This window comes from Nomascus leucogenys, chromosome 8 (assembly GCF_006542625.1).
Source record: "Nomascus leucogenys isolate Asia chromosome 8, Asia_NLE_v1, whole genome shotgun sequence".
Lineage (NCBI taxonomy): Eukaryota > Metazoa > Chordata > Mammalia > Primates > Hylobatidae > Nomascus > Nomascus leucogenys.
The window spans coordinates 33,584,142-34,737,574 of record NC_044388.1 but is presented as its reverse complement, the minus strand read 5'-3'; the positions used below and the strand labels follow the sequence as shown (position 1 = coordinate 34,737,574).

The window sequence follows — 1,153,433 nt, the reverse complement described above, 5'->3', positions numbered from 1 at the left end:
ATAAAATGATATGATAGTGTAGTTTTATTTTCATTTTTTAAAACATTTACAAGGGTAATCTTTTTTTGTGTATTACTTCCCAATTACATTTCTTCTTGTGTGTATTGTTTGTGCCTGCTGGGGTCTATTGGGGTACTGATTTTTACAAATTAATTTGAATGAGCTCTTCCCAAGTTAGGTCAATAGAAATATTTTTCTAATCTATTAATTTAATTTTTAGTTTTATTACTTCTTTTTGTGTAAAAGGTGAATTTTTTATCTTAATGGGCTTTCCAATTGTTTTCATTGTCTTACTAAGAAAAACCCTTTAATCAACCCTGTGCTATCTTGTACTTGTTTTTTGTTTTCATTTGTGACTTGAACTTGGTAGAATATTGCCTGATTTCTGAGAACATTTTGATATTCAAGTTTAGTTCTGGTTCAAAATGGTTCTGGTTCCTCCAAACACAGTCAACCAACAACAAAAAATTCAAAAATAAGCTTTGGCTCATTTTATTATTCAGAATATGCAATTAATAGTTCCATTTCTGCATAGAAGTATGGTTCATTCCTATTTTTTGTTAAAGTCCTTGAACAGCTTTAGTATCTTTCATATGTGCTCCATATGTATTCTCTAGTAGGGGGAAAAAGCCTTTGAAGGCAGGGCTTATGTACTCAATTTACTTGGTGTGGTGCCCTCTCCTCAGTCGGAGTAATTTTTAGCTTGTGTGTCTTCCTGGCTGTGTTGCCTGGGATGCCCTTTACCCTGGTTACCATCTGGATCAAGGCCTGTCATGAGCAACCATTGGTGTAAGGCTTATATTCTGACCAGTTGGTTTGTGGCTTGCCTGCCTCCCTCCCACATAGCAGCTGTGAGGTTGGACAGGAACTCTGTCGTCATTTGGTGGGCTTGCATATGGCTCTCCTCTGCTCTCTCTTCTGGGTTAAGGCCAAGACCCTGCCATTCACAGGAGAGGCTGTGGTTAATTTGCAAGTGCGATCCAGAACGGGAGGCTGAGAAACGCTGTCCTATGGTGCATTGGCTCACCATAGCTCTGTAATAAGTGGTGTTTGATCATTTATTTACAATCTGGAGATTCTTTTATGGCTTAGCCTGGAGGCTGCCTTAGAATGGAAGCCATCCTCATGGGGTTAACAGGAATTCTGGACAGACATAGAGTTATAATTAAGCATTAATCAGGCTGCACTTTGACCCACTTCCTTGTAACCAAAAGTCACTAGATACTGACTGTTTGCATCCCCATTTTTCCTATAGATAGGATCGCTGATGTTAGCATCATAAGACTTTGGTTTAAGAATTGATTAAGATGTTTTTCAGTTCTTGAATTCCAGGGAGACAACTGATGCCAATCAATTTGAAGACCCCAACAGGGGAAAGAATGGAATCAGCATGAGAATACAGTTTCTTCTTTTCTCTGTCTCGACTTCACCATGCACTCTGACCAATCAATGATCTCCATGCTTCAGCCCACTCCAGACCCCTTACAAACCCTAGCCCAAAACTCCTCAGGGAGATGAATTTGAGGTTCCCTGCCATATCCTCATTTGGTGGTCCTGTGAGTAAACCTTTTCCTCTGCTGTCCCAGTGTCTCAACGTATTGACTTGCTGCAGACATTGGGCAACAGACCTCTTATCGTAACAGAACCCAACAGTACAAGGACAGAGCAAGGCAGAAGGAGCTGTAGCTCAGACTGAGAACAGGTTCCGCAGATAGTTCAGCAGTTCAGGTTAAAGTGTCCAGAGACTGTACCCAGCAAGGGCCCAGCCCAGGCTGGAGGTAGTGCCTAACACCTCGTGGGTGAAGACAAAGTCTCTGGGTTCTTTGGTGTAAAATTACGTCTTTGACAGATAAGTTACTGAGTTGTGGTTCTTGGCTCTGGGAAATGAGGACAAGGGACATCTAGATGAAGGATGATTCAAGGTACTGTAATCGTCTGACGGGGTTGATCTTCTCATGGAGTATCTTAATGGTGTTCTCTGTATTTCCTGAATTTGCATGTTGGCCTGTCTTGCTAGGTTGGGGAAGTTCTCCTGGATAATATCCTGAAGTGTGTTTTCCATCTTATTTCCACTTTTGCCGTCTCCTTCTACTCCAATCAATCATAGGTTCGGTCTTTTTATTAAGTCCCATATTTCTTGGAGGCTTTGTTTATTCCTTTTCATTCTTTTTTCTCTATTCTTGTCTGCATGTCTTAGTTCAGTAAGGTGGTCTTCAAACTCTGATATCCTTCTGCTTGGTTGATTTGGCTGTCGATACTTGTGTATGCAAGTTCTTGCGCTGTGTTTTTCAGCTCCATCAGGTCATTTATGTTCCTCTCTAAACTGGCTATTGTAGTTAGCAATTCCTCTAATCTTTTATCAAGGTTGGTAGCTTCTTTGCATTGGGTTAGAACATGCTCCTTTAGCTCATAGTAGTTTTTTTATTACCCATCTTCTGAAGCCTACTTCTGTCAGTTCATCCGTCTGATCCTCTGTCCAGTCCTACACTCCTGATGGAGAGACATTGTGATCATTTGGAGGAGAAGAGGCACTCTAGCCTTTTGGGTTTTCAGCATTTTTTCATTGATTCTTTCTCATCTTCGTGAGTTGGTCTAGTTTCGGTCTTTGAGGCTGCTGACCTTTAGATGGGGTTTTTGTGGGGGCTTTGTTGTTGTTGATGCTGTTGTTGTCGCTTTCTGATTGTTTTTCTTTCAATAGTCAGGTCCCTCTTCTGTAGGGCTGCTGCGGTTTGCTGGGGCTTTACTTCAGGCCCTATTCATCCGTTTCGCTCCCATGCCTTGAGATGTCATTTAAGGAGGCACCTCCCTTGGCTGTGGGGAGGGGCTTCCCCTTCCCTGCGTGGCTCTCAGGTGGGCCGCCACACCACACTGTTCTTCCTTCTGGGTCGTGCCCCCCTTCTAGTCAGTTTTGATGAGAGAACCTGGATACCTTGGTTGCTGGTGAATGATTCACACACTTATTATGGTTTTTTTGATGAGAACCCTCTAATCGCTGCTGCTTCTTGTCGGCCATCTTGGTCCCGCCCCCTAGAGTATTTTTTTTGTAGTAGCAGGAACAGAATGAGATGGGGTCTTGCCCTGCTTCTCTGCCATGGCGTCTGTCTTGCTCATCTGCTCAGTAGAACGTTTTTGTTTTTGTTTTTGTTTTTCAGTAGAGACTCTGACTCACTCCTGGGGAAGCATTTCAGCTCTGGGCTTCCTAGAGGAGGCTTCAAGACCTGCTCTTTCTCCTAGACTGGATTTTTATGTACCTTCTATTACTCCCACAATATTCTGCATAATTTTTTCTTTCTTTCTTTTTGTTTTTAGACAGAGTCCTGCTATGTCACTCATGCTGGGGTGCAGGGACACAGTCTCGGCTCACTGCAACCTCTGCCTCCCAGGCTCAAGCCATCCTCCCACCTCAGCCTCTTGAGTAGCTGGGACCACAGATGTGTGCCACCATGCCTGGCTAATGTTTTTGTATTTTTGATAGAGATGAGGTTTCACTATGTTGTTCAGGTTGGTCTCAAACTCCCGAGCACAAGTGATCCACCTGCCTCTGCCTTCCAAAGTGATGGGATTACAGGCGTGAGCCACTGTGCCCACCCCTTTGCAGATTTCTAACATCATTCTTAATGCAGTTTTTATCATCATCATGATCATCATCATGATCCAGTTTTCAAAGCAGTGTTTATATACTATTTCTAACATACAAGAAAAGCAGAAAAATAATATATCATATACCAACGTACTTGCCATTTAGATTTTCCAAATGTCAATATTCTTTTTATTAGGTTTTATAAAGGAATAAAACATTACAAACACAGCTGATGTCCCACCTTTCCATCACATTCTGCTCCCTCTGTCTTTGGGCAGAAGTAAGCTAATAATAATTCAGGATGTTAATCTCTGGAGTGTGTGTTCTTGGAGTGCAGCACTATATCTTATTCATCTGGAATTTTTAGCTAATAGCAGTGCCTGACCCTAGAACAGATAAATAAATATTCAAACAATTAAAGAATAAATGAATGAAAGGGATTTTTTTATAATAATAATAAAAATTTTTATCCTTTGCCATATCTAACAGGAGCTCTGTAAATGTTTGATGAGTTTGGGAATTAATAAAAAAGTTTTAGTCTCTTACTGAGAATAATTTGCCCTTAGCTCTTAAAAAAACTCATGTTTTGGCATCTTTAGACTTTGTGTACAGTGTAATTTTTAGGCTTCATATGCAAAATATGCAATGTAGAAACATGATCTACCTTAAGAAACTTACAATGCATGTAGAATTAATTTCAGACACAAGAAAGAAAAGATGTGTGATTGCATGAGATGTGTTAAGAAAGAAGTCAACTAAATTAATGTCACTAGAAACTCTTCACGTTTGATTTGAGTGGAAAATATTCTAGACCACCAGTTCACAGAAGCTCTTGTCAAGAAATGCCAGCCCCAATAACCTGATGCACATGGAGGTAACACACACACACACACACACACACACACACACACACACCCTCTGTTCGTTTGTGTCTCTTCTTCACTATGCAGGCCCATGAAATCCCCTGGGGACTGTGAAGAAACAGGATGGCTAGTGTGCAAAACACCAGTCCCCAACAATTTTGGTACCAGGGACTCGTTTCATGGAAGACAGTTTTTCCATGGACCTAGGCAGGGGGTGGGGGTGTGGGGATGGATTGGGGATGATTCAAGCGCATTACATTTATTGTGCACTTTATTTCTATTATTATTACATTGTAATATATGATGAAATAATTATACAACTCACCATAATGTAGAATCAGTGGAAGCCCTGAGCTTGTTTTCCTGCAACTAGACGGTCCCATCTGAGGGTGATGAGAGATAGTGATAGATTATCAGGCATTAGCCAGGCACGGTGGCTCACGCTTGTAATCCCAGCACTTTGGGAGGCCAAGGCGGGCAGATCACGAGGTCAGGAGATCGAGACCACGGTGAAACCCTGACTCTATAAAAAGTTAGCCAGGCGTGGTGGCGGGCGCCTGTAGTCCCAGCTACTTGGAGAGGCTGAGGCAGGAGAATGGCGTGAACCCGGGAGGCGGAGCTTGCAGTGAGCCAAGATTGCGCCACTGCACTCCAGCCTGGGCGACAGAGCAAGACTCCGTCTCAAAAAAAAAAAAAAAAAAAAAAAAAAGATTATCAGGCATTATATTCTCATAAGGAGTGCACAATCTAGATCCCTCACATACACAGTTCACAATAGGGTTTGTGCTCCTATGAGAATTTAATGCAACCATTGATCTGACAGGAGGTAGAGCTCAGGTGATAAAGCAAGTGGTGGGAGCAGCTGTAAATACAGATGAAGTTTTGCTCCCTTTCCTGCCATTCATCTCTTGCTGTGCTGCCTAGTTCCTAACAGGCCACAGACTGGTACTAGTTTGTGGCCTGGGGGTTGCAGACCCCTGGTGTAGAAGAACTAGAATTTTAGCTCTTGTTATAGGAAGCTTCTCATGGTAAGTTAATACAACCAACCACACAGCAGGCACATTTTTTTTTTCCCCCTGTGGGACACTAGCAATCTCTTCCATGTTTCCATGTCTTCTTAACCACCTGTTTCCTTGTTGGAAGGATATTGATGTTTCCACACAGATTTGGAGTAAAAAGCTTGGTTTTATTCATTTTCCCCTCTGAATTAGGGAAGCTTTTCAAAATGAACATACTGAACAGCAAATTATCATCCCATTAAGCGCTTAAAATTATAGGCAGCTGAGCCAAACCTGCTACCAGCCCCCGCCACCCCTTCCCTGGATACAGTCTAACAAGCCAGCTACAAATTCCAGATGATCAATTTGCTTAGCTGTGATGGTAATTTAGAAACCCTGTGTTTTGCTTCAAAGTCATTGAGAGGCAATCTCGAATGATAGGCTGTGCTTCATGCACTCTTTGGCAAGAAATTTACTTGGGCTGTCGTGTGTTTCTTGGTTGGGTGTCCAGCAGTTCTGGGCATCAGAAAGGAGCCCTGCACCATTGGTTACTGCTGCACCATGGAATGACTTTCTGGTTCTCCTGCTGCTTGCACCACCACCACATTTTCCCTAGATATAGTTTCTCCATATGAACTGTAATTGTTTTCCAGTACTTTTTTCACAACTCAAGTGGCCATGACAAGTAGGGTGTGTGCTCATATCTGTTAACTCCTTAATTTAATTAATCCTTTCAATGTTTACTGAGCACCTTCTATGTTTTGGGCATTGTGCTGAGTGCTGAAGATTAAAAGTTGAGTCAGAAATAGTCACTGCCCGAATGGAGCCCACAGTCTAGCAAGAAAGAGAGACATACAATGAAAGGATGGCAATGCACTGGACTATCCTGGAAACAGAGACCAGGTGCCACCATGAGATCTGTATTGATCAAGTACATTCTAAAGAACATAAGGCACTTTTCCAAGAGTCATATTTCTTCTATCCTCCCCAATTGGTGGGGCTGCGTAATTGTTGTCTGCAAAGGTTAAATGAAAGCCCATTGATATAGTTTCGCTGTGTCCCCACCCAAATCTCATCTTGAATTGTAGTCCCCACAATTCCCACGTGCCATGGGAGGTAGTAGGAGCACATGCCACGCGCTAGTGGGAGGTAATTGAATCATGGGAGCAGGTCTTTCCTATGCTGTTCTCATGATGGTGAGTAAGTCTCATGAGATCTGATGGTTTTATAAAGTGGAGTTCCCCTGCACAAGCTGTCTCTTGCCTGCTGCCATGTAAGACATGCCTTTTGCCTTCTAGCATGATTGTGAGACCTTCCCAGCCACATGGAACTATGATTCCATTAAACCTTTTATTCTTTATAAATTACCCAGTCTCAGGTATGTCTTTATCAGCAGCGTGAGAATGGACTAATACAGCCATTCATGATAGAATGAGTCTCCAGAAATTCCAGTTTCCCAGTACTCTCTGTATGCTCCCCTACATAGTAGACTCCAAATGAATTGGATTCACTCACCATCCCCTAAAGACACATTGCCCTGCCTTTCTTCTGTTCATGCTCTTGTCTCTGCCTGGAATGCCTCCTTCCTGTTGCTGTGTTTAGAAATGTTGGCAGTACTTCAAGGCCAGGCCCACTTTGCTCCAAGTTCCTGGAGTACTTGGTGCTATTTAGAGTAAGGAGCATAGAGCACGTGGCCTTGCCTGAGTGCTTTAAGTTCAGCTGAGTCCCCACTGTGGACTGTGAACATCACAGGGGCTCGCAGTCCCTTGGAGAACATAAAGTGCCCCCATACAATTTTCAGTAACCACTTATTTACTGAATAGGAACATTTCGATACCAAGGATAGAAAACTCAGCTTTGATTTTCCTGGCTGAGCTGTTACCAGGAAATTCCCTAGACTCACACTTTGAATCTCATCACCCCTAAAGTGAGGAGTATTTACAAGCCTAGTGACAGAGTTTCATTATCTGGAGACAAAACCTGGAGGGAGATAAAAAAGCTTTGTTTCTATGTTCTGTTTTCTTAGGGTAGAAACATTCCAGATAATTTTATGCCAGGCCAGAAAAGAAAGCTTTGTATTAAAGATGGAAGACCTGCCTCCAAACAGAGGTGTTGACTCTGATCTAATGTCACAGGCATTGCTGTGGAAATTGTTTTGTTACTAGCTTTGTGCAGCCGTGGTGGGAGGGTCATTCTATCAGCCCAAGGGTGTTCTAGTCCCACAGCTTGTCAGGAGAGGCTGGTGCGTGGAAACAGAATCCTTCATCCTACAAATCACAGATGTGATCTTGACGGTCATGTTGGTTGGAGTCTTGAGATGCAGGTCCTCAATACCTGTTAACCTCACCGGGATATGGTAACCTTTGTCTTCTTTGTCATTTTCATAGTTAACATGGTAACAATGTTTGATAAATAACAATGAGGAGTTAATTCCATTGTGGCATTGAAAGGGAATACACATGGTTTTTAGCTTAAGAGTCCTACAACTTAACAGGAAAAGACAAGAAAAGTGCACATTCCAAAGGCACGAAGACAAAGAACAGACACCCCTAATTCCATATGGTTTGGATGCTCTGCACTTTGCTCCTGGCTATGCCAGGTGGTCACTCAGGTTGGTGGGGTCTCGGCGCCTGGGACACCCACCAAGAACCATTTCTGTCTGGTCCTATGACGGTGTTAGATTCTGCAGATAGTCTTGGTTCTGAGAATACCAAAGGGATCAAAACACAGTAAGTAGTCCAAGCCAGTATTGTTGATACCAAGAAATCACTTGGTTAATTGTATTGGCATTTATAGGACATATCGAAGAGTTGGAGGTAATGTAAGTGACGCGGATATCAGGGTGTTGGCAAGTATGATGGGTGGGGATGCTGACTATGTTAGGTTGGAAGATCTCATAGCCTGATTTTAGGATGATGGTCCTGGTTCATGTGGAAGACATATGAAAGGTTAGAACAAAAGTCTACTGAGGGCCAGGCGCAGTAGCTCATGCCTATAATCCCAGCACTTTGGGAGGCCGAGGTGCGTGGACCACGTGAGGTCAGGATTTCCAGACCAGCCTGGCCAACATGGTGAAACCTGTCTCTACTAAAAATACAAAAATTGGCCAGGCGTGGTGGCTGGCGCCTGTAATCCCAGCTACTCAGGAGGCTGAGGCAGGAGAATCACTTGAGCTTGGGAGGTGGAGGTTGCAGTGAGCCGAGATCATGCCATTGCACTCCACCCTGGGCAAAAGAGCCAAACTCCATCTCAAAAAAAAAAAAAAAAAAAAGTCCTCTAATGTGAGGCTCAAAGCATGAGGTCCGGGATTCTAGGCAAGGAGGTTAGGAGTCAACCTCTGGGTTGATGGCTAGAGAGATTCTTCTCAGGTTTCACTGAGGCAGTGAACTTCAGCAGGGTTTTGGAAGAGAAAGGAGCACTTCTTTATTGAGAGGATGAGTGTATGTGAAACAAGGGAAGATGGTGAGCGATTTCTATCTGCTAACTGAGCAGACTGGTCCAGGATGCTACTCTGTCCTTCTGGGGAAAATCTGAAACATTGCCCTTGGTGTCTTACAAACCCTGGAGAAGTCAATGTGTGGGGTGGCACTGTCAACCTAAGAAATGGGCACTTGCCTCTCATTTTAAAACCACCATCAGGATTATTTATTTGGCTTCCTTGGCAGTCAGAGAGAGTTGGCAGCCTACTCCCTTAGCATGGCAGAGTCATGAGGCAGTCTTGAAAATCTGTTGCATTTTAAAAATTGTATTGGAAATTCTGAGATATTTTAATGAGTTTAGAATCAATCCACCTCAGAAAAAGAGGATGCAAGTTTGAAAACCATGCCAGTGTAGCTTTTTAATAGCTAATTATGCTATAGGCAGGGAAATGGTCAGGCAGTGACTCTTAGAATGAATAATGACATTAGATGAAATACAAAACAAATCCATACAGGTTTTATTGGATTGGAAGTAAGAGACAGAGAGAGGCTGAAAATTTACCCAAATCTGATTAGGGAAATAAAACCTCAGACAGAAAAATGATGGATGGTGTGAGCTGTTTAACTTGAGTCCCTTAGAGAGGTAACGTCCTCAGAGAATGTACCACAGAGTTTCAGAGCTGAAGGGAGTTCAGGCATTTAATCCAGATGCTCATTTTTACAGATGAGAAAACTGAGGCTTAAGGGAACAAACAATGTGACCAAGGTCTTACCAGCTGATAAGGGATAGAGTTTAATTTTTTGTTTGTTTGTTTGTTTTTGAGACAGGGTCTCACTCTGTTACCCAGGCTGGAGTGCAGTGGTGCCATCTCAGCTCACTACAACCTCTGCCTTCTGGTTTCAAGTGATTATTATGCCTCAGCCTCCCGAGCAGCTGGGATTACAGGTGCCTGCCACCACACCCGGCTAATTTTTGTATTTTTAGTGGAGACAGCATTTCACCATGTTGGTCAGGCTGTTCTCAAACTCCTGACCTCAAATGATCCACCCACCTCAGCCTCCCAAAGTGCTGGGATTACAGATGTGAGCCACCATGGTTGGCCAGAGTTTAAATTTGAATCCAGATCTTTTTTTTTGAGACAGGCGCTCACTCTGAGGCTCAGGCTGGAGTACAGTGGCATGATCATTGCTTACTGCAGCCTTGACCTCCTAGGCTCAAGTGATCCTCCCACCTTAGCCTTCCAAGTAGCTGGGAGAATAGGCATGCACCACCATGCCTGGTTAATGTTTTTTATCTTTTATTTTTTTGAAGAGAGAGGGTCTCACTATGTTGCCCAGGCTGATCTTGGACTCCTAGGCTCGAGCGATCCTCCCACCTTGGTCTCCCAAGGTGCTGGGATTACAGGTGTGAGCTGCTGCTCCCGGCTGAATCTAGATCTTCTGACTATCGAAAAGTTTGAGGCCATTTGATGAATCACAGTGCTCAGCCCATTGAGAGACCTACCGGCGAAATGTGCTCAATAAATATTTATCAGGGTCCATGAATCAGTTTTCTTTGTCATCCAAGCCCCTGTGTCACCTGTCAGGCACTTGGGGATCCCAGCAGCCGAGTAGCTAATATCATGCAATGTACCATCTTGTGTCTTTTAGTCTTTTCAGTGGACAGCAGGATACTGGTCTGGATCCTGGTTCCCTTGGTTCTCAGATGAGGCTCTCAATGTCAAGGTTGACTCATTTGACTCTGTTCCAAATGCGTCTCCCTTGCAGACCCCTTAGTGCACCCGAAATGCTGTCAGCTCAGCTCCACCGATCAGCGTCATCACTTTCCCACAGCCACAAGCCAGAGAGCCTGCAGAAATGTTTGTCTTCCTGTGCCCTTTATTTTGAACATGGAATCAGTCCTAAATTCAGGCTCGTCTTAAACTGTGCATTCAGCATTGTCTTTACTGTTTTTCAGGCCACAGTCATAGACCAGGAATTCATTGTTTTCCCAGCTACCTCTTTTGCATTCTTTTTTCTCTGCTATGGATCTGACCAGAGCATAGTTTTTCATTAGGTCTGAATGTGAGTTTCCACTCCCTTTTGGATCAAGTCTAAGATTTCATTGTGCACCTTTTCTTATCTTTTCATCTTTTATATTGTATTTCAATATCTTTCCACCTCAAAGAGTAATAATCTATGGAGGCATCTTGGACACCCAGGGAGTAAAATGTGGTGTGTTTATATACAAACTGGTCCTCCCACAGTGACTGGCAGATTTCTTGTCTAGTTCAAGAGACAATCATGTATCTTTCCTGACATTCCTTAAAAGGGACCTTTAGAAAATGACAAGCAGTTAACCTTCCATTTATGGTACTTTATCATCTTTGTTTTGATAAAAATGACTTATTTTTAAAAGGTTCAAAGTAGCATTCTATTTTCCATGCAGTCTGTTTTTGTGGTTGAAGATGGTTTTAGATTTTTGAAAGCTTTTAAGTCCTCATAAAGGTATGTTGGAATGTAATATGGCCATAGTTTTCCCGAGATGCCACTCCTTTAATCATAATGATCAAACAAGAATTCTGAGGTTTTGGCTTCTGGTTGAAGATCAAGGAACGGATGAAGATCTGTTAGAAGTTGGGCACATAGAAGGTGGTCAGTGACTGGTGGTGAGGAAACCCACAATACTGTGTATGACATGCTCAGGGCAGATCTGGGATGCCACAAAGCCCTGACCTGAATTTTGCTTTTCCCTCTCAAATCTCCCAAATGCTTTCTCATTATTTAATTCTGACAATATTGATTAAGGATTAACTGAATTTCAGGTGCTATATTAGGCGCTAGGGATTCAAACTTGAATAACATCCTATTTATACTGCAAGCACAAATCAATTCCAGATGTATTTCAGCTTTAATTATAAAAGGTAAATGAATAAAACTTTTAGAATATAGGTGACCATTTTATGAACTTGGAATAGGCAAATATTTTTTATTTTAAAAAAGCAGGACCTGGCTGGGCATGGTGGCTCACCCTTGTAATCCCAGATTTTTGGGAGGCTGAGGTGGACAGATCACTTGAAGACAGGAGTTTGAGACCAGCCTGGCCAACTGAGCGAAACCCTGTCTCTAATAAAAACACAAAAAATTAGCCAGGTGTGATGTCATGCACCTGTAATCCCAGCTACTTGGGAGGCTGAGGCAGGAGAAATGCTTGAACCCAGGAGGCAGAGGTTGCAGTGAGCTGAGATCGCCCACTGCACTCTAGCCTGGATGACAGAGTGAGACTCGACTCAAAAAAAAAAAAAAAAAAAAAAAAAAGAATTGAACGATTAAAAAAAAAAGTGGGACCTAAAAAGGAATGGATAAAGGAAAACAATTTGACTATATTAAGTTTAAATTTTGTGTTTATCAAAAGATATCATAGAGAGTGAAGATATAGGTGAAGAAGACAGGAACAGATCTGCCATACATATGAATCCTTTCCACAAAGCACTTATGTTCAGAACATATAAAGAAGTCTTTTTTTTTTTTTTTTTTTTTTTTTTTTTTGAGACGGAGTCTCACTCTGTCACCCAGGCTGGAGTGCAGTGGCGCGATCTCGGCTCACTGCAAGCTCCGCCTCCCGGGTTCACGCCATTCTCCTGCCTCAGCCTCTCCGAGTAGCTGGGACTACAGGCGCCCGCCACCACGCCCGGCTAATTTTTTGTATTTTTAGTAGAGACGGGGTTTCACCTGGTCTTGATCTCCTGACCTCGTGATCCACCCGCCTCGGCCTCCCAAAGTGCTGGGATTACAAGCGTGAGCCACCGCGCCCGGCCAAGAAGTCTTACAAATCAATAAGAAAAAGAAACACAATAGAAAAATGGGCAAAATACTTGAATAGGCACTTCTCAAAAGCCAATAACTTATCTGCGTGGCCAATAAATGTGAAAATTTGCTAAACTTAGTACTCAGGGAAATACCAGTTAAAACCACAGTGAAATGCTAGTACCAATACACCAGAAGAACTAAAAGGAAACAGACCAAAAATACCAAAGGTTGGTGAGGATGCAGAGCAACTAGTTCTCTCATACAGTGTTCATGAGTATACATTTGTAATTTGGAAACCACTTTGGAAAACTGTTTGGCCTTATCTACTAAAGTGGAAAAAATGCTGAATTCTGACCCATAAATGTCAGTCCTAGGCAGATATACATGCCCAAGAAAAAGTGTACATATGATCCATTGCAATGGGTTGAATGGAGAGTAACTAGGGAGAAAAGAAATAGAGACACAAAGTATGCATTATTCTTTTGAGACATCTGGCTGTCCAGGGTGGGAGAGATGGGGATGCAAGAGGGAAACTCTAGACTGAAGGAGAGCTTCTGTAAGAGAGATATGCTCAAAAGATAAAGGTTCAAAATATAGGAGAGGCCAGGTGTGGTGGCTCACACCTGTAATCCCAGAACTTTGGGAGGCCGAGGCTGGCAGATCACTTGAGCTCAGGAGTTCAAGACCAGCCTGGGTAACATGGTGAAACCCCATCTCTACTAAAAATACAAAAATTAGCTGGGCATGGTGGTGCATACCTGTAATCCCAGCTACTTGGGAGGCTGAGGCAGGAGGAAGCTTTGAGCCTGGGAAGTTGCAATGAGCCAAGATCGTGTCATTGCACTCCAGCCTGAGCAACGGGAGTGAAATCCTGTTTCAAAAAAAAAAAAAAAAAAAAAAAAGGAGAGAATAGAATTGACTTATGGGATAAATTCCCAGATGAGAAGAGATTCTAAGTTAAAAAACAAAGGTGTTTGAGTGAATTGATGGAAGAACATGACACCTGGCAGATTAGGAAGAAATGAGAATTAATATAGATATGCAAACGTTGTATGTGTGGAGGGAATTTTCTGTGGATAGCATCTATTTTGGTGAAGTAAGATGTGAGATGATTTGCAAAGTGAAATAGACAAATATTACCTTAGGGACTGAAAAAAGTGGTGATGTTTTGGAATAGCCACTATGTGAGAATGGGAGAGATAAGTGATCTAGGAAGGTAAGACAGTTGAGTGTCCTACAGGATACAGTTGTGGTGGGAGAGCCTGTGGTTGCAGTGGCACCAACTTAGGCTCTGACATGCTTTCCTTTAGGAAACATGCCAAGAACATGCTGAAGCACTGCACTGCCAACTGTGGGGGATCCACAGAAGGTGGAAAGTTGTGTTGGTCCAAGATTAAGGGTTTGTAGTGAGGGTGCTACAGAAGGTCGGGGGGAGTTCATGTGAGTTGAGTATTTTGGGAAAAGAAAGAGATGCTTTTAGAAATTGGGTTGGATAGGAAAGGATCCAGCGAACAGGCAACCTACAGAGTGAGAGAAAATTTTTGCAATTTATCCATTTGACAAAGGCCTAATATCCAGGTCTACAAGGAACTTAAAACAAATTTACAAGAAAAAAAAACCATTGAAAAGTGGGCAAAAGGACATGAACAGACACTTCTCAAAAGAAGACATTAATGCAGCCAACAAACACACAAAAAAATAAAAGCTCAACATCACTGATCATTAGAGAAATGCAAATCAAAACCACAATGAGATACCATCTCATACCAGTCAGAATGGCGATTATTGAAAAGCAAAGAAAAAACAGATGCTGGTGAAGTTGCAGAGAAATAGGAACGCTTTTACACTGTTGGTGGGAATGTAAATTAGTTCAATCATTGTGGAAGATGGTGGGGCAATTCCTCAAAGACCTAGAACCAGAAATACCATTTGACCTAGCAATCCCACTACTGGGTATATACCCAAAGTAATATAAATCATTCTGTTACAAAGATACATGTATATGTATGTTCATTGCAGCACTATTCACAATAGCAAAGACATGAAATCAGCCCAAATGCCCATCAGTGATAGACTGAATAAAGAAAATGAGGTAAAATTCCACATTGGAAAAAATTCCACATTGGAAAAAAAATTCCACATACACCATGGAATACTATGCAGCCATAAAAGGAACACAATCATGTCCTTTACAGGGACATAGATGGAGATGGAAGCTATTATCCTCAGCAAACTAACACAGGAACAGAAAACCAAACACCACATGTTCTCATTTATAAGCGGGAACTGAACAATGAGAACACATGGACACAGGGAGGGGAAAAACACACACTAGGGCCTGTTGGGGGATTGGGGTCGGCAGGGAGGACATTAGGAAGAATAGCTAATGCAAGCTGGGCCTAATACCTAGGTGATGGGTTGATAGGTGCAGCAAACCACCATGGCACACATTTACCTATGTAACAAACCTGCACATCCTGCACATGTACCCTGGAACTTAAAATGAAAATAAAAATAAATAATAAAAAAAGATTCATAGTAATGCAAAAGACGATGAATAAATGGCAAAGAGACCAGCTGAAAAACTGAAGGTCTGATGGGATGTCATGACAAGAAAGTAGACTGGACCTGAGGGAATGAGCTGGCCAGAAGGAATAGGGGCTTCAGCCAGAAGCGGGCATTTTGGCCTTTGCTTTCACATGATGATAAGGTCCAGGGTATGGCTGTGAGAATGGGTGAGAGTGGTGATTCTCCTTGAGCTCAAGAGGTTAAGGAGCTTTGCAGCCACTGTTGGCCGGGTCATCTTTTGGACTCGGAGGCTGGCAGGATGATGACGGGAGCAGGAGAGGAGAGAAAGACCAGGAGAAAGAGACTGAACTTCTCAGTTGAGTTAGGGGCAGTGACCAGGTGCTCGGTGACAAGAGTGCAAGGAAAATCAAAGGTGACAGGACTGGGATGCAGGAGTTTCAGAGGAAAAAGTGTTTTCACCTGCAGGTACCAGGGGCGAGGGCTTGAAGAGCTATAGGGAAGAGGAGTGATGTACAGCCTAATGCCGGATCATGTGGAATGAAGGGGTTCAGAAGAAAGGAGAGTTTCTGAACTTAAGAGGGTCCTTATCCCCAGGATTTCTCCAAGGCTAGTCCATAATCATGCTGACATTCAGCACAAGAAGAAGGCATGTGACTTCTGAGAACAGGTGGCTCCTGTGCAGTTCACACAGCAGTAGGCAAGTAAGAAAGTATTCCAGAGAAGAATCACACTTGGGGTAAAATCCTGGAACATCACCACTTTTTTCAGTCCCCAGCCTAATCTTTGTCCATTTCACTTTGCAAATCAACTCACATCTTACTTCGCCAAAATAGATGCTATTTTCCACATATAGAATATATGCATATCTGCATTAATTCTCATTTCTTCCTAAATCTGCCAGGGTGACATGTTCTTCCATCGATTCAGTCAGACATCTCTGGTTTTTTTTTGTTGTTGTTGTTTGTTTGTTTTTGATGGAGTCTCACTGTGTCACACAAGCTGGAGTGCAATGGTGTAATCTTGGCTCACTGCAACCTCCACCTCCCAGGTTCAAGGGATTATCCTGCCTCAGCCTCCCGAATAGTTGGGATTACAGGTGCCTGCCACCAGGCTTGGCTGATTTTTATATTTTTAGTAGAGACGGGGCTTCAATGTGTTGGCCAGGCTGGCCTTGAACTCCTGACCTCAAGCGATCCTCCTGCCTTGTCCTCCCAAAGTGGTGGGATTACAAGCATGAGCCACTGTGCCCGGCCCGTCTCTGTTTTTTAACTTAGAATCTCTTCTCATCTTGTGCTGCTGTGCTGTACTGCAGTGCTTAGCACCGACCATTCTCCCAAAGGTCTTCTCCTTCTTATTCTAATGAAATGTACTGTATGTACAGTACAGTAATGTAATGTATGTACAGGGCGCACATCCATGTGTGTGTGTGCATCTGTGTATATGTATATACCATGTGCATATACATGTATTTGCACACATGTATTGGTATTATATATGAATGTACATATACACACATATATGATCTCATTGAGTTTCTTAACATCACCTAAGTCAACCAAGTATTGCACCCACTTTAGAGGTATGGAAAATGAGGCTTAACTAGGTGTCTTGTATGAGAGTGGAGTGGGTGATGGGGCTAGGGTTTGAACCTGGGCCTTCTGGTTCATCCAGGCTAAGTCACTAAAAAACATTAAATGCATGTATGTTGCTTCAGTGGGTTATATTTTATGTGAAACAGGCCCTTGATTGTTTTGACCATGCACTGCAATATATGTTAAAGTAGTCCTAAAATGAAAAGAACAAACCAACACAAAACCAAATCCACTGGCCCATATCTTTTTCTCTTTCTGGTATCTCTGGGTATCTGCACTTGACTGGGAAGAAGCGAGAGAAATCAGTTTTCCCTCTGATCAGCAATAATTTATTGACCTGAAGATGCAGTGAACTGGTGTGAACACTTAATCCATACTATGCATCATTACACATTAATAAGGCCACTTTGCCACTTTCTGACATGCAAAAGTGGCTCAATTTGAATGAATTACGGTGATTTTAAAAGCAAAGGTTCTGCAGGGTGGCCTCTTTTGAACGTATCCTACATAAATGGCTTCGGTTTTAAGGGAAATAAAATCCACTTTGAGAACCTGGAGTAGTATGGTCGTTCAGTTCTGAATATATTATGAAATGGTTTACAAGCTGATGGAGCAGGGATACCTGGAGCTGTGTTCACTTACATTCCAATTCAATCCCTTTCCTGAATCTGCTGGAGATTTTATTACCACTTAGAAACCCTGACATTCTGCAAATTGCATGGTGAACCCTTAATGATTTCTCAGACAAGAGTGAGGTAATCTTCACAGTAATTTTAAATATTTCAGAGGTCAAGGGGGGCATTTACGGTTTCCTTTATCATGGAGCAAAATGACTTTTTCAGTCAATCATTTAAGCCACGAGTTATGTACACTATGCATATTATCACATAGGAATCTGCTCTTTGTGCTCCTTTTTGTAGGTGCTTTGGGTATTTGTCAGGAAGACAGGAAAGTCAGACCAGATGGCCTGAGTTATTATTGGAAACAGATCTACTGATTCATGTGTGCTTTTCTTCTTTTTTCCTTCCTCCACCCTGTCTTCAGTTCTATCAGCGAAAACAGTAATTGGCTATCTGGAAAAAAAAAAAGGAGGAAATTGATTCTCTTGGAATGGCTGACTGAGTAAATGAAAAGGTGCTTCTCCTTTTTGAGATGACCAGATGTGTGCTTTGTTCTAGGTTCATATTGAATGTATTAGCCTTTGTGCATATTGTGATGGGGTGCTGATACTGAGAAGGGAAATTTGAATGCACTTTGGTGACTTAGAATTTCCATGTTAAGTGTCTCCAAGGGGGAGGCTTAGAGAGATTAGGTGTCTTCTTTTTTCCTTTTTTTGGAAAACCTCTTTATGAATAGAAAGTGTTCATTAGGTCATTTTGTAAAATTTCGGAAAGCAAAAGTAAGGTACATGTGTACCTTACTCATCCAGTGCCTCCATGTGATAAGATGCTTTTGGATAATAATGATATTGATAGAACAATCATTTGTAGCACTGTTTGAGCACTAATATGATTCTGAGAGGGGCTTGGATTTTTCAGATTATTGTCAAGACAAGAAAGTGGCATTGCTCCATGAGGCAGAATTCCATTGTCCACCTATACCAGATGGTGGCTGAATTTGTAGCTTTAGGAGTTGCTCTCAGAATCCCATCTCCATACACTTCCAATATCTTTATTTACAATAGTCATAAGGGGAGTGTCAGAGCAAGGCCAGCAAAGTTGGGGACCTGAGCTTGCCTGCAGGTACAAAAGCTACTACCTTAGGGTACTTCTTGCCAAGGTTTTTTGGCCAGAGCCAGGAAGGAGGAGTGTGGTGGGATGGCTTCTTAATACCATCTAAACATTTCCTAAATACTTTCTCTGCCTGGAAACATTCAAGAAATCAAACCCCCATTTCCCTGGGGTCTGAATATAATTTGAATAAGAGAGGAGAGGGAATTGAGGTAGGGTAGTTGGGGGAGGACAATATTGTAGAAAAATACCTCTGCAATTGTTTTATCTCTGTCTATCTTAACAGAAAGCTGACCTGTGAGGGCTTGTTTAGGGTCCTCTCCGATTTGGATCCCATCTCCCCTCCCCAGCCGCAGTTCTTTTTGAACTTTGAGCCATCTTATGTGTATACAAGCTACAGTGTCATCTTGAGTCAATGGTGGCAAACCAAGCTTCCCTGCCTTCGATCAGAAGACACTTCCTATTTGAACAACTCTGCAGGATCTCACGCTATTTTCCTCCCTGGGTGGTACCATTTGCTATAATGGGGGCAGGCACACAATGGATCTCGGCCACTCTCAGTAGAATCGGCCAACTCCCATATTAGAATGAGGTTTTATCTCCCTGGAGAATCTGCCTATGTTGGGGCAGCCATATGTGTGTTTTTGAATCGAGGAGGCCTGAGCCACTCATTCACATTTGTTTAATCCAAATGCAGGCCTCTCTGAGTAGGCGGTGGCTGCGGGGGAGATATTTGCATTTCTGACCTGCTGCATGCCTTTGCTGAATGAAATTCATATAATTACTACACACCATGACTTCCTCTAGAGTTGTATCCGTTCTGGTTGGCTTTTTTTCTTCCTCCACTTCATCATCATCCAATTAATTAACAGTTGCCATGGTGACTGTTGCCATGGCAGCATACAATTCTCCCAAAGGGCTTCTCATTCATATTCTAATGAAATACATGCACATGGCTGGGTGGCTGGAAAAAGTGGTCAGGAGAATTCAAGAAGAATGGAGGAAGAAATAAAAGGGGGTTGCTTTGTTCTTTTGCCCTGCCCTATCTAGCGTTGTCTTTAGCCTACTTTATCTTGGGAAGAGGATGCTTTTCTTTATTGTTTTTCTTATAGAAATGCCTGGCTGTTCTCAGGGTGCATCATATTTTTAGTAAAGTAGTCTTTTTATGCCTTAGGGCCATGCTCTTCTCTCATTTTTTTCATCCTTCATAAGGTGAGGGGCACATTGATTTTCCTCTGCTGTTTAGTCTGACAGGCCTGCTGGTGAGATTTCTAATGGATTCTCTGTAGGCCAAGTAAAGGAACCAAAGCTTTGTCATTTACAACAATTGGCAGCTTCCACCTCTCAAAGGAAGATCATATCTGTCACCTGTCCACATGTGACTTCCCAGGAAGCAATGGTTCTAATAAAATTCTTAACTACCCTTGCAAATCTGTTCATGGATTGTGTTTTAGAACCGAACCGGGTGTCCGCTCGCTGGGTGCAGCAAGGCCAAACACTGACATCGGGATTGCAGCAAGAAAAAGTGAGGCATTTAGTTGCCAGGTGCCAAGCAAGGAGGACCAGGCAGCTAATGCCTAAGTCCTGACCTCCATGATAGCTTGCAGATAAGGGATTTTAAAGGCAGGGCTAAATTTCAGAAAAGCAGAAGTTACAGGCAAAGTCATAAATCAATACACGGAGGTTGTATATTGGTTTTGGCCTAAAAGGGCGGGATACCTTGAGCAGGAGAGCTTATAGATTGTAAGTAGATTTCAAAGATTCTGATTTGATTAAGGAAGAGAAGATTTGTTTAAAAATTTGGGGTCAGCAGAAAAGAATGTTAGCTTTGGCTTCTGGGTGTGACTTTCTCCAGGCCCCTCAGGAAGAAATTTTGAACCAAGAACTGTGGTCAAAGTTTACCTTTTAGTTCCCCATCATCTGAGGTCTACTTGACAGCAGATCTCTTTGGTGGGGGTCCGGGTTTCTGAAAAACAATTCAGGGACGTATATTAAGATGTTATCTTTAGTTTCTACAGGGAATCAAACCTCCCATGATTATAGCTGCCTTGGGTATTGTTTTAAGCTACTATTACCTTCTTGCTTATCAAGTTGCTTATTTATTTCTCAAGGCCAGCTAGGTGCCTGGAATTTCCCTTGAAGGAACCCAAGATTTTATTTTCATGCTTGGAGGCCCAGCAGGCCCCTAAGAGGGGGTACTGGTTTTGTCTCAATTACTTATGTATGTGAGACAGCCAAGTGGAAAGGGGTCCCCGGGAAAACTCTAGCCGGCCTGCGCACTGCGGTGGAGTCACAGAAGCTTGCACCATTTGCAGTGGGGCGGAGCTTGGCCCTCCTCTTCCTGGGTGAAACCTGGAATTTAATCTGTGAGGCAGGAAGCACACTATCAGTACGCTGGCTTTGTGGAGAGTCCCTGTTTTCCCTTTTTTTTTCCTCCCTTTTGTCCAATAAGTACCATTTTTATCACCCTTCAAAGTATCTGTGAGCCTAATATTTCATGGCCATGTGACAAGGACCTCGTCCTTAGCTGAACTAAGGGAAAAGTCCTACAAAACTTGTTTAATGTCTTGCCATACTCATTCGCTTTCTCATTTCCTCTAGAAAGAATGAAAAATTTCCAGGAATCTTCTTCCATCCACATATCCCTGGCATGTTGACCTGACTAAGGTGACCTTAGCCCAGGACCACTGTTGGATTGGAATGCCTTCATTTTGGCCCGCCTCCCTCCTCAGACTGTCTGCTGCAGTTCCGTTCTGGTCTGCTTCCCTCTGCTTCTCTTCCTGCCTACAGGCCCTACCCCTGTGCAGGCATCTTCCACAAAGCTGACAGAAGATGACGATTCAACATGAGATTTGGGTGGGAACAAACATCCAAACTATATCAGCTTCTTTCCAAAAGAAATGCAATTGTCTTAAATGCCCTCCTTAGATACCTCATCAAATAACCAGGGAAGATCAACCACCAAAAAAGAGAAGAGACTGGGAGTTGTCCTGTCCACGGGCAGAATTTTTATCTATTCTTCTGAGGGTGACTTGAAGAGATTGTTTGGGGGACTTTATTTGCATCATAACACAACTTTTGTTCCTGTGTAGCTCTGCCCTTCCTCTGCTGGCTGCCTCTTGCCTCTTGGACCTATGCATCTCTCCCCTGTGAAGAGAGTTGTAAGCATCAACCATCTGGCCCCTCTCTGAGTTCATATTTTCTATGACTGTCTATTTTTTCTCCTATTAATCTGCCTTTTGTCATTTGATTTTCAGTGAACCTTCAGAGGGCAAAAGGAAAGTTTTCTCCCTCAGCCCCTATGTAGATAATCCAGGGGCTCCATTTTGGGAAATACTGGCCCAAAGGGAAGCCCAAATTCTTAGCGTGTTATGCAAAGTCCACTACAGTCTGATTCCAATCTGTTTTTGCCTTTTTAACTTCTAGTAATGATTCCTCCTCAGATTTTTCACCTCAGTGCCTGCCTTGTGTTCTAATTGTACCAAATTTTTCATTATTCCTCTCACCATACTGCACACAACTCAAACTCCAAGCCTTTGCTCAAACTCTTCTTTTGTCTGAATGATCCCGCTCTCTCTGATCCTGGTCAGACTTCTCCTCAGTTCAATGCCACCTCCTTCCTGAAGCCTCCCAATCTTTCTCAGGTAGAACCATTCCTTCCCTGTGTCCCATAGCACTTTTAAGGCCAGTGCTTGTCCTTACCACATTTGATTTTAATTCTCTCTTTTAGGATCTGTATTCCTTGCCCTTTGAAGATTCAGGGCTGGGGAAAGAAAAGTAGCAATTATTTAGCACCTACTAAGTATTGTTTATGGTGCCAATGAACTATTCTCCTCATCATAAACTTCTTTTTTATTAACAATAACAACAATGACAACAAAATAACTGAAATGAGTCCTTCATTCCAGGTAGTGTACCAAGAAATTTATATGCATATTCTCAATATTCATGGCATTATAAAACTGCCATTATGATCTATCTTTCCTTACAGAAAATGAAGGAGCTTAATGTACTCAAAGTTGATACTTAGTAAATGGTGCAGTTGGAATTTATCCAAAATTGTCTGACTCTAGAGCCTGCTTGGATGATCCTGCCTCTCATTGTTACTGAATTTTAAGGTGGAGAAACTTGCTTGAGGGTACCCAGGAACAGAGAGCCAGGGCTGCTGGATTCCCAGGCCTGGGGGAAGATACTCTTCAAACTTGGAACCTGCAACTCCTCATGTAATTCCTGACATATGGTTCATTGAATTGAAGTAGACCTGTTGAGTACTAACATGACTCTCATTTTGACTCAGAGAAGTGACTCATCCAAGGTAATGTAGTTAGTAAGAGTCTTAGTTGAGACTCCAACACAGATGTTTTTACGATCAAGTGAAATTCTCACCTTGTCAAATATGCCTCCTCAATGCTATGGACAATTGGATGTGTATTTGGGATTCTGGCCACCATTTACAACATTGTTTCAAGGGAAAAAATATATCCTGAGGTCGTTTTCAAGACTGTTAGAGTCAATTCTTAGAACTTGGGCTAAGTCAGAGACTGTAAAATAGGCATGCCACAGCTCTGTTCTCACCAGCAGTAGCATTTGTATCCAGATCCATGTAGGTATCTGCAAAATATTTATGGTCTTAGAATGGAGTTTCAGTTATGTTTGGTACTTTGTCCAAAAGACAGTATTTGGAAGTGGATTCTATAGCACCAGGCAGCTGATGAAGGAAGGAGATGTTTTCTCACCTAATTTTCACAAATGGTTTCTGGAATCTCACCTTCAAACCCCTTGACAAACACAGTTCTGCCTGCACTCTCAGAGGATATGAAAAAAAAAATCATGCAATTAACCCCATATGTTCAGCTTTGGAGACCACCTGGGTAACAGCTCCTAGCCAGAGCTTAGTATGCCAGGCACTCTCTGATGAGGGGTCTGACCATTTTCTTTTCCTAGGAATTGAATAAGTCGGTGATCCATCTGTCTATCAAGTGTCTGAAGTCAGCAGAACCTCTGATAGTTAGTGCCCAAGCCTTCTTTTTACCCTCTGTCCCATTGCAAAGCAACTAACCCCATCCTGGGATAGCTGTGAGCTGTGGCTGCAGCTTTGCTGTGTCTGGTCTTTTGGGGGATAAATGGCTGGTGGCTCTGTCCCAGGGTGAAGCTTGTGCTGGGGTTGGGTGGGGTGTCACAGGGTGCTGAAGAGAGAGAAGCCCCCTGTGTGTATAGTGGAGTTCCATTGATTTCCACCTCGTCCATCACTCCAGTGCGCCTGCCACCAGCTGCAACATGAAAGTGTGCCCTGCTGAGGTGCGAGGGGACGGTGTTGTGAAAAATTCATCTCTTGGATGATTCACTGGACCCCTGCTTGCTGATCCACTCCTGCGCTCCTCACCCCACACGTTTATCGGCAGGAATATCAAGGTATCAGGTTTTAAAGAGGTGGAAGTCAGAGAGCAAAATTATTAACCTCCACGTCAATTCTAATTAATGCAGCAAGCCACCTGGATATTTAGTGACTGGAAATGAAATCAATTTGAGTTTTCAAATTTAATTTACATACAGCTGGTATGATAAATCAGTAACACATTGCTAGGTAATTCACTTCTCTGTAGTTCAGGGGAAGGATTTCTGTCCTCACTACTATCTGGGTATTTTACAAATCCTGACATTAATCCAGAGCTTTGGCCTTCCAAAGAAGGGCATGCTGGTTGTAACAGCTTTGAAAAATTTAACTTCTGCTGCAGCTTGGCCATGAAGAGAAAATGTCATTTCTATATATTTTTTTAAATTGCCATTTTAGTTTAATTTATTATTTCCCATCCCCATCCCCATCCCCATCCCACCCCTACCACCAGTGAAAAGAAAAAGCTAAATTTCTAGTTTGGTTTGACTGAATGTCTGACCTGATCATTTAAACAGGGCCTTTGAGGGATGCTCAGTCTTTTTAGGAAAAAATGGTTTCAGTCTTAGATTACCTCCACCCTGTGAGTGCTTCTTTTCCTAAAATGGCATCTAGAGTATGGAGACAACTGGTTTGGAAGGGAGTGAGGGCTGTGGCTTCTGGACTTCATGTGGAGGGGAGGAGTGTCCTCTCGTGTGGGGACTGTGGCTTCAGGTCCATGTCTCTTTGTACTGGTTCCTGCCCCAAGACCGTGGCTGGTGTCACTTAGGCCTGGTCAGGTGCTTCTCCTCTGGCTGACCTCCAGACCCTATGGCCACTGCCCATCCCAGCAGGCCCCTGGCTCTCACCATCAGTGCCCAGCAGTCAGAAGGTGGCTTGGCAAAGTGAAACCTCAGAGCCTCCCTCTGTCCCTCCTGCTGCCTTGCCAACTCAATGTGGCCTGGCTCTAGGCTGGTGTAAGGCAGTCAGAGAGAGTTCTTTTTGCAGAAGTCCATGCAGGGAGCAGAGGCTGTGCCTCCTCCTACTCTCTTGGGTTCACTTATTCCATGCCAAACACAGAGAGGGGACATGGGGACATGCCTCGAAGAGCCTTGCTCTCCTCTCTTTAGCTCTTCCACCATCCTTCAGGCTGGAAAAGGACGGGTCTTTCTTTTACCCTCCTGTGTAATAGTGTCCTTCTTCTACAGGAGTGGCAAACATTCTGGCCTTCCTGCCCTGGTGGAGGGTGCATATATTCTAAGTGGCAGTGGTATTTTTATGCATTAGTGTCATCTAGCCTTGGTCCTTAATGATTTAAAGCAGGGTGGGGGTGTCTTGAGGGAGTGAAGGTAGAATTGGGAAAACCTGTTTTCAGGACAATACCCTGGCTTCAAGGTGAATGCTTTGCTGTTTAATCCAGTTTCTGAATGCAGTAAATTGAAAATTACTCTTGCTGTTCTTTCTGCATTCTTTCAGTAAAAATCCTCCTTTTCTAACAGATGGGAGTTTCTGGGTGCCTTTGGCAATCTGGGGTGATGGCAACATACTCAGAAATCCAGAAGAAAAACACACGAACAATTTTCTGTACAATTTTACTTTCATTAAATCAATAATATGTGAGACTTTACCACACGTTCTCTTTCCAGACACACCTGGCTGTAGTTCATAGGATGTGATCCCTTAGTCAAAAACTTTTTTTTTTTTTTTTTTTTTTTTTTTTAAGACAAAGTTTGACTCCTGTTGCCCAGGCTGGTGTGCAATGGTGCAATCTCAGCTCGCTGCAACCTCTGCTTCCTGGGTTCAAGCGATTCTCTTGCCTCAAGTAGCTGGGATTACAGGCATGCGCCACCATGCCCGGCTAATTTTTGTATTTTTAGTAGAGATGGGGTTTCACCATGTTGGCCAGGCTGGATGGTCTAGAACTCCTGACCTCGGGTGATCCACCCACCTCGGCCTCCCAAAGTGCTGTGATTACAGGCATGAGCCACTGGGCCTGGCCTAGTCAACTTTTAAGAAGTGACAGTAGCAACTTGCACGTGTGCATGTGCATTTGTGTGTGTGTGTGTGTCTGAGGGAGAGAGAGAAAGAGAGGGAATGGAGTGTGTTAGATTATGGAGTGAGTATAGTGTGGATAAGGATATCAAAGGTGTGAAAAATTTGGGATTAAACCTGTAGATAGAACCCCAAAATTAAAATGTTTAAAGGCCACAAATAAGTGAGTGCAACTAATATAGCCCCAACTTACTACAGGATTTCTGAGGGACCACAGAACAAAGAAGTGATTATAATTAGACATTTTTAACCTCCTGAAGGAGGTGATTTTGCAATTAGACTTGCAGGCAAGGTTATTTGTACCTATACAAATCAAAAGGAACAGGAGCAGATGGATTAGCTGACAGGAGCTGAGGCTGGCTGTGAAGGAAATAGGGTTGGCGAGATAGGAGGGGACCACTGTGAGTAATGGGCATGGTTTTGTGGGAATGGTTTTTGCTTAGAAATCAAGAGATGCTCTAAGCTGTTACTGGTGAGCTATGTGACCTGGTAAGCCCCCTGGCCTCCGGTTCCTCATTAGTTAGAAGAGGGACGAGGAGGTCTCTCAGGCCCCTTCTAGTTGCAGCCAACTCTGATTCAATGGCAAGAGGAATCCTGGTCTAGGTTTTGAGAGTGGAGGGGTGTGGTGAAAATGACGTGGACATGGGATTCTTCCAGCCACGGTATAGTATAAATTGGAGCTCAGGAGAGCAGAGGCACAGGCATGAAGTGATGTAGGGATAATGTCCTGGGGGTGAATAGTGGCCTCCAAAATGATATGTATAAGTCCTAATCCTCAGAATCTATGAATGGTACCTTAAATGGCAAAAAGGGACTTTGTGGATGTGATTAAGTTAAAGGTTCTGAAATGAAGAGCTTGTCCCGGATTATCTGGGTTGGCCCTAAGTGCCATCACAAGTATCCCTCTAAAAGAGAGACAGAAGGAGTTTTGAGACAGACAAGGGGGAGACAGTGTGGTCGCAGAGATTGGAGTGAGGTGGCCACAAGCTAAGGGATGCTTGGAGCCCCCAGAAGCTGGAAGAGGCAAGGAAGGATCCCCTACTAGCGCCTCCCAAGGGAGTGTGACCCTGCTGATACCTTGATTTTGAACTTTCCATCCCCAGAACTGTGAGGAAATAAATTTCTGTTATCTGAAGTGCCTGGTTTGTGGTAATTTGTTACAGCAGTCAGAAGAAATTAATACAATTGTAGCTGAAATAGGGAAAGAAAGTGAAGGTTTATGAGATACTGGTCTTTCTCTCAGTTACCTTCTTAGGGAGTGACTGTGGGAGAGAAGGAAAGCAATTAAAAATGGCTGTAACGTGAGCCATGAGACTGTGGTGCTCCTAAGAATGCATATTGTTGACAGGGATTGCTTTGTAGACATATTCTCGTTTCATCACCTATGTGGAACATCTTTTTGTCTCCAATTTTAAAAGTAAATAATGTGTCTCAAAGTCACACACCCACGGAGGAAAACAGTCATAGAATTAAAAAGCTTAGGATGAAAAACTTCAGTTCCCTCCCCTCCCCTTCCAGCCTCCAGTTTCACTTCAGAGACAGTTGCTTTCATCCCTGGGGCTTGTTTTTCTTGGCATTTACCTTCATCTATGGTGACTTCTTGATTTATCAATCTTAGACCTTGTCTATTAATTTCCTCTTCCGACCATTATGGATTTCCTTCTCTTCTGACCTCTCTTCTGTTGGCTTCCCCTCCCTCCAGCCTTCAGTATAGTTTAGGTGATGGAATGTTACCTTGGATGTTTGGATCAAGTCACCACGATGTAGTAGCCTTTCAAAGGAAGTGACTGAACACTGGATAGTTGATTCTGATGCCCATAAAAAGTATGGAATAAAAAGGACAGGAAGTTGAGAGTGTGAAGATGATATGGTTTGTCTGTGTCCCCACCCAAATCCCATGTTGAATTGTGATCTTCAGTGTTGGAGGAGGGGCCTGGTGAGAGGTGATTTGATCATGGAGGTGAATTTCCCTCTTGCTGTTCTCATGATAGTGAGTTCTCATGAGATCTGGTTGTTTAAAGTATGTAGCACCTCCCCCTTCACTCTCTCTCTCCTGTCACCATGTGAATATATGCCTGCTTCCCCTTCACCTTCTGCCATAATTATAAGTTTCCTAAGGCCTTCCCAGCCATGCCTGTGGGCAGCCTGCAGAATTGTGAGTTGATTAAACCTCTTTTCTTCATAAATTACCCAGTCTCAGGTAGTTCTTTATAGCTGTGTGAGAATGGACTAATACAGAGAACATCTTGTGAGATTTTCTTCAGGGAAAGCTGTGCTGAGTCCCTGTCAGGGCTGTCTACCCCTCACCTCAAGCCTGTGAGGTTTCTGCCAGGATTACAAGGAAGGCATACCCTGCGATGAGGACCTGTTGTGACTTCCCCAGGATATTGGAAGGGTGAGAAACAGGCTCACTGCTTTGGTGGTAGAGGCAGGAGGCCTGCTTCTGTTTGGGAGGGGCCTGCACCCTTGGAGTCTGCCAGGAACAAAGACAAGCAGTGTCATCTCCCCAGTTATGGGAGCAGCTGTCTGAAGGGCCCAGTAGGGAGGTCTCGGAAGAACATGAAAACACCATTGAGAAAGAGGAGGAACCTTCAGAAAACCATCCCATCAAGAGTGAACTTTCTGCATTTTTTTCCCCTGTCCCTTTTCCCATTTGCAAAGAGGAGGAGGTGAGCGAAAGGAGTGGCTGAACACACCTCCCACCTGAGTGTAAAGTGGCCATCGTCAACTGGCCGTACCTGAGGAAAGAGAGAATATTCAGCTCTAAATTAGTTTTGGAGACTTGATTGTTACTAATACATAGGAATGGGCATTCTAATGATTAAATCGAGGCTCTGTCTCCTGACATAATGATTCTAGGACTAAAGCGGGAATATCTTGGGACCTACCAGGGTTTTAATCTAGCCAAAAGGTGAACATTTCCTCATTGAATACATTTTTCAAACTTAAAAAAAATCAAAACTTTTATTTCGAGATAATCATAGATTTCCATGCAATTGTAAGAAATCATATAGGGAGACCCTGTGTGTGTTTCCCCAAGAGTAATATCTTGCAAAATGATGGCATGTTATCACAACCAGGATGTCAACATCAATACAGTCAAGATGCAGAACACTCCATTAACACAAGGGTCCCTCCTGCTGACCTTTTTAACCATAGCCCCCCACCTCCCTCCTTAACCATTGGCAACCACTAATCTGCTCTCCATTTCTATAATGTTGCCGTCTTAATAATTCTATATAAATGGAAGTATGTGTATGGTATATAATTTTGGAGGATTAACCTTTTCCTTTCTACTCAGTCTAATTCTGGAGATTCATCCAAGTTGTTTTGTGTATTAATAGTTTTTTGTTTGTTTGTTTGTTTGAGACAGGGTCTCCTTTTGTCACCCAGTGGCGTGCAGTGACATGATCGTGGCTGACTGCAGCCTTGATCTCCTGGGCTCAAGCAATCCTCCAACCTCAGCCTCCGGGTAGTTGGACTTACAGGCACATACCACCGTGCCTGCTAAATTTTGATTTTTTTGTAGGTCAGGGCTTCTTATGTTGCCCAGGCTGGTCTTGAACTCCTGGGCTCAAGCAGTCCTCCTGCCTTGGCTTGCCAAAGTGCTGGGATTACAGGCATGAGCCATAGTAGCTGGTCCATTTTCTTTTTTATTATTCAGTAGTATTCCATGGTGTGGATAAGCCAGTTTGTTTAACCATTCACCCATTTAAGGACTGGGCTATTTCCTTTTTTTTTTTTTTCTTTTTTTTTTTGCTATTATGAGTAAAGTAGCTGTGAATGTTTGTGTTCATGTTTTTGTGTGAGCTCATCTACATTTCTCTGGGAATAAATGCCCAGGGGGCGTGTAATGGCTAAGAGGTATAATAGTTGTAAGTTTATTTTTTTAAGATGCTGCCAAGCTTTTCCTAGAGTGGCTGTACCATTTTCCACTTGCATCAACAATATACGAGTGATCCAGTTTCTCTATGAATGTATTTTAAAGGCATCATCACAGATAAAAATAAAGTTACAGATGACATCCCCTAGGTGGTACCACTCTGGCCTCTGTAAATAGCAAGTTTGATCTGCCTGACCCATTCAAAAGTGGCAGGGTCTGCAGAGCTGGGAGCAGGCCTGGCCTGGTCTCTGGGCAGTGGTGCAGTACCGGGAACTGGCCAGAGAGGCACCCTAAGGCTTGACAACCGCTTACTGAGAGGCCTTTTAGTTAGCCCTGTTCAGGGCTCTTCCACATTGATTGGTCAGGGCTATGGCAGCGTCCTTGGATTGGAGCTACTTTTCCCGTTACGGAAACAACAATCTTTTTCATCAGAGCACAGTAGTTACTATTAAAAGCTGCAGTCGCATGGCAGGCTGGAAGTGGCGATTTAGAGAAACTTTTGTCTTCCCACTTCCCAGAGTGGTGCCAGATGGAGGGGTTTTGCTGAGACTGGAGAGGGAAGAGTGGGGCTAGGATCAAAGCCAGAAAGGGGAATGCTTCCTAAAGAAAGCCTCATGCAGAGGCCAGTGTAACTCCTCAATTGCAGAGAGGGCTGTGGTGCCTTCTCTCAGAGCTCAGAGGCTACTAAAAGCTCAGCTCTGAGTCTGAAAGGCTTATATGATCTGGCTCTGGAGCTAGATGCCTCCAGAAATCCCAGCTCGATCACTTACTGCCTGTGTAGCGACAGTCAAGTTATTTTAACCTCCTTAAGTCTCACACGTCTCATCCATAATATAAGGTTATGAATAGCACCTCTTGGGTTTATTATGAGGACTATATGGGACAATATTTATATAAAGTCCATAGGACAGTCATTTCAACTTGACTGCACATTGGAATTACCCAGAGATCTTTAAGGAACACTGATGACTGGGTCCCATTGCCAGATTCTGGGATCATTACAACTGGCCTGGCGTGTGAGTTCTAAAAACTCCTTAAGTGGGCCAGGCACGGTGGTTCACGCCTGTAATCCCAGCACTTTGGGAAGCTGAGGCGGGTGGATCACCTGAAGCTGGGAGTTTGAGACCAGCCTGACCAACATGGAGAAACCCCGTCTCTACTAAAAATACAAAAATTAGCTGGGCGTGGTGGAGCATGCCTGTAATCCTAGCTACGCGGGAAGCTGAGAAAGGAAAATTGCTTGAACTCGGGAGGCAGAGGTTGTGGTGAGCCGAGATCATGCCATTGCACTTTAGCCTGGGCAACAAGAGCAAAACTCTGTCTAAATAAACAAATAAATAATTAAATAAAAACTTCTTAAGTGATGTACTATATTTAATTGCCCCCACTGTAATCTCCCCCACCAAGTTCATGTCCTTTCTGGATCTTCAGAATGTGGTTTTATTTGGAAATAGATTCATCGTGGGTGTAGTTAGTTAAGATGAGGTCATATTGGAATAGGGTGGGCCCTTAATCCAATAGGACCAGTGTCCCTATTAGGAGAGGAGAAGAGACACAAAATAGACAGGTACAGAGACAAAACAATGTGAAGAGACACAAGGAGAGAATGCTGTGCAACAGAGGAGGCAGAGATTGGAATGATGCATCTATAAGCCAAGGAATGCCAAAAATTACCAACAACTCCCAGGAGCTAGGAGAGAGGCAGGGAATGAACTTTCCTGCAGAGCCTTTCAGAAGGACACCTTGATTTTAGACTTCAGGCCTCCAGAGCTGTGAGAAAATACATTTCTCTTGTTCTTAGCCACCTAGTTCATGGTATTTTGTGACAGCAGCCCTAGAAAGCTAATGTGGATTGTCATAATATACAGCCAATGTTGTCAGTCACAGCCATAGATGGTGGAATATGGCAGAACATGGCTCAGAGAGAATCAGTTATTTTCATTATCTCAAAGCAGATAGCCTTAGCCATATTCAAGTGTCTACTGAGCCTCAGAAAAGCATTTTGGATAGTAGTTGCTGCTGTTTGAGAGGAAAGAGTCCTAAGGGGCCCTGTTCTCTGAGGATGGGCCACCCTAGTCAATCACGGGGAAGCAGTAGGTGTGACCACTGTCACGGGACTCCAGCCCATTCATAATAGTCTGAAAAAGCAGGGGCTCCATGTCAGTCTGGGTCTCAGAAGTTTGGGAAATGCTGCATTCCATATTCCCTCTGTATTAGTCCGTTCTCATGCTGCTATGAAGAAATATCCAAGACTGGGTAATTCATAAAAGAAAGAGGTTTAATTGACTCACAGTTCTGCATGGCTAGGAAGGCCTCAGGAAACTTCCAGTCATGGTGGAAGGCACCTCTTCACAGGGTGGCAGGGAAGACAATGAGTGCCAAGCAAAGGGGGAAGCCCCTTATAAAACCGTCAGATCTCATGAAAACTCACTCACTATCATGAGAACAGCATGGGGAAAACTGCCACCATGATTCAGTTATCTCTACCTGGTCCTGCCCTTGATACATGGGGATTATTACAATTCAAGGTGAGATTTGGGTGGGGTCACAGAGCCAAACCAGATCACCCTCCTTTGAAGAAAGACAACGTACATTAGCATGTTCAAGGTTCTCCTGGAGTAAAGAAACCCCTTTGATTTTACTTATACCAGAATTTCCCAAGCCAGTCTGATTATGTCAAGCTCAACTTTTTCCATAACATGTATTATCCCAGCAGAACCAGTGCTCTAGAACCTGACTTAGGAAATCCTGACTAAAGTCACACCACCACAGGTGGGTACACACCTATCCAGAGGGAAAACTTAAAGGAAAAGGCTGGGCGCAGTGGGTCACACCTGTAATCCCAGCACTTTGGGAGGCCATGGCGGGTGGATCACTTGAGGTCAAGAGTTCAAGACCAGCCCGGCCAACATGGCGAAATCCTGTCTCTACTAAAGAATACAAAAATTAGCCGGGTGTGGTAGCATGCACCTGTAATCCCAGCTACTCAGGAGGCTGGGGCAGGAGAATTGCTTGAACCCAGGAGACGGAGGTTGCAGTGAGCTGAGATCGTGCAACTGCACTCCAGCCTGAGCAACAAGAGATAGACGCTATCTAAAAAACAACAAAAATAACAACAACAAAAAACCAAAAAACAAAAAAACAAAACCTTAAAGGAAAGTGATTCCCTTGTTTTGTCATCAGGAGGAGCTTAGCATGGGCAGCACTGAGAGATGTGGAAACTCAAAGATGTTTTCCAGTTCAAGAGCACAGGAGCAGGTTGCACATGGAAGTTGGCTACATACACTGCATAGATTCTCTAGAATAAAAAAAAATCTTCCCGGACATGAAAGTGTTCTGGGTCAAGTTTTAGAGCAGGGATGCCAGCATCCATTCCGTTTGTCACCCTTGAATGCACTGGACAAATGCAAGCTTGGTGGTGAAGGGTGGTTTTTAAAGAGCAGCATTGTTTGGTCTTCAGAAGTTTGAGGGAAGATGTAACAGCTGCTGGAGGGTGTAGGGGGTCATAACAGCTGTTCTTCCTCTTCATGGAGAATGGAATGAGAGAAAATGAAGCAGAGAAGTCTTATGAGCTGTGAGAGAACGTTTCCCAATAATTCACAAAACTTTAGAGTGATAGAGTCAGAACTCAAAGCCAAGTCTCAGATTCTGAATCCTGTGTTTTTTTCCCCACTGTGGGATGCTGCGTAGAGGGTGAATCTGAGTTTATAGACTCAGTTATGCAAAGAATGAAACTGTCTTTCTCTATAATGTAACAACTGTTTCAGAACTCCATTGTGACAGAGTGGCAGAAACATAATTTTAGTCAATTACTTTTGGGGTTGCTATTACCTTTGGGATGGTACCCAGTTCCAGGGGCTTACATGGGGACCATATGAGAGGGAGTGGGCAGCGCTGTGGTCCGTGATGTCTTGCCTCTGCAGGTGTCCTCCGGAGTATCCACTTCTTGTCTGGTTCTTGGCCATCTGTTCATGAAGACTGTCTCTGTCTCTGTCACCACAGCTACTTTAGTTCTGGTGGCTCTACTTGCGAGCCAGGTTAAGGCATGGAGGTCTCTGACAGGCTGTCTGTGCTCTTGTTGGTCTAGGTAACCTACATAGTCATTTTCTCTCTGGCATCTGGCTGCCTCCCTGAGACTCAGCACAAGTCAGGGTAAAGGGCTTTGCTTTCTTTTTCCTCTGAGGCATCAGCTTTTTGAAAAACAAACGAGGAAGATCGTTTACTTCCTTGTGTTCCATTCAATCATATCATCTCCTCTTCAAATGAAACAGAAGAGCCAGGGGAGGAGGATGATGAGAAAAAACCACAAGACCCTCAGAACTTCTGAACTACTGAAAAGAAAAAAAAAAACCGTCACCTAATGTAATACTTCAGTAGTAGTATTATTCCAGAACCTTCTCCCATTGCAGTGGGCCCTGGAGGAAGGGTGTAGTCTTTTCTTCCCCTGACTCATGTAGATGGATAAGTTCTGGGGCTCTGGGGCTCTACAGTATATATGTATTGGGGCTGGCCTGTTGCCTAATATCTTGACCTCCAGCTCTTAGTGTGAGAGAACCAGCCCAAGCTAGGAAGATCAGTGTTCCAGGTTTGCCTGAGTCTATGAGGTTTCACAGGACGTGTGACTTTCATTGCTAAAATTGGTACAGCCCAAGGCAAACTGGATGGATTGGTCACTCGGTGAAGATCCTTTGATTGTTTTCCTCTGGGGCTAACTTTCTGAGCCTCTGTGTAGACGCACCCCCAAACTTCTCCAGTCCTGCATATGTCTTCTCTTTGCTGGGTTAAAGGACTAGGGACTCATGCATGAATCAAGAGCCTGCTAACAGTCAGGCATTTTATTTTCCAGATGAATCTCCAAGGATTATTCACCTTGGAGGGTGAGTATCATGGTTCTGGAGCCTGTCTGCTGAGAGCCTTGGAGGTGTCCACTTTATCATGGCTCGATCTGACCAGCTTGCTATCAGCATCTCATTTGCTTTTTCTCAGATAATTATTAATTTCTGCATCTTATACTCATGCTAGTGGATGCCTTTTCAATTAACCACTGACGATGGGAAAGAGACAGATTTCTGTATCCGTGAATTAACTGTCAGTACTGGCAGGTAGCGGGGAACTTGTGAAGAGTACAGTGTGAGTGTGTGTGTGCGCTCACAAGCAAGTGCACAATTGGATAGGTGGGTGGTGAGTGTAGGAAAGAGAGAAAGGAAGGTGGGAGTGCAGCAGAGAAGACCATCTGTTCTTTGCAGCCAATTTTAACTCTTTCCCCCCTTCTCCTAGTCTTTCTCTACTTCCCTGGTTATCATTATCTGAAGACAAACTTTCAGTGCTAGATATTTTTGATTTACTGAGCTATAAGAAATGAAAGGTGACTTCTGTTCCCAGTCCTTCACTCTTCAAGATACCCAGCCAACAGCTGGAACAGTAGAAGCACCACCATTGAAGGAAATCTGGATTCTGTTTCATCTTTACACTTACTTCCTACGCTCCATTCCCATTGATTTGCTCCCTAGCTTTGAGAAAATCAGTTAACCTCTCTGGTCATCTCTTGCTTTCTAATAAAATGAAAGTGAAGGCTTAGAGTCCTTAGAGTCCTAGATATAGTGACATATTTTCAAAATGTGATATTGGTGATGATGACTGTGGAATCTTTTTATTATACCATTTCTCTGCTCAAAGGCCTAAAACATGGGCTAAGAAAGCCCCACAGCCTATAGAATAAAATCTAAACTTCTAAATATGCCAGTCCTTGACCTCCACAATCTGGATTCCAAAAGCTTGAGCTGTTAATCATCTGTTGCTTCATTTGGCCCTCTAGCATATATTAAAGTGTACTTTAGTTACTTTTCATAAGTATCTGTCTAATTTTTAAATTTATTTAAAAGTTCCTTGACAAGCAGACTGCTTTTTACCCTTTAAAAAAATCTCCAACACCTCACAGCTGTTTTGCACCTAGTAAGTGCCCAATAAATTTTATTCAATTCAATTAATAAATTAATAAATTGAAACGTTTTTGGGTGGCATATACAGATCCTTTTAAAAACACAAGCTGCTTATGAATCTTTAAATTTACCCTGTACTTATTCCCAACTGTAAAAGGAACAATCAATATTTAATCAGTATGATTTTGGCTGTGAGTTTTTCATAGATGCCCTTGATCAGAATGAGAAAGTTCCTCCTACTCTCAGTTTGCTGACAGTTTTTATTAGGAATGAATATTGGATTTTGTCAAGTGCCTTTTCTGGACTGATTGGGATAATCATATAATTTCCTCCTTATTCTGTTAATGTAGTGAATTAACTACATTGATTTTCGATTGTTGAACCAGTCTTGCATTTCTGGGATTGTATTTTGTCATTTTTCTATTATCCTTAGATATATACATTTCTATGGATAATGAATGGGATTAGTCTGTAAATTTTCTTTTCTGTAATATCCTTTTCAGGTTTTGGGATTAGGCTTATCCTAGCTTCATACAATGAATTGGAAAGGATAGCTTTAGATTTATTTGAAAGTCGCAAGGATGTAACAGAGAATGCCCATATACTCTTGTACCCAGTTTCCTCTATTGCAAAGAACTTACTTTCCTATGATACCTTTGTCACAACTAATGAATCAATATATGTACTTTATTTATTTATTTATTTATTTATTTATTTATTTTTGAGATGGAGTTTCACTCTTGTTGCCCAGGCTGGAGTGCAGTGGCGCGATCTCAGCTCACAGCAACCTCTGCCTCCAAGGTTCAAGAAATTCTCCTGCCTCAGCCTCCCAAGTAGCTGGGATTATAGGCATATGCCACCATGCCCAGCTAATTTTGTATTTTTGGTTCTTCATGTTGGTCAGGCTGGTCTCGAACTCCTGACCTCAGGTGATCCACCTGCCTTGGCCTCCCAAAGTGCTGGGTTTACAGGCATGAGCCGCTGCGCCCGGCTGTGTATGTTATTATTTTTAACAAATGTCCATACTTTATTCACATTTGCTAGTATATAAGAAAGCAATAGACTTTTGCATATTAACTTTGTATCTTGCAACTTTGCTGTAATCACTTACTAGTTCTATGAGTTTTTTTGGTTTGGAGATTTTCTACGTAGATGATCATGTCATCTGTGAACAAAGATGGTTTTATTTCTTACTTCGCAATATACCTTTTATTTATTTTCCTAGTCTTCTTGTATTAGCTAGGATTTTCTTTTCTCTTTTTTTTTTTTGTAGGGGATAGACTCTTGATCTGTCACCCAGGCTGGAGTGCAGTGGCATGATCATAGCTCACTGTAACCTCAGCATCCTGGGTTCAGGCGATCCTCTTGCCTCAGCCTCCTAAGTAGCTAAGACTGCAGGCATGCACCACCATGCCTGGCTAATTTTTAAAATTTTTTGTGGAGATGGGGTCTTGCTATGTTGCCCAGGCTGGTCTTGAAGTCCTGGCCTCAAGCAATCCTCCTGCTTCAGCCTCCCAAAGTGCCGGGATTACAGGTGTGAGCCACTGCACCCAGTCTTTATTTTGATATTGACTAGGTGAGAGCGGACATTCTTGCCTTGTTCTTGATCTTAGAAAAGCATCTATTTCTCACCACTAAGTATGATGTTATTTGTAGTTTTCTTATGGATGTTCTTCATCAAGTTGAGGGAGTTTTTATTTATTTCTAGTTTGTTGAGAGTTGTTATGATGAATCGCAGTCGGATAGTGTCAAATGCTTTTTCTGCATCTATTTATATGATTATGTGATTATTGTTCTTCAGACTAATGATGTGAAAGATCACATCAATTGACTTTTGAATGAGGATCCAGCTTTGCATACCTGAAATAAATCCCACTTGGTCATTGTATATAATTATTTTTATACACTGTTGGATTCAATATGCTAAAATTTTGTTGAGGATTTTTGCATTTATGCTCATAAGAGATATTGGTTTATAGTTTTTCTTTCTTGTAATGTCTTCAGTTTTGGTATTAGGGGTAGTACTAACCTCATAGAATGAATTAGCAAGTATTTCCTCTGCTTCTGTGTTCTGGAGGTGATTGTAGAGAATTGGTATAATTTCTTCCTTAAATGTTTGATAAAATTCACTAGAGAACTCATCTGGGTCTGGTAATTTCTGTTTTGAAGGGATATTAGTTATTAATTCTACTTTTTAACAGATATGTGCCTATTCAGATTACCTACTTATCATTGTGTGAGTTTTGGTAGATTTGGCTTTCAAGGTTCACCTCACTGAAGTTACTAAATATGTCAGCATGGAGTTGTTAAAAATATTTATTATCTTTCTTAATGTCCAGGAGATCTGTAGTGAAGGCTCCTCTTTCAACTTTGAAATTAGTTATTTGTGCCTGCTCTTTTTTTTTCTTAGTAAACCTGGCTAGAAGTTTATCAATATAATTGATATATTCAAGGAAACTGCTATGGTTTGGTTGATTTTCTCTAATGACTTCTTGTTTTCAATTTCATAGATTTCTGCTCTAATTTTTATTTTTTCTTGCTTACTTTGAATTTAATAGGCTCTTTTTTTCTAGTTTCTTTTTTGCATTTATAATCTTTATTATTTTATGAAGCACATTTACTTGCTTTTCCAGTTTCATAAGGTGGAAGCTTAGATGATTGATTTTAGATATTTTAGGTATTTCTTTTTTAATATATGCATTTGATGCTATAAATTTCTCTAAGCCATGCTTTCACTGCATTTGCCCTAATTTTGATAAGTTGTATTTTCATTTTTATTTACTTCAAGCTATTTTCAAATTTATTTTGAGACTTTCCTTTGGTGCATGTGTTATTTGGAAGTATTTTGTTTCATTACCAAGTGCTTTGGGATTTTCAAAAGTTTGTGGTCTGAGGACATTCTTTGCATAATTTTTATTCTTTTAAATTTGTGAAGGTGTGTTTTATGGCTCAGAATGTGGTTTTCCTTGATGACTGTTCTTTGTGAGCTTGAGAAGAATGTGTATTCTGTTGTTAGATGAAGTTTTCTGTAGGTGTCAATTATATTTAATTGATTGATGATGCTACTGAGTTCAGTTATGTCCTTACTGATTTTCTGCCTGTTGAATCTGTCAATCTCCAATAATGGAGTGTTGAAGTCCAACTAGAATAATGGTTTCGTCTATTTCTCCTTGCAGTTCTATTGGTTTTTGCCTCACACATTTTGATTCTCTGTTCTCAGGTGCATGCATTGAATATTGTTATGTTTTCTTGGATAATTGACCCTTTTATCATTAATATAATGGCTCTCTTTATCTCTGATTATTTCCCTTGCTCTGAATTCTTCTCTATCTGAAATTAATTTAGTAAGTACTCCATCCTTCTTTTGAATAGTATTAGCACGCTATGCCTTTCTCCATTTCTTTACCTTTGACCTATCTCTGTCTTTACATTTAAAGTGGGTTTCTCATAGACCACATAAATATTTGGGTCTTGTTTTGTGTTTCACTCTGGCAACTTCTGTCTTTTAATTGTTGTATCCAGATCATTGACATTTAAAGTGATTATTGATATAGTTTGATTAATATATATCATATTTGTTGTTGTTTTCTAGTTATTTCTCTTGTACTTTTTGTTAAATCGTCTCCTTTTCTGTCTTCCCTCATTTTTATTAAACATTTCATATGATTCTATTTCTCTTCTCTTCAAATTATACTTAAAAAAACGTTTTTTAGTGAATGCTCGAGTTTGCAATATACACTTACAATTATCAAAGTCCTCTTTCATATAACAATGCCATGTCAAGTGTAGTGCAAATACCTCATAACACAGCATTCTCAAATCCTCCTTTTCATCTCACGTAACATTGCTGTCATTCATTTCACTTATCTATAAGCTATCATCACTGAATATATTTGTTGCTATTATTATTTTCAATGAATTTTATCTGCTAGATCAACTAACAATAACAAAGGAAAAGATTTTGTCTTACCTTTATTTTATTCTCTTCCACTTTTCCATTCTTTATGTAGATTTAAATTTATGACTGTATTAATTTTCTTCTCTCTGTAGAATTTTTTTAAACATTTCATGCAAAGCAGGTTTACCGGTGACAAATTTTCTGAATTTTTTTGTCTGGGAAAGTCATTATTTCTCTTTCACTTTTGAAGGATAATTTTACTGGACATAGAATTTTAGGTTGATGTTTTTTTTTTTTCTTACACTTCACATGTTTTACCCTACTGTCTTCCTGCTTGCAAGGTTTCTGAAGAGGAGTCTTGCTTTCCCTTTGCTCCTCTATAGGCAAGGTGTCCACCTCCTCCTCAGCTCCTTTCAAGATTTTCTCTTTGTCTTTATTTTAAATATGAAAAAAATTTAGGTGTAGATTTTTTTTTTTTTTGGATTTATACTACTTGTTCTCTGAGTTTGTGGGTCTGTGGTTGGGTATCTATCATTAATTTTAAGAAATTCTTGGTCATTATTGCTTCAAGTATTTCTTCTATTTCTTTCTTTTTTTCCCCCTGGCATTTAAAATATGCATATATTACATCTCTTGTAATTGTCTCACAATTCTTGGATATTTTGTATTTTGTCCTGTTCTTTTCAGTTTTTAAATTTTTGCATTTCAGTTTTGGAAGTTTCTACTGACATTTCTTCAGGCTCACTGTTTCTTTCCTTGGTTGTGTCCAGTCTATTGATGAGCCTCGCAAAGGCCTTCTTCATTTCTTTTAAAGTGTCTTTGATTGCTAGCATTTTCTTTTGATTCTTTCTTAGATTTTCAATTTCTGTGCTTATATTATTCATTCATGCTTGCATGTTGTCCACTTTTTCCGTTAGAACCCTTAGAATATTAATCATAGTAGTTTTAAATTCACAATCATAATTCTAACATCTCCTATTGTATCTGAGTCTGGATCTTGATGTTTGCATTTTCTCTTCATTCTATGTTTCTTGCTTTTTGTATGTCCTGTAATTTTTTCTTGATAGCCAGACCTGATATATTGGGTAAAATGAACTGAAGCAAATAGGCTTTTATGTGAGTTTTTATGTTTTTCTGGCTAGAAGTTAGGCTGTATTTACTGTCTGCCACAGCTGTAGGTGTCAGAGGCTAAAGTTCTTGTTTTTGCTCTCCGTTTGTCTTTGTTTGCCCTGGAAACTTTTTAAATAAGGTCTGAGTTGTGCAGTTATTTTAGTTATATTCTCCCGTTATTATACAGGAGCCCTATTGATGTTGTGCTAAGGAGTCAGGAGGGAGGAAGCATTCCATATTCCTATGATTAGGTTTTAATTTTTTAGTGAGCATGTGCCCCTGAGCTGTGACCTTCACAGGTGCTTCTCAGTTTTGTGGCCCTTCCTTTAGGTGAGGCAGGAAGGCTAAAGTGGGCTAGAGTTGGGTATTTCTCTTCTACCTCATGAAAGTCTAGAGCTGCCTGAAGTTGGGTATTTTTTTCCCCCTCATTGGTTGGTTAGGTTCCAGGAGAACTTCTGTTGGCTAGGCTCTGGTAAAATAATTTTTGTCGAGGGCAGGGCTTATTAAGAATAACCGAGTGCCCTGAGCATATTTCAATAAAAGGGGCTACTTTCCCCCCACCCTCTGCCAAAAACATGAGGGGATTGAATTTTTCTCTTAATATTAATTGTGAGATCCTAGTAGGGCTCCAGGAGATAAAATGCACAAAAGTGCAGTGACCCCCACTAAGACTGTCTGCACCTACCTCCCAGAGTTTTTAACGCTCAGATTTGTCCACACTGAGCCTCCAGCAATTTGTCAATCACATTTTAGAATTTCTTTCTTCACTACTGGTTCCCATGGAGACTCCTGTTTCCTGGCTTCTGCTTCATTGAGTTCTGATTCTATGTATCTACCTGTCTGTCTTTTCAATTTTGCGGGGGAATCAGTGACTTCAATTTCCTGGTGGATATGGAAAGAGTTGATTTACCGTTTGGTCAGACTTTTTCTTGTGTGAGAATGGGAGTGATAGCTTCTGAGCTCCTTACATGCTGGACAAGACTTCAAACAGCAATCTTTTAAAACAAAATTTTGCCCAGAGTTTCTAATTGTTTTTGGTACAATGATTAGTTGATTCAAGGTATTACATCATTACCAGTAACAAATTGCTTTCAGTATTATTTTTTAATGATAGAATTTCATCATAATGTTCCATTAGTTATTTTATTCAGTGTCTTGTTATTGAACATTCTGGTTGGCTCCATTTTTACTGCTATAAATACTGCTTAATATCTTTATATGTAATGTTTAATTTAAAAAATCATTTCTTAGGATAAATTCCTCAAAGAAGAATTGCTAGGCCAAATAATGGACATATTTTAAGGCTTCTGGAATGTTGCAAATGAGGCAGAGCATGGACCCCTCCTAGGGATCTGTTGGACAACCCCCACAAACATGGAAATAAAGGAAAATCTTGAGTTCCTGAAAGGGAAATTACAGCTAGCCCTGAGAAGTAAAGGAACAACTTGATAAGCAAGAAGGTAATAGTAGCTTAAAGCAATAGCCAAGGAAGTTAGAGTCGCAAGATGTTTGGTTTTCTATGGAAACTAAAGATAACATCTTAACATATATCCCTGAATTGTTTTTTAAAAAACCCAGACCCCCATCAAATGGGTTTGCTGGCACATAGACCATAGATAAGGGGGAACCAGGAGTGAACTCTGACTGCCCACTATTCTTTGTCTAAATTTGTTCATAAGGGGCCTGGAGGAGGTCACGCCCAAGAGCCAGAGCTAACATTTTTTTATTTTTTTTATTTTTATAGACAGAGTCTCACTCTGTTGCCCAGGCTGGAGTGCAGTGGTGTGATCTTGGCTCACTGCAACCTCCATCTCCCAGATTCAAGTGATTCCTGTGCCTCAGCCACTGGAGTAGCAAGGATTACAGGCACACAACACCATGCTTGGCTAATTTTTTTTGTGTTAATATTTTGTAGTAGAGATGGGGTTTCAGCATGTTAGCCAGGTTGGTCTCAAACTCCTGTCCTCAAGTGATCTGCCCGCTTCAGCCTCCCAAAGTGCTGGGATTACAGGCGTGAGTTGCTGCGCCCAGCTGAGCTAACATTCTTTTTTGCTGATCTCAAATTTGTAGACAAAGCTTTGCTTCCTTAACCAGTTGCAAATCAGAAAATCTTTAAATTCACCTATGACCTGTAAGCCCCCACTTCAAGATGTCCCAGCTTTTTAGATCAAACCAATGTATAGCCTCCATGAGTTGATTTATGATTTATAACTTCCACCTTTAAAAACCCTTACCTAGAAGCCATGGGGACTCAGGTGTTAAGCATGAGCTACCTGATTCTCCTTGCTGGTACCCTGCAATAAATGCCTCACTTTCTCTCACTGCAATCCCAATATCAGTGCTGCTTGCTTTGCTGCACTGGGTGGGTGGACCCAAATTCAGTTTGGTAACACTAATTCTCTTCCCAAAAGCTTATACCAACTTACATTCCCAAAAGCAGTAAATGAAAATGCCTACTTTCCCATACTTTGGCCAATAGTAGATATTATTTTTTTTATATTTGATAGTTAAGAAAATACCATATCATATGTGCATTCCTTGATTACTATTGAGGGTAAATATATGTATCTATATTTAGTGTGTGTGTGACTTTTCCTTTTTTTAAGATCATTTGTTGAAATGTACGCTTTGCTTGTTTCTTCACTAAGTTGGTCAATTGAAATTATTTTAACTAAAAATTCAAATCTAATTAATTGGGTTTTATCTGAAGACTTCTTACTTAGGCTAGGGAGAAAAAGATATGCAACAATGCAGTTTGGATGCAGACCTGTAGGCTGCTTCGCCTGGTGGGTAGTTAATTAATCTCTGCTGGATCTCATGCAGTTTGGCTTTGGAAACTCATGCTCCATGAAGAGTAGTGATGGAATATAAAATTTTGGCTGAAGTGTTGCTTCTCCTGAGCCAAATAATCAGGCTATGAAGTTCCTTCAAGTTCTCTGCATCCTTCCTGTGATAAGATTAACACTTTAGATCTTCTGCTAAGGAAGAATCTGGAATATTCACTTCCAAACAACCCCTTTTGTTGTGTCAGCCTGAGGCCCATCGCTTGCCCTTTTCAACAAAGCGTTTAAATATTTTAATGAATTCCAGGGTGGTTAACTTTGTAAGACTGTGGCAAGAAACCTACCTGTGGGGTGAGCATGGTTTTGGGGATAGTCCTGGCAACATAAGGATTGTTACCCCTCAGATTTATTTTCTGTGCACTACAAGGAACAAGTTCACCTGGCTCAGTCAATCTTAGATGTCGACACTGATAAATGACAGTGAGAAATGTCTCATCCTCAAAGATGAATTTAAAAGATGCTTCTTCTGGAAAATGCACTGAAGCTTGCTGCCTTGTTTGAGTGACTGTGAACGAGGAAGGACTCATCACTCCCTCTAGGGTAGAAGGAGGTATAATCCTGAGAAACAAGCAAACAGGAAGAAGTTACGGATTAAAGGTTCTACGGGCAGGGAAAGCTTAAGAACAAAAAATATGAGTGATGCCAGCATATGCATGGGGATCTCCAGAGAAATCTTCCTTTTTGGTTGAACTTCCCACATTGGTACAAATATGTAACTCAAGAGTTGTGATCAATGTAGGGAGACTTTGTGCGCCCACATGTTCTTCAGATCAGTCCTCCCTCCCAACTTTCCCTTCTGCACCCCAGGCCCCATGCCCACATGATTCCCCCAAAAACCTTTCTGTGGAGTTCCTGGGTCAGGCCTCATTGTCAGGGAGAAGCCTGTGACCCACCCTAGGTTTCAAAGTTCTTCTTACCCCAATAGGTTACTGAGAGCTCTTAAGATCAGTTCCCATTTCAGGTTAATAAACGTAATCTCAGACTCCCAGGAGGTCAAAGGCAAGCCAGTTGAGGTGGCCTGAATTAACAGTATTCTAAGGTGGATATAAATCATTGTGGCATCATGATTCATTTGACATTTTAGGGCTGAGTCAATTCTCTTTGGCTTTGCCCTGAAGCTACTATGACAGAGAGGGAGGCTGCTGGTTGATCAGTCATTTGCCTTCAAAGATGGTAAAGGATGTGCAGGGAACTCTAGACTTGATGAGTTATAAATGAAGGTGAAGACATGATACCTTCCCCTGAGTAGTTTATAATCCACTGGATGAGTAGGACAAAGATAAATAATAACAGCAAAAATAAAACCAACAACAGTATTAGCTAACCTTTACTGTATGTATACTTGCTATGAAGCAGTCATTTTATTTAGGTGTCTTTTCTTTATTATGGTAGATGCCTTGCCATAGATTAAACTGTGGGTCCCACTTCTTTAGTGAAAGAGATGCCAAAGAGTCACCTTTGTCACCCAAAGTTCTGGGCCTGAGACAGAAGGCAGAGAAAGAACACACACAGAGTCTGGTCTACAGGTTGCCAGTGTTCAAAGCATCCTTACCCCATGGGCCTAGCAGTCTGTGGTCTGAAGCAGTGCTGCCCAATAGAAATAGAATGCACAGAACTAGAACATGAGCTGCAAATATAAGCCAAGTATATGCTTTAAAATATTCTTGTAGCCACAGCAAGTAAAGGAAAAATAAGCAGGTACAATTAATTTTAATAACATATTTTATTTAACCCATATATCTAAAATATTATTTCAACATGTAATCAATATAAAAATTATTTATGAGATATTTTACATTCCTTTCTTTCAGCTAAGACTAAATCTGGTGTATATTTTACACTTATAGCACAATCCAATTTGGACTGGCACCATTTTATTTTTTTATTTTTTTCTTTCCTAAGTTCTGCCTTGGGATCTAAAGGACTGGTACCATTTTAAGTGCTCGAGAGCCACATGTGACCACTGGCTACCAAATTGGACGGCAGACCTAGAAAGTGTTTGTGCCTATTCATTTGCATATCTATGCATATTCATTTGACACCCATTTCACAGATGTTTATTGGGCAACTACTCTGCCAACTACTGTTCTAGGTATTTGAATACATTGGTTCAATCCCGGAATTTATATTTTACTGGGGGAGAAAGAGAGATAAAAATCATAAACAAATAAGATATCAAAGAGTGATAATGATACAAAGAGAATAAAGCAGGGTAAGAGGAAGTCAGTGATGGGATGGGAGGGCTGCTATTCCAGATGGAGTGGTCATAGTGGGCTTCTTGGAAGAGGTGACATTTGGGGTGAGATCTGAATATCATGAAGAAGTGTGTCATGCAGCAATGGAGGGCAATACACTCTAAGCTGATGGGAGAGTATATGTATATATACTATAGTATATATATATGTGTATATATGTACATTTATACACATGCATACATCCAGGGGATGGAGATGAGCTCAGAATTTCAAGGACAAGAACAAAGACCAGTGAGGTGGGAGAGGAGAAAAGGGCAGGGTAAGGTCTTCTAGGCCACAATACAGAGCTTGGATTTTATTCTAAGAGCCTCCGGTGGACAGGCAAAGATTTATTTATTTATTTATCTGTTTATTTTTGTGCAATGGCCTGATCTCAGCTCACCACAATCTCTGCCTCCCAGGTTCAAGCGATTCTCCTGCCTCAGCCTCCCGAGTAGCTGGGATTACAGGCATGTGCCATCAGGCAAAGATTTTAAGCAGGCAAAGACATGACTTGATGGGTCAGTTTTCCCAAAACTGGGAGAATGGTCAGGAGGTGACTGCTGCAGTGCAAAGAGGTTCCTTGCAGGGACAGGGCAGCAGAGGTGGAAGTGGTGAGAATCTGCTAGTTCTGCTGGGACAACAGAGCCAGGACTGTAAATGGGCTGTGGGGGAGAGGGAAGAGTCAGGGACGGCTCCAGTGCTGGGAACTGAGCATCTGGATGAAGGAAGCCATCACTGGAGACAGGGAAGAAAGTGTATCCTGGTTTTAGGGGGAACATCAGAAGTGGGAGTGATCAGGGTGAGAATTGCTGAGAAAGACACCAACCAGGGCTTAAATGAAAGAGAATAGAAACCAGCACAGATGTTCAGGCCAGGACTTGTTTTTGGCCAGGCCTCTCCCAGGTAGAGTTGCCACATGAAATACAGGATGCTCAGTTACATTTGAATGTCAGATAAACAATGAATCATTTTTTAGTATATATCCCATGCAATATTTGGGGCATACTTCACACTAAAAATTACTTATCTGAAATTTAGATGTAACTAGGCATCCTGTATTTCTACTTGCTAAATCTGGCAACTCTACTCCCAGGCCTGTTTTGCTAAATGCTTTGGAGTCTGGGGTGTGGTGAGAGTAGGCACCCTTTGTACTGGGGCATATCTGTGCACCATGAGCTGAGGACAGTGGGAGAGACCAATCCTGTGTGTCTCTTTTGTATAGAACTTACAGTTTAAAAAGTGCTTTTATTTTCACCACCTCTTTTGATACTTCTGTGGGCAGACATCACTCTACTTTTTAAATTTCAATGCAAAAGTCAAAGGGGTCAAATGAGTTGCTCAAGATCATGTAACTAGCAAGGTACAGAGCCAGGACTAGCACACTGGAAACTGTATGTACTCAATGTTCATGATACAATTTCTCTTTCCTATCAGAACCTTAGCTTAGTGAGCTCTAATCATGAACTACTTACAGCTCAAAAGGAGAAAAGTGAGAAGTCTAAGCCAATCTCATAGGGTATTGCTCTGGTGACTGTTACTGGTCGAGGTAGACTCGTGACCTAAATCAGCTCAGTCAGACTGAAAGGAAGGACATAGCCCATCATCAGTGGAGACATTTCCCTGTTGTACTCTCCATCCAGACCTAAGTGAGGACATATGTAAAACTCATTTGGACTGGTAACTATCACAATCAATCAAGAAACCAGCCTAGGGTGAAGTTGACTCTGAGGAAAGCTCAGCAGAGAAATGAAAAGAATTTGGGTCCATGATAATCTTTTTTTTTTTTTTTTTTTGAGACAGAGTCTCGCTCTGTCACCCAGGCTGGAGTGCAGTGGCATGATCTTGGCTCGCTGCAACCTCCGCCTCCTGGGTTAAAGTGATTTGCCTGCCTCAGCCTCCTGCCTGAGTAGCTTGGATTATAGGTGTACATGGCACCATCATGCATGGCTAAATTTTTGCATTTTTAGTGAAGATGGGGTTTCACCATGTTGGCCAGGCTGGTCTTGAACTCCTGACCTTAGGTGATCAGCCCGCCACCTCTGCCTCCCAAAGTGCTGGGATTACAGGCGTGAGCCTCTGTGCCTAGCCCATGATAATATCTTAAAATTTTTATTTTATTTTATTTTTTAAAGACAGAGTCTCACTGTGTTACCTAGGCTAGAATGTAGTGGGGCAGTCATAGCTCACTGCAGCCTTGAACTCCTGGGCTCAAATGATCCTTTTGCCTCAGCCTCCCAAGTAGCTAGGACTACAGACACATACCACCACGCCCAGTTAATTATTATTTTTTATTTTTTGTAGAGACAGGGTCTTGCCATATTGCCCAGGCTGGTCTTGAACCCCTGACCTCAAGTGAGGCTCCTGCTTTGGCCTCCCAAGGAACTGGGGTTACAGGCATGGGTCACTGCGCCCGGCTTCCACGATGGCATCTTGAGCAGCTGATTTTTACCTGGCTTGCTGCCACTCACTTCTGAGCTCCCGGTTGTATGAGCTAATACATTGCTTAGTGGTTAAGCCATTTTGACCCAGAATTTTCTGTTCTTTGCCACCCAAATCATCTTGACTGCTGCAATGAACACCCAGCTCTCTTGCCTCCAGGGTTTTCCCCATTATAGTCCATGGCCACTATACCCAGAGACAAAGCCTGAGGTTTTGCCACAGAGCTATTCAGAACAGGTTTTAAATACCAGCACCCTTTAAAGAAGAGTTTTTGAAGTAGGAGGAGACAGTGGCAATATGTGGGCTGATGAGCCTTTGTAGCTGCTCATAGGCAAGAGCCAGGAGTGGCAGGAGGGTGACGTTCATGTGATTGCAGAGCCTCCTGCTTAGGAGTTGAAATTGACTTGAGGCCACCAGGGAACCCAGAGAAAAGACGTGATAGGATAGAAAAAAGGTGCAGGAAATGATCCTGGCTCATATATTTCAGGAAGAGCAAACTTGTTTTATCCTTTCAGATGTGTATGAATGAAGCTTTTGAAAAGCAAATAGAGAGTGGGTGTTCTTGAGATCATTCTTTTTTTTTTTTTTTGTGAGACAGAGTCTCACTCTGTCACCCAGGCTGGAGAGCAGTGGTGTGATCATAGCTCACTGTGGCCTCAACCTCCTGGGCTCAAGCCATCCTCCTGCCTCAGCCTCCCAACTATCTAGGACTATAGGCACATGCCACCACGCCCAGCTAATTACTGTTTTTTTGTTTTTTGTGGAAATGGAGTCTTGCTGTGTTGCTCAGGCCAGTTTCGAACTCTTGGCCTCAAGTGACCCTCCCACCTCCGTCTCCCAGAGTGTTGGAATTGCAGGTATGAGCCACCTTACCCAACCTTGAGATCATTACTTAATAGTTGGTGTTTGCTCAAGTGATTGCCTGGAAGGAATCAGTCCTCTCTCAATTTGCAGTGAGCTATGCTCTGCGGCTCTCCCCGTTTGTGCAGAGGAACGGTTTGATTATGTCAAACATCCATGCAGACCCTTCGTCTCCTTCAGGGGCCCTTGAACTTTTGCTCAGCCTACAATTTGGGCTGATCTCTCTCAGAAAAGCCAATGGTTTTTGTTTGTTGGATTTCACTTGGTGATGGGGAAGGCAAGGCAGATGAGGCTGAGGTCTAAGGCCTTGACCCTATTCCTTTCTAAAGCTACTGTGGTCCTGATGTCATGGTATGGGATGTATGGTTTATCATTATAAGCAACAGAGCTGGATTTCAAGGCTCTCATATTGATTTTCTGGGGCTGCTGTAACAAATTACCATAGTGGCTTAAAATGGCAGAAAACATTCTCTCGCAGTCCTGGAGGCCAGAAGTGTGAAATCAAGGTGTTGGCAGGGCTGTGCTCCCTCTGGAGGATCTGGGAGATTCTGTCTGTCTTGCCTCTTAAAGCTTCTGGTGGCTCCAGGTGTCCCTTGATTTATGGCCACATCACTCCAGTCTCTGCCTCCTTCTTCACACAGCCTTTTCTTTTGTCTGCATAATCTCCCTCTGCCTTACTCTTATAAGGACCTCATCATTGGATTTAGGGCCCACCTGCATAACCCAGGATGCTGTCACCATGAGATCCTTAATTTAATTACATCTGCAAAGACACGTCTTCCAAAAAAAGCCACATTCACAGGTTCTGAGATAGGGATGTATGTATTTTGGGAGACCACTATTTACTCACTACACAGCTCTCTTTTGCAATTATCAAGTTATGCCATTGAAACTCTTTGAGTCTCACTGCTGTCATCTACATTTTCATGGGTATGTAGCAACTGACTTTCTCATTTCACAGCTTGTGGAGATCCACACCTTCCCCCAAGTGGCTGAAGAGGCATGGGAGGGTTGGGAGGGCTGGAGCTGGGGAGCGGTCACTCTTATTTGGGTAGGCATGTGGGGAGGCAAGAGGCATGGGGGAAGGGAGAATGTGCTGTGTACTCTGCCCCACTGAGGGAAGTGGAACCATAGAAGAAGTAGCTGAAGCAGGAACTGTGGGTGGATGTGAGCAGCCCCCACATAGACACACACTACATGTGCTTGCCTGGCTCCTTGACTGGGAGCACCAGCCCTGTTCATTTCAAAGCAGATGAAAAATCAAGAAAAACTGATGAGGCAGGGAGGAGGGCAAGAAGGAGGATGAGAAAGGGAAAACAAGAAATAAAATACTGTTAGGTTCTGTCTTAGTCCATTTGTGTTGCTATAAAGGAATACCTAAGGCTGGGTAATTTATAAAGAAAAGAGGTTTATTTGGTTCACAGTTCTGCAGGCTGTATAGGAAGCATGGTGCTGGCATCTGTATCTGGTTAAGGCTTCAGGCTGCCTCCACTCATGGTGGAGGGTGGAGGGAGCTGGCATATGCAGAGATCACATAGAGAGAGAGGAAGCAAGAGAGAGAAGAGGGTGGGGAGGGGCCAGGCTCTTTTTAACAACCAGCTCTCACCGGAACTAACTGAGCGAGAACTCACTTATGACCATAGGACAGCACCAAGCTATTCATGAGGAATCTGCCTCTGAGACCCAAACACCTCCCCATCAGGCCTTACTTCCAACATTGGGGATCAGATTTCACTATGAGGTTTGGAGGCATCAAATACTCAAACCATAGCAAGTCTTTCTCTGGTTATGTGTGAAGATAAAACAGAAAACCTTTGTTCTTCTTTAGAATTGTTTTTTTTAAAACTCACAAAAAGAAAAAGAGGAGCCAGGACCCTGAGACCTGCAGTGGTCTGAGAGGAGAGTGTCCTGGGACACTCAGATGTCCTGGGCAGGAGGAGCCTCAGCAAGGAGTCCTTGGATAGGATGCTCTGCAGTTAAAAGTGCAGAAGGATTGCACCAGGGACAAAGTCCAGGGGAGACCAAATTCTGGGTTCTTCTGAGATTTCCCTTCTGGTGTGGTTTGGCTGTGTTTCCACCCAAATTTCATCTTGAATTGTACTTCCCATAATCCCCATGTATCATGGGAGGGACCTGGTGGGAGGTAATTGAACCATGGGGGCAGTTACCTTCATGCTGTTCTCGTGATAGTGAGTGAGTTCTCACAAGATCTGATGGTTTTATAAAGGGCTTTTCCCCCTTTTGCTTGGCACTTCTTCCTGCCATCAAAGGATATGTTTGCTTCCCTTTCTGCCATGGTTGTAAGTTTCCTGAGGCCTCCCGAGCCATGTGGAACTGTGAGTCAATTAAACCTCTTTCCTTTATAAATCATCCAGTCTTGGGCAGTGCTTTATAGCAGCGTGAGAACAGACTAATACACCTTCCTTCAGTGGGGCAGAGCACGCAGCACATTCTCCCTTTCCCCCAAGCTTCTTGCCTCCCCCCATGCCTATGCAAATAACAGTGACCACTCCCTCACCCTGGTCCATTTGAATTCCAAGAAAGAAGGGAAAGCACTGTTGATGAATTGTTCACCCTGTGTGAGGACATGTGATCTTGCCTTGTGGTGACCCCAGAAAAGGATTATTTAAATAGATGAGGAAACTTCGGCTCAGAGAAATCCAGTGATTTGCCTGAGGTCACACAGAGAAATTGATCTGCTCCAGGATTGAAACTCTAGTCTGTCTGGCTTCAAAGTTTCTGTTCTGTCTACTCTCACTGGCTGCCCTTGAGGCTTCAAAGGAAGTAGCCTCCAACTGGTGCTTACATACGGCAATTCTTTACTTCTAGTCTCAACTTTTGTTATTTCTCATTTAAAAAGCAAGTGGTGATCATTTGTGTTTCATATAAGTATGTTATTTAATTGTACTCCTGTATTTCATTGCAAAAGGGTGACTGGTGCACTGTGTGTGCTCACATTCATATTATGACAAGTGTGTAAAATCACTGTGGGTGGCTCCCCAGACATGGTGCCTTTGGGGTTATGTAGCTTGATGGAAGAGCACGCCTTGAAGATTCAACTCCATTACACATTTGCAAATCTCGTAACTAGGGAAACTCTAGCCTCGTTTTCTGTCTCTTCAAAATTTTGTCATTGAGGGTAGGGTGAAGATCAAAACACACAATTTTACATCAAGGATGAATAGTAGCACTGTAGAAACACTGCTGCCAAATAGAGATGTCAAGAATGATTTTCTTCAAACCCACTTTTCCACACCAGTGACGTGTTTCAAGGAAGTGAGTTATCTACCTGAGGGAAGGACAAAAATGTCTTTTCCTTCAGGCCCAGGAAGATCAGATGGCTGAGTCACACCGACAGTCTGTCAAAGTGCAAGGCCTGAAGTAGTTTCACATTTTAATCTTCTCGTTGGAATTTCAAAGGTTTAGTTCTTTCAGAACCTCAGCCTCCCTGCTCTTTAAGTTTGTATCAGAGCAAAGGGAGGAGTTCTGCAATTAGGCGCAAGTAACACATCTGAAATTTGAATGGATAGGTGCTGATTCCAGCATCCGAAATGTCTGAGATGAGAACAAAGTAAGCCAATGAGGAGAGATCCCCCGGGGATGAGGTTTTGCCCCTGCCATTAACATTTACCGAACTGGAGAAGAAAAATAGCAATAGCAGCAGTAATGGTGACAGATTCCATGTTTGTTTAGGTGCCAGGCTGTGGCATATCCTGTATCTGAGTCACCTCAGTCCTTCCCTAAAATTCAACATTCAGGTGATATGGGACCTGAAGGGGTTAGGAGCAGCCCCCGAAGACAGACTGCTGGGCTCAAACCCAAGCTTGGAAGAAGAAGGTACGTAGGGTCACGTATGTGAAGCACTTACAGGGCGTCTGGTACATTCTAAGTCCTGTACAAGTATTGGTGCTTATTATCCTCACTTCCTGTTTCTGAGGCTGGTGGAGCCTTAATGACCTCTCCAGGCTGAGAACTGACAGGAACTTTCCCACAGGGTTCCATCTCTCCACCCACAGCTTCTCCTGGCCACGGGCAATTCTTCATTTTGAGGAAGTGACCAGAGAAGGAAGGTTCTGGGAAAACGACTTGATTTTTATTCAGTGGTCTCGGAGGAGAACATTTATTCTGCCTACTAAATATGACACGATTCTGAGCTAGTCTCTCCCAGGCCCTCAGGCTTTTCTGGCCTGAACAGCCCTTGCAGTTGCCCAGCAAGAGTTGAGCTGCCCACCTGAGCTCAGGCCCTTCTCTGGCTCACAGAAGCCAAAGTCTCTTAATTAATTCACTGATTCTCCCTGAGTCTCTTCAGGAACTCTATGATGTTTAACTACATTATCAATAAGCTCCCTTGTAGCTCTAAAATGCCATAATTCTAGTGCCAATTAATATTTGGATGAACTCTGGGACTCCATATGAATCACCAGCATTTTACTTCTGCTGGGACTCTGTCAAGCTCAGCAAAGTACTTGTCTCTGAGGTTCCTGCCTTATTGGTTAAGTGTGGGTGAGGCCTGGGGCTTGTGTGTTTGTCTGGTGGGGGCACCATTCTGATGAGTCCAGAACAGAGGGATCCGTCTCTAGTGGATGCTGTTAATGGTCACAGACTTAACTTTTAACACTGCAGAGAAAGTGTTACAAACAGAACAGGGAGAGAGTGTGGACAGATTAGAAAGAACCCCGTCCAATTGATTCATGAATCACTCAGAGAGTTGTGGGCAGTCAGGCCATTTCCTATTTTAAGCATGAATTAATTTACACTTCTGACTAGTAATGAGAATGTTGGAGGCAAAAAAAGCCATAGCCTTTTACATCTGGATGTGAACTCAACTAAAAACAAACATGGTCTTATTGAAGAACCCCAGGATTTTTTGGATTGCATTTTGTTTAAGGGTAAGTAAAGATGAAACAGTCCTGGATGTTTGTGTAGCAGTGACAGTGACCTAGAGGCAGACATCAATGTGGTCACGGACTCCCTGCGACATCATGAAGGAAGTCTCTAGAAGAAATGTTATCCAGAACTTGCCCTGTTCCTTTGAAATGCATACCTACTAAGACACAGGGTTAACCATGGGCTGTTGCTTTGTCAGATGTTATTTCCAAACTCTATGCCAAAATCCTTCTTGATAAATTTGATAGGACAAAATGTTATGGTTATTTATATGTTGTCTTGGCTTTTTTTTTTTTTTTTTCATTCCCAGCTAATTTTTAAATTATTTTTTAAGAGATAAGGTCTTGCTATGCTGCCAAGGCTGGTCTCAAACTCCTGGCCTCAAATAATCCTCCTGTCTCAGCCTCCTGAGTAGCTGATATTATAGGCATTATAGGCATGAGGCACTGTACCTAGCAAGTTTCTGCTTCTCAAAATGAGCAGATCCTGCAACTGGGATCTTTGTTATGTGAGTTTGGACAAGGAGTTATGTGAGTTTGTAGGATGCAATTGAAAAAAAGGGTGAGATAGGCCCAGAGGAGGATTTTTGGAGCTGAAACACTGGAATCTTGAGGATGAGAGCTGCAAGATGAAACGAGAGACCCCTTGGTGAAAGGCTGGGGAGAAATCAATATTACATGAAGATTCAGAGCGTTCACTGTGGTATATGTGATGAAAAAAAAATTTTCTCTAACTTCCTTATGAAATTTTCAGCACTCTAAGTTGGACTATTGTTTAGATGGGAATAGATTCTTTCCAGAAAGTGGGAAGCTTTGCTGAGCCTTGCATTAAGGCAGGCAGAGAAAGCCAATGTGGGAATTATGGGTAGATCCCTGTGGGTCACAATTGCTATAAACCTGGCAGATCTTCTTCAGTGTGCATGCACACACACACACATATACACACACACACACAGCTACATACTACAGGGTGTAGTCCGTGTGCATTTGGGATACTAACCTCAGTTAATGCATACACACAATTGCATGGGCCCCTACGGTCATGTGTTTGCTGTGCTCACTTTGCTCTCTGGCTTTGTCCCACACTGTTTACCTTTATTGTGCTCTCTTCCCTGTTTCCTCTCTTATTATTTATCTGGAAGTTCACAGTGCATTTTAGAACCTGTCTCTAATCTTATTTGGATGGAGCTTGTATAACTAAATTGCATACTATTCAATTTCAATCATATTCAGCAGGTGCAAGAACCAATGTCATCGCGGACGATTACCCTGTCAACATGGTTACCCAGACTGCTAAAATCACTTTCCTTTCAGCTTTATTGTAATTGGGAAAAGAGGGGGATTAAAAATACACATTAGCCAAAGGACTGTGATAATGACTATGTCCTCATGTCCTGGCTGCATGATGCTGGACGCCCCTTTATGTCTATGTTCTGCTGTCATAAGGGGTGTTCCCCATGGTGGAACTTAAGCATCCTGAGGCCAGAGCCTCCCTAATTTCCTTTAATTGGAACTCAGGCACCTTGATCAGAGAAAAGCTATTTTTTGCCCAGCCCTGCTGAACTAGATTCCATCTCAGATTATATTAAGGAAACTGCCTTTATCTGTGGTTGCTAAGGAATAGCTTTTCCTCTCCAATTAATTGTTTTTCCTTCAAGAAGCCCCAACCTACACAACACTTGGTAGTAATTTAAAATGAGCCAAATAGCTGCAGTTTCTATTAGAGGCATAAAGGAACCCGCTAAGAGTTATTAGGGGTCACCAGGGCCTGTCTTTTAACTAAACACCGAATTGCTATTTTAGAACAAAGGAGGCTTCTCTTTGGAAAACACTGATCTACTGCTTGATTTTTCCAATTATAGGCTGAACTCCCCCCTGCCCACAAGCCTGCTAGTCAGACTTTCATTAATCTTGCTATCTTACGCTCAGGGCTCCTGGCTGAATGCAGGCATCACAGAGAGAGGAGGGCATGCTTTCAGTGGAAGTCCGCTTCCCACCCTGATCTATGAGTCAAGAATTAGATTGCGCTGCTCACCTGCTGTGGAACAAAATGCGTTAAGCACCTGCCCCTCCAGATCCGGCATGTGTGTGTGCACACGCGTGCATGCGTGCGCGTCGCGTTCCCAGACCTGGATGGGCAGGTCTGTGGCAGGAAGCTGGGTTGCAGAAGCAGTGTGGAGCAGGTAACCCGGGCTGCAAATGCTGCTCTCACGCTGGCTGTCAGTGGGTTGTTCCTGCCCTACTTCTCCCAGGAATGCTGGATTCCACACCTATGGCTGTCATCATCTTGTGTGGTTCTGGGGATCAGAGTGGGGCTAGTTTTGGTACAAATCTAATTCACAAAATTCTAGCGTCACTAAAAGAGCTTGGTAAATGTGAGCTGGGCTTTAGGAAGTGGCATGTTGGTAGACATGCATCTGTTTTTGGTAGGGCACATTGCCTGGTACTTATTCAATGATCAGGCACTAAGGAAACCTTTTCTGATCTCTCCATTTTGTGTAGGCTCCTCCTGTCCTGTCCGTTCTCTTAGCAAGCTCTGCTTCCCTTGTTCACAGCATCCCCATCACAATGGTGGTCACTGGACCCCTGTGGTCTGGGTAAGTTTTCAGGAGCAAAGGTCAGATCTCAATCATCTCCACATCCCCTGGCTCTCAGGAAGGAGTTACCCAAGCTTTGCTGGATGTTTGGTGAAGACGGGGAGAGAACAAAAGATGTCAAAACTAATTTTCCAGTTAAGCTATTGAGACAAGTTTATTCAAATATTTACGTCTTTCTGATGTTTCATTTCTCCCATAAATAACCTAGTTCTTTCTTCACGGACTCTAGGACTTTCTTCTCCTCCTTCTTTGTCCAGAACCCTGGAAGGAGCCCTGGGGTCCCCTACCCTGTCCCCTCCAAAGCTCACTCTTGCTCCCAGGGCTCTGGGCACTCACAGGGAAAGTCCAGCTTCCATAGATGGGGCATCAGGACCCTGGTGGGAGGGAGGGACTGGGAGATGTGCTACAGTATCTCAAACTGGAAATGGGGTTCCAACTGGAGGGAGCTCTTCCGTGGAGCTACCTACAAATGGTGCCTAGCAGGTTGCATGACTAAGTTATATATATATTTTTAACTGAGTCAGTTTTGAGTCAGTTTTGATTCAAAACACATATTTTTTAATCAATTCTTTTCTCCTATATCGTATAAGAAACGGTGGCATTTGCCAAAGAATTAAAACATAGGAAACACCTCGAGAGTGCTTCAACTTGCAAAAAATACTAGATCCTTCCAGTTATTTTCCAAAGACCAGCTAAGCTGGAGTTTTACAAAAATAAAAATAAAAATAAGAGCTTTTCTTTACAGTATCCTGAACATTATAGTGGCACATTATATTGACTAACTTCAGCTGACGCAAGGAAAGAAAGAAAAAAAGAAGTGGTGATGGGTGACTCATCGGCTCTCAGCAGAGCAATTACGCAGGGCACAAAGCGTGCGAGAACAGCCCTGCCACCGAGGAGGGACTGAAAGGATGGAAACAAAGAACAGGGCACTTCAGTGCAGAGGGTTTGTGTCTATGTGGCCAAATGGCCCTGCGTAGGACACTAATCGTGAAAGCTCGGCTGATGCAAACCTGAGTCCTTTGCAGTTTCTTTTTTTTAGAAGTGATTTCAGTGATAGAGCAGCTCCTATTTTAACAGTGTCCTCGGTGCAGCCAAGCTCTAAGATTTTGAAATCCTGATAAGTAGGAACTAGAAAAATGGTTTAAAAGCTGCTAGCCATTTTTGTGAATGCATCAATTTACTTTTGGGGGAGACATCATTGTGTTCTAAAAGCCTCTGCATGGGCTCTTGGATTAAACCTGTGTGGAGGCAGGTAGCCCGGGTCTGAGGGTCGAACTGGGAGGCAATTTAACTGGGAGGCAGATGTCTTAGACTGAGACATGGTGATCTGCTGGGTAATGTTTATTCTGGGATAGGGTTGAGGGAGATCTGGGTCTCTGAGTGTGGCTTTTTGGTAGGGGATGAAGGGAGAGGAAGCATAGGTCACCCTCTGTCTTTGGGGCACTATAGCAGACTGGAAACTGAGCAGGAAGGCTGGTCTGACCCCCTCGCATTGCAGTTGTATTCCAAGTGTCTATGTTATATTTCTCTCCTGCTAGCCTCAATACCATCGGTCAAGTCTTGTCCAAAATTTCAAAATCTGGTCTCAGCAATTGCTGCAGGGAGTTAAGGGAAGGGTCTTGGTCTATTTACAAGACAGTGAAGGGAGGAGCTTAGCTGCTGTAGAATGAGGTGACCTGCAGCAGAAGGCTGGTGTCCCAGGGCCGAGAGGAGGTGGCATCTGAAGCTGGGCAGCCCACCTTGGGGACCAGCCACACCAAGACTTATTGGCAGGCTGTCTGAGAACTCTTGCTGGGGATGGAGGGTGTTCCAGAAACATGTGGGAAGGGAAGCCTGAGTGGATTTTGGGAGCCAGTGAAGTGTGTGGTATCCACAGCTCAATTGACCATAACAGTCCCAAGGATTCTGGGGCCCAAGATTGGTTAACTAAGACCATCACAGTCACAGAGCGAGGTAACTCCATTCTTTTCTCAGCTTTTAAACTTGCTCTGAGTCTGCTAGCCATGGGCTTTGCATCAGGATTTGGTCTGGTCGTCTTGATGTATTGAAGCATTTCTCCTACGTCTATTCAAACCAGTGACTGACAGAATAGAGTGTGACCATTGCACGGCATGGCAATTCTTTAGCTCGGTGGCACATGATGTATTCTGTGCCTCCTACTCCTAAGAAGCTCCGCACGGGCTTAGCATTACAACATGACTGTTTCGGTCCCTGAGTCATCCTGGAGAGCAAAGTTCCTAACCATGGAGACTCATTCCCAGCCATTGCCTCTGCCAAAATCACCACATCAGAGTGGGAAGGTGGATCGTTACAGATGCTATATAACCACCTAATGTAAAATCATCCTGTGAAAAACAGCACATGTATATTGAACTACTTCAGGGTGGGATTTGGGCCAAGCAACCTAAAAAGCATGCTCTCGCTTAGTCCTTACGAAACTCCTATTGGATTGAGACTGTGTTATCATGGAAAAACAATGAGGCTAAGGAGATTTGGGTACTTTGCTCAAGATCACACAGGTCGTAGGTGGCAGAGCTGGGACTCAAGCCTGGGGCTGCTGAATGCTGGACTTGAGAATGATGGGAGGTCCTTGTGTCTTACCAGTGGCAAGTGGGAAGGGCGTAGCATTGGCTCAGCATCTGGGAAGTCAGCAGAGGATGTTAGAAATCACACAGCCGCCCTGGAAGCTGGAGAGGCAGCCAACGGCAGCAGCACCATTAGAAAGACTACAAAAGAAGAGACACCGAACTTGCTAAAATACAGGTCTGAGTCAGCCACTGCATTTCTGCCATGTTCAGATAGAATTACAGTCTGATCCACACCTCACAGGCACAGGATGTGACAAAGTTGGAACATGACACAAGTTCACAAATTTCACTGTTTTTGGCTGGTGGCTTCCTATCAATAGGCCCCTCACCTTTTTCAAATCCAACAGCTCAGGGTCTCCATGTCCCCACTGTGGATCCCAGGAGTCTCTTTTCCATTCTACCTTGGCCTCTGCCCCATTTGTCAGTAGAAGGTACTTATCTGCAGCCCATCTCAGGAATGAGGTGCACCCCCAAGGGACTTGGTGAGGAGGAGGGATTCAGAAGTTCAGGACCACTATCCAGGTCCTTAGAGTGAGGGAGAGAGGAACATTCCAGGATGAGCACATCATTCTCCATCCAAGGCCAAGGCCCCCTGTCATGTACTGGCAAGTTCAGTGACCTGAGACTGAAGCATCTCAGGTCATTGCTTTGTATTTTCTCAGAAAGGGGTAGAAGATGAATATTATATATCTACAATATGGGAAGGTAAAAATGACTCTGCAACATGTTGTTTGTTAAAAAATATTAATGTTTAGCGCCCAAATACTTACTACAGGAGTCCCAGAGAAGAAAGTGACAGAGAAGTGTGACATAAGTGTAAGCAACAAAAGCGTTAGCTTCTTAGCATTCTGTTGGGTTATGAGACACTAGATTTTTTAGGGTTCTCAGGGACTGGAAAAATGAAGTATAAAAACCAGACCCAGAATGGAAATTACTCATATTGATTACATGTACACACTTGTGTGCACACGCATATGCACACGTGTACATCTCAATTTAATTCTTGGGGAGTATATTGATAATGAATGATACCTATAACTGTAACTGCAATGTTTGGGACTCATGGGCTGATTTAATTTTACCCATCATCATTGGTCCTGTAGAGTCCTCCTGGGATGTTCTCTCAAAAGCCACAGGAACTGGAGGGTTGAAAAGTTCTTACCTTCAGAGACCAGGGCCCTATAGGGTCTGACAGGAAGTCAGTTTTAAAAGTCTGTGGTTTCAGAGATGTCTAGTGACGTTCATATTTACCTTGCAGGGCTGCAGTGGCACCTGCTATATGAGGCTGAGAGGAGAGGCTGCTCAGACACAGGGAACCTAGTTGAAATCTACCCACACATGCTATTAAAACACAAGCCATCCACACAAAGAACAAAAACCAACCAAGAGCTACGGTGTCAGTAGAAAAGTTAACTGATCAGTACGTTGATCAATTCAAAGTAGCAGGAGATTCACACATCCCAAAGTGGCTTGATCAAAAGGATCAACGAGTGATTCTTGTTTCCTCACCTGCTTTTGAAAATATTTTAAATTTTTTAAATGTATTTTCAGCCTACATCGTGCTTCGATCCTCTCCTGTTTTCGTGGTTGTCGTTGGCCCTAACCAGCTTTGTGTCACTCTCAGCTTGTCCTGGACCTCATGGTTGACAGGTTTTATTTTGTTTTGTTTTGTTTTTTTAGGTCTATTCTCATTTCAGAAAGAAAATTGCCTTCTTTGATTAGCTTCACCCCCACATTCACTAGGAAACCTTTTTGGCCTTTTGGGCAATCAGTACTGTCCTCTCAGAAGTCTACCTTATGGGGAGTTTTCATTATTTAGCTCTGAGTCTCCCTCAATCTCTCCTGGACTGTGGGCTCCTCAAGGGCAAGGCTAAGTTTCACCTTTGAATCTCCAGCATGCAGCACTTGATCTGGAACATTAGAGCCTTTTAGGAAACATTCCTGGAAAAAATAATGGGTAATAATGAATAATGAATATCTCTGCCTCTGTTAAAATTATACAACACTAACAGGCTTTTGAAAGGGTTCTATTTTGGGCCGGGTGTGATGGCTCACACCTGTAATCCCAGCACTTTTAGAGGCCAAGGTGGGAAGATTGCTTCAGTCCAGGAGTTCAAGACCAGCCTTGGCAACATAGTGAGACCCTGACTCTACAAAATAAAAAATTGTAAAAATGTAAAAAAATTTTTTAAAAGAAAGTGCTATATTTCTTTTATTCTGTACCTGCTACATTCTATCTGTCTAAAGACACCACAAATATTTAGCAGGTATGTTCTGCTACAGAGTCATTTCCAGAATCAGCCTTAGGCCTTGTTCAGTTAGAATGGATGTGACCTTCCTCTGAGACAGAAACAACTGAATTTATTTCAACTGGTGTGGGAGTAGGAAGAGGAGAATGAATCTATGCAGTGTAAACCAATGAATTAAAATAAAAGATGGATTTACACCTACTCTTACGGCCCTTTAGAAGACAGTTTCAATGCTGATTCAAGTTGCTTTTGGCATCAACTAAAAAGCACTGAAATTGACCTTTGTAAGCTTGAGTTGTCACTTTGTTCTTTGTCAGCAGCATCCTCTGGAACATCCTTCGATTATAGATTCACTTTACAGACCTAGGTTTAATGAACCACCTGAGATAACTGGTCTGAAACCAAATCTTTAGACTCCTTCCTTAAATTTTACTTAGTGGGAAACAAAACCCAAGACAAAAAAAGAATAAACACTTAGGGATTCTCAGTGAGAGAAAAACATCGAGTCAGAATTTACAATGACAGAGGTTAGAAATACCTCACATCCAAACTGTCAGGATCTAGCTAACGAGTTTAGAAATAATCCCTGCTTCGTGCTTCACTTTTTCGTATTCACAGAGGAGGGAAAGGAGACATAGATGTACCCGGATGGTTTATGTTTGTTTTCAACCTCTGCCTTCTCACACCCTACATGGAGACTCTGCACTTTTTGAGCTGCATATTTGCAGATCTCATCCCTTCACGTGGGCAGAGCTAGAAGCAGTATGCAACCCCTCAGGTTGATGTCTGGAGGAAGCTATGGGTGGCTGCCCCTATCCTCCTATTGGATTCCCGCCCTGGTTCCTGGCATCTCAGTCTTGGCTTAATTGTGGAGTCAGGCTGGGCGCGGTGGCTTACGCCTGTAATCCCAGCACTTTGGGAGGCTAAGGCAGGTGCATCACCTGAGGTCAGGAGTTCAAGACCAGCCTGACCAACGTGGAGAAACCCCATCTCTACTAAAAACACAAAAAATTAGCCGGGCATGGTGGTGCATGCCTGTAATCCCAGCTACTCAGGAGGCTGAGGCGGGAGAATCACTTGAACCCGGGAGATGGAGGTTTCAGTGAGCCAAGATCGTGCCATTGCACTCCAGCCTGTGCAACAAGAGCGAAACTCTGTCTCAAAAAAAAAAAAAAAAATTGTGGAGTCAAGTGTAATGCACTTGCCAAGACCTTGCCATTCTGCTCATCCTAGAGGTCTAGACCTGACTCTGTACCTCTTTCCACTGCTTGGGGTCCTGCCTCAAAAGGGATGGACCCCCGTCTTGGTACCCAGAACTTGCTGTCAATTTGGCGCAAGATCTTTTTCTTTTTTTTTTTTTCTTGAGGAGGGACAGAGTCTTGCTCTGTCACCCAGGCTACAGTGTAGTGGTGCTATCTTGGCTTACTGCAACCTCCACTTCCCAGTTTCAAGCAGTTCTCATGCCTCAGCCTCGCAGGTAGCTGGGATTACAGGTGTGAGCCACCACGCCTGGCTAATTTTGGTAGTTTTAGTAGAGACGGTTTCACCATGTTGGCCAGGCTGGTCTCAAACTCCTTACCTCAAGTGATCTGCCCACCCTGGCCTCCCAAAGTGCTGGGATTATAGGTGTGAGCCACCACACCCAACCAATTTGGCAGCAAGTTCTGTGTACCAAGCTTAGACACCAAGCTCTGGGTACCCAAGAAGAGATTTTGGGTAGTAGCACTGCCCAGAATCTCCAATCACAGGGAGAATTTCTATTTGCCTGGATGATATCCAAGTTGTCCCATTACCTTGAACGTTGTAACTAGGTTTGAGGGGGAGGGTCACCCTTCTCAGGGGTCAGCCACAACTTTGGGTCAGACCCTTATGCAAGCCCACACAGTTGTGTTTCTTCTGGGTCTGTTATCCCAGTGGGTCCTGAAGTCATGTCAGTGTGTGCCATAATAATTGCTCTCAGAGTTGGGAAAAACCAGCGATTAAGTGAGATATTTTGATTATGTACTTATCTCAGTGAGCTATACCCTTTACATCTCATTTTTCTTGTCAGTATGGAGAACTTTTGTTGTTGTTGTTGTTAATTGTTTTGCTCAAGATGTTGCAAAGAAGGGCAAAGGAATCTGCTGTTCTGCTCTCAAATTGCCTGGAACATGAAATTAAAGTCAAGTTTGCTGGCCTTTTCTTGGTAAAGTTTAATTCTTGTGCTTTTGTCACGGCCCCAAACAAAGGATTCATCTGAAACAAAGAATGGCTGGAAGTCCAGGACGCAGGAGGGGAGTGGGGGATGGAGGTCAAACGTGTTGCCAATACTAGACTTAATTTGCCCCACAGGAGAGCCGTGGCTGTGGGTGATGTGGGTTGGATGATTTTTTAAAAGGAAGAAAACAATTGGAGCCACATAATTTGGTAGATTGAATTGTGTTTTGTTTGTTTTGTGTACAAAATGAGATTGTGGGGGAAACAGAGACATTATCCATGAAGAATGCTCAGGCAATTTCTGCTGCTTCCTTCCATCAATTACCTTCTGTGAACTCGGAGTGGAATTGAATTCCATTGAGTTACAGCCCATGCACTGCCAGTCTCTATAGGGATAACTCTCCAGAGTAATTTCATAACCTGCACTGACAAAGATATAATTCATACTGTGCTGCCTTTTATAGGGGCCTTAAAAAAATCATGTACCATTTCACAGTTGTGGTTGTATTTTTTTAAAGTTTGACCAAAAAAAAAAAAAGGAAACATACTTATTTTCTTCTTACTAAATCATAAAACCAATAGACTTAAGGGGAAAAGGCAAAATCAGGCATCCTAATCTTGCAGAAAAAAATCTTGAACCATAGATATCATAGTTTTCTCATCTGGAAAATGGCAGGACTGAACTCAATCATTTCCAAGTTCCATTTCCACATCCGGAAAGTCTCAGAATCTCTGGCTCTAGGTTTTCTTTTTTCCTATAATTGTGACTGCTGAAGGAAAATAAAGTTCCTCCAGAGGCTTTTCTTTAGATGAGAATTCCTCCATTGAGGATGGCTTCCATTGTGCCTGGCTGGCTGACTTCCTCTGTGTGGCTGGCGGGAGAGATGGAGGTGAGGTTGAAAGAAAGGTACCATTGAAGGAAGGCTTGGGCTTAGCAAAGGACTCCCCTGGCAGCAGGCAGGAGGCAAGAAGGTCAAGAGTCAGAGAAGAGCTAACAGGTTTATGTGACTGACAGCTGAGGCCAGATTGCGGGCGTCAGTGAGATCAAACAACGGGAAAACATCCCCAAAGAATAGAGAGGTGGAAGGGTCAGCCTAGCTGTCAGAAACCAGATCCTATGGGCAAGGAGGCCGACAGGGCAGGCCGGACCCAGACACTGAACTGCCTGGAAATAATGTTGATAAGGGAGGCAGCATGCTGGTCGGCCTTGGCTGCCTCAAGTCTGCATGACACAACCAATGGCTAACCAGGAGGTTGTGCATGAAATTGGCTACTCGCTTAGTTTACAACTGGCCATGATTTCTCAGTAATCAGCTGGCAGACTTGGGAATTCTTGTGCAGTTAGATAATTAAATGTAACACACAAATTATTTTCAGAGGTCATAATACGTTATGGATTATAAAGGTAATAAAGGAAATTGAGATAGTGTTATTTTACTTAATATTTACCAATTTGTTTTCTAAAGAAATAGTATTTCTTTAGTATTCTGGGGTCAATTTTTTTTTGCAGCCTGCAGAGCTTATCAACGTTCTTTACCCGAAGCCCTCCAGGAACACACCTGTATTTAAAGTAGTTGGATTTATTACTTTTTTCAGCAAGGGATAACATATACCATGGAAACCATGGGGCATCTCAATAAGAGGGTGTGATAGAAGACCTGTCACGGCATTTGGGCTTGTGTTGGGTGTCAGGTGATTTGAGAGAGAGTTTGGAGAAGTGAGGCTTTGCTCTGGATTGGATGCTGTCAGGAAGTGATTGGGTATCTCCACAAACCTTATCTGGAAAGAGAGTATACTAATAGAGGCTAAACCTGTGATTGATAAAGCAGCCCTGTTCACTCACTTCAGTGAGAATTGGGGTGGTAGGTGTGTTTGGTATGTTTCAGCTTGGACAATTTCATGCTTTGTTTGTGTTTTGCCATGATTACCAAGGGATCTTGTCTTGATCCAATGTTGTTATGCAATGGACAATATCTGAAGTTGGTTTCCTGTGAAATTGTGTTCAGCAAGAGAACACCAAGGTGTAGCTGATAGCACCAGGCTGGGTCCTGGATGTCAAGGGTGCATTTTTCTTTTTCAAGTGAAAAACTTTTTGCAGATCTTAAGCGTTTTTGTGGGTCTCTGGAAAGTTTCTAGGCTATAGGAATTGAGCTCTTCATGCCTATGGAATAAAACAACTTTGTCTCCAGCACAGGCTCTAAGAAGGCCCTTCCTGTTGAAGCCATCCGTCACTCATGCCTCCCGTCACCCTTTGCGCGGGTGAGGAAGATACGGATCCAGTGGGGAGAAGTGGGAGGCCCAGGGATGCCCTGCTTTGGCTCACCCAGAAGCAGGCAGAAAGAAGTAAGAGTTGGTGGTATTTTGCGTGCAGAGGGAGAGGTGTGGGCCTGGTACATCCGGTACCAGTAGGAGGTAGTTTAATGAAAGCTAGGATACAGCTAAGCTCTTTATAACACCAGGACAAACTTTTTCCTGTGTAACTCTCTTTTATTTTTAAAGAGTGCAAAGTGCACCACAAAGCAAGGCAAGAACAGCATTAAAAGCCTCATCTCCAGTTCTCAGATTTCATTTATTTTACCCCCACTTAAGAATTCCTAGAAACTTTATTGTGCACACTTTTTCTTATTTTTCCCCTCTCCTTTGCTGTTTATTTGGAAACTTTTTAAGCCTCCAGAATGGTTGAAAGAATGAACCCAGCATACCCTTCACCCAGATTTCATCAAATGCTAACGTTTTGCTACCTTCTGTCTCTGTCAAATCATTTGAAGTAAATTTTAGACATCGTATTTTGCCCCTAAATACTTCAGCACGTAATCTCCCAAGAGCACAATTATATTTTCCTACATAATCACAATACTATGTATGTAGGTGTGTGTGTGTGTGTGTGTGTGTATATACAGTACAAAGACATTTCTTCTGAGCCACTTGAAAATAAGTTGTCAACATGATGCCCTAGGCTGGACATAGTAGCTCACACTTGTAATCCTAGCACTTCGGGAGGCCGCGGCGGGTGGATTGCCTGAAGTCAGGAGTTGGAGACCAGTCTGGGCAACATGGTGAAACTCCAAAAAACTAGCCGGGCATGGTGGTGTGCGCCTGTAGTCCCAGCTACTCAGGAGGCTGAGGCAGGGGAATTGCTTGAACCTGGGAGGTGGAGGTTACAATGAACCAAGATCACGCCACTGCACTCCAGCCTGGGCGACAGAGCGAGATTCTGTCTTAAAAACAAACAAACAAAAAACATGATGTCCTATACTTCTGGATATTTTAGTGTGAATTTCCTACAGATAAGTGTCCACTACAGAACGACAATTCAATCATCAAGATCAGGAAATTAACAGTGATGTATTGCTACCATCTGATACTCAGATTTCCTTCAAATTTTGCTAGTTGTCCCAAGTATGTGCTTATAGTAAAATGACCTAGTCTGGAACTACCTTTACATTCCGTTTTCATATATTTTCAGTTTCTTTCAATGTGCAACAGTTCCTTATGCTTTCCTTCACTTTCATAACTTTGACACATTGAAGATTACAGGCAGGTAATTTCATAGAATGTCCATCAATGGGATTGTCTGCTGTTCCCTCACAATGAGATTTGGGTTATGTCTTTGGCGGTAACATCACAGAGGTGATGTAGGACTTGTCTCATTGGATGCTGTGAGATGGGGCATCATTTCAATTTATTTCATTACTGATGACATTTACTTTGATCATTTGATTAGATGAATGTTTGCCAGGCTTCTCAAATTAGGTGTACTATTTTCTTCTTTGTAATATTTCTCTCTATATAAATATTTGTGGGGAGATACGAGATACTTTGAGGCCATTTAAATATCCTATTCTTTATCAAAATTTCCATTTCTTCACTTCTTTATTTGTTCATTTTTATCAGTATGAACTTATGGATTCTTATTTTATTCAATAGGATATAATCCATTGCTATTCTCACTTATTTGATGCACAAATTGCCCAATATGTGGCCAGTGGAAGCCCCTTAAAGCTGGTTTCTGGACCTTTTTGAAGTGTCCCAATCATTCTTTCAGCCCTTCTTGTCGCTCTGGCAGAGCAAGCTGTCCATGTGCTACGTTACCTGCCCCAGCCCTGGAATCAGCCATTTTTTCCCAGAGCCCTTGCTGCTTTTTGGCAAATAATGGCATTTAGAAATCACAATCTGGGTGCTCTGTGTGCTAAATGCTCTTGGTAAGTCCGTGCTTCTAGGCCCTCTCAGTGGGCAGAGCTGGGAATACAACTATGCATGTATAATATATAAAAATACACATATTCATATTATTGTATTTCTATATCTACATGTATATATGTGTGTATGTATATATGTGTATATATAGTGTGTGTATGTATACACAAATATATACATACACATATGTATTTACATCATACATATACATTTAATACATAAATATATGTACATATATTTATATATAAATACATATATGTATGTATATATATGTGCATATGTATATACACACATATCTACACACACACACACACACACACACATATTTAAAAAACAAATTCACACAGTTATCTCACTCAACCCAAAACCATGATTCTTTCTTGTTTTCTCCTTTACCATAATTGTAAGTCTCTTTACTGACCATGAGAAACTTGCTCTAATTAAAAAACAAAAATTTCCTATTTTATGCAGCCCCATTGTAACTAATCTGCTACACTGCTATTGCCATTTGCCCCTTTTGGGATGCCCTCTTCACCCAGATTAGGCTCTGGCACCTCGTGTTGAGCTGCTCTACCACTGGGATGCCTCTTCCCTTTGCTTGGGGACCATGCAGAAGCCATGATGTGCCCGTTCCCATGTGAATGACCTCACCCTGCCCAGACCTTCTTCCTGCACTGGGCTGTCCCTAGCCTCAGACGCCCTTCTCACCTTGCTTGGGTGCAGATACCTTGTGCCAGAATATCCTCCCCACCTTCCTTAGGCTCCTGCATCGAGTCTTACCCACACCTCTTGGATGCCTTCCTCATTCTGCTTGGCTTCTGAACCCTGCACCAGGCTTCCCTCGCAAAAATGCCTTCCTCCTCATACTCAGACTCCAGCACCTCCTGCCTGACTCCTTGTTCACTCTGATTAGGCTCCAACACCCTGCTCTGTGCCGCCCTCCCACTGGTAATCTCTCCTTACCCTTTTTGGTCTTCTACACCCTGTCCTGGGATACTCCCTTCACCCTACTTGGGGTCTGCCCATGCTGGGCAGCTGGAGGTATAATCTCTTGATAGTTTCTTCCTGCACAGACAGTCAATCCACCGAGACCACAGCACTGTAGTAAAGAGTTTAGTTGACATGAGGTTGGCCACGCAGGACACAGAATTATTACTCAGATCAGTCTCCCAAAGGCTTGGAGATGAGGGTATTTATGGAAATTTGGTGGGCAGGGGCCTAGGGAATGAGTGCTGCTGACTGATTGAGGATGAAATCGTAGGGTGTGGAAACTGGTCCTTGTAGGCTGAGTCCACCTCTGGGTGGGGCCACAGAACCTGTTGAATCAGGAGTCAGGAGACTGGGTCGGGTCAGTTGGAAAAAAACCTCAAAAAACCAATCTTAGGTTCCACAGTAGTGCTGTTATCTATAGGAGCAATTGGGAAAGTCACAGATCTTGTGACCTCTGGCCACATAATAACTGAGTAGTAAGGGATTATAGAAATCATGCTTATATTTTAGCAGAACTCAAGCCAGTCCCCATAATCCTAATCTTGTGGCCTTTCATTCATCTTACAAAGGCAGGTTTAGCCCCCAAACAAGGAGGGAGCAGTTTTAAGGAGGGACTATTATTATCCTTGCTTCAAAGTTAAACTATAAACTAAATTCTTCCCATGTTTAGCTTGACCTATGGTGAAGAATGACCAAAGAGAGCCAGCCTGTGAGGCTAGAGGCAGGATGGAGTCAGCCATGCAAGACTTCTCTCACTGTCATAACCTTTGCAAAGGCAGCTTCAGAGGGAGTAGCAGGGAGACACACTATGGCACAGCATATTAATGGGCCAAAGTCAATGCGATTAAAAAAAAATCAGTGACTGGATACTGTCCAACACACTAATGGTGCAGCCCAGAATTTGTAGTGAAAACTGAACAGGACAGCAGTAATGGGGCGCAGTGACACTCTGCGTCTTCTGATATGATGCCATGGGAAGTGCCCAGCATCACCTGGTGATACTCCTGCCAAAAAAGCGCTAACCCAGACTGAATCATGAGGAAACAATCAGAAAAACCCAGATTATGGACTTTATACCTGACTACTGGTTTCTACTTTTAAAAAAATGTTAAGGTCGTGAATGACAAAGGCAGGGAAGGGGACTCTCCTAGTCTAAAGGAGGCTGAAGAGCTATGACCACCAACTCAATGTGGGGTTCTTGATTGGATCTTAGATTGGAAAAACAAAAACAAAACAGCTAAGCAAGACATTTTGAGGATAATTGGGGAATTTCAAATATGCATGGAATATTTAGGTAATATTATGGTATTGTAAGCTATAATTGCTTTCTTGGTGTGAAAATTGTATTGCGTTATGTTTTCTCATTTCCTTCTTGAACAGCTCAGTCCAAAAGCCACTGGGTGGGGCCTGGGAGGTTAGCATCCTCAGATAGGGGAGCCATGTGACTCAGAGTGAGGTGGTGGGCCCTGAGCTAAGTGAAGAGGATACATGTGTAGTGGGACAGCCCAGCCCGGCACAGGGGATGATGTGGGGAAGAGGGCAGGTAGGCCTGGGTTATCAGGGCCTGAGAAGAGTGAGGATAATGTCTATGTGGGGGACAAGCTGACATGGGGTGTGCTCTTCCAGGTTTGAGAAGTAAGGGTCATTGCCTGGCCCTGGGGTGTTGGGGAGCCCGGTTGTGCCTTCTTGGCTGGAGTGGGAGAGGGTGGCTAAACTGCATTCCATTGAAAGTCAAAAGACCTTCCAAATCTGGCCCCCATCTCCCTCTACTGTAACATGGCTCTCTCTCCTCTTTTCAGCCAACTCCTGCCCAATTTACACCTCGTGTTCTTGAACAACTTACTGGCTGCCTAGATTAGGGATCATCCAACTATAGCCTAGATTGCAGTGTTGTCCCCTGGTTTTGTAAATAAAGTTTTATTGGAACATAGCCATGCCTATTGTTAATTGTCTATGGCTGTTTCTGCATTGCAACAGCAGAATTGAGCAGTTGCAACAGAGATGAAGTGGTCGGCAAAGCCTGAAGTATTTATTTATTGGCCCTTCATAGAAAAAGTTTATGCGCCCCTGGCATAGATTAAAGATTACACCTTCTTAATCTGTGCTGTTCTCATTGTAGCCTGTCGCCTATTGTAACAATGCATCTGCCCTCATTACAGTATAGGCTCCATGAGGCAGTGGACACCAGTGTTGCAGCCCTGGTGCCCAGAAATGCCCCTGACGTATGGTAGGTACTCAAAAAATATTTGTTTAATGAATGGGACTTCTGCCTTATGCCCACTAGGGGATTTTGGAGAGCAAATCATGACAGTGACCTCTGGAAGGCATTCCAAGGAGGCCACTAAGCACAGGGGTCAGGGGTATGTCACCTCCTCATGTTGAGGCCTTGGGAAGCTAGCTGTTCCCTTGGTTTTACTTAAATCCGCTTTTCAGAAATGAGTCATTAATCATCTGCTGCTCAGTCAGCTATTAAGAGTAGAAGATTTTTTTTAAAACTATAAGATAAGAATAATTCCAGATCATAGAATTATTCCAGCACTTTTCACAATAGCAAAGACCTGAAACCAACCCAAATGCCCATCAATGATAGACTGGATAAAGAAAATGTGGTACATATATACCATGGAATACTATGCAGCCATAAAAATGAATATCATGTCCTTTGCAGGGACATGGATGGAGCTGGAAGCCACCATCCTCAGCAAACTAACACAGGAACAGAAAGCCAAACACCGCATGTTCTCACTCATAAGTGGGAGCTGAATAATAAGAACACATGGACACAGGGAGGGGAACAACACACAGGGGAACAGGGCCTGTTGAGGGGGTGGGGAGAAGGAGAGCATCAGGACAAATAGCTAATGTGTGCAGGGCTTAATACCTAGGTGATGGGTTGATAGGTGCAGCAAACCACCATGGCACACGTTTACCTGTGTAACAAACCTGCATGTTCTGTACACGTATTCCAGAACCTAAAACAAAATTAAATAAAAAAAAAGAATTAGAATTGGAAGGAAACAAAGTTCATCTAAAACAACCTCTTAGTTTATCAACTAAGAAATTGAAACTTGGAATAGCAGAAAGCAATTATGTGCTGGTAAATGTATAGCAATTAGCTCTTCAGGAAAAACATACATTTTATTGATTTAAAGGCTATATAGCACACAACTTAACAAATCAAAATAAAATATATAATACACTTTATTTGAAATTCCTTACAGCTATTGATTTTCATACAACACTTTTGTTGATTTTTACCAAATTCCTGTGTTCATACCTAACTTCTGGTTGCAAATGATGAACTAGTAGAGTTCCAACGTGAGAATATTTTTGTTTACATTAGGAGTAAATGAAAGTGAAACAAGCAAGACCTCTATGGGACCTTGTTCATTAATGATGCAAGTGACTTATTGGCTATATCAGATAATAGTTTTTAAATACTAGAAGAATGCTTTGTCATTTTTTGGTGCTGTTCATGATGTAATCGTTATAGATCTTTTTGTACAAGCTTTTAAGTTTTATCTGCAGTATTAATATTTTTTTCCATCTTATCTTGATTTATGGTTTTTGCTGATTTCCATGGTCTAAATATACTCACTTTGGCTGACTTCAAGTCACCAGTATGACTTGCAAACATTTCATTAGAAAGGGATGCCTGGTAGTTAGATGCCTAAATACACTATATAAGTGTTTCCATCATCCAGACTCTATGGATGTAAATAGCTCCAAGAGTGTAGGCAGTGGTAAGATGTAATAAAATAATTTAATTATAATAAAATAATAAAATAAGTGGGAGTACCAAGTTTTGAGCACTTACTAACTTTGTTTGAATATAACTAATTTAATTGCTAGTTTATATGATTCAATTTTTCAAAATGGCTATGTTTAACATCCAGCTCATGACATTCCTGGAAATTTAACAACAGGCTCTTACAAGCCAAGTCAAGCCCACCACTGGTACAAAGTTAACCAACCATCAAATCATGGGAAATAGCCGAGGCAGAGTGCCTAGAGGGGAGTTATTTCATGGGAGGTTTCAGTACAAAGTGATCCCAGGGCAAATTGAGAAAACAGACAAAGGGAGCAGGGAGGAAACACCCAAGAGTTAGGAGTTGCAGGATCCATCCAGTTCCCCACTTTGTGCCCAGGGACAGTGACCTCATTGTTTCCTGTAAGGGCTGCATTAGTGTGTGCTTGAATTAGGCTGCAGTTCCTTGAAGTCTTGCTAGCATCTTAGTGCATAAATAAATATCACAGCCCCCTAAATATGTAATATTATAGAAGGGCGAAGAGGTTCCTTTGATGAAATTTTGTTCTTCAGAGGCTTATGGACTGGAGAGTGAAAACACATATGTATTAGCCATGTGCTTTTAATGCTCTGGCATCTGCTGACCCTGGAGAAACTGCCCCTGCTTGCTGGTCAATTCCTAGAGGTAGTGAAGGACTGGCCTGTGGCGTGCATTTCATATGCAAACCAGCCAACCCAAAGCCCACACCCCACTACCTCCTCTACAGGGCTTTCACACTTAGGGCAAGGATTCCCTTGCTCTAATCACCCAGGACCAGGTAACAGGCAACCAGGGACAGTTCCTATTCCCTAGAACGTTCTAAAGTTTTTCAAACTAGCCAATTCTAAGCCTGCTTGCCTTGCCTTTCCCATTCCTTCCAATGGAAGCCACAATAAAGGGTCTTGCCTGCATTTTCCTCATCATTCCTTCTGCCTCCTGACTGACCCTGGTGCGTGTCCAGTGGAAACCCCCACTCTTGGCACTTTATACTGCCCCAGTCTTGGGAACTGTGAGTAACAAACTCTCATCAATGGCATTGTCTTCTCATCTGTTGGCCTCACCATACCTGAATAATAACAAAACCTAAATTTTAAAACAACATACCCTCCATCAAACTCATGAAGGAAATGATATGAAAAATAAATACATCTATAAACAGATATTCATTTAAATCGGGTATTTCAGCAATTTCAGAAAACTGTCCTAACTGGTTGCTATACAACAATTTTGTTTTTAGTTTTGTTTTGTTTTAAATGAGAATATTCATCAACTTTGACAAGCATGCATGCAAATAAATGAACATTTATATCTTGCCTGACTCACTTGTTGATGGGACTGTTGAGCTCACATACTACTGTGGTGGGCTGACTCCTGTGACACTTTCTCTGAAACAGGTATCATCTGTCATGGTGTTATTTCATTAATAAGCAATGAAACACATAAATATCTCTCTTGTTTGACATAGTACCATCACCGACCTACATTTATCACTCTGTGAAACTTATACCAAGATTGGAAATTCAGATAAAAGGGGAATATAGAAAAGCAGACATATAGAAGAGAGATTTTACAATGAATTTAGCTAAGCAATTGCTAAAATTCTATGTATAGCCTGTAGTTCCTTGTCTAAGCCAGCCTGGGATAAGCCCAAGATTACAATAATCACCAGCAAACAGGCTTTCTTTGACTTTGCTCACTCCTATTCTACCTGAAAGATTCCCTCAAGGTCCTACTCCATTTTTCTGGCATTTCATGAGGCTTGGAGGACCTAGTTACCCATGGCATCTGCCATCTTCTCTGTCTTTGCTCTGCTTGGAGATTTCTCCTGCATCTGCTGTGAACTGCAAGGGTCCTGCCTCTGGGGATCCTGACACCTGAGGATTTCATCTCATGTCAATGTTAAAGTTGCTGCAAAAGTTGTTGGCAATAGTGATGCTGTTCCCTTGTACTCTTGAAGTCTGAGAGAGATGGTAGCATGAGAAAGATTTCACTTTGCTCATCCTCTTTTACTGTAGTTCCCTTCTCTTGAGGGCTGCCCAGGAAGACAATCTATGGGACAGACACTGGGAATGCTGGATCATCTTTTCCTTCTGAGGCTGCTCCACTGTCCTTGAGTCAAACTCTGGGGTCAAACTCTCTTCCCTTGGATGAGTTGTTTCCAAGAGCTCCTTTTTAGGTAATGTGGAAGTAAATGAAGATCAATCAAATGAAAACAAGCACAGACTATTTATTTAGAGCTTATTATATCAAGAGAATCAACCATCATCATTTGCTTTTGACAGAGACTCAAAGGCAGACCAAGGAGTGGGAAATCATTTATAGTGGATAAAGGGCAAGGCTTCAGGTGTGCCCTGATTGGAGGCTGTTAGCATGGAAAAGCTGTGGACAGGCCATCTAATAGTGTGACAATCTATGTAATTGGTTAAGGGAGCATACTGGGCTCTCTGGTTGGTCCTGAGTTGGAAGTGGGGACAATTAGGGAAGCTGTCAGATATAAACCAAGTCTTGGCTGTTTGGGGCCAGTTGTTACAGGGATTATTGTCTAGCTTCCTGGGATGGTTTCTAGAGATAGTGGTCTAATCTCTTACAATCTGACTTATAGATAGCAAGCTGTCTTCCTGGGCTGGTTATTGTAGATAATGGATTAGGTTTCTGGAATAGTTGCTGTAGACTGTGGGTTAGGGTTCTATTTTGATATATAGTCTGGCTGTTGTCTATTTGTATATTCAGTTTCTCAGCAAATTGACAGCCAGTGAATCTATCATTCACTCTCCCTCTGCCTCCATATTAGTCAGGGCTCTCCAAGAAACAGAACCAATAGGAAATTGGTTCTGTTATATGTGTAGAAAGATATTTATTATAAGGAATTGGATCACATGATTATGGAGGCTGGCAAGTCCAAATTCTGCTGGTTGCAGATATAGGAGAGCCAACGTTCCAGTTCCAGTCTGAAGGCAGTCTACTGTAGAACCAAGAAGAACCCATATTGCAGATGGAGTCTGAAGGCAGTCTGCTGGAAAATTCCCTCTTGCTTGGGGAGACTAGTGTTTTTGTTCTATTCAGGCATTCAACTGATTGGATGAGGCCCACCCACAACTGCTTTACTCAAAGTCCACCAATTTAGATGGGAATCTCATCTAAAATACCCTCACAGATACACAGTAATGTTTGACCTGACATCTGGGCATCACATGGCCCAGCCAACTTGATCTGTAAAATTAACTATCACATCCCCAAACCCTCTCTCATGAATCTTAAGGTGAGCCAGTGACTTTTACTTCCTCTCAAGCTGGACCCTTGCTCCATGGTTACACATCAAGGTGGTAGAAAGTCTCTCTTCTCCTTAGCATCTCTAGGAGCTAATGCAGAGCCATCTCTGTATTTATGGCAGGACTTGTGAGTAGAAATGCCTTCTGGAGCACCCTAATTCCAATTGGATGTGAGAAGAGGAAAACTCATTCAGGCATACAGAAGGACAAAGCTCCCAAATTGAAGGGGCTGTGGCATTCCACATGCCACCCCTTGAAAAGAGTTTTAGTATAGTCTTCCAAACCACTCTATTGCCTCATTTCATCTCTCCAGGAGGGTCTGAGCCCATCTTGACAGTAGTGAGGTAGGTGTTTGGAAACCTATCAGGATCCCTCAGATACCTTCGATAGGGGAGTCTCCCAGCACCCCGAGGGATCAAAGTGGTGAGCAAAATTGCACAGTTCTTTTCTATCCTGCTTCACTGGAACTGACAAGCTAAAGACTGAGCATCTTCAAGCAGACAGGCCCCTAAGGTTGCAGGGTAGCATATTATCTACAACAGGATCATCTCATTTTAAATTCATTCTTTGACTCTCTTACCAGGTCTTTTTATTTTTCTTGTCAGTAAAGCCCATAAAATGTAGAGTCTTATCAAAGTATTCAAAGCAGATTTAAAATGTAATTACTCTTTGCTCTCTGCTAGTACAACCCAGCCTGAATCATCTCATCTGATTTAAGAAAGAATCTTGTTGAGTTGAAAAATGAAACTCTCCCAGTTTTGTCCTCCTCCCTTCATCCCTTTTTTCATTTTTCCTTCCCTTTTCTATTTATTCACTCTGAGCTCTCTATCCAAAAGGCATTTGTTAAGCACTATGCCAATAATTGGTGGTATAAAGATGAATGAGAACCATCCTTGCTTTTGAGATGATCACTGTCTAGTGGGGGAGGTAGAAATAAAAACAAATCTTTATGAAGCATCATAGTAAAAATGGATTCAAACTAAATAGTTCTGGGGAAATTGAGGCAGGGAGCTCAAGAAAGGTCACATTCTGCAGACTCTTGAAAAATGAGTTGGAGTCTTCTAAGCACACACAGGGCTCTAGATGGGGAAAGTGTCCAGGGAATGAGACAACGTGAGGATGATAAGAATAGGACTTCAAGGTGAATCCAAGACAATGTCTGCCTGGGTCCATGCTGTTGGACTCCTTTATTGCATCCATTTCCTGCACAATCAAGCACGAATTTTTATTCTCTTTTTCTGTATTCTCAGAAATCCACCCCCACTGCCTTCCATTGCTTGGCCAACACTTGGGCTGATGTCTTTGTCCTCTGAAGCATCTTTCCGATACACGGCAGCCTCTCTCCTTGGGCATGGCTGACCTTGGCCTCATCCAGCTCTCCATCCTAGCTCGGGGCTGAGGGCCATGAGCAATTCTCTGATGAATTCATATGACCCAGAAAGAGCTGCAGCAGGAGCCAGCTCCGTGTCTGAGGTTTAAGTGAAATATCGAGCTGTGATTCACCATTACTCAGAACCTTGTCAGTTCATAAATTTAAAGCAACTCCATTTCCTCTGCTTTTGAACAATCCAAACTGGATGGTGGATATACATTGGAACAATCAGGTAGGATAGCAAGCTTAGACCTGGGCAGGTTTGTTTCCCATTAGGCTGATAAAGGAAAGCTTATGCTTTTGTGTACCTATGTAAAATAGGCATGCTGACGTCCTTTGGGTGAAGTAGGAGTGAAAATGTGGCTGCACTGCCAATAATATGGGAGGAGGATGAAAATAACAGATGTAAATTGTGATTATGGCCAACAGAAATAGGAAACTGCAGCTAGGTCATCTGCCTGTTACCCAGGACTGGCCTATTAGCTGTCATTAGCCCTTCTCCAGGAAACAATTTGCATCCTTTGAAATCCTTTTAAAATTGGATTTCTGCCCGCAGCCCCATCATGCTGCTTTTTCTCATGGATTAAAGAGAAAGTGGCCTGTGAACTAGTTCTCTTTGTGGGCAGAGAGTGCTATGGCCTGGGTGACAATGGGCAGGGTCACTCGTCCTAGCAACAGTATGGCAATGGGCTCATATTATCACAGGGTTGAAGAGACTTCAAGAGGGCATCCTGTCCTGTATCCCCCACAGCAGATTTCACCATCCCTCAAAGCTGTAGACTTTCTACCAGAACTGGACAATCTCCCAAAGAAGTCCTTTCCAGGGACCAGGTAATCTTCAAGTGCAGAATTTCTTTGTATGATTCCTTTGGTTGTTTTCAGTCTTGAAGATGGCTCTGAGGCATATATAATTGGACATTCTGAGGATTAAGCTTCAAGACCTGAGCCTTCTAGCCAAGGAGTATTAACCATTTGAGGCAGGTCACCATGCTGGGTGTCCCTGTCCTAAAGCCCCTGGCTTCTGTCTGCTCCCAGTCTCCTATGGGTCACTCCGAATCTACTTCCTTCTGCTCAGATTGTGTGAATTTATTTATTTATTTATTTATTTTAGAGACAGGGTCTTACTCTGTCACCCAGGTTAGAGTGCAGTGGTGCAATCATAGCTCACTGCAGCCTTGAATTCCTGGGCTCAAGTGATCCTCCTTCCTCAGCCTCCTGAATAGCTGGGGCTACAGGTGTGCACCACCTTGCCCAGCTAATTCTTATTTTTATTTTTTGTGGGGACAGGGGTCTTGCTTTATTTCCTAGGCTGGTCTCAAGCTTTTGGCCTCAAGTGATCTTCCTACCTTGGCCTCTCAAAGTGTGGGATTACAAGTGTGAGCCACCAAGCCCAGCTTGAATTTTGATTTTTCCTTTTTCAAGAGTAGTCTGGTCCACTGCAAGAAACATGAGATCTGAGGCCAGAATGCCTGAGTCAGGGCCCAGGCCAGCTTCCCTAACATCTCTGAGCTCCAGGTTCTCTCTCCTTTCTTCCCTTCGTTATGGAGTTATTATGAACCTATAAAAACCATGTTATAAGGAATGCTGAGAACTTTTACAAATGGACCATGAAAGACATTTAAAGAGCTTTACTTGACCTTCTGCAGTAAGGATTAAAACTCAAGAAGGTGTCTCTTTTCTTCAACTCTGTCTGACATAAGAATCTCTAGATGCCTTCATTTAAACATTTCAGACAAAATCTTTATGATGACTTACCACCTTCCCCTTCTGCCACTCCATTTCTGTTCAGCTTTTAAGGTCGACTCCCTCAAATAAGGCCTGCCTTTCATGTTGAACCTGCAGAAATCTTTCTCCTTCCTGATCGACACTACTAGAATGCCATCGTCCTTAACACATATTTTAGGATCTGATTGTTTCTGCTTGTGTTACTCAATAGTTGTCTCAGATTTTTAGTTTTCTCTCCTCTCTCAGAGAGTGCAGCACCAGAGTTCACCTTTACAAAAGCACTTATGCTGTGATGGGGAACTTTCATATTTGGGCTCTATTTCCTCACTAGCATACAGGTGCCTTGAGGTAAGGCATGGAGGGGTCATATTCATGTGTTTCTGGTGCCTGGTACACAGTAGGTGCCAACAAATATTTGTTGAAATGAACTTGTAAACTTCATTTTGATCTTGCAAATTACTTTACAACCCTGAAGACAGATGTGAGAACGATTTCATTGCAAGATATCCTGTTGCCTTTGCATTATGTAAACGAGCTGGGGTGGGCAGTTTGGATGAAAATCCAAGAACTAGCATAGTCATAGAAAACACAGCCCCAAATGCCATATATTTTGCTAGCATCCAGATTAAGAGTCAGCCAGCTGGGAGTGCAGGAATGCATTACCCAGGAAGACAATCTGTATACAGACCAAACCTCTTAGTCTTGGATGACAATTCCCCATTCCAGAGGACAAGACCAAACCTCTAGGATGACAGAGCAAAATAACAGGTGCCAGATACCTGAGCCCCACCGAGACATCATGGAGCAGAGCCATTAAACCCACCTTCAGCTTTTGTGTGTGAGACAATCGTCAAGCATTGTGGTCTTGGGTCTATTTCAGCAGCCAGACTTATTTTTAACCTAATGCAGGGGCCATGGAGATGATTTAGGCTTATCTGTTGCTTTAAAGATGAAGAACTGAGATCCTAAGTGGCCAGCCTCTTTTCACAGTGTGGTGGCGGGGTACCCGAGACTAAAAGTCCAGATCCAGGGTCCAATCATAGCTGTGAGCAGCTCACACTCAGGTGTGAACCACACGGTTGCTCCACCAGTGAGGACAGGGAAAGAATGGGCTCTAAGATTTTGCAAAGTACTTTACAACCCCAAAGACAGATGTGAGAATGATTTCATTGCATGATATCCTGTTGCCTTTGCATTGTGTAAATGAGCTGGGGCAGGCAGTTTGGATGGAAATTCGGGAACTCGTATAGCCATAGAAAACGCAGCCCCAAATGCTATGTATTTTGATAGCGTCCAGATTAAGAGCCAGCCAGCTGGGAGTGCAGAAATGCATTACCCAGGAAGACAATCTGTATACAGGCCAGTCATTCTTAGAGAGAAGGGAAATAGATCACACGTCTTCTCCTAAGAGGAAAATAGGATTTTGAATGGCATTTAAGTTTGGGAGGCGATTTAGCACAGAGGCCACATGGGCCAGAGGTTTTGCTATTAGAGAGAGGGTGGTGGAGAGGGTAAGAGAGGAGGAATCTACTTAGGATGAGGTCTGAGCACCCGGGTGTGGCCAGGCCCACCAGTAGCTCCATCCTACAAAGACTCTTCTCCTGCTATTTCCTTGTTATACGATTATGCCAGAGGTGAGTGTTTTCACCAGAGTATGTTTCTATGGAGGATCTTGTAATTAGGCTGTTTTGTAAATTACAGATTCTGTATACAAACTAGAGAGATGTCCATCACAAAATTATGTAATGATAGCAGGCTACGTGCTAATAAGACTGAAAATACTTGAGGTGAGCCAACCAGGTGGGCAGAAAAAAGGCAGTGTGGTCTGTGGGAGAAGCTGTGACATCTGAATCAGTTTGAGGACTCAGCTGAGATCTCATGACCTCTCTGTGCCTAGAACCTTCTCTGTGGCTCTTGTCTTGCCCTGACACTGTTTGTTGTGCCTGCTGTGCACCTGAAACAGAGGGGCTTCCACAACAGGGAAAATCTGGGATTTGCTTTGACCATATAAAAAGCTCCTAGAACAGCAAAGAATCTAATCACTCACCAATTCAAATTCCACTTCCTTCTTCTTTTTTTTTTTTTTTTAACATGGAAAAATCTCAGGCTTAGAGAAGTAATATATTCAATTCCCAAAGCAGGTCAGTAGAAAATCAAGAAAGTCAAGGGCTCCTGATGCCAAAGGTGGTTTTCACATAACCCTAAATACAAATAAAGACTTGGCCATCACCAACACAGTTTAGGGTTTAATTCTCTTTAAAAGAAGCAAACATATATGGTGATCTAAATTGGGACTGAAACAAAGGGGGTAGAATTCACTTACACACCTGGAGAATACTCCCTTAAGGGTTATGATAATACACTGGCTGGATGTAAACCTTGTAGAATTGAAGCCAGGTTGTCTTAGGCTATGGTCCTGAGCAATGTGATGTAGTGAAAAGCAGCTATACAAGAGTATATGTCAAAGGTTAGTAGCTTTGCTTTATTGGGATGATGAACTATGTGGGCTGGGGTGAGCATGCTGTCTCTCTCTCTGCCTCTGTCTCTCTCTCTGTCTCTGTCTCTGTCTCTCACACACACACACACACTCACTGTGTCTTGACTCATTAATAAACTATGGCAGTTCCTCTATGTGTAGGCCAATGGCTTTGGAAATGAGAATATAGTAGTCTAAAGAGGAAGGCAGATGTCTATATGGGAGGCTGAATATTAGTTAAAAAAAGGGGGGGGGATTTCAGTCTTAGAAACCCAGGGATCGAAAGGTTCTCGGGAAGCCACTCATGCTGAACTAGGGATTAAGCCTGGTTAGAAACAGGTAAATGGTGTAGGGGCTAAGATAGGGTGTACTAAAGAGAACAGGAGGCTCAGTTATCTGGAAAAGAAATTTTGAATCAGTCAAGGAAGGCTTACTCTGGGCATTGGTTAGATATGGGGACTAGGATGGAAGAATAAACACTGTCATCTCATTAGGATTTTCCCCCACAGCTGGTTGAGATGGGACTGTCTCCCTCTTTGGAGACACGTACTTGGTAACCTGTGTATACTGTGTGTCCTCAGTCTGTACACATACACTTATAATAAAATGGGCTGATTATACCCAGGTGACATCTAGAATTCTGCTGCTGCCACAGTGGATATTTTAAACACGCATTTTTTATTGTGGTAAAATAAACATAACATAAAATTTACCACTTTAAGCTGTCTTAAGTGCACAATTCAGTGGCATTAAGTACATTCACAATGTTGTACAACCCTTACCACTATCTTTCTCTAAAATTTTTTCATCATCTCAAATAGAAACTCTGTCCCCAGTAAAAACACTCTATTCTCCCCTCCCCCAGACCCTAGTACCCTTTAATCTACTTCTTGTCTCTATGAATTTGCCTATCCTGGATATTTCATGTAAGTGGAATCATATAATATTTTCCCCCTTGTGTCTGGCTTCTCTCACTCAACATAATGTCTTCAGGGTTCACCCATGTTACAGCATGTATCAGAATTCCATTCCTTTTTATGGCTGAATAAAGTCCTCTGTATGTACATGCAACATTTTATTTATCTATTTATCTGTGGAAGGACACAGGTTGTTTCCACCTATTGCGAATGGTGCTGCTATGAACCTTGGCATACAAGTATTCGTTTGAGGTCCTGCTTTTAATTCTTTGGGTTATATACCTATAAGTGGAATGTTGGATCATATGGTAAATCTATGTTTAACTTTTTCAGGAATCATCAAAGTGTTTCTCACAGTGGCTGTGCCATTTTACATTCCCACCATCAGTGTACAAGGGTATGGCAGCTTATTTTTATGACTTATGTAGGTATCAGACAGGATTTGGTGGGGAACACAGAAGCCACTATATGTTCTGCGTATAAAGGGTTTAAAAGTCAAGCAGGAGCTTACACACAAGTTAGAAGATTTAGGAGAGTGCAGGTGAGAGAAGCTGCTGCCAGAATTTGGGGAATTGTCCCTGAAAATCAAAGGAGTTACCCTGAAATCTCAGCCTGCAGCCCCAAAGCAGCTGGTTTTCAAAAGCTTGCCTAGAATTCTTGAGATTCCCGAGGAGCCCCCAACACCAACCGTCTCAGCCTGCAATGATGAAGGGCTTGCCAGGGAAGCCACAGGGAATCTCTCATCTGTCCACACATCCAGCTGCAACCATCTCTGAAGACTGATGACTTCCACTTCCTTTCAACCTTCCAAATATCACACGAGTTCCTCTCATTAAACAAAAACAAACACATACAGAAGGGGGTCTTGGGAAGCACAGTTCCCATTCTTAGAAGGGAGAGGTAGTGGTGCCTGCTGACAACAGCACACATTTTACTCTTCTTTATTCTAGAAGGCATTCCAGGGATCTTATAATGATGCATCAAATTTGACCAACAGAAATTTGACAGCATACGTTATACTCTTCTTTATTCCGGAAAGCATTCCAGACAGCTTATTATGATGCAAAACATTTGACCCACATAAATTCAAAGTCAAGCAAACGAAAGCAAAAAGGCAGAAAGGAAGAGTGAAAATGGACTCAGAAATAGGGCTAAGCATGTCTGCCACACTCGTCTACCTGCTTACCATGGGTGAACCTCATGGTGAGCTGTTGACCACAGGATTCACCACAGAATTCACCCTCCAGAAGACAAAAACTGCTGTGGAGATTGGAAAATTTATCTTAAAATATTAAGGTCAGACAAGAACCTCTGTCAAGGAACAGGAAGTCATGCCCTGAGGAGATAAGTAGAGGCTGTAGCCATGGGTGGCTTTGGGGTAGCAGCTGTCGGCTGTGCCTAGAAGGACATCATGAAAGTTGTAAGTGCTGCTAATTGACGTCCCCCAATTCATATGCGGAAGTCCTGGCCCCTAGTACCTCAGGATGTGCTTGGTTTTGGAGCTGGGGTCTTTAAAGAGGTAATTCAGTTAAAATGAGGTTGTTATTATGGGCCGCAATCCAATATGACTGTTGTTTTTATAAGAAGAGCTGATTAGGACACAGACATGTAGAGGAAAGACCGTGGGAAGATTCAGGGAGAAGGTGGCCATCTTCCAACCAAGGAGAGAGGCGCCCGAAGAGCCCAGCCCTGCTGACACCTCGATCTTGGACTTCCCGGCCTTCAGAACTGTGAGGAAATAAATTTCTGTTGTTTAAGCCACCCAGCCTGTAGTACTATGTCATGGCAGCCCTAGCAAACTAATGCACCCCCACATCTAAAATTGACATCATTTATGGAGATGGGGTTGAGCCCAGATTTCTCTTGGGGGGACATTGTCTTTGGTTTCTAATTTGACAAATGTTTACTGAGTGTAGAACTATGCAGGCCTCTGCAAGGCTCACAAGGAATACAAACAGGAGAAAAGCCAGGTCCCAGCCCTCAGGGAGCTTATAGCCATCTCAGATATTCTCCAGAGAGTAGCAAGCTTGGGCATAAAGGAAGTGCTATAGGAGCCAAAGTGAGGAAGAGACTTACGGCACTGAGAGGGACAGGGAAGGCTGCAGAGGAGTGGCAAGCATCTGACTTGGGTCTTGAAGGAGAATGAAAAGAAGGCCTTTCTTGTGTGAGTGTGTGTGTGCATGTGTGTGGAGTGTGATGTGAGTGGTGTGTGGTGTGTGTGTATCATCTGTGTATGGTGTGTGTGTGGGGATGTGGTATGTAGTATGTGTGTTGTGTGTGTGTAGGATGTGTGGTGTATATGGTACATGTGTGTTGTGTATAATGTGTGTGTGGTGTGTGTATGGTGTGTTTTGTGTGTGTGGTGTGTGGTGTATATGTGGTATGTGATTGGTGTGTATGTGGTGTGTTTTGTGTTTGTGGTGTGTTGTGTGTATGCTTTGTGTGTAGTGTGCACGTGGTGTGTTTGTGTGGTATGTGTGGTATATATGTTGTGTGTGGTGTGGTATGTGGTGCATGTGTAATGTGTGGTGTTTGTGGTATGGTGTATGTTGTATGTGTAGTGTGCATATGTGGTATGTGGTGTGTATGGTGTGTGTGGTTGTGTGTTGTGTGGTATGTATGTAATGTGTATGTGGTGTGTGTGTGGTATGTGGTGTGGAGTGTGTAAGTGGTGTTGAGGTGTGTGTGGTGTGCTGTGTGTATGTGTATGATGTGGGTGTGTGGTGTGTTGTGTGGTTGCTGTGGGTGATATGTGTTGTGTTTGTGGTGTGTGTGTGTGGTGTGGTGTGTGTGTATGTGGTGTATGTGTGTGATGTGGGTGTGTGTTGTGTGTGGTATGTGTGTGGTGTGTGGTGCGGTGTGTGTGTAGTTGTGATGTAGGTGTTGGTGTGTGGTTGTGTGTGATGTAGGTGTGTGGTGTGTGGTACAATTAGTGTATGTAGTATATGTGTGTGTTGTGTGTGGTGTGGTGTCTGTATGTGTAGTGTGTGATGTGGGTGTGTAGTGTGTTTGTTGTGTGGGTGGTGTGGGTAGTATGTGTTGTGTGTGCATGGTGTGCGGTATATGTGGTGTGTGTCATGTGTGGTGTGTTGTGGGGTATGTGTATGTGGTATATATGTGTGATGTGGGTGTGTGTGTGTTGTGTGGGTGGTGTGGAGGTATGCGTTGTGTGTGCATGGTGTGTGTGCAGTGTGTGTGTTTGTGTGGTGTGGGTGTGTGGAGTGTGTAAGTGTAGTGAGGTGGGAGGATTTCCAGGCCTTATTCTCTGTGGTTGCACTCCCAGAGCAAACTGGCAAGACCTGAGGCTGCAACCCTGGCACTGCAGGAGAGAGCGGAGCACAGCCCGGGTGTGGATGGAGGGCTGCCCAACCCAGATCAGCTCGGCATGCCATGCTCTGATGAGCGCTTTCAGCCCTGGCATTTACAGTGCCGAGTTTCTCAGGAGTTACCAACAGCCTTTGGACATGCACAGCCCCTTGCCCACCATCCTGGCGTGGTACGAGGAGAAGAACAGAGCCCGGTGAAAGAGGGGGAGGGCAGAGAGGGCACAGGGTGAAAGAGGGACCACTACGGGCCCCACAGGGGCTGGGGTAGCTGCTCACGGCCCTGCACCCAGGACGAGTCAAAAGATGTTGGTTTAGGCCATCATTGCTGGTCAGGCAGACTAGCCTTGGCTCTGATGACATTTTAGGGACCTCATGCTCATTTTGTGATGGTGCATAGGTGTCCCTGCCTGATGGAACCCTCCAGTACCACAGGCATGTGTGAGAGTTGTCAGATGGGGCAGCAGGCTGATGGATGGCCATACCAGCTGCTCACACAGCGGTAGTGCTGACTTCCTGCCCCTGAGGTAGGCCAGAATTCAATGAGGCTTGGAGAGAAAATCTGCCAGAATGGCTTCCCTTGCCCTTTTATGGGATGATGAGGCCAGGTAAGATTCAGCCATCTCTCCAGGTGTCTGGGGAAGGGTCTCCTTGGTTTCTTGATTTTAGTAGAAATAGCTGCTGTGTTTCTTTGGGCACAAAGACACGATGACCAGCCTTTGGCTGGGCTGACAAAGGATTTTGTGTGTGCGTGTGCACACATGTTGTGGGGTAGTGAGTGTCTGTGTGGGGTTAAACCTCTTAATTTCTAGAGGATCCCACTCCAAACAGATGCTGCAGGCAGGTAGTGTGGAGGGTTTGGCTGGAGCGTAAATGCTCTGGCTGGGTGAGAGTGAGTTGAAGATCAGAAATATGTACTTGTTTCAAGTTTAATTTGAAAATGCGGTCTTGCTTTGGGTGACAGGATGATGTCCTCTATGTCTTGAAACAGGGGCGGTAGAGGAGACAGAGAAACTGGCAGGAGAAATTTCCAAAATATTTAGTCATTTCCCTGCTTCTGGAAGCCTCCCTCTGCTCCTCAGTGACTGTTGGAATTCCACTTGGCCTCTCTTGCCAAGACCAAGTGATGAACAGAGGCGTCTGGTTGGGAGTTTATGGGCAAAGCTGGGATAGTCAGATGCACAAGCATGGTGACTGAGAGCTGCTTTGAGCATTTCAAGAGGCTGTTGGGGAATTTGAGCCCCAGCACACAGTTGTGTGGGCCCTGAGCTGGGGCTGGCCCCCGGACCAGGCTAGCCACTTTGCTTGCAGATCAGACCAAGGCAGTGAGTGGGCACAGGGATCTGGAGGACAGGTGTCCAGCCCTCCTGTCAGTCTCCTTGCTCCTGAACAGGGCCTCTTGGAAGTTCCCACCTCCCTGCATCTCACCACAGGGATGGGCACCAATTCACCCCATGACTAGATGACTCGTGAACCAACACCATTTTAGAAACTAGTGAAAGAGACAGCTGAAGACACAATGGATTTAGGTGTTGACTATAGTGCCTTTGGGGGGAAAAGAAACCACAGATAAGTTCAAATGTATCCCCAAGTATTGTTTTGTTTGTTTGTTTTTGAGATGGACTCTTGCTGTCACCCAGGCTGGAGTGCAGGGACACGATCTCGGCTCACTGCAACCTCCACCTCGTGGGTTCAAGCGATTCTCCTGCCTCAGCCTCTCAAGTAGCTGGGACTACAGGCATGTGCCACCATGCCTGGCTGATTTTTGTATTTTTAGTAGAGATGGAGTTTCATCATGTTGGCCAGGCTGGTCTTAAACTCTGACCTCAGGTGATCCACCCGCTTTGGCCTCCCAAAGCGCTGGGATTACAGGCATGAGCCACTGCACCTGACCATTTACAGGGAATAAAAGCATCTCAAGCCCTAGGAAAAGCAGCAGTTAAGGAGTGACAGGTGCAGCAGTGACCCAGGGGTGATTGTCACCATGAGCTGCAGGACGGCTGGAGAGTCTGGCCTCAGGAGGAGGCCTGGCTTGTTACCCACCTCCACCCCCACACCTGTGCAGCTTTGGGCAGGTTTCTCCAACTCTCCAGATTAAACTGAGAAAGGAAATGAGACCTTTCCCTCTTGAAGACAAAGGGCTGGGTAGCGTCTCTGACGCACCTCCCAGCTCTCAGGAATTTGTGTCGGTGAATTATACTCACTTTCCTTCTGAGCAACTGACTCTTGTTTCACTCCAGTTTGGCTCCTGAGGGATGGGGATTATTCAGAACCATGAGAGGTGCCATGCTTTCCTTATGGAAAATGGAAACAAATTTGTTTCAGTCTGTTTGGACTGCTATAACAGAATGCCACAAACTGGGTACCTTATAAACAGCAGAAATGGATTTCTCACAGCTCTGGAGGCTGGGAAGTCCAAGACTGAGGCAGATTCAGTGTCTGGGGAAAGCCCACTTTTTGGTTCATGGATGGCACCTTTTTTCTGTGTCCTCCACATAGTAGAAGGGCAAGAGCTCTCTTTCAGCCTTCTTTTATAAGGGCACTAATCCTATTCATGAGGGCTCCATCCATGACTTGATCATTCCCCTGAAAGACTCCACCTCCCAGTGTCATCACATTGGGGATTAGGCTTTTAATCTATGCATTTTGGCGGGATGCAAATATTCAGACTATAGCAGAATCTAAGGGTATGCCACATGACCAGGCAGGGGGGAGGAGAGAGGAGGGGGTGAGGAGAATGTAGGTGATAGGTGAGAATGAGAAGGTAGAAGAGAGGAAAGAAAGAAGAGGGGAAGAGGAGGGGGAGGAGGAAAGAGAGAGGAAACATCCAGCATCCCTAACAGGGTTTGTCTGGATTGAGTAGTTTGATTGATGGAGTCCTGGGCTGATCAGTGTTGGCATCTTATTCAATCTCTACCATTTGCTGATTTGTCTCTAATCAGAGAAAACTATTTGCAGATATGCACTATAGATCCCAAGGAGACACCAAGGAGAAAGCTCAGATGACTCTATATAAATTTATTTCTAGCACCAGAGAAGCAGCTCAAAGTGTGTCTCTGCATAGTCCTGAATCAGTGGCATGATCTTAATGTAATACTAGTGATAGCTTCTATTTAATTACACACACATAATGCATCATATTCCCTGTAGCCCCTTAGCTAGCATTACCTCATTTAATCCTCACAACAACCATATGAGGTAGGTATACTTATTGTCTCCATTTTAGATCTGGTTTGTGTGAGTAACATATCCAAAGTCACTTAGCCAATAAGTAGCAACACCTGGATACACGTTTGTCTAACTCCAGAGCCCAAACTATTATTTATAACACACTATGGGCTCCCTAAGCAAGGATCGTTGTCTCCCCAAGGCCAAGCCCAGGCCTGACATAGCGTAAATGCTCATTGAATGAATGAATGAATTATGTAAGGGCAATGAGGTCAACGATTGGAAGGCTGGTAAGAAAATTTATATCCTGTCCCAAGAATCAAATTGCTTCAATAGATTTCCAAGGCAAGCCCTGAAAACAGAGGGGGTTTGTTTTTCAGCAATGTCCATGCATAAATGCAATTTTTTATTTTTAGTTTTGCAACCTCAAAGGGCCCAGAGTTTCCCTTGTGAATGAGCTCAGCATCCTCACATTTCCAAGAGGAATCAATGCTGCAATTTCTTGGACCATGGTGGCTCTCTTCCCAGCACACCCTTGCTGTGACCTGCACCCCTATGTTGTCCTCAAAGACACACTAAGAAAACACATTTCAGAAGGAAGGACATAATGGAGCCCAGGATCCAGTTCTGCGTTTGGCGTGGCCCCAAAGATACTGTGTGCAGAGTCAGAAATATGCTTCCCAGTTGGACTCCATGGGATACTGTTTCAAAAGAGCTATCATTCTTGTCTGTTTACCACATATCTTGTTGTAATAGGCTCTTCTTTTCCAGAATTTTTTATTTTCCCTGGCATTTTGTGTTTTGGCAATTGCCTACAAGAATAGTTCTATAACATAAATCAACAATGAAAACCAAATTACCCCTGCCCACATCCTTTCATTCCTTTTTCATCTCTAATGATATTTTCTGTATGATGACTAACCCAGACTGACGTAATATATCAATTGATCTTGACCATGTACATTAGAAAATGCGTTCTGCAGGCCCCAGCAGGCCATCTTCCATGTGCGCCACGTAGCTTTAGAAAACCTATTAGTGCAACAGAAATATCTAAAGCCCAGCCTTTTTGCTAAGAATATTAGAACCGGTGCTAATTACTTTATTAATCATAAAGTGAAACAGCAGTGCTATGTCACCACAGCCGTAAAATAAGTGGTTTTATGGCAAAAGTAGTTAAAGAGAAAGGACAGATTGGATTTATAATACTCAGCTGGTTAAAAAAAGAAATTATGCATACCAGCAATTTTCTTTCTTTGGTTAAATATTCATTAAATGTGTACCACTAAAAACCATTTGTAACTAATTCCCTAGTGGGTCCATGCCCTAAGAGAATTTATTTTAAAATACAAATTAAGGCTTAAATTTGCCTTTTTATTAAAAATAGGTATAATGAGTCAACATACCTCCTGAGAGAAAGGAGAGTTGCAGACATGCTGATGAGAGGAATCTTGTCGCCAAAACCTGGAGGCCATGCTGGTGTTGGGGACTTAGACTATGCTGCAGGTGCCTGTCACCATTAAGGGCGGAAGAATTCAGAGGCTTTGGTCCAGGTTAAAGCCCAGAGGCGGCCACTGTCTGAAGACAGGGACACCACAGTGACCATCATTGAGGGCAATGTTTACACTTTGATTGTTAGGTTAGATATTTTGTTTTCTTTAAAGTCAGTATTGTCTCTGAGTAAATAAAAATAATCTCGAGTTTCTGCAAGTATGCTTGGCTTTCACACACCTTGCAATTTAAAAAAAACTAGGATTCATCAACATTTCACTTTCTGTTACTGATTAAAGCCACTTGTGTGTGTGTATGTGTATGTGTGCACATGTGTGCATGTGATCAGATGGAAGAGAGAGCATTAATGTTTGTTGAGTGCTAATACATTTCAGACACTTTATACATTAATCTATTAATGGCTATCTCATTTAATATTCAAAACAGGTGTGTTATAGGTGGCCTATCTCCTGTTTACAGAAAACCAAGGTGCAATAATCTCTCTCTGAAGGTAACTCTGTTAGTGGCAGATATGGAATCCTGACTCAAGACTGCCAGATCCCAAAATCCATGCTCTTTATCCTGTACCAATTAAAATGCAAGACAAAATTACTAAATGCTGAGTGCAGGCCGATTTCAGAAAGCAAAATGATGAAGTAGATAATAATGTCTCCATTTTAGCAGTGGACACTAAAAAGAGGGTAAGTTGTCAGGGTCACATAGTTAGTGAGTGAATTCCAACCCAAATCTGTTTATGGGAATCTAGGACCCCTTGTCTATGGTCTCAGTATCCTCTTCCATCAGATAATTTCCAGCCCTAGGAAGTTTCTTCTTGTATTAAATATCTCCGGGCTCAAAGTTAAATTCGTTTTCTTTTGCTTTGCCTTTTATTTATTTATTTATTTATTTGAGACAAAAATCTCTGTTGCCCAGGCTGGAGTGCAGTGGCACGATCTCAGCTCACTGAAACCCCCACCTTCTGGGTTCAAGTGATTCCCCTACCTCAGTCTCCCAAGTAGCTGGGATTACAGGCATGTGCCATCATACCCAACTAATTTTTGTATTTTTAGTAAAGACAGGGTTTACACCATACTGGCCATGCCGGTCTTGAACTCCTGACCTCAGATGATCCACCCACCTCAGCCTCCCAAAGTGCTGGGATTACAGGCGTGGCGGCCACGCTCAGCCTGCTTTGCCTTTTGTGATCAACAGAAAAAATATCACCATCCTTCAGGTAATCCTATCCACATAGTGTGAACTCTTCAAATTATCCTTCAATGGGTTAAACAATCCCAAATTACTAAGTTTTCTCTTGGTGAAGACAGTATTCCTAGTTACTTCTGACCACATAGAATCAATACAAAGAAACCAGACCAAAGAAACTGCCTCTTAAAATAGAACATGCCATCTTTTTATGTCACAGCTGGGACTAGTATTGTTTCAAACGAACAGAGTGTGGAATTGAGGACTCAAGTTAGGTGAAGCTCTGCCATGGAGTGGGCACCTATCAGATGTTGGCTCTTTCCTCTCTCCTTGATGGGCCCACTGGCCCAGGATATGAGGCCTGAGAGATTCCTATAGGAGGAGAGGATGAATATTTTGACAAGCAGGTAACTTTAGGAAGATGTGGGTAGCAGATCTTAGGGATTGGTGTTCTAGAACAGTGGTCCCCAGCCTTTTTGGCACTAGGGACCCATTTCGTGGAAGACGATTTTTCCACAGATGGGAGCAGGGATGGTTTTGGGATGAAACTATTCCACCTCGGGTCATAAGGCATTAGTTGGATTCTCACAAGGAGTGCTCAACCTAGATCCCTCGCATGCACAGTTCACAATAGGGTTCATGCTCCTATGAGAATCTAAAGCTGATGCTGATCTGACAGGAGGTGGAGCTCAGGTGGTAATGCTCACTCGCCTGCTGCTCACCTCCTGCTCTGTGACCCGGTTCCTAACAGACCATGGGCCAGCATGGTTCCATGGCCCAGAGGATGGGGACACCTGTTCTAGAGCAAAACTCCAATTGGAAAGTAAGGCAAAGAGACCAAGACAGGAATGTAGCAATAACTCTGGAGTACAATGTAGGGCAGAAATTAAAGTACACATTGAAGCAAGGATTACTTTCTTGTTCCATGCATTACCGAGTCATTTGGATCCTTAATGTCCTGTATGGATGTGATAGGTCCCAGGGCCTGGGTTAAGCTTGAGGCAGGACCAGCTGCATAATTTGTGGGGTGTAGTGCAAAATGAAATTGCAGGCTCCTTATTCAAAAGCTAGACAAAAGTGCTGTTAAAGGTTCCAAAATATTACACTTTTTCTTTTCTTTCTGGTTTCTTTCTCTATTATGCTTTTAAAAATTTTGCTATTTGATATTGCACTCCCTCAGGCATGGGGATATTTGCAAGGGCCAGTATGGACTCTCACAAGTGCCTGGAGACCCATATTTGTGACTTTGCAGTGTTACCCACTAGCTTCCAGGACAGGACATTCTCTGTCAGCCCCCAGATTGGTGTTCTGTGCCCAGCCAGGTCATGGGAGTCAGCCCTAACTCACAGAAGACTGGAGACTCTCAAGGGATCGCAACCTCAACACTGAGAAGTGGTTGGGACGTGGGTTGGGTAGGCAGAGGCTCACACCTGCCTGGGTGTGTACTGAACAGCTGTGGTACTGCCAGCTGGAGATGAGGACAGCTGCCAGCCAGGGATGGGGACAGCGACCACCATGCCCTGCCCTGAGACACCCCTGAACCTTCCCGCATCCTTGTCTGTGCACAGGTTCTCACTGGAGGCAGAGAGTGATGAGAGAATGACAGCTTGCACCCCGCCCCATCCCCAGCCTAAGTGATCTCACTGATGCCCCTGGCAGTGGGCAGGATCCATTGCGGGGTGGGGTAGGAGAGGCGGGGCAAGGGCAGGGCACCAGGACCAGGAGGCAGTGAAGAACCCTTCCCAGGGAACAGGGAGATTGTGGTGGTGGGGCCTGAGTGTGAAACAAGGCTCCCATATCCTAGTGCATTCTTCACTTTCCCGTCGAAAATAGGAATTCAAAGATAAAATTAAGAATTTCAGGATGGTGATCTTAGGAGCATCCCTCGCCAAGCTGGGAGCTCTGGACACCTGCACTGATTTGTGACCTCAGCCAGCCTTGATTTGAGGCGCAGCCTCAGTGGCTCTGGCATAGATATTGGAAAACCACTGGGCTGGAACACCAGGCAGGTCACAGGGGTTTGCATTTGTAACTCAACATTTCTATTGATACGTGCCTTTTACAAGTGCTCCACGGCCTTTTAATAACTTGGTGTGTTATCTTGCCCAGAGTTTTCGTTCACTATTAATACTGATTCTGTCACTGTTGAGGTATCTGACTCTGGACAGACTCTGCTCCTTGGCTTCCTCTTCTCTTTTAGTTCTTATTATTTGTGATTCTGCAAACTTAGTTTTAAAGCCTCATAGTGGATATTAAGACAAACGACATCACACAGGGTAGTTCACCCTGTCCATTGATCTGTCTGGCTTCTGTGTTTAAACAAAAGGGGCTGGCAGTCTTGCCAAATCCCTCACTCACCCTATGTTGTATTTTAGATCATGTTTTAAGAAAGGGAGGCCCCTGTGTCCAGTTATTTATTAACTGGGGAGGAAAAAAATGGCTTTGCCTCACTTCTTGTTAGGTAGCAATCCACGTATCTTTCCAGTAAGCAGCATGACACTTCAGGGGGCTCTGGAAGACATTTGACACTCTGGCGTCAGAGAGCCAAGGGCCTGGGAGGTGTGGCCAGCAGTGTGTGTATCCAGGAAGCAGCAGAGGAACACAGCATCTAACAGTTCTGTCACTCCTGGCTGTGTGACTGCAGGCTAGTCACTTTCTGTCTCTGGGCTTCAGTTTTTCCATCTTAAAATAAAGAGATTGGACTAGGTCATCTCCAGGGTTTCATCTAGCTCCAAAATCTAAGATTTTATGACTGTGAATCAACAACTTCCATCTTCTCAGGGGCCTCCAGTCAAGTCATTCTGGAGATCACAGTCTTTCATAATCTCTGAAGCTTCATTTATCAAAAGAACTTGGAGCGGGCCTGGCATGGTGGCTCACGCCTATAATCCCAGCACTTTGGAAGGGTGAGGTGGGTGGATCACCTGAGGTCAGGAGTTCGAGCCCAGCCTGGCCACCATGGTGAAACCCCATCTCTACTACAAATACAAAAAATCAGCTGGGTGTGGTGGTGGGCGCCTGTAATCCCAGCTATTTGGGAGGCTGAGGCAGGAGAGTCACTTGAACGCTGGGAGGTGGAGGTTGCAGTGAACCGAGATGGTGCCATTGCACTCCAGCCTGGAAAACAAGAGCAAAACTCCGTCTCAAAACAAACAACAAAACAGCTTACAGCACAGTTCCCAGCCTGTTAGAAAGAGGAGAGGCATTGAGGTACACGTCAGGCTCCATCATAAATGCATGTGAATGGGAAATGGACCCAGTGACTCAGAGCTTGCCAAAGACCCCAGCCCATAAGCAGTCTTCCGACGAGACTGGCATTGCTATCCTTGCCCCTTCAGGCAAGGGTGTTCTGCAGCTCATTGCTAAGTTCATTATTGGAACAATACAAAGAAGCCAGCAGTTAATTATACACTGAAGAAGCTCCTTCACATCAGCCTCTACTCAGCTCTCTTTTTCATGCCCTCTGAAAAGACGTAATCATCTATTATAGTCATCACCAGCTTTGTTACTTTGTGTGCCTCTAATTGGCACTTTTCTTTTAGACAGTGAGGTATAGTGGAAAATATGCTCATCAAAGAGATAGCAGCCTGATGTTGTGGTTCTGGGCCTATTAATACTCCATTGTGTAACCCTGAGTGAGTTCCCTTCACCTTTTTGGGTCTTGGCCGTCCAATCAAAAGGAGGGGGTTGGAGCAGATCTAGCTAAGCTTTGCTTCTGCCAGACATTCCGCTACTGTCTCCCCAGATGTGCCCAGTAGCATGCCAGTTATCATGGGAGACATGGAAAAGTAAACATGTGCTCTAGTTTTGGCCCTCAGAAGGTACTCAGCATTGGGGACAAGGTGGAAACAGAGAAGTGTATCATTGTGCAACTCTTCAAGGGCTACAGGAGTTTCCAGCAGGAAAATTTAATTTGCTAGCTGGAACAAGAGGGAAGAGGCCATCCTGGGTCCACTGGAGAGTCTCATGTTGGGAACAAGGGTGGTAATGCTGAAAGGAAGGGAGAAGTCAGACTAACAATAAAGGCAAACAGGTTTGGACTTCATCAGCCATAAGGCATCAGTGTCAACATTTGACTAGTGGAGTTACAGCATGAGATAGACTCCTTAGAAAATGTGTCAGTTAGGAATGCATTTGGCTGCACCAACCACTGTGGTCTAAACACACCTGGGCAGATTTTTTTCTTGTCTATAACAAGACATCAGGAGGTGGCAGGTACTGGTGTTGGCTTAGCAGTCAGGGTTACTGTGACATTAGAATGCAGACATTCTGATGCCAGGGTTATTTCTGCAATTTCCTTAGCCTTTTACTCATGGTTGCAAGACAGCTGCTATGGTGCCTGCTCACATCTCTATGTAAGCCAAAAAGAGAAAAGATAGAAAAAAAAAAAAAAAAAGAGTGACTGCAGGGAGGGTTTGCAGCAGTTAAATCATTCCTTTTAAATCACAAAAAACTTTCAAAGAAGCCCCCAATCCCAGAACCCCTAAAACAAAACTAAATTTCTGATTTTGTCTTAAGGGCGATAGCTTGGCTACATGGCTGTCTTTGATGCAGCCTCTTACAGAAGTCATTCCCAAGCCTGCTTTTCCTCACAGCGTCCTGTTACACATCGTGCATTGATTTTTTAAAAAAATTTTTTGTGTGCTAGTTAACTGTGAGCATCTTAAGAAACTTCCCACCTTTGTGTCTGGAGCATTAGATGCCATGCTGGGTTCACAGTGATCCTTCATTCACGACTGTGGTTGTGAATGCAGTGAAGACAGCTCGGATGGGGAACTGCCTGCCTCTATCACTTCTCTTAAATAACCAAACATCTGATGTGTTGGCCAGAATGTGTGTTAATATTCTGGCCCTATTCCAGCATATTTCATAGCAGCCATTAAAGAATATATTCTTAGGTTTGCACTTATAAAACTTTATTGGCTTAATCCATTTGTTATCATACATTTGAAGTTGAAGTCTTGAAGTGTAGCTGCACCTACCCATTGGTACAAACCACAGCATGCAAGTTGGTGAGCTTCTGGCAACAGTTTTTGTTTGTTCGTTTGTTTGTTTTTTGAGATGGAGTCTCACTCTATCGCCCAGGCTGATACAATCAAGGTGAAACTGTAACTTTCGCCTCCTGAGTTCAAATGATTCTTATGCCTCAGCCTCCAGAGTAGCTGGGACTATAGGCATACACCAACAAGCTCAGCTAATTTTTGTATTTTTGTAGAGATGGAGTTTCACCATGCTGGCGAGGCTGGTCTCAAATTCCTGACCTCAGGTGATCTGCCCACCTCAGCCTCCTAAAATGCTGGCATTACAGACATGAGCCACCGTGCCTGGTGACTGGTGACAGATTTAATTACTTTACCAGCTCTGAACAACCTCTATCCATGGTAGATAACTATAGTGGTTTTTGCTCTTTCCTGAATGACTATTTAAAAAAATTTCTTAGTTTGATCACATAATTTGCCTTGCTTCATCCATAATTCTACTTCATCTCAATTGAGCTTATTTTATTAAAGGGTAGGAAGTCCTCTGAATTTCTATTTCTGGACAGGTTTCTGTGGGAGTCTTTTTAATGTTTTTCCTGCTGCCTTTTCTCCTTTATCTTTACAAGTTCCTGTTCTATAAAAACCGGTCATTTTTACTGACCATTACTGCAGGCTGAATTTTTCCCTATAAACCCTAATTTTGTAATCTGGGAGCAATATACATTGCTAATGTGATTTTTATTCCCGTCTCTCCTTCTGAGTCTGGAAGAGTAGCCTTTCTTTTGTAGATTTATGGTGAGGTCTTGTACTCAGCACTCTCACGTGGCAGATGAGTTTTCTGACTATAATGGACCATTTTACAGCCTTATGGTTTGCCTATTTCTCAATGAATTTAATATTTTCTCCAATTTGTGAGCTAAATGTTAACTCCTGGCTTTTTTTTTTATTGATCCAGTACTATTATAAAATGCATGTTTCTTTATGTCTGGAGCCTATGACTGCAATTACTGCGTGTGAAGATTATGTACAGATTCTAATATGCATATTAATCTCACTATGCTATGGAACTGGTCCTTGAAGAGTTGTGCCTCATGAAGGGACACTGTAACTTCATATGCTTTCTAAATGGATGGCCCCAAAACAGCAATGTCTCCCCTACACATACCCTCCCCTACTGGTGGCTGTCTTCACGGTAGAAGGGAAGACAGCAAACATCCTACAGTTGTAGATTTTGGAAGTGGAGCATGAAAAAAATAAAACTGACCCTTTGAGATACAGTTGTTTACAGAACAGGTTTTTGTGGTCCAAACCATGCCTCTGGATGCCCTGGGAGCGGCAGTAAATGGAAGCCTCCGGCTGGAGGGAGAAGCGTAGCTCCCCAGCTACTCACATATTCGTATATTCTCTCTCGCTTGAGGCTGAATATATTTCTACCTAGCAAGGAAGCTGTGCTGACACACAGCCCCAGCACAGAATTCCACATTCCTTTGTGTTCAGGGAACAATGATTTAGGTTAGCTGGGATTAACCCACAGTTGAACCTCCGCGAGATGGGTTCCGAGTCTCTCAATGAATTCAGGAGTCACTGACAGCTTCGTGAATGGGATACGTTGCCTGATGCATGAGCTGAGTTGTCACAGGCAGGGCGGGGAAGGGCAGACTGGAAAATCCCCATGCCTGGCTGCCTCCCGATGTGTTCCCCAAGATTGCGCTCTGGGGGTTTCTGTGAAGGGGAGCCCTCCCATTGCCAGCCTGCTCAGACCACACAGGCACGCACAGCCCTGCCTCATGGAAGCATCTGACAATTTTTAAAAAGTCCTTTCTGCAGAGAGTCCAGAGCCTGCATGTTTTAACCCCCAAGTGGTAGCAGGCTTGTTTTGATAGTTGGAGCCAGACGTTCATATCTGTATAAAATAATATTCACTGGACGATGAGGAATATGCATGAAATCATCAAAATGAGCAGTAAAGGCAGATTTTGATAGCCTCCATCTAGAATTGTTAAGCCTTTCTTTTTTTTTTTTCTTTTGAAAAGGGGATAGAAGGAAGAGTTGCGCATCTGATATAATCAGTCCTTTTTGGAGAAATGTGTGAATGGGCTACTGTCAGTTCAAACAGGTGTCATTTAGTGTCCATCCATCTTATTTCTCTCACTAACATGTCAGTCTCCCTTGTCTTCCACTCACATCATTCAAGGTGAAAAACACTGAATAGGTTCTTGTTGTTCTTTGTATTTTTTTCATTGTTCTAGGGCTGTGCTGATACCGACACATCAAGTCTATGACTTGGAGGAAAAAGGAGGTAAGGAGGAGAGAACCAACATGCACTGAGCACCTGTGATGTGCTAGGCTTCATACCCATCATCTTATTTAATCTGCCCACATTTAAGATGTGGTGATGTCATCCCCACTTCCTGACTGAAGACACCACATTTGAGACAGCTCCAGAAAGGGTTCCCACATCTTGCAGAGGTTAGAGACAGAGGTTAGAGTCTGCCTCAACACACCCCTGAAAACCCCATGTGGCCTAAAATGCAAAGCATTTAATGTAGTATTCATAGTGATCTATTTCATTTGTATATGCTGACTTACATATGTCAATTGCTGTATCTTAGACAATGACATTTTATTTCTGTAGTTTATAAGCCTCATCCTTCAAATACTGAAAAAGAAAAAAAGAAATGCTCAAACAAGCTTTGAAAGTGTATTCATGGTCTTTAGCTTTCTAGATCTTTCTGTGACTTCTAGCACACTCCATTTCTTAATGTGGCAGGGAGCTTCCACAGTTGGGTGGAAACAGGGTCACCACAGGCCCTATTGATTTCAGGTCACACAAACCTGTCCCTACTTCCTCAGAGGATAGGCTTAAGAACAAAACACTTCCCTGGGTTTACCTAGATGGTGGCATTCAGGGAAGGGGAGAGGGGATGGCAGTAGAATGCCCAGGCTCTTTTGGGACAAAACTACCATGCTAGAGAGGATGGATAAGGTGGCACATGTGCTCATCTTCAAGTTCCCTCCCCAAACTTATGACTGTCTCAGATGCTTGGGCTCTATCTGCCTCTCTATCTGGTGCATGTGCCCATTCACTTGGGCTTACCCCTACCCACTCTCCAGCGCATAAGTAGATTATCTCTAGATCAAATGACATCCTTGACTCTCAGCTGCCATCAGTTGATGCAATCGGCGATTAATTAGGCATCAACAGTCTGGTGAATGACAACAGTGGGTTAACATTTAGAATGGACCTTTCTCCTGTCCTGTTTTGGTCCTTAATTGCCTGTTTTGGTTCATCTTAGCAAGCACCAAGCCGAGGCTGGGCATGGTGGCTCAGGCCTGTAATTTCAGCACTTTGGGAGGCTGAGGCAGGTAGATCACCTGAGGTCAGGGGTTTGAGACCAGCCTGGCCAACATGGTGAAACCCCGTCTCTACTAAAATACAAAAATTAGCCGGGCATGGTGGCACGTGCCTGTAATCCCAGCTACTTGGGAGGCTGAGGCAGGAGAATCGCTTGAACCTGGGAGGCGGAGGCTGCAGTGAGCTGATATCATGCCACTGCACTCCAGCCTGGGCAACAGGGTGAGAATGTCTCAAAACAAACAAACAGCAATTAAAAAAAAAAAGCACCAACCCCAGACGAAGTTGTAACACATCTAGCTTCATCCATACACACGTGTAAGTATTCTCAATGGAGTACAGTGGATGGGAACACCCATAGGACAGCTCTGGGTGCAGCTAAGTTTGACTGCCAGAGAAGTGTGGGGTAAATACTATTAAGATGAGCTTGATGCTGCTTGATGGAGCTGAGTGAGTGGTGCCATATGGCAAGGCTGTCATTACGAATAGCAGCAGCTGGGCTAGGAATAAAAAGGTGTCTCTGTGTGCAGCAGCACGGGGAGAGGAATTCGAAAGACATCACAAGTCCTCTGGGGAAAAGAAACAGAAATGGAGTCAAAATGTGGCTGGCCCTTTTCTTTCTCACCCTTGGCCCTGCTGGGAGCAGAAACAGAGTCCTTGAGGTGAAAACACAGCTGGCTTTGTCTTTCCCTTACGATTGTGGCCACACTGCTCTTCCAAAAACAGGTATAGACTCCAACACCTGTGGTTTGCACGTCAGCTTTGGTGACATAGATTGGAGGGCAGGTTGCCATGAGGAGGTCCTCAGGCTGTAATATGGTCGATGAATCGGGAAGGTCTGAACACGTGGCTATGAAGGAAGGCAGGGGAGCAGAGGGGAGGCTGCAATGCAAGTGTTGAAGTGCTGGATATCTCTGAGTTTCGGAGAACAGGGGCTTGAGGTGGGCTTATCTCTAAAAGAGAAGTCAAAGCTCAGAGAAAATCATACTGTGGGCTCTTCCATGCTCCTTGCAATATTGCAACCTAGCTGGCATCTGGATAAAATATGCCGCCTTCTGCAGAAGGAGTAGCTGAAGCAAAGCTGTCATAAAAAGCCACATGTAGCCAGGGCAAATGTGTGTAGAGGGAGGAGGTGGGGATTTTCCTGCCTGAGTGCCGGCTCCGGGCCCACCTGCATTGCCTTGGCAACGGTGATGGGGGAGGAATTTATAGGCTTATTCCTACGTGAGTACCTTAGGTCTTTTTAAATTCCTGCTGGCTTCTCTAGCCACCCACCGCTTCTGTGAATCACTGCATGGGGCTCTGGGAGATGCTCTGTCACAGTCTGAGGCTTGACACAGCTCAGGGGATGCGGAGAGGTTCCGAGAGACTGGGGGAGCAGCTTTTCAACATTTTGCTTTGGTCTCTGGAATGTCAGTTCCAGGGGCTAGATGGAAAAAGCAACTTTGAAGTGTGATTGCTCAAATCCGCTTCATTCACCCAAAATGTGAAGGGCCTTCTAAACAACTCAGTGAGGTGTAAAGCAATGAGAAGGTCGGAGTTTCCGCTCTGAACTGTTTATCGGTGCCACCTTGGGTGAGCTGCAGGTCAGATTCCTATCCCTAGTCTGGTCTCCTCTTTAAACATGAGCACTGGACGACCTGGCCACAGTGGGCCTATACACTCCAGCATTTTGTGCACCCTGATTGGACTTCTCTTTGATTAACCACAGCTGGTTTAAGAGCACAGCACCTGTCCCGATTACCGTCGCCAAGAACTTACGAAACCAAGCCAAGCTAGTTGCCTTGTCAGCAGCAGCCAATAGGAGTCGAGAGTCAGGGCTCAAAAACCGAATTTGGTGCCAAAAATCTGAATACACTGAACCAAGTGCTCACCTCCCAGATTGCATTAAAAAAAAAAAGCCCAACACCTCCAGTGCCTGTCCTAAATGCAGGTGACGCTTGTGTCATCCCCACTAGAATGAACCTGGGGACAGGCAAAGCTGGGTCTGAATGTTCACTGCTGCATCTCAGGGCCTAGCATGGAGTGTGGCAGAGAGGAGGTGGTCTCTGAGGATCTGGGCTCTACGAAGCTCCGTCATGAGGTTGTCACATGGAGAGGCATGGAGTCTGTTGTCACTGGCCCATTTTAAAGATGGTAACATTTCACAGTTAGTAAGAATAGCTCATGTTTATTGACCTCTAAGTTGTGTATAGCATCATCATAGGTGCATAATTTTAAAAAAGATTTTTCTTCTATCAAAGTTACACATGCACATAATTTTAAAAATCGATAGTAAAAACACCAGTCCCCACTCTCCTCACATTTTCTGTTCCCCAGAGGCAGCCATTTTTAACTCTGTTAGTGCATTTTTTTTGGCATTAACCTTCATATCTTTATGTAATATGCTTGTCTTGCTATTAGGATTTCTTGCTCTGTAAAGTGAGGATCTAGTTCCCTTTTACTTCTTTGCCACTAAGACACAGACATACACACACACAACACACTCCTCACAAACTCCACAAATGTACCCCATGAACACACCCCCCAGCACACAACATGAAAACACACACAGCCCCCACACACACCCCAAACACACTACACACACACCAAACATACATACACACCCACACACTTTCTGGACCTCCCATTATTGCAATATGGTTATACTGTAATTTTGGATACAATAGTCATTGTTTGCATTTTACGGATGTGTAGACATTCTATACAACTGACATGTAGTAAACTATGATTACTTTCTTTTGCTGCATAATTTCTCTATTTCTCTTCAGTTAATTATTACCTTGGGTTTTTCATCTGTGCTTGTGTGTTTGCACTTCCTACTCTCTGATTTATCACTAAGTTCACTTCAGACTCTCCTCCAGTTGCAAATCTCTCAATATTTTTCAAGCAATTAGGTATTCCGGTAAATTTCACCATTAAAAAGTATTCAATCTCCTTTCTTGGTTTCATTTTGTAAGGTGGGGAATAAGAACAATTTTAGCTTTTATCTAAGCGTCCCACGAGGACAAATCAATTTGTAAGGTCCCCAGACCTGTAATTCTGAATGAGAGTTGGTCTACTTTCACATATTATTCTGTTTAATGTTGAAATTTTTTTTGTCCACATGCCTCTAACACCTACTAGAACTTTCTACTGTAAGACCTAGCTGCAAAAACACTTGTCTTACAAGCTATAAGTATAAAAGCATATGTATGCTGCCCACTTCATCCTCCTACCAGCCCACATATACTGTGTCTTTTCGGTCTAGATAAGTCGGAACTAAATTGAAAATTCAAATCTGGCTGGGCATAGTGGCTCATGCCTGGAATCCTAGCATTTTGGGAGGCCAAGGTGGGAAGATCACTTGAGCCCAGGAGGTTGAGACCAGACTGGGGAACATAGTAAGGCTCCTGTCTCAATAAAAATAAAATAATTTTTTAAAAGAAAATAAAGTCTTTAATATACATATCACATTTGAGGTACTTGCTACCACTGTCAAGGACTGACATTCTGGCATGGAGTTTGAGTCTAGAATGTAAAATGGCTTGTGCTCTACCTTAAATGCTATCTAAAATGTATAAGATCACCCTTGGAACCACAGGATTTAGTACCTTTCCCACAATCCTCTCAAAGGTAAGGATTAAATGCACTTTGGATTAGGATATCAGGAGGCAGAGCAGCATTCTGGGTGAGACTTAACCCAATGGCATCCTAAAGGCTAGAACCCTGGCCAGAGAGAATACAAGAAGGAATACAAGAAAACTGTATTCCTTCAAATACAGGTTTTGACAGCCTCCAGTCAAAGGCTGTCTGTCTTTGACATTCAGGTCCTTCTCTTTATTCTCAAACCAGCCAGGCCGATAGGGGGCCAGATATGTACTTCTTACTTTCAAATTAGCCAGATCATTGTCTCACTAAGACAAGCAATTTAGATTTCAAGACTGGATTCTGGCTTTACTTTCACCCTACCCCAATTTTTCCCTCCCTCTTTCCTTTCCTTCTTCCTTTCTCTTTCCCCATTTCCGCCTCCTCTGCTTCCTCTGCCTCCCCTCCCGCCCTCCCTTCCCTCCTTCCCTCCTTCTCTCCTTCCCTCCTTTCCTCCTTTTTTTTCTTCTTCTTCCTCTCCTCCTCCTCCTCCTCCTCCTCCTCCTCCTCCTCCTCCTTTCTCTCTTTCACCTACGAAGGCATGGATGTGAGAGTAAAATCATACTCTTGGGCTAAAATCTGTGGTTGGTTGGCTGTATGACCTTGAGAAGTCTACACAGGCTTGCTATGCATTTCTTCATCTATAATATAGGGCTAATAAGACATTGTCAACTATGAGAATTCAACAAAGTTATGCATGATAAGTACCTGGTACAGGGCATGCTATATACTAATTGCAGAATAAATGGCTTCATAATAATATCTTAAAACATTCACCTCCAAATTCAATGCTGCTTAAAAGCAATATCCCCATTCTAGGAAATTTTGACAGTGTTTACCATATGACTCCGTCTTTCAGCTCTTTAGAATATTTGAATAGAACAAAATGTTGGTTTGGTTCAGAGAATATATTTTGGTCCAGTTTTATTCTGGCTTAATTGTTTTAATAAATCTATAGATTTTGCTTGGGTTCATATTATGCAAATGTAAAATTGGGGCTGGGTTTGAGGCTTTTTATTCTGGTGCTTTAGATATTAAAATCTTGGATTCAAAGGCTGTCATGGGACTCCTACCCTTCTACTGAAGCCCAGAAAAGAACACCCAGGGACTTGTGAAATAACAGACCTCTCGCTGCTGGAACAAGATACTGCCCAGGTTTAAGTGGCATAGAAAGGATTTGATGAGTCTGTTACCTAATCGCACAATGTCATACAATGTCATAGTTATCTGGAACAAACAGTTCATGCGCCCACTGGCAAAGAGCCTCTTAATGTGGCTTCTCTTTGGCAGAATTGCATCTAGTGCTCACCTGTCAGTGGGAATGGCTGCGGTAGCTGACAGGAAAGGTGATGGAAAGGAAGCGTTTCAGGACTTTTATCTACAGCAGCACATCCCAGGTTAGCCTCTCAGCTGCTGTGCGTCATCAGAGGTCCTGGGTCTGGGTGCTCTGCGGGCTTTTATCTCAATGAAGCGCTTGAGGCTGTTCAGGGTGCTTGACGAGAGAGAGGTGAATGGTTGCCAAGGCAACCTTCTTTGGATTCATTCACAGAATGGAAGTTGGAGTATGTAAGAAAGCCCCAGAAATAATGGTCACAGTGGAACTACCCACATCTAGCCAGTTCAGGAAATCTGGGCACTTAAAAGGAGAAAATAAGATGAGAATATACACAACCAGGCTTACCTGGTATCTGCATTTTTCTTCTGTGGGTTTGATTTGAAGACATTGTTTGGCTCAGAGAATAATGTCCCACTTCACTCCATGATGTCACAAATGGCTGCTGTTGTTATGACTGTTTGCAGAAAACACTTTGTGTAAGTCTCTTTTCTGAGTAAAATCCTAAAGATGTGATAGCTGGCTTTCCCCAGAATATTTTAATGGCCTCTGCTGGGTGCAGTACCCAGTGTGTTCTGTGCCTGCATTTTAGTTACTTATTCATTCAGCCATTTATTCAACAAATACTGGCTGAGTATCTACTATGTGCCAAACTTTGTGCCCACATGAAGCTTATGTTGAACAAATATTTGTTGTTGAATATGGTGCTGGTATCATGTGCTGTGAACACAGGCAGGAAGGATGCCTGGGTACTTGGGGAGCCCTAGAGAATGCATGTCAGGGAGGCAGCTTCCCAGGCACCTTCATTCTGATAGCCCATCAGAAATGAAGCCCTGTTATTCTTCCATGAAACATCTCACGCCAGCCATTCTCTCAATCCGGGACTTCTGTCCTGGGCAGAGTTGTTACCAATTTATAGGCAGATTGTTGAAAGAGGTTCCGAATGGTTCTTCCTGACTCCCATCACTAACCCATCTAATTCATCCTCTGCTGTCCTGACCAACACATTTTCCTTAGACACAATTTCCCTGAGAACCATCTTGATGGACCATCAAGGCTCATTATCTGTCTGACTCCAATGAACACCTCTGGTTTTATTCCTTACTTCAGCTTCCATTTCTGATATGTTCATTTATTCACTGTGCCTAGGATGGACCTCCCAGTTCTTTATCATGTAGTCCAGCCTGCTTGGGATGCCCTCTGTTCCCCTCCTGACCCCCAAATCACTGGCCCTGTGCCACTACCCCCACTCCCACCCATTGCTCAAGGCTCAGCTGAACCTCATGTATATGGCCAAGATTGCTGGTTATTCTCTAATATTCATTCTTCTTCCACGGTGATAGAATTTTAGCTGGGAATATGATTGGCCAGAACAAAGACCACAAGTCCCAGTTTCTGTAGTAACAAAACAAGATCATTCATGAGCAAGTTTGTGCAACTTCTGGATCGTATTCTTAAAGGGAGGAGCATCCTCTTTCCTTGCCCCTTTCTGGGATGGGAATGTGGACAGGGTGTGGACTCACTGAACTATGTGGATGCACATCTGTACGCTAGGAAGGCAGAGAACCACAGGAAGGGATGGAGTCTCCAACAGCACCGAGCTGCCCTAGAAGGTCCACACTGTATCATCCCTAGGTGCTTACACTTAGACACGTGGGACTAATCACTTCTGATGTGTTTAAGCTTTTTAGAATTTGGGTTTCTGCTACAGCAGCAGAATTTCACATCTCCTCCAGGAAGCCTTCCTGGCTCTTCCCTTCTTGAAACTCTCTACCATGACCATAAAGTCTGGTGTGTATTCATTTTCACTTTATTGCTTCCTTATTCATCTTAAAATCTTTTCACTTTATTGCTTCCTAATTCATCTTCTCTTACCAGCTAGGCTTTAGGAGATGGACCAAAAATTATACCATGTAATTTATAAGTGCCAATAAATACACTTTGGTGATGATCTGACAGGAGGGGTAGCTCAGTCTGTAATGTGAGCAATGGGAAGCAACTGTAAATACAGATGAAGCTTTGCTTGCTTGCCCTCTGCTCTAACTCCTGCTGTGCAGCCTGGTTCCTAACAGGTCATGGACCCATAACGGTCTATGGCCTGGGGGCTGGGGACCCGTCTTGTGGAGCACCCTACATAGCTACACAGATATGTGCAGGGACAGAGAGTGGGTTTACAGAGAACACACACGTGTGCATGTTTATCTACCATTTATTAAGTATCTTAATCATATCTCCTCCACAGAGAGGCAAACATCCCCCTATTCAAGGGTAAAAGAAGCATTCATCTTTGAAGCCCCACTAGAGCAGTTATCTCTAGTGAACTAGGGTTTTTAATGGCCTTTCACAGTAATTACAAATTTAATTAACCTCTCTGCTTTGATCAGTCAGGGCTGTTTCTCATTACCTTCCCCAATGCCTGTTTCTGAGTCAAGAGCTATTCCTGGGGCCTTCCCTTTCCAGCTATAAAGTACTGTTTAGGTTTAATTTAGTCTGGCACAGCTGTAAAGAAAGCAACTCTCCTGCTCAACAGCCTCCAATGACTCCCCGTTGACCACTGAATTAAGTACAAACTCCTTAGCCCGGCATTTGGGCCTTCCACAGTCTGGCCCCAGACCCCCTTCTAATCTCATCCCAACTCTTCCTGCACTTGCACTTTATAGCTCGTGTTTCTCAGCAGGCCCTTGTTTTCCTGACTTGGGGTCTTACTTCTGCAGCTCCTTCTGCCCAGTCACTTGGCCACCCACATCCTACACCTGCCCCTTGTTGAACTCTCATCCTCCAGGAAGCCTTCCCTGCTAGCTCCCTCTCCAGTTGAATCCAGACCCCCACCCCCTGCCAATCACCTGGGATCATATTCCTCCCTGTTCTGATTTTTCACAGAAATTTACACCTTCTCATAATCCTGTTCTGAATGATAGTTATTGTGCATTCATCTTGTTCTCTCTCATTAGATTGTAGATTTTAACAGAAGGAAATATCTTATCCATCTTTGTACTCATCAGCACTTAAAACATCACCTTAACAACACAACCATAACCATTCCAGAGGTCCTATTTTGGTCCAAGCACTTTGCTAGACACTTTAAATAAACTTATCTTCACCAGGCCAGATTAGGAAGTGGAATCTCAGACAGGTCAAGTGACTTTCTCAAGTTTGCAGCCAGGAAGCACCTATTGGGTTGTGTTGGGGGAAGGGCTGGGGACGGTGACATTGTGCTTGGCAAGAACAGATTTCTGTTGCTACTACTGACCACACTTTTCAGAATGTGGGCCAACATTTCCAGGGAGAATGATGATAAATTTGCTTCTGAACCTCTGGCAGGGTATAAGCACTGATCTTCAGTAATAAACCATGGCCTGTGATGTTTGTATCAGGTCTTCTGCTTTGATGATGGCTTGCCAGGCAGTCCTCTATCACCCTGGAGTTGGAACTTTCTCAGCTACTAAAGTGTCCCAGAGTATTTGAGCTCTGTCCCTATCATTGGTCATTTCCCAGATTCTCCAGCAGCTCATGAAGCTTCTTTAGCAGTTAATGCTGGAAGTTTGAGACCTCTCTCTGGAGCTCCCTTTAACCTCTGAGATGAGGTCTTCATCCTCTACTCTGGGTAGGAGAGAAGATGCTTACCATCCTGAGTGAGTCACACCTGGAAATGGCCAGGAACCAAAACTGCCTGGAGGCAAAGGAGATGTGAAAGGGATCCCAGCAGAGCAGAAGGCAGACTTCACACCTCTTCTTCTTCTTCCCTGCTGCTTCCTGTGGGAGCAGCTGCGCATTCTCCAGATTCTGTTTCCTGATGCTTGCCATCCTGGTCCAGCATCCCATGGTTATGACTGCCTAAAACTTACCGGAAATGGGGAGGAAGAGGGCTGGGCTCAGCTCAGGGCTACTTGCTCAGGGAGTGTCTATGTGAAAGCTAGTGTGTGGGGGGAGCTAATGAAGGGAACTGTGGCACACACAGTCCAGGTGGGGTGCCCCAGTGGGCAGAGGAAGGTCGGGGATTGTGTTGGGGCATGGAGGTGTGGAAGCAGGGAATGATGCATCAAGCTTGCTTGACTGACAGTCACATTCGCTTGCTCCATACCACCTTCCTTTACTAGGTAAAAATGTGCTTTTTTGGCACGGAGGGAAATAGAAAAAATGAGATGGCTATTTGGGGGTGTCCTATGTTTCCCCACTCTTATGCCCCAACTTTATCATTTACACTCCCCACCCACCTCTGTTAACAGGAGTGGATCACAATGGGCTTTGGTGCTGCAAAGTGACCTCATGTAAGCCTCTGGGATCTCTGCATTTTTGTTCTCGTTTTTGTAAAACTTCTATTTTAAATTCAGGGGTACATGTGCAATGTATTGTATATTTCAAAATAGAAGAGAGGACTTGAAATGTTCCCACATAGAAGTGGTAAATACTGATGGACACGCAGATACCCTGACTTGATCGTGACACATTCTATGCATGATTGATACATAATACTTTTACACATTGATGGGGTACATGTGATACTTTGTACCTCATAAATATGTAAAAGTATTATGTATTGATCAAAAAAGTAAGAAACATAAAAAATTTCTAAAAATACACCATGATTCATGTCATGATCCTCCTATTATTGACTGATGAGATTTTTTTCTAAATTTGTGTTATTATGAATAACATTGTAAGAAACTTTTTCATAGGTAATTTCTTGCCTCCAACAATGATTTCTTCTTTGGGAAGGATTCCTAGAAGGGAAATTAGTGGACCAATGATGTAAAGGTATAAAGATGTAAAGGCATTTGATTGCTTTCCCAAGAGGATGAATCTCTACATATCTCCACCCACAGTCTATGAGATTACCCGTGACAGACAAAGAGAATTACTGCCATCATGAATATTATAATTCTTTAAAACATTTGCCAATTTGAAAGGAGGTGGAATACATCTCTATAACATTAATTCCTGATCCTTTGATTACAAACAAGAGCATCTATATTTCTTTTTCTAACCATTGATTTTTTATGAAATGTCATTTCTATATTGTTTTTATTAAAGAAAAATGTAATATTTTATTAAATAATTTAGGAATTATTTATAAATTTTTATGTTGAGATTTTTAATTTCTTCCTTTATCCCTTTGTTCATTTATGAATAATCAGCAGGTGCCTACCATGTGCCAAACACTGCTCTGACTAGACCCTGGGAATACTGCTGTGAATAAAATAAAGTCCCTGTCCTGTAGTGGGGTGGTGGGAAGAGAATGGATAAATGATGATTGGTGCTAAATAGAAAAGTAAATCAAAGAAGGGGCTACTGAGTACTGGGAAATGCAGTTTACAGTCAGATGGTTAGATAACTTTTCACTGAGATGACTTCCTTAAAGAAAGGGAAATCACAGGGAAATTAACAAATAAGCCATGCAGGAATTTGGAGGAAGTGTTTTATGCAGGAGAAACAGCAAGTGCAAAGTCCCAAGGCAGAAACACATCTGGCATGTTAGAGGAGGAACAACGAGGATGGTGTATTTGGAGCAGAGTAAGAAGGGAAAAAAGTAGTTGAAGATGAAGTCAGAGAGGTAAATGAAGCCAGAATATGAGGATTCTTTTGAATCACTCTGAAAACTTTGACTTTCTACTCAGAATGAGCTGAAAGACATTGGAAGTGTATTAGTCAACTATTATTGCCTAATGCTGCATAACAAGCAATCCCAATTTTCAATGGTTTACAAGAACCAACTTTATTTTTCACTTATGGTTCTGTGGGTCAATTGTGGAGGCTCTGCTTCAAGCTGAAGATTGGATTCCTGATGGCTTCAACTGCCTCTACATTCTGAGATGGAAGCTGCCAGAGCATGCTCTGCTAATGGCAGATAGCAGAAAGACAAGAGGGAAAGCCGCCAACCAGCAAGCATGCTGAAAACCTCTGCTCACATCTGTTGGTCTAAGCAAGTCCTTTGACCAAGCCCAATATCCATGGGGCAAAGATGTAATACAATCTACCACAGAAGGTAGAGGAGTAGAGAAGTGAACTGATTTTTATGTTTAAAAAATTACTTCTAGACCCACAGACCATCACTAGTCTAAACCATGTTTAGTTGATAGTCTTTTTCAGATTCAATATCCCACATTCTTCTTAAATATTTTAAAAATTGTTAATGAGGTAGAAATAGCGTAAGTCTTATCACAATTAATATCCTCTCCCACTACTCCCTATGTATAAAAGCAGAACCCTGGAAGCAGGAAGAGAGAATCATTGCAAGCACAAGTTTTCACCTAGCAGGAAGTGCTGTGCTGTGGAGATAAATAATGCTTTCCCACTAAAAACTACATTAAAAAATTAGGGATCCCAGCATCCCACTTGGATGTTTATGCAGTAGGTTTGCTGATTTGCCCCTTCTGCCCATTTGGGGAGTAGAAAAGTATAACAATTGGCATTATGTTTGGCTGAAAGTAACAAAATCTCAACTATAAAGGGCTTAAACAAATAAAGTATCCATTTGTCTCAGGCAAAACATATCTAAATAGGCAGTCCAGAGTTCACAGTGTCATCCATATCCCAGCCTCTTTCTCTCTTTGCACTCTGCTATCCTTGGCTTGTGGCTTTCCTCCTCAGAGTCACAAGATGGACATTACAACCACATTCTAGGCAAGATGAACAGAGAAAGGGCAACAGGCTAAAGGGGGTCTACCAGTTCAGTCTGTGGCCTTTAAAAACATTCCCCAAATCCCTTCCCTATAGCCCTATTAAAGCAAGCGGGAAGGGCTTATGAGTAGCTCTTGGGTAGCCAATCCAAAGTGTTTTCAACATAACAGAGGATAAGTGGAGAGAGATGATAGAACAGAGGGGCCATGCATGAAACCACCAGCACTCCTACTATTGGGCATGGCAAAGATCATCAAATCCCTGGGGATCGATTGGCACCAGAGCTAGTGATCTGGCTTGAAACTTCTTGCCTAGTGAAGGGCATAGGGCTGGGCTTGCTACCTGTGCCATAGTCAGGAATGATCCAGTTTCATTTCCTTTTTTAAAACCAATTTAATTTAAAAAAATTTTAATGGACTTTAATTTTTAGAGAAGTTTTAGATCCATAGCAGAATTGAGCAGAAAATACAGAGTTCTGTTCTGTTATCTTGACCGCACACACGCAGAGCCTCCTCCACTATTGACATTCTGCACCAGAGTGGGACATTTGTTACAATTGATGACCCTACATTGACATGTCATTCTTACCCAAAATCCATAGTTTACATTACGGCTCACTCTCATTGTTACACTGACAAAGACTCCTGATCCTTGACGAAGCTGTAGTTATGCTCCTCCAAGTCCTCTTCTTGACTAGGCCTCGACCTGGGCCTCTGGCCTGTCCTTGCTGGGCTTGCATCACTCAGTAAGAATCTTGTGGCTGGGCGCAGTGGCTCAAGCCTGTAATCCCAGCATTTTGGGAGGCCGAGGTGGGAGGATTGCCTGAGCTCAGGAGTTTGCAACCACCCTGGGCCATATGGTGAAACCCCGTCTCTACTAAAATACAAAAAAATCAGCCAGGTGTGGTGGTGCATGCCTGTAATCCCAGCTATCCGGAGGCTGAGGAAGGATAGTCGCTTGAACCTGGGAGGCAGAGGTTGCAGTGAGCTGAGATCACATCACGGCACCCCCACCTGGGTGACAGAGGGAGATTCTGTCTTAAAAAAAAAAAAAAAAAAGGAATCTTGCTAGGTCAGTTTAGTGAGAATCCCTGTACCTTTGAAATCTGATCCCCTGGATGTATGATCAAATTCTACTTCCCCTACTCTTGATATCTGGTCACCCTGGCTTGTCTTTAGCAAGAACCCTAAGTTGGTTTAACAAGAATCCCTCTGCTCTTGATTTCTCCTCTTAGGAATTTTCCACCCACTGATTCCCTCATTCTATTCATGGGCTATGAGTCCTCAGCTGTCTTTGTTGTATTGGAATTGAGCCTGAATTCTCTCGCCTGTTGTAGTGAGTCTCAACACCTATCATAATAGTCCTGAATAAAATCTTCATTATTGTTTTAACAAGTGTCAGAACAATTTCTTCTTTAACAATATACTCTATGGATTTGGACTATATAAAATGTCATATAGCCACCGTTATAGTATCATACAGGGTAGTTTCACTGCCCTAAAATTCCTCTATGCTCTGCTTATTCATCCCTCCCTCCCCACTAACCTCTGGCAACCACTGACTATAATAAAGACATCTCAGATACTCGCAGATTTCCTGATCTCGGGTGTTCTATGGGAGTTATGGAGGCCTGTGACCACACTTTGACCTAAGAAGCTTGTGGGAGGGTGGAGTTTTCCTTGCCCAAGAGTGATGCTGGCAGTAGAGGGTAATGGTGCCCATGGGAGCTGTGATCTCAGGAAGATTGGGGGCTGCAGAGACAATGGTGGGAGACCAGGATGGGGAGGACTAGAGCCTCCTGAGCTCTGATGTCATATAGCTGGGAAGCTCAGAGAGCTGGGGGACACTTGGGGTGGGTGAGGGTCTCAGAGAAATATCTAGTAAGAGCTGACCCAGTTTATGAAAAGTTAATCAATTGCACCAAAGCCATTTTCTGAGCAATCCTATCTTTCCTTACCATCTTTCAAATTTATTAAATTCTTACATACATCAAGACTTACTTCTAGCTTGTCTATTCTCTTCAGTTGAACTGTAAGTTTCAGTGCCAGACCCATGCTGTTTTACATATTATAACTTTATAATATATTTAATGCCTGATGAGGCTAATGCTAGTATCTCCTCATTACTTTTATTTTGCCAAAATATTTGTCAATATACTTACTCATTTATTATTTTCAGCTGAACTTTAGATTGGCTTTGTTACATTTCAAAAGAATATCTCAATATCTTAGTTGTGATTGGGGAAGAACTGGCATCTTCCTTTGTACAAACCCCTGGACTATATGAATGAAATGAAGATGAGTAATCTGCCAGGAAGATTTGGAGATCAAATCCTAGACTTCTAACTCTTGCAAGTCTATGTGACAAGGAAGGTAAACAAATGGAAAACTTTAGTAGGAATATTTTTCTCCTCACTGTTTTTCTTACATATCACTGATCTCTAAGACTGCATGCCCTGCCTTTTCTTGATGCTTCCCGCACAGCTGTTTTCTTTTTCCTCACCACCAGCCCCTGAGGACACACAGTGGAGGAATGAGAGAAGCTTACATAAAAATAACTCTTGTTAATTAAAAAATATCACTGAGTTCCATTAGGCAAGTGAGGGATGTCACACTTAATTTGTCATAGTTTGCAGTACTAGGTCCCCCAGACTGATACCTTTCTTTGAAAGAAGAAGCTTGTCATCAAGCTGGTGGGTCTCTTAGATCTGTTGTGATTGTGATTCCAGATGTCAAGTCTCATCCTATTGTTGGTGGAAGTCTGGGAGACAGCCCTGCCTTCTAGCTGCTCTGGCTGTTGTTCTGTTATGGAAAATGGAAGCTGTGCTCCTGTGTTGGAAGACGGGAATTATCGCTGGCGCATCTGTCAGCATCCAGCTCTTTGATGGGGATTTTGCACCTTTCACATTTGCATTGTTTCACATTGTGCATTTTGTAGGTCACTCCCCTGCAAGGCAGAGGGAAAAGGCCACTATTGGAGTACTTTATTTTTTTGAAGATTTACACTTTTTGCTTTTATTACAAAGTATTGTGAAATCTTCTGCTCCATCAGTCATGACAGTAGGAAATTTAAGTCTATCACTTCAGTAATATTTTGGCTCTCAGTTTAGGGTTAATCTTTCCCTAGGGACTGCATTGAGATAAGTTAGACCGAGTGAAAGGTAAAGACTAACACTTTGAACTGATGTCATTTCCATTGTGAAAAACTAATTGCTAAGAGCGAGTTCACAGGCAGCAGTTTTGAGAGACAGAAAAGTCATCCAGACAGGAAGATTGGGAACTTTCTCAATGACTTTGTCTTCCTCATTTATTACACTCAGTTTGTCAACAATCTTGTTAATTATGCATTTTAAAGGCGATTTTTTGGCAAGCTCTAGGACACATTCAAAATATTACATACAAGTGTATGTTATCATAAATAATCCTAAAGTAAGCATACATGTAACTACCACCATCTGGACATTTCACATCAGGTTATAAAACGCTTTCATCATCTGGACGACTTCTTGCTTCCCCCCTCACCCCTCTCTCTCAGCTATTTCCCCTCCTCCAGCCCCTAAGGACTAGTGTCTTTTATTTCCCCAGACTTACTCAAAGCCTGGACTTGGTTTTATGCTTTGCTCTTTATTACACAGAGCTGAACAAGGACGGCAGCTGGGGTGACATTTCATTTATCCGGAGATGCAAGGGTGCTGAAGCTTGACATCCTTATTTGCCATCATGAAAAGCATTTGAAAGGGGGAAAGAAGAAAATTGATTGCAGAAAACCTTAGATTGATGAGCATGAGTAAGGGCTGCAGGGGGCACTGGGAAATTCAGGTGCTGTCTCTTTTCTATGAATTCTGCCTTTCCTCCCTGAGCTTGAAGACTCTTCAGTAAATAGAACACATCCGCTTTACATATCAAGTGACAGAAAAACAATTTCCCATGACGTGAGGACCTCTAGTCTATAGTTTACTTATTGTGGTAAAATATATATAACATTTACCATCTTAAACACTTTTAAGTGTACAATTCAATGACATTGAGTACATTTACATTTTTGTGCAAACATCATAGTCATCCATCTCCAGAACTTTTAATCATCCCAAACAGAAACTCTGCACCTATTGAACATTAACCCCCATTCCTTCCTCCCTCCAGCCCCTGGTAACCTCTATTCTACCCTCTGTCTATATGGATTTGCCCGTTCTAGGTACCTCATGTAAGCAGATTCATATAATATTTGTCCTTTTATGTCTGGCTTATTTCACTTAGCATAATGTTTATGGTTCATTCATGTTGTAGCATGTGTAGGAACTTTATTCCTTTTTAGGCTTGAATAATATTCCATTCTATGTATATACCATATTCTGTTTATCCAGTCATCTGTTGGTGGATATCTGAGTTGTTTCCACATCTTGGCTATGGTGAATAATACTGCTGTGAATATTGGTGTCTGTTTGATTCTCTCTCTTCAGTTCTTTTGGATATATACCTACAAGTGAAATTGCTGGATCATATAGTAATTCTGTTTAATTTTTTGAGGAACTACCAAAGTGTTTTCACAGTGACTGCACCATTTTACCTTCCCATCAGAAATGTACAAAGCTTCCAATGTCTTTACATCCTTACCAACATTTTTTTTTAATTTTTTGTTTTTTGATAATGGCAATCCTAAGAAGTGTGAAATCGTATGTTGTTGTGGTTTTGATTTGCATGTCTCTAGTGGCTAGTGACATTGCACATCTTTTGGTACTTATTAGCCATTTGTATATCTTCTTTGGAGAAATATCTATTCAGAGCCTTTGACCAGGTTTGAATTGGGCTGCTCATTTTTTTTAAATTATAGGACCTCTTTATATGTTCTAGATATTAATTCCTTACCAGATAAAGTGATTTGCAAATACTTTCTCCCATTCTTTGGGTTGCCTTTTCACTCTCTTGCAAGGGTCCTTTAGGGCACAAAGTTTTCAATTTCGGTGAAGTTCAGTTTATCTATTTTTTCTTTTATTGCTTGTGCTTTTGGTGTCATATCCAAGAAATAATTGACAAATGCAATGTTATAAAGCTCTTGCTGTATGTTTTCTTCTAGGAGCTTTATAGTTTTATCTATTTATTCCATTTTGAGTTGATTTTTACATATAGTATAGGGTAAGGTAAGATAAGGTAAGGGCCCAGTTGGTTCTTTAGCATGTAGATATCCAGTTTTCTCAGCACCATTCACTGAAGATAGTGTCCATTCCCCATTGATGGTCTTGGCACCGTTACTGAAAATCAATCGACATTATATGTAAGGGTTTTCATTCTACTGACCACAAGTTAGTTCAGAGAAATTGGTCTCAGATAGTGCTAAAAAAAAGTTATTACTGAACCACAGCAACAAGTACATTTTCTTGGGTAAATACTATTTTTTTTTCAGTCTACATAATACTTTGAATTAGAATATCTTGAACATGCTTTTATCCATTTGTTATTGATATTTACTTGTTGATGATCCTGTCATTTTTCTAAATATGTGAGTTTCAGTCCTTTCTCATCCTGCAAGGTGAACAGTGATTTCTTCACTAAATAGTCCTGAAATTCTCAGAGGATAACTTAGGGGGTGATAGGGCTTTTGGAATGCTATGACCTTGGTCTGTGGAGGAGGCACCTAGGAGTTGGCACCAAATGACTGCTGGAAGTGTAATTTATATGATATTGGCATTATTGTGACTCTATATGCCTTTTTTCCTTGAGACATCTTTCGGGCATTTGAAAGCCCATGTTTACTGCATCCTAATGTTTTCAAATTTTTTCTTAAATGCTGTCCTATGTGGTTCTCATAAGCTCTCTGTGAAGTAACCCAGTTAGATATATATTTTATTAGTTAAAGACCTGAGACTCACAGAAGTTCAGTGCCATGTCCAAAACTCATAGCCAGGAAGTGGAGGACCTGGGACACGCGTCCTAGCTCCTGACCCTGAAGCTTTCCTTTTACAGTGCACTCCAGAATACAGCACCTGCTATGCTGACTTACATCATTTCTAGAAATGGGTTATTGGCAGATGAGACACCGTCTTCTCCCTCCTTATCATGGAAGGGTGAGTATTAGGCAGAATGATAAAGGTGAACTCTACAGAGACTAAGTGCAATTTTTCTTGGTACATTCCCATTGTAAGTAGCAAGTTAAGAACTACCAGAAAAAAATATAGCCATGGAGAAGGAAAAGCTTTGCTCTGAAAGACCTTCTCCCCACAGTGAGAATTCTGGTTTCACATGGAAATGGCAGGCAGTAGCATGGCCATTCTCATAAATCATGTCACGTGGTGAAGGCAGAAGCCTCCTCATTTAGAACAGTGCTTTAATTTCCCAGATGAACAAACCAAGGACCAGGGAAGGAAGTGATTTCCTCGTGGTCAAGCTGCTGAATAAAGACAGATCAGGCACTGGCACCCTGCCCTCCTACTTTCAGCTAACAAAACTTGCTAGGGAGCATTCCTGTTTCACAGCTACCTTCTCTAGCATCCTCATTTTTGCACATGTGCTGTTATTTTTTTAGATATCAGGATGAAGCCTCAATCATCTTGAATAAAAAATACAAACATAGACTTGTTCACCAAATTGTCCTGCAATTTTTTTCATAAAAGGAAACAATTTGAATCTTGGATGGAGTAAACTGAGTGCAAAAAGAAGGAAAAACTACTTCAGACAACAGGTCACTGTATTAGGCCATTCCTGCATCGCTGTACACCTGAGACTGGGTCATTTATTAAAAAAGAAGAGGTTTAATTGGCTCATGGTTCTGCAGGCTTTATTGGAAGTATGATGCCAGTGTCTGTTCAGCTTCTAGTGAAGCCTCAGGGAGTTTTTAATCATGGTGGAAGGCAAAGCAGGAACAGGTACATCACATAACAAAAGCAAGAACAAGCGAGAGAGAGTTGGAAGGGAGATGTCACACACCTTTAAACAACCAGATCTCACAATAACCCACCAAAAGAAAGACAGCACCAAGCCATGAGGGATCTGCGCCCATGATCCAAACACTTCCCACCAAGCCCCAGCTCCAGCACTGGGGATTATAATTCAACATGAGATTTGGGCAGGAACAAATATCTAAACTATATCAGCCATCTAATATGCTATATATATATATGAATATTAAAACAGGAAGAAATCTAAGAAAACGTAATTTATTGATTGCCTAATTGATACAATTATTGTTATCATTCATTGGACACATTCTTATTGCATATTAGTATGTGCTAGGCACAGTGATTAGTACTGTGAATATAATGATAAGCAAAAATGAACATGGTTCCATCTTCATGAAGCATATAGTCAGTGGCAAAGATAGGCATCAAACAGATAAACACATAAATACATGTAACATTAATGCTTTAATATGTTTTATGATGAAGAAGTATGTGGTGCTGTGAGGGAATTTAACAGAAGAGAGGTCCCTGGATTTGTGATTCAGTCCTTCCTGTAGTCAGATGGAACTTGAAATAGCCAAGGAGCTGAAAGAAGACCAGTGCAGTTGGAATTCAGAGAACAGTGGGAGAGCATGACGTGAATAGAGGATGTAGGATGGGTAGGAGCTGCAGGGCGCAGGATATTTTATGGAGGATAAGTATTTGATCTTTCTCCAAAGAGCACTGAGAAACCATTAAATGACTTGGATGGGGGACAGAGAAGATGTGGTGGGAGCCGTTATCATATTAATCCTTTGAAAATATTTTTTTTTTTGACTGCAGGATAATAGGCTGGAAGATGGCAAGAACAGGTGCAGGGAGCTCTGTTAAGTGCTTGTTGAAGTAGCCTAGGCAGGACACAACTGTGGTTTGACTTTGTGATATGGGAATATGGAAGAAGAGAAATGGGTATATTTGAGAGGTATTTAGAGGTTAAGTGGACTGGATTTGGTAATGCATAAAATCTGGAAGGGGAGGGAGAGGAAAGCACCAAGAATGGCTCCAGGTCTCTTAAACTGCACTATTGAATTGACGGCAGTGCCATTCATTGGGATAGACATTGGAAGGGGAGTGGCTGTAATGTAGGGAGAGAATGCTTGGGCTTAGACTGCAAATTTGAGGCATCTGTAAGTAGATGGACATACAGTACAGGACTGGAACCCAGAAGGTGGTGTTAGCTGGAGATATAAATTTGGAATGTGGGAATGAGTGGCTACTGAAGCCATGAACATGGATAAGATGGACAGAAAGTACAGAGAGAGAAGATAAGAGGGACCAGTATGGAGTCTTTGGTATTATGAGTCTTGATGGCCTAAACTGAGAGGATGAGTAGGTGAAGGACACAGAGAAGGGGCAGCCAGAGAGTAGAAACCATGAGGTGATGGTGACCAAGGGAAGAAGATTGTGTTGAAGAAGAAAGCAGTGGTCTTCTAAGTCAAATCCTGCTTAGAGATTCTGTAAGGTGAGGACTAGAAAAGGTACATTGGACTTAATGGTGTGAAGATCATTGAAGAGGCTTAGCTACATCAGTGGATAGCTGCGAGGGGAAGTTTACTGGGAGTTAGATGAGGAATGAACAGGAGGAGAGCAAATGGCATTAGAGTGGTACCTATGGTCTTCCTTTGTGCATCAGCTCATGAAACGTGCCCCAGGCTGTGTGCAAGAATGGGTCCCAGAAAAACCTGCGATTTGCAGTATGACCATTGCTAAATCACCTAACCCTTCCCTGCCTCAGTTTCCTTAATCAATTCTATGGACTATAACCAGGGCTCATGAGGGATAGAAGAGCTTTGGAAATCCAAGCTTAAATTATTCCTTAAATTCACTAAGCTCCAAATGCCAATTATTTTTAAAACTATTTTCCTGTTAAAGATGTGTCCTCTCTCACACCTCAGGAAGATTTTTGGTTTATTTTTGTTTGTATTAGAAGGGATATTACCCTTTTCCAAATCTGGTCAACAATAGAAAGTCCTTATCTATGTTCTCTTGTGATCTTGGTTTAGGAGACAATATCAAATCTCCTATGTATGTATTGGCTAGTAACGTATTTATTTACCCTTAAGACCTATATTGTTTGTATAATCCTAAGGCTGATGTGAAAGAGGAGAAAAACCTGTTTTTTGTTTGTTTTCTAAATGATCACTAGGTACACTAGAGAGGATTATCCTTCAACAAATATGCCACAGAGTTGAAGGAGGTGATCAGGAGTCCCTTAGAGTCTTAGAAGCTCTCACAATGTGACTGATTCCATATGTTTAATGGTAAAGATGATAAGTCCTTTAGATTTCTCTATTAACTTAATTTCCCAGACTGCCACAATGGTGAGTAATTGAATATTAACAGATGAAAATGGAAGCTGTGGACACATGCCAGTTGTCTCATACCAATGGCTCCCTAATGTGAAAAGCCCTGCTGATACCCAAAACCTTACTATGGCCTTTCTTGGAGGAGCAGGTGTGTTGGAAAATAAAGTTATCATTGGCTAGTTAATTGATATTTGTTTTTTGTTCTCTTGAAGTATTTATAGGCCCCAAATCAGTGGTATGGTAGACTGAGAGTCTTGTGAGAAGTACAGGCAGGGGATATGAGTGAAGATTTGTTGTCTTAGAGAAATGGCTGGAGATTGGGCCAGGCTTGGACCCTTAAAATCTCCTGTTCTATCCTCCATATTCTTTTGCTGTTTATGTATCTGAGAGTGAAGGACTTCAGGGTCTTAAGATACAACAGAGTGATAAGATGGAATCAGCCTGGATCCCTGAGTCACCACTTGGTGGTGAGCCTCCAGGAGGAACTTTCCCATTAGACTGCTGCCTGAGCAAGAAATAGACCTTTGTGGTGTCAAGCCATGAAAATTTTTGAGTTGTTTGACATAGCAGGTGGTTTACCCTGAGTAACACATCACAGATCTATAATACAATGTGAGCAGTGCTATAAGCAAAGCCTATATAAAGTGTTATAAGAAGAGAAAAAGGCCTGATTAATTCTACCTGGGAAAGTTAGAGAAGGATAGAAAGATGAGATGATATTTAAGCTTGATAAACAGAGAAGAGTTTGCCAAATGAGACAGGTGGGGAGACAATTTAAACAAGTGGTCTAGTGTGGGCAAAGTCCATGGTGCATGGAAATATATTCTGAGTAAGAGTGAGTGACAAAGTTCCTTTATGGGACCTTTGTAGGTGGCAATTGGAGAAGATGCTGAGGCCAGAGCAGGCACTAAGGGCTGTACCTCTTCAGTGTTATCCAGAAGACAGCGAGGAACTGTCAAGATTTCCAAGAGAAAAACACATGTTAGAAGGATCCTCTGGCGTCTGTGTGTGGTATGGATGAAGAAAGTTGCATATGGAGGCTGGAAGTACATTTAGAAAGTTGCTTCAGAGCTCACACCTGTGATCCCAGCACTTTGGGAGGCCGAGGTGAGCAGATCACTTGAGGTGAGGAGTTTGAGGCCAACCTGGCCAATATGGTGAAACCCTGCCTGTACTAAAAATATAAAAGTTAATTGGCTGTGGTGGCTGGTGCCTGTAATCCCAGCTACTTGGGAGGCTGAGGCAGGAGAGTCACTTGAATCTGGTGGGTGGAGGTTGCAGTGAGCTGAGATCACACCACTGCACTCTGGCCTGAGCAACAGGGTGAGAGAAAAACAGAAGAAAGTTGCTTCAGAAATCTAGCAGGAACTTACAAGACAATATACATGTAGCACACAAAACACAGGGCCGAACACTAAGAAATATTAGGGCCATTTTGTTTCTTTTCCCTGAATGAGGGAAAATGACTGTGGGAATGAAGAGAAAGTGAGTGGATAAAGGAGACTTTTGGAAGCTATAAATCCTTGATGAACAAGTATTGAATAAATGATGCAGTATCTTTTGGGGATGCTGAGTGGTCTGACTGTTAAACACCCCATGGTGGGGATGAGGGTTACTAAATAACTGTGTCCCATGTCCTCTTCTCTCACCAGAAGCTCCTAAAAATCCAGATATCCAACAAGAGACCAATAGGATACACTGACATTTTATGAATGGGGCCAGGACAAACCTGAGTGTGGAGCCTCGTGGGCTGAGTTTCCCCAGGATTCAGAGCCCTGAAGTTGAGTTATCTACTGGTCAGCTGGATCAGGTAATCAGCACTTGTGGGTTGGTGGTGGCAGGGAGTGGGGGTCAGGCAAGAGGGATTGCATCTCTGGAAGCCTTTTGTGCTGTCCTGTGAAGGGCCCCTTTAGGGAGGGTAGGTGATACGGACAAAGTGAATGAGGAACAGAGGGCCATATATTCTCAGTTATGCAGAGGGCAGCCAGCTCAGCTGCAGGAGGAGATTGCCCACTTGTTCATCATATCCAGATTCTTGCCGTTAGGTCTCCCCTCCTACGTGAGGCATGGATTGGTGGTGAAGTAGGTTGGTGATGAGCACTAAATTGGAAAGAGTAAAGGTATAGTTGCCTAAAGTATGGACCTTTTCAGGCAATTATAGGAGAGTGGAAAGTAATGATGAAATTGATGGAAATTTGGTGCAACGGGGGAAGAGGGATCCTCTGACAGAGACCCTGTCATCGTCAGTTTAGGCAGGGAGGGGACACTGAGATGTCAAGATGTCATCACATCTATTCCTGGAAATGCAGGGCAGCACTTCCAGCCATACCCGAGGGGAAGCTGTCTGCTCTTTCTGAAAATATCTTGAGATTTCGTTAACACATTGTCCCTTTTAATATACACCACTGTCTTACCACCCTAGGGAACGTTTTTTATCTCTCTCTCTCTCTTTTTTTCTTTTTTTTTCGTGTGTATGTGTGTGTATGTGTGTCTAATCTAATTCCTTACAGCTGCAATATATTCTGTATTCTGTTTTTCCTTGCAGTTCAGCTGCTATAAAGAGACAGTGCCCGGCCACCCATACAGCATTCCTTTGTGGCAGACAATGGACTGGTGAAATGCAACATAGACGGTCTGAGGACCCTGTGCAATGGAAACTCCAATTGAAATTGTACACAGTCACTAACATTCTACCTATTCAAGGGGGCTGAAGACAGGGTCTAAGAAAAAGCTCTGAAGCCAGAGTACTGTTGCAGCCTCAGCCTCATTTTCCAACAGGTACACTAGAGTTATAAATACACGCATCAGCCACAGGGATGGCACAGGTAGACAGGAGCTGCGTGGGTTTGGGCCAGCTCCCGGGCTCATCTTTGGCAGTATGGAGTGCTGGCATGTTGTACTTGTTTCATGAGAATCTGGGTCCACACTTCTATTCTGCATGCCTGGTTTCTCCAAGGGACAGTGACCTCTACCAAGAAAACAGCTAGTGGGGCTGTTTACATGGAACAATGGGGCTTGGTGTTGGTCTGGATCTGGTTAACTGGGGGAAAGGAAGGGAGTCGCTATGACTTTATCCTACTTTGCTTTGCAGAAGTCTTTCATATAATCAGAGGGCTAGAAAAGAAACAGAAATACATATGCCGGCTGCTACATTTTACAGAAGAGGAAATGGAGGCACCCAGAGATAAAGCCACTTATACAAAATCATGGTGAGATAAGGGTTCTCAAAGATTGGTTGTGTGTAAGAGAAACCCAGTTGAACAAGGTGAGGGTCAAGGCAAGCCCAAGACCTCAGGGCAAGAAGTGCCAAAAGGAATGGAACCAGGAGGTTAAAACCTTTGGAAACTAAGGTTTCTTATTCTCCTTCTCTCTCTTTTCCATATGGTCTCTCATATTTGTTTCTCTGCTCATCTCTTTCCATCTCGTTTTTCTCAATAGCCCAACCTCTTCATGAGCCAACTCTGTTCCCCGTGTGCTCTCCTAGATGGTGCCCCAGCAGAGATAAATGGTGGCCCTAGGCTGGAGCACCCCTGACCACGTTCCAGTGACAGCTCTGGGGAAGTGTAGATCTGACTGGCCCATCCTGGTTCAGGGCTTCCTCTCCACCTCTGCTTCCCAAACCCCTGACCCTCCCACAGGGACTACAGAGCAGGGGTTCTGAGAAGGACAGGGAAATTGGCTACCCTGTCTACTAAGTGACAGAACTGGAACGAGCTCTTGGACTCCTTTTCCTGTGCTTTTCCATTACACTGGGCTGTGTCCACATGAACACTCAGAAGTCAAGTACAAACTGAAATGGGAATTTGGAACGGGGTTTAGGACGAGAGAGAATTATCTGTTTCTTACATCTAAAACCTCATGCTTTGTTCTGGGCCTTCCATCTGCCTCTCTTTTGTTTGGTTTCTCAGACTCTTTAGATGGATGAGGGTGGCCTGTTTATTGACTTCACCTGAGCTTCCAATGGCTAGCTTGGCCTTATTCTAGAAACCTGGCTTCGCTAAAATAAATGATAATGAAAAGAGTTTTTCGGCAATTCAGCAATCCTCTCAAATCGACTGTAGACTTTAGAGCTGGAATTGAAAAGACACATTTGGTCGGACCTTCCCCACCTTCATTTTACAGATGGGGAAACTGAGGCTCTGTGATATCAAAAGGACTAACGCAAGTGATCCTACAATCCAGTGGCAGACATGAGGCTAATAAAGACTCTGTTGCTAATCTGCTGCTGCCTGAAACAGCTGCGTACAACAGCTCCTTCCTCGGGCCTGGAAACCAGATGTGAGGACATTCGGGAAATGATAATCCACTTGAAAAGCCTACCAGTGGCCAGGCCTTCTTTGCATATTTCCGAAGAGCCCAGAGAATCACTGCCTTCCTCAAGGACAGACAACATAGTCTGCCTAGCCCACAGAGCTGCCAGGAGAAGCCAGGTGTCAGAGGCTTTGGTCCCTGGCGTGGTTCCTCTACTCCAGAGAGGAGCTGAAGGCAATTCTCACAGTGCCCCTGTAGCAGCAGAGAAATCTTTCTCCAGCCCTCGTGTACATCCTTGGGACAGAAACACATAGCCATTCTCCCTGCTCACAGCCAGGCCCTGCCAGCAAAGAGTAGCATTTACAGCTCCTTTGTGACACACAAATCCAAACATGCAGTGATTTCATTTTTCTAACAACAGCATTTCTAGTCTTCCCACAGCACTAATCAGTTGCCACTAGAGCATCTCTTGCTTCCAAACATTTCCCTTTTTCTTTGCTTCTGGGAAAGCCCACAGTTCAGGAGTTTCATCCACATGGATGGCAATCCCATTCTTTGGCTTCTCTGGGGTAGATCAGATTTAAAAAAAAAAACAAAAGCAAAAAAATCAAGCTTCCTTACCTATACTTATCTCTTCACAAATTCCTGTATCATGTTTGATTTATTTATCAGCCATGAGTGGATCCCACATTGCAGGACCCTAGGCAGTAATGAATCACCAGAGGGAAGAGATACCCTTTGCAGGCCACTCATGACTTTTCTGTGCAGCTAGTGGCCTTGGGGCAGAGTCATTTGCCTCTCAGCAGGGCAGGTGTCTCACTTGTAAAAGCTGAAGAATAGAAATGGTGGGGCCATAGTGATAGTCATCAGTTGGTCTACTGTGCAGTTTCAGGGTGAGGGTGGCAGCCACATTAACTACGAAGTCAATGGCCTCTGGAATTGTGTAACACACCTGCATACCCATGAAAAATGGCCCACTTGGTACCAGAACTCTAAACGCGAAGTTTTCCCAAGAGTTTGCACTGTGGCCAAGGAAACCCAGGAGCCTGACTGGCCTGGCTGGTGGAATAATCATCAAGAACCAGGGCTATGTGTCAGAGACTTAGAGTTTGAATCGCAGCTCTGCCACTTCCCAGCAGCGAGGCCATGAACAAGTTAAATTTAGTAAGTGTTCAATAAATCTTTGCTAATTCATCATTATTATTCCTACTGCTGTAGTGATTCTGTCTTAATCAGTGGCTGGCCCACCTGTGTGGTTCTGGTTCTCCCTCTGGCTGAATTGCACACTTCTGCACTTGGTCTTAGCCAAGAGGCCAAGAAGCAACTACCATTGCACACTTCTGGCCCTGAGGTGCATCTCTAGATTTTAGGGCCATTTCCAACTCACCTTGTCCTTTGTTATCTGACACAGGAAATCTGAATTCCGCCTCCTAAGCCTCATCACCCACCTTTTCTATAGCTGCCTAATGTCTTTTCATGGAAAAGTGTTTTGGCAGCAATTTGAATGATGAACTAGCCATTGAGTATTCATGAATAGATGAAGCAAATCCAAAATATCTTGCAATGAACACATTCATTGCAGCAATTGACCAAGGTGTCTGAGTCTTAAAACTAATCCAAGGTCTCCTGGAGATATTTTTTGCTTGTCTTTTGGTGAGATTTGCAGACAGGGCCTACTCCAAATATTTCTGAGTCTGTTGTTCAGTGCTATTTTGAGTTCTTTCACATGTGGAATTTATTCCTATACTTAGCTCTTACCCAGCACCCTGGGGTACTTGAAAATGTTTTCAATTGACCAACTGTAGTGTATTAACAAATCCTTGCATGTGCTTTGCAAAGCACTTAAATCCAGCTGACTTCCTATCTCAGCCTCCTTTTCCAGCATAATCTCCAGCCCAAGCTGTGCTGACCACACCTTTTGCAAAACTTTGACCAAAGAATGTGCCCAGCTGAGGATTGCCAGATCCCACAGACAGCAACAGGTCCCTATTATTGAGTGATCCACAGAAATAAAATGCCGTTGATGCCAGAAAGTGGGCTCTCAGAAAAATTTCAACTGGAGAAAGACAACAGAAATGTACACAATTAGGAGCATTGCCCAGTGTCTGGGCAATGTAGAATTTTTTACCCAAAGCTCTATCCTTCTGTGCAGATAAGGGATATCTCTTGTCAAACAACACAATGGCAATGTTCTGACTTCCTTATGCTTAAGCATGAAAAAAAACCTGGAGCTCATACCTCCACTCACTTTTCTTTTCTAATTGATCAAACTAAGCATTCTGACTCAGCATTGTCCTGTGTCTAGGAAAAGAGAAACAGTTACCCACCCGGGAAACAGGGAAAGAGTGGTGCCTTGTAGTAACGCTCTTTATATAACAAGAATGCAATCTGAAACTCCTAAGCCCTAGAAGATTTAGCCCAAATTAAGGACCTTGTTAGCAGCTGATTCCCAAGCTCTTCCTCTCCTTTTATTTCTTTTGTCGACTTGCAGCAAGCCACACAAAAGGAACTTCTTTCTTCTTCTGCCCACAGATTCCTTTCTCAAAAGCCATTCTAAGAAATAATCCAATTCTGTCTCAAATATAAGGGCTTTCATTCTCAGTCCATTATTCTGTTTATCTTGGGAATTTCTTTCCAGTTTTAGGTTTTTGTTTTTTTTTTTTTCTACCCAAAGTTAAGCACATGGCTTGCACTGTGAGGAAGATTGTACTAGTGGTAGGAAATAGACCACCATCTTGGTATTGTGATCAAGCCACATGGGTTCTGGGCCCCGTGCTTTGTAAGCATACTTGGCAGAGGAAAATATATTTATACTAAGAGGCAAATTATCCATAGTCAAAATGACTGATCATTGTTTAACTTAAATGTGAAAGATAATGGAGAGAGGAATGCAGCATTTGCAAGGAACTGAAAGACTGAATAATGTATTAGCAGGTGAGGTGTGGGCCTGTGAGTATGAACATATACCCATGGTGTGTCTGTGTGTGGGGTTTATGTAAAACATAGAAAGACGTATCTACTTCTGCAAAAATAAATCAAGAAAATATGCTGTCTACTGCTACACTAGCATCACTACAGCACCACTATTAGCTGCTTTAACAAACAACCCAGGCAAGCTCAGTTTTTCTTAATTCCTTTAAAAATGTTTTATATATTTGAAATACCATATAATGGTATTTTGCCAACAAATCATAGAATCAAATGGCAAAATTTTTAAACACAGATAAAAAATTAAAACCATGATGCAACACATACACTATAAAAGCTCTACCTCTGACTACTTCACAATTTAAGGTGGTGGTTTGTTATGCAAATAAAACCTATTTTGAATTTGCCCTATGAAAAATGACACAGAGGTCAATAGTAAACTTTTTGGTGCTTCAAATGGGCTCAAATACATCTTGTTAGAATGGAGAATATCTTAGCATGGCTGATAACACAAAAGCAAATGATCCAGTAGTGTAGAGAAGGAAAATTGAGAGAGATTTTAAATTTGCTCATTCTGGTCTAGGGGAGGAATATTTGCCTGCTAATTTGCTCAAGGGTGACATTCAGGGAGCAAATTTTTCATCTTCGTGTTTCCGTCTTAGGGAATTATTCTGGAGACTTCATATGCCTCCACCTCCACATTGAATTGGACATCATATCCTGCAGAATTCACCTCTGAGGAGCTCTGGGACTCTCTCCTTTCCCCTTTGACTGCCATTGCCTTAAAACCGGCCGGTGGCATCTGCTTCTTAGGTTGCTATATTCTGTGCCTCTAACATCGTTCTCAACCCATTCTCCCTGCTCCAGCCAAAGAGAGCCTTCTGGAATAGATAGCTACATGGCTTTTAACTGTTTAAAAACCTTCAGTGGGTTCTGGTTCTGGTCAAAATGCATGAAGCACATACCACTTCGTCTCTCCCACTGAATGCAGTGAAAATCCCTGGAGAAAATGCAGGGAGCAGCTACCAGCAGACACAGAAAAGTAAAACAATAACAGACAGATTGGGGAAGAACTCCAAGTACTGCAGAATGGGTAGCAGATGTAGTTGCAGGAAGAAAGAGCACAACAGAACAGAGAAATTAAAGCCCTGGATTTCTAGCCTGTGTACCCGGAAGGGGACCACTTGCAAGCTGGAAAGTGTCAGGGAGATGCCAGAGAAGAGGGAGCTCAAGGAAGGGATCCTAGAAAGATGTAGATGAACTCCCGGGCTGCACATACCCCTGACTACTTAGTAAAAATCTCTGCTAAGGTGCCGGAACACCTGTGCATGTGGCTCCCACCTCAGGGGTGGCCTGCAAATGATTAAGCAGTTTCCAGAGCCCCTGGTGTTGGTGCCAGATGAACCAGGGTTCAAATGTCTGTTCTGTGGGTCATCCTCCTCACCAGCTGTGTAACTTGGAGAGCCAACACCCTCATCACCCTCTCTAGGCACAAAAACAATTAACAAGAATTTGGGGGCTGAGTGAGTAGTGACAGAAGAGATTAGAAAAGTGTTCTATGAAAGGCGCCTGCTTTGGTTGGGATATGGTTTGTTTCCCCCACCAAATCTCATGTTGGATTTGATCCCTAGTGTGGCTGTGTTGGAAGGTGGGACCTAATGGGAGATGTTTGTGTCATGGGGGTGGATCCCTCATGGGTGAGTTGATGTCCCCCATTGGGGGTGAGTGGGTTCCAGGGGTTTTTAGAGGAAGTGGCTGGCACATTCCCTGGGGCTGGAGGACAAAGGAAGGGAGCAGAGGGAGGCTGAGACCCTGGCTTGCCCACAGGACACCTAAATGTTCAGGACACAACTGGGCTGGCTGGGAATGGGGATGAATGACCCGCGATGGCAGCAGCAGTACTCTATGGGTTCTTCCTGCACAGGCATGCACTCTGATCAGGGACACATGATGGCAGAACATACAGAGGGCCATATGGAGTTTTGTGTTCTCTTTCCAATTTCTGCATGTATCCTCAGTCTTAACAGTAGAGTCTCTGTTTCCTTAGATGGCATTCTAACTGCCCTTAGACAGCCCCACCTGAGTCATCCTTCACATCTATGCACCCAACAACCCACCTTCCCCTTTTTCCAAAGAGGCCCATTAAAGGTTAGTGAAAGTCCAAGAACAGCATTTCTTCCCATGTAGTGTGGCAGGAGATTCTTCTTTACATTCATGCACCCTCTTTCTCTCTTTCCTGTAAAACTTCATAAAAGCCTACCCCTCTGGCCCCTCATTTTCCTTCCTTTTTGACTTTCCCATCTTGAGTGTCTCTGCCAGTGCCATCTGGCTGCCTCAGGTTCTGTTGTCTTTCTTGTTCACTCTGGACCCTGCTCTCCTGTTCACCTCATTCCAACATGTGCTTCTAATTTTTTAATCATTGTTAAGTTGATGATTGTGCCATGTATCCCCTGAACAAAGATGACAGCATTGATGAGCACAGCTTATTGTTGAAGTCAACACATGTCTATTTTTAATGATAGAAACTAATGAATTTGCAGAATTGTGTTTTTTGTGCACAGGATGTTTCATTGTAAGTGGCTCAAAAATAGTGAATAAGTTTCAGTTTCATAGTCAGCTGTATACTTGTGGCGTCAGTAGGTCCTGGTGGTTGGAAGGACATAGAATGTGGAAGATGAAGTCATGTTTCTTCTCCCATTGGAAGGGACTCACCTCTGCTCCCATTTTCACTGGCTTCCTGCCCACAGCTCCGGCCCCAGCCCTCTGCTCTGCTCTTAGGAATGGTTTCTTCAAGTTCCCTTTATGCCAAGCTAATCCCAGGGCCCTCGGGCACTGACCCCACATAGTCCCAATGCCAGGAGAGCACAAATCTCTGCTAAGTTACCAGAACACCTGTGCACATGGCTCCCACCTCAGGGGCATCCTGCGAATGACTAAGCAGCTTCCAGAGCCCCTGGCATTGGTGTCAGATGAACCACAGTTCAAATCTCTGTTCTGTGGCTCATCCTCCTCAGCAGCTGTGTAACCTGGAGAGCCATCACCCTCATCACACTCTCTGGGCTCAGTTTCTTCATCTGTTAAATGGGGATAATCTGGGCTCACTTTCTTCATCTGTTGAATGGGGATAATCTGCGCAAACCATCCACCACAGAGCTTTGTGCATTACTGATGGATAGAAAGGTTTTAAAATTTTTTGTCTTTGCTTCCAGCTGTAACCATGGCCCCTACTCCTGCCCAGCTAACCCAATCCTGGCAGTGCAGCCAGAGCCACTCACATTCCTTTCCCTCTCCTCTCAGGCGGGAGTGGGTTGGCAGTTAAGACTGTACAGTTCATTAGCAGGCAATTGGACAGGTGACACTGCCTGCTGGGAAAATAAACAGCTCAAGAGAAAGCAAATGTCTGGGCTTAGCACCAGGGTGAGGCAGCTGAGTGGGGCCTGTGGGCATCCGGGGAGGGAGGGGATCTTCAGTTTCAATATAACAAAAAACCAAGGGGTGCAGTTAACATCACCACCGTCTGGCAGCTTCCTCAACACTGAGACCAAGGAAAGTTTCATGGGGATGAGGCCAGACCACAAGGTATTTCTCAACCTTCTAGATAGTGCACGGTTTGGTTGGGGAGGGGACTTTAGAGATGAAGTGTAGGTAGGTAGGCATAAAAAGTGAGCATAGATCACAGAAAGTGAATTTAAGAGATGGATGTTGCAGGACCTTCTTTGCTTGTGGCTTTTTGACTGCCCACTCACTCTCCTTCCTCTCAAGCAAAAGTCACTGAACTCCACCCCTTGAAACCCCTGAAGGCCCAGGGGTGATGTGAGGAGTGAGCCAGGGTGCAGCTCTACCCACTGTGATATGGGTGGGCTGGGTTCAGCTGGGAGCCCCTCTCCTCTAGTGCTGAGACCCTGGCTCCCACTCCCTCTCTTTGCCCCAGGTCCCATCTTCCTGGGGCCACATGGATGGCCCCATGTATCTGACCACCTGCTCTGCGGCTGCCTGCTGTGGAGTGGCCCACAGAAGCCCCTCTTCCATTTCGCAAGACAAACGGAGGAACAGATGGATGGGGCCGGCTGAGAGCCCAGAGCACAGCTGTCCCAGCTGCCTGCTCTCGTGCACTTTGCACCACCTGACATTGGCCTCTGTGAGCATTTGGCAGGGTGAGTGGTGGGGGAGTGGCAAGAGGACCCTGCAGTAACAGTAATCAGACTACAAGTCTCGTCAACTGTCTCTCCTCCTTTCAGTTGAAGAAATGGACTTCCCTGTCTGCTGAAGCAGGAAATAGGGGTGCAAGAAACAGGACAAGGAATGGGATAAGGAAAAATCTCGAACAGGAAGCCTAGTGCCCAGCCCGGCAATGGCGTGGGTGTTTATTTTTCTCACCACAATCCTATCAGGAATTTCCCAGGTTATGTGGATATGTTGATCCTGCACACAATACTCAAGGCCCCCAGAGTTCCTCATCTTCAACTTTTCCTTAAAGGGGCAGTCACCTGGAACAGGGGAGTGTTCAGATGAAACATTTGCTCTGCCCAACACTCCATCCCCTGAAATCCTCCCAAAGTCTGGGCTTCTTGCTGGTCATGGTCTCCTTGGTCTACGAGTGCTTTCTTAAGCTCCATTGCCCTGGGGTAGCAGGCAAGGAATCTGAGTCAAAGGAAGGGAAACTGAGCATCAGTGTCAGGCTTTGCTCCCAACAGCAAAATCTTGGCATTTCAGCCTCAGGCACATGCATCTCTCCTTTCTCCTTGGAGATGTCTCCGTGGTGTTCTCTGTCTCTCATGGGCCCCAGCAGCAGTTCTCCTGGAGGTTTCTGTGGGTCACCAGAAGGCATCACTTCCTGCAACCCCTTTTTCTGCCATGGGGGTGTAGGTGGGTTGGTCCCACTCCCCTGGCTCTCCTGGCTGGGGGTGGTCTTCCTGTTGCTTTCTGTTGGCGAGGTTGTAGCTGCCTTTGTGGCTTCTTCAATAGACGCAGTGCTGAGTGGAGGAGGGAGAAATGCCTTCTCCTTCCCTGATTACGCTCCAGCTCTAAGCCATAGAACTTAATGCCCATGGAGGAAGTGCTCTTTCCTCAGGGCTCTTTCTGTCCACTTTCCCCAGTCTTCCTCTCCTCCTGCCTTCCCTCTGCTGAGGTTTGTGGCAGAACGTCTGGGTGGATGGCCCAACGAGGACGTGGCTGACACCAGGTTCTGCTCCCTCTTCATTGCTCCTTCCTCAGACCCACAGCCAGTGCCCTAGGACCGAGCTTACACTCACTGACTCTTGGTGCCTGCAAGTGAAGTGTCCTCCTATTTCATCCCTTGCCCCAGGGCTTGAGGGACAGCAGTAGCTTACCAGCCTCGGTGGTTCTTTAGACTGGAAATAAAACCACGGCTGACCTATCCCTGTGGACCAAGTTCTCAGTCAAACTACAGAAAAACTCTTGAGTACATATGAAGTAAAAAACTACAGAGAAGACGATGAGTAGATTCTTCTTGTTTGGGGAGGTTTCCTGACTCCTTTAGAACTTGGAAAATGCTCCCTTTATGAGTAAAAGAAAAATAATCACCAAATTTAGGGTTATGTTGTTGTATAGCTTTATCATTATCTCTGCTTCTATTATGTGATGAAGAGGGATGGAGACCCAGAAGGTTAAACAGAATAAGACTCTCTTTTAATTAGCTTATCAACTGATAGGACATACAGCCATCAAAACGTACATGAGCCACATTTTCAAGAGGTGGGGACAGCTGGCCTGAAATCCCAGAGTCATCCTTGGAAGACTTGGATGCCAGAAGTATTTGGGTGAGATGGAAAGAGCATTCTAATTAGGTCAGGGGAAAAATTAAGGTTAAAGAGGTTTAACTAAGTGCAAGGGTTGTTAAGTGTCTTCATCATTTTCTGTTTGAATAACAGACTACCATAGACTACGTAATTTCTGAAGAAAAGAAATTAATTTTTTACAGTTCTGGAGGCTGAAGTCCAAGGTCAAAGAGCCACATCTAGTGAGGGCCTTCTTGCTGGTGGGGACTCTGCAGAATCCTGAAGCATTGCAGGGCATCACATGGTGGGGGAGCTTGAGCACACCAAACTGGCTTTTACTAGAGACCCACTCTCATAATAACTAACCCACTCCTGTGATAACCCATTAATTAACTCACTAATCCATTAGTCAATTAATAGATTAATCCATTGATGAGGGAAGAGCCTTCATGACCAAATCACCTCTTAAAGGCCCTACTTCTTAATACTATTATAATTGGGATTAAATTTCAACATGAGTTTCAGAGGGGACAAACATTTAAGCCATAGCAATAAGAAAGCTATACAATTGTTCCTGTGTGCTTCTTTCTCCTTCTTTCTTTCTTTCTTTCTTTTTCTTTCTTTCTTTCTTTCCTTCCTTCCTTCCTTCCTTCCTTCCTTCCTTCCTTCCTTCCTTCCTTCCTTCCTTCTCTTTTGAGATGGAGTTTTGCTCTGTCACCAGGCTGGAGTGCAGTGGCGCAATCTCAGCTCACTGCAACCTCCACCTGCCGGGTTCAAGTGATTCTCCTGCCTCAGCCTCCTGAGTAGCTGGGATTATAAGCGTGTGCCACCATGCCCAGCAATTTTTTTGTATTTTTAGTAGAGACGGGGTTTCACCATGTTGGTCAGGCTGGTCTCAAACTCCTGACCTCATGATCCACCCCCCTCGGCCTCCTGAAGTGTTGGGATTACAAGCTTGAGCCACTGAGCCCGGCCTGTGCATATTTCTTTAAACCTTATTCTACTTGTATTGTTTCAATATATTCTTCGGTGAAACTATTAATCCCACTATTTTTAAGATCTCATGTTTAAATATCTCAATTTTGTTTGTAAAAGGATAATAGGATAGAAAAGCATGTGATTATTTTCTACTCTTAACCATACCAAAACGATTAGGAAAGCCACACAGACATCAGCAAGGCATTGTTGCTTGTATAATGCTGGCATGTCCCAAATGCAGGCAAAGTTCTGTAGAAGGCATTACCAGTTGCTAACAGATTCTGGCTATATGACTCATCTCCAGTGAACAGGATCAGTGTTGTCTGATTTTGCACTATCAGAGTGGTGGGTAAATTAACATGATTTTCCTCTCCTGCTTGTCAATATGTCCAAATAATTAATATCTTATGAGAACAAAATGAATCCAATGATAGCTAGCATTTATCAAATACTCATTATGTACCTGGAACTGTTAGTCATTTTCATAAAGTAGATCATTTAATTCTTCACAAACCCTGTGAAGTAGGCATTATGGTCTCCATTTCGCTGAAGAGGAAAATGAGATGAAGAAAATGCTAAATCACTGCTCAAGGTCACAGAGCAGGTGAGTAGTGGGGTTGGGATTCTGTATCACATCTGGCCAGATTCCAGAACCTGGGCAGAATAACTCCTTGAAGTGAGGGAGAAATTTTAGGTTGTGCCTAAATCAAAAGGTGTCCTTTGCCTGCCAGAGTTTCTAATAGCCTCTTCTTTAATCAATGTACAATTTTTCACCTTTTGATAAAGTAATAATTTTCACCCCCTGCGAATTTAAAAGTATATTGAATCAGATTAGAACCATTTCTGTCACAGGAATATCCACTAAAAGGTTTGGTTGTTTCCCCAAGAATTTAGTGTTCCTGTAAGAAGTGTTTTTCCTGATATTATCAAAGTGTATGTCTTATTTTTGCATTGCCTTGACTTCTTTAAGTCAAGATTTTGTAGTGTGGGAGATTGATGGATTGACTGTTATAAACAAACTTGCGTATGTGAAAATGTATGTACATTCACTTTTGTGAGGAACAAAACATTTCTTAGGGTTGTCAGATTATTTCAACCAAAAGCTGAATGCTTTTTATTTAAAAAAATTTCAGCCACAAAATATGTACATTATATAGGAAATGTATTGGTTACAATATATCTTATATTTTACACCAATTTTGTAGCTTTTGTCAATTTTACTATTTAAAAAATTTATTTGCTTCTGTGATGGTGAATTTTATGTGCCAACTTGGCTAGACCATGGCTTCAAGCTTTTGGTTAAATACTAGTCTAGATATTGCTGTAAAGGTACTTTTTAGACATGATGAACGTTTGAATCAGTAGACTTTGAGAAGGCAGATTATTTTTCATTACATGAGTGGGCCTCATCCGGTCAATTAAAGATTTTAAGAAGTAAAAGACTGAGGTACCCCAAGGATGAAGAGATTCTGATCCAGTCTGCCTTCAGACTTGAGGTGCAACACCAACTCTTTCCTGGGTCTTCAGCCTGGCTGTTTGTTCTGTAGACTTTGGACTTGCCAGCCCCTATAACTATGTGAGCCAATTCCTTAAATCCCTCTCTCTCTCTCTCTCTCTCTCTCTCTCTCTCTCTATATATATATATATATATATATATATATATATATATATAGACACATACCACACACATTCTGTTGGTTCTATGAGTATTATTCCTTGCAGTATGCATACCATGTTGGGTCCAATAGTCCATATATTATTGATGACACTGAAAGTTATTTTCACACTGGTAGTTGCCAAAGGAAATGAAGAAAATTCAAATCATTTCAGCAAATTTGGAGTAGCACATTCTTTGTGAAAAATGTATTTTCACTTTTCAAGAAATGTGTTCCCTCAAAAATCAGGCATAATATTTAAGGGAAAATTTGCAAGGAGCCCTGTTCTCCATGGTGACAACATGCAGAGTAGAACTACTTCATCGAAACAAGATTTCTAGTGATTAGCTAAAACCCAAAGCTCCAAATCACAGTGAAGTGGATTTTTAAAAGGAAACCCTGTCTCCCAGTGTTTGAGGACTATGTATATATACAGGGTCTCAGAGTCAATGTGTTGAGTATATGAACTCTTAAATAGTCCTTCCACAATAGAAAGAGAAAGAAGTAGTGATGGAGCATCTGCAGGTGAGAGGATTCTAGGATGGGGATTCCAGGAGGGGAAGGGGAAGGGCCCAGAGTTGGTGATGTGGTATGGGTGTGTGGTCTATCAGGGCTTCCATCAGAGCTCAGGCTGTCTATCCCTTTGGAGCAAGATTACTGTTAAGCCCTATACCACCAACTTGGAGCATAAACATCATTCCAAAGTAGCATCTCAAAGCAAAACAATGAGAGGTCTAGACCTCACAGATTAGCAGGAGACACATCTTACTCCACCCCATCCTTCGAACTTCCTCCAATGGCATATTCTACAATTTTTGGGTTGTATGCCATGTCAAAAGATTAGTTCTAATTATTCTCATTTCTTGGTTGGTGCCAGAACTCTGTTTCACCTTTGAAGGTGCTGCTGCCCTGCTCCTGGAGGCAATATGGCTTGTTTTGCCCTCTCCCTCTGGCAGCCATCCTGACTGGTTTCAGTGCTGCCTGCAGATTTATAATGTCCTGTGTAATGCTCGGTCAAGGGGAGCCTCGTGAGGGTGTGGATTTGCAGCATTACAACTCTTTGGGGTTGCAGTTCTTCTTTTCTTTCACTCACTCAGCCATTTCCTTAGGGTGCAAGTCTGTTTCCATGATGGATCACCACTGGGGACAGAATCAGCTGCTGAGGGGGCCTTAAATCCTGGAACCACCATTCCCTCTTAATGCTTGGCCCTTATTGTTCACAGGTACTGTCTCTTTCTCCATATGGTGAATTATTTATTTTTCAGAAACACATTGATGTGTAGTCAACAACCAGAAAATCTTGGTGACATATAATCCTGATGTTTATTTATTGCTCATAAGTCTACAAGCCAACTGTGGTTTGATTGATCTAGGCGTGGCACAGTGGGGCCTGGGTGCAGGTTGCTTTTAGGTCTGCTCCACATGTCTCTCATCCCTTTGGAGTTGGCAAACCACCTGGAGCACAGTCTTCTCATGCAGAAGTGCAGGTGGGAGAACACGTTCCAGCTTTTGCTAACATTGCGTCAACACTGCAAATCACATGGCCAAGCCCAAGAGCAATGGCAAGGGGAAGCATCTTACGAAATTTCACCTGAGAGGCAGTGAGGAGTGAATCTCCAAAATTCAAACCAGCACACCATCTAAGCAACTTCACACAGCCTTTCCCTAATTTCTACCTTGCTGACAGTTACCCTACTATGTCTAACAGCCTTAGTAATTTCGAATCCTAAAAGAAAGAGTTTGGGTTCTCAGACTTCTTCTCGCACGTGTCCACTCTGCTCCCCCAAACAACTGTCTAATCACTTCTCAGCATATTCTAAGCTGCTTATACCAACGCCCCTGTGGGTTAGAAGCTATGAATCACCAACTCCCTACCAAGCTGAAGCTCAGGACTGGTTCAGGCAAAATGTAATAAAGGAATATAGCTCAAAAGAAGTACTATATTGAGTCTCAGCTCTTCATTCCTTTTTATTTGTGCACAGACAAAATATCCATGTCATTTTGCTACTTTGCTGTTCACTTACTCAAATATCTTTGCTTGTTTGCCATTAATTAATATGGAGTTTATTAATGATAGAGAAATAAAAATTATGGCAACCTAAGCATGTTCATTATCTGAATATTTGCCAGCCATTATGTATAGAGAGCTGACCAATGTAAAAGATTGTTTTTAAATTGCATAATATTATTTTCTTTAATTGTCCGTGATCAAGTTAGAAATTAATAAATGCATATTTATTCCCTGTGGTCAACCAAGAATCTCTCATTGGTTTAATTTAAATTTGGAAAGGTTGAATAGAGTAGGACATTACCTAGATGCATGACTACAGCAATTCATTTGGTTTCGTTAAGTTTGAAGGCTGATATTTGCTAGCAAATAATTACACCATTTATACAAGTCTTTTTTCCCCTCATGGCAAGTTTGATAAGTGATCAGCCAGTAGGTTAATCATGTGTGATATATTTTCAATTTTAATCCCTTATCATTTGGAGAGAGTCTCCCTCATCATTGTGGATGGTTCTACTGAGAAAGGCTGAGGAGGATTGGATGGTAGGAAGTGGGGATTTGGGGGCAGTTCCACCTTAGTTCTCTCCTAACTGACAAAATAAACTTCAACGAGAGCTCAGGCTTTTACTCCCAGACAGGGGAGCGTGTGATGCAGTGTTCAAATCATAGCTCTGGTGTCAGAGACTGGGATGTTTGTCTTCACGACACCAATTTTTATTTCTGTGTTTTAAATGAGTTACACAACCTGGCCAGTCCTTGATTTTGCCTCGTAATATATTTGAAATAATGTCATATATTTGAAAGAATTTTAGAAAAGTAAGGTACTACACAAATATTTATTTTGTCATTCTCCATATTGTTAACATCCACAGGAAGTTTTCCTTCAATTACAGTTTTCAAAGCAACAAATGCATTTACCTCTCTTTTGTTTCTTTTGTATTTAATGGTAATGTTACAATGGGAAACTTAGGAAATTTGTAGTGGTTTGTTAATATCAAAGCTTTTTTATTTTTCAACACTCCCTGCCTGTTTGTGTTAAAGATATTTTGGTCATGATTGACTTTTACTTTAGTCTTGGATTATATAGTTTCATTTCTTTGATAATAGGAACATAAACAATTTCATGTATTAATGGAAGAGTACTGTGGGTTAGCCCTAACTTCACTTTTTCCATCTTGGCTTCTCCAGCTCCCACAATGGGTGGCCCATTTTCAGGCTCAAGTTCTCAGCCCTCTCTTGCCTTCAGCTACTGGAGCAGGGGCTGGCTCCAGTGCCAAATTCCCCTAGGTTTATCTGACCCGAACAAAGCTCTGATGCTGAAGGCTGGCTTGACAGTTGCACCTTCCACTCCCCCTCAGCAATACTTTACTCAAACTGGCCTTTTCTTGTGCCTTGGTTTTCAAACCAAAGCATGTGATTCGGTTTCTGCTTTGGTCTGAGAGCTAAGTGAAGAGCTCCTCTCAGCGCTCTTCCCTGGGGCCTGAAGCCCTGCCCTTGGGCCGGTCTAGGTCACCTGTGAGTCAACCTGCTAAGAAGTATTGTGTCTACGTTTCCACACTATTAAGGGTGTTATTATTTTAAGAGGTGGTACTGGGTTTTCTCTTAGGGAGAGAAATGTCTTTATTGAGGAAAATTCCTTGATAAATCACTTGAAGCAGAAGGCAGAAGGTGACAGAGGGAGACGAAAATGTCACCAGGATCTCAAGACACTTGAAATAAAGTAGGCAAACCAGTCTGTACAGGGAACAGGTGCAGGGGGAGGGAGAAGAAAGGAGCCCTGCCAAGAAGAGGTATATGTGGATGAGGAGCCCCACAGGCAAGTGGTTTTGTGTTCTTTCTGTACAGTGTGTGAGGTCCCTTCTCAAGTCAACAACATTTACTACATGGGTAACTGCCTTGTGTGAGTGCTTTTTTTTAAAACAAAAATCAAGAAAGGACTGAGTTACACAAAAGGAGACAACACTGCTTGTATTCTTTAGGAGAAAACAGAGAGGTTTCCTCTCAGATGACCGACTGGAACTAGGAAATGGAAGAAAGTGTAACAAAGGGAATATTTTCATGGAGGTGGACAGAATTAGGGGGAACAAATGCAGGAAGACAAAGTACTTGGAGCCAGCAATGGGGAGCTGTTTCCCTGGTGGGTGTGAAGGGGAAAGGGGAGGGAACAGTTCCTAAAACCAGAAAGTGGTTGCTGGAGCTGTCGGCTGGCAGCCATTGAGAGAGGGCTCCTAGGGGTGGAAGGAGGATGGCTGCCTTGACCTCATCCTCTCTCCCTCTCTGATCTCCTGCTAGTCCTTCTCATTGGTCAAACCCAAAGGGACACCAAAAGGCAAGCGGGCTTGTGCCTGTTAACCACCTAGGACACGCACCAGGGTGGGGAAGGATGGGACACAGATCTGGGGGGCCAATAAAAAAATAGTACGCCATGGAGGGAAGGACCCTAGGCAGTGGTTACCTGAAAGCATGATCTTCCTAGGAATGCTCTAAAATACTTGAGATGGCTTTGATGGTCCACAGAATAGTGTTCAAACAAACGTGTTTAGTTTTTGTGGGGTTGGAGCATCCCATGTGCGATGGAGTTATGAAAGTGTTACCATCTCAATTGCCCATCTATTGGCTTTGCTTAATAAAACCCACAATTTCCTCTGGAAACACTTGGTTCTGGGAGTTCTTTTGAGCTGTAGCTGAGTTTTATCTGCCCCTTGGTAGCCATGCCTTGTTGGATCTTCATGGTCAGTTGGGCCCATTTCCTGGTACTGGGCCTTGTATGGTGGTATACCCAGTGCCCTGTCTTGGCTGTTAGCCTCTGCACCTTGTTATGACTGAAGAGTCAAATGTTCCAGACAAGTCCTAAGGTACGACCTTCTGGGTCTCATAAATTTTCAACATTCTTGGCCATCCATGGAGCAGACAGGCACTCATCATCCATTTAGAGGCCTCAGGATTCCTGTTTAGTTCTATAGCCTGTATTTCTTTCCTGAATAAATATGCCTGCACCTGTTCCATCCATATCAATGAGAGGTACAGGTAAAATATCTATCTCGCTGGGCACAGTGGTCCATGTATATAATCCCAGCTACTCAAGTGGCTGAGGCTGAAAGATTGCTTGAGCCCAGGAGCTTGAATCCATTCTAGGCAACATAATTAAGTTTCCATATCTAAATAAATAAATAAATAAATACCTTTCTGACATCAACCTTTTCAGGCAAGTGAATATTTTGAAGTTGACTTTGTTAATTTCAGAGTTGCCCTTGATATTTTCAAAGAACTCAGATGTTCTCATTGCATAGCTGGTTTGCTCTGCAGGAAACCTAAGAGGAGATGCTTTTCTATTATCATGAGAAATGTGTTATTTTGAATGGGAATTTAATCGTCGGCCCAAATTTGCTCATTGGGGTTCATTATTGAAGTTGCACATTTTCTCCTCTGCATACAAAAATCCCGTTCTAATCTTTTTTTGCTTCTGTCTGAGCAAACTGAATGCTGTTTAATTCACCTTGGCCTTGTTGAGCAGAACCACAATGGTATTTTGCTTGAAGCTGTGTGTTCTGGCATCAGCTTACATAAGCAGAAAAACCTGCATTTCAAAGACAGCACAAACACAAATGCATGCACCTGCTTCCAATGGAGAGGCTGTGAAAGAACTATCTGGGTGACAGGGGGAAAGTCAGCTGTAAAATGTGTGTATTGGTGAAGGCAGAGTAAGAGCTAGTTTGCAGGTTTGTGGTGGGACCTAACTGGTCCCGTATATGTGCATGGCACATTGTAAGTGGATATTATGTGGTGGCTGCACAACCTTTATTTGTATATTATTCTATAAATATATGGTGCACCTTAGCCATTTTTGCTCAATGAGCATCTTTAGAGCAAGTAAGCGAATAAATGCATCAACAATTCTTCCCCCAAGATTAACATAGAATGAAGTCTGATTTCAACGAGGAAAGAAAAATGCATAGTTGAGGAAAATCCATATGGATTTCTGGGACCCATGAGTCTAAATAAAATAATGCATATGAAAATGCATAAAATAATACCAGCAACCAAACACGTACAAGGCAATCAGTTCATTTGCTTCCTATTATTACATCCCAGGAGACAAAAGGTGATTCACTTAAATTTGGGAGAAGTTCAGATGGCCAGAAAACTAAATTTTCCCAGGTTCAAGGCCTATGTTTCCTAAAGAGAAATTATTTTAAAAAATGGGAATATACTGTGGGCCTGTAGGATCTTAAGACATCTGTCCCCACCCTGGAGGGAAAATGGAGTGCTTACTATGTGTTAGGCAGTGTAAATGTTATCTCATGTATACAGCAGCCCTCTGAGATGGATGTTACAATGCCTACTTTACATCAGTCACAGAGCTGGGTCTGTTAAACTACTAAGCCCAAGGTCTCTGCAGGCCACCATGCTGCCTCCAAGACATGCGTGGGCCCCCACGTGTGTGCTGGGAGAGATGGGGTTGGCTCTCATCAGATGGATCCTTTTATAGTTGACATCACTACAGATCAATGTAGACACAGTCTTCCTCTTTTAGTGACTTAGAACAGCATGCTGCCTGTTATCTCTGTAATTAGTCCCTGCCACTCAACGAAAAGATGGTTCTGGGTAGTGAGGAAGCCCAAGGTTGGGAGGTTACCTGGTTCTAGCAGCTGTTAGGAGAGCAGCACAGATCACAGTAAATGGCTTGGCATATTCTTTTAGAAACTCCTAAACCCTCTTGATCTCTGCCAAAGGCATTTTCGTATACACACGCACCCATGCGTGCACACGCAAACAGGCACACGCACACACTGCTCCTGTGTCTGGCTGCTATCTGTCTCGAATGCTCCTGCCTCCTGTTTAAAATGAGTCTGGGTTTATCTCTGCTGTTCATCTGGGCCTGAAGCAGATCATTCACATAGTACTTTTTCCCCTTGATATGGAGAAGGAGAGGGTTAGCAGTCTGTGAGCTGGCTGAGAAGAATTTGGATCATTCAGGAATTCGGTGATGGAATTTTTTGATAGGTCTGTGCAGAGAGAATAGATGTCTTCAGAAGGTAACTGATAGCATTACAGTGTGAGAACTGAGCAATTAATTTTCTTCCCACCTGGATTCCCAGCCTATATGCTCTCCTCCAGCTAATCTAGAAATTTTTCCTTCAGCAAGCACTAATCCATTACTATGTTTATAAGGCTTCAGTCCCCCTTGTGAATCCCAAAGCCTCCCTGGCACAGAATACAGGAGCTAATCTTAAAGTCCCTTAGCAAAAATCGGTTTAATTTCTATATCCTATCAATGAACTATCTGAAGAAGAAATTAGGAAAACAATTCCTTTTACAATAGCACCAAAAAAATACTTAGGAGTAAATTTAACCAAGGAGTTGAAAGATCTGTATATTGAAAATGATAAAACATTGATGAAAGAAATTGAAGACATAAATAAGTGGAAAGATATCCTGGGTTCATAGACTGCAATAATTAATATTGTCAAAATGTCCACACTACCCAAAGCAATTTACAGATTTAATGCAATCCCTTTTAAAATTCCAATGACATTTCTCACAGAACAACAACAAAACTTCTTAAAATTAGTATGGAACCACAAAAGACTGAATAGCCAAAGACATTCTGAGCTAAAAGAACAAAGCTGGAGGAACCACATTACCTGATCTTAAAATATATTACAAAGTTACAGTAATCAAAACAGCATGATACTGATATGCACAGACACATAGGCCTATGTAACAAAATAGAGAGCCCAGAAATAAACTCATGCATTTATGGCCAATTGATTTTTGACAAAGATGCCAGGAACACACAATGGGGAAAGGATAGTCTCTTCAGTAAATGCTGTTGGGTCAACTGAATATCCACATGCAGAAGAACAAAATTGGACTTTCATATCATAGCATATACAACAACGAACTCAAAATTGATGGAAAACATAAACATAAGACCTGAAACTGTAAAACTACAAGAAGAAAACAGGGGAAATGGTCCACGACATTGATCTGTGCATTGACTCCTTGGCTATGACTCGAAAAACACAGGCAACATAAGTAAAAATAGACACATGGGATTGCATCGAACTAAAAAGCTTCTATACAGCAAAGAAAATAGAATGAAGAGACGACCCGTAAATTGGGAGAAATATTTGTAAACCATTCATAGATAAGGAGCAGCTACCCAAAACATGTGAGAAACTCAATAGCAAGAAAATAAATAACCTGATTAAAAAATGAGCCAAGGACCTGAGCAGACATTCCTCAGATGAAGACATACAAATAGCCAACAGACATATAAAAAATGCTTAGTATCACAAATCATCAGGCAAAGGCAAGTTAATGCCACAACGAGATGTCACCTTACACCTGTTAGAGTGGCTATTTTCAAAAATATGAAAAATAACAAACGTTGGTGAGGGTGTGGAGAAAAGAGAACCTTTGTAAACTGCTGGTGAGAACGTAGATTAGTACAGCTAGTATGGAAAAGAGTATGGAGGTTCCTCAAAAAACTAAAAATAGAACTGTTATATGATCCAACAATCCCAATTCTAGGTGTATATCCAAAGGAACTGAAATTAGTGTGTTGAAGAAATATTTGCCCTCTCAGGCTCGTTGTGGCACTATTCACAAGAACTAAGATATGAAATCAACCTAAGTGTCCATCTGCAGATGAATGGATAAAGAAAGTATGGTATATATTCAAAATGGAACAACTATTCAGCCTTAACAAAGAAGGAACTTCTATCATTTGTGAGAACCTGGACGAACATGGAAGGCATTATGCTAAGAGAGTAGACAATCTCTTCATTCTAAATTCTGTAAGTCTGTAAATAGAGCTTAGGACCGAATTTCTGGTTGGCACCCATGGTGGTACCTGAACTCCCTCAGAACTTTTCACAAAAACCACCATTTACCCAGGTCCACCTCCTGCTGTGTTTGTGCAATTGCTCTTTGGGCCCAAGGGCAGGGTCTAACATGTATTCCTATTAAATATCTTCTTGTTACATTCATCTTTTCACTTCAACCTGTCAAGAGGAGTTTAAAACATGATTCTGTCATCAAAATAGTAGCTATAATTTGCTCATAGATTGGATGAGCTTGCCTTTTCTGTTTTTGTCAATGTCAGCAATTCTTAACCTTTTTCTTCCCTAGCAACTGAGGGATACTCTTCCTTCAATAACACTGGCTGATTACTCAAGGCATTGGGGTGAGAGGATCGAGAGGCAAGACTACCTAAATATTAGGTTGCAAGGCATGCATAAAGTGAAGCTCATCCCCTTCCTCCCCAGATTCGTGCTCATAGTTTTCTGATTAGCTTCTTAGAATAGCTGATTCATGCTATACTAATAATTATGTTGAAAATACAGTGGTACATTATGAATCACTTCACTCCAGGTTGGCCTCCACCTGATCATTTGAAAAATGATCTACTCACCATTTGAAAAATGTGTGTGTGTGTGTGCGTGTATGGTGTATATATATATATATATACACATACTCTCTCTCTCTATATATATAGAGAGAGTATGTGTATATATATATGTATGTGTATATATATATATATGTCTCTATTTGTGTATGTATAATCATTCATAATTAATCTTCTTGGCTAGTAGGTTATCATGAGACAACTTGTTAAATGCCTTGTTAAGATCTACATACACACCCGGCTCCTGATCCAAAGTTCTTTCATGTACAAGTCGAAATTCAGAGCATTTGAAATTCAGTGCTTTTGAAATTTAGAATTCAAATACAGAGGATATTCAGACTTGGAAAGAGGCTAGACCTTAACATAGCACTCTGTCACAGCACTGCACCGAGCTCTCTCACAACCAAAGCAGCATGTGTAGGCAATTTTGTAACTTCAACATCATGGCACAGATTTTCATACTGGAGGTATTTTACCTTAGATACACATTTCCTCAAGTCTTTTTCTGGCTTGGTTTATTACCTCTATTTCTTTTAGTCAATTATATGTTAGCCTTTTTCACTTCCTCTGAAAAGTCAATAAAAAACGTAATTAGAGAAAAGTTCGGGTAGAAAAGGCTGTCATCCATTTCATTGTCTGGGTTGCTCAAGAAATGTTTATTTGTGGACCGGGAATTTCTTATTTGCATTGGCCCTGCCTTTGTGTATATATCGACTGCTGAGCTGGTGAGCCTGGAGGCCTGGAAATGAAGGCCCATGGCAGACTTGGAACAGGTGTCCTTAACTGCCCCAAATTAACCCTTTCAGGTAGTGGGTTTCTTCTCTGCTCTCACCAGGGCAGGCAGCAGTATTTATCAGATGCCCACATGAAAAACAGGTATTAGATGATGATTCAATATTTTAAAATATTTCACATATGCTTTTGGAAAAACAACAACAACAAAAAACCCAAAAAGGAAGTTTGTTAATCAGATAAATATTTCTGTATTATCTACGGCATTTAAAAAAACTACATTTAAAACAGGCTGGGCCCAAACCCTGGAAGGAAGTTGCAAAGCTGTGGATGATGTGTTCAGTTGTATAAAATGCCCTTGAGAAACTTAAAATCTAGTCAAGAAAATCATATTTTTAAAAAAAATGTGTTTTCTGTTTATAAAGATAACTTATGTTTGTTGTGAGAAATTTGGAAAATATATAAAAATGTAAGAAAGAAAATTCAAATCACCCATATCCCACCACCAATAATCACCATTAACATTTGGTGTAGCTTTTAAAAGAAATGTGTATGTGTTTAAATTTATTTTTGCAAAGCTGAGATTATATTATACACATTTAAATGTGCCTTTTCACCTACTATAGTTGTAACATTTCCCAAAGTCACTAAATATTATTTAAATCTATCTTATGGATAGGAAGTATTCCATCATTTGGATGCACAATAATTAATTTAACAAACCTTTTTTAGGAATTATGTTGATTGAAACCATTGGCTATTACAAATAATACTGAAGTATATATCTTTGTAAATACATTTTTATGTACATCAATAAGTATTTCTCCAGGAGAATTTCCTAGATGTTGATTTAATGGTCTGAAAAATATAAATGTAATATAGGGTTTTAAAAAATAGTTGGATGCAGTGGCTCATGCCTATAATTCCAGCACTTTGGGAGGTGGAGTTGGGAAAATTGCTTGAGGCCAGGAGTTCCAGGCTTCAGAGGGCTATGACGGTGCCACTGCACTCCAGCCTGTGCAACAGAGTGAGACACCATCTCAAAAAATAATAATAGTAATAATAATAATAATGAAAATACACATGGCCAAATTCTGTTCAAAATGCTGTAGGAATTTACACACACACCAACGATGAATGAGGACACCCACTTGCTTTAACCTTGGACATTTTCATTTGACAATTTGGTAGCTAAAAATAATATCTCATTTTAATTTTTGTCTTTTTGCTTCCTAGAGAAGTTGAACTATTTTCTTGTTTATGGATCATCTCTATTTCTTCTTTTGTAAATTGTGTTTTCATGTGTTTAGCCCCGTGTTCTTCTGGAGTTTCATAGTTTTCTTAACAATTCTAAAAGGTCTGTATATACTAATACCATAGTCCTTTGTGTGTCATGTGTATTGCAAATATTTTACCTGATTTGTCTATATCTTTAAAATTTTTTAAGCTTACAGATGTTTTTAAATTTTTATGTAATCAGTACTATCAAGTTTTTTCTATGGGATTCCTCTCCCCTTTTATGTTAGCAATAACTTTGCCACAGCAAGATTAGCTGTTTGAATTTACATTTATATCTTGTTCTGTTATTGTTTCTCATTCTCTCTCAAACATCTAACTCTTTAGTCTATTTGCAATTTAGAGTATGATACATAGAGTAAAATTTGGCTTTGTCTTCATTCCAAGTGATTCACCCAGTTTGCCGTCATCATTCTTAATTTTTCCTCCAGCCAGTTTGAAATAGCATCTTAATCACATGTTAAATTATTGCATAGACTTAGGCATGTGTTTTTGTTTTTCTTTTCTGTTCCACTCATTTGCCAGTTTGCTAAAATCATTCTGTTTTATTTTTTGCAGCCAAATAACGTGTTCTAATATCTGACCTTAGGAGCCCATTCTCTCACAATTCTTGTCTTTCAGAATTTCTTGTTTGGTCTTCTGTATGATATTCTAAATACACTTTTAAATCATTTTGTTAAAATATCCACCCCCCTTTTTTGAGACAACATTTTGCTCTGCTGCCCAGGCTGGGGTGCAGTGGTGCAATCATGGGTCACTTGTAGCCTCGACCTCCCAAGTTCAAGCAATTCTCCTGCCTCAGCCTCCCTAGTAGCTTGGACCACAGGTGCATGCCACCATGGCTGGCTAATATTTTTTTGTATTTTTTGTAGAGACAGGGTTTTGCCATGTTGCCCAGGCTAATCTCAAACTCCTGGGCTCAAGTGATCTACCATCCTTTGCCTCCCAAAGTGCCAGGATGACAGGTATGAGCTACTGCACCCAGACAAAATACCTCATTTGTAATGGCATTGAAACATCATTAATTACATTTTAAATTAACTTGGAAAAAATTGATCTCTTTAAAACTTTGAGAGCCTTCCAGAAGAAACGGACAGACAGAAGACATACATCTATTTTCATTTGTGATGTTCTCTTCACTGGGGCATTGCTGATGGTAAAGCACTAGAAAAGTTAGAGGCCGCAGCAATTCAGATAACAGAAAGGGAATTCAAAGAACATGAAATTGCAACAAATCCCTGGAGGATGGACAAGAAGAGGCAGCTGCAGCCTGCACTTTGTGTCAGGGATGGCCCAGAGAACCCCTAGACTAGGAGAAGGCAGATGTCTCAGAGGGTGGAGTAACAGTGGGGCTGAAAACAGGGCATTCATTGAAATTCTGTATGTGGAACAGATAACTCCTCTGTCCTTTCCAAAAGCCCACAGGGAGAAGAGCCCAAGGCCAGACATTCATGCCCAGGAAAAATGGGAGGTTCCTTCTTATATAATTGCATCAATTGTCTAGGAAAACCAGTGTGGTCATATGGGTTCTAGAAACATCTTTTTAAAATTTCAGTTCTGTTTTCCTGCAGTGAATCTTTTCCACAGGTTATCATCTTGATGTCTCCTTTGAGGGTTATATTCTACTTCTTAGTTGCAGAATCCTTTCCTTGGCTAAATATGTTTGGTTTTCCCCATGAACAGGGTGGGTGAATTCCCTCCATCAGCTTACTCTTGGAATTCCCCTCTCATATCTTCCTTATAAGAGATGGTTGATATAAATTTATATGATTATCAACTCTTACTTTTTCTAGTAAGAGTTTCTGTTAATGTCTCCTCCAAGGCTGCTCTCTGACTAATGTGGGGGAAGGTGGGAAGCAGTTTTTCTTCAGATTGGCTCTGTTGTCTACCAAATGTCTGGTACAGATGCCAATAACACAGTCCCTATGGTTCTGTCATGTAGATAACATCTATGCCTAGATTACAGTCCTGATTTTGTCATATTTTGGGGGGGCATAGAAAGCAGACTGTGAGACATGTGGGTTTATCTCTTCTTACCTGGCAGTGTGAGTGAGATCATCACTTTTTTATTTTTGGATATATGCAAATTATGTGAGAATTTCTGCCTGAGTGGGAAAGGTCACCATGAGTTGGAATGGTCACAGAAAATCGCAGAATAAATTACATCTGAGTGAGGACTTGAAGGATCAATGGGATTCAAATTGAGAGGGTAGATTTTGGAGGAGGTTCCAGTCTTGGGCACAAGCACAGAGATACAATGCACAAGGTGTATTTGTAATGAAGAGACGCACCTTGCTCATATGGAGTATTCATGGTAGATTTGTTTTGAAAGATAGGTAGGGACCAGATAGTCATGGGTCCTGGGCACCAAAAAAAGTGAGTTTATGTTCTGTAAGTCATAACAAGCAGGCCAGGCATGGTGGCTCATGCCTATAATCCCAGCACTTTGGGAGGCTGAGGTGGGTGGATCACCTGAGGTCGGGAGTTCAAGACCAGCCTGGCCAACACGGTGAAAACCCATCTCTACTAAAAATACAAAAATTAGCTGGGCGTGGTGGCACACACCTGTAGTCCTAGCTACTCAGGAGGCTGAGGCAGAAGAATTGCTTGAATCTTGGAGGCGGAGGTTGCAGTGAGCAGATATCGTGCCACTGCATTCGAGCCTGGGCAACAGAGTGAGACTCTGTCTCAAAAAAAAAAAATTATAACAAGCAGAAATTTCATATGCTGAAAGATGCGTTCCACAAGGATTGAGGCAACCCCCAAAAAGAAGAATCTGTCTTCCCAGTGCTGAGGACAGTCAGCTCAGGGCACCAGGGAGGCACCCACCTATCAAAGAGCTGGTCCCTGCACATTATGGTCTCCATGGTCAACTCCATCAGTAATCATCTAAGCCAGTGCCACAAACACAGAGAGCAAGGCAAAGAAAAGCAAAGACCTTTTAGACAAAAGTCACAACACTAAAGAGTATACAATGGATGAAGGAGACTGCTGTGCCCTGGCACTCAAGAGCTCGATCACTGGTTTGGAGAAGCGGATATGGCTTAAAGAGCATCCTGTGTCATGTTAGAAGAAGGAGCAGGAAGAAGGGCAGATGCAAACATAGATATCTGCTCCAGAGGAGGAAGGAGAGGAAGCCATGGAAGAAAATGTGGCTGTGCCCAGGCATGTGATCCAATATCACAAGATTTCTAAGATTCCACAGCTAGTTTTGAAGCCAGGAACAATTTCTCAAGGAAGTGATGCAGCAACCTGGTATCATGAGTCAATCAGGCCCACTTTAGCCCTCAGGCCTTGGCTCATGTTCAGTGTAAGTGGAAACATGAGAGCCTCGTACTACGATTTCAGTTTGCCTTTTTTTAGTTTATTGAGTCCAACGTAAAAGCTGAAATCACAAAGTAAAAATAATAGTCCCATTCAAAAGGATCATTTTCTTGTTTTCCTATACTAGAAAACCGACCTTTAGTATGTGCCCAGTTGAAACAAGGGCTTTTTCTTTTTTCTTTTTATTTATTTATTTATTGAGGTGGAGTTTCGCTCTTGTTGCCCAGGCTGGAGTGCAATGGCGCAATCTCAGCTCACCACAATCTCTGCCTCCCGGGTTCAAGCGATTCTCCTGTCTCAACCTCCCGAGTAACTGGGATTAGGCACATGCGCCACCACACCCGGCTAATTTTGCATTTTTGTTAGAGACGGGGTTTCTCCATGTTGGTCAGGCTGGTCTCGAACTCCCGACCTCAGGTGATCCACCCGCCTCGGCCTCCCAAAGTGCTGGGATTACAGGCATGAGCCACTGCACCCAGCCATTCTTTTTTTTTAAAAAAAAGAAGAAAGATTGGTGTTCTTCATATCTTATACATAATATACACTTATCATGGAAAAAACAGTTGAATAAAAATTATATTATTTTCATCATACCCAAATATTAGCCTATTGTTATATTCTTTAATCTTTATACATATATACACATGTACGTTTATACATATAAACACTGTAAAAATAGGATTCTACTGCCCATTCTGTTTGGTAACCTTAAGCAGTGTAAATTCAAAGATGCCAAGATTTTATCTCTTTTTTTGCAACAATAATAAAAACAAACAATGTAACTTTCTAAAAACCCTTTTCTGCAGAGATAATCATAGCTATTTGTTAAACTATATCAGTAACTGGGGGGTGAGAAAGGTGAGTGAATACTAGTCCTTTGTAGGGAGTGGGCTTTACATTTCACCTTCGCTGACTTGCCCAGCCTTACAGAAAGCCATGCAAGTGTTTCATAGGTCCACAGCTGTGAGTTGGAAACCATTTGTCATCAGAACCGAGGAAGAAGAATGAGGTGAACAGGGTGGGCCTAATACAGGTACTGTAGGAATTATCCATTCCCAGAGGGGGGAGGGCAACAAACTCGTTTTCAGCTTTGGATACAGTCATGCATTGCCTCAGAGAAATGCATCATTGGATGATGTTGTGCAAACATCATGGAGTGCACTTACACAAACCTAGATGGTATGGCCTACGACACACGTAGGCTCTATGGTATAGCTTATTGCTCCTAGACTACAAACCCATACAGCCTGTGACTGTACTGAATACTGTAGGCAATTGTAACACAATGGTAAGCATTTGTGAAGCTAAACATAGAAAAAATACAGTAAAAATACCACATTATAATCTTATGGAACCACCATCATATCTGCAGTCTGTTATTGACCAAAATGTCATTATGCAGCACATGACCATCTTTAAAGAACAAATGAGTCACTTAGGAAAGAACACATGAATCTTTTTTCGTAATTACTCCTCATCACGGGTTCATTTTCTAATTCACTAGCTGTACTTTGAGCATATTCATTCAACAAATGGCAGACACGATGCGCTGGGTGCTGTTCTGGGTGCTGGTGACAGTGCAACAAAGCAGAAAAACTCCCACCCTCTTGGAGCTTACCTTCTAGTAGGGGGAGGCAAAGAAAAAATGAATATGTGGTATGTCAGATGGTAAGGAGAATAATGGGGAAAATAAAGTAGGGAAGGGGATTGGGGCTGTCTGTGATAAGGGGTGAGATTTTAAACACTGGAGGTCAGAAAAGGCCTCACTGAGAATGTGAGCTTGAGCAAAGACCCAAAGGAAGTGAGGGAGTGGGTCGTGTGGCTGACTGGCCAACGACATTGCAGGCCGTGAATAGCAAGTGCAGAAGGCCCAAGTCAGGGCATGCTCGGAGTATCCAAGGGATGTAAGGGAGCATCCAGCTCAGAAAGGCTGCCAGTGTGTTAGTACCCGAGATAGAAGAGAGAGAATCAGAGAAGATGAGACCAGCCGAGAACAGGGGAGCCAGTCTTGGTAGGGTCTTGTAAGCTCCTGAGTGATTTGGGAAAACACTGAAAAGATTTTGGACAAGAGGGCGCCATGATCTGAGTTAGGGTCACTCTGGGAGCTGTTTTCAGACTGCAGTGCCTGTAAACATAGATGGAAGGACCCCAGGAATAGGGACGTCAAGGCTGGAGAAGGCAATCAGAATCAGGGAGAGGAGCCACTGGGGAAGCTGAATCTCCAGGGACAAGAGCAGGACCCACGGAGTCCAGTCTCCTTTACCCACGCGGTAATTCTCCTGCACCACCAGCCTTGGAGGATGGGGTTTGGACTCTTGGCAGCTGCGCATAATGTGGGCTCTCAGCAAGGCTTGTGGATAAATGGAAGAAGAAAGAGAGAACAAAAAGGATCCTGCTGATGGAGGCTGTTGGTCAAGACAGCGTTGGGCAGGCCCAGGAGGGAGACAGGTTGCAAACACAAGCTCCCTGTGCAGGGGGGAGAACAGCCTGCAGAGCTCCCATGTAGGGGAGAGCAGAGCCCTTGACCCCACAGGGGCCCAGGTGCCTGTTCTGATCATCTCCCCATTATGCGTGCTTCATTCTGTCATCCGGACCCCTGGGGACATCCGTCCTCTTGGCTGCTCATTATGGTTTTACTTCTCTTTAATTCAGCTTCAGAGCTGTAAGGAGAGACATGGTATAATTAATGAGCTGAGCTTTTAGTTTTTGTCCCAGCTGCCAAGGCTACCTAGGTAAAGATGCTTTTGCAGTTTTTTTCTATTGTTAAATATTGGTTTACTCTTCAAATTTTCCCCCACTTTCCAGTATCTATAGACTGTACTTATGTATGTCCTTTAGGGTTTGCCATCTGTCGAAAAGCAAGTACAGATGAGGAAGGAGAGGAAGCAAAGATCAGCTAGGGCTCACTGTGGTTGGAAAATATGCCAGCTGTGATTCAATTCTAAATTTACTACAGATTCATTGCAGAATCCAAATCACCTTTCCATAAAATGGAGAAATAATATCTTCTAATCTAACACAGAGAGATCCCGTAAACACCCAGAGAGCAGTCGCTGCCTCCCTGTTATGAAGGCTTATGTTTTCTACACTGGTGGTCATCTATCTCCAAGGGCTTCTGGCTGTCCAAGAAATGATGATGGAGCCAAAAACGCTTTCCACTAGAGTCCCCACTATGATGGTCACAACATTTACTTACTGGTTAAGACTGCAACTTCCAGATTGCAACTGACTGCTGGTCTGTGGCATGATTTATATATATTTTTGTTATTGTTGAGATGGAGTCTTACTCTGTCACCTAGGCTGGAGTGCAGTGGTGCGATCTTGGCTCACTGCAACCTCCACCTCCCAGATTCAAGTGATTCTCCTGCCTCAGCCTCCCAAGTAGCTGGGATTTCAGGCACCTGCCACTAGGCTCAGCTAACTTTTTGTATTTTTAGTAGAGATGGGGCTTCACCATGTTGTCCAGGCTGGTCTCCAACTCGTGACCTCAGGTGATCCACCCACCTCGGCCTCCCAAAGTGCTGGGATTACAGGCATGAGCCACTGTGCCTGGATGATGATTAGTATTTTTATGTGTTCTTGAACAGATCTGTATTAATTTGCAATGGCTGGCACAACCAAATTCCACAGACTGGGTGGCTTCAACAAAAGAAAATGTATTTACTCACAGTTCCAGTGGCTGGAAGTCCAAGATCAAGGAGTCTGCAGGACTGGTTTCTGCTGAGGACTCTCTCCTTGTCTTGCAGATGGCTGGCTGCCTTCTCAGTGTGTCCTTGAAAGGTCTTTATTCTGCATGCAACCATGTCTGTGACCAAATCTCCTCTTTTTATAAGAACACCAGTCATATTAAATTAGGGCCCACTCTAAAGAGCTTATTTTAACTTAACTCTTTAAAGACTGATATGGTTTGGTTTTGTGTCATCTCCCAAATCTCATATCGAATTGTAATTCCCAGTGTTGGAGGTGGGGCCTGGTGGGAGGTGATTGGATCATGGGGGTGGTTTCTAATGGTTTAGCACCATCCTCCTAGTGCTATCTTGTGATAGAATTCTCATGAGATATGATTGTTTGAAAGTATATAGCACCTCCCCTCTTTTCTCTCTCTCTCTCTCTCTCTCTCTCCCTCTCTCTCTCTGTTTCTCTTTCTCCTGCTCTGCCATGGGAAGATATGCCTAGTTCCCCTTTGCCTTCCACCGTGACTGTACATTTCCTGAGGCCCCCCTAGCCATGCTTTCTGTACAGCCTGCTGAACTGTGAGTCAATTAAATCTCTTTGTTTCGTAAGTACCTAGTCTCAGATGGTTCTTTATAGCAATGTGAGAACAGACTAATACAAAGACCTTATCTCCAAATACAACTATATTCTGAGGTACTGGAGGTTAGGACTTCAACATTGTGTTGGGAGGACACAACTCAGCCCATGATGAGATCTAATTGTTTATTTGACAAGCACCTGCTGAGTACTTGCTATGAGCTAGGCAGTTAGCCTAGCTGGTCAGGGCACAGTCAAAACTATACTGATTATGTTAATGAGCCAGTTGGCATAACCCTCCCCAAGGACAGACAAGAGAGTGTAGCAGAAGTGGGGTAATGCTTCCATCATTCTTGCTGAAGCAGCCCCAAGCACTTGTGGTAGGTGCACCAGGAGATCATCTTCAGGAATAAGAAAGACATGCTCAGGTTGGGAGACTGCTGTTAGACACAGTGGACAAACCCAGGACTATGGTGTCCAGAGATGAAGGCTTCCTCTTTGAGCCACTGTAGGGGGCACATTCCACTGGTGTTGGACTCAGAATAGACTTGGGGAATATGGGCTTATAGGTCTTAAAGTGAAAGGGCCATATGAATACTTTGAAGATGCTAAGTGATGACATGATTCAGTGCTTGGAATGACTCAGCCATGGCCATATGACTAGCAGCTTTTGACCAAGTGTTATGGGATGGTGAATGCGGGCAGGGGGATCAATGCCTGACAGTTGAGGGTAAAAGAAAAGACAGCCCAGATATTCAGTGGTGGATGAGAGGAATACCTAACTCCAAAGCAGAAGCCCATGAACACATTGAAACAACACTGGACACAGTCATGGGCTTTATTTCTATATGCCTTAAACCTTTCATATTTATTATGTGATCTTATCCTCCCAACAAACTTGTTGAGTAAGTAGGGCAGGTATTATTAATCCTATAAATTAAATGAGGCAATAAGGCCCAAGTCAGTCAAATGAGTGGCTAAGACCACACACTACATTAAATCAAAAGCTGTTTCCTGTCTCCCATTCCTGAGTTCATTCACCTTTCAGCACTGAGACTGGTTGTGGGATTTGTCAGTAGTGATTTTTAAAAAAGCTCATGCAGTCCTTTTTGGCTTTGTGAGAGATGATGTTTTGGCTGGGTCTGAGCCTTGCCCAGCTGCTTGTCGTATGTCAAGAGTCATAATGCAGGAGTGACCCAAAGGCACCCCTTGTCCTTGAATATGCTGAGTGGTCATTAACTAGAATGGTTTTTGAAGGGAGACTTATGCTTGAGTCATGGCAAGGCAAGAGGAAGCCTTCTTCCCTCCCTCCCTTCCTTTCTTGTCTAGAGCTTAAAGGCAATGTCAAGCAGCCTACTGTCCATTCTATTTCCCCTGGGCCACCCCCTTGGCCTTCCTTGGCTCCTAGACTCAAAGTCTCTCTGAAGCAAAAGATGCACCAGCATTTCCAATCTAACTCCAAAGTCCTGAGGCTACTTCCTCTGGGAATCCCTTCTTGAGCCCCCAGACCTGAGGCAGGGGTCTATCCCTTCTGCTCCACAAACCCTAGCACTGTCATAGCACCAGAAGCTGTGACTGGCAATTGCCCATTGGTCTTTCTGGGTTCCCTATGAGATTGTGCTTCTCATGGACAGAGGCCAGTCCTTTTGGACCACAAATTTATTCCCAGGGTGACTACAGTGACCCAGGATACTCCCTTGAAGGAATGGAAAGAGGAAACAAAAGAGTGAGATTTTACAAGATCTTCACTCCTGCCTCCCCCAAATTCCACTGCAGCTGTAGGTTGTCAGAAGAAAGAAGTAAGGAAGTGTTGATCATTCTTTGCTGAAGCTGGTCTATGGTGGTTCCATTATGGCTACAATTCCCAAGAAACTTGGACAGAAATGGTGGGTGGAGAGAGGCAAATAAGGGCCACCACAAAGATCACTTTCTTGGAAGGAAAGGCAGGTGGAAACCAGAGGGATCCTTTCTCTGACCTTGGAGGATAAGTGGGGAAATGGAATTCCAGTGGAATGGTGGTAACAGCTATTGATCTTGACAGAGGCTAAAAGGGTTGGGTCATGTCTGCCATGGCTCATCTTGGCAGTTGCACTCAGATGTGGCCTGCGCTATTCAGAATCTGAGTTTGGACTCTGAACCCTTATAAAAAGACTGGATAAACTAAATATAAACATGCAGAATGCAAATTCTAAGAAATAAAAAAAATATGATCATCTTTATTAAAACCCCAAGGCAAATAGTATTTAAAGAGGACACTGATATACATAGGACTGCTGTCACTTCCTCACTCTAAAATAGAGCCTGTTCCAGCCCATCTCACAAATGACTATTATGTAGAATAAGCTGTAAAATATGACCATAAAGCACTTTGTAGACATAAAATGCTACATGACAAATCCTTACTACTACTTCCTATCATTTAATGTCTGAAAATAAATGTCTACCAATTATAATAATTTTATGTGACTTTGATGGCTGCTGGCTCTTACCAAACATGGAAGTAGAAACTGGGCTATCTGTGGAAGGCACAGAGTGCCTTGTAGGTAAAACTGCCTTGCTGTAATACATTTGTTTGAGTCCTTCATATTGAAAAAAAAATTATTTGCCTGTCTGAAAGATTCTGAAGGTAGATAAAATGCTTTACTTGCCATTTCCCTCCCAGATCATATCACACAGTAGGTAATTATTATAATATGTTCATTGAATGAATTAAAGATTGCATGAACTAATGATTCAAGATAAACTAAGGGTACAAGCTTCTAGGTAGAGTGGGAGCCATCAAACACTTTCCCTAACCCGGACACACACATTGCTTTATGACTGGAGTAGGATCATTGGCATTGTCAGGGAACTGGCCCAAGTTATTTCTATATCATGCATTTCCTCAGAGGTTAGGACTGTCAGGTTTAAATCTTTTCCCCTCATGCACTATAAAAACTGTTTTTATTTTGCATTCATGATTCAGTTAGCCATTTTCTTGGAAAGTGTTAGCACTATTTCATTGTCCAGATTAGGATCCTCTTCACTTCGTTCCCCACCCCCAAAACAAAAACCACTGCAGTTCATACTCTGGACATTAAACTCCTCATCTCTAAAGAGTAGGGGCTGGTCCAAATGCTTCCTTTCAACTTAAGACTCCATGATTTTGTGAGGACACCTCAGTTTAGTGCCTGCCAATGGAATAGATTCATTTTAAAAAGAAAACAGGTTAGGGAAGGAGCTGCTGGGCAGCTTCAGCCATTTACTACTGTGCTTGACAATACAATTCACCTTGTACTTCTTCCTGAATCACAGCCTCCAATATGCTGCGTGCCCCTGACAGCTGGGGCACCATTTGCTGAGTTGAGGCAAGATACGCATTTTGCAACCACTCTATCTCACCCACGCAGGAAACCATTTACCTTCTGGCTGACCTAGCAACCAAATCATAAGCTCAGCAGAGAAGCTGTGGGTGATGTGGAAGCTTAGAGGGGGAAAGAATAAGATTGCTTTATGCAGGGTTATTGTTCAGATTTATTTATGGCCCCTAAGTTAGACCCCCTCCACATGCTGTTGGCTGAGAATAAGAAGGCTGCTATTTAGCAGTAGGATGATTTAAAAAAAAAAATCCTTGAAATGATTACATATTCCCAAAATTCAACTTGTAACTGTTTGACAAAACCAGAAGACTGTTCCACAATTCCTGTATGTGTGGTCATTAACTACAATGGTCTGAGGCATGGGGCAGGGTGTGGACACACCACACACTCCTACTGAGATTACAGTCAGGAGCTAGGCATTGCTCTTCATTTTGAGTTTAAAATAAAAAAGAAGACAAGACTGACAAATGAAATATTAATATGGAGCACCCGCCAACAGGTTCATAAAAATTAAGTACTCCTTTTGCCTCTTGCCTCCTCGCATGGTTTCTCTTTTTGGAATCGAACCAGCTCTCCTTGTCATTATCCAATCGATATGGCCAATGGCAATCCTGGGCACTTGGAAATGACATTCATGTGCTGTCCAGCAGCTGCCATCCATCTCTTGCTTTTCCTTAATTTCTGCTGACATACATGTTTGCTCCCACAAAAGGCTTAGATTTGTAGGATAAGAGCATTGGGATTGTGTCCATTTGGCCTAAATTTGGGGATGTGGTGACATTTTAATGAGATTTGCTCATTGTAAATCTTAATTGATAGGACTAAAGCAAAACCTGAGTCACTAAACATTGATTGGCTCCATCTGTGTTGGGAAATACAGGTACAGAGTGGAGCATTCAAAGACTGCAACTCTCTAATGTGCGTGTTTATTGGAAAACAGTGTGGAGAAAAGAATAGTTATAATAGTAAGCTATAACAGTAAGTAGCCAAGAAAGTAAGGTGTTGACAGAGGAGGAGGTAGGTGAAGGAGATACTAGGTTTCCCCACTTTATCACTTTTCTCCTTCTCCATGCAGAGCAAGAGACATCATTGTGGCTTGGTTCCTTAGATGTACTTCTGTATGCTGTCCTACATTGCAGACATCCAAATGTCTTCAGCTGATTAAAATCAATAGGTAAGTTTGGGGCCAGGGGCAGTGGCTTATGCCTCTAATCTCAGCATTTTGGGAGGGAGATGCCGGAGGGTCACTTTAGGCCAGGACTTTGAGACCAGCTTGGGCAACACAGTGAAACTCCATCTCTGTGGAAAAAAAAAAACAAAAAAAAAAAAAAAAACTAGCTTGGCATGGTGGTGTGTGCCTGTGGTGCTAGCTACTTGGGAGGCTGAGGTGGGATGATCACTTGAGCCCAGGAGGTTGAAGCTGCAGTGTACCATGATCGCACCACTGCACTCCAGCCTGGGTGACAGAGCAAGACCTCATCTCTAAAAAAAAAAAATTTAAAAATTTAAAGAAACAGGTAAGTTTGAGGTGTCAGGTTGTTAGCATTGCAAATGGCGCAGTAGTTAACAAAGTGACTTGTGAGCTGCAGAGTCCAGCATGAGGCCCTTCTTGTGACATTTGGTCACCCCCAGGCTCTCCCAGTAGGATGTGCTGAAGCCCCTCTCCACCCTGTCCCTGCCCTCCCAGACAATGAGAGTGCTGTTGGGCCATATGCAAGAATCTTTGAATGGTAAGATCTCACATCATGTGCTGTCCTGGGCACCAAGGGGGGGCCTTGGTGGTGTGTCTGTCAGATCGGAGTCTTCCTTCAGCTATTTGACGGGGTTTCTCCTCCAATTCCAACTTCACACTCTATTCATTTCCCCACTGGGCTTGAAGGTTTGTTTTGCACCCTGGGCAATTAGATGAGGACTGACAACCAGCCTGATCCCGCCCTGCCTGCCCCATTTTCCTGGGAGAGCACAGTCCCTGAGATGACCAAGACTCAGGGCATTTAGCTCCACTTTGATACTATTTCTACTTCATCCTGTGCCTCTAATGACAAAACAGTCAAGTAGACAGAGTCCTACTTGATCCAACCTCATGAGAAAAAGACTTCATTGTGCTTCAAATGTCTTCAGGACACATGTGTCAACTATCTGAGGTCCTTGGAAGAGAGTCTAAATTCAGGCATGGGATATATCATGGTGATCAAGTTAATCTGCCTAATTTCTCTTCTCCACATGTCAGCAGATAATAACAGGATATAAGTAAGGAAGACACTTGAAGGTTTTTAAGAGGACAGCGTGTGTTTCAGACATGGCCTCTCAGCTGTGGCAGGGGAGAGGTGTTAGGTGGAGGATAAAGGACAAGGCTTGGGAAGGTACAGATGGAGACAGAGGGTCCTGAAACACACAATGTGAAGCCAGGCTGTTCCATTGCCCTTTTTACCCCTTCCCTGCTGGGGCATAGCTTCACAGGACAGGGCTTCCCATTTCCTGCTACAGTGCAATTCTGACACCAACTACCAGAGTTGGTGCAGACTTTCCTGGTTGAAAGCACAGGCCCCCAAAAGACTCCCTACCCTTCAGACCCCAGCCACAAGCCCTGGGGTTTCCAGGCCACCCACACATGATTGAAATACAGGCCACATGATTGATCTCATCTGCAGCCGTCCCCACTCCCCCAACCCCTCTAAGCATCTGATTGGCGTTTCTGGCCTGGAAAATCCCTATCCTGAAACTGTCAAGGGCATAGCCACCTCACCTCACCAGCATAAACTCAGGCCTGGCCTTAGGGGCCCACCATGAGTACCAAAGACACTCCTATCGCTCAGAACATTGCAAGGGTTTAGAAATTCCCACCCAGGAGCCTAGTCAAAGACCAGCCACATTCTTTATTGTAGAACGTCTGCCTTTCTCCTCTCTGCAAAGCCAGATGGGCTGTGAAGCAATCAGCCTCAACCAGCGGCTCTCATCCCTCACCAGTTACAAATGGGCTTCCTTTTGCAAAACTGGAGTTGAGACTTAAAAACAGAGGCCAAGTCACATTTTGTTTTGCAAACTTGCTTTACCATGGGATTTCTTTTAGCTCAAACTCCCCAGGGCATTTAAAATCTAATAATAACTTCACTGCATTCGTGTGATTGCCGAGAGACCGTTCTGCACATGGAGAGCACGGTTCCAGTCCCGGCTTATGGTTTCTTGGCAGGGGGACCTTGTGGGGGCCGCCTTAGGGTGTGTGGCCCTGGGAAAATATTTTTACAGGGTCTCATCTCTACACAGAAATTTGAGTTACCTTAAAATCATGGTGTCAGCACCATTCTAGTGCCTCACACAATCTCATGAAAGGATGCTCTGCCGGCCGGCAGGCATGATCTGCTTGATGGGACACCCTCTTGGGTCTGGGCCCAACAGAGGACACTGGGGCAACCCCATAGGTGCAGGTCTTTAAGCTTCTTGGGTAGCTGGTCACCCCAGTGAAGTGGGGTAAATAGAGTATTGGAGGCACATGAAGACCAAGGCCCCCAGGGGTCCCACTGCCCCTCAGGGATGGGAGGGCCTAAGGCATGGAGCAGAGCAGCCCCACCCCCACAAGTCCCTTGAGTTTGCTAGGGTCTCAGGATGTTTCTGGATGTTGGACCAATTCCTTAATCTCTGTGTGTCTCTTCCCTCATCTGTAGAATGGAGGTTATAATAGCAATGACTCCTTGGGGTTAATGGAAGTATAGAACCAAAGTAGAGCCTGGCATAAAATAAGTGCTTTTTTAAGGTATTAATTCTGTTTTATTGTTTTTGTTTGTTTGTTTTGTTTTAGTCTTGCTCTGTCACCAGGCTGGAGTGCAGTGGCACCATCTCGGCTCACTGCAACCTCCGCCTCCCGGGTTCAAGTGATTCCTCTGCCTCAGCCTCCTGAGTAGCTGGGACTACAGGTGCACGTCACCATGTTTTAAGGGTTTTTTAAAAAATTAAATGTTAACCTTTAATCCACCCAACTCTTTAAATAACTTCCTATTTGAATTCACATTTCACTGATGAGGAAATTGGGATTTTTAGAAAATTAATTTGTCCAAGGTCACACATATATTTGGTAAGTGTCTGAGTCAGAGTTTGAGCCCAGTTAAGTCTGACTCTACTGCCTGATTATTTTACTGTATGCTCCACTATCCCTCAATTGCTCAAAAGTCAAATTTATGTTATCTTTAAAAAAATCATGGCTAATTCATACAAAGGCACGTTTGTGTGGCCTGATATCAGCACGGGTGCATTCTTTCTGGAGTGCAAGCTGCAGATAACTTTGGCTGCTAGAGGACCTTCTAGAAGCAGGAGCTGTGTGACAGAGTGGAGCCTATAACGCCAGCTTGCCAGCTTATTAGCAAGCATGTAAACACCAAGAAGGTGACACTACAATTATTTCTCAACCCAGCACCCAGTGCCACAACCTGCCTTCCTTTAGGGACTAACAGAACTTCATTCAACCTTCCCTGCAGGCTCCACCAAGCACTGGAGGTTCCTCTGTTCCTGCAATCCCCTGGGGGATATTTGAACATCCTATTCTTCAGCCTTGGCTTTGGGAGGGTGGCATTTACAAAGGAGCTCCCAGCCAAGCTTAGGTATGGGGAGGAATCACTTAGCAGCCTGCCTATGAACAGAGTTGAAAAGGGAATAGATAATTCCAGGAGCAGCCTGAAGGCAGTTTCAGCAGAAGAAGGGCACATTAAGATATAGAATAGAACAACAATTAGAAGTTAGAGGAATCCACAAAAGTGAAAGAAGTCATTGAAGTTGGGAAGAACCTATTAGGCTTGGGCCCTTGGGCACAGCTAAGAATATCTGTGCCAGGTACAAATTCCAAGCCTCATACTTAGAGATTTGGAGCAGAAAAGCTAAGAGGAAAGGCAGGGAAAAGAAGTCACTCCTACAGCAAGCAGAAGCAAGTTACCCAACCGGAGAACCTCCCTGTTAGAACTATTCCAGCTATACCAATGTCAAGGACATCACCAGTGAGTTCAGAAATTTAGTAGCCATGGAAATTTGGCTCTAGAAAACTTAGGTTCTAGATCAGTGAAGCCGGAAGCACCTCAGTTATGATTCTGACATAGGTAGGAAGGGATGACAAAGACATATTTTTGTGACTTTGTGGGTCTGTGCAGAGCAAAACAGTTTCAAATGATTCTACAAAGCAAAATGATTTCTCTTCTGAAAACTGAATGTGAGAAAAACCACCAAAATCCACCTATTCAAACCTTCAGGTGATTGAGCCACATCAGGATAAGTATAATTTGGCATTTTTATATTTGATTCGGAGGTGGTCATAAAGACCTTTTCAAAGAGGTAGGAAATGAGGCCGGTGAGAGCAACTGTGAATGGGAAATGTCAGGACACCAGAGATAGTGCAAATGAAACAGAATTGAGCCAAGAGCTGCAGCAGGTAATTTCAAAAGGCTAAGATCATCCAATCTCCCTCCGTGGGGGTGTGAGATTTTCAGCAACCAGAGACTTTGCAGCTCACACTTCCTGGGGAATTAGTCAAGGTCATATGGGCTGACTGGAGGTAAAAAGGAGGCTGATCACTAAATCTCCTTGCTGATGAGGAGCTGGATCTGAGAATGCAATCCAGCTATGAGTTCTGGAAGGTTTCCATGACTCTCTCCACTCAAAATTGGGTGCTGGCTATGGTGTCACTGACATTTGTCTTCATGGTTCTTTGCCCTTTCTCTTTCAGCTCCTAACAGGACCCACTTCTACCCCCAAACACTGGGCTCTGTCACCATGCAAGGCCTCCATTCATGGAGCTGACTGAGAAGGCAAATAATTTATGCTCAAGGTTTGTTCATTTGAAGTATTGCTTTCCTATCCCCAGAACTATCTTTGTTGCTGCTGTTGTTTTTGTTAATAATAGTAATTAGATACAAAAGACAATGAATGTATCAGGAGGGGATGTGACGGAGCCTTCCCTCTTCCTTCAACCCCTACTGAGTTCTAGTGGTAATCACTCTGGGTTTAAAGCCAGGAAGCTCAACTTCTAGCCTCTGCCACTTAGGACACTGTGTGATCTTCAACAAGTCATGACACCTCTCAGGGGGCTCATTTTTCTCATCTAGAATGAGGAGGAAAGGATGATTTCTAAAAATCTGCTTCAAAAATCTTCTAAATTCTATGAGCTCCGTGTGAGTGAAAGCCAGGCCTGTTAGCATGTCTTGGGTCTAACTCCACAGAACAGCCCAGGGGGCGTGCAGTGCCTTTGCCAATGTCTATTATGTCTACAACTCATTCTCCCTGAGAGTGAGACAGGAAAGCCAATGGGAAACGTTACACAGCCCACCACGCTGGCCTGGATTGCATGAGACTGTGGCCAGAAGCGAGGATTTCAGACATCATGGTCATTGATGTGAGCAAACTTTTGCCTTCTCTACTCATTGAGATGAAGGCAACAGGAAAAGAATGGCCATGCACCCTGGGAGGCCGCCCAGCTCCACATGGGCCCAGTGGAATATTTGCCGGCCTATTTGGAAGTTAGAGAGAAAAGATTATGAAAGTAAACACTATTTAAAAATTTCTCTTTCTTTCTTTCTTTTTTTTTTGAGACAGAGTCTCGCTCTGTCACCCAGGCTGGAATACAGTGGCACGATCTCTGCTCACTGCAAGCTCCGCCTCCTGGGTTCACACCATTCTCCTACCTCAGCCTCCCGAATAGCTGGGACTACAGGCACCCACCACCACGCCCAGCTAATGTTTTGTATTTTTAGTAGAGACGGGTTTCACCGTGTTAGCCAAGATGGTCTTGATCTCCTGACCTCGTCATCTGCCCACCTCAGCCTCCCAAAGTGCTGGGATTACAGGCGTGAACCACCATGCCCAGCCTAAAAATTTTTCTTTCAAACAAAGCCTAGTCCTCTCCCCAGCACTTATTTTTTTATTATTTTTGAACAGCTCTAGTGACCACAGATTCCATACCAGGAGTCATTTTGCTGAAGAAGTACTTTTCTTGGTCCATGTTAGGCTTTTCATAACAGTCAATGATGAAAAGTCTTGACAGCTGCAGTTTGCATTGTAGGTGGGGACAGGTGAGTTGACATGGAATTGTTTGTGCTTCTTTTGTGCAAACATTGAATAACAGTTACCTTCAGTTGAACTTTACCAGGTCAAGTAATTCCACTTTAATAAAACCTAACTCAGGCTTCCTATTAAAACAGAGGTGAAGAACCAGGGGCACCTTGAGCTAAGGAGGACAGAGGCCCAAAGTTGGTTTTACTGGCACCCAAGAAACCATCATTCTTCGTTTCTTGAGCTCAAAGCACTTGTTTTTGCCTACGAATTAATTACTAGGAGGTGATTTGAACCCGTGGTCATGCCTACTAGGTATAAGGCTTCTGAGAGAAGACAGATTCAGTAATCACTGCCTGGCATTTCCAGTTGAAAAGGGTCCACCCCAAAATTAGTTATGGGATGCCTCTCAAGGCGTCCATGAGAGATCCAGGCAGCATCTCCGAGGAGAATGTTCAATCTAATCTCAGGACAGGGGAATGGCCTTATTTTGTGATATTGTGCTTTGTCCCCGTGACAGGTCATGTCTTTTTCTCTGCTGATTTATTTCTGCTCTGGGTGAAATCCTCCCGTATGTGGCCCTTCCGGGAGGACCTTCCTGTTTGGCACACACAGCCAATGAGCTGTGAAGCACTTGCAGAGCTCAAAATAGAAAGTCTGCAAGCACACTGCTCCCCAGGGCCTAGTCTGTGCCTGCTTGCTCAGATGCTAGGGGAGTGGGGCTAGGAGGAACGGCTTCTCCGAGAAGGCCAGGCACCTCTCAGGGGTGGGCCTCAGTGCAGAGGGAATATGATTGCTAAGTCACCACCCTCACAGTTTTAGAAATCATTTCAGATCTCTGCCAATTGCAACATTATCACTAAGCCCTGGATTCCTGCCCCAACCTAATATCAAGAAAAAGTTGATTGCTTTCTAAGATTAAACGAGCTAAACACATAAATTTTAGGATTTCTGAGGGTATGAAAGGTACTTGGCTATTATCAACATCAGAGAGAGCTATTAAGAGGAAAGAAGGGGAAGAGCTTTGAACAAACAAAAGCCTTTCTCCTGCTCTGCTAATCCACCTTGAGATATGATGACTCATGTCGGGTTGCCTTGGTAACCATGACGTCAGAAGAGGGAGTGTGTGTGTATGTGTGTGTTGGTGGGGAATCCTTTCACACGTCCATCCTGTGCCTCACCCTGTGAGTGCCATGAGCTGACCCTGCACGCACAGACATTGCCCTTTTGCACCTGGAATCATTTTGCTGTTGCAGGGTCTGACCACGGGCTGCTTGTCATTGATCATTTTCTTGGGGTGAGCAGTTTTGATGGACAGAGTGTCTGTCAGTAGCCCAAGGGCACCCAGAGTATGATCAGAGGCTCTGCTAGCCTCCTTCTCCATCCCCTCCCCAGCTTTCCTGATGGGGTCTGTGGTTTGTCTTCATCAAACGAAGACTGCTGCAGCCCCAGGGTGGTTTTAGTTTTTGGGAAGTCTGGTCTGTCCTCCCAGGCTGTAAGTCTGGCCCTGTGTAATGACAACCAGGTGGGCACATTGAATCAGAATTAGAAAAGGCATCACCAGCTGGGGAAGGGGGTGTAGACTGTGTGGGTCCCTAGCTTGCCTTTTTTATCTCTAAGTCCAAAGAGAAACTCCTCTAATCCCTGGTTTGCTCTGGAATGCCAGCTGCAGAGAAACAGCCACAACAGTCACTTGTAAAGAGAGGCCCTTTCTTTGAAGCAGAATTTGCAGCCATGGCTAAACATTCAGGTGAAATCACATTACAGCAAATCCTTTCAGGCCGAAGTGGCTCAGCAGAGCTATTCTATATCCTGGGAAGACTTGGGGATTCAGTGAACCCTCTGTGATGAATGATCCTGTGCAGTGACCATTTTATGTGGTTCTAGTCCAGTAACTGTTACCCATACTGTGAAAAGGTCTGTAAAATGAGATCTGTCTGAGAATAACTTGTATCCAAGAAGCAGTGGTGTTATTAAGAGGCAACATGGGGGCCGGGCACGGTGGCTCACACCTGTAATCCCAGCACTTTGGAAGGCCGAGGCGGGCAGATCACAAGGTCAGGAGATCCAGACCATCCTGGCTAACACGGTGAAACCCCGTCTCTACTAAAAATACAAAAAATTAGCCAGGCGTGGTGGCGGGCGCCTGTAGTCCCAGCTATTCGGGAGGCTGAGGCAGGAGAATGGCGGGAACCCAGGAAGCGGAGCTTGCAGTGAGCCGAGATCGCGCCACTGCACTTCAGCCTGGGTGACAGAGTGAGACTCCATCTCAAAAAAAAAAAAAAGAAGCAACATGGAGCAGTTAAAAAATTGACCAGTTACAAGTAATGTGACCTTAGACAAGTCTCTTTAGTTCTGTGACCTCAGTTTATTTTTAGTAAGTTTATTTATTTTTAATGATGAGGCTAGTAGCACTTTTCAGGGTCTTGGTGAGAATTCAGGGAGCGTGTGGGGAAGTGCTTCATGGTCTGGGATGGAACATTCCAACAGAGGCTATTACCATTGCTTCAGATGAGATTTGAATCCCAGCCAATACAAGTACATCAAAATGCTGGACGTTGACATTGTCTTGTCATGAGAATTGTAATGTCTTCCATTATTCCATGAATACTATCAGCAGAAAATCTGGAATTTTTCTAGCTTTATTGAGGTATGACTGACAAATAAAAATTGTATGTGTCTAACATGTACAGTGTAATGATTATATATATGTATAGTAGAATTCTTACCAAAATCAAGTTAATTAGCATTAATCTCACAGTTACCCTTTAATTTCTTTTTTGCAGTGAGAACACTTAAGATCTACTCTCTTAGCAAATTTTAAGCATACAATGCATTATTATTAACTATAGTCATCATACTGTACATTAGATCTCCAGAACGTATTCATCTCATAACTGAAAGTTTGTACCTGTTGATCAACATCTCCTCATTTCTCCCACTTAAAATTTGTAATTTTATTTTATTTATTTAGTTTTTTTGAGATGGACTCTTGCTCTGTCGCCCAGGTTGGAGTGCAGTGGCGTGATCTCAGCTCACTGCAATCTCTGCTTCCCTGGTTCAAGCAATTCCCCTGCCTTGGCCTCCCAAGTAGCTGGGAGTACAGGCATGCACAACCATGCCCGGCTAATTTTTGTATTGTTTTAGTAGAGATGGGGTTTCACCATATTGGTCAGGCTGGCCTCAAACTCCTGACCTCAGGTGATCCACCTGCCTCGGCCTCTCAAAGTGCTGGGATAAAAAGACAGGTGTGAGCCACCATGCCTGGCCCAAAATGTGGAATTTTAAATAAGAATCTCATACATTATACTTAAGGTATGTGCTTTCTAGATCCCTTGCTGTCGTGCAACCAGGAGCATGAAGTCATAAATGGGGCGGGGTTGGGGGAGGGAGAGGGAGGGAGGCACTCCCTGACACTTCCTGCAAGCTGTTGTTACTAAGGCAGCAGAGTAGAAAGATGAAGTGCAAGGACCTGGAAATCAGACACACCTGGGTTCCTGGTGAGCTTCAGTGCTTCCTGATCTCTGATATCAGGCAAGTCACTTAACCTCTTTAATCTTCAGTTTCGTCTTTTGTAAATGAGCCATAATAATGACTCATGAGTTTCCTGTGACATTTAAATAAACCAATGTATGTAAATGCTTAATCCACTGACTGGTACACAGTAAGTGCTCAAAAATGTTGGTTATTAATAATTCCCATAATCAATTGATGTTTCCTTATCATTGAATGTTTCTTTTAAATATGGAACTTAGAAAAAATCACTCAGCTCTGAGTTCATTTTGCTGGAGGTTGAAAACATTAGAAGACACCCATATCTGTCACCATTTCCACTGATGACTTCAAAGTTGCAGCGCTTAGCACACATGTCATAATGCAAAAGCACCTGGCACAGTACCCAGCATGGGACATAGTGAGTGTTTTGGAAACTTACAAGAATGGGATGAGAACATGTAAGCATCTGCAATGCCAGGCTCAGGAATTTGGAATGAATTTGATAACCAACGTGGTGCCATCAATGGTTACTGAGCCATAGAGGTGCAAGATCATATCCAGGCTTTAGGAAGACAACTCTGAGAAGAGGATGCAGAATGAGTTGAGGGGGAAGATGTCTGGATGCTGGGAGATTATGGCTGTGCTGCCAGAGATAAGTTTATGGCAGTATAAGAACAGAGAGAACAGGATACACTGAGAAGCATGGCAAATGTAGGACCTACAGGAAAAACTTGGAGCTCGGGGTCAGGGTAGAGAAAGGAGTGATGGTGAGTGGAAGGTTTCTAGGTCAGGCAGGGTGAAGATGGGCAGTCAAGGAAGGACTGTCGGGATGGGGAGGCCCCCGTTCATCTGCACTGTTGGGTTTGAGGAGGGGCTGGTGAAGGGGCATGAATGTAGAAATACAGTTTAGAGCAAAGAAGAGAGGGCGGGGCTTGAGCTAAAGTAGAGGGGTCTTCTGCCTAAGGATTACTGCTGAGGCCATGGGATTCTCTGCCCATATCCAGGCTAGGAGGGAGGAGCAACCTCAGGGGAAGAGTGGTCAGAGAGACCACTTTCTGTGAAAAGGGGAGAGTGGAGTATCACGGACATCAAAGGGATAGAGCATTAAGACTTGTCCAACCAGACTTGGTGCAAGAGTCAAGGGAGGCTCCAGAGTCAAGGAGGCTGGATTTGTAATGAGGATGCCCTTCAGAACCCTAAGCCATCCCCTTTAAAGAAATGGAAGGAATGAAATCATGTCCTTTGCAGCAACATGGATGAAGCTAGGGCCATAATCCTAAGCAAATCAATGCAGGAACAGAAAACCGAACACCACATGTTCTCACTTATAAGTGGGAGTAAGCATTGAGTATACATGGACATAACTGTGGGAATAATAGACGGGACCATCAGAGGGTGAAGGGAGAGGAAAGTGGGTTACAAAACTACCTCACGGGTACTGTGCTCACTACCAGGGTGATGGGATCCGTACTCCAAACTACAGCATCACACAATATTCCAGGGTAACAAATCTGCACATCTACACACTGAATCTAAAATAAAAGTTGAAATGTAAAAACAAAACAAACAAAAAACAGCAATTAATGGGATCGCAAAAATATAAGAAAACACAAGATAGATGGGGTAGTGAATACAGTAGCACAGTTTTACACGTGTGAAATGCTTAGGATATGCATGAATATGATAATAAATATGGTACTTTTTTTTTTAATACAAGGATGTGCAGTTAAGTAGTCGGGGAGGGGGCTGAGTCCAGAAGTGAGTCAGCTGCCCAGATATAACCAAGCATACCTTGGCTATAGATACCAACTGCTTTAGTTTTGAGCCTTGCCAAGAATGATACCCTCCCTTCTGGAAGCTGCGTGTAAAGGCTAATGTTTCAGGAGAGGAGCAGGAGTCGGGAGACTTGGTGGGAGCCAGCTGTGCGACCTGGGGCAGGTTTCCTTTTCCTTTCAGGTCCTTATCTCTAAAATGAAGTGATTGATCCAGGTTATCTCCAGAGTGTCACAATACACTCAGTTTTTCTCCTTGTGGTAGGAGAAATAAACAAAATGTAGTTAATTTTGATAAAAAAGATATCAAAGACAAAACCCCATCAAGTCTCAATTGTTTTCCTCTCTGGTTTCCCACCCATGTCCAAGTCAATGTCCTCTCCTGCTTCAGTGTCTGGTCTTGGCTAGGACGTCACGATGCTTTGCTTCCAAATCTAGAAGACAGAGGAGAGGGGAAAAGAGAAAAGATAATATGTCACTTTTCTTGCCTGCCAGTGATTATATTTGGAGGGAAGGTGAGGGGCAGATGATAAATCTTATTGGATCCTCATCTCACAATAATTCTGTGGAACATATATTTCATGCGGGGATGATTTTCCATATTTTGTGGTAGATAGAACTGAAACCAGAGAGGTTCAGTAGCCTCCTGAAACTCATGCAGATAACTAATTAAACATTTACTGGATACCTCCTATGCTTGACTTCAGGGAAACAAAGATGAATAAGGCACTAGCTGTGTGATCTGAAGCAAATGACTTAACATTTCTGGCTTTAGTGTTATCCCTATAAAAAAGAGGGGACTCCATTCTATGATTTGCTAGGTCCTTACGTTTCACACATTATGGATTGATCTCTGCATCCTCCTGTTCTATCACAGGAAAAGGCTGAAGCCTTTGCCTGGGCTCTAACTGGGTCTAGGTTGTGTGAACCTCTAGATGCAGCTATCTGGGGCAAGAGGTGAGGTGCTGGTTGCCTTCCAGGCAGATGTAGTTAGAGAGTTGGCTGCAGAAAATGATTTTGCTCTGTGTCTCCAAGATCATGGGCAGGTGGGAGCCCAAAGAGAGGCTATCAGGGTTCACATCAGATTGTTAGTTGACGGGAGTTATTATTTTTAAGCCAGCACCACCTTAAGCACTGCCTTGCTTGCTTGCTGTCTGGGACATTCTTTAGCGTTTTTTTCAGCCCGCAGCTCCCATGGGCAATACAGGTCACTCTTCAGTCCGTTCCCCTGATCTGTCCTTGCTATTTCAATCCCTGTACTTGTAGAGGATCAGTAGCAGAGGAGAAACCAGACTAAAGAAAGATAAAATTATCAATGTCAATATGAACATACCTATTTGTATGCAAGTTCATGAACACACTTCGCTGTGAGCCCACGAGAATGTTCAGCATAATCACCTGCCAGGGTTGTGGTGGGGTGAGGAGCAGGGCTGACTGTCTGGCTCTCACTTTCTTTTCTTTTTGATATGGTTTGGATCTCTGTCCCCACCAAATCTCATATCGAACTGTAATCGCCAGTGTTGGAGGTGGCGCCTGGTGGGAGGTGATTAGATCATGGGGGTGGAGTTCTCATGAATGGGTTCGCACCATCCCATTGTTCTCATGATGGTCAGTGACTGAGTTATTGTGAGATCTGGTCTTTTAAAAATGTGTAGCACCTCCCCACTCTCTCCCTCCTGCTTCAACCATGTGAAGTGCTGGCTCTTCACTGTAAGTTTCCTGAGGCCTCCCCAGAAACAGATGCTGCCATGCTTCCTGTACAGCCTGCAGAATCATGAGCCAATTAAACCTCGTTTCTTTATAAATTACTCAGTCTCAGGTATTTCTTTACAGCAATGTGAAAATGGACTAATACACTTTTATTTTATTTTTTTAAAATTTTATTTGGAGACAGGGTCTTGCTGTCACCGAGACTGGAGTACAGTGGTGTGATCATAGCTCAATGCAGCTGGGCCCAAGGGATCCTCCTGCCTCAGCCTCCTGCGTAGCTGGGACTACAGGCTCATGCCACCACACCTGTTTATTTTTTTTTGTTTTGGAGACAGGATCTTGCTGTGTTGCCCAGGCTGGTCTTGAACTCCTGCCTCAGCCTCCCAAAGTGTTGGGATTACATGTGTGAGCCACCACCTCTGGCCAGCTCTCACTTTCTAGGTGGCATTGTGGGTGAAGTATTAACCTCTGTGCTTTGGTTTTCTTGCTGTAGAGATAATAATAGTACCTACCTGAAAGAGTAGTTTTGAAGACATAGTGTCCTAATTCATGTGAGGTGCTTAGAGCAGTGCCTGGCACACAGTAAAAACTTAAACTATGAACTGCTCATCGGTTCTTATTATCTATAGGCCATTAGTTCACAGGCTCACACAATGTCTCTTCACAGCTCTTTGAGGATCCACAATTCTAATCGTAATTCAGCCTTTCTTCTTAGAGTAACTTCAGATCCTGACATTAATTTCCTCAGACATTTAAGAAATCACAAGGTAATGGGTTGTTATTATCTCATTTTTTTTTCAAAGTGAAAGCAAGTTTATTAAGAAAGTAAAGGAATAAAAGAATGACTACTCCATAGACAGAGAAGCCTATTATCTCATTTTATCAATGAAAAGATTTGAATAAAAAATTAAGTATCAGCTTGTGCCCAGTCTCCTTGGGCATCCATAACAGATATGGTAGAAGTATCTAGAATCTTGCCTGGCCTGGCTCATCTTACTGTCAGTCCTGCCAGCTGTAAGGGTGCACAGTATTCTCATCATGCTGGAAGGATCCTGTCCTACCCCTGGACACACGGCTGGCCTTTTCAACCAAAGCACCATCCCCAGAGACTCCAGTCCTAGAGTCCTCATGGCACCCACATCCTGAGGGACCCTTACCCTCAATCCCCAAGTTGAAAGTTTGCTAGGTTACAGCTGACCCTCAGGAGGCCTAGAGCAAAGGAAGGGAACATGTCCTTCCTCTCTGTGGCCAGGGAGGGTCCCTGCACATCCAACCAGCCAAAGTGCTGCTGTCCTTGGAAGGCTGGGGTGGGAGTGGTGAGAGGGGTTTGTTAGGACCTGTATTATTTTTTCCTTCAATCAAAATAAATGTTCATTATAAGGAAATAACTTTAGATTATTCAGTAAACAAAAATAAACCAAATATAACCTATATATCCTATAATATAAAATATTCACCTATAACTTTATTTATTTCTCATAAATACCCAAAGGAGTAGAGTAGCACCAATGGAAATATGCTATACAAATAGATTTCAGCATTTGGTAAAGTAGAAATTTTTAGTGGCATAAAATCTGGAAGAACCGATGGGCTGCCGTTAGAGGAAATAAGGTCCCAGTTCCTGGGGAGGCTTCACAACATGCAGGGTAACCATTTCACATGGAAAGGGGTTCCATTTTAATGGCCATCCAAGAATTAAAATAAGAATTTTGCAGTAATAAAATAGGCTCCTTCCAAAATAGCACTGAATACTCTCTCTCTCTGGTGTGTTCAATCAAAATAGCTGTCATAATTTGTTTTAATTGCCCAAACACCTGGTTCATGATAAAACTCCTTGGGAATCTTTAAGATGAAGGAAGGGTCTGTGTTAGCTGGGAGTGAATCCTGTGTGAGCAGATCACATCAAAAGGTCATGCTCAAGTATGTCGTATGTTCCAAGCACAGCTCTGGATGCTCAGGGAAATAAAGTGTCATAAGACAGGGGTCCCCATCCCCTGGGCCATGGACCAAGACTAAGCCACGCAGGAGGTGAACGGCAGGCAAGCCAGGAAAGCTTCATCTGTATTTTCGGCTCCTCCCTATCACTTGCATTACTGCTTGAGCTCTGTCTCCTGTCAGATCAGCAGTGGCATTAGATTCTCATAGGAGCATGAACCCTATTGTGAATTGCGCATGTGAGGGATCTGGGGTGTGCGCTTCTCATGAGAATCTAAGGCCTGATGATCGGTCACTGTCTCCCATCACCCCAAGAGGGGACCAGCTAGTTTCAGGAAAACAAGCTCAGAGTTCTCATTGATTCTACATGATGGTGAGTTGCATAATTATTTCATTATGTATTACAATGTAATAATAATAGAAATACAGTGCACAATAAATGTAATGGACTTGAATCACCCTGAAACCATCCCCCTGGGCTTGAATCACCCCGAAACCATCCCCCCGCCCACCAGTCCATAGAAAAGTTGTCTTCCATGAAACTGGTCCCTGGTGCCAAAAAGGTTGGGGACCACTGGTATAAGACACAACCAGCACCCCAAGGGAGCTTATAGCTATTTGGGATATAGGGAATTGAGAGGTCAAACCCATTCTCCTTGTCTCTAATATGGTAACACTGAAAAATTACCTGCCCAGGTCGCAGGGAGTTAGAGGAAGAGCTGGGAGGAGAATCTGGAATTGAACATGAGGAGACAGAAAAGGGAGTCCCAGGGAGCACAGGGGGTGCTGGGAGTGAAAACTGACACTGGTGGCTCTGGTTCATAGAAAGAGATGCTCTCTGGATCATTTAAGGCCAGGAGTTCGAAACCAGCCTGGCCAACATGGCAAAACCCCGTCTCTACTAAAAATACAAAAATTAGCCTGGCTTGGTAGTGGGCACCTGTAGTCCCAGCTATTCAGGAGGCTGAGGCAGGAAAATGTCTTGAACCCAGGAAGCAGAGGTTGCAGTGAGCCAAGATTGTGCAACTGCATTCTACTCCAGCCTAGGCAAGAGAGTGAGACTCTTTCTTAAAAAAAAAAAAAAAAAGAGACGTCTTCTACACCCTCTACTACTCCTGGTTCTAGTTCTAACTTTGAGTGGAAAACATCTGACGTTCACTGTCTTTCCTGCTGGCACCAAGACCTTGGCTCTTTTGGGCAGTGGCAGACATGGGATTTCTCTCTCTCCTCCCACACTCCCACCCTCCCTTCTAGAAAGCTGAGGCCCCAAGGAGGGAGGGCCTCTGCCTGCAGCCTGGCTGGTACCCCAGTCCTTGCCTTTTCTGTGCTGGAGCTGCACAAGGCCATTTCGTGTCCCATTTAGCAAGTGTGGAGAACTCTTTGATTTCGTAGATGATAGCACAAGTCATCCTGTCTCCGATGGTGGGTGAAATACCATCTGATTCAGAGCTTCTTTCGTGACTTCCTCCAGAACCAACTGCCTCATTTGTGTCTCCAAAAATAAAAATAGCAAGGGTTAGATCCTATGCCTCTCCTATTCCCTGGGGATGCTGTGATTGAGTGATGACTTTACCAGCAAAATATCGAGGCTGTCGGTCTGTTCCCTTTTGATCAGAATCTAGAAAAAGCAAGTGGAGCAAGTGATGTTATTCTCTGAACTTCGCTGCAGTCCTCCCCAGGGGTTAAGGGCTCAGGACCCTGTTTGGCCCAGCGTTTTCAGCTTGTTCATTTCATGTTGAGCTTTGCTTTCTACAAATCAGCGTGTGGACAAGATCAGTCTTTTAGCAAAGGAGTAGTTAAGGCAGTGCTATGGGGGAAGTTTCAGGTGGGACTACAGTGCCTGGATTTCACCCTCAAAGATCCCTTCCATTGGCTACTTCTCACTAAGATCCTTTCAAAAGATTCTTTAAAAAGAATACAAAGCTTTGGAAAGAGCCACACAAATGTAAACTAAGGTGTGGCAAGGTTATGTTACTTTAGGTCAGAGGTATGGGTGTCAGGAGGCTCAGGGAGCCATTAGCTCCTAGAGACATTAGTTCTGAGACAAGAAGCTTCCAGAGTCTAGGAACTCAGTGGATAACAGCAAAGACACCAACCCCAGGACAGGACAGTGCCTGTAACCCTGCTGTTATTGCCCATTTGCTCCAGGACACCATCCTCCCTCACCGAGGCTTAGTATTAGGGTTAGAATGGGTGCTCATGATAGAGCATGTATTAAAAATCAGTTCCCATCGAGGCTCAGTGGCTCACACCTGTAATCCCAGCACTTTGGGAGGCTGAGGTGGGCAGATCATTTGAGATCAGGAATTTGAGATCAGCCTGGCCAACATGGTGAAAACCTATCTCCACTAACAACAAAAAAAATTAGCTGGGTGTGGTGGTGCCTGCCTGTAATCCTGGCTACTTAGGAGGCTGAGGCAGGAGAATCACTTGAACCCGGGAGGCGGAGGTTGTAGTGAGCCGAGATTGTGCCACTGCACTCCAGCCTGAACGACAGAGCGAGACTCTGTTTCAAAAAAAAAAAAAAGAAAGTTCCCTTCTTTTCCATTAAAAAGAACTCATCTATGTGTCCAAGTATAGACCCCAGATCACATTTGAAGATAAAATATCAGGGATCTCCCAGACCCCTGACAATGTGGAAAGGAACCAGATTACATACAGGGGCAGTGTGAGTCTCCTTCTTAAGCTCCCCTCCCACCCCCAGAGCAGCAGCCACCTGCCTTTGGAAGCAGTGGATCATGGCTGGTACTCCCAGCTTGGAACCCTCTCTGAAAGCACAGCTTGGCTTCCATCATTCTTATGATCCCTTTTAATCACAAACAGCAGCCTTCCAGAGCAATAAGCTCAGCCCCTTCCATTGTTCCCACAGCCACAGCCACAGGCATGCCTGTGCCCTCTTGTTGGTTCTTGCCATGGACAATCCTAGGGACAAAAAAAGTAGTGTTTCATGGCAACCTTGAGATGACATGTACCTAGAGGTAAGTCTACAGACAGGGTCAGTATTAGGTATAAATTGCAGTGAGACTTGTCTATGGCACCCTCCATTGGTACCTTTCTGCCTTTTACACCTTTCCTGTCCTTTCTCTCCTGCACTTAGTGCTTTGATACACATAGGCCTGGGATGGCAAATACATTCCATTTTCAGTACCAACTGTGATTAATCAGTAGGTATCACTGTACTGAGAAAGAAAAAACAGTGGTATGTGAATTCTGGAATCAATTGCTAATGTCTGCCGTGGAGACATTATTTGCATCTTCTCATTCATCCATGACCCTTAGAAGGCAAGACTGTGTGTTATTCAACTTCAGATCTCTAATTATTAGTGCCCAATTATGTATTATATTTGAACAGTATCTGTAACAACTGTGGAATCTTTTATGTCTAACTTGCTTGTTTTCAGCTCTGCCCAAATTTCAGCTGTCACAGAATGAGTGATCCTCGTAGTATAATGGAAATGTATCATCTAAGTTTCCCCATGGCCTGAACGTCCATACAAAATGAGAGCCAGTCTAGAGAAAAACGGAGGACATGAGGAGTTCTTAAAAATTGAGGAAAGGTGGAAGGAAAAGTAAGGATGAAGGTGAAGATGAAGGAATATGTCAGAGATGCTAGCACTGGCATCCCCAACCACACAGTACCATGTCCTGCTAAAGAACTCTATAGAACATACATGTAAGTGCTATGCTGCAGCAGACTTAAACGAACTTGTAAGAGCTGCTTGTTAAATTTTCCAGAATTTTGTGGGTCAGTTGACATCATGTTTGTAGACTGAAATTAGCTATGATGACAGTATTTATACCATAGGAATTGGCAAAGGCTAAAACATTTACTAGTACCACATTGCATATATGCCCGCAAACTCTGGGTGTAGATAGGAATGAAATCATTAGTACCAGTCGATAGCATCCAAAATAGGCTAAGCTGTCTTCCGTTTTGAGTCTTGGTGGGGAAGAAGGACTAGCACTCTGGCTACTCTTCATGCCCCGTGGGAATCAGTGGTTGCTGTTCTTTTCAGTGTTCTGGGATTTGATTGGCCCTCTGATAAGATTTGGATGTTTTGTCCCCTCCAAATCTTACATTGAAATGTGACTTCCAATGTTGGCGATGGTCTTACTGGGAAGTCATGGAGGTGGATCCCTCATGAATGGCTTGGTGCCCTGTCCTCATCGTAGTGAATGAGTTCTCACTCTATGAGTTCACTAGAGAGCTGTTGTTTAAAAAAAGCCAGGCACCTCCCTCCTCTCCCTCTTGCTCCTACTCTTGCTATGTGACTGCTGGCTCCTGCTATGCCATGATTGGAAGCGTCCTGAGGCCCTCCCCAGAAGCAGATACTGACACTATGCTTCCTATACATCCTGCAGAACTGTGAGCCAAATAAACCTCTTTTCTGTATAATTACCCAGTCTGAGGTATTCCTTGATAGCAACACAAGCACAACACAAGCAACACAAGCCTCTCTTATCAGAGGCTCACCTTGACATCAGAGTGGAAGAGTGGTGGCATGTCAAACATGGACAGTGGGAAGGGCAGCTGCATAGATGGGGCTCTTGGTGATTACACAATACTGTAAATTAGTTATCACGTTGCATTCCTGCAATGGCAATTTGAAGAGAAAACGACACAAGAACTCCTAGGTCATGTCATTGACTGAGGAATGCTTTTTCACTCCATTGAAAGGAGCCCTGGAGGACAGGTCCAAGCCTACACGGGCAGGGTCCTTTCGGGAAAGCTCACCTGAGGTCGCTGGGAAGAAAGGAGTTTCTCATTGAGGCTCAGAGAATTTCTTAATGTAACTCTTTCCTTCTCTGACTAACAAGGGTGTAGATGGCAGTCTTCTTGGGGAATCCATCTGACAAAAAGAGGCTTCAGGATTGCAAAATTTCAGCTACAGTCTCTCCTCAGAGCAGGATTCCATCTTTCCCATGGCTGGGGCCCTTGACACATGTCACTGTGCACTGCTCTTCTCGCTGGGGTAAGGAGGAGTGGGGAGTGCTGGTGGAGAGGGTGGGAAGGTCCTGGAAAAATGGCTGATTTGGAGGCCATTCCTTCATTATACAATGCTCGGGGCAATCTAGAGACCCCTCCTTTGCTAGATAGCGAATTTGGAGCCATGGCTGAGTGGGACCACAGAAGGATTGTCCTGCCTATTGACATTGTCATTGATTCAGAGCAGTAGGAATGTGTTCGGTGAAGACAGGAACAGGGCAAACTAGAGAAGCACAATAGATAAAATGAATGCAAGAAGGACCAGTCTCGAGAGAGGGGAGAGAATGATAGAAAGATAACCCTTGAATAACCTCTGCTCACTTCCTGAAGTGTTTTCTGAGCTTTAGTGATATTCAGTGCTCTCTCATAATTTCCGCCACCTCTCCTTCCTTTCCATGTACTTTACTATTTATTTAATATTGTCTTTAAAATCGCTCACTTAAAGAAAAACCTACTCAGCCTCATGTTAAAAATAGAACTCTTAAAATCATGGGTTTGATAGGTGAGTTTTAGTTTCTCTAACACATATGACTATAAAGGCATAACTGTTAAAATGGAAAACTGTTTATGCATCCATCCCCAAAGTCATGGCGGGTCCCTGTGCTGCACCTGGATGGGAGGAATGGTCTCCGTGGACACAGACAGATGTTACTTAGAACAAAACTGCAGAAAGCACCTGAATTTGTCTGTCTGTAATTCATCAACGCCTCCCCATCTCCTGCCCAACTCACATGTCAATTTAACAGTAGTGGCTGTAGTTGCTGTGGCATTCATTCATTGAAGCTCTCATTTGGCATCAGACAGATTTTTTTTTCCCTTTTGAAAGGCCTCAAGCACGTGAACAAGGGTGAGAGGTGCTTGCTTTCTGTCCAATCAGGTGTTGAGTTGTGGTGGTTTGTTTCATTGTCAAGAATGGAGTCGTTGCCTGTCTAATGTACTACAAGGTGTTCCACTTAAAACAGGGTCTCTGGAGGGAATTATTCTAGAATAAGCTATTTCCCTTCATCTAAAATGGAGGAAGAAAAATACCAAGAAGAAATCCATATTTTTATGTCATTCTTCCTGTGTCTGCTCTGTCCTGTCTCCTCCTTTTCATGCCACTTCTCTTGTCTTTTCCTAATTTTCTTAATCCTTTTCTCGCTCTGTCTGTTGTCTCTTTATCATAACCCAAAACTATGAATCTAGGCCAGGTGCGGTGACTCACACCTGTAATCCCAGCATTCTGGGAGGCCGAGGTGAGCGGATCACGAAGTCAGGAGATTGAGGCCATCCTGGCCAACATGGTGAAACCCCGTCTCTACTAAAAATACAAAAATTAGCTGGATGTGGTGGTGCATGCCTGTAATCCCAGCTACTCGGGAGGCTGAGGCAGGAGAATCGCTTGAACCGGGGAGTCGGAGGTTGCAGTGAGCCGAGATCGCACCACTGCACTCCAGCCTGGCGACAGAGCGAGACTCCTTCTCAAAAAAAAAAAGAAAAAAAAAGAAAAGAAAAAAAAGGATCTAACTTATTTTTGTTTATAACAGGGTGCATTTTCTTGGTAGACACTTAAGCCTGATGTGCACTTTCTTGGTGGCATAAATCACTTCTGGAAGGGGACCGTAGGGCAGGTCTCCCAAACATGAAAGTTACCCATCAGCTTTTAATGGTGGTCTTGGCTGTCTGATTGAATTATACTTCCACTAGGGGGCGCTCTTCCCTTTAAATGTCAAAAACTCTTATCTTCACTGGAAGTCTGCAACAGGAACAATGGAAATGTTGATTTCCTTTCGGAAATAGTTGCTACTGAGCACAGCTCTGGAAGGAGATTATTAAGGATATGCCCGTTGCAAAGAAAATACTTGGTTGTAGCAGCAAATTCACCTACTATTGAAGACATAATGTCAATGAACAGTGGTGGCTGTGGTTGCTGTGGGATTCCTGATGTAGTGACTTCTAGGAGATCCCTTCCTACTCCACGTGCCAGCTAGCAAATTTCTCTCTCTAAATTCAACCTGGAGTCAAGGGATCCTTCTCAATAATTTCACAAACTTTTGGGCCTGTAATCTTTCTAGGTTGAATTCTAGGTTTGATTTGGTGACTTTAAATCTTGTGAGATCTCAGCCATTTCCAAGTCCTAACCCTTCACTGCACAAATAAGGAAACAGGCACAAAGAGGTAGAACAGTGTGTCTAGACCATACAGCACAAAGGGGCAGCTCTTCTGCTGCCGTGTTTCAAATTACTTCAGTCCTTAGATGTCTGTGTCTTCATTATGAATACCTTCTTCCAGCTTTCCACAGTGTCTTTTGTCGATAAGATTTATTTAAAGTCTTTTCAGACTTGACAGGGTTCACTGTAGCTCTGACCTTGTAATATTTTACTATAGACATTAGGTTATGGTAGTTTTTATATACTCGGGGCTGCTGCAGTTTTTTCAAATAATTCACACATATTGAATTCTAAGTGAATGACGTTCATTGGGCCCTTAACACATGAACCATTTTGTCCAGGAGATAATAAAAGAGAACAAAAGAGCACTGACTTTCTCAGCACCCACGGACTGATTTTTGAGTTCTGGCCACATCTTAAAGAACAAGTTACTTTGGACAAAATTACTTAATCTTCTTTGGGCTTTCATCTTCTTTTCTGAACAGAGACTTTCTGTGCATTCTTTTGTTTATTCCTTGAAACAGCCCTCAGAGGTCAATATAATTCTCATTGTCCCCATTTTACAGAAAAGGAAACTGAGGCCCAGAGAGGGCAAGTGAATTTCCCAAGATTGTCCAGATGATACCAAGCTGAGCTGGAAAGTGAGCCTGGATCTCTCTGGTTCTGAAAGCTTTGCTCGAAAGCACAGGATGACACCTCCATTCAATCAATAGGCACTGAGACCCTTCCATGGACTCAGCAGGTCCTGCTCTCCCTGAAGCTTGACACTCTCATTTCAAATCACAGCGAGAACCCAAAAAGGAATCAGTGCAAGGAAAATAATGTGATATTTGAGAGGCAGCATGGGTTATTGGGGACAGGGTTCATGTCCCTTCTCTCCCACACACGTGGCATGATGCTAAGCAGGTCACCTCACCTCTCCAGGGTTGAGATGAACGCCAGCCCTGGGGTGCTCAGTGCTGCAGTCTAGGGTGGCGTGGACTGGAATCAGAATCGTTTCTCCTCTGCTCTGGGTGCTGACACACGATCTCTGGCTCTCACTCCCCACCCCCTAATCTTGCCCATCTGAGTTTCAGGTTATTTTTTCCTTCCTCCTGCTCTTCAATTTCGTTATTGAGGAAGCTCTTTCCTGCTGCCTCTGTCCCTGCTGGAGCTGTTTGATCCAGTAGAGCCAGTCAAAGCCAAGGGGACCCTGACTTGAATCTTGCTTTCTGACATGCTGGCTGTGGCTTGCTTGGGACCTGAATAAGAGCTTGCTTACTCCCGGTGTTCGCCACAGCAGAACCATGGGTGCAGAAATGTAATTCTCAACCAGCCCAGTTTAATCAGCGAAAGACAATAGAGCTTGCAGGCGGTGTCATGCTGAGTATCTGAACACACCATGGCTGCTGTCGCCCTTTTCATTAAAATGATTGAAAATGTATTTCTAAACAGAAGTGAGGGTCCCTGTCTAAATCAAACCGCTGTATTGGGCTTATTGTCCCGATCTGAAGTGCTTCAGCTTCTAGTGCACAGTTGCTTCCCAATAGAAGTTCATTATTACAACGATAATAACAACTATATAGATACACAGAAAAGAAGTTCCCATTTCATGAGGAAAAAAGAAGCTCATTCAAACCAAGAGAGAATGAAAATTGCTCTTGTTCAGCAGCTCTACAATTCCTGCTTTCCCTTTCTGCTGGAAAGGAAGTTGAATTTAAAAGCTTATCTTGGTTTGATTTTCTTTTTCCCTAAACCAAAATAGAATAGCTATTTAGCTTGAAAATTTGTAAGAGCTCAAGTCAATTGGTTAACCAAACACACACACACACACACACACACACACACACACACACACACACACACACATACTTACATGCACATCTTAATATCCTCATTATATAAAATCTCAATCACCAAAAATGACCCCCAAAATTATAAGACTCCAATATATGATTGAGCAAAGGACATAAACAGATAATTCATAAGGAGGAAAGACACATGATAAAAAATATGAAAAAATTTTCAACACACAGATAATAAAAGAAATTCATATGATAACAAGATATTGTAGGTGCTAATCAAAGTATCAAAGATTTTAAAAATTATAGCAAAAGAGGTCCTTGCTTTTGTGTAATGAGTTCCCAGAAAATATGTGAAATTCACTTATCCTTTTCCAAATCAACATTACTGTATGTGAAAGGAACAATACAACCAAGCACACAGATCCCAGCCTCTGCTGGGAAAATCCTGTGTAAATCCACCGTCTTTTGTTTCTTAAGTTCTTCCTTGGTAAAAAGTTGTTTGGCTCATGCCTGTAATCTCAGCACTTTGGGAGGCAGAGGTGGGCAGATCACCTGAAGTCAGGAGCTCGAGACCAGCCTGGCCAACATGGTGAAACCCCATCTTTACTAAAAATACAAAAATTAGTTGGGCGTGGCGGCGAATGCTTGTGATCCCAGCTACTCGGGAGGCTGAAGCAGGAGAATCACTTGAACCCGGGAGGCAGAGGTTGCAGTGAGCCGAGATCGTGCTACTGCACTCCAGCCTGGGCAGAAGAGTGAGACTCCATCTCAAAAAAAAAAGTTGTTTGTGTTCAGACTCTGAAATTTCACAATTCTCTCCAGGTACTGTTTTTCTTTGCCCAAAGCCTTTAAGTCTTCACTGATGGATATGTAGACACCTAATAAGTATTCGACCTGAAAGTGTCCTTCAAAGCATAGAATTCGGATGGTCATTTTACAAATGAAGAGAGTGAGGTTCACACATTCTGAAGGTGGGAGTCAAGCTTTTTACCATAAAAGTTTTTCCTTGGGGTAATGGTCAATATCCACCAAAATCCAGGTGGCACATGCTTGATACCCTTCTGAAAAGACTTAGTCTGCTTCACGACTGGTTTTAGCAGGGTAGAGCCAGGGACTCAGAACACAATGAGCTGCTCAGGTGAAAGAAGATCATACTAGGATTTCTGCTTTCTAATGCACCATCCTTTTTAAATTTTCATTTTTCTTACTGTTATAATGTATAGGTTAGTAGAGCATTTTACTTCTTGGGGATACATAATTAAAGTTGTTTTGCTAGTAGGATAGTGTTATCAAAAATTTGCAGGCAGCTGGAATAGTGAGGGATGTGAATGTGTCTGGTCTAGTGCTATTCAGGAAGCAGGGCCTTCAGAGTGAAGGGAGGAAGGAAGGTTGGCTATGGTCAGAGGAGATGACCCGCAGAGCTCCTAATAGAGGGCAAGAGTCACCTCCTCACCCCACAGGCTGCATTGAGACTAAGGCAACTGGAAAGTTCAACTGAATCACAAGGACGTGCTGACATGCTGGGGAAAAGCCGAAATTTTTTAAAGGTCATCTTGCCAGAAAAGTGACTGCTGCTCAGGTCCTGTCCTGGCACCCTGGGCCCAGGATCCCAGGACTCAGCTCATGGGGAGCAGGGGGCTGTGGCATGCCAAATCAAAGGTCTCATGGAGATGGTTCCAATTGGGAATCAATGGCAGAGATGCCAAGACAAGCTAAGGGTCATGGCAATCTGAGGATCCAAGCCACCTAGCACAGACACAGGCACAGGCAAGTGAACTAGAGACCTTAGCAGGCTTGTCAGAGGGGAAGTGGGAGGCAGCAGGGGCCCAGAAGCAAACTCCCTATGTCAGATAGAGGTGTGTGTGGTGAAAATGAAGGGGGAACCAGAACCCCTTACGGGAAATGTCCAGTGGAACTCCATGAAGTCCCTCGAGTTGTCTTTGCACCACTGAGCCAGGTATTAGAGGACCCACAGCGCACTTCTGAGCCTCGTTTCTGTCTCTCTTACCTACCACAAACTCTGGACAATCAGCTCGCACATTTGTTCCTTTATTCCCAAGGAGAACATGAGGAAAAGACGTAGATATCACCCAAATGTATAATTTACCAGGTAAGAAAAGCCTGATGGTTTTCTAATTATTTCTGGGTGTCCCAGCAGCCTCTGCCAGGGGTGCAGGTGTAAGTAATCTCAAGTGTCTTTGCTCTGGCCTCCTTGTGGGAGTCCAGTACCCCAACCCCATCTTGGGAGATGCCGCTGTTCCAACCTCAGGATCTCCTAATGGAGTCAAGAGGTAAGGCTGATTTGAATTCACCCTTCTTCTCCTTAAAGCTAGTGCAACTCACAGAAAATTGAGAGCCAAATGGGAAACAAACTGTCAGTTTTCCTAACGGGTAGGCAGGTGTGTCTTAACCCCCAAGGCTTTCTGGGGGAGCCAGAGAGGAGAAAGTGACTTAGACCTGAGGGCGAAGGAGATCCACCTGCTTCTCTAATTGTAGACCTTGAGACTGCCTGTCACGTGGACTGTAGCGTACTGAGCACAGGGGTGGTGCCGGGCAGGTACAGCTCCCAGCACTCTGCTGTGGACATCCTAACTCACTGGAAGTTGACTCAGTCACAAACTATCTAAGTCTATAGCTGAAGCTCTAGCACCTGTTCTAGAACAGGAGAATCCGAAGGAGGAGATGAACTGAATTTAGCACTGATTTTCTTTAAAAATATTTATAGAAACTATAACATTTCTGAGTTATCTAGAAATGTTATTTTTGTTTAGTTTGGCTTTCTTTTTTTGCTTTCATCTCAAAATTAAACATTTTGAGATAATTGTAGATTCACATGCACTTGTAAGAAATAATACACAGAGATCCCTCTATCTTTCACCCAGTTCCTCCAGCTTGGTAGTATCTTGCCAAACCATTGTACTATTTCATACCAGGACATTGACATTCATACCATCAAGATACAGACAATTTCCTTGGCTACAAGAGTCTTCCACATCCACTTCCCTCCTGCACCCACCCCTTCCTTAATCCTTGGCAACCACTGTTCTCCATATCTATAATTTTGTCTTTGCAGGAATGTTATATAAATGGGATTATACAGTATGTAACCTTTTGGGATTGCACTGTTTTTTATTTGCAGCATAATCCTCTGAAAGTTGTTGCATGTATCAATAGCTTTTTAATTTTTATTGCTGAATGGTATTCCAGGGTATGGCGTACTACAGTTTGTTTAACCATCCACCTGTTGAAGGATATCTGGGCTGCTTCCAGTGTGGGCAATTGCAAGATGCTATGGACATTGATATACAGGTATTTTTGACAACAGAAGATTTTACTTTATTTCTTTGAGATGAATCCCCAGAAGAGCATTTGCTGGGTCTTATGATAAACGCATATTGAATTTGTTTTTTCTTTTGAGATGGAGTCTCACTCTGTCACCCAGGCTGGAGTGCAGTGGCGCGATCTTGGCTCACTGGAATCTTGGCCTCCAGGGTTCAAGCGATTCTCCTGCCTCAGTCTCCTGAGTAGTTGGGATTATAGGCACCAGCCACCACGCCCGGCTAATTTCTTGTATTTTTAGTAGAGTTGGGTTTTCACCATGTTGGCCAGGCTGGTCTCAAACTCCTGACCTCAGGTGATCTGCCTGCTTTGGTCTCCCAGTGTTGGGATTACAGGCATGAGCCGCCATGCCCGGCCAGTTTGGTTTTTTTAAAGGTTGAGTTTTGAGAGTTCTTTATGTATATTCTAGATACTAGTTCTTTGTCAAATATGTGATTTGAAAATGTTTTCTCTCAGTCTATAGCTTGACTTTTCATCCTCTTCACAGTGTCTTTCACAGAGCAAAAATTTTTAATGGTGATGAAGTCCAATTTATGAAGATTTTCTTTTAAGGATCACACCTTTGGTATCAACTCTATGAACATTTTGTCTAGCCCTAGATCCCCAGGATTTTTTACTATGTTTTCTTGTAAATGTTTTAGTCTTACATTTTACATTTAAGTCTCTTTATATTTTGAGTTAATTTTTTAAAAATTAGGTGTGAGAATTAGGTTGAGCTGGGTTTTTTTTGTTCGCTTGTTTGTTTGTTTTGTTTTGTTTTGTTTTGTTTTTTGCCTGTGAATGTCCAATTGCTCCAGCACAATTTGCTGGAAAGGCTATTTTTCTTCCATTGAATTGTTTTCGTAACTTCATTGAGAATCACTTGGGCATACTTGTGTGGGTCTATTTTTGGGTTCGTTCCTCTGTTCTATTGATCGTTGTGTCTATTCTTCCACCAGCATCAAACAGTCCCAATTACTGTAGCTATATAATAAGTTGAAAATCAGGTAGACTGATTCCTCTCATTTTGTTCTTCCCTTTCAAAATGGTTTCAGCTATTCTAGTTCATTTGCCTGTCCATATAAATTTTAGAGTAGTCTTGTCTATATCTACAAAGAAATCTTGCTAGGATTTTAATAGGAATTTCATTAAACCTGTGTATCAATTTGGCTGAATTAACCCTTTGCTGTGCTGAGTCTTATGACATGGTATGTCTCTCCACTTATTTAGATCTTTGATTTCTTGCAATATTTTGTGTTTTCAGCATACAAGTCCTGCTTATATATTAGATTTGCATCTATATTAGTTTGTGACGGCTTCTGTAACAAAATACTACAAACCGAATAGCTTAAACAACAGAAATTTACTTTCTCACATTTCCAGATGCTAGAAATCTGAAATCAAGATGTCAGCAGGGTTGGTTCCTTCCTAGAGCTGTGAGGGAGAATCTGTTCCAGGGCCCTCTCCTTGGCTTGTAGATGGCTGTCTTCTCCCCATGTCTCCTCACATCACCTTCCCTCTGTGCGTGTCTGTCTCCATGTCCAAATTTCTCCATTTTATAATGGTGTTGTCATATTGGATTAGAGCCTACCCTAATAACCATATTTTAACTTTACCCCGGTAAAGAGTCTATCTCTAAATAAGACCTTATTTTGAGGTACGAGGTTTAAGATTCCAGCATATCTTTTTGGGATGAGAGGGGCAAAGCATAATTCAACCTGTAGCAATACCTAAGTGATTTGTTTATTTATTTAAAGAACAATTTTGAGTGGTATTGAATTTTCAATCATGGCATCCATATATTGAATATGAAAGATACTCAGCAATATTAGTCATCAGGGAAATGCAAATTAAAATCATGATATGATATAACACCTCGTATTTAGCTAATGTTTTTTAAAATGATAATAGCGATTGTTGGTGAGAATGTGGAGCAACTGGATTGCTCACATATTGCTGAAAAGAATTTAAAATCTTACAACCACTTTGAAACAGATTGGAAGTTTCTTATACATTTTAACACATACACTTACTACACGACCCAGCAATTCCATTCTTAGATATTTACCTAAGAGAAGTAAAGACATGTGTTCACATGCAAAGACCTTTAAACATATATCCACAGCAACTTTGTTAATAATAGCCAAGGACTGGAAACAACTCAAATATCCATCTTCTAATGAATGGATTAACAAACTGTGGTCTGTCCATACGATGGAATCCTATTCAACAGTAAAGAGTGGTGAACTACTGATGCATGAAACAAATGGATGAAAATCAAAATTATTATGTTAAGTGAAAGAAGCCAGACACAACTGCCTATATGACTATGATTCAATGTATATGACATCCTAGAAAAGGCAAAACTAGGGAGAGAAATGTTCAGTGCTTGCCAGGGATTCAGGGTAGAGACAGGGCATCAGCTACAAAGGTCCATGCATGAACATTTTGGGAGTGATGCATATGTTCTATATCTTGACTGTAGTGGTGGTTGCATAGCTATATGCATTTGTGAAGACTCATCTAATATAGTAAGTACCCTTTAAACAGGTGAATGTTTTTGTAGGCATATTTTAAAAGCATTTAAAAAAATCACATCAGAAAATTTTGTTAAACATGATGGATTGAATAGATGGGTTATCTTTGCTTCGTTCTGAAATCCTGTGGAAATGATGAGGGATGGGAGAACATTTTGGATGACTGAAAGTGGATGGACCACTGGTAACTTAGCAAAGTAGAGAAAGCTAATGTTTAATTGCCAGTCAATAAGAATGTCTATAAAAACCAAGATGATATTCTCATTAGAACCCAAGAGAGCCTAAGGACTAGAGGTGCTGGTGAGCTTTGAAGGGCAAGACAAGAGGTGGGGTGGATATGAAGATGACGAACTTGGAATTAGATTTCCAGATTCCCTCACTCACCTGCATACTCAGGTAGCATCTCCTCCCCCAACCTAGCAGGCAATAGAGATTTATCTTCCTGAGCAACGGATCCAGACAGACTATGGACTTTGGGTTATCAGAGACAGTTGAGTAGGGAAAAGAGGGAAGAAGCAAAACAAAGGGTGAGCTAAAAGTCTCTCTACTGAATGGTGAGACACTCAGCTCCAACCTCCTGGCTCAAGTGATCCTCCCACCTCAGCCTCCCAAGTAGCTAGGACCACAGGCACACACTACCACTATCCACATCCTTTAATCAGTTGCCAGATTTTAGCAGCCAGGTCTATATTTATACCAGGCAGCAGATTAGGTATTTCTTTTCTGGGCCAACAGAAAGAAAGTACACAGAGATACTGACATGTCTACATCCCCCTAAGAAATGAGTAGGGATGCCCTACAGTAAGGCCTGCTAGTCAGCAAGCCCCACCCACTTGGTGTTTTTATGCCTTATTCCAATTACAAATGAATTGCTAGGAATAAACCAGACATCGGAGGAAATCGCCTATGTGAAAGAAGGAGACCAAATTATTTTAACCAGAAAAACAGGACTTAGAATAAATAGTGGTAATTTTAAAAGACAAAAAAAAAAAAAAAAAAAAGAAAAGCAGAGTAGAAAGGAATTTTTAAAGACTCTAAAATATTATCAGAGACATGAAAGAAAATGTCACACTCATTAAACAAGAAAATATGATTTAAAAGATCATTTCTTTTTATATTAAAAATGACAGCAGGCCAGGCACAGTGGCTCACATCTGTAATTCCAGCACTTCGGGAGGCCGAGGCAGGCGGATCACAAGGCCAAGAGATCGAGACCATCTTTGGCCAACATGGTGACACTCTGTCTCTACTAAAAATACAAAAAAAAAAAAATTAGCTGGGCGTGGTGGTGCGTGCCTATAGTCCCAGCTACTGGGGAGGCTGCGGCAGGAGAATCGCTTGAACCCTAGAGGCGGAGGTTGCAGTGAGCTGAGATCATGGCACTGCACTCCAGCCTGGCGACAGAGTGTGACAGACAATTCAAGATTTCGCTTTTAGGGTTTCACCAGAATTTAAGGTTACTAAGAGTTAAAAATTATAATATATGTCATTCTTTATACAAAGTGTACAAAAGTGATGCGTTTTTAATTTAAAAATTATAAGAAAGGCAAAATAAATAAAACAATAACACTGACACAACTCAGAAAACTAGGAAAGGAGATGGACTTCCTGAACACATTCAAGGGAATCTACAAAGCCCTACAATTAACATTATGCTTCATAATGGAAGAATGAATGCTTTACTTCTAAGATCAAGAATAAGGCAAAGTCCTTTCAACTTCTTACAGGAAATCCTAGCCAGTTGAAATAAGCCACAAATAAGAGATTAAAGGTGTAAAGATTGTAAAGAACGAAGTAAATCCGTCTTTATTTGCAATTCAAGAATTAATATATAAAATGAAAAAATTTAAAACACTGTAAGTGTACTACTTAGAAATACAGTTAGAAATTCAAAAAGAAAAAAGTAAGACATTAAATGATTCAGGAGTAGGGAGTAGCGGCATAATAAACTGCTTTTTGCTTTATAAGCTTTGTAGTGGCTTTTGATTTAAAAAAAAAACAAAACTCCATTTTACTTTGATAAAAACGTAAATTAAAGAGAAAAAGTCCTCAGCAGGCATTTAATATATTATTGAACTCCAACTATTTCTTCAAAGACAGTTTCTTTATTTAATAAAGGCTTTCCCTTGACTACTCCCTGAGTAAATTAAAATGTTGATGAAGTTTTGCTGTCTTTGAAAACAAAACTTGAGAAATTCAGAAGTACTTAAAAATGCAAGCACATTTTCATTTATTAATAGACTGTAATCAAGGCTTGGAATAAAAATAAAAATGTAAATTTTTGGCATAATTAATGAGTTTTAAAATTGTTTTTCCCATGGCAAGAATTAATAGTTTTTGGCTGTTAGCCCCAAGGGCAAGCTACTGTGCTAACACAAAGGGTTTGTCAATAAATAGTTCCTATGTACATGCAGACATATCTTTTTATGGTTCTTTGCGTAAATATCTATATATGTGCATAGGTTTATGTCCTTTGCCTAAATATTTAGCAAAAGATGGTTTTATAGGTATTTTTAGTTTTGTGGTTTGTTTTAAAAACTTTAACCAGAAAAATTCTACATTGGCTTTAGATTTATGTGACTTACCTTCACTTTTAGTATCAGTTATACATGTTATATAGGCGGGCATAGTTCAAGCATCTTTCTGAGTATGGGCATTCAGTTCATTCAATCTCAGGCCAAAAGAAAAATCAAGGAAAGGGAAGGAATAGCATGTTTTAATTGGGGACCCAATACCCCTTAGGTCTGCTCCCTTACTTCTTTTGACTTGCCGCAGTGCTTATATGAAGAATAAATATATTGCTGCACTTAGTGGACGTAGTCCATGGTCTGTGCATTCTTCTTTGTATTTTCATACATTAAACGGTTGCCCCCAAATTAACTTATAATTAACATTTTATATAAAGTCAATAGATGGCAGTTACTCAATAAAACCAAGCAAAGCTGCTCATTAATGGGGACAGAATCATCCCTTCAAGGGAGTGCATGTAAAACTCATGAACTGCTTCTCAAGGGAAAGAGGCAGAAATGCTGTCATGCAGAGTAGATCTCTTTTGGAAGGGCAACACCCTCTGCAGAGTCTTAACTATTGTCCAGGGGGACCATTGTGAGTGGAAGACCTATAACGTTAAGTTCAGCAAGTGACACTGAGGCAGAACTTTGAAAGGCTAAACAGGATGTCCCCTTTGACCTATCTAATAATGGAGCTTTTCAGTTTAAATGTCTTCTCCTCAGAGGCCAGTCAATTGTAGTCTGTTATTATCCTGGATTCCAGTACTGTGTTTGCTTCTTTCCCAGCATTCATCACAATCTGCTATTATTGTATTTCCTTTCTCTGGGTTTGTCTCTCTGGCTAGAATATAAGTTCCCCGAGGGCAGAGCATTGTTGATCTTTCCCATCACTCCATGTGCAGTGCCTGGTTCAGAGCCTGCCACATACCTGGCTTGGCCTCATCCAGAATATGTGATTTATAAACTATGGCTCAAAATTTATGTTTAAAATTTATTATTATTGTTGTTGTTGTTTTATGTTCAGGATGTAGCCCTATTCTTTTGTTTTTTTGTTTGTTTGAGATAGAGTCTCACTCTGTTGCCCAGGCTGGAGTGCAATGGTGCAATCTCGGCTCACTGCAACCTCTGCCTCCTGGGTTCAAGCAGTCCTCCTAACTCAGCCTCCTTGAGTGGCTGGGACTACAGGTGGGCACCACCACACCTGGCTAATTTTTGTATCTTTAGGAGAGACTGAGGTTTTGCCATATTGGCCAGGCTGGTCTCGAACTCCTGACCTCAGGTGATCCACCTGCCTTGGCCTCCCAAAGTGTGGGGATTAGAGGCATGAGCCACCGTGCCTGGCCTAGACCTATTCTTTAGAGGAAACTGCCAGTGATAGTTTCACAAAGAAGCCAATTGTCTATAAAAATGCAGTGCACACTGCCTGGCAGGGAATGGATGCCCAGTTATCACTTGCTTGTTTAGTAATCTCCTCTAGTATAATCCAACAAGTACCCTCTGAACCTGAAATGATTTGTCTTTAAACACAGAAATCAAAAGTTATGATGGGCAGATACACACAACATGTGATTCATTTTCTTAGCCATTGCTTCATTTATGTACTTATTCGTTCATTTATTGATTCATATATTCATGTTATTTATTTCTTCATTTTACATTTACCAAATATTTACAAGTGCTTAGTGCTATGCTGAAGTTCAGACAGAAGTTTCTCAAGAAGAGAAAGATTTGATGGAAATCAGCGTGATTGATTAGAATAGTTCAATAGTCCCAAAAAAACTTTTTGGAGATACTTGCTCTCTAAATTATCTTTTCCATAAGTTAGAATTTTAAAGCACTGGATTTCCTTAAAATAAAACTAGCTTTAAAAGAAATACTTTGTTAGCTATCAAGATTTTTCAGGCTTACAGCATATTATTGATTCCACCTGGCCCGCCTCTCCAATCCTCCAATGAAAAATGAAGAGTGCCCTGGTTTGGAGCAGATTGAGGACTTGGGTGCCTTAAATGCACCCTGACTGGCTAAGAGTCAGTAACACACTCTGCTGAAATGTTATTTTAAAATCTATGCCCTAATATAAGATAGGGATCTAACTGGAAGAAGGTGATGCCAATCAGTAAACCACTATGACATTTGCAGAAACCTGGGGCATCCACAAATGATGGGAGAGTACTATCATACGTAAGCTTCAAGGTGCAACTAACAGCTGAAAATACCCACTTAGAGGGAGACTATTCACTCTGTAAGAAGAAAAAAATGAATGATCTCTCCAACTGGGAGAAGCCAGGGAGATGCACATTCAGCCTGAGAGAGGCCTGAAGCCTGAAAGCCACAGACATCCATGCTGCCTCCTGAGACCACATAATTAGAAGATCCATGAAAGTAGGAGGAAGAGAAAAAAGACTGGAAGTGGGAGCCAATGCTCCTTCTCGAATCTAGAGTTCCATTCTTAAGCTGTTGAACTCAGAAGAACTTGAGTTGGAGGAGATGGTCTAGAGCCGTGAAGGAAATTAAGAGCTTTGAGTTCTGAATGAAGCTGAAGATAGCTATGTACAAGCCTAGAGTGGGTCGGATAAGAAATTGGGGGTTTTTGTCTTTGAGACTGTGAAGAGAAAGTGTAGAAAAGATCAAGAATCTTTATAAGAATGATAATTACTAAAGAATAGTATATTAAAATATTTATTTAAAACCATGCACCCATTATTTAAAAGCATGAAACGATATTGCATGCATTATGCAGACATTTCTATACCCAAAGGAATATAAATCGTTCTGCCATAAAGACACATGCACGTATATGTTCATCACAGCACTACTCACAATACCAAAGTTATGGAATCAGCCTAAATGCCCATCAGTGGTAGACTGGATAAAGAAAATGTGGTACATATACACTATGGAATATTATGCAGCCATAACAAAGAATGAGATCATGTCCTTTGCGGCAACATGGATAAAGGTGGAGACCATTATCCCAAGCAAACTAACGCAAGGACAGAAAACCAAATACTGCATGTTGTCACTTGTAAGTAGGAGCTAAACATTGAAAACACATAAACACGTGGACACAAAGAAGGGAACCACAGTCATCAGGGCATACTTGAGAGTGGAGAATGGGAGGAGAGAGAGGACTGAAAAACTATCTTTTGTGTACTATGCTTATTACCTGAGTGATAAAATAATCTGTACACCAAACCCCCGTGACATGCAATTTACCTACATAACAAACCTGCATATGTACCCTTGAACCTAAAATAAAAGTTAAAAAACATAAAAGAATGCACTACAAGATTGGACACTCTTCAAATGAATTTCAATTCAATGCAGACATAGGCACACAGAGAACCTACAATAGCTCACCTACAATGGCTAATCTGACAGACATTTTTCCTGCCCTCATAGACTTTTGAGTTCACTGGGAGAAGGATATTAATCTGTGAAGAGGAGGGCAAATCTCATCAATGAAATATGTCAGGTAAAGAACTGCACCAGCCATTAGATTTTCTGTGCTGCCATAAGCTACTGGTGCCTTTAGGTGGGCTATGTTCTTGTGAACTTGTCCTGATCCCCACCAGGAGATCAAAACCTAGCAGGTTGTTTGTACCTCATGGGAAATCATTGGAATAATCTTTGGGAGGCCGTTCACATATCTCTCATTTTTTCTTTGCTCCACATCCTAGCCCCACCAACCTCTTTTTTTTGTTTTTTCATTGAAATAAATTATTTTAAAATTATTTTAAATTTAATACATTTTAAATTGTTTCTAGGGGCCGGGTGCAGTGGCCCATGCCTGTAATCCCAGCACTTTGGGAGGTGGAGGTGGGTGGATCACCTGAGGTCAGGAGTTCAAGACCAGCCTGGTCAACATGGTGAAACCCTGTCTCGACTAAAAATACAAAAATCATCCGGGGGTGGTGGCGCATGCCTGTAATCCCAGCTATTAGGGAGGCTGAGGCAGGCAAATCGCTTGAACCCGGGAGGCAGAGGTTGCAGTGAGCCGAGATTGTGCCAATATGCTCCAGTCTGGGCAACAGAGGGAGACTCTGTCTCAAAAAAAAGAAAAAAAAAATGTTTCCTGGGACTTCCGTTTGTGAGAAAATAAAGTAAACATACATTTCCTTATTCTTCCCACCAAGTGCAACTATAAAGCCTGGACCTTGTATATAAACATACAAACATAAGAAGACTAAAAGGTATAGAGAAGAAGGCAGACCAGCTAAGAACTTGAGACCCTAGGTATGCTAAGGTGGTAGGTTCTCAGTTTGCTTTTGGTTTTGTTGTTGTTATTTATTTGTTTGCCTCACATATCCCAAACTTGGAGCTAAAGACACCATCAATTCAGAAACAATAATAGGTGCCAGTGCACATCAACTAATAAGTGGATAAAGAAAATGTGGTATATGTACACCGTGAAGTACTACTCAGCCATAAAACGGAATGAAATAATGGCCTTTGCAGCAACTTGGATGGAGCTAGAGGCCATTATTCTAAGTGAAGTAACTCAGGAATGGAAACCCAAAAATTACATTTTCTCGCTTACAAGTAGGAGCTAAGCCATGAGGATGCAAAGGCATAAGAATGTTGTAATGGGCTTTGGGGACTCAGGGAGAAAAGTGGGAGGGGGTTGGGGGATAAAAGACTACACATTGGATACTGTGTACACTGCTCAGGTGATGGGTGCCCCCATATCTCAGAAATCACCACTGAAGAACTTATCCATGTAACCAAAAATGACCTTCACCCCCAAAACTATTGAAATAAAAATGAATAAATAAAAATAAAAGAGGCCTGAGAGAGCTGCCTTGCCCTTTTGCCATGTGAGGACACATACAAGTCACCATCTATGAGGAATGGGTCCTCACCAGACACTGAATCTGCTAGGGCCTTGATCTTGGACTTCTCAGCCTCCAGAACTGTAAGCAATACATTTCTGTTCCTTATAAATTACCCATTTTAAGGTATTTTGTTATAGCAGCCTGAACAAACTAAGACAATTGGAGAATCTCAAATGTCAGATTCTTTCGGTCTCTTTTTATGGGCTTAGTCAGCTTCCTTAGAGAAACCCTTACAACTTGGTATGGTTTGGGTCTGTGTCCCTGCCCAAATCTTATGTCGAATTGTAATCCCCAATGTCAGAGGAGGGGCCTGGTGCAAGGTGATTTGATCATGGGAGTAGATTTCACCCTTGCTTTTCTTATGATAGTGACTAAGTTCTCATGAGATCTGGTTATTTAAAAGTGTATAGCACCTCCCCCCTCTCTCTCTTCCTCCTTCTTCAGCCATATGAAGTGTCGGCTTTCCCTTCACCTTCCACAATGAGTGAAGCTAAACCAATGCTGCTATGCTTCCTTTACGCCTGCAGAACTGTGAGCCAATTGAACATCTTTTCTTTATAAACTACCCAGCATCAGTATTTCTTTATAGCAATGCAAGAACAGGTTAACACACAGCCTTGTCCCTGGAGGTTAAGAGTCTTGGCAGGGGCTGTCAATTTTTGTGTTTAAGCTTTGATTAATCTCCCTATTTTATTAAGTTACCCATGCCTTCACCTGTAGCTGATAACCCTATTTCATAGGCTTCTTGTGATTTACCTCTTGACAGAATAAATAGCTGGTCTTCTGCCAGAGATAGAGGACTTTTATTCACCTTTAAAGAATGAGAAATGATCTAAAGGTCTAAGTGCCATATAAGTCCATTCTCACACTGCTATAAAGAACTACCTGAGACTGGGTAATTTATGAAGAAAAGAAGTTTAATTGACTCATAGTTCCACAGGTTGTATAGGAAGCATGCCTGGGGAGACCTCAGGAAACTTAAAATCATGGTGGGAGGTGAAGGGGAAGCAAGAACATCTTCACATGGCCAGTGAGAGAGGGAGAGAGAGAGAGAGAGAGCAAAGAGGGAAGTACTACACACTTTCAAACAACCAGACCTCATGAGAACTCACTCGCTATTACAAGAACAGCAAGGGGAAAGTCTGCCCCCATGATTCAATCACTTCCTACCAGGCTCCTCCTCCAACACATGGGGATTATGATTCAACATGAGATTTGGTTTTAGAAATAGAGCCAATCTATATCATTTTGCCTCTGCCGCCCCCAAATCTCACATCCTTTTCACATTTCAAAACAAAATCATACCTTCCCAACAGTTCCCCAAAGTCTTAACTCATTCCAGCATTAACTCAAAAGTCCAAGTCTAAAGTCTTACCAGAGACAAGGCAAGTCCCTTCCATCTATGAGTCTGCAAAATCAAAGACAAATTAGTTATTGCCAACATAAAAGGGGGGTACAGGTATTGGGTAAATGCTCTGGTTCCAAAAGGAAGAAATTGGCCAAAACAAAGGGACTACAGCCGTATGCAAGTCCAAAATCCAGCAGGGCAGTCATTAAACCTTAAAGCTCCAAAACCTCCTTTGACTCCATGTCTCACATCTGGGCCATGCTGATGCAAAGACTGAACCCTCAAGGCTTTAGGCAGCTCTTCCCTTGTGGCTTTGCAGGGTACATCCCCCGTGGCTGCTTTCATTAGCTGACATTGAGTGCCTGCAACTTTTCCAGGTGCATGGTGCAAGGTGTTGGGTGGATCTACAATTCTGGGGTCTGAAGGACAGTGGCCCTCTTCTCAGAGCTCCAGTAGGCACTGCCCTAGTGGGGACTCTGTGTGGGGGCTCCAGCCCCACATTTTCCCTCTGCACATTTTCCCTCTGTGCTGCATTAGTAGAGGTTCTCCATGAGGGCTCTGCTCCTGCAGCAGACTTCTGCCTGGATATCAGGCATTTGTATACATCCTCTGAAATCTAGGTGGAGGCTCCCAAACCTCAACTATCACACTCTGTGCACCCGTAGGCTTAACACCACATGGAAACTGCCAAGGCTTGGGTCTTGCACCCTCTGAAGCAATGGCCTGAGCTGTACCTTGGCCCCTTTTAGCCACTGCTGGAGCTAGAGTGGCAGGGATGTAGCATGCCATGTTCTGAAGCTGCGCAGAACTGCGAGGCCCTAGGCCTAGACCATGATACCATTTTTTTTTCCTTCTAGGTCTCCAGGTCTATGATGGGAGGGGCTGCTGCAAAGGTTTCTGAAATGCCCTTGAGGCATTTTCACCATTGTCTGGGCTATTAATATTTGGTCCCTCTTTACTTATGCAAATTTCTGCAGCTGGCTTGAGCTTGAACTCTTCCCCAGAAAATGGATTTTTCTTTTCTACCACATGGTCAGGCTGCAAATTTTCCAAACTTTTATGTTCTTCTTCTCTTTTAAACGTAAGTTCCAGTTTTAGATTATCTCTTTGCTTATGCAGATGAGCACAGGCTTATAGAAGCAGCCAGATCACACCTTGAACACTTTGCTGCTTAGAAATTTCTTTTGCCAGGTACCCTAAATCATCTTTCTCAAGTTCAAAGTTCAATAGATCCCTAAAGCAGGGGCACAATGCTGCCAGTCTCTTTGCTAAAGCAAAGCAAGTGATTTTTACTCCAGTTCCCAATAAGTTTCTCATCTCCATCTGAGACCACCATAGCCTGGACTTCACCGTCCATATCACTATCAGCATTTTGGTCACAACAATTTGGCCAGTCTTTCTTTCCCTCATCTTCCTGTCTCCTTCTGAGTCCTCCAAACTGTTTCAACCTCTGCCCATTACCCAGTTCCACATTTTCAGGTATCTTTAAAGCAATGCCCCACTTCTCTGGTGCCAATTTTCTGTATCAGTCCATTCTCACACTGCTCTAAAGAACTACCTGAGGCTGGATAATTTATGAAGAAAGGAGGTTTAATAGACTCACAGTTCAGCAGACTGTACAGGAAGCATGGCTGGGGATGCCTCAGGAAACTTAAAATCATAGCAGAAGGTGAAGGGCAAGCAAGGAAATTTTCACATGGCCAGTGAGACAGAGAGAGACAGAGAGTGAAAGGGGAAGTGCTACACACTTTCAAACAACCAGTTCTCATGAGAACTCACTATCATGAGAACAGCAAGGGGGAAGTCTGCCCCCATGATTGAATCACCTCCCCCCAGGCTCCTTCTCCAATAGGTGGGGATTACATTTTGACATGAGATTTGGGTGGGGACACAGAACCAATCTATATCAGTGCTTCTTAAAGATAATTTTGAATTAATTCTTCTATTATTTAGCCCCATTGTCACCCCAACTATCACTGCCAATTCTTGAGCCTTTTCGGGTAAAGTTTCAGTGTCTTTAGTGAAAATTCAGTGTAAATTAAGTTGCTTCTCAGCTTTTCCCATCATCTGCTTAGGTTCAGGTTGTTTTTTTGTTTGCTTGTTTTTGTTTGTTTCGTTTTGTTTCTTGGTTTCCTGAGCTACTAGCTCTTATACTTTTTTTTCTGTGCTTATAGGCTTATTATGTTTTAAATATATTTTTAACTGCTGCTTTAATGGGACTTTGACAGGAAGTGGATGTAATAGAACATATAATTTTTAAAACTACAATTATATGTTGTTATAACTAAAATTCAACAACTGGATAAAAGTCCATGTAAGTGAAAACACCCCAAAATAATAGTAGCTTGTCTAGTGCCTATTATGCTGTAGGCACTGTGCTAAAAAATTTAGTATTCAGTTAGCTTATTTGACTCTCAAAATAGTCCTGTGAGCGAGGTACTGAAGTAGTCAGATTGTCATTAGCATGACTTTGGCATCATAACTAAAGGACCAGTTGAAGGTATGGGAGATATGTAGCATCTGACCTAAGGAGTTGTGCCCTGTCAGATAAGACAGATAAAATAAAATTTAAATAATAAAAATCAAAGCAGGATTCAAAGAGACAGTAAAGACATTAGTGAAAGAAATTGTACTCAAACAGTGTAGATAAGTGTAGATGAAATAATTAGGTAATAGTGTACCTTGCCTCAGAAGACATCAGTAAAACCAGCTTCACTTGAATAGTAATGACTTTCAATCCTCTATTACTGCAACAACACAAAAATGAATCCATGTATCTATCAGTGGGTGGAGAGAACTTTCCTAGGTGTACAAAGCCCCCAGGTTTCTTTTCCTGGTCTTGAATCTGTAGTCATTACGTTTCTTTTACTTGCTTCATTTCTGTTGGGACAATTGCTACAATTCACTGGGAACATGAAGCTGAGAGTCTTTTAACTCCAGGAAGGTTTAAAATTGAGGTTAGAGGAGATAAAATAAATGAAATCCACAGTATTATTACCTTCATGTTAGGTTTAAGAAAATTGAAATAATCTTTGTGTGTTTATTGTTTAAGATAATTTAAAATGTATTATATTTATAAACTTCACTCATTAAATTTATAATAATTGAGTTTGTGGAAACTCAATTCTTTCAATTTTGGCTAAAAGGTAGACATTTGAAGAGCCTATAAAGGAGATTGAATATACTAAATTTATATAGAGTTTAGGTACCAATTATTTGAATAAGTTTTAGCTGTTCAACTTGAGTTGATCAAACATTAATCAAAGGCCATATTGAAAGTGATTGTTGAAATTTGCTATATTTAGATATAGAATTGTAATAATTTTAAATTAAATTCGAGGACTAAAGAAGACTAAGGTTTTGAATATATATCTTAAATAAATTAAATGTTAAGTTAAAATCTCATGTAGCAAAAGTAGTCTTTTCTGAACTTGGGAAGTTGACTTTATATGAAAAACAAACAAACAACAACAACAACAACAACAAAAACAAAAACCAAATCCTCACTTTGACCCAGAGAAGAATATCCAGACACAGAGAAGTTAATAGACACTTTAACCAATGAAATTATATCACATCTAAATATACTTCTTGGACATACATACTTTAAAAAATACCTCTTGGGATGGGAACAATTTAGTGTATCAGTAGAATTTGGTAAATCTCAATTGTGAAAAGAACCGTACAAGCAGTCCCAGGGTGACTTTGTGTTTTTCTTAAATTGAACTTTAGATGCTCTTTAGGGGTGACATTTAACCAAGGGTAGTTATTATTGGAAATTAGCTTATTATTGAAATTAGAAGCAACATCTGTAAAGTGTAAGGATAGCACTTGGGGGAACATGGCTCAACTAAAAATTCAGTGCAGGTTAATGCAAGTGGGGACAGAAGGACAATTAGAATATTTATTAATTGTTTCTATTTATGCTACTATCCCCAAACCTTAATATTTAAGTAAAAGCCTCCTCTTTGATTATAGCAGCAATAAATGGAAGTGTGTTTGCAATTCCCAACTAGGTTTAAATTTATGAGTCTTGAATCTTACACCAGGGAGCCTGAGTCAACAGCCCTGTTTATGAATTAAAAACACTTAGGAGAGAGCCTGGTTAGGAAAAGAAAATGGGCTTCCAGTTCCTGCAGATCTAGGTTCCAGAACGGCCTTTTTTTTTTTTTTTTTTTCTTAAAGCTGTGTGACCCTGAGTGAGATATGAAATTCTCTGGCACTCAGGATTTGTGAAATGAGGATAATGGTGTCTATCCCTTAGAATCACAAGGCTGGAGATGATCCACTAAATCATCTAACCCAGGGCCTGGAAGGGACACTGAAAATGATAGCTATTGTTAGGTTGGTGTAAAAGTAGTTGCCGTTTTTGCTATTGTCTTCAAGAATTGGGACCTCAGCTAAGGTAATTAGACAACCAGAAGAAAATACAAAACTAAAACAATGCATTTATTGTATAATTTTCTTTCCAGTATTGGATACTTGTTTGTTGCAAAATGCCTTATTAATGTGGAAAATAACTGTCTTTTATTTGAGATGCATATTTGGCGGGAAGGTCACTTACCAAGAAATTAAATAAAATGGAAAAACTTCAGATTGGCATTTTGCATAATGGGAGTCAGATTCTGACAGACACAGGAAAAGATTTTCTCCCATGATAATTTCTTTAGTGCAAAATGTTTTTATTTGAATAACATCCTTGATAAAAATTCCTGAAGGCTTTATCTCTGTCTCAGATGGGTGACCAGGCTTTTGTTGTTGTTGTTGTTGTTGCTGAGAGTAATTGGTTTTGGGTTTCTTTGTTTTCTTTTGTTTTGGTTTGGTCTTTCTTTGAGGATATCTGTCCACTCTTGCATTTCAGCCCTTACAGCCAGGTTATCGTTGAAAAGTAAGGCAGGTCCCCCAGGTCCTCACTTAAAATCATAGATAGGCTCTTGGAAACTGTGACTTTAAGTGAAATGACATATGCTGACACCAATTTTCCCATGGACTGATAGAAACATGAGTGAAGTTCCTATGGTATATTTCTGGTCACAAAAACATCACCAAAATTCTAAATAAAGATGAAAACACTGCTAATATTAAACATTTAAATAAATGTGAGCTATACATACGTTTCAGAAAGATTAACAAAACAAGTAAAATCACTACTTACTCCAATATTCTATTTTACTGTCGTGAGTGGCTGGAGCCTCTTGCAGGAGCTTAGGATGCAAGGCAGGAACCACCCCTGGCCAGGATGCCTTTCCATCTTAATCATACCCATCCACACTCACTCATACTGGGACTGAACAAGCACACCAATTCACCTAATGTGCACAGCTTTGGGATGAGGGAGCAGGCCACAGTACGAAGAGAAAACCCGTGCAGACATGGGGAGAATGCACAAACTCCACAGAGACGTTGGCCCCAGCTGGAAATTCATTCATGTTTTCTCATCAGTGTTACAAATAAACAACATTGAGCAAACGACTTTATTCAAGGATCTGCTGTAATGTCTTGGCTTTATGGTATTACTTTGAAAGGTTTTGCAATAGTGCAACATGTGGATAATATCATTGAGAAGTATAATTATAAGGGAAATGCCTTACTGTGTTGCTGCAGAGGCTAACAAGTCATGTTAGGGCAGGAAAGAAGCAGAGACATGTGTGTAAGCATGTGGCACTTCTCTTGATCTCACTGTTAGCTCACCAGTTATTTCCTCTGCCTACCCCACCCTTCCTTGACTTTAGGATGGGCATGATATTATTTCTCCAGCAACCTCTAAAGACAAAATAACTAAAGAGAGTTAATTGATTAATGAGACAATATTTTCTTAAAAGCCTTTGAAATCTTTAAATAAATGATACTATTAGGTTGGTGCAAAAGCAATTGCAGTTTTGGCCATTACTTTCAATGGCAAAGACTGGAATTATTTTTGCACCAATCTAATATATAGCTGTCTATACACTATGGTGTGTGTGTGTATTTATAGTATTGTTATCATTGATTAGTGAAAAAGCAATCTACCAGACCCACTAACTTTCAAAAGGAACAAATATACATGTGGGTGAGGGTGTAGGATCCAATAAGTCCGTGAGTGTAGACCTGCATTCATTCCATTGTAACTGACCACATGCTATGTTTCAGACACTTTCCTTCATTCATTCAATTGTAACTGACCACATGCTGTTTCAGACACATTTCTTCATTTATTCCATTGTAAATGACCACATGCTACATTTCAGACATGTTCCTTCATTCATTCAAGTGTAACTGACCACATGCTATGTTTCAGACACTTCGCTAACCATTTTGGTTATAAAAACAATAAGACACAAGTACTAGCCTTGGTTCCTGGAGGAATTTACAATCTAGGGGAGAAAACAGGTACGTAACTAAAGCAGTTGTATACAATGTGGCGTATGCAATGATGAAAGTGGTGTGGAACAGTTGCCAGGAGGATTTGACACCTGAACTGAGTAATAAAGAATCAATAGAGGTTGACTGAGCAGAGAGGGGTGAAGAGGGCATTCAGGCCCAACAAGAACAAAGAGAGGCACAGAGTAAGGAAAGGCATGGTATAGATGCAGGAAGCATCAAGCAATCTGTGTCACTGGAGAGTAGGGCAGAAAGCCAGGAGTGGTCAAAAATGGGGATGGTGGTATTGTCTCCCCTTTTAAGAAATATGAATTTTATCTTGGAAATACAGGGAGTTTTTTTTTTGTATGAAGATGCCTATTATAGCATTCTTTGTAACAACAAAATATGAAGAATAATCTGCCTATTGGTAAGAAATAGCTAATCCATGTAACATTCAGAATATTAAATATCAGGCAACCATGGAAAAACAAAGTACCTTCATAAGGAAGGAAATGAAAAGCTCTCTAAGAATACATTGTTAAGTGGGAACAAAAATGAAAGAGCAATGCTATGGTTTGAATATGTCTCCAAAATGCTTATGTGTTGGAAACAGTCCTCAGTGCAACAGTGTTGGGAGGTAGGGCCTAAAAAGAGATGATTGTTTCATGAGGGCAGAGCCGTCACAATTTGATTGATGTCATTATCACCACAGCAGGTTAGTTATGTTTGGAGTGGGTTGTAATAAAATGGGTGCAGCCTCTGGTGCTTTTCTCTTGTGCTCTCTCACCATGTTATGCCTTCTGCAAGGGGTGATCCTCACCAGGTGCTGCTGCCATGCTCTTGAAATTGCCAGCCTCTAGGACTGTAAAAAATAAGTTTATTTTCTTTAGTAGTTTTTTTTTTTTCTTGAGACTATAACAGTGTATGGTATTCTATTATACCAACAGGAAGTGAACTAGGACAACCAACTTGTATGATATGATCTTACTTGTGTAGGAAAACAACAACATAGGGTTCTTTCTCTCTACTTTGTTTATCTCTGTTTCTCTGTGCATGTCAACTTTATTCTTTCTTCCTTTTATGCTGACTGGCTGCCTCAGCTTCTCCACTCATCAGGGTAAGAAGTCTGGCCACCAAGCTTATGAAATTTTGTGTCTGACATCTCCATCCATGGAGAGAAGTCAACTGGATTCTTTAAGCTCAAGTTCCAACACCACAGGAAAGAACTCTCAATATAAACCAAGTAACTGTGGCCCAAAAAGAGACCAGAGAAGAAAATGACAGCTTCTAGGGGACACTTTATGGAGTTTAAAAAGGTCCAATTCTTAGAAGGAAGGAAAAGGGAGGAGGTGTTGGATAGAAAGGGGGCAAAATGACAGAGGCTTCTTTTTATTGCTGTATATGCCCTTGTATTATTTGACTTTCTATGGACAGCATGTATTATTGTGTAATATTTTTAATGGAAAAATTAAGGACAAAAAGAGCTACTGTTGGCTCTGTATTTCAAGTGCATCATTCTCAAGTCTATATAGAGAAAGCATTTGGAGAAAACAAAAGTAGTAGAAGGCGGACAAATGAAGCATTTTCCTCCAGCCTAAGAGAGCGATGAAGGAGGCTGACATTACCACCACACTGGCAAAGATAGAGAGGAAGGGGAATTCTGAGAAACACTCAGAGGTAAAACTGACAGATCATGGAGCTTGATGTAGACAGGAGGTAAGAGAGAGAGAAGCCAAGGATGACACCAAAGTGACACCAAGGTTCTGGCTGGGATGGTTGTGTCAGTGATGATGGAGAAAGGAGAAGGAAATGTACATGTTTATTTTTTGGACATATTGAGGTTGAGACATCTGTGACTTCTGAGCAGAGTGTAAGCTGGTGTCCCAGATGCCAATTTAAGGGCGAGGCCTGAGTTAGAGAATAACATATGTTTAATGGAATCGGAGCATGCTCATGTACCCAAACTGAATGTTCATGACTCCCAGAAACACTCAGGCACTTGGCTGCTGGAAAGGGAAGTCATCTTCCTTTTTATTTCATACATAGGTAGGCTTGACTAGGAGAAGGGTAAAACCCTAATACTCCTTCCTTTTGGTTATTACAGTTAGTACCTAAAACTAATCCTCTCAGGGCCATCCTAGGTCCAAGAGCTGGTTTGAGTGTGAAGGAGCCCCAAGCTGGAACGCTGTCATTGTGCTGCCAAGGATCATGCATGGTAAGCCCTCACATAGGCACTAGTCCAGGCTTTGTGGCCAGAGTCCAACCCAGGGAGGCCTGAGCCCTTGAATTCCTCTTCTCTCCGTGGAACACAGCACATTAGGAACTGAATGAGTACTTACCTTTCCTAGAACCACCCCTGGAAACAACTATCTGGGGTCATGTTTCCTGGAAATAGACTCTAAGACAGATTTCTGCGCAGGAATTTTATTAGGGCATTGTTGCATAATAATAAAGACTTTTTCTGGTTTTTGTTCAGGGTTCCTGACATAGAGCTTCAAAAACATGCAGTTTCCTGAGTGATAGAAGTGTCTTTGTTTAGCTAATGAGATGACTCAAGACGGACACCTAATAGCTTTAGAATGGGAGCCTTATAGCTTCAAGGATGAGGGCTGGTCATCAGAAAGGCTAACCACCTGATTAATGATTGGGATTTTGCACTAGCCCAACCTTCAGGGAGAAGAAGGGGACTACAAATTGAGTTTAATCATGTGCTCAACCAATCATGCCTACATAACGAAACTCCCACCAAAAACTCTGGGCTCAAAGCTCTCAGTGGAGCTTTTGGTTGTTGATTATACGTCCATGTGCTTGGAGGATGGGGCACCCTGATTTCATGCAAAGAGGGCACAGGAGCTCTGTGTTCCCTCTCATACCTCGCTCAATGCATCTCTTCATTTGATTGGTCCTCCCTGTGTATCCTTTATGATAAAACTGTAGTAATAAGTACAGTGAGTCTCTGAGTTCTGTGAGTCATCCTAGTATACTGTATATCAAGCCTGAGGGGGGTTGCAGGAACCTGCAAATTTGTAACGAGTTGGCTAGAAGTGCAGGTGGTGTGAAGACTTGCAGCTGGCATCTGAGGGGAGTCTTTGGAGGACTTTGCCTTTAACTTGTTGGGGTCTGAGCTGACTCCAGGTGGTTAATGCCAGAATTAAATTGTATATCATCCAGTTGGTGTTAGGGAGTTGGAGTCTTAAGAGAGTAGCCATACTCTATGCCATACTTGTAAGAGAATGAGAGAAGCAGCATTGGGCATAGAGGGAAGTTGAATTGCAGTGCTATAGCAAGAGGGACCTCAGCTGATCCCATAAGGAGCTTTGAAACTTGAATGGTCCTTTAGAGACATCCTGAAGTGAGGCAAGAGGATTGGCCTTTTGTACTCCCACATTGACTCCCCAGAGAGAGGACATAACTTTGGCAGAAGACGTTTCCTTGGGAAGAACTCAGCTATAAGTCATTAGCATTCCATATTCCTGGCAGCTGGGGAAATAAGTGACTTGACCCTGAAGGAGGTTTTGGGGAGGTACACTACAGCATCCACTACAGTGGCCTATGTAGTGTATATGCAGCATCATATATAAGCGTCCTACGTATGGTGAATTCATGCTTGGATTATTAAGCATCTAGGCACATACAGCTGATTCCCAAGGTCTGAAATAAGCCAGCAGTTAAACTTGCTCTCCTTATTAAAGGAGAAATTCTCTCCAGAAACCAATGTGTATGATTGTTGCAATTTTTTTTTTCATTTACAAGCCAGCCACAATTGTGTGTCATTAAGACTCATCAAGCTGTTATGGTTGGGGCGCAGGAGAAGGTTGTAATAGCAGATAGAAGTATGTGCAGGGACTTTATATAAGGTGGGACTTTTCAAAATGAAGTCTAGAGGTAAAATGCATTGCCATTTTCAGTTTCCATCCTCATTATTTTATACATAGATCATATCTTTCTGTTCCAATCTCATTTATTTTCCACAGTGTTTAAATTCTAAGTGATTGTTTTATTTTATCCACTCTGATAATCTTTGTCTTATAACTGGAGCATTTATTTGTTTCCACCTATTGATCTACTTAGATTTATATCTATGTTTGATATAATATTCTTCCTGCTTGTTATGTTTTATTTTTCATCCTTTCTTATTTGATTCTCTTTTCATCATACTCCTTTCCACCCCCACCCCCCTAGTTGGGAAGATATATACTCTGGTTCTGTCCTTACAGAACTCTAATTTTGCTGACTCTAGGGGTCCACTCTTGGACCCTTAGCCTGTGTTTTAATTTAATTTTTCTTTCTGTGGACCTTAGCCATACAAAATTGGATTAAACCATAATCTTTGGTTCATGGCATACTCTCAATATTGCTCTGTTCATTACCCTCTTAGTTGGTTTTAATAATCTAATAAGCCCCTGCAAACTCATTTCCTAAGACGCACACCAGGATCTTGACAATAATTCCATTTAAGCCCATTAGTTTTCCCCATCCCATCTTCCTGCCTCCCCCACCCAGGTACCATCATCCTGAATCCCAGGTTTATCATTCCAAAGCTTTTCTTTTTATGTAGTTGTAGTGCTTCTATTTATATTCCTAAGATACATATATGTATAAAATTCCAGTTGCTTTTAGCTGCATATGATGTCATTCTGCATATAACCTTTTGAGACAACTTTCCAATTGGCTGCATATGATCATTTTTTTAACTGCTGCATAGTATATCTGCATAAACCACAGTTTAGTAATCTGTTCTCCTATTGATAGCATTTGGAATTATTTCCATGTTTTTGCTAAATCATACTGTTACGAACATTGTTTATATATGTCTCCTGTACATGTGCAAGAATTTGTCTTCAGTACAAACCTAGGATGAATTGTTGGACTATAAACAGGTTAACATTCAACTTAGAAGACAGTGCCAGCTCACCTTCCAGTTTATAGACCCATAAGCACCATAAAAGAAAGCCTCTGGATTCACATACCTTCCAACACTTGGTATTGTTCATTTTCTAATTTTCGATGGTTGAATGGGGAGAAAATGTAATCTCACTGTGGTCTTGAGTTTCATTTCCCTGATCTCTAATGATGTTGAATAGCTTCTTATATCTTTATTGGCTACAATTCTTCTGAGAAATGTATTTATATCTCTTGTTTACATTTCATTCCTTCCTATATCTTAGATCTTCCAATTATGATCACTTTCTGTCTGAAGTTCCTCTTTTAGTATTTCCTTTAAGTTCCTCTTTTAGTATTTCCTTTAGAGAGATACTGCTGGTAGCAAACTGTTTCCACTATGTTTTTAGAAATGTCTTCATTTTGCACTCATCCTTAAAAGATAATTCTACCACGTATACAATTCTAGGTTGGCAGTTACTGTCTTTTAGTGCATTGAAGATATTATTCCATTGTTTACTGACTTCATTTATTGCAGTTAACAAGTTTGCTGTTAGTTTAATTATTGCTCCTTCAAGAACAATAAATTTTATCTCATTTGATATTTTTTATTCACCTTAGCTCTTGTGCACTTTTACTATGACATTTCTAAGTGTGATTGGTTTTATTTTATTTTTCGTTTTTATCTAACTTGCTTGGGAAGTCTTTGGAATTCTTGATTCTGTAGTTTGTTCTCTTGCATTCGTCCTGGAAATGCATGAAAATTTACCACCACCTCTTCAAATATGGTCTTGACCTTCATTCTCTCTCTTCTTCTGGAATTCTGATCATATATAGGTGAAGCTCTTCCATTCTGTCCTTCATACCCTCTTTCTATCCTTCACTCTTCCATATATTTTTACATCTTTTTGTCTTTCTGGCCTGCATTCTGGATAATTTTCTTCTGCTCTGTCTTCCAGTTTGGTAATTTTCTCTTCAGCTGAATCTAATCTGCTCTTAATTCTATCCATTAAACTTTCTATTTCAATTATTACATTTTCATGTCTAAGAGTTCTATTTGGTTAATTTTTAAGGCTTCTTGGCTAGTATTTGTAGTTTTTGTTCCCTGCAGATATGTATAAGCTTGTCTTTTACTTTCTAAATATACCAAGCATAATTTTTCTATATAGTGTCTAATAATTAAAACATCTAAAGACCTTGATAGTCTATTAGTGTAATTAGTTATACGTATAATTTCTTGACTCCTGGTATACATGGTAATCTTTCTCTTTGAAATGCTCATTTTCCTTGGAAAATTATAAGAATTATTTGACGCCTAAGATGAAGGTGAATTTTTTCAGAAACAAAATAGGTAAAGTTAATATTTGAAAATCAATAGCTTTTATATAAACAAACAAAGCAGTGTGAAGATAGGGCTATCAGATTGCCAATAGGTTAAAATGGGAGTCATTTATGATAGTAGCAAGAACCAAAAAAGGAAAAAATACTTAAGGGGTAAACTTAATAAGAATTATGTAGGCACTATAGGAAGAAACATTTTTAAATGCTTTTGAGAGAAAATAAAGAAGACTTGAACAACAAAAACACGTATGTGTTGAGTAGGAAGATTTAGTGTCATAGAGGTAACACCCAAAGTCAGTAGGGAAGAGATGGATTATTTAATACACGGTGTTGAGACAACTAGATAGGCAGCTGGGGAAAAAAATAAGTTGACTACATGCCTCACACTTTGGACTAAAATAAATTCTATATAAATGAAAGACTTAAAGTAACAAATTAAATCATAAAATACTGTAAAATACTAATTGATTTTTTTCCTCAGAGTGGAGAAGTTATTATAAAAATGATATGAAAACCTGACATTGGTGAATTTGAGTACATAAAAACAAAGAGTTTTCTGCCTGGAAAGATTATTTTAAATAAAGTAGGAAGACAAATGATTAAGTGACAAAAAATATTTGTAACTCATATGAGTCAGAGGAATAACTTCTTGCATATAGAAAAGCTCCTATATATCAATATAGGAGCTATATTAAAATGAAAATGAACAGAAAGATTTAAATACATAGTTCTCAGAAAAGGAAATACAGATGACACCTGAACATAAGAATGAGTGATCAGTTTCATTCATAATAAAAGACAATAAAAATAAAACCATACTGAAAAAACACTTTTACCTTATTAGGTGGAAAAATTTTAAAAATTGGAAGAGTTAATAAGGGCAGAATAAATAGGCAAACCGTGGACTGCTGGTAGGAGTGCAAATTAGTACATCTTTGAGTGGCAGTTCAGCAATATCAATCAAAATATAAACAACCTCACTTTTTGATCTAGAGATTCTGACACTAGGAATTTATCCCATAGATAAACTCACACATATATGAAATTATGTATATACAATTTTATTCATTGTACCCTTGTTAATTATGGAAAAATATTGGAAGGAATCTAAGCGCCCATCAATAGGGAACTCTTTAAATACATGACAGTACATGCATGCAACAGAATACTTGCTGCTAGAAAAAAGTAAAGAATAAGAAAAATATGCCGGGCTTGGTGGCTTAAGCCTGTAATCCCAGCACTTTGGGAGGCCGAGGTGGGAGGATCACCTGAGGTCAGGAGTTCAAGACAAGCCTGGCAAACACAGTGAAACCCCATCTCTACTAAAAATACAAAATTAGCCAGGCATGGTGATGCAAGCCTGTAATCCCAGCTATTCAGGAGGCTGAGGCAAGAGAATTGCATGAATCTGGGAGGCAGAGGTTGCAGTGAGCCAAGACTGCGCCATTGCACTCCAGCTTGGATGACAGAGCAATACTCGATCTCAAAAAAAAAGAAAAAAAAAAGAAAAAATTATGTATTGATGTATAAAAATGTTTAAGATTATTACATAAGAAAAACAAGATGCAGAGTAGGATGTAGAGTGTGAATACATTTGTGTCAAAAACTGGAAACAGAATATGTATGCATATTTGCTTATATGTACACATATTTCTGGAAGAAGAAATATGGAATGTCTCTGGAAGAAAACAAGAAACTGATGTTGGAGGGAACCTGCATATGTGAGGGACAGAGTTATGGAGGGGAGATTTGTTACTCTCTCTTTTTTGAACATATTAAATTTTGACCATGACTATGTGACTATTTTACTTCTAAAAATATGTCAACTTAAAACAAAAATCCTTCCTATGGCTTTGAGAGAGTTAAAAATATTTCCTAAGGTGACAGAAAAGATTTCTGGCCACCATTACTGTGTTGTGATTTTTCAAGTGGGAGAAGGTAGGGTACAATGTGGCCTATCTCAAAATCTAAAATTAAACATCAGCTGATTGAAATCCAATTCGGAGAAATGTTCTGATATTTCTATGGCTACCATCTGTTGGCATGGGCCTCCAAGCGTAGGAGAAAACTAACCCTTCAGGAAGCTTTTAGAGAGAGAGTTCCTGTAGTGGGGATGGTAACAAGTTGAGCAGGTAGGACAAGGGAGAGAATATTTTGTGGAGAATCTTGGTTTCCCAAGCTGACTCAGTCCTTGACTGTGGTGATACCATATTGCCAATTTGGTTTCTTACTTGCCTTGCCATAGAATGTTGCTTAAAAGCCTCTCAAGTATATTAGGAGAGCATTAACTCATCAAAGAGAATCTTCATAGGAAGAAAGTTTAGAGGGTAAGATGAAGTCCTGTCTTAAGTTTTCCTATTGTGGTAGCTAGCTTTCAAACAATGGCCCCCACAAACTGCACTTCCCAGTATTCGCACCTCACTGCAGTTCCTCCCACATGGGATCTGAGCTGAGCCTGTGACTCACTCGAAACTATAGAACTTGGCAGAAGTGATGATGTGCTGGGCCTTAACGATGCCTGGTAGCTTCCTTCCTTGCATTTTTGGAGCTAAGCTGTCAAGCAAGATGTTTGGCTATCCTGCTGGAGAGACCACATAAACAGACCACCTGGAGAGGCCTTGTGGAAAGGAGAAGCCCTGAAGCTATGTGGAGAGTGAGAGAGAGAACCAACCAGCTCCAGCTGCCATCTGCCTGAAACTGCATGAGAGACCTTGAGAGAGACCAGAAGAACCGCCCAGCTCAACAGTCCACCCACAGAACATGAAAAAACATCAAATTAAAGCCCCTAAGGTTTGAGGTGGTTGTCATGACATGATAGAGAGTAAAACACCCACTTTTTTTTTTTTTTTTTTTTTTTGAGAGAGAGAGTCTCACTCTGTTGCCAGGCTGGAGTGCAGTGGCATGATCTCTGCTCACTGCAACCTCCACCTCCTGGGTTCAAGCTATTCTCCTGCCTCAGCTTCCCAGATAGCTGGGACTACAGGTGCCCGCCACCACACCCAGCTAATTTTTGTATTTTTAGTAGAGATGAGGTTTCACCATGTTGGCCAGGATGGTCTCAATCTCTTTACTTCATGGTCCACCTGCCTCGGCCTCCCAAAGTGCTGGGATTACAGGCGTGAGCCACCGCGCCTGGCTGTAAAACACCCACTTTTACAGAAGCATAACCAGAAATGAGAAAGCACTCTTTCTGATGTAGGCATTTGCTGATAGGGTCACAGAAGCCTTCAGAAGCCCCCTTCTATCTGTCCTGCAACTTGCCCGACCAACCCTAAACACAGGGCAGGCTAGCAAACAGCTTGGGAAGAAAAAACGCAGACAAATCTGATATGATTTTTAAAGGGAAGGCAAATGAAATGCCAAGTAGGAAATTGAATCTACATGTCAAAAAAAGAAAGTAATGAGGAAAACAAAAAAGCCCTGTGATTGGGAGAACAGATTGAGGGAGAAGGTTGAATTGTGGCTCATCTCTGTCAGTTACTGGCTGTATGACCTTAGGAAAGTGATTTAATGTCTCTGAACTTTAGTTTTCCCTTTGGTAAAATGAGGCCAGTGTACATACCTGCAAGGTTTACTGTCAGGGCTGAATGCGATAATATATATATGTAAGTTGTAAGCAAGGACCCTAGTATATAGTAGAAAATTATTATAAAAACAATAACCACTGTTTTATACTTGAGTGGAAACAGCAAGTCATTGAAAGGTATGCATGGTATAGTACCATTTATGTAAAAGCAGTAAATGCATATAACAACATCATTAATTTTAATTTTTTAGGCATACATAAGTACGTACTAAAAGTATGAAAGCATTCGTGGGAACGTTACATGCTGACCAGTTATTGATGGAGTGGAAAGGAGAATGGTATATTATTAATAACTGCACCTGTGGTTCTACAGTGTTTTATTTCTGAAAATAAAACAACAAAAAATGATATTTGCAGTGAACAAGACAAAATGTTAACATCTGTTACATATGGATATGTGGGTGTCATACAGTATTCTGTACTTTTATTTGTTTGAAGTATCTTACAATCTAAAAACTTAAAAAGTAAAATAATTTTGCAATCATCTTGAATGGCTGCACAATATCCCATTTTACATGTATTTATGTGTGCATATAACTATATATTGCATAGGATTTATATTATACTTTATTTGATATATTTTCTGTATTTCCTATCTGCTGTCTGCATAGTACATAGATCATTTTATAGTAGAAGAAATAGAAGCTCAGAATGGTTCAGCGTCTTACCCCAAATTTCAGCTAACATAGCCTCTCTACTATTGTAGTGCTGTAAAAATTGCTCTCCCATGAGGGGTAGATAAGAGACTGTTACTGAAAGGAGGAGAGTCCATGAGGGCAGGAGCCTGACCTTGGAGTCCAGAGGCCTGAGTTCCTCTCCCACCTTTGCCAAACACCAGCTGTGTGATGGTAGGGAGGCTACTTGATCTCTCTGAGCTTCCATTTCCTAATCTGCCCTCTAGGTGTTCTTATATCTGCTCTCTATGTCTGTTAACATTTTGAAGATTAAATGAGATCATGTAAGTAATATGCCTGACACTTCTTATACACTCATAATTGACAACTTATGTGTACTTTCTAAGGTAAGACACTTTGTGTGCAAATAACACAGTAATAATAATGCAAAAGAGACATATCACCTCCAAGATTCTGTCTTGAGAAGATGTCTAAACCCTTGAAGGGTAAGAGAATTGGCCCTGAGGTAGGCCAACCACCCCCTACATGGTTGTATACATTCATTTATTTTCTTCTTCAGAGCTAACCTCACCTCTAAACTCAGACACGCTTATCCAGCTGTCTATCTGACATCTCAGTTTATATGTCTCACAGCCATCTAACATCAGTATGAGTTCCTGATTTTCCCTGTATACCAATTTTCAAAGCCGGTGTTTCTGCACATCTTCCCCACCTTGGAAAATGGCACCAGCTGGTTAGAAGCCCAGAAGTCATTCTTAATTTTTTCTTTCCTTTAAGCTCACATCTAACCCAAAGCAGACTTTGTCAATTCTATTTCCAAAATATATCTCACATCCATCCACTTCACTCCATCTTTATCCAGACCATTATTATTGCTTGTTAGACAACTGGTACAGCATGTACATGGTTTACCCATTTCCAACTTGGCTCCGCTGCCATCAAGAGTCTCTGTTAAATATAAATTGAATCAGAGCATTCATTTGCTTCGAACTCTTCAGTGGCTCCCCATTTCCTTTAGAATGAACTCCAAGGTCCTGTATGATCTTCTTCCGGCCTGTCAATTCAACCACATGTTATGACACCCTCTCTAAGTTCCAGGCACACTCTCTTCTGTTTCCTTTCATCCTTTAAACTGGCCAAGTCTTCCTTCTACCCAAGGCCTTGTGCATGATATTCATGCTGCCTGGAATTCTCTTGCGCATCATCTGGCTCTTTAACAGTGAGCTTGTTTCAACTCAAAGCTACCTTTGAGAGAGGCCTTCCCAGCCTCTCCAACTAAAGCAGTACCTCCCAACTTTTCCTCTCCCAACTCTGTTCTCTCAGCACACAATCTCAGCTACTTGGCTGTTGCCTTCACAGCATGTATCATAATTTGCAACTTTAAAAATTACTTGTCTATTTGTACATTGTTTGTCTTCCTTACTAGAATAACATTTGATAGTGGTAAAGATTATTTTCACCTAGTTCACATTTATAGCTTCAGGATCAAGCTAAGTAGTGGATGCTCAGTAAATACTGAATTAATGAAAAAAATGAGGATTTAAAAAAATGTTCGAATTGTACTTGTGAATCACAAGCTTGGAGTCAATGTTTTTCCAACCCTGTGAGCTTCAGTTGTTGAACTGTGTGATTTCGTGAGAGTGGCTCATCTGTCCCGGACATGTGGGATGGTGGAATTGACTTCTATAGATGTGCTCCTAGTCATTCGTGTACTTGTTAGAATTTTCCTACCTCCCAACTCTTTTTAAATACATGTGGGCAGCTTGCTTTATAAAAGAATATTCTATTATGAATTTTTTTTCTAAATGGGATGACTCATTCCCTAATTTCTTTTGGACTAGTTTAAAGACAGATGTATTGCATAATTTTTATTAGAAAAACTTTAAATTTAGTTTAACTTCGAATATTTGGAGATTCCCCCAGGGGTTGAGACTTGATGCCTTGGGCGATATATTTTTGCCTTGTTTAGCAGGGCCCAACAGGGCTTGGCAGGGCTTTACCATCCAGTTCCAAGCACACATGACTATCCTAGTCGAAGAATAACATTAGGTTCTCCCCTGGAGATGTATCTCTCTGATACCTGGAATGCCACAAAAGGCAGAAAGGCCATAGCACAAATGAAAAATAAGTATTTGTGATAATATAAGAAGTGCTACTGATCACTCATGGTTCAGAGCCATGACTCACTCTGGACCCTCTGAAGGAATCCACTAACTCACCCTTGCACCCCCTGCACCCCTGCTAGCTCTCAAATGAAATGCCAGGGACATATGATAGCAGCATCTGAGGCTAACCCTTCATGATGCCACCTCCCACTGCCCTAATGATGCTCAGCCTCATCTCCCTCTCCAAACTCTTGACGCCTACTGGACTCTGACGCCTGACTCTGGTTTCCACCAGGTTTCATGCAGGACCTGGTTCTCCAGTTAGCATTTTGGGCTTTGCCCTCCTAAGCAGCTTCTACCTTTGCTCATTCCAAGTCCTGGCATCCCCCACTGATAGAGATAAATAGTGACCACTCCAGCTTGTACTATCCATTCCACTCTTCCACACTCTGGAAGCCCAACTAGGACTTCAATAAAACAGCCTCCCCCATTCTATAGAGAGTGGGGAACTAGAGAAGATTTATCAGAATCTTTCTTAATATGGGGAAAAGATAAAAAGGGCATGCAATTTTTAAGTGCTTCAGGACTGACCAGAAAAGAAAGGAAAGCATACCTTAGTGTTGGTGGGAAAAACTTCTTATTTAACTATAACTATGCATGTCTCAGACTCATCAAATTTTCCTCCAGCTACTGAAGGGCCTTTCTATCCCAGCAGGAGAGAGGAATGGCAACATCAATGCCACCAAAAGCCAAACAGCAAGGCACAGCCAAATCATCATTTCAGTCATTCAACAGGCATTTATTGAATAACAACATGGTGCCAGGCACTGTGTTGGTTTCAACCATGTTAGAACACAGTCTCTGCCCTTAAAGAGCTCAAAATCTGGAGAAGGTCAACTGCAACAAAGCAAGCAATGGCATTACAATGATAGCTATTAAGAGAGAGATTTCTACGAAGAGTTATTGGAACATGAAAAGAGGAGTTGTTCACTTTGCCTGGAGTAGGGCAGTGGGGATCAGGGAGGACTTCAGAGAGCAAATGACACCTGAGCTGGATCTGAAAGAATGAGCAGGAGTCTTTCAGGAAGACGAAAGCTGAGCAAATAGCCTTACTGAGGCATGGAAGCCGGAAGGTACCAGTGGGCTTATGGGAAAGTGAGTGGTTCAGTGTTGCGCTAGCCACCAGGAAAGGAGGTTGTAGAAATAGAAGAAGCTAAAGGATATGGCTAGACCACAAAAGCACAGGCAACAAAACCAAAACAAAATAAGGACTATGTTAAAATAAAAGGCTTCTGCACAGCAAATGAAACAATCAACAGAATGGAATCTGCAGAATGTGAGAAAATGCTGGCAAACTATTCATCTGACAAGGGACTAATATCCAGAATATATAAGGAATTCAAACAACTCAACAGGTAAAAAAAAATCCCATTAAAAAGTGGGCAAAAGACATGAATAGATAGTTCTCAAAAGAAGACATACAAATGGCCAATAGGTATATGAAAACATGCTCAGCTGGGCGTGGTGGCTCACGCCTGTAATCCCAGCACTTTGGGAGGCCGAGGCAGGCAGATCACAAGGTCAGGAGATCGAGACCATCTTGGCTAACACGGTGAAAGCCCGTTTCTACTAAAAATGCAAAAAATTTACCGGGCGCGGTGGTGGGCACCTGTAGTCCTAGCTACTCAGGAGGCTGAGGCAGGAGAATGGTGTGAACCCAGGAGGTGGAGCTTGCAGTGAGCTGAGATCGTGCCACTGCACTCCAGCCTGGGCGACAGAGCGAGACTCCATCTCAAAAAAAAAAAGAAAAGAAAAAAGAAAAGAAAAGAAAAAATGCTCAACATCACTAATCACCAGGAAAATGAAATCAAAACTACAATGACATATCGTCTTATCCCAGTTAGAAGGGCTGCTAATAAAAAGACAGAAAATAACAGATGCTGGCAAGGATGTAGAGAAAACTTTTATACACTATTAATGGGAATGTAAATTAGTATAGCCATCATGGAAAAAAGTATGGCGACTTCTCAAAATACTTCAAATAGAACCACAATTTGATCCTGCAATCCACTAGAGTATTTAGCCAAAGGAAAATAAATCATGGATACCTGTACTTCCATGTTCATTGCAGCATTATTCTCAGTAGCCAAGATATGGATTCAACCTGAGTGTCCTTCAGTGGATGAAAAGATAAGGAAAATGTGGTACATACACACAATGGAATACTATTCAACCATGAAAAAGAATGAAATCCTGTCATTTGCAACAACATTAATGGAAATTGAGGAAATTATGTTAAGTGAAATAAGCCAGACACAGAGAGACAAATTTTGTGTGTTCTCACTCATATATGAGGGAGCTAAAAAAGTTGATCTCATTGAAGTGGAGAGTGAAATGGTAGATACTTGACACTGGGAATAGTGTGTGGATGGGTGGGAATGAAGATAAAATGGTTAATGGGTGCATACAGTTATATAAAAGGAAAAAGTTCTAATGTTCAATACCAGAGTAGGGTGACTACAGTTAACAACAATGTATTGTATATTTCAGATAGCTAGAAGAGTGGATTTTTAGTGGCCCCAACACATGCAAAAAAAGATAAATTCTCAAGGTGATGGACATCCCAAATACCATGACTTGGAGACTGCAAACACTATGCATCTAACAAAATAACATATGTACCCTCATAAATGTGTACACATCTTTGTATCAATAAAAAATGATAAACAAACAACAAAAAAGAAGTAGCTGAAGGACAGGCTACTACCAGAATATGAGATATTTAAGGAGTTGGGACTTCATTATGGGCACTGGGGAGACTAGGCTTAAGGACTTTAAGCAGGACAGTGACATGACCAGATGTGGATTTTAGAAAAGTCACTCGGCCAGCAGTATGGGGAGAAGGTCAGGTGGTTGGGGGCAGGGTGGAAGCGACAGAAGGAGAAGCTGACACTAAAGGCAGAAGGAAGAGCTTGGAGGCTGTTGTCTTGGCTTTGTTGAGTAACTGTAAGAACCTAAACCAAGGGATGATATTGAAAGGGATAAAGGAGTCAGAGCACAGACACAATCTGAAAGTAGAAGTGGAAGGGTGTGGTGATGGCTTCACACAGAGCAAACAGCAGATGGAAGAGCAGGGGATGACGTCATCCCATCTGTCCTTTGTAAATTGTTTTGTATCTCTTAGGACACCTAGATATGCATCATTGTTTGAGTTTTTTTCTTTTTTTGGAAGCAATCTCAAACTTACAGATAAATTACAAATACAGAACAAGGAACTTTTTTCCCCAAACCACTTATGAGTAAGTTGTCAACATGATTTCTCATCAACCCTGAGTGCTAGTATTTCCTACAAACAAGGATATTCTCCTACATAACCACAATATAACCACCAAAGTCTAGAGATTAACATTGATACATTACCACCATCTAATCCTCAGACTTCATTCAAGGTTTTCCAATTTTCCCATGATGTCATTTATAGTGAAAAGATACAGTAGTCCAGGATCACACATTGCAGTTAATTATCATGTCTCCTGAATCTTCTTCAGTCTGGAAGAATTCCTTGGACTTTCCTTCATGACCTTGACACTTCTGGAGATTTCAGATCAGTTATTTTGCAGAATGTTCTTTGACGAGCTCTCACTGTTGGAGAGGGTTATTTCTTTGTGGTTAGATTCATGTGATGCATCTTTAAGTAGGATATCCCAGCAGTGATGCTGTGATCTTCTCAGTGCACACTATTTGATGGCACATCATTTCAATTTACCCCATTATGGATGCCATTCATTAGGATAAATTGATTAGGGTGATGTCTGCCAGGCTTCTCCAGTGTAGTCTTACTCTTTTTCTCTTTATAATTCTTAAATATTTTGTAGTGGGGACATTTGAGACAATGTAACTACCCATTTCTCATCAAACCAGTAATTGTGGATTCATATCTTTCTGGACTCATGGTTTCTTCTTTTAGTCAATAGGTTATAATTTGCTACTGCCATTATTCATGGTCAAATTTCCTCAAATATGGTCAGTGTGGAGTTTCTTCAAGCTGGTGCCAGTATTGTCATCATTCTTAGAACACACCCTTATTTTCTGGTACAGCAGGGCACATGTTGCTCTCTCTCTGCCCCACCTATGGAATCATCTATTTATCCAAGGAGCACTGAATTCCTTTAATGAAACATGGTATTTGGCCATCAACATGGGGTGTTAAGTGTTCTCAGTGCTACTGGGGGGTTGCTGATACTAGGATCTCTCAGTGAACAGAGCTGGAGAACACACACACACCCTTACGTTTACATCTATATTTGTTTCTACGTCTATCTAAAAAAACTCTAATTTAACACTACCGGATCTATTCTAATTTTCTCTCTTTCCATGTTGGTAATTCCCTTCTTCAACAGTGAAGGCCTGGCTCCCATTGTCTTTAATATATTTATTTGACCCATCTCCCTCTATGTAGCCAATTTCCTGTGGTTGGGACCACAGCCAACCTACATTGTACGTGGGTTTCCTCCTCACCTTTCTCAGGCTCTTTCGGACACTCTGATCCAGACCACCCCACCCCTAGGAGAGTCTCCTGGTGGGGGACTCTATTACTTTGCATGAGGCTACCTTCTCACATGGCTGTCCTGTTGACACCCCATTGACTCCAGGGAAGGAAATGGAAGGCTGAGACAGGAGAAGACAAAGGAAAGAGAGAGGAAAGGATGGCGGTGGAGAGAAGAGAAAGAGAAAAGACATTCTTGCTTGGATCCCTAGAGCAATCCTGTCTGATGGTTGAAGCTGGTATTATTCTCCTTGTCCAGGTGAGAAAATTGGTGTTGAAGGGTTAATGTCTTACCTGGAGCCTCACATGCAGAAGAGTGTAGAGGTGAGGACCACTCCTTGGTCTTTTGAGTCTAAGTCCAATTCTCTGACCTCAACACCATATTACCTATGTCCTGAAGGTCTCCCAGGGATATGTAGATATTCCAAGAAATGAAAATTACTATTTGAGTTAAAGTGTGTCTGCAAGAAATGTAGTTGTAACAGTAAAAATGTGTTTTGGCTGCCGATATGGTTTGGCTGTGTCCCCACCCAAATCTCATCTTGAATTATAGCTCCCATAATCTCCACATATCATGGGAAGGACCCAGTGAGAGGTAATAGAATCATGGGGGCAGGCTTTTTCCATGCTGTTCTCATGATAGTGAATAAGTTTCACGAGACCTGATGGTTCTATAAAGGGCAGTTCCCCTACACATACTGTCTTGCCTGCTGCCATGCAAGAGGCCTTTCCTACTCCTTTGCCTTCCACCATGATTGTGAGGCCTCCCCAGACACGTGGAACTGTGAGTCCATTAAACCTCTTTTTCTTTATAAATTACCCAGTTTCGAGTATGTCTTTATTAGCAGTGTAAGAACCCACTAATGCAGCTTCTGATTCACAGATGTTCCCAATAGTCCCTGGAAGGCCCCTGAAAAAAAAAAAAAAAAGCACTATCTGTGTATCCTTGGGCGGTCAGCAGGGTGTAGACTCCCTTTCTCCAGCTCTTCCTTACTCTCTCCTTCAGAGAAAGCAGGTTGAGCTCATCCTCTTTCCTCCCAGCAGAGGATCTTTCCTTAACATTTACCCCAGTTGGGACAACCTTTCTAGGTCTTTTCTGGAATATTCTGAGTTTGATCTCTGGGGACATAGAATGGCATTACTCAAAGGATGGTGGCAGCAGAAGCATCTCCTGGGAACTTGTTAAAAATGCAAATTTTTTAGCTCAATGACCAAGGCAACTGAAGCAGCATCCTTTGGGATGGAGCCCAGATCCTTCAGGTGATTCAAGTGCTCACATGTTCTAGAGCTCTGGGCTGGGCTCAGAGATTCTGCATTTCTACCAAGCTTACAGTTGATGCTGATGCATAAGTCTGAGATCTACCAAATCAGAACCTGCATTTTAACTACATCTAACAGTATTCAAATGTCCACTAAAGCACTGCTGTAAAATTCTCTCTTTTTAGTTGCATACACAACCCTTGAGGCAAGTCAGAGACAAAATGCCTTCTGAGTTGTATTGCTTATTGACTGAAGTGAAATTAATAGGTATCTAAAGTAAATATCTTTTCTAAGTCGGTCCAATGTCATAAATTACTTTGGGATTAAAACTTTTTAAATATCATACCCAATTGGGACCTTTGCATATGCTATTATCTCAACCTGGAATGATTTTTCTCTCCCTTCTTTTCCTAGATTTCCAAAAGACCTTGGCTCAGGTGTCACTTTTTCAGAAAACTATTTACTGACTGTTGACTTGGCCAAATCCCTGTGCTGTGTTTCCTAGCATGGTGAGTTGCATTTTCACATGAATTCATGTCTACTTTCTCTTGTTTTATAAGCTGCATGAGGCAGGTACCATGTCCCATTTTTAAAAACTTTTATTTGGTTAACTACTTAGCACAATGCCTGGAAAACAGTAGACTACTGATGAGCATCTGTTGAATGCAGGAGTGTGGTAGGCATCTTCTAAGATAGCCCCTAGTGATCCCTTTCTCCTGGTATTCATGCCCTTGTATAAATCCCCTCATCTTGAATGTGGGTTGAATATTGTGATGCCCATCTAATGAATACAGTATGACAAAAGTAATGAACTATGCTTTCAAGGCTAGGTTACAAAAAGTCTGTGCCTTCATTGTGCGTGCCTTCTCTTTCTCCCTTATTCAGCATTCTGAAGGAAGCCAGCTTCCATGTTGTGAACTTCCCTATAGAGAGGCCCACATCACAAGGAACTAATTGCTCTGGTCAATAGCCAGTGAGGAAATGAGGCTGGCTAGCAATCATGTGAGTGAGCTTAAAAGGAGATCCTCCTTCAGTTGAGCCTTCAGATGAGACTCCAGCCTTGGCCAATACCTTCATTGCAGTCTTGGGAAAGACCCTGAGCTGTCTTTAGTGAGGGTCTTTTTGCTAATAGAGGTTGTCTGCAGAGTCCCAAGACCCAGCTACATTGTACCCAGATTCCTGACCCAAAGATAATAAATGTTTGTTGTTGGAAGCCACTATGTTTTAAGGATATTTTGTTACACAGAAATAGACAACTAATGAAAAGTAAATGCTATGGTTTGAATGTGTCCTCCAAAGCTTATGTACTGGAAACTTAATTACCAATGCAGCAGTGTTGAGAGATGAGAATTTCAAGAGGTGATTAGGCCATGAATGGATTAATGTTGTTATCATGGAAGTGGATTATGCAGCATTTCCCACCTGTGGCCCACTGGCCACATGCAGCCCAACACGAATTCATAGACTTTCTAAAAACATGAGTTTTTTTGTGATCTATTTTTTTTAGCTCACCAGCTGTCATTAGTGTTAGTGTATTTTTTGTGTGGCCCAAAACAATTCTTCTTCTAATATGACTCAAGGAAGCCAAAAGATTGGACACCCCTGGTTAGTTATTGAAGGAGTGGGCTCCTAACAAAAGGATGAGTTCCCCAGTTTCCTAACTCTGTCTCATGTGCTTATTTGCCTTTCTGTCATGAGATGACCTTTGCCAGATTTGGCACCATGCTTTTGGATTTCGCGGTCTTTAGAACTGGAAGCCAAATAAATCTCTGTTCTTTACGAATTACTCACACTGTGGGATTCTGTTATAGCACAAGAAAATGGGCTAAAACAGTAAATTAATGAATATTATAGGTGTGATGGTTCATCAGTCCTGGCTTTAACCCCTCAACTAAAGATAGTATGTTATCCTTGCCTTGCAAACGAGCATATGGATGATCAGAGAGACTAAGTAATTTTCCTTGGTTATAGCTAGCAAGCGACAGGAGCAGGATTTAAACTCATATTTTTCACTTTCCACATTCATTAGTCTCTTAGTCCATTTTCTATTGATTAACACAGAATGCCTGAAACTGGATAATTTATAAAGAAAAGAATTTATTTCTTACAGTTACGGAGACAGAAAAGTCCAAGGTGCTAGGGGCCACTTGAGTGAGGGCCTTCTTGCTGGTAGGACTCTCTGCAGAGTCCCAAGGTAGCACAGGGCATCACATGGTGAGGGGCTGAGCATGCTAGCTCAGGTCTCTCTTCCTTTTCTTATAACGCTACCAGTCCCACTTCTATGATAATCTATTAATCCATTAACCTCATAAATGGATTAACCCATTCATGATGGCAGAGCCCTCATGACCCAGTCACCTCTTAAATGCCCCACCTCTCAATACTATCACATTAGGAATTAAATTTCAACCTGAATTTTGGAGTGTACAAATATTCAAACCATACCAGTTATCAAGGCTAAAGAGGGGAAGAAGACTTTCCAGTTCTTTACCTTAGGCAATGTAAATCATATCCAACTTTTCCAAGTACTTTTAGTTCAACCTTTTTATAATTCATTCACAAAGATGCTACAAATGGAATTTTGATCTTTTCCCAATTCTCACCACCACCAGCTTAGGATCTATTCTCCAGATTTCTCCAGTCTCATCTTGGGCTGGGTCATCGTCATTTCTCAGACCCACCACCCATGACTCACTCCAGAGGATGCAGTCCTTTGGGGAGTGGCATAAAATGTGGGAGAATGGGAGAAGGAATGAGTCATGTACCACACATTTGATTTTATTGCTTGTTTGATTAACTTTCTCTGAAGACCAGCAGAGTCACAGGCTTGGAAAATTAGCCAGAAAAAAGAAACAGTGAAAAAAAAAAAAAAAAAAGTAAGGCAGGACTCAAGTAATGATGCCTTTGAAATTCCACAGTAGAACTTGTAATTACAGAGAGTGAGGATTTCAAAGTCAGTCTCTCGACCATGTACAAATGCATACGCAGAGGCTTCTTTTCTCTCTCTGTCAATAACAGAGGGGACCCTCAGGGTGGAGGAAAAAAGGGATCTGCTGATAGGAAGCAGCTGCCACCTAGTGTGACAATTTTGTGACATCTCATGTTTATCTTTGAAATTCATGCCAAAAATGCCCATTATATTACATGATGAATCGATTTTGGTTTAATTTTAAAATTATGCCTTCTCCAGATTTTCAAGGAAATCTGTGTTCAAAGAAATTTCCTGGCCGGGTGAGTGGCTCACATCTGTAATCCCAGCACTTTGGGAGGCTGAGGGGGGTGTGGATTACCTGAGGTCAGGAGTTCGAGACCAGCCTGGCCAACACGGTGAAACCTTGTCTCTGCTAAAAATACAAAACTTTGCTAGGTGTAGTGGCATGAGCCTGTAATCCCAGCTACTGGGAAGGCTGAGGCAGGAGAATTGCTTGAAACCAGGAGCAGGTTGCAGTGAGCTGAGATGGCAGCATTGCACTCCAGCCTGGGCAACAAAAGCAAAACTCAGTCTCAAAAAAAAAAAAGAAAAGAAAAGAAAGAAAAGAATTCCCATATTCTGTGGCTTTATATGCACCTTCACCTTCAATACTTCACTGCACCCATACTCTGTATACAATTGTATGGGAAGAATTAAGAAGATTAGTTTTCTATAGCTTCCAAAGTCAGAAAGAATGACTTTGCCAATAGAAACAGCCTTTCAGGGATGCCCTGAACAAATTATAAACAAAACCCATTAAACTGTGTCTACCTATTAAATTACCTAAAATAGAAAATCAGTTGCCAAGCTTCTGATAAAATTCCAGATTTATGAAGCATAGCAATCGTCCCTGAAAGAGTTTTTTTGTTGTTGTTGTTTTTTCCTCTCTCTGCTTATCCTGCTTCTGCAGATAGCTCTACTATTTAATACCCTCTTGGCACTTGGTCTATTTTCCTCCCTTGATTGCCCTGAATGTACTGTCATACTCTTTTCTGGTCACTGTCCCTTTTACTACAGGTAAATCAATTGTACCCAGCAGTCGGACAGATGCAGCATGAAAGAAGAAAGTTACAATTGCTTTATCTGATGCTGTCACTCATGCCTGATGTTGAGAGGCATTTTTAAAAGTCTAACGGCTCCGACACATCTAGGAAACAGATGGGAAACAAATGAAGCATTGACGGATTTGCAAATTCCAGTTCTCTGATATTTGTCTGTCCAGGAGTGGGTGGGACAGAGAAATGTAAGGGAATAATGAGGATACGGGTGGGAAAGGCTTGTAATTTTTCCCATTCTTCTTTGGATATGGACTGAAGGAAGGATGTGGGGAGGAGGCATTTATCTTTTGCTTGTACTCTGACCTTTTCCAAAGTTGCTGCATTCCTTGGGATATAAAACTGTAATCAAGAGTCTCTAATGGATAACTGCAATTATGCATTGAGTCATTCAACAAATACACATTAATACTGACTAAATTAAGCTTGAATGGAACTTCAGGGCAAAAGAACAGAGAAAATAAAATACCACTAGAGAAGGGATCTGTGCTCTTTCCTGGACTTAAATCTCCCACAGCCAGCACGTTTGACAATTAAACTAGTCAAGCAAATTAGCACAGGCCCAGAGGATGAAATCAAGGTGGGGGCAGGTAAGGTTCACATAATAAACACTCTCCTTCGACCCTGGATCTAGGGGCAATACTTCAGGAAGAATTTTTTTATTACTATCATTTATTCATTCCTGTATTCACCAAGTAGTTATCGAATACCTCCGTGTGCCAGGCTCCTTCATAGGCTCTGGGAACACAGAGACAAATGGGGTGCAGCTTTTGCCTTCGAGGACACCTGATAATGGAGGAGCATGCCTGTTGTACTGCTCCATGCACTTCTTTTTTTAAATTTTTAAAATTTTACTTTATGTCCCCGGATACATGTGCAGAACTTGCAGGTTTGTTACATGGTATATGTGTGCCATGGTGGTTTGCTGCACCTTTTAACCTGTCACCTAGGTTCTCTCCCTTCACCTCCCACCCCCCAACAGGCCCCAGTGTGTTTTTGTTCTTCTCCCTGTGTCCATGTGTTCTCATTGTTCAAGCCCCACTTATGAGTGAGAACATGTGGTGTTTGGTTTTCTGTTCCTGTATTAGTTTGCTGAGGATGATGGCTTCCAGCTCCATCCATGTCCCTGCAAAGGACATGATCTTGTCCCTTTTTATGGCTGCATAGTATGCCCCCTGCACTTCTAATAAAGATGGCGCTGGGAAGCAGAGCCCAGCTCACCTCATTCCAGAATGCCCCAACTTCTGCCAAAGAGGAGGTTTCCTCCATTCACCTGTCCATTTGGAACACAATGAAAATACAGAATATGCAGAATATGCAGAAAATACAGAATATACAGAAATAGACGTATATGAATATACGTCTATTTAAGAAAAATTCACATGGCCTCAAACTACTTTAGCTTTCCTAGGAAGTAGAGAAGACCCCCTCAAAAAAAAAGATTGGCAAACTGAGCCTGCTATTGGGGAAGGAAATTCATGACCAGGAAGGTCAGGAAATGTATTCATTAAGTGGCTCTAACACCTCAAATCCAAATGCAGAGAAACCTGACATACACGCTCCAAAATAAGCATCTCTAAGGTACAGTCAGTGGTCAATTTTTCAATATTTATTTAATATCTTGCTATATTTATGGCATGGTGAAATAGATGCTGTATTCCTTCTCTGAAAATTTTCAATTGAGGTGGGGACATGAATAAATGTATTAACCCATTTATGCCGGAGGTTGCAATTTTTGTTTTCTGAAAAATCAGACCTCGGTGATGACTTTGAGCAGTAGGATATAAATAACTCCCACAAGCTTAGCGTTTTAATAATGGAACACTAGGCATAAATAGCTTAAAACAGCATAGAGAAGTCATGTAAACTATATACCAGTCATGTAGATATAGTGCATATGGAGACACAGGGGTCCTGGGAAGGGCAAACCATGGTACAGGCAAGCCAGGGAAGAGTTCCTAGGAGAAATGAGCTTGGAACTGGATGTTAGAAGGTCATCACCGTGTGGGGGGACAAGTCTGCAGCCAAACTTCCCTGGGGCTTTTTTTACTCATCAAAAAATGAGTACAATGCACACAGATTACATGAATTTTGTAAGGATAAAATGTGACAACGTTAATATGGCATCCATGCACATAGGAGGCACTAATGAATATCACATTCCCTTCCCCGTTCTATTTTATGCTTTCCATGCTTGGTATTATTTAATGATAGAAATGCTGATGAAAATAAGGAATAGTACACCTCTCACACTTTCTATATTGAGCATGCATTACTCTTAACACAGAAAAAATAAAGCACAAGATTAAAATAGTGTTTTATTTGTAGAGTTTTGGTCTGAAAGAAGTAACAGGTTCTCAGCAGTCACTTCAGAGCAGAAAATCAAATGAGGGCTTCCCAGCCACACAGAAATGTTATTTTAATCTGATGTTCAGTGCCCTTCGGTTGCTAGTTAGACCCACTTAGACTGAAATAGATGCCAGAAATGCAATGCTATGTTCACCACCCAGTCACTTTCCAAACACATGGTAAGGATTCAGGTCACTGTCCCCCATCGACAAAAGAGCTTGAGCATCACTGTCATTGCTTCATGCAGTCACAGCCCCGCTGGGAGGGACAGCCGTGACCTGGGCAGGTCTTGCCGGTATCGGTGGTCAGAGACCAGGGACAGAGGATGCACTGCCTGGAGTTGTCTTCTCCCAAGCAGCGTGCATGGCTGCCTTGCAAGCACAGGCTTGCCCCATCCGAAAGCACCGTCTTTGCTTAGGCTCAGAGAGGAAAAATTTGCCAGCTGTGAGTGAAAAACATTCAGACCTCGAAATCTTTCTGCAGCCCATACTGGGTCACGCTTGCAATGCCCAATACAATTCTTGGCTAAGAAACGCTTGTAATTCAGAGATAAACCTACCACTGCAGGTCGTATCACGGTGAGGAAAAATGTGCTTTCCAGAGAAATATCACTTATCCCAGACTTTTTAATTCCTCTGAAAAAAATAGGGGTTTACGAAATGGTGGCTCAGCTATGAGTTCCATCGCCGGTTACTAAGGCTTATGTTCTGTTATGGGCTCAATTTTCCTCCCTAAAAATGACGTTGAAGTCCTAACCCCCAGCACTTCAGTATGATTACATTCTGGTCACATCTCTTCAGAAACAGGGTCTTCTTAGAGGTAATCAATCTAAAATGAGGTGACTAGGGTGGACCTTAATCTAAAATGACCAGTGTCCTTTTAAAGAGGGGAATTTTGGACACAGAGGCAGACATGCACAGGAGGAGGCAACATGAAGCAGCACAGGAAGAAGACAGCCATCCACAAGCCAAGGAACGCTTTGGCCAGTGGTGCCCAACCTTTTCGGTACCAGGGACCAGTTTCACGGAAGACAATTTTTCCACGACTGTGGGTAGGGGAGGAGGAGTGAATAGTTTCAGGATGATTCAAGTGCATTACATTTATTGTGCACTTTATTTCTATTATTACTACATTGTAATATGTAATGAAATAATTATATAACTCATCATAATGTAGAATCAGTGGGAGCCCTGAGCTTGTTTTCCTGCAACTAGACAGTCCCATCTGGGGGTGATGAGAGAAAGTGACAGATCATCAGGCCTTAGATTCTCATAAGGAGCCTGCAACCTAGATCCCTAGAATGCGCAATTCACAATAAAGTTGGCACTCCTGAGAGAACTGAATGCTGCCACTGATCTGACAGGAGGAAGAGCGGTGATGCGAGCGACGGAGAGTGGCTGTAAATACGGATGAAGCTTTGCTTGCTCGCCCACTGCTGTGTGGCCTGGTACTGGTCTGTGGCCCAGGGTTTGGGGACCCCTGCTTTAGGCTACCAGAAGCCAGGAGTAAGGCCTGAAAAAGATGCTTCCCCAGTGCCTTCAGAGGAAGAATGGCCTTGCGAACACCTTGATTTCAGACTTCTGGCTTCTGTAACTGTGAGACAATACATTTTTTTTTTTTTTTGAGATGGAGTCTCACTCTATCACCAATGCTGGATGGAGTACAGTGGCATGATCTCGGCTCACTGCAAGCTCTGCCTCCCGGGTTCATGCCATTCTCCTGCCTCAGCCTCCCGAGTAGCTGGGACTAGGCGCCGGCCACCACGCCCGGCTAATTTTGTGTGTGTGTGTATTTTTAGTAGAGATGGGGTTTCACCATGTTAGCCAGGATGGTCTCGATCTCCTGACCTTGTGATCCGCCCACCTCGGCCTCCCAAAGTGCTGGGATTACAGGGGTGAACCACCGCACCTGGCCACATTTCTGCTGTTCTAAGCCACCCAGTTCATGGTACTTTGTTATGGCATCCCTAGGAAATGAACATGTATGCAGTAGAGCATTTTCCCACTAAAAGATAAAGACATCCAAGTGCCACCTAGACAATTACAGGGTTGCAAGAATCCTGGACAGGGGAAACAAACCAAAGAAATCGCTCGTTGGAAATAGGTGTGACCAGATTTGGTGCTCTTCCCCTAAATGTGGGTGGGGGCACTTTGTTCTGTCTTCACCTTCATGTACCTTCTGTTTTCTGTTTTAACAAATAAATCTCAATTGCTTAGGGTACTCAGTTCCATGATGTGTTTGTTTTTCTGCAACTCAGCTCACCCTCTCCTCCTCAGAGAGGCAGACCTAAAGTTCCTGAGAACAGGGCACCCTGTCAGAGACTTGTGGAAGAGGGACCAGGTCTCTGGGCTTCTCTGCTTTCTGCTGGATTTTGCTGTTTTCTCTAGGGCTCTGTTTAACGGTGCTGTGCGGGAGAGTGATTTCTGCACTATCTTTCTGGAATTGGGAGGGGCACAGAAGCAGGAAAAGTGAATTCCAGGAAAGTTGTTGCATGTTGGAAGCTGTGTTGTGGTGAAGCGACAAGTTGCTTGCTATCTGAATGGGGATGGGATCCTTTGTGAAGGCAGCATGAATCACCAACAGGTAGGATTAGATGGATAGTGGTTGTATTTGGAATTCTAGCCACACCCTTGGGACTGCAGCCCTGTGAAGCCTGAGGGTGTGACGAAAGTCAAGAAAAATCTGCATTGCAACTCCTCGAAGAGAAGAATGTGACATGTTGGTAAGTACAGTCAATAGCTCTGTCATTTTTTAAAAAGTATGTTCTTAAAATGATTTTTAATAAGAGTAACATTGAACCACACTAGAGAAAACAGGACAACGAAAACAAAATAGAAACAAAATCATTCAGAAATCTAGAACCCTAATACAACTTCTCAAGTATAAAAAAAGGAATCATTAAATTGAATCTTTTCATACAGTTGAATTTTATGCATTTAAATGGAAATTATAAAGATTTTCCATTTAGTTGTGATGAATTTCTGATAACATAATACATATTTATAATTTTTAAGCTGTACAACTTAAACACATAAAATTTTTAACTGTCAACTATAAAGCTGGGGGGACACTTCATGTAAATATTTACTAAAAATGTTTTCCTAAAGAATCAGAATATTAGATTCTGTGTACTGTGTGACATGGGAAAGTATGCTCAGAAGGAAATATACCAAAATACAGTGGGCGAATTTTGCTTTCTTCTTGATAGTGTTTTAAAATTTTTAGAAATGTTTTGCAATGTCTTGAAAGTGACCTTCTACCCGGAATTTGATTACTGTTCAGTTTTATTTCCTTCTTATTTTTCTGAGTATTTACTTTTTCAATTCAGCTGAAACTTTTCAAGAATGCCATGACCTCTCTCTCCTTTTAAAAAAAAAAGTTTCAAACAGACAATGTTAAAACTAGAAGAGGTTTTGGAAATCAGCTACTTAATCTATTATGATATGGAAACTGTAAACTAAAACTTTTCATATCCACTCCCCAAGGTTACATCAAGAGTGGCAGGGCTGGGACACCAGAGTTTCCGGAATGGCTCCCCCAGGGCTCCAGCTGCAACAAACTCGCTGTGCCAATGTGCATGTAGTTCCTGATTCTAATCAAGTAAGTATCATAACCGAGTTCACCCAAAGTAGAGTGTACTGCACAGAAACTTAATAATGGCTGAGAAAGACATATTCATGAGATTAGCAATTATTACCATACTCGGTCAAATCCATTTTTATTTTCTGTTTTCTCATTTTGTTAGTCCTCTGGGATCTACACACAGGTACCAATTTTTTGCCTATCCCTGGCACCGCGCACTGCTTAATCATCCTCCCCACACTGACTTTGTTGACCATGCTCGATTGTGAACACCAATAGTTCTCCAGGGGTGGCTCAGATACCCACGGGGGTCCCTGAGATCCTTTAAGGGGTCTGCGAGATCAAAACAATTTTCGTAATACCAAGATATTGTGTGCCTTTTTTATTCTCATTCTCTCATCAGTTTACAGTGTCGTTTTCCAGAGGCAGCTGCATAAATCACAGGGGACTGAATACAGGAGAAGATGTAAGAATCCAGTCAGCTTCTATCAAACCAGACATAAAAGACATTTGCAGATATGTAAAACAATGCCACTCTTCGCATTGCATTTTTTAAAAATATTATTTCCCAGAAAATATATCATCTATGTTAATATGGATTGGGGTTTGTTATTTTAAGTAAAGTATTACATAAATATTTTTAATGTCTCAGTTTTAATTTCTAATGAAGTCAATATCAATAGATGTAATCTATATAAACCAAAGCTCTCTGGGGTCTTCAAGGATGTAAAGGAGTCCTGAGATCAAAAGGGATGAAAGCCTCTGCCCTACCCTGGCCACCTAAGGGGCTGAAGCCCCCCAGCAGCAGTGCTCCTGGCTCTTGCTGCTGCCCCAGGGCTGAGGGTTTTGGAGCACTGGCGCCCTGCAGAACGGAGAGACTGGACGGAGTTTTCTGGATCATGAGGTTGGAACTGCTAGCAGAAGATCACAGCATAACTTTGTTCTGGGTTATAGGAAGAAATACATAAGTAGAAAAATATTTTTAAAATATATAAATATGTACAAAATATATGATATATAAATATACATTATATAAAATATCTATTTTATAGATATTTTATAACACGTATAATATAAAATATATTTTATATCATGTAAAATATAAAATATATATTTTATTTATTTATATATCATATATACTGTAAAAATATATATTTTATATTATACATGATATAAAAATATAGAATATATTTTTATATATTTACATATCATATATACTATAAAAATATATTATATATTTAAATATATATAATATAAAATATATATTTATATAAGTATATATAATATAAAATATATATTTATATAAGTATATAAATAAAATACATTATATATTATATAAATATATATAATATAAAATATATTATGTAAATATATAATATAAAATATATATTTTTAAATCACATAATATATAATATACTTTAATATATGTCATATATTTTATAAGATTATATAAGGTATATAATACATTAAAATAGAGAAAATATACATCAATATGTTATATGTAATTATTTCCTATAAATTACTATGTGTATTATTTATTAATATATTTCCTATATTTTAATATTTAATATATGATACATATTATATATGATATATTAAATTATATATGACATAGGTATATTGCATATAATTTATATCACATATAATATATGTATATTATATATAAATATATTTCCTATATTTAATCTACCATATATGATAAATTTAATATTTAATATATAGAAACATATTTAATAATATTTAATATTTAATATCTATTAATATACATTAATATTAATAGATATTAATACTTAATATCTATTAATATAATTCATAATTTAATATATAATATTTAATATAGCAATATTAAATATATATATTTAATATTTAATATTTAATATATTAATATTCAATACAAAAATTAATATAACATTAATATTCAATACAAAAATTAATATAACATATTAATATTTAATATAAAAATTAATATAACATATTAATATTTAATATAACACATCAATATTTAATATAACACATCAATATTTAATATAAAAATATTAATATTTAATATAAAAATATTAATACAACATATTAATATTTAATATTAAATATTAATATTTATATAAAATATTAATATAATAATATTACGTATTATGTATGATAGTTCACATATTACAGATATGTAATATCTGTATGGTAGATATTATAGATTAAATATTACATGTTACATATGATAGATTACATATTACAGATGTAATTATTAAATATGTGGTAGATTAAATGTAGGAAAAACCTAGGAAGAAATATATAAGTAGGGAAACATTGAGGGAGTGAGAAGGTATTTGAGAGCCTTAGGGAAGAAGAATGGAAGGGGAAAACTGAAGAGAAAAAAAGCTAGAATAAAATTAGGCTGTGTTTTGCCCTTTATTCTGTTTTCAGGCCTAAAATAGACTAAATAGACGATCACTGGTTTAACTTTAGCACTGATATCTGATGCAGTATGACTTTGGGGTATAGAAAAAGGCTTCACAACCCATGGAAATATCTTCCCAAAGCATGTAATTCTTTAATCTAGGACAGAGCATGTCATCAGACAATTAGAGATAAACAACTATAACAAAAATAATTTCTATGGAGAGTTTACGTGTTGCAGAGGAGTTATGATCACAAGCTTGGCTGCACATGAGAATCACCAGGGAGCTTGTAAAGATCTAGAAGCCCAGGCCCCGGAGGCAGAACCAGGCATGAGTATGTCTTAAATCTCGCCAGATGATTCCAATGTGTGGCCAAGATTTAGAACCACAAAACAAGGAGACAGGACTCAAGATCGGAAGTCACACCTGGAAACAGCCAGGGACCATTATTGCCTGGAGACAAAGGAGATGTGAAAGGGATCCCAGCAGAGCAGAAGGCAGAATTCACACCTTGCCTTCTTCCCTGATGCTTCCCGTGGGAGCAGCTGGGCGTTCTCCAGATTCTGTTTCCTCCCAGCTGAGCCTTTACTTAGCAAGCCCACAGAGGGCACAGCCCCAGACGATAAAAGGAGAGAGAACTTCACGGTTTCCTTCCCAGCTCTTCAAATCAACAATTTTGGTCACAGATCAGACTGCTAAGTCTTTACACATCTGAAAGTTAGACTTTGACGTGCTTGTTTTTCTTCCCCTGTCTGACTCACAGAATGAGTCATAAGGAACCTTGTTAATCTCCCCTGGACTCAGGAAAGCAAGGGCACAGGGAGAGGGCTTCCTTTCTTGGCAAGGGTTGGGTTGAGGCTGGATTCAGAGCTGCCTCCACCCTGGCACTGTAAGCTGCCTCCATAACTTATTTTTTATTTTTGTGAAGACAGTGTCTTATTCTATCACCCAGGCTGGAGCTGGAGTGCAGTGGCATGATCTCAGCTCACTGCAAACTCCACCTCCCAGGTTCAAGTGGTCTTCACACCTCAGCCTCCCAAGTAGCAGAGACTACAGGTGCACGCCACCAAACCCCAGTAATTTATGTATTTTTTTTTTTTTTTTGTAGAGACAGGGTTTCATCATGTTACCCAGGCTGGTCTCAAACTCTTGAGCTCCAGGGATCCCCCCTGCCTTGGCCTCCCAAAGTTCCAGGATTACAGGCGTGAGCCACTGCGCCTGGCCAACATAACTTATCCTTAAACCTCTGCCTCACTCTCTGGCAGAAATGATGGCAGTGGATCTGTGGACACAAGACACCAGGGATCTGTGGCCGGGGCTATCCACTGATTTCTCTCTGGCATCTCTCTCTCCCAAGGGATCTGAGAACACTCAAAACTCTTAGGCTCCAGCAAGCTTTTGGCTGAAGGATCATGCCCGCTGGACCAGTATGATCCAATGAGCTAAGGGTCTTAGCACATAATTCTGGAGCAGGGATGCATCTTGAAGTCTTACAGAGAAACGCGTCCTTTAGGCTGTTTCCCTAGGCAGAGCGACAGTGCAACGTCTGACAGTTATATTTATTTCTGCCCCCTGCATTTAAAGGAGAGAATGTGAAATTTCTGCTTGCCTCTCTTAGCGCAGCTATCAGAGGTTGCTTATGTCCTAATGACCTCCTCCAGGGACAGGTGAAGAATGGAGTCCAGAGGGGCCAGGTGACAAAGTCAAGGTCTCCAGCACCCCTTGCCATATGCCCAGGCCTGACCAAGGGAAGGAGGAATTCACAAACCATCCACTCATTTTTTCCGTAACCATGTACTGGACACGAAGACTCAGGATGGGATGTGCTTTTGTTCCAAGGAGCTCAGAGCCTATGGAGGAGCAAAACCTTCACGGTGCAGGGCAGAGAGGGCAAAGCTAGGGATGCCCCCAGGTGCTGTGGGCACAAAAAGGAGGCAGTTAACGTGATGCTGGGGAAGACTAAGCTCATAGACTGTGAGTCAAATGAAATAGCTTCAGGGAAAGTCAAATAGTTAAAAATGTCAATGATCTTGACCCTCTCAACCCAAAAAGAGGAAAATCAGGGCAAATATCTAAATGAGCGGTCCGTCACCGTTTAACATTAAAGCTAAAAGTGGGTGTCCCCAAGGGGCTGAGGCAATTCTAATGCCTTTTCTCGTGCCCGTCCCTCCTGGCAGCAGGGTGCCCACCATGGGAAGGCTGGACTCCTCCTCTCTGGGACTGGCTGCCGCTGCTTCTTTCCTGGGGCGGTTCTGTCTCCTCAGTCCAATCAGGAGTGCCCATCCCGGCCAGCTCTATCCATTGGCTCCAAGGCCACTTAGCTCTCTGACAATCACTCAGAAACAAGACTACATTGTGGAAGTCAGTGTGGCGATTCCTCAGGGATCTAGAACTAGAAATACCATTTGACCCAGCCATCCCATTACTGGGTATATACCCAAAGGACTATAAATCATGCTGCTATAAAGACACATGCACACGTATGTTTATTGCGGCACTATTCACAATAGCAAAGACTTGGAACCAACCCAAATGTCCAACAACGATAGACTGGATTAAGAAAATGTGGCACGTATACACCATGGAATACTATGCAGCCATAAAAAATGAGGAGTTCATGCCCTTTGTAGGGACGTGGATGAAACTGGAAACCATCATTCTCAGCAAACTATTGCAAGGACGAAAAACCAAACACCGCATGTTCTCACTCATAGGTGGGAAATGAACAATGAGAAAATGTGGACACAGGAAGGGGAACATCACACACCGGGTACTGTTGTGGGGTGGGGGGAGGGGGGAGGGATAGCATTAGGAGATACACCTAATGTAAATGATGAGTTAATGGGTGCAGCACATCAACATGGCACATGTATACATATGTAACATAACTGCACGTAGTGCACACGTACCCTAAAACTTAAAGTGTAATAATAATAAAATTAAAAAAAAAAGACTACGTCTTTTTTCCCTTTTTGCTTAGCACTGAAGGAAGAGATCTTTGTGCATCCAATAAGTGCGTAGTAAGAAGACACTATGCACCAGGTACTGTGTCTTGCTGTTGGAGATACAAGGGTGAATTAGACATGGCTCCTCTTGAGCTTAAAGGCAGGCACACCTGCTACAGACCGCAGCACAATGACAGAAATGCTCTGAGGATACAGAGTGGGGAGCAACTGACTCAGTCCTGAGAGAACCAGGGAAGGCTTCCTGGAAGAAGTGATTTACACCCCTGGGCTGAGAGAACAATAGAAGCTGGCCAAGTGGAAAGGGGATAAGGGGCAACACTGGGCGGAGGGAATAGTGTGTGCAGAAGACATTGCATGCATGTTTGAAGAACATCTTGTTTGCAGAAACTGCGTACAGCATGTGAAATAGCAAGAATTTTGATGTACTCTGAAATGAAGTGAGTTAGCCTTTGGGTGTATTGTAAAGGGCCTTGAAGGAGATGTCATTGAGTTTTATTTCATTCTATTTTAGAATATTTCTATTTTACATCCAAGGAGTTCATGCCCATAGTTTAAAAAGGTACTTTCCCTGCCCTTCCCACCTGACTAGCAACCAGGGCTCCCACCTGGATGAAAGGCAGCTGCTTCAACTCTTCCCTGCCTCCCTATGGCATTCTCACATTGCTGTTCTTGACTTTTCACTTTTAGATAGTGCTACAGTCTGAGTGGTTATGTTCCCCTAAAATTCATATGCCAGAACCCTAATCCTTAAGAGATGGTATTAGGAGGTGGGGCCTTTGAGAGATGGTTAGATCATGGGTTTGGAGCCCTCACGAGTGGGATTAGCACCTTTAAAGAAAGAATCTTTGGGAGGCCAAGGTGGGCAGGTCATTTGAGGTCAGGAGTTTGAGGCCAGCCTGGCCAACGTGGTGAAACCCCATCTCTACTAAAAAAATATAAAAATTAGCTGGATGTGGTGGCACATGCCTGTAATCCCAGCTACTCGGGAGGCTGAGGTAGGAGAATTGCTTGAACCTGGGAGGTGGAGGCTGCAGTGAGCCGAGATCGCACCATCCCACACCAGCCTGGGCAACAGAATGAGACTCTGTCTCAAAAAAAGAAAAAAAAAAAACCCAAGAGAGACCCCTCACTTCTACCACGTAAGGTCACAGCAAGAAGGCACCATCTACAAATCAGACAACAAATCTGCCAGTGCTTTGATCTTGCACTCCCCAGCCCTCAGAACTGGGAGAAGGAGATTTCTGTTGCCTATAAGCCACACTGTGTACAGGATTTTGCTACAGCAGCCCAAGTGAACTAAGACAGATAGTATCTGTTAACTCTATCCTATAGAAATTGAGGATTTCACTTCCTCATATACCTCCATACTGCCCTGGCACAGACATACACACGGACACACACATGCACACACACACGTGCACACATATATGGACACACACATTCACGCGCTCTCATTTTCCCTAATGATGTGATGAACTAGGGCTGTATCAGCATCTAGAGGTTGCCTTACTATGCCTGTGTGACCATATAAACATGCTCAGCTGATTTATATAACATTTGTTTTCTTACTCAACTGTTTTTATTTGTCCTAGAGTTAATAATTATCTATATCCTTTTCTTGTTCACTTTCTTATGTACTTATCACAATTGTGTCCTAAAACTCTGCCAGAAGTAGAAGTCTCCTTTCGAGGCATTCAAACATATCTACTATCAGTTTTTTTTTTTCCTTGGAGACATCCTTCTAGAACCCCAGCCTCGCTGCTGGCCTTGTTGCTTTCTAGACTTGCTGCTTCCTTTTTGTCAATCTCAGGATGAGAACATGTTTGGGGGCCATTATTCTGCCTACCATGATGAAATTCATTCTGCTTTCAGCTAGACTGAAATGTTCAAATCAACCAACAACATTTTTCTCCCAGTTCTCCCTCTCTTTGCCAACCAGTAACTCTTTGGATATGTAGCTACAAGAATGCAGCCTTGTTTTCTGGGTCAGAAAGCACTTCCTCTCTATTTTTAGGAGTCAGAAATTCATGTTCTCATTTTACAGACAGAAAAATAGAGGCCCAGAGAATATGAATATTTTGCTGAAAATCCTAGAGAGCAAAATTCAGTCTCATTTCCAAGACTGATCTTTGTCTTCCACATGTGGCATCCACGACGTTTTCCAGTTGTTCCTGGATAACGTGATAGGCAAGTTACTACATCAGCATAAAGCATTTCCACATGATTCCTTGTAGAAGTGCCACCAAAGCATGTTTCCAGTGCAGATGGTTATTCTTCATTTACCACTTTTACTTTCACAATTTACTTTGTAAAATGGGCATTTTACTCCTAAATAAGAGAGAATCACGTGGTCCTATTACTTTTATAGCCATAAATATTGGAAGGCTGCAACAAAATTTCCATGACTTCCACCCACCTCCTCCCTGCCCAGCTTTAGGCTGTGTCAGTGACAGCCATGACATCTCAGAACAGAGCCTGTAGGGGCTGGGTCAGAGCCATTTATGGAACAATGCTCTTCCCTCTGTTTTCAGCAAGCTAGTTGTAAACACATTTCAGACCTCTTGTTTTCTCTTAATTCTTCTGCAGTTCACGTTTGAGATGGCAAGATGATATTGCTTTTGACAACAATCAAAGCTTCTCCGCTCATGGTCAGGCCCCAGCTTTGACAAACTAGAAATGCCACCCATGTGGGCTCCACAGCTTCCTTACGAGGTACAGAATAAAACATAAGCATCGATGATCTCAAAGCCTATGTGTTGACAAGTAAAAGCACCAGGGGTGAGGGAGGTAGAAAGCTTGGCATGAAACTGCTTGGAAGAGAAGACAGAGGTAACTGGGGGCATAATGGATACCAAAGAGGCAAGAAATTGAAGTTGCTGTGCTATATCTCTGTATGGAATGTTCAGCCATATGTAGAGCTTTGAGCATGGAAACATCCAATAAATAGCTGTAAAGTAGATAGGAACACCTACTGCGCTGGGCTGTGTGTGTGTGTGTGTGTGTGTGTATGTATGTATGCATGTATGTGTGTATGTGTATGTCTGTGTGCGTGTGTATGTGTGTATGTGTGTATGTGTATGTATATGTATGTGTGTATGTGTGTATATGTGTTGTATTGTTTGTGTGTGTATGTGTTATGTGTATTTTTTGTGTGTGTATGTGTATGTATGTGTATGTATGTATGTGTGTATATATATGTGTGTGTGTATGGGTGTGTATGTATGTGTGTGTATATGTGTGTATGTGTATGTATGTGTGTGTATGTGTATGTATGTGTATGTATATGTGTGTATGTCTATGTATTTGTGTATGTGTGTATGGGTGTGTGTTCATGTGTGTATGTGTGTGTGCATGTACGTGCATGCACGTGCATGTGCGTGTTCTACTCAGCCTAACTCTAGGATACAAAGCAACAACATCAGATGGGGGCGTGTGAGACTCTGAGTCCAGGCTCTGGTGGGTGCTCCGAGTAAAGGCTACTGTGATGATGTTTGTACATGTCGCATCAGGAGCAGTTGCTGTGGTCAGTATATTATCTTCTTCTTCTTTTTTTTTTTTTTGAGACGGAGTCTCGCTCTGTCACCCAGGCTGGAGTGCAGTGGCACAATCTTGGCTCACCGCAAGCTCCATCTCCCGGGTTCACGCCATTCTCCTGCCTCAGCCTCCCAAGTAGCTGGGACTGCAGGCCTCTGCCACCACGCCCAGCTAATTTTTTGTATTTTTAGTAGAGGCGGGGTTTCACCATGTTAGCCACAATGGTCTTGATCTCCTGATCTCGTGACCTGCCCGCCTTGGCCAGCACATTATCTTCTTAACCAAACTCTGAAGGATCAAAAATAGCCAAAAGAGTTTACTGCAGGGAACTGTACTTACTAAATGATGCACTTCCAAGCATGGGGAAAGTGGATCTCTTAGAAAAGATGGATCATCATCACTTAATGCTTTGCCTGACTTTCTCATCCTTCTAAACATCAAGTTCTTAAGGAAATATTCTTCCCTGCCCTGGACAAAGTCAGATCCCCCATTGTAATTAGAGAAGTAAGTATAATTAGTTATTGAATGCTGCCTCCCTCCTCTCACCCCTTTATGACTCTTGCATTAATATTATATTTATTTGTCAAATGAACGAGTGGTCACTTCACATCTAAACATCTCTATAATGCTCAATAGCAAAAATCCAATGCAGAGAGTAAAATTTCCTTTTATTCTTAGGCCAGATTTCTTCCTTTGTATCTCTGTTTCTACATCCGAAAGGCCAGATGACGAGAGCAAGTGAGAGGCTATACACTTGACAGGGCAGCTGAGAAGTTTCTGGACACATAGGGGCACTTAATGTATGTGACGACATTTGGTGGCCATGATGACTAAGCCTGTCTTTAGGGCTCATTGAGATAGTTATAGATTTCTATTTAGAGTAAATTTCGCCATAATGACAGCAGCAGTCATCACGGTAATAGCTAACTCTAAGAGGCAGCAGCTTTCATCAGAGGACTGAGTGGTTCCCATTTAGCCTGCTATTCCTGCTGCCCTCAGACTGCCCAGGGAGATCCTAACACACCTTCCAGCACATTCCTGTCCTGCCTTCTATTGGAACTCTCCCTGACTTCTCCAGCAGACATTGTCATACCTTACTTGAACTGCCATAGCCCCTAAGTGCTCAACAACACGATCAAGAATTCATCCATGTATCCAACAGATATGCGTTGTTCAGCACGTGAAAGGTGACAGGCACTGGGCTGAGTACTTGCAAATATTCCAGAATCTGTCTTTCCCTGTGATTTCATGGAAGCAAGTCATTTTGCCCTTCAGGTTCATGGAGGGGGTGAGGATGGAAGGGAGGGCTGAATCTTATGCACTTTAACCTCCAATGCACTCAGAAGAATGTTCAATAACAGAGTTATCAGATAATGCTACCTCCATTCCATGACCCCTCAATTCAGCACATAGAAAGTGGGGCTGATTAAACCAAATTTAAAGGGAATTGGTATTAAATAAACCAAGGCAGGGAGCAATGACAAGGATGAGAGACTAGGCAGGAAATAATAGACAGAAATAGGCAGGGCTAAGACTGGAAAATACTCTTTGGGGTCCACACAGCACTTTTCCCAAAAACACCTCAAAGGGAAAGCTTTGGCTGCGGCTTTTGTGTGACAACACTCAGTGATGTGGTGACGTGCAAAGGAGGATGCACTCCAGAGAAAGCACCATGGATAGGAAGACAAAGGAAAAAGGGTAACTGTGAGGGAATAAGGAAGGAAGGTGCCACACATCCAGAGCGAGACTGTAGAACGCAGATGGGGCTAAGGCACCAGGAGCGCCTGTCACAACGCTGCCCCTTCTAAGGGGTTGTTTCACATGGGTCACCTTGCTCTGTGCCACTTAATCAATTCCCAGCTGTTTGACTGGGAAGGGCAAGGCTGGAAGGCTGCTGAGTGGCCTGAGTGGCCTAAGTGACTTCTGCCCAAGAGGGACACTCATCCCAGATGCTGATAGGCCAAACTAATCAGACAGTCTCTGTGGGCTGACCTATACTCCAGTCACACTGAGGAACAATTAACAGATGACACCTTCACCGCCTGCAAAAGGAGAGACGTGCAGTAGTACTCAACGCCGCGGCGACTTTCTAGCAGCAATCAGCAGCAGCTCCTGGGTAGATAAAGGAACTCGAAGTTGCTAGAAATGCATTGTATTTTCGATGAACGTTCAGCTTTCCATAAGGCCTGCTGAAATTGATCCTGTTCTCTCTCACTTCTCCATGTGAGAATGTATCTATTTCCTGCATCCCAGAAACAATCCCAATGAACACAGACAGGTCCAAACTGGGACTGATCTTCCAGACAGAGCAACCTATCACCTCCGCTCAGGCTTCCGGCTCAAGAGTCCTCAGAGGGCAACCAACTTACCCCACAAAGATGACACCATGATAACAGCGAGAATTTTAGTTCTTCCTGCTGTTAGGCAGTTGAATTTATCATTTTTGTGCAGAGAGGACAGAGCATTTGAGGTTGACCCCTGAAAATATCATTGAATCTATCAGTTTTAGAGCCTTTCCTGGTTCCTATTCCACTTAAAATATGTTTTCTCTCAACCAGTGAAACCCTCTCTCTAGCACAAGCCAGGAAGCACAGTGACCAGAGCAGAGGAACAGAAAGGCCACGATGTACAAGACAGATGGATTCCCAAGATTTGCAGGGGGTAGAGGAGGATGGGAGAGTTTTGTTTTGTTTTTGTTTTTGTTTTTTGAGATTTGCAGGCAGCAGAATCCTCTTTAAATTTCAAGGAATTAACAATTTAAAAGGCAGATATCTGGAGCTATAGGAGTACAATTAATGAGGACTCAGTCTTCAAAGTCCAAAGTGAGAGCAGATGGAGAAACAGTTCTCAGCATTTGGTGTTCTGCGAGCCCTCATGGGAGGAAGAACTTGTTCCAGCATAAAGAGACGTAAGAACAAGTATTAGGAGGAAAGGAGACAGCATTGATAAGCCAAGATAAAGACATCTAAATAGGGCTGGGATGGAGACTCATGCCCGTAATCCTAGTGCTTTGGGAAGCCAAGGCAGGAAGATCACTTGAGGCCGGGAGTTTGAGACTGATCTGGGCAACATAGTGAGACCCTGTCTGTATAAAAAATAAAAACAAATATAATTAACCAGGAATGATGGTATGTGCCTACAGTCCCAGCTACTTGGGAGGCCAAGGTGGGAGGATCACTTGAGCCCAGAAGGGTCCAAGCCTGCAGGGAGCTATGATTACATCACTGCACTCCAGCCTGGGTGACAGAGTGAGACCCTGTCTCTTAAAAAGAAAAAAATAATAAATCTAAATAGGACACACACAAAATTGGCCAGATTTACTGTAGTCCTGAAGAGCTAAGAGTTTGCCACATTCTTAGTAAGGAGGAAATGGAGGTTAGTGTTAGGATCCTGTAAGAGTCATCTGTAACTTGCTGCGTGTGCAGTTATAACCGTATAGCAAATTGTATGGCATCTCCACTTCCTTCTCTAATCCCCTTCTTGTCATTATCAGGAAGTCCCAACTAAATCATTTTAGTCCCCACTACAGTGACTTCATTTTCAAGCTACAATGACTTCATTTTCAACAGAATCCACCGATATGTTGATGTGGAAGTAGGGCCCCAGAATTATGTAATAACTTACTCTCTAGTTTGGTTTATCACTGAAATAATCATAGTTTCGTATGATTTTCCTCCATCATAGACAATAATCCTGTTGGTGGAACATCATGCCTTGCCCTCTGGTTTCAAGGAGGTGGACGAGGCAGGCAGTGGCTGGAAAGATACTGTCCAGGGAGGGTCTAAAAGTGGCACACATGCTATTTGGTCCCCTCCTTGCCCAGAGCAGGCATTGCTCATCCACTAGGCACTTCTTCCTGCCAAGGCACCTCTTCCTGCCAAGTCACTGTCTCACGATCCCTTTCAACACAGTCATGAGGAAGCCATGATACATCAACTGGCATTGGCAAATAAGATCAAACCTATTTGCCTATCCAGTCTTATCCCACTTTGTTGTTTTCCGTAAGTAGTTAGAAAAAAACATGTCCAGAGAAAAATACCAGAACTTATTCTGAGTATGTTCTTCAGAGTAAACGTTTAGAATCTTAATGATGTTTAGACACTCAGGAATGAGTGAACCGGTTGCACTGATAGAATCAAAACAATACTGCAAATATTAGTCATGTTGCCTATTATGAAATATATCTCTGTGTGTGTATAGATAGGAAAAATAAATCTAAAGTCTGAGTTAAAGAGCCCTGCCAGGTACGGTTAAATGCTCTCTAACCTATGAAGAATTCAATTCCATTTGGCACCTCCAGATCTGGTATCCAGAAGGAAGACCAGAGAAGCAGCCCCTGATGCAATTTGCAAGATGTGTTCCTGCCTAGGGGTGCCACACGTTACACAGCAGCTATGAGTCACAAGCCTTCAAGGAAAGGAGATGGTGCTGGCAGGCTGGTGCGGAGGCCTCCCCCAGGGAGTCATGAGTTGGCAACCCCAGCAAAGGGGAAGCTGGCATGAAGCTCCTGTGTGAGGAGATGTCCCAGGGTAGGAAGGGAAAGGCCTTTGAGTACAGGCCAGAAGTACAGGACTAAAGTGCAGCAACATCTTGCCACATTCCTCCACTACCTTGGCAAACCAGAATGGTAACTCCGACATGAATCTGAGCTCCCACTGCCATCGTCAAAGTCTTTAAGAAAACAAAGACAGAAAAGCATTCAAGAAACTCTCAAGAATAACTTAAAACCCTGATAGTCACGCCAAGGGGCGTCATGAAATTTTGAAGCTGAAACTGTCCCATTGATCATTCTTCCCTTGGGGACCACCACCCTGTTCTCACTGTTCTCCTGCCTCTTTTCAGCAGAAGAATGAGCTGGGGTGACCAGAGGTAGTGAAACCAGCACGTGGTCCTGATCTTCCAAGTTCATTCTTCCTGTCTCCAGCTCTGGAAATGTTTTGTCTTGTTTGTTTTTCAAGAGAGTAAGAGAAGACAGAATTTCGTGTTAAAGTATCTCTCTTCCTTAACACCTGAAACACGTACGGCTGTTTGATTGCCAAAGCGTGACAACCATTTTGCCTCTGTTCTCAGCCAGTCTCCTCTTTGTACAGATGAGGAAATTAAAGCCCAGGGAAGTCAAGAAGTTTGGCAAAATTAGACCACAGAGCTGGGATGAGCACCCAAGAGACCTGAGCCCTGGTCTTAGGGTTTTTCCTCTATTCCACGCTGCCTTTCCCTAGACAATAGCCTTGAAAATCTAAGAGCAGAGGACTCCACAGCTCAAGAGACTTACGACCGTGTTGCCGGGTCATTGAGTTGTCATCAACTTGAGAAATATCCTTTGTGCGTTGGTCATTCCAGGCAATGCCCTTTTAGAATTTCAGTTGACGTCCACCCTGAATCACGAAGGTCCGACAGCCTGGTGGCAGATTCTGCCGGAGTTTATGAAGAAACAAATGGGACAATGTGGAGAAAATGAATAACACGCTGACACTTCTGCTTCCTTGAGTGAGGCATTAGGCTTGAATTATTATAACAGGAAATGCTTAACTACTATGGAAAGAAAAGGTGTGATTACTCATGTCAACATTAAAAATGCTGTTTTTCATGAAGGGATTAATCACATTAATCAGCAGCCATGACACTTGCTGTGCCTGATACAAAATACTTTCCTCTTCCCCATGAATTTTCCTCCCCAAGCAGTAGGATTTCTTATATATAACCATGTGGTCCCTTCCAGTAATTAAAAACAGAAATTAAAAATATTCTTCTCTAGAGAGTGCATAAGTCTATTCCAGGTTGAGGAGGTCTCCTCACCAGGAGAGGATGAATGGAGGTGAGAGAGGGGGGTGAACACTTTAAGCATGAGTGTCTCTAAGTTTCAGGCTCCAAATGCCTCACGTGTCTCACCCTAGCCCTGTTCTAGCTCTTCAGCTCCTGTTTGACTCCCAAGTATCATGGCTGTGGGGGATACAGGAGGAATCAGAGATGGCATGACAGAAGGGGACATTCCCGACAGTGGGCGTAGTGGAGACCAAACTCTCAAATAGCTAGGGCCCTGCTGCCTTGGCTATTGGCTGTTAGGGGTGTAGGAATTTCTGCTGGTCTGAAACAGAGAAGCCAAACCCTAAGGAAATGCTCAGGCCAGGCTGTGTGTGCCTTTAGCAGAAGTCGGAAGTGTGAGATCTCGATGGAGGCCGTGACAAAACGAGGGGCAAAACAGGGCTGGTTGGGAAAACACCCAGTGCTCTGAAGGTTAGTCCAGAGTGAGAAGCAAAACCTGAATCCCTGAGGCAGGACTTCAGGCACTAGGAACTGAGCTGTGCAAGTCAGAGGAGGCTGGTCAGACAGACTAACTCCCTGTTAAGCCAGGTGAGCTACAGACATAGGGCTTCTTGAGTCCTCCTTAGCAAGGCAGGGCTGAGTGTGGGAGTGGATGCAGAAGGTGGTGAGCCGGCAGATCAGGGCACTCCGTATTCCTCCTACCCACTTTCTTCCCCACCAGTTGGTTTCCTTGCATTGCTTTGAAACAAGATGCTGTCTTGTGCCTGCCTCCATCAAAGACTGAAACCTTTGTTTAATGTTAGAAAATACCATGTTTAAAGGAGTCTCTGTTAGAGCAGCTGTACTATAGAATCAAGGAATGAATTTTGGGTAGGAAGACATAGAACCACATTCTTGTCCAAGAATTTTTGACCTGGTATTCGTGAAATGACCTTCAGTGTGTTTACAAGTCTCCCAAACAAATCTGCAAAATTGTGTGGGTTTGCTTTAAATTCATGGAGAGAAGAATTCATTTAACTATGAATTGCTGTCATGCAGAACTATGCCCTCAAAAGTATTCATGCTTCTCATTTATAGATGAGGACTTGGCACACAGAGATGGCAGGACTTGGATCTCCTCATCAGTAAGGCTTTTGTCTTACATCAATGTATCTCCAACATATATTAGTCAATCAAGGAACATATGTAGAGTGAATGGATGATGAGCAAATGGATGGATGATCGATGAATGAATGAATGAAGTCTTCCTGCTCTCAGTCCACTCATACTCTCACTGCATCCCCAACACGCCCCACTGACTGCTCCAACTCCAGCTTCACATGGGGATGGTGAATGCCAAGCAGGGCAACTTTGGGATCAGGGTCAGATGCAGTGGTGCAGAAGAGGTGGGGCCTCAGGGCACAGAGGGCTCCACTGCACAAAAGCCCCACCTGGTACATTCTTCCCTTGGGGACCATCGCCCTGTCCCCACTGTTCCACCACCTCTTCTCAGGAGAAGAGTGAGCTGGGGTGACCTGCGCTAGTGAAACCGGCCCTTGGTCCTGATCTCCCAAGCTCATCTGTCCTGCCTCCAGCTCTGGAAATGTTTTGTCTTGTGTATTTTTCAAGAGAGTGAAAGAAGACACAGTTTCATGTTCGAGGTGAGCATTTATCTTCTAGAACACCTGAAACATGGCTGTTTGATTGCCGAGTTAGACAACCATTTTGCATCTGGCATCTGGACCTCCATGTCTCCACTTTCTACCTTGCGGAGCGGTGAGGGTGGGTAACAGTGACAGCAGTGACAAGCTGCTTTAATGTGATCATTGGCTGATTAACCAATGAAGTCTTCCTCTTTTCCTCCTTCCTTCCTCTTTCTTTCTTCCCTTCCTCCCTCTTTCTTTTCCTTTTTTCATTTCTTTCCTCCTTCCTTACTTCTTTCCTTCATTTCTTTCCTCCTTCCTTACTTCTTTCCTTCATTTCTTTCTTCCTTTCCTCTCACTCTTTCTTCCTAACTATGGGCCACTGGACCAGGTGCTAGAGATACCATTGAGTAAGATATAATCTCTGTAAGAGATTGTATCTCTGGGCCACGGGCAGGGTATAGAGGATTGTATCTCTGGACCACGGCAGGGTATAGAGGTCCCCCCAGGAAGGAGTCATCTATGCAAGCCAGAAGGTCAGGAAAGATCTCACAGGCCAAGATAAAGTGACGATTGAGATGAGGCTTAGAAGACTGTTGCCAGGCAAACTCATGACTAAGGGCAGCGTGGGCAAAGAGGAGAAGCATAGCCTCTGGGAAGTATAAGTAACTTAGTGTGATAGGCATGAGCCCAGTGTATGTCTGCTATTAAAAAAAAGGCGGGGGGAGGGGTCAAGAAAACACATCAAGAGTTGATGCTAGAGCAGTGAAATGATCCATATTATTAATCCTCACAATATTCAGTACTTATGACCCATGTGGGTAATAATCTGAACTAACTAAGTAAACCACTAACTGGGAGTCTAGAAAAACTTCCAGTTTCATGCTTGAGAGGCAGGGTAAATGGTTTTCATTGAAGATAAGGTGTTTCTATTTCCAAAGACCTTCTGATATAGCCCATTGCTCCATGAAACCCCTCTCACTGTCAGTGCAGTCATCTTCACAAGGAAAATAGAAGGGGTTTGAGTTAATGTTTGTTAAGCTTTTAGAACAGAGCCTATTACAGAGTGTCATGGATGTGTTTATTAAGTAAATAAGAATGAATATTCGTTGAATACCATGTGCCATGTGTGATCTTAGGTACTTATTTCATTTCCAACAACCCTGAAAGTTAGATCCAAATTCTTATTTTATTTTTACAGAAACTGAGGTTCTCAGAGATTCAGTAACTTGCCTGAAGTTACTAATAAGTGGTCAAGCTGCAGTTTAAACCTAAACCCATCGAAGTACATGTCGCTTCCAGCTGGGACACCCACCCCGCTTCGGGATGGCTGGAATCCTAAGTCCTTCTGTGTCATATCTGAGTGTCGACGGAAGCAGCAGATGCCTATCCTCATGGTGAGAACATTTTCAGACACAGGGTTGGTGACCAGTCCCCGAAAGTCAGTGCAGTGGTCCTGTGTGGGGTGCAGTGTAGGGTAGGGCTCAGCAGGCAAGGTCTTCAAGCCTCAAGCTCTGGATCTCTGATTATTACGGAATTGGATGGGAACATGATTCTAACATAACCCAAGTGCCGAAAGAGAGCAAATACTCAAATGGGAAAACACTGATGAATGAAGGTGGAGCTTACCCAAGTTCAAATAACTTAACATTTGCAGGATTCTCATAGGATCTTCACCCTATGCCTTTTTCCCCCCAGAAATTTCAAGAAAGGACCATTATTAGTGATGGAAGAAGAAGGCACCTTGATACTACTTTCTAACATTCCAGGTTGAGATAATAGCTTGCAAGAGCAGGGTAAGGTGATGCTCTTTTAGCTCTCTTTCGCTTCTCTTGTCTTTCTAACATCCTTCAAGAAAAACCCCTGGATGTTCTGATATATTTAAGAAGAAATAAGAGATAGGAAGATAAATCAGAAGTCCCAAACCCTAGAGTTCTAAGGCCTGCCCTTTCACTAACTAACTATATGACTGGTGGCAACTCATGCTCCATGCCTCAGTTTACCCATATTTAAAATAAAAGATTTGGGCTGGATCATTTTTGGTAAATGCTCAAACTTTAAAATATTATAAGCCAATAATGGAACAAAACTAAGTTTCTTCTGATAAATATGCTTCTTTCTCCTGGGCTCCTTCTTCTGTCCTGTGAAAACTGCCCTGACCACCTCCTTTCACAAGAGTATTTCCTGTGCTGTGGTGAATCCTCTTTCTTCTTTTCCAAGGCCACATGCTTCTGCCCACGCTAACTTCCCAAGCACTTTCAGGCACCAGTTCATTTTCTTCATATCACCTACCACAACTTGTCATGATATATCTATAGATTTGTTTGTTTTATAAAGATTGTTTCTCCTATGAGATTGCAAGTTCCATGAGAACAGCTACTATGCCTGCTTTGTTTACCAATGTGTATTCATTGTCCCAGCATTGTGTGGGGAACATAAAAGGCTCTTGGTTAATGCCTGCTGAATAAATGAATCTGCCATCTTCTCTTTTTTGATCATTATCATAGGTATCATTTGTTAAGGGCTTACTAGGGATCAGACATTGAGCTGATGCTTTGCATGTTTTACCTCATGAACGCATCACAACAACCTCACCTGGCAGGTTCCATCTGTTTTGCAGATGAAGTCACTGAGGATCCAAGAGGTCATGGAGAGAATGCACTGTAGAACCTGGATCCAAACCACAGCTGACTCACTCAGAGTCTAAGTACTGAGCCCTTGCAATGTACCACCTTGGGTCTTCAGTGACTCTGAGCATTAGGCCAGACATGTAGTAGGTTCTCAGGGTGTGTGTACTGAATTGAGTCTCTGTGTGATGGAGCTAACAGATGGTAAATGGAGGTCAGTATTTATGACCCATGGGGCTGATAATCTGAAGCTTCAATGCCTGAGGTGGATTCTGAAATCTGGAGCAAGGATTGGTAGAGTAGAAAATCTCTTTCTAACAATGAGATTCATTCTTGTGTGTGTGGAGAGTTTAACAGAGCTCCTTTCTTCCACCGTATGAGGGTGTGACTTCAAATTTTTCTTGAAATGCACATTTTTAATTAGAAGATTGTATGTGGGTTGCCAAGCTTCTGAGAACTAAAAGGACACTTGTGCCTTGGGGACACTTACAGAGACTGGTCCCTTGGTAAGTGCATAATAAAAAATACACAGAGAGCAACTGAAATTAAACCAATAGGGAACCCATTGCACTTGATTTCGAATACCTAAAGACTTGGCAGCTACAGAATAAAGAGAAAGAACAGAAACAAAAGTCAATGCCAGTTTGCTTAATTTGGGGTTCTTTTTCCTGAGAGTATCTTTCTGAGAATCTAGAGTTGGCAGAAATGTTGGAGACTGTCAAGCCTAAGACTCCCTTCTGCAGATGGGAGACTGAAGCCCGAAGAAGTTGTGGCAAGGTCAAAGCAAGATCAAACCAAGTGAGCTATGGGTCAGAAAGAAGAGAAGTCATCACTGTGTGCTACAGCAGGGCCCTAGGAGAAATTTACTGGTGGTGAGGAAGATGGGGATTGGTGGGGAGTGCAGAATTGGGGGTGGGGCGGACAGCTCTCTAGCAATGTGGCTTCTGCTCTGTTCAAAGCAAAATTAGAAATTGTTCAAACAGAAAATAAGTATGTCAAGAAAATCACATGTCAAGGAATATAGAGTCACTTATTAGTGTTTGTCTCCAGGATATAACCTAATGGACTGTAGGAGAAATTCCAGATTCTCTTGGGCTCCTTTGCTGCCTCAAGCTCTCTTATACTTGAATCCCCCACCCTTAGACACATTGCTGTCCCTTAAACTTGAGAGTAGCGCCAATAAATCTCCAAATAGCCTGGACTGAACTGCAATCAGAGTAATATTAATGCACTTAAAGAAAGAATGGGCCATTGAAAAGGTGAGGGGTAGTATCTTAGAATATATAATTCAAAGAGGAGAATAGCCTGGTACCTTCAGCACTGCCCAGGTGAAAGTAATATAGTATGTGAAGGACGCTAGTAGAGCTAATCACCAGAGGTATAGGGTAGGATGTAGAAGTATTTCACAGGGAATTTTAATAAAATGTTTCTCCAAGATGGATCTGATTCCATGGCTGCAAATAATCTTCATAAACTTCAATGACCAGGCCAGGTGTGGTGGCTTACACTGGTAATCCCAGTATTTTGGGAGGCCAAAGTGGGAGGATCACTTGAGGCAAGGAGTTGAAGACCAGCCTCGGCAACACAGAGAGATCTCATCTCTACAAAAATTTTTTTTTAATTAGCCAGGTGTGGGGGTACGTGCCCATAGTCCTAGCTACTAAAGAGACTGAGGCAGGAGGACCCCCTCAAGCCCAGAAGTGAGCTACAGTGAGTTATGATCGTGCCACTGCACTCCAGCCTGAGTGACAGAGCAAGACCTTGTCACTAAAACATTTAAAAAACAAAACACAACAAAACTTCAAAAATTGATGACCTGGTGTGTGTTATTTTTTAAATCTTGATTTTAAAGCTTGATTCTGGGATTGGAGTATGAGCATGTACACAGGACTGCTGAGAGCTGATTTGAGCACAGTGAAGAAATAAGACTTGGAGCCCCATCAAAGGCAGACAGCTAGAAATCTTCAAAGGGGATTTATGCTCAAGTCCAAGTCTCCTTTCCACTCTGGAAGCTCCAGGAGCTTGTCCTTAGCTTCCAATTCCTGTGTAGCTCATCAGCACTGGATGGACATGAGTGGTCCAGTCACTGGGGAAAGAGATCATTCTTGCTATAAATACATGGATGGTGTGGCTTTGGTGTCCACCCCTGTGAAGTAAGTTGTTGAAACGACGTCTTAGGAAGTCTATGAACCTGTGATTGGTTTGGCTGTGTCCCCACCCAAACCTCATCTTGAATTCCCACGTGTGGTGGGAGGGACTCAGTGGGAGGTAACTGAATCGTGGGGAGAAGTCTTTCCTGTGCCGTTTTCATGACAGTGAATAAGTCTCACAAGATCCGATAGATTTAAAAAGAATTCCCCTGCACAAGCTCTCTCTTGTTGCCTGCTGCCATCCATATAAGATGTGACTTGCTCTTCCTTGCCTCCACCATGATTGTGAGGCTTTCTCAGTCACGTGGAACTGTAAGTCCAGTTAAACCTCTTTCTTTTGTAAATTGCCCAGTCTCGGGTATGTCAGCAGCTTGAAAACAACGGACTAATATAACCCAGTAGGGGAGGATCTGATCCCAAAGCCTGATCATGCTCTGAGGCAACAAGCCTGACTTTGGAGACACCTTAGCAGGCCGCCATTCTTCACCAGGTGGCCCCCTTCTCCATTCCCCAAGCACTGTCCTCTCAGTGCTGCCCCTGCTGGCAGGCGTCTCTCACTCTGCAGTGCTGGGGTCCATGGCAGGCCATGACAGCAGGGCTTACCTGCCCTTGCCACTCGTTTTCACCTGGCTGTGGTTAAACCTCTTTACCTCTCTACGTCCCTGAGTTTCTGTCGTTTCACATACACAGGAAAAATGCTGCCTCAGAAACTTTCTCACAGCCCATATGAGAGCATGTGTAGGAAAAGGTTTTAAAAGCATCCATCGTTTTACAGATGTGATAGGCTGATAACAACTCCATCAACACACATTTCTAAAGATGCTCCATGTACACTCATCAGTGTAATGCAGATCCCATGAAGATCCCCCTCTCCAGCCATTTGCCTTGAAACAGACACCTTGGACACCTGTCCAAGACAGGTGGCCAGATGGCAAGAGATCTGAGGGTGACCTTATTTTGTCCACCTTAGTGTTTTATTACAAAAAAAGAAAAGTCTTGATTTACTTCCATTAACAAACCAAGTCTTATCTTCTAAATGTAAGTCCATTTCTTCCTTGTTCTTTTTGGAATACTGAAAATGACCATGAAGAATCTAATTCACAAAACATCATGCACTTGAAGACGATCCTAATGGTACCTTTTAGTTTGCTCATCGGTAGACAAATTAAAATTATCTCGATTCCTATATATCATTCCCTACATTTTACTGTGTCCCATGTCTCATTGTTTTTACTTCATTAGCTAAATGTTCAAAGCATTAGAAACCATTTTTACCTTTCTTTCTCCCTTCCTTCCTTCCTTCCTTCCTTCCTTCCTTCCTTCCTTCCTTCCTTCCTTTATTTTCTTTCTTTCTTCTTTTCTTCCTTTCTTTTTCTTTTTTTGAGGACAGGGTCTCACCGTGTTGCCCAGACTGGTTTAGAACTCCACATCTCAAGTCATCCCTCCACCTCTATCTCCCAAGTAGTTGGGATTACAGGTGTGAGCCACCATGCCCATGTCTGGGCCAATTTTTCTTTAATACTAAACAGCACAATTTGGGAATCTCTGTTTTCTTACAACTCATCTACTACCAGACCATTTAACAGCTGTTCTGAACTAAAGGTGAGTATATTCACTTGCCTAGAACTTCTGCTTAAAATTTATTTATAATGAAGTTGTCCTAATAATAGTGTAGCTGTCCCAGTTGTCATAGTAGTAGGGTATTTATAACATGACTAAATGAATCCCAAATATGGCTAAGATTCTGGAGGAGGAAAGGAAGAACACTGAACTCTCTCATCCTTCCCACTGACTTCTTTAGAAGGTTCTGATGATTAATCTCCATGCTGGATACCGTGTGGCCCCAGCCTCTAAGAGCCTTTGGTCTATGTCCTTAAGGCAGATGCACATACAGTGAAATAGTGTTCACAATAAAGCTGGTGCTGCAGAGGACAAAACATGCTTATGTGATAAATCTTGGCAGGAAAGCAACACAATTCCTATTCATAAAACATTTTTCTCAGTCCACTCTCTGTGCCATTCTGAAAAAATCTGGAAATCACACCAGCATTCTTTATTTTTAGCCCATCCAAAATTTCACTCACTTTAGGAGTGTGGGCAAGGAGCTATCTTTAGAATCATCAACCAAATGCATTGGAATTACAGATTATTAGGGCCTGGGTAACTCTCTGCATGATTTGTTTTTTTCTTAGCCTGGGAACCCCAATATAGAAAATTCAGCTGGAATGGGGACCCAAAGAGAAGTCAAGTGAGTGAGTCACTTGACTTCTCTGGGACCCAAAGTCTTGTCGAGTTGGTTTCTCCCATTGTCTGCTGCTCAGACACTGTCATGTAATCTTAGGTTTTTAAGGAGCAACTGGACAACCACAGATTCTGGACAACCAGGGATCCAGGCCAACCCTATCATTTTGCAGATGAAGCAACAGAAGCCCACGGGGACGAAGTGACCAGCTCAGAACCTCCAGCAGTCACTGGCCAGGCCAGGAAAAGAATTCAGGTCTCCTGACTTCCAAATAAGTGTCCTTTCCATGACATATGCATGAGATAGGGTTACAAAGGAAACTACTTTTTTTCTTATCCCATTAGCCAGAAAAGCTCATCTGAGAAACAGGTGACTGATGGGAAAGTTTGCCTACTGGAGGCATGAGGAAATCAAGTGACTTCATCGTAATTAGACAGTAGTTCTTTTCTTTGACTGAGAAGAGAATGAAAAGTGCAAGGAGAAACAAGACAAAGAACGATTGCCTAGAAGTTACTCCATTATGGTTTGCTGCAGTGTGCTATCCGCAAAGATACTTGCCTGCCACTCCTTGCCCGTGTGACTTCCAGTGAGTCACTTGACTTCTCTGGGCCTTGGAAGCTCTTGTGCTCTCTGAGAGCACAGCAGAGGCCCTGTTCTGGCCATTGGACATCATGATGATCTGTTGTCCTCCCCAGGTGGACACACCCCAGATCAGCACCTTCTTTTCTTCCTTGTCTCAGTACTTCTTATAGAGCCAGGATATCCTTAATGTTTTGTGGGGTTTTTTTGGGGGGCGGGCGGGGCGGGTGGGGAGGGTAGGTATTTTGTGCATTGAACAATTGTCTTCCCAACTGGATATTATGGAATAATAATAATACATGGGAGTAGCACTGTGGACAGTACAGAGACAGAGGCATCTGTTCTTTCAGGGGAGCCGTGGAGAAAATGGTAGTGTTCACCAGGGAATACTATGCAGCCATAAAAAGGGAATGAGATTATGTCCTTGGCAGGGACATGGATAAAGCTGGAAGCTGTTATCCTCAGCAAACTAACACAGGAACAGAAAGCTAAACACTGCATGTTCCTGCTTGTAAGTGGGAGCTGAATGAAGAGAATACATGGACACAGGGAGGGCCAAAACACACACTGGGGCCTATTGAGGGGTGGGAGGGAGAGCATCAGGAAGAATAGCTAATAGATGCTGGGCTTGATACCTAGGTGATGGGTTGATCTGTGCAGCAAACCACCGTGGCACACATTTACCTATGTAACAAACCTGCACATCCTGCACATGTACCCAGGAACTTAAAAGTTGAGGATAAAAAAGAAAATTTTGCTGTTCATTCCCTTAATAATATAATAATTTGGCTGCAATGGTAGGTGGCAACGCTTCTATTTCTAGTAGAACAGTCCTGCACTGTGGTGGGGCTTTTCTCTTGGCTCTGCTATATCTGGCTTCTCTTTCTCCTGGCTACGTAGACTCTTACACTGGTTCTCTGGGTCTTTAGAGGTTCCATAAGCTAAGTGATATATTTTCATAAACTGCTTTTTACTTAAACTACCTGAAGTGGATTCAGATGTCTGTAATTAAAAACCGGATGATACAAGTGGCTTAACAGCACAAGGTCTTCTTTTTCTCACAAACCATAAAGTCTGGAGGCAGACAGTTGTGGGATGGTGCAGCTATCGGGTCCGTGGTAGCATCACTTTGCCAGGCCTCTTCCAGCTTTCTGTAAAGCATTTGTCCTCATGGTTGCAAAGGTGGTTGTTCCACCTTCAGTATCACGTCTGCATTTCAAGCAGGAAGAAGAAAGTGGCGTGGGGAAAAAGTATAGATCTGTTTGCTTTTGCTGGGTAACAAACAACCCCCCAAACCTGGTGGCTTAAAACAACAACCATTGTGTCAGATGAGGGGTTCTTCAGTTCTGCTTAGTTCAGCTGGTCTCTGTGGGTCTCACTCACACATCTGCAGACATCTGGTGGGTTGGCTGTACGTTGGATGATCTGGTATGAATCATTCATGTGTCTGGTTATTGACATGCTGTTGGCCAGAGAGACAGGAGTTCCCAGGCCACATGTCCCTTATCATATAGCAGGCCAGCCCTGGTGTCTTTACGTGGCAGTTTCAGGTTTCCAAGAACAGCAAGAGAAGGGAGTCTCCATCATGCAATCTGTTTTTGTTTGCATCTTGTTTGCTATTGTACCATTGGCCAAAGCAATTCACAAGACCAAGCCTAGAGTCAAAGGGTGAAAAAATAAACTGCTTTTCGATGAGAGAAGTTGCAAAGTCAATTCCAAAAGTATGACAAGGGGAAGAACTTGTGGCCATTCTTGCAATCTAACACAGAGAGGCACCAAATCAGGAGAGCAAAACTTTCCCGGAAATCCCTGCCAGACCTCTCACTATTTCTCATTGATCAGAACTGCAGTTGGGCCTATGATCACCCTCGTCAGCAAGAGTGGCTGTGAATGCAGTGTTTATTGTTTGTTTGTTTGTTTGTCTTTAAAATCTGGACTGTTTCTCCTTTTGGAACAAAGTTGTAGTTCTGTGAGTAATCGGGGTGAGAGAATGGGAACTGGAATGAATTTTTTTTTTTTTTTGAGAGGGAGTTTCAGGTTTCACTCTTGTTGCCCAGACTGGAGTGCAATGGCGCAATCTCAGCTCACTGCAGCCTCCACCTCCCGGGTTCAAACAATTCTCCTGCCTCAGCCTCCTGAGTACCTGAGATTACAGGCTTCTGCCACCACATCTGACTAATTTTTTGTATTTTTAGTAGAGACGAGGCTTCACTATGTTGGCCAGGCTGGTCTCGAACTCCTGACCTCAGGTGATCCACATGCCTCAGCCTCCCAAAGTGCTGGGATTACAGGAGTGAGCCACCGTGCGTGACCGGGAACTGGAATGAATATTAGCAATGTCTGCCATGCGTAACATAAGGAGATATAGTGGAGCCACCTCTGTGCAACTGCACTCTCATTCTGTTTTCTACAGAAGATAGGGTGGGGGACTGATGCCACAGTCTCCACCATTCAATGGCAAAGGCTTTGTAACTGTGCAACCCTCTTTTGAGCTTTTCATGATTGGTTCACCAGACTGACTCAGACATCATAGTGGGTCAAGTTTAGTGTCTCTGTCCCCTTAACACACAAAACACGTGTCTCACTATTACCTCCTCCTCCCCTAAATAACACCCACCACACACACAGCACGAATGCTAGACCGTGGTGGAAGAATGAGCCGCCATTGCTGTGCAGTCCTTTTTGTGGCACAAGCCTTGGGGCTGATCATGGTTAGTCCAGCATGTCATTGCCAATCCTGCTGTTTCATAGTCATGAGACACAAAGCACAGACAACTAACAGCACACTGGCTCAGGCGCTCCTTATGATCTAGAGAATCTGTGTGCTTTTGTACAGGAGTCCAGCCTCTTTCTTTGTGTACCCTTTTGAAAAACTGAAATGTTCTTGAAGTCTGGAGACAAACTTCTGGGTGAACTGCATCTGAACTTTTAAAATTGTCTTTTTTTCCCCTCTTGGTTAAATCTCAGTGGAGCCAGAGACGATCATCATTTTCATGAACACAAACTAAAGGTTTTTGTTGCCTGTTGAGCAAAGTAGCTGCTTCCTATTGCAAAAGAGCTGATTCCTATTCACGTTGCGTTGGCGTTTTCATTAAAATTTCCATTATCCTCTTCCTTACAATGCAGTTATAGATGGAAATTGTCCTGACTGTGTTTCTCAAGCAAAATCGCTCCTGATTCAAAATATAAGAATGGAATAGAAGGGGGAGAGCCATACTTCTCCAAATATAAATCATCTCGATAAGGAAAAGATATTTTTTTGGTCCTGGTGTTCATAACCATTTTACATCAGTATTGTTAGCTTCATCAGCCACACAGGAAAATAATGGATTAAAATAGAGTCATGGTGGTGGACATAGAGGTGGTAGTCCCTAAAGATGCTCTGATAATAATGGCAACCTGTTTGTTAAGGTTCTTCTCTAAGCCAGACTCCACCCCAGAGCCCATAACTTATCCATACAGCCTGGGGAAACTCCATACACTACCAACTGGCCTTTGATTGGTCTCATCGGGAAAGTGGGAGGACAGCCCTGTCACAGCATGGTGGTGCCAGTTCTGGCTCTGCCACGTTTTAGGTGACCTTGGCCAAGGAATTTACGCTCTCTGAGCCTCAGTTTTCACACTTGGAAACCAAAGCTAATCCATTGCTAATGATGCCTTCCCTATCCTCCTTCTTCAGAAGAGTAGCAATGGAGTGAATGCATTTGAAAGTGCTTTGTTGACTAGAAAGCTCTATCCCAACAAAGAAAGGTGGATTGCCAAAGGTCGTAGGAAAAAAAAAAGGTGGGTGAATCAGCCATCTCCAGTACAACCAAGTCAAGTCATTCTCCTCAGAGGAGGGTGCCAAGCCTGTGCTCCCAGCCTCTACTGGGGAAGCATTAAGCCCTGTCTGAGTCCATTTTGTTGCATTGCTATAAAGGATTCACTGAGGCTGGATAATTTATAAAGAAAATACATTTATTGGGCTCATGGTTCTGCAGGCTGTACAAGAAGCATGGTACTAGCATCTGCCTCTAGTGAGGCCCTCAGGCTGCTTCCATTCATGGCAGAAGGTGAAGTGGGAGCAGGGATCAAATGATGACAGAGGAAAAGGAAGTGGTGCCAGGCCCTTTACAACAGTGAGTTCTCAAGGGAATGAACAGAGCGAGAACTCACTCATTAAAGAGAGGAGGGGACCAAGCCATTCACGAGGGCTCCATCCCCACGAGCCAAACACCTCCCACCAGGCCCCACCTCCAATACGGGGGATCACATTTCAACATGAGATTTGGAGAAGACAAACATACAAACCACATCAAAGCCCTTTGCTTTATGCAATGGTGGCTACCATCGCCACCATTTTTTAGTGCTGACTGAGCCAAGCAAAGTCAATCATGCATTATTTCATATAATCCTTGAAACAAAACTGCTGTGATTATATAGGTAAAGATATTGAGGCTCAGAAAAGTTACATAATAGAGCATCACATATCACAGCACTAGTAAGTAGGGAGCCTGGGTTTCCAGTGCATGCGTGTCTGACCCCGAAGACTATGTTCTTAACCATCATCAGTTACTTTTACGGGGGAAGAATAAGAAACTCAACCCCTTGAAAGGTAAATATCTGTGGAGAAGGAAACTCAGAATTGCCGAGAGTCCAACTCAGCCTGACCCAACAAACTAACCTCCTCTCTATCTCTCTTTGGAAACAAAGTCTTTAAGGTTTTTTTTTCCTTTCAAAATCACCTTCAATTAAGTTCTATTTTTGCAAACATTCATTGAGTGCTTGTTAGGTATTAGGCATACAAACATTCTGCGTGTGTATGTGTATAAATCTATTTAATCCTTATGACAATCTATGAGGAAAATACTTTTTTTAAATTTTACTTTAAGTTCTGGGATACATGTACAGAAGGTGCAGGTTTGTTACACAGGTATACATGTGCCATAGTGGTTTGCTGCACCTATCAACCCATCATCTAGGTTTTAAGCCCTGCATGTATTAGGTATTTGTCCTAATGCTCTCTCTCCCCTTGCCCCTGACCCCCCAATAGGTCCCAGTGTGTGATGTTCCCCTTCCTGTGTCCATTTGTTCTCATTGTTCAACTCCCTCTTATGAGTGAGACCATGCGGAGATACTATTATCGTTGCCATTCTAAGGATGATAAAACTGAGGCTGAGGAAGTGTATGACACTTGTCTCAGGTGACAAGGCTATTAAGTGACAGAGACAGATTCCAACCCAGGCAGTCTGATTTCTGAGCCTGTGCTGCTACATTCTATGCACAGTAAAAATGTTTGAAAGAATACACACCAAATTACTAACAGTTATCTCTGCAGATCTGGATTTGGATGGGAAATGCAGAAATGAAGGCTTTTACTTTATTTTTGTCTTTACTTAAATACTCTGGACTTTTTTTTTTTTCTTTGAGACAGGGTCTTACTCTGTCATCCAGGCTGGAGTGCAGTGGCGTGATCATAGCTCACTGCGGCCTCAACCTCCCTGGCTTAGATCCTCCCACCTCAGTCTCCTCAGTAGCTGGGACTGTAGACACGTACCACCATGCCCAGCTAATTTATTTTTGTATTTTTTGTAGACACTAGGTTTCATCATGTTGTCCAGGCTGGTGTCTAACTCCTGCACTCCAGCGATCTGCCCACCTCAGACTCCCAAAGTGCTGGGAATACAGGTGTGAACCACCGTACCTGGCCACTCTGGTCATTTTTACAATGTGCAAATATTATTTGTATAATTAAAAAGTACATGTATATTTAAATATCTTTTGCAATCTAATTTATAGATGAATTTAAAATTATCTATAGTGATGGGACTGAGATTTTCTAGGGGATTCCAGAAATGTAGAAAAGATGTCAAGGGTGACATGGTTGTGATGAAGCTGGACTCAGAACTTATCAGATACGTCTAGCGCCTCCAGGGCCAAGGCTTTCCTCCCCCAGCCTTGATCCGGGTGCGCGGCCAGCAGACAAGCAGAGCAGGGGGCTCTATGGCTGCATTATGTGGATTTATATCCACTGTGAACCAGAGGGCAAATGGGAAAATGTAAATTTTGGCAGCTGCTTTTGTGGGTACTGACCTCGAGGGACTCATTCAGCTCCAGACCTCACCCTGGGAGTGATTTCCCACATCCGCTGTAATTTATTGACAAGAGTTGTTTCTCTTCCTGATACTGAAGGAATTGCCCAGCACAGTTTTGAACAAAGCACCACATGGGTCAAAGCGACGCATTGAATCATCATTTCCTCACACCACCAGCCCTGCCCAGGGTCATGTTTTTCCCTCCATCCTTTCTCATTTTCGAAGACACTGGCAGCACAAATCATCTGCAGTCATTTTCCATTGTCCTTCTGCCAGACTGAAAGGCAAATCCCCATCTCCCAGTCTTGATCCAGCCTGGCAGCTGCGACTTCGGGGCATTATTCCTTGCTGCCTCGTCGCAGGCAAATCTTTTTAGGATAAGAATTTCCCATATTACATGATCTTAACTTAGAAATATGGAGATTTCAAATTGTCCTGTCCCAGATGTCATAAAATTAAACAGACTCTACCTTTCCATGTTTTGGACAGACTAACGAAACCACAGTATGTGTGTGTGTGCGCGCATATATATATATATATATATATATTATTTTTTTTTTTTTTTTTTTTTTTTGAGTCAGAGTCTTGCTCTGTCGCCCAGGCCAGAGTGCAGTGGCGGGATCTCTGCTCACTGCAAGCTCTGCCTCCTGGGTTCACACCATTCTCCTGCCTTAGCCTCCCAAGTAGCTGGGACTACAGTCACCCACCACCACGCCCAGCTAATTTTTTTGTATTTTTTAGCAGAGAAGGGGTTTCACCATGTTGGTGATAATGGTCTCGATCTCCTGACCTCATGATCCGCCCGCTTCGGCCTCCCAAAATGCTGGGATTACAGGCATGAGCCACCACGCTTGGCCCAGACTTTCTTGTTCATTGGCCATCAATAATAATGTAAGTCCCGTTTACTGCTGCTGGTTTCACATAGCTCAAATCCATACAAGAAAATGCTCTTTCTTCTGAGTCACATTTAAATTTTATTCATATTGAACTTTAAGACTTCTCCTTTCTTTGGACAAGATCTATGCTAAATCAATCTGTAGAGCTAATGGTTCTTTTCCCTAATTCTATCAAGTGCTCACTTTAAAATGAATTTGTTGAGCATCACATTGTAACTGAGCTTGTGAAGGTTTAAACGCTCCTCGTAACAAGATCTACTGGTTCGCTAACTGCAAAAACAAACAGAAAAAAAGAGTAAGAGAAAATGGAAAAGTCTCCATTTGATCTCGTATATTGAATTTACTTCCCATCTTCTAACAATGGAATGATATTCAATCTCCACTAGAACAGCACTTTGACATCTACGACTTGGAGGATGTGTAATGCTAGGAAAATAGCCTTATAGGGCCGTAGGGACTGCTGATGTATCTGCGATCCTATAAAGCTGCTTGTGGGCAATGCATAGCAGAGTCAGGGTTCAGTTTTATATAAGCTGGTGAAAATAAATAGCATATGCTGTTACTTGGGACTTTTTATCCTCAGATCTCCATGGATCTGGAATACTAAGACTATGCAAAGTTTCCGTTTCGTCTCATGGTTGTCTATTTACAACACAGCCTGTGGCTGGGAAGAAGCGCCTGCACACTGGCGCTCCTTGTGGTCAGCTGCTGTTGTAATGGGACGCCCCAGGGAGCTGGCTTCCCCATGCACCAGAGGAAGGTTTGAAATAAAGGGAGCGACGCCTCTACTCACCCTGCACCAGAGCCTGAGCTCTCACTTGCTTGTACTCACCAGGAGTGACTGAAGATCAGACCCTCTGGCTTCCCAAGATGGAACCCAGTACTTGACTCCAAGCATCACAGGGACCTTTGTATGAAAATGGAAGTGGTGACTACCTGGTGACCTCCCTACCTGCCACCTCCCCTCCCCAGAATGTGTCCGATCATGCATCCCAAGCTTGAATTATCTTCAAGGAGTCTTTCACTCTAACAAATCAGTCTTAAAATTGAAATATGCCGGTAGAGGCAGCTCCTCATCTTTCCATCGCATTAAGATGCAAATGACTGACATCAAATACTTTCCTGACAGCTGGTTTTGCTGGGGCACACTCTGGGCTGTGTGAGGGAAGGAAAACACAGAAATGGAAGCGGAGGTCTTGGTTTTAAACTTGAATCTTCTTCTCTTTGTTCAGAAATTCTTTGGGCTGTGAGGGCAGTGCTGGGAGAACGAGGAGTCCACCGGTTACATGTTCTTCCCTCTGTCGAGTGCTTTGCTTAGGCTCTCAATTTTATAGCCTCCATTTCAATCTCTGCTGTCGTTTGCCTTCCCAGAGAGGTCACTTGTGAATGACCAGATCTAATGTGCACAACCTGACATGTTTTCCCCTTGGATGGCATCTTCCTCCCTCACTGTTTTCTTTCTTCCTCTGGGATATCACTTGTTTGGGTGATTTATGGTAGAAATTTTTCCTTTGTTTATACAGAGGATGCCACGACTTCTCGGGAAGTGAGTTAGGCCCCTGTCATCCCTGTTCTAACAGTGTAGGGCCGGAAATAAATGAGGGAGGGTGACTCCCCCACCTGCTGTTCCAAACAGGGAAGAGGGCTCTGTGGTCTTCTCTAAGCTGAACCTGTGGTTGCACTTCTCAAGTGCAGGAAAGCTCAGTGAAGTGGACACCAGCTTTCTGCCAGTTTGTTCTGAGAACGGTGGTTTCATAACCGATTGTGTGAAGCTGAAGAAATCAGCCTCTGCTGGGGCTGGCACCAGAAGCATCGGTTCCCCAGAGCTTCATGTATTTCCCCCTACTTTGTGCCATTCTCTCTCTCCTTCTGGAGCATTTCTTCCTCCCCCTTCTCACATACGCATTGCCCTACCTTCTCTTGTCAAATCATGCTCACAGAATATGACCTTAAATATGCTCTTGGTAAATTATAAATCATTGGAAAGAGCTTTGGCTCTCCCCTTTCCCAGGGTATTACAGTTTAACAAGGATCAAAGGCTTAAATTAAAAGAATTAGTCTCTCATTGGAGGTTCTAAGCCACCAACATAGGAGAATAATATTAAAGGAGAGGTACCATCAGGCCTCCCAATATCCTTGAAATTATATACTTACAAGGTGACTTGAAAAGGTAGAATTGAAGTCGTGGATGATTCTTCATCATGCCCTGTCTCTGCTGTGATGTTTCTAATATAGAACCACTTATATCCCTCAGTCTTCTCAAGAATTCCTTTAATCCAATCTCCAAGATAGTGTCTGAGGCCCTACTGGGACATTCCTGATTTGTGTTCAATCAATAGTTGAAAAATCAGAAAATTCACTGTCTTCCTAGGCAAGGCAACTCATTGACAGACATTCCCAAATATTAGTAAGTTCTCCTGTTCCATTTACCCACTGGTCTTCAGCTCATTCTTAAAGCCTTGTGGGTTACATCTACTCTCTCTTGCATATGATAGTCTTCCAAAGAGCTGAAGACAATGGTCACATCCTCAGTGCCTGGTTTATTCTTCTGCAAACTGAGAGTTACTCCAGTTACTCCAGTGAATTGAGCAAAAAATCCACAGGAGGGATATACCCCTGTGGATGTGATGGCTTTAAAATGTGGCCATAAATTAGATGTATCCTGAGATAGTGATATGGTTAGGCTCTGTGTACAAATCTCATGCTGAATTATGATCTTCAGTGTTGGAGCAGGGGCCTGGTGGGAGGTGATTGGATCATGGGGGCAGATTTCCCCCTTGCTGTTCTCCTGATAGTGAGTGAGTTCTCACGAGATCTAGTTGTTTAAAGTGTGTAGCACTTCCCCCTTCTCGCTCTCTCTCTCCTGCTCTGCCATGGTAGGAAATGCTTGCTTCCCCTTTGCCTTCTGCCATGACTGTAAGTTTCCTGAGGCCTCCCAGCCATGCTTCCTGTACAGCCTGCAGAACTATGAGTCAATTAAGTCTCTTTTCTCCATAAATTACCCAGTCTTAGGTAGTTCTTTATAGCAGTGTGAGAATGGACTAATATAGATAGACTCTATTGTTTTCCCCCTTTGAAGCTGAATGGCTTGTGACTGCTTTGGCCAACAGAATATGGTGAAGTGAAGCCATATATATGTCACCTTCTTTGCTAGAGCACTTGCTCTCAGAGCTGCAAGCTGACATATGAGAAATCCAACTATCCTGGACTGCCATTCTGTAAGGAAGCCCAAGCCACAGAAAGAGGCTCCAGTAGGCAGTACCAGCTGAACCCAGTCTTCGGTCATCCCAGTCAAGGCACTTGACATGTGAGTAAGGAAGTCCCCAGATGATTCCAGCCCTTAGATATCTGAGTCACCTCCAGCCATTTTAGTCCTACCATATGAAACTCCAGATATTATAAAGACAAATCATCCCTGTTGTGCCTTGCCCAAATTCCTGAGTCACAGAATCCATGAATGTAACAAAATGATTGTCATTTTACACCATTAAGTTTGGGGTTGGTTTATTACACAGCAAGAGATTACTGGAACAGAGATCAACCACTAAATCACCTTGGCCATGACCACTTCCGCCCAAGAGTGACATTAACACTGAATTCCCTTATTCCTTCAACTTGGTTATTAAATTTATTAGTCTTACATTTAAATGACTACTTCCTCCAGAGTACCAAAGAAAGGCAGAGATGTCATAAACTGCAGGAAGTAATCACAGGAACAGATAATGTATCAAAAACAGTGCCAAGAGAATTCAAGTCTCTAAATGTTGTGTCTTACTCCTTGCTGCTTTATGTTACACTCCTGATGCAAAGTCTTCATTTGAGCTCATTTATTTGGATTATAAAGACTTCCAAATCCTCAGTCCATCATCCAGTATTAATTATGCAACTTTTTTTTTTTTTGAAATGGAGTCTCACTCTGTCACCCAGGCTAGAGTGCAGTGGTGTGATCTTGGCTCACTGAAACTTCCGCCTCCTGGGTTCAAGCAATTCTCCTGCCTCAGCCTCCTGAGTAGTTGGGATTACAGGTGCAAGCCACCATGTCCAGCTCATTTTTATATTTTTAGTAGAGACAGGGTTTCACCATGTTGGTCAGGCTGGTCTCAAACTCCTAACCTCATGATCCACTCTCCTTGGCCCCCCAAAGTGCTGGGATTACAGGCATGAGCCACCACACTTGGCCTTTTTAAACTTCTAATTGCATATATTTTAATGCTGAATTTACTCCCCTGCCATAAGTTTTTGTTTCTTCAATTTCTTCTGGGATATCTTTTTCTTCTTGGCAACTTCCTCTTCTGGTTTAGGAACCATCTGTTCCTTTTCAGTAAGGATCATCTCAATGTGGCAGGGAGAGCTCATGTGTGGGTTAATCCGACCCTGAGCTCGGTGGGTCCAATGGCACATCTTAAGTGCTTTGTTCACTAGGATATGCTCAATGACCAGAGAATCTACTTTTAAACCCTTAAGTTCAGCATTACTATCTGCATTTTTAAGAATGTGCAGCAAAAATTCAGCACTTTTTTGGGCCACCGACCTTGTGTCCAGCCCCACTGCTTGGCCTAGGCACATCTGCCAACTCCACCATTATAACGTCGAAATGGTACGCACCGTTTCTGTAAAGTGACATTTTTCAGATAGTTCTTGGCTTTTCTTATATGCATACCCTTGATGGCCTGGGCAGTTTCACGAGTGTTCTTAAAGAGAACATGAGGATTTGAACCTCTTGATTTACATGATTTTGTGGGGTTGTCAGGGTCAAGTGAATAGTGAACCATTTTCACAGATTGCCTCAGGCTGCTTAGGGAAACAGATAATTATGCCATCTTTAGCCTTGCATCTTCAGACAGAGAGAATCCAACTTGGATGCAAAACCTGGGTACGTCCTTCAGTCTTCTGTGCTCTCAAACACAAGTGATGATAATATCTGCCTTGCAAGACTGTGGTAAGGATGAGAAATCAAGTAAGAAAACTGCACCAGGTGTTCATTACTGCTCTCTGCAACTTTAATCAACAAATCCCCAAACAACAGTCAGTCTTCTTCCAAGTTGTTGAAACAAGCACTGGATGGGTCAGGGCACAGGACAGGCCCATTACTGGTGACCACCCCTGAGCCAGTTATCAACTCATCAAATTTAATAACTGAACTGCCTTCAAATGTAAGCTACACAGAAGCAGAGATCTTAGTCTGTTTTGTTTACTGAAATCTCACATACCTAAACCAGTGCTTGGCACTCAGTAAGTACTCAATAAAGATTTGTTAAGTTAACGAGTGTGATTCTGTGAGTGGCTCTGTCCTCACCCACATGTTCTGGAGCCCGCATCATATACCTGAGAAATCCATGCTGTCCGTGCCATGCTGTCTTCTGGCCCAAAGCTGGTCCTGCCTCCCTCGGCCTCTCAGCTCCCAGAGGTATAGAGTGCAGACGGCCACACCAGCAGGAAACTGACAACTCCCTCTACTCTACCCATTTTCCACTTCCTAATTACCAAGATGTTTAAACTATAACATGAATAGCCACATTAAGGCCATTTGTTGTATGTAAAGCAGGGGCATAGCACATTGATAATTAAGGCCTCCCTCTGTGACAACCTACATGCTGGAGGTGTAATTACGTGTAAATACCCCTTCGTTTGGTAGCCTTTATTACTGGGCTTAAACATACATTCAGCTAGTTATTAGTGAAATTCTATGGGGTCCTAATGAACTGTTGTTTTAATAAATGCAGTAGGAGTTTTCCAGCCTGTATTATGTTTTCTCTGCTGATCCAGGGCAGTGATTCCGTGGCGTAATTTTTTTGGTGTCTGCATATTCTCCATTTTCATTATGGAAAACTCAAATCTTGGACACTCTTTGGACTGGAAAAACAGCCTCTTGACATTCTTTTCTGGTTCATATTGGCCATAGTAGAGATTTTTCCTTCTTTGAAGACTTGCTGATCGGAGGGTCTCTACTCCATGCAAAAATATGAAAACCCCACAGATTTCAGTTCTCTTCACATTTGGTTTCAAGGAAGCAAGAACTTACAATCAAGCCAACAACATGCATTTATTATGGCCTTGCTGTCCATAGCCCTGAACTAGGACTATATTGAAATAGTATGTTTTTGAGTTGGACTAGCATTATATACAAGCCTGTTTAAACATGTAGATCTCCATCTTATTCAAATGAGACAGAAAATCAAAGATGGTGGTAGAATGGGGTGTTTAATCCCTTCATGCCTTATTCTGGCTTCTGATGGTGTATAAAAGAGTGAGTCCCAGAAAGGAGTAGAGACCTCCCCAGTCCTCTTCTGAGACTGGCTTTACTTGCTTTCTCTTCCCAGATCCTAAAGCAGCAGCTCCAGAGTTCCCTGTAGGAGGGACTTCACAGTGGCTGTCAGGAGGCTGAAGTGCTTCAAGCTGCTGTTGCACAGCTAGTACATGGGGTGTACTTGACTCATCTGTTTGGGATGAATTGGGGCAGAGAATCAAAAGAGAATATGAAGGAATCAAAGGGGCTAAGACCACCTCTTAGAACAGCTACTTCAGATCTCCTGCTGGCTAAGGGGTAATGGGTCAAGTCACCCATCCTCAGGGACCTCTATTCTCAGTGTGTTGCACTCAGTGGGGCTCAATCTGCATGGAGGGAAGAAACGACAGCTCCTATGGGTAAAGAGGTACCATTTCTCCTGTCCACCATGCAGCAATTTCAGAGATGTGGGTGCAAATGACCTCTGTGCTTCCCAAAACTCTGTTGCTTTGAGAGCCATAGGGGAGAAAAGGTGATTTTAGACACAATATACCATGCTATTGGCCAAAAGGAAGGCCAGGAGAGATGTGATTTAGAGAATTGTGTCCAACAGGCACTGGAGCAGAGAAATACCTTAGTTCTGGAACCACAAGATGAAAAAGATGCACAGAGGAACTCATGGCCTCCAGGAAATGCCCATCAGACATTTCTCCAAGGCTAAACCCCAAGTTTAATGTGTTTGTTGAATAAGTGGATATTCCTGAATATTGTACACGTTTAGCCAAACCTCCAGGAGGCTGAGAAGTCCTCTAATGGCTGCCTCATGAAACTCAGAGTAGTGGCCTGGCAAGATGGAGTTGGGGGCTGCTTGCTGGCCCTGGGATTGGTCCCTTTCCACCAGCTCACCTTCCATCATCCCTCTCCAAGGCTATTTTCCAAACTCTTAATTCCTTTAAATGTTTCCACTGCACTCCACCTCTGCAAGAAGCCCTCCTTAATCACTGTATTTGCTATGCCTCTGGCTTTCCCTATATTTGTATCTTTTCTTCCTAGAGACAAACTGTGCACTGATTCTAAGAGGAATTTTCTTGAGAGTGAATGATGTGCTCAGAAATTAATCACTTGCAAGGAGTGGGGTTGAAGGGACGCCTTAATATATGGCAGGCTCTATACTAGGAACTTTATACAAATCATTCCCTTTGAGCCTCCCAACAATCCTACCTAATAACTAGTGTCTTTTAGACATATCAGAAAATCAAGGATCCTAAAAATAACTTCTGTCATACAGATAACAAAAGTTTGTTGCATGTCTTATATGTGCCAGGCAAACTGCTAGGTCCTAGAGAGGTGACTTTGAAGAAGACGGATATAGACTCAATCTCCAAAGTGTAGGCACGAGCAGGGATATAGACAAGTAAAATAGTCCATTCTACAGGAAATAAGAGTATGTGGTCAGGAGAGAGATCTATGGTAAAGGGACACATGAAGGAGCCTCTAATTCACTAGAGAAAGGGATTGCTAAACTGAGAAAGAGGGCAGGAGTTCCAGGGACACCAAAGACAAAGAGTGGAAAAGTCAAAAGAGGGGAAAGGAAAGAAAGTGCTTTCCAGGCAAAAGAAGCCTCATGTGCAAAGATCTGCAGGCTTGAAGGCAATGAAAAGACAAGGTGGCTCAGCTATACCTGCTTCCAGAAAAGTCCAAAATTAGCTCACGAGGATACAAAAGCTGGGACAAGAAGGCACAAATCAAAGAGATGAACTTAAGACAAAATAAGAACAGAGATGGAGGTTTCAAATGGAGCCAGGAATGAGACTTCAAAACTGCGTACCATCATGGTATGTATGCTTGTTAGCAGAGATCCACCAATTTGACTCTGAGCTTTCTAGAAACCAATCCTGGGGGGAAAAGCTGGTGGTTTCTCCAGATGAAACTTCCTTAGGAAAATAGCAACCGTTGGTCCAGAGAGGCCTACAGGACCTTACTAAGTAGGCTGGGATACTCTCCCCTGGGAAAGTGTCCTGACGGCGTCCACATGATGGGATATCCTGGCTGTCATCCCAAAGCAACTTTCATAACAACAGTTGAACTAGGGGCCCTGAAACATTATGCAGGGGTCTCACTCTGGATCCACAAAGGTCGATTCCAGAGAAGACCTTAAAACAGCAAAAGAACAGAAGAATAATTTACCCTTCAAATAAGTGTCCCTAGGATGGCCTCTTTCTGCCAAGTTTAGAGCACATTAGTTAGAAGTAAGTTACAAACTATTTCCTTACAAATACTTGGAATTCAGCTCTTCTATGCTGCCAGTTCACTGTAGACCTTAACATACTATCAAGCTGACAGTAGAGTATGCCTCAGTGAAAAAGCATCTCCTTTCTCTCCTCTCCCTCTCCTCTCTTCCTTCAAGACCTACCCCAATGCCATCCTCTCTACAGAAGCTTTGTACTTTTCCAAAACCAGAATTACTTCTCCATGCTTCAATCTCTCAGCATGTGTTACCCTTTTAAAGACACGTAGCACATTCAGTTTGGTGCCATGCATCTGCAGATCTTACCTCCCCTAACGTGCCCATCACAATGCCATTCTCATAATCAAACTCAGTAAAACTTGATCCAATGAAAGCAACATTCTCCAAATACAACAGTGAAAAGTCCTCATTCTTCAAATCACTACTTTTTTTTTTGGAGGGGGGTCACTCTGTCATCCAGGCTGGAGTTCACTGGTGCAATCACGGCTACTGTAACCTCAAACTCCTGGGTTCAAGTGATCCTCCTGCCTCAGCCTCCCAAAATGCTGGGATGACAGGCATGAGCCACTGCACCCAGCCAATCACTACCCTTTTAGCAAGCATGTGGATTCATTCATTCATTCATTCAGAAGACGTACTCAGTGGTCTGTGATTTTTTTGTGTGCAATGGTTTGTCTGGCATGTTGAGCTTCCTTAGTCTGCGTGAGACCTTTTGTGACCTCCCCATCTACAATGGGAGGTCATGGGTAAGGGTCATATCCTTTGAGGAAATGTAAGAGCAGATGGGATGAGGAACTGGAAAAAAATGTAATGCAGGAAACAGCCTTGACCTCTGACCCTGACACACAGACTGAGTGGATTAGAGATCCTTATAGGCAACTGGGCCTGATGTTGTCATAAAATACAAAGGCTAACATTCATTGGACCCTTGATAGGTAATAGAAATTGTGCTAAGCTTCTTAAAACATTTTAGTAGTCATGAATTATATCATTCCACTGTGACAATAACTTTGCATTATTGTGAGAATTTACAAATATAGGGCACTAAGTAGTTAGTAAAATACTAGAGGTATCAGCGTTAGTAATTTTCAGAACAAGAATTTGACCTCAAATGCATTTGATTTCAAAGCCCAGTTGGGAGACTCAAGATATGTCACTTAACTCCTTAGTCACATAAGCCTTGGTTTCGTCATCTAAAAAGACAGGCAAAAAATAGTATTTGAAGGATTCTTTTGAAGACAAAATGAAGAAATACACATAAAGCATTTAGTACAGTACAAGGCAAAAAGTAGGTACACAATGAAATTTTGTTATTGATATTAGGAAGCTCTGCTGTCTGATTTCAAAAAGGAAATTTGTATGCATTAAAAGTGAGCTGTTTTAGCAAAAAATGGATCCAGATTCACCAATACTTTAGAGGGTATATTAGTTTGCTAGGGCTGTCATAACAAAGTACCACAGACTCAGTGGCTTAAACAAAAGACATTTATTGTCTCACAATTCTGGAGGCTAGAAGTCCAAGATCAAGGGGTTGGCAGGGCTGGTTTCTTCAGAGGCCTCTCTCCTTGGCTTGTAGACAGCCACCTTCTCCTTGTGTCTTCACGTGACCTTCCCTTTGTGCTGTGTCTGTGTCCAAATTTCCTCTTATAAAAACATCAGTCGTACTGGACTGCAATCTACCTAATAACCTCATTTAACTTGATTGCCTCTTAAAAGACCTTATCTCAAAATACCGTTACATTCTAAGGTACTAGAAGTTAGGATTAAACATACAAATTTTAAGGGGATGCAACTCCCATCAGACATTTCTCCAGTGCTGAACCCCAAGTTCAGTGTGTTCGTCGAATAACTGGGTATTCCAGTTTAGGGGGGATGCAACTCATTCCGTAACAGAGGGTCCCAATCAAACCTTTCTAGAAATATTTTAGTGCTTTAAATTTATTTTTTGGTAGAAGGCATGTTAGAGCATCCTCACTTGGCTTTAAGAGGAAAGCCCATTTTAGAGCCTTCAGTAGACAAATTATTCAAATTATTGCTTATTTAATAATGACATTAGTCAATAGGAACTACGATGGCTTTGGTGCGTTTATTTTTATTTTGGAATCTCTGAAGTTCCACACTTCCCTAGGGCTGCAGGCTATTCACTTTATGCACATCACGACTGAAAAGCATCTTGGCCAGGATCCTTCTTTCCCAAAGTCTAGGACTAGGATGGAGAAAAGTATAAGCAACAGAGCGAGGCTCAATGGAGGTGGGTATATTTTTTCTTCAGGACACTTCCTCCTTTTAATTTTGGAAATAAGAGCAAGGTCACAGGTACACTGGTAGACACATTGTAGGTGTATTAAATTACAAACTATGCCGGGGCTGGGTTCAGTGGTCATGCCTGTAATCCCAGCACTTTGAGAGACCAAGGCAGGTGGATCACCCGAGGTCAGGAGTTCAAGGCCAGTCTGGCCAACACAGTGAAACCCTGTCTCTATTAAAAATACAAAAAGAGAAAAAAAAAGCCAGGTGTTGTGGTGTATGCCTGTAATCCCAGGTACTCAGGAGGCTGAGGCAGGAGAATCATTTGAACCTGGGAGGAAGAGGTTGCAGTGAGCCTAGATTTCACCACTGCACTCCAGCCTGGGAGACAGAGCAAGTCTCCATCTCAAAAAAATAAAATAAAATAAATTACAAACTATGCTCCTGTAACAAAGCACAATGGTAAAATAGATTCTTTTTCTAGGTTTGAGTGACTACATTGATGACCCCAATTAATGGCACCCTGTATCTGTCCCCTTGCCTTGTAAATATAGTTTTACCCACTCTGAACAGGTCAGTTTGTGACTTGTTCTATTCAGTATAACATGGCAGAAGTGGTAGAATTCCTATTGCAAGCCCAGGAATTCCTGTTTCAAGTTCAAGGGCCCTTAGAGACAGACCACTTGGGCCACTTCTGGTTCTATCAATTTCTAATTTCATGGCCTTAGGCAAGTGTGTAACCTCTCTGAATCTTAGTTTCTTCTTTGCCAGGAAAATGGGCGATAATAATTCCAATCCCAAAATTATTGTGAAAATTAAATAAAATAATACTGGTAAAGTTTCTTGTAGGTAGTAGGGACACAAATAAGGATTGTGTCTCTCAGCCTGGGTAACAGAGCAAGACCCTGTCTCTCTCTATATATTGTTTTTAATTAGCTGGACATGGTGGTGCACACCTGTCATCCCCAGCTGCTCAGGGGTCTGAGGCAGGAAGATCTTTTCAGCCCAGGAGTTTGAGGCTGTAGTGAGCTATGATTGCACCACTGCACTCCGGCCTGGGCAAGAGAGCAAGATCCTGTCTCTAAAAAAAAAGAGCTGTCTCCTCCTTCTTTGTTCCTCAGTTGCCACGGACTTTGGTTGTCCCGTGAATGCTATTTCTAAGGAGAAGTGTGGCACAGCTGAGATGAATTAATTAGCTAAGTGGCTTGCCCTCAGGTGTGCAGTGCAGAGGACCGCCACCCCCTTGGAGATGAGATACTACCACTGCCATGGTTATGTACCCAGGCTACCATCTTGACATTTGCTGCCTGTCTCTCTTCCAAGGGTGGAGGCTCCCCCATGATACACATTTAGGTTTGCCCTGGGAAGCTCCTTGTTGCTTAAACTATCCAATCTTCTGACCCCCAACACCCTGGACCAGAACCTCCCTATGAAATGCCATGAGGCCTGCAGATTCCACGGATCCTGGGCTGAAGTCATGTGGGAAGGGCAACCCCTCAAGCCCCAATGTGCATGAATGATTTTCATGGGAGGAGATGAAACTTTCAAGAAAGTGTTTCTCGCATAAATGTCCGGAGCCCAGAAAGAGGAAGAAAGGGAATATGTGGTCCCTGGTCCTCTTTCCAGCCCTACAGACAAGGTATGGGGACTCATTTCTGGTTTGAACACATGTATATACATACACACATATAGGTAATAATTATTTGCAAACTCCTATCATCCCAAGCTACTTCTGTGGTCTTCCTGATCTTAGTTCATAAATCACTGCTTACCCAGCCTCCCAAGCTAGATTTTTCACTCATACTTGACTCCCCTCTCCCCTTACCTACCACATTAACTCAGTCATCAACCCTATCATTTCTACCCAGAAATGGCTCTCCCTTCCGATTTCTGTCTCCTTCACCCTATTCCTATCTCACACCATCCTCATAACTAATGCTGAGAGGTGACAGCATGCTGGCAGCCCTCGCAGCCCTCGCTCCCTCTTGGTGCCTCCTCTGCCTGGGTGCCCACTCTGGTGGCACTTTAGGAGCTCTTCAGCCTGCCGCTGCACTGTGGAAGCCCCTTTCTGGGCTGGCCAAGGCCGAAGCCAGCTCCCTTAGCTTGCGGGGAGGTGTGGAGGGAGAGGCACAGGCAGGAACTGGGGCTGCATTCGGCGCTTGCAGGCCAGTGGGAGTTCTGGGTGGGTGTGGGCTCCGTGAGCCCCACACTCAGAGAGGCCAGCCGGCCCTGCCAGCCCCAGGCAGTGAGGGGCTTAGCACCTGGGCCATCAGCTGCTGTGCTCGATTTCTTGCCGGGCCTTAGCTGCCTCCCCGAGGGGCAAGGCTTGGGACCTGCAGCCCACCATGCCTGATCCTCCCCTGCAACCCCCACCCCCAGCAGGAGCCTCCCCCAGAAGCACCACCACCTGCTCCACTGCGCCCAGTCCCATTGACCACCCAAGGGCTGAGGAGTTGTGGGCGCATGGCACGGGACTGGCAGGCAGCTCCACCTGCGGCCTGGTGGGGGATCCACTGGGTGAAGCCAGCTGGGCTTCTGAGTCTGGTGGGGACTTGGAGAATATTGATGTCTAGCTAAGGGATTGTAAATACACCAATCAGCACTCTGTATCTAGCTCAAGGTTTGTAAACACACCAATCAGCACCCTGTGTCTAGTTCAGGGTTTGTGAATGCACCAATCAACACTCTGTATCTAGCTACTCTGGTGGGGACTTGGAGAACTTTTGTGTCAACACTCTGTATCTAGCTAATCTAGTGGGGATGTGGAGAACTGTTGTGTCTAGCTCAGGGATTGTAAACACACCAGTCAGCACCCTGTCAAAATGGACCAATCAGCTCTCTGTAAAATGGAACAATCGGCTCTCTGTAAAATGGACCAATCAGCAGGATGTGGGTGGGGCCAGATGAGAGAATAAAAGCAGGCTGCCGGAGCCAGCAGTGGCAACCCGCTCGGGTCCCCTTCCACACTGTGGAAGCTTTGTTCTTTCGCTGTTTGCAATAAATCTTGCTACTGCTCACTTTTTGGGTCCACACTGCCTTTATGAGCTGTAACACTCACTGCAAAGGTCTTCAGCTTCACTCCTGAAGCCAGCAAGACCACGAATCCCCCAGGAGGAACGAACAACTCCAGACGCGCCAACTTAAGAGCTGTAACACTCACCGCAAAGGTCTGCAGCTTCACTCCTGAGCCAGCGAGACCATGCACCCTCCAAAAGGAAAAAACTCTGAACACATCCCAACATCAGAAGGAACAAACTCCGGACATGCTGGCTTTAAGAACTGTAACACTCACTGTGAGAGTCCGCGGCTTCATTCTTGAAGTCAGTGAGACCAAGAACCCACCAATTCCGGTACTATGCTATTATCTTTTTTTCTTTATAAAATATATGTAGTGCATTTAAGCTCCTAAAAATAAATGAAAAAAAAGATCAAGAACTAAATAGAAAAATGGGCAGATAATTTTTTTTAAATCATAAGATGGATAGTAAACTTAAGCGACACACAATTTTGCTTCATAAAGTAATTGAAAGTAAAATCTCATTGAGGGTCGGGTGCAGTGGCTCCTACCTGTAATCCCAGCACTTTGGGAGGCTGAGGCGGGTGGATCACCTGAAGTCACGAGTTCAAAGGCAGCCTGGTCAACATGGTGAAACCTCATCTCTACTAAAAATACAAAAGTGAGCCGGGTGTGGTGGCACACGCCTGTAATCCCAGCTACTCAGGAGGCTGAGACAGGAGAATCGCTTGAATTGGGGAGGCGGAGGTTGCAGTGAGCTGAGATGGCGCCATGACACTCCAGCCTGGGTGACGAAGTGAGACTCCGCCTCAAAAAAATAAATAAATAAAAAGTAAAACTTCACTGAAATAGCATTTGTCACCCAAACACTGGCAAAAATCCGAAGTTTTCTAGCCCACTGTGTGAGCAACGATGTTGACTGAGAAAGACGCGCCTTCAGACACTAGCGGTAGGAGTAGAAATTGCAACCTCCGTGGAGGGCAGTTTGGCATGATTTAGCAAATTACAAATGCTGCCTCTGCCCCAGCAGTTCCACTTCTGGGAATGTCCCCTATGGATATGAGTGAAATGACACAAACGTTTATGCAGCATTTGTATAATGGAAATAACTCAAATGCCTACCATTACGGATCTTTTAAAAATAAATGACAGCAAATACAATCAATGGAACACTATGCAGCTGTTAAAAAAATAGGGAAGCATTCTATAAAGTTATAAAAACAACCTCAAAAATATGTTCCTATGTCACAAAAAAATCAGGGTGTGATTATCATGTTAGCACCCCCATATCTCTGCTTCTGTATGCACTGACCATCCCGAAAAAGTAAGTAAGGAATGGGTGATGCATATCACCTCTGGAGATGGCTGGGGGTCAGGGACAGGAGGGAAATTACACCTTCAGCACCCTTTTGTGCCTTTTGCATTTTGAATCATATATATGAATCAACAATGGAAAAAACTTAAAACGCGATTATGGTGTTTCTCTGTTAAGCACATGCATATGTGTGTGCTGTCTCTCTCCCTGTCTCTCTCTCGCGCACACACACACACACACACACACACTTTTGTTGGATACCCCACAGCCTTCCAGATACAAGACAAATTATTTAGAGTGCCTCACCAGGCCCTTCCCTGTACAACCCCAGCTGATCTCCCAGCCAATCTCTCCATTTCCCAACCTCTCTCCCTCCACCCTGAACTTCTCACCCTCTTTCCAACCCAGACAGAGGGAGTGTGATGAGGTGCCATGAAAAAAATGAAGGTGTTGAATCAGAAAAACTTAGTTATTTCTTCATAACTGACAGGCTCTGTGACCTTAACCACTCTGAACTTCAGTTTCTTCATCTATCAAATGGGAAGAATGACGTCCACTTTCCTGAGGTTCTTGGAAACGTGAAACGAGATAACCCTTGTGAAGCATTTGGTGCATACGGCGCATTCAGTCAATGCTCCCTCCCTTCCACCTCCCTTTCCTATTAAGAATTTGTGCCTCTGTATCTTTGCTCAATACTCTCCACCTGCCTGGAATCCCTTTCTCCCACTCCTCTTGGCAAACTCCCACTCAGACTGTTTTTTTTTTTTTTTTTGAGATGGCGTCTCACTCTGTCACCCAGGCTGGAGTGCAGTGGTGTGATCTCGGCTCACTGCAAACTCGGCCTCCCGGGTTCACGCCATTCTCCTGCCTCAGCCTCCCGAGTAGCTGTGACTACAGGCGCCTGCCACCACGCCTGGCTAATTTTTTGTATTTTTAGTAGAGATGGGGTTTCACTGTGTTAGCCAGGATGGTCTCGATCTCCTGACCTCATGATCCTCCCGCCTCGGCCTCCCAAAGTGCTGGGATTACAGGCGTGAGCCACTGTGCCTGGCCTCAGACTTTTAAGGTGAAATTCAAATGTCATCACTGGTCCCTTTCTCTGCACTGTATCTCTTTTCTTATAGGATGTATCAAGCTAGATGTCATTTTCTGCTTCCATTTCTGTCTCTACCACCAGATGGGAAGCTCCACAAAAGCAAAAACTATTTTGTCTTTTTTTTTTTCACCCCCAGAGCTTCGCAGAGCATCTAAGGTTGAAGAGCTGGTTCAAGTTCAGAAAACCACTAAAACAGAGAGTCCTGTAAGGGACTTCCTGCTTTCTTACCCATGCTCGCCTGGCCCATTACTTTTGGCTGTTAAACACTCTCATGGCATCTTGCTCCCTTGTATGTTTTTCTACAAAAGGGAAATGGACTTTTAAACAGAAGGAAAGATTCACAAGATGAACACTTTCTTCATGACTACCCACCAGCTACCCATGCTGCAGAGAAAAGTTGCAGGTGGTAGAGTAATGGGAAGGTGAACATTTCTTTAGTGCATTTAACACCTGCTTGAAAAGCAAGAAGCCCTTGCCCAAGCTATTTCTTCATATCAAACCCTCATATAGCGTGATCGCATTTGTTAGCCATATGGCATTTTGTAGTTTACTGTGGGGTTTAACCTAAGCTCTTCTCAATTGATGAGAAAGCAAATGAAAGCAGAATTCTGAAGCCAAGAGGGGTCTAAAGTCAAGTTACCAGCATAGGGTTAAAGAATTCTTGGCCAAAGAGTGCAAGTGGTGTCAGAACATCTGACTCTTTGTCAAAATATGTGTCCAAATTCATGGCCCATTTCATCCCAAGGCAATCTGCATAGATGAGTTCCTGCTTTCCTGAAATTCTTGTAGGAAGCTAACATATCATCCTGTAATAAATGCAATGAGAGGAGTGCTTATGGGAGCCTGACCCAGACTTGAGGGATCAAAGAGACTATGGCAGCTGAGATCTGAGGGCCTAGCAGGGTTGACCTAGGAGCGTGGACAGATGTGTGTGTGTGTGTGTGTGTGTGTAAGTGTGTGTGTGTTAGTGTTGGCAGGAGATAAGAATGGGCCTGACCATAAAGGGCCTTGGGAACCATGTCAGTTTATCCATTCAACAAATATTTATTGTGCTTTCATAATGCACTGTGATTGAAATATAACAAAGGCTGGGTGCAGGGGCCTTGGATCGGCCTGACTTAATCACATGAGTCCTTTAATTCTGGGTCAAGAAGCCAGAGACAGAAGTTACCCATGAAAGGGATTTGATGCAAGGGAGAGTCTGCACGGCTGGCTTTGAAGATGAGTGACCTAGAAACAGCATGTAGGAGTTGAGAACGGTCCCCCAGTGGCAGCCAGCAAGGAAACAAGCACCTCCGTCCTATACCCGTGAGGAATTCAACTCTGTCAATAACTTCCTTGAGCTTGGAATAGAACTCCAAGCTTCAGATAAGAACACAGTCTGGGCTACATGCTGATTTTGGTCTTGTGATATCCTGAGCAGAGAATCCAGGCACACCATGTCCATATTTCTCACCTATAGAACTATGAGCTAATAAATGGGTGTTGTGGGAAGCTGCTAGGTTTGTGATAAATTGTTATACAGCAATCAAAAGCCTATGTATGACATTTCACCACAAATTCAGATTTGACCAATATTTGGACATGTCCTCATAGGTTAGGGATGTTCATATGTGCCAAATTTTTAAATTTTCCCTTTAATCCTTCATGAACAATGGTACTCTTAGTTGACATCACCAGCATACCCCTTCTCCACCATGAAGCGGTTGTGCTCTTTAGATGGTATTCTCAAAATCCCCAGCTGAAATCCATTAGCAATTCCATCCCACCTGCTATGGTGGTTGGTATAGAGAATGTGTGACTGAGGCCTAAGATGAACAGTGCCTGGTATCCGGGCCAAGCCAAAAAGTTGGTTTAGGCGTGAGTACATGATGTAAGTCAGTCCAGTCAGGATGATGTAAAATAATTTTGGCCAGTGATTGCGGGAAGAGAAGTTCTCTATGCAATATGCCTCTGGGAGGCCTGGAATAGCTGCCACCATCTTTCTTCCAGGAGAAAAGCAAAAGAAGAAGGGCAGAAACCAGAGACTCAGAGAGAAATGCATCTGGAACCCTGATCAAACCATGCTTGAAGCTTATGCCACTTACAAAATTTTTAGTAGCCATGAGCTAATCATTTCCTTCAGTATTTAAACCATTTTGAATTGGGTTTTCAGTTATTTGCAAATAAAGCCATCCTAATTGATACATTATTATTTTTATTAGATAGATGAGAAACTGAAACTTAGGAATTATTTGCTGGAAGTTGCAAAGCCAGCAAGTGGCAGAGTTGAGATTTAAAATCTAATCCTTTAGCCACAAGTTTATTGCTTGTTCTATTACACAAGTTGCTGCACCTAATTTACCTTTGTCCCTTCCTACTAGTAGATATGCTTTGCTCCCCCAGGAAAAGAAAATTACTCTAGCCTTAGGGATCCCCGCTTCTAGTCACTGCTAGAAAGGGACTCCTGACTTTACAATCTACATGTTTTCACACCTCAACTTCTGGCACCATGCTATTTTCCCAACCACAATAATTTTACCAGAAAGGGGCCCCAATCCAGACCCCCAGTGAGGTTCCTTGGATCTTGCACAAGAAAGAATTTGGGGCTAGTCCATAAGATGAAAGCAAGTTTATTAGGAAACTAAGGGAGTAAAGAATGGGTACTCCATAGGCAGAGCAGCCCCAAGGGCTGCTAACTGGCTGTTTTTATGGGTATTTCTTGATCACATGCAAAACAAGGGGTGGATTATTCACGAGTTTTCTGGGAAAGGGGCCGGCAATTCCTGGAACTGAGGGTTCCTCCCCTTTTAGACCATATAGGGTAACTTCCGGATGTTTCCATGGCCTTTGTAAAGTGTCATGGCACTGGTGAAAGTGTCTTGTAACATGCTAATGCATTATAATTAGTGTATAATGAGCAGTGAGGATGACCAGAGATAATTTTTCATTGCTATCTTGGTTTTGTCTGGCTTCTTTACCTCATCCTGTTTTATCAGTAGGGTCTTTATGACCTGTATCTTGTGATCTCCGATCTCATCTTGTGACTAAGAATATCTGACTTCCTGAGAATGCAGCCTAGTAGGCCTTAGCCTTATTTTACCCAGTCCCTATTCAAGATGGAGTTCCTCTGGTTCGAACGCCTCTGACAATGTCAGCATATCTCTAAAGAGAACTTTCTGTTTTTACTCACTGCTTTTTCTCCAAAGGGTCATAACACTAAGTGCTGTGGGAATAGCACAGATCTTTCCAGTTAGGGGGAGAATGGGGGCTCAGGCCAGCACAGCAAGTGAGGAAGAGCTCCCCAAACACCAGGGAGCCAGTCTCTGGAGAAAGCTTCAGGAGGTGGACAGTGGGTAAACAAAAGAGAAAACAGAGATAAATGAGAAGGCGCCCCCCTCTTTAGCAAGAAAATATCCCATTTGTCAATGTCCAGACACCCCCACCTCCTACAGGGCTGGCATCTGAAACAAAATTAAGTAACCAAATACAAGTTCCTTCCTGTCAGTAGAAGGTAATATTATTAGCAAATTAGCAAACACATCCATCAGTGGTAAAAGAAAATCAATGGGTTTTGGAGTTTTACAAGAACAGGAGAAAGGCTAGAACTAATAGCAGAAAGGTAATACATCCCTTAGAGAGCCTGACATTTCTTCCATGGAGATTTTGGTCCCAGCCAGCTTCACACCCCCACTCCCATTTCCTTACCCAGAAAAGAGGGGACCTCGCCCTCTTTCCAGACACTGCAATGGTTTCCCTCTGCTCCCTGCTTTCAGGAGCTAAGCTTCAGAGTTATTTCTTTGCTTGCACAATGGTTGGCCAAAGCCACGAGCCCCCCGGCCCTGAAGGAAGTCTGTTGGAGACATCTCCTTTGAAGTCAGGGAGCAAGGGTCGACCTGGTGATTTTTTCTTCTGGCATTCCCCCTCCATGGCAATGAATGGATATGCAGTCAAGAAAGAGCCTTCAGATGGCTAAGCCGGCAGGAGGGGATTGTACAGTTCCCTGCTTTTGGAAAAGTATGTAGGATAAGAACAGTGACAGCAGAGACCGAACAAGGAATGGCTCCACCCTACCCCTGAGCTGTGAAGCAGCTGGTGGACCTGGGAAAGCGGCTTGATCTCCCCTCCCTTCTTCTCCTCTCCTCTCCCCTCCCCTCCCATGTCTTTTTCTTTCGTCTTCCCTTCCCTTGCCTTTCCCTCCCTTCCCTTCCCCTTTCCCTTCCCCTTCCCCTTCCCTCCTTCCCTCTCCTTCCTTCCTTCCTTTCTTCCTTCCCTCTCTCTCTCTGTCTTTCTCTTTCTCTTTCTTTCCTTCCTTCCTTCCTTTCTTTAAATCTGGTAAAAGCTACAAACACTATCCTCAAAAAAAAAAAAAAAAAAAAAAACACATTTTCTGAGGATTCACACACACAATGGGGGCTCAAGTACCCTTTGCTTTAAGAAAATTCACCATGCCCTGGAGTCAGACCTACCTGGCACCCTTCTGCACTGAAGTGCAGCTGAGGGCATGAACCTGGCACTTTCCATGAGGGCAGCAGAGGTTGCTTTGAACTAACCAAGGGGGGCTTAAATCATGGGATGGAGCACAGCCTCCTTCCGACATCTGGAATTCTAATGAGCTCAGATCAGGCCGGCAGACCCAGAGAGCATGCTTTAGGGCCTACAGAAAAGTTTTTTTATAAGCATCTTTGTTCATTGTCCAAGCATTCAGTAGGCACTCAATAAAGATGTTTAAGAATTAGCTTATTTTGTTGAAGAGCAGATTCCTTTAGCAATGGACATTGCTAAATGCCTTCGCCTCTAGGGATTTGGGCAATGTACTAAAACCCCCTCCCTCGTTCTACTCAATCATCTTATTTTTGCCTCATGTAAAGCCCGGCTTAACTTTCAGGGGAACACATGACTATCAGAGGCTGAATGGCCCCCTCCACTTCCGGGGGTGCTGGCATAGGTAGAGTACAGCCAGGCATGCACACATCTCCAGCTGGATTCACTTGTCTTCCTGGAATCCCATTAGGTCTCAGGGGACAAGTAGAGAGCCTGATACCACTTGCCCTGATCCAACCCCGATCCACCATGTGAGGAGAGAAGGCAAAGACTCACAAGACCCCATTTTCCCCCACCTTCAGTACAAGCATTCCCTGAGTAATATCCCACATTGCCAAAGTCAGCCCTCTCTTCCACTTCCCTGCTGTGTTCCAGACACTGACTGCCCCTTTTCTTGGAGCCGTGAACTGTTTCTATAACAGGAGCACCCAGAAGGAGGCTGTTCTTGGTTGCCCTTTAATTAACCTCCTCTCTGCTCAGAACAGGCTTTTCCCTCCCCTGTTACCCAACTCAATGCCCCTTCCAGGAGTTTCTCTTCCTTATGGGGATTAGGAGAGTGTGTGGGGAGCCCATTTTCTAATGGTGTCCTTGGGCATCCAGGAGTAGGGAGAACATCTAAGGGACAGGTGCAGAAAGAGCTCAAGCACCTTCCCCACTTCTGTCCCTTGTACAGGATGGGCCCCTCATCCCTGGTTCAAGATGTGTCCTCCAGGGTGCAGTGTGAATGACTCATTTCCTGAGTCTCAGTCAAGAGAGCTCTTTTCCCTGCCTCCTTGACAGGCTGGGAACTCTGGGGGATTTTCAGTTTCTTCCCTGGTATAGGTATTGCCACAGCAAGAATTGCACCTGTTCCAACAGGAAGTACTATTTATGATGATACAAAGCTTAGAGAGATTCAAGAAAATCAGAGTCTGAAAATAACTCTAGAAGATTCCTCCCTCAATGTCTGCATTTGACAGATAAGAACACTGAGGTCCAGGGGAGTGAGGAAGGAAAATGCATTTGCTCCATTTGACATCATCATCCACCTGACATTCAAGAGCTTTTCAACTCTAGGTTAAGTTGCTGCATCTAGGTCTTTCCATTTTAAATTACAATATTTTCTATTTTTGTAGAGACATGGTCTCACTATGTTGCCAAGACTGGTCTCGAACTCCTGGGCTCAAGCAATACACCTGCCTCGGCCTCCCAAAGTGCTGGGATTAACTGGCTTGAGCCACCACACCCAGCCAGTAGCTCTTTCCATTTTAGAATGTCCATACGGAGCAAGTTTGCTGGAATGACTGAGGGCATAGATAGTGTGTCCAGAGTTGTTTCCTTCCAATGGGTTCGTGGTCTCGCTGACTTCAGGAATGAAGCCACAGACCTTCAGGGTGAGTGTCACAGCTCTTAAAGGTGGTGCGGGCCCAAAAAGTGAGCAGCAGCAAGATTTATTGTGAAGAGCAAAAGAACAAAGCTTCCACAGCGTGGAAGGGGACCCAAGCAGGTTGCTGCTGCTGGCTGGGTGTGGCCAGCTTTTATTCCCTTATTTGTCTCTGCCCATGTCCTGCTGATTAGTACATTTTACAGAGTGCTGATTGGTCCATTTTACAAACCTCTAGCTAGACACAGAGCGCTGATTGGCGCATTTTACAAACCTCTAGCTAGCTACAAAGTGCTGATTGGTGCGTTTTACAATCCTCTTGTAAGACAGAAAAGTTCTCCAAGTCCCCACTGGACCCAGGAAGTCCAACTGGCTTCACCTCTCAATAGAACAGTGCAAAAAGTTACCCAGCACAGACAGAAGCCAGGCTCAGAAGGAAGTGAGACTTCTGTCTCCCTATCACAGATAAAATGTGGTAGACAAAAGCTGATGACAACTGGGGCAGTGTTAACAAGGACAGCCAGTTAAGCTAATTCCTCTTCCACGTGCTGCATCTCCAGTGGAGTTTGCCAATCCTGGGCAGTTGCTGTGGAGGTAGATACTTTTCAAATGGAAAGGATAACTCTTAACATGTGAGTAGGAAATGAATAAGCAGGGAAACTGATCTATTCCAACAAGGACGATGCAGCTGGCTGTGGCCTTTGGGCCTTTTAAAATCTCTAGATAAATAAAACTAGATACATAAAAAAAACTGGTACATAAAAATGTACCAGTTGAGTATTAAAAACAAGCTTTAAAAAAATTCGTATGATTTAGCTAATAGAACAGTGCAATCAAGAACACAGACGGCTCCGAGCAGCAGTCTCTTCTTTCAAAGATGGCGGCCGCCAACACCACAACCACCCAATCAGGAAGCACTGCACATTTCTCTTTGCTCCGCACAGACAGTTCATCTTTTTCTTCTCACGCCACCCACAAATGTTTGCCTGGCTTCAGAATTTTCAAATAATTTCTCATTTTGGTCCACAGGTTCCCTGGTGAAGTCTCTAGTCCAATATAAATCACCAGAAGTACAAGGGAAGTTGGATCTCACTGTTCGTCTGTGCCGTCAGGACTCAGTTTGGGGGTAGTCAAGGCTTCTCCACAGGAGGATGTGGGCACTGGGATTCGGTGGGGGCAGTCCGCAGCCTCCATTCTTCTCTAGTTTGGGAGAGAAGCTTCCTTCTGGCCCTGGCCCTGCATGAGGCAGCCACATGCCTACCCTGGTGGTGACTGTCTACTCTTCTGACAGATTTTCTTTCTCATTCTCTTGATGAGGCAACCCTAGGGTTTTTATTAATAGTGACTCTTACAAATGAGGGGCTTCAAATGTAATCTGGAGGAGAAAATGTGGTTTAGAGACAGTGTGAGGAGAGCTGTAGGGTACCCCAATGCCAGTCACTGCATTCAGCAAATATCAGCATTGATTTAATGCCTGCCCTGTACCTGGTACTATGTCCACAAGTACATGAGTAGGACAAAGTCCCTGTTTTCTAAGAGCTTGAAAGCTACTGGAGAAGACAGAGAGGCAAGCATGTATTTTTAGCATATGATAATGGTTATAAAAAAGGATGAACAGAACTTGATAGGGACCCAGAGTAAAGACCTCTTGTCTGTTCTGTGTGAGAGGGAGTTTCTGAAGGGGTGACAATTGCCCCCAGAAGGAAAAGATGACCAAGAGATCAACAGGGAGAGGAGATGAGAATGTGGATACAGCAAGGTGTTGGGGGCTTTCCGAGCCCGGGAAACAGCACACAGAAACCAACAGGAGCCCCACCTGGCATGCCAACAAGTGTGAGCCCTGAATCTTCTCACCTTCAGGTTTTCCTCTAGACAGCAGTTCCTCCTCCAGGCTGCCCTGTCTGATTATCCCCACCCAAACTTTCAGGGATCCCTTCCTAATCACAGTCCCCCTTTCCTGCCTTTTTGCTGATTTGCATTTTCCACTTAGTGTAAGCTCCATGAAGCGAAATCAATGTTGGTTTTGTTCACAGTTTTAGCTCAAGGCACATTGGTATGTAGGAAGTGGTATGTAATAATCTCTCGAGAAATAATTTCTGTAGGATTAAGTCAAAATTTCTACCAAAATTGTATTGCATACATTTTCTGTATGTTGCATATTGCGGTGTTTTCTTGTGAACATATGTATATAAGCAGGAAAAAAATCTACAATGTGCTCAAGGAGTTAGTTAATTTTAACTAACATTGTTAGGAGTCAGTAATTGCAAATGAAATTATCCAGCATTTGCAATTTCCATTATGTGAGATCTAGTTGGAAAAACAGGAGGCCTTGAGACTCAAGGTCTATCTCTGTCACTAAGAAGTTCTGTGACCTTGGATAAGGTACCTCACTTCTCTGGGACTAATTTTCCTCCTCTGCAAAATAAGGGGATTTCGGAATTGTGTTTAACACTTATTCTCATCCGTATCTATGACTCTTATTTCCAGAAGCCTGAAGCAAAACCTGCCTCCAGAATTTAATGCAGCTGAAATTATGTTCAACCACTAACACTCTTGAAATCTTCTCTTTGAAACACCTCCTGAAACATAAGCTTTCTTTTTGCTTTTCAAATAAAAGCTTCCTATTGAGCCCGATTCTCTATGAGAACACAGGACTCTGGCTCAAGGAATGACAACGACGTGGCGTGGGTGAGGATGTGGAGAGAACAGAGCTGGTAGAGCTTACTTACTTAATTAGCTGAGAACAGAGGGACATCTGTGACTGTGTTCTTCTGTTCCCGGGACCTTTAGGAACCACAAAAGCATGGCACATGCTGAGTTGGAGGATGTAACCTACCAGCAAGCTCTGCACTGAAAGCATGTTCTCTTAATCTCACTGTTGTTCAAGGAGTTCAGGTATATTTAAAATAAAACAAACAAACAAAAACAAAACAGTTTTATATAACCACACAGAATCTCCTCCAACTTACTGGGGAAATCGTAGTTGTGTGTTCTAAAACTATAGAAATGACTTCTTTAGCTATAGAGCCTACTGATATTTTAAATTAGAACCAGATTCAACAGATTAAAATTACTAGCTGAATGGAAGGCATTGGCCTTCCAGTGAAACGAAGGTGCCAGCTACATTCAGGGTTTTTGAAACTGTGAGATTCAAATGGGGAGTCTCCTGAGTATGGGGATGAAGGTTAGAATTGTCACCATCACGACTTGAAACTAACAGGAATCCAGGAAAAACTGGATATTTCCTGTCTTCCACCCCCTAAAAAATTACACACAAAAGACAGATGTAAATGTGTTGCTCATGAGGCTAGATCCTTTCCTAACATTAGTCAAGGATTTAGAATACCTCTCCAAAAGGAAGACCTTCGTTTAGAGAACAAAATGAAAGATGTTATAATCTTGGAAACTGAAGATTGATGTTATAATCTTCAGTTATAAACTGAAGAAAGATGTTATAATCTTAGAAACTGATACTACTTCTCATATCTGTTATGAGAAGTAGTATCACCACAGAAGTTTTAATAACTTGGCTGGGCGCAGTGGCTCATGCCTGTAATCCCAGCACTTTGGGAGGCCAAGGTGGGCAGATCACGAGGTCAGGAGATCGAGACCACCCTGGCTAACACGGTGAAACCCCGTCTCTACTAAAAATACAAAAAAAAAAATCGAGGATGGTGGGGGGCTCCTGTAGTCCCAGCTACTTGGGAGGCTGAGGCAGGAGAATGACATGAACCCGGGAGGCGGAGCTTGCAGTGAGCTGAGATCGCGCCACTGCACTCCAGCCTGGGTGACAGAGACAGATTCTGTCTCAAAAAAAAAAAAAAAAACCAAAAAACAAAAAACAAAACAACAACAATAACAACAAAAACTGGCCAGGAATACTGGAGATGGAGAAAGAAATTATCAGAATGTGTTGGTGTCTCCAGTGCTGATGAGAGCAGAGCATCTGCCCCTTCTGGACTGCATTTCCTCTAGGAAGAATGGGTATATCAAGCAATCAGAGCGTGAAGGCCTAATATCTTTATTAAACTCTATACCCACTAGGCAGCTTTCTTACATTGATTTGGCTTCTTAAGTACATTTCCATATGAAAAGAGAATGTGCAAACCTGCCAACAAGAGCCTTTCAGGACCTCCTTTGGAGATCTAGTTTTCAATAAAAATTGATGATTTGCTGTTTTTGTTTCTGTAACTGGTTATATGGAGAAGGCCTGGAAATTATCGCCAGGCCAACGCAACATTACAATGTTTTCCAGAGCTTATATACCTTCTAAGCTATATGTCTACGTGTAAGTGTGCATTCATCTAAAGACATAAGTGATTAACTTCTTTTAATCTATAACTAAGGTCTGAGTCCTATAGACCTTCCTCTGGAGCCTCAGTAAATTTACTTAATCTAAATAGGTCCAGGCGCTGAGGTGATTACCCTTATCTTGTCTCCTGCTAAACCACGGACGTTTGAGGAGTTTCTTGTTTGTGGAACTTGTTTGTGGAAGCCTGGGGAGTTTCTTCAGACCCCCCACAAAACTTGTTGAATCCTAAATGGATCCTGTTAAGAATTCCTTCATTATTTTGTCATGCTTTAAGGCACAGGAAAGGCCTAGGCAAAACTCTTGATGGGCTTTTGTTATATCCCAGCCTTTGTATGAGGGCACTGGCTTTTAATATTTAACATAACCACACAGTACTGAAATCATTGTTAGTGAGACCTGGCCTGCCACACCTGAAGAAACTGACAATAGTTTCTGAACCTTGCAGCAATGCCACTAGGAAGCAGGCATCCTGGGAAGCTGACATTGAAGCTGACATTGACATATTTCCTTACTTCAATTTCAAGCTTTCTGTGCCCATGGGATGAACTAGTTTTGGCAGGATGCGCATCCCAATGTGTTCCCTCTGAAAGATTTTCTAGAACATTATCCAAAGGAATGATTGAAAATAAACAAATACTTATGGACAGGGAAGACAATACACATGATGCCCTTTTGAGTTATAGATTTGGTAACTTGCAATGAGGGGATCAAGCCAAAACAATTAATGGAAAGCACTCAATGGATATTTATTGGAAAGCACCCAATGGATATTTATTGCTCACGCCTGTAATCCCAGCACTTTGGGAGGCCAAGGCAGGCGGGTCATGAGGTCAGGAGATTGAGACCAGCCTGGCTAATATGGTGAAACCCCATCTCTACTAAAAATACAAAAAATTGGCCAGGCGTGGTGGCACTCACCTGCAGTCCCAGCCACTCCAGAGGCTGAGGCAGGAAAATCGCTTGAACCCAGGAGGCTGAGGTTGCAGTGAGCCAAGATCGCGCTACTGCGCTCCAGCCTGGGCGACAGAGCGAGACTCCATCTCAAAAAAAAAAATTTATTTATGCAGTGTCTACCATGTGTGAGGTACTGTGAGGGTTGTGAAAGGAAAATAAATCTTGGGGCCCCCAAATCACTAAGCTAAAGGGAAAAGCCAAGCTGGGAACTGCTTAGGGCAAACCTACCTCTTGTTTTATTCAAAGTCACCCTCTGCTCACTGAGATAGAGGCATATCTGATTGCCTTTCTTGGAAATGCTAATCAGAAACTCAGAAGAATACAACTGTTTGTGTCTCACCTGTGACCTGGAAGCTCCCTCTGGCTTTGAGTCTTCCTGCCTTTGCTTCAAGTTGTCCCGCCTTTCCAGGCCAAACTAGTGTACTTCTTACATATATTGATTGATATCTCATGTCTCCCTAAAATGTGTAAAACTAAGCTCTGCTCTGACCTCCTTGGGCACATGTCCTCAGGACTTCCTGTAACTGTGTCACGGGCACATCCTCAACCTTGGCAAAATAAACTCTCTAAATTAACTGAGACCTATCTCAAATTTTGAGCATTCACAAGGATATGGAGCTAAAACAAACACAGGTTTCCTTCCAGGAACTTTCAGGCTAGAAAAGGAGAGAAGATAATTTGTGTAATAGAAAGCAGACACTGATATGCACTATAAAAGATAGGATTGAGTCTGAGTGCGGTGGCTCATACCTATAATCCCAGCACTTTGGGAGGCAGAGGCCAGTGGATCATGAGGTCAGGAGTTTGAGACCAGCCTGGCCAACATGGTGAAACCCCATCTCTACTAAAAATACAAAAATTAGCCAGGCATGGTGGCAGGCACCTGTAATCCCAGCTACTTGGGAGGCTGAGGCAGGAGAATCACCTGAACCCGGGAGGCGGAATTTGCAGTGAGCAGAGATCACACCACTGCCCTCTAGCCTGGGCAACCAAGTGAGACTCCGTCTCAAAAAAAAAAAAAACAAACAAAAACAAAAAAACGAAAACAAAGATATAATTGAAATGCTAACAGTTCAGAAAAGAAAATATTATTTATTTTAACAAACATTATGTATCCAGTATGGTTCTAAGCACTTATTATGTATCTATGTATTAGCTCACTTAATTCTCCTAACAACCTATGAGATAAGTACTATTATTGTCCTCATTTTACAGATGGGGAAACTAAGGCACAGATACAGTAAGAAACATAGCCAAAGTCCCATGGCTAGGAGGTGGCGGAGCTGGGATGTGAATCGCACTGGTCTGGTTTCAGAATCCTTGCTCTCTGCTACTACCCGCTGTCTTGCAACTGGCAGCTGGAGGGACCCAAGGAAGCTTTCAGGAAGGTAGGAATATTTACACAGAACCTTGAAGAGGGTGGGTGGCATTTGGATATGCAGACATGGAAGGAAGTACATTCCGGGCAAAGTAAACAGCGTGAAGGAAGGCAGGGAGTCTAGCGTGCTTGGAATTATTGTTTCCTAGTAAGCCAACAATAGTCCTAAAGCCTTAGCGCAAGTTCAAGTTCAGAAAGAATAACTTGTCAAAATAAAGAGTCTGAATACAAGGTCAAGCATGAGGGTCAAACAATGGATGAGAATCTAGCCTTTTGAACTTCAATTTCCACAATTTCCATTAATTCTCTCTATCCCAATCTTTAGCTGAGTAATTGACTCAGAAAGAAGGCATGACTTTGATAGGAGCAAACTATATTAGAGCCATTCAAATCATATCCTGACATGGCATGGAGCCAAAGGCAGGGCTAACCATTGCCCCAGAACCTTAGAGTTTGGTATTTCCTGATCTATGGGGAGGGGTAAACAGACCCCATTTATTTTTATATATCCTACAACAGAGGAGAAGGCAATACTAGGCAACCAGGGTCATGTTCTCTTTCTTAAGAAAAAGTCAACCGTATTTCAAAAGTAAGGCCTCTTCCAGTATTACAAGGTCATCTCATGAGGCTTTAAAATCAGCTGAATCACAATGGTTGCACTCTTCATGAGCAATGAGATTACTTACTGAGTATTAGCACTGAGTACTGAGATTGAAGAAACAGTTAAAGGAAAATGCATATTATTACCTTTAACTGAATGCTGGGTTGCTTCATTTCTACCTCCTGAATTGGGATCACAATTAAAAACAAGGAAGACTGAATAACAGGTACATGATCCCTCAAAAGTGGACTCGGGACAAATGAGTAAGAATGCTAAGCTTCTGGACCCAGACCATTCCCTTCCAGGGCAATGTGTGTATGGTTGTAGCTTCTTCTTCTTTCTTTTTTTATTTTTTATTTTTTTGGAGATGGAGTCTCGCTCTGTCGCCCAGGCTGGAGTGCAGTGGCACGATCTCAGCTCACCGCAACCTCTGCCTCCCGGGTTCAAGCAATCCTTCTGCCAGAGCCTCACAAGTAGCTGGAACTATAGGCGCATACGACCACGCCCAGCTAATTTTTGTATTTTTAGTAAAGACAGGGTTTTGCCATGTTGGCCAGGCTGGTCTCAAACTTCTGACCTCGAGTGATCCACCCGCCTCTGCCTCCCAAAGTGCTGGGATTACAGGTGTGAGCCACTGCGCCCAGCCTGCTGTAGCTTCCTTTGACGCATGCACCAGCCTCCGGCTCATGGCTCCAGATTCTTGCAGAAGACACGGAAGGTGCATGAGGATGATGATGCCAGTAGATCACATTTGACTGAATGTGGTCCAGATGTCAGGCCCTCAGGTTTGCCATCCCCATCCCTACAGGCTGCCTGATGTGAGGAGAAGCCTGTGAGCTTTGGCTCCAAATAGACCTTGGTGCAAATCCCAGTTCTGCCACATACTTGCTGTGCAGCCTACAGGAGGTGACTGATTGACTTTGCTTGGGTGAATCTAAATTTTCTCACATGGCAAGTGGGGATTAGAACATTTTATTTAAGAGGTGATTTGAAAAAATCAAATGAGGCAATCTGATACATAACAGATGTTCAAACTCTTCACTCCCTTGCCTTTCTTCTCTGACTTGATAAAGTCACCACATCCTTAGAGCACCATGCATTCAGGGCGTACAACATTATAATCACTTCTCATGTCATTCAACAAGAGGCAAAACCTTGAAAATTGAAGACTCAATCCTTGCAAAGTAGAAAAGAAGCAGAGCTAAGCCCTAAAAGTAGAAGTGAAATTGGAGGGCGCATGGGAAATACCAGTAAGAGAAAGCCACCAATATATAGTTGTTAGCATCTTACTCATTATTTTCTGCATCTATTCACATAGATGTATTTACATAATTGAGATTAAATTATGCATAAATATTACCACTTGAAATTTTCAGTTAATTTATCATCAATAATTTTTCATGATGTTAATTATTATAATATGTATTCAAATGGAAAATAACTGCTTTTCCTCCCAAAGTGCTGGGATTACAGGCATGAGCCACTGCATCCAGCCTGCTATAGCTTACAACAGTGCATTTAAAAATAAAAACATGTATAATAAATTTAAGTAAAAATCATGCCATCAATTCATACTTGACAAAGGTGATAGTCCAAATGAGAAAATAGAAAATGTTTTCACTTAATGATGTTAGAGCAATTGGTTATTGATTTGGGAATTTTTTTCCATTAAATTTTTATTTCACACCATAAACACAAAGAAATAATAGATGTATTGTAGTGCTAAATATGAAAAGCAAAACTATAACAACCATTAGAAGAACACGTAGAGACACATTTTCCTGATCTTGAGAAAGAGGAGGTTTTAAATATGTAAGAAAATATCAATAATCAAAGTATTTGTTGTTAAAAATCTTGTAAACCATTAATTAAAAGATAAACAAGCAAAGAAGAAAATGGACGAAGCTTATGAACATGAATTTTCCAGAAGAAATATCTTAAAAGCATGGGTAAAAGTGATCAACTTTGTTAGTGATCACAGAAATGCAGATTAAAACAACATAAAGAGAAACTCCTTGAGCTCAGGAGTTTGAGACCAGCCTCATCGGTATAAAATTTTTTTTTAATTTAAAAAAATTGTAACCAAAAAAACCCATAAAGATATAGTCCTTCCCTGTCAAACCGGCAAAACATTAGAAAATTTGTGATAATGATTCTATGCTGACAAGAGGGTAGAGAAATGGCTTTCTCACCTAAGATGAGGGGAGAGGTAAGTTAGTGTCACCTTTGTGAAAGACAGTTCGGCAGAAACTATCAATACTTAAAATGAATGCATTATTTTACCTGGCAATTCCACTTCAAAACATGTATTCAGAGAATACACACAACATTTACAAAGGGAACCAAACAAGGTGTTCACTGGTGCACCATGGCTTGCAATTGCAGAAGACTGGATGCTAAGTGCACATAAAACAAACCAGAATGCATCTATATTTGGTAATACATGCATATTAATGATGACCCTGCAGCAGCTAAAAAGGACAGGGGGCCGGGCGCGGTGGCTCACGCCTGTAATCCTAGCACTTTGGGAGACCAAGATGGGTGGATCACAAGGTCAGGAGTTCCAGACCAGCCTGGCCAACATGGTGAAACCCCATCTCTACTAAAAATACAAAAATTAGCTGGGCGTGGTGGCAGGTGCCTGTAAATCCCAGCTACTTGGGAGGCTGAGGCAGTAGAATCGTTTGAACTTCGGAAGCGGAGGTTGCTGTGAGCCAAGATCGCGCCATTGCACTCCAGCCTGGGTGACAGGGTGAGACTCCGTCTCAAAAAAAAAAAGGACAGGAAAGTCATATGTACTGGCACAGAAAGGACTTCAGTATTGCTGAATGAAAAAAGAAAATTGCAGAATAATATACATGGACTAGTCTTACTTAATTTAAAGAATACATACAACTAAAATTGTGTCAGTCTAGATGTGTCTTAAAAGTCTGGAAGGACACAAACAAAACTGAAAACGATAGTTATGTCTGGGGAGCAAGATAGGATTTGGTGGGGTGGGCAGAAGAGAGAAATAAAAAGAACTTCTGTGTTTTAATCCATGCGGTTTATTCCATACTGCTGGGAGTTTAAAGATTGAGAATCTATTCAGGCTGAGTGAGGTGGCTCACACCTGTAACCCCAGATCTTTGGGAGGCCAAGGCAGATGAATCACTTGAGGCCAGGAGTTCGAGATCAGCCTGGCCAACATGGCGAAACCCCATTTATACCAAAAAATACAAAAATTAGCCGAGCGCGGTGGCTCACACCTGCAGTTCCAGCTATTCAGGAGGCTGAGGCACGAGAATTGCTTGAACCCAGGAGGTAGAGTGCCAAGATTGTGCCACTGTACTCCAGCTTAGGCAAGAGAGCGAGATCATCTAAAAAAAAAAACAAAAAAGAATAAGGAGAATACATTCCTATATTATTTTTGTATTTATGGATATATAGACAGAGAGCCAGGATTGAGGGGTGAGGGAGACAGAGAATTCCAACACATAGAGCCAACCAATGCCAGCCTTTGGGTGAATTATCTTTTCAGACATCCCTCTATATCATGTATATATAGAGAAATTGAGATACATAATGTGCAGAAGTGGAATTTCTTCATAATTTATGCAACAAATACTCATGATGTTCAAGGTTCTGGTGTGCAACAGTAAACTTACGTTCCCTGACTTTAGGTTAGTGAGGATGAAAGATAATAAAAAACAAAAAATATATATAATTCAAGTGGATGTAAGTGTTGTGAAGAAAATACACCAGTGATCATAATAGAAATGCAACCTATTCTTGTCTTGTCATTATATTCTAATCTTTTTATGGCCTTTTGTTCTGATATTGGTACCTAAAAGTTTAAATCCTAATGTATTAAAAAAAAGTTTTTTTAATTAAAAAAGTTTAATATCACCATAATTTCAGAACTTTATATCATGCTTATCATACCATCCCATAGGATGGGAATCTTTCCATTTCAGTAAATGTAGATCCACAGTAATATTTTTAAGGGCTGTGCATTCCATTGTCTAGATGAACCGCAATTCATTGAAACAACTGTCTGATGATGAATGCTGAAGTTGATTTTACGACTGTATCTTTGTGCACTTATTATTTTCTCAGAAGATTTCTAAAAGTGGAATTTCTGGATGTTTCAGTGGTGATTATTTGTGTCTAAAGACATTAATTTTGCATTTAAAAAAATCTGGCAACCGTATGGAATTCAGTATTTCCAATAATTTTATTTTCTTGAGCATTTCAATGATGTGATCAGATCCCTTACAAATAATGCGTTTCCTTCCTTTTTAAAATGTTGAAATTATATTTCTTCACTCTTTTGTCTAATATATATATTAGACAAAATATATATGTATTTATATTAGACTATATATTTATATTAGACAAAATATATATTTATATTAGACAAAATGTGTATATTTATATATTTATGTTAGACAAAATATACATTTATATTAGACAAATATATATATTTATATTAGACTATATATATATTTATATTAGACAGACTGGAGTCTCACTCTGTCACCCAGGCTGGAGTGCAGTGGCACGATTTTGGCTCACTGCAACCTCCGCCTCCCAGGTTCAAGCGATTCTCCTGCCTCAGCCTCCCGAGTAGCTGGGATTACAGGTTCATGCCACCATGCCGAGCTAATTGTTGTATTTTTAGTAGAGACAGGGTTTCACCATGTTGCCCAGGCTGATCTTGAACTGCTGACCTCAGGTGATCTGCCTGCTTCAGCCTCCCAAAGTGCTGGGATTACAGGCATGAGCCACTGCACCCGGCCTTGTGTAAATATATTGACTAGCACTTTCAGAGCAATGTTTAAGAAAGTAGGGGTGCCTGGGACATTGTTTTACTCCCAGTTTGGGAGGGCACGTGCCTCATGCTTTACCAGTCCTGTGCCTTGATTTCTCGTGGCCGCACTGAACATACAGGGTGTGAGGGCAGATACAATGCTGTGTCGCTGTGCACATGATACTGAAGAGCCTCCTTCCATGCAGTAAATCACCCTTTGGGTGGGGAGGGGAGCTGTTCTAAATGCCTCAAACTTCAGCAGAGAACTGGGATTTTTCAGTCTCAGAACTAGAGCCCCATATCCAATGTGGTCCAGGTAGTTTCTTTTTGCCTTTTGAGGAAGCGCTGGGAATGCAACTTAAGGTGTATGTAGACGCTGCCTCTCTTGGAGCCTGAAATGCCACAATTTAAGCTCTAAGCCTTTTTGTTCTCTGAGTGTCCTCTAGAAAAGATAACATCTTCAGCCCTTTTGGTTTTCAGGGATTCTCTGCCAGTAGCCCTGGGGGGTGAGAGGAGGTCAGCAAAGGGACTTGCCGGGTGTCGGAATAGGAAGAGGATTGCTATAAGGAGCCCAATCCAAACCTCACTCATTTCACAATTTTACCAGAGGCTCCTCTTGCTCTCCTCAGGGCCCTAGAACATTATCAAACCTTGGTGAAGAAAGCTCACACCTTTGATTGTCTGCTGGGTAACTTGATGAAAGAGGGCAGTCCTTGGTGCCAGAAAAGTCTGGCCAATTTGTCACAGGTGTGAGCCTGGAGGTCTTCAGCTCTATAGTGGAGATCGTAAAATCCATTTCACAAGAAAGGCATGAACACAGTTCAATAACACACAGAAGACTCCTAACCTAGTGCTAGAGAAATGTTTATTGACTTGTCCTCCCCTTGTTGTATCCTCATTTTGTGGCCGTGGAGATTCTTGGGTGAATCAGGGCTACCGTGGTCCTGTGTATATGTGTAATTTGCTCCCTTGGAGGTCCCAGAATTTCATACTGCGTCGGAGTAGGCTGGAAACAGCAGAAGGTAATTCCTATAATAATAAAGGAGTACTAGGAAACACCTGCTGTTTTTGGCCTCTTTCGTTGTTACCTAATGCAACAGAGACTGTGAACAGGACACTGTGGGCAAATCAAGTCAGTGAGGCAGTGGGAGGACGCTGAATCCCACCTTCATGTTCCCTCTTAATTTACCATGCTACCCAGAAGGTTTCTGGGGCAGATTCTCTCTCTTTACCCTATTGACATCAGAGATGAAGGGCCGAATGGAAAAAATATGCATATTGTGAGTCAAGCAATTGCTGTGTCAGGCCTTGGCCATGGCTTGTTTATGATGATGGCACTCAAATGTCCTAGGAAAGAACACAGTTGCTGCCCTCCAGGTGATAACATGGGGTCTAGAACAGGGTAGTAAACATTACTCCCATCTTCTAAGGAACTTTTTCTTATGACGGAAGCTATTATTAACTCAAAGACTGAGGTCACTCAAACAGGAGAATCAATCACTAGCAGTACTGAATCAAATGGTAGGGATGGCCATCCCATTTTGGGTTCTAATAATAGAATTGTAACCCCATGAGGGAGAATGTTCCCTTTGGTGATCTCCTTGTACTGTGGCTGATGCAGCAGAGAAAGGGCTGGAACGAGGTCAGAAGGATGGCCTCAGTGCAGAGGCTGTCATGAGTCCTGACCAGGAGAGGAGACCTCCATCTAGTAACTGGAGTGCAAAGGAGCAGAGATGGTGAGGTTGCAAAGAAGAGCATCGTGCTGTGCTCTCAGAAGGAGCCATGAGCCACTCCAGGAGCCCAGATATCCCAGGAGGCGACAACTTGTAGGCTCAGGGTCTGGTGTTTCAGCTCACAGGAGAAGAGCCAAAGACATCATCACTGAACATCCCTCGAGGTCAATCACACTCAAGAAACGCCTGCCTTACACTCCTTCCAGGAAAAGACAATTTAAGCTTCCCAATGGCATCCATAAATTCTCAGTTTCAGAACTTCCCAGTGAAATGAGCCCCCTTGGAAGTCACTGTTACTGTTTGTTCTTCCCTGAGTTAAATGTCGGGGCTGGGCTATGTTTGTAGGGACACAAAACTTCAAATTTTGCTTTCATACCAGAAATCATGAACACAAGGAAAGTAAAATCCCCAACCGGCCAAGATATCCTGTGACACTGGGACACATTTTCCTAATTTGGTTTCTTCAGTAGTTGATTTCCAGAGTAGAAATCTGTGGGGTTAGTAGGTGCCCCGTCCACCAAGTAACAAAAATGGTGGTGAAAGGAGACCAAGCATATAAATCACAGCGTTCTAAACGTGTCTCGAGGCAGAGGGACCCTGCCACTTGCTGTCCTTATCTCTATTCCTGCGGCAAAGCCTCCCTTAACAGATACCAGGGAATGGCTGTTCTAACACATGGAGAAAATTGATCACTTTGGAGCACTAGGTAGGTGTTCCATCGGGAAAGATAACTTTTCCTTTTTACAGAAAGCAGCCACCTCTATTCTATGCCTGGAGTGAGAGCTGCCCTCAGGGTGGATTGTAAAAACAAGGCTGGAATGGAAGGAAAAACTTACTCCTTTTGAAATAATAAATAGAACACAGAATAAGCTAGCCATCCTCCACATGCAAACCATTTTCCCCTATAGTTTAGCCAAAAGGCCTTTCTTGCATTTGATCACTTTTCTGCTTCGTCTGAAGGGCAGGCCCCGCGAAGGCCCCCATGAGCACTTCTGAAAAACAGGGAAAGCCAATCTAGCCACAGTGAGTGTGGAGGTTTCTGATTAGGCCAAGTTCTTTCTGCTGCAAATTCCGAATTACAAACCAGAGAAGTTAGCCTTGGTCTCCGCTTTTAACTGGAACTGGGGTGAAGCAGATTCTGGAGCTGCAGGCAATCAGAAGGCCAGAGAAGGAGGCCAGCCAGCCCACAAAGAGAGAGGGAGAGGGCAAGTGGGCAGCAGGAGGCAGATCTGACCAGAAGACCACACCAGTCCTAGTCAACATCCCAGGGGTTTCCAGTCCCTGGTTCTAGGTCATTCTTTGACCTGGATTCTGGGAGCCTCCCCGAACTCTTATAACAAATTGGCCCTGTTTAGTGCTGAAGTGAATTTGAACTGGGCTTCCATTGTTTACCACCAAGAGGGTTTTTGCTAAGACAGACGCCAAGGTCGTTCTTTACCTGGGCCGCTCGCCCACACCTGCATCTACAGCGCTGACCTCATCGCCCTTGTTCTTGGTGCTGACCACATCCCCCGGCGACTTCCACCTTACAGTGGTTGGGGTTCCTCGTATCTGAGTCACTTCTGAGTCTCTGTGACCCGGGAAGGCCTTCTGGCCTCTCTCTTGCCATGAGATTACAGGTGGCTCATGGCCATGCAAGGACGGTGGGAATACTTAAGACCTCAGGATCCTTGAAATGCATCTTGCCTGGACAGGATTGTTGTATAAAGGAACCCAGCACTTACTCAGCTATCCATGGAAGCTGTTCTTTCACTAACATGTGTTTGGGACCCTCTGCCACTGGGGCCCTTTCTCAGCACTTCAGGCCAACTAAACAAAAGCCTCCCTGTAGGAGGGAAGTCTCGTGACTGGAGAAGTAGGTGGAGGGTCCCGTACCTTCTGGCAGAATCGGGCAATTTACAGGGGTGATTGGGCTGAAAGAGAAGGAGTCTTGGAATGAGGAGTCCTGGATTTCAGAGCTGGCTTCATCATTTGCTAGAAGTATGGCTGTGATCCAGCCATCAAACTCACTGAGCTTTAGTTTCTAGATCTGTGAATGAAGGGTAGACATGATCTCCCCTCTCCCACATTGTTGAGAGGGTTCAAGGACACAATTTTTAAAAGTGCTTTGTAAGCCACAAACCCCTACTCAAATAGTGTCGCTATTAAGTAATATGGTATCAAAATGTTTTCACGCTGCACTCAGATGTGCAATATCAATGTAACCTCTTATTTTTCATATCTGACCTAGTCTTCCCAGGTGTCCCCCACCCCTCTGGGAAAGAAGACCAACAGTGGCCACAGCATTGATTGCAACTGGTTAGGTGAGACTCTAAATGCTTTATATATTTATTTCTCCTGCACAGCAACCTACAAAGTAGGTGCCAATACCATCTCCAATATAAAGAGCAGAAAGGAAACTCAAACATGGGAGCGAGAAACGTGTGAGTCTCTCCCTGCTCCTGTGGTTTCTTTTCAGTTTAAGATTCTTTTTCACAAAAACACTCAGAGTTCTGCCCCGCTCCGTCCTCCTCTCCCAGATGGCCTCTGGGTAGTAGTGGGAGAGCTTGCTGTGCCCTTGTGGTTGCAGAGGTGGCCTCCCCTCATCATGTGCCCCTGAGCCCCTCTCTGTTCTGGGGGGCACTGTAGGGCATGGTACTCACTGTCTGGCAGACTCCGCAGATCTTAGGCAGAAGTTTCGCCCAGCACTCCTAAGGCTGACTCAGCCCCCGCTGGCTCTAACTGATGCTGAATGTCTGCCTGTGACTGTCCAAGAGCACTACTGCCCTCCAGCCCCAAAGGTCCTCCTTGAAGCTTCTACTGCGGCAACACCCAGCGTTAGCTCACCCAACCAGTCCCCTCTGGTCATCCAGCTCTCCACACACAGGGACTCCTGCAATCCTTCGAAACCACCTGGGGGAACTCTGCACAAAGGCATATCCCATCCATTTTACTCTGATGGAGTCACCCCAGAACTATATATTGAGCCCCTAGTATGTCCCAGGCACTGTTCTGGATGCTCACGATCAGGGAACAAAACTAAGATCCCTGCCTTGATGAAGCTGATGTTCCAACAGTTCCATGACAATTGAAGGAGGCACCCTTTGAGGTGGTCTCCCCACCTCAGAGTCCCAACAAGGAGTGCACCAAAAGCCTCCCTCTCAACCTGGCACCTCTCCTCTCCTGGAGAAGGAATTCTGGGTATACTGATATTAGACCCACAGTCGTTCCCACATTGCAGAGAGCCAGAAGGTGTTGGCATTTCATCTTATCAGCCTCTTTGGCAAGGACTGCCTCTGCCCCAAATCCACCCTCTTCCAGACTGTCTGTTCTCTCCACTGCTCTTTGATAGAGGCACAGCAGGGCTTGGTTCCTAACATGCTCAAGGGAAATATTTGAGATTTGGAAAAATTTCCTCTCTGCACAAAGCCTGACTTTCAGGATGATTGTCCTGATAGACAAAGAAAGTCAACTTTGAGACTCAAAGTCAAGTGAGACAGTGGGAACTCTTTGCTCCAGAGGTCCTGTCCTGTACTTCCCTGGGTACGTTCAGTCTCAGAGCCCAGTGTTGAAAGTTGAATGTTGACGGAGAACAAAATATGTCAGGGGGAAGTGAAAATGTCAAGGCTACATCAGTCACCTCATCAACTAGCCAAGACAGGAACAAATCAAGTAATAGAGTCTCCTATTCCAACATCTGTGCTGAAGGTGCATTACTTTGTACTGTGTTCCCTGCAGCTTTCACTATTGCTTTTTATAACAATGACATCCAGTGAATCAATCTCTTGTTGAATGAACAAATTGTCTATTAGAGAACATACTCCATGTTATTCCTGTCAAGGAATAGAATCTGGGGGCCGTAGACTATACTCAATACACACACACACACACACACACACACACACCACACACACACTATATCTATCTATCTATCTATCTATATATATATATTCTGCTTTATACCAAGCATTGAGGAATATACACAAAGACAGTTCTTGCCCTTGAGAAGGAAGAGAAAATGAGCACAAATGAAACAATTACTGATCTATGAATTCAGTGAAGAGAGAGAGGTGTGTGGGGCAGGATTATCTGAGAATCTTCCTGGAAGGGTTAGAGATTGAGATCAGCAAAGGAAAGAGGTAGACGGCAGGAGAACCAGGAAGCTTGAGCAGGAAGTCAAGAGCGAGCCTTCTCAGGGCTGGGAGAGAGGCAAGGATGACCAGGATGGAGAGAACAGAGCAGCGGAAAATGAAACCAGACAGGGGAAGGGATAACTTATAGAAGACCTTAAAGACCAGATTGAGGAGTTTGGATTTGAAATGGGTTTTCTTAGGCTAGGCTAGGCTGTGGTAATAAAGAGACCCAAATATTTTCAAACACAATGCAGGTTAATTTCTTGCTGATGTAGCTCAAAGTCCAATCTCATCGGTGGGTTGCTTTCTTCCTCTCAGTAGTTCAGGGACCCCGGTGCCTTCATTGCCAAAGCTGTCATCTTAGACAAGTTAAGCTTTGGGACCAAAAGGGTCCACTCGGTTTCTCTGAGAAACTGGCAGATCCTATTTTTCAGAGTCATCTGCAGCAATGTCTCTCATCCCACCCGGTCTCCTTGCAAGGCGGCTTTGACTCCCCCATGGGGAGGCTGGGCCTATGTTCCCTCCCTCTGAACCTGGCTGTCACAGAAAGAACACTCTCATGACCATCAAGGCCAAGTCATAAAAGGTGCTACTGCTTCTGCCTGGGTGCCTTCTATAATTGTCATCATCACTGACCTGACACAGAGAAGTCCAACGTCCAAAGGTCCAAGAAAGGTGGAGGCGAGACAGGGACTAGGACTCGGCCACGCTGTGCCGAGTCAGGATGCAGGGCTGGTTGTGGCTGATTCCCATGCCCCACAGCTCAGCCCTTTTCCCCACTGGCACTTTGATCCACCTCCAGTCACCTGACCTAAGTCCCTGTGGGGCGCAATGCTAAACAGGTGACATGCACCCAGAGGCAAAATGGGAAATGGACCATCTCCCTGGGACAAGGCAGCTGGTATAGCTACTGTTGGGTGACAGTCGCCCTGCAGGAAGGAGGGCTTGGTCCTGGGGCTAGGTCCTCCCACCTCCACTTTCACTTCCATGCCTCCTACTGGCTTCAGAGCATGAAGGGTCCTCTGACCCTGGAATCTTACCTCGAGCACCTCTGCCAAGGAAAGGGGAGAGAAGTTGCCTTTCCATTGTAGGCCAACTTTTATGTCTTACTAGAGTGCTGGGGCATTTTGATCCAGGGAGGCAGAAGGAGGCACAAGAGGAGACAGACAGACAGACAAAGGGAGGCGGAGACTGCTGAGAGCTCAGGAGATGAGTCTGACTCAGCAGGGCCTGCAGTTTGCCAGCTCTGTGCTCTGCACCAAGGGTTAAAAGGTGCCCTGTCCTCAGGATACTTGAAGTCTAGTGGGGATTTGGACACCGACAGAAGCAAAGTCATGTACTAAGGAAGCTGAGCTTGGTAAAGGAAGCAGAAGTAAAGAGCTGGGCCCCACAAAATCTGAGCTCCAGAGAGGCTGCAAAGAGAAGGCTGAGTTCTGAAGGCTCTGTCCAGTGCCTTTCACCACTAGGCCTTTGTAGTTTTAACATAGCATTTATGTCTTTAAGTCCTCTCTATGTGTCAGGCATGGTTTTATGCCCTTAACTTGTTTGACTTCATTTAATCATCAACAAATCTAGGTGGTTGATACTCTTACCTGTTGGTTTATTTATTTATTTTTGAGACAGGGTTGCTTGTCCCAGGCTAGAGTGCAGCAGTGTCATCATAGCTCACTGCCGTCTTGAATTCCTGGGCTCAAGTCATCCTCCCACATCAGCCTCTCAAGCAACTGGGACTACAGGTGTGTACCATCATGGCCAGCTAATTTTGTACCGCCTGTAGAGATGGGATTTTGCTATGTTACCCAGGCTGGTCTCAAACCCCAGGGCTCAAGTGATCCTCCTGCCTCAGCCTCCCAAAGTCCTGGGATTAAAGGCATGAGTCACCATGCCCAGCCAGTGGTTGAAACTCTTATTGTGGGCCATTCTGCAGATGAGAAGACTGAGTCATCAGGAGGCAGGGCTTGCCAAGCTCACTGTGCTGGGGAAACACAGCCAGGATGTGAGCTCAGGCTCCTGGGGTCCCTGCTGGTCACTGTCACCCAGTGGCCCTTCTGAAGAATGTCACAGGAGAGCAAAGCTGAGAGGGCCTCATGAACCCATCCACACCTGTCTCCCATACTGACTTGCACCTTTGGTCCCAGAGGTGCTTATGAAAGACAGATGCTCAGATCCCTCCTTAGAGAGTCAGATTCAGGAGGTCTGATGTGAATCCCAGACAGCTGGAATTTTACTGATGGCCCAGATAATTTTCATGGTCAGATACCGACCTAATTCCACCCAATTTCCCACTAAATTTTATAAGCGAGGAAAGCAATGCAGAAGAGTTACAGGAAGGCCCAGTGTTACATGCCCAGGTCATGGCCCAGGGCCAAGCCAGCCCCAGAGGTGGGACCCTGGTTCTCTTAGCCTTCCCCGACACCTGTCACCCTGGCTGCTCCTCCAGGGAACCCTCTCTCGGGAGAAGCTTGAGCAAATGTTGATCTTCCCAGAACAGGGGTCTACAGAGTCCAGAGGTGTTGTCAGCAGTCACAGGTGTCCTGTGATTCGAGGGATTCTAAGGGACGCTTCTCCACTGCCCAGCTCCTCCACAGCTCTGAAGTTCCCATCATTAGATGTGCTCCTTTGGACATCCTAGAAAAAGCCACTAAAATGCAAATGGCTTACCGGAAACAGTGGGATGCTAATAGCTGTTAGAATTTTGGTTCATCCATAGATCCAAACTTTGAAGCATTGAGACAAAAGATAGCTGTGCTTTGATAGAGAAAATAGATAAGAAGAAAAGGGTGTGAAATCTGAGTGTCACAACAAAGGCAGAAGCAGATGGAAACTAGGTTTCTGGAGTAGGGGAGGTGGGGACCAACTTTGTTTCTCCTGCTTTTACCTTGTCCTAGTTGGAATCATCTCTCCTCATCCCAGCTACAAAGCCAGAGAGGATTTACAGTCAAAGCGTCTACACCAGCGGTCCCTCTTACTGACACTGATCAGACAGGGAGGTAGAACTGACGGAAAACACAGCACGGCGTCAGAAGCACAGCTTGGGAGCTTATTAGCAGCAAAGTGCTGTTCTCTGGGGCGTTTTCTGGTGTTCCAGAAATACATCCCCTTGGATGGAGATACTACCGGGCCATCTAATGTGAAATTTTCTACTGGAGTGGTTAACGCTGGAGATTTCCTTGAAAAACATTGCCACTGAGAGAGGCTGGCTTCAAGTTTCATATATATGTATATGTATCTGTGTGTGTGTGTGTGTATGTGTGTGTCTGTGTGTGTATATATATTTTTATATAAAAATACATATGTATTTATATATAAATAAATTTATAATGTAATATCTAAAATTTATATGTAAATAAGTATATATATATGTATTTTTTTCAAAGTCAGGGTCTTGCCTATCACCTAAGCTGAAGTGCAGTGGTGTGATCACAGCTCACTGCAGCCTCAAACTTCTGGGCTCAAGCCACCCTTCTGCCTTAGTCTCCTGAGTAGCCAGGACTACAGCCCGGCTAATTATTTTATTTTTTGTAGAGATGGGATATAACCCTGTTATCCAGGCTGATTTTGGACTCCTAGCCTCAAGTAATCATCCCACCTCAGCCTCCCAAAGTGTTGGAATTACAGGCATGAGCCACTGCACCAGGCTGATGTATTTTTCCGGTGCAGAACTTGGGGGCAATTCCAAACAACCACACCTGCCTCCCACATGGGTAATAGTGACCCGTCGCTATGACACGCCCACTGCAGGCCTGTGTTTATTTCTTCTGTTCTGTAGAATAGGGCCTTCTCACCCACAGTCACCAGACACTAATTTTCCAAACTCACAGCCTCCCACCTTCTGGAAGGAATGACAGAAACCCAGCCATGAGACAATAATTGTTTTTATTAAAAATCACTAGAGTGGCCAATTCTGAAAAAGGCATCACGCTACATCTCAAGAAGAAATTTCTTTCTTCCTCAATGGTAAATCAGCCAAGCTATTCAAAGGATGGTAGATTACATCATCCCCACACATGCTCCAAAGATTTGAGGTGATCCACCTTCCCCAACCCCCTTGCTGGAATAATAAGGTGTCAAAGATGGAGAAGACTGGAGAGGTGATGTTACCCAGAGGACACAAAGCTAAGATGCTCATAGGAGGCAGATAGCTAAAGTAATGAGGGACTCAAGCCAGGTGGGGACTACTGTGACTCAGAGTTCACATCCCACCCTAGGGAGTAACATTCAAAAAGTTCAAGACACCAGTCTGTCTGTCTTCAAATCCCATGCCTCTTCCCTTAAGCCAAGTGTATTAATTTCCTACAGCTGCTATAATAAATCACCACAAATTTGGTGGCTTAAAGCAATAGTAATTTATTTTCTTTCAGTTCTGGAGGTCAGAAGTCCAAAAATCAAGGTGTCAGCAGGGCCATGCCTCCTCTGAAGGCTCTGTGGGACAATCCCGCCTTGCCTCTTCCCACTGCTGGTGACTACAGGCATTCCGTTTACATCTGCATGTTTATGGATGTGTCACTCCAATTCCTGCCTCCACCTTCCCATCACCTTCTCCTCTGCATGTCTCTCTTTTCCTCCTCTTTCATCTCTTATAAATTTGGATGTCATTGGATTTAAGACCCACTCAGATAATCCAGGATGATTTCATCTGGATACCCTCAATTTTCTGGAGATGGAGGGGGTCTCTTGCTATGTTGCCTAGGCCGGTCTCGAACCCCTGGCCTCAAGAAATCCTCCCCCTTCAGCTTCCAGAGTAGCTTGGATTACAGGCGTGCTGCCACAATAAGATCACATTCACAGATTCTAGGGGTTAGGATATCTATGGGGGTGGGGGGCCACCATTCAACCCACTACTCCAGAGAACAAATGAGCCATGCTGGGACCTGCAGGTGAATCTCAGCAAGGCAACTTCCCTTTGTCTGACTTCTAAGAGCCATTTGCATCCACATTTGTTCTTCACTGTTGTTAGCAGAGGCGGTCCTTCCAGCTTCTGCGTGACACCAGTGGTGGGTGTGTGCTGATCAAGAACCCAGGCTATGAGCTGCAGCCGTTGTGATTAGTAGTTTTTTATTGTAGCTCTCATCATCTTTTCTTCTTATGGAGAAGAACTTCTTTCTACTTTTTAGTTCACTCTCCTTGTCCCCCTGTGCTTTCAGGGCCATCTCCTCATTCTGGAAGTTTCCCTAATCCCGCTTTTTTTTTTTTTTTTTTTTTTTTGAGATGGGGTCTTTCTCTATCACCCAGGCTGTAGTGCGGATGTGTGATCTCGGCTCACTGCAACCTCCATCTCCCAGGCTCAAGTGATCCTCCCGAGTAGTTAGGACTGTAGGTGGCTACCACCATGCCTGGCCAATTTTTGTGTTCTTTGTAGAGTCAGGGTTTCACCATGTTGCCCAGGCTAGTCTTGAACTCCTGGGCTCAAGCTATTCTCCTGCCTCGGCCTCTCAAAGTGCTGAGATTACAGGTGTGAGCCACCGCGCCCGGCCCCTGGCCCAGCCCCTAATTCCTCTCTTGTGGTTCCTTAGCAATTGCCTCCCTTGGGGTTCCCTGACTCAGTGGTTCTTAAACTTTAGTGTCCATCAGACTCACTGGAGGACTTATTCAAGTACCGCTTGTTGGGCTTCACCACCTGAGTTTCTGATTCAGTAGGTTTGTGAGTGGAGTTAAGAGTTGACATCCACATCCTGGGTGCTGCTGCTGCCACTAGTCTAGAAACCACAGTGAGAACCACTGCTCTTGCTTGGCCCTTCCTCCTGCTCCTCTAGTGGTGTTCATTTCTGACTGGGACCCCATTACCACATCCGCCTCCCATCTGCCACCCTCTGCACCCCGTGGTTGCTTACTCAATCCCATCTGCTGGCATCATCTGCAAACAGCTGGGGCTACAACTGATTTAGTTTCTCTCCTACACCTTTAGACTCCCACCTAACCATTTCAGACCTCTGAGGCCCATCCAAAAGCCTTTCCTCCAATTCTCGACCTTCTTTCTTTATTAAGTCAAAGTTGTGGAAACCCAAGGAACTTCCAACTTACTTGGAAGCCCTCAGAAAACAGGAAAATCTGGTCCCAAGCAGGGGAAATGGCAGCCGTGCTGAGAAGCCTGACTTTACATATTCTCAATGGAGTAATAAAGTGGGTAGTCTGGTTCTGGCTCCAGCCTGGCCGGAGACGATTACAGAGAAAACATCCACCCTCATCTCCACCCACCCATCTGCCCATGCTTCTCTGTCCTCACCAGACCCATGTGCCCTGGAGTACAACCACTCTTCTCTAGGGTGAACCCTCAGATGCCAGCAGACCGTCTTCCCAGGACATTGAGTAACTCTTGGTGAAGCATTTCCAGCATTCACGCACTCCCCGGCAGCCTGCAAGACATTTTCTTTAAGGAATTTCAACACACATAACTAGCGCTTTGTTCTGATGTGAATGAGGGTTTGTCTGGGTGCCAGTGTTTCACCATACAGGAGATTAGCAAACATGAGCTGAAGCCTCTTAGCAGACACATTTCAGCCTTGATGATCTTTCTTCATACTATGCACAAATGTCAAACCACTCTAGAAAAAAGAATGAGAGACAATGTCAGTCCCATTTGAAGATCTAATTAATCTGGACAATCTGCTGTTACAAACCCTTTTAATGTCAAGTATCTGCTCTCAGTTTCGCTAAAGATGGTCTGAGCTAAGCATCGCCAGCTACTGTCGTCAGAGTTCTGCTAATAGTATGTCAACACTCAAAAGCTTCTCATACTTTCTTCTTATGCCCTCATAAATTTCAGTTTTTTTAAAAAAATAAGAGGTCGAGCACTAATGGTGATAGTTCACATGTAGCTGTTATGTCCCAAGTGAATGGTGGACTTCTCCACAAATGGCCCAGGGACCTAAGTGGAAGGGAAGGTCTAACTTGGTGCTGGAATTAGATACAAGGGACGGCTGCGGTTGGGTTGGCAGGTCTCTTGTTAAGGCATGATGGTCCCTTATCTCAATTCCTTGCTCTGTGGTTTTTGAAAGTTTTAGGAAGAGGTCTGTATGAGTTTTCTAGAGCTGACATAACAAAGAACCACAGACAGCGTGGCTTAGGCGACAGAAATTTATTTCTTCACAGTTCTGGAAGGTAGAAGTCTGAGATGAAGGTGCAGGCAAGGTTGGTTTCTTCTGAGGCTTCTCTCCTTGGCTTGCAGATGGCCACCTTCATCTCCCAGTATCTTCACATGGCCTTCCCTCTGTGTCTGGTTCTGGGTCTAAATTTTATCTTCTTCTAAGGATGTCAGTCATATTGGATTAAGGTCTACCCATATGACCTCATTTAACCTTAGTTACCTTCCTAAAGATCCTATCTGCAAATGCAATTACATTCTGAGGTACTGGGGGTTAGGACTTCAACATATAAATTAGGGGAAGAGACACAATTCTGCCTGTACCACTATGATCACTCATTTAAAATAATACTACACATGCAAAGGGTTTCATTATTTCTAAGATGCGTGTTATTCCCCAGTCTAACATCTGGGAAGTCAGGCTCTATCTAACAATCTATGATGTGGTCTTCATCAGTGGTATGTAAAGCAGTGATGCACCTTACAAGGGGTGGCATCTTGGATTTAATAAATTATGGTAGTCCTTGCAATACCCCACTGAATTAGGTACTATTTTTATCATCTTTTTACATGTTAGAAAACTGAAGTATATTAGGAGAAGCACCTTGCCCAAGGACACCATCCGGTAAGCAACGGAGGTGGGTTTCAGGCCCACTCAGCTCACCACTGTGCGCTGGGTTCACGGTGTTGATCTGATGCTAAGTGAGTTAGTGTCTACAAGGCACTTAGAACAATGCCCAGAACAGAGTGTGTGTGCAACAAATGTCAGCAATTATTATTCCTTCTTTAGAGAAATCTAAATGGCATGGCTTTACCTTATCATCACAGCACAATGAGCGTGTGCTCCTGAGAGCAGTGCCCCCTCCACAGTCATGTGTCACCCTGATGCCTTCTTTCTTCATGAGCGAAAATATTTGGTCTAACAAAATATAATGGAAGTTTATTTATTTGTTCCTTCCACTGGAATGTGTGTTTTCCAATTATCTTCCATACACAAGCTTTGATGAGTTTTGAAGGATTAAAGACAATGAAAAAGAAAGGTCCCTGTTTTTGAGGGACTTAGTATCAAGTAGGGGAAGAAGGCAGGTAGCAAGTCAGTACATGTCAAGGCAATGACAATTGCCATGTAGGTGGTAAAAGAGAGACATTTTAGGAGTGGAGAGGATGGACTTTACTTCTGGCTGGGTGACCAGGTAAATGGCGTCTAAGAAGTGAAAGCATTATTTCAAAAGGTTAAGAATGGGTCAGGAAGGTAGTTGTGCTAAACAATAACAGGGAAAAAAGCCCAGAAGTGACCAGGTCCTATGGGAAGAGCTAGCTCAGTTTGAAAAAGGCAATGTGCAGGGGAATCATGGAAGATGCATCCAGTAAGGCAGTGGTATGGAGTGAATGTTTGTATCCCCAAAAATTCCTGAGTGGAGGCCCTCACATGATGGTATTTGGAGGTGGGACATTTGGGAGGTGAGTAGATTTAGCTGAGACTATGAGATAGGTCCCCATGGTGGGATGAATGCCTTTGTAAGATGAGGAAGAGAGACCAGAGCTCTCACTGCCATATGAGAGTAAGAAGGCAGCCATCTGCAAGCCAGGAAGAGAGCCCTCACTGGGAACCAAATCTGCCAGCACCTTGATTTTTGCCTTGCATCCTCCAGAACTGTGAGAAGTAAATGCGTGTTATCTAAGCCACCTAGTCTGTGATATTTTGTTAAGGTAGCCTGAGCTGACTCAGGGAGTTTAAGGCCAGATTGTTGGGGGCCTTGAATACTGCAGAAATTAATTTAAACTAAGGAGAAAGCAAATTAAGTTCTTGAAGCTTGAAAGTTTTTGAGGCAGGAGCAATGACTTCTTCAAAATTATGAAGGATGAAATTCAGTCAGAGACAGTATGGGTAGGGATGGCTTGTGGAGAAAGGAGATTACAAGCCAGGAGGCCAAGGAGGAACTCACTGCAATGATCTAGGATATGCAACCAACTCGTTCCGGTTTGCCTAGGGTCTTTCTAGTTTTAGCATGGAAAGTCCTGCTTCTCTCAGTCCTAGGCAACCAGGATGGTTGGAGTCCCCATACACAGGAGGGAAGGATGCCCTAAACCCAGCTTCAGGAAATGGAGGGGAGGAGCCCCATAAAAGTGAGAGACACTGTGAAGGAACAGCCCATCCCCATGGGAGCTAGTTAGATGGAGGCAGGACAAAGGACAAGGGGAGTTAAGAATATGTCAGAGGTTTGGGGCCTGGCTATTCAGAAAAAGTAAGGGGGATGTCAGGGAAGGAAGCTGGGTGTGGGGAACCAGATGAAGAATCTCATTTTTTACTCCATGAATTTAGGTGGTCTAGAGCCAACCAGTTGGGCTGTGAGTGTATGGATGTGAGGATAGTCAGAGCTTCTGAGGACAGACTTCATAGCCATCCCCTGGAATGAATGGACCAAGGGAAGCCTGGCACGGGGACAGCAGAGGAAGAGCCCACTCCTCAAAGGAAAGATGGTCCATGGCCTAGACAACAGTACTCTTTACCACAGGAAAGAGTCACCAGGGGAATATGTATAAATGCAGATCTCTAGGTCATACTCCATTCCAAATCAGGATTTAAGGCTCAGGACTCTACACTTAAAAAAAAAAAATAGAGACAATGTCTCACTGTGTCACCCAGGCTAGAGTGCAGTGGCACAATCATAACTCTCTGCAGCCTTGAACTCCTAGGCTCAAGTGATCCTCTCATCTCAGCCTCTCTAGTCACTGAGATTACAGGCATGAACCACTGCACCCAGCACAGGATCGTACATTTTTAACACATTCTCCAAGTGATTCTTTTTCAGATAGTCCAAAGACTCCAATTTGAGAAAAGGTGGCGCATGGGCATGGGGTTCAGAGAGCATACAGTGTCTGTGCCAAGTCACCACCAGTGGGGTGTCCTCTCCCACTTCCCCAATTCCTTTGGTGGACATATTGCATGCATCTTGGCTGCTGTGCTGTTTGTAAGCTCTGGCTGGCGGTGCCACCTCCTTCTCTCCTTGGCTGCCCTGTTCCCACAGGCCTCCTAGGTCTGGGTGTGCCCAGCACCCTACTTCCTGTCCCTGGTGTTTAGGGCTAAGAATAGCAGTTTGCTTCCATGAACAACTCCCTTCCCCTCTTCTATCTGACCCCTAATTTTCCAAAATGCTTTTCCATGCCCTCCAAAGACTGCTCCTTGTGTGTTCTGGATTGTATCCAGAGGGTCACTGTAACCTAAGCTCAAGAATTCTGTGGGTTCATCTAGCCAGGTCACCTGTTTGAGTGAATCACTTCCATCAGTCACCACCGTCAAACAGAAAGGCACTGCTGAGAAAGAGCCACAATCAAACAAAGGTAAATCATATCTCTGTAGTTCTCCAGGGTGCCTGTGCTCAGACCACCAGAACAGGTTCAGTTACCAGCTGAGAGCCACAGCCTGGAACAGACCATAAACAACCTGTGTGGAGGAAGGAGCAAACTGGCTCCACTCTGTCACCTCTTCACCAGCCCAAGAAATTCAACCAAAGCTGTAGTGCACTTCTGGAACACTCTCGTAGTATCCATGTATTCTACATCAGAACAGGGCAGGGAGGGAGATCAGAGCCATCACTGCTTGCCCCAGGCTACTGACAGAGCAACAAACCCATAGTACAATGCTCAGCATACTACTCAGTATACACTAATAATCTCATAAATGCCTGGAAGTATTACGAGGCCCAAGAACAACAGTGTTTGTTACTTCCAATGAACACAAGGTAAGGAAGCTAAGCTGTGCTCTTTTCACTTAACTTGAGGTTGAATGTATTCAATTTCACTTAAAAGAATCACAGAAATGGCCGGGTGCAGTGGCTCACGCCTGTAATTCCAGCACTTTGGGAGGCCGAGGCAGGCAGATCACGAGGTCAGGAGATCGAGACCATCCTGGCTAATATGGTGAAACCCGTCTCTACTAAAAATACAAAAAATTAGCTGGGCATGGTGGCAGGTGCCTGTAGTCCCAGCTACTTGGGAGGCTGAGGCAGGAGAATGGCGTGAACCCAGGAGGCAGAGCTTGCAGTGAGCCGAGATTGCACCACTGAACTCCAGCCTGGGCGACAGGGCAAGACTCCATCTCAACAACAACAACAAAAAAAAATCACAGAAACTTTCCTATTAACAAACACCAACATTCATGCTCTTATGTACAAAGCATCATACTTAGTGACTTCATGTTACTGTGTGCCACCAACAGATGACCTGGGTGACCATGTTCAGTTATTTCATTTCCTGCCGTTTGCTCCAGTCTCTATGACTTAATTTTCTTATTGTGTTCATTTGACAAAGATACATTGAGCACACACTGCATGCCAGGCATTTGGGATACATCAATAAGGAACACAAACAAAATTCCTGCCCTGGGGGAGTCATAATCTATCTAGGCAGAGTGAGGGTGAGAGTGGGGAGACAGGTGATGAACAACTGACATGATAAATAACTAAATTAAAAAGTATGTTAAAATGAGGTAGGGGCTGTGGAAATAAAATAGAACAAGTAAGGAGGATGGGGTAAGCAGGGCAATAGCATGCAACTCTAAATAATGGTGTCAAGTAGGCTTCATGGGAAGGCAACGTGTGAGTAAAGACTTAGGTTTTCTGGTCTGAGCAAGTGGAAAGATAGGGTTGCTGCCAACTGAAGGAGCCTGAAGCAAAGCTGGCTTGGAGGAAGAGGTCAAGAGCTCAAGTGTGGGACATGTTCCACCAAGTTCTAAGTAGAGGTGTCAAGAAAGTAGTTGGGTTTTTTTAGTTTGGGGTCCCTGAGCAAGGACTAAGATATACTTTGATTTCAGGAGGCTTTGGCATATAAATGGAGTTTAAAGCTTTGGTACTTACTGAGATTGCCAAGGGAGGGAGTGTGGAAAGAAAAAGAAGGAGGAACAAGAAGTGGGCAGGAGAAGCCAGCAGAGAGGACCAAGACGGCATGAGCATGAGCCACGTAGGAGGAAAGGCAAGGGCACAAGTCCCTGGAAACCAACCCAGGAGCTTGTTTCCTGGAGGAAGAAGTGACCAACTGACTGAATGCTGTTGATAAGTCAACTAGAGGAGGAGGAGCATTGGCCATGATCAGAGTCGATAATGTGGCCTCACCAGCAGCCCCTAGTGATGAGTGAGGGATGTGAAAGCCTGTTTAGAGAGAATGAAAGAGGGACAGGAAAAATTGAACACAGTTAAGTTCAAACAGTTCTTTCAAGGAATTCTCTTAGCAAAACACAGGGAAATAGCTGGTGAGGGAAGTGGGGTTAAAATAAGACTTTTGTTTTTTTTTTTAAGAGGGAGAATAATGCAAAAGGGGGAGGTGAACAGTTGTAGAACAATAACTTTGGGAAAGCAAAAGGGGGAAAAGATCTAGTTGAAAAACTAAGAGATTAACTTAAGATAGGGACACAGAGAGTCCTTCTGCAGCAGGTGGGAAGGCAGAGGTGTGGGCGCAGATGGGGGTGGGAGGCGATGGGGCCATGCCATCTCCAGACGTTCTCTCTCAACTGCTTATGTTTCTTAGGAAGGAAGAAGCAAGTCATTGGCTAAGACTGAGGCCAGATAGCAAGGGTTTGAGGGGGGAAGATAAATTGTGAGCTAATTGTTTGGGATTGTGGGAGAGGAATTGGGAACATGCTGTGTTCTGTTTTCTGACAGCATTAAAGACCTAACTGAGGACTGTAGTTGTGACTTCAAGGTGAGCCCAGTGAGTGAGGCAGAGGGCTTTCCTCCAGCCATGTTCAGCTCCTCAGCTGCACATGCCTAATCAGGGCTGTGATTCTGGCCAAAGGAGCTAAGGGATTTTGCAAAGGAGTGATCATAACAATTAGCCATGGGGTGTAAGCTGGGTAAGGAGGGGAAAGAAGGCCCAAAGGGATGCGGAATAATGAACAAATGGTAGGATAGAGGGAATGGGAGCTTCCAGTGGGGTCATTAACTCTTGGAGTCAGGCTCTTGGAGAGACCAAGCTGGACAGACAGGAAGTGGTGGCCTGAGACTGGGATGCACAACCCTGAAATATAGGGGAGGTGCAGTTACTGAGGACTGATCTGGAATAGGACACGAGAGGGAGCAAGGGAAGGAGCAGAGGACAAATCATCAGAGGAGAGGTCAAGATACGGAGAGTCCTGGGCGTTGGAAAGATCATCTATGAGAATTCCAAAATCACCAAACATTAAAAGGAGAGGAAAAGTGGAGAGACCAACAGCAAATCAGGAGCTAAAATCTCCAAGAAATCAGAGAGGGACCCCCTTCATCCATGGCAGCAAGAGTGAAGAGTATTGATAGTGTGATATAATCTGATGGGGGATTCAAAGCCGGTGCTGTTTGAGGGGGAGAGTGGGGAAACGTCTTTAGGAAGCAGTGAGGTTCGGTGAGAACACTTAGCTCTCCTCCAGGCAGGCCCAGGGGTACAAAGGCTATAGGAGAGAAGCAGCCTCACCCTGAGGGACTGCAGGGTAAGCATTGTCCTGGGGAGAGATTTGGAGGGAAGAGAAGAGATTAAAGATGTATGGGATTTTGTTCATAATGGAACAGGAATTACAGAGGCACAGAAGAAGGGGTTCAGGAGATAGGAATGGGAAAGAGGACAGAATTGTGGGGATGCAGAACCATAGAGGGATTAGAAGGTATGAGAGGAGGGTGACCTGCCAGGCTGGCACTCCCATGATAACTGAAATATACAGAGGGCATAATGAGATTAGTCCTGCTGAACTCAAAACAAATATTGGTGTTAATACTGTAAGTATGGAAAGGTAGAGAGAAGCAGGTACCTCAGGCCTCCTCTTGAGCCCCCAGAATGAAGGGATAGATGGCCAAGGGTGGAAAGGTCGTAATTCCTGAGCTCAGGGACTATTCTTCATGCCTGTAAGTGACTCGGAGATCCAGCTATCCTCCTTGAATCTTGTATATGAGGTTACAGACATTTAGGAAAATCCAGAGTGCCCTCTGCCTCACCAAGACCAAGTCTCCCCTTGACCTCGGTCAATGAACGGTAGAAATTTTATTGGTTTTTTAAGGTATTTTGTAAATATTGTTAACTTCCTCATATCTAATATAATAAAAAAAATGAGAATATCCTAATAACAAGAGAAAGAACTCTTATGGAAACAGACATAAAAATTAAAGAGAAAATTCAGAGTGGTGAAAAAGGCCAAGTATCGCTTGTTTGGAGAAACTTTGAACTTGCAAACAACTTAATTTAAGAAGAACCTTAATGACCAAACCTGTTTATGAGTAAAGGAGCTTCATAAATTCACTAGCCAATATTCAGAACATCATGTGTTCCAGATAATAATACATTGCTATATTGCAGATAACTGATCTATAATTCACATCACTGTTACTCTTTTGAATCATTTTCTGATGTTAATGCAATCTAGAGGAAGAGAAGAAACCCGTTTGGAAGATGAAGCTCTGACCTCAAGGTACTTACTGTCAGACTCACAGAACGATGGATGTAAAAACAGGGTCAAGGGAAATCATCTAGTCCCAGTGGCCCTTTTCTTCCATTTCAGAGGCGATCCTACCACTCAATACTTGGGAGATCTCGGTTTACACTTGCACTGAAATTTCCTTTTTCATGTATCTGTTTCTTTACTTTGAACCTGCTCACAAGCTTCTGGAGAGGAGGCTGTCCTGTGTATAATTCATGATGCACAAACACTTCATGGTCAATTGTATTGATTCTATCCCAATCCACAAACTCCAAGGGACTGCCTGAGTTTTCCTACACTACTGCTTTACCTATAGTATTACTTTCTTTTACCTAAGAGCTATGTACAGAGAGCCTTTCTCTTGCGACTCTGCATTGGTGTTGACATAGACAGCATTTTTGCCAGTTTGACTCCAAGGTCCTGGAGCTTAGCTCTTCTGGCCATTTCAAAGGAGATCCTTACTGAACATGAGTAGCCTGAAACACCAGCAGGAGGAAGGTAGGTGAGAGCCCTGGGCAAGCCTCTGAAAGTTTGGAAAGTTGGTATGTCCTGAGGGGGGTTGGAGGTTCACGCTCTAATAGGATTCTCCTTTGCCCTTGACACTGTGCCTCTTATTCATGGTAAGGAGGTGTTCAGACCTCTGCCACCTGGCTTGGAGTGTCTAGGCAAGTATCATGGAGGCAGAGACATTTAAGAGATGAACAGAACTTTCTTAAGCAAACAATAAGGGTGGCTGTCACTCAAACAAGTGAATAACAGAACATAAAGGATCTGTGCATGGGACAGAGGACAGGGGATAAGCACAAGGGACAGAGAATAATTCTGAAGGCACGAAGGGTCCCTGGCAAGCACAGAAGGAAAGATGGATGTCCACTGTTCTTTGACTTCTGAAGTCTCCCTCACCCTTCATGCCCTGCCCAAAGAGAACTCCTGCACATAAGGTATGCCTCGCTCATCTCTCTGCTCCCAGTCTCTCAGGTTATTCCTCCTGGTGCACAGATCATATTCTGCCTTCATTGTACCAATGCATCGCTCGCAATTTTTGTCCTCCTTCTTTAGATGACAGGGATTACATCCCCTGGGTTCAGTATGCAGCCCTCTGTAAGCTCTGCTCCTAGCTAAGGCCGTTTTCTACTTTTTAGAATGATAAATGTGTGTGTGTGTGTGTGTGTCTGTGCTACTGTAGACTGCAAACTCCTCAAGCACAGATACTTTATCCTTTGTATTGAATGACAACCTTCCTTCATTGTTTGCTTAAGAAAATCCTATTTGTCCCTTTTTTTTTTTTTTGAGACAGAATCTTGCTGTGTCACCCAGGTTGGAAAGCAGTGGCATGATCTCTGCTCACTGAAACTTCCGCCTCCTGGATTCAAGTGATTCTCCTGCCTCAGCATCCTGAGTAGCTGGGATTACAGGCTTGCAACACTGTGCTTGGCTAATTTTTGTATTTTTAGTACAGATGGGGTTTCACTATATTAGCCAGGCTTGTCTTGAACTCCTGACCTTAGGTTATCTGTCTGCCTCAGCCTCCCAAAGTGCTGGGATTACAGGCATGAGCCGCCGCACCCGGCCCCTATTTATCTCTTAAATGTCACTGCCTCTGTAATACCTGCCCAAATACTCTGTGTCCCCAAGCCCTCTGGTTCACATATCTCATAAACAGACTGATTATACATTAAAGGTGCTCTAATTTCATTAGTTACAAATCTATTATTGTCTTTTACTGAAAGGGCGAGACTTTGATATTACTCATCTTTACATCTCTAGCTCTTTGCCTAGTGTCTGGAACATATTAGGGCAAAAAAAAAAAAAAATCCTTGTTGACCTGAACTGGAGAGATTTCATGGGCAGAAGCCCATGTAAATAGGGTAAAAATTACATCATATGACTTTAGGATGCTGAAAGATCTTTCCTTCCCCCAGCAAGTTTTTTCTTAACCTCTGATCAGGGCAGGAAATTGTACCAGAAGGCCTCTGCCTCTTTAGTCTTGGGCTTTAATTACATTGCAGAGTGGCTGTCCTAGGAAGAGGTTCAATTTAAAGCCTCACTATCCGTGGAGGGTCATGACTCCGAGCTTCCCAAGGTTGTGGGGTAACACACACTGGGCCCACTACGCATCTTTTCATGGTATCAGTGCCGTTATCATGGTTCCCTAGAAGCAGCCCTGGCCATGGACAGCAAGGGGAACAGGAGCGTAGACAACTCAGACACAGAAAATCTTTGGAGGAAGGAAATGGGCTACAAAGGAGATAGAGAGGAGAACCCTTGGTTGGAAAAAATTGATTTACAACTCATTTTACACCATCATCACTACCACCCTTTCACCCACTCTGTTGTTTAAGTCCATTGCCCTATCACTTAAAAAATTCAAGGACTTCTCACCTTGCAGTGCATTTAACATACATTTAGAGGAGCAACTTAAGGCTCTCCAATGCCAACTCTCCTTACACAATTTGTAGATAAGAATCAGAAACTGGTCTCACCCTTGACAGAGTAATGCCGATTGCTTTGGGCAGGACAAGAGTAGGCTGACGCACCAGTGCCAAAGTGAAGCCAACCTAGGAAGAGGATAGGAGGAAAATGAAATTCCATGCTGCTCATGTAGAGGCAAGAGCCATGGGTGCTCCATGAGGCTGATTCGCCATTCAAATGGTAATGACAAAAACCATTCAAAAGGCAGTAACTTCTCCTTGAGTAGGTTAATTTTATTGTTAGAGATCATGGGCTGATAACCTGACCATAGGTGAAGATGCGGGATTTTCCTTGATATCTTTGTCTGCGCTGAGAATCGAGCACTGCAAATAAAACATGGGAATAGGTGCTTTCCCATTTTTTATGTGTTTTCCAGTAAAAGTTTATTTTTTTAATTATTCTTTTAAAAAAATTATTTTAGGGACAGAATTGCCCTATTGCCCAGGCTGGTATGCAATTGTGTGATTATAACTCACTGCAGCCTCCAACTCCTAGGCTCATGTGATCCTCCCATCTCAGCCTTCCAAGTAGCTGGGACTGCAGGCGTGCACCACAATTACTGGCTAATTTTATAAAGTTTTGTAGGGACGAGGTCTCACTTTGTTGCCCAGACTGGTCTTGAGCTCCTGGCCTCAAGGGATCCTACCACCTTGGCCTACCAAACTGCTGGGATTAAAGGCGTGAATCACCACATATGTGGTCTAAAATTCCATTACAAATGAATGCCTTTCAATTAGCTTTACAAAAGAAAAAAGAAAAAAAAATCCACAAGTATTGATAGGACATTTTCTCCTCTTTTCTCCTTTTCTTTACCAAGTCCCCAACCTCAGCCATTCCCTAATTCCGATGACAAATTTAATTGGCTCAGTGGAAAGAACAAAGAGGATTGCAGGTGCTGGGGATATAATCGACACAATTACTTGGTCAGCTCTTTTCAAATATTACTTATTGAAGCCTCTCTATGTGTCTAGTACACTCAGGTGCTGAAGGAGTTACAAGAAATGCAAGTGCTATGACATCTGACCTCAAAGGTTTGCATACTCTTTGGTGATTTGAGGCTTCCATACAGAAAATATTGCAATAGCTGGTAAGTTTCAGTAGCCCTTCCCCCTGGCCCGGCCTTTCTAAGAAAGTTTCAGGAAAAAGGATCTGGCATATTGAGTGTTGGCTATTCACATTATTGAACCTAGTTAGAACCCTGGCATGGTAAATTTTGTGCAGTCATGTAAGTACCAAGATTCATCCTTTTTTTTTTTTTTTTGAGACAAGAGTCTTGCTCTGTCACCCAGGCTGGAGTGCAGTGGCACCATCTCGGCTCACTGCAACCTCAACCTCCTGGGACCAAGCAATTCTCCTGCCTCAGCCTCCCGAGTAGCTAGAAGTACAGGCGTGCACCACCACGCCCAGCTAATTTTTGTATTTTTAGTACAGACGTTTTACCATGTTGTCCAGGATGGTCTCAATCTCTTGACCTCGTGATCCACCCACCTCGGCCTTCCAAAGTGCTGGGATTACAGGTGTGAACCACCTCACCCAGCCCAAGCTTCCCCCTTTCAACAGTGCACAGTGTTTACCCCTTTGCCTATATCCAATACCTCCCTCATTCTGCCAGATGACTTCCTGGACACTGCTCCTGCAGTTCACTAAATCAGTCATCTCTGCTCTAGGACAGAAGCCACTGCTCTGCTCTTTTCCCCAGAGTCTCATCCTCAGTTGTAGCCTAGACCTCCCTCTCCTCTACAAGTTCTTCTTGACTTATAACTCTTCTGGCCTCTGTGTTTTACAGGTTGTGTCCTCGAGTCTGTGTCCTTTAAACTGTGTGGTCAATCCTGTGTGCTTGTACCTGCATCCTGTAGGCTGTGTCCCCAAGTCTCTGTCCTCTAGGCTGTGTCCTCTAGACTGTTGTTTCTCTTTAAACCAAACATCCCTCATCTTGCTTCCCCGCCCCCACCATAAACTTTCTACCACTTCAATATAAACTGTAATTTTCTTCCCTCTCAACATCATTTTCATTAGTAGGCTAGGGAGCAGATTTAGGGGAAGCGGTTTCAGTTTGAAACATTGATTTGGGGTGCCTATGCAGTATTAATCTGGAGATGCCTCATATGCAATTGAATGTGTGGATCTGAAACTCACAAATAAAGTCAGTGCCAAGGGCATAAGATTGGAGAGTTGTCAACATGTAGAAATTTCTCTTTTTTTTTTTTTTTTTTTTAATGCACAACAAAAACTCTGGAATGGATGGAGATTGCTCAGTGACTAAAAGAAGAAGAGAAGTCTGAGAGTGGTAGTACCTAAAAAATACAATTAGAAGATATGTAGTCAGGCCGGGCGTGGTGGCTTACTCTTGTAATCCCAGCACTCTGGGAAGCGAAGGCTGGTGGATCACTTGAGGTCAGGAGTTTGAGACCAGCCTGGGCAACATGGCAGAACCCTTTCTCTACTAAAAATATAAAAATTAGCCGGGCGTGGTGGCACACACCAGTTGTCCCAGATACAAGGGAGGCTGAAGCACAAGAATCACTTAAGGCTAGGCACGGTGGCTCACACCTGTAATCCCAGCACTTTGGGAGGCTGAAGCGGGTGGATCACAAGGTCAGGATATTGAGACCATCCTGGCTAACATGGTGAAACCCCATCTCTACTAAAAATACAAAAAATTAGCCGGGCGTGGTGACAGGTGCCTGTAGTCCCAGCTACTCAGGAGGCTGAGGCAGGAGAATGGCATGAACCCAGGAGGCGGAGCTTGCAGTGAGCCAAGATCACACCACTGCACTCCAGCCTGGGCGACAGAGCAAGACTCCATCTCAAAAAAAAAAAAAAAAGAATCGCTTAAACTCGGGAGCAGAGGTTGGAGTGAGCCAAAATCACACCACTGCACTCCAGACTGGGAGACAGAGTGAGACCCTGTCTCAAAAATATAAATAAAATAAAATATATGTAATCAGAGGAGAAACCAGAAGGACCAAGAGAAATAAGAGAAAAATGAGATGGATGTGGAGTCACGGAAGCAATGGGAGGAGAGAGAAGGAAGTAATGGGAGGAGAGAGATAAGGATGATTATGCCATTGACTTTGGGCACTACATTGTGGGTCTGAAATTCATGACCCAAGAAGTTTCAGAGAAAAGAGGAATCGAGAATCTAAGTATTGAACAGATAGACTGAGAAGTAAGAGAAAGGTGAGACATTGGTTACAGACCCTTTGATATGGTTTGGCTGTGTCCCCACCCAAATCTCACCTTAAATTGTAATAATCCCCACATGTCAAGGGCAAGGCCAGGTGGAGATAACAGAGTCATGGGGGCAGTTTCCCCTATACTGTTCTCATCGTAGTGAATAAATTTCACGAGGTCTTACAGTTTTATAAATGGGAGTTCCCCTGCACAAGCTCTCTTACCTGCTGCCATGTAAGAAGTGACTTTGCTTTTCATTCACCTTCTGCCATGATTGTGAGGCCTCCCCAGCCATGTGATACGGTGAGTCAATTAAACCTCTTTCTTTTATAAATTACCCAGTCTCAGGTTTGCTTATTACTAGTGTGAGAACAGACGAATATATTCTTCTTCTGAAAAACTTTAACTGGAGGGAAGGAGTCATGTGGTAGCCTAGAGGGCAATGTGGGATCAAGGGGGTTTTCCCCCAGTTTTTTTATGGGTCTTTATTGTTGCTACTGCCTTAAGATGGGTTCAACTTGAGCATATTAACAATCTAGGACCAAGAAGCCTATAGACATGGCAAGGTTGAGAATTCCAAAGAGGATAATTGATGGAGCAAGAAACCAAAAGAGATGAGAATTAGGAATTTAGAAGGAGTTTTCAGTCTTAAACTTATTTCCTTGGCTCTAGAGGAAAAGCAACCAAGGGTAATTTGACATGTGGAAGCGTGGCCTGAAGGTCTCAGTGTCTTTCCTGAAGAAGGAGGAAAAGTCATTATCTTCTGAGAATGAGGGGGAAAGGACTGAGAGGTGAGTTGGGAAAAAGTGGTGATGATTTTAAAAAGCAGATAAATGGGAGAAATGGTTGATTGAAGACAAGAACAGAATTGTTGGTTCATCATTCAAGACCCAGCTGACAGATTATGCCACCTGTAATAGTCTGTTCACGTATTGCTATAAAGAACTTCCTAAGACTGAATAATTTATAAAGAAAGGAGGTTTAATTGACTCATAGTTCCTCAGGCTGTATAGGAAGCATGGCAGAGGGAGGCCTGAAGAAACTTACAGCTATGGCAAAAGGTAAAGAAAAAGCAGGCACATCTTACATGGCTGGAAAAGAAAAAAGAGGGTGAAGGGAGAAGTGCTACACACTTTTAAACAACCAGATCTCATGAGCACTCACTCACTATCACAAGAACAGCAAGGGGGATATTCCCTGCCATGATCCATTCACCTCCCACCTGGCCCCTCTTCCAACACTGGGGATTACAATTCAACATAAAATTTGGATGAGGACATAGATCCAAACTGTATAATCACTCAATTATGCACCTGTATGCACGGTGTCTTGAGTTTCTGTAGCTGTACTCAGCAACTTCTACACTCTACACTAGTTAAGGGTGGAGAAATAAAATCATAAAATTGATGGTTATTTTGGGGGTTTGTTTATTGGGCCATTGAGCAGAATTTGCGCTCCCTGTAATACATGCTGAACAAGCCTGTGATATGGATTAGTCTTTCCTACCTACCATGCTTCTGCCAACAAGATCCTGTATGGACTTACTGAATGTCTTATTCGCCATCACTGTATCATACAACATTCCCTCTCTCAAAGGAACTTATAGTGAAAGAAGTAAGGCCATGTGCTCATCCTCACAGAATTCATGGGTCTTACCATGTGCCCTTCATCCAGAAACAGATGGTCTCATAAGGGAAGAAATGGCCGCCTAAGGCCCAGTTACAGTATGAGCTGGGAGATAACACCTGACAAGGTTATAGAATGTGGTATATGCAAATCAGCAACAAATAAATCACCGTTTCTAAAGCTGCAGCATCACCATTTATTTGTTGGCTGTGGTATACGCTGTATTAATCCTGTATTAGTTCATTCTCACATCATATGCCAATCACATGCTGATTTGCATATACCACAGACAACAAATAAATGGTGACTCTGCAACTTTAGATGTCATAGTTCTCCAGGGGACACCAAAATGTTCCCATTGAACTAGAAGTTGAGACAGCCATGTAGCTAGTTTGAGCACTTCATGCCATTGAAATAATAAGCAAAGAAAATAAGGGAGATGATTGGTCTTGATGATCAAGATGAAAAAAGATTGTTGTTACACAATGAAGGCAGGGAAAAATAGGCCCAGAATGCAGGGGAACCTATGTCCTTAAATAGACATATCTATGGTGACAGTTAATAAAGTCTGTAGGAATCCTACACAGACAAGACTGTCAAGGTCCAGACTACTCACAAATAACTGTTTAGAGCACCCTACTAAGTAAAGAACCTTGACTGATTGAGGCATTGGCTGAGGGCAAAGGTATTAGCAGTAGAGGGATAAAACTATAAATAGAACTATAACCTTGGTTGGGAATTTACAGAAACAGACTGTAATAGATTCTCACATTTTCTTTCATTCACTCTCTCTCCTCTATTTATCCATCTATCTGCCTATCATCTACCTATCTATCATCTATCTGTCTGTCTGTCTGTCTATCTATCTATCTATCTATCATCTATCTGGTAACCTCTTTTATCCCTTTCTCTTTCTTTTACTGCTCTGATTGTGATGGCTATCTTTCTAATTTATTCCCTAGGTTAGAGGACAATAAAATTGGATTGTAAATGAACTACAGAAGGCATAACTATTACTCAGAGATGGAGGTTCTCATCAATAAGACCTTTGGAGAGGATAAATATGTGTATTACAGTTATTAATAGTTAATATTAAGCCCTATGAATTTGACATTTTTAGGTCAAAAAGTCAAATATCACCAATGTCATAAGCTTTAAACTAATATCTTAAGTTAGGCAATGTGATGGTTAATTTTGTGTGTCAATTTGACTGGGCCATTTTATGCATCAAATTGACTAGACCCAGACATTTGGTTGAATATTATTCTGAGTGTGTTTGTATGGGTGTTTCTGGATGAGATTAACATTTGAATTGGTAGACTGAGTATAGCAGAGACGGCCCTTCCTACTGTGAGTGGGTCATCCAGTCCATTAAAGGTCTGAATAGAACAAAAAGGCTGACCACCCATAAGCAACAGGGAATTCCTCTTGCCTGGTTGTCCTTGAAATGGGACATTGATATTTTTTCCTGCCTTTAGACTGAAACTGAAGCTTCAGCCCTTTCTAGATCTTAAGACTGCCAGCATTTAGATTGGAACCAAACCATTGCAGGCTGCAGATCTTGCAATTTGTCAGCCTCCATGATCCCGTGAGCCAATTCCCTATAATCAGTATATATTATTGTTTCTCTTTCTCTGGAGGATCCTGAATAGTACAGGCAGAAACATCTGTTATTGTTTGGAAACTTAAGTATAAGGAAAGATGTGTATGAACGTTGAATACCAAAATGGCAGACTGTCACATTACTGGGGTTTAGCTTGCTCAATACCCATTCCAACCCTCTCTGGTCCTGTGAATGCTAAATTTCTCAGACTACCTAGTAATGATGATTCTGTATATAGCTTGGGATCTACCATTCTATTGTACTTGTATTGGTCTTCAGTTGTGAGTTGACTTATGTGAGAAGAAAGACAGAGTGCAAGGCATCCATTTTCTGATGTGGATCAGGGTAGAGAGGTGTGCTTCTGGAGCCGGTAGCTACAGTGATGGCTTTCTGACTTCTTTCCCTGATCTGGTGACTCCCAATCACACCAAAGGCAATGAGATTCTGGAACCAACTACTGCCTCTTTGTGCTGAGGAAGCAGCTCCCTTGGCAGTGCAGTTCTGCAGTGTGGGTTCTGGGAGTTGTTCCTGAAAGTTCGGCCTAGACTAAATCATGCTTGCCAGGCCTCTCAGTGATTCTATGAGCTATACACACCTTTTAATAAATCTCTCAGCACTTAAACCAGCTAGAGTAGATTCTACTGCTTGCATCTAAGAATGTTATCCGATATACAGGCCATTTGCAACTCAGCGCTGAGTTCTCACCCAGCTCTCCTCAACTCTTCCCATCCACGATGCATATGACTCGGACATGCAGCAGGAGAGCACCCACCATTCTCCCCTTGCCTGCTCTTGTCCTCATCCCTTCTCCCTACATGGCACCTTAATGTTTGACAAGGTTAGGGAATGAACAGTACTCTGGTCAATGTAATGATTCTGCTTAGTGATCTTCAGAATGTGCCCCATTGGAAACCTAAGCAAACATAGACAGGTTGCAAAGGTTTCCTTCTGAACTCTTTTACATCAAATGCTATAAATTGCCTGGTATTTTTTAGCCTTTGCTAAAAAACTATTTACCATGTTGAGATTCTGCCTAAGAGTTTCTTTGAGAAAGAGAGTTCTACCACTGAAACATTTTTAAATCACTGTTCCAGTTACCAATTGCTGTGCTAAAAATGACAGACACATTGAAAAATACTATGAAGAAATGGCCCGGAAGCCAGGGCAGCAGGCTCATGACTTTCTAGGCAGATGAATCGCAATTACTTATAGGCATGATTCTTTCCATGGAAATTGATTATCTGCAATAAGTCCCACACTGATAGGTGTGGGGCACAGAGGTAAATCATATATAGTTTCCAATTTAGGAGCTTTCAGCCTAGGACTTGGTATTTAATAGAACGCTCTATTAAACTTGTTTTGAAATGCTTAATAAAAGTGCTCTGTTCTCTCTGAAACCCAGTGAAAAGAGCTCCAGATGAGGAGCCAGATGCCCTGAAACTCTCTCCGTCTCTTCATGCCTCAGTTTCTCATTGGTGATATGGAGCTAATAATTCACTAAGCTACTGTGAGAGGCAAATGAAATACTGGATGTAAATTCATCCTGTAAACGTTCCCATGCTCCACAAAGGTAAGGCGTTCTGATGATCATGACCTGAATCTTTCCTTAAAGACTTCAGGGTCAGGGATCTCAGAGGGCCTGGCTTATTCCAAGGTCCTCCTGAGCTCAGGAGTTGGCCGGCTGTGGGACGATGGGAATAGCAGAGGCTTCAAGGTAACCTTTAACTTTCATTCTACCATTTACTAGCTGTGTGGCCTCAAGCAGGTGACCTCCCCTCTCTGAGCCTCAATTTCCTCATCATTAAAGTGGGGCCATAGTTCCTCAGCAGGAGGCTCTTGTGCAGATAAAGTGAAATGGTGCATGCAAAATGCCTCATTCAGTGCCTGGCATACAGCCACTGTTGAGAACTGAGACTTGCCCACGTCTTCAACTTCCCTCCCCTGCCATCTCCAAGGCTCTGCCATGCTGCTCAGTCCAATCCAGCCTTCCAAACAGGCATCTGCTGTCCTGGGGCAACAAAGAAAGAAAAGGTTCTAGGCTTTGTCATTTACTTTCAGCATAGCTTCTATTTAAGACAGATGTACCACCACATCGAGAATCTTCCAGAGTAAGCAAGTGGTCCAAAAACTGTCCCATTTATCCGATTTATTCAACGGATATTTATTGATTTCCTTTATCAATTTCCCTCTGTGACCTTCACATGGGGCATTCCTGGAGGAGAAAACCTCTGAGAAAGAACAAGTCGCTATTATTTCTCTGGCAAGAGCTACAGAGAGAGAAAAACACACTGCGCATGATACGGCTGTCAGACGACAATTGTTTCCAGGGCCAAGTAGTAAGGAACCAAAGGGCATCTCAAGCCTCTGCTGGTGGCATTGGCAGCCGCCTGGGAAGCCGAAACATCTTGCCAACACAGCCCTGACATAAGCAGAAAGCCGGCTTGGCCCACCAGATCATGCTGAAGTTCTCCATGTGCCAGAAACATGGGGCATTGAATGAAATCCAGGCTGTGCACCTGGGTGACAGAAGGTGACAATACTGAAGGCAATGAGCACTGTCCCCAGGGCCCTAGCATTCTCCCTAACACATGCATTTAAAAGGTCTGGAGATGAGTGAGTGAGGCCAGCTGTGGGCTCTAGGAAACCCTATGCAATTACCTGGAGAGAGAGAGAAGTGCTTAGCATGAAGGAAGGGCACTGGCAGCCCTTGGCTTTGGCACTGGAAGTGAACGCATATCAGGCAGCTGTCCATCCTGGGAACATATCCTGTCGCTACTGACTAGGTCTTGCCCACTTCCTGTGGCTGACCCGCCAGCTCTCCAAGCCACCAGTAAAGGCTACGTATGTGGTGGCAGACATCCACCCAAGGACTCTGCAGGCTTCACAGCTGACTTCTTGGTGAGTAACGACTTCGGGGTGTCAGGTAGACAACCTACAAGTTCAGCGACTCCACTGGAAATGATGCCATGATGCTTGAGCATCCTGCAAAAAAAGGATGAGAATCAGAAGACATTCAAGGCATCCTTCTGAATTTCTGTGAAGTTCAGACCCATTATCTCTTCTCTTGACACTAATGGCTTTCATAACCCAAGACCAAATATGCTAAAGATGGTTAAAATGAGTAATCCATGGTCACAGTGATCGCCTTAATTTTAGTTCTGTTTACTTAGAACCAAGTTAAAACTCTCTCTTAGACACATTGGGACCATTGAGTCATTGGGTATTTCTCAGCACAATTCTAGATTAACCTCTTTCTTTTTTTTTTTTTTTTTTTTTTTTTTTTTTTTGAGATGGAGTCTCACTCTGTCACCCAGGCTGGAGTGTGGTGGCCTGATCTCGGCTCACTGCAACCTGTGCCTCCTGGGTTCACTCCATTCTCCTGCCTCAGCCTCCCGAGTAGCTGGGACCACAGGCACCTGCCACCATGCCCGGCTAATTTTTTGTATTTTTAGTAGAGACAGGGTTTCACCGTGTAGCCAGGATGGTCTCGATCTCCTGACCTCGTGATCCGCCCACCTTAGCCTCCCAAAGTGCTGGGATTACAGGCGTGAGCCACCGTGCCTGGCCTTAGATTAACCTTTTTATACAGAAATCCCACATGATCATTACATAGCACAGGAAGGCGAGAAGAAATATCCTTGAATGTGGGGAATGGAGTTAAGGGATAGAATTGCAGAATAGGGTATCTGTTGGTATAGACAAAATCCTAACACACAGTAAATTGTTTTCTTCTCCCTTTTTCCCTTGAGTCTCAAACAATAATATTTCAAAATCCAACAGGCAGTGGAGTTCCAGACACCCAGTGCTATACTGGGAAATCTGCATTGAACAGGAAGTACCCACATACCTGTGCAGAGTCTACCCCACTACCTGGAAATTCATTTTCTGCAATAGGGCACTTATTCAGAAGCATAATCAGCTGGTGAGTATGAATGAGGTCAGAAACTCATCATCCCTCTTGTTTGTGTAAAATCCTCCCCACCAAGTATTTTTCAGTGCCCTCTGGCATGTCTTTCATGTTTGTGAATAATTTTGGGCTTGTTGTTCTCCCATGGAGCTCTGCTGGGTGTCTTCCGGATCTCCACTGTGGAGAGGCTGCTGTCTAGGGCCTCCACTGCTGTCAAGGGCCTGTATTCCTGAGTCCCTAAATTTGTGCCTGAAGGCTGTGTTTCCCCAGCCCTCACTGAACTAGAGCCAGGCTGGTGCCCTGCAGAAATGCGGAAATGGTGAGGACACTGCCCCTTTAGGAAGGGGTTGAGCTGGACAGCACTCCATTGCCACCATCTCTTTCCTCTGTCCCCAGGTGTCTTAGCACCTCAGGCATCCTACTCAAGGGTCCCCTTCTGGGTCCTCCTCCCATGCAAAGCAACTCACCTAGGGACACTTGGGGGCCCCACGTGCCTGTTACCCATTCTCAGATTAAACTCAGCCAGGACCACGCTGCTCTAAGAAACCCAAAAGCACCCAAGAACTCACAACATTTAGAAAAGACTCACAGGAGATGAGACTTGAATAGGATTTCAAAGCAAAGGAGAGAAATAGAAAAGAGGATGAGAAGATGGCACAGGAACTCAAGGATGTGTCATATCTGCTTTGTCATTGAGAAGAAAAAGGAAGAGATGACAAAAGAACCCGGCAGTTCCTAGGAGCCCAGCCCCGGGCAGGCTCTTTCTCCATGTGTTATTTCATTTAATCCTGAAAACAACGTTATTAATTCCTATCATTGGTGCCTTACAGATGAGAAAACCAGAGCTTTGACTGAGGAATTCATAGCCTTTCTTAACACCATGAATTATACTTTGGGAAATGGTACTCCAGAGAAGTTCTTCTCAACCAAAGAGTCAGGATCCGGGGGAATAGGGGGCTAAGCATGGACTGGAGGAATGAAGACACTTGGCTTCCAACTTTTTGTATGTCAGTCTCCTTGGTCCACACCACAGAGCTCCTTTGGGCATCATTACATCTGCAAGATGTAATCATTACATCTTCGCAGGCCAAGCAAGGTACAAAGTGCCAAAATCTTAAAAGAGGGGGCATTGGATAGAAAATATTGGACAACCTCTTTTCCTAAGAGAAGAAGATCTTTAGAAGAAAATAAAGCTATTAATACCTCTGTCTCTAAATACAACCATTTTTATACCTGCCCTGGAGCTGGTTCCCAGAAGAGGATACCCATTCCATGGCTTTCTTTGAATTGGCATTTCTAACTTCAAACTAGAGGAATTAGTCAAAGTTCTTTAACACCCTAAGCCACCCATAGGAATGGAACTCACCAATATAGGGGACATGCAAGCAGGTTTCTGGGTTCTTTAGTTATTGATGCAGACACTGTATTTACTGAGTGTCCTCTGTGGGACAGCATCTTTCCAGGTGCTGGGCTAGGGATGGAAGCAAGAGGCAAAGATAAATAACTCAGGGTCCCTACCTTCAAGTGAATCTCTCTCAGTGTCTCTCTCTTTCCTCAAAACAGCTTTGTTTGGTCCCCACAAAACACGAGACATCCCCTGATATGGTGACATCATCAGGGCATCTTCCCTTATTAGAAACATTCTGACCTATTTATACCCTCAAAGTTTTTCAAACTCACCGGCAGTTCCACTCCTATACGCAAGTTTTAAAAACTGGTACACCAATGGGTTAAAACAATGCCACTGATGAAACAAGGAAATATTCAACCGGGCTTTGCAAATTCCAAAAACAGTTTTCTCTGTATACAAATAAACCCGGAAGCATGGATTGGAACAAAGATGACTCTGTAACACAATCCTCTCTGTGCAAATAAGAATGTGTGAGTGGGGTGATGTGCTCTTTGACCAGAACTCCTGCCCAGGGGAGTTGGGTCATGCCTTGGCCTTTGACCACAGTTTTCTGGGAGGTCAGCAGCATCCCAACACTTTGGGAGCAGAATGAGCTAAACTATGGAGACTCAAAATCGAGGTTGTTTTCTTGTTTGGCAGAAAGTAAAGAGCACCAGACCAGGGTTCAAATAACACCGATCCGAATATTTCAATTTGAATCACCACTCTGCAACTTACTGGCCACGAGTTCCCAGGCAACTCACATAAGCCCTTGGATCTTCAGTTTTTCTATCCAAGTGGAGGAAGGGGGTAACAATGCCAGCTCTGATGACCTCAAAGAAATATTGTGAGATTCTAAAGACATAATTTGCTTGAAACCATGCTGTAAACTGCCTAATGCACCCCAAATATAAGAGAGTCCCATCATTATTACTATAATAGTCTCTACAGTGGTATATTTAGAAAATTCAAGTAGTTCCAACTGTGGCTCTATTTGTCTCCTACCATTTCTCTTTCACAGGAATAAAAAGTAGCTACCAGGACTGGGTGCAGTGGCTCACGCTTATAATCCAAGCACTATGGAAGGCCAAGGTGGGTGGATCGCTTGAGCCCAGGAGTTTGAGACCAGCCTGGACAACATGGCAAAACCTCGTCTCTACAAAAATACAAAAAAAATTAGCTGTGAGTGGTGGTGTATGCCTATAGTCCCAAATAATTGGTAGACCGAAGTGGGGAGGATCATCTGAGCCCCCAAATGTTCGAGGCTGGTGAGCCAAGGCTGTGGTGAGCCATGACTGCACCACTGCACTCCAGCCCAGGTGATAGAGTGAGACCCTGTCTCAAAACAAAACAAAACAAAAACAAAAACAAAAAACAAACAAAAGTAGCTACCTGCTAAATAGAAGACCAGCCCAACAAACAGACAGGCAATGATTTGTGAATTCTGTTGAGTTCAGCCATTCTGCTTCCATCTAGCGTCAACTGAAGAATGTCACATACATGCTTGTTACTATCAGGTGTCCTGCTGAAAGAGCAATCTGGACATGATTTTCATTCTTGCCAAAAATCTGACTTCTCTTCTTGTACTACAGGCAGAGGAATTTGCCAGCCGGAGGCCCTTGAGGCCGAGGAAGGAAGCCCAAGATTTATTCCATCCCAGCACTACTATGTTGATGTGAGTGACAGCCCTTACAGGAAGCTGCAGCAAAGCCTCTACTACCGTCCCTTCTGCCTTGTCCTGGGCTCATGATTCCCACTCCCTGGGGCAAAGCCGACTGCTGCTATGAGAACAGGTCCTTTTGGTTTCACAGAGGACTTTCAGCAACTATGCCCTTCCTATTTTATGATTAATAATTCACCCTTAGTTCCCCCAAAGCAGATAGGAGCTCAATCATAAAATACTCACCCTATCACCATACTAATGGTTTTCTGTTGGCCAAAGAGAACGTGTCAATTCCTCAGCTAGGTATACAGCCTCACAATTTGCTCCCAATCTGGCCTTTCAGCCCACACCAATTACATCTATCTCTCTATTAATATATTGTTCTACCTACCCACCTAGCTTCCTACCTATCTACTCTATCTACCTTTTCATCCATAAGATATATAAATAATTATATGAGAAGGAATTATTCCAAGTTCCAGAGGGACACACTGATGTAATTGTACCTGAAACAATACATATTTATGTGAGTTGCACCTAAACAATATATATGTATAATTAATTTGTGCATTGATTGTCTCTAATAGCCAAACTACACTTATTCAGATATAAAGCATAGTTATTCAGAGATTACACAAACACTCTCAGTGTGGGCAGGAGAAGCTTTTGTAAGCTTTATTTAACTTATTTTAGAGTGACTATTTCTTGTTTAGAAAAGTTGGATTTGAGCTGCCTTTTTAGATTACTCTGACTTGCAAAGATCTCCACTTGCCTCGTAATCCCTCAGTACTCATCTGCTGTTCACACACAGTTTTGTGTTATCTCTCAGGAGGTTGAGTGTCCTCTTTCTGTCTTTGTCTTAATTCCTGGTGCATTTGCATCCACATTCAAATGGTCAGATAGCTACAGAACACCCCCAGGAGGTGCCCAGCTTATTTAGATTCTCCTGCCACCACCATACTGTGCTTGTGGATCCACTCCCACCACCTTTGTGAATTCACATTCTCATACGTTCAATCTAAGATGCATGCTCAAATGCCTACTGACCAAAATTTGCTTTACATCATGCCTTCAGTGGGTAGCCTCCATAGTTTACACTCATCTGAAAGCTGAGATTGAAACACCATCATCTTCTGCTCTAGTTCATAGCTCCTTGTAGATGTCCCAGCAAGCCTTGACTTGGCTTATATTTGGGGGCTACTTGACTTTGTCTTTGGTCCATTTGTGACTTCCATCTAGATTGCTGCACTTTATCACTTTTCTTATCAAAGTCCAACCCCCCTTCAAAATCCAACGTAAATCCCACTTCCTCTGACCCTACTTCCTCTGAGAAGCTTTCTCCATCTATTCACAGCCAGATCTGACATAGTGGAAGCAACCATAGCACTTTCATCCTCTGTCCTGGTGTGCCACTTACTATACTAGCAACTATTTTGTTGCTATTTTTTTCTCTGATAATAGTGCCTGGAAGGCAAGGGCTGTCTGCCCCTACATGACACTTTGCTCCTGGTGAGTGAAATCTGCTCTTTCTAGGTTGTATACTAGGTACTAGGCTGTATATTTCTATTTTCCTGGTGAAGCTGGTGAGAGAATTCCTACCTCCAAGCCCCTTCCTCTCCGCCACAGAAGATGTGTTCAAGCAGAGGAGATCTGCCAAAACCACAATTTTCATTAAGTGAAAGAACACATATCCTCCAAGCCCCTTCCTCTCCACCACAGAAGATGTGTTCAAGCAAAGGAGATCTGCCAAAACCACAATTTTCATTAAGTGAAAGAACACATATTATTCATCCATACAACAAAAGGAAGGGGGGCAAGATGGCGAAGTGATTAACAACACAAGCTCTTGAGTCAAACGTGCTTTAGTCTGAAGCCTGCTTTTCCACATTTATATAACTGCAGACCAATTATTCAGCCTCCCAAAAATCTGCATTTCTTCATCTGTAAAATAAGGATAAGAGTAAATCATGAGGTAATGGTAAAGGTTAAATAAGATAGGCTTAGAAAAACAGGGGTTGGCACCGAGTACATTCTAAATGAATGACAACTGAATTCAGTAATAAATACTTATCGGAGTGCTCACAGATGCCAAGCCCTGCAGGTCTTGTGCAGGAGAGACAGCTTAGAATGAAAGACAAAGAGGAAGTGAAGATCTTTAAAGGCATGTCTGGGAAACCAGAAAATTATACAATTAAAGTCTTCTAACTGTTAACCCCTTTAAGTCCCAGGGATACAAGATTCCAGCGAAGATACTTACAAGTGTCATTATTGCTCGTTTTCTACACTGGCACAAAACAATGAAAGGAAAAGAATAGTCTTCCGTGTGTGTAACTTCTTTTTTTAAGGTTAAAATCTATACTTGGAGGCATAGGTTTTGTGTCCACCTAGCTTTCCCCACTTTCGAATGAGAGCCTCTCACACATGTAAATTGCCACTTGTCTGGTATCAACTTGGTCAAGAGTGTCGTACCAGGCTATCTCTATTCTGAGGCTTTCTATTCAAGGAAGCTTAGAGTTATAGAAAGTTGGCCAGAACCTGGGGGTAGAGGAGTCCTTAGAGACCATCTGCCCTACCCTTCCTTTGCACGAGGACTCTGAGTAGATTAAGCAGCTTCCGTCACCGGCAGTATTTTATGTAATATGCTCCAACAGACATGCAGCAATCATACAAATATGAACTCCCGTGAGTGATAATACTTAGAACATTCTGGTGTTGCCTCCAAGTTCATGGGCACCTGCATGGAGACAGCAGTGGAGGTCATGCACGACCTTGCCTTAGGACCAAGAAATACTCCATAATCATATCTGGTGTCCAAATATCTAGGAAAGAATGTGACCTAAACTTAGCACATCATGTGTTCTTCAGCCCTAGAGCCTACCCCATCTCGCCATCGATTTAGCCTTTAAAGGGCACACCTTGAGGAAACAATGATCTCAGTCATTGCCCTTCAGCAATGCGAACTCTGTACTGTGTATCTAAAACAGCTGGAGCCAGGTGCGTCAGAAAAGTGACGCCCAAAGCCACAGTGATCACAGCATGATTACGAAAACCACAACCTGTAGCATTAGCTCAAAGAAGCAAGCTGAGTGCTTCCTCGAAGAAAAGTCTTTTGATGAGCCTAATGAGTCATATGAAATCAGGAAGTTATTCTTCCATTTATACTTTCCAAACTGGCTTAACTGTCTTTATTAACTGTTGTTAGCACATGAAAAATGTGATCGATTGACTTTTAGCAGAATGATGAATTAAACTTACCTTTTCTCATTGTTTCTCAATATAATACTGGTGTTGTTACCCTCTTTTAAATGTCTGATCAGCATCTACAGATATTCAACCCCTTAAGTGGGGATTAGAAAAGTCAATACACACATAATTAATCCTAAACAACTGACGTCCATCATTGGTGGACATTGGTCAATGAACTGTTGTCATAATTAATGTTAAATGTATAAGAAAGAACAATTTGACTTTATATTGTTCATGTTAAGACAGCTAGACAGAAAAAAATATATAAAATCTTCCAGAAAAATCTTGAAATAGATACATTTTAGAGTTTCATATGCCTTAGCATTCTACTTGTTTAAGATACTCATAGGGAGTTGTGAAAATGTGTCATATTTTGTTCTGATTAGTTTCAGGTTTTATAAATTTCTGCCTATCAAATAAACTGAATTTATCAAGACGTAATTAACCTATTTTCACATTTTAAACATTTAAGACATATATAACTGTAATCAAAGCTTCAGATCAGCATGATAATCAATGTTATCAAACTGAATTAATTTAACTCTAATCAAAAGCAAAAATACTATGACATTCTGGTTAATTCGTGCAGTTTTATTTTGGTAAATGTGCAATGTCTGTTGAACTTCTTGAAAAAATGAAAATTATTAAAAAATCTCTCTTGCTTCCTTTAAAGACCTTCTACAGGCTCAGGTACCCCAGGGGATGAACCACTGAGTTAGTGTTTCATAGAGGGCTCAGTAGTAGAATTCACATAGCCTCGAATTGGAGAAGGAGATCTGTCTTTTACTTCTGTCTTTGTCCCCCAAAAGCTGTGTTTGTGACCAAGACACAAGTCCAATGCTTACCTTTCCAATGTTTCAATTTCCCCATCTGAAAGTAGGAAAAACTATGAGATGATTTAAGAAAAAGAAAAGAAAAGAAAGGAAGAAAGGAAAAAGAAAGAAAGAATGAGAAAAGAAAGAAGGAAAGAAAGAAAGAGAAAGAAAGAAAGAAAGAAAGAAAAAGAAAAGAAAAAGAAAAAGAAAGAAAGAAAGAGAAAGAAAGAAGGACAGAGAAGGAAGGAAGGAAGGAAGGAAGGAAGGAAGGAAAGGAGGGAGGGAGGGAAGGAGGGAGGGAAGGAGGGTGGGAGGAAAAATTTTGTACCTCAGGGCTTAACAACAATTCTACAGGAAGAAAACAATTTGAGTGTTCTGAGTTCAGAGAACACCTTAGGATATTGCTCGTTCACATATTCTTCTGAGCACCAGATAAATTCAAACTGTTTGAGAATTTAAAGAATTCCAAAAATTCAACTAGACTAGATTAGTTTCACATCAAGCTATTTGAATTCAGTAATCTTCAGAAAAAAAAGATTACAATTCCAGAGGGAGAAATTGTTTTGAATTCTGGACCAGGGAACAAAGCCAAAAGTTTTGACTTGAGCCCTAAAGAGTTTCCAATTGTATTTCAATTGGAAATAAAAATGTGCTTAATTGTGTCCACATCTACTTCTTTTGTAGTTTATATCATAGCTGTTTGGGGTGACTTTCCTTAGGAAACAGAGCTTGTGCCTTGACAGCTAATGAAAGGGATGCTTTAAAAAGTGTACTCACATAGACAATAGTCCCCTCTGACTTAAAGTCCCTCTCTGAGTTGAATCCCAAGCTACACATGTTCATCCTTATGCAAATAAACCAAATATCCAAACCAGGTGCACAAAAGAGGAAATTCCAACACATAAATAAAAAGCTTATTTACTCACAGAATTGCAACAGTCTCAGTATTAACTGCTCTAACCTCATGAAGAATCAGGTGCTGAGGGAATCAGGTGCTGAGGGAATCAGGTGCTGGGGACTCATGACTCATGAATTTCAGCCTGAGGAGACCATGGTGATCCTAACAAGATTAGATGCCCCAAGAGACCACAATTCTGACCTTTGTCTACACAGTCCATTGGCCGACCATCTTCTCTAGAAGAATCCATCTTGCAAAGAAGTGCTCTTTGTTTCTCTGATGTTCTCGTTGGAATCAAAAGAAAAGAAAACCTATAGACATGGTCTGTACCATGCTGCCATGGGTGACCCCCTGGTTTGCAGCCAATTGATAATCCAAAACAGTTGAGATGATGAATGTTTTAGAACACTGGTTTAAAGAAAGGCTCTTATTTTGGCCAACATGAGGCTGAAAAAAACCTAGCCAATGCCATTTTGAGACCAAATGGAAGAGCAGCAGGAACTCTGTCTGACTTAGTATGTTCCATGACACAATCTTTCATTACCTCCCACTTTGCTTACATGTTATTTATGCTCCCTGAAATAATTTTTAGAGGTGAATATACTAACCATGACTATTGTCATTTGTACCACAGAACCTTGAAAAAGCTCAGAAATTGGTGGTACCAGGTTACTTTGGAAGCAGGGTTAATGGTAAATAGAGTTGTTTAAAAGGTTATTGACAAGCTGTTGGGAGTTCACCTCTAATAGAATAAACTCCCACTGGACCACTCTGCCTCAAATAATAATAATAAACTTTGAACAACTTTTTAAAAAAAATCTGAAAGCACTGCAGAGTGAACAAAAGCAGGTAGATTCTGGAGGGGAGTTGGCATTTGGAATAAGGGAATGGCACAAGGTAGCAGAGTAAGTTTCCCTTTTCTTCCTATTTCTTGGACCTAGGGAAGATGGTGAGGTGGCACTGCTAAAACTCCAATAGAAAATCTGCGGTCTTTCTGGTCTGAAGAACCAGAGAAAAGAGTTCAGGGCCACTATAGCCACAACCACAGGGGAAATAAAGAGGCAATATTGGAAAGGAGGGGCCAAAGAAGGGGAGCCATAAATTGAGTGTGTAAACTCTGAGTGACTCCCTAGCTACACATGCACAGGGCAAACTGCACACAGATCAGCTAAATATGCAGGAACTACAAGGAGATCTGAGCTACCACCAAAAATCAGAGTTTTTAGCTTGAATCCAACCAAAGCAATTGCCTATTAAAATAAATAAATTCAATAACAACTCTCTCCCAGATTATCCACAACATAACATTCACAACATCCAGAATACAATCCAAAATTATTCCATATATGAAGTAACAGGAAAATGCAACTCATTCTCAAGTGAAAAGATAATTAACAGAAATTGACCTTGAGATGACCCAGATGTTTGAAGTAGCAAACAAGGATTTTATGGAAGCTATTATAACTGTGTGCAATGATGCAAAAGATGACATTCTTATAATGAATGAAAAGATAGGGAATCTTAGCAAAGATACAGAAACATAAGAAAAATTCTAGAACTGAGCCGTATAATATCTGAAATAAAATATTTACTAGGTAGAAGAGTAGGAAGGAAATAACAAAGGAAAGTGTCAGTAAACAAGAAAACAAATCAATAGAAATTATGCAATTTAAAGCATAGAAAGGCGATTAGAACAATAGATCCTTTCCCTTACTCAACTTAACCAGATGACTTTCCCTCCTCCACCCCAGCAGAACACTAAAGGCTTAACATTCTCTAAAGGAGGTAAAATAGAGTCTCTGAACTTAGTGACCAAGGATAGTTGAAGATGGTAGTACAATAATAAAAACAAAAAAATTAAGTAGAAATTGATATAGTAAATAGAGAAAACACTCACTCCCATGCTTGCTCTTTTTCTCAAAATGCTAGCAGTAGGCTTATGCCCTCCAAGCAAGATATTAAAATATTCTACTTTGAGGAATCTTACCAACCCAGGAGAAAAGACCCAATGATATTGACAGCCAAGGTTATATTCTCCAGCAAAGTAATCCAACCATTTCTTATCTAGGAGAATATATGCCTGGATGATTGCTTTCCAGGAACAAGATGGAGAAAGAAAACTGGGACTTGCATCATTCAGTGTGCAAACTTCCATAAAATACTTCCGCTTGTTAGCCCTAAACCTCTGTTCCCCTCTGTGCTGTCCCATCTGTGAATATTTATCCCCACCAAGTAGATGAATTGGATATTTAAGGAGCAAGAGTCAGAAGAAGGCTAACTTCTATCTACATTCTCATTAGTAATTTTGCATTTTGTACCAAAAGCATACATTATTGATTCAAAAAATAAAGCATTAATTTCCAGTGCTCAGTAAAGGGAATGACAGATAAATTTGAGGAAATAGCCCACAAAGGCCAGAAAATACAAAGAGAAGAAAAGTTGAAGAATAAACATGAGAAATGTAAAGAATCAATTCAAGAAATCTGACAACTAATAGTAGTTCTGAGAAAAGAATAAAGAAAACAAAGAGAGGAAATTGTCAGAGAAATAATAGAAAACTTGTCAGAACAAAATAATATGAGTCTCTGGATTGAAAGTAACCACAAAGTGCTCAGCATAATAAATGAATAAACAATGATCCAAACTGAAGTATGCCAGCCATTTAAAAAAGGAGATACTAAAAGCACTTAGAACAAAACAATCACATGCAAAAGAAATGAAATTGGAAATATATCAGAATGCTCTACAGCAACACAGGGAGCCAGGAGACACTGAACCAATGCTAACTTCAACATTCTGAGGGAAGTTATGGATGTACCTGGAATTCCATTATCAGCTAAATTGTCAATCAAGTATGAATAAAGATATGTTCAAATACACAAGAAGTCTGGAATTTTTCCTCTAATGTACCTTTTCTTAATAAGCTTCTAGAGGATGTGCCCCAGAAAAATAAGGGAGTAAAATAAGATGAGGATGCAGGACATAGAACAGGTGCAAGGAAAATCCAGGAGGAAACTGGGGAGTAGGACTATGGTAGTAGTAAGTAGAGACTGGACTAGAAGGATAAATGGCTCAGGAGCAGATGTCTTCGAAGCACAGTGGGATTGATCAATTATCAAGAATATTTGACCATTTGAAGGTAAAATGGAAGGTGTTGGATAGACCTCAGCAATCGTGGGTGTGGTGGAGAATTAAATAAATTTAAGTAAATTTTTAAAAAATAATTATTATCTCCAATAAAAACAAAAATTTCCAAAGCAAAATGTAATTATAGTACACCACTTGGTTCAGAAGTGAACAATACATATATAACCATAACAAAGTAAATGCCAAATCTGATTTAACCATAAATTTGATGGAACCTCATTGCACTGGTAGAATCAGAGAAATGGGATAGGAAATTCCCAAAAGCTCAACTCGACTGCTATGATACATATAGATACATAATGTCTAAAACTGATAAATCAAGAAATAACCATTTATACTTATTATTTAGAACCCAGGAACTAAAAACCAGAATAACCAGCTAAAAGGATGGATTGGAAGTAACTGCCTCTGGACAGCAAGATCACAGATTGGTTGTGAACATGGAGACTGTTATTATTCATTATTACTCTTTAAATACAATTTGACTTTTAACCAGGTTATGTATAACTTTGATAAATATAAAAGTAGTTTAAAATAAATAAGTACAATAAAGTAAAGGCTGAATTATTCTAAAGAATGATTCTGAGAGGGGTAATAATCATGATGGCTAATACTTAAGTCATGTTCACTATCTGCCCAAGCTTTCCTTAGCATTTAATATATATCAAATCATTTAATCCTCATAACATTATATGAGGTCTCCATTTTGCAGACAATGAAACTGAGGCAGAGTAAAGTTAAGTAACTCATCCAAGATTCATGCAACTTTTAAATGGTCTAGTCAGGAATTGGACTGAGACAGAAGGTTCCAGAATCTGGGCAATTTACTACCCATTGCCCTTTTAGGAAAAAATGTCTTCTAACTCGCCTCTCCTTTCCTTCTATGTGCTATTTAGGTTCAGTGATTCTAGTTCACACAAAATATACTAAAGTAAACAATGTTTTAAAACATTCAAAAATACTTTCTTTGCAAGACTTTTTTTAAACAAACGCTTTTATTACTATAAGTTGTATAAATTGTAAAATGATGATTACCCATTGTATAAGATTGATTTTAAAAATCAGAAAAATATAAAAAACAGATTACCCTCTTCCTCAAAGGCTCAAATCCAGTGCGTCTCTGGAATTGGGCAGAGAGATGTGAAGACTACTCAAAGACCCTGGATTTTTACTCAAAGACCCTGTATTGAAACTCTTAAAGTTTGAAACTATTTAAAACTCGAAGCATTTCCATCAGAACAAGGTCTCAATTTCATATCATCATCCTTTCCATGTCTGAAAGTATCATTTCCCTAAGTATGGGCAGTAGAACGATCATACTAATCATTTTGCAGGAAGAGTAAGTACTACTATCATGACTGTCTCAATTATTATAATTATTATGGTCTCTAAACTACCTGATCAGGTAACCCCAGGCAAGCTGGTGGTGATACCCCAAGGGATAAGTTTGGAAATAGATGCCCAGGGCCCTTAGGTTGGCACATGCTAGATTAGTTTGTCAGAAACCATGACGTTTTTTCAGAATCCATGTATATGACAAGGTTCTCTTTGTCTCTTAGGTCCTCTGCCAATACTTCAGTCTCAGTTCTGAGCCTAAATTCTGAGAAGACTCTTGAATTACTGTAGTTGGATTCTTTCACTGTATTCTGTGTGGCAAGAAGCTTCAGACAAAAACACTCTGGCTGGGCGCAGTGGCTCACGCCTGTAATCCCAGCACTGTGGGAGGCAGGCAGATCGCTTGAGGTCAGGAGTCGGAGACCAGCCTGGCCAACATGGTGAAACTCTGTCTCTACCAAAAATACAAAATTTAGCTGGGCGTGGTGACTCATGCCTGTAGTACTAGCTACTCAGGAGGCTGAGGCACGAGAATTGCTTGAACCCAGGAGGCAGAGGCTGCAGTGAACTGAGATTGCACCACTGCATTCCAGCTTGGGAGACAGAGCGAGACTCCATCTCAAAAGAGAAAAGAAAAGAAAAGACCCTAATGCTTATTTATTGAACACTGTGCTCACACACAAATCCATTTACTGCTTACAATAGGCATTCAGGATAGTCGTATTATCCTTATTTTAGAGTCTTCTTATAGACTGAGGTTTAGAGAGGTAAAGTCACTTGCCTAAAATTACACAGTGGGATCCCGATCTGGTTGCATGAATTTCAGCTAGTAGTGTGATTCAAATCCAGTTGTATTAACAGGTTTCTCCATTATCCAGATCATTCTTGATTTCCCTTGTCTGCAAGAATAAAGCTACAATATACTTAGATGATTCAGACCCATGGAATATTTTTTAAAGGTCAGATGTCTTTTCTTCACAAGCAGGTGCAAGAGCCTTAATGAGAAATCATTACCTTTAAGAATGGTTTGAGATATATTTAGAAGAAGAGAAATGTCTTTCACCAAAATCACATATACTAAAAGGTCAGTCTAACATTATAAGCATTGTCTTGGGGGATTTTTGGAGAAGAGGGAAAATACGGTATTTAAATCATTTAAGTGACCTCTTAAGTTTCCCTTATTTTTAACATAATTCCTTAGTAAGCTGACGGCACTTCCAGCTTTGAAGGGTTTTTGCATATATTTGATGTTCTGCTACTCCCCCTTCTTTTGAGAGAAATATTGGTTATGTTCCAAAGAGCTCTGGAAACATTTTACAGGTCTATGCATCTCTGGGGGAAAATGGCTTCTTACATAAAATATTGTTTTAAGCATTTGAAGCTGGCTTTGTTAATCTTCCATTTCTTAAAAATTGGGACATCACAGTGACATTTAAGAGAGCAGTTTTCTATAATTTGCATGGCTAAATTTGGTTTCTATATTGTCAAATATGCAAGTGTATTGTTGGGAATAATAGTTAACAATAGTTTCCAAGCAAGTCGGAAATAGAGCCACTATCATTTAAAGGCTGAAGCCAAAATGCAACTGCCTCTCCAGCAAGATAATGAATTAATAAGGGAGATCTCTTTCAAACCAACAAACACCATCATTCAGAGATATCTAGGTGCCCACTACCTTGAACATCAGGTTTCTAACCCATAACAATGTGATCACTAAGAATAGCCCCATTACCACCTCTTCAGCAAGGGCATGAGTTAAACAGCTGGCTCTTGAATCTGTGCTCTGCTGGAAATGGTGACTACAATAAGAATAAGGCCCTGGGTTTATAGAGCTTTCCTGAGAACAAGAACAAGCTGTTGGATTATGGAACGGAGTGACTTTAAGACTCTGAGATTCTAAGGCACCTGCAATAGCTCCTTTAATGCACTCCCAAGAAAACTCTTCCCAGATTCCCCAGCATGGATTTTGCACTGGAAAGTCTCCATCTGTCCTGCCAGAACCACCCTCTGTCCATTTCCTTTCTGCACTGTGCTCCAGCCAGGAAGCTGACCTCTAAGGACTGCAACCACACAACTCCAGTGACCTCTGGCTTCCAGGGCACCAGGTGCGTGATCAGAGGGCATTGAGAGAGTGAGGATGGAATATTGATACCTCTGATGCGGCAATAGCAGTGCTTCTGTACCTACAGCTCACCACACCTCAGCTACCGCTCCCTACCCCTTGTCCCTCGGTGCCAGTGGCTTCCTGCTGCTGCTGATCCTGAGGCTTCTGCATCCCTTATTGCTTTTCTCTAAACCGGCCCCATCTTTGTCAATGGCCCCTCCTTGGAACTCTTGATCACCCCTTTTGAGTGTGTCATTGGTTTCCTATGGGACTCCAGTTGATAACATAGTCCTCATTCTCCTCCCTTGCAGCAAACTGATGCTGGCTCCTGCATATGGAGATTGCAGCTTTTGGGGAAGACAGAGGTTGGTAAGATGTTAACTATCCAGGATGCCTAAGACATAGTCCCAGCCCAGCTATTAGCTCTTTGTGTGAACTTGAGAAAGACATCAAAACCTCAGTGTCTGGCTTTTACAGATCAGATTCCCAACTACACGTGTGGGAATCTAATCCTCTTCCTGCCAGTCAAGCCCTTTGCAGAATCACGCTGCCCTCACAGCCACTACACACAATTTCTACTTAATGCTTCACTTCTCCGGCAACATAATACAGTCTTCGCCAGTAGATGCTGCTTATTTTGTCTCTACCAACATGCAGAGCACAATTCTTAGGCCACAGTAACTTCTCGGTCCTTGTTAACTTGGGAATAACTCAATAGACATAAATTTATATCGGCAGTAAAATACACATATCCATGTATTTTGTAACCATTTGCCTTCATGTTCTACTATAGACTGCTATTGTTTTTTTCCTAAGGCTTTTGGAAATAAATAAAATGTAATATATAGCACATCCTGATATGCAGATAAATGTGTGTGTATCTGTATCTATCTATCTATCTACTTATCTATCTGTCTATCAATTGTTAATATTATCTAGGGGCAGGGGACAGAGAGTAGGGCCATGAAATAGAAAGGATGGGCTCTAAAACAATATAGCTCTGGGTTTCAACTCCAGCTCATGCCACTTACTGAGTCACCTTGGGCAAGTTGCTTAGGCTCTCAGATCCTATTTCCTCTTCTGTAAAAATGGTGATAATCTCATCTGTGTAGCAGGTTATTGTTGAGGATTAAATTCCTTGTTTTATATAAAGTATCTGACCCATAGAGGTGCTTAATAAGAGTTCATTTCCTTCTTCCCAGAATTATGGCTTATTAACAATGGAGATCCTGAAATTCCATGTAAGTCTTGTTTCTTTTTCCAAGAGTCCCTTGTTTTGAGTCAAACAGCCCTGAACCAGAAGCTCTGACACCAGAAGCTTTGCAGATTGACAAAATAAACTTTCGACTGCTGAGAACTTCAAATTAATCTTATCAAAGTCCCTTGAGGTCCAATGATTAATTGTCAGAAATTTAAGTGATTAATAAGACTTAGGAGTAGTAAAGATGTATGTTTATTACCTAGTTCCTGGATTCTTAAGAAACAAAAGCAGACTCAGCTGGGCACAGTGGCTCATGTCTGTAATCCCAGCACTTTGGGAGGCTGAGATGAGGAGATCTCTTGACACTAGGAAAACCGCCTGGGAAACATGGTGAAACCCTGTCTCTACAAAAATTAGCCAGACATGGTGGCACAGCCCTGTAGTCCCAGCTACTTGGGAAGCTGAAGTAGGAGGGTTGCTTAAGCCCAGGAATTTGAGACTGCAGAGAGCTATGATCATACCACTGCACTCTAGCATGGGCAACAGAGTGAGACCCTGTCTCGGGAAAAAAAAAAAAAAAAGAGAAGAGAAGAAAAGAAAAGAAAGAAACTAAAGGAGCCTCTAGGAAGGAACCATGAGGGTGTGATCAGCTTAATGTTAGATGTCTTCAACCCAGCTCATCAATCTGCTCACCTTTACAAGCTAATAAGAAAATGTAGAGGCCAGAGGAAACTTTATTTATTTATTTATAGACAGGATCTCACTTTGTCGCTCAGCCTGGAGTACAGGGGCACGATCAGGGCTCACTGCAGCCTCAACATCCTGGGTTCAGGAGATCTCCCTGCCTCAGCCTCTTGAGTAGCTAGGACTACAGACATACACCACCTAATTTTTGTATTTTTTTGTGGAGATGGGGTTTTGTCATGTTGTCCAGGCTGGTCTTGAACTCATGGGCTCAAGTGATCCTCCCACCTTAGCCTCTCAAAGTACTGGGATTACAGGCATGAGCCATCACACCTGGCCTAAGAGGAAACTTTTGAAGGTGATGGTTATTTTCATTATTTCAATTATGGTGATGGTTCATGGGTGTGTATATATTCCAGTTTATTATTATATATCAATTGGACCTCAATAAAGCTGTTTTTAATAGTCATACGAGAAAAATAAATTTTAAAAAAGGAAAAAATTCACTGGCCTATGCATTATGTTTTGTATATTTTACTGTATATGTTATAGCTCAATAAAATACAAATAAATATAGTAACATGTCAAGCAGTGAATATAATATGCTACCTTGTGTGTAAGAAATAGAGGGCATAAGAATACAGATTTGTGTGTGTTGGTATCTGCATAAGAGTTTTATTTCTAAAAATAAATAAGGATCAAATGACAATTATCACTTTTGGTCCAGGGAGAAGAAGATAAGGATGGAGGCAGGACTGAAGCTTCTCAATGCATACCTCGCCATAACATCCTGCTCCTTGTACCCTGTGAAAACAAAAAGTAAATAAAGAATTTTAAAAGGAAGATGAGTAACCAAGTGACTGGAGTGGGAGGTTGGGGGATTCGTACAGAAAAAAGAAAAGGTCAGATGGGCATTTTCTAAAATCAGAAATACTTTGAAAGCACAAACAAGAAAAGCCCACATCGGAAGGTTCTGTGATGCTGAGTGACAGTGCCATCAGGATTTGAGGGCATGGAGTAGACATGACCTGCGATCTGCTTGCCACATGATCTATCTACTGCCCAGGAGTAGAAATATTTTGTTATACTCGTAACAGATTTGCCAGGTATATTTAAAATTAAACAAACCCAAAGCACCGTATTATGTACTTCAGTTATGAAACCAAATCTACCAACCAGGACATATGTATTAAGTGACCTCTACATGTTAAACATACCTGCAGCAGCACTGCCAGGGACCCAAAGAAGGGGACGTGGAATACGAGGCTCATTCCCCTGGGGAGATCAGGTTGGCTCAGGTGAAATGGCAGGGGACAGTTCTTGACAGTTGTCAGCTGCAGAATGAGGAGGTGCAAGTTCAAAGGGGCCAGCCAGAGAAGGCTTCAGTGACTCAATTTCTAGATATTAATTTTTTGGTCTGCACTGTTAGGCCCCACAATGGAAGGAAAAAAAAAATGGGTTCAGCTTCTCATCAACCAGAAAGGGATCCCACACAGCCCACACATTGCTCGGCTTTTCCCCTTGCCCATCTTTGAGTCAGTGCTGGGTAGGCCCTTCTAAGAGCCTTTCCTCCTTGGTTCCCCTCCCTCATCTCTCTTCTAGGCCCCTCTGCATAGGTCCTGGCTTTATCCTGCCTCAGCTGCCTGGGCTCCGCTATGAATTAGTTTCCTAGGACTGTTGTAAGGAAGTATCACTAACCAGGTGGCTTAAAACAACAGATATCTATTCTCCCATCCTTCTGGAGGCTGGACATGCAGAATCAAGGTGTCTGCAGGGCCACACTCCCTCCAAACCTCTAGGGGAAGACCTCTCCTTATCTCTTCCAGCTTCCGGTGGACAGGGCATCCTTGGCTTGTGGCAGCATCACTCCAATGTCTGCCCTGTCACAAGTGTTCTCTATGTGTGGCTGTATCTCTTCTCTTCCTACAAGTGTAACCGCCCAGTGGGTTCCCCTTGCCTGCTGCCTAGACAGAACCGATTTATCAAGACAGGGAAATTGCAATGGAGAAAGAGTAATTCACACAGAGCCAGCTGTGCGAGAGACCAGAGTTTTATTATTACTCAAATCAGTCTCCCCAAGCATTCGGGGATACGAGTTTTTAAAGATAATTTGGCAGCTAGGGTCTTGGGAAGTGGGGAGGCTGATTGGTCAAGTTGGAGATGGAATCATAGGGGGTCGAAGTTAGGTTTTCCTAATGTCTTGTGTTCCTGGGTGCAATGGCAGAGCTGGTTGGGCAGAACTGGTTGGGTCTGGGTGGTGTCAGCTGCTCCATCAAGTGCAAGGTCTGCAAAAATCTCAAGCACTGATCTGAGATTTTACAATAGTGATGTTACCTATTGTGGGATCTGGCCAGCAGCCCACAATGCAACAGGGCTCTCTCTTTGTTCCCAGGCAGATCGGCAGGTTGAGAAATGATAGACACACACAAGATAGTGAAAGCTGGGTCCAGGGGGGTCACCGCCTTCTGGTCCTGTGGTGCCAACAATGCACTGGATATACCAGCATTTATTAAGTTTAGTGAGGGCGGGGGTAAGTTAGTGAGGGATTTAGGGTTATTTGATTATGAGGTGAGATGGTCACATGGGGATGAAGTAATTCTTTAACATAACATTTGTATGTAGAAATACAGTACATTTGCATGTAGAAGTACAATATACAGAGATAAGAATTTACAATATAGTGTGTGCGTCAGTAATTTCTAACAGAGCCTTAAAACCGAAACACAATCTTTCCATAACCTATGATTAGCAAGATATTAATCAGCAGTAACAATTGCCATAAAAGCTGGTTACAAACAATCCATGGAAACAGGACGTGAAGCTAGACAACCGGTTAGACCAGAAATTCTCAGAAGGGAGTATGCCTTAACCCTAAAGAGGCCTAGAAGAGCCGTGGCAAGATGAGGGCGTTTATAGCCCTATCTTATCCATATGGACAGGCGCCCCCACCCCATGCGTCCGTTTGTAGGCTCTCCACAAGGGTCGCATTCCATCCCCAGAGCTATGAAAATCTGCTTTTCTGGGATAGGAATCTTGGTGATGTGAAACCTCCCTGACTGCACGTCCATTCATAGGCTCTCTGCAGGGGGAAGCACATCACGCGCTGTTAGCTTGTTCTGGCAGTCCCACCTGGCATTGTCTTTACACAATCCTGCATGCAATTTTGTGTTTATAATAACCAGGAGCAGTTCATCTTTTACTCCATAGCAACAGTTTCAGGGGGTCTCCCTACAGTTACCCCCAGGAGCAATTTGGGGAGTTTCAGACTCTTGAAGACAGTGGCTAATTTCTAATCTTATAGCTAATTTGTTAGTCCTGCAAAAGCAGATTGGACCCCAGACAAGAAGGGGGTCTTTTTGGGAAAGGGCTATTATCAATTTTGTTTCAGAGTCAAACAATGAACTGAATTCCTTCCCAAAGTTAGTTTGGCCTATGCTCAGGAAAGAACAAGGACAGCTTAAGGGTCAGAGAAGCAAGATAGAGTCAGTTAGGGCTGATTTTTTTCACTGTCATAATTTCCTCAGTTATAATTTTGCAAAGGCAGTTTCATTAGGGCACTAGTTATACTGGATTAAGCGTCCACCCTATTCCAGTATCTCCTCTTAACTTCCATCTTAATTACTTCAGCAAAGACCGTACTTCCAAATAAGGCCACATTCATAGGTGCCAGGCATTACCACTTCAATATGTCTTTTTGGGGGACACAATTCAACTCACAACACCCTGGATACCTATATTCTACTGAGAGGGATCCCCACCACACATCAGGTCTATTCTGTCATTTAAATAGAATCCCAAGGCAAAACTTCCCAAGGGCGATTCTGTTAAAAGCCTCCCTCCCTGCTGTGGGGTGGGATGGAGATGAAAAAAGGGGTAAAGAGGATGGAAAACCCACTTCCTTCCATGTTGGGGAGGATAAGTACAGGCAGGGGAGAAGGGCAGAGAAGCCAGCCCTGCCAAAGTGCATGTTCTGCGTTGATGCCACCTGCTCACCTGCTGGTTAAATCTCCTCTAAAGTGATGCTGACTTTAAGCCTGTAATGGAAAGGAGGGTAGATCCTGCTCTACCACTGCCTCTGAGAAGTCATTTAACCTTTCTGATCTCTGGTTTCCTTGCCTGTAAAATGAAGGGGTTTAACTCTATTACTTGGGGAGTGGTGAGGGGGTTAGCTTGAAAATGTCCCCAGTTTCATGGTGACATTTGGGGGTTTGCTGCTCTCACGGACTCTGGGTTAACCAGAGGCAACCGACTGAGGATGTGGCAGACGTCCCAGGCAGGGGTCTCTGGATGGAGATGCTGCCTCACAGCAGCCCCTGGCCCCTCTGCTGCCAGCACTCAACAGTGCCTGGGCTGGTAGACCAGAAGGCTGAATTGGCGGCACGGAGAGGGTGGCTTCAAAAGGCTGTGGAAGCTGGTTACACAGAACACAGCCCTGGCTCCCTTGGCTCCTTGGCTCTGGGAGGGAGTCAGAGCTCCAGTTAGGGAGTTATGTGGGTTCCTGCAATTCTCATTTTTCTACCAGTCACTTTCCTTGCCTGCTGGCACCTCCCTTCAGAGCAGAGCAAGGGACATTGAAAATGACCAGTTAGGGTGGGGCACGGTGGCTCATGCCTGTAATCCCAGCACTTTGGGAGGCCAAGGGGAGGCAAATTACTTGAGGTCAGGAGTTTGAGACCAGCCTGGCCAACATAGTGAAACCCCATTCCTACTAAAAATACAAAAAGTTAGCCAGGCCTTGTGGTGAGTGCATGTAATCCCAGCTACTCAGGAGGCTGAGGCAGGAGAATTGCTTGAATCAAGGAGGCAGAAGTGACAGTGAGCTGAGATGAAACAACTGTCTTCCAGCCTGGGAGATAGAGTAAGACTCTGAAAAAAAAAACGGAAAGAAAGAAAGAAGGAAGGAAGGAAGGAAGGAAGGAAGGGAAAGAAGAAAGAAAGAAAGAAAGAAGAAAGAAAGAAAGAGAAAAAGAAAGAAAGAAGAAAGAAAGGAAGAAAGAAAGAAAAAGAAAGAAAGAAAGAAAGAAAGAAAGAAAGAAAGAAAGAAAGAAAGAAAGAAAGAAAGAAAGAAAGAAAGAAAAGCAGGCAAGAGAGATTTCCTACCTATTACCATTTGATTAGAAGGACTTTCACAAGGCCTTAGATTTCCTAAACTTGACCTCTCCGCATCCCCACCTGCTTGGGTGATGTTTCCCATTCAGTCCCACTGCCCTCTCCTTCTGGAGGGCCCCTCTGCATTTTCCCAAGGCTCTCCTGCACCACTGGGCACTGGGTTCATTCCCCCAGCCAGACATTAATCCACCCAGTCAATAAGCAGTTTTTAAGAATCTCCAGTGTGAGTAAGATGCTCTCACTGCACCTAGGAAGGCTTGCAGGACAGTAAGGATAATTACAGTCCAAGCAGCTTTTATTCTGCCTGGGCTTTCCTAAAAAGGGCACCAGGAGGACAGTGGAGCAGAGGGTGAGGGGACGCAACAAACATTGTGACTCCCAGACTCGAATTTCAACCCAGGCTCCTTAAAGCCTGAAGTCCCTTGGCTTGGGGAGATGGAACATTTTGCATAGAGAGTTCCTATGGTTGGTAGATGTGCATCATATTCCTTGGACCATGTCTTTGAATTGGTATCCTCCATGGTACCAAATACTGAGCCACTGCACAAATGTGTTTCCATCATATCTCTGCCTAGTAAGTGGCCCTCCCTGCCCAAGGGAACGTTTTTCTCTGGCAAACAGTCATGGCTTCCCTACCTCTCCATGCCTCCCACTCTCAGCACCCACGATGGATCAGTCATGTGAATTGTGAGCCTCTCCAATAGTCCTCGCTGACATCCATTGCTTATGCGATCACTAGCGTTTCATTCTGATTACAAAATTTTTTCCGCATTGCAACACAAGCCCCTGCACAAGATTGATCTCTTCCCTTTGCTGTTACCATTTCTCATGTCTTGTTTTTATTAACACATTGGTTTCATCCTAGCAGCTTTATTTCAAGTGAGTCCAAGCTGACTTCCTCTTTTAACTTAATTCAATCTCCAGGGAAACTGGCCTCCGATTGCATTTGAAGAGCTCTGATCCCATGCTGATGCCCTTTAAGCACAGAGACTACACTTTCTTCATATTTTTCCCTCAGCGACATCCAACCCAAATCCACTTATCCTGTGTGCTGCTCCCGTGTCCTGGGTTCAGTTCTTTGAGATAAGCTCCTTGGAAATTGTTTCTCTCTGCCTGAAGACCTGTGAAGACCTATGAACTGATGAGACCTGGATAGAAGAGTGAGTGACTACTCCAGAGGCTGAGGCAGGAGAATTGCTTGAACCCAGGAGGCGGAGGTTGCAGTGAGCAGAGATAGTGCCACTGCACTCCAGCCTGGGTGACAGAGCGAGACTCTGTCTCAAAAAAAAAAAAAAAGTGAGTGACAAGGTCATCGGATGCATGGGGTCCTAGGTCCTATGACTCATTACTTACATGACATTTCATAGAACTACTAATCAGCCCCTGTGTTTCTATTCTGCACTCCAAAACCTAGTGGCTTAAAACAACAATCATTTACATATCTCACAAGGGTGCAATTGGCACAAAGCTTGCAGGAAAGCTCATCTCTGCTTCACACAGTCTCACCTGGGGTGGTTCGACTAGGAATTGGAGGATTAGTTCTAAGATGCCGTATTGTTGCACCTGGAAAGTTGGTGCTAGTGGTGGGATGGGAGCTCAGCCAGTGCCCCCAACCCATGAAGGTACTGGAAAATAATGTGTAAAAACAGCTTCAAGAGTATAACCTGGTGTCTGGGGCTCTAAGGCCCAAATTAGATGAGTCCTGTTTCTGAGCTCAGACTCAAAAATACTTATCACTTGAGGCAAAATACTCTTGCTCCTCTGCCTGTTTCTCAGGGCTCCATAGTCGGCAATCTCCAGCACACAAAACTCATCTGACCTGGCTCTCCAGAAGCACACCCTCTCCCCCACCTGCTTGCTCTCCCTAGCATGTCTTGCACCTTCTTCTAGATTTACACTTGTTCTGTTTGATGCACAGGAATTGGCTTCTCCACCTGTCTCCAATTTATTCAAATTCTTGAAGGACTGACTCACGTATCAATGTATCCAGCAAACCTCTGCTGAGTAGTTACTGTGTGGCAGGCCTATGCCAAGCACTTTAATATAGGATACAACAGGAAAAGGCCTGGTCTCTGATTCAAGGAGCTTGTGCTCTGGTGAGGACACACACACACACACACACACACACACACACACACAATTTATAATACCCCCAGATAATTGCCATAACAGAGATGTGCATTGAGTGAACCCAAGAGAAGCTGTCCAGGCTACTCAGATAAGTCAAGAAAGACTTACTTCAAAGGTGGAGGTAGCATTTGCATTCTCAGATGTCTTTTATTAGCAACAGAAACATCTCTGCATACATAGCCCAACACCTCCTTCCCAAACTTCTCTTCTCTAAAAATTTGCTCTTTCCTTGGAAAAACAACTTCAAGAGGGTCTCCCAGCTTTTAAGTGTTTTCTAAAGTACAGTGCTACTTAACAGGGGATCCACAGATCAGCAGCATTTGCAGTGTTTTGATAGAAATGCAGCTATATGAGCCCTGCTCCAGACTCACTGAGTCAGTATCTAGAGGAGACAGGCAGAAATCTGTGTTTGAACAAGCTCTTCTGGCCAGGCGCGGTGGCTCCCACCTGTAATCCCAGCTCTTTGGGAGGCCGAGGCAGGCGGATCATTTGAGGTTAGGAGTTCAAAACCAGCCTGACCAACATGGTGAAACCCTGACTCTACTAAAAATACAAAAAATTAGCTGGACGTGGTGGCGCACACCTGTAATACCAGCTCTCGGAGGCTGAGGCTGAATTGCTTGAACTCAGGAGGCCAGGGTTGCAATGAGCCAAGATCGTTCTACTGCACTCCAGCCTGGGTGACAGAGTAAGACTTCGTTCCAATTAAAAAAAAAAAAAAGCAAAAACAACAACAACAACAAAACAAGCTTTCCTAGCTCTCTTGGGCACACTCACGTTTGAGGAGCGGTCCTAGGAGACTTGCTCCTGGTCTGCTAATCTCTCTCTGCCTTTCCTTCCAGCTCTGCTCCACAGTGCTAGCCCTCAGCAAGTTAGCCTGCCTCCTGGACCCTAGCTAATTAAATAACTCAGCCCCACTCTCCTCCCCTCCACTCGCTTCCGACGTCCAGGTCTCCTCTTCAAACAGCACCATCAAGCATTCATCAGTCATTTCCTCTGAACATTGCTCCCATCACAGTTTCTTCTGCCTCAGTTGGACAAGCTGCACGTGTTTCTCTTTTCTTCCCATAGAACGTGCCAGACTCATTGCCTACCATCTCTTCAATAACTGACTGGTTGAAATCTAGAGAAGAAAACATGACTTTTGGAGCGAATCTGCTACAATTTGGTCTCAGTACTTCAGCGATTTAAGGCATTGCCACAACGAGGTTTTTTCTATTGATGCTTCAGGTTCATCTGCTATACCAACAATCTTACCAATTTTCTTTAAAACTCTTCTTTTTTCTTATTAAGTCTGAATCTGAGACAAGATCTAAAATATTCCTGGTTTTAATTAATTCCTTTTTGTGTGTGTCTGTGATTGGGAGTTTTGTTTGTTTTCCCAAGGGATATGTATTGGGATATGTATGACTATGTAGAACCCATATATTAAAAATCCAATATTATATTATGTAATATATTGCATATTACCTTTATATAATTTATTCATTATTTATTTATCTATGTAATATATTTATGGTCTGATTCACATATTTGTCTCATTTGGGATTTCTATTATATTAAATTATACATTAGAAATATAATATATATTATATTAGAAATTCAAAATGAGACTAATAATGGCCCTCGTATTTAACCACATGGCAATGTGGTAGTGGGCTGCTAGCTTTGGAAATATCCAGATTGTTCAACTGCCATGGGCTCCTGGGGTTGAAGTCATCATCTTGGCAAATTAGCACTAAGTTTGCTTCTCAACCTCAGAAGCTCAGAAACTAGGTTTTTTTGGCACAGATATGGTGACTTCTCCTCTCCTAGCCAAAATCTCAGGGATGGACCATGACACTGATGAATCAAACCAGAAAGTCAATTTATTGGCTCACAATGAGCAATTACTCTCTCCGGAAATGCAAAACTCTGGTCCACATATAATCGATGCATTCTTTTTCCATCTATAGTCCTATGACATGGGAAGCCAAACCATTCTCTGAGTCTAATTTATAAATTTTACAACAGGAAATCACCAACACAGGAACTAGAATACTTAAGGTCTGTACGACTAAGACTTCTTTTCCCGGAAGGAAGTTTCCACGGGAGCAACATCATAATCTAAGGGTTGCTGTTATGAGTTGAATTGTGTCCCGCAAAAGGTCTCTTTAAGTTCTAACCCACAAGACTTTGTGAATGTGACCTGAGTTGGAAGTCAGGGTCTTGCAGATGTAATTAATTGAACCCACGAGGCGGAGGTTGCAGTGAGCTGAGATCGTGCCACTGCACTCCAGCCTGGGCGACATGGCAAGTCTTCGTCTCAAAAAAAAAAAAAAAAAGAAAGAAAGAAAGAAAGAAAAGAAAAGAAAAGGAGAAGAGACAGAGACACACAGGGAAAAGACAGCCATGTGACCACAGACACAGGAATAGGAGCGAGGCATCTACAAGTCAAGGAGTGCCACAGGTTGCCAGCAAACACCAGAAGCTACGATCTCCCTTTCAAGTTTCCGAGAGAGCCGGGCTTGCAGGCATTTGATTGCAGACTTTTGGCTTCCAAAACCGTGCAAGAATACATTTCTGTTGTTTTAAGTCACCCAGTTTGTGGTACTTTGTTATAACATTCCCAGAAAACTAAAACAGCTGCTTTTTCTTTTTCTTTTTTTTTTTTTTTTTGAGACAGAGTCTCGCTCTGTTGCCCAGGCTGGAGTGCAGTGGCCCAATCTCCGCTCACTGCAAGCTCTGCCTCCCGGGTTCATGCCATTCTCCTGCCTCAGCCTCCCAGGTAGCTGGGACTACAGGCGCCCAACACCACGCCTGGCTAATTTTTTGTATTTTTAGTAGAGACGGGGTTTCACCGTGTTAGCCAGGATGGTCTCAATCTCCTGACCTCATGATCTGCCCGCCTTGGGCTCCCAAAGTGCTGGGATTACAGGTATGAGCCACCATGCCCAGCCAAACAGCTGCTTTTTCAATATGGAATCTGAATGAAGGGAATTAGGCAGAATCCCATGTTTAAGGGAATCGAGCTCTGAAAGCCAGCTCACCTTTCTCATTACAGAGAGGACTTTTCAACTGAGACTGAAATATTCAAAGTCTATTAGGTAAGACCCAATCTTATGGAAGGTACTCATGAGATTAAGTAGTACTTATGGGGTCAAATTTCATGCTTAATAGAAATCCCACACATTAAGGCACATGCCCTCATTTCCAAGTAGCAAATGAGACTGGCTGGGCCTAGTACAATCCTTAAGAATAAGCAAGGACTCTCGAGAATAACTTACTCCATGGCGTTCCTCCCTCCCCTTTTCTTTCTGGAAATAAGGCCCATATTTGGACAATGCCTTGTAGCTGGCAAATATCTTAGAAAAAATCTTCCTGAGCTTCATGTCACAGCTTTTATGCAGTGGCTTCTGATGCTTCCTTTAGGGGTCAACAGACTATGAATCAAATAAATAGACTTCTCTTTTTTTTTTTCCTCTTTCAAAAGACAGGCTCTTGCTCTGTCACCAAGGCTGGAGTTCAGTGGTGCAATCTTAGCTCACTGCAGCCTTGAACTGCTGAGCTCAAGGAATCTTCCCACCTTAGCCTCCAGAGTACCTGGGGCTACAGGCACACACCATCATGACTGGGTAATTTTTTTGTTTGTTTTTTGAAGAGACGGGATCTCACTATATTGACCAGGCTGGCCTTGAGTTCCTGATCTCAAATGATCCTCCCACCTCAGCCTCCCAAATTGATGGGATTACAGGCATGTGACACCACACTGGGCCCTCTTTATATCTTTTAAGATGACTCTGCATATCTCTGCTCTGATTGTAAGTTAATCTTACGTTTAACTCTCGGCAACCTTGTTCCCCAATTTGGACAGGAAAACCACGGCCGTTCCCAAGTACTGATAACACATATGCCACTACTACATGGCCTAAAGTATGAGGGAAGAATACCAGAAAAAGCCATGAAGACGCTATTTTAAAAGTTGTTGTGTATTATGGAAATACTGTCCTTTTTTCAGGTGTTAATGGTATGGTGGTTTGTAAAATGTCCTTATTCTTAGGAGATGCAAGTTGAAGTATTTCGGGATAAAAGATCATGATGTATGCGACTTACTTTTAAATGATCCAGCCAAACATGTACACACACACACACACACACACACACCACACAGCTACATATACAGAGATAAAGCAAACCTGGCAAAATGTTATCAGCTGTTCAATCTAGGCACAGGACATATGGGCATTCATTCATTGCAGTACTCCATCAACTTTATGTATGTCTAAAACTTTTAAAAATAAAACATTAGAGGAAAAAAGCTGTGTCCTTTAGGGTACTGTAGGGTAGAAGCAGGATGGAGAGAATCTTCCTTTTCCCCAGCAAGACTTCCTCTTGAAAAACAACAACAATAACAACAACAAAAAAAAAAAACAGCGGAGAAATCTATATGCAACTGCTTCAGACTGAGATGTTAAGTAGAAATCCATCTTTGTTTTAGATAGGGAGTCTGTAGAAATTATTTATGGCATTAAGGCATTTTTGCTTCCTCTGGCTGGGGCAAGGAGATAGGGAGGAGCAAGGGACAAGGGTTAGGGAGTGTATAAGTCCTGAGTTCATCATTTTCTTTCATAACTTTGCCCAGCGAACTTAGGAGCAACCAACCAACTTCATTACGTTCCTTGGTTCTCCACATATAGTCCAAGGTATTATGTATAGAGTCACTAAACTCCTTACCTCTCACGAGGGGTGAATCAGGAGTATCAAATGCATTTATTTTGCATATCTCTCTGAAGAGTTCACACCAATGACTATTAGTGTTCTCTGTGCTATTAGCAGTAGAGTCCTTAGCATTTTGGGGTCTACTCATATTAAGCAGCCAACTCCAGAAACCCCAAAACCAACTAAAGAACTCCATCCTTAATATTCTGTTCCTCTAGAACCACTCCTGGTACCGAAATCTATATTAGTCAGGGTTCTCTAGAAGGACAGAATTAATAGGATAGATAGATAGATATAAAGGGGAGTTTTTTAAGTACTATTAGCTTAGAGGATCACAGAGTCCCACCATAGGCCATCTGCAAGTGAGGAGCAAGGAAGCCAGTCCAAGTTCCAAAGCTGAAGAACTTGTCTGATGTTCAAGGGCAGGAAGCATCCAGCACGTGAGAAAGATGTAGGCTGGGAGGCTAAGCCGATCTAGCTTTTTCATGTTTTTCTGCCTGCTTTATATCCTGGCCACACTGGCAGCTGATTAGATGGTGCCCACCCAGATTAAGGGTGGGTCTGCCTTCCTCAGCCCACTGACTCAAATGTTACTCTCCTTTCGCAACACCCTCAGAGACACACCCAGGATCAATACTTGCATCCTTCAATTCAATCAAATTGACAGTATTAACCATCACAGGCAGCAAGAGATTCCGGGCCAGGAGGTGAGCTCCAGGGCAGGGCAGGAGCAGGCAAGGGTGGAGGCAGAGACGATCAGTAGTGAGAATGTTCACTGTTCTCCAGGGAATGGGAAGGGGGCTCCTGTACTCACCCTGCTGCAGAGAGGCTGACCTAAGGGCACCTCTGCAGCACAGATTAGGAGCTGCCAAAAGGCCAGAGTTAACCTGCAAGAGGACCCAAGCAATGACTTCTAGAGTAAGACAATGGGTAACTGGCCCCTCCCTAAGGGATCCTTAAAAATACGGGGAGGTGAGAAGACTGGATTTGCTGAAGGGCCACAGGAGTGGAGGCTCAAGCCGTTACTGTGGACAGAGAAAGCTTGGGGATATGTGGATTATGTATGCAGAAGGGACACATTTTTGCTACCCAGTGTACCCTAACACCAGATGGTATTAACAGGAAGGACTTTATTTTGCCAAGTGCTTGGTGGGCTTGTGAAAGTCAACTGGGGACAGAGGCTGACACCTCCAGGATGTTGGCCTGTACAGTAAGGCCTCAAAGGAAAGTGAAACCTTTGCATTGAAGCAGGGAAAGAACTGTAGCACCCAGGAGCCAATCCAGGTTAGAATTAGTGAGAACCAGAGGGGCCAGGCATGGGATGGCTCATGCCTGTAATCTCAGCATTTTGGGAGGCCAAAGCAGGTGAATTACTTGAGGTCAGGAGTTTAAGACCAGCCTAGCCAACGTGGTGAAATCCCATTTGTACTAAAACTACAAAAATTACGGGTATGATGGCACATGCCTGTAATCCTAGCTACTTGGGAGGCTGAGGCAGGAGAATGGCTTGAACCTGAGAGGTAGAGGTTGCAGTGAGTCAAAATTGTGCCACTGCATTCCAGACTGGGTGACAGAGCAAATTTTCTTCTCAAAAAAAAAAAATAGTGAGGACCAGAGATAGTGGATGGCAGAAGTCTCAGGGCTCCATGAGGGGACCCCATCCCACTAACACCCCAAACCTAGTAAGTTCTGCTTAAATTCAGGATGTTTGGCATGAGCAAGTCCCTAATGAAAACAAAAAGTGGCTTTCAGCACCCCAACACCCATGTTGCCCCACTGAACTGAGGTCTGTGCCTCCAGGGCAGTGAAGCCAAACATTCAAACTGAGGTTTTGCAGTGAGAGAAAGGAGGGTGTTTATTTGCAGGGCACCCAGCAAGGAGAATCAGGCAGCTCACCTGACCTTCCCAGTGGCTTGCAAGCAAGGGTTTCTAAAGGCAGGCAGGCAGAGGTTACACACAAAGTCATAAGTCAATACATGGAGGCTACATATTGGTTTGACCTTAACACACAGGATATCTTGAAGCAGGGGCTTACAGGTCACGGGGTGGGGGATTCAACAATTTTCTGATTTGCAGTTGGTTAAGAAAGGGAAGCTCTATTTAAAAATTGAGAGTCAGCATTAAAGAACGTTAGGTCTGGCCCATGGGCGTGACTTCCTTCAGGTCCTTCAAGAAAAAATTCAGAACAAGAACTAGCAGTCAGAGTTCAGTCCTCAGTTTCCCCTTTTCTGAGGTCTGCGTGCCAGCAGATCCATTTGGTAGAGGTCTGGGTTTCTGAAAAATAACTCAGGGACATATGTTAAGATGTATCTTCAGTTTCTATAGGGAACCAAACATATCATGGCTCTAATTTTATTGCTATTGTTTTATGGTAAGATTACCTTTTTACTTATGAAGATGCTCATTAATTTCTCAGGGATAGCTAGGTGCCTGCAGTTTTCCTTAAAGGAACTCAAGATTTTTATTTCCACACTGTGGAGGAGGGGTGGCGTGGCAAGCCCCTAAGAGGGACTCCTCCTCCATCTCACCCAGGCTAAGCAGAGAAAGAACATTCAGACAGACCAGCAGCCCAGGGGAATCGGCCTCACATCTGCTGACATACACAGATGTATACGGCATTTTCAAGTCTGATGAGAAATGGTTTGGATATATGTCATTCCCTAGCACAGGCACCAATATCTTCCCAAGTAGTTTCCTTCCACTTTTACTAGTGCCTTCTCCCTGCCATCCCCTCCAGGGTTCCTGCCGTTTCATGCCAATAATTTAATTACTCTCTTTGCAGAGGCTCAGTTCTACAGACAGCCTAATTTGAGGTTTGCCTTACTCTTAAATATATATATCGTTTCAATGGATTTATGAAAGGGAGAAAAGAGTGCAGAACCAATTAAGCCATCAAAGACAAGCTCATCCAAGCTCCCAAGGACAAAAAAAAAAAAAAAAAAAAAATGAAGGACCCAGCCAAGGACCTCCTCAACACCAGGCTTTCTGGTCAAACAGCCTGCACTCCTGGGCGGATTTTCCTGGTGTTTTCAGCAGAAGGAACAGCTGTCCCGGGATTTGCTGATATTCCCAGGGAGCTGGAACTGAATCGTTGGCCAAACTGCAGATGATTCGTTTAAGGCTGGGAAGGAGAGACTGATAGGGCTTTCGGAGATAAATGAACTCCACGTGGGTACACCATCGAGCCGTATCCTCAAGGGTTAACAGTTTAAAGATTATTGGGGTTTCTGGCTACACGCTAAGAGTCCTGCTTCCTAATGTAAGCTCCCCTCCCCCACATTCTTTAAACACATTACTTCCTCAAGCACTTCCTCTGGCTTAGGGGCGGGGTTGGGGGGAGAAGGATGCAAATTTATCTAATCTCTTAAAAAAATCTCTGGTATTTGTGCAGTGAGTTTCAGGATGAAGAGAAGAGAGAGACCTGAGGCTGTTTCCGCCCACTCGTCCCAGCTCAGCCACCAGAGAACGCCGCGTGGTTTGTTGCTTGGACCCTCCCAGAGCCTCTTCCAGATGCTGTTGAAAAAAAAAGAAAAGAAAAGCTGGGCAGCCAGTGTCACAGCCCAGATGCCATCTCGGTCTATCCGCGGAAATGCAAGCACGCAGCGCCAAGCCCAACCTAGTAGGTGCCAGGCCCTGGGTGCAGGCTTCAGTTTCACGCCACATCCTCTCTTTTCAGTCTCTGAGTGACTTGACTCAGCCAGGGAGAGGAGATACCTACACATCCGCATGAAGGCGCGTGGGAGGAAGCTGAGAAATGACGGATGGCTCAGGGCCTACTGCAGCCGCACGTAGACTAGCTCTTTCTTTACCGGCAAAACCCCCTACTTGTCTGCAGTGGGAAAGGAGTCCGTTCAGGGCAAGCTCTGCTCGCTGAACTATGGATGTGGATGGTAACTAGGCGTCTGGAGGTCATTACACACCATATTCGGATGGTGGAAATTATTGCTTATTTCAGGACACTAAAATGGTACATTTTTATGTATTGAAGTTATTAAGAATGAACTGGCTGGGCCAGGTGTTGTGGCGCACTCCTGTAATCCCAAGACTTAAGGAGGCAGAGGCAGAGGCGGGAGGATCATTTGAGGCCATCATCTGGCCTTGACTGGGCAACATAGTGAGATACAGACTCCACCGCCACCACCACCCCTACAAAAAACTTAACAATTAGCTGGGCTTGTGGGTATGTGACTTAGTCCCAGCTACTCAGGAGGCTGAGGTGGGAGGATCACTGGAGTCCAGGAGCTCCAGGCTGCAGTGAGCTATGTGATTACACCGCTGCACTCTAGGCTGGGCAACGGAGGGAGACTCAAAAAAAAAAAAAAAAAAAAAAGAACAAATGGCTGGCTGGCTCACTGTAAGGAATTTTGGAATTTTATCTAGTTAAAACAGGATCTTCCCTCCCACTTCCTCACCCGCCTGGCTGTGCCTGCCCCAGGCCCACCCTGAATGGTAGCTTACCCAGGTGTGGCCGCCCTGTGGTCAGCTCGGGAGGCACCTCCGGGTGGGAAGGTGACTAGTTGTCTCACAGTAAATTTACACTGGGCCTCAGTAGATAGTCTTTGGGCCCCTGTATCAGCATCCCCAGAGATCTGTGCGAATGCGGATTCCTGGCCCTATGGCACTCTAAGCTGGACTCTGGGAGTGGCAGCTCAGAAGCTTTAGTATAAGCAAGCTCCCCGGCTGTTTCTTGTTGCAGATTAGGGTTTGAAAACCACTCCTCTTTCACCACATTGGAAACTCACTAAATGCTTGCCTAGTGAGTAAATAAATATAATAGCATCTAACTCCTGCAAAGGTATTAACCAGTCTCTCTAACAAGGGTGGACATTTTTGTAAAGGAACTCTTGAAGTTTCCAAAACTTAAGTTTAAAATGGCAGCTCCTTGGGTATGTGGGGAGAGCTGTCAGAGTGGGAACCCTGTCCATATCCCCCCAGATATTCACGTACACCCACTACTCATAGACTCCCAATCCCATGGCGGAGAACACGAATTTGTTGGTGTTATTCTCTCACTGCCTACCAAGCTGCCCAGCAGGCACGTTACAGACTTTATCTCCATATTCACATCAACGTGCAAAGTACAAGTCCCAATTTCCAGACAGGGAAACTGGGGGTCAGAAAGATTAAATAATTTGCCTTCTTATATTGCTACGAAGGGCCAAGGTGCAGATTCAAATCCATTCAAGTCCCAAAGCTTCCATGATATTACCACACTCACCAAAATCTATTTCGTAAGTTCAAAATGGCATCAGAGGTTCATAATCAGGACAGGCAAGGCCCTGCAGGTTTATCTTGAACAACTTTCCCACTTTACAGAGGTAATGCAGTATGAACCTGAGGCTAGCTTATATGTTTTGTCTGAGCTGCTTAGTTTTGTTTAAGAAACTTGAATTATTCAACATTGAAAATCCTTGAGATTTTACATTAAAACTCAGACTTTTTCTTTCTTATAAAAGCAGATTTTTGTAACCCTGAGCCCTGTTCCTGATTCTGTTCATGGTTAACCGTATAGGTTTTGAAATCCACAGACGTGGGTTTGAGTCCTGGCTCTAGGCCTTATTGGCTATGTGACCTTGAGTAAGTCACTTAACCTCTCCGGGCCTCTTTTCCTCAACTGTAAAGTAGACATAGCAATAGTATCCACTTTATACGCTGGCTGTGAACATGGGATGAGATGACATGTGTTCAGTGCTTAGCACTGTTGCTTAATAAATCTTAATCAGTATAAGCTTAGATTGCGCAGGCCTTGACAATGGCGATACACCTAGTCTATGACAGAGCCAAGACTCACACCCCGATTCCAGACTCCAATCTCCAAACTGCTTCCACTGATCATCCCCCAACCACCCTCATGCCCCTCACCACTCCCCATGAAGTACCTAGGTAATCTTGCAAGCCATGAAGAAACCTGAGTCTTCCAAATGTCTTTGATGGCACTAGCTGGATACATCATTTCGCCTCAAGAGACAAAGTGTCTTTGTGTAAAGAACACTCAACTGAGTTAGAGATTCTATTCTCAACTGGCATACTAACCCTACGCAAGTCATGTGTCCTCACCAGCCCTCAGTTTCCTCACCTGTAAGACAAGTAATGCCTATATCATGGGCTGAACTGTGTTACCCCAAAATTCGTATGTCAATGTCCCAACCTCTGAAATTTCAGGATGTAAGTATATTTGTGGATAAAGTTTTTAAAGAGATGATTGAGTTAAAATGAGGCCATTCGGGTAGGACTCTAATCCAATATGACTGGAATACATTCAAATCCATTCAAGTCCCAAAGCTTGCATGATCTTGCTACACCCACCAAAATCTATTTCATAAGTTCAGAATGGAAGAGGAAGAGACACCAGGTACACACACGCACAGGGGACGACCAGGTGAAGAGGGAGGAAGAGGGTGACCATCTGCAAGTCAAGGAGAGAGGCCTCCAAGGAAACCAAATCACCCGGCACCTTGATCTTGGACTTCCAGCCTCCAGAGCTGTGAGAAGATAAATTGCCACTCAGTCTGTGGTATTTTGCTGCCCTAGCAAATGAATACAATCTGTTTTACGGAAGAATCATTGAAGAGCCTTCTACATAGTAGGTATCTAGTTAGTTCTTGTCCTTACACAAGCTGTGCCCTTACACAAGCTGTGCAGAGGGCGTGGGATCCGCCTGATGGGGACTTTTTCATGCTGAGGCTCCTTCACTGAGGGAGTCTGCCAAGCACCCTGGAACGCACATGCTGTCTGGCAAGAACGCCCTCTGCCTTGGACAAGACTGGAAAGATAATGACAGATTTGTCAACTCTCCTTCAAGCCACCACCTTCCTGTTAGCACTTGTCATTACAACAAACCCTTTCTTCATTTCAACATCTTTCTTAATGTGCCTCAATCTTTAAATACCAACTCAATCTCCAAATACCAGCTCAATCTCTAAAGAGCAACTCAATCTCCATGACATCTTTTAAAAGTTCTTAATGAAATCCAGGAAGCTACTTGGACTCACAGATAAAATTTATCTCAATGTAGGATGAGTTATTCATCGGACACAGTCATTCTAGTTTTCACACCCCATGGGTGCTGATTTTGCTCATTCTAGGAGCCCTGCCTTTCATATCTGACTGCCCTGACCTGCCATTGTCCTTGCATCTGTGGTCTCTTGTGATTCATAGGATCACCATCTGATCTTCTGAAGTTTACTTGAACCTCCTAGTCCACGAAAGAAAAAAAGACTATTCATATTTTTGGTTGGCACCACTATGACTACCTGTATCTCTCATGTCGTTTAAAGCAGATATTCACTCAGCTCTAAAATATTACACAATACTCTTCAAAACGGAAAGACACATCCATTACACAGAACTGCTGTGTTGGCTAGTGGCTGCTGAGCACTTGAAATGTGGCCAGTCTGAATGAAGACACACTATAGGCCAGGCGTGGTGGCTCACGCCTGTAATCTCAGCACTTTGGGAGGCTGAAAGGGGCGGATCACAAGGTCAGGAGATCGAGACCATGGTTAACCTGGTGAAACCTCATCTCTACTAAAAAATACAAAAAATTAGCCGGGCGTGGTGGTGGTCACCTGTAGTCCCAGCTACTTGGGAGGCTGAGGCAGGAGAATGGCATGAACCCAGGAGGCAGAGCTTGCAGTGAGCCGAGATTGCACCACTGCACTCCAGCCTGGGTGACAGAGCGAGACTCCGTCTCAAAAAAAAAAAAAAAAAAAAAAAAAAAAAAAGATGCACTGTACATGTAAAATAGACAACAAATATCAGACTTGGTATGAAAAATAAGAAAGTAAAATGTTTCATTAGTAATGTTTTAGGCCGGGCATGGTGGCTCACGCCTGTAATCCTAGCACTTTGAGAGGCCGAGGTGGGAGGATTGCTTGAGCCCAGGAGTTTGAGAACAGCCTGGGAAAAACGGCAAAACCCCATCTCTACAAAAAAATAAAAAATTAGCTGGGTATGGTGGCATGTACCTGTGGTCCCAACTACTTGGGAGGCTGAGGAGGGAGGATCACTTGAGCCCAAGCAATAGAGGCTGCAGTGAGTCATGATTGTGCCACTGCACTCCAGCCTGGGCAACACAGTGAAATCCTGTCAAATAATAATAATGTTTTATATTGATTATACCTTAAAATGATAATGTTTTGGATATATTGGGTTAAATAATGTATATTCAAATTAACTTCACTTCTTTCTTTTTTGTTTTGTTTTCAACGCATCCATCACCACCCATGCTGTATATTAGATCTCCAGAACTTGTTCCTCTTACCGAGTTTGTACCCTTTGACTAATATCTCCCCATTTCACAGAGAGCACTGTTCTACTCACTGCTTCTGTGAGTTCAACTTTTTTAGGTTCTGCAAAGTGAGATCAGATGGTATTTGCATTTCTGGGTCTGGTTTATTCTTTTTACTCTTTTAATGTGAATTCTAGAACGTTTGAAATTATGTATGTGGCTCACATTCTGTTTCTATTACCGAGCTGTTAAAGAAGGGAAATTGAGGCACAGGAATATTGTCAAATGACTAGCTCTGGGTTTCATGAGACTCAGAACTAAATGAATGACTGATAGCCTGGGAAAACCTCACCCACTAAAGGAATATGGCCAAATGAAATAGGAATGGCACCACTGGATGTGATTCCTTTGAAATATCTCTCCAGCCCTGAGATCATTTATCACTTAGTATCTCCTGAGAAGGAAGCAGGTGCAGATGAAATCAGCCCAGAAGATCAACAGAAAGCCGTATGGCATATGAGTCTTGAAGGGTAATGAATGAGCTAAGAATTTTCCATCTCTGATATCTAGAGCAGTCATAAGACAGTTCTTTACTCCCACTACCACATCAGAACATATATGACTAAAAAAAATAGTGAAACTCTTATGACAAATATTTTCACTCTGTTATCTCTTCTTTATCAACAGCAGTTGGGGTGGTTGATAGCCACTCAACAAATCTCCAAATGATGTCATCTAAGGTCCTGAAATGATCATTATCTTGTGTAGGGACTCACCTGGATATGTGCATTGCATCTAAGCAAAAATATGAGGAAAAGATAGGGCGCCTCAACTGATTTTGCCTCAGCCCATACAGAGAGAAAACACCAGCATCCAGTGTGCCAAATGTCACTGAGTTTGGGGGCCAAGCTCCCAACAGAGAGGTCCTTTTCTCAGCCAGATCTTGTCTGTGCCCTCAAACTCTCAACCTAATCAGAGCCATTCAGGGAAGACCCCTGCTCACCTGTCACAGCCTCAATGCCTTCCTTATCTGGAGGTCACCACTGCAGCATCCTCCGCAAGACAGGCAGAAACATTGATGTAAGAAGAAAACAAAAACAAGCCTGGGAACAGCCTGAAGAGCTATCGGTTAAGTTTATAGGAAACTTATTAGGTTTTTTCCAGAGCTTGTTTATTCTTGCCCTCATAGACGACTATAACGAAGTAATTTATTAGTTTCAGTAGAAAGGAGTGGGGGAGAAAAAAGGAAGAAAATACCGAGACTGACTCTGAAACGATGTCAAAGCAGCAAGAAAGAGAAAGATGATGAAAAATAAATTCATGAATTCAAAAAGCATCACAGTTTATAGCTGGTTGATGTAGTTCTATAAGTTTCAATACAGTGTTTGTTTTGTTTCTTTTGTTTTGTTTTTGTTTTTCTTTTTGTTTTTTTGAGATGGAGTCTCTCTGTGTCATCCAGGCTGGAGTGTGGAGTGCAGTGGCGCTATCTCGGCTCACTGCAACCTCCGCCTCCCAGGTTTAAGCAATTCTCCTGCCTCAGCCTCTGGAGTAGCTGGGATTACAGGCACCTGCCACCACGCCCAGCTAATTTTTTTTTATTTTTTCACTCCCCCCCCCCCCCCCCCCCCCCCCCACGCCCAGCTAATTTTTATAGTTTTAGTAGAGACAGGGTTTCACCATGTTGGCTAGGCTGGTCTCGAACTCCTGACCTCAGGTGATCTGCCCACCTCAGCCTCCCAAAGTGCTGGGAGCCACGGTGCCAGGCCCACAATACAGTGTTTTGAACACCAAAATAAAATAGTAGTTATAATCATTGATTATGCTTAAAACTTGATCTTCATATTAATGACCCAAAGCATTCATAGAGATTTGTATTTTGTTCCCTGTTTTCTGCTTTAAAAGGCACAAAGATATATGATGCTTAGAAATAGTTTGGTCACATTTCCTTAAATGTTTAATCCCTTGCAGAGAGGAGCTTGTATATTTTCTGTTCCTCCAACAATACCCCATAAAAGAGGCTTTGTTAGAGAAAGCATGCTTATGGTGGTCACAGAACATATGTCTCAGTAATCCCCGGACAGAAGTCAGTTGTCCCATCCTTAAGAGCCCTAATGTGCCTCCTGCACTCTGCACACCATTTGTGCAGTGGCCGCGTGGGCCAGCATCCTGGCAGAGGCGCCACTAAGGGCCTGGCTGGCTCGGCTTCCTGAGTCAGCACACTCTCCTCTCCACGGAGCAGATGGGCCAACCCTCCGGGAAAGGAAGCTCTTCTAAGATCCTCCTGTCTTCATTCTTCCCAAATGGGCTTTGCTATAAAAAGCAAATTAAACAGCCATTGTTCCTTTTCTCCATGAGGCTGGCATGCTAACATCCTGCCTAATACCAAAGGCTCCCGGATGTTTGTTGCTGGCCTGGGGGTGCCTGCCACTGCTTACAGCAATAAGAACAAAACATGCCTTCCACTTGGGAACAGAATCTCTCTAAAGTTCCAGGCCTTTCTTTTTCATCATGTCCCTCCCCACTTTTTTTAACGTTATGACATATAGTACACAGCAGAAAAGGGCTTTCTTGTTAGCTCCAGCATTCTTCTCCGTGCCTAGAGAAGTACTCCCACGGCCTTACAAATAGGCTTAGGCGTCTAATCACAAGAGATCCTGAAGGCCTGGCCCTTAAATCTTCCCTGCTACGTGATGTTTCTCAGTGCAACACTTAACTGCATTGTGTTCTGGAGTCCTTCTGAAATACCAAGAAGTCACCCTCCTCCCAACCTAAAGAAGAACACATAAAATACTTTCTAAAAAGACAAACAGCCAAGGGTAAAATAATAAAGCCATACCGAGCCCCTACAAGGCAAGGCCCTGAGGGGGAAAAAAGAGAAGTAAAACATACCATATGTCTTCAAGCAGCTTTTGGTCTCTGCAGAGAGAAGAAAAACTGGGAAAAAGAGAGAGAAGAGAGAGAGGGAAATTGAAAGAGAGAAAGAGAGAGAGGAGAGGCCACCTGTATTTACCATTTATTACATTGTAATGTAATTGCTGGTGTAATTTTCTCTCTCCTCTTGCTATACACTCCAGGATCTATAATTTAGGCTTCTATTTTATATGTAAACTTTATTTCAAATTCGATTTTTACCGAAATCTGAAAGCCAAGCCATCCTGAAGTGGCTCATGGGGCTATTTCTCCTAGGAGAGTATTTCTGCAGCTTCTTTGTGGACCATGCAAAGGTAATTCAGCAGTGGCTGAAATTCTATTCCATAAGCTGAGATCCCTCTTTTCACACTTGCGTATGGTCCTATGGGTGCCATTAACCACAGAGCTGTCTCTCTCACTGATGGAATTAATAACTTACTGGCCAGGCACAGTGGTTCACGCCTGTAATCCCAGCACTCTGGGAGGCAGGCAGATCACTTGAGGTCAAGAGTTTCGAGACCAGCCTGGCCAAAATGATGAAACCTCGTCTCTACTAGAAAAAAAAAAAAAAAATTATCCGTGAGTGGTGGCATGCGTCTGTAATCCCAGCTACTCAGCAGGCTGAGGCAGGAGAATCACTTGAACTTGGGAGGTGGAGGTTGCAGTGAGCCGAGATCACGCCACTGCACTCCAGCCTGGATGAGAGAGAGACTGTCTCCAAAAAAAAAAGGGGGGGAGGAATTAATAACTTACCACAAACTACTCAAACATTCAATTCATTACTCTTCAATAACCCTAAGACAGGAATTCAACAATGCAAATAAACCTCAGGAGAGTTCCAGATACAAGGTACCAGAGACAGGCAGTTCTAGGAAAGTGAGTCCCAGGAGGAAAATATGTCAGAACAGTAGGCTTTTAGCCAAAAGGATTTTCAAAACTAATTACTCTTCCATCTTTTACAGAGAAGACTAGATATTTTAAATACTAGTTTTTGAAAGCCAAGCGTATTCCTGGGACATTTCACAGTTACTTATTCACTAAACCACTGCTAAACTTGGGGGTCTTTGAGGTTTCCAACCTCAGGTCTCACATGAAGCTTTTCAAAATGAAACCTTGGTATGTGTTTACTGAACAGCTTCTCTCTACATGGTCAGGCAGACTTGTTCTCAGAAAAGGAGAGACATTTCTGGTAAATAAATGACCCAAACAGGAAGTAAGCCCATGACAAGTGCGCAGAATGTGCTGGAAGGTGTGCAAAGATGAGGAAGGTCCTTGGGGACATAGCTCATGCTTTTCCCAGCAGAGCTCCTCAGCATCGTGGTCTTCTCCCCCTCACCCCCCTGCAAGGAGAGTCCCGGCAGGAAGGTGCCAACCAGGACCTCTGTGACCAGTAGGAGCTCATTTCCTGGCCCATGGCTTCTACCTGATGCTGTGATATTGACCAAGCTAACATTGTAGGAGATGCAAATTATATGTTTCCTATGACTGCTGCCACAAATCACCACAAACCTGGTGGTTTTTTTGTTTGTTTGTTTGAGACAGAGTCTCACTCTGTCGCCCAGGCTGGAGTGCAGTGACGCAATCTTGGCTCACTGCAACCCCTGCCTGCCAGGTTCAAGCGATCCGCCTGCCTCAGCTTGGGATTATAGGCAAGTGCCCCATGCCCAGCTAATTTTTTGTATTTTTTTAAGTACAGACAGGGTTTCACCATGTTGGCTAGGGTGGTCTCAAACTCCCGACCTCAAGAGATCCGCCCACTTAGGTCTCCCAAAGTGCTGGGAGTACAGGCATGAGCCACCGTGGTTGGCCCAAACTTAGTGGCTTAAACAATACAACTTACTATCTTTCAATTCTGGAAATTGGAAGTCAGAAATGGGTCTCTCTGGGCTAAAATCGAGGCATCAGCAGGACTGTGTTCCTTCTGGAGGCTCTAGGGAAGAATCGGTCTCCGTGTCTACAAGAACACCCTCAAACTGCGCCTTCCTCTATTTTCAAAGCCAACAAGGCCAGTTGGGTCCTCCTCGCATTGAGTACCTCTCTGACCTATGCTTCTGCCTCCATCTTTTAAGGCCCTTTGTGTTAACATAAGATAAATCAGGATAATTGTTGTTAAAGTCAGCTGATAAGCAACTTTAATTCCATCTGCAATTTTAATTCTCCTTTTGCCATGCAGTATAACACTCACAGATTCTGAGGATTAGGATGTAGACATCTTTGGCGGCCAGTGGGGAGGGAGGTGAGAGGGCACACTTTATTCTTCCTACCACACAATCAAACCAACATAAATAGGATGTAAGATGGGGAAGCCTGCCCCCTAGATTAACACAATGAAAATGTGAAAACACCAGGCAATGCAAGCTAGGTGCAAGCTTTAAAGTGAAAAAACACAAGACAGTCATGGGCAGGGGCCAGAACACCCCCATGTGTCAGGGGAGATCATAATGAAATCAAAGAAGGATGAAGCCCTCCCAGAGATTTTTGATCTGTGAGAACTAATAGGAACCTCGAGAAGTCATAGCGCTACCTTTATTGAGTGCTCCTACACTTTTGTGGTCGAACGTTTTGGTGCAATATGTGAAGATATTAAAAGACGCAAACCAACACAAAGCAAGCTGTCAACCATTGCAGCACTTCACATTGCCTTTAAAAGCACCCAGCCGGGCATGGTGGCTCATGCCTGTAATCCCAGCACTTTGGGAGGCTGAGGTGGGCAGATCATGAGGTCAGGAGTTCGAGACCAGCCTGACCAACATGGTGAAACACCATCTCTACTAAAAATACAAAAATTAGCTGGGTGTGGTGGCACACACCTGTAATCCCAGCTACTCAGGAGGCTGGGGCAGGAAAGTCACTTGAACCTGGGAGGCGGCGGTTGCAGTGAGCCGAGATTGCACCACTGCACCCCAGCCTGGGTGACAGAGCAGGACTCCATCTCAAAAAAAAAAAAAAAAAAGAAAAAAAAAAAGGCCGGTGTGGTGGCTCACGCCGGTAATCCCAGCACTTTGGGAGGCTGAAGCGGGCAGATCACGAGGTCAGGAGATCAAGACCATCCTGGCTAACACAGTGAAACCCCATCTCTACTAAAAATACAAAAAATTAGCCAGGCATGGTGGTGGGCGCCTGTAGTCCCAGCTACTCGGGAGGCTGAGGCAGGAGAATGGCGTGAACCTGGGAGGCGGAGCCCACAGTGAGCTGAGATCGTGCCACTGCACTCCTGCCTGGGCGACAAAGCGAGACTTCATCTCAAAAGAAAAAAGAAAAGCACCAATGATTTTCACACTATGTACTCAATTCCCACCCCTATCACTTTCAACTCTGAGTCAGGATTGAAAAGAATTGTTTACAGTCCTGATAGTTCAAGAGAAAAAGTTCTCACATGTCCCAGTAAACACATGATTTTTTTCCCCAAGAGTTTGCTCAAAGCAAATTGTTTCCCTGTTAGCCTAAGTGTTGAACTGGATTTGAAAATCTGGCAAATATCTAGTGCCCATTTAGACTCACAGTACAGAGGGGACCTCTTCGAGAAGGGCTTGAGGATCACCCGTGTATCTTTGCACACTGTTTGAGACCCATGGACTTCTTAAGAGCCAACTCAAATCTTCTTTCCTCTCATCTTCCCAGCAACACTTTTTGGCAGATAAGGAAAATTGAAGTTCCAGCAGACCTGAGATAGAACCTAGGTATGTGCTACCAACCCATAAGTCAGAGTTTTTCTGCTGTGTTTGCTGTCACTCATGTAATCATCCCTGGTTGCTCTGTTCTTCCTATTGCATTAATTATGGAGAAGATGGATTTCCTGGCTGTTATATTACAAACCATATATATATATATATGTTATCCAGATACGCAGTGGGTGTCAGTAAATATCCCTTTCTATCTCTTCTCTGAATTTTCCCAAATTCAAAACTTCATTATTTTTAGTTTTCCTATGAAATATTACATCCATTAATCTCTGTGTCTCTGTTTCTCTCTGTTGACCTCTCTGTACTTCTGTCTTCAACTCTGTCTCTGTCACTCATCTCTTCCTCCATCACTCTGTCCCTCTTTCTCTCTTGCCATCTCTCACTGTCTCTTCCCTTGCTTTAGAAATTCACTTCATGGTGTCAGATCCATTTTTGTAGACAAGAAGAGACAAGTGCTATTCCGAAGTAGATTTTGGGGTACTTCCTTATCCTAAGCCACCTCATTCATTTTGTCCCACCACTGTTGGGCCAAACAGTCTCAGGTTTAATGCACTTCACTTTCTTAATATGACTTACAGCTCTGTTCTTAGTCTCAGTCCAAACCATTGGTCAGGTACTCATCCATTCAAGCTCCCCAGATTAATCTGCTCTGCTGATTTCTGCCTTTTCCTTCTTCTTTGTTCATTTTACCCGCACTTTTAATGTTCCATCCAAAGTGTTCTCATAGGAAGGTTTTTTACCCAGACACCTACCCACTCCACTCCTACCCTTCCCCGTCTGGTAAACTCCTCTCATCTTCTAGAATTTCCATCTGTCCTGCAAAATTGTCACAACTACTGTGTTTAACAAACACGCACTCCACTGTAGGGCGCAGGGATATTTGCATAATACCAGGTAGCAGCTTTTTTGAATAAAATTCAGAGAAATGGTCCAATATTATAATTCATGAATGTAAATTCATTCGGGAATGGCAATGTGTTTAATCAATGCAGGCTCCTCCCTTCTTCCTCAGAGAGGGATTTTGCCGTGTCGAAGAAAAAAGAACAAGTCTAATCAAGATATTCAATTCACTTCGTTGCAGAGGTTTATAACTCTTCTGCGGGAGTTTTTGCAAGGAAGAGATTTGTTCAAAGGCATCCATGCTAGAGAAAGCCCCAAGGTTCAGAACAGCAATTAAAATTAAAATCAGCCAGAGTGGAGGTGAGGCAAGAAGAGCAGAGAACTGATTGTTTTCCCTGATGAGGTGGACAGCTGAGGCAGGACAGGATTTCGTGAAGATCAGAGGGTAGGGGAGGCAGTGCCTGGCTGGTCTAGAAATCTAAGGTTTCTTTACATAGGGAGGGGAGGGAGAAGATACAGCCTTGCCCCAGTGCTTGCTTTGGTTAAACTGGGATGTTTTACCCCACTGTCTGGACACGAGAAGTAGCTACTGTCCAGAAGGGTAAAATTATCTTGTTCCCACCTTTAAATGCTTAGGAAAAATATCAAATGGGAAAATTGACCCAGGAAAAAAAATTGTTGATGCCTTGAAACAGAACCCAGTAAAAGTGAGAACTTTTTCCTTTCTTTTTTTCCTTCCTTCCTCTCTCCCTCCCTCCTGCTACCTCCTTCCTCCCTCCTATCCATCCCTCCCTCCCTTCCCTCCTTCCTTCTTCCTTCCTTCTTTCCTTCTTTCCTTCCTTCCTTCTTTCCTTCTTTCCTTCCTTCCCTCCTTTCTCTCTCTCTCGCTGTCTTTCTTTTTGAAAAAGGGTCTTTCACTCTCACTTAGGCGTGATCATGGCTCACTGCAGCCTAAACCTCCTGGGCTCTCAAGTAATCCTCCTGCCTCAGCCTCCTGAGTAGCTAAGACTGTAAGTACACACCACTATACCTGGCTAATTTATTTTAAATTTTTTGTAGAGACAGGGACTTACTATGTTGCCCAAACTGATCTCAAACTCCTGGGCTCAAGCAATCCTCCCCCTTCAGCCTCATGAGTAACTGGGACGACAGGCACAAGCCACTGCACCTGGCTAGAGGCAGGACCCTCATTCAATACTTGGTGACCAGGTCCCTGAAAAGAATGCCCCAAAGCGTTCCAGACTACGTAGAAATTCTAGGAGCTTTCTTATAACCAAAAGAGGAAAAACTATCATTTGTCAGCAGTTATTGTGTGCCAGACATGATTTATTGCTCCAAAAGTATTGCAATCCTGCAAGAAAAATATTTTTAGGCCCATTTTACAGTTGTGGGAACTAAGGTTGTACCAACTAAGAAGTTGATAGAGCCAGGACTTAAAAGCAGCTCAGCTTAATTCCAAAGCAGATGTTCTTTCATCCTTTGAGGGAAGGAGAGATATGTACATCCCTCAGTACACTGTAATTTAATAGACTTCCTATAGGAATCCACTAGTTCCTACCTTTAGGAAATTGGTCTGAATGCAAGTCCCAGTTCAAATGCTTTTCTCCATCATTCCTGTGAACACTTGTATTATTGAATCATTATTCGTGATGGTATTTCAAAATTATGACTATTTAGAATGAAAACTTCACCTGTCAGCACACAAGAAAGGATTCTTCAAGAGAAAGATACTACATGGATGATTTCTGATAGGCCTTTTGTAAATCACCTGTATCAATGATCCCAGTTGCACGTCAGAATCACCTGGTGATATTTTAAAACTAAATGCCCAACCTTAGGCCTGGAGCTTCTGTTCTGTAGGTTTGGATCCAGGATGAGCAATCTTTCCTTTTAAAAAGTTGCTATGTTTGTGTTGATCTGCAGCCGGGGCTGATACCCACAATCACAGGGCAAAAACGGATTACAGATTTCTTCTCTGTTCTGTCACTTGCAAATGCAATCACAATGCAATCAAAGAGAGGCACAAATCCCTGATCCAGAAACTCTTCCAGAGCAACACAAAGCAATCACAGAATCGTTTTTTAAAAATGCAGGCCAAAGCTAAGCATAAACTAGGGCAGGAAAACCACCAGATGTGAATATATTAAGCTTTATTTTAAGGGATCTCAATTGGAAATTGTTTAAACAGGAGCATGAGTGCAGTGAGGTGGCAGATGGTGAGTGGCCCGGCGGAGAAAGGCAGCCTTCTCTCGCAATCCTACCTTAATCCAGTCCCACCTCTCTGGTCACCACTATGGGAGGTGCTGAACGGTTTCTTTGGCACAACTGCTCTCTGGCTAAACCGGAACCATTCCCATTTTAATCCAAACTTGATCCTTTCAAATAGACAAAGTCTCAAATGTCACCATTTTCAGAACTGTAACTGTAACAGTAATATCCCAAAATGTATTATGCATTTGTCCTATGTGCAGAAGCTTATCATCATCCCCATCATCAGCAGTCTCCATAAAAGTCTGGAGTTTTATTTATTTTTATTTATTTGTGGGGAGGGGATGGTCTGTACAATTTTTATTGGAAAACCACATGCAGAGAAGTACCCAGGCGTAAGGACTAACTTGATGAATTTTCACAAAGTGAACACAGCTAGGATGGAACTAGTACCTATATCAAGAAACAGAATATGAGTGTGGGCTGTTTTTGGACTTAATACAAATGGAATCATATATGTACTCTTTGGATCTGGCTTCTTTCAATATTATTCTTTCAAATATTAGGTTTGTAAGATTCATCTGTGCTGTGTGTAGTTCCTTCCTATTCTTTGTCTAGGGTTCCAAAGTATAGTATAACACGATTTATCCATTCTACTTCTTTAAAACTTTTTTTTTAATTTTTAACTTTTATATATTTAGAGGGAAAAGTGCAAGACGTCTTACATGCATCTATTGCACTATGGTGAGGTCTGGGCTTTTAGGGTGCCCATCACCCGAATAGTGAACATGGTACCCTATAGGTAATTTTTCAGCCCTCACTGCCCTCCCATCCTCCCACCATCTGTGGTCTCCATTGTCTATTATTCCACTCTGTATGTCCATGAGTAACCATTGTTTAGCTCAGCTCCCACTTGTAAGTGAGAACATGCAGTACTTGAAAGGCCAGAGCTTTAAAACCAAATGCACAGAGAGAAGAATGAAAGTGTTTCCCAGGGGCCTTAGAATGTCAGGAAGAACTGTCCACCGTGCACGCTGTCTTCATGGATGGTAGTCTGAGGACAGTATGCCAGCGCCAGGATCTCCTACAAGAGCTGCATCCGCCTTCTACAAAGTCCAACTTCTGGGATTCACCAGGTTGGTTCAGAAGAGCTTTTGTTTCTTGTTTTTGTTTTGAGAGAGGGAGTCTCACTCTGTTGCCAGGGCTGGACTGCAGTGGTGTGATCTCGGCTCCCGGGTTCAAGCGATTCTCCTGCCTCAGCTTCCCAAGTAGCTGGGACTACAGGTGTGCACCACCACACCCAGTTCATTTTTGTATTTTTAGTAGAGATGGGGTTTCATGCTATGTTGGCCAGGCTGGTCTCGAACTCCTGACCTCAGGTGATCCACCTGCCCTGGCCTCCCAAAGTGCTGGGATTACAGGCATGAGCCACTGCGCCCAGCCCAGAAGAGCTTTGGATATCTTCCAATAGTGTTGTTTTAAGAGTTTGGCAGACACATTTCAGGGTCATAGAGAGACATCACAATAGCCTCTAGTAAGCAGAATAGGGGTGTCAGCACAGAGGGTCATGTAACCTGAAAAGATGAGGCTCTGGAAGGAAGCAGGCTGTGCATTCCCTGACAGCTCTTTCCTTGAGGGGATGAAGCAGAAAGGTGAAGGAAACATCCCGGGGAAAGTAAGACTTAATGAGCCGTTCTGTGAAGGGCGGGGAAGAAGAAGCCTGACAATACTGAGGCTGGGAGAGAGGACGGCCTATGAGAAGCGAGGTCCATTCCAGGCAGCAGAAGTTCAGTGTGACCAAAATGCAGAATGATAGAGTGGGAAGCCCCGGGGGTTAGAGATGAGGCTGTGAGACAGGCCCTGCAAAGCATGGTGGGAAGTTTAGGCTTCACTCGAGATGCCATGGGGTACAGCTGCAGGGTAAAGCCGGTGAGTGATAAGAACAAATATGCAATCCAGAAGATTATGCAAGCCAAGAAATGGACTAAAAGAGTGAGTCACCAGTAAGAGGAGATGAGCTAGGAGGCCAGACAGGAGATAGTGGTAGCCAGGGTGAGAATAAGAGAACAAAGTGAATAGAAGAAACAACGGATCTCACAATGCTCAGAGGCACTGTCCGCAAGACCCGAGGTTTCATTTGTTTGATGAGGCAGGAAAGGTGAAAGACAAAGAGAGAAGAGAGAGTAAGCACTTCAAGATGATTCCAGCGCTGTTTATTGGGAGCAGAGAGATACCGGGACCATTTTGGACTTCTGAGTTTGGGTTCCTGGGACATCCGAGCAGAGGTGTCAAGTAGGCAAGTGACTAGCAAGCCTGGAGCTCATTCAGGACACTTCCCTTCTCCCCATCAAGTTAATTTTGCTCTTCTGTAACCTCTTTATATTTCCCTCTTGGTGACATATAACCATCACCAGAAAATTCTCTAGGGAAAGCTAATGCCATAGGCAAGTACCCAGTGGTATGCTGGTAAATGTTGACAATTGCTTATTCCCATCCCACCGTCCCTCAAAAAGCCCTGATTTGTAGCACTTGCCAGTTTCCGTGGTGTCAGTATTCTCCATATGGCCAGGTTTGAGACACAAATGTGACATCACTGCATGTGGAATTGGGAAGAGATGTGTAGAACCAGTGTTCACAAGCCTGAGTGAACCAGTTCCACAAACCAAGGCACACACCCATCAAACCTAAAATAAATAACTCCCTAAGGCAGAGTGCAAGACACACTGGCCCATCAGGCCAACCCAAGTGACCTCTGCTCTCGAAGACCTGTGTCCTACAAAAGTCCTAGAAAAAAACAATTCTGTGGGTGCCTGGGAATATCATAGACCTTAACTGAAACTGAGTTGAATCCTAGTTTGATCCCTGTCCTCTAAAGCAAGGATCAGCACTTTACAACCTCAAAGTCAAATTTGGCCAGCAGCCTGACTTTAAAGTCGGCCTGCTAAGAATAAGTTTTACATTTTTTAACTAATTTTTTTTTTAGAGACAGAGATCTCACTGTGTCACCCAGGCTAGAGTGCAGTGGGGCGATAATAACTCACTGCCACCTCAAACTTGTAGGCTCAAGCAATCCTCCCACCTCAGCCTCTCAAGTAACTGGGACATATAGGTGTATGCCACCATGCCTGCTATTTTTTATTTTTATTTTTTATTAAGAGACGAGATCGTGCTATATGGCCCAGACTGGTCTTGGACTCCTGGCCTCAGCTGATCCTCCTGCCTCGGCTTCCCAAAGTGCTGGGATTACAGGCATGAGCCACTGTGCCCAGAGAGTTTTTACATTTTAAAATGGTGACATTTTTAAATAGTTTTGTAAGTACCTATATATTATCCTTGATTTTGCCTGTTAGCACACAACCCCCAAAGCCTAAAATATTTACCACCTGGCCCTTTAAGAAAAAGTGTGGACTCCTGTTTTAAAGAGCCCTGAAGACAAAGCCAGATCTGCTTCCTAATACCTCCTGGGCACCACCAAAGCAAGTATTTTTTTTTTCCTCTCCTCTCCCAGGCCATCTCCGAGCTCCTCAGATTGGGAAAACACACATCGAAATCAGGAGGCCAGATTGAATTAGCCTCTCCACTCTCAGGCTCCTTCGCCACTTGCTCCATCCAGGGCTCATCCTGGGTCTCTCTGTCTGCCCCCTCCCCTGCTGGACTTTGCTGAAGCCAAACCACAGGGTGTGAGTCAGGCTTTCCCAGGGCTGACCTATGCAACCTGGAAGTGCAGGGCTTAGCTGCCCATGGGACAAACCTTGACTTACAGGACACGAAAGATACAAGGGAGCTAGCAAATAAATCGCCTCTCCACTCTTCCCTCCAGTGGATGGTTCTGAAGCATGATATTCCTGTGTAACCTGTCCAGATTCATCCCATGGAGTCAAGCACCTAGCTGTGTGCCTTGTGAAATAGCAGCCGGTTCAAAAAGCCACCTTCTCTGCCTCCTTTCTCTTCCCCTTCATTCTGGCTTCCCTGGAATTGTACCTCTTAATAAAGTTTTAACACTTAAGCTGAGCATTAGGCTCTTTTTTCTAGGAGGCCTGGCTAAGAAACCAGATGGTAAGGTATTATTTCTGAGAATCCGTCCCTTTCCTAAAGCAACAACAAACTAGGTCACCATGCCATACCCCTTGAATAACTTCAGATGGCATAAGGCTTTAAAAAAAAAAAAGGCATGAAAAGAGCTTTTTAGAAGACTACAGAAAACCAAAGTGTTATGTGGTGCCCTTTTTAAAGCCTTAGGATATATCCATTAGAAAAGAAGGCCCTGAAAAAAGTATGAAAAATAATAGTGGCAACTAAAAGAAAGCCACCAGAGGCAATGAGCCCAGGAAAGCAAGACTAATTCAGTGAAATTTCTCAGTGGAGGCCAAAAGACTCATGACTCAGGATATTTGGGCTGCAATCTGACCACAAAGGTGAGGGCCAAATAAATCCATTGGAATGGATCTTACTCCTTTATTGACTAGGGAACTTGAGGAAGAAGCTTGATCTGGGACAGAAATGAAAGGAAAATAGAAATCAACTGTAGAAATGTAGTGGGTTGGCCAGGCGCGGTGGCTATAATCCCAGAACTTTGGGAGACTGAGGTGAGCAGATTACCTGAGGTCGGGAGTTAGAGACCAGCCTGACCAACATGGTGAAACTCCACCTCTACTAAAAATACAAGATTAGCTGGGCATGGTGGTGCATGCCTGTAATCCCAGCTACTTGGGAGGCTGAGGCAGGAGAATCACTTGAACCTGGGAGGCGGAGGTTGCAGTGAGCCGAGATCACACCATTGCACTCTAGCCTGGGCAACAAGAGTGAAACTCCATCCCCCCACCAAAAAAAAAAAAAAAGAAAAAAGAAAGAAATGTAGTAGGTTAAGGTGAGTTGAGTGAATTTTAGGTAATGTGACAGTGCCCCAATGTATCTGTAACTTATCCACTGATACGATTTGGATCTGCATCCCTGCCCAAATCTCATGTTGAATTGTAATCCCCAGTGTTGGAGGTGAGGCCTGGTGGGAGGTGATTGGCTCTTGAGGGTGGTTTCTCATGAATGGTTTAACACCATCCCTTGGTGCTGTTCTCATGATAGTGAGTGTGGCTTGGGACCCTGTGTCCCAGGCCATAGCCCTTGTGTTACTGAAATGCCTGTAGTTCAATCTAGGTCCTATTGCTCACTGCACAGAAAGACAATCACTGAGACAGCCATTATTGCCAAGAAAGAAGGCTTTAATCAGTTGCTGCAGCCAAGGAGATGAGAGGTCCGTCTCAAATCCATCTCCCTGACCAACTAAAATCAGGGATTTATATAGCAGGGAAGAAATGTAACTATATGCAAGAAAACAGGAATCAGGGAAGGATAAGGAAGAGGAGCTGGTCAACAGGAAGCAGGTGGTTGGTTAGACAGTCATGATGGGTGAGGGATCCAGCATCTCATTGTGCAGATGCAGTGATCTGGTGAGTTTCAGTTCCTTGATACTCTCTAGGAGAGTATTGATTGGTTTCCTGAGAAAGGAACTCAGATAAGACAGATAAGATAGTGAGGGAATTCTCATGAAATCTGGTGGTTTAAAAGTGTGTAGCACCTCCCTGCTCCCTCTCTTCCTCCTGCTCAGCCATGTGAAGTGCCAGCTTCCCCTTCAACTTCTGCCATGATTGTAAGTTTCCTGAGACCTCCCCAGAAGCCAAGCAGATACCAGAGTCATGCTTTCTGTACAGCCTATGGAACTGTGAGCCAATTAAACCTCTTTTCTTTATGAATTACCCAGTCTCAAGTATTCTTTAGAGCAGTGTGAGAACTGACGAATACATCTACACATCTGCTGTTTTGTCCCACAAGTCTTCTACAGGAATCTGTGCTCTGCTTCAGAGACTCTGCCCAAGGAGAATTCCATCCTTTGGAGGATCTTAGTAGATCTCCAGCAATAGATTCTTAGAGATGAAAGGGGGCTCTGAGTCCATTTTGCACATCCTTTCCCGTACCTTTTAACTTTTACCATTAAACTCCATCAAGCATGAATTGTTTTCCTCAGCCCTAGATGAAGGTGTTAACACTCAATTTGTGCTGCAAGTTCAAGAGTATCTCTAAACTAAGTGCATTAGCAGCAATGTGTCAGCACCCAAACACAGATTCTGGCATAGAGAACACATAATAAATATGGTTCAAGAAATTAGGCCGGGTGTGGTGGCCCCCACCTGTAATCCCAGCACTTCAGGAGGCCCTGAAGTGGGAGGATTGCTTGAGCCCAGGAGTTTGAGACCAGCCTGGGCAACATGGCAAGACTCTACCTCTACAAAAAAATTAGCTGGGTGTGGTGGTGCACACCTGTGGTCCTGGCTACTTGGGAGGCTGAGGCGGGAGGAGGTGAGGGCTGCAGTGAGCTATCATTGCACCACTGCACTCCAGCCTGGATGACACAGCGAGACCACTGTCTCTAAAAAAACAAAATTATTGAACACATGGCCAGTCCTTGAATGCCTATTTGTCCTTTTCTTAGGGCAGAAAGCATAAATCAATTTCACTGGGCTTTCCAGAGAATCAGATGATGTCCTCCATCAAGAAAAGAGTGACAAGCAGGCCTACATATTCCCCTTACCATAGCACATGGCTTAAATTCTGCCATTTGGACTAAGAAGTTGAAAAATGTGGAGGTAAGAGACTCTTCCACTGCCTCCTTGCCTAGATAACTATTTGATGTGTCTCAAGGATTAAGTGAAATAAGGTTTGCAAAGCTTTTAGCACAATGCCTGGCACATAATAAGGGAGAAAGAAATGTTTGTTAATGTGGTGGATTTTACTATCGTCGTTGCTGCTGTGGTTGTTACTTGCATGTTGTGTATTCAGGTGGAAGAGTTAAATTAGCAATCCCATCTCAGCCTTTTCATGAGTTCCATCTAAATAACAAGCTTTATAGTAATCCTTTATCCAGACCTGTACAGGCTTTCCTGAGATGATTTCCAAACACAATCACACAATTTAAGCTTTAAAAAAGGGGAGGTATTAGGAGTGCTTTCTGTTCAACAAAAGCATTTAGGATTTTACAGGGGAAAAAAAAACACAAAAATATAAATACAAAACTTCCTTGAGACCAGCACATGGCAGAAATTTCCCAGAGGGCAGTAAACATTTGTCCAGGAATGACATGCACACCTAAAATTCAGGACAGAAAGACACTCCCCTGAATCCCTTCCTCTTGCAGGGTTCAGGGGTTATGGAAGTTTGCCTCTATTCTCAAAGACATTCTGACCTCCCCATGTCTAGCCTGTCTTCACCCAAGTTGCTCCCAGTTTCAAAGAATATTCTAAAAGCACACACAGAGAGAGTAGGTAGGATGCTGACACTTTGATCTTATTCACACAGGGTAGCAGTGTGCTGGCAAAGTTTATGGCATTTGAAAACCAGGGTAAAGTTTTGCATTTCCCTGATGGCTGCCAATATCCGGGCACAGAGTCACTGCTTTGCAAGCTGCATCCTTACCAATAAATACTCCCCATATTACCTGATACTAGAACTATCAGTTGATGTATTAAATAGAAATTTAGGCTCAGCCAGCAGAGTTCTACCACAACTTCATTAAGGCAGAATACACAGCTGTATTGTAAATTGTTAAAACTTTCTATTTTCCCAATGCCTCAACATCCCCACAAACTAGCTGTGAACACCCCACCCAGGTGACCAGGTACATTAGGGTGACAAAGCTGGTCCTGGCCCCACGTTCCTCTTCTCACCCTCACATAACTATGACCCAGTGACATTCAAAAGCATCAATGAAATCACTCATTTCTTATGGGGTACTCTTCCAACCCTATGAGTCCTCACTCTCTCTCTTTCTCCCTCTCTCCTCCCCACCTGCTTGGTTGAGCCACTCTTTGGAGCTCCTTCCCTATGGCCCCTCCTTCTCTAGGTGCTGAGAGTATAATAAATCCTTTAACTTCCTATGCCTCCACATGCAACTTCCACAGTCGTGTTGGAGTCACCCTTAAAGGCCCCACAAGTAGGACTGGGCATGGTGGCTCACGCCTGTAATCCCAACACTTTGGGAGGCTGAGGCAAGAGGATCACTTGAGGCCAGGAGTTCAAGACCAGCTGGACAGCAAAGTGAAACCCTCTCTCTATAAAAAAAATTCAAAATTAGCTGAACATGGTGGCACATGCATGTTGTCACAGCTACTCAGGAGGCTGAGATGGGAGAATTGCTTGAGCCCAGGAGGTAGAGGCTGGAGAGAACCATGATTGTGCCACTGCACTACAGCCTGGGCAACAGAGGAGAGACCCTGTCTCAAAACAAACAAACAAACACACACAAAAACATGAGGAGGACTTGCTATCCATTTACAACACAACAGGTATTCTTGGGTGCCTCCTTTGAAGGGAACAATAGGGATTCTCCTCTCCAAGTTTATTCTTCCATGACTATCCTGCTGAGCTTACAAACCAGAAACAAATAGACACCTGCCTGCTCAGCCCTGAAAAAAAGAATCCTTTTCCTCTTGCCATTTATTCTTTCTAGCACACACACATTTATGCAGATTAACAGCATCCCCACTGGCCCCATGGCCTCCACTGGGATTCACAGAGCATAATGCTATCTTAATATAGATTTTACACTCTGCTATTGCCTTTTAGAGTCAAATGAACACCCCTCTGGGACACTGAAGGCTGAACACAGAACAAAGATGAAGAGGAAGGGGTGGCTGGGAATTTTCCATCACCCCAGGCCCCTGGGACCATGTGCCCCAGGCCACAGCCCTTGTGTTACTGAAATGCCTGCAGTTCAATCTAGGTCCTATTGCTCACTGCACAGAAAGACAATCACTGAGACAGCCATTATTGCAAAGGAAGAAGGCTTTAATCAGGTGCTGCAGCAAAGGATATGAGAGGTCAGTCTCAAATCCATCTCCCTGACCAACTAAAATCTGGGATTTATATAGCAGGGAAGAAATGTAATCATATGCAAGAAAACAGGAATTAGGGAAGGATAAGGAAGAGGAGCTGGTCAACAAGAAGCAGGTGGTTGGTTAAACAGTCATGATGGGTGAGGGGTCCAGCATCTCATTGTCCAGATGCAGTGATCTGGTGAGTTTCAGTTCCTCGATACTCTCTGGGAGAACTGATGGTTGGTTTCCTGAGAAAGGAACTCAGATAAGACAAATGTAACTTTATCAAGTTTTAAAAATGGGAGAGTCAATTTCTATGTTTATTCAAAAGAAACCATAAACATCAGCTCTATGGGACAATTGAACCTATTTCACCTGGGCCTTCATCTCAGGACCCAGGGAAATCTGCCCAGAAGAAGCAGGGAGAAGGTTATCACCCTGTGGCCCTCAACCATTAGGAATGGTATGGATTGAGGACAGAGAGGACAAGGATGATGCATGGGGGACCCTGCAGCCATGAGGGGTAGCCATGTAGACTTGTAGGACATTGCAGTAGACCCACCCCGTGCAGAGCTGGGGAGGGGCAGACATCCAGGAGTGAGACATCCAGTGTGGATTCTAGAGAGCCCCCCTCCCAGAGAGTTGATGGTGCATCCTCTTGGTGATCTGACCCCAAAGTGGGAGGAGGGTGCTATCCCCTGGGAATGTTCCCTCTTCTCAGTAGCACTGGGAGTTGAGAAGGAAGGAGAATGAGCCACATGCACATAGACTTCACATGTTGCTGAAATCACTCTCTCCAGGAATCTCCATAAGAAATGGGCCTCGGAACCCAAAGAACTTAAAACAGAACACCATTGGACCTACAACACCATTACTGTGTATCTACTCAAAGGAATATAAATCATTCTGCCAAAAAGACACATGCACCTGTATGTTCATCGCCATGCTATTTGCAATAACAAAGACATGGAATCAACCTAGGTGCACATCAACAGTGGACTGAATAAAGAAAATGTGATACATATACACCATGGAATATTGCACAGCCACAAAAAAGAATGAAGTTGTGTCCTTGGCAGCAACATGGATGCAGCTAGAGGCCATTATCCTAAGTATATTAATTCACCATTTCCTTTGAACTTGTGAGACTGTAAAGTAACAGAAAGCCAAATACCACATATTCTCATTTATAAGTGGGAGCTAAACATTGAGTACACATGGATAGAAAGATGGGAACAACAGACACTGGGGACTACTAGTTGGGGATGGGTGGGAAGTGGGGCAAGGGTCTGAAAACTACCTATTAGGTACTAGGCTCAGTACCTGGGTGATGGGATCAATCATACTCCAAACCTAGCTGAATCTAAAATAAAACTCAAGAAAAAAGGAGAGTCAAATGAACCGGAGACTTCTCTCATACCTCTGACTTTGTAGTGTTGTTTCTTCCCCTCTTGTCTCCTTTTTCTGAGATGAAAGAATAGCCTTACTCAGCTGCTAATCACCTGCTCAGAGGCACTGACAGTCACTAGGAAAGGGTGGCAGGGCTCTAAGAGGGCAGAGGCCATGCACATGTGGCATGCAGCCCTGCAAGGAGCTGGGGGAAGCATCCCCAGAGGAGAGAAGTTGCTCACCATCCTTTAGCAGACTTCCTACACTCAGCTGCCTTTGCGTGAAGGTAAAATCCTAAGCACCTTCTTCATAAAGCTGTTAAGAAACACAGATTTCTTCTGGGCTTCCACAGCCAATGTCACCTTTCCTCCCCTGCACCTGGAGACTGCCCTTTGGGCATCTGCAATGAATGAGCTTCTGTGGTGCTGCAGAAAGAGCTCAGCAGTCAGAAGGCCTGGTTTTAAGAGAGGTAGACTGGATATCTCAAGAAACTTTCTAGACCAGTGACAATTCTAACACAGAGTGAGTGAAGAAGAGTGCTTTAGATTTTGCCCGGGACCCAGAGTGGGAGAAGGTTGCCTTCCTTGGGACTGGAGCTCAACTAAGACAGCTAGTTAGACCAGACTCACACCTGGATGAGATCAAAACATGGGGAGACTAGAAATGGAGAGAAACAGCGACACTATGATTTTTAGTCATATTCAGGAATGTAAGTCGATACTAAGGAAGCTCCTGGAAAAGCGAGTACATCCATTAATCAACCTAAACTTAATTCAATGAATATTAAAAAGGGGAGGAAAGGGAGATGTTAAAATTTTACTCCACCGTTTTCTAGAAATGTCCTAACTGTCCAGTTGAGACCTGAGGGGGGGAAGGTTGTCAAGGGTTCATGTTGGACAGGTCACCTAGGCTCCCAGGCTTGGGATCATCTTGATGAACAGCTGGGACCATCACCCTGTGGCTGCCACTCTCCACTGCTCAGCTGAGTCTTCAGCAGCACAATGGCTGTCTGTCCTCCTTCCAAGTCTAGACACAACCTCTTCCCTCCTAAGGGGGACGCCATGTTCTAGTCAACAGGGAAAAGCCAACAGCAATAGTTTTCACATGAGAGAGGTGGGAAATCCCTAAATAAAACAGAAGTCAGTCCAACAGCCCTTGCAATGCCCTTTAAACCCTGGCAAAACAACAGCTGCCCTGTTCTGATTCAATCTAATCTTTCAGAATTTATGTTCCTGAATTCTCTTACTTGGCCTCAATACAGACAAAGGAAGTACATGATCTTTGCCAAGTCAGGTCCTACTACCCTGCCAAGTCACAAGCATTCTCAAAAACCAGGAGGCCCATGTTCCTCCAGGCAGCTACCCTGTGACATACCTGGCACACTGGACTCAGACATCAGGTGGGTTAAAGGAGTCTGTCTGGGAAAGTTGGGCTTTTCGAAGGATCTCAAGAGGTGGTGATGTTTCTTCTTGGGAGTCACTGAGATTTCATGGATGGACTCCAGTGTCGTTCCCCGAATTGAAACTCACAGACTAACTGCTGCCTGATGAAGTATGCTCTGCAAGAAGCTGATTTTCAGACCAGACACAAGCCTGTGTCACAGCAAAGTGGGAAGGATATATTCGCTCCTGGGGAGTTAAACTGAACCCCAACATCAGCCCTAACACACCTCCAAAGATGGATATAAAAGTAAGAATCCCATGAACGCTTTTTTAAAGCACTGTGATCTAAAGAGGTTGCAGATTGGGATGGGGTCATCTAGACCTATTTTAAAATAAACCTGACCCAGAAGCAGGTAATATACAAACGATTTGCTTGTATCCAGAGCTGATTATGAAAAAACATCACATCAAAGTAGCGGTGCTGCTGAGTGCTGAGTCTGTGTTATTTGACCACCCTCCACGGCCTTCGTGGTCACACCCGGACACGCAAGTCACCCAGAGCCAGGAGAACTTGATGCAAAGCTCCAGACTTTCAGTGGGTGAACCACTAAATAGAAACAAATTACTTCTTCTGAAGACTCAATCTTCTCAAACAAAGGGAATTTACTTCATATAAAAAAGCACATAAGTGACAAGAAGGCACACATTTTTAAATCCTTCACCATTATTGCATAAAAATGACTGGGTGCCAACACCACAATGGTCCCTCCGAGAACAGAGAAAAGGGATGGTCTTCACACAGAGTTTCATGTGGCAAAGAAAAATAAAATGACCCTCATATTTGGAAAACTTGTGATCCCCACAAGTGAAAATTGAGCTGATTCCATCTTGTTAAGAAGGAGAGGATGGATTGGTGTCTGTCCGCATTGCCTTCCCTTGTTCTGAGGTTGCTTTGGGGAGCTGGGGAAGACAGAATTGGAGATTTAATATTTCCTGTTCCCCTTCAGCAAGCATTCAAGAGGACTTATAGGGTCAGTTGCATTTGGGAAGGAATTGGAGAAGGGCAAAACAGAGATATGAAGAGAAAAACAATCATGATACTAAATGAAAGATACAAAGACAAGTGAAATGAAAGACTCCAGCTCTTCCCACAAGGAAAGGGGATAACACATTTGCAAGTAGCAGTGAATCCCATGGGCTGGGAATCTAAAAGGGAGGGGTCGGCTTTTCCAATATGAGGGACGACAGGAGGGGTCTGGTTCCCTTTTCTTACCCAATGTCAAATTTTCTCATTCTAATACCCTAGAACATACATGCATCAATATTAAAAATCGTCACTTTTAAGTGGTACAATAAGGTACAGATTCATTAACTACTTGCACAAGGTAACCCAGCAGAGATTCAGTGCTAGAGCCAGTACAGTCCTCTAAATGTCCAAGACACTGGGATTATCATTTGAATTACCCGCTTTGGACAGGTAAGTTTCTTGGATGTTAATCCACATATGAGCACACCCCAATTAAGGTTGCCAAATACAATACAGGATACTTGGGTACATTTGCATTTCAGATAAGCAATGCATACTTTTTAATATACGTATGTGCCAAATATTGCATGAGACATGCTAAAACTTATTATTTATCTGGAATTCGAATTTGTCCAGGCATCCTGTGTTTTTATTTGTTAAATCTGGCAACCTTAATACCAATGGTCTTTGCTCCCCTTTCATTCTGGTCTTCCTGCTAGAAGTGCCATCCCCTCTCCTTGTACCTATTTCAATCATGCTCATCTTACAAGGCTTAGATCACACCTTGCTGACTTTGGGGGGTCTTCTCTTGACTTCTCCCACCCATGCTATTTGTCTCCTTTTGTCAACACCTAAAACAGATACTGATGGAACAGTATGGATCAGCCTGGGGTATGCCATTGTTTCATTCTCAAATTGTTATATAAGCTTTCATTGCCTCTGTCCATCAATATTGCAAGCTACTTGGATGGAAGCCATGCCTGACTCTTTCCCGTGTTGTATCTGGTGTGAGGCTAGGCAGAAGAAGCTTCTCAATAACTGATGGAAAACTGCTTTAAGGCATACAGAGAAGTTGACCTGGGCAAGCTGATGCTATCTTTTTTTCCCCAAGTTTCTCCCAAGGCAAAGGGTGGAGAAGGAAGGGTCTAGAACAGGGGCGTCCCATCTGTTGGCTTCCCTGGACCACAGTGGAAGAAGAATGATCTTGGGCCACACATAACATACACTAACACTAACGATAGCTGATGAGCGAAAAAAAAGTAAATCACAAAACAATCTCATAATGTTTTAAGAAAGTTTACGAATTTGTGTTAGGCCACATTCAAAACTGTCCTGGGCCACATGCAGCCCATGGGCTGCGGGTTGGATGAGCTTGGTCTAAAGTCTCAAAAAATGATTTGCACATAAATTAAAGATGACATTTGTGTGTGAGGTAAGAAGCCACAACCAAATTGTGAATTAGGAAAATTATAAGAGCAGGTGATATTACCGACCTGTAGATTTGCTTCTATGGAAATCTTCTCCCCTTCTAAAGTCTGCAAATACCATGAGATTCCCTAAGCATTAGAGCTGGAAGGACCTTAAGCATCACCTGGGCCAAACTATCAAAATACAGGAGAAGAACTGAGACCCGGAGAGGAAAGTCACTTGTCTACAGTCCTATAGTGGGCTAGAGACAGCCTCCTGGTCCCCAGGCCAAAGATCTTTCCATTTGTCAAACTGACCTTCAGTTTCAGGGTCAGAGTCTCATGCCAGGGGGCAGGTTTTCAGCTCTGCTCAATTTTTAAAATAACATTTGTTGTCTTTTTCTTTCTGTAAAAGGCATTTACTTTTAGTAGAAAATCTGGAAAATACAGAAGTACATAAAGAAGAAAATTTAAATTACCCACCAGCCAGAAAAATGCTATTATTAATGTTGGATGTATTTGCTGTTATGCCGTTTTCTATGCTAGACTATAAGGGAGACAGGGATTAAATAAATCTTACTAATCTCTGTAACCTCAGCCCCTAACCCAGTATCTGGTACATAAAAGGCATGCAATCTACCCTTGTTGAATAAATGCCTGCATCACTATGCACATCAATATATGCATTATATATGCATACATATGTTTATGTAATTTTAAAAATGGAAGTCATACTGTTATAGTTCACCCAGTTTTTTTCACTTAATATTGTATTATATTTTCCAAAAAATATCCTCCTATAAAAATATTTTCAATCACCGCATAGCATTCCGTTGTATAGCTAAACTGTGATTTACCCAATTAATAGACATTTAGGTGGTTTCCAAATTATTCTAAATAACAAATTGTTCTAGGATAACTATTTCTGGGCATGAGTCTTAGTGAGAATCAGTCTGTGGGGAAACTGGGCCTTTACTTTCACTAGTGGGGAAAGTTTGAGCAAAAAGCCATAGCGAAACAGCTACCTAGGATCATTTAATCAACCCTGCATAGGTTATTTGACTCAGCTTCCCTTACGAATCACGATCCTTGAGTCAGATGATAGCATTGGATTATCAACTTAATTTTATCTCAGTTATAGCTTACATGGGGAAGTCACCTCGTGTGAGGGCGATAAGAATATCTGAAACAAAGGGCATTTTAGAGGTGATTTCATCAGTCCTGCTCTTAGCCAAAGAGCACTAAAAAGTAAGTTCCCTCCTCTCCCAAACAAGTTCAAAATGTATATTCTAGGAATGTGACTTTAAATTCAAGAAAAATAAAATAGTTCACTCAAATTCAAATCTAAGTATGACATTTATTTTTTCTAAAAGAAATCTGTCTGTAAGTTCCCTGCAGAACTTGCACTTGGCTGGACTTTTTTTGTTTTTTTTGAGACAGGATCTCACTCTGTCACCCAGGCTGGAGTGCAGTGATGTGGTCGCTACAGCCTTGAATGCCTGGGCTCAAGCAGGTCTCCCATCTTAGCCTCCCAAGCATCTGGGGCCATAGGCACATACCACCATGCCCAGCCAATTTTCTAATTATTTATAGAGGTGAGGTCTCGCCATGTTGCGCAGGTTGGTCTCGAACTCCTGGGCTCAAGCAATCCTCCTGCCTTGGTCTTCCAAAGTCCTGGAATTACAGGCATGAGCCACCACACCCGGTTGGTTGAACATTTTTCAATGATGGTATATTACACATCCACTGACATTCAGCAACCTATGAGTTCATGTTACCAGTTTCACTTTCCCTTTCAGCTAAAGCAAAGCAGAACAGAGCAGATCTTTCAGTGGCTAGGGGCCTCCGTTCTAAGAAGTAAAGGGGATCTTCATGGTATTGTTTTGTGTGCTGCTGTGAGCACTGACATTAAAGAAAGTGGCCAGAGAAGAAGTGGGCAGAGCAGGTTCCTTCCTCACCAGCGTCACCCACTTTTCTCTTCCAAGTTCAAACTCGGCTTAGGTCCCGGCCTGGGGAAAAGGACATCAGATTCCAGGTCTGGCCTGCTGCACCAGGCGGAGAGCACGAGTAACCTTCCTGCTGTATGGTGTTTTGGCATAGATATTCTGGATGTGACTTGAGACTGCTTGCTGTTTCCGGACCATTTACACCCATTGTTGTCTTGTGAGCCCAGTCATGGCCTGACACGGAACACCTCTGCCGTAATCTTCTCATAGGAATCTAACTAATGCAGAGTGCTGTGGCATTGCCAGCCCTCATCTTACACACTGCTTAGGATGCAAAGGTGGCTAGCATAGTAACATCTGCCTCTTTAGCAAGAGCCTCAGTTACTCCAATTTAAATACGGGGAGGGAGCTGGGTGCAGTGGCTTATGCCTGTAATCCCAGCGTTTTGGGAGCTAAGGCCGGAAGATCGCTTGAGCCAAGGAGTTCAAGACCAGCCTGGGCAAATTATCAAGGCCTCCTCTCTACAAAATTTTTTTAAAAAACTTAGACAGGAGGCCAGGCCCAGTGGCTCATGCCTGTAATCTCAGCACTTTGGGAGGCTGAGGGGGATGGATCACTTGAGGTCAGGAGTTCGAGATCAGCCTAGCCATGATGGTGAAACCCCTTCTCTGCCAAAAAAATACAATTATAGGCACGTGGTGGTGCATGTCTGTAATCCCAGCTACTCAGGAGACTGGGGTGGGAGTATCACTTGAACCTGGGAGGCAGCAGTTGCAGTGAGCCGAGATCGTACCACTGTACTCTAGCCTGGATGACAGAGTGAGACCCTGTCTCCAAAAAAAAGAAAAAAAAAATTAGACAGGAGTGGTGGCAGGAGGATTAGTTGAGCCCAGGAGTTTGAGGTTGCAGTGACCTTTGATCGTGCCACTGCACTCCAGCCTGGGTGACAGAGCAAGATCCTGTCTCTAAACAAATAATCAAGAAATTAATAAATAAATAAATGGAGCTATTGGACAAGGAGAGCAAACATTTTTCCTCTTAGGAGCTGAATAAACTTGAATAAACATGAATAAACTTCTACTTGCATTAACCACCTTGTTACATCTCAGTTCTACCTGACTAGTAGTAACCCTGGGAGTACTGTCTGAAGACTGTCAGATCTTATCCAGAGCATAGGGAAAAAAGGGTTTAGAGTCACTGAGTGACAGGGCCTGAAGGAAAACCTAGCATACCCCAACCCCAAGCCTGTGAGCCCCTGAGAGCAGGCATTAGCCTGATTTATCTCCGACCCCCAGATGCTGGCACAGTGCCTGGTACACGGTGAGTACATGATTACAATGAGACAAAATGAAGACATGGAATACACGATCGATGGAATGAATAAACAAATCCTAAAAGTCTGACCACAGAGCTTAATTCTCTTTATGTTAAGTTGTTACTGTTGAGTACAAACAAGAAAATCCTTCCCTAGCAGAGAAACATATTGCCACCCCTTCAAAAGATCAGAATGACTCTAACATGAGACACACCTTGCCAGGGCTACTGGGGACTCACAGGGCAGGAAGAACAGGACAGAGGAGATGCTGTCTCTCCTCCACCTCAGGCTCAGCTCCCGAGACGCTCAGTATGCTCCTTGCTGTGGCACCACACTGGCTTTTAGATGCAGATGCTTGCTGGTCTTCTTTAGACTAGCCACCCTTAGAGCTTCCTAGGTAAGCTCTGTTTTCTCCCAGAGTTGAACAACAACAAAACAAAGACGACACCAAGGGCACTTGCATAGCCAGCACTGTTCCGAGCATTATAGGCTGAGTGCAGGAACGTGCACCTGTAGCCCAAGTTACCCGGGAGGCTGAGGTGGGAAGATCACTTGAGCCCAGAGAGGTGAAGGCTGCAGTGAGCTGTGATCATGATTGTGCCACTGCACTTCAGCCTGGGCAACAGAGTGGGACCCCATCTCAAAAAATAAAACAAAAACAGAAACAAAAAAACAATCATTATAACACTCTATTGCTGGGTTTATGTCCTCTACAGATGGATGATACATGACAGTGATAGCACAAGGAAAAGCATGAAGGAGAATATATTAGAGCAAAGTTGTAATATTTTACCTGAATTAAATCAGTATTAACATGAAGCAGATTTTGCTGAGTTCAGATATATCTGGTAATTCCTAGAGCAACCAATGAAAAAAATAACTAAAAATCAAAACAAAACACTAAAAAAAATCAAAAAAGGGACTAAAAGTGGCACACGAAAGTATATTTGTTTAACATGAAAGAAGGCGATAAAAGAGGTACAGAAGACTAACTATTAAATGAGTTAATATCTGTAAAGCTCTCAGAACACTGCTGGCTACACCAAGTGCCTTTGGTGTCATCTTTGTTTTGTTGTCATTCAACTCTGGGAGAAAACAGAGGTTACCCAGGTTTGGAAAGTCCAAAGAAGACCAGCAAGCATCTAAAAACCAGTGTGGTGCCACAAGCAGGGAGCAGCACTCTGACGACCTCAGAATTCTTAAGAAAATGTAACAATTGGTCAGGCCTGGTGGCTCACGCCTGTAATCCCAGCACTTTGGGAGGCTGAGGCAGGCGGATCACAAGGTCAGGAGATCGAGACCATCCTGGCTAACACGGTGAAACCCCATCTCTACTGAAAATACAAAAAATTAGCTGGGCATGGTGGCGGGCACCTGTAGTCCCAGCTACTCGGGAGGCTGAGGCAGGAGAATGGCATGAACCCAGGAGGCAGAGCTTGCAGTGAGCCGAGATTGTGCCACTGCACTCCAGCCTGGGCGACAGAGTGAGACTCCGTCTCAAAAAAGAAAATGTAACAATTGTTGGGGGAGAAACTGAGAGAGGATGAGATGACATTGACCTTAAATAAGCCCCCAGGTGCATGGGTCCAAAAGATGCCTTGGAGTTTTAGCCAAGAGAGAAGGCTTGCACAAAGGTGTCAGATGCTGAAAGGGTTTTTCTAAAGATGTGTCAGTGACAACAGGGATCAACCGGAGTTGAGCCTGTTGGTGCCACATTAATGAACGACAAGGATAAAGCAGAGTTCTCACCACTGCTCCCGTGCTTCTGCCTTCGGAGGGAAGCAACATTGATGGGCTTGACTCCACGCCGAAAACCTTTCCCATGGGTTCATTGAATTCCAAGCCCAGGAAGGCAGAAACTAATATCCTCAACTAAACAATGGAGAAACAGAGTCAACAAAAGAAATTGCACTCTCTTGAGGACACACAGCAATAATTGACAAATCAACATTCAAGTCCTACCTTTTTTTTCTTCAACACCACAGCTACTATCTCGGTCAAATAAAAAGAGCTTTGGTGCTGGGCGCAGTGGCTCATGCTTGTAATCCCAGTATTTCGGGAGGCCTAAGTAGGAGGATCTCTTGAGCTCAGGAGTTCAAGACCAGCCTGGCCAACATAATGAGATCATGTCTCTATTTAAAACATTTTTAAAAAATTAAAACAAAATTAAAATTAAATAAAAATTGTAAAAAAGAACTTTGATCAAAAATTGGAATATTGAGAAAGAACTCAAGACTGAGCAAAATGAGTGAGGGTCTATAAGGGAGTGCTGAGTTGCCCCACATGAGTACAGCCTCCTGCCTTTGGTGAAGTCCACCCAATGCATGGAGAGAACCTATGTTTTAATTTCCTAGGGCTGCTGACACAAAATACCACAAAGCAAGAGAAATTTATTCTGTCATAGCTCTGGAGGCTAGAAGTCCAAAATCAAGGTGTTAGCAGAGCCATGCTCTCTCTGAAGGCTCCAGAAAAGTCTCTTCCTTGCTCCTCTCCTAGTTTCTGGTGGTGGCCAGCAACCTTAGCATTCCTTGCCTTGTGGCATCTTAATTCCAATATCTGCCTCTATTGTCACATAGCATTCTCCCTGTGTCTATACCCAAATTTTCCTCTTCTTACCAGGATACCAGTCATAGGTTAAGACCCACCTTAATACAACATGACCTCACCATGACTTGATCATATCTGCAAAAATCCTATTTCCAAATAAAGTCCATTCACAGGTACCAGGGGTTAGGACTTCAACATATCTTTCAAGAGGACACAATTCAACTCCTACCAGCCAGAAAATAAAACCACAGCTCCATTGTAGGAGGAGCCACAAGGCTGGAGAAGAGATAAGTGGCTCTTACATTTGCTCTTCTGGCCTCCTGCCTCTGCTCAGAGAGCCCACAGGAAGTAGATCGGCTTTCACAGACCCCTTCCCATTGGTGCAACCCTGACCGTCTTTCAACTGTGTTATCAGTGAAATGAGCTATTCTGCCTCAGAAGCAAGAAACAGGCTCTACCCTGTCTTTTTCTTCCTCAGTGCACCTCACAGACGGGTAAGGAAGGTCAGGACGCCATATTGGTTCACTCCTGCCATGTGGGAGACACACTGAGATAGGCCCTTCTTTCCTAGGAAAAGACACACCATTTTGCAGCTTCTTTGCCTGAAGCTGGTGAAGTAAATTCAATTTCAAATGAAGATAGAAAACCTTATTACATTTCCCAATCTTTATACACAGACAATGGTCCATCATGAATAAACTTCTATTTGCATTAACCACCCTGTTATATCTCAAAATGCTATCACTTATATTGCTTTATTTTATTCCTATAAGCTTCTCTGGTAAATTCGTGGGTATTGTTATGCTCAATTTACAGATTAAGAGAAGTGAAAGTTTGGAAAGAGTATCTTGTTCAAGATTGCACAGACAGTAAGTATAAGAACAGGACATGAAATTCAGCAACTTGGACCCTAAAGTCCATGCACTTTCCTAACCATTACTTCTCATGGTCTCCCCAGGTCCCACTGGAAGTTGGCTTACTACTAGACTGATCAGATGAGGAAAATTCATTAGCTATCAAGTAATAGGACATTATCTTGTCTGTAAATTGATCACAAGAAACTTTGTCCTGTCTTGGGCTGGATGCTATTATATTACAGTAGGAGGGTGTATAACTGGTGAAAAGTCTAAAGTCTCCAGATGTTCACTGATGAACTGATATCTGAGGTTCTAAATATGGTCAGTTTAGCTACCTTAATGCCTGTCCATGTGCTCCTTTCCCCATCACAGTCTTCTGCCTGATCATCTCTTGCTCATGGTCACCCTCCTAACCGGTGGTCAGGGCTCCAGGCCTGCCTCCTACACCTATGATCACTCCCCTAACTGGTGGCCAGGCCTCCAGCCCTGCCTTCTATGCCTATAATTGCTCTCCTAACTGGTGGTCAGGACTCCAGCCCTACCTCTTACACCTCCTGCATTTGAATAAGGAGAAAGGATGGAGAGTGAGCAAGCCACAGTCTAGGTTTGAATTCAAGCTGGAGACATGAGGATGGAAGAAGTGAAGGTTGCCGGAGATGTTATGAAGGTAGAATTGACCCAATGTCATGATTCACTGGATATAAGGAATGAAGGAGAGGGAGTGCAAAATGACTCAGGAGTCTCTGACTCAGATGGCTGGGGTGGTGGAGGGTATTACTCAGGATAGCGAGTACAGGAGGCTGTGCAGGTTTAGGGGAGGACCCAGGCTTGCTCACTTGAATGGGTGTGTTGTATGGGCCTGGGCACTGTTCCTCAGGTGCCCAGTGAGCAGCCAGCTCCAGAGGAGAGCTGTCAGGGCCAGAGATTTGGGTAAGAGCATTGGATTTATGTCCTGGAGCTAGAGCTACCATGATAAATTACCACAAACTGGGTAGCTTAAAACAGAACATTTATTCTCTCACTGTTTTGGAGTCTAGAATTTCAAAATCAAAGCATCAGCAGGGTTGGTTCCTTCTTGTGGACCCTGAAGAAGAGCCATGCCATGCCTCTCTCCTTTCTAAGGTTGTGGCCATTCTTGGTGTTCCTTTGTTGGTAGAGAGATTACTCCAATCTCTGCCACTGTCTTTATATGTCATCCTCCTCTGTTCTTGTAAGAAGAAGAGGATTTCTTACAAGGTCATCAGTCTCTGGATGTAGGGTCCACCTGAATCCAGATGACGTCATCTTAACTAATTATATCTGCTAAGACCCTGTTTCCAAATGTCACATTCAGGGTTCTTGGTGGGCATGAATTTTGAGAAACACTATTCCATCCAGTAGAGATGTTATTATCCACAGGCAAATGGAAAGGCAGGCTTGTACACATAAGAAAGCCAGATAGAAAGATGCAGGAGGAGAGAAGAGCCAGGAGTGGAGGAGGCAGGCCAGTAGGAAGGAGGTGGGAGGCTCAATTCCAGGTGTTAATTTGACTGGATCGAGGGATGCCTAGATGGCTGGAGAAGCATTGGTTCTGGGTGTCTGTGAGGATATTTCCAGATAAGACTGGTGTGTGGGTCAGTGAACAGAGAGAGGAAGGCTAGCCCTCAGTGTGGGTGGGTGCCATCCAATCTGCTGGGGGCCTAGTTGGGACAAACAGGAGAAAGAAGGGGATGATTTATTCTTTCCATCCCTCTCTCTCCTTCTCTCTCCCCTTTCCCCTCCAGAGCAAGATGCTTTTATTCTCCTGCCCTTGGACATTGGACTTCAGGTTCTATAGCTGTCAGATTCTGAGGCTTGTTCCACCAGCCTCCCAGGGGCTCTTGGGTCTTTGGCCTTGGACTGGGGGCTACATGGTCCACCTCCTTGGTTCTGAGGCTTTGGACTTGGACTGAGCCACACTACTGGCTTCTCTGGTTCTCCAGCTTGCAGATGGCCTAGCATGGGACTCTTCCATCTCTGTGATCATTTAAGCCAATTCCCTCATAAATTCCCTCTAATATACCCTATTGATTGTCTCTCTGGAGAACCCTGACTATTATAGGAGGCAAAACAGAACTCAGAGACATGTCCTGAGAACAGGAGACAATGGCATAGAAGCCAAAGAAGTGGGGGGTTTCCAAAGGGAAGAAGTGGTAAATGTTGCAGAAAAGCCAAGTAACAAAAACCAAGCAACCCAAACCAGTTGCCCCATTGGGTTTGGCGATTAAAAGCTCATGACTGACCTTCATTGCATGGTTTCAGTGGAGCAATGGGGCCGAGGTCTGATGGCCATGGGTTGCAGAAGAGAAGGGTGGCAAGGGGGTGGGACAAGAGCAAAGACTGCTCTGAGAAATTTGTTTTGTGATGAGGGGCAAGGAAGGTAGACTCTAGAAGGGGTGCCAGGCAGGGGGAGACTATTTATTTATTTACTGTTTTGAAAATGAGAGACACTTAACCATAGTAATATGCTGAAATAAAGGAGACCAGAGTAAAATATAGATTTTATATGTAAATGAAGGGGAAATTGATGAAACAGGAAACCTGAAAGGGTAAGAATTAGGGCCGTTTGGGCAACAAGGCTTAGATAAAAAGGAGAGGCATTATGGTATAATAATATATTCAGGTTTTGTCCCCAATTCCTGGTACAGAGCCCCTAAAATCCTTGGGATTTCCTGAGTGATAGGAGTGTCTTTTGTTATTAATAATAAGTCCCTTTTGATCATTCTTGAGTTTATGCCAATGAGGTGACTTAGATAGGGGACCCAGATAGCTACGAGATGGGGATAGTCCTCAGAAAGACCAAACGATTAGAGGGCTAAAACTTTCAAGCCAGGCACAATGGCTCATTCCTGTAATCCTAGCACTTTGGGAGGCCGAGGCAGGTGGATTACCTGAAGTCAGGAGTTCAAGACCAGCGTGGTCAACATGGTGAAACCCCATCTCTACAAAAATTAGCTGGGCATAGTAGTGCATACATGTAATCCCAGCTACTTAGGAGGCTGAGGCTGAAGAATCTTTTGAACCTGGGAGGCGAAGGTTGTGGTGAGCCGAGAACACACTATTGCACTCCAGCCTGGGTGACAGAGCGAGACTCTGTCTAAAAAACGAAACAAAACTTTCAGCCCCACCCACTGACCTCTGGGAAGAGGCGTCGGGTCCTGGGGGTTAAGCGCTATAAAAACTACTGAAGGACAAGATGTGGCGCGCTTCCAGATGGCTGAAATTGTGCAGGTGCTGGGAGGGTCGTGCGCCCAGAGACAGAGTGGAAGCTCCATGTCCTGCATCCCTAATGCCTTACTCTGTACATCTTTTCCATCTGCTCTTCCTGAGTAAACAGTAGACCTAAGTTTTGAGTGCCTGAGTTCTATTGATCATTCTAGCAAATTATCAAACCCAAGGAGGAGATCGGGAACCCTGACTTATAGCTGGTCACTCAGCATCCTGAGTCCCTGGGAGTACAGGCCTGGACTCCTGATTGGTGTCTGAAGTGGGGGGTGCAGTCTTGTGAGACAGGCCTGAACTCATGGGATCTGATGCTAACTCCGGGTAGATAGTATCAGAATTTAATGAAATTGTAGGACTCCTAGCTGTTGTTCAGAGAACTGGAGACTTGCTTAGGGTGGAAAAAAAACCCCACACATCTGTTAGAAGTGTTGTGTGAGGGTAAAGAGAAACTGTGTTGTTCTCTAGGCAGAGAATTCCTGGAGACAAAAACGAATTCCTGGAGGGAAGGATGAGCACAGTTGAAGAGTGAGAGGACTTGCTGGTGTTTAACTTAACGGCCCCATTCGTACTGATAAGAACAATGTCAGCACTGTTATTCATATTTGCTGTGATGGAGGGGCCAGACCAAGTGCTGAGGCTGACAAGAGGAAGCCAGATGAGCTTCTGTGCAGAACTGCAGAGGCCCTGCTGTGGTTGGAGACCACAGATTTGTAGTCACACCTACCTGCATTTCCTCCAACAGGGCTGCTGTTAGAAGGAATTGTTGCAAGGTTCAACATTTGCACCCCCAAACCGCCACACAAGTACAGGCTGGTTAATGTATTACTTTAGCGGGAGCTCATGAGAGACAGACCTCAGAGTGTCTGCTAAGCTAAATGAGTGGTCTAGTCACAATGGTGCACAGAAGTTCATGCTTCCTCACACCCACTCTGTTCTGAACACATAAAAATGAGAGATAGAATATCAGAAGAGGAACCCACTAAGACACAGGTGGTCTCAGAAACAAGCTAAACATCTCCAAAAGCCAGAAGCAGATCCAAACCAAAGCAGTGTGTGGAACTGAAGCCTTCAGCCTGCAGGGTTCTGGGGCCAGAATCAGGCTGCTGAGAGGTCAGCTGCTTGAATAACAGGGACTCAACCTGTTCCTGCTTGAGGCTGAGAGGGAATCAGGCCTGATGCCACTCAAGAGGCAGCTGAAATAAATGGCACCTGCCCAACGCCTGGGACTGTTTTAGGGAAAACGGAGGGAAAGATTCAGCCTCAGTTCCAGGACCTGTGTCCGCCACCTGCTGACCGGGACATTGGACCTGCCACATCCCCAAATCCCAGGGTGTAGAGAAAAGTCCCACCCAAATGACTATAGATGGGGTCCTGGTCCTAAGCTGAGGCCACTCAAACTTGCTGAACAGAGATGAAGACAGTAGCAGATGGGAGCCCATGGCATGTTGGAGCAATAACAAGGGGGCCAGAGTGGAGAGGGCAGAGAAAATTCAGGGCAGTGTTAGGAGAGGAGGTGGAGGAGGAGCTGCGGATACATCATGCTGGCCCCTGAAGACAGCAGTGCTTGGAATTGGGATCCCAGTACAAAGAACAGCAGAACTTTTTTTTTTAGGAGGAAAGCACATCTGGACTAGAGAACTGTGAAGTGAATGCAATGGTTTGAAGGCGTTTTCTTTGGGCCCTCCGAGTTGAAATTTAATTCACAGTGTTGCAGGTGGGGTCTGGTGGGGGGTGTTTGGATTGTAGGGGTAGATTCTTCATGAATGGCTTGGTTCCATTCTCGCTGGAGGGAGCAAGTGAATTCTCACCCTTAGTTTCCATGAAAACTAAACATGGTGGTTGAACAGAGCCTGGTAACTCTTCCTTCCATTCTCTTGCTTCCTCTCTGACCATGTGATCTTTGCACACTAGCTACTCTTCACCCTCTGCCATGAATGGAAGCAACCTGAGGCCCTCATCAGACGTAGATCCTGGCGCCATGCTTCTTGTACAGCCTGCAGAACTGTGAGCCAAATAAACCTTTTTTCTTTATAAATTGTCAAGCCTAGGATATTCCTTTAGAGCAACACAAATGGACTAAGACTGTTAATATAGGAAAATTATAAAGCCAGTTTATCCAGGAATCCATTTTGAAAATGGACAATGGAGAAAAAAATTTCTACTAAATATTAAAACATAAAGCCACAGTAAGCAAAATAATGTCATATTAAAACATTATTAGACCAGGCATGGTGGCTCACGCCTGTAATTCCAGCACGTTGAGAGGCTGAAGTGGGTGGATCACCTGAGGTCAGGAGTTTGAGACCAGCCTGGCCAACCTGGTGAAGCCCCATCTCTACTAAAAGTACAAAAATTAGCCCAGTGTGGTGGCAGGTGCCTGTAATCCCAGCTACTCAGGAGGCTGAGGCAGGAGAATTGCTTGAACCCAAGAGGCAGAGGTTGCAGTGAGCCAAGATTACGCCATTGCACTCTAGCCTGGATGACAAGCGTGAGACTCCGTCTCAAAAAAACACAAAAAACAAAAAGACATTATTAAGCAGACAGTTCAAGGTAACAGGCCTAAAATTCCAGAAATAGACGTAAATGTATTTAGTATAGGACAAAGTGGCATTTCAAATCTGGGGTAAAAAAATATATTTGCAATACCCCAGACATGATTATCTAGTATAGTATTAAAAGCAAATCTGATTATGTCACACTTTTCTTAAAGTGGTTTACAATTGCTTTTGGGGTAAAATCCAAAGTTCTTGGCCTGTAATATGAGGCCTCCCATCATCGAGAGCCTAACTACATTTACAACTTCTTCTCCTACATATTATCTAGCCACGAAAAGTTACAAACCACACAATACAAGACCTTCAATAAAACTATGCACATATTTTTCCTTGATAAAATACTTTTGTACCCCTTAAGAAGTAGATAAAGAATTACTTAGAAAAATAGTCTTAATATCTGACAAAGGATAGATAGAGGCTTGTTTTACTAAAACCTAAAGAAGTACCAACATTCCAAAGAATAACAGGCAAAAAAAAAAAAAAAAATCAATAGTTTACCAAAAAGGAAATCCAAGTGGCTCTTAAGTACATAAAATGACACTCAAAAGAAATGAAAACGGCCGGGCGCGGTGGCTCACGCTTGTAATCCCAGCACTTTGGGAGGCCGAGGCGGGTGGATCACGAGGTCAGGAGATCGAGACCACAGTGAAACCCCGTCTCTACTAAAAATATAAAAAAATTAGCCGGGCGTGGTGGCGGGCGCCTGTAGTCCCAGCTACTCGGAGAGGCTGAGGCAGGAGAATGGCATGAACCTGGGAGGCGGAGCTTGCAGTGAGATCGCGCCACTGCACTCCAGCCTGGGCGACAGAGCGAGACTCCGTCTCAAAAAAAAAAAAAAGAAATGAAAACACGTTGAGGTGACATGTTTCATCCAACAGATTAGCCAACATCAAAGGATTGGATGACATGCCATATTGGTGAGCTTGCCAGGCATTTGCCTATTTTGCTGTCAAGCCCATTCCCAGCTCTTATCCACCCTGCTGGTTTTACCATGTACTCCATCACCAAGAAGCCTCTGGAAGAATGGCCCTGCTGAAAGCTCAATCGTTCTCTAGCTGTGAGACCACACACCGTCAGGTGGGTATGCTCTCCTAACAGGAGGCAGCACACACCTTGAACCAGAGATCAATATACCATATAGTTTCTTAATACCTGGGGACAGGAGCAAAGTGATGAAAGAGTGACTTCTCTCTATATACCTAATGGCCATTCACAGAATTTTTGCTTCCCAGCATTGCAACCTTCCGTTCTGCCCAATTAGAAGTATTGATTTCTATGTTAAACAAACAAACAAAAAAAAGAGGCCGGGCGTGGTGGTTCACCCCTGTAATCCCAGTACTTTGGGAGGCCGAGGCGGGCAGATCACAAGGGCAGGAGATTGAGACCAACCTGGCTAACATGGTGAAACCCCATCTCTACTAAAAATACAAAAAATTAGCCGGGCGTGGTGGCAGGCACCTGTAGTCCCAGCTACTCGGGAGGCTGAGGCAGGAGAATGGCATGAACCCGGGAGGTGGAGCTTGCAGTGAGCCGAGATTGCCCCACTGCACTCCAGCCTGGGTGACAGAGCAAAACTCCATCTCAAAAAAAAAAAAAAAAAAAAAAAAAAAAAAAAAAAAAAAAAAAGATTGATTTCTAAGAGAAAAATGTACCCACCAGAGATACAACAATGATTTCTAAGAGAAAAATGTACCCACCAGAGATACAACAATGGTTTCACAGAATTGGAAGTTGAGACCACCATCGGGCTGCTCTGGGATGCTCATGCCACCAAATCAATGGGCGGAGAAGGATGGCACGAGGAGCATTGCATTGGCTGAGGAGAATAATCTCAATTTCTCAGAGAAAATCGGCTTTCTGTTATATGATGGGGCAGGGAAGTCTACATCTGAAACTGAAGAGATTCTCAGCAGTGCCTCTTAGTATTTCATCACCAACAGTAAAAGACAATGGAAGGCACTGCAGACCTGAAGGGGAAATCGAATAAAAAACAGGACTATTAAGAAACCAGACCCTTTGGGAATAAAGACTTGAATCACTTCTCCAGGTAACTATTTCCAAACAGCCAAGTGCTGGCAGAGGTCAAAGGGATTATGCAATGAGCAGTGGAAGAAGAGAGCAATAAATGTCAACTTCGACCTCATGGCCAGTGGCAAACATGGGGACTGAACAGCTATACCTGCTTTTGTAGGCATGTATTAACCCATTTTTTTCTTTTTCTTTCTCATTCTCTGACAGTTTTGCATGAGAGATGTTCACAGTAATTACGTTTACAACTGGAAGAACGACGTCCACGCCTGAGACCCTGGACTATCAAGGTGCACATAGTGAGAGCGGGACTTTACTCATCTCCTTTTGGGGTCTGGGCTAAAGTGTCAGAGTTGGTACAAAGTACAGTTACATTCTGTTAGGTAGAAGCGCCAAGTCGTTGTTGTCTGGCAGTTAAATATGAAGCTGAGAGCAACAAGATTAGACGGTGCCAGGCCAGGGGCGGTGGCTCATTCCTGTCATCCCAGCATTTTGAGAGGCCGAGGTGGGCGGATCACCTGAGGTCAGGAGTTCGAGACCAGCCTGGCCAACCTGGTGAAACCCCATCTCTACTAAAAATACAAAATTAGCCAGGCATGGTGGCGGGTGCCTGTAATCCCAGCTACTCGGGAGGCTGAGGCAGGAGAATCGCTTGAACATGGGAGGCGGAGGTTGCAGTGAGCTGAGATCACACCATTGCACTCCAGCCTGGGCAACTCTGTCTGAAAAAAAAAAAAAAAAAAAAAAGAATAGATGGAACCATACTTTTTATTTTTGATTTGTTGTTGTTGCTGTTCCCAGATCCATTCTCCATCCTTCTCCACTCTGGTCTGCATCATGGGAAAATACATTTATTTCCCAAGCTGAATTCAGGTGGTTTGCAGGAATGGGAGACACTGGTAGAAAACAAGAGGGTAGAGGCCAGGGCACTCCTCCCCTCCACTTTGTTTCAGGAGGCATCTCCATCAGCAGCTACTTCTCCTCTGCTCCCTCCTGACAGCCCCTCACTCCATCACCAGCTCCTGCCAGGCAGGCCTGCTGGGGTCCTGGCTTCGTCAATGGCCCCGGCACCTGGACCCTATGACGTTGCCATATCTAGTTCTGGGGATAGCAGCTCCTGCTGTTGCCTTTGCCCTGGGCTGCCGCACTATCCCATGTTAACCTCTCCAGCTCTCCCATCACCTGGGTACTCATTTCCCGTTTTATGTCCCCCTCTGTTCAAAATCCCCAGAGACGTCTCCTTTTCTTGACTGGCCCCTGGCTGCTATGGCAAGGAAGTGAGAAAACCAGCAAGTAGGAGTATGAATTAGGACAGTCTTTGCTGGTGGGAGTGTAAACTGGCAAGACTGGATGCCAGAAAATTAGTCAATCTCTATATATCTATTCGAATTACAAAAGCAGAAGTCATTTGTCTCAGCAATTCCATTTGTAGAAATTTCTCCTGTAGATATACTTGCACACGTTTAAATAATGTTTGTATAAGATTATTCGTTACAGCATTGTTTGTAAAAGTAAAACATTGGAAACCACCTAAAAGTCCTCTGATGGGAGATAGGTTAAATAGATAAGGAAACATGCATAAACTAATATGCAGTCATTGAAAAGAATGAGGAAGCTCTTTATTCACAGTTAAATTGTTAAGAAATGAAAAAACAAAGTACTTAGCAGTGCCTATACTGCCACCATAAAAGGAATGAATATACAGAATATATTTACTTATATTCACAATGATTATTTGCAGCAAGAAACTGTTAATATTGGCTACCTCTGGAGAGAAAGACTGGGGAGTTGGGAAAAAGAGAAGAGAGAGAGATCATTCACTGTTCACTCTTCAGTATACTTAGAATTTGATAATATATGAGGGATCACATATTTCAAAAATAAATAAAATTTAAGTTTTGTTAAAATGCAGCTCTATGCTGCTTACAAGAGACATGTAAAACACACATACACATGCAGAGCGAGATTGAAATTAGAAATAAATGAGTGGAAAATATATTCTATGAGAAACCTAGTAGAAAGCAACAGAGTTCTGGGAGTGACATTTAAACCAGACAAAATTAAAAGTAAAAGAAAAGCATCAACAGGGACAAAGAATGACATTATATAAAACTTAATGGAAAAAATTTACCAGTCATAGGATAAACAAAATGTGGCACATATACCCATGGAATACTATTCAGCCATAAAAAGGATTGAGACCATGTCCTTTACAGGGACACAGATGGAGCTGGAAGCCATTATCCTCAGCAAACTAATGCAGGAACAGAAAACCAAACACTCCATGATCTCACTTATAAATGGGAGCTGAACAATGAGAACACATGGACACATGGAAGGGGAACAACACACACTGGGGCCTGTCGTTGGAGGGGTGGGGGGAGGAGAAAGAGTAACAGGAATAATAGCTAACGGATGCTGGGCTTAAACCTAGGTGGTGGGATGATCTGTGCAGGAAACCACCGTGGCACACGTTTACCTATGTAACAAACCTGCACATCCCGCACATGTACCTCTGGAACTTAAAAGTTGAAGGAAAAAAGGAAATCTACCAGTCATAAATATGTATATATGTAACAACAAAGTCTCAAATACACAAAACAAAATCAAAAATAATCACAGAGAAGAAACTGATTGTGCCAATAAAAAAAATTAGTAACGGCAGAAGATTAGAACAGTAAAATCAAGTCCCATCTGATAGACAAATATAGAATCTTTCACCAACAAATGCAGACTCTACATCCTTTTCAGACACACATAGAACATACATAAAAACTGATGCAGGTCCTTAGGAGATTGAAGACATCTCAATACATTTCAAAGAATCCATGCCATACAGACCACATTCCCTAACCATGTGTTGACCAGAAATCAATAATAAAAAGATTGTTTTACAATATGTCTGGAAACTTAAAAATTCACTTCTAAGTAACTCATGAACTTAAGTAGGATCATGGTGGAAATGGTTAGATATTTGGAACTTGCCAATACTGGAAATACTAAATATCAAAATTTGTGGAATGACTGTTTAGTGGGAAATTGATAACTGAATACACTTATTTAAAAAGCAAGAAAGATTGAAAATAAGTTAGGCTGGGCGCGGTGGCTCACGCTTGTAATCCCAGCACTTTGGGAGGCCGAGGCGGGCGGATCACGAGGTCAGGAGATCGAGACCACAGTGAAACCCTGTCTCTACTAAAAATGCAAAAAAAATTAGCCGGGCGTGGTGGCGGGCGCCTGTAGTCCCAGCTACTCGGAGAGGCTGAGGCAGGAGAACGGAGTGAACCCGGGAGGCGGAGCTTGCAGTGAGCCGAGATTGCACCACTGAACTCCAGCCTGCGCAACAGAGCTAGACTCCGTCTCAAAAAAAAAAAAAGAAAATAAGTTAATAAGCTGGGCACGGTAGCTCACGCCTGTAATCCTACCACTTTGGGAGGCTGAAGTGGGTGGATCTCTAGGTCAGGAGCTCAAGATCAGCCTGGCTAAAATGGTGACCCCATCTCTACTAAATATACAAAAATTAGCCAGGCGTGGTGGTGGGTGCCTGTAATCCCAACTCCTCGGGAGGCTGAGGCAGGAGAATCGCTTGAACCCGGGAGGCGGAGATTGCCGTGAGCCGATATCGTGCCACTGCACTCCAGCCTGTGTGACAGAGTAAGACTCCATCTCAAAAAAAAAAAAAAAGAAAGAAAATAAGTTAATAAATCATTCATCTCTCAAAGCTAATAAATTTAGAGAAAATGGAAGAAAGGACTCTGCATTAGGCTGTTTAAACACACACATCTAGTTTCTCTGCCTCCAGAAACTTCACTTTATAAAACTGTAGTAAAAGGATTTTTTTTTTTTCCAGACAGGGTCTTGCTCTTTGGCCCAGGCTGGAGTGCAGAGGCATGATCATGGCTTACTGCAGTCTACCTCCCAGGCTCAAGCCATCCTCCTGCCTCAGCCAAAAGGATTTCTTAAAAGGACAGAAAGCCCAGGTGTGGTGACTTGCACTTGTAATCCCCGTTACTCTGCAGGGTGAGGCAGAATGATGCCTTGAACCCAGTAGTTCAAGACCAGCCTGGGCGATATAGCGAGACCTCATCATTTTTTTGTGTTTGTTTGTTTGTTTGTTTGAGACAGATGGAGTTTCGCTTTTGTTGCCCAAGCTGGAGTGCAGTGGTGCAATCTCGGCTCACTGAAACCTCTGCCTCCTGTTTTAAGCAATTCTCTGCCTCAGCCTCCCAAGTAGCTGGGATTATAGGCCTGTGCCACTATGCCTGGTTTTTTTTGTTTTTGTTTTTGTTTTCTTTGTATTTTTAGTAGAGGCTGAGTTTCACCATGTTGGTCAGGCTGGTTTCAAACTCCTGACCTCAGGTGATCTGCCCACCTTGGCCTCCCAAAGTGCTGGGATTACAGGTGTGAGCCACGGCACCTGGACTTTTTTTTTTTTTTTTTAGACAGAAAGGCACAAGCACAACAGAAAGGACAGAGGAGGAGACAACAATAAGGGACGGAAGCTGGAATGCAGGTGGCGGAATCATAACTGACTCTGCAGACCTGTGACAGGCACATCCTAAACCTGCAGTGGGAAGAACTGGGAACAAATCTGGTTGACATGGTGGCAACTCTATAGGGCTAAGATGCTGGCAGTACCAAATACTTCTGGATTGGAAAGGAAGGGGGTACTACATGAAGCAGGATTTGGTGAAAGCTGCTTGAGAAACAGTAAATTCATAGAGTCCCCCTGGTACTCCACACTGCATATAACCACCGTCTCCCATCCTGGCAAAGGACCTCTACACTGGGGGCCACCAGACACAGCTGAAGATACAGGTGTCCTGCTCCAAACAGGGAGGTCATGTGTCATATGCAATTTGATTGAGGCAGGAGATTATAAGACTTTCCTCCATGGAATCTGATAGCCCAGGAGGAAAGACCTAAAGAGACTGGCATCAGGGGTTTCCCCAATAAACAGCTCACTGAAGTCACTCCATGGTGAAGTCAAGTGATGACCAGCCTCCCTCATTCTCTCAGTGCTTCCAACCTCCTTTTTAATCTCCTACTTTTAGCTATAGAAGCTTGGTAGCCAAGGATCACTTTCTCCAGACGGGGCTCTTATACACTCTCAAGAAATCTAAAGCCACAGCATGACTTGAAGACCCTATTCAGCATTTCTTCTCTGGCCGTGGAACTATTGCTCTTTCTTTGCACAGCTAGATTTGGGCTGGCTCCCCAATATTTCAAAACTGATCTCCAAAACATACTCAATACATATGTAGGTGGTAAAACTATAATTAAACAGGTGGTGCATCTCTGGGAGAAGGACACATTAAATGAGGTCAGTGTGCACGCCGGGGAGAGCTGTATGGGCCACCTTCCATTTGCACTCTCACTGGAATCCCTTCTCTGACCTTCACTGCCCTGCTCTGAGCCCTGGGGAGGCCTATCCCTACAGGCCACATCACCAAGGCACACTTGCCCTCTGGTTTTAACTTCTTTGGGGTTTGACCAGTGGGAAATAACAGCAAAAAAAAAAAAAAGGAAGCCTGGAGAAGACGGATGTCAAGATATTTATTCCCCCACATGCTCATACTTTGGCACATTTCTACCATAAACTATATCTCCCTAGACGATCATTCTTGTAGCGTGGCCCCTCTTCAGTCTTCCCTGGGCCCCACTACCATCATCCCCTGCCTTGCTCTTACAAGTGGAATTGGATCAGTATGGGGAAATGGCATTATGCAAAAAATGTTCTGGGGCAATTGGTGATCTTTATGAAAAATACAAGAAAATTAGATTCCTACATCATACCACACACAAAAATCAATTCCAGGTTAATTAAAAACCCAAATTAAGGTCGAGGGACCTATAAAACTTAATGAAGAAAATATAGAATAACATTTATAACCTCTGGAGAGTAAGAATATTTCCCTTAGAAAAAAGAAAGAAAGAAAGAGGGGAAATCATTAAAGTGTATTTTATGACATTAAAATAGAAATCTTTTGTTCACTAAAAGACACATAAACAGTTAGACAACAATGTGCAGTCTGGGAAATGATACTTACAGCACTTTAATAAAGGGTGATGTCCAAAATTTTAAAAGGATTTCTACAAATGAATAAGAAAAAGACTAAGGTCCATAGAAAAGGCATCAAAGTATAGAAAGAGGCAAACCACAGAGAAGGGAAACTGAAAATAAGCATGTGGAAAACACACTCAGCAGCCCTGATAATTAGGGAAATGCAAATTAAAGCAACGGACACCATCAGACTGGTGAAAAAATGTTGGTGTGGCAACACCATGGATAGGTAAGGACGTGGAGAAAGGAGACCTCGCATATGTAAGGGGAGCTATGAACACTAGGCAGCAGTAGACCCGGAAATTCTACTTCTAAGAGCACACGATAGAAAATAAATCTTCCATTTGTATGCTAGAAGATAGGTGCTAGTATATATATGTATATATATACTTTTTTTTTTTGGGATATGGAGTTTCACTCTTGTTGTCCAGGCTGGAGTGCGGTGGTGAGATCTTGGCTCACCGTAATATCTGCCTCCCGGGTTCAAGCGATTCTCCTGTCTCAGCCTCCCGAGTAGCTGGTATTACAGGCATGTGCCACCACGCCTGGCTAATTTTGTATTTTTAGTAGAGACGGGGTTTTTCCATGTTGGTCAGGCTGGCCTCGAACTCTCCACCTCAGGTGATCCGCCTGCCTCAGCCTCCCAAAGTACTGGGATTACAGGTGTGAGCCACTGGGCCAGGCCTACTTTTTTGTTAGTTTGTTTGTTTGTGTTTGTTTTTGAGATGGAGTCTCACTGTGTCACCCAGATTGGAGGGCAGTGGCATGATCTCGGCTCACTGCAACCTCCGTCTCCTCCCAGGTCCTAGCAATTCTCCTGCCTCAGCCTCTCAAGTAGCTGAGATTACAGCTGTGCACCACCACACCCAGCTAATTTTTGTATTTTTGATAGAGACAGGGTTTCACATGTTGGCCAGGCTGGTCTCGAACTCCTGATCTCAAGTGATCTGCCCACCTCAGCCTCCCAAAGTGCTGGGATTACAGGCATGAGCCACTGTGCCCAGCCAGTACTAGAATATTTATTGCAGTACTTTGTAAAAGGCAAGAAAGAAAAGAAACAGTATAAATATCAATCAAATGGTGAGTGGATAAATAAATTATGATGTATTTATAAAATGGAATACTATACAACAGTATAGTAAAAAGGGATTGTAACATGTATATAAAATTCAAAAATGTGTGGAACAATGCTGTATTTTTTTAAAGAGATATACAAATATAGTAATAGTATAAAAAAAAGTATGAGACTGAAAAATACCAAATTTGGGATAATGGGTACCTCTGGGGAGGAGGGGCAGGAAAGGAGGAAGGAGCAAGAGAGAAGGTTTGGGATATGAGGGGTTCTGAACACATAACAGGTGTGTCACTGAGATTTTATGGCAAGAATAATAAGGCTTTCGGCCGGGTGCAGTGGCTCACACCTGTAATACCAGCACTTTGGGAGGCCAAGGCTGATGGATCAATTGAGGTCAGGAGTTCGAGGCCAGCCAGGCCAACATGGCGAAACCCCATCTCTACTAAAAGTTTAAAAAAATTTAAAAAAAAAATTAGCCAGGTGTGGTGGCACATGCCTGTAATCCCAGCTACTCCGCAGGCTGAGGCAAGAGAATTGCTTGAACCTGGGAGGCTGAGGTTGAAGTGAGCTGAGATCGTGCCTCTGCACTCCAGCCTGGGCAACAGAGAGACTCTGCCTCAAATAAGTAAATAAATATAAATATAAATAAAAGGCTTTTGATGGAGGTGGGAATGGGTACATAAGTGTTTGTTATATTGTTCTTTGTACTTTTCTGTATGTTACAAAATTTCTTAATAAAAGTGTTTAAACTTATAATGATCTTAAAGGGTATTAATAGAAATGTAGCATCGAAGTGGTGGGAATAGGACCTCCACTCTAAGCTGTCTTAGCTAGATGCTGTATGAAGTGCTGGCTGCCTACTTGGACACAGATAAACAGATGTCTACCAGTAAACATTGGCCGAGATCTGTCAGAGAACACAAACTAGATCAGAAAAGAAACAGAATGCACCTGGGATGTTTAGCCTGGAGTCAAAGACCTTCTGAAATTTTACAAGCAGTGGGACATGCCAGCAGCTGGTGGAACATTGTCCTGGAGAGTGTTCCATAAAGGGTGTAAGCTCAGAAGAGATACAAATGCTGTCCGGGTCCCAGCCTCATCCTTGTTGTAGGGCAACTCTGGCGATACAAATTCATCATGAAAAGATTAACTTCTCTGTTCACTGAGGTAGACACTGACCTAAAAATGCACAGGCCTTTCTCAAAGGGTCCAGATGCCCTGGCTGTCCTCTGAACCCTGAACCATATCCTCTGACATGGGCTGACCTTGGGCTGACTTCTTGGGGCTGGAAGGTAAAACAGCCCCATAGCTAATTCAGTTGTCTTGTGTTCTTTCAGACTCATCAGAGTCTTGGTCTTGGTCTGAACCCCAGAATGCTGTGTCTAAGTGCCAGTGAACCAATAAATGGGCAAAGCGCTGAAGTGTGGCACTAAGTACAGCTTCTCTCTAACACGAACAGTCAACAACGAGCTCCCAATCATTTCTATTCCATTAAACATTGCAAATTGAAGTCCAAGGAGGAAGCTAATTTCCAATCAAACAGAAGAACTGGGGGCCTGAAATCTGTTCTCCAGTTTTTGCTCAGATGGCCACATAGGCACACTTGCACAGGCCAGTTCACCCACTTCAAAACATAACAGAGCAAAATACATGGAAATAAACAAGTGACCAGATCCTGGGTCATGGGCTCTTTTGCTTTTATCATAGTCATTCGTTCTTAACACAGCTCGAGGGGCATGATCTGGGTGCTCTTATATTTTGGAAAGGGTACAGGTGTCTAAAATGGGTTCAGTTCCTGACTTGGGTCCTCTTGCCCCAAATACCCAGGCAGTCTCATAGCACACTACAATAAAGCCTTGCATTTGAGCCGAACTTACACTTGGCCCAATAAGAGCATGACATCCACATTTCAGACCAATTTATTGTACTTGAATATAATATGTCTCGTTAATCTCTTCCATCTGTTGTTTATGTGCATGGACAACTTTAATAGGAAATATAAAGGACTGAAACAGGATTTACTACTTGGGCCTCTGAGTCCAGGTTTAATTTTGTAAGGCATTACTATTCCTGCAGATGGGACACAGATAGGTAAGAACTGGCTTTTCCCCAGTTGCAAAGATGTTTGTGAGAACTTCCCCATCTGCCCGGGCAGCATTCCCATGGCCAGCACCATGCAGATGCTCCTGTGTCATCCTACCCTGGTATCATCAGAAGTCAAAGGCAAAAAAGGATTTCCAGGGAAGGCACCTGCCAACTCTGCTATTCAGGAGCTTTTCTTCTTCCTACTGCCACTGCTTTCAGATCAATTCATTGCTCAACGTACCCACCACCAGGCTCCAGACAGGACAGACAAAAGTCATTGTCAGTCAGTTTTACCACTTGGAAATAGTGCAATTTAAAGTGCTTGTGTGAGAAGATGCTGACATGAAATTAGCTACCCTGAGGATGGGGGATTACTGAGTGCAGTCTTCCAATTCCCACATCACCAAGGATAATCTGCATCTTTGAGGGAAAATTAACACCTCATGAAAAGCCAATCTGAAAAACACAAAGTATAATTAGATAAGGATAACTATGTGTTTATTAATTCAACAAATATTTGAGAGCCCAATATGTGACGTGCTTTGTGCTAGATGCTTGGCATGCGATGGTAAATGAAGCAGACACAATCCTCACTTGTCTAAATTATTCAATGTTGTTATGGGGGTGAGTCGTGTTCTCCAGAAATTCATATGTTGCCGTCCTAACCCACAGTACCTCAGAATGTGATCTGATTTGAAGATAGCATCTTTAAAGAGATAATCAAGTTAAAATGTGGTCATTAGAGAGGGCCCTAATCAAACATGACAAGTGTTCTTATAAAAGGGGGAAATTTGGAGACAGACACACATACAGGGAAAACACTACATGAAGCTGAAGTCAGAGATTGGGGTATTACTTCTATAACCAAAGGAAGATCAAATGTGGCCAGAAAACACAACAAGGCAGGGGAGGGGTCTGGAAGAGATTCTCCCTCACTGCCCTCAGAAAGAACCAACCCTGCCAACATCTTGATCTTGGACTTCCAGCCTCCAAAACTGTGAAGCAATGTGTTTCTGTCTTTTAAGTCACTTAATCTACAGTTCTTTGCTGCAGCAGTCCTAGCAAACTAAATACAAATGCCTTCTATAAAATAAAGTCACTTAAAAAGGAAGAATTCATGAAAAATTCCAACAAACTTTGTTTCTTTCTCTTCTATTATTGGAGGAATTCAGCTTCCCATAAACATGGAGAACTTCCATCTCTCCCAGCAGTGGCAGTTGTATGGAATCCCAAGACACAGCTCTGGCCTAGCCACCTCTGAAGGAACCCAGGGCAAGAATAAGTGGGGGCTCCTTGGAGTTCTGTGGAGGGACCTCACAGGTCAGTTGGATAAAATGCAATGAATTCTTCGTTTTTAAGTGACTTTATTATATAGGAGAACCTTTCCAAAATTTCTCTAGGGGACCCAGGATTATCTTGCCACTTCAATGTCTCAAAAAATGCTGGAAAATGCTGGCTGGCTTCAAAGATACATATCTAAGTAAATATTTTTCACTGAATTTTTAATTCTATTTATGTTACTAGTGAATTCTGTGATCTTGGGCAAGCCTTGCCTCCTTCCTGGACCTCAGTTCACCCATTTGCAAAGTGAGAGGTTAGACTAGAGGGTATCTGGGCCTTCTCTTCAGACTGAGTTGCATTGCAACTTGCAGCTCATTGGTGCCAAACAGTCTATGATAACAATAATAATAGTTAAAATGTGAGTGCTTACTTCTACTAAGATTTGATCTACGCAATCTTCCTAAATTAGTGCATTCAGTCTGTGCAACACTTTTATAAGAAAAACAAAAGCAAATAAGTTGATTATTCTGAAATTTCTCCATGTACCTGGATTCAGTGGAATAAAAACGTTATTATCACAAGAAAGAAAGCCGCTATCTCAGGCAGAGTATAAGGTGGCCTCTAACCTTCAGAATGCCCAAGGGAGTGCTTGGTCTGCCCTGTATGCTAGATGTAGGGCCTGCAGTTTGCTGCAGGAGCAAGCTATCCACACAATGAATGGGCCCATGTAGCCTATTAAATATCTCATAAACTGTCATACAGAGGCCATTGATCAAAAAGCCATTGGCAGAGAAGAGAATGTAGCATGTGATGGAATCATTGCTAATGATTCCACCTAACCCAGACACAAGGTTTCCTAAAATACATTTTCCACAAAAAATTGTTACTCTCAAAAGGGACCAAAGGCCATCCCACTGTAGTGGCTTCCAGGTGCTGCTACAAGATAGTGCTTTTGTCTAGAAATGAGAAGCAGTGGAGTAGGTCTGCAATGTCTTAGAGGAAGAAGTCACCAAGGTCCATCTCTCATCCCACAAAGCTGGCCTGTGGGACCAAGATGGCCAGGGACATGCCACAGCACCTGCCTGCTGCCAGCAAAGAATATATCATACCAGAAAGAATACTTCTTGCATCTCTCTATTGCCCAAATAAGGGAGACTGTGGTGAGAATTTGGGACTGAGTTCAGCTTTTAGGCACACATTTTTTTTTTTTTTTTTTTTTTTTTGAGATGGAGTCTCGCTCTGTCACCCAGGCTAGAGTACAGTGGCGCAATCTTGGCTCACTGCAAGCTACGCCTCCCGGGTTCATGCCATTCTCCTGCCTCAGCCTCCCGAGTAGCTGGGACTATAGGCACTCGCCACCACGCCCGGCAAATTTTTTGTATTTTTAATAGAGACGGGGTTTCACTGTGTTAGCCGGAATGGTCTCAATCACCTGACCTCATGAACCGCCCGCCTCGGCCTCCCAAAGTGCTGGGATTACAGGTGTGAGCCAACATGCCCGGCCTAGGCACACATTTTTAACTCCCTCTTTGTGATGGGAGTACCTTAAAAAATTATACCAGTGAAAGCACTTTGAAAAGTGAATTAAAATATTTTTTACATTCTTACTAACGTTAAAACCAAAAATCCAGTGTACATTGTTTTATAAGAAAAGACAAATAGCTGATTACATTTGGGTCAATTATTCATTGATAAATTCAATGGGATTTATTCACCTCTACCAACTAGTAAGTTTGTCTTAAATCCATCATTCTATAATCTGCTCCTGAGAAGGGGTGGTAATCACAATCATAGATCCATGGCTGATAGAGATGGAAGGAATCTTCTAGAACATCTGGTATAATTTTTTTTTTTTTGAGACAAAGTCTTACTCTTGTTGCCCAAGCTGGAGTGCAATGGCACAATCTCGGCTGTCCTCCACCTCCCGGATTCAAGCACTTCTCCTGCCTCAGCCTCCTGAGTAGCTGGGATTACAGCTGGGATGTGCCACCATGTCCGACTAATTTTTTTGTATTTTTAGTAGTGACGGGGTTTGTCCACATTGGTCAAGCTGGTCTCTAACTCCTGACCTCAGGTGATCCACCCGCCTCGGCCTCCCAAAGTGCTGGGATTACAGGCATGAGCCACCATGCCCAGCCTAATTTCTTATCTTTACATTGAGGATACTCAGTTGTGAAAAGAAACGAACTGATGTGCCCAAGATTACAGTGCTCAGAGGCAGCACTACAGGAAAACCCACAGCTCCCGACCCCAGGTGGGTGAGGACTCTGAACTACAGCCACACCACTTTCTAAAAGCCCTCACTCTTCCCTGTACCCCCGATCATGACTGTCCACCTGCCTGGTCCTTCTCGTCTATCTTTTATGCATGGAGGCTGGGGACTGACCGTTCACAAAATGGAAGCATTTGGAGATTATATTTTGAAATCTAGAAACATCATTTTAAGTTCCTAGGCTTACAGCCAGATTTTCCCATTGAATAGTACAACTGGATAAACTTGCATTCCACTTGCCAGACTTTCTTCGATAATCTCCTTTCCCCTGCCCTTTATTTGGGAGGAAAATAAGTCAGAAAGAAGGAACAAAGAAGTTTTATATGCATAGAAAAATGCAGAATCCATCCCGGGCCATCAAGGCTTGGCTGAAGCCCAGGAGAAGGCTGAGAACAGTTTTAAAGAAACAGCCTCATCTAGAGGGATTCCCAGGCTGACAGGACTTGTTCAGGATGTGAACTGAAGAACTAGCCTTTGTGGGTAAATTGCTTAGGTCAACGAAGTATGATGGAAAATAATGTCACACTTCATTGTGATAATCCCAAATTGGGAGAGCTCCTAGACATGGCCCAACACAACTCCTTGCACTGTATAATAGATCCTTAGCACTCTGATGCGTGATGTTAGTTGCAGCTGTTGACACGATCTCAAAATCCATGACATACTCTTTTGTAATTTTGAGGAAGTACAAGTTTGAATCCAAGTTTTGAGCCAGTGGTGAAGGAGCAGGTCAGTTGGCTAAAGAGTTGGCCTTGCTAAATGTCCAACTCACATACTTCACTGGGGCCCTAATATTTTTCTTCTGACCCAAATTTCTAACATTAAATTCTGTTATAATGGTATCTGTACGTGTGGGGGTTTCCAAAGTATCTAGTAAGTACTAGTAAATACTCTAGTAAGTATTTTTCCCAAATATCAAAGATTTACTCTGTAAAACCTCTCGTCATGGAATCCCTCAGAGGTACTTATTCAGCCTCCAGTTGAAGACTGAAACAGTGAAATCTTTAACCCACTCGCCTTAAAATTCTTTCATCATTCCCTTAGCAATTTACCTGCTGCCCCCTCTTAGTCTTCAGCTACATTCCTTCTCTTTCATTATTGCTTTTTTCTCACTTGTCTTACCCAATAGTCTTTCACATTGCCACTGGAGGGTCCTTTCAGTGCTTCACAAGTATGGTGGGGGGTCATTCCGTAGGTGTGAATGCCAAGTAGGTGGCATTCTGTACCATGATATCCTCTATTACCCATTGAATTCCATCTAGTTAGAAGCACACTAGGGAAAAAAATTGTTAAGTATGTCTGCATCCGTGGTGGGAGAGGCAGCCCCACTGAGGAGGCCACAGGTGCCTGGGGAGAGCAGCCCTACAAGCAGCAAGCTGTGGTTCTGGCCAGAGTGGCAAGAGAATCCCAAGGGGCATATACCCCACAGGCCAACACAGAGTGGTGGGACAAGAGGCTGCCAAAGACCATCGTCTACATTAAAGATACCTCCAGGGAACTCCCAGGCATTCTACAGGAAGGAGAAGACTAACCTTGAAAGGCTCTTGGGGTTCTACAATTGACAGGGTGGAAAGATCCAGCATAATTGGGGCCTGGATAGTACTGTGATGTAATCTTATTTTTCTTAACATTTGTGAGGTCAGGCAACATCGAGTTTACCCACCCAGGAAAGGGTTTGTAGACAGTTTCTCAATCATTCACAGAAAGGAGAGTCCCTTCATCTCTCTGTCAACCACTGTGTATGATTTGCACAAATACAGCCATAGAAGAAGTAAATAATAAAAAGCAAGCAGGCATGTAAAACCTTGTTGGGCACCACGGAAAACGCGGTTTGCCACAAGACAGTGGGGCTCAGAAATGATCCCACCAAGAGATATTTAAAACTGGGTGACGCGTGGGCTGCGTGCTGTTTTCAGTGTTTTCTCTTTCAGAAGAGCAGCATTTTTGCCTACCTGTGAACTCAGACCCATCGAGCCTCTAGTTCAAAAATCAAATCCCATGCACTCTGGAATGGACCTGTCTGTCAGTGATGTCAAAGATGTCCCCGAGGGCTTTCGACAAGGTGATGTCACCTTAATGCTTTCGATTTAACACATTTCCTTTCCATTGACTCAGCCCTGACACTGTCCTACGTTCTATGATGAGAAAGCAGGGGAGCAGAGGCCAAGGCTAGCTCTTCCTCCTCTGAGGATTGAGGGGACTGTGTATGTGCCCAAAAATAAAAAATAAATGCTGCTGGGCATAGTAGCACCCACCTGTGGTCCCAGCTCCTTGGGAGGCTGAGGTGGGAAGATCACTTGAGCCCAGGAGTTTGTGGCTATGGTGAGCTATGATTACATCACTGCACTCCAGCTGTCTCTAAAAAGAATTTTTTATAAGTAAAAATAATAGTAACAAATAAATGTTTATTGTTTAAAAAAACTGAAGAGTATAGAAATATATAAAAATTAAAATTAAGGCCGGGCACAGTGGCTCACTCCTATAATCCCAGCACTTTGGGAGGCCAAGGTGGGTGGACAGATCACAGGCCAGGAGTTTGAACCAGCCTGGCCAATATGGTGAAACCCTGTCTCTATTAAAAATACAAAAATTAGCTGGCCATGGTGGCAGGCTCCTATAGTCCCAGCTACTTGGTAGGCTGAGGCAGGAGAATCGCTTAAACCCGGGAGGCAGAGGTTGCAGTGAGCCAAGATCATGCCACTGCACTCCAGCCCGGGTGAGAGAGTGAGACTCCATCTTAAAAATAAATAAATCAATAAAATAAAATAAAATAAAAGTCCAATATTTTCCAATAACCCCACCCAAATGCAGACAATTCAGACCCCTAAGGTAGACACTGTTAAGAGATTGGGGTGTGTGATTTTATTTTCTAAGAATATACAAGAACTCCCCACCAACATATCAAAAAAATGTAATCACACTAAACACATAGAGTGGGCATCCTACTGTTTTCTTTTCTTTTTTCTTTTCCCTTTTTTTTTTTTTTTTGAGACAGAGTCTGGCTCTGTCACCCAGGCTGGTGTGCAGTGGCACAATCTCGACTCACTGAAACCTCCGCCTCCCGGGTTCAAGCAATTCTGCTGCCTCAGCCTCCTGAGTAGCTGGGACTACAGGCGCATACCACCACACCTGGCTAATTTTTGTATTTTTAGTACAGACGGGGTTTCACCATGTTAGCCAGGCAGGTCTGGAACTGCTGACATCAGGTGATCTGCCTGCATCGGCCTCCCAAAGTGTTGAGATTACAGGCGTGAGCCACCGCACACAGCCCATCGTACTGTTTTCAATCAAAACTCTGTCTTGGACAACTCTCCATGTCAGTATCTACAGAGTCTCCTTTTTATATTTTTTAATAGCTGCATGGCTATCCCATTCTATATATGAATCATATCTATTTAACCTATCTTTTATTAATAGACATTTAAGTTATTTTGAGTTTTTTGTTATTACACGGAATGCTGCAATACATATCTTTTGTACAGTTATCCTTAGAGATGTGTATAATTTATTTCTATAAAATAAATTTTCTGAAGTAAAATTGCTGGATCAAAGGTGTCTTAGTCCATATGTACTTCTATAACAAAATACCTGAGACTGGGTGCCGTGGTTTGGCTGTTTATCCCCCTCCAAAACTCATGTTGAAATATATCGCCAATGTAATTGTATTGGGAGATGGAGCCTTTAAGAGGTGATTAAGACACTAAGGCTCCATCCTCATGGGTGGGTTTAATTTTTTTTTTTTTTTTTTTTGAGGCAGGGTCTTGCTGTGTTGCCTAGGCTGGAGTGCAGTGATATGATCATGGCTCATTTCAGTCTCAATATCTTGGGCTCAATCAATCCTCACACCTCAGCCTCCCAAGTAGCTGGGACTACAGGTGCTCACCATCATGAATGGCTAATTATTTTATTTTATTTTATTTTATTTTATTTTATTTTATTTTGTTTTATTTTATTTTATTTTATTTTATTTTATTTTATTTTTACAGAGTCTTGCTATGTTGCCCAGGCTGGTCTCTAACTCCTGGGCTCAAGCAAACCTCCCACCTCAGCCTCCCAAAATGCTGGGATTACAGACATGAGCCACTGACCTGACCTAATACCTTAGTAAAAGGACTTTCAACAGTGGGCTCTTTCACTCTTCTGCCATGTGAGGGACAGTGTTTCTCCATTCGGGAAGATGCAATGCTCCAGGCACCATCTTGGAAGCAAAGACCAAGCCTTCACCAGACACCAAAACTGCCAGTGCCTTGATCTTGAACTTCCCAGCCTTCAGAACTGTGAGAGATAAACTTCTAATGTTTACAAATCACCCCAACAGTGGCATTTTGCTATCGCAGCACAAAACAGACTGAGACACTGGGTAATTTGTGAATAACAGAAAAGTATTTCTCACAGTTCTGGAGGCTGGGAAGTCCTAGATCAAGGCACTGGCAGGTAAGACTTGATGTCTGGTGAGGGCTGCTGTCTGCTTCCAAGATGGCACCTTCTTGCTATGTTCTCACATGGTGGAAGGGGTAAACTCTGTGTCATCAGACAGCAAAAGAGATAGAAGGGGCAGGCAGCTCTCTGAAGCCTCTTTTATAGGGGCACAAATTTCATTCACAAGGTCAGAGCCCTCATGGCCTATTCACCTCCAAAAGGCTCCACCCCTTGATACTATCACATTGGGTCTTAGGTTCCAACATGGATTTTGGACAGACACAAGCATTCAAACCATAGCAAAGGAGAGGTGTCTACTTTTTTATTTTGATGAATACTTTCAAGAGGCTGTACCAGTTTATAGTCCCTATGAGGTGGCTTTTACAGGTACAGAGAGTGTCATAGTTGCAGTAGTGATGTGTCCCAACCTTGCTTACTTGGCTTAGCAGTAAAATCCTGTTCTGATCAAGACTGAAAGAACTCTCTGGTGTCTTGGCCTTTGGAAATTCAGCAAGTTTACCCAGCTCTGCCAGTTTATTTATGGACAAGGTGGTCTTCAGCAGTTAACGGGGGTGGTGGTGTTTCAGAATGACAGAAGGTTGACACAGTGGGGTCCTTAGGGAGATAATTGAATCAACCACCTCATTTGGCAGCTGAGCAAATGGAGCTGTGGGTGGATGCTGTCTCTGGGTGCATGTCACCCTGTCCCCATCCTCCTGCAACGTGGGTGTGCAACAGTCATGCTCAGAATTTCTGGGTCTTTCCAGCAAAACCTCATGGGGAGAAAACATGCTCTCAGAAGTGCAGCTGCCACTAAGGGTTTGAGAGATGTTCTCAAAATGTACACCAACCCCAGCTGGATATGTAGTACCTGTCTGGTATGATCAAAATGATAAGAGTATATTTGTTGAACAATAGATTGAAGTAGAAAGTACCTTGTGTGGCATGACTCACTCTTCGGCATGTGATCTACGGGGAGTATCCTTCTCCCATCCAAACCTTCCTGCTTCAGCCCTTAAAGCTGGAACTTCTTCCCTTTCAAAAGACCCTTGCAGAAATAGGAGAGAGTAAACATCTACCCATGTTTTCACTACCAATTTTTCCAACTTTCTCACTCCTCAACAAATCAGGAAGCCTGGTGTGTCTGAGTGGCATCTCTGAGTGGTCAGATTGGGAAGGAGGAACAGCCACACCTAGCCCCCTGTCTAGGAAGAGTCTGAAGGGGGCATCGAGCTCGGTGTGGGGATGGATGGGTAACTTGATTTGAGCTCCTGGTGGCTGTAGGTCCAAGCTGCGTCCTCAGCATAGCTCATCAGTAAGGTAATATTTTCATCTGACCCCTGTTTCTATCTCTTGACTGATGCAGAACTCACAGGAAGAAAGGGGTTTTATTTATTGGCTCTCTTTAATCCACAGCATCCTCCCTCAAAGACTCTGGGCCTAGAAGCTCAGGAAATAAGTGCTCCATGATTTTCTACATGCAGTAGTGCTGGGCCACAGGTCCCCCATTCTCTTTAACTTCAAGGATCAGGCATCAGGTTGAATTGGGTCTCTCAAGTGTATTCAGTTAGGTGATACCCCTTTCACCTAGATGGGTAGGATTAGGAGCTAGGAACATCCTGGAACAAATGTAGGCCTGTTAAAAAGGTGGGCAGAGGTACCAGCAAAGACAAACTGCAAATAAGACTTGTGAGACCAAATACACACACACACACACACACACACACACACACACACACTCGTGGGAGTGGGAGAAAGAGAGAGAAATTAGAAAAGAAAAAATACACAATTGAGCCATATGTCTTGAATTGTTAGAAATGTTCCGGGTATATCCTGGTATTGGGGGAGATCAAAAAACAAATTGTAGACTAATGGGTTTACTTCAATTATATTTGGGTAAAAACAAACCAAAAAAGAATCTGTATGTAAATGTGCATTTGCATCTGTTTGGAAGAACAAGGAAAAAATGTGGAAAGTCTACAGCAGGTGTTAGCATTGGCAGCTCAAGGGGATGGGGTTGAAGATGAGGCTAAAGGAGATGATTTGCTTTTACTTTATGTATCTTTATATGATTTCAATTGTCAGAATAAGCATGTATTACTTTTGTATTTAAAAATATTAATGGCTGGGTGCAGTGGCTCACGCCTGTAATCCCAGCACTTTGGGAGGCTGAGGTGGGTGGATCACCTGAGGTCATGAGTTCAAGACCAGCCTGGCCAATATGGTGAAACCCTATCTCTACTAAAAATACAAAAATTAGCCCAGCATTGTGGCCAGCGCCTGTAATCCCAGCTACTCGGGAGGCTGAGGCAGGAGAATCACTTGAGCATGGGAGGCAGAGGTTGCAGTGAGCTGAGATTGTGCCATTGCACTCCAGCCTGGGTGACAAGAGCAAGGCTCTTCTCAAAAAAAAAAAAAAAAAAGAAAGAAAAAAGAAAAAGAAAAATATCAATGAAGGAGATTTGGTGAAAATAAAAAGGAAATGTTAGTTTCAAATTTATATGTTTCTCTGTATTTAGGGGTAAAGGAGAGAAGGAAAAAAAGGAAAAGTATAGAATAGTGTCTGTCATATGATCTATTATGTCAACAAAAAAGTGTTCATTCATATATACAATGGTATATGCATCAAAATATCTTTCAGTATCATTTAAAATATTTGAAGTGTGTACTTCTTTCATTTGTCAAAAAATTATATTTATAAATAATTTATAATACAAGGAAACAATACTCGTAATGTCTTAAACAAAGGAGGAGTATATGAAACTGCTTATAGAGTAAAATTTCAGTAGTGAGGTAACAGTAGGGGAAAATGCACAAAAGACTAGATGAGAAAAATGCCAAAATGTTAATAATGATGGTAAAATTACAGGTGATGTTTCTGAAAATTAAAAATGTGTCCTGTGACAGGGCATGGTGGCTCACGCCTGTAATCCCAGCACTTTGGGAGGCCGAGGCAGGCGGATCACCTGAGGTCAGGAGTTCAAGACCAGCCTGGACAACATGGCAAAACCCCGTCTTTACAAAAAATACAAAAATTAGCCAGGCATGGTGGCACACGCCTGTCATCCTGGCTACTGGGGAAGCTGAGGCATGAGAGTCACTTGAACCCAGGAGGCTGAGGTCACGGTGAGCTCAGATTGTGACACTGCACTCCAGCCTGGGTGACAGAGTGAGACTCTGTTTCAAAAAAAACAAAACAAAAAAAGTGCCCCGTGGGCATGACTTTACCTCTGTTGCAATGAGGTTGGGACAGGCTTTGCCTAGTGGTTGATGGAAGCAAAGTCTAGGACCACAGCATCTATTTGGTATCTCTCTAAGGTCACAAACGATGTCTTAGGCTCAGGCTAGAACACGCAAGGCAGGGTACAGTAAATGCCATCCTGGTGGCACAGAGAGAAAGCAGCTACCAACCTCTCCCCTAATGGCAGGATCAGTACCCTTTGCTCTGAGTACAAACAATATGATTAAAGACAGAAAAGAATCCACTGGGCTTAATGGAAGTGAGAAATATTCCATGCAAAACAGCTACCTGGATTCAAATTCCAGGTCCGCAATTTTGATCAGGTGTAAGCTTCTTAATCTCTCCGTATTTCCATTTTTTCATTGGTAAAATGGGAGTAATAATAATCTATGCCTCATAGGATTATTATGAGAACTTAATGAGTTAAGAGATGTGAACACCTCAAGATAATGTTTTTCAAATAGTGTTTGTTATTGTTATTAATATTATCCTTTTTACATTTAAAAATGACATTAATACTTGATTTGTCATCATTCCTTTAATAATTACTATGATTTATTGAGCACCTACTATATGCCAGGCACCATGAGGCATTTTGTTTACCTTAGATAGGATTCGTCTTTAGGACTACCATGTAAGTATTTAATATTACAAACCCCATAATAAAAAAATTGAGGCTCTAAAACAGCAGCTCCCAACCTTTTTAGCACCAGGGACCAGTTTTGTGGAAGACAATTTTTCTATGGACCAGGATGGGGGGGATGGTATTAGGATGATTCAAGCCAATTACATTTATTGTGCACTTTATTTCTATTATTATTACATTGTAATATATGATGCAATAATTATACAACTCACCATAATAGAGACTCAGTGGGAGCCCTGAGCTTGTTTTCCTGTAACTAGATGGTCCCATCTTGGGGTGATGTGAGACAGTGACAGATCATCGGGCATTAGATTCCCATAAGGAGTCTGCAACCTAAATCCTTCACATGCACAGTTCACAATAGGGTTCGGGCTCCTATGAGAATCTGATGCCGCTGCTGATCTGACAGGAGGCGGAGCTCAAGCAGTAATGCTAGCAGTGGGGAGCGGCTGTAAATATAGATGAAGCTTGGCTCACAGGCCCCTGGCTCACTTCCTGTTGTGTGGTCCAGTTCCTAACAGGCTATACAGACTGATACTGGTCCATGGCCCAGGGGTCAGGGACCCCTGCATTAGAAGATTGTTTTTCTGGGGTCCATACCTAATAGGTGGCAGAACTAGGATTCAGGTCCAAAAATCTCTACCTCTGAAGTCCAACAAGCTGTGTCTACCATCAATTGTGACTCCTGCACTATCTAAGGTATTTACACATATCCAAACACAGAACATCTCTTGGTCTTTACCATCTGTGAATTAACCAAGAAGAAGCCAGTTTTGCTGTCCTTACTTAAGAACCAAGTGACCATCTGCCAGGTGTGCTCTCCAGCCACCCAGCCAAGCAGCCAAGGCAGCCTCAGCCCTATTCTTCCATGCATGACTCACTGGCCCTTGGCTCAGAAGTGCAGGGAAGCTTCACTTTATTCCATTCTGCAAACTTGCAGATAAACTCAATATATGTAATTGACTCACTCTTTAAAATGTAATGTAAGTTCCTATTGGTTAAAAGAAAAAAGTTCACAGCAAATAGGCAATAAAAGAAAAAATAGGTAAATTGCACTACATCAAAATTCAGAATTTTGAGCATCAAAGGATACTACCAAGAGAATGAAAAGGCAACCTACTGAATAGGAGAAACTATTGCAAGCCACATATCTGATAAGGCATGAATATCCAGAATATATAAAGAATTCTAAAATTCAACAACAAAAATCTCAGTTCAAAAATGGGCAAAGGACTTTAACAGACATTTCTGCAGAAAAGATAAACAAATTGCCAAAAAGCACATGATAAAATGTTCAACATCATTGGTCATCGGGGAAATGCAGATGAAAACCACAATGAGTAACCACCCAGACCCATTAAAATAGCTATAAACAAACAAACAAATGGAAAAAAAGAAGCTGTGGAGAAATGGGAATCCTTGTACATTGCTGGTGGGAACATAAAATGCTGCAACAGGAAATGAAATAGAACAACAGACATTGAGCCCCCCCAAAAATGCTGCAACCATTGTAGAAAATAGCTTCTCTGTTTCTTAAAAGGTTAAACATAGAACTTTTTTTTTTTTTTTTGGTGTGGGGGGTGGTATAAATTTAATAAAGAGTTTAGCCAGAAGGTAAAACTTCATAATGAACTGAGGTTTTAAAAGGAGGAAAAAAGTCACCCAATAATAAAATTGAAAAAGATTATGGAAAGATAATTCATAGAAAAGAAAATCCAAATGTTTCACCAAGCATATATTAATGAAAACATGCTCTAACTCATTTGTGGTCATATAAATAAGTAATAAACAAAATAAATCCAAGTGTCTGATTACAAAAGATTTTTGTGCTGTTCAACTAGAACTATCATATGACTCAGCAATTCCACTCCTAGGTATAAATACAAAAGAATTGAAAGCAGAGACTGGAGTAGATTATTTGGTTATCAGAGTTCATAGCAGCATTTGTCACAATAGCTAAAATGTAGAAACAACCCAGGTAATTATCAACAGATGAATGGATAAACAAAATGCGATATATACATGTAATAGAATATTATTCAACCACAAAAGGGATTCAAATTTTAATATATGCAACAAAATGGATGGGCTTTGAAAACATTATGTTAGTAACACAAGTCAGATATAGAAGAACAAATATTGTATGATTCCACTTATATGAGGTACCCAGAATAGGCAAATTCACAGAGATGGAAAAGGAGGTAGGGGAAAATACCGTGATGCATGTACTACTACTGTACATTCACATACACAGTAGTACCTGGCGAAAAATATTTTGATACATGTGCTATTGTATACGTGAATGTACAATAGTACATGCATCAAAATATCTTTCAGTATCATTTCAAATATTTGACTCAAGCGTGTAATTCTTTCGTCAAAGAAATTATATTTATAAATAATTTAAAATATAAGGAAACTATGCTCACCATATCTTAAACAAAAGAACAGTATAGCAAACAGCTTATATAGTAAAATTTCAGTAGTGAGGTAAAACCGTAGGGGAAAAGGCTAGATGGAAAAATGCCATAATGTTAATAATGATGGCAAAATTATAGGTGACATTTCTGAAAATTAAAAATGTGTCCTGTGGGCAGAACTTCACCTGTGCTGCAACAGGACTGTGACAGGTTTTGCCTGGTTGCTCAAATCCAGAGAGAGAAAGTAGGATAGAGGTATCCAGGGGATGCAGGGAGAGGGAAAGGGAAAATTATTGCTTAATGGGTATGCAGTTTTTGATGGGAATAATTAAAAATTTGAGGGTATAAATAGCAGAGACAGTTATAAAACATTGTGAGCATATTTAAATTGTACTAATTGTACATTTATGAATGGTTAAAATTATAAATATTATATTCTATATATTTTACTACAACAAAAAAAGAAAGAAGTCCAGCAACATATTCCTTTCTAAAAATATTTAAAATTATTTTATTACAAGAAATAAATGCTTGTTTTTAAAAATTAAAACCATATAAAAATGTATCATATAACACATACATACACACACACACAATCTTGCTACCCAGAGGTAATCGTTGTCTGCAGTTTACTGTAGATTTCTAATTATGCCTCTACAAGGGTATTTTTTTTACTTGACAATGGACTGTAGATATCTTACAGCATCAGCTCTTCTAGTACTTACTCTTTTTCATGGCTGTGTAGTATTCCATTGATGGATGGGCCATATTTGATGCAACCACTCTCCTGTTGATGAATCTCTGTGTGACACCAAACAGCACTCTACGCACCAGTTAAGTCTCAGTTCTCACAAATAAGGCAATAAGTATATGCCACTTTTATTTATCATGAGTCATTTCATTCACATAGGTTTGGAAATCATCACCACCTCTGTGGTCCCTACTTCCTACCACACAGTTAGGGTTGAAAACAGAGGTCAAAGTTGTGTCTTGGAAAATACATCAATCTCTTCTGAGAAAGAACCAAAGGATTCAAAATAGATAGTATTTGAAGAGAGGAACACAGTCTGTGCTTGTGAACTTCAGAAAGCCTGTCTCATGTTGGTATTTGCCATGTGCAAGCTTGGGTTTGAGAAGCTAGGGGTCCCGTGGAGAATTATTCACTCCGAAAGGTGGTGGAGATAGAGACATTCTCAACAGGGAACACCTCATATCAAACTTTGGGAATTTTCCCTGGTAGATTAGAAGCTTCTGTACTATTTCAATACGTGTTACTATTTCAGTAACTAACCATACCTGAAGCCTTCACTGTATTTCAGGACATAGTCTGTGTGTTTCTTGCAGCCATCCATCACACATTGATTTATTCATGCTGCGAACCTAAGTGAACCAAAGACAAAATTCTACAACTGATATGTCATTTGCATCTCCTTATATAAATGCACAGATAAGTGACAATATCCACACAAATAAATGAATATATGTAAATATCTTGCATGCAGATATATGTTTTTCCAATATATACTTACAGGTACTACTTACAATATTTATTTATTTGAAATGCCTAAATCCACATCTACCGAGCTCTGTCCAGGTAAAGCCCTTTCTTACCGAGTCCTCCACAAAATGTCCCCTCGTCATCTTCAGATCCCATTTATACTCTGTTCTTTGGATTCTTAAAGCTTTTAAAAATGTTTTCAATTATAGACTAACTTGCATTGTTATAGGTGTTTCACATGTGCTTATCCCTCTCATCTTGATAAACTTTTTTTTTTTTAAGACAGGGTCTGGCTCTGTTGCCCAGGTTAGAGTGCAGTGGTACAATCATGACTTGCTACAGCCTCAACACTCCAGGCTCCAGGGATCCTCCCACCTCAGCCTTCCAGGTAGCTGGGACTACAGGTGCACACCATCATGACTGGCTAATTTTTAAAATTTTCTTATAGAGATAGGATCTCACTTTGTTGCCCAGGCTGGTCTTGACATCCTGGGCTCAAGCAATCCTCCTGCCTCAGCCTCCCAAAGTCCTGGGATTACAGGTGTGAACCACCATACCCAGACTTGATAAACTTTTTGATGATACATGGTGTAAAGGGTTAAATTTACTCTCTCCTACCCTCCCTGCAAAAGCTGAGCATACTATAAAACCCAATATAGACTAGTAGCTTATGGAATTTTAGTCCCAGCAGGGACTTGAATCTGTGGAAGGGACTCCTTTCATAGCTGAAGAACCTGATCAGGCATCAGCTTGTAGGATGACTATTTATCTGAACTATGGATACTGACAGTAAACACAGATATTCTTTGTTGCTTTGTTGTTGTTGTTGTTGTTTGTCTTTTTTTTTTTTTTTTGAGATAGAGTCTCACTCTGTCACCCAGGCTGGAGTGCAGTGGCACAATCTCAGCTCACTGCAACCTCCACCTCCTGGGTTCCAGTGATTCTCGTGCCTCAGTCTCCCTAGTACCTGGAATTACAGGCATGCGCCACCATGCCCAGCTAATTTTTGTATTTTTAGTAGAGATGGGGGTTTCACCATGTTGGCCAGGCTCGTCTTCAACTCCTGACCTCAAGTGATCTGCCTGCCTCAGTCTCCCAAAGTGCTGGGATTAAAGGCGTGAGCCACTGTGCCTGGCCTCAACTGGGCACTTTCTACTATGACAGTATTAGACACCTTCAGAATCCTAAAGCAATCAGTGGTCAGCCAAAGGAAAACCTAAGAGTTCATTCCTAAACCAACCTAAATAGGGCTTATGAGAATTGTAGGTGCTGTTTTTTTTTTTTTGTATTGTTTTTCCCTCACAAACACAAAGGGAGAGCAACAAGATTTTTGTTGTTGTTGTTGTTTGTTTTTTAAGACGGAGTCTCGCTCTGTCGCCCAGGCTGGAGTGCAGTGGTGCGATCTCAGCTCACTGCAACCTCCACCTCCCAGGTTCAAGTGATTCTCCTGCCTCAGCCTCCCAAGTAGCTGGGACTACAGGCTGCCACCAAGCCCAGCTGATTTTTTTTGTATTTTTAGTAGAGACAGGGTTTCATCATGTTGGCCAGGCTGGTCTCGAACTCCCAACCTTAGGTGATCCACCACCCCCCTGGCCTCCCAAAGTGCTAGGATTACAGGTGTGAGCCACCACGCCCAGTCACAAGTTTTAACTAACCCTAAAGTCTGCCAATAAACCATGGTAACAAGTTTCCTAGTTCTAACTGCAAAGCACTGTGTTGAAGTGTGACTTAATCCTATTAGCCATACTTACGGTAAAACTCTATGCATGGTTTTACACCTTTTATGCTAATGTTATCTCCTTCATAAAATATAAATAGGGTTAAACATTCAGTCCAGCATCATGTCTCACCATTGTATAAGAAAAAAAAAAAAAAGCCTTGCTGACGAGGGGCAGGGGGACACGGACTCCAGAAACTGGGCCCAAATCTTCATTTCCTCCTTCACTAATGAATTCAATGGCACTGGGAACTTGGATCTCATGGCTTCCTGTGACTTTGGGGGTAAGCCAAATCTGTGCTTTCCCCCTTGCATATCTGAAACACACACCATAAGAAGGAATTGGATTTGGCTGGTCACCCATAAACCTCTTGAGTCCTACAGGCTGATTGACAGTCAGAAGTGCTCTTGGCAAGCAGAAAACACTTTACGACTCTGAGTTTGGTGATTGGGCAATAGCTTCAGAATTCTGCTATGATTAATCGCTTAAAAATCTTCTTTCTCTTTTCTGCATACCTTAGACTATAAGCTGATCAGCAATTATGTGTTATTTATCTCTGCACCTCAGTACTAGCAAACAAGTCTGGCAGGTGCTCGAAAGATATTTATTGAGAACTGATTTGAAAGTGAACAGAGTCAACAGCAGGCGGGCTACCGCTCCTGACGGTAACCATCCCTGTCAAAACAACACCTTCCTACTCTCCAGTGATCATCGCCCCTTTTCCTTTTCTCACATCTCCCTTAGATTAGCAGGGGGGCCCTGCCTACAGAACAACCCCCAGCTGACTCTCCTTCTGTTTGGAAAACTGATATTTGTTTACAGATGATCCCAGATTACACCACGCTCCCCACTTTCCCAAAAATACTATGGTGTCAAAACACAGCCTGAATATAGATAATAAAATGAGCACTGATGTTCCACCTAAAGGCCTTTCAGAAACTGCAGGAAGAATATTAATTATGTGTTCTGTTTGTTTTCATAGCCTAGAGGGAAACCCAGCAACAGACACCAGCAGATCTTTAATCTCAATGCCATTTCCTGTCTGGGGGAGGGGGAAGCTGGTGTTCTCTCCACTGACTTTCTCATTGAACCTCACCCATTCCATTCAAGCTACTATGAGCCAGCAGAAAGTACTGAGGAATCTGAAACACGACGGGGAAGCCTTTTTCCCAACGAGGAGTGGGATTAGTGTAATATAAAAACAAGACCTTACAACAGTTCTAAAATGACTTGCTTTTCCATTTGTTCAGATACAGGATATTTCTTTTTTCATAACAGTTTATTACAATGACTATCAGAATATTTTGCCTATGTCAATTTCTGTTTTTCAGACTAAGTTTACCTGTGGCCCAGATTTCATACATGTATTGAATTTGTAGAATTTCAAAAACTCCATCACAGGTGCTAGATAAATAATAATTAAGGATCTTTTTATTTTCAGATCACTGACCTAAAGTTACATGTGTTAATGCCCAGTTCTTTCTATAAACATCTTAGGTGTTCATAGTCTTACGTTCCAATGAATGTCCAAAAACATGGAATCACAGCTGTTTTTGGCATTTATTCTTGGCATTTCTTGAAATTGATTTGACCATAAATTGAGATTTAGAAAGGAAAACATGTTTAAGGAAGGAAGAAATGTCTGTCACCCAACGTAACAATCTTCTAAACTTTGAGAAAAATCGCTCATTTTCCTAGCAAATTTGGAAACCATTTCTTAAACCAATTTTTAGATAATTTTTAGAGGCAAGATTTTCTGATTGTAGTTTGCCAGGCCATAATCTTGGGCAAGTGAAGCCTTGCAAGTACTTTATTGACCTAGCTTTTTTTTTTTTTTTTTTTTTTTTTAAGATGGAGTCTTGCTCTGTCGCTCAGGCTGGAGTGCAGTGGCACGATCTCGGCTCAACCTCCCTCTCCCGGATTCAAGCAATTGTCCTGTCTTCGCCTATGGAGAGGCTGGGATTACAGGCATGTGCCACCACACCTGGCTAATTTTTATATTTTTGGTAGAGACAGGGTTTCACCATGTTGGTCAGACTGGTCTCAAACTCATGACCTCAGGTGATTCTCCCGCCTCGGCCTCCCAACGTGCTGGGATTACAGGCATGAACCACTGCACCCAGCTGGTCTAGCTTTTAAAACACACTCAGCATGAATTGTTCCCACTATTATAGTTCCTTTAAAAGAACATTATAGTAGGTTCAATGCATTAAGAAACAGTAAAGATTACATAAACTAGTCAATCAAAAAGTACAAATGGGCTTTGCCAAATAGCAATGGGTGGCCTAGATTTTGGATGTACATAATTGATCTTACACATGATTGCAGCCAGCTATGCTCAAGGGTGACCATAGCCCTCTTCGGTGATTTCAGACCACACAGCGTCCTCGCCCGTGGTTTCTCTTGTTACAAGTTGCTTAGCACCGTGGTGCCTTGTGGGTGGTGAAATACAAACCATCACCACTGAAACAAAAAACAAAAAACACCACCACATTTCATAATACCCAGTGTCAGCTCTTTCACTTCCAATTATCCCTTCACTGCTTATCACCCGACAAGGGTGGGATTAGAGTGTGGCAAGTGAGGCACATGCCTTGGGACAAAATTTGAGGATACCAAAAAACTCAGTTACCAAGAAAACATTTTAATGAATTATTTTTTTAAATGAAATTTAGTGCCAAAAAAATCCATGATGCATGAGATATCAAAATTTTAAATAACAAGATCCAACCTGCCTTTAAACAGCCTTGCTTCACTTGCTCGACCCTAATCTCAGCTCTGGTTCCAATAAAACTTTATTTATAAAAACAAGCAGCTAGTTTATGGGTCATGGTTAACCAGTTTGATTTTTTTCCTTAAATATTTGGTAGAATTCACCAATAAAACTATTTAGGTGGCCGGGTGTGGTGGCTCACGCCTGTAATCCCAGCACTTTGGGAGGCCGAGGTGGGCGGATCACAAGGTCAGGAGATCGAGACCACGGTGAAACCCCATCTCTACTAAAAATACAAAAAATTAGCTGGGCGTAGTGGCGGGCACCTGTAGTCCCAGCTACTCGGGAGGCTGAGGCAGGAGAATGGCGTGAACCCGGGAGGCGGAGCTTGCAGTGAGCCGAGATTGGGCCACCGTGCTCCAGCCTGGGCGACAGAGCGAGACTCTGTCTCAAAAAAAAAAAAAAGAAAAAAAAAAAAACTATTTAGACCTGGTTCTTCTAGTTTTGCAAGGCTACAAATTGTTGATTCAATATTGTAAATAGATTTAGGCCAAGTCATGTTATCCGTTTCTCCTTGCATGAATTTTGTTATATTGTATCTTTCAAGGAATTGGTCCATTTCATCTAGGTTATCAAAATTTTGAGCATAGGCCAGCTGCGGTGGCTCACACCTGTAATCCTAGCACTTTGGGAGGCTGAAGCGGATGGATCACTTGAGGTCAGGAGTTCGAGGTCAGCCTGGCCAACATTGTGAAACCCCGTCTCTACTAAAAATACAAAAATTAGCCTGGCATGGTGGGGCGCCTGTAATCCCAGTACTCAGGAGGCTGAGGCAGGAGAATTGCTTGAACCCAGGAGGCAGAGGTTGCAGTGAGCCAAGATCGCACCACTGCACTCCAGCCTGGGGGACATGAGTGAAACTCCATCTCAAACAGAACAAACAAACAAACAAAAAATTTTGAGCATAGAGTTGTTCGTTTATTATTCTTTTCATGTCCATGGGATCAGTAGTGATGTCCTCTTTTTCATTTATGATGTAAGTAACCTGTGCCTTTCCTTTTTTCTCTTAGCCCAGGGACAGGTTTGTCAATATTATTGATCTTTCCAAAGAATCAACTTTTGGTTTGGTTGATTGTCTTTATTGGTTTCCTATTTTCAATTTCATTGATCTCTAATTTATATTATTGCTTTTTCTCCGCTTACTTTGGATTTAATTTCCTCATCTTTTTCTAGTTTCCTAAGATGAACACTTAGATTATTTATATTAGGTCTCTCTTCTTTTTTAATATATGCATTCAATGCTCTAAACTTCCCTCTAAACACTGCTCTTGCTGCATCCTACAAATTGTGGTAGGTGGTATTTTCATATACTTCTATGAGTTAGTCTGTTTAAAAATAAGGTAAACCAGGGCTGGGCATGGTGGCTCATGCCTGTAAACCTAGCACTTTGGGAGGCCAAGGCAGCAGGATTGCTTGACCCCAGGAGTTCTGGATCAGCCTGGGCAACATGGTGAAACCCTGTCTCTACAAAAAATATAAAAATTAGCCAGGTGTGGTGGCACCCACCTGTAGTCCCAGCTACTCAGGAGGCTGGGGTGGGAGGATCACTTGAGCCCAGAAGGTCGAGACTACAGTGAGCCATAATCACACCACTGCACTCCAGCCTGGGTGACAGAGTGAGACCCTGTCTCAAAAAAAAAAAGTAAACCAGATATTATCATCTCCAAATACCTACCAATAAACAATTGTTTCTGGAGATTCTTTAAGATTTGAAAAGACAGAATGGGGAGGAAAAGTAATGGACAAGTAGGAGAAACTGTCCTAAACTGACTTTCCATGAACTAATTATTGTGAGGTGTGACACACATATATTCTAATACATAGAGTATATGCCAAAAAGCACAGACCAAAAACAGCCACTGTCCTCACACCTCTGCACCTGGCCTTTCTTTTTAAAAAAGTGGTATCTGACACCAAATGTTATGGTCTCAGTGTGCTAGAGCCAGCTTGTACCTGCCCTGGACAGTCAATTGCTAACCTGATGGTAGCTTGAAATTGGCAATGGCTGGCAGGGCGTGGTGGCTCATACCTGTAATCCCAGCACTTTGGGAGGCTGAGGCGGGCAGATCATGAGGTCAAGAGATCGAGACCATCCTGGCCAACATGGTGAAACCCTGTCTGTACTAAAAATAAAAAAATTAGTTGGGCATGGTGGCATGTGCCTGTAGTCCCAGCTACTTGGGAGGCTGAGGCAGGAAAATCACTTGAACCTGGGAGGCGGAGGTTTCAGTGAGCCAAGATCGCACCATTGCTATCCAGCCTGGCAACAGAGCAAGACTCCATCTAAAAAAAGAGAAAAAAGAAAAAGAGAACTTGGCAATGGTAGGAGTATATGGGAGACTCTGTAAGAGAAAAATCAGCACGCACTATAGATCAGCGCTTTGTTTTGCTTTTTCTTTTTTTTTAATTTTTATTTTTTAATTTTTATTTTATATATATATTTTTTATTATACTTTAAGTTCTAGGGTACATGTGCACAACGTGCAGGTTTGTTACATATGTATACCTGTGCCATGTTGGTGTGCTGCACTCATTAACTTGTCATTTAGCATTAGGTATATCTCCTAATGCTATCCCTCTCCCCTCCCCCCACCCCACAACAGGCCCCAGTGTGTGATGTTCCCCTTCCTGTGTCCAAGTGTTCTCATTATTCAATTCCCACCTATGAGTGAGAACATGCAGTGTTTGGTTTTTTGTCCTTGTGATAGTTTGCTGAGAATGATGGTTTCCAGCTTCATCCATGTCCCTACAAAGGACATGAACTCATCATTTTTTATGGCTGCATAGTATTCCATGGTATGGAATATGGTGGTATATGTGCCACATTTTCTTAATCCAGTCTATCATTGTTGGACATTTGGGTTGGTTCCAAGTCTTTGCTATTGTGAGTAGTGCCGTAATAAACATACGTGTGCATGTGTCTTTATAGCAGCATGATTTATAATCCTTTGGGTATATACCCAGTATTGGGATGACTGGGTCAAATGGTATTTCTAGTTCCAGATCCTTGAGGAATCACCACACTGTCTTCCACAATGGCTGAACTAGTTTACGGTCCCACCAACAGTGTAAAAGTGTTCCTATTTCTCCACATCCTCTCCAGCACCTGTTGTTTCCTGACATTTAATAATTACCATTCTAAATGGCGTGAGATGGTGTCTCACTGTGGTTTTGATTTACATTTCTCTGATGGCCAGTGATGATGAGCATTTTTTCATGTGTCTTTTGGCTGCATAAATGTCTTCTTTTGAGAAGTGTGTTCATATCCTTTGCCCACTTTTTGATGGGGTTGTTGGTTTTTTTTCTTGTAAATTTGTTTGAGTTATTTGTAGATTCTGGAGATTAGCCCTTTGTCAGATGAGTAGGTTGCAAAAATTTTCTCCCATTCTGTAGGTTGCCTGTTCACTCTGATGGTAGTTTCTTTTGCTGTGCAGAAGCTCTTCAGTTTAATTAGATCCCATTTGTCAATTTTGGCTTTTGTTGCCATTGCTTTTAGTGTTTTGGACATGAAGTCCTTGCCCATACCTATGTCATGAATGGTATTGCCTCAGTTTTCTTCTAGGGTTTTTATGGTTTTTGGTCTAACATTTAAGTCTTTAATCCATCTTGAATTAATTTTTGTATAAGGTGTAAGGAAGGGATCCAGTTTCAGCTTTCTACATATGGCTAGCCAGTTTTCCCAACACCATTTGTTAAATAGGGAATTCTTTCCCCATTTCTTGTTTTTGTCAGGTTTGTCAAAGATCAGATAGTTGTAGATGTGTGGTATCATTTCTGAGGGCTCTGTTCTGTTCCATCGGTCTATATCTCTGTTTTGGTACCAGTACCATGCTGTTTTGGTTACTGTAGCCTTGTAGTATAGTTTGAAGTCAGGTAGCATGATGCCTCCAGCTTTGTTCTTTTGGCTTAGGATTGACTTAGCAATGCAGGCTCTTTTTTGGTTCCATATGAACTTTAAAGTAGTTTTTTCCAATTCTGTGAAGAAAGTCAATGGCAGCCTGATGGGGATGGCATTGAATCTATAAATTACCTTGGGCAGTATGGCCATTTTCACGATATTGATTCTTCCTATCCATGAGCATGGAATGTTCTTCCATTTGTTTGTGTCCTCTTTTATTTCGTTGAGCAGTGGTTTGTAGTTCTCCTTGAAGAGATCCTTCACATCCCTTATAAGTTGGATTCCTAGGTATTTTATTCTCTTTGAAGCAATTGTGAATGGGAGTTCACTCATGATTTGGCTCTCTGTTTGTCTGTTATTTGTGTATAAGAATGCTTGTAATTTTTGCACATTGATTTTGTATCCTGAAACTTTGCTGAAGTTGCTTATCAGCTTAAGGAGATTTTGGGCTGAGACAATGGGGTTTTCTAGATATTCAATCATGTCATCTGCAAACAGGGACAATTTTACTTCCTCTTTTCCTAATTGAATACCCTTTATTTCTTTCTCCTGCCTGATTGCCCTGGCCAGAACTTCCAACACTATGTTGAATAGGAGTGGTGAGAGAGGGCATCCCTGTCTTGTGCCAGTTTTCAAAGGGAATGCTTCCAGTTTTTGTCCATTCAGTATGATATTGGCTGTGGGTTTGTCATAAATAGCTCTTATTATTTTTAGATACATCCCATCAATACCTAATTTATTGACTTTTTAGCATGAAGGGCTGTTGAATTTTGTCGAAGGCCTTTTCTGCATCTATTGAGATGCTCATGTGGTTTTTGTCTTTGGTTCTGTTTATATGCTGGATTACATTTATTGATTTGCATGTGTTGAACCAGCCTTGCATCCCAGGGATGAATCCCACTTGATCATGGTGTATAAGCTTTTTGATGTGCTGCTGGATTCGGTTTGCCAGTATTTTATTGAAGATTTTTGCATAGATGTTCATCAGGGATATTGGTCTAAAATTCTCTTTTTTGGTTGTGTCTTTGCCAGGCTTTGGTATCAGGATGACGCTGGCCTCATAAAGTGAGTTAGGGAGGATTCCCTCTTTTTATATTGATTGGAATAGTTGCAGAATGAATGGTACCAGCTCCTCCTTGTACCTCTGGTAGAACTCGGCTGTGAATCCATCTGCTCCTGGACTTTTTTTGGTTGGTAAGCTATTAATTATTGCCTCAATTTCAGAGCCTGTTATTGGTCTATTCAGAGATTCAACTTCTTCCTGGTTTAGTCTTGGGAGGGTGTGTGTGTCAAGGAATTTATCCATTTCTTCTAGATTTTCTAGTTTATTTGTGTAGAGGTGTTTATAGTATTCTCTGATAGCTGTTTGTATTTCTGTGGGTTCGATGGTGATATCCCCTTTATCATTTTTTATTGCATCTATTTGATTCTTCTCTCTTTTCTTTATTAGTCTTGCTAGTGGTCTATCAATTTTGTTGATCTTTTCAAAAAACCAGCTCCTGGATTCATTGATTTATTGAAGGGTTTTTGTGTCTCTATATCCTTCAGTTCTGTTCTGATCTTAGTTATTTCTTGCCTTCTGCTAGCTTTTGCATTTGTTTGCTCTTGCTTCTCTAGTTCTTTTAATTGTGATGTTAGGGTGTCAATTTTAGATCTTTCCTGCTTTCTCTTGTGGGCATTTAGTGCTATAAATTTCCCTCTACACACTGCTTTGAATGTGTCCCAGAGATTCTGGTATGTTGTGTCTTTGTTCTCGTTGGTTTCAAAGAACATCTTTATTTCTGCTTTCATTTTGTTATGCACCCAGTAGTCATTCAGCAGCAGGTTGTTCAGTTTCCATGTAGTTGAGTGGTTTTGAGTGAGTTTTTAAATCCTGAGTTCTAGTTTGATTGCACTGTGGTCTAAGAGACAAGTTTGTTATAATTTCTGTTCTTTTACATTTGCTGAGGAGAGCGTTACTTCCAACTATGTGGTCAGTTTTGGAATAGGTGCGGTGTAGTGCTGAGAAGAATGTATATTCTGTTGATTTGGGGTGGAGAGTTCTGTAGATGTCTATTAGGTCTGCTTGGTGCAGAGCTGAATTCAATTCCTGGATATCCTTGTTGACTTTCTGTCTCGTTGATCTGTCTAATGTTGACAGTGGGGTGTTAAAGTCCCCCATTGTTATTGTGTGGGAGTCTAAGTCTCTTTGTAGGTCTCTAAGGACTTGCTTTATGAATCTGGGTTCTCCTGTATTGGGTGCATACATATTTAGGATAGTTAGCTCTTCTTATTGAATTGATCCCTTTACCATTATATAATGGCCTTCTTTGTCTCTTTTGATCTTTGTTGGTTTAAAGTCTGTTTTATCAGAGACCAGGATTGCAACCCCTGCCTTTTTCTGTTTTCCATTTGCTTGGTAGATCTTCCTCCCTCCCTTTATTTTGAGCCTATGTGTGTCTCTGCACATGAAATGGGTTTCCTGAATACAGCACACTGATGGGTCTTGACTCTTTATCCAATTTGCCAGTCTGTGTCTTTTAATTGGAGCATTTAGCCCATTTACATTTAAAGTTAATATTGTTATGTATGAATTTGATCCTGTCATTATGATATTAGCTGGTTATTTTGCTCATTAGTTGATGCAGTTTCTTCCTAGCCTTGATGGTCTTTACAGTTTGGCATGTTTTTGCAGTGGCTGGTACTGGTTGTTCCTTTCCATGTTTAGTGCTTCCTTCAGGAGCTCTTTTAGGGCAGGCCTGGTGGTGACAAAATCTCTCAGCATTTGCTCGTCTGTAAAGGATTTTATTTCTCCTTCACTTATGAAGCTTAGTTTGGCTGGATATGAAATTCTGGGTTGAAAATTCTTTTCTTTAAGAATGTTGAATATCGGTCCCCACTGTCTTCTGGCTTGTAGAGTTTCTGCTGAGAGATCAGCTGTTAGTCTGATGGGCTTCCCTTTGTGGGTAACCCGACCTTTCTCTCTGGCTGCCCTTAACATTTTTTCCTTCATTTCAACTTTGGTGAATCTGACAATTATGTGTCTTGGAGTTGCTCTTCTCGAGGAGTATCTTTGTGGCGTTCTCTGTATTTCCTGAATTTGAATGTTGGCCTGCCTTGCTAGATTGGGGAAGTTCTCCTGGATAATATCCTGCAGAGTGTTTTCCAACTTGGTTCCATTCTCCCCATCACTTTCAGGTACACCAATCAGACGTAGATTTGGTCTTTTCACATAGTCCCATATTTCTTGGAGGCTTAGTTCGTTTGTTTTTGTTGTCTTTTCTCTAAACTTCTCTTCACACTTCATTTCATTCATTTCATCTTCCATCACTGATACCCCTTCTTCCAGTTGATTGAATCAGCTACTGAGGCTTGTGCATTCGTCACGTAGTTCTCGTGCCATGGTTTTCAACTCCATCAGGTCCTTTAAGGACTTCTCTGCATTGGTTATTCTAGTTAGCCATTCATCTAATCTTTTTTCAAGGTTTTTAACTTCTTTGCGATGGGTTCGAACTTCCTCCTTTAGCTTGGAGAAGTTTGATTGTCTGAAGCCTTCTTCTCTGAACTTGTCAAAGTCATTCTCCATCCAGCTTTGTTCCATTGCTGATGAGGAGCTGCATTCCTTTGGAGGAGGAGAGGTGCTCTGATTTTTAGAATTTGCAGTTTTTCTGTTCTGTTTTTCCCCCATCTTTGTGGTTTTATCTACCTTTGGTCTTTGATGATAGTGACGTACAGATGGAGTTTTGGTGCGGATATCCTTTCTGTTTGTTAGTTTTCCTTTTAACAGTCAGGACCCTCAGCTGCAGATCTCTTGGAGTTTGCTGGAGGTCCACTCCAGACCCTGTTTGGCTGGGTATCAGCAGCAGAGGCTGCAGAACAGCAAATATTGCTGAACAGCATATGTTGCTGTCTGATTTTTCCTCTGGAGGTTTCATCTCAGAGGGATACCCGGCTGTGTGAGGTGTCAGTCTGCCCCTACTGGGGGGTGCCTCCCAGATAGGCTACTCGGGGGTCAGGGACACACTTGAGGAGGCAGTCTGTCCGTTCTCAGATCTCAAACTCCATGCTGGGAGAACCACTACTCTCTTCAAAGCTGTCAGACAGGGACATTTAAGTCTGCAGAGGTTTCTGCTGCCTTTTGTTCAGCTATGCCCTGCCCCCAGAGGTGGAGTCTACAGAGGAAAGCAGGCCTCCTTGAGCTGTGGTGGGTTCCACCCAGTTTGAGCTTCCCAGCTGCTTTGTTTACCTACTCAAGCCTCAGCAATGGCAGGCACCCCTCCCCCAGCCTGGCTGCCTCCTTGCAGTTTGATCTCAGACTGCTGTGCTGGCAAAGAGCGAGGCTCTGTGGGCATGGGACCCTCCTAGCCAGGTGCGGGATATAATCTCCTGGTGTGCCATTTGCTAAGACCATTGGAAAAGTGCAGTATTAGGGTGGGAGTGACCCAATTTTCCAGGTGCCGTCTGTCACAGCTTTGCTTGGCTATGAAAGGGAATTCCCTGACCCCTTGTGCTTCCTGGGTGAGGTGGTGCCTCGCCCAGCTTCAGCTCAAGCTCAGTGCACTGCAGTCACTGTCCTTCATCCACTGTCTGACAAGCCCCAGTGAGATGAACCTGGTACCTCAGTTGGAAATGCAGAAATCATCCGTCTTCTGCATCGCTCATGCTGGGAGCTGTAGACTGGAGCTGCTCCTATTCGGCCATCTTCTGTTTTGCTTTTTCTGTTTGTTTCTTCCTTTGAGAACTGTCCTATTAGCACACTAGTGCCAAATTACAGCACCTAAAAATTCCAATTCCTCTAGCCTTCTAAATTTACTGGATACAGCTAAGAAACAAACTATTGCATGTAAAAATTGGAGGACTGGGAGCTTCCAAAAGTCACTATTACACCAGATGCCAGGACTACATCAGATCATCTGAGGAAAGGAACTCTTTCAAGTAGCAATTTAAAATGTAGCTGGGCAATAGTCCAAAATAGATTCTCTAACAACACTCAAGCTACATATTTTATAAACATGACAAAAATATTCTTCAACCAACTTTCATAGGGTTAAACTTAAATGATTCATCCAAATGTACAAGCTAAAAGGAACCAAAAATGGAAGACACTCTTGGGTTTATTATTTACTCTGTGGTGGTTGAGATCAAGATTTTCCTGGGAAATCAATATGGTTCACCCACATCAGAATAAGCAATTACCTAAGGCTTGGAGTTTGAAGAGCCTGGGTAATAAGTGAGGGGAAAAGGCCAGGAGGAGGAGAAAAAAAATTTCCTATAAAGCTAAAAATAACTTTAGGATCATTATATACTTATTTGTATATAAATGCATACTCCTAATTATAATTTGAACAGACGTCTGGGGCTACAATCTAATTACTGCCAGAAAGAAAGAAGAGAGATCAACGATTCTAAAACTAAAGTGACTACTTGTAATTACTTACAAATAAACTTTTTACAAAACAAGTTATCTCATTTAATTACTGTGGTATGTATTTTGCAAACACATGAATACAGGCCACATACACACACACACAGAAACATATGTAAAAATATATCTATGTGCATGTATTACTGGAAAGGGGTACTGATCCAGACCCCATGAGAGGGTTCTTGGTTCTCATGCAAGAAAGAATTTAGGGCGAGTTTGCAGTGCAAAGTGAAAGCAAGTTTATTAAGAAAGTAAAGGAATAAAAGAATAGCTACTCGAGAGACAGACCAGACCTGACGGATGCTGGCTGCCAATTTTTATGGTATTTCCTGATCATATGCTAAACAAGGGGTGGATTATTCATGTCTCCCCTTTTTAGACCAAAGAGGGTAACTTCCTGATGTTGCCATGGCATTTGTAAACTATCATGGCGTTGGTGGGAGTGTAGCAGTGAGGATGACCAGAGGACACTCTGGTGGCCATTTTGGTTTTGGTGAGTTTTGGCCAGTTCCTTTACTGCAAACTGTTTTATCAGCAAGGTCTTTGTGACCTGAATTTTGTGCTGACCTCCTATATCATCCTGCAACTTAGAATGCCTTAAGCATCTGGGAATGCAGCCCAGTAGGTTTCAGCCTCATTTTACCCAGCTCCTATTTAAGATGGAGTTGCTCTGGTTCACACGCCTCTGACACATGTCCTCAACTTTCTTCCACCTCTCTACTAAAATTAAATAAAAAGCAATAGTATAGGCAGCCCTCAGTATCCACAGGTTCTGCATCCATGGATTCAACCAACTGCAGATCGAGAATATTTGGGAAAAAAATGTGTTTGTACTGAACATCAACACTTTCTTTGTCACTATTCCACAAACAATACCATATAATAACTACTAACACAACATTTTTGTATTAGATATTATGAGTAATATAGAGATTATTTAAAGCATTGGAGAGGGGATGCATAGGTTATATGCAAACACTTGAGCATCCACAGATTTTGGGATTCAAGGGAGGTCCTGGAACCAGTCCTCATGGATAGTGAGGGACACCTGTACTGTTATTTGTGCAGCAATTATGGTCTGTGAAGCAGCTTCACAAACACTATGCATTTTCTTATGATTTGTTCAAGTCAAAGGACAAAATTGCAACAAATTTAGTTAAATGATTGCATTAGCTTTTATTTTTGATTCTTGAATCAAACAAAGCAGCATCTCCTCTAAAAACATAGAAAAGGTCCTTGGATAAACTAAGCACAGGAGGTTGACTCTATTGGCAAAAAAAGGGTTGAAGTACACAGAAACAGGGAACACAAACCAAATTGGTGGTTTCAAAGTTACTTTCCTTATAGGGTTTAAAATGAGACTTCCTTGTCATGATGGCTAAAACTAGCCTATCTGAAGATTTGGCTATACTCTTTCCTGGTGTCTCAGAAGGTCAGGTAAACAAGTTAGTTTTGGTTTGATGACGTGGAACTTTAGAATGAGTGACTCCATTTTGGTTTGGTCTGTTGGGGCCTAGTGCAGGAGCTCAGGCCAAGTAAATGAACTCCTATAAGTTTTATTTTATATTAATAATGTAAACATCATTAACATCCTAGTTCCTGATGGCTTCAGGGAGTCACAGTTTCTCACCCAGGGCCCTTTTTGGACTGAGTGGCCTTCAGCTCCAGCCTTGGAGGAGGCCAAAGCAGAACTCAGAGGAGCCCATCTGGAGTCTGTACACGCTCTGCTCACTGGAACTGGAGTCACTGCAGTTCTAGGACCAGCCCTGCCGCAAGCCTGTCCCTGCCTTTGGGGCCAGAAGCAGAGGGGCCCGAGAGCCCTGGACTGGGAGGGATGAAGGTGGAGGAAGTGGCTGCTTCCTCCTGGGTGATGAGCCTCCACACCAGGTCTAGAAGTTAGAAAATCCTCTTCCTCAGGACGACGGGCCAGACCGCCCAGCCCTCCCTTATCTTGCCATCTTCCTGCTTTGTGCTGTGATTCAGATGTAAAGGGATGGTCATGTGGAACCAGAATTGGCTAACGACAGGAGGTGAGACACTAGACCTGTGTTTCCAGGCTTAAACAAAAAATAAAACCAACTCGAGGAGGGAAAAAAAAAAAAATAACATCCTAGTTTTACACTTGAGGAAACAGCCTCTGAAAGACCAGCTGACTTGCTCTAAGTTGCACTGTAGGTTAGCACATGAATCAGGATTGAAATACGATTTTTTAAACTGGAGTCCCTCATTTCCCCTTTATCACAAAACCCTTGCTCCATTTTTGCCACTTCCTTTATGGCTGCCCTGAACAAATATTTTGACCAGACTCATCTGTAATGTCATAAAATGGGATTAGTCCTGGGCTGAGAATTTTCTTTCTCACTTTCTTATAATCTCTATGCTACGCTGGGTACCAACCCAGAAGAGTTGAGGATTTCTCCTGCAGGTAAGAAATGCATCTGTATAAGCCTAAAACGTGAGCGAGGAGAGAATAGGGCCTTACTAACTCAACTACACCTATTCTGAGCACAGCCCTCCTTGGGTTTGGTTTTATCTAGTACAAAGAACAGCATAGTTAATGCTCAACTCAGAGTGCTTAAAAAGAGGGCTTCCACTACATCATGGGTTCCTTTTGGATTCCCCTATACAGACATAGAGAAAACAACTTTTTCAGTCAAATGAGTTGCTAAAAATGAAGTCATCTGAGTTCCTGGTATATCTAAATCTGCATTTATCTAGCTCATGTTATTTACTTCTACAAAAAAAAAATGGATTTCTCAGTAAATGAAAACTACCTAACTAATATCATTGAAAGGCTCTTAAGTCATTCTGGTTGATTTTTTTCTTTAAATGTTTAAATATTTTTGTCTGGTTGTGATTACCCACGATTTTCATATGCATGAAATCTTTGTCAGTTTTCATACATATCTTTGTCAGTTACTTCCTATGTATCGACAACTCTTGCAAAGTGTATTGTTCAGATCATAAAATGTAGATCAGAATAAGGACTGTTATCACTACCTATCTCAAAGGCTAAGAATTTATGACAAATTCTAAGAATGGGGAGGAGGGGAAGTGTAGTTATTTTTTTTCAAGTATTTTGAATCACAAACTGAATTGAGAAGGATGCTTTTGGGCAGGGCGCAGTGGCTCATGCCTGTAATCCCAGTACTTTGGAAGGTCGAGGTGGGTGTATCACGAGGTCAGGAGATAGAGACCATCATGGCCAACATGGTGAAACCCCGTCTCTACTAAAAATACGAAAAAAAAAAAAAAAAAATAGCCAGGTGTGGTGGCGTGTGCCTGTAGTCCCGGCTACTTGGGAAGCTGAGGCAGGAGAATTGCTAGAACCTGGGAGGTGGAGGTTGCAGTGAGCCGAGACCACGCCACTGCACTCCAGCCTGGGTGCAACAGAGTGAGACTCCATCAAAAAAAAAGGTGCTTTTGGATTTCAAGATTCTCTGGATTTTTTAAATGTACAAACATAGCCAAGTATCCAGGTAAATGTAGAGGAGAAAGGCTAAACAAGCTGGAAACACCCTGGATGAATCACTTGGTTAGTGTCTAAATTGCCCAAATGCCCCTTTACTTGGCTTTAGGCGGAGAATCTGCTTGTTTTCACCAAAACTATTTGAAACAGAACAGGCCATAAAACAGATGGACTCCCTCCAGGCATTTTATTAAGGTAGCACCTCAAGATATGAGAGGTAGGCTCACAGTTCACTCTCCAACAGGGAAGTGAGGAAAGGCATTTTCCAAAATTAAGCTCTTATGAATTAAATATTCAGAACAGGTTCGCTGAGGAAGGAAAAATGGCATTATTGCCCTGTTATTTTAATGAATCATTAAGTTTTCCCCCCTGTTCTAAAATGCTTCTTTAGCTGTATAGAATAAAATTAAAAATAGACTGGTCCTCACATTTAAATATAAATTTGCCATGCAAATTATTCCCTTCTTAACTACCCTTTGCCAGCCAGGGGTGGAAAAGAGAAGTTGGTTCAGCAGCCCAACACACTGATCTAGTTAGTACAGGCTGGACCCTTCCTTACCTTAGGTTAGGTAGCTAACCTAGGATTCCAGAGGGCCCCCGCTGATCCCTAAAGAGAGGGAGCTTGGAGTGGGTTATAGAGGGGAGAGGTCTGAGTTGAGTGCTCCTGACATATGCTATTAAAGATGAGCATTCCTTAAGAATCCACCTATCTTAGGAAGACCAATTCCAGGAAGAAGAAGAAAAAAAGAAAGCCTCAGGACTTGCTTTTCTCTTTTTGTTTCAATTTCTCCATTAATGGAAAAGCATTTCCCACAACCAGAAGTAACCATTTTCCCTCTTCTTTTTTTTTTTTTTTTTCTCGCTCTGTCGCCCAGGCTGGAGTGCAGTGGCGCAGTCTCGGCTCACTGCAAGCTCCGCCTCCCGGGTTCACGCCATTCTCCTGGCTCAGCCTGTCCGAGTAGCTGGGACTACAGGCGCCCGCCACCACGCCCGGCTAATTTTTTGTATTTTTAGTAGAGACGGGGTTTCACTGTGGTCTCGATCTCCTGACCTCGTGATCCGCCCGCCTCGGCCTCCCAAAGTGCTGGGATTACAAGCATGAGCCACCGCGCCCGGCCTTTCCCTCTTCTTTAAAAGATTTAGGAAAGACACACCCAGGAAATTTCATTTGCATTTTGATGACAGCTTTTGTCCCTTGTTTTACTTCCAAAGCTGATATTGTGTTGCCTAACTTGATTGATAACTGCTTCATTTACAACCCAGAAGGTTTAAATAAAAAGTGATTAAGGGAATTTACATAGGTAATTCCAACTGAGCTCTCTAACTAGTAGAGAAACCAATTACACTAATCCTGCTATTTTAACTCCCTGGAGTCTATTCCCATCTCCATCTCCCAACTGTAAACAAAATTTTGTTTTGAAAGTACCTATGCGCATTTTCCCCCGCTGGGAAAGGGTCCGGAGATTTGATCAGATTGTCAAAGATGTCCCAGATCCAGAAGAGTTTAGAACCACCATTATCAGGTGGAGAAATGGAGCTACAATCAACAAAGGCTGAAAAAAAAATGAAATCAAGTTGGTGCTTCCCAAACTAAATGGAAGTCTCCCTGGCGCACTGCTCAAGTGAGGAGAAGTAAGGCTGTTAAAACCTGTGGCCAGATGAACTTCCTGTGGGATAACCCTCTCCTGAGAATCGGGGATTTCTTGCCCATGGATGTAGTGTATTTCCATAAAAACAGCCAGAAACAAACCAAGAAATGAGACCTCTAAAATTATTTATCTAGGAAAGACAGGTAAATCATTACACATGGCTGGATTACATAAGGACTCTCTCACTGTACAAGACATATTAATCTCACTCCTTGCATTAGAAATGACTGAAGCTGGCCAGGCACGGTGGCTCACACCTGTAATCTCAGCACTTTGGGAGGCCAAGGCAGGAGGATTACCTGAGCCCAGGAGTTTGAGACGAGGCTGGGCAACATGGTAAGTAAGACTCGGTCTCTATTTAAAAAAGAAAAAAGAAAGAAAGAAAGAAAGAAATGAAACAAACAAAAAGAAATGACTGAAGCCCATCTACAGGCTAATTCAAATGAAAAGGAACTTTTTTTTTTTGATACGGAGTCTTGCTCTGTTGCCCATGCTGGAGTGCAGTGGTGCCATCCCGGCTTGCTGCAACCTCCACCTCCCCAGTTCAAGCAATTTCCCCCCCTCAGCCTCCTGAGTAGCTGGGGTTGCAGGCACATGCCACCATGTCCAGCTAATTTTTGTACTGTTTTAGTAGAGATGGGGTTTCACCATGTTGGCCAGGCTGGTCTAGAACTCCTGACCTTGTGATCCACCCGCCTCAGCCTCCCAAAGTGCTGGGAATACAGGCGTGAGCCACCGCACCTGGCCAAATAATGTTTTCATTGAAGTATAACAAATATACAGAAAAGTGCACACATTTTAAGTATACATCTTGATAAATTGCCACAAAAGTGAGCACACCCATTTAACCACCAGCCAGGTAAATACATTTACAAAAACATGATCAACATTTTCCTAATGACTAAAGATGATTAATTAGGCTGAACACCTTTCATATCTATGTAGTTGTATATGGTTTTCTATATATGTATGCATGTGTATGTTATTTGAGTATTCTCTTTTATGGAGAGCCTTTTCAAGTTCTTTGTTCATTTCTGTACTAGGTTATCTGTATTTTCTAACTGATTGGTAAGCAATAATTTGTGTATCTGGATATGAGTCATTTGTCAGTTACATGCTTTGAGAATATCTGCTCCCACGATGTTAGCGGCCCTTCTCTCCCATAAAGATATCTGTGATGAATACAATTTATGGTTAATGTTTGGTTTGTTACTTAAGAAATCTTTGCTTACCCCAAGGTCATGAAGATATTCTACTATGTTCTGGAAAACGTATTGAATGACCATTCACATTTGAAGATACAGTCCACTTGAAATCGATTTTTATATGTAAGAGATAGGGGTCAAATTTTAATTTTTCTTTGTGGATATCTAGTTGACCCAACACTATTTATTAAAGTCTGTCATTTACCATGACAGTGTTCCTTTATGATAAATCCCGTGTCCATATATGTGTGGCTCTTATTGAACTCTGTTCATCAGTTTGGTCTAGTTACCTGTCCTTGTACTAGTTACCTACTGTATTAATTTCTGTAGCTAAATAAAATCTTGATATTAGTAGTATAAGTTTTCCAACCTCTCTATCTTGGCTACTATTCTTTTCCCTTTGTATTTCCATATAAATTTTAAAATAAAGTAATCTCGTCAGTTCCCTCGCACTCAGTAGAAGCCAGTTGGGATTACACTGAATCTATGTATCAATATGGGGAGAATTGGAATCTTTACAATACTGAGTCTTCTCTGATTTTATTTGAATTTCCTTCAATTGTTAAAATTTCTCTCAATAATGTTATATGGTTTTCTGTGTGGATGTCCTAGATATTTTTCATTAGATTTATTCCTAAGTAGTTGATTTCATATACTATCCTAAATGGTGTTATTTAATAATTTTACTTCTAATTTTTTATTGCTGTAGAAATACTATTAGTTTTTTATATGTAGTTCTTGTAACTGGTGACCTTACTTAATTCACTCATTCAGTCTGAAAGTATATCTGCAGATTCAGTTGTAATTTCTATGTATTATCAAGTCATTTATGAATAATGACTTTTTTTTCCTTTTTGTCTAACAAATGCTAATGCCTCTCACCTCTCTTCCTCCTCCTCCTTCATTGAATAGGACTTTGGTACAACATTGAATAGAAATGGTTCCAGTGAGCATTCTTGTCTCAGTCCCAATTTCAAGGGGAAGTGCCAGAATTTTACTATCAAATATAATGTTTGTTTTGAGATTTTTTTGTAGACACACATTATAAGATTAAGGGCATTCTCTTTTGTGGAAGTCAGCATCTAAGATGGCCCCAATAATTCTCACCGTCAAGTTCAAGTTCTTGTATAGTATTCTGCCACACTGAACCACGGCTAACCTGTGTGTTGAAAAGAATATGGCAGAAACAATGGGTGACTTCCAAAATTATGTCATCAAAGACATTTCTGTGTCCATCTCATCTCTCTAGTGTTTCTTAATCTTTCTTGAATTACTTACCCTGAGGGAAACCAGCCATTATGTCTTGAGAAGACCGAAACAGTCCTATAAAGAGGTTCACATGTAATAATAATGAATAAAGAATAATGTCTCCCACCAACAACCAACACCAAGTTGCCAGCCATGTGAGTGAGCCACCTTGGAATCAGATCCTCCAAGTCAAGCCTTGCTATAATTGTGATCCTTACCAAAATGTTGATTAAAGCCTCATTGAGAGATCCAGAGCAAGAATTCCAACCTAAGCTGCTCCCAGATTCCTGATCCAGAGAATACGTAAGGATGATAGGCAATTATTGTTGTTCTGAGCCATGAAGTTTTGGGTAATTTCTTATGCAGCAATAGTTATTACAACTCCTGCTCTTACTTTACCAATAATTTTATTTTAAATAAGTGTTAATTTAGCCAAATGTTTTTTTCTGCATCTATTATCATATAATTTTTCTCATATCTTGCACAATGTGTGAGTAGAACACATTTCCAGAAAGAAAATTTTTGACTCAAAGATAATGTGCATTTTTAGTTTTGATAGCTATGACCAAACAGACCCTCAAAGAGGGTATATCAATTTATACTCTCACTGCTAATGCCTGTTTCCTCATAGCCTTGACAACAGAGTGATATTAACTTATTCATTTTCTAATATGATAAGGTTTAAAAAGGTATTTTTTTATTTTTTTGTTTGCATTTTCTTAATATGAATAAGATTGAGTATGAGTGCAATTAAGTGCATACAATTTAGAATTATTACCTTTTCTTAGTTGGTTACGCTTTTATCACTCTGCTCTATCCTGTCATTAACTTTTATTGCTATGAACCTCTAACTTTAATACTGCTTCTTTTCTTAAAGCTTGTTTTGTTTGATATAGCACTTCATCTAGTATATTGCATGATATACCTTTTTTTCATTCTTTTACTTCCAGCATTTCAGTATCCTTATCTTTGGTGTGTGATTCTTAGAAGGCAGCATGTAATTTGAGTGTTTCTTAATCCATTCTGATAATCTTCACCTTTTAATTGGAGTAATCTCTTTATATTTAATATAATTACTGATACATTAGATTTTAATATACTATCTTTACTATTTACTTTCTATTTGTTCCACCCATCCTGTGTTCCTTTTCTTCTCTTTTTCATGTCTTCCTTTGGATTAATTGCTTTTTATCACTCTATGTTCCCTGCATTTGCTTGTTAATCATACTTTTCAAAAAACGACTCTTTCAGTGGCTACTCTAGAGATTATAGCATTCATCCTTGATTTATTAAAGCAAAATATAGGCTGGGCACCGTGGCTCACACCTGTAATCCAGGCACTTTGGGAGACTGAGGTGGGAGGATTGCTTGAGCTCAAGACTTTGAGACCAGCCTGGGCAACACAGCGAGACTCCATCTCTACAAAAAAAAAAAAAAATTAACTGAACATGGTGGCACATGCCTGTAGTCCCAGCTACTTGGAAGGCTGAGGTGGTAGAATCACTTGAGCCCAGGAGATCAAGACAGCAGTGAGTCATGATTGTGCCACAGCAGCACTCCAGCCTGGATGACAGAGCAAGACCCTATTTTTTTTTTAAAGTAAAACATAAGTTGGCACTTTATCACTTCCCAGACAATGCAATGACCTTAGAACATTTTAACTCCATTTAATTCTTCCTGCCTTTTATACCATTGTTTTGTGACTTTAAATTCTATACATAGTTAGAACCTCACAAAACACTTCAATTATTGTTCTATGTATCACTTTTTATTTGGATTTATTTAAATATTTAGCCTGTATGTTTTCTTCTTTCAGAATGTGCAAACTCCGATCTGAGAATTATTTTCCTTCTACCTGAAACATTCCCTTTATTATTTCCTTGAGTGCAGGTTTGCTGCTGATGAATTCTCTCCATTTTTTATAATAATGCCATTGTTTTCTTTTCATTTCTCAATTTTTTTTCATTGGACCTAGAATTCTGAGTTTCCAGTTACTTTCAGGGCATTGAATTCATCGTTCTATTGTCCTCTGGTTTCCATTCCCATGGCTGAGAAGTTAGCTGTCAGTCTAGTTGTTGCTCCTTTGAGGGTAATACATCTTTTTTGCTCAGGCTGCTTTTCAGGATTTTGCATTTGTTTTTGGGACCTGTATCACAAATGGCTGCTACAAATTGATAAGAATCATATACATAAAGACCTTCCACAAAGCATTAAGAAAGCTACAACTAAAATGGGAAAAGAAGGGGAGCAAAGTTTACAGATGAACAAATGACTTTTAAACACATGAAAGATGATCAATCTTACTCATATTAAGAAAAATGCTAAGTAAAATCACAAGGAAATGACTTTTTTTAAACCTATCATATTAGAAATATCAGTAAGTTCATGTCACTGTGCTGGAAGGCTGTGGGGAAACAGGCATTAGTGGTGGGAATATAAATTGATAGACCCTCTTTGAGGGCCTATTTGGCTATCTATCAAAATTTTAAATATGCATTACCTGTTGATTCTGAAATTTCATTTCTGGGAATTTATCTTACCCACACATGTACAAAATAACATTTTTGGTTTATTTTTGAGACAGGGTCTTGCTCTGTCACCCAGGCTGGAGTGCAGTGGTGCAATCATAGTTCACTGCAGCCTCGAATTTCTGAGCTTAAGCTTAAGCCTCAGCCTCCCAAGTAGCTGGGACTACAGGCACACACCACCACACCCAGGGTCTTACTATGTTTCCCAGACTGGTCTCAAACTCCTGGGCTCAAACAATCCTCCTCCCTCAGCCTCCCTAAGTGCTAGGATTACAGGTGTGAGCCATCACACCCAGCCAAAATAACATTTAGTATTAAAATGTACCTTGTTTTCATAAGGTTTAATAAGACACACAGACACAGAAATGACGGTCATGAAAGAAATTTTTGCTCACAATTTCCTAGAAACAAAAGGCACATCCATTGTACCACACAGGGCCACCTGGGGAAGCATCAGGGTCAGTCAGAAGGTAAAGGGAGTGAGTGGAAAACATAGATGAGAGTCTTTACTGTGGTTTTCATGGAAAGGAATAAATAAAACTGCCTAAGCAGGATAGATAGGTTTAGGATTGGCTAATATGAAGAATTTCAGTGGGCTCTGGAGCAGTCTCTGAAATAGCCCCCTGAGTTGTCTGGCACCTGGTCCTGGGGTGATTAGGGGAGATGGATCATGGCTGGGAGTGTAAGAGCTCAGTAAAGGAGGTAGTTGGAGGATGGGCTCTGAGTTGGTTGGTTTATGTTTGAAAGGTGCACTCCCAGGGGAGTAGTTTGCTATCTCTAAGAATTGGCTAGTCCTGGAGAGGCAGTTTCCCCTAGGTCAGTGAAGCCCCAGGTGCCAGAGCATCAATAATGCAAAAAATATAAAATATAGTTAATACATATTTATACAAGGTTATTCGTTGCAGCATTGTTTGCACTAGCAAAAATGGAAACAGCCTTAAGTCCATCAGTAGGGAACAGATAAATACATTGTGAAGCATCCACTCAACGAACTACTATAAAAATAAATAAGGCTGGACATGGTAGCTCGCACCTGTAATACTAGCACTTTGGGAGGCCAAGGCAGGTGGATCACCTAAGGTCAGGAGTTTGAGATCACCCTGGCCAACATGTTGAAACCCCGTCTCTACTAAAAATACAAAAATCAGACAGGCGTGGTGGTATGCACCTGTAATCCCAGCTTCTAGGGAGGCTGAGGCAGGAGAATCGCCTGAATTGGGGAGGTGGAAATTGCAGTGAGCCAAGATCACACCACTGCACTCCAGCCTGGGCGACAGAGGAAGACTCTGTCTCAAAAAATAATAATAATAGTAAATAAAATATAAATAAATAAATAAATACAAACTAGCTGTAATCTAGCACTTTGGGAGGCCAAAGTGGGAGGATTGCTTTAGGTCAGGATATCAAGATCAGCCTGGGCAACATGGCAAAACCTCATCTCTATCAAAAATAATAATAATAATAATACAAAAAATTAGCTGGGTGTGGTGGCACGTGCCTGTGGTCCTAGCTGGGGAGGCTGAGGTGGGAGGATTGGCTAAGCCCAGGAGGCAGAGGTTGCAGTGAACCAAGATTGTGCCACTGTACTCCAGGCTGGGTGAGAGTGAGACTCCATTTCAAAATAAATAAGTAAATAAAAACTCACACTTTCCGTACTAATTTGAGAGGCGATCTAGCTCCATGGTTAAGAGAATGAGCTCTTAAGACAGTAAGATTATGGAGCAGCTTCACCACTTTTAAAAAGGTTTTTAAACAGAAATTTAAAGGATTGTTACGTAGTAGAGAAAGTCAATCTACAAAGAAAATAACACTCACTCCCTTTTCACCTGGGTGTTTTTGTGGAGGACAATTGACCATGCTCAGTTGTCTGGGTTTGTAATTTCAGACGGCCAAGGAATGGCTCCCAGATAATCCATAGAAAAAGCAGAACTTGGTAAGGCCAACACTGAGATAAGACTGAGATAGTTACCATGAACAAACTAGAACACATTCCAGGAAGTACATGTGAACTCCCCAGTGCAATGCATCAAACCACCAGCCTTGATTCTAGCAGCAGGAAGCAACAATAAGAGTGTAGGCTATAAATATAAAGTATCTGAAGCAAAAATAGAGCAAGGTGTTAACACGTCTCCTCCAGACTTCATTCCACTGTCTTCACATTCTTGGTATTTTCTCTGTCCTTCCAATTTTTGTCAGATATTTCAGAAGATCTCATTATTAGAACCTCTTGTTGGTTTTCAAAATCCTTTACAATAGGACTGAACTTATGTGGTAAAATGGAAAGAGCTGGGGACTTGGAGAAGGAAGACTTGGTTTAATTACTAATTTTGGGATTTTGTTTTGTTTTGAGACTGCATCTTGCTCTGTCACCCAGGCTGGAGTGCAGTGATGTCATCACAGCTCACTGCAGCCCTGACATCCCAGGCTCAAGTGATCCTCCCATCCCAGCCTCCTGAGCAGCTGGGACTACACGGTGTGCAACCATGCCCAGCTAATTTTTGTATTTTTTGTAGCAATACAGTTTTGTCATGTTGACCAGGCCAATCTCGAACTCCCGGGCTCAAGTATTCCACCTGCCTTGGCCTCCCAAAATGTTGGGATTACAGGTGTGAGCCACTGCACCTGGCCTAATTACTAACTTTGTGATAAACGATCTCTATGACCTCTCTGAGCCTCAGTTTCTTCTGCTGTAGAATGGATCACAGTGAAACCTGCTTTGCTTCACAGAACTGCTGTTAATATAAAAATGACTTAAGGCACGTATACATGTAAATGCTAATGCACTATACAATCATGAGGTATGATCTGTCCATCCATCAATCCAGCCATGGACAAGACTGAAAGCTGTCTATCTAAAATCTGTTTTCTCCATTTCACTTACTAACAGCAACCCTGTTTTGTGGGGGAGGGAAAGTCATTGTGCTCAGGTTAAAAACTACATCTCCGAGGCCAGGCACGGTGGCTCATGTCTGTAATCCCAGCACTTTGGGAGGCCGAGGAGGGTGGATCACCTGAGGCCAGGAGTTTGAGACCAACCTGACCAACATGGAGAAACGCTGTCTCTACTAAAAATACAAAATTAGCTGGGCATGGTGGCGCATGCCTGTAATCCCAGCTACTCGGGAGGCTGAGGCAGAAGAATCGCTTGAACCCAGGAGGTGGAATTTGCAGTGAGCCGAGATTGCGCCACTGCACTCCAGCCTGGGAAACCAGAGTGAAACTCCGTCTCAAAAACAAACAAACAAACAAAAACTACATCTCCTATACCTTCTTGGATCTCAGAAGTCTGCTAGAGACTTCTTGGAAATATTTGTTTTCTAAATATGGGGACTACCTCTTCCCTTTTGTGCCTTCCTTCTTCTTCCTGCTGAAAATTTGGACATAATGTTAAGAACAGCAGAGATATCTTAGAACTATGAGGGAAAAGCAGAGACCTCAGCCCTGATACTCTTGGGCCGTTGAACTAACGGTAACCACTGCCTGTGCCCAGATTTCATGGTGCATGAGAAATCAAAATAAACAACCAAACATGGCATTTAAGCATTGATAATTGTCAGCTCCTGGCTCTTGGAGGTTGGGGGTGGGGGTTTGAAGCCCTGATTTTTAGCATTTGTAATTTTTGTGGTATAAATTATTTCATTTAGGGCTGATTTCAAAAATAAAAAGAGATGCACAACAGCACACCATTATATAGTATTCCAATCACATGAACAATGTAAATAACATATTTACATATCTAATTTTCAATAATGGCTGTTTTTAACAATTGGCACGCAAAATTTCTGAAAATTCAAGAATCAGCTCTTGTACAACACACTGTTGGGTTTAAGCCAGCATTCATTGCATTATCTGTTTCTCTAGGAGAAGACAATCTAAATTAATACATCAGCCAATGTTTTCTTTCCTGTCATTCTTCAATTTGTCCCTACTACATAATCCAGATCAATTCCTCGCCTAGTTCATTCTTGCTTTCATGCTTTCTATCACACGTTCCTTTCATTATTTTCTATCTTTCTTTCTTTCTTTTTTTTTTTGAGACAGAGTCTTGCCCTGTCATCCAGGTTGGAGCGCAGTGGCGCAATCTTGGCTTACTGTGCAGCCTCTGCCCCCTGGGCTCAAGCTATTGTCTTGCCTCAGCCTCCCAAGTAGCTGCAATTATAGGCATGTGCCTATAATTTTTGTATTTTTGTATTTTTAGTAGAGACAGGGTTTTTGTATTTTTGTATTTGGTATTTTGTATTTTTGTATTTAGTATTTTTGTATTTTTAATAGAGACGGGGTTTTCGCCATGTTGACCAGGCTGTTCTCGAACTCCTGACCTCAGGTGATCCACCCCCATCAGCCTCTTAAAGTGCTGCGATATAGGCATGAGCCACTGCTCCAGGCTTATTTTCTATCTTTCAAAAGGATAAAATTCCATCCTCATTGGAGATGAATACATTGGTTACTGCTGTCTGGATATATTCAGGCCTGTCTTGTTCCAAGCTTAGCAATTGAATGACAACACATTCTTGAGATGCATATGCAGCAGGAAGTCAGGAGGGATGACTTTTTTTTTTTTTTAATGCTAGAATAGAGGAGGATAGTAAGCAAAACATCTCATTTTGTTGTTGTTGTTGTTTTGGAGATAGTGAAGATAATGGGTATGATAATGAAGATAAGATAGGGGATAAATGCAAAGTATCTTCAGGTTCAAAACAATAGAATGTGGAAGAGCTCAAAGATCAGCAATATGGATAATCAACAATCTGAAACAGTTGATCACAGAATGAATCATTAGTCAATAAACCTATAAATATGTAAGTTGAAGAAAAGCCCTGGACAGGAAGGAAGAAAGAGGAGTTTGGAGTAAGCCTCATTCTTTGCAGCTTCAGAAAATACAGAATCAGGAATAATAGGTAAAAACTATTACATGGCCTATTTTGGCATAAGGGATAATGTTCTAACAATGAGCATTGAAAGAAACAAACTCAAAGTATGATGAATTCCTCTTAGAATAATTCAAGCTGAAGCTAGCTAGGTACTCACTAGAGATGTTACAAAGGGGATTTCTGAAGAAAGAAGTACTTGAATTCGCCATCTTCTAAAGTGCCATCTACGAATATGATTCTTTGGTAAGGAGTATATTGCTCTAAAGAGATGTAAGAAAGTTGCTGATTGTGGTTCTTACAGAATCCAATTTGAAGATGTAGAATCACTTTTAAAATTTAGTGTGGCTAGCCAGGTGCGGTGGCTCACACCTGTAATCCTAGCACTTTGGGAGGCTGAGGCGGGCAGATCACGAGGTCAAGAGATCGAGACCATCCTGGCCAATATGGTGAAACCTCATCTTTACTAAAAATACAAAAATTAGCTGGGTGTGGTGGCATGCACCTGTAATCCCAGCTACTCGGTAGGCTAAGACAGGAGAATCACTTGAACCCGGTAGCCGGAGATTGAAGTGAGCCAAGATCGTGCCATGGCGACAGAGCAAGACTCCGTTTCAAAAAAAAAAAAAAACTTGTGGCTTTGATTTGATCATCAAAAGGCCTACAGCATTGCATGTCTCGCATTCTTTTCTACGTACTCGGCTAGGCCAATCTCAGTATAGCTAATTGTATCTTTTATCTATTGGTGCACAGCAAGCCAACATTTTGTGGCTTTAAATAAAAACTATTTTATTTGCTCACAAATCTGCGGGCCAATATTTTGGACTGGTTTCAAGTGAGCAGGTGACTTTTGCTGGTGTTGTCTGAAGTTATCCATTGAGGCTATGGCCCTGGTGGATTGTCTGGGGGCTGCTTGATCTAGAGGGTCTCAGCTAGGATAGCCTCTCTGTTCTACAGAGTTTAATTCTCCAATAGACTAGCCTAGGCTTCTTCATACAGCAACGGTAGCATTTCAAGAGGATAAGAACAGAAGCTGCAGGACTTGGAAGTCATACAATATCACCTCTCCAACATTCTATTAGTCAAAGCAAGTCACAAGACCAGCCCAACTTGAAGAGGTGTGGATATAGATTTCACTTCTTGATGAGAGGAGCTATAGATTTTGTGGCCATCTTAAATCTACCATATTAGTAAATCCACCTAACTTTATTATGTTTTATGCAGATGCCTAGTCTGCTATCTGTGTTTGCTGGTGATGATATTTCAACAGAATGGGAGTGGAAATCTTTTCCAAAAAAGATCCAATGAGGCAGTTGTCACCCCCTTACTTTTTCCACAGTTGTTGATAAGGCCAGGCGTATCAAACCTTTTCTAAAATCGTCTGTCACCAGCATCTTGTATGAAGAGGAGGCAGAATGGTCCCAATCTGCTACCTACAACAGATTGCCAGAGAAATGGTTGCTTTCTTTACACTCAAGTGCCCTTTCCCCAGCACCCTTGCTGATAAGCCAGCTTTCACCAAAGACCAATAAGTATGCTGACATTTCACTAAGAGTTGTTATCTCTAGATACCTGTGGATAAATGTGCTAATAAGAGGGTTTCCTTAAGGGCTCTTCTATCCATGATTATTCCAAGCCACAGTTGAATCCAAACATCATCAGAACAGGGGGTTATGCTTCATAGCCTAGAATGCTTCTGTAATACTTAATCCTCTTTACGCTTGTGACAGATCGGCCTCTGAAATAGGAGCACAGCCCCAGGGGAGAGAGTGGCTTAATCATCAAGCTTCAGGTAGGAGAGCACCAACGGGTAATGACTCTGCAGCCCCATGGTGCTCATAGTCTATATATTAACAGTCCAATCAAGCCAGAAACCCAAGTAATTATTTACCATCAAACTTTGTTATTCAAACCATTTATGGAATAATTCTCAGAGAGGGGCTAGTTGTTTCTTACACTTTCTTGGTAGAGAAAGAAGTCAATGAAAAGAAGTTTTTATATCATGCAAAGGCATAACTCCAAGACACTTACTTGGTCCCCCATTCTGCTTAAACAAGCCCGATGACCAAATATCTGAAGTTTGTCCAAGTTTCTTTCTTTCTTTCTTTTCGTTCTTTTTTCCCTTTTCTTTCTTTCTTTTTCTTTCTTTCTTTCTTTTTCCTTTTTCTCTGTTTCCCTTCCTTCCCTCCTTCCTTCTTTCCTTTCTTCTTTCTCTTTCTTTCTTTCTTGCTTTCCTTCTTTCTTTCTTTCTCTTTCTCCTTCTTTCTTTCTTTCTTTCTTTCTTTCTTTCTCTCTCTTTCTTTCTTTCCTCTTTTCCTTCCTTCACAGGATCTGGCTCTGTTGCCCAGGCTAGAGTGCAGTGGCATGACAATAGCTCACTACCTCCTTGACCTCCTGGGTTCAAGTGATCTTCCCACCTCAGTCTCCTGAGTAGTTAGGACTATAGGTGGGCGTCACAATGCCCAACTAATTTTTAATTTTTTTTGTAGAGAGAGGTCTCACTATGTTGCCCAGCCTGGTCTCAGTTTTCTTTTTGTTCTCTTTTTTTTTTTTTCTTTGAGATGGAGTTTTTGTTCTTGTCACCCAGGCTGGCGTGCAATGGCACGATCTCAGCTCACTGCAACCTCTGCCTCCCGGGTTCAAGTGATTCTCCTGCCTCAGCCTCACGAGTTGCTGGGACTACAGGTGCATGCCACCACGCCCCGCTAATTTTTGTATTTTTAGTAGAGACGGGGTTTCACCATGTTGGCCCGGCTGGTCTCAAACTCCTGATCTCGTGATCCACGTGCCTCAGCCTCCAGCTGGTCTCGGTTTTCAGAGCTCAAGTGATCCTCCCACCTTGGCTTCCTAAAATGCTGAGATTACACTCAGCACTTTTTGGACTGGTTTCAAGTGAGCAGGTGACTTTTGCTGGTGTTGTCTGAAGTTATCCATTGAGGCTATGGCCCTGGTGGATTGTCTGGGGGCTGCTTGATCTAGAGGGTTTCAGCTAGGATAGCCCCTCTGTTCTACAGAGTTTAATTCTCCAATAGACTAGCCTAGGCTTCTTCATACAGCAATGGTAGCATTTCAAGAGGATAAGAACAGAAGCTGCAGGACTTGGAAGTCATATAATATCACCTCTCCAACATTCTATTAGTCAAAGCAAGTCACAAGGCCAGCCCAACTTGAAGAGGTGTGGATATAGATTTCACTTCTTGATGAGAGGAGCTATAGATTTTGTGGCCATCTTAAATCTACCATACTAGTAAATCCACCTAACTCTATTATGTTTTATACAGATGCCTAGGTGCAGGGATGTTCCACTGCACCCAGCCATTTGTTCAAGTTTCTAGAAAATTTTACTTGTCAATTCTTGAGTTTTTTGTGTTCTGTCTGGACTATCAGCAGCTATAGGTGTTACTTTATCAGGCACATAAACATGCCTTTATTTATTTATTTATGTAGAGATGAGGTCCTGCTATGTTGCTGGTCTTGAACTCCTGGACTCCAGCAGTCCTCCCACCTTGGCCTCCCAAAGTGTTGGGATTACAGGTGTGAGTCACCACTCCTGGCCTAACGTTTACCTTCTGCCTCTCCTTCCTCTTGCAACTCTACCTCCCAGCATCCCCTTCTTTCTTATCTGCTCCCTTTTTTCCATTATCCTTATAGGTCTTGCTTACTGTTTAAAGTAGAATCTAGCATTTGAAACAGAATCTACTCAGTATTTTAAACACAAAGAGATTTCATTATAGAAGTGGTAGAAAGGTTGGAGAAATGGGACCTCAGATGAAGCTCCAGGAGACATGCCCAGAATGCCAACGAATTGACCATCAGGGAGCTTCTTCCTCTGCTAAAATCAGGAAAGTTGCAAATCCGAAGGCTGTTCCAGAAACTACTGTGTTCAAGAACATATCACCAAAGCTGCAATCCAGGGATGAAGAAATAGAAACCTGAAAGCCAGGATCAAAAAATTATTGCTTCTGGCCAAGCGCAGTGGTTCATGCATGTAATCCCAGCACTTTGGGAGGCCAAGGCGGGCAAATCACCTGAGATCAGGAGTTCAAGACCAGCCTGCACAGTATGGCAAAACCCCATCTCTACTAAAAATACAAAAATTAGCAGGGTGTGATGGCGGACGCCTGTAATTTCAGCTACTCGGGAGGCTGAGGCAGGAGTATTGCTTCCATCTGGGAGGTGGAAGTTGCAGTGAGCTGAGATCGTATCACCGCGCTCCAGCCTGGGTGACAGAGCAAGACTCTGTCTCAAAAATAAAAGAAAAAAAGTTATTGCTTCTTACCGCCTACAAAGCTAGACCAGTGCTCCATTAAATTCCATGATCCCGTGACCTTGTTTGCCTGCAAAAAATAGCCAAAAGCATCATGCAATTGGCCACCATATCATCTTGTCCTTGTAAATATCCTGTAAGTATCTCTGACGAAAAGAAACAATTTTCTGGCTGAAAGCGTGTCTGGGAAGTCCAGTCATTTTTAGTTTTCTAATCTCTGCAGTAAGGGAAGACATTTTAGAAGGAGGTGAATATGAGTACCTATTGACCAAATCCTACAGGGGACTCTCAGTGGTTACTCTTCCCTCTAATAACCTCAATTAGAATGTTTAACAAATAAGCACATGCCAGGCACTCCACTCATTTTCAACATGATTCCATTGAATGCTAACACCACTTCCATAAATTAAACATGATGATGACTCCAGTTTTCTAGATGAAGAAACAGAGGCTCAGGAATTTAAGTAATTTACCCCAGAACACTCCGTAGTAAGGGAAGAGCTGATAATCAAACCCAGCTTTATGTAATGCCAAAGACGATCTGCATCAAAACCTATCTCACCTTAACTACTATGATAGACCACATTACAGAGTTGTTGACTCCCTCCCCAGACCGTGGGCTCACCCAACGGAGCACATAAGAATAGTCTTCCACTCTTCCTTTCTAGAATGAGGCTGATTGCTTCATTCATTTAACCCACTCCAGCAAGCCCTGGATCCAGGAGTAGACACTGGCCAAGCAGAGGAATGACAATACCCTTACGATATGATGTTCATGGTGGTTTTGCCACCCCTACACCAATTGGTTTTCTTAGAAACAAATATCTTTGCAGAGAAATCTAAAAAGACAGAATTTAATGACATTAAAAAAAGAGCTTGAAAACGGTTTTTAGCTTAGTACTTATAATCATCCCATGCATAATAAATATCATTCACAAATGTTAGGAAAAAGAACAGAGACCCTCTAATATGCTGCAGACCCAATGAATTGCCTTTGGCAGGTGAAAGTCAATATAAAGGTATAGATTCACCCACTAATGGGATGCAAAAACAATTAAAGCACTTTTTTTCTATTCTGATAAAGAATATAGTTTAGGATCTGATGGTGAATTCCCCGTCTGTAGGTGTTTGAAGTATCTTTCTGTCACAGCTGAGTACCAGTGTTTATGTCAGGAAAACAAAAACACAAAAATATTGTTCCTGGTCTAGTACTTGCTTTTTTTTGTTTTCATTCTAATTCAGTCAAGGTTTAAATCCTCTCAACAGAGGAATTCTTCATTCAAGTAGAATGCTGCATCAAATCCACAATGAAGGTGTGGGGGAGGCAACAGGTTACCTCCCACCTCCTAGAGCCTCCAGTGGGGCCTGAGAATTAAATCGACATAGGACAGATTAACAGGAGAGAAGCACACTGATTTTACTTCTGTGGGACCCCAGGTTGGAGTGCAGTGGCTCAATCTTGGCATGGAAGCCCACATAGAAAAATAAAGACCCAAAGAAGTGGCAAAACCCATGTGCTTATGTATTGAGTTGAACAAAGAATAGTTAATAGTGAACACATGGCAAGACAAAAGGGCTCGGGCTTGGGTAGTTAATCGTGGAGAGAACTAGGAAGATAAGAATTAGTTTAACAAGGTTTGCCTGTACAGTTGGCCCTCTCCATCTGCATCTGCAGATTCAGCCAATCATGGATCAAAAATATTCAAATAGGCCAGGCATGGTGACTCATACCTGTAATCCCAAAACTTTGGGAGGCTAATGCTAGATGATTACTCTACCTGAGGAATTTGAGACCAGCCTGGGCAACAGAGTGAGATCTCATTTCAACAACAACAAAAAAATTTTTTTAATTAGCTGGGTGTGGTGGCCTGTGTCTATGGTCCCAGCTACTCAGGAGGCTGAGGTGGAAGGACTGCTTGAGTCCAGGAGGTTGAGGCTGCAGTGAATTGCGATCGTGCCACTGCACTCTAGCCTGGGCAACACGGCAAGACTCTGTCTCAAAAAAAAAATCTTTAAATAAAAACACTAGTAAGAAATAACAGTACAAAAATAAAAAATAATACAATTAAGCAATTTCATAATACGATACAATAATAGTACAACAACTATTTATATAGTATTTACATTGTATTATTACAAGTAATCTGGAGATAATTTAAAGTACGTAGGAAGATGTATGTAGGTTATATGCAAAAATTACTTACTTTGCAAATACTACCATATGCAAATACTACTATATGTTATATGATTTTGGTATCCGCAGGGGGTCCTGGAACAAATCTCCTGCCCATACCAAGGGACAATTGTACAGATTTCCCTCAGCCTCAATTCCTCTTCCCTGGTGATACAACTGTTTCCTTCCCCCTGGTCTTGAAAGGACGTCTTCCATACGGAGGTTTCATCCCCTGCTTTCAGGAAGAAAGGGGAGGTCAGGGATCCCTTCTTGCACCTGCTGTTTTCCAAGCGCCTTAAACTCAAAATAATCCTTCTGCCAAACTGGCTTATTTAGGGCAGCACATTCTGCCACCCTTCAGATGTAAGCGTGCCACAACTGAGTCATTGACCTGACTCAGTACCTGGCCAGTCCTTCTGGTAATGGACAGACTTGCCGCCTCCAGCCTCCAGAGAGTTCCTTCTCAGACACAAGTGCTATGAGACAGCTTCTGGTTCTCGGAGGGAATCTCACTTTACACACACACATTGATCAGTAAATAGTACTTTCAGGCTGGGCATAGTGGCTCACCTCTGTATTCCCAGCACTTTGGGGCCAAGGCAGGAGGATCACTTGAGCCCAGGAGTTGGAGACCAGCCTGGGCAACATAGCGAAACCCTGCCTGGGCAACATAGTGAAACCCTGTCTCTACAAAAAATACAAAAATTATCCGGGCATGATGGCGCATGCCTGTAGTCCCAGCTACTCAGGAGGCTGAAGTGGGAGGATTGTTTAAGCCCAGGAGGTCAAGGCTGCAGTGAGCCAAGATTGAGCCACTGCACTCCAGCCTGGGTGACAGAACAAGACCCTGTCTCAAAAAAGGAAAAGAAAGGAAAGGAAAGGAAGAAAAGAAGGAAGGAGGAAAGGAGGGAAGGAAGGAAGGAAGGAAGGAAGGAAGGAAGGAAGAAGGAAGAAAGGAAGAAAGAAAAAGAAAGAAAGAAAGAAGAAAGAAAGAAAGAAAGAAAGAAGAAAGAAGAAAGAAGAAAGAAAGAAAGAAAGAAAGAAAGAGCTTTCAGAACTACCAGTTCTTTAAAAATGGAACAAATGTTACAAAAAAAGCAGGGGTGTGGCATTTTTATCTGAGGAGTCCCATGTCCTACACCCTCCTACAAAGGATATGATAATGAAAATGAAAACACACCTTATTTCTCCCTCTTTAAGGCTCTCATGAACAAACAGTAAATGTTCTTATTAGTTGTGAAGTACCCTTTCTGCCTGAAAATTACCCCAGCGCGTGTGGGCATTTACTCGACATTACAGTGTTGATGACGTATGGGTAACAGTCAATGCTTCAGCACCATTGAGAGAGGATAGGTCCTCCTTTTATTGGTCGGGGTATCTGCTCTTCACGTTTCAACAGATTATAATATAATATCCTGCAGCAGCACCCACACACTCAACTCCTTTTTTGGTTTCTACTATAATTATCTGGAAATTCTTCCTAATTCCCATGCAATACACCTATCCCAGTGGGAACGGTTTATATTTAAATATAAACCATTTTTACATAAAGTATATTAAATATAAACTATATTTAAATATAAACCAGTGTTTATTAGATTGAATGTCCAATCTAAGTAATTCTAGTTCATTTGGCTTTTCCTTGCTCTCTGACATGGAAAGTCAGCTTTGTGAATCATCTGCACGCTCTCTCTTGTACTGTGTGTTCCTATTCCCTGAAATCCGGAGCAAGTTTTAATCCTCTAGGGATGCAAAGCTTCACACAATTCCGGCTTCATTATGTATAAGAAAAATATTACCTGAGCTAAAAAGGGATCAATCCTTCTTTACAAACAGAATTAAATTAGCAAAAGAATGTGTCAGTGCAATTTACCTAACAATGGAGAGGTAAACGATAGAATTGGAGCCTGAGCTCAAATCAGGATAGTGCCAAAAATATACCATAGGTGCCTGGCATACACCCAACTGACTATCTGGTGCAAATCCAAGGACACTGATTCAAAACCTTTTTTCCATTCCAAAAATTCCTTTTCCAGCTAATTTTTCCAATGTCTCTTTTGTAAGATACGTTCCTTTAAAGTTAAGGAACAGGAGATCCTCCTGAGTAGCTGGGACTACAGGTGCACGCCACCACGCCTGGCAAAATTTTGTATTTTTTGTAGAGATGGGGTTTCGCCATGTTGGCCAGGCTGGTCTCAAATTCCTGGGCTCAAGAAATTTTCCCATGTCAGCATCCCAAAGCGCTGGGATTACAGGCATGAGCCACTGCATCCAACCCCGGTTATACCAATATAATAAAAGAAAACATATATCCATCATATATTACATCATTAAGTGTAAATTTATTTACATTTAACCTGTTTGAAATACAGTGTTTAAATATTTTAGCTTAATGGATGGTTAGCATTTTGCTAAAACTTAGTATCTACTCATGGGTATTTAAAATATATCAGCTATTTAATTTTAAAAAATGTTTTCTCATAAAATGAATGGCAAATATTACCTGAAGGAAACCACAGCTTGATCATGCTCTGCTCATAATACAAGGTTGTAGCTGTCTCTAAGGGTGGATTATTTTATTAAATCCTCACATGAGCTGACATAAAATTTATAAAATAATCCAAGAACAAATTGTATAACATAACCAACCATCCAGGGGAATGGAATATACAGAAATAAACTAATCAGTCTGTCACTTGGATTAAAAAAAAGCAAAGGATGAAGAAAAAGAAGTTACCTCCCCTCATATGCCTGTGAATGAATATTTAATTTCCTTAGTCATCCATTCCTTCCCCATAGCTAGGATGAGGTGAAAGGGTTGTACTGTATCATTACCCTCTGGCTATGCTGTTTTAAAAACTAAAAAACAATACATCCGTGATTTTCCATCCCCTTTCTTACCTCAGTGTTTACTTAGATGCATCATCCATGAAATGAGCTGCTTTCATGTAAAGCCCTGAAGAAGTCAACTGATTTTTTAAAAATCTGATAGATGTATGTTCTGATAGATGTATGTTTTCTTTTATTATATTCGTATAACCAGGGCCAGAGGCAAGGGCTCACGCCTGTAAATCCCAACACTTTGGGAGGCCAAGGTGGGTGGATTGCTTGAGTCCAGGAGTTGAAGACCAGCCTGAGAAACATGGCAAAACCCCGTCTCTACAAAAAACACAAAAATTATCCAGGCATGGAGGCATGCACCTGTAGTCTTAGCTACTCAGGAGGCTGAGGTGGGAAGATCGCTTGATCCTGGGAGTTTGAGCTTGCAGTGCTACACCGCACTCCAGGCTGGATGAGAGAGGGAGACCCTGTCTCAAAAAAATAAAGAAATAAACAAATAAAAAGAAAAAGAAAAGAAAAAGTATAACAATAATAGGTTTGTTGCCCAATGTGCCCAGCATGTCAATACACAAAGACACCAGGTTGCAGCAGAGAAAGAAGTTTAATTGTAGGGCCATCGAACAAGGAGAAGAACTTCAGATCTATCTCCCTAAGGAATGTGGGGCTAGGTTAGGCTTTTTAAGGGTTTTGGAGTGGATGGAAGCATGGAGATTGTTGATTGGTGGGACAGAGAGAGGAAGAAACTGATTCAGTTCTTCTTTGGGGGTCTTTAAACTGGTTGGTGTCAGCAGTTCTACTGGAATTCAGGATCTGCTTAAGCAACTCTTAAAAGCTTTACGATTCTAATATCAGAAATCCTATCTGTAGGAACAATGGGGATGAAAATGGTGAGTACCTAGTGCTACGTGACTTTAGGTTACAAAGAAGTAGGTCAAAGCGCAGTCTGATTAATGTTTAATTATAACTATTAATTCTTGATAACTGTGAGGATGACTTCATTGGGAAGTACCACAATGGTACTGGTTGATTTGAATATTAAATGTCATCAGCATAAAATGTTTGTTGTTCATATTTACTGCTCATACCTGTTTAATGAAGTCCCAGAACACCAAGCATTTGCTATTAATGTTCCAATATGTCCTCAGCAAAAGTCTAACCACACACTCACCATCACGGAAACCATCTTTTTAAGAGTTTATTTCCAAAGAAAATTGGATGACTTTTCACATTTCTACTCATCAAATGCACCAATATCTATCTATCAGAGTTTTTGCTGAGTGTGAGATGAGCAGAATTCCGTAATAAGTTAATACAAATCCAGTCAAGAGCGAGGAATCTTGAGATTTTAATTAACTTGCAGCCCTACTCTAGGTCAATGGAAAGTTAAAGAACCAGTTCATCTCATCCCCACCACACCTGACTCCCACAATCTCTTGTATCCTTTATAGTATCTCAAGGATGAAGGGACTCTCAGCCTAGAACCTCTGTTCTAGGAGATAGAGCTGTGGAAGCTTTTTCTTAGATCATTCTTCTACCCAGTAATCCCCAGGGACCCAGTACAAGACCTGTGAAGAGCATGAAAAAAACAAAGCTATTTCCACCAGAAGCTAAGAAGCAACCGAACAGAATTAATCTGGAACCCACGCTGCAGATGGAATTTTGTTGTGGTTGATGATGATTAGGAGGAAGGATTGTTTTTATTATTGTTATTTTACTCTGCTTTTTCCTCTCATAATGTTCTCTTATTGAATGATTATGGGGACAGTTTGATGACCATTATTTCAGTTACTCTTTTACCTGATTCTCTTCCCTTTTCCTCTATCTTCCATCCCCCAACCTCTCACAAAATCCCAATTGTCTTAAAAAGATCTACTCTTTCATGGATATTTTCCCCCTCCTCCTGCCATCTAGCAACAGGACTGAGGTCTTTGGGGGCTTTGTAATGAGGTGGAGATCCTGGAAGGGTTGAAGCTGAGATGCTTACAGCACATGGAATTACACACTTGCCTCTGCTGATTAGCATGGGGACCGGGATTCTCTAGGGCTCAGACATTTTCAGGCACATCCAGAGACTGGGGAAGTGGAGATTGGGGAATAAATAGAAGTGAGATGAGAAAAGAGGATTTTAGGTCTCTGAGAAGAAAATACAGCTTAAGAGAAGGAGACAAATTATCCTAACTCTCAGTACATGATAGTAGGAGGCACAGTGTAGTTCTAGAAACTGAAGGAGTTAAAAATATGCCACTTTGCCATATTAATTATTTTGAGCTAAAAGCACTTGAAAAAAAAAAAAAAACAGGTGCAAGAAGAGCACTCAACTTCCTTCTGTTTCCTCAAAGCGGGAGATGAAATTTCCACGTGAAAGATGCCTCCCTACACAAAAGGAAACATCATTCTTATTATCAAAGATGGGAACTTGAGGTGGTGGGAAATCTGCACCAAAAAAACCTTGTTGGATGAACCCTAATCCTCCTAGCTACCTCTCTATGCAATTAACTGCCCTACCCCAAACCCCGTGGCCTTGTCACATTTTTACAATGTACTGCTCTTTGTCCAAGTCGGGGCGTAAGTGTTCAACTCTGACTGCATCTTTGGGGTCTTCCTTGCCTTATGCAGGCTCCTGAGCCACATAAAACTTTCATATTAAATAAATTTGTCTGCTCTTCTGTTAGTCTGACTTATGTCATTTTAATTCTCAGATGCAGCAAAAACAAACAAACAACAACAACAACAACAACAAAAACACCCTGAAAGGGCAGAGGTAAAATTTTGCCTCCTTACGTAAGTCTGACCTAATCCCTTCCTATCTGGGCATCCCACCAGCCTATGCGTCTTCCAGAAATGAACATTGTGGAAGAAGTGTACAGGCTCCTCTAGAAGGTGGGAGGAGACAGTATGTGGGAGGAAAGAGTACAGAAAAGAAGCCATTCTCAAGCCTCCTGTTGTGGTGTCCTCTGCGGGCTCCGCATCCTCAGCCTATCCCCAAGATGTTGGTTTTTGTTTTTTGGTTTTTTGAAACAGTCTATCACTCTGTCACCAGGCTGAAGCGCAGTGGCATGATCTGGGCTCACTACAACCTTCACCTCCCAGATTCAAGCAATTCTCCCGCCTTAGCCTCCTGAGTTGGGATTACAGGCAACTGCCACCATGCCTGGTTAATTTTGTGTATGTTTAGTAGAGATGGCGCTTCACCATGTTGGTCAGGCTGGTCTCAAACTCCTGACCTCAGGTGATCTGCCTGCCTCAGCCTCCCAAAGTTCTGGGATTACAGGCTTGAGCCACCGCACCCAACCACATCCCCAGGATGTTGATACCACCTAGGGTCATATCTGTGGCCCTCTTCCCACCTCACTCCACCAGGATTGTCACATTCTGTCTCTTAACATATCCAAACCGAAATTGTTTTCTTATCCCCTCCACATTCCTTTCCTTCAACCATGCGTTCTTTCTCCTATTTTCCCTACATGCTGAATGGTGCAATATCATCAATGAATAAACCCAAAACCCATAGGGCTTTAAACAAAAGTATTCCCTCAAGAGGGAAACATTAGATCTTTTTAAGTGCTAGAAAGGGGGAATATGTAATAATTATCCTAATGGAAGGATTGAAAACTATCAGTCTGTATTGGATAAAGTGAGCCAGCAGATCTGCAAACAGTTGGTTAAAAACAAGGCTCATAATATCATCAGAAACGAGTCTTCCCTTAGGTCTGGGGTATGGGGACCACTGAAAGTGCATGGTCCTTATCTGCTTGGGCCAATCCGAATCAGTAGCACTGAAACTCGACAATCAACTTTGATATCTCCTGGGCGAGTGCTGCTCTAAGTGAAAAGCGTTCTTTTTACAACTTCTACTCATTCACCCTAGCAGGAAACATGAGGGCTGGCACAAATGTCTCCATCCCATGCATGCTGCCTTTCATCAGCCCTGATTGTCTCTTGCAATCAGATTTCTGGAATCACCTCCTGACTCGTTGATACTCGAAGTGTGGCAGAGGAACATGCAGCCTCAGCATCACTTGAGAGGCTGTTAGAAATGTAGTTAGGCTCCACCTCACACCTTAGCAGAGTCAGCCTTTTAACACTACTCCCAGGTGATTCATGAGCACAGAAAATTTTGAGAAGCACTGTCCCTTCTGACTGCCTCCCTAACTCATCCTCCACCTCCTTTTGATCTTTCTAAAATATAGGTATGACCAAATACACTCTGCACAGCTTTATTAGTGTAATATCCTACACCCCAACTCCCTGTTGCCTAAATCTGGTGTTTCTCACTCTGGCTAAACCTTAGAATCACCTGGGCTGCTCTCAAGACTGTCAATATCTTCGTCCCCATCCCTGAAATTCTGATTTAAGTGGCAATAGGGGATTAGTATAATGTTGTTGCCCCAAGTGATCTTAATGAGTCACCAAGTATTGAGAGTTATTGACCCAAGAATGAAGTTGCAGTTTCTTCTTAGGACAGGTAAGTTCCTTCAGGGACTGAGCCCCTTGCTGGCCTCCTCACTCTCATCACACTGGTATCCCTCGGACTATGAGCTCAGCTTTAATAAACACACACAAGAACACTTTCCCCCAGCCCCTCCAGGCCCCTGCTCATGGATAAATATCCCCCATTTTCTCCTGTCCACCCTAACTTCCACTAGCCAACATCCACTGCTTTTCTAAGGTTAAACTTGCTCCACCGCCCACATAACCTTGCCTCCTGTCTCCCTCTTCTCCCACTCTGCTGGAGGTATTTACACAACTGCCTCTCTTCCCACAGAGCTATATGTCTCCCAGAGCCAGATCCCAAATCTAATCCTAGCATCCTAGCAAATATACTACATAAGGCCAGAGATGAGTGTGTGTGTGTGTGTGTGTGCCCACGCATGCACACGTAGGCATGTGAGTGTTTTGCTGCTCAAGACGGGCTACAGTATTTGCAGGGCCAGTGCTAAATGAAAATGCAGACCCTCTTGTTAAAAAACATCGAGAATTTCAAGAAGGCACCAACAGAGCATTAAATCAAGCTGAGGGCCCTTCTGCCTGTACATAGCTGGTGCTCAAAAAGGTCTGTTGAAGGAATTTTTTTTTTTTTTTGCAGGTTTTGCACTTGGTATAATGATTTGTGGAAAGCCTGTGTACTCCTGCATTCTGAGAAAGGCACACATGCCGTGGCTGCAGTGGTAGAAAGAAAGAAGGGAGGATAGGAGAGGCATTGCACAATTTATGATGAAGCAAATGCCTCATTTAACAACATCCAGACACTGCAAACAACCATGCAGGATTCCTCTTTATGGTCCTATTGATGATTGCACGTAGCAACAGATAATCTACTCCCAGACTGGCAGGCAGAACATGAAGTGGGTCTCTCTACCCAATCAAATATTTCCTGCTTTTAATTGGATAGCAACATAACCAAAAGAGCTTTGCCAAAGGCACTTGATCCTGGGGAGAAAAAACATATATTTTTAAAATTTCGCAAATAGCTTTATTGGTTTTTTTCCTTTTCCTAAAATGTAACATGCTTGTTTTTGTAATTATTATTCTATTCTGAACAGGTAGAGAGGTTCCTTCTAAACAAAAATGACTGATTTTGGTTTATTTCATGATTGATTTGTTTGTTTGTTTGTTTGTTTGAGATGGAGTTTCACTCTTGTTGCCCAGGCTGGAGTCCAGTGGCACGATCTCAACTCACCACAACCTCCGCCTCCCGGGTTCAAGTGATTCTACTGCCTCAGCCTCCCGAGTAGCTGGGATTACAGGCATGTGCCACTGCGCCTCACTAATTTTGTAGTTTTAGCAGACAGGGTTTCTCCATGTTGGTCAGGCTGGTCTTAAACTCCCAACCTCAGGTGATCTGCCCACCTCGGCCTCCCAAAGTGCTGGGATTACAGGTGTGAGCCACCAGACCCAGCCACGTCCCAATTTTTAAGAGATGTGTGGAGAAATGAAAGTTCATGCTGCTGTGCATTTGGCACAGTCTTAATCCCTTTATATGTATCACCTGATTCTCTCTTGAACAAGTCCGCCAGATTCCATCTTTATTAAGATGGAATATCACCCCTAAAATCTGCATGTCCTGCTATGTCCACTTAGAATGTATTATCTGGAAAACTACTGCCTGGAAACACCCAGCTTCAAGGGAAGAATAAGTCATGTCAAAAGTGTGTTGTCATGTCCATTCCTGCGTTATCCACTGTTCTGGGTAGAAACGTCTTAATATTCTGATATCTGGGAGGTTAGGGCACCTACCTAGTTTTTCTCTTAAAGAGGAAAATCAGCATTTCAGCTAACTGTCTTTATCCTCCAATATTAAATGGACTTTTCTCTAATCATTGATTTACTTTATGTCTCACCATGGCCACATTTCTCCTTTCCTTCTTGCTCATCCTCCTCCTCACCTGCTGAAGACTGATAATGTGGTGCTAAAAATACCAAGTTTCATTCACAAACCCTTCTTCAGAAAACTTAGATTTGATTTGCAGTACAAGGGTTTTCTTAATCATTCTGTTCTCAGTCTTAAACACATTCTATTAATTATTCCATTAGTAATGATGCATCCCACTAGCCTCTTTCCCTTCAGGGCAAATCCACTGAGCAGACGGTGGGCTTTCCTCTGAGACTCATTAAAAGAGAACAGCATTTAACATCTAAATTGATTTTTAAATATAACATAACACTAACACTAAATTAATTCCATACGAGGATGCTCTGAGCGTAGTTGGAAAAAGATTATTGCCAACAAAAGTCCAGAAACGTTGGGACACATCAGAGGCCGATCCCAGAGTTGGTTTTCTATAGAAGCAAACACATTGTGTTTAGAATTCTACCCTGAAATTTAAAATGATAAGGCTAACATTTATTTAGCAATTTACCATGTCTCTACTCATCTTTGAAACAACCCTATGAGGTAGGTACGATTATGCTCATTTAAAAAAAGTTATTTTTTGGAGACAGAGGATCTCACTATGTGGCCCAGGCTGGTCTCAAATTCCTGGTGATATGGTTTAGCTACGTCTCCACCCAAATCTCATCTTGAATTTTAGCTGCCATAATCCCCATGTGTTCTGGGAGGGACCTGGTGGGATTGAATCATTGGGGTGGTGTTTCCTGTGCTGTTTTCATGATAGTGAATAAGTCTCATGAGATCTGGTGATTTTATAATGGGGAGTTTCCCACCTGCACATGCTCTCTTGCCTGCTACCATGTAAGATGTGCCTTTGCTATTCCTTCACCTTCTGCCATGATTGCCAGGTCTCCCCAGCTACGTGGAAATGTGAGTCCATTAAACCTCTTTTTGTTTATAAATTACCCAATCTCAGGTATGTCTTTATTAGCTGTGTGAGAACACACTGATACAGCTGGCCTCAAGCAATCCTCCTGCCTCAGCCTCCAGGAGAGATTAGTTTTTCTGGGAAGGATTGTTTCTAGAAATGAAAATTCAGAATAGCAGTTCAGACAAAAATTTTGTTACTGCTTCAGTCTGCTCAGAGGATAACAGTAATAGAGTGAGATACACAAATCCCTGTCTGTAGGTTCATTGCTGATTCAACAAACACTAATAAAGACACTTTTGCTTTCACAGCCTGTGGATTTTTTTTTTTACCACTAGAGATATTCTGTAAGCCAAACTTGTGTCCCAGAAAGTAAATAACTGCTTATCTGGGAGGCCAGACAGCCAGAAAGAGAAGGATGAGATTAAATCATGGGCACACAGGCCAGTGAAATTGAAAATGATCATTGGCCACCTGAAGAAAAAACGATAATAAGGGAGGGTGGGGCAGGAAGGATATGTGTGTTTGACGGGTAGATGGGAGTTGAAGGAGTGCTAAATTCTCATCACACATAGTGGAAGATTAATTGATAAATGCTCATAACTGAAAAAGCCAGAAATATAATATTGTGATACACAGATACTATAAGTTGTGGCTAAAAGAATTGAAGGGGCTTCGCCTAAGAAATCCCTTTCTCGTAGAAGGAGAATAGATGGGCCTTTGTGAGTCCACTGTTATACAAAGAAAGGCTTGTAGAACTACTTGACTGTTTTAAAACCTAATCAGATTTACTAAATTTGCATACAATATAATTTGCTTATAATATAATTTACATACAATAAACAATCTTTTTTTAAGTATACAGTTTAGTGAGTTTTGATAACACATGCAGTCACGTAGCCACAATCACAAGCAAGATATAAAAATTTCCATCACCTCAAAATGATTCCTAGTGCCCCTTTGCAGTTAATCCCTTCCCCCAGGTCCCAGTTCCTACACTCACTGATGTGTTTCTTCCCTATAACCTTTTTTAGAATGTCACATAAATGGAATCATCCAATATATAGCCTTTTATGTCTGCCTTCTTTGCCACTTAGCATGTTTTGAGATTCACCCATATTGCTATGGGTATCAGTAGTTCATTCTTTTTTTTGTTTCTGAGTTTATTTCATCATACAGACGTACAATTTTTTTTTAACCAGTTGAAGTACATTTGCACTGTTTCCAATTTGGATCTATTACAAATAAAGCTGCAATAAACTTTTGCATACAGGTTTCATGGTAGGCATATATTGTATTTATCTTGGGTAAATACTTAGGAGTGGAATTGCAAGTCATATAATAAGTGTATGTTTAACTTTAAAGAAATTACCAAGCTCTTTTTCAAAATGGCTGCACCATTTTGTATTCCCACCAGCAAAGCAAAGCACAAGAGTTCAGGTTAATTCACATCCTTACCAACACTTGATAAAATCAATCTTTCTAATGTTAGCCTAGAATGTTACACTAGAATGTGGGTGTGTAGTCATATCTCATTGTGGTTTCAATTTACATTTTCCTAATGTCTAATGGTATTGAGTATCTTTTCACATGCTATTTGCCATGGTGAAGTGTTTCTGAAACCTTCTCTTCATTTGTTAATGGTGTTGTGTAATTTCTTATAATTGAATTGTAAAAGTCTCTATGCATTCTGGATACAAGTCCTTTATTATATATATATTCTGCAAATAATTTCATCCAGTTCTTGGCTTTTTAAATTCTTTTACAAGTGTCTTTTGAAAAGCAGTTTATAATATTGATGAAGTTAAATTTATCAGTTTTTTTCATTTATGCTTTGTACTATTTTTGTGTCCTACCCAAGACATTTTTGACTAATTCACTGTCACAAAAATTTTCTGTTTTCTTTTAATAGTTTTATAATTTTAGCTTTTGTATTTAGGCCTATGATTCATTTTAAGTTAAATTTTGTAATACGGTGTGAGGTAAGGGTCAGGGCTGTTTGTTTTTTGTGTTTTGGTTTTGTTTTTTTGGCTTATGAAAATCCAGTTGTTCCAGCACTATTTGTTCAAAAGATTATCACTTCTTCATTGAATTGCCTTGGCAACTCTGTTACTGGAAATGGATCCCAATCTAGATCCCAAGAGAGGGTTTTTGGATCTCACACAAGAAGGAATTCAGAGTGAGTCCATAGAGTAAAATGAAGGTAAGTTTATTAGGAAAGTAAAGGAATAAATAATGGTCACTCCATAGGCAGAGCAGCTGCAAGGGCTGCTGGTTGCTCATTTTTATGGTTATTTCTTGATTATATCCTAAACAAAGGGTGGATTATTCATTTCTGCCCTTTTTAGACCATATTGAGCATTTGTAAACTGTCATGGCAAGGTGGGAGTGTAGCAGTGAGGATGACCAGAGGTCACTCTTGTCACCATTGTGGTTTGGGTGGGTCTTAGCTGGCTTCTTTACTACAGCCTGTTTTATCAGCAAGGCCTTTATGACCTGTATATTGTGCTGACCTCCTATCTCATCCTGTGACCTAGAATGGCTTAACCATCTGGGAAAGCAGCCCAGTAGTTCTCAGCCTTATTTTACCCAGCCCATATTCAAGATGGAGTTGCTCTGGTTCAAACACCTCTGACAACTCTGCTAGAAATCTATTGACTATGTATGTGTGGATCTACTTCCAGACTCTCTCTTCTGTCACATTTATCTTTATGTCCATCTGAATGCTAATGCCTCATTAAGTTACTTATTATTACAACTTTATATTATCTTAAAATTAGGTAATGTAAGTCCTCCAACTTTGATGTACCCTTTCAAAATAGTTTAGTCTTTATTAGACTTTTTACTTATAAATGATTTTATTATAAAAATAAAAATTAAAAATTAAAGACCACAAGGAAAGGAAAAAGACAATCCAAGAACTTAAAGAAGACATTGGCAACCCATATAAAAAACAACAGATCTTTTATCTGTAGTATATACATTGTTCATACATTCAATAAGAAAAATACACACAACCCCAAATAAAATCAGATAAAGAACCTGTAAACACTTAACAGAAAACAAAGCAATAATAGCAAATAAACATTTGGGTGAAAAAATTCTAAATTGCCTTGATGGCCAGGTGCGGTGGCTCACGCCTGTAATCCCAGCACTTTGGGAGGTCAAGGTGGGTGGATCATGAGGTCAGACATTCGAGACCAGCCTGGCCAACATAGTGAAACCCCCTCTCTACTAAAAATACAAAAAATTAGCCGGGCGTGGTGGTGGGCGCCTGTGATCCCAGCTACTTGGGAGGCTGAGGCAGGAGAATTGCTTGAACCTGGAAGGCGGAGGTTGCAGTGAGCCAAGATCGTGCCACTGCACTCCAGCCTGGGTGACAGTATGAGACTCCGTATCAATAAATAAATAAATAAACTACCTTGATAATTAGTAAAAAGCAAATTAAAATGACAATAGGCTATCAGTTTACAATGTAGGAAATTTTACAACTTGGGAAAAATTAAGAAATTGACAATATTAACTATTTGCAGAAATGGGAAGCAACAGAAACTCTTAACGCTGCTGGAAAGATTGTAAATTCGTAAAACTCCTTAAAAAAACACTTGACATTACAGTGGTCCCCCTTATCCAACGGAGATACGTTCCAAGACCCCCAGCGGATGTCATAAACTATGGGTAGTATGGAACCCTACACACACTATGGTTTTTTCTATCCATAACATACCTATGATAAAGTTTAAGTTATAAACTAGGCACAGTAAGAGATTAACAATAACTAATAATAAAATAGAACAATTTTAATATTATATTATAATAAAAGTTACGTGAATGTGCTTTCCCTCTTTCTCTTTCTCAAAATATCTTCTTGTACATAATATTTTTGGATCACAGTTAACCACAGGCAACTGAAACTGCAGAAAGTGAAACCTCAGAAAAAAACAGACTTCTGTATCTAAAGTAGTTAAACCATAAAATTTTAAATCAGGAAAAAAAGACAGAATAATATACAGATGTTCCTCAATGTACAATGAGGTTACATACTGATAACCCTATTGTAAGCAGAAAATGCATTTAATACAACTAACATATGGAACATCATAGCTTAGGTTAGACTACCTTGAATGTGTTCAGAACACTATGGGCAAAATCATCTGGCATCACTGCACACTGTAGTGTCAGTTGTCTGGCCTGTGGTCACGTGGCTGACTAGAAGCTGTAGGCGCTGTGGCTCACTGCTCCTGCTCAGCATCTCAAGGATGCTATTTGCGCTTTCTACTGAATGTATATGGCTTTCACATCATCACAAAGTTGAAAAATCATTAAACTTGAATCATCACAAGTTGGGTTTATCTGTATTATTTAGTGGTGTATACATACATATAAAGAAAAGTGGGGTTAGGCATGATGGCTTATGACTGTAATCCCAGCAATTTGGGAGGCAAAGGTGGGCAGATTGCTTGAGCCCAGAGTTCAATATGAGCCTGAGCAACACTGTGAGTCCTCTTCTCTACAAAAAATACAAAAATTAGCCAAGCATGGTGGCATATGCCTGTAGTCCCAGCTACTCAAGAAGCTGAAGTGGGAAGATCATTTGAGCCTGGAAGGTCAAGGCTGCAGTGAGCTATGATCATGCCACTATGCTCCAGCCTGGGCAATACAGCAAGACCCTATCTCAAAAAAAAAAAGGAAAAAGAAAGAAAGAAAAGAAAAGTTGGAGAGACAAAGATTAAATCAGAAAAGGACATAGAGAGAACTTCGAATGTCTTGTCAATATTCTAATTTCAAAGACAAAGAGTACATATAGCATTATTTCATTGATTTGTCACTATTTTATTATGATTATTATTTAAAATTTATATTTAAAAGGTGGTAAGCAAAGCAATACTAGGCAAATGTAAAGCAAAAAGGAATTGGAGTAGAGATATGAATTTCAGACAAGATGAAATTTAAATTTATAACCACTGAATAAAATAGAGGAACATAAAATTCAAATGTCAGAAATGTTTTGCTTTCTTTCTTCCCACTCATACTAGGCGGACATTATCTGAGAAAAAAGAAAAACACAGACAGAAAGAATTAAGTATGGACTCTATTTCCTTGGAGCAGTATTTTAAATCTTGGCTGATTATCTTGCCAGATTAGATTGATGACCTAGAAGCTTCATTGAGTTAACTTTGTATTGAAGTATATCAGTAGAGAAAAATGTACCTATCAGAAGTATCAATGAGGTTGGGCATGGTGGCTCACTTCTACAATACCTGCACTTTGGGAGACTGAAGTGGGTGGATCACTTGAGGTAAGGAGTTCAAGACCAGCCTGGCCAACATGGTGAAACCCCATCTCTACTTAAAATATAAAAATTAGCTGGGTGTGGTGGTGCGCACCTGTAATCCTAGCTACTCAGGAGGCTGAGGCAGGAGAATTGCTTGAACTGGGAAAGCAGAGGTTGAAGTGAGCCATGATTACAGCACCACACTCCAGACTGGGTGACACAGCAACACTCCTTCTCCTCCCTCCCCCCAAAAAAGAAGTATACAGCTCAAATAATTTTTAACATTTTTAAATTTTTTAAATGTATTTATTTTTGAGATTGCACCTTACTCTGTCACCTAGGCTGGAGTGCAGTGGCATGCTCATAGCTCATTGCAACCTCCAGCTCCTGAGTTCAAGCATCCTCCCTCCTTAGCTGGGACTACAGGTGTGGGCCACCACACCTGGCTAATTTTATTTTATTTTATTTTATTTTTGTAGAGATGGAATCTTGATACATTGCCCAGGTGGGTCTCAAACTCCTAGTCTCAAGCAATCCTCTCACCTCAGCTTCCCAAAGTGCTTGGATTATAGGCATGAGCCACTATGGGCAGCCCTAATAAATTTTTCAAAAATGAGACATCTGTGTAATTAGTCTCAGATTTAAAAAATGGAACATTACTAGTGCATTAGAAGTGCCCCATATTACCCTTCCAGTGACCACCTTGCACACAAAGAAACTGTGATCCTGACTTCTCACATCATAGATAAGTGTTGCCTGTTTAGCAGGTCTAAGTTTAACCACATTCAGATGTAATGCATGTAATTTTGCATAGCACCTGGAATAAAGACTGGTCGCATTCCTCACTATCCCATCTGTACTCCAAGACATTAGGAATAAATTGAAGTGATTAATTAATGCTGAATGTGCATCTAGTCACCCTACACATATGTCAAAAAGCCAACAAGTTAATACAATGGTGGGGTGCCTTCACACTCAGCCCAACTTAGAAATTTGTAAAATATCAAGGGCTTGCTATGTGCTAGGTACTGTGCTGAGTCCTTTACATATATAATCTTATTTTATCAACATAGACATTCCCTTAAAGGAGTTCTGTTATTTGTCTTACTTTCCAAATTCAGAAACTGAGCCTCACAGATACTGAACAACTTCACTAAGGTCACACAGGTAATAAGTGGATCTTTCTTACTCAAAAGGCCATGCTCTTGGTTACTGTACTATTAGACCTTCTAGAGATAGTTGATCTCGCAGTGTGTAGATAAGAAAATCAGAAATAGCTTCAGTGTCCCCTGAGTCTATACAAGCTGTCTGATAAGCTCCACTCCTGACTATGAGAGAGGACATATTCATTATTTTAGAGGTGATATACACAGAGGAAGAAGCCAAGATAATAGCCCCAAATGACCCCTGTCTACAGGGCTATACAGAATCCAATACCATTTCTAGTCATCTCACCCCACAATCCACCCCCAACCCCACATATCCCTGAGATGCCTGGAAGAGGGAAATTCCCTTCACACTTCCAGACACAACCAGTGATTAATATCTGGAGGAACTGAGTTATGCTTAAATTTGATTTTCATCTCTATCTTTAAACCCGAAGCAGGTACCTCCTTGTGGCTCATACAACTAAAATATGAATTGGGCATTCCAGTCTGTTTACTGTCTTTTATAAAGAAGATTGGATGAGACTTTCATATAGTGGCAAATAGCTTTTAACACTTTAATTCTACAAAGACAAGATGACTGAAAATCATTTCATTGTGCATTGAATGAAGATGTTTATTTTCTACTCTTGTAAGCATTTAGCACTTTGCAGAGTTAGGAAATGAACTTATGGATTCCATTTGGTTTATTTCCCAGAAACTTACAACATCTGCCAAAAAGGATAGATGGGAACCTTATCTGGTCAAATTCCAGCTGACCTATGCCACTGGCCCATACTCGATGAAAACGAGTAAGAACTTTTCTCCACTGTCCACAGATTCCCCACCTAGTAATCATCCCAGTAGAGCTTGAAACTCTACTGTCTGGTCTTCAACCGCTGCAGTTCAGCTCTTCAAACCAGATGAGTCTGTGGTGTTTTGGCAAAGAAAGGAATTGGGACAATATTATTCACCATTTAAGAATAGAATATGTCGGCCGGGCGCGGTGGCTCACGCTTGTAATCCCAGCACTTTGGGAGGCCGAGGCGGGCGGATCACGAGGTCAGGAGATCGAGACCACAGTGAAACCCTGTCTCTACTAAAAATACAAAAAAATTAGCCAGGCGTGGTGGCGGGTGCCTGTAGTCCCAGCTACTCGGAGAGGCTGAGGCAGGAGAATGGCGTGAACCCGGGAGGCGGAGCTTGCAGTGAGCCGAGATTGTGCCACTGCACTCCGGGCTGGGCGAAAGAGCGAGACCCCGTCTCAAAAAAAAAAAAAAAAGAATAGAATATGTCCAAGCATACCAGGGTGATGAGCCTTCTTGAGGCATCCAGACTCTTGATCAGAGAATAGCTTCCTAACCAACGTATGTGTGGTTGAGAAACTCCCATGACTAGGGGGCTGTAAAAATTGCATCTGGAAAGAAAACCATCCTGACATGTGTAAAAGTATCAGGATCGGACATGATATTCCTTCTGACAAGGTCCCAGGGCCTTTCTATCATTGCCCAAGATAAATTCCTGATGAGAAGCCTAACGTAGGAGCAAACACAATGACTTGAGGCCATGCTAAGCCTAACAATCACCAGTCACCACTAACTGCCTCTCGTGATAAAAATCATTTTTATATAAATCATTTCATTTGACCTCTATGTCCTATGGATGTCATTAGTGCCCTTTGCCAAATATTTCTGGATCTACCCTTTTCCAGGCACGTGATACAACTGCACTTTCTGGCTCCCTTGTAGTTAGGTGGGGCCATGGGGATAGTTCTGGTCAATGAGTTGTGAGGAAAGAGAAGTGGGTGACTTCCACTTTAAATGGTTTCATTACACGTAAGTAGCAACATTCAAGATAGGAACAGCTTCATCAGCCGGGGCCTTTGAGTAACTGCGAGGAGTGAAGTGGAGTCCCCGCCCCCGCACCCCCCTCCCCCGCCAACCTTTGATGGACATCAAGTAAGAATACAAGAAACAGACATGTGTTTTGAACTGCTGAAACTTTGGGGTTGTTTTTTCCACATTATGACCTTGCTCATCCCAATTTACACCACTATTAGGTGGAAGAGACAATTGTTATAATCATTTTACAGTTTCATTCATTCTTTTATGCAGCAAGCATTTACTGAGCCCCTACTTTGTACCAGGAATTGTACCAGCTCCTCAGTACTGCACAAAGCAGACCTAGTCCTTTACCCGAGATCTGTGGCTACAGATATAAAAATGTGGAGAGAAAAAAACCTTCATTTAAGTAACTTGGCTTGTCAATTAGCCTCTCTGAGGTCAGTCCTCTCATCTGTGAAATACATACATATATTACCTACCTTACAATATTTTTGTAAAGATTAGCAAAATGGCATATGAGAGGGGAAAACCAAACAGCCATAAATATTTTCTTTCACATTTCATAACAAATTATTTTTGACAAAGAAGAAAGGATTGCTGAAAATGAGAATTTAAATTCTCTGAGCATCAATTGCCGCTTTCACATTCATCCTTACTCAGGGGTGTCTCGGCACTTGTTTCTTTTTTAATTTAGTACTTGGCATAGTTTATCTTCCAGCCTTTCTCTAACAATAAACTCCAAAGTCTATAAACAATAGCTTCGGTTTTCCTTGGAGACAAAGTATCTCGGAGAGGCCCCTGTGTTTCCATAGGCTGAGCTTTTTACCAAGGACAAGCAACATCTTCCTCCAGATTCTCAGGAGTCCCTGAGCAGAGAAGGAACTCTGATTTGTTATGGTCTTTTCTGCATTAAAATGAGCTCAAAAGCGAGGAATGTGGGAAAGACAGAGAGAATAGGTTTCCAGAGAATAGGCTGGACAGAGGGACTTGAGGTAGCAGGATGTTTGCCTGTGACCTACATGATCATTTTCACAGGCATCAGTGTGACTCCATGAGTGGGCAAACATGACTCAGGCCACGCCTGTGTGCCTAAGGATTTGCGTGATTTAGAAGCTCTCACCAACCTCCTCAGTGTCAAACAGAAAGTGAGAAGAGAAGAGGCCTGCACATGGAGTGCGTTTTCTTGAGATAATCATCATCACCATCTCAAAATAGTCCCTCAACCCTCTAGGCGATAGTGATGACATTTGGACCGTCTAGAAAACATGCAAAATAGCTGTGAATCTACGTACTCTTTAGGAAGTGAGCAGTAATGAAGAAACAAATGTCTGACACCTACACCTTGGGAAGTTAATGAAAGCCAGTAGGCTATTGACTAACAAACCTAAGAAATTAATGGCTCTTCAGGTAGGAAGACAATGCCTTCAGTTTGAGGATGCAATGAATTGAAGGTGCCCATGGCGCTGTTGAGTAGGCAGTTAGAACTATGAGTCTAAGCTCAGATGAAACATTTGGGCAGAAGATAATTATTTAGTATTCATCTTTATATGAATGGTAATTGAATACTTGCAAATAATTGAAACTAATCTAGATTCTAGACCAGGGGTATCCAATTTTTTGGCTTCCCTGGGCCACACTGGAAGAATTGTCTTGGGCCACACATAAAATACACTAAGGCTAACGATAGCCAATGAGCTATAAAAAGAAATGGCAAAATAATCTCATGATGTTTTAAGAAAGTTTATATATTTGTGTTGGGCCACATTCAAAGATATCCTTGGCCATGTGTGGCCCACAGGACACAGGTTGGACAAGGTTGTTCTAGACAATGAAGGTAGAAGAGGTGAAGAATAGTGTGAAAACCATTGAGATGGCCGGGGGCAGTGGCTCACCCAGCACTTTGGGAGGCTGAGGCAGGTGGACCACTTAAGTCCAGAAGTTTGAGACCAGCATGGGCAACATGGTAAAACCTTGTCTCTACAAAAAAATACAAAAAAATACACAGGAGGCTGAGGTGGGAGAATCACCTGAGCCCAGGAGGTCAAGGCTGCAGTGAACTATGATCATGCCACTATACCCCAGCCTGGGCAACAGAGTGATGAAGGGAAGGGAAGGGAAGGGAGGCGAAGGGAAGGGAAGGAAAGCGAAGGGAAGGGAAGGAAAGCGAAGGGAAGGGAAGGGATCTTTGTCCATGATCTTTGTCTCCTCCCAACTAGATGGGAGTGGAGGTAACCTCCAGGCAAGCTTGAAAGTCATGAAGGGAAGGGAAGGGAAGGGAAGGGAGGAAGGAAAGGAAAGGGAGAAAAAGAAAGAAAGAGAGAGAGAAAGAAAACAAGCCATTGAGATTACTCAGAACCTCGAGCCTCCTTCTTGGTCCTGCTAGAAAAGAAACTAAGAAAACTAAAGGAGAACACTGGAGCTTGTCCCTGTCTTCTGTTCTAGCCATTAAAGGCATAAACATGCCAGTTCTACCTAGACAATATAAACATAAAAGTTAAGATCATTAGGTTTTAGAATCAGATAGATCAGGATTTGAATCTCAGTTCCAAAATTTACTAGATGTATGCCCTTGGGCAAGTGATTTAATCTCTTAGTTTCAATGTCATCATTTATAAAACATATTAATAATATCCACAATGAATAGCTACCTGTGAGAATTAAATTAGATAGTGCATCTATACACAGTACAGTGCCTCCTATGTAAGTGTTCAGAAGGTGGTATATAAAAACGTTGTGACTGTGGCTATAAGACAATGACAGCTATGTGTCCAACAAGTATCCAGGCTCCACTTCTGCAGTGTAGAGTTGTTGCCACAAAGTGGAAGCTCAGCCAGGGGCTACACTTCCCAGGATCCCTTGCAGTTAAGTGGCCATGTGGCTGAGTCCTGGCCATGGAATATGAGCAGGACTGGCCCTTTGAAGCAGGCAATGCAACACTCCTCCATGATCTTTGTCTCCTTCCAACTAGATGGGAGTGGAGGTAACCTCCAGGCAAGCTTGAAAGTCATGAAGTGTAGAGTAGGGCCAGCAAAGCCTGGGTCCCAGAATTATTATGTGGAAGAGGGTCTCCCTGCTGAACTGTTCACCCACTTGTTATGTGAGCAAGAAATAAATTTTGAATGCACTAGAGCCATTATACACTCGGAGGTCTATTTGTTACATCAGTTAACTTACCCTAATGGATTTTATTTTTCAGTGGCATGGCTCTTGAGAATCAAGTATCTAAGAGGCACTGGTAGATAATAGTTCATTGTAGGGCCTTCGTGTCCTACTCATATTCTCTGCAGGGTATCATATACTCAGATTTATACTCTTTATAAAAATCGTTTCTGGGATGGTGGCAGATGCCTATAGTCCAAACTATTTGGGAGGCTGAGGTGGAAGGATTTGAGCCCAGGAGTCCAAGGCTGACTTGACCAACAAAGTAAGAGCCTTTCTGTTAAAAACAACAAAAAACAAAAGCTTTTTGAAAGGAGAGAAAAGGTCACTAGCATTAGGGATAGATAGCAGAGGCTGTCTATATGACAGGACACACGTAGGATTCACAGCTATAATGTGCCATAAGAAAGCAATGTTGGCTCTAAAAAGGTTATGGGAGATTGGAATCGGCAGAGAGGTGGTCAGTAAGGAATTTCTGGTAGCAATGTGAAAACACAGATGTCCAATATTTATTTTTAAGTTACTTGCATTGCCATTATAGAAACCCATCTTCTCAAAACCTCAACAAGTTTGATATGTACATACACACACACACACACACACACATCACACATTAAAAAGAGAGCAATATTGACCTATACATCCAACAAAGGTCCAATATCCAGAGTCTGTAAGGAACTTAAGCAATTCAACAAACAAAAACAAATAACCCCATTTAAATGTGGGGAAAAGACATGAGCAGACACTTCTCAAAGGAAGACATACAAGCAGCAAACAAACATGAAAAAATGATCAACATCACTAATCATCAGAGAAATGCAAATCAATACCATCTCACACCACTCAGAATGGCTATTACTAAAAAGTTAAAAAACAACAGATGCTGGTGCGGCTGTGGAGAAAGGAATGTTTATACAGTGCTGAGGTGGAATGTAAATTAGTTCAGCCCCTGTGGAAAGCAGTTTGAAGATTTCTCAAAGAATTTAGAACAGAACTACCATTCAACCCAGCAATCCCATTATTGTGTATATACCCAAATGAACAGAAATTGTTCTACCAAAAAGATACATACACTCATATATTCATCACAGCACAATTCACAATAGCAAAGACATGGAGCCAACCTAGGTGCCCCCCAATGGTGAACTGGATAAAGGAAATGTGGTACATATACACCATGGAATACTACACAGCCATATAAAAAAACAAAATCATGTCCTTTCCAGCAACACGGATGCAGCCAAAGGCCATTATCCTCAGTGAATTAATGCAGGAACAGAAAGCCAAATACCACTTGTTCTCACTTATAAGTGGGAGCTAAACATTGTGTACTCATGGACATAAAGATGGCAACAATAGACATTGGGGGCTACTAGAGGGGAGAAGGAGGGAGGGGGGTAAGTGTTGAAAAGCTGTTGGGTACTATGCTCAGTACCTGGGTGACAAGATCATTCATACCCTAAACCTCAGCATTATGCAATATACCAAGGTAACAAATCTGCACATGTACCCCTGAATCTAAAATAAAAATTGGAAGTATTATTATTATTATTTGAAACAGAGTCTCACTCTGTCACCCAGGCTGGAGTGCAGTGGCACGATCTTGGCTCACTGCAGCCTCTGCCTCCCGGATTCAAGCAATTCTCTTTCTTTTACTTTTTTTTTTTTTTGAGACGGAGTCTTGCTCTGTCGCCCAGGCTGGAGTGCAGTGGCGCAATCTTGGCTCACTGCAAGCTCCGCCTCCCGGGTTCACGCCATTCTCCTGCCTCAGCCTCTCCGAGTAGCTGGGACTAGAGGCGCATGCCACCACCCCTGGCTAATTGTATTTTTTGTACAGATGGGGTTTCACTATGTTGGCCAGGCTGGTCTCAAACTCCTGACCTCAAGTGTTCTGCCCATCTTGGCCTCCCAAAGTGCTGGGATTACAGGCGTGAACAACCATGTCTGGCCAAATTGAAGTTATTAAAAAAAAAAGAGAGAGAGAGAGAAGGACAGCAATGTTGAAAGGGCAGTTCTGTTCTTCCCTGGACCACTGGCCACTGATAAACCTCAGGAAAAAATCAAAGGGGGATGAGATGTTATTCAGATTTTTCAAATTACTGGTCTATGTCATGGGTATAAAAGTAAGGCAGCTCAATTCAGTGTAACAGCATACATTAATCTGAAGGCACACAGACCTTTGCCCTTCAGAATAAAGTTATCTTCTCAGAGTTATATTGGTTAAACACACACAAAATGCATTCCTAAAAATAACACAATTTTCTGTAAAAATATGGCTGAACAGCTTTGGGAAAGCTAAAATACAACCTTGGCAACTTAGGTATGGTCTCAGATACATGCTTACTAAAATATGAGTCTAACTAAAAAGACAAAAATCTCATTAAGTATATTATATCCAAAAGGAAGGGAAATGGTAAACACGTGAAACCTGACTAGGTGGAGAAGGTGATGTTAAAAACAAGAGTCAAGAATTTGTCAGTGTTGATCAGTATCCAGGAGGAAAGCCACTGGGCCCAGGTGACAATACCATTCTATTCATAAGAGATCTCTATTCTATCGCAAGGATAGGTATTTTATCAGAGTGCCTCATGCTGAAAATATCCCTTAAATCATCTCATTCATTTCAGCAGTTTTTGTAATAGCAAAAGATTGTAAGCACAGATATGCCCATCAAATTATGGTATATCCCTACAGTGGAAAAAGTAAAACATCGTGGAAAGATGTCCAAGATATAATGTCAAGTGAAAAAAGTAAGACATATAACAGTGTATGCAGAGTATTGCCATATGCACACCTAAAATGCAAGTGGAAGAAACAGATAAACATGTATGTTTCTGCACATATAGAATATCTCTGGAATGAAGCATGAGAAATTAGGAACTACGGGTAGGAACTGGAGAACTGGAGACAGAGGGGGAAGTATGATTCTGTTTTCACTGTATACCCTTTGTACTATTTGAATTTTTTAGCATGGGCATGTTTATTGTTAGTATTTGAAAATAATAATAAATAGTAAATAAAGAAATAGGTGACAACCTGTAAAGCTTCTTTGGTTTTGTTTTTACTTAAGCAAGTCTGCTACGCACACACGGAAACACTAAGGAACAATGAAGGGGTAAATAAAACTGGATATAGATTTTTAAATCCACCTGTTTTTCCTCTGATTCTAGTTTTACCAAGGCCCTTTCTAAAATTATAATTGGCTTCACACATATGTAAGTCTACATGGAGAAGACGAGCTGGTTAGTGAACTGTGCGCTGGTCCTCCTGTGGTTATACTTCTTGTCCTAAATTGATAATATCCTCTTGAGACTTTTGACCATTATGATGATTATGTTTCTCTTTGCCTAAATCAGAATATCTGGATTCTAAAACTTCATCCAGAAGACCAGATTCTGATTGGGGGATCTGCCCTTGAGGTATTACTGGTGAGGTCAGCAGGTCTAATCCATGACAGGACATGGCCGGCTGGTCCAACTGGAACACTCTGTCCACCATGGAGGTGGAAGAGACAGGGCAGCTCTGAAGCCATATGCTGCTGTCAACCTCCACCCCCCGTTAAGGGGATCCTCCTTCTCTGTTCTCGAAGATCTAGCCCATCTCCAGGAGGAGAGGGAAACATGCACATTTTGGTCAATATCCAAAGGTTCTATACCTCACTTGAAGGCTGAAATATTAGCAAAGGACAGATTAAGAACCAAAACAAACAAAAACAACAACAACAAAAACCCACAGAAGCAGCAAGCCTGAGCTATTTTTGAGTTCTTGTCATTAGAAATGATTTCATCAGCACTCGGCTGGCGCCGAGGTCATGATTTACACGAGGCAGGCAGCCTCCCTGGGTGGGAGTTCCTTTTTAATAAATGATAGTGAGTAGGCTTATTCCGACCTGTGACTATGAGTCACCATATTTGAAGCTGAATAACAAACCCCATCAGGAACAGACAGATGACCTTGTCCAGGGGACTTTTTCTTTCAAGAAAAACCAAATACATTTCCTGACAGTGACACGAAGCCCAAAAGTCTCAAATCAGATCAGTGAGAGTCGCGTGGGCCTGTGAATTGAGAGGACCAGACCAAATCGTCGCCATGGTCCTCCTTTCCTCCCTCCCCAGAGTCTGTGATTCACTGCACTGGGGAACTGGGTAGGAGGAACAGCATTTAATTCAGACTAAAACCGAGCTGCTGTGGGAGAGAGGGGTAAATTACTTTTTGAAAAAGGTTGTAACCCTGTGATTCCTGCTGTCACTAATAATCTTACAAATTAATAACAGGCTGATCGCTCAGCCACTGGTTTTGGCTTCAGATTCCCTTTGATTGCTTACAGAATGCCTTTTCCAAGAGTGAAATGAAGAGGGGGTTCAAAGGCACCCAGGACACCTATGATGCATCAGGGCCATGGGCCAGGGACATGAAAGAGGAAGTCTGTGAGCCCCGACAGAGGTAGGAGGGAGAAAGGCCATAAAGTCACCTCCTTGAAGGACATTCGTGTTCCATGGTCTATGAGCTGCAGAGCACAGCTTGGGAGGTGCTTAGGCAGGCTTCCTGGAGGCCGTGTCAGCCTGCCCCCTCCTTCTCTTCTGCCCCATCTGTTCTGCAGTTTTGCCTCTTGCTGTACCACTCTATCATCTAATATTCAATTGCAGGGGAAGGAGGAAGAAGAAATAAGATCAGAAATAAATAGGAGTGGCTATTTCTCTCTGATAAAGAGAGGGAAGAGGGAGGGAGGAAGGGAGGAGAAAATGGTAGAGATTAGAATCTGAGTAAGAAGTCAGAAGTCCTAGTCCCAAAGAAAAAGATAAAAGTGCAGTTAGGTCAGCCCAACATAGAGCAAGCCAAAATACACTTTATTTCCAGACTTTTTGTTCTTCTTTTGGCCCCTAATTGTTGCATGCCTCTCTCTCTCTCTCTTTCTCTCTCTCTCTCTCTCTGTGTGGTGGGTGGGGGGGGTGGTGTTGCTTATTTAAATAAACAAGAAAAATCTCTGGAAAAATACATAAGAAACTGATAACACTGTTTGCTTCCAGGAAGGGAACTTCTTGTACCTTCTGAATGTCAAGTGAGGTGGAAGTACTACCTATGCAATCGATACATAAATAAAATGTATAAAAAGCAGAATGCTTCTCAACTCATGGGATAAGGACACAGTGGTCCCTGTCTTAGAAGTAGTGAATGTCAGGTTGTAGGTGACAATTTATTAGTGAATGAAACATTTCCAAATGACAATCACAATGGGAGATCTCACAATCTCACATTCACACACACACACCACTTCCAATATATGGCAAAGAGGTTTTAGTTTTGAATCGAGAAGATGTAAATCTTGTTTTTGAGACAGTGTCTTGCTGTCATCCAGGCTGGAGTGCAGTGGCGCGATCTCAGCTCACTGCAACCTCTGCCTCCTGGGTTCAAGCAAGTCTCCTGCCTCAGCCTCTGGAGTAGCTGGGATTTCAGGCATGCGCCACCATGCCTGGCTAATTTTTTTATTTTTAGTAGAGACAAGGTTTCGCCATGTTGGCCAGGCTGGTCTCGAGCTCCTGAGCTCAAGTGATCGACCTGCCTGTGCCTCCCAAAGTGCTGGGATTACAGGTGTGAACCACCATGCCCGGCCGTAAATCTTTAATAATACTTCTATTTTAATAATTGTTAAAATAACACATACCAAATATAGAAAAGATTTTTAAATATTCTTTAAAAAATAAAAGTAACTTTAATCCCATAACCGGAATTAGTTATTTCAAGTACTCACTCTGCCCAGACAGGATAGATGGATATCACAGACCATTCATTGGTCATATCTGACTTAACCTCAATATGAAATTGGACCGGAAAGAGATAATTTCTTTTTAAAGAATCTGCCAGCCTGAATCCATAGCTTGATAGTCTGAATATTCTGAATATTTTTCGTTTAACAGCTTTCAAAAAATAGAGCCACAATTTTTTAGCTGTCTTGAGGTAAGCAAATATCTGTTTTTGGTTTTGTTTGTTGTTGTTGTTTGAGACAGAGTCTCCCTCTGTTGCCCAGCTTGGAGTGCACTGGTGCAATCTCAGCTCACTGCAACCTCTGCTTCCCAGGTTCAAGTGATTCTCCTACCTCAGCCTCCCAAGTAGCTGGGACTATAGGCGTGCACCACCACACCTGGCTAATTTTTCTATTTTTGTAGAGACGGGGTTTCACCAGGTTGGCCAGGCTGGTCTCGAACTACTGACCTCAGGTGATCCACCTACCTTGGCCTCCCAAAGTGTTGGGATTACAGGCGTGAGCCACTGTGCCTGGCCGAGGTAGGTAAATATCTGATTACCGCAGCACAGGAGATTCTCTAAGATCCCCTCAGAAAGTAGGCTTTTCCTAATCTGGATAGATTGAGGTCAAGCTTTCCAGAAAAGAAGTGGTCATGGTCAACCATACCAACCATAGGATCTTCCATGGCCCACTGCTGATGGAGAAGTTCCAACCTTGAACAAGGTCATCTGCAACCCTTCACTGCCAGTTGATATCCACTCAACAACACTCCCTCCAAAGGAAGAAACATTCAGCTTATTTTACTGCTTTATATCCCTTAAGGTAAGCTCCCTTTGGAAGGCTAAAGGAAATCCAGGGATGCCACAAGCAGAAGCAATGGGAAGTGTATTGTTTAGCACTATTTGAAGGTGCAGTCACCCCGTACATCACACAAAGTATTGATAGCATTTGCGAGAATTGGGTTCACTTTCCTTTTTATCACTATTTGGGAAAGTAAACCCATGAAAGGCAAGGCTTTGGAGTCAAATAGATGAGGACCCAATTCCTGGTGCAGCCAATTATTTAACTGAGACTTTGGGCAAGATTTTTTATCTCTTTAAGTTTCTATTTCCTCATCCATGAAATAAGGATAATAATGCCTTCCTTATAGAGTTTTTGTGAGGTATAAATGAGAGGATATAAAAAAAATTAACCCAGTGCATGCTACGTGGTGCACTGAACAAATCTCATCTGTTATCGTTGTCCACATATTGTGGAAACAAGCGTGCCTATCTCGTAGGTGAGTAAACACTACTCAAAGTTTCCAGGGACTCAAACTCTTATATTCTACGTCTCCGGGCTCTAAAGCAGTTAAAATATAGAGCCAGCAAAGTAACAGCTGGTATCTTGGACTCCATCTAGTTCTATCCTACGACTCCTATACCCCACATCCCATAAAAGAGCTAGCAATACATTCACATAAAGGAATGAATTTTATCATTTAGGATTTAACTGGATCACAGGTAAGCTGTCGTTAAGAGAACTCTGAATGAATAAAAAGTTGTTGGTTTTAACACTTTTTTCTAAAACCCCAAACAGCCTGGGAAGCTTAGCAAAGAGAACGCAGGGATTTTTTAAAAATCCCATTGGTCGCATTTAAAAATCAAGGGCTACTAACATCAGCTGCCATCTTCCCCAGACACAAGGCATCTCAGCCCCTAAAGGACTGAGCAAGTGACTTCAGGCGACTTGGGAGTTCCTACTCTCTCTTTTCTACATCTTTGTGCTGAAGGTCTCAAGGTCACATAATTTAACTTTTTAAAATGACAAACAAAGCACATTTCCTATATTCCACAGCAGTGAAAAATGTCAGCGTATAAGGCACTTGTGTTCAAAACGAACATTTTCCCACCGATATAAAGAGAGAGCAAGGCACATTGGCTAAATTCCAACTTGCTTGATACGTTCTGTAAATTCTTCCATTCTGTTCCTAAAAGGAGTCTACGAGAATATGTACTATACTCCCACAGCTTTTCCCTTTTTCCCTGTACCTTCATTCCCACCCCACCCCTACCAAATAACAATAACTAAGAAAAAAAATTCAGATGTCTTGCATTTGTGTGATCGGCTTTTGTTTAAGTAGGTTATATCCTGTTTATTTTATGAGTAGAGAAATTAGAATGAAGTAATTCGGGTCATTTATGTGAGGCATTGTTGTACTGAATAAAATAAGGACTATAGGACCAAAAGTTAAGTTCTACCTTCAATATTTCAATGTAAATTGAATGACTTGAGGACACACACACACGCCAAAAAAACCAGTATATCTAACCCCAGTAAAAACATCTTTTTAATAGAAATTAACATGAATCTGTAAGCTATGAGTCAGCTACCTGTAGGAAACCTGTTGAGAAGGCACAGCAGGTACAAGGGAGAAGGGGCAGAATCTCGGGTGATTCCTCCATTAGGAGCCAGTGACATCCCAGAGTCATATCCCTTGGTAGTGTGACCATACAATCAATTTGCCAGGCACAATCACGGATTATGCCTGCAGCCCCAATTTAAAGAAGGACCCCTCCTTCACCCTACTGATGGGGAACATTATGAAGGTGTTGAACGTTCCATGCGGGGTGACAGAGAGAGGATTTGTTTCTCAGTGCAGACAAAATATAGGTGAGTTGATATTTCACAGAGAATGATGACAGGCATGAACAGCAATAGAGCAGAGCTAATGTTGCACAGGAGAGAGTCTAGGAGGGTTACTGTCCCACAGGGTCATCATAGCATGTTACAACCCTTTGCCCTTTGAACTCTGTGTGTTTTGTGCTTTGGGCATTTGCTTGCATTTACAGCATTCTCTGTCATACTTGTAGCTTTGTGTCTGTATCCACACAGAGAGTATTTCTTCTAAGAAGATGCAGATTCCTTATGGAAGAGATAATGCTTTTTTTCTTTAGTATCCTTCACCCCACAGTGACAGGAAGAGGTTTGTATGCAGAGAAGCAGGTAATAAGCTATTATGTCTCCCATCAGAATGTTGTAATTGAGGTTGTTCACTGCCTACCATTTCATGCTGATGTCTGGGCACAGAAGCCAACTACATTTCCCAGACTCCCTTATGGTTCAGAGTGTCATGTGACTCAGTTCTCAACCAACAGACTGTGAATGGAAATGACATGTGTTACTTCTAGGATTGAGCCTTAGAAAGTGGCCATGTCTTTTCTGAATTATTTTGTCCTTTCCTACCAGCAAACCTACTCACCACCCAAGCTTCAACCATGTAGCAACGACAAGACCACAGTTGATGGTGGAGTAACCCAGTAGAAGGAAACTGGGTCCTTGATAGCTGGTGTGGAGCAGAGCTGCCTGCCAACTGGAGTGTCTCCTTGGACTATCATGTGAGAGAGGAATACAGTTCTAACTTTAACCACTAAACTATTGCTGAGTCTCAATTACTATAGCTAACCCTAAACCAACTCAGAGAAATATGAACTCCAATAGGTCAGGGATCTTACCTGCCTTGTTTATACCTGGCAGAAATAGGCATTAACAACTATTTGTTGAACTAAGAAATGAAATCGCCCCCGGAAATGTGAATGAGGGAAAATTTACAGATGAGACTAACAGGTCCTGCCTAGATGTCACTAGGAAACTTATCTGAAATGGAAACATTACTAACCACACTATTAGCTTAGAATTGTAATTTTTAATTGTGAAAATAAAATAATATGATGAAGTTGAGTATTGAAGGGAAAAATCTGGATGCACTGGTTGGCTCATTCTTCTCCAACACCATTAATAGGAGACAGTCCCTGACCCAGTCTGCTTGACATATATAGCTGTGTAGAGAAGAGAATGAAGGATAAACCTAGCACAGATTGATGAAAACATGCTAATATTATCCAACTATTTTGTTCTGCTTATGATTTCACTGAGTGATCTTCCCACATTCTTTGATTTTCTAAGCAAACTTTCCCATTAGAAGATAAAGAAAAAAAGAAGCACTTATTCACCACTGCATATCGGCCCAATTGTTACCTGTATCCATGTATCAGTTAGGATCAACTAGGTTCTGTTGCAATAACAAAAATTCTAAAATCTACATGCTATACTGGAATAAAGTTTTAATTACTGCTAATGCTTACATGCCCATTATAGGTTCATGAGTAGGCAGGCTATGCTCATTGTAACGATCCAGGGACCTAGGATGATAGGGTACTCACTACCTCAAATGTTGTCAGTTTCTGTGCCAGAAGGAAACAGAGTGAGTTGTGGAGGGTCTTGAACCAGCAATTAAATGTTCCAGCTAACATGAAAATAGGCTTAGCTTGCTGGAGACTGTCCTGATTTAGTACTGTAATTCTCACATCCTGGGAAACCCCTCAGTCTCAGGAACCTAGGACACTTGGTCACCTTCGCTGTAGCCCAGATGTGACATATCTCATTTCTACTCACAACTTAGTGTCAAGACCCAGTCGTGTGTATTCTCTGCCCAACGACATGGGGGCCGAGAGGTATAATCTAAAAATGTGCCCAGAAGTAGAAAGAACCAGAAATAGTTGACAAGCAGTATGAGCATAAACTCTGATCATAAATTGGTATTCTGATTTATAAATCACTCTCCCATGAATTTATTTTTTTACTCCTTATTTTTGATTTCAGGGGATCTTGGCTATATGAGTCAATCCTGAATTTCTATCTCTATGCTGAATTATTCAGGAGCTGTAGAGAAAAATAAGCTTTAAGCCTTTCCCTCAATAGAGTTTTAAATTAATAGGGGAAAGAAGATACTAACATTATAAGATGAATGCAAAAGTACATAGAAAAGGCTGAGATGTTAAGAGTAGAGAGGAATCACACCCAGTTGAAAAGTCAATCAGGCGAATAATTCAAAAGGAATAATATTACCCCATGACAATATTTGTCAGAGACATTAGCACACAAAAAATCAGAACCATACCATCAAGCCCTCCAAGAAACCTTGCCCAATTATCAAACCCTCCACCAAATCTTCCAAATTTAAGACTATTAAAACTGATCCCAAAGGCTGGGTTTGTTACTTACATGTTATTATCCTAGCCTTCATATTTTACAAACCTTTGAAAAAAATTTATTTTCACTCACTCAATACTTATAGCACGCTATGTCATTTTACCAGTGTTATTTTTGCCATCAGTCTTAGGAAATCTCTGCATTATTCTAAAATTCTTCAATAACATCCCTATAAGTGAAAACTGGCACTGATGTGTGGGGATGTTTTGTTCTCTGATAATTATTCTTAATAAAAATGACGAGTCTGTATACTGCCTACTTGCAGTTGACAGGGGAGGTGTCATGTGTGTTACCGCAATTAACCAACTAGTGACTTAGAAACAGATTTAAAAGAAAGAGATGTCGACCAGCCTTGGTGGCTCATGCCTGTAATACCAGCATTTTGGGAGGCCAAGGCAGGAGGATCACTTGAGGCCAGGAGTTCGAGACCAGCCTGGGGGAGAGTGAGACCCTGTCTCTACAAAAGATACAAAAATTAGCTTCACATGGTGGCATGCGTGGGTAGTCCCAGCTATGCAGGAGGCTGTGGCAGGAGGATCACTTGAGCCAGGAAGGTTGAGGCTGCAGTGAGCCATGTTCATGCCACTGCACTCCAGCCTGAGCGACTAAGCAAGATTCTGTCTGGGAAAGGACAAAAAAGAGAGAGAGAAGAAAGAAAAGAAAGAAAGAAAGAAAGAAAGAAAGAAAGAAAGAAAGAAAGAAAGAAAGAAAGAAAGAAAGAAAAAGAAAGAAAGGAGAAAAAGAAAGAAAGGAGAAAAAGAAAGAAAGAAAGGAGAAAGAAAGAAAAGAAAAAGAAAGAAAGAAAGACAGAAAGAAGAAAGAAAGAAAGAAAGAAAAAGAGACAGAAAGAAAAAGAAAGAAAGAAAGAAAGAGAAAGAAAGAAAGAAGGAAAGAAAGAAAGAAGAAAGAAAGAAAGAAAGAAAGAAAAAGAAAGAAAGAGAGAGAGAAAAGAAAGGAAGGAAGGAAGGGAGGGAGGGAGGGAGGAAGGAAGGAAGGAAGGAAGGAAGGAAGGAAGGAAGGAAGGAAGGAAGTGATGTCTTCATGTTCCTCTCTGTGTGGGACCAGGAGGGGGGCTTGCAGTAATCAGGCAAGATTTTCTACATTTTCTATCAACAGATCATTGGTGGCAGGCCCTTTTTCCAGCCAGATTTTGGGAACACAGTCCTGGAAAATGGCAACTGCAGTGGGTGAGGCTCACGGCCCTGTTTGCAGTTCCCTCCAGGATCTCAGGAGAATCTGTCACCAGACAGGCAACTAGTACTTGAAAGTGTTTCCAGTTCTTCCACAGCTTTCAGGCTGCAAACAACTGTGGAATGGAAATCTGTTGCACAAGTTGAGAAAGGGCCAGATGCAACCCAATAAAGGGATTTAAACATTTTTGGGAGCCTCGTGTCCCTCAGCGAAAGGCAGTTGGCAGTCTCCTGCCCCCCTGTCACTCCATGTCCTCCTTTAGTGTCTTTCTACTCCCAGATGGTCATTCCACAAGTCTCCCCAGTCAGCTCCCTTCCAGCAACACAGCAATAGCATAAACCTGGACTCCCAAAGGAGATGAGGCAGCCTCTGTATATATGAGTCTCATTATCCAAAAGCTTCAGGGAAAATCATTCATTCACAAACACTGAGTGGCCCCGACTAGGGATCAGACACTGTGCAATAAGCCTGGGGCACAAAGATAATCAAGACATGGTCCCTGACACTAGAGATCCCTTCAGACTTACAGGATAGACAGAAAAACAAGTGAGTCCAACGTGGAAAGAGCTATAATAGAGATGCAAACCAAGTGCCAATCCAGGAGAGGAGTGGCGTTTGACCTAGGTCTTCAAGGATAGTGGAATGGTAACCGAGAAAGGGGCCCTTCTTGGCAAAGCAAATAGCGTGGAGGTAGAAAACGGCGTGGCATGTTTGAAAAGCTGCAAGAAGTTTGGGGTGGTGGGAGTACTAAGGGGCAATGAGAAGGGGAAAAGTTTTTTCATTCATTCAGCAAATATTTACTGGATGTCCTGCTGAATCTCATGCTTGGTGTTAGAGATATAACAGAGAATAAGACAAGGCTTAGACCTTGAGATTCTAGTAGAAGGAGACGGTCAAGAAACGAGCAAAAAAATAAAGACGAATTTCAGGCCGGGTGCAATGGCTCGCGCCTGTAATCCCAGCACTTTGAGAGGCAGAGGTGAGCAGATCACCTGAGGTCAGAAGTTTGAGACCAGCCTGGCCAACATGGTGAAACCCCATCTCTATTAAAAATACAAAAGTTAGCCGGGCTTTTGTATGTGGTGCTGTATGCCTATAATCCCAGCTACTTGGGAGGCTGAAGCAGGATAATCACTTGAACCTGGGAGGCAGAGGCTGTAGTGAACCAAGATTGCACCACTGCAATCCAGCCTGGGGGACAAGGTGAGACTCCGTCTCAAAAAAAAAAAAAAAAAAAAAAAACAAAGAAAAAGAAAAAGAAAAAGAAAGATAAATTTCAGAAGGGGATAACAGCAAGAAAGATAATAAAACAGAAAAATGTGAGGGTGATGGAAAGGGACCGTTGTTAGACAGTGGTCAGAGATGGCCCTAACGCAAGGAGTGCACATTTTGGCTAGGAACCTGATACAAAAGAGGCAATGACATAACGTCCTAGGGAGAGAGATTCCAAGCAGCCTGAACAAGCAAGTGGGAAGATGGTGGAGTGAGGAAGACAGTGGAGTGAATGGCCTTGCCCACTATGCTGATTGCTTAGAAATTCAAGGTCTTATTCATAATTGGCTTACCAATGGCAAAAAGAGTGATGATTTTGGAGGTCTTTTCAGTTGGAGGCCCTATAACATACCCAGAACATATACAAATAATCTCTGACAGGGCCGAGCAAGGTGGCTCACGTCTGTAATCCCAGCACTTTGGGAGGCCAATGTGGGTGGATCACCTGAGGCCAGGAATTCGAGAGCAGCCTGGCCAGCATGGTGAAACCCCGTCTCTACCAAAAATACAAAAATTAACCACACGTGGTGGCACACACCTGTAATCTCAGCTACTCAGGAGGCTGAGGTGAGAGAATCACTTGAACCTGGGAGGTGGAGGCTGCAGTGAGCCAAGATCGCACCACTGCACTCCAGCCTGGGGGACAGAGGCAGACTCTGTCTCAAAATAGATAAATAGATAAAAATAAAATCCCTGACAGAGCTAAACATCAACCTTCTAACACCTAGGTACTTAAAATTCTTATTTGAAGAATTTTCTAAAGAAAATGCTACCACGTATGCAGCCACTCAAGAAAGGAGGTCAGTGCTGATAAAGTATAATGTAAAGAGGACTAAAAAGGAAAAAATTGTTTTATATCCCAAGTGAACAGAATCTTAAAAATTGTCAGATCTAACCATTCCCCTAAAACCCCATTTCACAGATGGAAAAAAAAAGGATCCGAGTGTTCAAGTCACAAACTAAATCAATGGCAGAGCTAGAACCAGAGAGAACCCAGGTCTCTTAACTTCCAGGTTTAATTCTCTTGCTAGTTTGTTTTAGAAAAACTCAAGCATTTAAGCAACATTAACCTACGCAACTGAACTAAGAAAGAACATATACTACTCCCATTCATTTCCATTTAAATAGAATCACCAACAATAGCAGGGCACAGAAGAGATTATCTATGAACAGCCTTGGACTTTATTAAATAGACTGTATCTCTCTTTCCTCTGCCCCACTCCCACCTGCAAGCACAGAAACAGCATCTGCTAGCAAGGACTTTGGAGAGTGAGGTTTTACTGTGTACTCAGTTTCAGAGGTGGAAAAATCAACTCTAAAATCAATAATCATTTTGCAATCAAGTAGGAGACCTTAAAATGGAAGTATTTCTTACTCTTGGGGAAGGATTCTCTCCACCGTTTTCATCAGATGGTAGTAGCCACAGAAACCTACTTTCCTTATACGAGTTGAAAAGCCATTTCCAACTTCTCCATATGGAAAATGAAGAAAATATTTTGCCTTGAGAAACTTTTGGCATTTTCCCTTCCTGGTTGTGATCCATGCAGCCTGAGAAAAGCCAGTGTCATACATACTATTTCGGTAGATCTAACGCCAATGCTGAAAGAAGTAAAATTAACTACAAGTGAGGGTGAGAGATTCAACCATAAGTTGTGTTCGAACTTATTTCCATTTGGTTTTGCGGTGGAGAGGCAGTCTTGGATCCTGCACAGGCTTTTGGGTTATTTCATAAATGCTCTCCTTCGAAGCCCTGTGAGGTTCTTCTATGTGATTAAAGTCACCAAGAAGTTTTATGATTGAAAACTCCCCTTGGCTTAGGATTTATTTAGATACTCCTCTGACGTGCTCTTGCTAACTCTGTAGCTCCGGTGGGAATTGTACAAGAAAATTTACTCATAAGTCACAAAACCAAGCTAATATGACAAGCAGAGAAGAGCCATCTGGCAAATTGTTTCTAAAACACTTTCCTCATATTTGTTCAATCCTATTTCCCTGCAAGGCATTTAACAGAAGATCCAGCACACACAGTTAAACCAATTCTGAAAGTTCCCCAAAGCTTTTGGGGTGGGTATCTAGGGTGAGACATTATTTAAAGACTTCCAGGTATAAAACGAAGTCTTAAGAATAAATACAGAGTCCTCAGTGCTGGGAGACTTAATTATGGAATTGTGAAAGAGATTTGGGCATTATGAAAGGGTCCCAGAGGCTTCTAGAACTCCCAATGAGTGATGAAACAAAACCAGCCTTTGGTAGATTGAGTGCCAGACTGTATTGCCTTGAAGTTCACAAGAGGCCCTGAATAAGGGAAAAAGAAGGCCACAGGAGCGCCACTCCTCCAGCCTTACGAGGCAGAACCAGCATTTGCAGCACATCATTCTACCTGAGTGAAAAGGGATGAAAATAAAAAGGTTCCAGGCTCCCATTCCAGCCAATAGTGGATAGGGAACAGAAACCGTTAGACAAGATAGATCAAACTCTGAAAAGTCTTTAACTAATAAGGTACCAGACCTACTCCATTTCAAAATGCAAAAATGGTTTACATCACTCTAGATACCCTGTTTAGGCCCTGGGACTCTGAAATGCTTACAGCCTTCACATGGGTCTTGTTTTAGCATCTGATCATTAACAAGTGCAATCCCCCCTACCTTTTTTTAGAGATAGTGTCTTGTTCTATTGCCCAGGCTAGAGCACATTGGCGTGATCGTGGCTCAATGCAGCTTCTAAATCCTGGCCTCAAGCAATCCTCCCACCTCAGCCTCCCAAGTAGCTGAGACAACAGGCATGTGGCTCTGCTTCTGGCCATGCAGTCCCCATTTCTTACTTTGGTTTTAATTCATGGCTTAATTAGTGAAGGCCACATTGACTCTTTGGGTTTGGAACACCAAAGTTGAACTTCACCCCACACCCCGCCCCCGAGTTTGCCTCCCCTATGTCTCTGCCCTTTCCTCCCCATACCTCATTCCAGCCTCACCTCAGAAACACAGGTGTGGACCTGTCCCTAGCGTCAGCTGCTCTGACCACTCAGCAGCTGACAGCACTAGCTGATGGTGTTGACAGCTGTTATTACCCAGAGCTCCTAAGGAGAGATGCCAGAGGTAGAGACCTGCGAAGCAGGTAAAATTTGTTTTAGCAAAGCAAAGTGAAGAATCTACAAAACAGGAGCCTCTGGCCCAGGGTGAATGAAGGCTTTCAGCAGAGTCCCCAGCTCCAATCTCTCCCCTACATGTGGGAAATCCCCAGGACTGCTTGATCACACTGACCATTCCTGGATTCTCTCCACTCAAAGGTGAGCGGTGAGCCTCATGAATCTATTAGTGCTGGGAATACAACAGGAAAGGGTGCTGGTTATATGTTTAAGTGGCCACTGTCCCAGAAGGAAGCAGTCTGGCTTAAATTGTCATATCAAGGGCTGTAAATGTTCCTACTTCAATTTCTCATCTCTTAAGTAGAGATGATCAGAGCTCACCCCACAATCCTCTCTGCACCCACTCTGTCCACAACTTTAGGTCTGTCACCCTTTGGAGAGGAAGAATTTACTTTTTAAAGAAAAGTACCTATAAATAGGATAAATGGGAGGAATTGGAAAGTTTTAAAATTGAACAACTTTGTTTCAAATAAAGTGACCAATTTCTAGACATTCTTATACTGGCCTCCTAAGATAGCTACATACCTAATATGCAACTTGAGAATTTATTTTTCCAGTAGCTATCTACACATGCATAGTTAATTTTCTAATTACCTATTTTGATAAGGGTTAGAGATAGTCTGATGGCCTAAAACTTTATTCTAAGTTTGAGTAGCGCTCTAACTTATTGTCTTCCTTTTTTTTTTTTTTTTAAGACGGAGTGTCACTCTGTCACCCAGGCTGGAGTGCAGTGGCGTGATCTCGGCTCACTGCAGCCTCTGTCTCCCAAGTTCAAGTGATCCTCCTGCCTCAGCCTCCTGAGTAGCTGTGATTACAGGCACCCACCACCAGGCCTGGCCAATTTTTTGCATTTTTAGTAGAGACAGAGTTTCACCATGTTGACCACGCTGTTCTCCAACTCCTGACTTCAAGTGATCTGCCCGCCTTGGCCTCGCAAACTGCTAGGATTATGGGCAAAATGTCTTACTTGTCTAAACTTTTTTTTTTTTTTTTTGAGACAGGGTCTCACCCAGGCTGGAGTGCAGTGGTGCGATCTCGGCTCACTGCAACCTCTGCCTCCCTAGTTCAAGCAATTCTCCTGCCTCAGCCACTCAAGTAGCTGGGATTCCATGCTCACACCACCATGCTTGACTAATTTTTTGCATTTTTAGTAGAGACAGGGTTTCACCATGTTGGCCAGGGTGGTCTCAAACTCCTGGCCTCAGATGATCTGCTCACCTCGGCCTCCCAAAGTGCTGGGATTACAGTGTGAGCCACTGCACCTGACTGAACTTTTTATAATGAACATACACTAGCCATATATTTGTACACTCCCAATCTAAGTTAATTTCCCTCTATAAGAAAGCTGGGCCTGGGCTTGCTTCTGGAGCACATATACTGTGCCCACCAGCTTGTGGGGGTCACCTGTGCGTGTCCCTCCACCCCATCGTGTGACTATCACCCACGCCTGGAACGTAGGATGCTCCGAGGACTCTGCTTCTGCTGTCAGCTATTTTTTGGAACAGACTTGAAGACTTGTCATTTTGGTCACCTATCAGAGGAAAAGAAAAACAGCAAATGAGTCAGAGAAACCACATATAAGGAAAAATAAAATAAGCTCCCTAACCTCAAATACACGAATATGAATTTGGATGCCATGTAATTCCCCCCGGGGATCAAGTTTGTAATGATTGGCAAAAAAGAGAGAGACAGAAAAAGAGAGAGAGAACCTGGTTTCAGATGTATAAAGATCAGATAAAGCAAGGCTTTATTTGAAGTAAAACAAACACGAAAGGAGAAAATTATGTTTTGCGACATTTTATGAGGATCTCGTCTTCCTTTTCTTCCCCTCAACTCTCAACTGCCAAGCTCTTTAAAGTACGGCTTGCCCTGGGTGGTGGCATATTATAATTTCTGCGATTTCCCCAAGCAAAGACCTGGACAGGCAGATAAAACTTTTCTTGGGCAAGAGGATGTGAAGAATTAGGGGTAAGGTAGGCACAGAGGAGAGAGGGAAACAGAAACAAAGAAAGCTAGAGGCAGACCTGAGTATCCTGAGTTGAAATTGGGGGTTGTTTGGGTTTTTGTTAAACAAAGCTGAAGAGTGAAGACACAGGGTGGACCCCAAATTCTGAAGTCCTGGTCCATCTAAAGCCCATCGCTTAGTCCTGGTGCAGTGGCTCATGCCTGTAATCCCAGCCCTTTGAGAGGCTGAGGTGGGAGGATCGCTTGAGGCCAGGAGTTTGAGACCAGTCTGGGCAACTGAGTGAGACCCCCATCTGTACAAAAATTTAAAAAAATAGCAGAGCGTGATGTCACATGCCTGTAGTCCCAGCTACTCAGGAGGCTGAGGTGGGAGGACCGCTTGAGCCCAAGAGTCGGAGACTGCAGTGAGCTATGGTTGTGCCACTGCACTCCAGCCTGGGTGACAGAGCAAGGTCCCGTCTGGTAAGAAAAAGCCCAGAATTTTACATGAAAGAGGGAGGCATCTGTGCGTGAGTGTGAAACAATGAACTCCATCATTTCACAGTATGTGAAAGAGAGAAAGAATCATCCAAGATTCCACAGAGAAGGAGAAAAAGAAGAAAACTGAATTTCTCTCCAAAACCTCTGCACAGACAAGTCTCTTTCTGGAAGCAAGGCAAGGGGTGGTGTGGGTGGGCCCGGGTCTGTCCAGAGCCCTGGAGAAGGTGCAGCTTACCTGGTTGGCCCCCGTGATGGATGCTATGGCATTAGGGGCTTTAGCAGTGCGCAGGGACTCTGCAACTGTTTGTTGCTCAGAGACCAGCCAACCAAGGGCCTCTTCAGGTCTCTTAAGTCCGAGAGTGGGATGAGAGGCGGGGGACGGTCCGAGAGCGGGATGGGAGGTGGAGGACAGTTTTTTTTTTTTTTTTTTAAAGAAAGGAGATGGCTGTTTTACTTTCCTTCCTTTTTAAGGAAGGAAATTTCTGGTTATTGTCCACTCCCAATTTCCTTTCCTGTTATTTCCACTTCCTATTCCCACACATCATGTTAAGAAACACAGCTTCCTCCCTAAACAACTGCCATGATCTGAGGCCTTATCTTGCTGTCTGACACAATCTTGACTTTTTCATGCCAAAACTTAAAAATCAGAGGAGAAGACGGTTAATAGGTACCAAAAAAAAAAAAAAAAAATAGAGTGAATAAGATCTAGTATTTAATAGCACAACAGGGTGACCGTATTCCAGTATGTATGTATGTATGTATGTATGTATTTATTTATTTATTTATTGAGATGGGGTCTCACTCTGTCACCCAGTCTAGCGTGCAGTAATGTGATCACGGCTCACTGCAGCCTGGAGCTCCTGGGCTCAAGTGAAACTCCTACCTCAGCATCCCAAGCAGCTTTGATCACAAGCACACACCACCACACCCAGCTCATTTTTTAAATTTTTTGTAGAGATGGGATCTCGCTATGTTGCCCAGGCTGGTGTTGACCTCCTGAGTACAAGCAATCCCCCTGTCTCGGCCTCCCATAGTGCTGGGATTAGGCGTGGGCCACCACACCCAGCCTCAATAATAATTTAATTGTACATTTTTAAAATAACTAAAAGGCTGGGCGTGGTGGCTCACATCTGTAATCCCAGCACTTTGGGAGTCTGAGGCGAGTAGATCACCTGAGGTCAGGAGTTCAAGACCAGCCTGACCGACATGGAGAAACCCTGTCTCTACTAAAAACACAAAATTAGCCTGGCATGGTGGCACATGCCTGTAAATCTCAGCTACTTGGAAGGCTGAGGCAGGAGAATTGCTTGAATCTGGGAGGTGGAGGTTGCGGTGAGCCGAGATTGTGCCACTTCACTTCAGCCTGGGTGACAGAGGAAGACTTCCTCTCAAAAAAATAAAAAATTAAAATAAAATAAAATAACTAAAAGAGTATAATTGGATTGTTTGTAATACAAAGGATAAATGCTTGAGGGGATGCATATCTCATTTACCCTGATGTAATTATTACCCATTGTATGCCTTTATCAAAATATCCCATATACCTCATTAATATATACACCTATTTAAAAATTTTTTAATTAAAAAATTAAAAATCAGAAAATCAGTCTTCAGAAAAAAGTTCTTTAACAAATTTCAGCAAATGGTTTGTGAAAGTCAAACATTCCCAATGCCACCCGCTACAACCCTGTGAACTAGGTGTGCTTTTTTTGTTGTTTTTGTTTGTTTTTGTTTTGAGACAGAATCTTACTGTGTCGCCCAGGCTGGAGTGCAGTGGTAGGATGTCAGCTCACTGCAATCTCCGCCTCCCGGATTCAAGTGATTCTTGAGCCTCAGCCTCCCAAATAGCTGGGATTACAGGTGTGCACAACACACCCAGCTAATTTTTGTCTTTTTCATAGAAACAAGTTTTCACCATGTTGGCCAGGCTGGTCTCAAACTCCTGGCCTCAAGTGATCTGCCCACCTCAGCCTCCCAAAGTGCTGGGATTACGGGTGTGAGCCACCACTCCCAGCTGTGAAGTAGATTTTGTTTACAGGAAGAGTGTGGGGCTCAGGGAAGTTTATGAGCATCATGAGTAAGGATATTTCATGGTGACACCCGAAGCCAGGCTGTTGCACAGCCCCAGAGGCCTCAGTCTCTCCTTTATAATCTGATAAGGACCTATCACTCCGAGGCATTAGGGTAATGGACATACGGAATATTTTTGATGAAAAACTCAGAGGGAAACCTCTTTGAAAAATTCCTGAGTCTCTCTGTTTTGCTGAATTTCCCTCTTAATGTTAATTTCTACCAGGGAACATTTCTAAAAGAAGGCTGGGAGGGTGCCTGTGATGATCTTGAAGAATCCTCCAGGTTTCCTATGGCTTCTGCTATTCCGTATCTGTGCTTCCTTATCCCACCCTGTCACATTCTCCTTTTCATTCCTTAGATATCTTAAGAGGGAAGTGCAGAGGATTCACATTTAGAAGTACTATGTGACCGTCACTCATGTGCACACCCCCACACACATGCACACGAAATTGTATGTGTGTGTATTGGTTTATTTTCTATACATTTGTTTCCTTTAATGCTCACAGTAAGCCCTTACAACATAATGATATTGCCATTCCACAGATGGGGAACAGGAATTTTCAAGAGGTTAAGTAATTTGTCCTTGGTCACTGCTGCATTGCTGTGCAGTAGTTAACTCACTCTAAAATTAAAGTAAATTACCACCCTGGCTAGAGTGCAGTGGCACAATCATAGCTCACTGCAGCCTCCAACTCCTGGGCTCAAGCTATCCTCCTGCACCAGCTTCCAGAGTAACTGGGACTACAGACATGCACCACTACACCCAGCTAACTTGTTTTGTTTTTTGTAGAGATGGGAACTCACTGTGTTGCCTAGGCTGGACTTGAACTCCTGGGCTCAAGCGATCCTCCCTCCTTAGCCTCCCAAAATGCTGGGAATACAGGTGGGAGCCACTGTATCCAGCCAACTTTAAAAATATGTACATAAAAGCAGTGTGATACTTGCACAAGACGCTTCTAATTTATACACTGCAGACAGTTAGTGAGCATTCAAGGACAAATCAGGACCTAGCCTTCCAGGAGTGGTTAACAGATGAAGTGACCTAATCAAGGATCAATATCTTCAAAGGTAGTTACTTAGCATTGAAGTTATAGTATGAAAAGCTACACTAGAGAGTTTATTAGTTAGCATAAGGGATGCTAGAAATATTTGTATTGGCTACATGAATAGGTGATTCATTCTAAAAGAGGTCATTGGTTAGAAATATTACACAGCCTCCACTGGCCTTGCATATTTGAGGCTAAAAAGGTGGGCAAGTCGGGAATTTTCATGCCAGAGGACATTCCTATTGATTCTGTCTTTCCCATTCCCTGTGGACCTAACAAAAGATGTGCCCTGCACTTCTGAGCAAACCTTCCAGGCAAGGCGCCTGAGTGACACAAGACAGGTTGGGTGACCAGGTTGCAGGACTCTTTGTACCAGCTTGCTAATAAATATTTGTATGCTTAGTAGAATTTAGTTGAAGACTCGCTTTCATCGTTACCCACTATTAGGAACATGGCTGAGGAAAGAGACCTCAGCCCGCTTATCTCAGAAGGTTGCGGTCTTTGCCAGGTGACCCCTGCTGCTTGCTGAGTGTCTGGACTGGCTTAGGTGTGTCAGCAACAGTCCCACAGCTGGTGAGGGACAAAGGCAGAATTTGAGACCAGCTCCATCTTCTCCAAACCCCATGGACCAGCTGCCCCTTGAAAGAAAGGATGGTGTTGTTGAGGCTCAGAAACGGATACCTAAAATACGGCACTTTGACGTGCTGGACTACAGAAGCAGCCCCAGGTCTCTCTGACCTCCGCCTCCTGTCTCTCAATCTTCTCTCTGTCCCAAAGTGCAGGATGAAACTGTTCTCTGAAGTTCCCTTATCTGCCTAAAGTCTGCACCCACCAAAGAAGAAAACAATCACCTCTGGTCCCTTCCCTGAGTTTTCATTAACCAAGCTCATATCGCAGGAAGAAAGGCTGAAGCTTATCAACACACCAGGACACACTTGTCACAAACCATTGTCTTCTGCTTCAGTCCCATTCAGTATTTCAAAGAGAATATTTTACCAGCCATTGTCTGCTCTGTGGGCCCAACAGACTTTGTCCCAGGCCATCGTAGTTTCTCCAAGTCCATTGAATTATCCTAAAAATCATTTACTATACCTCTCAAAGCCATCCACATTTCTCCATCTTTCCCCTATGAAGGGTATACAAGCATCTGTAACCCATCAGGTTATGGGGTCATTGATGTCCTATGGTTCCCCCCATGCAGGTTAAAATAAATTCTGTATGCCTTTTTTCCTGTGAATCTGCCTGTTGTCAGTTGGTGTGCTGCAAACCTTCAGAGGGTGGTGAGAAAGTTTTCCCTTGGCCCCTGCAGTTTTGGCACTGTGAGCAGGACAACCAAATCCACTCTGCTTTTCTGGAAGCTACAGTCAAGGGAACCTAGGACCTGACAAGCTGGCAGAAGGGTAAGAAATTCTTACTGTTCAGATTCCTGGTCTCTTTTATGTGGAATCCAGTTGAGCGGATGATAAAAGTAACCGTTTGTCTCTTTTTCTTTTTCCAAGTTTAAGATGAATGGGACAAAAGTATTCGTGTGACTAGTGTTAGGTTTAGCAACTCTGATATATTTATTGTTAAGAATATTCATAGTCTGATCTTTTCCCCCCTAGAAATAGTCCTTGTTTTTCCTGTCTTTGTCTTCCTGTGTCATTTTGTCACAAAGAGGGGTATCACAGGTAGAACATGAGCCTGATGCCCCTCTAAGCCTGTTCCTTGAGCCCTTACAGATTGGTGATTTTGATGGTTCTCATCAGACTAGCAGACAAATTGTACTATGGGTCTCTGAGATGAAGATCGGATGAGGTTCACCTCTCATCTTGTCTGATGTCCTTGAGAGCTTGATTTGTGATCAAGTGGGAGCCCCCCACCATCTGCTATCCGAGGGGCATGATTTTCAAGTCATGTCTGGTGGCCAGTCCAAAATCACTGGGGATGACAAGACATGTTCAAAATTTAAGCAGCACACTCTCTGTTCCTAGCATGCCAAGCTCTCAGGGGAGTTTATCTTAATAAGAGGTCCCCTCCATGAGGGGCTTTTGTTGTCTCAACTCTTGTTGCCTGGTACTCCTGGGAAAGTCCAATCCCAGGAGGGCCTACCTGGTGTCACAGATTAATGGGTCTGCAATTGGCAAGCCCTCCCACCCAATGAATCTGTGGGTCCTGGAGGCACCATATGCACAAACACCATTCTTAACCATCTGTGGCAACAAGAGTCTTTTTGCTAGCTTAGCCTATTTCTGGTAGTGAATTTTTGGAGAATCATGGAGGCTGCATTTTCTGTGACCATTTTTTAAAAATATCACTAACATCCACGATATTCTAAACCTGGAAATTTACCTCTGGGACTTTTTATGAAAAAGGCTCATTGGCTTGAGTCACTTATGGGATAAGTATATTGGCCATGTATATTTTTAAAACTTTTTAGAGAGCTCACATCTTAAATAGCGATCCTACTGGTACCTATGAAAAGATAGGAAAGAAATATAGCCTTAAAAATTATTTTGGACCGGGCAGGCTCACATCTGTAATCCCAGCACTTTGGGAGGCTGAGGTGGGCAGATCACTTGAGGCCAGGAGTTTGAGACCAGCCTGGCCAACATGGTGAAACCCTGTCTCTACTAAACATACAAAAAGTAGCCGGGCATGGTGGTGCACACTTGTAATTCCAGCTACTCAGGAGTGTGAGGTGGGAGAATCGCTTGAACTTGGGAGGTGGAGGTTGCATTAAGCCGAGATCACCATTGCACTCCAACTACACCTCAGCCTGGGCAAAAGAGCAAGACTCTGCTGGGAAAAAAAAAAAAAAAAAAACAGAAAGAAAAAGAATTCATTTGGCAAGATTTTTAACAGATTGAAAACAAAGTGGCCAGGCATGGTGGTGCATGCCTGTAGTTGCAGCTACTCAGGAGGCTGAGACGGGCCTTGAGCCCAGGAGGGCAAGGCTGCAGTGAGCTATAATTGCTCCACTGCACTCCAGCCTGGGTGACAGAGTAAGACCTTTCTTAAAAAAAGAAAAAAAACAGTTAAAAATCCCTTTTATACTCACACTGCCTGCTTTGGGTTCACTTGTAGTATTTGCAAAAAAAAAAAAAAAAAAAGGGCACTCACTCTACCCTGTTGCTTGCCTAGTGGTTAAGATTCTGCACTTTCACATTGTAGCTTGGGTTTGATTCCAAGTCAGCGAACCAATTTCTGGAAGACGTAAATCCCTTAACTCAGATCAAAACAAAAAACAAAAACAACAACAACAAAAAAGAATTTGTTTGAATTATTTGTTTTGATTATGTATTTGTGTGACTCGACTTTTTGCACTACCCATTTGTTCTTGATCCTCTTCCCTCCTATGGACAGCTCTTGTCTTCCTGCTCATCTCTAGGTGCCTTTGTTTTGTTGTCTTTGTAAAGTGGCTCTGGATCTTGTGAAGACTCCTTCTTTGCACCTCTTTGGAGATGGCTCATGCCTCCTTGGTTGTCATACAGGCTTACTGGTTTGGTTGAGTCACTTGGTAGGCATCTTTGATTCAAAAGGAAAGAAAAAAGGCTGGGCGTGATGGCTCATGCCTGTAATCCCAGCACTTGGGCAGGCCAAAGCAGGTAGATCACTTGAGTTCAGGAGTTTGAGAGCAGCCTGGACAACATGGTGAAATCCTGTCTCTACTAAAAATACAGAAATTAGCCAGTCGTGGTGGTGCATGCCTGTAATCCCAGCTACTTGGGAGGCTGAGGCAGGAGAATCACTTGAACCCAGAAGGTGGAGGTTGCAGTGAGCCAAGATTATGCCACGGCACTCCAGCCTGGGCAACAGAGCAAGATTCCATCTCAAATAAATAAATAAATAAACTCTGTTGGGTTGTGGGGTAATCACACTCTTGTGATTCCCTCTGCTTCCTCCCACCCATGCACATTAAAATAATTTGTATGCCTTTCCTCCTATTAATCTGCCTTATTTCAGTTGATTTTTCAGCAAATCTTCAGAGGGCAAAGGGATAGTTTTCCTCTGGCCCCGACAAAGCCAGCAAAAGGAAACGTTTGAGGCCATCAGTTCTGTTAGTCAACAAGTAGGAAAAAAGAAAATCTTTTTTATTGACTGAACGATCTTTAATCTTCAAGATCTTCCATAAACTGAATCCTTCAAAATCCTATTTGTGTCATATCTTCTTTAAAGGTCAGGCTGAATATATAAACCACTTTAAGTCCTAACAGGAAATAAACAACGTTTACACTAAAATATGTACTCAGATATTTTATATGAAATTCAGTACAAGGCCATAAAATGAGAGAGTGGGGAAAGCCCTGGCCCCAAGGTTCTCAATGTTCCTTTGCAAAAGGTCAACTTTATTATTATTCTGGTGTCCTGGGCCCAGCCAGGGAAGTGCACCCTCTGTTCCATGTGGTGAAACTCCAGGCTGCTGCTTTTTCAAGCAATCAGATTATCCAGATCATCAACAAGGACTTATTTTTAGACCTGCAAGGATGAGAATTTCCTACCCTTCTACCGCCCATTGAAGGCGACGGGGCCTTGTTTGTGAGTTTTATCAACAAGGATATAAAACAGAAAATCTTCCAGGTTTTTTTTTTCCACCCACACTGACATATTGACTGAAAACATTTCTGAATTGGACCCAAAAAGAGAAAACATGAGCAGGAAAATCGCCTCAATGGCAATGACTGTTGAATTGTAGCCTTTAAAACATTCATCTCCGTCTGTGACACACATGAGCCCCCTGTAAAAAGATTGCTAGGAAGTTTCCCTCAAATGCATTTATAGTGGTGAGATCAATGGTATCTGTGCTTAGACTTCATAATACTAGAAGCACAGGTTTCTAGTTGGAAAGCTGGAAGGGGTCTTGGAGGCTGTCTAATCTAGCTTTCTCACTGTACAGATGGGGAAACCCACTCACTCAAGGTCCCATGATAGCTAGAGGCAGAACCAGAAGAATGCAAGAGTTTCAAATCCTAGTGTCCTTTTCCCAATATCTTTTATCAGAAACTAAATTGCTTGTGAGCTCCAGGCCAAGCTGGGGCATCAGGAGTTAAAAATATCTCTAGCTTCTTCCATACTAATCTTTCTATGATAAAGAGTTATGCTGGCCCGGTGCAGCGGCTCACACCTGTAATCCCAGCACTTTGGGAGGCTGAGACCAGAGCATCACTTGAGCCCAGGAGTTCAAGGCCAGCCTGGACAATATAGTGAGACCCTCTCTCTATTTAAAAAAAGAAAATACAAAAATTAGTCAGATGTGGTGGCACGGGTCTGTGGTGCCAGCTACTCTAAAGGCTGAGGCAGGAGGATTGCCTGAGCCAGCAGGTTGACGCTGCAATGAGCGGTGATTGCACTGCTGCACTCCAGCCTGGGCGAAGACTAGAATCTTGTCTTTAAAAAACAAACAAACAAACAACAACAACAAAAAAGTCATGCTGAGGTCAGAGTGCCTAATATACCTCCTCTTCTCCACACTTCTCTTGACCTCTTTAGTTCCTGCCTAGAAGAACTTAAAGTTTTCAGGATTTATCATTTAACAAAATATATTTATCCCTGCACTGGAACAAACATTCTGAAATGAGGCCATATTTTCTATCCCTTGTGAAAGCAACTTCCCACCTAAAGCCAAGTGTCTGGTTTCCTGAGGAGCTAAATGGCTGAAGACCCTGGCTGGGTGAATGAAAGCTATTTACCATATGCCTTTGTTTGATGCCTTAACAGAGGACCTGAAGCACCAGTCTGAAGCTACTCTGAGAAGTGAGAGAGGCAACAAGTCCTAGACATGACAGTGAGCCAACTTAGGTGAGCTTCCTGGGGATCTCCAGGTAAATTTCTTTTTTCTTTTCTTTTCTTTTATCCTTTTCTTTTCTTTTCCTTTCCTTTTCTCTACTCTTTTCTTTTTGAGTCGGAGTCTCACTCTGTCACCCAGGCTGGAGTGCACTGGCATGATCTCAGGTCACTGCAACCTCCACCTCCGGGGTTCAAGCGATTCTCCTGCCTTAGCTTCCCGAGTTTCTGGGATTACAGGTGTCCGCATCACCATGCCCGGGTAATTTTTGTATTTTTAGTAAAGACAAGCTTTCACCATGTTGGCCAGGCTGGTTTCAATCTCCTGACCTCAGGTGATCTGCCCACCTCAGCCTCCCAAAATGCTGGGATTACAGATGTGAACCAATGCACCCAGCCAGGTGAATTTCTTGGTCCTAAATGGGAGAAGTGCTGTGCTTGGTTCTATCAGTATACAGGAATAAGAGCAATAAGGTATGGGGCTTGGGGGCAGGAGAGAGAACCCCTCTTATTCTTTATTCTGGAAACTCTCAACCTCCTGGTCCTTATCTCCAGCCCCATCCCCCAGACATTCCTCCCTATTTGACATTATCCTTTTGTCCCTACATCCTGGAAGGTTTGTTTTTCCAGGAAGTAAGGATAATGTGGAAGCAAGAGGACCAAGTGGATTCCACAGTGGGCAGTCTGCTAACTCCTTTTCATCCATTCATCATACACATTCTGAACATTTATGTGCTGGGCTCTGCGGTTAGCACCGAGGCTCTGGTGTGAACCAACTCCTACAACTTCCCTAACACTCAGCCTTTCTCCTAGCAGGATGACTGGGACTAATACCCCTAAGCCCTCGACCTAGGATCGCAGAATTCTGCATACTCCTCTTCCTGGCCTTTCATCCATTCAACCAAGACTTACTGATCACCCGCAATGTTCAAAACACTGAGAGTATGCAGACGAATCAGGTAAGCATCTGTCCTCACTGTCTAGAAAGGAAGATGCTCATATAAAAAATAAAATGCATGCCGGCACAGTGGCTCACGCCTGTAATCCCAACACTTTGGGAGGCCAAGGCAGGCGGATCACTTGAGATCCGGAGTTCGACACCAGACTGGCCAACATGGTGAAACCCTGTCTCTACTAAAAATACAGAAACTAGCCGGTCGTGGTGGCGGGTACCTGTTGTCCCAGCTACTAAGGAGGCTGAGGCAGGAGAATCGCTTGAACCCGTGAGGCAGAGGTTGCAGTGAGCCAAGATCATGCCACTGCACTCCAGCTTGGGCGACAGAGGGAGGGTCTGTCTCAAAAAATAAAAATAAAATACAAATCTAGATTGTTTCCAATTTGGAGGTATTATTTTAAAAAGCTACAATGAATATACCTGTATGATTTTTTGTGGACATATGTTTTCATTTATCTTAGGTAAATACAGCATCCAAAGGACTGTTATTGGATGAATAGATAAATTGTGGTATATTCGTTTATTCAATGAAATATTATTCTGAAATAAAGAGGAAAGAACAACTAATATTTGCAGCAATGTGGAAGAATTCCAGAAACACTGTGATGAGCAAGGAAGCCAGGCACAAAAAGAGTTCATTCTGTATGATTCTATTTCTATAAAGTTCTAGAACAGGCAAAACTGATCTGTGTTGAGAGAAATTAGGACAGTGGTTGCCTGTGGCAGGGAGCATTGACTGGAAAAGATGCATGAGGAAAGGTCTATATCTTATCTGGGGTGCTGGTGGCACAGATGTACACACTTGTCAAATCTTACCACATCGCACACATAAAATCCATTCATTTTGTTATATGTAAATTATACCTTAAATAAATATTTCATTAGAAAAACAAATCTGCACAGGGTTTATTTGTATCGGGAACAAATGTGGCAAAAAGTTAGGATCTGGCAGTTAGGGGGTGGTTACGTATGCGTTTGTTATTTGTAGCATTATTTTTGTGCCTTTCAGTATGCTTGAAACAAGTCCTAATAAAAATGTTTTAAAAGTTTAAAATACAAATACAGAATAATCAAATCTCAAGTTAGAAAAGATCTTAATGTTCACTTAGTCCAACTTCCAATTTTGAGCTTGCATTCCCTTAAAACATCCCTGGTAGGTGGTCTTCCAGACTGGATGGGAACTCACTGAAGGAGAGTGCTTCCTACCTCCTAGGGCAGCATATTCCAAAACTAGCATGGTGAGTGCGGCAGGCAGAGACGTACAGGGATAGGATGCTATGGAAACTCAAGGGGAGAAGGAAGCACCTGCCCTCCTTAAAAGCACATGGTCTCTGGAACCGCCAGGAGCTGGCACTGGAGATGTAATAGGCAGCAAAAGCTGACCCACCCTTGCAAGCAGCAGAGCTGCAGCTGATAGTTTGATACTACTTAAAGGTCTTGTTCTTTCTTCTCTAACACTTTCCATGTCTACTAGCACTGAACTAGCTTCAGGGCTTTTAGGAGTAGATCAAGGAGGGAGACAGCGACCCTGGAGCCAAGCCTGTTAAGAGTCAGAGCTGGGAGGCCAGGCCGGACGCTGGGCACATACTGAGAGGGGCCCCCTCCCTTCTATCCAGAACACGGGTAAGGTAAAATGGACATTCTGGAAACCGTGGTGCAAGCTATCAAGGAATTTTCTTAATGGCAACATAGACCACCCAGCCAAAGAGTAGGGGCAGGCCAGCTCTTCCATGACATCACAGGACAGGAGTGGCTCTGCCTGCTGGCCTTCCTCCTGCCAGGGCTTCACCATCACTGGGGAAAGCAGGGCTCTGGGGACCCTGTGACCCTGGCTGGACCTATTTCAACCTCTCCCTGTGCAGGATCAGGTCCAAAGGCAAGCCGCAGATTGGCTTTCCTATCACTTAGGGTTCTCAGGTTGCCAGCAACAGAAAACAACCTAATCTAGGCAAGAAAATGAATGTATGAGACAGATATAAGATAGTTCCCAGAGTATCAGAAAGAACTGAACAACCAGGCTTGGAGGGACAGGAATCACGGCCACCTGGGATCTGAGTAGCACAATCACATGGACAGTCCCACTGGGACAAATTCATGCCAGCTGTTCCCATGTCTGCTCAAGAGAAAGAGAGTCTGATAGGCTGGCCTGGGGGGCGGGGGTGTATCCCTTGTAGGCAGGCATTTTGATTGGCAGTTCCACCAAGACCAGGGATTTCTCCAAGGGAAAATGACGGTGCAGTGGCCAGAAGAAGTGCTGGGCAGGTGAAAATACTTCCAGTGCCCTCAGTGTCTAATTTGTGTCCTCATCTGCTACAGGGCATTTGCAAGGCCCTGCGATATCACAGAGCGACACGGCACACTGAGCCCGAATGGCCCAACTAACCTCGAGGCTCCCCCAGGGCCCTCTCTCCTGTTTGTATCCCAAATAGCCCACCAAAGACCTGGATAGTGTGGAGTTCAGAATGAACGCTCCAAATCCACCAGACAAATTATTGTCCACAATGTGAGCTTCCCAGGATGTCCGTTTTGGCCCAACCTAAGCTCAAATTGCGTGGGAGATTTTCCTAAGCAAACCCCACGCTGACTCTTCCTGAGTCACCTCCGTCTCTGTCTGGCTGAGCACGTCCAGGTCTTCCTTTGCAAGCTCTGCCAAAAACCAGGCTTTAGGGAAGTCTGTTCCTTTTGGAGGCTGTGATGTGAGCCGTGCAGGTAGAAGAGGCCCACAGCTCCGGATCTAATCTTGGCCTTCCCTATAATTTGTACTGACTCCAGGGGTGGCCAGGACCAGGAGGCAAGATAAGGTAGCCCAGGCAGCACAGGGTCTGGAGTGGAGGCAGGACACAGGATGGTGATGCCCCATCGGACAACCCCAGCTTCAGGCTGCATAGAATTTTCACGAATCTGGTTAGCATCACTCATTCATTCACTAGAAACATGTGATCCTCAAGTGCAGGATTTCTCATTCATTTTTTTCCACTGCTGTGGCTCCACTGCCCAGAGCAGCACCCAGCCCATCTGGGAGTCACTATATCTTTGTAGCATGAATACGTAATAACATGGCGTTGTCTTCTTTGCAAAACCAGGGTGGGATCCTCTTCCCCAACGGCCGGGACTGCCTGTGGAAAGGGGCTCCGAAAGCCCCCCTTCTGCTTGGTTCCGGCCATCAGAGGTAGCCGTGTGACCCAGCCAGGCAGCTGGCCAGCGGCTCTGCAGTACTCAGGGCTAAGGATGAGTCAGGAGTTCCTCTGCCCTCAGTACTAGGCTGAAGAGGCTGTGACGCGCCTGGTGGCCCCTCTGGGCAGTGGCTGGCAGCAGAAACACACACGCAGCAGACACACTCGGCTTCCTCGCCCGGAGAGCCGGGAGAGAGCAGTCTCTTCTGTTATGTAAGAGACAGAAGGGGGACTGGGGGACCTGCAGCTGTACAGGGCCTGCTCCCACTCGGCGTTCTTCCTGAGATCCTTTTCTTCCTTTGACTCCAGAGGATGTGATGAGGAGGAGAAGGGAAACTGCTGCCGAGAGCAGCTCCATTCACTGAGCCCTGGCCCCTTAGGGGCTGCAAGGGCACTCACCTCCCACTCTCCCTGACCGAGGCCACGGCCTGCAGCGGCTGCCTGGGAAGCACCCTTGGCAAGGGCCCTGCTTGCCACACCCCTGGGCAGTTAGCACCCTGCCTGCCCACTCTGCACCCCTGGTGCTGGGGGCCCGCACCTCCCTGCAGCCTCTCCACTTCCTTCCCTTCTCCTCCTCCCCGGGATTTCCATGGCCAGGAAGGATTTTCCCCTGAGTAACCCAAAGAACTGCCTGTGAAGGGCCGTTTCCCCAACACCCTATCAGAGCTCACCTCCTGCTCACCCTCTGGGCCGGTCACAGAGGCTTGCTGTGTCTCTGAAGGGCTATCCACGGCCCTTCCACCTGTGCACATTAGCGAGCACTGTAGAGGTTTCAAGAGTCTCTGGGGCGAGCCCACCTGAGCTCACCACCTGCAAGCTCCTACCAGAGAACCTCGAGGAGTGACCTAAGCTGTGCGTTCCTCACTGTCCTCATCTGTAAATTGGGAGCAATCTCAGGGTCCCCCTCATAGATCTGTGGTGAGGATCAGCTGGGTTTGGGTATCACTTAGAACAGCTGCTGGCAGGTAGCATAGGCATAAGAAACATTCACACCTGTCCTCATCCTACCTGCCCTTCAGGGCCTACCTGGAAGTCTCATCTGGTCTTTCTCTTCTTTTTTTTTTTGAGAAGGAGTCTCGCTCTGTCACCCAGGCTGGAGTGCAGTGGCGCGATCTCAGCTCACTGCAAGCTCCACCTCCCGGGTTCACGCCATTCTCCTGCCTCAGCCTCTCCGAGTAGCTGGGACTACAGGCGCCCGCCACCACGCCCCGCTAATATTTTTTTGCATTTTCAGTAGAGACGGGGTTTCACCGTGGTCTCGATCTCCTGACCTCGTGATCTGCCCGCCTCAGCCTCCCAAAGTGCTGGGATTACAAGTGTGAGCCACCGCGCCCGGCTGGTCTTTCTCTTCTCCAGATCCCCAGAGTACTTCCATCTGCAGCACACAGGACATCACAGATTGTCAACGCTGTCACACAGTACTGCTCCAGTTATTCCTGATGGTTATCTTTGCTCCTCAGGGAGATGGTGAGTGTCCAGCTCCATGGAAGGCCTCTTGAGGTTGCCAGGTACACAGACCCCATGCGAGTCTCTGTGAACTTGGGCATTCTGTGTGCTGGGCTTTTGATTTCTTGCAAACTGATCTCAGAATTCACTTATATAAATTTTTTTTTATTTTACTTTTTCTTTTTTCTGTTTATTTAAAGACAAGTTCTCCCTCGGCTGCCCAGACTGGAGTGTAGTGGTGTGATCATAGCTCACTGAAGCCTCAAACTCCTGGGCTCGAGAGATCCTCCCACCTCAGCCTCCTGTGTAGCTGAGACCACAGGCATGCACCCCCACACCTGGCTAATTTTTTAATTTTTTGTAGAGATAGGTCTCACCACGTTGCCCAGGCTGGTCTCAAACTCCTGAGCTCAAGCAAACCTCCCATTTCGGCCTTCCAAAGTGTTGGAACTCCCGGTGTGAGCCACCACACCTGGCCCACTTATGGGTTTTTTGAGCTATAATCGCCACCGCACTCCAGCCTGGGTGAAAGACTAAGACCTTTTCTCTTTAAAAAAAAAAAAAAAAAAAAAAAATATATATATATATATATATATATATATGTAGGTTTTTCATATTTTCATATTTAAGTGCAAACAAGCAAGGCCTATTTTTCAGGAAACTATTACATGGTAAGTACTATGAGGATGAAAAGACTCATCAACACATCTGCTCAGTTCCAGCCAGAAACCTGTGAGTTACCCAGGCCTGCCCTCCGCTAGTCCCCATCTCCAGAAGTCACTGAGCCCTGTGGCTCCCACCACATCCTTCCCCTCCTGAACTTCCTCGCCGCCGCTGCCCTCATCCTGGCCCCCTGTTTCTTGCTGAAACCATGGCAAAAACCCCCCACTGGTCTCTCTGCCTCTAGTCTCTAACCCTAAGACCCCAGAAGTATCTTCCCCAAATACAGTTTAGATCCCGACATTCTTTCATCTCACGCACAGGTGGAATCTTAAAAAGTTGAACTCTTAGAAGCAGAGAGCGGAATGGTGGTGACCAGGGACTGGGGACTAGGGGAAGGGAGTGGGAAGATGTTGGTCAAAGCACACAAAATGTCAGTTACACAAGAGGAACAAGTTCAAGAGACCTATGGTACAACACGGCACGATAGTTAAAACAATGTGGATTGTGGTCTTGACAATCACTAAAAATGTAGATGAGTGTTCTCACTACAAAAAGTAATAAGTATGTGAGGTAATTTATATGTTAATTATCTTAATTTAACACACAAGGCATATATACTTTTTTCGGTGTTTTATTTTGTTTTATTTTAGACAGGGTCTCACTCTGTTGCCCAGGCTGGAATGCAGTGGCGCGATCCTGGCTCACTGCAGCCTCGACCTCCTAGGCTCAAGTGATCCTCCCACCCCAGCCTCCCCAGTAGCTGGGACTACAGGTGCACGCCACCATGCCTGGCTAATTTTTTTTGTATTTTGTTGTAGAGACGGAGTTTTGCCGTCTTGCCCCAGGCTGGTGTCAAACTCCTGGGCTCAAGTGATCCTCCTGCCTCAGTCTCCCATAGCACTGGGATTATAGGTGTGCGTAAGCCACCATGTCAGGCTGGCATACATATTTCAAAACATCATGTTGTGCAACATAAATATATACAATTTTTATTTGACTACTTAAATAATTAACTAATTATTTTTAAAAAGACTCCCAGCATTTCCTGTGGTCTCTGGGATAAAAGTTCAATTTCCACACAAGGCCATTGTCAGTGAAGTCTACAACCTTAACAGCCTCGGCCCTCACCTCCCTCCACTGCATGAATTCCAGACATCCCCCACCTTGTGCCTGGACACACTCTCTTTCTTCCATTGAGAACAACTTTCTTCCCTTACTCTACCTGGCAGCCACCACCCTTCCTTTACAACCAGCTAAAATGCCACTTCCCTGGGCTTCTACAAAGCTTGTCTCTGCCTCTTTATGCTCCCACAGAACTTAGTACAATCCTGTATTAGAATACTTGTCACTTGGAATTGTCATTGTTTGCAGAAGAATTTCCTCTGCTGGGGAGTGGCTAGGCCTTGTTCGTCCAGCACCCATCCCTAGCCTGTAGTAAATGGTCAAGAAATATAGGAATGACTTCATGCAAATAGCACTGGAAACTCAAGGACTTACCTCCCATTTTTCTCTTGCCATTTTCAGCAATACTGAACAGAAGAGTGGTTTATAATCACTGTCTCCAATTCTGCTTCTCCCATCTTTCTTGAGTCCACTCCAATTGTTTATCTGCACTACTTCTCTCCAAGGTCACTGGTGGCCTCCACATTGTTTAACCCAGTGGTCAGACGTCGGTCCTCCTCTTCCTCAGGTGATCCCTCCTCTGCCTGATCACTTGCTTCTCTGGCGTTCTTTCCCATCTCATCTCATCAGTGGCTTCTCAGATTTCTTTCTAATTCTCTCTTATCTCCCTAAACTCCTAATGTTAGAGAGTTTCAGAGCTTGGTCCTGGGGTCTCTTCCCTCTCTATTTTTTTTAGAGACAGGGGTCTCACTGCATTGCCCTGGCTGGAGTGCTGTGGCACCATCATAGTTCACTGTAGCCTGGACCTCCGGGACTCAAGTGATCCTCCCACCTCAGCTTCCCGAGTAGCTGGGACTACAGATGTTTGCCACCATACCCAGCTCTTTCCTCTCTTCCACCTGCACTCACTCTCTTGGTTATCATATGCAGATACATGGCATTAAGTGTTATCTCTATGTGGATTATCCCCAAATTTACAACCCCTGCCTATTCTCCTCTCTTAAACCTAAGGCTCCTATGTGCAACTGTATACTCCACTTCACCACTCCACCTCTCGAGCTTGTTCTGCTGGATTCCTGATCCTCTCCTCCCCTCCCCAACATCTCTTCTCCAGCAGTCTTCCTCGTGTCAGTGAATTGCAGCTCCCATCTTCTGGCTGCTCAGCTCAGACATCTTAAGTTAGCTTTGGGTTCTTTTTTACTCTTGAGACCCCACCCCCATCCATCGCCAAATTCTGTCACTCTACCTGCAACTTATCTGCAGATCTGGCTAGTCTCACCTGGACAATTTTCAGCAGGCTCCCAACTGGCTTACCCACTTTGGCCTTTGTCCCCTACAGCCAATTCTCAACATGGCGGCCTAATTGATCCTGGAAAATCCAATCCAGGTCATGTCACTCTTCTGTGCAAAACTCTCCAAAGGCTTCCATCACCCAACGGCCAGTGAGGCCCCAGGTGATCTGGTCCCTACCGCCTCTCTAGCACCACATATTCCCCTTCTCTCCCTCCTGGACTCATCAGCAGCTACTCTGGCCTCCTTGCTATTGTTCAGACAGGTCAGGCATACTCCTGCTGAGCTGACCATTGTGCACATGGTCCCCTCAGCCTAGCATGCTTCCCAAAGGATGCAGGACTCACTCCTGCACCACCTTCCAGTCTTCCCCAACCACCTTTATAATATTTGTAATTTACTTTAAAATACTTCAGTACAATTAGTGGGACATTACATATGTGCCAGCTCACTGAAGCTTTAATTCTAGAGCCAGTCAGCCAACGTGCAATCGAGAACGCACGGTTCAGCTGGCCCTCTACCAAAAAGACCACCCTCCAAAAGCTGCTAAATCTGAAGAGTTTCTGTCATCTGCATCTCAAGCAACAACCAATACTTTGCTAATTAACACATTAAATTTTTTAAAAATGTCTTTATTGGCAAAACTAGCAATATGCTAAGTAATGCGGTGAAAGTTAAAATCAAGGTAAAATTAGCATTCTTTTTTTTTTGGATTGGCTCAAATCATTGACTACAATTATTTACAGACAACCCTCACTCTTTTTTTTTTTTTTAGATGGAGTTTCGCTCTTATTGCCCAGGCTGGAGTGCAATGGTGTGATCTCAGCTCACTGCAACCTCTGCCTCCCAGGTTCAAGCGATTCTCCTGCCTCAGCCTCTGGAGTAGCTAGGGTTACAGGCACATGCCACAACACCCAGTTAATTTTTGTATTTTTAGTAAAGACAAGGTTTCACCATGTTGGTCAGGCTGGTCTCGAACTCCTAACCTCAGGTGATCCACCCACCTCAGCCTCCCAAAGTGCTGGGATTATAGACATGAGCCACCACGCCCAGCTCAGACAACCCCTACTCTTACATAAACAGGGCATAAGAATTACACAAGGCTTATAACCTGTATTCATCAAGAGAGACTTGAGGCCTAATCCGCCCTGTGTCCATCTGTTGGTTTGAAAGAATGTGTGACTACCTGATCCCAACTACAAGGCCAGAACCTCCAAAATGTAGAGAGTGATGAGAATTCAGAACAGGTTGTATGAACAATTTGTGGTCTGCTTTACTAATAATCATTTGGTTAATAAATACACAAGCAGAATTCCGTTTGAGATGTGCTTTGATTATTCCCTGATGGTGGCATTATGGCTGAGTGGCTTATGATCTCACCTACCTCAAACTCCTTAGTGTCTACTACTATTTACTAAAAACAAGTTAAGAATTTCACATACCCAAACTGGCTTAGGTCAAGCTCCCAAGACCTTCCTATTCAAAATTGGAAGCATTTTCCCACACTCCCTACCCCGTTCCACTTCGCTCCCAGCCTGTCACTATCTAACACACCATGTATGTCACTTCTTATGTTGTGGATTGTCCGTCTCTACCCATAGATGATGTAAGCTCCATGAGGTCAGGGATTTGTGTCTATATTTGTTTGCTTTGCTCAATACCACAACCCAATGCAAATAACAGAGCCTAGTGGAATAACAATGGCTCAGCCAGGTGCGGTGGCTCATGTTTATAACCCCAGCACTTTGGGAGTCTGAGACAGAAGGTTCACTTGAGCCAAGGAATTTGAGACTAGCCTGGGCAACATAGCAAGACCCCCATCTCTACAAAAAAAAAAGAAATTAGCTGAGTATGATGGTGCTTGTTGGTAGTCCTAGCTACTCAGAAGGCTGAAGTGGGAGGATGGCTTGAGCACAGGAATTCAAAGCTGCAGTGAGCTATGAGCTATAAGCACACCACCACTGCACTCTAGCCTGGGTGACAGAGTGAGACCCTGTCTCAAGGAAACAAAAACAAAAAATAATGTCTGAGTATTTGTTAAATGAATGTATAAAAGAAGATGAGGGATCACTGCAAGAGAACAGATGGAACGCTGAAAACATTCAAAAGCAACTCCTTGGCTGGAATATCAAGAAAATATAGAATGTGGTCATGTCACGGAACAAAGATAACCAGTGCAGTCTCAATTACAGACACAAACTTATCATTTGCCCAGTAAGGAGAGTCACATCCTTTAAGAAAAGTCAGTGAGTCTCCCTGAACTGAAAGTGAAAGGGACAGACATAATGTGGAAAAGAAGTTTTGTCCAAATTTCCGATTGATTCAGAAGTGAAATTTGAAGTCTCTCTTGAGATGGGTTCTTACTTTTGTTTTGCATCATTGAGACGTGGGGCAATTCTCAAACAGATCCAGGATTTGCATAAGGCTTCCGGGGAGCATGCTGGAGGTAACACTGAGGGCAGATTCGTACGTGCATTCTCCAAGCTGGGCAAAATCTTCCTTGAACTATCCCAAGAGGCCCAGGAAAAGGGCAACTGGAGCAGAGAAAACAGTGTGAACCAAAGCATTCAGGAGATAGAGTAGAGAATGCAGCCAGGAAGACACGTGGTTCAAGGGAGCTGAGCAAGGGGTGGTTCCGGATGAGGGGTGGGAGATGTTAGGAAGGGAGGTCAAGGTCCCACTGTAGATCCCATGAATGTGGGAGGCAATAGACAGTCCTAAAACATTTGCAACCAGGAAATAGAATTGGAATTGTGAAACTGGGGGCAAGAGGGCTGGTTTGGAGGCTGGTGTGGTATTCCAGGTAAGAGATAGTAAAAGCCTAGACTCAGAGCCAGTAGACAGACATGCCAGCTGCCAGGGAGGGGGCCAAAGAAGAGGGTAGGAGGAGTCACAGATGGCTCTGGGACAGGCTGCCGTCAATCTGAAGTCCACCGATACGTATGCTTCTCCGCACAGTCACTCTCTCAGGTGGTAAGGCTGTGGCTCAGCCAGGAAGCATGCTGAACTTCACAGGGGTAGGTTGGTGGCCTGGAGGGATTAACCTGGTTTGGATTAGCTGGTCACTGGGTGGAGGGAGAGGGAAGGAAGGGCAGGAAATGCAAATCCCAGTGGTCAGTGGTCAGTGTAACCGGCTCCAACACTAGGTGTCACTCTGGGGGTACAGAACCTGGTGGTTCATGCCCCCCCCTTATTTAGGAGGTGGGAATCCAGTGAGCAGCATTTAGTTCCCCCCGAGGAAAGTCCTGACCACCAGACCCAGCCAAGGAAATAAGATACAGGCAGAAAGAACCCAGGCCCAGAGGGGATGGAGCAGAAATTAGAAAATCATGGTGAAAGGTCAGGTCTGGGCCCTGCCTGGGCAGACCCAGTGTAAGGCTACCATACCCATGCAGGGCTTAGCAGCTGGTGGGGAAAGAGCTCCAGGCACCCAGCCTGGCTTGGCTGAGTGGCAGTGGGGCTAAGTGCCTTCATGGACAAGTGGTGGAAGGCTGGGAAGCCTACTTCCAATCCCACATTCCCTTCCCCACTCCCTGGCAAAGCTTCATGCAGACAACTGGGCTATGGAATGGCCAATGATGACTTACCCTTTGTCTATCTCCTGTTGTGTTGGGAAGAAGGGGTGCTTCTGAGTACACAACACCCAAACAGCTCTAACATAGTGCCAAGCAAAATGGACTTGCTTCTCTGTCACCTCCTCCTTTTTGTGCACCTTCTGGAGAAGGTGGAAACCAGCCATTAAAGGGCAGGAAAAGGCAAGACAGGGAAGCCAGGGAGAATACGGCCACTAGAAGGGCAGCTTACCCCAGGCAGTGCTGGGTCAAACACGTGCAGCTGCCCTTTGCCTGGCTGGCTCTTCTCCACTCCCCCATCATTCTTCTCTCAGAAGGTGTTGCTGCTCAAAGTCCCCCAGATGCTGCTGCCCCTCAGAGCCCTGGACCTCAAGAAAGCCCCCACTCCCAGCAGCACAGAGCCATGGGGGAGATGTGTGGATGGCACTTGGTGCACTGATTCCAGCAGCTCTGCAACCTCCTTCAGAGAGAGAAGCTCCTTCCCTGTCTCCGGGGACATCCTCCACACACTGTCTTCTACAGCAAGGAGGGTCACGTTCTTCCAACTAACCTGGCACTCTCCCTTTTTTTCCCCACCTTCTTCAACTGCTCTTAGCAATTGTTTCTGACTCTCCTGCAAACAGGTCACCTTACCCAGCCTGGGGAATTGCTAATCACTGGAATCCGACAGCTAGTGCAAGTGGCATTGGCCTTGGCCCCAATTCAAGGCTGGAGGGCTACTATTTCAGGCTTCTGAAATGTAGGATGCCAGGCCTCTCTGGCATCCTCACCAGATCTCTGCCTCATCCTCTGCTTGTCTTGCGGCATATACCTCTGGAGAATGGAGGTCCCTAGTCCTCCCTCAACTCCAAGCCCAGCAGGGTAAGGTGCTGCTGCTGTGGAGAAGGTTTGGGAGGGGTGAGACCAAGCAGGAAGCTGGCTCAGCTGTGCCTGCAGGAATCTGGAAGAGAAGAGGGCCCCAGGAGACTGAGATCTTCCCTAGAGATTCAAAGATGTCATGAGATGGGCACAAGCCATTGACCCAGGAGACAGTTGCTCACCTCATCAGAAATAGATGTATCTGTCTGATCCCTGAACAGGTAAGTCCTTGGAGACCTCAGAGAAGTGAAGACATATTCCTGAGCCTAGAGTCAAGGTAAGAAAATTGGGTATTGAGCCAGACATCATGCTAGGCTGTTTTATATCACCTCATTGAATCCTCAGGCTTACCCTCAGATGGTATATTTTGTCCCCATTTCAAGGCAGAGAAAACTGGAGATCAGAGACATTAAGTAACTGACCTAAGGCCACATAGCTGGAAAGGTCAGAGCTAGGGTCCAAACCCAGCCTTGGCTCACTCTAGAACATGTAGTCAAGCTCTTGTCAGCCTTGGCTTACTCTCTCTACTGCACAGAACTGCCTTCTGGTAAGAGTATAAGAAAGAAGAGTGCTGCCAGGTTCAAGCCTCTTTCTGGGAAAATAGCAACAGTTCTGTTATGTCCTCTCCAAATTCATATATAGAGGTCCTAACTCCTGGTATTTCAGAATGTGATGTGTTTGGAGATAAAGTCTTTAAAGAGATAATTAAGTTAAAAAGAAGTCATCAGGATGAGCCTTAATCCAATATGACTGATATCCTTATAAGAAGAGAAGATTAGGACACAGACACAAACAGAAGACAGACACAGACAGAAGACCAGAGAGAAGACAGCCATGTATAAGCCAAGGAGAGAGGACTCAGAAGAAACCAATCTTGTGACATCTTGATCTTGGACTTCTAGCCTCCAGTACTGTGAGAAAATAAATTTTTGTTGTTTAAGCCATACAGTCTGTGGCACTTCACAACGGTAGCCCTAGTAGACTAATACGTGTTCCCATTTACTGAGGGTTTTTTGTTGTCTAGTCCACAGTCTTGGACTTCCCAGCCTCCAGAACCATGAGCCAAATAAATTTCTGTATATTGTAAATGACCAAGTCTCTGCTATTCTTTTACAGCAGCACAAAATGGACTAAGACATGTAGGTAGGAAACCCCTCATAAAATTCAGCATGTGGCATATGTGGCATATGTCTCTGTCAACTCTCTTTCCATCTTAATTCTCTTGGCAACAACTGCCCTTGGACTTCTCTCAAAACAGGACTTGACTTACAGGAGGAGTACAGAAGGGAGCAGGATAAACACTGGGTGAGACTTCCTGACTGTAGGCCTAAGCTCACCTTGAGGGCATTAGCAGGGTGGGATACCAGGCACTTCTTCCCTTGGCCTAATTTGAGCAACTGCCTTTCTCATCCACAATAATCACAGTGAAATGCAACATGCTCCACTCCTGGTCTTTCCTGTTCCTGCCTATCAATCACCACCCAGTGACTGCTGATAACCTCCTCTAGTGAGAAAGACTCACTGAAAAGTGAGCAACTCAGACTGGAGGTGGAAGGAAATTGGTCCCTAAATTTTGTGAGCATTAAATTTGAGTGTATTCTGCAATGAATGAACGATAACATAAGTAACACTCACAGAAAGGGGGAAGGAGAAAACTCCTTTGAATTGCAAGGGGTGGAGAAGGAACTAGGGCTTTGTTTTTTGTTTTGTTTTTTACAAAAATGAATCCAGGGATAGAGGGAGAGGTTGGAAATGGGTGTTTCAAGAAAAAAAAAAAATTTCAAGCACACATACATACACACTCTTCATCTTCTGCAATGTGAGGTCTTGGGGAACTTTATACACAGAGAAGGCCTTAGCCAGAACTGTCCATTAGGGAATATTTAAGCCCATCTCCAGCATTTTTCTTGATTCTTCAGTCAATTGTTAGAAAGAAGAAAGAAGAAAGAAAGAAAGAGAGAGAGAGACAGAGAGAGAGAGAGAGAGAGAAAGAAAGAAAGAAAGAAAGAAAGAAAGAAAGAAAGAAAGAAAGAAAGAAAGAAAGAAAAAAGGCACAGGAATAGGAACTCTCAAAAGTAAGGGGAAATCTATGTTTTTAGCATTCTGCAGTTTGGTATTCTTCAAACTTGAGAAATTCCAAGTGGAAATCCTGGTGGGTTTTTTGTTGTTGTTGTTTGTTTGTTGTTGTTTTTGAGATGGAGTCTCACTCTGCCACCCAGGCTGGAGTGCAATGGCGTGATGTCAGCTCATTGCAACCTCCACCTCCTGGGTTCAAGCAATTCTCCTGCCTCAGCCTCCCAAGTAGCTGGGATTAAGGCATGTGCCACCATGCCCAGCTCATTATTTTGTATTTTTAGTACAGACAGGGTTTCACCATATTGGCCAGGCTGGTCTCGAACTCCTGACCTCAGGTGATGGGCCTGCCTCAGCCTCCCAAAATGCTGGGATTACTGGCATGAGCCACCACACCCAACCGATCCTGGTCATTTTTATTTCTATTTCTGTGTTTTACGCAGCCCAAAGACTGTGAAGGTACTGCTAAAAACCTCTGTCTTTCATCTCAAACCAATGATAGAGAAGTTACATTATATCTTCCAACATCCTAGAAAAAAGAAAAAATCTGTTCTAGAGTTGCCTACACTGACATGAGCATAAAATACCTAACAGCATGCTTTGTTTATTCCATCTTTATTCACATGTATAAAACAGAAGAAGGAAAAAAATATTTGCCTGACCTAATAGTCTAGACGACAATATGCTCTAACCACAGTTCATTCCAAAAATTAAAAATATCCCTTCTGAAAGGAAAAAAAAAATGTATGTGATGCTTATGCCTTAGGCCAGGAAGTATATATCCTTTAGCTTAGGTTTGCTCTAAAGAGCCAGCTACACACATAAGCATGTTTCTGTGTGACAGACTTGTGCACCTCCATTGTGCAGAAGCAGCAAGTTGTGTTAGAAGTTCCTGCAAAGGGCCGGGTGCGGTGGCTCACGCCTGTAATCCCAGCATTTTGGGAGGCCTAGGCAGGTGGATCACCTGAGGTCAGGAGTTCAAGACCAGCCTGACCAACGTGGTGAAACCCTGTCTCTACTAAAAACACAAAATTAGCCTGCGGTGGTGGCGCGTGCCTGTAATCCCAGCTACTCCAGAGGCTGAGGCAGGAGAATCGCTTGAACCCGGGAGGCAGAGGTTGCAGTAGGCCAAGACTGCACCACTGTACTCCAGACTGGGTGACAGGAATGAAACTCTATCTTTAAAAAAATAAAATAAAATAAAGAAGTTCCTGCAAAGCATGCGAAAGCATGAAACCTGCATCTCTGGGGCAGGACTGGAAGTGCCTGAAGCTCTTGGACTGAGGATGGAGTAGAGGGAGCTTAAGGGGAGGTGGCTAGGGTGTATCAGTCAGGATGGGTATCTCCAGAGAGAGAGTCATGGTCCTGGGTACCCAGGCAGGAAACCTCAAAGTCATACAAAATGAATAAGAAATGGAAGCCAGCAACATTGATGTGTGGTAGAGAAGGTGGATTTGCAGGTATTTGAAAGAATGTAGGGGACACAAAGGGAACAGAGACACAGGCAGGGTGGGGAAGTTGGGGGATTTGGTGCTTGACATGTTCCCCAGGCACAAAGTCATAGTAATTAATCAGTTAACTGATCTCTGTTCCAAATATTTGGTGCACAGCTGTGGCCTGAGGATTGCAGAATGTTTGTCAGTATCCAAGAACAGACCTTACAGTGCCTGCTAGGTAGATAATATGGGCAGCGGCTGTAAGGTGAATTGGCTGCAATATTTAAGAATACTTAATTTTGCTATAAAAAATAAGAAAAACTAATGTTAGCCATAGAAATAAATAGAATATGTGAGTATTGAACACTGATTTTAAAAAAGAACGAAACCGGGGGTCTCTCAAAAAGTTAAGCAGAATTACCATAGGACCCAGCAATTCCACTTCTAGGTATATACTCTCAAAGAAATGAAAGCAGGGACTCAGATACATGAACATCCATGTTTGTAGCAGCATCACTCACAATAGCCAAAAGAAAGAAACCACTCAAATTTTCATCAACAAGTGAGTGAATTAAAAAATATACGGCATATGCAAATGATGGAATGTTACTCAACCCTAAAATGGAATAAAATTTTGACACATGCTACAACACGGGTGAACTTGGAAACATTATGCCAAGTATTGAAATAAGCCAGACACAAAACGACAAATCCTGTATGATTTTACTTACATGAGGTCTCCAGAATAGGCAAATTCATGGAGACAGAAAGTAGAATCAAGGTTACTAGGGGCTAAGGGGAGGGGAATGGGGAGTTAGTGTTTAATGCACACAGTTTTTAGTCTGGGGTGATGCAAAAGTTCTGAAAATGGACAGTGGTGATGGTTGCACAACATTGTGAATGCGCTTAATGCCACTGAATTATACTCAAACATCGTCAAAACAGTAAAGTTTATGTTCTGTGTGTTATATCACAATTCTTAAAAAAGAATAAAACAAATAAGAATGTTGCTTACGTTACAGGAAAGGGGTCCCAATCCAGACCCCAAGAGAGAGTTTTTGGATCTTGTGCAAGAAAGAATTCAGGGCAAGTCCATAGAGTAAAGTGAAGCAAATTTATTAAGAAAGTAAAAGAATAAAAGCATGGCTGATCCATAGGTAGAGCAGCCCCAAGGGCTGCTGGCTGCCCATTTTTATGGTTATTTCTTGATCATATGCTAAACAAGGGGTGGATTATTCATGCCTCCCCTTTTTAGACGATATAGGTTAACTTCCTGATGTTGCCATGACATTTGTAAACTGTCATGGCGCTGGTGGGAATGTAGCAGTGAGGAAGGCCAGAAGTCACTCTCTTGGCCATCTTGGTTTTGGTGGGTTTTAGCCAGCTTCTTTATTGCAACCTGTTTCATCAGCAAGATCTTTATGACCTGTATTTTATGCTGACCTTCTATCTCATCCTGGGACTTAGGATACCTTAACCATCTGGGAATGCAGCCCCGTAGGTCTCAGCCTCATTTTACCCAGCTCTGATTTAAGATGGAGTTGCTCTGGTTCACACACCTCTGACACTTACAGTGAGAAAAAAGATGAATGAGCCAAGTTACAACGTGTGTATTATGCCACCTCTATATGAGAGGCACATTATCGCTGAATCAGCCGTTGGTGAAACTACGTTAATCCCATCTGTCCCCACATGAGCTTTGTCTAGAAACACAGAGAAAGGCAATGGCTGCTTAGCAAGCTCTTTATTGGCCAGGCATACTTGCCCCTTCATCTCTCTGGTAGAGCAAGATCATTCTGGCTTCAGGCAGTTTTCTCTGCAGAGCCTCCTTGTTCCAAAGTAACTACCCCATGAGTTTGGAAGGTCAATGTAGCAGAGAACACCGGTCACATGAACAATGAGTCACTGAGGATTGGGTCGTGTGGTCCTGCCACCTGCTTGCACCCTAAGCTAAGTGGGCGAACCTATCTCACATCTTTCCCCTTGAAAATACTGGATATTTTCAGTTGATTCAATAAACCTTGCGATATGAGTGACTTAACTTGGTCTGAGAGCCTTTCTGTTCCACGACCTCTGGGCTGGCTTGCCCAGTAGCGTAATTGGAGACTACCATTGTATCAAAGAAATTGCTCATACAATGTCAGAGAAAAGACAAGCACTGTGCAGGAAATAGTAAGAAATAGATGTGAAAAGAAGGAAGGGTGAGAGAAAACTAAAAGAGGGAAGGAGCACCTTTCTCTGCTTGGATAAATGGGGGTAGCATCGAGTTGAATCAAGGAGACAGGGAGGATGGGAGATGGAGCAGTCCAGGTGGATGGAAAGCAACAGAGAGAATCCAGGAGCCTTTCCTGTTCTGTTGACTGACAGGCAAACACCTGGACTAACAGCTGGGCCCACTGAGCAGCCCAGCCTGATGGCACGAAGATCCACCTGCGCGTTTCTGTGCACCTGGAGTTTTGCCAAATGCATCTCCACGGAGAAAACAATGTATAAATCAGAAATGTTGCCCTATTGACACCTCTCAACTTAAGAAGAAAAAATTGTCTAAGAGAATAATAATACATTTTTTGAAAATGTTCCCAATGATGAATCTAGGTGTTAATAACATTCCCCGCTGGGCGTGGTGGCTCTCGCCTGTAATCCCAGCACTTTGGGAGGGCGATGCGGGCGGATCAGGAGGTCAGGAGATCGAGATCATCCTGGCTAACACGGTGAAAACCCGTCTCCACTAAAAATACAAAAAGTTAGCCGGGCATGGTGGTGCGCACCTGTAGTCCTAGCTACTTGGAATGCTGAGGCAGGAGAATGGCGTGAATCCGGGAGGCAGAGCTTGCAGTGAATGAAGATCGAGCCACTGCACTCCAGCCTGGGTGACAAAGCAAGACACCATCTCAAAAAAAAAAAAATAGAATAAAATAATAATAACATTCCCAATGACAAGATGTGAAAAGCAACGACCAGAAACGTACCCAAAGTTCCCCAGCTACTTAAACAGTGGCTCTAGCATCAAAACCCACATCTCTCCGGCTACAGAGCCTGTGTCCTTTTTCAGAGCAGAAATTAAGCTCAGGTCTGCAGAAGATAAAACTCAGATTCAAGGCAGGGGCATCCAGACAGTCCTTGGAAAAGGGATCTTGGGCTCCTGGAAGAGAAGACAGACCTCTTCGCCTGGTTACTTGATGAAGAGTTTTAGGACTGTGCGACAGAGAGGACACAGCATTGTGAGTTTAGGGGAGGAGATAGAGAAACAGATTAGATTAAAAATGGAGTTGGCAGGGTGCTAATGAGTTAACCTCCAGTAAATGGGCTGAATAGCAGGATGTAATTACCCGCTGCTTAAAGGGGACTCTTGGTGTTTCCCTCAGTGGGTAAACCCTTGAGGACTGTTATGCTAATTTCAACGGAAAAGGTAGAGAGAGACTATAATTCTCTTCTGCAAAAGAAAACAGCACATTTTGCTGTATTCTTTTTGTATTACTGATTCCGGAGAGCCCAAATAATTGTTTTAAAATTAGATTACATAAATGAAATAAGTCAGGCACAGAAAGATAAATACCGCATGTCCTCATTCATATGTGGGAGCTAAAAAAACGTTGAGCTCATGGAAGTAGAGAGTGGAGTTGTGGTTATTAGAGGCTGAGAATATTATTAGATGAGGGAGAGGAAGATGGGGAGGGGTTGCTTAAAGAATACAAAATTACAGCCAGATAGGATGAATAAGTTCTTGTGCTCTATAGCAACGTAGAGTGAATATAGTTGACAACAATTTATTGTATATTTTGAAAGAGCTACAAGAGAGGATTTTGAGTGTTCCCAAGACAAAGAAATGATCAATGTTTGAGGTGATGGATATGCTAATTACCCTGATTTGATCATTACACAATGTAGATTCATGTATGAAAATATCAGTCTGTATTCCATAAATATGTACAATTATTATGTGTAAACTAAAAACAAAAGGAAAAGAAATTTAAAAATTTAAAACCTAGACTCACAGAAGATTAGATTACACAGAGGAGAGACGAGCAGCTCCATGGTGCAGGATGACCAAGGCACCCGTGGGTGCTCAGGCAGGTGGGGCTGTGGCTCTGCAGGTGTCATATCAGAATGGCAAATGGTTGAGAAGCGTGGGGTGAGATAGGCTTCTCCTTTTGTTTCATTCCAGGGCTGGTAATCTGAGCGTCCCATCCAGTGGGGAAAGGCTGTTCATGCCTTGACTTCAGAAAACCATTATTTCAACTGAAGTGAGTTGATCAATCTCATACAGTATTAAAGGCCTTTTGCTTTTAGCTAAGGTGGAAATTTCTTATTTAGAAATTGTTCGTTGTTGGCCTTTTCCTTCGGCCTACCAGAAAAATCAGAAGGAAGGACTTTAGGGTTTCTGAAGGACTCCAGGGTTTCTAAAGCCACTGATTACCTGCAGGAGACCTACTCACCATCCAATCAAGGCTTAAGCTGAAAGCTCTGACACCTTTCTTTGCACAGTCCAGCACCTGGTCAGCCATGATATGCTTACAAGAAGAATTAACTGACCATTAGACAGGGCAGGGAAGACTGTCCAGGACCTCTGCAGAATTAATGTGGAGACATCAGTGGATGATGATGGCCTGGGGCTCTGGTAGCAAACAGGTGTCATGACAAAGGTCTTCTATCACTTTGTCTCATTTATTATTTTGTCAGTGAAGACGTAAGTCCCAGATTTTCTCTGATAGACTTGCTTTCAGGTTGTCTTATTGTTTTCAATAAAAGAAGATTTAGTAAACATATAAATAAATGTGTTTTTTGTGCTTCCTTCTTGGTAAGAATTTTTATATAAGTAATTTCACAAGTCCAAAAGACATCTTTTCTGACCATGTACCCCAACATTGATTTGGAAAATACATTCACTGTTGAAGCCTTGGAAAGGTGATTTAGACATTTTGTTGTCCTGAAAAAAGTAAATATAAAATCTAAACAATAATTACATTATTTTCCCTTTGTTTTACAGACGGTAAAATCAAAGTACGGAACAACTGACTTGGTTAAGATGGCAATGAAAGAGTCGGGCCCTTACTTAGGTCAGCTACCATCTAGGTCGGTTGCTCTTCCATGGCACAGATTTTCTACAGAGCTTTTGCATCATCTTAGCTCCCTTGTAGTTTCACACCAATTGCTCATCTATTTTTAGCAGGCAAACCCACTGGGGAAGAGAGATGCTAACAAACGAGAGGAAAAGAATACAAGGCACAAGGGCAGAATGAATGTCAGAGGTGAGATAACAGTTTAAAAAAAAAAAAAAAGAGCCTACAAGAGAACTCAAGGACATTTCAAGGATAACATTTAAGTAGATGAAATGCACTTTATTCATGATGGCCTTTTCCCCCATTTCCCTAATCCCACAACACGGCTCCATCCCTTTCTCTTCTGACTCTTCTTGGCATGCTGTTTGTTCTCTAATGACACTTTGTTAGATCCTCCTTTCTGGCAGTGTACAGTGGCAATCACACCCTGACTAGACCAATGAGACTGTCAGCTTTTTGAAGGCACAGTGTTTTGGACAAATTTGTCCCCCTACTTCCTGCACCTCTTGCTGAGTCTAGCACATTTGTTGAATGAATAAGAGAATCTGCACAGCTAGAGTGACCCCAAACAACCGAGTTTTGTTTTGTATTGTTTTGTTTGTTTGTCTTTTGAGATGGAGTCTCGCTCTCTCGCCCTGTCCAGGCAGGAGTGCAGTGGCCCAGTCTTGACTCACTGCAACCTCTGCCTCTCTGGGTCAAGGGATTCTTTTGCCTCAGCCTCACGAGTAGCTGGGACTACAGGCACCCACCACCATGCCTGACTAATTTTTGTATTTTTAATGTTGGTCAGGCTGGTCTCCAAATCCTGACCTCAAGTGATCCGCCAGCCTCCCAAAGTGCTGGGGGATTACAGGCATGAGCCACCATCCATGCCCAGCCTCCGAGTTCATTTTTATCCTGTTTGGAGAAGTGTTTCTTTCCAAAATCTGTTTCTGAAATTTTGAAGACATTTTATCAAAATGCTTGGGACGTTAGCACGTGACTAAACAAATAAATAAAAACTATGAGCCCTGCTCTCCATGAGTTTATCTTCTAAAGCAGGGACAAGGAGGAGCTAGAGATCGGCCTTTATCTTATGGCATTATAGTGTGCTTGGCTCTTCAGAGGGCGAGATGGGAAACCTAGTGAAACTTGGACTTGGAGCTGACAAGTCTTCTTCTGCTCAGAATCATACAGGGTCAGAAATAGACCAGACCTGAGAAACCATCCTGCCCAAACTCTTCATTTTGCAGGTGAAGAAAGTGAGGCCAAAGGAGACTGTCTTGCCCAAGGCCACCAAGGTAGATGGTGGCATAGCCTAGATTGAATAGTTTTAAAATAAAGCAATAAATAAAGCAATGCATTAAAACCTTTCTGCAGGACCCTGGGTTAGAAACTTAAACTTTTATTATTTTTTATTTGTATTTATTTATTTATTTTGAGATGGAGTTTTGTTCTTGTCGCCCAGGCTGGAGTGCAGTGGGGTGATCTCAGCTCACTGCAACCTCCGCCTCCCGGGTTCAAGTGATTCTCCTGCCTCAGCCTCCAGAGTAGCTGGGATTACAGGTGTGCCCGTCATGCTGGCTAATTTTGTATTTTTAGTAGAGATGGGGTTTCACCATGTTGACCAGGCTGGTCTCAAACTCCTGACCTCAGGTGATCCGCCCACTTCGGTCTTCCAGAGTGCTGGGATTACTAGCGTGAGCCACCTCGCCTGGCCGAAACATAGCCTTTAAATCATTAACAAGTGCTAGAGTATCAAGCATAGAAAACAAATAAGATCTGTGACAAAGTGAGGACTTAAAAAAAAATCCTCAGGCTATGTCTTTGAGGGTTTTTGGTTAGGTTCAGTGTGAACTTTGAAGACTTTCCTCCGCTTTCAGTCCTGACTTGATGGGCAAAGGTACATAGGGAAGGACAGGCATTTCTCAATTCCATTTCTAAACATTGCCTAAGAACACGCTGTGTAGACCACAGGCTTCTCTACTTTCAGGAGCAGGAGAGGGTCTCCCAGTTCTTTTGAGCCTTCCCACTACCAGGGGCAAGTTCCCTCATTAGTTGATCTAAGAAGCCTAACCAATAAGATCTGTGCAAAATGGATTATTCCTGTTCCAGTTCGGCGTAATAGCAAGGCTCCCTCTTTGCTCAGGAAAGGAAAAGCTACAGGACTTTTCTTTCCATCACCACCTTAATTAATTCATTAATGATTTTTCAGGCAAGTTTTATTCAGGCACTTTGGGACAGAGCAGTGAGTCAGAGGTTGGCATCAAAACTAGAATAGAAGCTGTACTTCTCTCTGGGGATTCTCCTCCGGGCTTTAGATTCCCCGATCATACAACTTCCTAATTGGAAAGAAAGGTTCCTAAACAAGAGCGGGCGTTTTGCTGGAGCCTGACAGTGACTAATAAGGTCGGTCTAAGGACTGTCTGATGAAAGAGAAGCTGGATTTACTTGTCACAGTGAATTTTCTAAAGTTCTTTCACCCCGAGGTTTACTGCTGAATATAAATAAAAGACCTCTCCTTGGGCAATCCCATCCCAATTCCTACAAATATGCCTTAGTTAATTAAATTAACTTTGAAATGACATTCCATGTCTTGCTCCAAATTGCCTTTATTTTCTCCAAGATCTGCTTATTGACAAGCTGTTTCACAAGGTTCCTGTTTAAACTGGTTATGTTTCGTCCACAGACTGCAGACGAATTGGAGACAGGTTTTATCATTATCTCTATAGCCGGCATGGAGTAGTCCTTGCGTTGTACTCATTTAACTGTGGACCAATGGCTCACAAACATACAATTAAAAAATGTATATCTAGGGTGTTTACACAGTATCCCGATAAATACAACATGGTAATTTAAATCTCCTTTGCTGAAATTCACACAACTGAAGGCCAATTCCTGAGTTGGCAATGGGGTGTGGATTTTAAAAATTAGTCTTTTTTAAAAATCAGGGCTTCGCTTTCGCAATTCAAGTGGCTCTGGGCTTAAACACATTAAGTCCCAAGCTGTGACTCCCTTCCAGGGAACAGCCGCGTAGGCGCGGGCACGCACACGTGGACACACACACTCACACGCGCCCTCCCACACCCCTTTCCGTGTGAATCGCCTGCGGGATTTAGGGCTTCTCCACCAGCGATTACTGTCAGGTGCAGAAAGCAAGCCTCTTTGTTCTATGGGTATTTTCCTCCCCCTGGATTTGACTGTTATTTACTGGCCACGTGAGCGCCAGGCGCGGGTCCGGCGGGGGAGGCGACCCCAGAGCAGGGGAGACAAAGGCTGGCCCAGAGCGCGACCCGTGCGCCCCAGGGACGTCTCCCCAGCTCCTGCGACACGCGTGAAATTGGCCCGGACCTGCCTCCTGAGAGGCTTTTTCCAGAAATGTCTTGTTAAAGCCTTTGTCAAGGAATCGGTGTTTACTTGCGCCGGGAGAGCTCCGGCCCTGGGTCCTGGTAGGCGGCGGATTTCTGAGCTGCTGGAGAGCAACCCGGGAAAGCAAAATCAGCCTTGGACTGTCGGGGCCCCTGGGGCTCCTTGCTCCTTATCGAAAGCGAGTTATTAGACAGACCCCCACAGTCCCATTCAGCAGAATGGGAAACTGGACTCAGACACCTTTTGCCCTCCCCACAGGGAGGCCACGCAGTGCGGCTTTGACCACTGATCTCCCACCCGGAGTGCCCGACGCCCAGGGTCCTGCCACCGGGCAGCCTCGGTCAGTCCACAGTTGTGGCCCCTTCCAGGGCCTGGACTAGGGTGAGCACAAGCCTTGAGCGCAACATTTAAGAAGGGCGCCGAAAAGTCAGTAATCAAAAGAAATATCTTGATGCAATGCCTCTTTAAAAGAAAAAAAAATATGCAAAAAATCCATGATGAATAAAATACTAAATTTTAAAAAGAGAAAGGATCCGTGCAGTGCCATCGTAAGCCATTTTGGAGCCCGGAGCAAAAGGAAATACCACCTTGCCCAAGCGGTGCCCCTCACAGCCCACGCGAGTAGAGCCCGGGGGTCGAGGCATTCGGGGCGCAGGCCAGTCGAAGGTCTCGGAAGTGGAGGCTCCGCCGAGCTCCGGTCGGGGAGTGCAGGGATGGCCCCCGGGGCCGGAGGTGAGAGCTCGGGAGAGCCGCTCCGCCCGGAACAAAGGCATGGGGAGAGGGCGAGCTGGGGCGGGAGAGACCCGGCGGGTTCCGCTGCCCTCGCTGCCTGGGTCGGGCTTCCACGCGCGCCCTAGAATGGAATACGCTACTCTGCAGCCTCCGAAACTGCGAGCGAGTCCTGTAACTCCCTTGCTCTGTGATTAATTCTCACTAACAAGACTTGGCAAGATGTCGGGCGAATGATTTTTGGCTTCTGCACGGTCCCCACCGCGTGCGTGCACAAACCCCCAGCCAAAAGCCGCCTCTGGGAAATTAAAGCAAAAGAGAAATGGGGATGGGGAGGGCCGCTACGTGACCAGGAAAAAGGGATGCCCAGAAACCTGAATCGCACCCAGAGCTGCTGAAGTCCTTTCAAAAGGTCATTCTTTGCGGGTACATTTTCCAGGGTCCAGCTCCGCAACAAATGTGGACCCTGTCATTTCCTGAAAGGATAATTCACAACTATGCAAGACAGGGTGAAGACGTTTCCCAAACCCGACCAGGGTTAAATAAACATCTTTTAGGAAGCGTGGAAAGGAGTGCAGCCTGCTCTCCTCCCTCGGAACACCAATCCCGCAATTAATGCCTCCCTTTGGGTCGTAAAGCAACAAACCCCACACCTCACTCGGATCCTGGGCTTCGGGCGGGAGGACTTTCTCTTTCATCTTCCAAGCAGGGGGTTGCCCACGTTCCTGGGGAAGCTATAAAACTGATTGAATGGCTTTAGATGAAAATCGATCACGCTAATGCATACGCTAACGTCTCAGGAATCGCATATTCAGAAAGGACTGGCCGGGCCGAAAGCGCACGGGGAGTCTGGGGCTAGGAGGTGTCAGGCCCCGCTGGGTGGGCAGCGGCGCTCCGGTCCCCTCTCTACTTGGGTAACCGGGAAAAACCTACGGGGCTGTCACGCGGGGAAGCGCGAAGGTGCCAAGAGATGAAAGCTCAAACCCGAGCCCTGGCCTCCTCAGCCGGCTATTTCCTTTGGCGCCGCCCGCCTAGCGGCGGGGTGCAGCGGCTGCACAGGTGCCGGTGTCGGGCTGGAGGCGCGGCACAGGCTAGGCCCGCGGGCAGACGGCGAAAGGCGCCGCGCGCTCCATTCACAAAGTCCAGGCGCTGCCCGCCGCTGGCGGCGGGTCGGAGGCCGCCTCCCTCTTCCTCTCGGCCTCGGTTTTATGAATGGGCCTGATGGCGAGCACCCGGCGCCCTGTTTACTCCGCTCTTTGTGACGTCGAGTTCCCGTGACCGGGAGCCAGCGGCCGCGCTCCATTCAAGCTCCGGGGAGGGGGTGGGAGGAGGGGCCCGAAGGGGGCGGGGAGTCAGCGCGGGGGGCGGGGGACGGCGCGGGGCCCGGAATGGAACGGGGCGGGGCCTGGCGGGGTAGTACCTAGCGCACCCTCCCCCGGGAGCGCGGAGGAGCATTAATAAATCTCTAAGCCGAGGAGGAAACTCTGGCTGGGGCAGTGCGCTGAGCGCCGGGGGAGCTTGGGGAGCGGCAGCGCCGGCGCCAGTGGCGACAGGAGCCGCGCGACCGGCAAAAATACACGGGAGACCGCCGCCGAAAAGAGTCTGCGGTCCTCTCTCGTAAACACACTCTCCTCCACCGGCGCCTCCTCCTCCGCCCTGCGCGCCGCCCGGCTGGGCGCCCGAGGCCGCTCCGACTGCTATGTGACCGCGAGGCTGCGGGAGGAAGGGGACCGGGGAGAAGAGGCTCGCCCGCGGGAGCCCTTGAGGACCAAGTTTGCGGCCACTTCTGCAGGCATCCCTTCTTAGCTCTCGCCCGCCCCTTTCTGCAGCCTAGGCGGCCCGGGTGCCCTTCTCTTCCTCGCGCGCCCCGCCGCGTCGGTTCCCGGCGACCATGGTGACGATGGAGGAGCTGCGGGAGATGGACTGCAGTGTGCTCAAAAGGCTGATGAACCGGGACGAGAACGGCGGCGGCGCGGGCGGCAGCGGCAGCCACGGCACCCTGGGGCTGCCAAGCGGCGGCAAGTGCCTGCTGCTGGACTGCAGACCGTTCCTGGCGCACAGCGCGGGCTACATCCGAGGCTCGGTCAACGTGCGCTGCAACACCATCGTGCGGCGGCGGGCTAAGGGCTCCGTGAGCCTGGAGCAGATCCTGCCCGCCGAGGAGGAGGTACGCGCCCGCTTGCGCTCTGGCCTCTACTCGGCGGTCATCGTCTACGACGAGCGCAGCCCGCGCGCCGAGAGCCTCCGCGAGGACAGCACGGTGTCGCTGGTGGTGCAGGCGCTGCGCCGCAACGCCGAGCGCACCGACATCTGCCTGCTCAAAGGTAAACGAGGGCTCCGGGCGCTAGCTGGAGGGGGGGGGAGATGGAGGGGGTCTTGGCGGCCTGCGCCTTATTGGCATGGGAAGGAGTCCCCGGCGTGATTCGTGGTTGCGGGGATCCCCGCGCGCCCCTTTGTGTGTGTTGGTGTGTACGGGTTTGCAAGGTTTCTGTGCAAGTGCGAGGTTCAAGTCCTCAGGGACAGTGCGGACGGGTTCCTCCGGTCACCTGAATTCCGCACGGTCCTAGCGAGGCCCCATTTATTGACGCTAACGGTCCTAGCCTCGAGGATGAAGCGACTCCTCTGCGAGGTCCATCTTGAGTCCCGGGAACAGTTTCCAAGTACCACGGGGCGCGTGGGGACAAGATAGGTCTGTTGGTTTGGCGTGCTGGGGCCCTGCACTGAGCCGGACGGGGAGAATCCCAGAGGTGGAGAAAAGGGTGAAGAGGGGTAGGCACCGAGGTACAATTGGCCCTGCCAGTTTCACTGAAAACAAGACCCTGGCAAATGCAGAAAGGGAGATTGGATTGCACACACTGTGTAGAGCGATCTGTATCTGCGTTCCCGCTGCCCAACTCCGAGCTCAGCTTGGAAGGTGGCCAATCCCCGTCCCGGGCTAGATCCAGGCTCTGGAAGCGGGAGGCTGAAGGACTGGGTATCTGAGGGACGCCAGGCGGAACCTGTCCTCTAGCTCCTGCAAATCCGGGCAGCGGAGAATGACCACCTTTTGTTCAGCCCGGATTTTCGACTATCTGATGGCGGCGCGTGCCGGATTTTAGCGAGCCCTGGCGAAACTCTCGGCGGCGGGGCTGTCTTGTCACATTTGGTAGTCGGAAATCCTGGAAAAATCGCGTGCTGTCCGAGTCCCTGGAGGGACCGGGCGCCCGCCACACCTGCAGGGCCGGGTGGGTCCGCGGCCCTCGGGCTGGGGAGCGGGCAAGGCGCGTGGGGTCCGGGCGCCCCCTGCCGCGCTGCGCCCCCGCCTCCCGCCGCCGCATTCCGCGCATTCTTTCCCGCGGGTAGGGTCTGCGCTTCCGAGCCCGGGAGGCAGTTCAGACCCCCACGCACACACCCATCAAAGAGCCGCTCCTCCCCCCGCAGGCGCCTTCGCAGCCTCCCTCCCTTCCTTTCCTTTCCGCTCCTCTTCCGACCTGTCCACCAGGGAGGAAGGGAGCTGGAAAGGGGGTGGAAACCTCTCCCCTCCAAAAAGCACAACAAAACTGCTCAGTGCGGAGGAGCCGGGTTCGCCCCTGCCGAACAGCGGGGGGCTTTGTTCTCCGCAGTTGTTTCCTGCCCATTTGACCTGTCAGCTGCTGGGGAAACGCTGCTGTTGACCTTTGGATGAACTGCTAAGGCGATTTTGCTGATTTTTCTTTCTTTTTCCGCGAGGGCTGTCTTTTGCTCCTCCAAATGAGCCCAGTCCCCCTCCCTTCTCCCCAAAGCGCTCCAAGAGAAAGTACCAGGAAGGGGCTTGCCCCGGAAGGCCTGGCCGCTGAGCGGGACCAGGTCCTGGTTAAGCCACCAGGGTGGGCGTCCGCGCCATTGTTTGAGCTTGTCGGCGCTGGTGGGAGAGATGAGTGCAATTCCTCTGGGATGCAAGTCCCCTCGAATGGCCGGGGCTGGCCGGGATGTTCCCCGCACGGCGCTGCCCTCGAGTCCCCCCGATGGAGAGCGCGGGCGCGCCTTCCTTCGCTGGCCTCCAAACCCGGGACCCGCGAGAACACAGCAGGGCTGGGACTGGGTTCCAGCCCCACGTGGAGTCTGGATTTGTTTTGTTGTGTTTTGCTTTCCTTCCTGGAAGAAATCTCGAGAGGACCGCCCTGGAGCGGCAGCTCCGGGACCTCGGCCCTTGGGCTTCCGGGAGTGCAGCCACTTAGGGCCTGCTCCCGGGAAGAGAGGGATTATTTTTTAAGGTTTATCCCCAGGGCGCGCGGCATTTCCCTGTCCCTCGTGAATCCTGTTGAGAGTCCTCCCTCCCCAACCTCCTCTATTTCCCGAGCCGGACCGATTCGAGAGCCCTGGAGATTCGGGGCGAGGCTGGTGACTGGGTAGTACAGGCCTCTAGGTAAAATGACAGCCCTCTGGTGGGTGACGAGGTGCCTGGCCAACGGAAGAGAAGTACTTTAAGGGCTGTTTCCTCCTGGAGCCTGCACTGCCTTTCGTAGTCGGCCCCGATGCGGCCAGGGAGGATCATCTTCTGCATCTCAAAGTGGACATCCTTGCAGATGGAGGTGTGCAGGCCTGGGCCACAGATTTAGCTTCGGTCTCTTCTGGAATAGCCCCTCCTAGCCAGAAGTTCAACTTCTGCTTCCAAAGGGAGCCTGCCCTTGGAAGCAAGCACCTAAAATTGAGAGATGGGGGAATCTTCCAGCCTGCTCTGCTGTGGTGGTGAACATCTTTGAGGTTAACTGGGCCCTATTCGGTTTAGCTTAGCTGATTTTGACATATGTATTCAGCAGAGGCCATCTTTAACCCAGTTCCTCTTCTTCCTCTTTGCCCTCTAATGGAAAGGCATCCCTAGAGAGGTCAGAAGGAAAAAGTCAGTATCTGCTCCCACAGCTCTGCGGGAAGGGGCTGGGGAAGGAAATCAAGGTGTCTCCCAGGCCTCCAGATACACCTCCCTTCCATGCCGGGAAGCCAGTGCAGTGGAGCAAAGGTGGTTTCCCGGGAGGGGGCTCTGGGGCAGAGACCTAAAGGGGAATTTTGAGAAGCAAAGGAAGAAAAAGCCCGTTAGATTATCTCTAGTAAATGCCTGAATTGGTGAAGGGTTGGAGAATGTGTTTCCTAGTGGAGTAATTCATTTTATTTTCCAGCGAGGGAATGTATGTATGTCTCATTTCAGGTGTGCCTGTGCATGTCTGTAAAGCAGGACAGGAAGGCAGTGGAAGGCCTGATGGTTGGTGTCTGCCATTCTTGGAGGGGTTAGGGGAAGCAGTAAAAGCAACAGAATATTTTCAGAAGTGATAGTAGCATTTCCAGCCAAAGCTATCTAATTCTCTTAATTAATTGCATTTTAAAATTCAGTTTTTCTATTTCTGCCACGTTGAAGGGTTACTTCAACCATGTTGAACTGGTTACTCCATGCAGGTGGCAGGAGGTAAACTTTGCTTAATATCAATAAAGTACAGCCTAGTCTTTACATTTCCTCAGATTACCTGACTTTTGCTAAAAGCAATAACGAAAAATCTAATGTTTTCTATCTTTGCTAGTAAAGGATTTCCAGTGGGGTAATTTTTTAAAAACTCATTTAATTTAAAATCCTGTAAGGCACTTTTAGGGTCAGTTTGGAAATTTTAGTTTTTCGATTTTATCACAATACACTTCTTGAAATCCCTTTCTCTCTCATTCATAAATCCTTGGATTAGAGTTTGAGACTCCCCTGGTCATTAGAGAAAGACAAAAAGAGCTTTTTCTTACCCTATTATTTGCCTTTAATAACCTCAAATAATAAAATAGTCTGTTATGCAAAAAGATTTCAGGTACAAAAACGTTACCTTCCTTTCCATCTACCTAAAACTTCCCTCAGCCTTTGTCAGTTCTAATTTAAAAGCTGTCCTGGAGCTGTCCGAGAAATGGGGAAGATCATCTAGATAGTCCAGTTTCTCCTTCCACTCACCCTATAGTACCCGATAGCATCCAATAGCCCAGGGCCTGACCATACAGCCTGTGATATTACCCTTTCTGTAGAAAACAGTCACTAAGGCCACTGATGAATGTGGGGGAAGAGGGACACAATTAACAGCTCTGGAAACTCTGGTGACATTTTTCTGTTTTTTCTCTCTCTAGCACCACCATTGCCATCTCTGTCTTCAGTTCCCCAGGAGGGCAATGGCATCAAACAGCACAGCTCTGGGGGATGTCAATATTGCATACCTTTTCTACCTAAAGGGAAAATGACTAGCTTTTCTGCTTGCAAATATAATAGCCTTTCTGCTTGCAAGTGTAATACAATGCCCATGGCAGCCAAGGATTGGAAGTGTAAGTGCTAGGTCTTACAGGTGATTTTTTACAATGAAGCAAACTCACTATGTTAGGCATCATTTACATTGGATGTCTCCAACTAACAAAAGTAACTAAAGACAGATGTAGGTGTAAACTGAGAGTGAAATTTGACCGTCACGACTTCCTTGGGCTTATCCTGGGTGGTTATAGGAGAGCTGGGCTCCACCCACAAAAATGGACTGCTCAGAAAAATGAGGGAGAGAAAAAGGGTGGCCACTTTACCGAGTCAAGAAATTCCTTGAAAAAAAATCAGAATATCTGAAACCAGATAGCTGATTTCCTTACCGGGAGGCAGTTCCTGGCTAACAAAGAGGAAGCATGATGGGAAGAAAAGTTCACTCCAACGGAAGCCAGTTTGCTGAACATAGCAGATCGCCCAGGAGGACTGGGAGAGACTGCAAACCAGTTCGAGCCCCCAGCACGGCGTTAGGTGTCAGCCAGCTGGCAGGAAGGTCCAGGTGTCTGTGTTCAGAGTCTCAAGGTGAGAAGTTCACTTAGTTGGATTTTAAATACAGCTCAGCATTTACATAGGTGCTTGCTAAGTCAACAGTCACATAGAGTTCCCAAAGGCAAATGGCCTTCAAACAACCCCAGACTTTCATGCAAGAGCATGACTTTTCTGGCAAGAGCAAGGCTATGAGCCCTGCCTGGGATCTGGCACTATTCTGAGTGCTGGGGGCGTAATGGGGAAAAAGTGGCAGCCACATTAAGATCCATGACCAAGGCCGGGCGTGGTGGCTCACACCTGCAATCTTAGCACTTTGAGAGACTGAGGCAGGCAGATCACTTGAGGCCAGGACAGCATGGCAAACTTGGTCTCTACAAAAAATACAAAAATTAGCCGGGCAAGGTGGCATGTTCCTGTAGTCTCAGCTACTCAGGAGGCTGAAGCAAGGAGATTCCTTGAGTTCAGGGAAGTCAAGGCTACAGTGAGCCATGATCGTGCCACTGCACTGCAGCCTGGGTGAGAGAATGAGAGTGACAGACCCTGTCTGGGGAAAAAAAAAAAAAGCTCCATGACCATAGTCACCACCAAAGGACAGTCTTCCCCATCACAGATCCCATTAACAGTCCTATTATGGTTATACTATCAGCGCTACATCAATCTGCCCTTTGTAAAGTACTTTTACATACATTATCTCCTACTCCTGCAAGGGATGGGGGAGTGCAGTGGAGAGCTTCTGATGAGGGGTCCTCATTTCCACTAAACTTTGAAAATTGCCTCCGTGTATGCGGATGTGAGAAGGACGAGGCACGGCGGAGTTGAACCGTAGATGGAGTTATTCTTCAATTAAGTCTGATGAAAATCACACTCCTTTTTTTCTTCCAGACTTTCAAATTGTAAAATAAAGGTGATAAAATGAGAGATTTAGGAATAGAAAATATATTCTTAAATAAGGACATGGGAAAAACAGGTTGAAATTAGTAAGAAACCTCTTATGGAACTGCATTCAGTAGGACACAGACACGTTCAATACATTCATTTCATACATTCAAAGGGCATAGGAAAAACAGAATTCATTCATTCAGAATGGCACATTTGGCAATGAAATTATTCAAGAGATAGAAATGCAGATTTTAGGCACCTGCTGCCTCAGAGCTGGCAAAATTGACCCGCAAATAAGTAGATCCTGGATATTTAGAAGCAGAGGATACTGGAACGTAAAGATCATTATAATCAGAAATTCTTACATTTTGAGAGTGGGAAAAACCAGAGTTGAGGAGGGAACATACTTGTCCAAGTTCCACAAGTCGAGATGGACTTACACCTGGATCTGTCTCCAATTCTCCTTGCACACCTGCTAGGGGCACGGGATGGAGCCCAGCCCCTTTGTAGACAATGAGGAGAAGCTTTCCCTTTCATGATTTTTTGGGATAAAACTTGGTGATCTAAATCTAGCTCTTGAAAGAGCTGTAGCTATAGTACTTGCATGGATTTGGGGATGGGTAGGAGGGACTGAGTGGAAGTCGCCTTAGAATAATCTTGTTTGACCCCACCCACAGTAAGAAACACATTTTAATTTATATCATGACCCAGGAGAGGGATACATGCACATCTGAACAAAAGTTCCATGAAATGATATCCTCTTTAAGGGCAATGCATCCTCCTAATTCCTATTCTATTGTATTCCATTTTAAAAATGTGGGTCATGACTCTTTAATGACAGCCTGGATTAGGAAACCAATGGATAGAAACAGAGTTTGGTGAAATATCAGCAGTGCCCTATTTGGATCAGTTCTGTTTTTGCATGAAAAGTCTGTCTTCACTTGATGAAACCTGCAGGCAGTGCCCCCTGGAGAAGGGCCCACCAGGAAGGGGTGGAAGGCAGAGGTGGCATAGATTGACACCCAGAGATGACTTACTGGGGCATGGCCCTGTGGGGGGTGGACTTGAGCAGCTTCTTCCACCGATGGATAAATGCTAACTTGCATGCATCCTCCCGCGTCACCTTCACTGTGTCCTCCGGGCTCCACCAGCCCAGAACACATAGTTCTCACCCATGAGTGCTGGCCTGAGTACAGCCCAGGGCCCACCAGAAGGAACTCCCTTTAGTGTGGCATCTTGTGAAACCAGCCACAGACCCCCAAAAGCTGGCCACCACTGTCAGGGACAAGAACCTTCCAGTGCTCCTGCCCCTTGAGCGAATTTGCTTCTTCACCTTGTTCTTTTTTTTTTTTTTTTTTTTTTTTTGAGATGGAGTCTCACTCTGTCACCGAGGCCGGAGTGCAGTGGCGTGATCTCGGCTCACTGCAACCTCCACCTCCCAGGTTTACGCCATTCTCCTTCCTCAGCCTCCCGAGTAGCTGGGACTACAGACACCAGCCACCACGCCCAGCTAATTTTTTGTATTTTTAGTAGAGACGGGGTTTCACCGTGTTAGCCAGGATGGTCTCGATCTCCTGACCTCATGATCCGCCCGCTACGGCCTCCCAAAGTGCTGGGATTACAGGCGTGAGCCACCGCGCCCGGCCCACCTTGTTCATTTTTGCTTGTTCTTTAAAACTCCCTCAGAGGGAACTGACTTTTCCGTAATCATTTTTCTGCCGCCTTCTAATGGTGCCTTTTCCAGACAGTTGCAATCAGCCTGGGGGAGATGACGAACGACCCCCTCAGGCCAGATCTAGCCTGTTCCCCAGTAAATGGGTCACTTGGGCCCTCCTTGCCCCCCACACCACTCCGTGGCCAGCAGCCGGTGCCAGGTCCCTGACAAGGGTTCTGCTGAGTGGCAGCCATGGCCATGCCTGGGAGAGAAGATGGAGGTCTGGAGGTCTCCGGAAACCAAGAGACAGGTTTCTGGGAGAGCAGGCTGTCAAATGCCCAGTACCTTACCAGCATTACCCTGTCCCTGGCCTTTGAGGATCTCTGCTGAGGGCACCCAAGGGCACCCCTCCATGTAGACACCGAGAAGGGAAAACTTCGTGATCTGTCTCCTTGATGCCAGGCACAGAGCCTGGCTGTTGGGACCAGTCCTCAAAGGCCTCTGTGCAGGGGACTTTCATCACTTACAGATGAGGAGGAGGCTCCGAGAAGTTCAGGAAGCCCGGGCTGCACAGGTGATACATGCTCAGTGTGGGGTGCAACCTCATGGCAGAGCCTGTGCCCTTTCCGGAACTTCACTCCAGTGCCCTGTTCCATACCCTCAGCAATGGAGACAACATCCTCTCAACTGCTCTGGGCTCTTCCTGCTTCTCCAGCCCCAAGGGCCACTCTGCTCTGTGACCGTGAGGCCTGCCCTGGCACTCCTGGGCCACCCAACCATTCACTTTCCAGTGCAGGCGACAGCTTGTCTGTCTTGGTGGTGAGTTTTTGTAGGGCACAACCTGTGTCTAACATGTCGTTTTAAAATGTGTTTTAATAGCTCAAATTATGTAATAGACAAAAGGATCATGTAGTTAGAATTTTTGCAAATCCTAGAGAAGTGTATATATAGAGAGTAACAAGTGATGGCTTGGGATACAAGTGCTCAACCTCTGTTAATGAATGAGTTTCCCTTCCACTTTCTCTGAAAGGGAGCATGGACTGAAGTTTCCCATCACAGAGGCCCCTGAAGGACTTCAGCTGCAGACAGATATTTCCTTCCTCTTCCCCCATCCTCTAATTACTGCATTTTGGGCAGCAGTGGTGGCAGCCGAATAAGGAAAGGGGTTTATGATGGGAGGGAGGGGGTGCTTCTGTGATGAGGTGGCTGCCGAGGCCACCAGCATGACCGAGGCTGACGGTACCAGCCCCACCAGCAGGTTTTCCATCCAGGGAGGCTGGTCACTGTGACTCAGCAGGAACAAGGGCCTGTGACCAGAGAGAGATCCATTTATATCCTGAGGGAGGGAGAGGAGGGGAATAGAGAAGCCTCTGGTCAGAGAGGAAAAAATGTACGCCCTGTTTCTATAAGCCTTATGACGTGGTAGAGAACCGTTTCCTTCCTCTCAGTAGGAAGCAGTCTTTAGGGTTGGGATTTGGGGCAAGTGACTGACTCACCGTCACATGTCTGCACATTGGAAAATTTCTATGAATGGCCCTAGGGCACAGAGGTCCTATGTCACTGTCATGAAGACCGCAAAGGTAGCGACATCCGGGACCGTCGGCCATCTTGTCATTGGAATCAGTTGAATGGGTCTGTTGGAATGGTGGTTCTCCAACGCACAGGCCCTACTGAATCAATTGAATCCATTTCTCGCCCTACAGAAACTGCAAAATAAAAATAAAAGCAGGGCCATCCATTGATAGCACTGTGGATTGGAAGTTGGCCGCAAAAGGAAGTCCCAGAGATCACAAGAAAGCCAGAGATAGGGCTTGAAAGGTTGCCTTTTTGGATGGCCTCCCTGTGGCCTTTCCCTGTATCCCACCTGCCTCCACCCCTCCTGGATAGGAGCACTCACCCTATCCCAGCTCAGCTGGCCATTTATCATCTTCTTTTATTTAAAAGATCTCCCTTCTCTGGAAGATGATCCCACAGATAACCATCCCAGGGCTTACCCACTCTCAGGTCTGGAAATTCTCCCTTGCCCCAAACCTGCACATAGCATGAGGGGTTTATTTAGATTTAAGCCCGTTTTCCTCTTGTTCTGGCCTCTAGGTGACGGAACAGCTGTTCATGAGGATGTGCAATGGACATCTGTTCCGTTGCTGAGATCCAGAAGAGTTTGTACCAGGGTCATTTTTTTTCCTTCTTTCTCACATTGGAGAACCTCCCCCAAGGAAAGGCTGGAATCGGGTGGCAGGTGTCTCTACAGGTACTTAGTGTCCTTGGAAGCCCAGCGTGACCTTTCCTTCTCTATTTTGTCATTGTCCTGAGGAGCTGCTCCACAGAGTCCCTTCTGCACATCCCCCTGCACGTCTTCCTTTGTATGTCTACCTCTCTAACCCAAGTCTTGTCCATAAAGCTTATCCTTCCAGCTTTGCTGCAGTCCTGGCGAGTGTGTCCTCTCCATCTCTGGAAACCGCTCCATGGCCATTCTCTAGGTCCACAACGCCGCCTAGTGGCCAATATGGAGCACGCCAGCCCCTGCCTTCCTAGCAGCCCGCCTGAGTCTGTAGGAGTTCTTTCTGACTTCCTGCTGGCTTAGTGACCCCATTAACCTGAGCTTCTTTCTCCTTTACAGGCGGCTATGAGAGGTTTTCCTCCGAGTACCCAGAATTCTGTTCTAAAACCAAGGCCCTGGCAGCCATCCCACCCCCGGTTCCCCCCAGCGCCACAGAGCCCTTGGACCTGGGCTGCAGCTCCTGTGGGACCCCACTACATGACCAGGTAGACTTGGGGGGCAAGGCTTGGAAGTGGGGGGCAGGGACAGCTTAGGGGCCAGTGGATGCCTTCTTTTCAGAGTTCTGAAGGTGTTTTTTGTCTTTGTTTTTGAGACAGTCTTGCTCTGTCACCCAGGAATACAGTGGTGTGATCATAGCTCACTGCAGCCTCGAACTCCTGGGCTCAAGGGATCCTCCCTGGTAGCTGGGACTACAGGTGGCGCTACCATGCCTGGCTAATTTTAAAAGGTTTTTGGTAGAGATGGGGGGCGGTCTTGCTATGTTGCCCAGGCTGGTCTTGAACTCCTGGCCTCAAGTGATCCTCCTGCTTTGGCCTCCCAAAGTGTTGGGATCACAGGCGTGAGCCACTGCATCCAATCCTGAGATTTTTTTAAGTCTTTGAATGTTATGCCTCAATTTGGGGAGAATGCAGTGAACCCTGAATATTGGGGTGGGATGTTAGGTAGGGCCTATTTACTCCTTGGAAATCTTCCCCTTCCCTCTCTAAATATCCTCCTAAGAAAAAAGTCTAAAGACATGACTCCCTGGCTTGGCCTCTAACGTGGTGTGCGGACAAGTGAGGAGGCCTCCAGAAGCCCTGGGAGACCTGCTCTCTGGGAAGCTGAGGTCATTCTCCTTTGAAGTAGCAGGCCATGAAATACATCTTGGTCCCCAACAGGCAGGCTGCTCCCATGTATCAGCCAAATGAACATAGATGGTCACCTACCCTTCCTCCAAGAAAACCTGCTTGAGCCACTGTGTTTCTTACAAGCCCACCCTCCAGCCCTTTGAGTTAGATGGACTCTGCTGCCCACATCTCATGTGCTAAATTTAAGCCACTGTTGCCTCATTTTACCAAGATCCTTTCTCTTGTCTGTGTGGCCATGAGGGCATCAGCTTATTTATTTGTTTATTTTTAGAGACAGAGTTTCACTCTGTTACCCAGGCTTGAGTTCTGTGGTGCAATCATAGCTCACTGCAGCTTCAAAGTCCTGGGCTCAAATGATCCTCCCATTTCAGCCTCCCAAGCAACTGGGATCACAGGTGTGCACCATCATGCCAGCTTCATTTTTTGAGAGATGAGGTCTCATTATGTGCCCATGCTGGTCTTGGAACTCCTGGCTCACATGATCCTCCCACCTCAGCCTCCTAAAGTGCTGAGATTACAGGTGTGAGCCACCGCACACCTGTTTTTGATATGCCCAGTGAATACATATCAAAACAAATAAGTATCTAAACCACACAGCAAATGGCTTGATGATTAGCAGATATAAACTCAGTGTCACAGATGGTGCCATAAGGCCAGCATTGTCCTGCTGCTTATTTTGCCATGGGGGAGGTGCAGGAGAGTCCTACAAGACTTTACCTGCCCTGGCCTCTCTGCCCACAAGTAGAGGGCAAAGGCTGGAGAAGTACCACTGGGCCCATCGCCCCTCCAAGAATTCCAGGAGGCTACAGGGGGAGCCTGGGAGGGCCAGGCCCAGCAGGCATTCTTCCTGGGCTTGGAAAGGAAAGCTCTTCTCAGACAAGCTTCCACTCCCTGTGCCAAGCACTTTACCCTCATGTCATTCAGGGGCCTTTGTTTCCCTTTCTGTGCAGGGGGGTCCTGTGGAGATCCTTCCCTTCCTCTACCTCGGCAGTGCCTACCATGCTGCCCGGAGAGACATGCTGGACGCCCTGGGCATCACGGCTCTGTTGAATGTCTCCTCAGACTGCCCAAACCACTTTGAAGGACACTATCAGTACAAGTGCATCCCGGTGGAAGATAACCACAAGGCTGACATCAGCTCCTGGTTCATGGAAGCCATAGAGTACATCGGTAGGCTGGCCCTGCTCTAGGGTTCCTGGGTCTGAGGGCAGGTGGGAAGGATGAGAAGGAACCCCTGTAAGCCTGGTTGAAAGTGGACGTTGGAGGCACTGAATCCAAGGGTCCCCATTCCCCCTCTTCCTCATTGGGAAGGTTTGCACATTGGATGTTGGGTCGGGAGGGAGGAGAGAAGATGGGCCTACACCCAGGCTTAGCTTGCAGAGCCAGTCACCTTCCCCTTGCATGGCTTCGGTGCCTAGATGGTAAGAGTTTTTGGATGGAGAGGAAGACACAGGGAGCATTGAGTCACAGTTTTTATTTTATTTCTATTTATTTATTTATTTATTTATTTATTTATTTATTTATTTATTTTGAGATAGAGCCTTGCTCTGTCGCCCAGGCTGGAGTGCAGTGGCGCCATCTCAGCTCACTGCAACCTCCGCCTCCGGGGTGCAAGTGATTCTCCTGCCTCAGCCTCTGGAGTAGCTGGGACTACAAGTGCGCCACCATGCCCAGCTAATTTTTGTATTTTTGTAGAGACAGTTTCATCATATTGTCCAGGCTAGTCTTGAACTCCTGAGCTCAAGTTATCCGCCCTCCTCAGTCTCCCAAAGCGCTGGGATTACAGGCATGAGCCACCACCCTGGACCCCACTGTTTTGCTTCTGCAAATGGAAATCCTTGAACGGATAATGGGATTTAACCAGCTCCAGCATAGTGATTCGGGAAAATAGACCTCAGAATGGGGGGCATTCTAGAAACCCTCCTACATGGGTTTTCTTCCTCTCCAGTCCTTGGGGACTAGCATGGCTAGTCCTTCCTTCAGAGCCCCCCCAACCCCAGGGGCTGGCCGGTGCCCCTCGTCGGGGCTGGGGTCTGCAGAAACGTGCACTAACCTGTTGAACCCTGTCCGCAGATGCGGTGAAGGACTGCCGTGGGCGCGTGCTGGTGCACTGCCAGGCGGGCATCTCGCGCTCGGCCACCATCTGCCTGGCCTACCTGATGATGAAGAAACGGGTGAGGCTGGAGGAGGCCTTCGAGTTCGTTAAGCAGCGCCGCAGCATCATCTCGCCCAACTTCAGCTTCATGGGGCAGCTGCTGCAGTTCGAGTCCCAGGTGCTGGCCACGTCCTGTGCCGCGGAGGCCGCCAGCCCCTCGGGACCCCTGCGGGAGCGGGGCAAGACACCCGCCACCCCCACCTCGCAGTTCGTCTTCAGCTTTCCGGTCTCCGTGGGCGTGCACTCGGCCCCCAGCAGCCTGCCCTATCTGCACAGCCCCATCACCACCTCTCCCAGCTGTTAGAGCTGCCCTGGGGGCCCCAGAACCAGAGCTGGCTCCCAGCAAGGGTAGGACGAGCCGCCTGCGGGCAGAAAGTTGGGACTGAGCAGCTGGGAGCAGGCGACCGAGCTCCTTCCCCATCATTTCTCCTTGGCCAACGACGAGGCCAGCCAGAATGGCAATAAGGACTCCAAATACATAATAAAAGCAAACAGAACACTCCAACTTAGAGCAATAACGGCTGCTGCAGCAGCCAGGGAAGACCTTGGTTTGGTTTATGTGTCAGTTTCACTTTTCCAATAGAAATTTCTTACCTCATTTTTTTAAGCAGTAAGGCTTGAAGTGATGAAACCCACAGATCCTAGCAAATGTGCCCAACCAGCTTTACTAAAGGGGGAGGAAGGGAGGGCAAAGGGATGAGAAGACAAGTTTCCCAGAAGTGCCTGGTTCTGTGTACTTGTCCCTTTGTTGTCGTTGTTGTAGTTAAAGGAATTTCGTTTTTTAAAAGAAATCTTCGAAGGTGTGGTTTTCATTTCTCAGTCACCAACAGGTGAATAATTATGCTTAATAATAAAGTATTTATTAAGACTTTCTTCAGAGTATGTAAGTACAAAAAGTCTAGTGACAGTGGATTTAGAATATATTTATGTTGATGTCAAACAGCTGCGCACCATAGCATGCAGATGTCAAGGCAGTTAGGAAATAAATGGTGTCTTGTAGGTATGTGCAAGGTAGCATGATGAGCAACTTGCATTTGTTGCCACTGAGAAGCAGGCGGGGTGGGTGGGAGGAGGAAGAAAGGGAAGGATTAAGTTTGAATTGCCTTTAAAAAAAAAAAGACAGGATCTCATTATGTTGCCCAGGCTGGTCTCAAACTCTTGGGCTCAAGAGATCCTCCCACCTCAGCCTCCTGAGTAGCTGGGACTGCAGGTGTGTGTCATCATGACCAATGTGAATTGCTTTTGAAGCTGGTTCATGGGCATGTAGGCCACCGAAGCAATTTTAGACCACAATAAGTCAAGCTTTTTTCTCTCTGATGATCACTGGGTGATTGGAGCATTTTCCGCATAAACCTGCCTAAGATTTGTCTATCGTCTGTGATCAATATGCCATATCACACTAAGGTGCTCCTGGAAAATTGGGTGCAGTTCAAATTTTCCTACAGCAAATCATTTGGCAAGGCCAGCCATTGGAGAAACCAGACAACTAGAGATAACCCTGAAATGAATCCTTTTGTAAATTGAAACACCATCTGTTCTTTTTTTGCATAAATTGGAGGTTTTAATTTTAGGGCAGTTACCTGAAGTGAAATATACCAACAATTTCTTGTGTTCTTTAAATTCCTAGTTAGGTGAATATTTTTGAAGGTCCTCTTTTGAATAAAGAGGGGAATGGACACCACATTTCAGGTCTTCTCGAAGTGTGGAAGGGCAAGAGAGCATCAGTGAGCTGATTGTGGATTGCTTACATCGGATTCCATTGGTATGAATTTCCCAAACTGGAAATCAAAGCACCAGGGTGGAGTTGGGGCTGACTGCTGGTGAGGGGGCTGGCCGCTGGCTCCCGTGATGTGTGTCATGGGCACGCAGGCGCCATTTTGAATCTATTGTGGGCACGTGGGTGCCATTTTGAATCCTTAGTTGGGCCTTTCTAAATAGGGAATGGCTTTGGAGAGAGACGCGTTTTCTGTGGGGAGGGTTTGGGGGGGAGGGAGGAGGGAACAAGCTACATGCTATTTTGTTTGTAGTATTGTGGAACAGTCCTATTATGGAGTGCCAGATTAGAGGTTATTGCAAACTTGTCTAGAAGTGAGAGCATGGTTTTTTTTAGCCCTTTGAGAGTCTACATCTAATGAACGTTCTTGCTCACCCATAAATAACGTCAAGCCTCATCTCACCGTCACGTTGGGATACTCTTTCTCATCTGGCATCCTAGACAGGACCAGGTTGGTTACCTTTCCTTTCATGAACCATGAACCTGTGATGACATCATTCATCCCGACTTCGCCAAGCTCTGCCTGTGGGTGAGGCCATAGCTCCCACTGGCAATTTTTAGAAGAGCCAGAGGCTCCCTGCTTCCTCTAGAAATAACAGTTCAGGGTGAAGCATGGAGGGGTTGGGTTCCCGGACAATGGAACCATTTAGAGACAACACAGTTGGACATTCCCACTTTTCCCTTGATTCCTGAAATTCCAGTGGGTTCTGCAGCTGAAAAAGCCCTGGGTCCCAGCAGCAGAGACAGGACAGAGGGGCTGCTTGGGCGGGGAGGGACGGTAACCTGCAGAACAGATTCCATTTTTATAGAACGAGTACACATTTGCCAAAACTGTCCTGCTTTCCCAGGCTGGATTCCCACCACAGGGACCGTCAGAACTCAGGACTAGCTCCAGCGACATCTTTCCTCCGAATTCAAGCCTTCTATCACAATGTCAAAACAGCTATTTATAAAGCCATTTTCATTGTACTTGATAACAGCACGAGTCCCAAAACTTTTAGAAATAAAATAGGACGTTGGCTTGATTGGAAAGAGGGACTTTTTAAAAATTATTCTTTCGTCAGAAGCCTTTTGGATGACTTACAATAGCTCTGATGAAGATACCACCCCAGGGTCAGTCCAAAAGGTCAGTGAGTTTCAGTAGGCATCCATCCCTCCCATGAAGGGATTCTGGTGATGGGAAGTTTCTGTAATGACAGGAAAGCATTGACCCTCATTGATTGCCAATTTTGCTGTTGGCCATGAAAGACAGGATGCTCATTGGGTATTCTGTAGAGTGAAGAATGCTGCCTATTCCCTCCCAGAATGTCTGACCCAGGGGTGTGTGTTGAGGAGCCGTGGGAGAAATGGACCAAGTTTTCCCACAGAGCAGTATTAGGCTGAAGAGCAGGTGACTGGTAGACCCCAGCTCCCATCATTCCCTCCCGAGGCCATTTTGTTCAGTTGCTCATCCACGCTGGATTCCAGAGAGTTTTCCAATTTGGGAAGCCATGAGAAAGGTTTTTAAATCTTGGGAAGATGGAGAGAGGGACATAGGATAGTTGACTCCAACGTGACAGGAAGAGGCTGGAGATTCGGAATTGGCCACCAACAAAGCCTGTAGTAGTAAAGCCATGGTCCTGCGTTGGAATTACCTGGGGAACTTTTACAATTCTGATACCCAGGCTCTCCTAGACCAGTTCAACCAATTCTAGGTGGAGGACTCAGGCATCAGTGTGTTTCGTAGCTCCCTGGGTGCTTTCCCTGTGCAGCCAAGCTTGGGAAACTGCCATGCTTTCTGGATGTCAAGGCGCTGTTGGAGGCTGGGTGTGACAGCACAGAGCCAGGTTGTCTTGTGGAAACCACAGACATGGGTTTCCCACTGACTCAGCATGGCCTCACCGCCAGTCCCAGCCTGGCTGAGGGACAAGATGGTTTCTCTTGGGAGTTCCTGAGTGGAGCACCCTTCCAGGCTTTTTGAAAGGCAGCTGATCTGTGGAGCCTTGTTAAGGGACTCAATACAGTGTTTGGGTATTGATGTTTTTCCTTGAGACTGTCTTGTCCATCAATAAAGATGGAGCATGACTCCTCTTTGAACCCCGCTTCCCCACCAGTACCCTCTCTCCCTTAGAGTTTATGAGTTATTCAAGGAGGAGACTTCTTAAAGACAGCAATGCAATTCTTGTAGCTTGTGTAAATAGCCCCCTCTTTCAGAGTGATATCATTTCTACATTTGATATGCCTGTATTTCTGTAGGATGTATATAGTTTAGGGGATTTTTTTTGTTTGGTTTGGTTTTCTAGAAGTCAATATGTCTGGTTTTATTTATTGCTTGAAAAAGATCATTTGAAAAAAATAAATACATTTTCAACCACTTCTGGCTTGGTTAGACCTTTCCTTGAAAACTGTTCTGCTGTTATGACTTGGAAGGGGAGGAAAGAACCGCTGGGTCAGTTAATAATCTTGCCCACTTAATAGCACAGTGGAGATGGAGTCCATTTGTTTCCCTTCTTTTCTTTTCTTTTTTCTTTTGTTTTCTTCATGGAGCCCTTTTCTTTTCTTTTCTTTTCTTTCTTTCTTCTTTCTCTTTCCTTCTCTCTGTGTCTCTTTCCTTTTCTTCTTTTCTTTTCTTTTTTTCTTAGACAAGGTCTCACTCTGTCCCCCAGGCTGGAATGCAGTGGCACAATTGTAGCTCACTGCAACCTTGAACTCCTGGGCTCACGCAATCCTCCTGCCTCAGCCTGCCAAGTAGCTGGGATTATGAGTGCACGCCATCATACCAGACTAATTTTTTTTTGAGATAGGGTCTCACTCTGTCACCCAAACTGGAGTGCAGTGGGGCAATCTCGATTCATCACAACCTCTGCCTCCCAGGCTCAAGCAATTCTCCTGCCTCAGCCTCCTGAGTAGCTAGGATTATAGGCGCGTGCCATTACTGCCTGGCTAATTTTTTGTTTTTGTTTTTTTGTCTTTTTGAGACAGAGTTTTGCTCTTGTTGCCCAGACTGGAGTGCAATGGCACGATCTCGGCTCACCACAACCTCCACATCCCAGGTTCAAGTGACTTTCCTGCGTCAGCCTCCGGAATAGCTGGGATTACAGGTATGTACCACCACACCTGGCTAATTTTGTATTTTTAGTAGAAATGGGGTTTCTCCATGTTGGTCAGGCTGGTCTTGAACTCCCAACCTCAGGTGATCTGCCTGTCTCGGCCTCCCAAAGTGCTGGGATTACAGGGGTAAGCCACCGAGCCCAGCCTCCACCTGGGTAATTTTTAGTAGAGATGGGGTTTCACCATGTTGGCCAGGCTGGTCTTGAACTCCTGACTTCAAATGATCCACTCATCTCGGCCTCCCAAAGTGCCGGGATTACAGGTATGAGGCACCACACTCAGTATTTTTTTTTTTTTTTTTAGAGACATGGTCTCCCTATGTTGCCCAGGCTGATCTTGAACTGAGCTCAAGCCATCCTCCTGCCTCAGCCTTGCCACCGCACCTGGCATGAACCCTTTTGCTCCCTGAACACTCTTCAAAGCAGGCAAGAGGAGAAAGCTGATACTCATCTCTAAGAGCCTGATTTCTCCACGCCATTCTCCAGTAGCAGAGAGACAAGGAAGAAGTAAATGATGAGAGATAGACAGCACTTCCTCTTAGCCTCTGCTGTGTGTCATCACTTAGGCCTTTAAGATTGACCTGTCCCGGCCGGGTGCAGTGGCTCACGCCTGTAATCCCAGCACTTTGGGAGGCCGAGGCGGGCAGATCACGAGGTCAGGAGATTGAGACCATCCTGACCAACATGGTACATGGTGAAACCCCATCTCTACTAAAAAAAAAAATACAAAAAATTAGCCAGGCGTGGTGTCGGGCACCTGTAGTCCCAGCTACTCAGGAGGCTGAGGCAGGAGAATGGCGTGAACTCGGGAGGTGGAGCTTGCAGTGAGCCGAGATTGCGCCACTGCACTCCAGTCTGGGCGACAGAGCGAGACTCCATCTCAAAAAAAAAAAAAAAAAAAAAGATTGACCTCTCCCACTGAGGAGCCATCATTATATACTGTACTTGGTTGTAATAGAAGAATGCAAAAGGAATGACCACTCCTGGAACACCCCTCCCCATTGGGGAGGAGGTCCAGCCTGTCTCAGAGAATCTGAAGAAATTTTACTGACCTCTTATTCCACTGGGATTGTGAAAATGAGCACTATGTATCAAGGCCAGGTTGAAGAAGTAAGCTGATAAAGGTGGTGTCATATGTCAGTGGTACCCCTGGTGCTGATTGTGGGTTGCTTGTATCAGATTTCATTGGTATGAGTTTGCCAAACTGGAAACAAAAGGCATTAGTAAACATGCATTCCTACCATATCATGACAATTTAACGGTATTGTGGAAGCACTGGCCAATGTAATTAGCAAGGGAGAGAAATGAAGTATACAATTTGGAAAGTGGGAGGTCAAATGATTTTCAGATGATGTGTGTTAAACAAAAGGGAATCAACTGAGAAACCATCAGAGATAAGGTAATTCAGTAAGTGGTTGATTACAAAGTAAATACAAAAAAACAGCTTTCCTATAGGAAATATCAATTAAAAATTAACTAGAAGTGGTAGAAAATCCCATTTGCAATCATAACACACCTATGATAGACCTTAACAGAAATAGGTAGGATGTATACAATGGACACGGTATGGCCCTGCCAACGGACGCATAGAGACACTTGGAGAAAGCGGAACATACAGATGGTCCCCAATTTACCAGTGTTTGACTTTACAGTGGTGGAGAAGTGATATGCATTCAGTAGAAACCATTGAAAAAGGAAAATAAATCTCAGGACCCCCAAACCACTAAGCTAAATGGAACTCACTAATAAATCTTGGGACCCCAAATATCACTAGGCCACAAGGAAATTCCTTGTGAACAAAGAACAGAACTCAAAGTCCTCTCTTTGCTCACCATGAGACAAATGCTTATCTGATTGCTTCCTTTGCCATATTGTTTCACTAAGAGACTAAGGCCTAAGTGACTATTCCTGTAAATTGTGTTTTCAGTGGAAGGCTTATCAGAAACTCAAAAGAATACAACCGTTTGTCTCTCATCTACCTATGACCTGGATGCCCCCATCCCCACTTTAGGTCATCCCACCTTTCCAGATCGAACCAATGTACACCCTACATATATTTGTTGATGTCTCATTTCTCCCTAAAATGTATAGAACCACCATCAGGACCTCCTGAGGCTGTGTCACGGACACATCCTTAACCTTGGCAAAATAAACTTTCTGACCGCAGTACCCGTACAGGCATCCTGACTTTCAATTTCAGTATAGTACCCTTTAAATTACATGAGATATTCAACACTTTGTTATAAAATCAGCTCTCTTGGATGATTTTGCCAATTGTAGGCTAATGTGTCTTCTGAGCACATTTAAGGTGGGTAGAACTAAACTATGATGTTCAGTACCTTAGGTGTATTAAGTGCATTTTAACTTACGATATTTTCAATTTACAATGGATTCATCGGGATGTAGTCCCATCATAAATCGAGGAGCATCTGAACTGTATTCTAGGATAAGAACACCCAGTATTGAATAGTATTTCTTCATAAATTACCCTATACAGTTAATGGGATCACAATCAAAAGAGCAACAAGATTTTGGGAGGAACATGGCAAAATGATCTTGAATTCACTGGAGAAATAAATACTCAGGAAAACTTTGAAAAAAAATAACAGAAGGGAATCCCATGGTGGAGGGAGAGAAATTCATGTCCTTTTGACTTGTCCATTTACTACTATTGTGATACAAGTAGTTTAGCATTTCCACAGGAGATTATTCTTAAAATAAACATTCCTGGGCCCACCTAAGACTTAGAGACTCTACAAATTCCCACAAGATTCTGATTTACAAGCCAATTTAGGAATGTCTGACACAGGTTTCGCCTCTTCCATTCCCTTTCATTCAGTCCCCTCCTAGCGTAACAGTCCACAAACCATAATGCCTTCGATTACTATCGCCATATAACAATTTACCCAAGAAGTTTTGTAAACTAACAACGATTTGTTTCGCTCACACATTTGTTAATTAGGAGCCTGAGAAAACCTCTGTGGGCATTTCTTATTTGAGGGTCTCTCGCGTGGTTGCAGATGGATGTTTGCTGGGGCTGCCATTACTTGAAGGTTTGGTTGGGTTGGCCATCCACAATGGCTCACTTACAAATGACTGTCAATGTCGGTCATCAGCAGGGAGTTCAATTGTGACTGTTGACTTGAGTGCCTGTAAGTACTGTCTCCATCATGGTGGTTCCGGAATTGTCAGATTTCTTACATGACAGATCAGAGCATGAGTGTTCCAGTGAACAGGATGGAAGCTACCCGCCTTTTATGATCTAGTTGCAGAAGTCTCAGCACATCACTTCATCTCTACTAATTGGTTTTAAGCCTGCTGAGATCCAAGGGAGGGGAGACAGACCCTGCCACTTGATGGGAAGAGTGTCAAAAACTTTGTGTAGCCATTTTTTAAAAACCACCACTCCAATAAACAGATAGTTATCTAGAAAACCTGAAAATGCAAGTTTCACCACTAATCCAGAAACATTTGTCAGCTAACATAACACACACTGGATATTAGTAGTAATATCGGTGATACCATGAATAATATCAAAGTGTGTTAACACTGCGCATCAGTAGTAATATCGGCGATATTGTGAATAATATCACAGTTTGTTTAATATCACAGCGTGTTAACACTGGACATCAGTACTAATATCGGTGATATGGTGAATAATATCACAGTGTGTTTAATATCACAGTTTGTTAACACTGGATATCAGTAGTAATATCGGTGATATTGTGAACAATATCACTGTTTAATATCACAGTGTGTTACCACTGGACATCAGTAGTAATATCGGTGATATGGTGAATAATATCACAGTGTGTTTAATATCACAGTTTGTTAACACTGGACATCAGTAGTAATATTGGTGATATTGTGAATAATACCACACTGTGTTTAATATTACAGTGTGTTAACACTGGACATCAGTAGTAATATTGGTGAGACTGTGAATAGTATCACACTATTTAATATTACAGTGTGTTAACACTGGATATTAGTAGTAATATTGATATTTCATTAAAATCACAGTGTGTAAACACTGGATATTATAAATATCACAGCAATATTTTATTAGTATTACAGTGTGTAAACACTGGATATTATAAATATCAGGGTGATATTTCATTAATATCACAGTGTGTAAACACTGGATATTATAAATATCTGGGTGATATTTCATTAATATCACAGTGTGTAAAAACTGCATTTTATAAATGTCAGGGTGATATTTCATTAATATCACAGTGTGTACACACTTGATATTATAAATATCAGGGCTATATTTCATTAATATCTCAGTGTGTAAACACTGGATATTGTAAATATCAGAGTGATATTTCATTAATATTACAGTGTGTACACATTGGATATTATAAATAACAAAATGGTATGTCATTAATATCACAGTGTATAAACACTGTGTTTAAACACTGGATAATGTAAATATCAGAGTGATATTTAATATCACAGCATATAAACACTGGATATCATAAATAGGGCAATATTTCATTGATATCACAGTGTGTAGACACTGGATAGTATAAGTATCAGAGCAATATTTTATTAATATCACATTGTGTAAGCACCGTGTGTAAACAGTGGATATTATAAGAGCAATAATTCATTACTATCACAGTGTGTAAACACTGGATATTATAAATATCAGAGTGATATTTCATTAATATCACACTGTGTAAGAACTGTGTGTAAACACTGGATATTATAAATATCAGAGCAATATTTAATTAATATCGGTGTGTAAACACTGTGTAAACAAAGGATATGAGAAATATTAGATCAACATATTATTAATATCACACTGTAAACACTGGATATTACAAATATCAGAGGGATATTTCATTAATATCACAGTGTGTAAACACTGCATGCAAACATTGAATATTATAAATATCAGAGTGATATTTCATTAAAATCTGTGTAAACACTGAATATTATAAACATCAGAGCAATAATTCATTAATATAACTGTGTAAACACTGGATATTACAAATATCAGAGCAATATTTCATTAATATCACAGTGTGTAAACATTCTGTGTAAACACTGGATATTAAGAATATCAGAGCAATATTCAATTAATATCACAGTGTGTAAACACGGAACATTATAATTATCAGAGTGATATTTCATTAATATCACTGTGTAAACATTGTCTGTAAACACTGGATATTATAAATATCAGAGCGATATTTCATTATTATCACAGTATGTAAAAAGTGTGGGGAAACTGGATATTATGAATATCACAGCAATATTTCATTAATATCCCAGTGTGTTTACACTAAATATAAATATCTGAGCAATATTTTGTTGATATCTTACTGTGTAAACACTGAGTGTTAGCACTGGATATTATAAATATCAGAGAGATTTTTCATTAATATCACAGTGTGTGAACACTGCATATTATAAATATTAGAGGGATATTGCTGTTTATAATATCTTCAATGATATTACTGCTAATATCACAGTAGGTGTACACCCTGTGATACTGTTCATAATATCTTTGATGATATTACTGCTAATATTACAGTGGGTATACATCTGTGATGCTGTTCATAATATCTTTGATGATATTACTGCTAATATCTCAGTAGGTGTACACCCTATGATGCTAAAAATAATATCTTCAATGATATTACTGCTAATATCGCAGTGGGAATACACCTTGTGTGTACACTTTGTGATACTGTTCATAATATCTTCTATGGTATTACTGCTATTATCAGAGTGAGTGTACACCCTGTGTGTACACCCTGTGATTCTGTTCATAATATCTACAATATTACTGCTTATGTCACAGTGGGTGTGCACCATGGGTGTATACCCTGTAATACAGGAGTAATACAGTGGGGTACACCCTGTAATATTATTAATAATATCTTCGATATTACTGCTAATATCACATTGTGGGTACACACTCTGATATTATTCACTATATCTATCAAGGATATTACTGCAAATGTCACAGTGGGGATACAACATGTGTGTAAACCCTGTGATATCATTCATAATATCTTTGACATTACTACTATCTTCGATATTACTGCTAATATCACAGTGGCATTATTATGTGACATTATCCAAAATATCTTTGATATTACTGCTAATATCACAGTGAATGTACACCCTGTGATATTATTCATAATATCTTCAATATTACTGCAAATATCACAGTGGGTGTGCACACCCTGTGTGTACTTTTAATGTCACAGTGGGTTTTCCTCATGTGTGTACACCTTGTGATATTATTCATAATATCTTAGGGAGATATTACTCTTAATATCACAGTGGGTGTACACTCTGTGATATTAGGAGTAATATTTCCCTAGAATGTAGTGATATTAGGCGTAATATCTGCCTAGAATATTACCAGTAATATCACAGGGTGTACACACACTGTAATATGAGGAGTAATATCTTTTTTAGGATATTATGAGTAATATCACAGGCTGTACACCCACTGCGATATTAGGAGTAACATCTTTGTAAGATATTACAAGTAATACTACAGGGTGTACACACAAGGTGTACACCAACTCTGATATTAAAAGTACTATCTCCCTAGGATATTATGAGTAATATTACAGGATGTACACCCACAGTGATATTAGGAGTAATAGCTCCCTAGGATATTAGTAATATCACAGGGAGTACACACATGACGTAAACACACTGTGATACTAGGAGTAATGTCTCCCTAGTATATTATGAGTAATATCACAGGGTGCACACCCACTGTGATATTAAGAGCAATATCTTCATAAAATATTACGAGTAATATCACAGGGTTTACACACTTTGTGCACACCCACTATGATATTACTCGTAATATCTCATTAGAAAATTACTCCTAACATCACAGGTTGTACACACGTGGAGTATTAGCTCCCTAGGATGTTACTAGTAATATCACAGGGTGTACATTCACTGACATATTAACAGTAATATTTCCCTAGGATATTATGAGTAATATAACATCCACTATGGTATTAGGAGTAATATATTCCTAGTATTACGCGTAATATCTCCCTATAATATTAAGAGTAAGATCACTGGGTGTAAACACATGGTGTACACCCACTGTGATATTAGGAGTAATATCTCCCTAGGATATTATGAGGAATATCACAGGGTATACACACACGGTGTTCCTCCACTATGATTATGGTAGAAATATCTTCCTAGGATATTACAAGTAATATCACAAAGTGCACAAACATAGTGTACATCCACTGTGATATTAGGAGAAATATCTCCCTAATACATTACAAGTAACATTACATGGTGTACACACACTGTGATATTAGGAGTAACATCTCCCTAGGATAGTACATGCAATGCCACATGGAATACACACATGTTGTACACCTACCATGATATTAGGAGTAATATCTCCCTAGGATATTGCAACAAATTTCACAGGGTGCATGCACACGGTGTACTCCCACCATTTTATTAGGAGCAAAATCGCCAGAGGATATTATGTGTATTATCAGAGGGAATACACACATGTTGTACACCCACTGTGATATTAGGAGTAACATCTCCCTAGGATATTGCGAGAAATTTCACAGGGTGCATGCACAGGGTGTACTTCCACTGTTTTATTAGGAGCAAAATCTCCAGAGGATATTATGTGTAATATCAGAGGGAATACACACACGTTGTACACCCACTGTGATATTAGGAGTAATATCTCCCTCGTGTATTACGAGTAATACCACAGTGGGTGTACGTTATGTGTGTACACCCTGTGATATTAAAAGTAATATCTCCCTAGAATTTTCTCAGTAATATCACAGGGTGTACACCCTCTATGATATTAGCAGTAATATGTTTTTAGAATATTACTTGAAATAATGCAGGGTGTACACACATTTTATACACCCACTGTAATATTATAAGTAATATCTTTTTAGGATATTGAGTAATATCACAGAATGTACACCTACTGTGGTATTTGGAGTAATGTGTTTTTGGTTATAACAAGTAATTTCAAAGGGTGTGCAACCACTGTGATATTAAGAGGATTATCTCCATAGGATGTTAGGAGTAATATCACAGGGTGTACACCATATGTGTACACCCACTCTGATTTTAGGAGTAATATCTCCTTAGGGTATTATGAGTAATATCACAGGGTGTACACACACAGTGGACGCCCACTGTGATATTAGGAGCAATATCTTCCAAGTATATTATGAGTAGCTTCACAGGGTGTACACACATGGTGTAAACCCATTATGATAATAGGAGTAATATCTGTCTAGTATATTATGAGTAATATCACAGGGTGTACACACATGGTGTACACCAACTGTGAAATTAGGAGTAATATATCCATAAGATATTATGAGTAATATTACAGGGTGAACACCCACTGTGATATTAAGAGTAATATCTCCCTATGATATTACTGGTAATATCACACCATGTTCACCCACTATGATATTAGGAGTAATATCTTCCTAGAATATTACTAGTAGTATCACAGAGTGTACACCCACTGTGATATTGTGAGTAATATCTCCTTAGGATATTATGTGTACCACATGTGTACACCCTCTGTGATATTAAGGGTAATATCTCCCTAGGATATTATGAGTATTATCATGGGGTGTGCACACGTGGTGGACACCCACTGTGATATTAGGAGTAATATCGCTCTAGGACATTACGAGTAATATCACAGGATGTAAGCACATGATATACACCCACTGTAATATTAGGAGTAATATCTCGCTAAGATGTTACAAGTAATATTACAAGGTGTACACACATGGTGTACACCCACTGTGATATTAGGAACAATGTCTTTATAGGATATTACATGTAATATCACAGGGAATACACACATGTCATACACCCACTGAGATATTAGGAGTAATATTTCCCTAGGGTATTATGAGTAATATCACAGGGTTTACACACATGGTGTACACTCATCGTGATATTATGAGTCATATCTCCTTAGGATATTATGAGTAATATCTCTCTAGAATATTATAAGCAATATCATAGGGTTTACACCCACTGTGATATTGGGAGTAATCTCTCTCTAGGACATTATGCATAATATCACAGGGTGTACAAACATGGTGTACACAATCTGTGATATTAGGAGTAATATCTCCCTAGAATATTACGATTAATATCATCGGGTGAACACTTACTATGATATTAGGAATAATATCTTCCTAGGATATTATGAGTAATATCACATTTAGTACATACATGGTGTACACCCACTGTGATATTAAAAGTAAAATCTCCTCGGGATATTATAAGTAATATCATACAGTGTACACCCACTTTGATATTAGGAGACATATCTTCCCAGGATATTATGAGTAATATCACAGGGTGTACACACATGTTCTACATCCACTGTGATATTAGGTGCAATATTTCCCTAGGATATTACGAGTAATATCACAGGGTGTAAACACATGGTGTTCACCCACTGTGTTATTAGGAGTTATCTCCCTAGGATATTCCAAGTAATATTACATGGTGTATACACATTGTGTACATCCACTCTGATTTAGGAGAAATATCTCCCTAGGGTATTATGAGTAATTTTACAGGGTATACACCCAATGTGACATTAGGAGTATGTCTTCCTAGGATATTACGTGTAGTATCAACGGGTGTATGCCCACTGTGATATTACGAGTAATATCTCCCTAGGATATTATGAGTAATATCACAGGGTGTACACCAACTGTGATATTAGGAGTAATATCTATCTTGGATATTATTCGTAATATCACGGTGTGTACATCCACTGTGATATTAGGAGTAATATCTCCCAAGGATATTAGAATTAACATTACAGGGTGTCCATCCATTTTGATATTAGCAGTAATATCTCCCTAGGACTTTAGGAGTAATATCACAGGGTGTACAGCCACTGTGATGTTTGGAGTCATATGTTTCTAGGACATTACATGTAATATCACAGAACATATAACCACTGTGATATTACTCATAATATCTGCCTAGGATATAACGAGTAATATTACAGTGTATACGCATATGGTGTATGCCCACTATGACATTAGGAGTAATGCAAAGCTTATAGCTTGCAGTGAACGCCAAGAATGAGTTCTCAGACAATTCCAGCTGAGCGGGGTGGGGGTCGGGGGGACAGCTCTGAGAGAGTGCTACTCCAGCATCGGTCCTCTAAGTATTGAAAGGGCTTGTTAAACCACAAACATCCACTAGATGGCCATTTGAGATCTGTTACTTTAGGCACTTACGGCGTTGTAAAACACTCAAACCGCATTCTCAGGAGGCTGTTTTCAGCATTCCTTATTACACACTCCACCCCTTGTCCTGTTCTCAGGGTCAAGGAGTTACATTCTTATGCAAAAATAACATACACACAGTGCCTCAGTATTTTTCCATGCCCCGACCTCAAATGCCATGTACATAAGCTTGAATACGTTGATGTGCACCCCGCCACATCTCCCCCTTCTTCAATTCTTAGAGCGCGCTGGTCATCCAATGCAAGGTAAGGTTCTATCATTCTTCCCTGTTCATAGATGTGCCGGGTGGCAGCACAGAGCCATCTGCAGACACCTAGCAAACAGATACAAAAAAGAGTAAGTATAGCGGCCATCACCCAAATGTGTATGTATTGTTGTACCTGAGCGAGTTAGAGAAAACGCCACACTTTGAGAAGAATTAAGAGTCCGTTTATTTCGCCGGCGGCCAAGAGACGGCGAACGCTGAAAGTTCTCTCGGCCCTGAAGGGGCTAGATTTTCTTTTATATTTTGGTTTAGAAAGGGGATGGGGGGGGGGTCTAGTTAAAACAATTTTACAGAAGTAAAGTAGGCAAAAAGTTAAAAAGATAAATGGTTACAGGAAAGTAAACAGTTCCAGGTGCAGGGGCTTTAAGACTATTACAAGGTGATAGACCCGGGGCTTTGGGCGTTATCAATCGGACGAATTCCTGGGAACTGCGGATATAGCTTGCCACAGTATCTGATCAGTTAATTGCATTCTTGGATGTGCTGGGAGTCAGCTTGCACAAGTTAAGTCCTTGAGGAGGGGGCTGCCAGTGAAAGAGCCAAGATGGAGTCTATCTGGCTCTCTTAGCTAAGGGAGAGTCAATTCAGGTGGAAACAAGGCTAGGTGATTAAAGGAAAGGGAGAGTCTAAAAACAGGGTTAATAAACACCAGGTTGGGCATTACAGTATCACCCAGACAACAAGTGTTCAGGTTTAACCACAAAGCCTTCTTGTAATTGCTGAAGGGTACTTGTTTGTAATTACTGCGACCATTCTTCAAGTTGTTTCTTTAACTCACACCCAAGAGTAGAAATTTGAGAAGAAAAATGGTCGTGATAAGCCCCTTGCAGGTGTGCTTTCACTCTCTCCCAAGCATATTGGGAGCTATTATATGGCAGAGGTGTGACACAGATAGGATTATATTGCCAATCACAATGTAAATTTTGATGGGTAATGAATGCCTGCTGCTGACTCCCCAGCCATTCAACTGCGGCTTCAAGAGCCTCCAGGCGAGACAGAATAGTTTTATCAATATTTACCTGTTTCTGAAATTCATGGGTTACATTATATACCATGTGGTTCACCACTGAGGCTGTGTGAATAGATTCTGTTAGAGAGACAGCTGCGGTAGCAGCAGTTGCTAGTATGATAATAGCTGAGACTAAAAAAGTCAATTAAAGTGGCCAGAAATCTTTTTTTCTGAGCATGAGACAGTGCTTTTCTAAATAGCTGCTGGGAGGAATTTCCTTCCCAGCTTCAGGTTAAATTTATGGGCAGCCACCATTCTGCATGCTGTTTTAAGATCATGACATAGGTTATATTTAACTGTGTAACGTTTTGATAAGACAAGCATGTAGCATACCAACTACTGGAAGAGACTTTAATACTATAAAAGGACTGATTCTGTTTCATGTTAGGAACACCTCACCCAAACAAAAGTATATAGCGGTGCATAGTACAAATCAGGACTGTGTCAGTAACATTATTATGCAGAGAGGGTATAGGTGCTGCCGTTAGTAATGTACTCACCATGTGAAAGAACTCATTCAAAAAAAAAAGGAAGTCCTAATCTCCAAATTTGGGTATGAAGAGGGCTTAAAGCTTGTTTCCCTTTTAGTTGTAATATTGGTCCTGAAAGCCCATACTCTGACCAGGTGATAGAACTATTGGAGGGACTCCCAAATCCAATAGTCTGATTTGCAGACGTAAGATAACCATGGGGACCCCAATCAAGTAAGGTGCCATTGTTAAACAGAGGCCCTTGACGCAGTGCAGATTGTCTGCATGGAGACCACTGGACAGCCTCAAACTTATATCACCAGTCCCTACTCCAGCGGCATATAGGAAGATCAGACACTTGTGTAGCTTCATTAGAGACCTTAGTAAGATTAGCAGTAACAGCAGAAATAAAGGTCAAGTTTGCAAGCTTAGCATCCCTTTTAGGCTTATAGTTAAGATACTCCTGAGGAATGAGAGTAACACACTTACCATGTGCTATTGTGGAAAAACGAAGAGGGGATTACTAGACAATAAAACCAAGGAGTCATTAAGTTTAATCCATCCCAAATTTTCAGTTAAGGGGTATGACAGGGACACCTATCGACCTCCTGTCCGAGAAGTATCATTAGATAACAAAGGCAGGTCAGCATCCCACCGTGCAATAACATTAAAAACAAGGGGATTTAGCCAGGCGCGGTGGCTCACGCCTGTAATCCCAGCACTTTGGGAGGCCAAGGTGGGCGGATCACGAGGTCAGGAGATCGAGACCATCCTGGCTAACACGGTGAAACCCCGTCTCTACTAAAAATACAAAAAATTAGCTGGGCGTGGTGGTGGGCGCCTGTAGTCCCAGCTACTCGGGAGGCTGAGGCAGGAGAATGGCGTGAACCCAGGAAGTGGAGCTTGCAGTGAGCCGAGATTGTGCCACTGCACTCCAGCCTGGGTGACAGAGTGAGACTCCATCTCAAAAAAAAAAAAAAAAAAAAAAAAAAAACAAGGGGATTTAGAAGATGACTCCAATAAATATGTTCTTGAGCTGATCCCACTTGGCAAAGGACAAGAATTACCAACCACCCCAACATCCATATCTGTCTTACTTTCTCAGAAGTTTCCCCAATTACCACCAGATACATAAGAAACCGATTCTCTGCAGTTGCAGGGGCCTTCACGGCAGCAAGCCGGATAGTTGCCTGTTGGTCCAATTTCTTTAGCGGTCCCCAGGTAATGTCAGGTGCCTTCCAAGTCATCACCGTCATTGTCGGTCGATTCTCCAACGACAGGTCCTATTCTAGGGAAGAGAGCCCCATATTCCCCCTTTTTTGTTTATTAAGATATACTTTAAGAGTTTGATGAGTTTGTTTAATAACTGATTGAGTTATAAGGAATACCAGTTTTGTGTTGTATGTGCCAAAGTTGCAATACATGTGCAAATCGAGGACTAAGATACCAAGGTCTTTTATCAGTTTTAATAGTTTGTGGAAGACCTAAAGTCATAACAGATTCAAAAAGATGAGCAATTGCATCTTCAGCTTTTTTCTCCAGTCCGGGGGTAGCACATATTAAGCCTGTATAAATGTCCATGGTAACTTGGAGAAATTTGAAATGTCCAAAGGATGTATACTGGTAACATCAGTTTGCCAAATAGCATCAGGTACCAGACCTCGTGGGTTGGCACCAAGCCCTAAGGAAAAGGGGGAAAGAGAACGCCATTGGCAATCAGGACAAGTTTTAATAATCATGTGAGCTTGAGCAAATGTCAAATGAAACTGTTGTTTAAGACTGCGGGTGTTCTGATGAAAAAAAAGCATGATCAGCTTGAGCTCGCAAAAAGGCAGGAGAATCTGCAAACCACATCTGTGTTTGTATCAGAGCACCAGCTTGATTGTTCCCTTCTGATAAGAGACTTGATAGCCCAGAATGAGAGCGAATATGTGTGATGTAAAGAGGGTGATGACAGGCACAGAGGAGCTCTTGCGCTGCAAGAAACAAAGCTAGTAGGGGTTCATTAGTAATGCCCTTCACATTTACAAGATCTAAATGAGTGATACTATACACCACATAAGTGGAATCACTTTATCATCATATTTATGTCTTGGTGAGGAAAACTTTGTAAGGCCAATATGAGGGCACCTAACTCTGCCTGTTGCGTAGTTTTAAAATGTTCCTGGATTTTGTGCTGCCAGTTCTGCGTGGCATCTTGCCACACTATAGTTGCCCTTCCAGTTTTTCCTGAACCATCTGTAAAGACAGAAGTGGCGTGAAGCAAGGGCTCAGAGACAACATAAATACAAATTTAACAGGCACAGTTTGTAAAAAGTTCAGGAGCTTAGAGGCTGGTCAATGAAAGCTGATATTACCAATAAAGTCAGTCATTGCTACTTGCCAATCAAGATCACAAGCTAGGAGAGTATGAAATCGTTTCTTGTTTAACAGTAGGAAAAGAGTAGCGGGGTTATTTTGGCCATATGCCCGGTTAGGCCACAATTATAATATGTGGCCCCAGTCATCACTGCAGCAAAGGTCTGAGCCAGATGGGTTGTAGTGCCTATATTCTGGCACACTTTAATAAACACGCTGATTTCAGTGACAGTGGCTCAGACTGGAGTTATTGCTGCCTGACAATCTTTATTTGCATTTTCAAAAGCCAATTACAACATAAGCAGTTTGGCAGCTTTAGGATAGGGTGCCTGTTTTTTATTGCAGCCTGCAATCAGTTGATAAATTCAATGTATGTTTCTGTGGCACCCTGTTTAACTATCATAAAGGAACCCTGGGGTTGTCTTATGGGTATTTTTTATGCTTGTATTGTTAGCTGTGAGCATTGAGGAAATAGACGGCTATCTGCCTGAGCCTAAGGCTGAGCCTGAGTTGAAGCAAAAGGCCCTGTTCCCAATAGCATATCAAGTTGTATCGGGATATTATTATCCAAATTTTGTAAGGATTGCTACACGGCTAAATCACTGGACTCACTCCACCACACAGTATAATCAGCAGGTGAAACCAAAAGTTTTACTAAAGTTTCCCAGTCATGTGGAGTCATCTTATAACCATTTCCCAAAGCCTCAGTCATCCCCTACGTAAAGGGTGAATGTGCACCATTTTCATGAATACTTTAACTCTTCAAAGGCAGTGAAAGGCAAACTCTCATGCCATCTCCTGTTGTTTTGAACAATAACAAGGAATGCACCAAAAAGCGCCTGAGTCTCCCTTCAGAAGTCCCTCTTGGAGGCCCCCGTCTACTAAGGAAGTTTGACGAGGAGTCGGCAATCGGCCGACGCCGCCACCCCCACCCGATCATACAGATGTTCACTGACCGAGGTCTTATCCAAGAACCATCTCTTGGGCGGCCTCCAATCTCCTCAAGGCGGATGGGAGGTGCTGTTGGCTGAATGGGGCCAACGGATGCAGGTCCCTTTAAGGGTGGAGGAAAGGAGGGCAATGACTTTTCTATAGGGGAAGGAAAAGGCTCCGGTCCGTCCTCATCCTCACCAGCAAAAATCTCTTCCTTATTCCCCATAGAAGGGAATGAAGAGTGGGGAGGATTCTCTCCCTGTTGTCTTGGTTCCTGTTTTTCCTACTCCTTTAAATCTCCTGAATTCCCTTCAGGCGGAGAAGACGGGCGGGCTGACTCACCGCAATCCGGCAGATAAAGAGGATACAACGCGGAGCGTACCAGCGCTCAGGTGGTCAAAATAGTAACATTAGTAAAATGACCTTGCTCATATCCTCTTTCCATGCAGCGGACTACCTGCACCCATAAATAATTCTAATGTTCCTTGATCAAGAAACCGAGGGCATTCCTGCCGAATTAAAAACAGAAGCTTGTGTAGAGCTCCAGGCTCTACAGTGCACTGGATAGCCTTAAGTAGCTGTTGCACTGTTTTAAAAAATATTTTTTTTTTTTTTTTTTTTTTTTTTTTTTTTGAGACAGAATCTCGCTCTTTTGCCCAGGCCGGAGTGCAGTGGCGCTGTCTAGGCTCACTGCAAGCTCCGCCTCCCGGGTTCACGCCATTTTCCTGCCTCGGCCTCTCCGAGTAGCTGGGACTACAGGCGCCCGCCACCGCGCCCGGCTAATTTTTTGTATTTTTTTAGTAGAGACGGGGTTTCACCGTGTTAGCCAGGATGGTCTCGATCTCCTGACCTCGTGATCCGCCTGCCTCGGCCTCCCAAAGTGCTGGGATTACATGCGTGAGCCACCGCGCCCGGCCTTAAAAAATATTTTCTGTTCTTTGGTCATTTCTTGACCCGTAATAACCCATCCCCTGGTAGTTTACGCGTGGATACCGTCCTCCTGATGGGAGTCAGGACTGTCCCTTACTGGGATTCCCCGAAAATTGATGAGTTTTCCAACTTCACGCGTAACTTCAAGGCGATCACATTGGGGGCACCACTTACAAAGCTTAGAGCTTGCAGTGAACGCCAAGAATGAGTTCTCAGACAATTCCAGCTGAGCAGGGAAGGGGACAGCTCTTCTGAGAAAGTGCCACCCCAGCATCCGTCGCTAAGTATTTATTGAAAGGGCTTGTTAAACCACAAATATCCACTAGATGGAGCTTTGAGATCGGGTCGTGAGACACCTGTAGCCTTGTAAAAGCACTGAAACCGCGTTCTCAGGAGGCTGTTTTCAGCGTTCCTTATCACACACTCCACTCCTGGTCCTGTTTTCAGGTCGAGGAGTTACATTCTTATGCACAAATAACATACACACAGTGCCTCAGTATTTTTCCATGCCCCGACTTCAAATGCCATGTACGTAAGCTTTAATATGTTGACGTGCACCCCCACAGAGTAATATCTCCCTAGGATATTCCAAGTAATATCACAGAATGTACACACGTTGTGTACACCCACTGTGATATTATGATTAATAGCTCCCTAGAATATTCTGAGTAATATCACACGGTGTACACACACGGTGTACACCCACTGTGATATTTGGAGTAATATCTCCCTAAAATATTATGAGTAATATCAAAGGATGTACACACATGGTGTACACCCCCTGTAATATTAGGAGTAATATCTCCCCAGGATATTCTGAGTAATATCACAGGGTGTACACCATGTGTGTACACCCATTGTGATTTAGAAGAAATATTTCCCTAGGATAATATGAGTAATATCACAGGGTGTACACCCATTGTGATATTAGGAGTAATATCACCCTAGGATATTTGAGTAATATTATAGGGTGTATACCCACTGCAATATTAAAAGTAATATCTCCTCAGGATATTAGGAGTAATATCACAGGCTCTATACCCAATGCAATATTTGCAGTAATATCTCCCTAGGATATTATGAGTAAATTCACAGCATGTAAAGCCACTGTAATATGAAAAGTAATATATATCTGAAACATTATGAGTAATATCACAGGGTGTACACACATGGTGCAAACCCACTGTGATATGAGGAGCAATATCTCTCTAGGATATTATGAGTAATATCACAGTGGGTGTACACAAATGCTGTACTCCCACTATGATATTAGCAGTGATATCTCCCTTGGATTTTAAGAGTAATATCACAGTGCGTGTACACACATAATGTACACCCACTGTGATATTGGGAGTAATAACTCTCTAAAATATTATGAGTAATATTACAGGTTGTATACACATGGGATACAGCCACTGTGATATTAGGAGCAATATCTTCATAGGGAATTATGTGTAATATCAAAGGGAATACACACATGTTGCACACCCAGTCTAATATTACGAGTAATATCTCCCTAGGGTATTACGAGTAATATCTCCCTAGAATATTATGAGTAATATCACAGAGGGTACACCAACTGTGATATTAGGAATAACATCTTTCTAGGATATTATGAGTAATATCACAGGTTGTACACACATGGTGTAAACCCACTGTAATATTAAAAGTAATATCTCCCTAGGAAATTACGAATAATATCAGATGATGTACACCCACTTTGATAATAGGAGTAATGTCTCCCTAGTATATTGTGAGTAATATCACAGGGTTACACCTGTGATATTAGGAATAATATCTTCCTAGGATATTAAAAGTAATATCACAGGATGTACACCCACTGTGATATTAGAAGTAATATCTCCCTAGGATATTACTAGTAATACCATGATATTACTACCATTACTTGTAATACTCCCGATATCACAGGGGGTATACCTTCCCTCTGTGATATTGTTCCTAATATCCAGGGGGGAAAGGATGATATTACTACCAACATCGCAAGTGGTGTACACCCCCCTTGTGATATTTTTCCCAGTTTCCCATGGGAAAGACGATGATATTACTCCCAATGTCGCAGGGAGTGTGCACTCCCACTGTGACATTGTTCCTAATATTCGGGGACAGAGAGGATGATATTACTCCCAATATCACAGGAGCTGTACACCCCCTTTGTGATATTGTTCATAATATCAAGGGGAGAGAAGATATTATTACTCCCAGTATCACAGGGGGTGTACACCCCCACTGTAATATTCTTCCTAATATCCGGGGGGAGAGAGATGATAATATTACTCCCAATATCGCATTAAGCGTACACCCCCCTACGTGATATTGTTCCTGATATCGAGGGGAAGGAGGATGATGTTACTGCCAACATCACAGGGAGTGTACACTCCCCTTGTGATACTGTTTCTAACATTTAGGAGGGGAGAGGATGATATTACAGCCTATATCGCAGGAACTGTGCATCCCCCCCCCGTGATATTGTTCTTAATATCCGGAAGGAAAAGATGATCTTACTTTCATTATCGCAGGGGGTGTACTCCCCTCCCCGTGATATTGTTTCTAATATCCAGGGGGAAAAAGAATGATGTTAACAACAATATCACGAAAGTTGTACACATCCCCTGTGATAATGTTTTTAATATCCAGGGAGGGAGGAAATGCTATTACTCCAAATATCGCAGTGGGTGTACACCCCCCCGGGATATTATTCCTAATATCCTGGCAGGGGAGTATGATATTACTCCCAATATCGCAGGTGGTGTACATTCCCCCTGTGATATTGTTCCTAATATCCAGGAAGAAAGAGGATATTACTCCCAACATCGCGAGAAGTGTACACCCCCCTGTGATGTTGTTTATAATATCCAAGGGGAAAGAGAATAATATCACTCCCAATATGGCATGGTGTGGACACCCCCTCCTGTGATATTTTTCTAATATCCAAGTGGGAAAATATAGAATTTCTCCCAATATCGCAGGGAGTGTACACCCCCACTGTGAGGTTTTTTCCTAATATCCAGCCGGGGAGAGGATGATATTACACTCAGTATCGCAGGGTTTGTACACCACCCTGTGATATTGTTCCTAACATCATGGGGGGGCACGATGATATTACTCCAAATATCGCAGGGGGTGTACACCCCCCGTGATATTGTTTCTAATATGCAGGAAGGGAGAAGGATATTAGGAACAATATCACAGAAGTGTACACCCGGCCGGTGATATTGTTCCAAATATCAAGGGAGGGAGATGATGATATTACTCTCAATATTGCAGAGGGCTGTACACTCCCCTGTAATATTGTTCCTAATATTCAGGGAGAAAGGTGACGATATTACACCCTATATTGCAGTTAGTGGAGGGAGATGATGATATTACTCTCAATGTCGCAGGGGGCTCTACACTCCCCTGTAATATTGTTCCTAATATTCAGGGAGAAAGGTGACGATATTACACCCTATATTGCAGTTAGTGGAGGGAGATGATGATATTACTCTCAATGTCGCAGGGGGTTGTACAGTCCCCCTGTAATATTGTTCCTAATATTCAGGGGGAAAGGTGACGATATTACGCCTTATATTGCAGTTAGTGTACACCACCCCTGTGATATTTTTTCTAATATTCAGGGGCAGGGGAGGATGATATTACTCCCAATATCGCAAGGGGTGCACACCACCATTGTAATATTGTTTCTGATATTTAAGAAGGGAGAGGATGATATTACTCCCAATACTGCAGGAAGTATTCACATGCCTTGTGATATTGTTCTTAATATCTGGGGAGGAAATGATGATATTACTCCCATTATTACATGGATGTACCTTCCCTGTGGTATTGTTTCTAATATCCAGTGGGAAAGAGGATAATCTTACTCCCAATATCACAGAAGTTGTACTCCCACTCTGTGATATTGTTCCTAATATCCAGGGAGAAAGGAAATGATATTACTCCAAATATCGCAGGGGGTTTACACTGCCCTTATGATATTGTTCCTAATATGCGGAGGGGAGACAATAATGTTACCGTAAATATCGCAGGTGTTGTACACTCCCCCTGTGATATTGCTCCTAATATCCAGAAAGGATAGCACGACATTACTCCAAATATCGCTGGGGGTGTTCACTTCCCCCCTTGATATTGTTCCTAATATCCAGGGGGGGATAAAATGATATTACTCCCAATATCGCAGGGGTATACACTCCCTCTGTGATGTTGTTCCTAACATCCAGATGGGGGGAGAGGATGATATTACTACGCATATCACAGGGGGTGTATACCCGCCTTGTGATATTGTTCCCAATATCCAGGGAAGGAGATGACAATATTACTCCCAATATGGCAGAGGCTGTACACTCCCACTGTGATATTGTTTCTAATATCCAGGAGGAGAGAGGATTATATTACTCCCAATATGGCAGGAGGTATAAACCCCCCGTGATATTGTTTATAATATCAAGGGGGGAGAGATTATTATTACTCCTAATATCGCAGGGGGGTGTACACCGCCCCTGGAATATTGTTCCTAACATCCAAAGAGAGAGATGATGATATTATTCCCAATATTGCAGTAAGTGTACACCAACCCTGTCATATTCTTCCCAATATCCAGGAAGAAAAGGATAATGTTACTCCCAATATCGAAAGGAGTGTACACACCCCTTGTGATATTGTTTCTAATATTTAGGAGGGGAGACTTTGATATTACTCCCAATATCACGGGAACTGTACATCCCTTCTGTGATATTGTTCTTAATATCCAAGGGGGAGAAGATGATATTACTCCTGTTATTGCAGGGAGTGTGCACCCCCCTATGATATTGTTCATAATATCTATGAAAAAAAAGGATAATATTACTTCCAATATCGCAGGGGATGAACACCCGCCTGTGATATTGTTCCTAATATCTGGCGGGGGGAGAGTATGATATCACTCCGAATATCGCAGGGGGTGTACACTTCCCCTTTGATATTGTTCCTAATATCAACGGAGATAGAGGATATTATTCCCAATATTGCAAGGTATACATCCCCCTTGCGATATTGTTTTTAATATCGAGGAACGAGGAGAATGATATTACTCACAATATCGCAGAGGGTATACAGCCTCCTTGGATATTGCCCCTAATATCCAAGGTGGGAGAGAATGATATCACTCCCAATATCACAGAGGGTGTACAGCCCCTCCATAATATAGTTCCAAATATCCAGGGAAGGAGAGAATTATACTACTCCCAATATCGCAGGGTGTGTACACCCCTGCTGTGATATTGTTCATAATATCAGGGTAAAAAGAAAATGATTATTCCCTTTATAGCATGAAATGTACACCTGCCCTGTGACATTATTTCTAATATCCAGAGAGGAAGAGGATGATATTACCCCCAGTACCGCAGAAGGTGTGCACCCTCCCTGTGATATTGTTCCTAATGTCCAGGAAGGGAGGAGATGATGTTATTACTCCCAATATTGCAGGGGTTTTCACCCACCCTGTGATATTGTTCCTAATATCCAGAAAGAAAGATTATTATATTACTCTCAATATCGCAGGGGGTGTACATTACCCCTATGATATTATTCCTAATATTCAGAGGAAGAGAGGATAATACTGCTTTCATTATCGCAGGGCACGTACAGCCCCACCCTGTGATATTGTTTCTAATATTCGCGGGGGGGAGAGGATGACATTACTCCCAATATCGCGGGAGGTGTACACCACCCCTGTAATATTGTTCCTAACATCTATATAGGGAGAGGATGACATTACTCCCAATATCGCAGGGGTTGTACACCCACCCTGTGATATTGTTCCTAATATCCAGGGAGGGAGAGTATGATATTACCCCCAATAACACAGGAAGTGTACTTTCCCCCTTTGATATTATTCCTAATATTCAGTGAAAGAGAGGATATTACTCCAAATATCGCAGGGCGTGTACACCTCCCCTATGATATTTTTTCTAATATCCAGGGGAGGAGAAGATGCTATTACTCCCATTATTGCAAGTGAAGGATACACCCATATGATAGTTTTTCTAATATTTAGGGGGGGAATGATATTACTCCTAATATTGCATTGTATGTACACACCTGTGATATTGTTTTTAATATCCGGGGGAAGAGAGAATGATATTACTCCCAATATCACAGAAACCGTACACCCCCCTGTGCTATTGTTTGTAATATCGAGGTGGAAGATGACATTACACTTAATAAACACATAGTGTATTCACCGCCCGTGATATGATTCGTAATGTCCAGGGAGGAGAACAGGGTGATATTACTCCCCATACCGTGGAAGGTGTTCACCCCCCTGGGGTATGGTTCATAAAATCCAAGGGGAGAGAGGAAGGTGATATTACTCCCCATATCGCGGGGTTTGTACACCCCTCTGTGATATGGACCTAGTATCCGGGGGCAGGGGGAGGAGGTGATATAACTCCCCATGTCTCAGGGGATGTTCACTCCTCTGTGATACGGTTTGTAATATACAGAGAGGGAGAGGAGGGTGATATTACTCCCCATGTCGCGGGGGGTGTACACCCACCTGCCATACTGGGAGTGATATAGTCCTCTCTTCCCCTGGATACTATGAGCAATAGCTAAGGGTGTGTACATTCTCTGTGATATTGGGAGTAATTTCATCCTCTCTCCTACCAGATACTGCGAACAATATCACAGGTGTACATTCCCTGTGACGTCGGGATTAATATCATCCTCTCGCTTCTTGGATATAGTGAAAAATATCACATGAGGGTGTACATTCCTCGATATTGGGAGCAATATCTTCCTCCCACAACCTGTATATTACAAACAATATCACAGAGGGGTTTATAGCCCCTACAATATTGGGAGTAATATCATCCTCTTGCCCCCTGGATATTACGAACAATAACACAAGGGTATGTACGCCTTCTTCGATATGAAGAGTAGTATCAACCTCTCCCCCCCAGATATTGTGAACAATATTACCAGGAGTATACACCCCGTGCCATATTGGAAATATTACCTCTCTCCTTCTGGATATTATGAACGATAGCACAAGGTGGTGTACACATAGGGTGTTTACGATATTGGGAGTGATATCATCTCCTCCCCGCCTTGGTTATTAGGAACAATACCACAGGGGGCTCTACCCCCCTGTGATATTGGGAGTAATATCATTCTCCCCCTTCTGTATATTACGAACAATATCAAAGGGGGGTTTAGGCTCTCCCACGATATTTTGGGTAATGTTATCTTCTCATCTCCTGGGGATTACGAACAATATCACAAGGGTTTGTGCACCCCCTGCGATATTGAGTGTAATAACGTTCTCTTGCCCCTTGGATATTGAGACCAATATCGCAGGGGGGTGTGCACCCTTTGCAATATTGGGCGTAATATCCTCTCGACCCCTGGAAATTGCGAATGATATTGCAGAAAGGTGTGCACCCCCTTCGATATTGGGAGCAATATCATTTTCTCGACCCCTGGATATTGCAAACAATATCACATGGGTGTGTGCAGCCCCTGCGATATTGAGAGTAATATCACCCTCTCGCCCACTGGGTATGGTGAACAATATCACAGGAGGGTGTGCACCACCTACAATATTGAAAGTAATATCCTCTCGCCCCCTGAATATTGTGAACATTATTACGGGGGGTGTGCACTCCCTGAGATGTTAAAAGTAACATCATCCTCTCGCTCCTGGATATTGAGAACAATATCACAGGTAGTGTGCACCCCCTGCAACATTGGGAGTAATATCATCCTCTTGCCCCCGAATATTACGAAAAATACCACAGGTGTTTGTGTACTCCCTGCGATATTGGAAGTAATATTATTCTCTCGCCCCCTGGATATTGCAAACAATATGACAGGGGGGTGTGCACCCCTGAGGTATAGGAAGTAATATCATCCTCTCACCCCCTGGATATTGTGTACAATATCACGGGGTGGGGGCATTCCCTGCGGTATTGGGAGTAATGTCATCCTCTCGCCCCCTGGATATTGCGAATATCACAGGTTGGTGTACACACTTTGCAATATTGGGAGTAATACCATCCTCTCGCCTCCTGGATATTGTGAACAATAACACAGGGGAGTGTGCACTCCCTGCGATATAGGAAGTAATATTATCCTCTTGCAATCTGGATATTGCAAACAACATTAAAAACAAGTGTGCACACCCTGCGATATTGTGAATAATATCATATGGTGTACACACATTGGGTGCACCCACTGTGCTAATAGGAGTAATATCTATCTTCCTAGGATATTATGAATAATATCCCTCAGTATACACCCACTGTGCTATTAGGAGTAATATCACCCTAGGATATTACTAATAATATCACCCTAGGATATTACTAATAATATCACAGGGTGTACAAATATAGTGTACACCCATGCTGGTATTAGGATTAATATCTCCCTAGGATATTAGGAATAATATCACAGGGTTTACACCCGCTGTGATATTAGGAGTAATATCTCAGAAGGATATAACAAATAATATCACAGAGTGTTCACCCATTGTGATATTAGGAATAATATCTTTCTAGGGTATTATGAATAATATCACAAGGGGTACGCCCACTGTGATATTAGGAGCAATATCTTTCTAGGATATAACGTATAATATCACATGGTGTACACCCACTGTGATATTAGCAGTAATATAGCCCTAGGATATTACAAATAATATCACTACATGTACAACCACTGCCATATTAGGAGTAATATCTTACTAGAATATTACAAATAACATAATAGGGTGTACACCCCCTGTGATATTAAAAGTAATATCTCCCTAAAATATTAAGAATAATATCAGAAGGTGTGTATCTTCTGTGATTCTCTTGGTCATTATGAATAATATCACAGGGTGTGCACCCACTGTGATATTAGCATTAATATCTCTCTAGGATATTACAAATAACATTATGGGATGTGCACCCACTGTAATATTAGGTGTAATAACTCCCTAGGATATTACAAATAATATCACAGTGTGTACACACATGGTATGCACACACTGTGATATTAGGAGTAATATCTCCCTAGGATATCACCAATAATATCACAGGTTGTACTCACATGGTGTGCACCCACTGTTATATTAGGAGTAATATCTCCCTAGGATATTACAAATAATATCTATCTTCCTGAGATTTTACAAATAATATCAAAAGATCTCCACCCAATGAGATATTAGGAATAATATCTATCTCCCTAGGATATTACAAATAATGTCACACAGTGTACAGCCACTGTGATATTGGGCATAATATCTCCCTAGGATATTATTCATAATATCACAGTGGGTATACACCAACTGTGATATTAATAGCAATGACTTCCTCAGATATTATGAATAATATCTCCAAATATACACCCACTGTGATATTAGGAGTAATATCTCCCTAGGATATTACGAATAATATCACAAGGTGCATACACACTATGATATTAGGAGTAATATCTCCCTAAGATATGAATAATATCACCAGGTGTACACCCACTGTTATACTAGAAGTTATATCTCCCTAGGATATTACAAATAATATCACAGGGTGTACATCCCCTGTGATATTAGGAGTAATATCTCCTTAGGATATTACTAATAATATCACAGGGGGTGTATACCCCCTGTGATATTAAGAGTAATATCATCTTTCTAGGATATTATGAATAATATCACAGATTGTACACCCACTGGGTGTGCTCTTCATCCACAGATTCAACCAACTGTGAATTGAAAATATTCAGAAAAAAAACGACAAAAAGTAACAATACAACACTTTAAAATAATACAGGCTGGGCATAGTGGCTCACACCTGTAATCCCAGCACTTTGGGTGGCTGAGGCAGGAGGATTACTCAAGACCAGGAGTTTGAGGCTGCAATGAGCTATGCTCATCCCACTACACTCCAGCCTTGGCAACAGAGTGAGACCCTGTCTCTTAAAAAGTAAACAAATAAAACAATACAAATAAACAATACAGCATAACAACAATTTACATAGTTATTACATTGTATTAGGTATGATAAATAATCTAGCAGTTGGGCACGGTGGCTCATACTTGTAATCCCAGCACTTTGGGAGGGCGAGGCAGGCAGATCGCCTGAGGTCAGGAGTTCGAGACCAGCCTGGCCAACATGGTGAAACCTCGTCTCTACTAAAAATACAAAAAAAAAGTTAGCCAGGAGCAGTGGCGCACACCTGTAATCCCAGCTCCTCAGGAGGCCAAGGCGCAAGAATCACTTGAACCTGGGAGGTGGAAGTTGCAGTGGGCCAAGATTGCACCAGTGCACTCCAGCCTGGGTGACAGCAAGACTCCATCTCAAAAAAAAAAAAAAAAAAAAAAAAGTTTACAGGAGGATATGTGTAAGTTATACGCAAATACTACACAATTCTATTTATTAATTTATTTATTTATTTGAGATGGGACCTCACTCACCCAGGCTGCAATGCAGTGGCGCAGTTGGCTCACTGCAACCTCCCCCTCCTGGGCTCAAGCAATCCTCCCACCTCAGACCTCAGCCTCCCAAGTAGCTGAGACTACAGGCTTGCACCACTATGCCCAGCTAATTTTTTTTTAATTTCATGTAGAGATGGGGTCTCCCTATGTTGCCCAGGCTGGTCTTAACTCCTGGGCTCAAGCAGTCCTCCTGCTTCAGCCTCCCCAAATTCTGGGATTACAGGCATGAGCCATTGCTCCTGGCCACTATACCATTTTATATCAGAAACTTGAGCATCCATGGAGTTCTCGGGGGTCCTGGAACCAATCTCCCAAGGGCACCAAGGGAGGACTCTATATGAGGTCTTGGTACTGAATGAACAGCCCACATCAACCTCACAGAAGCCAAATAAGACAGCTGGGGGCTGGATTTGGCCCAGGCTGACTCCCTGTGAGGCACATTCTTGTCCTAAGTGCAGGCTGTTAATGGACATGCAGCCCTGGGCAAGGCTTCCCAGGACTTTCCCTCAAAGAGAAAGAGTGACCTTTGAAGGAGGCCCATACACTCTTCTACCATTCTCAAAGGCATCTCACTTTTTCTCCAAAACCATATTTGGGTCGGGGGTGGTGACTCATGCCTGTAATCCCAGCACTTTGAGAGGCTGAGACAGACAGATCACTTGAGGCCAGGAGTTCGAGACCAGCCTGGCCAACATGGTGAAACTGCATCTCTACTAAAAATACAAAAACTAGCCAGGTGTGGTGGTGGGTGCCTGTAATCCCAGCTACTCGGGAAGCTGAGGCAGGAGAATCGCTTGAACCTGGGAGGCAGAGGTTGCAGTGAGCCGAGATCATGCCATTGCACTCCAGCCCAGGTGACAGTGAGACTGTGTCTCAAAAAAATATATAAATAAATAAAAGAAAATTTAAAAAAAGTTTGAGATTAGCCTAGGCAACATAGCAAGTCTCCATCTGTACAAAAATAAAAAATAAAAATAAACTGTATTCATATTTGCATAGCATCCATTACTACCACAAGTGCTAAGATTATGGATTGAGAGCTTCCCGTCATCTCCACCCCTATGAAACTAGATTTTCTTCCCATGAGAGGGAAGAGGTTCCGGAGAGAAAATAGTTTGATCCCTTTGGGGAGCATCGAAGATGCGTCCAATAATTGTTTTGGAATTGAAAGGGGGCCGTGGGTGAGTGGCTTTTAAGAGTAACACTGAGTTGATTCATCTAGAACTGCCAAGCAAGTGGCAGCTAACAGAGGGGCTCCAGAGGGAAGTGTTTCTGGAGCCAGAGGAGGTGCAGACCGAAGGTCAAGGAAGAGGCCAGCACCAAGCTTTTGATCAGAGGGACGGAAGGATGCATTGGAGGCCCCAAGGAAACAGAGAGCCTGAGAACCGTGCCTGTGTTCTGGGATTATTTCAGCTGAGCTCTGCAGAGGCTCTGAAAACTGTTCCAGGCAACAGAGCTCATCACAAGGGGCAGAGCTCACTCTCTTTGAAAGACTGGGCCAGGCATGGTGGCTCACGCCTATAATCCTAGCACTTTGAGAGGCTGAGACGGGAAGATCATTTGAGTTCACAACCAGCCTGGGCAACATAGAAAGACCCCATCTGTACAAAAAAATTGAAAATTAGCAGGGCATAGCGTCACACACCTGTGATCCTAGTTACTTGGGAGACTGAGGAGGGAGGATCGTTTGAGCCCAGGAGTTTGAAGCTGCAGTGAGCTATGCTCATTCTACTGCACTCCAACCTGGGCAACAGAGTGAGACTCAGCCTCTAAAAAAAAAGAAAAGAAAAAAATTAAAAGAGAGACTGAAGGAGAATAGACAATCCTCAATAGATGACCTAGGAGACCATTTCCAGGAGACGGAATAAGATCCAAGGCACAGCTAAGGGGCTGAAGGGAAGGAGGCAGGATGTGTTAAGGTTTTAAAGCTCCATCATGGGTGGGACACTGTGCAACGTGTTTCCACGGGTTATGTTATTGAAAACCCTCACACTAGCCCACTAGGTTAGTATTGTCATTTCCATTTGGCAGGTGAAGAAACTAATGTTCAGCTTCAGTCACTTGCCTGCATCGCACAGCTGGTAGTGGTGAGAGGACTGTGACCCAGGTTTGTCTGATGTTTGAGGAGCAGCCCAACATTTTCTAAATGAAACAAGGCTTGTGGAACACCTTGGAGTTACAGTTCTTGGTCTTATTTTGAGTCACAGACCTCTTTGAGGGCAGGAGTTTTAAACCTAGGGAATCTATGCATGGGCTTTTGGGGGCCTCTGAACCTCCTGAAACCATCCACAAAATTCACCTTGTGTGTGCATTTTTCCGAAGAGAAAATCCAGAACTTTCTATCAATTCTCTAAGGGTCTCTGTCAAAAGGTTTTAGCCATTATTCTAAGAAGTCCACAACCTTTATAGTAGCAGGAAGAGGAAAGGACCCAAAAAACTTTAGACTGGCCGGGCTTGGTGGCTCTCGCCTGTAATCCCAGCACTTTGGGAAGCCAAGGTGGGTGGATCATGAGGTCAGGAGTTTGAGACCAGCCTGGCCAATGTAGCAAAACCGTGTCTCTACTAAAAATACAAAAATTAGCCAGGCGTGGTGGCGTGCGCCTGTAATCCCAGCTACTCCGGAGGCTGAGGCAGGAGAATCACTCAAACCCGGGAGGTGGAGATTGCAGTGACCCGAGATCATGCCACTGCATTCTAGCAAGACTCCACCTCAAAAAAACAAAAGATGATGCAAAAGAGAAATGAGAAACAGGTGCCAGGTAAGGCGACAGGGTCTCTGAGGACATCACATATCCACATGGGATCAGCGTCCCTACCAACATCTGTGGCCACCCAGCATCATCTTTATTTTTTGAGACAGGGTCACTCTGTCACCTAGGCTGGAGTGCAGTGGTGCCATATTGGCTCATTGCAACCTCTACCTCTTGGGCTCAAGCAATCTTCCTGCTTCGGCCTCTCAAGTAGCTGGGACTACAGGCACAGACCACCATGCCCAGCTATATTTTTTATTTTTTGTAGAGATGGGGTCTTGCTATGTTGCCCAGGCTGGCCTCGAACTCCTGGACTCAAGCAATCCTCCTGCCTCAGCCTCCCCAAGTGTTGGAGTTACAAGCATGAACCACTGTTCCTGGCCACGCAGCATCTTTTGAAGGTGCTTCCTGTGTCCTGGGAGTTTCTCATTCATGTTGTGAGTCCACTTCCCTTTCCCGGGGCCACATAACACAGAGCTGTGATATGGGCTCTACCAATCAGATGCTTTTTTATTGGAATGGGGCTCAGGCGGTTCTGACCCAGGAAGGGAAACTTGCTTTTTCTGAGGTGGAGACAGCAAAGATGTTGTTGAGGCACCAGCAGTGGCTACCTTGTGAGTCTGGGGCCCAAAAGAGACAGTGGTGCTAACTGTAGAGTCTGGTGCCCAGTGGCCTTGGCAGGCGTGTCCTTACAGGCCAGGCTTGCAGTGTGGTTTGGACATTGTTTCCAGAAGCTGAGCCTCAAGTTGAGTCCTCCTGCCTTCCCAGCGAAGCTTCCCAGTAGCCTTGTCATAAACTCCTTTCTGCTTTATCTGCCCAACTCAGTGTCTGTTGCTTGTAATTAAGACTGCTAAATGAGGCCAGGTGTGGTGGCTCACGCCCATAATCCTAGCACTTTAGGAGGCTGAGGCAAGTGGACCACCTGAGGTCAGGAGTTCGAGACCAGACTGACCAACATGGCGAAACCCCATTGCTACTAAAAATACAAAAATTAACCAGGCATGGTGGCACATGCCTGTAATCCCAGCTACTATTCAGGAGGCTGAGGAAGGAGAGTTGCTTGAACCTGGGAGGCAGAGGTTGCAGTGAGCCGAGATTGCTCCACTTCACTCCAGCCTGGGTGAAAGAGCAAAACTCTGTCTCAAAAAACAACAACAACAAAAAGACTGCTAAATGGCATATCCACATTTGAGTGTGGGGAAGAAATGAAAATTAGACTATGAGGCAGAAGTTCACAAGCATGAACATTAACACCCCTATATAAGAGATTGAGGCCAGGCGTGGTGGTTCACACCTCTAATCCTAGCACTTTGGGAGATGGAGGCAGGTGGATCACTTGAGCCCAGGAGTCCAAGACCAGCCTGAGCAACATAGTGAGATCCTATCTCTACAAAAATTTCAAACATTAGCTGGGCCTGGTGGCACATGCCAGTAGTCCCAGCTACTTAGAGGCTGAGGTGAGAGGATTGCTTGAGCCTGGGAGGTGGAGGTTGCAGTGAACAGAGGTTGCACCACTGCACTCCAGCCTGGGCAACAGAGGCAGACTCTGTCCAAAAAAGATTGAGACCAGCTGTAGAGGCAGGAGGATTGCTTGAGGCCAGGATTTTGAGACCAGTCTGGGGTCTTTTGTAGAGACCCGCATCTCTACAAAAAACATTAAAAATTAGCTAGGCGTGGTGGCTTATGCCTATAAGTCCCAGCTACTTAGGAGGCTGAAGTGGGAGGGTTGTTTGAGCCCAGGAGGTTGAGGCTGGGATGAGCTCATGATTGTGCCACTGCACTCCAGCCTGGGTGACATAACGAGAAAGAAAGAAAAGAAAAGCTTAGAAGGAGTAAATGAAGTAGATTAGAATATTACAAAGCAGAAACAAAGAAAAAAGTAAAAGCGTAGGACAGTCCAGAGATTAGTTTTTAATTAATAGTTTAAAGGGAATGGAATATTTAAAAAAAATGAAGTAGAAAAATTATTCGGTGAGTAGTTTGGAAATTATCATTAGAAAAACAGTAAAATTACAGGTGCAGTGGCTCACACCTGTAATTCCAGCACTTTGGGAGGTCTAGGTGGGCCGATCACTAGAGCCCAGGAGTTCAAGACCAGCCCAGGCACCATGGTGAAACACATACTCTACAAAACATACAAAAATTAGCCGGGCGTGGTGGCATGTGCCTGTAGTCCTAGCTACCTAGAAGGCTGAGGTGGGAGGATCACCTGAGCCCGGGAGGTCAAGGCTGCAGTGAGCTGTGATCGTGCCACTGTACTCCAGCCTGGGTGACAGAGTGAGACTCTGTCTCCAAAAGAAAACAAAAGAAAAGAAAAGAAAAACAGTAAAAGTCATTGTTGTATCCTCTAGCTGTTTTTCATTAGAGTATGTGTAATTTCAGGCAATAACGTATATGGTCCTGCAAAAAACAAATGCATAGTGGCCATAGTTTTAAAGTGCTTCCACCTTTATCACTCTCTGAATTTAACAACAGTCTCAATGCTGATATAGTCTAAAACAGCCCCACAATTGCCACTGAAAGCAGAGTGGCTAGAAACGATGAAAGAGGAACTATTTTATGACTTCACCTTCTACTTTAGTCACATTAAAAAGAAAAGCAGGCATAGGGATTTCTGTTAAAATTCCTACCCAGGTGGAAGTAAAATTTTCAGAAACTGGGAGAGGCAACTTACAAAAAAAGCATCTTGAAGAATTATTAGAAAATGTCAGAATGGATCATTTCATTAGAGGAAGGAAAGTCAATGATAAGTGTGTTATATTTTTAAAAATCACAAGAAATATTATCATTGGTAATTAAGGACACGATGAGAACCGCATAACTTAAATGGTTGTATGAGGCTGGGAGCGGTGGCTCACACCTGTAATCCCAGCACTTTGGGAGGCCAAGGAGGGAAGATCACCTGAGGTCAGGAGTTCAAGGCCAGCCTGGCTAACATGGTGAAAACCCGTCTCTACTAAAAATATAAAAATTAGCCGGGTATGATGGCACACACCTGTGGTCTCAACTGCTCAGGAGGCTGAGGCAGGAGAATCGCTTGAACCCGGGAGGCAGAGCTTACAGTGAGCCGAGATTATGCCACGGCACTCCAGCCTGGGCCACAGAGTGAGACTCCATCTCAATAAATAAATAAATAAAATGGTTGTAGGAGATGTGAGAATGAGGACCAAGTCAAAATAGAATGTCATCAAAATAGAATGTCACAGACACACACACGATCCCTGCCTAGCTATCCGTAGGTAGGTAGAGGTGGAGGGGTAGGTGCTCCCCTGCACTGGCCCAGAGAGTGATGGACTCACAGACTCAAAAGCCATGATGATGAGTTGGGGTCTCCCTGCCCCCACCTAGTCCACTGGTGTCATGGACTAGTCCCCCCACCCCCCAAATATACCTAGAGAATGGCAGCTCTCTCCTCAGCCAAGTACAAGGACTTGGTTAGGGAACAGAGGTCAGGTCCACCCTGGGAAAGCTAGACTTCCTCTAATCCTGGCTCTTTTGGGCCCAGAAGGTTCTGCTCTTTGGGGTGATGCCAAACACGCCTCCAGCATAAAAGACTGCAGTTACAACTGACGCACACAGAAGCAGGAATGGGGGCTTCTATCCTGCTAACTCTGTCTTTCCTTCCTGGTAAGAAAGTGGTCTTTTATCATAAAATATGTCATTCCAATTATGCCGTGAAACGGGGTTAAATATCAGCAAGGCGATGGTTTGCTTCTCTGGTGGATGTTAAATTTTTTTTTTTTTTTTTTGAGAGGGAGTCTCCCTCTGTTGCCCAGGCTGGAGCACAGTAGCATGATCTTGGCTCACTGCTACCTTCACCCCCCGAGTTCAAGCGATTCTCCTGCCTTAGCCTCCCAAGTAGCTGGGGCTACATGCCTGGCTAATTTCTGTATTTTTAGTAGAAACGCGGTTTGCCATGTTGTCCAGGCTGGTCTCGAACTCCTGACCTCAAGTGATCAGCCCGTCTTGGCCTCCAAAAGTGCTGGGATTACAGGCTACATGTTCTACTTTGATCCCAGATCAGCAGCTCTGCTCAATGCCAAGAGGGTCCCGGGCCCCATGGGGACGGACAGGAAGAAGGTTCGCAGGGACAGGAGGACCCAGGCAGAGACTGAAGAGGGGAAAACCCAAACAGAAAAACTTCAGGACACCCGCTGCAGCTGCATGTGTAAACCTGAAAGTTGAAGTGATGGGGAAGACATAGAATTGCTTTGGCCTTTTCTCTGGGTCCTGCTTGTCTGTGGTCTGCCGACGGTAACCTCTCCTCACCTTCTAGCGCAACTGGGATGTATCTTTCAGACGCTGCAGGGCTTGGCGGAAGATCTAAACCATTTGCCTGGACATTTTCCGTGCTATTGTGATCGGCCTCATCTGTCTGAAACCTTGCTGACCCCGGCTTATCTGGTGTTGGACCAAATGGCCCTGGAGTCTCTGCATCCTCTTCAGGGTGACCTGTGCATGTCTGCTATCCCTGCTCCCGCCAGCCGCAGGCTGGCCTCCACCTGGCCCACAACTGAATGGGCCCTGATGAGGTACATTCCTTTTGAATCCAGGCCCTCCCTTTAGTTTGGAAGATTGCTGGAAATAGCTTGCTTTCCAAAAGGAGATAGTGAGAAATGGATTCAGGAGTTTCTTAAATCCAGTTGTAAAGATTTGGGGGAATTAGGAAATTAAGAGCATGGTAAGGAAGAGATTAGGAGAGTGCACAAAGAGGAAACCACTATTCCCCCCACCTTTCAAAGACAGGAGGAGTCATAAATACCATTGCAGTCACGTCCGTGGTGTAGAGAGCATAGTGACAGATCCCACAGCGTGATTTGCTGAGACTTCAGATCCAAAGACGAGATAGATAATGAGCTAAAGAAGAAGAAAACAGGACAGAAAAAGACTATCAGTTTAGAAAGGGAGAATTCACAGTCCAAGCAGGTTTTTGTTAAGAAATATAGTATTTTTTTATTTTTATTTTTATTTATTTATTTTGAGATGGAGTATCGCTCTCTTGCCCAGGCTGGAGTGCAGTGGCACTATCTCGGCTCACCGCAACCTCCACCTTCCAGGTCCAAGCCATTCTCCTGTCTCAGCCTCCCGAGTAGCTGGGCCTACAGGCACCCATCACCACATGCAACTAATTTTTTTTTTTGTATTTTTAGTAGAGATGGAGTTTCACCATGTTGGCCAGGCTGGTCTTGAAATCCTCATCTCAAGTGATCCCCCTGCCTCAGCCTCCCAAAGTGCTGGGACTACAGGCATGAGCCACCGCACCAGACAGGAATATAGTATTATTAATATTTTCTCCCTTTAAGTAAGATAGGAAGGCTGAAGGAAAATGTTCCAGGTAGGACTCAGCTAGAAACTGTTAAGGACGGCAGCTGTCTCTTAAAAAAAAGGGGGGCCGGGCGCGGTGGCTCATGCCTGTAATCCCAGCACTTTGGGAGGCCGAGGCGGGTGGATCATGAGGTCAGGAGATCAAGACCATCCTGGCTAACATGGTGAAACCCCGTCTCTATTAAAAAAAAAAAATACAAAAAATTAGCTGGGCATGGTAGCGGGCGCCTGTAGTCCCAGCTACTTGGGAGGCTGAGGCAGGAGAATGGCGTGAACCCAGGAGGCGGAGCTTGCAGTGAGCCGAGATTGCGCCACTGCACTCCAGCCTGGGCGGCAAAGCGAGACTCCGTCTCAAAAAAAAAAAAAAAAAATGGGGGCAGGGGGGTTGGGGGGCTGGGCATGGCGGCTCACCCCTGTAATCCCAGTACTTTGGGAAGCCAAGCAGGGTGGATCACCTGAGGTCAGGAGTTCAAGACTAGCCTGGCCAATGTAGTGAAACCCCATCTCTATTAAAAATACAAAGTTATCCGGGTGTGGTGGTATACACCTGTAATCCCAGCTACCTGGGAGGCTGAGGCAGGAGAATGGCTTGAACCTGGAAGGTGGAGGTTGCAGTGAGCAGAGATCATGCCACTGTACTCCAGCCTGGGCAACAAGAGTGAAACTCTGTCTCAATCAATAAATAAAAGAAAAGAAAAGAAAAAAATCAGGCGAGCATGGTGGCATGTACCTGTAGTCCCAGCTACTCCAGGAAGCTAACGTGGGAGGATCACTTGGCCCCGGGAGGTTGAGGCTGCAGTAAGCTGTCATTGAACCACCGCACTCCAGCCTGGGTGACAGCAAGACTTTGTCTCTATAAAAAAAAAAAAAAAAAAAAAAAAAAAAAAAAAAAAAAAAGGCCAGGCACAGTGGCTCACACCTGTAATCCCAGCACTTTGGGAGGCTGAGGCAGGCAGATCACGAGGTCAGGAGTTTGAGACCAGTCTGGCCAACATGGTGAAACCCCGTCTGTACTAAAAATACAAATATTAGTGAGGCATGGTGGCACGGGCCTTTAATCCTAGCTACTCGGGAGGCTGAAGCAGGAGAATCGCTTGAACTCGGAGGCAGAGGTTGCAGTGAGCCAAGATTGAGCCACTGCACTCCAGCCTGGGCAACAGCACAAGACTCTATCTCAAAAAAAAAAGAAAGAAAAGAAAAGAAAAAAGAAGGAGGGCAGGATGTTTCAAAGAGGACTAGGAAAGACTTATTTGGGAAATTCATTAACCTCAGTGTTTTTTTTTTTCTAATTAATAGACTTTATTATGTAGAGCTATCTTAGGTTTATAGAAAAATTGAGCAGAAAATGCAGAGCGCTCCCATATTAACCCCCTCTCCCAACACAAAGTTTCCTGTTACTAACATCTTGCCTTGGTGTGGTACATTTGTTACAATATTAACCCATTCAATAATATTGAAGCAATATTAACACGTCATTATTAACTCAAGCCCATAGTTTACATTGGAATTCATTCTTTGCGTTGTAATTTATGGACATTTTTAATCAAAAATAAATCTGTTTTCATAGGAGAGATTATAAGCAGATGAAGAGAATCAAAAATTTATATAATTCCAAAAAAAGCATGGACCTTCCTTTCCAGGATAAGATAGATACAAAAAAAAAAAAAAACCCTTTGAAAGTCCCTTCTGATGGCAGGACTCTTGGGTCCTAGAATGACTTGGAGCTTTCAAGAACAACAGTTTAGAAACTAGGCACGACAAAGGGTAGTCAAGTCTTTCAGTCCAGGGTATAAAGCACCTTAAAAAATATTTTATACTTAGTATCACTGAACTATACACTTAAAAATGGTTAAAATGGGCTGGATGTGGTGGCTAATGCCTGTAATCCCAGCACTTTGGGAGTCTGAGGTGGGAGGATAACTTGAGCCAGGAGTTCAAGACCAGCCTCGGCAACATAGCAAGACCTTGCCTCCACAAAAAATAAAAATAAAAAAATTAGCCACGTATGGTGGTGCAAGCCTGTGGTCCAGATATCCGGGAGGCTGGGGTGGGAGGATTACTTGAGCTTGGGAGGTCGAGGCTGCAGTGAGGTGAGCCGTGACCGCATAACTGCACTCCAGCTTCGGCAACAGAGCGAGACCTGGTCTCAAAAATAAAAGGTTAAAAAGGTCAATTTTATGTTGGGTACATTTTACCATAAGAAAAAAAGTTTTAAAGAAGAATTACCCAAGACAGCTTATCCACAAGTGGTGTGACTCAATCAGTTGGGTGGAAGCCAATTTCCAGGGCAGAAGGCTGTGAAATATTCATCTCTGAATAAGCAAGATGAACGCCTGTGAGAGGGCTCATTAGCAAGTCATGTTTCAGAGCCACACAGCAACATTAGCTTTTAAAACGGTGATACTTTAAGCATGGCTTCTATTCAGTCACAGGCTCCCTTCACAGAAGGAAGGAGGAAAAAGCTCATGTGAAGGTTGCTTTCCTGTCCGTGGACTTCTGACATCCCTCAGGCCAGCCCTCAGCAGTGAGCCAACCCACAAGGCCTGCTCAGGATCCAGTGGGAAGGCAGCTGTCCTCTTGGATGATCCTGTCACCATATTGGAAGGAGTCCATCCGTGGAGGCCGTCAGAGATTTGATCACCTCAGCAGTTGTTCAGCTGAGCCTCCGGGGACTGGGGAAATTTTCGTGCTGTTGGTGTTGACAATGACATAATCCTGGCTCTAAGTTGTCTAAATGTGCTTCTCCACAGACACACATCAAGTACTAGATGGTGCCATTCTGTCCCACACGACCGTACGATAAGTCTTCTCAAAGGCTGAGAAGACTTGCCATATAGAGCTTCGTTCCTTGAAACCCTAAGTTGGAGCCCTGAAACCTTGGTTTGTCTTTCAGCTACCATAAGGCTGAAATTAACCATAGCCTTCCCAAGGATTGGTTTCTTTTCAAAGAGTTTTAACTTATAAATAGGACCAAAGATTTAAAAAATACAAATGTTTGTCATTAAATGAAATCATGCAAGTGAAAGTGCGTAGAATAGTACTTGGCTCAGAGCTAGTACATGGGAAAGTCTTGTTTTCCACCTCCGTGTACTCCAGACGCAGCTTAGAAAATGAGGTAACTTGGCCGGGCTTGGGGGCTCATGCCTGTAATCCCAGCACTTTGGGAGGCTGAGGTGGGTGGATCACGAGGTCAGGAGTTTGAGACCAGCCTGGTCAATATAGTGAAACCCCATCTCTATTAAAAATACAAAAAATTAGCTGGGCGTGGTGGCAGGCACCTGTTATCCCTGCTACTTGGGAGGCTGAGGCAGGAGAATGGCTTGGACCTGGGAGGCAGAGGTTGCAGTGAGCTGAGATTGTGCCACCACACTCCAGCCCGGGTGACAGTGCAAGACTCTGTTAAGAAAGAGAGAGAGAGAGAAGAGAGAAGAGGAGAGGAGAAGAGAGGAGAGGAGAAGAGAAGAGAAGAGAAGAGAAGAGAAGAGAAGAGAAGAGAAGAGAAATCAGATAACCTGCAGTCTTGAAGTCACTTCCATATCCTGGGCTTGGTTTGATCAGGGAGAGCAACTAAAAGATTGATTACAATTATAAACTGTGGGTGGAGACAGTGGCTTACACCTGTAATCACAGCACTTTGGGAGGCCAAGACAGGAGGATCATTTGAGGCCAAGAGTTCAAGACCAGCCTTCATAGTGAGACCCTGTTTCTGAAAAGGAAAAAAAATGTAAATTGTGATTATCAGAAATGCTCAGGTAACAGCATAAAAGGGTGTTGCACAATTTGTGTTCCCTCTTTTAGCCCTCACCTTTTTTTTTTTTTTTTTTTTGAGTCAGGGTCTCACTCCATTGCCCAGGCTGGACTACAGTGGTGCAATCATAGCTCAGTATAGCCTTGACCTCCTGGCCTCAAGCAATCCTCCCACCTTGGCCTCCCAAAGCGCTGGGATTACAGGCATGACACACTGCACCTGGCCTCTTTCAAGAGCACCGTGTATGAAGCTGTTCTTCTTTGGGCAAGCCTTGGCCTCCATCCAAAGACCCTCAGTCTTCTGCTCTTGCCTCTGCATATTGTATTGTTTGAAAGCATTCATTCTTATGGTACCCAAGTCAACATCCCAGTCCCAATTAGAGTCCTGAGGCCCACTTGTGTTCTAAATGCAGGTGGCATGTTTCCACTTCTATGTCCTGCCATTATCTCCAACCTAAATGGCCTAAATGGCCTAAAAACAAATGTCCATCTGAGGATAACCTACCCCTACATTGCCTTCCTCTGTAGGCCAGGGTAACTTGAAGTCTCCAAGGATCTCGAAAGGAAGGAAAGGTGGCTAAAGCCTTGAGTGTCTTCCCTAGCACTGCTCTGTCCACGTAGACCCTTGGGGACAGGACTAGGTAAGACTAGTGAGGTGCCCAGGGGCAGGGGTGTCCCCTGAGTGTGGGTGCCTCCTGACATTTTGCTTCCCACCTTACTCTTCCCGTTGACCCTTCCTTTCCATTCCCAGAGCCACAAGCCAGGCTCCTGAGCTGTTTCTTACCATGACTTTCCAGATGGGTTTCCCATTTCCAACCTTCTTCTCCTTTTAGTCCAAGGACATCTGTACAGTTGCCTCCTTCCAGCGTCATTCTACTAGGCAGAATCACATCTCCCTATGTTCCCAGAACACCATGAAGCCACTTCTCACCCAGGATTGTGGGTTTGGGGGGTTGTCTGGTTTTCTTGGGGGTGCAGGGGAGACAGGGTCTCATTCTGTCACCCAGGCTGCAGTGTGGTGGCACGATCATGGCCCACCACAGCCTTGACTCTGGGGCTCAAGCAATCCTCCCATCTCAGCCTCCTAAGTAGCCAGAACTACAGGTGCACGCCATCGTGCCCGGCTAATTTTTTTTATTTTTTGTAGAGACCAGTTCTATCTGGCCCTGGCTGGTCTTGAACTCCTGGGCTCAAGCAATCCTCCCACCTTGGCCTCCCAAAGTGCTGGGATTACAGTCATAAGCTCCCCCGCTCTGCCCAGCCCAGGATTGTGTTTTTTTTCTTGAGTATCTGTCCCTGTCTTGAAGGCAGGTGCTGTGACCATTCATCTTTGTGCCCCCACGTGTAACAAAGTGGCACAATCACACAATCAGTAAGAGGCAGTCAGCGGGGTGGTTATGAATGTGGGTTCTGCAGTTAGGACAGCCGGATTCAACTCCTGCCTTGCTCTTTATCCACCTGTGACCCTGAGCAAGTCACTTAGCCTCCCTCACTCTTAGATTCTCCATCTCTAAAGCAAGATCATCAAACTGTCTGCCTCATAGAACTGCTGGCAGCCGGGTGTGGTGGCTCATGTTTGTAATCCCAGCACTTTGGGAAGCCAAGGTGGGCAGATTGCTTGAGCTTAGGAGTTTGAGACCAGCCTGGGCAACATGGTGAAACTTCATCTCTACAAAAAAATTTGTTTAAAAAATGAGCCAGGCCTAGTGGCCCGCGTCCCAGCTACTTGGGAGGCTGAGGTGGGAAGATCGCTTGATCCTGGGAGGCAAAGGTTGGAGTAACCTATGATCACACCACTGCACTCCAGCCTAGGTGACAGAGTGAGATCCTGTCTCAAAAAAAAGACTTGGCAGAGTTGAATAAGACTGTCACTGTCACAGGGCTTTCTTCAATAAATGCTAGTCACTATTTTGTTTGTTTGTTTTTGAGACGGAGTCTGGCTCTGTCACCCAGGCTGGAGTGTAGTGGCATGATCTCAGCTCACTGCAACCTCCACCTCCCAGGTTCAAGTGATTCTCCTGCCTCAGCTTCCTGAGTAGCTGGGATTACAGGCGCCAACCACCACATCCGGCTAATTTCTATATTTTTAGTAGAGACAAGGTTTCACTATGTTGGCCAGGCTGGTCTTGAAATCCTGACCTCAAGTGATCCTCCTGCCTCGGCCTCCCAGAGTGCTGGGATTACAGGCGTGGGCCACCGTTCCGGCCCCCTTTTTTTTTTTTTTTTTTGAGACAGGGTCTTGCTCTGCCACCCAGGCTGGAGGGCAGTGACTGGACATGGCTCACTACTACAGCCTCTATCTCCTGGGCTCAAGCAATCCTCCTGCCTCAGCCTCCCAAGTAGCTGGGACCACAGGCGTGCACCACCACGCCAGCTAAGCCACTATTATTAATAAATGTTTGCCTTAGAACCAAACTGACTACTTTATACCTCAATGTCTGATCACTCTTCCTATATTTTCACTTTTTTTCCATCACTCTGCTGATCAAAATCTCCTAGAAGCTGGGCATGGTGGTACACACTTGTGGCCCCAGCTACCTGGAGGCTGAGGCAGGAGGATTCCTTGAGCTCAGGAGTTCAAGACCAGCCTGGGCAACATAGCGAGACCCTGTCTCATAATGAATGAATTAATTAATTAAAAAATCTTCCAGGGTCCTGCTCCATGTGGATAAAACCCCAACTCCTTAAGTAGAACTTTTTTTCCTTTTAAAGCCAGAAGGAGCTTTATTGATAATTTATTTTCTTATTTCATTTTTTAGATTTGCCTTGGCATATAGACCTTTGAAAAAATATATATATATAGTTTTAATTATTAATAGTTTTGGGGTTACAAGTGGTTTTTGGTTATATCGATGAATTGTATAGTGGTGAAGTCTAAGAGGATTTATTTTATCTCTGTTTAAAAAGCACATTTAGGATTGTTTAAATGTTTCTTTCAACACTATTTTTGTAAAGCTTATTTTGTAATTACTAGCCAGTCACAAGACAATGAATCCATCAGCATGAACTTCTTGGCAGCTCCGAAAACTTACCCATAATCCAGTGGCTCCCAGTCCCGGCTTCACATTAAAATCACCTGGGGCCTTTAAAAACATACCAGCGCCTGGGCCCAACCCCCAGAAATTCCAATCTAATTGGTCTGGGGCGTGACTGAGCACTGGGATTTTTTTTTTTTTTTTTTTAAAAAGCTCCCAGGTGAGTCAAATGTGCAGCCAGTGTTGAGTGGCACTGTTGTCACCTCTGCTTCTTCACACCTGAGCCTTCGTCTGTCAACTCATCTGCAGCCACACAGTTCTCAGGTTCTTCCTCCTGGGCCCTATTTGCCTGGGATAGGCCAAACTCACCCCATTTCCTGCCCTGGAGCAATTATACAGACGTACCTTCTAAGGCAAACAAGGCTTGTCTTCAAATCAGGCCACAAACACACCTTGACCCGCCCTCATAACTTCCTGGATTCTTGATCCGGTTTATGGTTTACTGATAACATCCTGGATGGAGAACCAGTTTCGGACTTTCGGTGACCTAGTCACCGCTTGGCTGGGGCTGGAATTTCATGTTGTCTAGGCTCCTTGACGGTCCCAGAATGGCGGTGATTATTTTTCTTTGGTCCTTGGTGCTGCATCCACTGAGTGCCAGCTTGATAGTTTCTAGTTTCTCAGCTTTTGCAAACCGGAGTTTTCATTTTGCAGTTCTAAACCCCCTCGCCCCCACCGGCCCCTAACCTCAGCCACTGGGGCCTTACAGGTCACCAGCTTCCACTTACTCTTCTGATAAAGGACTAGGTGACAAACTGAACATTGAAAAACAAGGAAGAGAGAAATTTGGAATAAGTTAATCTAGGGAAAGAGGGGGCAGTCTTTTGGGTTGATCCAACACAATTTACCTTTCCTTTTTTTTCTTTTCTTTTTTTTTAATAGGGATGGGGTCTCGCTATGTTGCCCAGGCTGGTATCAAACTCCTGAACTCAAGTGATCCTCCCACCTCATCCTCCCAAAGTGCTGAGATTACAGACATGAGCCACTGTACCTGGCCACAATTTACCTTCTCTTTGGTGTCTTAGGAACTTGAGGATAATGCATGCGGTATTCCAGTAGACTGTGCAAAACCCACCAACTTCCCATTTCGATATCATGGTTTCTGCTACTTATCTATTCCTGCCTCCTTTTTTGCTTTCCCCTATTTTATCACACGCGGCACAAGGAACCCAAATAGAAAAGCACAATTACTTCTATAGTCAAAGCAAGTATGAGATTTCAGAATCAAAGGAACCATGTTGGACTTATGGAGTAGGCAAGAGTTACAGGTGACAAGGATTCAACATGTATACAGTTTCCTAATACAAGGCTTGTACCACTTGTCTGGGAGGGCTATGCTGTTAATGAATGTCCCTGCAGTAGACTTGAGACTCATCATCTTGTCCCTCCTTGCCTTGAGTCATGCCAGTGTAACAGACTCGCAGGACGCAGCCACAAGTCCCATTGTAGAAGCAGGTGCTACCTCTCACATCAGCTCACTACATCCCTTCTGCAGTTGTCAGCTGAGAGCCACTGAGTTCACAGTCTGTTCAGGGAAACTCAAGACATTAAAATCAACTAAAAGATGCATCAAGAATGAGGGAATCGGGTCAGGTGCAGTGGCTCCCACCTATAGTCTTAGCACTTTGGGAGGCCAAGGTGGGCAGATCATATGAGGTCAGAAGTTTGAGACCAGCCTGGCCAACATGGTGAAACCCCATCTCTACTAAAAATACAAAAAATTGGCCAAGCATGGTGGTGTGCACCTGTAATCACAGCTACTGGGGAGGCTGAGGCACAAGAATCACTTGAACCCAGGAGGCAAATGTTGCAGTGAGCTGAGATCGCACCATTGCACTCCAGTGAGTGAGACTCTGTCTCAAAAAAAAAAAAAATGAGGAAATCTACACTAAGGAATGAGAACTGTGGGCAATTTACTCTATAATTAACTATAAATAACTGTGGGCAATTTACTGTATAATTAACTTAAAGTTACTTATATAAGTCAGAGCAATAAATAATATAGGATAATTCTCTACATCTTGGTGAACCCTTTGGTAAATTTCTTTGTGGAGTTTCCTTATTTCCATTTTTTTTGTTGTTTGGTTGTTTGTTTGTTTTGAGTCAGGATCTCACTCTGTCACCCAGGCTGGAGCAGTGGTGCCATCGTGGCTCACTGCAGCCTCAGCTTCCTGTGCTCAAGGCTCCCTCTTCAGCCTCCTGAGTAACTGAGACCACAAGCACATGCCACCACGCCTAGCTAATTTATTATTATTATTATTATTATTATTATCTGTAGATATGGGGTTGCACTATGGCTGCCTAGGCTGGTCTTGAACTCCTGAGCTCAAACAATCCTCTCCTCAGCCTCCCAAAGTGTTGGATTATAGGCGTGAGCCACCACACCCAGCCTGGAGTTTTCTATTTCTCGTGGTTTATCTCAGCATCGGCATCCCATTCTAGTCTGCAATGGAAAAGTCATTTCCTTATAGCATGAGCCTTATTGCTAATTCCAGAAATTTCATGTTCACAGTTAGCAATCACTCAACCTTCAGACATACTAAAACATTTTATTTGATTATTTTTAAAAAGCACCAGAAAAAAGTGTTGATTACAGAAAATTGGGAAAATATGAAAAGTATAATAAAAAAGTAAAATGAGCCATAATCTTCCCACTCACATATAACAGTGTGAATTGTTTCTTTCTAGTTTTTCTTTTTCTTGTATTTTATATATATTCATATACATGCATTGTTTGACGAAAAGTTGGATCACATTGTAAACTGCTTCTTAAAGTTACTTTTTAAAATGAGTTTTGACTAGGCACGGTAACTCACACCTGTAATCCCAGCACTTTGGGAGGCTGAGGCGGGCAGATCACAAGGTCAGGAGTTCAAGACCAGCCTGGCCAACATGGTGAAACCCCGTCTACTAAAAATACAAAAATTATCTGGGCGTGGTGCTAGGTGCCTGTAATCCCAGCTACTGGGGAGGCTGAGGCAGGAAATTGCTTAAACCAGGAGGCAGAGGTTTCAGTGAGCCGAGATTGCACCACTGCACTCCAGCCTGGGCGACAGAGCAAGCCTCCATCACAGAAAATAAATAAATAAGTTTTAAGGTCTAAAAACATGAGTTTAAAGGACTGCATTTATTCATTAGAAGGGCGTGCAACATAAAACAAAAGGACTGTACTTAATGACTGCATCCCATTGTTAAAAAAATTAATATATTACACATATGTCACAGTTTATTTCCCTATTGTTGAAAATTTAAACTATTTTCAATTTTCAAATGTTATAAATAAAACCCAGTCAACTATCCATAATTATAAATGTTTAGGAACTTCCTTAGGATAAATTTCCTGAAAATGGAATTACTGGCTCAAAGGTATAAATATGTTTAAGACTCTTGAAATGCACATTCAAGTTGCTCTCCAGACAAGTTGCACAAGGCTGGGAATGGTGGCTCACGCCTGTCATCCCAGCAGTTTGGGAACCCAAGGCAGGAGGATCACCTAAGGTCAGGAGTTCGAGACCAGCCTGGCCAACAGTGGTGAAGCCCCATCTCTACTAAAAATACAAAAATTAGCCAGGTGTGGTGGTGGGCACCTGTAATCCCAGCTACTCAGGAGGCTGAGGCAGGAGAATCGCTTAAACCCGGGAGATGGAGGTTGCAGTGAGTCGAGATTGTGCCACTGCACTCTTGCCTGGGCGGCAGAGTGAGACTCCATCTCAAAAAAAAGAAAAAAGAAAGAAAGAAAAGTGAAAAGTTGCACCAATATATACTTCTACCACAAATATCTGAAAGTGTGTTGTTCACAGGGCCTGTGCCTGTATGGTTTTAGCAGTTAAAGCTCCACATTTCGCAAGAGTCCTCTGCAGGACATGAGAAGTCCCAGTTTTCAGCAATGAATGTGGAAGACTGAGGACAAGTACAAAACTCGTATGGCAGTCAAAAAATCAGGGTTGAAAGCAACACTGGTTTTAGTGTCAAGCGGTTAGTGCACAGACTGTCCACCTTCCATGGTCATTGGCCACTGATACTGATTTGCAGTTCCCAATAATAGACACTATTATTAGGGACAAGGGCTGCTATAATTCTTGCTGGGCATGATAGGACTTCAGTGCACAACTCACATGCTTTGTCACCGTGAGCGTGGACAGTCTGGCTTTGCCTTTGCCTGTGGAGTAACTGTCATGCTTTGTTTGTATTGAGATAGTGTAGTTTAATCTTTAACACTGTGAATATTACCATCAGGTTTTCTAAGAGTTCAGATTACAATACCAATGCCAGCATGACCCAGTGGTCACTGAAAAGGAAGGCTAAACAACTGTGCTATTTTAATGACAGATGGAAGGACAGGGGTGCCTGATTAAGGAGGCAAATTGCAGAAACAGCACATACTCGATGGGTGGGGTGTGGTGGACAGGAGATAAGGCACATGTAGAGTAGATTCTCACAAGTCTGGGGTGAGACAGGCAAGACTTTCTCAATCAAAAGGTTTTTTGGGTTTTTGTTTGTTTTTGAGACAGGGTCTTACTCTGTCACCCAGGCTGGAGTGCAGTAGTGTGATCATGGCTCACTGCAGCCTCAAACTCCTGGGTTCAAGCAATCCTCCTTCCTCAGCCTCCTGGTAGCTGGGACTACAGGTTCGCACTACCGCACCCCACTAATACTTTTATTTTTTGTAGAAACAGTCTTGCTATGTTGCCCAAGCTGGTCTTGCACCAAGGATCCCTTGGCCTCCTGCCTCAGCTTCACCTGGCCAGAAGTTTTTCTGTTTTTTCAAAAGACACCAAAAAGGCTGGGTGTGGTGGCTCACACCTGTAATCCCAGCACTTTGAGGGGCAAAAGTGGGATCACTTGAGGCTAAGAGTTTGAGACCAGCCTGGGCAACATAGCAAGACCCTATTGCTACAAAAAATAAAACTATTAGCCAGGCAGGGTGGTGTGCACCTGTCTCAGCTGCAGGGAGGCTGAGGAAGTAGGATCACTTGAGGAAGTAGGATCACTTGAGCCCAGGAGTTCAAGGCTGCAATGAGCCCTAATGGCACCACTGCACTCCAGCCTGGGTGACAGAGTGAGACTCCATCTAAAAATAATAATAATAATAATAATAATTAGCTTGAGGATACCACGCTAAGGAACACAGATTATCATATCATTCCCTTGATTGCTCTATGAAACACCAGTATATCAAAGAATGGGTTAGATTACACCAACAATAGTCACCATGAAGGGAACCAGAACATGCCACTTTGGCATATTGATTCTTTTGAGCAGAAGGCAATTGAGAAATAGCAGATGTGGGAAGAGCTGTCTGTCCTCCTATCTGTCTAAAAATAAGGCATATATTTCCCCTTAAAACAGGTAACTCTCTCCTTGCCCCAGAAGAGAAGAGCGTTTTGATAACTGGATACAGGAAGAAGACATTGAGACCAGTTTGCATAAACAGACCTTACTAATGAAACCCTTATCTTCCATTAGTTCCCCCATATATTTCTGTTGTTGTTGTTGTTGTTGTTTGAAACAGAGTCACGCGGTCTCCCAGGCTGGAGTGCAGTGGCGCAATCTCGGCTCACTGCAATCTTTGCCTCCCAGGTTCAAGCGATTCTCCTGCCTCAGCCTCCCGAGTAGCTGGGATTACAGGTGCCTACCACTACACCCTGCTAATTTTTGTATTTTTAGTAGAGACGGGGTTTCACAGTGTTGGCCAGGCTGGTCTCGAACTCCTGGCCTCTAGTGATCCTCCTGCCTCAACCTCCCAAAGTGCTGGGATGACAGGCGTGAGCCACCGCACCTGGCCAGTTCCCCTATATATTTCTAGTTACTTCCCATGATTGTGCCTTGAAGCCCAAACTGCTTTATTAATTTTATTTTATTTTTATCTTGCATCTGCAGCTCAAAGGACTCTTTTCCTTGCGAAAACGGTATATAAGCACCCGAGTCCAACTGCTTCTTTGAGTCTCACTTCTTTTCTGTAAATGCCTGTGTATGTAACTGTTAAACAAAAATTTTATCTTTTCCCCTGTTAATCTGTCTTTTGTTCATTTAATTATCAGGCCTCAGTTACTGAATATAAGACAGCAGAGGGAAGGTTTTTCCTCCCCAACAACAACAAAATGTTCTCTCTACTTCTTAGGTACTTTCACCAAAAAAAAAAAAAAAAAAATCAAATTTCAAATCATCCTCTTGATTTCTATGAGGATTTTAATGAAACTATAGAAAACATAAAATTATTGATGTATAGTTAATATTGATATATTATCCAAATATAAACTGGGCCTTGCCGGTTTATTTGCGTATGTGGCAAATAGTACAAATGTAAATTTTGGGAAATTTCATTCCATGTTTATATTTCTTACCAAAGACAATAAAAAAGATCTTTCCTGTTCAATGTCCTGCACACTTTGGACACCACATTGCTAAAAAGGAGCGTGGCTTGCTTACCTGTAACATTGAGGCTTTCATTATGAAAGTTTTGGTCACTTGTTAGTTTCCTCAAAGCTGCAGGATTACTTAATGAGGTATTAGACTTTATAAAAATGGAAGGAGATAGTCTCCTTAGACATGTGCCCATAAGACAGCTATCTGGCTGCCAGCTATAAAAAATTATTATTGCCAGGCGCAGTGGCTCACGCCTGTAATCCCAGCACTTTGGGAGGCTGAGGCAGGTGGATCATGAGGTCAGGAGAATGAGACCATCCTGGCTAACACGGTGAAACCCTGTCTCTACTAAAAATACAAAAAATTAGCTGGGCGTGGTGGGGGGCACCTGTAGTCCCAGCTACTCGGGAGGCTGAGGCAGGAGAATGGCGTGAACCTGGGAGGCAGAGCTTGCAGTGAGCTGAGATCGCGCCACTGCACTCCAGCCTGGGTGACACAGTGAGACTCCATCTCAAAAAAAAAATATTATTATTATTATTATTATTATTGAGACAGGGTCTTGCTCTGTTGCTCAGACTGGGGTGCAGTGGCATGATCATAGCTCGGCACGGCCTCAGACTCCTGGGTTTGAGTAATCCTCCCTCCTCAGCCTCCCTAGTAGGTGGGACCACAGACGTGCATCATCATGCCCAGTGAATTTTTTTATTACTTGTAGAGACCGTCTTGTTATGTTGCCCAGGTTAGTCTTGAACTCCTGGACTGGACTCAAGAGATCCTCCCGCCTTGGCCTCCTAAAGTGCTGGGATTACAGGCAGGTAATTAAATATTGTCTATAAAGTCGTATTTTCAAAATGTGAGACAAGGGCCAGGTGCAGTGGCTCATACCTGTAATCCCAGCACTTTGGGAGGCCGAGACAGGCGGATCACTTGAGGTCAGGAGTTCAAGCCCAGCCTGACCAACATGGTGAAACCCCGTCTCTACTAAAAATACAAAAACTAGCCAGGCATGGTGGTGCACGCCTATAATCCCAGCTACCCAGGAGGCTGAGGAAAGAGAATTGCTGGAACCTGGGAGGCAGAGGCTGCAGTGAGCCGAGATCGCACCATTGCACTCTAGCCTGGGCGACAGAGCGAGACTCCATCTCAAAAAAAAAAAAAGTGAGACAAGGAGCATGTCCTTCTCTAATTTGAAAATACATTGAGGCTGAATTATGGGAAAAAAAGGTTACACTGACAGAAGTTTATATGCTGTGTCTCCAAAATTGATGATCTTAGAAGAAGCCGTGAGACCATAAAGAGCCATGACTCCACATGAGTTGTTCCATGTAGGTTGTGACAAACATGTATGTAGTAATTTTTGGAAACAAAGACTGCTTCAAAACTAAAAAAAAAAAAAAAAGATAAATGTTACCAGAAAAGGGCAGCCAAGTTAAACAGGACTTTCTGATTTCTTTACTAAAACTACAACTTATTTGGAATCCAGTTTTTATTTCATAAAATCAGATTACATCTGTGCTTTAAACCCATTTTTCCCAAGAGGGATTTAACTTATGACAGCGTCCAATGTCCTTTGGAATGTTTACAAATGATGCACATCTTAGATGTGGATGTTCTATATGATGGATGTATAGATGCAGAGGGCCTCATTGAAAACAGCTGGTTTACAAAACAAGGCTGTAGATACAAAGCAGATGGACATTTTTGGAGTGTTGGAAACTAATTCTTCCTAGTCCAAAAACCTGCTATTACTACTAACTAAAATCCTCAGGATTCCATGCTTTCCTGCTTTTGTTGAGATGATATTCAGTTTGATGTCATCCCAAGAAACTGACACCAGGAATTAGTATACCATGGGATCAATAAGGGCAGAGCTACTGGTCAGACTGAATTTTCCATTTGACCATATTGAGTTCACCACTGCAGGAAAAAAAGAAGGATATCCTAAAGGCTGCAGGCATTTCAGAGGAATATTATTGGAAAAGGAAATGAAGAGTAAAAATATCCTATATTATGGAACAGAAAGAAATAGGTTGTTGTTTTGTTGTTGCTGGTATTTTGAGACAGAGTCTGTCACTCAGCCTGGAGTGCAGTGGCACGATCTCTGCTCACTGCAACCTCCTTCTCCTGGGTTCAAGTGATTCTCCTGTCTCAGCCTCCTGAGTAGCTGGGATTATAGGTGTGCACCACCATGCCTGGCTAATTTTTGTATTTTTAGAAGAGACAGGGTTTTACTATGTTGGCCAGGCTGGTCTCGAACTTCTGACCTTGAGTGATCCACTTGCCTCAGCCTCCCAAAGTGCCAGAATTACAGGTATGAGCCACCACACCTGGCTGTCATTATTTTTTATTAGATATAGGTTAATATTTATTTAACTAGTCCTATTGTATTCATGCTCTCCTTTTGAAGAGTATTACATTTGTGTATTCTAAGAATATATGAGGCTGGGTGGAGTGGCTCATGTCTGTAATCCCAGCACTTTGGGAGGCTGAGGTGGGCAGATTGCTTGAGCCCTGGAGTTCAAGACTAGCTTGGGCAACATAGCAAAACCCTGTCTCTATAAAAAAAACAAAAATTAGCTGGGCAAGGTGGCACAGGCCTGTAGTCCCAGCTACTTTGGAGGCTGAGCTGGGAGGATCACTTGAGCCCAGGAGGTTGAGGCTGCAGGGAACCGTGTCTGTGCCACTGAACTTCAGCCTGGGTGCAGAGTGAGATCTTGTCCCAAAGAAAAAAAGGAAAAAAAAAAAAGAATATACAATAATATGATCTACACAATTTAAATATCTAATAAAGAGTTAAAAAATTGTTGTATCAGGCCAGGAGCAGTGGCTCACGCCTGTAATCCTAACACTTTGGGAGGCTGAGGCAGGTGGATCACTCGAGGTCAGGAGTTCGAGACCAGCCTGGCCAATATGGTGAAACTCCGTCTCTACTAAAAGTACAAAAATTAGCTGGGTGTAGTGGCGCACATCTGTAATCCCAGCTACACAAGAGGCTGAGGCAGGAGAATCGCTTGAACCCGGGAGGCGGAGGTTGCAGTGAGCAGAGATCATACCACTGCCCTCCAGCCTGGGTAACAGAATGAGACTCTGTCTCAAAAAAAAAAAAAAATGTTGTATCAGAGAATGCAAAGAAACATTATAAAATACCGTTATACTTTCTTGCACATTATTTTTAATTACTTCTATTATTAATTACTACTAATTACCCCTGTTAACTAATCTTATGTGGTTTTGTTTAAATAATAGCATTTATGGAAGAAAAGTAACACAGAATATATACTTTTAAACAAATACCTATTTTTCATATTTTATGTTAAAATAGTAACACATATATGTCTAAATATTATATATTTTATATATATATATATTTTTTTTTTTTTGGTCTGGTATGATTGTTTCACAGTTGACTCTCTAAAAAGCTGGTCAGCATACACCAAAAACTAGGCATTAGCTTTTTTTTTTTTTTTTGAGACAGAGTCTCGCTCTGTCGCCCAGGCTGGAGTGCAGTGGTGCAATCTCGGCTCACTGCAAGCTCCACCTCCCAGGTCCACGCCATTCTCCTGCCTCAGCCTCTCCGAGTAGCTGGGACTACAGGCGCCCGCCACCACACCCGGCTAATTTTTTTTGTATTTTTAGTAGAGACAGGGTTTCACTGTGGTCTCGATCTCCTGACCTCGTGATCCGCCCGCCTCGGCCTCCCAAAGTGCTGGGATTACAAGCGTGAGCCACCGCGCGTGGCCGGCATTAGCTTTTTGCTAAAAGTTTGCTAGCCACGTGGTGGCTCATGCCTGTAATCCCAGCACTTTGAGAGGCTGAGGTAGGTGGATCCCTTGAGCCCAGGAGTTCAAGAGCAGCCTGAACAACATAGCAAGACCACCTATCCCCCATACCATCTCTTAAAAAAAAAAATTGCCACATTGTTAGACAAGAAAATGTATGTTAAATAATGATTTGATGAATAATTTTTGAGAAAAATGTACATTTCTTTGATTCCTAGAAAGACTGAACATTTTTCATATGTTCATTGGTCACCAAATGACTTCCTTTGGAGCAGCCTGTTTTTAACTTTTGCCAACATTTTTACTGACCTCTTTTTGTCTTTTTCTTTTTGATTTGTTAAGACTTCTTTAGGACTATACCCCTATGCCTATCATATATTGCAAAAACATCTCGAATTGTTGCTTGCTCTTTATGGTGGATTATTTGGACATACTGTAGAAGTCTTTGTCTTCTGAGTTACCTGTTTTTAGTTTTTCCTTAAGGAGACAGTTTCATGCAAGGTTAAGAGTGGGGCTCTGGGCCAGGCATGGTGGCTCATGTCCATAATCCCAACACTTTGGGATGCTGAGGGGGGAGGATCACTTGAGCTCTGGGCAACATAGACCTCGTCTCTAAAAAATAAAATATATTTTTTTAAAACAAAGAATGGGGCTCTGGGCCAGGCACAGTGGCTCACGCCTGTAATTCCAACACTTTGGAAGGCTGAGGCAGGTGGATCACCTAAGGTCAGGAGTTTGAGACCAGCCTGGCCAACGTGGTGAAACCCAATCTCTACTAAAAAAATACAAAAATTAGTCAGGCATGGTGGCAGGCACCTGTAATCCCAGCTACATGGGAGGCTGAGGCAGGAGAATTGCTTGAACCCGGGAGGCAGAGGTTGCAGTGAGCCGAAATCGCGCCACTGCACTCCAGCCTGGGCAACAAGAGCAAAACTCTATCTCAAAAAAAAAAAGAATGAGGCTCTGGAGTTCTAAGTTTGAGTCCCAGCTCCACCTACATAGACTTTGAGCAAGTATCTCAGTACGGTTATATTGCTGATGTCTTCTCCCTTTGCTCAAGATCAGCTAAATATTCACTTTTCTTTTCTTTTCTTTAGTTTTTCTAGTTTTTACACCAAGCCTTTCATTTGTCTGGAATTTATATTGGTAAACGATGGCTAAATTATCCTGTTTCTAGGGAGGTTTTGCTCTCCTCCCGTAGAAGATGGAAAAGGGTGAGCCCACAGCAGCTGTCCCTCTGTTCTGGGTCCTGCTCAGCTGCCTCTGAGTTACTCATGCTGTGGCACTGGGAGGGTTTTATAGCTCCTGGCTTCCTGGTGAGCAGAACAGCGTCCAGATTGGGTCCCAGCTGAAACAAGTCTCCCTTCGTGGCATAGAAAAATGACCTCTATGCTCTTCCTCTGCATGGCTATTATGGAGCCCCTGGCTGCAGCTGTCTTGGGTTTCTCTTTAACTGCTTCATGCCCAGTGGCCAGAAGATTAAAACCACAGGCGACATCTCTTGGAACTTGTGCCATTTTCTCCAACCTTCTCTTCCCTCCAGAAGCAGGATTGCCCACCCATCCTCATGTTTCCTGCCTAGGTGACACCTTCTAGATCTGAATCAGGGGTGACTGGTTCTTCTTCCTCCCCTCCTAGGCTCAGGTGTCACCTCCACCCACCTGCAGGTGCAACATGTGACATGCTTGGGAAAACAAGCTCTTGTTTACCTGCCTGGTAACAAAGTAGGAATTTTACGGACATTTGATTCCACTGTAACAGCATAATTACCTTCAAACAAATTCTAACTTTCTAGACAAGTGTGTCATATTCACTTTAATTCCCGGTTGGGCAAGTACCTTGCATTGATTACATATGCAGTCAAATATTGCTTAAATTGAATTATATTTGATTATTAAAACATTGATAATGAATACAGGGAGGAGAGTGTCTTTGTATATGGATGTAGGCCCGGATTCCTCCCCAGGCCTACCTCTGCCAGGTTTCTTTTTATCCAACTCTTAATTTATCCAATATTTCTCAGAGGAGAGCTTTGCTCCTTCTCCAAATTATTCTTGGGGGGAAAAAGTCAGTTGTTTCTCCTTAGGCTAGGGGCCCTGGGTAAAATAGTTTCTTTACCCCTAGCTTATCTCACTCTTTCTCTTGTGGTTTCAAAAAATCCCTGGCATCCCTGGATTTTTTGAAATCCCTGGAAAATTCTAAATCAGATTTGCTGATGAGCTATGGGAACCTCTGAGCTTAAGGGAGCATGTAGGCTGCAACCGCAAGTTCTTCTGACTAATCTGATCCCTCCAGAGGTGGGTCCCCCAGGCAGTCAATGCGTTTGTACCACAGCCTATGAATATTTTATGGGTGTCCTTTTGTGCTCACTAATGGTGCCTGAACTGTACAATCTGCCTTAAATAATACCAAAAGAATACTCTCTCCTGACCTCTGTCCCTGAATGATTTATGGAGATGAACTAGGCCTATCAGAGATTCATTATTGACGCTGTTCTTTAGAGACATTTTTCAACAAAGTGGGGATGGGGGTTGTAAATTGATGTTCATCCAGACAGTGAACACTTTGGGGGAGTTTAGTGTGAAATCTGTGCTTTTGGAGATGGTTTTTAAGTTTCTGACAGAAATAGAATTCTAGCTCTTTGGAGTTTAGAAGATTAGAAGGGACTTAAATTTCTTCAATAAAGAGGTCAAAAGAATATTCTAAAGATCTTTTCTCCCACTACTCAGGATTATGTAATTCCTCTAATTTCTTGTCAATCTAGAGTATCAATCAAAATAATTAAAATCCTTTCTTGGCTCCAGGCTCTCCCACCTCTATGCCTTCTTTTATCTGGAAGTCACTATTCAGCCACCGAGTATTTATTAAGTCGGCTGTGTACTCTTCACTTTGAGTGATACCAAAAAAGGGAAGACATTATTTCTGCTACTGAGAAGTCCTCAGTCTAATTGGAGAAGACAAGACCTACATACATTGTTTAAGACAGCTTGTAACCGAATGTGAATGTGGCACAGTGCTAGAAAAGTTTCCAGAAGGAAAACATTAAGGTGTGCAGGATGAGTGAAGCATGACTTTACGGAGAGAATGGGGCTTCAATGGTTAGATTTCAACTGGCAAAGAGCATCCTAGACAAGGTAGCCACATGAGTATAAGTCACTAAAGCAACAGTGTGGGTTACAGGGACTGCATCAGTTGGGAAGAGAAGAGAAAATAGGGGTTGGGAATAGAAGGAAGTGTCATTTTCCAGAATGAAGTGGAGCCCAGAGCCCAGAGCTGTATGATCAGTATGAAAAGAAGACTCTCCCGGGGCAGAACCAAGTGATCTCTTTATCTATCTATCTATCTATCTATCTATCTATACTATTATTATATCTATTATTATCTATAATATATATATATATATATATATATTTTTAGACAGAATCTCACACCATCTGAGCTCACTGCAACCTCCACCTCCCAAGTTCAGGTGATTCTCCTGCCTCACCCTCCTGAGTAGCTGGGATTACAGGCACCCACTGCCATGTATGGCTAATTCTTGTATTTTTAGTAGAGACAGGATTTCACCATATTGGCCAGGATAGTCTTGAACTCCTGACCTCACGTGATCTGCCTGCCTCAGCTTCCCAAAGTGCTGGGATTACAGGTGTAAGCCACCATGCCTGGCCCAAATCTCTACTTCTGATTTGTCTCTTACTGTGGTGTCTCCCCAGTTTCCACTGCCCCCACCACATTGGCCTCAGAGGTTAGACTTCCTCCTTTTCAAACCTCTGTCCCACATGTGGACCAATGTCCTTTCCTTTGCTTCCCCTTGCATAGGTGAAATAAACATAAATTTAAGAAACATTTACTAAACACAAAGGGTAAACCCAAAGAAAACCAATACATAAATAATTTAGTTTATAAAGTACACCTTGCCTTCTGGGCTTGTAAACGCTAGCTCATTCCAAACCCCAGGGAAAGTGGGCATTGCCTGGGTCCATTCTACCTAGCCTATTTTATTTTATTTTTTATTTTGGAGACAGAATCTCACTCTGTTGGTCAGGTTAGAGTGCAGCGGCACAATCTTGGCTCATTGCAACTTCCGCCTCCAGGGTTCAAGCGATTCTCATGCCTCAGCCTCCTGAGTAGCTGGGACTACAGGTGCCCACCACCACGCCTGGCTAATTTTTTGTATTTTTAGTAGAGACAGGGTTTTGCCATGTTTCCCAAGGTGGTCTCAAACTCCTGAGCTCAGGCAATCCGCCCACCTCGGCCTCCCAAAGTGCTGGGATTATAGGCGGGAGCTACCTCGCCCTGTCCTTAACCTATTTTAGGGGACATCTTTAACCTTCAACACCCAAGAAGATCCTTCTAAACATCTCAATCCCTTAAAATCCAAGTCAATTCAATTCAGCCTCCTAAACCCACAGGGTTGTGACTTTACCTTCTCAGGAGAAATGCAATCCACCTATCACAAAGTGAGTGATGCCTGTGCACAGTTAGGAGGGATACTTTCTGCCTGGGAGATATCTTTGAGGAGGGGCCATGCAAGGCTTTGAAAGCAAGAGCTGTTGAAGGCTGATGGCAATGGGTTCAGGATAAGTGGATAAGAGAGATGTGGTTTTTGAGGTACACAAACTCACTTGAACTTTTTGCATGGTATGCCCCTGAGGCTACCTTCTGATGCAGACTAGCATTTCTTTCTTTTGCCTTTTGTCCTCTTTATTATTTTGAGCTGACGTCTCATTCTGTGGCCCAGGCTGGTGTGCAGTGGCACAATCATGGCTCACTGCAGCCTGAAACTTCAGGGCTGGAGCAATCCTCCTACCTCAGCCTCCCAAGTAGCTGGGATCACAGGCACGCACCACCATACCCAGCTAATTTTTCTTTTCTTATTTATTTATTTATTTATTTTTGAGATGGAGTTTCGCTTTTTCTCCCAGGCTGAAGTGAAGTGGAGCGATCTTGCCTTGCTGCAATCTCCACCCACTGGGTTCAAGTGATTCTCCTGTCTCAGCCTCTCAAGTAGCTGGGACTACAGGTGCCTGCCACCACGCCTGGCTAAGTTTTGTATTTTTAGTAGAGATGGGTTTTCTCCATGTTGGCCAGGCTGGTCTCGAACCCCTGACCTCAGGTGATCCACCTGCCTTGGCCTCTCAAAGCGCTAGGATTACAGGCATGAGTCATCATGCCTAGCCCTGGCTAATTTTTTTTTTTTTTTAAAGACAGGATCTTGCTATATTGCTTAGGCTAGTCTCAAACTCATATCCTCAAGCCATCCTCCCCTCTCTGCTTCCCAAAGTGCTGGGATTACACGCATGAGCCACTGCGCCCGACCCTTTTGTCCTCTTTCTTTCCTTAGCTGCCCACTTTTTTTCTTTTCTTTTCTTTTTTTTTTTGAGACGGAGTCTTACTCTGTTGCCCAGATTGGAGTTCAGTGGCACAATCTCAGCTCACTGCAACCTCCGCCTCCCGAGTTTAAGCAATTCTCCTGCCTCAGCCTCCCCAGTAGCTGGGATTACAGGCACCCACCACCATGCCTGGCTAATTTTTGTATTTTTTTTAATAGAGATGGCGTTTCACCATGTTGGCCAGGCTGGTCTCGAACCCCTGACCTCAAGTGATCCACCTGCCTTGGCCTCCCAAAGTGCTGGGATTACAGGTGTGAGCCCCCGTGCCCAGCCTGCCCACTTCATCTCTAGCTCCTCTTTCCCCAGGAACTCCTGAAGGTCCTTAGCTTTGCCTTCCATGTTCTCCCCCAGGCTAAGCTACTGAGCCTCCTCCTTTTCAAGGATATTGTCCTTAAAGGGGGTTCCCACTCCGTACTGAGCAGCAAAGAGCAGCAATACAACCTGAAGAAGTTACCAAATTTCCAGAAATCTGACCAAACCTCTTACTCCTTAAAGACCAGGCGTCTTTTAAAAATCTTTGTATCCCGGCCGGCCAAGGTGGCTCATGCCTGTAATCCTAGCGCTTTGGGCCTGAGGTTAGGAGTTCAAGACCAGCCTGGCCAACATGGCAAAACCCTGTCTCAACTGAAAATACAAAAATTAGCCAGGCGAGGTGGCACCCGCCTGTAATCCCAGTTACTCCGGAGGCTGAGGCAGGAGAATCACTTGAACCCGGGAGGCAGAGGTTGCAGTAAGCCAAGATCACACCATTTCACTCCAGCCTGGGCATAGGAGCGAAACTCCGTCTCCGGGGAAAAAATAAATCTTTGTATCCCAGGCTCCTAACATAGTTCCAAGCCTGTGATAGGGAAGTGTTTTAACTAACCTAATGTATTACTTAAAACAAGGGGGAAAGAGCCATGTCACAGAAGCCAAGGGAATCAAAAGCTTCCAGAAGCGGATGCTCAATAACACCAACTATTACAGAGACATCAAATGAGGACCAAAAACCACGCTCCTGGATTTGCAAAGGGAAGGTCAACGGTGTGCTTTGTCATGACAGTTTTAGTGCAGGGGTGAAGGCAGGTGAAAGCGTGATTGAATTAATCATTGGTTGACTAATGACAGGTGGAGAAGGGAAGCTGGTGAGTGTAGACTATTATGTTGTGGGCAGGGCTGGCTCCGGAGGAGGTAGGAAGACTTCGGGAAATTGTCCTTGTTTTTTCTTCAGGTGTTACTGTTTGTTCTTGTTTTCCCACGGGAGGTTCTCAGCTGAGGATAAGGGGTTAATGGAGAAGGAAAGGTTGAATGTATCAGAGAATGACTAATAGAACAACACTGCCGTGGAGGTGGTGTGAAGAGTGTGGAAGAGCGGCCTTAGCCTTGAGATGAAGACACACCTACTTTGGCCACTGAGGGGGAAATTGGTGCTGGACGCAGTCACAGAAAAAACTGTGGGCATAGGAAGTTTAGGGAATTTTCACCTGAGAGCCCTATATTTTTTTGAAGAGATGGGGGTCTTGGCTGGGTGTGGTGGCTCATGCCCGTAATTCTAGCACTTTGGGAGGTCAAGGAGGGGGGATCACTTGATCCCAGGAGTTCTAGACCAGGCTGGGCAACATAGTGAGACCCAAACTCTAAAAAAAAAAAAAAAAAGGGAGAGAGGAGAGAGAAAGAGAGAGATGAGGTCTCGCTATGTTGTCCAGGCTAGAAAGCAGTGGCTATTCCCAGGAGGTGCAATCACGGCTCAGTGCAGCCTCAAATTCCTGGGCTCAAGTGGTCCTCCTGCCTCAGCCTCCCAGATAGTTGGGACTACAGGTATGCAACACCATGCCCGGCTTGAGCCCTAATTTTTGCAGGGATGTAGAAGCAGGGTGATCTGGCACAGAGGGTGGTCATGTTGGGTTGAGCTTGAAGAGAACGGTAATGATGGGAGAAGTCTCTGGAGGTGTATGAGCAGGAAAAAGGGTTTGGAGTGCTACTGAGGACCCCACTAGGATCAAAGATCACAAACTCGTCAGGGTACCATATGCATGGATCTGTGACTTCCTCCAGCTGAGCTCCCTGCCCAAAATGAGAGTCTTGGAGAAGGGAGAGTGATAACCTAGGTTTAGGGTCCCCAGGGCATGAGTGGTGGTGATGACACAGTCAAGACGGAGGTTTAGATTGCAGATGTATTAGGTTGGTGCAAAGGTAATTGCGGTTTTTGCCCTAAAGTAATGCCAAAAACCGCAATTACTTTTGCACGAACCCATAAAATGAACCCCGGAGAAGCCTCAGTGTGACAAAGGGGTAAGTTAAGGCATTGGAGACTTAAGAGCGATGTCTGGATACTTGGGAGTAGGCGAGTGAGTCAGGTTGGATGAGGTTGAGGTTATGGATAAGAATGACTGCTTTTCATTTCCTAGGTGAAGCAGCTAAAGATCATGACAAAGTCCAGGTGTGGCCCTGCGGCGGCTGGTTGCTGGGGAGTGTCAGTAAAGGCTGTGGACCCAGCAGAGCACCAGACACTACATGAAGAGGCAGGGTGAGTAGTGGTAATGGTCTGACTGCCTGGACAAGGGGACCAGGGCTTTGCATTCAGGTATCTCTTACTCAGGCCAGTGTGCAAGTTCACCGGCCCCAGGAAGTCTGTTTCCTCTCTGTTTCTTTTTGAGACGGAGTCTTGCTCTGTCTCCCAGGCTGGAGTGTAATGGTGCGATCTCTGCTCACTGCAACCTCTGCCTCTCGGGTTCAAGCAATTCTCCTGTCTCAGCCTCCTGAGTAGCTGGGATTACAGGCATGTGCCACTATGCCTGGCTAATTTTTGTATTTTTAGTAGAGATGGGGTTTCACTATGTTGGCCAGGTTGGTCTTGAACTCCTGACCTCAGGAGATCAACCCACCTCAGCCTCCCAAAGTGCTAGGATTATAGGTGTGAGCCACCACACCAGCCTGCTTCCTCTTTGTTAAAGGCCATAATAATAGTGCCAATCTCATGGGATTGTTGTAAAAATTAAATGAGATCATATGTGTGAAGTGCTAAGTGCAAGGCCTGGCACATCACAAGCACTCAATAAATAACAGCTAGAAGAGGTCATTGCTATTAGTGAGATCTAGGCTTTCACTAGGCGTTCACAATGCTGGAAAGATAATGTACCCCTGAAAAATATGTAAGGGGACACGTAGGCCCTTCTTTGTGGAAGGGGCAAAGATTTGTGGAATCAAACAAATTTGTGTTTGCATTCCAACTCCGCCACCTACCAGCTGTGTGGCTTGAGGCAAGCCATTTAATCTGAGAGTAATGATGATGCCATGTGGTTAATATCTTCATTCTCCAATGTGTTAAGTGCCTACTAAGTACCAGCCACTATATGAGGTGTTAGAGATAGAGACTTTAAAAAGACACGTTCAGCCAGGTGCAGTGGTCACGCCTGTAATCCCAGCACTTTGGGAAGCTGAGATGGGTGGATCACCTGAGGTCAGGAGTTCAAGACCAGCCTGGCCAACATGGTGAAAGCCTATCTCTACTAAAAATACAAAAATTAGCTGGGCATGGTGGCGCACGCTTGTAATCCCAGCTACTCAGGAGGCTGAGGCAGGAGAATCCCTGGAACCTGGGAAGCAGAGGTTGCACGGTGAGCCGAGATTGCACCACTGCACTCTAGCCTGGGCAACAGAGTGAGACTCCATCTCAAAAAAAAGAGACACTTTCAGGCTGGGTGTGGTGGCTCACATCTGTAATCCCAGTACTTTGGGAGGCTTGAGGCAGGTGATTGCTTGAGCCTAGGAATTGGAGACCAGCCTGGGCAACATAGCGAGACAAAAAATACAAAAATTAGCTAGGAGTGGTGATGTATGCCTGTAGTTCCAGCTACTTAGGAGGCTGAGGTTGGAGGCTCATCAGAGCCCAGGAGTTTGAGGCTGCAATGAGCCATGATTGTGCCACTGTACTCCAGCCTGGGCAACAGAGCGAGACCCTGTCTCAAAAACAAAAGACACATTATCCAGGCTCAAAGAGCACACAATAGCACAGTGTAGCTGGGGAGGCAGATGAAGATGTGGTTATAATTGGGAAAACTAAGTGCTCTCACAAAGGTAGGTCTCAGGCAAGCAGGGAGATCCTGACACAGCAAGACTCCGTCTTAAAAAAAAAAAAAAGATAGGACAAAGTGACTTCTATAGCCTATGAAGGGATCATCAGAAACTATTGAATGGGTAGATCAAAGCCATAAAAAGAAAACTAGAAATCAGTTTAGGAATGAGCAGATTTGCAAAATCTGAGGGCAAAAAATGAGAAACTTCTTATCCACACAGCTAAAATTCAACAGCCCTATCAAAATGGCTATAGTATCTACACCATAAATACTTGTTGATTTCCTAAGTACTTGCTTTAAGAAACAGGTACAAGGGAATGCCTTATTTACTAGTTCTTTGTTTCTTTTTCCTCTAATAGTTGAAAAGAGAGAGAAACTGGCCAGGTGCAGTGGCTCACACCTGTCATCCCAGTACCTTGGGAAACCGAGGTGGGCGGATCACCTGAGGTGGCGCGTTTGAGACCAGCCTGACCAACATGGCGAAACCCCGTCTCCACTAGAACTACAAAAATTAGCCGGGCGTGGTGGTGGGCGCCTGTAATCCCAGCTACTCGGGAGGCTGAGGCAGAAGAATCGCTTGAGCTCAGGAGGCGGAGGTTGCAGTGAGCCGAGATTGTGCCACTGCACTCCAGCCTGGGCGACAGAGCGAGGCCCCGTCTCGGAAAAAAAAAAAAAAGAAAGAAAGAAAGAGAAAAGAGAGAGAGAGAAACCAGGACTTTTCTCTCTGTGTTGCTGGAGCCTGTGCTGAACCCTGAATCCTGCTGATAGTTCTCCAATTTCATTCGGTGTTGAAGCCCCTGAAACTCCCAGGCTGCAGGTTGTAACTTGCATCTTGGTCCTCTGTCTCCCGCCTATCAGAGGAACACTGTCCATGGGAAGATATGGGCATTTCTAGTCTTGGGCTCTGTCTCTTTTTTTCTTTTTTTTCTTTTTTTTTTGAGACGGAGTCTCACTTTGTCACTCAGGCTGGAATGCAGTGGCGCGATCTCAGGTCACTGCAAGCTCTGCCTCCCGGGTTCACGCCATTCTCCTGCATCAGCCTCCGGAGTAGCTGGGACTACAGGCGCCGGCCACCACGCCCGGCTAATTTTTTTTGTATTTTTAGTAGAAATGGGGTTTCACTGTATTAGCCAGGATGGTCTCCATCTCCTGACCTCGTGATCCGCCCGCCTTGGCCTCTCAAAGTGCTGGGATTACAGGCGTGAGCCACCGCGCCTGGCCGGGCTCTCTTTTAAGAAGCATCTTCACTGCAAAAGTCAAAGGAGACAGAGTAGTGTGAACAGGAGTCAAAAGGGGAAACAGCTCACAGGGGTTCTTCCCTGCAGTCCCTAGGGAGGCTACTGTCCTTTTCCTCCAAATATTTTCAGAACATTTTAAACGGTTTTGAGGACTTTAGAGAAAGTCCTCACTTCTTTTCTATTCTATTCTTCCCTTCCTTGAGCTCCTTAGGGGCTTTCCTCTCTTTTCAGTTTCAGCTTAAGTTTAAATACAATATTTCCACAGAAATGTTCTCTTGTTCTCTTTTTCTGCCTGCTTTGACTCTGTTTAAAAAGCCAGATTCAAGCTAGCACCAGGACGTGCCATTTAAAAATTAAATTTACCTGGTTATAAAAGAGATATAAAGTGACGTATGGAACCTTGGGACATTCCAAACCCTTATTTTTTATAACCTGAATGTAGGGAGGTGGTAATTAGGATGTGTGTTTAAGACAAGAGTACCAACCTGTGGTAACCAGTCTGGGGCCATAGCAAAGGTGACTTCAACACTAAATAACAGTGAAAGGACAGTAGGGCAAAACAATTTCAATATAAAATCATACCCTTTATGACCTTTTTTTTTAAAAAAAAAAGATAGTGATGGTAGATAGTAATTGTTGTGTGCATTCCTTTTCAAATAATTTACTCGGTGACCTAGCATAATGGCTCACACCTGTAATTCCAACACTTTGGGAGGCTGAGGTGGGAGGATCACTTGAGGCCATGGGTTCAAGACCAGAGTGGGTAACATAGTGAGACACTGTTTCTACAAAAAATTTAAAAATCAGCTGGGCATGGTGGTGCACGCTTGTAGTCCCAGCTACTTGGGAGGCTAAGGTGGGAGGATCACTTGAGCCTGGGAGGTTGAGGCTGCAGTGAGCTAAGATGGTGCCACTGTACTCCAGCCTGGGCACAGAATGAGACCCTGTCTCAAAAAAATATATACTTGCTAAAATTAAGAAGCTGTCATAGTGTCAAACACTGAGATTGGCAATCCTAATTTGGTTATCCTGATGTTGTTTACTTTATTGGGCTGTGAAAATCAAAGGACCTGCTGCACTAAACCCACTGCTGGTCAAGATGAGACCTACTGAAGTGCAGAGGCAGTGCCCCTAAGAAAGAAATTTCCTTTTTTAAAAAAGAGGGCCTTCTGGGGTAGCATTTTCTATTTTTAACCTTTTTTGAAATTTTGATAAAAAACGCATAACATAAAACTTACTATTGGCCAGGCACAGTGGCTCACGCCTGTAATCCCAGCATTTTGGGGGGGCTGAGGTGGGTGGATCACTTGAGGTCAAGAGTTTGAGACCAGCCTGCCCAACATGGTGAATCCCCATCTCTATTAAAAATATAAAAATTAGCTGGGCATGATGGTGCACACCTGTAATCCCAGTTACTCTGGAGGCTGAGGCAGGAGAATCACTTGAACCCAGGAGGCAGAGACTGCAGTGAGCAGAGATCATGCCATGCCACTCCATTCCAGCCTGGGCGACAGAGCAAGACTCCTTCTCAAACAAACAAACAAACAACAACAAAAAGCTTACCATCTTGGCTGGGTGTAATGGCTCACACCTGTAATCCTAGTGCTTTGGGAGGCTGAAGTGAGGAGGATTACTTGAGGCCAAGAGTTCAAGACCAGACTGGACAACATAGCGAGGCTCCATCTCTACCAAAAAATGAAATATAAAAATTAGCTAGGTGTCGTGGTGCGTATCTGTAATTCCATCTAGGTGGGAGGCTGAAGCAGGAAAATCGCTTGAGGCCAGGAGTTTGAGGCTGCAGTGAGCTATGATCACATAACTGCACTCCAGTCTGGGCAAACAGAGTGAGATCCTCTCTCTAAAAAAACCCAAAATACCTTACTGCCTTAACCACTCTTAAGCGGTTAGGTGGCGTTAAGTACATTTACATTGCTGTGCAACCAACACCACCATTCATTTCCGCAGCTGAAATCTTCCCAAGCCGAATCTCTGCACCCATTGAATACTAATTCCTCATTCCCCTTTCTCCCAGCCCTTAGTAACCTCCAGTCTACTTTCTATCTCCATGAATTTGACTACCATGTGTATCTCCTGTATGTAGAACCATGCAGTGGTTGTTCTTTTGTGTCTGGCTTATTTCACCTAGCATAATGTTTTCAAGGCCCATCATCCATGTTGCAGCACGTGTCAGAATTTCCTTCCTTTTAAAGGTATTTTTAGACCGGACACAGTGGCTTATACCTGTAATCCCAGCACTTTGGGAGACTGAGGTGGGTGGATCACCTGCGGTCAGGAGTTCGAGACCAGCCTGGTCAACATGGCAAAACTATGTCTTTACTAAAAATACAAAAATTAGCCAGGATTGGTGGCACATGCTTGTAATCCCAGCTACTCAGGAGGTTGAGGCATGAGAGTAGCTTGAACCCAGGAGGTGGAGGTTGCAGTGAGCCGAGATCGTGCCACTGTACTCCAGCCTGGGGGACAGGGCTAGATCTATCTCAAAAAAAAAAAAAAAAAAAGTATTTTTATATTTTTTGACAACATTGCTTGTATTGAAGATAATAACGGGATGGTTGGTAAAAGGCCAAGTCTTACCAGCTTTCTGTATTTACTCATCTGTAAAATGGTTCTGAGATCTATTACTATCATTTAAACACATCTAAGCAGGGGTCACAAACCCACAAGGTCCAGGCGCATGTGTGGTAAAGCCACCTGGAGGGGGGCTGTGGTGAAGTGGAGAGATGGGCCTCTGATAATGGTGGCTGCTGCTATTTAGTTCCAATCCACTCTGTCCAATATGTAATGTAGGCCCAGTACTGCATGCACAAATCTGATTTCACACTCTGTTGCCCAAGCTGGTCTCAAACTCCTGGCCTCAAGCATCCTAAAATGCTGGGATTTCAGGTGTGAGCCCCTGCACCTGGCCACAAATCTGATTTTTATGTGTTGGCCAACACTGTTGGGCCAAACAGAACATGTTTGTGTGCTGGCTCTGGCCCCCAGGCCACCTGTTAGAATGTCTGCCAGGGCTAATAAAAAGCTAATTTTAGTGTGGCCTCATTCATTAATTCATGCAATTAATGTTTATGGGTCTCTACTAAAGGCTAGGTTACACATATGTTAATCTTATTTAAAAATGTACCTATTTTACTAGGTATTAGTATCATATCCACTTTTCATATTAAAGACAAACCAAGAGCAGTCAAATAACTTGCCCCTGGTCACACAGTGGGAAGCGCTGAGGTGGGATTTGAACTCAGATGGTTTTCAGAGCCCAAGGTCCTGTCTCAAAGGAGGGGGACTCACAGGACAATGTTAACCCGTGGACCTATGGACACTCCCAGAAAACGTGATTTGCAACTTGTCTTGAAGGACGAGCTCAGCAAACAAGGCCGGACGTCAATCCAGGCAGAGGAAATAACTTGAGCCAGGGATCAAACACTAAGATTGGCAGGAAATGAGCAGGAAGAGGTAGCGGGGCCCCTGACGCCATCTATTCAACTGTTTTTCAGAAGAGGTATCAGCTCTTGAAGGCATACTTCTCAATACTGGCTGCGAGAGCAAGAATGGTGTGTAATTTACAAAAGCCCTCATTGCTGACGGTAAGTTGCAGCCAACTACTGGCGCCCGAGCATTCCCGCCCCCGCCTCCGCTGCGGCCCCGCCCACGACGACCCTGGGGAACTACGAGTCCCGCCATGCAGCGGGGCGCGCCGGGAGCTCACGCCGGGAGCTCGCGCCGGCCCCGCCCCCAGCCCGGTCCCCGCCCCCCGGCTCCGCCCTCGGCCCCCTCCCGCCGGGTCAGCCCTGAAGAGTCGCCGGTGGCCGCGGCAGACGGAAGCTGAACGAGTGCCTCGGCGGCTGCAGGATGGGGGACTCCAAAGTGAAAGTGGCGGTGCGGATACGACCCATGAACCGGCGAGGTGAGAGCCGAGCCCGCCTGGGCCGCCGGGACGGAGGCGGCAGGTGCCTGGCGCGCCCTTCCCTCGGCCGCCGTGGGGGGTCCGGCGGCCCCGCCCCTATAGTCAGCGGCGGGGCGCGAGGAGGGGCCCCGGGACCCTGAAACCCGCGCCCGCGCTGAGACGCCCGGCTCCCTCTTCTCCCCTCCCTTCCCCTCTGGCCAACCTCGTCCCTGGCGCCGCCGGGCCCCTCGTGCCGGCCCCGCTGCCCCTTCCGCCTGCGCCCGCCCCTCCCCGGCGCCCTTTCGCCCTCTCGTCTCCCCCGGAGGTTCCCGAGGGCACCCTCGGCCCTCGCGCCCCGCCTGGTCCTGGCCCCTCAGCCCCGCGCCTTCCCCGCCAGCTGTCATCGTTGCCCCCGCGCGCGGGTCGCCAGCCCCTGCAGCCCGCCTCGGGACCGCCTGGGGCCCCGCGTCTCGCCCGGGTCGCCCCAGCCTGCACCGCCGTGGCCCGCCGCGGGAAGGAGGGCAGGGGGCCAGGTGGGTGCCCCGCTGCGAGTTCCTTCCACCTGGGCGTCCTGAGATTGGAGTCAGGTGGAGGAGATGCCTTTTTCGTTGTTTTTGGACAGTTGAGAAAGTTTTGGTTTTGCCTGAAGTCTCATTCGTCATCTCTCAATAAATAGCTAAAGTGCCAAGATTCTTGTGGAATTGTATCTTTCTGACATTCTCTTAACTCTGCAGGGAGGGTAGAAAAAGCAGATAAACCGAGTACATTTAAATAATCTGTAGACCCGGGGAGTGGAGAGAACCCCAAAAGTCAGGGGAGGAGGTGGGCTGGGTCTTGGCTTTGATAGTCAAAGCAGCGTGACTGGGCGAGTTGCTTTAAATAAGATAATGTGTTTGAAAACGCTTTATATACAAGGTCCTGCCATTGGGGTCACTATTACTGTCCCAGGAGATGACTTTGCCATTGATAAGACTTTGAACTAATTAGAATCATTTAAGTACCAGAGACAACTAAGAAGTTGTAGCTTCTTAGCAAAATCAAGTGTTGTTTAATTTTTATGTAGAATTTATAGGTTGTTTTCCTCTTCTTTGCTCTCTTTTGTATATATTGAGACGTACAGATCAACCAGTTGACATAAGCTTTGTTGGTTTGCCCTTCTCGGGGAAATTGGTTTCTCGCTTGGAGTTATCTCATCTATGGGAATTGGTTTGTCCTGTTCTTGCTAGGTCCGATTAAGGCTGTCAGGTGAGTTTTTTTCCCTAAGAACTTAATTACTTTAAGTTCTCAACTAGTGCAAGATTGAGTCCTGCTTTGCTTCCCTAATCTTGTGCTCTAACAACACACAATAAACGTCGATGCAATTCTGCAAATTTTCAGAAGCATCAGTTTTTAAATATTCAGGTATCTGTATTTCAGTTTACTTCCAGTTTACCATCACAATAATTTAAAGAAAGAAGCCGAATGAAACATAACTTATCGGGAATTGATTCTGAAAGGATGGTTTCAGCACATTCTTAAAATTTCCTTTTCACAAAAAACTTGGAAATGTCAGCGCTAAAAAGAGGCTGCTAACCAACCACCACAAAAGACATCTCAGATATTTAGAGCCCTTTCCCTCTCCCTTTCCCCATTGGTTTCACTTTTTGAGGGAAATTCTTATGCTTTTCACTTATAAATTGTCATTGATAAGGTTGTAATAAACATCAGAGTTTAGAGGAAGGCAAAGAATAATAGTTTTAGCTGTGGAATGGATGTGAGCTGATCTTTGGGTTCAACAATCATTTTGAAATTGAGGTTTACCCATAGATTCCATTAGCCTATATAGAGAAGTGCATTATTTGGTGTAAAGTACCTCCTGAGTTCACTTAGTGCCCATTCTTAGCCTTATATTTCCTGACGTGCACGTGGACTTTTTTCAGTGATTACCACACATAAATTTGTTCTTTTCTGTTTTTGTTATGAAGTAATTGTTCACATAAATATAAAGGTTATTATGGAATACAGTGTGGTGGGATTCTAAATCCAGTGATTTTTAAAAATTGGTATCTAAAGTTTGTATAAAAAGACTAAAACAGGCCGGGCACGGTGGCTTCACGCTTGTAATCCCAGCACTTTGGGAGGCCGAGGCGGGTGGATCACCTGAGGTCAGGAGTTCGAGACCAGCCTGCCTAACATGGCAAAATCCTGTCTCTACTAAAAATACAAAAAATTAGCCGTGCGTGGTGGCGGGCGCCTGTAATCCCAGCTGCTCGGGAGGCTGAGGCAGAAGAATCGCTTGAACCCGGGAGGCGGAGGTTGCAGTGAGCCAAGATCGTGCCACTGTGAGGCCAGCCTGGGCGATAAGAGTGAAACTCCGTCTCAAAAAAAAAAAAAAAAAAAAAAAGACTAAAACAAAACCATATTTCTTTCTAGTAATTTTTTTTTCTTCCTCATATGATCTGCAGGAACCTTTCTAGTAATTTTGAAAAGAATATTACTTTGAACAGTTATTAGTGTTATGTAATAGTGTATAATTATGACAAAGAGTAAAACTTGAGTCCTAATAGTTTCTATCTAACATAAAAGTGCAGGAAACAACATTATAAATCACTGTCCACAAATGAGGATGGGGATGAGAATGGGTTACTGTGATGATGTAGTTTTACTGTGTAGACTCTGATATTTGGAATCACATTAGCTATCTTTTGAGGAAAATCTGAAAATTTCCAGAAAACTCTGGTGTATTAAGTTCTTGTGTGATTCAGTGGTTGTGCTTAGGTGTTTGGAGTTTTAAGGTAGTTAGCTGATTTATTATTTAACAGTTATCCTCGAAGTGAGAGTGTTTTAGTCTTTTTGCTAAACTGTATGTGGGTTTGGGAACCTTAGTTATTTGAAGGTTAAGCATTAGGCCCTAATTCAGTAACAGGAAGAGTTGTAATGGCTAATTTGTCAGGAATATTTTTCTAGTCATACATTTAACATTACACTAACAAAAGGAAAAAAGTTCACATACTTTCTTCATCCTACAGCTTTTCGTTTCCATGCCAGTTTGTGCTCACGTGTATGTAATTTTACGTAATTTTAATATTACAACCTTTATTTTGCCTTTTTTCATCTGAGATGCAAAGCTAAACTAGAGAAAAAGGGGTATATTTTTGTCACAAGATCAAGTTCTATTTGCAGATATTGTTTGTTTTCCAATGTCGTTGTTCAGACTGTACAGCTAAACAGATAATTCTTGTGTGCTTCCATGCGCCGCACAGAACACCCATTCATACATTATTAACCCGTCTAATCATTACCGGAGCTGAAAGTTCTGTAGCTATAATTGGTGGGATTAGTTAGATCAGCAGCATTCTCCTTTCCAGGAATTTGATGTTTTCTAACTTAAGGTGGCTTAAAAAACATTTAATAGGTAAGCAAACATTGACTGAGTGCCTGCCAGGTATCTGGCTTATATTAGATAGGATGAGATCTTAATGCCTTTCCTCAAGGGATTCCCTGTGTTTAAATCTGTATAAGATCAACTACCAAAATAAGTAAATATCTATAAAAGGTGTTTGGAATACCTTTGTTACCTACCTAGAGTAAGGGGGTAGATCCAGGAAACGAAAGAAATGAAGATAGAAACAGTGAAATAGATTATTTCAGGTGTTAGGGAGAATGGACAAGAAATTTATTTCAGGAGATATTTCAAATGAGTTTACTTGGCATTTTCCAATACTTGATGTGGTGAAACACACAGAAGTATGTAGTAATGTCTAATAGAGTCAATGTAGAGTCAGTGCCTTGGTAATCATGATCTAGTATCTCAATGGAGGGACTATTATACTGCGATTAAAATGGTGACAGTCAAAACCATTTAACAAGGAAGATCGTTTTCTCTGTTAGTGGAAAAAGAATGTAAAGCTGTATGTGTAACTGATCAAATCTATTATTATTACTATGTAAAAATCTATACAGGAATGGGCAAGAGCTAGAAAGAAACATGAAAAAATGAAATTGATTGTTCTTGTTAGGGGGATTTTACTTCCGGAAAGTTTTCTTAGGGTTGCCTGTTACCATCATATTCAGTTTCTTAAAGCATGCTTTATGGTTCATGCCTGTGAGGAAATGACTGTCATGGGCTTGAAAAGAAAATGCCTGTGAAAAGATTAGATTAAAAGGGGTAAACAGCTGTAGCAGGCTGCTAGTTACTAAGTGCCAGGTGAATGACAGGGAAATAAGGGAATTGAGAGGAGTTTAGACTTCACTGAGGAGGGTGAACTTTGGTTGGACTTCCAGGGAGGAAGCTTATGATGTGAGCACGGGGGAGGGGATGGCATGGATTCTTCGAGGAGGAAGTATGGCCTGAGAGTGAGGACACAGAGACTAGAATGAGTAAAGCAGGTTTAGGCAGCAGAGATGAGATCTGCCTGCCAGAATGGAGATTCTGTGAGGATAGCTAGAGAATGATGGGACGGGAAAAGTCAGGTGGATTGCAGGAAGCCCTGAATGCAGCCAGGCCAGAAGTCTGGACCTAGGGTGGCTGGTCCACGCACTCTGTTTTGCTTCTTGGGACCTTGTGTGGGGCTTGGACACAAACACAACGGAGGAAGATTGCTAGATCCCAGAGCAAGATTGGAAGCTTCAGTAGATGACCGATTTCTGGCATAGCTGGGCAGGATTTAAAAGCGCTTGCTGAAAATGAAGCCTTGTGAATAGGAAGCTTAAGGAAGTCGGTCAAAATTAAGCAGCTGTGAATCAACAGGCAAAGGAAAAACCCAGCAAGTGCGAGGAAGCTTAGAAGATGCTGGTAGTCAGTGAAGACAGAGGTGACCCTTAAGAAATGAAGGGACAGGAGAAGGTGGCTTTGACCCCTGGGGTCATTGGTGATTCTTCAGTCTTCTCAGATCAGTGACAGATGTGGAGCCAAGGAGGACCGTGGATGGAAATTTCTGGCAGTATTTGCTAAAACAGAAGATACTTGTTTTGTCAGCATCTGCTTGGTATGCTAATGGTGAGTGAGACACACATGTATTACAACATTGTTTTGTTTCTACTGTCAACTCAGTGACTGAAATTTGGATATAAGCACATAGGGCCAGAGGAGGCATTTTGAGAAGAAGGTATACTCTTAAATTCTTTTCTCCAAATCTCCTGTTTTTTTTGTTTCTTTGTTTTTATTTATTTATTTTGAGACAGGGTCTCCCTCTGTTGCCCAGGCTGGAGTGCAGTGGCATGATCATCACTCACTGCATCCTCAACCTCCTGGGCTCTAGCAATATTCCTGCTGCAGCCTGCTGTGGAGTTGGTACATAGGTGTGCACAACCATGTCTGTCTAATTTCAGTAATTTTTGTAGAGATAGGGTCTCACTTTGTTGCTCTGGCTGGCCAGACGTCCTTTCAAGAAATATACATTTATAATATAAAATACAATGTTGTTTAATTGGCATTAGCTTTTACCCTCTCACCTCCATAAAACAATTAACTGTCTGACGTTTCCACTTTTTAAGTGCTGAAAATGGAAGAAACCACTGACAAAACTATTAATTAAGGAGATGGATTGAAGTGCTGATTGAGTGAAAATGGATGTATTGATCTCTATGCTTGCTCATCACGTTCCCCTTGTGTTTGGCAGAGCATGTTCTTAAAAAAAAAAAAACTCGACCAAGATGAGCAGTGTGCCTTGTGACCCGGGAAGTGCATGAAACTAACTGGTCCACTCCACGCAAGTCCATGACTTAACTGTATGGGGCTTTCTCTCTCAGGAGATAAAGATATCTTTAGAAAATGGTATCCATTAGTCATTCATTTCAACAGTGTTGTTTGAAGAAAAAGAAAATAGCTGCTTTTTGACAACTTTATATTTGCGAGCAATGGAGTTCAGTGCTTTTTAATGCATTATTTTATTCTTCAAACCAGACTTTGAAAAGGAATTGTAGGCCAGGTGTGGTGGCTCACCCCTGTAATCCCAGCACGTTGGGAGGCCGAGGTGGGTGGATCACTTGAGGCCAGGAGTTTGAGACCAGACTGGCCAACATGGTGAAACCCTGTCTTTACTAAAAATACAGAAACTAGCTGGGTGTGGTGGCGAGTGCCTGTAATCCCAGCTACTCAGGAGGCTGAGGCGGGAGAATCGCTTCAACCTGGAAGGCGGAGGTTGCAGTGAGCTGAAATTGCACCACTGCACTCCAGCCTGGGTGACAGAGCGAGACTGTCTCCAAAAAAAAAAAAAAAGTAGTAATTGTAGCATTTCTATGTAACAGAACCTCAGAGAGGTTAATTAACATTCCCAGAATTACAAAACCCACCTGTGCTTTTACTACAATGTTGGACATGATTATCTTTAAGGGGATCTTGCAATCCTGAGATTACACCATTTTCAAAGATGTGCAGGATACGCTGGAAGCATAAGTCTTGATCTTCCATCAAAGGAGCTCCCAGTCTTGTTGATAATAAGATGCACGTGTGAGTTCGTTGGAAGAATATATGTACCTAGGGCACTGATGGCAGCCAATCATGAATTAAAGAAATGGGGGTGGAATTTGAGAACAGCACAGAAGACAGCACGAGCAGGCAGGCCCCTTGGCTACAAGTCCCACCAGGGTGACGTGGAGGAATCCAGATGGGTTTGCACATACAGTGGGTTTGTGTTGGCATCTGAGGATCACTGAACTTGGGGAATCCCCTGCAAAGTCTCTGCTTTAGATGACTAGGTGAATGCTCGTGTCATTAACTGAATCAGAAGCACAGGAGAAGCAGGTTTTAGGGTGGAGGTGTGGGAAATGATGAGTTCTAGTCTCAGTCAACAGTATGTCGTCAGTGCTTATGTGCTGTGTACCGTGCCTGCAACTATGAATAAGATGCAGTGTGTGCCTGGAAGCAACTCAGCACAATTGAGTTTTAGGTGTCTGAAGTGCAGCCAGGTGGATGGATCCAGACGGCCATTGTGAATATGAGTCTGAAATGAAGGGACTAGACATAGGTGTAGATTTGGGAGTCATTACTGTAGGTAGAAGATAGAGCACCTCAGGTGTGTCTGTGACAGAGGCAGTCACAGAGGCCAAGAAGAGCAACCTCAGGAGAATCAGGTGAAAGCAATGCTGTGGATGCCTAGGGAGGAAAAATATGTCAAAAGAGTGAAAGGTCAGCAATCACATGTCACAGGAATGGCTGCGTGATTAACACAGAATTGTGTTCAGTGGATTTGGCGTTATGATGGTCAGTGTTAATTTTCAGGATAATTTCACTGAAATGAATTAATTAGTGTTGGGCATTGGCAGTGGGCTGAGGAGTGAGTGGGCATGCCAGTATGGAGGCAGCGAGTCTCAAGAACATTCCTCCGAGAAGCTCCAGGTAGAAGGGGAGGGTTCAGAGTGGTACCTGGAGGGGTAGGTACCTTTTTTTTTTTTAAAAAAAAAATTTTTGGAGATATTTGAACCTTGTATAGATAGAGCCAATAGATAGAAGTTTTTGAAATATGGGAGGAAGAGAATAATTATATAATGGGAAAGCCCTGGAATTTCAAGCTTAATTTTCTTGATGGGGTAGAATGTGAGGTTATTGAAAGTAGGAGGAATTGGGTAAGCTGGGGTCTTCTGAGTAGTGAATGTGTAGGAATGTGGTTGAAGGACCCTAACTGTATTTTCTATCTGTTGAGGGTAGTGGGGTTATCCATTCCGAGTTTTTTCTTCTTGGTTTTTAGATATAAGTCACATCCCCAAAGTGTACCATTCACTGGGTTTTAGTTTACTCACAGACTTGTGCAGCCATCGTTAGTATACAATTCCAGAACATTTTCATCACCCCACAGAGGAACCTTGTAACTGTTAGCAGTCACTCTCCGTTTCCCACTTCCCAGCCCCTGGCAACCACTGATCTACTTCCTGACTCTACGGATTTGCTTATTTTGGACATTTAATACATGGAATCCTATATTATGTGGACTTTTGTATCTGGCTTCTTTCACTTGGTATAATGTATTCAGGGCTCATCCATATTTTGTCATGAATCAATACTTCATTCTTTTTATAGCTGAGCAACATTCTGTTACACAGATATGCTGTGTTTTGTATTCATTCATCAATTGATGGGCATTTGGCTTGTTTCCAGTTTTTGGTTATTATGAATGATGCTGCTTTGAACATTTATGTACAAGCTTTTGTGTAGACATGTGTTTTCATTTTCCTCAGATATGCATATATATAGGAGTGGAATTTCTGGGTTTAATAACTAACTTTTGAGGAACTGTTTTCCAAAGCATCTGAACCATTTTACATTCCCATAGAAATGCATGAAGGTTCCACTTTCTCCACATCCTCACCAACACTTGTTCTTGTCTCTCTCCATGAGTATTGCTATCCTAGTGGGTATGAGGTGGTATCTGATTGTGGTTTAGATTTGCCTTTCTCTGATAGATAATGTTGAGCATCTTTTCATGTGCATATTGGCCGTTTGTATAGCTTGAGAGAGATCTCTATTCACATCTTCCCCTTATTTCAAAAACTATGTCTTTTTATTACTGAGTTGTAAGACTTCTTCATACATTCTGTATACCATTCTGTTATCAAATAGATGATTTGCAAATATTTTGATTTTATGGATTTCCTTTTCACTCCCTTGTGTCCTTTGATGCATGAAAGTTTTAAATTTTGATGAAGTCCAGTTTATTTTTAGTTGCTTGTGATTTTGCTGTGATTTCTGAGAAACCATTATCTAATGTCATGTGGATTTTCATTTGTTTTCTTCTAAGAGTTTGATAGGTTTAGCTCTTACATTTAGATCTTTGATCCAGTTGGAGTTTTGAATGTGGTGTGAGGTAGGGATCCAACTTCATTCTTTGGCATGTGGATATCCAGTTGTTCTAGAACCATTTGATGAAAAGACTGTTCTTTCTCCATTAGATTGTCTTGGTACCCTTGTCAAAATCAATTGACCATAACTGTGACAGTATGTTTCTGGACTTCCAATTCCATTCCATCAATTTATATATGTCTTTCCTTATGTAAGTACCACACTGTCTTCATTACTTTACCTTTGTAGTAAGTTTCAAAACTGGGAGTCAAGTCCTCTGACTTTGTTTTTCTTTTTCAAGATTGTTTTGGCTATTCTAGTTCTGCCTTATGTGGGTTTTTTTTTTTTTTTTTTAGACAGTCTCACTCTTCTCACCCAGGCTGGAGTGCAATGTTGTAATCTTGGCTCACTGCAGCCTCTGTCTCCCAGATTCAAGCAATTCTTCCGCCTCAGCCTCCCAAGTTGCTGGGATTGCAGGTGCCTGCCACCCTGCCTGGCTAATTTTTGTATTTTTGGTAGAGACAGGGTTTCACCATGTTGGCCAGGTGCCTTATGAGTTTTTTAAATACCTGTTTCTTAGTCTTCTGAGGTTGATTGGTTTCTTTTATAAACTGTTTATTTGTTTAGAGATGGAGTCTCATTCTGTTGCCCAGGCTGAAGTGCAGTGGTGTGATCATAGCTCACTATGGCCTTGACCTCCTGGGCTCAAGATGTCTTCCCACCTCAGCCTCCCAAAGTGCTAGGATTACGGGCATGAGCCACTGCACCCAGCTGATTCGTTTCTTGAGTATGAGCATTTTATGTTTTTGGTCACATAGGATTATTTTGTTTTCAGATATGGGGTCTTGCTCTGTTGCCCAGGCTGGAGTATAGTGGCACAATCATAGCTCATCACAGCCTGTAACTCATGGGCTCAAATGTTCCTTCCATCTCAGCCTCCTGAGAAGCTGGGCTACGGGTGCATGCCACTACACCTGGCTAATTATTTTTTTAAAATTTGTTTTAGGGATAGGTTCTTGCTGTGTTACTCAGGCTAGTCTTGAACTCCTGGCCTCAAGTGATCCCCCTGCTTCAGACTCCCAAGTAGCTGGGGGATTGTTTTAATTATTTTCACACTATCACATCTCCTCTCCTAACCTGGCATCTCATTCTTATGTTGGCCATGTTAGAGCTCAGTTGTATTTTAACCTTTTATTTATTTAATACATTTTCATCTCCACTAGTAACAATATAAAAGTAGTGATTAGGATATTTTACATATCTCTTTTTAGAAAACAAAGACCAATTTGTTTTTTACTTATATGGTATCGCATAATTTTTTTTCTCCCAGGGTCAGCAGATCTCAATAAAAAAGGGGGTCCCAAGTAACTTATAAATAGAACAAAGTAGTATAAGTAGTGTTTCCTGCTATGCCATTAAATATTACATTCTAATTGGGAAAACAAGTCCTTCCTACATAAATATCATTGATGAATATTTTATTTATGAACATGGATAGACATGGAAAAGTATTGGGTATGTGACACTAATTGGTTGAAAATAGGATCACATGTCGCATGCAAAGTTTGCGGTTGAATAAGTAAATCTTACAAATAGCTTATTATCTACCTTTAAAAAAATGAACCCAAATGAATTTAAGAGTAAATTATAGTTAGATATTTAGGAACATGACTGGTAGGTAAAGGGAGGTACACCTATGTTTCTGCATAGTAGATTTGGTTTGGAAATTATTATTAATTTTCTGGAGAATTAGAAAATTAGAATTAGAAAAGCAGATTGTTTTGTTCAAACTGAGAATGATGCATTTCCCCAGATGGAACATGAGTTATGTAAAGGGAGTCTCCCAGGCCCTACCTGTATTTTACTATGATGTCACTGGGTGCGAGCCATAGCTGATGTGTACATCGAAGAAAGACTTGTTTTAAATTATTGTTCACTTTTACAAGGTGACTAATATGCTGGCTGAATAAACTGAGTTGTCAACTGTTGATATTTTAATATTCATTGTGGGGAATTTGCCCTGGAAAGGAATCTTGTTTGGGAAATAATACGGGATCTTTAATGTTGGTGGAATAAATTAATTTCTTCCTTTTTTTTCCTTCCTCCCCTTCCTTCCCGCTTCCCCCTTCTCCCATCCCCCTTCCCTTTTTCCTTTTTTTTTTTTTCCTTTCTTTCCTTTCCTGGCTCATGGGTATGTCAAAGCATTTGTGGTTCTGAGTACTGTAAAGCTTGATTACTCACGAAATAAACTTACAGTACTACTTTAAGATCACTCTGGTTTTTAATTGCTTCTTATACATAGTACTAATTAAATTATCTTGTTATTTTAGGCTTCACTATGAATACACTGTTGTCCGTGTGTTACTTACAATAGTATTGAGTGCTATATTTTGAACTGTGAAATACAATATAATATTTACCATTTTAGCCTTTGAAGTGCACAGTTCAGTAGCATTGAGTACATTTCACATTGTATCACCATCACCACCATCTATTCACAGAATGTTTTTCATCTTGCAAAACTGAAACTCCATCTCCATTAAGTAACAACTCCTCTTTCTCATTTTCCCCCAACCCCTCATAACCCCCATTCTACATTGTGTCTCTATGAATTTGACTACCCTAGGTACCTCATATAAGTGGTATCACAGTCCTTTTGTGACTTGCTCATTTCACTTAGGATGATATCTTCAAGGTTCATGATATGGTGCGTCAGAATTTCCTTCCTTTTTAAGGCTGAATACTTTTCCAGTGTATGTATATACATTTTGTTTATCCATTCATTTGTCAGTGGGTGCTTGGGTTGCTTCCACATTTTAGCTACTGCTATGAACACGGGTACACTTTGGTGCTGTTTTTACAAAGGCAGTGCATAGCAGCTAGGCTCTTTTTAATTTAGTATTTTAAGCCAAGAGAAAGGTGTTGATCTTTTGGATTTTTGGTAGGTGTTTTTTGTTTGTTTTTCCAGGCTAAATTTAAGGCTTAAATTTGTAACTGCTATTTAATCATTGTTTTGCCGTTTTTTTTTTTTTTCTTCCAGACAGGGTCTCCCCCTGTTGCCCAGGCTGGAGTGCAGAGGCGTGATCTCGGCTCACTGCAGCCTCTGCCTCCCGGGTTCGAGTGATTCTCCCACCTCCGCCTCCCGAGTAGCTGGGATTACAGGCGCCCATCTCCACACCTGGCTAATTTTTATATTTTTTTAGAGATGGGGTTTAACCATGTTGTCTACGCCACTGCTTTGCTTTCAAAGTGCTATATACAGCAAGAAGTTTTCAGTGGCGAGTGTGTCATATTTAAAATCTTGTAGCAACACAATTTAATTCAACTAGTAACATTTGATGGTACACTAGCTATAGCATTTTATATCAAAATGTGTTTCATTTTAAAACGCTTTTCATGTATCTGACCCTTAAGCTTGCTTCAGATCTCACTGCCTTTATTTGCTTGGGCACGTGTCCTAGATGTTCTGCCCGTATACATATTCTCAACAGTCCTTTGAAAAGCCTTCTCTTATTATCCTTCAATCGACAGGGTTGGGGTGGGAATTTTATTTGACAAAAAAGATTGAAATAGTGAAGATGGTTGTTTACATATTAAAGGCCATCTTTGATGGGTGTTAGATGCAAGGGACATTTGTAAGTTGCCATCTCTAGGACAAAATGAGTTTAGGTTAGATGTGTTAGTTATTAGGTGATTTTTTTGTATTATTTCGGATTTTCTAGGGATTGGTCCCTTAATCATATCATTTAATTCTTCCAAGTTACTGGTTTTATCGGATGACATGCATGGTTTAGGCGGTGGCAGAGGGAGAAGCTGTTAAGAGCATAGGAGAGAAACATGAATACTGAAGGACAGTATTTGGCTCCCTTCTTAATTGAAGATAATTTGAAATGAAGGAACTGCACTATTGTGGGGGAAATATTTGATGAACCACCCATTTTTTTCAGGCCTGCATTCTAGGTGTATTCTGTATGAGAACTGCACTTGCAATTCTTCTGTGCAGACCAAATGTTCTTGCAAGAAACTAATGACCAACTTTGTGGTGGGTGGTGAGTCACAGTAGATTTCCGGAGAGTTGATAATGTGCTTGTGTATGATATAGATTTGACTGTAAGGAGCCAGCTGATACAATATGGTCAGATTCCATTAAGCAGTGGTTTTAAGAAACTCTCATGGACCTCTGGGCCTGAGGAAATGAAGAGGTAAAATTGCATGTTTGAAAAATTGTTGCAGTGTGGCTGAGACTTTCTTGCAGCATTTCTGTGATAGTCTAGAGCAGATTTAAACACAAAACATTAGAAATAGACTTTAATGCTAGTTGACCACAGTAGAACAGATTTGCCTTTTTTGGGTTAGTGTTCCACATTTAGGTAAAACATAGCTCTAAAGTTTTCCTTTTGATTCTCTTTGCTCTTTGCTTGAAAAATGTGTTGGCTAAAAGAGAGACCACTAACTACTTAGTACTTTTTGAATACGTATTTGAGAATAAATGTAAAATAACCGATGTGAGAAAAGTTAAGTTTTGGCCAGCACAGGGAAGGAAGTTTTTGTTTTGTTTTGCTTTTTTGCATTTGGCTTAATTATGTGGGTTAAAGTGAAAAAACAATTACCTTTCTTGAGACTGGAAACACTCTTAAGTTATAATGAATATGACATTGTCATTTGGCCAAGGTTCTTTAGGAAGTACAGAATAACTCTGACATGGTATTGTTCCTTTCCTTAGAGCTTATCTTTTTTTTTTTTTTTTTATTTAAGGACGGAGTCTTGCCCTGTCGCCCAGGCTGGAGTGCAGTGGCGTGATCTTGGCTCACTGCAACCTCCGCCCCCTGGGTTCAAGTGATTCTTGTGCCTCAGCCTCTCCAGTAGCTGGGACTACAGGCACATGCCACCACGCCTAGCTAATTTTTTTGTATATTTAGTAGAGACGAGGTTTCACCATGTTGGCCAGGCTGGTCTCAAACTCCTGATCTCAAGTGATCCACCCCTCTTGGCCTCCCAAAGTGCTGGGATTACATGCATGAGCCACTGTGCCCGGCAGAGCTTATCTTTTAGTAGCGGAGATAAGGGAAACAGAAACAGTTTCATACTTTGAGTCAGAAAAATATAAGAATATAAAAATATGAGAGCATAAACAAGCCATGGTCTTTACTTTTTTAGAACAGCTGTATTGAGACATCATTCATGCCCCATACAATTCAACCAATTCAGTGTTTTTAGTTTGCTCACAGTTTTACAGCCATCAGCACAATCAGTTTTAGAACATTTTCATCAGTGCCGAAAGAAAACTGTACCTGTTAGCAGTCACTCCTTGGCCCTAGACAGCGCTAATTTATTTTGTCTCTATAGATTTCCCTATTCTGGATATTTCAAGTAAGTGGAATCATACAATGTATGGTTTTTGATGACTGGCTTTTTTCACTTAGTGTTAGCTTCATACACAGTGTAGCTTGTATCAGTTCTTGATATAGTATCACTGTGTCTCCACCCAAATCCCATCTCGAATTGTAGCTGCCATAATTCCCTTGTGTTATGGGAGGGACCCAGTGGGAGACAATTGAATTATGGGGTCAGTTTCTTCCATACTGTTCTTGTGGTAGTGAATAAGTCTCACAAGATCTGCTGGTTTTATAAGGGGAAACCCTATTCACTTGGCTCTCCTTCTCTTCTCTGCCGCCATGTGAGATGTGCCTTTCACCTTCTGCTATGATTGTGAGGCCTCCCCAGTCACGTGAAACTGTGAGTCCATTAAACATCTTTCTTTTGTAAATTGCTCAGTCTCGGGTATGTCTTTATCACAGTGTGAAAATGGACTAATACAGTTCTTCATTCCTTTTTATTGCTCAGTAGTGTTCTGTGCTAGGGATATACCACATTTACCCATTGGTCAGTTGATGGACATTTGGGTTGTGTCCACTTTTTGGCTGTTATGAGTATCCAAATAATGGTACTGTGAACATTCGTGTACAAGTTTTGTGTTCTCATGGGTATGTATCTAGGAGTGGAATTGCTGGGTCAGATGGTAACGCTGTTTAACTTTTTGAGGAGCTGCTGGACTATTATCTGAAGTGACTGCAACATTTTACATTCTCACCAGTAATGTATGAGGGCTCTAATTACTCCACACCCTTGCCAACCCTTGTGATGATCTGTCTTTTTGATTATAGTTATCCCAGTGGGTGCGAGGTGGTATTTCATTGTGGTTTTGATTTGCATTCCAATGTTGAATGGTATGGAACATCTTTTCTGGTGCTTATTGGCCATTTTTGTATCTGTTTTGGAGAGACGTATATTCAGATCCTTTGCCTATTTAAAAATTTGATTGTCTTTTTTTTTTTTTTTTTTTTTTTTGAGACAGGGTCTTACTCTGACACCTAGGCTGGAGTGCAATATTGCCATCACAGCTCACTGCAGCCTTGATCTCCCTGCCTCAAGCCATCCTCCTATCTCAGCCTTCTGAGTAGCTGGGACCAGAGGCTCCCACTACCATGCCTGGCTATTTTTAAAAACTTTATTTTTGTAGAGACAGAGTCTCTGTGTTGCCCAGGCTGGTCTCAAATGCCTGTGCTCAAGCAGTCCTCCCAACTTGGCCTCTCAAAGTGTTGGGATTACAGGCGTGAGCCATTGCACTTGGCCTATTTGTCTTTTTATTATTGAGTTGTAAGGGTTCTTTATATACTGTGATGCAAGTTCCTTATTAGATACATTATTTGCAAATACTTTTTTGATTCCCTTTTTCACCGTCGATGGTGTCCTTTGAAGCACACAAATTTCTAATTAAAGAAATTTTTTGTTTTTAAGAGACAGGATCTCTTTTGCCCAGGCTGTAGTGCAGGGCACAGTCATAGCTCACTGTAACCCTGAACTCCTGGGCTCAAAGGATCCTCCCACCTCAGCCTCCCCAGTAGTTGGAACTATAGGTATGTACCACCATGCCTGGCTAATTTTTTGTTGTTTTTTTAGACGTGGGGGTCTCACTATGTTGCCCAGGCTGGTCTTGAACTCCTGGCCTTAAACGATCCTCCCATCTCAGCCTTCCAAAGTTCTGGGATTACGGGCATGAGCCACCATGCCCAGCCCCAGAGTTTTTAATTTTGATGAGGTCCAGTTTATCTTGTTGTTGTTGTCTGTGTTTTGGGTGTTCATTTCCTAACCCAAAGCCATGTGGATATACACTTATGTAGTCTTCTAAGAACTTGATAGTTTTAGTTTTTACATTTAACCCTTTGATCTGTTTGGAGTTTTGAATGTGATGTGAGGTAGGGATCCAACTTCATTCTTTTGCCTGTGGATATCCAGTGTCTCACCATTTGTTGAAAAGACTATTCTTTCTCCACTGGGTTGTCTTGGTGCTGTTGTCAAAATCAATTGACCATAAATGTGACAGTATATATTTCTGGGGACTCAATTCTGTTCCATCGACTTATATATGTCTTTCCTTATGTAAGTACCACACTGTCTTGTTTACTGTGGCTTTTTAGTAAGTTTTGAAATTGGAGAGTGAGTGCTCTCTTTTTCTTTTTCAAGATTGTTTTGTCTATTCTGAATTTTTTGCATTTTTGTATGGATTGTCAGACCTTGTTGGTTTTTGTAAAAAAGCTAGTTGAGATTTTAATAGGATTGCCTTGAATCTTGTAGATCAATCGGGGAATATTGTCATCTTAACAGTATTGTCTTTCAATTAATGAATATGCAGTGTCTTCCCGTTCGAGTCTTTAATTTCTTTAAAAAGGATTTTTTTTTAAACTGATATATCACAGTTGTACATATTTTTGGGGTATATGTGATGTTTTTCTTTCTTTTTTTCTTTTCCCCTGAGACAGAGTTTTGCTTTTGTCTCCCAGGCTGGAGTGCAGTGGCACGATCTCAGCTCACTGCAACCTCTGCCTCCTGGGTTCCAGTGATTCTCCTGCCTCAGCCTCCCTAGTAGTTGGCATTACAGGTGTCCACCACCATGCCCGGCTGATTTTTGTATTTTTAGTAAAGACAGGGTTTCATGTTGGCCAGGCTGGTCTCGAACTCCTGACCTCAAGTGATCCACCCGCCTCAGCCTCCCAAAGTGCTGGGATTACAGACGTGAGCCACCGCACCCGGCCATGTGATATTTTGATACATGTATACAATGTGTAATGATCAAATCAGAGTAATTGGGATATCCCTCACAAGTCTTTAATTTCTTTCAACAGTGTTTCGGAATTTTCAGTATACAAGTCTTGCATTTCTTTTACAGTTATTCCTAAGTATTTTGATATTTTTGATGCGATTATAAATGAAATTGTTTTCTTAATTTCACTTTCAGATTTTTCATTGCTGGTATATAGAAACACAACTGATATTTATATATTCTTGTATTCTGCGTAACTTGTTTATTCTCATTTATTCTCAGATTTTTAGCGGATTCCTTAGGATTTTCTCTGTCTTAGGATTTACTTCTTCCTTTCCAATCTGGATGCCCATTGTTTATTTTTCTTGCCTAACTGCCCTAACTAGAATTTCTAGTACAGTGGTGAGTAGAAATTGGATAGCAGACACCCTTGTCTCATTCCAGAAGTAGGGTGGGAAGCTGCCCAGTCCTTCACCATTAAGTGTGATGTTAGCTGTGGGTTTTTGTTGGTGCTCCTTATCAAGTGGAGGAAGTTTTTTTTATTCCTACTTCATTGAGTGTTTGCATTATGAGAGAGTATTGAATTTTTGTCTTTTCTGAATTTTGCCTTTTCTGAAATAAATTACTTTTTAAAATGACTGTTCTTCTTGTTTTTTATCCACAGAGATTGACTTGCATACCAAATGTGTGGTGGATGTCGATGCAAACAAGGTTATTCTTAATCCTGTAAATACGAATCTTTCCAAAGGAGATGCCCGGTGAGTTAAGAAACAGTGCTATGTTCGATGGATGTTTAAGTAACTGGAAGCAACTGTGGCTGCTGAATTAAGTTGCATTGAATAAATATCGAATGCCTACCCTGTAGAGACATATTGCCATCTTCTGTGAGCCTGTACTCAAGTTGAAGGGGTGAAGTCTATAATATGGGATGACAGTGTGCCTGAATGAGTATTAGAGGTAGTAATTGTATTAGAAGCACAGAGAAGAGAGTGAGTGTTACATTGAGAAGCAATTGAAGAAGGCTTCTGGAAGGAGGTGCAGGATTAGCTAGGATGTAAATCGGTTCCTTAGCTTGAGTGGCTTTTACTTCTGGCAGTTCAAATGCTGTCAGAGCCCATTTCAAGTGCTATCTTCATGAAGGTATGCCTGCAGCCCTCACTGATTTCTTTCCTCTAAACACCTGTCAGTTATAATCTGTCCTACCTAATTTAATGATATATAGATTGTTTTGGATTGTAACTTCCAGCTGTACAGTGGATTTTAATGTCTTTGGGGGAAAGAGACTCGGGGGCTAAGGATGAATATTTGCGCATCGTTTCTAGATGTGGATGGTAGTATGAACAAAAGGAAAGGGAACAACATGAATTTGGGGCAGGAAAAGATTATTTTGGGTTTTCTTAGTAAACGGAGGACAGTAAATAAGCTGGGATCAGATTACAGAAGACCTGGAAAGCAGATGAGGAAGTTTGGCCTGTATTTTTGTCAGTAAGATTTTGTTTTTGACAGTTTTTGAGTATTATGATTGAGGATCAAGGCGGATTAGGAAAAGTTGTTGATTGGCAATGTAGAGAATGGGGATTGAGAGTGGGAATAGGCTGACCTTTTCTGGAGATCAGCTGTATCAGAGATGTTTTTGTACTGGCCCTGAAAGTGGAGAGGACAGGTGAAAGACGTTTGGCATGAGGCTTTGTGCAAAGGAGGATTCATAAATCCTTCTAGAAACAGTGCTGTATTTGGCACTTTGCAGATGTTCTTTTGAGTTGAGTTGAAAAGAGCACTGGGCCGGGTGCAGTGGCTCACGCCTGTAATCCCAGCACTTTGGGAGGCCAGGCGGGCGGATCACGAGGTCAGGAGATCGAGACCATCTTGGCTAACACGGTGAGACCCTGTCTCTACTAAAAATACAAAAAATTAGCCGGGCGTGGTGGCAGCCACCTGTAGTCCCAGCTACTCGGGATGCTGAGGCAGGAGAATGGCGTGAACCTGGGAGGCAGAGGTTGCAGTGTGCCAAAATCGCGCCACTGCACTCTAGCCTGGGCGATAGAGCGAGACTCCGTCTCAAAAAAAAAAAAAAAAAAAAAAAAGATCCCTGGATTTGGAGAAAATCTGAAATAGAATCCTTCATTGTGTTATCATAGTGAGTTATTTTTAATTTTTTTGAACCTGTCTTACGTGTCTCACAAAGGTTTTTTCCCACAAAGATCAAATAAATTAGTGATTTTTAAAAGATCTTGAAAAGTGTTCTGTACATGGGCAGGTTTATTGTTATAGAGACACATACAGCAAAATGTATAGCTTGATGAATTTTCATAGTGAACACATTCCTTATAATATAAGTGGCACCCAGATAAGAAACAGAACGTTGCTAGCATGGCAAGAGACTACATCAGGAGAAGTAGTTTTTCTTTTTTTTCTTTTCTTTTTTTTTTTTTGAGGCAGAGTCTCACTCTGTTGCCCAGGCTGAAGTGCAGTGGTGTGATCTCGGCTCACTGCAAGCTCTGCCACCCGGGTTCATGCCATTCTCCTGCCTCAGCCTCCCAAGTAGCTGGGACTATAGGCGCCCGCCACCACACCAGGCTAATTTTTCTATTTTAATAGAGACAGAGTTTTGCCATGTTGGCCAGCCTGGTCTCGAACTCCTGACCTCAAGTGATCTGCCTGCGTCGGCCTCCCAAAGTGCTGGGATTACAGGTGTGAGCCACCACACTGGGCCAGTTATTACTTTTTTTTTGTTTTTTTTTTTTTTGAGACGGGTCTTGCTGTGTTGCCCAGGCTGAAGTAAAATGGTGGCAATCTTGGCTCACTGCAACCTCCGCCCCACCAGGTTCAACCAATTCTCCTGACTCAGCCTCCTGAGTAGCTGGGATTACAGGCATCCACCATCACACCCAGCTAATTTTTGTATTTTTAGTAGAGAAGGGGTGTCACCATGTTGGCCAGGCTGGTCTCGAACTCCTTACCTCAAGTGATCCGCCTGCCTTAGCCTCCCAAAATGCTGAGATTACAGGCGTGAGCCACCACACCCGACCAGTTACTACATTTTTAAGCCAAAATGTATTCAATTCAATACTTGAGTATAGATGTCTACCAAGAAATTACCTAGTTCTAGAGAAATTTCAGCTTTGCAAGGTCAGAAACTTTATTTTACTCAGTGTGCTTAATGTTGAGTGGAGCCTTGGGGACTAACATTTGGGGACTAACATGCCATCTCTTTTTTTTTTTTTTTTTTGAGACGGGAGTCTCACTCTGTCACCCAGGCTGGAGTGCAGTGGCGCGATCTCGGCTCACTGCAAGCTTCGCCATCCGGGTTCACGCCATTCTCCTGCCTCAGCCTCCCAAGTAGCTGGGAATATAGGCGCCCGCCACCACACCAGGCTAATTTTTTTTTTTTTTTTTTTGTATTTTTAGTAGAGACGGGGTTTCACCGTGTTAGCCAGGATGGCCTCGATCTCCTGACCTCGTGATCTGCCCGCCTCGGCCTCCCAAAGTGCTGGGATTACAGGCGTGAGCCACCGTGCCCGGCCCTAACATGCCATCTCTTAAGGAGACAGGCAGGACCTCTGATTTTATGTTTACAGTGAATAAAATATTAATCTCAGCAATCCCCTCTTCTCCTTCTTGGTATCAACTAATTGGAAAACCAGGTCAAAACATTGCTGTGAACATAGGATAAGAACGAAAGGACGTTTTTGTCAAATATGGAAAAGATAAATGACAGACTCTTCCTATTCCACACCACTGCTCAGAGCACTCTCGTGACTGAAATACTTGAATCCACCAGATCAGTCTAGTTCTTCTGTGTATAATCCTGGATACACATGGATACATTTTATCACTTATTTGCTCACGCAGAGCTGTACTTCTTATACTACTAGAACAATTAATATCTTTTTGGAATTATCTTCTTCCCCTCAATTAATTTTCTAGATGAGTTCTTGGGATTTTCCAAATCTTCGTCAGCAATATATTTCTAAATTGCTTCCCTTTAAATGACTAAATCTTTAGGCCTTATTTTATTTGAATTATATCTTAAAACTTATTAAACTTTTATCCTATAATAAATTTTTGTTGTTGTTGTTTGGAAGCCATGGTGAGATTGTAATAAAACATTAATGCCTGTCACCATGGTAGGGAAAGTAGTTTCTTTTTTGTTTGGGGTTTTTTGTTGTTGTTGTTTTAAATTATACTTTAAGTTTTAGGGTACATGTGCACAACGTGCAGGTTAGTTACATGTGTATACATGTGCCATGTTGTTTGTTTTTGAGACAGGGTCTCCCTCTGTCACCCAGGCTGGAGTGTGGTGGCACGATAAAAATAGTTTCTTAAGCTAAGTTTTATCTTCTATTTTTGCTTCTTTCTCTCCTCTACCCACCTAACAGGCCTTTCTTGCTAACTCTGGCTAAAAAGTTAATTGGTATACTTAAAACGTTGCCTTAAAAGGGATTAAGGTACATTTTCTCATGGAGAGTGGGAGCCTCCACAGTATGAATCTTTTGTGTTATAAAAGTTGAGGCATAGGTGAGTTTGGAAAATGGAGTGCATTTTCCCATAGGAACTGTCAGTTTCAAGTGGAAAGTTTAACCTAGTAACTAGTTTAACCCACAGCTCGAACATACTTTTTTCTTTTTTGTCTCGTATCTTTTTTTAAAAAATATATTTTGTCTCAATCTTCGCATTTCACTGCAATAATATTAAATAGCTGTGTACTCAATGTGTACTCAAGGGCTGAGACTGAATAAAATGAATAATCATTCTTTCTGCTTTAGGGAGGACATTCTTATGTGGAAAAGGCTTTTTTTTTTTTTTTTTTTTTTTTTTTGAAGCGCACAGTGACTGCTGCTTCGCTGTGGTGTCTTCGTGCCCAGGGCACCAGCAGTTTCCTCTCCATCATGTTCGTGCCACCAGCACAAATGTCAGCACAGTGAGGAAGGCAGATGCCTCAGTATTGTTATGAAAATAATCCCAGCCTCCAGACTCTCTGAAAAGCTCTGGGGAACCCCCCAAGAGTTCTCAGACCACAATCTGAGGGGTTTAATCCAGTTTATAAGCTTCTAAGAACCAAATAGATGTCCCTGGTTTATTTTTTTAAAAGATTTATTGAGATATGATAGTAATACAATACAATCCGCCCCTTTAAAGTGAATCCTTCAGTGGTTTTTATTACACTTACTGAGTTGTGCAACCTGCACACTATCTGCTTGTACGTCATTTTTATCACCATGTTAACTAATCTGCTTTCTGTCTCTGTAGATGTGAGATTTGCCTGTTCTGGACATTTCCTATAAATGAAATCATACATGACGTGGTCTTCTGTGATTGGCTTCTTAGCATCAGGTTCTTGAGGTTTATCCACTTCGTAGCATTTATCAATGCGTCATTCCTTTTTATGATGAAATAATAGTCTGTTCTATCACATTTTGTTTATCCATTCATCAGTCGATGGACGTTTGGATTGTTTCTACTCTTTTGGCTTGTGTACAAGTCTTTGTGTGGGTGTGCGTTTTCATTTCTCCTAGATTCATTTCTAGTTATGGAACGCTTCTGGGTCTTGTGATAACTGTATTCTGAACATTGTGAGGAATTGCCCAACTGGTTTCCAAAGCTGCTGCATCATTTTACATTCCCACCTGCAATGTGTGAGAGTTCAAGTTTTTAAAAACTCTCATTTACTGTAAAGAAAATGGAGGTAACTCTAGCTAATTAAAGAGTGCATATCCTGCCTCAAGGCATTCAGATTACAATGAAAAAGCAAAACCAAACATAGTGCTGTCCAAGCCAAACACTCCTGGCCAGATTCAGCCCTTAGCTACTGATTTAGAACCCCGGGTTCTGGTAAACTAGATTCTGGCATACTTCTCTATTGAGCAGTACCTACTTATTTTAAAACAAGGTTTTGAAAAATTTGAGCAAAATTAAAAAATATACAAAAAGTTATAAAGAGTGAAACACTTTTATGTACCTATCAGTTTAACAAATCCTTTCCAATGTAATTTAAACCTATGTGAACTGCCTTCTGTTCACATAGGAACTCTTTCCCTCTCCACCACAGTTAACCACTTTCTTGAATTTGATCATCTTCTTTCTCTTGTATTTCTTTACATTTTCACTTTATGGAGGACATTCTTAAGTGAAAGAGGCTTTTTTTTTTTCTCCCTGCTGCGGGTACGTGGTGATGAAGCGCACAATGACTACTGCTTTTTTAAAGCATATTTGTAAGTTGTTTGCCCAGTATTATGTGTACATGAATGCCTTTTTCTAGTGAAAGGCCAGATGGGTGACTCGAAAAAGTTTCACTATTCTTATAAAATATAATGCATGATTTTTAAAGACCAAAAAAAAATGTTAAAAGGAGCTAAAAATAATGTCACCCACTTAGCTTGGGGGAGAAAGTTCAAACTTGGTATTTTATCAAATGTCCTGTGCTTTCTTTCTTTTTTTTTTCCTCTTTTGTGTTTCTTTTAGATTCCAGGGGTGCACATACAGGTTTGTTACAAGGGTATATGGCGGCCGGGCGTGGTGGCTCATGCCTGTAATCCCAGCAGTTTGGAAGGCCAAGGCGGGCAGATCACTTGAGGTCAGGAGTTCAAAACCAGCCTGGCCCACATGGTGAAACCCCGTCTCTACTAAAAATACAAAAATTAGCCAGGCATGGTGGTGGGCACCTGTAATGCCAGCTACTCAAGAGTCTGAGGCATGAGAATTGCTTGAACCTGGAAGGCGGAGGTTGCAGTGAGCCAAGATCGTGCCACTGCACTCCAACTTGGGTGATAGAGTAAGACTCAGTCTCGAAACAAAACAAGCAAACAAACAAAAAAAACAAGGGTATATTGTGTAATGTTGAGGTTTGGGCTTTTTTTGATCCTGCCATCCAGACAGTGAATATAGTACCCACTGGGAATTCTTCAGCTCTTGCCTCCTCCTCCTTCGCTTCCCCCTTTTGGAGTCCCCAGTGTCTGTTGTTCCCGTCTTTGTGTCCATGTGTACCCAGTGTTTAACTCCCACTTACAAGTGAGAAGATGCAATATTAGGTTTTCTGTTTCTCTTTTGTCCTTTTAAACAAAATCAGAACATAGGCTTTCCCCTCTTGTCTTATTTGGGATGAATTTCAAGGAAGTGTGCTGTGAAAATTGTTGTAGTATACTTCCAGCTCTTTTAGAGACTGAAACAGGGAGCTATACCTCCTCAGAGGTGCTGCTTTAAACATCAGAACCAAAACCTGAAAGGAAAGAACACCTCTGTATAAGTTGCACTTTTCAGTTCCTTGGTCAAGTGTGAGTCCATTTTCTTCCTTAGCCCTCTGTCTTCTATTATGTGTGTGTGGTTTGGGGGGCGGGGCGGCGGGTATGCACATTAACACAGTGCTGAAGACATCAGCCTAGAGTTTATTCTGTCTTTTTCTTTTCTGTTTTGTTTTGTTTGTTTGTTTGTTTTGAGACAGGGTCTCATTCTGTTGCCCAGGCTGGCGCGTAGTGGTGTGATCACTGCTCACTGCAGCCTCCACCTCCCAGGCTCAAGTGATCCTCCCATCTCAGCCTCCTGAGTAGCTGGGACTACAGGCATGTACCACCATGTCTGGCTAATTTTCATTCTTTTTTTGTCCTCTCCACCCCCAAGTGAAAGATTTTGAGACCAGAACGTTTGGAGGTTGAAAGCATTTGGAGGTTTAGGTGTCAAGATCTTCATTAACCTGAACACTGATTTTTTTGGTGTTCTGTGGGTTGAGTTATTCTTTAGAGCAGGTGGGGAAGATCCTCTAACATGGATGAAAGTAGCCACAAACTGCACAAATAGGCAGAGACTTCTTGTTTTACAGTAAAATATGGTGCTGCCCTCTTCATCCCCCATGTGGCATGTTTAACCTAATGAACAACAGACAGTGTAAAGGTTACAGCTGCCAGTCTAATGAGAAGACTGAGATGTTGATCACACCATCTTGTTTAGTAAGGTCATTAAAAATCTTTTTGTTCCTTCTGATAGTTTTACTAGACATCAATTCAGTCAGTATCATTAGGTAATTAATGAATACCTAATATGAACAAAGCACACCCAGCCCTTCTTTGGAGCTTCAGTGTACTCTGACCCTGGTAGATGTACAGATTGGAGCCCTTAAAGTATTTGCAGAATTAAGTGAGTTTGACCCATGTCCATACACTTCTCTTGCAAATTATATTGCATAATGCTACTGAGGGGAGGGCCTTATGGCATACATGAAGTCATTTTCAGACTAATTCCTTGTTAGTGGAAGGCATTAGGTCATATTAGATAATGACTTTTTAGATTTCTCTACTGCTATATGGATGCTAATTTAAATAGTGATTTTAATTGAAGGAAGTCATGCAAAATGTAATTATGGTACCCACAATAGACCTGTTTGTTCTCTCTGCTGTGAAATGACTTGAGTGGGGCTAATATTTCTCCTCAAATAGAGTCTGCTCCTCTGGAGAATAGTATGTGGTATGTTTTAATTTCATAATGGGGATCTTCCTCAGGGAGCCTGTCCCGCTAATTATGTTAGAGTACAGTGGGAGAGCGTGGTTCTGTGTACTCAGAAGTTGTATATGATTCCTCAACCTCTCCCTTTAAAAAGAATACTGTGATCATTTACTGCTTTTGAATATATTTGTGAAAATGAATCAGAGAGACTCTTAAAAGCTAAAAAGATAAGAAAAATTGTGTGGTTGAATGCATATCATTGCATAATTAATGGAAGCAGGTAGTCAAATTGCAGCAAATACAAATTTTGGAAAGTTTTACCAGCAGAGTCTAGCTGGTTGCCAAAATAAACTGGTAGCTAATAGACTGCTACTATAGAATTTGATATTTTAGCATTATCATTGAATATAAATATTATTTTGCTCGTGCTTTTACTACTTTGGTGCAGCAATAAGAAGGAATAAACTTTTTAAAAAATACAAGAAAAGAGTCTCTTTAGCTCTGTGCTTGAAATACTACTTGGATACTAACATTTGATATGTGGACTCAGGGTTTGTGTATATGGTTAGTTGCCAGCTCTAGATTAAGTTAGTTATGGGTAATAGGAATTATGTGTTTTGAATTTCCCTAGAAGTCTGGATTCAGCATAAAGTGGTCAGATTGCATATAATATATTAAATAAAATATCTAATTATGAACACAGTTTAGGCAACTACCAGGTCCTACTATTGCATTTTTTTTTTGGTTTATTTTGCTTAGTTTTTTTAGGGCTCTTTGTCCCAATCTCTAGGGTAGGAGTTGTTACTAACATAAATCAGATACTGTATAAGAATCTAGATTTCTGTTTTAAAGCTGGAGGGAGCAGTATTCCTTGAGGAAATGTGACATGAGAAACCCACTCAACCACAAAAGTTGTTGTATCATGACATGTTTATAATTTTTTCTGATGCATTCAATATTCGAACATCAACAGTGTGCCAAGTATCAAGCTAAGAGTTAGGTTAATCTTTACCAATCCTTAGTTCCGTTAAATTTATGGTGTTACTAACTTTTTTACATGACATATCTATAAGCATACTAGTAAAAAAAGCAAAACAAAAAACTGGAAAGCAGAAAAAGAAGTTAAATTATTCTGTTGTGCATCTTGTTAGATTTTGCACACTCAAATTTGAAATGATTTGATTGTTTAATTTTGAGAATTGTACATTTTCTTGTGAGAAAGTTTTCTTTTACAAAGAAAAGAGTTTAGAACTCTGGAGTCTTCAAACTTCTTCCACAGAGTTCTTTTAAAAAGCACAGGTATTTTATAGATGGTAAATTTCACCTTTGCTTTACTTCTATCAAACGTAATTTATATATACTTTTAATTAAGTAAAAACTTATATAGGATGGGTCATAATTATTAAGAGTAGTGACTATCTTTATGTTTTGACCTGTATATACAAGTCAGTAATCCTTTTGTTCCACTTTTAGGAAAATTGAAATAGAATTTATATAAAGATCATCGAATACGTAAAAGTTTTATTTGAAATTTAATTTTTAAAAACTTTTGTTATGGAGAATTTAAAAGATATGCCAATTTGGGCAGAATAGTATAATAGTATAATGAACCTCCATGCTTTTGTCACTCACCCCTGAAAACCATTAATTTGTGGCTGATACTGTCCTAGCTACATCTTCATCCCTGTCTTCTTCCCCATGTTATTTTGAAGGAGATCTAATTTTACCCACAGATGTTTAAATGTATCTTTTATTATTTGTAAACATAACCACAATACCATTATCATATCTAAACAATTTAAAATAGGTGTGAGGAGGAGGAAAAAAATATAGTGAGGTGGTGGCATCAGATTTTCAGTGTTTAAATGCCCAATTGTCTCATAAAGTCTTTTTTTCCCCAAAGTTTGTTTTGGACAGGATTGAGATGTGGTCTGCACTTTGAGGTTGGGCGATACGGTTTTTAATTTATTGGCTCCTCAGTTGTTGAAGAAGCTGGATCATTTGTTCTGTCCTGTGGATGAATTAATAAGTGAATTTATTACAGGAACTAGATTATCCTTATGTAGTCAAACGCCAAACCTTGTTTATTTTCCTTGTAAATATTTTCATTCCAGCACTCCTTTTCATTCTTCTGACATTACCCTATGGAAGGACCTCATTGCCTTGTGTTTAGATGACAACGTAGCCTTCTAACCAGTTTCTGGAACTCACCATATCACCAGACCGATCTTCAGGCCTGCTCCTGCTTCCTGTAATCTCTTTCGAATCTAGAGCATTTATGATTTCTACTCATTGAGAAGTGCCACTACGTAGGTGGCATCTTTTATATGTTTGTCCCACATTGTTTTCTAATATTTGTATTGCCTTGCTTTTTTCTGTGTATTTTGAAAACTCCCTTCCCTTCAGGCTGTGGCTGCTAGAAAGCTGGGGCCGCTGCGGCTTCTTCCTGGGTCTTTGGTGGTCTGCACTAGATGATTCTTGATTGACTGCAGTGGTTCTGTTAGTGCTCGTTCTCAAAGGCCCCCTGTTCTGATATTACCCTCAATTAGTAGTTTGAAGGGTGATTCGCAAGTCTAGAGTTGGAATTTCTGAAGGGTACTTCTCAAGACAACAGAGCCTGATGAGCTGTCTTCTTCCACCCCACTCTATGGAGTTCAGTATTCTAGCAATGGCTGTCCTTGTCCACTAGATAGATAGATTATCTTGCTTGGACAGTGCAGAAGTGTGACATTTGCATTACTGTAACCTTTCTAGACTCCCAAAGCACCACAGTCTTTGTTTTGCTTTTGTCACTTTAACAACAATCTTCTGTGTCAATGCTGTTTCATTGGTTATATTTTATTTTTATTTTTTAAGCCATTATAGAGCTAGGTTATATTTTAAGTTCGATGTTTCTTTGTGATCTAATATTAGGATTATACTGTAGAATAAATTTCCATTGGGAAGAATTTCCTGAAGACTAAACAATTCTGTTTATAATGTGTAGATTAGAGATTGCATACTCAGGCACCATAGTCCGTATTTTACCCAGAGATATGTTTTGTTTGGCCTGAAGTTGGAACATTTAAAAATCAGGTTTTGTATAAAAATTCAGATTCGTTGTGTTTCTTAAATAATCTGAATCTGGCAACACTGGGTTTTCTGCCCTCTTCCGGCCCCCAGCTGTTCCATTCCGTCATTTATATGATTTGCCAGGGCCCTGTAGGCCTTTTCCTTTTCAACCTTGGTGTAGATTCTTACTGGCTTCAGTCACAAAAGATGTCCTTTCCTGACCTTGGCCCTGGGTTTTGAAGCTCACATTATTTTTTCTTTCCTCTAGTTTTTTTTTTTTTTTTTTTTTTTTTTTGTGGTAAAATACAAGAAAATTAATCATTTAACCATTTTTTATGTGTATACAGTTCAATGGTGTTAAGTACATCCATAATGTTGTGTAACCATAGCACTATTCATCTTCAGAACTCTTCTTAAAAACTGGAACTCTGTGCTCATTACATACGAGTTCCCCATTCCTCCCACCCTTAGGCCCGGGCAACCACCATTTTACTGTCTATATGACAGTAGGGACCTCTAGGGACCTCCTGTAAATGGAATCATACAATATTTATTTTTTGTGTCTGGCTTATTTCACTTAGCATGTCCTCAAGGTTCATCCATGTTATAGCACATGTTAGAATTTCCTTCCTTTTTAAGGTTGAATAATACTTCATTGTATGGATAAACCACATTTTGCCCATCCATTCATCGGCCAGTGGACACTTGGGTTGCTTCCACCTTTTTCCTCTTGTGAGTAATGCTGCTGTGAACATGGGTGTGCAAGTATCTCTTCAAGACCCTGCTTTCAGTTCTTTTGAGTATAGACCCAGGAGTGGTATTGCTGGATCTCACATTACTTTTCGAGACCATCAGTCTCTGCACTCTGAATCTGTCATGTTCTCAGTTTTTTCTTTAGCTTATTAAGAAGTGTAGCCATGTGAATTCCCTAATTGTTGACATGACTTTGTTTATAAATTATCAGATATTTTTGATGTAGTGTTCAAATTAATACATTATTTTGCAAAAATGTAAAGTGCTACTCTTATTAAATGTCTATTTTTCTTTAAAAATGTTTATATTAACATATAATGACTCTTGTTCTTAAATGAATTAAAATACACACACACACACACACACACACACACACACACACACATACTTTAGAGACAAGGTCTCACTCTGTCACGTACACTGGAGTGCAGTGGTGTGATCATAGCTCATTATAGTCTTGAACTCCTGGACTCAAGCAGTCCTTCTACCTTGGCCTCCGAGAGTTATATGACTATAGGTGTGAGCCACTGTGCCTGGCTCTAAAATATTTTTAAAATTTCTCAATTTCTAATTCAAAAAATACCTATCAGCTATAACCCATATAAACAAAAGCTGTTATTGCCCTCACTAATATTTAAGAGTGTTAGGGGTTTTGATACCAAAAAATTTGAGAATCTCTCATCTAGATAATGTGCTAGCACAGGTTAATTAAAATTATCTGAGGTACTCACCACAATTTTAGAACATTATAACATTTTTCCCCATATAAGCAATGTCACATAAATGTGTACATCATCCCTGGGTTGCTACAGATGCTTATTTACCTGTGGTATTTCTGAAGTGCCTAGCATTATTAACTAAAACATTTTGAGCAAGTAGTTCTATAAGTTCAGCGTTACAGCTTAGAATGCCAAGAAATGTAACTATTCCCTCTCCTTTTGGGGTTAGGGTGGCAAGGATTCCCTGGTTCCAAACCTCTCTGATTGGTTTCTTGTTATTGATAGAGAGGGTTTGTGGATAAACAGTGGGAACAGGATTTGAAGAACCAAGATGGAATTTTGGTGTCATATGGGATTCTTTAGAAAGCTTTTTTGAGATGGAGTCTCACTCTGTCACCTGGGCTAGAGTGCAGTGGCATGATCTCTGCTCACTGCAGCCTCCACCTCCCGGGTTCAAGCGACTCTCCTGCCTCAGCTTCCCGAGTAGCAGGGATCAAAGGCATGTGCCACCATGCCTGGCTAATTTTTGTATTTTTAGTAGAGATAGAGTTTTGCCAGGTTGGCCAGGGTGGTCTCGAACTCCTGACCTCAAGTGATCCACCCTCTTGGCCTCCGAAAGTGCTGGGATTACAGGCGTGAGCCACCACCCCCAGCTGAAAGCTTTCAAATGAGTTTCAGGTGCTGGAGGGGTGAGAGAGTGGGCAGTTGTATGGGTGCTAGGGAGTCCCTGTGTCTACCAGGATATTAAGAGGACAGAAGAGGCGGAAACAAGTATCTATGATGGATCCTGGAAAAAGCAAGAAGCCTTTGACAAATCACTGTTGTGCTTACTGTGAACAAGTTGGAATTATTTAATTGTGAATTTGTCAGAAAGTTTACAGTAATGTAATAAAAAATTTAAAAATATTCCTAAGTAAAAAAAAAAGGAAACTGTAAAATTTCTAATGTCAGCAGAATGTGGTCACTGTGAGGGAGAAAAGGATGGCAAGACTAACTTTGTTTTTACTTGGAAGTATAAATTCAATTTTCGGGATCTCTGAGTTTTTATGTAGCTGGAATCTTTTTTATAAGTGTATATATATATATTTTTTTATTTTTTTATTTTTTATTGTTTTAGAGACAGGGTCTTGCTGTGGTTGCCCAGGCTGGTCTTGAACTCCTGGCCTCAAGTGATCCTCCCATCTTGGTTTCCCAAAGTGCCAAGCCTATATATATTTTATTTTTTAAATTTTCTTTGTTTTTAATTAATTAATTAATTTATCTTTAGTCAGAGTCTCACTCTGTTGCCCAGGCTGGAGTGGAATGCAGTAGTGCAATCATGGCTTACTGCAGCCTCAACCTTTCCGGGTTCAAGGGATTCTCCCACCTTAGCCACCCAAGTAGCTGGGACTACAGGTGTGCACCACCATACCCTGCTAATTTTTATATTTTTTTTGTAGAGATGGGGCTTCACCATGTTGCCCAGGCTAGTCTCAAACTCCTGGGTTCACGTGATTAGCCTTCCTCAGCCTCCCAAAGTGTTGAGATTATAGGCGTGACCAGCTGCACCCAGATATTTCTAACTTCTTTTAAATTGTTTTTTCAAGATCCAGGGACAGACTGGAATATGTAGCTGGAATCTTACAGATTCTTTATAATTCTTAAAAAAAAAATTTTGGAAGTGGAATTTGTAATGCATAAGAAGTTTTGATTGGAGTTCTTTGTTTTGTTTACATATACACATATATGTACATTTCCATTAAAGCAAACCTTTTTCCTTTTTTTTTTAGAGGATATAAACAGCTACAAAATTATTGTGTGTTAAAAAATAAATTTTACGTATGAAATGCAAACTATCGTAAGAATCGGTGCATGGTAACTGCTGTTCTTATCATTGCTCTTTATTATTTTGTTAGATTACATATTCCTTTCCAGAGAAGATTGGCTGACTTGGTGTTTTAGTCACATGTAAGGAGCACAGGAGCTTCCTTGCTCAATTTCATTCTCATCCCGTGTTACCACAACAGAAACCTGTGTGTAAGCAAAACGCTTGGCCTGTTCAGTGATTACCCCTTCTTAGTCACTCGGCCAGTCATGGCCACACTTGCCACCTGCCCTCTTCTTTGGGGGATTGGGTATAATATGACACAGTGGGAGGAGCCAGACGTTTCATACACATTTGGTATGATTTTGTGTTAGTCATTTTAATATAGTTATATAAGTAGTATAGGAAAACCCTACTGTGGGAAAATCCCTTCTCTGAATGTAAGATTTATCAGGCCGAACCCATATGGTAGCCTTCATCTATTTACATCATGAAGGATGCTTAAAGGTAGGATTGGGGACAGAGACTGGTTAAGAGTAAGTCACACGTCCGGGCGTGGTGGTTCATGCCTGCAGTCCCAGCACTTTGGGAGGCCGAGGCAGGCAAATCACTTGAGCCCAGGAGTTCAAGAACAGCCTTGGCAACATGGTGAAACCCTGTCTCTACAAAAATAAATCACCTGGGCATGGTGGTGCATGCCTGTAGTCCCAGCTACTTGGGAGGCTGAGGCAAGAGGATCACCTGAGTCTGGGGAGGTTGAGGCTGCAGTGAGCCGTGGTGGTGTGATTGCACTACTGCAGCCTGAGTGACAGTGTGAGACCCTGTCTTAAAAACAAAAACAAAAAACAAAAGATTAGATCACACTGTGGCATTGGACCAAGACTTTATGCCTTGCCATTTCCAGAAGCTTTACTTAGGGTTTCAGATTCTGCTTTCATCATTCTGCCTCATATCAGACCCCTTGCAGGTGCCGATTCAGGTCTTCTTGGCTTTACCTCTCCTTGGAGCCTTTGATCACTTTTCAACCCTGGCTGTTGCCAGCTCAGCCTGGGCTCATGCCAGCTTCACATGCTCATAATCCGACACTTCCTCATGCTCACTCCCTTCCCTCTTTGCCTGGGAGGCACTCCCACAGAAGCCTTGGTCTTTGCTTTCTGAGGAATCCACGCTAAGACGTCCTCTCGCATGCCCTTGTCTGTGTCCTCAGGGATTCTCTTGCTGTGTGTTGAGCTGGCTGTCCATTGACCTGGCCTTTTTGGGCCTGTCTGGTCCCTTTGCCCCCCAGAACTTGGTATGGATAGTAAGGACCTGAACTTAAAGATTAGGAAGAGGATAGGCCAGTTTATAGTTTGGGTTAATTTTTAAATTGATCAACCCCATAAGCAGTAGCAAAGCTGCAGAACAGAGGTGCTGCGAGGGAGTTTAATGATTACCACTGCGTCTGGGGATGGGAAAGGCAAGAGTTGGTTGAAGAGAAGCATGACTCAGACTTGGGTGTGAGTGCTGGGCCTACTGTTTATCAGCTGTGTAAATTTGGAAGTTTATATCACCTCCCTGAGCCTCCGTTTCCTTTTCTGTGAAGTGGAGGTGATAACACTGTGATATGGATCATGCAAGATTACCATGGGCATGAGTGAGTTATTTATGTAAAATGCCTGGTACATGGTACCTACTTAGTAGGTGGTAGCTGCTATTTTGCCATGATTTATTTATTCTTGTCAACTCTCTTAAACAAATTTTATTTATCAAAACATCATATTTTAAGTAATATTCTTTTCAAATAACACTGGCATATATGGTAGGTACTCAATAAATATTAACTGGGTTAGACATGTAGTCAATTATAATACCAGGTTTCTAATAACAAATGATGCCCTTTTGCTTTTAATTGACAATAATCATAGCTGTTGAAGCTGTAGATCTAAGTGTAGTTTCTTCATGCTCCAGACAGCAACTGTAAGATGTTTATTTAAGGGATTGTGGGTTTCCTCTGAAGAGCATCAATTTGCATAATATTGCTCAGAGTTGGTTTCTTGAACTATCATTATAATAAGAAAAGGAACTCCCGTGGTCAAGGTCTTTGAATGCTTAGAAGGTGGCAGTAATGCAGACACAGCCAGCACAGCATTCTTGGAAATACAAGAAGTGAATAGAGACTTTAGTTTGTGGATCTTCTCATTGATGACAACCAGCATTTATTTATAGGCATTATTATTGTTTATATTGTGTTAGATCCTTTGCAAGAGTATAAGTTCTCATGACATCTTACAACAAACGATATAGGCACCATTGTTATCTCAACATTTTCAGAAGGGAAATGAGACTCAAAGGTGTTACAAGGCTTCCCAGGGTCACATGATCAGAAAGTGGCAGAGCGGGGATCTGAACTCAGATCTGCCTAAGCTCATCTCTCCAAAACTAGATGAGCTCACGGCTTCTCCTTGCCTTCTAAGATTTTACAGAAGAGTTTCTGCTCTAAACATTTGGAAAAATGTAACTGGTTAATTCAGATTAGATCAGAACTAAAGACATTCAGCAGTTATTGATTGACATCTGATACACATCACTCCAGCAGGGTGTCCTGATAAGGGGAAGATAAATATGACATGCTTTTTTTTTTTTTTAAACTGACATTCTGGAGTTAGGAAAAACCCACATACAGCTAAGTGTGTATCATATTCATTAATTCATTCAACAACCGTAGAGTGCCCTCTGTGTGTTTATCAGGATGTTGACCCTAAGAAAACACTGATAAAAGAGAATTTGGTTCCAGCCTTCATGGTCCTTATTAGTCTCGTGGGAGTGTTATGAACTGATCTAAGCCGTTTTGGTCATTTGTAACAAGATATTAACAACCTTCTATGTTTAGAGTTAGGTGAGAGCCTGAGGTCTTCTGCCCAATCACACCACCAGGAGATGTGTTACAATGAAACCATTGGTCATGCCACCTGTTCCTGTAAGCTCAGTGAAGCCACAGCTCTCAGACAAGCACCTTCCCCAGAAGTTCCCCTTGAGAGAGATGTAGCAGGATTCAGGTACTCTTTTGATCAAAATTATGCAATAGAATCTGAGTTCAAGTCTGGATAGAGCCCTAGCTAATGACAGGGAACAGGATGCTAGGTTTGTTAGTCTTATACTTTGTTGTCCTAAGAATGGAGGAACCTGTATCATATATATATACACACACACACACACATATATATATGTGTGTGTGTATATATATATGTATATATGTGTGTGTGTGTGTGTGTGTATATATATATATATATTTTTTTTTTAAGACGGAGTCTGGCTCTGTCACCCAGGCTGGAGTGCAGTGGTGCGATCTTGGCTCACTGCAAGCTCTGCATCCTGGGTTCACGCCATTCTCCTGCCTCAGCCTCCTGAGTAGCTGGGATTACAGGCACCCGCCACCACACCTGGCTAATTTTTCTATTTTTTTTTAGTAGAGACAGGGTTTCACTGTGTTAGCCAGGATGGTCTTGACCTCCTGACCTTGTGATCTGTCCGCCTCGGCCTCCCAAAGTGCTGGGATTACAGGCGTGAGCCACCGAGCCCGGCCCATATTTTTAGTCATTATTTTAGTCACAGTTTCAACACTATGCACTTTACCAGTGAAAAATTATTTCTAACGTTTCTTTTGCTATTAACAAGCCCTCCATTTCATGCCCAATGATGTACTCTGAAAGGAAAAAAAAAAAAACCAAATTATAAAAAAAAGTTCCAGTGTTGATCAGGAAAGAAAGGTAGCTGAAGGCACTAAACACTGCTTCTAGAGCAGACTTAAAAAAATTTTTTTAAAGTCTTGCTCCGTTGCTCAGGCTAGAATGCAGTGTCATGATCATGGCTCACCATGAACTTGAACTCCTGGGTTCAAGTGATCCTCCCACCTCAGCCTCCTGAGTAGCTGGGGCTACAGGCATGCACCACCATGCCCAGCTAATTTTTCAAGTTTTTTGTAGATTTTTGGGTCCTTCTATGTTGTCCAGGCTGATCTTGAATTCCTGGCCTCAAGTGATCCTGCCACCTTTGCCTCCCAAAGCCCTGAGATTACAGGTGTGAGCCACTGTCCCCAGCCTGGAGCAGAAATTCGCAACCTTTTGTTGGTCATGAACCCTTTGGCAGTCTGTTAAATCATGTGGACTCCTTCTCAGAATAATCTTTCAAAAACAAAAAATACATAAGATTACCAAGGAAACCAGATATGTATTGAATTATACCTAGGTCAGGAGTTCAAGACCAGCCTGTCCAACATGGTGAAACCCCATCTCTACTAAAAATACAAAAATTAGCCGGGTGTGGTGGTGGGCACCTGTAATCCCAGGTACTTGGGAGGCTGAGGCAGGAGAATCACTTGAACCTAGGAGGCAGAAGTTTCAGTGAGCTGAGATCACGACATTGCACTCCAGCCTGGGCAACAAGTGCAAAACTCCATCTCAAAAAATAAAAAATAAAGTGTAAACCACTGTAGCAGTTAGTATAAAATGCTTTTTATTAATAAGTGGCAGAAAATATTAAATATTTCATAACTTGAGATGAGGATTGACTATAATTGAAATAAATATTTTATGTTGTGATTTAATAAAAATAGGTTAACTACCTTATTGAATCCTTATTGAATAAGGTACATCAAAAGCCTGAAAGAAATGGTATAAAAATGTATCTGTGCATATAGCTGATGCATCCTAGAAGATTAATTGGTCATCCTACTTTAGCTGTTTCAAAGTACTTTGCCTTCCAATTGATGGCCTGTCTTAGGGATGAGTATTAACCCATTTATGCCTGAGGTTGCAATTTTTGCACTCAGACCTTAGTGATGACCTTGAGCAGAATATAAATAATGCCCATAAATTAAGAACAGATGAAAATAATTGCTTCCATTTTCCAACCTGGAAATCTACACTTCAGTAGCTACAATTAACAACTAAAGTTAAACAGAAGCTATTTGCTAAGAAATCATAGCTTAAATCAGACCATCAGTCTGTCAATATGAAAGTGAAAATTTAAAATATGGAAGTGAAACATGGGATGAAGAGAAGAACACATGTCAGAGACCACGCGGGTGTAAATTTTAACATTTAGTCTTGACTGTTCTTAAGATCTTCACTGCTTTCTGGTAAGTTAAAAACAAATCATTCTGAGCAGCAATCTCGGAGAGCTTAGATAAAGAGACACCTCTCCTGGGCCTGGGAAAGTGATGGAATTGCTCCAAGGGTTGGATGGGTAAGCGTCTGGGGAGCGGACACCCGTGGGCTTTCCGGGCCACCTACCCACAGGCTCCTAAACAATGACCTTCAGGTGAAGGGCTCCCATGCTTCAAATACAAGGCCAGCAGCTTAATCTGAACCCGCCCATTAAAAAGCTTTTGGACCAGGAACCAGCTGACTGTTAATGCAGGTGGTGAGTTAGGTATGTTTTTATAAAACTCCCATTTAGCTCCAATCATCTAAAATTCCATCTATAATGTGAAGAGCTACAGACCCTAGTTACTTACATGCCAGGCAGTCATGTGAGTTCAAATTACTTTTATGGTCTCTTGAATCTGTTTATTAGAGAATTCACTGTGCTGCCAGGACCTTCTCTCTTTTCCTGGAACTAGGAAGTTGGGACTTACTAAGGTGTTGTATTTTACATCAAAGATGAATCAATCCATCTCTAGATCCTGCATGCATTCAGTGCAGAAGGTAGGTTAGGTATGTTTTTATAAAACCTCCATTTAACTCCAGTCATTTGAAATTCCATCTATAATGTGAAGAGCTACAGACCCTAGTTACTTATGTGCCAGGCAGTCATGCTCTTGACCTTAAACGTTCCCTCTCGCTTCACTCTTGCGTTCTTGCAAACTGCTAGCAAATGGGCCAGATTGTCAATGTTTCCTTTGCTGCTATCTGGTGCAAGCGTCTGACAACTGTGAGCTTAGTCACCATATAATGAACATTTGGAAACTGTGTTACTGGTGTTCCTATCTAGTCAGGGGACTAAGGTGGTGCTTAGTGTAAACATTAGCTTGTGATTACAATAAAATCCTGCCCAGACGAACGTTCTTTAGTTGGAGAGAGACGCTGGTAACACAGGAATCGATCCAGCCAGGCACAGGAAGGTTTTAAACTGCTGGTAAAAATCTCTGCTTAGAAACACTGAACTTTTATTCCCTATTTTGTGGATACTGTCTAGTCTAAAAACAAATGTTTAGATTTCCAGGCTGGAAAGTTTTTTTCACCTGTTCCTGACGCTTGGCAGGCAGGGCACACCTCCACTGTATCTTCGCCGGCATCATTTCAACAGCCTTTGACCTGATCTATCTCCAGTCACGCTCCCACCTAAGCATCAGCGCAATCTTGCATTGAGTAGTTTTGAGTCCAGAGGAGCCAGACAGACCTAGTTTTGACTCAGGATGTTACTTAATCTCTCTATGCCTGTTTCTCCATCTGTAAAATGCAAATAATAGGGTTGTCGTGAGGACTAAACGCATTAATATGCATAAAATGCCCATAACTGTGGCTGGACTAGTCTGTCCTTCACATGCGGAAAAAGCTTCTGTGCCTTCCCGTCTTCCACATGTGGCCCTGCCTTTCTACCTTCCCACACTGTCGTGCCATTCTCTATCTGAAACAGCTTCAACTCCAAACCACAGAAAACAAAGACCTTGTGACATATCTTTCTGTGATGTCTTTTTCAACCTTAAATAAGGAATAACAGTAATGACAACTTTCATTCTTTCCACTTTTTTCCTAGCAGCTGTAACACATATCACTGTACTCATGTTTGCCAGATCCTCTTATAGTGTCTTTAAAATACTTCAGCATAACTGCATTGCACTTCATGGCTCACCCATTTGGAACTCCTCATAACTCCTCACTGTATTCATTTGTACAGAAGTCTCATCATCCCTATTAAATTATACCCAAAAAAGTGATATAGATGCAGGCATTAGTTTTAATCCACACATAGGAATAACTAATTAATATTTGATATTCTGATTACGAGTACACACTCCAGGGTGGATGAGGTAGTGTATGAACACCTCTAATCAAGGATGCATGCTCTAGAATAAGGATTCTTAACGTGGATAGAATGAATGGGGGGGTCTATAAACATGGATGGGGAAAAGGTTATACTTTTATTTCTCAGTAACTTACAAATGAAATTTAGTGATTCCTTCAATTATTAACATAGGTAATGAATTATAGTATTAGCAGTACCTGCGACTTTGTCACCAATACAAATCACAGCTGTTTTCATATCACATTCTCATTGTTACAAATATCTTTAGATGTTTACATTCAACACAACTTTGAAGTTGAAGCAATTATTCCCTATGCTAGACCTTGTTAGTTAATAATAAATAAGTCACTGTGCCCGGCCAGTGGTTTACACTTCTGTATACTCTCTTCTTTTATTAAATACTTAGGAAAAAAGCCCAGTATTGATGTTTAAGAAAACTGAGGCCGGACGCGGTGGCTCACGCCTGTAATTCCAGCACTTTGGGAGGCCGAGGCAGGCGGATCACGAGGTCAGGAGATTGAGACCATCCTGGCTAACACGGTGAAACCCCATCTCTACTAAAAAAATACACACACACACACACAAATTAGCCGGGTGTGGCGGCAGGTGCCTTAGTCCCAGCTACTTGGGAGGCTGAGGCAGGAGAATGGCGTGAACCCAGGAGGTGGAGCTTGCAGTGAGCCGAGATAGCACCACTGCACTCCAGCCTGGGCAACAGAGCGAGACTCTGTCTCAAAAAAAAAAAAAAAAAAAAAAAAAAAAAATTGGTAGGCTGGGCAAGGTGGCTCACGCCTGTAATCCCAGCACTCTGGGAGGCTGAGGCGGGCGGATCACAAGGTCAGGAGATTGAGACCATCCTGGCTAACACAGTGAAACCCCGTCTCTACTAAAAATACAAAAAATTAGCTGGGCGTGGTGGCAGGTGCCTGTAGTCCCAGCTACTCAGAAGGCTGAGGCAGGAGAATCACTTGAACCCGGGAGGTGGAGGTTGCAGTGAGCCGAGATCACGCCACTGGACTCCAGCCTGTCTCAAAGAAAATTGATAGAATTCCTTCTCATTCTTATTTTCAAAAATACAATATACCAGAGTTGGATTACTTAATAACATACATTAACCAGAGGAATACCCTATCTTTATCATCTGGCTTGTTTTATTAATAGCTGCTAATTTTAGTTACGTATTAAATTTTATTGCAGATTAATTACTAAGAAATAGCATATTGATCTGTCTTTTATCCATTTAAATTGTTAGATATACATAATTCAAATTCGCCCTTGGTTACTTTTAGTAATCTTATAGAATGTATTTTATAATCTAGTTCTCTGTGAAGTGGCTTTTAAAACTTTTGTTTGAATTTCAAAATGAGGCCAAGTTGTCTTGTACAGAAAATGTTTGATTTAGAAGATTTTTTTTTTTTTTTTGAGACAGGGTCTCTCTCACTCAGGCTGGAGTGCAGTGGTGTGATCAGGGCTCACTGTAGCCTTGATCTCCTGAGCTCAAGCAATCCTCCCGCCTCAGCCCCCAAAGCAGCTGGGACTTGAGCGCCACCATGCCTGGCTAAGTTTTTTTGTGTGTGTGTATTTTTTGTAGAGAGGAGGTTTTGCCATGTTGTCCAGGCTGATCTCAAACTCCTGAGCTCAAGCGATCCTTGTGCCTCAGCCTCCCAAAGTGCTGGCATTATAGGCATGAGCCATAGCTCCCAGCCATATAGATTTGATTTTAAATATATATATATAAAATCGATTTTATATAAAATATTAAAAATCGATTATATATATATAATCGATTTTTTATATATATAAAATCAATGTTTGATCATAAAGCTGCTTTCTAGATTACATGTCAAATTGTTAGATCACATAACAAATTGTCGCATAAATTGAATCAGCTAAATCTGCAGCTCTGATATTTTGAGGAAAACATCATGTCAGATAATATTACTTTGTCAAAGGTATAATGAAGTTAACAGTGGTTTGTCTTCTCAACCCATTCTGTGTGTAACAGGTTAAGCAAAGTGCCACTAAGTGAAACAGTAGCAGGTGTAATTAACTTGAAAAGTTATGGCGAAGTCTTTGGCATATACCCAAGAAATTGAGAAAAAGAGTGACTTTTATGATCTGAATCACAACTCTTTTTGCAAGCCATATAGTTTTCCATTATTTGCTTTCAGGAAATCTAATTCATTCTTTAGCTGAAAGATCATTAAAAATAATATTTGACCAACCTGGGCAATGTAGTGACACCCTGTCTCTACAAAAAAAAAAAAAAAAAAAAAAAAAAAGTCAGGTGTGGGACTTGAGCTCAGGAGTTTAATGTTAAAATGGGCTATGATTGCACTACTACACTTTAGCCTGGGCGACAGATTGAGACCCATTTCCAAAATAAAGAAAACAAAATAATGTTTGATGTTAAAGTACTGTTTGTTTTGTTTTGTTTTTTTGAGACGGGGTCTTGCTGTTACCCAGGCTGGAGTGCAGTGCCGTGCCATGCCATGAACACAGCTCACTGCAACCTTGACCTCCTGGGCTCAAGCAGTCTCTTGCTTCGGCCTCTTGAGTAGTTGGAGCTACAGGCACACACCACCATGACCAGCTAATTTTTTTTTCTTTTTTTATAGAGATGGGGTCTCACTTTGTTGCCCAGGCTGGTCATGAACTCCTGGGCTCAAGCGACCTTCCTACCTCAGCCTCCCAAAGTACTGGGATTGTAGTCGGGAGCCACTGTGCCTGGCATGTATAGGTATTTTTATAGAAAACAGTGATAGAGTGGTTAATTAATAAGAATTTATATTGGAACAAAATTCTTTGGGGAATGTGGAATAGAAGTATGAATTCATGGAAAAAAGTAAAGATACAAAACTACTGATGATTCAAGAAGAGGTTTTTCATTTTATAAAATATCAATAATGAATATAAAAACTAAAAATATGAAATACCCAAATACCAAATTTTCTGGTATTTTGATACCAATGGATATGTTGAAAGGAATTTTGTTTAAAAAACAGTATTTTGGGCATTATCCTTTGCAGCGATTCAAACTTAATTTTGAAAAATCTTGTACATTGACTTAAAAATGTATGAGCAGTTACAAGACTTCACAAAATTCTTTTGGGGCACGTGAGCAATAATACTTGAATTACTCTAGGTGATACATGTGTACCTTGGATAATTAAGATTCATGTTAAAATCATATTGGATACATATTCATTGACTCCTTGAAGAAGATTAAGTTCATATGTGCAATCCTTTTTACCTCTTCTCCTATTTCATTTTTATATTAGTTTTAGTGCTTTTCTGTGCTTCTTTTTCTTTCTTTCTTTTTTTTTTTTTAAATACAGGGTCTCACTCTGTTGCCCAAGCTGGAGTGCAGTGGGACGATCACAGCTCACTGCAGGTTGGGCGCGGTGGCTCATGCCTGTAATCCCAGCATTTTGGGAGGCCGAGGCGGGCAGATTACTTGAGGTCAGGAGTTCGAGACCAGCCTGCCCAACATGGCGAAACCCTGCCTCCACTAAAAACACAAAAATTAACTGGATGTGGTGGCACATGCCTGTAATCCCAGCTACTTGGGAGGCTGAGGCAGGAGAATTGCTTGAACCTGGGGGGTGGAGGTTGCAGTGAGCTGAGATCATAACACTGCACTCCAGCCTGGGTGACAGAGTGAGACTCCATCTCCACAAAAAAAGAACACAGCTCACTGCAGCCTCAGCTTCCCTGGGCTCAGGTGATCCTCCCACAGCAACCTCTTGAGTAGGTGACACTACAGGTGCATGTCACCACACCCAGTTAATGTATATACATATTTAAATTTTAACATATAAAAATATATTTATAGAGATGGGGTTTTGCTGTGTTGCCCAGGCTGGTCTTGAACTCCTGGGTTCAAGCGATCCACTTGTCTTGGCCTCCCAAAGTACTGAGATTTTCTGGGATGTTTTTACATAACGTATTGATACCCATATTTCTTATTAAATCAACCTTAAACATTATCTCTCTACTCTTTTCTTACCAATATTATGAGACCCCGTGTTTCTCCTTCCTGCGCTCTTTTACAAGCCACCTTTCTTTATGCATAAGTTGACATTGGTGTGTATGTTTGTGTGTATCTTTTTCTGTCAGTGCTAGACCGAAGGGTGTCTTAGGCTTCCTCATCCTTCTCTGTGGGCTTATTATCAAAACCCATGGGCTGTTCCATGGAGACTGTTATAATATAGACTTTTTTTTTAATAAAGAAATTTTATTTACTTAGAAACATTCAGAATGTCAACAAACCAGCTGTCGCCTTCCCCTCCTTGCCAATTACTGAGTAGTGTTCAGTTAACAGAACAACAGTTATTTTATATAAGCTACGTCAGAGACAACTGAAGATGAAAAAGCAACAACCATCCCCATATGTAACTAGCTGTCCTGAGCACTGGCAAGAACCTGCTTTAAATTTCCATGCCATTTTACAGCCCCGTAGAGTACCAGGCAAGGCTAGTGACCACTGGGAATACCATCAGGACAGGGCTCTCTGAAGACACATTGGGTAGTGCAGTAACTATACAAAAGAAGATACTGCACAGTTTAAAAACAAGTCTCACCTAGCCTTACATTTCAGTTTTTTTCTTTAAAGGAGTGAGTTATGTACAGGGGGGTTAAATGTTTTATAGACAAAAATATATTAGAACCAACTTATTCATTATCATCATTTTCATTTTATTTTTTATTTTTTTGAGAGAGGGTCTCACTCTGTTGCCCAGGCTGGAGTGCAGTGGCGTGATCTCAGCTCACTGCAAGCTCTACTTCCTGTGCTCATGCGATCCTTCCACCTCAGCCTCCCAGATAGTTGGGATCATAGGCATGCACCACCACACCTGGCTAATGTTTTGTATTTTTAGTAGAGGTGGGGTTTCACCATGTTCCCCAGGCTGGTCTTGAATTCCTGGGTTCGAGCAATCTGCCTGCCTCAGCCTCCCACAGTGTTGGGATTACAGGCGTGAGCCACCGAGCCTTGCCTTATTTATTTATTTATTTATTTTGGAAACAGGGCGTCACCCAGGCTGGAGTGCAGTGACACGATCTTGGCTCACTGAAGCCTCTGCCTCCCTGACTCAGATGATTTTCTCACCGCAGCCTCCCCAGTTGCTGGGACTATAGGCACCATGCTTGGCTAACTTTTTTAGTATTTTTTGTAGAGACGGGGTTTCACCATGTTGCCAAGGCTAGTCTTGAACTCCTGGGCTCAAGCGATCCAACTGTCTCAGCCTCCCAAAGTATGGGGATTACAGGCATGAGGCACTGTGCCTGACCCATCATCTTCATTTTCTTTTCTACTCCTCCTCTTCATTGTCATCTTTCTCATCTCCCTCCTCTTCCTTCTTTTTCTTGCTTTTTTACAGCCTTGATGACTGCCTTTTTCACCCCATCAGGCTTTTCTTGAGTTCATATGCAGTAATAGACTTTTTGTGTTTTCCTTCGGCTTAGCAGCCCTCTGGTCTTGGGTCTGCCTGGCATCGGCAGCAGCGTTATTGTTCCACATCTTGCCTAGTTCTTTTCAACGTCGCCAGTGGATTGGCTGGGATGTTCTCCTTTGATTTTTGGTCAGTGCTCAGGACAGAGCAAGAAAAAGGCCAAAGGAGGCTTCTTCTCTTTGATGCATTGGGATCCTAGAACTTCTTTTTTGTGTTCTATGTAGTAGGGACAGAGCTTGTCATTTCTTTTTCTGCCTTTGCTGTGTCTGCAGATTTTCTTCTCTTTGCAGACATGACCTTCCAACTCCTAAGCACTTCTTAGGAAGCTCTGAGGAGTTGACTGAAGCCTCTGGCTGCTGCCGCTTGTGTTTGCACAGAGGTTGCATACAAGGATGTTTTACCTTCCCTTTGCCCACGCTTTGTTATTTTTTCTCAGCAAGGAGCGATTTGCCTAGTGTCCGTCAGGCTCTCCCTTGCTGTGGTGCTGCCTCTTGAGTGCAGGGCACTGTAATGGCTCATAGCACAAAGTTTAAATAAATTATCTTTCCCTAAATCCCATCAGTTGCATCAGAGTGTACCACGTTTTTGTTTGCTTTATATAATCCATGACTCTCTTATAGCTTTTTGTTTTTTCTGCAGTTTTATTTGTGTTTTCTGGTTCTGTCTTTAGCATATTCTTACATTTTTGTTTGCAAATTCTTAGCCGTGCCATTCTATTAATTTCCTCCAAAGCTCTGTATCTTAGAATCTTCTGTCTTCTGGTTGTTCTCTAGACCTGCCGTTACAGAGCTGTTGCCTGGGATTTGGTGAGGAATACTTTTAAACTAACATCTTCTGTCTCTTTTTAATTTTTAGCTCATGGTTTCTTAAGGAAATGCATAGTTTAAGGTCTCATGTCTAACAGTACAACAAGGACAAGATGTTGACAGAGAACAGGCGTAGGAAAAGTGGCGCCTGGACATTTGAGGAGCGGCTTATGAGGAAAGCTATTTTTTTAGACAGGTTGTAGTCATGGTTAACCTAATTCCTAGGCTCTGATTTCAATAAACATTTGCTGAATGCCTACAATTTGGCAGGCACTGGGCTAAATTTAGGTGCTGAGGATTTCCATTGCAGGAGCAGCAGGATCACCTGTAAGTGTCTGATGGCATGTAATAGATGTTAAAGGTGTTCAGGAACCTTGTATTTTCATCCTTAATTACTGTAATTCTCTTATCCCATCCAATAAGCACAGTGTAACTGTGCTTGTATGTCCCTAGACACGTAGAGTATTTCACATGTTGGAAACAGGTTTAAGATGTTCAAAGGGGAATCAGTTGATACCCATACTAAGTAGAGAGCAGAGGTGGTTTTAGGAAAAGCACCAAACTCTCACATTGAATATTAGTGAATGATAGAGCTGATTAATACAGAAAATTATAATGAACCATCTTGCAAGGGGTGTCCTGATAGCCCCCCACACTGGAAAAAACCATGACATTGCAAATTAATTTCTAGTTGGTGGAGTATGGTGGGGGAGGTTTTGAACTAGGCACCTTAGTGCTTTGTCTTCTGGACCTGCTGTTATTCTGGAGTTTTCTCCAAACTAGTTCATCAAAAAGTAACATAAGACATTTGCATCATCTTGCTACTGTAGCCAAAAGACGTTCTTCCTCTCTTACTTGTGAAAGAAATTCTCTCTGTTCAGCTTCCCTTTCTTCCCCCTCCTAGTTTTGAACTGAGATTGTCACAAGGATCAGTGAGATAGAAGAAATAAATAATAAAGACACTAACACTGAATGCTTATTATGTTCCAGACACTGTTCTAATCTTCATAGCAATCCCATGAAATAGGCTTTCTTGGCTATGTTTTATAGAGCAGGAAACTGAAGCCTGGAGAAGTTAGATTAGTTGCTCAAGGTCACACAGTAAGTGGTGGGGCTGGGATTCACAACCAGGCAATTCAGTTCCTGAGCCCAGTCTTCGCCACTATGTTTTCCTTTGTCGCATTTCACCTTAGTTACTGATAAAGCTGTAAGAGAAAATGGCTTTCTGTCTGTTGGCCAAGTAGGCTTGCTGACCCCTCATCCCTGAGTGACACACTTAGCAGGCACGGGCAGGCCGGACAATTGCAGGCCTCCTCTACAGGGTGGGGGAGCAGAGCCTGTGTGTACTCATTTCCTTCTCTTGAGTACCACTAATTTGATAGTTCATGTATCCTCTACTAAGAGGTAGAGTGAGACAGCTTAGGGACATCAGAAGTACTACTTTCAGTTCTTCCACATGGAAACATAGGGAACGAGGAATAAGTATTCTTTCCCTAACACAGTGCACTTAAGACAAAATTTTTTTTTTTTTTGGACTGAATATACGTTGATGGACACAGGCCCAGATACGGAGAAAGGGCAGGTTTCCTTTAGGCAAGATTTGCACGGGGAACCTGAAGCTCACGTAGCTTCAGCCCTGTGCCACAGCTTACACTTAGTCACATAGGTTTCCCTAGGTCATAGCCCAGTCTCAGGCTGCCCACTTTATTTGAAGGCAAGGGAAAAACAACAGTCCAAATAAGATAATTTGAAACAAGCATCTTTTCATTTAGTTTTCTGCTACAAAGTTGTCTTTAATTTCTTCTCCTGTATCATTTGCCATGGGTGGAATGGCAAAATGTTAAAGTAGAAAGAACATAGTTGTATTAATTAAAAAAATCTTTTTTGAGACAGAGTCTCACTTTGTCACCCAGGTTGGAGTACAGTGGCAGGATCTTGGCTCACTGCAACCTTTTACTCCCAGGTTGAAGTGATTCTCCTGCCTCAGCCTCCCAAGTAGCTGGGACTACAGGCGCCCGCCACCATGCCCAGCTAAGTATTTTGTGTTTTTAGTAGAGGTGGGGTTTCACCATGTTGGCCAGGCTGGTTTTGAACTCCTGACCTCAAGTGATCTGCCTGCCTTGGCCTCCCAAAGTGCTAGGACTACAGGCATCAGCCACTGCGCCCAGCCTAGTACATGGCTTTAGATGAGAGACCTAGGTTTGAATCTAGCTTTGTTACTGAACAAATTATTTAACCTGTTTGTGATATGCTTTCTTTATTACTCTACAAAATGGAGAGGATAAGACCTACCTTGTAGGATTGGTGTATTAAAGTGTACCAGATATTTGACATTTAGCAGTTTAAAAAAGGTAGCCTCTATTATTATTATTAAAGCAATTAAGAATAGAGACTTAAAAAATAATTTAACAACTTTAAACAAGCAGGTGAACAGTTTTTTCAGGCAAGTCTCCCTTTATCTCCCCTGGGAAAGAAGTAATCAGTATTGGGTGTATTGTCTGTTTATCTGCACACACACCCATGTATGAAGATGAATACACAAAACAAATTTTCAGATATACCTCCTATAGGCAATACTAGTTACCTGTATGTGTGTGCAATTTAGTTTTAAAATTACAGTTCATATCCTCATTTACTTTTTTCCACCAAGATTATAAATTTGCTTTCAAAGCTTTTAATACTTTAAAACTTTTTTTCTTTGTCCTTCAAGCATTCAAAGATTCCTGTTGCCTTCTTCAAAACATCTTTAGCTTAGTTGACAAATACCATAAATTTGGAAGGCATACTCTTATTAAAAAGGGTCTCACCTTGTCGTCCATGCTGGAGTGCAGTGGTGCCATCATGGCTGACTGCAGCCTGGACCTGCTAGGTTCATGCAATCCTCCTGCCTCAGCCTCCCGAGTAGCTGGGACAACAGGTGCATGCCATTGTGCCTGGCTAATTAAAAAAAATTTTTGGTAAAGACAGGGTCTCCCTATGTTGCTCAAGCTGGTCCTTGAATTCCTGAGCTCAAGTGATCCTCCCTCCTCAGCCTCCTAAAGTGCTGGCATTATAGGTGTGAGCCACCACACCTGGTTGGCATACAGTTCTATAGAGTTGGTTTGATCAACTGGGACATGAAATAATGAATTTTTTTTTTTTTCTCTAAGACAGTTCCTATGCCTCCCTCCCTACTCCAGGTGTTGCCCCAAAATTGCCATATTTTGCTTGTTAGGTAGGTTGGAAAAGTCTTTTCTGCCCTCTATCTTCCCTCCCCTGCCCCACATACCACTCACTCTACTTGGAGGCTAGAACACGTTTCCTCCAGGATGTTAGCCTGCTCAGAAGACGGGGCTTCATGAGGATGGGAAAGAGCAGGGAAACATAATGCAACTCATGCAGGGAGCGTGGAGCCACTGGAACAACAGGTCCTGGAGAGAAAATGCAGTCCTGATGATGTCACAAGACCTGAACAGTTTTGATTTTGTCTCTCCAGCAGAGTATTATTTAGAGGTAAATATTCCTTCTGCCTTGGTTTGGATCACCACTGTATCACAGTCATGCGCCCCATAATGACATTTTAGTCAACAGTAGACTGCTCATGTGAAGGTGATTCCGTCAAATTATGAAGGAGCTGAAAAATTCCTGTCGCTTAGTGGCATCCCAGCCATAGGTAAAGTTGTAGTGCTATGCATTACTGACGTATTTATGGTGAGGCTGGTGAAAGCAAACCTACTTCACCACCAGTTATATAAAAGTCTAGCACATACAATTAGGCATGGTATATAATACTTGATAATCATCATAAATGACTATGTTACTGGTTTTTGTATTTACTACGGTAGACTTTTTATCATTATTTTAGTGTATATGCTTACTACCTATCTTTAAAAAGGTTAATTGTAAAACAGCCTCAGGCAGGTCTTTCAGGAGTTACTACAGAAGAAGGCACTGTTATCACAGGAGATGACAGCTCCATGCCTGTTACTGCCCCTGAAGACCTTCCAGTGGGACAAGATGTGGAGGTGGAAGACAGTGATACTGGTGATCTTGACCCTGTGTGGGCCTAGGCTAATGTGTGTGTTTTAGGTTTTTAAGTATAATTTTTTTAAAAAGTTCTAAAAATATAAAACTTCTAGAATAAGGATATAAAGAAGATATTTTTGTGTAGCTGTACAGTGTTTGTGTTTTATACAAGAATCAAAAAGTTAAAAAAGTTAAAAGTTTATAAAGTAAAAACTTTACAGTAAGCTAAGGTTGGTTAGTTTACTGAAGAAGGAAACATTTTTGAAAATAAATTTAGCGTAGCCTAAGTGCACGGTGTTAATGAAATCTACAGTAGTGTATGGTCATGACCTAGGCCTTCACGTTCACTCACCACTCACCCACTGACTCACCCAATGCAGTGGCCAGTCCTGCAAACTGCATTCATGGTAAATGCCCTAGACAGCTATACCATTTAAAAAATCTTTTGTATCGTATTTTTACTGTACCTTTTCTATTTTTTTTTAAATTTTTTTTATTTTTTTGCGATGGAATCTTGCTCTGTCTCCCAGGCTGGAGTGCAGTGGCGCAATCTTGGCTCACTGCAACCTCCGCCTGCCGCGTTCAAGCTATTTTCCTGCCTCAGTCTCCTGAGTGTCTGGGATTACAGGAGCCTGCCACCACACCTGGCTATTTTTGTGTGTGTGTGCATTTTTAGTAGAGACAGGGTTTCACCATGTTGGCCAGGTTCATTTTGAACTCCTGACCTCAGGTGATCCACCCGCCTCAGCCTCCCAGAGTACTAGGATTACAGGCGTGAGCCACTGTGCCTGGCCCCTTTTCTATGTTTAGATACACAAATGTCTACTATTGTGTTACAGTTGCCTCCAGGAAAATGCCATACAGGTTTGTAGTCTAGGAGCAATAGCCTATACCATACAGCCTGTGTGCATAGTAGGCCGCACCGTCTGTGTTTGTATAAATACACTCTATGGTGCTTGCGCAGGTTAAAATTGCCTCGTAATGCATTTCCCAGAACATATTCCTTAAGCAATGCATGCCTGTATTTAATTGTGGACCTTGGGCAAGTTATTTAATCTTTAAGCCCCACTTCCCTCATTTATAAAATGTGGATGATAATAGGATCAATGCTGTAGGGTTATTGTGAGAATTAGAGAAAATAATACATGAAATGCACTTAGAATAGGTTTTGGATCCAGTAAGGGCACAAGCATTTATTGAATCTGGATTTGAATTCAAGTCTGCCTAGCTCCTAAGCCATGTTCTTTCCATCACACCCCACGATGCACAGCAGTGTGAAGTATGTTATGTAGGTAGTGACCCCACTTTACTACTGAAGTAGCAGAGAGGTTGAATGAGGTTTAGTGACTACCTAGGATCCTAAAGCCCAAGTTCAAGGCAGACCATAAACTGAATGAAGGCTGCTTACTCTTAGTGCAGAGTACTACTTCTTACAGTGTCATGTCATGAAGACAGTTTAGTATCTTGAATTATCTAATTACCTCTTGTCTCATCAACTAGACTGTTAGCTGCTTGGGACTATTACATCCATGTGCCATCTGATTATACATGCTTAAATAGTTAGAAACTTGAGACTTAAAGGAATAACGATTACTTTAGCATAGTACCTCAGGTACGTGTGTTATCTAGTATGAACATTAGTAATCAAATATACTTTCCCAAAATAAATTAACACATTAATTTGGGCATCTGGACCACAAAACAAGTATTAAATGTGAAGTTTACAAATATTTATTTACCACATGACCCAGCTGTTCTACTTTTAGGTACCCAAGGGAAATAATAACGAATGTCTACACAAAGACTGTGAAGGAGCTTGAATGTGATTAAAGAGGTCAAAGGACTGAATAGATATGGAACAGGAAAATCAGTGTGAATGCGCTAAGGAAATAGTTTGGACTTGGATAGGAATTAATCTTTATAATAGTCTAATGTGGAGAGAAACTCCATTGAGAAAATTTTTCTCTTAAGTGAAGTCTAAACACATCTTTAGAAGATTCTCGGCATCATTGGTTGTTAGAGAAATACAAGTTTAAAACTGCAGTGAGAGGCCCCTACGCTTCCACTTGAATGTCTGTAATCAAAACGACAGATGATGCTGCACTGGGTGTTGGTGAAGATGGGGAGCAACCGTGACTCTTACGTCTTGCTGACAGGAACGTAAAGTGGTATGTACACTTTGGAAAACAGTTTTACCATTTCCTAAAAAGTTAAATATACTTTTGGGTATAAACATACTTAACATGTGACCCAGCAGCTTTAGTCTTAGGTATCTATTCAAGATAAATAAAAATAAATATGTACACAAAGACTTATTTTTTTTTTTTTGAGACGGAGTCTTGCTCTGTCGCTCAGGCTGGAGTGCAGTGGTGCAATCTCGGCTCACTGCAAGCTCCGCCTCCCAGGTTCACGCCATTCTCCTGCCTCAGCCTCTCCGAGTAGCTGAGACTACAGGCGCCCGCCACCACGCCCGGCTAATTTCAAAGACTTATTCTTGAATGTTCCAAGCAGCAGTATTTATAATAGCTTCACGCTAGAAACAGCTCAAATGCCTATCAACTGGTAAATGGATAAACAAAATACTATGCACAATAAAAAAGGAATAAAGTACTGATAACATGCTGGGTGTGCATGAATGAATCTCAAAAACACGCTAAATGATAGACACCAGGTAGAAAAGCTACATATTTTATAATATCATTTATATGAAATGTCCAGAAAAAAGACAGTAGGTCAGTGGTTGCCTGGGCCTAGAGGAAATATACTAAGAAAAAAATATATATGTAAATAATGCTAAGTATATCACAGAACAAAGCAATTAGAAATTAGCAATTGTAGCAATTAGCAATTCTGGGCTGTATACCAAATGCCGCCTGGTGTTTAAGGAGATCTTTCCTCTGTGGCTGGTTGTAACTCATGCCTCCAAGCTCCGTGCGAGCTCTGGGAATTGTCCAGCTTACACATGCTTCCTCAGTACTAGTTGTTTCCTGGTGATTTTTCTGGCTGCTTGGAGTCTCACCTCCCGCATGTGAAGTTTACTCAGCCAAAGACTGAAGGGCCCCTGAGCAGATTCCTGGAGTTCTTCCTCTGCATTGCTTCCTTCTCCCTGGCCAGCAGACTCTAGCTGCCTCAGCTTCTCAGGTCTCTCATCCTCGGCAACTCAGTTCTGGCCACCAAGCTCTGGCTTGGGTTCCCCCTTCCTGGCCCATGGTCTGGAAAGTATCTATAGGCAGAAAACCTGGGCAGTCGAAGGGCTGACTTCCCTTGTTCTCCTCTCTGGGATCCTCATTTTACTCTGCCTGTTGCCCATCGTCTGAACACATTTGCTTCAGGTCTTTTGGCCAGTTTTCTTGCTGTTTATGGCAGAAGAGCTAGAACCAGTTGTTCTGTCATGGCTGGGGCTTCACACCTATGATAAATGCCTTGTGTGATGCCCATGGCAAACAATACATGGAAGCCAATGCCCTCTCCAAAGTTCTTACCAGTAAATGGTGCTTTTGTGCAGATGAGAGGAAGGTGACCCCTCCGGCCAGACCAATTAGAAGAAGGCAGCACTTCTGAGCTGTCTCAGTCTTATGGAAAGCACATGGTGCCTTTTTCTTTGCGCCCCTCCTAGGCTGTGGCCCTTTTCTGCCCGGCCATTGCGGCAGGGCCTGCTCTTTAGCCCCCCTCCCTCTGGGTCAGGTGCCTCCGTGAAGGACACAAACCATACAACTGCAGGCCCTGGCCAGGTGGTCTCATTTTTCCAGGTACCTCTTTTCCTGCAGCAGCGTTTAGCATGTCAGTTGCTGAAGGGAAAATAAATCCTGTTATCCTCTAACCCATTTGTGCTCTACTTGTGGCTCATGTTGATGAAAACTCTCTGAAACATTCTTCTTTGGTATTTCTCATTCACAGGAGGGGTTAAATAAATTTGGCTAAAAGTTAAAGGAAAAGGACCAGGGAAAAGGTCATTCATGTTATTTTATTTTGAATCACCATGGAAATAAAAAGTCTCAGGATCCCATCTTAATATCTTACAACCAAATATTTCCTTGTTGGTTCTCATATTGAAACAAATGTCATCTGCCATACACTTTTTGTTTCTATCAAACTAAATGAGAAATGGAGCCCTGTAAACTCTTGGGAAGAAGATGGTTTCTTGGGCTCATTATTTGGGGGCAATAAGGCTGGAAGGAGGTGGCGTATGGTGTGTTTGGTTGTGATCTCATCTGAGAAAGGATCTGAACACATTTCTGCTGGTGTGCCTGGACAATCAGTTCTTCCATCTTCAAGTCATTTCTAGAAATGGTGAAGTCTGTAGCCCTCTCTCTGGTGAGTAGATCTATAGGACTGTCTGTGTGTCTGTGTGCTCTGGAATGGTATCTGGAATTCAAGCGTTCTGGGCAGTTTACACAAAGGTATACTGAATGTCAATCCTGTGAACTTTTACAACTCATTTTAGATATTTTTAGATTCTGTCCCCTTCCATCCATTACCCTCTGTCTTTAATTATATTTCCCATTTCTTCCTTGATCCATGGTAGTCTGACTACTCTTCCTACTACTTTCGGGCTCTCATGTGGTGGATCAAGGATCTTTTTTTTTTCTCTGAGACAGGGTCTGGCTCTGTTGCCTAAGCTGGAGTGCAGTGATGCAATCATGGCTTACTGCAGCCTTGACCAACTGGACTCAAGTGATCCTCCTGCCTCAGTCTCCTGAGTAGCTGAGAATACAGACGTGTGCATCACCACATCCAGCTTTTGTGTGTGTGTGTGTGTGTGTGTGTGTGTGTCTTTGTGGAGAGGTGGGGTCTCACTGTGTTGCCCAGACTGGTCTTGAACTCCTGGGCTCGAGCGATCCTCCCAACTCAGCCTCCCAAAGTGTTGGGATTACAGACATGAGCCACCACATTCAGCCAATGATCCTTTAAGTGATCACCCTCTATCTTTTTGTGCCCTGGATGCTAGTTCAGAGTGTGCTTGATGCTCACCTTTTAGTTGTATGTCCAAAGCTTGTGCCACTTCTCATTGGTTAGCTGTGAGGCAACAGAAGCACCATAAGGGACTGTCACATAGATATGCTTAGTCACACCCTGCCTGGAGAGGGGAGTCAGGAATCATCACACAGAATCACAGGAGATGAACTCAAGGAGTAATTAAAGCAGCTCTTAGAATTGGTCTTTGGGAGCTAGAGACCCAGGCCTGCTGTGCTGACCTCCCCTTTCACTGGCCTTTGTGACATTGGACTCAGGCCACTATAGGATGGTGGGAGGAGCTTGTTCTTTGGATTTCTGAGGCTTAGGTAGTTTGGATGGCTGTGCGAGCTGCAGAGAATAAATGAGATATGGCTGAGTCCACATCAGAACGGAGAGACAGATGTAGGGAGCCTTCTTGCCCTCCATGAGCCTGTTCTTTCTGTAGCCTGGGTACGACTGCCCATGGCGCCTTCTCTATCCAAACTCTCACCTCCCAGTGGTGCCTCTTGCCTGGTTTTCCTCCTTCTCTGGCAGTTCCTTTTTTCAGTGTCTTTTAAAGTTACCTTATTGTAGAAACATAAACTTGCAAGTTAATGTTACTATTCTGTTGGTGTCTTGCATTTACACTTGATCCTCAGTGGCTCTACTTCTTATCTAAGGTGTTAGATGATCAGCCTATGGAAATAAACTAAGACCACGCAAATGCGAACAAACAGACTGTTAACCAGAGTGCACTCCAGCAAGGGAGTCGGCCACCATCACTTGGGTTTGGCAGATGCACAGAAGCAGGCAGGGGCACGCGAAACTTTATAGTGGGGAAAAGGAAACCTTCGAGGGTTTTCTGAGAGGAGGCTGTGGCCTGGGGGAGCTGGAAGCAGACTAATAGAAGTGGATGTCTTAGGTGCTTGTTGTGGGGAGCATACTTGACTTTCTCTCGCTGATTCTGAATTGCAAGCAAGGGCAAAAAATAAGAAAGCTAAGAGTCCCTGACCAAGGTCCCACCCTCATGGGCCAATGACCCGAGGTTGTGAATTAGAGCTCTGGTCGTATGCGGTCTGCCCGTTGTCTATTTGAATATTCAGTTTCTCCCAAGCTAACACTGACCTAGAACATGGAGCCCCATAGCTCTTCACAAATTGTCTCTAGCGCACTGTTTCTTAACCTTTTTTGGGTTATAGACTCTGGACTATTTTAAGAATCTGAAAGCTATAACTCCTCTGCCTAGAAAAAAACAAAAAACAGTAGCATGGATTCACAGACCCACTGAGGCCAAACCATGGACCACAGATCTCATTTTATTTATACAGATTTAACAGTTTTATCTTTTTTGTGACTATGATGCAGCATTAATCCATATGAAGTATATAGATTGCTACCTCTTTCTTACACCTTAGAAGTAATTGCCAATAAATTTATATGCAAATATGTTTAAATAGCACTACTTTTATCCTATACCAAGTAGGTGATACGGTAGGTGAGTCAATATGTGATACTGATGAGTAACCTCATTAAGCACCAAAAAGGATACCTTTTTGGTCATTTCAACTAATTTTTATTTAAAGCTTTCTAAGTTCTTATTTCCCTGCCATCAGAATAAATTAATGGAATATCATGGCTTAGCATCCTTTTCAAGATGAACTGCAAATACATGATTTTCTAATGTTGAGATATCTGACTTACTGGATTGTCAACTCCTTGAGGGCGAGGACTTGTGCCTGTTCTACAGCCTCTCAGGAAACATCGAAATGAACACTTCAGGGCTCTCCTCACATGCTGCCTGCCCCAGACTGTTTGCCGTGCTTTCCTCGTTCACGTTTCTCTCTTCATTTTTTGAGCAGTAACTGTTGGCTTCTATAATAGTAAGCCGTCATTTCAAACTCCCCCAAAACTCTAAGATTGTTGGAAACAGATGAGCCAACCCCTTCTGGTCTGTGACCTTAAATTAAGTGTATACCTGGCCTCTTCTATAGAGAAAAGCATGGCTTCTATTTTTCTCCGTCTTTGAAAGCATTTTTTTTTTTTTTGCTTTTAATTCAAGTATATTCTGAATAGTTGATAAATGGAATTCCAGTCTTTGGATAAAAAGGTGTATTAATGAGTCTGTTGAAACTTTTTTTTTTGGATGAGTATCAGGACACTGGGAGAACCATAGCAGGCATGGGGACCACATAAATAAGGACTGAACAGTTTAGACAAGCTCGTCATTTCATGTCACAGTCCAACAAGCATTGAGTGCCCACCAGATGATGTCAGGCACCAGGAAAGAAATGCCTTCTGTGTCCTCAGGGAGCTTGCAGTCACAGAGAGGGCAATATAGCTTTGATACTTCCTTAGAAAAGAAGACCCAAGGGAATTGGAAGTCCCTGGTAGGGGACAGAGAAGGTCACTTTTGTTTTGAAGGAGAAGTAGGCTATCACAAGGCCAAACAGCGGGAAAGGCACCCTGGTAACCGAAGTGACTGAGCCTGAAGGACTTGCTGAGCTTTTAGAGTAATTCAATGGAGGCATAAGCACAGGTGTAGGAGATTGAGGCTGGAGAGTTGGGGAGTGGTGGTGCTGTGAAGAGCCTTGCTTGCTTGCTTGCTTAAGGAGTTAGAATTTCATCTGGGAGGGAGTCGAGAGCCATTGAGGGGTTTGAGGACAAATTATGACCACCAGATCAGTGTGTGGTTTAGATGCGTGCTTGGGTGAGGACACAGCTAGGAAGGTGCGTGGTAAACCAGGAGGGCATGAAGCAGGGCAGCGTTGTGCCCCACCAGCCACGTGACCTTGCTTCCACTTGGTCACCGTCAAACGTCAGTTCAGCAAGGCTTCTCTTGACCACCATGTTTAAAATTTCCACCCCACTTCCACTTCCGCACACCCCATCCACCTTCCTGCTTTATTTATTTCCTTAGCACCTATTATATGACATATTTACTCATTCATTCATTCACTCATTCATTCTATTTTTAATAATTTAAGCTCTTGCAGGGCAAGATTTTTATCCCGTTTTTCCAGGCTGTCTCTCCAGGGCTTAGATTACTGCTTGGCACAGCAGACTGTAAATATTTTCTGAATGAATATCAGAAGGAAAAAGGGAGGTTGAGGTTGTGAGACATTTCAAGGTGAAAACCATATCTTAGGGATAAACAAAGCCATCTTCAGTTAAGCCGTTTATTCCCTTGTGAGTAGTGAAATAGGTAGTCGTGAAACTTTTGGAAATTGAATTTTCACTCAAGGAAGTTAAGGAAATCTTCCCTAAGCAATCAATTTGGGGAGTAATTACAGTGAATTTCAGTTTCTCTCAACCTGCTGGCTGACTTAACCCCAAGACATTGCATCATGAGACAGAATCACAATAATGATGGCATCTAACATTTATCAAGCATGCATCAGCATACGTGTGCCAGGCACTTCACATGTGCCTTTTTTTTCTTTTCAATTTTTTCATAGAGACGAGGTCTCACTGTGTTGGCCAGGCTGGTCTGGAAGTCCTGGGCTCAAGTGATCCTCCTGCCTCGGCCTCCCAAAGTGCTGAGATTACAGACATGAGCCACCATGCTCCTATCCCCAGCCTCTTTTTTTGGTGGGGGAGGAATTAGTTAATTTCTTTTTTTTTTTTTTTTTAAAGGTGAGGTCTTGCTCTGTTATCCTGACTAGAGTTCAGTGGCACAATCATAGCTCATTGCAAGTGCAAGCTCATCAGTTCAAGTGATCCTCCCAGTTCAGCCTCCCAAGTATTGAGGACCACAAGTGCGTGCCACTATTCCCCACTAAGTTTTGTATTTTTTTTTTTTTTTTTTTTTTTGTAGAAATGGAGTTTTGCTATGTTATGCAGGCTGGTCTTGAACTCCTGGGCCCAAGTGATCCTCCCACCTCAGCCTCCCAAAGTGTTGGGATTACAGGTGTGAGCCACCGCGCCTGGCCTGTTTTTAATTTGAAGTACCAAGCTTTCCAACTTGGATCTAAACTCTAGACCTACCACTGGTTATAGTGAAGACAAAGGCTTTAGGTTTAATTTGATTTCATAGGTATTAATTCTAATGACATTACTGCTGTGAGGGATACTTGAATTTGGGATTCCCTGTTTAGCCTGGCTGGGATTAGGTTTTGGAATTTTAAAGCAGATTGCATTATTTAATGGAGTGCGTAGAATCTGTAATGTAGTCCTGACACGATTGTGATGGCTCTGTCTGTTAGATTCTTAGGACTTGGATTCGGAAGTGTTCTCCTTATTTTCCTATGAATTTGTGAGTCGGTGTTTTTCTTCAAGTCTGAAGAAAAGAAAACCCTTTTCTGTTTTCTCTTAATAGGAGGAATTTGAAACTGCAGGGGCCTAGTAGGTGGTAGCTGTTCAGATCTACCTGTCGCTGCTGTGTGGGAACTTAAGCCTAGCATTTCCAAGTCTTCTGAATTTTCAAGAGAATTTGAAAATCCAGATTTTGTAATGGGATGTCTTCTAATTTTCTACTTTTGATCAATACAGTGAGGCCTGAACAAGATGCTTGTGGACCTTTTTTTAAAAAAAATTTTTTTGGTGACAGGGTCTTGCTCTGTCACCCAGGCTGAGTGCAGTGGTGTGATCATAGCTCACTACAGCCTCCATCTCCTGGGCTGAAGCGATCCCCCTGCCTTTGCCTCCCAACATACTGAGATTACAGGTGTGAGCCACTGTGCCCAGTCGGGCCTGTAGACCTTGAGTGTGTGGCCTCTGGTTCGGAGATACGGGTGTAGAAAAGGTGAAGGGCTGGGGGAAATTAGTTAATTTCATATTCAGTGAACATTTTCCCCAGATCAATCTAATCAAGTAGAAATTCAGTCATATTAATCTGATCAAGAAACACGATGGAAAATAGGGATTAAATTGAAAACCACAAATACTGAGAGAAATAAAAATTGTAAACTTTCTTTGCTTGTAGTCTAAGAATATCTTAATCTGTCTTTTTTTTTTTTTTTTTTTTTTTTTGGTCTGTGGCCGAAGGCCAGATGTCTGGCCCATATTCTAATCTCTGTATATAGAATACCTTGAAGTTATTTGAATTTTCCATGATTAAAATGAGTATGTATTACCCTGTGAATGTGGGATATGAAATATACTTCACAAAAAACCCTCCACAAATGAGTCAGTATTCTTTGGCCAGATTTAAACTTTCTTTTTATTTTTCTTTAAAATTTTTATAGAGATGGGGGTCTTGCAATGTTGTTCCTGAACTCCTGGACTCAAGCAATCGTCCCACCTCAGACTCCTGAATAGCTGGACCACAGGCCCACACCACTGTACCTGGCTAGATTTAAGCTTTCTTATAGTGAAAGTGGACAATGAAATGAAACTCATTCTGCTGGTTTCACAGATGAGAAAAGACAAGTGATTTGCAAGTGATTGAGTTAATACTGAGTGTATTCTTTGAATTATGCTATCCCAGTATATGACAGTTTGAAATTATGGAATTTATGTATCAGAGTCTTCATATTTCTAAAGTCCTGTGATTGTGAAATATACTAGTTGCGGTTCAGTGGCCCTATTGCTTGGATATCCCTCTGTTCTCAACCAGTTGTTGTTTGTGTGGGTAGAAGATTCGAATAGAACGGGGTTGTCAAACTTTTTTCTTCATTTAAAGAAGTTTTCTCCAAGGACTGCAAATTACCAGTATCTACCGACTGTCCTGAGTGGGATTGGACACAGGAGATGTCTAACTGCTCTTTTCAAACAACCTTCGTTTTCTAGGTCTCTTCCTACCTTCTGGGGTAATTGGCACCAGTTTCAGTCTTTTCTTGTATTCTGTGGATGCATTTTCTGTCTTTTTTTTTTTTTTTATTTAGGTTTTAGGGTACATGTGCACAATGTGCAGGTTTGTTACATATGTATCCATGTGCCATGTTGTTTTGCTGCACCCATTAACTCGTCATTTAGCATTAGGTATATCTCCTAATGCTGTCCCTCCCCCCTCCCCCCACCCCACAACAGTCCCCGGAGTGTGATGTTCCCCTTCCTGTGTCCATGAGTTCTCATTGTTCAATTCCCACCTGTGAGTGAGAACATGCGGTGTTTGGTTTTTTGTCCTTGCGATAGTTTACTGAGAATGATGTTTTCCAGTTTCATCCATGTCCCTACAAAAGGACATGAACTCATCATTTTTTATGGCTGCATAGTATTCCATGGTGTATATATGCCACATTTTCTTAATCCAGTCTATCATTGTTGGACATTTGGGTTGGTTCCAACTCTTTGCTATTGTGAATAGTGCCACAATAAACATACGTGTGCCTGTGTCTTTATAGCAGCATGATTTATAGTCCTTTGGGTATATACCCAGTAATGGGATGGCTGGTTCAAATGGTATTTCTAGTTCTAGATCCCTGAGGAATCGCCACACTGACTTCCACAATGATTGAACTAGTTTACAGTCCCACCAACAGTGTAAAAGTGTCCCTATTTCTCCACATCCTCTCCAGCACCTGTTGTTTCCTGACTTTTTAATGATGGCCATTCTAACTGGTGTGAGATGGTATCTCATTGTGGTTTTGATTTGCATTTCTCTGATGGCCAGTGATGATGAGCATTTTTGCATGTGTTTTTTGGCTGCATAAATGTCTTCTTTTGAGAAATGTCTGTTCATGTCCTTCACCCACTTTTTGATGGGGTTGTTTGTTTTTTTCTTGTAAATTTGTTTGAGTTCATTGTAGATTCTGGATATTAGCCCTTTGTCAGATGAGTAGGTTGCAATAATTTTCTCCCATTCTGTAGGTTGCCTGTTCACTCTGATGGTAGTTTCTTTTGCTGTGCAGAAGCTCTTTAGTTTAATTAGATCCCATTTGTCAATTTTGGCTTTTGTTGCCATTGCTTTTGGTGTTTTAGACATGAAGTCCTTGCCCACGCCTATGTCCTGAATGGTATTGCCTAGGGTTTCTTCTAGGGTTTTTAAGGTTTTAGGTCTAACATTTAAGTCTTTAATCCATCTTGAATTAATTTTTGTATAAGGTGTAAGGAAGGGATCCAGTTTCAGCTTTCTACATATGGCTAGCCAGTTTTCCCAGCACCATTTATTAAATAGGGAATCCTTTCCCCATTGCTTGTTTTTGTCAGGTTTGTCAAAGATCAGATAGTTGTAGATATGTGGCATTATTTCTGAGGGCTCTGTTCTGTTCCATTGATCTATGTCTCTGTTGTGGTACCAGTACCAGGCTGTTTTGGTTACTGTAGCCTTGTAGTATAGTTTGAAGTCAGGTAGCATGATGCCTCCAGCTTTGTTCTTTTGGCTTCGGATTGACTTGGCGATGCGGGCTCTTTTTTGGTTCCATATGAACTTTAAAGTAGTTTTTTCCAATTCTGTGAAGAAAGTCATTGGTAGCTTGATGGGGATGGCATTGAATCTATAAATTACCTTGGGCAGTATGGCCATTTTCACGATACTGATTCTTCCAACCAATGAGCATGGAATGTTCTTCCATTTGTTTGTATCCTCTTTGATTTCATTGAGCAGTGGTTTGTAGTTCTTCTTGAAGAGGTCCTTCACATCCCTTGTAAGTTGGATTCCTAGGTATTTTATTCTCTTTGAAGCAATTGTGAATGGGAGTTCACTCATGATTTGGCTCTCTGTCTGTGATTGGTGTATAAGAATGCTTGTGATTTTTGCACATTGATTTTGTATCCTGAGACTTTGCTAAAGTTGCTAATCAGCTTAAGGAGATTTTGGGCTGAGAAGATGGGGTTTTCTAGATATTCAATCATGTCATCTGCAAACAGGGACAATTTGACTTCCTCTTTTCCTAATTGAATACCCTTTATTTCCTTTTCCTGCCTGATTGCCCTGGCCAGAACTTCCAGCACTATGTTGAATAGGAGTGGTGAGAGAGGGCATCCCTGTCTTGTGCCAGTTTTCAAAGGGAATGCTTCCAGTTTTTGCCCGTTCAGTATGATATTGGCTGTGGGTTTGTCATAGATAGCTCTTATTATTTTGAGATACATCCCATCAATACCTAATTTATTGAGAGTTTTTAGCATGAAGGGTTGTTGAATTTTCTCAAAGGCCTTTTCTGCATCTATTGAGATAATCATGTGGTTTTTGTCTTTGGTTCTGTTTATATGCTGGATTACATTTATTGATTTGCGTATGTTGAACCAGCCTTGCATCCCAGGGATGAAGCCCACTTGATCATGCTGGATAAGCTTTTTGATGTGCTGCTGGATTTGGTTTGCCAGTATTTTATTGAGGATTTTTGCATCAATGTTCATCAAGGATATTGGTCTAAAATTCTCTTTTTTTGGTTGTGTCTCTGCCCGGCTTTGGTATCAGGATGATGCTGGCCTCATAAAATGAGTTAAGGAGGATTCCCTCTGTTTCTATTGATTGGAATAGTTTCAGAAGGAATGGTACCAGTTCCCCCTTGTACCTCTGGTAGAATTTGTCTGTGAATCCATCAGGTCCTGGACTCTTTTTGGTTGGTAAGCTATTGATTATTGCCACAATTTCAGAGCCTGTTATTGGTCTATTCAGAGATTCAACTTCTTCCTGGTTTAGTCTTGGGAGGGTGTATTTGTTGAGGAATTTATCCATTTCTTCTAGATTTTTTAGTTTATTTGCATAGAGGTGTTTGTAGTATTCTCTGATGGTAGATTGTATTTCTGTGGGATCGGTGGTGATATCCCCTTTTTCATTTTTTATTGCATCTATTTGATTCTTCTCTCTTCTTTATTAGTCTTGCTAGTGGTCTATCAATTTTGTTGATCTTTTCAAAAAACCAGCTCCTGGATTCATTAATTTTTTGAAGGGTTTTTTTGTGTCTCTACTTCCTTCAGTTCTGCTCTGATTTTAGTTATTTCTAGCCTTCTGCTCGCTTTTGAATGTGTTTGCTCTTGCTTTTCTAGTTCTTTTAATTGTGATGTTAGGGTGTCAGTTTTGGATCTTTCCTGCTTTCTCTTGTGGGCATTTAGTGCTATAAATTTCCCTCTACACACTGCTTTGAATGTGTCCCAGAGATTCTGGTATGTTGTGTCTTTGTTCTCGTTGGTTTCAAAGAACATCTTTATTTCTGCCTTCATTTCATTATGTACCCAATAGTCATTCAGGAGCAGGTTGTTCAGTTTCCATGTAGTTGAGTGGTTTTGAGTGAGTTTCTTGATCCTGAGTTCTAGTTTGATTGCACTGTGGTCTGAGAGACAGTTTGTTATAATTTCTATTCTTTTACATTTGCTGAGGAGAGCTTTACTTCCAACTATGTGGTCAATTTTGGAATAGGTGTGGTGTGGTGCTGAAAAAAATGTATATTCTGTTGATTTGGGGTGGAGAGTTCTGTAGATGTCTATTAGGTCCACTTTGTGCAGAGCTGAGTTCAATTCCTGGATATCCTTGTTAACTTTCTGTCTCGTTGATCTGTCTAATGTTGACAGTGGGGTGTTAAAATCTCCCACTATTATTGTGTGGGAGTTTAAGTCCCTTTGTAGGTCACTCAGGACTTGCTTTATGAATCTGGGTGCTCCTGTGTTGGGTGCATATATATTTAGCATAGTTAGCTCTTCTTGTTGAATTGATCCCTTTACCATTATGTAATGGCCTTCTTTGTCTCTTTTGATCTTTGTTGGTTTAAAGTCTATTTTATCAGAGACTAGGATTGCAACCCCTGCCTTTTTTTGTTTTCCATTTGTTTGATAGATCTTCTTCCATCCCTTTATTTTGAGTCTATGTGTGTCTCTGGACGTGAGATGGGTTTCCTGAATACAGCACACTGATGGGTCTTGACTCCTTATCCATTTTGCCAGTCTGTGTCTTTTAATTGGAGCATTTAGCCCATTTACATTTAAAGTTAATATTGTTATGTGTGAATTTGGTCCTGTCATTATGATGTTAGTTGGTTATTTTGCTCGTTAGTTGATGCAGTTTCTTCCTAGCCTTGATGGTCTTTACAATTTGGCATGTTTTTGCAGTGGCTGCTACCAGTTGTTCGTTTCCATGTTTAGTGCTTCCTTCAGGAGCTCTTTTAGGGCAGGCCTGGTGGTGTCAAAATCACTCAGCATTTGCTTGTCTGTAAAGTATTTTATTTCTCCTTCACTTATGAAGCTTAGTTTGGCTGGCTATGAAATTGTGGGTTGAAAATTCTTTTCTTTAAGAATGTTGAATATCGGTCCCCACTCTCTTCTGGCTTGTAGAGTTTCTGCCGAGAGATCAGCTGTTAGTCTGATGGGCTTCCCTTTGTGGGTAACCCGACCTTTCTCTCTGGCTGCCCTTAACATTTTTTCCTTCATTTCAACTTTGGTGAATCTGACAATTATGTGTCTTGGCGTTGCTCTTCTCGAGGAGTATCTTTGTGGCGTTCTCTGTATTTCCTGAATCTGAATGTTGGCCTGCCTTGCTAGATTGGGGAAGTTCTCCTGGATAATATCTTGCAGAGTGTTTTCCAACTTGGTTCCATTCTCCCCGTCATTTTCAGGTACACCAATCAGACGTAGGTTTGGTCTTTTCACATAGTCCCAAATTTCTTGGAGGCTTTGTTCATTTCTTTTTATTCTTTTTTCTCTAATCTTCCCTTCTCGCTTCATTTCATTCATTTCATCTTCCATCATTGATACCCTTTCTTCCAGTTGATTGCATTGGCTACCGAGGCTTCTGCAATCTTCGTGTAGTTCTCAAAACTTGGCTTTCAGCTCCATCAGCTCCTTTAAGCCCTTCTCTCCATTGGTTATTCTAGTTATCCATTTGTCTAATTTTTTTTCAAAGTTTTTGACTTCTTTGCTATTGTTTTGAATTTCCGTCCGTAGCTTGGAGTAGTTTGATTGTCTGAAGCCTTCTCTCAAGTTGTCAAAGTCATTCTCCGTCCAGCTGTGTTCCGTTGCTGGTGAGGAACTGCGTTCCTTTGGAGGAGGAGAGGTGCTCTGATTTTTAGAGTTTCCAGTTTTTCTGCTCTGTTTTTTCCCCATCTTTGTGGTTTTATCTACTGTTGGTCTTTGATGATGGTGATGTACAGATGGGTTTTTGGTGTGGATGTCCTTTCTGTTTGTTAGTTTTCCTTCTACCAGACAGGACCCTCAGCTGCAGGTCTGTTGGAGTTTGCTAGAGGTCCACTCCAGACCCTGTTTGGCTGGGTGTCCGCAGCGGTGGCTGCAGAACAGCGGATTTTCGGGGGACCACAAATTCAGCTGTCTGATAGTTCCTCTGGGAGTTTTGTCTCGGAGGAGTACCTGGTCGAGTGAGGTGTAAGTCTGTCCCTACTGGGGGGTGCCTCCCAGTTAGGCTGCTCGGGGGTCAGGGGCCCACTTTAGGAGGCAGTCTGTCCGTTCTCAGATCTCCAGCTGCATGCTGGGAGAACCAGTACTCTCTTCAAAGCTGTCAGTCAGACAGGGACATTTAAGTCTGCAGAGGTTCCTGCTGAATTTTTGTTTGTCTGTGCCCTGCCCCCAGAGGTGGAGCCTACAGAGGCAGGCAGGCCTCCCTGAGCTGTGGTGGGCTCCACCCAGTTCGAGCTTCGGGGCTGCTTTGTTTACCTAAGCAAGCCTGGGCAATGGCGGGCGCCCCTCCCTCAGCCTCGCTGCTGCCTTGCAGTTTGATCTCAGACTGCTGTGCTAGCAATCAGCAAGACTCCGTGGGCATAGGACCCTCCGAGCCAGGTGCGGGACACAATCTCCTGGTGTGCCGTTTTCCAGGCCCGTTGGAAAAGCGCAGTATTAGGGTGAGACTGACCCGATTTTCCAGGTGCCTTCTGTTACCCCTTTCTTTGACTAGGAAAGGGAACTCCCTGACCCCTTGAGCTTCCCGAGTGAGGCAATGCCTCGCCCTGCTTCGGCTCGCGCACAGTGCGCTGCACCAACTGTACTGCACCCACTGTTGGGCACTCCCTAGTGAGATGAACCCAGTACCTCAAACGGAAATGCAGAAATCACCTGTGTTCTGTGTCGCTCACGCTGGGAGCTGTTCCTTTTCGGCCATCTTGGCTCCACCCCCCTTTTTTTTTTTTTTTTTTTTTTTTGAGAGGGAATCTCCCTCTGTCACCCAGGCTGGAGTGCAGTGGCATGATCTCGACTCACCACAACCTCCGCCTGCCAGGTTTAAGCAATTTTCCTGCCTTATGTTCCTGAGTAGCTGGGATTACAGGCGTGCGCCACCATGCCCAGCTAATTTATTTTGTATTTTTAGTAGAGACGGGGTTTCATCATATTGGCCAGGCTGGTCTCGAACTCCTGACCTTGTGATCTGCCTGCCTCAGCCTCCCAGAGTGCTGGGATTACAGGCGTGAGCCACTGCGCCTGGCCCATTTTCTATCTTAATGTCGTGTGTTTCAGTTGTAAATATCTCCAAGTTTCATTGAACATGGAAACATTGTTTTCTTTATTGTTTTGGACGTGATTTTAGAGACAGAGGATGGTGGTGTAAGTGGTTTTATTTTCCCCATAATACTTCTTTGAGAGTAACATTGGATGTTTAAGAAAGATAGTATCTAGGGAACTCATGATTAAACTGAGAAATTTAATCATGAGTTTAATAAATGAATAAATGAAGTTTAATAAATGAATAGGAGTTAGCCTCTAGGGTCCAAGACAGAAATAGTCATGTATGAAAGCCCTGAGACTGAAAAATCGGTACTACCTGGGTCAGTCCTACGTGGGTGAAAGGAAGACCAGTAAAAGATGTAGTTGGAGACAGAGAAAGGGGCCAGATCACTTGAACAGCTTCAGAAATATTTGCAGAATAAGCAAAAAGCCTTGTGTTGGACATTCCTGTAAAGGAAGAACACTTTGTTCTTCAGAAGCTTATGGTCTAGCCGAGATGACATGTAAAAGTTTATTCTATCATGAGACAAACCAAGTGGTCCTACATAAGCAGTAGAAACAGTTTCGGCTTTATGTAGGAATTGGAGAAGGAAATCACTTTTGTATAGGGGTCATATGGATGGATGCTTGAGGGAGATAAAGTATGATCTGAGCCTTTCTCTTGTGGGTGGGCCTTGAGCAAGCAGAATTGCTAGGGGGAGTGGCGTTACCTAAGTTAGGTATATGGAGGACGGGAGTGATGTGGCTGTGTTGGGGGAGGTGACGCCTGAGCCGCCAGTGGTCCACAGGTGGCACTGATAGGGATGTTGAAGGCTCACTGCTCCTTTTCTTATTGTCAGTGAAAAGAGTTGAACAGTGAATCCAAGGCAGCTTCACATTCCTTGTGCCAGTTCCCAGCAGATGCTTTCTGCTCTCCGCTTAGACATTCGACTGCTAGGGGAATGGGCTGTCTCTTGAAACAGTGTTAATTATGCCTATACTAAAGAAATAACCCACTTCCTATGATCCCAGCACTTTGGGAGGCTGAGGTAGGCAGATCACCTGAGGTCTGGAGTTCGAGACAGCCTGGCCAACATGGTGAAACCCTGCCTCCACTAAAAGTACAAAAATTAGCCGGGCATGGTGGTGGGTGCCTGTAATCCCAGCTACTTGGGAGGCTGAGGCAGAAGAATCACTTGAACCCAGGAGGCAGAGGTTACAGTGAGCCAAGATCTTGCCACTGCACTCTAGCCTGGGCGACAGAGCAAGACTCCGTCTCAAAACAACAATAAAATAAAGAGATACCCTACTTCTGGCAGCTTTCCCCAGTAGATCTTACTGAATGCAGCCCTGGAAGTGACCTAAAACAAGTTAGCTTCCCTGCCAGGTATGAGTCCCCTCAGCTTTGAAGGTGGGCAGCCTATCTTCCTCTCATCTTACCGGCTCCAGCTACAGGCATTTCCGCTTCTTTCACTAGTAGAGTTTTCAAATCCCCCTGCCTCCTGAATGCTGTTATTCTCCAGTCATATTCTACTTTATCAATGTTGCTGTTAGAACGTATCCTTCAGAAGTGAATGGAAAATTCTAGATATTGAGGACACAACAAACAGGACTTTTTGTGATATTTGTACTTCTTACGGGGAGTTGACTGGAGTAAGCAAACGTTGAGAAGCTTTTGTTGTGAGTGTAGTCACTTTCTAAATTTCAAGTCAGCTTGGCTTCATTCCGTGTAGGGAAAGTACATTGGGGGAGGAGTGACAAAGAAAAAAATCATACTCACCACACAGATTGTTGTTTGGTTGCTGGTAGTGCCAGCCAAGTTCAAAAAAGCAACAATATCATGACGTAGTATGGCTGTATTAGAATAAGCTCTTTGTGATGTATACATCCGTTATACAGTGGGTTGGGGTGGGGTCTTGTTGAAACAGAGATTCCAGATATTTCAGTTGTGAAGATTTCAGCAACTCAGACCTTTAGAATTAAAAGAGGTGATGGGATTTGGATTCAGTATTTGATTTTGGTAGTTGACAACAGTAATTGATCTATAACTTTCCATTCTACTGACATTGTTTTGTGTTTTACACGTATGTGATACTGTGTGGTTTACTTTTGGACCCAGTATCAATTTTTTTTGTGTCATGGACAGAAGTATTACAACATTTTCAGAGGTGATGAGTTTATAAAATTTCTTCTTCGTATTTTGGCATTCTAGAGATTACAGATATAATTTGATTTCTTTGTATGATGTGATTTGTTATTCAAATGAGAAGGGAGCACGAACCCACAAGCCAGATCAGTAAAAAGGAGGAAGAGGTTAGTTTATTCATAGATAACTGTCTTTATCCCAGATATGCAGCCATATTGTTTGTTGTTTCCCAAGCTACCTGCTTACAAAAAAGCACATTCATCCATGGTGATCCACCGGGGCTGGGGAGGTCTCCAGTAACTAAACAGTCACTATTTGGGAGATAGTAATTGTTGCAGGCAAGAATTATAAGTGGGTGCTAAAATTTGCAGGTGAAAGTATGGTGATGAGAAACAGTGTTTAGTCTCAAAGTTTATCCCCCACGTGATTCTTATTAGTTACAAAGGGAAAAATAGTAATTTTACTGTGGGAAACTTCATAGATCCAGCCTTGACCAAGTGATCAGAATTAACATGATCAGTAAAGGCACATGCACCTCACATGCCTCTTGGTAGAACGCACCAAGGAGGGCGCAATGTTACTTCTGTGGTAGGCTTGCCAAAATGCACAATCTGGATTTAGTCAGGAGGAAGCATTAGGCAAACCCAGATTGAGGGACATTCTACAAAATAAATGGCCAGTCCTCTTCAAGTGTCAAGGTCATGACAGACAAACTGCCCCAGGTTGGAGAAGACATGACAAGTATATGTAACACAAGGCCTTGGACCAAAAAAAGGACATTAGTGGGGGTAGTTGGCAAAATTTGGAGGAAGTTGTCTATAGGTTATTTAATAAACTGTGTTGATGGTTATTTCTTGGGTTTGGTCATTGTAGCTGTGGTGATATAAGAAACATTTGGTGGTTAACATTTGAGGAAGCTTGAAGGGTGTACAGGATTTTTTTGTACTATTTTTGGAGCTTTTTGTAAGCCCGAAAGTATTTCAAAATAAAGTTAAGCAACAACAGCAACAAAAATAATTCAACTCAGCTGAGAAATTACAGCTTTAGTGCTTGTACTTTGAGACATTTCTCTGGATTGGTCAGCAGCTGCTTTTGCTTCCTGAATCTCCACAGTGATCTGGATAGTTGAGGTTTCTAATTAAGGGATCTTGGGATGAATGAGACATGGCTGTATTGAATTGCAGCTACACTTTGACAAGGTTTTGTTTAATTAATTTACTTATTTATTTTTGTACAGGGTTGTAATTACATCTTTGGGTATCCCATGCCTTTGCAGGTTATTTGAGCTTTACTGTCATAGCCACCAGAATCCCTAGCTGCAAACTTAGCTCTGTAATTAATTTACTGGTTTGTTTCTGTTTTTATTATGATGATGTGAATTCAGGTTAATCCCATGGATTCTTCTGCTATGTGTCATGTGTTATTGAATTTTGTACTTGTTGTTTGTCTCAGGAAGAGTTGATATTTTTGGTATAAAAACATTTTATTTAAACTTGAAATATCATACTAAATATATATTTTTCCCCTCAGAAAAGACACTTTGGAGTTTCTATAAATAAAATGAATAGTAAATGTACTATAAAATAGAGTAAATGTACTCTAGCATAAGCACCAAGTGCTAACCTTTTATTAGGTAATCATTAGAATGGGAGAAATTAATACATTGGGAAATGTTAGCAGGAGCAGTGGTTAATGTGTGATTCATAGATTGTTAAGTCGAGAGTGTTTTGATCAGTGTGGGCAAGAACGTGGATGGGAGTCAGAAGACCTAGTTTTGAATCCCAGATCCATCCTGCTTATTACAGGTTGAGTATCCCTTATCCAAAATGCTTGGGAAGTGTTTTGGGTTTGGATTTTTTTTTTTTTTTTTTTGGATTTTGGAATATTTGCATAAGGGCAATGAGCATTTCCTTTGAACATGACCTTTTGAGCATAATGTTGGCGCTCAAAATGTTTCAGATTTTGGACCATTTCAGAAAGATTTTGGATTTTCACATCAGGGAAGTTCAACCTGCAGTATGTGCTAGACGGGTTGACTTTTCTGAGCCTTACTTTTTGCATCTGTAAAACTGGAATCCTAATAGTATCTTGCAGAGTTATCGTGAGAATGGAGTCATGTAGCATGCAGTGCACCTGGTCTAAAGTGGGGCCTTTCCTCCATGTTGAATTCTCTTCTTACCTCCCTCTAGGTTTATAACAAAGCCACCTGCAATTGATGAGAAACTGCTTTGCTTATAAAGACAATAAAAAGATGATAGCATGTCAGTAACCTCTCCAGTATTTCAGAAGTCTTTTTTTTAATTTTCAAAAACTTTTTTCTGTTTTTTAAAAAAATTTATTTTTTTATTTTAATAGCTTTTGGGTACAAGTGGTTTTTGATTACATGGATGAGTTATACAATGGGGACTTCTGAGATTTTAGTGTACCCGTCACTTAAGTAGTGTACATTGTACCCAATATGTAATCTTTTTATCCTTCACCCCTCCTGCACCCCCCCTCTTCTGAGTCTCCAAAGTCCATTATATCACTCTGTATGCCTCTGCATGCTCATAGTTTAACTCCCACTTATTGGTAAGAACATGCAATATTTGGTTTTTCATTCCTGAGTTACTTCATTTAGAATAGTGGCCTCCAGCTCCATCTAAGGTGCTGCAAATTGGGAATTGTGTTACAATAAACATACATATGCATGTGTCTTCTTCACATAATGACTTATTTTCCTTTAGGTGCATACCCATAGTGGGATTGCTGGATCAAATGGTTGATCTACTTTTAGTTCCTTAAGAAATCTCTGCCTGGGTGCCGTGGCTCACGCCTGTAATCCCAGCACTTTGGGAGGCCGAGGCGGGCGGATCACTTGAGGTCAAGAGTTTGAGACCAGCCTGGCCGACATGGTGAAACCCCATCTCTACTAAAAATACAAAAAATTAGCCAGGCGTGGTGGTGCGCCCCTGTAATCCCAGCTACTCGGGAGGTTGAGGCTGGAGAATCACTTGAACCCAGGAAGCAGAGTTTGCAGTGAGCCAAGATCGCGCCACTGTACTCCAGCCTGGGCCACAAGAGTGAAAACTCTGTCTCAAAAAAAAAAAAAAAAAAAAAAAAAAAAAAAAAAAAAAAAAAAAAAAAAAAAAAAAAAACTGCATGCTATTTTCCATAGAGGTTATACTAATTTATATTTCTGCCAGCAGTGTATAAGTGTTTCAGAAGTCTTTTTGTCAGGAAATTCTTCTACATCTCTTATTCCAGAGAAATTATTTTCTTTTATGGATCAGCCATGTTGGATATTACTCCAAAATCTCTTAAACAGGTATCACTCATTTGCTAGACTTTCTGTGGTGTTTTAATGTTCTTGTCAGAAATTATTTGATACAAATAAGTATTAAATTTCTTTTAGAAGAAAATCTTAAGAGACAAAGCAACAAAGAGATGGTTGAAGACAATTGGAAGCAAACATTTTCATGTACAGTCTCCTTTCAGGTTTCAGGCCCTGAAAGTTGAGTTTTGATCCTCTGAGAAGGGCCAATTATTATTGTTCCTATTTTATTCCAGTTTCAAAAGTACTTTCCTTTATTCTTAAATTGTCTGATTTCAGTATTGCCCTGTTATTATGTAAGTGAACATCATCGTTTTTAGGAAGTTTAGAAAAGCTTGTCCAACCTGCCTTAGTTTGTTGTGGTGGTGTTCTGTTTTGTTTTAGGCTCTTAGTAGCCTGAAGCCATGGTCTTTAGTTTCTATCTCTAGTGATAAGCAGAAAAGAGGGATGAGGAAGGGGCTTTACTGGCCCAACCAGAAACAGAAACCGTGAACCCATGACTATTTTCCCTGTTTTGGACACCCGGATTGTTAAAGAGGTATGTCTGCAACTTACCTTCAAATGGTTCAGGAAAAAATATATGTATATGTATGTGTGTATTTATTCATATAAATCCTGGGGGGAAAGGGAAGGAGAAGGAGAAAAGCAAAGCAGTCATGGCAGTGTTAACAATTAGTGAATTGGCAGGAAAGGTCTATGGGTGTTCTTTGTACTTTTTACCACTTTTCTCTAAGTTTGAAACTATCTCAGGATTACATTGGCTGTATACATTGAGTTATTTTCTTGTCCCCTGATGAGATGTCAGTAAGTGGCAGTTTCAGTGGGAGGAAGGTGGGAGGTTAGAAGTGCTTATGTGTGCAGAGAGGAATAAGTAGTGAGTAATTCAGTAAGTACAGGTTGAGCATCCCACATAGAAAATCCAAAATGCTCCAGAATTTGGAACTTTTTGAGTACCCATGTAACACTCAAACAAAATGCTCTTTGGAGCATTTTGGACTTTGGATTTTCGGATTTGGAATGTGCAACTGTTAAGCATAATGCAAGTATTCCCACATCCAGAAAAAATATGAAACCCAAAACACTTCAAGCATTTTGGATGAGGGATACTCAGCTAGGTTAATTCACTGGCAAGAAATTAGTGGTTTCTTTAAGTTAGCCTTTTTCCTTAGCCAGAATAGAATTCATTGTTTTGTAGAGGAGCCTGTACAGATAAGAGAGTAATCTGTTGCTTTTTCAAAGCAGAGAAAACTACTTGGAACTGAAACCAGATGATAAAAAAGTAAAAGATTAAAAAATATATATTTATAAGACATACACAAAGATAAAAGCAAAATCTGTAAGGCAGAAAAATATTAGGACTGTTGTAATTGTTTTCTGTGCTCAGTCTGCCTTCTGCCAGAGAGACACAAGTTGTCTATGATTAGCAGCCTATCTTACTAGCTAATAGACATTCATTTATCCTTTAAATTACTATGTGGCTTCAAAGGTAGTATTTTATATTCTTACTGTGAATTTACATAATGTTTATTATTTTACCCTTCAAAAAAAGTCTTCTAAACTAACTATTTTTTTTTTTTTTTTAACTTTCATGTCAATGATGACATCTGTTTTGGGAGCTCAGCGGCCAGCCGAAGGTAAGAGATTTGGTTTGTTATGTGATGCTTGTAAAGATCTTATGTGCATATTGTTGAACTCTTAGAAGTTTTCTTCTCAAAAAGGAAAATATTTTCTGTCATTTTATACAAGTAATGCAAGCTGTCAGCCTACTCACAAATCTGAAGCCATTTATTGGCATGGGAAGGGCCGGAGGTTTATGGAAAAGCTGTATTTGCACTTTGACCACTTCTGGCCGGTCTCCTAGCAGCTACAACACAGATTCCTTTTGTGCCATAGATTGGCTCAAGACTGGTAGTTCCAAACTGTGGTCAAAGCCGACTCATCGTCTCCGCTCCCAAGACAGCTAGGGATGCATTCCCGGCCAACAGAAACCTGCGTGGCCTCAAGCCACCTCCATAGATTGGCTCAAGACTGGTAGTTCCAAACTGCGGTCAAAACCGACTCATCCTCCCGGCTCCTGAGACAGCTGGGGGTGCATTCCCGGCCAACGGAAGCTTGCGCAGCACAGCCGCCTCAAGGGAACATGCTTTCACCTCTGTCTCTTAGGGAATGTGGAGCCCTGCTTGAAGTGGGCACAAAGTCGGTTTCTTAACTGACCATGAAGTTACTTGGAACTTCCAGGAAATTTACATTTCCATCTCCATTCTTGGGGTTTTGTTTTTTCTTTAGAGTCCGTGGCTGAATTGTAATTCAGTTCGCTACTATTATTGCTAAAATGTGTATTATAGACATGGCTGTTTGGGACTCTGACTTTTTAAGATCATTTATTAATTTTTTTTTCCCTAACCACAGGGACTGAATGACAAACAGAAAGTCACCCTGTCAGTATAAAACATTATTGTGAAAAAGCCGAATAGGGCACTGGTTTCTTTATATATGTAAACTTTCTCTCATCTTTTCTACTGAAAAGGTGCTGGATTATTTTCGTTTTCTTATTTTTATGTATATTTTTTGAGATGGAGTCTCGCTCTGTCGCTCAGGCTGGAGTGCGGTGGCGTGATCTTGGCTCACTGCAGTCTTTGCCTCCTGGGTTCAAGCGATTCTCCTGCCTCAGCCTCCTAAGTAGCTGGGATTACAGGCACCCATCACCACACCAGGCTGGGTTTTGCATTTTTGGTAGAGACGAGATTTCACCATGTTGGCCAGGCTGGTCTTCAACTCCTGACCTCAAATGATCCACCCACCTTAGCCTCCCGAAGTGCTGGGATTACAGGCGTGAGCAACTGTGCCCAGCTTTTTTTTTCATTTTTATTGGTGGAGAGGCTGGAGGTTGCAGTGAAGATATGAAGGAACCATTGCCTGGTGATTTAAAAATTGTTCATATTTTATTTAATTCAGTTGCATGTTTAGAGAAAATGTTGTGTTGACTAAAATACATGGGAGGTTAAACACCTCAGCTCTGGGGAGAGGTGTACTTGTCGAACAGGGAGACCTTGATTTTTCCTTTATGCTTCTATGTTATTCGAATTTGTTACAGTGTTTACTTGGAGAGAAAAAGCTTGTCCAGTTTATGAAATCTTTGCCTGGAAGTTACCTATAATAATTTATGAAATTGCTAAGCCTTAAAGAGGACCATTTAGTGCTGTAGTAAATAAAAAGTGTTTATTAGTCCCCAACTTTGTGCCAGTCTGTGGCACTTTCATATTGGGGAATAGAGCTTGGCTAGCCTAGTGGTGCAGAGGAGGAACCTTAGAGCCAGACTGTGGGCTGGAATCCCAGCACCCCAACCTGCTAGACGCAAGGCACTTACCTTCTTTGTTCCTCAGGTTCCTTTGAACAGTGTCGAGCACACAGGCTTAGCTCCATTATGGTTACTTTGGTGATAGCCTCTCGACTCAAATTGGGAATAAGAAATGTCACTGTTAAAGAAATCCCTAAAAGAAAGACAAGTAAAAAAAAAAAACCAATAATAATGGAGAGGAGAGTGCCATTTAGAACCTATCTCTGATAAATATACAGTCGGCCTTCTGTATCTGTGGGTTTCAGATATGTGGTTCAACCAACCACAGATTGAAAATAGTTTTTAAAAAACTATGAAAAATAATACAACAATAAAAGTAAAAATTTAGGGCCGGGCACGGTGGCTCACGCCTGTAATCCCAGCACTTTGGGAGGCCGAGGCCGGCGGATCATGAGGCCAGGAGATCGAGACCATCCTGGCTAACACGGTGAAACCCTGTCTCTACTAAAAATACAAAAAAAAAAAGCCGCAGGTGTGGTAGCAGGCGCCTGTAGTCCCAGCTACTCGGGAGGCTGAGGCAGGAGAATGGCGTGAACCCGGGAGGCGGAGCTTGCAGTGAGCTGAGATCGCTCCACTGCACTACAGCCTGGGCAACAGAGCAAGACTCCGTCTCAAAAAAAAAAAAATGTAAAAATGTAAAAAGCAGTATAGTATAACAACTATTTACATAGCATCTACATTGTCTTAAGTGTTTTAAGTAATCAAGAGATGATGATTTGAAGTATATGGAAGGATATGTGTGGGTTATATTCAAATACTACACCATTTTATATAAGGACTTGCACATCTGCGGATTTCGGTATTCATGGGAGGTCCTGGAAGCAGTCCCACTCAGGATACTGAGGGATGACTGTATACACATGTGCCGGGGCTTTTGAAGTGAGAACTAAAGCTTACAAGAATCAGGATGGTTTTTACTTAGCCTTATTAAGAACAGAATTAATTAAATAAAATTATGGAGATAAGCGTGGAAAGCTAGAACAGGAGAAACTTCGTTTGAGCTCCACATTTTATTTAATCCTACTCTGTAATGATTCTCACTATGGGTGACACCTGGAGTTTGCAAGGCAGCTCCCCCCAATTTGATGCCCAGTCCTTTGGGGCCATCTTCCATCTTCCTCCTTTTGCTCTTCTCTGTTTGAAAATGGCTTAGTGAGCCCCCACTGCTGATAGATATACATTTTAGCTTTGGAAAAACATGGAGGGTGAGCAGTGTGTAACACAACACTGCAGCTGGATGACGTCTTCTGTGCCCAAGGGCTCTTAGGGGCTGTCAGCCGCTGGGGGTCTGCTTTCACTTCCTGGCCTCGCTTCCTCCTCACAGCACCATCCAGGGAACACGTGTCTCCTCTGCCTGCTGTTTCACACAGAGACGCAGGTGTGCCGATCCTCACCTGTCCAGAGGTGCTGAGCCAGTCGTCCTCTCGGTTGCTGCCAGGGTTATCTGCCTGCCCCTTTAGTTGCCCTCCTGGTACCTCCCAGAACTGCTCACTGGCTTTGCAGCCTGTGCTCTCCCTGCAGGCCCCCACCCTTACTCCCATCAGTTTCATCGGAACTTTTTTCAGGAGTTTCTCAATTCCGATCCAGGCACAAGCAAGCACTCTTAGTTTCAAAACCTTGTTCTTCTTTACCCCTTCTCTCCCTTTTTGGCAATTTCCCCACTTCCCCCATCCCCTGTCATTTTGAGTTAATTTTAGCTGGGTGATGGATATCAGTATGCATTCTTAATTTACCATCTTAACCTAATTTTCTTTCTTAAAAAAATTAACCTTTTAGACTTCTGGTCCAGATAATCTTGTGAGTTTACACAGAAACATTCTCCTGCCAACACCAAAATTATAGCAGAGACAGATAAAATATTTTAGAATGTGAAAATCATGTCATCAGACTCAAAAACAACGTATTTAGACTGGGCATGGTGGCTCATAGCTGTAATCTCAGTACTTGGGAGGCTGAGGCTGGAGGATTGCTTGAGGCCAGGAGTCTGAGACCAGCCTGGGCAACATAGTGAGACCCCGTCTCTATACAAAACTAGATAAACACAACAACAACATATATAACTTCAAGGACCAGCAGTAAGCGAGGGCTGAAGTGACATATTTCCAGGGCTTTGGAATCAGACCAGGTGCCTGGAGGTGATTGGAAGTTCACCTCTTGCCGACTAATGGGGTCACTGGTGTATGGTTGGGGACTGGAGCCAAGCTCACCACGTGAAAACTGATTTAGGTGAGCCTTCTCTGTGAGTGAAGGCTTACAATCAGTTTTTGGCCGACAACATTGAGCTAATGTCTGTGTTAATAGGAAGGGATAGAGACATTGGGCCTTGAGAAGACCAAAATCTGGGCTTCAGTAATGGAAATGACAACATAAACTAGTCATGGAAAGGTAGCCATCAGGAGAGGAAAAAAATAAGCAATCATGTAAACCATAAAATAAACACTCCCTGCTAAGATGTACCTGCAAACTAACATGCAAACCATCATCAGGAAGCATAGCAACAGACTCCCAAAGTGAGAGAATGTGACAAAATGTAAACTGAGATACATTTTAAAACAATTGCACTTAAAATCTTTACGGAGATAAAAATCACAAAACACAAGTAAGTAGATTTGAAACTGACAGAAATCAAAAAAGTGAAAGATGCAGTCAGTGAAAAATTTACCTTTGCTTAGTTGGTTTAAAGAAAAAGAAATAATTAGTGAAAAGAAGCTTTTCAAACAGTGCAAAAGAACTATGTGATATTCCACAGGAAGGGGAACATCACACTCCCGGGACTGTTGTGGGTTGGGGGGAGGGGGAGGGACAGCATTAGGAGATATACCTAATGCTAAACGACGAGTTAATGGGTGCAAGAAATCAACATGGCACATGGATACATATGTAACAAATCTGCACATGGTGCACATGTACCCTAAAACCTAAAGTATAATAAAAAAAAAAAGTAAAAAAAAAAAAAGAACTATGTGATATTCTAGAAAGTGGTGATAAGGCGAAAGATCAAAACAGATCATCTGTAAGATCCCACCAAGTAGCATTTCAATACAGATTGTTCCTGCTTTTTATGCATATAGTTTTTTGGTACAAATATGGAATCATACTCTAGACTTTTATAACTTTTTCATTAACATAAACTTTTTTAAATCAATAAGTCTTCTATACCCTCAAATCTATACCTGCACATGGCTGTGTCATAATTTATTTAAACATTCTGCTATTTTAAGCTATTTTGGACATGCTGTAGTGAGCATCTTTAAATGTTATTTAAAAAATATCTTTCGCTACAAAAATAAAAATATTGAAAAAATATAAAAACATAAAACAAAGATCACTAATTTCACTGCAAAAAAATAAATTTTATAGCTGTAACTGTGTGTGTTACTGTAGGTGCATGTGTGCAATAGCCATTTTATTACACATTTTGTTTTGTAACCTCTTTTGTCAATTACCGTTGTGAATAGTTTTCCATGTAAAATATAGAGTCATATCACCTATAGGGTGTTTAGTTCTCATTGTAAGCCTCTACATACATAATTAATTTCCATTGTATGACAGTAAGTTGTTTTATTTCACTATTATGAACAGTTTTATCAGTTATGGTTTGTAAGTAATGTTAAGGTTTTCTTAATACACACTTATGTTCATTTTCAACAGGTGTTTGCTTATGATCATTGTTTCTGGTCTATGGATGAATCTGTCAAAGAAAAGTATGCAGGTAATAGAATCCAGCATCCTGTCAACTACTGATGGTATAGAAGGAGGTGTTCAGTATTTTTTCCTTTACATGATTGTTTGGCAAACTCCCCAAACCGTGTGTTTCCTCTGCTGTCACACCACAATAACAGTCATCAACACAGAAGATGACTTAATGTGACCAAATGTTGGGGGGGTTTTCCCTGCACCCCAAGCAGCAGACACTGGCTGGGCATCCTCTCAGTTCCGATGCTCTCTACCTTGGGACAGCGTCAGCTCCACAGACTAAGGGCTCAGTCCCACAAGACCGCTGCCTTCTTCCCACCAGCACAGGTCCAGGCCTCTAGAACTTCTGACCTACTGGCTTCCAATTAGGGTTCCCACAACCTCCTCTTTGGGTTTGATTAATTTCCTAGAGCGGCTCACAGAACTCAGGGAAACACTCGTGTTTAGGGGTTTATTACGAGGGATTTTCTTTAAAGGACACTGGTAAACAGCCAAATGAAGAGATACAGAGGGTGAGGTCTGGAAGGGTCCCAAGCGCAGGAGCTTCTGTCCTCATGGAGGTGGCGCGGCGCCCTCCTGGCGTGTGGATGAGTTCTTACCTTCCTGTTTGGCCCTGTGTGTTTAGCAATCCAGAAGCTCTCTGAACCCTGTCCTTTCAGGTTTTTATGGAGGCTTCCTTATATATGCATGATTGTCAACTGATTAGAAATGTGATTGGACAAAAAGCGTATGATCTGAACACAGCACGTCCTGTCTGTTCAGACTTTTCTTGGCCATTCTGTGTAGCGTTCCTTCCTTTAGGATATGAGGCAAGACCTTGTGGAATGAGAAGCTCTTGACCCACAATCAGATGAGAGTCTTGCCTCCAGCAGATGAAAGGAGGGCAGGAGATCAGATAATTTCCTGAGGCCTAAAGTGCCCCAACGATGTAAAAGACTGCAACAAGGGTTAATGAGCCAGGAACCGTGGATGGTAACCTACATCTATATAATTACCATAGGATATATATGAGTACCATAGGATTATTTTGCATAACTGTAGAAAGTACAGACAACACCCTCCCATGTTTGCTCCTAGAGTTTTTAATGTTGATTGGAAAATGGGAGATTCACTGTGTGCCATTCTTGGTATATGTTGATGAAATTATATGACTAGCACACACAGTGGCTATTCCACGCTTACATGCCCCAGCTCTTACATGAGGCCGGGACCACAAGGTCGCCCCTTTGATTGCCCTGGAGGCCTGAGACTGGGCTGGAGAGACAGGATGGCATAGTGAAAGAAGCGGAGCACCGGCCAAGGAGAAAAGGAACCCTAGGCTGCAGGCCCAGCCCTGCTCCTTACTGCCCCTGGGCCTTTCAGTAAATCAACTCACCTGTCAGAGCTTCAGTTTTCTCTTTTTGATGGAGAGGAATATACCATATTCTCTCTAAATTTTCTTTTGGCTCTGGAAGTCTGTTACTCTATTATTCTTCTAAATGATGACTGTCTCAAGCCACATCTCACCACAAGTTTAGGACTACAGTGACAGCCTTTGATTGCCTTTATTCCTTACTGCTTTTGTCACCTGTTTTTTAACAATCTCTTTTAAATATTAAGCATCATATTGTTTTGGCTTCTGTTATGAGAAAGATGAATATTATGGCTGTTTTGGAGTTAAGATTCATTTGGTCTAGGTGGCCCAATATCAGAAGTATAAGTTAACTGGTATAAAAAAAAAAAGGAAGTGAGACATAATGGAATATCCTTGCCATAACATAAAAGCATCCAGTTCTTCCATGTGGTATTGAGACTAAGTGAGGTAGGGTGACTTGTCAGATTCACATTCGATTACTGAGTAGTGATATATCTCATTTGGCCTGTCGGGGAGAACTTGACTCTGTTCTTTATGTCCATGATTGAAAGCTGAGGGAAATTTCCAGGCTCTGACTCCCTGTCCTAACTGGTATGTATTGTAGATCCTGTAATTAGAAATTGTCACTGAGGGAAAGGAGAGGGGGTTGGTATATATGATTATTCTAAACTCTGGTACCCACTGAATAAGAGCATTGCCTGAGTGGTAAATAGTTAAGTCCAGGTACACCTGGTCCCAAGTATAAATTTCAGATATTTATAATCGTTGATTATAAAGTGAGCAGCTCATTGGCTCTGCATTGCAGGGGATTCTTAGTAGTGTTTATTTATTCAAGTATGTAGTACAGGGAGCTGATTTTCCTTCATGTGCTAACTAGAAATAACCTGGAAGGCATAAGCCTTTGGGAACATTCGTCAAATTTAAAAATCTTGTTTGGAGATAAATAAGCAGATTATACATTTTTGAGATTTTTGTTTTTGTTTTGTGAATTGTTCATATGTAGTTTTGGCTTAAAATATCTTTTCTCTTATTCTCTCTCTCTCAGGTCAAGATATTGTTTTCAAGTGCCTTGGGGAGAATATCCTGCAGAATGCTTTTGATGGCTACAATGCATGTATCTTTGCCTATGGACAGACTGGTAATGTTAAATAACATGAAATCACATAAACAACCATCTATGAAAGAGAAAATAGACCCATGTTTATTTTACTGAGTAACATTGCTGATTTATTCCTTGTTTTTGCTTTCAGAAAGTACTGTAGATGTTGAAAGTAGTCAGTAACATTATTTTAAAATGAGTGTAATAAAATTAGGATTGGGATCTTTTATCTTTACTGATTTGTCTCACAAGGCACTGGCAGGGTTGTTTTTCAAAAAAATACAGAGCTATGACTGTTGAACATATTACTAGCCATGCCTATAGATCATGCTTTTTTAAGGCTTTCAGAATCATAACAGAGAAAATGCCAAAAAGAACATACTTGTTAATATCTCACCAGTAATAACTAAGAAGCTTTCTGGCTTTTGAGTCTCTGTGGTCAAGAAAAGAAAATCTATTTGAAGTGAACTAGTTACTTTTATAAGAGTAAAGTATACAGCTTGTCCAACTAGAAATGTTCTCACAGAAGAATGTGTTGGATGTTTTCAAGAAGCCTCATGTGTCGTGTTGAAAGGGCAGAAAGCTGGGGCCAGGTGGCGACAGCTCCAGTCCTGCTTCTGCAGCTGGCCAGCGGAGAGACCTGGCCAGTTACTTAACCTCTCTGCCCTTCATCCTTATCTGGAAAGGCTGATGATCATAGACCTTCTTGTAGGGTTGTCATAACGAGTTCCCATGTGCAAACTTTTTACAGAAGTCCTGGTACTTAGGAAATGTGGCACATTAGCTTTAGGTATTATGATAACAATAAAATGTTGCATGACAAAAGCGGCAACTTGTAGGTTAAAACCATATTTGCAAAAACACTGCTACTAAAAACAGAAGGAATTATACCCAAGTGTCAATACTTACTGGTTTTTGGGCAGTAGGACTATGGTAATTTAAGTTTTTTTATTTTCCTGTGTTTTCTAAATTTTATTTAATATATATTTCTTTTACAATGGAGAAAATATTTTATTTTGAGACAGAGTCTCGCTCTGTTGTCCAGGCTGGAGTGCAGTGGCACAATCTCTGCTCATTGCAGCCTCTGCCTCCCAGGTTCAAGTGATTCTTCTGCCTCAGCCTCTGGAGTAGCTGGGACTACAGGTGCCTGCCACTGTGCCTGGTTAATTTTTTTGGTATTTTTAGGAGAGACAGGGTTTCACCATGTTGGCCAGGCTGGTCTCAAACTCCTGACCTCAGGTGATCCACCCACCTTGGCCTCCCAAAGTGCTGAGATTACAGGCGTGAGCCACTGCATTCAGCCGAGAAAATAATTTTATATAAGAAAAAAGATTAGTGAAAGGGTAGTGAGTTAATTTGCTCTGGGGTCCACAGGGAGAACCTATATTTTTTGTGCTGTGATCACTGGTTGGGAGCAGGCACGATAGTATTAAGTATATGGTTCTTTCAGCTTATTTCGGAAAACTTTTAGACCTCACTATTTCTCGCTTGCTTTAGATATTTTCTTAAAGTATAAGGATGATTAAATAAGTTTATTTTTCTTTCTTTCTTTTTTTTTTTTTTTTTTTTTTTTTTTTTCAGAAATGGAGTGTTGCTCTGTAGCCCAGGCTAGAGTGCAGTGGCGCAATCTCGGCTCACTGCAGCCTCTGCCTCCCGGGTTCAAGCAATTCTCCTGCCTCAGCCTCCTGAGTAGCTGGGACTACAAGCACACGCCATCACGCCCGGCTAATTTTTTTTTTTTTTTGTATTTTAGTAGAGACGGGGTTTCACCTTGTTGCCCAGGCTGATCTCGAACTCCTGAGCTCAGGCAATCTGTCCGCCTTAGCCTTCCAAAGCTCTGGGATTACAGGCGTGAGCCACCGCACCCAGCCTATTTTTCTTTCTAAAGGACATTTGCTTTTCACTTTCGCATGTGCAGTAAGAAAGCTTCTGTACTTATTATTCTCATTATATTTGGGTGTATTTCTCACTGCATTTTGGCGTTTTGCTAAGTGTTTATAATTTATTATGAGCAACAGAAAGAGGGTTATGTATTTAACGTCTCAAAGAGACAATAGTAACTGTGATTTCCATTTTTTTAGGATCTGGAAAATCTTACACCATGATGGGCACAGCTGACCAACCTGGATTAATCCCAAGACTTTGCAGTGGACTCTTTGAACGAACTCAGAAAGAGGAAAATGAAGAACAGAGTTTTAAAGTAGAAGTGTCCTACATGGAAATTTATAATGAAAAAGTTCGAGACCTCCTTGATCCCAAAGGGTAAAGGACTTTGAGACTTTAGTGTTTCAGCATTGTGAACTGAAACAGACTTGAATTGGCTTAAGTGCAAATCTTACTGTTTAATTTTTTAAGAGGGTCTCGCTCTGTCACATAGGCTTCAGTGCAGTGGCACAATCATAGCTTACTGCAGCCTTGAACTCCTGGGCTCAATAGTTTTTTTTTTTTTTTTTTTTTTAAACCCAAGAAATTTCAGGTGGAATTCAGCTCTTTGTGGGCTGTGAGGTGAGGGAGAGTATATAATCAGAGAGATGAAACCTGGTCTTTAGGACAGTGAATTTTTAAAGATTCTCAGGAACAAAAACAAGTGCCCATGATTTCATGGCACAGACTTGTAAAGAGAATTGGATCGGAAGTCTTAAGAGGCCTTCACAAATGCTGGTTTGACTCTACAGCTGTAACTGAGTGAGGAGAGTGCACAGTATCTAGAAATCTGTTCATTCCACAGAGAGTTCTTCGAGTTCAGATGTTAAGGAAGCGCAACAGTGGAGAAAGATGGAGATAACGACCACAGCCTGTGGCTTGTTGATGTAAAAACAGCATTAGGAAGGTCAAAGAGCCAAATAAGCTGAGGCCTATAGAAAGTTTGGAGGACAACAAGAGGACATTTAGTTTTGCTGGATGAGGAAGATGATCAAGGAAAAGAGGATCTTAGAGGCGGTGAGTCATAGTGACTCTCAGTGAAGAGCAAACAGAACCCTCAGCTCCTCTCTGTTGTCAGTTTTCCTTGACCAAAAATAATCTTTAGGATTCTCACAGGGAGATTGAACTGATGCTCAGTGCTTCTGTACGAACTTTACTTAACAAACATTTATTGAGTGATCATTACATACCAGGCACTATGCAAGAACTCACAATGTGGACAGAATGAGAGTTTTGTAAACAAATAATTAAAATACAACGCTATCTGCTTTTAACTTGTGAAGGAGGCTCCTACAAATTAGAGAGCAAAGGGACAATGACTTATCTTGCCCCGAGGAGAAGGGAAGATTCCAGAGTGTACTTGCTTGATAACATTTGTGCTGAGTGGGAAGTTGGTCCACTGGGAAGTTGGGTGAGAACTACTCAGGTGTAGGGAACAACCTCTGCCACACCTTGAAGGTGTAAATTAATCACTTTTGGAGAATGATCCAGCAGTTCAGTGTGGTCAGAGAGTAGGATGCACAGAAGTCAACATGGAACAAAAGGAGGCCAAGATGGAAGGATCGCTTGAGCCCAGGAGTTTGAGGCTTCAGTGAGCCAAGATTGTGCCACTGCACCCCAGCCTGGGTGACAGGATGAGAGATTCATCCTGTCTCAAATGAAATTAAAAATAAAAAGTGTTCCAAAACAAAGAGGCCAGAGAGTACCTTACGGCCCAGGTACCCACATCCTACTTAATATTATACCCCTGTATATTTTTTTCTTTGTTCTGCCTTGGAGACTTTTTCTTGGACTTTGACCTCTGCAAAGATCATCACTTTTCTGAGATCCAGCCCAGACCTATTCTTTCCAGAAATTCTTAGCTGACTGACTTCATACCTGTTCATTCTTCTGCTTAATCCCGGGTGCTTGTATGGCATCTTTTCAACTTATCTGCACATGTACAGTCTTTAGTAATTTATCCTGTGTTTGTCTTGGGTATAGGTTAGTAATTAACAGCTTACTTACGATAATTCCTTACAGTAATTAACAGTGAATTCTGAAGAGCTTCGGATTTGCATAGTTCAGGATCTAGGTCCTCTACTTGTTACCTATTGAGCAAGTTTCTTAAGCTTTCCAGGCCCAACTTTTCAGCCTCGAGGGAACTTGAAGAGGGAAATGATAGGATACAATTATCTCAGAGGGCTGTTATGAAGATAGACTGGGATGATACACCTGAGGTCTTAGAACATTTGCTGGCGTACAGTAAGTGCTCAATAAGTGGTAGCTGCTGCTGTTATCTCCCCAGTGAAAATTTCTTGGAAATTTTTTTTTTTTTTAGTTTCTGAAGATTCAAAGTAAATGGATTAAAATCTCTAAAGGTGATCTCATTTCAGTCAAAGACCATTTGAGAAAACTTCATTTTTTATTCACGTACTAATTATATTCAGCATCTAGTATATAGTAATGTAATTATGTTGTTTTACTCAGCAGATAATAGAGGATACATTAAGAAAAAGGAAATAAAGGAAAAAAGTGAATAATAGAATAATATCGTGGGGTGAGAAGTAAATAAAATATTCTATATCTACTTTATCCAGTTACATGGTAATAAGTGACATTTTTAATGGTCGATCCTAGGGTACTATAGATTTTAGATTTAAGAGTCATTTCCTTATCCCCTGATTTTACTGTTTATATGAAGGGTTATTCTAGAACTATCCTCTTCTTGCTCTCTTTATTATGGGTGTTAGTGATTGAATGTGGTTCAGCTTCTGTGATAGTCATTCACTGTGTGTGTTCAACATTTCTTCCCTTCCTCTCCTGCCTTCTTAGTTACTAGCACTCGCTTTCCAAATGACGGAAGCTAACACATTTGGAGTCTTCACTGTCACCTTAATCTCTCTCATCTTCACTTTGTTAGTGAAGTCTGTTCCTTCACTTAGTGATTCTTATGTGCCAGGACTTGTGCTAGGAACTGCAGACTCCCAAAATAATTAGACATTATTCTTGCTGTTCTAGAGCCCAAAGTTTATTATAATACAAATGGATAGAAGTAAATTAATTCCTGCCTAAGGTGAGGATAAGGAGAAGCTGACTAAGAGGTGGTCAAGAGCAGATTATAAAGGAGCATGCGTATCAAGCTGAGTGTGCACCTCTCTTCATAGGCATCAAAGAACCACCAAAAAACTTGACTCATTGGTTGGGCACGGTGGCTCATACCTATAATCCCAGCACTTTGGGAGGCCAAGGTGGGCGGATCACTTGGGGTCAGGAGTTCGAGACCAGCCTGGCCAACATGGCAAAACCCTGTGTCTACTAAAAATACAAAAATAAGCTGGGTGTGGTGATGGCGCACCTGTAATTCCAGCTATTCAGGAGGATGAGGTAGGAGAACCGCTTGAACCCGGGAAGTGGAGGTTACGGTGAGCTGAGATCCTGGCACGTACTCCAGCCTGGGGGATAGAGCAAGACTCCATTTGAAAAACAAAACAAAACAAAAAAAAACTTTAAGGGTTATAATTTATTACTTATTTTAAAAAAGATTTTGTGTAGTTCAAAAGTGGACACACATTCATGGTTTAAAATAAGGATAAACAAAAATATAAAATGAAAATCACCAGTAACGTCATCATTAACACTCTTTTTTATAATTTGATTTTTAATTGACAAATGAGAATTGTATATGTTTATGGAGTACAATGTGTTTTGATCATGTATATATTATGGAATGATTATATCAAGCTAATATATCCATCACCTCACACACTTACCATTTTTTTTGTGGTGCAGACATTTAAAGTCTACTCTCAGCTATTTTGAAATACACATTATGTTACTGACTATAGTCACCATGCTGTGCAGTAGATCTCAAGAACTTACTCCTTCTAACGGAAACTTTGTACCCTTATTTTTTGGTTTATTCTTAATATTTTTGGCTTATATTATTCTTAATATTTTTGGTTTATATTAAGTATGCTATCTGTGCTCTACATTTTTCTCAGATGTCCTTTATTGGGTTTATTAGATCCTTGTTTGCTAAGAGGGGTTTTTTTTTAAAAAAAAAAAAACAACTTATAAATATTTAATTTTAATTTTATTGAATCTTTTTTCATGCATTTATTGAAATGATCATACTTCCCTCCTCCACCCCCTTAGGCTGTCAATGTGATTAAAGTGTATGGATCTTTTTTCCAATGGTTGATAGCCTAAAAGTCCTGAGATAAGCCCAGTTTTGTATTTTGAAATCATTAGATTCAGTTTACTGTCTTTCGTTTGTCTTTCTTCATGACTGAGACTGGTCTGTAGTTTTCCTTTCTTGCACAGTTAACATTTACTGAGTTTCTGCTCTTTGTACCACATTCTGTGTAAGACAAATAGATTGTTCATATTTATTTGACTCTGCATTCTTTGTAGTGAGTAAATAGACATCCCACAATGTACCCTTTTGAGTGATGTGATATTTAATCACATTATGAAGTTTTCTTCGCAGTGAAGATTTTAAAGTTTGGTTTAAATTCTTCTTGGATCAAGTCAGTTGGTTTTATTTATTTGGGGTCTTTCTTGAATTCATCGTATATTTTTATGGAGCAGAGCTTGAGTCCTTTTTAAAAACAGGCTATCGTTAAAAAAAATCATTTCTTTGTTTTTCATGAACAGAAGCCGTCAGACGTTGAAAGTCAGAGAGCATAGTGTGTTGGGACCTTATGTCGACGGACTTTCTAAACTGGCTGTCACAAGCTACAAGGTAACAACATCCTGTATGTGAACTACTTAAATTTAGTGTAGTAGGGTGGGGCTCTTTTTTTTTCTTGGCTTAATTTGTTATTTTTAAAAATTGTATATACAATAGCATCACTTAATAAATCACTTTACAAAAATCCTAAAAATGAGATAGTTGATCAGAGACAGGCGAATAAATATAGACTAAATAGGATGAGGCTTTTAAATGAAAAGTTATCAGACTTAGTGAATCTAAAGTGGGTTTGGAATCAATCTAGAAAATTGTGAATTTTATCTTTTGTTGTTGTTTTCCCATTCTGGGGCCCACTTATACTTCCTTTTGCAGTTAATGTTTTTACTTTGAGGCTTTTTATGTATCATGTTGAATTTTTTTGTAAACATTATTCTTATAATAGAAAATTGTGATTTTTCAGTTTTTGATGATGTGTGTCAGTTAGGATTGCATTCAGTTGCACATAACATTAAAAAAATGTAACAGTTATTTGAAACATGGATTATTATCTGTTTTGTCCATTATATATTCTCAGTGTCTGAAAAGTACCTGGCCTATGGTAGGTGCTTTCAGTATACATTTGAAAGTATGAATGAATGAATGGTGATTGAAACAAGGCGTTTCATGGAAAAGAAATATGGAGGTAGATTCTCCAGGGCTGGTATGGTGGCCCCAAATATGTTATTAGGGACCTAGATTCCTTCCAGTGGTCAACATAGAGAGGTGTAGTAATGTCCTTATTCCCATAGTTCAAGATGGCTCTTAGAACCAACACGTGATAGCATGCCTACTCCCTTAAGGAGAATTCCCAGATGGCCTATTTTAATTTTAAATCTTATTCACTAAAATGTCATGTGGCCAGAGTGAGCTGCAAGGGCATCTGGGAAATGTAGTCTCTTAGCTTGGCCATATGTGCTAATTTGAAGATTGGGCTGCCTTACTGGAAAGAAGTGAAGACTGGGTAATGGGAAGCATCTAGTCAACTTTTGCACATACCATTTTTCTCACTCCTCATTAAGATCCTTGTGAGGCAGATGGGTGTCATAGCTCTGCATTGTTATTAATGCAATTAAAATCCAGATTGGTTAACTGTTTTAGAGCTTATAACATTAAAAAAAAGAAAATCCCTTGACCTTCCTATTGTATTTTGTTGTTTCTCTTTTTTTAGTAGTAGTAGCAACCAAGTGGTAAATCAATGCAGAAAATTAGTCTCTTGAGGTTCTAATTTTTAAAACCAGGTCTGCTAAGATAGTGGTAGTCAGTGATATGCCTGTATGAAGGGACAAATGACACAAGTTATTTAAGTTATTTGTGTTGCTTATTTGTATAATCTAATTTGTTTTAACAATAAATTTGTATTGCTTCTGTATTAAAGAAATTAAGTTTTTTCAAATTTCTATATTAGATGAGGGTTGGTGTGGCATACTTGTTCATCTCGTGCGACCAAAAGTGTAGCTTCTGAACTTTGAGTCAAAGCTGCCACCTCTGTACCTGTAGCAAATGATGTACTTTGAGTTTTCAGAGACAGTATTGGCTATTGTACTCCATGGGGCTCAATATTCATTGAGAAACAAAATGTTAACTCCAAATGTTGTTGACTAAGTAGAAAAACTTGTAATGCATTTTGTAGTGTAGCAGGATTTTAGTGTGTATTACACAAGTAATGAAACGTGGGTCTATGACTTGTTTCCACTTAGGATATTGAGTCGTTGATGTCTGAGGGTAACAAATCTCGCACAGTTGCTGCAACCAACATGAACGAGGAGAGTAGCCGATCTCATGCAGTTTTCAAAATCACCCTCACACATACTCTCTATGATGTGAAGTCTGGGGTAGGTGTTCAGATGCATGACCTGTTTTTATATTTCTAAAGTGGATTGTGGTTTTATTTTTTTCCTCTTCAGGTGTTAGATGAATTAAAGTCCTGGCTAGACTTGTGTATCAATGAGGACTCTGGACAAGAAACAGAAGCCCCTCTAGGTCAATAGGAAGGGATATCATGTAGGGAAGCAGGTGATTCCAGGGGTGCTGGGACATCTGAGGAGGACCAGGTTCTAGACTGCCTCTCGAGGAATAACTTTCTGAACAGCACACATGTGGCTACCGGGGTGGTGCCACCTCTGAGGACACCTCTAGAACTCTGAGTTCCAGGCATACCCATAGCTGTGATCCAGGAAGCAGGAATAGAGAAGTTGCTTCTGTCCATGCTGCTGCCTCGTAGCACCCTGGAACCTGGAGAATGTGCTTGCATTTCCCCAGTCCCGCTGCCAGCAGAAAGAGCCAGAAAGGGGCAGCAGGCAGCCTCTCCTCTACTTCTGCCTTCCAGCCTCTAGCAAGTGTATCCTGAGCCTGGGCGGCCAGGGAGTCTGAGAAATGTGGATTTAAGCTTCCCGTCCACTCCCACTAAAGGAAGGTGGAGCAGAAGTTAAGTGCACCGATGGCCCACTGTCTGCCTCAGCAGTTTTTGAGTTTTAAAACTGTGATGGCTAACTGCATGAGCCAATGGTAATGCTCTCGCTTGCCCAGGCACTGTGCCTCACACCTGTAATCCCTGCACTTTGGGAGGCCAAGGCGGAAGGATTGCTTGAGCCCAGGAGTTGGAGAATAGCCTGGTAACATAATGAGACCCCATTTCTACAGAATATTTGAAAATTAGCAAAGTGTGGGTGGTTCATGCCCATAGACCTAGCGACTAGGGAGGCTGAGGTGGGAGGATCGGTTGAGCCCAGGAGCTTGAGATTGCAGTGAGCTATGATTGCCCCACCACCCTGGGCAACAGAGCAAGACCCTGTCTCAAAAAAAAAAAAAAAAATTCTAGCTGATTTAGCAGAGGTTCTTTTGCAGTGTTGCCTTCTGTGAAACACTGTTAGAAGGAATAAATGACACTGGGGAAATTGTACTATAAAATCACTTGCTTTTGTAGAATAACTTTTTGAGTGTTTGGTTTTGAATCTAGTGAAGAGTAAACCCAGTCAGAGATATACGTGCTTCTGCTGCATTGCAAACGTCTCTGTTGCCTAGTATATTTGCATTTTCCCTCTTTTTATGTGAATTTTACATATTTTATTATGATGCCTACCCCCTAGTGTGTCCATTTCAAATACCAAAAGGTAAAATAATCACCCTGGCAAAGTGCTATATTTTGGCAGGATTTTCATCTGCTGAAAGCATATTTTTCTCCTTTTACCATCACAGCAAGATTAGTGTAACAACAAAAAGTTCTTTGTTTCTTATTTCCTTTTCAGCATAAAACAAAAAACATACTGAAGACTTTTTTTTTTTAAACTAAAAGTACTTTTGATTTGGGACGCTGAATATCCTTTTGTTAACAGCATGTTTATTTATGGAAATGTCTATTTTAAAGGAAAGCTTTAAAAATGATTCAGTCTATAGATTTTGGTGTTGGTTTCCTACATTTCTTATGTTGCTATTGAAGTACGAAGTATGTTACATGTATGTGCTTGATAAGAAAACACTTTTGATAAAGATATCTATATATCTGTATGTATATAATATCTTAATTAGAAAAAGATGTAAGTCTAACACCCGACATGAAATGGAATTATGTATGAATAAGATGTAAATGTTACAAAATGTTTTGAGATTTTGAGGGGTTCTTCTATTGTATAAAGGTCAGATTATTTTTTTTTTATGTCAGAATTGCAAGTGTTTTGTCTCAGGATTATTGATAAATATCCATGAAATTTTAAACACAGTTTCCAATAATAGTAAAATTTAAGTCTTAGAAGTACTTTTGTATACTGCTCTGGAAATTTCATTAGGCACCCTTCAAAATGGCCCATTTTGGAGGCACTGTTTTTCTGAGATAATTAGCTTTCATCCTGGCTGGATTAGTAGAGTTTTATAAATTTTCTGTGTCTCCACCATTAGATTGTACAGTTTTCTTACAGTGTGTTATAGCAGCACAAAATAATTTTGAAGTAACAGTAAATACTTTTAATAAAGGGTTTAGATCATAACCCATTTAGTTGTGACAGAACTGCTTTTTGTATTGTTCTTTAAGAGACAGGGTCTCACTCTGTCACTCAGGTTGGAATGCAGAGGTGCAATCATAGCTCACTGTAGCCTGGAACTTCTGGGCTCAAGTGATCTCCCACCTCAGTTTCCCAAGTAGCTGGGACTATAGGCACACGCCACCATGGCCAGCTATTTTTTTTTTGTGGAGACAGGATTTTGCTGTGTTGCCCAGGCTGTTCTTGAAATCCTGGGCTCAGGTGATCCTCCTTCCTTGTCCTCCCAAAGTGCTGGGATTACTGGCATAAGCCACCACACCTGGCCCTGTGTTCCTGTTGATTAGTATTGATTGATTTCCTTTGTAGACATCTGGCGAGAAAGTGGGCAAACTGAGCCTGGTGGATTTAGCTGGCAGTGAACGAGCAACGAAGACAGGCGCTGCAGGGGACAGGCTGAAGGAAGGGAGCAACATTAACAAGTAAGTGCTCTCGAAGCTTATTTTTATTGCTTTATTGATTTAATAGCCAATAGGGAACATCTGTGGTTATTAAAATAATAAGGTGATTTGGAATTTTTTTCTGGTATTTTCAGTGGGCCTGGGCTCATTTTAGGTTTTGTTGAGATGCCTGGTGGGGCCGAAGAGCACAGCCTCAGTCAGGTCAGGGTTTCTCAGCAGTGGCCCTATTGCTGTTTTGGGTCAAGTAATTCTTTTCCTGGGAGGGGTGATCCTGTGCTTTGTAGAGTGTCTAGCCGCATCCCTGGCTTCTCCCCACTAGATGGCGATAGTAGCTGCTACCTCTTCCCCCACCCTCAGGTGTGTCAACCCAAACTCACTTTCAACAACCAGCAACCATGGCTGTTCCCTGTGGGGACACAGTCACCCTCCAGTTGAGAACCACTGGTCTAAGCTATAGAGAAGATCAAAGATAATTGGTCTCTCAGAGTGGAACTGTTGATCTTGACCTGCATGTTGCTCTTTGGACAAACATGTACTAACCACATTGAGCTTTTCCTTTACTAAACACTGTCGTGCTTGTCCAAGTCCAAGACTCTAAGACTTTACAAAGTAATATTTTGTTTACCAGTTCCTTCATGTGGGCTCATTTTAGGTTTTGTTGAGAAGCCTGATGGGGCCGAAGAGCACAGGTCGGGGTTTCTCAGCAGTGGCCCTATTGCTGTTTTGGGCCAGGTAATTCTTTTCATGGGAGGGGTGATCCTGTGCTACGACTAATACGAAGTAGTATTTTGTTTACCAGTTCCTTCATATGGACTTCACATTTTCTCCCTCAAGCCAAATTGTTAGCTAATTATGGGTAGGAAGCTTTTCTGTCCTTGGATCCCAGAAGGACACATAGGAGTCATAAAAAAACCGAATGGAGATGATAAAACACTGTCACCCAGATGCTATCCTGTTTTTGAATCTCATATATATAATTTTTGCATTGTACTATGGTTTAATTATTGTGTTTCTGGCTTCCTTTCTTAAAGATACATAGTTTTGGTGTTCTATTGACCTGAAGATTTATAGCTCACATTTTTATGTACTACAAAATATTGGGCTAAGCATTTTTATTGCTTATAGTAGTATTGGGGGAAAATAGCTATTTCGAGTTGTGTGCTTTTGAACTGAGCGGCAAAATGCTGACAGGGTGCTGCTCACATGCAGGTACAAGGGCATCTTGGTGTTCAATCTTTGTGCTAAAATGTGACATTTGATATATTTCATTTTTGTAATTATTTCGGTTTGTTGCACCATGCAGGTCCCTCACAACCCTCGGTCTGGTTATCTCAGCTCTTGCAGATCAGAGTGCTGGCAAAAACAAGAATAAATTTGTTCCATATCGTGACTCAGTTCTCACTTGGCTGCTCAAAGTAAGTTTGTTTTTTTTTTCTTCCTGGCATAATTTTGGTGGTTGGCAAGAAGGAAGAAAAAAGAGTAGACTAGTAATCCCTTCCAGGTATCATTTCCTCTATCGGTGTGCAAATGTATAATTATTAGGCTCTTATGGTAATGACGTTTTTGATGGAATAAACATAGGTTTTTTCCTAGCAATTCACATCCCAGCTTACTAGAACCTGGATGCAGTGGGGTTGCCAGATGCACACGGAATCACACGATTGCTTCTGGAGATTTGGGGGAGTAGAGAAAGGGCCTCCTGCTAATCTGACCACTGCGTGAGTCATGGAGGAGGAGCCTCCGCTGGCCTCACACTCAGCTGGGCCACCCTGGCCTTCCACAGACTCCTTTTGTTGGGCTAACATTTTGGAGCTTGTTTTCTGTTTAACTTCAGGACAGTCAGACCTTGGTTTCGGTTTAGCTTTACTCATGATGGCTTTAATTTGCTTTTGGCTTCTTAAAGGTGTTGTTAGAGGCTACAGAGTAGGGCACACAGTCATTCATTAATCGATTGATTCAGTATGAACAAGAGCAATGGAAGTGAGAAAGAAGAAAGTCACTGTGCTGTGGTAGGAGGAGAACGTAGCCTCCATTTTAAAACAGAGGAAAACAGAGGGTGCTTCTTGCCCTCTCTGGCTTGTAAGGGAGATAAGATGTGCACACACAATATTAGAACATGAGTTTGTGATAGATCCATGACAGAGATGGTGATAACGTGTAACAGGAGTCTGGTGAAAAAAGAGAGACTTATTTCCAGCTTCCTCCAGTCTTCCAGAGCCCCTTTAGTCTTCATAAGGTGGTGTGGTAAGTTGGATATCGGACTGGGAATTAGAGGATATAAGTTGCAGTGACAATTTAACCCATTTATGGAGGTGTCACCTCAATAAATCCTTTAATAGTCTTTTTTTTTCTATTTTTAAAATGGAGAAATAATTTTATGTGCCCTGTTTAATTTTGTGATGTTTTATTTTCTTATTGATCAAGAATTTGTTGAACACCTGGCATGCGTTGCATTGGGGTTGAAAATACTAAGATGAGTTCAACACGGGCCGCCCCAGTAGCTTAGCAGAGGACATAGTTACTGATTTAGTCCATAGCATGTTTAGAAAAAGGCCTTTGTGAAATGAAGTAGGGGTTTCTCCTGGTTTCTTCCTCCTCTCAAGAGTTACTAGTATTCAACTTTTTAATTCAAAACTCCGCGCACTATTTGAATATCTTTTGTTAAAATAAAACATTCTTTACGTAAATGTCAGTGTTCTTTCTTAAATGTAATGCTAAAATTCAGTAAATTTTCCACAGTAGAATATCAGGTCCATTACTTCCTTTGGCCAAAATGCGGACTGTTAGAAATTTAAACAAAAGTGTAAACAAATGGTGATAATTAAAACGACTTGTAAAGGTTCATCATGCAACCTCACAAACATCAGATAGTAAGAGATAATTATTAGGAACAAAATTAAAACACCTTGGCCCGCCGTAAAGACAATTCTAACCTTGTCTTTTAAAATAGAACATTATTATTCAGATTTTGTTATTTGAATCACTGACGTCAGCCTACATAACTAAATACCTCAGTACTTTTACCCTAAAAAAAAAAAATTTACTTTTCCTTCCTGTCTCAAACAGTATAAGAACTTCTACTTCTGTAAGACTAACAAAAATGTCTTGTAGTTTTTTCTCTGTAATTAGAAAAACAAGCAAACTGCAAAATTCAAGACTTTGAAGGATGAATATAATTATTCTTTTTCATAAAAGCCATTAAAATGATAGAGTAAATAGGTATCTTTAAAAAACTGGTGAATAAACTTGCAGTTATATAGGATATTAAGTCTAGAGATCTAATGGGCAGTCTAAGGACTATAGTTAATAACATTGTATAAAAAAATTTGCTAAAAGTATATTTTAGGTGCTTTTATCACAAAAGATAACCACATAATGTAATGGATGTGTTCATTTGTTTGACTGTAGTAATCAATTATATTACTATGTTTACATATATCAAACGTGCTCTACACCTTGAACATGTATTAAAAAAATTTTTTTTTAAATTGTTTCATTACCAAAGGAATTTTTTTTTTTTTTTTTTTTTTTTTTTTTTGAGACGGAGCCTCGCTCTGTTGCCCAGGCTGGAGTGTAGTGGCGCAGTCTCAGCTCACTGCAACTTCCACCTCCTGGTTCAAGTGATTCTTCTGCCTCAGCCTCCCGAGTAGCTGGGATTACAGGCATGCACCACCACACCTGGCTAATTTTTGTATTTTTAGTAGAGATGGGGTTTCGCCATGTTGACCAGGCTGGTCTTGAACTCCTGACTTCAAGTGATCCACTCGCCTCAGCCTCCTAAAGTGCCAGGATTACAGCATGAGCCACTGCAACTGGCTAGGAATTTGTTTTTTTTAATAGAAGAAGTCTTTTTTTTTTTTTTTTTTTTTGGAGACACGGTCTGTCTGTTGTCCAGGCTAGAGTGCAGTTGTGCAGTCATAACTCACTACAGTCTGGAACTCCTGAACTCAAGTGCTACTCCCACATCAGCCTACTTGAGTAGTTGGGACTACAGGCATGTACCACCATGCCTGGTAATTTTTTTTTTTCTTTTAATTTTTAGTAGAGATGAGGTCTCACTGTGTTGCCCAGGCTGGTCTTGAACTCCTGGCCTTAAGTATCCTCCTGCCTTGGCCTCCCAAAGTGCCAGGATTACAGCTATGAGTCATCATGCCTGGCCTGTAGAAGAAATCTTGATAAGATACTTCTTCCTCAAACTTTCCACAGAAACATTTCCTGATCATATATTGTCCTTGTTTCAGTGTTGCTACTTGAGTCCATTTAAAACAACAAATATCTTTTGTTGGCAGGGCGTGGTGGCTCACGCCTGTAATCCCAGCACTTTGGGAGGCCGAGGTGGGAGGATCAGCTGAGGTCAGGAGTTCGAGACCAGCTTGGCCAACATGGTGAAACCCCATCTCTACTAAAAATACAAAAATTATCTGGGTGTGGTGGTGTGTGCCTGTAATCCCAGCTACTCGGGAGGCTGAGGCAGGAGAATTGCTTGAACCTGGGAGTCAGAGGTTGCAGTGAGCCGATATCGTGCCATTGCACTCCAGCCCAGTGACAGAGTGAGACTCCCTCTCAAAAAAAAAAAAAAAAAAAAAAAAAAAAAAGCACCAACAAACAAGAAATATCTTTGGTTAACTTAATTGACATAGTGAAAATGGCACAGGTAATCACTGAGTGGCTTCGTTGGCCTGGAGGCCGGGAGCACCTGTTGTAGAGTATCTGGTGCCATGCCAAGGGCTACATGGGTATCGTCTCCTTTCCTTCTCAGAAGGGAAATGGTGGTGTTCCCAGTGGTCAGATGACACAGAAGGTGCAGAACTAATGAATGGCAGGATCGGGATTGGAATCAGCGCTGACTTGACTGTGCAGCTGTTTTTGCCAAGGCTATGCTCTTCTTATCAAAGGTTACTTTCATTATTACCAGTCCTTGATAGAAAATAATGAAAAAAACTGTTCACAGTACTTGAACTTGAAGAATGAAACCGTAAACATTTTTTAAAAGGTCACTTAATCTGCTGTTTGGTTAATTTAGGTCATAATTGCAATTTTCATGTATTAAAAATAAGTCATGTGTTTGCTGAATATTTGTCATTATTTTTTTCCTTAAAAATGTTTGTGATTGGCTGGGCGTGGTGGCTCACACCTGTAATCCCTGCACTCTGGGAGGCCGAGGCAGGCAGATCACGAGGTCAGGAGATCGAGACCATGCTGGCTAACATGGTGAAACCTCGTCTCTACTAAAAAATGCAAAAAAATTAGCCCAGCGTGGTGGTGGGTGCCTGTAGTCCCAGCTACTCAGGAGGCTGAGGCAGGAGAATGGTGTGAACCTGGGAGGAGGAGCTTGCAGTGAGCCGAGATCACGACACTGCACTCCAACCTGGGAGACAGAGTGAGACTCTGTCTCAAAAAAAAAAAAAATATATATATATATACGTGTATATATACACGTATATATATATACGTATATATATATATATATACACGTATATATATATATACGTATACGTATATATACACGTGTATATATACGTATACGTATGTATATATACGTATATATATACGTATACGTGTATATATACGTATATATATACGTATACGTATATATATATATACGTATATATATATATGTGATCTGGCTGGGCATGGGGCTCACTGAGGCCTGTAATCTTAGCACTTTGGGGGACCGAGGTGGACAGATCACCTGAGGGCTAGGAGTTTGAGACCAGCCTGGCCAACGTGGTGAAACCCCATCTCTACTAAAAATAGAGAAATGAGCTGGGAGTAGTGGTGTGCACCTGTAATCCCAGCTACCTGGGAGGCTGAGGCAGGAGAATCGCTTGTACCCAGGAGGTAGAGGTTGCAGTGAGCCAAGACCGTGCCACTGCACTCCAGCCTGGGCGACAGAGTGAGACTCCATCTCAAAAAAAAAAAAAAAAAAAAAAAAAAAAAAGAAAAAGAAAAAAAAATTCTATGATCTTTTTTTTAATGTCATTTGGCCTTCACAGAAGATTGTAAATAGGGGCATTTTTTTTTTTTTTTTTTTTTTTTTGCAAAACATGTTCCAGAGCTTAAGCAATTTTCCCAGAGCTCCCTCCAAATTGGTTGAAATGCAGATCCTTTTCCTTTAAAGTGGGTTTTAGGTCCCTGTTGCTTTTTCCTTCTTAAATTCTTGGTCTGACTCACCCAGATGCTAGTTTGACCTGGGCATATTTCCTGTATTTTCCAACATAATTTCCATTGAACTTGTAAAATTGCCCATCTTCGATAACATTTTCAGTTTCACAGGGTCTTTTTTTTTCTGCCTCATATTTGCATTGTAATTGTGTTGTGCTCTTAATGTGTGTAGTATCTGAGAATGAGAGAAGCTGTGGCTTTTCTTGGTGATTTGGTCCAGGATAGATGTGGGTGCTCTTCTAGGGTGGATGGAACAACCATTAAATGAGGGTTACGCATTCGCTGAGTGGTCACTGGAGAACTATTTCATATTAAGATGGTTTTTGGTCCTCTGAATAGCCATCTAAATGTGGCCTCTTAACATGAAGTAACTTCTGGTAATGAGTGCTCAGATAATAAGTATCTTTCTAATTCATCTCCCTCTTTTCGTTCCTACCATCACCTCCCTAATGAAGGCCACTTTTCATCTGTCGCCTGGATGACAGTCATTTCCCTCGAGCTTTCTTAGTCCAGTCCTTTCTCCATGGTTAGGTTGCAACATGTTTCTACATTAATACTTTTAACCCTCAGTCTTTTCAGTAACTGTCTCTAGGCCCTTAGGATAAAGTCCAAGTTCTTTTTTTTCTTTTTTGTATAAACAGGGTCTCACTATGTTGGCCAGGCTGCTGTTGAACTTCTGGACTCAAGTGATCCTCCTGCCTTGGCCTCCCAAAGTGCTGAGATTACAGGCGTGAGCCACTGCGCCCAGCCATAGAGTCCAAATTCTTTAATGGCTTACAAGGTCCTTTATGAGCTGACCCCCTTTACTTTTTATTGTTCATCTCATGCTTCTTGGTGTTACAAATTCCAGCTAAGTGATGAGTGTGGTCTTACCTCTAGGACTTTACTCTTGTTCCACTTGGAACGAACATGCCTTCCCCTCCCATCTCTTCAGTCTCTCCTCCCTCCTCTCCCCTCTCCCTTTACCTGGGTAATGCTTCTCTATCTTGGGTCTCAAGTGTCACTTTCGGTGAGAGTCTTCCTTAACCTCTCTCCTTAACAGAGATTTGGCTCTCTGCTGTTTGTTTTAGACCATATTGTATTTATCCCTATCATCTTAGTTCCTGTTACATAGTATTGCTTACCAGCATCCTCCCTAGTGGTGAACTCCAGGAAGAGTCGAGTGAATGAGTAATTTCAGCTCTGTTCTGAATCAGCTCTGTGACCTTTGAAAAGTCTGTCGTTTTCCTGGGTCTCACTTTCTCATCTGTAAAATGAAATAATTGGATTATATGTCTTCACAGAGTTATTTCAGCTTTTAAAAATTCTGACCTCCAAAAGTAAATTCTTTCCTATGACTATTTAATTTGCAGTTGCCATCTTTGAAACAAACCTCGTCTGATTTGCCTAATTAAACAGTTAAAGAGTAAACAAGACACTTTCCACTTTCTCCTTGAATGAGTGCCAGTTCTTTTGTTGTGATTTCCTTTTTGCTGATGGCATGAGGTCATTTTTAACATAAGGGTATTGTTGCTCCATGAACAAGGGCTTTTTAAAATATCAAGCATTTGTTGTTTGCCAGGTTTCCTTTTCTCAGCATAAATTGGAGCACAATATACATGCTTTTCTCCTTTGGTAGTTATTGTTACAAATCCCCTTTCAGCTGAGAGTATTTGCCGTTCACGTGGGCTGACAGTGTGCAGTGGTTCTCAGAGGACAGCGCGATGCTGCCAGTGAACCAAACGGCAATGAAATTGAATTCCTGTGCTCTCGTTATATCACACTTGAATTTCATTCGTGTGCATGGGACTCTTCATGAATTTTTTCTGGAAGTTGCCAAATCTGGAGTGCCAGCTGTGTGAGATTAGTGTCTAGAAGTGAAGAGCAAAGCAAACAGTCATGGCTTTTACCTCCTAAAGTCCAAATTAGTTATAGTTCTTTCCATGTCATGCATTAAATTATATTTTCTTCAACAATATAATTATGTTTTCTGTGGAAAACCAAACTTTCACTGGTATATGAATAAGGGACATATTGTCTGTGATCACATTGACCTTTTAATAACACCTTAGGAATCATTTTGTTTCTGAAACTAGGGCAAGATAATTTGGAAAGATGTCAGGTCACCTTATTTAATCTTCAGGCCCGAACTTTCTCTGTGTTACCAAATGTGTATTGTGGGCAGCTGTGGGGGAGTGGAAATCATGTTGGACTTGAAGGCAGAATCTAACTGGTCTAGGATATTGTTCAACTGACCAGTTCTAGATTTTTAGGCAGAGTGCAAGATTTAACCTCCATTGTCCGAACAAACCTGTTTTCTCACCAGTAAAACCAGGCTCTGTGATAAATCGAACTCACAAAAGGTGGAGACCTAAGTAAAATAAAGTGTGTGCACAAAGACTGGGAAATCACAGATTGTTCCAACGCATTTTCGTTGTAATAAGATTGGAAAAGGCCAGGCGTGGTGGCTCACGCCTGTAATCCCAGCACCTTGGGAGGCCGAGGCGGGTGGATCACGAGGTCAGGAGATCGAGACCATCCTGGCTAATACGGTGAAACCCTGTCTCTACTAAAAATACAAAAAATTAGCCGGGCGAGGTGGCGGGTGCCTGTAGTCCCAGCTATGCGGGAGGCTGAGGCAGGAGAATGGGAGCCTGCAGTGAGCCCAGATCGTGCCACTGCACTCCAGCCTGGGCGACAGTGAGACTCCGTCTCAAAAAAAAAAAAAAAAAAAGATTGGAAAAGCCTTGTATCTTCAAAAGCAGTTTTCCATAGGTTAATGCTGCCCCAAAGTAGAGTTAGCTTTCTTATGCTCTAGTGAATTCCCCGTTACTGGCCTGTTGGAGTGTTCCCTCTCATCTTGAGAGTCTGTCATTCAGTGACATTCTGTTCCTGAAAAGAATATATTCAATCTTTTTGTTTGTTTGCTTTGATAATTTGTCTCAGCCTGGGTTGGTATCCTAATATGTGAGTAGTTATCTGTTGATTGTAACAGATTACCCCCAGAATGGAACAGCTGCAAACAAGTCATTTATTGTCTCAGGGTTTCCATAGGTCAGGATTCCGGGTGCATGTGGCTTAACGACGTGGCTCTAGCCGGGTTGTTTCACGTGGATGTAATTAAAGTGTTGGGGATAGGGGGCTGCTGTCATCATTATCTCAAGGCATGACTGGTGTGGGGAGGTGTCTGCTCACTTACATGGTTGTCAGCAGGGTCCAGAAGATCTGCTTCCAAACTTGTGCCTGTGGGCCTCTCTTCAAAGGGCCGCCTCACTTTACGGCAGCCCGTTTCCCCCAGAGTGAAAGAAAACACCCGAGACAGAAGCCACCATCTTCTTTGAATCTACCCTTAGAAGTTACATGGCATCACTTTCATTCCTTGGAGACCGATGAATAAGTCCTGGCCATCCTCAAGGGAAGGGGAGAGTACTAGGGTGTGGGCGCCAGGAGGTCGCCTGCATAGGCAGCCTTGTCTGTGGTGCAGCAGAGTGCAGTGGGCTTAATGCCCCAAGTCTAGTTTTGTGTTTGAGTTAAATCTCTATTTTTAATGTTCTTAAGCAAGGGTTGTTTTTTCATTCAACTGGCAGCCAGTCAGTCCTAAAGCCATTTCACTGTACTTAGCAGTTTGAGTATCATGAAGACAGTATCTCTTCTCAGGACCATTGTCTGAACGGTGGAAGTGCTTCTGTAGAACTTGCAATCTTAGTAGCTTTTGAAGTGCTATCAGAGCGAAGAAAATGAAGTTGCTTTAACATACTTTTTTGTAAGACTATAATTGTACCTTATGTTTTAAAAACTTTACAAGGTGCTTGATAGCTTGTAATAGCAACTTTCTGAGCCATTATTAGGCTTCACGGAGACTCCCAGTACAGGGGGTTGTGGAGGAGTTTGCCAAATGAGTATCATGCTTGTTCCTCTAAGGAAGATGTTGGAGGCATTTAAGGAGTCCTTTTTTATTCCGAGTAGTCTGTGTTCTTGTGGTATCATCTTGCCTATAAAATAGGGCAGATGGCTTAGAATTAATTTTTATTAAACCGAAATAAAGGTAGGTTTCACGACATTTCCCTGTCCTTTATCAAAGGCTGAAACTCCCTCTTTTTAGTACAATGGCTTGGCAGAGAAGACACAGCACAAGACTCGAGTCCGTACACCTGCATTTTAGCCGTGGCTCTGTCGTTGAATGTGTTTGACCTGGGAAAATTGTTCACCATTTCTGATTTCAGGTTTCTCATATGATGTCTTCTTCCAACTTTAATATGCTACTCAACTTTCTGTTTTCTCCTGTAGGACAGCCTTGGGGGTAACAGCAAGACCGCCATGGTGGCTACTGTGAGTCCTGCAGCTGATAACTATGATGAAACCCTCTCAACTCTGCGGTATGCAGATCGAGCCAAGCACATTGTTAACCACGCTGTGGTGAACGAGGACCCTAATGCCCGAATTATCCGAGATCTCCGGGAAGAAGTTGAGAAACTCCGGGAGCAGCTGACCAAAGCAGAGGTAGGAGGCACCACTGCGTGTGCCCTGTGAGTCCAGAAAGAGGAGTTAGCCTAGAGCTTGAATTTTCTTCCCCTGGGCTGTGAGGGATGAGTACTCTACTTAAAATTTGTGGATTTCTTATAGCAGGAGAACTTTGGGATGAGAAATAAAGGAAGGTTGTCATATTAGGACTCCAAAGAGGCTTTACAGATGTTAAAAAGATTGAACAGGAGCAAATAAAGAAAATTGAGAAAATGTTTGCATTTCTATTCAGGCGGCAGACAAAAGAGAGGGGTATAATGGAATAGGAGAGGAAGAGAGATGCTGGAGACCATGTGTATATAATTTTAATTTTTGTGCAGAAAATGATGGAGAGCAGGATTTTTGTTGAATCTCATTTGTTACCTGGTAGAAGTCAGAATGAAAATCTTGAATCTTCTACACCTTCATAATCTAGCTTTTCCATGTTGTGGATTAATTACGTTTGTAGAAAATATTTTATAGTAGAAGTACCCATGTATTTAGTGGTACTCTATTACAGCTGCCTTCTGTGTATTCTGTAATGGGTAATGTTGCATTAATAAATTTGAAAACCTACCAACTCTGACCTGCAATCCCAAGTGCTCATCCGCTTGGGAAAGTGGAATGAAATATCAGATTCAGGATTCCTACTTTTTTTGAGATGGAGTTTCACTCTTGTTACCCACGCTGGAGTGCAATGGTGTGATCTCGGCTCACTGCAACCTCTGCCTCCTGGGTTCAAGTGATTCCCCTGCCTCAGCCTCCTGAGTAGCTGGGATTACAGGCGCACGCCACCATGCCCAGCTAATTTTGTACTTTTAATAGAGACAGGGTTTCTCCATGTTGGTCAGGCTGGTCTTGAACTCCTGACCGCAGGTGATCTGCCCGCCTTGGCCTCCCAAAGTGCTGGGATTACAGGCGTGAGCCACCGCACCCGGCCAGGATTCCTACTTTCATTAGCATTTCTATTCCCACAGTTACTCAGCACTATGGGGCTCTCTTTCTGGAATTTGCTTTCTTTCTCATACCTGTTTTCTGGGAATAAATCAGTAAGAGACATGGTCAAGATGATTATCTTGATCATATTTTTACCTATTGAATTTTATCCTGTTTTTATAGGAATAATTTTATAGTCCATGAAGACTGTTGTCTCCTTGGTGCTAATAACACCATCCAGTCTGCAACATGTACACATTTAGTCTGTATATATGTGGATAAATTCCTGAAGTCATCAGTAAGGGCTAGAATGAATCATGTGTCTGAGTGTAGATGTATAACCTATTGGGATTTTAAAAATAAACCCTTAGAAGCTTTACATTTTTGCATCCTTAAATGTAATTATATCTTCACAATAGAGCAGCAGAAAAGGAAAAAGTCTTCTTTTTGGGCATATTTTGGATAACTCAATGAGTTTGTGGTCCTCAGAACAGTTGAGGTGCTGGGTCCAGGAAGGCCCATTGTTATGTTTCAAGTAGAGTCAGACCTCAGCATGACATTCAGCCGAGAGGAGGCAGGTTGTTACTTTTGTCCTATTAGAGTTGGCCACTTCTTTTTCCAGGGTGTTGTCTAGACATTTCATGAAGTAAACATTTTGCTTGTAGGCAATGAAATCTCCAGAGCTAAAGGACCGGCTGGAAGAATCTGAGAAGCTAATCCAGGAAATGACTGTGACCTGGGAGGAGAAATTAAGGAAAACGGAGGAGATTGCACAGGTTCGTGTTTCCTGATGAGAAAGTTCATGAAACCTCATGGCAGTTTGCACAGTGGGACACATAGTGTTTCTGGTTCTTTTTTGATCTTCAGCTTGGCTGATGGCAAATCTCACACTATCGTTAGGAATCTGAATCTAAGAGAATCTATACTTTGCAAAATTAATTTGAAGGATAAACAGGATATAATTGCACTTGATCGTTTATGTAAGAATAATTTTTTAATATCACTAATCTTTAAAAAAAAATTTAATGAAATAACTCCTTTGTAGCCCCTGGCTCTTAACACCCCATTCTATTAAGTGCTTTGGAGACCTAAGGAACTTCCTGAAATTACAAAATTAATCCAGTGCATGTGGCCAAGAAAAAAAAAAATACTGCTAATAGATATTAGGCCATGAACTTACTTCTTGGTTCCATGTGAAAACCCAGTGAAAGTAATATGAAATTCCTAAATCTGAGGTGACTCTCTCTCACCATTTTCTAGTAACAGTGCTAATTATGAAATCTTAGGGTGGTGGCTGGGTGTGATGGCTTACCATGTAATTCCAGCATTTTGGAAGGCCGAGACAGATGGATCACCTGAGGTCAGGAGTTTGAGCCCAGCCTGGCTAACATGTCAAAACCCTGTTTCTACTAAAAACACAAAAATTAGCTAGGCGTGGTGGCACACACCTGTAGTCTCAGCTACTTGGGAGGCTGAGGCACAAGAATCGCTTGAATCCGGGAGGCGGAGGTTGCAGTGAACTGAGATTGTGCCACTGTACTCCAGCCTGGGTAACAGAGCAAGACTCTGTCTTAAAAAAAAAAAAAAAAAAAACCTTAGGGTGGGAACATTAGAATTCGTCTAGGAAGATCTAGTTAAGTTTAGCATTGGGAGAAAAAGTCTGTCTGCCTAATAATAGATTTACACTGTGGCTTTCCTGTTTCATGATTTTCCAACTTCTGTTTTAGAAATACATATGGTAATGTGGAGCTCAGGACCCCATCTAACAGGCTTTTCATGATCAGACAACTCTAATAGTAGTGATTAAATCAGTCTTTTATTCTTTTACTTCTAGTCACTGGCCCTAGTTTGTTCTTTTGTAGCTGAGAGTGTAAGTGTCCCACCCAAACACAGTAACTGGTGATGGCAGTAACAGCCAGCGTTTATTGGATACACTTATGTATTGAGCCCTATGCTAAGCACTTTTAACTCTAGTACTTGATGTAATCCTCTCAGCAGTCTTACAAGATAGGGACTGTTACTACCCAAGTTGTTCATCTATTTAAAGTCATCTCTCTGCCTCTTCCTCTTTTCTAAGTTAAAATTCCCTGTTGTTTTTAAACTGTTCCTTGTATTAGAGAATATATAGAACTTGCTCAATCTGTTTTCACTCAGTAGATTCCATCTTGAAATGTGCTCTCCAGAATCAGTCTGTGTATCAGATGTTGTAGGATGGTACTGTTGTTACTTTGCATAAAGTGGGTGTTATATTAGCACAGACTGGGATTAAAATAGATTTTAAAAACATTTTTATTGCAGACATTTTCAAAGTAGATAAAAATTAGAGAAGAGTATACTAAATCCACAGGTACCCATCACCTGGTTTCATTAAAGATCAACATATGGCCAGTGTTGTTTTTGTGTCCCTGTATTGGCTTATCTTAAAGCATATCCCTCAAATTATAGAGAAGAGATCAGTGTATAAACTGTTTCTGATTACATATCTCCCTGTGTTTTTTATAAATTATATGTCATTCTAGTAATTGTCCAGTTCGGAAGCTACTTTGAGCCATTCTGAGCTGCTCCAACAGTAAACATTTGTTGTCATGAGTCGTTGTGCTGATAGAAAACAGGGCAAGTCTAAGTGAGCCTGCATCTCGGGGAGCTTTAGTGTTGGCACCTTTTCTTTTCCTCTCTCGGGTCCCTTTTGGGGGCACTGCCTGATTTTATTCAACAGCTCCTTCAATGCCTTACCTTCCAGAGCACCCAGGCTTTATTGCTGCTGAATGTTTTTCTTTTCTCATTGAAAAAACCTGGTCTCTTGATCACTTACCTCTTCCTAATCCAAACTGATATCTTCCAAAATCTGTTTCTGACAGTAGAGCCACAAAGTGTTAATAAGTCTTCTGGAAGATGACTTGAGACATGTCAGTTGACATGGTCCATGGTCAGATAAATTTGGCAATTTCCGGGCAAACTGAATTCAATGAATTTCATTTTTGAAGGACTTCTCACATCATTCTGGGGGCAGTTGCAAGTTAGCTGGTCTCTCCATGGGTCCTCCGGGCTCTGTAATATCTTCCTGTGGGGTGCTAGCCCTCGGTTGGCCCTGCCACAGAATTCCCTGCAGCCCCTGCACCCTTTGACCCTTACATCATACAGTACTTTACCATTGTTTAATTGTTATGTATAGTTTTAGTCCCTATTGAGTTTGTAAGTTCTTAAGAAAAAAGACTGTATCTTTTAGTGTTGTATGCTAAGTAATATTTCTGCATAAAAAGAACTCAAGATGAGTATTTTATAATTCCAGTGCCATATCTGCTATACCACATTGTCCCTTTTTATCTTTTATGTTCCCATTAAAAGATACACACTTAAGTGAAATCAAAACCTTGAGATAGATCAGGGGTTGACAGACAATGCATGTGATTTAAAGCTGGTCTGCCACTTGCTTTTATAAATTTTTTTGTTGTACAGCTGTGCTCATTTGTTTATATATTACGTATGGCTTCGGCAGCAGGAATGAATAAGACAGAGACCCCATGGCCCACAAAGACTAAATATTTACTATCTGACATTTTATAGGAAAAGTTAACCAACCCCTGACTTCAGAAGCAATATTTGATGATATCAGTAAACTGTATTTTATCATATAGTACTTTGTTATGAGCTGATTCCTAGATGTTACAAACATTTGTAATTTTTTTAGATGATTTAAAACTTTAGTTATTGGTGGCAAATGCAATAATGAATTGACAGTTTTCCACCATTATGCCTCTTTTGGCTTAGACAAAAATTTTGTAGTGTTTTTACCATTATAGAATCTCAAATGACAGAAACATGCACAGGGAAGTAGTGTAAAACAGTGATAACTAGGATAACTTAGAGAAAGGTATATAGGTAGTTACTTCATCTTATGGACATGAGTCTTTATCAAGGAGAATCAATTCTTGGAATTGAGTGCAGAAAACTCTGATGGTTAGTGTTAAATGACTCAAAACTTCTGAAAGAACCCTGTAGTTCTTTTTGTTAGAACTGGATTTAAAGACTTGATTTGAAGACCCAGGACCAAAATACACATTTCAATTCTGTGGTAGTATACTTCTAGGCAGGATATATTGGCTGAGTTGCAGTGATTATATAAATTACGATGGCATGCCTAGAAATAGCAAAATTGTGAAGCTTTATTTTAATTATGCTGCAAACTTACTGTGTGGCTCTAGTTAAATGACTTAGTTTGTCTTGCCTTTCCCCACAATCAGAGGTCTTGGGTGATTGACTCATTGCTACTTGCTATTTACCCATAGTTGAAGATACCCTCTCCAGCCCCGACTCTACCCTAACCACAGAGCATCTGGTTGTGAGATCCACGCCCATACCCTTATGATGTACAGATGTTTGTATATTGTATGGGTTCAGAGGCAGGCACAAAAAAGGAAAGGCCCATGTTATGAAAATAATGCTTGAGTGCGTATGCAAGTTTGTTTGTTTTTGGATAAATTCACCACACTGATGTTTTGAGTGCTTGCCATGTGTCCTTCACTGTGCTAAGTGCTGGGAACACAACAGTATGTGAGATAGGATCCGCACACAGCACACAGTCCCGTGTGAGAGAAACGGCCCGGTAAACAGTTACGAAGTAGAACACGTCTGCTCCAGATAGAAGAAGGAGGTATAAAATCTTTTCAGCTAACGAGAACACAGAGAACGTTTGTTTCGTTTGTTTGTTTTTTGTTTTTGAGTTTTGAGATGGAGTCTCTCTCCGTCGCCCAGGCTGGAGCGCAATGGCGTGATCTCGGCTCACCACAACCTCCACCTCCCGGGTTCAAGTGATTCTCCTGCCTCACCTTCCCAAGTAGCTGGGATTACAGGTGCCTGCCGCCACACCTGGCTAATTTTTATATTTTTAGTAGAGATGGGGTTTCACCAGGCTGGTCTTGAACTCGTGGCCTCAAGTGATCTGCCTGCCTTGGCCTCCCACAGTGCTGGGATTACAGGCATGAGCCACCACACCCAGCCCAGAGAACATTCTTAGCACTTTCAAGGACCTGGAACTTGTTTCATGCAGTGCCAGGTTTGACAGGAGTGAGAAGGCAAGAAGCCAGAGGGGAAGCAGGCCAGATTGAAGGGCCTTGTGATCTTTACTGAGGGAGTTTGGCCTTTATCCTGATTGGGAGGTCGCTGAAGATGTCAGGCAGGAGAGTGTACTGATCATCCTTTGCTTTTAAGAAGGATCCCGGTTGAGGAAAGTGCACACACCTTTGCTTATATATACAGAGTTATATGAGATGAATTCAAGACATTAGATATTTTCAAAAATGAAAACTGAGAATTCACTAGTACAATTAGTTACTATATGTAATAGACTTTATTTTTCAAAATAAAATTACAATTAACAAAAAAATCATATAGTTTGGAAAGAGAAAAATGCAATAAATCTATAATGCCATAGCCTAAGAGAGTATCTTTGAATTGCAACACTATTGAATAATTGTAACACTGTAATGTAAACACTCGGATATCTCACTGCCTCAATAGCTGTGAAATTAATACTTCTCTGATAACATTTACAGGAACGACAGAAACAGCTTGAGAGTCTTGGAATATCTCTTCAGTCTTCGGGAATCAAAGTTGGCGATGATAAATGCTTCCTTGTGAATCTGAATGCTGACCCAGCTCTGAATGAGCTTCTGGTGTACTATTTAAAGGTGAAGTAATCTGCTTTGCCACTAGATTCTTGTTACAAAATAGGACAATATTTCACAGTACTTTAGTAAACTTGGGGAACCATGCTTACTCAGAAGACAGCAAAAAATTACGGAACCATCTTGGGTTTCTGGGCTCAGTTTTCTTTTTTAGTCTTTGATGCCATTCAACTAGACAATATAAAAAAAGATACTCTGATATTATTTCCAACAAGATAAATAGCTCACCTACCATTATTTAATGTGATTTGTATCAGGGAATTAAGTAGATAACTTTAAAAATGGATGACTTTGAAGACGAAATGATTCATTTAGTAAGTATACGGAAGCTTTTATGGTTTATGTGAAGCACATTCTTTTGTAAGCAGTGTGTTAGCTCACAAGAAAAAAATGTATAAATAAAGTTCTTAGGACCAGTTGGTATGAAATTTATGTTTCCAGTAACTCTTAGGAAAAATTAAAAATTTGGGTTATCAATCTATTAAAAAAAAAGAGTATAGGTTACTTAGAGACTGAGTGAGTCAGAGCACAGAACAGAAAAGAAAACAAATATTGGTATCCACTGAAATCTATAAAACATGGGATATATTAGTAAGGTAAGAGACAACTTCAGAATAAGCCTGAACCCTGAGACACCACACAGATTCGAGGAGTGCCCAGAATGGGCTGTGTCAAGCCCAGAGCACAAATTACTTATTATATATGATGGACTACACGACTCTAACACAGGGTTGATAACTGTTGGCACACAGTTTCTTTCCCCTCACATGTGTGGGTTTAATGAATGTGACCAGGAAAGTAAGGCTAACAAGCTGACTATGTGGGAAACAGCTCTAAGAGAATTGTGTGGTTTCATTTCAGAAAAGCCTGGAGAGATCCTGGGGCAGTGACTCTGTGTCATTTTGAGAAGCCCCGTTGTTAATAAGTATCTTATATGATGTGTTGTCATGCTGTGAGTTAGGCTGTGTCTTTGATGCATACCTTCATGTGTGCATGTCTCAGGTGTTGTGGTTCAGTGGCGGCAAAGCTGGGGTAGGAGGGAGTGACCTCTCTCTCTAGTGTACGGCCAAGCCCTTTGCCCCCTCTAGTCTAATTCCTTTGTAAATGGAGGGAAGTGTCTGGCTACTTTGCCAGGTTCCTGTGAGGGTTGGAGATGCAGAAGCACTTCGTAAACAGAAGCACTATACAAATAGAAAAGATCCCACATTCCACTTTTTTGTTTGATACCTGTATGGTTTCTTATACACATATTATCCATGCCTATTAAAAAATGATGTATTATTGGCCGAGCGTGGTGGCTCACACCTGTAATCCCAGCACTTTGGGAGGCTGAGGCGGGCAGATTACTTGAGGTCAGGAGTTCAAGACCAGCCTGGCCAACATGATGAAACTCTGTCTCTACTAAAAATATAAAAGTTAGCCAGGGGTGGTGGTACATGCCTATAGTCCCAGCTACTTGAGAAGTTGAGGCAGGCCAATCGCTTGAACCTAAGAGGTGGAGGTTGCAGTGAGCTGAGATCATGCCACTGCACCCCAGCCTGGGCAACAGAGCAAGACTCTGTTTCAAAAAAAAAAAAATGTATTATCACATTACTTACTTTGCCTCTGAACAGTGCTGGTAGCATTTCTGAGTTAGGATGTCAGCTGGGGATATTCATATGAATGTGACCAGGAAGGTAAAGCTAACAAGCTGACTATGTGGGAAGAGATGCAATGTTAGAATAGGACCTAAATATTCTGTCCTTTTCTCAGAACTAGAAATTCTTTTTCTTTCCGTTGTAATGTAGTTCAAATTGGAACACACAAACACACACATCAAGAAAAAACTCTGATTCATATCTGCTCCTTGACTAAAAACTTAAAGAAGCTGTTTAAAGATGTTTGGAGAGTCATCAAATGTTTCTGGTCATCTTGTGTGGAGGTGTTTGGGTTCTGTTTCAGGCTGTGTGGCCAGCCCTGTTTGGCTGAGTCTGAGGCAGTGTTGATTTGTTGATTGCCCAAGCTAACTAACCCCACAGCAAGCATATCTTCAAGACAAAGCACATTCAAAAGGATGATCTCAGTCCAAGAACAGTTTTATGGCGGAATTTGGAGGCTGAACATTTTTTATTACTTTGCCTTCCAATTCAAAAGTCAGTTTAGATGTTGGGTAGATGACTTCACGTCTCTGGATGACTTCAGCCACTCCATGTGTAAGTGAAGGCATTGGATTAAAACATCTCCAAAGTTCTTTCTAGTTCCAACTGTACAGTTCTCTTACTCTTCTAGGATATAACACCCCCTTCATATATCCTGGAATATTTTATAGTAGCATACTTCAGAATCATTATACCCATCTATCAATAAAGAGACTGAGATGCTATCCTTGCTTAACTTTATCTTATTTTGATTACCTGGGCACACAAAGGGAAATGATTGTGCATTTATTTTTATATTTTTTTAATGCCTACATATGCCAGGCCTTTGTTAAGTGCTTGGAATACAAGATGGACAGTAAACCCACAGTCAGTCAGTGTCATGGAAGGAGTTAAAATAGGGCAGAATGACAGTGGCTTTTTCCAATTGTGAGCTCAGGAAACACCTCTCTGAGGATGTGACTTTAAAAGCTGAGATAGAAATGATAAGAAATGACCCATATCAGGATCAGGGGAAGAACATTTCAGACAGAGGAAACAGCTAGTAAAAGGCAGTAGGATGGAAATAGGCTCAGTGTGCTCAAAGAACAGATGGGAGGCCGATGTGGCTGGCACATGCTCTGTGAGGGGAAGATGGTGAGCGTGAGGGTCAGAGACAGGCAGGGACAGGTTGTAGAATGCTTTGTAAGCCTGGGTAAGAATTTGGGCTTTATCGGAAGTTCAAAGAGAAGCCACTAGAAGGTTTTAGTCTTAATTTTTTTTGTTTTTTTTTTTGTTGTTGTTGTTTTTGTTTTGTTTTTTTTTGAGGCAGGGTCTCATTCTGTCATCCAGGTGAGAGTGCAGTGGTACGATTATGGCTTATTGCAGCCTCAGTATCCTGGGCTCAAGTGATCTTCCTGCCTCATTTTTATTTTTATTTTTTTGAGATGGAGTCTTGCTCTGTTGCCCAGGCTGGAGTGCAGTGGCATGATCTCAGCTCACTGCAGCCTCCACCTCCCAGGTTCAAGCCACTCTCCTGCCTCAGCCTCCCGAGTAGCTATGATTACAGGCATGTGCCACCATGTCTGGCTAATTTTTTTGTATTCTTAGTAGAGACGGGGTTTCACCATGTTGGCCAGGCTGGTCTTGAACTCCTGACTTCGAGTGATCCACCCACCCCAGCCTCCCAAAGTGCTGGGATCACAGGTATGAGCCACCGTGCCTGGCCACAATTTTTTTTTTTTTTTTAGTAGAGACAAGGTCTCACTGTGTTGCCCAGGCTGGTCTCGATCTCCTGGGTTCAAGGGATTCTCCTGCCTTGGCTTCCCAAATTGCTGGGATTACAGGTGTAAGCTACCATGCCCACTCTTAGAAGGTTTTAAATAGGGGATGATGTGCCAGCTGTTGTGGCAGGAGTGGAAGGGCGTGGCATGCAGTGAAGACATAGTAGGAAGTTCCTGTATCCACAGGCAAGAGATCCTGGAGGCTGAATCTAGGATGTGGTTGTGGAGGTGGGGAAAACAAGCTTATTCTTGATAGACCTTGTAGGAAAAGTCTGTAAGATTTTCCCTGACTGACGTGGGGTGGGTATGGGCTTGTAAGAGAAAGAAAGAGCACTCAAGAATCATATGTAAGCTTTTCAGTTGACTGACTGGTGGTGGTAGTGCCATCCATTATTATTGGAGAAGGAAATAGACTTCTGTTGGGTTAGGGGAGATGGGAACAAGAGTTTAGCTTTGGCCCTTGTTCCCTTTGATATATTTCAGACATCCAAGTTGTGTCAAGTAGGCTGAGTATGCAGAAAATAATAGTGGCTGAGGCTGGGCGCAGTGGCTCACACATGTAATCCCAGTACTTCAGGAGGCTGAGGTGGAAGGATTGCTTGAGATCAGGCATTTGAGATCAACCTGAGCAACATATTGAGACCCTGTCTCTACAAAAAAATTAAAAAAAAAAATTAGTTGGTCAAGGTGGTGCCTGCCTGTGATCTCAGCTACTCATAGGCTGAGACAGAGAGATTGCTTGAGCCCAAGAGGGTGAGGTTTAGTGAGCATGGATAGTGTCTCTGCACTCCAGCCTGGGTGACAGAACAAGACCCTGTCTCAAAAAAAAAAATAAATGAATAAAAAATAAGTGACTAAGACTGCGATAGTGGTTGTGGAGGTGGGGAAAAAAAATGGAACTAAATTATGTAGCTCTGGGGTGGTGATGGAGATGTAGTTTATTTGTAGATGGCATTTAAAGCCGTGGGAGTAGGTGAGTTAGTCTAGGTCAGGGTCAGCCAATTACTTTTCACAGGCCAAATCTCGCTCCCTTCCTGTTTTTGTTTCAACCATGCCTGGCTTCATTTGCTTTTAAAAAATCTTTTAGGCCAGGCGTGGTGACTCACGCCTGTAATCCCAGCACTTTGGGAGGCCGAGGCAGGTGGATCACTTGAGGTCAGGAGTTTGAGACCAGCCTGGCCAACATGGTGAAACCCTGTCTGTGCTAAAAATACGAAAAAATGAGCTGGGCATGGTGGTGCATGCCTGTAATCCCAGCTACTCAGGAGGCTGAGGCAGGAGAATTGCTTGAAACTGGGAGGCGGAGGTTGCAGTGAGCCAGGATTGCACCACTGCCCTCCAGCCTGGGGGATAGAGTGAGATTCTGTCTCAAAAATAAAATAAAAATAAAAAAATATTTTAGCAAAGGTAATAGGACAATATAAGAGGGCTCAGTGTAAACGATTTCAATTGTGTACATGTAAGAATACAGTATTAATCGGTGAATTTGATTTTTTCTTAGGAACATACATTGATAGGGTCAGCAAATTCCCAAGATATCCAACTGTGCGGCATGGGAATTCTTCCTGAACACTGTATTATAGACATCACGTCAGAAGGCCAGGTTATGCTGACTCCTCAGAAGAACACCAGGTAACATATTTGAATTAGTGTTTATATCACAAGAGTTTTTCAGAGGAAGAAAGTACTCTAGTGGCGACAGTGGCCTTTGTTGCTTTTAAGTTGACCACATTAAGTAATCCAGTTGGTTGGGTGGGCCCCTTACATTTAGCTTTAATGCCTCTCACACCCATTCCTTCCTCTCTGTACCCACTGCCATGGCCCTACGTATTTAGGCCCTCATCAAGTCTTGATCAGAGCCCCTGCCAACACCATGAGCTGCCTCCTGGTTCACTCACCACAGCCCTAGAAGGCTTTCCTCTGTTTGTGATAGAAAATCCTTTATAGCCCCCCAGTTTATCTCCTCCTCCTTTGTACCTGCCAGTCCTTTGACCTGCTAACTCCTGTTGGGTCTGCAGGGTTAAGTGCTGCTATGATCTCCTGTGGGGAGGTCCCTGTTTGGTCTGAATGCAGTGCCCTTAGGAGGTATCGGACCATCCCCCTGTTGTGGCAGTGCTTCTTACTGTCTCCTTGTGGGCTGTAAAGCCTTATTACCCCATTAGACTGTGAGCTGCTTGAGGACAAGGGCCTTTCTTTTTTTGATTCTCCATTCCTGGCACATAGTGTGAGACTAGTACACAGGAACTTAATACGCCATCGAGGAATGAAGGGGCCCCACATTTTATGAATGACACGTTTGTCACTTTGTTTCCTTCAGCTATAGAGCTGTTATCCCTTTACGGAGTTGGAAGTATAACAGTCTGTAACTGTTACAGACAGTGGTTAACTGAATTATGTTGACCTTTCAAATGCTGATTTGTTTCATTTTATGATGTCAAAAAATCATCGATATCACTGATTTTATCCATAAAGTCTTCAAGTATTGAGACACTATCAAGCTCTGGGGAAGGATCAAATGAGAAAACAGGAGCAGAAGCTGGTGTGGCCCTCACAGCTGTGTTGTGCTGTTCTCTAATGAGGCCATAAATAATCACACAGAACCCCAGCTTCAGGCAAGGGTTCTCCAAGACCAGGATGCAATAAGACAGAGTAGGCCACATCATCGTTTCATTTAAGTGCAGGCGAAAACATGGTCACCGTGCCATCCAAAGAATACCCTTCTCTGAACCAATATGAGTGACTGCTACTTCTTCACCAGTTACAGCGTTATTCTGTTCTAGCCTGAAGCCATGGATACGATTTTGTGAAATACCCATTCATAGGATTACTCCCACTTTCTGACAGTACCCAGCATATGTGGAACCCCTACCTCCTTAAATTCTCTCTGAAGTCATCCACCCAGAGCCAAAATCTTACAACAGCTGCTTTCTCACACTGGCTCCCTGCCTCCCCTTCCCTCTTCCCCTCTACCCTCTTCTCTGCCCCACTTCCTCCCCTCCCCTTCCCTTCTCCCGATCCCTTCCCCCGATCCCTTCCCTCTTCTTGACAGGGCCTTATTCTGTCATCCAGGCTGGAGTGCAGTGGTGTAGTCATAGCTCACGCTCACTGCAGCCTCCAAGTTCTGAGCTCAAATAATCCTCCCACCTCGTCCTCCTGAGTAGCTGGGACTACAAGTGCATGTCACCACACCCACATAATCTTTTAAAAACTTAGTTTTGTAGATACAGGGTCTTGATATGTTGCCCAGATTGGCCTTGAACTTCTGGGCTCAAATGATCCTCCCTCCTTGACCTCACAAAGTGCTGGATTACAGGCATAAACTACTGTGCCTGGCCAAGATCCAGTTACTTTTAGTGTGTAAAAACCTGGATCATGAATGAAATCTAGATAGGAAATAAAATTTTGCATGTATGCATACACATAAATCACGAATACTATATCCCCAGGCAAATGCTCCATAGTTTTACAGAGTTTAAAGAAACTAAGATACTCTAGGTTGGGGTGATTGGCATCTCTTACAAAGGAAGTAGAAACCCAGCTGGGCTTGGATTACAGAGTAAGAGTAGGAGGATGAGAGGAATGGGAACCTTTATCCAGGTTGTAGGACTGATAGGGGCCTGCATTTGGAGGAAGAGTCGATCATGTGTAATGTACAGAAAATAAGCCTTTTTTTTTTGGCAGGAGTTAAGAGGCCTTCCTTGTGGGAGGAAGAGCCCTTAAAGTTAAAAAAATTGTACTTGATATCCTGTATCTTAATAAACGAGTCCTTCAGCAGGAGAGGGGCACTATGACACTGGTGTCCCAGGAATATCAGTGTTACCATGCTATGCATACTCTAATTATTTCCCGCCCTTCCAAATTCTTCCCTTAGTGGTATTCTACCCACCACTTCTGTTGAATGCCATTTTCACGATAAGCAGCACAGTGGAACTGGTAAATCTTCCTTATATTGATAGGATGTGATCATTTTCCTTGCTATGGGAAGTTACAGAAGACTTTAATATAGGTCTCATTTCTCATTACTGTTATCAGGAGACGTTTCTAGAGTCTGGTTGTTTGGTTCTTTCCATTCACGTAGATTGGACATATTTGTTTTTGTTGTATATTGCTACCATCTTTTCATTATTGGCTGTAATGGTTCCCTGTTTACTCCTTAATATACTATGGAACAAATTTAGAACTTTTAAAAATGGAGGTTATTTATTGATCTGTAATACTTCATACCATAAGCATCTTAAGTAACTACATAGCACTTGGAACTTTGAAAAATGGGGGATAATAATCTATTATACAGGCATATGTTGGAGACTTTGCAGGTTCGGACTTCCACAGTGAAGCAAATATCATAGTAAAGCAAGTCACACAAATTTTTGATTTCCTATTGCATATATAAGTTAGGTTTATACTATAGTCTACTAATTGTGCAATAGCATTATATCTTAATATACATTCCTTAATTTAAAAATACTTTGCGGCTAGGTGCGGTGGCTCATGCCTGTAATCCCAGCACTTTGAGAGGCTGAGGTGGGCAGATCACTTGAGGTCAGGAGTTCATGACTAGCCTGGCCAACATGGCAAGACCCTGTCTCTACTAGCCAATAATCCCATCTACTCGAGAGGTTGAGGCAGGAGAATCGCCTGAACCTGGGAGGCAGAGGCTTCATTGAACCGAGATTGCACCACTACACCCCAGCCTGGGCAACAGAGAGCAAGACTGTCTCAAAAAATTTTTTTTTAGTTAAAAACTTTGTTGCTAAAAAATCATTGGAGCCTTCAGCAGGGGGTAGCCTTTTTGCTGCAGGAAGGTCTTGCCTCCATGTTAATGGCTGCTCACTGATCAAGGTGGTAGTTTTGCTGAAGGTTGGGAAGGCTGTGGCAATTTCTTAAAATACGACAACAGTGAAGTTTGCCACATTGATTGACTTTTTCTTTCAAGAACGATTTCTCTGTAGCATGCGTTGCTGTTTGGTAGCATTTTACCCACGGTAGAACTTCTTTTCAAAATTGGAATCAGTCGTCTTCAATCCTGACACTGCTTTATGAACTGAGTTTCTGAAATATTCTAAACCCTCTGTTGTCATTTCAGCAGTGTTCACAGCATCTTCACCAGGAGTAGCTTCCATCTCAAGAAACCACTTTCTTTGCTTATTCATAAGAATCAACTTACCCACTAATGTTTTATCTTGAGGTCACAGCAGTTCAGCCACGTCTTCAGGCTCTACTTCTTATTCTAGCTCTCTTGCTATTTCCACCACACCTGCAGTTACTTCCTCCCCTAAAGTCTTGAACCCCCAGAAGGCATCCATGAGGGTTGGACTCCTTCCAAATTCCTGTTAATGTTGATATTTTTACTTCCTCCTCTGAATAACAAATGTTCTTAATGGCATCTTAGAATGGCGAATCCTTTCCAGAAGGTTTTTAACTTAGTTTGCCACGATCCATTAGAGGAATCACTGTCTATAGCAGCTATAGCCTTATGAAATGTATTTTTTAAATGATAAGACTTGAAAGTGAAAATTCTTGATCCATGGGCTGCAGAGTGGATGTTGTGTTATCAGGCATGAAAACAACATTCATATCCTTGTACATCTCCATCAGAGCTCTTGGGTGATCAGGTGCATTATCAATGAGCAGTAATATTTTGAAAGGAATCTTCTGAGCATTAGGTCTCAACAGTGGGCTTAAAATATTCAACAAATATCCAGGCTTTGTTCCATTTACAGAGCACAGGCAGAGCTGATTTAGCATAATTCTTAAGGGCCCTAGGATTTTCAGAATGGTCAATAAGCATTGGCATCAACTTAAAGTCACCAGCTACATTAGCCCCTAAGAGAATCAGCCTGCCATTGAAGCTTTGAAGCCAGGTATTGACTTCTCTTCTCTAGCTAAGAAAGTTCTAGATGACATCTTCCAATAGAAGTCTGTTTCATCTACATCAAAAATCTCATCAGCGATCTTGCTGCAGCTTCTCCATCAGCACTTGCTGCTTCACCTTGCACTTTTATGTTACAGAGGTGGCTTCTTTCCTTAAACCTCATGAACCAACCTCCCTAGCTTCCAACTTTTCTTCTGTTGCTTCCTCACTTCTCTCAATTCATAGAATTAAAGAGAGTTAGGACCTCACTCTGGATTAGGGTTTGGTTGAGGGAATATTGTGGCTGGGTTGCTCTTCTATCCAGACCACTGAACTTTCTCCATATCAGCAGGAAGACTGTTCAGCCTTATCATTCATGTAGTCACTGGAGAAGCACCTTTAATTTCCTTCAAGAGCTTTTCATGTGCACTCACAGCTTGGCCAACTGTTGGTACAGGAGGCCTGGCTTTTCGTCCTTTCTTGGTTTTCGATGTGATTCCTCACTGAGCTTAATTATTTCCACCTTTCGAGGGATGCGTGACTCTTTCTTTCACTTAAACAGTTAGAGGTTATTGTAGTTATTAATTAGCCTAATTTCAATATGGAATAAAGAGACCCGAGCAGAGGGAGAGAGTCAAAACCCATACTACATTTATTAAATTTACCATTTTACATGGGTGCAGTTGACGATGTTCCAAAAACAATTAGAGAGGTGAGGTCAAAGGTCCCTGATCACAGACCTCCATGACAGATGTGAAGTGAGCACGTGCTATTTGAAAAGTATCTCCCGTAGCCTTGCTTAACAAAAGGATAGCTACAAACCTTCAATTTGTAAAAAATGTGGTATCTGCAAAGCACAATAAAGCAAAGCGCAGTAAAATGAGATGTGCCTGTGCTTTGTACCATAAACATTTTAGGTGAATCAGCAAAGGAGTAAATGCAAATATTAAAATTCACCAAGAACAGGTTGTATTTGGGGGAATTATTGTTTTCCCTAGTAACTATATCTCTATGTTATTGGGAAATTAAAGCAGAAGACATGATACTGTACTCATCATTCACATTTGATCTCTTCTCCTTACAGGACATTTGTAAATGGGTCATCTGTCTCCAGTCCGATACAGCTACACCATGGGGACAGGATATTATGGGGAAACAACCATTTCTTCAGGTATGATGTCGTTCATGTCTCTTAAGGAGATTGTTGAAGATTGCTCTGAAATAGAAAATACATATTAAAAAGTAAACCTATCTCTACAACAATTATGTTATTGTGTGTGTACGTATATATTTGCTGCATGTATATTATATATGTGGGGGTGTGTGTGTGTGTGTTCATTCACTGTATATGGTCTGAACCCTAGGGACATATAAACAATATACTCTGGAAAAATACTGAGTTTACCTACATAGTTTTTCCCTTTTATTTCCCACTGGAAGATGATTCTTTTGCCGTGTGGTGTAAGAATTTATTAATGTTTCTCTGACATGTTTATCTTTTTATTTATTTTTTTTTTTACGGAAACGTAGTCGTGGTTTTAGTTTCTTTATCTATAAAATAAGGTTGATATTTCTTTTAGGAATTCTTTTCAGCTCTAAGTCATGGCAAATTTTACTGTGATGGGTTAGACAGATCATTTATTTCCCTGACAGAACCAGAAATCTAAAGGAACATGGTTGTTAGTGTTGGCTAAGCCTCTCAAAAAAAGTCATGGCTAAAGTCTGGTCACTGTCTTGGCATCTCTCTTGGCCATGCTGCATTGCCGTCAAAGTAGCATTCAGGTATAGGAAGAAAAAGGAGAACCGTAGCTGCACTAGCCCTGACTGTCCTGTTCATCCAGAAAAACAGAGAAGTCTTCCCAGAGTCCCCAGCAATCTTCTCCTTCTGTCTCCTTTGCTAGAATTTGCCTCTTAGCTGCAAAGGGGGCTGAAAAAGACTGTGTCTTACCTGGGGCTGTACATGTGGTTTCCCAAACAAAATTGATGTTGTGTTGACAAGGCAGGCAGGCTGGATATTGTAAAAAGTTAACATCCTGGTCTCTTGTTAATGTCACTGGTCAGTGTGCTCCAGATGTCATACTGACTTTTCTGTAGCTAACAGAGATCCTTTGCCATGGGCCAGTGATATTTTGGTTACTGAGAAAAGGGTAGATGGGCACAAAGAGCATGGAGCATTTTTTTCCTTCCTAAATTAAATGTCACGTAAACTGCTTTGCTTTGTGTTCAAAACCCTCATCATTTGGATTAAGCTGATCTTTCCAGCTTTAGTTCTAGTGTGCTATACAAATTTTGAATATCCCGTTGTTTACTCATTTCTCCAGAATATGAACGTTTCCATTTTCACATCTTTTCCCACGCTGTTCCCTGTACCCTGCTTTCTCCTTATCCGTGAAGACTCAGTTCAAATGATTTCCTCCTGTCGTACCTTCCTTTATCACCTTGCTCTGAAAGCATCCTTGGCTTTCCTTTAACTCCGAGCTTGTCACAGGCATGTGGCCTAGTGTCACACTTTCTGTTGTAAGTTTTTGCTGGCACATGAGTGTCTTATTTCTATGACTAGATTATCAACTTCCTAAGTACAGTAATTGCGTTGTACCTACATGGTGTCCATTTGGCTTCTAGCAGATACCAGTACTTAATGAATGACGTGAATAAGTGCCTATCTTAACTTCAGAAAATAATACTCTTTTTCCCCCTAAGACTCAATTTGCCTAAAAAGAAAAAGAAAGCAGAACGAGAGGATGAGGACCAGGATCCTTCCATGAAGAACGAGAACAGTTCTGAGCAGCTGGATGTAGATGGAGACTCCTCCAGCGAGGTGTCCAGTGAAATTAACTTTAATTACGAATATGCACAGATGGAGGTCACCATGAAGGCCCTGGGCAGCAATGGTGAGCAAGTCAGGCGTGGACTTGAGAATCGGTTCCAATTGGTAGAGGCTGAGTTGGGAAGATCGCTTGAGCCCAGGAGTTCCAGGCTGCAGTGAGCTGAGATTGTGCCCGTGAATAACCACTGCTCTTTAGCCTGGGCAACATAGCAAGACCTTCTCTCTTTAAAAAAAAAAATGGTAGAGTGTTAAAAATGTTTATGATTGGGGACTTTTAAATGTTAACAAAAAGGAAAATCTTTATGTTGCTATTCTCTGTATTTTGTGTCTTTGGCTTTAATTTATATTTATCAAAATGTTCTGCCTTAATGTGCAGTCAGATCACTTTGTTCTCATGGATAGAATCTCTCTTGTTTATTTTATTTTAATTTTTTGAGAGAGAGTCTCTCTCTGTCGCCCAGGCTAGAGTGCAGTGGCACGATCTCGGCTCCCTGCAACCTCTGCCTCCCGGGTTCAAGTGATTGGATTCTTCTGCCTCAGCCTCCTGAGTAGCTGGGATGACAGGCGTGCATGCCACCATGCCTGGCTCACTTTTGTATTTTCAATAGAGACAAGGTTTCGCCATGTTGGCCAGGCTGGTCTCAAACTCCTGACCTCAGGTGATCTGCCCACCTCGGCCTCCCAAAATGCTGGGATTACAGGTGTGAGCCACTACGCCCGGTCACATCTCTCTGCTTTAGAAACTTGCCTATCATTGGCTTATGACTGTATTTCTGGAGGATTCGCCATGTCTTAGATTATGTGTAGAACATATAATAGACCTGCTTTTTCTGCAGGGAAGATGGTTGAGGATATGTCTGAGAATAGATAGCAACATGAGTGATTGAAAGTCAGGAAAGCTAAGTTTATGCCAAATTGTCTTTAAAGTATTAGGTGGTATAGTTAAGATGACAGACAACATTACCATATAGAACAACATTTGAAGTTTATTATGTTGTAACTCTCGATCATGTCTCTTTTTTAAAAATGTGTTTAGATCCGATGCAGTCCATATTAAACAGCCTAGAACAACAGCATGAAGAAGAAAAACGATCCGCACTGGAGCGCCAGAGGCTTATGTATGAGCACGAATTGGAGCAGCTCCGGAGAAGGCTGTCGCCTGAGAAGCAGAACTGCCGGAGCATGGACAGGTTTTCTTTCCACTCACCCAGCGCTCAGCAACGCTTAAGACAGTGGGCTGAGGAGAGGTAGGTGGCCCAGAGGGGCCTGTTAACCGTATAGCTCAGGCTCGCCAACCTCTAACACACCTAGGGAAAGTGTCAAATGGAAACATTGAGATGGTGCTTACAAAAAGAATTATGTTAAAAGATAAGTGTTACAGCCAAGAACCACTTTGCATTTGTTTTTAAAAGGGGAATTGCCCATTTATATTGCATTATTTGAAACTGTTGATGTTAGGTGCTGCTCCATTTTCAGTTGGTATGGCTTTTGGATTTGGATATAGAAGTACACTTGATCATTGTATTATGCTTTAGGTTCTGAAGCTTGGGTAGATGATTTTTAGAAAAACAGAAAGTTGGTTATCTGGACTGATTAGCTCAGGTAGGTAAAGCATGGTGCTGATGAGATGTAGATTGCAAATTTGATCTCTGTATGGGCTAATTAGCATTGCATTGAAATGCCTTATCCCATGGTTGCAGACTTTACTTCACTAACCTCATACTATTTAAAGTTTGGTCTGCAGGCAGGCAGCTTCCCTTTCACCTGGAGGTTGATAGCAATGTAGGATTTCAGGCCTCCACCTCAGACCTGCTGAGACGGAATCTTGAGTTGATGAAGATCCCCTGATGATCTGCATACACGGGCACTGCCCTTATCTACAGCCGGCTTGCTGTGTGGCTGCATGCCAGTGCATATCATGTAGTTCAGGTTCAAGCGTGTGCATGGGTCAGTGTCAGCAACACAGTCCCTGCGTGCAGACGACCATGGAAAAGCTCAATTCACACTTTGGCAGTGATGTACTACCACTGTATGATTTTCTGACTAGCTGCTTTGTGTTAATCTATTCCCTACCTCTACCGCTTCTTTATTTATTTTTTAGAGAAGCAACGTTGAATAACAGCCTGATGAGGCTGAGGGAACAAATTGTTAAGGCCAATCTGTTGGTGAGAGAAGCTAATTACATTGCTGAGGAGCTGGATAAAAGAACAGAATACAAAGTTACCCTACAGATTCCAGCCTCCAGCCTGGATGCCAACAGGAAGGTAACGGCAGTTACTTGAAAAAAACAGAGATCTCATTGGATAAGATTGCCTGATGTTTCCTGGTGTTAAGCTTCAGATCCCTGTCTATGCCTGCCCCAAGTCCAGATCCTTTGTCCTCCTTGCTTTTGGGTAGAATTGACTTCCTTTCCATTCTCTGCCTTTGAGTGTATGTATATTTTATCTGCTAGGGGAATATACTCTCCATCTCACCTGGCCCTGACATTTCATTTCATTTTACTCAACTTTCTTCGTTCAAATCTGTTTAAATTCTTAGAAGTCTTTTCCGATTAATCTTCCCCAAGTGTCTTTTTTTCCTCCCTTATGCTGCCACTCTACAACCCCTTCCCCACAAGTTAGGTGTTCATTTTGCTTATGTTATTTTCTACTTGGAATAGCTTGCTCTGTAAAACTGCTCATTAGTTGTGTCATGGTGTCATGTATATATTCAGGATCATACTTTTTTTGGTATATAAAATGTAGGGGGAAAGTCCCATCACAATCTTCTATCTTTGCCATTCAGTTGGTTTTTTTCCTTCTTTTTTTTTTTTGGAGGTTCTTTTCTAGCTCTTGATCACATTCATACATAATTTTTGATGGATTAGGTAGAATTTTCTATTCAGATGAATTTTTTGGTGGTCCATGTGTTCTGTTTATCCTACAGTAGTCAACACAGCAAAGATCTAATTGATCCGTCTTGGATATTCTACTTTTTTTTTTCCTTTGAGAGGGAGTCTTGCTCTGTCACCCAGGCTGGAATGCAGTGGTGTGATCCTGGGTCACTGCAACCTCCGTCTCCTGGGTTCAAGCGATCCTCCTGCCTCAGCCTCCTGAGTATCTGGGATTACAGGTGTGTGCCACCACGCCAGACTAATTTTTGTATTTTTAGTAGAGATGGGGTTTTGCTGTGTTGGCCAGGCTGGTCTCAAACTCCTGACCTCAAGTGATCCACCTGCCTTGGCCTCCTAAAGTGCTGGGATTACAGGCGGATATTCTAATTTGATAGCAAGGATTACATCTTTCTTTCCCTATGACATCTTAGCATTGAGGTCAGTGTTTTGTACAGGGTTAGATATTTGGCAAATATGATTCTTAGTATTTTGAGAAAGGTATTATAAATATGATCATTACAGATCATTGTTTTTGTATACTCTGTATGTATTCTGAAAAATTTTACTTAATTAGAACACTAGTATTTGTAGGGCAAAGTCTGGGTACAGTAGGACTCACCAAAAACCGAAGAGGAAGGCCAGTCACAAGGAAAAGGTTCAGGGCCTAGTTTCTTCTTGAAGGCTGAGAAGTACAAGATCCTCTTTGATTTTATAGTGTACGAGTTGAACAAAGCAGAACAGGTTTTTCCCCAGTAAGCATGACTGCAGCGCTTTTCTCCATAGCCTGTTCTGGGCTTTGTTGAAAGGGGTGGCTCTGCTTTGCGGTAGCCATGTCAACACCCAGAAGAACTCACGTCACCTGCCATCTCTCCTTAGTTAGGCTGAGTCTGTAGTCGTTAATGCAACAGGCTATTTTTTGGTATTCGAAAACTTGTTTAATGTCGTGTCCATTCTGTGAACCCTCTTCTCTGGTGAATCTTTTTCTTATTTCCAATTTTGCAAGAGGGCTAAGTTATGGTAGCTGCACCGTATTGCCCGTTGCTATTTAGTCCCAGGTCCAGCATTCTCCCCCAGGAAAGCTACTACCCACACAGGTCACAAATGGGATTTTTGTATTTATTCACTGGCTGGCTGAATATAAGGTAGGAGGGCCTTTAATTTAGACTGTAAGATGGCTGGGCGTGGTGGCTCATGCCTGTAATCCCAGCACTTAGGGAGGACAAGGTGGGTGGATCACCTGAGGTCAGGAGTTCGAAACCAGCCTGGCCAACATGGTGAAACCCCATCTCTACTAAAAATACAAAAATCAGCCAGGCATGGTGGTGGGCGCCTGTAATCCCAGTTGCTTGGGAGGCTGAGGCAGGAGAATCGCTTGAACCAAGGCAGAGGTTGCAGTGAGCCGAGATTGGGCCACTGAACCCCAGCTTGGGCGACAGAAAGAGACTCTGTCTCAATTTAAAAAAAACACACGCACATTTTGACCATAAGAATTCTCAAATGTTTGTTTTATTATTTAAATTTTTTTTCTTAGAAAATGATTGTAGGCAAGATGTTAATGAAACATCAGTGTATTTCAAAGTTACCTTCAGTTTTAAGTAGAACATTTGAAAAATTAAGCCAGTAAACCTAAATTGATTAGATAACCAGTAGATATGTCTCCCTCGGGGAAATGTGTAGGGGCTTTTTTTTTTTTTTTTAAACTTTGTGGTTTTTAAAAGTTCTAAAAATTTTTTCTACATTAAAAACACATTGCTCAAGTTCTTCTACTCTGAAAAAAATCCACATTGCTCTTATAGGCTGGAAAAACTTCAGAGCATACTTTTCTTTGGGGGGAGTGAGATTTGCATAACAACATTATTATTTTATTTAATTTTATTGTTATTATTATTTTTGAGACGGAGTCTTGCTTTGTTGCCCAGGCTGGAGTACAATGGCATGATCTCGGCTCACTGCAACCTCCTCCTCTTGGGTTCAAGCGATTCTCCTGCCTCAGCCTCCCGAATAGCTGGGACTACAGGCGCCCACCACCATGCCTGGCTAATTTTTGTATTTTTAATAGAAATGGAGTTTCACCATATTGGCCAGGCTGGTCTCAACTCCTGACCTTGTGATGTGCCCGCCTTGGCCTCCCAAAGTGCTGGGATTACAGGTGTGAGCCACCGCACCTGGCCAAACTTTACTATTTTAAAATGAACAACTCAGTGGCATTTGGCACGGTAATAATGTGGTGTGAGCACTGCCTCCATCTAGTTCTGTATGATCTTAATAAGAAACCCAAACAATGCGTATTTGGAAACTGGTATCATTAATTTCTTCCACATGGGTGAATTGGGGACTTTTCAGTTTACCCTTTTAAGTGTTTCATGTTTTATACCCCACCAAGATGCCATCCATTACAATAAAACAAAATTCACCCTCTGAGAGGTAAAGGGACGTTTCTTCCCCATACACCGCAGCAAACTTTCCCTCTCTCCCCATTGATATGTTGTGGTCATATGGTGGCCTGAATAAAACACTTTTATTTCAACTTGCTGTTAAATGTGGTCTTTTGGGTTTTAAACTTAAAATCATTTCCAACTACAGTCAAAATTTAAATGTGGTGGCTCATGTCTATAATCCCTGTGCTTTGGGAGGCTAAAGCAGGAGGATCACTTGAGGCCAGGAGTTCCAGACCAGCCTTGGCCATATAGCAAGACCCTGTCTCTATGCAAAACAAACAAAATCAGCTGGGTGTATTGGCATGCACTCGTGGTCCTAACTACTTGGGAGGCTGAGGCAGGAGTATCACTGGAGCCCAGGAGTTCGAGGCTGCAGTGAGCTATGATGTGCCACTGCACTCCAGCTTGGGTGACAGAGTGAGATGCTGTCTCTTAACACACACACACACACACACACACACACACGCATATATATTTATTTTTGAGAGTCTCATACTGTCATCTAGGCTGGAGTGCAGTGGCAAGACTTAAGCTCACTGCAACGTCTGCCTCCTGGATTCAAGCAATTCTTGTGCTTCAGCCTCCCAAGTAGCTGGCATTACAGGCACGTGCCACCACACCTGGCTAATTTTTGTATTTTTAGTAGAGAGGGGTTTCACCATGTTGGCCAGGCAGGTCTTGAACTCCTGACCTCAAGTTATCCACCTGCCTTGGCCTCCCAAAGTGCTGGGATTACAGGCGTGAACCACCATGCCCATCAACTTCCCCCAAAAAATTTTTAATGTAAGTTTATACTTAAACTGAAGTTTATGAATAGATTTTGATTGCACTTGGGTATGAAGGTATTATGTTATAGCTTGTAAGGCTTTTGGGAAGCTTTGTAATCAACAGATTAAAGGACGATTGCCATTTGAGTTTTGGTGTAATGACATTTGACTGATGGGGGTGGAATTTTCAGCTTTGACTTCCCCGCTGGCTGTGTGTTTCTCACGGTCGTTCTTACTCTCTTTACAGCGAGGCTCTCTTCTTAGTGAGCCTGCAATCCAGGTGAGAAGAAAAGGAAAAGGAAAGCAGATTTGGTCTTTGGAAAAACTGGACAACAGGCTGTTGGATATGAGAGACCTTTATCAGGAGTGGAAAGAGTGTGAAGAAGATAACCCAGTAAGTTATTTAAGAGAAAATCACTTAATTGGTAATTATGGAAGGAGCTAAGCTGGAATGAGCCTACCCATTTCAGGGAAAAATTGTTCTTTTTCCAAAATTATATCTTATTTCTGGAGTAAGGTTTATTTTAATCCCCTAAATTGTTTAGCAAATTAACAATTTTAATAATCTCTCTTTCTGGTATCTTCTTTTTTCTTCTCATTTCTGTCTTTTAGATTTCTAGCAGAATTCTCCACTTTCCATTCTGACTTCTGTTGGTGTGCGGGTGTCTGTCTCCTGTGCTCTCTGGGAACCTCTTTAGGACAGAGGCCAGGCCTCATTGTTTGTCTCTCCTCCCATTGCTCAACCCATTTAACCTTGCAGATAATAAACCTACAATATATGTTTTGTAAGTTGAACGTCAGTGGTATCTTAATATTTACACTACGAGGAGCATTTTTGAAGAGGTTTTGATCATAACATAAATGCCATAAAGCTATACATTGGTACTCTGTCCTCAACTTGCAGGTTTTCTTACTTAGATCAGCCGTGTACTCATATGTATTTAAAAAAGAAATGCATATTACGTATGTCTGAACATATTTTCATTACCGTTAGACCTGTTTCCGCATAGAGTTGTTTACTTCCTTTGCCTTTTGTTTTGTAAAAATGATTTTTCCAGATTGTAATCAATAAAAATGTTTCTTATCGTTAGGTGACGTTTTTGCTTAAAACATGTTTGTCCCTTTGGTACCCCTCTGCTATTTCAACTTAGAAATAAAACAACAATAATAAATACTAAAGAGCCACTCCCATAAGGGCTCACCTTCTCACCTTTTTTTTTTTTTTTTTTTTTTTTAAGACAGAGTCTCGCTCTGTCACCCAGGCTGGAGTGCAGTGGCACGATCTTGGCTCACTGCATCCTCTGCCTCCTGGGTTCAAGCCTGCCTCAGCCTCCCGAGTAGCTGGGATTATAGGCACCCACCACCGCTCCTGGCTAATTTTTGTATTTTAAGTAGAGACAGGATTTTACCACATTGGGGCAGGCTGGTCTCAAACTCTTGACCTCAGGTGATCCGCCTGCCTTGGCCTCCCAAAGTGCTGGGATTATAGGTGTGAGGGCTCACCTTTTATTAGCAGCAGTTGTATCTGATGACTTGCTAGGAATAAGCAGAGCAGATAAGACTTACTGTCTTCCCCAAAAGAAAGGTGAAGTATAGTTTAGCACACTCTACTTCTTTTTCTGGTCAACATATATTGTTTATTTTGTGGCAAGATTTCCATGTAAAGGAGAATAGCTGATAAAAGTAATGACCTATTACTGGGATCGCTCTGTCATGGGTGGAGGATGCTGACCTCCATTGTGAATGGGAATGAGGAAGAGTATGTGTGGGAGTAATGTAGTGCTGTGCTTTAGCAAAAACTTTAGGATGTTTTACTCTTAAAAAATACAAGAGTCAGGATGATGAAAGTTAAGTTTAATGACCTAGAGTGCATCAAAAAGCAGTAGGTTGAATGCATTTATTGTAAATGGTTTTTCTAAAGTTGTATGTTCTCAATCTCTTTACAGGTAATACGATCGTACTTCAAACGTGCTGATCCATTCTATGATGAGCAGGAAAATCACAGTCTCATTGGGGTGGCCAATGTCTTCCTCGAGTCCCTTTTCTATGATGTAAAGTTACAATACGCGGTTCCCATCATCAACCAGAAAGGAGAGGTTGGTTTTCTCTTCCTGCCTTGTTTCCTGTGGAGAACAGTTTAAGAAACAAGAGGGTGGTGATGGGATATTGTTGCTATTTTTTGTCAGTAACGTGTCTTATTAATACCTTGTGTTTCCAAGGACTCTGAGGGCAGAGTAACTGTCAGAGACTAGGCCTCTAAATTCCCATACAGCATTAACCTGACAACTTGACTGTAAAAGAGAAGAGAGGTCATCTCGAGGGAGCACGAACCAAATCTGGAGAAATGTTTCTGCCTTCCCTCATTGCTGCAGGTGGCAGGTCGGCTGCACGTGGAGGTGATGCGAATCAGTGGTGATGTTGGGGAAAGGATCGCAGGAGGCGACGAGGTGGCAGAGGTCTCCTTTGAGAAGGAGACCCAGGAGAACAAACTGGTGTGCATGGTAAGTCCCATCTTCATCCTAGTATTACATTGATACAAAAATCATTGCAGTTTTTGCCATTACTTGTAATGGCAAAAATCACAATTACTTTTGCACCAACCTAATAGCTGATGTTGAGAACTGCAGGTCTTTAGATGGTAAGTATTACGTTCCTTTTCAAATTTTGGAAGTAGAGCAGAGCCTCCCCCACTCATGATAATGCAAAATTGCCTCCTCCATTTCCAAACACCTGCTAGTGAGCCAGACCTGCTGGTGGCTGAGAATCCCTGCAGGAACCAGTTCTTATAAAAAGAAGGTGCTGGGGGACAGGAAGTAAGCGAGGGGCGTAGGTGCAATGTACAAGTGAGAAGGAGGTGAGGTGAAGCGAAGAAAGCCTAAACCTGACTCTTAATTCATAGCTCATCCTAGAAGCAGTCCTCTTTCTCAGTAAACATTTCTAGAATCGAAGCTGATGTTGAAGGGAGTAAGTTACATGGCAGCCACAAGGTAGCAGGAAGCTGGAGCTGTTGGAGTCGGACTGCTTTCTGTAAGGCTTCGCGTATATTGAGAGGGCTTCTGGTGGAATCTTAATTCACTGAAGGGTTCATTTTTATTATATTGTACTTGATTTCAGAGCAGCTCCTTTGAGTCATGTGATGATCAGAGATAGAGACATAGGGTTGATGACCCCACAATGGCCCATTTTAAAGGTGATGGACTAGTAAATGCAACTCTCAAATATCACCTTCTGCTATTAAAGTAAAATAACATACAAGGGCACTTCTCACTTGGGAAATTTATCCTTATTATTGAAAAAAAGTAGTACATTCCGAGTAATATGGGTTTCCTAAAATGAGGTTAAAATACCATGTTTTTTAATGGAAGATCTCAAACATACATAAAAGTAGTGAGAAATGTGTTACCGATCCCCATTGACCTTTGCTCCACAATTATCACCTGTGGTCAACCTTGTTTGATTCATACACTCAGCCACTTCTGTGCTGCCCCCTCCCTTAGCACCCCAGGCGCACCCAGGCATCATATCTTATCTGTGAATAGTTCGGTGTGTGTCTCCAAAAAATGAGTCCTTAAACCGGTATAACCATAATTGTCAAAATTAGTAATTTGTCAAAAATTAATAATTTCTTGATATCGTAAAATCGTCAGTTTCCTTAATTGTCTTGGTCGGTGTGTCTCTTGGGTCCGTTCAATCTTTAGGCCCTGGTATGCTCGTGCTGTCTGACTTGCTTGCTTTCTCTTTTTGCCTCTCTCACTGAACCTGCAATTCATTTATTGTAGAAACTGGGTTGTTGACCTGCAGTTTCCCATAGTCTGGATTCTGCTGATTGGTGTTACTTAGCATGTTAAGATGCATTTGCTGAAAATTGGTAGTTAGGTATACAGGTGTTACCTGGGAGAGGGAGGCAGCCAAGGTGCTTTGTAGGTGGTGGCCTGTGTTCTTCCATCAGGAGCCACATCTTGTCTAGTTGTTTGTCTTTGAGGGATGATCAGCCACTGATGATTCTTACCTAGATGCATCATTTTGTTAGGAGTTACAAAAGAATGGTGCAGTAATTCTATTGTCATTTCATTTTTCTCCAGAGAAAATCTTCCTATTACCAACTGTTTTGCTCTACAGAGATAATTTGTATAGAAAAGGAAGGATAAATGTTCCATCTCTCCCTTTATTTACAATTTTTATTTATTTTATTTTTGAGGCAGAGTCTTGCCCTGTCACCCAGGCTGGAATACAGTGGTGTGATCTCAGCTCACTGCAACCTCTGCCTCCTGGGTTCAAGCGATTCTCCCGCCTCAGCCTTCTAGGTAGCTGTGCCACCATGCCCAGCTAATTTTTGTATTTTTAGTAGAGACAGGGTTTCGCTATCTTGGCCAGGCTGGTCTTGAACTCCTGGCCTCAAGTGATCCACCTGCCTCTGCCTCTCGAAGTGCTAGGATTACAGGTGTGAGCCACCATATCTGGCCTAATTTTTAAAATAATGAATTGGTTTTCCAAAATGTGACAAGTTAGTTTTTTTGTCCTTAGTCTTAACAGCATGATTATGAACTCCTGGACTTAACCATATTTGGTGTGTGTCTGTCTGTTGCATTCACTACCTGTATTTAAACACAAATGTTCCCATCTTTGGCCAGTGGGAGCCACTTCAGTTGGCCCTTGAGTCTTGTTGTCATAACTCTAACCTTCCTGGACTGGGGTAGCTTTCTTGTTTTCTGGTGTGATGAATATTCTGATCTCATCTTGTGTATTTCCTGTCCCAGACCTGGAATCAGCCATTTCCCAAGGAACCTGATTCCTTTCAGTGGGAAGTGGTTTTTAGAGACCATATACTGGCATATAATGGCCTTTTATGTAAAAAGGATGAGGACAAATAAGCTATATGACAATGAATAGAACACTGGTAGAAAAACAAAAGAAACCAGCCTGGAGACAGTTAAGATATCATGGGTGATGAGTATAATTAGCCCCCAAAGAAGTCTGGATTTGTTTTTTTGTAACAAGGCTATATGCACATGTTAACATCTTCATGTTTTCACTGATATGAAGTAAAGTTTGTATATTTAAAACCTGGGCGCAGCATCAGTGTCTGCAGACGTTCCTGGGCTCCTCTGTCTTGAACAGCTGCAAGTTGAAGTCTGTGGTATTCTGACACCTTGTGGTAGTTTTAGTTTTTGTGTGCAAAAACTTTTTTAAAAACCCCACTAAACCCAAACAGCCTGTGTTCATTTCTTATGGCTGATAGTCTTCATTCCTGGCAGTTGCATTCCTGAGAGGTTGCCTGTAGATGAGAGTTCAGCATATTAAATCTTGTTTCTTGTCTATTTTAACATTAAAATTGTGATTAATTTTGAATGGAAAAAAAAGGTTTTCAGATGGAATTTAGTCACAAAGAAGTATGTATTGAACATGTATCTACTCAATACCTGTCACAGGGCCAGGCGTGGTGGCTCACTCCTGTAATCCCAGCACTTGGGAGGCTGAGGTGGGCGGATCACAAGGTCAGGAGATCGAGACCATCCTGGTTAACATGGTGAAACCCCGCCTCTACTAAAAATACAAAAAAATTAGCCGGGTGTGGTGGCGGGTGCCTTTAGTCCCAGCTACTCGGGAGGCTGAGGCAGTAGAATGGCGTGAACTCGGGAGGCAGAGCTTGCAGTGAGCCAAGATCGCGCCACTGCACTCCAGTCTGGGTGACAGAGCGAGACTCCATCTCAAAAAAAAAAAAAAAAAAAAAAAACACGTGTTACAGGTCTCTTTCATTTCATTTCATTGGTGTGGTCAGTCTCACCCCTGTAGAGTAAAGTAGCTACGGGTATTCCCATTTCACCTAGGAGAAAACTAAGCCTAAGAAAACTAAGAATTTAAGTAATTTGAGCCAGCACACAAGCTGATAAGTGGGCAAGATTTATTTTATTTATTTATTTATTTATTTTTGAGACGGAGTTTTGCCTTTGTTGCCCAGGCTAGAGTGCAACGGCATGATCTCAACTCACTGCAACCTTTGTCTCCCAGATTCAAGTGATTCTCCTGCCTCAGTCTCTCGAGTAGCTGGGATTACAGGCACGTGCTACCATGTCCGGCTAATTTTTTTGTGTTTTTAGTAGAGACGGGGTTTCTCCATGTTGGTCAGGCTGGTCTTGAACTCCCAACCTCAGGTGATCCGCCCTCCTCAGCCTCCCAAAGTGCTAGGATTACAGGAGTGAGCCACTGCACCCGGCCGAGATATTTATTCTATTTATTTGATGTAACTCCAACATCTTGTAATCTTCCCAAATGCCATATTGCCGCACCTTAAATAATATAAATATTTAAAAACATTTAATGAGAAAATGATGGATTTTAAAAACTTTGTGGAAAAATTAATTGCAGAGTACTGTTTGCTCAGTTTGGTTTGGAAGAATAAAATATGTCAGCCAATCTGTCTTTCATAGCCTGTCAGGAAGTAGCTGTCTAGGTGTTTCAAACTCCTGTTGACATCACAGAAAAGATGAATTATAATGGGGGTTCCTGTTTGTTGCTCACCCATTATATGTCTAGTATGGAAGAATATAAAATTATCTGGTTTGTGTAATTTTGTGTGTCATCAATACTTCCCGAAACGTGTTTTTGTTTGCTTGTTTGTTTTTTGAGACAGTCTCTGTCAGTCACCCAGACTAGAGTGCAGTGGTGCAATCTCTGCTCACTACAACCTCTGCCTCCCAGGTTGAAGCGATTCTCATGTCTCAGCCTCCGGGAGTAGCTGGGACTACAGGCATGTGCCACCACATTTGGCTAATTTTTGTAATTTTAGTAGAGTTAGGGTTTCACCGTGTTGGCCGGGCTAGTCTCAAACTCCTGACCTCAAGTGATCCTTGGTCTCCCAAAGTGCTGGGATTATAGCCTGAAATATTAAGATTATGTTTGTGGTTTCTGAACTACATGAACTCTTATGTCATATATTCAGATTTATTTTCATTAAATGTATTTACTGGAGGTAGATTAAATCATACAATATGCAGAAAGTGACCAGGTGAAAAATATAATTTATGATTAATGCTCAGTCATGTGAAAATTGGTTTAATCAGTTATAAAGTCAGAATTTAGCTTAACTGACTTCAGGATTTCGTTTTCTTCATAGTTGGAGAAGTTTTAGAATATTGCAGTTTATCACCAAAACTCCAAATTAAAAATCAAACCAAGCCAGGCATGGTGGCTCATGTCTATAATCCCAGCATTCTGGAAGGCTGAGGCAGGAGGATCACTTGAGCTCAGGAGTTCAAAACCAGTCTGGGAAACATAGACCTCATCTCTACTAAAAATAAAAAAAATTAGCTGGGCATGGTGACACACACCTGTAGTCCCAGCTCCTCGGGAGGCTGAGGCTGGAGGATGGCTTGAACCCTTAAAATTGAGGCTGCAGTTAGCCATGATTGTGCCACTCACTCCAGCCTGGGCAACACAGCAAGACCCTGTCTCAAAAAAAAAATCAATCTAATGCTGCCCACCAAAATAAATATTAAGAATATTTGGCTGCTTAGAAACTGTTATAGGTATTTCTTCTGGGGCCTTTGGGTCTGATTAAACATGTATCTCCAGTTGCACTTTGTTACAACCACACCCTGCCCTCCTGGTCCAGAGCACGCTTCCTTTGATACGCCTTCCCCCCAAATCTGCATAGAGAAGGCTTTCCGTAAACGCTGCAGAAAATGGTCAACATTCACCATCTTCACTTCCTCTCCTTCTCCCCCCACATCTTTAAATTATACATTTCTGGTGCTTTTAAGTTCCCCCAAACAATGTTGTAGTATTGTGTAACATTTTCAGTTGAGAACCTTGTTCCTTTTTATACTTTAAAATATCAAATCCATGTTTTGCTCTTTCCTTGATATTTGTTGTTTCTTGGCACATACACTGATTTTGGTCTTCATTCGCTGTGCCTGACAATCTTGTTCTGTTCTGTGGCATATCCATGGTTAGCCAAGTTCATATCATTGAAGAGTGCTCATGTTTGAGATCTTTCTTCATCTGAATTAATGATGATGATGATGCTTATATTCTGAGAAACTAACATTTAAATGTTCTTAGACTTTACAATGTCCGCCTCTGTAGTCAAGGTCCTTGTAACCCTGCGTCCAGCCTCTCACTAAATATAATAATTGCTACCACTATTTCCCAGATGCAGAAGTCCAGTCTCAGGGTGAAAGGGATTTGGCCAACATAAACATCATAAGCACCTAAGTTAGTGACAGAGCTGGGACTGGAACCTGCAGCTCTGATTCTGAGTGCTTGTTGGAACCCTTGGATTTCAAAACACACAGCCTTCTTTTTCCTTCAGGTTAAAATCCTCCAAGCTACTGGGTTGCCACAGCATCTGTCCCACTTTGTGTTCTGCAAATACAGCTTCTGGGATCAACAGGAGCCGGTGATTGTCGCTCCTGAAGTGGACACCTCCTCCTCTTCCGTCAGCAAGGAGCCGCACTGCATGGTTGTCTTTGATCATTGCAATGTGAGTTTGTTTTCCGGAGTAGGTCAGCATTTAGATTACTCATGTAAAAACAAAACAGAAAATTAACCTTGTTTCTTTGAATAATTGTGCCGGTATATGTCTTGGAGCAGTTTCTGTAGAATGTGGGGATTGATTAAAAAGTGTCAATGCATCTATACTCCTCCACAACCCAAAGGTAACTTTTGCATGAGAAACAAACACATATGTAGGTATATATGCATATTCTTCTCCAAAGAAAATCTATGTCCTATATTAGGTTACTGGAGAAATTATCTAAAACAGTTAAGAAACTTGTGTTTTAGAGAAAGTGAACATAGGTAACAGACAAGAACTAACTTTATTGACCACCGAATGTTCTGTGAAGCTCTTTGTTATTCTTTTATTTGGATCCTCACCGTAGTTATCTTTGTTGATAGTGCATTTTTTTGTGTTTGTTTTGTTTTGAGACAGTCTCGCTCTGTCACCCAGGCTGGAGTGCAGTGGCACGATCTTGGCTCACTGTAACCCCTGCCTCCTGGGTTCAAGCAATTCTCCTGCCTCAGCCTCCCAAGTAGCTGGGATTACAGGTGCTTGCCACCTTGCCCGGCTAATTCTTTTGTATTCGGTGTTGTAACACTTTATACAATTATGCTTTTAAAAATAGCTCCCAAAATATTGCTAACAAAATAGAATGCAAAGGTGGTCTTACATACTAGACTTTTGATGTGAAAAGTTTTAAAAAATTCAGATTTATAGTTATGTTTAAAGTCAGGAACCTTTTGCCATCTGAGCATCCATTATGGGTTTTAGATGATAGTTCTGTATAACTAAAACATTCCATTTTCTATTTTTTTCCCTGATATAATTAAGTATGTGATGTCTGGTATAAACAATCATAAGATTACCAGAAAGAGTTTGCTCTTCTGTAATTAGCTATTGTGTTTCAGGAGTTTTCTGTTAACATCACCGAAGACTTTATTGAGCATCTTTCCGAAGGAGCATTGGCAATTGAAGTATATGGACATAAAATAAACGATCCCCGGAAAAACCCCGCCCTGTGGGATTTGGGAATCATCCAAGCAAAGACACGTAGTCTTCGGGACAGGTGAATATTAGATGTTCATCTGATTCCATTTATATATATGTAATTTTTTTTTTTTTTGGGACAGTCTCATTCACTCTGTCACCCAGGCTGGAGTGCAGTGGCACGATCTTGGCTCACTGCAGCCTCTGCCTCCTGGGAGTAAGCAATTCTCTTGCCTCAGCCTCCCGAGTAGCTGGGATTATAGGCATGCACACCATGCCTGGCTTATTTTTGTATTTTTGGTAAAGACGGGGTTTCACCATGTTGGCCAGGCTAGTCTTGAACTCCTGACTTCAAGTGATCCACCCACCTCACCCTCACAAAGTGCTGAGATTACAGGCGTGAGCCACCATGCCTGGCTAGATTCCATTTATAATTTTTAAAAATTGCTAGAGATTAGTACTGCCATTTATAGAGGTTACTATTTTCTGAGCATGACCAGTGTTCCCTGGAGGGATGGCAGTGTCTCCAGGGTATTAATCACACAATTAAACTTCCTTAGGGAAGTGGACTGCAGAGAATGATGGAAGAAAGTTCAATTTGTAGCTGGTTAAGAAGAAACAGTGAAATGAATTTTGGAGAATAGTGACTTACCGTTATGAATTACTTTTAATTAATCAGCTGTAGAGAGGATGGATCAAGATTCACTCTAGTGTTGTCTTTAGCTCATAGCTTGGAGTGGCATCAGTGTTGGAAAGAGGTAGGCTTCTTTGTGGACTTAAAAGGAAGCATTAAAAGGGACTGATGAAATTGCATATGTTTGTGCTTTTCATCTAATTATAGATGAAAACCAGATTTTCTTTTTCTTTTTTGCATTTAGATAGTTTAGCAAATACTAAATTAGAAAGTAACATTTGAGATTTTTTCCTTGATTCTCTTACTGACCTGAGAAAAATACTTGGCACATCACTGAAGCATATGGCACTACCTTTGTCTGTCTACGAAAAGACAACCCTGTTGTCTGCACCCCTGTCAGGAGTACATGTGCAGGTTGTTTACCTGGGTATATTGTGTGATGCTGAGCTTTGGGGTATGATTGATCCTGTCACTCAGGTAGTGACCATAGGACCCAGTAGGTAGTTTTTCAACCCTTGCTCACTTCCCTGCTCCCCACCTCCTGGGAGTCTCCAGTGTCTGTTGTTGCCATATTTTTGTCTGTGAATACCCAGTGTTTAGCTCCCACTTATAAGCCAGAACATGGGGTTTTTGCTTTTCTATTTCTGCATTAATTTGCTTAGGATAATAGCCTCATGCTGTATCCAAGTTGCTGCAAGGGACATGATTTTGTTTGGTTGTATTTTTTTTATGGCTATGTACTTGCTGCTTCTGTACATCCGATTAGAATTTCCAATTTTTGAGTAACGACTTTGAGATAGATTTGTCATTACATCTTTTTGAACAAAGTAAAGGAGCCATTTCTAGTTCTGATATTGTGAGTTTAACTTTGCTTTCCATTGTTCTTGCCAGTATGTACATGCATGGTACTCGCTGAACTACAGATCATTCTGAATTACTCTGGAGGTCATTTTCATTGTTAATTCTTATGTGCGTAGGACCCTAAGCTGCCTGTAATGAAATAGAAATGTATGATTTTCCAAGAACTTCGCCTATTTCCTAGATGGAGTGAAGTGACCAGGAAATTGGAATTCTGGGTTCAAATCTTGGAACAGAATGAGAATGGTGAATACTGCCCTGTAGAAGTGATTTCTGCAAAGGATGTCCCAACAGGAGGAATCTTCCAGCTCCGGCAGGTAACAAGATTGTGAATGTTTATATTAGATTCTTTGGTGCCAGAAAGCTTAATGTTGGCTTCTTTTTAGCGGAAATGTTGGCAATAATGAAATCTAGACTGGCCAAGTCCATTTCTTACATTAAAATTCTCCTATCTCGTGTCACAAGTATTGCTATTAAATTTTTTTTTTCTTTTAATACAGTAGAGAGACAGAGATCTTGCTTTGTTGCCCAGGCTGCTCTTGAACTCCTAGGCTCAAGCAATCCTCCCGCCTTGGCCTTCCAAAGTGTTGGAATTATGGGTGTGAGCCACTGCTCTCAGCCAAATATTGCTATTTATAATATTTTAAAAACCAGTTCTGTTAGTGTTAGGTAAGAAAAAAATAAACTTTAAAGGAAAACTTAGAAATGATTTGTAGGACATAAACCAAACATATCAAACAGCTTTAGAACATCTAGGAAGACAAGGAGAAGCTATGTGACATGCCAGAAATAATAAGCATTCAGACTGTAAAATGCTTGGGCTCAATTCTGGCTCTCTAGTGTCCTAGCTGTCTATTCCTGAGCAAGTTCAATAACCTCTTGCCTTTGCCTGTTGTGTAGACATGATGATAACACCACCTTCATAGGATTACTGTGAGGATTAAGAGAGATGCATGTTTAAAGCACAGGGCCTGACATGCCAGGTGTTAAGTACACGCAGCTGGGTAGATACACATGCCAGAATCCACAGAGCAGAGAAGAATATGGGAGAGGCCACTTAACCCCACATGCATCCGCAGAGTCTGTGCTGCCAACTGTGAGAGGGAAATTTTTAATTTAATTTGTATACAGGATTTGGAATTTTTTTTTTGCTATAATTTAATGCATTGTTTAGGAGACTGCCATATTCTGTGAGTTTCCATACTTTAAAACAGTAGTAAAATACTAGAATCGCTCTAGAAAATGAGTGTAGAAAGCATTCAAAGCAAAATAGAGAAAATTAAAGGAAAGAGAACATTTGCTTACATGCTGAAGTTTCCGAATGTTTTAAGAGGAGTATGATGATAAACACTTGTTCTCTGACCCCAGCAAATAAATTTTAGCAAAGTGAAAGGAGATTAGTTTAAATGAAAGCATGTGTTATACACATAAAATAGAATTCTTAAGCGTGTGAAGAACATCTTTTTCTAGGCATCCGTTAAAAAAAATATATATATCTTCTTCAAAGCCTTAGAAATTAATCTACTGGAAGGCAAGACTGGATAATTTTCTATGATTTAGTGTAAATTGGATATTTAAGTATTTGTCATACTTCTGAAACCCTTTACTAAAAGTGTTCAAAGAAATGTTGGTTTATCAGGAAAGGGCTTTTTGAAGGATATGCCTCTTTACCTTGATGCTGAAAAAATCATGCAAGTTCTGAAAGGATTTTTCTTATATGATGGCAAAAACCGCAATTACTTTTGCACCAACTTAATGGCAAGAATAAAGACACAGAGGCCATAAATTAGGTCCATTTGGATAGAAAGTCATATGGAGAAAGAGCTGGAAAACAGGAAGAGAAGAGGTTGCAGAAGCTTGTGGCAGCTGGTTTCGGAGGGCCTTGAATGCTAGGCTCATTTGAATGTAATATGTTTGAAAATTGGGTTGTATTGTTCTTGAACAGGAAGGTGGCAGAGGACAACTGATTAGCTTTAGCCATGTGAAAAGTGCTGTTTTTGTAGAAATAAATGGTCAAATATGAGCAGTGACAAGAAGTTCTGTCTAATAGTTTAAGTGTACTTTTAAACGTTTTTCTGTGGAACAGTAAACCACTGCCAGATCCTTTCTCTCCTTTTCTTCCCTCTCCTTAGGAATCTTCCCTTAAAGTGCACACTTCACCCTTCACACTTAGGCACAGATTCAAAATAGATCACTTCGGAAAGTGCTTAGGCAAACTAAGCAAACAAAAGGTAGCTAATTGAAATGACAAAACTGTTTAGGCTATTAAAATATTTTCTTTAGGACTTTTCCCACAAAATATCTGAGGCTTAGTCCTTGATGATATTAAATCAGAAAACATCTGTATCCCAACCACTCAAATGGAGCTTGATAGGATCAGTGGTTGCCTGAGCTGATTTTCCTGATCATGCAGAGCGCTTGGGAACTAAAATCTGATACAAGAGGGCAAGAGTAATTGACTTGCAATTGAACATTTAAATTCCATTTTTCAAATGCTATTTTACATTTCTAAAATTTATAAACCAAGTTTGAAGTCAGTAATTTGGGAATACTGTGAATTCTCTTTTAAAATATTACTTCATTGTAAATATATACCAAGTTTCATATGATAAACAGCCTAAACAATCATATTTACTGATTATTTTTTATAATTATATATTCATATTAATGATATATACTGCTATATCAGTAAATTATACTTTATATATTTATATACAAATTATATACATATTTACTGATATATTTACTAATACTGATTTTTTTATATTTGCTGATTTTATATTTATATTTATATTTACTGGTACTTTAACATGTCATATGTTTTTCTACAGTAATACTTTAACAACTGTATAGTGTTTCATTATATGTTTCATAGTTTAAAGTTATTGTTTTGTATAAAGCAAATAATAAAGTTATTGAATGTATAAAATATTACACATTCAATTTGTGTCTAATTTTTTGTTCTTAAAAGTGCTTAAGATTTTTTGTGTATATGTATGATTATTTACTTAGCTCTCTGGAAAGTTGAATTGCTGGGTTAAAGGAACTTATATTTTTAAGTCAAATTGCCTTGCAGAAAACTTGCACCAATTTAAATTCCCACTTACAGTGTATGAAATTGTTTCATAAATGTAGGGCATTGGAAATTCCTCTTTTAAAATATAATTGGCAATTTAGGAAGTGAAAATACAGGTGTATCATGCTTTAATTTAATTTGTATTTATTTAATTATCAGTAAGTTGAACTTTTTTATTGGCCAACTGTTTGCATTTCATTTGTTAGAATTTTTTAATGTTACTTCTTATTGAAAGAATATGTAAACATATATTTATTGTGTTTTTTAGCTCACTTAAAAGGGAAATGATTTTTCCCGATTAGTTTTTAAATTTGTATTTTAGTGCTTAACAATAAGGTGTGGTGACAGTGTCTGAATTAAACATTTTTCTCAACATCAGCCTGTAGGGGTCTCTCTAAACCAAATTTTTGGAAATCAAGAAACTGATTTTAAGACTCTAAATTGTCTGTGACCCAGGGGCAGTCCCGGAGAGTTCACGTCGAAGTGAAGTCGGTGCAGGAATCTGGGACTTTACCACTGATGGAAGAATGTATACTGTCTGTTGGCATTGGATGTGTCAAAGTTAGACCGCTCAGAGCCCCCAGAACACATGAGACCTTCCATGTAAGTTTCTATACCTGTTATGTTCTTCTTGAAAGACAAAATCAGACCAGAGTGCCTTTTGGAACCTGTACGAAAACTGCTTTCTGTGAACAATTCTTTCCATGAATCTCTTTGTTTACCTTTGCTGTCTTTTTTTGTGTCTTGCATTTTCATGGAATCACTGCATCGGACTGTATTACTGGTTTTGCCCTGGTGTAGGTGGCAAGCTGAGGGTTAAAACGTCTCAGCCTCCACAGATTCCACAGTGCCTGCTAGTGATTAACTCCTCAACATCACCCCACCCCTCTGGAGAAACCCCCTACTGGCTTGTAAAGACTATTTGCCAGCAGGTGTTTGATTTCCCCTGGCGAGTGGGACTATAAACCCAGCAGGGAGAGCATTGCACTGGTTCCTGAAAAGGTCAAATGAGTGTGCTTCACTCTTCTGTGAGCGGCTCCAACTTCCTGACAACTGTAAAACCCAGAGTGAGGGTGTGGATAGGTGGGAGATGAAATAGTATATTAATTCAATTGGAAAATATAAATTATGGGTAAGAGTCAGAATGTGTAGCATAGCCTGATTCTTGGAGAAATCAATAATTCAGTTCTATTAATGTGTTTTTTTCTTTTAGGAGGAAGAGGAAGACATGGACAGCTACCAGGTAATTTAGCACCTGTTAATCTCATCTCAAATAAGCATGATTAAAGTATATAATTACACATTCCTGGATCTGGCTATACTGTTATTTAAGGATTAAACAATTCATACTGATTTTTTTGTTGTTGTAAAGTAAAACAGAGTAGGGAACATTGAGTGTTGTTTCATAGGCCGTAAAGTGTGTTAGGAGTGGGAAATCATTCGTGACTGAGATCCTTTTCCAAACCTGGAGTTCCCCAGCCAGGCTCCCTGAAGATCCGTTTCTCTGGATGCTCTTCCCTGGACATTTTCTCTCCTGAGTGAGTCACTACTCATTGCCCCTCTTATAGTTGTCTCATTCTGAGCTTCAGTCAACACTAGGTGTTTTGCATTTTTTTTGTTTGTTTTTGTTTTTTTTGTGTGTGACCCTGTTGCCCAGGCTGGAGTGCAATAGTGCGATCTCGGCTCACTGCAACTTCCCTCCTGCCCCAGCCTCCCAAGTAGCTGGGATTACAGGTGCACACCACCATGCCCAGCTAAGTTTTTGTATCTTCACTAGAGATGGGGTTTCACCATGGTGGCCCAGCTGGTCCCGAACTCCTGACCTTGTGATCCACCCGCCTTGGCCTCCCAAAGTGTTGGGATTACAGGCATGAGCCACCGCGCCTGGCCGAATTTTGCATTTTTTAAGCCAGATCTTCCTTCCCCACTTCCTGGAATCATACAGCATTTGGAATCTTTTTTTTTTTTCTCCTTTCTTTTCTTTTCCTAACCTCCTGCAAGACTTTGTTTCTGTCTGTGCAGTTTCATCTGTTAGTCATCGTTCAGGGCTGTCAGGGCTCTTTGGAGCCTGATTATGTCATCCGTGTAGTCACTTTCCTGGTTTTGCATCATTCTAATTTGATAGAAATGTCTGCTTTCCTATAAGTCGCTGATAAAAACACTGTATCAGATAGGGTTAAATACAGAGCCCTATGGCACAACAATAGAGAGTTTTTTCAAGCTGACATTAATCACTGTTCTTTGGATGTGATATTTGGGTCCTCTGTGATTTCACTGAAGTAGATGCATCGCACGTTTCTCCATCTTGTCCACAACAATGTCATAGGCTATTTGGTTAAGTGCCCTAGTAAAGTCCAGACACACTATATCTGCAGCATTCCACTGACCTACCCAGTCTTGTAACCTTATTAGAAAAGGAAATGAGGTAAGATTGATATTCATGTAGGTGTTGACTGGTGGGTTGTTATTCTGTTGATGACAACCCCATCCCCTCTTTCCCCTACCTGTCGCCCCACAAAATGCACAAAAACAAGTGAGAGAAGCATTTACATGTTGTTGTCTTCAAGAGCCTATGTTGACATATAGAAAGCAGAAGTTACAAAAGTTGAAAGATTCTTCTGATTATGCTAAGGTATATAAATTGAAAGTGGTTTTTTGTTTGTTTTGTTTTGTTTTTTTGGAGACAGAGTCTTGCTCTACCACCCAGACTGTAGTGCAGTGGAGTGATCTTGGCTCATTGCAACCTCTGCCTCTCAGGTTTAAGTAATTCTCTTGCCTCAGCCTCCCAAGTAGTTGGCATTCAAGGTGAACACCACCATGCCCAGCTAATTTTTTTTTTTTTGGAGATGGAGTTTTGTTCTTGTTGCCCAGGCTGGAGTGCAATGGCATGGTCTCGGCTCACTGCAACCTCTGCCTCCCGGGTTCAAGCGATTCTCCTGCCTCAGCTCCCAAGTAGCTGGGATTACAGGTACCCGCCACCACGCCTGGCTAATTTTTGTATTTTTAGTAGAGATGGGGTTTCACCATATTGGGGAGGCTGGTCTCAAACTCCTGACCTCAGGTGATCTGCCTGCCTTGGCCTCCCAAAGTGCTGGCATTACAGGTGTGAGCCACCGCGCCTGGCCAATTTTTTATATTTTGAGTAGAGACAGGGTTTCGCTGTGTTAGCCAGGCTGGTCTCAAACTCCTGTCCTCAAGTGATCCACCTGCCTCAGCCTCCCAAAGTGCTGGGATTACAAGTGTGAGCTGCCACGCCCAGCCATATTGGAAGATTATTGAGTCCTATTTATGGGTTTTATCCAGCAAAGAGACCTTTTAGAAGATTTTTGTTGCAGGTGCTTAAAGCTCTACCTCCAGGCCATTAGAAATAAAACTGGTTCTGGATATGTGAGAATGCCCTTTCTGTTCTAGAAAATAATGCTTTAAATTCTGAAAATAGCTGTTTTGAATGATGGGTGCAGTCAACTGGTGGTAGCAATAAAGAAATTATTGTATACTACCTTACCTTTCCAAGGCATAGTAGAGTAAGGTGAGATAGAGCATCAGTTTCAGATAGATTATCTTGACATTACATTGAATATGATTTTCCTTGCTTGCTTCCAGGATCGAGATTTAGAGAGACTTCGTAGAAAATGGCTAAACGCATTAACAAAACGTCAGGAGTACTTGGATCAACAATTGCAAAAGCTTGTCAGTAAACGTGGTAGGAAAAACAAATAGAATATTTTTCTCCTCTGCAAATCAATGCATAATTAATTATTCTCCCTTTGTAGCCACATCAGTTAAGAACCAGATGAACACATCAGTAATGGGGATGGCAGAAGCAGATGAGTGTTACTCTTTGTTTATGTCATATCCTTTACCCAGCTGTCATATCTTGGTGGAGGTCTTCCTCCCACCCCCCACAAAGAAAGAGAAAATACAGTGCAGAAAGCATACATGGTCCTTCAAAGATAACGTAAAGGAAGGTGGTAACTTTTCTTACCCAAAGGGCTCAAGTCCTCTGACTCTGGACCAGTCACTCCTGCGCGGTCCCTCTGTAGGCCTTCCAGAAACTGAAGATGGCCTCTCTGCAGGAGCCCACCTGACCTCTCTAGCTGTGGGTTAGTTTTTTATCACTAGGGAGCACTTGTGAGCTAATAATTGAAATATAGGCAAATCCAGTCTTTACTCAGGACAAAAAGATAAATGGCAAGTGAAGTTTTGGCATTGAATCCTCATTCTTGATGTTCTAGATAAAACAGAGGATGATGCTGACCGCGAAGCGCAGCTTCTGGAGATGCGGCTGACCCTAACTGAGGAGAGGAACGCGGTGATGGTCCCCTCTGCTGGCAGTGGTATTCCAGGGGCCCCAGCAGAATGGTATGAACCCTGTGGTGCGTCTTGTGAGGTCTGAACGCTCACCAAGCCACTTGATTTTAGCTTGAATTTTGCGTGTGCTACGGTTAATGGAAGAGTCATAATAGCATGGGGGGAAATGTTGTTTAAATTAAAGGAACTGTTAAATTATTTTCATGAGTTGAATAACTATGGCCTAAAACTGTTTTATTAAATAATGTTGTTATTGGCCAAAGTCATTAAGATTTCTGAGAACTTAAATCAATATTTAATACCACTGCACTTAGCATTAAAAAAATAGTTAATATGTTAATTACTTGGGTCATTCCCTTAGAAGACTGTTCGGTCATAAGAAAATTGCATCTCCACGCGATTTTGGTTTTGGTGCTGGCTTAAACTGTACTGTCAGCAAATGTTCTGTGCTACTTTATAGAAATTAAAAATAGTAAATTTAGCCAGAGGGAGCCCCTAAGTATATCATTTTATAAGAAAGTAGGTTTAAACAAGAGAAGTTCACTATAAACAGGTAGAGTCTTACAAGGCTAAGTTCAAATGTCAGGGTATGAAGCAGCAGCTACAGTGGAGGCTTTGTGGCCTCTCTGTTTCTGGATTAGAGTAAAATCAGGGCCAGGGTTATTACCTCTTTGCCCTGTAACAGCCCTGAATGCCATTAAGGCTGTGTTCCTAGGTGCATGCCACTGAGAAAGTAACCTGATGCAGATGCCATTTGTTCTTCATGTTTTAGGACCCCAGTACCTGGGATGGAGACACACATTCCTGTTATATTCCTGGACTTAAATGGTAAGTTAGGAGGTGTGTTCTGAAGGCTTACCTCTGAAAATTTAGTGCCTACATAACATGTAGATTCCAACCAAGTGCATCGTGAGGCAATTCTGTCCCCCTAAGGCTAGAGCCAGTTTGACGTATGTCCATGTCTCCTGGTTGCAGATGGACTGATTTGTGTGTCATAGTCTCATGTTTATGACAGTAATAGGCGTGCTTTACCATACTCCTCACCTCTCATCCCTGCAGCTCACGGTGCCATGTGGATGCTCTGCTCTCCCGGTGTTAGGATGGTAGCAGTGTTTTTCTGCACTGAAAATATTTTCTAATTTATTTTTATTTTTATTTTTTTGAGACAGAGTTTTGCTCTGTCACCCAGGCTGGAGTGCAGTGGTATGATCTCAGCTCACTGCAACCTCCACCTCCCCGGTTGAAGCGGTTCTCCTGCCTCAGCTTCCCGAGTAGCTGGGACTACAGGCTTGTGCCACCACGCCCGGCTAATTTTTTGTATTTTTAGTAGAGACGGGGTTTCACCATGTTAGCCAGGATGGTCTCAATCTCCTGACCTCATGATCCGCCTCCTTCAGCCTTCCAAAGTGCTGGGATTACAGGCGTGAGCCACTGCGCCCGGCCTCTTCTTTAATTCTTGGGGAAAGATTTCTCTCTGGAAAGGACGAATAACTAGCGACACTTATGAAGCATGTTTCCTTCTTGTGGTGTTTTCTTAGCATTATCTAATAAATATCTCACTTTTTCTAGGAGTTCTTGTGCCATTCATCCCTGTATTACCTGTTTAAAAAAAAAACAAACTCATTTTTCTGTTTCCCACTCACCACCATGTAAAATATTTTTGGCCTGGATACATTTTACATATATTCTGCCAGTAGGAGTTCTGCCTGTAGGAAGGAAAATAGAAAATGGAAAGGTAGATTAAGGATCTAAAAATAAGTTAAAAGTCAGCAGTTAAATTCCTAACACATCTGCAGAACTATGTATTAACATTAACACTCCTTAATAGATGAGTGTGGATGTCCTCCGTGGTTTACTCCCACCTAGCTGACAGTGAGATGCAATCTCTGAGGCATTTAGGATCTCCTGCCACTTAGCTTATTTAAATGGAAGATTTTTCTATGCATAGAGTTAGAGAATCATACTGAATAATACAGCCACTGTCTGTTCGCCTGATGGGGGGTGGAAGGTGTTTGTTTTTTAATGTTTGCCACAAGTCCTTATCCTGCTGTGGTGTTCTGAACTTGGCACCTGAGGGTGATTCTGGCCTGTTCTTCTGTTAGGCTTCCTACGTAGGTGAGGTGCTTGTATTTGGGTGCAGGCAGGGATGTGCATAAGAAAGTGAAAGACAATAAGCTTAAGGAAGACATGTTAGTCTGGGCATTTGAGGGGATCATCAGGACTTTGGTCAGCATGGTACATGTTCTCGGTCCCCCCATGCCCACCTCCTAGAAAAGGAACTTTGGAGGTCTGCCCAGGAGCTCCAGGTGAAGGGGAGTGGGGAGGGCCAGGCTCAGGCCTGAGGAGCCAGGGGGCCATGGTGCAGTCCTACCATTTCCAGCCCATGCAGCCAATGGAACCTTCTGCTGAATGTCGCTGTCAGGTGCCTGGAATCACCCTTGCTCATTTCTGACTCCTTCAGTGCACTAAATGGTAGGGAATTTGTGTTATAACCCAGTGACTGACATTGATGAGATGACCTTGGGTAACCTCTTAGGTATCTTGGTTTCATTTGCCTTCCCTATAAAATAAGGCATAAGTGTAGCAGATTGGATGAGATCATTTTTTGAGGCACTTTCTTATCTCTAAGATCTGTGAACTTTTAAGTGGTCATCTTCACTGTCATGTAAGATTTCAGAGCAAAAAGCAAATGAAATTTGAAGCAGAAGAATTTTAATAATCACATTGAAATTTAGCTGGTACTGGTTATCCTTGAAAATGATCTCAGTATTTAATGGAACTTCTTTGCTTTTAGCTGATGATTTCAGCTCTCAGGATAATCTTGATGACCCAGAAGCTGGTGGATGGGATGCGACCTTGACTGGGGAAGAAGAAGAGGAGTTCTTTGAATTGCAGATTGTGAAGCAGCATGATGGGGAGGTAAGGAAAGTGTAAGTTGGAACGATCAGATGAAAAGTGGTTTCCTTAACCTCTCCTCGAGCTTTTTGAAACAATTAATAAGGTAATCATGCCAGTGCATGATTGTTTTTTAATGTTTGCCACAAGTCCTTATCCTGCTGTGGTGTTCTGAACTTGGCACCTGAGGGTGATTCTGGCCTGTTCTTCTGTTAGGCTTCCTACGTAGGTGAGGTGCTTGTATTACATTTCTCAAAATACATAAAGGAAAACCTTTCATCATGACTTCCAGAAGAATGGAGCTTGAACATCATATTACATCCATTCACCTTTTCCTTCCTTTCCTGGTAACTTGTACTGAGCTTGTGTGAGCAGTTCAGATCAGCAGCGGTCGGGAGCTTGAGGCTCTCTCTGTTCCTCAACCAGTGAGAGATGGAAGCAGGGGCTGCGGAAGTGCGTGGAGGTAAAATGGCACCAGGTTTGGGATTTGCTTTGGGATTTTTTTGTTTTGTTTTTGTTTTTAGATGGAGTCTTGCTCTGTCACCCAGGCTGGAGTACAGTGGCAGGATCTTGGCTCACTGCAGCCTCTGCCTTCTGGGTTCAAGTGATTCTCCTGCCTCAGCCTCCCAAGCAGCTGGGACTATAAGTGTGCGCCACCATGCCTGGCTAATTTTTTTTTTTTTTTTTTTTTTTTTTTTTTTTTTAGTAGAGATGGGGTTTCACCATGTTGGCCAAGCTGGTCTTCAACTCCTGACCTGAAGTGCTCGCCTGCCTTGGCCTCCCAAAGTGCTGGGATTATAGGTGTGAGCCACTGTGCCTGGCTGGGATTTGCTTTGAAATCATTTTGTAAGGACTTTTTTATTTTATTTTTTTTAATTTTTTTTTATTGAGATGGAGTCTCACTCTGTTGCCTAGGCTGGAGTGCAATGGTGTGATCTCAGCTCACTGCAATCTCTGCCTCCCGGGTTCAAGTGATCCTCTTGCCTCAACCTCCCAAGTAGCTGTGAGTACAGGCGCATCCCATCACGCCTGGCTAATTTTTGTATTTTTAGTAGAGATGGGGTTTCACCATGTTGGTCAGGCTGGTCTCGAACTCCTGACCTCAAGTGATCTACTTGCCTTGGCTTCCCAAAATGCTGGGATAACAGATGACAGACATGAGCCACCGCGCCCAGCCAGGATTTATTAAAAAGGAAAAGAATAGGTGAAACAATGTGGTGACATCTTGATTTTAATGGTTGAATCTGAGTGATGGGTATCTCACAGGAGTTTATTTTCTAATTTTGAGTATGTTTGAAAAATTAAGAAATATATTCAGGAAGGAAAGCTGATGCATGATATTTGAGGACACGTCATTACTTAATAGTGTCCCTAAGAAGCGAAACTTGAATCTTAGCAGTGAGGAGTCAGTCCGACACACAGCGGCTGTGCATTCTATAGAATAGTGGGCTGGCACCCTTCCAGTTCAGCAGGGTCAAGCGTGATAAGGAAGGGCCGAGGAGCTATTGCAGATTAGAGTAGACTAGAGAAACGTGACAACTAAAGGCAGTGTGTGGTTCCGGGATGGGAAAATTGAAAAATTTGAATATGGATTCTATATTAAATAATAGTGTATTGCTGTTAAATTTCCTAGATGCAATATGCAACTTACTTGAAAGTGGTTTAGCAAAAGTAATAATGTGTGTGTGTGAGTTGTGAGAAAAAGAAGCAGAAGTGGCCAAATGGTAGCAGTTGGTGCATCGTGATGAAAGGGGTACAGATCACTCGACTGAATTTTTCCAACTTTTCTTGACATTTGAGCATTTTTTAATACAAATTTTAAAAGTAAGCCAGCCAGGATCATCTTGCTCTGTACTTTTCAGGCTAAGGTGATTGTGGCCACACTGTCACACTCCATTGTCTTTTCAGGGCAGCTGTGATACTAGAACTTTGCTGGTGACTGGCATGTGCCCTTTCAGCCTGAGCCAAGGTGGTTTCCTTGAAAGAGTTTTCATGTTTCTGGAGAAGAGAGAAATCTGTTTCCTCTCTGTCTTCTCTGCAGGCGAAAGCAGAAGCCTCCTGGGACTCCGCGGTGCACAACTGCCCTCAGCTCAGCAAGGGCACGCCTGCGGACGAGCGGTTGTTCCTGATCGTGCGCGTGACGGTCCAGCTCAGCCACCCTGCTGACATGCAACTGGTGTTACGCAAGAGAATCTGTGTCAATGTTCACGGCCGGCAGGTTAGTCTTCAGTGGAAGAAACGACTCTAACCACAGTTGCAACCTGAGGGTAGGGCCGTGCAGTGCTTGCTCTTAACTTCTGTCCAAACAGGCTCCCAGAAGCACTGAGCTTTTCTTTTCCAGGTGACTGCTGCTGTCCTGTACCCATGCTTGCTTCAAGCCCCAGATATGTCACTTGCTCCTGGACAGTATTCTTACACTGAATCTTTCTTAGGGCAGATTCACAAATCATGGTTATTCTTTTGGGTACCACACAGTCCTGTCAAGGGCAAGGTCAGTGGTTTGGTTGTTGCCTTTTCATCTGGGCCCTGTCAAATGAGGAGTTTCCCTCTTACTCTGCTCTTTCCAGACTTTTTTTTTTAAGATAGAGTATTGCTCTGTTGCTCAGGCTGGAGTACAGTGATGCGATCATAGCTCACTGCAGCCGTCACCTCCTGGGCTCAGACGATCCTTCCACCTCAGCCTCCCCAGTAGCTGGGATCATAGGCGCGTGCCACCACATCCGGCTAATTTTTTGTATTCCTTGTGGAGACGGGGTCTCGCCATGCTGCCAGGGTGCATTCCAGACCTTTTACCTCTTGCAGTCTTTGATTTGTATATTTGGCTTTGGGATAAAAAGGTGAATAAGAAATGAGCCCAGTGCAGTGGCGCGCGCCTGCTTTCCCAGCACCTCAGGAGGCTGAGGCAGCAGGATTACTGGAGCCTAGGAGTTTGAGTCCAGCCTGGGCGATGCATCTCAAAAAACAAATAAAAAAGAAGGCTGTGTCCTTAAAGAGCCAAGTTGATCTGCGTAGGTAGATACGTAACAGGCAACTGCTCTTGGCCTGAGCTGAGCACGTGGTGCAGGTCCTCATCACTTGTGGTGAGAATGCAGGTAAGAGAAGGAAGAATTCAGCCCCAGGGAGTCGGGGTGGTGGGGGCACTTCAGAGAGCAGGGCAGCATTTGAACTGGGACTTAGAGAGGAAGGGCTTTGGCCAGGCAGAGCAGGAGGAGATGCAGCTCCATGGATAGGAGGAAATACACATGCAGAGAGAGTGGGGAGGGTAGGGCAGGATGGGGCAGGATCAGGGACTGCTAGGAGCTCCATGTGCTGGGGGTCCTGCCTGTGCCAAGGAGCGTGGCTCTCGCATAGTTGGAGCTGGATTATGAAGGTCCATGTGCCATATGAAGGGGTTTAGTACAAAACTTCTAGGTAAGAATTTAAGGCCAGGTGTGGTGGCTCATGCCTGTAATCCCAACACTTTGGGAGGCCGAGGCAGGCGGCTCACCTGAGGTTGGGAGTTTGAGACCAGCCTGACCAACATGGAGAAACCCTGTCTCTACTAAAACTACAAAATTAGCTGGGTGTGGTGGTGGGTGCCTGCAATCTCAGCTACTCAGGAGGCTGAGGCAAGAGAATTGCTTAAACCCGGGAGGCGGAGGTTGCGGTGAGCCAAGATTGCACCATTGCACTCCAGCCTGGTCAACAAGAGTGAAACTCTGTCTCAAAAAAACAAACAAACAAACAAACAAAAAAATTTCTTTCTGTTACTGGTTTTGCAAATATAAGGATTTGGGAGATTGCGTCTGGGGATCCTTTTAACTGTCTTATCTCCCTTTTTTGAGGCATTCTCAATACACTGACTAAAACCAGTACAGATGAAAATCTTTTCATTTAAAAGAGCACAGTCATGGTTGACAGACTCCTAGATGTAATCTCCACCCCTAAAAATTAATCTTTAGTTCTAAATGTCACACTGATATCAATCTTTGAAATGAAGACTGGCGGTAATGCTGTTAAAATTGCAGCTCTTTAGCTTGGCAATCCAACATCAATAAAATCCAGGTCACGGGGTTAGCTATAGATGTATATGGTGTGCTCCCATTCACTCTCTCTGTCTTCCTTTTCTCATAAGTCTGTGAGGGTTTGAAAAAGACACACTGCTCATGAGGAGCATTTTGAAGAGCGATTTTCCATTTCGGAATTAGACATCCTGGTTGCCAGGCCCTGGGACTGACCTGGCACAATCACCGGCCCTACAGGGTCCTTGACAGAAAAGGTACATTGTGTAGTTGCCGCATGTCGCTTGGTTTTTGTTTCTATTGTAGGGAAATAGGTTGCCATATTTTTTTTTTTTTCCTGGTTGAAATGATGTGGAAGTATTTTTAAGGCATGCCATTTTCTCTCTCAATTTCAGATATTTCATTCCTAAGAATGGTCATGTGGAAGGCTCTCTTCTTCTTTATAACAAGAATAGGACCTTCCACATGACCCTAAAACACACATGTCAGCTTCACTAATTCCATACAAATGGAAAACCAAAAGGTAGGATAATAGTAGCATCTACATCTCCCTTCACCACCCCTAAGGACAGCGATCTCTATACCTTGACTTGTGTAATTAGCCTTGGCTCAGCACTGCAAGGCTAAAGTCAAGGGAGAGAAGTAATGACATAAATGGTCTCTCTGCATTCCGAGATGCTATATTCTTTTAAAAATGTAGAGATCATTGAATATGAAATAAATTACCATTAGGTAGGTTTGTGAAATGATGTATAAGACCAAATAGCTTGGCTTTGGTCTTTTCTTGGGGGCTTCACATGTTTCTTTTGTTCCTTTTGCATGGAGAGAAAGCTCGGTGCCCATTTCATGTTCTCTCTCCTTTACCTTTGTTCCCTGATGGTATTCTGCTCTCATCCCTGCTCTCTTCAACCTCTGCAGGGTGTTCAGTCTTAACAGCATCTTGAAATGAGTCATCTATGCATTAATTCAACAGTTCAATTCCTAACTGTGCAAAGAGCGCAGTCAGCATAAACAATGACCGTGCACTCTTAAATCACTCCTCATAACGATCTTGCTTTGGTCAAGAATTTAATGCCTGGACTTGTCAATATTCATGGTACAAGATGTCCATCGTGCTGGGGAGAAAAAAAGCGTAAGCATCACCAGTCGTTGCTTCCATCTTAGTTAGAAGAAGGTCGTTTTATTGTGTGGAAGTCAACAAGCTTATATTTCTGTGGCATTTAAGCACCGTTTCATCCAGATGCCTACTGCCAGTTTACAGACTTGGTGGTCTGTATTTTTCCTGTGTTGGTGTAGGACCTGTCACACATGGTGGGCATCTAATAAGTTGGTTTCGTACCATAGGACAACGTTGAGGAAACTGTACTTGGTGATTTCACTTGCTTATGTTGGAAACCTGCTCTGTTTTCTTTTGGTTAGAATGAACCAATATTTTCCATGCTGTCTTTTGTTAATGTAAACTCAATTTTTCAGGTGGGAAACCTTATCTTCTATTTTGTTTTTCTCTAGGGTTTTGCACAGAGTCTCCTAAAAAAGATGTCTCATCGAAGTTCTATTCCTGGCTGTGGAGTGACTTTTGAAATTGTCTCCAATATTCCAGAGGTGAAGGATATACAATTTGAATTTACTAAAAATAAACACTTAAAAAGAGCCAACTCCCTGAAAAGTGACCTACTCATGACATACATATGAAGTGAAAGTGTATGTTTAGGGAAGCTATAGATTTTTAGAGGAATTTTCTAATACCAATTCATAGTAAAATGTACTTGTGGCTTTAAAAGTTCTAGTTTTAGTATTTTGTTGAACTTTCTTTTGAAAAGCAAATCAACACCTTTTTACACAGAAGATGACAGAAGAGAAACATATTGTACCCAGGAAGGGAGGCAGCACAGCATAGAGATTCCAGTTGGATCCTGAAGTCAAACAGAAATCATGTTTCTGTTACTTATTAGCAGAGTGAACTTGCATAAATTACTCTGAGCCCATATTTTTTTTTCTTGTCAAATGGGGTTAGTGATACCTTTGCACAAAGTGTTTTTAAGGATCAGATGAGACAATGTGTACCAATTGTTGTGCATGTGCTAGAGAAAATGTTATTGCTACTGTTGTTGTTACCATGATTATTATTTTATTAGTACTATTATTATTTCTCTTTCTGAACTAATTGAGATATTCAGAGGATTCAGAGAAGCAGAGCTTAAATTTATCCCTGGTACAAGCTTGATGGAAGATGTGGCTTATCCATACTTCCTGATAGGTGATTCCTGAATTAGACATGTATTCATTCACCCAGGTACCAGCACAGCTGGGAAATGGGGCATCCCTTGCAGGGCCAGGAGAAGTGAGGGTCCTAAGGGAAGGACTCTGTGAAAAGAGAAAATTCCTTCTCCCACCCTCACCCTCAAAGAGGGGGTGTGGGCAAGGGGGTGGAGATTTCACTTCCTCAGGGTTGGAGAAGTGGGGGTGTGAGATATCAGAAGATGCCCCTCCTACCATGCCATCAACACCACCAGTTCCCGTCATTTCAGGGCTTAGGATTTGCCCATTGACACTGTTGAGTATTTGAACAATAGGTGAACAGTGTATATTTTAATACAGAGATCAGCTCTTTTTTTTTTTTTTTTTGAGACTGAGTCTCGCTCTGTCACCAGGTTGGAGTGCAGTGGTGTGATCTCGGCTCACTGCAACCTCTGACTCCCGGGTTCAAGTGATTCTCCTGCCTCAGCCTCCCTAGTAGCTGGGATTACAGGCACGTGCCACCATGCCCAGCTAATTTTTGTATTTTAAGTAGAGACAGGATTTCACCATGTTGGCCAGGATGCTGTCAATATCCTGACCTTGTGATCTGCCCGTGCTGGGATTACAGGCGTGAGCCACCATGCCCGGCCAGAGATCAGCTTTTGGAAAAGAAAAATATTACACAGTACTTAGGCTTTCTTTTAGATATCTTGTGTTGCAAAATGCTTTTGCCTCTCAAGTCATGTTGGATAGTAACTAGTTCTTTTCTGGATCTTTAAAGTGTTAGACTTGCATAGTAAATATTAACCATCTCATTATTTAATTTGGAGTTTGTAGAACATTTAAAAATTAAGCGTGTTTGCAGAGTTAGTCGTTACATGGTCTTGGGTCTTTAATAGATTGCTCTGTGTGCTTCATTCACTCTTGTTTGTAAGATTTAAAACAAGTATACATCTATGTCTAGCTAGAGACTTACTGTTTACTTTGTGTATCTAAACATTTTCTATATTTTCCAGTTGTTTCGGATCTTGTCTCTGTAAATCGCTTGAATGCAGTTGAGAAACGGTGATGGCTATAGGAAACTGTTTTCATTTCTTCGCTTTCTCTCTCCATTTCCCCTCCCTTTTCCTTCTCTCCCACTTAGTTTCTTATGCCTTTTAAAAGTGCTTTTATTCTCCAGGTGATAGGGTTTTAAAAGGAAAGAAATAAGGAGGGGGCAGGGGGGCGGGGATCAGCTTGAAGATAAACATAACCTCATGTGATTGTGCTGTTAGTTAGCTAAACATCCAAGCTGGCAAACGTTGTTTCCACATCATCAAATCCTGAAGATAAAGGCAAAATGAAACATAAAGCTGATTGTGTAAAGACTAGACCTAAAAACAAAATAAAAAGATCCCTTAATAGGCAAGTTTCATCTAGACCTAAAAACAAAATAAAAAGATCCCTTAATAGGCAAGTTTCATCATGAAAAAGCCCCAAAAGTTCCTTGGGTTCGATATCACAGAAGTCATTAGGGCATCATGGCCAAAAGAAGTGGCCCAGGCCAGAGACAATTCCTTTCTCCTTATAAAATTAGGATAACGTCTGTTCCCTTCAGGCACTGAAAGTATTCTGTGTTGGGGTGAAAAGAATATCCTACCAGGAGACGGGAGACCTAAGTTTCTAGTCTTGACTCTTGCTAATTGTGTGGTCTTCCTCTTGTCATCTAGGAAATGAGGATGATTCCTTCTTTTCATGGTTATTACGAGGCTCAGATGAATTACTGTACAAGACAAAAGTTTTTGTGAACTTAAGCCGTCTTACGAATCCTCCCATATTTTATCTGTTCTAAGACTCATTTAAATTTTTAAAAGTATCTTTGAAGTAGAATGTGTCTTATAATTGATGGTATCTTAAAATTAACAGAGTTTGTTTTCCCCTCAATCTTGTTTAAAATATTTTGTCTTACAGTTGATGGCATTTAAGATGCAGTGGCATATGGATATACATTTTGTAGTTTTGGCATTATTATGAGAAATTTACAAGTGAATAAAGTATCTGATTTTCCCTGAGAACAGTAATTTGTTAAGAGCCCACTTTGCTTGAAATAAGTAAATACATTAATAAAGCCTCTTTCTGACTGTGCACCTCCCATTTGTATGCACAGCCAGCTCACGTCCCAGGATTGGGGATGGGCTATACCAGAAAGCTCAGTGTAGGAGAACTAACCTAGATAACCTCTCGTTGGTCGGTTCCAGGCCTTTGGCCTCTGCCACTCGAGCAGAAGATTGAACCAATTATAGAAGCTGCCATATTCTGAATATGTCAGCTACCCTGAGCTGCGTGGTGGCAGGCGCTGAAACCCTACGTCTACTATCTTCTCCCTACCGGGCCTCCTCCCCAGGAGGCAGTTTGATTCTCACCCCGTGTAGCAGTCACCCCAGCCCCTCTTCCCTTTCTCTGTCCCTCAGGAGTTCCAGGGCGGGGGGTAATGTTCCTGAAATACTGTTTTTATGGTGGCTGCATTTCTGGCTAGTTGACAAAATCCTTTCTAACCAGTCATTGGTTTTTTGCAGTGGGAATGTAGTAGAGAACAGTTTTGTTGAGAATGCGCTGTGTTTCAGCTGTGCTGTGTTTAAATTAACCAGCCTTTCAAGTGGACCTAGTCACCAAATCACCTTTTCATTATTTCCCTGGAAAAATGCATTGGCGTTCCAAAGCTGACCTTAAAATGGAATTTTGGAATACGTTCTCTGTGTGTGTGTGCGCACGTGTACATGTGTGTATGTAGATCAAGAAGCTTTTATAATGTATAACTTTCTACTCCTCAGGATGCCCAGGGAGTGGAGGAACGGGAAGCATTAGCAAGAATGGCAGCCAATGTTGAAAACCCAGCTTCTGCTGACTCGGAGGCTTATATTGAAAAGTACCTCAGGAGCGTGCTGGCTGTAGAAAACCTCCTGACTTTGGATCGTCTGCGCCAGGTTAGCCAACCGTGTGGATAGGGCGGGCAGCAGAGGCCCCGATGCAGGCTGAATCTGTGTTTGACTCTGTAATTCACACTATTGTTGCACCTAACATTTGAAGAGTTCACTCTAATGAACTGTGAATAATCCAGTGATTGCAATTGGGTCATTCTGTCTTATGAAGTAACAGCCTTTATTTAATTTTAAAAATCTGTTTATGGGTACATAGTAGATGTATGTATTTATGGAGCTCATGTGCTGTTTTGATACAGGCGTGCAGTATATAATAATCACGTAACGGCATTGTTTAAATAGCTAGGAATGTCTGTATAGATGGGGGATGCAAGTCTGCTGTACGTGGTGTTGCTTTTGCAGTGTGTCTCTTACATGTCTTTTTCCTCTGTATGTTTTCTGATTCACAGGAAGTTGCGGTGAAGGAACAGTTAACAGGAAAAGGGAAGTTGAGCAGGAGGAGTATCAGTTCTCCAAATGTGAACAGAGTGAGTGTGTGGAACCAAGCTCTGTGCTGTGCCTGGGACTTCTCTCCTCTCCTCTTTTCTTGGGTAACTCTTCTCCACCCGTCAAACCCCATCTCCGAAACCCTTCCCTTGCCAGGACTGATGTCAGGGCCCCTGGTCTCCACCCCATTGGGTCTGTGCACCTCTGCCCCTGTTCCTACTAATATTATAGGGGAAGTAGCAGTTAAGTACCTTTCAGGTGTTTCTTATCTTCCGATCACCACTGCCTAGCATAGACTGAGGTGTTCCGTGAATGTTTGCTGAACTAAACCCAAACTAGCCAAGGGCCCATGGCAAGCCAATGCCATTTTCTGGGCTTAAATTGTTTTTAAGTTGAGGAGGAGTCTGGATTAGGTTCACAAACCAGTAGTTCACAAGACAGCCAGGGTGGTGTCCATGCGTCAGATACATGGGGTTGTTTCATAACAATGGCTTCAGTTTATTGTTGTTTTTAAAAACATAGATATAATTTATGTGCATATTGAACATGGGAATAATCCTTCACAAAGAACTAGGCTCTTGGCCCCTTGATTTATTACTCTTTTCCTCATATTTGATGAAGATGTGGATATGAAAAATGACACTTTGCTCCTAACTTCACACCAAGAGGAGTTACAGCACGTGCGCTGTGAGAAAGGGCAGATGACCTTGGCCTTAGTATCTGAGAGAGGAGAGAGAGCGATAGGAGTTTCATGCTGGACGCCACCAACCATCTCAGACATTTAGGAAGATCACTTTAACTCAAGGCAGATAATGTCTAATTTCTTCAGAAAATGGTATATTAAAATACACTGATATATGCAGAGATTCAATATTTGGGATCTGATAGTTTAAATAGTTTGTGAGTTTATTTACAGTTGCTACAAATACCCAGAGAAAGGAATCATAAGCTCAGGCCATGGTAGGATAACCAGTAACCTGGTATCTTTCACACAGAAGGGCTCACCCAGTGCGACATCTCTTGTTCAGGTCCAGCCGGTTGTGACCTCAGTGTGAACTGAATATCCAGATCTTACAGAAATCTCTCATCTGAAAATTATTCATAACCAATTCAATGTTTGTAATGTCCCAAAGACCACTAGTGTGCAGCCTTCGTCATGACAACCTCTCTGCTGCCACCCAACTTTGACGTTCGGTTGACTGGGTTGGCAAAGACTGGCATTGCCTAGACCACATTTATGTTCTGATGCATAAAGAACTAACCCCCCTTTCTTTCTTCTTCAGTTGTCTGGAAGCCGACAAGATCTCATTCCATCATACAGTCTAGGCAGCAACAAGGTAGGTGTTTTAACTATTTCTATCAGTGTTTTAAGTCCCATTTCCCATTCAGCTTTCATCTTCTCAAATCTCAGGTTATTTTTACAAGCCAGAATTTCCTCTGCTCATCTGTATTATGTGAAACTTACTGGAAAGTGTTTTAGAGTTCATTTCTTTTAATCTGCCGATTAAAATAAAGTTTATTAGACTATGACTACTGGGGTTGAAAAACAATTTTTCTGCTAAAGCTTGTACTTCTGTCTAAATTTTCTTCCTATTTCTGTCAGAAAAGGAACTCCAAATTAGATTTTTTTTTTTTTTTTTTTTTTTTTTTTTTGAGACGGAGTTTTGCTCTTGTCACCCAGGCTGGAGTGCAATGATGCAACCTCGGCTCACTACAACCTCCGCCTCCCAGGTTCAAGCGATTCTCCTGCCTCAGACTCCCGAGTAGCTAGGATTATAGACGCGTGCCACCACGCCCAGCTAATTTTTATGTTTTTAGTAGAGATGGGGTTTCGCCATGTTAGCCAGGCTGGTCTCAAACTCCTGACTGCAGGTGATCCACCCGCCTCAGCCTCCCAAAGTGCTGGGATTACAGGGTGAGCCACTGCACGCGGCCCAAATCAGATTTTTGTAGTGAAGTACTGATGTATGATGATTGAAAATGTATGAGGAATAAGAAAATTATATCAAAAAGTTAACATTATTTGTGAGAAGAAAGAAAAACAAGGGAACAGAAATTTTGTTTGCTGGAATTTATTTACATGTAGTAGAGCCTTCCCTGTTTAGCAGAGTTTTAAGCATGGAGAACTCATTCTTTTTAAAAAAGGTTAGCACTCCTTGAAACCGTCTTACCTGGGCACCACACATCATAGTTTGTGCCTGTCACTTTTGAGGGGTCTGGTTAGATGTTGGCACTGCCATCTGTGTGCAGCATGCCCCATGTTGCTTTGCAGCCCTTGAGGAGGTCAGTAGTGGCTGTGGTCTTATGAGATGGTCTGATGTGAGGGAGTCATTTTCAAATCTACAAGGCAGTGTGACAGAGACAGACAGAAGATTGGCTGCTTCATGATAATTCTTAAAGCTGGGTGGGGTTCATTATGCTATTCCTGTTGTTAATTATTCTACACTTTGCTTTTGTGTATGTTTGACATTTTCCTTACAAAAACTTAAGAACCATGAAGATGAAGTTGATGCATTAATTAGATTGCGTTTTGTTGTTTTTGTTTTTGAGACAGAGTTTCGCTCTTGTTGCCCAGGCTGGAGTGCAATGGCAGCATCTCAGCCCACTGCAACTTCTGCCTCCCAAGTTCAAGCGATTCTCCTGCCTCAGCCTCCCCAGTAGCTGGGATTGCAGGCATTCACCACCATGCCTTGCTAACTTTTGTATTTTTAGTAGAGACGGGGTTTCACCATGTTGGCCATCCTGGTCTCGAACTCCTGACCTCAAGTGATCTGTCCGCCTTGGCCTCCCAAAGTGCTGGGATTACAGACGTGAGACACTGCTCCTGGCTGTAGACTCTTTTTTAAGATCTAGATTATTAGGAGTTTGCCTACACTATGATACATGTATATGTTTATAGACATACAAATTGCTGTCCAGCTTATCTGTTCACTGAAGCCCTGCGTGGACACGGGTTTCTGTAAGTGTGCTGAAGTTTAATGCTTGTACTCTGCCAGTGATAGGTTTGATTAGCTGTAGCTTAGCATCACTTGTGATTACCTGAAGAGAGCAGAGTTTTTGAAAATTGATAATGTAAGTAAAATATCTTAAGGAAAATATAAGAAAAACATGACTTCCTGTGCTTTTGTGGGAAATGCATCTAACCCAAATCTCCAATTATAAGTTCCTTGAAAGGAGTGGCCAAAATTCTTCTGTTTTTCTTCTGTTAAGAAAACTCTGGCTAGGCCTGTAATCCCACCACTTTGGGAGGTTGAGGCAAGTGGATCACCTGAGGTCAGGAGTTCGAGACCAGCCTGCCCAACATGGTGAAACCCTGTCTCTACTAAAAATACAAAAATTAGCTGGGCATGGTGCCAGGCGCCTATAATCCCAGCTACTCGGAAGGCTGAGGCAGGAGAGTTGCTTGAACCTGGAGGCAGAGGTTGCAGTGAGCCGAGATCGTGCCACTGCACTCCAGCCTGGGCAACAGAGCAAGACTCCGTCTCAAAAAAAAAAAACAAAAAAAACAAAAAAAAACCAACTCTGCCTAGTTTCCTTATTTTAAATGGATACAATAACAGAAAATAATAGAATCTACTTCAAAGAAAAGTACTGTCTCTCACGTACACCAGAAAAATAGAACAAAGGAGCAGAGACGCGATTAGAACCAAGCCAGGGCACGGCAGAGGGTGTGGACCCCCCACTGGCTTCACACAGGGCTCACAGGAGGCTGCAGGGCGGAGGCCATTCTTAAGCCTCCCCCTGAAGGATGACACTGAGGTCCACACAGGCAGGGAAGGAGCTGAAGGAACACTGTGAGCAGAAGGATCTGTGTGAAGGAAGGCTTGGGGATGAACCAGCTTGCTGTGTTCTTGACAGTACATGCGGTGGGAGTCAAGCTCAGGGTGTATGGGCCGGGCGCGGTGGCTCATGCTTGTAATCTCAGTAGTTTGGGAGGCCCAGGTGGGAGGATGGCTTGAGCTCAGCAGTTTGAAACCAGCCTGGGCAACACAGGGAGTCCCTTTGTCTGCAAAAAAAAGTTTAAAAAATTAGCCAGGCATAATGGCTCATGCCTGTAATCCCAGCTACTCGAGGCTGAGGCGGGGGAGGATCACTTGAGCCCGGGAGTTTGAGGCCACAGTGAACTATGATTGCACCGTTGCACTCCAGCCTGGGTGATAGAGAGAGACCTTGTCTTCCCAAAAAAAAAAGGAAAAAAGAAAAGGAAAAAAAACCATCCTGGCTAACACAGTGAAACCCCATCTCTACTAAAAATACAAAAAATTAGCGGCGAGTGCCTGTAGTCCCAGCTACTCCGGCGGCTGAGGCAGGAGAATGGCGTGAACCCCGGGGGGCGGAGCCTGCAGTGAGCCGAGATCGCGCCACTGCACTGCAGCCTGGGCAGCAGCGAGACTCCGTCTCAAAAAAAGAAAAAAAAAGTAGAGGGAGTCTGTGGGCAGAACCCAGAGAGGCGGGGCCTTATTTTTGGCATCTTGACGTCATGTCCAAGGAAGGGCAGGGGAGTTGGACATCATGGAAGGACTTGAAAACAGAGCAGTAACATGGCCACATGTGAATTAAAAAGTTTGTTTTAATGGTCCAGCTGAGCCCCACCCCGTCCCTAGCTGTGGTGTGTAATTTTGCATTAGGAACCTATATGGTACAAATGTATGCAGTTATCAATGCAAACACAGGGAAAAATGGTTTTGAGTTGGAGAGTGGAGGGACCGGTTAGGGGAGAAATAGCCAGAGAGATGAGGAGAGACACAGATGGGTTGGAGAGGGGGACTCTAGAATCCTGCAGAGGCCAAGTATGTGAGGGGCTGGAGTGAGGGGACTTGGGTGACATCGGGTTTTGGACAGCAGTGTATAGGTCCGAGAGATGAACTATAGGGCAGGCTTGGGGAGGAAATGATTCAGTTCCATTTTCGAGGGTCTCAGGTGTCCGAGTTGAAGCCAGGTTTGGGAGCCTGAGGGGATAGTGGGGACAGTGTGGGGCCGGGTTGGCTGGGGAGCGCCAAGGCAGTGGTGACACTTAGGGCCATGGCACTGAGGTGGTGGCGCCAGGGAGGAATGAAGACAGGGCCAAGGGAGTCTCAGAAGTCCGGGGGAGGAGTGTTTTAGGAAGGACTCCATCCACATGCTTCAGAGACAGCATGGGGTGGGGATGGAGGAGAGCATTTCAGGTGCGATGCTGCAGGGCTCATTGTGTGCCTGTGCAAGGTGCCTTCCGTGCAGGGCTGGGGGTTAGCAGGACAAATCGTATTAGGCAAATAACTGTGATGTCACACAGTTGTGCTAATGCTTCTGGACCTTCCTACTTTTGGTTCTTGGTTCCTTGGGGTCCCCGAGTAACTTAGTGAGGACGTGGGAGGCGAGAGGAAAGTGGTTAGGTTCTAAAGACAAACTCATAGTTTGGCCTAATAATACTTGGAATGAGGCCAGCCTGCTTCCCATTTCTCTATTTGTCGATGTCCCTACATATGAAAAGTGGAATTGTTTTTGCTGAACTCCACCAAGATTGAATTGATGAACTAATCTTAAAAAAATAGTTTGCTTAACTATTCCAAATGCGAAATTCAGCATAGGGCCTAAAATAAATCACTCTTGGGATAAGTCTTTCAATTAAAAATATAAAATATGATCCCTGATTGAAGTAGTATTTCTATTTATTGCTATTGGGTGTTTCATCATTATTGTACAGATATTTTCTGTAGGTATAATTAAACCTTAGCAGGCTTTTTATGACTGTTTGCCAAGACTGGCTGAAGTTGAGGTGCAGGATGAATTTCGGCGTGTCGTTGGTCTTTCCACCCCAGAGTCAGCTGTACATTGAGGTCTTTTGCAATCCGACAAACGCTGTTGAGACAAAATCTTTTTTGTTGTTGTTGTTTTTTTTTTTTTTTTTTTTTTTGAGATGGAGTCTCGCTCTTTCGCCCAGGCCAGACTGCAGTGGCGCTATCTCGGCTCACTGCAAGCTCCGCCTCCTGGGTTCACGCCATTCTCCTGCCTCAGCCTCCCGAGTAGCTGGGACTACAGGCGCCCGCCACTGCACCTGGCTAATTTTTTATATTTTTAGTAGAGACGGGGTTTCACCGTGTTAGCCAGGATGGTCTCGATCTCCTGACATTGTGATCCGCCTGCCTCAGCCTCCCAAAGTGCTGGGATTACAGGTGTGAGCCACCGCGTCCGGCCGACAAAATCATTTTTATTTCCAAAGTTATTTTAGGAGAAATTTTATTTTTAAGAAGTCAGTAAGGTTGTATGTTTGTCATCTTTTGATTGGAGTTTTTGAGAAATTAAGATTAGTCAATAGCGTGAACAAATACCCAGTTAGCAGAATTGAATTTTGTGTTGGCTCCATTGCCTTCCTGAAAGCCGTGATGGTTTCACGCAGCCCTGGGAGGAGCTGCCAAGCATGAGTCACTCCTCTTCCAGCTGCAGTGAAAGCTGCCTTTGGACCCGAAATGTCATTGGCCTTTCTCGTTATTTACCTTTTTGTCACTTTCCTGATCAAAACCAGACTCATTCCCAGAAAACCCAAAGAATTTGTATCTGGCAGAGGAGCAGGAGTGGGAAAAACTGCAAGGGTCCCTGGGGACCAAGTCAGGCCCTCCCTGGAGCCTCCAGTGTTCTTACCTTGTCCACTTTGCCCCTGAGCATGGTGCTGGCTACCACTGACTTCAGTATCGACTAGGATTTTATCTCTTTGAGTCCACCTGAGAGGACAAATGTGCCCTAATGGCAATAAAGCTGGGTAAGGATACAAAACAAAGCCAGCTTCCCTCTTGTGTAACTGTATCATGGCTGATTCTGAAGTGTGGTAGACATGCAGGATGTTGGAGACAGATCAGAGATTTATCTTTTTCGATTTCAGGTGGAGGGATGTAGATTACTGGAGAGGTAAAACAGGGATATCATACTCTTTCACTTTTAGACCTGAGTTACTGAGAGAGCCAGAAGTTCCAGCGTCCTGCAGAGTCCTTTTTAGTCCATGGTCCTGAGTTCATCTCCCTGTGAAGTACATTCAACTGGGTTGCTTCATTTTTCTTTTTTCTTTTTTCTTTTTTTTTTTTTATCTACCCCAACATTTTAGTAAAGGGAAGATAACTCTAGGACAGCTAAGCATATACAATGTATTGGGAAGATAGTCATTGCATTGTCCCTGAGGAACAGTGTTTGTAGCCGGACCCTGAACCACAGGTTTCACCTCTGTCAAGAGGATGGAGGTGTAGTGCAGGAGAAAAATCGAGTGAGTAATTCCAGTGGAGCGTTTCCGCAGAGATCCGTAGGCTTCAGCTGGAGGAGGGAAGTGCATGGTACCCAGTTTAGCATCCGCATTGGTTGCTCCCTCTGAAGCAGAGCCTGTTCCACCCCAGCATGATTTGAGGTCCCTGTCTCAGGACAGTGGGATCAGAATAGGTGGGGTTGGAGGGGAGCATGTGAGGTTCCTCAAAGGTTAAGATGACTGTTCAGGTAGAGGGCAGAGTGAGCCGTGTCTCTGTTTGTCATGCACTGCAGGGCTGGCAGGATCTATGCATTGTGTATCTTTCAGTGTTCTCACTTTCAGTATTTGAGTAAATGATATGGAGTTACTGTTCTGTTCTGATTGGGTAGTGCCTGCTGGGAAGAACTGCCCCTGAAGCCATCAGGGCCTGGGTGTGCCCTTGGGGAAGAGTTGGCACCTCCATGATTTGTCACTGGCCCAATTCTACGTCAGGCAGCCCCGGTGCCGACTCCAGATCAGCTGCTTAGTTTTCCTTAGGGACAGACCGCAGCCATATCAGCTGCCAAACAAAGAAAATCTAAAATGTGAAACTAAATACTCTCAAATTAAGTAAGTTGTCTTCAGAATAGCCATGTGTGAGCTCACCACTGTACACAAAACAGGTGGCTTTTCTTCCTCTGAGAAACTCCATGGGGGGCTGATCTTAGTGTTCAGTCACCTGATGGTGATATCCCGGGGTATACAAGGCCACAGCTTCCCAGACAGATCATAAAATGTGAATGCAAAAATTAACAAAACATTCAAGTATGTAAATCAGCGTGTGATTCATGGGGATGCCAGCGCTCCTCTGCTGAAGTATTTCAGAGCTTACATTCTCGATGATCACGTGTTGCTGTCTCCCTTGTTCTCCTTGCTTCCTAATCAATCCTGACCATCACACCATTTTTAAAAAGGATACCAAGTGCTGAGAGAGTTCCTAGGGAAAAGTGGCATTCTCTGAGGTGCACAGGACCCAGATCATTTAGGGCTTATTGATTTTTATGATTAGTACTTAGGTTGCTGCTAAAAGCAGATGGGTTTCCAATACATTTCTGAAACCTAAGAGGCCCTTCCTCCACAATCCATCTTCAAGAGCAGTGGAGAACTCACTGTCCCCATTCCGCTGATCAGGCAATTAGTAAAGAAAACTTGCCAGGCGTGGGGGCTCACGCCTGTAATCTCAGCACTTTGGGAGGCCGAGGCGGGTGGATCACCTGAGGTCAGGGGTTCGAGACCAGTCTGACCAACATGGAGAAACCCCCCCCCATCTCTACTGAAAATACAAAATTAGCCGGGCATGGTGGCGCATGCCTGTAATCCGAACTACACGGGAGGCTGAGGCAGGAGAATTGCTTGAACCCAGGAGGTGGAGGTTGCAGTGAGCCGAGATCGCGCCAATGAAACTCAGTCTCAAAAAAAAACAAAAAAAAACCTTGAGTTAATCGTTAGGATTATTCATCTGTGCAGCACTAGCTCAAACTCATATTACACACAATTATTAAACTCTAGTGGTAAAGAAGTCAGTGATTATCAGGGGATCAAAGGAAACTTAAAGCATTTAAAAGATTTACGTCTCATCTCTTACCAGTTTTAGTACAAGCAACATTTGGGGTTTATTTCTTCCCTAGATAGGGCTGAAGTTAAAAGTGTTTTGATGATATCACTGTTTTTATGGCTCACCATGAATTTTGGAATGGTCTTTTAATCCATCAACTGATGAAATATCTTTAATGGGAATTTACAAATAAGTTGAGAATACAATAAAATTTGATAATTCAGAGACTTCCATCATTGAGAATTTGTAATTATTTGACTTGGGTTTGACTGTAATTTATCTTTAATATCTATTTAAAATGAGAGATTTGGTAATATTTACTGTTATGCACTATATGTGAGTCAGTGGAAACACAGTCTGGGAGTAGAGAGAAGAGACACCCTCTGACTCTAGAGTTGTTCGTGGGTTTCTGTGGAGAACTGAATGAAAGAGGGTATCTTGAGGCAAAAGAGCAGAAGTGGTCTCAAAGCAGAACCGAAGGGAGAATTGCAGAAGGAATACATCTGTATTCTGTGAGAGGCAACAGGATGCAGAGTAGAAAACATGTTAGGACAGAGCTTAATGGGAGACTGTAAACTGCAGAATGGAGGGGCTGTCCAAATGTGTGTGTGGGGGGGGGTATCATTATTTTTGTTGTTGGGGAAATTAATAAAATAAGCAGGATGACAAGTAGAAGAAAAGTGCTGGTCAGGCATGGTGGCTCACACCTGTAATGCCAGCACTTTGGGAGACCAAGGCAGGAGGATTGCTTGAGGCTGGGAGTTTGAGTATGAGCAACATAGTGACATCCCGTCTCTACAAAAGTAATAAAAAGATTAGCCTCATGTGGTGGCATGTACCTGTAGTCCCCACTGCCATGGAGGCTGAGGCGGGAGAATTGCTTGAGTCTAAGAGTTGGAGGTTACATGCGCTATGATGGTGCACCCCTGCACTCCAGCCTGGGTGACAGAAACTCTGTCTCTTAAAACAGAAAAAAAAAAAAAAAGTGCTTGTGTAATCAAGCTAATATTCAAAGGAGCTTTAGTAATATATAACAGTTTTTTTTCTTGAGTATCTGTAACTTTTTTTATTTGGTTAATTGAATAACTTGAAACAAAATTGCCAATTTTGTCTTTACTAGGGCCGGTGGGAAAGTCAGCAGGATGTATCCCAAACCACAGTTTCCAGAGGAATAGCTCCTGCCCCCACCCTCTCTGTTTCTCCCCAAAATAACCATTCTCCAGATCCAGGTAAGTTATCTTTTCACTTGTCAATTACTGTCAGAAATCTGAGCATCTTTCAGAAAGTTTAAATTAGGATTTCCTGCCATGCAGCCACTGTTCTACTAGATAATGTCCATCGAGTTGTTTCATTTCTCCTCTAAATAGGTTGAGTTCCGTTGGCTCTGGAATGTTGGATTGATCTTGCATTGCTCTGATATATACCGCCTGATCATGATGTGTTAGCCTGTACATTGCTGGAATCTCTTTGCACCTCTTTGTTAAGGACTTTTGTGTATGTGCTCTACAGTAAATATCTGTAGTGTTTTATCTTCTCATCTTCATGTGTTTGTTAGGTTTTGTTATGATTGCATTGGCTTCATAAAATGACTTGGAAAATGTTTGTCCTCGTTTTTTTTTTTTTTTTCCTGGGAGAGTTTATGTAAGATTGGTATTACCTCTTCCTTAAATGTTTCATGAAATTCCCTAGTTACATGATCCAGGCCTGGAATCCTCTTTGTGGGGAGATATTAAATTATGACTTGAGTTTCTTTTTTTCTGAGACAGAGTCTTGGTCTGTCACCCAGGCTGGAGTCTGGTAGTGCGATCTCGGCTCACTGCAACCTGCCCCTCCCAGGTTCAAGCGATTCTCCTGCCTCAGCCCCCTGAGTAGCTGGGATTACAGGCACCCACCACCACGCCCGGCTAATTTTTGTATTTTTAGTAGAGATGGGGTTTCACCACGTTGGCCAGGCTGGTCTCAAACTCCTGATCTTAGGTGATCTGTCTGCCTCAGCCTCCCAAAGTGCTGGGATTACAGGCGTGAGCCACCGCGCTCGGCAAGTTTCTTTAGTATGGGAATATTTAGATCTTTGTGTCTCCTTTTGAGTCACCTATCATAGGTTTTATTTTTTTCAAGGAGTTTCTTAGTTTATCTAGAATATTAAGTTTATTTTCATAAACATCACTTTACCTTTTTTTTTTTTTTTTTTTTGAGATAGAGTCTCACTCTGTCGCCCAGGCTGGAGTGCAGTGGTGCGATCTCGGCTCGCTGCATCTTTTGCCTCCCGGGTTCAAGCGATTCTCCTGCTCCAGCCTCCTGAGTAGCTGGGACTGCAGGCACGTGCCACCATGCCAAGCTAATTTTTTGTATTTTAAGTAGAGACGGAGTTTCACCACGTTAGCCAGGATGGTCTCGATCTCCTGACCTTGTGATCCGCCCGCCTCGGCCTCCCAAAGTGCTGGGATTACAGGCATGAGCCATCGCGCCTGGCCACTTTACCTTATTTTTTAAATACTTATAGGATCTCTTGTGATGTTCCTTCTTTTTATTCTGATACTGATAATTTTTATTGTCTGTTTTGAATACTTTTCTGACAGGTTTATCATATATATTAATATCAGAACCAGCTTTTGGCTTTAATTTTTCTATTGCAATTGATTTTTTAACTTTTTCCTGCATTTCACATATTTTAGTATGTTGTGCTTTCATTTCCATTCTATTCAGAGTATTTTAAAATTTCCCTCTGATTGCTTCTTTGATCCATGACTTATCAACTAGCATTAATTCTTTTTTATTTTTGGGGGTAATCTGTATTCCAGATTGTGTTCTATCTTGGTTAATATTCTGTGTGCACTATTGTGTTTGGGGACATGATGTTCTATGTATATCTAATTAGGTCACTGGTTTATCGCCTTGTTCAAATCCTCTGGATCTTTGCTGATTTGGTGGAGGCCTATTCTATCAGTTCTTGAGAGGGCATTAGATATCCAAATATGATTGTGAAAATTATCTGTATTTCCCTTTATACCAGTTTTTACTTCATTCATTTAGAAACTCTGATAATTAGGTACACACACATTTAAGATTGTTACATCTTCCTGATAGAGTGGCCTTTCTATCATGAAATGTCACTTTTATCTCTGGGAATACTCTTATCTTGAAATCTCTCTTACCTATCATTTATGTATAACTGCATCAAATTTATTTACTGTTTGCACGATGTATCTTTTTCTCAGCTTTTAAAATTTTAGCCTGTATTTGTCTTTAAATTAAAAGTGATTGCCTTGTAGACAACATTTGGTTGGGTCCAGTTATTTCCCCCTGAATCTCATCTCATAGTTCCTGCCCTTTAATCAGCATGCTTCACGAATGCTTCCAGTGCCTCCCATTCTGGTCCGCCATGTTTTTATTGGTTTTCTACTTGGCCATTCTGTTTTTTGTTTCACTGTAACTCCTTATTTACCTTCTTTTGGGTTAATAAAAAAAAATTAGTATCTCATTTTATTTCCTCTTTTTGCTTTTTTGGACACCTGTATTTGTTTGCTAAAGTCTTTGCTCAGAAACCCTACTTGGCATCCTTAACTTACCAAATCTGCTTAGAGTTCATATGATGTCACCCCTCACCTCACAAATACAAGAACCATGCAACAGTGTAAGTCATTGGCCTGTTCCTCTAGGCCCCTCATTTTGTATTGTTGTTTCATCTTTTACATACATAGGTATAACAAACCTCACTTTATGACGTTATTCTTTTTGCTTTAAAATAGCCACTTGTAGGCCGGGTGCGGTAGCTCCCACCTATAGCCCTAGCGCTTTGGGAGGCCGAGGTGTGGATTAGTTGAGACCAGCCTGGGCAACATGGCAAAACCCCGTCTCCACAAAAAAATACAAAAATCAGCCGAGCGTGGTGGTACACACTTATAGTCCCACTACTCAGGAGGCTGAAGTGGGAGAATTACCTCAACCCGGGAGGTTGAGGCTGCAGTGAGCCACAATTGCATCACTGTGCTCAGGCCTAGGCGACAGAGTGAGATCCTTTCTCAAAAAAAAAAAAAAAAAAAAAAAGCAAAAAAAAAGCTTGGGCTGGGTGCAGTGGCTTATGCCTGTAATCCCAGTACTTTGGGAGGCCAAGGCAGTGGAATCACCTGAGGTCAGGAGTTCAAGACCAGCCTGGCCAATATGGTGAAACCCGTCTCTACTAAAAATACAAAAATTAGCCAGATGTGGTGGCAGGTACCTGTAATCTCACCTACTCGGGAGGCAGAGGTAGGAGAATCACTTGAACCTGGGAGGCGGAGGTTGCAGTGAGCCAAGATCACGCCATTGCACTCCAGTCTGGGTGACAGAGTGAGACTCTGTCTTAAAAAAAAAAAACACAAACTAGTCTTTTGAGATAATACAGAAAAAATGGCTAATCTTTTATGGTTTTTTTTTTGTTTTTTTGTTTTTTCAGATTATTTCTGGCAGTATCCAGTCTTTCCTGAAGGTCTTATTTTAATCTGATTTTATTTCTTTTTAGCCTGAAGAATATTCTGTAGGTTTTTTGTTTGTTTGTTTGTTTGTTTGTTTTTGAGATGGAGTTTTGCTCTTGTCTCCCAGGCTGGAGTGCAGTGGCCCGATCTTGGCTCACCACAACCTCCCTGTCCCGGATTTAAGTGATTCTCCTGCCTCAGCCTCCCAAGTAGCTGGGATTACAGGCATGTGCCACCATGCCTGGCTAATTTTCGTATTTTTAGTAGAGACGGGGTTTCTCCATGTTGGTCAGGCTGGTCTCGAACTCCAGGCCTCAGGTGATCCACCCACCTCAGCCTCCCAAAGTGCTGGGATTACAGGCGTGAGCCACTGCGCCCAGCCTAGTATTTCTTAAGAGTACAGTCCTCCTGGAGAAAAATGTTCTCCTTTTTTGAAAGTGCCTTTATTTCACTGTTTTGTTTTGTTGTTTTAAGAATATTTTCACTGGATAGAGAACTCTGAGTTGGAGGTTTTTTCTTTTAGCACTTCAAAGATGTTTCCTCATCTCCAGCCCCTTCTTTTCTGCTGAGAATTCAGCCATCATTTGTCACCTCCTACTCAGTGTGGTATATCTTTGTTTAGTTCGCCTGCTTTCAGAAGTTTATTTTTGTGGCAATTGTACTATGATCTGCTTAGTTATCATTTTCTTAGTATTTAACTTGCTTATCAAGTTATTGGATCCGTAAGTTGATGTTTTTCAACAATCGTGAGAAATGTTTAGACATTATTCATTGAAACTTTTCCCCCTATCTTTTTCTCTCTTTCTGAGAATCTAATTACTCATAGGTTAGATTGTTTAATATTGTCCTACAGGTCACAGAGGCTGTGTTCTTTTTTTTTTTAATCTTTTAATTTTATTTTTTCTAGTTGGATAAATTTTTCTGTGATTTCCAGGGCTCTGTTAAGCACATCCAGGGAATATTTTCATTTCAGTCATTGTTTTTTTCTTTCAGTTCTAGAATTTCCATTTGCTACTGCTTTTCTAGTTTTAATTTCTCCGCTGATGTTCCCGGTCTGTGCACCTGTCAAGACTATATTCTCCTTTGCATCTTTGGATTTGGTTAAGAAAGCTGCCTTAAAGTCATTGTCTGTTAAATCCAGTATCTAGCCATCTCATGGTCTATTTTTATTGATTCCTTTGTTGACTGTGGATCATATTTAATAAGTTTTACCAAATGTATTTGTATATATCCATGTGATTCATACCCCAGTCAAAATGTAGGACATTGACATGACTCCAGTTAATTCCCACTCCCTGCGGTCAGCCAGTGTTCTGATGACTACTTCTCTAGATTACTTCTGCAGTTTCATAAATGGAGCCATATGATGTATGCCCTTTTTGTGTCTGTCTCTTTTGCTTACCATATGTGTTAAATTCTTACAGATTGTTGCTTGCATTAGTCATTTATTTTTTATTGGTGAGAAATACTTCATGACCATGCATTGTGTTTGTTGAAGAAACCAGGTTCTTGTACAGTAGACTGGTACAGTAGGCCAGGTTCTTGCACAGCAGAGTCTGTTCATTCTTACTTTTCCTGTCATGTTCCCATGAGACTGTTGAAACACAAATCTATCCCCTGTATTGCCTGTGAACTGGTAGTTAGAGCTAGATCCTTGATTCGATTCAGCTGATTTGAGAAGGATGTGTGTGGTAGGGTGAGTGGGTGTGGATGTGTGATGGGGAGGTTGGAGACACATAATGTCTGATGGTCTCATTTAGTGATATGTGCGGCCTTTGATTCATTACTGGCTAGATTTTTACTTAATGAGGGATTATCCTTACTCTAGAATGTTAGTTTAATTTGATACAGAACTCTAGATTGTAATTTTTTCCCTAATCTTTGAAATAATTGCATCTTTTGGGATCTTTATTCATCTTAAACCTATTTTATTTTCTGTCTCCTCTCTTATTTTCTCGTCCTTGTTTTTGCCTTGCTGTAAATAATTGGACTTTTCTAAACTGAGGTATGATGTATCTCTCGGCTCGGTATAGCCATCTCGTTGCTTTTTTATTTTTCAGTGGTCACCCTCATGATTACAATGTACATCCTTAACTTTTTGCTGTATACTTACACTTAATATTCTGCTGCTTTATGTAAAATGTAGAAACCTTACAGCTGTATCCATCCATTTGCTAACTGAATTGCCAGTAAGTTTGGAATCCTTTCAGGGTTAGTGTGGAGAAGAGATCTGGGGGGGAGTTGAGTGCATCTGTTGAGGCAAATGTATTCCTTAAGGTGACTTGCTTGTTCATTTCTAAACGTTGTGTGAATACAGCTTTTTATCACTTATGACTTGGGATTAGATTTTACTATAAATTAATAGGGGGAAGAAATCTTAGTATATCATAAGTATACCTGTCTGTACCTCTGATCCCAGCCTTTGGAAATTAACAGCAGGTAATTTGGAAATTAACAGCAGGTAACTTACGTTTGTAAGTTGTTCAGGGCGTCTCTGCCTGACTTGTAACAGACAACTCAAACACTACCCTTTACCCTTTTCCCAAAAGGTCAGTTTCATCATCTTCCTTCAGTAGTTATGAAAAATTAGATTGAATAAGACATAGTCCCTGACTTCAAAGAGCTTAAAGTCTAGACAAAGAGCTATACGTCTGTGTCATTGGCAGTGTGACTTAAAAATCAATCCCATTTTATTCTTGGGCAGAAGTGAATGCTTCTGCCAATTAGTGACAGGATAGAGGTGAATTACTGTTCTGATGCTGATAGGAACACTGCATACTAGAGCATTTTGGCAGCACCCCAGTTACTGCTATTTAATTGAAAAAGGGACATTACTATGTTTGAGGGAAATTACGTAAACTACAATAATACTGTGTTTCTCTAATATTTTTTAAGGATACCTTTGGTTTTTGTTAGATTTGCTGACAAGTGATGTCTGTCAAATGTACAGGAAAGAAGATGTCTATGTAACTGTATTTGTTTTATCTTTTTCCCCTGTAATATGGGCAGGACTCAGTAACCTTGCAGCATCCTACTTGAATCCCGTCAAATCCTTCGTGCCGCAGATGCCAAAGCTCCTCAAGTCTCTCTTTCCCGTCCGCGATGAGAAGAGGGGCAAGCGACCGTCTCTCCTTGCACACCAGGTAAAAAGCACCGAGAACGCAGCCGTGAACGTTTTTCTAATAAACCAGCACTCTGTGTTGCGCCAAAGCTGGAGGTGGAGGCGTGGCCTTGTGGGTGGGGGCTGAACCAGGTTTTTAAACCCAGAAACAGCTGTTGGTCATTTCTCCTCCACTCTCTTCAGAGATAACAGAGCTGTTTAAACTTACGGACACACTCCCTCCTTTCTGCTTTTAAAAAGTGCCAAGGACACTGCTAATGTGGTTTATGGTAACATCACTTAGAGCAACAGTAGTAAAATTTATGAAGTGCACTTAGCGTTGTGTATTGCCAAGTAGAAAATGTAATTCTATTTTTATGTCTTGATTTCATTTGTTTTTTCAAACAATTGTATATCATGAGTACCCTTCCCTCTCACCCTCTGTTTTCTTTACTGTGGATAACCTGTTCTTTTACTGAAAAGTGATCACCTGTCTTCCTTCCTTTTTTCTTAAAACTCTTTACCCAGCTCTAGGGTAAGTGTTAGAGCAAACACGAAAAGGTTTTCCAAACAATCAGGAAGCTGCTCTTATGCAATAGTGAATGGGAACCCCATTGGAAATGCAATTTCCAGCCTTATATAGGTGTTAACTCAGCAGAAAATGATAAAGGAGGATTTATTTATACTCATTCAAAAACACATACAGGGCAAGTTCTGTTGTCCAAATAGGTCTTTTGACATCAGCTTCTCCACGTTCTTCTAAACATTCCAGTTGCAGTAATCCAGGTGAGTCATCTGAGACTTAACTAAAGAATTTTCTAAGTGTATGAATGCATATTCAGGGGAGAAGGAATTAGTTTTATCAGGCTGCCATGCAGGTATGTAATTTTTAAAAATCTAGCTTTATATAAGCATATAAATAAGCATACACATACAGTAGATGAAAAAATTAAAACCAAGATTTTGCAGCTGTTTAAATTGTATTTCGACACATGGCGGGGCTTGAGAGTTACTGAAACGAATCTATGACCGTAGGAGCTAAGTCCTGTGGAGACTGAGGTAGGCAGTGATTATTTTTCCCAGTGCTTTTTTTCCCCAGAGATCCACCAGAACTGAACCAGTGGGTCATTATTGTGTATATTATTCAGTTCTAAACTTCTGCGTCATTGTTTCACAAAGTGTGATTCATGAACTGTCTGTCAGATTTATCAAGGGAGCTGTTTTAAAAAATAGTTTCTCGGCCTGCCCTGGGAACCCATAGCTAACTTGGAGAGACCTTGTAATCTGCATTTATAAGTGCCTGTGGTGATTCTTATTTTTATTCAGTGAATGCTATCCAGTGTTTTCAGTTGCTGTTTGGTGAAGACAGTCATGTAGGTTGAAGGAAATTGGAATCACGTTGGAAGTCATGGAGTCAGCCTGCCATCATTACTATTCTCCTTTAAAGCTATTTTCAGTTTTCCATGTAGCAAGTCACATCACCTGCTACCTGCAGAACTTACTTATGCTCTTACTGTTTTGGCAATGAGTGATTACCTCTCTCTGGATGTAAGAGGAACAACAATGTGTTAGAAACAAATGTAGTGATTGGAGAATAACTGTAATTTATAATGCCCAGGTTAGAGGTTACCTTGAAATATATAGAAGATTTCTTAAGCAATTTTTATTCATTTACTCCAGTCTGTTCATTTATTGTTTGAGCACATACGAACAAAGGTTTGGGAAAACTGGCCTCATACAAATACTTTGTATTTCATAAAAATATAAAACACATGGCTGAGTGCAATGGCTCACACCTATAACCCCAGCCCTTTGGGAGGCCAAGGCAGGTGGCTCACCTGAGGTCAGGAGTTTGAGACCAGCCTGGCCAACATGGCGAAACCCTGTGTTTACTACAAAAATTAGCCAGGCATGCTCCTGTAGTCATAGCTACATAGGAAGCTATGAGAATTAGAATGAGGCTATGAGGCATGAGAATCGCTTGAACTCAGGAGGCAGAGGTTGCAGTGAGCCAAGATCATGCCACTGCACTCCAGCCTGGGTGACAGAGTGAGACTCTGTCTCAAAATAAATAAATAAAAATAAAAATATATAAAGTATATAAATCTAAAACTGGTCTTGATGAAGATACCTGGTAGTAGAGCCAGGACATTCCAGTTGGTTTGTAAGAACTCTGCTCCTTGGAAGGCATTTCCCTTTTCTCAGGGTGGCCAGGGAGCTTGCCCTTGCCCACGCTGCCTTGTCCTCATCCTGCAGACTTGGCGTCAACATAATGCTGGAAACACATCTCCAGGCTTCAGTGCAACTTCCTTCGCCTGACTTCCCTTCCCTCTGTCCTCGATCCTCTCCTGGGACTGTAGATTCCATCAGGTCTTTACATCCAGTGCCCAGAGCTCCAACCGGGGTGCTCTTTTTTGCTTTTAAACCTGTTTCCTTCCATGCATAAATCTCATTCAGTTCCATGGCTTTAGCTGTTTAAACACAGTAGCCAGAACGATCTTTCACAGCCTTACAGTCGTCAGTGGCATGACACCTTCCAGTGTCTCCCACTGAAAGGAGTGAAATGTGAATTTCTCACTGTGGCTCACAGTGCCCCGCAGGGCCTGTCCTCTGGCCTTGAATCTTCTTTCTTCTTTATTCGCTCACCAGTACTAAGCCAGATAAGCCGCTTTTAGCCTACGAGCATGCAAAGCACCTTCAGTCTGGAGAGCTCTGGCACTGGCCCTGCCACCCATGCAGACTGCTTTTCCCAAAGGCCTCCCATAGAACATTCAGGAAAGGCCACTCCGAGGAAGGACGTCTGAGTCTAGAGTGGGCTTTCTTGAACAGCCACACCAGAACACCTTCCACCATACACGCAGGCACTACATTACCATTTCTTTTTTTTTTTTTTTTTTTTTTGAGACGGAGTCTTGCTCTGTTGCCCAGGCTGGAGTGCAATAGTGCAATCTTGGCTCACTGCCACCTCCACTTCCCGGGTTCAAGGGATTCTCCTGCCTCCCCCTCCTGAATAGCTGGGATTACAGGTGCCTGCCGCCACGCTTGGCTGATTGTTGTATTTTTAGTAGAAATGGGGTTTCACCACGTTGGCCAGGCTGGTCTCGAATTCCTGACCTCAAATGATCTACCCGCCTCAGCCTCCCAAAGTGCTGAGATTATAGGCATGAGCCACCACACCTGGCCCATTTCTAACCTTTTTATTGGGAGTTATTGTTAGGTTTATATGTTTATCAATTATCCCTCTCCACAATATTCCTTGAGGGCAAGGCTTGTTGTGCCAGAATGGTGCCTGGTACATAGAAGATGCAAAATGTCTATTGTTTGACATGTGAACAGATTATAATAATATTATTTTAGAGACAGGATCTTGGTCTGTTGCCCAGTCTGGAGTGCAGTGGCGCCATGACAGCTCACTGCAGCGTTGAACTCCTGGGCTCAAGGAATCCTCCAGCCTCAGTCTCCCAAGGAGCTAGGACTACAAGTGCACTCTACCACGCCCAGCTAACTTTTTAAAAATTTTTATTTTTAGAGGCAGAGTCTTGCTGTATTGCCCAGGTTGGTCTCGAACTCCTGGGCTCAAGTCCTCCCTCCTGGTATCCCAAGTGGCTGGGATTATAGGTGTGAGCCACCATGCCCAGACTGTACTATTAGATTGTGGGTCCCAAGTGTTACTCAGTGGTAGACAGGACTGTGTTTACAGCTTAGAGGTGAAAGAAGCGTGGCTGAGTGGGGTTTAGAGGGATGAAGACATATTTAAGAACCTTCTTTCCTAGGTTGGTGGAAGTGCTAAAGAACATTTCCAAAGGAGAGAGAAATCTTAGCTTTTCATTTTGGATTTAGTTGATCAGAGATGCCCTTGGTTATCTCATTTTCACTGACCATCTCTACTAAAGCTCTGTGAGAAATAAATTAGAATTGTAGATGATAATGTCAAGAAAACTGTTTTTCTCACTTGGGTCACACTTCAGGGTACAACAAGTGAAGCATACTTTAAATATGCTTTGAATATGCTTTATGCTTTCACTTGTACTCTGAAGTGTGTTTCATCTTTGAAAAAGGGCATTTTAGTGCCTGTGGAATTGCAAATAACAGGAAGAAGAAAAATACTGTATCGGCTAGACTCCTGTAGTGTTCCTCATTTTTTAAAAATAGTAATCTTTGTTATAATGGGAGTTCCATGCACTTGAAAATCAGATTTGATGCCTACAATGTGAAGTTTGGACTTTTAAAACAATCTCTACTCCCTCTCCTGGGGGTCCTACAGGAACAAGATAATCAACCAGTCTTTGCCTCAGAGTTTGTTCTTATCAGGAAGTAAAGGGAGTGGGGAAGATTGTATATGTAAGCCAGGATTGTATATGTGAGCCACCCTGCCCAGCAAGACCCTATTTTTAAGGTGTTCAGATTAGCAGATATTCTTTAAGTAAGCATCTTTAATCCTTCATGGGCACTTGAGAAACTAATAACCATCATTTTGGATGAAGTGAGTATTACAGCCTTTAAAATATATAATTTTTTTTTTTTTGAGATGGAGTCTCCCTCTGTCGCCCAGGCTGGAGTACAATGGTGCAATCTCAGCTCACTGCAACCTCTGTCTCCCAGGTTCAAGCGATTCTCCTGCCTCAGCTTCCCGAGTAGCCGGGATTACAGGCACCTGCCACCATGCCCAGCTAATTTTTGTATTTTTAGTAGAGATAAGACAGGGTTTCACCATGTTGGCCAGGATGGTCTTGATCTCTTGATGTCATGATCCGCCGCCTGCCTTGGCCTCCCAAAGTGCCGGGATTACAGGTGTGAACCACTGTGCCTAGCCAAAATATATATATATAATCTTCTTATATAAATATTTGAATAAGTTTATTATTATGTAGAAGTTTTATTTTCCTTTTTTTAATTTTTTTTTGTGACAAGGTCTTGCTCTGTTGGCCAGGCTGGAGTGCAGTGGCGTGATGATAGCTCTCTTAGGATCTTTGTTCTCTCAGACCTCCCCCGTCTTAACAGCTCTAGATGAGTCTCCCACATCTCATCTGGGAAATACTTCGTCATTCTACAGTTGTCTCGCCAGGGTCCTCCCTAAAGTGAGGAGTCCAGAAATGAGAGAGTTCCCCCTGGGCTTGCAAATGGTGGAAGTGTTTCCTTCCTCATCTAAATGATGGCCTCTACTGACGCAGCATAGAACTGTGCTTGGTTGGGCTTGTTTTTGAAAGGTGTTAGCTCATTGTGCTGTTGGTCTGGTAACATCACCAGGTTTTTTGTCTGTTGATCCTCTTGTCACTGTACTACTTCTCTTTTATTATGTGGACTAATTGATGTGTGAAAATAATGAGGAACTTCAGATTCATTCTTAGAATTTTTTATCTTTGATGTTGTTTTAACATTCCCAGGATATCAAGATCTTTCTGAGTAATTTTTTTTAAAATGCATACATTCTGGCTGTCCACACACTTCTAAAGCTGTAATCTCTCTGCATTTGAGACTATTGAAATATTGAACATAATAAGGCCTAAGGCAGAGCTCTGTACCCGGAAGTAGACATCACTTGTCAAGCCACAGAGAGACAGACCAACGCATTTCAGTTCCAGGTAGCCGGTAACTACCTTCTCCACTCTGCACTTCTCCCTCTTTCTACCAAAGAGTTTGTGGGAGACTGTGTTATATACATTATGGAAATAAAGTGGCCCTGCAGCCAGGGCCTTCCTCTGTGTCACCAGTCGAGTAAGCCTGAAGCAGAGTGGATGTTGATGACAGTGGCTGGACTGCCCTGCGCACACACTGGCGTGGCTACGGCTCTGCGTGAGGCATCCAGTGCTGTACTTCGCAGCACCTTAAAGAAATACACAAGTACCAGGAACCTTCCTCTCTGTTTTGAGTCTTGTGCTTTATTTTTATTTGCTAGTGCCTGTTAGTGCACCAATTTCAATAGTCTTTGACCATTAAATGATTGTAAAATAAGCAGTATCAGATATTTAAATGTTTAGATAACATCAAGTCCAGAAAAATACAGGTCCATTCATATGCCTAAAAGGAATCTGGATCAATAGTACAATATAGGAAGGGGGAAATAGTGATACTAATATGGCATAAAGACTTAGATAGTTAATGTCGCTTAAGGGTTATAATGTGAAACAGCACAAAAACAAAACACCCCGAATGGTTTGGGGATCAACATGGAAACCGAGCAGGTCATGTTTAATAACACACTTCCTGAAACCGTTTGTCTCCCATTTCCCACCTGTCATGAAAGAGACTGAAACTGCTTTTTTATTTTATTTTATTATTTGAGACTAGGTCTTGCTTGTCACTCAGGCTGGAGTGCAGTGGTGCAATGATCGCTTACTGCTGCCTTGAACTCCTTGGCTCAGGTGATCCTGTAACCTCAGCCTCCCAAGTAGCTGGGACTAAAGGCGTGTGAGATGATGCCTGGCTAATTAAAAAAAAATTTTTTTTTAATTGAGACAGGTCTCAAACTCCTGGCCTCAAGTAATCCTCCTGCCTCAGTCACCCACATATGTTTTTATTCCAGTTTAGCTTGGAGACTTAAAACTTCTCTGAACAGTTGTAATGATGCAGAAACTCACACTATTCCTATCTAAACAAAACCCCAGTCCCCAACCTGGGCTCTCTTTGATATTATTAGATGACACTTAGATTACTGTACTTGGTTCTGGATTTATTACTACTAGAAATGCAGTGACCAGTTGGAATTGTTTCAGAGAATAACATCAAAAATGATTTATGAGGAAGGATTAAAGGAATTATTTATAGCTTCACCAAACAATGACTAAGAGAGCTGACTATGTAAGCATTCAAGGGATACCAGCACCAAGGAGGGGAAGGATTGTTAGGGATGGTTTTGCTAAAGCAGTGGAGGGTCCTAGGGCCATAGAAATGAAATTAACAGAATGGTGACAGCTGACAGTGGGAAAATGGTTTATAGATAGCAAGGTACTCTTTTTTTTTTTTTTTTTTTTTTGAGACAGGCTCTTGTTCTGTCGCCCAGGCTGGAGTGCAATGATGCTGTCACAGCTCACTGTGGCCTCAACCTCTTGGGCTCAAGGGATCCTCCCATCCCAGCCTGGCTCTCTTTAAAAAATAATAATAATAAAATAATAGGAATTTCTGTTACCTAAAAACAGGAAGTTAGACTGGGTGCAGTGGCTCACACCTTTATCTCAGCACTTTGGGAGGCCAAGGCAGGCAGATCACTTGAGCTCAAGAGTTCGAGACCAGCCTGGGCAACATAACAAGACCCCTGTCTCTACTAAAAATTAAAAAAAAATTATGTGGGTGTGGTGACACACACCTATCTCAAAAATAAAAACAGAAAGTTTATGAGAATATAAAATAGTCCAGGTAAGGACTGAGGAATAGAATGGGTCCTGTTTTTGCCAGTCATTCCTTATATTTTGTTATGTTAAGTGGAAAAGAGGTACAAGTTGTGTAGTGAAGGAATGATTATCAAAAAATACTTTTAATTAGAGTGTCCTTGACATTTTCAGATAAGAATGTTCAGTTCCCTCCCTCATGCAAAGATACACAGACCCATAACTGCAGAGAAGCTTTAATGAAAACCTGGATGCTTATTAACCTGTTCTTTGGAATCAGCAGGTTCTCAGGTGAAGATGTTATTATTTTCCTGTTACTTTATCTTAATATTGTTTATCAAATGGAAATGAAAAGGTTCCTGGATCTTTTTTTGTAAGACAAAAGTCAACAGTTTATTTAGAAAGTTTAAAAACAAAGATATTCTTATAATTTACAAGATCTTTTGGTTTGAACATACTCATAAGGACTTATGTTTCTCATTTTTATGGAGATTTGTTTTTGTTTGTAATCAATTTCTGTCTGAGTTCCAGAAATGCAAAAATACTGCACTGAAAGAGGTGGCAGCTGACAAAATTGCTGTCTTTGACCTTCTGATGCAAGTTTAGTAACTAATCTGGAAAATAATGAACTGCAATTAATGAAATCTGTACTCATATTCAAGTGTGTTTCTCAGACGGCACATAAAATAATTGAAGGAACTTCCTGCTCTCTAATTAGTTAGATTGAATTAATTTGGCATAATAGCTTTTTTTCATGTATCTAGAAGTTTGTGTTCAGATGAAGCTATTTATGTACTTCAAAGTTAGGAACTGTAAATGGCATCTTTGATGAATCTGGAGAATTAAAGAGTTAATGGTCAGATTTAATTTCCACTATCAAAAGCACAGTCACATTGCTGGCCTGTCTTGATTTATGTGTCTGTCCCTTTTGGTTAGGGCTGCCTTATCAACAGCAGGGATATTTTTCTCCTATTTCAACATAGCCTCACGTGTCGTAGGTAGATAAAGGCTTGTGTAGAAAGAGCACCCCCCTGCCCATCTCTGATGTTAATTGAAAAGATGTCTGTATAATTATCCATCTTCCATTACTGTGATTCTTCCTTATATAAAACAGGGAGAAACAAACACAAATACTAACTCTTGCCTTGTACACAAGGATGATGTTTTGAGCTAGCCGTACTTCTTTGATTAAATGAGTTATGTAAACACGTATCCTTGTGTCTCAAGTAAAGGTTCAACATCCTAACTAAAAGAAGAAAACACTGCCGGGTGCGGTGGCTCACACTTGTAATCCCAGCACTTTGGGAGGCTGAGGCGGGCGGATCACGAGATCAGGAGTTTGAGACCAGCCTGGCCAACACAGTGAAACCCCATCTCTACTGAAAGAAATACAAGAATTAGCTGGGCGTGGTGGCGGGCGCCTGTAATCCCAGCTACTCGGGAGGGTGAGGTAGGAGAATCACTTGAACCCGGGAGGCGGAGGTTGCAGTGAACCAAGATCGCACCACCACACTCCAGCCTGGGTGACAGAGCGAGACTCCGTCTTAAAAAACAAACAAAAACACATCTAGGCCTTGTTCCCAGCGTTCATTTTTCTTAAACTTTCAGGTTATTTAAAAAATAACATATATGAGCATTTTCTCTGTAGTTTAATACCACCCATCTTAAGCAGCTATAGATACAGTATGCTGTATTTCATTTGTTCTGGAGTTAACAAAGAGTTTTTTTAAAAAAATTCAGGGCAACTGATTTCTGTTTAGTTTAGGGAGGAGTTTTTAGGCACTCCTGTCATTGTTATAAGACTCTTATCACTCTTTTAGTTTTCCAGAATTGCAGCATTGTGCTGTCTAGCCTTGCCCCAGGCATTTGTAGGTAATATAGTGGACATACTTAGAGATGTCAGAGTTGTCTTCACAATCAGGTTTAGTAGCTGATCTGAAAAATAATGAAATACAACTAAAATTCCCTTCAGCAAGTAAGAGGATTTCTGAGGCAGTAAAGAAGTCGATTGAAGAGGTGCATCTGCCAGCCATTTTTTAGGAATGGGCTTCATTTTATTCTCTAGACCAAGTGTTGCCATACTTTATTTTATAAAGGGACAGATTGTAAATATTTTAGTATTTGCATGCCATGTGGTCTCTGTCAAAACTAGCCATAGACAGTATTAAACAAATGAGTCTGATTGTGTTCCAGTAAAACTTGATAACCTGAAATTTGAATTTTACATAATTTTTATGTTATGAAATATTCTTTTGATTTATTTCAATCATTAAGAATGTAAAAGCCATTTCTTATTTCGTAGGGCATATTAAGCTGGTGACAAGCTGGATGAAGACTTTTTTTTTTTTAGACAGGGTCTTGCTCTGTTGCCCAGGCTGGAGTGCAGTGGTGTGATCATGGCTTATTGCAGCTTTGACCTCCTGGGCTCAAGTAATCCTCCCATCTCAGCCTCCCAAGTAGCTGAGACTACAGGTGCATACCACCATGGCTGGCTAATTTTTAAATTTTGATTTTGTAGAGACGGGGTCTCCCTATGTCACACAGGCTGGTCTTGAATTGCTGTGCTCAAGCAATCCTCCTGCCTCAGCCTCCCAAAGTGCTGGGATTGTGTGTGTGAGCCATCTCACCCAACAAGACCCTATTTTTAAAGTGTTTAGATTCGCAAACATGCTTTAAGCATCCTTAATCCTTCATGGACATTTGAAAAACTAATAACTCATTTTGGATGAAGTGAGCGTTAATTTCTTCTAAAATATATATGTATAATTTTCTTATATGAATGTTAAATCAGTTTTAAGTATTATGTAGAAGTTTTATTGTTTTTAATATTTTTTTTTTCTGACAAGGTCTTGCTCTGTTGCCCAGACTGGAGTGCAGTGATGTGATCATAGCTCACTGCAGCCTCTAACTCCTGGGCGCAAGTGATGCTCCTGTCTCAGCCTCTCGAGTAGCTGGGACCACAGGAGTGTGCTACCATGCCTGGCTAATTAAACAAAATTTTTTTGTAAAAATGAGGCCTTGGTATGTTGCCTAGGCTGTTACGTAGAAGTTTTTAAAGTAAACCGGCTAGATACTAAAAATCAGAAGCAATGTCTTTTCCGGTAACTCTGGAAATATTAGTATTTAAGATTTTATTTATATAATACTTAGAATAAGTCAGACTATAACACATATCTGATGTCTTATAGACCACATGAATGGTGTCATTCACTTATATCCAGTGATAAAATAATTTACTTGTTGATAGGAAAAATAGGCCTTTTAATTTTTTTGTGTAACTGAAATTAAATAGGAATATAAATGTTAGACCTTGAGTGCCTAATTTTGAGGAACACAGGGACTAGTTTTGCTCACACTGCATCCCCAGTGCCTACCACAATCTTTAGAATGTAGTAGGTACCTGGTACATATTTGCGAATGAGTAAATTAATGAAATCTTAGGTTCTTTGTTTGAAAGAAAATGGAATTCATCCTGGAATGAATGACTTTGGGACTGATTCAGTTAATTCGAAACTTGTGATTTCTAGATCAGGTGAAATTATTGACTGTTTAAAAATGTACTTTTAGTAAGCCAACTTAGAAATATCTAGGAAGACCAGACACAAAATTCCAATGAAGTACTTTACAAATGTGCCGAGAGCTTCCAGTGTACCTGGCGCCACACCAGGAATTTTAATGCGCCATCTCAACAAGTCTGAGTTAGACAAGCACCATGCAATAGGTATATAATGCGAGCCATGTATGTAACTTACAATTTCCTAGTAGCCACGTTTAAGGAAGTAAAAAGAATACAGGTCAGATTAATTTTAATAACATTTGTTTAACCTAGTGTATTGAAAATACTGTCATATCAACTGTAGTATAAAAAAAGATTGAGATATTCCCATCCTTCTTTCTGTACAAAGTCCTTGAAATCAGGTGTGTATTTTACATTTCTAGCACATTGCAATTCAGACACTAAAGTTCCGTCGGAAATACTTGATCTGCATTTAGAATTCATAAAATTTATGGTTGAAAAAGCAGACCCACATGCCGAGGCTGTTCTAAACATACTTAAAAGCATTTCAGTGTTTAAGGTTATACTTTATTAGTTAAAATAGAAAATGGACTTTCTGAGTCACATTAGCCTCATTCTCAGTGCTGGGTCACCACCAGTGGCTGGTGGCTGCCATTTCAGGGCTGCGGCCCTGTTGGGGAAACGGGGAGGGTGCACACCTGTCTCAGGTTACAGAGCCTCGGGAGTGGCAGAACTGAGCTTTCCATTGAGAAAGCACGGTTAAATGTTCAAATGTGACCGTAAGAGATTTCACTGACAGTGATTAAGAGTAACCAAGTCATTGTATTTGTGGAATGAATGAATCAGTAGAGCATTTGCAGGAGGGACGGATCGAGCCGCAGAAATACACCATGCAGGACCTGCCAGCATTTCCCTGTCTGCTGCAGTGGGAAACCCTGGCAGCTGCAAGGTGGAGAGCGACATGGTCACTTTTGTTTTTCGGAAAGCTCCCTCCGGCTGCAGTTTGGAAAGTGGATTTGAAGAGAATGGAGTTAGAAGATGCTATTCGAGTGTGGGTAGAAGCCTCAGCAGGGATTGTTACGTGGGTCAGAAACCCACGGTCGCCTTCTGGTGTTGAGTCCTTCAAGGCACTGCTTGGAGGGGCATGTGGCAGGCAGGGGCACAGTGGCTCCAGGGTCGGCAGCCACCAGCCTGCTTCCCCGGTGACGCCGCTTAGAGAATTCATGTGGATGGGATCACCCGCTTGCAGATAGGTGTGGAAGCCCAGAGGTGATCAGGTTTTTACACAAAAGTTAGAATGCCAAGCCATGCATTTAAAATAACTATACCTGCCAGATGGACAAAAGTGCTGGTGCTGTTATGGCTCACGTATTCTATCCAGATCAGCCTGTCAGGGTCTGGAGCCTCCAGGCGCACAGGGTGGCCACATGTCCCGGTCACTGAAGGCCTCACATGCCGGAGGCTGGTTCACAGGCTCCAGGCCAGGGCTGGACACGTTCTCCCTGCTCACCTCCCAGAACTCTTCATTTTCCTCTCTTCCAGGCCGCTGGTCAGGACAACCTTAGAAAAGTGTTTCTATTGATTAGATTATTGCTGAGGTTTAATGTTTGTTTTTTTTTTTTGTTTTTTTTTTTTGAGACTGGGTCTCACTCTGTCACCCAGGGTGGATTGCAGTGGCGTGATCATGGCTTACTGCAGCCTCGACCTTCTGGGCTCAAGCAATTCTCAGCTCCCAAGTAGTTCGGACTATAGGTGTGCACCACCACGCCCAGCTAATTTAATTTTTGTAGAGATGGAGTTTCTCCATGTTTTCCAGGCTGGTCTCGAACTCCTAGGCTCAAGTGATCCTCCTGCCTCAGCCTCCCAAAGTGCTGGGATTGCAGGCGTGAGAGCCACTGCACACAGTGTCTGATTTGTATCCATTGTATGTTACTTTTATCGGAACATTTTTGGAGATTAGCAGGTGTTTCCTTATGTGTCCTAGCTCTGCTTCCTTTTGTTTCTCAGGTTTTTCACACTTCAGCAGCAGGAAAATGAAAGATTGGCTACTAGCTGTTTGTAACAAAAATAAATCTTACATATCTTGTATATTCCATTAAAAAGTAATTTTCTGTACTTGGATTTAAGTCATTGGTTAGTGTTTAAAACAAGACTTAGAGGATTGTATTAGTTTAACCATCATTAAAAAATGACATTCAAGAATTTTTGAAATTCAGGGTAAGGGGTGATTGTTAGCCATGAAAGGTTTATTTTCAAACAAGAAAAAGTATGCATCAGAAAATTCAATGTTGGGGAAGTTCTGAAGTGACTATTTTTTGCTTCAACTGGGACCTCTTTTCCCCTTTGCCTCCCCTGATGCCCACATTTCAGAGTCTGTTCTTTCCCACATTCCTATGTAACTGTACAATTTAGTCTTCTTCAGGTCACTTGCTAAGTAATTTATGCATTTGTTCATTCAACAAACACTGAGCTACTGTTTTATGTAAGGAAATACAAGGATGAATGAGCTGTAGTCTGTCTCCTTCCAAGAGCCTGAAGTTTAGAGAAGCCCCTTTAGAGCCACAAAAGCAGATGAAGAGACAGTGCAGGGTGATGCAGATACCGTCACGTGTGAGTGTCTGCGGATGACACAGCGAAGCCAGTGGGCACTGCTCCCTGCAGTTGCAGGAGAATTCGATCATGCATGAGCAGAGACTTACAAATGAATCGGTATTCTCTAGGTGGAACGCGATTCCACGGGGGTGGAGTGGCGTGAGGAAGGTTCTGGAAAAGCCATCCATTGAGGGAATTCTGAGTGGCCTAGTAGAGCAAGTAAGGCAAGGTGTGTCCCCTTGGAGATTTTGTATGTCAGGTCAAGGGGTTAATTTTATTCTTCTTGGCAGAGGGGTCTCCAAAACAGCTTTTATTCCAAGTTTTGAAATTCTGACCTCATCTCCCATGTGTTCATGTAGAATGTGAAAGCCAGAGTTAAAACACAGTGCAATATGATGAGAGCAGTGACTGGCACCTTTTCCCTGAAATATTTCTAAGCTGTTCTGTTGCCTGTAAGCTACTCATCTGTTCAGTTTCAGCAACGCTCAGTAGACAGCATGATTGCAGGTTCAGCCAGCACTTGAGAACTTAGTCCTTTTCCATCTCTGTCACTCACTTACAGGGCAACATGAATACATTTAACCATTAGGTAAATGCTCTCTGAGCCTCGGTTTCTGTAGTGTGAAATGTAGATAATTATATTCACTTGCCTCATGAGACTTCTCCTTAATATTTATAGCTGCAAAATACTTCACAGTCATTTTTATTAATAGTTACCAGATGTGTCGTAAGGATTAATGAACTTATGATCTGAAATGTTTTGAGCCCCTGAAATAGGAGGTGACTGCCTGCACAGGGGAGATGTAGAAGAGCATAAAGGTGCAAACAGACACACTTGAAAACTTCAGCTATTACATGTGAAGGACGATGGCACAGTTACGATTTCAGTATTCTTGGTGGATATATTTGGCATCCTTAAGAAGGTTGCTGAACTCATACCCAAGGCCTGTGCCAAAAGCCCCCCTCATGTGGCATTCACACCCATTCTATTTATGACCCCTTCCTCCTCTGAATCCTCTCTTTTTTTTTTTTTTTTTGAGATGGAGTTTCGCTATTGTTGGCCAGGCTGGAGTGATGCAATGGCACTATCTTGGCTCACTGCAACCTCCACCTCCCAGGTTCAAGCAATTCTCCTGCCTCGGCCTCCCCAGTAGCTGGGATTATAAGCATCTGCCACCATGCCCTGCTAATTTTTTTTTTTTTTTTTTTTTTTTTTTTTTTTAGTAGAGACACGGTTTCACCATGTTGGCCATGCTGGTCCCAAACTCCTAACCTCAGGTGATCCTCCTGCCTCAGCCTCCCAAACTGCTGGGATTATAGGTGTGAGCCACAGTGCCTGGTCTCCTCTCTGCTTTTGAAGCTTCCACTCCACTGTCACATTCCCTCATTTTAGTGATTTGCTCATGTGTTCCCCACCAATCAGGTTGCCCATCTGTTGAAAGCAAAGCCCATGCCTCTGATGTTGATGTTGCCCGAGGCACCTGGTGCCATGCCCGCCGCATGGTAGGACCTGATGCAGTCTCTGTTGAACTGAACTTTTTTTTTTTTTTTCAAGGGGGCTACATAGTTTATTGTAGTTCATCTTTTTTTTAAATTTTATTATTATACTTTAAGTTTTAGGGTACATGTGCACAATGTGTAGGTTTGTTACATACGTATACATGTACCATGTTGGTGTGCTGCACCCATTAACTCGTCATTTAGCATTAGGTATATCTCTTAATGCTATCCCTCCCCCCTCCCCCCTCCCACTCCAGAACAGTCCCCAGAGTGTGATGTTCCCCTTCCTGTGTCCATGTGTTCTCATTGTTCAAATTCCCACCTATGAGTGAGAACATGCGGTGTTTGGTTTTTTGTCCTTGTGATAGTTTACTGAGAATGATGGTTTCCGGTTTCATCCATGTCCCTACAAAGGACATGAACTCATCATTTTTTATGGCTGCATAGTATTCCATGGTGTAAATGTGCCACATTTTCTTAATCCAGTCTATTATTGTTGGACATTTGGGTTGGTTCCAAGTCTTTGCTATTGTGAATAGTGCCACAATAAACATAAATGTGTGTGTGTCTTTATAGCAGCATAATTTATAGTCCTTTGGGTATATACCCAGTAATGGGATGGCTGGGTCAAATGGTATTTCTAGTTCTAGATCCCTGAGGAATCACCACACTGACTTCCACAATGGTTGAACTAGTTTACAGTCCCACCAACAGTGTAAAAGGGTTCCTATTTCTCCACATCCTCTCCAGCACCTGTTGTTTCCTGACTTTTTAATGATGGCCATTCTAACTGGTGTGAGATGGTATCTCATTGTGGTTTTGATTTGCATTTCTCTGATGGCCAGTGATGATGAGCATTTTTGCATGTGTTTTTTGGCTGCATAAATGTCTTCTTTTGAGAAGTGTCTGTTCATGTCCTTCGCCCACTTTTTGATGGGGTGGTTTGTTTTTTTCTTGTAAATTTGTTTGAGTTCATTGTAGATTCTGGATATTAGCCCTTTGTCAGATGAGTAGGTTGTGAAAATTTTCTCCTATTTTGTAGGTTGTGTGTTCACTCTGATGGTAGTTTCTTTTGCTGTGCAGAAGCTCTTTAGTTTAATTAGATCCCATTTGTCAATTTTGGCTTTTGTTGCCATTGCTTTTGGTGTTTTAGACATGAAATCCTTGCCCATGCCTATGTCCTGAATGGTAATGCCTAGGTTTTCTTCTAGGGTTTTTATGGTTTTAGGTCTAACATGTAAGTCTTTAATCCATCTTGAATTAATTTTTGTATAAGGTGTAAGGAAGGGATCCAGTTTCAGCTTTCTACATATGGCTAGCCAGTTTTCCCAGCACCATTTATTAAATAGGGAATCCTTTCCCCATTTCTTGTTTTTGTCAGGTTTGTCAAAGATCAGATAGTTGTAGATATGTGGCATTATTTCTGAGGGCTGTGTTCTGTTCCATTGATCAATGTCTCTGTTTTGGTACCAGTACCATGCTGTTTTGGTTACTGTAGCCTTGTAGTATAGTTTGAAGTCAGGTAGCATGATGCCTCCAGCTTTGTTCTTTTGGCTTAGGATTGACTTGGCGATGTGGGCTCTTTTTTGGTTCCATATGAACTTTAAAGTAGTTTTTTCCAATTCTGTGAAGAAAGTCACACCTGTTCTATTTATTGGTAGCTTGATGGGGATGGCATTGAATCTATAAATTACCTTGGGCAGTATGGCCATTTTCACGATATTGATTCTTCCAACCCATGAGCATGGAATGTTCTTCCATTTGTTTGTATCCTCTTTGATTTCATTGAGCAGTGGTTTGTAGTTCTCCTTGAAGAGGTCCTTCACGTCCCTTGTAAGTTGGATTCTTAGGTATTTGATTCTCTTTGAAGCAATTGTGAATGGGAGTTCACTCATGATTTGGCTCTCTGTTTGTCTGTGATTGGTGTATAAGAATGCTTGTGATTTTTGTACATTGATTTTGTATCCTGAGACTTTGCTGAAGTTGCTTATCAGCTTAAGGAGATTTTGGGCTGAGACGATGGGGTTTTCTAGATATACAATCATGTCATCTGCAAACAGGGACAATTTGACTTCCTCTTTTCCTAATTGAATACCCTTTATTTCCTTCTCCTGCCTAATTGCCCTGGCCAGGACTTCCAGCACTATGTTGAATAGGAGTGGTGAGAGAGGGCATCCCTGTCTTGTGCCAGTTTTCAAAGGGAATGCTTCCAGTTTTGGCCCATTCAGGATGATATTGGCTGTGGGTTTGTCATAGATAGCTCTTATTATTTTGAGATACGTCTCATCAATACCTAATTTATTGAGAGTTTTTAGCATGAAGGGTTGTTGAATTTTCTCAAAGGCCTTTTCTGCATTTATTGAGGTAATCATGTGGTTTTTGTCTTTGGTTCTGTTTATATGCTGGATTACATGTATTGATTTGCGTATGTTGAACCAGCCTTGCATCCCAGGGATGAAGCCCACTTGATCATGGTGGATAAGCTTTTTGATGTGCTGCTGGATTTGGTTTGCCAGTATTTTATTGAGGATTTTTGCATCAATGTTCATCAAGGATATTGTTCTAAAATTCTCTTTTTTTGGTTGTGTCTCTGCCCGGCTTTGGTATCAGGATGATGCTGGCCTCATAAAATGAGTTAAGGAGGATTCCCTCTGTTTCTATTGATTGGAATAGTTTCAGAAGTAATGGTACCAGTTCCTCCTTGTACCTCTGGTAGAATCCATCAGGTCCTGGACTCTTTTTGGTTGGTAAGCTATTGATTATTGCCACAATTTCAGAGCCTGTTATTGGTCTATTCAGAGATTCAACTTCCTCCTGGTTTAGTCTCGGGAAGGTGTATGTGTCGAGGAATTTATCCATTTCTTCTAGATTTTCTAGTTTATTTGTGTAGAGGTGTTTATAGTATTCTCTGATGGTAGTTTGTATTTCTGTGGGATCGGTAGTGATATCCCCTTTATCATTTTTTATTGCGTCTATTTGATTCTTCTCTCTTTTCTTCTTTATTAGTCTTGCTAGTGGTCTATCAATTTTGTTGATCTTTTCAAAAAACCAGTTCCTGGATTCATTAATTTTTTGAAGGGCTTTTTTGTGTCTCTATTTCCTTCAGTTCTGCTCTGATTTTAGTTATTTCTTGCCTTCTACTAGCTTTTGAATGTGTTTGCTCTTGCTTTTCTAGTTCTTTTAATTGTGATGTTAGGGTGTCAATTTTGGATCTTTCCTGCTTTCTCTTGTGGGCATTTAGTGCTATAAATTTCCCTCTACACACTGCTTTGAATGTGTCCCAGAGATTCTGGTATGTTGTGTCTTTGTTCTCGTTGGTTTGAAAGAACATCTTTATTTCTGCCTTCATTTTGTTATGTACCCAATAGTCATTCAGGAGCAGGTTGTTCAGTTTCCATGTAGTTGAGCGGTTTTGAGTGAGTTTCTTAATCCTGAGTTCTAGTTTGATTGCACTGTGGTCTGAGAGACAGTTTGTTATAATTTCTATTCTTTTACATTTGCTGAGGAGAGCTTTACTTCCAACTATGTGGTCAATTTTGGAATAGGTGTGGTGTGGTGCTGAAAAAAAATGTATATTCTGTTGATTTGGGGTGGAGAGTTCTGTAGATGTCTATTAGGTCCGCTTGGTGCAGAGCTGAGTTCAATTCCTGGGTATCCTTGTTAACTTTCTGTCTCTTTGATCTGTCTAATGTTGACAGTGGGGTGTTAAAGTCTCCCATTATTATTGTGTGGGAGTCTAAGTCTCTTTGTAGGTCACTGAGGACTTGCTTTAAGAATCTGGGTGCTCCTGTATTGGGTGCATATATATTTAGGATAGTTAGCTCTTCTTGTTGAATTGATCCCTTTACCATTATGTAATGGTCGTCTTTGTCTCTTTTGATCTTTGTTGGTTTAAAGTCTGTTATATCAGAGACTAGGATTGCAACCCCTGCCTTTTTTTTGTTTTCCATTTACTTGGTAGATCTTCCTCCATCTTTTTATTTTGAGCCTATGTGTGTCTCTGCACATGAAATGGGTTTCCTGAATACAGCACACTGATGGGTCTTGACTCTTTATCCAATTTGCCAGTCTGTGTCTTTTAATTGGAGCATTTAGCCCATTTACATTTAAAGTTAATATTGTTATGTGTGAATTTGGTCCTGTCATTATGATGTTAGCTGGTTATTTTGCTCGTTAGTTGATGCAGTTTCTTCCTAGCCTCGATGGTCTTTACAATTTGGCATGATTTTGCAGTGGCTGCTACCAGTTGTTCGTTTCCATGTTTAGTGCTTCCTTCAGGAGCTCTTGTAGGGCAGGCCTGGTGGTGACAAATTTCTCAGCATTTGCTTGTCTGTAAAGGATTTTATTTCTCCTTCACTTATGAAGCTTAGTTTGGTTGGCTATGAAATTCTGGGTTGAAAATTCTTTTCTTTAAGAATGTTGAATATTGGCCCGCACTCTCTTCTGGCTTGTAGAGTTTCTGCCGAGAGATCAGCTGTTAGTCTGATGGGCTTCCCTTTGTGGGTAACCCGACCTTTCTCTCTGGCTGCTCTTAACATTTTTTCCTTCATTTCAACTTTGGTGAATCTGACAATTATTTGTCTCGGAGTTGCTCTTCTCGAGGAGTATCTTTGTGGCGTTTTCTGTATTTCCTGAATCTGAATGTTGGCCTGCCTTGCTAGATTGGGGAAGTTCTTCTGGATAATATCCTGCAGAGTGTTTTCCAACTTGGTTGCATTCTCCCCGTCACTTTCAGGTACACCAATCAGACGTGTATTTGGTCTTTTCACATAGTCCCATATTTCTCGGAGGCTTTGTTCATTTCTTTTTATTCTTTTTTCTATAAACTTCCCTTCTTGCTTCATTTCATTCATTTCATCTTCCATCACTGTTACCCTTTCTTCCAGTTGATTGCATTGGCTCCTGACACTTCTGCATTCTTCACGTAGTTCTCGAGCCTTGGCTTTCAGCTCCATCTGAGCTGAAGTTTTTTAAGTGGAGGGTGAGAGCCAAAGTGGCAGTCAGTCCAGTCCCTGAATCCATTTCAGCAAATATTTAATAAGCATCTATCTATTGGGTTTTTCTAATCACACTCGGTCCTGAAGGAAAGTGTAACTTGTTTGCATGTTCTATTTCAGAGGGCAGGAATCATGTGATTTTAGAAAAGGTTTCATGTTAGGCGCTTAACATCCCATTCTTGGGATATTAGCATTTTTAGGCTTTAAGGGGAATAAACTTCACCTTAGTGGAAACAGTTGTTCCCCAATCTTGTCCACTTTAGGTAAGATGTAGCTGAAGAATGCAGGTATTTTGGAGTTTGAGAAATGTTTTTTCTGCTTTTGTCATGAAATATACCCTTGGACACCTTCCCATTTGTGGGGACATTAAATACCATAGGGAGAAAAGTGAAGATACGAGCCCTGGCCTGCGAGGACTGCCTGGCAGTGTGGGACACATGCTTGAGCCTCACTTTCTTCTCTGGGAGGTGGCGGTAGGTGGGGCTGTGGAGAGCAGCAGCGGGGACAGAAGGAGCTGAGTGCTGGGAGGGGCGCAGAGGGGAGACTGTTCTGGTCAAGGAATTGAGGTGGCGGCCGAAGGTCTTGTTCTTCAGGCCTTGTCATGTGCAGTGGCCTAACTGCCACCAGGGGACCCTCCCTCATTCTGTCCCATTGGCTGCTCACATAGTCTTTAATGCCCCCTGGTCCTAGCTGTCCTGGCCTCAGACCACCCCAGGAACTCCCCAGTGTTTGCAGGGTAAAGTACACATTCCTTTTATTTCCTTGGTCCTTCCACCTTATTTTCCTTTTTTCTTCTTTGACACAGGGTCTTGCTTTGTTGCCCAGGCTGGAGTGTGGTGGTGTGATCATAGCTCACTGCAGCCTCCAACACCTGGGCTTAAGTGATCCTCCTGCCTCAGCCTCCTGAGGAGCTGGGACTGCAGGTGTGTGCCACCACATCTGGCTCCAGTCCTTCCAGGTCTTTAAGCCTGATCGCTGTGTTTCCTCTCGAGTCCTCTCCACTGTGCCTTTTCTCAAATCCTGCCAGTGACCCCTTACCTTCCGCGGAATCAGTTCCCTCTTATACTTTTCTTCCAAAACAGCCCCAAGGCACGAGTGGTCATAGTGGTGCCCTTAGGTGAAGCGAGGCTATTCCATGCTTGTAAACATGGTGAGCACCCTGCTGAGCGGGCTGGCTTCTTCGGGACTCTTCTCCCTACGGCTGGAGTCCAGACTCCCCAGTAGGAAGGAAGGCCTGGGCAGTCCGGCTGTGTGCCTGCAGGCTCTGTCTAGAAGGCCTGACTCCGTCGAGGCCTCAGGTGCCCAGACGCACAAGAGCCAAAGCACCAGGACTGCCGAGGGCTGGGAGAAGGGAGGTGGGAGAGGTGGAGTCCACACCTCTGGGCAGTTGAAGTTCAGTAACCGAGCAGCCACCAGCTGTGCCCTGTGGACCCAACAAGGAAGAAGCCCTACCTGCGGCTGTCCTGGCAGAATGGAGCCCTCGTGAGAGCCCAGCATGTGAGGCCAGGCCTGGTTCCTGCAGTCGGGTAGGGGGAGGGGAGGGGCAGAAGTGGCGTGTTCCCAGCTTCTTCCGGGATGAGCACATCTGCTCGGCTGCTTCTGTGTCCCACAGCCACTCCGCAGCAACAGAATGATGCTCTGGTTCCTTCTCTCCCCCAGCCTTCCCTTTTCCTGGCCTGATGATTCTTTCCTCTGTCTCTTTAATGTTCCCTGGCCCATGTGTCCACAAGTAACCAGGCCCTTTCCTGTGGCTCTTATCTCCTCCCCCCTGCTCTGTCGCCGGAGTTGCATTACTGATCTGCCTCTTTGGACTCCAAATATTCTTCCGGTCATGTTGTGTCCCTGCCCGGTCAGTCTCTCTGGCCTTCAGCTGTCTTCTTGCTTTGCTCAGGACTCAGTGGGGACCCCCTTCGTCTCCTGAGTAGGGTTAGTTTCCGATGCCCAGGGCCTCCTGCAGACCTGTGCCATCTTGGGCTCTGGGTTTGTGCTCCAGCCACCCTGGCCTCCTTCCTCCTACCCTCCTGTGACTACACTCCTTCCTCTCCCCAGCCATCAGAGCCTGGCATGGCTTTCACCTCCTGCCGGAAGTCTTTCTATATCTTTCCTGTCTCATAATGCTTGTCTGTACAGGCCCAGTCCTCGGTTCACATGTGCATATGTGATTGGAGGGAGGGAGGGAGCGTCGTGTGTGTAAGTGCACCACGTGTGTTGGTGATCTTGGCATGCGGCCTGTTTCCCTGGCTGGGGGAGGAGCCCCTTGCTGGGTCCCTTGCTCCTTGGAGGGTATGGAGCCTCTCACACTTGCACACCTGTTGAGCCGATTCCCCTCGGGCAGGTCCTGGCCCTCCAGCCTGTGCAGCGGAAGCCTTTCTGCTACCCCTGTTCTGTCCTCTCGACCCCTGACCTGCACACTTGCCTCCTCAGCCCGTGCCCCGCATCATGGTGCAGTCAGCCGGCCCGGACATCAGGGTGACCAGGATGGAGGAGGTGAGTCTGTCGGGCCGCAGGTGGCCACCCCACCTACAGCGAGCGGGTGGCCCTGATGCTGAAACTGTTGAGTCCACACCCACAGTTTTTGATGTTAGCATTCCTGTTTTGGTAATTAGTTATAATATAGGTCACTGCCTTCTCCTTCTCTATTTTCCTTGTTATACTTTTCTATTTTCAACTTGTTAATCATATGATTGCTAAACTTTTAGGTGCTTGACTGCTAATGTGGTCTGCTGCCTTAATAGCCCACAGCTAGGCAGAGGAGATTTCTATAAACAGAACAATCTCCTTCTTCTAAATGTTTGCTTAATTCTCAGTTTTACATTTCATTCTAATTCATGATATCAGCGTGAAAAGACGAATGCTAAGCTGTGGAGAAAATAGTCTCTTATGATCTCCCACAGATCAACAGCACTTCTAATCTTATGAATAGCAAATCTATTTTCTCCCACTGTGCTTTCATTCTCTTAGGAAATGCTGTATCTTCTTAGGAAAATTTTCTTTATTAAAACAGCAGCAACAGAGGCACAATAATTAGAAAGAATATTCAGATCTCCATGAATTTACTTCTATCTGAATGACCCTTTTACCCCACTGCACACTGGGCATTCACGAATTTGCTGTGGCCGGGATCGGGGTGCCCCCTCCCCTAGGAGTGGTGCTGGTCTCTTCGCTGACGCAGGTTTGAGTGTCCCCAGTCAGTGGGATGGTCAGAGCAGGTCCCTTGCCAGTGAAGGCAGCAGCTTCTGTAGCTCATCATGGTGGTTTTCCAAGCTTGGGCTTTTGCAGACATCTCCAGAAATGTCTCCTTCAGTGGCAAGGGTATAATCCAGAGATGGCATCTGGGTTTCAACTCACAAATCAACTCCAGTCGAGTGGGGACGGGGCCTAGAGTGCCAGTCGGTGCTTTCCACCATCCTGCTCCTTTCCTTGTTGACACTGCAGCTCTGCCCCCAATTCCTGCCTTTTCGCTTAGTGCAGCCTTGGATAAGGGCTTTCCCCTCTGAAGGCCTGCTGTAGAATAATGCGATGATCCTTCCAGCCCAGCCCAAGCCAGTGACTTACGTGGAAGCCAATGGGATGATGATACTTGCAAATCTGAGGCATGCAGCTGGCCTTATCCTGGGACGGCCTGGCCTGGGGAAGTGCCAGTGGCTGGCCTCACCTGGGGTGGGAGCAGGGAACAGAAGCCATTTCAGGACCCTGGTTACCATTCAGATTCCCGGCTCTCATAGTTTTGCGTATTCTTCCCTGCTGGGTCAGTGATATTAAAACTAAAATAGAAGAGAATAAATAAAACATGGACAATGTGCAAAGGAAAAATGATTGAAGGATTGCCTAATCTTTTAGAGTATTTGTGCTGGTGACAGTTATTGATCTATTGGATTGAGTAAATTTTGCAGCCTAGAGATTCATCACAAAAATGGGCTGTTAATCTCAAGAGGTGCTGTTAATTTCATACCCTGAAAGTGTGGCTGGTGGGGAAAAGAGGGCCCCTGGAAACGGGAATATAAAGGACAGTTCCTGGGAAAACGCATGATTTATCAAGCTGCTGAGGTAAGCCAAGTAACTGTAAGAGACTTATAGATCTCAGCCGCTTCCCCGTTCAAATAAATCCTGTATTTCAAATGGAAAATGACCATTCCTGTAATATAAATAATTTTTCCGTAAATATCGGAAAACATATTTCTTCTGGATAGCAGTGCTCTCCACCCCACCAATCTCATTCCCTGTTCCTACCTTCTCCTTTTCTTTGGTCACTGTGAATAGGAATAGAAAGATGATCTGGCAGCCTCTTCACATGGCTTCAGTTATAGCCGAAAGAATACCCCAGAAACAATAGGATTTGGGCAAGTTGTGGCTGCTATCCCCCATGAGATGTGGGCGTTGCGTGTGTGTGTGTCCTCTGCCTGGGTGACTCAGACAGAGTGACCGACATGAGGAGAGCCGCTGGCCTCACTTGGTGGCTTCTCCCTGGGGGCTGCTTCCTGGCCTCTCTCCAGGGTCCGAGGCCCCCCCAACCCCTGACATGGCACCTGCTTTCCATAGCAGCCAGAGCAGCAGCCTTGGAGAGACAGGGCCACGGCCCACAGGGAGCCTTCGCCCCCCTCCTCGTCCCCCTCCTCGTCCCCCTCCTCGTCCCCATCCTCGTCCCCCTCCTCATCCCCCTGCTGCCTGGCTCGGGATGCCCAGCCAGGCTGCAGGCCCGTGGCTCCTTGTTGGTGCCTGAGCTGGCCAGGCTGTGCTGAGTGTGTTGCAGTCCTCCGATGAGATCATTGTTTAGGTTTTGCCGGACAAAACAGTGCTCTTCTGGTCTCTTTAGTGACTCAGTCTCTTCGTGAGGTTGGGGATGGGCAGGGGCTTTGTCTCCACGGGAGGAAAGCTAACTAGCCCTAGCAGGGTTTTAGTGTGCACCTACTGTGTGCTGCCCTCTGTGGCGAGGGGCCTTGGTCTTTGTAGCGTGCTGGCCCTGCATGGCAGGCCCTGGATTCTATTCTCTATGAAAGGTAAAAAGTAGATGGGGCAGGGGCTGTGGCCACGGTTAGTGCTCTTGAGCCTGGGCACACAGCACAGGGCCTGCGGGGTGCACCGTTGGCCCCTCAACCTTTGTCACTTTGGAAGCCAGGGCCATGTAGCCCTAAGTGGCAGAACCAGTGTGGGAACCAGGGCCTGGCTGGGTCCCAGCCATATTCTTTATTTATTTTGTGGAGATGGGGTCTCACTATGTTGGCCAGGCTGTTCTTGAACTCCTGGGCTCAAGCGATCTTCCGCCTTGCCCTCCATAAGCACTGGGGTTACAGGCTGAGCCACTGCCCCTGGCCTCATGCTCTTTTCCAAGTCAAAGCTGCCTGTTTGGATCGTGTTGGAAAGTTTTCTGTTCTCAGCCCCTGCTTCTCCCTGTCCTGCTGCAGGCTCAGCCAGAGATGGGCCCTGACGTGCTGGTGCAGACGATGGGGGCCCCGGCCTTGAAGATCTGCGACAAACCCACCAAAGTGCCTTCCCCGCCGCCTGTCATAGCTGTCACAGCGGTCACCCCGGCTCCGGAGGCACAGGACGGGCCCCCCAGCCCCCTGAGTGAAGCCTCTAGCGGGTACTTCTCCCACAGTGTCTCCACCGCGACCCTGTCGGACACCCTGGGCCCCGGCCTGGACGCTGCGGCCCCGCCCGGGTCCATGCCCACCGCCCCTGAGGCCGAGCTCGAGGCGCCCATCAGTCACCTCCCGCCGCCCACGGCCGTCCCTGCCGAGGAGCCCCCTGGCCCCCAGCAGCTCGTGAGCCCCAGCCAGGAGCGCCCCGACCTCGAAGCCCCGGCGCCCGGCTCCCCCTTCCGCGTCCGGAGGGTGCGGGCCTCGGAGTTGCGCTCCTTTTCGCGCATGCTGGCCGGGGACCCCGGCTGCTTCCCGGGGGCCGAGGGGGATGCGCCGGCCGCGGGCGCCAGGGGACAGGCCCTGGCCTCTGATTCCGAGGAAGCTGACGAGGTCCCGGAGTGGCTCCGAGAGGGCGAGTTCGTCACCGTGGGTGCCCACAAAACGGGCGTGGTGAGATACGTGGGGCCCGCCGACTTCCAGGAGGGCACGTGGGTCGGTGTGGAGCTCGACCTGCCCTCAGGTGGGTACCGGGCACTCCGAGCTCCAGGGTGGTGCCGGGGGTCTCGGGAAGCAGGAGCGTGGCCGGCCTGGGTGGGGACAGGGTCCGGGCAGGAGAGGAGGGGCCGGGAGGCAGCGGCTTGGCTGAAGCTGCAGGAGCGGCTGGGCCTGCAGGGGTGAGGCTGGGGACAGGGCTAGTCCCTGGAGACGGCATGGAAGATTCCTGATGATTTTGGCTACAAAGATCCTGTACCCATCCCCCCATCGCCATGGCTGTTCCTGCTTTTGTTCCGGTCTCCCCCGCCCTCTGCACTCCCTGGGCTCTGTTTTCTCATCCTTCACCGTAGAGCATCTCCCCTTTGCCGTTCCAGGAGGCTCTTCCTCACCCCATCCGGACACATCTCGCTGGCCTCTGACTCGCCCTTATTTGGCAGTTTTGCCAGTTTCCATTTCATAGATTCAGCAAAAGAACCATTCTCCCGCCATCCAGCCCAGGCCTGGGTCCAGATGGAGAAGGGTCTGTTCCTCCACGGGGTGGGCCAGTCGTGCCTTAGTGGCTGGCCTGCACCTGCGCTTTCACGAGGCACTCCCCAGGGCCTGTCACCTCCTACCTGAGGCTGCAGGACTGGGGCTGTGCATCCTTGGTCACCACTGCTCACTGTCCTGGGAGGCGGTCACCCCAGGCCCTGGCCATATTCATTTAGCCAGTCCCTGCCAGACAATGGCCAGTGTCCGAGTGCTGGCTGTGTAGGGCCTGTGCCGGGGGGTGGCAGTGTGGGCACATGGCCTCTGCAGAGGTAAGGGAGGTGCAGGGGGGCATCTGCAGCTGGGCTGCCCTCCATGTCACCGTCTCCTTCCCCCGCAGGTAAGAATGACGGTTCCATCGGCGGGAAGCAGTACTTCAGGTGTAACCCTGGCTACGGGCTGCTGGTCAGGCCCAGCCGGGTCCGCAGGGCCACGGGCCCCGTGCGGCGGCGCAGCACAGGACTCCGGTTGGGTGCCCCCGAGGCCCGCCGGAGCGCCACCCTCTCAGGCTCCACCACCAACCTGGCCTCGCTGACAGCTGCCCTGGCCAAGGCCGACAGGAGCCACAAGAACCCTGAGAACCGGAAATCCTGGGCCAGCTGAGCCGCTGCCTTAGGGCGAACTCTTCTGGGGGTGCCCGGCCCCTTTTGAGCCCTGCCAGTGACAGCCCTGGGGAGCCAGGAGCCTGGTGGCCCCTTCCCCAGGGGCAGGGCAGTGAATGCTTTTTGCACGACACAGGGCTGGTGACCTCCCTGGGCCTCTGGAAGCTTTGTTTCTTCTGTACCCGGGTAAAGTGGGGGCCTCAACTGTGCCTCCTCAGGTGGATGGAAGGTTCTGGGTGCCCGCAGGGGCTGGGGGATGCTAGGACTGAGGCCCTGGGTGGTGCAGCACCTGGTCATCTCGCTGTGTGCCTGTGCCTGGGGCCTTATGTTGCTCTTTCTATCATTTCCATTCTGGTGGCCCCACTAATGTCTTAACCTAAACCATAATTGTAACCAGTGCCTTTCCTCCCCACTGGAGGGCAAGCCCCCCACCCACCCAGGATGTCCTGGCTCACTCCGCGAGCCCCCCAGCCTCCCACCCTGGTCCCAGGTTCCCGCAAGTGCCTCTGGGGGACCCCGCAGCCTCCCACCCTGGTCCCAGGTTCCACAAGTGCCTCTGGAGGGCCCTGGGCCCTGGCAGATGGTCCTGGTGCCCTAGACGCGGGCCGAGGGCCTGAGCCCCCCCCATCCCTCCTCTGCCAGGGTTTCTTAGCGGTTTCTCTGTGGGTGTCTTGGTATCTTTACACCTGGAAAGCCTCTTATGTTTGCCGTTTATTCCCTTCACAGAAGGCTTGGAATGTATTTATTTATATTTATTTTTTCAAAATCCGAAATCATTTGCGAGCCGCAATCGTCTGCCTGTGCGTGGGGGCCCAGGGCCTGCCTTGCACGTTGCAGCCTCTCTGGCCATTGCAGAGCTGCTGGCCTCCTGCCCAGGTAGAGGGTCCTGGGGACGGCAGAGGATAAAGCCCCCTCCTCACATCCCTCTGTTGCAGATCCATAGTGGCCTTACTCTTAACTTGGATGAGAGCAAAAACCTGGGAGAGTGATGTGCTTCTGTAGTCGGTGACAAAGGAAGAGGCATTGCTACTTTATTTGGTGCACTTTTGGTTTCTAGGAAGGTCTTTGGGTCATTTTAACTTCTTGGCAATTCCCAGACTCTGAGAGTGTGGGGCTGGGGCCTGGCGGCTGGGCTGGTGCAGGGAGTGTGCTGGTTTGTCTCCAGACCCTCACAGCAGCCACGCCCCCAGGCCCACCCCTGCATGGTGCGGGCGGGACAGCCGGAAGCTTCCGGGGTGGCCTCCACCTCCTTGCTGGGGCACTTCTGCTCCTGGAGCCTTTGGTGCCAGGTTTGTGGGATGGGGGTTAGCGTCTATGTGTGGAAGGCCACCAATCTAGGGACAGGAGTCCTGGGTCAGGATTCACACAGCCACTCTTGGAGCTAGTTCTCACATGTAGACAACACCTGGGAAGCGCTGCAGAAGGCTCTGGTTCTATAGGGACTTGAAGCCTCCAACGGAGTAGTCTCCATGGTGGGCCTGTCCCAGCCCTGGCTGCGAGGACAGGTTGTCTTTCTCTCCCCAGGTGGCGAGGGACATGAAGGCCAAGGCCGGGCTGGCAGAGGGCCTGGCTCCAGGGCTCTCCCTGCCCTTAGGCAGTTTTGAGGGAACCCTGTGGCACCTGTCCCTGGATGAAAAGCTGTCACCTCTGCCTTGCCCTTTAACTCAACCCGCTTCCCAGCACAGCAGCTTTCTTTTTAAAACCTGTTTCACTGAGAAGTTTGTTTTTGGGTCCGCTGGTGTCACTGTGGCCTGGGTGAGAGGCCAGCACTGCTGTTACCCTGAGGGGGAACGCCTGGGCCGCGTAGTGGGAACGCTCTGGGAATGTTGGCGGACGGGCAGTGCGGGTGGGACCTGGCACTTTGTGGTGGCTGAGCCATCCACCCAGCAGCGGCATCCTGTAGCGCCGTCTGGGGAAAGTCCTGGGGGACGTGTGTTGTGCTTTTTACCATCGCTTTGACTTACAGTGGAGTAGAACGAGCCAGAGTTCCTGACTTAAGCAGGTGGATTTGGGCCCAGGCCCTGTTCACTCTTGCTTCTCGGTGCAGACTAATGTCAGCTCGTGGCTGGGAAAGAGGGACGTGCGGTGATGTGGTCACTAAGGCAATGAGCTCCACCGGCCCCGGGCCAGCACTTGGCAGGCAGGAGGTGCGGTCTCGAGAGTGGCGGGCCAGGGTGGGCTGGGCTCCGTCTTCTATCTTCTTTTCTTGCCTCCCTGACCAGCAGACTCACCTCCCAAGAACGCCTGTCCGCCCGCCCGCCTTAGGACTCCCGATGCGCTCCTGGAAGGCCCCAGGAGTGGCACCCTAGTGTGGGTCGGCCTGCAGATGGCACCCAAGGCCGGGAAGGGCAGTAACTACACACACGGCACTGTCAGACATGGGGGTGGGGGATGCTTCTGGGGGCCCTGCCTCCCCATTGTGTGCCCAGAACATCCCTGGCCCCACCCCGCCACTTCCCTCAGGCCCTTATGAAGGACTGAGGCTCCAGGGTGAGAAGGCTCACTTCGGCCCCGGGCACTGCGTCCGGCAGCAGAGGGGACGGGGGCAGGTGTGTGACTGGGTTCCTGGGTACCCAGGCCTGACCAGAGGGAGCGGGAGGGCAGAGGTGAGGAGGGGGAAGGCGTTTCTGGGCCCAGCAAGGTTCAACAAGAGAACGGAGCTGGGAATGTGACTGCTGGAGCCTGAGAGGTGGAGGAGTTCAGATCCCCCGTTACTTCCTAGCATTTTCTCCTCTTGCCTTAAAAGTTCCCTGTATGTGAAACAGGAAGTCCTGAGTGTTTGTTGGTGGCTGTGCGCATGCACACAAGATGGGAGTCACCCTGTGCTTCCTGCCCAAGATAGTGACCCATTGAACCGCAAAGCATCTTTCTCTCCGCAAAGTCTGTGGTGCCTTCCTGGTGGGCTGCAGACACTAATGGTGTTGGGGGGTCTTGGAACAGCTTCTCTATGTGTGGATTCGTGTAAATGCGGAGTTCACATGTAAAGAAGTGACTTTGATTCCGTGATTATATTGATTTGGTACACAGTAAATGGGAGTTTAAAAAATCCAAAGACTCTAATGACTTGTAAAGACTCTAATGATTTGTATCATGTAATGAACTAAACCACCTGTAATTTTGTACCATGTATGTCTTTCCATCAAATGACCAACAGCTTCTCAATAAAACCAGACGATTTCTCACCTGCATCATGTCCGAGGCCAGTCTTCTTGCTTCTCCTTCCCCTGACCCCGACACGGGGTTTTGGGGCTCCTGGCAGGCCATCCTGTCATGGTGTGGCCTTGTTCTCAGCAAAGGTGGTGGTGGGGCTTTTCCAGACTGAGACTGGGAGGAGGAGGATCGGGGAACAGCAGCAGGCCGTGCTTGCCTCCCCAGCCCATGGACTCCAGAGGCCGAACTCTTCATGATTTGGACTTAAGAGCTCAGGGAGGCCCCCCGGTTCCGAGTCATCTTTGCTTGTTTGGACTTCAGCCCCTTACAGAAGCCAGGAACCATGGAAACTTTCTGGGGCCCTTCGACCCCAGGTAAGTGGTGCTACTGGGAGACAGGTGACCTGGTAGGGACTGTCCTTGGCTCTCAGGCATGACTCCACTGTCTGCCGTGACCTTCGTGTTAGTCCCCACACTGGACCTCCCCTCTCCCCTCAAACTGGGGTGAGAGGACTTCTTTCCCCTGCTACAGAGGTGGGCAGCCTCTGGTGGGGGGGTTCTGTAACAAGGTGTTTTGGGAAGGGGGGGATCATGGTTGTGGGGCTGACATTGGTGTTGCCTGGCCCTGCTCGCTGATGAGGCCTGCATTCTGCAGCCACCCCGCCCAGCTGTGCCCAGCGTGGGCCTAGAACGGTACTGAGGATGCTGGGTCCAGCCTTCGAGCCAGGGAAGATGACCTGGCTTCCTTCCATTCGCCAGTAGATTCCCACTCAGCCACAAGGCCTCAGTCCAGTACCAGTGAGGGATGCCGGCAGCCAGTGCACGTTCCCACAAGGACGCAGAGGCGCTTGTGGCCCCGTGTAAAGCTTTTCTTGCTGTGCCAGTGAATCAGTCGGCCCTTGGATATGAAATACACTTGCAAGTGGAGGGCTCAGCCACTCCGAGGGCTGACCAGAGCTGTCCATCAGCCAGCACAGCCGGGCAGGGCTGGTTTACATTCCTCAGTGCAGAAGAATGCTCGGAGACAAGCACTGCCGAATAATGACAGAAATTTGGCAGCAGGAGATGCCCTGCTCTGAATGAGGCAGGAATCTGAACGTAGAATTGATATAGCACCTAGACTGGATCTTATTTTTCAAGCTGCTACTATCTTGCAACTCAATGAGATGTCTTTTGTTTGCCTAAGGCCGTGTGGTTTTTTCAGTCACCCAGACCCTGAAATGGGCTCTAATGGATGTCACGCCCAGTTCATTCCTTCCACTGTCAGTCACTTAACATTCACATACTTAGCCTGTGCCTATCCTCATGGAGTGTACAGAAGCAAGCTGTCCTGATGGGTGCCATGGTAGGATGGCACTGGTGCACCCAGGAGGGCCTGGGGGGTTGAGGGAGTCGGCCCTAGAGTGCTCTGAGGACACAGGGCAGTCGGGAGATGTCTGGGCTATGTGGTGTGCATGGAGAAGGGTTGGGTGGGCTGTGGGAAGGTTGGGTCATCAGTGCTTCTGCTTCAGCAGAAATAGCAATCTGGGGCCAAGAAAGGGGAACATGGGTGGGGATGTCCTCAGGGCTGGCCCCTACCCTCACACCCCCACCCAAACCCCTCCTCGCCTCTACTTGGCAACTTGAGCAGGGTTTGCGGCAGCTGAAAATTTTGCATAATCTTTTCTCATGATGCATGTGAAGAAGACACACCCTTTGTGTCTTAGGTTTCCTCTGAGAAGGGAGAGGGAAGCCGGGGCACCTTGTCCTCGAGTGCTGCTTAAGAATTTGATGCCAACCAATGGAAGCCTTTAGAGAAAACCAATAATCAAAGCTTGGCTTTATTTACCGTGTTTTTTATTTACTGCTGAAGGTGCGGCCCCAAGAGAGACAGAGCTCTTTTAAGAAAATGAGGTTCAGGGCGTGGCCTGGAATGGAAGAGAAAAGCTGCATGGGCTTCAGCCGCTCAGCGTAAGTCAGAGGCTGCACTCCCAGTGTGGGGAGAGCTGCTAGGATCCTGATGGTTTTAGGGGTGGCCAGATCTTTGTGATCATGTAGCTTGAAGATGGTGGGGAGAAGGCAGGCCGGGTGGGCATGTGCCATACTGAGGGTACAGTCTGGGGACTCCCGGAAGGCACAGTCTCTCCTGGTGTCATCTAGACACGTGCCAAACACAGGCTGGAGGGTCAGGGAGTGGGACGTATAGAGGGGCTTTCCTGGCTCAGTGTTGCCCTCTTACCCAGGTGGCGTGCAGCAGTCCGCGTGAGCCTTCCCCAGTCACTTTAAATGCACAAAGGGACCAGTATTCAAAATGGAACACTTCCTTCTCTTTGTTTGGGTCGGTCACTTCCCAAATGATCACTTTGATCCAAAGAAATCCCAGCCAGTCTGTATTCAGTTATACATTTTATTCTCTAATAGGTACAATACTAAAATAAACACAAATTAAAAAAAAGTTTTATTAAAACAAAACTGTACAAAAAAGCAGTATACTACATTTTAATTACAGAACAGTCTACTGTCCAAAAGGCACTAATCCAGAATAGGAGATACAATGATACAGGACTCATTTGAACTATTTTATTCAATACAATAGAACGCTTGTTTCTTTGACCATTTACATCTAGAAACAAGGGCTTTTTGCTACAGCCATTACACATTGTTATAAATATGAGTCCTACGGGTGAAGGTGCAGTATCACTCTCCCTAGAGGAGGTTCCCATTAGTGGGACCACAGTGGAGCTCAGAGGCGGATGGCAGCAGTGGGTGGGGCCTGGGACCTGCCAAATGGTTGGCCCGTCAGCCCCTGGGCACCCGGAGCTTGTCTTTCAGCCTGGCCTCTGGTGGTTGGTTTCTGGCCATTACTGGCAGCCACTTTCACCCCCTCTTGTGTTTTAGCACCGGCAAAGTGGGTTCTGAGAAGCTCCAGGTAACTGGGGCTGGAGGTGTGGGGGATGAAGCGTCAGCAGCAGGGAGGCATTGTGGTAACCTGATCTGAAGAAAGGCAGCAACTACTCGGAAGAGGGAGACGAAGCCCGGGGACGGCTGATGAGCTGGGCTCTACAGCCAGGCAGAGCCACCTGCTGCTTTCTGGGCAAACTTCTGGCCCCAAAATATGAGGGGCTGTTCCAAAGTTCAGAGAGATCCTGTGTGTCTCTTCCTGGTGACCCAGAAGTGACATCGGATCATCTTTTGTCTTGGAAGCTGATTTTTACGAGTGGAATTTTGCTTCCCAGAAGGAAGTCAACATACAGGGACCAGCCTGAAGTGGGGGGAGCCCTTTTCCTCCCTCAGTCCCACCCCAGGAGTACAAGCGGCTCCAGGCCCCAGGTCCCACCACACCGCGTACGGGAGCCGAACTCTGTTGGCTTACCTGTGTTTGGTGGCCAAGACACCTCTAAGCCCCATGTTTATTCTGTAATGGCCTCTGGACCTCAGGAAGAGAGATACTGCAGCTTTCCAAACAGTGTCATACACATATAAGACAAAGACAGGCATCTGATGTTAACAAAAATAAGTAACAAAGAAATAGGATTAAACCAAATCTCTTCTCACAGCATCCTATACTACATCCTCCTTCTGCTTAGCAGAAAATTGTACGTACACAAAAATACAAATACACAATTTTGTAGAACAGTCTGATTTTAATATATTTATATATATTTATATTTATATGAGTGGCAGGTTAGTTCATTATATAGAGCTTTTTGCACTTTTGGCTCATATGCAACAAGGCTTATAAATTCAGCTTCAGCTTTCATTCAGGTTTTATAGCTTTTGAACAATTGTTTTCACATTTAAAGCAGCATCCAATTTGCACTAGGAGTTTGTGGTGATTATAGGAAAGACAGGGTCAGGAGGTTATCGAAGGGGCAGGGCGGGGGGGGATACATTCCAGTGTGTGTGGTGATGGACGGAGGATGCCGTGGGATAGAGCTTACCATGATGACCCCTTGAGGTAGACTGAACACCTTACAGCAGACTCAAGACACAGGTGTGACTCGCCCTCAGGGACACATGGTGCACAAGATGGACAGGGACCAGAGGAGACGCCAAGGGGAAACACGAAGACTAAGACACACAGCAGCCAAGGCAGGGAGGAGCGCGCTGCCCCCACGCCCGTGTGGCAGGGATCCCGCATGGCCCATCTTAGAAACTCAACTATTTGGTGGATGCTAAACACTTCAGGCAATCCCAAGGCATCTGCTCCAGGGTATCCGATGAGATTACAGCTGTTAAGCTTGCTTTCCATTTCATAACTTGCTGTGCAGCTAGTTACCACCCCCATGCTGAAGAGTAAAGCAAAGCTGCTGTGGTTCGGCAGTGTAATCCACCCCCAGCACTCTGCTCGCGCTGGAGCATTCAAGTCTGGTTATGTGAGAACAGACTAGGACTCTCTTGCTGCCTCTAATTGCATTTCACTGTCACCCTCCCCAGTGCTCTGCACTCTCACATTCATCTCTTCCCTAGATAATTACAACTAGGGTAATCAACAAGCACTTGGTAGAACCTGCAAAAATAGCATCTGGAGAACTGAGGGATGACGAACTGCCAAGGGTCCGGTTTGGTTTACATGCTACAGAAAAGCCTCATTCTCATGATCACCACAGCACTGCTCTCCCATTCGATCACCTTCGTCAGCCTGCCTTCCCTTCTCTATCAGGTCACAATTCCATTCCACTGGCAAGTTTGCCCATGTGTCAAATATGAATACCCAGTGTTTGGGTTATTACATTGTCTGAACAAAAATGCTGGATTATTAATGAAAATAAAGTGCCTGGGTATGGATTGTTCCATGTTGCAAAACCTTTTAATGCACCAACAAATCATCTCAGCGCTGCTTAGTGATGTGATTTGAACAGAGTGCAGTCACAAAATAATCTGTCGTACACCCATCACAGAATAAAGGCCCCATATTTAGGTCAGACTTAAATTATTTTTTAAAAAAGAAACACTCTCACACTCATTTCCAAAGACACACTTTGGATCTGAACGCCCGACTGCTGGCTTTCCCAAGCCCTCGTGAGCAGACGACACCCTGATCCCTCTCGTCTAGGCAGAGAGGGCTCGGAAAGGCAGCTGGGGCTCCGGTGGCTCACGCTGGCAGGTGAGTCAGCAGGCTCATGAGCTAGGATGATTCGACGCTTCGCCCTCTTGGATGTGGACACATTTCCAACTCCTACCAAAGCCAGAGCCAGAATGCTGCTCTGAGGCTGTCTTGCTCTCCTGTCTTCTTAGTGGCTACTGAGATTTCCCTAAGCAGACTCTTAAATTCTCTATGAACCAAGACCAAAACCACAGAAACAAACAGCCCTAAAGAAAGAAACACTGGAAAACAGTGACGAAGCCAGCCTGATGTGGCTGTGAAGCGATCTCTCCCGCTAGCTTGTCCCTGCCTTGTTCTGCCTGCAGAACGCCAGGGACACTGGAGAGGGGCAGCCGCCCTGTGCCCACCCTCAAGGGCCAGTGCAGGGTGGGGAGGAATGGGGACAGAGCATAGGCCAACTCTCTGGCAGGTTCCAGAGGTCTGTAACTTGCTTAGGCACTTAAAAAACATAAACAAAAATTTATCCTTGAAAGGTACTGCATACCCAACGTGACCATGGCCGTGGAAGGCAGTGCGAGCCCGGGGGGAGGTCATAGAAGGCTGTGGGCTCTTCCAGGGGAGGCAATGACGACGCACATGGCGTCTCTCGGCAGGGGGAGTGTCCTGCCTTGCAGCCAGGGTGTGTCTGAAGACAGCAGTGCTGTGATGGCTCAGGGGCCAGGGACTTGGCCCAGCAGAGGCCTTCCCGTGACTGTGCTCTACAGCCCCCCGGGGAAGTGGCTAGAAGAGGCAGGGGTGGGGAGGCTCCTAGGGCCTGATCTAGATGCCCGCCATGGGTCGGGGAGGCACAGGCTGCACACACTTGCTTTCTAGAGTCAACATGAGGCAAGTACTAGGAAAACAGGAGGCCCTTCTGAGTGCTCCAGCAAGAACTGAGGAGCAGTCAGGGGACGCCCTGCCCAAGCTCCCAGTGCCTCGAAAGAAGAGCTCCACTCCCCCACCTCCAGAACTTTGGTTTTGGTTTCATGGTGCCCATTTTCAGAGATGCAGTATTAAGGGGATCACCGATTCTAACATAATGAAATGTGGTTTTCAAGGCAAACAACAACGCTGCTTGAAAGCAGCCACCGCTGAGCGCGCGTCTTCATGCAGCCCACTCTTCTCTGTGCCTGCCCGCCGTGAATCTGGTTTAAGAACAAAAGAGTTCAATGGAACATCACCAGAGTGGCTGCTGCTTACATTAGTATAACACTAATGTCATTCTGTGTTTGGGCTTAATAGCTCCAGCGAATGATGAGGTGGAAAAATGACTCTCACGAGTTTATGCTGGGATCTTAGTTCCAGTAACGGAAGAAAAGGAGAGGTTTCTGTGCTCAAAGGAAGCCACAAAACATGACTGAAATTGACTCAGCCCAAAGTGACAGGAAGTTGAAAAAGTCCTAAAGGGAAGAAGGAATAAGCCTTGAAATACAAATTCTGTGACTTGTCACTGCCACAGACACTGGTTTGTGAGAGCCATGAGTTCCTTCCGAGGGAGGAATCAAACTGCTCCCATTCCAAAATCCCAGTGGCACCGCAGCCACCACCAGATGCAAAATTTGGACCGATAACAAAATGCAAGGCACATAAACCTTTTCTCTTTCAAATTAAGGAGGCTTTTTGGGGATTGGAGGTTGGATAATAACGTAACTGTGTACCTATTACAGGTAACAGGATCCAGGGAGACTCTCACGAGGACCAGTCCATAGCTGTGGCCTTGCTTCTGAGGTGGTTCCAAGATGCCCACGACAGGGCAGAGCAGATCAGAAGAGAAAGACCATGAGAGAGCCAACCCCTAGAGGACCACTTATGTTTGATGGAAAAGAGGTAGACAAGGGGAAGAAGGAAGAAATGCGGAACTTTAGTTAGCTGAGTCCTCAGGTCAGCTTGGCACCCATGTCCCTTGTTCAATGTCCCTGACAACAGTCACCACAGTTCCACGTGAAATGTGGCAGGACAGGAATCAGACCTCTACCTCAAAGGAGCTCATGCCTTGGCTGGATTCTGGGTTCTAGAAAGTTCTTACGCTGACCCCAAATCCAGATATGTCTCCAGCAACTGTTACTTCTTCGCAGTCAGGGCCCATGAGGATCCAGGGAGGCCTGAGGCAGAGCAGACATTGATCTAATTCCAGAACCCCAGACCCTCGGTTTCTAGAGAGGAGGAGGGGCCAGCTGAGCAAGATGCTCCTGAAGACAGCAAGAGCCCCGAAGGAACGGTCAGGGAAGCGCTACAAGAGCTGGAGAGAGAAGATGGGAAGCGCAAGAGGGTTTCCTGGTCTCTGCCTTGGCTAACTGCAGGCAAGGGGTGCCGGAGTTCAAGTTCCCCTCGGCCACACAGGCTTACTACCCTGTCAACCACTGCGGGGCCTCCCTGCACTCCTGTCCTCATCACTGACCAAGGAGGAAGACTCTGGAGGGGCCATAGCGTCCAGACCCTCACGGAGGGAGTTCAGCTCACAGAGGCAGGGGTGATGCCACAGTGTACCTGGGGGGCTACCTGGCACTGTTGCGTGAGAAAACCAGGTTAGTGTTCAGAGAGGGCAGACCATCCTATGCGGTCTGTTCTTTGAAGATGAACGTCCTACTGAAATGAAAGAAATGAGGGGAGACTTGCCTTGCCAAGGGCGAGGTGACTTGCTTGGTGTCGGGTCATGAGGCAGCACACATGTCCAGCACGGTGCCCAGCACACAGTACGTGCTCAGAAAACATGGGCTGTATTGACTTTGGGGGCTCGGGAGACCTGTGCATTTGTCTCTGTAGTATTATGATTTACAATGGTGGCATCTTTAGTTTTCTACGAGAATAACTTCTGGGGTTTTGTTCAAAAACTACATATTTCATGGGTAAGCACTGCCTCGATTTTCACTGATTTTGGTAAGCTGAGTTATGGAAAAGGGTGGGGGCTGCTGGTAAAGGAATATATGGTTGGGGTTTTCTGAATCACCAAGAGTGGCCTGCAGAAGCATTTGGGAAGGGAGGTGTCTCTCCAACTTCAGTTCTTTTGAAGTAGCACCATCCCTGAAGCAGCACCTCTAATACCTTGATCCCTAAGACAGGGGCTCCATTAGAAGGTTTTAACTGTGGTGTTAATTGTGTTTTCTTTGAGTGTAGGTGGATCATCAGAATGTTCTGCTGACGGTTTTAATGCATGTCTCACAAATCATAGAATTAGACTCATCCAGTCAGCTCTTACCATCTCTAAGCTTAAGACGGATTCTAAATTCTAATGGAGATAGTCATCTTTTAGCAGCTGGGAAAATAGGAAAAGGAATGCTCTACTCTTTGGGGTCATAAATCTATAATCATTCCAGTTGTCATAAAGACAGGATCCCAAAGAAAACAGTTTCAACAACTGCACCCATGGATCTTGAATACAGGTGTGCAAGGGCTGGGTGGGAACGAGGTTGCTTTCAGAGCCTATACGAGGAGGAATACTGAGGGAATACTAGACATTTCTTTGTAGGTATTTTGTGGGGAATGAAAAGATAAGATTCTCAAGCCCTAAGAGCCTTTCCCTAAATTCTCTAGGTGTGTGTATTTTCAGGGAAGAGGAAAATTTTAAATCAGCAGCCTACTTCAGCATTCTCATGAAACTGAATTGCAACTAGCATTTCAACTAGGTTAGGATTCCTTTTGGTATGTGGAGGGGGAAAGATCTGTACAAAGAGAAGCAGCAAAATATGAAAAAAGGCCAGAGCTGTATTCTCCCCAGTGGCTAGCCTAACCAACCCTGGAGTGTCCAGACCTAGAAAAGAAAAGGCTCATGGTCCCGGGCTCACCCAGCACAAGTGTGAGCCTCAAGGGCACGAAACAGCTTACAAAAGGCCATTTGGCACTATGTCTGGTGCTGGTATTCTTGTAGACTCATTCTTGATCATATAATTGAATAAAGACCTCTGCAAGTGATGGGGGAGAAAAAACAAACCCACATTCTAGGGAAAGGTGAGTTGGTGACTCAGCAGCTCCTGTCTAGTATGACACTTCCGGAGAAGAGTAGGGGGCCATGGTCAGGGACTGTGTACGGCATCAAGCCCACATGATGCCCCGTGCGACAGGGAGCATGGAAGAGGAGGAAGAGTGGGAGGGAGAGAACATAGACTTGAGTGCCGGGGAGACACTCGCACTGGCACAGCACAACAGTGGGGAAGATTCAGGGCAACAGCAACAGCGGGAGCCCATAAGGGGTGTGAGAGGAGCGCACAGACACGTGTCCCGTGCTCCAGTAGCTTTAGAATGTTGTGAATAGTACTCCATTCACGCCTCCACCTGTTTAAAGCCTGTGTTAGTTATGTGTGTCCTGCCATGTTGTCTGCTTTGAGTCTTAGGATTCAATGAGGAAACCTCAATTCAATTTTCTGTGAACTTCTGTTTGGGAAATGCTTTCTGATAGTGACGGCAATGGAAATATCAAGCAACCAAGGGAAATCTGAAGAGCCCAGAGAGCCCAGCAAGCAGCAACGTCCTTGAGTCAGGCAAGCAAGGGCCCGGAGCTGGCCAGACCATGGGCTGGAATGCACTGGGGGCCAGTCAGAGGGGCTCCTTCTGGGGTCCTGACTGTGGTTTCTGCCAGAGGTGGAGCAAGTTGGAACTGGATGTTGAGTGAAGTTTCAAAGAACTTAGAAGTCAAATGGGGAACAATAATCAAAGGCTTCCATTTTGAAGCTGAAACAACTCCAAATTCTGCTGTTTCACTTAGGGGAGAACACGAGCACCATGTCATTATTTTAGTTTATGGAGCTGCTGTTCCAAATGTTCTTGGGAGCATTAGTGCTAAGAGGGAACAGGGGATGGGAGCGCTGCCATTTCCAATCACATGAAAGACAGAAATTCTTTTAATTATGACCATGCCAATCTACATCCTGCTAAAACAGCTAATTACATGTCAGGAGGACACTCAGTCATTCAGAACAATTGCCATTATATTTTTATATATTCATTCTATGCTACCCCCCTCAATTACCATGGTTACAATTTGAAAAGATTCAGTCCAACCTTCATTTGATCACAGCACACCAATGTGAATTTGAGAGTTAATTATGGCTATACAGAACCACTCTTACTTAAAAGAAAATGAAAATGGAGTCGAGGGAGCCAGCATCCCAAGACTTCTCAAGTGCGAGCTGGGGTGTGCATGCCCACGCCAGCCACACCGACCAACTGGAGGGCAGCCGAGCAGGCACGGACACAGCTTTCCAGACCAGGGCCGACCAACCTGCAAACCTGCCACGTGAAGGGTGTCAGGAGAGGAGAAAGGCACGGCTCCCCTGCAGCTGCACCCCTCTGGGTGCGGTTACGGGGCTGGCTGATGAGACAGACAATGGGTGTGGCATGTGGGTAGTAAACTGTCTCATGGTGTAAAAATGCTTGTCACATTTCATGTGAACGGAATCAACTGGAAAGTTCTGCCACCAATGTCATAGGAAGAACGACAAAAAAGAGGTTCAGTGATTCACATGCCTATAATCCCGAGGCATCTACGTCACTGAGATAAGAATGGGCAGCCGGCAAATCTTCCCTCCCTCCCCTCATGTAACTCTTCCCGTCTTGATTTAAAACAAAGCCAGTGTTAGAGGAGACTGGAGTTTTCAGATTGTTGGGTTTCTTTTTGCTGCCATTTCTATTCCTCACCAAGAAAGAATAATAAAGGTAATACTGAAACTTTCAATTTACAAGCTTCCAGGTTTGAAAATACATAGATACGAACAAAGTTACCTTTCAGAGATGAGTGAGTCAACCACTGGCCCTGCAAGATCACAAGACAGTAGCTTATCACTTTCAATTTATAAGTGGAATGGAGAACAGCCTTTCCAAACACAACCTGTGAGAGGAGTTTCTGTAATCAGAAAACTGACTTGTTGGCTTGTATCTAAGAAGCCTTTCCTATCACTAGTATGATAGTTCTCTGGAGAGCTGTAAGGAAATCTTTCTTTTAAAGTGGCGGTCATCTTTGAAACCAAGCATGCATAAGGAAGTAGAGCACAGTACAGGAAAAGAAAGGCCCTCTGCTCTGACCGCACACCACCATAACATCCTGACAGATGACCTGGCCATAGACAGCTGCCTCTCCAGGAAAACCTTCCACTCTCATCAGGGAACACTAGACTGGATAACTCAGGTATTCCTAGGTGAAGTAAGTCAGACAATATGGAAATGAAAAAATAAAAAGAGGGCTTTCAGGGCACACAGCTCAGTTTGCCAAATTCAACATGGCTGACAACTGATCCCCAAATCCCGAGTAAACACCTTTGCTATTTAATGAGCACAAGCAAAAAAAAAAAAAATGGAATGCCTTATATGTGTCATTCCCATCCCTGCCCCAGGATATCTCCCCACCCCATCCCACACTCCCCAAAGATACCACCAGCAGGAGCTGGGCAATGTGCCCAACATTCACTTGGGAAATCCTGACAAATCAATCCGGCTCAGTAAAGCTATAAATGGATTTGGCTGGTCTCAACACAGCCCCAATGAATACAGTAGTAAAACATTACTAATAATCACAACAAAATGACAAAATCTATCATCACTCTGACATGATTCAGATCACAGAGACTAACACAGAAACCAACGCACAATGTGAGGGCCAGGGTTCTTCAATGTAGTGTGCTACTGAGCACAGGATCATCAACAAGAAAAATTATTGCCTAAGAATCTGTTGGGACACACTGGGGAGAAAATACTCTGGTTGTTCTCTGAACAACAAAAGACAAAAAACAATTTTAAAAGGCAGAGCCACAAATTAAATGGGAAGACTGCTTGTAATCAAACCCTTCTGAAGACCAGAGAGTAAAGACTTAATAAGAGTTCACATTTGTAGGAAGGGGAAGGGAAGGAGGGAGGGAGAACATCTGTGGGAAAGGGATCATTTCCACTGTTGAGGGCAGAGATGATGAGGCTGGTCAGTGGAATATGTAGCTGGTCAAGACAGGGAGCAGTGTTTGTGTTAAGAGATGGACCACATCCAGCTACTTCTCCCTGCTGTCACAAGATTAGAAAATTCCAGCAAAGTCAGCTGAAGGCCTAGTCAGTGGGAAACAGAAGAGGAGCTATTCACAGGATGAGGCTGGAGACTCTTGATTCAATGAGTCTGTTTATACTTGGTGCCTGATGGTTGATATCCAAGGGAGAAGTTTCTAAAGCCAGTATTTCTTAAAGACAAACGTTAAACAGGCAGAAAGGAAATAACTATATTGGTGAATTCTTCAGCCATCTCCTTTGAGATAAAATATATCTGGATACATGGACCTAACATAGGTGGTGGTGATCACTGAACTGGCTGCCACCATAACTCTACCAAGAACTAGAGAACTGGATGTGCACACTTCTGCCTTAATTATTTTCTTCCTCTCTGCCCCAGGTTCCTTCTTCCTGTGATGGGCCGTGGGAATGTGAATATGGGGGTAGGGTGGGAAGACTGCCCTTGTGAGTGACGGGTGGGGACTGTCCAGAGTCATAAGTGAGTGGAAGGCAACTACATTTATTAACCACTTAAAGGATTGTGATTTTGATCCTTTAAGTGCTATAAGGGCACTCCAACATTACAGACTTTGTTGAAACAAATCAAAACATTTGGGACTGAATAGCACTGAAGGGCTCAGACAAGAATGCAGGGTGTTGCCCTCCCCAGCCTTCATCCACTGTTAGGGTTATCGACAGATGGGCAGAGATCTCATCAAGATGACCCATTTTAAAAGGTCCCTGTGTCAGTGTTTTTAAAGTTTGGAAAGTTTACCCATCTGACCATAGTAATTCAATTAAGGTGTCTTTAAAGAAATAACAAATTATATGAATACCCGTTGGCAAGTTCTCCCACACCCCACTTCAAAGGACCTTTGAAAGTCCTCCTCGACTCCCTGTGGGGGGTCCCCTGGGGCCTGAAGGAGAGAGTGAAGTACAGCGGGAGGGGCAGAACAGCCAAGAAGCATACAGTGTGAGTTTTTAGAGCCTGGCTGCTTTCCCTTCAGTAATAAGGAAGTTTAGGGTTTCTATTTTAATTCCACCTCTAAAACCTGAAAAAGCTTAAGAGAGAAATACACTACCTAAAGACACTAAAAATTTAACAGCAGCAGTGCCACACACCAAGAACCAAGGTGACCTGGACAAGATGGCACAATTGAACTTGTTGACAAACAGAAAACTAACAGGTTTAAATCTAGGCCCAAAGGAAGTAAATTCTCACTCTTGGTGAAAAAGCAAAAGTGACATGTAAGGCAGTGGGTCTTCAGAGCAGCCAGCGCTCTTCTCCAATGACAAGAACGACTGTGGGTGGAAGATGCCTTCCGCCAGTTCCCACTGAGCTCTCCAGGACATTCTCCTGCAGTGGTAGAAATATTCTTTCAGTTTTACCACATTGCCATATAGGGTCTGCTACTGCCCTTCATGGATGTGAACTTGCCTTTATTCTCTGAAGCTTTTTTTCTCCCTTAAAGGTGTTAAAACAATGAAACCTTTGAGTGCATCTACAGCTATCTTTGTATTTCTTTAGAAACTGCAGCTGTCTTAACAGTTTGAGTCTGTTCCTTTAAAAAGACCAGCAAGTACAAATGATACTAGCAATCCCATGATAAAGAAGCTATCAATTATAATAATCTCCTTACAATCAATCATGGATGTGGCTTGTCAGAGCGGATTTTTTTCTCTGTCTCCTTGTACTTTCTGATTCAATTGAGAATAAGCAGTCAAAATTCCACAAAAATGGGAATATGTTACATTTCCTCTAAGCAAAATGAAAGAGAACGCAATCTCCTAATTGAAATAAAAAGATAAACCAAGAAAGAATATGAGTTGGTGGGCGGGGGGTGGTGGTGGGAGGCTCATTCCTGAGAATAACAAATGCTACTCTTGAATTTGTTGGTTCAAGTAATACAGTAAAACAGAAGAGACGGCTCCACTTTACTTCAATGCTTGGAAGCTGAAAAAAGTACATATATTTTTTCCCCCTGAAATCTATGGACAAAAGCAGGACCAGGCCCTGCATATAGCTCTTTAAAGTCACAGACATATATAGGGTGGCACTTTCATGCCCTCTCAAAGACTTTCCTCACACTCACATAAGCAGGATTAACAGATAAGGAAATGATGCAGTCAGCGTGTGCCTTAAGTGGAAGGAGACCAACTAGAAACTGGCGGATATTCAGTATCTCCTGAATGAAAAAGGGAAAATTGAGGAAGGTCATTCAGTCTCTCTCTCTCATAGTTTTAAGTTGAATACATTTGGTGGAGGAGGATGGGTGAAGAGGTAAGGAAATGGCACCTTCCTTTTATCTTAGAAATTGTTTTCAGGTAATGGACAAAAAGAAGCCCTGCTTAACATCCAGCCCCACATGCCCCTTTAAACAAGGCTTCATTATACACAGGAGAGATGGAGCGAGGCAGAAAATCCACAGCAGTTGTGCCTCTTTCAGACGCACCCTGTGCTGCTACATTGAAGGCTCTTTCCTCTTACCCACCGTGACAGTGTGTCATTTAATCGGGATGCCAAGAGATCATTTTCATACAAGGCCAGCAGATGTAATTTTCTTTGATGCATGAATAGTTCATCATTTTGCTACTAGTTGACAAGGTGATCACAGGGTGACTTTAGAACGCAAGTTCACTGTTTGGTATTTTGAGTTCTCAAAATGAAAAAAAGATTTATCAAATATAAATATCTTTAAAAAGTAACAAAAGTGCTACATATGTGATCAAGGAAAAAAATTCCATTAGTTACTGCCGCTTAAAGTAGATTAAACTTTACAAATATTACCACATCCATTATCAATATGGCTTCCAATTATTAAATAAATTGCCTGTAGCAATACAGCTTTTCACACCTCTCCAAGGACAGAGTAAAGAGAACAGCAAAGCAGTCCCATCGTGTTCTCATACAGCCACAATGTGAGTAGGAAACGTCCCCTGCTTTTCTCTGCTCCTATCTGGGCAAGTGTCTGCATCTGTGATAGGCAGCAAAACCCCACTACGAAGTCCTCTAGTGACCTCTCAGATTGAGGGGGCTTCCGTTTAATGGATACAAACACTGCAAGTTTTTTCACTCTTTTTTGACCTTAGCTCCATCCTTGAAAGACTTTTTTGGTAGCAGGGAAAGGGGACACTGACAGGAGGCAAAGCAACTTCCACGATGACCTCCAAAACTTTTCCAGGCAGGCACTGCTAACTGTGCCACGGAATGTACAGTGGTTCTGAAAACTGGACTTAGCATCCATTAGACATTCAGCTCATATTTTTTTTCCAATGCTCTCAAGCTGGGTTTTTTTTTATGACTTTTGGTTTTTGTCTTTGTTTTTAATCATGGTCCCAAAGGCAGAAGGCAGTATTTAATCTACTAAGTCACACAGCTTGTGAGAGGAAAGGATGTCTGTGTCAGGCATGTTAACTTCAAACAAAATCTGAGATCGGCTTTTTCCATTGACATTCTTAGCACAGCACCCAAAGAAGTATAATCTAGCCACAGTGTGGCTATAATGAGGCACGGCTTATTGCAGCTGGAAATCAATTATCCTCACGCTGAGGTGGGGATTCTAGTGTTCCTTTGACTCTGCGGATACTCCCCAAATGGTGTCTGTCATTCCTGTGCCACGACCTCAGCTTGCATCCTATCAGTCTTGGGGAAGGAAAAGGGGGTACAAACTAGTGTTACAAGAATCTAAAGGTACCCAAGATTTTACACGTAGTCTAATATTTGAGAACTGAGGGCTATCTAAATACCTGGAAGCACTTTCTTGGAATGCTAAGACGGAGCAGCAAGATTTTCTAGCCTCGGGGGCTGGGAGAGGGAAGTTTGGTTGGTTGGTTGGTTGGTTGGTTGGTTGGTTATTATTTACTGGGAATTAATACTGAGAGAGTATATGCAAAGGCTGAGGGCACCATGCCATCTTCACAGAACAAGACCCTAACGGCTACCTGACATACAAGAAACTGCAAGTTATACTGTAAGAACACATGTTAAGGACCGAGGAAAGTCTGCTAAGGTGCTACATCTAAACTAAGTTAACTTGTCATGTTTAACCTCCCTGATCAGTCATCATCCAGGGCCTCTGTCTTGATTTCGTTGGCTCCTTGTCGGGCCAATGCCAAGATAGTGTGGTTGACTGCTGCCATTTCCACAGCTAATGAGATGGGGTCTTGGTGGTCACTATGGCTCGTACTGTCATCCTGGATGTGCAGAAATAAGAAATGTTATTAGTGGATTGGAATAATTCTTTAGTCACAGAGAGACATGCTGGGGCAAGGGGAGGCAGAACATTCGTGGGAGGAAACTGGGGGAGGGGCTCATGATAAAATAGAGGTAAATTGTATTTAAGTAGACACTGAATGGATATGGGTCCAAAGATTTTCAGTTGATAATTTTATGATTCAACAAGTAAAAAGCACAAAAAATGTTTTTCCTCACTGAGAATTCTATTCATTCTATTAATAAGACTGCTGGTGATGATGATCAAACCTGCAGTGATTGATATAAAACCAACAATTTGGATCTTTCTGTTTGTAACAAATATAGCACTAATCACTGAAGGCCATACTAGTGAGCTATTAAATTCCAGATTGCTGCTCTTACAAATAGATTATTAGAATTCATGGTCCCTCTCTGAACTGAGAAAACTAGACAGAACTTACAATTACATCTTACAGATAAAAAATGCATTTTTGTAAAAAAAGAAAAAAGAATTCTCAATTACAACAGGACACGTGTCATTGCCAGAAATGGCTACGGGAGAAAGGGGAGGAAGGTGTTGAGCTCTCCTGCTGGAGGCAGCTGTGCAAGGGGAGCGGCAGGCGTCTTACCTAGAACAAGTGTGAAGCTGTCCTCCCCGCGCAGCTCAATGTGTTAAACAATAAAGCTGTGAAAGAAGCTGGCATTGCAGGATGTACGTCAGGCACTGAAGATGGTGTTACAAATAAGGGGTACGTTTCTCACCTGTCATCTTCAGGGGAACTCTGTATCAAAGAGCTTTGGAAAGGGTAAGTCCCTTAAGGAAAAAAACAAACAAAACATGGAATGTGCTGCCCTTAGGGCATCTGTAAAAAAAGATGGAAATGATCCATCTATGTGGGTAGATTGAAAAATAAGAGGAATGTTTCCGAACAGAAAGACTTACAGAATATTCTCTTGGGGCTATGAATTAGAGTCCTAAATGGAAAAAAATGGTAGTTCTTTGGAAGTGTGGACATCATTGTTTCCTTCTGATGTTTACAGATTAGTTTTTAGAATTTACAAAGGGATCAGCACACACTTGCATGCATTCTAGGTGTGTGGTAAACAGAGGCTGTTAAAGAACACATTGGACTATATGAGCTGTCTGGGGGGCAAGAAAAAAGCACAGACCCCAGAAAAATGAGCAGAAGTTTTCTTGCTGTGTTCTAAGGGAAGGTACCATGCGTTCTCTACATATTCCAAATGGAAATTTAAATCCTATCAAAATTTTAATGAAATCTGTCAACATCTATGTGGGGGTCAAGGAGGGACTCCCACGGTCTTAGTTACTGAATTACTCCATGCAGTGGCTACAATTAAATACATTTTCCCCAAAAGCAATGCAGAATAAATCAGGGTGAGGTGAAGAGTCATGCAGGTATTGCACTTATGAGAGGATGCATGTGTCAGTGTGCCAGAGACTCTGGAAGAACCACTCCTTTGGGCAGGAGGGTTCCCACTGCAGTGGGGCCAGAGTGAGTGGGGCCTTCCATCGTGCCCTGCGTTGGTACATGTTTAGGCATGGGGTCCAGCTGCCCCTAGTATTTCTCAAACACTGAGTGTGTGTCGTGAATGGTGTAACTTGCTTGTTTGGATCAGATCCTCCTCTCTTCTTCTACCTTCTCTGCTTCTCTGCCTCCCTCTGAACTTCTTCCCTCCTCCTCCTCCCCATTGCGTACTTGCCAAGTATCCTGTTGTATGACAATAAATCCATGTGGGTGAATAACGATTTCTCACAAATTCAACAGGACAACTGAATCTTACCACATTCCTTTCAAATTACATGAAATCTAACTAGACACAGGAGCAGAGTGGAGGGACAGTGACTGTTTCCCCTCCCCCACCCCATCAGCCACACCCATGGAACTAAGCTGTCCCACTATCCCCCCTGCTCAGGCACCAAGAACCTCGCCCAGCTGCGCAGGGGCTTACCTGCTCAGAGTAGTCATTCCCATCGACATCATCACTGTTTGAGTGGCCTCCTGGACTCTGCACATCTATCCCATGACTCTCCAGGATTGCTGCTTCTTCGAAAAAAGCAAATAGATCCCTAAATTATCTGTTACCTTATCACAATGGCTGGAACACTGAATGAATTTTTGTGCTAAGGAAATTAGAATGTAATTAAACAAGAACCTATATTTCTCTACATTTGTTTCTTTTAGACTGTAAGATGGATGAAATTCAACTGCATGTAGGTCAGGGGAGGCACACATTTGCCATTCTGGGGTCTCTGCTGCTGTGCATGTTAGGCGCTTCATAGATACTTGCTAACTAACTAAGCAGTCTTCCTATCTTGGGGTTCTATACTGAGAGCTGTACTAATGAATAAAAAGTGTATTTACAAAGGAAAGGAAAGGAAATGCATTCTATGCCCATACCACGCTCAATGCGCCCGATCTCATCTGATCTTGGAAGCTAAGCAGGGTCAGGCCTGGTTAGTACTTGGATGGAAAAAATGAAATGCAATTTTAGAAGCTAAAAACCAACATCCCACCTGACTCACCAACTTAAATTTCTTATTTATTACTGTTAGTTTTGAATGGGAAAAAATCCTTTATTTCTTCCTTTTTCAGCTGTATTCATAGTTCCCTCCAGGGCACTTTTGGCATTTTTGTTTTCTCTGTTCAGTTTTATTGAAATATAATTAATAAAAATTATATATATTTATGGTGTACAGAGTGATGTTTTGATATGTGTATATATACATAAATGACTACATCAAGAATTCATATTTCTTAAGTGCTCTTTATCTCCGCCTTTTGCTGCGTTCCTTGTCTATTAAGTCTCTTTCATTCCAAACCATTAATCAATTGTTTCCTAATATCTAAGTCATAGTCCAGTAATAATAAAGCAATTCTGGGTATTACATTCCCTTTCTCAAGATCTTACAAGTATCTTTCAAATGTACCACAAGAGCAATCAATTGCTCAGGGGCCATGTCTAATTCTATATTCTAGAACTTTAAGAACAATGAGTTTTATAAATAATAATGTCATTACCATTACACTACAAATAGTGTAAATAATACTAACTGTGGTTTATTAAAAACACAATGAAAGACATTAGGGCAATTTTTGTTAGGCCTAGAAGTTAGGATCCAGCATGGTGGCTCATGCCTGTAATCCCAGCACTTCGGGAGGCCGAGGCAGACGGATCACCTGAGGTCGGGAGTTCGAGACCAGCCTGACCAACACAGAGAAACCCCATCTCTACTGAAAATACAAAATTAGCCAGGTGTGGTGGCGCATGCCTATAATCCCAGCTACTCAAGAGGCTGAGGCAGGAGAACCACTTGAACCCAGGAGGCAGAGGTTGCGGTCACTGCACTCCAGCCTGGGCAACAAGAGTGAAACTCCGTCTCAAAAAAAAAAAAAGAAGTTAGGATCCTTTAGACTTGCAGTTTCTAAACTGAAGTTAATCTTAATATAAACATGACGTTCACAACTGCTGCACAAGAGAAAAGCAGCCTCACTGATACATTACCAATATTGGCTCTCCTCTTGATCTCCTTCCTTCTGTTAGCAAACCAATTATATACTTTCAGGGAGGTAACTCTTTCCAGATCTGACAGTTTTTTGCCTGTGAATACATGCAATACAATTCAGATAATCTATATCTGGGATCCAAGAATAAACTAGTTTTAAGGGCTAATATTTTTATTTTGTTGTTTTTGATTACATTTATTGCCAAAACTATAGATGCAGAGGGATTTTTAAAGTATTACCTGGTACCATGTACACACCCCAATTATTGAATGAATAAATATGCAAATGAATACAAAAACAGCAACTGGTAACACAACATGCTTCAATTCGGAAAGCCATACATAATATTAGAGAATTCCACAAAGTCAGTTGGCTAGGGTGTCAGATCCACGTTCATGTGACAGTACTATGGGGGCTTCATTTAATTACCATTATTGTATCAGAATAAGTTATTCTTTTTTTATTTTTTTGAGAAAGGGTCTCACTCTCTTACCCAGGGTGGAATGCGGTGGTGCAATTATAGCTCACTGCAGCCTTGACGTCCTGGGCTCAAGTGCTCCTCCCACCTCAGCCCCCCGGGCAGCTGGGACTACAGGCCCAGGCCACCATACCAGGCTAACTTTTGTGGTTTTTGTAGAGATGGGGTCTCGCCATGTTGCCCAGGGTAGCCTCCAACTCCTGGGCTCAAGTGATCTGCCCACCTTGGCCTCCCGAAATACTGGGATTACAGGTGTGAGCCACCACAACAACCCAAGATAAGTTATTCTTTATCAAGTATCCAGACAACAGAAATTTACTTACATCTTTAAGGCCTTATGTTAACTAATTACCTGCTGTCTTAGGACAGAGGATATTATACATGTTTTCTTGAAGGCTGAAGGCCACTATGACTGTCCATTATTCTAACTGGGTTGGACTACATAGCACAATTCACGTTGCATTTTAGATTTACCATCTTTGAAGTCCAATGTGATTTTTTATGGATAGTACCATGCTTGCCAATACAGACCCCCCTGTAACAATCCCTCCTCACCTTTCCTTTTGTTTTTCGGCTATTAATCCACAGTGGGTGAAGAAACCAGAAAGCAGGTTTGTTAGGGCCTTGATGATACAGGGGCAAAATGTTCCAGGGAGAGTTCAAGTTTCTGCACAGCTTTAGGGCTGGGACTTTTGGCATGTTTGAAACAGGGTACAGATTCCTTTCACTTGTGTGTCACTGGAGCAGTTTGTAGGGTCTACATTGCTAGAAGTCTGGCTTCTGGGTGAGGGAGAATGAAGGTCTGCTTAATTTCTATAAAACATTAATACTTTTGTATGTAGCCTTTAGGCCAATCAAAATAACTGGCCACATGGAAATCAACTGGATCTATTAACTGAAAATGGTTTATGTTTAACAAAATCTGTAAAATGTGAAATAATATTTTAGCACAAGGAAGAAAATACATTTGAAATATTTAAGTGGGTTTGTTGACTTTGGAACAACAGGACTTCAAAATGGTACTGCCCTAAATTTTTCTTAGCTAAGTAGAAGTCATCTCAATGTGGAAAGGAGATAGAAACTAACTAGAAAAAGAATTCTTTCCCCAAAGAGAAATATAGCATTTTACAATTTTTAACAATTGTTTTAAAAAATTCTATCTTAATCTTATATTGACAAAGCTTGCTTAAATATTTAAAACTTTAACATTATTTCATATCTTTTAGCTAAATTCTTAGAAAAGGAAATCTACACATTAAAAAAATAGTAATTTCAAGGTCTCATATCTCATGTAGGGTCACTCCTTGAAAACTCTCCTATGTGAGCATTTGATTTTGAGTACCATAAAAACATCCCTCAGAAGTACTGTGTGAGCAGGACAGGGCACTGGCCACCTGCAGAAGGATGGCACAGACTGAGCTGGAAGCACCATGCCAAGGCACGCATAAGATTAAGTGTCCTAGATGCCAATCTGTAACCAAGCGCTATGCTGCACCGCAGAGCAAGGCTGTGCCTGCGACCTTACCTGGCTTCTGTATAACTGCATTGCAAGCGTTTGCGATTTCTTCCCTCTTTGCTTCATCTGGGTATTGATTCTCATTGAAGTAACTGCAGAGGCAACCGATACAGACACAAAGTTTTTATTTTTCAAACATACTCTCATTAAAACACTAACTCATTGAAAAATATATTCTGTAAGATGCCACACTCAAGTGTCTACATCCAGGCTGTCGAATGAAATGTTCTGTGAGAGCAGAATCTTCTATGCTGTCCGGTATGGTAGCCACAACTCACAAATGGCTACTGAGCACTTGAAAGGAGGCTAATGTCAGGGATGGAATTTGAATTTTATTTAATTTTAACTAATTTAAATTTGAATAGCTCCATGTGACTACTGGCTATTATATGGGACAAAACAGGTCTACATACTGCTGTGCTTCATTAAAAGATGTCATTGCCGGGCGCGGTGGCTCACGCTTGTAATCCCAGCACTTTGGGAGGCTGAGGCGGGCGAATCACGAGGTCAGGAGATCGAGACCACGGTGAAACCCCGTCTCTACTAAAAAATATAAAAAGAAATTCGCCGGGCGTGGTGGCGGGCGCCTGTAGTCCCAGCTACTCGGAGAGGCTGAGGCAGGAGAATGGCGTGAACCCGGGAGGCGGAGCTTGCAGTGAGCCGAGATTGCGCCACTGAACTCCAGCCTGGGCGACAGAGCAAGACTCTGTCTCAAAAAAAAAAAAAAAAAAAGATGTCATTGATATAAAAGTTATTTTTGATATGTGTGACTGATTCAAGTCACAGAGCTATATTATTTAGGCACTGGTAACAATAGGACTTTTTTTATTGTCCAACTGTTTGTAGTAGCAAAAATTGGAAATTACTCAAGTATCCATCAGTAGAATGGCAGAACAAATTATGGGATATCTATACTTATACGTAGCTATTTAAAACTAGTAGGAAAAAATAAGTTAGAGTTCTGTCCACTGACCTGGAGGGATGTTTATGACATATTTCTAAATGAGGAAAACTATTTGCAGAATAATATTGAAAACACCATTATTTTCAATATTGGTATTATACCAATAATAATATGAAAATACCATTACAGAATTTAAAAATTCCTATGTGTACATAAGTTTGCATAGATGAAAGCTGGAAGACTACACAGTAAGCTTAAATACCAGTTACTGATTTGTGGGGAGGGGGCTTAGTGGGAGGAGTTTAAACATTTTCATTTGTTAAAAAAATATGTATTACTTTTGCACTTTTTAAAGTACAATAGTACTTTAAAAAAAGAATAAATTTACTGAACCCATCCTTAGAATTCTCAGACCCATCAGACTGCATGTGGGAATAGAATGCTTATTAATGCTACTTTTTCAGTCACCCATGAGTTTAAAAAGAGAAAAGGAGAACTTTCATGGTTTGAACTTGGAAACTTCCAATCAGGAAATGGACCCCTGTCAAATTCTAGCACCTACCGTTTCTTCAGGGGTTTCCCTTTCCACATAATCCAGCCTTTCTTATGCCTCCAGCACTCCTGTCTGCACTGGTGGAAATGCCATCCTACTGTGAATAGCACTGGAGGCCCCAGCCCTTCCTGAGGATCACCTGCAAACCCAGCTCCTAACACTACTCCCTCCTCTCACTGCCCACTCCTCCTTGGAGGGCATGGCTTCACTGCAGTTATTTATCTATTTAACCTCATCTGATGCAGTCCTGACTCACAGCAGCTGCCCCCACCTAACCACCTTTTTCTTCTGTAAAACTTAAGTCATATAGCTATATCCTCCCAGTCTTGTCAACTACCACCCTCCACCACGGTCTTCTGCTTTATTTGAGCATCTCTTCCTGCGTGATTTTCTCCTATCATTTCTGGGACTCCAGTGTTCATACTGAGGATTTTTCCAAGTCACTACCCTCATAATCGCTCCACTTTCACATTTCTAATGGCTTTTGTCTCTGCTCTATGCCTATTTACTTAGGCTGAGATGCTCTGGATTAACTCTGAGAACTAACAGCATGGCTGTCACCTATGAGCCAGTTAGAATGGCAGAATCTCAGACCCCACCTCAGACTTACTAAATCAGAATCTGAATTTTAACAAGATTTCCAGGTGACCTAAATGCACAGGTCATAACTTCTGAGATGTACTGGATGAGTTCATTTACACAAAATTTAACAAAAACAAAAAGCAGATACTAAGTACATAATATGTGCTTGTCACTGTGGGTAAAGAAAGATGATATAGTTTCTGACTCTGAAGTGTTCACAGTCTCCTAGAGAGAGACATGTAAGTCAATACCCTGTGGTGAAATGCCATAGGATGTATGGACAGAGCACTGAGGGAGCACGGATGAAGGCGTTTTCGGTGTTGTTGGCAGAAGCTTGGAAAGGCGTCACTGAGGAATGCCATCTGAGTTACGTCTAGAGAATGTGCAGGAGGTTGCAAGGCAGAGAAGAGGAGGAAGAGCATTTTATATAAAAGGGAACAGCATGTGCAAAGGCAAAATGGTAGATAAAAGCTTTTGAGGACTCTGGGCATAGAGAAGAGTTAAATGTGGCTAGAACATGGGGCTTGTACAAAGCAATGATGAGATACTGGCCTGGAAAGGTGGGATGGGGCCAGCTTGTGAAGACCCTTGTCTGTTCCTTAAGAAGACTTCATACTGAAATAAACGGGGTGCCTTAGAGGTTTCCAAGATACACAGAGATATACTCCCATCTGTTCTCTAGAAAGACAACACTTTATCTTCAAGGCTTAACCCTTGGAATTCTACCTCCATGATCTTAAATTCTAAAATTGCCCAGTCAACTTTGTATTTACCTATGCCTCCTCTTCAAAATAATTTGTTCTTCACTTTCTTTATTATCTCTAACTGCTTAATCCCCCCACCCACCAGTTACAAAAACAAAAACAATCTCTGTTTATCTCTCCTGTTTGGGCTTCACCTCTCATTTCTTAGCCTAAACTCCATGGCATGCGAAATCAGCAACTTCCCTTAGGAGAAACTAGATTGTTTAGCTTTTCTGTCCTTCCACCATACCTGTCCAGCCAATCTCCTACCCTGCAGAAAGCAACTTCCATTTATTTTCTTCCATCCTTCTCTCAGGGGACCAAGTGTTCCTGGACAAAGTCATAAAATAGGGCCAATTGGTTTTTTTAATAAATCCACATTTTTCAACCTTAACTGGGACCCTCATTTCTGTTGGGAATTCTATTGGTCTTTTCTAACCAATTGCCTTTCATATCCCATCTTTTCTGCCCCACTTACCTGAAAACTTTATACTCTCTTACCCCAAGCCCTCAAACTGACCACTGTCACTTTTTGCAGATGACCTTGCTTTCTCTCTTATGAAGATAGAGATTATTTAATATGAGTTAATTGCTTGGCTTCTCAACTTGTACACTGTTCTGAGCATTACTCATTCATTTGTCTTATGGCAGAGGAAGATGCATGCATTCTCCTCCTCTTCAAGGTCAACTTCTCCGCTTTTGTCTTTGACCTCATTCCCCTTCCTTTCATTTTCTCAACTCTCTCCTTTCTTTCCTGCATATCTCATCTTTTCCCTGTGCCCATACAGTGATCTTACTTCACTGTTTTTATAATACATATTTCTTCATTATTGTGTTCTCTGAAGTCAGGATGCATTTTAAAATTGGTGGTGTTTTGTCTCCCTTACTGGTACGTCAAATAAGGTGTGTCTTACAATCAAGGCCTTCTTAGATTTGATGGGATACAGTAGTTGCTAAGACCTACGGGTTCCTTTTAAGCAATAGCTCTTTGGCCAGTGTACCTCATTGTGACATCCCTTTTCTTCCAAGTGACTGCAAAGCCTGTAATGACACTGTACCCCCTCCAATGCCTGATTAATATTCCTAAAGCACATCTCTAGTCACTATCCTGTTCAGAAATTCTCAAAGGTTTATTATAGAGGTGTTCAAAGTCCCCCCCAAACAACCTCTACATCTTTATCTGCTACTCCCATATATGCATGCTGCCACCTAGGAAAATGGAATAACTCTGTAAACTCCTTGCATCTCTGTGCCTTTCTCTTGCAAGTACATCAACTTTTTGCCTCCCCCACCTCGCAGTGCAAATCTTATCCATCTTTCAGGGTACAGCTCAAATATCACCTCTTGGCCAATCAAAGGTATTTTCTTTGCCCTACGAATCCCACTGCACTTCATCTGTTCCTCTCTTACATATCTTTCATCTTGTATTATAGTTATCACTGTATACATCTGTCTTCTACTACACTGAAAACCACCTGATGCCAGGGTACAAGTCTGACTCATCCTCACACACATTCCTCACTAATGATAGTGTTGACGAGTCAATAATGATAGACAAAGGCACCACCAACCCAGTGTGGGGGCCTCCAAAAGAAATGGATCTCACAGTAAATGAACTGCTAACAAGAGAGGGCAAAGAGGTATTGCAAAACAGATCTTGAAGGATACGTACTAAGGGGTTAGCAATGACTGTCTCCAAGAATCGAGAGTGTTGGGGATGGGGGCAAAAACAGGAAAACATTGGTGGCAATTAAGAATGATTTTCACTTTTTCTTGGAGAAATAAGAAAAAATTAAAAAAAAATTGACATTCTGCCTTATATGCTTCTCTGTTGAATTTCTGAAATAAACACATGCTATTTTTATAAATTACTTTTTAAGAAGAGAACTTGGGGGAGACAGTACAATATTTAAGAACTAGTTTAATGATCAGTACAACTCTGTAACTATTTATGTTTGGAAAGCGTATTTGGACCAGCTAGAAAATATTAGGATTGTGATTTCTGTTCTTGTGACAAATAGATAAAGCCATGCTATCTCTGGAAGCTAAATTAGAATTCACAATTATTCATGGTATATATAATTTTTTGTACTGAGTTAAAAAGGTTTAAAATTAATTAAATTTAATTAAAGATCAAAATTAATCTGTATTTTTAGGATCTAACTATATAAAATAAAGAAGACCAGAGTAAAAAAGGAAATCAGTAACTTTTTCCAAATCAAAGGCTAAAGAAAATAAGAATTGATTCAATATGGTTTTAAATCTCTAAGCCTGGTAACTAATTAATCCTTTCTTCTCTATTAAAGACCTGTTATTTTTGTAATTAAGAAATGTAGGCCTATTAAAAAGTATGAATTTTCATTCAAACGTGCTACTGCAGCTGGAGGTGTATACAAAGGACTGTTAGCACAACTTTCTTCTTTCTCTATTTCTGTAATGTTTCAATGTTTAAAAAATATTAATTCAAGATATACAGTATAATCTAAACTGATAAAATGACATTTATAGTACCTCATGGTAAATATTTAAGTTTAAAAAGTAATAAGATTTTTCACTACAAAACTCTTAAAACTTTTTGTGAGAAAAGACACACAATATTGATATAAGTAGAAAAGTTTTTTGAAGGTAAAGGTAGACCAGGAAATAAAATAGCAAACAACTATGTATTACATGACCATGCATAAGGCCTTGTACTTCAGGGGTATGAGTAATTTCAAAATATGGGCCCTGATTATGGTTCGAGAAGAAGATATAAAAAAGCTAAATAGTAAAAGGAGTCAAAACATAACTGTGACAAAATAAAATGCATCTAGCTTCTAATTAAGTATAAAACAACATGTTAAATTCAGAAAAGAGTGATATCTCTATGGACTGGGCTGATCTGGGAAAGCTCATTGAATTGGGCAGGCTTCTGAGTGGTGTTGGAGAGGCAAAGGCAACACTAACAGTAAAGACAAAAATATAAAGGCATAAAAACTTAAGACATACTTGAAAAACAGAAGGCAACTAGTGATGTGATCTGATTACACTACAGGGCTTACATAAGGGTGGTCATACACCCTGGTTTGCCTGAGATAGTGCTGTTATCTTGGATTATTAACAAATCTCATCTTAATCCCCCAGAGTGTCCCACTTTGGACAATAAATTATATGGCCACCCTAGGACCACACTACATTATATACATATCTGAATTTAATGTCAACTAAAATCCTCTGAGTCTCTTTCACATGTGCTCTGACAAGGAGGATATAGTAGTTGCTCAGAAAAAAGGAAGCATCAAGAGGAAGATGGCTATAGTTTCTACCTACTCACAAAAGGAGGTATTTAAGCCCAAAAAATATGCGTGGCATATAATAGTAAGTATCTAATCAACAGATGGTTGAATAAATGAATACATTAGGGAATAAATGAATGGGAAAAGGAAACAAAGGTGAAAACAGAAAACAGAGGTTTCAGTTAAGACTTTTGGTAAAACTCAGACTATCTCAGGAGAAAGTGAGGATTTCGCCATTTTGTACAATTATCTTCTCTAAGTACATTTGGTGGTTTTAGCCTAAGATATTTTTATTTGTGTTTATTTTTGATATTTGTGTTCATTTCTGAGCTATACATAACCAAAATGAGCTGCCAACGAAGTCGGGAAATAGATCTAATAACTCTGATTTTGAATATACTGAATTAATCATTCATTTTAATCACCTAAAAATGTTGAGTCCTAGTTTATACCAGGCAATTGGCTAAATGGTGGCAAAGGTGAACCAGACAAAGCTTCCCCAAGTAGTCACCAGGAGAGACAGGTGTGTAAAGATATTATGAAGTATTGTGAAAGAAATTGTATTAGTTCTATGAATACAGTACTGTGGTAGCAGAGAGGAGTGTATATTTGGGCAGGGTCTTGAAGAAAGAGCAAGGGTTTTCAAGGCAGAGAGGGTGGGTACAGGGAAATGCTGTCAGGCAGAGGAAACAACACCATGTCCAAAGGCAGTGAAAGAGTCACGAAAGAGCTTACAAAGTTCCGAAAATGGGAAGGAGTTTAGTGTGGCTAGAATACACAGTGTATGACAGGGGGTTGTGAAAGGTTGGGTCCAGATTTTAAAGGGTATGGAGTTAACTTTCTAGGCAACTGGGAGCTGTAATTTAAAGCAGAGGTATTCTAAGATCAAACTTATTTTTATAGGGCAATATTTCTGCTGATACTAGAGGCAGAAGCCAGTTAGGCAGCTATGACGATGGCTGTGGAGAAGGCCTCAAGTAGACTGAGGCCTGGACATAGAAAGGAAAGGTGAGATTCAAGAGATGCTTTGGAATGGTGATAAAACACATTCAAGACAGCCCTAGGAACAGTACACACTGTTATTCACCTTCCAGCATTTTAGATTATTTTGAAGGACTAGAAATTTCTGTTACCAAGTGGATAAACTGTAGGAGAACTTGGCTGTTGGGCTCGAAAGGGGACCTGTTTCTGAAATGAAACTCTGGAGCTCAAAACATACTTCTAGTCCATATGAAATGTATATAGCCCTAAACATTTTCTAAGACAAAACAGAAAAGAAGCATAAACAGAAGTCCACGGGTAGCAATAAAAAAGTGATAAAATAAATCCAGAGGGCACTACACTTTTACAAAGGACACTGTTGGCTGAGTGATCAGTGAATGTCTTCACAGGGAGAAACCAAATGATCTTTTGCCAGACAATGACAGCAAAGAATTAAAATGAAAAGTGGCAAAATAATTTACATGAGATGAGAAACCATAAGCTAGTAACAAATGGAAATGTCCTTGAACCACTTTCATTTCAATAACGCTGAAGTCTATAAAAATTGCAGCCAAATAATTCCTCCTTTTGTGTCTGCGTGAGCATATAGAAAAGACAGAGACTGACTCTCCAAGCAAGGGATAATGCCATGTAAATGAACATGTTCTTCTGTGCCTTCATGTGAGCTATCTCTGCTAAGGAAATATTTAAACCTCACCATTTCAGTTATCCAAAATAAGGTTTTAGGATTGCCAGACATTTCCCACTAACTACAATTCCGTGTGTATTTCTTCATCACCAAGTAAACTTACTGGGCAGTGGGCAGGAAAGGCCTGCTTTTAGAAGAAAGATTACTCTTTCAGAAGAAGGAAAAAAACCAGCTTTAAACATACTTTAGAACCTAAGTCACATCTCCTATTTGAGAGTATCTATGTGGTAAATGATCTCTGGAAATAAACAAAACAATTTACATATCCAACCACCAGGGACTGGGTAATAAATAAGAGGATATTCTTAAAATGGATTTAGTCAATGAAAATCATGTTTTCAAAGATCATATAAGTGAGAAAGTATAAAACTACATATCTGGCATAACCACCTTTTGTTTAAAAAGATATGTAGATGTATACATAATACACAGAAAAATGACTAAAATGAAATATGCCAAATGTTAACAATTACCATATTTGGATGGTAGTATTAAGAGGTATTTTAATTTTCTTTATATTTTCTTGTGCATCCCCCAATTTTATATATTAAGCATGTGCTAATTTTATAATTTGGAAAAGCATTATTTGAAAATAAAGTTTGCTGTCTTAAATTATCAGCAAAATGGAATTAGATTAAAATTATTCTTAAATAATAAACTTTAGCCTATCTTAATGCTAACTTTTAGCAACAAACCAATTTGTATTTTAAAAGTTTGTTTTGCAAACACACTGAGGTATAAGAAACAAAAGATGTTCTATACTAATGTATTTTTTACAGATGAGCTTATTTTTAACTCTGCAGACTTAATAAAATAAATAATGTCTCTGTCCATATCAACCTTTTAGAAGGTGTGAGCATAAGCTAAAATATAAATGAGTTCTGTTACAGAAGAAGCTGTAAGTTTTCACGACTTTGCAGCATCTTAAGGTTTTAAAATAGAACAGCCCGTGAAAAGAGAAGAGAGTTCTAAACGGAAAAATTAGTACTGGCCTAGGAAGTGATTCACATGAGAAAGTGAATTCTTGAAGCCTAATTTACAAATGCCTATGGAATCGCATAACACAGCTCATTACACATGGATTTAGATGTAACACAGAGCAGATCTGACAAAGAATCAAAGACCTTTAAGCTGAAACCTTCTTTATTTTGCAGGGGAGGACATGAACTTTGCAAATGAGGAGCCAGAAAGAACTGACTTGCTCAAGGTCACATGACCTATAACTCAGGTTTCCTGACTTATTAGTTCAGTGGCTCAGGAACAGCCATTACTCAGCTAAGACATGGTATTGTTTCCGACTTCATTTAACATATGTAATGAAAATCTCTGTATCAATGGATCACCTAGACCAAGTTACTGTTAATGTCACAAGAGTTCTCAGAAGCAAAGATGTGATGGTATCAGAAAGAAACTCATGACAGCCCAAGGACCACAGTTACATCTCATCTAGCCTTGCCTTTTCCTCTTTGGGAAAGGAAATCTAATTGCTCTGGAGACACAACCATAACACTGACCTTCCTTTTTTCCTGAGCAGAGGAGAATTAAATAAACCCTGGGACTTCTCACTTGAAACAACATCAACACCCATTAAAAGTCTGTCTACTGCACAGTTAACCTATCTTAGAAGAGTTAGTGCCTCTTCAGACACTAGCAAAGTTTCCAAATCATTATCAGGATGGTAGGATGCTTTTCTTGTTTAAAAAAGAAAAAAATCCATACATGAGAATAAGAATTATGGACACCATGTAAGAAATGTGCCCTAACATAAAGTTTTCCTTTCCCCAGGCCCTTCACTGCAAAGGCTCTGTGTTTAAATGTTTCATTTACTTGCAGCATGCTAATTGCCACTAGACCCCATTTGCCAATTGATAAACAGGTGTCAAGCATAACACTGGATTTAGAAGGTGAGTTTTTAGTACACTTTATCCTATTACTGAGCCTTTGAAACAATACAGGCTATCATTTGTCCTAAAACATGCAGCCTTAAATGAAGTCCTACCATACTAGAGGTTTGGTGTGAGTCTTATTACTATGTAACAATTGGTTATCCTTCTAATGTGTATTATCTTTTAATCATGTCTATGAAGACCATGAAAAGAATGGAGATAATTTTCTAGAGGTGTCACAAAAACAGTAAAACTGACAAATTCGAACCAACTTAAAGAAAAACAACTGAGAAACAGTATTTCTCCTGAAACATGTCTTTTGACTACCACTGAATTTAGCAAGTATTTGCTTAGCCCTCCATTTTATTTAAATAAGAAAAAGAACATGCACAAGAGGGCACTGTTTGGTTTTGCTAGTCTGTGGATTTCCTAGTTTCCTAATGAAACGACCAAATGCAAGTGACAACTAAGGTCATACCAGTGGAAACAGTGGTACCTAAGTCCCATCTCCTATTTGAGTAAACTGCACTTAACCAGTTCACAAACTCCTAGGGCACTGGCAGTGGTATACTCCTTCCTGCATTTGCTCCACTTTAGCTAGATGGCAGCTGCATCTTGCTTTCTCTGTTTTGTCAGCCTTCACTGGTAGGAGGTAGGTTTACCAAAGAGGTTTGTAAGGTGACCTAGAATTAAGTTTCTTATTCCTGGTGTACAAGGTGTCCCAAGGCAGGGAGCCTATTCTTTTTTTTAAAAGTGCTGAATTATAAACTGGTCACTTACAAACCTGACACGACTGACCAATAATTATTATAACATGGAGATCAACAGAACAGGATTGATAAGGATCAATCCATTGTTTTTTTGCATGGTTTTTCTTATGATCAATACTATGCTTCTGCAAAATGACTACCTCTTGCTAAAAGGCTATTGTCTATATCTAAAATGAGAACTGGTCCTCCCAGGGATCAATCCAAATTCTTTCTCTCAACAAGCAGCAAACTAAGCATGGAGAATAGCACAGATTCTTTTAAGAATCAGAGGTGCATTGGTCTGGGATTATCCTGATATGCCTCTGAAGGCAGAGGGAGAAACACAATACTTTGTACACATGGGTACTTATTACTTTTTCTTAAACCTAGACTTTTACTTCTTTTTTCTTAGGTTTGCTGCTGTTTTAGGTGGGAGTCAATCAAACTACCAGGATATAGATAAATGCCTTTGTTTGTTTATTTATTTATTTATTTTATTTTGAGACGGAGTCTCACTCTATTGCCCAGGCTGGAGTACAATGGCGCAATCTCAGCTCACGGCAACTTCTGCCTCCCGGGTTCAAGTGATTCTCCTGCCTCAGCCTCCCAAGTAGCTGGGATTACAGGCGTGCACCACCATGCCTGGCTATTTTTCTGTATTTTTAGTAGAGACAGGGTTTCACCATGTTGGCCAGCTGGTCTAAAACTCCTGACCTCAAATTATCCACCTGCCTCGGCCTCCCAAACTGCTGGGATTACAGGTGTGAGCCACCATGCCTGGCCCTCAATTGCCTTTTGAAAAGCCAAATTAATTCTGATAACATTTGACCAAAAAATGTGCTACTTATATTAATACTGACCAAGCTGGAAAGTTATCTTACCAATTGTATACAAGCTAAATAAATTCCTTTACAGTCACACTGCAGAGCAAAAATATTTTGATGACAAACCTAGTAAGATGATGATAATTACATAATAGTGTCAAGAAGGACAGAAACATAGCTTAATCTGGCCTTTTAATTTAATGGATGACATGTCAAAGTAGGAACCAACTAAATAGACTATTTGGATGAGACACTATTATAATCATGACTCCTGGGTTTTCAAAGTATACTCTACGACCACTATTAGATGCCTCCTACCACTGAACTAACACAGTCCATTCGAGTTTCCTCAACCAAACTTGGATATTTACCAACAAGTTCAGATCCTACCAACTGAGTTCTTCAAACACCAAACACATATATAAGCCTCTGTACATGTTGTGAATGTTTAAAACAATAATGATTTCTTAATGCCATTAAGGCCAGAACCACATGTGTCTTGTTAATTACTGTATTGCCCAGTATCTATTACAATGATTGGTACAAAGTAGAAGCTCAACAAATATTTGCTTGAGTTTTTGAAGGCTCACTAGTTTTCTGTGAAGATTTTCCAATTCGTCTATAAGTTGATCTCCCTTGGTATTAATGTTTATAATATGATGCCTAGAATTCTGCTCTGGGATGAATCATATACTTAATTGGTTACTCATTATATACAACACCAGTATTTACCTAACTGTGCTTCATTTATTTGTAAACTGCGGCCACAGAACATTGTATGAGGAACATGGGGTCTTTTGCCCTGTTTAATTGGCTTGGGGACTAGAGAAATAAGGGGTATGCCATTTGTACAAAATGAAACTGCTAGCAAAGCATCTCTATGAGGATAGGGAAAAATTTTAATCTGCCTCAAAAACATCATGATAATTTCTCTTCTGGCTATTTCTGTTTGACCAAAAAGGAACCAGGAAGTATAATTTGCCAATTTTAAAATGCATTTAAGCACAGTTCATCTTCTTACTGGCTATGAGAAATGGACTGGGATAACTTTACCTGTCAATAAGTGGGAAAGTTTTGTTGTTTTTTCCTCAAATAGTCTAATGGATTGAAATGAGGTCATGTCCAGGCTCCTGTTGTCTATATAAATGTTAAGAACTGCCTTCTATTTGTAGAGATACAGGAGGTGTAGTTCATTATGTTCCCCCCAAGTCATTCCATATGGAGTATAAAAGAGGATAAACTCCTTTTAAAATACAACTTCCGGCACAATTAATTCCAAAATTTATAGTGTATTCTTCCAGCATGTTCTCTTAGAACAGCAACGACATCAGAAGAGAGAGGAAGGAAGACCAGCTTGCCAGGGGTTGCGGTGATGGCAAAACAGCCTAAGGGAGGGCGGAGTGCATGTTTTACATCCTCGTTCATTACAGGCCAGGACAAACATCACATTTTAAAGGACTCAACTCTGCTCCCACAAAATGTTTTTTTAATGGATGAGAATGATATAATGTTCTAAGGAAAACAACACTGAGGCATTCGAAACTAATTTTCCTGTTTTTTGAGTCATTTTGATTGGATCACTTTAAATCTTTTGATTATTATTATCAATCATCAAATTGATTTGAATGCCTTACGATTTTAACAAAATTAGAAAATACTGCACTACCATATCTCCCACCTTGAGTCTAACATATATGGTGGGGGAAAGAGGGTGGTAACATTTTCTAATTTTGTTAAAGTTATAGGATGTTCTTAAATATTCAATCAAGTTCAAGTGACATTCTGTAATATCAGACTTTACACACAGCACTATGCCAGCCTATAGACCAGCCGAGTATAACCAAACCCTAGCCCAAAGGAGCATAACAACTGCACCACTGAAATACCAAGTAAACTTTACTTTGCAGATGGTGAAATAATTCATTCTGGCAAAGATATTGCCCACATTTTCATCCTAGCAATGCACCTTTATAATACAACTCAGTTAAAGAAAAACTGAATTTTATAATTTTTGTTAACAATGTACCTGTGTAACACAAATCAGCAGGAAAAAAAAATTGATCAAAAGATTTTTTTTTTTTTCTAATTGAAAATGACTGGAATTTCAAGATGTTTCCTTCATCATGTAGAAAGGAGAATCTTATTTAGGCTTCTGTCTTTAAGAAGGAAGGCTAGAAAGATTTTTCAAAACAGTTTCAATTTTTTAATTCCCAGGATGTTTTACAAATATTAACAGAAAATCCACCCCCCTCCTCCCACCCCCCAAAAAGTTTGAATCATTGGCATTAAAGAGTTATTACTTCTGTTTTATATCTGGGAGAAAAGTGGCACCAACCCCAAAAACCAATTAAGAAAAATGTTTTTTGGTTATTAAAAGAACATACTTCACATAGATACAAATAGGATGCTTTGAGAAAGACAAATGTTGCAAATGTCTCAACGTAAGGTCATTCCCAATCTGGCTGCAACCTACTCACTCAGCCTCATTTCCCACCCGACTGAGCAGACACTCAGCAGCCTCATTTTTCCAGCCTCTGTGCCTTTGCACATGCTGCTCCCACTGCTGGCCATGTCATTCTTCCTCTTCTCACCCCACTGAAACTGTACCACTCTCCAGGACCCCATTCCACTGTCACCTCAGGGTTTCCTTTCTTTGCACCACTCTCCTGTGTCCTTACTGTACTTGGTACACATCTCTTGTGTGACATTTTTAACCTGACTCCTCCAATGGACTGAGCCTGCCAGGGCTAGGAGCTAATCTTTCCATACTCCTCAGCACGGGCACAGTGTTGAGGAGCAACACTATTAGAAAAGGTATGTTCCTGAAGCCATACCAAAGTACTCCTATTAGATAGGTGTGGTTATTAAAGTCATTTATAACAAGCAATTTCCATAAGGACACATAGCTGGTGAGTAAGGGGGTAGGGCCTGGAGCACCAGTTGTTCTAACTCCAAAGTCTGTGTTTTTAACCACTATGTCTCAGAAAAAAAAAAAATGACAAGAAAAAAAATGTACAGACTATTAAATATATAAGGTAAATTATTTATTTCAATATTTATCTTTGGATATTTATGATATTTATGGCTTTTTACATTGTTATAATAATATACTGTTTCTTCTTTTGCTTAACATTATTTCATTTACATTTTCTTCAAATTTACATAGGCCATATCTGTCATCTTACAATGATATTCTACTTAATAAATTCATCATCACTGACTTAGCCACTTGCTACAAAGCTATCAGAGTTGAATGTAAAGAAGCTGGAAAAACATTCGCTAAATTTCCTATCCAAATATAACCACCATCTTGGTCAGACACATGGGCTCTTTGATATGAGATATGAAGAAGATATCCTCAGCTAGTTCGCTCAATTCAGCAGCAACATAATAAAGAAGAAAATGAAATGTAAGTATTTTTGCAACTGTAAGGCACTGAAACAAGTTTTAGAGATGAACTGAAAAATAAGAGAAGGTGATTTCTTCTAAGCAGTAGGAAGGTGAGTTTTTAGTTTTCTCATTTATAAGGAAGAAGGAAGTAATTCTAATTACCTAGACTGATAAAAAGGTAGGTGAACAATAATTTCTTTCCATTTTCAGATTGCAGCAACCTCAAGATATTTCATTTCTATAATGCATAACCATAAAAACTGAAGGAACCACAATCCAAGCTGATTGCTAAACAAAGTATTAAGATAGATCATGAGAATATGCATTAAAACACCGTCCTGAAGAACTGCTCTTCTGCCAGAGCTTAGTTATGGACGTGATTTTGTTTTTTGAAGTTAGTCTGTTCATGTTGTTATGCTAAGAATCAGTTATTTTCCAAAGATTTAATTCTAGGGTGGGAAATAATTTCTTATCCAAAGCCACAGAATCTCAGAGAAAACAAAGGCTCTACACAAAAACAGGAAATTATTTAGAATCATAGAGTGATATAATTTTAATAACTTGAAGGACCTTTTAAGAAATTACATAACATTTACTAATTGATTTTAAAAATAGGTATTGACCGGCTGGGCATCGTGGCTCACACCTGTAATCCCAGCAGTTTGGGAGGCCTAGGCAGGCGGATCACCTGAGGTTGGGAGTTCGAGACCAGCCTGACCAACATAGAGAAACCCCGTCTCTAATAAAAATACAAAATTAGCTGGGCCTGGGTTGGCACATGCCTGTAATCCCAGCTTCTCAGGAGGCTGAGGCAGGAGAATCACTTGAACCTGGGAGGCGGAAGTTGCGGTGAGCTGAGATCACGCCATTGTACTCCAGCCTGGGCAACAAGAGCAAAACTCCGTCTCAAAAAAAAAAAAAAAGGTATTGACCAATTTGCTTTTTACATGAAAAAAAACAAAACAAAACTGGAACCTAATACTTTATTCAGAAAATATAAGATACACTAAAGCATATACTTCGGTTTTACATTATAATCAACAAAACTAAGAACAGAGTTGGAGGGTAGAGGGTGTGCTTAAAAGAAATAAGTGTAAAAGAAAAGAAAAAGAAATAGAAGTCTTTCTGGCAAACTAAAGTACCAGAAGGTGAGGAAGAGAAAGATACAGAAAGGAGTTTAGGAACGAAAGCAAAATACTACTACTACTACTACTACTACTACTACTACTACTACTACTAATAATAATAATAATAATAATGGGGCCTAAGAGAAACAAGAAGTACAAAGAGAAGAAATTTGGGTTAAATGAAATAAGGACTTCTGTCTTCCTCATCTCTGTGTCCCAATTCTTAGTCTAAACCTTAGCAACAGTCAATAAATGTTTACCACATAAAAGTTAAGGAAGATAAAGGGCTGAGAAGTTCAATGAGTAGAATTATTCTTCAAATCATATTTTACGGTTCCCATAACCGTAAGGTCTCAAAATAAGCAACTTAATCTCATTTATTCTGTGAATGTAACCAAGTTAATTAGTCTCTTTGAATTACGGGTTCTTGATCTAAACAACAAAGTGAACTAGATGATCTTTAGGGTCACTTCCTTATTCTTTGCAGTAATAGTGATCAAATACAGGTAAATGAAATCAAAGGAAGGCTCTCAGCTTACACCTCGACTGCTTAAATGGAATCAGTGGTCAGTAGATGCAATTTATATTTTTTTTGTACAACAAGAGCAAAAGTCACTTATTGTTCACATGACACAAGCTGCTGTCCAAAGAAACATCCAGATAGGTTTTAATTTTTCAGAAGAGCAATATTAGAAAGGATTTGTAAGTATTTCTGCTCTAATTATTTCTCTGGCTAGGTGTAATCTTACTGACATTAGAAGGGTCTCTAACTCCATAGATTTCTGCATAAGTGATATAAATATTGGAACATTATACAAAATAATGAAGGATATAAACAAAATAGCATCACTATCACAATGCCATAACAAACTGAGGATACTGCTAAGGAAGAAAAACATGATTATTTTTGCATTTTGCAAAGTAACAGGATTCTCTTCAAGAGGTAGAGTGTTTTATTAAGAGGGGGAAATCCTACTAGAAGTTATTTCTTCGTTTTTAAATGACAATTAAGAAAGCCTCAAATTATATAAAGCAAACGAGAAGAAAAAATGTACTAAATGAAAACATAGCTTCATGAAACGAGAGCAGAAGTGGAGAGAGCTTCCTGGGTAAATATTTAAAAAATCTCACAGTGGTTAATAAAGGTAATAAAAGAATAACAGGAAGTGACACTAGGAAAATAGGGCAGGGTTAATATTATTCAGAGATTGCTATAAAAGAACATAGAAGAAACTGATCTTTCACAGTCACTTGAAGCTTGAACCTATGAGTCTCTTTTTTCTTTATTTACACATATGAAAAGTATTACTACAGACCATCATATCATCACTCAGCATAGTTCAGAGTCAGAAGACTAGGAAAAGGAATGTTCTTTGCAGGTCAGGGTTTTGATGACTGGCAAAACACTAGGCAAGTTGCACTGCAGTTGTCTGAACCACACCCAGTCTGCAGTTAAATATAGAATTTAGTTTCTGGAACTGTTAGTCTTAACCTTCACTGAAAAAATTAAAAGTAAAAAGGAGAAAGGAAAGAGACTGAAACCAAAGTCTATGTACTAATAAACTGTCCTGGGAAGAATTCCAAAATGCAGTAAAGACCAAGAAAATTAAATTACAGAAACCTCAAGCAATGTTCTAGAAATTGCTTTACAAGCTAATTTGTCTCTTCCATGCTAATTCTCCCAGGATGTATAGCATCCTTGAATAAAATCCACTTGGTTACTAGAGATGCATGTCTCTAATTCAGATTATATACATGTCAGGTTAACAGCAGTGACACCAAATTTAAAACTATGGTATAATTTTGGTTCGTTACAGTATTGTGGTTGTGATGCTATTTTTGTTCATGAAGACACACTTTTATTCTAAGACCTGATTTTTAGATGCTTAAATTTGGGGGAAAGAGATACTCTCAAGCTAAAATTTTTAATGCTGATTCCTTGCCTGGGAGTATATTTTGGATTATTTTTTTAAAGCTGTTTTGGAGACTGACAGGGGTTAAAACAACAAAAACAAAGTATTTTCCGTATAATTTCAGAGGGTTCTAGGCTTTACTAATGATTTTGTTTTATATTGCTCACTGAAGATGAACATGAACAGAATTTAATAACAAAAAACATATTCAATATACTTATCCATAAGAAAAATAAAACATGCAATAGTTTTAATTACAAACACAAACAGAGGTATTCATTTGCCTTCATTAGCATTTAATTTGCATGTTCCTGGATACACCCAAATACAGGGTCATCATTCAGCCACTTTGATTAAAAATTATAGCAATAAGTAACCTTTCCACACAAATTTGGCCCCCAAGCTGGTACTATTAACCACTATATTCTATTGCTTCTACCTATCACTGCTAGGTATTCTCACATTTATTCCTGCATCCAGTCAAAGCTTTTTTCCAAGTTGTTGCTTCTCTTTCCTTCTTGTTTAGTTGGGTTGAAAAACCTATAAGGAGATTTGAAGGCTTATTTTACCTTCTTCCCTTGAGACTAGAATAGGTGCAATAGCCAGGTCTTATTCTTTTGTGTCCCAGTCACATACGCTAATGCTCCAGAGACACATCTGTTTCCAAAGATAAAGGAATATATAGCCCAAATTGCTGAAAGATTAGTAAGGGAAGACTACATTAGAAGTCACTCTCCTAGGCCATGAAGCCTCCAACACTTCTGACAAAACCTTCTCTTCAGATCTACTACTTCTCACTACTACTCTTCTCACCCTTAAATGTATCTATTCTTTCTATCCCTAGCACTTTGCCTCACAGCCCTTAAGTACTTCATTGAATGAATGAACAAATGGACAGTTAGGTTTGTAGAATCACATTTGTGCATGTAGAATCACATTATTTGCATATGCAGATATTTCAGACATACACTATAGATGACTTTTTTTCCCCTTGAAAATATGTAAACTACTTAAGGTAAGCCTAGGTTAGTGCTAACACACAGCAAATGCTTTATTAAGACATTTATACAGCCAAAAAACACATGCAAAGATGCTCATCATCACTGGCCATCAGAGAAATGCAAATCAAAACCACAACGAGATACCATCTCACACCAGTTAGAATGGCCATCATTAAAAAGTCAGGAAACAACAGGTGCTGGAGAGGATGTGGAGAAATAGGAACACTTTTACACTGTTGGTGGGACTGTAAACTAGTTCAACCATTGTGGAAGTCAGTGTGGCAATTCCTCAGGGATCTAGAACTAGAAATACCATTTGACCCAGCCATCCCACTACTGGGTATATACCCAAAGGATTATAAATCATGCTGCTATAAAGACACATGCATACATATGCTTATTGCGGCACTATTCACAATAGCAGAGACTTGGAACCAACCCAAATGTCCAACAAAGATAGACTGGATTAAGAAAATGTGGCACCTACACACCATGGAATACTATGCAGCCATAAAAAATGATGAGTTCATGTCCTTTGTAGGGACATGGATGAAACCGGAAACCATCATTCTCAGCAAACTATCACAAGGACAAAAAACCAAACACTGCATGTTCTCACTGATAGGTGGGAATTTGAACAATGAGAACACATGGACACAGGAAGGGGAACATCACCCTCCGGGGACTGTTGTGGGGTGGGGGGAGGGGGGAGGGATAGCATTAGGAGATATACCTAATGCTAAATGACGAGTTAATGGGTGCAGCACACCAATATGGCACATGTATACATATGTAACAAACCTGCACATTGTGCACATGTGCCCTAAAACTTAAAGTATAATAATAATAAAAAAAAGAATAAATATTAGTCAATTATATATTTTATCCATTAAAATCTAGTCAGGTCCTCTTTTTAAAAACAACAAAATCCTTTTTAATTGTAAAAATTTTAAACCCACACAAATATAATAAACCCACAACCCCCTACATACCAGCTTCAACAATTAACAACCATTTTGCCATTCTTGTTTCATCTTTTCCCTGTTATAATCCCCAAATGCTCTTAAACAAATGGAAGGTTGTAACACATACTAATCTAGGGACATCAGACTTTAGAGTTAACGAAGCCCAAGTCCACAAATTAAAAACAGTCAATATATACTCAAATTAAAATAACATTCTTCTTAGTTAATAAGAACTCAAATCTGTGAATAGCACTGGCTAAAGATCTACATGTGACTGGGACACTTGTTAGCTCTGTGGTCTTAGGAAGTTAGTTATTCAACCTCTTTGAGCCTTGACTGCCTCATTAGAAGAAGGAAAAACCAGGACTGCAGTGAGGATTAAATATGGAGGGTAAGTATACGTGAAGCTTCTAACAGTGCACTGAATAAATGCTTTTTTTTTTTTTAAAAAGCAGCCTGATATAATTCATATATCAAAAACTTCACTTAAGGCATACAATTTAATAGTTTTCAGCGTATTCATAAAGTTGTACAAGCACCTCCACAACTGATTTTAGAAATCTTCATCACCCCAAAAAGAAACACACACCCCTTAGCCATCACATCCCCCACCCAACACCCCTATCCTCCCCTAGCCCTAGGTAACCCACTTATGTACTTTCTGTCTGTATAGGTTTGCCTACTCCAGATACTTCATATAAATGGAATCATACAATATTGTCCTTTGTGACAATAAATGTTTCTGGAATTGAATATTTTAAAAGTCAAATATGTGGAATACACAGTGGAATGAGGTCAGAGAAGGAGAAAATGCACATATATATGAATGATGCACCAAGACACACGCTAGGAAATATACATATTATTGAAGTGCTCTGGGTATGTTAAGAGGCAGGAAAACTCTGTGTGTGTGTGTGTGTGTGTGTGTGGTGTGTGGTGTGTGTGTGTGTGTGTGTACATGGTAGCAAGTAGGTAGTTTGTGGACAGTCTCCTCTGATTGCTTTATTTTCCTCATTTCCTTTCATGATGAGGAAAAGGTCATCATGAGAGAATGAGGATGGGGAGTTTGCAGAGAGAAGACAGTGTGAAATAATCTTATAGGAGAGTGGGAAAAAATAAACTAGAAAGGTATAGTATTAATTCTGCTTGGCAGAATTAAAGACCCACTTGAGGTTAGTGGTCATGAATTTAAAATGAGATCAGTCAGCAGGGTTTTAAGTTTTTCTCCAGCCACATTTCACTGCAAAAATGCAGGAACTGTATAAATGGATATATTTAACCAGAGTTTATTCACACTCATGGTTTTAACTGTAACTAATATATTGATGACTGCCAAATCTCCATTTCTAGTGCCACTAAACTCTCCTAACACAGAAATCTTGAGGTGACTTCACAGTCAAAGCATTAAACTAGAAGAAGCTTAGATGGAAAAAGAACACTGGTCTAACAATGGTTATGAGAAAGGCATTCTACTGTGTGATTTACACATATTATCTCAAATAATTCTCGTAACTCTTCTCATAATAACCATCTCCGCTTTATAGAAAGCTGAAATTCCCACAGATTAACATAAAGTGAAGCTGTGACTAATTCCTAAGTCTATGTGGCTCTGAAGTCCGTCTTTTTACTTCATCATGATATTTAACTCTTCATAAATGTGGCAACTGGGGCCCAGAGATGCTGAATGATTTGCCCAAAGTGAAAGCATTTTCTAATGGCAGGTACTGTCTCCCAGATGCTCTCTGACTATCACTATGCTAAACTCTTACATATTTCCTGCTTTGTCATTCAATGTGTAACTAGGTTAGATCGTTTTTCTCCTGTAACTAGGTTAGATCCATTTTTTTTTTCTGATATCTATCACTTTTTATCCATTTTCTGTCCTTTTGCTTTTACAATATAGCTTAGGCCCTCAGCAGTCATGCATAGGTTACTCTAATAGCTTCCTAAGCTGGCCTCCATCTATTCCTCCTCTAATCTAGTGTTCTCCAACCTTTTTGGCACCAGGGGCCAGTTTCGTGGAAGACAATTTTTCCACGGACGGGGTGGGAGGTAGGGAGGGTGGTTTAGTGATGAAAATGAATAGAGTTCGAGCTCCTATGAGAATCTAATGCCGCTGCTGTTCTCACCGCAGGTGGAGCTCAGGCAGTAATGCTTGCTCTGCTGCCACTTGCCTCCTACTGTGTGGAGGTCCACAGCCTAGGGGTTAACCGGGACCCCTGCTCTAATCCATTTGCATATGAGTTAGTCACTTCCTTTCTCTGAGGCTCTTATATATAAACTGCAAATAATAAAATGCCTATAGTACAGAATTGTGAAGATTAAATAATTTTGTATAATTATCAATAAAATCAGTAACTGTATAGTAATTAAATTCCTATTCAAATGTAAGCTATTACTGCCTTAAGATTTATGAAGGCAGATATTATAACTTAAATATATTTTACATTTTATTTTACATTTATTTCCCCCGATTATATGCATGTAGTATGTGTTAAAATACATACTTGATTGATTTCTTGTCCATTATCCATACTCCCACCACTATTATCTAATAGACCAATCTAATCAGATACATCTCCTACATAAGGCCCGAATGCCAGCGCTTACGGTATAATTAAGCACGGTGCTTGTTTAATTATAGAGTGCACAGTATAACCAAGTTCTGAATAATCAAAGTAAGAATGCTCCTAACATTATAATGGCTTTTCTCATATTCTCTAACTCATGAACTTCTATCCCTCATCTGAATGCAGCCAAAATGTTACCACTTTGGTGTAGTTTTCCTCTTTTCTCTACATGCTCCTTTTGTCATAATAGCATTCACTTCTCAGTTCCATAATTACTTACATGTTAGCTCCCTCCCTGCCACCACACATTTGTGAGGGAGTACATTTCAGGGTAACCAAATTGTTGATGAGAGAAAGTTCTTTACAGAAGAATTCCAGCTGATTAATGTACAAGAAATAAACAAATTTCAATACAACAACTTGTGACTCCTTATGGAAAAAATGACTAGGAAACAATCGTCAATAAATAACAAAACAGTGATTCTCAGTCCAGCCTACACTTCAGAATCACTTGGAAACTTTTCAAAATATATCTCTGTCTAGGCTCTACACCCAGAGATTAAGATTCAGCCCATCAGGAGTGAATCCCCCTGATAGTTTTAAAAGCTCCTCAGGTGATCCTAATATGCGTCCAGATTTAAGAATCAATGCTCTAAAACTATTAGGTAGATGGTTAATAGGGGATTTTTTAATAAGTGAATCAAGAAGTTAACACTGAATTCACTGATCAATCTTATGGTTACCAAAATTGGGGCTGTAGCGGTGGGTCACGCCTATAATCCCAGCACTGTAGGAGGCCGAGGCAGGTGGATCTCTTGAGCCCAGGAGTTCAATACCAGCCTAGGCAACATGGCAAAACCCTGTCTCTACAAAAATATAAAAATTAGCCAGGCATGGTGGCGCATGCCTGTAGTCCCAGCTACTCAGGAGGCTGAGGTGGGAGAAAGACCTGAGCCCAGGAGGTTGAGGCTGTGGTGAGCCATGATCATGCCACTGAACTCCAGCCTGGGCAACAGAGCAAGACCCTGTCTCAAAAAGGGAAGGGAGCTGATAAACATGTTCTAAAATTGACTGAGGTTATGGTTGCATAATTCTGTGAATATACTAAAAGGCATTCAATTGTACACTTTAAATAGATGAATTGTATCTCATTAAGTCTGTTTTTTTTAAATCAAGATAAATTTCTATCTCTATGCAAACATACAGAAGACTACAGTGTTTTATTTAAATCTTTCGATTTTATATGTCTCTTTTCCTTTGCACTGACAATCTTGGTTCCTAATAACTTTAATATGACTATTTGTTTTATCTGTACCTACATCTATATCTATACCTATCTAGCTATGTAAATAAAAATAGTACCTGAATAGCAATATCTATAATACCAAATTTAGTAGAAACAATGTAAGATTTTTTGGTGTTTCTTTTTATTCTTAAGCTGCTTCCCACTTAGGAAATATAGTGAAATTGCTGTGTTATAAACACATTTGAGATAATTCTTGGGTGTTTAAGGCACTATTTTGATATACAGGTTTCATTTTAGTTATTTGTTAAAGGTCACCTTTTTCCCCCCCATTTTTTCCCTGATTTTAAATTTTGTTTTATAATTATGTAATTTAGTTACAGGTCAAAACAAAGTATTTTCCGAGAAATCTAGCTTCTACCTCTCCCTCTTCTAAGTTGTTTCTCTTTTATTGATAACCATTTATTTTATGGTTTATTCCTCCATTTTAAAATAAGTTATAAGCAAATACATAAATGACAGCTTTGTATTATATACAGTTGATTCTGCCTTGTTTTAAACTTAATGTTATATCCTGGAGATCCCTGTATACAGAGTTTTTTGTGCTTTATCTGCATAGTACTCCACTACATGGGCTTCAACATCCAATACATGGATGTGCTATAATTTACTGACATAGTTACTACAAATAGACATTTAGGTCATCTTCTGTATTTTGAAATTAGTAAAAACAGTGCTGTTATCTTTTCATATTTTTGCCAGTATATCTTTAAGATCCTTCTTTTTCTTCTTGAGATAGGGTCTTTCTCTGTCACCCAGACTGAAGTGCAGTGGTGTGATGATAGCTCACTGCAGCCTCAAACTCCTGGGCTCAAGCAATCCTCCTGCCTCAGCCTCCCGAGTGGCTGGGACTACAGGCATGCCCTACCACGCCTTGCTAATTTTTTGTATTTTTTATAGAGATGGGGTCTCACTGTGTTGCCTAGGCTGGTCTCAAACTCCTGGCCTCAAGCCCTCCCAAAAGGTTGGGATTTACAGGTGTGACCCACTGCCCCTAAGATAATTTTCTAGAAGTAGGAATGCCAAGTCAAAGGGTAAACTCATAGGTAATTTTCCTTGATATTGCCAAATTCCCTTCCATTAAGTTGTTACATTTTGCATTTCTACAAGTAATGAATGAGAGTGTCTATTTCTCTACAGCCCAATCAATAGAAAATGTTGCCAAACTTTTGGATTTTTGTCAATGTGATAAGTGAAGAATAGTATCTCATTGTAGTTTTAATTTGAATTTCTCTTACTATCAATTAGATTGAGCATTTTTTTTTTTTTTTTTTGAGACGGAGTCTCGCTCTGTCACCCAGGCTTGAGTGCAGTGGCGCGATCTCAGCTCACTGCAAGCTCTGCCTCCTGGGTTCATGCCATTCTCCTGCCTCAGCCTCCCGAGTAGCTGGGACTACAGGTGCCTGCCACCACGCCCGGCTGATTTTTTTTTTTTTTGTATTTTTTGTAGAGACAGGGTTTCACTGTGTTAGCCAGGATGGTCTCGATCTCCTAGCCTCGTGATCCGCCCGCTTCGGCCTCCCAAAGTGCTGGGATTACAGACGTGAGCCACCGCGCCCAGTCGATTGAGCATATTTTCATATGTTCAAGGACCATTTGCATTTTTTCTCCTATCTTTAGCCCAATAAAGATAGTTATTGGTCTTTTAAGAGCTCTTTATTAGGGATAATAAAAGTTGCAATTTTTTTTTCCAATTTGTCTTTTACTTTGCTCAGCTTTTTCTCCCTCCAAAGTTTTTCTTTTAATTTATGTAATCATATTTATCAATCTTTTCCTTTATTTTTAGATTTTGAGTCATGGTTGGGAAATATTTTTCCCATTGCCAGGATATGAAGGGACCACTCATGTTTTCTTCTATTATTTATATGGATTCACTTCTTTGACTCATGTGAAATTTATCTTGATGTATGAAGAATGGAATAATTTTTTACTTTTTTAAAATTTCATTTTAATTTTTGAGATAGGATCTTACTATGTCGCCCAGGTTGGGGTGCAGTGGTGCAATCACAGCTCACTGTAACCTCAAACTCCTGGGCTCAAGCAATCCTCTTACGTCAGCCTCCTGAGCAGCTAGGAATGCGGGTGTATGCCACCACGCCCAGATATTTTTTGAATTTTTTGTAGAGATGGGGTTTTGCTATGTTGCCCAGGCTGGTCTCAAACTCTTGGCCTCAAGTGATCCTTCTGCCTTGGCCTCCCAAAGCTGAAATTATAGGCGTGAACCACCATGTCCAGCCTTACTTTTATCTTATACTAACATTTGAGTAAGCCTTACTTTGCTGGTTTTACAGTCTATGCATATGTATTTATTTACCCATTCAGTCAAGGAAAAAAATATGTGTCATACTAAGGATAGGAATTTTGTATGTCATTTTGGAAAACAAAAAGTTCCATTTTTACAGAACAAAAACCATACTGTGTGACCTTCTGTACTATTAAGTATTTTGAAAGGCTTTCTGTGCTTTTGCAACTATTGGCATAAACCACATCCTCTTTCTAGTTGTGCCAGGTAACATAAAATTAAGCCAAAGATAACCAACTCCTGGATTAGATAAAGCCATTTATTAATTAAAATTAATGTTAAAAAACATAAATTAAGACTAAATAGGAGTCATAGGGTAAATGCTCAATATCTTTTTAATTAAAATTCCATGTGATTCTGTGACTAATTCTAGTTGCCAGGAAAAATAAGAATCCCTAAGTCTCTGAGGTTCAACTCTGAAAGTACATTAGGAATATCACCTATTGATATTAATGTCATCAATTTTAACTTAATTCTTTCTCATGCTGACATTTTGTGATAAATATATACTGGTATTTTCATGAAAAGAACTAACTGGCTAAGTCACTAGCACAATTAGAACTTAGCACCAGGAAGAAACTAATACCTAAAGGAAAATGTACAGTATTGCAATTTAAGTTAGACATTATTTCAATTCTCATCTGCTGTGTGCCGAGTTCTAAAGAAATTTTCAAAAAGAATAAAAATTTCTAGATGAGAAAAGTAGAGCAGATTGTAAATGTCAGGTCTCCAGGACAATAATGTCTCATTTTTTCACTTTAATGACTCAAGCATATAAGGATTCATTATTCAATAAATGGTTTCTGCTCTTATCTATAATAAAGAGAGCAAGGAAAGGAATAGATGACAATATCAGTGGATAACCTATAGTCTCATTTTGGATACTGGATCTCACCTTCACCTTAAGCAAACCTATTAATTTCAACTATATCACATGAACAAAAACATCTGAATTTTGGCATTTTAAATCTCCCTCTCAGGTAGTGAAGTTCATGAGCTGGGAAATAAACAGAAAGTAGCAGGATGAGAGATGGTAAAAGTCTTAAATGACATATTGGCTATCAAAAAATTTCATTTTAGACATGAAGTTACAGCTGAGAGTTTGTGACCTAAACAAAGTTAGTTGGGTATAGGTCTTCTGACTCTGAGTCCAGTGCTCTGTCCAATATACCAATTCTACTAGTTAGGTCAGATAAGAAAAATGTACAGCTGGAACATTATTACCTAATTAAATATAAACAAAATTCCATTGAAACAAAATTCTGCAAACATCACTTACAAGTAGATGACTAAAAAGATAATTCTACTATAGGATCTATGCTAAGTATGCCAAACATTTCACAATCATAACTAATGTATACCATTTCAGATGGGAAAATTGAAGCTACGGTCAAATTCAGGTTAAAAAAAAAAAAAACCACTGAGCACCTACTATGGATCAGGTACTGGTGCTAGAATGAGAGGATAAATAACTACAACAAGGTTAAAAATAAGTATTTTTAACCTTTGGGACAAAGCTTACTTAGACCATACTGCTTATTAAAGGAAAGTTAAATCTCAGTAGTCTCCTACACAATTATTCAATATTTTTTATGAAAAGAAGACTTCAAAGAGTTTTTCCAAAATATAATACAAAGATCTGAATTCAAAAAATATTTATTCCAACATTTCTTAAATTACTGGGGACACTATTATAAGTAAAATAAATTGACGGATGCTAACTCCAGCTTTATGAATTCTCAATGCTAAGATCACCTTATTTCAATAAATACAGCATTTATAATATTCTAAAGTACTTTTAGAGATAGAACCAAGATACCAAATTACTTGTTTGAAATGAAAACTGTCCCAGTCTATCCAGAGTTGATGTCTGGATAAGTCTGGGAGATTTTTCATAGAAAAAGGAGACACATACCTTTCCATAACAGCCAGGCACTCCTTTCTCCAGGTAAATCGACTCCCTCGTCGCAGTCGGAAAGTACCAGATGTGGCAGAGACTGGGGGAGGCGTTTGTCTCCATTCAGGGTCCTCTATTGGAATGGGGGCTGGTCTCATACTTAGTGTAGCGCCTGAAATAAACAAGACACTTTTAGCAAATATCTTGCAGTTTATTTAAAACAATATGATACCTACTTCCTATCGGACTAGGGAAGTATGGTCTTTGGCTTAGTGACAACTTAATCAATGTATCTTTCTCTGAAAAATTTCTTTTGAAATTCCTACTTGATAGTTATACTCTTCGAACAATACATCTCAGATGTTCAGAATCTTTCATTAACCATTCAAATAAGTTATAAGCTTAAGGAATTTATGCAGGTAGGAGATAAACTTAAAATAACCCTAATTCTTGTAAACTCTTTTTTTTTTTAAAGAGTGAAATACAGCATGAAAGAAAGTAAGATGATATTTGATGTGCTTTTTGTCTACTAACTAAATCAGGTCTCCATAGGTCTACCTGTTGATGCTATACTAGATTGTTACCTCCTGAACATAATAAAATTTCAATGAAAAATATCTATAATTGAGACATTTTACTAATTCAGATTACTCTTTTCTCAAATAGCTTGAACTGCCAATGATGCATTTATTCATTCATTCACCATTTATCAAATCCCTTTCAAGTGGCTTGCTCTAGGCTAGAAGCTAAGAATAAAACCAGGAAAGCAACATTGTCTCTGGCCTCCATGAACTTATTTCATAGACTTTCAATGTAACTTGGTATACTTTCATAGAGTTCAGTCCCTGGCTACCCCACTCTTCCTTCACTTCTTACACTGTTAAATTCATCTTCCCAAAACATAATTATGATCATATCGGTCTTCTAATCAAAAACCTTCAAAAAAATTCTCTCTGCCTGTGGTTTAATTCAAACGCTTAACACAGGTCTAGAAAGACATGTTGGAACATGTAGGTTTATGCAAATATTAATAATATGTTAATTCTATGTTAATGAATATTAATAAATATTTATTTCTTCCGAATACTCTCTTTATTGTACCTTGCAAATAATACCATGGATAGCATTTCTACTTCAAGACTTACAGATCTATTGTAGATCTCCTTCTTAATAGCTACATCTTTAGATGTATTCTCTTACACAGATGTCCAAAATGTTAATCAATCCTGATTTTGCTTTTCAAACCTATTGTCCTGCAGTCTTTCCCATCTCAGTAAATAGATACCCACTCTTCAAACTGCTCAGCTCAAAATTCTCAAATTAATCTTTCACTTCTCTAATTATCCCACATACTACATAACTAATTCATAGGCAAGTTCATTTTATCTTCAAAATATTTCCAGTATCAGATCAATTTTTACTCCTTGCACTGCTACTACTTTTAGAACACGTCAGCATCGTCTTTCACAATCATGCTTTCCTGGGACAAGTTTCAAAGACGGCTCCTCACAGTAAGTCATACCTCTGGCTCATCATGCCCTTGAATCTGGGCCAGTCCTGTGACAGGCTGTTGAGCAAGAAAATCTGAACAATTCAAGGCTACGTTATAAGATGCTTTGAAATTTCTGCCTAGGTCTCCTAAAATGCTGGCTCTGGGGGAAACCAGTGGCCATATAAGAAGTCTGACTAAACTGAGACTATGATGTTGTAAGGAAGCCCAGGATAGCCATGTGGAGAGGCCACATGGAGTGAAAGATGCTCTGACAGTCCCCAGGGGCTTATGCCAACTCCACCCAGGTGCCAGCATTTGAGAGAAAATGCCATCTTGGACACTGTAGCCACGGCAAACACCACATGGAGAAGTGGAGAAACCAGGTGATAGACAGAAACAAGGCCTCAGACATTCAGTCCCAGCACAGGAATGTGGACGTCAACCTCCAAGGTCCCTAAGGATCCCTGCCTCCTGGTCTGCACACCTCTGTCCCTTCCCACACTGCACCATGATTAGGCTGTGCGACCAACAGCATGTGACAGTGATGTTATGTCACTTCCGGGATCAGAATACAGAAGACACTGTGGCATCTGTCTTGGATGCTTTCTCTCTTATTCACTCAAGGGAAAACTAGCTGCCATGTGAGGACACTCAGGTGGTGGATGGTGAGGCCCATGTTGTGAGGAACTGATGTCTCTGACCAACAGGCAGTGAGGACCTGGGACCTGTCCACATCCACATGAGTGAGTTTCCAAGTGGACCATCCGGTCCCAATGACTGCAGCCCAGGCTGACAGCTGGACGGCAACCTCTACAGAACTCTGAGCCAGAAACGACCAGCTAAGCCACTCCTGGATTCCTAATCTACGAAAACTATGAGATAATAAATGCTGGTTGTGTTAAGCTGCTAAATTGTGGGTAATTTATTGTATAAGAGTAGATAACTAATAAAAATTATCACAATCATCCCCAGTTGTTTATTTCCCTTTATCCCCCAATACACTATTATTAATTATTCAAATGTATAAATTTGGCAGCAAAAAATTTCCCTTTGATATAGAGACTTCACTACTAATAAGAATGAGCATCTTTTCCTGTTTATTGACCATTTATATGTTTTCTTGTGAATTCCTATCTGTTCCTTTTTTGCGGGGTTATTCTTCTTATGGGTGCATAGAAATCATTGCAATTGCTAGTCATATAGAATGCAATTTTTTTTTCTGGTCTTTTGTTTTTAATAGTGTGCTTTGTGATCTTAATTTTAATATAGTCAAATTTGTCAGTCTTTTGTATTATGGCCAGTGGGCTTGAATATCACTCAGAGTATCTTTATATCTTTCATTTTGTGTTTCAGCTCTTAATACGTATGTGATTTCTTATAGCACGTGATGGAAAGTAAATATTTAACTACTTAACATTTCTACTTAAACAAGTAAGTTTGTCATCATATAAAGCTTTAGAGATTTACAGCCCACCCTAAAACAGAGTTGGCAAATTATACCCGCTGCCTATTTTTGTAAATAAAGTTTTACTGAAACATGCTCATGCTCACTCGTTTACAGATTGTCTATGGCTATGAATGCACTGGAGCAGAAGAGCTGAGTAGCTATGATAGAGATCATATAACCTGCAAAACCTAAAATATTTACTGTCTGGCCCTTTATATGAAGTTTGCCAACCCCTGGTTTAAAAACATTTCTGCTCTACCCAACATGAAACTCTAAACTGAAACCCTTCTTTAAACAATTTAAAAGGGTTTCATTCTGCCAAAATAAACTGAGAATTCAGTCTGGGCCTAATTGAAAGTTAACTAAATTTAGACATAAGCAGGAATTTGGGGGCTGGAGGGTTTCACAGTCTTATAGTGCTTTTCTGAAAACAAGTAGGGATTACAGCACAGCAAGAACTCTGGAATCTACCTAATTAAAATTATATAAATGTTATTCTACAGTAAGGGTGAAAAGGACTAAAACAGAGCCAACCGGTTATCATGGCTGATCAAGATAAAGGTAGAAATAAGACTCAGTAAGGGAATACAACCTCTTGTCCAGGGGCTGACCCTGGTAAAGAAAGAAAGAGTTTCAGGATGGAGGGTGGGCAATAGGTCAGTGAATTCCAGGTAGTAGGCCACATCCATAATTGCGGCATGCTCCTCAGTAAGCAGAGTGGTAAATGGGTACAAATAAAACAGAGAACAGAAAGAATCTTAACCAAGAGGTTGAAGGAAATAAGCCAACTAATAATGGTTCTTTCTTGGTATTGGGGTTTATTGTTAATATTATGCTTCTTTGTAATATTCTGTATTGTCAAGACAGTCTCAAGAACTGAAGGAAATTCAGATAAAATAAAACTGGGCAGGAAGGAAAAGGAAGAGGGGAGAGGAAAAAAGGAGAAAAAGAAGACAGAAAAGTAAGTAGTGGCCTGGTTATTTTGAAAGAAATCAAGGCCGGGCGCGGTGGCTCACGCCTGTAATCCCAGCACTTTGGGAGGCTGAGGCGGGCGGAACACCTGAGGTCAGGAGTTTGAGACCAGCCTGACCAACATGATGAAACCCTGTCTGTACTAAAAATACAAAAATTTGCTGGGTATGGTGGCACATGCCTGTAATCCCAGCTACTCAGGAGGCTGAGGCAGGAGAATCGCTTGAACCCATGAGGCAGAGGTTGCAGTGAGCCAAGATCGTGCCACTGCACTCCAGCCTGGTGACAGAGTGATACTCCATCTTGGGGTGGGGGGAAAAAAAAGAAATCAAGACAGTTTACACACAGAAGGTGAAAAATGAATAATCTTAAATTCATCAAAACACCTACTTTAAAATATAATATTACATTACTTTGCAGATTTTTTTCTGGCTCCTTTTTCTTTTTCAATGTAGCAGTAGTTAAAAACAGCACAAAAAAGTACTCTGGAAACACTCTATTAATAAACAGATTTGTTCTAGAAACCTTAGTTCATCTTGCTTTGGTTGAAATGGATGAAAAGCGAGAGCAAGTTCAAAATTACTGACTCTAACAGAAAAAAACACAAAGATACTAGAATGCAGGAACAATGTATATAAGCCTTTAAACTCCTCTGAAGTAAAATACAGGAATTCTGGGTTGGCTAAGGTCCTAACAGGAAAAGTGTGTTGTCTATTTCCTTACAGAAATGTTTTTTCCCCTCATCTAAGTTTCCATTAAAACAAAATTTTGCACTTTCACCTAGCAAATCTAAGCCCATGAGGAAAAAAAACAAAACAAAACTCTTTTCATAACTTGTTAAGAGATTTAAAAATTTTGGTAAGTGTTCTCTTACATATATGATAATGTTCTTGCTGATCAGGGTTAGCTCTGGGTGAGGGACTATAAGCACGTCATTACTACGCCATCCATAGGCACTAGCCTCTCCAAAAGTAATTTCACATCTCCCCCCATGTCACACACACGTTTCCCTGAGATCTAACACTCTGCAAGTGAAGGACTGGACATTTCTTCTGATGACATTTATCTCATGTATTTGCTGCATAACCCTCTTGGCAAATTTTATTTAATTGTTTAGAAGCATGCAGAATATGCGCCACATGCCAAGAGGAACTCAGCAAACCCTGTCTGCTATAGTAATGTTTAAACTAGACAAGGGAAAAAGACTGTGAACTTAATTTGATCAAATAAAGGGACTTTTGATGTCAACCATGCTGAATTTAGCACTCACTTTTTTTAAAAAATAGGTATTTTCTTGTAAGTGTTTTCATAAGAAACAAGATAAAATGTATTTGATTAGTTTCCATCAGCCTATTTTATTAATATGCCTTGGCAGGCTTTCAGTTATGCTGGTAAATTCTGATGATGAGTCTGTTATCAGAGAACTACACTATATCAATTGGGTTATCAGTAAAATTAACCTAAATATCCATTCTATTATTTTTCTTGATGAGTCCACTTAAAGAGAAACTTACAAAAAACCAAAAGCCATATCCAACTGGATCCAGACTGAAGAGGTTGAAAAAAAGAACTTCCGCTGGGTGCGGTGGCTCACGCCTATAATCCCAGCACTTTGGGAAGCCGAAGTGGGTGGATCATGAGGTCAGGCCAACATGGTGAAACCCCATCTCTACTAAAAACACAAAAATCAGCTGGGCGTGGTGGCACGTGCCTGTAATCCCAGCTACTCCTGAGGCTGAGGCAGGAGAATTGCTTCAACCTGAAAGGCAGAGGTCGCAGTGAGCCAAGATTGCGCCACTGCACTCCAGCCTGGTGGCAGAGCTAGACTCTGTCTTAACAACAACAAAAAAAGGACTTCACTCAAAGTATACAAAGAGAAATGCTCTAACGCCCAGCAATAGAGTCATAGAATATACAAACATTTTTGTTTTCTAAATGCTTAAATTTACAGAAGAAAAAAGAAAAAGTAGTTTTTCATTTTGTGACTTTTCTTAATTTTGCATTTTCTTCTCAGAATATATGTAAAGGGATCACATTATTTACATTTACCCTAATGAGCTATCTTTCCTAGACAGAAAAAAAAATTATGAAATAAAAGAATTACTTGATAAAAATCACTGACAACTTATTTTCTACCTTCTTCTCAAAAGCAGGTCTGGACTGTATAAACCTAAGTTTTTCTTCCTTTTCTTTCTTTCTTTTTAATCTTACAAGGCAGATTGATTTCTTTTGGTCTCTCTCCCCCCTTCCTATTACACTTTATTTTTCAAATATATAATACAAGTACATAGTACAAAATTTAGAAAGACACATTAGGCTGTGTAGTTAACTCCTTACCCCTGTACTCCCAGTCACTCAGTTCCCCTCCACAGAGCTATTCTTCCCAGTTCCTAACACAGCTTTTCAAAGATCTTCTATGCTTAGGTAAGCATATACATGTGTATGTGTATGTGTGTGTGTTCCCTTACATAAATATGCCCTTGATACTGTTATGTACTTTTTCTACTTATGAATTCCATATCACCTCATATAAATTTAATTCATATAAAGCTGCCTTCAAAAAGTAGTTACGTAGCTCCATAAGATTCCATTGTACAGATGTGCCATTAATTTATTTAACCAGTTCTCAACTGAGGGACATCTGGGTGGATTCTAATCAGGTCTGAAATGACTTGCAATGAAGGATCTGCTGTCCTATAAGCTAATATAATTTTAGTTCATCTTAACCAAACATAATAGTAGCTCCAAATTCTTTAGCTAAAATCAAAGGTTATTTTACAGTCAACAAAACAAAATCACTTTTATCAGAAAGAATTCTATGTGATATTTGCCTTCATAATAAAGGTGAAAATGCAAAGAAAAAGATAAACAAATTTCAATTGCTAATACCCAATTGCTGTTAACAACTACCAATTGGCAATTACGAACTTACCCTCTTATCTCTAGCTACCTTTACATTATGTCCCACAGAAAAACTTGACTGAGAAAACCAGTAGTTACGATTTGGTTTTTAAACAAAAAATAGAAAGTACTTTTAAAAAGGTGACAATAATGCAAACTCATTGAAAAACAAATGCATATAATTAGAGGAACGTCTTAAAAGGAGGCACTATGTCCTTAAAGAAATCAGCTCCTAATTATCAGCTAGATGAATGCTGTTAGTTTCAATTCCCTAGTTCTACCTTCCTCTAATTTCCCGATACTGGTTTCAAGATAAACTAAAATAGGAAATTAGGACTAAAAGCTAAAATAAATAACAATAATTAAAAAAAAAAAACAGCTTTGGAAGAACACTATCAGCCCAGTGCTAAAGCTGGACTCCTGTAATTAGTATTCCACAACTGGCTATCAGATCAGCTGCAACAATGCCACTGTGGCCCTAGAGCTGCACCTTAGTCCTCCTTCCTATTTCTAGTTCAGGGCTGGACTAGAGCCCAGCCCCGAAACTCCAGTGCGGGAATTTGGCCTTACCAGTTGATTATCCCATTTTGCAATCCCCATCAGAATAACAGATTCAATCAAGAATCATCAATGAATGCTAAGGCCATCGGTGAAAGCTGTTGCAGGAAAGGATATTCATCCAGGGGCAAGTGTCACCCTAAAGATTATTCACAAACTGCAAAGAAAAGATCTGGTGGTCACCATTTTAACAAAACCATCAAACTTGGCATATGAATAGTGCTACAACCTCCTAATGCTGACAGGCCTCTTAATATGTGGCAATATTAGGTAAACACTACCTACAAAGTATTTTTCTCCAGTGTTTTACTGCAAAAATTTTCAAACATACAATAGTGAATTTTTTAAGTGAAAACCATACTCATACCACATATTTTACTTTATCACATACCTATCCATTTCCCTAAATATAATTTCATTTTATTTTCCGATGCATTTCAAAATAAATTGCTGCCATTAGAACATGCCTCCCTAAATAATCTATGAAGTAATCTTGCCTAAAATATTCAACATGAATCCTAACTTCAGATTTTAATTCTAACTTCCAGCTTACAGAAATATAGAAGATAAAGAAATGAGATATTTGATAATAAAAGAAATAGAAAAATCCAGCATGTGGGACATTCTGTCAAATTACATGGCTTAAGAAGTTCATGTCATTTAAAAAAAAAAGTTTGGGTGACTAGATTTAAGAGATATCCCAATTTTCCAACCTAAAAGAGATACTAAAGAAAGAGCTACAAAAGACATTCTTCTAATAGCTAGAGAAATGTGACTCAGACTGGATATAAAATGATAATATGAAATTATTATTAATTTTCTTAGGTATAATAATGAGGACTGGGGTAATACAGATTATGTTTATTCTTAGGAGATGAATGCTGAATACACACATATATAAATCTGTATTTATTTTATAGGAATAAAGCAAATGTAAAATGTTAATAATAATAATATATATATATATTTTTTGAGACAGGGGCTCCCTTTGTCATCCAGGCTGGAGTGCAGTGGCACCATCTCCACTCACTGCAACCTCTGTCTCCCGAGTTCAAGCAATTTCCCTGCCTCAGCCTCCCGAGTAGCTGGGACTACAAGCATGCGCCACCACACCTGGCTAATTTTTGTATTTTTAGTAGAGACAGGGTTTCACCATGTTGGCCGGGCTGGTCTTGAACTGGCCTCAAGTCATCTGACCACTTCGGCCTCCCAAAGTGTTGGGATTACAAGCGTGAGCCACCGTGCCCGGCCAAATGGTAATAATTATTATATCTAAGAAAGAGTAAACAGGTGTCTACTGTGTTAGTCTTTTGAATTTTCTGTACATCTGAAACATTTCAAAGTAAAAATTGGGGGTCAGAATAGATTTTTAATATTATTGTAGAGGTTGATATGTTCTCTTCTGTTTCATCCTGCCTGGACCATTCGGATTGAGAAACTGACCTTTAGGGAAAAAAATCTTATCACATACTTACATACAAAAATACATCTCTATGACATTCTTTATTTCTACCTCAGAGCCAATGCTATTATTTTGCAATATTTCAACTAGTGATTTAGTCTGTGTGCAAAGGCTTTAAGGCTGCAGCATTACAGAACACAACCCAATCTTAAATTTACACATGAGGGCAGGCTCACTGCCACTTGCCTGTGTAAAGTATCGATTGAGACGGTCCCATAACCTCAGATTTTACTTTATAAAATCACCTGTTAGTATCTTGAATAGATCTTGCCTACTTCTTCCAACTCTAGACATAAATTTTTTGTCATCTTAGTTTTCTTAAGATTTCATTCTGCTTTCCCAATCTACTGCTGCTCCTGGGAGTCATCAGGGCAGCTGCATCCTAAAGTCCAAAGATACATCCATTACCCAGGTCATTAGAATTAGAAAAAAAAAATCATTAGCAGAGATCACTGGATATGGTACAGCATGAATTAAATAAAAATATTAAATTTACAATACTAATTCAAACAAGATTTGCAAAAAAAAAAAAAAAATACGGAATCTTACGTAGTTATGTAGTTGAAGAAAACAAAATCAGCCACTGAACATTCATGGCATTCTTTCAAACTATGGCTAGAAATATCATATAACCTGAAAGCAAAGAGGTGTCTTAGGGGAAGGAGTAAATACGACTAGATAATATTAGACAATAAAATAAAATTTATTACAATCAGTGTTTAGCTTTTACTGTTGAGTCTTTTTCTGCATAAAGCAACCATAGTAAAGTATGAAACTATCTTACTGAACAAGTTAGCACATGGAGTCATTAAAGTAATTCATTATATCTGTCTTGTTTCAGATGCAATAAATAAAAGGAAATGCTATTTACCAGGGTTTGTCTTCTCAAGTTGATACCATCGGTAAAATGCTCTTTTCTTCTGTTCACTCAGGTCTGATCCCTGCTGCAACAGCCAATGAGAGATCCGGCTCTGACTGATACCTATGTAGAAAGAGAAATAGGTTTTGGGGGGCACTGAAATTACAGTGAAATTAATAAAGGTTCTTTTGGCTCTAGGTTACTGGGTGCTTTATTCTCTGTGTCCAGTCCATAAGGAAGTTGCAACCTGAGCAAACTATTACTGGATTCCTTTGTAAAGACTGACTGCACTGGCTAGGATATACTCAGAAATTATCTCTTAGACGTCAAGGCAGTTTATTAATTAAGACCCGACAATGGCCTCTAAAATTAATCTCTAAAAAAGGTCCATGAATCTGAGATAAAGAGATTCCTAAAGTAAAAGTTATTTGTCAGAGTTTATTATATTTGTGCTCCTTCAATTACCACTGCTTTCCACTCCACCCCTAATTTAGAATAATAAAACTTTTAAAAGATATTGAGCAAAAAAGTCAAGTCAGCAAGTTTTGTTACTCATTACAGATATTAACCAAAAGATTTAGGGGCTAGGAAACAAAAGGTCATTGAAAATACTGTCTTCAGTAAGGTTTTTTTTGGCTTGTTAATTCATTTAGCCATTTTTAGAGTCATTACCATTAGTACAGAGAAGAATTAGCAGACTTTTAGAGTTATGTATGCTACAATATGACCTCTTAAGAAATCTCAACAGCTAAAGACATTTTTCCAACACATGCTTTCCACAAAACTGAAAAGAATATAAAGCAGTAGTTTTCTGCTATCTCCAAGAAGCTCTTGACAGCAATTACTTAGAAATGTAAAGAATCTCTACATCTGAAAGTAAAAAAGCAGGTCTAAAACTTACTAGTATGAGAATCACATGCTCATTCTGGTCATTCATAGCTATTCCAAAAAATGAATAATTCAGTACAAACTGGCAAAAGCAAGTAACAACAGGAAAGAGAAAACTGTCTTGTAAGTCCACAAGGCACTTTCCAAAAGACCATTCAGCTACCAGAGAAGGTTACCTATACCTAAAACCTCCCAAGGAATTACTGAGGGTAACCGAATATTACTGAATACCACCTGTGTCGACACCTGTTTAAAGCTATAATGCCCAACAGGAAGAGTAGCTATCATGAAGTAATCACACCCTCTAACATTAGAAAAAGCAGGAGGTCCCGGGATCACATTTAACTCATTAAAAGCAAGCCCCTAGAGTTTCACACACTTAAAAACCTATGTCAAAAGAAAATTTGAGGAAATCGGAGAGGAGAGTGTTAAAACAAAGACTGTGAAGCAAAGTTCTCTGACTGGAAACATCTTTCTTTTCTCTTTTTCGAGACAGGTTCTCACTCTGTCTCCCAGGCTGGAGTGCAGTGCCGCAATCATGGCTCAACACACCCTCTCACCTCAGCCTCCCAAAGCACTAGGATTACAGGCATAAGCCACTGTACTAGGCCCCATCACATCCAGCTAATTTCTTATATTTTTCTGTAGAGACGGGGTCTCACAATGTTGCCAGGCTGCTCTCGAACTCCTGGGCTCAAGTGGTCCTCCTGCCTTGGCCTCCCAAAGTGCTGGGATTACAGGCACAAGCCATCATGCCCAGCCTGGAAAAATCTTTCAATTTCAAAAGGCAAAATTCAAACAGCTTTCCAAAACCTAAGTGATTATATTCTCAAATAATTCACACAGCAGTTTTCCAGGGGACTAAAGATTTATGTGATGTAGGCACTGTATGCCTCTTCTAAGAAAATGCAAATTATTCTGGATAATTAATTCGGCTTTCACCAAAAGTCTAGCTTCACACATTATGGTTATTTTTTAATACTACTTTTCTTTTTCTCTTTTTTTTTTTTTTTTTAAACAGAGTTTCACTCTGTTTCCCAGGCTGGAGTGCAGTGGCATGATCTCGGTTCACTGCAACCTCCACCTCCTGGGTTCAAGCAATTCTCCTGCCTCGGCCTCCTGAGTAGCTGGGACTTCAGGCATGCGCCACCATGCCCAGATAATTTTTGTATTTTTAGTAGAGATGGGGTTTCACTGTATTGGCCAGGCTGGTCTCGAACTCCTGATCTCAGGTGATCTGCCCGCCTCAGCCTCCCAAAGTGCCGGGATTATGGGCATGAGCCACCACACCCAGCCTATACTGCATTTTTAAAGGGTGAAGAAAACAACCACCATGAAATCAACATTGATTTTCATGTCAACAAAATAAAATTATTTTACATGGATTCTTCATATTGCTATCATACTACTCGAAACAGAAAACTTGAGAAAAATCAGTTAAGAAAAAATATATTATCAGCTCTGTTAACTGGTTCCAATATGAAATCTTCCTTAGTCAGATCATACATAGAACAAGCCTCAGAGCTCGCTAGACAACAGAACTGTCCAGGTTCTGGCTTTGGTATAGTGAGAGAAGAGGATAAAATCTCATCAAACGGACATTAGTTAAGTTAGAGTATATTTATATAACAAAACACTCTCAGGCTTTAATGTTTTTAAAAAGCCATAAAAAAAACCCAGAAAACTACAACAAAAAAGCAGAACCAACCAAGCAAATAAAAAGCCATCAATACCAAGTGTTGGCAAGGCTATGAGCATATATGATTCTCACACTGCTGATGGAAGGATAAAATGGCAGGGCCACTTTGGGAAATAGTTGGATGATAACTGCTAGAGCTGAACATATATATACACTATGACCTAGCAATTTTTTTTACTAGGCATATACCCCACAGAAATGTGTACCTGCTCAATAGTAGTATGTTCAAAAGAGACAAGAAGGCTCTTATAAACATTTCCATAAAACCCCCAATGTGAAACAACTAAATGCCCATCAATAATAGAATGCATCGGCCAGGCGCGGTGGCTCACACCTGTAATCCCGGCACTTTGGGAGGCAGAGGCTGGTGGATTGTCTGAGGTCAAGAGTTCGAGAACAGCCTGACCAATATGGTAAAACCCCATCTCTACTAAAAATACAAAAATTAGCCAGGCATGGTGGTGTGTGCCTGTAGTCCCAGCTACTCGGGAGGCTGAGGCAGGAGAAATGCCTGAACCCAGGAGGCAGAGGTTGTAGTGAGCCAAGATTGTGCCACTGCATTCCAGCCTGGGTGACAGAGTGACACTCTGTCTCAAAAAAACCCACAAAAAACAAAAAACAATAGAATGCATCAACTGTGATATCTACACATTCTGCTATAGACTACTATTCTAAATAGAAAAAGATAAACTACTGCTATATGAAACTACATGGATAAACATCACAAAAATAATGTTAACTGAAAAACCTATAACACAAACACACATGCACAAAAGTCATACTTAACTATATATGATTCATTTTATATAAAGTTATAAAACAGACACGACTAATCTATAGGGATGGAAATCAGAATAGTAGCTACCCATGTAGGAGGGAGATGATTTCTGCCTGGGAGTTAGAATGAGGGTTTATGTGGTGACCAGCATTGGTCTTTATCTCGATCTGGTGGGTGGTTATGTGGGTGTCCTAACTTGACTTTTAAGTGTCCATTAAGCTGGACAGTTTTCTGTGTATATATTTAAATTTTAAAAAGTCTCCCCAAAAATGTTCTTAAAATTCTATGTAGTTTCAAAAAAATGAAGTAAATGGATATGTATCAATATGGAAAGATGCCCATGAAATAAATGAAAAGGTATATATTTTTATGAATATACATGTTACATATTCTAAATTCTGTCTGTATAGTAACAAAAGCCAATATATAACTAAAGATATACAATATGAATTTAAAGTGGCAGATTCTTCCTACATTTCTATCTCTATATTGTTTTCTTAATCTTTCTATAAATATGCATTAATTATTTTTGGCTTTTCACCCTAAATACTACATACAGAGCTTTATTGGTTGTTTTACAAGCAAATAGTTGCAAAGAATTTCTGTCTTCCCCCTCCAATTCTACTCTCTGAAGTAAGCAAGGTTAGCTATTTACACATATGTTGTCCCATAATTTTCTCTATGCGTAATTATTACTTTAATAAAACAAAGGAAGAAGATGGTGTTATAGAATATTCTGTCTTGTCTTTTGTGTGAGGAAGAAATAAACAAGAATTTCTTCCCTCTAAATTTAATCTCAGTATTCATGTAATAAACGTAGAAAATAAGTAAAGCAGGTAATTTTTCCAAAAGAGGCACTGTAAAAAAAATAAAAGCATAAAAGGACACATTTTACAGTGATTTTTCTAAGCAGCCTGTTAACAGATGGGTAAACCTCCTTGAACTCATGCTTCAAGTTACTTTGGTCCTTCAGCTGAACACGGTCTCATAAGCCCTGGCAGCCTCTCGATATTATCAGCTTTGATACTTTTCCTCAGGAGAAAATTTCCCTAACTTTCCCCCTACTTCCCACTGCAGAAGAAAATGTCATTGCCCACAAGTTTTAGTTCCTCAAAACCTCATCTTGTCTACCTCTGACAGGGCAGAGGAAAAGAAGAAATTTACATATAACCTTCACACATTTAGAGACTAAAACTAAGCCCTGATTAATTTATTTCCAATAAGAAAGTTATCATGGTATTCAAAGGAAGAAAAAGCTTTTCTAGTCTCATTCACATTATTTTCTGAGCAGCTGCATCAGGCTACCTGTTCCTCAAACACCACGCTCCCTTCCACTAGAGGGCTCTCCACCACAATCCATTCTTGTCAGAATCTCCAATACCACAAATTTATGTTTAATTTTCCTTCCACTTCCTGAGGAGTGAAACTACTGACCACTCCCATCATCTTCCTCCTTGGAATGCTGGATACAATTCCAACACCACATCTTTTCAGTCGACTTCAGGGCTGCTTTGCCAGCTTCTTACATGTTAGTAACCCTCAGGATTCCTTTGGTCATCTCAGTTACCAACAACATTGATTTAAAACGTCATCTAAATGCCAATGACCTCCAGGGTACCAGACCATTCTTTCAAACCATCTGCTAGATAGCGTCCATGAGATTTTCCCACAGGTCCTCAACACAGTCAACTTAATTCCCTATCATCCTTAAATCTGTTCTCCTTCCTGTGTTCTCCATCTCAATTTTACTGTTCACTCTACTTTCCCCCCACACTCTTACATATTTACTAAATACAATCACTTTCTCTTCCTAAAATTATTTTCATGTTCTTTCCAATCCTCATTCCAGAAGTTTGGAATCTCAGTCTCTTTTGCCTGGACAATTGCAGTAACTATAAGAAAAAGAACAAACCATTTAAGATCCACAAAGTACAAAATTCTCATAAGCTCCTTTTTAATTAGAAGATCATTTCACAATTGAAAAAATGAAATTTCCTTCTTCAAGCAATCTTCTACTTCAGAACTGCTATCATCTCTATAATTCGCCTTCCACAGTGCAAGCAGTTATGTTTAAATTTAAGTTAAAGCACATACATGCATTCTCTACAAAAATTCAAATAATTCATAAATGCACGCAGAAAAAATAAAAGCCCTTCCTCCATTCCCACCCCTTATTTCCTATCCTAAAGGTATCCTTATTTGGTGTGAATCCATCCAGACTTTCTCCATGCATTTAATAGAGAAAAATATGCATATATATATTTTTATATATATATAAATATGCATATATATATATACAACCAGTTGTTTTAAAAACATACACTTGGGGTTATTCTACATATAATAAGTAACTTACTTTTCTCTAATATCTTAGAATGTTCTCATATAGTACATTATAAATCTTCATTCTAGTGGTTACAAGGTATTCTATACCATAATTTATTAAAACATGAATCTATTATTCGATACTGCAGTTGTTGTTAATGTTTCACTATTATAAATTATGATGCAATGACACTCTATGTATATCCTTCTGCAGACAAATAAATATTTCCCTAGGGCTGACTCACAGGAATGAAATTTTTGATTCATAGTTTGTGAAGAGCATTTATGTTTGTGACAAATGTCACCTAACCGTTCCCTAAAGAAGACTGTACTCTCACTCCTCTCCTACTTAGATAAAAAATGAAAAAAAAGACAAGACTGTACTCAATTTTATACTCTAACCGTAGTATAAGCATTTTCCCTACATTCTCACCATTACTGAATATTACAAAACTGTTTTGAAAGTCTGACTTTCTTTTTGTAAGCATAATACATGTCCATTATTTTAAAAATCCTAAGCAATTCAGATGAAAGGGGAAAAATTAAGAGAAAAGCGAATTTTAAAAACCACATACCCAAATTCTCACCCCTTAGAAATAAATACACTAATTCCAAGATCACTCCAAGCATATAGACATAGGACAGGTAGAAGTAATAACTGAAATGAAACCACACTATAGACAGAATTTTAAAATATATTTAAAAAGTGGTTTTAACACAGGATTTTTTTTTAACTGGAGTGAAAACAAAAGATCTGAAGTTTTGTAAATGTTTCCATAAGAGAAATGAGGTTCCCAAAAGAGTCCACTAAAGCAAGGTAAAAGCATTATACAAAAACATTGTATCATTCGGTTGCATCTTTTTTAACATATGGGCAATATTTAATGGTTCCAAGCTAAAAAAGCTAAGGAAATTAGCAGACTGTGGTAGCTAACCTCCAAAGGGACCTCCAACCTCCAAATGATCCTTTTGGTCTTACTACCTTTGTGTAATCCCCTCCAACACTGCATCAGGATTGCTCTGTGCAACCAACAAATGTGGCACAAATGATAGTCTGTAACTTTTGAAGCTAGGTCATAAAAGACATTACAACTTCTGCCTTCGTCTCCTTCTCTCTTTCCCTCTCTCCCTCTCTCCCACTGCCCCACCCACACATACCTGGTTGTGGGAGAAGCTAGCCATGTTATGAAAACACTCAAGCAGCCCTATGGAGAGATCCATGTGACAGAGAACTGAGACATTCTGCTAACAGCCAATGCAAGTGAGTCATCTTGAAAGAGGGTCTTCTAATCTCATTTAAGCCTCCAGATGACTGCAACCTCATGAGACCCCCTGAACCAAAACAACCTATCTAAGCTGCTCCTGAATTCCCAGCCAGTACAAATTGAGTGACATAATAAAGGCTTATGTTACAAGATGCTAAGTTCTTAATGTTGCAACAGATAACTAAGACACATCCTTACACTCTAGTTCCCCCATCATATTCCAGCCTTTGCACCCAACTCCTCATATTTAGAACATATTTTTAGACAGTCAGCATTTACATTCTGTTCTGAATTCGTAGTTGCCACAGCTGTACACTCACAGTTATAGATTTAAAGATTTAAGATTTACCACAGTTTCTTAGTTTTTCCATTCCTAAACTCTATTTCTGTTTTTGTAAAATATAACTCAATTAAAAACAGTAAAATTTTAAGTATATAGTTCAATAAGTTTTGATAAATATACAGATGCATGTGATAAATGTACATGATGATGCATGCTCAAATCAATTTATGGATTATTTCTATGCCCCTTGAAAAGTCCCTCTTGTTCCCTTTCCAGTCAATACCTAAATGCCTTGTTTTGTTTTGTTTGAGATGGAATCTCGCTCTATTACCCAGGCTGGAGTGCCGTGGCATGATCTCGGCTCAATGCAACCTCTGCCTCCCAGGTACAAGTAATTCTCCTGCCTCAGTCTCCTGAGTAGATGGGATTACAGGTGCCCACCACCACGCCTGGCTAATTTTTGTATTTTTAGTAAAGACAGGGTTTTGCCACGTTGGCCAGGCTGATCTTGAACTCCTGACCTTAGGTGAGCCACCTGCCTTGGCCTCCCAAAGTGCCTGGATTACAGGAGTGGGCCACTGTGTCCCGCCGAAATGCCTTATTTTTAAATATAACTTTGGTTATAGATTTCTTCACAGAGTAGTTTCTAACAGCACAGGCTAATTGGTGCTGTATTTTCCAACCCTTGTATGTTTGTATGTTTGTCTCCATTTTCATACTTTGAGGACAATTCTAGAGGGAAAATTTTGGGGGCCAGCTTTCCTTCAAACTCTCTTGAATTGGAGTGACATCAGTGAGAATAGTGAAGTAAAAACCTCTGAAAAGCTACTCCTCCATAAAAGCAACAACAGCAAAATCTGCTGTTCCATAAAAGCACTGTCAACAATTGTCAGAATCAACTTCTTCAGAACTTTAGAAATTACCAAAGGCTTCCAACAATCCAAAGAGCATTTATTTTAAAAAAACGCTGAATTTTGGTAAGAATAGCATGTGACATTTTAACTTGGCCTCCTCCCATGCCTGTCATACTATCATTATAGCAGACTTAAAAGCCAACATTACTGCAATCACAGTGAAAACCAGGTGTGGCCTAGTAGCCACTGGAGGGGAAAGGACAGGTTTGGAGTTCCTCAAAACACCCTTCTAAGAGAACTGTCATTATTTGACCTGTCTGGCAATTACCTGGAAATCTTTATTTGCAAGGCTTGCTTTATTTGACCTGACTCAAGATCTCACTCAGTGTGAACCGCTTCTCTCTGAGGAGGAAAGACAGATGTGAGGTGATTTGTCGAAAACAATCAGTGGCAATAAGTTAACACTGCAGCTGCTTGAGGCAATGACAACAACTGATGTGAACAAGAAGCTGACCAAAATATTTCAACAGAGAAGTGGAGGTATGAGATGTCCACGAGAGTCTTCAAAACGCTATGACATATTCCTAGGAATCTAGAAGGTCATGAACTTGTATAGGGCTGTGCACATGTATAGGGCTATGAAGATGTATAGGAAAGACCCATGAAGGCTTGAAGCTCTCACCTCTCTGGCTGACCTTGAGACCTAGTACAAAGAGAAAGTGAAGGGTTAGGCAGAATTATAAGCTGCCTGTCTGAGCATTAAAGGTATGCTCCATACACAGAGAGAGCCCCTTGACAAAAGCTGGGAGACTTATTGTTTCTAGAGATTTGAGGAAATCTTCACCTAATAATTAGCTGACCACTAAGCTGACAAGGAAGAGAGTTCAGCAGCTACATACCACAAAGAATAATAACTTTATAATGTTAAATCAGGAAATTCATTAAACAAACATCACCAACAACAGCAATAATAAATCCAAGGGAGGAAGGAATCTGATTTCTAGAGTTACCACATTACTTAGAATTTCCAGGTTTTAAAACAAAACTTATGAGACATGCAAAGAAACAAGAAAGTATGGCTCATACACAGTAGAAGCAGTCAATAAGAAGTGTCCTAGAAGAAATTCAGATATTGAACTTCGTAGACAAAGATTTAAATTAACCATTTTAAAGACTAAAAGAATTAAAAGAAACATGTCTCAGGAACTAAGGAAAGTATGAGAAAAATGCCTTACCAAACACAGAATATCAATAAACAGACAAAAATTATAAGAACCAAATAGAAATCTTAGAATTGAAAAGTATAAAAAATAAAATGAAAAATTATCTAAAAGGACTCAACGGTAGATATGAACTGGAAGAAGAAATAATCAGCAAACTTGAAGACAGGTCAATGGATAAAGAACAAAAACAAAGAAAGAATGAAGAAAATGGAACAAAGGCTCAAAAACCTGTGGGACACCATTAGGTTTACCAACATACACATAATGGGAATCCCAGAAGAAACAGAGAGACAAAAGTGAAGAATATTTTGAAAAAAATAGTGACCAAAACTTCCCAAATTTGATGAAAAACATTAATGCACACATCTAAAAAGCTCAATGATCTTCAAGTAGGGTTAACTCAAAGAAATCCACACCTAGACACATCATAAATTGTTGAAAATCAAAGACCAAGAGAAAAATCCTGAGTGTCAAGAGAGAAGTGACCCATTACATACAGGCAATGCTCAATATGATAAACAGCTAATTTCTCATCAGAAACCATGGGAAGGAGACATTAAGACATTTTTGGATGAGTAAAATTACAGAAAATATGCTCTCAGCAGATGTGCCCTGTAAGAAATACTAAAGGGAGGTCTTCAGACTGAAAGGAAAGGACATTAAGCAGTAACTCAAATACACCTGAAGAAATAGAGTGACAGTAAAGGTAACTATGTAGGTAAATATAAACGAGAGTATAATTAAATATTTTGTGTCTACAACTCCTTTTCCTATTTTATTTATAAAAGAAAACTATATAATGCAATAATTATAATCTAAGTTGATGGGCACACAATATATAAATGTAATTTATAAGGCAAAAATTAATCTATTATAGAAGAAATGTTTTTCTATACTATTAAAATTAAGTTGGTATTAATTAAGTTGTCATAAATTAAGATGTTAATGGTAATCTCCATGGCAATGACTGAGAAAATAACTCAAAAAATATAGGAAAAGAAATGACAAAGGATTTAAAATTGTACATGAGAAAACTATTTAACACAAAAAAGAAAGTAATCAAACAGAGGAACAAAAAGATGAAACACATATAGAAAACAAATGGCAAAATGGCAGGTATAAATCCTTATCATAATTAAATTAAATTTAAATAGATTAAAAACTCCAATAAGAAGACAGAGATTGGCAGAAACACAATCCAACCTTATGCTGTCTATAAGAGATATATTTCAGATTCAAAGACATAATTAGGTTGAAAGTAAAAGAATGGAAAAAGATATATCATATAAAAATAACCTCATACACCTTATACAAAAATTAATTCAAGATGGATTAAAGACTTACATGTTAGACATAAAACCATAAAAACCCTAGAAGAAAACCTAGGCATTACCATTCAGGACATAGGCATGGGCAAGGATTTCATGTCTAAAACACCAAAAGCAATGGCAACAAAAGCCAAAATTGACAAATGGGATCTAATTAAACTAAAAAGCTTCTGCACAGCAAAAGAAACTACCATCAGAGTGAACACGCAACCTACAGAATGGGAGAAAATTTTTGCAACCTACTCATCTGACAAAGGGCTAATATCCAGAATCTACAATGAACTCAAACAAATTTACAAGAAAAAAACAAACAATCCCATCAAAAAGTGGGCGAAGGACATGAACAGACACTTCTCAAAAGAAGATATTTATGCAGCCAAAAAACACATGCAAAGATGCTCATCATCACTGGCCATCAGAGAAATGCAAACCAAAACCACAATAAGATACCATCTCACACCAGTTAGAATGGCCATCATTAAAAAGTCAGGAAACAACAGGTGCTGGAGAGGATGTGGAGAAATAGGAACCCTTTTACACTGTTGGTGGGACTGTAAACTAGTTCAACCATTGTGGAAGTCAGTGTGGCAATTCCTCAGGAATCTAGAACTAGAAATACCATTTGACCCAGCGATCCCATTACTGGGTATATACCCAAAGGACTATAAATTATGCTGCCATAAAGACACACACATGCACACGTATGTTTATTGCGGCACTATTCACAATAGCAAAGACTTGGAACCGACCCAAATGTTCAACAACAATAGACTGGATTAAGAAAATGTGGCACCTATACACCATGGAATACTATGCAGCCATAAAAAATGATGAGTTCATGTCTTTTGAAGGGACATGGATGAAACTGGAAACCATCATTCTCAGTAAACTATCGCAAGGACAAAAAACCAAACACCACATGTTCTCACTCATAGGTGGGAATCAAACAATGAGAACACATGGACACAGGAAGGGGAACATCACACTCTGGGGACTGTTGTGGGGTGGGGGGGGGCGGATAGCACTAGGAGATGCACCTAATGATAAATGACGAGTTAATGGGTGCAGCACACCAACATGGCACATGGATACATATGTAACAAACCTGCACATTGTGCACCTGTACCCTAAAACTTACAGTACAATAAAAAAATAAAAATAAAAATAAAAATAACCAAATGAGAATTTGAGTGACAGTTAAATGTTAATGTAAGACAAAATAGACCTTAAGATAAAACTTGTTACTAGAAAAAAAAGACATAATAAAAGGATCAATTAACGAGGAAGATATAACTATAAATGTACATATACCAAACAGCAGAGCCCTAAAATGCATAAAGCAAAAACTGACAGAACTGAAAACAGAAAGAGATAATTCAACAATAATAGTTGGAGATATCAATATACCACTTTCAATAATAGGCAGAACAAATACATAGATCAACAAGGATTATATGAACAACTATATGCCAACAAATTACATAATCTAGATGAAATGAACATAACTGTAGGAAAAAACTACTGAACCTGACTCAAGGCCCAGAAAATCTGAATAGAGTTATATAGCAAGTAAAGATACTGAATTCATAGTTAAACATCTTCCCACAAAGAAAAGCCAGAATGCTTTACTGGTAAATTCTACCGCACATATAAAAAATAATTAAAGCATATACACCCATTAACAACTCTTCACAAACTCTTCTATAAAAATAAAAAAGGAAAAAACACTTCTGACTCAATTCCATGAAGCAGTATTATCCTAATACCAAAATCAGACAAAGACACCACAGGAAAACTACAGATAGGCTGGGCCTGGTGGCTGACACCTGTAATACCAACACTTTACGAGGCCAAGGAGGGAAGATCACTTGAGGCCAGATGTTCAAGACCAGCCTGGGCAACATAGGAAGACACCATCTCTGCAAAATAAAATTTTAAAATTAGCAAGGCATGATGGCACACAACTGTAGTCCCCAGCTACTTGTGAGGCTGAGGTGGAAGGATCACTTGAGCCCAGGAGGTCAAGGCTGTAGTGAGCCCTGATGGTGCCACTGCATTGTAGCTTGGGTGACAGAGTGAGACCCAGTCTCAAAAAAAAACTACGGATTAACATCCCTTATGTATGCAGATGTAAAAATCCTCAATGAAATGCTAGCAAACTGAATCCAACAACATATATAAATATAAAGGATTATAAACCATGACCGGGTGGGATTTATCTCAGGATAGCAAGGTTTACTCAACACACGAAAATCAATGTAATACAGTCACATCAATAAATGACAAAATCCACATAACTATTTTAATAGACACAGAAAAAGCATGGCGAAATCCAACAGCCTTTCATGATATAAAATATTCAAAAAACTAAGAATAGAAGCAAACTTCCTTACCCTGATATAGGGTATCTATGAACAAACAACAGCTGACATCATACATAACAGGGAAAGACTGAACACTTTCCCTAAGATCAGGAACAAGACAAGGATGTTTGCTCTTGCCACTTCTGTTAAACATTGTATTAGAGGTTCTAGCTAGAAGGCAAGAAAAAGAAAGAAAAGGCATCCAGATTGGAAAGGAAAAAGTAGAACTACCTCTATTTGCAGATACATGATTTTGTATATAAAAAACCCAAAGGAATACACAAACACACACACACACACACACACACACACACACACACCATTAGAACTAACAAATGAGTTCAGCATGGTTGCAGAATATAGATCAATATACAAAATAAACCTTATTTCTATCCATTAACAATAAACAATCCAAAAATAAAATTCAGAAAACAATTCTACTTACAATAGCATCAAAAAGAATAAAATACATGGGACAAGTGGATATCCACATTAATATAATGTTCACATCTCTTCCTCACATCATATATAAAAAATAACTCAAAGTGGATCAAAGATGCAAATGTAAGAGCTAAAAGTATAAAACTCTCAGAAGAAAACACAAATGTAAATCTGCATGATTTGGGAATACGCAATGTTTTCTTAGCTATGATACTAAAAGCAAAAACAAAACAACAAAACAATATATACTTCATCAAAACTAAAAACTTGTGTGCTTCAAAGAACACTATCAAGAATGTGAGAAGACAACCCAGCCTCCACCTGCTGGGTTCAAATGATTCTCCTTCCTCAGCCTCCTGAATAGCTGGGATTACAGACATGTGCCACCACACCCAGCTAATTTTTGTATTTTTAGTAGAGATGGATTTCATCATCTTGGCCAAGAATGTGAAAAGACAACCCAAAAACATGGGAGAAAATATTTCCAAACACCCCATCTGCTAAGGGACATATCTGATAAGCGATTTATCAGATATAAGTTCACGTATACACAGTGCATTACTCACGTGTGTGTACGTGAACTTAAAGAATTCAACTTATACATGAACTTATATATGAACTTACATAAAGAACTCAACTTATATATGAACTTAAAAACTCAACACTTCAATATATTATATAAACCTATATAAAGAACTCTTAATACTTCAATATAAAAAGTATAAAAAGATGAATAATCCTTTTTTTTTTTTGAGATAGAGTCTCGCTCTGTCACCCAGGCTGGAGTGCAGTGGCGTGACCTTGGCTCACTGCAAGCTCTGCCTCCTGGGTTCACGCCATTCTCCTGCCTCAGCCTTTCGAGTAGCTGGGACTATAGGTGCCTGCCACCAGGCCCGGCTAATGTTTTGTATTTTTTTTTTAGTAGAGACGGGGTTTCACCATGTTAGCCAGGATGGTCTCAATCTCCTGACCTCATGATCCACCTGACTCGGCTTACCAAAGTGCTGAGATTACAGGCGTGAGCCACCGCGCCCAGCCAAATAACCCAATTTTTAAAATGGACAAAGGATTTGGCTAGACATTTTTCCAAAAAAACATACATAAATGACCAAGATGCACGTGAAAAGTGCATTACTCACTAAATCAAAACTATAGCAAATCAAAACTACAATGAGACACATACCACTTCATATCCACTAGGATAGCTATCATAAAGTGTTGGTGAGTATGTGAAGAAATTGGAAATGTCATACACTGGTGGTGGTCTTATAAAATGGAAAACAGTTTTGGCAGTTCCTCAAAACATTAAAAATAGAATTACCATGTGACCCAGCAGTTCTATTTCCAGGCACATTTCCCAGAGAATCTGTCCACTCAAAAACTTATCTACAAATGTTCACAGCAGCATGATTATTGACAATAGCCAATAAAACAATCCACATGTCCACCAACTGATGAATAAATATAGTATATACATATAATGATATATTATTCAGTTATGGAAAGGAATGAAGTACTGATGCATGCTATAACATGGGTGAATCTCAAAAACATTAAGCTAAGTAAAAGGAAGCCCGGCACAAAAGTTTAGTGTACGATTCCATCTTATGAAATGTCCAGAAGTTTGTCTGTAGGTATATCTACAGAGACAGAAAGTAAATTAGTGCATACCAGGGCTTGGAGGACTAGGGGACTGGAAATTACTGCTGATGGGCATGGGTTTCTATGTTAGACTGTACCTATACAAAAATTCCCACCATTTTCCTCTGTTTTGATCCAGAATTCTTATTTGACTTGGTGTGTGTTTTAAGGTTCTAGCTACTGCTTCACTAGTTTTTCTTATATTTTTATTTTTATTGTCTTTGCTGGGTTTTGATGGACAGAAGTGGACCAATAGTATCCCTCAATCTTCTAAAGTTTGCTGATTTAATGGGCAAAAATCCCCCCGATCTCTTGCAATTAAATTGTTCTTATTTAATATTCTAAGATGCTTTCATCTTTTCATATGTTTATTGGCCATTTATATTTTGTCTTGCATAAGTTACACACTGCTATCCTTTACAAATTTTTTATTAGCTTATTTGTCATTTTTCATAATAACTTGTAAGAGCTCATTTGAGATATCATCATAGATACCAATCTTTTGCTCTATAATGCTACAAATACCTGTCAATGTGAATCTTGTTTACAGTATCTTTTACTGGATATATGCTTAAAATTTTTATGTAGTTAAACCCATACAATTTATTTTTGGGGTCTTATGTATTGCTTAGGAAAGCCTTTCCTATCCCAAAATAATAAAAACATTCATTATTTTCTTTTAACAGTAGTGTAGAATCTTTTCTCCAGCTTTAAAAAGTATATTCATTTAGTTGTTTATTCCATATGAAAACTGATTTTTGATTCCGGTATAATGTTGGTATCTATATTTATTTTTTCATTTTCAAACAATCAATGGAAAAACATTATTTCCTTACAGATTTGAAGGGCTTCCTTTATTTAAGCTAAATTTGCTCATCTCCAAAGATCTATTAATGAACTCTATCCTGTACAACTGATACATTTATCTGACAATAAAATGCCTCTGTTTTACTTACTCTAACCTTATGTAGTGTATTTTAATATCTGGTAGGGCAAATTTGGCCAACTCTCTCCTTCCCCCCGCTTTTTTTTTTTTGTGACGGAGTCTGGCTCTGTCACCCAGGCTGGATTGCAGTAGCGCAATCTTGGCTCACTGCAGCCTCCACCTCCTGAGTTCAGATGATTCTCCTTCCTCAGTCTCCCGAATAACTGGGATTATAGGCATGCACCACCACACCCGGCTAACTTTGTATTTTTAGTAGAGACAGGTTTCATCACGTTGGCCAGGCTAGTCCTGAACTCCTCACCTCAAGTAATCCGCCCACCTCAGTCTCCCAAAGTGCTGGGATTTCAGGTGTGAGCCACCATGCCTGGCCTTCCCCTGTTCTTTTTAAACAATCTCTTAGTTATTCTTATGTATTTTTTTCTTACAGATAAACTTTAGATTCATGTTGACAAAAACAACAAAATCCTGTTGTGATTCTGATTGGTATCAGAGAGCACAATGAACAAACTGGTAACCCCTGAGTTGAATCTGGCCGGTAGAGATTATTGTTGAGTCTGTGACGTAATATTTGTTTTTAAAATTGGTGCTGGAATTTTTTTTAATACAGGACTTATACATGGAGTACAAAATCCAAAAGGAACAAAAATAAGTCATCTTCCATCCATACCTTACAACCTATCCCCTTCTTCATTCCACTGGAGACATACAGAGCTGCTTTATTCTTTTATGGACAAATAGTACTCCATAGTATAGATATACTATAATTTACCTAGCTAGCCTCTACTGGTGGACATGTAGGTTATTTACAGCATTTTGTTATCATACAATATGCTGCAATAAATATTCTTGTACTGTCATCATTCTAGACATAAGCAAATATTTCTATAGGATAAATTCCTAGATAAATTACACAGTCAAAACTTTAAAAAATCCTACTCATACAAGAGTATGCATATCTTAAAGAATAATACATTTATCATCAAATTGAAATCTTATCTGAATCTTTATCAAAATATATCTTATTTAATTTGTTACATAAGTAGTGTCTATTTTGTGTGGAATAAAGGCAAAAATAGTTAAAAATAGTTACTTAACTGCTAACTATTAATAATTGAAATTTATGTATCTAGAAGATGGTATACTATGTTCTTTCTGAAAATAGTGATAATACTCTTATATTCCGATATGGAATAATTTCCAAGTTAAAAAAAAAAACTAGGTGTTGATTTGGCATAAAAGGACAATGGACATACTTATTTGCTAATAAATGCATACAATTTCTGAAGAAACTGTTACCATTAGTCCCATGTGGGAAGGGGATATGGCTGAGGAACACAGAAAGGAGATTTGGCATTGTATACTCTTCTTCTTCTTCTTTTTTTTTTTTTTTTTGAGACAGAGTCTCACACTGTCGCCCGGGCTGGAGTGCAATGGCAGGATCTCGGCTCGCTGCAACCTTCACCTCCCAGGTTCACACAATTCTCCTGCCTCAGCCTCCTGAGTAGCTGGGATTACAGGCACATACCACCACACCCGGCTAATTTTTTGTATTTTTAGTAGAGATGGGGTTTCACTATGTTGACCAGACTCGTCTTGAACTCCTGACCTCATGATCCACCCCCCTCGGATTCCCAGAGTGCTGGGATTACAGGCATGAGCCACCGCACCCAGCCAGCATTGTAGACTCTTCTAAAGGTACTTCTGAAGTTTGAACCACATGAATATATTTTCTAATATAAAAAGTAAATTTATTGTTCAAAAGTTCATTATCAAGTGGCCCAAATATATAAAAATTATGGTTAACATATTTAGCCTCAGGAAACTTAGCTTTAGGAAAGTCAATCTGGAGAGACATGAATGAAAAATGATTGCCTGTTGAAAATTAAGCAATTATTAATGGTTAACGATAATAATAGAAAAACTTCTATGGCATTTACTATGTGCCATTTGAAACTTTACCAAAACTAACTCATTTAATCCACTCAAGAATCTGTTTAGGTAGGTACTGTTGTTATTCTTTCCATTTTCCAGAAGAGGAGAAACTGAGGCTTAAGACATTCAGTAATTTGGCCAAAGTTACATAATAAGTAAGGGATGGAAATCAGATTTTTGAAGCCAGGCAGTCCATCCTCAAAGTCATGCCTTTGACCATGGCACTGTATTTTCTCTATATACCAAATTGCTATGTAAAGAACAGTGGCTGTGTGGCAAAACAAACGCAATTAACTGCATGACTATTGGCAAATGAGTCAATCCCCTTAAGCCTGGGTTTTCTCATTTGTAACTGAGGAAGTTAACACCTGCTTCTCAAGTATATAAAACAGTTAGCATGGCATCTAACACCTGATAGTGTTAAATAAGTTATAGCTAAAAATACAAACCCTAAAAAAAGAGGGTTAGCTAAGAGGGTTCAGGCTAGTAAAAAGCAGAGCCACTGGCCATCTATAACTCACTTGGACAGCAAGATGTTGATAGGGATTCAGCTTAATGATAAAGCTGAAGACTGTCCTACAAAAACTGTTCAGCAATGGAAGGGCTTGGAAGCAAAAGACAGTATGTCTAAAACTGTCAAAGGAGAAAAAAACACTTTTAAGAAAACAGCAGGCCTGGCGCGGTGGCTCACGCCTGTAATCCCAGCACTTTGGGAGGCCAAGGCGGGCGGATCACGAGGTCAGGAGATCGAGACCATCCTGGCTGACACAGTGAAACCCCGTCTCTACTAAAAATACAAAAAAAAAAAAATTAGCCAGGCGAGGTGGCGGGCGTCTGTAGTCCCAGCTACGCGGGAGGCTGAGGCAGGAGAACGGCATGAACCCTGGGGGGCAGTGCCTGCAGTGAGTGGAGATCATGCCACTGCACTCCAGCCTGGGCAACAGCGAGACTCTGTTTCAAAAAAAAAAAGAAAAGAAAACAGCATATTCTAGTTCTTAAAATGACACAGAACATTAAATGAAAGATCACATTAAGAAAGTTTCTAAGAATCCTGGACTACATTTCTCATCAAGAACAATGATGAGCTTGGGGCAGTATTATATTGGCCTTGTACTTTAAAATCGACATTTTCAAAAGTAAGATGGTGGTCATGAATCTGTTTGGGAGATCTAGAGAAAGGCCACTCAATATTTTAAAAACTACTACAGGCGGCAAAATCCCTCATAGCTTAGCAAGTAAAAACTATGTTCTTTACTCAGGCATCACAAGGACATAAGGAAAAGGCCACTGCTGTATCTAAAGCTAATTTAATTTGGTTTGTGGTTAGTAAATCTGTTATTTTAGGCAACTGGCAAGAGAAAAATATTCCTGCCATGAGTAAAATCATGTAGAAAAGTGCTGGCAATCTTTAAAGTATTAAGGACCTAATAATCTCTACTGTTCTATATTCTATTCTGCTGACTTCAGTACAGGGCACAAGCCCTAAGATCCAGGTAGTAAATTATGAGCAGTGTAAGATATTCACTATAATTTTAAAAAAGGCACATTTGCAAAGACATTTAAGAAAGAAATAATACCAATTCTACACAAATGCTTCCGGAAAATACAAGAGAAAGGACCACTTCCCAACTTATCTCATGAGGCCAACGTTATTATGATAACAAAACTATATAAGGACATTGTAAGACTAGAAAGAGCCGGGCGCAGCGGCTCACACCTGTAATCCCAGCACTTTGGGAGGCCAAGATGGGTGGATCACCTGAGGTCAGGAGTTCGAGACCAGCCTGGCCATCATGTTGAATCCCTGCCTCTACTAAAAATACAAAACTAGCCAGGTGTGGTGGCAGACACCTGTAATCCCAGCTACTCCGGAGGCTGAGACAGGAGAATCGCTTGAACCTGGGGCAGAAGTTGCAGTGAGCTGAGATTGCGCCACTCCACTCCAGCCTGGGAGACAGAGCAAGACACCATCTCAAAAAAAAAAACAAAAAAACAAACAAACAAACAAACAAAAAACAAAAAAAGAATAGAAAGAACACAGGAAGTAAAACATAAACCCAGAATAATGTCCCTCATGAACACAGATGTGATAATTCTTAATATCACCAAATTAAATGAAATAATATAAAATGGATAATATATCATAACTGAGTGGGACTTTCCCCAGAATATAAGTCAATGTGATTTATTACCATATTAACAAGACTAAGCAAGAAAAACCAAGTGGTCATCTCAACAGATGCAGAAAAAGCATTTGATTAAATACAACATCCATCATGATAAAAACTATTAAAAATTATAAATAGAAAGAAGCTTTCCTTGAAAGGAATCCTGGTAAAGGGCAACTATGAAAAACTTACAGCTAAGATCATACTTAATGATGAAAGACTGAATGTTTCCTCCCTAAGACTAGGAACAAGGTAAGGATGTCTGCTTTTGTCACCCTATTCAAGATTGAACTGTTAGTGCTAGTTCAATAAGTGGAAAAAGAAGAAAGAAAGACAACATATTGAAAAGGAAGAAGTAAAATTATCTCTATTCACAGACAACATGATTGTATAGAAAATCCTAAACAAAAAAAATTTTTTAAAGCTACTAGAACAAATAAATGAGTTAAGCAAGTTCACAGGTCAATATAATGAAACCAACTGACCTATGATACAAGAAACAAGGAAGCAGGCACCGAAATTAAAAACAATACAAATATAATAGCAACAAAAACATAAAATATTTAGAGAGGAATTTAATGCATACAAGACGTGTACATCGAAAACCACTAAAATGGTTGAGAGAAAATAAAAAGGACCTAAACAAGTGGAGAGATATCAAACTATGTTCATAGACTAAGACTTGATATGATTAAGATGTAAATTCCTAATGTCAGATTGAGCTATATATTCAACACAATTCCAATCTCACTACAGATGTGCTTTTTGTAGAAACTGAAAAGCTAGTTTTAAAATGTATATAACAATATAAAAGACCTATAAAGTCAATAGTGGTCTTGAATAGGAAAAACAACATTGGGAGGAATTATACTTTCTGATTTCAAGACATAATAATCTACAGTTTGTATTGGTATAAGGATAGACATAAAGACTGACAGAACAGAATACAAAGCTCAGAAACAGACCTTGCATGCGTGTCCAACTGATTTCCACAAAGATAACGAAGTGATCAAATGGGGAAAGACCAGACTTTTCAACAAATGATGTTCCAACAACTGGATCTCCATAAGAAAAAAAAATGCCTCAACCCTTATCTCAATACAAAAATTAACTTTAAATGGTCCATAGACCTAATGTAAGAGCTAAAACTACAAAACTTACAGAGGAAAACATGACAAAATCTTTGAGACTGTTTAAGCAAATTTTCTTTCTTTTTTTTTTTTCTGAGACGGAGTTTCACTCTTGTTGCCCAGGCTGGAGTGCAACGGCGCGATCTCGGCTCACCCCAACCTCCGCCTCCCGGGTTCAAGCAATTCTCCTGCCTCAGCCTCCCAAGCAGCTGGGATTACAGGCAAGCACCACCACACCTGGCTAATTTTGTATTTTTAGTAGAGATGGCGTTTCACCATGTTGTTGGTCAGGCTGGTCTCAAACTCCTGACCTCCTGTGATTCGCCCACCTTGGCCTCCCAAAGTGCTGGGATTACAGGCATGAGCCACCGCACCCGGTCCTGTTTAAGCAAATTTTCTTCGAAGACAAAAAGCAAGAACCACAAAAGAAAAAAAAAGATAAATATAACTTCATAAAAATTTAAAACATTTGCTCTTTGAAAGATATTAAGAAAATGAAAATGCAAGCCTCAGACTAGGAAATATGTGTATCTTATATTTAAGGACTTGTACCCAGAATATACAAAGAGCTCTTATAATAAATAAGGCAAACAACCTGATTAAAAAACAATAGACAAAAGACTTGACAGACATGTCACCCAAGAAGATACATGAATAACAAATGATCATATAAAAAGATGCTCAAAATAATCAGTCATTAGAAAAATGCAAAATAAAACTAGAGTGAGATATCATTATAACTGCACTAGAATGACTAAACTCACAGAGAAACACAAACACCAAGTACCAAAGAGAATGCAGAGCAGTAAGACCTCATTCTTTGCTGGTGGGAAGATAAAATGGTGGAGCCACACTGGAAAACAGTTTGGCAGTTTCTTAAAAAGTTAAACGTATATTTACCAACAACCCCACAATCCCACTCCTGGGTATTTACCCAAAGGAAATGAAAACATATTCCCACACAAAAACTTGTACACAAGATGTTCACAGCAGCTTAGTTCAAAATAGTCAGGCCCTAGAAACAATCCAAATGTCCATCTACTGATTAATGGGTAAGCTAATTTTGTTATATCCATTCAATGGATTAGTATTTAGCATTCAAAGGTCATAAATGACTGAAACATGTAACAACACTCACGAATCTTAAAAGCATCATGCTAAATGAAAGAAGCTGGAGACATAAAAGGTATGTTTTGTATGATTCCATTGACATGAAATTCTAGAAAAGGCAAATCAATAGTGAAGGAATGCAGATGAATGGTTGCCAGGAACTGGGGGTGGGAGAGCAGTATTTGACTGCACAGATGCATGAGACAACTTCTTGGAATACTGAAATATTCATATCTTGAATTTGGTAATGATTATACCACTGTATAAGTTTGGTACAACTCAGAAACCTACAGTCTTATGTAAATTTTATCTTAATAAAGGTGATAAAAACAAAGGAAAAAACAAATTTCCCCTGTACATCTCCAAGTTTACTTTGTGAGAATCAAATGATATAGTCAAATTTAGCTGAAGCTGACACAGTCTGATATTAAAAGTTTTCTTCTAAGCCAAAAGAATTTGAAACATTGCTTCAAAATTTTATAGGCCTCTCAGGTATCAAGGCCCTCAGCTGTAGTTTGGTTAGTGCAAGCGTCAGTTCCTTACTTAAGTAGATTTAGTAACACTAAATATAGTGTTACATCTTCCTGACAAAACTATTTGCAGCACTTTGATTTAAGGTCTCACTCTGAGTAAAACTTTTAAGAGTTAATAGGATAATTCTTTACTGCATAAAAGACCATATCTAGAATTTACAAGAAATGGCATTTATTTTCTCTTCAGAGCCTCTCTTCTGCAGGAAGTTATTTATGATATTTATGATATTGCTTTAAGACTGACAGACTACAGCTGAATCTCAGGTTTTGGTATTTTATCACACACAGGTACCTTCTGACTTTCTTACTGGGGTATCACTTCCTCTTTTTGTCATTTATTCCTGTATATTTAACAATTAACATATTTAATATAACAATTTTTAAATTACATTAGGCAAGAAATATTTCACACAACAATCAAAGGAACATTGTATCTAAGTACAGGCTTTTCCCCATAATCTTAGGAAACAAGAACTGGAGAGAAACAAAAATGATAATTACCGAATGAGGGAAAAACCACATCTGTGCCTAACCTTTACCAGTCATTGTCAGGGCTTGTGGTAGGATAGCATTTTTTAAAATACAGTTTCTACTTTATATATAGGTGAAACAGAGATGCCATTTTATACCTGACGAGTCTTCCTAGTATTTACACCAAAAATGCATTTGAGATGACTGAAGCCCTGGCAGGACAAGGAATTTCAGTAACTGTAGAGAACTGATTTTCAAACAACAAAAAATATCCTCCGAAATTATTTTCACTCCAATTCCTCACTTAGCTGTCAACAAAGTAAGAAAATATGGGCATTTAGATGTGGAGAAGGCTGGTATTTTTCCTATGAGGGAAAAAAAAAGTAACTTCATGTATTATGTTTACAAGAAAATAGTTTTCCAAAAAATTAAAGAAGATAGAAGGAAAAGAGATTAAAAAGTAAAGACTTTTTGAACCATGGAATAACATCTGTTCCTATTCCCCTGAGGCTGCAAAACAAAAGAAAATCCCAAAATGAACTCTGCGAAAACAATTATAACGTGAGTGAAGTACATTCAAAGAAGGTTTGAAAAGAAGGTTTCTCCTAACAAAAAGAAAAACTCTAAACCTCTTCCATTTGGAGAGAGAATTACATCTTTCATGTAGAAGCCCACCCATTCTGCAGATAGGTGATAGCCTTCAAATTGGAGATCCACATAAAACTGGTAAAATCCATTAGGTAGGAATTCATAAAATCTTGTTAAATGAGCAAGATAATTATTTCTGGTTGTATTATAATAGGACAATTCCATAGTCTGTGACTTATATTCTATCAGCATTGCTTTACTAATATAGATAGAAATTCCACTTGTTTATAGCAGCTTTATTCATAATTGCCTAAACTTGGAAGCAACAAAGATGCCATCCAGTAGGTGAATAGAGAAACTGTGGTACATCCAGACAATGGAATATAATTCAGTGCTAAAAGGAAATGAGTTATCAAACCATGAAGAGACAGGAAGGAACGTGAACTGTATATTACTATGTGAAAGAAGCCAATCTGAAGCTCCACACTGTATGACTCCAACGATATGACATTCTGGAAAGGCAAAACTAGGGAAACAATAAAAAGGTTGCCAGGAGTTGAGGGGAGGAGGGGATGAACAGGCAAAGCACAGAGAAGTTTTTGGGCAGTGCAACAACTCTGGGTGATACTACAATGGTGGATACATGTCATTAAACATTTGTCCAAAAACCATAGAATGTGCAAAACCAGTATAAACTATGAACTTTGGGTGACAATGACGTGTCAATGTAGGTTCATTGACAGTAACAAAGGTACCATTCTGGGGCTGGATGGTGATAGTGGGAGAGGGGGGTGTATGGAAGGCAGCTGTGAACCTAAAACTACTCTAGAAAATGAAGTGGTTGTTGTTGTTTATTTTTTCTTAATATACTGAAACTTTAGTTGATTTTTAATGTCTGATCTTAAGTTCTCTGATTAGGGAATGTAATTCTTTACCTTTGTAAAGAAATTGCTATAATTAAATAGAATATGCAGTGGTTTTATCCTACATTTTAAAGATAAGTTAAAAAGGCAGTGATCTGAGTACAGTTGGAACATTTCTAAAACCAGTTCAGAACTTGTCTTTACACAAATTCTTATGTTTTGGGAATGAGAATCACTAGGTACAGGTAAGATGCACATCTGATAAAATGCATTTACAACTTAAAAACAGAATAGAATTTGACAGCTAGAAAAGATACATAGAAGCTGCTATGGTTGAATGTTTATGTCCCTCTAAAATTCCTATGTTGAAATTGTTACTTCCAAGGTGATGGTTTTAGGAGGTGGGATCTTTGGGAGGTGATTAGGTCATGTGAGTTGAATCCTTATGAACCAGAATTAGTGCCCCAATAAAAGAGGCCCAAGAGAGACCCGTTCCCCCTGCCACTACGTGAGAACAAAATGAAATGGCATGGCCTTTAAGTCAGAAAGCAGGCTCTCACTAGACACTAAACCTGGCTTGATCCTGGACTTCCCAGCCTCCAGAACTGTGAGAAATAAATTTCAGTTGTTTATAAGCCACCCAGTTCATGGTATTTTGTTAGAGCAGCCAGCTCAAATGGAACTAAGAAAGAACCTATTTAGTCAAAGCCCTTTATCTGATAAATAAGGAAAATGAGACTCTGGGTCACAAGGCTATTTTATGGCAGAAAGACCGGTTGAGATTCTGTTACTTCTTCATTATACTACTACATTTTAAGAAAAAAATATTATGGTAAATTTCTTAAAATTCAGAGGCGCTGTTTTTTCCTTCTTCTGTGTATTTATTTCTTCAGAGGACATGCATCCAATTAGTATATTTCTTTGGCTGATAAGCACTCATCAAGCTGCGCCCATTTACTCATTTATTCTGCATGCTTCATTTTTTTCCCAAAGGTCATTAAAAAAAATTATGTTTTAAGCATTCTTAAACAGCCTAAGAAAACATTTTACCCTGAAAGTGAATACAGAATACATGTGCTTATTACTAAAGCAAAGACTATGCTTACCAACCCACCATTGTTAGTGAGAATTTAGAATCTTGGCTGACCTCTTACAGAGGTAAAAATCCACCCTTGGTGGGAACAGCTGCGACTGTGAAAGAAGCTACAAATAACATGCTGGGAATTCAGCAGGCACTGTTATTATATCCTGTTTATACTGTCATTTTTCCTATCAGTAGGATATTATTTATACAGACCCCACCCATGAACTTCTTGTTTATCTTATTATAGAAATCCTCTGAATCTATAAAAAGAAACTTCTGTATTTGTTTCTGGAACAAGCACATGTGTTATAATTTTGCACCTCATTACACTTTTTATTTAGCATTTTCTTTTGTTATGCACCACTCGTTCTCATTTTTATCTCAAGGTTGACTTACTTCACATATTAGAGTTGAACTTAAATCTTTTTAAGAGAACTTGTTGTAAGATTCAGGAGAACCACATCCTAAACCTTAAGGTAGATTTCATCAGGTACATATTCTTTGATACACTTGACTAATTTGTTTAAAGACAGAAAAATGCGTATATACACAGAGGAGGTACTGCAGGGAGTGAGCTCTAGGTGACCAGAAGGCTTCCATACTCAGACTCACTCTAACCTAAGTGGACCAATTATGAGGACAAGGCTTTATTCAGTTCTACTACCTCACTATTCTCTAGCTGGATCTCTTCTCTGCAAAGAGAAGCCTTGCCCCTGAATTTAGGTTGATGGCTGGGCAGTCTGGGTAAAAAACGTAACACAATAATACACAAAAAACATAGGAGTTCAGTAAGTAGACCAACAGGACAATGAACCAATATGGTTATCAATCATCCTCATTCCCCAGGCCTGATATAAACAACTGAAGTAGATAAAGGAAAAATGCAAGTTCCTTAAGGGCAAAAATTCACACAGCATTTGTTGAGCAAATGAATTATTATTTTTGGAGAGGGCACACCACTGAAGAAAGTCACACTGGACAAATTTTCACATGTATAGCTTGTGTCAGCATCACCTGTTCTCCTCTTACATTACAAGGCAGCTAGGTAAACATGGAATGTTCAGAGTACCTGTACAATGCTAGACTCTTTGTGTAAGGAAAAGTCACTCTTGAAGAACATTGCTCTAAAATGCATAACTAAAATGAGTACTACACCTCAGGGTGATGAACTAAGAGTAATTAATTTCAGAAAAAAAGAGAGGTCTGCAAGGACTAAATTGGTCAAGAAGTTAAAATGAGGGTAACAACTGAGATAATCTTGATAAACAGAAATTCATAAGGCTGAGATGAGGAGGTGAAAGGTATCTTTGGCACAACCAAAACTCTGGAAGCATCCAACTGGCAGAATTCTGGGAATGGCAAACAGTGAAATTCAGCTGGGAGCATACTGAATAGAGGATGGCAACAAACAAGAAGGCTGGAGTCAGATTACAAGAAATTTCATTTTTTAGACAATGGTGAATCATCAAAAGATATCTGATCAAAGGAAGATGAACGCAAGCTTTTGAAGTAGAAATAAAGACGAGGAAGAGCAAGTTAGGGTGAGGTTGAAAATGGGGAAAGAAGTTTGTAACACTACCAAATCCCATAGATATGGCAGCAAAAGAAAGGTCCATGGGGTACAATAGATAATAAATGTGTAAATGTATTTTCAGTACTTGCTTGCAAAAACAGGAGATGATAGCCGGGTGCGGTGGCTCACATCTGTAATTCCAGGAGATCAAGACCAGCCTGAGCAACATGGTGAAACCTCATCTCTACACAAAGTAAAAAATAGGCTGGGCACGGTGGCTCATGCCCGTAATTGCAGCACTTTGGGAGGCCAAAGTGGGTGGATCACCTGAGCTCAGGAGTTCAAGACCAGCCTGGCCAATATGGTGAAACCCCACCTACTAAAAACACAAAAATTAGCTGGGTGTGGTGGCAGGCGTCTGTAATCCCAGGTACTTGGGAGACTGAGGCAGGAGAATCGCTTGAACCCAGGAGGCAGAGGTTGCAGTGAGCTGAGATTGCACCATTGCACTCTAGCCTGGGCGACAGAGCAAGACTCCATCTCAAAAAAAAAAAAAAGTAAAAAATAAAAGCCGGGCGTCGTGGTGCACAACTGTAGTCCCAGTCCCAGCTACTCAGGAGGCTGATATGGGAAGATCACTTGAGCCTAGGAGGTGGACGCTGCAATAAGCCATGATCACCGGCCACTGCACTCCAGCCTCGGGAACAGAGCAAGACCCTGTCTCAAACAAAACCAAAAAAAAAAAAAAAAGTAAAAACAAAACAAAAATAAAAACAGGATGGCATCATGATGACCATTACTGAGTGAGGTAATGCCAATCCACTGAAGTTAAAGTCAGTAGTTTACCAGTCTCCTAGAATAGCATTTCTCAAACTGAAATCACCTGGGCTTCTGGTTAAAAGGTAAATTATGTTTCAGCACATTTAGAGCAGTATTTAGTATTTTTGTTTGTTTTTGAGACAGAGTCTCGCTCTGTCGCCCAGGCTGGAGCACAGTGGCGCAATCTCGGCTCACTGCAAGCTCCGCTTCCCAGGTTCACGCGATTCTCCCGCCTCAGCCTCCCAAGTAGCTGGGACTACAGGCGCCCGCCACCACGCTTGGCTTTTTGTATTTTTAGTAGAGACAGGGTTTCACCGTGTTAGCCAGGATGGTCTTGATCTCCTAACCTCATGATCCGCCCGCCTTGGCCTCCCAAAGTGCTGGGATTACAGGTGTGAGGCACCGCGCCTGGCCAGCATTCAGTATTTTTACAATTCTAGCAAGCTCCCAGGTGATGCCAATAATGCTGTTCCACATACTATATTTTGAACAGCAAGATGGGAAAACCTATCTTTCAGTTTCCCTTTCCAAAAGAGGCAATACTATATTTAATGCATCATGTTTAACCCATTATGGTTTATCCCATGCCTTTAGATATGCTCAAGAAATGCTTTTTAAAGGTATGTTACTATGATTTGCATTAATTAAGGTTGGATGGGTTCCAAAGCTACTATTTTAAAAGTCCTAAATGATTCAAGATTCAGGGAATTCAACATACTAAGAAATGCTTCTACCTGAAAAAAAAAAAAAATCAACGTTGCAATGCTATTCTGTAACACTAAAATTTTGTCTTTTTAGTTTTAGGCTGGCAAACTGAAAGATACTATTGCTTCTAGTAATGGAGGCTGAAATGTAAGTACTGAAAGACAACATTTCTTCTTTTCAAAGTCCACATCAGTGAGTTTCACTAAAACCTGGTTGACTTGTCCTTACATTGCATTAAGACCCATAACATGGTCCTTGAAGATAAAGGTTAACAACATATTTTAAATATCCTATAGAAAAACACCTAAATACTACAATTAAACTAACACACTGTCCTTTGGTATAAGACTTCTACACCGAAGGACACCTTTAACTAAAGTATTTTACCATAAACAGAAGTGTCATTATTAGTGTAATATATTAAACACACACACTATAAAAGATTGGCTGATCTTAGATACTTGGGATGAAATGTAAGACTTCTAAACTCTGGTGTTTCATTTTTAACCAAATTAATGGCCAGTAACAACCTTTTAGGTAAATTAGCTTCAGTATGTATCATGGTCTAGAGAACAGAAATAGTATCTTTAAATCATAAGTTATTGTTGAAGATCAGATCCAAGTATTTCATTCTAGAAGGAAGAAAACTGAGGCATAGAAGCTAAAAAGCCCAAATTCACACAGCCATCTAGTAGAATGTTAATAAAACGAGGGGAGAATTAATTTTTATATCTATCAATATACAAAGTACAACAATGTTGCAACTACAAAATGTAGTTGAAAGAGTGTCCGGTTCTTCTAACGACTAAGGCCCAGTTACTTTTTTTAAGGGTCTTATAAATCACTGAGATCTAAGAAAGGAAGATCACACATTAACAAAGAAAAGACATCTGCCCCCAAATTTAAGAACTTCATTAAAAAATGCAATCTGAATAGAGAATGACACATATACACCACATACTAGGGATGGGGCTTAGGTGGGGGTGGAGAATGGGATAGGATATAAAGAACAAAGAGAAGACAATGGTAACTCTTCTCAGTAATGTTTCAAGGAATGCTTTTACATATGGAAAAGTGGTTTAAAAAACAACTTTCTTTACCCTCATGAATCATTTTTTAACTGGTATAATCAGGCATTATATTTGGAGGACTACAAAGCTTTTAAAAATATATAGTATAGAAAGCAGTTAGATGTGCATGTGTTGTACACTCTGTCACAATCAAAAGCAAACTATAGGAACCTTTTTAGCCACAAAATAGGGAATTTTGTGCTTATTACAAATGCTATAAAATTTACTAGCACAAGTCAAAAAAATCACCAGAGAAGTTCGGCGATATTGGAGACAATGGGTTTTAAATCACAGGCATACATAATTATGCCTAAGTTGACAGATCTGCACTGCAATGCAGAAATGCAAGCAATATTCCAACAGCTGCACCAGAAGGCAGAGACTAGACATGATTCCAGAATAAAGGGCTCTTCAGCTCTTACCTGTTACCTGTGCAACAACTGCTTGGGAAATCCTCCGATTGGCAAGAAAGGCTTTGATTTCCTCTTTTATCACACTGCTGTCCCTCCTAACAAAAACAGAAGACAAGACCAACAATGTATGTTGAAGGTAGAAATCCTCATCTTTGCTAAAAGAAAGGTGAAGCAGAGAGGTGGGGAGAACACAGAAAGGACACAAAAATAAAGGGTAAACAGACCAAACTTGTGTGAAAATATGAAATTACAATGAACCAAGAAACACCAAATATTCAAGTCCTAAAACATCACACCATCAGACAGACGCTTTAGTGAAGACCACAATAGATATAAGTCTCATACCAGAGGATGGTTAATCGCATGCTCTGTATAATTCACATTAGGAACAAGGCTGTCATATGGTATATACAAAGTTTCATTACTGGGGAATGAATATATCTTACACAGACAGAAATCCTAGAAAAATAAAGAGCAACAACAACAAATTCAGTTGTGAGCAGATTGTGGGCTCGCATGTTAACTACACAACTGCATGAATAATGTTCATTTAAAAACCTTTAAAATGATTAAGGAGAAAGCAATCATCATTCTCACAACCATAAAAATGTTAGCCATTTGAAGAAAGGCTTGCCCTTTAACTTCTTTTCCTGTATAAACAAAAAATTTAAAGTGGGATCGGTTGAATATAAAGTTTTAGTATTAAAAAGGCATTTATACATTTTGTATTATATATAAGAATACTTAAAACTACACAATATTCTGTGTCCTTGGGAATACATTATAGACCTTATTTTTCCTCCACTAAAATGCCTGTTACAAATTTTTACTTAAAGACTCAACAAATTCTCAAAAGACCAGACATTCACAAAAATGACAGTGAGTGGCAAGACTTCTGTTTTTCCACCAGAACAAGAATTAATAAACAAAAATTATAGTTAAACCCTTAAAACCGACCAATCTCTCTTTCAATGCTTTATTTTCAAAAGGATTACATAAACAGAGCAGTGGTTTCTGTTCAAGCTCAAAAGTAACATAGAATAGAGGTAACTTCTTATCTAACACAGGGGTCAGCAAATTACTGCCTATGGGCTAATTCTAGCCTGCCACCTATTTTTATACAACCTATGAGCTAAGGATCATTTTCACAGATGGACATTTGCAATAAATTTGACAACAGAAAATGCTAACAATAAACACACACTAGCACTAAGCAAAATATTATCCCTTCCCCTGCAATTTCATTCTTCTGACCAGTAGGCCTCTATTTTTAAAAACTGTACCCAATTATTATTATTCTGTATTGACTTTTGTGAATAAAAATTTGTGGCTGTTTGTTTTCTGTCTTATATATGTCTCTACATTATATCCCTTTTTTTTTTTGAGACAGAGTCTCACTCTGTTGCCCAGGCTGGAGTGCAGTGGCACAATCTCGGCTCACTGCAAGCTCCACCTCCCGGGTGCAAGCAATTCTCCTGCTTCAGCCACCTGAGTAGCTGGGGTTACAGGCATGCAGCACCACACCTGGCTAATTTCTGTATTTCTAGTAGAGTTGGGGTTTCACCATGTTGGTTGGCCAGGCTGGTCTCGAACTCCTAACCTCAAGTGATCCTCCTGCCTTGGCCTCCCAAAGTGCTGGGAATACAGGCGTGAGCAGTAGCGCCCATCCTACGTCTCTTCATTATATCCTTAAATTTGCCTCTTGGCCAGTCTAAAATTTTTACTATCTAGTCCTTTAGAGAAGAAGTTTGCTGACTCCTGATCTGAGACAAAGGATCATGAAACCTTAACAATTGTTTTGTCAAAGAACCACAAACTCTTTCTAGGGGTTCACATCTCTCTGTAGACTATCTGGAGAAACTAAAGTATCCTATCCAAAAACAATGAGTTGTGATTTAACTTGGATGAGGGATTTTAGCTCCCTGATGAGTAGTTGTTACATGCTCTGTTGAAAGGACTCTGTTGTAAGACCACGCTCCCTTTGGGGAATTCTGGAAAAAAACAGAGAGGTCATAGTGGTGCGTTTCCAGTCTGTAGCTCTACAGTATACTGCTGATCTATCAGTTGGAAATCCTAATCAAAAATATTCCTAAAGGAAAAAAATAATCAGCTGCCTAATGCAGTAAAATTTCTCATACTGATCTTAGATTCTGGTTAGATTCTTCCCAAAATGACTGTCTATATTTGAAATATTTCTTTTTCTTTTTTTTTTTTGGAGACAGAGTCTCGCTCAGTCGCCCAGGCTGGAGTGCAGTAGCGCGATCTCGGCTCACTGCAAGCTCTGCCTCCCGGGTTCACGTCATTCTCCTGCCTCAGCCTCCCGAGTAGCTGGGACTACAGGCGCCCGCCATTACGCCCGGCTAATTTTTTTTGTGTGTTTTTAGTAGACACAGGGTTTCACCGTGTTAGCCAGGATGGTCTCGATCTGCTGACCTCGTGATCCACCCATCTCAGCCTCCCAAAGTGCTGGGATTACAGGCGTGAGCCACCGCGCACGGCCTGAAATATTTCTTTGAAAAATATGCATTCACATTTTATTTAAAAATTGTGTATATGAAAAAGAAAAAGGTACAAATAAATATATTTAAAAGTCAAAGTAACTGCTGACTAAAATGCAGGTAATGTAGAACAAAAGCTTTCAAATGTGCATCAATAATCAGTGTACAAGAGATAACTTCAGCACTATTTCAATTGGCTTATATAAATAAAACAAATCATTTGGTTTCTTATATAACTATAAAATTAATCTGAAAATTTTTAAATAAAGTATTGCATTTCTATATATAGAATGATCTTCTAGGAAGATGAAGCTGAATTTAAGAGAATATTTATTCAGGTTAAATAAAAAATGTACTTTTGTGGGGGAAAAGAATTAAATGGGTTTTTTGACTACTAATTTACATTGTCATTTAAATCAATTTATTTTAATTAAATTCATCTAGACATTAAATCATACAGAAGAGATAACACTCAATTATTGAAATAGGAAATATCCAGTTTGTAAATTATTCACAGCCTTGCAGCACGATATTATTAAGGACTGCACAAAACAGAAGGAATCCCAAAAATCTGTCAAACAGTAGCAATTCACATTTTTAGATATTTGACAAGTTTCTAAGTGCCGATAATGTTTAAAAACAGAAATAGCCAGGCATGGTGGGTCACACCTGTAATCCCAGGACTTTGGGAGGCTGAGGCGGGCAGATCACTTGAGGTCAGGAGTTCAAGATCAGCCTGGCCAACATGGTGAGACCTCATCTCTACCAAAAATATTTTAAAAATAGCCAGCTGTGGTGGCACACACCTGTAATCCCAGCTACTCAGAAGGCTGAGGCAGGAGAATCCCTTGAACCCCGGAGGCGGAGGTTGCAGTGAGCTGAAAATGTGCCATTGCACTCCAACCTGGGTGACAAAGCGAGACTCCATCTCAAAAAAAAAAAAAAAAAAAAAGAAAAGAAAAAAGAAATAAAAAACTCTCACTGCTTTACCAGAGAGCTTTTTCAAAAAGCAAAACAAAAGACTTAAAAGATAGGGTTGTGCATGGGCAAGTCATTTAACAAAGCTGGGCCCTGGCTGTATCATCTGATAAAATAAAAGAATTGGCCAGGTGCAGTGGCTCACTCCTGTAATCCCAGTTACTTGGGAGGCTGAGACAGGAAAATTGCTTGAAACCAGGAGGCGGATGCTGCGGTGAGCCAAGATTGCACCACTGGGCAACAGAGTGAGACTCCATCTAACAACAACAACAACAACAACAACAACAACAAAAAGCATCAATACTCCCTTCACAAGGCTTTTAAAATTTGTCTCCTAGCAATGAAATTAAATATTGTGTGTATATATATGTCTGTAATACATAGAATCAAAAATCCATTGCAAAATTTTTTTTGAAATTGTAAAAATACTAAACATTGACTATTATTTTATGAAACTTCAGAAAGGTTCCCAAGAAAAGAAGAAACAAATGATCTGCTGTAATCATATAAGACCGAAGTAAACATCTGTACCAGGTATTTTAAGGTAGCATTAAAAGAGTTCTATACGCAAGCAGTGATGTGTCATTTAGTTGGTTTCACTTGGTATTTTCAAAATACTAAACGCATTCTATTTTCATTGTGTCCAATTCTCTTAAGTATTTTTAAAAGTTCCATTCTAGTGGGTTAGCTTTGTTGTTCAAACTTTGACATCACCCCCGTACCTCATTCTCTCTTCATTCAGCCTTCTTTAAGGACCTGCTACTCCTATTGTCCTCATTGTAATCTATGAAATCACCACTTTAGTAGTGTGAAAACTTCATTTACTCTAAATCTAATTCTCTCATCTTCTCCCACCCCTCACTTACTCTCTTCATCTGCAATTTTACATCCTCCTTAAAACGAAAAAATCCCCTCCTTCCTCTCTTCTCTTATAAAATCTCACACTCTTCAAGATTTCTATGCCTCAAATCTTACAGAATTAAAGTGAAGAGCAGGCTGATCTTGTCTTTGATTCCACAGCTTGCTTACTTCAAGATAAGATACCCACCTGATTTGCAACTAACCAATTCAAGTCCATGTCATTGCCTCCTACTCTCTTTTTCAAATCATTGCCATGCTAGATTCATCTGGGTGATTTCCACACCCGGATGAAATTCTTCCTTCCCACTCTCCATTGCCATTATTTTTATAACTTGCTAAACTTTCACTGTTACTTATAGACCTTTCTTAATATCTGGATGAATTCATCAGTAATGCCTGTTTGTGAAATCCCCTTTTACTAAGACACAGTTTAACTGTCATCTATTCAAAGACGTTCTCCCTGATCTTCAAAGCTAAAAAAGGTCTCTTCTTGCAATGGCTAACTTTAACATTTCAATACCACTACTCACATGCTAATATATTACATGCTGTTCTGTATTACAGTTGTTCCTAATCTTGTCTTATCTCTCCTACTACCCTGCAAAGTCCTTAGTCCTTCAGCACAAAGATTGTGCCTTATTCATTTATGGGGTTTGGATATAATAGAGCTTAATTTGTTCAACGAATGAACAATTCTGTAGTTGGAGATAAAAGGTTGTAAAAGGGAAAGCCTGATCTAGATAATTTATAAAACAGCTTTAAATTTTTATTCTTAAATAGATTTAAGCTTACCAAAACAGAAAGGAAAATAATTATTTATAGTAGTTCGAAATGACATTGCTTCCTTTTCTAGAACAAAGAATAATTAAAGACCACCTGTTTTAAAAATGATATGCTTTAAGATCTTCCATATTTTCATAGTTAATATACACTGCACATTCTTTAGGATCTCTTAAAGGTAATCATCTATCTGAAAGACTTTCAGAGATGAAGCAACACCTGCCAAGACAGACTATTTCACACTTGGAAAAATACAATGATGTACAAATTTCTTTCATGTTTGAATAAAACCTGTTCAAACCTTTAAAAAATCACTCAAAAATAAAAGTTACTAAATATGTATCAATAACATAGTAACTGGATATCATGACCATTTTGTCTTATCTACAGAACATGCACATCCTACTTAAGCAAGTAAAATACTTAGCCTATAGATAACCAACTTAGAATAACGCCTCAGTTTTATACAAAATACTAACATATCATAAAATTTAGTACATGGGTGGTTAAGAATAATATCCTTAGAGTATGGCATTATTAATAAATTCTGATAAGCCTCATTTATTTCATAATATGTACATAAAACACACATTAGTATCTATATGCTATTATATTAGCAGATATGTATACATACATACCCCTACACATATATTTATATATTAATAGATGCATTTTTAAACATTAAAACGTAAAATAGGTCTTTATTTTTGGCTTTAAAGTCCTTCCTAAAATGTTATATTCAACGATCTGTTAAATTCATATCGTAGTTTACCTTTTTTTCAACCTTAACTCAAAAATGAAAAAAGTGAAAATTACTTTCTCATTGTTTCTTAATGAGTTGATAAGGTATACAATTATAACTTGATGAAGTTCTACAAAAAAATCTCCATTATGAGCTGGGCGCGGTGGCTCATGCCTGTAATCCCAGCACTTTGCGAGGCCGAGGTGGGCGGATCACTTGAGGTCAGAAGTCCGAGATCAGCCTGGTCAACATGGTGAAATTCCGTCTCTACTAAAAATACAAAAATTAGCCGGGGGTGGTGGTGCACGCTGTAATCCCAGCTACTAGGGAGACTGAGACATGAGAATCGCTTGAACCCAGGAGGCGGATGTTGCAGTGAGCCAAGATTGCACCACTGCACTCCAGCCTGGGTGACAGAGCAAGACTGTCTCAAAAAAACAAAACAAAACAAAAAACAAAAATTCCATTATGTATCTCGAAATTATTAGGAGTGAAGTTTGTGAAGTCAATGAATTATAAGATTTTTAAAACTACATCTTGTGTATGAGTTGAGGAACGTGAACAAGCAAGAGGTGAAGCACACAGGTAGAAAAGGAAACAGGAAAGCACTCAGGTACCCAGGCTCCCCCACCAGACACCACCACTTCCAATGGGCTATAATATCACCATAGCATCTAGTGATCAGCAAGGGCAGTATATTCCTAAAAGGGCACAGAATACTCAGAAAGATCCACTGCTCAAATATTTCTCTAACATTCCACTAAATAAAAATTCATGTGGTAAGTGATTGTTTTGAAGCAGCAAATATCATGGGGGAGGGTGATGTGAAGCCCATGAAGGCAATTCATACTTCGTCTTATGTTAATTAACCACCTTTCCTAAAATCTTATTAAAACCTACAGACATGAAAAATTTATTTGGAGAGGCAATGTACACCAGTGACATACTGATAATAAAGACATAATTTAGGCTCTGCCACTTAATATTGAAGTTCTCTTGGGCAAAGTATTTAATTTTTGTGAATCCAGTTTCTCTGATCAACCTCACATCATGGTTTTAATGATTATAAGTGACAATGTCATCCAATAAACTTTCCCACTGATCCAAGGATTGTTATTATCTACAACCTGAGAAGCATGAGAGGGGGACAAAATGAAGGAAAGCAGGAGTGCAGCAGTGGGTGAGGGTGCAATGGCAGAAAACCAGAGAGATCTAGAAGGGCCACTGAGACCCCGAGATGATCAGGAGAACCCAAAGGGGCAGTTCTAACAAAGAAGCAGAGAAATGGAAAAAGATAAAGTGTCCTGATTATGCGACAAGTGGTAGTACATAAATACTGATAACAAAGTATAAACCTGTATATATACAGGATTTAACTACAAATCCCAGTCATTGCTAAATAGGTTTTCATTTATTTTGAGCATATATTTGAATTTAAACATTATGCCAGCCTATGAGTTAAAAGTCAAGTTTTTAGATCTTTATTATTCCAGACAATCTTCTAGAGACTTTTACTAATGAGTTTTCCCATACTTCTTGTTAGTCTTACACACATTTAAGAATTAACTGTTATGTCAAAAGCTTATCAAAACTGATGAACAGCAACACCACCGAAAAAAACAGGTTGGCATCCTTTTAAAATTGTTGATATCCTCTCTACTCAGAATAATTAAAAGCTAATCTTGTTATGTTTCAATGAGCGAAGTAACTTTTACTTGCCCAAATTGTTCTCCCTCTTAATCTTAACAACATTAAATTCAAAAGCCACACCTGAACTTTGGTCACCTACTTTAACACATGAAAAAGAATTCAAAGCCAAACTGATCTCTTATATTTTTAACTTTAAAAAAAAATTAGCTGGGCATGGTGGCACACGCCTGCAGTCCCAGCTACTCGGGAGGCTAAAGCAGGAGAATCACTTCAGCCCAGGAGGCGGAGGTTGCAGTGAGCCGAGATCGCACCACTGCACTTCAGCCTAGGCGACAGAGCAAGACTCCGTCTCAAAAAACCAAACAAAACAAAACAATGACTTGTAACTGTAACTGCTGTATCAAATTATTCATTACAGGTACTGATATTATACTTCATTTATATTGTACCTGGAATCCAGATAAAATAGTTGATTTAGCACAGAATTTCATATAATAAAGTTGTACCTAAAAATAAATTCAGGACAGTTTGGGTATCTCAACACTGTGGTACTATTGGACAGATCTTCCATGTGGCAATATCATTATGTGTCACTATTATTCCATCTTGAAGTTTAAAAATCTTTAGGAAGAATTATAATGATACTTATAGGTACTATTTTTATTTCTGACAAATTCCTGTTACAGTTTCTTTCATAATCTACCGTAACTAATTTATCTGCAGGCTCTTTCCCTTCTACTGTAGTGGAAATCTACTGAAAACAATACCTTTATCATCTCTATTCCTAGAGGAGTTTTTACAAAACTCCTCAATTCCAACAAAAGTAAATAAACTAGTATGGAACTCAAAGTCTCCCAAAACCTGTATTGTCTCCTAATATATTATTCTTATTACATTGTCTTACCCATCAGTAATTTTTATCAGACTGAAGACATGCCTTGCCTTTTCTACCCTTTACTATTCCCGTAATTTTAAATAAAGTTCCTGTATTTTAAAAACAAATGCTGTTCTTTACCATTTAGGTCAAGGTCACCCATTCATTAAACATATTAGGCCCCTAACATGTGCTAGGGAAAGTTCCAGATCCTGGAAGCACAATAATGGAAAACACATGGTGTTACCCTCAAAGTGTCCCAGGGTCCATTGTGAAGCCTTTCCTAATTATCTCTGTTGAAAGTAGATTTCTTGTGGGCCGGGTACAGTGGCTCATGCCTGTAATCCCAGCACTTTGGGAGGCCAAGGTGGGTGGATCACCTGAGATCAGGAGTTTGAGACCAGCCTGATCAACATGGAAAAACCCTGTCTCTACTAAAAATACAAAATAGCTCAGCATGGTGGTGCATGCCTGTAACCCCAGCTACACGGGAGGCTGAGACAGAAGAATCGCTTGAACCTGGGAGGTGGAGTTTGTGGCGAGCCAAGATCACGCCATTGCACTCCAGCCTGGGCATACAGAGCAAGACTCCGTCTCAAAAAAAAAAAAAAAACAGATTTCTTTTCTCAGTGTTTAAAACTGTAAGTTCTTACACTTATAAAAGACTGTGTGTGTGTGTGTGTGTGTGTGTGTGTCATCTATTGCTAAAATTAGAACCTATATAATAGACACCCTAAATTATTTTCTTGATTGGAATGTTGAAGAGAAAAATTAAGAGTGTATATATTCTGATCAAGATAAAATTATCCCTCAGAAAAAGTACTTACAACAGATTTTTAAGGATTAGAATGTGTCTGTTAGTCAGAAATTAGCTATTAGAGTCATAGAGAAGATTAGTGTTTGATAAACAGAATGGAAAAGGCTTATCAAGCAGCAAAGAGAAAGGGCTGAAGTAAAGAAGAGAAAATTTAAATTAAAAACATAAAGCTTGAACTTTCTTTCTTTCATCTCCAAAGGTGGGAGAAGGAAGTTACAGTTCTTATAGCTAAGTAGCTGAAACACAGCATACTACTTAAAAACAATCTAAGAATACAGACGTTTTTAGGGACTCTGAATAAGCAAAGTCACTAACCTCATTAATTCTTCCACTTTATCATCTACATCTAGGTCCTCTTCTGAGGCTTCAAAACTGTATGACCTCTGACCCATGCTGTTTGCATGGTAGCGAGTTGGTGACATCTTTCCATTGGATGTAGATAATCGCTCATTATTCTCCCTCCCATTTTGATTGGTAGTGCAAGGCTGTGGGGACGTATCATAACTGTTGCTAGGTGATGGGGACATTCCCGAATGCTGCGTCTGTGTGGAAGCTGTAGCTGTAGAGGAAGATGCTGGGACATTGTTGGTACTATTCCCATATGAACTTCCTCCATAGCTGGACCTTCTTCCAAACTTGTCACTATGCTCTTGATCAAGACGGTCCAAAGTTTCCAAGGCATGGAGAATTTCATGTTTAGTCATTCCAGTACGCCGAAGTCGCTGAAGCAGATCTATCTGCTCTATGGTAAATCTGGGTTCATCTGTATAATGAGACATGGTTTCCAGCAAACTAAAAAAAAAAGATAAAAAGAAGTCTCTTTATTGACAGAGCACATATTATACCAAAGCACATATTATAGAGAATATGTGCTACCAAAGCACATATTATAGAGAATGCTCAGAAGATGCAATATTTCTACATAAGCTTCTTTATTGAAAATGAAGGTATGTCCCATGCTAGAATGATTGTGCCATGGCAAATGGATTGGTACAGATACTAAATGTATTAGTAGGTGAACATAGGTGTAACATAAAACCTGATTTCATATAGCATACAATTTACATTTTCCTCAATTTTGGTAAATATCAGAACCAAAATTTTAGTTATGTAAATAATACCAAAACAACAGATTAGGTACATGGATTGCATTAAGCCCAGGCTATGTGATAACTCAGAAGTGTTTTGCCCATCTCAAGTGTATTACTCTACATTACAGTATTAATGGAAAATTACTGAAAAAAATAGTTTGTATTATATTATTTACCAAATATTAGCTAAACAGACCTAGGAATTCTCTACAACCTCACTTAGTGAAAACAAATGATTTGCTAAGCTAAGTCCAAGCAAATGCTAATAACCAACAAAAATATTTAAGTGGAAAACAGAGGTACATTAAAAAAAAAATAAGCACCATTTCATTCACCAGTTTTTCATCTCTGGTAATGCATTCTCTCTTAATAGCTACCCTGAGAAATAGATCTTTCATGGTTGTAGCCAAACAATGCTATTCATTTTTCTTAGGAAATTACTTTTACATGTTTCCTTTAACTAGCACAAGATACTGCAGCACATCAGAAAATGTTTTCTTAGGGTGAATAACAATATTAAGAGAGTAGTCAAATACTGTAAAAATTCTCACTGCTTGAATTCCTTTGTTGTTGTTGTTGTTGTTTTGGATATGGAGTTTCACTGTTGTCACCCAGGCTGGAGTGCAGTGGTGCAGTCTTGGCTCACTGCAACCTCCACCTCCTAGGTTCAAGCGATTCTCCTGCCTCAACCTCCTGAGTAGCTGGGATTACAGGTACCTGCCACCAAGCCTGGCTACTTTTATATTTTTAGTAGAGATGGGGTTTCAACATGTTGGCCAGGCTGGTCTCAAACTCCTGACCTCAGTTGATTTGTCCGCCTCGGCCTCCCAAAGTGCTGGGATTACAGGTGTGAGCCACCATGCTCGGCCTTGAATTCCTTTCTTATAAGACCTGACTTTCCCATTCAAGATTTTTTAAAGTTGTAATCTCTTTTATTTTGATATTTATTTTTCTAGTGCCAAATATAATGCACGGCATGCAGTAGGCTCTCAATAAGTGTTTGCAGATGGAAACAGATGTCAAGAAATTTCTTCATCTTTCTCAAACAAACATCTGCTCTGGGCCAGTGCCCTATAGCTACTGAAGTTCTCACTGTTTCTTTGTCCTTCTACACGAAAACTTTATTAACAGTCACTTCTAGGCAGGAACTGGGTACGAGTTTCACATAACATAATCTCATCCAGTTCTCACAGCAACTCTCTGTGGTAGATGTTCTTTATTCCTTTCATTTTATGTTGATGGATTGATTGTTGAGGAAACTAAAGCTCAGTGTAGTTTTGTACTTTACAAAAAATCTGAGTAAACAGTAGGAAAAAGATTTAAGCCTAGATCTTACTGACTCCAAAAGCACACATCATTCTCCTTTACAATACATTGCAGGACTTAACTGGAAACATATGATTTGGGACACAGGCTATTCTACTCCTTTAAGTCTCATTTAAAGCCATTTAGATAAAACTACTCTAATTACTGATGAACCTAGGGGTACTAGTAATAGTTTTCTACATTTAAAATCCTTGCTCCATCTAGAATTTTTATTGACTTAACAAGTAGAAAAAATTGGGGCTTTATTTCATTCCAAGTGGACAGCTAGATGTCATACGTTTTTATTGAATATCTGTCTTCTCCTCCGATGTGAAATGCTGCCTTTATCATATACACGATTTCCATATGAATCTGCATTACCTTTGGATCGTCTATTCCATTTCACTGATTGTTTTATCTTTCAAATCCTTTCAAAAATAAGTAGGGAAAAATCTAGAACTGTAGATGAAATCTCCCTAGTTTTTAAAACAAGCTTATTAAAATAAAACAAAACCAAACACACACATTCTGTGGACCTAAACATGTTGCAGGCCATTTGTGCCCATGGGCCACAGTATCTGCTCTACACCTACAAATGTTACGGTCTGATTTCTTCCAATACTCACTTGTAACAAGTTAGCCATCATTTTAAAAAGGCCTATTTTCATGATTATTATATTCTTTCTTGATGGCCTATGTTACCCCACAATATTTTGTAATGAAAAAAATTAAACATAAACATTATTATTTTCCCTTGAAAATGAAGTAGACCTGTTTGTTGCTATTTTCAGTCTTCATGTTATCAAAGTATTTCATAAAGTGATCTTACTTTAGATGACTTCAATAACTGTTTTATTATATGGACAAAAATCCCCATTCATAGTATTTTCCTATAGTATTCATATCAGAGTAGTTAGTTATCTGTATACAGTTCTTCAAACCATTCCTTGTATTGAGCAGCACTCTGTATTAGCATAAAACAAAAGTAAATTATATGAATTTCACTTATTACTGAAAAGTATCCATCCTAACACTTGAATTAGAATTGTCAAAACTAAAGATTTCACAGCATATGAAACAATCTAATATTTCGTGTCATTTCAGATTCATTGACTATTAGAACCACTTTTATTCCAAGTCATAAAAGGAGAAACAATAGGCCACCTATTTACTTTGTCTGCCTAGAACACCTCATTGTTTCCAAGCACATGTTCTTGGGCTATCACTTGTAATACCCCACCTTCTGGCCAGTGGGGTGAGCACACAAGAAAGCCAAACCTTGCTCTCCCCATAATTTTCTAGTCAGACAAGGGGAAAGATGAACAGTCACCATAACTGTGTTCAGTTGCAGGAAGATATTAGTCTGGTAAATTCCTCATTATACAGAAGCAGCTAGTTCATGGGAGGATGAAGCAGACATACCAAGAAACGTAGAACAGAGCAATGGACAAAGCTCTGCAGTGCTCACATCCCTTGTTCCAATAATCCCTAAGACCCTGACACATCCCTGCTCTTCTTGCTGTTTTGTTTCATCAGAGAATACATTTCCCTTTATGTATCACCTTGTTCAAATTAGATGTCTGTGCCCTGCACTGAGAGTTCCCTAATGCAAACATAACCTAAAGCAAAATGATCCACAAATGCTAGAATGATCATTCGTATGATCACTACAAAGCAAAATGATTAAGAGCATAACAAACAGGATCAAAGCATGCATGTGACACTGAAGATACAATATTTTACTGAGAAAACGCTGGGACTAGAAGCTCTCCTGGATATTGAGAATAATGTTCTAATGTGTATTAATATAAACAAAGGCATATACTCTGGCATTTCACAATCTTCTCATAATTTACCTAGTTTAAGCATATAATCATGAATTTATGGCAGTAAATGACCTACAAAGGTCATCTAAGTCCATGATACCAGGAATTCTTTTATAACAGAAAAAGATAACATGTAAGAATTGATTTTCTTATGCACAAGGATTGTTCAGAGGATAAGGAACATCTTTCACTTTAAATTACTAATCTGAATGCAGACTCAGGCCAACAATAATTGAAAATGATGTGAGAAGAATTTCAACAATGTAGTAACAGACAATGTTTAAGGCATAAAAGAACAATTCAGGAATTATGGCTCAGTTCATAAACTGATATTCTAAGAAAATATCATACCATAAGACCATAATAATAACTTTTCACAATACATTTTATCCTGACTTGAATATGTACCTAAACCCTTCTTGGATAAGGCATGAGGTCCAGAATATACTTTCATAAGCTAAATTCTACAAACATGTAGAGCAAAGAAGATTAAAGCACTCACAAATAATTAATCTTGAAATCACCGAGGTAAAAAGGACATACTACCTTACTTGTAAAGCACCAACAGTAAAATTTTATTAGATAACAGCTTTTTCTTCAGCTCAATTCTGCTGTCTTTATTTTTATTATCTAGAATGACTAGGCAAAATAGGTTAGTTTTGTTTTGCATACATGATATTTACTGCATGCTAATTTAACACACTCTAAAGTCAATCACAATATTTTTATCAGAGAGAGAACTCTCCATCCTCTCAGGAATGTCACCTCATGTCAAACTGCAAATGTGAGTTACTGTCACAACTACTGGATTTCAAAATACATATACACTCAAGAGCTTAACAGACACTTTGGGAGCTTAGGCTGTGGCAGGGCTACTCTCTGTCAGTAGCTTCTCCAAAACCAGAGAGCTCAGGCTGCAACAGGCCTCAAAGCTTTTACACCTTGCAGGCCAGCATTTTCTAGCACTGAGGGGCCTTCTTTGTGGTCTCGGATCTCAGCTATGGTGGTCAAGCCAGCCTCTCCCAAGAACTGCTAATATAAAGGTACACCTCCACCTTTAGCCTTCACTTGAACACAGAGGCCTCCTTTCATCATAATTGAGCAAAGACACTTTAATAGCTTTGGAACACACTCATAATGTGGTTAATGTACCTCATCTATTGAGTGTATTCCTTGTGAAGTCTGTCCATGTTACTCTCCCCATCTTTAAGTACTGTGAACCCAAGAAAAAATTCTCTTTGTATGGCAATAAACACTGTGATTCATGAAATCATACTTTGATCATCTTATTTCTACCAGATGTGACAAAAATCCAAGTACAAACACGCACATTTATAGAGGGAGATATAAATTAGGTGTGGAATGAGAAAACTGGAGACCATTTAGACAAAAATCATTCACTTAAGTAACATTTATTGAGTGCCTACTATGTAACAGATCCTGTGCAAGGCACAGAGGACACAACAAGGAACAAATCAGGCAAAAATTCATGGCTTCATGATGCTTACATTCATTTTAGTAACTATTAGACATCTTACTATTTTCAATAGCCATTAGACATCTTAACTCTCCTGAATGCATAGCCATCTATCTCAGAAACGTCTAGGCTTTGAGCAGTTAAAAATAATAAGTAATTTTATATTGAATTTAAAATTAATGTCAAAATTCAAAGTGGAAAATAGAAATGGTAAAAGAGAAGACTGACAGATTGAAAATAGCCATTAGCAAATAAATTTTTTTAAAAAGTGGGGAGGGAAACTAAGGCCCAAAGAGCTGAAGTGCCTTCCCAAGGATATAGCTACTTAGCAGAAAGTCAGGCTATAGTTCACATCTTCTAGGTCTGTTCCAGAAACTTTTTACTATATCATAGAATCTACTGGGGTGGCGGGTGGGGGGCAACTATAACAAAAAGCCTAAATAATAAGGAAAATCTCTTAATGTCTACTTACTGTATTATAGAACTGTCAACCAAAACGGAAGGAATTTAAGCAAAGTGGAGACTCCATCAAATTTTAGAAAATACTTATGCTAAAGGCACTCTGCATTCGACTCTAAAGATGCACTTAATGAGCTAATAGATACTCTGTCTTCTCTAATATCTGAAATTCCCGTAATACTTTTATTCAAAGGCCTATTTAATATGAACTGGTGGTTATAGTTCATATCCTAGCACAAAAACACTCTCAACATAATACCACTATCTCAATTTGTATTTTCTGCCTGACTCCAAAGAAAGGCTAGCACATTAGCTAATAGGCTTAACTACATTATCATGCCCCTAGCAGGTAAAGGAAAATGGTTAAGGTGCTAGGAGTTTTTACACAAAAGGCAACATGAAGGTTTATGCTTCCAGTAGTCTGCTTGTCACAAGGAATCTAATACTAGCTCTCTTCAACTGTTAGTCATCTATCTCGGACGCTTCTAAGCTTTAAGCAGTTAAAAATAAGTAATTTTATATTCAATTTAAAATTAATGTTAAAATTCAAAGTTGAAAACAGAAATGGTAAGAGAAGGCTGATAAATTTAAAAATTCATTTCTCACCACATGTTCATGACACTTATTCACCTTAATGTCAAATAGGTATACCATTTGATTCATTCTCTAAAAAAATCTTTTCAACTCTACAAACATCTGTTGTCAAATCTGGATCATAATCATAATGACATCTTTACTAAAATGATTGTGAAGATAAAAATTAAAAAGGACTTGATACTTACACCACTGGAAAGGAACTGAGCATAATTTACATGAGGCGGATCAATATCCTTTCCAGAGATGATCTGCTTTATCTACCATTCTGTAGAACAAAGATAGAAAATTGAGAAATATTTATGTTAATCAAGTGCTGAATAAAAATTTTAATTATATAACTTATGGATATCAAAAGTTAACACTAGCTAATCATGTTAAATATTATATCTTCTGATTTGCATTCTACTGCTTTATTCACCATACACTTTGATCCCTTTCAATTCAGACACAGATCTTCACAAAAAATGGTATCTACTATTCATTGTTTAGAAGCTAAAGATCATGAAGACAACTTATTAGCTGGTTAAAACCATAGTTACAGAGGCACTGATTTCCATTAACTCTAAGATTATAAATTAGACAAAAGTTAAAAATGTTGATGTCAAAAACTCTCACATTAAAATACACATTCAGTACTGAATTATATTAAGCATGGCCAAAGTGTCCAACAATGACTAATGATATATACAAAATGTACAAGGTAAACTTAGAAATCTTTCATATTTGTATATTCTTAATTGTAGCATTAATGAAGTTCCTGTTGTAGATAATTTTCTTGCTGACTTAAAAACAGGCCAGGTGCGGTGGCTCACGCCTGTAATCCCAGCACTTTGGGAGGCCAAGGCGGGTGGATCACCTGAAGTCAGGAGTTCGAGACCAGCCTGACCAACATGGCGAAACCCCAACTGTATTAAAAATACAAAATTAGCCGGGTGTGGTGGCACATGCCTGTAATCCCAGCTACTTGGGAAGCTGAGGCAGGAGAATCACTTGAACCTGGGAGGCGGCGGTTGCAGTGAACCGAGATCGCACCATTACACTCTAGCCTGGGCCACAAACACATTTTTCACTACCTGCTCAAATTCAGTTAAAATATACGAGGCACCTGCTTGCCCTGGCATAGACACAGGAACCGAATATGAGTAAGATATGGTCCCAACAGTAGAGGAGCTTAGGAGCTCATTAAATGGGGGAGGTGGGAAGAATAGAGACTAGGGACAAAAATTATAGACACGCCCTTCTCAAATAAAAAGTATAACAACAAAAAAAGACTAAAAATACAACGTTTATATGAGTAACAATCCAGAACTAATTCAGGTTAGAAAGAACTAGGAAGATTTCTTACAGTGAAATCTGGCTGTTATTTGAGGATTAGAATAAGACTTCCACAACATCAAGATGTAGAGGGAGGTGAGAATCAGTGGAGGAAAGATTCCAGGAAGAGGGAACAGTGAAAAGAAATTATGAGATTTATTTAGGGAATTAGTAGGCTTGTGTTGCTGGCCTATAACACAGTATGTGTGAGGAGTAGATGATCTAGAAGGGGATCCTGACCTTTATTCTGTAATCATGAGAACCATGCAGCATGTTTACATGTAGCATGTTTAGCATGTAGCATGCACCATGAATACAGAAAAAAGGTCAGGATCCCCTTCTAGAGGGGATCCTTTGACAACTTCCATGCTAGGAAGTTATCATCAAAGACCCTCATTTCACAGAGAGGAAAAGAGATTAAGTCACTGATACAAATTTATGTAACCATAAGACACTGAATTATGTCAGTTATATTTCAGACATAAATGGGCTTAAAATATTCTACAAAAAAAGGAATGTTCTAAAAACAGAAGACCAAGCAAACAAGATGTTATGAATTCTCTCAATTTCATAAAGCTCTTCTGGCAGAGGAGACAGATTATTTTTTTCTAATTGACAGATGTTTTCAAGTTATTTTAAAAACAGATCAGGAACTAAATAAAAATAGGTATTAAGATCACATCCACACTGAGTGCAATGACTCACACCTGTAATCCCAGCTACTTAGGAGGTTGAGGCAGGAGAATCGCTTGAGGCCAGGAGTTCAAGGCTAGTTTGGGCAACACAATGAGTCCCTGTCTCAAAAAAAAAAAAAAAAAAAAAAAAAAAAAGAAAGAAAGAAAGAAAAAAAAAACAACTAAAATCACAGTCATTCGAATGCCTATTATTTAAAAAAATAAACATAAAATAACAACTGTGGCAATAATGTGGAAACAATGGAATCCTTGTATATTGCTGGCTGACATGCAAAATGGTGAAGCCACTATGGAAAACAGTATAGCAGTTCCTCAAAAAACTAAATACAGAATTACCATATGATCCAGCGATTCCACTTTTGGATATCTATCCAAAAGAAGTGGAATCAGGCTGTGTTCACAGCAGCATTATTCACAAAAGCCAAATGTGGGAATAACCCAAATGTTCACTGGCAGATAAATGGATAAATGAAATGTGATATATATACAAACAACGGAATATTGTCCCAGCCTTTAAAAGGAAGGAAACTCTGACACAAAAACATGAATGAAACTTGAAGACATGATGCCAAGTGAAACAACCCAATCACAAAAGGTCAAATATTATATGATTCCATTTACATGAGGTACCTAGAGTAGTCAAATTCATAGAGACAGAAAGTAGAATGGTGGGTAAAATGGGCAAGGAATAATGAGAAGTTATTATTTAAGGGTACAGAGTTTCAATCTGTGAGGATGAAAATGTTCTGGAAATGGATGGTGGTGACTACTGTATACTGTATGTATTTAATGCCACTGAACTATATACGTTAAAATGGTAGATTTTATGTTATGCATATTTCAACACAATAAAAAAGTAGTACATTATAATAAAAACTTTATATTAAAAGGCATTAGGGATATAAATTTATGGATGCTGGATCACATTCAAGCACCTGGCCATAGAAAACAAGAAACCTATAAAAGAAAAAGAGAGGCCAGGCCTGGTAGCTCACGCCTGTAATCCCAGCACTTTGGGAGGCCAAGGCAGACAGATCATGAGGTCAAGAAATCAAGACCATCCTGGCCAACATGGTGAAACCCCGTCTCTACTAAAAACACAAAAATTAGTTGGGCGTGGTGGCGTGCACCTGTAGTCCCAGCTACTCAGGAGTCTAAGGCAGGAGAATCACTTGAACCCGGGAGGCAGAGGTTGCAGTGAGCCAAGATCACGCCACTGCACTCCAGCCTGGCAACAGAGCAAGCTCCATCTCCAAAAAAAAAAAAAAAAAAAAAGAGAAAGAGAATAAGTATACGATTATAAAATATACAGTTTATGACCAAGATATAACAGTTACAAAGACCAAGTAACATGAGAGGTAATAAAGCAAAAATCTTAACTTTAATAATTTTGTTTTTAAAAGTATAAACATGAGTTATTTCAGTATACCTTTTAGAATGAACAAATATAGTTGGAGAAAGTTTAAAAAACAGAAATTTGATATATTATCAATAAACATAATTTTAAAGATAAGAAGATACTTTGTAAACCTTCTAACAAAGAAGTTTTTTGTTCCCTATGTCCATTACCATAATTGATCACAAACGTGGTAAAACAAAAGGTTTAATTTCATATATATAATTCAAACAATCTAGGGAAAAATGTACAAAAATAACTACTTATAAACTACAAGATAATCATAAATAACCCTCGGATCAAAGAAGAAACCACAAAAGAAATTATGATCCTTGCCCACACCTATGTCCTGAATGGTATTGCCTAGGTTTTCTTGTAGGATTTTAATGGTTTTAGGTCTAACATTTAAGTCTTTAATCCATCTTGAATTAATTTTTGTATAAGGTGTAAGGAAGGGATCCAGTTTCTACATATGGCTAGCCAGTTTTCCCAGCACCATTTATTAAATAGGGAATCCTTTCCCCATTTCTTCTTTTTGTCAGGTTTGTCAAAGATCAGATAGTTGTAGATATGTGGCATTATTTCTGAGGGCTCTGTTCTGTTCCATTGATCTATATCTCTGTTTTGGTACCAGTACCATGCTGTTTTGGTTACTGTAGCCTTGTAGTATAGTTTGAAGTCAGGTAGCGTGATGCCTCCAGCTTTGTTCTTTTGGCTTAGGATTGACTTGGCGATGCAGGCTCTTTTTTGGTTCCATATGAACTTTAAAGTAGTTTTTTCCAATTCTGTGAAGAAAGTCATTGGTAGCTTGATGGGGATGGCATTGAATCTATAAATTACCTTGGGCAGTATGGCCATTTTCATGATATTGATTCTTCCAACCCATGAGCATGGAATGTTCTTCCATTTGTTTGTATCCTCTTTTATTTCATTGGGCAGTGGTTTGTAGTTCTCCTTGAAGAGGTCCTTCACATCCCTTGTAAGTTGGATTCCTAGGGATTTTATTCTCTTTGAAGCAATTGTGAATGGGAGTTCACTCATGATTTGGCTCTCTGTTTGTCTGTTATTGGTGTAAAAGAATGCAATGGCAACAAAAGCCAAAACTGACAAATGGGATCTAATTAAACTAAAGAACTTCTGCACAGCAAAAGAAACTACCATCAGAGTGAACACGCAACCTACAGAATGGGAGAAAATTTTTGCAACCTACTCATCTGACAAAGGGCTAATATCCAGAATCTACAATGAACTCAAACAAATTTACAAGAAAAAAACAACCCCATCAAAAAGTGGGCAAAGGACATGAACAGACACTTCTCAAAAGAAGACATTTATGCAGCCAAAAAACACATGAAGAAATGCTCATCATCACTGGCCATCAGAGAAATGCAAATCAAAACCACAGTGAGATACCATCTCACACCAGTTAGAATGACCATCATTAAAAAGTCAGGAAACAACAGGTGCTGGAGAGGATGTGGAGAAATAGGGACACTTTTACACTGTTGGTGGGACTGTAAACTAGTTCAACCATTGTGGAAGTCAGTGTGGCGATTCCTCAGGGATCTAGAACTAGAAATACCATTTGACCCAGCCATCCCATTACTGGGTATATACCCAAAGGACTATAAATCATGCTGCTATAAAGACACATGCACACGTATGTTTATTGTGGCACTATTCACACTAGCAAAGAGTTAGAACCAACCCAAATGTCCAACAACGATAGACTGGATTAAGAAAATGTGGCACATATACACCATGGAATACTATGCAGCCATAAAAAAGGATGAGTTCATGTCCTTTGTAGGGACATGGATGAAACTGGAAACCATCATTCTCAGTAAACTATCGCAAGGACAAAAAACCAAACACCGCATGTTCTCACTCATAGGTGGGAATTGAACAATGAGAACTCATGGACACAGGAAGGGGAACGTCACACTCCGGGGACTGTTGTGGGGTTGGGGGAGGGGGAGGGACAGCATTAGGAGATATACCTAATGCTAAATGACGAGTTAATGGGTGCAGGAAATCAACATGGCACATGGATACATATGTAACAAACCTGCACATTGTGCACATGTACCCTAAAACCTAAAGTATAATAAAAAAAATAAAATAAAATAAAAAATAAAATAAAAAAGAAATTATGATCAACATAGCAACACACTGTGACAAAAAAGAGGATTATTCTTCATAACAAAAATCCAGGCCAGGCACAGTGGCTCACGCCTGTAATCCCAGCATTTTGGGAGGCCGAGGCGGGCAGATCATCAGGTCAGAAGTTCAAGACCAGCCTGGCCAACACGGTGAAGCTCCATCTCTACTAAAAATACAAAAATTAGCTGCGTGTGGTGGCGTGCGCCTGTAAGCCCAGCTACTCAGGAGGCTGAGGCAGAACTGCTTGAACCTTGGAGGCAGAGGTTGCAGTGAGCGCCACTGCATTCCAGCCTGGGTGACAGAGCAAGAAAGACTCTGTCTTGAGGAAAAAAAAAAAAAAAAGAAAAAAGAAAACCCAAATGACCCAACAAAAGCTGCATTCAAAAGTAAATGTATGGCCTTAAAGACTTTAATATTTTAAAATTCATATTATTAATGTTTTAAAATTTACAGCCTAAATATTTTTAAAAGTCAAAAGAAAAAATAGTACTTAAAAAACTAGAATAAAATACTGTACACCAAAATAAGCTAGAAAAACGGAACTAAGAAATAATATTTGAAATTAATATAAAATGAAGCTACAGAAGGCATAAGTAAGTCCAAATGTTGGCTCTTTGAAAGACTATTAAATAATTACACAGAAAGTCTAATAAAGAGAAAAGAGAGAAAAAAAGCTGGTAAGATTCAGAATGAAAAGAAAAATACAGCCATAGCATTGGGGAAAAAAAAAACCCTAAGAAATTATAAATGCAACTGCATGACAATTCATTAAAAACCTAAAAAAGAAAAACGATTTCCCAGTAAAATAGAATATATCAAAATTAACCAAAAAATAATTTAGTCGAACCAAATAGAGTAAAATAAAGGTAATTAAGAATCTATAGAAAGAGGCATCAAAATCAGCTGAGTTCTCAGCAGACTTAATCTATTTAAAAAACATAATTCTAATAATACTAAACTATAGAAAAATACAGGAAATGTTCCAATCCATTTTATGAAGCCAGAATTATTCAATAGGAAACCTAATAAAGGTAGTATACAGAACGTACCATTTCACTTAAAAATTAAATGTAAAAGATCTAAGTAAAAACTCACATTAGACTATAGAGTGCAGGACATATGAGAAATAATACAGTAGCCCCCACTTTATCTGCTGTTTTACTTTGGCTTTCTGTGTTTTCAGTAACCTGCAGTAACCACGGTCCGAAAATATTACGTGGAAAATTCCAGAAATAAACAATTCATAAGTTTTAAAATTTGAGCCACTCTTAGTAACTTAGAAACCTCATGCTCCTCCTTCAGGGAATCCACACTGTAGACACTACCTGCCCCTTACTCACTTACTAGCTGTCTAGATTATCACACTGACTGTCCTGGTATCTAACAGTGCCCCTGTTTAAGTAATACTTATTCTACAGAATGATGGCCCCAAAACTCAAGAATAATGATGCTGGCAATTTCAATACACCAAACAGAAGCCAAAAGTGCTTCCTTTCAGTGAAAAGGTGGAAGTTCTCAACTTAAGTTAAAAAAAAAAAAACATATGCTGAGATTACTAAGAACTATAAGAAGAATGAATCTTCTGTGAAACTGTGAAGAAGGAAAATGAAATCTGTGCATAGTATACATAGTTTGATACCTATCTGCAGTTTCAGGCATCTACTGGGAGTCTTAGAATGTATTCCAGGTGGATAAGGGGAGTCCATTGTATACCACTATAATTTACGCAGAAATGCAAGAGTGGTCCATTTTTAGGAATCAACATAATCCAATATATCAACAAATTTAAGGCAGAGAAATTACATGATTATATCAATAGATGTTGAAAAGGCATTCAGTAAAACTTAGCAGCCATTTTAAACAAAAAACTATGGAAAAGAAGACTAGAGAAAAAAACACTGGTAAAAACATAAGACGGGCAAATATTATTCTAAACAGCAAAACACTAAAAGCATTTCAAATAAAATTAAGATTGCATGCACACACAATAAATATATATAGAGAGTATGTGTGTAACTTCACTTTTATATGCATAAAATAATCTATGGAAGAGATCCAGTAACAGTGGTTACTTTGAATGCAGAGTTGGGAACTAGAGAGATTATGGAGAGGAATGGGAAGGAAGCTGTTCATAGGAAGCTTTTTTAAAAAATTATTTTAACCATGTGAATGTTATTACCTATTCAATAAATCAAACGAATAAAATTAGGAATTAGAGTGAGAAGCCCACTAAATCCTTTATAAGTAAACACTGACTTAAAGTTTACAAGAAAAATGGTAAGACACAGAAAAGAATTAACTAGCAAAAATATTGGAATAAAAGAGAAAAATATCTTTTTGTCAATGATTTGGCAGAACAATGTCTAGAAAACTCAAGCAATTATATTTTTAAAAAACTGAAAATTAGCTGTGTGCAGTGGCTCACATTTGTAATCCCAGAGGCTCAGGACACTGAGGCAAGAGGATTGCTTGAGGCCAGGAGTTCAAGACTATCCTGGGCAATATAGCAAAACCTTGGTAACTTTCAAAACAAAACAAAACCCTGAAATGAAAGAAATTATTAAATTGAGATATGATACAATACTTTTAAAATTAAAAGTTTCTCTAATTGAGCAGGAAACACCTAGAAAAAGAATGGGAAAGAGATTTTCATTGACAGTGGTAGCCTTTCCCAATATTTATAAATAACTATATTGAGAAAGAAGCCAAAAAGTTTTTCCTTTTAATTTAAAAATAGGACCTAGGCTGGGCATGGTGGCATGAGCCACCTGTAATACCAGCACTTTGAGAAGCTGAGGCAGGCGAACCACTTGAGGTCAAGAGCTTGAGACCAGCCTGGCCAACATGGTGAAATCCCGTCTATACTAAAAATACAAAAATTAGCTGGGCATGGTGGCCCACACCTGTAATCCCAGCTACTCAGAAGGCTGAGGCAGGAGAATCGCCTGAACCCAGGAGGCTGGGGCTACAGTGAGCCGAGATCGTGCCACTGCACTCCAGCCTGGGCAGCAGAGCAAGACACTATCTCAAAAAATAATAATAATTGTAAAAATAAATAAATAAAAATAGGACCTAATAGAGCAGAAAGGTTTTGTCTGTTTTTCAACTTTTATTTCAGACTCAAGGGGTACATGTGCAGGTTTGTTACAAGGGTATATTGCATGATGCTGAGATTTGGGGTACAATTGAACCCATCACCCAGGTAGTGGGCACAGTACCCAACAGTTATTTTTTCAAACTTTGCCCCCATTTCCTCCTTCCCCCCTCTTGGAATCTCCAGTGTCTACTGCTCTCATCTTTATGTGCATGTGTACCCAAAGTTTAGCTCCCACTTGTAAGTGAGAACATGCGGTATTTAATTTTGTTTCTGCATTAATTCACATAGGATAATGGCATCCAGCTGTACCAACAGTGCCGCAAAGGACATGATTTTGTTCTTTTTTTTATGGGTAGTATCCCATGGCATAAATGTACATTTTCTTTATCCATTTCACTGTTGATAGGGACCTATGCTGATTGCATGTCTTTGCTATTGTGTATAGTGCTGCGATGAACACATGGGTGCATGTGTCTTTTTGGTAGAACAATATATTTTCCTTTGGGTTTATACCCTCCACGCCCAGCCTATTTTTGGTTCTTTGAGGACTCTCCAAATTGCTTTCTACAGTGGCCTTGCCAACGTCTGTTGTGTTTTGACTTTTTTAATAATGGCCATTCTGACTGGTGTGAGATGGTATCTCATTGCGGTTTTGATTTGCATTTCACTGATGATTAGTGATAAGCATTTTTTCATGTTTGCTGGCTGCTTGTAAGTCTTCTTTTGAGAAGTGTCTGCTCATGTCTTTTGTCCACTTTTTAATGGGGTTAGAGCAGACAGTTTAAGAACTACTAAGAAAATCGTGCAAAAGAAGAAAACCAAAAGTGGACTTCTCTGACCAGATATCAGAAATACATTCAAAAGCCACTGTAATGAAATCAATATGGCACTGGCATAGAAACGGACACACAAATGAGCAGGACAGAATAAAGATCTTAATTATAGATTACAGCACATATGGCACAATGTGCTATCAAAGGTTACATTTTAATTCAGCAGGAAAGAATACATATTTTTTAAAATTATAATCGAAAAACTGGTTATCATCTAGCAAAAAAACAGAATTGCATTTTTATCTTACATTATATGTAAAAAATAAGTATCAGGCAGAATAAAGACAAATGTAAAAAATAAATCACAGTAACACATCTACAACAAAATTTAGAAGATGACAGGTCTTGTAGATATGCTTAACAAAGACCAGAAACTTCACAAGATAAACAAAAGGTTAAAAATTTCCTATTATGAAAAAACAAAACTTAAGCAGTTAAACTGGAAAAAACATGACACGTAGAGAAAGAGCAGATCCAAGTTATCAAGTTTATTCAAAAAATACTCAAACGCACTAGAAGTCAAGGAAGTAACAGTTTAACAATGAGATACCACTTCAGTAAAAATTTAAAAGATACATCTTCAATCATACTACCATATTTCATTGGTCTAAATGTGATTATGACATCATTTGGAAAGAAATATTGTGATATATATTAAAATTTAAAGAACTTACACCTTTAATTTAGCAATCCTACTCCTGAGAATCAATTCTACAGAAATAAAAGTAACCACACATAAGGAAATATACACAAGAATGTCACCTACTTTCCAATTTCTTTTTTTTTTCCCTAGACAGAGTCTCACTCTGTCGCCCAGGTTGGACTGCAGTGGCACAATCCCAGTTCAACGCAACTTCTGCCTCCCAGATTCAAGCGATTCTCCTGTCTCAGCCTCCCTAGTAGCTGGAACTACAGGTACCCACCACCATGCCCAGCTCATTTTTGTATTTTTAGTAGAGACAGGCTTTCACCACATTGGCAAGGCTGGTCTCGAACTCCTGACCTCAGGTGATCCGCCCGCCTCGGCCTCCCAAAGTGCTGGGATTACAGGCGTGAGCCACCGTGCCCAGCCCCAATTTCTTATTTCTACAAAGAGTTGTTTCAGTCAACACAGAAATGGCTAAATAAATTACAATATACTTTAATCAGTTAACACAAATCCAATCATTAAAAAGAATTAGAGTTTTATCAAGTGCTTTGGTAGAATTTATTTAATGCAGTGTTGAGTAAAAAATAAAATGATATTTTAAGAAAGCATAATAAGGATCAGGTTTTAAAAAAGAAAACTACAACCAAAATATCCCTTTATATGTGTGTTCTGATATCAGTTTGCATATCTAAAGGCAGACATACATATGCACACCTCTATGTACAAGGGCATAGAAGAAAATAATAGGTGGGCAACATGTAAAGGAACAGGGGTGAAGAATGGGTGTGCGTATAGGATATGGATCAGGAAGGATATGTGAATGGCCTCGGAAGCCAAGGAATGAAGGAAGTAAAGAAAAAAACAACTTGGGAAGTAAAGAAAAAAAGAGACTATACTTTTTAAAAAGTATATGGCCACATTTAAATATATACATGTATATGTAACAAATATATATATGCATATTTGATAAAATTATAAAAATTCCTACCATCAGAAATGAACTCTGAATTACCGAAGGACTAGAACTGTCAAAATATTACATGAAGTCAAGTTGAGCAATGAAGATGCCTACCATCAGCAATGTTGACCTCTGAAGAAAAATATAATCAAGAAAAATCTATTAGGAATAAGAACCTGTCGATACTGTATTGCCAGAAGGTGGCAAGATGGCTCGTTCTACCCTAGTTTTTCTCTTGAATATAAAAAGTAATTACTGTATAAGGTACAAAAAAAAGTAAACTTTGAAAGACATAAAATGAAAGGTAAGCTGGTCTCCCACCCCAAACTCCTTCTTTTCCACCCACACACCATACAGTTTCTTCTCATCCATCCTTCTTCATACATCTTTGCACACGTGTAAGTACATCATTAGGGTAAAATACTAGCAGAATAATTGTTGTGACAGAGTATATACATTTTAAGTTATGATAGATTTTGTCAAATCGCCTCCCAAAGAGGCACCAGTTTATACTTCCATCTTCGAAAAATGCTGCATTGTGAATCCAATATGTTAGTGGTGATTTAAAATTGAATTTACATTGTACAGCTTGGCATAGATCTGTTTCACTCAATAATGGTACACATAGAAAGGACAGAATATTTAAATCAGGGAAGAAAGAAATATTAAGAAGAATGTAACACTTCTGGAAGAAAGCAAAGAATTAAGAAAGGGTGGTACAGGCAGCAAGCAAGCCATCACTGGGGGAGATGATAGGGAGATACTACATAGACCAACTAGTAAGACCCTTAAGCCCAGATGTGGATACTAAAAAAGAATCCCCAAAAGTTTAAACACCATTACAGAGCCCCTTTTACTGCTCCTTTAGTCCCTTACACAGAACCCAATTTTACCCATCTAAAATATCTATAAAAATAAATCCAAAAAAGTTTAAAATAGAGAAGTATGCAATGCTCAGAATCCCATAAATTAGACATTATTGGTACTTTCAATTTACAGATGAGAATATGAACCTCCTTCCTGACTAGATATAAATTTTTAAAAAATACATATATATACATAAATATAAAAATAAACACAACTCATAGAGGTAAAAAATATCATAAAACTCCAGCAGTATAAAAAGAAAAGTGAACATCCTCTCCCCTAAACTCTCAGTGCTACTGACCAAAGATAAATACCAGTTTCCTGTGAATCCTTACAAAAATAAAAATAAAGATACAAAATATGCATAGGCCTGCATATAGCTAACATACAACTCTTTAACTGGTGGTTCTTTAAAATCAGTTATTATGAAAATTTGCAAACATGTAAAAGAGCAGAAAGAGGAGACAGTTAATGAACGCTTATATACCTATCACCCAGCTTGAACAGTTAGCAAATCATGGCTAATCTTATATTGCCTCCTCTCCCTGCTCCAAGAGGTATTCTCAAGCAAATTCCAGGTATCAGATATCTCATCATTTTAATATGTAAAATTCTTAGCAAACGCCAGTATCTGATTTCTAAATCCAGGCTAGACATAGAAACTTAAAAAGTGGTTGGGAGAGTATAAAAAGGCTTAACCACTGAAAAAAAAAAAATGATAACTACCAGAAGAGAAGAAAATAAAGTAAATGAAAACAACTATTTAATTACAGCTACACATAACAGTGACTCATCAAGAAGTTAAAGTCATGTTTAGGATCTTTGTTTTAAACAGGCAGGAAACTATGTTTTTTAAAGCTAAAATGACTAAAAGACAAGTTTACCTTTAAGGAAGTTAATCAGAAGGTGTTGCACTCATGCCAAACAGTTTTTCCCCCAAACAATAACCAATAAATGAGGCCTTACTATATTTAGTTGTGACTTGAGAGACAGACACATGGAGGGTCTGGGGTGAAGGATGGTTGGTGACACAAGGAAAACACGTACCATAGAAACAGGAATTAAAAATTATAATTAAAATATGAATCTCTCAAATAATGCCTCCTGATAGTTTAAAGTGGTAAAGAACAACTACTATCACTATTTAATGAACACTTCTTTGGGTCAGACACTCACAGGGAAATAAGTACTTTACAGTTAACAGCTCATTTAATCTCAGAATCCCTTCGGGTAGGTAATTAAGACAAGATACTACTTGCCCAAGGTCAATCAGCTAACGGACTTCCCTTGTCTTAGCAGAACTACGCAGAACTGTAGTTCTGCTATAGTAGGCTTCACCTTTCTCCAAAATGTAAGATTGAAATACTATTTGTTATCATTTCTCTGGAGCAAATGTTTACTTGTGATAAACACTGTGCAAGAAGTCAAGCATCATTATGATTTGTGATTAAAGTTACATATATCACATATCATGGATATTTTTATTCCAAAAGAATTATTACATACAGTACTTGTCAAAAATTGATAGACCTATAGATACTCGTGTAGCCTTTCCTACACTTCCAGTGACCAGAAAGCTTATTGGAGAGTTTTACTGATAAAGATCTTCCTTTTATAGTTTCTAAAATTGTTTCCTGTAACTTCAACCTATTCGTCTGGCTGGACTGATAAAGATTAAACTTTTTTCTTCCACAAGTCGGCCTTTTTAAAAGTCAGCATAATCTTTGCAAATAGTCTCCATGTTAAATATTCTTAGTCCTGGCTGGGCACGGTGCCTAATGCCTGTAATCCCAGTACTTTGGGAGGCCCAGGTGGGTGGATGGCTTGAGGTCAGGAGTTCGAGACCAGCCTGGCCAACATGGTGAAACCTCGTCTTTACCAAAAATACAAAAATTAGCCGGGCGCGGTGGTGGGGGCCTGAAATCCCAGCTACTCGGGAGGCTGAGGCAGGAGGATCGCTTGAACCCAGGAGGTGGTGGCTGCAGTGAGTCGAGATCATGCCACTGCACTCCAGCCTGGGCGACAGTGAGACTCCACCTCAAAAATACAACTAAATAAATAAATATTCCTAGTCCTGATTCCAGTTGGATATGGTTTTCTCATTTTCTTTCCTTTTCTTTTTTTTTTTTTTTTTAAGATAGGGTCTTACTCTGTCACCCAGGCTGGAGTGCAGTGGCACCATCAGAGCTCACTGCAACCTCAACCTTCCAGGCTCAAACAATCCTCCCACCTCAACCTTCAGAGTAGCTGGGACTACAGGCACATGCCACAATACCCAGCTGATTTTTAAAAAAAATTTTATAGAGACAGGGATCCAACTATGTTGCCCAGGCTGGTCTCAAACTCCTGATTGGGCTCAAGTGCTCCTCCTCCCTTGGCCTCCTAAAGTGCTGGGATTACAGGTGTGAGCCACCGCGCTCAGCCTGGTTTTCTCATTATCTTGACTGCCTTCTTCAGATGTGCATGTCAGAGTTTCTCTTAAAAAGTGGCTCCCCAAATTCAACACAAAACTCCTGCAGAGAGCCTAACCAGAGCAGAATAAAAGGAAACTATTAATTCTCTGGGACTATATTTTAAAATTATATTCGGTACTTTCTCTCATCACCACGTCATTTTTTTTGTATATTAAATTTGCACATAATACCTGTGTCTTTCGCACATTCATTCAAGAAGCATTGATTAAACATGTATGATGCAATCACACCAGCTTCTCTTTTTTCCAGGCTTCCTTTTCCTAAACTCAGCTTTTGTTGTTGTTGTTGTTAAACAAAATAGTCTTATTTTCACTTTTTCCTCTAAGCAGGCATTACTACTTGACATATTATATATTGATTTTACTTGTCTATTATCTATATCTGCTCCTAAAATATTATTTGGGCCAGGTGCAGTGGCTCACGCCTGTAATCCCAGCACTTTGGGAGGCCGAGGTGGGCGGATCATGAGGTCAAGAGATCGAGATCATCCTGGCCAACAAGGTGAAACCCTGTCTCTACTAAAAATATAAAAATTAGCTGGGCGTAGTGGCGTGCGCCTGTAGTTCCAGCTACTTGGGAGGCTGAGGTAGGAGAATCGCTTGAACCCAGGAGGTGCAGGGTGCAGTGAGCCGAGAACGCGCCACTGCACTCCAGCCTGGCGACAGAGCGAGACTCTGATCAAAAAAAATAAATAAAATATTATCTGGAACGTAACAGACACTAAGTATTTGCTGAACTAACTCATGGATAGAAGAGGTTAAAGTGTCACATTCTTTATGGCTTCTGGACAAGAGGCTCCAGGCTACTGCCAGATGATCTTAGAGCTTTATCAATAAATACAGGTAATCAGAAAAGCCATATGACTGCCACATACCCTCTAGAATTTACTATAATAGTCTAGCACAGGAATTATAGGTCTTGATTACTTTAAAACACATGGTGGCTTTTACTGTTGATCTCAATTATGTTCCCTACTTTTTCCTATTCTAAAATATGTAATCTGAAATAGAAATATATATTTCTCTATTATTAATAGTGAGTAACTGGTAAACTCTGTTGAACTATGCTAGGAAATGTCAGAGAATACTTATCCCTAGGTCAGAGCAGAGCTACCATCTCTACCTCTATACAGTTGTGCCTCTAACGTACTGACTCCAACCATGATCACCTTCAAGCATAGTCAGTTTAAATGTCACTTCCCTTGTGGCTTCACTGTTTCAGAAAGAGTTGTAACTGTACAATCTGTGGTTTGACTTCAGATCTTCAGATTCATTTAAATTCAAAACATATCTAAGGAGCGGCCACTGTTTATAATAGACTACTTACATTCCCTTCTATGGAAATCTCAGAGTGCTCCACTCCCACGGGGTCATTACTGTTAAGTTACATGTGAACCTATTCCATTCTTACTGAATTACAGTACAAATGTATTATATAGCAGGTAGAACTTTCTCTCCATGTTAGTTTAGTGCAACTGTTCCCAAACTGTGCTGTACATCAGAATCACATGTAAGTCTTTTATAAGCATAGAATCCCCAGCCAACTCTGGACTTACTGAATCCAAACTAGAGGTGGGGGTCCAAGAATATTTTTAAACGGCTCCTAAGATAATTCCACTTGGAAACTATGTACTGGTTGAGAGTACAAGAAAAATTCTCATGATGCAATGCCATATCTCCTGGGTAAAATAGAATGTCAAGGCATAAGGACATACATACTGGCATTCCAAGCTGAATACTTCATGAAATACATTTAATGATTTAATCATAATTGAAGATAAACTTGACAGCACTTAGGATATGCCTACTTCAAAGGAATTCATATATGATATTGGTGAAAGTAACTCATAAGAATTCCCAAACTAGTCTCTAACCTCTGTTGCTCTCATCCCACATAGTAATTACTTGCTCCAGCCAATCAGGTCCCTTAGCCCTTCTGAACCAGAATACCTTCCTCCCCTTTCTTTTCTACTGGCCTCAGGACAGCAAATAGCCTTTACAAAACTCTACTAGTACAGCACCACATATATATTTCTGTTATCTTGTATTACAATAATTTGTATACCTATCTGTCTTTCCCTACTAGAATGTGAGCATAAGAGCGGGGATTGTTTCTTATCAATTGCTGCAGTCTCAGCTGCTACCAATGAGCTGGCAACAAGCAGTAAATAAATCTTTGCTTAGTGAAGAAATGAAAGAAAATGCCCATTTTGAAGTCTTACTCAAGTAAGATCATCTTCAGGGTTCCAGTCCTAAAAATTAGTACCAAAAGATTCTGTGATACTAAATTTAAAAATAACATAATTGGAACATTTTCCAAGATAATTAATAAGAATTTATTAAGTATCCACTGCAAGCCAAAATGCTAAAGTTACAAAGATAAATAGGCTTTGTTCTTAATAATCAGGTAAATAATATATGTTCTCAGGATGAAAGAGTTACCACCCTACCCTGTCACTGATTTATGATCTACATCACAGTGCCTTGCAGGCCAAACTCTGTTAAGCCTGCAGGTGCCCCACCCCATCACCAAGGTAGCTAAAAAATACCAGACTGAGAATCCAGATCAACATCTCCATGTTGCTTAGCCCGTGACAGCTCTCCAGAGTTGACTCCAACATGAAAACTTAAAAAGCTGAGTTGCAGAGTCTCCTATCATCATCATAAATAATCTTAATGTCTGTGTAACTATTATTCAAAAAAGAAAACTATCTCCTGGACTAAAACAAACAAAAACTATTCCTACTGGCATACATCAGGAATATTTTCATGTTGGAAAATTAAAGTTTACTCATAGAACTAATACAGATGCCCTGATTTATTACTCAAACATTCATGTGGCTTTGAAACCTCTACTCTCTTTGCTTTGCAGGCAGAGTATAATAAACAATTACTAGAGCAAAAACTTGCGGTCTTGAGTTTCTGGAAGATTTAATGTCTTCATCCTTATTTTGCATTTCCCTTACTCCAGAAGTTTCCCAATCCTTAATAAAGGAAATATTACAGAATTGGAGAAAGAGATTTCATTAAGCTAGAATAAGGTAAATAATAAAATCTTATATTAAGCCAGAACTGAAATTAACAATCATGTTTTCCAGTCACATCAATTTACAGATGAAAAAAAAATCTGATCGTAGGAGCCAGAAACTCTGATTCCCAGGTTAGTGCTTACACTAATTTGCACAATAAATAAAAGCAAAAATTCCAGACATTCAGAAACTCAAGATCTACTAAATGCATGTCATTCAAAGGTTTTGTTAAGAGTTCAGAATTGTTATAAATGTGCTAACAGAAGCCTTCCATAGCTGGCCATAGACAAGGATTTCTTATAGAAGGGGAAGAAAATAAAATTTTAAAACATTATTTTCACAGAATATCATCTTTAAAAAACCTGTAACATGAGATAAATGGTATCCTCTCTATATAGGCACTTCTTTTATGCCTCAATCCTGCAAGTATTTACTAAGCAGCTGTTGCATGGGTAACTGGGAAATACAGCAATGAACAAAACAAAATTCCTGCTCACATGGAGGTTACATTCTTGTGGTAAAAAAATGTATTTTCAGGTCATGATAAGTACAATGGAGAAACAAAAAGTGGGGAAAGAAGATAGGGACCAGTGGATGGTAGGATAATGATTTTAAATAGAATGCTCAGAGAAAGTCTTATTGAGAAAGTAAAATCTTAATAAAGATTTAAATAAGGTTAGGTTAGGCCTGGCAAGTGGCTCAAGCCTGCACTCCCAGCAATTTGAGGCCAAGGAAGGAGGATCACTTGAGCTCAGGAATTCAAGACCAGACTGTGCAACAGAGTGGGACCCCATTATCTACAAAAAAAATTTTTTAAATTAGCTGGGCATCATGGCATGCACCTGTAGTCCCAGCTACTCAAGAGGCTGAGACAGGAGGATCACTTGAGCCCAGGAGATTGAGGCTGTAGTGAGCATATTTGCACCACTGTACTCCAGTCTGGGCAACAGAGCAAGACCCTGTCTCAAATAAATAACTAAATAAATAAATAAATGAAATTAGGCAGCAAGCCATGTAGATATGAGGGACAAAGCATTCAAGATCAAGATCTCACAGCCTATCAGTTTCAAAGAAACCACACGAAGACAATATGGTTAGAGCTGTATGAACAAAGTAATGTGAGAACATGAAATCAGGGGCGGAGGCAGGAGGGCCAGATCAAAGGAGAATCTACACTTGAAAATTTCTATGAAAAATATGAAATATTATCTTAGCTAACGTGGATTAAGTCAACAGTAGGGATAATCCAATTTAACAAGAGATTTAGCATGAATTGCTAATGGCAGAATTTCTGATAACAGGTTACTTGAGGCATTATTTTTGGACAGTCCCAGCATCCACCAAATTGTACTTCAGAGTATTATCAACTACTCTTTGGACTAGCTTTGATGCATCATTAGTCAATTTACTAGGTGGTGAGTGCTGAAAGGAAGAAAAGAAGGCAGAAGATGAGAGAATTCATATGCTCTCAATTGCAAGAGAAGTGGAGGAGTGTTTTACTTTCCACATCTCAGGAGGATATGCTAATATATAATTCAGAATAACCAGGTGGCCAGTCAGATAGTGGTTCACAAGTAAAAGCTGAAGTCTAACAAATTCCACAGAGCCAACTTATCCTTTACCCGATACTCATAATACTGTAAGCAACTCAAGGACAACAGTTTCTCTGCATTCCTCAGAGTCTACTATAGAGTTATTTTAGGGCCTCACATTTTATATTGCCTTGCTAACAGACAAAAAAATTACCTCAATTCATGAAAAAAGGCTCTCCATCTGAGTTGTGGAACATACATCTTTCTTACACACCTGTCTTTAAAAACCTGGGCTACAGATAAGCATCACATTTTCTCTCTTTCTTATGTTCCTCAAGATAATGTATTCTACTCCAAAATGACAAGGGTTTATCTCAATTTTATCTTCTAAAGTATTCATATGCTTCAAATCCCTTATCCTGAATTATTTTCCTCAGATACCTACTGACAAGCTCCTGGGTTCTCAAACTATAATGACAATTATAAACTACAATGTGCCATACAAATATACAGTGTTAATATTTGTATTTATTGTATGCAACCAAATATAACGAGGTCTCACAAAGTACCCATTGTACTATGGATTTATATGTAACTACAGGTGGCAAGACCTCTTCAATCTTTGGAATAATTTCCAGACTCAAATTGGCTTTAAATTCTTTTATGTTATTTCTAACCAGCATTTTTAAATGAGCTAAATTTATATCGCATGCTCTTTTTATCTAAGACACACAAAAATAAAGATTTGAAAATGCATATCAAACACTTTTTTTTTTTTTTTTGAGACGGAGTCTCACTCTGTCCCCCAGGCTGGAGTGCAATGGCACCCACCACGCCTGGGCAACACAATTGTATTAAGAATATCCCCTATGGGCTGGGCACGGTGGCTCACACCTGTAATCCCAGCACTTTGGGAAGCCGAGGCGGGTGGATCACCTGAGGTCAGGAGCTCGAGACGAGCCTGGCCAACTTGGTGAAACCCCATCTCTACTAAAAATATGAAAATTAGCTGGGCATAGTGGCGGGCACCTGTAATCTCAGCTACTTGGGAGGCTGAGGCAGGAGAATCACTTGAACCTGGGAGGCGGAGGTTGCAGTGAGCCAAGATCGTGCCATTGCACTCCAGCCTGGGTGACAGAGCAAGACTCCGTCTCAATAAAGGAAAAAAAAAAAAGAATATGCCCTATGGATTTGATGATGGTTACACAACTGTGAATACAGTAAAATTCTTTGACCTGTATACTTTAAATGGGTAAATTGTATGGTACGTGAATTATATCTTATTAAAGTTACTTCAAAAAGTGGAAAAAAAAACATATTCCCCATGAAAGGCAGATAATAATGGACTCTTAAAATTCTGCCTTTATACTTTATGTTATGTCATATCCCAAAATACTGTTATTAGATAAATTCAAAATATAATTGATAGGTCATCATTTTAAACTGAAATTCACAGCTGGAAAAATTCATTCTTTACATGATAAACTAAAACAAAATACAAAAATCCTACACTAAGTGGTGCCAACTGCCCTCCTTAGCAGGTTCTTTTATTTATAACCTTCTCTCCAATCCTACTGCTATCTTACTTGAGACCTTCTCTTTCTGTTATACTAATGCAATGGTTTCCAACCACTCTCCCTACCTTCAGTCCTATTCTTGTTATACATAGTTAACAAAGTAATCTTCTTAAAATGAAAACCTGGGAGTTGGATAAAGTAAGAGATCACAAAGAATAAGATTGTAAGCAAGACTTGTGTATTTGACCTCAGGTTCTACCACTTGTTAGCAGTTTGATCTTGCACAAATTTCTTAATCTTGTTAAGCCCTCATTTCCTCTTCTGTAAATTGTGGACAATGATATCTTCCTCAAGGGATCAGTATGAGAACTAAAGATACAGTAGAAGAAGCTCCTAAAGTAGGCACCTAGAAATGTTAGCACTTTTGCCTCTTTGAAAGTTTGAAGCATTAACCTTTCTAAAAGCTATCACATCTTTAGGGAAACCTCTTCAAGAGGATAAAGTCACACAAGATAGTATTTGTAACAAAAATAACAACATTGGAATGGCTTATTGAGAACACTTGCTTTTGTGTGGGGGAGTTTACTTGCAGAATCAAACTATGATGAGAAAGTTGTTTCCTAAATGAACAGAAATCCAGAGCTAGGCAGGTATCTCTCAGCCAAGAACTGCTTGGATGAGGCTTGCTTTCCCCCAGCAACTGCAGGGACTCATTGTCCCAAGTTTCTTTCCAAAATTCAGTTTTTTACAGTGCCTCTAACAAACCTTTTAATTATTCTAATTATGAATAAATTACCATTTGAGAAAAAGAATCAAAGCAGTAGTTTCTAACCATCTTGAAGGAATTATCTTTTTCTTCCTAATAGCTGTGTAATCACTTTTGATGGATTGGAAACAGGTCCGACAAGAGGAAGAGAAGAAATGATTAGTGACAAATGTACACCTCTCTCCAGTGGGAATTTCTAAAAAATAAAATAAGGATGTAGTACTGGAGACCCACCAGGTTAAGATGTTTGATCCAATGGGAATAGTAATCCAATGTTTGGAGACTTTAGCTCAAGTTATTAATTCCTCTTCTAGTACCTCACAGAACAAACCACATTCAAAGGACGCCATGAATGACTTCAGACAGAAAAACTTTTCTTGGTAAGCTCTATTTTATTAATAATACTTAACCAATATCAATGATCATGCTCTCCTGCTCCTTCAAATAATGACCAGACTCTAGAAAGAATCTTGGTAGAGATCATGAAGAGAACATAACAAATGTCTGTATTTTCTGTTCCTAGTTGCTAAAATTCTAACAGTCTACACTTAATAATAAAAATCCTTGTTGGATTTATAGGATATGGTGATTAAACGAACAGAAATGCTGTATTCGAATCTCATGATTCTGTATGTTGTGACTAAAAAACATCAAGGTAAAGGAAACTCCAAATAAAGATTTCAGAAGACAGACGATGATATGCAGAACTGAATATTGTAAAAATCAGTGGACCATCTAGGGGCAATATCTAGCCTGTAGCAGATGATGAGAGACTAGAATATGTAGAAAGTCAGCGCTAGAGAAACAAGCCAAGAAGGCGTCTCTGTATATACAACAGTAGAGGGCAGAAACTCCTGGCTTATGGGGCTGGATCAATCTTGTGGATGTATTTTGACCTACACAGTATTTAAAAGTTGGGAGGCTGCATATAAATATTGAGGCTTCTGTTTTTATAGAAGAAGAAGTGCAGCATCTGTCACCACTGAGTTTGTAATCCCTTGATATAGGACATGCACCTTTCAGTTCACCACAGGGCAGAGTGACAGTGGTCACCCCACCATCTCTAGACACCAAGTATCAACTCTCATTTATCATTGAAGGTTATACTGTGGTTTGTCCCATGAAAGAGACATAATTCTTTATACTTATGTCTCTGTAAAGTGTTAACAGGGTTCAGAGCATGCCACCCCAAAATATGTCACTTTGGCATATTGATTATCTTAAGGGCACTAGAAAAACAGCAGATACAAGAAGGCACTCTGACCTTCCTTTCCTTCCTGAAAGCAGAAGATAACATTTCCATGTGAAAGGTGCCCTCCCTGTACCAGGAGGAAGGAAGACATTCTTATCACCAGAGCCTGAGAGCTGAGGACAAGAGAAATCTGTACAAACAAACCTTGTTAAACTAACCCTTATCTGCCTAGTCAGTTTTCCACGACAAACTGCTCTAGCCCAAATCCCTTTGCCTTGTCATGTTTTCACAATTTACTACTCTTTGTCCACTCAGTATATAAGCTTTTGGTCCTCACTGCTTCCTTGGGTCTTCATTTTCTTGTGAGGGCTCCCATGTACATGTAAATTATTGAATACAATTTGTATGCTTTTTCTCTTGTTAATTTATCTTACATCAGTTTAATTCTTGGGTCCAGCCAGAGACCCTAAATGGACACAGAAGAAATTTTAGCTTCCCTACAGTGTGAAACAAAACAACCTATTTTTTTCTCCTTATACCTGGTCCACTTATTCATATTGCCTGGATACTGCCTGAGCAATCATCAAATAAAATCAGATGGTGATGAAGCGGTTCACAAAAAGCAGGAGTCTAGAGTAGAAGCTAGGAATCAGAGACAAAACAAAAGCCAAAAAGTCAAACAAAGCCCCTCAGAGTTTAGTAACTGAAAAGGTAGCGGGATCCAAATTACAATGCAAACAACTTTTAACCTAGCAATTCCAGTAGTAGAGATTTATGCTACAGATACACTCATAAGCAAAATAATTTATGTTCAGTACTATTTTTTGCAGTATTGTTTGTAATACCAAAAGATCAGAAACACCCTAAATGCCACCATTAGGAGACTACATAAATAAGTTATAGTATAACCATACAATGCAACTATTAAAAAAATAAGAAAATTCGTTATGTGCTAACATGAAACAGACTCCGAGAGAAAAGAACAAGGATCTGAATATACACATGTCAGTTCTGAAGGAGCAGCAGGAGGAGGAAAGTAGGGAACAATATAAATAACTATATATAGATTTGTTTTTACACATGCATGAAATATTTCTGGAAGGATACAAAAGAAACTGGTAGTATTAATTCCCTCAAGGAGGAGAACTTAATAACTGAAGGATGGGGGCAGTAAGGAGACTGTTCCCTGGATACATTTTTGTACCTTTTGAATTCTGTAGCAGGTAAAAATTATGTTTTAAAAATGTAACAAGTTGGCTGAGCTGATTCCAAATATGACTAAGAAATTAAGTAACTACTAGAACTGGTGTGGCAATGACCCCCTCCCTCCACATATATGCTATTTTGCCTTGTTCAAGGATGCTGGAGATTTCAGCAGGAACCTAGAGGGGGTGAAGGGGTGAGCAGAAGGAGACTGCGCTGAACTAAGGACAATGGAATAAATGGCATGGTGTCTTTTTCCATCTGGCTCCTTGAACTGGTCTAATTCAGCCCAGCACCTCCGGGACACCCTGAAGACTGGCAGCTCTGAAGCACTAAAGACAGCATTTCTCACACTGCTACTATCCCTCACAGAGGACCCAGTAGCAGCAGCATTGATAGGTACCACACTGGGGTGGCCTGAGGGCAGATGGACTTCCCAAGAAGGCTGTAAGGAAAGAGTATTCGTTTCTATTCTTGAACACATGTCACATTCCATTCAAGGGCTCCTAGAAATACTGAAGAGGACTCTGAAAGGGCTGGGGGGTTTGTGTAAGCAAGAGGAAACTAAAAGTTATTCTCCATCTCTGTCTATAGGTGATGAAGCCTAAAAGCAATCAATCTATAAAAATGTAACAGTAATATGTAGAGAAGTAAAAGAACAGAAAACAATACTCTGGCAAGAGAGCCAAAGGAAATTCTTACTGAATTTTTTTTTAAACTTAGGCTACTGCTCACTGAACAGGAAGTAGAAGAGAAAAAACATGGCTGGAAAGAGGTTACTCAAGGCTCTGCTGGGAACCAACACACTTAGTTATGCAGTACCTACTTTCTAAAGTGAAATCTTTCAACTGCTTTAAAATGTTTCTTTTCTAAGCCATTGAAAGCAATGAGATCATGTTCTTGATTAAGTGCCAGGTTTTTTTCCTCTGCAACCCAGATTGTTGAAGTTAAAAAGAAGAAAAATTAGAAAAATAAAAAAGTAAAGGTAAGATTTGGGAACAGAAAATAGAGAGGGGGAAAACATAAATATATTTTAATAACCTATTGGTAGAAAATTATGTAATGACCCAATATAGAGTTGTTTTGTTTTTTAAATTGAGGACATCTTGCCCTGTTCCCAAAATACAACAAAGTATTTATTTCAATTCAATTTATCTAACTGATGTTTTCCTATTCCATTTTATCCAGAGTTAACATATACAATCTCTTTATGCCCCACTGCACAAAATATTTATAAATACACAGATGAGCCATTTGTAAAAGATAGTTTGTGCTGAAACCATAGAGCTTTCTGAACCATAGAAAAGAAAAAAATATGAGGACTAGCCTTAGGTAATTTTGGTTTACATGCTTTTCACAAGGGGAAATAAATAATATTCACTACTCTAAACAATGGATAGTAAGATAATTTCTAAGATAAGCAAAAAGTAAAATATACAAGAATTAGAAACTAAACTCCATCTTGAAATACAACTCCTGTAGGTTATAGAATAAATAACAATAACATGATCCATGTATTAGTATTATACTTTGTATCCACCACAGTGCCTTCCACCTAAATCACGAGCTGTTTAATGTAATTTTATATGTGAATAGAACCTTTATACTTTTCAAAGTACCTTCACATTTCTCATTTGATGCTCACAATGCCCTGTTAAGTAGGTAGGGCAGGTTTCATTCAGTTTTACAATACTAAAAGAGGCAGAGAAAAGTTAAGAGATAAATTACATATCAGTTGTAAGCCAGAGACAGAATGCAAGGGTCCGGAACTCCTGCTCCAATGCTTGTCCAAAAGATGTCTGCAGACCATTATTCCTCCACCCGCTCAATATTTATTACGCAACAACTGCGTTCCAGGAACTATTTTAGTCATTAGGAATATAACAGAGAAAAAGAACATACATATTTCTACCCTTAGGAAGCTTCCAGTGTAGTGAGAGTCATTACATAAATAACAATACAAATAAATGCAAAGTTGCACTTGTGATAAACATTATAATGGGGTATTGAGTGCTATGAGAGCATATAATGTGGGAGAGTTGACTTTGTCAGAGAGGTTGGGAAAGGATTCACCTTAGGAACTAATGAGAAAGCTCATTAACTAGTCTTTTAAAAAAATCTAAAACAGGCCAGGCGCGGTGGCTCACGCCTGTAATTCCAGCACTTTGGGAGGCCCAGGTGGGCGGATCACCTGAGGTTGGGAGTTCAAGACCAGCCTGACCAACATGGGGAAACCCCATTTCTACTAAAAATACAAAATTAACCAGGAGTGGTGGCACATGAATGTAATCACAGCTATCAGGAGCCTGAGGCAGGAGAATTGCTTGAACCCAGGAGATGGAGGATGCGGTGAGCCGAGATAGCACCATTGCACTCTGTTTCAAAAAAAAAAAAAAAAAAAAATTTTTTTTAAAAAAGATAAAGCTCAGATCTGAAGGATAGACATCATATAGACAAAGAAGCAAAGGGAACATCATGCATAAAAGACCTACTATGGGAGGGGCCAAAATACAAGAGATTTTTTTAAAAGTGGCCTGTTTGACACACTGCCTGATCCCCAGCTTACCGCAATCAGAGTGTGAGGTTAGGGCTGGTGTTTTTTAACAAGCTCCTCGGCCGGGCACGGTGGCTCACACGTGTAACCCCAGCACTTCAGGAGGCTGAAGTGGGTGGATCACCAGAGGCCAGGAGTTCGAGACCAGCCTGGCCAACAAAGTGAAACCTCGTCTCTACTAAAAACACAAAAATTAGTCAGGCGTGGTGGTGGGTGCCTGTAGTCCCAGCTACTTGGGAGGCTGAGGCAGGAGAATTACTAGAACCCAGGGAGGCGGAGATTGCAGTGAGACAAGATGGCGCCACTGCACTCCAGTCTGGGCAACAAGAGCAAGACTCCATCTCAAAAAACAAAAACTAAACTAAACAAAAAACAAAGTAAGGTTTCAGTGACTCCTGCCCTATTCCAATGACTATTTCAGAGCATCAGAGATGTTTCACTCAGGAATACAGGGTGACTGAAAACAATGCAAAAATAGAAGAACCTTTACATCCATTCAAAAGCTGCTGAATTATCTGCATTCTAGAGGGTGATGTCATTTTTTGTTCTTTCCTCTTTTCTTTTTCTTTTTTTTTTTTTTTTCTGAGACAGAGTTTTGTTCTTGTTGCCCAGGCTGGAGTGCAATGGTGCAATCTCGGCTCACTGCAACCTCTGCCTCCCAGGTTCAAGCAATTCTCCTGCCTCAGCCTCCCGAGTAGCTGGGATTACAGGCACATGCCACCATGCCCGGCTAATTTTTTGTATTTAGTAGAGACGGGATTTCACCATGTTGGTCAGGCTGGTCTAGAACTCTTGACCTCAGGTGATCCGCCCACCTCAGCCTCCCAAAGGGCTGGGATTACAGGCGTGAGCCACCGCGCCTGGCTTCTTTTGTTTTTTTAAAGAGACAAAGTCTTGCTTTCTTGCCCAGGTTAATCTGAAACTCCTAGCCTCAAACAATCCTCCCACCTTGGCCTCCCAAAATGCTGGGATTGCAGGCCTGAGCCCCCATCATTTTTAATTTAGAAAGGAAGGATTTATGAAGATGGTGCCATCTGCCCTAGGCTTTTTGGGGTGAATTGAATTTCCACAGATAGAAAAAGGCTACTACTCCAGATAAAGAAATGAAGCGAATGAAAAGATACCCCTGGCCAGGTGAGGTGGCTCATGCCTATAATCCCAACACTCTGGGATGCCAAGGCAGAAAGGATCACTTGAGGCCAGGAGTTCAAGACAAGCTGGAGCAACATAGCGAGACTCTGTCTCTACCAAAAAAAAAAAAAAAATTGCCAGAGTGGTGTGTGCCTGTAATCCTACTCTTTTTTTTTTTTTTTTTTTTTTTTTTTTTTTTTTTTTTTTTTTTTTTTTTTACAATTTTTTATATTTTTTTTTAGAAATGCAGCATGATCAAAAAAAAAAAAACTATATAAATAGAAAATTCAAAAAATAAAATGACAAGAGTTAATGAAAAAATACCATGTAAATTTCCAACTTAATGAGAGATTGTTCAAGCATTTTTTAATGGATAATGTGTAAATCCCACTGGATGAAAAAGTTATTTTAATACAATATTTAAACAAGTTGTTCTCTACAACTATTTAAAATTATAATAAAAAAAGTAAGTCAATTTTAAACGTACAAGGAATATGCAGTTTCTTTAAAAAAATTTCAGAGATAATTGAGCAAACATGGTTAAAGACCACTCCTTCATTTATTTTTTCCAATTTTTAAGTTCAGGGATACATGTGTAGTACATCCAGGTTTGTTACATAGGTAAATGTGTCCCATGGTGGTTTGCTGCACAGATCATCCCATCACCTAGGTATTAAGCCCAGTATCCATTAGCTATTCTTCCTGATGCTCTCACTCCTCAACCTCTGACAGGCCACAGTGGGTGTTGTTCCCACCATGTGTCCATGTGTTCTCATCATTCAGCTCCCATTTGAGAACATGCAGTATTTGGTTTTCTGTTCCTGCACCAGCCTGCCAAGGATAATGGCTTCCAGCTCCATCTGCGTGCCTGCAAAGGACATGATCTCATTCCTTTTTATGGCTGCATAGTAGTCCATCGTGTATATGTATACTTTCTTTATCCAGTCTATCACTGATGGGCATTTGGGTTGATTCCGTGTCTTTGCTATTGTCAACAGTACTGCAATGAACATTAGCGTGCATATATCTTTATAATAGAACAATTTATATTCCTTTGGGTATATACCCAGTAATGAGATTGCTAGGTCAAACGGTATTTCTGCCTCTAGGTCTTTGAGGAATCGCCACACTGTCTTCCATGATAGTTAAACTAATTTACACTCCCATCAACAGTGTAAAAGCATTCCTTTTTCTCCACAATCTCACCAGCCCGTGTGTTTTGTTTTTGTTGTTATTGCTGTTGTTTTACTTTAATAATAGCCATTTTGACTATTAATGAGATGGTATCTCATTGTGGTTTTGATTTGCATTTCTCTTTTTTTTTTTTTTTTTTTTTTTTTTTATTTTTTTTTATTATTATACTTTAGGGTTTTAGGGTACATGTGCACAATGTGCAGGTTTGTTACATATGTATCCATGTGCTACTCTTAAGGCTAAAGCTGGAGGATCACCTGAGCCCAGGAGTTCGGGACTGCAGTGAACTATGATTCTATGATCACGCCACTGTATTCCAGTCTAAGCTAATGAGCAAGACCCTGTCTCTTAAAAAACTAAAAATAACAAAAAAAAGATACCCCTTGCTGCTTCATATGAGTGTGAATATTTTATTTTACCACAGCCCTTCCTAAGTGGCACTTATTTCTAGAAATATCATTCCCATAATACCTGAAAATGGCAGAGGTCTTGTAGCTTACAAATCTTTAACTTTATACTCACAACAAATTCTATTACATTGCAAGAGCAGATATTAATTTTCTCGATTTTGTAGGTAAAACTAGCTGAGGGAGGTTTACTTGTGCAAAGTCACATTTCAACATTGCTCTTTGTTTTTAACATATAGATTCCTGACCAACATGATGTGGAAAAGTTATCAAAGTCTGTTATCTGAAATATGGAGAACTGAGTAGGCCTGCAATACCAGACATATAAGAACTCTAGTATGACAAATCGAAACAAAAGCCTGTTATCCTGGCTTAAATTAATAAACATCTTGAGCAAGAGGTCTCCTGAGGCAGTCAAAAAGAGAAAATGACAGACGGAGATTCAATGAGGGATCTGTGATGACACCTAATAACTGAAGTATAAAAAAAATTATTGGTAAGGGAGAAAAAACAAAACTAAGTAGCATAATATACTGAGGGACAAAAATGAATAGACGGCAGACACGTTTCACCTTCAAAACTTTCTAATTTTTAAAGTTATTTTTCAGTTTTCTCCCATAAATTACCTTCAAGAAAACTTTGATGATCACACATTCTAGGTCTATGCTGTTCTTGGCCATAAAACATGTTTATTCTTCTCTTCCTTTTCTAACACAAGGGGGCTCTAAATGATAAAATAATAGTCTTGCCTTTGAGATTAAACCTCCACTTTGTGCAAAATATTATGGAAGATACAAAGAGGAGATCTCTAGTCTCAAGGTTAGTATTTTGGCAACACCAGTAGGTACTAAGAATACTTCCCAAGACTGTATTGAAGGAAATGTGTTGGGTTGCACCCTATTTTCGTAAACAAAAAGGACTTTTTTTAATGGAAGAACAAAAATTTCAGAGCCATGATGAAAGAATTCTATGTCACACAGAAACTGATCCAAGGAATTGGAGGCCTTTGGGTTATGAATCTATCTGGCCTATAGCAAGTACTCTTACGAGATAATAATGTTGTACACGTAAGAATAATTTTCCTTTAGGGTGGCATAAAGTAACGGAGATTAGGAATAAACATTAACTGCTAATGAGAAAAAAAAGAATTTCAATGACTATGGATAACAAACAACGTATTACTACAACCCAAAAGATTTAGGACATCTGTACAGAAATGCTGACACCCACTTCAAAACCACTAGAACCAGCTTATGTCTCTTTTTCCATCCCAGCTATGCCACCCTCACTAGCAATCTCAAATCTTCCTTCCTGTCTGGCTGACTGGAAAGGTGGTGCACTGACAACTGAAAAATATACATACAGAAAGAAGATGATAGCCGATTTTTTTCTTTCACTCTTTTCAATACTACCGTCTTATATCCTGTACTACCTAAAATGAAGAACAATGTTGTACTTTAATTGTATTAATTGAACAAAATTCTATACTCCTGTTTTTATATTAAAAGTAGAATGAATATATATTTTTTTTAATCTTTCTTGCCCCCAAAACCCTCAGCACAGCTCTTTGAAAGCGGCTTCGGTTGCTGTTTTTTTTTTTTTAACCGTCTGTTTCAGTGGCCCTTGATGGAAAAAATATTCTTAACCTGTGTAAGTTTAAATTTATAATGGATTAATCTCTATAACCAAACTCTCAGACATTAAAAAGATTCATTTTCTCTGTGCCAAAGACAAGTGGATTTGTGAAGCCATAGAGTTCATCTCATTTGACATGAAATCATTCTCATGTTAGCTCAAAGTGCCTAATATGTTCTTGGGAACCACTTAACTATCTTTCATTTCTCACAGTGGATAATTACATGTTTTAGAGTACAGCTGAATCTCACTACAACTAAAAAAGTAAACGGAGGAAATTTCTAGGCAAAAAGTACTCTAATGACCAGTTTTATTATTATTATAGTTTAAATGTATAATATAGTATATATTTATGTTATATATATATTAGTTCATATTATTATAAATGATATTATTATTAGTTCTATATTTTAATTGCTCATGAAAGTAATACTGGTGAAAGGGACTGGTCTGGCATAAAACTACAGAGTATAACAGTGTGAGCAGTTCTTCTCTTATGAGAAAAAAAAATGTGATTACACCCACATTTGATTCCTACAGTCAAGAATCAGAGGGTTAAAATAAACTGGAGTTTATACATCTATTGAAACATTAAAAAATTTTATGCTTCCCTTAGGAGATAATTACAGTTAGTATTGTGAAAAAGAGACATCTTTTCATACTTAGCATTTTTCAAGGGGAGGAACTATTAAGGACCAACTATGTATAATAACAATGGTGATGATGATACATTAAATAAGAATAGCAAGAGCACTTTATATATATTTTCTTTTCTATTTTTTTATTTGACCCTCAATGTAATTCTAGAGAGTAGGCATCAGTATTACCATTTTACAAAAAAAGAAAGCCAACACTCAGAGAAAATAACAAAACACTAATTTACTAAACAGTATCTCTGACAAGTGTCAGAGTCAAGATTACATATTGGAGGTTCCTAAGCTCAGTACACTCTTTTCTATACTATACTGGAGTAATGCATTGCAAAATAAAGCTTATACCCATCTTACGGTGCATGTCCTTTTATAATGTGACCTTGCTGCTCTTCCATCATGTCTTTAGAAGTTTATAATTTGATAAAACGGAATTTATCAATATTCTCTTATTGTTCATGTTTTTTAGTTTCTAAGAAACTTGGCCTTAGCAAAGTTACATTTTCTTCTGTATTTCTTCTAGAAGCTTTATCCTTCCACCACTTAAGTTTAGGACTATAATCTACTCAACTTAATTTCTGTATATAGTATGAAATAAGAGTCAAGAAATGCTCCCCCTTACCCTCAAATGGATATCCAGTTCTTCCACCACCATTTGCTCAATGAATTACCTTAGCATATTCACCACAAATTAATGAGCCATAAACAAAAGTATTTCTAGTCTCTATTCTGTTCAAATGATCTATCCTATGCTAACATCACACAGTCTTAAGTTGTGTAATTCCTCTAATTTTTTTTTAAATTGGCTTATTATAGGTATTCTGAATTTCCATATAAATGACAGACTAAGCTTATCAAGTTCTATAAAAGCCTCCCAGGAATTTGATTGAGATTGGGTTCAATCTATGAACAATTTGGAAAGAACTGAAAATTACAAATTATTGAGTCTTCTGATCCATTAACATAGTATATATCTTAATTTATTCAGGTTTTCTTTATGTCAGCAGCGTTGTATGTTTTTCAGTACCAGGTCTTGTATACATTTATTATTTATTCTTCAGTATTTCATTTTTTGATGCCACTATAAGTGGCAATGTTATCGTGCTTTCCCTTTCCAGTTGTTCATTTCTAATATAAGGGTGCACAGAACTAAAAATGATTTATGTTTTTTTTTTTTTTTTTTTTTGAGATGGAGTCTCACTCTGTCACCCAGGCTGGAGTCCACCAGCACAATCTCAGCTCACTGCAAGCTCCGCCTCCCGAGTTCACGCCATTCTCCTGCCTCAACCTTTCGAGTAGCTGGGACTATAGGCGCCCGCCACCACGCCCAGCTAATTGTTTTTGTATTTTTAGTAGAGACAGAGTTTCACCGTGTTAGCCAGGATGGTCTCGATCTCCTGATTTCGTGATCCGCCTGCCTAAGCCTCCCAAAGTGCTGGAATTACAGGCGTGAACCACCGCGCCTGGCCAATTTCTGTATATTATTTCATGTATCCTGTGACTTTACTAAACTAACTTAATAATTCTAAGAGTTTTTAAAAACATATTCCTTAGGATTTTTTTTACAAGCACAATTAGGTTGTCTGTGAATAGAGACAGCTTTGGTTCTTTTTTCTGTAGTCCATATGCCTTTTATTTTCCTATTTTACTGGCGAGAAGCTATAGTATATTATGAATAGCAGCAGTACCTGCAGAAATCTTGCCCTGTTGCCAGTCCCAAGAGAAAAGCATTCATTCAGTCTTTCACCATCAAGTACAATGTAGTTTTGGGTATTTAGTAGATACCCTCTATCAGTTTAAGAAAGTTCTTTTCGGAATAGGAACAGCTCCGGTCTACAGCTCCCAGCCTGAGCAACACAGAAGACAGGTGATTTCTGCATTTCCGTTTGAGGTACCAGGTTCATCTCACTAGGGAATGCCAAACAGTGGGTGCAGGACAGTTTGTGCAGGGCACTGTGCGCGAGCCGAAGCAGGGCGAGGAATTGCCTCACCCGGGAAGAGCAAGGGGTCAGGGAGTTCCCTTTCCTAGTTAAAGAAAGGGGTAACAGACAGCACCTGGAAAATCGGGTCAGTCCCACCTTAATACTGCGCTTTATCAACGGGCCTGGAAAACGGCACACCAGGAGATTGTGTCCCGTACCTGGCTGGGAGGGTCCTATGCCCACGGAGTCTCGCTGATTGCTAGCACAGCAGTCTGAGATCAAACTGCAAGGCGGCAGCGAGGCTGGGGGAGCGGCGCCCGCCATTGCCCAGGCTTGCTTAGGTAAACAAAGCAGCCAGGAAGCTCCAACTGGGTGGAGCCCACCACAGCTCAACGAGGCCTGCCTGCCTCTGTAGGCTCCACCTCTGGGGGCAGGGCACAGACAAACAAAAATTCAGCAGGAACCTCTGCAGACTTAAATGTCCCTGTCTGACTGACAGCTTTGAAGAGAGTAGTGGTTCTCACAGCACACAGCTGGAGATCTGAGAACAGACACACTGCCTCCTAAAGTGGGTCCCTGACCCCCGAGCAGCCTAACTGGGAGGCACCCCCCAGTAGGGACAGACTAACACCTCACTCGGCCGGGTACTCCTCTGAGACAAAACTCCCAGAGGAACTATCAGACAGCTGAATTTGTGGTCTCACGAAAATCCGCTGTTCTGCAGCCACCACTGCTGACACCCAGCAAAACAGGGTCTAGAGTGGACCTCTAGCAAACTCCAACAAACCTGCAGCTGAGGGTCCTGTCTGGTAGAAGGAAAACTAACAAACAGAAAGGACATCCACACCAAAAACCCATCTGTACATCACCATCATCAAAGACCAAAAGTAGATAAAACCACAAAGATGGGGAAAAAACAGAGCAGAAAAACTGGAAACTCTAAAAAGCAGAGCACCTCTCCTCCTCCAAAGGAATGCTTTGGAGCTACGGGAGGAAATTCAAAAACAATAGCAAAGAAGTTAAAAACTTTGAAAAAAAATTAGACGAATGGATAACTAGAATAACCAATGGAGAGAAGGGCTTAAAGGAGCTGATGGAGCTGAAAGCCAAGTATTGAGAACTACGCGAAGACCGCAGAAGCCTTGGTAGCCAATGCGATCAACTTGAAGAAAGGGTATCAGTGATGGAAGATGAAATGAATGAAATGAAGCGAGAAGGGAAGTTTAGAGAAAAAAGAATAAAAAGAAACGAACAAAGCCTGCAAGAAATTTGAGACTATGTGAAAAGACAAAACCTACGTCTGATTGGTGTACCTGAAAATGACGGGGAGAATGGAACCAAGCTGGAAAACACTCTGCAGGATATTATCCAGGAGAACTTCCCCAATCTAGCAAGGCAGGCCAACATTCAGATTCAGGAAATACAGAAAACACCACAAAGATACTCCTCGAGAAGAGCAACGCCAAGACACATAATTGTCAGATTCACCAAAGTTGAAATAAAGGAAAAAATGTTAAGGGCAGCCAGAGAGAAAGGTCGGGTTACCCACAAAGGGAAGCCCATCAGACTAACAGCTGATCTCTCAGCAGAAACTCTACAAGCCAGAAGAGAGTGGGGGCCGATATTCAACATTCTTGAAGAAAAGAATTTTCAACCCAGAATTTCATAGCCAGCCAAACTAAGCTTCATAAGTGAAGGAGAAATAAAATACTTTACAGACAAGCAAATGCTGAGTGATTCTGTCACCACCAGGCCTGCCCTAAAAGAGCTCCTGAAGGAAGCACTAAACATGGAAAGGAACAACTGGTACCAGCCCCTGCAAAAACATGCCAAATTGTAAAGACCATCGAGGCTAGGAAGAAACTGCATCAACTAACGAGCAAAATAACCAACTAACATCATAATGACAGGATCAAATTCACACATAACAATATTAACTTTAAATGTAAATGGGCTAAATGCTCCAATTAAAAGACACAGACTGGCAAACTGGATAAGGAGTCAAGACCCATCAGTGTGCTGTATTCAGGAAACCCATCTCACATGCAGAGACACACATAGACTCAAAATAAAGGGATGGAGGAAGATCTATCAAACAAATGGAAAACAAAAAAAGGCAGGGGTTGCAATCCTAGTCTCTGATAAAACAGACTTTAAACCAACAAAGATCAAAAGAGACAAAGAAGGCCATTACATAATGGTAAAGAGATCAATTCAACAAGAAGAGCTAACTATCCTTAATATATATGCACCCAACACAGGAGCACACAGATTCATAAAGCAAGTCTGAGTGACCTACAAAGGGACTTAAACTCCCACACAATAATAATGGGAGATTTTAACACCCCACTCTCAACATTAGACAGATCAACAAGACAGAAAGTTAACAAGGATATTCAGGAATTGAACTCAGCTCTGCACAAAGTGGACCTAATAGACATCTACAGAACTCTCCACCCCAAATCAACAGAATATACATTTTTTTCAGCACCACACCACACCTATTCCAAAATTGACCACATAGTTGGAAGTAAAGCTCTCCTCAGCAAATGTAAAACAACAGAAATTATAACAAACTGTCTCTCAGACCACAGTGCAATCAAACTAGAATTCAGGATTAAGAAACTCACTCAAAACCGCTCAACTACATGGAAACTGAACAACCTGCTCCTGAATGACTATTGGGTACATAATGAAATGAAGGCAGAAATAAAGATGTTCTTTGAAACCAACGAGAACAAAGACACAACATACCAGGATCTCTGGGACACATTCAAAGCAGTGTGTAGAGGGAAATTTATAGCACTAAATGCCCACAAGAGAAAGCAGGAAAGATCCAAAATTGACACGCTAACATCACAATTAAAAGAACTAGAAAAGCAAGAGCAAACACGTTCAAAAGCTAGCAGAAGGCTAGAAATAACTAAAATCAGAGCAGAACTGAAGGAAATAGAGACACAAAAAACCCTTCAAAAAATTAATGAATCCAGGAGCTGGTTTTTTGAAAAGATCAACAAAATTGATAGACCGCTAGCAAGACTAATAAAGAAGAAAAGAGAGAAGAATCAAATAGATGCAATAAAAAATGAAAAAGGGGATATCACCACCAATCCCACAGAAATACAATCTACCATCAGAGAATACTACGAACACCTCTATGCAAATAAACTAGAAAATGTAGAAGAAATGGATAAATTCCTCGATACATACACCGTCCCAAGACTAAACCAGGAAGAAGCTGAATCTCTGAATAGACCAATAACAGGCTCTGAAATTGTGGCAATAATCAATAGCTTACCAACCAAAAAGAGTCCAGGACCTGATGGATTCACAGACGAATTCTACCAGAGGTACAAGGGGGAACTGGTACCATTCCTTCTGAAACTATTCCAATCAATAGAAAAAGAGGGAATCCTCCCTAACACATTTGATGAGGCCAGCATCGTCCTGATACCAAAGCCTGGCAGAGACACAACCAAAAAAGAGAATTTCAGACCAATATCCTTGATGAACATTGATGCAAAAATCCTCAATAAAATACTGGCCAACCAAATCCAGCAGCACATCAAAAAGCTTATACAACATGATCAAGTGGGCTTCATCCCTGGAATGCAAGGCTGGTTCGACATACGCAAATCAATAAATGTAATCCAGCATATAAACAGAACCAAAGACAAAAACCACATGATTATCTCAATAGATGCAGAAAAGGCCTTTGACAAAATTCAACAACACTTCATGCTAAAAACTCTCAATAAATTAGGTATTGATGGGACGTATCTCAAAATAATAAGAGCTATCTATGACAAACCCACAGCCAATATCATCCTGAATGGGCCAAAACTGGAAGCATTCCCTTTGAAAACTGGCACAAGACAGGAATGCCCTCTCTCACCACTCCTATTCAACATAGTGCTGGAAGTTCTGGCCAGGGCAATTAGGCAGGAGAAGGAAATAAAGGGTATTCAATCAGGAAAAGAGGAAGTCAAATTGTCCCTGTTTGCAGATGACATGATTGTATATCTAGAAAACCCCATCATCTCAGCCCAAAATCTCCTTAAGCTGATTAGCAACTTCAGCAAAGTGTCAGGATACAAAATCAATGTACAAAAATCACAAGCATTCTTGTACACCAATCACAGACAAACAGAGAGCCAAATCATGAGTGAACTCCCATTCACAATTGCTTCAAAGAGAATAAAATCCCTAGGAATCCAACTTACAAGGGATGTGAAGGACCTCTTCAAGGAGAACTACAAACCACTGCTCAATGAAATCAAAGAGGATACAAACAAATGGAAGAACAGTCCATGCTCATGGGTTGGAAGAATCAATATCATGAAAATGGCCATACTGCCCAAGGTAATTTATAGATTCAATGCCATCCCCATCAAGCTACCAATGACTTTCTTCACAGAATTGGAAAAAACTACTTTAAAGTTCATATGGAACCAAAAAAGAGCCTGCATCGCCAAGTCAATCCTAAGCCAAAAGAACAAAGCTGGAGGCATCACGCTACCTGACTTCAAACTATACTACAAGGCTACAGTAACCAAAACAGCCTGGTACTGGTACCACAACAGAGACATTGATCAATGGAACAGAACAGAGCCCTCAGAAATAATGCCGCATATCTACAACTATCTGATCTTTGACAAACTTGACAAAAACAAGAAATGGGGAAAGGATTCCCTATTTAATAAATGGTGCTGGGAAAACTGGCTAGCCACATGTAGAAAGCTGAAACTGGATCCCTTCCTTACACCTTATACAAAAATTAATTCAAGATGGATTAAAGACTTAAATGTTAGACCTAAAACCTTAAAAACCCTAGAAGAAAACCTAGGCAATACCATTCAGGACATAGGCGTGGGCAAGGACTTCATGTCTAAAACACCAAAAGCAATGGCAACAAAAGCAAAAATTGACAAATGGGATCTAATTAAACTAAAGAGCTTCTGCACAGCAAAAGAAACTACCATCAGAGTGAACACGCAACCTACAGAATGGGAGAAAATTTTTGCAACCTACTCATCTGACAAAGGGCTAATATCCAGAATCTACAATGAACTCAAACAAATTTACAAGAAAAAAACAAACAACCCCATCAAAAAGTGGGCAAAGGACATGAACAGACATTTCTCAAAAGAAGACATTTATGCAGCCAAAAAACATATGAAAAAATGCTCATCATCACTGGCCATCAGAGAAATGCAAATCAAAACCACAGTGAGATACCATCTCACACCAGTTAGAATGACCATCATTAAAAAGTCAGGAAACAACAGGTGCTGGAGAGGATGTGGAGAAATAGGGACACTTTTACACTGTTGGTGGGACTGTAAACTAGTTCAACCATTGTGGAAGTCAGTGTGGCGATTCCTCAGGGATCTAGAACTAGAAATACCATTTGACCCAGCCATCCCATTACTGGGTATATACCCAAAGGACTATAAATCATGCTGCTATAAAGACACATGCACACGTATGTTTATTGCGGCACTATTCACAATAGCAAAGACTTGGAACCAACCCAAATGTCCAACAACGATAGACTGGATTAAGAAAATGTGGCACATATACACCATGGAATACTATGCAGCCATAAAAAATCATGAGTTCATGTCCTTTGTAGGGATATGGATGAAACTGGAAAACATTATTCAGTAAACTATCGCAAGGACAAAATATCAAACACCGCATGTTCTCACTCATAGGTGGGAATTGAACAATGAGAACTCATGGACACAGGAAGGGGAACATCACACTCCGGGGACTGTTGTGGGGTAGGGGGAGAGGGGAGGGACAGCATTAGGAGATATACCTAATGCTAAATGACGAGTTAATGGGTGCAGCAAAACAACATGGCACATGGGTACATATGTAACAAACCTGCACATTGTGCACATGTACCCTAAAACCTAAAGTATAATAATAAAAAAAAATAAAATAAAAAGAAAAAAAAAAGAAAGTTCTTTTCTATGCCTAGTTTGTTAAGTTTTGGTTTGCTTTTACTTTATGAATGATGTCTTTCTGCATCTATTGAACTGATCAGTTTTTCTACTTGAGGCTGTTAATATGGTGAATCATATTGATTTTAGATTGTTAAAGCACTGTTACATTTTTTGATATACAAACCTTTTAGTCATCAGGTATTAAACTTTTATTTTTATACTGCTGGATTCAATTTATGTTATCATTTTCTAATATTTGTTAAGGATTTCTGCATATGTTTTTAAGGGACACTGGCCTACAGATTTCCTGTAATGTCTTTGTCTTAGAATTCTAGTAATGCTGGCCTCATGAGTTGAGAAGTGTTACCTTTCTCTTCTGTTTTCTGAAAGGGTTTATATGAAATTGGCATTCATTATTTCTTCCTTAAATATTTGGAAGAACATTAATTAATTCACCATTAAGCCATGCAGTTTTCTTTGCAGGGAAGGTTTTTAGCTATAAATCCAATTTCTTTAAAAAACATATTAAAGTGCACTATAGACTTTCATAGGGGTTTTCAGATTATTTCTTCTTGAGTGAGCTTTGACAATTTGTGTCCATCAAGAAATCTGACCATTTATCAAAGTTGTCAAATTTACAGGAACAAAGTTGTTCATAATATTCTCTTATTATTCTTTCAACGTTTGTAGATTCTGTAGTAATATCATCACTTTCATTCCAGATATTGGTAATTTGTGCCTCTTCTTTTTTTCTAGATCAGTCTACCTAGAGGTATATCAATTTTATTGATCTTGATTTCAAAGCACCCAGCTTTGGGAGGTTCACTGATTTTGTTGCTTTTCTATTTTATTGATTAATGTTCTTGTATTTATTTCCCTGTTTACTTTGGGTTTAATTTGCTCATTTTTATCTAGTTTCTTAAGCTGTAAGCTCAGATCACTTATTTGGCAGTCTATTTAGTTTACAGGTCTCTGAATCAAGAGTTGCCATACTGGAGGAACTGAACTTGAGAAGCCTTATTCACATAGGGACCTGATGTAGATGAAGAGATCATGGACTTGGACAGTGTGGTTGCAAACAGGTATGGTTTTTTGGTATTTAGGGAGAGGATGAGTGTCTGCATGTGGGAGAAATATGAATTGCAGTGGCTAGAGTGTAGACCATGATAGATTATTTACATAGATCTCATAACTGCTTCTTTACAATATGACTTTGCCCTTCTTTCCATCAAAAAAAAGAGTACAGGATCTGACTGGACTTGGACCTGCTTTTATAAACAGAATGTGACAAAAATGAGGTTATATAACTTTTGACTATAAATTTGCGCCTCTGCTATCTTCTGCTTTTCACTTTCTTGGAAAGCTACACAGAGATCACCATGTAAAGAAAATGATCTAGTTTATTGGAAACTGCCTTGGTTCTCTGATTTAATACCAGATCTCCATCATCGGGGAGAATGAAGGCACTCCAAGCAATAGTTAGACATGTAGTTAAGGCCATTTTGCACCTTCTAGCCCAGCCACACCTCTGCCTAAATGCAGCTCCTGAGTAAGCACAGGCAAAATCAACAGAATAACAACCCAACCAACCTTCAAAATCATGAGAAATAGTAAATTCTTGTTGTTTTAAGTCATGTAGTTTTGAAGTGGTTGGTCAGTCTACAAATAAACTACTAAGTACTGATAAAAAAAAATAGATGAAAAGGTTTTGTTCTTGAAGGTTTGATAATAAGGGGAAAACATATGGAAGATTAAAGTCGACTGAAATACTGCTAACCCTACTTTTTTAAAACCACGAAAGTAAAAAGAAAAAAAAGATGAGTATGAGGCAGAAAAACTTAAATAAGGGCTTCCTATAATTTATACACTAGCTTTACACTGACTATCAGTGTCTGCTAATCCCTCTCTTTAGAAAGCAGAATTTACAAGCCATTCTCAATGGTAGTCAGAATCACCCTTCAACCATAACTCAAATGTCATACTCCCACTTAAAATCTTGCAATTGGCTTCCTACTGTATATAGGATAAAATTTAAATTCCATCTCATGATCTGTACTGCCTTATAAGATTTGGCATCTGCCCTTCACTCACCATTCCCTAGGCACAGTTGCCTTCTTTCTGATCCTTGAATACCCCAAGCCCATTCCTCCTTTTAGATATTTTAACTGTTCATTCTGCCTAAAATATTCTTTTCACATTTGATTCCTCCTTATTACTCAGGTACTAGTTTAAATGTCACATCAAAGAGACCTTTCTTGAGCCCCTAAGTTTAAAATAGTATCATAAGCCTGACTTATATGCTTCTAGCACTTAATACTATCTAAAATTATTTATTATATATGTCCTCCCAACCCTATCAAAGTAGAGATTGTTTCAGGCTCATTCACCGTTCTATCCCAGGATCTTACACAGTGCCTGGCACATAAAAGCTGTTTGTTTTCCTAGTAATTACATTATGTAAAGATAAGGTATTGGCTGGGTGCAGTAGCTCATGCCTGTAATCCCAGCACTTTGGGAGGCCATGGCAGGAGGATCACTTGAGTCCAGGAGTTCAAGACTGGCTTGGGCAACATAGGGAGATCCCATCTCTACAAAAATGAAAAAATAAGCTGGGCATGGTGGTACACTCCTGTGGTCCCAGCTACTTGGGAGGCTGAGGTGGGAAGATCACTTGGGCCTGGGAGGTAGAGGCTGCAGTGAGCTGTGATTGTAACACTGCACACCAGCCTGAGTGGCACAGCAAGATCCTGTCTCAGAAAACAACAACAATGACCAAGATAAGGTATTAGTTTTGGACTTTCACTCCATCCCATTGAGAAAGGGGATGAGAAAGATCAAGCTCCCTATTAATGGAAAACTAAGTATTTTGAAAGGTACAAGTATTAGATTATGTAGTAAGTTGTCACACTTAACTAAATATGGTCTTCTCTAGTACAACCCCCACACTTCATGCTACAGACCAGGACTACGCATGAGCACAGGAAGCAAAACTAATGTTTCCATGGACAAAGTTTAGACTATAATTGTCTTCATAGAAGAACTGAAAACACAATCTAAACTGTCACTATATAACTTTCTACATTTGTTATTTTTCAATCAAGTGAAATATATATTAGGTGTTGAAAAAAATCTAGCTAGATTTTTAAATCTCCTCACCTGAAATGAGATGTAAAAATTACTATTAAGTTTAATGCAAAAAATCACTTTTTTAGTTAACATTTCATGCCAAAAGTCAACATGATAACAACAAAACAACAACAACAACAACAAAGAGAGTTGAGGAGAAAGGGCAGACAAATCATTCCCAAAATGATTTCTGATGACTCTCTCAGTACCATGTCATATAATCATAGATCATTTAGCAATCATTTATATTCAGACTACACAGCTAGGTGCTAAGTGACATGTTCCCTACCATCAAAAGTTTCACAACCTAAATGTTGAGATAAGACAAATATAGTTAACACAAATCAAACAATAATTTAAGGATGCACAGGCTAAATAACACATGGTATAAAAAACATATGTTACAACTGATTCAAAGAAGTGAATGATCACTGAGACTCTGATTTCAAAAAGGAAGATTTCAAAAAGGATATAGGAGGAAAGAAGGGAGGGAGGGAATTCCAGGGAAGTGGAATTGCTATAGCAAAGATGCTGAGAAAGAAAAAAACACAAAGTATGCTTAAGGATATTGATTAGACTGGTTTGATTTAAATCTGGGGCTGGGAAAGGTAACAGTGAGGGAAAAAGACAAAGCCTAATAACCATAGTGATATTTGCATAATACTTCACTTACGTTATTTGACTACCAAAACAGCAGCACAAGAAAGGGTAGATTGTAGAGGGCCTTGAATATCAGGTCGTAAATATCTAGCAGCAGTATCTACATGTCTAAGATGGAATACTCCATCATCAGAGGATAAAGAAACTAGAGACAGGGAGACTAGTTATGATAGTTCAACAATAAGCTAAAAAGGACCCAGGTTAAAGTGACAGCAGTGGGAACAGAAAGGAAGAAATTTGTAAGGCTATAGTGATAACTGGGGAAGGAGATAAAAAGGCTACCAGGTCTTAGACCTCAGTTACTAGAAGGATGGCAGAATTGAGAGAAATATTTAAGTCCAGATGGGGAGGAGCTGTTTTTAGTAGTAAAGAGTCTGGTTCAGACATATGAGTTTGAAGCAACAGCAGCACGTCCAGTTTCTAGAACCTCTATCACTCATTCCAAAGATAGTCTTCTATGCCCACCATCACCCTAACCAAGAGAAATATGTTTCCCTGACATTAGGCCCAGTGCCCTTCTTTCTCAAAAAGACTACTGATGTAGGAGGCAGGAATGAGGAGTGACTTATGATTACAGAGTATCCGTTGGCGGGGGGGTGGCGGGGGACGGGGTGTTAGAAACGTTCTGGAATTAGAGGCAATGGCTATTCAACATTGTGAACACACTAAATGATACTGAATTGTACACAGAGGTACAGTAAAAAGGATCAAGAGTGTGGGTGGCAGGGGATAGCAGTGCTTCACTTTAAAATAGTCAAGAGTGGGCCTCACAAATTTATTTCTCCAACTCGGAAATTTCCTCTGAGCTCCAGACATGCATATTCAACAGCTCATCAAACTCAAGCAGGTCCAAAGGGAATGCATAAATGCCTTTGCCATCTCTCTATCCCAAACAAATACAATAAACAATAACAACCATCCTAGTTCAACAAAGAGAAATAACCTCCAAGAACACTGTAAAAGCCAGACCTTGAAGCTATTCTTAGTATCTTACACGCTCTCATTCTTCCCCATATCCAATTCAAAGTCCTGTCAATTTAACATCCTAAATATTTCTGGCATTTGTCATCTGTCTCCATCAATAGCCATCACCATTGCCACCAGTACTACCCAAATGCAGGCTACCATCACCTTTATTTGATCAGTCTTTATTCAACTTGCCTTCTCACTTCCCTTCTCACAATCATTCTGTACAGAGCCAACAAGAATGAGATTTTCCAAACATACCCTTCAACTTGCTTAAAACACTTCATATGCTTTCATTGCTCTTACGATGAAGATCAATTTCCTTAAAACTTGATACAAAAGGCCATGGGTAATCTGACCCCATTCCACCCTTTCATACTCATTTTGTACCACGCCTCTCAGATTTATTTCCCCAAAACTTTATTGGGGCATAAGAGACAAATAGAAATTATATGTATTTAAGGCATGCAATGTGATGTTTTGATATATGTATATATTGTGAAATGATTACCACAATCAAGCTAATTAACATATCCATCACCTCACATCATGTAGTTACCATGATGTACATTAAGTCTCCAGAACGTATTCATCTTATAACCAAAAGTTTGCACTCTTTGACCAACACATCCCCATTTCTCCCCCTGCAACCTACCTTTGGTAATTACCCTTCTATTCTATTTCTATGAGTTCAACTTTCCCTTCTATTCTATTTCTATGAGTTCAACTTCCAAAGATTCTACATACAAGTGAGATCAAGTGGAATTTGTCTTTCTGTGCCTGGTTTATTCCACTTAGCATAACGTCCTCCAGGTCCATCCATGTTGCCACAAATAGAAAGTTATCCCTATTTTCTCTTTGATGCAACAATATTCCTTGTTTTCTAATGAACAATTTTGCATTGTGCATATGTGTGTCATACACACTCTACATTTTCTTTATTTATCTGGACAGAACTTAGGTTGTTTCCATATCTTGGCTATTGTGAATAATTCTGAAATGAACTTGAGAGTGTGTGGATAGTGACTTTATTTCCTCTGGATATATATCCACAAGTGGGATTGCTGGATCTTATATAGTCATTCTGTTTGTAATTTTTTGAGGAATTTCCATACTGCTCTCCATAACAATTGTACATATATGTAACAATTTGCATTCCCAATAAACCTCTCAGATTTCTTGACTCTAATCATACCAGCTGATCCTTATACTTGTCAAATTCCAACTAATTACTGGGCTTCTGCTTTGATTGGTTTTCTCTTCTCTCTTAGACTGGTTAACTTCTATTCATCCTTCAGATCTTAGCTCAAGAGGTATTTTCTTGGGAAGTTTTCATTGACTTCCCATATTAGGGCAAACTGGTATGCATAACACCCTGCATCTTTTTTTAGAACAGTTGTTTATGGTAGTAGTAGTAGTTCCTTTTTTTTTTTTTTTGAGACAGAGTCTTGATCTGTCGCCAGGCTGGAGTGCAGTGGTGTGATCTTGGCTCACTGCAACCTCCACCTCCCAGGTTCAAGTGATTCTCCTGCCTCAGCCTCCCAAGTAGCTGGGACTACAGGTGCACGCCACCACGCCCTGCTAATTTTTGTATTTTTAGAAGAGACAGGGTTTCACCATGTTGGCCAGGATGGGTCTCGATCTCTTGACCTTGTGATCCATCCGCCTCAGCCTCTCAAAGTGCTGGGATTACAGGCGTGAGCCACCATGCCTGGTTTTTTTTTTTTTTCTTTTTTTGAGACGGAGTTTTGCTTTTGTTGCCCATGCAACAAAATTCTCAACCTCAGGTGATCTGCCCACCTTGGCCTCCCAAAATGAGTAGTAGTTCTTTATAGAAGTTGTTCCAGTGGTTACAATGGTTTGTTTGTACCTACCAAGTCTCATGTTGAAATCTGATCCTCACTGTTGGTGATGGGGCCTAGTGGAAGGTGTCTGGGTTGTGGGGGCAGATTCTTCATGAATGGCTTGGTGTTATTCTCAAGGGAGTGAGTTCTCACTCTTAGCACCTCCCTCTCTTCCTTCTCTTTTTCCTCCTCCTCCTCCTACCCTGCCATGTGATCTCTGCACTCAAGCTAGCTTTTGCCTTCCACCATGAGTGGAAGTAGCCTGACACCCTCACCAGATGCAGATGCTGGTGTCACGCTTCTTGTATAGCCTGCAGAACCATGAACCAAATAAACCTCTCTTCTTTATAAATTACCCAGCTTCAGATATCCCTTTATAGTAACACAAATGGACTACAAGTGACAAGTTTATTATTTTAAAATATATATTTTTCTTTTTAATTTTTGTGGATACACAGTAGGTATATACATTTATGGGTTACAAGAGATATTTTGATACAGGCATGCAATGCATAATAATCACATCAGCATAAATGGGGTATCCATCCCCTCAAGCATTTTATCCTTTGTATTTCAAGCAATCTGATTATACTCTTATTTTAAAATGTACAAATAAGTTATTTTTTACTATAGCTATCCTGTTGTGCTAGCAAATACTAGGTCTTATTCATTCTTTCTATTTTTTAGTACCCATTAACCAGCCCTACTTCTTCCCTAACCCCCTACTATTCTTTCCAGCCTCTGGTAATCATCCAACAATTTCATATTTTTTTAATGGGTCATGTGATTAAAACCTCTCTGCCCCACAAAAATTGCTATGGAAAAACTTAAAACAGACTATTGAGTTCATAGTACTAAAACCTTATTTTACAGGCCAAGTGTGGTGGCTCACACCTGTAATCCCAGCACTTTAAGAGGCCAAGGTGGGAGAATCCATTGAGGCCAGAAGAATGACCCCATCTCTACAAAAAGTTTTTTTAAATTAGCTAGGCATGGTGGTGTACACTTGTAGTCCTAGCTACTTAGGAAGCTGAGGCAGGAGGGTCACTTGAGCCCAGGAGTTTGAGGTTAACCATGATTGCGCCACTGCTCTCCAGCTTGGGCGATACTGCACCCTTGCCTGGGGGACAGATTAAGACCCTGTCTCAAAAAATAAAAAAATTTAAAAAGCTCTACTTTATAAAGTTTACTCCAATCAATTACAGATTAAAGTTAACTATGCCTCTTAGCTAGATCTGGAATAAGTCATGAGGTTGTTAGAAGCATTCAGTTTTTTCTGGCAGAGGTATTCTCTCAAACTCAAAGGTAAAATTTGAACATTACAAAGATATTTAATACATCTAGTCCATCTACTTCTAAATGAATATTTATATTTTATGTATCTAAAATATATGTGTGTGTGTGTGTATATATACATATATATATCTCCCATGAATAAATACATATATGTTTATCTCTAATAAAGTCACACTGCAGCCTCAAACTCCCGGGCTCAGGTAAGCCTCAGTCTCCTGAGTAGCTGGGACTACAGGCATATGCCACCATGCCCAGCTAGTTTTTGCTTTTTTTTTGGTATAGATGGGGTTTTGCCATGTTGCCCAGTCTGGTCTCAATCTCCTGGGCTCAAGCCATCTGCCTTCCTTGCACTCCCAAAATGCTAGGATTACATGCATAAGCCACCGCACCTGGCCCAAGTTCATTTTACTCTAAGAAATCATTATTAAAAAAACCTGAAGCTGATGAAGTGTTTATGCTTTGAGTAAATAAACATCATTTAACCATCAAGACACCAGGTTTTAACTGTTTCTAATCTTTCATTTATCACAAGTATCTAAAAGTAGTAGATTCAAGGTCACCAAAAATAACAGCTGAGAGAAAAGTCATTAGCTACTTTTATATTATTTTTAATACATTATTTTTAAAATATAAAAAAGCCTGTATAAGGATCAAATAAAAAGATTTCTTGAAATAAAAGTCTCTCATTAAAAAGACACAAAAGAAGCAACATAATGAGGAAGAAATGGAATAGATGAATACTTGTAAAATAATGAGAGAGATTTTTTTTTCACTGCCAGGGTCAAAACCTCAAGGCTGAGTCTGTATTGCTGACAGGGTCAAGGTGGTTTACCTGTAGTGCTTTACTAAAAACAACACATCTTATTTTCAACTATAGAACTCTATGTGCTTTCAAAACATTTTCCCCATTACCACCACATAACTGAGAGCAAACAATAATGAATATAGTGTTTGCCAATAAACAAAAGAAAGGATTAAACAATATATGGCTGCCATTTAAAAAGAACAAAACTAGAACTAAAGAACACCCTGAAGAAAAAAAACAGAACAGTTTTCTCTGCAACCAGGCTGATCAGATGCAAACCTTGGGTTATTCTTCCTTTAAAGTATTCTTATTCAGGAGCTAAGTTCTTAGTCACTGGTACAAAACACCCCCATGCACTCTGAACCACACACAATACACCAACAAAATGTGTACGCCTGTGTTCTACTAAAACCTGATTTGTGGACAATGAGATTTGAACGATATAATTTTCACATGTCACACAATATTATTCTTTTAATTTTTTAATTAAAAATTTAAATCATTCTTAGGTTATGACTGAACAAAAACAGATGGTGAATCCAATTTGGCTTTAGGCCATAGTTTATCAACTCCTAGTAAAAAAGAAAAATAACTAATAGGAAAGATAACAGGTTCTGCTCTTATATGTAATCTATAACTTCACTGAACTTCACTTTCTTCAACTATTAAAAAAAAAAAAATAAAAGAGGCTGGGCGCGATGGCTGATGCCTGTAATCCCAGCATTTTGGGAGGCCAAGGCGGGTGGATCACCTGAGGTTGGGAGTTCAAGACCAGCCTGACCAACATGGAGAAACCCTGTCTCTACTAAAAATACAAAATTAGCCGGGCATGGTGACACATATCTGTAATCCCAGCTACTCAGGAAGGTGAGGCAGGAGAATCACTTGAACCCAGGAGGCGGAGGTTGTGGTGAGCTGAGATTACACCATTGCACTCCAGCGTGGGCAACAAGAGCGAAACTCCGTCTCAAAAAGAAAAGAATACCATATACAAGAATCACCTCAAAACGGATCAAATACCTCAACATAAGAATTCAAATTATAAAATTCTTAGAACAGGGGAAAATCTTTATGACATCAGATTTAGCAAGGATTTCTTGGGCAAGACACCAAAAAAAAAAAAAAAATTAGGTAAATGGTATTTCAACAAAATTAAAAACTTATGTGCAGGGCCGGGCATGGTGGCTCATACCTGTAATCCCAGCACTTTGGGAGGCTGAGGCGGGCGGATCACGAGGTCAGGAGATCGAGACCATCCTGGCTAACACGGTGAAACCCCATCTCTACTAAAAATACAAAAAAAAAATTAGCCAGGCGTGGTGGTGGGCACCTGTAGTCCCAGCTACTCGGGAGGCTGAGGCAGGAGAATGGTGTGAACCTGGGAGGCGGAGCTTGCAGTGAGCCAAGATCGTGCCACTGCACTCCAGCCTGGGTGACAGAGCAAGACTCCATCTCAAAAAAAAAAAAAAAAAAAAAAAAAAAACTTATGTCCAAAGACCACTCTTTTGTCTAATGAGACAAAAAATAACCTACATAATCGGAAAATATATTTGCAAATCATGTATATCTGAGAGGAGATTATCCAAAATATATTAAGAACTACTAAACTTAGCAACAACAACAAAAAAAACAGCCTAATTAAAAAATGGGCAAAGGGTTTAAACAGACATTTCTCCAAAGAAGATATATAAATGACCAATAAGCACATGAAAAGATACTCAAGGACATTAGTTATTAGAGAAATACAAATCAAAACCTCAGTGAGACACCACTTCACACTACGATGGCTAGAATTAAAAAAAACAAAAAATACAAAAGAAAAAAATGTTGGTGAGGACGTGAAAAAGTGGAACCCTTGTATATATTGCTGGTAGGGATATAAAATGGTACAGCCACTGTGTAAACAGTTTGGGAGTTCCTCAAGAAGTTAAACAGAATTACAAGATGACCCAGCAATTCCACTTCTGGTGTACTTTAAAGCATCTCTAGATTACTTATACTATCTAATACAATGTAAATGCCATGTAAATAGTTGTTATACTGTATTGTTTAGGGAATAATGACAAGAAAAAAGTACTGGTATATATCCCAAAGAAATGGAAACAGGTTTTCAAATGTAAACTTTTTTGTTAGCTCCTGGTTTTAGCTCTTATTTCATAGCAATATCCATCAATTTGGACAATTTGAATGGATAAATGTGGCATATCCACAAAATGGAGTATTATTCAACTACAGAAATTAAGTAATGAGTCATGCTACAATATAAACCCTGAAAATCCTGGCTATGCAAAATAAGCCAGATCCAAATAGTAGTATGCTATGTGATTCTGTTTATATGAAATGTCCAGAATAGGCAAATCCATAGAAACAGAAAGTAGACCTGCAGTTGCTAGGGGATGAGGGCAGGAGAGAATTAGGAGTGACTGCTTAATGAGTATAATTTCCTTCTGAACTGAACCCTAGATTAAAAACTTCTGAACCAGACAGTGGTGACAGTTGTGCAATACTGTAAATGTATTTAATGTCACCGAATTGTACTCATTAAAATAGTTAAAATGGTCAATTTTAGGTTATGTGTATTTACATAATTTTAAATTTTAAGAAAACAAAAGAACAAGTACAAAAAAGGGATAATGCCCATCCACCTGTAGGCTTTTTTATAGTATTACTTGATGTGTAAGAAGAGATCAGACACATAGCATCACTTTACTCACAATAAATTATTATTATTCCAGGAAACTATTATTATGCCACAAAAGTACGGTTGCTACCAAAGCACACTCTGGATAAATGAGATTTCACAGTAGTAATTCACAGAATATATTAGAAATAATATATTGTTACTCCTCTTCAAACACAACTTAATGTGTTCAAAGTCTCCATTACATATTAAGAATAATTTAAGAAAATAACATAAAATTCATGCCTGGTGAGTTAACTAGAGGTCTGAGAACTGTCTGAAATTATGTAGAAATTGTGTATGTGTATTACTGTAAGAATTCATAATTTTTAGATTTCAACGGTACCCAGGTTAATAACTACTGATAAGCCACAAAGAAAACATTAAACAAAGAATGTTTTGCTTCATTTCTCAAAGCACAGATTTGATTTTGCAAAGATAAAAGTACTTTAAAAAGTAGAATTCAAAAATAAAAGCCCAAGAAAGTGTTGTCCTATTACAGTTGTCCCTTGGTATCTTTGGGCGATTGGTTTCAGGACCACCCTCCATCCCACCTCCCCACAGACACCAAAATCCATGGATGCTCAAATCCCTTATGTAAAATAGTGTAACATTTGCAAAGAACCTACGCACAACCTCTGGTGTACTTTAAAGCATCTCTAGATTACTTATACTATCTAATACAATGTAAATACCATGTAAATGGTTGTCTGTATTGTTTAGTGAATAATAAAAGTCTTATTATGTTCAGGACAGACACAACCTTTACTTTTTCTTCCCCAACTATTTTTGATCCATAGCTGCACAAATCCATGGATGTGGGACCAACAGATATACAGAACCAACCATATTTCCAGGCAAAATTTAAGTTTGGCCTCCTCCCTGTAGCTTTTCCTGATGACACTAGTTCATAATCGTCTCCCTTTTCTAATACTACTCTTCTAAGTATTACTTTTGTGATGGTTAGGTTCTTATGTACTCATTTGTTGATTTAGCATAATTCATCACCTTAGTATGCACTACCTTGATCCCAAGCACTTCTGCATATAGATCTTCTCTATCTCCATAAATGAGAAGCTACTCAACTGATAGAGCTTTTTATATTTTACTTATTTAGTAGCCCTATAACATAAAAGACAACACATAACTATTTTATTTTTATAAGCTTCCTATGTCTTTTAAAATTAAATATAAGCATGTTTTATGGTATATGTTCTGTACTTCAAATGAGGATGTGTATTTTGGAGTAATTTTGCAGTTATCATAACACTGAATAATGAATGAAACATATGCAGTTATCAAATCCATCATTAAAGTATCTCCTAATCATGTTGGTTCATTTGGTCAACCATATCTACTAGTACTTTGTGGTACTATTGGTAGTATTCATTCTTGCCTATTTTACTTACATGTAGAGAAGCTTTATTAAAATCTTTCTCAAGTCTACAGGTTTCCTTTATACAGTATATTCACTGCATGACAAACTAAAAATAAAAGGTCATAATCCATCATCCTGATATCAAGTGATGGCCAAAGGTCTATGGAAATATTTTTGGTTTAGATATGACTGAGACAGGGTCTCACTCTGTTGCCCAGGCTGGAGTGCAGTGGCATGATCTCAGCTCACCGCAACCTCTGCCTCCCAGGCTCAAGTGATTCTCCTGCCTTAGCCTCCCAAGTAGCTGGGATTACAGGCACATGCCACTACCACCTGGCTAATTTTTGTATTTTTAGTATAGATGGGGTTTTACCATGTTGGCCAGGCTGGTCTTGAACTCCTGACCTCAAATGATCCACCCGCCTCAGCCTCCCAAAGTGCTGGGATTACAGGCGCGAGCCACTGTGCCCAGCCAGGTTTAGGTATGATTTTAAATGCTTATGAAATGTTTGTTTTAAAGATTTATTTATATCATAATGTTATAGTGCATTTAGTACCACTTACTACAAATCATTCTGGAATCCATACAAGTTTTCTTATATTTTTTGTCTGGTTTATGTTAAGACTATGTTATTCTTTAAGTCAGATATAAAGTAAAATAACAGATCTCTACTTAAATTTCACTTACCCTAGCTTCTCCACTATGATTATTTCATCTACTCATTGTTTTATAGAATGTCTGGTCTCTCAAAAGATAGATGAATACTTTCCTGACACTCTCCTCTAAAAAATCAAGGCAGATTAAGCACTTTCCTTCTATACCACCTTGAGCATGTTTCTATTATGGCAACAATTATACTGCTGGGCTCGTTTATATTCGTATCTCCTTCATCAGACAGTAAACCTAGCCACAGTCTCCAGCATATAGGTACTTAATAAATGCCCATTAATTTCTTTGAGGAAATATTTGGGTATGAGGGCACTATGCATAAATGAATACATGCTTATGCAGAATCATTTAAAAAGATAAATCTCATGAGATAATCTAATTATATAATATCTTAACAGTTACATCTTTTCCATTATGGCAACACAAAAAATTCTCATAATAAAATATATTTAAACTTCAGGCAAATACTGCCTAGGGTTTTAATTTATAAGCAAATATGAAGGGCTTATGAGTTTGGATGACCAACTGTATTATTCACAACTATATTCCAAGGCCCTACCATAGTACCTTGTTTATAGTAGGAACTCAATAGTGATTTGATAAATTAGTTAATAAAAACAAGTTAACGAATTTGATGCAGAGAGGCACAAGTTAGTAAATGGTATCTGGAGCTAATAAACAATTAATATAAATAAAAGGTTAACATATAAATTTGAAACTGGGTTGTCAAGTTTACCTGGTTGATGTAAAATCTTAGAAGAATTGTAGAAAAAAATGCTGTATCTGTCACAATAAATGTTCTTGTTTATTCATAAGCCAGCCCTGTGTGCAATACATCTCTAGGTCTAGCTATTGAAACACACACACACACACACACACACACACACACACACACAAAACTTCGCTTGTTCTTTATAATATTTAGCATTTGAAATACATTTTTGACTATGGCTTTCCTTTTAAAATTAAGGTATAACACTGATCTCTTCAGTATTCATTTTACAAAAGAATTTAAAATAGGATTTTATTGTTTTAGCTTTGCTTGTTCTTGCTTAGGGCATGTGCAACAAAATTTGATTTATAAAAATACAAATTATATACTACCTTCCAAGGAAATGGATTTTGCCAAAAGAAAATAAAAATGTGTGTGGGTATTGTGTATTACTATGACATCCAAAATTATAAACAAGTCATTCAAGTTGTGGACATCTTACATCTTTTGCCTATACAGTTGGCCCTCCATATCCACGAGTTTTACATCTGAGGATTCAATCAACTATGGAAATCTGCAGCTAATAAACAATCCACTGTATTGTTTATTGAAATTGTTGAAAATACAGCATTGTGCTATCTGTAATGCAATAAATACTGAGATTAAGTATAGACCAAATATTCAAAAAAGAAATAATGTCAATTCTACTCAATTTCTTCCAGAAAATATAAGGGAAGAAAACACTACCCAAATCATTTTATGAGGTCAAAATTATCCCAATAAAAAGGCCAGAGAATTAAATTACATGAAAATACAGTATTGTGTTGGCTATAATACAATAAATACTGAAATAAATACAGTCTTTTCCATCCATGGTTGGTTAAATCTGCAGATGCAGAACCCTTGGATACAGAAGGGCCATCTAAGGGACTTGAACATCAGCAGATTTTGGTAGCCAAAGGGAGTCCTGGAACCAATTCCCCACAAACAAAGACACAGTCAAAAACACAGTATACAGTTAGAAGGCTAACTGCATCTGTTACTGGGCTAACTGCATCTGTTACTGGAGAAAAATGTATGACACGAACACCGAGCAATCAATATTCTGTCACTTTCGTCTGTTTTCCTCAAGAAAAAGAACTTCCCCGTTTTTTAATTCCCTAATTTTCTATTTAGCATTGATAGTATAAAGAAATACTTTAAAAGTTGCTATAGTTATTTGGATGTCTTCAGAAGTTCCTGCTGTTTTTAAAACTGGGTTATGACTTTACACACTGAATACAGGTGTGTAAACAACTTTGATAATATATCATAAACAGCAGCAGACCTTATTTGTTCATTCATGTTCCAGAAAATGACTATGTTTTTGATGACAGTGATTCTTACTACTTTAAAATACTTATGTTAAATGAAAGGTGGGAAGCACTTAAACTTCATGTGCTGGTGGTAAAATGATGTTTACAAACTCAAATACAGCACAAACATTTCACGAGTTATGATTTTTTGATAATGAAAGAGGGAACATCATTAGAGACCCTACAGAGGTTAAAAGTACCAAGTAATACTATAAACAAGTCTATGTCCATAAATTCAGTAACTCAGATGAAATGGACCAGCTCCTTGAATACATACACTACCAAAAGAAACAACATGGCCAGGCGCGGTGGCTCACGCCTGTAATCCCAACACTTTGGGAGGCCGAGGCGGGTGGATCACGAGGTCAGGAGATTGAGACCATCCTGGCTAACATGGTGGAACCCCATCTCTACTAAAAATACAAAAAATTAGCCAGGCATGGTGGCATGCACCTGCAGCCCCAGCTACTCGGGAAGCTGAGGCAGGAGAATCTCTTGAACCTGGGAGGCGGAGGTTGCAGTGAGCCGAGATCGTGCCACTGCACTCCAGCCAGGGCAATAGAGCAAGAGTCCATCTCAAAAAAAAAAAAATAAATAAATAAAAATAACATGAATAGTTGAACAGCTCTTAAGGAAACTGAGTTCATAGTTTAAAAATATCACAACCAAGAAAACTGCAGGCCTGGAGAGTTTCACTGGCCAATTTGACCAAATATTCAATGAAGAAATAATGCCAATCCTACTCAATCTCTTCCAGAAAATAGAAGAGAAGAAATAATTTCCCAAATCATTTTATAAGGCCAGCATTATCCTAGTACAAAAGGCAGAGGATTAAATTACATGACAGGAAAACTACAAACTAATATCCCTGATGAACACCGATGAAAAAATCTTCAACAAAACTGTAGCCAACTGAATCCAGCAATATATGAAAAGAACAATACAGCATGCAAGGTTTATTCAGTATTCAAAAATCAATCAATGTAATTCTCCATAATCACAGACTAAATAAGAAAAGGTGAAGAAAAAGCACTTGATAAAAGTTAATATAATATCTTACTCATGACCAAAACTCGGAGCAAACTAGAAATAGAACCTCCTTAAACTGATAAATGGCATCCATGAAAACCCTAAATATATCATATTTAATAATGAAAGATAAAATGCTTTTGCCTTAACACTGAAAACAGACAAGTCTGTCCATTCTAACCACTACTATTCAGTATTATACCAAAAGTTTTAGTCAGTATAATACAGTAAGGGAAAAAAAAAAGCACAGATTGGAAAGGAAAAAGTAAAACCTTTTCTAGTCATACACAATGTGATTGTCATGTAGAAAATCTTAAGGTTTCTAGAAAAAAAACTCTTCAAACTAACGTATGAATTTAGCAAGGCTATAAGATACAAAGATAATATACAAAAATCAATTACATTTCTACATATTAACAATGAACTAACAATCCAATAAAAACGTACCATTTATAATAGCACCAAAATCATAAAATATTTAGGCGTAAGTCTAATAGATGAAGAATCTGAATGCTGAAAACGGACAGAAAAAATCAAAGATGATCTAAATAAATGGAGAGATATACAGTGTTCACGGACCAGAAGACTTAATATTGCTAAGATGTAAATTTTGCCCAAATTGCTCTAACAGCCAACACAATCCCAATAAAAATCCTAGAAGATCTTTTGGTATATATTAACAAGGTAATTCTTTTTTTTTTTTTTTTTTTAGACAGGGTCTTGCTCTGTCACCCAGGCTGGAGTGCAGTGATAAGATCTTTGCTCACTGTAACCTCTGCCTTCTGGGCTCAAGTGATCCTCTCACTTCAGCCTCCTGAGTAGCTGAGACTACAGGCATGCATCACTAAGTTTGGCTAATTTTTATATTTTGTAGAGACAAAGTCTCTCACTCTATTGCCCAGGCTGGTCTTGAACTCCTGGGCTCAAGCTATCCTCCCATGTCTGCCTAACAAGCTAATTCTAATATCTGTATGGAAAGGCCAATGAATGAGAATAGTAAAAACAATTTAGATTAAAAAAAAAAGTTGGAAGACTCATATTAACTGATTGCAAGACTAACAATACCGTAATGAAGATAGTGTGTTCGTAGAAAAGGGACAGACAGATAGATCAATAGAACAGAATAATAGAAAGTCCAGAAACAGACTCACACAAATATGGTCAATTAATATTTGACAAAAGTGTAAAGTCAATTCAATGGAAAAAGGATAGCCTTTTTCAATAAATGGAGCTAGAACACGTGGAAATCTATATCCAAAAATATAAAACCTTGCCCATACCTCAAATCTTCTACACACATTAACTCAAAATGGGTCACAGACTTACATGGAAAACCCAAAACTATAAAACTTCTAGAACAAAACACAGGAGAAAAACTCTTTGTGAATAGCATAGGATTTGCGACCCTGGGTTATATCCCATGGGTGATTCCTGATTGGCACATACTATTCAGTACATTTCATCCTCCTGGTTACAGTGGCAGGAATCATGGATGATCAGAAGGCCCAATACAAACAATGAAACTCATGGTGACATCTGCTGAGGGATTCTGGGGAAAAATTTCCCCTTACTTAGAGGGCAGATCTGAAAATATGCTGTCTGCTTTCTTAAAGATATGAACAAGAAAACACATAAATCTGCTGACTGCAGTGGCCAACTTGAGAAAATGAGAGCCAGCCTTAAGACAAAGTAGAAACTATAACTGCTGTCCAAAACAGTAGCCACTGACCACATGTGGTTACTGGGCCTTTGAAATCTGGCTAGTCTGAATTGAGACATGTTGTAAGAGTAAAATACCAGTCTTGAAGACTTAAGAACATAAAATATCTCAATTTTCATACTAATTCCATGTGAAATAGTAATATTTTGGAAATACTGAGTTAAATAAAACCTGTTATTAGAATTAATTTTGCCAGGCACAGTGTCACATGTCTATAGTTCTAGCTACTCAGGAGGCTGAGACAAGAGGATCACTTGAACCCAGGAGTTCTGTGCTATAGTGTGCTAAAGCTGATCAGGTGCCCCCACTAAGTATGGCATCAATATGGTGACCACTCAAAGGAGTAGGGAACCACCCAAGTTGCCCAAGGAGGGGTGATCCAGCCCAAGTTAGAAACAGAGCAGGTCAAAACTCTCATACACCTGTGAATATAGCCACTGCATTCCACCCTGGGCAACAGAGCAGGACCCTGTCTCTTTTTTTTTTTTTTTTTTTTGAGACAGAGTCTCGCTCTGTCGCCCAGGCTGGAGAGCAGTGGCGCGATCTTGGCTAACTGCAAGCTCTGCCTCCCGGGTTCACTCCATTCTCCTGCCTCAGCCTCCCAAGCAGCTGGGACTACAGGTGCCCGCCACCACGCCCGGCTAATTTTTTGTATTTTTAGTAGAGACGGGGTTTCACCATGTTAGCCACGATGGTCTCCATCTCCTGACCTTGTGATCCGCCTGCCTCAGCTTCCAAAAGTGTTGGGATTACAGGCGTGAGCCATGGCGCCCAGCCAGACCCTGTCTCTTTAAAAAAAAAAATGAATTGCATCTGTTTCTTTTTACTTCATAAAATGTAGTAACTAGAATATTTAAATTTTAAAATGTAATAGGCATTATATTCCTATTGGACAGAGTTGCTCTGGGAAGTTGAGAATGCAAAGTAAAACAACACAACATTACAACAACAAAGATTACTGATGACATCTTAGAGCCTCTGGATCAACTTTTGCCAGAAGTCTTACCTGTCTTTGGATTTTGTGATATACAAACAAATAAATTGTCTTTATAGTTTGTTGGTTTCCATAGAATTTGTTATTTTGCAACTGAACATATCTAATCCAGAAGTACTTCTATAGCCACCTTTGAAGAAATAAAAATATGTTCTGCACAATTTCCTTTGCAGTTCTTTCACTCTATTTGCATATGCTTATAATGCACTCACTGGTTTTTATAAAGCATTTCATTTCCATTATAGGTATTACAAGTATAACACTGTGTTCAAATAAAGTAGAATATATTCTAACAAGGAGGTTCTCACTGAAATAAGAAGAGCAAAAAAAGAAATTTTCACTGAAATGAAAACCACATATTTATTTTATTAATTCAAATGTTACTGACCCTCTAACTTAGGTTAGGGATGTCAAATAGGCTTCAATGTCACATTAACTGTCGTGGCTGTCTGTAGTGCTGTGGTTCAAAGAATGCTAAGCTGAAGTTTATACAGATGTTTGTCTTGATCAAGACAAGTGAAGGCGTGTGTTCAGATATTTACTTACCTAGCAAAACAGTGCCTGTCCACAGTTTAAAGTGGGAAAAGATGATTCTGATGAGGCAATTTTTTTAAGTGTTTAACTAGTATGTTAAATTTCCCACTGGCCATTCTTTAATAGATGGGGTATCTATTTGATCCCACATTTACAATTTGATCCTTAAGTTACTAAATACAGATTTTACTATATAAGTTCCAATCGTTTTCTAATATCCTCTTTGACAATGCAGGTTTATAAAATTCTCAGTAGTTTTTCTGTAGATGAATATAAACGTAAACACTGAACTTACCCATCTAAAGTGGTTAGGCTGATTTATTTAATACAAAGAGGTTATCTCTTTTTAAAACAGATCAGGCCAGGCGCGGTAGCTCACGCCTGTAATCCCAGCACTTTGGGAGGCCTAGGCAGGTGGAGCACTTGAGGTCAGGAGTTCGAAACCAGCCTGGCCAACATGGTGAAACCCCGTCTCTAAAAATACAGAAATTAGCCAGATGTGGTGGCATATGCCTGTAGTCCCATCTACTTGGAAGGCTGGGGCAATAGAATCGCTTGAATTTGGGAGATGGAGGTTGCAGTGAGCCGAGATTGTGCCACTGCACTCCAGCCTGGGTGACAAGAGTGAGACTCCATCCCTCTGCCCCCGCAAAAAAAAAAAAAAAAAAAAAGAATCACTTGAACCCAGGAGGTGGAGGCTGCAGTGAGATCACACCACTGCACTCCAGCCTGGGTGACAGAGTGAGACTTTGTCTCAAAATAAATAAATAAATAAAAATAAAACAGATCAAAGGATCTCTATTCACTTAGCAGACAGTTACTAAGCATTTACTATGAGTCAAGAACTGTGCTGGGTGCTATGGGGAGAGAAAGAGAAATGCATGGTTCTTAACCTTATGCAGTTTACAGTCTAGTGGGAAAACAGACAAATAATCACAATAAGTTGTAATGTGTATTACAGGGAAAGTACAGAGTATTCCAGAAGCATGTAAGAAAATATCCTAACCTAACCTAGGGAAGTATTTAAAGTGAGACACAAAGAACTAATGGACATTGCCGGGTTGAGGAGTGGGGAAATGGGATGGTGAAGGGGAGGTGGGAGGGTGAATTCACCTACTTAGAGAGAATAGCATGTGGGGTAACAGGCAGGAAAAAGCTTGCCCAACTGAGAAACTTAAAGATTAGCTGGAACATCAAATGCAAGAAGAAAAGTAGTAATAATGTTAGAGATAAGTGAGTGCAAATATGTTGGAGAGTCTTACAAAGCACATTAAATAGTTTGGACTTTACCCTAAGGGCAAGGGCTTAAAAAGACTTAAGGATAACATTATCCATCTTGCTATCCCATGGGGAAAGAGGGCAAGACCAGCACTAGGGAGTGTCATTAGGAGATTTTACAGTAACCATTCTACGCCATCACTGACAATGACTTGGATCAGGGTGACTATAGGAGGAAAAGAGAGAAATGGTGAAACGGTGATATTTGGAAACAGAATATAGAAGAGTTAACATGAAGGAAGTAAGAATCAGAGATAATCCTCAGGTTTTTAGCTTGAATAGGTGTTTGATCGTTGGTGTCATTTCCTACAATAAGCAATACTAGAAGCGGAGAAAACTTGAGTATGTTTTTTAAAGCATAAAAAGGCATCTTTGAGATGACTTTGAAACACCCCAAAAGAAATATCTAGTATAAAGTTCTCTCTGGAACTCAACAGAGAGGCCTAGGCTAGTCTGTAAGTGGTAAATGAGGCTATAAAGGTAGATGAGCTTGCTTATGGAGTATGTTTAGACAAGAATAGGGCCTGGAGCAGAGCTTTGAGGACCATGAAGGGCAAGAAGCATCCCCCAAGAGAAGAAAATCCAAAACACAGAAGTATCAAAGAAGCCACAGAAGCAAGTGTTTCATAAAGAAGGGATGATCATTGACAAAAACTGCTGAAATATCAAACCAGAAAACCGAAATTTGTCCATGAATTTTAGCGAAATTGTGAAAAAGAGTTTTGGAGATTAATGAGGGTATACACCAGATTCTGGTGGATTGAAAAGTTCATCAAGAAATGGGGGTGAGAATAGTCAATATTGTCTATAGATGAGAAAACAGAAACACAGCAGAATCTGGATGGGAAAGTGACGTTGAGGGAGCTTGTGTTTTCTTTTTAAGATGGAAAACACTCGAGATTCTTTAATACTAATAAGATGGAGTACCTATTTTTCATTAAGAAGCTTGAAAATGCCAGATATTCATATCCCAGCTTCCTTTAGAAATACAGTACAGATGCTCCTCAACTTAGCGTAAGGTCACATCCTGACAAACCCACAGTAAGTTGAAAGTATTGTTATGTTGAATATGCATTTAATACATCTAACCTATCAAACATCATAGCTTAGCCTAGCCTAATCAAAATGTGCTCAGAACAGTTTCAGTACAGTGCTCAATAAATTAAATGAGATATTCAACACTTTATTATAAAATAGCCTTTGGTTAGATGATTTGGCCCAAGCATTGTGAAAAAGTAGCATATCACATATGGCGAGCTGGGAAAGAAGTCAAAATTCAAAACATGAAGTATGGTTTCTACTGAATGCATATCACTTTTGCACCATTATAAAGTTAAAAAATCATTAAGTCAAGCCATGTTAAGTCAGGGACCATCTGTACAGTTGTCCCTTGGTATCTGCAGTGGGCTGGTTCCAAAATACTCCCCTCTGCCCTCCCCCCGACCCTGCAGATACGAAAATCTACAGACGCTCAAATCACTTATGTAAAATGGTGTAGTGCTGGTGTCACAACCAGAAAGAACCCTCTTAAACAGAGATGACCACTGCAGCAGGGGCAAGTTTTAGGGGCAGCAGCAATAAAAGTCAAGCAGCAGCCGGGTGCGGTGGCTCATGCCTATAATCCCAGCATTTTGGGAGGCCGAGGTGGATGGATCATTTGAGGTCAGAAGTTCAAGATCAGCCTGGCCAATGTGGTGAAATCCTGTCTCTACTAAAAATACAAAAACTAAGGCTGGGCGCGGTGGCTCACGCTTGTAATCCCAGCACTTTGGGATGCTGAGGTGGGCGGATCACGAGGTCAGGAGATCGAGACCACGGTGAAACCCCATCTCTACTAAAAATATAAAAAATTAGCCGGGCATGGTGGCGGGTGCCTGTAATCCCAGCTACTCAGAGAGGCTGGGGCAGGAGAATGGCGTGAACCCGGGAGGCGGAGCTTGCAGTGAGCTGAGATCGCGCCACTGCACTCCAGCACTCCAGCACTCCAGCCTGGGTGACAGAGCGAGACTCCGTCTCAAAAAAAAAAAAAAAAAAAAAAAAAAATACAAAAATTAGCCGGGCATGGTGGCAGGCAGGCACTTGCAATCCCAGTTATTTGCCAGGCTGAGGCAGGAGAATCACTTGAACCCGGGAGGCAGTGGTTGCAGTGAGCTGTATCGTGCCACTGCGCTCCAGCCTAGGCAACAGAGGGAGACTTCAAAAAAAGTCAAGCGGCAGCATTCAGTGGTGCCAGCAGCAGTAAGCAAGCAACAGTACTGCTGTCCTAATCAGACTGCACCTGTGGTGTGGCTCTGACTATGGTTTCTGCCAAGGATAGCCCCCCCGCCCCCCCCTCCCAGGTCTTCTCATTGTACAAGCCTGGCTGCTGCAGTCTTCCTAGCAATTCTAAGAGCTTCCTAACACCTATTTAATAAATTTACTTCTAGGTTAAATAAGCCAAAATCAGTTTTTGTTGCTTCCAACTAAGAAATCTGACTGCTTAAGGAATTACAGTAAAAGATGATGTTCTGTCAGTGGTATAGTGGCAAATCGACTCCCCCAGCACAACCACCAGAATATCAGGTTTGAAACATTGACGTGGTCATTTAGCATCACTAAGCAAGTGAACTCTACAATTAGATAATTACTTTCTGAAACAGAGCTGAAGCAGAGTAAGGTACCCTGTCACTGCTCTCTCATTTCATTGGTCCCTGTGATTCTTTAAAATGAGCATGAATTTTACGAAGAATTGAAAGGTTCCCCCTTCAAAAACAAATCAGTAAGAGAAAAGACAAAGATTAGGAGAAAGTATCTGCAAAACATATTAATATATCTATAAAAGACATGTATCCCGAATACATACAGAACTCTTACAGTTCAATATGATGACAACCCAACTATAAGATGAGCAAATACCTGAATAGATATTTCATCAAAAAAAATACATGAATTGCCAATAAGCACATGAAAACATGCTCAATACCATTAGTTATTAGAGAAATGCAATCCAATACCATTCCCACTAGAATGGCTATAATAAAAAAAAGATAGACAATAACAAGTGTTGACAAGGATGTGAAGAAACTGCAACTCTAATATATTGCTGGTGAAAAAGCAAAATAGTTTTGCAGTTTCTTAAAAAGCTAAACATAAATTACCATGCAAGCCAACAATTCCACTTCTAGGTACCTATCCAAGAAATAAAAACTGTTCCCCCAAAAAGTTGCATGCAAATGTCATATAAGCTTTTTTAAAAATATCCTCCAATCTGGAAACATCCCAAACAACCATCAGCTGGTGGACAAACAAAATGTGGTATTTTAAAACAACTGAATGCTATTCAGCAATAAAAAGAACAGACTATTGATACCTGCTACGATGTGGATGAACTTCAAAAACATTACACTTAGTCAAAGAGACCAGAAACAAAAGGCCACATACTGTCTGATTCCATTTACATAAAATGTCTGGAAAGGACAAATCTGTAAACACAAAAGGTATTTTGGTTGGTATAAACACATAAAGCATAGTAGTTGTCTGGAGCTGGGGTTGGGGCTAGGAATAGGGATTAAGTATAAAAGAACATGAGGGTTCTTGTGGAGGTGATGAAAGTGTTCTGGGACTGAACAGGCTGAGGTAGGAGAATCACCTGAGCCCAGGAAGTCAAGGCTGCAGCGAACCATGATCACACCACAGTACTACAGCCTGGGTGATGAAAGACCCTGTCTCAAAAAAAAAAAAAAAAGTTCTAAAATTGGATTGTGGTGGTGTTTTGCACAAGTTGGAAAATTTACTAGAAGTCATTGAGCAGTACACTTAATAGATTAATTTTACACCATACAAATTATATGTCAGTAAAGTTTGTTGTTTCTTTTTAAAAAAAGTTCTCAAGTCTCATTTTTTTGGTCTTCATAGAAGGCCACTAAGGACTTTAGCAGGCGAGGCACCTGTAGATTGTTTGCAGGAGCTGTGTCTGGTGTGAAAGACAACTCTTCAGCCTAGCAATGACTCCTAATACGACACAGCATTTGTATATTCTAGGGCAGTTCTTCTCAAAGTCTGGTCTGTAGACCAATATTGATCCATGGGCACTGTTACTATCTGAAACTGGTCCATGACTAGATAGTTACAGAAATTGAGACTAAGTGTTTAGAAATTTGAATAGCAATTTGACAAATTAATATATCTCCTGAAACTGATATTTGGACTTGTATCATATTTCTTTGGCTATTTTTTCCACTTAATTTTTCTAGTTACCCATTTTTATTGTATTTTACAAAAGACACTATCAGCCAATGAGATTATAAAAATGTTGCGTTACCACAGATAGTTCAAAAAACATTGCTCAACAAAGTTTTCCTACCATCCTACAATTGGCCATCATATAGACTGGTAGGTCAATTATCTTGTCAAACTAACCTTTAAAAAATACATAAACATGCTTTCAAATGCCCCAACTACCCTGGTGGTACAATCAACATTAATTTTTTTTTTTTTTTAGAGATAGGGTCTTACTCTGTCACCCATCTTGGAGTGTAGTGGTGCAATCACAGCTCACCACTGGCTCCGACTTTGGCTCAAATGATCCTGCCTCAGCTTCCTGAGTAGCTGGGATTACAGGTGCAAACCACTACACGCAGCTAATTTTTAAAAATTTTTTGTAAAGATGGAATCTCGCTATGATGCCCAGGCTGGTTAGTCTCAAACTCCTGGCTTCAAGCAATCCTCCTGCATCAGCTTCCCAAAGCACTGAAATTACATGGAGGAGCCACCTCACCCGGCCACAATGCTAAATTTTAAGTCCTTCTATATAACCCAGGTTTTTTTTTTAAGACAGAGTCTCGCTCTGTCACCCAGGCTGGAGTCCAATGGCACAATCTCGGCTCACTGCAGGCTCACTGCAACCTCCACCTCCCAGGTTCAGGCAATTCCACTGCCTCAGCCTCCCACATAGCTGGGATTACAGGCATGCGCCACCATGCCTGGCTAATTTTTGTATTTTTGGTAGAGACGGGGTTTGGCCATGTTGGTCAGGCTAGTGTCGAACTCCTGACCTCAGGTGATCTGCATGCCTTGGCCTCCCAAAGTGCTGGGATTACAGGTGTGAGCCACCGCGCCTGGCCCATAACCCATATTTTAATAGATGTTCGCTTGTTTTTCCATTTTTATAAATAGACTTTCAAGTTTATAATTAAAAGATAAAAATTCAAGCTATATATAATTAATGTCAATTCTTCCCTTTCCTTTAATTAAAAAAGTAGGTTTGAATTTGAAAAATAAATCTACTCTTTGAATTCTAATAAATTATGGTCCTAGGAAAGGTCCTATAAAACAAAACAAGACAAGCTAATTATATTTTCATTTAAAAATAACAGTACAAACCAAATATGTTCCTATGTCCATTTGGAAATTAATCCAAAACATAATATATAAATCAGTATATTTTAGGCTGGGCACAGTGGCTTACGCCTGTGATCCCACCACTTTGGGAGGCTGATGCAGGCAAATCACTTGAGGCCAGGAGTTTGAAACCAGCCTGGGCAACACGGCGAAACCTCATCTCCATAAAAAATACAAAAACTAGCCATACAAAAACTGCGATGGCATGCACCTGTGGTCCCAGCTAATCAGGAGGCTAAGGTGGAGAGGATGGCTGGAGCTGATGAGATGAGGTTGCAGTGAGCCAAGATCATGCCACTCGACTCCAGACTGGACAATAGAGTGAGAACCTGTCTCAAAAAAAAAAAAAAAAAAAAGAAAGAAAGAAAGAAAGAAAGAAAGAAAGAAAGAAAGAAAGAAAGAAAGAAATCAGTATATTTCATATAGTATACAACACGATGTCCCAAATGTATGTCAATGAATTAAATCAGGCAATATAATAACCAAGGATACATATATACTCAAGAGATCTCTAGGAGAGGTGGTCAGCAAATAGCTGGAAGACTCAGGACAACAGCAGAACAGAAGCTGTCTAGGATCCCACAGACATGCTGAGATGCCTGTAGGCCTCTTAAGACACATAATCAGGAGCAGAGGCACATAACAAATCATTGATTGCACTAATCGTTTTCATACTACCTGGATGAGATGTTTACATAATGTACACTATATAATAGAGATAAACTTAATTACTGTTAAAAATCAATACATATCTATAAAAAGGAAGTAATTCAAATCCCAAGTGTCCAACACAAATTAGTAGTATTTGAGCACAATGAATTAAAATGTTTTAGCCACCTTTGGTAACAGGTAGTACAATGGAGAAAACGTAAAACTAGGAGATAAGTGACCTGAGTTCTACCCTGGCAGTAAGACTTTAGACAAGAACATTTTACTCCCTTCATTTCCCTATTGGACACAAGTGATAAACTAGATTATTTCTGGTCCTTTCAAGAAATCTACATTACAGTTTGTTGATTTAAATACCAACAACGCAAAACACCACCACCACAAGGAATACACTGCCTTAAAAGGTTACTGTGCTTCTTCTAAAATGAACCCTATATATACGGTTCATTTGGAAAATAATCTTTCATTTATGCCTTGAAAAGAAATTAATTCCTGCCATAAAGCCATTTAATTATTTTTCAAATAATTTTGATAACATTTTTCAAAAATTTCGATAACATTTTCAATAATTTTGATAACATTTAACATTATAACTGACTTGCAATTTACCATCTTGATCACTTTGGAATTACTAGTTTGATAACCCATTAAAAACCATTTTTTTCAAGGCCGGGTGTGGTGGCTCATGCCTGTAATCCCAGCACTTTGGGAGGCCAAGGCTGGCAGATCACCTGAGGTCAGGGGTTCGAGACAAGCCTGGTTCAATATGGTGAAACCCCGTCTCTACTAAAAATACAAAAAATTAGCTGGGTGTGGTGGCTAACGCCTGTAATACCAGCCACCTGGGAGGCTGAGGCAGGAGAATCCCTTGAACCTGGGAGGCGGAGGTTGCAGTGACCTGAGATCGTGCCACTGTATTCCAGCCTGAGGGACAGAGTGAGACTCTGTCTCAAAAATAATGATAATAATAATAATAAATCATCACTTTCAAAAAGCATTTACTAAGAATCTCTACATACGTCATTATGTTTGAAAAGTGAGAGGAAAGGGACGTGTAAAATTAAACAATGTTTCAAATACTAAGTATTTTATAAATGTAATGTAAAATAACCACACAAATACACAAAACAACTTTTTATACAGTGATTTTTCTTTTAATATGAGCCTGGAGGGAAGGAATTATTGTATTTAAAAATCTCACTAAGAGTTAACTCAGGCATGCTGCTCCAAGTAATCTCTTATCCTTCTATAATCTTAAAGTTTCTCTAGATAAACCACCATCATTAGCAGAAAGTGCAGGAAAGAAGGGCTAACATTTTCCCCAAAAACTACAGAAATAGTAATTAACAACTTTAACAAGTCTATGCTAATTCAGCTTTAATCCTCTAGCTCTGAGAAGACTAACAATCCATTCAGGTTAGATTTCCCAATGGGTGTTGGTTACTAGAGAATTCATTAGAGTATCTAAAATGCCGGTTTCTGGACCTCTCTGATTAATCTCTGATTAAATTCTAAATAACATCACTTTTATTAGGCAATGAGTCAGCCTGCATAAATTCATGTAGCCAAAATTATGCATATATTCTGAAAACGCATATAATCAAAGCTGAAAAAAATGTGCTGGTAATACAAAGATTGGAAATGTGTTAGAATCAAGTCTTTAGTGAACATTGAGATGCTGGGTTTAAGTATTTTAAAGAAGTTTAAGAAATGTTTTGGCAAAGTGCAGGAGACTGGCTGACGGGGCTTAGTATATAAAGGCCCATATGAAAGTAATCCAGAAATACAGCAGACATCATGGAAGTTAAGTTAGTCTGCTTAAAACAGAGTTGTTAAATAGGATAAGGCCAGCTGGTAGCAGCCCTTGAAGCATACACAAAAATATGATTAAGTACATTTCATGAAAGGAACCGAAACCTAGCAAAATAACTGAATCACTTCCAGATAGGCAGGGCTTCCTGATTATCCCAAATACCTAAAGATTTGTGAAGTTACTCAGCAAGGCTGATAAATCAAGAGTGAAGAGCATTATTATCTTTTGAAGGCTATAACTGGCATCATCACTGTCCTCCCTGATCCCCTCACAAATCCTGCCAACTTGGGGTAAAACAAAATTCAGCTGAAATCTAAAACTATATTATGCTTTTAGGCTTTTTGTTTTTGCTTCTCTCTCTCTCTGCGTGTGTGTGTGTGTGTGTGTGTGTGTGTGTGTGTGCGCGCGCGCGCACGCCTGGTTTTTTATTTTGTTTTTCTTTTGGCTTATTTAAGTAGAAGTTTTCAGTGAACTTACTTTGAAAACAATTCTTTTCAACAACAATAACAACAAAAAAAAAAACCCTTCAGTTCCTATTGCTCATGTAGAAGCTCTTGCTCAGCCTCCAATTAACCAACCATCACAATCAACCAATATTCTCTAGATTCCCCTTCTAAAATAAACCGACAAGGATGCTTATTAGGCTATTTCAAACACTCCACTGTGTACCAACCAAGAGCAAGCTGGTTTATTCCCTTACTGTTTAGACAAGGTGTTCTTGCAACTGTGGAATTTCATTATACTATCTAACCTAACAAAATAAGAGTGTGAAGAGGCCGGGCGCAGTGGCTCATGCCTGTAATCCCAGCACTTTGGTAGGCCAAGGAGGGTGGATCACGAGGTCAGGAGATCGAGACCATCGTGGCTAACACGATGAAACCCTGTCTCTACTAAAAATAAAAAAAATTAGTCGGGCGTGGTGGCGGGCACCTGTAGTCCTAGCTACTTGGGAGGCTGAGGCAGGAGAATGGTGTGAACCCGGGAGGCAGAGCTTGCAGTGAGCAGAGATGGTGCCACTGCACTCCAGCCTGGGTGACAGAGCGAGACTCCATCTTAAAAAGAAAAAAAAGAGTGTGAAGAATTGTTTCTATTAAAAGTCACACACACACACAAAAAGGTTAAATGTTCGACACAATTTAAGATGATTTCCTTGAAAAAAATAAGAATGCTATTGAATTGAGTGTAGGTGAGACTACCGTAAAAGATTTGGGAGAAATGGGCCGGGTGCGGCGGCTCACGCTTGTAATCCCAGCACTTGGGGGAGCCTAGGCGGGCGGATCACGACGTCAAGAGATGGAGACCATCCTGGCCAACATGGTGAAACCTCGTCTCTACTAAAAATACAAAAATCGGCTGGGAATGGTGGTGCACACCTGTGGAGGCTGAGGCAGGAGAATTGCTTGAACCCGGGAGGCGGAGGTTGCAGTGAACCAAGATCGCACCACTGCACTGCAGCCTGAAGTCAGAGCAAGACTCCGTCTCAAAAAAAAAAAAAAAAAAAGAGAGATTTGGAAGAAATAAAATATTAAGATTTGACTCATAGATTATAAATGTCTTTAAGGTCTCCCTCCATTTAAAAAAATAAAAACTGGAAATCATAAATGATACATTATGGGTATGGTTTATGCATGAAAAGCTGATGTAGAGTGTCAATCCATAGATTCATACACAAAGAAAAGGCGTTGGCCCTAGATCACAGTTTGTCAACCCCAGTACTGCTGACATTTTGGATGAGAGAATTATCTGTTGGGATGGGGAGATATTGGCCTGTGAACTGAAGGATGTTTGGCAGCATCCCTGGCTTTGCTATTACCCACTACATGGCAGTAGCACCCCCATTCCAGTAGTGGCCATCAAAAATGTCTCCAAATGTTGCAAAATGTCCCTGGAGGGTAAAATCACCAGTTGAGAACCACTGCCCTGTAACCAAGTAACTAATAAATGCATGTATGTCTATATATTTTGATTAAAGTAAAATGTTTAAGTCATCAGTTTTTAATGCTTTTTACTATAATCAACTTTTTAAAATCAATTGATCAACTCCTAGTTCAAGTTAAGTCATTTAAGATGTCTTTTGCATACACAACAGGAAGAAAGACAAAAAATAATCCTTCACCTGATCAAGTGCCAAATGAGGTATCTTTGTACATGATGATAGTCCCATCTCATCCATATCTTTTGCTGAGATCAAGACAGAAGCACAGGATTATTGAGGAGGTTGGAGCAAGGAAAAAAGAAAGAAAAAGCAGCAAAGGGAAAAAAAAAGGAGATGCAAGAAACAATTCTCAGATAGTTGGAATAGTGGCACAAAGAAAAAGCTTATTACCTCTTGCCTTCTTAGTCCCATTCACAGCAATGTTTACCACAGGCCAATCTAACACCAAACAAGAGTTCCTACTAAAATTACTCACCCAGGTGGATAAATCAAGAGTGAAGAGGATTATTCTCTTTCAAAGGCCACAAGTGGCATCATCACTGCCCTCCCTGATCCCCTCACAAATCCTACCAACTTGGGGTAAGACAAAATTCAATTGAAATCTAAAACTGTATTATGTTTTTAGGCTTTTTGTTTGTTTTGCTTCTCTCTCTTTCTCTCTCTCTCTCTGTGTGTGTGTCTGTGTGTGTGTGTGTGTAAAAGAAAGCTTAAGTGTGTGTGTGTGTGTGTGTAAAAGAAAGCTTAAATGTCCACTGGTGGGTAAATGGTTAAATTATACTTCATTTGTTTACATTTAAAAAGTGAAGTATGTCTTTACGTGCTGACACCATTATATATTGTTAAAGAAAGAAATATAAGTGGTAGTATGACACCATCAAAGAGGAGAGAATACATTTGTAACCTGAAAGCAAAGCAAATTATTAACAGTATTTATCTTTTGGTATACGGCACATTGCATTTTGCATAACTGCCACAACAATATTTCCATCATACATACTCTTTGAGAATGTTGCCACTCCTCCCATCAAAAGGTGGAGTGGAGTGTTCCCCGCGCTCCAACACAGGCAGGCCTGCATGACTGCCTTCATGAGTAGAATGCTGTGGAAGTAATCCTCAAGTTTCCAAGGATAGGTCATAAAAAACAATAAGCCTGACTTCCTTTCTCTTTTGGGACACCTGCCTTTGGAGCCCTGAGGCACTATGTGAGAAGTCTGGCTACCTTGAAGGCACCATACTGAAGAGACCACACAGAGACAGGAAGATGCCTAAGGAGACATTATGTTTTCCCCAATGGAACAGTGGGCACATGAGTAAGCTAGCTCAGATGACTGAAATTACTGAAGCAAGCATACCCCATGTGCAGTACTGAGATCTGTGCCTCATGGTTGGGTCCTCTTTCTGATCCTATCAAAACCAAACTATGAGCTTCCTAAACGGTAGGCCTACATCTAACTCATTGTTGGCTAAATAAGTGGGAGTTAATAAATGAACTGTGAAAATGAAGGGGGGATGGGAAAGAATGTCATTTCTCTGATCCAGTACCCTCAGTACTAGATAGATTGCTGTCTAAGTTCTTGACAAGTATTATTGGCTGTAGCTGGTACCAGTGACAGGGGTACCAGAAATTTTAGGTTCACTATCTTCTGAGGATAAATTCAGTCCCCTCACTCCTGCCCCCTACCAAGGGCAAGTCAGTAGAAAATTCAAGGATCTTACACTTCAACTAGGAATCCAATTCATATACATAACATGAAAACTAAACTATTTAGAATGTCACATACTAGTAAATACAAAAACTTACAATAATGATTATGTAAATGCAGCTTATATGTGGAGTAAATGACTGGTCTAAGTGTGTCGAGGTTCACTGGGATACATCTCTTCAGACAGAAGCATTTAACTGGGTTTTAAGTATAAGGTTTTAACTAGTAAGATAAGGATATACAAATAAATTATTAAGTGGGTAAGGTGGCAAATGCCAAGAAACAAAGGCTGAAAATATACAGCAGAAAGAAAGGTAATTTACTTGAATGCAATATAGAAAACATCTTCTGGAATAAGAAGACATGGGAAAGGGAGGAAAGGAAATGTTAGCAAACCCATTACAAAGCACACGGACTAAAATTTGGCGCATGGCACAATTTGAACTAAGGTATAGTAACCTCTTAAATGACTTGATGAAAAGTTTGATAAAAATTATTCTAAGAGTGCTGTGCACCATGGAATAGAGTAGGGAAGTGACAGGAAGGCCAGTTTTACTGCTGCAGTCATCTCAACAAGAAGTAATGAGGATGGCAACTATAGACAATAAAGGAAGAGAATAATCTAAGAGATGTTATGGGGTGAAAGAATTAGCAGATCACTGACAAATCAGGTGAGAGAAGGAGGGAGAAAAGTACAAAAAGAAAAGTACTAAAGGGAGATTTAAAGGCTTTAAATCTAGGAACTTCAAGACCAGAGGTAATTTTAACAAGAGAGAAAAGAATGATGGAAGAAAGACTTGTATAGAAAAAATTTTAAGGGGAAATATTACATCAAATGCAGCTAAGAGCTACAAAAGGAAAACTCAGAAGAAAATAAATACACAAAGAAAAAATAAATTAGCCAGAAAGGGATTATTTGCAACAAATGAGAATTCTAAAGATTAAGGAGGGGAGTATTACCCAGGAAAAAGAAGAACAGGACAACTAATAATAAGATAAGGTGTAACAACCACTACCCTAAGCACCTTGCAAATGTTGCCTCATATACTCACAAGAATCCTATTATGTATATGAATAAATAGTATTATTTATCTATGCCCAGTTTAGAGATGAGACACATAGAGGTTCACACAAAATTACAGGGTTAAGTAGTGGAGATCAGATTTGCACCTAGACAATATGGCTCCAAAGTTCATGTTTACAACCAGCTCAATATTCTAAGAGTAACTAAGACTCCAAAAAGAATGACAGACCTTAAAAGAAAAGCTGAGAAATTAATTCGTGAGGGCAAAGGTTCAAGAGGTGGCTGATATTCCAAAGTATATAAGGTTAAAAAACAAAAAAAAACTTGCTTACCAGACCCAGAAAATTAGAATAAAGGAGAACTTAATGACAAAAGGCGGGAATAAAAAAAGATTGTCTTCTTAACAGTTCATATATAAAAATACAGAGTTTAAGAAAATGAGCTGATGCCATAACCATAAAAACTAGATGTTTAGAGCATAATACTGTTAAGTACAACATCTAGAAAAATAATCATACTTACCCAAAATATAGCCCATGTCACGATCTACTGACATAAGCAATCAGAGAGGATGGACATAGTGTTTAATATGAGGCAGGCAAATATCAGGAAAGAAACACTCCCAATTATAAACAGATATTTGAGACTTCCACAGAACAAAGCATATAATAGGTTCTAAGTAGATATTATGCTGTCTATGCATTTTCCAAGCATTCTGAGGACTATACCAATTAGAATTACCTGATATACTTATGAAGGATATATATTCCTGGGCCCATCTCAGATTTTAGGAATCTGGGGGTAGAACTCAGGAGACAAAATGTTCTTTTTTGGTTGTTTGTTTGTTTTTTTGAGATGGAGTCTTGCTCTGTAGCCCAGGCTGGAGTGCAGTGCAGTGGCGCAATCTCAGCGCACTGCAACCTCCGCCTCCCGGTTCCCAGTTCAAGCAATTCTCCTGCCTTAGCCTCCCGAGTAGCTGGGATTTCAGGTGCGCCACCATGCCCAGCTAATTTTTTAGTATTTTTAGTAGAAACGGGGTTTCACCATGTTGGCCAGGCTGGTCTTGAACTCCTGATCTCATGATCTGCCCACCTCAGCCTCCCAAAGTGCTGGGATTACAGGCGTGAGCCACTGCACCCAGCCAGAAACTAAAATTTTAATACTTTTTCCAGGCAATTCTTCAGCACAAAAGTTGAGATCACTGTTTCCTTCTGTTGTAGCCTGAGTGCTTAGAACTCTGTGACTCCCCAACTATTTATCTCCTGTGGCTTTGTAATCTGACTCCAATCTTCTAGGTTCCTTAGTTGCCTATCCTTGACTTGTACTTATTTCTAAAAATCTTGGCCCTGGTTTGGTAATATAATAAAGACTTGGATATGGAAATTTTAGCTCTGAAGTCCATATAAACTCCAATACTGACATAGGAATAAAAAGCTCCAGTTCCTTTCACTGAAATCATGGAGCTTTTATTAAATATCACATATGGTGTTGACTGGACATTGGATTGACCCAGTATGTCAATTCTTTTGTTGCCAGATCTGCAGAGAACAAGATGCTCACTACTACAGACTCAACTATTTGAATTACTACTTATTGTCTCTAAAGTAAGAAGGCACAAATTGTCTTGTCAGGGATGAACGACATTTGCTAAGAGAACAGCTGTCACCATAGATAGAGGGTACCTATGAGAATGTTCCAGTTCCTAGAATAGTGATGAAATGAGTTCTCCTAAGATGTCTCTAGATCTTAATGATGGGACAAAAGAATGTCTACTTGATATGAATAAGAGCTTCTTTATTCAATAAGGGATAGTCTTTGATAGCAGCAATGAGGATCCTGATACAATGGCTTCTAGATACTTTCATGCTTAGTAGGTCAGTGATCCAAATTGTAGAGATAGTACATTCATGTATCCAGGGCTACCTCTCATTCTCCTTCCTTAATCCTAGCTAGTTCTTATAGTCCTACTTTGTCATCTTTCTGGTTTGCCGGAGGTGACTAGAATAAAAAGCCAATCTTAAGTTATAGGAGTCTTTTGCTATTTCCAGCAAACTGATCCTTGCAGAAAAGGATTAAATCCAACTTATCTTTGTATCCCACAAAGTACCTCATCACACACTGCTAGACTTGACATGTTTAACTGAGTGCCTTGTTCAACCCCAACAAGAGAACCCTCCTCATAAAAAGCATCTAAAAGCTTAAGCCTCATATAAAAGGTGCTTTCCACCCTACCTCCCACCAAGGTCATGGGATAAGGATAGACATTTAAGTCATGGTGGTCATGCAATGCATTCAGATTTCTCTCTTACCAACTGAACTAAAAGAAACACACTGTCACCACCAACAGGTAAACTTTACTTGAAAGAACAGTTCAAGTCAATACCATGGCAAATCAAATCCAGTTACCAGTCAGAGCTTTGGAGAAGCAGAGACTATGAAAAACCAGGGCAAGACAAACAGAACTGGAAGGGAGAAGTGAGAAAGGGAGATGAAGCAGACATGGAAGGAGATGCTGAGACAAGAAACCATTTATCACCAGAATGAGAGCTTGAGAGACCAGCTTCTCAGATTCCTAACGGTTCTCCCATTCACACAAGGTCTAGTCTCTCTTCTTCAACCCAAAACAGCTGAATCCCTACAACGCCTTCGAAGCCAAATGATCCCTAATTAAAGCATTATTTTTTAGAATGTACATCAAGACAAATAAAAAGCTAGAAACATAAATCCAAGGAGGAAAAAATAATTCTACCAGGAAAAAACTGAAATCACAGGTAGCCAAAAAGCTTTGTAAATATGAATCTTATGTATCAGGAAGTACCATCAATATTTATCGTATTCCTGCTAATGAAACAAATTAAACTTTAATTGCTCTTTTTTTCAATGGAAATTATCACAATATTGACAAATGAAAAATTGTCTCAAAACCAGAGAAGACAAAAATCAGGTGATCTACCTTTATTTGTTAATACATTTGAAAATATTTTGTTAGCCTGTTTAAAGCAGACTTCTGTTGTCGTCTGTAATAATCGATAGCATATTGGATTAACAGCCTCATCTTTTAAGACAGGCTTTATAATCATATGGCTGATTAAGGGGCAGCAAAGTATAACCAACCCTGTAACTATCCTTTAACTTGTACCTAACAAAAATAGTAACTATAACCTCCCCTTGTATTCTGTAAAGATCCTTTTTCTGAAAATATCTTTGAACTAACTTTCTTTAAAGCTAGTTCCCTTGCAACAAGTACAAAATAAAACTATGACATATGCTGACAATTAATCTGACAAGTTTGCATTAACACTGTCAAAACCAAACTAATGTCAAAATAACTGTAATTTTGGTTATCTAACACAGATTCTAATATATCCTCTCTAGCAACAAACATATCATGTAAGCCTTGAATTTATTTAAAATTCAAATCTTTTTTTGTTTGTTTGTTTCAGATAGAGTCTCGCTCTGTCGCCCAATCTGGAGTGCAGTGGCGCCATCTTGGCTCACTGCAACCTCCGCCTCCCAGGTTCAAGCAATTCTCCTGCCTCAGCCTCCTGAGTAGCTGGGAGTACAGGTGTGTGCCACCACGCCCAGCTATATTTTTGTATTTTTAGTAGAGACAAGGTTTCACCATGTTGGTCAGGCTGGTCTTGAACTCCTGACCTCATGATCCACCTGCCTTGGCCTCCCAAAGTGCTGGGATTACAGGTATGCACCACCATGCCCAGCCTCATTTAAATCTTACACATTTTATTTGTGGACAATTTCAACGTTATCGTTAACTTTTACCAGAAAATTTTAATGGGTCCTAATATTATAATTCCTCGTTTAAAAAAAAAAAAAAACTAGCCGACCAGGCGTGGTGGCTTACTACGCCTGTAATCCCAGTACTTTGGGAGGCCGAGGCGGGCGGATCACCTGAGGTAGGATTCGAGACCAGCATGACCAACATGGAGAAACCCCGTCTCTACTAAAAATACAAAATTAGCTGGCGATGGTGGCGCATGCCCATAATCCCAGCTACTCAGGAAGGCTGAGGCAGGAGAATCACTTGAACCTGGGTGGCAGGAGAATCACTTGAACCTGGGTGGCAGGAGAATCACTTGAACCTGGGTGGCAGGAGAATCACTTGAACCTGGGTGGCAGGAGAATCACTTGAACCTGGGTGGCAGGAGAATCACTTGAACCTGGGTGGCAGGAGAATCACTTGAACCTGGGTGGCAGAAGTTGAGGTGAGATGAGATCCCGCCATTGTACTCCAGTCTGGGTAATAAGAGCAAAACTCTGTCTCAAAAAACCAAACAAACAAAAAAAAACTAGCCAATATTTAGATTCTCATAACAAAAAAAAATTGGTATGTTTGCAATGTCAGGTTCATCTAAAAAACAAACTTTTAAAACAACGTTTAATTGGAATTTTTCATAAAAACTTTCAGGATGTGCCAATGCAACACTTAATGACAGAGATACATTCTGAGAAATGCACCATTAGGCAATTTCATTGTTGTGCGAACACCATAGAGTGTACTTACACAAGCCTAGGTGGTATAGCCTATTCTCCTAGGCTACAAACCGGTACAGCATGTTACTGTATTTTTTTTTTTTTTTTTTTTTTTGAGACGGAGTCTCGCTCTGTCGCCCAGGCTGGAGTGCAGTGGCGCAATCTCGGCTCACTGCAAGCTCCGCCTCCCGGGTTCACGCCATTCTCCTGCCTCAGCCTCTCCGAGTAGCTGGGACTACAGGTGCCCGCCACCACGCCCGGCTAATTTTTTGTATTTTTAGTAGAGACGGGGTTTCACCGTGGTCTCGATCTCCTGACCTCGTGATCCGCCTGCCTCGGCCTCCCAAAGTGCTGGGATTACAAGCGTGAGCCACCGCGCCCGGCCTATTACTGTATTAAACATTGTAGGCAACTGTAACACACTGGAAAGTATCTGTGTTTCTAAACCTTGGAAAAAGTACAGTTAAAATATGATATAATCTTATGGGACCACTGTCATATATTCAGTCCGTTTTTGACTGAAACATCATTATGTACTACATGACTGTATTACATAAGGCAAAAGAGTGAAATTACTGCTCCAATAATTGGTATCTTTCTCCTTAGCTATATTGACAAAACAACAGAACTTATGAAGAAGAGGAGAATCATTCAATCTTTGCAGTAACAGTTCTGTACCTTGATTTTGGTGGTTGTTATGCAATCTACACACCTGTGATAAAATGGCATCGAACTATACACACACATTGTACTGATGTCAATTTCCTGGTTTTAATGTTGTATTAAAGTTATGTAGGATGTAACCAATAGGGGAAACTGGGTAAAAGGTACAGTGCCCTCTCTATTTCTGCAGCTTCCTGTAAACTATAATATGCCAAAAGCACCCTAAGGACTTGCCAGCACTTCAAGGGCTCACAATAATCCTATGAAGTAGGTACTATTTTTATCCCCAGTCTATTGATGGGGAAGCTGAGGTAGACATTTTAAATGATTTGCCCAAGGTCACATAGCTAGTAACTGGCAAAAACCAGGATTTGGACACAGGTGGTATGACTCTCAATTTTTTATTTATGTCAAAGTCTGAGGAGCCACTAAAGGATTACAGGCAAAGTATGGTTGACAATCAAATTCACATTTTATTTTGGCAAGGTAACTCCAACTAGGAGTTTAGAATGACCAATGAAAAAAACTTCAAACAAGATTAGTTAAGAGACCGATGCAATAAACCAGAAATGATGAAGGCATGAAGTAAGAGAACATTAACAGAAAGAAATGTATACAAAATACAAAACCAACTCGACTTCACGACTGGATGAAGAGTGAGAACTTCATTCCAATTTCAAGGCTTGACTGACTACACACAAGCCAAGGACTTCAAGGACTTCATGTTTTAACAATACTATTACATTATCAAAATCCTTTTTTTTTTTTTGAGACTGAGTCTCACTCTGTTGCCCAGGCTGGAGTGCAGTGGCGCAATCTCAGCTCACTACAACCTCCACCTCCCAGGTTCAAGCGATTCTCCTGCCTCAGCCTCCCGAGTAGCTGGGATTACAGGCATGCACCACCATAGCCAGCTAATTTTTGTCTTTTTAGTAGAGACAAGGTTTTGCCATGTTGGCCAGACTGGTCTTGAATTCCTGACCTTAGGTGATCCGCCCGCCTCAGCTTCCCAAAGTGTTGGGATGACAGGCATGAGCCACCACGCCTGGCCTATATTATCAAAATCTTAAAGCAGATCAATTCAGTCTTAAGTCATCCCTGTTTCAGCAGTACCCACAGCATTTCACTTTCTTGCTATAAAAATTGTGACTAGATACAAATTAAAGTTACTGCCACTTGGCAACTCCACACTATTTAATATGTATACAGTAATGAGGCTACTAATATTTTCAATACACCACCATGTGGATCATCTCTGGACATAAGATAAACAAAGAAGCAGCCAGAGAGAATATATATTCAGCATGTGGAATTTAGTAAACATTTTTTATCACAATCCACACTCTAAATTTAAGAAAAACCTAAGTGCCCTTTGACTGGATTAGAATCATTTTACAACTTAACAGGAAGGAGTCTAGTGTCACCCATTTTAAGGGTGAAAAAGTTAAAATAATTGATCGCTTCAAAACTAAAATCAGACTATTGTTACCTTTTTTTTTTGCAAATGTTAAAAAAACACTATAGCATAAGAATCTGTCAAATACTGCATTAAGATTATAATAATCACTGGAAAACCTTAATGTAACTTCAACTTTATTACCACTATAAGGGTAAAAACCATGCTAAAGCCAGGGCCCTTCTAGGAGCTAAACGCTCTTGGAAAGTATCCAAAACAATGTTATAGTAAATTTCCAACTTGTTTCATCTAAGGTCAAGGAAAACGAATTATCTAAAGCACTGGATTATGTTTGAATACACTGCAACTATAAGTTTTACATCAAATAATCCCATGGAAAAATCTTTACTCTGCACCTATGATGGGCCCTAAATCCAGTAAGGGCAATGTGGAGGAATTAGCTGCACCTAGGAATCCATGCTACGTCTTAGTAATATTTTGAGAAAACTTTCAATATCAATAGCTTCCATTTTCAGAGAACTGTATTTTAACAAAATCTGTGAAAATAATGGTTTCGAATGATAATGAAAATCTCCTTAGCTTCTATAATGTAGACAACATATACTGGTTATTCTTTGGTTTCTAGCTTCAGTCAAAGTTCAAGGTCTCCTGCTATTTGTGGCTCAGATTCTTACGGGAGGCATGTCTGATAGATATACACCAATTTCATAAATAAATAAACATAAAGGTATTTTATGTGTGAGTGCATTGTGGGTGTACATATATGACACTCTAGACAAGCCATGCTTTTCATTCACAACGTTTTAATAAATTACAGTTCTACTAAAATGGGAAGTAAAAGCCAACTGTTAACCGAAAAATCTAGCCAAAGAATAGCAAAGTGAGCTACAAAATTAATTCCAGAAGCCAAAGAACTAAATAAATCAGGTTCACAAAACAAACAAAACCAACACATTTTCAATGAGCACTATTCGGTTTATCTATAAATGTTCATGTATTTAAAAAGTTGAGTGATACGCCAACTTTCACTTATGACAACATTCTACATAAATACCTAATTCCCAAGAGAAATAATTCAGGTTTAAAGAGCTGTATAGAAAAATAAGAGAAGCAAGAGCTACAATGAAATTAACAGAAGTAAATGGCATGGGAGCCCTAAATGTGGGATGTACTGAATACAGTGTACAGGAGACTCAAAATGCACAAATTAAGCCTAAATATTCCCAATGTATTCAATATCTATGAAACAAGCAATAGAATTCCAATCAACACTTGCCACAAAAATTGCCATAAGCTGGTTGCTTCTATTTTTTAAATGATGTAACAATGACAGATTTGTTGCCACATATTTTGTAACTTACCAACACTGAGCTATTAAGTTTCTATTAGCGATGTTTTAACTGAGGATTTGGGCTAGAAGACTGAAATCTGTTTGTACAGCAGTGAAAACGAAGCCCCACTAAAGGCATTCAACTTCCAGCTAAAGGCTCCTTTCCTTGATGCATATTTGTGACCATAAATAGTGTTCACTAAATGCAGTACACTAAACTAGCAACAGATTAGTTAAAAGCAGCTTAGATTTTCAACTTCCCGTAATACAGGCAACATCTTTAGAAGCAATCACATTAAAATAAATGTGTCTTTCACAGTTACAGGATGAAATTTTAAGCTGGACAAGCACCCATGCCCTGGTTTTCTACTTTATTCGTAAACTATGACTCCCACATGCTGAGAATGTTTTATGCTTTAACCTGCAGTAAAGGCTTTACATCATTTTAATGCCCAGTACTTAAAATGCAACAGAATCACCCCCAACGAATGCTGGGAATATATTTGGTTTACATGTAATGATTTTGATCCCACTAGTAGCCAGAAAAAGTTTAATGAATGCTTTTTCAAGTAAATAACTTTGCGCTTCTATAGACAAAACAAAAAGAAATTTTGAGGTAAGGGTGGATGGAAGAAAAAACACTCGTGTTTTTCCAATTTAAAATATTAATAAACATGTTGGTTTTTTACTTCTAAAATAATTATTAAACATTAAAAAAAAACTCCACGACTATTATGCTTCAGAAAAATAAAACAAAACACTCCGTTAAGTAGTTATGTAGGATTTTTCTCTGGTTTTTGCAAAGTAGTGTTTCAAGTTAAGATACAAGCTTAAAACAAATGATTCTGAAAATCCTGGTCTATCACAAACTAATGGCTTAGTTTTGAGTCAACATATTGTATATTCTACATCTGAGATTTAGAAATCACATTTTTTTTTCTATTCAGGTCAATTGAAATATACATGCTACCTCACTCTTTCAGTCCCCCTTATCTGTGTGAATGACCAACAGCAAAAATTTCAAAAAAATGGTTAGAGGACATACCATAAAATTACACACTCTATCAATGTGGTTTTCAGTTATCATAGAATCGAAAGGTCCCTTACTGGTGATAAGTGGCAGATTCAAGAATTGATAAGTTTGGGGAATATATTCAATTCTCAACAGTCGAAATAGAAATTATGCCAATTTCTTTATTTTAAAAATCCGTTACTCTAAAAAAATTGTCACATAAGGATTACTGAAGAACTTCATAAGGAAGTACAAAATATGTGATCTTAAATTCTCCTAGTGTTATTAAATATTAAAAACTGTGAGAAATAAGAGATGTTGCAATCCTTGCCTTTTTAACTCTAATTGAAATTTGAAAAAAAATTTAGAATTCAAATTTCCCAACTTTGACTTAGAAACATAATTCAGCTAGATCAAGCAACTTAATTGCACAATTTTAAAATAAGTTTAATGCAAAGCACTGCAATCCTGATGTGATAATTACCTGCGGCATAAATGCAAAATAATAAATGTATTTAACGATGCACTTTATGGTAAAACCACAAAAAGCACAACCATATTAGCACAAACTAAATAAAAAGACATAGGCGGTATTATGTCCAACAGAAAGAGAAATGAATGTTGTACTAAGCTAAGAAAGGAAGGAAGGACTTAGGAAGGAAGGAAGGAAGGAAGGAAGGACTTAGGAAGGAAGGAAGGAAGGAAGGAAGGAAGGAAGGATAGAAGGAAGGAAGAGGGAAGTCAGAGGTTTCTATACCTGCAGGATCCCAGAGAAATGAGCTAGTCACATCACTCTACCCTATATGATACATGGGTGACTTTTTTTAAGCTTCAGCGTAAATAAAAACAGTAATCACTTTATACCATTCAACTTTACATAGTGTTATCTTTAATGCCAACTGCATTCTTTCCTTTACTCACCCAATGCTTCTTCACTTCCATTCCACCAGCTTTCAGGCAAATGCAAGACAGAACAGGGTGGAGTAGAAGAAAAATACAAGCAGCGCCTTTCAGCGCACCCCCTCTCCCGCAAATAATTTCCAACAGTTCCTCCTACTACGAAAATAAGTCGCCCTATCTCCAGATACACAACAGACATTCCGTCTCTTTAGTAGACACACACACAGACGCGTACACAATCCAGCACTCCCGACCCCCACCCCAGGCCCCCCGAATCTTCAGCAATTATTCATCTAATTCACACGAAGACAAGATACCTCTACCTACTCTTTCGGGGTGAAGGTGGGTGGAGGACGCCTTTCAAAGTAGCCCCAATAGTGTAACCAAAACACGGTTCCGGAATAAAATATTAAGAAACACTTTTCCTTTCCCACTTATCTACCGACTTGAGGATGCAAAAAATCCATCTCCACATCACACCATCTCTACAGTTCTCGTGGCTGGAGTTTGGGGTGGAGATTCGTCCAGGGGAGGGGACGGAGGCGAGTGGCGGAGTGTGAGCGGGCGACGGGACACAAGCGAGTTGCTGAGCCCGGCTGCCTCGCACGACGTCGCCAGCCCAAACGCCCAGCACCAGGACCTCACGCCCGCCCCTCAGCCCAGGCCCAGAGCGAGCGAGGACTCGCGCTGTCTAACTTCCCATCTACAGACACCGCTCCAAGATGAGCAGAGCACACGAGTACACGTCACACAGTTTAAACACACTTACACACCCCAAACAAACCAACACACCTGCAAATCACCTCACAGTTTCCCGAACTCCACACCGGAGACCCCACCTCCAGGATTCAAACCTTCCGCTCATAGTAGAGGAAACCAGAAGAGTTGGGGGGCAGTCTACGCCTTTCCAGGACCGGCCCCACGAACTGCCCCACCCCACAGCCCGCGTCTGGGTCACCCGCTCGGAAGCCCCCTGCTTCCTCCCTCCTCTCAATCCGGCCGCTAACGAGACCCATCCCCAGCGTCCGCTCACTTCCTCCCCAAAACCCCTCCAAAAAAAATTGTTTTAAGTGAAGAGAAAGAAGTGAGGAAAGAGACTTGAGGTAGTCCGGCTTAAAAACCGCTCGACTCACCTCAGAATCCTCGCTGAGTTCTCTCCGCCCGGCACAGCCCCCTCCCCAACGTCCCAGTACGAAGGGCTGAGATAGGGAGGAGGGAAAGCGGGAGGGGGAGGGGTGTCTTCCGCGTGGGGCGCCCTTCGGGAGGGGACTGGGGAGGGGTTGAGGCCGGCGCAGGAAGAGGAGAAGGGGGAGGGGAGGCCCCTATCTCCCAGTCTCCCCCTGAAAAACCTCCCTTGTCTCAATCACATCAGACTGACTGTCTTTGTCTGGCTGACAACCGCCATATTGATATCAACAGCCCCGCTCCCACCTGCTGCCGCCGGGCGTCCCTGGGAGTTGTAGTTCCTGCCTCCCCTGAGTAAAATTGGGGAGCCCGGCGCCTAGAGGCCCAAGGGAACTACAACTCCCGGCAAGCCGCGTGCCCATCCGCCTTCGCTTTGGGAGGAGGGGAAAGGGGAGTCGGAGCCGTTGGGACTACACATCCCAGAATACCATGGGCCCCAGGCCCGTAAGGGGGACATGATATCATGCTGGAGTGGAGAGGGAGGATGCATTGGCGGCTGGGATGAATTTGAGCTGACGGAAGGAGGCGTTCGGAGAGGAAAGGGAGGAAAATGAAAGGCGACCACAGTTCCCATGATGCCTGGAGGGGAGACTACATTTCCCATTATTCCCCTGGAAGGGACGTGAGGAAGAAAGACTGCAAGTCCCGCGATGCTCTCGGCTGGCAGGTGGCGGAGATTGCACCGGAAGACGCTTCCTGGGTTTGAGGAGTTCAGTGACTGCTATTGAACCACCAAAAGTCCATTATGAAACTGGTGAGTCTTCGCTCCTAGGTCAGAGGGCAAAGGTGATGCTATAACCTTTTGGACCTCTTTTTTTCCTACGTTGGGCAGGGAATCGTCGCACAGGAGGGGTAGCAGTTATTGAGCTGGAAAGTGGAGTGGGCTAAGGAAAGCTGCTTTTTGTTGTTGGGAAGGTTTGAATTCCTCTCCCCCCCATCCCTCCCAGGAGGTCTTTTTTCGCTCGTTGGTGGGTCTTTTTGTTCAGACAAGACGTTGACTCTGTCACAGTCCTTCGCCTATGAACTCTGTGGGCTCTGTTAACCAGGTTTGGACGTCCTGGCTCCCACGTGAGGGTTATAATAGGCTGTTAACAATCCCTTTGCATTCGATTGGCGCTTGAGTATCCTGTCTCCCTACTGTTGTTGAGACCGGCTAGATTTATGCAGACAGTAAAAAACATTCGGCAGAACGTCATCACTTATTAAATATCCTGTTATATAGACTCCTCACTGCCCTTGGAATTCAGGACGAGGTCAGAGGGTGGAGAAGTTGAGTCTTAAACCCTGCATGGGATTTAGATGGGCAGAGAAGTGTTATATGGTATTCCATTCTAAGACTGTAGGGACTGCATGAGCCCAGGCCGAATGAAGCGTGCCCAGTATACCTGAAGTCTTAACATCACACAGCTCAAGCACCTGGTTCATGGAGGGTTCTCAGACCTTTGATTTGAGCCATTTGACTCATTGTGCACACAAGTCTAACTAGTTTATTCCAACTCGATTCAATTAGTAATAACATAGTGTAGAAAGGCAGGTGTGAAACACTGTTTCTCAACCTTTTAAAACCCATATTCGTGCAGCCAAGTTATTGTCAAGCTTTACTTGAGGCAGGAGAATCGCTTAAACCCGGGAGGCGGAGGTTGCAGTAAGCCGAGATCGCGCCACTGCACTCCAGCCTGGCAACAGAGCGAGACTCTGTCTCAAAAAAAAAAAAAAAAAAGAAGTTTATTTTTTACCATTTATGTAATTATCTGAACATGCTTTGCCAAACCACACAACCCACCCACCCTCATCTTGATAATCATTGTGCTACAGGCATATACTCTGCAAAGCCAGCTGTTTTCTGCGAAGTCAGAGAAAGTATTAAAAGTGGATTCAATTCCGAAATTGTCTCCGTATAAAGCTGTTTATATAAGGGGAAGGATGCGGGTCACTAAACCTTGAGAATGGCAACTTACCCCTGGGTCAGTGTGTTACACATTTAATAGTGCAGAATTAAAAGTCATAGCCGTTGCCCTACAGAAGCATGCAACCTAAGAAGAAGATAGAAAAGTAAACCAAAGTTATTATTTATTTATTTAGAGACAGGGTCTGGCTTTGTGGGGCCCAGACTGGAGTGCAGTGGCGCCTTCTCAGCTCACTGCCACCTCCACCTTTCGGGCTCAAGCGATCCTCTCGCGTCAGTCTCCCCATATAGCTGGGAATACAGGCGCGCACCATTGCACCCTGCTTATTTTTTTGTAGAGATGGGGTTTTACCATGTTGCCCAGGCTGGTCTCAAACTCCTGGGTTCAAGGTATCTGCCCACCTCGACCTTCCAAAGTGCTGGAATTACAGGCATGAGCCACCATGCCTGGTCCGAAATTATAATTCACTGTGTTCATAGTAAAATAGAGGTGTGTTCAGGGTTTTGGGAATTCAGAGAACAGAGGATTGGGGAGGTCAGGGGACAGCTTCTTGGAAACGTGGCTCTTGAACTGATAAGAAGGATAAGTAAGGCAGGGCCTTCCATGAAAGAGGTCAGCTTATAGGAGCATAAGAGCTTGGTACCTTATTGGCTAAAGCATGGACCCTGTGTTCTCAATAAAGAACAAATTATATTTAGTGTGTTCAGTTTAAGAAGGCAGGGAAGTGTGAAATAGTTTTTCCCATAACAACTCATTAGTGAGGGTATCAAAAAGCCAGGGTTTACTTTACATATATTTTAATTTGCTCATAAAATCCTCCTGCTTAATTTATTTAGAAATACGAAACCGGGGAAAAGAAAAAAGTAAAAAAGTGGAAAATTATTTTTTCCATTAAGAACCAAAGATGTCTCAGAGGAAAAGGAAGTATGCTATTGATACTCATACTCCCTCTTTACTTTGCAACTATGTATTACATACTAAAATTTATTTGGTAGTTGATAGATAAATATAATTGAGAATTCCCATCAACATACTAAAAGCATTGTTGCTCAGTAAGTTATTGGTGTGGCATGCCTCCCAAGTGGTTGGAATAAGTCCTCCCGTGGCCTAAAAGTTTTAATTTTGTGTACTGCTTAAGAAATATGTAATAGGCTGTGTTTTAAATTTATAATTATGAAACAAAAAATACATTTTGTTTAGCATTTTCTCATTTTTGAGATTCACTTTCCAGAGTACCCTTCCCACACACAATCTATGACCACCTCTTATTGATTCTACTTCCTAAATGAAGCTTTCTTAAATAGGTTCTATTTCTCTCCAGTCCAACTAGAATACTGTCTTTGTAATTGGAATTCAACAAGACCCCTTATCTGGTCTCCCTGCATTGAGTCTTAACCATCTCAAATTCATTCTTTCCTCTGCATCCGGAAGTTGTTTTAATTGCAGAGTTCCATGAAACCCTCTCAGTATCTTTCTTTGCCGTTAGGATAACTTCCTACACTTAACTTGGTTGAATATGTTCCATTTCCTGCCTCACTCTTTTTTGCCTGGCTAATTTCTTCATATATTTCAGATCTCTGTCTAAATAACACTTCTTCAGGGCCTCCTTGAATTAAGTACCCCTGTTATATGTTTGATGGCATACTTCCTATTTGTAGCACTTGTAATTATTGGCCTGTGTCTGTCCTCCCCCATGTAGATTCTGTGTAAATAATTGATAAATAATTTCTGAAGGTTTATCAAGGTCTATGGATACCCTTGAGAAAAGATTAAAGGGTGAAATTAAAGAGATTACAATAAGCAGTAACCATTGAAGTAAAAAAGGAATGATTGCTACCTTTTATAAAGCAATTATTGTGTGCCAGGCAATGTGCTAAGTATTTGCTATATAGTTTCCCATTTAATCCTTTGATCCAGGTGACAGTATTCCCATTTTACAGACGAAAAATGTGAGCTTCAGGCAGGTGAAGTAAGTGGCTTAAAGTTAGCATGGATTAAAAATGATAGAGCCAAGATTGAAACCCAGGTTTCCCTGTTATTTAGTGAGGGTAAGAACTCTAGCACCCTGCACCATGCCTAGGTTATCTCTTAAAAAAAAAGAAGGTAGAGTGCATACAGAAAATGTATTCAAGGCTATTTTTAAAAATTAGCTTTAAATGCAAGTGTGGTTCAATTAAGATCTTCAGGCCAGGTGCAGTGGTTCATGACTGTAATCCTAGCACTTTGGGAGGCAGAGGCAGGCAGATGGCTTGAGATCAGGAGTTGTAGACCAGCCTGAGCAACGTGGCAAAACCTGTCTTTACAAAAGATACAAAAATTAGCGGAGCGTCGTGGCATGTGCCTGTAGTCCCAGCTACTTGGGGGGCTGAGGCAGGAGAATCACTTGCGCCTAGGAGGTCGAGGCTGGAGTGAGCTGTGATGGCACCACTGCATTCCAGCCTGGGTGACAAAATGAGACCCTATCTCAAAAACAAAAAACAAAAAAAAGTTTTTAAGGTTATTGGTTAAAAAAAATTTTTTTTAAGTTTGGGAACTTTCTTGATGAGCTAAAGGCCCCCATATCAGAGCATACTAATTTGGGGCTGAAGTTAGTATTTTTTATATTCCAAATTTAGCTCCTGTGATACCATTTATAATTCCCTAACTTTGCACATCACCCTCTTGGTGGCTTTTCACACACAGGAAAACAATGGATGCCATTATAACATAATACTTGGATATCTCCTTCTTAGATACCGACTCAGAGGATTTCAGTGGCTTTCTGTATTTATAATATGCAATATTCAGGCAGCTTTATTTATCTGAAGAAAACTCATTGGCATTTTCAGTTAACCAGAATCATTTTAGAAAGCAGAGGAAAATTAGAAATATTATCTTTTAAATTAGCACATTTTAGAGCATGTTCTGTTATTTGTATAGATTAAGCCTAATTGGGTACCCTGATAGCCAGTTCAGCTAAGGATAGAAACTGGAATTCACAAAGGCCCTTACCGAAAGAACATGGAACAAAACATTCTGAGCACATTGACAGAAATTAAGTTTGAAACATCATGCCCAGGAACCCAGTCATTTAAATAGATGAAGATTCAAGCGAATAAAATAGTCCAAAGCAGTTCAAGAATGCAGCCTGTGTGTTGTACTTCCTACAGATGGTACCTGAGATGGAGAGAATCTTTTCTGGCTTATTCAGTCAACAAAGATTTATTATGCAACCACAGTATACCCTTGGCATTCACAGTTTTAACGCTTTCCATTTTAACCATTACATTTGACCCCTGTGACATGGAATTATTTATAATTTTGCTGAGACACAAATTTGAATGTGACTTTAAAATTAATGCTAATCCTTTCTTTGGGAGGGGCCTGAGTGCCTCAGAATCCATGGCGCTCTGCAGAGGCCGGCTTGTTAAAAGTCTTAAAGGAAGGTCATTTAAATGCTTGTTATACTATACTTATTAAATTTGAAGGAGAAAATTACATGCTGTAGTTGTGTTTACAAATTTTAAAACTTGAGAAGGCCACGAAATACATTCTTTAGTGGTCTTTGCTCCTTTGTTCAAAATGCTGTTTCATTTCTACTGGCTCAAACTTTTAACTTGCCATTTCTTCTGGGAAAACAGATGGAGCAAAGAAATGAATTCATGGACTGCTCCCAGTGGAAGACAAGTAAAACACCGAGTGCAATTGTAGATTATGTAGAAAATTGCTTGAAAGGGGCAAATCCTGCCCCAAGGTCAGTTTAAGAAATCATTAGAAAGGGGCGTGGTTAATCCTCACCTTGGATCTGAGAGTGTTGCATTCTTCCTCCAATTTACATGGTTGTAGAATCCTGTTGGCTTCCTAGGTTGTACATGAAAACAGGAAATCTCGGGCTATAAATTATAAGCCCTCAACGTTTTACTGGTGCTTGATTCAACTATTGCAGTACAAATTGTTAAAATGTCAGCTTGACTTCACTGTCTTTTCTGTTTTTCTTTGCTGGTTGATAAGAGTGCCCTCCTGTGTCTTTAGGATGTAATGTCATTTCAAGCTTTTCAAAGGTCATATTTTATCATAACCTCAATAGGTTTTTTCCTTCATGATTTCCTCAAACTCTGAAAAGCTGCGTGTGACATAAGGCTAAGTTACATACCTTGCTCAGTAATGCTTCGTGATAAAGATGGATGTTTTACTCTTAGGCATTTCAGAGTCCAAAATTATTATTCTGAAGATTAAATCTTTTATACTTAACAAGGCAAAAAAAATATATCGGGCCAAGCACAGTGGCTCACACCTGTAATCCTAGCACTTCAGGAAGCTGAGGAGGAGGATCACTTGAGCCCAGGAGTTCCAGACCTGGGCAACATAGTGAGACCCTGTCTGTACAAAAAAAATTAAAAATTAGCTAGGCCTGGTGTCTTGTGCCCATAGTCCCAGCTACTCAGTAGGCTGAGGTGAGAGGTTTGCTTGAGCCCAGGGATTTGAGGTTACAATGAGCTGATTGCACCACTGCACTCTAGCCTGAGTGACAGAACAAGGCCCTGTCTCCAACAACAACAACAAAAAAAGATACACTGATGACAGACTTTTGGTAGTAATAGTTGAATTGAAAAAAAAAAAAAATCTGGCTTACCTATGGTCAATCAGCAAAGCCAGAAGACTGTACTAATAGAAGTATTACAGCATTACTCTTGCTATAACCACAGTACCACAGTAGCATATTTGTTTTGTGACTGGTTTGCTCTGAGTACTCATATCCCTCTGGCATTTGCTCTGATGTTCAGCAATATTTAGTTAACAGTTCACAAGGGCCCAGGTTGCAGCATGGCCACCAAGTCATTCCACATGGAAAATACACTCCTGGTTTGCTGAACACCAGCAGAGGTCCAGGCATAAACCAACCCTCAGGTCTCCATCATTCATGTATTTACTCAACAAACCTTCTGAACACCTCCTCTGTACCAGGCGTTGCTCAAGATACTAAGCATATTGCAGTGAACAAAACAGATTTATCCCCAGCCTATATGGAACGTGAAGCCTAGTGAGTTTACTGTCCAGTTCAAATAGTATTACATTGAATGTCCTGATTAGAGATACCCTTGGGCACAGGCTCAAATATTTTTGTTACATGTAATGGTCAAAACTGTATTTAATTGTATCCAATAATATACTTTCTGAAAATTTTAACAGATAAGGCCAAATTGCTCACTAGTTTTCCATTGTACAGGTAGTAAATGAGAATGCATTTTCCCTACCCTTGCCAATGATGCTGTTTCTTTACTTTTACTATTTGTCTTCCGAATGTAGCTTTCTTCTTTGATCTATCCTCACATGCTCTCAGTCTACTATAGACTTCATCCATGTTTAGTAAAATGTCCCTGGAGTAGTGATTGCAGACGTGGGAAGATGTACCAGAAAGGGGAACATATTTCTTCAGATAAAAATATGGTGCCAGAAGAATCTTCAAAAGGAAACTTGTAAAAGATCTATGGTGTTGCTTTGGAAATGCCAGTGCATAGATGTAGGAATAAGATGATGGTACTACGAGATCAGACAGATTGGAGAGGCAGCTGGGGAAGTGTGGGTAGATGGCAGAGGAAATCCCCTATACTCCCCAGAAAAGGGAAGGCCAGTGAGAGGAAGCCTGGAGTTGACACATCAGGCAGGGCTAAGAAAGGGGTACATGCCAGAAATTTGCAGAGATCACAAGAAAAGGCAAGAGTAGGAACAGAAAGGACAGGAAGGGAAATAGAGAAGACCCTGCAAGAGAAAGGCGCTGGCTTGAAAGTCACAAGTTGCTCAGTGATAAAGACTAGTAACTGTGTGGTGGGAACTTTACTGTGAGAAAAACAACAGGTTTAAATGGCCCCTGATTTATCGTGAATTTGAAGGAAATGCCTCAAAGATTTAAAATGTTTAAATTTATTGAAACGACATTTGAGGCCGGGCGCAGTGGCTCACGCTTGTAATCCCACTTTGGGAGGCTGAGGCGGGCGGATCACGAGGTCAGGAGATCGAGACCACGGTGAAACCCCGTCTCTACTAAAAATACAAAAAAAATTAGCCGGGCGTGGTGGCGGGCGCCTGTAGTCCCAGCTACTCGGAGAGGCCGAGGCAGGAGAATGGCGTGAACCCGGGAGGCGGAGCTTGCAGTGAGCCGAGATCGCGCCACTGTACTCCAGCCTGGGCGACAGAGCGAGACTCCGTCTCAGAAAAAAAAAAAAAAAAAAAAGCACATTTGAATGAACTTTAGCGCTCTCAAAGATAGGTAATCAGACAAATGATGTTCAAGAAAGCTATTCTTTAATAGGTATTGTAAAACTAACACCTTTTTTGGCTTTAGGGTAGTTTATTTCTCATCACTGATGTTTATGAAGAGGTGGGAGAGGTGAATAATAAGATGTCTTGCATAATCCATTTCTCAGATTTATGGCTTAATCAGTCTCTTCTTCTAAATACAATATGTCTACATTTTTCTATGTCATTAAAATAAAGGCATGCATAATGAGATATTCTAGCTTTATAAGTTTTCTTTCCTCTATTTTTTTCCAGCATGTGGAAATATGGGTAAAAAGCAGTAGTTTTAATATGTAAATGATACTATTATAGTTACCTTTTTTACATTGTTTAAACAGCTTTTTTGAGGTGTAATATATAACATGTAAAATTCATGCATATAAAACAAAATTCAGTGACTTTTAGTAAATTTCAGAGTTGTGCCTCATTCACCACGATCCAGATTTAGCCCATTTCCATTACTCCAAAAAGATCTCCGTTACTACCTCCAGGCCTCGGCAGCCACGAATCTATTTAATTTCTGTCTTGGTAGATTTGCCCTTTCTGGTCATTTTATGTAAATTAACTCATTTGATATGGGGTCTTTTGTGGCTAAGACATCTTCTTTCATTTGGTGTAATGTTTCTGAAGTTCGTTCATGTGGTAGCATATATTGGTTGTTTCTTTTTTCTTGCTGAATAATATTTTCCTCTATGGGTACTCTGCATTTTGTTTATTCCTGCACCAGGTGATGGACATTTGAATCGTTTCTGCTTTTTGGCTGTTATGACTGTGTGGATATAAGTTTTCATTTCTAATTTCTCCATGTTTTCACTTCTTTTGCTTGCATGATTGTACTAGCTAGACCCTCCAGTACAATGTTGAATAGAGGTAGTACAAGCAGGCATCATTGATTTGTTCCTCGTCTTAGGAAGAAAATATTCAGTTGTTCACTCCTAAATATGATGTGAACTGTAGGTTTTTCATAGATGCCCTGTATCAGGCTGGTGATATTCCCTTCTATCCAGCTTGTTGAGTGTTTTTATCGTAAATGGGTCTTGGATTTTGTCAGATGCTTTTCCTTCATCTATCAAGGTGATCATGTGGTTTTTGTCTTTATATTAATATATTACTTTAATTGAATTTTGAATGTTAAACCAGACTTGCATTCCTGGAACAAATTCCACTTGATCATGGTGTTTAATCTTTTGTATATGTTGCTGGATTTGGTTTGCTAACATTTTGTTGAGGATGTTTGTGTATGTATTCATCAAGGATATTGGTCAGTTCTCTTGTGATATCTTTGTTTGACATTGGTATCAGGTAATATTGTTCTCATAGAATGCGTTGGAAAATGTTTCCTCCTCCTTTGTACTTCCTCTATGTTGTACAAGAGTGTATGAAGAATTAGTATTATTTCCTCTTTAATTTTTTTTTTTTTTTTTTTTGAGACGAAGTCTCACTCTGTCACCCAGGCCGGAGTGCAGTGGGCAATCTTGGCTGGCTGCAACCTCCACTTCCCGGGCTCAAGCGATTCTCATGCCTCAGCCTCCAGAATAGCTGGTACTACAGGTACCTGCCACCACACCTGGCTAATTTTTGTATTTTTAGTAGAGACGGGGTTTTTCCATGTTGGTCAGGCTGGTCTCGAACTCCTGACCTCAAGTTACCTGGCCGCCTCGGGGCCTCGCAAAGTGCTGGGATTATAGGCGTGAGCCACCGCGCCTGGCCCAACATTTTTTTTTAAGTAAACTATATAAGAGGTTTTTTTTTTAAAAAAAAAACAAAACAAAACAAAACAAAAAACAGTGATGGCCAGGCACAGTGGCTGACACCTATAATCCCAGCACTTTGGGAGGCCAAGGCAGGAGGACCATTTGAGCCCACAAGTTTGAGTCCAGCCTGGGCAACACAGTCAGACCCTGTCTCTACAAAAAAACAGTTTTTTTTTTTTTTAGCTGGATGTGGTGGCACACACCTGTAGTCCCAGCTACTCAAGAGGCTGAGGTAGGAGGTCCACTTGAGCCCAAGAGGTCGAGGCTACAGTTAACCATGATCGCTCCACTGCACTCCAGCCTGAGCAACAGAGTGAGACCCTATTTCAAAAAACAAAAACAGTTAAATGATTCCCTCCCACTCTTTCACTCTTTATCCTCCTTTCCAGGAGCAATCTCAGTTATCAGTTTCCTTTGTATTTTTCGAAGATATTCTGTGGATTTTCGTACATGTATATAGTTTTCATCCCTATTTTATTTTTTACAAAAATGATGAGATATTATCCACATTGGTTTGGCATATTGATTTTTCTTTTTTAAGTTAGAGATGTGTCTTTAAGATTATTTCATATAAATATCTAGAACTACCTCATTTTATAAGACTGCATACCTATACCTAATGAACAGAATCTGCATTTAACAAGATCCCAGTTCTTTTGGTTTCAAGATACTTTTCTTGTGAACAATGAAATATTTTCAATACTGCTTTCAAATATTTTTAGAAAATATTTCTAACACACTTTGTATTTTCATTGCTTGTAGGAAGCATTTAGAATTGTGGATATTTGCCTGAAAGATACTGTTCCACCACCTACACCCTCCCCCAACTATTTTAAAAATCATTCACGATTAAGGTTTAGGGCATGGTTTTTGTTGCTGATTTAAAACATAATTATGAAACTAGTGTCAATATATCTCAAAAATACATTCATACTGTTGCTAAAAGAAAAACCAGTTGCATAGTGTTCTGTTGTTTAAATATACCATAATTTATCTAACCAAACTTCTATCAATTAACATTGTTTCCAGTCTCTTGCAATTACAACTCACATTTTACAGATTATCTCCTTTCTGAGCCTCTTAGGGAGTACATCTGTAGCATACATTTCTTCTGGTGAAATTGATGGTTCAAAGGGTATATGCATTTTTTATTAAGGTTTATTGCAAAAATGCTCCCATAGAGATTTATCAAATTGCAGTTGCCAGTAGCATATCCTAATGCTTACCACTACAAGGTAATGATCAAACTTGTTTTTTTCTCACTGAAAAGTGAAAAAATATGTCATTATATTTTAAATTTGATTTTTCTCACATTATGTATGCAATGTGGAGCATATTTTATATATTTATAAAAGCATTTGTATTTCTGTTTCCTGCTCAGTTCTCTTCCTCTTGATCTATTAATATTCCAGTAGTAAACTATTTTACCCTATGTAGTTCTGGAGTATATTTTAATATCTTATAGTATTTGTTCCTGTTCATTGCCCTGTGCCTCAGAGTTTTCCAGGCTGCTCTCATTTATTTTTTTGTATAAAACTTAGATTTTTACATTTTGTATAAATTTAGAATTATTAGTTCCCAGTAAAATCCTTTTTGTGTTTTTATTGGGATCAGGTTGAATTTATAAAATTTAAGGAGAGAACTGACTAATTTCTTTTACTATATCATTGAGTCTAAGAATAAGACATGTCTTTTCCTTTATTTAATTCTTTTTTTAAATGTTTCTTTGTAGCATTTTAAAACCTTTTGTTAATATAGCTTTTAGATATTTCTTGTTAAATCTATATCTAAATACTTTATCTTTTTGATTGTTACTGAAACTGAAATCTTTTCCTGTGTGGTTTTCATATAAGAAGGCTATTTATTTCTTGTGTTCACTACACAGGCCCCTTGTCGAATTTTAATTTTTAATACCTTTTCCAGTTGATTCTCATGGGTTTTCCAAGTGCATAACTTTGCAGATTTTTTTTTACACTTCATTTCTTTCTCTGATGTAATTGCAGTGGCTTATACGTGCAGAATGATTTGGAATAGGAGTTTTGGTAGTACGCATCTCTGTTCTATTTCTGATTAGAGTGGGCATGCTTCTTAAACTTAACGTCACTGCGATACTGATTTTTGGCTTGAAATTTTTATATATTTTAATTTACATGCTGTAGCTGGCTGCTTTCTTGTTCCTTAATTTTCTAGTCATTAGTAAAGTGAGACTCTTTTACATAGCCTAACAATAAGTTATTTTTCTAAAGAGAAAATGTATTTGTGTTTTATTGTGTGTCCTAGGCAGTTAATTATATCTTGTAAGCCCTTTCCAGACTTTTGAGTAAACAATGGATTTTATAACTTAAAGTCTTAGGTGGTGCATAGCAGACTCATAGAAGTAATAGATTTCTACACTTGATCCTAGCCAAAACACAGGGAAGAAATGAGTAATAGATTTCTATGACCTTAAAAGAAAATTGCAAGGTTTCCTTGGAAAACAGAACAGCCAGAAATAGTTTCTCTGTACTTCAGAGATAGGCCTGATAAACCCAAGAAATGTAAACAATCAATCTGTTAAAATAAACATAATGGCCACCCACACACCCCCCCCAAAAAAAATCTCTGTAGAAACAAAAAGGGGCTCAGAGCCCTAGGTGGTGGCTTATTTTTAAATGGTTTTCGATTGAAGCTATGTATCCAGTAGGAGGAAACTGTTGATGACTATGTTGATGACTGTGTGATAGTTATAGCTAACAGATAAGAGAAGCAATAACAAAAATCCATTGTTTGGCTATACAATTGAACAAATGTTATTAAATGCCTATCTTGTACAAAACATTCTCAGTGCTCTGAGACATAAAGATGAATAAGACATAGATCCTACCTATCAGTAACTCACTATTGAACAAACTGTGTATATTCAATGTATGTGATTGAGAATATAACGTTTTGGTGATAGCCTTTGATACAGGCAGTGGGGACCTATGTAAGATTAGGATTATAGAAGATTAATTTCATCGGGGTGGGTAGGGGGAGGGAGAGCATCAGGAAGAATAGCTAATGGATTCTGGGCTTAATACCTAGGTGATGGGTTGATTTTTTGCAGCAAACCACGATGGCACACATTTACCTATGTAACAAACCTGTACATCCTATACATGTACCCTTGAACTTAAAAGTTGAAAGAAAAAAAAAGATGAATTCCAATGGGAGAATCACAGTTCCCTGGAGAGGCAAAATCTGAACTGACCTTGAAAAGTACTTTGATAAATATTTTCAAGAAGGAGTGTAATGTGTTATTACAAGTAGAAGGAACAGTTAAAGTAAAAATAATTTGGAGAAGTTCCATTTCCCCAGTGATGTATGTGTACAATTTATTATGTATTTTTTTGCTTTGTAGTGCTCTGTAGCACTGTGTACAAAAATGGATACATTTCCCCCTGATGACATCCTCCTATTTGGATAGTTCAGAATATCAACTACTGATATGGCTGATGTGTCTCCATGCAAATTTCATCTTGTAGCTCCCATAATCCCCAAGTGTTGTGGGAGGGATTGGTGGGAGATGGTTGAATTATGGAGGTGCGTCTTTCCTGAGTTGTTCTCATGATAGCAAATGTGTCTCACAAGATCTGATGGTTTTAAAAAAGGGAATCTCCCTGCACAAGCTCTCTCTTTGCCTGCTGACATCCATGTAAGATGTGATTTGCTCCTCCTTGCCTTACGTAATGATTGTGAGACCTCCCCAGCCATGTGGAACTGTAAGTCCTCTTTCTTTTGTAAACTGCCCAGTCTCAGGTATGTCTTTATCAGCAGTGTGAAAACAGACTAATACAGCTACTCATGAAATTAGTTTCATTTGATTGGAACAACAGATCACTATAAGTGGGGCAGGGGCAGACCTAATAAATGTCTTAGAAGGGAAAGTTAGGCAAATTGAAGCAAAAGCATGGTGGGTTTTACTACAAGACTTAGTGGTTTGGACAGTAAAGAATAAGAATTATGGGGGTTTTCTGTTTTCCAGGAAAAGTTTCAAAGAAGTTTAAGAGTTTAAAGTGGCTGGGCGCAGTGGCTCATGCCTGTAATCCCAGCACTTTGGGAAGCTGAGGTGGGCGGATCACGAGGTCAGGAGATCGAGACCATCCTGGCTAACACAGTGAAACCCCATCTCTACTAAAAAAAAATACAAAAAATTAGCCGGGCGTGGTGGTGGGCGCCTGTAGTCTCAGCTACTCAGGAGGCTGAGGCAGGGGAATGGCGTGAACCTGGGAAGAGGAGCTTGCAGTGAGCTGAGATTGTGCCACTGCACTCCAGCTTGGGTGACAGAGCGAAATTCCGTCTCAAAAAAAAAAAAAAAAAGTTTAAAGTATGAATTTTTAAACATGTAGAGCCTTTAATTTTTTCCCTTTGGAAATCTGGGACCAAGGAATTAAAAGAGCTTTATTTTACACAATTAAGAAAAACTGGAATGTGAAATCAAAAAGTATGACTTCATTGCAGTTACAGAAAATATTTAGGAAAGTGACATATAATCAAAACAAGAAGAATTAGGGAGCTTAGCAAATGCATCAAGCAAATTCCAAGTGAGAATTACCTACATAGGAGAAAAGATATTTTTTAGCACTTTACAGAAGACCTTGGAAGCAGTAACAGAATTCACAAATATACCAGAGGGCAAAAGGCATCCCAACAATCAGTGGGACCAGTTGATGATATAGTATGAGAAGAATGCCCAGATATGAATAAGGAGGGAACAGAAACCTTAAAGAATTCCTTGACTTTCATCTCTGTTGAGGATGAGATAGTCGGCCGGGGGAAGGGGGGATCCTCTTCTTCCAGAACTGATAAATACGTATTGTCAGTCACATCAACATGTTGAGTATAGACAAATTACTAGAAAGTATGTTGCCGTCCTCAGGGTGCTTGTTTGGTTTTAGGTATACTTTTCATTCAGTTCAACTAGCATAAACTTCAAGCATACATACAGCTTGGTGAATTTTTACCTATATATGCATCCGTGTATTCATGATCAAAATTAAGATCCAGAACGTTTCCATCAACTTTGTTTCCTTCCCAGTCAATAATTTTCCCTCCAGTTAACCACTATTCTGACTTACATCACTGTGTCTCACATTTGCCTATTCTTGAACTTCATTTAAATGGAACTATACCTTATGTCTCATTTGTGTCTGGCTTCTTTAATTCAACATTATGTTGACCTGAAAGTTGTAAAGGGTGAAATTGTTGACTATGTCACCTGTCTGCAAATAGCAACTTGTTAGAGGACTGGCAAACTGCCTTTCATCCATAAATTCATCCATAAATCCATTATGGAAAATCTATCCATAAAGATAAATTACCATCTTTATGTGGGGTTCTTCAGGAAACCTTAAGAAATTCAGCCTAGTAAAACCTATTTGTGTGCCTGGCAGGCTGCTGAGATTCAGTGGTAAACTGTCAGGCAATATAGTTGTTTTTCAAAAGAAATCAATCTGACTAAACTAATGAGAGTTCTTTCAAGGAACTAAGTAAAAGAAAGCTTCTATTTTTTTTTAACACATTTTTAGAAAACTTTTCTCAAAATAAAAATAACTATTACAGAATCAATACGTATTACTGTAAGAAAAAATTTTCAGAATATGCTTCTGAATCCTGAAAGGTATAAAGAAAAAAATAAAAATCACCTGTAATCTTACCACCTCAAATAATCAGTCATTATGGTATACCTGCTAGGATGGGTGTGTGCAGTGATACCTTCTGTGTGAGTCACCCTAAAGCTGTACACCAGTTAGGATTAGATTCAGCTCTGAGTGACAGAAAGCCTGAAGTAATGGTGGCTTAAACAGGATAAATGTTTACATCTCTCTTGTGTAAATGATATGCTGAGTTAAATAGTCCAAGGCTGGTGTGGCAGGTCCAGGCTCTCCTGATAGCTTGTAGCGCCACCATCCACATGACATCCATGACTTCCTCTTTGTGATCCAAAATGACTACCAGCTGAGGCCATCATATCACTATTCTAGCCAGTAGGAAGGAGGAAGGGACAAAGAAAGGCATGTCCTCTCCCTCTGATACTTTGAGAAAGTTGTGTACACTACTTCTATTTATACCTTCCTGACCAGCATTTTCTTACATGGCTACATCTAGTTGCAGTCAAGTCTAGCAAATAGTTTTTATCCCAGGTGGCCATAATTACAACTGAGACATGGATTCTAATTTAAAAGGAGAAGAGACATATAGATAATGAGAGACAATGCTCATAAGCTTTTTCATTTGGAACATTTATATAGTTGATTTTGAATATGTTTACAGTATAACATTGTGTGGACATATTCTACTGTTGAACATTTTGGTTTTTATTCCCTACTGTCCCACACAGTGCTGATGAAAACATACTGTTTAGATTTTTTGCATCCATCTAGTTACTGTATTTGTTTATTGTAAATTCCTAAGTGGAATTTCTTGTTCAAAGATTATACATGTACATTTTAAACTCTGATACAATATTGCTTTTAGGACTGCTTTCGTTTTTACCCATAGAGTAAATGAGAGTTTCCATTTCCCCACAACCTCATCTTTGGCTTCTTTGCCAATGTATGGACTGGGCATTTTATCTCAGTATAGTTTTAAATTACACTTTTATTTCTTCTGGGTTTCTGTTTTGCATTTCTGTTACATCTTTGCATATGTTTTTTCACTTATTTGTATTTCATGAATTAACTGTGCTTTTTGCACATTTTTCTGTTGGAATCTTACTCATTTGTTAGAGCTCTTTGTATATTAAGGATATCAATTTTTTGTCTTGGTTTTATAAATACTATTTTCCCAGATAATCTTTTACCTTATTCAAAGTAGTTTTTCTCATAGAAAAGTCCTTAGTATAAGTAATCTAGTCTATCAGTATTTTCTCCCAGGATCATGGCTTTAGGATCATGCCTTAAAAGTTCTTTCCTGGGTCAGGCATGATGGCTCACACCTGTAATCCCAACATTTTGGAAGGCTGAGGTGGACAGATTACTTGAGCCCAGGAGTTCAGGACCAGCCTGGGCAACATAGTGAGACTTCATCTCCACAAAAAATACAAAAATTTGCCAGGTATAATGGCTTGCATCTGTAGTCCCAGCTACTCAGGAGGCTGAGGTGGGAGGATTCCTTGAGCCCAGAAGGTTGAGACTGCGATGAGCCGTAATCACATCACTGCACTCCAGCCTGGACAATAGAGTGAGACCCTGTCTCAAAAAAAAGTTCCCTCCTACCCCAAAATTATATTAAATATTTCCCTAAAATTTTAGAAATTCCTTGCTCAGATTCCATAATAAAGATTTTCAAAGAAGTATTTTATCATGGACGAAGGTAAACTGAAAATCAAAATTTAACTAGTTCCTCCATTATATGGCTCTCCCTTCTGCCTAATCTATGGGATCAGCATACATTAGTAAAGAAGCTACTGCTTCCATTCTCTCCCAAAGTCTCTACCAAATGGTAGAGGCAAATGGAAGCTCTTTCCTTTGCTGACTCCTAACTTATTACTGGTGTGACTAGTAAGAAGTTTTTCCATTGAAAAGCCTTTTCTCGGCCCTAGTACTTAGCCAGTCAGCCTGGTTTTTGTGCCTACATAAATGCATGTGAATAACCCAGAATGAAGTAAGTGATTAACAAATGTTCACTGTCTTTAAAAACTTAATTTATCAAAAGCTGTTTGGAAATCCATTTCTTTGAAAATCTGAAGTGACTAAAGGGGTGTAAACTTCTCCCCACCCCCAACTCTTGATCCACACAGAAGCATATTTGTTCAAAGATTGAAACTAGGCATGCTCTCGTCCTTGCTGAAATGTATTATACCAGGCATCTTCCCCCTAAATATAAAACACTTTTGTCTGCACTGAAAGTCTGTTGAGTTAAGGAACCCCTTCCTGATTGTCTTCACAGTTGTGACCAGGAACTCCCTAGTATTTCTGCTCTATTCTTTATGATTGATTTTGATGTCCAGATTTGTCTAAACCTTGAAACTTGAACCATTGCATTTATATGTGGTTTGAAGAGAGAAAAAAAAGCATATTTCTAACATGCTAGAATAAATTCTTAGCTTACTCTTGAACCAACATATACTAATAAGTCTCCCTTCTTGATGCTGATCCTCTAGCCATTTACAAGTTTTACCATTTTGTTAACCATTTTTCTTTTTTGCCAGTTGTCATTGTTGCACATTTTCAGCAATTTATATAAATTATATTGTCCTTAAAAACTTTGTTGCCAATAGAACTTCTCTGGTAGTGACTCTTTATTCAAAAAAAAAAGACAGGGAAAAAGCTTTTTTTCTGATTCTAAAAAAAAAGCTGGTTAATGTTTAAAAGAAGTAGTAGTCAAGGATACAGAAGTATCTAAGTAGAAAGTGAGAGTTCCAGTATGATCAACCACTCGCCCCTGTGGTAACTACTTCAGTCAGTTTGTTGTGTGTGCTTACAGTCTTTTATACATACATATATATATGTAACAAACAGAGTCGCATATATAGTTCCATGAACTTTTTTTCATCAACTGTAATTACTTCTTAACGTGTATTAAGTGCTGGTTCCAGATAGCCAACAATATTGGTTCCGAAGGCAGCCCCTACCTGTTTTCCTTTCCTCGCCCTTAATGGTTTACTATCAACATTTCCACCCTTCCTGCACTTCTGTTGGGGAAATTTTGCTTTTTATGACCACCCTCTGCTGCTTGTCTCATTTTCATGGAAAGCCAAGTAGAGGACAGGATGAGTGTGAGGGAGCAGCCGTAAGTGGCAGTTACTCAGCTGTGTGTGATATCTAGCCACTCTTCAACCAGAAAGTGGCTTTTCTGTGTTCACCATGCATGCTACAGATTTTCTGCACAAGTGGAAAATTATCCTTCTCTTTTATCCAGCTGTGTAGTCAGTTTGACAGTGAGTATGATTGGCACATTTAACAGCTCTCCTGCGAGATGGAATCAAGACACAAAGTGGAAGAAAGTGAAAGATTACCAAATAAAATTGAAATGTATTTATAGAACTCTGATTGTTGGAGGGCCTGGCCCAAAATTCCTAGCAGGGGTAATTTGCCTCCAAATTAGGCAAATTTGGCTCAGTGGAAGCCAGCATCTCAGAATGGGGTAATATAAGGTAGGGATGCTCCCGGCCCCTCTGGGAACCTTATATGCCCTGTTAGGCCATGGAGTGTCTCCTAGTGAGCTGCATTTACTGATGGCAGTGAATGTTTATACTTGGATGTGTTGAAGAAGAGAAAAGTTTACAAGCTCTGGAAGAACAGGGTTCCTTGTCTCTAAAAGAAACATTTAGGCTGGGCATGGTGGCTCAGACCTGTAATCCCAGCATTTTGGGAGGCCAAGGCTGGTGGATCACTCACTGGAGCCCAGAAGTTTGACACCAGCCTGGGCAACATGGCAAAACCCCATCTCTATTTTAAACTTTTTGAAAGAAAATAATAAAATATTTCTTTAAAAGGAAGCATTTAGATGATGTTGAAATTAGTTCCAGCTTGTGCATTGTATAGTTTTTTACATTTTCAGAAAGTCAATTTTTTTTTTTTTTTTTGAGAGAGAAGTCTCAATCTGTAGCCCAGGATGGAGTGCAATGGTGTGATCTCTGCTCACTGCAACCTCCACCTCCTCAAGCTATTCTCCTGCCTCAGCCTCCCAAGTAGCTGGGATTAAAGGTACATGCCACCACGCCCAGCTAATTTTTGTATTTTTAGTAGAGATGGGGTTTCGCCATGTTGGCCAGGCTGGTCTTGAACTCCTGGCCTGAGGTGATCCGCCTTGGCCTCCCAAAGTGCTGGGGTTACAGCCATGAGCCACCACATCCGGCCCAGAAAGTCAATTATAAAGAGCACAGTGTCACAAACGTGTTGGTGACAGGTTATATAAAAGAGCAGTTTTGACTGACCCAGTGAAATGGTGGAATAATGAGAAACAACATTTTTGTGTTAAAAGAAAGCTTAAAATAATCTAGTTAAATCTCCTCATTTGTCAGATGAAGATATTTGAGACCCATAGAATTTAGGGATTCATTCAGGCTAACATCAATGTATCAGCAAAGTTAGAACTAGTACTTTATGCTGATGTCAAATGAGATATTGGATGATGTGATACATGGGTTGGTTAAATAGAAAACGGAGAAAATTGATGATGTCATTTACAACTTACTTCATTAACACTATTGCCTATTAAAAAAAAACAGTTTCTTTATGACTGTGCAGTTCTCTCAAGCAAGAGTAAAGAGCTATTGGCATCAATTCAGCCTAGAAGTTATAGGTTACAGTACAGATAATTAAAGGCAGTTTCAACAGCAAAACTACTTTACAGTAAGAGAATCTTCTCACTGTTTTTGAATGGAAAGGAAAACCAACAAAGAAAATTACTGCTTATGATGGATTGCAGGGCAATTTAATAATTTAATTTACTTGGAACCTTTATTGCATCAGTCAGCTAACTAATCCTCTTTGTTCAGAACCAGATTATAAACTCATCTGCATTCTTACCAGTTCAAAATAAGGCCTTTTAGAGTATACCACCTCTGCAAAAAATAATATGTCTTTAGGTCTCTGACAATGCCTTTCATACTGTGTAACACGGTGTGTATGCTGTGTTGGCTAACTGTACTGATTCCGGAGCTCACTGTCCAGGTTCAAGTCCTGGCACATTTTCTTAGAACTTTGGGATCATGTGAAGGTTTTATACTTCCTATGCCTCATTTTTTTCATCTGTAAAATGAGAAAATAATTCCTACCTCATGGCATTCTTGGGAGGATTATAAGAGTTAAAATATAAAGTTCTTACAGAGTACCCGATACCTAATAAACACCATAGCATAATAACTACGCATATTTTAATTACTTTAAACAAGACTAGAGAAAAGAACATAGATGTTTTAGTCTATGGTTTCTTTTTTGCAAAAAAAACCAGACTTGTTACCCAAAGTCAGTTCACTAAAATTCAATTAATTTTTTTTTAGGAAGTTCACAGTATTTCATACTGCTTTTAAAGATTTTTGTGAGATTAAGTTGGCTGGCTGTCATTTGGTTTGCATAGCCTATATATATCTCAGCTCACTGCAACCTGCACCTCCCAGGTTCAAGTGATTCTCCTATCTCAGCCTCCCAAGTAGCTGGGATTACAGGCACATGCCACCACACCTGGCTAATTTTTTTTGTAGACGGAGTCTTACTCTGTCACCTAGGCTGGAGTCCAGTGGCACAATCTCCGCTCACTGCAACCTCCACCTCCTGGGTCCAAGCAATTCTCCTGCCTCAGCCTCCCAAGTGGCTAGGATTACAGGCACATGCCACGACGCCCAGCTAATTTTTGTTTTTTTAGTTGAGACAGGGTTTTACCATGTTGGCCAGGCTGGTCTTGAATTCCTGACCTCAAGTGATCCACCCGCCTTGGCCTCCCAAAGTGCTGGGATTACAGGCGTGAGCCACTGCTTCTAGCCTAATTTTTTGTATTTTAGTAGAGGTGGGATTTCACAATGTTGCCCAGGCTGGTCTCCAGCTCCTGAGCTCAGGCAGTCCAGCCACCTCGGCCTCTCAAAGTGTTAGAATTACAGGCATGAGCCACCGTGCCCGGCTGGAAAGCTGATTTTTTCTTCTTCTTTTCTTTCTTTTTTTTTTTTTTTTTTTTGACAGAGTTTCACTCTGTCGCCCAGGCTGGAGTGCAGTGGCGCGATCTTGGCTCACTGCAAGCTCCGCCTCCCGGGTTCACACCAATCTCCTGCCTCAGCCTCCCGAGTAGCCGGGACTACAGGCTCCCGCCACCATGCCCGGCTAATTTTTGTATTTTTAGTAGAGATGAGGTTTCACCATGTTAGCCAGGATGGTCTCAATCTCCTGACCTCGTAACCTGCCCTCGTAACCTGCCCTCCTCGGCCTCCCAAAGTGCTGGGATTTACAGGCGTGAGCCACTGCACCCGGCCAGCAGATTTTTAAAGTATTAGATTTGCTGAAACCTTAGCATAATATGATTTAATCTTGTTAGTAATAAATGTAACATTCAAAATGCATATTTCAAGATTGATAACTAAGAAACTCCCAAGGACTATATACATCAGTGAAAGGAGTACGAGGAAAATTTCATTTGTTTGCTCCTGGGGTCTGTAAGGAAGCTCGTCTCCGCAAGGAGCTTGGGGCAGTGCTTTGAGAGTGTTAAGAGTCTGATGTGTATGCTCCCCTTATAGTACAGATATTTAAGCTGAGAAATCAACATAAAATGGTCTCAAAATGGTGACATTTATTGCGGACCGGCCCCAACCCATTCCTCATAGAGTTCCCACAGAATTCCCACAAAGCCCTACTAAAAATGAGCTCACCATGCAAACTGAAATCCACCATGAGTTAGGATGAGTAGTCATAATAAGACTACCAAGAATTTCAGAAAATCGTGTAACATGGAGACTCTTAATATGTGAAAGTGATTTAAAGGCATGTATGAAGGAATGCAAACCTTTGAAAAGAATAAGATGCTGTTTTCAATAAGGAAAGAGGACTTCTAGATTTGAAAAACGTCACTGGGAAGAAAATTTCAGTATTTAACCCATTGGTTAAATAGCAGATTTGACACCACTAAAGAAAGAATTAGCAAAACGTAAGATAAATCTGAAGAAAATACCCAGAATGCACTATACATAGCAAAAAAAAAAAAAATATGAAAGGATAATTGAGTCACAGGGAAGGGGGAGTCAAATGAAGCATTACCACATGCATTTAATAGGCATTCCAGAAGTAGAAACTAGAAAAAGAATGGAGAAAGGCCATATTCAAAGTGATCATGGCTGACAGTATTTTTCACAGTTGTGAAAGACGAGTTCTTATGTGTTAGAAGCATAAACCAAAAGGAAAGTAAGTTATACCTCATACCCGTGCACATCTTTTTGAAAAATCAGAGCACCAACAACAAAGAGAATATTTTAATAGCAGCTTAAAACACCAGCTAGACTGACAGCAGATTTCTCCCCAGAAATCTTTGTAATTCTGTCAAATTTCGCTTCATATATTTTGAGGCTACATTGCTTGTACATAAGAGTCACAGTTATTATATATTACCAGTGAACTGTTTATCATTATGTAATAATCTTTGTCTTAAAATCTATTTCCAGGTTTTTAAAAATTTTACTTATTTTTTTTTTTTAGAGATGGGGTCTAGCTCTGTTGCCCATGCTGGAGTGCACTGGCATGATCACAGCACACTGTAGCCTTCAACTCCTGGGCGTGAGCAATCCTCTTGCTTCAACCTCCCAAGTAGCTGGGCTATTTCTAAATAGGTTTCTAGGTTTATTTATAAATTTTATAGATACATCCACTTTTTTTAATTTGGTGAATCATTGTCTAACGTGGTTTTTTTAAAATAAAATTTTATATCTGCACAGTTAAAAATGAATCAAATATTTTTACAAACTGTAAAAACTCTCAGTCCCCAGTTCCCAAATTTAAGAGGTAACTTTTTTGACTCTGCTAGTTACCTTTATATTTTTCGAAAATATGATTATACTGTTATTTCTTGATTTTCAAGTTTTAGTTATTATGATTTTTTGTTTTTATTTTTTCTTCTGATTCTCTGAGATTTTTTTACTATGAAAACTGACTACAAGTTGAAGCTTTGATTTTTTTTTTTTTTTTTGAGATGGACTCTCACTGTGTCTCTGAGGAGGGAGCGCAGTGGTGCAATCTCAGCTCACTGCAACCTCCGCCTCCTGGGTTTAAGCTATTCTCCTGCCTCAGCCTCCCGAGTAGCTGGGATTACAGGTGCACACCACCACGCTGGGCTAATCACTCAAGTGATCCACCTGGCTCAGCCTCCCAAAATGTTAGGATTACAGGCATGAGCCACTGCATCTGGCCAAGTTGAAGCTTTGATGTTTTATAACCAAGATATGTACAACAGGATTCTGTATCTCATTCTCATGCACATGAAGACAAATGACAAATTTCTTGCACTAGATGAAAGGAATTTCAAAGAGAAAAGAAGTTAATGTAATAATATAATGCACTGTTCAGTCCCATCATTAAAGCACTGTGTTATGATTTAATTCTCATTGTTGCTGTTTTTCTCAGTGGTACATAAATAAAAGATAGATGTGTTTTAATCATATTTTAGAGTCAATGAATTATTTGACTTTTAAAATAGTTATTATTTAACAATATTTTAACCAATTTATTTGCTCACCAATCCTTCTTGTATCCCATTTCTTCTGAGTTCAACTCCCTTCTTCCTGAAATATAATCTCGAGTATACCTCCTTCAGTGATGGTGTTGAAATAGTGAATTCTTAGTTACTATTGGTCTGAAAATTTCTTAACTTTACTTCTCGACAATGATGGTGTTGGAATTATGGGGTAGCAAATTACCTTAAAACCCCAAAGATACTACTCCAATTGTCTTCTGGCATCTGTTGTGTGCCACCACACCTGGCTGATTTTTTTTATTTTTTGTACAGACAGGGTCTCACTGTGTTGTCCAGACTCGCCTCGAGCTCTTGGCCTTAAGTTATCCTCCTGCCTCGACCTCCCAATGTGCTGGGATTATAGGCATGAGCCACCATGCCTGCCCATAATAAAAGCTTTTTAATGAAAATAACAGAATGAGAAATATATACACTAAGTATAACTGATAAAATTTTTATTCAAAAAATGTAAATAATGTTTATCTTAGCCATATGTAACTTTCAAAACCAGTTTCCACTTATTCTATGAAAAAAAGGCACACAGGGAAATACAGCTAGTATAGTAGTCACTCCATACCCACAGCAGATAACGTCTAATACAATATAATTGCTGTGCAAGTAGGTGTACATTGCTTTTTGTTTGTTTGTTTTTGCTTTTTGAGACAGAGTTTTGCTCTGTCACCCAGGCCAGTGTGCAGTGGCATGATCTCAGCTCACTGCAACCTCTGCCTCTTGGGCTCAAGTGAGTCTCCTGCCTCAGCCTCAGCCTCACAAGTAGCTGGGATTACAGGCACTCGCCACCATGCCCAGCTAATTTTTGTATCTTTAGTAGAGACGAGGTTTCACCGTATTGGTCAGGCTGGTCTTGAACTCCTGACCTCAGGTGATCTTCCCGCCTTGGCCTCCCAAAGTGCTGGGATTACAGGAGTGAGCCATCACGCCCAGGCTGCATTTTAAAATTTATATAACTTTTGCTGTATTGTTATATTTTATTATTTGTAGTTTTATCTTTTCAGATATTTTTCCATTTGTAGTTGGTTGAATCGTGGGTGCAGAAGCCATGGATATGGACAGCCAACTGTAGATTGTGATCACAGAAAAACCTGTAGCTTTTTAATTAAGTAGAAATAAAATGAACATGAAAGCACTGCTATGTGCTTGTTAAGCTAGAAAAAAATAAAGAGTATTCTATACTTACTAGTGGATCTATCTTCCTGAAGAGCAGACCAGCAAAATGGGAACTATTTATGAAATTGTTCATTCACTTCACCTAGTCTTAGGGGATACACATGTATAAGATGTTAGTGAATGCCGCTGTAGAATATAAATTACTCCATCCAAACTTAGATGACCTCTTCAGCCCCTTAATGATTTTATAACTAATAGTAACTAAGAGCACTTACTGTGTATTAGGCAGTGTATCCATTCATTTAGTCCTCCCAGCAACTCGGCTACAATTATAGGTTCTATTACTGCACCTTAACAGTTCAAAGTTAAGTAACTTTCCCAAAATCACACATTAACACTGAGTGCAGCCAAGATTTGAGCCAAGGCAGTCTTACCTACAAACTCCCTACTTTATATCGTTGCACCAAACTACCTCTCAGAACTAAAGCCACGTATCAAATAGTTAACTTTCCTTGGTTAGGGTCATTTAATTACCTCTACATGGCTACTACTAGGGTGATAGCTGCATTTCAGTACGGATTCTAAATGGTTTTGAATATAATGCTCATGGGTTTGAGCAGTGAAACAGATCTTCTGATATATTACCAATGACATTGTAAATAAGTACAGTCTTTTTTGGAAAGCATTTTGGCAGATTGAAAAGAGCCGTAAAATACTCATCTTTTTTGACCCAGTTAGTGCTACTTCTGGGAATCATCTTAAAAAATAGTCCAGTATGGAAAAAGACTTATGCACTAAAGTGATTACCACAGCCATGCTTGTGATAGTAGAGTGACAGGAAGCATCCCTTAATGTTCAACAATAAGGGAATGAATGACCAAACAAACCATGTTATATTTACTTAGGCCAATAAAAATTGTCATGTAACATGAGGAAAACATAGTCATCAAGAGTTGAAGCAACACACACAGCAGTGTGAATACTAAAATTACAGCTTTTCAAATATGAAAAAAGATGGAATATAAAAATGATAATCAGATTGGTGTGACTGTGAGAGGTGACAGTGTGCTGGCAGTCCTCATAGCCCTCGATCGCTCTCGGCGCCTCCTCTGCCTGGGCTCCCGCTTTGGTGGCACTTGAGCCCTTCAGCCCACCGCTGCACTGTGGGAGCCCCTTTCTGGGCTGGCCAAGGCCCAAGCCCACTCCCTCAGCTTGCAGGGAGGTGTGGAGGGAGAGGTGCGAGCGGGAACCGGGGCTGTGTGCGGCGCTTGCGGGCTAGCTGGAGTTCTGGGTGGGCGTGGGCTTGGCGGGCCCTGCACTCGGAGCAGCCGGCCGGCCCTGCTGGCCCGGGGCAATGAGGGGCTTAGCACCCGGGCCAGCGGCTGTGGAGGGTGTACTGGGTCCCCCAGCAGTGCCAGCACACCGGCACTGTGCTCGATTTCTCACCAGACCTTACCTGCCTTCCCGCAGGGCAGGGCTTGGGACCTGCAGGCCGCCTTGCCTGAGCCTCCCACCCGCTCCATGGGCTCCTGTGTGGCCCGAGCCTCCCCAGCGAGCACCACCCCCTGCTCCATGGCGCCCAGTCCCATTAACCACCCAAGGGCTGAGGAGTGCGAGCGCATGTGCGAGACTGGCAGGCAGCTCCACTTGCAGCCCCAGTGCGGGATCCACTGGGTGAAGCCAGCTGGGCTCCTGAGTCTGGTGGAGATGTGGAGAACCTTTATGTCTAGCTCAGGGATTGTAAATACACCAATCAGCACCCTGTGTCTAGCTCAGGGTCTGTGAATGCACCAATCGACACTCTGTATCTAGCTACTCTGGTGGGGCCTTGGAAAACCTTTATGTCTAGCTCAGGGATTGTAAACCCACCAATCAGCGCCCTGTCAAAACAGACCACTCGGCTCTACCAATCAGCAGGACATGGGTGGGGCCAGATAAGAGAATAAAAGCAGGCTGCCCGAGCCAGCAGTGGCAACCCACTCGGGTCCCCTTCCACACTGTGGGAGCTTTGTTCTTTGGCTCTTTGCAATAAATCTTGCTACTGCTCACTCTTCGGGTCCATGCTGCTTTTATGAGCTGTAACACTCACCGTGAAGGTCTGCAGCTTCACTCCTGAAGCCAGCGAGACCACGAGCCCACCAGGAGAAACGAACAACTCCAGACGCGCCACCTTAATAGCTGTAACACTCACTGCTAGGGTCCGCAGCTTCGTTCTTGAAGTCAGTGAGACCAAGGACCCACCAATTCCGGATACATTTTGGCGACCACGAAGGGACTTTTGCCTGTCGCCAAGCAGTGAGACAATCGCCGAGTGATGAGACCATCGCCTATCACCGAGCGTTGAGACCGTCACCTATAGCTGAGCGGCGAGACCGTCACCTATCGCCAAGCAGTGAGTACCATCGGACCCCTTTCGCTTGCTATGCTGTCCTATCTTTCCTTAGAATTCGGGGGCTAAATACCGGGCACCTGGCAGCCAGTTAAAAGCGACTAGCGCGGCCGCCGGACTAAAGACACGGGTGTCAGGCTTTCTGGGAAAGGGCTCTCTAACAACCCCCAACTCTTCGGAGTTGGAACCGTTGGTTTGCCTAGAACCAGGTTCCACTTTTCCTGTACTTCTGGGCTGAGCCGAGGGTCGACAGAGAGGAAAGCCATGCAGCTCTGGGGTCCCAACATGTTGGTTGACCCTGCGGCCATGAGCGGAACTCTCAAAAGCATGTCGCCCAAGCGAGACTTGCCCATCTATCTTATCTATCCTGACCCTTGCCTCCTGGGTCCTAATGCCTGCCAGACAAACTTCCTCTTGCCTCTCTTCTCTGAGGTTAGAGCCGCTTCTAAAAATTGCTACCTGTCTCTGATGCTTTTCTAGTTTCTCCTATAAGAATGATTTCTAGTATAAACCCCAGGACTCTGTTACCTTCTTTAGGCACCCGGGCTCACCAGTCAGAAAGACACAATTTTTGCCCAAAGCCCCGTCATAGTGGGGACTACCTGGAATTTTAGGATCCCTCCTCAGACTAATAGGCCTAACAAAAGCTATTCCTGAAGCTAGGATATGGGGAGCCTCAGAAATTGTATCCTTCCTATTCATACAAGTGAGGACAAGAGGTGTCACTCTTCCAACCCTGGAGATCCCTTCCCTCCCTCAGGGTATGGCCCTCCACTTCATTTTTGGGGCTTAACATTTTTATAGGAAAGGGGTACAAGTCCCAATACTAACAGGAGAATGCTTAGGACTCTAACAGGTTTTTGAGAATGAGTCAGTAAGGGCCACTAAATCCGATTTTTCTCGGTTGGTCCTCCTTGTGGTCTAGGAGGACTGGCAAGGGTGCAGGTTTTCGAGAATGTGTCGGTAAGGACCACTAAATCTGACCTTCCTCGGTCCTCCATGTGGTCTGGGAGGAAAACTAGTGTTTCTGCTGCTGTGTCGGTGAGCACAACTCTTCCGATCAGCAGGGTCCAGGGACCGTTGTGGGTTCTTGGGCAGGGGTTGTTTCTGCTGCTGCATCGGTGAGCGCAACTATTCCGATCAGCAGGGTTCAGGGACCGTTGTGGGTTCTTGGGCAGGGGGAGAAACAAAACAAAACCGTGGGTGGTTTTGTCTTTCAGATGGGAAACACTCAGGCATCAACAGGCTCACCCTTGAAATGCATCCTAAGCCATTGGGACCAATTTGACCCACAAACCCTGAAAAAGAGGCAGCTCATTTTTTTCTACACTACGGCTTGGCCCCGATATTCTCTCTCTGATGGGGAAAAATGGCCACCTGAGGGAAGTACAAATTACAATACTATCCTGCAGCTTGATCTTTTCTGTAAGAGGGAAGGCAAATGGAGTGAAATACCTTATGTCCAAGCTTTCTTTTCATTGAGGGAGAATACACAAGTATGCAAAGCTTGCAATTTACATCCCACAGGAGGACCTCTCAGCTTACCTCCATATCCTAGCCTCCCTATAGCTCCCCTTCCTATTAATGATAATCCTCCTCTAATCTCCCCTGCCTAGAAGGAAATAAGCAAAGAAATCTCCAAAGGACCACAAACCCCCCCGGGCTATTGGTTATGTCCCCTTCAAGCTGTAGGGGGAGGGGAATTTGGCACAACCCAGGTACCTGTCCCCTTCTCCCTCTCTGATTTAAAACAGATCAAGGCAGACCTGGGGAAGATGATCCTGATAGGTACATAGGTGTCCTACAGGGTCTAGGGCAAGACTTTGACCTCGCTTGGAGAGATGTCATGCTACTGTTAGATCAAACCCTGGCCTTTAATGAAAAGAATGCGGCTTTAGCTGCAGCCCGAGAGTTTGGAGATACCTGGTATCTTAGTCAAGTAAATGATAGAATGACAGCCAAAGAAAGGGACAAATTCCCTACTGGTCAGCAAGCCATCCCCAGTATGGATCCCCACTGGGACCTTGATTCAGATCATGGGGACTGGAGTCGTAAACATCTGTTGACCTGTGTTCTAGAAGGACTAAGGAGAATTAGAAAAAAGCCCATGAATTATTCAATGATGTCCACCATAACTCAGGGAAAGGAAGAAAATCCTTCTGCCTTCCTTGAGCGGCTACGAGAGGCCTTAAGAAAATATGCTCCCCTGTCACCCGAATCACTCAAGGGTCAATTGATTCTAAAAGATAAGTTTATTACCCAATCAGCCGCAAATATCAGGAGAAAGCTCTAAAAGCAAGCCCTGGGCCCTGAACAAAATCTAGAGACATTATTAAACCTGGCAACCTCGGTTTTCTATAATAGGGACCAAGAGGAACAGGCCCAAAAGGAAAAGCGAGATCAGAGAAAAGCCGCAGCCTTAGTCATGGCCCTCAGACAAACAAACCTTGGTGGTTCAGAGGGGACAGAAAATGAAGCAGGCCAATCACCTGGTAGGGCTTGTTATCAGTGTGGTTTACTAGGACACTTTAAAGAAGATTGTCCAGTGAGAAACAAGCTGCCCCCTCGTCCATGTGCACTATGCCGAGGCAATCACTGGAAGGTGCACTGCCCCAGAGGACGAAGGTTCCCTGGATCAGAAGCCCCCAACCAGATGATCCAACAACAGGACTGAGGGTGCCTGGGGCAAGCGCCAGCTCATGTCATCACCCTCACTGAGCCCCGGGTATGTTTAACTATTGAGGGCCAAGAAATTGACTTCCTCCTGGACACTGGCATGGCCTTCTCAGTGTTAATCTCCTGTCCTGGACGACTGTCCTCAAGGTCCGTTACCATCCGAGGAATCCTGGGACAGCCTATAACCAGGTATTTCTCCCACCTCCTCAGTTTTAATTGGGAGACTTTGCTCTTTTCACATGCCTTTCTTGTTATGCCTGAAAGTCCCACACCCTTATTAGGGAGGGATATATTAGCCAAGGCTGGAGCTATTATCTACATGAGTATGGGGAACAAGTTACCCATTTGTTGTCCCCTACTTGAGGAGGGAATCAACCCTGAAGTCTGGGCATTGGAAGGACAATTTGGAAGGGCAAAAAAATGCCCGCCCAGTCACGCAATGCAAAAACACAAAGAGGTGGGAATCTTACACTGACAAAGCCATCAAAATGGGAAGGAGAGGGGAGAACAGCAGCATAAGCAGCAGGCAGAGGCAGCAGAAAGGAAAGAAAGAAACAGGAAGTCAAAGAAAGAGAGAGGAAGAGACAAAGATGGAGTCAGAAAGAGGGAAAGACACAGAAAGAGAGTTAAAAAGAGAAGAAGAGACAAAGGAGAAGTCGAGGAGAAAGAAAGAGAGATGGAAGTTGTAAAGAAAAAACAGCGTATCCCATTCCTTTAAAAGCCAGGGTAAATTTCTATCTACCCAGCCAAAGCATATTCTACTTATGGGGATCTTCAACCCATATCTGCCTCTCAGACAGTTTGCAAGAAATAACGAAATGTATTCTTACTTTACAATCCCAAATAGACTCTTTATCAGCAGTGAGACTCTCCAAAACCACCAAGGCCTAGACCTCCTCACTGCTGAGAAAGGAGGACTCTGCACCTTCTTAGGGGAAGAGTGTTGTTTTTACACTAACCAGTTGGGGATAGTACGAGATGCCGCCCGGCGTTTACAGGAAAAAGCTTCTGAAATCAGACAATGCCTTTCAAATTCTTATACCAACCTCTGGAGTTGGGCAATATGGCTTCTCCCTTTTCTAGGTCCTGTGGCAGCCATCTTGCTGTTACTCGTCTTTAGGCCCTGTATTTTTAACCTTCTTGTCAAATTTGTTTCCTCTAGAATCGAGGCCATCAAGCTACAGATGGTCTTACAAATGGAACCCCAAATGAGTTCAACTAACAACTTCTACCGAGGACCCCTGGACTGACCTGCTGGCACTTCCCCTGGCCTAGAGAGTTCCCCTCTGAAGGACACTACAACTGCAGGGCCCCTTCTTCGCCCCTATCCAGCAGGAAGTAGCTAGAACGGTCATCGGCCAAATTCCCAACAGCAGTTGGGGTGTCTTGTTTAGAGGGGGGATTGAGAGGTGACAGTGTGCTGGCAGTCCTCACAGCCCTCGCTCACTCTCAGTGCCTCCTCCGCCTGGGCTCCCACTTTGGTGGCACTTGAGGAGCCCTTCAGCCCACCGGTGCACTGTGGGAGCCCCTTTCTGGGCTGGCCACGGCCAGAGCCCACTCCCTCAGCTTGCAGGGAGGTGTGGAGGGAGAGGTGCAAGCGGAAACCGGGGCTGTGTGCGGCGCTTGCGGGCTAGCTGGAGTTCTGGGTGGGCGTGGGCTTGGCGGGCCCTGCACTCAGAGCAGCCGGCCGGCCCTGCCGGCCCGGGGCAATGAGGGACTTAGCACCCGGGCCAGCGGCTGCGGAGGGTGTACTGGGTCCCCCAGCAGTGCCAGCACACCGGCGCTGCACTCAATTTCTCACTGGACCTTACCTGCCTTCCCGCAGGGCAGGGCTTGGGACCTGCAGGCCGCCTTGCCTGAGCCTCCCACCCGCTCCATGGGCTCCTGTGTGGCCCGAGCCTCCCCAACGAGCGCCACCCCCTGCTCCGCAGCGCCCAGTCCCATCGACCACCCAAGGGCTGAGGAGTGCGAGCGTATGGCGTGGGACTGGCAGGCAGCTCCACCTGCAGCCCCAGTGCAGGATCCACTGGGTGAAGCCAGCTGGGCTCCTGAGTCTGGTGGAGATGTGGAGAACCTTTATGTCTAGCTCAGGGATTGTAAATACACCAATCAGCATCCTGTGTCTAGCTCAGGGTCTGTGAATGCACCAATGGACACTCTGTATCTAGCTACTCTGGTGGGGCCTTGGAAAACCTTTATGTCTAGCTCAGGGATTGTAAATACACCAATCGGCACTGTGTATCTATCTCAAGGTTTGTAAACACACCAATCAGCACCCTGTGTCTAGCTCAGGGTCTGTGAATGCACCAATCGACACTCTGTATCTAGCTACTCTGGTGGGGCCTTGGAAAACTTTTATGTCTAGCTCAGGGATTGTAAACCCACCAATCAGCGCCCTGTCAAAACAGACCACTCGGCTCTACCAATCAGCAGGACGTGGGTGGGGCCAGATAAGAGAATAAAAGCAGGCTGCCCGAGCCAGCAGTGGCAACCCACTCGGGTCCCCTTCCACACTGTGGGAGCTTTGTTCTTTGGCTCTTTGCAATAAATCTTGCTACTGCTCACTCTTCGGGTCCATGCTGCTTTTATGAGCTGTAACACTCACCGTGAAGGTCTGCAGCTTCACTCCTGAAGCCAGCGAGACCGCGAGCCCACCAGGAGGAACGAACAACTCCAGACGCGCCACCTTAATAGCTGTAACACTCACCGCTAGGGTCCGCGGCTTCATTCTTGAAGTCAGTGAGACCAAGAACCCACCAATTCCGGACACAATTGTAGATAATTTTATTTCCATAATTACTTACTGGTTTTGTGCCTTAGTCTCATAACCCTCAGTAGATGATATGCTGCTTGGTGACAGAGGCAGAGAACTGGAATTGCACAAAGAGCATCGCTGGAGGCCACAGGGTCTGGGCCCTTTGCAAGCGCCTCCTGTACAAGTGTGTGAACCTCAGGCAGCCACTCTGCTCCCGTGCGCTCAGTTGACCCACGGTGAGCAGTGCAGTTTGGGAAGCATGAGTGGGATCTTTGGAGTCAGAGGGACCTCGCTGTGTGTCTTCAGCTCTTCCCAGAAAAGCTTCTGAAACTGGGTAGAGCTCAACCTTCTCCATACAAATAAGGCAAATGAGCTCAGGGCCTGGCGCCTTTCGTCAGTGTGCTGAAAATATTTGTTCCATTCGGTGGTAGCCGTTAGAAAACATTCCTAACTTTTCTTTGGCCTTTGGCCTGTAAGGACAGTAACAAATGTAAAGTCTTTCAGCGAACTTTCTTTGATGAAATCTTTTGAGCATCAGCTTTTAAAAATTTTACATATTCTTCTGTTTTCTGGTGTACCTTATCCTTCATAATTTAGAATTAAGGAGGAAGACAAAAAATATTTTGTCATTCAATGTGGCTGGCTAAATTGTCTGTTTTGTTTTAATCACTTTTTTTTCTGATTATAAAAATGTAGTAAAAGCTCGTTGCTGAACTTCTGGAAAATAGAGAAAGCTGAAAGAAGAAAATTGGACAATAATCTTCCCACTCAGAAATAACTGTTACATGCATCTGATTTTATTTTCTTCCATGCTTTTCTGAATATCTGATTTTTTCTTATTTTTGAAAGGAGAAATATAGGAAAACTTTTCCTGGAACATTTGCTATATTTGGAGCAAGTTTAACATGATGCTTTGTGTTCATTTTGAGATAGCTTATCTTTAACAAATAGTTCTTAGATGGGGATAAAGACCAAGTAGCAATAGGGAACCAGATGGAGGGTGGGGATAGGAATATCTCTGTCTTAATTAGGAGGAAAAAATTTTCTGTAATCCTGATACCTATCCAAGAAGGAACTTACATAAAGTGTAATTACCAAAATCATGGATCCTAGACTTCTTCAGGACAATTGCAGTTTTAAATAATTTGTATTGTTTTTGTCGTAAGTGCATTGTATCTTTTCAGACCATGAGTTGTGAATTTTGGTTTGGTAAAATGTAATCATCATACATAAACTTGGAATGAAGAAGCAGCTTGCAAAATACAACTGCTTGGCTCTTGGCCTGACCATTTTTAGAACATGCAGTTTTCAAAAAATTATCAGTTCCTGTAATGTCCTCTGGAGAAAAGTGGAAAATTCATCCACTGTAAAGATAGAACCAACAGAGCAACAAATACCTGGAAAGACTCAGCCTAAGTGACTGAGGCCATAAGGGGCTGGGCATTGATGGAGCTTCACTTTCACTCATGCTGTCCTTGTGCTTAAATCAGGAGAGGGTCGGGTGCCATGGCTCATGCCTATAAACCCAGCACTTTGGGAGGCTGAGGATGCGGGCGGATCACTTGAGGTTAGGAGTTTGTGACCAGCCCGGCCAACATGGTGAAACCCCATCTCTACTAAAAATACAAAACAATTAGCCAGGCATGGTGGCAGACACCTGTAATCCCAGCTACTTGGGAGGCTGAGGCAGGAGAATCGCTTGAACCAGGGAGGCGGAGGTTGCAGTGAGCTGAGATCACACCACTGCACTCCAGCCTAGGCAACAGAGTGAGACTCCATCTCGGGAAAAAAAAAAGGAGAGAATGGACTTGCTAGTGGATTCAACACACTGTTCCCTTCGTTTTCTGGGCTCTGTTGCTCAAGGGAGGGCTTTAAAAGTTGGGGAAAGGGTCGTCTTCGGAGCAGCAATAGAATTATTAAAGGTGGCAGAGCATGTCCCATATAGATAATTTTCAGTGTGGCAGATCTGTCACTGCCACAACATTGAGGAGAACATAAGAAATGTTTCGGGTCAGTGTGTTGTGTTCACTCTCCTTTGAAGACACCATTGTGGCTTGTGCCCCTTTGACTTCTGAGCTCTGCCGCCACAGTCAAGAGATTCCTACTTGTCTGGAAGTAGGTTCCCACACTCCTGCTTAGTGTCTGCACATCAGGGAAGTCACTTGTCCTTTTGAGTCATTTCTTCAGACAAGACTGAGCATAAACCTTTACTCATGCTTGTTAACCTTTCTAACCAGTTCCTCTTTGAGGAAGGTCACTTGTTTACAAGGGGAGAAAACTAAACCTAGAGCACAGTTTGAGTGTCCAGCTTAGAGTTTCATTGACATCCACAGCTTTAGACTGTACTTACATACAAAGGGGAAAATGATAATTCACCAGTGTCTTGTGAGAATGGAATGAATAACCATAGCCTTGAAACCTTCTATTTTGAATAACTGTGGCCCATGTAAAACCAGGCTTGCCTTGGCACCCTGTGAAAAGACAGACGGGTGTGATCTGAGACTTGAGTATTTTGAACAGCTAGGGAAAGTAGTCCCCAAGCAGTAAAAGGGCGGAAACCACATAGAAAGTTAGCTGAACTTAACACGCTGGTCTTATGAGAGAAGATTGTCAGTGTTATTTAATTCACTTTACTTTGTAGGATTCTTCTGTAATTGATTACTGATCAAAGTGATTTAATTTTTTTCAGTATTGCCTGTCAGGGCACCCAACCTTACCATGCAATGTGCTCAAATTCAAATCAACCACCATTATGTTGGACTGCGGACTGGACATGACTTCTACTCTCAATTTCCTTCCTTTGCCACTTGTTCAAAGGTATGTGCTGGTGCAGCCAAAGACAAAATGAGCTTTAAGTTTGCTGAAAAATGATACCATTAGAATGAAGGTTACTAGAACCTAGTATATTGTTTAAGTTTGCTTTGTTCCCTTGAAAATGTTCTTTATCAAAATAATTTCCTTTGGCTGAGCTGATGGAAAGTGTTCTATTGATTTATTGATTGGCTTCTTTATTATAACTTCTTCTGAGCTTCTGTAAAATGTTCCTGCAACTGCTCAGTACAACTGAGGTCATGTATATTTCATCTTTCTTGCTAATTCACATAAGAGCTGGTAAATGGTCAACTGATGAGCCCAAGAATTGAATTTTAGAATTATTTAGCAGTCTTGGCAGAGACTTAACAGCATAGAGTCTGACATTTCTTTTTGATAGGCATCTGTGCATTATTTTCATACTAAGTCAACTTTAGATTTAGAACCACATATGTAGCCCAAGTTCATATCTTAAATAAGACAGATTGCCTCAGGCCTACAATAGCACTGTTTATGCTTAACTAAGACTTTGCCTTAGGAAATTGGTTTCCCAGCATACTACTATTTAGAAACAGTTTATAAAAGAAGTGGCTACCTTGTTGAAGCAAATATACTTACAGTAGCAAAAAGTGACACCACATACAAGATAGGATATGGAAAAGCTATCTAAAGCAGATTTAAGAGCTCAAAAGCATAGTAAGCTGGGTAAGCTTTCTAGTTTTTCTCAGTCACTCCTGAAGACATCACTGAGTACGGTGATTATTCACAGTGATAACCCGATGAACCATCTAGAAAAATTATCATCAACTATTGATTTTTCTGAGATAAGGGGTACAGTAAGGTGGTGTGAGGATAAGGTCAGAGGTAATTCCAGATTACATTTTATGCAAAGCAGATGGAATTCAGTTATAATTACACCCAGCATTTAGAAATACATGTGCCACCCACAGATATTGCCCAAAAACTGGATTGGGAGGAGCTTGTTTACATGACAATTGGTTATTTCCTAATAAAATAGCCTGATATTATTGTCTTTTTCCCCCAGAGAGCAAAATGTTTGTTTGTTTGATGTTTATTAAAAATCTGCACTGTTCTGGACCAGAGGATTTAGAGATGAACAGAATAACCTACTTTCCCTCATGGAACTTAGTCTATCAGGGAGAAAGACATCACACGATGAAGATTTAATTACACTTGTGATTAGAAAACAAGTATATATATATTTAGGATAATTACTTTAAAAATAAAATCTAAGATATGATGAGAGATTCCAAAAGGGACCCCAACCTGCTCTGTGGGGTCATGAATTTCCTGGGTGATGAGAACTGGACAAGGGCAGACAATCCCAGCTGCATGTTTTCCCCTTCCTGTTCACTCTCACCCTTACCCAGTTCTGCTGTTCTCATGGTCCTGGCTCAGCACTGGAATTCTCTTTCCCTCTCTTCCCCTTCCCCTTCCCATTCTTTCACTGTCAGAGGGAAGTTCTACTAGGAGAATGGTTAGCTATCCATATGGTTTCTTAACAGAAGATGTCTCCTTTTGCTCAGACCGGGACACAGTTGCCTAAAATGGTATTCCTGACCCCTTCTATCCCCTCAGCTGCTTTATTTGTCTTCGTAGAACTTATTACATTATAAGTACATATTTATTTATTGTCTTTCTTCTCCACTACATGTAAGTTTCATAAAGGCAGGGAATTTGGTTCTCCATTGTATCCCCACTGCCTGGAACTATTCTTGGCATGTGGTAGCTACTCAGTAAGTATTTGCTGTATAAATGAATTGCTTTATCTTCTCTGGATTCTGTACTAATCACTTTTTCAGAGTCCTTTTACTATTATAATTAACTAATTAATTAAATTATTATATCTTTGCTTTGTCTTGGACTTTTCCATCTTGATTGTCATTTAATTATAATTGTTCACTTTTAACTTAAAATTTAAAAAACAATTTTTGACCTTCTCTCAACTCCTTTTTCCCCTTCAGCATTTCTAAACCCTGTCCAGTCTTCACTCTGCCCACACCACTCCACTAGAACTTCTCAGGTCCCACATGACCTCCATGTTATTAGATGTGATGGGCATTTGTCAGTCCTCATCTTATTTGACCATTCAGCAGCACTGACCTCCATGATAATGCGTTCCTGGTTTTCCTCTTACCTCTGTGACCCTTCTTTCTCTGTATACTTTGGAGATGTGTTTTCCTGTAATTGGCCATCATGTATTGACATCTTCAGTGTTCATTGCTTGGCCATCATATTCTCCACTAAGGGCGTTTAATAAATGCTCAGCACTATTCATAATAGCAAAGACGTGGAACCAACTTAAGTGCCCCTCAGCAGTGGACTGGATAAAGAAAATGTGGTACATATACACCATGGAATACTACACAGCCATAAAAAAAGAATGAAATCATGCCCTTTGCAGTGACATGGATGCAACTGGAGGCCATTATTCTTGGTGAATTAACACAAGAATAGAAAACCAAATACTGCATGTTCTCATTTGTAAGTGGGAGCTAAACATTGGGTTCACATGGACATAAAGATGGCAACAGTAGGCACTGGGGACTACTAGAAGGGCTAGATAGGGAGGGGCCAAGGATTGAAAAACTAACTCTTGGCTGCTATGCTCACTACCTGGGCGACAGGATCAGTTATACCCCAAACTTCAGCATAATGAAATATAACCAGGTAACAAACCTGCACGTGTACCCTATGAATCTAAATACAAGTTGAAATTATAAAAAGTAAATTGCTCAGAGCTGCAATAACCATCCAAACAGCAACTTACAAATGTGTATCTTTAGTTAGTAACTCTTTTCCAGGTTCTAGATTGATGTGTCCAAAATGCCTACCAAAAATTTTTAAATTAGCTAGGCATGGTGATGTGTGCTTGTAGTCCTAGCTGACTTGGGAGGTTGAGGCAGGAGGATCACTTGAGCCCAGAAAGTGGAGGCTGCAGTAAGCCATGATCATGCCACTGCACTCCAGCTTGGGTGACAGAGAGAGAGAGAGAGAGAGAGAGAGACCGTATCTCAAAAAAACAAAAACAAAACAAAACAAAACTCAACATGCCCTCAAACTTTTTTTCATGATCAGACTGGGTCCAGAAGAGGAAAATGTATCCTTCCAGATAGGGTTTTCTTCAAGTTCCTATCTTAGTAAATGGTATCCATTTATAAAAACCAGAAACCTGGGAGTTAACTTTGATTCAGCCCTCTTCCTCACTGCTCCGTATTCAGTCTTTGATTAAGCCTTGACACTTTTACCTTCTAAATAGTTCCTAGAATCCAGTCACTTCTCTTCAGTGCTGCTGTAGTCATTCTCGTCTTTTATAGGTATCATTACTAAAGCCTCCTCACCAGTTTCTTCAATTCTTATCTTGACCCCGTTTCAATTAAGAGTCATCTTGTGTGACTTTTTACTTGAAATCCTACAGATTTACAGAAAAGCTGCAAAAATAGTGCAAGCAATTCCTAATTGCCTTTACCAATTTATTGGCATTTTAACAAATTTGCTTTATCATTTCCTCTTGATAGGTATACACATAATTTTTTTCTGACCCATTTGAGAGTGAGATGCAGGCATGATGCTCCTCACCCATAAACGCTTGAGTGTATTTCCAAAGAGCAAGGACATCCTCTAACGTAACCATGGTACAAAAATCAAAATCGGACTTGTAATCCCAGCACTTTGGGAGGCCGAGGTGGGCGGATCACGAGGTCAGGAGATCAAGACCATCCTGGCTAACACAGTGAAACCCCGTCTCTACTAAAAATACAAAAAATTAGCCGGGCGTGGTGGCAGGCGCCTGTAGTCCCAGCTACTCGGGAGGCTGAGGCAGGAGAATGGCGTGAACCCCGGGGGGCGGAGCCTGCAGTGAGCCGAGATCGTGCCACTGCACTCCAGCCTGGGCGACAGCGAGACTCTGTCTCAAAAAAAAAAAAAAAAAAAAAAAATCAAAATCGGAGAATTTACGTTGATAGTATACCAGTGTCTAATCTGTATACCTTATACATATGTCTGCACTTTTACCAATTCATAATTCACTATGAAACTCATTATAGCAAAAGAGAAAAATGGTAATTTCTGGTCCAGGATCTCAACCAGATCCCATCCACATTGCATTTAGCTGTCATTTCTTCAGACTCCTTTAATCTGGAAGACTTTCCCAGTCCATCTTTTATGACCTTGAGGTTTTTAAGAGTATGGCCAATTATTTCATACAACGACTTTCAATGATGTTCCCTCATGATTAGGTTGGGGTTATTGTTTTTGGTAGGAATACCATGCCGATGATAGTATTTATTATCAGAAGGCACATGGTTCCATTTTCCCCACAGTCATCTTTTAGAAGCACAAATCTAATCTTATCTTACTTGTTTAAAACCTTCAGTGGTTTTTCATTGCTCTTAGGATAAACACCACACTCATCTCAGTGTATCAGGCTTCACGCCTGCCCCTCCAGTACCTTCTTTATACTCTGCCTCTTGTTCTTTGTTTCCTTCTATTAAATAGTTTCAAAGAAATCTTCTGACTCCTTCCTCAGAGCAGTGACATGTATTGTTTCTCCAGCTTGGAAGACTCTGTGAGATCATCTATGACTACAGTTTTGATGTAGGAAGGACATAATGGCGTTCTAGCTGGATGGGGACTGGGAGGGAGTGTCTTGGAATCTGCTCAAAGTTCCATGTGAATAACCCTCATGGAGGATGTTCATGGTGAGAAGGACTGAAGGAACCTGCTGGGCTGTTCACCATGGAATACTACACAGCCAGAAAAAGGAACAAAATCATGCCCTTTGCAGTGACATGGATACAGCTGGAGGCCATTATTCTTGGTGAATCAACACAAGAACAGAAAACCAAATTCTATATGTTCTCACCTGTAAGTGGGAGCGAAACTTTCTCTGTTCCTTCAGGCCCTGCCCTCAGTTTCCCCTTGACTCTGCTCCTGTCCAAATGTCAACTCAGTCCTCATGTCCCCAGGGAAATCTTTTGATGCTGCCTCCACTTGTCCCCATCAATTTGCATGCTGACTGGATTCGTGTGCCTTGCCTGCTTCCTCAGGAGGAGGGAGTGTTTTGCTCACAGTCCTATCGCTGGCACCTAGTCCTATCACCAGCATCTTGACATGCAAATAAAGATTCCTAAGTTAGTGAGAGAAAAGATGAACACCTCACTTGCCTGCAACACTGCACCTTGTGATGAGGCTCTTCCCTGTTTCCTTCTTCTTGAAAGACCTCCCCTACCTTCACTTTCTAACTCCTATTTTCTGCTCTACCATCTCACTGCAAACTGTCAAAAGTGCCCTTTCTGTGTGAACCCATGGCACCTCCTGCGTACCCCTGTCAGAGCTCTTATTTTTTTCTGGTGTAATGACTCTCTCCCTATACTAGACTGCAAACTCTTGAAAGGAAAGGATTGTTTATTTACTATCATTCCAACAGTTTGCACTGAGTATTAAGCTTGTTAATATTTTTTGAATAAATGAATGAATGGACTCATGCCTCTTTCACTATTATTTTCTGATTATAAAAGTAGCACATTTCATACCTGGATGTGGTGGTATGTACCTGTAGTCCCAGCTGCTCGGAAGGCTGAGACTTGAGCCCAGGAGTTTGAGTCTGTGGTGTGCTGTGATCTCACAAGTGCTTTCCAGCTTGGGTGACAGAGTAAGACTCTGTCTCTAATAAAAATAAAAAAGAAATTGTGGCCAGGCGTGGTGGCTCACGCCTGTAATCCCAGCACTTTGGGAGGCTGAGGCGTGGGCAGATCACAAGGTCAGGAGATCGAGACCATCCTGACTAACTCAGTGAAACACCGTCTCTAACTAAAAATACAAAAAATTAGCCGAGCTTGGTGGCAGGCGCCTGTAGTCCCAGCTACGCGGGAGGCTGAGGCAGAAGAATGGTGCAAACCCAGGAGTTGAGACTGCGCCTGAAAACAAAACAAAAAAAAAAGAAATTATGTATAATGTTCAATCTTCTTTTCAGTATTTTCCTAGGCAATAGATTACTTGTCTTAGGTTATTTTGCTTTTAATGATTACAAAGTTCGACTGTGTAAACTTCTTAAACAAGGAGATAAAGATCTTTCCACAGAAATCTTAGAATAATTTACCTATTTTTCCAAAATAAATAATTACTTTAAAAATAAATCTTTCATATATTTTTTTGACTAAAAATTTTAATGGTATCCTTTTTTCCTAAGAAATGTTAGTAAAATAGTGGGTGCAAAGATGTGCTCTTCTATAATCATTTTTTTTGGTACCTTTACCTCCCATATTTTATTAGATTTTCTTTCTTTCTTTCTTTCTTTCTTTCTTTCTTTCTTTCTTTTTATTATTATACTTTAGGTTTTAGGGTACATGTGCACAATGTGCAGGTTTGTTACATATGTATCCATGTGCCATGTTGTTTTGCTGCACCCATTAACTCGTCATTTAGCATTAGGTATATCTCCTAATGCTGTCCCTCCCCCCTCCCCCCACCCCACAACAGTCCCCGGAGTGTGATGTTCCCCTTCCTGTGTCCATGAGTTCTCATTGTTCAGTTCCCACCTATGAGTGAGAACATGCGGTGTTTGGTTTTTTGTCCTTGCGATAGTTTACTGAGAATGATGTTTTCCAGTTTCATCCATGTCCCTACAAAGGACGTGAACTCATCCTTTTTTATGGCTGCATAGTATTCCATGGTGTATATGTGCCACATTTTCTTAATCCAGTCTATCGTTGTTGGACATTTGGGTTGGTTCCAAGTCTTTGCTATTGTGAATAGTGCCGCAATAAACATACGTGTGCATGTGTCTTTATAGCAGCATGATTTATAGTCCTTTGGGTATATACCCAGTAATGGGATGGCTGGGTCAAATGGTATTTCTAGTTCTAGATCCCTGAGGAATCGCCACACTGACTTCCACAATGGTTGAACTAGTTTACAGTCCCACCAACAGTGTAAAAGTGTTCCTATTTCTCCACATCCTCTCCAGCACCTGTTGTTTCCTGACTTTTTAATGATGGCCATTCTAACTGGTGTGAGATGGTATCTCATTGTGGTTTTGATTTGCATTTCTCTGATGGCCAGTGATGATGAGCATTTTTTCATATGTTTTTTGGCTGCATAAATGTCTTCTTTTGAGAAGTGTCTGTTCATGTCCTTTGCCCACTTTTTGATGGGGTTGTTTGTTTTTTTCTTGTAAATTTGTTTGAGTTCATTGTAGATTCTGGATATTAGCCCTTTGTCAGATGAGTAGGTTGCAAAAATTTTCTCCCATTCTGTAGGTTGTCTGTTCACTCTGATGGTAGTTTCTTTTGCTGTGCAGAAGCTCTTTAGTTCTTTCTTTCTTTCTTTTCCTTCCTTCCTTCCTTCCTTCCTTCCTTCCTTCCTTCCTTCCTTTCTTCTTTCTATGGAGTTTTGCTCTTTTTGCCCAGGCTGGAGTACGTGGCGCCATCTTGGCTCACTGCAACCCATGCCTCCCAGGTTCAAGTGATTCTCTTGCCTCGGCCTCTCAAGTAGCTGGGATTATAGGCACGCACCACCATACCTGGATAATTTTGTATTTTTAGTAGAGACGGGGTTTCACCATGTTGGCCAGGCTGGTCTCGAACCCCTGACCTCAGGTGATCCACCCGCCTTGGCCTCCCAAAGTGCTGGGATTATAGGCGTGAGCCACCATGCCCAGCCATTTTATTAGATTTCTGTGGAAAGATCTCTGTCTCCTCGTTTACAAAGTTTACACAGTCGAACTTTGTAATCATTAAAAGCAAAAAAATAAGTCCCTTCCCCTTTGGTAACTTAAAATTTACTCTTTATGGTTTATTCATTAACTCATAATATTTTCATCTCTATAGTCAGCATCCCTTTGCCATGTGGTGACGTATTTGCATCCCTTTGTCATTGGCACTATTGTCACAATGTGGTCATGATTTCCTTTGAGCATTCGGTCTCATCTACTAGCAGTGACTCTAATGCAAAGTAACCACCCAGGTATAATAGGTGACCTTGATGTTATTAAAGAATGTTTTCCAGGACTTTAAACCACAACACCTGAAAATTTTGCTTTTTAAAAAATTAGTTATATTCTGATAAGCAACTTACTATTTCTAAACGTTTGTTGAGGACAACTAACTGCATCTGTCATCTGATTTCTGTGGGTCTGATGGGGAACAGACAGAGTGTGTGTCCTTTGATCCAGTTCTCTTTGTAAAGGTAAGTAGATATTTACAACCTTGTTTTAGAGAGTTAACATGCATGAAATGAGAACAGTGTACACATTGTCTTGTCATTACACTTTTATTGGAATGCTTGCTTTCTTAATCTGATCTGATAGCAAATATATTTTTCAAGAAGCAAGAAGTCTTCAAAATATATGACTATGAAATGAGATGGGAATTAAAACAACTAATGGTAATAGCATATTTTTCTGAAAAGTTACAGCAGAAAACTCCCAGAGTTTATTTAAAAAACTTTTTTAAAAACTCCCAGTGGCATGATCACGGCTCCCTGCAGCCTTGACCTCCTGGGCTCAAGCGATCCTCCCTCCTGGGCCTCCCAAGTAGCTGAGACTACAAGCGTGTACCACCACAGCCTGCTAATTTTTAAATTTATTATAGAGACAGGGTCTTACTATGATGCCCAGGCTGAGCTGAAACTCCTGGGTTCAAATAATCCTCCCACCTTGGCCTCCCAAAGTGCTGGGATTACAGGTGTGAGCCACCGCACCCGGCCTCCAGTAGTGATTTTCATTCTCTAGTATGAAATCAGTATTCTCACTTTTGGGTAAATAAAGGCAAAATGTAAACAGTTAATCTAGATAAAGGGTATGTGGGAGTCCATTGTATTCACATCCTTGTAACTTTTCTGTAAGTTTGGAATTAATGTCAAAATTATTTGCACCAACCTAATAATTAAAACTTATCCCCACCCCTGGCTGGGCGCAGTGGCTCACGCCTGTAATCCCAGCACTTTGGGAGGCCGAGGCAGGCAGATCATGATGTCAGGAGATCGAGACCATCCTGGCTAACATGGTGAAACCCCGTCTCTCCTAAAAATACAAAAAATTAGCCAGGTGTGGTGGCGGGCACTTGTAGTCCCAGCTACTCAGGAGGCTGAGGCAGGAGAATGGCATGGACCCGGGAGGCAGAGGTTGCAGTGAGCTGAGATTGCACAACTGCACTGCAGCCTGGGTGACAGAGTGAGACTCCATCTCAAAAAACAACAACAAAACAAAACAAACAAAAAAAAACTTACCCCCACCCCCAATTCTCACTTTTTTCTGAAAATAGATGCATTTATATTTTATTCAGGTTTTTAACCATTTCTAAAAGATTGACAGATATTCACATATTTATGCTTTTGTGTTGACTTTCATACCTATCATCTAATTGCAGACTTAGCATCTGATCAAATTATTTTGGGAAGAGGAAGAGGGACCTTAGAGATACTTGGTTTCTGATTCTTTTAGTCCCGCACCCTTACTTTGCCCTTAACTTTTGCATCACAGAAGTTAATTTTGTAGTGAGTGCTGAAATCCTTTTGCCATCCAACTTGGAATCCTGTTGGCTTTTTCTTCACACATTGCCTTGGTCATTAAGCTTTTACTTTTACCAGCATACTGTTTTCTCTCCTGAGTTATTGGCACTTTCAGCTTCCATTATATTTCTTCTGGTCAACTAGTAGAACACAGTTAAATCTTGAGATTGCCAGTAGTAGATGATTTTTTAATTCAGATTTTTAAAATGTAACATATACATGAAATTGACCTCATCTGCTAGAAGCTGTTCACTTTAGACATGGTGTCATTTTGTAACACTTGGGAAAGCTAGCTTCATTCTCAGGATTGGAAACTCAAGTCACAGGTGACAGGTGACTAATCCACTTGTAAAGCTGTGAACCCAAAGCATGGATTGGACTGGAATTCCGGTATTCGTGTTTGTTGTGAATGCTGACGGGTAGATAGTAGGGCAGTGTTCTCATCAGAGCTCCTATCCTCTCTGCATCTGTTTTTTCATCTGCAATAAGATGATGCCTATTCTGCCCTGTCCTAAGGACTGTTGTCAAACACATGGGAAAGAAGATGGGGTGATTGGACAACTATAAAAGGCTCTCATGTCTCATCTTTCTTTTTTCTTTGTTATTCTGCATAGGATTCTTTTAGTTTTTCCAATTTTCCGGTAAACTACTTGACCTTTTAATATCCTATTGCCACATAATTTTTAAGCTTGATACAACATGGTTATTTCTCTTATTTTTGATTGGAATTTAGGGTAAGAACTACTAGTAATTTTAAACTGTTCTTAACTTTATGGAGACAGTACAGTTACCATGAAATCATTGAGGATTATAATCTATTTAGGTTAATTTAATCTTAATCTTTTGTTTTGCAGTCCCAGGCTGTCCAGTCTTCCTGGCTGGTCCCTGAAGGATGGAAATGCTTTCTTGGACAAGGTAATGTCTAAGACTACAAACTAAAGCCTATCTACACCCAGTGGAAAGCTATCTTCTCATACCCTGTAGTAGTGTGACTGATGGCTTTTTTTTTTCCTCTCTGAAAAACCCCAAGATCTATGCTAGGGTCTTCAGAACATGGTAACTACTGTTTTTAAGCATGTTTTTAGAGAATGTCACTGTTCTGATTCAGATCCATTTTGCTCATGTGTAGAAATCTAAGTACTTCTGCTGCAAATACCTTTTATCACCACAGAAAGAAAACTATTATTTCTAGAATTGCAATGAGTGTTTCAAAGACAAGGCTTTTTAAGGAATTCAATCCAGTTCATTTTGTGATTGCAAAGAGTAAAACCTTTTTTTAAATAACTTTAAAATCCTCAAGTAGGTGGGTTTTAAACTGCTTCTATCAAGGGTCAGATCAGGTAGGGCTCTATAAAAAGCTTGGGACTTTTTTGGGTAATGAGAGGCCACAGAAGGTTACAGAAGGACAGTGGCATTGTCAGATCGGATCACTCTGGCCACTGTGTGGGGAACGGTCTGAGGAGCAGAGTGTTTGACTTCCCCGGCAGTGCCTTCTTGTGCAGGGGACAGTGCTCTTAGGTAAATTTGAGTAGTGGGTCTCCCACACTATGATCTGTGATCCTGTTTCAACCTGTCCTGATAGCCTAGAATGGACAATCTTTATAAATGATTAAAAGAAAAAAAACAGTTCTAGGACTCTGGGATTTGGAGTCCTATTATGACTTTAATGACTGACTACACCTAAAATAAATGGCTTAAATTACTTCTTTCTCTCTGAGGCTATTAAATTTTTGACATTAGGTTATCTTCTCAGTAATTCCTTCTTCGGATCAATAGTTAGACAGTTAACTTAATAAATGAAAGACTAAAGCTACCAAAAATGTTACAACTATAAGCTAGTCAAACTTTGTACTAAAATCAGAGGTATAGGAAGGTTAAAGACTGTAAAGCCCCCTCAGGCCACTTCTTAGTCCCCTAAATCATTCTTCCTTTCCTAAGTTTCACATGTGAAAAACTAAAGAGTTTAAAGATGCTTAACATGATTCATCTAAATAAGGCATTTTTCTCTTGGAATAGATACTGTTAAATAAAGAGGTGCCCTTTTTGCAGAATTAATTCCTGTAACTGCACCCTAGCCTCAAGTACAAGCCAAATGCCTAATTTGACACCAGATTTTCTTCAGAGCTGACTGTAAAATTATGTGACATTCAGAAACCCGTGCACCTGATTTCAGCCTGAGTCTCCTGCTGGCTATAAATCATTGTTCCCTGCAAAAGGCTCCGAAGCATCCCATTACCAGCACATTGTGAGCGAAATGACTTGCATGTGTATGTGGGAGTATTTCATTAGAAGGGAGTGGTGAATAAAATACAGTGACATTGTAAGTGTTTGGAATGGCAAATATGCTTCTGCAGTCCAGGAAGGATGAGAGCCTGTGAGGAGACTTCATCATACGCCCTGTCTTGAAATGTAGCATTATGGGGAAGAACATTACATAGCCCATTTAAGACCAGGCAAAGCTTCGAAATTTCCCATGATTTGTCTTTAATCATTTTTAACCTCATCCTAAGGGAGTGGGGAGTCTTCTCCCATTAAACGTAATTGCTCATTTGTTTTTAGCTGGCATGTACAATGTAATTAAGAACTGTGTTCAGTCTCCTTTCAGCTCAGCCTGACACTAGTTAAATGATACTCATCTAAGGAGAGAAACCAGAGTGTACAATGGAAGGCAAGGGGAGGAAATTGTCTATCAAGGTTCTGATATGAGACTTATAAAATTCAAAAGGACAGTACTATGTAGTCAATGCCCTATTTTCAGATAAAGATTGAGAGTAAAATCATTCAGACTCTGATGTGTAAATATAGATACATGTATATATGAGGATATGTACAATATATGTTGAGTGACTAATGGAAACATAATAGAAAAAAATTACAACAGTATCTTTCCCTTTCTGGAAAGAGCAAAGGAAACTGTCAATCACATTCTATCTTTTACTGGTTTCAGTGTAAAGTCATAGGTAGCTTTAACCTTAATGGTGCAAAAAATTCACTGTGGACTTCAGTTTAAAGTCAATGAGAGGAGAAAGTATTAGTGGCCTTCAGGAGGCATCATAGCAGACCCTATTGGTAGCCCACCCATATCTCTCAGACTTTGCTATTTCACTGTCCTCTGCCATAATTCCAGCTGCCAGTATCTGTATGGCTTTGCCTGAAAGTTTTTTCCTGAGGCAGCACAAAATGCAGGAGTTGGTATATAAACATTTCAGCCCCATTGCTCCTCAGTGGGATAACTCGGAGCTTTCTGTGTTAGACCATTTCTGAGTTTCCCCATGGGGATAAGTTCTAGTTGCCCCAAGTTGTATGTGGCTCAGTGCCATTATCTGTCACCTTCCTTTGCACTGATCACTTCTCCGTTCTGTTTTCTCAGCACCTCCCATATAAACTACCTTCTCTCAAACTCTTTTCTCAGAGTCACCCTGTGGGGGAAAGACAGGTCTATTAAATTTGGTGGGTCATGGGTGGGGTGAGAAGTTGGACTATATCTATTTCTTTATACATATGCTTTTTTCTTTTGAATAAATACATTTGGTTTATAATGCTAAATAAATGGTATGTTCTGCAAGGAAAAACATTACATTTGTGGTGGCAGTGGTGGTTTTGGTGGAGGTGGTGGTGGTGGTGGTTGTGGTGGAGGTGGAGTAGTGGAGTGGTGGTGGTGGAGGTAGTGATGGTAGTCGTGGTAGTGGAGGAGGTGGTGATGGTGGTAGTGGTGGTGGTAGATGTTGAATCCCTGTTTCAGGCTCTTGACTCTCCCTCCTTAGGTCCCCCTTTCCTCCCAACCCTTGGTAGGTGAAGACTGTTGTGGGGTGGGGGGAGGGGGGAGGGATAGCATTAGGAGATACACCTAATGCTAAATGATGAGTTAATGGGTGCAGCACACCAACATGGCACATGTATACATATGTAAAAATCCTGCACGTTGTACACATGTATCCTAAAACTTAAAGTATAATAATAATAAGATTTTTTTAAAAATTAAAAAAGAAAAAAAAGGAAAAGCTTCTAAACAGTTTATGTAAGGCCGTGACTCCTAACCTGACAGCATAACAGGATCACTGGAGGTGCTTGTTATAAACACATATTCCATGGCCTCATCCTTAGTTTCTGATCGATCCCTTCAGTCTTAGATAGGGCCAGGGATCTTTTATGTAATCCATGTCCCCACATAATTCTGGTGTTGCTAGTACAGTTTGCATACTTTATTTGGGAACCACTGGATTGTGGGTTATGGGATCTGCACATACCCATGCATGGCTTTCTTGAAGAGGTATCAAAAAATGTGCATTCAAGTCCTGAGTCTGCAACCAAACAGCATTTTACCCTTAATAAGACACTTGGCCTGCCTGAGCCTAAGCACAGGACAGTCGGCCTAATAACCTCCCAGCTTCCCTCCAGCTCTAGTAGTCTATGATTCTTCATGAAAAGTTTTGTTTGGGGAGTATATTTCTTTGGTCCTCTATCTACTGGATATCTCTTCCTTGTATTTTTCCTTTTCATTTCTTTCAGGAGCTAAAGGAGTGCTCGGGTCATGTATTTGTGGATTCTGTGCCGGAATTCTGTTTACCAGAGGTAAGATTAAGGTGAATCTTATTGTAGAAACAAACCTTATTATGTAATTGCTCAAAATGAAGTCAAGAAATAATTTTAAGAGGCTTAGCTTCCTGTTTTCAAGTTTAAATGAATCTGTTATTCCAGACACATAGTTACACAGCCAAAATGTGATCATTTAGCAGCTTTTTATATTGTTTGTAAATCATTTACTTCACTCTCTTCTTCCTATTTCCGGTTCTTTCTGTAATCCCCACTAATACTCCTACTAGGGCATAGTTTTGAGCAAGGTAAAGAAGTAACTCAAGCCTTTTAGTTTTGTGATTCTGATGCCTGTGTGCTTAGGTTAGCCATATGTGTCCTGGTCTTGCTTTATGGTGGGTAATTGACAATTGCTATTATTTAGCCAATGCCAGTAAACTGTAAAAATTCTTGCTGACTTGAAATACCATACTGAATATTGTTTGAAATTCATAGATTCTGAACTGAGTCATAGAAAACAATCACTTACATATTATTATCACAGTGAGACTTGTTGTGAGGGTGCAGGGCCAGTTTCATCCTTTCAAAGGAAACTAAGATCAGTTTCCATTTGTTTTCAAGGCAGCTAATCTCAGCTGAGAGGCCTAATCCCCAGAGTAGCCTAGGTGCGGTTCTTAACAGACATGTGAAATGTGGAAAGCCGGAGCTGCTCCCAGGTTCATGAGAAGCTGCCATTCTCTTTTTTCCATATGCCTAGTGGATCGCAGTGCCTGTAGAAAATAGTTCCACAAATTCAGGACCAAAGAGAAAAAGAATTTGGAGTGCAGTTTCTCTGATTTTTGTTTTTTCTTCTTCCTTCTCTTTCCATTTCTACACTTTGTTTAATATCCTGTAGATCAACATTTTTATCTCTCTTGGAAGTATGTGTATGTGTCTTTGAGGGTACCTGAGCAAACAGAAAAAGAAACACAGACAAACGTGGTAATTGAAGGTGTCAGATAAGAGAGAAAGTTTGAGATTTAGTAGTAAGCATAAAGCTGAAGGAATCCACGAATCCAGAGCTCTCCCTCTCACCATTAACCAAAGTCATTTTGTCATTCTCATTTGTCACTTAGGAATTGGTAGGGCAGTTCCCCATCTGTTTGAAGATTCCTAATCCTAGGTGCTACATTTGTTTTCAGTTGACCATGTGTGACACTGACTACTGCAACCTTCCATTTATGGACATCACTGTAGAATTTATGAATTGCTGTTCCGATGGCTTTCTGACTTGCTCTATAGGGTACTCAGCTTTTAAATTAGACAGTTACCATTCTGCAGTTCATTTTTGCCAAGCTAAAGGATTATTGATATATTTAGGGTTCTAGAGCCATGTACATTTTTTCAGGCAAGATGTTAGGGCACAAATTAGTAATAGTCACTGTTTTAAAGTAGAGCCAGGCTTTGTATGATTGGAAAAAAATGGGAGAGTAATGGAAGCAGGAGAGAGGCACTTATTATAGCCCAGTCTTCACTGACTTGTGGGTGAGCCACGCAGCCATAGTCCCAATCCTCATGAAATTTACAAACTAGTACAAATAGCTTAAATATCTTTGTATCCCAGTACAGTACGCAACCAGTAAATGAGGGTTGTTTTGATTGAATTTATGGTCTGTAGAACCCCAAATGTTTGTATGCAGCAGTTTTAAAGATAGAGTAATCTTTACTGGATTCCATTAAGTGAACATATGTAAGTAAATATGTGAGTACAGTTGACCCTTGAACAATACGAGTTTGAACTGGGAAAGTCCACTTACATGTGGAGTTTTTCATTATGACAATTTGAAAAAACTTGCAGATGAACTGCATAGTCTAGAAATAGCAAAAAACTTAAGAAAACATTAGGCATGTCATGAATGCATAAAATATGTATAGAAACTAGTCTATTTTCTCATTTACCACCATAAAGTATACACAAATTTATTATAAAAAGATAATTTTATTTTTGAGACAGAATCTCGCTTTGTCACCTAGGCTGGAGTACAGTGGTACAATCTTGGCTCATTGCAACCTCAGCCTCCGGGGTTCAAGCAATTCTGCCTCAGCCTCCCGAGTAGCTGGGATTACAGGTGCCCACCACTATGCCCGGCTAATTTTTGTATTTTTAGTAGAGATGGGGTTTCACCATGTTGGCCAGGCTGGTCTTAAACTCCTGACCTCAGGTGATCCACCCGCCTCAGCCTCCCAAAGTGCTGGGATTACAGGCATGACCCACCACGCCTGGCGGATAATTTTTTTAAATTGGTTCTCTTGCCCAGGCTGGAGTGCAATGGTGCTATCTCAGCTCACTGCAACCTCCACCTTCCTGGCTCAAGCCATCCTCCCACCTCAACCTCCCAAGTAGCTGGGACCACAGGTGCACACAACCACACCCTGCTAATTTTGTGTTTTTTGTAGAGATGGAGTTTTGTCTTGTTGCCCAAGCTGGTCTTGAACTCCTGAGCTCAAGCGATCTGCGTCAGCCTCCCAAAGTGCTGGAATTACAGGTTTGAGCCACCACGCCCGGCCAAAAAAGTTAAAATTTACCACAACTATGCACACCAACATTTACAAACCATACGTGACAACGATTTGCACTCAAAAGAAACATAAACGAGCGTTAAGATTCAGTATTTAATCATATGCATAAAACTGTGGTACAGTATATAACTTCATAGCTACCTCCTGTTGCTGTTGTGGGGAGCTCAAGTATCCGCTTAAAACACCGTGTGAGGCCAGTCATCTCCATGTGAGCGGTTCCCTTCTCCTGTAAATTGCATATTGCAGTAAAGAGTGATCTCTCACAATTCTCGTGGATCTTGCATCGTGTTTAATGCAGTACCATAAACCTTGAATGACACCATGGGACCCATACGAAGTGTCACTAGTGATGCTTGAAGTGCTCCTAAGAAGCAAAGAAAAGTCATGACATTACAAGGAAAAGTTGAAGTGCCTGATACATAGATTGAAATCTGCAGCTGATATTGCCCGCCATTTCAAGACAAATGAATCCAGCATAAGGACCATTGTAAAAAAGGACCATTGTTTAAAAAAAAAAGAAAAGAAAAGGGAAGAAGAAAAGAAAAGCAAAAGAAAATACATGAAGCTGTCACTGTAGCTACACCAGCAGGCATGAAAACTTGTACTTCTTGTGAAATACATTTTTACCTTGCATTGAAAATGCAGCTTTATGTGGGTGCAAGTCTGCTGTAAGAAAGGCATACCTGTAGACTCTGATGTGATTCAAGAAAAAGTGAAATCATTGTATGACAACTTAAAGCTAAAGGAAAGCTTAAAAAAAGTCAAGATAACAGGAAAAGCAGCTTCCTCCAGCCAAGAGACAGCAGACAAATTCCTAGATGCCATTAAGAAAATCATTGAGGAGAAAGACTATCTGCCTGAACAGGTTTTTAATGCAGATGAAAGTGTCCTATTCTGGGAGAAAATGTCACAAAAAAACATTTATTAGGGAGAGAAGTGAGTTCTAACACTTAAGGCAGGAAGGGATAGGCTAACTTTACTGTTTTGTGCAAATGCACTTGGGTTTTTTATCAGGACTGCCTTTATCTATAAAGTGGCCAACCCCTGATCTTTGAAGAAAAAAGATAAACACCAGTTGCCAGTCTTTGGCTTGTACAACAAGAAGGCCTGGACGGCAAGAACCGCTTTTCAGGATTCCATTGATGTTTTGTCCCTAAAGTCAAGAAGTACCTTGCCACTAAGGGACTGCATTTTAAAGTTCTTTCAGTATTGGACAATGCTCCTGGCCACCCATAATCCCATGGGTTCAACTCGAAAGGTGTCAAAGTGGTCTAATGCCGTAAACACACCATCACTAATTCAGCCTCTAGATCAGGAGGTCATAAGAACCTTTGAGCCTCATCACACACAGTACTCTATGGAAAGGACTGTCAACTCTGTGGAAGAGGACCCCAATAGAACATCATGAAAGCCTGGAAGGATTACACCATTGAACCTGCCATCATGGTTACAGAAAGAACCATGAAGCCTGAAACAATAAATAAATTCCTGCTGGACAAAACTGTGGCCAGGTGTTGTACTTCACAGGATTTAGAACAGAACCAGTCAAGGACATTAGGAAAGAGATTGTGGATATGACCAAAAAAAAAAAAAAAGTGGGAGGTGAAGCGTTTCAAGATATGGAGCTTGGAGAAATTCAGGAGCCTATTAACACACCAGAGGAGTTAACAGAAGATGACCCGACCAAGATGAGTGCTTCTGAACCAGTGCCAGAAGAAGCAGTGCTGGAAAACAAATTGACATTAGACAGTCTGGCAGAAGGGTTCTGATTATTCAAGACTGCTTTTGATTTCTTTCACAACTTGGATCCTTCTGTGGTATGGGCACAGAAACTAAAATGGTGGAAGAAGGATTGATACCATATAGAAACATTTTTAGAGAAATGAAAACATGAAAACACCAAACAAATTACGACGTATATCTGTAAGCACTCGAGTGTGCCTGCTTCTCCTGCGTTGCCTTCTACCTCCTACACTTCTTCCCCTCTGCCACCCAAGACAACAAGACCAACCCCTCCTCTTCCTCCTCTCCTCAGTCTGTTTAATGTGAAGATGACAAAAATAAAGACCTCTATGATGATTCACTTCCACTTAATGGATAGTAAATGTATTTTACTTTTACTATCACTAAAGTACATTTACTTTTCCTTATGATTTTTTTTTTTTGAGATGGGGTCTCACTTTATTGCCCAGCCTGAAGTGTGATGGCACAACCATAATTCACTGCAGCCTCGACCTCCTGGGCCGAAGTGATCCTCCTGTCTCAGCCTCCGAGTAGCTGGGACTACACGTGTGCAACACCATGCCTGGCTAATTGTTGAAACATTTTTTGTAGACACAAGGTCTCACTATGTTAACCAGGCTGGTCTCAAACTCCTGGCCTCAAGCAGTCCTCCCACCTCAGCCCCCCAAAGTGCTGGGATTATAGGCATGAGCCACCACATCTGGCTCCTTATCATTTTCTTAATAACGTTTTCTTTTCTCTAGCTTATTTTATTGTAAGAATATAGTATATAATATAGATGCAAAGTATGTGTTAAATATGTTATCAGGAAGGCTTCTAGTCAACAGTAGGCTATTAGTAGTTAAGTTTTGGGGGAGTCATAAGTTATTTTCAACTGTACAGTGGGTCAGCACCCCTAACCCCTGTGTTGGTCAAGAATTACCTGTATATAAATGTGGTTTGGATGTTAAATTTCTCAGAGGAAAAATGTTTTATGTAAGCATACACTCTTGATATATACCAACACAATAATTTTTTATTTTTTTTTTTTTTTTTTTTTTTTTTTTTTTTTTTTTTTTTTTTTTTTTTTTTTTTTTTTTTTTTTTTATTTTTCATAATTCTAGACTCTGTGGGCTGGTTCTTAAAGAGAAATTTCAAGTTTTCTCACCCAGTTTCTGTATGCATGAGGACTAGTGGTGATGATTTTTAGCTTTATTGTTGCTTCAGTATGATTCGCATTGTTTTCTTCTGGATCTATCACTGTGCTACTCTGTCTTAATTTCCTTATTTGTTTAAAAATGATGCTAGGGGAGGTAGTGGAGAGTAGGACCAGCAAAGAGTTACATGGTCCTTCATGAGGAGGACACTGTCTTGCAAAGGCAGTGCACAACTTGGGGTGAAGGTTGGGATAGTTTGGCTGTTCATTAGGCATGGTGTTCACACAGACGGCAGTACCCTGGCACTGAGTGGCTTATGACCTCTGCTGGCATCCTGTCCTCGGGGGCCAATGCTGCCTGGCAGCTTTATTAAATTACTCATTTTATTTGTAAAGTTACTCAGCTGGAAAATACCCATAGCCAGAATGGCACCCTCCCTGTCTTCATCTGCTTATGTCACATCATCTTTCTTATTTCTTCTTCGTGGGGATGTATTTATCTCAAGGACCCACCTCTTAACCGAGTCACTTGCTTTTCCTTAGTGCACTGTATATTTCCCAGGGTTAGCTCCTCCACGGTGGAGGGCCCTGTGAGTGATGGGTTGTCTCTGAACCACGGTGTCTGACTTCTCCCAGAACATGCTGCTAATAAAGCTGCATTCCTTCAACAGAAGCACACCAAGGCTTGTTAGGTACTGGCTGCCACAGGTGGGAGGAGACAGAGGAGTCACACAGGACAAAGTGCTACTTTGAGGTGTTGTGTATAGATTGTGAACTGTCATAAGAGTTACACATATAGACCGGACTTGGTGGCTTGGTATAATCCCAGCACTTTGGGAGGCTGAGGCAGCCAGATCACTTGAGGCCGGGAGTTTGAGACCAGCTTGGCCAACATGGCAAAACCCCATCTCTACTAAAAATACAAAAATTAGCCAGGCATGGTAGGGCACACCTGTAATCCCAGCTACTCTGTCTCAGAAAGAAATAAAAATTTAAAAATTGAGTTACACATACAATACTTTGGGAGTTCTGAGGAAGATGTGGTTTCTTTCATCTGAGCAAATCAGGAAGACCTAGTGGAAGAAGAGAATTGCGTCTTGACAGATTGGTAGGACTTAAATATATGGAAAAATTTTAGGAGTTTTCCTAAAATTTACCCAAACTTGGATAGCCTTTTCCCTCACATGCTAACCTGTCTTTTCTCCCTTTTTACATGACCTTAGTGATGGACTTAAAAGGGCAGATCTGGGGTTAAGATTAGGATGGAAGGTGAAAGGATAATTTCCTTTCATGACTACCACTAAGCTTTTTGGGGGGGCTCTATAACCAGCACTAAACTAACAAAAGTTACCTCAGAAGAAAAAAAAACAAAACAAGTTGTCTCTCCATCTGGCTTTTGAAGAGCTGGTTTCTGTGTGCTGCGTCCCCGTTGCCCATTAATCTATAGCAATGGGGTGTTATGTTCTAGTGTGTGCTTGCTGCCTATATGCTGCTCTCTCTGCTTGCAGTTACCTGGTTTCACTTGCCTGGCAGCAGCTGCCGACAGGTCATGCTGTCATTTAACCTCATAAGTCTAATTCAGAAGAATTCTGTTCTAGTAGAATCAGAGTGCTGCCTCTGTGCTGGCTGTGTTCTCACTGCTGGCCATCCTGTCCTGCTACTTAATGTCAGTGTAGAAAACCTCTTCAAATGAGAGAATGGCAGTGTTGCAGGAAAGCCATCGTTATTCTGCAATACAAAAACTACGTCTCTGCATTCTGACAACATCGTTTTTTCGTCACATCATATTGATCGATCCCTGAACAGATATATATCATTCCCTCCCTTACTTTTCAGACGGAGCTAATAGATCTGTCTACAGTAGATGTGATTCTCATCTCTAACTATCACTGTATGATGGCGCTGCCATACATCACCGAGCACACCGGCTTCACAGGCACAGTGTATGCCACGGAACCCACTGTCCAGATCGGCAGGTAAGAGGGTTGATTCCGATCCTGCTAGGATGTGGCTGCGGAGCTCCTCCCTCAGTGATGACGCTATCACAGTATTATACCAGGGCTGGTGGTTAGTTCCTTCTGAACAACTAACTCAAAGAACAGGCAGGAGTAGGCGACTCTCTAGATGAGGAATGTTCATTGGAAATGCCTAAGGATTGATGCTGCAAGTAGCCTTCTTGGTCTTTTTTCTTTTAAATTAATTGGAAGGAGTTCATGGAGACAGCTCCTCTGTACAGAGGATACTAATTAGGGGAGGTAATGTTTAGAAAGATGCCACAAAGATGCAAGGCAGAGAGCTTCAGAGGGAAAGAGTGTAGCATCTTTAAGAAGAAGAAATTTTATTGCTTTACTTTCAAAAATTCCCCCTTTTTGTGGTTTGTTGTAGACTATAAATGGAGACAGCTTGTAGAAAATACAGGATGGATAAGTAAATAGATGGTTAAGTTGTCTCTGCTGTTGACAGAGTGAAACTGAGCAGTCTAGGAGTAAAACTGCAGTTTTCCTTTGACTCTAAGAAGCCTCTGCCATCCCTTTCTCTGCTTCTACTAAGCCTTTGTGGCACAGGTGGTTACCACAAGTAACAATAGTATCATTTAGTGAGAAATTAGGTAAAGAAAATTACTCCAGAAAAAAAAAGTGTCAATTTATTTTTTTTGAAATAAATTAATAAGTACGGTATAAGTTGAAACTGTCAGGTTCCAAAATGTGAGACTTAAGAATTGCTATAGACTCCTAGGTTGGATTCTAGAGTCTTGCAGATGAAATAATGTGTTTTCTTGTTTTTATGTCAAACCATATTACCTGCATTGTGTATGTAACCATTAGGGAGCTGAGGAAGGGCTCTCATAGGAAAGTAAAACACTCGAAGTGATGCATTGGTTTCAATTGAAAGGATAAGCTAAAAAACTAGCCTCTAGTCTGGAAAAGTTAAAGCAGTGAGGATCAGCACACCAAACTGTTCCTATGAAAGCTACATCCAGGACACCAGTGAGCCTGAATCACAGGTCTTGAGATGTTGAAACTAGCACTCTTCCTTCAAGATGGAAGGAGGAGATGGTATTAGGCCAAAATAAATAAATTAAAATTAAATGAAGTTGTTTAGCTTTCAAATGCTAATACATTAATGGCTTACCAGTATGTATATGTTAACTTGGAGGGGATTTAAGTCAATGTGGATCACCAATATTAGATTAGGAATGGAGATTCAAGGTGTTAAATCCATTTCTAGCTTTGTGGTCATCCTCTGGCCATCAAGAATTCCCGCAGTTCTCTGTCCTGTGAATCCCCAGAGCCTGTGTACCTTGATCTAACTGATAGCGCAGCATTTCTTAGATTCCTCATCCCTGGTTCTGTGGTACTCCAGCTCATCTCAGAGAGAGGTAGCCTTCTGCATTTAGCAGCCTACTCCATTTGTCCTTGGAGTATTCTTCCACATGGAATTTTGCTAATTCCTGAAACGTATCAAGAAAACTTATTTTATCCATTTAAAATGTTCATTTAGGCTGGCCATGGTGGCTCATGCCTGTAATCGCCCAGCACCTTGGGAGGCTGAGGCAGGTGGATCACCTGAGGTCAGGAGTTCAAGACCAGCCTGACCAACATAGTGAAACCCCATCTCTACTAAAAATACAAAAAATTAGCTGGGCATGGTGGTGTGTGCCTGTAATCCCAGCTACTCGAGTGGCTGAGGCAGGAGAATCCCTTGAACCCAGAGGCGGAGGTTGCAGTGAGCTGAGATTGTGCCATTGCACGCTAGCCTGGGCAACAAGAACAAAACTCTATCTCAAAAAAAAAAGTTCATTTAATATTGTCATTTAAAAAAAACAGTCCTGCCCACACCCTGCTGTGTCACCAAAATTAGATACTTGACAGTCATTTAACTTCTCCCTAAATATTTTCAGTAACATAAAGGTAGAGATCTTAGAGGGAGAGTTAAAACAGGCTTGTGTATTTCTATGATTAGAGACAAGAAACGGGCCAGCCTTGTTTTAAAGGTGAATTAAATTATTTAAGTTCAGAATTTTTAGCATGGAAATGCAATAAGAAAGTGAGGATTTTGTTTAACTTTATATCAAATGGTGATCAAGTTTATGTGCAGCAGAGAGGAAGATGATGATGAGATGGTGTAGGGGGAGGTGGGCAAGTCATTTCTCCTGGCCAACTGTTAGAGTATGGGGTGTTTCTCTAATTTTTTAATGGGTGTTCCTCACTTTTTTTGTTTAAACTCAGGCTTCTCATGGAAGAGCTGGTGAATTTCATTGAAAGAGTGCCAAAGGCTCAGTCTGCCTCCTTGTGGAAGAATAAGGACATTCAGAGGTGAGGAACAGACCACTCTCTTCCCAGAGACTATAGAGCCAGGTGCTTTGCAAAGCAGTCTCATTTGATTTCTTCCTCTATGCTTAAACAATGATTTGGTTATATTAAAGATTCTCTTTTTCCTAATACACAAAAGGGTTATATTTGATTCAACCAATGTTTTTTGAGAGGCAACTATGTGCAAGGTGCTATGCTGGGTACTGGAGTTTTTAGGAACAATTGGCTCTTGAGGTGGTCAAAGTTTAATGGAAAATCAGATAACAGGTCAGTTAACAGTTTGCATGGCACGTCTTAGAAGAGATGTTTGCCAGCTAGGTGCGGTGACTCACCCTGTAATCCCAGCACTTTGGGAGGCTGAGATGGGCAGATCACCTGAGTTTGGGAGTTTGAGACCAGCCTGACCAACATGGAGAAACCCCGTCTCTACGAAAAATACAAAAAAATTAGCCGGGTGGTAGCACATGCCTGTAATCACAGCTACTTGGGAGGCTGAGGCAGGAGAATTGCTTGAACCCGGGAGGCAGAGGTTTCAGTGAGCCGAGATTGCGCCATTGCACTCCAGCCTGGGCAACAAGAGTGAAACTCCGTCTCAAAAAACAAAAAAAGAGATGTTTGCCCACAGTGCTGTAGGCACTCAGAAACTGAAGAACCCTGCTTAGGAAGGCTGAGAAGGACATTCCTTAGGAGATGACAGTTAAGATGGGTCTTGGAAGAAGAAATGGACTTGTTCCTATAGCAGAGGTTGAGAAGAGAAGTCCAGGCATGATGTCATGGGACATAGTATACTCAGGGAACAGTGAGATGTTCAGTGTGGATTAGGGTGAGTAGAGAGGTGAGAGGTGCAAGTAAAGGGGTGAGTTGGAGCAAGAGAATGAAGATTCTCATATGTGAAGTTTGAGTTTTATATTGTTGAGAATGTGAAGTCGGCCAGTGGAGGTTTATAAAGAGGCAAATGACCACATTTGTTTTGGGGAAAGTAACTCTGGAAGCAGCATAAAGGATGTACAGGAATGCAGAGACAGGCAGGAGGACCAGCAGTGTGACTGCTGAAACCCAGGGGAGATGACAAAGCCTTGAGCTAAGGCAGTATCCGTGAGCATGAAGCTGAAGTCTAACTTCAAAGGAATTTCTGAGATAGAATTGAAAAGAACTGGTAAGAGTTGTAAAAGAGGCTGTCAGTAATTAAGAAGGTAAGAGGAGAGCTGAGTGGAAGCCAAGGGACAAGGAAGTTTCAGAAAATACAGGTTATTGTTCATCTCAGATGCTGCAGAAATATCCAGTAAAATGGAAATGAGGCCCTTGGCTATGGGAATGGGGAAGTCCTTAACAATCCCAGAGAGATGAGTTGCCGTAGAGTGGTAAGTCCAGAAACCAGGCTGTAAAAGATGTAGTAAGGAGAAATATGGTAGAAGCAGCAGCTTGATTCCACTTTCATGTTCTCTTATTTAAATTGGCAACAGAGTACCCCTGTGGATGTTAACACACTGGGCTTTCTCTAACCTTAGCAATTCTGCCTTCATCTCCAGGCCCCATAGCAGCCACACCTTCTGATGGTGACATCAAGTCTGGAGTAAAAACTAGTCTTTTGATTTCTTTTTTTTTTTTTGAGACTGAGTGCAGTGGTGTGATCTTGGCTCACTGCAACCTCCGCCTCCAGGGTTCAAGTGATTCTCCTGCCTCAGGCTCCCGAGTAGCTGGGACTACAGGTGCGTGCCACCACGCCCAGCTAATTTTCGTATTTTTAGTAGAGGTGGGGGTTTCACCATGTTGGCCAGGATAGTCTTGATCTCTTGACCTCGCAATCCACCCGCCTTGGCCTCCCAAAGTGCTGGGATTACACGTGTGAGCCACTGCACCCAGCATAGTCTTATAAATTTCTTAGGCAGTTTATTTTCCATATGCTCCTCCCCAAATCCACTTTTTTCCAGTTGGCACTGGTTTCTATTTCCCTCTAGAACAGCGATTTATAGTCATCTGCTCATTTCAACATTAGAATGTCTTAGTTTTTACAGATCTTCTTTCGGTTAAAATATAAGTATGTAGCTAGAGGAATACACTTTTTCTACAGTGACTATTTCGGAGCTTGAGCATGAGTCTCCTCCATGCAATCCCTTGGTACACGTTATTTATTTTAGTTATGTAACACTTGTTGTGTGCCAGGTACTCTTCTAAATGGTTATTTAATTTATTTATTCATTTAATGAATAGGTAGGTAGGTAGTGGTGTTACTACTGTTTTTTGTTTTTTGTTTTTTGTCTTTTGTTTTTGTTTGAGATGGAGTTTCACTCTGTCTCCCAGGCTGGAGTGCAGTGGTGCAGTTTTGGCTCACTGCAACCCCTGCCTCCCAAGGTTCAGGCAATTCTTCTGCCTCAGGCTCCCAAGTAGCTGGGACTACAGGTGAGCGCCACCATGCCCAGCTAATTTTTGTATTTTTAGTAGAGATGGGGTTTCACCATATTGGCCAGACTGGTCTTGAACTCCTGACCTCGTGATCTGCCCACCTCAGCCTCCCAAAGTGTTGGAATTACAAGCATGAGCCACCACGCCCAAGCAGTGTTATTACTTTTTTACATGAGAGAAAACCGACACAGAGAGATTAAGTAACTTGCCCAAGGTTGCATAGCTAGTGAGTGCACGATCTGGATTCAAACCCAGCCAGCCAGCTAGCCTGGCTGCAGGGTCCATGCTCCTAACCCATCTGCTGGGCCACCTCTTGTGCACACACACATGCCTCTTCTCATGTGCGTGTGAGCCACTTCTTGTGTCAGGGGATGAGGAAGTATGCTTATCTGTGCACATTTTCTCCTGTGTTTTAAGGATCTTTTGAATGTCTGTTTCCTTCTTTGGGGATGTATGGTGTGGGCGTGGCTTCACATTAGGAAACATTTTCTGGACATGTGCATATATAAGTCTTCGGTGTGTATGTGAATGGCCTCCTTGATCTGACTGCCCTGGTGCAGTACCACATTCTTGTTCCCAGCTCCCTTTTCTCTTGCCCTCGGTTCTGATACCTCCCTTCTTTTCTTTTCTGTCTCATGTGCCCACTGGACTGGACAGGACCCCAGTTCCCTACGTCTCCCTCTTAGAAACCTCAGGACTTTGTTTTCTTTCCCATGGAACATGCGTGCTCTGGCTTCCCTTCTTCCTCTTAAATGTAAACACTTTATAGTGTTTTGCCGCAAATAATTTTGGCACACCACAAATAGTGCTCTAAAGTCAGTATTTCTTGGCCAGGTGCGGTGGCTCAGGCCTGTAATCCCATCACTCTGGGAGGCTGATGCGGGCAGATCACTTGAGGTCAGTAGTTCAAGACCAGCCTGGCCAATATGGTGAAACCCCCATCTCTACCAAAAATACAAAAAAAATTAGCTGGGCGTGGTGGTGGGCACCTGTAGTTCCAGCTACTCAGAAGGCTGAGGCAGGAGAATCGCTTGAACCTGGGAGGCAGAGGTTGCAGTGAGCTAAGATCACGCCACTGCACTCCAGCTTGGGGGACAGAGTGAGACTCTGTCTAAAAAAAGAGTCAGTATTTCCTGACTCCCAAATCTTGGGCCAAGTCTTAGGAAGCCCCAAATCCTTATTTCACCTTTTCTCTTGTGACCTTGGGCAAAATCCTCAGCATTTTGCCTTTGCCTCCCATTTGGCCACACAAAAGAAGTGCCACCTACATTAGGGAGAGTATGAATGAGGCTAAAGGAGGAGAAGGCTAGGGAGGGGCCTGAAAGATATTTCCTAAGATGCAGAGGACATCTCCCTTTTTAAAAAAAATTTTAAGTTCTGGGATACGCGTGTAGGACATTCACATTTGTTACATAGGTAAACATGTGCCATGGTGGTTTGCTGCACCTATCAACCCATCACCTAGGTATTAAGCCCCATATGCATCAGCTGTTTATCCCAATGCTCTCCCTCCCACCGCACACTCCCTGAAAGGCCCAAGTGTGTGTTGTTCCCCTGCCTGTGTTCATGTGTTCTCACTGTTCAGTTCCCACTTTAAAGTGAGAACATGCGGTGTTTGGTTTTCTGTTCCTATGTTAGTTTGCTGAGGATAATGGCTTCAGCTCTATCTATGTCCCTACAACAGACATGATCTCATTCCTTTTTATGGCTGCATAGTATTCCATGGTGTATAGGTACCACATATTTTTTATCCAGTCCATCATTGATGGGCATTTTGGTTGATTCCGTGTCTTTGGTATTGTGAATAGGGCTGCAATGAACATACACTTGCATGTATCTTTTTTTTTTTTAATTTTTTTTGCACACAAAAACAATAAACATTTTCTAAAAATACATACAAACAAAAAGATGCGTATCAAACATATTAGGAAGGTTGCACATGGGAAATCGGGGAATAGAAATGGGGGGTGGGAATTAAAATAAATGAGGGAGGGACTTTATATGGATCAGTGATAATAACTCAATCCTCTGTTTGACAAAGAAGAAGGAGAAGGAAGAGGAAGAAAAAGAAAGTGGGATAAAGGATCAGAAAGGGAGGAAAATAGAAAAAATTAGAGTATGACTCCAGGGTAGACCTGTTTTGTTGTCACTGAGTTGGTTGGTTGGTTTGTCTGTTGTATTTTTCATATGTTTCGCCATGTTGGCCAGACTGGTCTCGAACTCCTAGCCTGAAGTGATCAACCCGCCTCGGCCCCCCAGAGTGCCAGGACCACAGGCGTGAGCCACCACGTCCAGCCCCCACATTGCTTCTGGCCTCCGTGGTAGACCTCCCAGACGGGGCGGTCGGGCAGAGGCGCTCCCCACATCCCAGACGGGGCAGCCGGGCAGAGGTGCTCCTCACTTCCCAGACGGGGCGACCGGGTAGACGCGTTGCTCATTTCTTCCCAGATGGGGCAGCCGGGCAGAGACGCTCCTCACTTCTTCCCAGATGGGGCGGCCGGGCAGAGGCGCTCCTAACTTCTTCCCAGACGGGGCGGCCGGGCAGAGGCGCTCCTCACTTCCCAGACGATGGGTGGCCGGGCAGAGGCACTCCTCACTTCCCAGACGGGGCGGCCGGGCAGAGGCGCTCCTCACTTCCCAGATGGGGCGGCCAGGCAGAGGCGATGTATCTTTATAATAGAATGGAAATATCTCTTTTAAAAGAAGCTGCTAGTTGAAATATATTTGCCCACCTGGTGGGCAAAAATCAGAAACTGTTGAGACTAACTTGGTAGAGGAGCAAGGAGAGTAGTAATTTGCACTATTGGAGAAGCCCATCTTTGATTCTCACCCTGGCCAAGGATTGTGCTTTGAATTTTGAACATGAGGTGAGCCATAGTTATTGGTAGAGAAAGGGAAGAGTCTAATTATTCGAAAACTTACTGAGGTGTGAAAGAGACACTCCATAGCTGTGTCCTCTTTTTCTCCTAGATAAACTCAGCATAAATACTAGAAGTGGTAGAAGAATTTGAAGAGCTTTTTTTTTTTTTAATTTTTTGAGACAGGGTCTCACTCTGTCACCCAGGCTGGAGTACAGTGGTGCGATGTCGGCTCACTACAGCCTTCACCTCCTGGGGTTCAAGCGATTCTCCCACATCAACCTGCTGAGTAGCTGGGACTAGAGGTGCACACCACCATGCCTGCTAATTTTTGTATTTTTTGGGTTTCACCTTGTTGGCCAGGTTGGTCTCAAAATCCTGACCTCAAGTGATCCACCCACCTCAGCCTCCCAAAGTCCTGGGATTATAGGCATGAGCCACCATGCCTGGCCTGAAGAGCTATTTATTCTTTAATTGGCATCAAACGAAAGAGTTCTTTTGAAATATTCACCTAGAATTTAATCCTGGACCAGAGTTCTAAAAGTGCTGCATTTGGGTAATGTTTGTGCTAAGGGATTTACACCACCTTTAGATTTCTATCACAAGCTAGTTGATATCTAACGTCCCAAGCTACTGTAGCATGCTACATTGACAAACGCTGCTTTTTGCTATCTAGTTCATGGAAATTTTTCCTATTATATAGGCTCTATCTTCCCTGTATGTTTTCGTTCTTTTTTTTTTTTTTTCTTCATTCTTGTGCTTGGCCTGTCCAGGCCTTCCAAAGTAGGGATCACAGGTCCACAATGCCTACAGGGCTGAGGAAAGTACACACAGGAGTGAGATGGGCTGGTGGAAAATGTGGACCGGTGATCACACCCCTCTATAGGGGCAGCTGACTCGCAGCTCCAGCGATCATGGCCATATGGGAATGTGAGCCCACCGCTGCCAAGCCTTCCTTAGAAGCTCAAAGTCTAGATGTTGTAAATGTGACTTTTAAAAAATCTTTTTATAAATGTTGGCTTCCTACATTAGAATAAAATCCTGTATGATCTGAGCAAAGTAACTCTTAGAGAGGTACTTTGAGAGGTACTCGATTTGAGGCTTGAGCCCCCAATTTTTGAATTATACTATATATAGGCAGCCTCAAAGCAGATCTTGTCAAGTGCCTAGAATTAATACATCTTAGTAGCTTACATTACTAATAAAACTATCAACTAAAGAAAACAGTAAATTAGAAATTTTCAAACTCGTCAAAAGAATCTGACAAATTCTCATAAATCATTTGAAGTTAGTTTGAATTAGCATTTGATTTATTATTAGTACACGTACCAAAAAAAAAACTGTTACTCCTACTTTCTGGCAGCTGTATAACTTCCTGCCTCAGTTGACAGTGCTCCTTGAGATTTATATCAAAGAAGTTAGTCATCCTTCTTCCTAACTTTGACATTGCAGTTTACTCTTGAAAAAGAGATGGATTTTGAAGGGAAGGAAAAGGAGAATCCCTCACAATATAATTTTGGGTCTCTGACTTTCCCACACTCACTTAAGTTTAGGTTTTTAATGGGAAAATATAAAGCAAGATATTCCACTTAAGAAAGTAACCCCACCTCTAGTACTTTTTTTGTATAAAGCTAACATTTTTTATAAGATTAGAAATCTACAATTACAATAAGGATAAATCATTATAAGATATTGTCATCCTCATGCAAGCATTAAGCAGTGAAGCACTGATATATTCTTGGCTGAATTTTTATGGCAGTTTTTAATATTTACAACTTAAAATGTGGCTTCATACCTTACAGAAGACTTAAAAGAAAACTGGCTGGGCGTGGTGGCTCATGCCTATAATCTCAGCACTTTGGGGGGCCAAGGCTGGTGGATCACCTGAGGTCAGGAGTTCAAGACCAGCGTGACCAATATGGTGAAATCCCATCTCTACTAAAAATACAAAATTAGTCATACCTATAATCCCAGCTACATGGGAGGCTGAGGCAGGAGAATCGCTTGAACCCGGGAGGTGGAAGTTGCGGTGAGCCGAGATCGTGCCATTGCACTCCAGTCTGGGCAACAAAAGCAAAACTCCATCTCAAAAAAAAAAAAAAAAAAAAAAGACTTAAAACCATGCATGTTCAAGTTGAAGTTCCTCTGCTCTGACGCTCCTTGGGTATGCATACAGGAATTTATCAACTATATGATAGGAAGAGAAGATAGAAGTGTGTGCTTGGAGGTCAAATAGACTGGTATTTGAATTTCAGATCTGTTTCTTGGTAGTTGTGGCAACTTATTTCTTCTAGGCTCTGTTTCCTCCTTCATAAAATAGAAGTGATATTAACAACTTAATAGGATTGTTGTAAGGACTAAATGAGTGGTATGATTAAGTTCTTAAAACAATGCCAGTCACACAGTAGGTGCTCAATAAATGCCAGTGTCCTTGTCTCTTTTAATAAGATAAGTGGCTTACGTAATCTGCGTTTGTTAACTAGAACACATCTGTCTTCCGCAGCCTAATTTACCTTCAGACACTGCCTTTCTGACGAAAGCAAGGTAGCTAAGTGGACAGAAGGAAAACTGTTTTCAAATTCCACTGTTACCTGTAGTTAGTTGTCACTGTCACTCAGACTCTCAGACTCAATCTCCTTTTCTGTAAAATAAGAATTAAATTATCTCTAAGTCCACTTGTGTTAGAGTTCTAAAAGATGTCCAGAGAGAGGCTTCTTAAGGCAACCCAGAGGGAACTAGTTCTGTTTTTTCTGGCTTTCTAATTTATCAAAGTCAAGTTCTCAGAGTCTAAATGTTTCATAAGTACTTTCTAAAGGATTTCATTGTTTTGCTTTGTTCTTACCACACTTGAGTGCCTGATGAACTTCTTCATCAGAGAGCGGCAGTGCTTTGACGGAGTAATCACAGCTGGTTGGGCTTTGCGATTCTGGTCACTTCACCGTTTCATTTCACTCGGAGTTGATTAGCTTCTGAGGGACTGATTCATGCTGACCAGACTCCCAGGATGTTGAGTGACAAACAAAAATCCCAATTAATCACTTTAAAGTAAGACCTCTGACTGGCTCCAGAACTAGAGTGGCTCCTCTATCCAGGACACTCTGTGCTGGCCAGGAAGTCCACTTAAGACCTCAAATTATGGATAAGAAATTTTCCATGAGCATAGGATTAGAGCAAAGATAGTTGAGTTGCTCTCAAGAGTCGTTCCTGTCATGCTTTGGTAGCCTAAGCAATTGCCATTTTTTAAGCAATAATTTGATCTAAAATAAACATCAGAGGTTATAACCTAGTTTCTGGTTAATATTGAAACATACTTCATTTTGAGGCTCCACAAACTCCATATGGGTCCTTATTCTGCCAACATACCCAGTCTACCCTAGCCCCCACGGGCATGTTAAGCCCTTTGCTGTGATGAGAGTCAGGTGGGGAACTTTCCTGATTCCTATCTTCTTTGTATTCTGTCCCTACATTAATTTGTTCATTCATTTATTCATTCAACAAGCACTTAATGCCCAGCCAGTTTTTTACTTACCACCTTCCAAGTGGTCCTTCTGGACTTAGAAGTTTTAATATTTAATAAAAACACAAAAATGTGCTGCTTTTGCTGGCAGAATGAGGGAAGAGGCCGCAGAGCTTTGGCATCATGTCAGAGCCCTGGAAAGAAGTTCATCAGGCACTCAAGTGTGGTAAGAACAAAGCAAAACAATGAAATCCTTTAGAAAGTACTTAGGAAACATTTAGACTCTGAGAACTTGACTTTGATAAATTAGAAAGCCAGAAAAAACAGAACTAGTTCCCTCCGGGTTTCCTTATCCTTCTTATCCAAAATCTGCCAATAATCCTAATGGCTTTAAATGGCTCTATAAATGCCTCTGTGTAATTAGGACCTCAAGTAAGCATAAGGAGAGTTTCTGGGAAAGCTAAGTTAGACAAGATGTGTTAGGAGATAGAGGAAGCACAACAAAGTAACTAAATATCTAGAAAGAATAAAAGAGGATGTCAGCAAAAGGACTTTGTGAGCAGAAATATGAAATTCAGAGAATTCAGACTTACTTGTTGAGTAACTACCAAATGCCTGGTATTATAAGTTTGTAGCAAAACACCCAAAAAAGTTTAAGATTTAGTCGCTCTACTCAAGGAACTTGTCAAGCAAAAAAATAGATGCTAAATGGCCAGACTTAGGCTGGGCTAGGCAGATTGAGTAGGGTTTAAATGAGGAAAAAGAGACCATTCCAAGCGGGCAAGAGAGCGAGCAAGATAGAAGTCCTAGTCTTTTGTAACCTAATCACTGAAGTGACAGCCCATCATCATCTTTGTCATGTTAGAAGCAAGCCACTTGATCCACCTCACACTCAGGAGGAGAGGATTCTACAAGAGGGTGAATCCTGTAGGTGGGGGGCACTTGGAGCCATGGCAGAAGGGCCTGCCACAAAACCCTGAACCGGGCAGGTCAGACTGGACCAGAGGCAGTGGGGACAGCTTGGCTTTCCTCTTCCAGGTTACCCCTGAGCTCCTCCTTGGTTTTTTTCACCACCTCTCACAGTTAGAGGGCTCACCTCTACCCAAACATGGTGCAGTTCAGATGGGACACGTTGATAATTGCATTGCTGGTTCTTTTCTTTCCTGGGATAACAACTGAACTTTTTTTCTTTTGAGTGTTATTTATATTGGGCACTGTATTCAGTGCTGAGGAGACAAAAATGAAAAAAGTGTTGTTGTGTGAATCATATGATACAATAGGAAAAAAGATACACGTTACTCTTTTCAGTGGGTATTAATAAAATACAAAACAAAAGGCATATTTAACAAGACTGTTCTTCTAACTACAGTGTTCTATGGATCTGATTAGCAAAAATCATCTGTAGTGAAAATTTCTGTATAAACAAATGCTTTCTTCAGTTTTTGTAGAACGTAAGTTTATGATTTCCATGCCATTTACTTTAAAAGGAAAGATGGGAAAGATTCAGGCTGAAATATACCTGGATCTTCAGGAGCCTTTTGTTTTTTCTTAAGTAAATTGTGTCCCTACTTGAAACACCAGTAATTTCTCTAGAAATAAGTGCTGGGTTGTTGAGGACAAAAGTTGTAGATGCTTTGCATCTTCATGCTTTCCACTTTCCCTTCTAAGGGCTTGGTCAGAACGCTGCTAGTACTCAATAGGCTGAATATAAGACTGTTTCATCTCCAGCACACACTGAAAACATTAAAGTGACCAAAGCCTCTTTTTGAGCAAGGCTGTTCCAGTTCTTAATCTGCTGAATTTTCACAGGACGTTGTCCTAGATGGAAAGGGGAGCTGTGCTGGGAAGGGCCATCAAGAGAAGACAGAGCTAGCAGGAAGGAAAGCCCATGTGGTATAGTGTTCTGGGTAATGGCAGTACTCGTTGTCAAATAATGGGTGAGGAAAATCACAGAAAGAAAGCAGGTGTAGTTTTGGCCTTGTGTGTGACTTTCTGGTCAGCCTTTAAGAGAAATGACTGTTGCAGGGCCCTGGCAAAGCTGGGGACAATGTGAAAGAAATTCAGCTGAATGGAGAGATGTGCTTGGGGTTGCAAGTGTTATTCATCATTATTCATCACGGTCCCTGCTCTCTAGCCACTCCCATGACAGCCTTCCAGCTCTGGCATTATTAAGTCAAGAAACTCTTTGGCTCCTACCAGGCCCAGAATGAGAGGTCTTCATTTTCTGTGCAGGGCGACCCCAGGAGATTCAAGCCCCGGGGCTGCCTGATCCTGAGAACTCAAAGGAGGAGTCAAAGCTGGGTAGAACCTTTGGGTTTTTCCTTGAGTCCTCTCAAGTTCAGAATTGTTGCTGCTCGTCAGAGTCAATCACCCTGGGTTGGAGTCCACTGTAGTATTGTAGGGAAATGCATGTGCTTCTGGGGCTATGTTGGAGCAGGGCTGGAGACAAACCTTGACTCAGCATCTCTTCTGCACCAGACACTTCACATGCATTATATTATATATCATTTCCCCATTGCAGAGAAACTCTCAAAGGAAGGTAGTATTCTCTCCATTTTATAGATGAGGAAAACTGAGGCTGGGAGGTGAAGAGCTAACTTCCAGATGTAAACCTAGACTTGTCTGGTTGTAAATTCTCTTTTTTCCATTATTTCCCCGTGCCTCTGAGAGAGATCTCTCCTTCCTCAAAGCAGGCAGTCGTGAGTTATGGGGATGTGGAGGTAAGAGATGCAGGAGCAGCAGCCCTTGTGGTGGCCTCAGTCCAAAGGGGGCTTCTGTGCCACTTCCCTGTACTCCTGCCAGACTCAGGGCCAGCCAGCCTTCCCAAAGAGCACGTGAGTGAGTACCTGGCCTAGACTGGGATCACAAGATCTGAGAGAAAGTGACAAGTGTGTCTAGGTTTTAAGCAAGAGCAAGTAAGTGTTGTCCACTCAAAATGTAGAAGACAGAGGGACTTAGGTAGGTGGGGTGCAGGCAGGCAGGGCCTTGCACTAGAAAAGCCCAGTATAGACAGTACAGACAGAAGCAGCACCCAGATAAAGAAGGGCCTTAGGAAGTCATGCTAAGAGCCTTGGATTTTATCCTCAATGTATTGGTGAATTATTAAAGTTGGGGGATGGAGGAGAGGAGGTGTGCATAAGATCTTGAGATTTGCATTTGTAGTGTATTGTTGAGGCCCTTCTGGGAGGGAAGGCCAGCCTGTAGGCAAGGATGACTCGAGGCTTTTGGCATCCTGTTGCCCTGTACTGTTAAATTTTTCTTAGACTTAAGCACAGTGTGAACAGAAGCCCTATATTGTGTGTGTCATTCCCCTTATGTGACTTAAGTCCTGAGACCACAGTCAGTGCTCAGTAAATGCGTATAGAATAAATATTGCAAAACCTAAAGCAGTTCACTATGTGTACCTAAGAAAGTGAATAAGAAAATCTTCATGTATCTGTTTATGTAGAAGGTAATGAAAATGGATCATTGATATTTTGTTACTAAAGAAACAAGGATAAAAAGCATAGGAATAATTTGATCTATGTGCTACTCTGGTTAAATCTTAATTCAGTGTTTCCATTATTATGGCTGTATAAGTGCAATTCACCGGCCATATAAGGTTATTAGGATTATTTTTTCTATCTTGTGCAACTTTTTGTTTTCCCTTGAGTTAATTACCTTGTTTTCTTATTTGTCTAGTTGTTTTATGTACCTATTGTCTCTATACTCTTTCCCTACTTGTCTGTCCTCAATATGTTTGTAAGTGATTAAATTTCTCCTCTACCCTCTTAGGGTGTCCAGTTGTGCCTAAGAACTAAACTGACATAAAACAGGTTAACAGAAGAAAGGCACACACATTTTATTAAGTTACATACGTGTAAGAGTCCACACAGGAGAATGAAGACCCAAAGGAGCAGTTAGAGTTGAACACAGACACCGAGTTGGATAAAGAGCAGGACATTGGGAAAATGTGACAAGGGAAGGGGACTTGGGCTAGGTCAGTCAATTGGGTGGAGAAGTGACTGGGAAGATCAGGGTTTAACAAGGTTTGCTGGTACAGGTTTTTCTCGAACTCCATTCCCTTTCCCTACAGATAAAAATGTTACTTTCCTCCTGCTATACGGAGGACATCTTCCATGTGGGGATTTCATCTCCTTTCGGGAAGAAAAAGAGGAGATCAGAGAGCTCTTCCTGCACCTGCTGTTTTTCAGGTGCCTTTACCTCAAAATAACCTTTATGCTGAAGTGGCATATTTTGAGATGGCATATCCTGCCACCCATCATGTTCAGTCTCCATAGGTATTCTGACAACTTTTATCTCCTTGAAAAGTCCTCTCCCCAGCCTTCTCTCTCTGATGTCAGCTGTCTTGGGCCCAATGACATGGCTTTCAGCTGAGGATTTTCCTCACCATTATCCCGAAGACTTCTTTGCTTCTTTATTCTGTTTTCTGGATCTTCTTTTTTCTTGTTTACTCCTTCATTTTTCAGGCCACATCCTCCAGTAACTCCCTGACAAAGAGCGTGTGGGAAGTAAATTTTCCCACACAAAGAGTGTGTGGGGAGTGTGTGGGATGTGCAGTAGATCTGCACATCTAAAACTGGTAGAAATAACCCTCAAACTATTTGATAGAAATCTACATTAGATATAATTTTCTCTTACAATGTTGAAAACATTATATTTTCTTCTAGCTTCCAGGAGTGCTGTTGAAATGTCCAATGCTATTTTGAACCTAGATCTTTAGTTTGTACCTCTTGATTCCCATATGATAGCTTTTAGAATCTTGTCTTTATTCCTTTAGTTCATGATGATGGGTCTTACTAAAGCAGTTTCATTCACGTGCTGAGTACTTAGTGGGCCCTTTCAATTTACAACAGGAGTGGCAACTAAGGCCAGCACTGTTTTTGGGCCAGATCTGGCCCACCACTGTTTTTATAAAGTTTTATCAGAACACAGCCACACTTGTTTACATATTGTGTATGCTATTACATGGCTAAGTTGAATAGTTGTGGTGGAGACTATATGTGATCTGCAAAGCTTAAAATATCTGCAGCCACTTATGGAAAAGGTTTGCCAATTCCAATTTAGAAAATTAAGCATTTTAATTCTGGTTTAAAAAAAAAGTTTTCTACCCCCATTTTCTGTGTTCTTTCTGCAACTCTTGCTATTAGATGCTGAACCTCTTAGATTGTCATTTAAATATTTTTCTCTCCTCTTTTCCATCTCCGTTTTTCTTTTTGTTTGTTCTTCCGCAAAATTCCCTTAACTTTATTTCCCAAGCTTTCTATCAGTGTTTCATTCCTGCTGTAATATTTTTTTGACGTCAATTCTTCTGATTTTTAAATTAACCTTTTTATTGTAATATAAAACACAGATATTAGTCATGCCCATAATCCCAGAACTTTGGGAGGCCACGGTGGGCAGATCGCTTGAGTCCAGGAGTTTGAGACCAGCGTGGGCAACGTGGCAAAATCCCATCTCTACAAAAAATTAAACTGAGCCAGGCATGGTGGCACGCACCTGTAGTCCCAGCTACTTTGGAAGCTGAGGCAGGAGGATCGCTTGAGCTCAGGAGGTTGAGGCTGCAGTGAGCTGTGATTATGCCACTGCACTCCAGCCTGGGTGACAGAGCAGGACCTTGTCTAAAAACAGCAGCAGCAGAAAAAACCCCACAGATATCAAAACACACAAAACTAATATATTGCTTAATAAATTATTATAAAGCAACCACTCTTAAAGCCACCCCCCGGTCAAGGAAGAGAACATTCCCAACAACTCGAAAGCTCCAGTCCAATCACAGCCCCCTCTGAAATATTGCATGGTTTCAACCCATTGGATGGTGGTGCTGGTTGTTTCAGCTGGAATTGTCCCATCTTTGAACACTGAAAGCCTTGTCAGGTGTTTATATGGTTTGCCTGCATCCCCACCCAAATCTCAACTTGAATTGTATCTCCCAGAATTCCCACATGTTGTGGGAGGGACCCAAGGGGAGATAATGGAATCATGGGGACCAGTTTTTCCTGTGCTATTCTTGTGATAGTGAATAAGTCTCACAAGATCTGATGGGTGTATCAGGGGCTTCCGCTTTTGCTTCTTCCTCATTTTCTCTTGCCACTGCCATGTAAGAAGTATCTTTCGCCTCCCGCCATGATTCTGAGGCCTCCCCAGCCATGTGGAACTGTAAGTCCAATTAAACCTATTTTTCTTCCCAGTCTCAGGTATGTCTTTATCAGCAGCGTGAAAATGGACTAATTGTCCCCTGGGTCATTTATTGTGACCCTCATAGTCTTTGATTGTTTCCTTGCCATCTGTGACAGCAGGATGTTTAAGATTCCTCTTGTACATTCTCTGCCCTAAATTACCCATTTCTCCAAGAAACCCTGGTTTCTTTAATGGGAGGTGGAATTTTAAGATCCCATTTTAGTTGTTAGCAATGCTCATTGCTACTAAATTGGTCATTGTTTCTAGTACTCTTTGGAGAACAGAGCATATATATTTCCCCCTACTTTTTTTTACACTTTTACCATATCTGTGTTGTCAGAATATATATTCATTACATACTATTCTCCCTTTTAACCTTCATTTAGTCTGTCAGCTACTAGTAACTGTATATTTAATGCTCACTACTGGCCCATGCATACTGATGTTTCTGTCATCATTCTGATTGTCTGAAACTCAGTCTTCAGTAGATTTCTCAGGATGGGATCACAAGAACAATATTCCCCGAGTTCCTGCATGTTCATAATTGTTTATCTGTGATCTTTGGCCTTGAAAGTCAGTTTTGCTAGATATATAGTCCTTGCTTGCATTTTCTTTCTTTGAGTATCTTAAATATGTTCTCGTATTTTTTTCTAATATTAAACATTGCTGTTAAAAACACTGATAAAATCTAATTTTCTTTCCTTTTAAGTCACTTGCTCTTTTCCTAGATCCCAAAGGTTGGCTTGTAGTCTAAATATTTTCCCAGAATATGTCTAGTATTCACTGTTCTGGGTCAGTATTCTCAAGAGTGCACTGTGTTCTTTTAGTGTGTAGTTTCATGTCTCTTTATTTCAGCAATTATAATATTTAGTAATTGAATATTATGAGTGTTAATTTTTATTCTCTCACTTGGTTTTCTGTTAGGGACTACTATTACCCTTATGTGGCATCTTGCTTATCTGTCTTCAGCATTTGTTAGGTTCTTTTGAATTGTTTAAATCTCTTCATTTCTTTTTGGTATTTTCTGTTAATCTACTCTCGTGTTTCTGTTACAGGTTGAGTGTCCCTTATGTGAAATACTTGGGACCAAAGTGTTTCAGACTTCAGATTTTTTCCGATTTTGGAATATTGCTGATTGAGCATCCCAAATCTGAAATCCAAAGTAACACAGTGAGCATTTGAGCGTCATGTTTGCACTCAAAAAGCTGCAGATTTTAGACCATTTCTGATTTCAGATTTTCAGATTTGGGATGCTCAACATGTAGTTTAGTCTTCATTTCCGAAGTGATGTTTTCTTTTATATCTAATTCTTTATTGAGTTCTGTCACCTCATTTATAAGCTTTGCTGGTTTTTCATGTATGTACCTCTTTTCACGTTTATATAACTTTTAAATCTTTTTAGCTTATTTTGAAATTCTGATGTGTTGTTGGCATGCTTTCGCTCTCTATATGACATTGTATTTCTAATTTCTAACAGCTCTTTTTATTCTCTTAATCTTTTATTTTGTAGCAATCTCTTCTCATTTCTTAGTTATACTATCTTATTTTTCTAACGATAGTAAGGACAAGCTGTTCTTAAAGTTTTCTTCTACCTGCCTGATTTATTTCTTCTAATTTCCCTGCCTGCTTCTCTGCCCCCATTTGAGGCCTTTATTATTTTAGAGACTTTTCTCAAATGTATGGTAGTCCTTGGCTATTGGCTCATGTTTAAGAGTTGGACAATTAAAAAAACTAATTAGAAAGTGTGTGCCATGGGTAGGGCTTGTTCAATTCCACACTTTACCATAAAGTAATGTGATTGAGCTGTTTCTTTGTGGAATCCTCTGCATTAGAATCTTTTCATTAATTTTTTTTCTTTGAGGCTGATCGGATTCTTCAGAGAAGATTCTTTTAGCCCCCTACCCTGGGGGGTATAAGCTTACTCATAGTGCTTTGGCAGCAAAATGAGGAGAGGAACATTGGTCCTCTGAATATGCAAATTTTTACTTAGGAAGGCTGCCTCAGTTGATGGTTTCCCCTAGTCCAGGCTTTCATTTTTACTCTCTCCAGAGAACCACCTCTGGTAGCATGCCTGAGAGGAGAAGGGACAGCTGCTGAGCTATATGGAAGGAATGAGGAGATCTGGAAGGTTCTAAGTATCTCATCCCTTTTTTCAACAGTTCCTCTCGTTTTTAGGTTGATTCAACTTCCTAATATACCTGTTGTTTTCAGTTGCCATACTTTTTGTGGGTTCTGCAGTAGAAATTAAACGTTTTCATTGAACTTTCCTGGGCCTACGATGTCAGTTATCATTTGTCTGTCTACTTTCTAAAATGCCTTGCTATTGTCTCTTCTCTCATTCTCTTTGTCTTAAGGGTGTGTGTGTGTGAAGAGAGAGAGAGAGAGAGAGAGAGAGTGTGTGTGTGTGTGTGTGTGTGTGTGTGTGTGTGTGTGTGTGTGTGTGTGTGTGAAGCCCTGTTCAGTGTTGTTTCAGGAGAGAGAAGAGAGGCTAATGGCATGCATTCATTTCACCCCAGTACTTGGACCTGTCTTGTACAGTGAATGTCAGGGAAGTTACTCTTCAGGTCTCCTCCTGATTTTTTGGAGCAAATGATAAAACGTTTTTCTGTTGACACATTTTGGGCGACATAGCAAGACCATGTCTCTATTTTTTTTTAAAAAAAGAAATGGCTGGGCGCGGTGGCTCACGCCTGTAATCCCAGCACTTTGGGAGGCCGAGTTGGGCCTGTCACAAGGTCAGGAGATTGAGACCATCATGGCCAACATGGTGAAACCCCATCTCTACTAAAAATACAAAAATTAGCCGGGCATGGTGGTGGGCACCTGTAATCCCAGCTACTTAGGAGGCTGAGGCAGGAGATTCCCTTGAACCCGGGAGGTGGAGGTTGCAGTGAGCCGAGATCGCGCCATAGCACTCCAGCCTGGTGACACAGCGAGACTCTGTCTCAAAAAAAGTAAAAATAAAAAAAGAGAAATGATCATAAAGGAATCCTATGAACAATTATATGCCAGTAAATTAAACCATTTGGATCAAATGGACAAACTACTAGAAAGGAATGCTGTAGAACATGAAGAAATGTTCACCTGGTAGTTTACATTGTGATCCATTTGCAGGCTGTTACCTTCTCCTCTCAAGGATGCAGTGGAAGTCTCAACCTGGAGAAGATGCTATACAATGCAAGAGGTGAACTCTGCCCTTAGTAAAATCCAGCTGGTGGGATATTCTCAGAAAATTGTGAGTATTCATATTACATTTCAGTCATTCATGGATGCTTTCCATTCATATGGTTGTTTGTTGTTTGGAAGAATCCTATAGTTATGTTTTTAAAGCCATTCCATTGCTGAGGATCCAGAGCCTCTGTTCTTTCCTCCACTCCGCGCAGGATTTTATTGGTGCTCTTTCCCCACCCTCACATCTCAATCACCAGCCAGCATTCGATTGACCAGCGTGCAGGGAGTTGGGAGAAAGGCATCTCATCCTGTTCACATTAGAACAGTGAGCACCACTTTATAGATTTTGGATGAGTGAAACGGGAAAAGAGAAGAGTTTGCCAAGTGTGACTTTTGAGCTCTGACCTAAATGATAAACCTTCCCATTTCTTCTTGTCATCCGGTGCCCAGAGCTACTCAGTACCGAACAACAAGGGCCTAACACCTAAATGAAAATGAAAAAGGAAAGCCAAAGTGTGTGAGTCTTTGGTCTGTTTGGTAATATTTCATCTCTCCCTTTTAATGTGTGAACCTTGAGTGCCTGGGGACATGGAAGAGAGCTGAAGCTCTCAGGTGACAAGTAAAGATTATAGGATTGCTTTCTTTGTCTGCCAATTGGATCTCCATCATCTTTCCGTTTTCCTTAAAACTTTCTAGTTTACTTTATTGATTGATTGACTGAGATAAGGTCCCACTTTGTTACCCAGGCTAGAATGCAGTGGTACAAACATGGCTCACTGCAGCCTCAACTTCCCGGGCTCAAGTGATCCTCCTGCCCCGAGTAGCTACTTGGGGACTACAGGCATGTGCCACCATGCCCAGCTAATTTTTGTATTTTTTTGTAGAGGCGGGGTTTCATCATGTTGCCCAGGCTGGTCTTGAACTCCTGGCTTCAGCCTCCCAAAGTGCTGGGATTACAGGCGTGAGCCATTGCGCCCAGTCTCTGGTTTACTTTAAAATAATTTTTGTTTTTAAACTGAGGATATTTCTGTTGTTTTTCCCTGCAGAATTACCTTGTGTGACTGTCACTCTAAGCTCATTGCACGTTCTTACTGTGGTTCTCTTTTAGGAGCTTTTTGGTGCGGTCCAGGTGACTCCTCTGAGCTCTGGCTATGCCCTTGGGAGCTCCAACTGGATCATCCGGTCTCATTACGAGAAAGTGTCTTATGTCTCTGGATCCTCCTTGCTTACCACACACCCCCAGGTAATTCCAAATTCTCTTCTACCAACTCAGCTTTTTGGTTACTTAACTCAAATTCAGAATGTATCCAAGGAACCATCAGCCATTTTTAAATCTTCCAAATTTGGTTTTCTACAGATACTCTTTAGCCAAGGTAGACTTTGAGTCTCAACATTTTGGCCTACAGGTTTCTCTGAAATAGTCCTGCTACCTTGAGGGTCACCCCTAGGATTCTGAAATCCCCCAGGCCTTCCAAAGACCATAGCCTGATGTGGGACACAGATGGTTATGCATTTACTCAGCAGATATTAACTGTTTAAAATCCTTCCCAAGGGCCAAGTGTCAAGTGTCATGCACACATCTGGGTATTGGGGATTCAGTGGTGACCAACGGGCAAAGCCTGTGCCCATGGATCTTACGTTGTAGGGGAGTTGATGATGTTGGGGAGAGGATGGTATATAGTAGGTAAACAAAGTGCATGGTCATTTCCGATTGAGATACAAGTACTGAAAACAGTAAAGCAGGGTGATTTTCAGAGTGATGGAGACTGGTTTAGATTGGATGCCCAGGAAAGCTAGTGGGACGATCTCACTTGAACTGAGACCTGAAGAGATAAACCATGTTGGCTGGGCGCAATGGCTCACAGCTGTAATCCCATCACTTTGGGAGGCCGAAATGGGATAACTGCTTGAGCCTAGGAGTTCAGGACCAGCCTGGGCAATATGGCAAAACCCTGTCTCTACAAAAAATACAAAAATTAGCCGAGGGTGGTGGCACACGCTGTGGTCCCAGCTACTTGGGAAGCTAAGGTAGAAGGATCACTTGAGCCTGGGAAGCGGAGGTTGCAGTCAGCCGAGATTGCGCCCCTGCACTCCAGTGTGGGTGACAGAGTGAGATTCTGCCTCAAGAAAAAAAAAAAAAAAAGCCAGGTATGGTGGCTCATGCCTGTAATCCCAGCACTTTGGGAAGCCAAGGCGAGTGGATCACTTTAGGTCAGGAGTTCAAGACCAACCTGGCCAATATGGTGAAACCCCGTCTCTACTAAAAATACAAAAATTAGGTGCGATGGTGCGCACCTATAATCCCAGCTACTTGGGAGGCTGAGGCGGGAGAATCACTTGAACTCGGGAGACAGAGGTTGCAGTGAGCCGAGATCATGCTGCTGTACCCAGCCTGGGTGACAGAGTGAGACTCCATCTCGAAAAAAAAGAGGAAGAAAAAAGAAAAACAGCGAAATTAGCCACGTAAAGCTGTGAGTGTTTGTATTACAAAGGGATGGCCAGTGAAGGGCCCCTAAAGTAAGAATAACCTGGGCATGTTTGAAGGGCAGAGAAGGCTATTGTGGTCGCACCATGGAGGTCAGCAGTGAGGTCCAAGAGAGTGGCAGACACCATGTCATGTAGTGCTAGCAGGCTGTGAGGAGGAATTTTGATTTTATTTTAATATGGAGAGGGAAACTATTGGAAGGTTTTAAGTTATTCATTCCAGTCATATTTGGCAAGAAGCCCAGCACGTATAAACATTGTTATGAATGTGATACTTACTCCTTTTTAGGTATTTGTAAATAATTTACTGTTCATTTCCTGAATGTTGGTTATTTCTATGTTTGTAATAGGGAGTGGGGGGACATTAGTTAGCTGTTGAATGGGTATATAGATACATTAGGTAACTTGTGGAAGTCCATATTACATTTATTTATCTACATCTATTTACAGAGAGAGAAAGAGAGAGAGAGAAGGTCTTGTTCTGTCACCCAGACTGGAGTACAGTGGTGTAGTCATAGCTCACTGTAATCTCAAACTCCTGGGCTCAAGCAATCCTCCCAAGTAGTTAGGACTGTAGCCACGACACCTGGCCTATTTATTTATTTTTTTACATAACCTCGAATTTTTATTGTCTTCATAATAAAACCAAAAATGAAGCTAAGAACTGGATCACTTGGCCTTTTCTCTTTTTATCCCTTCCCAGTTAAAAATGCTTGTATCTCTTAGTAGCCAGCATTCTCTTAGATCTGCAGTTGGGCCCAACACTTTAGCACCATCTCGTTTGTAGTTTTAGCCTTTTTCCAGAAGAATGGCTTGGTCTGCCTACATAGCCACTCCTTCCTGCCATTAAGCCACTTTCCCTTGGCATACAGATTGTCTTTTCCCTTCTTGTACCAACGTCACTCTGTGGGGTTGGTGCTAACCAGGCTTCTTAGACAAAGTCCAGTGGGTTTGAAGAACATTCACCATGTTAGAGCACTATCAGTAAGGAAAGAAAGAAATTATTCATTTTTTAATTACAAATAAAAATTGTATATATTTATGGTATGCATGATGTCTTGATATATGCATGCATTATGGAATGGCTAAGTCAATAATTAACAGACACCATTTTAATACAGGGAGAACCATGCTGTGCTCTAGTGTTGAACAATAGGATGTCTGAGCTGCCATTCTGTATTATTTCTTTATACCTTCTTTCATAGCCAAGTTTCATCTCAAGGTCCAGAGGGGATGTTGCTATTTTTTCCTGCATCTGGCGGAATTCTGGGGCCTTCCTGGTTATTGAAATCAAAAGCCCATCAATGTCACCATCATCTGCTTCATTGAATCAAAATTTTTTATTGGCAGCTTCTATCATTCCTGGTATGTTCTTCCACAAAAGACAGAAAGATGACTTGGCTGCCAACTCTTGCGATTTGTCCTGCTTAGTTCAAAGCCTTTACAGTACTATTGATGTAATTTCCAGTAAGTTATTCTTACAAGGTCCATAAATTTAAAGGGAAAATATTGTCTTGAAAGTAATGAGAAACATACATAAGTAATTAATTTTAATTTCTAGCTGGCAACCTGTGTTATATGTAAAAAAGAAAAAAATTAGATTTTTCTCTACCCACGTAATTGGATTCTGTATTGAATTGGCAGGGATGAGAAAAGTTTTGGTTTGAAAAACTTGATAGACTAATGCAGATGTTAGCAAACTGTGGCCTGGTCACTAAATGTAGCATCCCACCTATTTTGGCATATAATATTTTGTTGAAGTACAGCCACACCCACTTGTTTATGGAACGTTTATGGCTGAATATATACCATAGGCTGGACAGGGTGGCTGATGTCTGTAATCACAGCATTTTGGGAGGCCAAGGCGAGATGATTGCTTGAGCCCAGGAATTCGAGATCAGCCTGGGCAACATGGCAAGACCCCATCTCTACAAAAAGATTAAAAAAAAAAAAAAGCCAGGTGCGGTGGCATGCGCCTGTGGTCCCAGCTACTCGGGAGGCTGAGGCTTGAGGATTTCTTCAGCCTGGGAGGTTAAGGCTGCAGTGAGCCATGTTCGTGCCATTGTCCTCTTGTACTCTAGCCTGGGCAACAGAGCAAGACCCTGTCTCAAAAAAAAAAAAAGTTATAATGGCAGAATTCTACTTTAAACGTTACAGCAAACTTTGCTAACCCCTGGTCTACTTGAGTACAATCTTCACTAACTAGGAAGAATATCAGAGGCTGCTGTAGAATTCTGATAAACATAGAGAAATAAGGCTTTGGATTAAGCCTGAGGCAGTAAGAATGGAGAAAAGAGTTAAAACATTGGCGGGTCTTTCATGCAAGAAACATTTGTTGAATGCCCACTGTCTTCAGAAAAGAAAGAATAAAAGTTACAGATCTTATGTCTGCATGACATTGAGAATGGTGTTAATGGCCATTCCAGTTAACAAGGAAGAGTTGGCAGAGGGACGTTTGTTGCAGAAGAGGGTAGTAGGTTTCATGAATGTGAATTTGAGAGAACATTAGACAGATGGAAATAGGGGGCTGGAACTGGGATGTGGAGGCAAGTCTGGAGACAAACTGGAGGGCTGTCACGTTTTAAAAATCTAACCAGGCACAGTGGCTCACGCCTGTAATCCCAGCACTTTGGGAGACCAAGGCAGGCAAATCACAAGGTCAGCAGTTCAAGACCCCAACATGGTGAAACCCCGTCTCTACTAAAAATACAAAAATTAACCGGTGTGGTGGTGTTCACCTGTATCACATGTAATCCCAACTATTCGGGAGGCTGAGGCAGGAGAACTGCTTGAACCCGGGAGGTGGAGGTTGCAATGAGCCATGATCACACTATTGCACTCCAGCCAGGGCAACTTAGAGAGACTCCGTCTCAAAAAATAAATAAATAAATAAATCTAAATAAAGGGCTGAGGGCCAAAGACTGATACATAGGGAACTTTTACCAACAGACAGTGGAAGAAGGAAAAATAGTCTTGTGTAAGAATGGTTGGAGAGTTAAAGGAAAATTGAGGCCAAAGAGTGCAGCTTCCCAAAGGAAGAAGGAAGAGAACTAGCCTTTACTGAGCATGAGGTCTCAGTCTTAATTTTTTAATTGATTTGATATTTAGCAACCATGCTGAATTCTCTTAATTCTAATAATCTATTGATATTATCTTGCAAAGAAGTAACAGTTTTCTCACCTCTCTTCTAACCTTTGTGTATTTTATTTTTCTTGTGACTGAGCCCTGTAATACTATGTCGCACAGCATTGATGATAGTGGACATCCTTGTCTTGTGTAAGGCTGTAAAAGGAAAGCTTTTGTAGTTTCTTCGTTAAACATCATGCTTACTGCACCATTTTTATTTGTCAAGTTAAGGAGTGTCTCCTTTATCCCCAACTTTCTGATTTTTTAAAAGTCAGATATAAGTGTTATACCTTATCAAATGCTTTTGAGCATGTGAGATCAACTTTGATTTCTCTCCTTTGTGACCATTAATGTAGTGAACTGCAGTGTTAGCTTTTCTCACATTTAACCATCCAGTATTCCTGGGATAAATCTTGCTTGATTACAATCTATTCTGTTTAAAATACTCTCCAGGAATGAGTTGGTGAATATTTTATTGAAGTTTATAATCTATAGTCATAGGTGAAAAATGGGCCCATACATTATTTTCTTGTACTACCTTTGTTTGTTGGAAACCAAGGTTTATTAGTCTCATAAGGTGATTTGGAAGCCTTTCCCTCTTTTTCTAATGTCAGAAAAAAATAGGTAGGGATTATCTTTTCCTGAAAGTTTGGTCAAATGTTCCATAAAACTGTCTGGACCTGGATTACCATTATTGAACTATATTTTCTGGGCCAAAATTGTGCCAGAATTTTGGCAGAGATTTGTCCTTTTTGCTTAGGTTTTCAAAATCATAGGCATAGAGCTATTTATAATCCTCTTTTATTTGTTTAACCTTTTTGTGTAAGTCTGTTTTCATTCTAAATTTTATTTTCATCATCATCTTGATCAGACTTGCCAGAAGTTTGTCTGTATTATTGATTTTATTCAAAAAATAAGTTTTTGCTTTTAATTGTTTTGGTTGTATTTTCATCCTTTGTTCTGCCGTTTATTTCCTTCCTTCCTTCTTTACTTCGGATTTACTCTGTTTAATACTAAGTGTGTTTCAGTGTTTGCTTTTCCATAAATGTATTTAAAGCAACCGGTTTCTATCTTAGTATAATTTTACTCTGTTACATTTTTGATACGCAGTGCTTTGTCATTCATCTCTAAGTATGTCATAATTTTCTTTATAATGTTCATGATTTAAATAACCAAAGGTTATTTTACAGTATAATTGTTTGTTTCTAGTCCGTCCAGTCTGATTAGACATAGGATTAGAGGAAATTTTTTTAAGCATATGTTTCAAGATTCTAATCTTTTGCATTATAATAAACATATCCTGATGGACTGAAATTTGATTAGTCTTCCTTTGAAGCACAATCTATTTTTGTAAATGTTCTATGTGTCTTGGAAAAGAATGTGTATTCACTGTTGGGTAAAATATTTCTATATGTATTTGAGTTTTTTGCATTATTCAAGTCTTATATCTTTGCTTAGCTACTGATTTCTGAAAAGGGTGTGTTGTTGATTTATCTGTTTCTCACTGTAGTTTTACCAGTTTTTACTTTTTTACTATTTCTAAGCTCTATGCTCAGGAGTCCATATATTCATGATCACTGTGTTTTATCAATCAGTTATTCTTTTTATCAGGATGCTTCGATGCTTTCTTTTTTTCACTATAAAAACTGCATTAAAAGCCAAGAGGCTTTTTCCCATTTCATATGTGCCTGGATTTGTTTTGTTTTGTTTTGTTTTTTTTGAGACAAGGTCTTGCTCTGTTGCTCAGGCTAGAGTACAGTGGCGCAATCTCGACTCACTGCAGCCTCTGCCTCCACAGTTCAAGCAATCCTCCCACCTCAGCCTCCCAAGTAGCTCGGGCTACAGGCACATGTCACTGTGCCTGGCTAATTTTTGTATTTTTTGTAGAGACAGGATCTTCCTATATTGCCCAGGCTGGTCTCAAACTCCTGGGTTCAAGCGATCAGTCCACCTTTGGCCTCCCAAAGTGCTGGGATTACAGGCATGAGCCACCGTGCTTGGCCGGGATTTTTTTTTTAATCTAGCGTCTCTTGGTTGATGAGCCTGTTTATGTTTCTTGTGATAACTATTGTAGTTTTGCCATCTTCTTTCATGTTTTTAGTTCATTCTTTTCCTAGTCCTTTCTTGCCTGCCTTTAGAAGGGTAAATTTCCTTCTGTATATGTGAAAATGCACATTTTATTTTTATTCTTCTGAGTTATTTCTTAGTTTACTTTTTCTGTGACTATCTTACTTATCAGTATCTGTATCTTTCCTCCCAAAGCCACACTGTCCTCATCTCCCCTATCTTTCTCTCTTCCTTTGCACACCATACCCCATGCTGACCATGGTGAAACCATCTAGAATTTTAGTTCTGGGTCGTTTAGAATATACATACGGTGGTGAATATATTCCTTATTTTAACAACAGTGATCTTCATTGAGATATATTGTAAGTTTTTCAACCTTACTTTCCATAAACAGGATCTCATAACATCCTGCTAGATTGACTTTTCTTCTTCCAGGAATGCCTGGGGAATGGGAATCTAGAGGGTCTTGAAGTGGTAAGCCTATGAGGCCTTGAATTATTAAGAATGTCTTTAATTTTTTTCTCACATTTAAATGATAGCTTGGATGGATTAAAAATCAAAGGCAAAAATCTTAGATAGGATAAAGCTTTGGAAATATGACTTCATTTTCCACTTGTATCGCTTGTTGTCATTAAGAACCCTGAAGCCATTTAGATTTGCATTCCATTATATGGGATCTGCTTTTAGAATTTTCACTTTAATATTTGTAAGTTTTACAATGATTTCTCTTCAATGTGTGTTTTTCCTGTGAATGTAGTAGTATCTGTGAGATCTTCCAATTTCCTTTAACTTAAATAAATTCTTAGTCATATTTTAAATTACTTACTCCTGGTTGATTTTCTTTTTCTTTTTATGGAATTTCTAGTATATAGATACTGACACTTCTGTGTATTGCATGTCTCTTTTCTTGTGTATTTCCCATCTGCTTCATGAAGCCTCCTGGAAAAAATCTTCCAGCTCCTGAATTCATTCTTAGCCGTATTCATGCTGCTCCTCAGCCTATGTATTGAACTCTTCATTTCCACAACTATGCTTTTGTTCACAGTATTTCTAGATGTTCCTCTTTATACCTGCTCATTTTAATCACCCTCTGTGTATTTTTGGGACATTTTAATACATATATTCCTACTCTCTGCTTCACCAATTCTCCCTGTGGGGATAGGTTTTAGCTCACCATGTTTAGTAGATGCTGCCTTCCTTGGTGGTCTTGTTTGATTCCCTGTGAGCTCTTCTTGCTGGACCCTCAGGGACCCTCTTCTCATACCACTGCTTGAGACATTGTTTCTCCTGAGTGTCTCCCTTACTTGTCACCACTTTGCCCTTGTGGTGTGAGGGAACAAGCAAGGAGTGGCTTGGTGTTCTGTGAACCTTCATCCCACTGTTCTGGCATTTCCTTCCTCACGCAGTTGGCGGGGGGTGGTGTTGAACCTTGCACAATCTGCTAACTGTAATATGGAGGAAAGAAAAAAGGACAAAGGGTTTTTACCCAGCCTCTCCTCCACCCGCAGTAGAGGCGATTGCCTGCCATTTTGTCCTCATTCCAAGACCCCTAGTTTCCCCAGGAATTTATTCCAGTTTTCATTTAGTTTCTCAAATTTGTCAGCTGCCCTTGCTTCTGAGTGTCTCTGTCCTCTCAGTTTAGATTTTGGGAGTGTGGCAGAGCATATTGGCTCACGCCTGTAATCCCAACACCTTGGGAGGCCAAGGTGGGAGGATTGCTTGAGCTCAGGAGTGTTCAAGACCAGCTTGGACAATATAGTGGGACCCCGTCTCTACAAAAAATCAAGAAAGAAGCTGGGCATGGTGGCACACACCTGTGGTCTCAGCTACTCGGGATGCTGAGGTGGGAGGATCGCTTGAGTTAGGGAGGTTGAAGCTGCAGTGAGCTGTGACTGCACCACTGTTCTCCAGCCTGGGCAACAAAGTGAGACCCTGTCTCAAAATAAATAAATAAAAATACAAATAGATTCTGGGAGCATGCCAGCAGCTCATGCCCATGTGTGGTCTTGTCAGGAATTATAATAGACGTCTTATTTTGAAATAATATTATTTTCTTCTATTTCTGATTAGAAAATTTTAATTTGTATTTATTGTAATAATTTTGGAAAATACAAAAATCTCAGAGAAAAGATAAAAACTGTATGAATCCTGACATTAAGAGCTATTTGCAGCCTGCTTTTCTACTCTTTCTGATGAACTGTATAGGGAACTTTACTTAGGTCATCATGGATTCTGCCACATGACATATGATGTCTGTCTGGTGGTCTATCATGTGGATATACCATGAAATGTTTAACTCTTCCACTGTTGGACATTTAAATGGCTTAAAACTTTTTTCCTTAAAAAAAAACTTATTTCAAACAGTTGTACAGTCTGCCCAGAAAAAGGGCCCAGGACACAGTTTAAAAATGATAATACTAATAGAACAAAACAAGCAGCACCTGTTGGAAAGATCCCATAAATGTATTGGCAATAACTAGCAAGCACTTCTGATTATTGAAGCTGCAGCCTTTCTGGCCCTGGCTAATCAAATGAATGGATTTGCTTGTGACCTGCAAACCTGTATTTGAATACTACATTTTGTATTATGTTGGTTTGAAAAGGCAGCTTAATAGTCATATTATTTCAATAGCTTCTTGGCTACTCTGTCTGACTTCAGGGGTAGCCTCGAGTTTTAGATATGAAATTCCCCAGCATAGTATAGCAAAAGCTACATATACCTAGACATTAGGGCTTGGTTTTATTATTTACTTACTGTATTTATGTATTTTTGAGACAGTCTCACTCTGTTGCCCAGGCTGGAGTGCAGTGGCATGATCATGACTCACTGCAACCTCAAACTCTGTGGGCTCAGATGACCCTCCCACCTCAGTCTCCGAAGAGCTGGGATTACAGTGCACCAGCACATCTGGCTAATTTTTTTTTTTTTTTTTTTTGTAGAAACGGGGTTTTACCATGTTGCTCAGGCTGGTCTCGAACTCCTGGGCTCAAGCGATTCACCCATCTCAGCCTCCCAAAGTGGTGAAATTACAGGCATGAGCCAGGCCTGGTTAGTTTTAGAAACTTATCTATAATAGAATGTGACACTGATGTCCTTACCAGTTTAAGATTTGAAGTATGGAAAATTGTAGGGCATGGTAGAGTATTTTGTCGTTACTCTTGGCAGTATGTTTTCATTTCTGTTTAGGTTTAGTTTATTGTTTTGATCTTTTCTGATCTTTCTGACCACAAAAGAGACCTGGAAAGGTATCCATCCTACCCCTTTAGCTCTTACCTGAAGGCCTTGAAGACTCTCCAACACTAACACCTTGGTCTCTGTTCTGGAATAAATTTGGAAAACCAAGCACAGCCAGTCAATGGGCTATTTCCTTCCCATATAACTTTTGGCCTTGAAGCTAAGACACGTGGTTCTCTGGTTTCTAAGCCTCCTTGGGTCTCTGAGGGAGAAGGAGAGGAGAGATTATTTGAAAGCAAGGATTCCACAGGGGGATGTCTGCCTTCAAGCAGTGGTTCTTAACATTTTGTGGGTCATTAACCAAAACCCTGATAGTAAGAATCTGATGAGAACTATTCCAAAAAAAGTAATAAAACATTTATGCACATGACACAGACTTCGCTTTTTATTTCTGGGGACCCTGAGTTTATGGAGTCCTCAGAAGCCCATTGTTATTTATCAGGTTAAGAATCTCTGGCTTAGAATTTTGGAAATAATTTGTTTAAGAAATGAAATAAAAGAAAATGAATTGGCATTTTCCACCCAGTCATTCCCTGAGCTTATGATGTTTTATTCTTCACTGTGGGAATTCCTTCTTATCTATGGGGTTGGAAGGCGGTGGTTGGCCTATGAGAAGGTCTCCTAGAGCTGGCACAATTCCCACACCTGTACTTCATGATCCTTTTCCCTTTGAAGGTCAGGGGAATGCTCCTATTGGCTCATTTTCTTGAGGTCTTAAAGACTCTGGCACTGGTTGGGCCTGGTGGCTCCCGCCTGTAATCCCAGCACTTTGGGAGGTCGAGGCAGGAGGATTGCTTGAGCCCAGGAGTTTGAGACCAGGCTGGGCAACATGGTAAAACTCCATCTCTACAAAAAATACAAAAATTAGCTGGCCCTGGTGGCACACACCTGTGGTTCCAGCTACTTGGGAAGCTGAAGTGGGAGTCTTACTTTAGCCCAAGGAGGTTGAGGCTGCAGTGAGCTGAGATCACGCCACTGCACTCCAGTCTGAGCAACAGAACAAGATTCTGTCTCAAAAATAAATAAATAAGTAAATAAACAAAGACTGGCAGTAATGTAGTTTCTTAAATCTAAAGAAAATATCTTAAATTTGGATTTCTTGTATCAAGTTTTTTGTTTTTTGGGTTTTTTTTTTTTTTTTTTTTTTGGTTTTTTGTTTGTTTGTTTTGAGACAGAGTCTTACTCTGTCACTCAGGCTGGAGAGCAAGGGCATGATCTCATTTCACTGCAGCTTCTGCCTCCTGGGCTTAAGAGTTCCTCCCATCTCAGCCTCCTGAGTAGCTAGAGGTATAGGCGCACCCCACCATGCCAGGCTAATTTTTTTGTATTTTTTGTAGAGATGGGGTTTTGCCATGTTGCCCAGGCTGGTTTCAAACTCCTGGGCTCAAGCAATCCACCTGCCTTGGCCTCCCAAAGTTCTGGGATTATAGGCGTGAGCCACTGTGCCCAGCCGAATCAAATTTTTAAGAACTAAGGCAGTTGCTAGGTAGGTTTGTTTTGTTTTTTGTAATGTTTTCTTCCCCCTGAATTTCCCCAAATGTTTTGCTGTTTCTGCAATACTGTGCTCTGATCTGGAAGCTCTACAGTAAAAGTTAAACCTAATATATTTGGGGGCTAGGGTGGCAGGTAAGCTGAGCTACTAATAGTCCATGGATCAGTTGGAGGTTGGTCCCATGAAGCAAAGAGGGGGAAACTGGACAATTTACTGGCCCTCCGCCTATTTCTTTCCACACTTGCTATCTTGTTTGTCTTATCTGGCTGTACAGCTTCTCTCTGAAGAATATTTCCTTCTCTCAGAAGTAATGTATACCATTTATGTGCATTTGTTTAGTTGTTCATTCATTACCTCATGTAGTTAGTGATATTTCCTAAACCCCTACTTTGGGGAACAGAGTAAACTAGGCTACAGGATAAATATGAAATTTACAGAAGTTATAATAGGGGGAGAAGATGTGTACATGCAGAACTTTTCTCCAGGGTGCAGGTGATCAGTCAAGTGTATCTGCTGCTTCCATCTCCTCACCTGCTATGACATTATAATTTGTTTCTCTCTGTCTGGACTGCTATAGGGGCCTTAAAAATGTTCTCTGTCTCTTTGCTCTCACCCACCTCCTTTAGCAAAATCTCCTGTAATTGCTGTTACCAGAATGTCATTTGCTGCTTCAGACTGTTGGCTCCTCACTGCCTGCTCTGTCAGTGGGCATGATCCTGACCTTTTTGGCCCTTTACCAATTGCACTGTCTTTACTCAACTCCTTTCTCCGGCCCAAAGTACACTCTCCATTCTGGCCAAGTAGATTCATTTGGCATATGCACGCTGCCTTGCTGTGCCCATGCCCTCCCCACCTCCTGCAGTGGGCATGCTTCCCCTCACCTTCCTGACTCCCACTGCACTCTTTCCCAGTGTGAAATTCTCACGTTTCCTACCAGACCATGTTCTTTTTATGTATTCATCTGTTCAGCAAATGTTTGTTTAGTAAATGCTGTATGCCAGGCATTTTGCTAGGCAACAGGGAAACAAAGTTCTTGCCTTCACAGAGCTTCAGAGTCCTGTGGTGGGACACAGACAAGTAAATAGTACTTTCTGTTTGGAGTGATCAGTGCTGAGATAGAAAGTATTAGATGCCCCAGGGCACATGTTAAAAGGACAACTTGGTATGGGGAAGGGAGAGATGTCCGGGAGATGTTCCAAAGGCAGTGAGTGACCCAGGCTGTTGTAATTGAGTCTTAAGTTCCTTAGCCAAGGAATGAAAGAAAACTGGAGCAAAACATCATCTGCCAAAAAGCCATGTATTACTGACCTCAGCACACCAATGTGGCTGAGTGAGGCCCGAGTGGGGCGTTGCTGGCTAGGGGTCCCCGGGTTGCAAAGTGACCAAGAAGAAGAATCACTTGTTTGTGACTTTCAACTTTGTAAGGTATTTTAAGTTGGTACTTGGACAAGATGGCTTTTTCTTTGTGTGTGTATTTGAACAAAATGTTCCTGTTTGCAGCACTCAGTGAGTGGTCATTGACACCAGTAATCCATATATTTGCCCTTTAGTGGTGAAATGGAGTTGTTTGAGGTGTTAGCTTGATTTGGAGTGTCACTAAAAGCCTTTTAAGCCTGCTTCATCACAGTAGCCCTGGGAATCAACGAGAAATGTCTCTGAGTTAAGGGCTAAAATTACAAACATCCAGTCTGATCTGATTATGAGGTATCTTACAATGGTTCCAACTCGGCGACATTCGACATTCGTACTGTAGCACTGCCTCTGTTTGTTTGTTGGTGGTCATTTAACATTCAAAGGAAGAAGATGCTAATGGCCAAGGTTCAGAGATAATGTTTTCAGAGTTTGCTCTGTGTTATATGTTTTGTTTTGTTTGAGACAAAGTTTCGCTCTTGTTGCCCAGGCTGGAGTGCAATGGCGTGATCTTGGCTCACTGCAACCTCCGCCTCCCGAGTTCAAACAATTCTCCTGCCTCAGCCTCCCGAGTAGGTGGGATTACAGGTGCTTGCCACCACGCCTAGCTAATTATTTGTATTTTTAGTAGAAACTGGGTTTCGCTATGTTGGCCAGGCTGGTCTCGAACGCCTGACCTCGTGATCCACCTGCCTTGGCCTCACAAAGTGCTGGGATTACAGGCGTGAGCCACTTAGCCTGACCTGTGTTATATATTTTTATCTGGATCAGTAGTTCTTTTGTTTTATTTGAGAAGGAGAGAGTCTTGCACTGCCGCCCAGGCTAAAGCGCAGTGGTGCAAACATAGCTCACTGCAGCCTCAAATGTCAGAGTTCAAGTGTAAATCAGTAGTTCTTCATCTTTTTGGGGTCATGGCTCCATTTCACCACCCAGTTAAATTTATGGAAAAGTATACACAGAGGCTGGGCGTGGTGGCTCACGACTGTAATCCCAGCACTTTGGGAGATCGAGGCAGGCAGATCACTTGAAATCAGGAGTACAAGACCAGCCTGGCCAACATGGTGAAAACTTTTCTCTAGTAAAAATACAAAAGTTAGCCGGGCTTGGTGGTGAGCACCTGTAATCCCAGCTACTCAGGAGGCTGAGGCAGGAGAATTGCTTGAACCCAAGAGGTGGAGGTTGCAGTGAGCCGAGATGTCACCACTGCACTCCAGCCTGGGCAACAGAGCTGTCTCAAAAAAAAAGAAAGAAAAAAGAAAAGTTTACACAGGCACACACAGAATTGTATATACCATTTTAGAAGGTTCCTGGATCCTCTAAAGTCCCTCATCTCCCTTCAGCCCTCAGGATCATTATTGGTTCATTCTAACAAGGTCCATATAACATGGTTGCCATTTTAAGCTAACTGTGCTACCCACTGATGCTTGGTTCCTTTCTCACCATTCCGGTTTCCTTGCAGTTGATAACTCGCACACGAGAAACAATCTGAGGCCCCTTACACATCTGCCGCTAAGAATCACTGTCCTGTACTTCCCTTCCTCTCTTCTCTGGAAACAATGGATGCATATGTATTTGTTGGAGAAGTACAAATAGATGAGTTCTGCCCAAGCAGAGAAAAAGCTCTTACATACTTGTGTGAATATACTTATGCAAATAGAAAATAGAAGCTATTCACACATAGCTGCCTTCACCGCTGGCCTTTTTCTGTTTCCATATTAAATGTTTTTCAGGTTATAAAGCTGCTTATAACATAAGACCAAAATTATGTTATTTAAAAAATAATGAAGCTCATGTATCCATGCTTATATATAACAGAAGGTGAAAGGAAAATACTCAAGGCACAGCTACTCGGAGACCACAATGCAGATGTTGAGACTTTACTATTATTTGGAATTTTATTTACTGCGAAATTGGGTGGGACAGAAAAAAGAGGGGTAAGCCTTCTTAGTAAACTGTGTTGCTGGCTTTTTTCTTCTGACAATCCACTGGGTATTTTCAATGGAGATGAGGAAAGGATGTGTTTCAGATGGAAACTTTTATGAGCTCTCCTGTGAGCTCTCCAGCTTCTCAATCCATGGGCCCTCATTTTGGTTTCTTATTTTAATCATAATTTATTTAGAAAGGGTAATATTTTTTGAAATGCTTTGAAAACAATCAAAATTAAATTCAAGCTGTGGTGAATAAAAATAAAAACACAGCATCCTAAGAATCACATAGTAGTGTGCCCTGGGAGTTCGTAGTTAACAAGCAGATCGTGGATGTTAGCCTATGAGACTTACAGAAGTCATCTAGGGGAGATGGGTCAAGAAATAGCCCCATTTTATAGGAAACCCTGCTCAGAGCTGTGACTGAGGTCACGAGGCTGGTCATGGAATCGGGAGTAGATTTGACCTTCTAGTTCCCAATCCAGGGTTGTTCATGGCTTCTATGCCACTGGGACTTAGTGTAAATCTCCTTACCTCTTTGAGTCCTAAATTCCATATTCCCATAGTGTATGCTTATTTCCTGTGTTTCAGAGTTACTTTGAGAATCAAATTCTATAATGCATGCTTCTCAAAGTGTGATTCCCCAGGCCAGCAATGGCAGCATCTCCTGGGAAGATGTGAAAATGCAGATTCTCAGGCCCCACCCCAACCTGAATCTGAAACTCTGGGAGGGGCCCAACAATCTGTGTTTTAGCACACCCTCCAGGGGATTCTGACTCACAAGAAGCTTGAGAACCACTGATGGCGTGTGAGATAGCATTTTGAAAAGGCGAAAGCATTACAGAAATACAAGCTACCTTGTTTTAATGGAGGTAAAATGTATATATGGTAAAACACAAAGATCTTAAATCTGTAAAACTGAATTTTGATATAATCACTGCCCCAGTGAAGATACAGAACTTGTTCATCCCTCTGTAAAGCTCCTTCTTGCCTCTTCCCGTCAGTCCCCACCCAACTTAGGCAGCCAGTGGTTAAGGACAGACTATTCCTTAGAGAACATAAGAGAACTCGATGATGGGTTAAACGTAGAAAGAGCAATGTCTGTGTTCTCGTATTCTTTCACTATTTGTAGGTAATGTTCCTTTTAAAATTACTAACCATATTTCTGTGTTCTTTTTCAGCCCATGGACCAAGCTTCTCTCAAAAACAGCGATGTTCTTGTTCTGACAGGGCTTACCCAGATCCCCACTGCAAACCCAGATGGAATGGTGGGAGAGTTCTGCAGCAACCTAGGTGTGCTCTCATCTTACGTTGGATGATCTATCTTGCATTTATTTTACAATAATAAATATAATATTTTACAATAATGGGTGAAGGAGTGCTTACAGGGTAGCAGTTGTCAAAGGAGGGAGGCAGTAAGTACATCTTTGCAAATAATAGCACAGAAAAGAGTGTTACACTTTGAACTCACAGCAGCGATACAGTGAACAGATATATATGTATGAATGTTTGTTTGTTTGTTTTTGAGACAGAGTCTTGCTCTGTCACCTAGGCTTGAGTGCAGTGGCATAATCTTGGCTTACTGCAACCTCCGTCTCCTGGGTTCAAGCAATTCTCCTGACTCAACCTCCTGAGTAGCTGGGACTACAGGCGTGTGCCAACACACCCGGCTAATTTCTGTATTTTTTGTAGAGAGAGGGTTTCACCATGTTGGCCAGGCTGGTCTGGAACTCCTGACCTCAGGCAATCCGCCTGCTTTGGCCTCCCAAAATGCTGGGATTTCAGGCGTGAGCCACAGCACCCGGCCGAACAGGTATATTTTTTCCCCACTAATATTTGGTTGGTTTTATTTTTTCTTCTTTTGAGGAAAGGCTAAATTAAGAGAGGTATGGGGTATTTTCTACCTGGAAGAAACTTATTTTCCTTCGGATATAACTGTCACTAAATCTGGAAGTTCTGCCTCTCATTTAGACAAATAGGTTGGTTACTGTCTTAGTCAGTTTGGGCTGCTGTAACAGAATACAGCAGACATTAACTTCTCACAATACTGGAGACTGGGAAGTCTGAGATCAGGGTGCCAGCATGGTCGTTTCTTGATGCAGATGACCACCATTTTGCTGTGTCCTCATGTGGAGAAGAGGGGAAGCTCTGGTGTCTCTTCCTCTTCTTCTTCTTTTCTTTTTTTTGAGACGGAGTCATGCTCTGTTGCCCAGGCTAGAGCACAGTGGCATGATCTTGGCTCACTGCAACCTCTGCCTCCCAGGTTCAAGCGATTCTCCTGCCTCAGCAGGAGTGTGCCCGGCTAATTTTTGTATTTTTAGTAGAGACAAGGTTTCACTATGTTGGCCAGGCTGGTCTCGAACTCCTGACCTCATGATCCGTCCGCCTCGGCCTCCCAAAGTGCTGGGATTACAGGTGTGAGCCACCGTGCCCTGCCTCTCATCCTCTTATGAGGGCATGAATCCCATCCTGGGGCCTGCACCCTCATGACCTCATCTAAACCTAATCACTTCCCAAAGTCCCTGCCTCTCTATACCATCACAGTGGGGGTTAGGCCTACAACATGAGAATCTTGTGGGGGACGCACACATTCAGTCCGTAACAGCTACCAAAGAGGTGTTAATGAGCTCAGACCTTCAGCTCCAGCAACTTTAAGTGATATTACTTCTGCTCTAGGAAGAAGAAGTGGTCATCTTCTTATATTTACATGGAAGGCGCTGTTCTTAGAAATTAAACTTAGCCATGCTAATAAACATAGTCTGTTTTTGTTCTTTGATACTAATCCAAAGGTAATTTATTTGTACCTTAGAAAAATAATTGGACTAATCTCAAATAGAGTCTTGGTTCGTATGTTTGTTTATAAATCTAGAATCATAGACTCAAAGAACTTTAGGCTTGAAAGGAACCTTACATTTAATTCAGTCTCCCAAAGTGGGGTCCACTAACCACATTCCTTAAGACCAGTGGGATTGCTTATTAAAAATGCAAATTTGGGGGCCCTACCTTAGACCTAGTAAGTCAGAATCTCTGGGGAAAGGAGACATCCAGAAGAAAAGTTGCATTTTCAACATATTCTCTGGCATTTTCCACGCAAACTAAAGCTTGAAAATTACTGATCTTGTTCATTCTTTTCATGTAACTGATGCAGAAACTGAGGCCAAGGAAGGTTGTAGTGGCTTTCCTGTGGTCCTGTGGGTTGGGACAGAGGTAGGATTTGAGCCAGGCTCTTGAGCTATGACCAGCGATGTTGATTTTCTCCACTGTACCCTACTCTAGTACCATAATCTAGTAATAGCAAGTCCACCAGCCCTCAAGTTACAGCATCTAGGTAAGCCTAAGTACTTAAAGTATAGGGGATTTTCCTGCAGACAAACGTTAATGAAAGAAAATACTACTAACTCCTGCAGACAAACGTTAGTCAAACAGAAAAACTCGGCCTATTTTCTTATAGGTCATTCAGCCATGGTCAGAGACTGAACAGAGACAAATCCAGCAAAATTTTGAGCAGGATCTAAAACGGGAAGGAGCTTGGAGGCTCTGTCCTGAAGCTCAGCTGCCATTGGTAAAAACCCAAACCCCTAATCACATGCTCTATTCCCAGGGACCTAGATTAGACAATGATGAGAAAATCAGTATCAGCCTATAGCATCCCCTGCTTTGATGTGTTCTTCAAAAGAAGCAGCTTATTAGACATGTGAGTAAATCATAAAAACAGAAGTAGGAAAACAAGTGCAAATCTTATTTTACAAGTTACAGTCTATCTTTATAACACTGCGCTTTTGACACGATGTTTTTTTCTCCTCTGGCATCCACTTTTCTAGCTCTGACAGTCCGGAATGGAGGAAATGTGTTGGTTCCGTGCTACCCTTCTGGAGTGATCTATGACCTCCTGGAGTGCCTATATCAGTACATTGACTCAGCCGGGCTCTCCAGCGTCCCCCTCTACTTCATCTCCCCTGTGGCCAACAGTTCACTGGAGTTTTCCCAGATCTTTGCTGAGTGGTATGTCAGTGGTTTTTTTCTATGAATTTTATTTGATTCAGGACATTCAAGCAGTAAGAATAAAAATAATCCTGTTTTTTCTCACATTACTGTGGAAATTTCATTTTGTTGTTTTTCTGTCTGTGATAAGATTGCATTATTAAAAGCCAAATCTGTTGCATTGCTAAGTTTAGAATAATAGTTGTCAAAGAGGGAAGAATGCAAGGCAGACTTACCTTAGCCCAGCACTTTCAAAACTGGTAACAAAAATCTTATATACTTATCACATGCCACCCTCTGTCTGTTACTAGGTGAAATGACATTCTAAAAGTTAAAAAAATTTTCAAGCCCAAGCTCGTGTTGTCTAAAATGTATAGTGCCAAATCTGAGAAAAAAAACTAAATTTTTAAAAATTGCAATAGTATGATATTTGACAAAATTTTATTACATCAGAAAATTGATCAAATCCTAGAGCTGGCAAAATATGAAACAGTACGAAATTAGTGAACCTTTTTAGAGTTATTTTGCATGCTTGAATGTAACTCACCTGACCAAAAATAAAGGGAGAAGTGGGAAATAACTTTTACAATATCCCCAATGGTGCCTTAGAATGGTGCTTCCCAAACGTTCTGGGACTGTGACACAGGCAGACTGGGCTGCATTTAATCCCTTTTAGTCATGAGGTAGCCAGATAGACACAGCATGTACTGAGTTTCTAATTAAAAAGGAATTTGTACATCATCGTCTCATGATATATTCAGTAACACTGCCCCCAACCCTTGCTTTTGTAAAGTACTTTTTTCATTCCCTTCTGTGGTCTTTTCTCCCCGCTGTGTTTAGACTCATACAGGCGTCTCTATCCCATGTACAAATTATTCTTCTTTGTCACGTGTTTTTTTTTTTTTTTTGAGACAGAGTCTTGCTCTGTCACCCAGGCTGGAGTACAGTGGCACAATCTCCACTCACTGCAACCTCTGCCTCCTGGGTTCAAGCAATTCTCCTGCCTCAGCCTCCCAAGCAGCTGGGATTACAGGCGCCCGCCACCATGCCCGGCTAATTTTTGTATTCTTAGTAGAGAGGGGGTTTCACCATGCTGGTCAGCTGGTCTCGAACTCCTGACCTCAGGTGATCCGCCTGCCTTGGCCTCCCAAAGTGCTGGGATTAACAGGCGTGAGCCACTGCGCCCGGCCCTTTGTCACTTTTTATTGGTACCCGGTGAATTTTATCCTTTGTGAACAGGGTCTCATTTTTCCCAGCAGAGGAAGGTCATCTTGAGTAATGAGCAGTCTACCCTCAGTATCACTTGCACATTTAATCAGTGTGCTCTGAATTTCTGCTTCCAGATCCTTAATAAAAATACTGAAGAAGATACTCCCTGGGCCAGCCCTGTGGGCTTCTGTGGTTGGATCCCAGCAGGGTGTGCACTCTTCAAGTCCAGTTTTCACCCACCACATATGTTTTATGTTGTTGGAATATTTTATTTGACAGAAGCCGGGAATACAAAAATGAGAGGAGGTTGTTTTTTGTGTTTCTGGATTTTAGATATTTGTTAGTTTCTAATATACATGTAATATGTATTTACCATAGGAAAAAAATTAAAATTACAGAAGACAGTAAAAAAAAACTGACCCTGGCCAGGCGCAGTGGCTCACACCTGTAATCCCAGCAGTTTAGGAGGCTGAGGCGGATAGATCACCTGAGGTCAGGAGTTTAAGACCTGTCTGGCCAACATGGTGAAATTCCGTCTCTACTAAAATACAAAAATTAGCCAGGCATAGTGGTGGTGCATGCCTGTAATCCCAGCTACTTGGGAGGCTGAGGCAGGAGAACTGCTTGAACCTGGGAGGCAGAGGTTGCAGTGAGCCAGGATCACACCACTGTACTCCAGCCTGGGCAACAAAGTAAGACTTTATCTCAAAAAAAAAAATAAATAAACTGACCCCATCATCCTGCTGTCCAGAAATAACTCACCACTCTTAGCATTCTGATGTATTTCTTCTTCCTATATCAGTATCATACTGAATGTTTAATTTTGAATCCTGCTTTTAAAAATTAAATATTAGATTAAAGCATTATCAAATCTTTAAGAACATAAATTTTATATGACTACATTATTACATCATTTGTACATCATTTATATATGGTATGATTTGGTTAATTTTCTTACTAGATGGAAGGGCTTTTCCCAGTTTTTTTGCTTTTCTTAATAAATGTTCAATTAATATCATTCTCTGTGTATATGATGACATCTTTTGCTTTAGGTAAATTACTAAAAGTAGAATTACTGGAACAAAGGGTATAAATATTTTTTAATGTTTACTATCTGAATCTAAATTGCTTTCCAGAAAGATTTTTCTATAAATTGGTCTCTTTGCCCATTTACTTATTAGAGGTTTTGTACGTTTCTCATACATTTATTCAAACTCCTTCTATATGTATTAAGGATATATTTATGTAGACTTTTTTTCTCATTTTGGCACATTTTTGTCTTTGGTTTTTTTCCATTTTTAAAATAATAAACTTACTACTTTGGAATGATTTTAGATTTACAGAAAAGTACACAGATAGTACAGAGGGTTCCCATATACCTCTTACTCGGTTTCCCCTAATGTTAATGTCTCACGTGGCCATGTTCATTAGTCCAAAATTTTAAAATAACAGTACTTTTTTTGTTTCTTAAGACGGAGTCTTGCCCTTGTCTCTTGTCGCCGAGGCTGGAGTGCAATGGTGCGATTTTGGCTCACTGCAACCTCTGCCTCCTGGGTTCAGGCAATTCTCCTGCCTCAGCCTCCTGAGTAGCTGGGATTACAGGTGTCCGCCACCATGCCCAGCTAATTTTTATATTTTTAGTAGAGACAGGGTTTCACCATGTTGGCCAGGGTGGTCTCAAATTCCTGACCTCAGGTGATCCACCCTCCTCGGCCTCCCAAAGTGCTGGGATTACAGGCATGAGCCACTGCGCCCACCCTTAAATAACATTAGTACATTATTATTAACTCTGAATCTTTATTCTGATTGCACCAGTTTTTCCACAAATTTTTTTGTTTTTATTCAGGATCCAATCCAGGGTAACACATTGCATTTAGGCCTTTGACTTTTTTGTTTTTTTGCAAGAAGTTTTTTTTAGTTTTTTATACTGATAGTTTTAGTCTCTTTTGCAGTTTCTTCTGTTAACACTATGTTTAGAAAATTCTTGCCCCTATAGGTGTCACATGGCTAAACGTACTTTCTTTCAATTTTATTGTAGCTTCTTTCTTTTTTTACATCACCCCTTAACTATTTTATCTAGAATTTGTTTTAGTATATAGTATGAAGAGAAGCATTAATTTCATTTTTTCCCAAGTAGTCAAGTACTTACCTGTCCAAGTACTATTTATTGAGTAATGTTAACTTTTTCAGCTGATTTGTATTAATGCCGTATGCCAGACTTTCGTGTGTACTAGGTTTTGTTTCTAGACTATCCTGATTGAGTGACCCATTCATTCTTTGGCCAACATGATGCTAATATATTTTAATAACTGCAGCCTCACTTATAATTGTAGTCTGTGGTAAAGTACATTTCTCCATTATTTTTCTTAGAATTCTTGGAGGTATTTTTGCTTACTTATTTTTGTGGAAGAATTGTGGAATCACTGTATCAGTTTTCAGAATATCTTTTTGAGTCCACAAAACCTATAAATTACAGTTTGCAGTAGTTTTCCCATGGTGAGACATGGGATGTGTGTCTGTCTTTTAAGCTTTTCAAATATTCCTCCCGTAGACTCTTAAATTCAGTGATCATATTATTCTTGTTTCCATCGACAGTTTTATTTACTTAAATCCATAAACCTTTAAGTGCCAAAGCACTGAGGATACGAAGAGGTCCCTGACCTTGAGGAATCTGTACCATGAAGGAAGAGGCAGCTGTGTAAACCTCTTACCACTCGGAAATAATCTGATGGAGATATATACACACATACCCACGCGCACACCTACATATATCTGTATGGTATTCAGAGAGGGGGGTGGGTGGTGACCCCGTTTGGGGGTTTAAGAAAGGATTCTGGAAGGAGGTGCTCCTGAAGAATGACCAAGAATCAGCCAGACAGAAACACTATTTAAGAATGAGTTGGGTGGTCTGCCGGGGGTGGTGTGTGGGTGGTGAGGATAACACAGGCCAAGACATAGATGGGAGGTTTGAATGGTTTGGTTTGTTCAGAGAACTATCCATAGTTCTTTATTGTTACAGTATGAAGTTCAGGATGGGGAGTGGCAGGGTATGAGGCTAGAAGGATCCTGTCCATGGTGGGGATTCATTGGAGGATTCTAAGCAGGAAATGAACATGATTGTATGTGCATTTTATATAGAGCCTTCTGCATTTATGTGAAGTTTGTTGGGAGGTGGTGGGAGGGGGTGCAACTGAAGTACAAGACAAGAGTCTTTGCAAAGGTCAAGGGACAGAAGACTCCAGTCTCTACCATCCTGGAGGAAAGCAATGCAGGAACCGATTTGAGAGGCGATTAGGAAATACAATGGGCAGGACTTACTGGTTACTTGATACAGAAAAGGTGGCAATCAAGATTGACACCGCAATTTCTAGTGTAGTAGATCGTGTTGACCCCAAACAAAATAGGTTCTACAAAGGAAGGGTAGGTTCATACAGCAAGGGTGGTTAGCTTAGTTTGGTTTTGTCCCTGAGGGCATTGACGGTGCCTGAGGCAGGGGATGTGCAGGTGAAACTTGTCCAATCCAAAGATCTGAGAAGCCCAGGCTGGAGTCACAGGTTGGGGTGTCCTCAGCATTGAGGTAGTTGAGTGGCTGGGATTGCCACAAGAATGAATGGGATTGTCTGGGGAGAGGATTTCAGGTTAGAGGAACAGGCAGTGGGGAAAGGATGGACTTAAGTAATGCCTGCATTTTTGGGGTTGTTAGAGAACAAATATTTAGGAAAAGTGTGAAGACAAATAGTTAAAGAAGTAGAAAGAGGCCGATCAGGATGGCTCACACCTGTAATCCCAGCACTTTAGGAGGCCAAGGCGGGAGGATTGCTTGAGGCCAGGAGTTCGAGATCAGCCTGAGCAACATAGCAAGACCTCATTTCCACAAAAGATTAAAATATTAGCAGGGTATGGTGGTGCACGTCCATAATTCCAGCTACTCGGGAGGCTGAGACAGGAGGATTTCTTGAGCCTGGGAGATTTCTCTGTGTTTCTGTTTCACTGTGCTGTTCTCTTTCATGCAGCCTTGCTGTAAAGCACCCTTTTTCCCTAAATAAGGGGATGTGCAGGTGAAACTTGTCCAATCCAAAGATCTGAGAAGCCCAGGCTGGAGTCACAGGTTGGGGTGTCCTCAGCATTGAGGTAGTTGAGTGGCTGGGATTGCCACAAGAATGAATGGGATTGTCTGGGGAGAGGAATAAGGAACTCAGTTACCAAAATGGATAGCTGCTAGCTCCAGACTTGCATTAACTTAGCAAGTCCCTGCCCCCCACGCCAGGACCACCACAGCCTGTTCAGAGGGTTTGGCTTCCTCTCCTCTTTGGTGTTCTGAATGGGTGCTTCACAGCCTAGCTGCTCTGTGCTCAGCCCGGACTGCTGTCCTGGGCTTACTCCCTGCCACTCTGGTTCCTTGGCTCTGTGCTTCCCGTTCTCAGGGGTTCTGCTCTGGCTTCTACATGGTCCTGCTTTGATGCCTACAGAAGCCCAGCCTCTTGCTATCCAGTGTCTGCCCTTGCTCCAAGCTAAGGGGCTTGGTTGTTTGGGTTGGTTTTGTTTTTGCAGAGGATGGAGATGCGAGGGAATAGCTCTTGAAAGACCTCTCTGATCTTTTGTGGGGTTTGGAGTGTTGGTTGGTTGGTTGGTTGGTTGGTTGGTTGGTTGGTTGGGTTTTGAGACAGGCTCTCACTCTGTCACCCAGGCTGGAGTGCAGTAGCACGATCACGGCTCACTGCAGCCTCAACCTCCTGGTCTCAAGTGATCCTCCCACCTCAGCCTCCTGAGTACCTGGGACTACAGGTGTCACCATCATGTCCAGCTAATTTTTGTACAGACAAGGTTTCATCTCGTCTGAACCCATGAACTCCTGGGTTCAAGTGATCTGCCTGCCTTGGCCTTCCAGAGTGGTGGGATTACAGTCCTGAGCCACAGTGCCTGGCTCTGATCCTTTGTTGAACAAGCAGTGGAAGAGTGTGCAGTACCTGAGGTCTGGCCATCAGGGAGCAGGAGGGTCTGTCACATTCCCAATTAGAGATGATCCTAGAAGCGCCATTTATTCTTCATTCTTCCTGATAATCTGGTATACACAGATCTCCTTTTGAACTCTAGCAGCTACCCCTAGAAGAAGCAAACTCTAATCAGGTCCTTCAGCCTCTGTCTTAGAAAGGGTGTGGGGCCCTGTCTGCTGTGCCTGCATGAGGATTCTAGAGCAGAGCATGAAGAATCTGTTAGCAGAACTGGCCTAAGCGTTATGTAGGTGGGCTTCACAATCTCTAACATATTGTAATCTCTTCTGTATCCCTAATCTCTGCCTTTAATGCATGTAGGATAATGTCCTTTGGAACAATCAAAGTAAGTTTAGAACCAAGCTCTTATATTTGTCTCCCTGAGCTAGAAATAAATACAGAACTAGTGTCTATTTAGATAATATAAGGTAACCCTCCAAAAGCACCTTGCTCTTCCATATTTATATCTTCCAAGTAGGGTATAAAGTGATTTTTTTTAAACCAAACTTAAACGAAACTAAGGGTAGGAAAAATTAGATATAAGGTATTAATACAAAATCCAAGCCCTGAAGTCCTGAGCTCCTCCCCTCAAAGTAGTGACTTTTTTTAAAATATCAAACCTGCACAACACCCACATATATTGATTTATCAACTGTAAACTTTTTGCCACATTTGCTTTATCCAGACATCTCAGTATTGTAAAGTCATAACTGACTAGGAAAAAGCAAATGTAAATTACCAAAAACATTCACAGTGTCTCTAGCCTGTGATCCTTTGTTCTTCTCTAGTTGGAGTTAGCAATGCTGCTGTTAAAAATAGTGCGAGGGCCAGGCACAGGGGCTCACGCCTGTAATCTCAGCACTTTGGGAGGCCGAGGCGGGTTAATCACCTGAGGTCAGCAGTTTGAGACCGGCCTGGCCAACATGGTGAAACCCCGTCTCTACTAAAAATACAAAAATTCGCCGAGTGTGGTGGCAGGTGCCTGTAATCCCAGCTACTTGGGAGGCTTCGGCAGGAGAACCGCTCGAACCCAGGAGGCGAAGGTTGCAGTGAGCCAAGATCGCACCATTGCACTCCAGCTGGGCAACAAGAGCGAAACTCTGTCTCAAAAAAAAAAAAAAAAAAAGTGCATAGACAAAAACAGAAGCCATGTCTCAAGGTTTAGATCACTTTCTTTGTGAAATTGACCACACTAAATGCAATATGATATCATGGATTGGATCCTGGAACAGAAAAGGGACATGATTGGAAGAACTAGTGAAATCTGAATGAAGTCTGGAGTTTAGTTGATTGTCATGTCCTGATGTTAATTTCTTAGTTGACGACTGTGCCAGTCATATCAGATGTTAACTCTGGGGACATAGGGTGAAGGGACCATGGGAACTCTGTACTGTCTTTGCAGCTTTTCTTTAAATCTAAAATTATTCCAAAATAACAAGTTTATATTTTAAGAAAAAATGTATTGAGAAATTCTAAAGTTTAAAAAAATACAAGATACATCTCTTCTCTAGGCACTGGCTTTCATTCACAGTGAAATTCACTGGCGGGAAATTTTTAAATAAACTTCAGTATTTAATATTTGCACTGCTGCCACTAGGTGGCAACAGATACCACCGTATGCTCTTCCTCACATGCTGATGTGTTTTTCCTCTTTAATAGGCTTTGTCACAACAAACAGAGTAAGGTGTATCTTCCAGAACCGCCTTTTCCTCATGCAGAGGTAAGAAAACAAAATCACTGGGACATGGAAAGGAAGCAATGTGGATAACCTGATGCAGATGCAGACAGCAGGTCGTTAGATAAAATAGATCGCTATTGAAACCTGTAGACCCCTTTGCCTCCCAAGTAAGACACAGGGAAGTATTTTAACTCAAGCTTCACTTGCTTTCCTCCTATTAACACTTTGTATTGCACACATGGAGCAGCCCTTCCCCGAAATGCTGGGGACCACAGAATTGTTTCAAACTTGGGATTCGGGAATATACTTACTGCTTGAGCATCCCAAATTTGAAAGTCTGAAATCAAAATGCTCCAGTGAGCATTTCCTTTGAGCATCATGTTGGTGCCCAAAAAGTTCAGATTCTGGAACATTTTGGATTAGGGATGCTCAGCCTGTACTATGTTCGTGCAGTTCATAGCCTGCTTCTGTTCTACTGCGCATGATGAATTGTATTTTGATACATAATACTACCTTTTTAAATTGGGTTTATGTATTGTCAGAGTGTTCTTTCCAGTTATATCAGTTCATATATGTACATTTTTAATGATAAAAATAACATTTCAGTTCAAAAAATAAAAGGCTTCTTCCTCCCTCACAGAACAAATGGGTGTTTTCTATATAGCTGAATACCCAGCTTTGTTGTCAGGTTCTTTTCACCCAAGGGTATATTATGAACATTTTTCTGTGTCTCATGTTATTATTGCTGTACTACCATGAAGCTAACAGACAATAGTTACTCCCCATTTTTGGTTATATTTTCACTCAAAGATTCTCTAAATTGGTATCACCACCTTAGAAAACTGACAGTATCGGCCAGGCGCGGTGACTCACACCTGTAATCCCAGCACTTTGGGAGGCCGAGGCAGGTGGATCACGAGGTCAGGAGATCGAGACCATCCTGGCTAACATGGTGAAACCCCGTCTCTACAAAAAATTAGCCAGGCGTGGTGGCGGGCACCTGTAGTCCCAGCTACTTGGGAGGCTGAGGCAGGAGAATGGCATGAACCTGGGAGGCAGAGCTTGCAGTGAGCTGAGATCACACCACTGCACTCTAGCCTGGGTGACAGAGCAAGACTCCGTCTCAAAAAAAAAAAAAGAAAGAAAACTAACAGTATCTGCTAAAGCTGAACAATGTACTCTATGCCTCCGCAGTTTTGTTCCTAAAGTATACATCGAACAGAAATGCATAGAGATGTTACCAAAAGACATACACACAAATCTAGAATTTGGTTAGGTTCAGTGGCTCACACCTATAATCCCAACACTTTGGGAGGCCGAAGTGGGAGGATCACTGGAGGCCAGGAATTTGAGACCAACCTTGACATCATGGCAAAACCCTGTCTCTACAAAAAAATACAAAAAATTCGCCGGGTGTGGTGGCACATGCCTGTAGTTCTAGCTACCCTAGAGGCTGGGGTGGGAGGATCACCTGAGCCGAGGGAGTTCGAGGCTGCTGCAGTGAACTGCAATCGTGCTACTTACTGCACACCAGTCTGGGTGACAGAGCAAGACCCTGTCTCCAAAAAAAAAAAAAAAAATCTAAAATTTTTGGTAACAGTACTGAAATATACTCAAATTCTCATCAACAATAGCATGGATTTTGTGGTATACTCACACAGTCCCTTACATCACTGTGAACAACTAAGCTCCAATTATATGCAGTGTAGATAAACTTCACAAACATAATGTGAGTGAAAGATCCAGATGTAAAAGAGTAGATATGGTATGATTTTATTTATATAAAAGTTCAAAAACACAATAAACTGATCTGTGGTATTAGATGCCAGTGTGGTAGTGATCCTGGAGGGGAGGGGACAGTAGCGACAGGAAGGGGACAAAGAGGGATTTCTGAGGAGCTAGTAATGCTTTATTTCTTGATGTACACGTGTTCACCTTGTAAAAAATCCATCAAGGTGTAGAGAGTTAGATAAAAGGAAAGAGTGAAGGCTGGAATGAATCCTGTGCTGTTGGATAGAATTGATGGTATTGATGTGAACTCCTATTTTCAATATATGTAGATAGACACAGAAAGAAATACACTTGTGCGTGTGTGTGTATACGTGTGTCTGTGCACATACGTATCTTCCAGCTCTGGCCACAGAGAGGGCCTGGGAGCAGTGACATGCCACTAACTGAGGAACACATTTAGCTCCCAGATGTTGGTTTCTAGATACCATTCTCCACTAAAAGGAACCAGGCCTCTTTGGAAAATACAAGATGAGGCTATAAGATCTTGCTGTATGCTCAGAGAATGATGGGGACATGTCAGAAGCCACATCTGAGATCACTGGAACGTCAAAATAAATAATGCCAGTAATGAATATAATCCACTGAATGACAGAAACTCCCGCATCCATAGTGAGGTAACTGAGTATGTAGGCAAGAGGGGAAAGTTCTTCCAACAGTAAACTCACATAATTAATGTAGGAAAGAACCTTAGAATTAGAAAATCACCATTTGGCAGCCACCGCAGTAATAATTTATTCCTGCAAGAAACACCACTGGGTGCTAAAACCAGTGGGTGAAAATTTCATGAAGAACTAGATCATTTATAGTCCCAAAAAGTATGTCCCCACAAAAGTCATGTTTATTACAAAGAGAAATAGTAACTGGAGTTTGGACAAACTTGACATATATGCAGTCAACGTTAACATCACCAGTAATTGGACTAATTGACATTGTGTGGCTCTTAACACAAATTATTGAGAAGACAACATGATTCTGTGATCCTGCTGCTAAAAATGCCTCACCTGAATCTAATGAGCATTCAGACCCAAGTTGAGGATGCTCAACAAAATAACTGACCTGTACCCTTTGAGAATGTCAGAGACCTGGAGGACAAGGGAAGACTGAGGAACTGCCGAGAGAATGAAGAGATGTGACAGACAGATGTACTCCATGGCCATGGGCTGGATCTGGAAATGGAAGAAGAAAGATCTAGTCTGTTTGCTATTAGGAGCACTGATAACAGTTGGTAAAGTCTGAATCGGGTGTGTAGATGAGAGGGGGCAGTGTTGTGTCACTGTTCATTTCCTGCTTTTGATGGTTGTACTATGTTATAATACATCCATGTTAACTGCAGTTACCTCTCCTCATTTCTTTGATTGTCATATTTATAACCCCTCCTTAACTAAGGCAGATAGACTGTTTTTATGTAGAGCATGTCAGTGCGGATAGATATGTTTAGGGATTTAGTTGTTTTGTTTTAGAGTTAACTATTTAACACATATTTCAACAAATGTCCCGCTAATTACTTTAAATGTAATTGCTGTTTTCATACTGTAAAGGATAGGTCTTTTATGAACCAGGACGCCAAGTAGAAGGTTTTTTTTTTTTTTTTTTTTGAGATGGAGTCTCGCTCTGTCGCCCAGGCTGGAGTGCAGTGGCGCAATCTTGGCTCACTGCAAGCTCCGCCTCCCGGGTTCATGCCATTCTCCTGCCTCAGCCTCTCCGAGTAGCTGGGACTACAGGCGCCCGCCACCACGCCCGGCTAATTTTTTTGTATTTTTAGTAGAGACGGGGTTTCACCGTGGTCTCGATCTCCTGACCTCGTGATCCGCCCGCCTCGGCCTCCCAAAGTGCTGGGATTACAAGCGTGAGCCACCGCGCCCGGCAGAAGGTTTTGAAGAAGTTATTTTTTGGTCCCTGTGGTCTAAATAGTATTTCAGCAGCCAGGGTTTTTGCAAGCTGTGTCAATGCCATAGTGAAATACAGGCTAGAAATATTATAAAAATGTCAGAAAATTAAGTGTGGCAAAACATCTTGTGGTGGACTTTGCTCTTGAATGTCTATTTTGCTTCCTTTGCAGTCGGCCTTGCTGTAGAGCTTATTTTCTAGGAGTGTGATCACATTATCACTCACGCACCTGTCACAGATGACCTGGTGCCATTTAGAGTTAGGAATGTGAGTAGACTGTGGTTGCACCATGAGGGTTCCTCAGGTGCACTTGTCATTGTTAAGGCATGAGGGAGTCAACCCTTGGTCTGTTACCGTTGCCCATGCGAAACGATGGTTCCACCCTTTGTACTGGTAACAAATTACTGTTCAGAATTCCTGCCTCACAGCTTCATTTCCACTGGTCAAATGCAGTAAGTTGGCTAGAAAGGTAGATCCAATTGGCAAGAAATGATGAATTTATCTTAGTTTCTGTGCATTGATCAGTAGAGCTACAGGAACTATAGATAATGCTTAAAAGTGACTTAAGTGTGCGGAGACCTGCTGCTATTCTTAGAATCACATTCATCATCTTGACATTTCTGGATACAATAGACCCCTTTTGACAGCCGCTCACCCATTTAACTGAGACAACTAATGATTTTGGCCATATAGGTTATAAAAAGAATGTCAGTTTGACTTGCAGACTACCTGGAAGGAAAGTGGGAATTCGATGTTTGCTCCGGCTTTACTGTTCATATTCCATCCAAGCATGTGACAGCTGATGAAGATCTCCGGGATAGTGTTAGTGTCTTCCTAATACAACCAGGTCTCTTTAATTAAAGATGAGGTCTTCAAGGTGAAGAGAGTTTGGCTTTTGTTTGGGGTATGTCCCATTCTGGCCACATCCCCACTCTTAGGGTGACTTCATTTGCACTTCAAGGTGTTGCCCAGGGCCCTCTCATGCACAGTGTGTGGCCACAGGATTGAGCCTATCACAGGCCATTGCTTTATCCATGAAACAGCCTCCCAGAGCAGTGCTTCCTTTGGCCTGGTTGATATTTAGGGTCTGTGAAGTCTGGGTGTCTGCCCTCTGGATGCTGGGGTGGGGCAAGGAGGCCTGGTCAACAGGCACAGTGTCTGAGACGTTACAAGATGCCATCTAGTCGTAACTGTCTTTGCTGTTGCCTTGAATGGGCCTGACTGGGAAATGATTGTCAAGTGTTGTGCTGCAGGGGAGACTCTTGGTTCAACACATACACTTGAAAGAAAGCTTTGGGGCTGCGGGGCACCTGCCTTTTTTTTTTTTTTTTTTTTTTTTTTGAGATGGAGTCTCACTCTGTCACCCAGGCTGGAGTGCAGTGGCACAATCTCGGCTCACTGCCAGCTCTGCCTCCCAAGTTCACACCATTCTCCTGCCTCAGCCTCCCGAGTAGCTGGGACTATAGGCACCCGCCACCACGCCCAGCTAATTTTTTGTATTTTTAGTAGAGGCAGGGTTTCACCATGTTAGCCAGGATGGTCTCGATCTCCTGACCTTGTGATCTGCCTGCATCACAGTTTTATCATCCACCTGCTGAAGGACATCTTGGTTGTTTCCAAGTTTTAGCAATTAGGACATTCGTATGCAGGTTTCTTGTGGACATAATTTTTCAAAATATCTTTCGATGTGGCTATATCATTTTGCATTCCCACCAGCAGTGAATGAGCGTCCTTGTTCTTCCATATCCTTGTCAGCATTTGGTGCTGTCAGTGTTCTGGATTTGGGCCATTTTATTATAATAGGTGTATAGTGGTATCTCATCATTTTAATTTGCAGTTTCCTAATGACATGGTGTGGAGCATTTTTTCATATGCTCATTTGCCATCTGTCTCCTCTGATGAGGTGTCTGTTCAGGTTTTTTGCCCATTTTTAATAGGGCTGTTCATTTCTTTTTGCTGAGGTTTCGGAGTTCATACATTTTGGGTCACAGTCCTCTCTCAGATGTGACTTTTACAGGTATTTTCTCCCAATCCGTGGCTTGTCTTCTTTGTTGGTATTTTGGATCCAGTCCCGGTCACCCTCCCATACTTTGTTCCCTCTTCAGCCTAGGCAGGCTCACATCTCTTTGTATTTTTTCTATATTTTCCAGCTCATTCAGACCAATAAGCTGAAGCACTACCCCAGCATCCATGGAGACTTCAGCAATGACTTCAGACAGCCCTGTGTGGTGTTCACCGGGCACCCTTCCCTCCGCTTCGGGGACGTGGTCCACTTCATGGAGCTCTGGGGAAAATCTAGTCTCAACACCGTCATATTCACGGGTAAGTGAAAAAAAATAAAGAAACAAATCGGTTCTCTCCACTGAGGCCATGAGTGAATGCACCTACAAGGTAGAGACCCAGGGAAGGATTTTGCAGTGAGACATAAATACAAACATTGTTCTACTGTAGGTACCAAAGAATGAAGAAACCACAGAGAAAAAGTGAAGCAGCATGTGCCATTGGACAGCTGGGCATCCAGCGAGGCCTTCTTGCCTGTGTTTTCAGATTTCTCCAAGACAGAATCCTGCTGAGTGCTTTTTGCTAGGATATCGTAAGCCATTTCAAGAAGTGCAGTGATTCATTAACGGTCTTGTTTTACCTGTTAGGAGTTGTTTACAAAGGTAGATCTTTCTCTTCTGATTGTGGTTTACTCTAACTATGGATTTTCTTCTGGAGACAAATCCCTCGGGAAAAAATTCCTTTGATAAGGTCAAGTAGAGTGTTTACGTAGATAATGACGGTATCATTTTATCAGTGTAGCTTGCCCAGCCCTTTGAATGCTAGGTCTTTTTTGCTTATCTGTGATAAGGGGATATCTTGGAAATTATGCACACACCTTTTTTTTTTTTTTTTTAAGCTCATCAGTCGTCATTAGTGTTAGTGTATTTTATGTGCGGCACAAGATAGTTTGTCTTCCAGTGTGGCCCAAAGAAGCCAAAAGCTTGGACACCCATGGGTTCGGGTCTTCAGTCGGCCTTGGGTTTTAGAAATCTTACAGTCTATGAAGAAAAAAGAAAAGAAAAAGAAACCTTGATTTGAAATCTGGCCCAGCTTGCAGTGACCTCAGCCAGTTCACCAGCAAGCATGACTGTCCCCATGGTAAATGGGACTGTCAGTAGCTACCTCTGTGGGTCACTCTGGGCACCAGGCACAGCACCCGGCACATGGCGGCTGTTGGGAAAGCGTCGTCACCAGCTCCCTTCCTAGCTTTAGGAGCTGGGAGTCCAGTTACACCAGAAGCACTGGGGTCAGGGACACTTCAGCCCTTCCCCCAGCTTTTATTTGTGACCTAGAGGCCACCAGGAACATGCCTGTGGTCAAACCAAGTTGGGTTTATTGCCTCATTTCAGCAAGGGGAACACACACTATGGATAAAAGCAAGGTAAAAAGACCTTGTTAGGACTCAGGCTGATATTCGGTGATGCACGGGTGTTCGTGGAGGTGAGGTGTCACCCTGTATTGGGTGGCGTCAGGATGCAGGGTCATTCTGCGATGGGTTTCTTAACTCATTCTTATCTAGAACACAGGGAGAATAGAGCTGGCATAGTGGGAAGTTTGCTTATGCTGTGGTCAGGACAGTTCTGTGTTCCGTGTTCAAGATGATTACAGAGGGGTCTTTGGCAGGATCCATCATTGTCAGACAAGGTGTTGGTGTTCCAGGAAGTTGTGTTCACACAACAGGAGGACACATGGCTTTGCTGTGGGTGCCAAGCAGGCTCTTGCTGATACCAGGCCAGGCAGAAAGTGCCAGGAGAGGCCCCAGTCACCAGGACTGCTTTCCTCTTCCCGGGCCCGCTTTGGGCTAAAGGTGGAGGAAGTTGGGCCACAAGATATTGATTCACAACACCCAGAACTTCATAGCTGCCAAGATTTCATTAATCAGGAGGTTGTCCAGAGAATGTCCTACGTAGTGGGGCTGAGGTTGGTGTCTCCTGCTCCTGCTGCTGAGTGGTGACTCGACATTTGACATGACAGTGGTGACAGCATCTACACAGCACAGTAGGGAACCTGGCTTTAGTACAAATGTTTCTTCAGCTAAAAGGAAATCAGGACTGTGTGATTTCCCGTGACAACTCTGGGTAATGGGTTTGCATTTAAACTGGTTTATGGGGCTTCCAGGGCAGAAGTTGTGTCTGGGAGAGGTTGGCGCCACCTTTTTTTTATTCTTTTGTGACTCCTGGATACATGAAAAGGGGGTCAGTATTCTCAGAGAAGCACGATCCACTGGAATGGGCACTTACGTACCTGGCAGCTCTGCCAGTTTGTCCTGACAATAGTGGAGACGTCTGTATGTCTGGTGTGCCTAAGCCAGGGTTCCTCGTCGCTGGGCACAGACTGTGCTGGGAATCAAAGTGTCACATCAGTTAGGACGGAGCGAGCTCTTTTAGCTCAAGGTGGGCAGCTCCCTCGAGTTGGGGGAATGTTCCCTGCCAAGCAGGCTGCAGCAGCCCTCGGGAGACAGGCTGAGCAGAGGGCAAGGACTCTTCCCAGTCAGAGGGGCTGGGCCTGCTGGGGAGCATCACAGTCTCAATCTACAGACCATTCACGGGCCTGGGGCGGGGCCGTGCGCTTGTCTTCCGGGTGCATCTCACACCTGGACGTTAACTCGGAGCTGATTCTAGGTTCCCCGGGTCTGTGCCAGGCCTCTCCACTGTGAAGTCACTGTTCTTCTCATTGTATTAAATCAGTACCTTGTGGGGGACTCTTTGAAACTATATATATATTCTGTTCTCCCTGAAAATGGTATCTAATATTTTTAGCATTTATTGATGATTCTCATCTGAATAAGTGGTGAACTGTAATGGTTGCCAAATGGTGGTTTTGGTTTTTATTTCATCGTTTCTTGGCATTTCGTTGTAAAAAGAGCTTTCTTTTCTCCCCCACATACGTATTTCTCCCTCATTTACCTCATCTGCCTCTGCTGAAGCTTGGAGCCCACCCACAGGGTCCATCCCAGCCTGCCCCTCCTTCCACAGGGCCCCTTTGACCTCCGTCCCCCGCTTGTGCTTTCTGGCTCCCTCCTGACCCCCTGACTGTCTGTGGGCCCTCAGCGCCCCAGTCGCCGTCTGGCTCGGCAGCTCCTGTGTAGTCTGCATTGTAAGATTTCTTTCTTGTACTTTCCCTAGAACCAGACTTCTCCTACCTGGAAGCCCTGGCTCCTTACCAGCCGCTGGCCATGAAATGCATCTACTGCCCCATCGACACCCGGCTGAACTTCATCCAGGTGTCAAAGCTGCTTAAAGAAGTGCAGGTAATGAAGGACACTGCTTGTGCCTTCACATAGTCATGTCACCTTGGTGTGGCTCATGCTTGTGTGGGGTGAGGGGAGAGAGATCTAGCTGCGTTTGATTCTTGTCTTCAATTCTCACCCATCTGCAGAATTCTGGGACACATGCCAGCCCCCCTCCACACTGAAAAGGAGTGGTCTTTATACCCTGACCGCAGTTTCCATTCTAAAGAAATCAGATGTGGAAGGGAAAGAAAACCATTTGTGTCCGCTTAAAAGCAAACCCTCTCACCCCTGCCAAAAAAAAAGTCATTCTAGAAACATACTGACTAAGCTGAGACAGTTTAATTGAAACGCATACTGGGGCCGTGTCGCACGTGTAGGCTGGTACCACAGTGTTGTTGGCTTTGGGTTTTGTGGTAGTTTTTGGTCATTTGTTTCACTTCACATTTTCTGCCCTGGAGAAAGGGAAGAAGTAGCTGGGGTGCAGTGTAGACCAGGAGGAGCGCGTAGCAGGAAGGCAGGGCCACGGAACTACTGTGCTGGCTCAGCCACTGCTCGCTGGGTTTCTGGCTCTTGAGAATCGGGAGAGGAACTGGAATTAGCAAGGAGGACAGCTGACACCGGTGAGGAAGAGCTCTCCCTTTCCACTCCCTGGTGTTCCCAGGAGTGAGATGAGGGCCAAGGGGCCCAGCACAGCACCTTCAACCTCAGGATGAGAGAGGCCCTTTCACAAAACTCTAAGGCAGGGGAACAAGAAACAGAGAAAGCCAGAGAACCCCAGGAGAGCCCCAAGAGCAGATTCTGGTGATTATTAATGTGCTTGCTCAACAAAGAAAGAATATTGGCACTCTCTAGGTGTGACGAAAGCAGACAGCAAACGTGGGGCCTGTCTGCAGTGATTCGCTACCCCACTGTATGCTTATCCACATGTTAGAAGCAGCGGTGAAGGGCGTGTTGCTTTTCATTATTAACTTCAAGTCCCAGAACCTAAACCAGCTCTTGACGCCCCCCCACCCCGCCATCAGGTGCTAATCCTGGAAACTGGAGGCCACCTGGTCTCCACTTGAGGTGAGGAAAACCTGGGAGAAGCCATCAGGCTGCAACTGTGGCATGAGATGCTTTGAGACAGGTCAAGAAGAGGAGCAAAGGGCAGTTTGGAGGAGAAAAGTATTAGCCCTAAGGAACAGGTGCTTCTGGAAGCTCAGCCCGGTGAGCCTGGTGGAAAGCCACATTCAGCAGGGAATTCAGGGCTTGGTCCAAGCTCTTAAGTGGAAGCAGGGATGACACAGTGCCCCTGTGGGCTGCCAGCGTTCCTTTTCACTTGGGTGATATTTGTGCAAAATAAAAATTGGTTTGCTAATCTTTTTTTCTCAAGATAACAAAAAGAGACATATTGTTTAAAAAAAAACAAAAAAAACTCTGCCTCTGCTTCTTGGTTGTACACGGTGAGCACGTGACCTGAGCAGTGCCCACTGCCTAATACCAGTCGACCTGCAGATCCAGCAGAAACTCCAAACCCACAGCGCCAGCCCAGCACGAAAAGCCACAGCTCTTGGTAATCAGCCAAGAGCTTATAATAGCAGGCATATGGGAATGTTAGAGAAAGACTGTGCCCCGAGGAAGTCCAGAGACCGCTGGGAGCAGACACATAGAAGTTACCATGAAACTTATGTAAACAGTAAAAAAGATAAAACAAATTAAGCTGAGGCAGTTCAGGGGGTTCCGAGATGTTTCTTCTGCCCCAGTGCCTTCATGTTCCCTCTCCTGTCTACGGTTCATTGGGCTTGAAAGTTCACCTTGGCCTGGAAGTGGTGAGCCTGTGATGGTGGGGAGTGGATCAGGGTCAGGAACGGGCCTTCCGCAGGGGCCGCTGTACTTCACACCTCCTTTCTCGCCTGTCCCATTGGTTCCTCAGCCCCTGCACGTGGTGTGTCCCGAGCAGTACACCCAGCCGCCCCCAGCCCAGTCCCACAGGATGGACCTCATGATCGACTGCCAGCCCCCTGCCATGTCCTATCGGCGGGCTGAGGTTCTCGCCCTGCCCTTCAAACGTCGGTACGAGAAGATCGAGATCATGCCGGAGGTGAGCTGTTCTCCTTCCTAGGGTTAAAGTAGAGCTTTCCACAGAGGCTCTTGGAGATCGTGCAGGGGTGGCCTTCTTTTGGATTTATGTCAAGTATGAATGAACCAGGCTGGGCACAGTAGCTCACGCCTGTAATCCCAGCACTTTGGGAGGCCAAGGTGGGCGGATCACTTGAGGTCAGGAGTTCCAGACCAGCCTGGCCAACCCAGCCTGGCCAACATGGCGAAATCCCATCTCTACTAAAAATACAAAAAAAAGTAGCCAGGTGTGGTGGCACACATCTGTAATCCCAGCTACTTGGGAGGCTGAAACCTGAGAATCGCTTGAACCAGGAGGTGGAGGTTGCAGTGAGCCGAGATCACACCACTGCACTCCAGCCTTGGGCAACAGAGTGAGACTCCATGTATGAATGAACAAAGAACATGGACCCTTAAGCAAGTAACCGGGAAGAGGGGGGATTTTCAGGGCCTTCTTGTTTTTCAAGTAATAAAATAACAGCTATTAGTCAGGACTGCTCCTTACCTAGCATTCAGGAGTGTGACCCCTGGGCCACATCACAGGTCAGAGCCCTGGGAGTGGAGATGCTGACACCCACTCTGTCCCTAAATACCATAGGGTGGTGACTTTTCTCTTCCTTCCTGGACCTCAGTTACGAGTGAGTGTCAGAGTTCGCTGAATTCAGAGGTAGATGCGGGAGATAACAGGAACCAAAAAATAAGGATTGTAAACTTGGTTATTTATATCCTCTTGAGCATACTTGCAGGTTTTGGTCTATCAAAGTCTAAATATTTTATAGGTCTGTGAACTCTTAGCTTCAGTTTTAGCAGGGAAAGAAAGAGCCAAAGCATGCTGTCCATGTTGAACAGCTGTGGCACGCTGCGCTTGGGCCGCTCCTCTGAGAGGGAGACAGAGAGGGATGTGGTCTCTCCGGAAAGCCGGCGTTGAGGATGGCTGGAGGCTACCTCTGGCTTCCTTTCACCTCTTGAGGCAACTTGAATGTGTTTTCAACAGACAGGAAAAAGAAATATAAAAACTTACTGTTAAAACCAGTGTGCCCAAACTTCTTTTGGAGTTTCAGGTTCAGAAATGGCCTCCAGACCTTGGGTTGGAGGTCTCAGCTCCTGAATGTGACTCATTTCCACAAGCCTGGAGAGGCTGCTAGGGACCACCAGGTGCCATCTTTATGGTTGTTTAATGTTTAATATGGTTTTATCATTTTGTTAAGATTTTTTCACTTTCTCTGGATGTCTCTGGATTGTTTTTGTCCGGTATTTTACAGGGGCTGGGATTGACAGCCTTGGTTTAGATTTCAGCTCTCTAAGCCAGCATTCCTTAAACCTTTTGGTCTCAGACATCCTTACAAACAGAACTCCAAAGAGGTTTTGTTTATGTGGGTTATGTCTATTGATGTTTGCTATATGAGAAATTAAAACTAAGACATTTTAAAAAATTCATTTAAGAATAATACAAACCTATTATATGTTAACAGAACTAAGGGATAAAGACAAAAGCAAAAATCAGTCCCAGTGCCAGGGATAAATGTTAAGATTTTGATGTATTTGCCTTGTCTCTTCACTGTGTGTGCCTACTGGAATCACACCTCATACACTGTCTTTTTCACCTAACAGTAAGTACATTATATCATTTATTTCGGCCAGGCATGGTAGCTCATGCCTGTAATCCTAGCACTTTGGGAGGCCGAGGCGGGTGGACCGTGAGGTCAGGAGTTCAAGACTAGCCTGGCCAAGATGGTGAAACCCCATCTCTACTAAAAAAAATTAGCTGGGCGTGGTGTCACGCACCTATAATCCCAGCTACTTGGGAGGCTGTGGCAGAGAATTGCTTGAACCGGGAGGCAGAGGTTGCAGTAAGCCAAGATCATGCCACCACACTCCTACCTGGATGACAGAGTGAGACTGTGTCTCAATATATATATATATATTTCAGCTGGGCACGGTGGCTCACACCTGTAAACCCCAGCACTTCGGGAGGCTGAGGCAGGGGTGAATCGCTTAAGGTCAGGAGTTCAAGACCAGCCTGGCTAACATGATGAAACCTTGTCTCTAATAAAAATACAAAAATTAGCCACAGGCGTGGTGGCAGGCACCTGTAATCGCAGCTACTCGGGAGGCTGAGGTTACAGTGAGCCAAAATCGCACCACTGCACTCCAGCCTGGGCAACATAGTGAGACTCCATCTCAAGAAAAAAAAAAAGATATTTCAAAAGCTTCAGCTTTAATGGTTGCATAATGGTCTGTCATAATTTAACAGTTCGGTTTTTCATTTTTTTTTTTTTTTTTTTTGAGACAGAGTCTTGCTCTGTTGCCCAGGCTGGAGTGCAGTGGCATGATCTTGGCTCACTGCAAGCTCCACCTCCCGGGTTCACGCCATTCTCCTGCCTCAGCCTCCCGAGTAGCTGGGACCACAAGGCACCTGCCACCATGCCCAGCTAATTTTTTGTATTTTTAGTAGAGACGGGGTTTCATCGTGTTAGCCAGGATGGTCTCGATCTCCTGACCTCGTGATCTGCCCGCCTCGGCCTCCCAGAGTGCTGGGATTACAGGCGTGAGCCACTGCACCTGGCCCCTTTTTTCATAGATTTTCATTTCTGGTTTTTCTGTATTATAAATAACACTTTTAGGAGCATCCTTTTACATAAATCTTTGTCCATATATGTTTATTTCCATAAGAAAATTTTCTGAAATTAGAATTTCTGGGTCAAAGATTATGAACATCCCTTTCTGGCTCGGGGCTATCTATTGCCAGCTTGTCCTCTAGAATGAGTGCAACAGTTTATACTCCCACAGCAGAGCTGGAGACAGCTCTTATTTCTGCCTCCTTGCTAATATTGGATGTTGTCCTTTTTTAGTTATTTTCCAATTTTATTCAAGTCTTTTCCAGTTATATAAGTATACACTGACAGCTAATTTTAAATTGTATGTCTTTTTTTTTTTTTTTTTTTTGAGACGGAGTCTCGGTCTGTTGCCCAGGCTGGAGTACAGTGGCATGATCTCGGCTCACTGCAAGCTCCGCCTCCTGGGTTCATGCCATTCTCCTGCCTCAGCCTCCCAGGTATCTGGGACTACAGGCACCCGCCACCACACCCAGCCAATTTTTTGTATTTTTAGTAGAGACGGGGTTTCACTGTGTTAGCCAGGATGGTCTCGATCTCCTGACCTCGTGATCTGCCCGCCTTGGCCTCCCAAAGTGCTGGGATTACAGGCGTGAGCCACCGTGCCCAGCCCTATGTCTTTTTTTGAGACGGAGTCTTGCTGTGTTGCCCAGGCTGGAGTGCAGTGACACAATCTTGGCTCACTGCAACCTCCGCCTCCTGGGTGCATGCAGTTCTCCTCCCTAGCCTCCCGAGTAACTGGGATTATAGGCACATGCCACCAATCCTAGCTAATTTTTCTATTTTGGGTAGAGATGGGGTTTCTTCATATTGGCCAGGCTGGTCTCAAACTCCAGTCCGCCCACCCGTGGCCTCCCAAAGTGCTGGGATTACAGGCGTGAGCCACTGCACCCAGCCAAATTGTATGTCTTTGATCATTAATGGAGATAACTGTCTCAATCCAACTTGCTACAGTGATTGCCTTTAAAATGGACATTATGGCCAGGCACATTGGCTCAGGCCTGTAATCCCAACCATTGGGAGGCCAAGGCAGGAGGATCACTTGATGCCAGGAGTTCAAGACCAGCCTGGGCAACACAGCAAGACCCCCATATCTACAAAAAAAATAATAAATTAGCCAGGCGTGGTGGTTCATGCCTGTAGTCCCAGCTACTGGGGAGGCTGAGGAGGGAACATCACTTGAGCCCAGGAGGTTGAGGTTGCAATGAGCCATGATCACACCACCACACTCCAGCTGGGCAACAGAGGGAGGCCCCATCTCAAAAAAAAAAATAAAGACTCCTTCAGAGTCATCTTGGAAGTAGTGCACGGCTTCCCAGGGAGAGTGTAGAACACCATCCGCAAAGCTCCCACCCCAGCCTTGTGCAGGGAGGAGGGGCCTGTGTGTGGAGGAGGCCTGAGGGGAAGAATGGGATCTGGCGCACACCCTGCTCCTCGGCAAGGGCCACTTCAAGCTCACCATAGGCCATTTTCTTATTTCATGAAACAGGCCTCACGTACCATTTGCCAATCTGCTTAACTATTTCCTAAGCTGCTTCCTCTGCCCGTTTGGTATTGATCTTCATGTTTACATAATGGCCTCTTGCATGTTTTTGTTTTTAAATAAAGGTGGTTTGGCTAAGTAGGGGTCTACATGTCTTAAAAACCATGCAGCTAAACCCAGCAACAGAGCACCTAATAAGGTCAGGCTGCACGGCAGGGCACCCAGCAGGTACAGGTGGTCGGAAAGACACACACCCCCGCCCCCCCGCCCCAGGTAAAGCAGTGGCTCCCACCATCAGGAGAAGTCAGACTTTCAGGAAGCAGAGAGCTCCCTCAACCGCCATGCTGCTGTCCCCGTCCTTCCTGCCACTGGTCACTTGGAGAGGGGATGAGGGTGAAGCAAAGGCCAGAATGAATGAAAGGCTGCACTTGGTGTGTCACCTGCCTGACAGGGCAAGACTCCATCTCAAAAAAAAAAAAAAAAAATTGTTTACCTTTAAAGTTATTTTGTCTTTTTAGACTGCAGTGATGTAAATACAGATTAAAGGAAGAGTAATGGTCATCATTAAAGGCCCCTGCACCCTTTGCTTTCAGCTCGCAGATTCACTGGTGCCCATGGAGATCAAGCCTGGCATCTCCTTGGCAACTGTCTCGGCCGTGCTGCACACCAAAGATAACAAGCACTTGCTTCAGGTAGGGGGTGCCGGGTGGGAGTGCAGGGGACCCTCTCCCCAGCAAGAAACCAGACCACCTAACAGATTATATTTGAAACAGCACTTCATATGAATTCTTGAAGAGTTATTTCCCTGGCCATGTACCTCAGAGAGGCTGCTGTGCCCAGAGATGAGGCCGCACATCATCCCAAGGGCTGCCACAGGCACATTCCGTTGGGGAGCGCTGCCACGTGAGGCAGGGCTGTGGGGAGACGTGCAGGGTGGCAGGTGCAGCCCTGCCCTTGGGGGCTGGAACCGGAGGGCACCGGCTGGAACCGGAGGGCTGTGGCTGCCTGAGAGCCTGGCCCTGCCACTGACCCACACACAGGTGGGTGGCACTTCAGCTCCAGGGCAGGCACTGTGTCTTAAGAATTCCTTTCAGATCTGGACTGTGTCACCTTTATGCCATACGTAGAGTTGCTCCTAGCTACCACTTAAAGTCTATTAGACCCTGTGCTGGGTCCTTGACCCGCCTTGTCTTACTGAGCCCTCAGAATTCGCTGCTGTCATCATTTCATAGGCAGCTTCTCTAACCTTGGCCAGATGGTGGCAAAGCTGGGGTTTCCCCCTTTGGTCCGATCCCACAGCCAGTGTGCCCAGCCACAGGGTCATGACTGTGCCTGCAGCACGACACAGTGTATTGTGGAGAATTTACTCAGCAGATACTGAAGTGAACCACCTGAAAGTTTAAAAATGGATCTTGATAGAAGGCGGAGATCTTAGCGAATAAGGTGTTGGTTGGCTGGACAGTTGAGCATTAGAGCACGTGGATCTGGGGCTCCCGGCAGCCAGGGAACCTGAACCGAGCGCCAGCTGAGGAAACGGGCCGGGGCTCTATGGCCTGTGAGGACAGGATAGTCTCAGGCTCTCAATGTGGCCTACGGTGGCCCCTGCTGCTCAGAGGAAGCTCATGAAAGCCACTCTTTGCTTCTGCTCTAGCCCCCTCCTCGACCCGCCCAGCCCACGAGCGGGAAGAAGAGAAAGCGGGTGAGCGATGACGTACCGGACTGCAAAGTCCTGAAGCCTTTGTTGAGCGGTTCCATCCCCTTGGAGCAGTTCGTGCAGACCCTGGAGAAGGTGAGCAGATTTTGCTGGCGCCGTGGAAACTCCACACGTGGCAGCCTTTCCCTGGCTCACTATGGCCTCCTGGCGGCAGGGAGTGGATGTTGCTGCTTGTCACTTAGTCCCCACTGTCCTGTGGCATCTGCTTGGTCTAAGGTCCTGCTGGGAGACCCAGGAGAAAGTTAGAAAGCAGAGTGAGGAGTGCCCCATCCTTCCTCCCAGCACAAGGTCACCAGAAGGCCTCTCCAGACTGAAGAAAAAGCTGCTTCCACACACAGATGTGACGAGTGGGGCAGGTTGGTGAGGCCAGGACAAAGAAGGACCCGGCCCTGCCAGAGTCTAGCGCTTCCACAGTGACTCCTTGCTGTCAGAGGGGAGCCAAGTCTCCAGCTGAGTCGGGATTTGCAGGAGGCAGTGGGGGGAGCGGGCACTGGCCCTTCCCCTCTGTCTCAGCAGCCCTGATGGCTGCTTCTTCCAGAGATGAGATTTCTTGACTATGATTAAAAGAAAAAAATCTAACCTTAAAGGTTGTAATTTTGGCTTCAGTCACAGGACTTCAGAGATGACTTTATTAGGATTATAGAATCTTTGATAGGAAGGAGAAGGAATTGGCTAAAGGTAATACTGTTCATGCTGCTGCTTGCAAGAACTGCAACAAATTATAATCATTACAAGGAAGGAGATTTCTATGAACTTTCTATCCAGTGTAAATATCACACTTGCCAACTTTCAAATCTTAAAGGCTTTCCCTTTCCTAGGATTGGTTTTCTCCACCTGTCTTTGATTTTCCCGTAGGGAAGAGGCTCTGGCTGGGTGGTTACGGCTCTCTTCCACCCTCCCCCAAGACCTTGCAGGGCTCCTGGGCCCTATCGATGGGCCTCAAAGCTGGACTTTTTAAAACTTAAGATGAGGACCTTCTGCCTGGCCCAGCTTCTATGTCCTGACCCAGTGTTCCACCCCAGCATGTCCACCTCAGCTCCTCTCTGCAGAAGGAGCAAGCACCTGTCCAAGTCCCTAGGGGAGCCTGCAGCCATGAAGTACAGGTGGCCTCCCCACACCGAGGCCCCTCACCTGCTGTGTGTCTGTTTCAGGCACATGCCTCCTTCCCACGTCACGCCTAATTTGTAAGGAATTTCTGTCAGCATTAGCAGTAGCTGAGAAGTTTGCACTGCTGCCTTCTCTCCTTCACTCGAGAGGGCTCTGCCAAGTCCCACAGGGGTATCTTGGTGTCACCTGGCATTTTCCTGGGCGCTCAGACAGCTGAGACTTAGGAGGGAGCGTTGTCACCAGGGAACAGCATGGTGCAAGCAGCTGAGCGTCCCAGACTCCTGAACACAGTGCTTGGATGTGCCCTCAAAGAACTCACAAAAGCTTAGGCAGGTTGTGGAAATTCTGTTCTGTTTTGCATGAGATTTTGCATGTTTAGGGTCTCTTTTCAAGTATATGAATCACTATCATAGGCCTATGACTAGTCTGAAGAATTGTGTTGAGACGTGTCGGTTTCTAGAAAGTTCGGTCAAGTCTGCCAAGTGTCGTTTATAGAGCTCACAGCTGCAGTCCGCCCACCCCTCTCTCTCTTTTCTTCTGGAGCAGCATGGCTTCAGTGATATTAAGGTGGAGGACACAGCCAAGGGCCATATCGTCCTGCTCCAGGAAGCTGAGACGCTCATCCAGATTGAAGAAGACTCGACCCATATCATCTGCGACAATGACGAGATGCTCAGAGTGCGACTGCGGGACCTTGTCCTCAAATTCTTACAGAAGTTCTGAGTGGGCCATCTGAGCCACTTCCCTGAAATCCTGCAGTCCCTCACTGGCTGCCCTCACAAGCCACCTGAGGAGTGGCATGAGAGGCCATTAACTGTGCCTTTGTGGTGGTGTCCTCTGGCTTAAGGAATGAAGAGGTGGCTCTTGAGGGAAATGGTCTGGACTTATTCCCAGCACTGTTTCAGGCAGGAACTTTCCCTTTCAACTTCAGGCTCATTTTCTTCTCAACTCTGGCTCTCTCGAGGAGCTGGAGGGTGGCAGAAGTGGGACAGGAGCAGTTTTCCAAGAAGCTCATGGGGGCCAGGGAGGCAGAGGTGACTGGCTGGCTGTCTCACATGGGTCCCAGGCCTCAGGCAGGGGAGCCAGCCTTTGGCTTCGTTTACTTGCCTACAGTGCTGCACCCAGTAAGATGATCCCAAAAGATGGTAAAGTGAACCCATCTATCTGCATTTTCTACTCTCAGCCCATTTGTTAATAAAAACTTATTTTTATATAATTAGCTGTCCTCTGTCGAACCTACAATCTATATATTGATTTAGTAGCTGGAAAAATATGAAAATATACAGAACAGCATGAACTTAGAAAACACCACAGCAAATTGAATTTTGATGTCTATGTTAAATCATATAACTTGCACTGTTTATAAAACCACAGATCTGTTTCTCCTTACACTGCATAAGAAGGTGCTCACCTTTAAGCTGTGGCTGCACGGAGAGTAAATGCAGGTCGGTACACCAGCCTCAGGCTCCACCTGCACCGCGTCTCCCACAGATCCTCCGTCTCTGCATTAAACCGGGCATTACTCACGGATACCCTCAGAGCCACTGGTCGTAGGAAGCTTTCAGACAAAAGTAACCTCACAAAAGATGACTGCTTTTGAAATGTATAAAACCAACAGTTACCAGGTCAGATAGCATGAGCTGTGACACCCAGGCCAACTTAGCGAGTATTAAGAACAAGCCTTAGCCCTGGCGGGCCATGCTAGGTAGTATGCCCAGTGCAGGCTGTTCCTAACCATCTTGTTGGAGTGATTGAAATTTAGTCAGAAGTCAGTCCTCCAACTCGGCTGACAACTAAACAGCACACAGGGATTTAGTGACCCAATAAATACATAACATGAACAGCTGCAGAACTGACTGCTCTGGCTTTATGGCGCATTATCACTCCTCTTGGAACGATTGTATCACTGGGAATGAGTGCTTCGCTAAAGCAGGGAAGAGACTACTTCATGTTTGCCATCTCCAACCTTGCCAAACCTGGGCACGGGAATGCTTAAGTAGGTTTCTATTTTCCAAGGTTTGGGTCCACTCCAGTCAAGGGATAGGCTACAGAATAAACAAGAGGCTTCCAACCATGGGGCAGGACTGACATTACAAGAGATGAATGTGCCATGACTATGAACATTTAGTTTTCTTTTTAGAATTGCAAATAGACATCCCAAGCAGGCATACTTCCAACGGAACCTTTGAGAGAATCAAATTAAATTAAATTTTAAAAACATCTGAGGGCCAGGCACGGTGGCTCACACCTGTAATCCCAACACTTTGGGAGGTCAAGGCAGGCAGATCACAAGGTCAGGAGTTCGAGACCAGCCTGGCCAACATGGTGAAACCCTGTCTCTACTAAAAATACAAAAAAAAATTAGCCAGGCATGATGGCACACACCTGTAATCCCAGCTACTGGTGAGGCTGAGGCAGGAGAATCACTTGAACCCAGGAGGTGGAGGTTGCAGTGAGCTGAGATCTGGGCAAGACTCCATATCGGGAAAAAAAAAAAATCTGAAATGCAAAAACAGTGTAAGCTAGAGCTCAGGAGAAACCAAAAATGGTTATTTTATTTAAATGTCCTAGCAATGCTATCTAGGAATGATGGGATCTGTCAAGCCTGTCTGCTGTGAAAGGGCTTGATCAGACAGCCCAGTGCTGGTCCCTTGAGGGGGGTTGCAAAAGAAGTGAGCAGTAAGAACAAGTGAGTCAGTGGGTGCCCGATGAGCAGGGTGCAACTTAGTAGGTTTTAATCAAGGCATCACCACCCACTTAGTGGCAGAAGTCAGAGGCAGGAAGCAGCAAAGACTCATGCTTTATAAAGAGCAGAGAGAAAATCCAGAGCCGGCCTTTCCAGGTATGAGAAGAGTAGTTATGAGTAACTGCCTAAAGTTCAGGTATTTGGATATCATGCCATGTTGGTTAGAAGACTCAAAAGAAGTGGCATAAGTGGCAGATGTGTCAGAGATGCAGCCCACCGACATTAACTGACATTGACTGACATTGACACCAACCTGGCGAAGACTCTGACATCCAGAAAAGTTTGTACTCAAACCCAGTGGAATCCTAATGATTAATTGAAAAAAACTTAATAGTGCAGAGACCTCATATTATTTAAGTCTTAGTACAAAGTGATATATTAGGTATCTATTGCACAACAAATTACCCCAAAACACAGTGGCTCACGCCTGTAATCCCAGCACTTTGGGAGGCCGAGGCAGGCAGATCATGAGATCTCATCCTGGCTAACACGGTGAAACCCCGTCTCTACTAAAAATACAAAAAATTAGCCAGGCGTGGTGGGCGCCTGTAGTCCCAGCTACTCGGGAGGCTGAGGCAGAAGAATGGCATGAACCCGGGAGGCAGAGCTTGCAGTGAGCCAAGATCGTGCCACTGCACTCCAGCCTGGGCAACAGAGCAAGACTCCGTCTCAAAAAAAAAAAAAAAAAAAAAAAACCTGATGTTTCTCATCCCACTGTTTCTATGGCCGGGAATCTGGTGTGGTGTGGCTTAGCTAGTCGACCCTGGCTCAGGGTCTCCTCTCCACACGGCTGCAGTCAGGTGTTGGGTGAGGGAACAGAGCTTAAGTAACTTTCCACAAAACAGCCAGTGAGTGACTTCTGCCTTACCACAACACCGTGGGTGAGTATCAGGTCAGCAGCCAGCCAGGAAATGGAAATCTGTCTTTTAGACCATTGCTTTTCAAGTTACATCTACTCCATCTCTCCTGATCCCTGGAGAGCTTGAAGCTTTTGGTCCTCACAGTTGTCCTATAAAGGAGTTTCCAAACTGTAATGAAGTATCAACAGAAACAAGAGTGAAGAAACCTTTAAACCTGCATAATAACATATTAACAAGAGCCAAGCAACCAGTGGGAAGGAAAGGAGGACACTTTTCCTCTGGCCCTGAGTCCAGTTTTTTTCCTGCAGCCAAGAGTAATAGTTAATGCTGTCTCACTGCTTTATGCCATCTATAAGAAGGTAGACAACAGCTATCTTTCAAATGTACTGCAGTGGGACTACACATAAATAACAGTAGTCTTCTTTGAACCTAAAATAGAGTGGAAATAACCAATGACAATTCTGGAGGAAGTCACAGGTAAATCCTGGAGACCAGCAGTGCCGGGCTGAGCCAGAGGGCCAGTCTCACCGTAGACTTGAGCCAGCCTCCATCAGGAACTGATCTTCTAAAGATCAAATATCAGAGTCTCTACTGCTCCTTGGCAGCCCATTATGGGTTTTAATCACATCATAAAACATTATATACATTATGGCCAGGTACACTGGCTTACACCTCTAATCCCAGCACTTTGGGAGGCCAAGGTGGGTGAATCACAAGGTCAGAAGTTCAACTACACCTGTAATCCCAGTACTTTGGGAGGCCAAGGCAGGTGAATCACAAGGTCAGAAATTCAAGACCAGCCTGGTCAAGATGGTGAAACCCCGTCTCTACTAAAAATACAAAAATTAGCCAGGCATGGTGGCAGGCACCTGTAATCCCAGCTACTCGGGAGGCTGAGGCAGAGAAATGCTTAATCCCGGGGAGGGGGCGGGGGGATGGAGGTTGCAGTGATCCAAGATCACACCACTGCACTCCAGCCTGGGCGACAGAGCGAGACTCCGTCTAAAAAAAAAAAAAAAAAAAAAAGAAAGAAAGGGATATAAACGCCCATCTCCTTAGGCATGTAGAGTATTTCTTGCTTCTCTTATGTTGGCATTGCAGGCCATTGAAACAACCCCCGTGTAATGGTGTTTGTGTTAGCAGGATTTATCCTTTACCTTTCTCTACAATAAACATTCCTAACCCATGTGTAAGCCTCCCTGATGTAGTTATCAAATCAATCACCAGTAAAAAGTAACTTAATTCTCATACAATAAATTCTGAGTTACCAAACACATTATCAATTAAAATGTTTGCTAACATTTCGTTAAATTATCCAATATAAGTTTTTACTCTAGTAACTATTTACACTTGCTTCACATACTTTGGAAATAATGGACTTTCATTTCACAAAGCCTTTCCCAGTCATCAGTAAGCACCTCCCAGTCATCAGTGGGCATTAGTCGGCACCTGCTCACATATTCGGTGTGTTGTGCTGTCTCCCCTGGCTTTAGCTCACCATCACAGATAAGCATTTCTCCCAGACTTACAGCTAGAGAGGAGCACATTTCCAGGACCATGAGCACCCTGGGGGCAGGGTCTGTTTTTTCCACCTTGTCCCAGCATGAGGCTTGTGGAAGAAGGTAAGGAAAGAAAGTTTCAGAAATATTTAGGAATTACAGGCCAAAACATTTCCTGGTGGGTCAGCTTTTTAACTGCAATGTTCTAAACACGGGAACCTGCACATAAGTGTAAAAATCCCTATCATTTAGCCCATGCTTTAAAATAGCTACTTGATTCAGTGGGCAGCTTCCTGATGAGATGAATCAGAGGTCGGTAACCGTGGCCAACAAGCCAAATCTGGCCCACAAGCAGAGTTGTTAGAAAAAAGATGCAACAGAAATCACATGTGGCCCACCAAGCCTAAAACACTGGCTGACCCTTTACAGAAAAAGTGTGCCAATCCCTGCTCCAGTGTTGCGTGTTGAAACATTTCTGGAGTTTATTCAAGTAAAGGTCAAATAATGGAATGGCGATGTAACAGCTCCCATCAGACCTGACCCTCCTAGAGGTAAAAAAAAAAAACTATAAACTCCAGACGTATGTAGTTAGCTAAGTAGGTAGACAGAACAACCTACCACAAAAAAAAATTCCATTAGAGATTTTATCACCCTTGTAATAATTATTAAAACAACTAGACAAAAAAAAGTAAAGTCATAGATGACCCGAACAAAACTGTCAAAAACTTTGACGTAATTGATACTTTTTAGAATACTTGCTCTACAGCAGCAGAGTGTTTACTATGAAAACCATATGCTAGGTGATAAATCTCATTACATCTAAAAGGACCGAATGCATACACAAAACCTTCTCTCACCACAATGGAATTAAATTCAAACTCAACAAAGTATTTTGGAAAACCACAAATATTTAGAAATTAAACACTTCTAAAATAGCTCATGGATCAAAGAAGACATCACAAAATGAATTGGAAAGTATTTTGAACAGAAAATTAAAGCTCAAAATGTATAGGATACTGCTAAAGTAGTGCTTAAAAGTCATTGTATACCTTTAAATGCTTACAGAAAAAATGAAAGGCCTAAAATTGATCTAAATTTTTACCTTAGAAGACTATAAAAAGAGCCAAATAAACCCAAAGAAAGGAAAGAAATCATAGAAATAAGGACAAATGAACAAAACAGAATAGAGAAAACTAACAAAGCCAAAAGCTGATTTTTGAAAACATTAGCAGAATTGATACACGTCTCATTAGACTGATCAAGGAAAGACAGGACCAACTGCCCATATGGGCAGTGAAGAAACTTTGGTTATCACTACAGATCCTATGGATATGAAGAAGACAGCCAATCAGAAAGGAAAAGGGGGGTATTACTAAAGAGCCTACAAATATTAAAGGGATAAAAAGAATACCAACTTATGCCAACAAATTTACCACCACAGATAAAATGGAAAATTTCCTTTGAAGACACACATAGACAAAGCTCATTCAATAAGAAAAAGAACTTGATATTCACTTGAGAAATTAAATTTATTATCTTCTCACAAGGAAAACTCCAGGCCTAGATGGTTTCCCTGGGAAACTATCAAACATTTAAGGAAGAAATAACACCAATCTTGTATAACCTCTATCAAAAAGAGGAAGGGGGAATCTTCCAATCCCTTTTAAGGGGCCAGCATAACTCTAATACCACAACCTTACAAAGTCATTACCAAAAAAGAAAATGAGAGGTAAATATCTCTCATAAACATCAATGCAAAAAAGAAAAAAAAAGCTTACCAGCAACCTGAATCCAGCAAGACACAAATAGGATAATATGACATGACCAAGTGGGGTTTATCCCTGGAATGCAGGGATAATTAAATATTTGAAAGCCAATCTAATTTATAACAGAATAGAGGAGAAACCCCATATGATCATTTCAATAGATACAGGAAAAAAGCATTTGATGAAATTCTCTAACAACACTCAGCAGACAGGAATAAAAGGGAACATACTCAACCTGATAAAGGTCATGTATGAAAAACTTAATGGCTCAGTGAAATACTAGAGCTTTTCCCCAAATATTTTGAGCAAAGCAAGGTGCCGATCCATACTACTATTCTATAGTGTTCTTGGAGTCCCAGTCATTGCAGTAAGGCAAAAATGAAGAGGAGAAGGCAGGCAGGCATATGAACAGATAAAGCAGAAAGCATAAAGCAGAAAGGTAGGAAAGAAGTAAAACTGTTTTCAGATGAGACTTTTTACATAGAAAGTTCTAAGAAATCTAGAAAACTACTGGAATAAGCTCACAAGACTGCAGAATACAAGGTTAGTATCCAAAAGTCAACTGTATTTTATATATTAACATGTTTTTGAGAGAGAGTCTTGCTCTGTCACCCAGGCTGGAGTGCAGTGGCACAGTCATGGCTCACTGCAGCCTTAAACTCTCAGGGTCAAGTGATACTCCCACCTCAGTGTCCTGAGTAGCTGGGACCATAAGCACATGCCACCGCATCCAGCTAATTTTTTTTTCTTTTTACTTTTATAGAGACTCACCTTGGTTTCCCAAAGTGCTCGGATTACAGGTGTGAGGCACAACACCTGGCCAGAAAATAAAATGTTTTTAAAACAGCAACTTCATTCATAATAGTGTGAGATAACTTTTGAAAAGATATGTAAGATCTCTACACTAAAAGTCTCAAAACCTTGCTGATAGAAATTAACGATTTGAATAAATGGAGAAATACACCATATTGATAGATTAGAAGACTCAATACTAACATTTTAATTCTGCCTATTGATTTACAGATTTGATACAATACCATCCCAGCAGACAGCCACACCACAACCTAACCCAATGTTTTAAGTAGGTAAAGGATTTGAATAAACATTTTTCCAAAGATGATACACAGATGGCCAATAGCACATAAAGAGATATTCAACACTGGTCATTAGGGAAATGAAAATCAAACCCATGACCAGGTACCACTTCACACCTACTAGGATGGCTGTAACATTTTTTAAAATTTTTATCAGAAAGTGTTGGGAGAAGTGGAGAAACTGGAACCTTCATACACTGCTAGTGGAATGTAAAATGACACAGCTGCTATGGAAGACAGTTTGGCAGTTCCTCAAAAAGTTAAATACAGAATTACCATATTGTCCAGCAACGCCACTCCTCTATAGATACCCAAAAGAAATGAGAGCAGGGACTCAAATGTTTGGCCACCTATGTTCTTAGCAATATTATTCACCACCTTAGTAACCAAAAGATGGAGGCAACCCAAGTATCCACCAACAGATGAACAGATAAACAAAATGTGGAATATACACACAATGAAATATTATCCACCTACAGAAAAGAATGAGATTCTGATACATGCTGCAACGGGTGAACCTTGAAAACATGCGAAGTGAAATAAGCCAGACACAAAAGATGACGTATTTTATGATTTCATTTATATTCAAATATCCAGAATAGAATCCATAGAGAGAGATTAGAGGGTATCAGAGGCTGGAAGTAGTGGGGGAATGGGAAGTTATTGTTTAATGAGTACAGAATTTGTTCACGATGAAAAAGTTTTATAACTAGCTAGTGGTGAGGGTTACACAACGTTGTGAATGTACTTAATAGAACTAAATTGTACACTTCAAAATGGCTAACATGGCAAATTTTA

General features: G+C 42.0%; 4 protein-coding genes, 2 long non-coding RNA genes and 1 pseudogene across 26 annotated transcripts; 3 read left to right on the top strand and 4 right to left on the bottom strand.

The window, feature by feature from the left end:
• Positions 1 to 107,053: 107,053 nt before the first annotated feature.
• LOC101177831 lies at positions 107,054 to 115,186 on the bottom strand. Its single transcript, XR_178610.3, has 3 exons — positions 115,071 to 115,186; positions 113,642 to 114,426; positions 107,054 to 108,702 (listed from the first exon to the last, which is right to left on the bottom strand). It is a non-coding gene; the product is annotated as an uncharacterized LOC101177831 (long non-coding RNA).
• Positions 115,187 to 151,059: 35,873 nt separating this feature from the next.
• LOC101177770 lies at positions 151,060 to 154,984 on the bottom strand. The gene is made up of 3 exons (XR_178609.3): positions 154,710 to 154,984; positions 154,238 to 154,278; positions 151,060 to 153,701 (listed from the first exon to the last, which is right to left on the bottom strand). It is a non-coding gene; the product is annotated as an uncharacterized LOC101177770 (long non-coding RNA).
• A 112,791-nt stretch (positions 154,985 to 267,775) lies between these two features.
• On the bottom strand, positions 267,776 to 268,329 carry LOC101177007 (annotated as a pseudogene).
• A 274,151-nt stretch (positions 268,330 to 542,480) lies between these two features.
• Positions 542,481 to 556,715, top strand: DUSP4 (dual specificity phosphatase 4). The gene is made up of 4 exons (XM_003272928.3): positions 542,481 to 543,383; positions 552,982 to 553,127; positions 554,720 to 554,939; positions 555,843 to 556,715. Exons 1-4 carry the CDS (start codon positions 542,951 to 542,953, stop codon positions 556,226 to 556,228), a joined length of 1,185 nt encoding a protein of 394 aa, XP_003272976.1. The 5' UTR covers positions 542,481 to 542,950; the 3' UTR covers positions 556,229 to 556,715.
• Positions 556,716 to 627,002: 70,287 nt separating this feature from the next.
• On the top strand, positions 627,003 to 832,200 carry KIF13B (kinesin family member 13B). 4 transcript variants are annotated; one of them, XM_030817053.1, is made up of 40 exons: positions 627,003 to 627,125; positions 644,625 to 644,718; positions 700,245 to 700,257; positions 705,633 to 705,693; positions 708,077 to 708,169; positions 710,212 to 710,392; positions 714,692 to 714,779; positions 716,465 to 716,599; positions 719,108 to 719,220; positions 720,503 to 720,614; positions 729,631 to 729,843; positions 731,445 to 731,555; positions 736,332 to 736,466; positions 741,362 to 741,492; positions 746,799 to 746,885; positions 748,415 to 748,605; positions 749,578 to 749,788; positions 750,643 to 750,805; positions 754,866 to 755,012; positions 756,565 to 756,714; positions 756,991 to 757,119; positions 762,930 to 763,100; positions 764,027 to 764,184; positions 765,782 to 765,914; positions 769,130 to 769,276; positions 769,887 to 769,916; positions 772,277 to 772,376; positions 772,909 to 773,035; positions 773,757 to 773,812; positions 775,779 to 775,903; positions 777,921 to 778,097; positions 781,390 to 781,482; positions 784,929 to 785,081; positions 785,486 to 785,563; positions 786,806 to 786,859; positions 795,444 to 795,552; positions 801,787 to 801,920; positions 824,233 to 824,295; positions 827,211 to 827,907; positions 828,751 to 832,200. In XM_030817053.1, the coding sequence occupies exons 1-40, from the start codon at positions 627,071 to 627,073 to the stop codon at positions 829,011 to 829,013; spliced, it is 5,481 nt and encodes a 1,826-aa protein (XP_030672913.1). In that variant the 5' UTR covers positions 627,003 to 627,070; the 3' UTR covers positions 829,014 to 832,200. The 4 variants fall into 4 exon arrangements, with proteins under 4 accessions (XP_030672913.1, XP_030672912.1, XP_030672915.1 ...); XM_030817052.1 differs by having other exon boundaries at positions 785,486 to 785,626; XM_030817055.1 differs by lacking the exon at positions 824,233 to 824,295.
• Positions 832,201 to 834,533: 2,333 nt separating this feature from the next.
• Positions 834,534 to 1,021,612, bottom strand: HMBOX1 (homeobox containing 1). 16 transcript variants are annotated; one of them, XM_030817038.1, is made up of 12 exons: positions 1,021,304 to 1,021,612; positions 1,020,192 to 1,020,220; positions 937,841 to 937,920; positions 931,216 to 931,692; positions 921,710 to 921,795; positions 891,280 to 891,390; positions 881,595 to 881,748; positions 853,912 to 853,994; positions 851,907 to 852,002; positions 850,353 to 850,447; positions 850,040 to 850,111; positions 834,534 to 848,380 (listed from the first exon to the last, which is right to left on the bottom strand). In XM_030817038.1, the coding sequence occupies exons 3-12, from the start codon at positions 937,861 to 937,863 to the stop codon at positions 848,243 to 848,245; spliced, it is 1,335 nt and encodes a 444-aa protein (XP_030672898.1). In that variant the 5' UTR covers positions 937,864 to 937,920; positions 1,020,192 to 1,020,220; positions 1,021,304 to 1,021,612; the 3' UTR covers positions 834,534 to 848,242. The 16 variants fall into 16 exon arrangements, with proteins under 16 accessions (XP_030672898.1, XP_030672903.1, XP_012363957.1 ...); XM_030817043.1 differs by lacking the exon at positions 850,040 to 850,111; XM_012508503.2 differs by lacking the exon at positions 1,020,192 to 1,020,220 and having other exon boundaries at positions 1,021,304 to 1,021,590.
• Positions 1,021,613 to 1,021,835: 223 nt separating this feature from the next.
• Positions 1,021,836 to 1,145,886, top strand: INTS9 (integrator complex subunit 9). 3 transcript variants are annotated; one of them, XM_003272923.4, is made up of 17 exons: positions 1,021,836 to 1,022,109; positions 1,057,099 to 1,057,226; positions 1,067,606 to 1,067,666; positions 1,071,261 to 1,071,323; positions 1,078,558 to 1,078,697; positions 1,080,951 to 1,081,037; positions 1,099,047 to 1,099,167; positions 1,100,212 to 1,100,346; positions 1,116,024 to 1,116,135; positions 1,118,664 to 1,118,844; positions 1,126,683 to 1,126,743; positions 1,132,530 to 1,132,701; positions 1,135,548 to 1,135,672; positions 1,137,567 to 1,137,734; positions 1,142,443 to 1,142,541; positions 1,143,501 to 1,143,638; positions 1,145,217 to 1,145,886. In XM_003272923.4, exons 1-17 carry the CDS (start codon positions 1,022,101 to 1,022,103, stop codon positions 1,145,391 to 1,145,393), a joined length of 1,977 nt encoding a protein of 658 aa, XP_003272971.1. In that variant the 5' UTR covers positions 1,021,836 to 1,022,100; the 3' UTR covers positions 1,145,394 to 1,145,886. The 3 variants fall into 3 exon arrangements, with proteins under 3 accessions (XP_003272971.1, XP_030672895.1, XP_030672896.1); XM_030817035.1 differs by lacking the exon at positions 1,080,951 to 1,081,037 and having other exon boundaries at positions 1,022,010 to 1,022,109; XM_030817036.1 differs by lacking the exons at positions 1,021,836 to 1,022,109; positions 1,057,099 to 1,057,226; positions 1,067,606 to 1,067,666; positions 1,071,261 to 1,071,323 and adding an exon at positions 1,075,914 to 1,075,943.
• The last annotated feature ends 7,547 nt before the right edge of the window (positions 1,145,887 to 1,153,433 follow it).

Bases quoted from the DNA above. Each gene is read 5' to 3' on its own strand.
- DUSP4 (XM_003272928.3), top strand. From the start codon at position 542,951: ATGGTGACGATGGAGGAGCTGCGGGAGATGGACTGCAGTGTGCTCAAA. The intron at 543,384-552,981 runs GTAAACGAGGGC...TCTCCTTTACAG, and splicing joins CGACATCTGCCTGCTCAAAG to GCGGCTATGAGAGGTTTTCC. The intron at 554,940-555,842 runs GTAGGCTGGCCC...CCCTGTCCGCAG, and splicing joins GGAAGCCATAGAGTACATCG to ATGCGGTGAAGGACTGCCGT.
- KIF13B (XM_030817052.1), top strand. From the start codon at position 627,071: ATGGGGGACTCCAAAGTGAAAGTGGCGGTGCGGATACGACCCATGAAC. The intron at 764,185-765,781 runs GTGAATATTAGA...CCTATTTCCTAG, and splicing joins ACACGTAGTCTTCGGGACAG to ATGGAGTGAAGTGACCAGGA. The intron at 785,627-786,805 runs GTAACTCTTCTC...TTTCTTCTTCAG, and splicing joins CTCCTCTCCTCTTTTCTTGG to TTGTCTGGAAGCCGACAAGA.
- HMBOX1 (XM_030817038.1), bottom strand. From the start codon at position 937,863: ATGCTCAGTTCCTTTCCAGTGGT. The intron at 921,796-931,215 runs GTTAGTGACTTT...TGTTTTTGTTAG, and splicing joins AAAGTGGAAGAATTAATGAG to GAGGGACAGCAGTGTGATAA. The intron at 853,995-881,594 runs GTATGTGTCTCC...TTGCCTCTGCAG, and splicing joins TGCCTGGCTGTTATGGAAAG to TTACTTCAATGAGAATCAAT.
- INTS9 (XM_003272923.4), top strand. The intron at 1,071,324-1,078,557 runs GTAAGATTAAGG...CTTACTTTTCAG, and splicing joins CGGAATTCTGTTTACCAGAG to ACGGAGCTAATAGATCTGTC. The intron at 1,143,639-1,145,216 runs GTGAGCAGATTT...CTTCTGGAGCAG, and splicing joins TCGTGCAGACCCTGGAGAAG to CATGGCTTCAGTGATATTAA.